Source organism: Hemitrygon akajei, chromosome 14 (assembly GCF_048418815.1).
Source record: "Hemitrygon akajei chromosome 14, sHemAka1.3, whole genome shotgun sequence".
NCBI lineage: Eukaryota > Metazoa > Chordata > Chondrichthyes > Myliobatiformes > Dasyatidae > Hemitrygon > Hemitrygon akajei.
In genome coordinates this window covers 82,122,781-83,276,213 of record NC_133137.1, presented here as the reverse complement: position 1 = coordinate 83,276,213, position 1,153,433 = coordinate 82,122,781, and the positions used below count along the sequence as shown (strand labels likewise).

Sequence of the window (1,153,433 nt, the reverse complement as noted above, 5' to 3'; positions counted from 1 at the left end):
TCATACTGAAACAGTTCCACTTGCAGAACAAGTGACATTGGTCTTAAAAGATTTAGTATACAGGATGGCACGTATACTTAATAGGCTCAAGGTAAAGGTCAACATTGTTCCCATGTCAAAAGCAATCAACTATGGGAATAATGTAATTAATGCCTCCCTTACAGTCGTGACACGGAAGTTTTGGGTTATGTTGTACACTCTTGCAATTCGAATGTCTTTACATATCTGAGTCTGTGACTTACGGAGGTATATCGAGTAATTTAAGGTGGGGGAATATATGGGAGGCGGGGTTTAACGGTCGGCACAACATTGTGGGCCGAAGGGCCTGTACTGTGCTGTACTATTCTATGTTCTATTAAACAGCCCACATTGACAGTATGGCATATAACCCACTAGATGCTGCACTGTACTGTGATTTAGAGGGCAAATTGAACCAAGGCCTACTCTATTGGTTCATCAAAGAGAAAAAGGAAGTTGAAGGTGTGGAGGTCAATGAGACTAGGCAGACTAATAGCTTAATTTTCTAAATGTCTCTATGGACTAGACGGGGCAAGTGGTCTATTTCCGTACTGTAGCATTCTATGGCTATCTAAAACCAGTCAGTGGAAATCAAAGACAAATTGTCCACAGGCTGGAAATGGGAAAGCAGAAACTTTCCAACAACTTCTAGATGTTGGAATCTGGAGCCACACACAAGATGCTAGAGGAACTCATGGAGTCAGGCAGCATCAGTGGAGGGAAATGGCCTGTCAATGTTTTGGACTAACCTAAAAATGGAAGGTTTGAGCTGCAAGGGGAGTTTGGATAAACTGGGGCTTTTTTAGACCACAAGACAAAGGAGTAGAATGAGGCCATTCGGCCCATCGAGCCTGCTCTGCCAGAATTAGATTCCAGGCGTGCAACACAACGTTCCCGGGATCGTGCAGTTGATATATCACCAACACTCTCTCCCTCTGGGATTATGTACTACTACACATTCCTTAAAATTTGGTGAAGTTCTGCATAAGACTGAAAAATTCATCAATCAGCTTATGAAGGCACACCAGCAACGAAAAACGGAAGCACGTGTACTCCTGTAGGAGGATAAGCGGTGAGTGCAGAGAGATAGATAAAATCATGAGGGGCATAGCTAAGGGGAATGGTCACTGTTACTTCCCCCTGTTGGCTCTAGTCTAGGTGTGTCGGAGTAAAAGCAAGTCCACCCTCTGTGTGATGCGTTGTTCGTGACGCGTGAAGGACAAGACAGACACCGGCGGTCTTATTTGCAATAAATTTACAGTATTTACAGAAGTGACATAGGACAACCAAATCCAAAATAATAAAACACGTAGGACAACTAGCGCAATTCTCTAACAGTCGACTCTCTCCCGCTTCCCTGGTGCCGGCTTTTTTTTAAAAAACTGCGCTCTCCAAATTCCGATTGGAGAAGCCCTGACGAGGAGGCGGGTCCAGCAGAGCTCCGAATGGAGATTGGAGAAGTCCCGACGAGGAGGCGGGTCCAGCAAGGCTCCAAATGGAGATTGACAGCGGCTCGGCACACCTGAAACAGCTGGATGCCAAGAGAGAGAACGGTAAGGGCACAGGTGGGGTGCGCACACAAATTTTCCCCAAGGTACCAGAGTTCAGAACCGGAGACCAGTCCTGATGAAGGGTCTTGGCCTGAAACGTTTGTGTGCGTTGCTTGGATTTCCAGCATCTGCAGATTTTCTCTTGTTTGGGTTAGGTTTCAGGTGAGATAGGAAAGATTTAAATGAGGCAAAATTCTCACACATGTGGAACGGGCTGCCAGAGGAATTGGTGGAGGTGGGTGCTATTATGACACCAATGTGGCATTTGGACAAGTATGTGGGCAGGAAAGTGTGGACAGATATGGGGCAAATGTAAACGAATAGCACTAGGCGACTTGGTTAGCATGGACAGGTTGGGCCAAAAGGGCCTGTTTCTGTCCTGTTTGTTTCTGTGTCTCTTTGATTCTCCATCACACTGCATCCTCATTTGGGACAAAGCCTTGCAATACCTTCCACAACAGCACAGTGGGTGTAGCCAACAGAAGCACTAGTTCAAGAAGCTAGTTCATGTGGAGTGACGCATAATGGCTGCGATCACAGATCAGGGTTTGATTCCTGCCCTAGCTGTGATAGAGGTTTGTAAGATTATGAGAGGCACAAGTGGAGTGGGCAGAGAGTATCTGCTTCCCAGGGTTGAAACATCTAATACCAGAGGGCTTACATTGGAGTTGAGAGGGGATCTGTTCAAGGGAGAAGTGAGGGGTAAGTTTTATTACTCAGAGAGTGGTGGATGGTTGGAATGTACTGCCCGGTATGGTGGTAGAGACAAATACATTAGAGACTTTTAAGAGATGTTTGGATAGGCACATGAATGCAGGGAAAATGGAGGGATATGGACATGGTGTAGATTGGAGGGATTAGCGTTTGGGTGTTTTTGATTTGCTTTTTGACTGGTTCGGTACAACATTGTGGGCTGAATGGCCTGTTCCTGAGCTGTACTCTTCTATGTTCTATGTCCACTATCATAAAGACAGGAGGCTCTGCAGGCGCTGGAAATTCAGCGAAACATAAACACAATGCCGGAGGAGCTCAGCAGGTCGGGCAGCATGTGTGGATGGGAATAAACAGTCGACGTTTCAAGGTGAGAAAATTTTATCAGGACTGGAAAGGAAGGGGGATGAAGCTAGAAAAATTCTAGCCTCTAGACTTCCAGCCGTCCCCCTTCCTTTCCAGGACTGATGAATGGTCTTGGCATGAAACTTCATCTGTTTATTCCTCCCCAGAGATGCTGCCCAACCTGCTGAGTTCCAAAAGCATTTTGTGTGTGCAGCTCACCATTACTGAAATAGGGAATAAATGCTGCACTGATTTGGCATTGTTAATAAATGGAGCTGTGGCCAACATTTAATCCTTCAGGAACCAGCTATTAAAAAAAATTCCAAACTGAATAACCAGAGTTTTATTTAGACCATGAGATCATAAGACAAAAGGGTAGAATTAGGCCATTCAGCCCACCAAATCTTCTCGCTATTCTATCATGGCTGATTTATTATCCCTCTCAACCCCATCCTCCTTCCTTCCCCACCCCCATAACCTTTGACATCTTAACTAATCAAGAACCCAGTAAGCCCAAGTCAACATTAATCAATATGTAAATGGGTCGGTGGTTGGTAAGGAATTGGTGGGCTGAAGGGTTAATTTTCATGCCTTATCACTCTCCATAACTATAGAATGCCAAACCCCCTTGACTTCTTGTACATAGAATGATCTGTATTTATCTATCGCCTATCACAGCAATCCAGACACTTCACGGACAATGAAAACAGTAAAGTATTTCGGTGTAGCTACTGACCTAACAGAGAAATCAGAGACATTGTGGACATAGCATCTCCCACAAATAGAAGTATGACAGTGATAACCTGATTCTTGTGCACAGCAAGAGCCCACAAAGTGTAACTATGGTCATAACCAAATAATAAGACCTTAAGACATAGAAGCAGAGTTCAGCTGTCCGGCCTATTGAGTCTGCTTCATCATTCGGTTATGGCTGATTTATTTCCCTTCTCAACTCCATTCTCCTGTCGTCTCCCCATAACCTCTGAAACCTTACTAATCAATAACCTATCAACCTCCACTTTAAATATGCTCAATAACTTGGCCCTAAAATTGTGTTTGTGGGAAGCTGAGGTTTGCAAAATGCTATAGACGCACAAGTATTTCTGTCTGATTATTAACGTGTGGAAGATGTTATCAGTTGTGGAGTACATTTTGTGATTGATTAAGGTCAATGAAAAGGAAAAGAAACCTGCAGATGCTGGAAAATTGACAAAAATAGAAATTGATGGAAAAACTCGACAGGAAAGGTGGCATCTGCAGAAAGAGGCTGAATAGATTACTACTTTATTCCCTGGAGTAGTAAAGAGTGAGATAAGATTTGATAGAGGTATACAAAATTATGAAGAGCAAGGATAGGGTAAATGCAAGCAGGCTTTTTCCACTGAGGTTGGGTGAGACCAGAACTAGAGGTCATGGGTTAAGGGTGAAAGGTGAAATGTTTAAGGAAAACATGAGGGAGAATTTCATCACTTCAAAGGTGGGTGAGAGTGTGGAACGAGCTACCAGCGGAAGTGGTGGATGCAGGTTCGATCTCAACATTTAAGAGACATTTGGACAGGTACATGGATGTGAGGGGTATGGAGAGCTATGGTCAGGGTCTAGGCAGCATAATAGTTTGGGACTGACTAGATGGGCCAAAGGTTGTAGTGCTCTAAGACCATTTTCCAGAAGTTGGGAAGAGCAAAAAATAAGAAAAACAAAACTGAAAGCCGTATATTGACGATAAACCTTCACTTTGGGAAATTGGATTTTCCTAAAATCTTTCTCAGTCCTCTATTTTATGATGATTGGAGCCTCAGACTGGCGTCTCTGCCTTTACATTCTCACAGCTGGACTGATGACAGTAGTGTGGAGTTTCCCCATCGGTATCTTCAAGGTCTCACTCCAGTGATTTTTGGAATTAAGATCATGTCCGTGCTCTTTCCTCAATATTTCACTGTAGGAAAGGAAGCCCATCCTCCTACCACAAAGGATTCCGTGGAAAGACTTTCCTGATCTCTCTGCCCCGACCTCGCCTTTAATCCCTGGGGCCATCTTTTCCTCACAGCTTCTTTTTCCCATGTTTGATGCAGAGGAAAAAACAAAATTGGTAAATTCCAATGGAAATGAAATGATCTTTTACAAGAACCTTTCAGAAATACTTACTTCTGCTCTTAGGGGTATGAGTGCATAGTTACCAAAGGCACCTGGAGAAACAGATCCATTATTTTGTTGAAGTGGTGTCAGAGGTGAATAGGGTTGTCAAGAGAGCACTTGGCCCATTGGCCTTCAAAAATAAGTCCAAATCCAGCTACTCTGTCACCAATTCCTCTGTCCACAAGCTTCAAAGTGGCCACCATCACCCCTGTACTAAGGAACTCCACGCTCTTCGGAACTAAGCAACTACCACCCAGTGGCATTGAGGCCAATTTTCATGAAGCACTTCAAATGATTGGTAATGGCACTTATCAAAAACTCCATTCCTGCCACACTGGACACTCACCATTATGCTTACTGACAGAACCTCTCTACAACAGATACCATAGCAGCTGTCATGCCCTTGGCCCCGACAAACCTAGAAAACAAGGACACTGATGTCAGAATGCTGTTTCTGGATTTCAGTTTGGCATTCAACACTATTGTCCCACAGACCTTGGTGAACAAACTCCTACTCCCTGGTCTAAATACACAACTGTGCAACTGGATGTAGGACTTCCTAACCAACTGACCTCAGATAGTCAGTCTGCGCAACCACTCCTTCCTCGCCATCATCCTCAACACGGATGTGTGCTGAGCCCATTGCTGTACACTCTGTTCACACATGACCACACGGCCAGACACCTAAATAATCCCCCTGTCAAGTTTGCCGATGACATGACAGTGGTGGGGCTCATCACCAACAACAACAAGCCGGCCCGGAAGTGGAAGAGCTCGAGGCCTGGTGCCAGGCAAATAACCTTTTTGCCAATGTCAGCAAGACAAAGGAGATGGTTATTGACTTCAGGAGAACTTGCACTACTCACACCTGTCTTTACATCGGCAGCACAGCAGTAGAATCTATGAGCAGCTTCAAACTCCTGGGAGTGCACATCTCGTACGACCTTTCATGTTACCAGGACACATTCTACACAATCAGTTAAGCTCACAAATGCCTGCTTTCTGAGGAGGCTGAAGAGACCTGGACTTTGCACATCTATACTCAAGTCTTTCTACAGATGTGCAATAGAGAGCATCCTGACAATCTGCGTCACTGTTTGGTACGGAAACTGCACCGTGGTGGACAAGAAGGCTTTACAACAGGTAGTCAAAACTGCCCAATGCATCATCAGCACCAGCCTACATGCCTCCAAAGACATACCGTATAAAGAAAGGTGCTGAAATAGGACCAGTAACATCATGAAGGATCCCACCCGCCCTGCTCATGGAATATTTGTCCCACTCCCATCAGGGAGGAGGCTACATAGCATCCACGGCAGGACCACCAGACTCAAAAATGGTTACTTATCCCAAGCAGTAAGGCTGATCAACACCTCCACCCACTAGCCCACCCCTCCACACCTCGAACCACCACTACTTTATCATTTCCTGTCAGTCACCTTAGGTACAGACGCTCCCAAACACGAGAAAATCAGCAGATGCTGATTGTCCGGAGCAACACACACAAAACGCTGGAGGAGCTCAGCAGGACAGGCAGCATCTATGGAAAAGAGAAATCAGTTGACATTTCAGGCCGAGACCCTTCATCAGGTGTTTCTCAGCCTGAAACGTAGACTGTTTACCGTTTTCCATGGATGCTCACTGGCCTGCTGAGTTCCTCCAGCATTTTGTGTATGTTTGTATATAAGCTATCTTACGTATTTATATTTATTGTGGTGCTTTTATTATTACTGTGCTCTTTATCTTATTGTGGGTATTTTTTGGGCTGCATTGGATCTGGAGTAACAATTATCTCATTCTCCTTTGCACTTGTGTACTGGAAATGACATTAAACAATCTTGGTTTCCCTGCTCCCAGACCTTGCACCTTATGGGCGCCGCAGTAGAGAGCTGGTTAGTGCAATGCTATTCCAGCTCGGGGTGTTGGAGTTCCAAGTTCAATTCCGGCGTCCTCTGTAAGGAGCCTCTGTACGGTACCCTCTCCCTGTAGAATGTGTGGGTTTCCCCCAAGTGCTCCAGTTCGCTCCCACAGTCCAAAGATGTACCGGGTAGGTTAATTAGTCATTAGAAACTGCCATATGATTAGGAGAGGGTTAAATCGGGGTTGTTGGGGCAGCACAGGTTGAAAGGCTGGAAGGGCCTACTCCATGCTGTATCTCTAAATAAGTAAGAATGACCTCATATAGCGCTCTTTGGAGCAGCGCAGTTGCCTTAGTCTATTACTGAAAGTGCTCCTCTGTTCAGCCAAGGTGGCATGCAGAGGGTGAGAAACTCTGTCCAGAATTGCCAGGATTTTCTGTAGGGTCCTTTGTTCTACCACAGCCTCCAGTGTGTCCAGTGTGACAATAATAGATCTATAGCACTTCCAGTTCCAGTTCCTCACTCTGCTACCATTCTAGGTTCCTTGGTCCCTCCACCTACCCATATTCTTCTCCTGGTCCCTTCTGCTCTTTCCCTCTTCCTACTGACTGTTCTACTGGCACAGACTGGAACAGACAGCAATGGTCAATCTAACCATTTCCTCCTTCATAACAATTCTCCATTTTTCTTTCACCCATGGCCCTATCTAAGAGTCTCTTAAGCAACACACACAAAACACTGAAGGAACTCTACAAGTCAGGCAGTATCAATGGAGAGGAATAAACAGTTTCATGCTGCAACGCTTCTTCAGGACTGGAAAGGAAGGGGGCAGAAGCCAGAAAAAGATGGTAGGGGGAAGGGAAGGAGTACAAGCCAGAAGATAATAGTGAGACCATGTGAAGGGAAAGGTGGGTGGGTGACTGAGGCCACACTCAGGTTGGAGGAATAACACCTTGTATTCTGATTGGGTAGCCTCCAACCTGATTTTTCTAACTTTTGGTAAATTCTCCCCCTCCTCCTTCCCATGTTTTCAATTCCCCACTCTGGCACCCCTCTTACCCCTTCTCTTCTCATTCTGCTGCTGCCCCTCCTTCTCCCCTTTCTTCCATGGTCCACTGTCCTTTCTTATCAGATTCTTCTTCTTTAGCCCTTTACTTTTTCCAGCCATCACCTCCCAGCTTCTTATTTCATCCCGTCCACCTTCCCTCTCACCTGGCCTACAGTGACAACTTGTAAACTTGTCCTGCTTACTGTCCATACAGATCAACTCATTACAATAGTGTATTGAGGTAGTAGAAGATAAAACAATTACAGATTACATAATAACGTGGTTCCAGTTGCAGATAAAATACAGTGCAAGGCCAGAAAAACATGGATTGTGAGGTCAAGAGTCCATCTTAGGGAACCGTTCAATTGTCTAATAACAGTGGTAGAGAAGCTATCTTTGAGCCTGTTGGTGTGTGCTTTCAAGGCTTGTATCTCCCGTCTAATGGGAAAGGGGAGAGGAGAGAATGTCTGGAGTGGATGGGGTTTTTGATTATGTTGGCTGCTTTACTGAAGCAGTGAGAAGTATAGACCGAGTCCATGGAAGGAAGGCTGATTTCCATGATGTGCTGTTTCTTGCAGTCATGGGCAGAGTAGTTGCCATAACAAGCCATGATACATGTCTATGGTGCATCATTAGAACATAGTGAGGGTTGAATTTCTTTAATCTCCTGAGGAAGTAGAGGTGCTAGTGAGATTTCTTGGCCATGCCGTTAACGTAGCTGGACCAGGACAGGCTTGTTCAAGAGGACCACAGCCTTGTCATTGGGGTTGGAGGCTTGTGTGCCTCAATGACCTGGAGAGCTGTGTTGGCTGGAGTCAGGGTTTTATGCTTTGGGTCTTGGTAGGGTCACCCATGCCAAACAGGTCAAAAGGTAGAGACCAGACTATGAGTGATCTACCAGTCCTCCAGGATCAGAGGGCTTCAGCTCAAGGTAAAACAAAACTTACAGAAACAACGATGAAGAAACCTTCTACATCTGAGTGTGTCGGTATTCCTGAGTCTTTACTCGGGACTTGTATGGTTGACAGTAGTGAAAACCAAGATTGAGCTACTGGCACAATGAAGGAAGCCCTGGACACCGCCAGAGATGGAGGACCTTTGTTGCTGCCCTAAACGCCAGTGGCATAATGGACAGTAAGTAAGTAAGTACCAGGGTCAGGCTGTTGGTGATGTTCACTCCTGAGAACTTGAAAGCCTCAACCATCTCAAGATCAACACCATTGACAGAGAATTCTGCACCATTCCATTTCCTGAAGTCAATGACCAATGAACATACTTATTTTTTTAAAAAAAAACATATTTGTATTGTGCAACATAGGTATCAAAATAACTACAGGTCTGTTTGTCCAACCCATGGACCAAAGTTGCGGGTGAGTGGAATTGATTTCCTCACTTGCAGACTCCAGTCAGTTCGGATTGGCAACAACATCTCCTCCACAATCACTATTAGCATAGGTGCACCACAAGGATGTGAGCTTAGCCCTCCGATCTGCTTGCTTCAATCTTATGACTGTGCAGCTCAAATGCCATATTTAATGATGACACCACTGTTGGCCAGATCAAAAGGGGTAACAATCTGGCATATAGGAGGGCGACTGAAAACTTGGCTGAATAGTGCCACAACAATAACCTCTCATTTAACATCAGTAAAACCAATGAGCTGAATATGGCCTACTGGAGGAAAAAACCAGAGGTCCATGAATCATTCTTCATTAGGGCATTGGAGATGGGGGGGGGGGGGGTCAGTAACTTTAAATTACTTGGCATTATCATATCAGAGGATCTGCCCTGGGCTAGCATGTAGTGGCATTCGTAAGAAGGCACAACAGTGCCTCTACTTTCTTAAAAGCTTGTGCAGATTTGGCATGTCAACAAAAACTTTGGCAAACTTCGATAGATGCACAGTGGAGAGTATCCAGACTGGTTATATCACAGTCTAAGCAGGAACAGAAAAGTCTATAGAAGGTAGGGAAAACAACCCAGTCCTCTGCTAGGAGTGCTGCCACAAGAAAGCAGCATCCATTATCAAGGACCCCACCAATCTAGGCCATGCTCTCTTCTCTCTATAGGAGCCTTGGGACCCACACCACCAGGTTCAGGAACAGTTATTATCCTACAACCAATAGACTTCTGAATCAGCGTTGATAACTTCACTCTCCCCAACTCTGAACTGATTCCACAAACTATACACGCACTTTCAAGGACTTTGCAACTCATGTTCTCAGCGTTATTTATTTATTTTTTAAACGTTGTCTTTTTTTGCACATTGGTCTAGATCTGACTCATTGTTGGTCTACCATATTCTTTTCTTCAAGGGCATCAGGTTATTTAAGTCCCAACTAGCTGTGTCCTATCTTGCATCAAGTCCTGTCGAACCATTACCCCGTCTACACTGGCACCTAGATGAAATGCTTCACTGTTAATGCCCCTCAGTCCTTGTTTACAAATCCCTGCCCAGACTGAGCCCTCTTTAAATCATTTTTCCCTGTTTTTTTTTGTTGCAACATCCTCCTATGCTACAAACCATCAAAATATTTGCAAACTCCAATTCTGACTTCGCCGATCTTACTTGTACTATTTGGCCTCCCTATCCTTCTGGCATTGTGCCTGCAGTATTCAAGGACCTAAGCTCTAAAATTCCCTCATTTCACATCTCAACACATCTTGTTCAGCCACTAAGATGCTTACCAAAGTCTCCTTCATGAAGGGTTGGGTCGTCACCTTAATATCTCCTCATGCCTCAGCATCAGGGTTTGTTTTGTAATGGTCCTGTGAAGTACCTTGGCCTCTTTTCTTCTTTAAGCCACTAAATAAGTGTGTATTTTGAGTCAGGGCCCTTCATTGAAGTTGAGATGAAGGGTCTCAAACTGAAATATTGACAGTCCATTTCTCTCAATTGCTGCTGCCTGATCTGCTGAGTTCCTCTGGTGGCCGTGCATCATTAGGAAGTTGAAGAGGTTTGGTATGTCACCAAAAACACTCACAAATCTCTACAGTTGTACCATGGAGAGCATTCCACCTGGCTGCATCACCATAAGGTACCGGGGGGTGGGGGGGGGGGGGTGGTGGTGGCGGCTACTGAACAGGATTGAAGTAAGCTGTAGAGAGTTGTAAACTTAGCCAGCTCCATCATGGGCCTATCCTCCGTAGCATCCAGGACTAATTGAAGGAGCGGCGCCTCAGAAAAAGGGTGTCCATCAGTGGAGGCCCCATCCACCCAGGCCATGACCTTTACTCGCAGCTTCTTCGTCTCTGCCATCCAGTTTCTGAACGGACGTTGAATCCATGAACACTACCTCACTACTTTTTAAATTGTTACTTTTGCTCTAATTATTTAACTAATATACAATATATATTTACTGTAATTCACATTTTCCCCCTGTTATTATGTATTGCATTGTACTGTGGCTGCAAAGACAACAAATTTCATGATGTGCTGGTGATACCTGATTTTGTTTCTGTTTGTTTTTGTTGCTCCAGACTGCAGCATCTGCTGTCTCTTGTGTCCACCTCTGTTCTCATTGTTACTTCTTATCTGCCCTTTTTTGCACACTGGTTGCTTGTCTGTCTTCATTTAATCAGAATCAGAATCAGGTTTAATATAACCTGTCAGTACTGATGCAAACAGGAATGGCTGGTTGTCTGAAATAGTTCAATTTAGCATTGTTTATATTGGGTTTCATCAGGAAAAATGTAAAGAGATTATACTGGGAGCGTTGTTTGTTAGAGTTGGTTTCACTCTAGCCAGACTGCTGATAAAATCTACATAGAGTCATAAAAAAGTACAGCACAGAAACATCTAGTCTATGTCGAACGATTTAAACTGCGTTCTCCCATCGGCCATAGCCTCCATACCCCTAACATTCATTTGCCAGTCTAAACAACTCTTGCATTTTGAAATTGAGCTTTGCTGCACCACTTGGGCTGGCAGCTCATTTCACAACTCTCATGACCCTCTGAGTGAAGAAATTTCCCTTCAAATTCCCCTTAAACTTTTCACCTTTTGCCCTTAACCCATGACATCTGGTTGTAGTCCCACCCAACCTCTGTGGAAAAAGCCTGCTTGTGTTTACCCCATCTATACCCCTCATAATTTTGTATACAGTACTCTATCAAATCTTCTCTCAGCCTTCCATGTTCCAATGAATGAAGTCCTAACCTATTCAATCTTTCTTTATAAGTCAGGTCCTCCAGACCCAGCAACATCCTTGTAAATTTTCTCTGTACTCTTTCAACGTTATTTATATTTTTCCTGTAGGCTGGTGACCAGAACTGCATACGATATTCCAAATTAGTCCTCACCAATGTCTTATACAACTTCAACCTAACATCCTATCTCCTGTACTTTGATTTATGAAGGCTAATGTACCAAAAGCATTTTTTACCATCATACCTATCTGTAATGACACTTTCAAGGAATAATGGATCTGTAATACCACACACTTTGTCCTACCACACTCCTCAGTTCCCTACTGGTCATTGTGTAAGACCTACCCTGGTGGGTTCTACTGAAGTGGAAAGCCTCACACTTGTCTGCATTAAATGCCATCTGCCATTTTTCAGCCCATTTTTCCAGCTGGTCCAGATCCCACCACAACACATGATAGCCTTCCTCACTGTCCACTACACCCCGAATCTTGGTGTTGCCTGCAAATTTGCTGGTCCAGTTAACCACATTATTATCCAGACCATTGACATTGATAACAAACTACTATGGACTCAGCACCGATCCCTGTGCCACTCCACAAGTCACAGGCCTGCAGTCCGAGAGGCAACCATCTACTCCACTCTCTGGCTTCTCCCACAAAGCCAAAGTCTAATTCAAATTACTACGACTTCTTGAATGCTGAGCGACTGAACCTTCTTGACCGACCATCCAGGTGGGACCTTGTCAAATGCCTTGTTAAAGTCCATGTAGACAACATCTACAGCTTTCCTGGTAACTTCTTCGATAAACTCTACAAGTTTGGTTAGACATGTCCTACTGCACACAAAGCCATCCTAACTATCCCTAATCAGTCCCTGTCTATTCAAATACTTATATATCCAGTCCCTTAGAATATCTTCCAACAACTTACCCACTAATGATGTCACGCTTAATGACATATAATTTCCCTGTTTATTTCTATACACCAGAACAACATTGGCTATCCTCCAGTCTTCTGGTGTCCCATCTGTCACTAAGGATGATTTAACTATCATTGCTAGGGCTCCACCAAGTTCTGTACTTACCCCCCTCCCACCCCCCCCCCCCCCACTGGGTCTGAGGGAACACCTAGTCAGGTCCTGGGGATTTATCAACACTAATTTGCCTCTGGACAGCAAACACCTCCTCCTCTGTAATCTGTACAGGGTCCATGAAGTCAATGTCAATTTGCCTCACTTCTATAGGCTCTGTCTGTTCTCTGAGTAAATACAGATGCAAAAAAAATCATTTAAGATCTCTCCAATCTCTTTGGCTCCACACATGGATTACCATTCTGATCTTCCAGAGGACCAATTTTGTCCCTTGCAATCATCTTTCTCTTAACAAATCTGTAGAATCCCTTAGGATTCTCCTTCGCCTTGTCTGCTAGGGCAACCTCATGCCTTCTTTTAGACCTCCTGATTTCTTTCTTAAGTGTTCTCTTGTATTTCTTATATTCCATAAGCACCTCATGTGCAGCGGCATATCTAAGGTATGGCAGGTGTGGCACGTGCCCTGGGCGCCACTGGAAGGGGGGCGCCACTGGGCAGTTTCTATTAAAGTCAGACAAGCCATCCTCGGATAGTAAAAAAAGAATTTTCTTCAGATGTATGATCTGTCTTTGATTATCATGGGTGAGAAACACTAGGATGGGCTTATTTCAGAGCATTGTGTATGAAGACCATGAAACGTTTCTTCATGAAGAAGAAGGAGAATGGAGCTGAAGGACGGAAGAGACGAAAGTTGGAGGCAGAGGAAGCCAAGAAGTCGAGCAAGTTCTTCATGCCCTTCTTTGAAAAGCCCAGAACAAGTAGTTTGACACGTTCCATGGAGTCGCCAGCACCTGCTACAAGTTTGTTAGAATCCGAAGGTGGATCAAGTACAAATGCGTCACAAGCTGAGGAGGAAGTCAAGTCAGATAAATTCGAGTATGATGAGATTAAGAGTGAGGCTGCCACAGAGAACGCGGACATGACAGGAGGCGAAGACGGTGGTGGTGGTGATGTTGAGTTTATTGACAAGATTTTACCTGACGACACTGAACCTAGTGAACTGGATGGTGTCAAAGAGCCTTGAACTGTCATACCAGAAGTAATTGAACAGCATGACATTGGACTTCTAAAGTTCGACAAGGATACTGGAAAAGCAATTCTGCCTGACGCGTTGAGAACAGAAATAATAAAGCTGGGTTCGAAGTATTTCCAGAACAGAGAGGGGCCTTTCCTACCAACAAATAACTGTTCAATGAATAAAACTTGGTTCAAGAGGAAATTGGGAAATGGTCGTGGTGAGGAAGTGACTCACTCATGGCTGGTCTATTCCCCTTCTAAAAAGTTTGCATTTTGTATCTGTTGTCTTCTCTATTCCCAGTCAGACCATCAATCTTCATTGGAGCAGGAAAGTGGATTCAACCGGTGGAAAGCACCTAAAAGGATTAGTGTTCATGAAAATGCCAAGAATCATTGGGAATGCTTCACACGGTGGAAATAAATAGAAAGAAATTTAGCTGGAAACAGAGGAGTTATTGATGCGGTATTTCAGTCACAGATTGAGAAGGGAAAGCAGAAGTGGCGTGATATCTTGACAAGAACCCTTCACTGCATAAAATTCCTTGCGACTCAGAACCTGGCTTTGTGAGGACACAGGGAGTCACTTCAGCTAGGCGATGACTCCAATGTGGGAAATTTCCTTGGCTTACTGAAAGTACTGGTCATCTTTGACCCTGTCATGAAAGAATACCTCACTCATTTGGAAAGTCATCGTGGATCCACGTCTTACCTTTCACTGGGTGTCCAGAACGAATTCATCCACATGTTGGCATCCACTGTTCGCCAGAGTTTAGTGAGAAGCATTCGTAAAGCCAAATACTATGGTCTCATGTTTGACTGGACTCCTGATCAGGCACACCGCGAGCAGATGTCAGAAGTAGTGAGGTACATGGAAGTTGATTTTGAGAGGAAAACAGTCCATGTTAGAGAGTCCTTCCTTGGTTTTATCCAGATAACCCAGAAGGATGCTGACAGCTTGGTTGAAGACATCGTGAAACAGCTAGAGAAGGACGAAATGGAGCTACAAAATTGTCGGTCACAGTGCTATGACAATGCTGCTCTAATGCTGGACACAGAAGTGGTGTTCATCAAAGAATAAGTGAGAAAAACAACCTGGCAGTATTTGTGAACTGCGACAATCACTTACTCAACTTGGTGGGTGTACATGCAGCCAAGCAGGATACAATGATGGTCACATTTTTTGGAACCATCGAAACTCTCTACGTGTTTTTCTCTCATTCAACACAGCGCTGGGAAAAACTCAGAAATGCCGTGCCTGTGGTTGTTAAGTTGGAGTCCGAAACCAGGTGGAGTGCAAGGACATAGCAGTGAAGCCCTTCAACAAGTACTTTGAGGAGATACTTCAAGTTCTCCAGGACATGATAGACAATGAAAATGAGACCAATGAGACAAGAAGTGATGCGAGGTAGCTGCACAACTGCATGTTGAGTTATGATTTTCTGATTTTGCTAGGATTTTGGAACTAAGTACTCATTCTCAAAAGAGGCTGCAGGGTCCTAGCATGAACTTCCACTATGTTGCCCTGGATTTGAAAGCCCTCTGAAATCATTTTTATGGTGAAAGGGAAGTGTTGGTCAGTGAGTCACTCAAAGAAGGAGTCGGTCTCGGTCAAGAATGGAATATTGAAGTTGAAAGATGTCAGAGACGAAAGAACCGAATGGCTGATAAGAACTTGAGAGATGCTGGGTTAACAGCTAAGGAGGAAATGGAAAGAGCCATGAAAGGAACACTCGACGTCTTCACAGAAAAATGGACGAAATTTGCTCATTTGCATGACACCGACGCCAAGTTTGGGTTCCTTCTCAATGTTGAGGGAATGTGTTACAGCACCAGCAGTAATGACCTGAAGAAGAAGTGTGAAAATTTGGGTGAATTGTACAGCTCTGATGTTGATGGACAGCAGCTATATGAAGAAATTTTGGATAGCAGAATGTTGCTATCAAGGTGGGTGAACACGAAAATATCAAGACCTGAAGAGCTTCTTGAACTTATTGTTCAGTATGGAGATGAGAGTGTCTTCCTAAATCTTTGCATTGCTATTCAGATAATGCTTACCATCACAGTTTCCATCACCAGCTGTGAGAGATCATTCAGCAAGTTGAAACTAATACTTTCATATTTGAGAGCCTCCATGGGTCAAGGCAGACTCTGTGATCTTGCTCTGCTGAGTGTAGAAAGAGAAGAAACTGAAAAAACTGACTTTGAACACACCATAAACCAATTTGCATCAGTGAAAGCAAGGAAGGTGCAGTTATAATTTTCATGTAGTGTCATAATTTGTTAATTAAAAGATTAATGAGCTTGACTTGTATTTTTGAGCTGATATTATGGTAAAATTATCTAAAAGATGGGTGTCAGATGTTTGGACAGGGGCGCAATTACAGTGCTTGCCATAGGCGCTATTTTCCGTAGATACACCCCTGCTCACATGTTCCTGCCTGCCTATACCTGCTATGCGCCTCCTTTTCTTTACTTAAATCAGGGCCTCAATATCTCTTGAAAACCAAGGTTCCCTCCACTTGTTACTTTTATCTTTTATTCTGCCTGGCACATACAAGCTTTGAACTCTCAAAATCTCACTTTTGAAGGCCTCCCACTTAACCAAGTATACCTTTGCCAGAAAACAGCCTGTCTCATTCCACACTTGCCAGATCCTTTCTGATACCATCAAAATTGACCTTTCTCCAATTTAGAATTTCAACCCACGGATCAGACCTACCTTTTTGCATATTTTTTTTAAACTAATGAGATTGTGATCACTGGATGCAAAGTGCTCCCCTATACAAACTTCTGTCACCTGCCCTGTCTTATTCCCTAGTAGCAGATCAGGTATCATACAATCTCTCATTGGGATTCTACATACCGGTGAAGGAAATTTTCCTGAAAAAAATGACAAACTCCCATCTAATCCTGTTACAGTTTGGGAGACCCAGTCAATATGTGGAAAGTTAAAGTCTCCAACTATAACAACAGTCTGTGCAACATCTAAATCTGTTCTTTGTATCATATTAGTTGAAGTTCCTGTAGCACTGTCATTGGTAATGGTAATGATAAAAATTTAGATTGTTACAGGGATAGGTATGTTCATAAAATCTTTATATCCTTTCTTTTAAGTTGCTTTCTTTCTGTCCTCCTCGTTGCAAATTGAGGAAGAGAGAAAGAGAGGATTACAGGTTGAGTCGATGCTGAGTAAGGCATTAAGAAAGAGGATGTGCTGGAACTTTTGGAAAGCATCAAGTTGGATAAGTCACTGGGACCGGACGAGATATACCCCAGGCTACTGTGGGAGGTGAGGGAGGAGGTTGCTGAGCACTGGCAATGACCATTGCATCATCAATGGGGATGGGAGAGGTTCCAGAGGATTGGAGGGTTGCAGATGTTGTTCCCTTATTCAAGGAAGGGAGTAGAGATAGCCCAGGAAATTATAGACCAGTGAGTCTTACTTCAGTGGTTGGTCATTTGATGGAGAAGATCCTGAGAAGCAGAATTTATGAACATTTGGAGGGGCAGAATATGATTAGGAATAGTCAGCATGGCTTTGTCAAAGGCAGGTCATGCCTTACGAGCCTGATTGAATTTTTTGAGGATGTGACTAAACATGTTGATGAAGGTAGAGCAGTAGATGTAGTGTACATGGATTTCAGCAAAGCATTTGATAAGGTACCCCATGCAAGGCTTATTGAGAAGGTAAGGAGGCATGGGATCCAAGGGGACATTGCTTTGTGGATCCAGAACTGGCTTGTCCACAGAAGGCAAACAGTAGTTGTAGACAGGTTATATTTTGCATGGGGGTTGGTGACCAGTGGTGTGCCTCAGGGATCTGTTCTGGGACCCAATCTCTTCATGATTTTTATAAATCAGCTGGATGAGGAAGTGGAGGGATGGGTTAGTAAATTTGCTGATGACACAAAGGTTGGAGGTGTTGTGGATAATGTGGAGGGCTGTCAGAGGTTACAGCGGGACATTGATAGGATGCAAAATGGGGCTGAGAAGTGGCAGATGGAGTTCAACTCAGGTAAGTATGAGGTGGTTCATTTTGGTAGGTCAAATATGAAGGTAGAATATAGTGTTAATGGTAAGACTCTTGGCAGCGTGGAGGATCAGAGGGATCTTGGGGTCTGAGTCCATAGGACACTCAAAGCTGCTGCGCAGGTTGACTATATGCTTAAGAAGACATATGGTGCATTGGCCTTCATCAACCGTGGGATTGAGTTCAAGAGCCGAGAGGTAATGTTACAGCTATATAGGACCCTGGTCAGACCCCCACTTGGAGTACTGTGCTCAGTTCTAGTCACCTCACTACAGGAAGGATGTGGAAACTATAGAAAGGGTGCAGAAGAGATTTACAAGGATATTGCTTGGATTGGCGAGCATGCCTTATGAGAATAGGTTGAGTGAATTTGGCCTTATCTCCTTGGAGTGACAGAGAATGAGAGGTGACTGATAGAGGTGTACAATATGATGAGAGGCATTGATCGTGTGGACAGTCAGAGGCTTTTTCCCAGGGCTGAAATGGCTAACATGAGAGGGCACAGTTTTAAGGTGCTTGGAAGTAGCTACAGAGGAGATGTCAGGGGTAAGTTTTTACGCAGACAGTGGTGAGTGCATGGAATGGGCTGGCGGCGTTGGTGGTGGAGGCGGATATGACAGCGTCTTTTAAGAGACTCCTGGATAGGTGCATGGAGCTTAGAAAAGTAGAGGGCTATGGGTAACCTGAGGAAATTTCTAATGTAAGTACATGTTCGGCACAGCATTGTGGGCCGAAGGGCCTGTATTGTGCTGTAGGTTTTCTGTATTTCTATGTTTCTCTGTAATGTTAGCACTCATTTCGAGAGGACTAAAGATGTAATGCTGAGTGTTTATAAGGCACTGGTAGGACCTCACTTGGAGTATTGTGAGCAGTTTTGGGCCCCTTATCTAAGAAAGGATGTGCTGACATTGGAAAGGGTTCAGAGGATGTTCACGAGAATGATTCCAGGAATGAAAGGGTTACCATAGGAGGTTGGGTGGCAGTGTTGTGAGGAGTGTTTGATGACTCTAGGCCTGTACTCACTGAAATTCAGAAGAATGAGGGAGGAACTCATTGAAATCTTTCGAATGTTTAAAGGCCTCAATAGAGTGGATGTGGGGAGGACGTTCCCTATGGTGGGAGAGTCTAGGACCAGAGGGCACAGCCTCAGAATAGAGGAAAGTCCATTTAGAATGGAGATGAGGAGGAATTTCTTTAGCCAGCGTGTGGTGAATCTGTGGAATTCATTGCCACATGCAACTGTGGAGGCCAAGTCATTGGGTATATTTATGACAGAGGTTGATAGATTCTCAAGTGTATGAATAGTTACGGGGAGAAGGCAGGGGATTGGGGCTGAGAGGGAAATTGATCAGCCGTGATGAAATGGCAGAGTAGACACGATGCACCAAATGGCCTAATTCTGCTCCTATATCTAGTAGCCTTAACTTCTTACTTAGTATTAGGTTTGAAAGACAGGATCAATGACTGTAAGCAACAACCAAAACATCTCATCAGAAAGTAATCAAAGTGAGGTTTTATTCAGTATGTTAATGAGTTTTGCATGAGTTGCTCCATCTGGTAACGGTTTTATGAATTGAATCAGTGGATACAGTGAGCTGATTCTGAGGGAAAGATGCAACAGTGCCATTGGTATTAAGTGATGTAGGAACTTCAGACTTAAAGATGCCAGAGAAACTGGAAACAGTTATCAGGTTAGGGCAGCCAATGCTAAATTTCAATATGCAAATCACTACTTTAAATCGTTGCCATCAAGTGATATTGCAAACCTCTGCAATGACGTCAATGTGAACAAAGACTTTAAATCAGTACCTCTGACTAACAGCAAAATATTTATTTGCAAAGACAAAATCTGCAGGTGCTGGAAATCCAATCAACTCACACAAAATGCTGGAGGAACTCAGCAGGCCAGGGACCATCTATGGAAAAGAGTAAACAGTTGATGTTTCAGGCCAAGACCCGTCATCAGGACACACGGAGCAGTGAGAGAGTATCTCTGAACTCCCGTTGAAGCGAAGATTTAAACTTCTTCGGGGAGGCGTCTCTGAAGCAGACTTCACAGTGTAGTAATCCAATCACAAAACAAGAGAAAATCTGCAGATGCTGGAAATCCAGAGGAACCCACACAAAATGCTGGAGGGACTCAGCAGGTCAGGCAGCATCTATGGACGCCTGATGGAAGATCTTGACCTAAAAGGTCTTGACCCAAAAGGTCGACTGTTTACCTTTTCCATAGATGCTGCCTGGACTGCTGAGTTCCACCAGCATTTTGTGAAATATTTATTTGCTTCACTTACACAATAGTTTGGGTGAAAGTGACCTGTATGTGCATAAACTGGTGTGTAAGCTCTCCATCTAAATGAGACATGCAGGTGCAGATTACATTTTACAATACTTCGTCAAAATCTTGACAATGACACAGAGTCTTATTTCTTATGTCAACAAAAGAGCACCTCCAGTGCATAGGATACAGTATGACAAAGGAAATCAGACTCAAACTGGTCTGACACAACCCTGCCTTTAACATTGCATCTAGTGATGGCCACCTGCAGTTCAAATATTCCATCTTCTCAGCTTGATCCACAAATTTCCGAGCTCTGAGTAGCGCTCATATTTGTATGTATATCTTTCGGGATTGTGATGAAGGTAATTTCAGCCATCAAGTCTACACCCGCTAGAACATATAACAGTACAGTAAGTTCAACCTTCCAAAATGAATGGCTGTGCACCTTGCCAGACTGAGCCCCACCTGCCACTTCTCAACCTGGCTCTGCATCCTGTTAAGGTCCTCTCGTAACACACAAAATGCTGGAGGAACTCAGCAAGCCGGGCAGCACCTATGGAGGGGAGTAAACAGTTGAGCCTTCATCAGGACTGGGAAGGAAGGGGGAAGAGGCCAGAATAGGAAGGTGGAGTGTCCTGTTGTAATCTACAACAATCTCCTAAACTGCCCACAACACCACAAGTGTGACGAGAGACCTGGCGAGGATGGTTCAGACCCCAGTGCTGGGGTATCAGAGATTAGAATCAAGATACATTATGAGGCAGGGTTCTAAACTAGACGTCTGGTGAGAATCCAAAGTTGAGTTGGCGATTGAGCACCGACCTCAGTTCAGGTGCTCTTTAAGTATTAAAATCCTGGAACCGTGACATGGCTGTCAATTAGTGGGGCGGCCTGAATCATTAAAGGGACCATGTCAGCTATCCATATTCCGGAGAGTTAGAGCATCTAAACCCTGGAAGATGGCACTGTTGGGTGCCTGTTGTAACAACCAATCTCCTACACACTTCCCTGTAATCTCTTCTTTCTAATAAGCCCACCAATGCAGTACGTGAGTGCCCCACCACTCACCTGCACCAGGGGCCACTTGTCATGTCCTATCACGTCTTCTGGAATGTGGGAGGGAACTGGAGCACCTGGAGAGTGTGCAAACTCCACATATCGGAAGTCAGGATTGAACCAGGGCCTCTGGAGATGTGAGACAGAAGCGCTACCTGTTGGGCCACTGTGCCAACTCCCCATCTCCCTCCCAGTAACTGAGAAATATAAATTAATTAACTCATCTGGAATTTTAAAACAAAAAGTATCCAACTAATAGACAGCTCGAATATTGTAGGCAACTTCCAGACAATAGCAGAGAAGGAGGGGCGGTAGAGCAGAATTGGATGAAATTCCTACAAGAAGTAAGGAAAGTGCAGGAAATATATATTCCAAGAAAAAAGAAAATCATGAATGGAAAAATGGCACAAATGTGGCTAACGAGAGAGGGTAAGGCTAAAATAAAAGCAAAAGAGACGGCAGACAAGGAAGCAAAAATTAGTGGGAAAACTGAGGACTGGACAACTTTTAAAAACTTACAAAAGGAAACTAAGGAAGTCATTAGAAAAGAAAAGATGAATTATGAAAGGAAGTTGGCAATTAACATAAAAAAGGATACTAAGAGTTTTTAAAAAAATATATGAAGAGTAAAAGAGTGACACGGGTAGATATAGGACCAATTGAAAATGATGCTGGAGAAATTATAATGGATGACAAAGAGATGGCAGAGGTACTAAATGAGTACTTTGCAAGAGTCTTCACAGTGGAAGACATTAGCAACATTCCTGATAGCCAGAGGTCTCAGGGAATAGAATTAGGTACAGTCAAGATTACTAGAGAGCAAGTGCTTGGGAAGCTAGATAAGTCTCCCGGACTGGATGAGGTGCACCCACGGGTTCTGAAGGAGGTGGCTTTGGAGATTGTGGAGGCATTGGAAATGATCTTCCAGGAATCAATAGACTCTGGCATGGTTCCGGAGGACTGGAATGTCGCAAATGTAGTTCCGCTGTTTAAGAAAGGAGGGAGGCAGCAAAAAGAAAATTACAGACCTATTAGTCTGACATCAGTAGTTGGAAAGTTATTGGAGTCAATCCTCAAGGACGAGGTTATGAAATACCTCGAGGTACATGACAAGATAGGCCCAAACCAGCATGGCTTCATGAAAGGAAGATCCTGCCTCACCAACCTATTGGAATTTTTTGAGGTGAAATTTTTTGTGTACAGTTCTGGTCACCGAATTATAGAAAAGATATCAATAAATTAGAGAGAGTGCAGAGACGATTTACTAGGATGTTACCTGGGTTTCAGCACTTAAGTTACAGAGAAAGGCTGAACAAGTTAGGTCTCTATTCATTGGAGCATAGAAGGTTGAGGGGGGATTTGATCGAGGTATTTAAAATTTTGAGAGGGATAGATAGAGTTGATGTGAATAGGCTGTTTCCATTGAGAGTAGGGGAGATTCAAACGAGAGGACATGATTTGAGAGTTAGGGGGCAAAAGTTTAAGGGAAACACGAGGGAATATTTCTTAACTCAGAGAGTGATAGCTGTGTGGAATGAGCTTCCTGTAGAAGTAGTAGAGGCCAGTTCAGTTGTGTCATTTAAGGTAAAATTGGATAGGTATATGGACAGGAAAGGAGTGGAGGGTTATGGGCTGAGTGTGGGTAGGTGGGACTAGGTGAGATTAAGAGTTCGGCACGGACTAGGAGGGCCGGAATGGCCTATTTCCGTGCTGTGATTGTTATATGGTTAAGCTCAAATAAGATTGACAAGGGAGAGGCTGTGGATGTTGTGTATTTGGATTTTCAAAAGGCCTTCGATAAGGTGCCGCATAAGAGGCTGCTTAATAAGATGAGAGCCCATGGAATTACAGGAAAGATGTTGAAATGCGTGGGAAAGTAAAGGGTGGGAATAAAGGGATCCTATTCTGGTTGGTTGCTGGTTACTAGTGGTGTTCCGCAGGGGTCGGTGTTGGGGCTGCTTCTTTTTACACTGTATATCGATGCTTTAGATTTTGGATTAAATGGTTTTGTGGCTAAGTTTGCGGATGACACCAAGGTAGGTGGAGGAGCAGGAAGTGTTGAAGAAATGGAAAGGTTGCAGAGAGACTTGGTCAGTTTAGGAGAGTGGGCAAAGAAATGGCAGATGAGATACAATGTTGAGAAATGTACAATTGTACATTTTGGAAAAAGAAATAATCGGGCAGATTATTATTTAGATGGGGAAAAATTTCAAAAATTGTAAGTGCAAAGGGACTTGGGGGTCCTCGTGCAGGACCACCAGGTTGGATTGGCAGTAAGGAAAGCGAATGCTATGTTGGCATTCATTTCAAGAGGAACAGTGTATAAGAGTAAGGAGGTGTTGATGAGGCTCTATGGGGCACTGGTGAGATCCCATTTGGAATACTGTGTGCAGCTTTGGGCCCCCTATCTTAGAAGGGATGTACTGATGTTGGAGAGAGTTCAGAGAAGATTTACGAGGATGATTCCTGGAATGCAGGGACTAACATATGAGGAGCATTTGTCAGCTCTTGGACTGTATTCATTAGAGTATAGCAGAATGAGAGGGGATCTCATAGAAACATTTTGAATGTTGAAAGGGTTGGACAGAGTAGATGTGGAAAGGCTGTTTCCCTTGGTGGGTGATTCCAGGACAAGGGGCCACAGTCTTAGAATTAGAGGGTACCCATTTAAAACAGAGATGAGGAGAAATTTTTTTAGCCAGATGGTCGTGGATTTATGGAATTCGTTGCCACATACAGCTGTGGAGGCCTGATCATTGAGGGTGTTTAAGGAGTAGATTGATAGGTATCTAACTAGTCAGGGTATCAAGGGATATGGGGAAAAAGCTGGAAAGCGGAACTAGATGGGAGAATAGTTTAGCTCATGGTGGAGTGGCGGAGCAGACTCGATGGGCCGAATGGCCTACTTCTGCTCCTTTGTCTTGTGATCTTGTGAAATCTGACATCCTTACCCAGCTGGCTATATGAGACTCCAGATCAACGACTTCCTAAAATACAGCTGTTTATGCAATCAAGAAAGGAATAGATAAGGTGAAAGAACAGACTCTTTTCCTGTGGTAATGAGGTCCAAAACGACCCATCATAGGTTTAAAATGAGAGGGAAAGATTTAAAAGGGACCAGAGAAATAACTTCTTCACACAGAGGGTGGTGCATATGTATATGAAACAAGCTGCCAGAGAAAGTGGCAGAGATGGGTACAATTATTATGTCTAAAGGACATTTAGATAAGTACATAGTTATGAAATATTTAGTGATATGGTTTCAGACATGGGGAAACAGGGCTAGCTCAGGGGGCCAGTTTAGTTGACATGGACAAGCTGGGCCCTACGCCTGCTTCCATGTTGCTTGGCTCTGTGAGAGCAGCAAGGTGACATAGCAGTTAGCACAATGCTTTGTAGTGTGAGCGATGGGGTGATAGGGGTTCAACTCCTGCCACTGTGTGTAAGGAATTTGTTCATTCTCGCCATGGCTGCGTAGGTATCCCCTGCATGCTCCACTCCCCTCCCACATTCCAAAGACACTGTTGACTGTATTGAAGCCGGAAGCATGGTGACACTGGCAAACTGCTCCCGGCCCAACCTCAGACTGTATTGGCCATTGATACAAAAAGCACAATTCACTTAATGTTCAAAATGTACATGTGAGAAGTAAAATAAAGTTAATAATAAACCTAAATACTTCTAACAGCTCTTTGTCAGGGCCCAGTGAGTCACTCAAGCTCCAAACTTCAAAGTACATTTATTATCAAAGTACATATAACATATACAACCCTGGGATTCATCACCTTGTAGGCACTCACGGGAAAACAAACACAATAAAAACCTTTATTTATTTATACGCATGCACGCGCGCGCACACACACACACACACACACACACACACACACACACACACACACACACACACACACACACACACACACACACACACACACACACACACACACACACACACACACACACACACACACACACACACACACATTGCACAAGAAAAAGAATAAATCGTGCAAACAGCATAACCCACAGAGTCCTCGAAGGTGAATCCACGAATGGACCCAGTTCAGCACTGCAGATGGTCCAGGAGCCTGATGGCTGTAGGCCACAGATGGAACCAGATCAGCACAGAGGAGAGTAAAGCTTCTCCGAGTAGTGAGCTGAATACCGGTTCATCCTTTGCCCTCAGCTTCGATCTTTTTGATCTGGCTCCGTTCTTAAACCGGCCAAACATCAGTTCATTTTCTGCTTTGGGGCTTAGGCCCACCAATCTGATCCGGCCCAAAGTTTCAGTCTGGCCCCAAGTCCTCTCCGGCAACGGCCACCTTGGCCGTACTTGCACTCTCCAGTTCGTTAAATCCTTCAGCAGACTGCGAAAATGGAAACTCGTAAAGATGGTTCAGAAGCACAGATTCCAAAGAAAAATTACAGGCTGCAGTCTGCGGTGATTGTAGTCCAGAAAAAGTATAATTAATAGAATAGCTAGTAGTTCTGTTTGCTGCCTGCAAATTGTCACCGTGTCCCGCCAGCTCCATCTTGACAGGAGTTGTAACTTAACTGATACATTGAAAAATAAGAGTGTGGATGTGGCTCCTCATCATCAGTAATAGATGAGTGATAGTTTTACCCTTCCCAGGGATGTCCGTTTCCTGAGCATTTGAGTAAGTTAGAACGAAACTATGGTGAGTCATCACTAGAATGTGGAAACCCTAAAACTGGCAAGAGGGGAAGAACTGGTTGTTTTACATTGGTGCAAATTAACAACAAATTACTCTGCTGTATGCTGGCATTGTGTTAAATCCAGTTTCAGATTCAGAATCACTGACACTGTGAAAGCCGTCGCTTTGCGGCAGCAGTACATTGTAATAAATAAAAAATACAAGTTACAATAAGAAATGCGAAAAAATAAACAAACAATTCAAAAAGAGACTGAATTCAGAGGTTTCACGGACTGCTCAGAAACCTAATGGTGGAAGGCAAGAAACTGTTCTAAAAGAAGTTGAGTGTGGGCCTCCTCCCTAATGGTAGAAATGAGAAACTGCATGTCCTAGATGGGGAGGGTCCTTAATGATGGATGCTACCTTCCTGAGGCATTACCTTGATGGTGGGGAGGGATTTGCCCGTGATGGAGACAGCTAAGCCTACAACCCTCTGTAGATTTTCCAATCCTGTGCTGGTGGCACAATGGGATCAGCGCCGGATTCCGGAGCGAAGGCTCCCGAGTTCGAATCCAAGTCGGGCCACCCCCGAGCATGCTTTCCATCCATGCCAGGTTGAGTGTCGAGCTAGCCACTCGGCCTCGTAAAAAAAAAAGGGTCAATAGACAATAGACAATAGGTGCAGAAGTAGACCATTTGGCCCTTTGAGCCTGCACCGCCATTTTGAGATCATGGCTGATCAACTACTATCAATATCCGGTTCCTGCCTTGTCCCCATATCCCTTGATTCCCCTATCCATAAGATACCTATCTAGCTCCTTCTTGAAAGCATCCAGAGAATTGGCCTCCACTACCTTCCGAGGCAGTGCATTCCAGACCCCCACAACTCTCTGGGAGAAGAAGTTTTTCCTTAACTCTGTCCTAAATGACCTACCCCTTATTCTCAAACCATGCCCTCTGGTACTGGACTTTCCCAGCATCTGGAACATATTTCCTGCCTCTACAGTTTTGGTCTCCAGGGTTAAGGAAGGACATCCTGGCTGTAGAGGAAGTGCAGCGTAGATTCACGAGGTTAATTCCTGGGATGTCTGGACTGTCTTACGCAGAGAGGTTAGAGAGACTGGGCTTGTACACGCTGGAATTAAGGAGATTGAGAGGGGATCTGAGTGAAACATATAAGATTATTAAGGGTCGAATCAGGAACGTTCATACTGTGACCCGGTTAATCCGAAAGGAGACCAATCCTGACACCACGTGCCAGACCAGAATGGCTGACTGTCTGGTGCGACACACTAAAAAAAACCTCCGTACCAGACGGTGATACAACGTGTCACTAAGATCTCCGCAGTACACTTGCAGAAATTTGTTGACGTCTTTGGTGACATAAGCATATCTCTTCAAATACTAATGAAATATCGCCGCTGGTGTGGCTTCTGAATGATCATATCAACATGTAGGGTCCAGGATCGATCACAGAATGGCATAAGAAAATATGGAAAAAAATTGAGACCCAGAAGTTCTGCATTAGTGTTCTATTCAATAATGGAAACTTACAGAAATGGTGACCACTATTGTAAACAAAATATTGCCAGCATAAAAATCGTTTTGGTTACACACAGTAAAGGTTTAGATGTTCAAATAAAATTGCTTTGGTAGTCATTTACTATGTTTTGAATATAAATAATAGATTAAGTTAATTTTCCGTATTTCAAAAAGCATGCTAATTGTTTTGTGTTTGTGTGTTGTGGCAATGGCAACACTCCATGTTCAAAATGCTGGAGGAATTCAGCAGGCCAGGCAGCATCTATAGAGAGACAGACAGACAGACATACTTTATTGATCCCGAGGGAAACTGGGTTTCGTTACAGTCACACCAACCAAGAATAGTGTAGAAATATAGCAATATAAAACCATACATAATTAAATAATAATAAGTTAATTATGCCAGGTGGAAAAATGTCCAGGACCAACCTATTGGCTCAGGGTGTCTGACACTCCGAGGGAGGAGTTGTAAAGAGAGGAATAAGCGGTCGGCGTTTCGGACTGAGACCCTTCATCAGGAAGGGGGAAGTAGCTACCAGCTTGTGATAGGTGAAGACAGGTGAGGGAGGAAGGTAGGTGGGTGGGGAAAGGGAGGATGAAGTGAGAAGTTGGGAAGTGAGAGATGGAAGAGGTAAAGAGCTGAAGAAGAAGAAGGAACCTAATAGGAGAGTGGGCCACGGGAAAAAGGGAAAGAGGAGGGGTACCAGGGGAAGAGAAGAGGTAAGAGGGGATCCAAGGTGGGAAATGGAAGAAGAACAAATGGGGAGGGGAAAAATGACCAGAAGTTAGAGAAAACATGAGGCAAATAAAGCTAAATCTAAATCCGTTTCACAGTGAGGTGAGCAATGACACAGCAGCAATGAGATAGGTTGGAATGGTCAGATTACACGCTAAATCCTGGAGGAACTCAGCAGGTCAAGCAGCATCTATGGAAAGGAATAAAGAGCCGATATTTCAAGCCGAGACCCTTCATCAGGACTTGGCGCACAACGTTCCACTCTTTTTTTTCCTTTCCATAGATGCTGCCTGACCTGCTGAGTTCCTCCATCATTTTCTGTGGGTTGCTCTGGATTTCCAGCATCTGCACAATCTCTTGTGCTGAGGGATTACTGATGGAGGGGGGGAGCCTGGAGCCTGCAAATGATGAAGGATTTGAATTTTGACTCTTTGAAGTTCTTGGGCTCTGCTCTCACCTTTTCTCCCCATTTACCTTTCTTCTCGTTTAACAAACCTTCATTGTTTCTCAAGCTTTGACATTTAATATCCATGGGACCGTGAAGAGTACAACTACCTCAGTAATCCAGCTATTCAGTACAAAAGTTAAAACAAAAGAAAAATCCAAAAGTTGGCCTTAGTTTTTTCTGAATTAGATTGTGTTACAGCCTTACAGTATTCAGCACTACTGCAGAGTGAAAGTTGCTTTCACCATCGTGAATCACTTCTGCATTATTGTAAATTGATTTTAAAAAAATGCACTAAGTTGGAATGTTTCAAATTTAAGTTTATTGTCGTTCAACTATGCAGCTAAACAAAACATCGTTCCTCTGAGGCCACAGTACATATAGTTAAGATCTAACACAAACAGTCATAAAATAATATTAGCACGTCCCTGAGATACATGGCCTGAAGGTTGATGTGCTTATGTAAGTCCGCATAATCTTCTTGGCACTATTCGAATAAAGCAAGCAGTCGTATGAGTTTATGAAACAGCAGTAATAAAGGGTGAAAAGTGACCAGAGCAGGATGAGAGTGGATGGGAAGAGGTTCAAAGTTTTGAGTACTTGCTTATTAAAAAAATGACTATATTGATGCTTCAACCAGTTTGCTTATTGTCGACGCTCGTAAGGAGCTTGTGCATCCTTCCTGTGACCGTGTGGGTTTCCTCCGCATGCTCTGGTTTCCTCCCACATTCCAAAGATGTACAGGTTAGGGTTAGTGAGTTGTGAGCACGCCATGTTGGCACTGGGAGCATGGCGAAATTTGTGGGCTGCCCAGCGCAATCCTCACTGATTTGATTTGATGCAAGTGGGGCGTTTCAGTCTATGTTCCGGTGTACACTTGACAAGTAAAGCCAATCACTCTTTAATCTCGTTCTCTCACCTTCTCAACCACACTTCCACGTGGCAATGTAGCAACAAGCAATGAGAAAATGGGGACATTAGTGATCACTTTAGTTCAATGGACAATCAAAATGTTGCTTGTGGCATAAATACACGCACATACATATACACAGTGTCGCTCTCGCTACAACACTAAGAATCTTCTAAATTTGATTTAGGATGAAGTCAGCAACAAACCTGAAATGATCCTAATCTTAAAGGAGCCAGAGACATGGACACCTCAAAGTCTGCTGCCCACTGTTCTATTTGGAAGGTCACTGAGGTGATTTATTCAGAGTTCTGTTTAGAGTAGCTTCTCTCTTTGCAGAGACAAGGTGGTAGAGGACACGTGTTAGGACTCTGCTTTACCCATGGAGATCCATGCCAGGATGCTTTCGGTCCGTGGCAAGCTATGGTTGGAAGACTTTGGACCACATCCTCTCTTGGTATTTCCAGCCTAAACTTCCGTTGCTGTTTCAACCACATGACCACCACTTACGGCAGTTCACTTTTGGTTTCCCCTCAATCACAAAACCCTCTTCTTCCTCAATTTATTTAGTTAAATATTTATTTATTGAGATACAGTACAGAACAGGTCCTTCCAGCCCTTTGAACTACACTGCACAGCAACCCTCAATTTAACCCTAGCCTAATCACCTGACAATTTACATTGAGTAATTAACCTACCAACCAGTATATCTTTAGACTGTGGGAGGAGACTGGAGCACCTGGAGGAAATCCATCTGGTCATGGGGAGAGTGTACAAATGCCTTACATACTGCGGCAGGAATTGAACCCGGGGTTGCTGGTCCTGTAAGGTGCTACCGTGCCATAAATCCTGTTTAATTCCTAACTTTTCCAGTCCTGACAAAATGGCACTAAACTAAAACATTAGCTGTGCTTGTCACTCGTCTGATGCTGATCCGATGGTTTCATCATTTTAAATAGAGGTAATTGTAGGCGATTGGAGGAAAGTATAGGAGGGATGTCAAAGGTAGGTTTTTTTTACACAGAGAGTGGTGAGTGTGTGGAACACCCTGCCAGGGGCAGTGGTAGAGGCAGATACAGTAAGAGCATTTAAGAGACTTTCAGATAGGCACGTGGATGATAGAAAAATGGAGGGCTATGTGGGAGTGAAGGGTTAGATTGATCTTAGAGTAGGTTAAACGGTCAGCACAACATCGTGGGCAGAAGGGCCTGTACTGTGCTGTATTGTTCTATGTATTCAGCCATTGTATCTCACACCTCTAACACGTGATTTGCTTTAATCTTTCTCCTGGTACATATTTCAATCATCTCTTCTTATTTACCACCTTCCACCAACGTGACATTTGTTGCTCCTTGGCTTTCACAGCACCAGAGCTAGTAGAGAAGCTGTCTCATTGCGCCAGTGATCCAGGTTCGATCCTGACCTCCAGCGCTGACTGCATGGAGTGTCCATGTTCTCCCTGTGGGTAGGTTAAATGCACTATAATCTGTAAGTAGTTATGCTTTGTAACTTCAAAATATTAAACTAATTCAAAGGAAGACATGGGAGTCCAGGAATGTGAGTCTAACTTTGTGTTTACTTTAAGTAGACCACAGACATATCACATGGTAGCGTGGTGACGTATACATTCCATATTTAAATATAACCTGTGGTTAATTATTTAAACAAATAAGTATACATAATCAACTGATGTATATACAAGAATACTCAAATATTATTGAAATATTAAATGCACAACACAGGTGAGTGGTAGAATCTGAGGGGAGTAGATATAAACATGGAGAGAGTAAAAGGGGATTAGAGTAAATAATGGTCAGCATAGACCAGATGGGCTGACGGGCCTCCTCCCAGGCTATTTGATCCTTATGGTTCTGTTTACCATTGTGTTCCACTTGCACCATTATATCTAGACTTTTTCGTTCTCCACTATATCACAGACTTGCTCTGCAGTTTAAAACTTGCCTCCTTTTTAATGATTCTGGCTTCTGCCCCCTTCCTTTCTAGTTCTGATAAAGGGCCTGGAATATCAACTGTTTATTTCCCTAGATGCTGCCCGACCTTATTTATTTATTTTTATTTAGGAATACAACATGGTAACAGGTCCTTCCAGCACAATGAGCCCGTGCTGCTCAAATACCCCCAAGTGACCAATTGACCCACTGACCCCTACATCTTTTGAATGTGGGAGGGAACCAGACCCCCTGGAGGAAACACATAGAGTCACGGGGAGAATGTACAAACTCCTTACAGAGAGAAGTGGGAATTGAACTCAGCTCACTAAAGTTTTATGCTAGCCACAACTCTACTGTGCCACCAGCATTTTGTGTATGTTGATGATTTCAAAGTGAGATGTTAACACTTTTTCTCCCTCACCAGCTGAGCTTTTCCAGAAATCTTTATTGTAATTTAATATTTCCAGGATCATTAGTTCTTCAATCACTGAAACAACCTGCAAGGATTCTTTCAAACTGAGGAATCCATGCAAATACAGTTGTGAATGGATCCCGGGATTGTACATGGTGACCTGTTCTCCAATAATACATTATTACATTTACTTTGAACTGTGAGATTTGAATGTACCGAAAGTGAAAACTGAGTTTGTTGTCGTTTGCACAAATACATGTGTTCACAGGTGCAATGAAAAGCTTGCAGCATCACAAGTTTATGGATTCACAAATGAGTAAGATCTTAGTTGGAGGGATTTGGTATGTCACCAAAGGCTGGCAGATTTCCACAAAATATTCTAACTGGGTGCATCACCATCTGCCATGTGGGCACCAATGCAGAAAATTGTAAAGTCAGCCAGCTCCGTCATGGGCACTAGCCTCCCCAGCATTGAAGACCCTCACTATTTAGGACATGCCCTCTTCTCATTACTACCATCAAGGACATGGTACTGGAGCCTGCAGACACACACTCCATGTTTTAGGAACAGCTTTGTCCTCTCTGTCACCAGATTTCCAAACAGCCCATGAAAACTATTTTACTATTTTGCTCTCTTTGTACATTACTTACTTTTTTACATTTCTCATTGTAATTGATAGTATTTTTATGTCTCGCACTGTACTACAGCTGCAAAGCAACAAACTTCATGACATACGTCAGTGGTAATAAGCCTGATTCTGATTCTGAGTTTAAAATCTTACTGTGCACTGGATGAATTTATCTTAGCTGGCCTGAATGTGTCAAAGCAGCCATGGAGAGTGGAAGTCAGTTTAGCTCCTTGCAGCCACCTGGTGGCTGCTGCTGGTATTGGCATTATGGCAGATCATGTCCTGCTGAACTATCCCCTCAACCACAAACATCAGTAGTTAAAAAGCTTCTCCTTGCATGTTTTATAATGCGCACTGAATGGGCATTGACTGCTGTGGAACTGCACTGCAAGGAAAAGGATCTAGTGCTTTCCCACCATATATGGCCAATAATCTTTTCTTGGGCTTCCAGCCAGGTACAGCTATCAATTTTCAATCTCCCTCGTGTATGCTGACATGTCACCATATTCAATTTAATTGGTAAAATGCTGGAGGAACTCAGCAGGTCAGGCAACATCTATGGAAATGAATGAACTGTCACTGTTTCAGGCTGGGATCCTCCATCAGGACTGGAAAGGAAGGGGGAAGATGCCAGAGTGTGAGGTCCTCCTCTACATTGGAGGGACCTGATGTAGCTTCTGGGACCAGTTTGTCGAGCACCTTCGTTCCATCCACAAAATTCAGGATTTCCTCTTGGCTAAACATTTTAATTTGAATCCCCAGTCCCATTCTGACATGTCGGGCCATGCCCTCCTCTTCTGCCACCATAAGGGCACTCTCAGGGAGGGTGGAGGAGCAACACCTCATATTCTGTCCAGTAACCCTCAACCTGATGGCGTGAACATCAATTTCTGCAGCTTCCGGTAATTCCGCCCCCCAACTTCACTCTTTTTCAATTTCCCACTCTGGCCCCCCTCTTACTTCATCTATGATGATAACTTTATCTGAATTTAAATCTTACATCCATCCCACAATGTGAGGGAGTAAAAAATCTTTGCGTTATGACTCCGTCGCAATGTAGACATGTGAATTTAGGAGTCTAATGGCTTGTAGAAAGAAACTGTCCACTGTTGGTCCTGGCTATAATGCTGCGGTACCGTTTGCCAGACAGAAGTAGCTGAAACAGTTTATGTTTGGGGTGATTGGTGTACCCAATAATCTTCCAGGCCTTCCTTCTGCAATGGAGGGAGGTTCACATCCACAGATGTGCTGGGCTGTCTGTACCACTCTCTGAAGTGCCCAGCGATCAAGGTTGGTGCAGTTCCCAAACCAGGCGGTGATACAGCCAGTCAGGGTGCTCTCAATGGTGCCCCCTGGAGGAGGTCTTGAGGACTTGGGTCATGCCAAACTTCTTCAGTCACCTGAGGTGGAAGAGGCACTGCTTATCACCCCCATCCCCCTGGTGCTCCACCTTCTTTACTTTCTCCCATGGTCCATTTTCCTCTCCTCTCAGATTCCTTCTTTTCTAGCCTTTATCATTTCCACCTATCACCTCCCAGCTTTTTACTTCACCTCCCCTACTCCTCCACCCATCTGGCTTCACCAGTCATCTTCTAGTTTGTCCTCCTTTGCCTCCCCCATCTTTCCAGTCCTGATGAAAGTTCTCGGCCCAAAACATCGACTGTTTATTCATTTCCATAGATGTTGCCCGGCCTGCTCAGTTCCTCCAGCATGTTGTGCGTGTTCCTCCGGCATTTCCAGCAGCTCCGGAATCTCTTGTGCCACTGTATTTTTCGATGTTTTGATGCGCTTGTGATAAATAAAGCCAATCTTTATTCTAGTTTATAATCTGATCTCTTTTTCTATTTGCTTCTTTCACATCCTCACCCAAGATCAACAGAAGGGGGAGGTAGATTCCTCATAATTGGTGCCGAGGCAGTTGATTTGAGAAAAGTTGTCGCATCTCTGATTTTTTATCCTTTTGTCGATATAACTAATATTTCATCTTTAAACCCTTTACTTTGCCCTTCATTTGTCTACCTGCTCATTATTTTCTGCATTCTCTTTTCTTTTTAACTACATTGACATAATGTATGTCATGATCTGTCTGTAAAACGAAAGCTTTTCACTTTATCCCAATGTCTAACCAATACCAATACCCTATGCATCAACAGTCAAGAATTCACTCCTCCCCAAACACAGTCTGTAAAGAGATACAGCATGAAGCAAGCCCTTCAGCCCACTGACCATTAACAACAATCCTAAATCAATTCCAATTTTTATCCCCATTCCAAAGGTTAGGGTTTGGGTTGGTAAGCTATGGGCATGGTATATTGGCACCAGAAGTGACGTGGCACTTGTGGGCTGCCCCCAGCACATCCTTAGACTGTGTTAGTTATTGACGCAAATGACACATTTTATTGTGTTTTGATGTTCATGTGACAAATGACGCTGATTTTAATCTTAAGTCTCCCCATATTCCCGCAGATTCAACAACTCAGCCACACACACTATTGGCAATTTAAAATGACCAATTGACCTTCCATCTGCACAACATGTGGATGAGTGAGGAAACTGGAGCACCTGGGGGAAATACATGCAGTCACAGGAAGAATATGCAAACTCCGCATAGACAGCACCCAAGGTATGAATTGAGCCTGGGTCATCGAAACTCTGAGGGATTGGCTCCAATAGCTGTACCATTCCTCCTGCAGGACAATGAATGGTGAAAATCCCCGGGGAAACTCAAACAGCATAAGTTTGTGGGTGTAGGATTAACTGTGGCAGCTTGCAAAGAACTGCTACAGGCAATGTGTGCTGAATGGAGTTCTTCAGTTCTGCCTAATTGAACTTTAATCCAATTGTTTACTTTTAATTTTAAACTTTAATTCACTGCCAATTGGCTAAATTTTACTTACAAACATAGGCTGAAATGAAATTCATTCTATTGCGAAAGTACAGCACTGCCTAGCAACAAGGCATTTAAATATTTCAAAGGATTTTTTTGCACATAGTATTAATTTACAGACATCATTCCAACACTTGAAACTTAACATTAGCAATTCTATTAATGCATATTAATTTCTTTTTATGAAAAGACTCTTATGTCAGTGACCATCCAACTGTGACTGCATGATATTCAGTGACAATACCTGGGTGAGTTATTATCTATTTCTCTGAAATATTCTGGAAACTGCAGGGTTGTAGATTTTCCTCTGTGGCATACCAGGAGACCATCAGTCCCACTCAGATCCCAATTAGTTGAGGAGTAGGTAAGAGTGAAGAGGCAGGTAAAGGCCAGGGGGTCCTCAAGGCTTTGTACATCATTTTTCCCCCAAGGATCGTAACCTTTTTGTGGTGGAGAGGATTATGAGTTCCTGAGATCCTGACACTGAATCTGTCTGGAGTTTAGCCATCTGATGCTTAGCTCCTGGTAGGGTTACCCATGGTGATAAAGTCAAGGGGGAGGTTCCAGATAAGGAGAGATCCAACCAAGGCATCAACGGTGGAGATGACACATCACAACGGCGGTGAAGTTGGAGGAGGGCTGCAGTACGGAAGGGTCCTCAGTCATCTTTCATTTCATGCCACTGGATCCTGTCTTCAATTTGTCAAGGGCTGTGTGCCAATGCATCAGCCTCTCCCATTAAACAAAGTCATGCACAGTGGTTCTCCATTAAGGGGATCCACCCCTAACATCTCAAAACATGTTCCCTTAGAAGAACGTCATACTCCACTTGAGTGATTGCAGTACTTTTACAAGGTCTACATTGGTCCTTTGGGAAGCTCCAGTAAGGTGTCCCTAAGAGCACCTAGCCATGGTCATTTTGAATTTGTTGTAAGATCAAGAGGAATATTGAGGTGAAGGCCTTCTCCCCCTGTTTTTGGATGGGAGGAGGCAATGACACAAAGATATGGTTCTACCTCCCACCAAGTGGCAGTGCTCCTCTTGCCTAAAATCATACCACAAATGCAGTCAAGTGGCCATTATCTACTTCTAGACCAAATATGCTTTAATCGATGCTCAGCAAGAATAGGGGTGGAGGATTGGCAGGAGGCTGATTAAGAAGCATCCTTTCTGACTCTGAAGTGGGGAAATTGAAATGTGAAGAAGTTATGCAACAAACTTCTACAGATGCACTTCTCAAAGTATCCCGACGAGTTTCCTCATGGCCTGGTACTGCAATTCCAATGTGCAGGAAAGTGAGAGGCTGCAGAGCGTTGGTCTAAGATGGCACTGGTGAAACATACCGATGCCTTACTGGCAGCAAACAAAACTACTAGTTACGCAATTAATCACACTTTGTTTGGACGATGATCATTGCAACTTCCTGTAACTTCCCTGTCAGAGTTGAGCTTTTGAATTGCCTGCACGACCTGGCATTTTTGTGGTGTGAACTGAAGTCTCAAAGGTACAGGATAGTTATAGCGTGGAGTGTATGGGCTAAATCAAGGTGGCACGGCCCAGGCCTGAAAGTGAGGAATAAGCCAACGTTTGACCATTGTTGGAGTGGACTTGGAGACGATTCGAAGTGAGGTGAAACGAGCCAAAGTGGGGCAGAGTCGAGGTGGTGGGGCCCGGGCCTGAGAGTGAGGAACAAGATGATGTTTGACCTGTTTAAGCACCGGGCCAGATTGGAAAGGTCAGTGTCAGGCCAAATGGAGGCTGCAGGGCCTGGGCCCAAGAACATATTGAAGTGGCAGGGCCCGGGTCCGAGAGCAAGGGAGAGCCAATGTTTGGCCGGTTTTAGCACCTGGTCAGATTGAAAAGGTCAGGGTGTTGGGGCCGGAGGTGAGGGACAGGCCAGTGTCCAGCTTGCTGCTTTGTGAGGTTTACTCATCTCTGCACTGAACTGAGGCTGTGGCGCAAAACTGAGAGGCTCCTGGACCAGCAGCAGTGATGACTGGCTTCGCGGCTGTGAACTCACTTTCCTGAACTTTAGTTCTGAATGATATTTGCTTACTTTTATTGTTCACACGATTTGTTCTCTTTTTTTTGTACATTGGTTGTTTTTTTTTAATTGATTTCTATTGGGTTTCTTTGTTTTGTGGCTGCCTGTCAGGAGACAAATCTCAAGGTCGTATATTGTGTACATACTTCGATGATAAATGCACTTTGAACTTGAAGTTTGAGTTGAGCACACGGCCTTGCCCATCTTGGGCACAAGCCTCCCCACCACTGACAGCATCTATAGGAGGTGCTACCTCAAAAGGCAGTATTTATCATTAAGGATCCATGCCATCCAGACCGTGCCCTCTCCTTGATGCTACTGTCAGGCAGCAGGTACAGAAGCCCGAAGTCCCACACCACCAGGTTCAGAAACAGCTACTTTCCTACAACCTGCGCAACCCTAACCCTATCTCAGCAATGGAACATCACAAACCACTTCTTGCACTACCATGGACTTGTTTCTAATAATGTTCTTTGCACTAATGTCCAGACCGTGAGGTAGTGAGAAGCATAGAGAGAGTCCATAGAGAGGTAGTTGGCGCTTGCGATGTACTGAGCTGTTTGTTATGGTCACAGGTCGAGCAGTTACCACACTCAGATGTTATACTCAGAAAGAATTATGTCTCTCTATGACAGAATAAAGTACATTGAAAACAATTGTTAAGGTCAACAGGGACATGCCAAAGAAGTAGAGGCATTGGTAAGCTTTCTTGGCTGTGACATTAACATGAAATTATTTGAAGGCTTCAATCCTTTTCCAATCCTAGTTCATTATGTCTGTCAGACAGCAGGAGCAATTGGAATTATACGGACACCAATATTGGAGAGTTAACACTACACTTGGCCATGTCAGTAAGTGACACCTTACTACACCTGAGTTACTCAATTCATACCTGCAGCAAATGCACCATTCACCACAATCTCCACCCAGGAGCTTCAAAATACCCAGCCCTAAAGTTGGCCAAGAGCGTTAGTCAGGCTTTGCTTGGCATGCAGGGATAGGTTGGTAGATGATTTGGTGGGATGGGTGCGTTGGGGGAGGTAATGATGGAGGCACTGAAGCCATAAACAGTTTGTTTGTTGAGGCCTCTGACTAGTATGCAGTCTCTTTATTGACTTCTTCTTCAGCTGTCCACCGATTTCGATGTTGACTGTGCTGAGAGTTTAGTCTCTGCAGGCACGTTTATGGGCCACAAGACCAGCACTGGATCGACACTGTCTCCCACATCGGTTGCATTTGTGATTTGACTGGTCTAGCACTGAATGTCTGCATTCATGACCAGCTTCATATTTCTTCTGCCTTTTCTCCTCCACAGCTGGGATTGACAATGCAGTGCCAACTTCTTCTGTCCAAAGCATCTTTCTCCCAGGTGCTGACATTCATGTCAGTGTTCTTCATATGGAGCTTGAGCACATCTTTGTAGCGCAGCTTCTGACCACCATGTTTCCTCTTTCCTTCATGTAGCTCACCATAGAAAACAGCTTTGGGTAAATGATCATCGCTCATTCTTGTGACATGACCAGTCCAACGCAGCTGAGAAGCTGTGATGAGCAATTCTGCGCTGACTGTCCCAGCGTGTTTGAGCACCTCCACATCTCGTACCCTCTCTTGCCACTTGATGTGTAATATTTGGCATAAATGCCTGAGTTGTGTCTTGGTCAATTTCTTCATGTGCTTCCGATACAATGTCATTGTTTCAGTTGAATAAAGCAGAGATGGTAAAACAGTGTGTTATACACTTTGACCTTGGTTGCCATTTTAATGTTGTGGCGAGACCAAAGTTGCTTCTGCAAAGCACAAAAGACTTTTGTAGCTGATTAAATTCTCTTCTCAACTTCCAGATCTGATGAGTTGGCATTGGTCACAGTGCTTCCTAAGTATGTGAAAGAGTCAGAACATTTCAGCGCTACCCCATTGACTGATATGACTGGTGGTTGGGTCTCACTGGGACTACACAGAGGAGGAGGCTGGTATAGAAGTTCAGTTTTGGAGACAGTATAGTATTGACTACCATATTGATGTCCGGATGGCTTGAAACGACAGTGAGGTATTGACGTTGGTGAAGACTCTTATGGACTCCCATCACAAAGTAAACATCAGGTAGAGCCGTGAGCTGGCAAGCACAGGTTTCACTCAGTCAAGTGATGTGCAAAAGGTTCTGCATGAGCCAGGGCTTTTCTCCGTGGAGCAAAGGAGGATGAGAGGCAACTTGGTAGATATAAGATGGTGAGGTGTGGATAGAGCCTTTTGTCCAGGGTGGTGATGCCCAATACCAGAAGACATCTATTTAACACGAGTGGAGGCAAGTTTAAGGAAGATGCCAGAGGCAGGTTTTTCTTACAAACAGAATGGTAAGTGCCGGGGTGGTAGAAGCCGATACATTAGGGACATTTCAGGGACTCTTGGATAAGCATTTTTTCAATCTACTCAGAGTCACACACTGTCCTCACATTCAAAGGGCAAATGTGTGATTTGGTAGATTGGATTAAAAATTCGATTGGCTATAGAAGACAGAAGGAAGTAATGGAGGGTTGTTATTCTGATTGAATTAGAATCAGTACCAGGTTTATTTTCATTGATATATGTTGCAAAATTTGTTCTGTGGTAGCAGTACAGTGCAATACATATAATATACTATAAGTTATAATAAATAAATATAATTTAAACATAAATTACTAAATAATACAAAGAGACCAAAAATAGCGAGGTAGCATTCATGGGTTCATTGTGCATTCAGAAACATCTTGATGAAGGGGGAGAAGCTGTTCTTAAAACATTGAGTGTGTGTCTTCAGGCTCCGGTAGTTCCTCTCTGATGGTAGCAGTGAGTAAAGGACGTGTCCTGGATGGTAAGGGTCCTTAATGAGGCATCGCTCTTTGATGATGTCCTTGATGGTGGGGAAGCTGGTGTCCATGATGGACCTGGTTGAGTTTAAAACCTCCTGCAGATTTTTCCAATCCTGTGCAGTGGCCCCTCCGTGCCAGATGGTGATGCAACCAGTTAGAATGCTCTCCATGGAACATCTGCAAGAACTTGCTAGGGTCTTTGGTAACATACCAAATCTCTTCAAACTCCTAATGAAATATAGCTCCTGGTGTGCCCTCTTCGTAATTGCATCAATATGCTGGGTTCAGAATAGATCTTCTGAGCTGTCAACACCCAGGAGCTCTGTGAGCAGTGGTGTTTCATAGAGATCTTTGATAGGCTGGTAGAGGACTCATACGCCAAGCTTGCTTTCATTGGTCAGGGAGCTGAGTATGCAAGCTAGGTCCCGTTGTTGTATAACCTTGGCTTGGCTGCATTTGGAGCAGTTCTGATGATTGCATTACAGGAAGAATGTGGAGACTTCGAAGAGGGTGCAGAAGAGATTTATCAGGGTATTGCCTTGATTAGAAAGGTTGGGAAAACATGAATTGTTTTCTCTGGAGCATTGGAAACTCAGGGGCAACCTGCTATTTGTTTATAAAATTGTGAGAGGGATAGACAGAGTAGATAGAATCTTTTTCCTGGGGTGGAAATGTCAAATTCTACAGGGCATACACAGCCTTAAAGGGAGAGGAGAGGTTAAAGGAGATATACAAGGCAAACCTTTTTACTGGCAAGGGAGGTGGTGGAAGCAGATACGATGGCAACGCTCAAGAGGCTTTTAGGCAGACACATGAACAGATAGGAGAACTGAGGGACAGAGATCATGTGCAGGCAGATGGGGTAGATGGTTAACATAGATATGGTGGGCAGCTACAACCCACTCCTCCCTGCCACTGTGTACATTTACAGAGAGCGCTGCCACAAGGAAAGCAGCATCCATCATCAAAGACCACTGCCATCCAGGCCATGCTCTCTTTTCACTACCATCAGGCAGGAGGTACAGGATCCTTAGGCCCCACACCACCTGATTCAGGAATGGATTTTACCCTACATCATCGGCATGGTCAACTTCACTCACAACTCCAAACGGATTCTACGACCTACAGATTCAATTTCAAAGACTCTTTTACAACTCATGTTCTCTATTATAATTTTTAAATTTGCACTGTTTGTCTTTTGCAGAGTGGTTGCTTGTTTTTGTTTATGTACATATTTTCATAGATTTTTATTGTATTTCTTTATATTTCCTGTAAATGCCAGCAAGAAAATGAATTTCAAGGTAGTACAAGATGATATATATATATGTACCTTGATAATTAATTTACTTTGACTTTGAAGGGCCTGTCACTCTGCTGTACATTCATTTCGGAGAGCTTAAGAGTACAACTCACTGTATTTTGCCAAAGAAGGATCACTATGTACTTAAACAGGGCAAGTGACTACCTCTTCAGTCACAGATTCAGAGTGCATCAGACTCTTTATAAATAGATTCCCTAAATAGACTTTGTTTGCTTTGCTATTACTTGAGAAAGAAAACTGTGTTTACATATTGTCTGCAGTGAGCATTCCCAGGCCCCAGTTTATTTGACAGATTCCATACTGTCAAGAGAGGAAAAAGTGCACACAGACTTCAATGGCGACAAGTTTTTAAAATTCTTAAATTATAGACGCCAGATTTAAATATATCAACCTGCCAGAGGTTAAGATACTTTCTTCTGCTGCCTGGAAAACTCTCAGCAATGTAAAACAGTAATAACATTTTAACTCTTGAGGTGCTGGTACGTGGAGATAAACGTGAAGTGCCTTTGGAAGGAGATAAGAGATCTCTGATTAGCTCAGTGCACCCTGTAAGCAGCTCAGTGGGAGATCCTTCATACAGCTGACATGAACAGGATGGGCCAAATGGTCTCGTTCTTTGCCCAGAACTTTGGATACTTCCACAAGCATTCAATGTCTTTCCAAACAAAGCAAGTATCGAAGTGACATTTAATTCTCAATAGTGTTTGTCCATTTTTTTGGGAGATGTCTTAGTATTTTGTACTCAGTTGTAGCAAAGGTAGTCGATGAGTCTTGGGGCAATGTTTAACTGGTGGATATCTTGCAACCTTCGAGGACCAAGACTCTTCCTCAGGGTCAGTCTGCAGTGATGTGCCAAGCTCATTGGTGTACCTGGAGTCAAAACATAACCTTTAATAACAATGATCCAACACTGTACAATCCAAAAATATTTTAATATTTTAGAATGCACTTTCACAATATCCCACCATGCTCAATCAATTTCTCTGATTCATTCACTATGGTTACATTCTCACTCCAGCATTATAAATGCCCCAAATTTCACTTCCAATGAACTATTAGGTCTGAACCAAGTCGATATGCAATGCCTCTAAAAGGTGACGTCCAGCATTGAGGAGCCCCTCTATCCAGGACATGCCCTCTTCCTATTACCACTATAAAGAAGGAGGTACAGGAGCCTGAAGACACACATTCAATGTTTTAGGAACAATTTCTTCCCCTCTGCCAATGGCTTCACTTATCACCTTCTAGTTTGTTCTTCTTCCCCTCCCCAACCTCCTTATTCTAGCTTCTTCCCCCTTCCTTTCCAGTCCTGATAAAGCATCCTGGCCCAAAATGTTGACTGTTTGTTCCTTTCCATAGATGCTGCTTGACTTGCTGAGTTCCTCCAGCATTTTGCATGTGTTGCTCTGGATTTCCACCATTTGCAGAATCACTTCCGTTTCTGATAATAAACCTGATTCTGCTATGTAGAAACAGAGCCCACCAGGGTTCACACAATTCCAGAACTCTGGAACTCTCTGAGAGTGATTCATTGCTGGATTCAATCGCAGAGTGCTATGTGGAGCATCCCAGACTTTGCATTCAACTCTCACTTAACACGAGCCAGACTACAGAACTGATAGCAGACTTCAGGAAGAGGAAGTTGGGAGAACACACACCAGATCTCATTGAGGTACCATCAGTGGAAAGAGTGAGCAGCTTCAAGTCCCTGGGCATCAACATCTCAGAGGATCTATCCTGGCCCAATATATTGATGGAATTATGAAGAGGGCATGCCAGCAGCTCTACTTCGTTAGGAGTTTGAGGAGATTTGGCAATGAATAGGGACAATTCTTTTTTAAATTAATGTGCTGTAGATTTGTGCTTTATTCTTGTAATGAGAATCAGGGCTGGGTGTGGCACTGTGCCCTCCATAATGGGCTCAGTGGGAGTTAGTAGTTGGGGGGGAGGGGGGCAAGGGTTGCCAGTAACAAATCCTGGAAGAATCACATTCGGAAAACACAGAGCCCAGTTAAGCTGCCTTTTCGTTCCTGCCAACACCCCACCCATTTCCAATGTTTTCACAACTGCTCAAAGTAAGAGGCTCAACACACTGTTTTTGTAAATCACTTATGGAGTGGCAGAGTCAAACACATCAATAAAAAATTGCATAAAGGGGGAAGAGTCAGTGGAAAAATTAAAAAATCATTTGTGTGTGTCTGTGTCTATATATATGTGCATGAGACCAAGGATGAATTCTAAACCATGACTGATAAACCATGATTCTAAATCCATTTGGAACTTGCTCCTCAAGTTAATCGTGATGAAGGATCTTGGCCTGAAATACTCATTTCTCTCCACAGATGCTGCCTGCCTGCTGAATTCCTCCAGCATCTTGTGTGTGCTGTTCTGGATTTCCAGAATCTTGTGCACTGGAACTTTCTTCTGATGAGTTATGAACTAATTAAAAAGTTGTGGTGGAGGGGGGGATGGGGAGGGAGAAATCAGACTTAAGATACTGAGTTCAGTTCCCCACAGCAGAATCTTTCACTCTTGGAGTCTTTGAAACATCCCAAGAGAGCAGACAAACTTGATCTGAATAGAACTTTTCTAATAACTATATTGACTTGCTTTGCATTATGGATCAGAACATAGAACACAGAACAGTACAGCAGGGTATATTCCCCCAACCTCCGCCCCTTCCTAAACCCATTGTGGTGGCATCTTTCCTTGGCCTCTTTCTTATACACATGATGACCCTTCGCAACTAAAGATAAAAATATTCAATCGAACGTGTATTGAAGACCTGCTTCAACTGAACTTCAGCGCTGTCCTCAGCTGCTCTTCCAACTTTAACCCTTCCAAACTCTCAGCACTTTTGATAAATGAATGAAAAATTATTTTGCTCCACTTACACAATGGGAAAACCGATTTTACTTCCTACAGTCCTGACCCTTTTCTCACCTGACTATAGTCTTATTATTAACCAGATCAGGAACAATCTTGGTGCTACATCTAATACGAGCTGAGCCTTTGCAGCACCTTGGAGGCTTCCTATTTCCACCTCCAAACTGAGACCAGCCATACATAGATGGAACAAGTAGCTTTCTAGATCTGCATGACCCATTTGTGCAGTGGTGTGCGGGATTAACAGCGCACCATTATTTTTAATCTGTGCCGTTTGAGTACTTGTTGATAAAGTTTCTTACTCTGGTAATACTTGAGGCACTCTGCTGAAGGGGATCCAGAATGAGTGTACTCCAAAGGTATCCGCCCCCGATTGTCTTGTGCATACACATTGGCTCCATAGTCAATGAGCATTTTAATCAACTCCGCATCCTTTGACTTGGCAGCAAGATGAAGAGCAGTTTCATGGAGTTTAGCACCATTCACATTTGCCCCTGGAGATCAAAAAAGACACACAAGAACAAAAACAGATGACCAAAATTGCACTTGCAACACACTTACTACCTACATTTTTCAAAACCAGATTACACTCACTGGCCACTTCATTAGGTATCTTTCGCACCTAATAAAGTGGCCGCCGAGTGTATATTCATGGTCTTCGGCTGCCGTAGTTCATCCACTTCAAGATTTGATGTGCTGTGCGTTCAGGATGGTCTTCTGCACACCACTGCTGTAACGTGTGGTTATTTGAGTCACTGTCGCCTTTCTGTCAGCTTGATAGCAATTGGTATACAACTAGATGTAGTGTTTAGTGAGGCTGTGAGAAAGGTCAGGCAGATCATAGGGCAAAATTGCAATCAGTGGGATCAAATGAAGTGTAACAGGGGGCCAAAATCAAAAAGAGTGATGAATACAGGAGTAAAGGTTTTATAATGGAATGCACTTAGTATACACAATTAGGTAGATGATTTCGTAGCCTCAGTTAGAGATTGGCAGGTCTGATGTTGCGGGCAGCTCTGAGTTGTGGCTAAAAGAAGATCATAGTTGGGAGCTTATCATCCAAGGATACATGTTGTATTGGAAGGATGGGCAGGTAGGCAGAGGGGGTGATGTGGCTCTGTTAGTGAAAAAAACGAAATCAAATCCTTGGAAAGAGGTGACATAGGATTGAAGATGTAGAATCTTTGTGGGTAGAATTAGGAATCTGCAAGGATAAACGGACCCTGACAGGAGTTACATACTGACTTCAAACAGTAGCCAGGATGTGGGCTACAGATTAGAACAGGAGACAGAAAAGGCATGAAATGGCTATGTTCAAGTAGATTGGTTTGGGCTGGATCCCGAAAGAATGAATTTGTTAAATGACTAGGAGATGGATTTTTACATCAACTTGTGGTTGAGCCCACTCGGGGAATGGAAATTCTGGATTGGATAGAAACATCGAAACATAGAAAACCTACAGCACAATACAGGTCCTTCAACCCACGATGCTGTGCCGAACACATACTTACTTTAAAAATTACCTAGGGTCACCCATAGCCATCTATTTTTCTAAGCTTCGTGTACCTATCCAGGAGTCTCTTAAAAGACCCTATCGTATCCGCCTCCACCACCGTTGCCAGCAGCCCATTCCACGCACTCACCACTCTCTGCGTAAAAAACTTACCCCTGACATCTCCTCTGTACCTACTTCCAAGCACCTTAAAACTGTGGCCTCTCGTGTTAGCCTTTTTAGCCCTGGGAAATGTTATGTAATGACCCAGATTTGATTAGAAAGCTAAAGGTAAAGGAACCCTTAGGCAGCAGTGATCATAATATGGCAGAATTCACTCTGCAGTTTGAGAAGGAGAAGATAAAATGAAATATTTCAGTATTACAGTGGAGTAAAGAGACAAGAACGAGGAGCTAGCCTAAGTTGACTGGAAGGGATCACTAGCAGGGATGACGGCACATCAGCAATGACTGGGGGAAATTCGGATGGTGCAGGAAAGGTACATCCCAAAGATGAAGAAGTGTTCTAAAGGGAGGACAAGACAACCCTGATTAACCAGGGAAGTCAAAGACACCATAAAAGCAAAAGCAAGGGCATATAATATAGCATAAATTAGTGGGAAGGTAGAGGACTGGGAAGCTTTAAAAACCACAAAAGGCAACAAGCCACAGAGAAAGATGAAATATGAAAGTAAGCTACAATGATATAAAAGAGGATACAAACATTATTTCAGATATATAAAGAGTAAAGGAGAGGTGAGAGTGGATATTGGACCGCTGGAAAATGACGCCTAAGAGGAAGTAATGGGGGACAAAGAGGAACATCGTAAGTATATTACATCAGTCTTCACTGTGGAAAACACTAGCAGAATGCAAGAGAGTCAGTGGGGCAGAAGTGAGTGTTGTTGCCATTACTAAGAAGGTGCTTGAGAAGCTGAAAAGCCTGAAGATACAGAAGTCACCTGGACTACACTCCAGGGTTCTGAAAGAGGTAGCTGAAGAGATTATGGAGGCATTAGTAATGGTCTTTCATGAATCATTAGATTCTGGAATGGTTCCTGAGGACTGGAAAATTTCAAATGTTACTCTTTAAGCAGGAAGGGAGGCAGAAGAAAGGAAATCATAGGCCAATTAGCCTGACTTCAGTGGTTGGAAATATGTTGGAGTCTATTATCAAGGATGAGGTTTCTGGGTACTTGGAGGGACATGATAGATTAGGTCAAAGTCAGCATGCTTTTCTAAAGGGGAAATCTTGCCTGACAAATCTGTTGGAATTCTTTGAGGAAATAATAGGCTGGGTAGACAGAGGAGAGTCAGTGGATGTTGTTTATTTGGATTTTCAGGAGGCCTTTGACAAGATATCACACATGAGGCTGATTAACAAGAGCCCATGGTATTATGGGAAAATTTACTGGCATGGGTAGAAGATTGGCTGACTGGCAGAGGACAAAAAGTGTGAATAAAACAGGCCTTTTCTGGTTGACTGCCAGTGACTAGTGGTGTGCCGTAGGGGTCGGTGTTGGGGCCGCATCTTTTCACGTTGTATGTCAATGATTTGGATGATGAAATTGGTGGCTTTTTGGTCAAGTTTGCGGATGATACAAAGAAAGGTGGAGAGACAAGTTGTGTTAAGGAGGCAGGGTGTCTGCAGGGCTTAGACAGATTGGGAGAATAAGCAAAGAAGTGGTAGACGGATACAGTGTAGGGAAGTGTTTCCTAAATGGAGAGAATGTTCAGAAATTTGAGGTGCAAAGGGACTTGGGAGTCCTCATATAGGATTCCCTAAAATTACTGGTTGAGTCTGTGGTGAGGAAGGCAAATGCGATGTTAGCATTTATTTCAAGAGGACTGAAATATAAAAGCAAGAATGTAATGTTGAAGCTTCCTAAAGCACTAGCAAGGCCTCACTTGGAGTATTGTGAGTGGTTTATGCCCCTTATCTAAGAAAGAATGTGCTGACATTGGAAAGGGTTCAAAGGTGGTTCAAGAAAATGATTCCAAAATTGAAAGGCTTGTCATATGTGGAACATTTGATGGCCCTAGGCCTGTATTCACTAGAATTCAGAAGAATGAGGGTTGACCTAATTAAAACCTATTGAATATTGAAAGGCCTCAACAGAGTGGATGTGGAGAGGAGGTGGTGGAGTCTAAGACAGAGGATATGGCCTCAGAATTGAGGGGTATCCTTTTAAAACGGAGATGAAGAAGAACTTCTTTAGCCAGAGAGTAGTTAATCTGTGGAATTTGTTGCCATAGGCAGCTGTGGAGGCCAAGTCTTTATGTATATTTAAGGCAGAGGCTGATAGATTCTTCTTTAGTCAGGGCATGAAGGGATATGGGGAGAATGCAGGATATTGGGGCTAAAAGGGAAAATGGATCAGCCATGATGAAATGGCAGAGCAGACTTGATGGGCCAAATGGCCTAATTCTTCTCCTATATCTTATGGTCATGCACTTTAGTAGAAGGAATAAAGGCATAGACTATTTGCTAAACAGGTAGAAAATTTAGAAATCTGAGGTGCAAATGGACTTGGAAGCTCTCGAACAGAATTCCCTGAAGGTTAACTTGCAAATTGAGTCACTGGCATTTTGAGAGAACTAGAATACAAAAGCAAGGATGTAATGCTGAGGGTTTATAAGGCATTGGTCAGATCACACTTGGAGCAGATTTGGGCCCCTTATCTTAGAAAAGACGTGCTGGCGTTGGAGAGGGTCCAGAGGAGGTTCACGAGAATGACTTCAGGAACGAAAGGGTTAACATATGAAGAGTGTCTGATGGTTCTGGGCCTGTACACATTGGAGTTTATAGGAATGAGGAGGGGGATCTCATTGAAACCTAAGGTCTGGATAAAGTGGATGTGGAGAGGGTATCTCATATAGTGAGGGTGTCTAGGACCAGAGCTGAGGAAAAACTTCTTTCACCAGAGGGTGGTAAATCTGTGGAATTCATTGCTACAGATTGCTGTGCAGGCTAAGTCATTGGGTATACTTAAGGCGCAGGTTTATAGGTTCTTGGTTAATCAAGGAGTCAAAGGTTACCAGCAGAATGGGTTTGAGAGGGATAATAAATCAGCTATGATGGAATGGTGGGGCAGACTGAAAGGGCAAAATGGTCTAATTCTGCTCCTATGTCTTATGACCTTGAACCAGTCTGGTCATTCTTCTCTGATTTCTCTTATTAACACAGATCTGCTACTCACTGGAATTTTTTTTTGCTTTTCATCCCATTCGCTGTAAAATTTAGAAAACGTTTGTGTGAAGATTCCAGCAGTTTCTGATATGACCCTGCCTGGACCCAACGATATTCCACAATCAAGATCATTGGGATCACATTTCTTCTCTGTTCTGATGTTTGGCCTGAACAACAACTGAACCTCTTGACCATGCCTACATGCATTGCATTGCTGCCACCTGATTGGCTGATTAAACATTTGCATTAACGAGCTGGTGTACAGGAGGACCAAACGAAGTGGCTACTGAATGTAGAATAGCAAGGAGGTTCAACACAAGGAGGGAAGAGAATAGGTTCATCGGGGAGCTTTGGAGGATGGAGTGGCAGATTGAAGGGAACTGCATAGTCATGGGAAGTTCTAAGTTTGTGGTTAATTCAGGTTACTGCTTCAGAATATGGCAAGTCCACTTTCTAAACACAGTCAGCTCTAGGATACACTAACAAAAGACAGCGCCATACCAGGTGTGAGAGGAAATGGATCTGAGATTCAGAAACAGGTATATTACCTCTGACACATGTCATGAAATTTGTTTTGTGGCACCAAAAGAGAAACACTGCTCTAAGTCACAAAATTAAATAAACAGTGCAAAAGACAAATTATGAGGTAGCATTCATGGTCCATCCAGAAACCTGATGGTTCCTGTGCCTGCTCCCGCGTGGCAGTAATGCAAAGACAGCATGTCTCTGATGGTGAGGGTCGCCACCTTCTTTAGGCTTTGCCTTTTGCAGATGTCCTCAATGGTGGGTGGTGGATGGGGTGCTTGTACCCATGATGGAACTGGCCGAGTCTGCGACCCTCTGCAGCCTCCTGCAATCCTGTGCATTGAAGCTGCGACACCAAGCTGCAATGCAACCCGTCAGAAGGTTCACCACCTTATATCTGTAGACATTTTTTTTTGAGCCTTTGGTGACGTAGCAAACCTCCTCAAATTCCTCCTTCACGAATGCATCAATGTGTCGGGCCCAAGGAGGAACTCGAAGCCGCTCACCTTTTCCAACACTGACCTCTCAGTGAGGACTGGTGTGCGCTCTCCCGACTTCCCCTCCCCGAAGTCCTTGGTTTTGCTGACATTGAGTGTGAGGCTGTTGTTCCCACTCGATTGGCTGATCAGCTCAATCCCGGCGTTCTCGTCGCCTTCTGAAATCCTGCCAACCACAGTGACCGTCAGCAGATTAATATATGGTGTTTGAGCTGTGTCTGGTCACACAGTCAGGAGCATAGAGAGAGCAGAACAGTGGGCTAAGCACACGTCTTTGAGGTACAACTGTACTGATTGTCAGTGAGACGGATATGTTATTACTGCTCTGCACTGTTGGCAGTCTCCTGATATGGAAGTCAGGGATCTAATTGAAGTTTGTTTATTAGCACTGAGGGATGATAGTGTTGAACACTGAGCTGTAATCGACAAACAGTATTGCTGATATCTGGGTGACCCAAAGCCAAATGGAGAGCCAGTGCGACTGAGTCCGCTGTAGACCTGTTGTGATGGTCGGCAGATTGCAGCAGGTCTGAGTCCAGGTCCAGGCAGGAGTTAACTCTAGCCATGACCAACCTCTCAAAGCACTTAATCACAGTAGATAAGAATGTGATAGTGGTTGAGGCATCTCACCCTGCTCTACTTGGGCACTGGCATGATGGATGTCCTTTCGAAGCAGGTGGAAACCTCTGACTGCAGAAGAGGGTGAAGATGCCCCTGAACACTCCAACCTTTTGGCTGGCACAGGCTTTCAGTACTCTGCCAGATAACACAGGATGTTCTAACCTTGGCTTCTGAAACAGAGATCACCAGGCAGCCGAATGCTGTGGGGATTTGCACAGGTGTAGTTTTATCGTCCCATTCAAAGCCTCCCTCAAAGGCATTGAGATCACCTAAGAGTGAAGCATAACGACCATTTATGCCATTAGTTTTCACCTTATAGGAACAAAAGGCCCGAAAGTCCTGCCACAGCTGCTGTCCTTCCAATTGTGTCTCTAACTTCACGAGGAATTGCCTTCACCACTCTCATGATGGGCTTCCATAAGATGCACCTAGACTTCTTGTAGGATGCTGGATTGCTAGTCTTGAGTGCCACATATTCAGCCCTCAGCAAACTGTAGATCTCCTGGTTCATCTAGGGTGTCTTGAAGGCACACACTCATCTATGCAGGTCCTGATGAAGTTGGTGACAGTTGTGGCATATTCATTCAGATCCGGAGATGAATTCCTGAATACGGTGCAGTCCACTGATTCAAAGCAGTCCTGTAAATGCTCCTCTGCCTCCCTTGATCAGACCTTCACCGTCCACACGCTGCTCCTTAGTCTCTGCCTAGTTTCCAGGAGTACATATACAGAAGCACTCTTGATGGTGCTGTAACGGAGATTGAGTGTTACACCGGTGACATGCTGGTGGTAGCTTGTGAAAGTCCCACACGACGATAGGCAAGGCGTCAAGATGTGCTGTCTCGTGACTGTTGATTATGGTGCACAGCTCCTCCAGTGCATCACTCAATGCACCAGATGTCAGGTTGGCACTGGAGGTTCACAAGAAAGCTAAAGTTCTGAGCAGGCCAGCAAGAGCACATTACATTGACAGAAACTCACCTGCATTAAGCAAAAGCTTTGCACAATCAATGTGCGGCACAGTGCAAGCCACATGTAAAGGGGTTCCAAAGTGGCAGTCATAAGCCTCTAGGTTTGCACCTACGTCAATGAGCAGCCTCATACACTCTGCACTACCTGAAACAGAGGAAAGCACAGTTAAAACAAAACCATCAACATCCTCTCGTCCTGCTTCACCCTTCCCCAGCCCTTTGGAATACAGCATTCCACTTCACTTTTTAAATTCAAAGATACAGCACAGTTACAGCGGCCCACGAGTTCAGGGCTGCCCAATTACACCCATGTGACCAACTAACGTACGAACTGGTTCATTCTGCTCCTCGGTCAGATGGTCTTTACATTTATGGCCTGTTTACGGTCAACAACTCACCCTGCCTTGGGAAAGTAGCCAACGCAATCAGGGACCTCACCCTCCCGGTCATTCCCTCTTCTCCACCCTCCCGTCAATAAAAAGATAGAAAACGAACCGGGCTCAAGGACAACTTTGTCCCAGTGATAGCAGGTTCTTGAACGGACCTCTTACATGCTAAAGATGAGCTCTTGATATTTCAATCTGCCTTGTTGTGGCCCTTGCATTTTGTCTATCTGCACTGCTCATTCTTTCTAACTGTAACACTATATTCTGCGTCTGTTTTCTCCTCTCGTATTGCCTTGATGTACTTATCTATGGAGTAATCTGTCAGGATGACCTGCAAAGAAAAGCTTTTCACTGTATTAAGATAAAGATTAGATTTATTTATCACAAGCACATCAAAACTTGAAACATACAGTGAAATGCTTTGCTCGTGTCAGCGGCCAACACAGTCCAAGGATTGTGGCAGCCCACAAGTGCTGCCATACATCTTAGCAGCAACATAGCACGACCACAACTTACTAACCCCAACTGTACTTCTTTGTAAGGTGGGAGGAAACTGGAGCACTTGGAGGAAACCCACATGGACAAGGGGAGAAAGTAATAACTCCTCACTTACAGCAGCAGGAATTGAACCCCGATCACCTGTGCTGTAAGGCGTTGTGCTAGCTGCCACACTACTGTGCTGCCCGCCCCCCCCCCCCCGTATCTTGGTATACATGACAATGATAAACTTTGGAAAAGGTTGTCAAATTGTTAGGGGCAGCATGGAAGCCGTAGCTATTAGCGTAACGTTATTACAGCGCCAGCGACCTGGGTTCAATTCCCGCCACTGCCTGTAAAGGAGCTTGTACGTTCTCCTCGTGACTGCGTGAATTCCCTCCCACATTCCGAACACGTACGGTTAGATTGTGAGTTGTCAGTGGCAGAATCACGGCGATGCTCGCGGACTGCCCAGCACAATCCTCGCTGATTTGATTTGATCTAAATGACACATCTCCCTTTATTTGTACATCTGACAAATAAAGCTAATATTTATAAAGAATAATAGAAGTTCCCGGTTTTCTTGTTTACTAGGAATAGGTTAAAGCAGAAGAATTACTGAGTTATACTCATGGTTCTGAAGCATAATTTCCTGTTGTTGTCTCCTCTTGAGAGATACCTCAGCGAAGAATCCTATTTATCCCAGATACAAGGTACAGTCTTTAATTACTGTAAGGACTTGCAGCTTACCAATCATACAGGCCTCATGCAATGGTGATGCGGTGAAAATAAGTGGATTTACATTTGCTCCGTAGGTCAACAGCAACTTGACACATTCAGTGTTACCACCAGCACACGCATCACAAAGTGGAGTACTCCCATCAATGTTTCTGGCTTCGACCTAAGAGACAGATTTTAAAGATATGAGTAAGTTTGTTGTTTTAAAATAGAATTATGCTTCAATCACAAACAGCATATCAAAACTCCTTCAGACAGTGTACTCATCTTTGACCCCACTGACAATCCAGAAAGAGAAAAAAAACACTTAAGTAGCTTAGCTAATATGGGATAAATCTTCAGAATGTTGAACGGATATTGATATGGTTAAGATCTGCTTTGGTTGCGTGTATTCAGCAACTTGATGGCTTAAGAAACTCAACAAAGTTAAATTCAGCAATAATTAGGCAATATGTTTCTTTTAATGCTAGGAAAGGTACAAGGTAAAACTTGTGCAATATGCACAAAATGCTGGAGAAACTCAGTAGGGCAGGCAGCAACAAAGGAGGGAGCTAAGTAGTTCACATTTTGGGCCAAGCCCTCTGAAGGCTCTCAGCCTGAAATGTCGACTATTTATTCCCATCTATAAATGCTGCCTGATTGGGTTTCTCCAGCATTTTGTGCACATTACACAAAGCATCTCACTTTTCCCACTGACCTCTAGATGTCACTGTCGACCCAGTTTCCCTACTAAGCAAACTCACTGCAGTGCCACCTTGGAAGCTTGAACACAGAATTGCAGCTTCATCATCATCGATGTACGTGAAATTTGTTGTTTTGCGGCAGCAGTACAGTGCAATAATAAAAATTATTGCAAGTTACAATAAGAAGATATTAAAAAAAAATAAGTCAGGCAAAAGAGAGCAAAATAGTTCATGGACCATTCGGAAGGTGATGGTGGAGATAAAGAAGCTGTTCCTAAAATATTAGGTGTGTGTCTTTAGGCTCCTGTACGTTCTCCCTAATGGTAGTAATGAGATATCCTGGATAGTGAGGGCCCTACGTGCCGCCTTCTTGAGAGATTGCCTTTTGAAGGTGTTCTCAATGGTGGGGAGGCTAGTGCCATGATGGAGTTGGCCAAGTTTACAACTCTCTGCAGTTTTTTTTAATCCTATGCAGTGACCCTTTCATGCCAGAAAGTGATGCAACCAGTCATAGTGCTCTCTATGGTAGGAGTTTGCTAGAATCTTTGGTGACATGCAGAGGTAGTGGAAAGTGTGGAAAACCTAAAGTTCCTTGGAGTTATGTTGTCAAAACAGCTGACATGGACCACCAACACCTCGCTGCTTGTAAAAAAGGCACAACAAAGACTCTTCTTCCTCAGAAAGCTGAAAGAGGCCAAACTCCCACAAAAGCTGTTGCTTAACTTCTACAGAAGCACAATTGAAACCACCCTGACCAACAGAGCCACAGTGTGGTATGTTAGCTGCACAGCCGCTGAGCGACAAGACCTGCATCGCGTGGTGAAGGCGGCCCAGCGAATTGTCAGGATGGAGCTCCCAGGACTGGACACCATCTATTCCAGCAGACTCTGGAGGAAAGCAATCAGCATAACCAGAGACACCACGCACCCCGGCCACTCCGTTTGACCCACTGCCATCCAGCAAAAGGTTCAGGACACTAAAAGCCAGAACAAATAGACTGAGGAACAGCTTCTACCCCAGAGCTGTGGCCTCCATCACACCACTCCCACAGAACAATGACTGAAACTGTGAGCACACACAAGGACTCAAATACTTGCACTAATGGCACTTTGTGCATTACTGTGATACTCTGGTGCTGCTGCAACTTATTTTCTGCTTCTTATCTATTTAATACTGTTTTTCTATTACTGTCTTGTTTTTATCGACTGCTTTATTTGATTGCCTGAGAGGAAGCCAAACAGAGTTTCATTGTACCTATGTATAATGATAATAAAGATCATTCAATTCAATTCAAATCTCCTTAAATTACAATGAAATATAGCTGCTGGCATGACTTCTTCATAACTGCATTAATATGCTGGACGCAGGATAGATCCTCTGAGGGGTTGACGTCCAGGAACTTGAAACTGCTCACCCTTTTCACTGCTGATCCCTTCAATGGGGACCAGTGTGTTCTCCTGAATTCTCCTTGAAGTCCACAATCAGTCCCTTGATCTCGCTGATGTTGAGTGCAAGGTTGCTGGTGTGACACCACTCAACCGGCTGATCTATCCCACTCCTGTATGCCTCCTCGTCACCATCTGCGATTCGGGCTCACAGCAGTTGTGTCATCAGTGCATGTATAGATGGTGTTTAAGCTGTGCCCAGCCACACAGCCTTGAGTGGAGAGACAGCAGAGCTGTGGGCTAAGCTCACGTCCTTGAGGTGCTCAGCCTGGGTTGATTGCCAGCAAGGAGGAGATGTTATCACTGATCTGCATTGACTGTGGTCTCCCGATGAGGAAGTCAAGGATCCAGTTGTAGAGGGAGGTACAGAGGCCCAGGTTTTAAAGCTTGTTGATTAGCACTGACAGGTTAACAGTGTTGAATGCTGGGCTGAGTTGAATACAGCCTGACTCTCTGTTGTACTATGCTGCACCATTGTGTGGTACCAAAACTACACTGCAGTGGACAGGAGTTAAAGCTGCCCAACAACACATCACCAAGGACATGTATACAGAAAGGCCAGCAATATCATGAAGGATCCCACCCATCAGGGACTGATCAGTTCAATCAGGGAAGTGGCTATGTAGCATCCACATCGGAATCATGAGATTCAAAAACAGTCATTTCCCCAGAGCTGTCAGGCTGATCAACACCTCCACCCATGAACCCACTACACCAACCCCACCACCACTACATGCACATCACCTAGTGTCATTTTATTCACATACTATCAGTCTACGTACATAATCGTTGCTTGTACCTTGTATTTTACAGGATTGCTTTTATATTTACTGAGTATTTTTTTATTGTTCTGTTGATGCTTATTGTGTTTTTTATGCTGCACCAGACCTAGAGGAACAATCATTTCATTCTCCTTTACACTCGTGCACTGAAGAATGACAAGAAACAGTCTTGAATCGTGACAGTCCCAACACTGTTGGCACTGGGATTATTTGAGCAAGACTTCACACAGAAGTTCTACAATAATTTCCTGGTGTGAGGAAGAGACTTTGGTACTTTCCAGATAAGAACAGCAGAGAACTTGACAGCAGAATTCTCTCAGGAGAGCTTGTTCCTGTGTCTTGGACATTTTTACCCCCTCTCCCCCACCGCGTCATCGCAAACTGATTATCAACACGAGTTGTTGCTGTCTGAAAAAACACACTGTATTGAGATTGGTAAATAAAAGTAAGGATCAAGGATCAACTTTATCTACTAGACACATTTACATGCATTAGGAATTTGCTGTGGTGAGTTGGTCAGGGAGCAACATACAACAGAAAATAACATTCAACAATTATAAAAAATAAAGGATTATATAAAAAATAAAGTTTGATGTTAAAGTACAGATATGGAACAAACTCTGCATAAATACCAGCACGTAGTAGTAGTCTCTCAAAGTCCGAGGAAGATGAATGTGTTGCGCAGACAACGTCTGTGGGCACGCATATGACTTCTGAGGCCGGTCCGAAGTGCAGACACGGTTTTTTCTTTTGATTTTGATTTCCACCACAATGATTGGGTGATCCGTCAGTCGCGGTTAACTGGCTGGATGATCTAGGGCAGGCGATGTTTAGGCCACCTTTTCTAGCCCCTCCCTGATTACAGGGTGGGCAGCGCTGTCCTAAAAAGGGCTGCCCAGTCACCCTGGATGCTGCTGGACTCCCCTACTGCCCTGGGTTCAGAGAAGAACGACTATCTGTCCAAGGGCTGCCTACGTGCAGGTTTGCAACTGCAACTCAGTGGTCACCTCCACCTGTTGGTTCGCTGCTCTCCCATCGCCGCAGGACTTTTGAAAGAGAAAGACGAAGATGCGCAACACAAGGACCTGTGCGTGAAAGATATTATAGTGAAAAAGCCTTAGCACGGAGACAGTCCCACTCTCTTGACCTCGGAGGTCAGGATCCACTGGCACGAAGATCGTTACACAGCATGTATTTACAATCTAAATAAGCATTATGAAATGCTGTTTTCCCTCTTCCTCTGTTCCCCACTCTGACTTTATATCTCTGCTCATCTGCCTATTACTTCACCCTGGGTTCCTCCTTCCCTTTCTCCTATGGTTCACTCTCCTCTCCTATCTCGTCTTCTTCTTCATTCTCTTCCCTTCCAGCTCTTGACCTTTCCCACCCACCTGGCTTCACCTATCACCTTCCAGCTAGCCTCCTTCCCCTCCCTCCACCTTTTTATTCTGACATCTCCCCCCCTTCCTTCTCAGTCCTGAAGAAGGACCTCGGCCCGAAACGTTGACTGTTAATTCATTTCCATGGCTGCTACCTGACCTGCTGAGTTCCTCCAGCAATTTTGTGTGTGTTGCTTTGGATTTCTAGCATCTGCAGAATCTCGTGTTCATGAAATGTGGTTTAAAGTGTCTACAGTACAGTCCAGTGACAATTGATAGATGGTTGTGGAGGAGGGCTAACTAGAATGGTTTGTCAGATTAACTGCCTCGGGGCAGAAGCTTTTAAAGTGGCTTGAAGTTTTTGTTTTAATAGCCTTATAATGTTAGCCCATAAGATATAGGAGCAGAAGTAGACCATTTGGCTCATCGAGTCTGCTCCACCATTCAATCATTGGCTGATCCAATTCTTCCAGTCATCCCCACTCCCCTGCCTTCTCCCCATACCCTTTGATGCCCTGGCTAATCAAGCCCCTATCTATCTCTGCCTTAAATGCACCCAATGACTTGGCCTCCACAGCTGCTCGTGGCAACAAATTCCACAGATTAACCACCCTCTGACTAAAGTAATTTCTCCGCACCTCTGTTCTACATGGATGTCCTTCAATCCTGAAGTCATGCCCTCTTGTCCTAGACTCACCTACCATGGGAAATAACTTTGCCATATCTAATCTGTTCAGGCTTTTTAACATTTGGGACGTTTCTATGAGATCCCTCCCCCCCCCCCCCCCCCATAGTGTTAAACTGAACCCATTAGCACTGCTCAAAGAATGGAACATCAACAAGATTTTGGGCAGGAAAAATAGCAGAGAGATGAGGGAAACTCATGGCAAATAGGCCTGTGCTGGAGATGTGGAGAAGCAAAGCTTTGAGCAGCACCCACTGGGAGGGATTGGAAGCCCGAGAAGACATAGTTCACTCAGGTTCACCAACCGAGTGGCAAAGGCAGTAACTCGGAGCAGTTTGGAGCTTTGAGCAGCGGCCAATCAGCATTCAGAATTGATTGGCAAGAACAAGTTAAAGTAGGCAGGGCAAGTGGAGCGGCTATTGCTGGAGTTTAGTGTTAAAATGGGGATTTTGAGGCTTTAACTCTTCAAGGCGTCAGCAGGAAAAGGCAAAAAGGCTGTAGGTAGAGCCCCCCCCCCACCTCACCCCACAGTTTATTGTTCTTCACTTTTTATATTTGCTCAGTTAGAACAGTAGAAATGCCAGCGAGGATACCAGAATGCTCCCTCTTGTGGGATGTAGGAAGGCAGGGAGACCTCCAGTGTCCTTGACGACACCACCTGCAAGAATCAAATCCAGCTGCAGTTTCTAACACGCCACATTAAACATCTGAAGCTGGAACTGGATGAACTCCAGATCATTCGGGAGGCTGAGGGGTGAAAGACAGGACATGTAGAGAGGTAGATACACCCAATGTGCAGGGCACAGGAAACTGGGTGCCACTCAGGAAGAGGAAAGGGGTTAAAAACTGCCAATGCAGAGTATCCTTGTGGCCTTCCACCTCAGCAAGTATACCACTTTGGATACTGTTGAGGGAGGATGACCGAGCAGAGAAAAGTCACAGCAGTCAGGTCTTTGGCACGGAGTCTGAGCCTGCAACTCAGAAGGGAAGAGTGGGAGGAGAAGAGGTGAGCTGTGGTGATAGGGGATTTGTTTGTTAGGGGAACAAAAAGGAGGTTCCAGAAACATAGAAAACCTACAGCACAGAGCTGTGCCGAACAAGTCCTTACCTTAGAAATCACCCAGGGTTACCCATAGTCCTCTATTTTTCTGAGTTTCATGTACGTGTCCAGGAGTTTCTTAAAAGACCCTATTGTATCTACCTCCGCCATTAAATTATATTCTGTCATCATATTTGACCTACCAAAATGAACCACCTTACACTTAACTGTATTGAACTCTATCTGCCATTTCTCAGCCCAGTTTTGCATCCTATCAATGTCCTGCTGTAACTTCTGACAGCCCTCCACACTATCCACAACACCTTCAACTTTTGTGGCATCAGCAAATTTACTAACCCACCCCTCCACTTCCTCATCCAAGTCATTTATAAAAATCACGAAGAGTAGATGTCCCAGAACAGATCCCTGGGGCACAACACTGCTGACCGACCTCCATGTAGAATATGATGAATCTACAACCACTCTTTACCTTCTGTGGGCAAGCCAGTTCTGTATCCACAAAGCAAGGTTCCCTTGAATCCCATGCCTCCTTACTTTCTCAATAAGCCTTACATGGGGTACCTTGTCAAATGCCTTGTTGAAATACATATACAGTACACTACATCTACTGCTCTACCTTCATCAATGTGTTTAGTCACATCCTCAAAAAATTCAATCAGGCTCGTAAGGAATGACCTGCCTTTCACAAAGCCATGTTGACTATTCCTAATCATATTATGCTTCTCCAAATGTTCATAAATCCTGCCTCTCAGGATCCTCTCCATCAACTTACCAACCACTGAAGTAAGACTCACTGGTCTATAATTTCCTGGGCTATCCCTACTCCCTTTTTTGAATAATGGAACAATATCCTCAACCCTCCAATCCTCTGGAACTTCTCCTGTTCCCATTGATGATGCAAAAATTATCGCCAGTGCTCAGCAATCTCCTTCCTTGCCTCCTGCAGTAGCCGGGGTCCATCACGTCCGGTCCCGGTGACTTATCGAAATTAATGCTTTCCAAAAGCTCCAGCTCATCCTCTTCCTAAATATCTACATGGTTCAAGCTTTTCAGTCTGCTGTAAGTCGCGAAGATCCTTTTCCGTAGTGAATATTGAAGCAAAATACTCATTGAGTACCTCCATTATCTCCTCCGGTTCCATACATACTTTTCCACTGTCACACTTGATTGGTCCTATTCTCTCATGTCTTATCCTCTTGCTCTTCACATAACTGTAGAATGCCTTGGGATTTTCCTTAATCCTGTCCGCCATGGTCTACTCATGGCCCCTTCTGGCTCTCCTAATTTCATTCTTAAACTCCTTCCTGCTAGCCTTATAATCTTCTAGATCTTTATCATTATCTAGTTTTTTTGAACCTTTCGTAAGCTTTTCTTTTCTTCTTGACTAGATTTACAATAGCCTTTGTACACCACGGTTCCTGTACTCATCCTTTCCGTCTCATTGGAATGTACCTATGCAGAACACCACGCAAATATCCCTTGACCATTTGCCACATTTCTTCCGTTCATTTCCGAGAACATCTGTTCCCATTTATGCTTCCTAATTTCTTGCCTGATAGCCTCCTATTTCCCTTTACTCTAATTAAATGTTTTCCTAACTTGTCTGTTCCTATCCCTCTCCAATGCTATGGTAAAGGAGATACAATTGTGATCTCTATCTCCAACATGCTCTCCCACTGAGAGATCTGACACCTGACCAGGTTCATTTCGCAATACCAGATCAAGTACAGCCTCTTCTCTAGTAGGCTTATCTACATATTGTGTTAAGAAACCTTCCTGAACACACCTAACAAACTCCACCCTATCTAAACCCCAATCGATATTTGGAAAATTAAAATCTCCCACCACAACAACCTTGTAATTATTACACCTTTACAGAATCTGTCTCCCTATCTGCTCCTCAATGTCCCTGTTACTATTGGGTGGTCTACAAAAAACACTCAGAAGAGTTATTGACCCCTACCTGTTTCTAACTTCACCCACAGAGACTCCATAGATAATCCCTCCATGTCTTCCTCCTTTTCTGCAGCCGTGACACTATCTCTGATCAACAGTGCCACGCCCCCACCTCTTTTGCCTCCCTCCCTGTCCTTTCTGAAACATCTAAAGCCTGGCACTCGAAGTAACCATTCCTGCCCCTGAGCCATCCAAGTCTCTGTAATGGCCACAACATCATAGCTCCAAGTACTGATCCAAGCTCTAAGCTCATCCACTTTGTTCATAATACTCCTTACATTAAAATAGACACATCGCAAACCATTGGCCTGAGTGTGTCCCTTCTCTATCACTTGCCTATCCTCCCTCTCGCACTGTCTCCAAGCTTTCTCTATTCATGAACCAATGGCTTCTTCATCTTTCTATTCAGTTTGGTTCCCACCCCCAGCAATCCTAATTTAAACTCACCCCAACAGCTTTAGCAAACCTCCCTGCCAGAATATCAGTCCCCCTGGGATTAAAGTGCAACCTGTCCTTTTTGTACAGGTCACTCCTGCCCCAAAAGAGGTCCCAATGATCCAGAAATCTGAATCCCTGCCCCTGCTCCAATCCCTCAGCCGTCTCCCCCAAAAGCACTCAAGCAGAAGTAATTATTGTCAAGGGATATAGCCACAGGGGTGCTCTCTAGCATCTGACTCCTACCCTTCCCTTTCCTGACTGTTACCCACTTATCTGTCTCCCCAGGCCCTGGTGTGACTACCTGCCTATAGCTTCTCTCTATCACGTCCTCACTCTCCCTGACCAGGTGAAGGTCATCGAGCTGCATCTCCAGTTCCCTAACACGGTCCCTAAGAAGCTGCAGTTTGACACACCTGGTGCAGATGTGACCATCCGGGAGGCTGGGAGGCTCCCGCACTTCCCACGTCTGACACTGAGCACAGAACACCGGCCTCACAGACATACTTCCTGTCTGTATTCTAAACAGGCAACCTACCTCGCCTCGACCCATTATCGCCAAAGCCCTGTTGAGCCAAAGCCTTCCTATTCTGTCTCCCTCTATTCCGACGCCCAATCTGTAAGGTGTCTCCTTTTAAACTCTTCTTGCTGTTCTCACTGGCTGATGTCCATGCCCTTGCGCAGTCGTGCCCCAATCGAACCGCTGAAGAAATAACCGCTGTGAACGAGAACGAGATTCTCAGATGGTATGTTGCCTCCCGGTGCCAAATTCTGGGACACCTCGGATTGAGTCCTCAGTATTCTTGAGTGGGAAGGTGATCAGACAGAGGTCGTGGTCCACGTAGGTACCAATGACATAGTGATGAGGTTCTGCAAGGTGAGTTCAGGGAGGTATATGCCAAGTTGAAGGGCAGGACCTCCAGGGTTGTAATCTCAGGATTGCTACTGGTGCCATATGTTAGTGAGGCCAGAAATAAGATTATAAGATGCTAAGGAGTTGGTGTAGGAGGGAGGGCATAAGATTTTTGGATCATTGGGCTCTCTTCCAGAGAAACTGGAATTGGTATAGAAGAGATGGTTTGCACCTAACTGGAAGGGGCCCAATACCCTAGCGGGAACGTTTGTTCATATTGTACGGTGGGGCTTAAACTAGAGTTGCAGGGGTATAGGAACCAGAGTAAAAGAACAGGTAATGGAGAGGCTGTGGAGGCAGATGTTAAGATCTCAAAGTTAGGAATCAGAAAGTTGAGCACGGTGCGACTAGTGTCCTGAGATGTGTATATTTCAATGCAAGAAGTATCGTAGGAAAGGCAGATGAGCTCAGGGCATGGATCAACACCTGGAATTACGACATTGAAAATATTGGTGAGACTTTGTTGCAGAAGGGGCAGGACGGACAGCTCAATATTCTGGGGTTTTGTTGTTTCAGACGTGACAGAGCCGGAGGAATTAAAGAAGGAGCAGTGGCTTTACTAGTCAGGGAAAATGTCACAGTAGTGCTTAGTCAGGATGGACTGGAGAACTCTTCTACTGAGGTGCTATGGGTGGAACTCAGAAATAAGAAAGGTCGGACCACGTTAATGGGGCTATATTACAGACCACCCAACAGTCCGAGGAATTTAGAGGAATAAACTTTCCAGCATACAAAACCTGAAATACAACATGCCACTAAAGATTCATTTCCTGCATTCCCGTTTAGACTTCTTCCATGAAAATCTTGGCACTGTCAGTGACAAGTATGGTGAAAGGTTTCACCAGCACAGTGCGGTCATGGAGAAACGTTATCAGGGCAAATGGAATCCATCAATGCTGGCTGATTATTGTTGGATACTTAAGCAAGAAGCCTCAGACAACTGAATACAAATGAAAAGCATCAACACAACATTTTAGCTTAGTTCTATTGCAAAACATCAGCACCGTTATGCAATTAAACACATTATATTTAATAACAGTTAATTTCTTGTTTCTCCGAATTCCTACATGATACATGTAGTCTGAAATTATATTTGTGTTCAGCTTCAGGTGGCCTATCATAAACAAGAAAAAAAAATTCTGAGAAAGTAACACTTCCAAAAAAATTTGTTGTCCAGTGATATCAGTGCTTCAATTTTACGCCCTGTCATCTTTCTGCGAGATAAACATGTTGTGAGCTTCTCTGAAAGGTCATGCCACCAGGATTGCTTCGCTCAATACACATTACTCGTGAATTCTCTGAAGTACAATGATACCCCCAGATGATCCTGCAAATATAAAAATCACATTGCAGCAGGGGCAGTCATTTGGCAGGGCACTTGCCATGTTATATGGTAAAATTCTGAAGCAAAATAAAGGTTCTACCCCCATTAAACTGTGATAGAGAAACAGCTTCAAATCCCAACGCAAATTCACTCCGGAAACAATGTGAACGCGGACTACGAGGAAATAGCGCTTTCAAACAGAGGGAAACCCCTCACTTCAAATTCAATCTGGTCCCTTTCTGGGGGTGGCATGGTACCATAGCGACTAGTTTGGGGTTTGATTCCAGCTGCTGACTGCAAAGAGTTTGTATGTTCTCTCTGCGATCCCATGGCTTTCCTCCGTGTGCTCTGGTTTTCTCCCACATTCCAAAGGGTGAGTGACTTGTGGGCATGCTAGACTGGTGCCGGAAACATGGCAACACTTGCGGGCTACACAGCACAATTCTTGCTGATTTGATTTGACGCAAAGGACACACAGGTTTTGAAGTACGTGTGACAAATAAAGCTAATATATACCCTTAAATTAGAGCAGATGAATCCAGATTTTTGAAAGGAATGGGACAGGAAGAGAAAGGAGTATGGATTAAACTAATTATCTCTTATCGATCAGGATAACCATCTTAAGAAGGCAGCAAAAACAACCAGAAGTCAGCAAGTATAATGCCAGTAACAGGGCAAGAAATTTAATTTTTCAAGAAATTAATGTAAAAGAACATAGGATCAGGCCCTTCAACATGAGGTCTGCACTGACCGTGATGCAATTTTAACTACACATCATTTATAAGACCTTAAGATATAGGAGCAAAATTGGGCCATTTGACCCATCGAGTCTGCTCCACCATTTCATCATGGCTGATCCAATTCTCTGCTCAGCCCCAATCTCCTACCTAATCATATGTTTAACATGTATGAAAGAAGGTCCTCATTTCCCGTCATTAGTGAGTCCCGGAGTCAATACCTAAGATTGAAGCTTGAAGGTGGCTGGGCACAGCCCTGTTCCGTGAGTCTACAGGTCCACTGGGGAAGTCGAAGGACTGATGCCTGTGAGTCCGCAAGTCCACCGAAGCTTGTGGCCTGGAAAGGGCCCGTCCTCGGGTTAGAGGGGAGTGTGTCTGTGTGTCGCTGTGTAAAGACTGACAAACAACCGATGAGCAAAAGAAGAGAATCTGTGCAAATAAAAGAAGTTACTGTATACTGAGAAGAAGAGTTGTAAAGAGTCCTTGAAAGTGAGACAGTAGGTCAGAGTAGTGGTGATTGAAGTGTTCCATGAGTGGAGGAGGATGAGAGGTGACTTGATAAAGGTGTGTAACATGATAAATAAGAGTGGACACCCAGCAGCTATTTGTCAGAGTGGAAAGGGCAAATACGAGAGGGCATAATTTAAGGTGATTGGAGGAAAGTGTCAGAGGCTTTTCTTTTAAACACAGAGTGGTAGGTGTGTGCAACTCAATATCAGAGGTGGTGGTAAAGGCAGATACATCAGGGGCACTTAAGAGACTCTTAGATTGGCACGTGCATTTCGGGCTACGTGAGAGGGAAGAGTTAGACGGAACTTAATTGCAAGATATTCCAGGTCTGGTGAGCAGAATTGGGATAACACTGATACATTTGTGCACCAAGAGGAGTTGATCATGAGGCATCAATGGAAAGGAGTAACAGTCGACCTTTCGGGCCAGGACCCTTCAGCAGAACTAAAACGTCCTCTGTAATCTCGAAATAATCAAGTTCAGTAGTGTGACACAGGCTGTCTGTGAGGCCGGTGTTCTGTGCTCAGTGTCAGACGTGGGAAGTGCGGGAGACTAATCTGCACCTACCTTGCCTCAACCATTATCGCCAAAGCCCCATTGAGCCAAAGCCTTCCTATTCTGTCTCCCACTATTCCGGCGCACAACATTGCGGGCTGAAGGTCCTGTACTGTGCCGTATCATTCTGTGTTCTAACCAGTTTTACTATTTCTCACATGTTACAAATCTCACAGCACATACTGCAGTAACACATACCACACATGGGATGTACATTTTGAACCTGGTACTGCTGGACCCTTGCTATTTTCTGAGCCCTTGGGGTTCTTCCTGGAGTCAAGAATAGCGATAATTTATTTTAAAGTACAAACAAACATACAAATGTGAAGCAAACTAAGTAAGGAGCTGAGAAACAAGGCGGAGACGAATGAACAGCAAAGGAGGTGAAGATAAAAAGATGGTGCCTCTGAAAAAATCCATCACCTTTGTAATCGAGATAAGAGAAATTCCTTAAATAAACTAAACCAATCACTGGTTGCACAGTTACATCAGGTAGGTAATGAACTAACACTTAGCCAATGAAAAAATGAGAATGGTGATAAACTGTTAGTTTAATTGCTAGACTGTTTTCTGCTAATAGGTGGGCACGGAGCGACCACCCTCCGCCGAACATCGACAACTCCTCAGTAGAGATCATTAAGAGCACAAATTTCTTAGTGTTCACCTGGCGGAGAATCTCACCTGGTCCCTCAACACCAGCTTTAAGAAAGCCCAGCAACGTTTCTACTTTCTGCGAAGGCTGAGTAAAGTCCATCTCCCACCCCGCATCCTCATCACATTCCACAAGGGTTGTACTGAGAGCATCCTGAGCAGCTGCATCACTGTCTGGTTCGGAAATTGCACCATCTTGGATCGCAAGACCCTGCAGTGGATAGTGAAGTCAGCTGAGAAGATCATCGAGGACTCTCTTCCCGCCATTACAGACATTTACACTACACACTGCATCCACAAAGCAAACAGCATTATGAAGGACCCCACACACCCCTCATACAAAATCTTCTCCCTTCTGCAATCTGGGAAAAGACACCGAAGCATTCGGGCTCTCACAACCAGACTTTGTAACAGTTTCTTCCCCCAAGCCACCAGACTTCTCAATACCCAGAGTCTGGACTGACACCAACTTACTGCCCTCTACTGTGCCTATTGTCTTGTTTATTATTTATTGTACTGCCTGCACTGTTTTGTGCACTTTATGCAGTCCTGGGTAGGTCTATAGTCTAGTGTAGTTTTTTTGTGTTGTTTTACGTAGTTCAGTGTAGTTTTGTATTGTTTCATGTAGTACCATGGTCCTGAAAAATGTTGTCTTGTTTTTACTGTGTACTGTACCAGCAGTTATGGTCGAAATGACAATAAAAAGTGACTTCACTTGACTTGAGGTGAAGCGAACCATACATACTGTGAAAGATACACGAGTTTGTTAAAAAGTACAAATGGTTAAACATCAGTATCTTGTAAAAGTATTAAAAAAATCAGTGGTTTCCAACTGTACATATAGCACTTGAACATGTGCCTGGTGTTAATTCAGAATAAAGTCTAGTATGTTTCATTGAGTTAACAGGTTCACAACAACAATATTGTTGACACTTGTGGCAGTGTTTATACTCAATAACATTTGATACAACCTCCACAGGAAGGCCTGATGTGGCAAGATTTAATCTTGAATATGTTTGCATTTCAATGCAGTCAACAGTGATTGCACAGCTCCGTCATTGGTAGGGTTTCTTCACCTTTTTGTGCGAGGGTGATGACTCAGAACAGGGTTTGAACAATGATGCAGAGCATCAAAGAAAGTCATGGAGAAGAGGGCACATCCTAGGTGATTGGGTTCTTAATAATAAGCATCGCCTTTCTGCTCCTTGAAGATGTCTTGGGTACTGCAGAGGTTAGTACCCAAGATGGAGCTGACTAATTCTACAACTTTTTGTAGCTTCTTTCAGTCTTGTTCAATAGCACTGCCCCCCCCCCCCATACCAGACAGTGATGCAGCCTGTTAGAAAGCTCTCCACAGTACATCTATAGAAGTTCTTGAGCGTTTCAGCTGACAAACCAAATCTCTTCAAACTCCTAATGAAATATAGCCACTGTCTTGCCTTCTTTATAGCTTCATCGGTATCTTGGGACCAGGTTAGATCCTCTGAGATGTTGACACTCAGGAACCTGAAATTGCTCACTCTCTCCACTTCTGGTCCCTCTATGAGGATTGGTTTCTGTTCCCTCTTCTTACCCTTCCTGAAGTCCACTATCAGCTTTTTCATTTTACCGACAATGAGTGCAAGGTTGTTGCTGTGACACCACTCGACTAGCTGGTAGATCTTGCTCCTGTATGCCCTCTCATCTCCATCTGAGATTCTACCAACAATGGTTGTATCATCAGCAAATTTATAGATGGTATTTGAGCTATGCCTAGTCACACAGTCATAGATATAGAGAAACTAGAGCAGTGGGCTAAGCACTCATGGCTGAGGTGCGCCAGTCATCAGCGAGGAGGAGATATTATCACCAATCTGCACAGATTATGGTCATCCAGTTTAGAAGTTGAGGATCCAATTGCAGAGGGAGGTACAGAGGCCCAGGTTCTGTAGCTTATCAATCAGGGCCATGGGAATGAGGGTGTTAAACACAGCTATAGCCAACGAACTGCTTCCTGACATAGGTGTTTGTGTTGTCCAGGTGTTCCAAGACCGTGTGAAGAGTCATTGAGATTGCGGCTGCTGTAGACCTATTGTGGTGATCGACAAATTGCAGTGAGTCCATGTCCTTGCTGAGGTAGGAGTTCATTTTAGCCAAGACCAACCTCTCAAAGCATTTCATCACCGTAGATGTGAGTGCTACTGGATGATAGTCATTAAGGCAGCTCACACTACTCTTCTTAGGCACTGGTATAATTGTTGCCTTTTTGAACCAGGTGGGAACTTCTAACCGTAGCAATGAGAGGCTGAAACTGTCCTTGAATACTCCCGCCAGCTGGTTGGCACAGGCTTTCAGAACCTTATCAGATACTGCATCGAGGCCTGCCACCTTGCGAAGGTTCATCCTCCCGAAAGACAGCCTAACATCAGTCTCCGAGACAGAGATCACAGGTTCACCGGATGTAGCAGGGATCTTCACAGCTGTAGTTATATTCTCCCTTTCAAAGCGGGTATAGAAGGTTTTGAATTTGAATGGTAGTGAAGCAATGCTGCCACTCATGCTATTGGGTTTCGCTTTGTAGAAAGTAATGTCTTGCAAACCCTGCCAGAGTTGTTGCACATCCGATGTCGCCCCCAACCTCACTTGGAATAGCCCTCTGCAAGTCATACCTGGTTTCCTCTTACAGACCTGGGTCACCAGACTTAAATGCCACAGATCTAGCTGTCAGCAGACAACGTACCTCCTGCTTCATCTATGGCTTTTGCTTTGGGAATGTACAGTAAGTCTTTAGGCGCACACACTCATCCACACAGGTTTTACACAACTGTAGTATACTCATCCAGATTCAAAGATGAGTCCCTGAATGCAGACCAGTCCACCAATTCAAAGCAGTCCTGTAGGCACTCCTGTGCTTCCCTTGTCCATACCTTCTTGGTCCTCACTACTGGTGCTGCAGTCTTAGTCTCTGCCTGTAGCCAGGGAGTAGAAATACAGCCAGGTGATCAGACATTCTGAAGTGAGGGCATGGAACAGCACGGTAGGCATTCTTTTTGGTGGTGTAGCAGTGGTCCAGTGTGTTGCTTCCTTTGGTACTACAAGTGATTTGTTGATGACAATTATTTAGTAACTTTTTCAAGCTGGCCTGGTTAAAATCCCCCAAAATGATGGTGAAGGAGTCAGGGTGTGCGGTTTTGTACATGTTGATCCCATTGCTCAGATCATCTGGAACCCGTTTGACATTGGCCTGAGGTGGAATGCAAACCACTTCCAAAATGATCGCAGTAATCTCCCACGGCAGGTAAAATGGACAGAACTTAGTTGCAAGATATTCCAGGTCTGGTGAGCAGAATTGGGATAACACTGATACATTTGTGCACCAAGAGGAGTTGATCATGAGACATCTGTGGAAAGGAGTAACAGTCGACCTTTCGGGCCAGGACTGAAATGTCGTCTGTAATCTTGAAATAATCAAGTTCAGTAGTGTGACACAGGCTTGAGATAAACTTCTAGAAACGACTGTATCAACTATACGATTACTGAATATTCATTGAACATTTACACACATACCCATGCTAAAATTATATGCAAGCACAGAAAAGTCAAACTACAACAAAAATACACTCTAAGGCTATAAGACACAGGAGCAAAATTAGGCCATTCAGTCCTTTGAGTCTGCTCCACCATTCCTTCATGGCTGATTTATTATCCCTCTCAGCCCCGTACTCCTGCCTTCTACCCGTAACCTTTGAAGCCCTGACTAATCAAGACCCTAATAAAAGCAAACCAACATCATACATTATTGGGTGGTTTGTGGTTTGTATGGATTCAGAGGGCTGTAGGATTCATTTCCATGTCTTGTGACTCTCTATAACTATAGAAATCATAAACCCCCTAACTTTCTGTACAAAGTATATTCTTAATTTATATAGCACCCATCATAGCAACCCAAACATTGAAAACAGTTAAGCACTTCAGTGTAGCAAATGTCCTAACAGAGAAATTCGGGTCAACTTGAGCACTGTATCTCCCACAAATTACAACACAACAGCAATAACCTGCTTTTTAACAATGTTAAATTCAAGTTCAAGTTTATTGTCATCTGACTGTGCATATACAGGCAGTCCTCGGATTACAAACAAGTTCTGTTCCTGAGTCTGTCTTTAAGTCAGATTTGTATGTAAGTTGGAACAGGTACATCTGGTATTATTTAGCGTCAGTTAGTCAAACATTTGTCTTAGTATATGGTATATATTTTACCTTTCTATGCATATAAAACACTTGAGACATATGTATTTCAATAATTAAACCACTGCGTTGCTTAGTAATAATTGTAGCTTTCGGGGCTGGGCCTTTCACATGCTCCATTATTCTCACCTTATCCTTTAAAATTGTTCCGATCGTTGACCGACTGTAGCCTAATGCTTTTCCAGCGACCGATGGCATCTCACCTCTTTCTGATCGCTTTATTATCAATCGTGATCGTTTTTCATCAACGGAACAGAAACACTGCGGATTCAGCAGCAGCCATGGGCGGCAAGTCCTGACCTGAGCTCCCCTGGGTCCTAAAGTCCACCGCACTGAGACAGGTTAAATGGGACAAGTGGGTCTGTGCTGACTGGAAAAGTGGAGGGGGGGGGGGCTCAGGGTGAATCTTGCTAAGAAAAATTTAAGCCAAATACAAAGTTACACACTCAACACAGTGTTAACGGCAATGACTTAAAATGGCGGACGGCGTCGTGGTCCGACTTAAAATGGTGGACAGTGTTTTCCTTCCTCGGTTCATAAGTACAAGTTGTTCGTAAGTCAGACGTTTGTAACTTGGGGACTGCCCGTATACAACCAAATGAAACAACATTCCTTGGGATCATGGTGCACCCACAAAACATATAGCACACACAACATATAAAACAATATGACAAATGAGTAAATAAAATATAATTCAAAATGCATGTAGTGTGCAGCACACTTAAAACTATAATCTATACATTATTGCCCTTGGCACTGGGATAATCTTAAATTTTGAAATATTAACACAATTAACAATTAAGTTCACTTGACATAGTTGATGGTTTAATTGTAAAAGGCTGCAAACCCTCCGAGATGTACACACAAAATGCTGGAGGAGTCAGCAGGCCAGGCAATAACTGTGGAAAAAAGTAAGCAACCAATATTTTGGGCCGAGGCCCTTCATCAGGACAGAAGATTTGAACTTCTTCAGGGTAGGCATCCCTGGAAGAGACCTTTCAGTGAATCACAAACGAGAAAATCTGCAGATTCTAGAAATCAAAGTAATACATACAAAATGCTGGAGGAACTCAGCAGACCAGGCCACAGCTTTGGAAAAGAGTAAACAGTTGACATTTTGGGCAGAGACCCTTTATCAGGCCTGCTGAGTTCCTCCAGTATTTTGTGTGTGTAACTTTGATTGTCAGCATCTGCAGATTTTCTCTTGTTTGTAAACTCTCTGACCTGCACCACTTGTTAAATTTGCATTTAATTTCATGTAGAGACTTGAACCAACATTTCTTGTTAGAGGGTGTGCCATATTTTCTGTAATCTTCAGGGGTTGAAAATCTAAGGATGTTATTATTAATGGTTTCTTCCCCCAAGCTATCAGACTCCTCAATACCCGAAGCCTGGACTGACACCTTGCCCTACTGTCCTGTTTATTATTTATTGTAATGCCTGCACTGTTTTTGTGCACTTTATGCAGTCCAGTGTAGGTCTGTAGTCTAGTATAGCTTTCTCTGTGTTTTTATTACGTAGTTCAATCTAGTTTTTTGTACTGTGTCATGTAGCACCATGGTCCAGAAAAACGTTGTCTTATTTTTACTATGTACTGTACCAGCAGTTATGGTCGAAATGACAATAAAAGTTGACTTCACTTGACTTGACTTGACTTGGTTGTGGCTTCTCTATACATCACAGTATCCCTTTACAAGCCATTACCTCTGGCAACCAACCATCCATTCCTGTTGAGGAATACACAATGGGCAGTACCCAATGAAGATTGTACCTCTGCTCCAGCGGCAAGCAGCAACTGTAGACACTGGAGTTGACCCCGGAGGCTTGCCTCATGCAGTGGGGTTATGGAGTCCACAGTAACCACATTCACACAGGCCCCACTTTCAATTAATTGCTTCAGCTTAAACACGTGGCCTTCTTTGACTGCTTCATGTATTGGTGTACGGTCAGCCCAGAAACCTAAAAAAAGACACATGCAAAATTACTACTTAAATAAAAATCGCAGGGATTTTCCCTTGTTCCATAAATTTTCATGTAATATCCCGAGTTTTGGTGTTCCCTTGATTGTCTTCTTTTTACAGACAACAAGATAAAGAAGGTATTTCTAGCAATGACAACTCATTAAAATGAATTACATTTCCGTTTATCTTTGGGTTATAGACAATAAACTCAAGGCTCGGATCGATTGTCCTAATTGTTCCCTGTGAGGGGGAAATCTGGCCACACATTCCAGAGCATTACAGGTCTGTAGTTACATGCAGGACAAAATCAAGTGGGAATGACAATTTCCATTGAAAGATCATAAGATATAGGAGCAGAAGCAGGCCATTCAGCCTATCAAATCTGCTCCACCATTCAATCATGGGCTGATCCAATTCTTCCAGTCATCTCCACTCCCCTGCTTTCACCCTATACCCTTTGATGCCCTGGATAATCAAGAACCTATCTATATCTGCCTTAAATACACCCAATGACTTGGCCTCCACAGCTGCCTGTGGCAATAAATTCCACAGACTTACCACTCTCTGATTGAAGTAATTTTTCCGCATCTCAGTTCTAAAAGGATGTCCTTCAATCCTGAAGTCGTACCCTCTTGTCCTAGAATTCCCTACCATGGGAAATAACTTTGCCATATCTAATCTGTTCCAGCCTTTTAACATTCGGAATGTTTCTATGCGATCCCCTCCTCATTCTCCTGAACTCCAGGGAATACAGCCCAAGAGCTGCCAGACGTTCCTCATACGGTAACCCTTTCATTCCTGGAATCATTCTTGTGAATCTTCTCTGAACCCTCTCTAATGTCAGTATATCCTTTCTAAAATAAGGAGCCCAAAACTGCACACAATACTCCAAGTGTGGTCTCATGAGTGCCTTATAGAGCCTCAACATCACATCCCTGCTGTTATATTCTATACCTCTAGAAATGAATGCCAACATTGCACTCGCCTTCTTCACCACCGACTCAACCTGGAGGTTAACCTTTAGGGCATCTTGCACAAGGATTCCCAAGTCCCTTTGCATCTTTGCATTTTGAATTCTCTCCCCATCTAAATAATAGTCTGCTCATTTATTTCTTTCACCAAAGTGCATGATCAAACACTTTCCAACATTGTATTTCATTTGCCACTTCTTTGCCCATTCCCCTAAACTATCTAAGTCTCTCTGCAGGCTCTCTGTTTCCTCAACACTACCCACTCCTACACCTATCTTTGTATCATCTGCAAATTTAACCACAAATCCATTAATACCATAGTCCAAATCATTGACATACATCGTAAAAAGCAACAGTCCCAACACTGACCCCTGTGGAACTCCACTGGTAACCAGCAGCCAGCCAGAATAGGATCCCTTTATTTCCACTCTCTGTTTTCTGCTGACCAGCCAATGCTCCACCCACACTAGTAACTTCCCTGTAATTCCATAGGCTCTTATCTTGCTAAGATAAGAGTGAGCCAGCCACAAAAAAACAGATGGAGGAACTTAACAGGTCAGGCAGCATCTATGGAGGGGAATAAATGGCCAACATTTCAGGTTGAGGGTCTCATCAGGAAAGGAAGGACATAGATGAAGTGCCTTAGCCTGAAACATTGACTGTTCATTCCCCTCCATAAATGCAGCCTGACCTGCTGAGTTCCTCCAGTATTTTGTGTGTGAGCGATTAGATTAAGACCGTAAGATGTAAGAATTTTTTATCTCTGTATACACATGACTGCGTCGCCACCCACAGCTCCAATCTGCTAATTAAATTTGCTGAAGACACTACATTGATTGGCCTTATCTCAAATAGTAACAAGGCAGCCTACAGAGAAGAAGTTATCACTCTGACACAGTGGTGTCAAGAAAACAACTTCTCCCTCAATGTCGCAAAAACAAAGGAGCTGGTTGTGGACTACAGGAGGAATGGAGACAGGCTAACCCCTATTGACATCAATGGATCTGGGGTTGAAAGGGTGAACAGCTTTAAGTTCCTCGGCATAAACATCACCAACGATCTCATGTGGTCTGTACATACCAGCTGTGTGGTGAAAAAGGCACAACAGCGCCTCTTTCACCTCAGGTGGTTGAAGAAGTTTGGTATGGGCCCCCAAATCCCAAGAACTTTCTGTAGGGGGTATAATTGAGAGCATCCTGACTGGCTATTTCTCTGCTGGTACGGGAACTGTACTTCCCTCAATCACAGGGCTCTGCAGAGAGTGGTGTGGATAGCCCAGTGGATCTGCCGATGCGAATTTCCCACTATTCAGGACATTTACAGAACTAGGTGCGTAAAAAGGGGCTGAAGGATCATTAGGTCACCCCAACCACAAACTGTTCCAGCTGCTACCATCTAGGAAACAGTACCACAGCATAAAAGCCAGGACCAACAGGCTCTGGGACAGCTTCTTCCAGCAAACCATCAGACCACCTAATTCACGCTGATACAATTGTATTTCTATGTTATATTGACTGTCCTGTTGTACATACTATTTATTACAAATTACTATAAATTGCACATTTAGACGGAGATGTAACGTAAAGATTTTAACTCTTCATGTATGTTAAGGATGTAAGAAATAAAGTCAATTCCAACTCAACAGAATTAGGCCATTTGGCCCATCGAGTCTGCTCTGCCATTTCACCATGGCGGATCCATTTTTCCTCTCAGCCCCAATCTCCGGTCTTCCCCACCCCCAGATCCCTTTATGCCCTGACCAGCCAAGATTTTATCAACTTCTGCCTCAAACATACATACAGACCTGGCCTCCACAGGTGCCTGTGGCAAAGAATTCCACAGATTCACCACACTCTGGCTAAAGAAATTCCTCCTCACTCTGTTCTAAATGGACGTCCCTCTACTCTAATGGCTGATTTATACTTGTGCGTCACATCTACGCCGTAGGTATCGCGTACCCTATGCCGTAGGGTGACGTGCACCTCTCCAGAAAAGTTACTCACACGTTGTGGTGACGCAGACCCCAACTGTGATTGGTCTGCTTGGTAGCATCGCATTTCCTCCTACGCATTTCCGGTTGCTTCTTCTCCGCCACGTCTGTAGGCTGTGCGTACACCGATATGAAATAGATCAACCAAATCGTCAAATCTTCCTGCCGACATGTGAAAATGTTTGAAGTGCATTTCCTCGTCCATGTCTCTCACGAAGAAACTCAACACAGTGGCATAGAAACCCCACCGCCAACTAGCGTTTTGGTGCACACCAACGCATGCTTGCTATGGCGTACAACGACGCAGAAGTGAAAATCGGGGCTACAGCATAGCCCGTATGCACAAGTATTAGTCAGCCGTAAGGCTATGTCCTCTGGTGTTAGACACTCCCACCATAGGAAACATCCTCTCCACATCCACTCTGTCAAGGACTTTCACCATTTGATAGATTTCAATTAGGTCACCCTTCATTCTTCTGAATTTCAGAGCCATCAAGTGCTTTTTATACGCTTGTCATATGAATCCTGGAAGAATTTTCGTGAACTTCCTTTGATCACTTTTCAGTTTCAGCTCACAATACTCCAAATGAGGCCTCACTAGTGCTTTATAAAGTCTCAACATTACATCCTTGCTTTTATATTCTACTCCTCTTGAAATGAATGCTAACATCACATTTGCCTTCCTCCCCACAGACTCAACCTGCAAATTAACCTTCAGGGAATCCTGCACAAGGACTCCTAAGTCCCTTTGCACCTCATATTTTTTTTTCAATTTAGAAAATAGTCAACCCTTTCATTTTTTCAACCAAAGTACATGACCATACACTTACCAACACTGTATTCCATTTGCCACTTATTTGCCCATTCTACTAATCTGCCCAAGTCCTTCTGTAGCCTCCCTACTTCCTCAAAACTACCTGCCCCTCCACCTACCTTCGTAACAAAGCTGTCAATTCCATCTTCCAAGTCATTGACATATAACACCAAAAGAATCAGTCCCAACACAGTCACTGGCAGCTAAGCAGAAAAGGCTTCCTTTACTCTCACTCTTTGCCTCCTGCTAATCAGCCGCTGCTTTATCCATGCTAGTATCTTTCCTTTGACTTTATTTGTTACACGCACATCGAAACATATCGTGAAATATGCCATTTGCTTCAAATCAAACAGTGAGGAGTGTGCTGGGGCAGCCCGCAGGTGTTGCTGTGCTTCCACTGTCAACATAGCACGCCCACAAATTCCTAACTCTGACCCATATGTTTTAGGAATGTGGGAGGAAACAGGGGCACCTGGAGGAAACCCACATGGAAAGAACGTACAAACTCCTTATAGGCAGCAGTGGGAATTGAATGTGCTGAGTTATCTGCTCATTCATCACAGCCCAAATGCTACGCATCTCTTCCAATTTCCTTGTCTTGGGGGCTGTAGCTAGCTCCCACCTGCTGAGTATTTCCAGCGTTCTCTGAGTTTATTTTAGATTTTCAGCATCTGCAGGTTTTTCTTTATTTCCAGCTATTCAAAATAAATTCATGCTCTGTGTTACTTCCAGCCTCAGCTTTCTTCCATCCAACGAGAAATTTGCCAGGACTAGGGGGCTGGAGTTATGGAGAGAGATTGGGGAGGCACGGTCTTTATTCCATTGCATACAGAAGAATGAGGAGTGACCTTATAAAAAAAGTTTAAAATTATGACAGACGTACTTCACAAAGAGGCTGGTGAGTATATGGAATGGGCAGTCAGAAAAGTGTTTAAGGCAGGTACAGTAGTATCATTTAAGAAGCACTTGGATAGATAGTTAGCACAACAGTAGTGTACCATTTAGCGTAATGCTATTACGGCTTGGGGCCTTCCAAAGTTCAGAGTTCAATTCTGGCACCATTCTGAAAGGAACCTCTGTATGTCCTCCCCATGGAATGTGTGGGATTTCCTCCAGTCCAAGGACGTGGCAGGTAGCTTAATTGTCCATTGCAAACTGTCACAAGATTAGGCGAGGGTTAATTGGGTTTGCCGGTGTTTGCTGGGGTGAGTGCGGTTCAAAGGGCTGGAAAGGCCAACAGCGTGCTAAAATAAAACAAAAATAACCGTCAACACAATGAAAGATGGGGGCACCATCATTTATGCTTCTGTTGCTGTCGCACACTAATCTTACTCAGAACAGTGTTAAGATCCCATGAACTATTTGCAGCAACAATGTAAGTTAATATGATCAATGTGCTAATAAGAAAAACAGTAATAGCACAAGTCAGTCCCTCATCAATGCCCTGACCACATCTTCAGGCTGAACTAGCCCTCACAACTATCAAAGAGCTTAAATGTTCGGGAATTTCTGACATTTAAAATTAAATATATCATTACAAAATGGAAAGATTTTCATTACTTATTATAATGATTAAAATTAAATACTGTTAAATTAGTCAAAGGTATTTTTAAAACAAAGCATTCTCCTTTACACTTGTCTACTGGAAATGACATTAAACATTCTTGCACTGAACTTCTTGATTTTCTTGAAGACAAACAGAACAGAAAGTTAAAAATCACTGAGAGGGTAAGAGAAAGTGGAGAATAAAAATCAATAGAAAGTGAAACTAAAAGACAGAAAGTGAAAAAAGGCAGGGGATTATGAGGAAACCAGATGCATAGTTTCAATGACTGGTAATAAAGAAACCAACCAGACTCCATTTCATGGAGTGCAGTGTTAGCATGCTTCATTTGAGCAAAATTATATTTATTTAAATTTTATGTCGCTATAGCACAAATTGATGTACAATTCTCCCTTAAATCCAGAAATTAATATAAAATGAGCCTTTTTAAAAACTTTTCACACATTCTCCCTCTGATTACCTGGATATCCTCTGGATGCTCCAGTTTCTGCTCTGATCAAAGACCTGCAAACTATTTTATTTCCACTACACTAGCTGCAGTCTGGTCACCAAATAACTCAGGTCGCTAAACAGACTTGGAGAAACCACTGTCATCTGATTGTAATCCGATTCAGAGTTTAAGTCCAGTATTATCTCCATCAAGACATCAGCTGCTTACTGTTGCCCATTCTGCACCTTATCAATGTCCTTCTCTATGCCCTTGTTTCCTCCGGTTTCCATTTGCCTCTAACCAACCCGGCATCAGATTCCAGAAACCAATTTCCCATGTGTCCAGGAACCTCCATTCACTAATGACCCATCCTCCTTGATCTACAACGGCCGTTGATTCACCGATACCTCAAACTTAATAGGAAAATCACCTCTCTGTGCCCTTTCATAACACCATCCATCTCTACATCCAGGAGTTCTGCAGGCCCCCAAATTCTGCATCCCCGCTTTCCTTCTCTCCATTCACCTCTCTGGTCTTCAGACCACTGTCAGAAACTCGCGCTGACCACCCATCCTTCTAATCGCGCTTTGGACCACCAGGCTAGGCTGCTGGACGTGAGTCTGCCGGTCTGATCACCCTCCTGAGCTCAGCGTTCGGGCGCGCTGTCCAAATGCAAGTCAATGCTACTCCAACGTGTGGGTGAAGCGGCTCAAAAGAGAACATATCGGCGGCCAGCTCCCCCCGCGGTACTCACTGATTTCTCCTATGCCCCTCTGCAGCAGGAAATCGCTGCTCCTGTCAATTGCGCTGTCCATGGCCGCTCACATCAGCTGACTCCCGTCACGTGAGCCGGGCCGGGCCGGGCCGGACCGGACGCCAGGAGCTGCCGCGAATCCGGATGCCGGAGCGAGCCCGGACAGGAACAAACAGCCGAGCCAGTGGTTCGGCGCCCGCGCATGCGCGGACCCGCGGAAGTGAAGTAAAACTGCATTCAATAAAGTTCACGCCGGCGCTACTAAAGGAGGTCGGGTTTACATTTACAGATAAAATGATCTACTGTCAAAGATCCTGCTCCCTGCGGCAGTACAAGCACAGGTTGCGAAACCACACAGCGCCTGTGGGAGCCGTCCGAGGTTTGGAAGAATGCCAAAGGGGGCCTCGGCATGTTCTTTCGCAATCGGCCCTTTCTTCATCCCAAACCGGAAGACATTGTACTAAAGCTAGTCATCACCGTCCATTTTAGTTACGGAAATATCACGCAGATCCTGCCGTGATAGGCCCCGTCCCACTGAGTCTGCGCCGTTTATCAAGCGACCCGAAGACAGATGAGCAGGAGTAGCCCTTTCGGCCCATCGAGTCTGCGCCGCCATTTCAGCGTAGCTGATCCATTTTCCCTCTCAACCCCATTCTTCTACCTTCTCCCTGTAACTTCTCACGTCCTGACTAATCACGAACTTATCAAAGTCTGCCTTAAATACAGCCAATGTGTTAGTCTCCTATGGCAACAAATTCCACAGATTCATCACCCTCGGCTAAAACAATACCTCCTTATCTCCTTTCTAAATGGCTATGCCCTCTATCCTAGACTCTCCTGCGACAGGAAACGTCCTTTCCACACACTCTTTCTAGGCCAGTTTTTAATGATAATTTTACCCTGACCCACTTCATTCTCACGTTCCCATCAACTACTCCCACTTTCTACTGGTCATTACACATCAGGGAAAGTTTTCAGTGACCAACTGTATTAGGATGCGGGTAGAAACCTACACAATTGCAGGGAGAACATGCAAACTCCACACAGCAAGCACTGCCAGGATTGAAACAGGATTGCCAGACCCTCATTATGATTTTGCACTTTATTGTTTAAATGCACTGCACGTTCTCTGTAGCCATTACACTTTATTCAAAGGTACATTAATGTCAGAGAAATGTATACAATATACACCCTGAAATGCTTTTTCTTCACGACCATCCACGTTGTTAGTCTGTATTATATATTGCCTTGTACTACATCACTGCACTGTGTAATAATTTGATCTGAATGAACAGTATGCAGGACAAGCTTTTCACTTATTGTATGTGTGACAATAATAAACCAATACCAAAATCACTGTGACACATGATTTTCTAAAATAGTAGCAATCAGGTGTTACACTTTTTGCCATATCTGTTGGTTCAACTACCTTCTTGATAATGATGCTTTTAGCTTAAGGTCTCAATATATCCACTGCTGCCTGCATCCTTTCTTCCGGGTGCTCTGGTTTCATCCCACAGACCAAAGACACACTGGTCAGTAGGTTAATTGGTCATTCCAATTTGTTGCATGATCAGACTAAGGTTAAATCAGGTTTTGCTGAGTGGTGTGGCTTAACGGTCAGAAGGGCCTAGTCCACGCTGTATCTCAATAAATAAAGTATCAGTCTGGGAGTATAAGAGGAGAACTCAGATTTGCATATTTAGTTTTGAAATTATAATAATGGGGTGGAATTTGCGGGCTGTCACTGCTGATGGATCAGTCACTCTGTGCCATTGCTGGGCTATAAATGGAATTACTGAGTTTCTCCAGTGGACTGCTGACGAATTGCCTTTGAGATTCAACACCAGTACAGGCTTGGCTTGAGATGCTTTCCTTTATAATGGAGATTTTTGTACGTGGAAGTTTTTATTTGTGGCTTATCGTTTTATCAAACGGATTGAGAGCCGGAAGATAATTTCTCCATATCTGGACAAAAAGAACTGCTGAGTCATAATTTTTGGCAGCAGTTCCGGGTGGCAGGCGAGACAGAGGAAGACCTGAACATCTTATACCCGTCCAAGACTAAAGCAAACACTTCATGAAACATAGAAACATAGAAAATAGGTGCAGGAGTAGGCCATTCGGCCCTTCGAGCCTGCACCGCCATTCAGTATGATCATGGCTGATCATCCAACTCAGAACCCTGTACCTGCTTTCATTCCATACCCCCGATCCCTTTAGCCACAAGGGCCATATCTAACTTCCTCTTAAATATAGCCAATGAACCAGCCTCAACTGTTTCCTGTGGCAGAGAATTCCACAGATTCACCACTCTCTGTGTGAAGAGTTTTTCCTCATCTCAGTCCTAAAAGGCTTCCCCTTTATCCTTAAACTGTGACCCCTCATTCTGGACCTCCCCAACATCGGAAACAATCTTCCTGCATCTAGCCTGTCCAATCCCTTTAGAATTTTATACGTTTCAATAAGATCCCCTCTCAATCTTCTAAATTCCAGTGAGTATAAGCCTAGTCGATCCAGTCTTTCTTCATATGAAAGTCCTGCCATCCCAGGAATCAATCTGGTGAACCTTCTCTGTACTCCCTCTATGGCAAGAATGTCTTTCCTCAGATTAGGGGACCAAAACTGCACACAATATTCTAGGTGCGGTCTCACCAAGGCCTTGTACAACTGCAGTAGAACCTCCCTGCTCCTGTACTCAAATCCTTTTGCCAATAATGCCAACATACCATTTGCCTTTTTCACCACCTGCATGCCCACCTTCAATGACTGGTGTACAATGACACCCAGGTCTCGTTGCATCTCCCCTTTTCCTAATCGGCCACCGTTCAGATAATAATCTGTTTTCCTGTTCTTGCAACCAAAGTGGATAACCTCACATTTATCCACATTCAATTGCATCTGCCATGAATTTGCCCACTCACCTAACCTATCCAAGTCACCCTGCATCCTCTTAGCATCCTCCTCACAGCTAACAACGCCACCCAGCTTCGTGTCATCTACAAACTTGGAGATGCTGCATTTAATTCCCTCGTCTAAATCATTAATATATATTGTAAACAACTGGGGTCCCAGCACTGAGCCTTGCAGTACCCCACTAGTCACTGCCTGCCATTCTGAAAAGGTCCCGTTTACTCCCACTCTTTGCTTCCTGTCTGCCAACCAATTCTCTATCCACATCAATACCATACCCCCAATACTGTGTGCTTTAAGTTTGCACACTAATCTCCTGTGTGGGACCTTGTCAAAAGCCTTTTGAAAATCTAAATATACCACATCCACTGGCTCTCCCCTATCCACTCTACTAGTTACATCTTCAAAAAATTCTATAAGATTCATCAGACATGATTTTCCTTTCACAAATCCATGCTGACTTTGTCCGATGATTTCACCTCTTTCCAAATGTGCTGCTATCACATCTTTGATAACCGACTCTAGCATTTTCCCCACCACCGATGTCAGACTAACCGGTCTATAATTCCCAGGTTTCTCTCTTCCTCCTTTTTTAAAAAGTGGGGTTATATTAGCCACCCTCCGAACTAATCCAGAATCTAAGGAGTTTTGAAAAATTATCACTAATGCATCCACTATTTCTTGGGCTACTTCCTTAAGCACCCTGGGATGCAGACCATCTGGCCCTGGGGATTTATCTGCCTTTAATCCCTTCAATTTACCTAACACCACTTCCTTACTAACATGTATTTCCCTCAGTTCCTCCATCTCACTAGACCCTCGGTCCCTTACTATTTCCGGAAGATTATTTATGTCCTCCTTAGTGAAGACAGAACCAAAGTAGTTATTCAATTGGTCTGCCATGTCTTTGTTCCCTATGATCAATTTACCATTTCATTTCATCATTTTATGAAGGTTATTAACATTTAGACATATTATTTTTATACCAAGAATATTGTAGAAAAACAAAACAAAGTTTCAAAAACAGGTCAAATTAACTTTTAATGCACACAGTTCCTTACTTCTCTGGAATTTTAAAGTATTTTACATATATTAAAAAACCTGCTAGATTGTAACAAAGGGAGAGAATAGGAAATTTACCAATGTTCCTGTCTTCTAATGTGGATGTTTTAAAAAGAACAAAAACAGATATACACAGGGGCTTTGGAGGAATGTTCTTATCTCTGAGATCTTACCATAGATTTATTTGTCAAAGGGATTAGTAGAGACAAAGATAACTGAATTGTGGAAGTATATATATATCTACAACAGAGAGAGAGGGCCTACTGCAAATTCTGTTCATATGGGCTAAACCCAGTTTCCAGTACCTACCATGTAAACTTAGTGACTCCTAAATGCATGGATAGTTATTGCCTCTAGTTTTGTTTCAGGAAACAAGTTTGAGAACCCTACCACTCTTTGGATCAAGGTAGTTGCCCTCAACCCCTCTCTTATCAATCTACCTGTAAATCATTAATAACAGGGGAAATAGCTTCTTCTTCTTCATACTTCCTAAGCATTTCATCATTTTATAGACCTCAATGAAATCTTCATTTCCTTTGTTCCAAAGAAAATAGTCCAGAATAATTAATATTTGCCCCCGCACCCTCATTTGCACTATCACTTCCTGCCGTGGTACCAAATCTGTATGCACTACTCTTGCCCAGCTAATGGCTTCTACAATTCTACCTTGTTTTTATATTCTATGCATTTTCAAGGGAGAAATAAATTAACAACTGAAGCAGAGGAAGCTCAAAGGACTGGGAGACCCATGAGACACTGGAGCTGTTTAAATTTCTCTACTAAGAATTTAGCCTTGAAACAATTTTGTGTTGTACTTGTCTGAGGCTAAACTTTAATACTTTCCGATTTATGCTGTAGAGCATGTCACAAATTTGAAAATTTTCTTTTGTAAGTAGTTTAGTTACTACCACTATAAGGTGGCATAGCACTCTTCAATAAGTGTTGAATTGCTTGGAGGAGAGCAATCATTTAAGTGCTTTGTTATATTGAATTAGACTGTACAGCAGACTCTCAGTTACTTCACAGATACATTGCTTAAAGAGGAATAATAAATAGTTTTGACTGAGACTCAAGAGACCGCAGACGCCAGAACCTGGAACAAGAAACAAACTGTTGGAGGAACTCAGCGAGTCAGACAGCATCTGTGGAGGAAGAGGGACACTTTGAATTAAAGCCTCTGCATCAATGGTTCTGAAAATGCATTAAAATGAAGGGAATGTAAGACAATGCATTGTATTGAATGTAAAATGAATGTAGAGAAACACATGACCTGATTGTATTTACTACTTATATTATGAATAAGATTTGGGAAAATATCTTATGAGAAGGTTCTCAGATGCACTTGGACTTGCACCCACTCACTCACTAGACTCTGGGGTGTCTGGAGATTCTCTTTATTTTGGCATATTAAACCATGCAGTTTTCATTACCAACAGGGCAGCTAGCCAATCTTCATTCCATGATTTCTTCACATTGCTCTGAATTGAATTGACTTTATTACTTACATCTTTCAAATACAGGAAGAGTAAAAACCTTTAAGTTATGTCTCCATCTAAATGTGCAATGTGCAATTTATGGTAATTTATAATAACTAGGAACTAGTATAGAAATACAATTGTATCAATGTGAATTAATCAGTCTGATGGCCTGGTGGAAGAAGCTGTCCCGGAGCCTGTTGGTCCTGGCTTTTATGCTGTGGTACCGTTTCCTGGATGGTAGCAGCTGGAACTATTTGTGGTTGGGGTGACTCACGTCCTCAATGATCCTTCAGGCCCTTTTTACACACCTGTCTTTGTAAATGTCCTGAATAGTGGGAAGTTCACACCTACAGATGTGCTGGGCTGTCCACAGCACTTTCTGCAGAGTTCTGTGATTGAGGGAAGTACAGTTCCCATAGCAGGCAGTGATTCAGCCAGTCAGGATGCTCTCAATTATGCCCCTATAGAAAGTTCTTAGGATTTGGGGGCCCATACCAAACTTCTTCAACCACCTGAGGTGAAAGAGGTGCTGTTGTGTCTTTTTCACCACACAGCTGGTATGTACAGACCACATGAGATTCTTGGTGATGTTTATGCCGAGGAACTTAAAGCTCTTCACCCTCTCAACTCCAGATCCACTGATGTCAATAGGGGTTAGTCTGTCTCCATTCCTCCTGTAGTCCACAACCAGCTCCTTTGTTTTTGTGACATTGAGGGAGAGGTTGTGAGGGAGAACTTACATTTTCTCCAATCACTGACAGAAAGCATGTCTTGAGAGTAGCACTGAATCTGAAGCAAAGTCATTCCATACAGCTTTCTGGTGGTTCTCGTACTGCAGTGTTCCCAACCTGGGGTCCATGGACCCCTCAGTTCATGGTAAAGCTCCATGGCATAAAAAAGGTTGGGAACCCCTGATTTACAGGGTGTGGACATCACCACCAAGGCCAGCATTCATTATTTATTCTTAATTATCTTGAACTGCAAAATGTAATGGGCTGGGTTGATCACAGCCAAACTACTCAAGTGTCTAGGAGATGTTTTAAATAAGCATACAAGCACAACAAAGTAACGGAAGCCTAATTTATTATCATAAAAGTAAAAAGCACAAATAAAGCACATAAAATACTATGTAGTAAGTCACAAAGATTTCCACAAAGGTTTCAGGGCTCACGATTCTTCGTCACCACTTGATTGTTGCTGTTGTCAGGGGAACTCCGAATTCTGACTCTCTCATGAAACCACCCTGGGTCCCTGGCACCGATTGCGATTCCCGGTCTAGGCAAAGTCGAAAGAACCCAGGGAAAAGTACCCCACTAAATTTCACAAGTGTAGAGAGACACACACAGATAGACAAACTCTTTGATGTTTGGTTTTCAAGCCATCTGGTTTCTTTCATTCAAACAATATGTGTTCATTAACAGAGTTCAGCATATCCTTATAAGGCAATTAGACATTTAATAGGCATTCCTTATCCATCAGTCCCACCAGTGTTTTGAACTTAACATTCCTTTAGTGACAAAAAACATTAATATTGCATAAAAACGATGAGCCTGAATGCAAAAGAAAGAATCCATCAAGCCAATCTGACAGACAATAAGAAAGAATCCCACCAAACTAGCCCTCAAAGTGACGAAGAGTCATTAACAGACATCCTCATGTTAATGGTAACTGAGACGGAGAAAGAATCCAGCTGCAGCATTAACAGACTTATAGTGTTTACCTTGTATAGACACTTCAAATGCTGCAAGCTCAGAAAGAGTTTAAGTCATAATTTTGAACTGTTAAGACTGTCATTCAATGTTTTACAAAATTTAACATAACACAATAATTAGATAAGAACTGACTGCATCACTTAAAGCAGAAATATGGAGATCATGGAGGAAACTGTCAAAAGATTAGCCGTGATCTAGAGCGGCTGGGGAGAGGGTGTGCAAATGGCCATCTCCTGCTCCTATTTCTTATCAGGCTATATTTTCCGTCTTGCAGGCTGCTGTAGGATAGGTTATTTCATTATCACTATTAATGATACCAGTGTTAGGGATACCAGATAGGGGAATCAAGGGATATGGGGACAAGGCAGGAACCGGGTATTGATAGGAATTGATCAGCCATGATCTCAAAATGGCAGAGCAGGCTCGAAGGGCCGAATGGTCTACTTCTGCACCTATTGTCTATTGTCTATTGTTCTGTTACACAAAGGGCGGTGTGGTAGGAGTGGTTAACAGAATGCTATTGCAGTGCCAACTGCTTAGGTTCATATCAGCCACAGTCTACAGGGAGTTTGTATGTTCTCCCCAAGAGAGAGGGTTTCCTCCAGGTGCTCAGGTTTTCTCCCACTTTCAAAAGACGTATTGGGGGGGGGTTAATTCAATAGGTACATTCAATGTCAGAGAAATGTATATAACATACATCCTGAAATTCGTTTTCTTCGCAAACATCCACAAAAACAGAGGAGTGCCCCAAAGATTTAATGACAGTTAAATGTTAGAACCACAAAGAGCCCCCCAGCTCCCCCCATCCATGCATAAGTAGCAGCAAAGCAATGACACCCCCTTCCCCACCAGCAAAAAAGCATCTGCATCCTCCACCGAGCACTCAAGCGTGCAGCAAAGCACCAATAAAGACACAAACTTGCAGTACCCCAAAGACTACTTGTTCACCTGGTATTTGACATACCACAAGCTCTCTCTCTCCCTAATAAGGGAAAAAGAGGCATCCCCGTTTCACAGCAAGAGGGGAGACATAACAAAACAACTCGCTGATTTATGGTGTTAAAAGTCCGTTGCGTCGCTTTTTCTGAGCTCTGTGCCCAAAGGACTCAGGTCACATGGGTGTAAAAGCACTGGCTTGTTGGGCCTGTTACTGTGCTGTATCTCTAAATAAAATAAGTGATCTAATTACTTAAATTTAATTTCATCAATCTTAAATGTGCAATTTTAATTTACGTCACTGGATTTTCCAGGCCGTGCGATGCTTATTTATCTTCTCTGCTATCAGACCTTCAGACTATACCAATGCTTTTCTAAAAATCTCTTTCCACATGTCTCAGTTTTCTTTTAATGACAAATGAGGCCAATCCACCCATCAAGTCTTTGCCGTACTCTAGAGCGATGCCACCTGTCCTACTCTTCCACTTATTTTCCTGTTATTTACTCTCACTCATCGACCTACTCTGAATTCTGCTGCCACCAGCTACGCTGGGGATAATTTCCAGAACCACCAGCCAGTGCCTCATCAGTATACTAGAACACCTGGAGAAAACCCATGCAGTCAAAGAGAGAATGTGCCATGCCTCTACTTCCTCAGGAAGCAATATACATTCAGCATGTGTCTGTTGAATCTTACCAGATTTTAATTGATGCACCACAGAAAGCATCCAATCTGGATGAAAGTGCTTTGCCCATGACTGCAGAGAGTTGTGGAAACAACTCAGCACGTCACAGCTATTAGCCTCCCCTCCAAGGACTCTGTCTATTCTTCTTGTTACCTCAGTAAGGCAGCCAGCAAAATCTCTCCTCTCATTCGGCAGAAGATGCAAAAAATTTGAAGTATGTATCAGCAGGGACATGGGCAGCTTTTAACCTGATGTTACCAGGATAACCTGCGGTCTATTTCTCCCTTGTGTGTCTCTCTCTGCTTTAAATGCATTGATGATATTCATCTCAATGCAGTAGAGGGTTTCACTTTCATGTCTAGCACTATTGAGATAGGGAAGCATGAAGCGTTGGAATTGCTGAAACACTCACATCAGAATAAACTTTACTGTTGTACGCTGGATCTCCAGAGTGCTTTGACAGTCTCTAAATTGCCTTCATTGTCACGAGCAATTATCCTCTATCCAAGAATTTTATAACAGTACACATTGTGGTTGTTCAGATGTTGTAATCAATTAATTTTGAGCTTCTGAATATTTGAAAAGAACAGCAATATTAACACAAAATATGGATAGGAAACAATATGCATCTATAATACTATAGAATTACTGGTAAATTCCAGCCTTTGAAAAATATGAAGCAATGCTTTTTAAAACCTATTTTTAAAAAACAGAAAAAATGATCTGGCAACAGTATCTTAAAATGCATCAATTTTGTGTAGGGATGCCACTCCTGTTTGCATTCAAAGTTAACAACGGAAACAAAATATATTAAACTTCAGTGAAAAATGACCCAATATGGTGCTGGTCGTAAATCAAATGTTCACAGAGCAGCGGAAGAATTTCCTCTCAGAGAATGCTGGAACAAAAAACTAGCAGGAAGTGATTTTGACACACGTGACATTTGCCAGAGACTAACATTAAGTCAAATAAGTTAAAATCTGTGTTACATATTGAAAATCTTGTAAATTTCCCTAACATTTCTTTCTATCATTCCCTTCTCTGTATTTTGTTCCAATTAAGCTCATGTAAAGCTCTGCTAATCCCTGCCGATCCCTACAAACAAGTTCAAACGAGACTCTGAAGCAAAATGTTCAGCAGTGCACGCTTTCCGAGTTCAGGAAGTGCATTCATTACTTAAGAGGAATGCACGGCACCTCCCTTGCAGTGAAGATTAATTAAGGCAGTAACTTGCATAGGCAGCAGTGCATACCAAACACAATTACTGAGATTTGCTTGGGTAAGCAAGCACTTTTTTACATACATAAAATGAACACTTAGAGCTCTATTGGCCTTATACATGGGTCTCTTTAACCCATGATTGTGATGTATGACAAAATGGATGGAGGAACCAAATTACCTAATCTGACTAATCTATTTCTATGTCCTTAAAATTGAACATAATATCTATGATACAGTATCAATGGGAATAATAGTTTCTTTTTATGCATCTCAGTTTATCTCTGCATTATTGCAGAAATGAACATTTGCTTGTTTCTTACAATAGAAAGACATAGAATAGTACAGCACAGCACAGCACAGTACAGGCCCTTTGGCCCTCAATGTGGTGCCGACCCTTTAACGTACTCTAAGTTCAATCTAACCCTTTTCTCTCACTTAGCCATCCATCTATGTGACTATCCAAGACTTTGTTAAATGTTCTTATGTTGTGGAATCAGTTCAGAGTTATGGTGAGTGAAATTATCCATGCCGGTTCATGAGCCTAATAGTTGTATGATCCTGGTGGTGTGGCTTTTGTACCTCCTGCCCAATGTGTGAAGAGCTCACGGACTGGATGGTGGGGGTCGTTAATCATGGATGCCGCTTTCTTGTGCAACGCTCCATTTAAATATGTTCAATAGTGAGGGGGGCTTTGCTTGTGATCGTCTGGGCTGTATCCACCACTTTCTGTAGCCTTTTCTGATCCTGGGCATTGGGCTTCCATAGTAGGATGTGATGCAACCGGTTAGGATACCCTCCACTGTACAGCTATGGAAGTTTGTCAAACTTCTTGTCCATATGCTGAATCTACACAAACATCAAAGTAGAGGTGCTGTTGTGCCTTCCTTGTGGTGTCACTTACATGCAGGTCCCAGGACAGATCCTTTGATATGTTAATGCCAAGGAATTTAAAGCTACTGACCTTCTCTACCTCTGATTCCCTAATGAGCACTGAGCACTGGCTCACTGACCTTCAGCTTTTTCCTCCTGTAGTCAATAATTAGCTATTTAGTTTTGCTGACATTGAGTGGGAGATTGTTGTGGCACCATTCCACCAGATTTCCCCTCCTACATGTTATTCTGCTTGTTGAAACTCGAAATGAAAATACATTGGAGTAGGGATCTCCTGGAGGACTGGCAGCCCAGGCAAAGAGATTTCTATCTGGCAGCTTTTTATTAATTCTTTAGCTCTCAAAGATAGAAAGCAAACAATAGAAGAATCCGTGGGCCATACTAAACAGCATAGAAACTCTACAGATGCTTATCAGTATTATTGCAGGGCCTAGCAAAATAATTCATTAATATGGAGTCAAGGCATTGTAATTGGCTGTTTCATAATCAGCTGTGCTAATGATAATAATCAAGTCTCACCTTAGAAAATCTGACTTCTAGATTCTAACATGATTCACATAAGTCTTATTTTTTAACATAAAACATTACACCACAGTACAGGCAGGCCTTTCAGCTCACAATGCCGTGTCGACGCTTTTAACCCGCTGAAATCAATCTGATCTTTCCCTCCCTCCCACAAAGCACCTCATTTTCCTGTCTTCCATGTGCCAAGCAATTAGACATGCAAGCTTAGAAGAAGCGATTAAAACTGTCCAGTAACTTCAACCAAAACAATTACTGAGGCTTGTCTGGAGAGATGGGTTTATGTTTCTTTGAAGCTGAGGAGGACTGGACAAAAAATTCCAGGGCTAAAACAGGGGATTAAGGACAGGGCAAAGGAATGATCTGGATGATCAGGAAAGTTTTTAATTGGGGAAGGGCAAATTATGAGGCTATAAGGTTAGAACTTGCGGGTGTGAATTGGGATGATGTTTTTGCAGGGGATAAATTTGTCTTGATGAGGAAGATAAAGAATGGTAGGGCGAAGGAACCATGGGTGACAAGTGAGGTGGAAAATCTAGTCAGGTGGAAGAAGGCAGCATACATGAGGTTTAGGAAGCAATGATCAGATGGGTCTATTGAGGAATATAAGGTAGCAAGAAAAGAGCTTAAGAAGGGGGTATGAGAAGGCCTTGGCGAGTAAGGTAAAGGAAAACCCCAAGGCATTCTTCAATTATGTGAAGAACAAAAGGACAACAGAAGTGAAGATAGGACCGATTAGAGATAAAGGTGGGAAGATGTGCCTGGAGACTGTGGAAGTGAGTGAGGTCCTCAATGAATACTTCTCTTCGGTATTCACTAATGAGAGGGAACTTGATGACAGTGAGGACCATATGAGTGAGGTTGATGTTCTGGAGCATGTTGATATTAAGGGAGAACAGGTGTTGGAGTTGTTAAAATACATTAGGACGGATAAGTTCCTGGGGCCTGATGGAATATTTCCCAGGCTGCTCCACGAGGCGAGGGAAGAGATTGCTGTGCCTCTGGCTAGGATCTTTATGTCCTCGTTGTCCATGGGAATGGTACCAGAGGATTGGAGAGAGGTAAATGTTGTCCCCTTGTTCAAAAAAGGTAGTAGGAATAGTCCCGGTAATTATAGACCAGTGAGCCTTACATCTGTGGTGGGAAAGCTGTTGGAAAAGATTCTTAGAGATAGGATCTATGGGCATTTAGAGAATCAGGAACAGTCAGCGTGGCTTTGTGAAGGGCAGATCGTGTCTAACAAGCCTGATGGAGTTCTTTGAGGTGACCAGGCATATAGATGAGGGTAGTGCAGTGGATGTGATCTACATGGATTTTAGTAATGCATTTGACAAGGCTCCACATGGTAGGCTTATTCAGAAAGTCAGAAGGCATGGGATCCAGGGAAGTTTGGCCAGGTGGATTCAGAATTATCTTGCCTGCAGAAAGCAGAGGTTCATGGTGGAGGGAGTACATTCGGATTGGAGGTTGTGACTAGTGGTGTCCCACAAGGATCGGTTCTGGGACCTCTACTTTTCCTGATTTTTATTAACGACCTGGATGTGGGGGTAGAAGGGTGAGTTAGCAAGTTTGCAGACGACACAAAGGTTGGTGGTGTTGTGGATAGTGTAGAGGATTGTCGAAGATTGCAGAGAGACATTGATAGGATGCAGAAGTGGGCTGAGAAGTGGCAGATGGGAGTTCAACCCAAAGAGTGTGAGGTGGTACACTTTGGAAGGACAAATTCTAAGGCAGAGTACAAAGTAAATGGCAGGATACTTGGGAGTGTGGAGGAGCAGAGGGATCTGGGGGTACATGTCCACAGATCCCTGAAAGTTGCCTCACAGGTAGATAGGGTAGTTAAGAAAGCTTATGGGGTGTTAGCTTTCAGCAAATTTGCGGATGACACCAAGGTTCGGGGTGTATTTGACAGCGAGGAAGACTATCGGAGCTTGCAGCGGGATCTGCATCAGGAGTAAAAATGTCTGATAATGGCAGATGGAGTTTAATGCAGGCTTGTGAGCTGTAGCACTTCAGTAGGATCAACCAGGATGGGTCTTACACAGTGAAGAGTTCGGCACTGAGGGGTGCGGTAGGACAAAGGCATCCGGGAATACGGGTCCACAATTCATTGAAAGTGGCAGCACACCTAGATAAGATAGTAAAGAAATCTTTGGCACATTGGCCTTCATAAATTAAATTATTCAGTACAGGAGATTGCATGATATAAGACAGTTATGAGGCCTAATTTGGAGTATGTTTGCAGTTTATGTCACCTACCCACAGGAAAGATGTAAATAAGGTTGACAGAGTACAACTAAAATTTACAAGGATGTTGCTGCGATTGGTGGACCTGAGTTACAAGGAAAGATTGAATATGTTACGACTTTGTTCCTTGGAATGCAGAGGATTTGAGGGAGATTTGATGGAGGTCTACAAAATCATGAGGGGTATAGACAGGGTAGATGGGGTAGGGGGATGAGGATAGTGAGGGTTAGGTCAGGGGATAGAAGGGAGTGAGGCTACCATTTTTAATCAGCAAACAACTCCCTCCTCCCCCATGCTCATTTCAATCAGTGCGTCATTCTCTCCCTGACAAGTTCATGTTAACGAGTCAATTACTATCCAAATGGATTAAGAGAAACGAGAGTGGTTTGTACTGAGTGCGAGCAGAAGAAATCTTTCACCCCAGTAGTAACATATGAAACATCCCACGGGGCAGTGACCCGTCACTGATCTCTCTGAAACAAGGGAAATCAGCAGATTCTGGAAATCCGAGCAACATACACAAAATGCTGCAAGAACTCTACAGGCCAGGCAGCGTCTATGGAGAAAAGAACAGTCGACCTTCCAGACCCCAGCTAATGTATTTTACATCGCGTCATTGGTTCTATCACTCTTCCCTGTACCACAAAGAGTTAAACTTCCTTCATGCTTGAATGACAGTGTTTTCACCGGAACACTGGAATTTGGAAGGATGAGAGGGCATTTGATTGAAACATATAAAATTATTAAGGGATTGGACACGCTAGAGACAGGAAAAATGTTCCCGATGTTGGGGGAGTCCAGAATCAGAGGCCACAGTTTAAGAATAAGGGTTAGGCCATTTAGAACAGAGTTGAGGAAAAACTTTTTCACCCAGAGAGTTGTGGATCTATGAGAAGGCAGTGGAGGCTAATTCTCGGGATGCTTTCAAGAAAGAGTTACATAGAGCTTTTAAAGACAGCGGAGTCAAGGGATATGGGGAGAAGGCAGGAACGGGGTACTGATTGCGGATGATCAACCATGGTCACATTGAATGGCGGTGCTGGATCGAAGGGCTGAATGACCTACTCCTGCACCTATTGTCTATTGTCTATAAGTCAAGGGATAGAGTTTAAGAGTTGCGAGGTAATGATACAGCTCTATAAAACTCTGGTTACGCCACACTTGGAGTACTGTGTCGCCAGAAGGATGTGGAAGCATTGGAAAGGGTACAGAGGAGATTTACCAGGATGCTGCCTGGTTTAGAGAGTGTGCATTATGATCAGAGATTACGGGAGCTAGGGCTTTACTCTTTGGAGAGAAGGAGGATGAGAGGAAACATGATAGAGGTATACAAGATATTAAGAGGAATAGATAGAGTGGACAGCCAGTGCCTCTTCCCCAGGGCACCGCTGCTCAATACAAGAGGACATGGCTTTAAGGGGTGGGAAGTTCAAGGGGGATATTAGAGGAAGGTTTTTTACTCAGAGAGTGGTTGGTGTGTGGAATGCACTGCCTGACTCAGTGGTGGAGGCAGATACACTAGTGAAGTTTAAGAGACTACTAGACAGGTATATGGAGGATTTTAAGGTGGGGGAATATATGGGAGTCAGAGTTTAAGGGTCGGCACAACATTGTGGACCAAAGGGCCTGTACTGTGCTGTACTATTCTATGTTCTATGATTAGGATGTAGAGGATTGGGCCATTTAGGAATGGATTCTGCAAACTTACAGAGGGAAGGAGGAATCAGGGAGAGGTTTGTAAACAGAGGTTCAAGGACATTGCAAAGTAGCAAAGGTCAGTGGCAGATTGGATGATGAATGAATGTTGAGTGAGAATGGCAGCATATAGAATTTGAGAAGAAGGTGGTGAGCCTCTTTTACTACAACAGTCATTCTGACCACAATAATTCATGGATGCTTCAGGAGGAGGAAACCAGAGGTCCGTGAGCCAGTCCTCATGGGTGGGGGGGGAGGGGTGATCAGAGGTGGAGAAGGTCAGCAGTGTTAAGTTCCTTGGTGTTGTCATTTCAGAGGATGTGTCCTGGGCCCATCACGTAAGTGCATTTACGAAGAAAGCAAGGTTGAGCCTCTACTTCTTTAGGAGTTTGCAAAGATTCAGTGTGACATCTAATGCGAGGATCTGGAGAACAGAGGGCTCCGACATTTTTAACAGCACCTGAATGGATAACCAACCTCATAGTTCCCTTACCCCATCCCTACCTCCTACCCAAGATCCGCAAACCTGCCTGTCCAGGTAATCCCATTGTTTCTGTTTGTTCCTGCCCCACCAAACTTATGTCTGCATACCCTGACTGTTTTATCCCTCCACCCCACCCTGGTTCAGACCCTTCCTACCTACATCCATGACACTTCACATGCTCTTGATCTTTTCAATGATTCACGTTTCCTGGCCTTGATCATCTCACTTTCATGATGGATGTCCAGTCCCTATACACCTCTATCCCCCATCAGGAGGGACTTAAAGCTCTCCGATTCCAACCTGTTCCCCTCCTTCACTACTCTCCTCCGTCTGGTGGAACTGGTCCTCACTCAATAATTTCTCCTTCATCTCTTCCCACTTACTTTAAACAAAAGGTGTACCACGGGCACTTGCATGGGTCCCTGCAATGTCTGTCTTTTTGTCAGCTACATGTTCCAAACCTACACTGGTACCACTCCCCACCTTTTCCTACACATCAATGACTGCATTGGTGCTGCTTCCTGCACCATGCTGAGCTTGTCAACTTTGTCTTCAACTTCCATTCTGCCCTCCAAGTATACCTGGGCCATTTCTGACACCTCCCTCTCCTTTCTTGATCTCTCTGTCTTCATCTCTGGAGACAGTTTATCTACTGTTATCTTTTATAAACCCAGCGATATCTCACAGCTACCTAGACTATACCTCTTCCCACCGTTAGTTGTAAAAACACCATCCCCTTCTCTCAATTCCTCCGTCTCTGTTCTCATGATGAGGTTTTTCATTCCAGAGATAGAATGATGTTCTCCTTTTTCAAAGAAAGGGGCTTTGCTTCCTCTACCATCAACCAGATCTCTTCCATTTCACACACGTCTGCCCTCACCCCATCCTCCTGCCACCCCACCAGGGATAGGGTTTCTCTTGTCTTCACTTACCAACCCACTAGCCTCTGTGTCCACACATAATCCTCTATAACTTCCATTAACTCCAATGGGATCCCATCACTGAATACATCTTCCCCTCCCTCCATTTTCCACAGGGACTCCCTTGTCCGTTCATCCCTCCCCACTGATCTCCCTCCTGGAACCTATCCTTGTAAGCAGAACAAGTGCTACACCCGTCCCTGGACCTCCTCCATTCAGGGCCCCAAACAGTCCTTCCAGGTGAGGTGACACTTCACCTGAGTCCGTTAGGGTAATCTACTGTACCTGATGCTCACTCTTTGTAATGTGGTCTCCAGGTGCTTTCTGTTTAAACTTTAAACTTGTTATTTGTTTTGATAGGCTCAGGCATTCTGTGTTGCTTGTATTATTTAAGGGGATGCCCTATTAGTGCCAATCACTGGGTACTAATTTTGAGAATGTCACATCTCATGGTATCACTAGGCTGTGTCATTGACATTCTGTTGGAATTTTTATGAATAAATACAGATCACTGTCTCTACATTGAAGTCTGTCTTTCCTCTGCACTTGAGTTCCCATAATGCCAGCACATACCATGACATCTAAAACTTTGACCTATAAATGCGTGGTGGAGAGTATATTGACTGGCTGTGTTACAGCCTAGTATGGAAACACCAAAACCCTTGAACAGAAAATCCTACAAATCTGACGGGTAAATCCCTCCCCACCACTGAGCACATCAACATGGAGCATTGTCACAGGAAAGCAGCATCCATCATCAGGGACCCCCACTTCCCAGGTCAGTCTCTCTTCTCACTGCTGCAATCAGGAAGGTGGTGCGGGAGCCTCAGGACTTACACCACAAGATTCAGGAACAGTTATTACTCCTCAACTATCAAGCTCTTGAACCAGAGGGGATAACTTCACTTGGCCCAACACTGAACTGTTTCACAGCCAGTTGACTCACTTTCAAAGACTCTTAATCTCATGTTTATTACTTGCTTATTTATGTATGTATGTATTTGCAGTTTGTTGTTTTTGGCATACTGGTTGTCCGCCATTTTGGGTACAGTCGTTCATTGATTCTGTTATGGTTATTGAATTTACTGAGTATGCCTGCGAGAAAACAAATCTCAGGGTTGTATACTGTTCGTACTTCAATAATAAATTTGACATTAAAGGTGAATCAAGGACTAGAAGCTATGCTAGCTAGCTGCTTTCAGTGAGCACACACTTCATCTTGTGCTTTGTTTTTTTGTTCATCCCCAAGCTAAACCATTAGACTTTGAACTTAGTTTGCAAGAAGCAATGATTCATTTTAGTAACAATGTCCTAACCATATTTGGAAGATGAAAGGCTTGCAATCTTAACAAATTCTGGAAATATGAGCAAGACACATTTCAGTAAGTCATTTATTAATAGGTTTTGAGGAACAAACATGACTGCCACATCATCTCCAAACGCAGAAGGTGGAAGTCTTGCATGGGTATATCTACAGATTATGACTTTTTAGTTTATAGGTTAATTTTTACAGAGGTTGTGCAGTTACGTAAGGTTGCAACTCTATACAGCCCTGGACAAACCACATTTGGAATATTGTATTCAGTTTCGGTTGCCTCATTTTGCGGAAGTTTTAGAGAGGACGCGGAGATTTACCAAGGTGCTGCCTGGATTAGAGAGCATGCCTTATGCAGTTAGGTTAAGTGAGCTGGGGCTTTTCTCTCTGGAGTGAAAGAGAATGAGAGGTGACTTGATGGAGGTTAATAAGATGATAAGAGACATTGAACAAGTGGATAGCCACTCAATCCATGCCTCGAGTGGAAATTGCTAACACAAGGCGGCATAATTTTAAGGTGTTGGAATAAAGTATGGGGGGGGGGGGGGGGTAGATGTCAGAGGCAGGTTCTTTTCCCGCACAGAAAGTGGTGGGTGCATGAACTCCCTAGCAGGGATGGTGGTAGAAGCATGTACATTAGGAGCATTTAAGAAATTCGTAGCCAAGTACATGGATGATAGAAAAATGTAGAAGGGATGGGTTAGATTGAATTTAGGTTGGTTAAAATTTTGGCATAACATCATGGGCCAAGGGCATGAAAGGTGCTGTAATGTTCAATTATTACATCTATTAAACAGTCAACTGTATTCAAATTTAATCATCCTCAATGCTTCAAGTGCTCCAGATTTATGAGTGACTCTTCTGATGGTTTGGGGGTTAAGTACCACTTCAGAGATCTTGGCTGGTGAACCAGTGCAGGATCAAGGGCATGTTGCATTGGAGGAGGAGCTACCCCTCAGACTGATTGTTAGATCTACTTCACTTTTTCAAGAGAGTCCATGCGCCATTCTGAAGAAGGAACGGGCTCTTCTAAATGAGACACAACAGATTGCTGGCATCTGGAGCAACAGGCAAGAGTTCAGATGGTTGAGCAACATCTATGGGAGGAAATCGGATGAGGTGGAATTTCTTTAGCCAGTGGGTGGTGAATCTGTGGAATTCATTTGCATAGACAGCTGTGGGGTCCATGTCAATAGGTATATTTAAAGTGCAGGTTGATAGGTTCAATAGGCACATTTAATGTTAGAGAAATGTATATAATATACATCCTGAAATTCTTTTTCTTCGCAAACATCCACAAAAACAGAGGACTTAATGACAATTAAGTGTTAGAACCCCAAAGTCCCCTCCCCAGCTCCTCCCTCCCACGCAGAAACAGCAGCAAAAAGCATCAACACCCTCCACTGAGCACTCAAGTGTGCAGCAAAGCATCAATAAAGACACAAACTTGCAGTACCCCAAAGACTACTTGTTCACTCGGTAATTCAACATACCACAGGCTCTCTCTCTCCCTAATAAGGGAAAAAGAGGCATCTCTGTTTCACAGCGAGAGGGGAGACATAACAAACAACTCACTGATTTATGATGTTAAAAGGCTGTTCCATCGTTTTTCCTGAGAGAATCAGCCCCGGAAAGGCGTAGTTCTCCGGATACACAGCTCCCGCTGTTCTCCTGTGATGCCTGTCAGGGGTACTGGCCTTGAATCAGCCTGTCTCCAGAGCTACAAAAATCTGGCACCCTGAAGGTTCACTAATCTTCCAGGATGCATCCTTGGCACATCAAAAAGCGACTGGTCCTGAGGCCGAGAGCAGGTTCCATTCCCGCAAAGAACCGATTAGTAAGGATATCAAAGGTTACAGGGAGAAGGCAGGAGAATGAGTTTGTGAGGGATGATACACCAGCCATGGTGGAATGGCAGAGAAGACCCGATGGGCCAAATGGCCTAATTCACCTCCATTTGTTATGGTCAACATTTCAGGTAGAAACTCTGCATCAGGACTCAAACACTGTCCTGGCAAATGCCAATTTCTCAGTCAACATCAGGGAAACAGGATTCCAGGTTATTATTAGGGTGCATTTCAGATAGCATTGGCCATAGTTCAGAATTAGCCTCCACTTGAGAAAAACACAATAAATAAATTATTTGTTTTACTCTTAAGAGTACACAATTGTGACTGAGAAATCATCTCAATCACTGACACTTGAATGAAAGTTTCTGCAAGAGATTTAAGATATACACATCTTCTGAACAGCTGATCAGTGAATAACAGAGAAATTACTTTTGGAAGGGTTGTTTTTAGCTTTCCCAACTGTAATCTGGTGAATAACCTTTACATTAAAAACAGAAATAAAGAAATATTAGCTATATTTCTCACCTGTACAACGAAACATCAAAACACGCAGTGAAAGGCTTGCTTTGTGTCAATGACCAATGGAGTCTGCAAATATGCTCAAGTGCTGTTGTGTTTCCAGAGTCAGCATACTTACCAACCCTAATCCATATGTCTTTGGATGTGGGAGGACACCAACGTGATCACGGGGAGAATGTACAAACATCTTATGGACAGTGGTGGGAATTGAACCCCTATCACTGATCGCTGGCATTGGAAGGTGTTGCACCACTCGCTACGCTACCATGCTGACAAGAAGGCATTCTAATGGTCTGCAGCTGGAAACTAGTTAATATCCAGCAGTATACAACACAGTTCATCTTGTTCATTCACTTTTCAAATTCTTGTAATTGTGTCCAACAACTCTCAGTCCTTTAGTACCAGATTACAAAATAAAAAGCAAAGTACAGTATTCAATTTTCCATTTTGTGATGGCTTGTTTCAATGCATTATAAAGATAGCAAAATTTATGAAATGCACCCATTTGAAACCCTTGCAGTTTCTTAGTGACAACTAGAACTAATGTTTTGTTTATACAAGAGATTATGCAGATACTGGAAATAAGAGGAATGCACACAAAATGCTGGAAGAACTTGGCATTTCAAGCAGCATCTACGGAGAGGAATAAACAGTCAATATTTCAGACTGAGAACTTCCTTGTTTACATTGTTATTGTAGCTGTTGGTACTGCAATCTGTACTAATTATATATCATCGCTCTTGGGGATCAAGAGCAAACACATCAGGGAAATCAGCTACTTGGATGCCCAAGGTAGGCTTGCATGTTCAGTTTACCAATAAAGTGCAAAAATATTTTGCAACAGCTGTTTTGTAGTTCTTCCTGACTGTAAACTGATGAGGGCTTTTATATTTAAAAAAAATGAAAATCCCCCAGGGAAAGATATCTAATGCTCTGATCTTAAGCACCTCTCCAGAGACCCAAGTCCAAACTCTAACTAGTGGTCAACATTTCAAAGACACAAATAAAAAGGCAAAAATGTTAAAGGCAAAAACTGTTAATGCCAATATATTTTTTGAGGGTTTAAAATACCCAATTTTGAACTAAAATATAAATGTGCTGTTCTTATTGCCACATTGTTTCTGTGGCACTGCACAGATACATGAAATAAGTTAATTCCCTCTAATCTTGGAACACATGAATACCATTAATAGAAAGCTATTGAGGTTTGTGCAAGAGCATCATACCCCTGAGCTGGGGGACAAGAATTATCATTCATAGAGCAATGGGATACTTCACATGTACCACCAACATGCCAGCTAATGTTCTGAAGGAATATTATCTCTTTTATTTATTCTTTAGTTACCTCCAGGATTTGATAACACATACAAGAATGAGATAAATTGCTATTGTATATACCTTATGAAGAAATAGACATTCTCTCACCCCTTTTCTTTTTTCATTCCTCATCTGCTTACCCTCTCACCACTTCTCTTCTCCTCGTCTACCCATCACCTCCCTCGGGTTCTCTGCCACCTTCCGTGATCCACTGTCCCCTCAATAGATTTTCTTCTTCAGCTCTTTCAACTCTTCAGTTTTCACCCCCCAGCTTCTGTGCCCTTTCTTTCCGATCCTGAAGGGTCTTGACCCAAAATGTCAACTCCGTATTCCCCTCCATAGATACTGCCCGACTGGCTGAGCTCCCCAGCATTTTATGTGTTAGACCATAAGATATAGGAACAGAATTAGGCCATTTGACCCATTGAGTCCACTCCATCGTGGCTGATTTATTTTCCCTCTCAATCCCATTCTTCTTTCTTCTCCTAGTAACCTTTGACACTCTTACTAATCAAGAACTTATCAAACTCTGTTTTAAATATGCCAGTGACTCGGCATTGAATTCTACCAGTTCACCACCCCTCAAGGTTTCCAGCATCTGCTAAATCTCTTGTGTTTAAGAGATAATATGTTTTTTTTTTAACAATAGCATCCAGAGTGAAGTTAAAGCATCTTGACCTGATGATGATGGAGGTTAAAAAAAGGAAGCAGCCTATTGCCTGTACAGGACAGCATTCAGTTGTGCAGATGTGCCTAGAAAAAAAGCATTCATTTTACTATGTTTACTTTTGATTAACATCGTCACCGACAAAACAATTTTCTCTGTATGGTCTCCTTTAGATTATCAATATGTGTTTTTTTTTAAAAATACTGTCAGCAAAGGTACTTCAATAGTAAATTATGCCTTCTCCTTTTGTATATTTAGTAGGCAAGTAACATATTTAAAGATGAGTGAATTTATGAATCTTGTACATGACATCAATTTCTTTTCATATCTTATTTCCTGTTGACCTAACAATCTTTCCAAACAATGTTATGATAAATCAAAGGTGATATGCAGTTTTGACAAGGATAAATCTTTATACAGCTGCCTGTCACAAAAACAATGAGGCACGATAATAGGTTAGAGATCTTTTGGACAGTTGTAGAAATCAATTTCATGTCCAAAGTCAAACAGTACGGAAAATGGCCTTTGGTCCAAGTCACCCATGGTGACCAAGGTTCCCTTCTCAGCTAGTCACGTTTTCCTGCATTTGGCCTGCAACCCTCTGAAGCTGAACACAAGATTCAAAAGCACACAAAATGCCGGAGGAATTCAAGTCAGACAGAATCTACTGTACAAACAGGAATAACCAGTTAACGTTTTGGGCCGAGACCCTTCATTAGCACCAAAAAGGAAGAGGGAAGAAGCCAGAATAAGCGGCTGGGGGGAGGGGAAGGAGTACAAGCCAGCAGATTGTTTATGAAAGATTTCCAGCATTCACAGAATCTCTCGTGTTTATGAAAACCTGCCAGCTTGCACTCCTTCCTCCTTCCCACTTCTTATTCTGGTTTCAGCCCCCTTCTTTTCCAGTACTAACGATGGGCCTCGGCCAGAAACGTTGCCTTTTATTCTTCTCTATAAATGCTGACTGACTTGCTGGGTTCCTCCTGAATTTTGTGTGTGTTGCCCTGGATTCCCAGCAGAATCTCTTGTGGTTACAACATTTCAAATGTGACCTCACACTTGTTTTATAAAACCTGTTATGTTTTGTAACTCCCAAACATGAAATTAATTGATGGGAAAACAAGGAAGCTGAGAATGTGAGTCTAACGTCATTTTTACCTTAACTGAGGAGCACACATATCATGTAGTAGTGCCATGACGTAATTCATGTATTTTTATAGAACCCGCAATGAATTAAACAATAAAGAACACTTAATCAAACAATATGTTTACAATATTACCCAATTATTACTGAAATGTTTGGTTCCTTAAGGTTGTTATAACCTTAAGATGGTAATGGGTACTTATCACATGTTCCCAATTGTGTGTGCCTCAAATAGACTCTGAGAACCAAGTCCAGCTCCTGGCCTTCAGGTGTGGCTTAGCTACCAAGTCCGGCAGAACTGCTTCTACTGACAAGGGGTGAAGGCGGGTTACTGGCACCTTAAAACCAATCAATTCAGGCAGGTTGGGCTCGTCAGCTGTGGTTGGCAACTCATCTATGAGAAGGAAAACTGATCTCAAACCTCTGCAGCCTTGCAGCTATACCCACTGAAGGAAAAATCTGGAGTTGGAGTCCCAAAAGCAGTCCTACATTGAGCTTAATGCCGAACGGCTACTCCTGTGATGCTGCTGGCGACACGTTGTGTTGGTCTCTGCCATTTCTTTGGGTTCATCTGATGCGTGGGGGGGGGGGGGGGGGAGAGAGAGCTTGCTACATGGTCAACAGCTTACTCTCTATATTGTACTGCCCAGGCTTGCAGACATCTTTCCTGTTAAGGGAGATCACTCTGCTTTGCAGGCAAATCTTGTGGCCATGAAACAATGTCAGTTCTGGGGCTTCCTCTGTGGTTGTCGTAGGAATTGACTCTGAGACTGCAGGAAGTGGTTCTGACAGCTCTGGCCACCTTTCTTCTCCAGCAATCGACTTCGCTTTCTCCACTGTTTGATGTGTCACCTCCAGATGATATCAGATGCAATCTCCACTGTGTAGAAGAGTGGTCCAGACCTTAATCAGAAAAGAGTACCCACTTTTGATCACCTCTGTAGTCCCTTGCCAGGTCTGTTCCACTCCTGGACATGCATCAAACTGCTTGGTTTCAGGAGCCTTCAATTGGCCTCAGCTGTCTGTCCTGCATCCTCCTTCTGAGACTGTGTTTGAGGAGATCCAAGCGTGAACACAAGGGACGACCCAGGAACAGCAGAGCAGATTGTTGGTTGTGGAGTGTGCTGCATTGCAATGCACTAGGAGAAAATTGGCAAGCTTCTGTTTCAGTGTTTGTGAAGTGTGTTCTCCTAATATTGGTCACAGTATGTTTTTTAAACTCTGGGTGAACCATTTGTAGCTAGGTGGTAAATGTAACATGCCTTATTCCATTCATTTTCAGGAATGACAAGCTGCTCCACCAACAACTGTAGTCCATGTCATTGACTAGGTGTTCTGGAACACCAATCCTTGCGAAAAAGGCTTCTTAACACATCAACAGTGTAGCCAGACCTCTGCCTCCAGCAACCCCCTCTTTGTTGCCCTAATCTCTGGAGCTTTGTTCTTTAGCCTCTGCCTAAATACAGGTAGGAGAAGAACAGCCAAGTGATCACATTTCTTGAAATGCGATCTGGCATGGAACAGTAGGCATTCCTTCTCATAGCATAACAGTTGCCTAGTGTGTTGGGACTTCTGGTATTACAGGTTATATGCTGATGGTAATTGGGCAGGGATATCTTCAAACAAGCCTGGTTGAAGTCTCTAATTATGATTTGAAATGAGCCAGGATGGACTTCTTCTTGTTTGGAGACGGCATCATGCAGTATCTCAAGTGCTTGATTACAGCTGCTGGTGGCATATAAGCTCCAGTGAGGATCATGGATGAGAACTCCCTGGGTAACTAGAACAGACGGCATTTGTGCTCTTTGTCGGGGGAGCACGAAGCTCAACAAAACTGCTATATCAGAGCACCGCTGAGTTTATCATGAAACACACACTTCTACCTTTTGTCTTTTCCGAATCAGCAGTTTGGTCCATCTTGTGAATCGAGAAGCTTTTGGGTCTGATTGCCATATCTGGCATGAAGGCTATCCAGTCCTGTGTCACTCTTATTTTTCTTTATCAGTCCTTTTTATTGAGTTCCGAGTAGATAAACATGATAATGATACAAAGAGATCGGGATTACATTAATAATGGTTAATGTATACAGAAACAGACTCCGAGTAACACGTGTAATCTAAACCTCCCAATCTCTTAGTAACTAAACATGAAAAAGATTCAAAGAATCTTTTTTTAACAAGAGAAAAAAAGTCCCCCTAAACTAAAAAAAACTCTTATCTTAATCAGATTTTTCATCAAGCTTGCAGATTAGTGCTGTTTTTGAAACTGCAACTTGACTTTTTAAATCTTTTACTCTTCCCTGTGTAGTCCATTTATTTTTGTCTGTCTGACATGCTCTTTGTGTGTGTCCTACTTTGCTGCATTTCTCACAAGTTTCAACTTTAAACCTGCATTGGTCTGGTGAATGGGAGCCCCTGCCACAACGGTAACACAATTTGTTTGGCCAGGCCATTTTCTGTTTAGACATTCAATTTTGTACACACTTTCATTTCTGATTGCACTCAATTGCATCTCTACCTGCTGTTTCCATTCATACAGCTATTTCAATTGCTCTTTTAAAGGTGAGTTTGACTCAACTAGTTAAGAGCAGTTTTTGAATGTTTTCTTGTAAGATTCTACAAACTAAATGATCTCTCAGTGGATCGTTAAACACACTACCAAACTGACAATGCTCTTCAATTCAGCCATGGATGCTGAAAGGGACTTCCCTTCCTTATGATTCTGCTTATGAAACCTAAAGAGTTCTTCAATGGTTTCAGTTTTAAATGATCCTGCATTGCTTTCACAACATTAACAAAGCTGCTTTGGTTGGTACAAATTTTTAAGCAAATCGTATGCCTTTAAATCCAATGCACTCAGCAAAGCCAGTATGCATTTCCTATTGGCTATTTAATTTGGTTCAAAATACTGCAGGTCATGGGGACAGAGGGGCACAGGGTAGGAACAGGTCACAGGGGTGGTGGAGTCCCGTGTGAAAGCAGGTCATAGGGACAGTAGGATGAAGGGTGAAAGCAGGTCATGGGTACAGTGTGCAATGCAAACTAGTTTAAAAGTTTCATTCCTTGTTCTTTTTCTGATTTAGCAGCAAGAGGCACTATACATGTATTAAGAGGTACTTTAATAGGTATATAAAGGGACAAAATAATACTTATCCACACTACAGAATCTTCAAGTGACCAACAGCTTTGCCAGCCTCTGTCTTCCAATGTCTTTTTCTGTCTTCAGTTCTTATCCCTAGTCAAAATCCATCTCAAGAGAAGATTCCCTATTTGCACAAACAGATTGCCCCTTTTGATAACCTTAAAGACCCCCCATTTAAAAAAAAAGTCTCTCCCAACCTTTGGCCCAGACACAACTTAAAAAATAGAGACAGCGAGTGTGAGAGGAAAACATTTTTCACCTGGTGCATTCAAAATGGAGACAAATCATTGGTCAGTAATGGGGAAAACAGGCTGTCACCAGCACATTTTGTCTTACACATTGTAGCATGCACCATGGGATCAAATTTAACTCTTTCCTTACAGGGTGGGGGTAGGTTATGTTGACAGTGGGGTGCAGGGTGGGAGCAGATCACAGGGATGGTAGGATGGAGAGTGGGAGCAAAACAACAGATTTCACGACACGTGTCAGTGATAATAAAACCGGACTCTAAGAGTTTGATGGGAGGGTGGATGTAACTGGAGAGTTAAGTTGGTGTTCAGAAAAGGTTTGCGGGGTGGATCATCAGAATATATGGAAGAAAGACTAAGACACAGGAGCGGAATTAGACCTTTTAGCCCACTGAATCTGCACTGCCACCCAATCAATTCTGATTTATCATCTCTCTTAACCCCATTCTCCTGTAATCTTTGACACTCTTACTAAAATCAAGAATCTATCCACCTCTGGTTTAACTATATCCATGATAGAACACAGAATAGTACAGCACAATACAGGCCCTTCGGCCCACAATGTTGTGCCAACCCTTAAACCCCTCCTCCCATATAACCCCCCCCCCACCTTAAATTCCTCCACCTATCTGTCTAGTAGTCTCTTAAATTTCACTAGTGTATCTGCATCCACCACTGACTCAGGGAGTGCATTCCATGCACCAACCACTCTCCCAGTAAAAATCCTTCCCCTAATATCCCCCTTGAACTTCCCACCCCTTACCTTAAAGCCATGTCCTCTTGTATTGAGCAGTGGTATCCTGGGGAAGAGACACTGGCTGTCCACTCTGTCTATTCCTCTTAATATCTTGTATACCTCTATCATGTCTCCTCTCATCCTCCTCCTCTCCAAAGAGTAAAGCCCTAGCTCCCTTAATCTCTGATCATAATGCATACTCTCTAAATCAGGCAGCATACTGGCGAATCTCCTCTGTACCCTTTCCAATGCTTCCACATCCTTCCTATAGTGTGGCGTCCCTAGATTCACCACCCTCCGGCTAAAGAAATTTAGTTCTGTACTAAAGGGACAGCCTTCTATCCCGAGGCCTAGACTTCCCCCGGCTACAGGGAACATCCGCTTCGCGTTCACTGTCTCGGCCTTTCAATGTCCCACACGTTTCGGAGGGAACGCGGTTGATGTGGCTGGTGGGGCGAGTCGGGGGGTGGGGGGGGACCCGCCGGCAGGTTGGGTCGCGGTGACCCAGGCTCGGTGTCGGTCAGCGAGCGGCGAGGTGAAGAACGCGGGGGTTGGTGATGAGGGAAACGGGGTGGTCCAAGGCCGGAGATACCCACGGTTCGGGCGCCAGACAGCAGACGTGACGTGACGGACCGGAAGCCCCCCCCCCCCACTCCCAACCACCACTGATTGTGACGCGACAGAATCGCAGTCAAACACAAACTCCGTCTCACAACGGGCGGCAGCGAAGGATCTATTGAGCACCGGAGACCTTCTCTTTGTTTTGAAAGTAGCCCAGTTTGAGTCCTCGAGCGAATGAGCCGGGATGGGGGGGTGGGGGGTCGGCCCGCTGTAGAACCTCCTTCCGCTATGACACGGACGGAGCTTTCTCTTTCTTTATTTTCCTCCCGATGTAGTGCTTCCGCCCCAGTGGAAGAAACGCCTCCGTCTCTCATTATTTTCTGAGCACGCTGTCGGCCCACCGAGAATCGTGTTGTGATTCCTACCGGCGCGGGTGGGGAGGGAAAATATCTATTCGGGAGCGCGTCTCTGCCCCCTCCCGCCGCCGCCGCCGAGCTTCTTCCTCTCAGCCCCCCGCCAGGAGGGGACCCGCTCATGTGGAGTTTGGCTGCATCTCCAACCGCCGCTTACACGTGCATAGATATATATGGGAAAGAAGAAGGGGGAGGGTGAAACTCACTGTCGGCCCAAGCGAGGACGCATGAAGGGGAGAGGCGAGCGGCTGCGCTGCGGAGGAGAAGGGGAAAAGATGTCGTCCGATTGTCGGCAGACGTCTCCCCCCGCTCGGGAGACAGGTGAGTCCCATGTTTGGACGGAATTCCCTCCAGCTGCGGCTTCCCCGCCCGCCAAATCACTTAAAAGGAGTTGCGCAGACCCGCATTTTGTCGTGTCCCCCCCCCCCCCTTTATCAGATTCACCCACCCCACTTTATCCAAGAGGTAGATGCTCCTCGGTGGGTTTTTAAAAAAAAACAGGGCGACTTGCAGTAGAAGTTTATAGTGCCGCAGGAGGAGAGGGGAGGTTTGAGAACGTCTTTGCACCTGGAAGTAAATGGGCGGCACATATGCAACCATCAACAAGGTCGTAGTTAGTCCGATTAGGCTGAACAATGTTATGGGTCAAATGACCTGATTTTGTTTTCCGTTTTGGGGCCAGTGGTGATTTGACCTTTGGGTATGGAAGTTACCAGGAACGTTCAGTTGGGGCCAGTCAACAGCATGTGCCCAGTTTGATAGGATCTCTGATCAAAAATTCCAGAAACTATCAGTGGAGAGAACAAATGACCATTATAAATAGAAATTATGTGCTTCTCTTTCATAGAACATAGGACACCACAGCACAGTTCAGGCCCTTTGGCCCATGATGTTGTGCCCGCCAATCTGCATCACGATCTATCCTCTCATGTAGCCCATATCCTTCCATTTTTTCTTACATCCATATGTACTCTTTTAAATGTCCCTATTTTATCAGTTTCTACCACCATTACTCTGCCCAACTGATCTAAAATTTTCCACAGATGCTGCATCACTTGGGGGAGTGGGCCAAATAGTGGCAGATGGAATCTTAACGTGGACAAATGCAAAGTGTGGCATTTGGGAAGTTAAACCAGAGCAGGATTTGCCCAGTTGAGATTATTGTAGAGCAAAGTGACCTAGAAGTACAACATATCATTCCCTGAAAACATTGTCAATGATCCCGCCCATCTCCAGCAATCTCTATGAACTCCCAGGCTGGAGGTACTGTCACATTAAAACATGGACTTGTTAGGATGGCAAATAGCTTCTACCCCTGGGCATGAGACTACTGAATTCCATACCACCTTCTCATCATGGCTAAGTCATTATACAGTCTACTTTTTGTAAATGCATCTTATTATTAGTTTATTTGTGGTAATACTACAATCTCTCAAGAGTATTGATAATGGTTGGGGTCAAGCACCACTGCCCAGAAGAAGGCAATGGCAAACTGCTTCTGTAGTATTTGCCAAGAACAATCATGCCCATATACCATGATCAATGTCATATGACATGGCACATGATGATAACTTTATGCCTTCTGATCTGAATGTTTCTGGCACTTTTTCTTTTAGCATCTTGATTTAAAAAAAATTGGCAGATCTATGTACTTATTCTGGTGCCAAAAGTAAGGCCTTATTGAAGATAAGCCATTGAGAATAGACATTTAAAGGCATGCAGCTAGTTTTAATTTGATAAAATGAATATCAGTGCTCCTTATTTTTATACTATGGCTGTAGTTATAGGATGAGAGGTTTACATAGATACCTTTTACTTTAAAATATAAATTAAAGGTAAGCATTTTAGCCTTGGAGATGTGCATGTGAGGATTAATCATTTCTGGCTTCAGAAATCTATAAGGATCTTGAATTGTCCGATATCCAGTTTAAGGTAAAATGTGCCAGTTTTGGACTTCAATCTGCAATCCTGTGTTCACAATTATTTCGCGTAGATCTACATTATTTAAACAATGGTGGGAATACTGAGGAATGGAGGAAGTTTGGTGTTCAAGCCCAAGGAGCTCTGAAGGTGGTAGCACACATTCATGCACTGATGAAGAAGGTATATGGGATACTTGCTTTCATTAGCTGGGGCTTTGGTTATCTGAGAGATTATTGCACATCTTAGGATTCTTGGCAGCATGGAGGAACAGGGATTTTGGGGACAACGTCAATAGATCCCTCAAAGTTGTTGTGTAAGTTGATAGGGTGGTTAAGAAGGTGCATGGTGTGTTGGCCTCCATTAGTCAGGGAATTGAGTTCAAGAGCCATGAGGTAATGTTGCAGCTTTATAAAACTCCGGTTAGACTGCACTTGGAGTATTGTGTCCAGTTTATGTTCCTCTCAATTTAGGAAGGATGTGGAAGCATTAGAGAGAGTGCAGAGGAGATTTACCAGGATGCTGCCTGGGTTAAAGAACATATCTTATGAAGATAGGTTGCACAAGCTTGGGCTTTTCTCTTCTGAGTGAAGGGTGATGAGAGGTGACTTGATAGAAGTGTAGCTGATAAGAAGCATAGATGAAGTGGACAACCAGAGACTTTCCCAGGGTGGAAATGACTAATATGAGGGGGCATAACTTTTAAGCTGATTTGAGCAAAGTGTAGGGGGAGTGTCAGAGGTAGCTTTTTCACACAGAGAGTGGTGAGTGCAAGGAATGTGCTGCTGGGGGGTGGTGTTAGAGACATATTACAGACATTTAGGAGGCTCTTAAGCACATGGATGAAACAGAAATGGAGGACTATGTATGTGGGAGGGAAGGAATAGATAATCTTGTAGGTAAAATGGTCTGCACAAAATTGTAGGCTGCTTTAATAGCTGGACTATTATGTACGTTTCTGTACACACAGAATTGGAAGGCGTGGTTGTGTTTTGAGAGTATGCATCGGAGATTTATCAGGATGTTTCTGGGATAGAATGTTCAATTTATAAGGAACAATTGGATAGGTTTGCTATTTTTCCTTGGAAGTTCATGAGGGGTTTGGATAGGAGGAATCATTTCTCAAAATAGCACAAGTGTCCAAGAACAGAGACTGTTGGTTTGAGATGAGTGGTGGGAGGTTCAGGGAAAACCTGAGGAATAAGCTTTTCCAACCAGAAAGCAAGTGGAATCTGGAATACGAGTGAATCTGCAGATGCTGGGAATAACTAAAAACACAAAATGCTGGCAGAACTCAGCAGACCAGACAGCATCTATGGGAGAAGGTAGTGATGACGTTTTGGGCCGAAACGTCGTCACTACCTCCTCTCATAGATGCTGTCTGGCTTGCTGAGTTCTGCCAGCATTTTGTGTTTTTTTTAATGGAATCTGGAATACACTACCTGAGAAGTAGAGGCAGGTAACTCATAGCATTTCAATTGAATTGGCAATGCACTAATTACTATGAGCCAAATTCATTTAAATGGGATAATATAGATGAGTACTTGATAGTAATGTGGTGTGCTGAATGAACCTTTTCTGTGCTGTAAGACTTAAATAAGAGTGTCAGGTTGTCTCATGATCTCAGGATTGTCTTTTCTAAGTCAGAAGTTCAAACATTACTTCAGAAAGGCTGGCACTGTAACACAGCCAGGTATTTGGGTGTAGTGCAGAGAATTATGACAATGTTTTTAGCTTCTGTTTCCAGGTGAGATATTAGAAAGAAGAGAGACCATTCACCTTTTCTGGAGAATGTGAAATGGTGCTTTGACTCGATCATTCAGGGCAGAGCAGCGATTCCTCCCAGTGTCCCAGCCAGCATTTATTTGTCAGGTATACTGCATGTCCAAAAAAAGATTAGTCAGCCATTGTTATCTATACATAGTTACATGCAGTTTGGCTTCTAGGTTTTCTTACAAAATGACTTTCGAGAGCAATTCAGTAAGAGGTGACCAGTGCAAGTTGCAAATGTCAACAGTCTCTTTCAAAAATAAGGAGACAAGAAGTGTGAAGCAGTTGGCATAACATCTGTTGGGAGAATGCAGGGCATAAAAAATGAGGAAGAAAAGACGATCAGTTATTGAGAAGCTTAATGCAAACAAATTGAGTCAACATGCCTTTGAAAGGTAAATCATGTTTGGCAAATTTGCTAGAGTAGTTCAGGAAAATGACCTTCAGGAAAACTTGAGGAGGTTGTGCACTTTGGAAGGAATCAATAAGGAGGCTATTATCTAAATGGAAGGAGACTGCAGATTGACTTTGGAGGATCCAGGTGTTCTTCTGCAAGAAACAAGAAGTTAGCATGTAGGTTGCAGCATGTAATTAAGTAGGCAATGACATATTAGCTTTTATTATTGGAGTTCATAAATAGAAAAAATATTATTATTTTGCAGGGGGGCATTGTTGAGGCTACACCTGGAATACTGTGTACAGTTTTGGTTCCCTTATTTAAGGGTATACTAGAACTGGGGAGGTCTAAAATAGATTCTCCAGACTTATTCCTGGGACCAGAAGGCTTTGTTATCACAAACAGCTAAAAAATTTAGGTTTGTAATTTTAAGCATTTAGAAGGCATGTCAGATCCTGACCGAGCGTGGGTACAAAGTGAAGGGGTGATCATTTAAAACTGATATGGATAAGATTTCTCTTCTGCAGAGGTGGTGGATCCTCTGCTCTCGAGAGTTGTGGAAGTTGCATCAAGGTGTATTTTAAAAAGTAAGATATACCTTTTGGAAGGTTGGGTTATTAAAAGCTGACTGAAATTGACACAGAAGAGGAATTGAGGCCTGGGGTACAATTATGTTGAAAGGTGGGGAAGTTTTGAAAGATCATTACTGATTTTTGCTCTTATTTTTCTCTCTTCCTGTGGTTCTTTAAGGTTGTCCAGACTGTGGGGGGGGGGGGGGGGGGAGGGGTGCATATAGTGAGGATGATCTCCTGCTATCTGTTAAATGTTGTCAGTGGTGCATGTCTCAAATTGCCTCTGACTACCAAGTTCAGCTCCTGGCCTTCACGTGTGGCTTAGCTATTAAGCCCACCGGAGCCATTTCTACTGACAAGAGAAGGGACAAACGTGAGTTACTGCTGCCTTAAAATCAGACATTCTGGGCAGATAGGGCTCGTCAACCATGGTTGGCAACTCACCTAGGAGAGGGGAAACCCTAATCTCAAACTTATGCTGCCTTACGGCTATACCCATTCACAAGGAAGGCTTTGGGAGTAAACGCTGAGGAAAAATCCGGAGCTGGAGTTCTGAAGGTAGTCCCATGTTAATTTCAACGCTGTCTGACAACAGCTACAATAATGCTGGTGCCAAACTGTATCGGTCTCTGCAGTTCCTTTGGATTCATCAGCTACATAGAGAGGGGGTGCCTGCTGCACGGACAACAGCTTGCTCTCTATATTGTACTACCCTGGCACGCGTACTGGTTTTTGTATGGGCTTAGCTAGGATGCAACATCCATGGTCGATCTCAACCAGTGGAGGACTGTAGTGTGAAGGAGTTTGAGATTGGACAGTGGTGCAGATGCAGTAGAAGCATTCCTGTGCAGGTCCAGAGTGGAGCTTGACAAACCCAGTCTCCATGAAAGAGTGGTAAGGCTTTGGCTCAACAGGCTTTGGCACGAACAGGCGGCAGCGAGGTAACTAGATAAGTTTATTATTTTTCTTATTTAACTCTTGAACGATTATGGGGTATGTCTGCAGGGCTAGTGTTCTGTTCTGGGTGTCAGATGTGGGATTTTGAGGAGACTTCCGATCTCCCTGACGGCCACATCTGCATTGAGATGCAGCTCCTTGGAGACCATGTTAGGGAACTGGAGCTGCAGCTTGATGAGCTTTGTCTTGTTAGGAAGTAGTGATAGACTGGAGCTACAAGGAGGTAGTCACTCAAAGGCTACAGGAGACAGATAAATGGGTGACTGTCAAGGGAGGGAAGGGAAAAGACCATAAGACAAAGGAGCAGAAGTCAGCCATTCGGCCCATTGAGTCTGCTCTGCCATTTCATCATGAGCTGATCCAATCTCCCCTTTAGTCCCATTCCCCTGCCTTCTCACCATAACCTTTGATGCCCTGATTACTCAGATACCTATCAATCTCTGCCTTAAATACACTCAATGATCCGTCCTCCACTGCCGCCCGTGGCAACAAATTCCACAGATTCACCACCCTCTGGCTAAAAATTTTTTTCCGCATCTCCGTTCTGAATGGGCGCCCTGCAGTCCTCAAGTCATGTCCTCTTGTACTAGACTCCCCTTCCATGGGAAACAACTTTGTCACATCCACTCTGTCCATGTCTTTCAACATTCGAAATGTTTCTATGAGGTCCGCCCTCATTCTTCTAAACTCCAAGGAGTACAGTCCAAGAGCGGTCAAACAGTCCTCATATGTTAACCCTCTCATTCCTGGAATCATTCTAGTGAATCTTCTCTGAACCCTCTCCAATGTCAGCACATCTTTTCTTAAATAAGGAGCCCAAAACTGCACACAGTATTCCAAGTGAGGTCTTACCAGTGCCTTATAAAGCCTCAACATGTGATCACATCCCTGCTCCTATACTCTATTCCTCTAGAAATGAATGCCAACATTACATTCGCCTTCTTCACCACCGACTCAACCTGGAGGTTAACCTTAAGGGTATCCTGCATGAGAACTCTCAAGTCCCGTTGCATCTCAGATCTTTGAATTCTTTCCCCATTTAAGTAATAGTCTGCCGTTTATTTTAAAGGTCTAATAGTGGAGAACACCCCTGTGACCGTCCCCCCTCAACAATGAGATGGAGTAGTGATCATAATACAATTTAATTCATGTTGCAATTTGGGAGGGAGAAGCAATGGTCAGTTGTATCAGTGTGGCAGTGGAATAAAGGGAATTACAGAGGCATGAGAGAGGAGCTTGCCTAGGTGGATTGGAGGGGATATTGCCAGGGATGTCGGCAGAACAGAGGTAGTTGAAGTTTCTGGGAATAGTTTACAAGGCGCAGTATAGATGAGTCTCACAGAAGAAGTTGTTCTCAAATAGCAGGGGTAGGTAAGCGAAGTTAAGGACTGCATAAAAACCAAGGAAAGGGCATATAATGTAGCAAAAATGAGTGGGAAGTTGGATGAATGTGAAATTTTTAAAGTCCAACAAAAGGCAACTAAAAAGCCATAAGAAGGGAAAAGAATAAATATGAAGGCAAACTAACCAGTAAAGCAGGATACCAAAAGTTTTTCAGCTTTACAAAGAGTGAAAAGGAGGTGAGAGCTAATACTGGGTCACTGGAAAATAATGCCGGTGAGGTAGTAATGGGGGACAAAGAAATGGCCGATGAACTTAATGGGTACTTTTGCATCTGTCTTCACTGTGGAAGATACTAGCAGTGTGCCAGATGTCTGTGAATGTCATGGAGCAGGAGTGAGTGTCATTGCTATTACAAAGGAAAAAGTGATAGGCAAACTCAAAGGTCTTAAGGTGGATGAGTCACCTGGACCAGAAAAACTACATCCCAGAGTCCTGAGAGAGGTTGCTAAAGAGATAACAGATACGTTGGTGTTGATCTTTCAAAAAAACTTGATTCTGGCTTGGTCCTGAGGGACAGGAAGATTACAAATGTCACTGCATGCTTTAAGAAGGGAGGAAGGCAAAAGTTAGCCTAACCTCAGTGGTTGGGGAAGTGTTGGAGTCTATTATTAAGGATGAGGTTTTGAGGTACTTGCAGACTAATGATAAAGTAGGTCAAAGTCAGCATGGTTTCTGTAAAGGGGAATCTTGCCTGACAAATTTGTTAGTGTTCTTTGAGAAAGTTAGAAGCAGAGTGGACAAAGGAGGGGTAGTGGATGCCATTTACTTGGATTTTCAGAAGGGATTTGATAAGGTGCCACCATGAGACTGCTTAACAAGTTAAAATCCCATGGCATTACAGGAAAGATACTGGCATGGATAGAGGAATGGCTGACAGGCAGGAGGCAGTAAACACAGTGTTGGGTAATGTATGATAATGCATTTTGGTAAAATGAACAATAATGCATTCAATTATCTAAATGTGGATAAAATTCAGACATCAGTGGTGCAAAGGGACTTGGGAGTCCTCATGCAAGACTCCCAGAAGGTTAATTTACAGGTTGAGTCTGTGGGAAAGAAGGCAAACACAAAATTGGCATTCAGTTCAAGGGGAATAGAATATGAAAACAAGGAGATAATGCTGAAGCTTTATAGATACTAGTCAGGGCACACTTGGAGTATTGTCAAAAGGTTTGGGCCCCATATCTCAGAAAGGATATGTTGACATTGGAGAGGAGGTTCACAAGGATGATTCTGGGAATGAAGGGGCTAACGTGAGGAGCATTTGGCAGCTTTAGGCCTCTGCTCACTAGAATTTAGAAGAATGCTGGGGGATCTCATTGAAACCTACCGAATGTTGAAAGGATGAGGTAGGGTGGATGTGGAGAGGATGTTTCCTATGGTGGGGTGTCCAGAACTAGAGGGCACAGCCTCAAAGTTGAGTGGCGACCTTTTAGAACAGAAGTAAGGAGGAGTTGTGCTCTAGCCAGAGAGTAGTGAATCTGTGGAATGTGGTGGATGCAAGTCTGGTTTCCTGATTGGTCAGGGCAACAAAGGTTATTGTGAGAAAGCAGGTGTATGGGGTTGGGTGGGATCTAGGATCAGTCATGATGGAATTGTGGAGCAGACTCGATGGGCTGAAAGGCCTAATTCTGTTCCTATGTCTTATGGTCTAATGCATTAATTGAAAAAAATGGGGTTGAGAGGGGAATGGAAAGTACTTTATATATCTTCCATTGAATCCTTTAAGAACTTTGTAGCCTGTGAGCATATAAGGTATCATTGCTTAGTTCTAATCCTTGAAAGCAGCTGTTAAAAGGCCAGATAAAATGATTCAGACAGCCCAATCCCATCACAATCCCTCTCCCCACTAATGAGTACATTTATATGAAGCATTGCCAGAGGAAAGCAAATGTTTGGAGGAAGTCAGCGAGTCAGGCAGCATCTAAGGAGTCAATGTATGGTTGAACTGAGACCCTTCATCAGGACTGCAAATGAAGGAACAGAAGCCAGAATAAGAAAGGTGAAAGGGGGAAAGAATACAAGCTGGCAGGTGATGGGTGAGACTAGTTGAGGGGGAGATGAAGTGAGAAGCTGGGAGGGGTAGGTGGAAGAAGTAAAGGGTTGAAGAAGAGGAATCTGATAGGAGAGGACAGTGAATCATGGAAGAAAGGGAAGGAAGAGGGGAACCAGAGGGAGGTGATAGGCAGGTGAGTAGAAGAGAATGGGTGAGAGGTAACCACTGTCCTTATTGTTTTCCATTGATGGAGAAACTGGGAGAATGGAATGGAATCATTACAGGAATCAGGATGGGCAGAGGAATGTTAGTCGTGGGAGCTGACAGTCTTCCCTTCGGTAATGGTGATCAGTTGGCATATCTTGAAATGCATGTGACAACAGATAGACACTTCACTGATATACAGTCTTGGGGGAGGTTTTCTTGTCATGGTAACTGACCTCTAGCTGAAAACATGAGGTCTTTTGATGTCGAAGTAGAATGACTTTGAACAAATTCCTTCTGATAAAGAGTCTTGAAAGATGAGGCACTGACACAAAAAGTCTGTTCAGTGTTGTAAATTCAGCATTTGGATGACGTATGAATTTTGGCCACTGGACAAGTTACGTAGTGGGATTTGGGGGTTGATGATAGTGCTGCCTTTCTTTCTTGGTTTCATGGCTGCCCTCAGAAGAAGAATTTCAGAGTTGTATACTCTGATAATAAATGAACCTTTGCTGCCCCATTGGATGTTCAAAAGCCACTCTGTCATTTAATATAAATTGAAAATGTTTGGATCTGAGAATCATATAAATTATTTGTGAAGTGGGGTGGAACCAATGGAGAATAATCCCAGTTGAGCACTAGCGCTAAGAGATCCATGATCCAGTCCATATTAGGGGGACAGAGATAGGTAGGGTCAGAAGCTTTAAACAACTTGGTATGAACATATTAGACCAAGTCTAATATGGTCCAGGGACCAGCAGCAAGTGTCATCACAAGGAAGGCATGATAGCGCCTCTATTTTCTTAAAGATTTGCATGAATCTGGTATGTTATCAACAACTTTAACAAACCTTTGCATTGGAGAGTATTTTAGTTGGTTGCATCATACCCTGGTATGGAAACACCAATGCCCAAGAACAGAAAAGGCTATAGAAAGCGGAGTACACAGCACAGTCCAGCACAGGTGAATTGCTGTCTACCACTGAGTACATTTTCATGGAGCGCTGCCACAACAAAGCAGCATTCATCATCAGAGACCCCCTACCACACCATACCCTCTTCTCACTACTACCATCTTGCAGGAGGTACAGAAGCCTTAGGCCTCATACCACTAGGTCAGGAGCAGTTATTACCGTACAACCATCAGGGTCCTGAACCGGCCTGGAGAACTTCAATCGCCACTATTCTGAAATGATTATCATTTTCAAGGACTATTTACAACTCATGTTCCAAGTTCTTATTTGTACATTTTGTCTTTTTTTTTGGATACAGATGTTTGTCGGTCTTTATGTATAATTTTGTTTTGTAGAATTTGATTGAACAGTGAAACCCCGATTTTACGTGCCCCAATTTAATGTGAATTCAGATATAACGCAATGAGTCATTGGACTCCATGTCCATCCATGTCCATGTCAATCCATACTCTCCCTTCTCTGGCCTTGTATCCCTTTTGCCAATCAACTTCCCAGCTCTTGGCTTCATCCCTCCCCCTCCTGTCTTCTCCTATCATTTCGGGTCTCTCCCTCTTTCAAATCTCTTACTATCTCTTTTTTCCATTAGTCCTGATGAAGGGTTGACCAGATGCTGCCTGGCCTGCTGCGTTCCACCAGCATTTTGTGTGAGTCATTGGACCTTTCTTTGCTCAAAATGAAAGAAACTGCTAGAAAAAGAAAATCTTTTTCTGTGGAAGATAAGCTTCACACACTTGAGAAATGCTGGGAGAAGAGTCTGGGACCAGCCTTTTCATCACGCCAGTCCACCACGGAAGATGATGATGACGAGCCAGATTTGCATGGCTTCACAGAGGAAGATGTGCATGAGGCAGAGAAGTTATCTGAATGGAACAAAGAAGAGCTACATCAGTGGCACTCTGCCGACGACGAATGTCCAACATATGAACACCTGATGGATACTGAGATCGTCCGTAACGTAACTATAGCACCGGCGGAGTCAAATGTACTGGTTCTTGAGCCACAAGAGGATGATAATGAAGAGCCTCCAACCCCACCCCCAAAAGTGTCTGAAGCCATTGAACACTTCGAGGCTAGCCTCCGTTGGCTGGAGACCCTGGAGCTGGACCACATAAAAAAAACTCAGAAGCATTCTAGATTTTGCTCGCAGCCAGCGACATGCTACACTCAAACAAAGAACTCTTGATCACTTTTTTAAGAAATAAACTGTAAATGATTGCTAATATTCTTAATGATTTTGTTTGTGTATTAAAAAGCTTTACTAAAAATTAATTTGTTTTAATTTCTACAGTAAAAACAACGGTTTATTTGCGGAATTCTTTCCGCAGGTCAAATAGGGCGAAAATAGGGGTGTTTTAGGATGTTTGGTCAACATTGGGTCAGTTTGAGCGCTGATTTTCTTGAACCCTGATTCAGTGCGAACCCACTTTTTTTTTGTGATGACATTTTATGGACCCAAACGATTGCGTTATAACGGGGTTTCGCTGTATTTTTTTCCCCCTGTGAATGCTTGTAAGAAAATGAATTTACAGGTACAGTAGATTCCGATTAATTAGGGCAGCTGCTTGTTTGGCGCAACTCATAAAGAACAAAAACAAATTGAGAAAATAGCTACACACACAAAATGCTGATGGAACGCAGCAGGCCAGGCAGCATCTATAGGGAGAAGCACTGTCGACGTTTCGGGCTGAGACCCTTCATCAGGATTCGTCCTGATGAAGTTTAGGATTAGGCTCCCAATGGTAAAGAATCCTCTGAAATGTAACCCCCGTGAAACCATTTAGCGCCCATTGTAATCTCGTTAAAACATAACATGGGGTGGCGGTATCAGTACGTGTATTCAGTACTGAGTTTGCGACCACCATGTACAAAAGATTAAAATTACTGCGATATGATTCTGGCTTCAAGCTGAAGGTTGTTGATTTTACTAAAGGAAAGAATAATTCTGCAGCTGCTTAGAAGTTTAGTATGATAGAACAGGCCCCCAGTCCTCAGGGTCGCGTTGCCAATGACCGTTGGCGCTCAGCGCTTAATACGCTCAGCAGAGGATGGTGCTCAGAGAAGCTGTGCCGGAGGGGATGGTCGTCAGCTCGGAGGTTCGACGGACTCTGAGTCCGCTGTGGTCAGGTCGCTTTCGGTGTGTGCTGCGTCTGCGAGGCTGGGTTCGACGGAGCTTTCATTGTGTGCTGCATCTGTGAGGCTGAGTCAGGTGGTGCATAGCGGGGGTATTCCCTTCTGCTGCCAGCGTGGGATGGCGAGTCTGTCGGGACCCTGGGGACTTGTGGAAACTGTGTGGTGACTTCTTTTGAACTTATAGTCCTTTAACATCTTTGGACTATTTTTACTGTGCCCATGGTCTGTTTTTTAAAATCAATTATGCTATTGTTTGCACTGTTGTAACTATATGTTGTAACTATGTGGTTTTGTGCAGGTCTTGTAGCTTTAGTTTCTGGTCTTGTTTTGTCTGGTGGATTTGGAGCTCCTTTCCGGGGAACGTGCTAAGACGGTAGCGCGATATTAATACGCAGCAGCCTCTCCGGACTCTGGATTGGGGATTGCCAAACGTTATATGGATTTTCTGGTGTAGTCTGTTTTGTCATATGCTTTTGTGATATCATTCTGGAGGAATGTTATCTCATTTTTTAACTGCATTGCATTTGTGGTTTCTAAATGACAATAAACTGAATCTGAATCTGAATCAGAAATGAGAAACAAGTGTGAGAGTGGAGAAAGGCAGAGGACACGCTGAGGGAAATGCCAAAGATGAAATGTGCAAACTGCGGGAAAACATGTCAGTGGCCAGAACTCGAAGAAAAAGTTTTAGAGTGGGTGATCACTAGCGATTGTCTGGATAGATTGTTACCAGAGAAATGATTCGAGTTCAAGCGTTGAAATGGGCCGAAAAACACCATGAGGTCAGCAAAAATTTCAAAGCTACATGAAGTTGGTGCACCCGATTTATGAATAGACGTGTTGAGACAAAAAACAAAGATTGCTCAGAAAATTCCTGCGAAGTGTTGTTTACGTTCAAGAACGCTGCTGGATGGACTAAGCAAGTTGCTTGAAGTGGGTTAAAGAGGTGTGGTGTCGATGTCCCGAAGGCTTCAGGATGGAAAAGTCACTACTTGTCTGGGACATGTTCAAAGTGCACTTGTCGGCTGAAACGAAAGCAGCATTGAAAGTTGAAAGTACGGACATTGCAGTCATCCCCGGTGGTTTGATGTCTGTGCTGCAGCCGCTAGATGTGAGTTTAAACAAAACATTCAAAGAATTCATGAATGGACAGTGGAACGAATTTGACTCAAAAACAGCTAATAAATATGACCTGTCTTCCGTGTATTTGTTTTTCCAAAGTTGGCACCCTCTGTATAAGCTGACCCCCTAATTTTAGGACCAAAATTTAGGGCCAATTTCTCGGTTTATACATTGGAATTTACGGTATCTAACTTCAGACTTTTCAGTTTCCCAAGAACCTTTTTTCTAGTGATGGTAACTTCACACACTTCATGACCCCTGGCACCTGGAATTTCCACCAAACTGCTGTTGTCTTCCACAGTGAAGATTGATGCAAAATACTTATTCAATTTGTCTGGCATTTCCTTGTCTGCCATTACTACCTCTCCAGCATCATTTTCCAGTGGTCTAATATCACTTTCACCTCTCTTTTACACTCTATATATCTGAAGAAACGTTTGATATCCTCTTTAATATTATTGGCTAGCTTACTTTCGTATACCATCTTTACCTTCTTAATGACATTTCAGTTGCCTTTTTTTTAAAAAGCTTCCCATCCTCTAACTTCCCACTAATTTTTACTCTATTACATGCCCTCTTTTTGGCTTTAACTTGTCATTAGCCACGATTGTGTTATCTTGCCTTTAGATTCCTCTTTGGGATGTCTATAATGTTTCCAGAACTTCCAGCCATTGCTGCTCTACCATTATCCCCGCCAGTGTTCTTTTCCAATCACTTCTGGTCAATACCTCTCTCATGCCTCTGTAATGTCCTTTTCTCTATTGTAATACTGATACATCTGACTTTAGCTTCTCTTTCTCAAATTTCATGGTGAATTTGATCATATTATGATCACTTTCCCCTAAGTGTCCTTTTACCTTAAGCGCTCTAATCAATTCCGGTTCACTGCACAATACCCAATCCAGAATAGCTGATCCCCTAGTGGGCTCAACCAAGAGCTGCTCTTAAAAAGTAATCTCATATTCATTCTAGAAACTCTCCCTTTTGGAATCCAGCACTGTCATGATTTTCCCAGTCTTGAAATTCCCCATGACGTTTGTAACATTGCCCTTTTAGCATGCATTTTCTATCTCCTGTTGTAATTTGTAGACCACATCCTTACTAGTGTTTGAGGGTCTGTATAAAACTCCCATCAAGGTCTTTTTACCCTTGCAGTTCCTTAGCTGTATCCACAATTATTCAAGACCTTCTGCCCCCATGTCACCTCTTTCTATTGATTTGATTTCACTTTTTACCAACAGAGCTCTGTCTTCCTGCCTGTCCTTTCAATATAATGTGTATCCTTGGACATTAAGGTTCCAGCTATAACCTTCTTTCAGCCGTGATTCAGTGACGCCTATGATGTCATACCTGCCAGTGCTACAAATTCATCTACCTTATTCCATATACTTCGTGCCTTCAAATATAACACCTTCAGTTCTGTATTCACCCTTTTCAACTTTGTCTGCCTTTTACATTGCAACTCATCCTGTTGACATCAATTTTGCCCCATCAGCAGCCTCTCCATACTACACATTGCCTCTGTTTCTAAACCAGTTACCTCATCAGCACTATCACTCCGGTTCCCATTCCCCTGCCAAATCCCCCTTCCAGTAACTTTCCCACAACTGATGTCAGACTCACTGGCCTATAATTTCCTGGTTTATGTTTGGAGCATTTTTTTTGTACAGCGGAAGAATATCAGCTATCCTCCAGTCTGCTGGTACCTCTCCTGTCACTAAGGATTTAAATATCTCTGGCAGGGCCTCACCAATTTCTGTGCTTGCCTCCCGTAGGGTCTGAGGGAACACCTTGTTAGGCCCTGGGGATTTAATGGACCCTGAATTGCCCCAGGGTCGCAAGCACTTCCTCCTCTGTGATCTGTACAGGCTCCATGAAGTTGAAGCTGCTTTGCCTCACTTCTATAGACTCTGTCCATCTCTGCAGTAAATACAGATGCAAAATAATATCATTTATAGACAATAGGTGCAGAAGTAGACCATTCGGCCCTTCGAGCCTGCACCGCCATTCTGAGATCATGGCTGATCATCTACTATCAATACCCGGTTCCTGCCGTGTCCCCATATCCTTTGATTCCCCTATCCATAAGATACCTATCTAGCTCCTCCTTGAAAGCATCCAGAGAATTGGCCTCCACTGCCTTTCGAGGCAGTGCATTCCAGACCCCCACAACTCTCTGGGAGAAAAAGTTTTTCCTTAACTCTGTCCTAAATGATCTACCCCTTATTCTCAAACCATGCCCTCTGGTACTGGACTCTCCCAGCATCTGGAACATATTTCCTGTCTCTATCTTGTCCAATCCCTTAATAATCTTATATGTTGCAATCAGATCCCCGCTCAATCTCCTTAATTCCAGCGTGTACAAGCCCAGTCTCTCTAACCTCTCTGCATAAGACAGTCCGAACATCCCAGGAATTAACCTCGTGAATCTTCGCTGCACTTCCTCTACAGCCAGGATGTCCTTCCTTAACCCTGGAGACCAAAACTGTACACAGTACTCCAGGTGTGGTCTCACCAGGGCCCTGTACAAATGCAAAAGGATTTCCTTGCTCTTGTACTCAGTTCCCTTTGTAATAAAGGCCAATATTCCATTAGCCTTCTTCACTGCCTGCTGCACTTGCTCATTCACCTTCAGTGACTGATGAACAAGTACTCCTAGATCTCTTTGTATTTCTCCCTTACCTAACTCTACACCGTTCAGATAATAATCTGCCTTCCTGTTCTTACGCCCAAACTGGATAACCTCACACTTATTCACATTAAACATCATCTGCCAAGTATCTGCCCACTCACTCAGCCTATCCAAGTCACCCTGAATTCTCCTAACATCCTCATCACATGTCACACTGCCACCCAGCTTAGTATCATCTGCAAACTTGCTGATGTTATTCTCAATGCCTTCATCTAAATCGTTGATGTAAATCGTAAACAGCTGTGGTCCCAATACCGAGCCCTGTGGCACCCCACTAGTCATCACCTGCCATTCCGAGAAACACCCATTCACCGTTACCCTTTGCTTTCTATCTGCCAACCAGTTTTCTATCCATGTCAATGTCTTCCCCCCCCCCCCCCAATGCCATGAGCTCTGATTTTACCCACCAATCTCCTATGTAGGACCTTATCAAATGCCTTCTGAAAATCGAGGTACACTACATCCACTGGATCTCCATTGTCTAACTTCCTGGTTACATCCTCGAAAAACTCCAATAGATTAGTCAAGCATGATTTGCCCTTGGTAAATCCATGCTGGCTCGGCCCAATCCTATCACTGCTATCTAGATATGCCTCTATTTCATCTTTAATAATGGACTCTAGCATTTTCCCCACTACTGATGTTAGGCTGACAGGACGATAGTTCTCTGTTTTCTCCCTCCCTCCTTTCTTAAAATGTGGGATAACGTTAGCCATTCTCTAATCCTCAAGGAACTGATCCTGAATCTAAGGAACATTGGAAAATGAGTACCAATGCATCCGCAATTTCCAGGGCCACCTCCTTTAGTACCCTAGGATGCAGACCATCTGGACCTGGGGATTTGTCAGCCTTCAGTCCCATCAGTCTACTCATCACCGTTTCCTTCCTAATGTCAATCTGTTTCATTTCCTCTGTTACCCTATGTCCTTGGCCCATTCATACATCTGGGAGATTGCTTGTGTCTTCCCTAGTGAAGACAGATCTAAAGTACTTATTAAATTCTTCTGCCATTTCTCTGTTTCCCATAACAATTTCACCCAATTCATTCTTCAAGGGCCCAACATTGTTCTTAACTATCTTCTTTCTCTTCACATACCTAAAAAAGCTTTTGCTATACTCCTTTATATTCCTGGCTAGCTTGCGTTCGTACTTCATTTTTTCTTCCCGTATTGCCTTTTTAGTTAAGTTCTGTTGTTCCTTAAAAATTTCTCAATCATCTGTCCTCCCACTCACCTTAGCTCTGTCATACTTCCTTTTTTTTAATACTGTGCAATCTTTGACTTCCTTTGTCAACCACTGTGGCCCCTTTCCCCCCTTTGAATCCTTCCTGCTCCGGGGGATGAACTGATTTTGCACCTTGTGCATTATTCCCAAGAATACCTGCCATTGCTGTTCCACTGTCTTTTCTGCTAGGATATCCGTCCAGTTAACTTTGGCCAGCTTCTCCCTCATGGCTCCATAGTCTCCCCTGTTCAACTGCAACACTGACACCTCCGATCTGCCCTTATCCTTCTCAAATTGCAGATAAAAACTATCATATTATGGTCACTACCTCCTAATGGCTCCTTTACTTCAAGATCGCTTATCAAATCCTGTTCATTACACAAGACTAAATCCAGAATAGCCTTGTCCCTGGTCGGCTCTCGTACAAGCTGTTCCAAGAATGCATCCCGTAGGCACTCTACAAACTCCCTAACCTGGGGTCCAGCACCTACCTGATTCTCCCAGTTCACCTACATGTTGAGATCCCCCATAACTACTGTGACATTACCTTTGCCACATGCCAATGTTAACTCCCTATTCAACTTGCACCCAATATCCATGCTACTGTTTGGGGGCTAGACAACACCCATTAGGGTCTTTTTGCCCTTACTGTTCCTCAGTTCTATCCACACAGACTCTACTTCTCCTGATCCTAGGTCCCCCCTTGCGAAGGACTGAATCTCATTCCTCACCAACAGGGCCACCCCACCCCCTCTGCCCACATTTCTGTCCCTACGATAGCACGTATACCCTTGTACATTCATTTCCCAGGTCTGATCTCCCTGATTTAAGATCGCCCCCATCTGTTTTGGCTCTGCACATGGATCATCATTCTGGTTTTCCAGAGGACCAATTTTGTCCTTTGCAATCCTTTTGCTCTTAACATATGTGTAGAATCCCTTAGGATTTTCCATCACCTTTTCTGCTAGAGCAACTTCATTCCTTCTTTTACCCTTCCTGATTTTTTAAGTGTTCTCTTGCATTTCTTATCCTGCAGAAGTACCCCATTTGGTCCTATCTGGCTGTACCTGCTATGCACCTTTTTTTTTCTTAATCAGGGCCTCAATATCTCTTGAAAACCAAGGTTCTCTACACTTGTTATCTTTACCTTTAATTCTGACAGGTGCATACTGTATAAGCCTTGTACTCTCAGAATCTAACTTTTGAAGACCTTCCACTTACTAAGTACCCCTTTGCCAAAAAACGGCCTGTCCCAATCCACATTTGCCTGATCATTTATGATACCATCAAACTTGCCCTTTCTCCAATTTAGAATCTCAATCCATGGACCGGACATATCCTTGAAACTAATGGCATTGTGGTCACTGGATACAAAGTGTTCCCCTACACAAACTTCTGTAGCTTGCCTGTATCATTCCCTAATGGCAGATCCAGTATTGTACACTCTTTCATTGGGACTTCTATGTACTGATGAAGGAAACTTTCCTGAATACAACTTTGTCCCATCTAGTCCTTTTACAGCGTGGGATTCTGAGTCAATATTTGAAAAGTTAAACTCACCTACTATAACAACATGTGTTTCTTGCAACAGTCTGCAATCGCTTTGCAAATTTGTTCCTCTAAATCCATGGGACTGTTGGGTGGTCAGTAATATAGTTCCATTAAGTGGTTGTTCCTTTCTTATTTCTCAATTCCATCAATATTGCCGTAGTAGTGGAGTTCCAGCCGGCTGGTGGCGTAGTGGCTTCAGTGCCGGACTTCCGAGTTCGAATCCAGCCGGCTCCAAAAACCTGGAGAGGGATGGGCTCCGCCAGTTTTCAGATGCCCAAGACACGCCATATGATGCAAAAAGATTGGTGCAATAAGCTTGTCATGACGGCGCCCCAACGACTCCACCAGGAGTTAAGGATGGACGGATGGACACATACATACACACACACTCTCTCTCACTCTCCAGCCTATCTTGATGGAGCACTGCTGTGACAATTTCCCTGACGCCAGCCACCAGTCCTCCTTTAATCCCTCTTGCTCTGTCACGTCTAAAACAACGGAATCCGGGAATATTGAACTGCCACTCCTGTCCCTCCTGCAACCATGTCTCACTAATGGCTACAGATTCCTAATGGCATGAGCTCATCCACCTTTCCTATGATACTTCTTGCATTGAGATATAGGCAGCTCTGGCCACCAGTCATACCATGCTCATCCTTTTGGTTCCTGTATTTATCTGAGGTGTTGCTAACATTTGCCTCCACACCCTCTGCACTAACTGTTCTGGCACTCTGGTTCTTATACCCCTGCAACTCCAGTGTAAACCCTACTGGACAGCATTAGCAAACCTTCCCACTAGGATATTAGTCCCCCTTCAGTTCAAGTGCAAACTGTCCCTTCTGTACAGGTCCCACCTTCCCTGGAAGGGAACCCAATGATCCAAAACTCTTATGCCATTCCTCCTTAGCCATGTGTTAAGCTGTATAGTCTTCCTAATTCTGGCTTCACTAGCACGTGACATGGGTAGTAATCCTGAGATCACAGTCCTAGAGGTCCTGCCCTTTAACTTAGCACCGAACCCTGAGCTCCCTATGCAGAACCTTGTCACTCATTCTACCCTTGTCATTGGTTCCTACATGGGCCATGAGTTCTGGCTGTACACCTTCCTGCTTAAGAATGCAGAGGTCTCCATCCGAGATGTCCCGGACCCTGGCACCTGGGAGGCAACTTGCCATCCAGGAATCTTGTTCTCACCCACAGAACCTCCTTTTTGTTCCTCTAACTAACCAATCCCCTATCACCCTAGCACACCTCTTTCCCTTCTGAGTCACAGCGCCAAATATCCGACTGCTGTAACTGTCCTCTGTTAGGTCATCCCACAACAGTATCCAAAGTGGTTTACCTGTTGTTGAGTGGGAATCCACAGGGGTACTCCGCACTGGCTGTTTAACCTCTTTCCCCTCTCTGACTCACCGAGTCTCCTGTGTCCTGCACCTTGTGTGTGACTACCTCTCTATCTCCTATCAGTCCCTCAGCCTCCCGAATGTCTCTTCACTGAAGCCTCGAAAAGCTAAAGCCTCAAGATCACCACTCTAACTCTGTTCACTCCAATGACGGCCACTGCACTTGCTTTTGCCTTCCTTTAATTTGTTCTTGCTAATCAATCTCAAACACCAGTTGGTCACTGGTCAGAGCTTAATTTATGATGCTGCCATCCGATGCTGCCTTTTTCTACTTAGTCAATCGACCTGATTGAAATCTTGTCCTGTCAAGCTTCTGATGTCCAACTGGTCGCTGGTCAGAGTAGTGAATAAAGTTGATCCTTGATCCTTGTTCCTTGGACTTAACTCTTGAGAGGGTGAGAAGGGTCTTTATTTCTGCTGTAGAGTTAGCCATAACTTTATTGCAGTTACTGAAGAGTAGTCTGGTGTGAGAAGTTTACAGTCCGTGGTTATGGATGAAGTGTGGTTTGTAGCATGAGGTACTGCAAGATTGTCAATGCCTCTGGATTTATCTCACAGGGTTAGTAATTCTTGGCTAATCAGCCAAGATGCTAGAAGTTTAAATTGTAGTACCATATGGATCTTGAAAACTGCATGCAGCACCCTTTCTGTTATCAATAAAATGCTTATCTGCATTCAAGTGTCACGTTAATTTAAAAAGCAAAACTACCTTGCAATCATTTTTTCCATTGCGTGGATACTAATATTTTATTATTGAAACATGTACTGTAATTTGGAAACCATGTGCATCTTTGTGCGTATTTCTGCAAGAATAGTTGTTTTCGAAGTATAATGCAATATAACATTGTATTTTATTCTGTTTGCAGGTATTTTTTGCTCCATATCTCTCACCTCCAGCCAATTCACACAGGAAGTACTACCAATCTTGCAGCAGGGATACTTAGATGAAACATCAAGGGATTATTTTCATTACAGCCAAGCGACCTTAGTGAATAATACAAGGCTACTAAATCAGGTATTGTAGTCTATTTTTATAGGAGTCTACTCTACTGATGCATTTTCTATCTTGGTCTACTTTCCTGCATGTTCTCAAATTCGTTGATACCTTAATTTTCAACAGTCTACCATCTTTCCTCGAAGCTGCTGAAGATCCACGTTTATCCAATGATTCACAGCCAGCAGACTGAGGTAGCTTCACTTTAATCCTACCTCTCATCGGGCTGTGACCCTCAGCTGTTTGCTATCCATACATATCTGTCATGGAAACAGACTCGATGCCCAGTGAGTCCACATTGACCACTTAGTTGGACTAATCCCACATTAAGATCTGAATCAGGTTTATTATCACTGACATATGTCATGAAATTTATTGCTTTGCAACAACAGCCCTGTGGAAGACAAAAACTACGTGTTACATTGAGCAAGTAGTGCAAAAAAGGAATATAGACGTAATTAAGCACACATTTTATTCCCTCAGCATTCTTATCAATTCCCTCCAGATTCTAAAACGTTTATTCACCGGGGCAATTAATGTGGAATTGTGTCACGTGGAATATACTTTCCATTAATCTGAGAGGAGGTGCCTGGGTAATCCAGGTTAATTAAACCCAAAGATGTAATGTTAGAAAGCTCCACCTGTCAAGGGATGAAAACCAGGTTTACTGAATTAAAAAAAAAGAACATTGAGAAAAAAATAACTATGCGAGAATGCAGGCGGGGACAAGTGACAGAAACACAGTAAATTATAGAAACTAGTGTAAAGGGGATTTCTTTTTCTTTGATATAAAGATATAAACTGTTAAAAGTGAAGTTGGTAGTTGTATCTCTACTCTAGTTTTTGGAAATCCTTGGGTTGAAACCCCTGGAAGCGAGACAGTGTCGATAAAAGATTTATTGAAGCTACAGCTATAACAAATACCAGCTATAGGAGGATGATATTGGCAGAGAGTAGTGGCCAAGATCTTTACCGTGTTACCAGGAATTAGTTCTGTTAAATTATACCAAGGCCAAGGCATTTGGTCAAAGTTCCCTTTGTTTAATGTGTTGTGGATTGACTTCTTGTGGATGACCTACCATTTCAGCCAACAAATCAAGAAACAAGACAGTGAGCCACCCAAGATCGCAGACCCAGCAAGGGAACAGAATGCTTCAAGATGCCAAAGATTTAATGTGTTTGGATGTATAATTTTATTTCTCATTCAAAGGATCTGAATTTGATTTTCTGGTAGAACTGATTAGAACTTCGATACTGACTGAATAAGACTTAACTTTGTTTAGAAGTTGTGATGTTGGAGAATTTGTTGTGAAAGGAGTTAAGCTGTATATAAATATTTTTTGAGGGGAGGGATTGAATTTGTATTTGTAGATATACAGACCTGAAAGTGAAACTGAGGTTAACTATAATACTTAAAAATTGGAATTCAGTTAGTTTCCCAACTAACAAGGGATTTAAAAAAAGGCAAATGTTAGTCTGTAAACCTTTAAATAGGCAATAACACTAGATCTAATTAGTGAAATTGGAGTTATAAAGGTTATTCCAATGAATCTCACTGAATCTAACTAAAAACAAATTTGGTTTTTGTTGATAACTGAGATTTGGAACCTAAAACAATGTTTGCATTTTGAATTGGTCTTACACCTGCAAATATTTTGTATATATTGCTATTTTTATAAGCAAAACTTGCCTCCAGAAGTGTGTGTTTTGTATTCACTGCCTCCTTTTGATTCCTGGAGCTTCTGATGGCCCACATGCACTTAGTGTAGATTTTAAATTCATTAGATTTTTCTCATAAAGTAGTGCAGCAACCAGTCACATAAGGTAAGACCAGCACTACACAGGTGTTACACCCGAGAAGCTGAAGAGCTAGCAATACAATGCCCAGATCCCAAAATGGGATAAATAAAATTTATTTAATCGGTTGTAGAGTTTGCAATTATTTTACTTGACATGGAGGCTGAATGAAAGAAAAAAAGTTGCTTCATATGGCTGCAGAATTTATTTCAAATGGTCAAAAGGTGATGTATGGATAACAAGGGTCATATAAACAAAAGACATTAAAATGAGATGGAAGCCTCTTGAATAGCAACATGGTAGAATCAGGTTAATGATTCTGCTGTCTCAAGTGGCTTTACTTTCGTTTCATTTTGTGTGTGGGTTTCTTCCCATAGTTCAAGGATGTGCCGGTTAGTAGATTAATTGGTCATTGTAAATTGTCCCATGATTAGACTAGGGTTGCTGGGCAGCGTGGATTGAAGGGGTGGAAGGGCTTGTTCTGCGTGGTATCTGAAAATAAATAAGTAGAACTTTTAATTTCCATGTAGGGAATTGGTTATGTGCTGTACGTGCATAAACCTGTATAGATACTTGAGGGTAAAATTACATGGTGAGATCGCTCTGATATCACAGTTCTATTTACTTTGAGCCATAACTATGCACAAATAGGCAGTCAGTGCTAAGGAAATGTTTGACATGCCAGTGTAACATGCGGCCTCTTGAATCCAACTTAAAAACTGAACACATTAGAAGTTCACTAAAGCCAGGCTTTCCGTAATTGAAACATTAATTGAAAATTCACCCTTCCTTTCCAAAGAACTTCAAGTTCCGAGGTGCATACATCATCTGTAGTCCATCTTGGTCCAACCATGTTCGTCATGGCCAATAACACGTACCAGTGCCTCTATTTCAGGAAGCTAAAGAAATTCTGCAATTCCCTGTTGAATTTTAACCTATTTTTATCATTGTACCATAGAAAGCAGTCAGTTTGGATGTAAAATGGCCTGGTATGGCAGGAAACTGCAGAGAATTGTGGACACAGCTCAGCATGTCACAGCAACCAGCCTCCCCTCTGTGGACCTGGTTTACACTTCTTGCTGCCTCACTAAAGTGACCAGCATAATTAAATACCCCACCACCCCAGATGTTCTTTCTTCTCCCCTTTAGTGTCAGACAGAAATACAAAAGCCTGAAGCACCGACCAACAGGCCCAAGATAGCTTTTATCAGAATCTTAAATGGATTCTTGAATGATAAGATGGACTTTTGGCCTCATAATTTACCTCATCATGATCTTAAATTTTATCATTTACCCGAACTGCACGTTGGGTAGTTTTTACACTTCATTTTGCATTATTATTGTTTTACCTTATTCTAGCGCAATGCACAGTGTAATGATTTGATCTGAGTATGTAAGACAAGCACGTTCACTGTATCTTGGTACGTGTGACAACAATAGCAAATACCAGTAATAGTGAACTAAGCTCGAATATAGCCAGCCGATGGTGTAGTGGCATCAGCACTGGACTTCAAGAAGAATGGTCCCGAATTTGAATCCGGCCAGCTCCTTGCACACTTTCCATCTGTGCTGTGGTGAGCACTGAACTAGCAATTCAGCCTTGTAAAAAAAACAGTCATAATACTATGGAAATGGCAAAAATGTTGCCTAATGCACCACAAGGCACCTAAAGGAATAACAAGCTTGAATATAGCTGACCACTTTTCCTGAACTTTTAGTTTCCTGACCTGTAAACAGCTTTGCAGAAATGCATGGGGACTGCTGGTGAAAGTTCATCTACAATGGTGTTCCACTTAGACCCAGCAGAAATGAAGAAACACCACCATATTTCCATGTTGGCAAAGATTCAGATTGGGGTTTAGATGTATTTATCTGTACACTGAAACATACAGTGAAATGCAACATTTGCATTAACTGCCAGCATAGCCAAGGATGTGCTGGGGCATCCCACAAGTGTTGCCACATGTTTCGGCACCTACAGAACATGCCCACGATTCTCGGCAGGGCAACACAAGCAGCAACATCAGCAAAACAAAGCAAGGCAGACAACAACAGCAAAAAAAAACCCCTTTTCCCATCTCTGTCACACTCTCACCCACCAATGACTGGTAGGCAATGTTCACACGTCTAAATGATAGAAGTTGTGAGTTTGGGAGGTGCTGTTGGAGTATCCTAGACAAGTAATTTCTGTGTATTTTATAAATGGGTGGGAGGAGTAAATGGTAGGGTTTGTTTGAGCCTGACTGCAACTCTAGATGCTTTAGGAGGTCGGAAAATCACCAATTATGGTTCCCCTCCAAGTTGCATGAATATGTATATACATGCACGTATTCATACAATAAAACATACAAGTTTGGAGCAGGAATAGGTCACTTGGTTCCTGAAGTCTGTTGTGTCACTTGGGTGATTTGATTATTATCTCATGCTCAGTTAACATCGCTTTGATTAGTAATTGTTAATCAAATATCTACCCACTTCCGCCTTAAAAAATACTCCAGAGCTCTCCTTGCTCTGCTTTTTAGGGAAGAGAACCCCAAAGACACTGAGCCCTCTTGAGAGAAAGAATTTTGGTTCATATCCTTTTTAATGGGTGATCACTTACTTCTAAATTGAAGCATCCTGGCTTTAGATTGCCCTGTATGCGAGCTCTTTACCCACTCCCTTTCTCAGCTTTATGCCCTCTAAATCCTCTTCACAGCTCACTTTCCTCCCACTCTTCATTTCATCAGCCAATGCAGCAACCATTATTTCCATTCTTTCATCCATGTCAGTTAAGTAAATTGTAAATTTCCTGTCCTGGAAATATTACCATTCTTCATCACTGGGTCTAAATCCTGGACATGATTCCCAACAGCACTGTGTGAGAACCTTCACCAGAACGGCTATGGTTCCATCTTTTCAACAGCATTTGAGGATGGACATTAAGTACTGGTCTTACCCTGATTGCAAAATTGAATAAATAATGAGTTGTTTAATGTTATTTTGGGCTAAATTGTTTTCTGGTAACCGAGAACTGATGATGATGCTTTATTTATTAATTATATAGCGCAATGATTGGCTGCTGGAAATGAAGCATAAGGGATATACCGAGGAGGAGCTTGCTGAATCCTTTGCTTTTTTACTGTTTGACACGGAAGATCAGGTAAATCCAAAATCATAAGTTTGGCAGGATTGAAGGGAACGGACTAGGGATGGGAAACAGCTTCTTCCCCTAGGTTGTGAGAATACCAAACTCTCTGCCACCAGCCATATGAAGTGCCAGTAATTTATGCCATTTGCTTTTTGACTTGTGAATACTCCTTATTATATGTTAATGTATTTGTGTTATTATTACCTTATGTGTTGTGTGTGAGTTATACCTGCTGTTGTGCACCTTGGTCCAGAGGAACGATGTTTCGTTTGGTGGCATACATGTATCCGGTTGAATGACAATAACCTTGAGCTTGAAACTGAGAATTTATGATTATACTGAAGACTGCTTAATAATGCAAGCCCATTGGCATGTGAAAATATAAGAGCAGAATGGCTAGTTGTGACAGAACTGTGCACCGTATGTTCAGTTAGCTTCATAAGCAGTGAAAGCAGAAGTTAAGCAGTTTATTTATTCTTTCCTTTAAAAAAAATGTTTAACACATCCTTGTAGACGGTTGTTCAAGTGTAAAATTAAAAAATGATCTGTAAATGGCCAGGTCAACATACATTAGACGGGTTCAAAGGAGCTATTGATCTATTAGAGCTCAAAATAGAATGGAGGGCACACACGGTGAATATAAGCAAGTCATCTTGACCAGTAAACACTGGACACCTTGATCTTATTCGAATTGCCAACATTTTATCAGAATGCCTACCAAACCCAGTACACGTTGGAGCCCTTCTGATTTGAGCCAAGATCCATGTTTATACAGGCAGTAATTAAGAATAAGGCCTGAGGCCTTAGAAAAAGAAAGCTGTGTGATGCAAGAGAGAATAGTTGTGTACTAGTTTAATTGTCCCAGGATGTTGTTGATTTTAGTTTCCCTGTTTGATGTCACTTTCAAAATTCAAGATTGTTTAATGTAATTTCCAGTATGCAAGTGTAAAGGGGAATGAATTAATTGTTACTCCCAATCCAATGCAGCATTAAAAAACACTAATATAAAGAAAACAATAATAACAAAAACACAAATACTGTATAAACTTGTAACTAACTCTTACAGCTATTTGGACTATATCTCTTCCCACCCTATTACTTGTAATCTCTGGACACAGTTTATCTACTGATGTCTGTTATAAAGCCACTGACTCTATAATCCAGCTACCTGGATTATACTTCTTCCCACCTTGTTACTTGTAAAAACGCTATTCTCTTCTCACAATTCCTCCTCTGCTGCATCTGCTCTCAGCATGAGGCTTTTCATTCCAGAGCGAAGAAGGTGTCCTCCTCCTTCAAAGAAAGAGGCTTTCCTTCCTCCACCATCAACTGCACCTCTTACATTTTGTGCACATCTGCCCTCACCCCATCCTCCTGCCACCCCGCCAAGGATAGGGTACCTCTTGTCATCACCTACCACCCCACCAGTCTCCCTATCTAGCACATAATTCTCCATAAATTTAGCCATCTCCAACGGGATCCCACCACCAAGCACATCCTTCCATCCCCCTCACTTTTTGCTTTCTGCAGGGATTGCTTCCTACACGACTCTCTTGTCCAATTGCCTCTCCCCACTGATCTCCCTCCTGACACTTATCCTTGCAAGTGGAACAAGTGCTACACCTGCCCCTACACCTCCTCTCTCACTACCATTCAGGGCCCCAGACAGTCCTTCCAGGTGAGGTGACAGTTCACCTGTGAGTCTTTTGGGGTCATCTACTGTATCTGGTGCTCCCAATGTGGCCTCCTCTATCTCAGGGAGACCCAGTGCAGATTGGGAGGCTGCTTGGCTGAGCACCTACGCTTCATTGGCCAGAAACAGTGGGATCTCTCAGTTGCTATCCATTTTAATTCCACTTCCCATTCCCATTCCAACATATCAGTCCATGCCCTCCTCTACTGTTGTGATAAGGCCACGTTCAGGTTGAAGGAGCAACACCTTGTATTCCATATGATTTCTCGAACTAACGTCAATTCCCCACCACCCCCTTTCCTTCACCATTCCCCATTCCCATTTCCCTCTCTCACCTTATCTCCTTATCTGCCCATCACCTTGCTCTGGTGCAGCTCCCTGCTTTTCCTTCTTCCATGGTCTTCTGCCCTCTTGTATCAGACTTCCCCTTCTCCAGCCCTGTATCTCTGTCACCAATCAACATCCCAGTCCTTTACCTCGCCCCCCCGTTTCACCTATTACCTTGTGTATCTTCCCCCCTCCCCCATTTCTTACTCCTCATCTTTTTTCCAGTCCTGCTGAAGGGTCTCGTCCATAGTTGCTACCTGGCCTGCTGAGTTCCCCTAGCATTTTGTGTGTGTTACTTGGATTTCCAGCATCTGCAGATTTTCTCTACTTTATAAATACATAAGATAGCTTATACATATAGATTGATTATATAAAGTGATGCTAGGCACAGATGTGTCTGTATATAGGGTGACTCTGACAGGAAATGATATAGTGGTGGTGAGTGGTGTGCAAGAGTGGGTTAATGGGTGGAGATGTTGATCAGCCTTACTGCTTGGGGAAAGTAACTGTTTTTATTCCTGTTTTATTGTAGGCAAAAGCAGTTTGTCAAAACGGATTGGAGACTGGGCGTAGTGACATGACGACACTTGGAGATCCAATGAAGGGTATATTTATTTTTATGCAATTAGTAATGAATGAGTGTGAATGAATGAGACCATCTATTACAGGAAGTGAAGTCTCTGTTGGGAAAGAGAAGACTTTCTTTTGATTGAGAAATGTAAAGGTGTTGAACAAGTAAAGGCATATTATTCATAAGCATATGGTTTTGTGCTAAAGATTATTTTTTCAAAGACTCCTCTAAGTGTAGGATTTGAACAAAGAGTTGTAAATTTTATTATTACTTCTGCAAATTCACTATTGTTTCTATACATTGAACTGCATCAGTTTTCTTTCTGCATTGACTCTCTTTAAGTTAATTTTTGACAGTTTTATACTTTAGAAGAATCTAGTGCACCAGTTTGTAGTTGACTTCCAAGGTGGGATGTGCTTGCTGGGTGGGAGTGCTCTTTTGATTTGGAAGTGTGTGGGTACAGTCTGTAATGGGGTTCAAGAAGAGTGTCCCTAAAGTGGCATTAAGTACTGTTCACATAGCACATTCAAAGTAAACGTAAGCGACCCAAAGCAGCAGCACCAGGACATTTTCTACTGCTCCTCCTTGCTTTCTGTCTGTTGCACTGGAGGAAGTGGGCTGACACACTGACAGGGCCTAGACTTTTATAAACTCCAACTGGTTGGAGGGAAAGGCACTTGTTATCGAGGCCCATTTGTTGGAGCTGAGTTCGCGAGTCTCTGCAAGTTCTCTGGGGAGGTTGAAGCTTGGTGTCTGCAGGCCTGAAACTGCTGGAGGCCCTTTCTTGGGTTTCAAGGACTGTGTGTGTGCCTGAGTAGGAGGGAAGAATGGGGCTGGTTTTGCCATTCTAGCTTCTTACCCATTCCTTTCCAGACCTGATGAAGGGTCTCGGCCTGAAACGCTGAATGCTTATTCATTTCCTGATCTGCTGAGTTCCTCCAGTGATTTGCGTGTGTTGCTCTTGATTTCCAGCATCTGAAGAATCTCTTGTGTTTTTGTTTTGCTGCTGTTGTCTCGTTGCTTGTTATGTTCTGTGTTGTTCTACCAAGAATTGTGGGCATGCTACGTTGGCGCCAGAATGTGTGGCAACACTAGTAGGCTGCCCTCAGCATACCCTCAGGTGTGTTGGTTTTTCATGCGACTGGCGTATTTCACTGTATGCTTTGATGTACAAATAAATTTGAATATGTGGCAATATGCCAATCCATTTCAGATCCAAAACTTCAAAGAATATTTTAACCTTGTGTAAGAGGGTTCTTCTTTGTGAGGGGGTTTCTTCTTTCTTTATGTTACTGCATATGTTAATCAAAATGGCTTCTTTGTTTTGTTAAAAGTAGGAATGCTTCTTTGTTATGATAAGTGCTTTCTCTCGCAGCTTGTTTGGGTTAAAATTTACTGATAACGAGAATTGTATTCGTTTGTTAACCAATTGGGATGGAGGTTATTCCTTCTTGTGGGTCCGTAAGCTATTGTTGGCGGGTTTTCGGGGAGTCGGCGCGAGGGGGTGAGGGAGAGAGGATGAGATGCTGTAAGCTGAGTGACGGAGCGGACCCCGAGCGGGGATCTGAGGCCAAGGTTTTCAGCGAGGAGAGGAGACGAAGACAGACGTGCCAGGGGTGCTTGGTTGATCACTTCGGGTGGTCCTGAGCTACGAGTCGAGGAGGACGGAGGGGATCGAATGGTGGCCAGAAGACTTCATTAATTGAGCTCCAGCGGTTGTGCACGAAGTGGTTTGGACTTTGATAAGTTTGGCGCCTTTTCTTTATTTTTCTTCGTATATACTGTATCGTTATTAATTGTAGCCCCCAGCACGCCTTAGGCTCGCTCAGCTCGCTTCCCTCTAGGGGGAGCAGCCTTCGGCTGTCGCCAAACTGGATAATCAGCTTGTGTGAATGCTGTGTGTGATGTCCCCACCCTGCCAGATAACAGACAGTACACCGTATGCAATTAAATGATTACTCTTTATAGATATTACTAGAACTAAGTGATTAATAAACGATACAGTATATATGAAGGAAAAGAAAATTGGAAATTTGTTAGAAATTTTCAACAAATTTTGGAAATTTGATTTTGTTGGAAATTTTCCAGTATAATCAATTCAAGTAGCAGTTTTTTGCTTAGGTTGAAGTGTAGTGTGAAAGGTAAAAACACTACTGTAGAAAATATACACTTGCAACATGTTAGATATGGGCTTTTATTTTCAAAGTTGCTTTGTCACTGTATTCCTTAAACTGTGATATGTTTTAGACTTGGGTAATGGTTTGCTGGATATGTGCGCAAAATGTTTGAGTTTGTTATGTTTATAGCAATAACTGGGTGCTGTACATTCTATTTGGTTTTTGTCGTGCTGAGTTTGGATTGGATTTGGAACAAGTTTTAATTTTACTTCCTGCATCCCTAACTAATGATGTCACAACTGCTTTGCGTCGACTTCCGCTCAGAAGTAGACACTGATTGTGCTAATGATTGCATTCCGTGTGCCTGCTACCTTAAAGAAAAGGGAACAGTCTAATCTCCAATCTACTCGTACTCTTGATGCTTGGACTTGTGGTGTAAGTTCAAAGCCTTTGGAATAAGGCTTTGGCTTTAGAGGGTTTAAGTTGTGAATGATTGTTGCTGTGGAGACTAATTAACTTCAGTATTTCTTATTGCTTTACAGGAGTGTATCTTTGTAAATTTTCTGACTTCCTTCATCCTACACCATGGTGGCATGGGAAGCAAGGCTATATTCTTATATTTAAAGTAATTAAGGTAAAGTAACAGAAAGCATTGTGCTTGTATGTTAATCAGATGATCTCTTTAATTTTAAGTTATTTTTAGTGCAGCCACTTCTTTCTGTGAAACTGGTTCTTGGAGCTTTCTGTATTGTCTATCATAACAAAGACACTATTATTTCCTGTACACAACTCTATTCCTGCCACAGTATTTTAGACATTTGGTATCCTTTACCTGCTGGGAATTTCAGAAAACGCATCTCTTTGAACTTCTAAGTATTTCAGCAAACTAATCTTGGAACAGGGTGTGTTTCATTTATTGATTGTATTGTGCTGTCCCTTACATCTTCAATATGTTCTTTTTCATAAGGATATCTCTGGCAAAGCTAGTGTTAATACTGTGCATTGGTTAACACACTGCGCTAGCCACTGAACAGGAGTTCTAAATTTACCACAAATAGATTTGTCCCTCTAATCACACCCATTACATCAGAGTCATTTTCTTTTTGTTGCTTTGTAATTTTTTTGTAATTTCAAAGCTTCTAAATTGGAATTGGTTTATTATTGTTGCACAGACTGAAATGCAGTGGAAAGCTTGTCTTGCATTCTGTTCAAATCATTACACAATGATACCGATTACAAGGTAAAACAATAACAGAATACAGAATAAATTGTAACACTGCAGAGTGCAATGCAATTAGACCGTAAGGCGCAAGGTCCTAACAACTTAGGTTGTGAGGTTAAGAGTCCATTTTATCAAATCAGTGAACCATTGAATTGTCTTATAACAGCAGGTTAGAAGCCGACCTTGAACCTCGTGGTATGTACTTTCAGGCTTTTTTATCTTCTTCCTAATGGAAGAGGGGAGCAAAGGAAGTGTCCAAGTGGAAAGTGTCTTTGTTTATGCTGTCTGCTGTACTGAGGCAAGGAGAAGTATAGATAGAGGCCATAAAGAGGAAGTTGGCTTCTATGATGTGCTGAAAGATCCCTGCAGTTTCTTGCAATCAAATGCTGAGTAGTTGCCACGGTATGATGCATTTCAAATAGCATGCTTCCTATGGCGCATTAATAAAAATTGAGGGGAAATAATATAGCAAAAGTTAAAGGGAAGCTTTTAAGAACCAATAGAAGACAACTAGAAAAAACATATATAGAGAAAAATTGAAATACGAAGATAAGCTGGCCAGTAATACACAAGAGGATACAAACCATTATTTCAGATATATAAAGAGTGAAAGGGAGATGACAGCTGATAATGGACCGCTGGAAAATAACACTAGTGAAGTAGGAATGGGGGTCTAACAAACTTAATACGTATTTTGTGTCAGTCTCATTGTGGAAGACACCAGCAGTATGCTAGAAATGCTAGAGTGTCAGGTGGTAGAAGTGAGTGCCATTATGATTACTAAAGAGAAGGTGCTTGGGAAGCTGAAAGATCTGAAGTCACCTGGACCAGATGGACTACACCCCAGGGTTCTGAAAGAGGTGGCTGAAAAGATTGTGGAGGCATTAGTAATTATCTTTCAAGAATCACTAGATTCTGGAATGATTCCTGAGGAATGGAAAATTGCAAATGTCACTCCACTCTTTAAGAAGGCAGAAGTAAGAAATTATGGGCCAGTTAAACTGAGTCAAAGTCAGCATGGATTTCTAAAGGGGAAACCTTGCCTGACAAATTTGTTGGACTTCTTTAAGGAAATAACAGGCAGGACAGACAAAGGAGAGTCAGTGGATATTGTTTATTTGGATTTTCAGAAGGCCTTTGATAAGGTGCCACATGTGAGGCTGCTTAACAAGATAAGAGCCCATTGTATTACAGGAAAGATACTACCATGGATAGAAGATTGGCTGACTGGCAGCAGGCAAAGAGTGGGAATAAAGGAGACCTTTTTCTGATTGGCTGCTGGAGGCTAGTGGTTTTCCGTAGTGGTCAGCGTTGGGACTGCTTATTTTCACCATTTTACTGTATGGTGGAATTGATGGCTTTATGGCCAAGTTTGAGGATGATGATAACATAGGTGGAGAGAAAGGTGGTGTTGAAGAAAGAGGGAGTCTGCAGAAGGACTTAGGTCAATGAACAAAGAAGTGGCAGATAGAATATAGTGTTGGGAACTGTATTGTTGTGCACTTTATTAGAAAGAGTAATGGTGTGGACTATTTTCTAAATGGGGATAAAATTCAAAAATCATAGGTGCAAAGGGACTTGGGAGTTCTTGTGCAGGATTCCCTAAAGGTTAACTTGCAGGCTGAGTCAGTGGTGATTGGTGTTCAGATTGCTTCTTTTCACGTTGTATGTCAGTGATTTGGATGATGGTGTTGATGGCTTTGTGTCCAAGTTTGTGGACAATGTGAAGATAGGTGGACGGCAGGTAGTGTTGAAGAAGCAGGTTGTCTGCAGAAGGACTTAGACAGATTGATGTAATAGCATCACAGATTCATTGAGAAGTGCAGCACAGAAATAGGCCCATCTAGTCCGTGCCAAAATATGTGAACTGCCTAGTCCCATCGAACATGGTGCACCTGTGTTGGTTGCTCATTCCACACTCTCACGACCCTCTAAGTGAAGAAGTTTCCCCTCATGTTCCCCTGAAATTGTTCACCTTTTACCTTAACCTATGACCGCTAATTGTTGTCCCAACTAACCTCAGTGGGAAAAAAATTACATACGTTACTCCAAAATTAGGCCTCACCAATGTCTTATACATCTTTAAAATAGCATCTCGTCTCCTGTACTCAGTACTTTGATTTATGAAGGCCAATGTACCAAAAGCTTGCTTTATGACCCTATCTACCTGTGCTGCTACCTTCAATGAATTATGGACCTATATTCCCAGATCCCTTACTTCTACCGCACTCCTCAGTTTCCTACTGTTCACTGTGTAAGACCTACGCTGGTTGGTCCTGCTGACGTGCAGCTGTTAGCACTTGTCTGCATTAGATTTCATCTGTCATTTTTCGGCCCATTTTTCCAGATGGTTTAAATCCCACTGTAAGCTCTTTGCTGTCCACTACACCCCTAAACCTGGTGTCCTTTGTGTATCTGCTGATCCGGTTTACCACATTATCATCCAGATTGTTGAAATAGATGACAAACAAAATAGACCCAGCATCAGTCACAGGCCTCATGTCAGAGAGGCAGCCATCTACTACCACTCTCTAGCTTCTCCCATAAAATCAATGTCTAATCCAATTTACTACCTCATCCTGAATACTGAGCGACTGAACCTTCCTGACCAACCTCCCAAGTGGCACCTGAACAAATGTCCTGCTAATGTCCATGTAGACAACATCCACTGCCTTGCCTGCAACCACTTTCTTGGTAACTTCGTCGAAAAACTATAAGGTCGGTTAGACATGACCTACCACACACAAAGCCATGCTGACTATCCCTAATCAGTCACTGTCTATCCAAATACTCATTTATACGGTCCCTCAGAATACCGTCCAATAACGTTCCCAGTGCTGATATCAGCCTCACCAGCCTCCAATTTTCTGTTTTATTCTTAGAGACTTTCTTAAACAGCAGAACAACATTAGCTACCTTCCAATCCTCTAGTACTTTGCTGGTCACTAGGGATGATTTAAATATCTCTGCTGCTGCCCCTGCAATTTCTTCACTTGCCTCCCACAGGCCCTGGGGATTTATCCATCTTAATTTGTTTCAAGACAGCAAACACCTCTTCTTCTGTAAAAAATGCATTTAAGATCTCTCCCATTTATTTTGGCTCCATGCAAAGATTACCATTCGGATCTTCCAGAGGACTAGTTTTGTCTTTTGCAATCCTTTTGCTGTTAACATCTGCAGCATCTCTTAGGATTCTCCTTCACATTGTCTGCTAGGGCAAGCTCATGCCTTCTTTCAGTCCTCCTGATTTTTTTTTAAAGTGTTCCCTTGCATTTCATTTTTTTTCCTACCTGCATAACCGATGCTATGCACCTCCTTTTTTTTTAAAACCATGGTCTCAATATCTCTTGGAAACCAAGGTTCTCTAAACCGGTTATCTTTACCTTTTATTCTGACAGGCACATATAAACTTTGTACTCCAAAATTTTCACTTTTGAAAGCCTCCCACTTACCAAGCCTTTGCCAGAAAACAGCTTGTCTCAATCTACACTTGTCACATCCTTTCTGATAACATCAAAATTGGCCTTTCTCCAATTTAGAATCTCAACCTTTGGACCAGACCTATACTTTCCCAATATTTACTTTGAAACTAATGACATTATGATTACCACTACAAAATATTCCTCTACACAAACTTCTGTCACCTACCTTGTCTCATTCCCTAATAGGTGATCGAGTATTCCACACTCTGTTATTGGGACTTCTTTGTACTGATTAAGGAATCTTTCCTGAATACATTTGACAAAGTCTATTCCATCTAGCCCTCTTACAGTATGGGAGTCCCAGTCAATGTGTGGAAAGTTAAAATCATCTACTATCAGAACCTTATGTTTCTGCAACCTCTATACAAATTTGTTCCTCTAAGTCCTGTGGACTGTTGGGTGGTTTATAATATAGCCTCATTAATGCTGTCATAGATTTCTCATTCCTCATTTCCACCCGTAAAGCCTCACTGGCTGACTTCTACAGTCTGTCCTGATTAAGCACTGCCATGACATTTTACCTGACTAGTAATGCCACCTCTCCCCTTTTAATCCCTCCTGCTCTGTTGCATGTAAAACAACAGAAACCCAGAATATTGAGCTGCCAGTCCTGCCCCTCCTGCCACCACGTCTCACTAATGGCTACAATAGGGCAATGTTACAATAGTCATGGGGGATTTTAATATGCAGGTAGATTGAGAAAATCCAATTGGTGCTGGATCTCAAGAGGGCAGATTTGTAGAACGAAATGGCTTTTTCAAGCAGCTCGTGATTGAGTCCACTAGGGGATCAGTTATTCTGGATTGGGTGTAGTGTAATGAACCAGAATTGTTTAAAGAGCTTAAGGTAAAGGAACCCTTAGGGGTCAATAATCATAATCTGAAAGAATTCACCCTGCAATTTGAGGAGAAATTAAAGTCAGATGTATCAGCATTACAGTGGAGTAAAGGGAATTACTGAGACATGACAGAGGAACTGGCTAAAATTGATTGGAAAGAAACACTAGCAGGGATGATGGTAGAGTGCAATGGCTGGAATTGCTGGGAGCAATTCAGAAGGTGCAGGATATACAGGTGTTCCCCCCCCCCCCCCACCCTTTACAAAGATAGAGCGTTCCTATGAAACCTTTCTTAAGCTGAAATAGCGTAAAGTGAAGAACCATTAATTGATATGGGAAATTTTTTTGTAAAAGCGAAAATCCTCTTTGTAATGCGAAAACAGGTTACTAATGTAGGTCTTTTGTAAAAGCGAAGTGGTATAAAGCGAACACTCGTAAAGCGGGGGGACACCTGTATACATTCCAAAGAGGAAGAAGTATTCTAAACACAGTATGACACAACTGTGGCTGTCAAGAGAAATGAAAGCCAACATAAAAGCCAAGGAGAGGGCATATAGTAGAACAAAAATTAGTGGGAAGTTAGAGGATTAGTAGCTTTTAAAAACCAACAGAAGGCAACTAAAAAAGTCATGAAGAAGGGAAAGATGGAATGCGAAGGTAAGTGAGCTGATAATTTTAAAGAGGATACCAAAAATTCCTTCAGATATATAAAGTGTAAAAGAGAGATGAGAGGAGATATCAGACCACTGGAAAGTGATGCTGGAATAGTAATGGAGGACAAGGAAATGCCGGATGAACTGAATAAGTATTTCTCATCAGTCTTCACTTTGGAAGACACTAGCAGTATGCCGGAAGTTCAGGAGTATCAGGGTTCATGAAGTGAGTGAAGTTGCCATTACTAGAGAGAAGGTTCTTGGGAAACTGAAAGGTCTGAAGGTAGATAAGTTGCCTGGACCAGATGGTATACACCCCGGGGTTCTGAAAGAGGTGCCTGAAAAGATTGTGGAGATATTGGTAATGATCTTTCAAGAATCAGTTGATTCTGGCATGGTTCAGGAGGACTGGAAAATTGCAAATGTCATTCCACTCAAGAAGGGAGAGAGGCAGAAGAAAGCAAACTATAGGCTAGTTAGTATGACCTCAGTCGTTGGGACGATGTTGGGGTTGATTGTTAAGGATGTGGTTTTGGGGTACTTGGAGGCACAAGATATAATAGGCGATAGCATGGTTTCCTTAAGGGAAAATCTTGCCTAACAAATCTGCTGGGAATTCTTGGAAGACAATAATAAGGATGGTAGAAAACAGAGAATTGGTTGATGTTGTGTACTTGGATTTTCAGAAGGTCTTTGACAAGATGCTACACATGAGGCTGCTTAAGCTACAAACCCATGCTATTACAGGAAAGATTCTAGTATGGATAAGACAGTGGCTAATTGCTAGGAGCTAAGAGAGGGAATAAAGGGAGCCGGTGACTAGTGGTGCTCCACAAGGGTCTGTGTTGGGACTGATTTTTTTTTAATGTTATAGATGTTGGGAAGCGTATGCTTATTCACTTTGGTAGAAGAAATGAACGCTTAGACTATTTTCTAAATGGAGAGAAAATTCAAAAATCTGAGGTACACAGGGACTTGGGAGTGCTTGTGCAGGATTCCCTAAAGGTTAATTTGCAGGTTTAGTCTGTGGTGAGGAAGGCAAATGCAATGTTAGCCATCATTTCGAGAGGACTAGAATATAAAAGCAAGGATGTAATGTTGAGGCTTTATAAAGGACTGGTGAGGCCTCACTTGGATTATAATGAGCAGTTTTGGGCTACTTATCTAAGAAAGGATGTGCTGAGATTGGAGAGGGTTCAGAGAAGTTTCACGAAAATAATTTCGGGATTGGAAGGCTTGTCATATGAGGAGTGTTTGATGGCTGGCTTGTCATATGAGGAGTGTTTGATGGCTCTGGGCTTCTACTTACAGGAATTCAGGAGAATGAAGGGTGACCTCATTGAAACCTATCGAATGTTGAAAGACCTCGATAGAATGGATGTGAAGAGGATGTTTCCTCTGGTAGGGGAATCTAAGTCCAAAGGATACGGCCTCAGAATAGAGGAGTGTCCGTTTAGAACGGAGAGGAGGAGGAATTTCGTTAGCCAGGGAGTGGTGAATCTGTGGAATTTGTTGCCATAGTCGGCTGTGGAGGCCGTTAGGAGGTATATTTAAGGCAGAGATTGATAGATTCTTGATTAGTCAGAGCATGAAGGGATATGGGGAGAAGGCCGGAGATTGGGCTGAGAGAGAAAATGGATCAGCCATGATGAAATGGTGGAGCAGACTCGATGGTCCAAATAGCCTAATTCTACTCCTATATCTTATGGTCTTATAACCAAATATAAAGAAAGAAACATTAAATGAACTGAGAAAAATTAATCTACTTAGAGCTGTTTTGTCTTCTCTCACTGGAACCTCTCCTTGCTGAAGCCTCGAAGAGCCACTCTAATACACCACTAAATTCCGCTCCAAGATTAATAGACAAAGAAATGGCAGATGGAATATAACGTAGGATAGTGCAGGGTCTTGTACTTTGTTAGAAGGAATAAAGGCATGGACTGTTTTCTAAAGGGGGAGAAAATTGAAAAACTCAGAGGAACAAGGGGACTTGGGAGTCCTCGTACAGGTTTCTTTAAAGGTTAATTTGCAGGTTGAGTCAGTGGTACAAAAGACAAATGCAATGTTCGCATTCATTTCAAGAGGACTAGAACACAAAAGCAAGGATATGATGCTTAGGCTTTATAAGGCATTGGTCAGATCACACTTGGAGTATTTTGAGTAGTTTTAGGTCCCTTCTCTAAGAAATAATGTGCTGGCATTCGAGAGTGTTCGATGAGGTTTACGAAAATGATCCCAGGTATGGAAGGGTTAACATATGAGGAGAGTTTGATGACTCTGGGCCTGTATTTTCTGGAGTTTAGAAGAAAGCAGGGGGGCATTGAAACCTGTTGAATCTTGTAAGGTCAGGATAAAGTGGATTTGGAAAGGATATTTTCTACAGTGAGGGAGTCTAGGACTAGAATTGGGAGATGTCCATTTAGAACAGAGTTGAGACGGAAATTTCTTTAGCGAGAAGATGATGAATCTGGAATTCAGTGCCACAGATGGGTCTGCAGACCAAATCAGTGTGTATGGTTAATGCAGATGTTGATAGGTTCTTGATTAATTAGGGTGTCAATGGTGACGTGAATAAGGCAGAAGAGTGGGGTTGAGAGGGATAATAATTTAGCCTTGGTGGAGCAGATTTGATGGGCCAAATAGCCTAATTCTTCTCCTACATTTTGAGGTTTTAAGGTACTGAAATAGTCAATGCGGACATGTCAAATTTCTTTAGCCTCCTGAGGAAGTAGAGACACTGGGAAGTTTTCTTGGCTGTGACATCTATGTGGTTGGACCAGGTCAGGCTGTTTGGTGCTGTTCACTCTTATTGAAGCCTTCAACCCTCTTTGTGAGTTTGTGCATGGTAGTTCATGTCTAAACGTTTTCACATGAGTTTTTTGTGGAAGTTACCAATTAAGTTCGGGCTAGGGTCTTAGCCCAAAAAGTCGACTCTTTTCCATAGATGTCGCTTGGCCTGCTGAGTTCCTCCGGCATTTTGTGCATAATACATTGATATCCAGCATCTGCAGATTTTCTCTTGTTTGTGATTCAACTGCTACACTGCTAAGTCTCTTCCAGAGATGCCGATTCTGAAGAAGTTTAAATCTTTCCTTCTGTGGGAGTTCGGTGAAACCCTCTCTCACTGCTTCCCCTCTGTTATCTCTGCTGCCCTTCGACATGTCAATCTATGACTTCCTCTACTGTCGCGATGAGGCCATACTCAGATTATGTGCACTGGCCCTCCTCCCGTTCCTCAATTGTCAGCTCTTTTGTTTAGCTGATTCTGAGGGAAAGGTCACCATGTCACTAAGCTTTCTAACTCTGTCCTGTACTCATTATTTGAGATGCAGCCCACTCTGGTGACAACATCTGCAAACTTGTAGATGGAGTCTACCGTGAAGCTCTCAGTGTTTTCACCAACATGTATACAAGATGAAATGCTGCCATCTATTGATTGCTGATGATCAGAAGTCATGAATGATTGTCAGAGAGCAAGAAACTGTGTGGTATTTTGGGCAATCAGGTCCGGGCCAACCAGCAGCTATGTATTAGCACTAATCTTGTGTTAATCCCACTTTTTCATTCTCTTGAGCTCCACTGAGTTTCCACCACTGATGTACACACTAGGGGTAATTTACAGTGGCCAGTTAACCTACCAGCTGTTAGATCCTGATGCTTTTGCAATCCAGCGATTCTTTGGAAGTCAAGGTACAAGAGTGAGGTGTAAAACTTACTGTTTACAGCTGTTACCGTAGCAAAGAACGAATAAGAATAGAGGTGTCGAGTGAACAAAGAAAAGACGAGACAGAGGAAGAAGTGACACACACAAAATGCTGCGGGACCTCAGCAGGCCAGGCAGCATCTATGGAAAAGATTGAACAGTTGATGTTTCAGGCTGCGTCCTTTCATCATGGCACAGACATGGTTGTCTTCCCTTGTGCATGTGGGTTTCCTCCCACAGTCCAAAGACATACTTGATAGTAGGTGAATTAGTCATTGTAAATTGCCCTGCGATTAAGCTAGGGTTAAATCGCTGGGCTGCTGGGCAGTGTGGCTCAGTGGGTTAGTAGTGCCTGTTCCATTCTGTTTCTCTAAATAAATAAATATTCCCAGGCCCCTCTTGTCTACTGCACTCCTTAGTGCCCTGGTTTCTCTGTGGTGCTGTTTTTTTCATTGACTGGAGGCTTGTATGCATCTTAATATTTCTTTGGGAGTCTGATTTCTGGTTGCTCAATCCACTTATGAAATTAATAAGTGACCAATTGTGTAATTCTGTAAGGTAGGGAGCATTTTTCTTTAACTCGATTTAAAACTACTTTATTTCTCTCTCCACTTGTTTGAGAGTAAATCCATTCTGATGTTTGCTTAACAGGGTAGAGTGAACCCTGTGACTGAAAATTACACTTCTGACTTCACCAGTCCAACTCCTGGCTACGACTGCCATATCTCCACAAACAGTGAGAAGGTTTCTTCCAAAATCAGCCACTTTCAGGCCTTTGAACTGACACAGGTAAAGTTTTTTTTCCTTTATTTTGCATTTCAGAATCAGACTTATCACTGACTTACATGATGCAAAATTTATTTAACAGTACAGTATAAAGGCATTACTATAAATTACAAATTAAAGATGCAAAGAAAGAATTTCTGCAGTAGTGTTCATTGGTTCATGGAACTGTTCAGAGTGAAATGCTCATATCTTGTATCCTTCCAGTGACCAGTTTTATTTTCCTTTGTTGCAGTATTTCTTGTATGAGATTGAACAGTGTGATGTTCAATACTGTCCTAGACAAATTTATCCCTACGCTGTTGTAGCATTTCGGTACTGTGACTACATGTGCATCACGGCACAGTCAAGAGAGATTGGGATGTGAGTTATCTTCTCCTGTTTGGGATAATGCAATTGTTGTTTTACAAATGATCCCTGAAAGTCCAGTGATTGTATCTAATTACTTTTTTTATGTCACTTTTCTCTTTACCAGAAATGCTCCTAAAATTCAAGGTAAATTTCATTTCCTTTTAAATTCTTGCAGTTAGACTTTTACTGTTAAACACTCAGTGGCCATTTTTTTAGGTACCTCCTGTACCCAATAAAATGGCCACTGAGTATATGTTCGTAGTCTTCCACTGCTGTATGCCATCTGCTTCAAGGTTCAGTGTATCGTGAATTTAGAGATGCTCTCCTGCACACCACTGTTGTTGTGTGTGGTTATTTGAGTCACTGTCACTTTCCTGTCAGCTTGAACCAGTCTGGCCATTCTCCTCTGATCTCTCATTAACAAGGTGTTTTCGCCCACAGACTTGCTGCTCACTGGTTGTTTTTTTTTTGCACCATTTTGTGTAAACTCTAGAGACTGTTGTGCATGAAAATCCCAGGAGATCAGCAGTTTCTGAGAATCTCTAAACCACCTAGTCTAGCACCAGCAATCATTCCACGGTCAAAGCCACTCAGATCACATTTCATCCCCATCCTGATGTTTGGTCTCAAAATATCTGAACCTTTTGACCTTGTTGCTGCCACATGATTGGCTGATTAGATATTTGTATTAAAGAGCAGATTACAGGTATGCCTGGCTACTGAGAGTAGATTTGTAGAGATGTACAGCAGAGAAACAGACATTTCAGCTCACCACATCCATGCAGACCTTTTTGCCATCAGCACCAATTCCACTTGCTTGGATTAGATCCATATCTTTCGCATGTCGAATGTCTCTTAAACATTGTCGTATCTCATTCGCATGGAAACTGGATCGGTCAGAAGCTGAATATTTTAAAGTACTTTTATCTTGAATTTAAAATGTTGATATTAATTCTAATATGCCTCCAATCTGGTGCAATATTTGTAAGTCTATAGATGATTCAGATTCAGATTTATTTATCGCATGTAAAATGTGTCATGTGTCATTTGTGACAACAACCAGCACAACCCAAGGAGCATTCGAGTGTCGCCACGCATTCTGACGCCAACATTACATAGGCACAATTCTCAGCAGAACAACACAGAATACAACAAGTAACAAAACAACAACAGCAAAGCAAGCCCATTCCCCCCCCAGCACCTTCCATGTACTTACACCTACAGACAGTACTCCACGACAGGCCTCTGGGCCTCCTGTCTCTAGTTGCCAGGCTCCAGCCATCCTTCCGATCAACCTTCGGGCTCTCATCTTTGGTATCAATCCCTGGAGTACGTAGCTGATGACAGGACCCCGAACTCCAGGCACACCAGCTCACTGGCTCTCGTAGCCATCTGATCCTACGAGCCACTGTGGTAAGCCTTCAAGCATGGAGCGGAGACATCGACTGTCATAGTGGCTCATGGATGTCTTTTGGCTCTATAGTACGTGAAAAATGGAATCCATTAAGATTCTTAAGGCAGGTTAACAGGAAGAATGTTGTAAGGGGCAAAATCCCAAGGGCAATCTATTCACAGTGATAGAGCGCAAGGCAAAGCTTCTAATGTGTGCTTTTATATTGGTCTTTACCAAAGGGAAATGCAGTTTAAGATACTGTTTGGACTAAAAATTGATTCAGACAGTGCCAGAAAGGTTTGCTACACAGGAGCGAATAATACCAAGGCACAGCATGGTAGTGTAGTGTTTAGCGTAACACTCTTACAGTGCTAGCAACCTCGGTTTAAATTCGCTGCTGTCTGCGGGGAGTTTGTATGTTCTTGCCGTGACCCGGATGCTCTGGTTTCCTCCCACATTCCAAAGATACACGTGTTAGTTGGTCACATGGATGTATTTGGGCAGCGTGGGCTCGCTCGTTTGGAAGGTGCCTGTTACTGTGCTGTGTCTCTAAATAAATTAATATAACTATCGGTCCAAGTGGAAAACATCAAGTGGCTGAGGGAAATAAATGAGGAAATTGTGGAAGCTTTGGCCACGATCTCCCAGACCTCTTTTAGTTTAGCAATCGCACCTAATGACTGCAAAATAGTACAGAGAATGTGTGGGAACAAATACAATCATTAGAAAGCAGTCAGCTCAACCTTGGTGGCAGAGGGATCTCTGGGTACAATAGACAGAGACTGAATTAGCAGTCACTTGGAAAAGGCCAGCATGGATTTGATAAAGAGCAGACAAAAGAAACTACAGATGCTGGAATCTGAAGCAACAACCAATTTGCTGGTGAAACTCAGCTGGTCAAGCAGCATATGTGTCTGGGTGGGGAGGGGCAGTGGGGTGGGGAAGAAATTCTTGATGTTCTGGGTTGAGGCCCTGCATCAAGATTTGATAAAGGCAAATTAGGTCTAATTAACTAACTAACTAACTGGGGAGTTGAACAGAAACTAATCACATTGCCTCAGGAGTTAGTACTAGAGGACATAAAATGAAGAAGTATTTAAAACTAGTGTTTAAAAGTTTAAACTGCTAGTAATCTGGAATAAAAAACAGTAAACACTGGAAATTCTCAGTGGTTCAGGCAGCATCTATGGAGAAACAGAACTGATATTTCAGGTCAAAGATAATTCAACCTGAAATGTGAGCTCTAGTGACTCTTTTCACCGATGCTGCCTAATCTGTTGACTGTTTCAGGCAGTTTCTATTTTGATTGCTCCCTTTTTTGCTGAAGTGTTTTAAATGACAATGGGATAGAGCAAGATTGACAGGAAACTTTCCAGAAAGTTGGCGATCCAGAGCAAGGTAGCCTAATGACAAGATTTTTGCCTTCAATGTTTAATACAAATTCAGATACTTAAGAAGAGATAGGAAGAGAAACATTTTGTGCAGACCGTTGTTACATTGTGGGATGCACTTCAGGTATTGGGAATTGAAGCAGGGCGCATGTCTGTTTTTAAAAATAATTCAGGTAAATAGTTGAGGATAAAAGGGGAATTAGAACCTGAAGAACCAGATGCGAATGTGGAATTAGGTAGGTACATGTGAAAAATGCAAGTCTGAACTTAATCTCCCCATTCTGGATTTTATTTTAACTTTACTTACTAAATTTTCAAATCATTAGTTCTAAAAGGCAATTAAATTCTATTAATTTCAGTTAATTTTAATTATTTATTTTCAATTCAACAAACAAATTTAAGCTATTGAGAGCCAACTACATATTTCTCATTGTGGCTTGGCTCGATATCTGTAATGGCATTGTTGCTGGTTAATGTACCATGTGCAAATGCAGTCCTGTTTTCAGATCACTTCATTTATTGGAACTTCATCCTTTCTCTGCAGCTGTGCACTATTATCCTTGGAAAGGAAAACTCATCAACAAATCCAAAGCAGTCAGTGTGGCTCTGAAGTCGAGTGGCAGTGCATTAATGCCAGTTACTTTGTAAGTCTGCTCCTTTTTCTGCTCCACTGCTCTTTCACCCTGTAATTACTAGTGCTAATCTTTTCTTATGTGACTCTGTGTCAATTCTAATGCCTCTGTGAAGGACCTTAGGGGTGTCTTATGGTGTAAAGTTATGAATAAAAGTACCTGGAAAATGTATCCTCTGTTAGTTCAAATTTTGGAAGTGGAGTAGAGGATGTAAGCTGGTTAAGTACCATGTGCAGTGCACTGATTTCCAGACGAAGTTAACTGTAACTGATTTAATGTGTGAACGATTAAGGTTACAAAAGAAAAGTTCTGTCACGCTGATGGATTACAGAATTCAGTTGCCCTGTTCTAGGTACATCCAGCAATAAGGGGGAGTGGATTTGGAAAGCATCTGTTAATAATTCATGCTGTTAATAATTGTTGGCAGATGTTCTGTGATGTAGTGCTACAGGATACCTTCATCTGGGTACTTTAGAACTGTTCCATAAGCATGAAGTAAGAACGGAGTTGTATGATTAAACATTGTTACTGAGTCTTGTTTGTAGCTGTACATGTTGGGCAACTTACAGTGTGGGAGTGACAAACTGGTCTTGACGAGACAAAATGAACATGTGCACTCAAAAACTCGCGGCAAAAGGAGAGTGTCTCCCATACATAGGAGGCACAGTCAGTTCAATTCACTGTGCTATCAAACAGCTGCATGCACACCCACCACCTTCTGGCAATTGATCCGATATAGTTCAAGAAGAGTGTTTATACTAATGCTTTGGGATAACTTATTTCCCCCCACAATATTCCCCAGTCAGTTTTTTTCAATGAAACTGGGAAGTGGAAGGACCCTGAGACGGTGATGTCAAGGTGGCCCTTTTCAAGCGTGAGGGGCAGCTTGGTGAGTGTGACCAGAAATGTCATCCTCATGGTCAAGCAAATGACCTTTTGCATGATCACAGAGGGTCTTGTGGCTTTGTGACCTGTTCAAAATAGAGTTTTGCAGTCCAGAACTGTGGTCGTGTGACCTATTCTGGACTGCAAGGCTACATTTCTTCATCATGGATTATTTCTGCTAAATGTTCACCGTTTTTTATCCACATTGTTTTGTTTTCAGACCACCGAAGCTTGAAATTGACTATGTGATCAAGATCAGTGAACTGAAAGCTAAATTGCCACCAGCAGTTTTTGAAGGAAAAAATTACATGCTAAAAGAAGGTATTTGAAATTGATTTACTCCACTTGTTAAGCTACAATATGCAATATGTTCAGCTGAAAGACTAACCTGTTGTTTGTCTCAGTTTGTTTGGAAGGTTTATATTGTAGTTGGTATGAGCTGGTGGAATGCCTGGAAGAAGAAGACACCCCTCAATTGGGTCCTCTATTGAATGAGTTGAAGGAAAAGAACTTGGTAAGAAGTGTATTGGTTATGAATGAAAGGCTTGGTGGTCACCTCTAGTTCAAAGCCAGTAACTGTAAACCAGTTAGTTCGGTCTTGATGGGGAAAGTCGGAGCAATAATTAAAAGGTGGAATTAATAAGTGTAGATTGATTCATCAAATTAGTCAAAGTAACAATGCTTCTTAAAAGCAAAATAGCTGAGAGGGCTGATGAGGAAAATGTGGTTTGTGTGAAAAAAGGCATTTGTTGAGCTGCCATTTCGTGCTTTGTTTCATGATTGAAAGCTGGAGTAAAAGCGGAGATGGCATCACAGTTGTCAGTCAAGCGCAGTTGAAAGACAGATAGAGCAGATAGAAATAAAACATTCTCAGTGGTGCAAGGGTTAAGTACAGGGTGGGGGGGGGGAGACATGGGCGACTGGCAAAAGATCCAAAAGTGACCAGGGGACCTTTTTTTTAAAAAACATACTCTGAACGATTATGATTACTGTGGAGCTATGACGTTGTGGCCATTACAGAGACTTGGATGGCTCAGAGGCAGGAATGGTTACTTTGAGTGCCAGGCTTTACATATTTCAGAAAGGACAGGGAGGGAGGCAAAAGAGGTGGGGGCGTGGCACTGCTAATCAGAGATGGTGTCACGGCTGAAGAAAAGGAGGAAGACATGGAGGGGTTGTCTATGGAGTCTCTGTGGGTGTAAGTTAGGTACAGGAAGGGGTCAATGACTATTGGGTGTTTTTTATAGACCACCCAATAGTAACAGGGACATCGAGGAGCAGATAGGGAGACAGATTCTGGAAAGGTGTAATAATAACAGGGTTGTGATGGTGGGAGATTTTAATTTCCCAATTATCAATTGGGGTTTAGATGGGGTGGAGTTTGTTAGGTGTGTTCAGGAAGGTTTGTTGACACAATATGTATATAAGCCTACAAGAGGAGAGGCTGTACGTGATCTGGTATTGGGAAGTGAACCTGGTCAGGTGTCAGGTCTCTCAGTGGGAGAGCATTTTGGAGATGGTGATCATAATTCTATCTCCTTTACCATAGCATTGGAGAGGGATAGGAACAGACAAGTTAGGGAAGTGTTTAATTAGAGTATGGGGAAATATGAAGCTATCAGGCAGGAACTTGGAAGTATAAATTGGGAACAGATGTTCGCAGGGAAATGTACGGCAGAAATGTGGCAAATGTGCAAGGGATATTTGCGTGACGTTCTGCATAGGTACATTCCAATGAGACAGGGAAAGGATGTAGAGTACAGGAACCATGGTGTACAAAGGCTTTTGTAAATCTAGTCAAGAAGAAAAAAGCTTACAAAAGGTTCAAATAACTAGGTGATGATGGAGATCTAGAAAGTTATAAGGCTAGCAGGAAGGAACTTAAGAAAGAAATTAGGAGAGCCAGAAGGAGCTTTGAGAGGGTCTTGGTGGACAGGATTAAGAAAACCACAAGGCATTCTACAACTGTGTGAAGAGCAAGGGGATTAAGATGTGAGAGAATAGGACTGATCAAGTTTGACAGTGGGAAAAGTGTGTATGGAACCAGAGGAGATTGTGGAGGTATTTAATGAATATTTTGCTTCAATATTCACTACGGAAAAGGACCTTAGGCGATTGTAGGGATGACTTACAGTGGTCTGAAAAACTTGAGCATGTAGACATTAAGAAAGAGGATGTGCTGGAGCTTTTGGAAAGCATCAAGTTGGATAAGTCACCGGAACCAGACGAGATATACCCCAGGCTACTGTGGGAGGCGGGGGAGGAGATTCCTGAGCCTCTAGCAATGATCTTTGCATCATCAATGGAGACAGGAAAGGTTCTGGAGGATTGGAGGGTTGCAGATGTTGTTCGCTCATTCAAGAAAGGGAGTAGAGATAGCCCAGGAAATTATAGACCAGGGAGTCTTACTTCAGTGGTTGGTAAGCTGATGGAGAAGATCCTGAGCGGCAGGATTTATGAACATTTGGAGAGGCATAATAGGAATAGTCAGCATGGCTTTCTCAAAGGCAGACCATGCCTTGCAAGCCTGATTGAACTTTTTGTGGATGTGACTGAACACATTGATGAATGTAGAGCAGTAGATGTAGTGTATATGGATTTCAGCAAGGCATTTGATAAGGTACCTCATGCAAGGCTTATTGAGAAAATAAGGAGGCGTGGGATCCAAAGGGACCTTGCTTTGTGGTCCCAGAATTAGCTTGTCCACAGAAGGCAAAGAGTGGTTGTAGATGGGTCATATTCTGCATGGAGGTCGGTGACCAGTGGTGGCCTTAGGGATCTATTCTGGGACCCCTTCTCTTCATGATTTTTATAAATGACCTGGATGAGGAAGTGGAGGGATGGATTAGTAAATTTGCTGATGACACAAAGGTTGGGGGTGTTGTGGATAGTGTGAAGGGCTGTCGGCAGTTACAGCGGGACTTCGATAGGATGCAAAACTGGGCTGAGAAGAGTTCAACCCAGTTAAGTGTGAGATAGTTCATTTTAGTAGGTCAAACATGATGGCAGATTATAGTATTAATGGTAAGACTCTTGGCAGTGTGGAGGATCAGAAGGATCTTGGGGTCCGAGTTCATAGGACACTCAAAGCTGCTGCGCAGGTTGACTGTGTGGTTAAGAAGGCATACGGTGTATTGGCCTTCATCAACCGTGGGATTGAATTTAAGAGTTGAGAAGTAATGTTACAGCTTTATAGGGCCTGATCAGACCCCACTTGGAGTATGGTGCTCAGTCCTGGTTACCTCACTACAGGAAGGATGTGGAAACTATAGAAAGGGTGCAGAGGAGATTTACAAGGATGTTGCCTGGATTGGGGAGCATGCCTTATGAGAATAGGTTGAGTGAACTTGGCCTTTTCTCCTTAGAGCGACAGAGGAAAAGAGGTGACCTGATGGAGGTGTATAAGATAATGGGAGGCATTGATCATGTGGGTAGTCAGAGACTTTTTCCCAGGGCTGAAATGGCTAACGCATGAGGGAGTTTTAAGGTGCTTGGAAGTAGGTACAGCAGAGGTGTCAGGGACAAGTATTTTATGCAGAAGGTGGTGAGTGCGTGGAATGGGTTGCCGGCGACGGTGGTGGAGGTAGATACAATAGGGTCTTGTAAGAGATTCCTGGATAGGTACATGGTAAAAATAGAGGTCTATCAATAAATAAGTACATGTTCGGCACAACTTCGTGAACTGAAGGGCCTGTATCGTGCTGTAGGTTTTCTATGTTTGATTAGGTCTGAAATGATCTGCCAAGTGATAATATTGAAAGGAAAGAATTTACAAGCCAATGCCATAGCTTTGTAGGATCATCAAGTACTTACCTGGGTATCTCTAAAATGCAGTGAATGTCTGCATCTGCTGCTTGGGAAGTTCCAGTCCCCTGCTTCTTGGGTAGAGATAGCTAAACTAGTCCTATTTGCCTGCATTTGAACAAATCCCTCTAAACACTTCCTGTCCATGTACTTATTGACATGTCTGCTGACTGTACAGATTATTTTAACTGCAGTTGGGTTTGCCCGTGTCTTTCAATCTCCCACACCACTCCTTGCTCTTCCTTGTAAACTTCAAGCCGCCCTGCCAGCATAAATGAGACCTGCCTCAGGCTGTGAATTCCACATCTTCCAGTGTCTGTCAATAGCAGCAGCATGTTTGTGTCTTTGTGATGCAATATTTGAAAGATTCTTCCAAAGGCAGTTACATTAACTGATTTTTGGACAGGGCCAGGGCTTTTCCACATCCTCCCCCTTTTCGTTCAGGCTGAGTTTTGTTGGGCTATAAATTTCAGCAAAGCGTGGATGTTTGACCTGCAAGTAGATGCTCCACAGTAGATGTAGAAGGGACCAGATTCCATGAAATAACCAGCACCCAGAGGGCAAGCTATTCCAGGAGAGCGATTTTTGTTTGGTGGTGAGAGGAGCCATAGAGTAAAAACAGAAATAGACCCTTTGGTCCATCATGTCCACCTATACCAATCCCATTTGACGGCATTGGCATCATATCCCACTTTGCCTATTTTAAATGCCAGGAATTAACAAATTGTACCCCTGGTAGTTGTCCTTGGATTGGTGACGACTGACGTGGAGTGAGGTCACAGAGTTGAAACTGTCAATGTTAGAATCTCTAGCATTGTGCTCCGTGAGTGTGTTGAAAGCTGATTGCAAAAGTAATGTTAAATGGGAGTTGGATTGGTTCTTGAGGGGAATGTGTACAGGAATGTGGACAATGCTTTGTTTCATCCTTTCTGTCAAAAAGCTGGCTTAGATATGAGAAGCTGCATGATCTCCTCCTGTGCTAAAGAGTAGGAGATGAGTCATATTGTTTAGATTGATAGCTTTCCCCTGCTCCCCATTCCCACCCATCCTAATGTTCCCCTCTAATGAGATGTAAAGTTTTCTGGTTACCTTTTACCTGTATGACTCATGAAACAATACTCTACAATGTATGATTAGAAAAATTAACAGCATTATGCTTTATTACTGGAGGAACTGAATAGAAAAATAGGGAGGTTATAGTTCAGTTACAGAGAGCTTTGGTGGGACCACATCAGGAGGACAAGCTACAGTAATGGCCTGATTTAATGAAAGACATTAATGTGTTGGAAGCAATTTAGAGATTTAATTGATCAGTAACTGGGGTGAGTAGGTTATTTTATGAAGAAAAGTTGGACAAGCTGGGCTCATTTCCATTGTAATTTAGAAGAATAAGAAGTGACTTAATTAAAACTCATTAAAGTCCCATGCGTTCTTGACATGGACGATGTTTCCTAGTACTCAGGGGTCACTGCTTAAAATAAAGGATTGCCCACTTAAGATGCAGATGACCAGAATTTTTTCAGAATTTGAGATTTTTTATCTCTTCTTCAAGGGTAGTGAAGCAATCTGTGAAATTTCCGAGGAAAAGGTAGATAGATTTATGATGAGCAAGGCGATGAAAGCTTAGCCTGGATGGCCAGGAATGAAAAATTGAGATCAGCCACCAACTGTTTATTCCCCTGCAGAGATGCTGCCTAACCTACTGAGTTCCTCCATCATTTTGTGTGTGTTGCTAATGATCACATCTAATTCTAATTGTGCAGGATGGAGTCAACTTTCACACTTGTCTCGTTGTCTTATTGTGAGATGGGATTGCAATGGAACAGGACAAGCATAAAAGCATAAAACACTTTCTGTGTTTAAAATGATACTAAGAAATCCCTTTACTCAGATGAATAAGTAAAGTTGCCATGTCATGATACATGGCTACTCCTAAATAGTTCATTGTGAGACTAAGTAAAAATAAATTACCAGGGGGCTTTAGGGCTGAGATATCTAGAACTAGAGTTCATAGACACATATTTGGGGGGGGGGGGGGGGTTCCTCTTCATTAACTGAGATGATGTTTCTCAGAGGGTTGTAGATCTTTGAAATTCTCTATTCAAGAAAGTTTTGGATTTGCCAAGTACATTCAGGTAAATTTTTGGTCACGTAAAGGGGATCATGGGCTATCAGATTGTACAGGTAGTAGATGAGATATAGGAAATTGGCTGCATTTATTTATTTATTTAGAGATACAACGTGGAAACAGGCTGTTCCCGCACCACCCAGCAACGCACTTCACCCTAGCCTAATCACAGAGCAATTTACAATGGCCAATTAACCTACTAATCGATATGTTTTTGGACTGTGGGAGGAAACCGGAGCACCTGGACGAAACACACACGGTCACGGGGGTAACGTACAAACTCCTTGCAGATGGCACTGGAATTGAACACCAAACTCCGAAATGTGCAAACTGTGATTGCGCTGTGCTGACCACTACACCACCCTGGCACCTCATGGCTGTAATCTTCTTGAAGACAGAACAGACATAAGTAAATGGAAATTACAGTGTCCCTTTGTTCCTCCCTGAAGTCCAGTAGATGCTTTATATGATAAATATTCCATCCAAATGCACACTGTTACTCCTGTAAAATACTTGATGCTCTTTTAATTGTCAGCGTATTTGTACTTCTAATAGAATTCTATGCGTGTACCTTTTTTCTTCCCAGGCAATTGTGAAATGCCTACAGGATCAGGGGTTTCTCATATTGTTCAGCAGATCTGTTGCCAACTCTACTAGAGGTAAGCGTGAGTAGAAAGGTCACAGTAAATACAGGTTGACCGGAATCAAATCCGGAAAGATTGGGACCTGTGCAGTGCTGGAGTAATGTGTTTGTCGAATCACGATAAACAAACACCTCTAACCCACTTGATGATCACTCTACCCTACCTTTAAAGCACCCTGTAAAAATAGTACAAGCTGGATAATAAGGGAAAAAGGAAGTGTTGGGGCAACCCGACACAGTGACATAATCTTTTGATGCTTTAGAGCCTGTTGGTGATTCTGCATCCTCTGTAGTCAGTGTTCATCTTGGAGTACAACGCCAATATCAGGCGGTTTTGTCTGCATTTGTAGGCCTTCATGGGATTTAAATTTAACTTGATGAACTCATCAACAAACTCAGCAGTTGTTTCCTGGTCTGCTGACCATTTTTCACCCCACGCTGCACGAACTTGTATGGCTTGAAGTGCTGAAGCCCCCCCCCCCCCCCCACTGTAATCACACTCATAACCCAGTCTTAATTCTTCATGAAATAACTTCACTTGTTCCTTCACCTTCTCTCCTGACAGTTCTACACCTTCGCTGACATGGAGTTTAAACCACTTAATGAGAACTTTATATCTAGTTGTGTACATCTTCCATCTTTTATTGTTTTCTTGATGCACTTCTGTTTTTTGGATTCGCTGTCAGCAAAGAACTGGAGCAATTTTTCTTTTTGTTCCTTTATATCATAAACTGGAAGAGGCAATGTTATACAAGTCACATATGCTTTTCATGCACCACTGTTGTTTTCGTTTAGAACTTCCACCTTGTGTTGTATAGATAACAAATGGTGTTTGCGCTTTATACCACGAGAAGCATTTCCTTTCTTCAATGAAGATGTGGCTGGGGCTAGGTAGACACAGGTTATAAAAATAGATGCAGAATAACACAGGAATGACTTTGCTTCTTTTAAAGACTGTGCCAACAGGTGATTCTGCTAAAACAGTGGCGACAGGTTGGCGCGGTGACGCAGGAAATTTGAAATTAGGCTGGTGAAAATTATGTCTGAACCAGCGGTGGAACCGGATTACTGATTGCCATATCCGAGGTGGCCAACCTGTGTTGGAGCTATTGCACCAAGGATGGTGGGGAGGGCTTCACAGGTAAGGTTCTCCCCACCACGGAGCACATCTACAAAGAGTGCTATCGCAGGAAAGAATCATCCATCAAGAACCCCCAGCATCCAGGTCATTGGATGCCATCAGGAAGAGAGTATAGGAGCTTTGGGACCCACACCACTAGGCTCAGGAACAGTAATTACCCCTCAACCATCTCAGGGTAGTTAACTTCATTCACCTCAACAGTGAACTGATTCCACAACCTATGGACTCAGTTGCAGCACTCTGTAACCCATGTTCTCAATACTTATTATTTATATATTATTATTATTTTCTTTTTTTTGCATTTGCACAATTTGTTGCCTTTTGCACATTGTTTGTCCATCTTTGTTGTGCAGTCCTTCATTGATTCTGTTGTGGTTCTTTGTATTTAGTGTGAATGCCTCTGAGAAAGTGAATCTCAGGCTAGTATATGGTGACATATCTGAACTTTGATAATAAATTCACTTTGAACTTTGAAACCATTCATAATTATGGTTATTTCATTTTATACAGAGAGCAGCAAGACCACCCAGTGCACCGCACAGGCTGTGTTCATTTTCAAATCACCAAGAATCTCTCACCTTAAAGGTACTATCTTTTTAGTCTTGATTATATTGCAATATAAACATAGTTCCTTCTCTTAAAAGCCACATAAGAATATCAGATGTTAAAAGTGGTCTAAAAACCCTACCATTTAACGTATTTTCATGTATTAACTGATAATTTGCGACCAAATGACAATCCTTGCTTCTACATTTAACACATTCCTAATGAAGGAAAGCAAACATCCATTGAATTAGAGGGCAGCACGGCAGCGTAGAGGCTAGCAGAACGCTTTACAGCATGCTATGTTAGTCCTGGAAGCATAGCGTACTTGTGGTCTGCACTCAGAACATTCTTGATGCAAATGGCACATTTCACTGTATATTTCGATGTACATGTGATAAATAAATAGAATCTTTAATCTCTTTAAAGGATTCCATATAGTAAAATGGAACTCACACATGGGGCTTTTTTTCCCCCCTTACACGCCAGATGCATTGATTGCAGGTGTGATCCATTAACTACAGCTTGTTCCAGAGGAGGTTCATCAGAATGGTCCCAGGGACGAAAGGGTTAATGTATGAGAAGCGTTTGATGGCTCTGGCTGTACTTGCTGGAGTTTCAATGAGGGGAAATCTCACTGAAACCTATCAACACTGAAAGGCCGAGATAGAATGGACATGGAGAGGATGTTTACTATAGTGTGGGAGTCTTGGACCAAAGGGCACAGCCTCAGTATACATCCTTTTACTACAGTGTTGAGACATTTCTTTAGAAAGTGTGGTGAATCTGTGGAATTTACTGCCACAAAGGCCGTGGAGGCCAAGTCATAAGGTATATTTAAAGCCGAGGTTGATATGTTCTTGGTTAGTAAGGGCATCAAGCGTTAAAGGGAGAAGGCAGGAGAATGGGGTTGAGAAAAATAATAAATCAGCCACGATGGAACAGTGGAGCAGACTCGATGGACGGAGTTGGCCTAATTCTGCTTCTATGTCTTATGGTCTTGTAGACTTTTATTTTGGTTTGGGAAATGAGCACTCACAGCATGATCCCCACTGAGAAAGCTGGTGCTCTACCTTGCTATTATTCTTACCCCTAGATCCCAATGCAACATTATTAGATATTGTTCAGGACCAGAAGTTACTTACTGAAGGATCTTCTCCTTCTTTGGCAAGTCCAATGCTAGAGAATAACTTGAGAGGTGACTGTGATATCTGCAATGAGCTGTGTGGATAGTGTCGGCAGTGCCTTCAAATTCTGTCTTCATCGTATTTATTTATGGAGATACAGTGTGGCATAGGCCCTTCCAGCCCTTTGACCCTTGCTGCTTAGCAACCCCAATTTAGCCCCAACTCAATCATGGGCCAACTTACAATGACCAGCTAACCTACCGGCATGTCTCTGAGCTGTGAGAGGAAACCCGAGCACCAGAGAACACCCACACATTTCACAGGGAAGACGTGCCTACTGATTACACCTGTCCCTAAACCTAACCTGACCAGTAACTCCCCTCTCTGTTCCCAAAGCTGTCCCTACGAGCTGGAATGTGGAATGTTTTGCATCATTAACTGTAGGGTGCTCTGCTGTCATCCTCCTCCGTGCCTATTATCCCTAGGCTGCGTTTCTACAAGAGAAGAACTGGATCTAAGTATTCCTAGCCTCTGAGATCAGACTGGATCAAGCATCTCTTATAGGCAGCGTATTGTAAAGGAACGGATTGAATGAAATATTGGAAAACAAGCAATGTATTTTTTGTACTTACAATTATATTGTTTTTCTTCGCCAAACAGATGCAGGTCAGGTAAGCCAACCAAGACAGAGCTCACCTTTCTCAGCCAAGATATCTCCACTTCTTCCTGCTGTTAATTATGCAGTGGCAGAAGGTCTGAGATCTGCTGGCATTCAGAAGGTTCCATGTAACAAATTGGTTGAAGACCACCTCAACAAGTACTTTAAAATGACGCCAGACGTGCCTCCAAATTCCTGCCAGATGGGCAGGAAAGCAGAGTGTAGCCTTCCACCTGTTGCCAATGCCACAGCGTGTGATGGGGAGCCACTTATTCCCGGAAACTGCCGGGAATCAGCCATCTCCCAACTTTCTCCCTACCTTAGTGACCCTGCAAGCTACATACTGTCTGTGTCAGCAGTTTTGGAACTTCAGGCAAAATGCCTCAAGCTGTGTCAGAAGTCTGGCGCCAAGGCTATGAGCCCTACTCATGCATCAGTGTCTGCGTCCAACAAGGCTGCAATTGCCTTGGAGAACACGGAGGTGGAAGAACAAAGTCCCAGCAGCAAGAGCTCCCTCGTGGAGAATACATTACCTCGTTCTGGGAGGAAGAAGAGGGCACAGAAGCAGACAAAGCCACCCATTAGAGGGGTACGTGCAAACGTCAAAAAAACCAGTGTAACCAACAAACCAGGTGCTGGTAAGACTTTCAACAAAAGTGCCAGTACAATGAAAGCTGAAAGTAATTTGGTGTCCATTAGAGCGTCGAGCAGACTGGCCGCCAAAGTGGATAAGCCAGGTTCAGACGGTGGCAGCAACCAGACTGCATCTTTGAGTCTCTGCCAGTTGGCCAGGCCAAGGTCTGCCAGCGGTAACAAAAGAGCTCTTGCGGAGCCAGCCAAAGATAAGTCCCTGGAAAAGCCTGCTCCTCCCGAAGTGAACGCAAAGAGAATGAAAGCTACCAAGGTGCTTTGTAAGATGGGTTCTGACCAAATTGCAAAGGCAGAGAAAGCTGCCAATGACTGCTGGAAGGAAAAGCTTAGCCAGCAGCATAGTGAAACAGGTAAGGATGTTCTTGGATTGTTTCTGTGCTGCCCACCACTGCCAAAAGGGGTACTGATATATCTTGGCATGACGTTACTGCAGGTAGATCTAGGCATGACACTGATACTGGTAGATCCTGGCATGACATTAATGCTGGTTACAGTTTTAGAAAGATGACTCTTGTATTAACATTTAACTTGGAACAGTCTTTTAGGGTAGCCGCAGGAGTACAGATGTGTGTGTGTGTGTGTGTGTGTGTGTGTGTGTGTGTGTGTGTGTGTGTGTGTGTGTGTGTGTGTGTGTGTGTGTGTGTGTGTGTGTGTGTGTGTGTGTGTGTGTGTGTGTGTGTGTACGCACACAAACACACACCTCCCCCCGCCCAAACGTGGCTCAGCAGTTGCCCTTAAATCAAAACTGTGAGTGTAAATTCAACTCTTGTGTTTTAAGCACAAAATATCCAGTCTACCTTTTTAGTGTTCTCCTTCAACTGAGGTGTTAAAAAGTCAAGTTTATTGTCATCCACATGAATACATGTGTGCACAGGTGCAATGCAAAACGCAGCGGCATCACGGGTACAGAGCATCATATGAGTAGCATTCACAAGAAAAATATAATTAAAGATAAATTATACACAATTTTTACAAGAAAGAACACAAGTTGAACAAAAAAAAAATCACTTTAGTGCAAAGGATCATGGTGTTGAGTCCTGTCAGCTGGGTATTGTTGGATCCTAATGCTTTTGTGATCCAAAGTGTCTTCGGAAGTCAGGAATGAGGCATAGAACCTGTTGCTTGTGACTATTTTATTAAAAGTTTTACAAGTGCAAAGAAGAAGGAATGTCAAGAGAAACAAAGAAAAGGGCAGACAAAAAAGTAATTGTGGTCTTCTCATATCAGACTGGAGATAACAGTTAACTAATGAAGTAGCCAGATTCAAGTAACGCTACTGAAACCAAGGAGCTTCTGGAAAAATACATTGCAACTGTTCTGCAATTACTGGAAAATCTACTGAACAATTATATAGGTGATTTTAAAAAATAGAAGCAAGCATAGGATAGCATAGAAAGAAAAATACAAGGGAATATAACAATTCTACAGCCCAATCCAACAGTATTAAAACTCCACTGACATTGCAAAGGGCTACAGTGATTCCCCAAGTGTCCTGGCCAATATCTATCCCTCAATCAACGTAATAAGTACAGGTTGTCTCCTCATTGTCACTTATTGGTTTGAGGAAGCTTGCTGAATGTACATTGGCTGCTACTGTTCCTAAAGTTGCCAGGTAATAAAACGGCCAGGTTCTGCTGGTGTCTGTTAATGATATGAAAAATCTGATCTTATAGCTTCTTGGACTCTTTGAACCTTTAAAGGATGTAGGGTAGAGTAATTGTTTGAAGGTGATGGGGAAACTTTGGAGTGTGCTATTTGGAAATGGAAGGGGAACATGGTGAAACATATCCATGTCTTCATATCAAACAGCACAGAAATAGGCCCTTTGATCCACCACGTTCATTTCGACTATGTCGTCCATCTGCACACATTTCCCTGCATTAAATCCATATCCTTCTAAGCCTTGCCTGTTTGTGTTTGCTGTCTAACTGCCTCTTAAATGTAGTAAAATGTGTTATGAGAGCTTTAAGATCCACACTGCCAGGTTCAAGAATAGTTATTATCTTTCAACCACCAAGCTCCTGAACCAGCTTGGACAACTTCACTCACCACAACTGATTCCCCAACATGAGGACTCATGTTCTCAGTGTTTACCCATTCATTCACCCAATTTATTTATTTATTTATTATTTATTTGTATTTGTACAGATTGTCTTCTTTTCCACATTGGTTGTTCGTCAGATTTTGTAGTTTTTCATTGATTCTACTCTGTTTGTTTGTTCTGCTGTGAGTGCCTGCAAGAAAATGAATCTCAGGTATGTACGTACTTTGATAATAAATTTACTTTGAACTTTAATTGTATCCGATTCCACCACCACTTTTGATAGCATATTCCAGATATCAACCAGTCTCTGTTTAAAATTTAAAAAAATCTTGTCCCTTAGGTTTTTCAGCTTAAAACTATGCCATGTTGTTAAAGATAAAGATTAGCTTTCTTTGTCACAAGTACATTAAAACATACAGTGAAGTGTGTTATTTGCGTCAATGACCAAGACAGCGCGAAGATGTGCCAGAGGTAGTTGACAAGTGTCGCTATGCTTCTGGTGCTAATATAGCATGCCCACAACTCACTAACCTGAAACCATACACCTTTGAAATGTGGGAGGAAACTGGAGCACCCGGACTTCCCGGGGAAAATGTACAAACTCCTTACGTACAGTAGTAGAAATTGAGTGCCAGTCACTGATGCTGTAAAGCATTACTATGCTGCTATGCCACTCCTAGTGCAAAAAAGATTTTCAAAGTTCAAAGTTATTATCAAACTACATGCAGTTTATGTCTCCATAGATTCCCAGAGAAGCCCTGAGATTCCCTAGAAACCATGAGATTCATTTACTTGCAGGAATTCATAGTAGAACAAAAAAAAACAATAGAATCAATGAAAAACTACACACAGATTGACATACAACCAATGTGCAAAGGAAGACAATCAGTGCAAATAAAAATAATAATAAGTAAATAAATAATACTGAGAAAATGAGTTGTCGAGTCCTTGAAAGTGAGTACACAGGTTGTAGAACCTTGATTAGTGAGAGTATCGAAGGTTACGGGCAGAAGACACGAGAAGGGTTGAGGGGGGATGATAAGTTGGCAATGATAGAATGGTGGTGCAGACTTGATGGGCCAAGTGGCCTCGTTCTGTTCCTATATCTTGTGGTATTTCGGAATCAGTTCAGTTAAGACAAGTGAAGTTATCCATGCTGGTTTAGGGGCCTGATGGAAGGATATTTTAGTTGCTTGGACAGCCAAGCAATGGAACTGATCCCGCTTTCCTCTCTTCTGCTTTAAGAATTCTCTCTGTATAATTAGGTGGCATCCAATTGTGAATGACTTTTTAAACCATGTTATTTTGTGTTATAGGGGTGAACACAGAGCAGATTTCCTGGAACTCTGTAGAAGGTGAGTCTCCTGATAACGCATCAGCCTCCCTGCAGCCTCTGTGCCTGGTTGTAATCCCAAATGAAACACAGTCAAAGAAATGTTCAGATGAAGGAAATGGCAACTCACAGAAGGATGCTGAAACCAACTTTTTGGAAACAGACGCACTCAATATTCTTGCTGACCTTGCAATTAGCTCAGCCATCGCAGCGCTGCCAAAATATAAACAGAAACGATCTGTGTCATTGCATATGGCATCTGGCAAGGATACGTCCAAAAAGACCGGTTCTGTTAGGAATAACAAGCGATCAAATTGTTCTGTTGATCTGTGTGCAAAGAGCAGTGCTTGTTTGCCTGGCATAGAACCGAGTGGACCAGAAGGCCACCAGAAAGGAGCTGGAGAACACTCCAAAAGTCCACTTGTGACTGAGAGTTTAAGATACTCTTCAGACGCCACATTGGCTTTTTCCAGCCAAGAAGCATTGGAAGTTCCCAAATCTCCGGCCCAGGTACATGAGGAGGAGGCTCCCGGGTCTTTAACTGCTCCGTGCAGCTCACGTGTCTTGGATGACCACTCATACTCCCGGCCACCAAGGGACAGGGAGAACGTGTACCTGGCGGTCACTAACCCAGTGTTGTCGGAGAAGGAAGACGTAGTTTATCAGTCTATGTCAGTGACTGTGGAGGGCGAGAAGAGGCAGCCCACCACATTTGAGCATCAGGGCTGGACTCACCCTGAGGCTTCCTCCAGAGACGAGGAGAGAAGCTATGAGGAAGGGACATTAGTTGGAAGAGTTTTGCCTTTCAGGCGTGAGGACAGTTGGACCAATGTTCGGGATCCTGACCCAGATCCACAGAAGGAAAATGATGCAATAGCAAAGCATCCTCAGATACCTGACAATAAGCTGACAGATCCAATACAGGGCAGGTGTGATGAAGCTTTCCAGCAGTCTCGTTATGTACATGAGGAAAAGAACACTGTGAAGGTGACATTTCAATGGAATGGGCCATATCTGTACCAGTGGGACAGCAAGTACACCAATGACCCACTGGAGAAATCTGTGAATCGGGCCCTACATGGGTAAGTTGCTTAAAGCTTTGGAAACGAAGTCGCTGAAAAATAACGTTAGTTAATCATTTGGATTCTATGCACATCTCTTTTTAACGTTGGGGCGCCATGGTAAAGTAGCCATTAGCATAATGCTATTACAGCTTGGGGCATCAGATTTCAGAGTTCAATTCCGGCATCCTCTGTAAGACAGTCTGTACGTTCTTCCCGTGAGGGCATGAGTTTCCTCCGGGTGTTCCGGTTTCCTCCCACAGTTGCTCCGGTTAGTAAGTTATTTGGTCATTGTAAACATCTTGTGATTAGAGCAGGGTTAAATAGGTGGGCCGCTGGGCGGCACAGCTTGTTAGGCCAGAAGGGTCTGTTCTGTGCCTTCTCTCCAGATAAACAAATATTTATTTTATTTATTTCCTTTGCTAAGTGTTATTTCGTAGATTTGGAGATGCCTGATAAAGTGTTTTCATTTTATGTTACAGATTTGTGCATGAAACGGTGTGTAATTAGTATATTGGAAATATTTATAGGATGTGTATAGACATGAGCATGTTCCTGTCCACAGTTATATTTCTTTCCAGGAGACAATATATTTCAGCTCTTTCAAGTGGACATTGGAAAGATCATGTGTAGTGCAGTGGCAGTCCCCATTCAATGCAGAGCCTTCCTGTCTGATATAGTAATTCTCAATCTACTGACGGATGTGAAAGTTGGTCAGGGACCCTCCCCCCAGAGGTTCATTTGTCCTATATCCCTGCAGGAGACTGCTCAGTCATTCTGATGCCAATATCCAACTTGCCCCTCTATATCTCCTTGCAAGTGGATGCAGATATAATGGTAGCCAACTGCTCTGGTTGGACGTCCAGTGCTCAGCTGTGTTGATTAGATTAGTTTTATTTGTCAAATGTACATCAACACATACAGTGAAATGCTTCATCTGCATCAGCGACCGCAGCCTGAGTATGTGCTGGGGGCAGCCTGTGAATGTCACCCTGCTTCCAGCACCAACCTAGCATGCCCACAGCTTACTAACCCTAACCTGTTCCTCTTTGGATTGTGGGAGGAAACTGGAGCGCCCAGAGAAAACCCACACAATTATGCAGAGAATGTATAAACTGCTTATGGACAGCGATGAGAATTAAAGCCATGAAACGTTACACTAGTTGCTACCCTATAGTGCCTACCATAGGTGACTGTGCAGAGGATGTTTGGTGTCCTTTTACTCACCTGGCTGCAAAAGCAGAGCCGGTTGATGGAGGTACGACACAGACCAGCTAAGGATAGCAGAATAGATGTCCTGGCTAAAAACTATTTCTAAAAAGCACAGATGCTGAAAATCTGAATAAAAGCAGGAAGTGCTTAAAAACACTCAAGAGGTCAGGAAGTATCTTTGGCAGGGGAAACAGGGTTTCAGGTCCAAGATTCTTGGTCAGAACTTCAGTTAGGTTTCTGAAGCTAATAAAGCCTGATTGTGTAGAACGTAGAACTTGTGCTTAAAGTGACTTCTTTCTGATGACTTTTATTCTAGGCTTTGGGATCCCACCATCCAAGAGACCATGAAAGATGTGAAGCTTATCCTTCATATGTGGATTGGGCTTTTTTATACCAAGTCTAGTATGATGCTGCAGAATTCCATAAGGCATGTACAGGAATGCACTGAGTCTCCAGAAGCAGTGGGAGCAGGCGATTTGCACGGAGAGTCAGTTGGGGTTCAGGACCCCGCCCCGGATGAAAATGACTCTGAGTCTGTTGTTTCAGTACAACAGCAAGAGCCGGGAGCATCGGAGTCTGTAATTAAGAGGATCGAGAAGAATTCAAGCCTCGGCACTTCCTGTGACTGCAGCACACCAGTTTGTGGGGAGACACTGCCCTGCGCCAGTCCCTGCTCAGAGGAAGCGGGCAGGGAGAGTGACATCAATGAAACTGTGTCAGAGTCAGCAGCACAAACTTGCAAGGGAGATCTGGTAGAGACTGCGAAGAGCTTTGCCGAGGATGTGAGTATTACCACCGTTACTTCTTTGTTTTCAGCTTCAGCTTCCGATCCATTTATTTATCGCGTGTACATGGAAACGTTCAGTGAAATCTGTTATTCATGCAAACAGCCAACACAACCCAAGGATGAGCTGGGGTCAGCCTGCAAGTGTCGCCACACGTTCTGGTGCCAGCACAGCATGCCCACAGAGTTCATCAGAACAACACGAGCAGCAGTGACAACAACAAAACACCAATGACGAAACGAGCCCCTTTCCTCCTCCCTCTTACCCACCCATCCACTCACACAGACAGGGCTCCAATTGGAAATTCCAGTTTTGCAGTAATTAGTATTTTGTTTCATCTGGTTTTAATAGGGCACCAGTGATATCCAAAATGTCAAGCGTGGGGCTCTTCCATTGAACTTTTTGTCTTTTTGGCAGTAATTTTAATGGGAATTGGTGTCCACTATAATCTAGAGTAAACCCATGCTTAGTGCTAGTTTGGTAAGACCATAAGATAATAAAAACAGAATTAGGCCATTTGACCCATCGAGTCTGCTCCGCCATTTCATCATGGCTGATCCATTTTCCCTCTCAGCCCCAATCATGATGATGCAGTTTTCCAAGAATTTGAACTATTCCAAAATATATCACATGTTCTTGAGTGATCCTCATAATAAGCAATGTTTTATCTCAGAAGTCCAGTCCCAAATGCATTAGATTATTAAATTAAAGCTGGAAAATAGCTCAACTTAACTCTGCCTTTCTCATTATAATTTAACTGCGTCAGTTGCTAAATTTCAACCCAGACGTTTGAGCCATAGAGTCACAGAGTGCAGACCTTTGAAGTTATTAAAATCACAGTTTTCTGGCAGCAGGGTTATCACTGTAGATTGTTCCCCAGGCAAGCTGTTAATGTACTATGATTAAGAAGATTGGATTGACCAATTGCTGTCGCGTTCAATGTATATTGATATCCTACTCAAATGTAAAGAGCTGCATCATCACAGCGTTGCTATGCCAGGAGGGTGACGCATATCCAGCAATACATCATCTTACCGTTTGGTGTGCTTTGACTGTGGAGGACAGATGAAAGAAAGAGAAAGAAAGACAGATTATCTCTGGCTTCTGCCCCCTTTGTTTCTAGTCCTGATGAAGGGTCTCGGTCCAAAATATCAAAAGATTAGTTTTACTTGTCACGAGTAAATCAAAACATCAAAACTTACAGTGAAATGCGTTATTTGTGTAAATGCTGTACACAGATGTGCTGGGTTAGCCCGCAAGTGTTGCCACGCTTCCGACGCCAACATAGCATGCCCGCGACTCACAAACCCATCCTAAACCTGTATGTCTTTGGAGGTGAGAGGAAACTGGAACACCTGGAGGAAACAACCCACGTGGGCACAGGCTCCTCACTGACAGGGATGGGAGTTGTGACCCGGTCGCTGGTGCTGTAAGGCGTTACGCTAACCACTATGATACTACACCACCCATGTTGTACTTGTCAGGGTTGAGCAGTGCGCCCCCTTTGACGCCAAGATGTGGGGCTCCGGCATTGTTGGGTGCTGGCAGCATCAGTCCAGATCCTTTGGTCTCCCTCATTAGGCCAAGATGAGACTGCTCTCAGCTTGGAGGAGCAACACTTCATATTGAGTCTAGGAAGCCTCTATCCTGATGGCATGAACATCAAATTTATTAATATATTTATTTGTTTTTTGTTTAAGGGGTATATATTTACCTGAGCTTCATTTTCCCAGACGCTCTTGTGGGATTTGAACCTGTGCCTTTAGATTAAAGGTTTAGAATCAGGCTGCTTGTCCAGAAATATGGGTGTGGCACTGATGTGCAAAGCATTATTTTATGTGATATTTTAAACTCTGCTTTCTTTCCAGGAAGAATCTGGCAATCAGGAACCTTTGGATGATGTGAGTGATGCTAGAGTAGAAAATGGGAGCCAAGAGCACAATTTGGACCAGAGATCTACTCCATTATCAGGTTTGGGATTGCTGGCATTGTGAATGTTGCTGCTTGGATTCGTGACACTGACCATAAGCCTAAAAAGTCGCAGTAGTATACACGTTCTTTAAATAATTTATTGTGGGTATTAAAAATTCACGTTAAAGCAAATAATCAAAGTTTTTAGCAGTGGAATTAGTAGTTCTAATTAGTAACATCTCCTTCCTTTGCAAATACAACACTAATTTAGAAAAAATTCGTAGCATACTATTTTCTGATGGTGGGCTCCGGGAATGGAATGGCCTAAATGGACAGCCTGTTATGATCAGCCATTAGGATTCTTGTCTCCAGAATCAATTTTCCCAGTGGATACACATAAAGGAACCCCACCATCCAGGCCATGCTGTCTTCTTGCACTGCCAACTGAAAGGATGGTCAGGAGCCTTTGGTTCCACACCACCAGGAACAGTTATTACCCTTTGACCATCAGGTTCCTGAAGCAGCATGGATAATTTCACTCACCTGAACACTGAACTTACTCCATAACATATGGACTCACTTTCAAGGACATTACAACTTACGTTCTTTGTATTATCTGTCTACCGTCTTCTTTTGCTCATTGGTTGTTTGTCAGTCTGTTTGTGTGTTTTTTATTAAATATATTTTATTTCTTTGTTCTACTAATGCCTGAAAGAAAATGAATCTCAGCGTAGTATATAGTGACATCATGTAATTTGATAATAAATTTACTTTGAATTTAAACATTCTACACTAAAGGGGTGTGGTGGCATTGTAGTTATGTACAGCAACTTGATTAGTAATTCAGACAACTGAACTATCAAGACATGAGTTTAGCACTGCAGTTGTGGAATTAAGATCCTGATAATTAAATAATTCTGCAATAAGATGCCAGTAGTAATGACTGTGGAAATACCAATTTCCCTTTCGAAAGTTAAATCAGTACTTAATAAATGTGCTTCAGGGAAAGAAGTTAGCATTCCTTTTCCATTCTGTCTTGTATGTGACTTTGGACCCACAGTAAAAATGCCCAAGGAACCATTCTGTGCAAGGGCAATGAACTACCAGCAAGGACGCCATATATGCGTTAAAAGAAACTCCTTTTGTATCTGCTTTTAGTTAGCTGATTAATTATTTTCCACCATATTGAATTATTGAGTTACTTTTTTGAGTATTACTGCAAAGTTTTGTCAAACATCAAGTGGTATCTGTACAGTAACAGGGCAAGTTTGTCTCATGAGCAAGGACCCCCAAAGGCTTTCACAGCCCAAGTAAATGCTAGGAGCAGGCAGCAAGTGTTGCCGTGCTCCTGGCACCATCACAGCATTCCTACAACTTATTAACTCTAACTCATACGTCTTTGGAATGGGAGAGGAAACCAGAGTATCTGGAGTTTCTCACACAGTTTCTCAGGGAAAATGTCTAAACTCCTTACAGAGAGCGGCAGGAATCGAACTTGAGTCACTGGCACTTTAATAGTGTTACATTAACCACTACACTACTGTACCACTCAAATTTATTAAAACATTTTTTAGCCAAGTTTATTAAAAACAGTGTAACTGATCACTATCACCCTGCTACCTTTGGAGGTTGCAGTGTACAACTTGGCTGTTGTGTCTCCCATATAAACACTGTGACTATACTTCAAGCATGTTCAATTGGCTATAAAACATTTTGACATCTTTTGGAGGAGAAAAGGTAGAAACCTGTAACACAGAAGCAGAGTAAAGTGGGAAGGGGTGTAGATCACGTGACCCTTTTGAGCCAACTGCAGTACTCAGTGCAATCTTGTCTAATTCTCAATTCTCACTATCATACAACTGCTCTCTCGTACAGACACCGCAAAGATGTAACTACCTCACCTCACTTAGCAACCTGAGCCAGCATTTTGATTTTAAAGTGTTTTGAATAATCTTTTTGAAATAATATGTAACTGAACTCTGTGACATGTATCCAACAGAAGAAAGGCATGCAGCAGAAACGATACAATACCACGGCGTACCGGATAATGCTGCGGGATATCTGTTGGAAAGGGATGAGATGGCTCCAAGCCCAGCTATCAGTCAAGCTGAAGTTACTCAGCAAGACGCACTGGATGGATCTGAAGGTAACAAGATAACTGAAAACAACTTCAAGCTGTCTCAGTGTTGACTGTGATCGCCAGAGATGTGTGTGCCAGTAGGTTTTTGTAAGGATGAATCTGATGTGATTCTGATAGCAAGGTGCATTTGAAAGGAATGTGCTTCAAGAGATCTGGTGCCATGGAGTGAGTACAGGTCCTTATATGTACACTCCAGTTAATATGATCGAGAACTAACTCTTCCAGCTCTGAAACCTGTACGGGACTGCTCTCATTTGAGTTGCATGTTAACTAAACAATTTCTGTCAATTCACTTCTAGCAGCAGCCTCTCTTGCAGTCCATACCTTAAATTGTGGCTGCACCTGACTCCACCTTTGATTCCAGTTTCACGTTCCTATCCACTTGCTTACAAACACTAGATAGCCAAGGTTCCTTCCTGCAAGAAATCTGTAAGCATTTTTGTTTTCAGAATTCATTGGAAATTGTGGTTGAGTACTGCAGTTCATTAATTCATTCTGGAGTTAGAGAATTCTAAGCTCAGACATGAAATAGAGTTAAAGAGTGTCAACAAAAATCTTAAATTCCATTTAAAATTGCATATTTATTCACAAATAAGTGAGTCACTGTGTATGTGTCAAGCCATAAGAAATCACTTTATTAGGATTATGTAAAGCATACAATGCAAAAAGGGAAACAAATGGTTAATGAAGTAGCAGGACAGAAAGCAAACTAATACTTGTCATCCACAATGAACTGATCTGCAGATTGCTGAAGGGAACAACTGATCTGAAACCTTCCATGCAGCTCTCTCCCCACTCCCCTCTCTCTCTCTCTCCCTCCCCTCTCTCTCCCCTCCCCTCCCCTCCTCCCCTCTCTCTCCCCTCCCCTCCCCTCTCTCCCCTCCCCTCCCCTCCCCCTCTCCCCTCTCCCCTCTCTTCCCTCTCCCCTCTCCCCCCTCTCCCCTCTCCCCTCTCCCCTCTCCCCCCTCTCCCCCTCTCCCCTCTCTCCCCTCTCTCTCCCCCTCACCCCTACCCTTCCCCATCTCCCTCTCGCCCACTGATCCCTCTCCATTCTCCCCCCCACCTCCCCCACTCCTGCACCTCCTCTCTCACTCCCACTCTCCCTCACTCACTCCCCCTCCCCACCTTCTTCTCACCTCTCTCTCTCCTCTCACCCTCTTGACATATTTGCCCTGATCTTCCTCAACTCTTCTTCTTCCCCCTCCTCCCATACAGAATTTATGAACAATTCCAATCGAGCAAGGAATCGATAAAGGATAGGCCAATGCAATGTTAATAATAGACAAACTTGGTCTGTTTGCATTCATGAGCGCCAAGAAAACACCAATAATAAGATCAAAAAGCATATGATGAGCAGAGTTAGACCATTTGTAGTATAAGCTTCTCAGAGTAAGCAATTTAATATATATATATTTTTTCTGTTGTAACAGAGAGCTGGAGTTCCTCAGTGACAACATTGACTTGTCCAGTTTTGACTGTGGACATGACTGGAAGTGTGGATAACGAGGGGCATTCTGCTACTGATAGTGACCAGCTGGGAATTATTCGTCAGTCTTCAGTAATCAGAGAGCTACACTGTACTAAGCCCCAAGCTCAGCCTGCTTCTCAGAGTATTGAGCTGAACAGTGCACCTGCTTCAGGGGGTTGTCAAAAGCTCAAATCAAAGGAAAGTGCCCTTAACAACATAGGGTCTGATTATCTCAGTGATGGGGAAAAGAGAATTTGCGAGGACGACTTGCAAAACATTGAAGGCACACTTTCAGCTGAGGGAGACATGTCGCAGGATAAATTTGAACATTTGAACCCTACTGAAGCTGGTACAGAAAGCTTTGCTTCTACAAAAGATGTGCAGCTTCATTCTGAAACTTCAGAAGTCAACAGTCATGACTGTAACAGAAGCTTGGATGCCCGTAGTCCTGTAGATGTTACAGGTACGGCACCGGAGAAGGGAATTACTGGCTCCCATGTTGAAAATCGTGCTGGTGTTCAGAGCAGAAGTGAAACAGAAACACAACACGAAAGAACCATTGTGAAAGAGTTTGTGGGAGAGGCGACGATTTCAAGTGATTCCGATTCTGAATATCTGGACCAGATGGAATGTTTGCCCTCTAGTGATGTCCATAGAAACCTAATGAAACCTATCCCCAGTCAAAAGCATTTGGAAAAGCAGGATATTCACCAGGAGGAGGAAATTGGATCACTGAATCACCATGACAACTTTGACACTGAATCTGAAGGATTTGATTTCAGCTGTGATCCATCTCAAAAAGCATGGGGTTCCTGTGAAGAATATTCTTCCTGTGAAGTAGGTGCTAATAGTAAAATTGATATGAGCGCTAAAGGCTTCCTGGAGGATGATGTGCCCAGGATTAGCCACAGAGCAAGCTGTCAGCCACTGAGAAGGAAAGGAATACGCTGCAGAAAGAGAGCCTGCTACCCTTCTAATACGGATTCAGACTGCGGAAGTTTTAGAGGGAAAAGGGGGGCAATCAATGGTTCTCTGCAGCTGAGACATGCAGAAAGGAATTATTTAGCTCACAGTTTTGACAAAGATGATGAATGTTACGAGATGACTGACTCTGATGTGCATACACCTGTACTCATTAAAAATCCAAACCTTTTGGGCAGACACCAAGTCTTCCAAAATCTCAGCATCACGTTTCAGACAAAACCCACCAGGTCGTGCATGTGTGAAAGAATCACAAGGACGTTTTACAGTTCCGAAAGGAAAAACTTCCATGCCAGCCCACCTCGGCTTTTAACAGAGTCTGGCACAAGTGGCTGGAGTAGTCCAATTCAAGACATTATAGATCTGGAATTTATCCACTTCTCTCAGAAGGTTAAACAGTTACTAACCAGGTCTCACACTGCACCGTGTACAAGCATCTTCTCCATGAGGCATGGCCGTAGAACAGCTCTGGGGAGGAACAATGTCCAAAGAGGGTCCAGTGAGAAGAAAACCCCATTTACTGTGACAATACCTCATCAAGTAACTGGCCAACGTAGCACGAGATGCTCATGTAATAAAACTCAAATGCCAGAACTGGCTGATAGAGACCATTGTCTGAGGAATTGGAGGTATAAACTACAACAGCGTCACAAACCTGAAAGCTACAGAATGTATAGGAAAAGACCAGGAAGTGAATCTCATGGCGTCAGTTGCTATAGTAATAAGCAAATGAACAAAATGCCAAAGAAGCAGTGTCCAACTGCAGAGAAAGAATTTTTCTTTGTGGATGAGCAGGCCTGTGTAATGCGCAAGAAATGTAAAGAACTTCGAGGAGAGACGAGGAAACAATGTGATTCCTTTCTAACCAGTGTCAGCAATAGCTTTCACCAGAGCCTGAACGAAGTAGTAAAGGAATCGTGGAAAGCCAGCTGCAAATTTTATGTTTGCGAGACAAATTCTGATCCGTTCTTTAAGGAAGTTAAGGTAATTATACTTCTAATTTTATTTTATATAGTGTAGATAAACCAGTCTCAAATCTACACCAACTGCCTGGTAACTTGGTCCACGGTTCAATGCTTGGTTTAGATAGTACTTGGGTAATACAGTAGCGTAACGTTATGTACAATGTACTATGTATGTTAATAAAAATGGCTTCTTTGGTTTGCTAGAGTAGGAATGCTTTTATGTCTGATAAGTGTTTTCTCTCGCAGTTGTTTAGCTTTGGACTTGCTGATATGGAGATTGTATTCATTTTTTAACCAATGGGGAATGTTATTTTGTCTTGTGAGGCTGGGAGCTTGGGGGTTTCACGGTCTTTTCAGGGGAGGCGGGAAGGAGACGCCGAGGAAGGTGGACGTGCGCTGCACTGCTCGGTTGACCACCGGGGGTGGTCCCAGGTGCGAGGACGTGGAGGTCGGAGGAAAGTGACGAGGGGTCGATTGGTTCGATGGTTGAGCTCCAACGATGTGCACTAAACTGACTGAACTTTGATAAGTTGGCGCTTTTTAACTTTATTTCTTTTCCTTCATATATACTGTATTGCATAGTACTCTTTTAGTTTTAGTAAAATCTTTAAAGTGTATTCCATAACGGTATTTGGTGTGAGTTTGATATTTTGTGTGTACGCGCGGCATAAACTTGATTCTCACAGCACCTGTGTGTACGGGAGGTGGGGTTGGTATGTGGCTGGATCTCCTTTTCCCCTAGACATATACCAGCCTGTTGGGTAAGTGTTACAGTTATTACAGTACCAGCTTCAATTCCACTCCCGTCGAAAAGGAGTTTGTACAATCTCCCCATGACTGTGCAGGTTTCCTCCAGGTGCTCCAGTTTCCACTTGAATTCCAAAGACTGGGTTAGTAGCTTAATTGCTCACATGGGTATAATTGGTTGCTTGTTGGGCTGGAAGGGCCAGTTACCATAGCGAATCTCTCACATGGGTGTAATGGGGTCGTGTGAGCTCATTGGGCCAGAAGGACCTGTTATCATGACGAATCTCTCACATGGGTGTAATGGGGTCGTGTGAGCTCATTGGGCCAGAAGGACCTGTTATCATGATGAATCTCTCACATGGGTGTAATGGGGCCGTGTGAGCTCATTGGGCCAGAAGGACCTGTTATCATGACGAATCTCTCACATGGGTTTAATGGGGCCGTGTGAGCTCATTGGGCCAGAAGGACCTGTTATCATGACGAATCTCTCACATGGGTTTAATGGGGCCGTGTGAGCTCATTGGGCCAGAAGGACCTGTTATCATGACGAATCTCTCACATGGGTTTAATGGGGTGTGTGAGCTCATTGGGCCAGAAGGACCTGTTATCATGACGAATCTCTCACATGGGTTTAATGGGGCCGTGTGAGCTCATTGGGCCAGAAGGACCTGTTATCATGACGAATCTCTCACATGGGTTTAATGGGGTCGTGTGAGCTCATTGGGCCAGAAGGACCTGTTATCATGACGAATCTCTCACATGGGTTTAATGGGGTGTGTGAGCTCATTGGGCCAGAAGGACCTGTTATCATGACGAATCTCTCACATGGGTTTAATGGGGCCGTGTGAGCTCATTGGGCCAGAAGGACCTGTTATCATGACGAATCTCTCACATGGGTTTAATGGGGCCGTGTGAGCTCATTGGGCCAGAAGGACCTGTTATCATGACGAATCTCTCACATGGGTGTAATGGGGTCGTGTGAGCTCATTGGGCCAGAAGGACCTGTTATCATGACGAATCTCTCACATGGGTGTAATGGGGTCGTGTGAGCTCATTGGGCCAGAAGGACCTAGACGAATCTCTCACATGGGTGTAATGGGGTGTGTGAGCTCATTGGGCTAGTTACTGTGGTGAATCTCTCACATGGGTGTAATGGGGCCGTGTGAGCTCATTGGGCCAGAAGGACCTGTTACCGTGGTGGATCTCTAAATTATAGTAAGAAATTACCCACATTTACAATGAAAGCTGGACGTGTAAACTTGATACTAATTTGGAGTACTGTGTGCAATTTTGAACACCCACGTACAGGAAAGATGTAAATAGGATTGAAAGAGTACAGAGAAAATTTACTAAGAGGTTGCCAGAACTCCTTTTGCCACAAGAGATGCTGCTGTGTCATCACCAGTAGGAGTGTAATTACACTGACTGGCTTGGATTTTAAATGCAGGCATAACTGCACTAACTATAAAAACCTGAATTGTATGCAGTTATCCCTGTTCCTGTAACCTTGTTTCAAGCATTGGTGCTTTGGATTGCACTCACAGCACTAGAGGAGACGAGCTTCAATATAATAAGAAATCTTAACCTTAGGTGCACTTCCAGATCGTATCTTATTGCCTGTCACTTTAATTCTCCACTTCGTTCCCACGCTGACCTACCTCTTTGTAGCATCCTGCACAATTGTGTCAGATTTAACTCCATCCTGAGGAGCAACAGTTCATCTTCCATTTGGGCACGATACAGCTTTCCCAATCCAGTCTTTGTGTCCTCAGCTTTTAGGCAACCTGCTTTCTCTCTGTATATATCAGAGCTGGTCATCTCCTGCTGTATTCATTAATACAGCTGGACCTGATGAGCATGTCTCTTGGCCCTGCTGTCAGAAGCATCTGACACAGGAGTAAAGGGTAATCACCATCTTGCTCACTTACAGTCATAGAGCACTACAGCACAGAAATAGGCCATTTGGCCTATCTAGTATATGCCAGCCTGTTCTTCTGCCTAGTCTTATCTACTTGTGCCTGGGCATAGCACTCCATACCGCTCTCATCCACATATCTATCCAAACTTCTCTTAAATATCACAATTGATTAGAGAAGTACGGCACAGAAACAGGTCCTTTGGCCCATCTAGTCTGGGCCAAGTTATTTGAACTGCCTATTTCTATCAACCTGCACCAGGACCATAGCTCTTCATACCCCTACTATCCATGTACCTATCCAGACTTCTCTTAAACGTTGAAATTGAGTTCATATGCACCATTTGTGCCGGCAGCTTATTCCACACTCTCATGGCCCTCTGAGTGAAGAAATTTCCCCTCATGTTCCTCTTAAACTTTTTACCTTTCACCCTTGCCCTCAGTTTTCTGGTTTTATTACCACTGCTATCTGTAAGGAGTTTGTACATTCTTGCCGTGGCTACGTGGGTTTCCTCCCAACACAGATGTTCCGAAGGGTTGGTAAGTTGAGGACATGCTATGTTTGCACTGGAAGCATGGTGACACTTGCAGGTTGCCCCAGCACTGTGTTGGGTGTCAATGCAAATGGTGCATTTGCCTGTATGTTTCATTGTTTTGATGTATATGTGATTTAAAAAAAAAAAACTTTTTCTTGTACTAGGGAACCATTCTGTAGCCTTATAACAGCAGGAAAGAAGCTCTCCTCGAGCCTGGTGGTTCATGCTTTCAGGCTATTGTACTTCCTGACCGATGGGAGAGGGGAGATGAGAGAAGTACTCCCCTCCGTCTGAAAGCTGGACACATTTACTCTCTGTCCACCATTCACGTTGCTATTTTCATCTGAAAATTCATTCGGGTGAATAGACTCTAGGCAGGTCTGGGTGGATTGGAAGACAGTAGATGTCACATCACTTTTTAAAAAAGGACTTAGTCAAAAGACGGGCAACTAGAGGCCAGTTAGCTTAACATCTGTAGTTGGGAAAATGGTTGAAGCTGTCATTAAGGAAAAAATAGCAAACCATTTAGAAAGGAGTGGTTTCCATTAGACAGACCCAGCATGGAATCAGAAAGGGCAGGTCCTGTTTCACAAACTTACTGGAGTTCTTTGAGGTTATAATGAGTGCAGTGGATAGAGGGGAATAGGTAGATGTCATGTACTTGGATTTCCAGAAGGCGTTCGATAAAGTGCCGCACACAAGACTTATAAATAAGATATGGATACATGGAGTCAGAGGAAGTGTATTGGCATGGATAGTGGATTGGTTAACCAATAGAAGGCAGAGAGTTGGTATAAATGGGTGTTTCTCTGGTTGGCAGTCAGTGGTGAGTGGGGTGCCGCAGGGGTTGGTGCTGGGCCCGCAGCTGTTTACCATTTACATTGATGATTTGGAAGAGGGGACTGTGTAGCAAAATTTGCTGATGACACTAACTGAGTGGAAAAGCAAATTGTACAGAGGATGTGGAGAGTCTGCAGAGGGATATAGATAGGTTAAGTGTGTGGGCCAAGATCTAGCAGATGGAATACAACGTTGGTAAATGTGAGATCATCCACTTTGGAAGGAATGATAGAAGAGCAGATGATTATTTAAATGGTGAAAGATTGCAGCATGTTGTTGTGCAGAGGGACTTAGGAGTGCTTGTTCATGAAGGGCTTGCAGGTACAACAGGTTATTAAGAGGGCAAACGGAATGTTGGCCATTGCTAAAGGGATTGAATTCAAGAGCAGGGAGGTCATGCTGCAACTATACAGGGTACTGGTGAGGCCGCACCTGGAGTACTGTGTGCATTTCTGGTCTCCATACTTGAGGAAGGATATACTGGCTTTGGAGGCAGTGCGGAGGAGGTTCACCAGGTTGATTCCAGGGATGAAGGGGTTAACCTATGAGGAGAGATTGAGTCGCCTGGGACTATACTCTCTGGAGTTCAGAAGAATGAGAGAAGATCTTATAGAAACATAAAAAATTTGAAAGGGATAGATAAGATAGAAGTCGGAAAGTTGTTCCATAGGTGAGACTAGAACTAGGGGACATTGCCTCAAGATTCAGGGGAGGAGATTTAGGACGGAGGTGAGGAGAAACTCTTTTTCCCAGAGAGTGGTGAATCTGTGGAACTCTCTGCCCAGGGAAGCAGTTGAGGCTTCCTCATTAAATATATTTAAGATACAGTTAGATAGGTATTTACATAGTAAGGGAATTAAGGGTTATGGGGAAAAGGCAGGTAGAAGGTGCTGAGTTTACCGACAGATCAGCCATGATCTTATTGAATGGCGGGACAGGTTCGATGGGCTGGATGGCCTACTGCTGCTCCTATTTCTTAAGTTCTTATGGGTGCACCTATTTGCCTCAGGAATGGAATCTTGAGGGGAAGCTGGGGTGAGGAAGGCCATTCAAAAGGCCTTGCAAGACCATTGTGCTGGTAGCTGCACCTGGTGCCAGTGAAAGACATGTCTGCCCAGCTTGGATGCTGGCCCCTGTCTTCAACCAGACAGCAAAGGAGGTTAAATACCAGTCTCTAGTCTGTGACCACAGGGAACACGGTCATCCAGGAAAGCCATAAGACCGTAAAGCACGATTCGGTAATTCAGTCCATTGACTCTGCTTTACCATTCCATCATGGCTGATTTACTATCCCACACAACCTATTCTCTCCGTACTGTGCAGTGAGTATAGAGAGTTGGGGAAGAGACTGAAGAGCAGCACCTCCAAGGTAGTAACCCCTGGATTACTCCCAGTACCATGGCAGGAATAGGACAATAGATGAACGTGTGGCTGAGGAAATGGTGCAGAAGGCAGGGTTTCAGGTTTCTGGATCATTCAGATTCCTTCTGGGGGAGGTATAACCCGTATGAAAAGGACAGGTTACACCTGAACCCGAGGGTGACCAATATCCTTGCAGGCAGGTTTGCTGGAGCTGTGGCGGTGGGTTTAAACTAAGTTGTCGGGGGGATAGGAAATGGAGTATTAGAGCTGAGGATTGAGCAGATGGTGCAGTGTGTAGTGAGACTTTCTGAAAGAACAGTCAGGTTGAAGTGTAGCCTGGGAGTAAAATCAAAAAGGCGAATGAATACGAGACTGAAGGTGTTATATTTGCATGCGCACTGTATACAGAATAAAATAGATGATTACAGTTAAAGATTGGCAGGTATGACGTTGCGGCATCATTGAGTTATAGCTGAAAGAAGATCATTGTTGGGAGCTCAACACACCTTGTATTGAAAGGACAGTAATGCAGGCAAGGGGAATGGGGAGGGGGCTCTGTTGGTTTAAAAAAAATGAAATCAAATCCTTAGAAAGAGGTGACATAGAATCGGAAGATGCAGAATCCTTGTAGGGTAGAGTTAAACTGCAAGGTTAGAAAGACCCTGATGGGAATTATATACAGGCCTCCAAATTATAGCCAGGATGTGGGCTACAAATTTCAACAGGAAATAGAAAAGGCATGTAATAAGGGCAATCTTACAATAGTCATGGGGGATTTCAATATGCATGTAGATGGAGAAAATCACGTTGGTGCTGGATTTCAAGGCAGGGAATTTGTAGAATGCCTACGAGATGGCTTTTTAGATCAGCTTGTGGTTGAGTCCACTAGGGGAAAGGCAATTCTGGATTGATTGTTATGTAATGATCATATTTGATTAGGGAGCTTAAGGTAAAGGAATCCTTAGGAGCCAGTGATTATAATATGATAGAATTCACTCTGCTGTTAGAGAGGGAGAAGCTATAGTCTACTGTATCAGTATTTAAGTTTAAAGTTCCAAGTACACTTATTATCAAAGCATGTATACTATATACAGCCTTGAGATTTGTCTCCTTAAAGACAGCCACAATACAAAGAACCAATAAAACCCATTAAAAAAGACCATCAAATGCCCAATGGGCAGAAAATAAAACAAACAAATCCTGCAAACAATATATGTAGCAAATAGTATTCTGAACTGAAGTTCACGGAAGTGGGTCCACAGTTGTTTCAGGAGCCCGTTAGTTGTAGGCCATAGCCGCAGTTCAGCACAGAAACAAGGAAACCTCCTGGAGCTGGGAGCTGAACCACTGCATCTCTCGCCTCTGGCCCCGACACCCTGACCTTTTCAATCTTGCTTGGTGCTTAAATTGTCCAAGCCTCGGGTCACTCGTGTTGTTTTGTAACTTCAAAACATTAAACTAATTAAAAGGAAGATGCAGGGAGTCGGAAATGTGGGTGTAGAGCTCGTCTTATCGTTAAGCGAGGCACGCACGAATCATGTGGTAGCGTGATAACATGTGCAATTAACAATTTTACATTTAATCCACACTTGATTATTTAAACAAACAAAAATACTTAATTAACCTGTGTAGATAGAGTTCTTTGCCCTCGGGCCCGGGCCTTGCCTCCTCGATTCAGCCTGTACCAGACCTTGTTTCCTGACAAGGGAGATGACTCTGCTTGGCAAGTGAGACTTGTGACTGTGAAGCAGTTTCAGGTTCTGGGGTCTCCTTCGTGATGTTTGTAGGAGTTGACTCTGAGACTGCAGGAGATATCTCTGGTAATGGTAGCCAACTTCCTGCTCTTATCGATTAGCTCTGCTCTCCTCAACTGATCAATGTGTCAACCCCAGATGATGTCCAACTCAATCTCCACCGAGTAAGAGAATGGTCCAGTTCTGTTGTTAATCTTTCTGAGTACTCACTTTTGATCCCCTCCGTAGTCCCTCACCAGAACTGTTTGTCCTTCGTACTCAATCCGAGATTGGGTTTGAGGAGATCCAAGTGTGAATGCAAGGGATGACCCAGGAACAGCATAGCTGGTGAGTTGTTCGTCATGGAGTGCATTGCATTTCAATATGCGAGGAGTCTGGCAAGCTTCTGATTCAGTGTCAGTGTAGTGTGTTCCACTGACATTGCTCACAGTGCATTCTTCAAACCCTGGACAAATCTTTCTGCCAAGCCATCTGTAGCTGGGTGGTACAGTGCAGATGTAATACATCTTATTCCATTCATTTTCAGGAATGACTGACTGAAACTGATTAACTGTTCTGGAACACCAGTCCTAGCAAAAAGGCTTCTCAACAGTGTACAATTGTTGAGTGGAGGCAATTGAGAACACTTCTGGCTACTTTGTAGCTGCATCCACTACTACCAAGAAATTTGTGCCCATGAATGGTCCAGCAAAATCTACATGAATCGTCTGCCAAGAAAATGCAGGCCATCCCCAGGAATGGAGAGGCGCTGCTCTTGATATCTTCTAGACATGATGGCATCCCGAACAGTGCATGGCAAGTTGTGCAATTTGTTGATCTATCCCAGGTGACCAGACAAAGCTCGAGCCAACATTTTCATTTTACCCATGCCTAGATAACTGGCATATAATTCCTCCAACACTTTGGCCCTCAGTTTGGCTAGTACAACAACTCTCAACCCCCACACAAGGTAATCACTTCAAGGGCAAGTTCATCCTGGTGCTGGTGAAAATGGGGGAAGTGGGATTCCTGTTGCATGTTCCAGTCATTTTGGGTGGCCATGTAGACCTGAGACAGAGTGAGGTCTTATAGTTTTTCCTTTGGATCATCTCTGATGTAATAGGGCAACTTTCAATTTGCATTAGGGAGAATACGTCAAGAGGAGTGTCGTCTTTAGTCAGATTTTCTGGTACTTCCCTTTTCAAGGGTAGACTGGGCAATCCATCAGCATTTCCATGATTAGTTGCCCTCTTGCAATCAATCTTATAATTGTGTCCTCCACGAAACAGAGACCTTCTCTGCATGTGCTGTTGCTGTTAGTGGAACACCCTTCTTTGTTGATCAGCAACAGGTGTAAACTCTCCCATTCTGGTGAAAACATTTTACACCCCAAACCAGAGATCAAGGTCTCTGTCAGTTTTTCTCTGCAGTGAGTAAGGGAATGTGATGCAAAGGCTATGGGCGTTCACTTCCATCACTCACAACGTGATACAGTATAATTGCACCTACGTCATAAGTGCTGCATTATAGGCAAGTTCCACTGGACAATGTGGATCATAAATCTGGTGTCAGTACTGTGTCTGAAGTCACCATTTACTTCAGTTTAGTATTTTTGAAATGCCATTCAAAAATGGCTGAAACAGCCGAACCAGTCTCCAGTTCCATTTGAATTAATTTGTCGTTCACTTCTGGCGTAGGCATATTGCTTGTCTCCTGTTAGTTTTCAAATTGTAAAATTTCAAAGCTACATAATCCTGTATCATTCTCATCATTATCAGACTTTTCATCAACAGCAAGCAGATTAGTGCTCTTTTAGAAACTACAAATTGACATTTTAGCATTTGCTCTTCCCTGTGCGGATCATTTATTTTTGTCTGCCTGACATGTTCTTTGTATGTGTCCTACTTTGTTGCAATTTCTGCAAGTTTCACCTTTAAATCTATATTTTTTTGATGTATGTGAACCCCTGCCACAACGGTAACACAATTTGTTGGGTCAGACCGGTTTCTGTTTAGACAATGCAATTTTGTTCACGTTCATTTTCATTCATGATGCAATTCAGATGTGTCTCTGTCTGTGGTTTCTATTGAAATAGTGATTTTCACTGCTCATTTGAATGTAAGCTGTGCTTCAATTGTTTTTCAAGAGTTGTTTTTGAATGCTTTCCTGTAAGATTCCACAAACTAAACGATCTCTCATTAAGGCCATTAGCTACCTGACAATGCTCAGACATTCTCTTCAATTCAGTCATGTACACTGAAATGGACACCCCTTCTATTTGATTCCGCTGATGAAACCTAAAGCATTCTGCAATCAACAATGATTTTGGTTTTAAGTGTTGCTGCATCACTTTGACAGCTATAGCAAAGCTCATTTCTGATTGGTTTGGTTGGAGCAATCAAACTTTGAAGCGATCTCTATGCCTTTAAATCTAATGAACTCAACAAAATTGGTATTTGTTTTTTGGCCGCTATTTCATTTGCTTCAAAATACTGTTTCAGTAGTTCTGTATACACGAGCCAATTACCGTAGATTCCGGACTACAGAGCGCACCTGATTAAAAGCCGCAGGCTCTAATTTTAGAAATAAAATCAATTTTTTAATTGTAAAGGCCGCACCGGATTTTAGGCCGCACCGCTACTTTTAAATATACATACGTATCGGTAACACAAATTACGTTGCATATACTTTTTTACTGAACAGCACGAACAACATTCCAATATCTCCTAGCGACTGGTAAAAATATATATACTGCAGCCTACCAGGAAAAGTTATTGATCGACTTTAACTTAAAAGCAGCGTTTTCGCTCGGGTCTAATCGGGTCTGATGCGCTTGCGCAATGCGATCGGGTCTAATCGGGTCTGACGCGCTTGCGCATTGCGATCGGGTCTAATCGGGTCTGACGCGCTTGCACAATGCGATCGGGTCTAATCGGGTCTGACGTGCTTGCGCATTGCGATCGGGTCTAATCGGGTCTGACGCGCTTGCGCAATGCGATCGGGTCTAATCGGGTCTGACGCGCTTGCGCAATGCGATCGGGTCTAATCGGGTCTGACGCGCTTGCGCATTGCGATCGGGTCTAATCGGGTCTGACGCGCTTGCGCAATGCGATCGGGTCTAATCGGGTCTGACGCGCTCGGGTCTTGCTTTTCTTCGAGTATTTTCCATGTTGATGAGGGTGAGTACAAATGACTGATTTACAATAATTTAATTGTGAAAGTGCGCTTGATTTATCGTACAATTTCATTGGACCTCTGTGAACTACTCATCAATTTTATTGGTCTACTGTTACGAGGCAAAATGTTTACGAGGCAGCATGAAAAAAAACCATGTATTAGCCGCTCTGGATTATAGGCCGCAGAGTTCAAAGCTGTTCAAAATGTGGGAAAAAAGTAGCGGCTTATAATCCGGAATCTACGGTACTCATTGTGTAATCAAACTCGCCAATCTACTCATTCATTATGAGCCCTGAATCCTTCTGTTTTCTGACTTTAAAAAAAAACTTTATCATGTCTTCCCTTCTGAAGACTGTCTCTCCATGTGTCTGGCTGCACTAAGCTGCTTACTTTTAGTTCAACCGTCTCATTCTGCTTTAACAGCTCGGTAGCCATCTTGGGTCCTTTTTATAATGCCTCATCGCTGAGGTTATGTTTTGTAACTTCAGAACATTACATTAATTTAAAGGAAGACATGGGGATTCTGAAATGTGGGTGTATACTTCCCCTTTACTTTAAGAGAGGCATGCACATATTACATGGTAACATGATGACATATGCAATTAATATATTTTTACATATAACCTGTAATTATTTAAATGAACAAGAATTTTTAACATGTGCGTGCGTGTGCGCACACGCACCCCCCCCCCCCCCCCCCCCGATTTTTCCAATTCGGCCGGGCACTTAAACTTATCAAACCTTGGGTCTTTTCTTGCTCTCGGGCCCGGGCTCCATCTTGACTGTGCCTTGCCTGCACACCCCTCACCTTGGTTCTGCCCCATTGATTCGCCACCAAGTCCCTTTCGGCAATGGCCTAACACTGACTCATTCCTTGCTTTTGTGTCTGGGCCTAGTCACCTCAATTCAGCCTCTACACACTATACCAAAACGTCCTTCTCCTTCAAGATTTCAGTTCACACCGCAGTACTGCCTGGTTGTACAGACATTTCAAAAGCTCAACTCTGAAAGGTAAGTTGCAGGCTATTGATTGCAGTGATCATTGACCAGAAAAAGTGTGATTAGTAATTACTAGTTTTCTTTGATTTGTTGCTGCTGGCAAAGCCAGAAGTTATTTCAGATATATAAAGAGTAAAAGAGAGATGAGAATGGATATTGGACCACTGGAAAATTATGCTGGAGAGGTAGCAATGGAGGACTCCACTATTAAAAATACATGGCAAACAACATCTGGAAAGGCAATCGGCAATTATATTGTCCTTGCCTTTTATATGTGTTATCATAGGATCATATTCTTTCAAAATCAGATTTTGTTGTTGAATTGGAGTCTGATTAACCATTTTCTTTAACCATGTCTATACAATCATCCACCCTAGGGATGGGACAAGCATCTGTTTTTGTTACAGCATTCACCTTTCTATAGTCATTGCAAAACCTAATACTACCAGGTGAGGCGACACTTCACCTGTGAGTCGGCTGGTGTGGTATACTGTGTCCGGTGCTCCCAGTGTGGCCTTTTATATATTGGCGAGACCCGACGCAGACTGGGAGACCGTTTTGTGGAACACCTACGCTCGGTCCGCCAGAAAAAGCAGGATCTCCCAGTGGCCACACATTTTAATTCCATGTCCCATTCCCATTCTGATATGTCTATCCATGGCCTTCTCTATTGTCAAAATGAATCCAAACTCAGGTTGGAGGAACAACACCTTATATACCAGCTGGGTAGCCTCCAACCTGATGGCATGAACATTGACTTCTCTAACTTCCGTTAATGCCCCTCCTCCCCTTCTTACCCCATCCCTGACATATTTAGTTTTTTGCCTGTTCTCCATCTCCCTCTGGTGCTCCCCCCCCTCTTTCTCCTGAGGCCTCCCGTCCCATGATCCTTTCCCTTCTCCAGCTCTGTGTCACTTTCGCCAATCACCTTTCCAGCTCTTAGCTTCATCCCACCCCTTCTGGTCTACTCCTATCATTTCTCATTTCCCCTCCCCCCTCTACTTTCAAATCTCTTACTATCTTTCGGTTAGTCCTGACAAAGGGTCTCGGCCCGAAACGTCGACATCGCTTCTCCTTATAAATGCTGCCTAGCCTGCTGTGTTCTACCAGCATTTTGTGTGTGTTGTTGTTTGAATTGCCAGCATCTGCAGATTTTCTCGTGTTTGCCCTAATACTACCATCTGATTTAGGTACCATAACACAAGGTGAGCTCCAATCTGAAGTTGAAGGCCTAATAATACCATTTTCTAACATATACTCATCTTCTTGTTCAGCCAGTTTACATTTTTCTATGTTCATGCGATATGGGTGTTGTTTTATGGGCTTAGCATGACCAACATCTACATCATGTGATGTGACTGTGGTTCTCCTTGGAACATCGGGAAATCTTTAAACTTCAAAATTAATTCCTTCAGTTGTTGTTGTTGTGGTTGCAAATGAGCCAACTTGTTATCAATGTTTTCTAGAATAGTGGAGTTCGTTAGTCTAACTGGGACAATGTTTGAGTTAGAATAAACCTCGGATGAGTCAATTCATTCCCAGGGTTGCCAGACTCATTTGTTTTGACAACAACACTCACAGGTGGTGCCTGCTCTTCAAAATATGGTTTCAACATATTTACATGTACCACCTGTGTTGACTTTCGTCGATCAGGTGTTTTGACTACAAAACTTACATCATTAACTTGAGACACTATTTCATACGGTCCATGGAATTTCGCTTGAAGTGACTTTGTCAATATTGGAAATAACACCAGCACCATATCTCCCACCTGGCGTTTCCTCACATGAGCCTGTTTGTGATACCAACACTTCATTTTGTCCTGAGAAACGTTTAAGTTTTTTCTTGCTAGGCTACAGGCTTTGTGTAATCTCTCCTTGAATTTCAAAACATAATCTAACAATTGATATGCATGTCCTCATTAATCCACTGTTCTTTTAAAAGGGTCAGAGGTCCTCGAACCCTATGACCAAATACAAGTTCAAATGGACTAAAGCCCAGTGATTCTTGTACTGATTCTCTTACTGCAAATAAAAGCAAATGAACTCCTTCATCCCAATCCTTCTCATTTTCAACACAGAATGTCTTAATGGTTGTTTAAAGGGTAGAATGGAATCTTTCTAGAGCCCCTTGTGATTCTGGATGGTACGCAGATGACGTTAATTTGCTTGGTTCCCAGTTCATAAACTACCTGCTGAAATACTCCAGATGTAAAATTACTTCCTTGATCAAACTGGATTTCTTTAGGCAAGCCAAATAAAATAAAAAACTTCAATACAGCCTTTGACACAGTTTTAGCTTTGATGTTTCTGAGAGGTATTGCTTCAGGAAATCTGGATGCTATGTACATGATAGTTAGCAAATACTGATGGCCAGCTTTAGTCTTTGGCAATGGGCCAACACAATCCACAATAACTTTGGGAAAGGGTTCACCAAATGCAGGAATAGGCTACAGTAGGGCCACTGGTGTGACTTGATTAGGTTTACCCACAACTTCATAAGTGTGACAGGTTCGACAAAACTCACAACATCTTTCCTCAGATTAAGCCAGAAAAATTATTTCAAAATCTTGTTCACAGTTTTATTTACACCTAGATGGCCACCTAGGGGCATATGATGGACCAAAGTTAAAATCTCCGTCCTATAGACTTCAGGAACTACAACCTGGTGAACAACTTGCAGGTATCTCAGGTGGTCTCCACTTCCTCATTAACACTCCATCTTTGATATAATACCCAACTGGCACTTTCTCAATTTCATCACCTGAGAGAGCTTTCCCTTTTAAAGCTTCAATCTCAGGGTGTTGGTTCTGTTCTACTATAATATATATATCTCCCCCTCCCTCCCTCCCTCCCTCCCTCCCTCCCTCTCTCTCTCTCTCTCTCTCTCTCTCTCTCTCTCTCTCTCTTCCCCCCTCCCTCTCCCCCTCTCTCTCTCTCTCTCTCCCCCCCTCCCTCTCCCTCTCCCTCTCCCAACCCTTAGTGCCTAGGTGGCATATGGGGCTTCAACCTTTGTCAATAGTCCCAGATTTAATTTCTGGTTTACCCTGATTTGCCATGCTACTCTTTTGGAAGCTTTTACTCAGGGTAAACTTAACCTTGTAGGTTAAAGCAAACTCTGCTAAGAGTCTGCTAACTCTGCTAAGGAGTCTGCTAAAGGAGTTTGCAGACTCCTGCAAAGTGGCAGCATCCTTTTCATCTAAATATGCCTTTATGTTATTAGGGATGCACTTCTGAAATTCTTCAATTAAAACCAACTCTTTCAAGCTGTTAAAATCATCATTCACATTTTTAGATGTGCACCAGCGGTCAAAACATACAAACTTCTCATAAGCAAATTCCACATAAGTCTGGTTCACAGATTCCTCAAATTTCTAAACCTTTACCTCTGGAACCAATTCATAGGCTTTAAATACAGTCCGTTTCACTGTCTCAACTGCATCTCCAATTGATAAGGTGGGGTAAGCTTGTTGAGCCTTACCCTTAATTACACTCTGTATCAAGAGAGACCAACTTTCTTTTGGCCACTTTAGACTCTGAGTAACCTTCTCAAAATGCTGGAAGTATTTATCAACCTCGGTCTCATCAAATGGAGGGACCAGTTTAACTTCCTGGCTGGCAATAAACGGTATGACCAGTTCCTTAGAGCCAGCAACTTCTCTCTTGAGCCTTAACTTATCCATTTCCAACCGCCTCTGTCTTTCTGCTTCTTCACTCTGCTTCTCTGGCATCAACCTGCCTCTGTCTTTCTTTTACTTCAGCCTCTAATTTAAATATATCAAGCTTCATCTGTTCCAGTCGTAACTGGATCTTCTCTTTACTCACAGGAAATATCTTTAACACCTCCTCATCAAACGTGTAGATATATAGTGCTCAACTATTTTCCTCTGAATCTCTGGCTTTCTCATAGCCCGCTTTACCTCCATGAGGTTCGGTTCATTAGCAATGCCCAACAATTCATCCTTTTTGGCCTTCTCTAATGCCTCAGGGGTTAGCACTTCCAGAAATGCCCCAATATTCATTGCTGCTGTTTTCCACAACCAAGTAAATCAAAAGAGAATTAGCCAATAAGATCGATGATCAATCAATAAGCTCTAAATATGTTCATATCCCGGATGAGCCCCCAATTTGTTACAAATTGTAACATTTTAGAAATGAACCAGCAGCAATAAATTACACATGGAGTCTGGTTTTGATGTTAAAACCACTATGTTTATTAGTGATTACTTATAATATAGTAACGCAACCAAGATGAACAAAAGTTAACAGTGTTATGTGTATATATGTGTAAATATAGCTCCCAAACTATATTGAGCTTGGGGGGAACAAGGCTTAAGAGTCTTGAGATGGTAAAGTAGGGAAGTTCAGTTATCCACGGAATAAATGATGGGAAAGGGATGTTTGTAATCCACATTGTATTGGAGTGAGAAGGTAAGAATGAAGTATTATATATAATATATTATATTATATTATATGAAGTATTATACAGGCTCCACGCTGGTAAATCGAGATAACAGTCGCTGTAGACCTTGTCTGTTGTATTGTTCCAAATCCCCATACAAATTATCACCGAAAAGTGACCTGTTTTAGGAATATCATCTTTCAGTGGTTACCACACAACATACCCAGGCAAGGGCTACACAAGTGGTCCCCACAAGATATCCCAGAAATCCACTCCTTTTGATTATATGAAGTGACAGTCGCATCTTGTGGAGCAAACTAGCACTGGCAGCTCGTAGTTCCAAGTCTTGCCAAGACTGCAAGAGTAGCGAGATTTCTCCCTCTCTCCCTCTCTCCCTTCTCACAGACTGCGACAGCCAGTCAGTCTGTGTTGTTTACTTGGATTGTCAGAAGGCCTTTGACAAGGTGCTGAATATGAGACTGCTTAACAAGATAAGAACCTATGGTGTTACAGGAAAAGAAAGGCAGAAGGCGAAGGGTCTGAATATAGGGGGCCTATTCTGCTTGGTTCCCAGTAACCAGTGGTGTTCCGCAGTGGGTGCTTCTTTTCGTGTTGTATGTCAGTGATTTGGATGATGGAATTGATGGCTTTGTGGCTAAGTTTCAAGATGATACAAAAGTAGGTAATGGGGCAGGTAGTGTTGAAGAAGCAGGGAGTCTGCAGAAGGACAGATTGGGAGAATGGGCAAAAAAGTGGCAGATGGAATATAGTGTTGGGAAGTGTATGGTCATGCACTTTGGTAGAAGGAATAAAGGCATGAATTATTTTATAAACAGAGATAATTAAAAACTTCAAGTTGCAAAGGGACTTGTGAGTCCTTGTGTAGAATTTCCTTAAAGGTTAACTTGTAGGCTAAGTCAGTGATAAGGAAGGCAAATGTAATGTTAGTATTCATTTCTCGAACTTTGGGACCTGAGTCACCCCAACCACAAACTATTCCAGCTGCTACCATCTGAGAAACGGTACCGCAGCATAAAAGCCAGGACTAACAGGCTCCGAGACAGCTTCTTCCACCAGGCCATCAGACTGATTCATTCATGCTAACACAACCATATTTCTATGTTATATTGTTGTACATACTATTTATTATAAATTGCATATTTAGATGGTGACATAATGTAAAGATTTTCAGTCCTTGTGTATGTGATGCAAGTAATAAAGTCAATTCAATAAAATGGACTGGGAATCTTCATGAACTAGGACTTACAAAAAGACATTTGATGAAATAGCTCAGTTATTTCAGGCTAAGGTTGATGTGCAGAAAGCAGAGGAAATCCCTAGATTTAGACCCGTGCAAATAAAAGGGCAGCAGTATGCTTCCAAGTCAGGATGTTGTGCAACTTGAAGGAGAACCTGTGAGTGCTGGTGTTCTGTATCCCTGAAGACACCTTCTTGATGGTAGAGGTCACAGGTTTGGAGTGTTAGTATCCTAGGTGAGTAAGTACAGTGGATGGTACACAGTGCAGACACACTGTGTGCTGGTGGAGGAAAGAATGAATGTTCATTGAGGTGGGTGAGATGTCAAATAAATGGACTGCTTAGTCTTGAATATTGGTAAGGTTATTGTGTGCTCTTAGTGATGCAAGCATCCAGCCAAGTGGAGAGTATTTTGTCATATTCCAGATTTGTACCTTGGCCGTGATGGAATGACTGGGGTGTTGAGATGAGTCACTCACCAGAGAATGCCAAGTCACTGGACCAGCCACATTAAGTCTAACAATTAGAGCCAGTCCTTTCAGGATTGTAGATGGGAAGGGCTACTGCACTGTAATAAGGGATTATCTTGGTTGGCACAGCATTGTGGGCCAAAGGGACTGTACTGCACTATGTTGTTATATATTCTAGGAATAAAAGCAGATACGTGGAGTTAGTTCATGGATTGGAATTCATTGAGTGATAGAATAGGCTTGAAGCAATAAGTGGCCTACTCTGGCTCCTAATGAGAGTTGCCAGTTATTGGAACTTTACCTTAAGCATGGAGCATTTTACTTGGTTCAGTGGGTTTACAGGAATGCTCTACTCGTTGTTCTTTCCTGAAGCATAATTTTGTTTGAAATTGTATAAAAAGACTAATCATTCATAAGACATGGGAGCAGAATAGGCCATTCAGCCCATTGAGTCTTCAACATTTTCCATCTCAGCCCCACTCTTCTGCCTTCTCCCTGTAACCTGAGACACCTTTAATAATTAAGTACTTAGTCAAATGCTTCTTTAAATATACCCAGCCTCCATAGCTGTCTGTGGCAATGAATTCCACAGATTCATCAGCCCGGCTAAAGAAATTCCTCCCCATCTCTGTTCTAATGGGATACCCTTGTATTCTGAGGCTGCGCCCTTTGGTTTTAGTCTCTTGCAGGACTGGAAGTCCCCTCTCCAAGTCCACTCTCTATCTCAATATTCATTAGGTTTCAATGAGATCTACCCTCATTCATCTAAATTCCAACAACTACAAGCCAAGGGCTCTCAAACAACCCCCACACATTAACCCTTTCATTCCTGAAATCGGTCTCGTAAAATCGAAATGATTGTGAAGCAGGCCAAAGTTGCTTAAATTTCTCAGATGATAAACAGTGGAGTACAGAGTGATGGTACTGTTCACTTAGTCTTCATCTGCTTTGCGGCACAAGATGTTATCCATGTGCTGAAAGTAAGCCATTCTAACACAGAATGACTTGTGTTTTGAAGGAACACATTTCAAACTAAGCAGCTCTGAATGAAGTATTCTTGAGTTTATTGATTACATTAAAACAGTGTGCTGACAAAAATTTTGGAATTCACAAATGAATATCATTGATAATTTGCTTTGAAGTCTATGACCATATAAATGTTGTGTATTTTGAAAGGAATAGGCTTATGTACTAAATAGTTTCTACCAAAGCAATTGATGTGATTGACCACTGATCTAGTTCTGACAATTGGTGCTGAGAAACAGCTTTGATTGATAAACCACAGAACGGTAATGCAGTGAGATAACTTCATTCCACCTTTCATGTTACTCGAGCCCCTTCTGTTCCCATTACCCCTCAATTCTATTTCTGCTCCGGTTTCAGAAGCTAAGATTAGAACAGTCTCTATCACTCTATCAGGCAATGAATTCCAGATGCAAACCAGCTGTGGTATTTACATTTTTAAAAATGGCATCTGGTTCTTTTGCCAATGATCCAATATCTGTGGTATCTGGCCTTCCATGTTAGACACCAATGTAACATCTTCTCTCAAACTTTAATTTGAAACATTTATTAACTTCACGGTTTCATTACCATACAGAGGATGGATATCAAGATAACACAGGTCATGAGCTTTGCTTTTACTTGATGTGGAAACTACCATTAGTCCCCGTAAAGGCCATATCATGTTTTATTGATTTAATAACTCCTCCTATGTTTCAGGATTTCCTAAAGAAAGAAGGTCATGTGGAAATTAGCTTATCGGATCTCTCCATGATACAGCCACACCATTCGGGTAAAGTGCTTGTGATTATCCGGAATGAAGACATTGCAATGCATTTGCATCAGGTGAGGAACCTGCTTATCCTTGCACTACTGAGATGGTGTTTCTTAACTCGTCATGTCTGTGCTAGCTCTCTTAACAATTCTCCCATTCTTTTCCCAACTGCTTTTCCTTTTCAATACATCTTAGAATCTTTAATCTTCAAATGTATTCCCAACAGCAGTGCACTGTGGAACAAGCCACCGTTCTCTCTCGTCTGATCCTTTTTTTTTGATACTTTTTGTAAACCTGTGACGAATAACTAACTACCAATAGACCTTTACCCTGTGATAAGAATACCCTTGTAGATGAGGCATACTATATTGAGAGATGGGTCCACTATCCTTGAGCCTGGAGCATTATGAACAGCCAAGTGTGCAAACATAGAGCACGGAACATAGAACAGTGCAAGCCCTTCATCACACAATGCTAGGCCAACTTTTAATCTGCTCTGTAAAATCAATCTAACCCTTCCCGCCCCTATAGCCCTCTATTTTCCTTTCATTCATGTGTCTATCTAAGAGTCACTTAAACGTCCCTACTATGTCCCTACTAATGGTGGTGGAGGCGGATACGATAGGGTCTTTTAAGAGACTTTTGGATAGGTACATGGAGCTTAGAAAAATAGAGGGCTATGGGTAAGCCTAGTAATTTCTAAGGTAGGGACATGTTCGGCACAACTTTGTGGGCCGAAGAGCCTGTATTGTGCTGTAGGGTTTCTATGTTTCTGTGTTTTTATGTTTGCTGTGGTCATTCTGTACCAATAAGTTACAAACATTTGTATTACCTTGCATATATTGGTTAATCTATTGTTTCACTTAAGACTGTGATGGGTCTGTGGCAAAAATGCAGTGTTAGCATTTCCATAACATGAGCAATGTTATTGGGAATGGATTAAACAAGCTCATGCTTAAACATAAGGGAATACAAGCGATAATTCTGAGGAAACTGGAGGTTCTTGAGGTATCTGGTATCTTTTCACCTGAGGGGAAACATTGAAATGACAGAAATGCAATGTTAGTATTTTTATTTCAAGGACGAAAATATAAGAGCAAGGATATAACACTTGAGGCTTTATCAGGCACTGGTTAGCTACATTTGCAGTACTGTGAGCAGTTTTGTGTGCCTTGTCGAAGAAAAGATGTGCTGGCACTGGAGAGGGTCCAGAGGAGCCCAGGGTTAATGTATGAGGAGCATTTAATGGCTCAGGGCCTGCACTCATTGGAGTTTAGGAGAATGGGGGAGGGGGATCTCATTGACATCTACCAAGTACTGAAACACCTTGATAGAGTGGACGTGGAGAGGATATTTCCTGTAGTGAAAGAGCCTCGGACCTGAGGGCAAAGGCTCAGAATAGAAAAATGTTTCTTTAGCCAGATGGTGATGAATCATTGCCACAGATGGCTGTGGAGGCCAAATTATTGGGTATATTTAAAGCGGAGGTGATAAGTTTCTTGATTAGTAATGGTGTCAAAGGTTATAGGGAGAAAGCAGGAGATTGGGGTTGAGAGGAATAATAAGTCAGTCATGGTAACGGCAGGCAGATTCAATGGGCTAAGCAGCCTAGTTCTGCTCATATGGCTTATTGTCCATGGAATCTTCCTCTCAAAGGTTTGCCTTTTGTAGGATATGGTCTTGGTATGTGGAGCCATTTTAACTAAAATCATTGGGCAGGAAGCCCAAGGGAGTGGGTGGCATGATGCTGTTGCACCACACCCAACAATTTTCTGTGCTGTCTGTAATGTCTAATCCTAAGATATAAGACAGGACAGACAGGAATAACAGCAAATTTGACTACCTTTTCTTACTTTTTAATTATAACATGTTACTTACCACAGGCATTGAAATCATATGTTTGTCACTCTCTCCCAGATTCCTTATTTGGTGAAGCTGAAGCGGATGCAATGCGTTCAGTTTGCTGGAGTGGACAGTCCAAGAGACATAAAAGACCAGACCTTTCAAGAGCTATTTAGTTCAGGAGGCTTTATTGTCTCTGATGGGACTGTGTTGGACAAAGTGACTCCTGGTACGTGTAACTGCTTTCAACCTGAGTTGGTTTCAGCTTTGGTTTAAGATATTTTTAAGTGTTTATGTTGTGCTGAAATAAAACAAAGTGTCAGTAATATTCACATTATTATTGCTGATTTACAGTACTGAAAATCTGTCAAATTAAAGTTTTATTTTTTAGCATTCACAATACAATGTCACTTGACATTGATAGAAAAATTACATTTCAGTATCCTGAAAGGAGATTGAGAATTTAAATCCTGTCTATAGACTAATTTGGACATGTGGGTATATTTTGAAATTTGGGAAAAGAAATTCAATGATTTATGACTGGAAAAAATCCATACAACAAAAAGGCTTTGGTAGAAAGCCAGCTGAAAGGAACCAAGCCCTCTATTGAAAATTTCTATGAGAATAGGTGCTTGCTGTGGTAAAACTACATATACTCCTTGGCCCATCTGTCTACTACAAAGTAACACTGATGCTCAACTGTAACTGAATGGACGAAGAGGGTGTACTGGTTAACTTACTGCATCAGCAACTGGAGCTCTGGGCCATGACCCATAGCTCTAAGTTTGAATCTCAATAAAGAAGGTAGGGAAGTTAAGTTCAAGAAGTTAGATAAAATTTGGTGGGGGGGATAAAAGAACTCTGGTCTCAGTAACAGCACAAAAATACTGCATTACCACGAAAAACACAGATTAGTCCATTAATGTGCTAAGGGAATCTGCCATCATTACTCAGCGGTCACTCCCATATGTGACTCCAGGTCCACTAATGCTAACCGTTAACTGCCCCCTCAGTTTTGGGGCAATTAGGGATGTAAATGTTGACAGTGTTAGTGACATCCACATCCTGTAAATTTTTAAATATAAAGAAGTTGAATACTGGTGATAATAGTTGAATACTGGTGCCAGTGTCCCAAGGACATCTCTGATTGGGACCACGACATTCTAAAGCAGCCAGAAGTATTGGTACATATTGGCATCAATGACAAAGATAGGAAAGGTGAGAGAGTATGGAAGAGAGATTTTGGAGAGTGTGGTAGAAAACTGAAAAGCAGGACTGTTATGGGAGTAATCTCTGGATTGTTGGCGGTGTCATATGCCAGTGAGGGTAAGAATAGGAGCATTTGTCAGATAAATGCGTGTCTGAGGAAGTGGTGCAGGGGGCAGAGGTTCAAATTTCTGGGGTCATTGGGAGTTCTTCTGAGGAAGGTACAGCCTGTAACAAAAGGGGTGGGTTACGCCTGAACCCGAGGGGGAGGTTTGTGGGCAGGTTTGTCGAGCTGTTGAGGAGGGTTTAAACTAATTTAACAGGGAACCGGACTGAGGATGGGGCAGTTGATTTACCAACAGGTTGAGTGTAGTGACGACAGGCTGATGATAGGGCAACATTGCAGACAGAAAGATGAGTTGCAATGTAAAATGTGATGAATACAGAACTGAAGTTATTATATTTGAATGCATGCAGTATATGGAATAAGGTAGATGAACTGGAAGTGCAGTTAGAGATTGGCAGGTATGACGTTGTGGGCATCACCGAGTCGTGGCTGAGGGAAGATTATAGCTTGGAGCTTAACACCCAAGGATACAGATGGTATTGAAAGGACAGACAGGTAGGCAAAGGGGGTGGCTTTGTTGGTAATAAAATTAAATCAAATCCTTGGAAAGACGTGATATAGGATTGGAAGTTGTAGAAATCTTGTAGGTAGAGCTGAGAAACTGCAAGGGTAAAAAGACCCTGATGGGAGTTGCTATATACAGACCTCCGAACAGTAGCCAGGATGTGGGCTACAAATTATAAGACGAAACCGAAAATGCATGTCAAAAGTGCAATGTCACAATAGTCATGGGTGATTTCAGTATACAGGTAGATTGGGGAAAATCAGGTTGGTGCTAGATCTCAAGAGGGGACATTCTAGAATGCTAATGAGATTTTTTTTTTAGAGCAGCTCATGGGTTCAGATATTCTGGACTGTGTCTTGTGCAATGAATCAAAATTGATTAGAGAGCATGAGGTAAAGGAACCCTTAGGGACAAGAGATCATAATATGATGGAATTCACCCTGAAAGTTGAGAAGGAGAAGCTAGAGTCAGATGTATCAGTATGACAGTGGAGTAAAAGAAATTACAGAGGCACGAGAGAGGAGCTGGCCAGATTTGACTGGAAAGGAACATTGGCAGGGATGAGGGCAGAGCAGCAGCGGCTGGAATTTCTGGGAGCAGTTTGGAAGATGTAGGACATGTACATCCCAAAGAGGAAGATGTATTCTAAAGGCAGAATGACAAAACTGGCTAACAAGAAAAGTCAAAGCCTGCAAAAAAAATCCAGAGATACAATAGAGCAAAAATTAATGGGAAGTTAGAGGGTTGGGAAGCTTTCAAAAACCAGCAGAAGGCAACTAAAAGAGCCACAATGTAGGAAAAGATGGAATATGAATGTAATCTAGCCAATAATATTAAAGAGGATGCCAAAAGTTTCTTCAGTGTAAAAGTGTAAAAGAGAGGCAGGAGTAGATATTGGACTACTGGAAAATGATGGTGGAGAGGTAGTAATCAGAGCAACAAAATGGCAAACAAACTGAAAAAGTGTTTTGCACTAGTCTTCACTGTGGAAGACACTACCAGAATGCTGGAGGTTCAAAAGTGTCATGGGGGCAGATGTGTGTAAAGTTGCTATTACTAGGGAGAAGCTGCTTGAGAAACTGAAAGGTCTGAAGGTAGATAAGTTACCTGAACCAGATGCTCTATACCCGTAGAGCTAATGGGTAGTTGAGCTAGTTGACAAGATTGTAGAGGCATTAGTAATGATCTTTCAGGAATCAATTGACTCTGGCATGGTTCTAGAGGACTGGAAAATTGCAAATGTCACTCCACTCTTCAAGAAGAGAGAGAGGCAGAATAAACGACATTATAGGCCTCTTAGTCTGACCACAGTGGATAGGAAGATGTTGGAGTCTATTTTTAAGGTTGTGGTTTTGGGGTACTTGGAGGCACATGATGAAATAGGCCATCTCAGTTCTTTTGGAACTGAGATGAGGAGAAACTTCTGTAGCAAAAGAGTTGTGAGTATGTGGAATTCGTTGCCACAGGCAGCTGTGGAGACCAAGTGATTGGATATATTTAAGGCAGAGGCTGATAGATGCTTCATTAGTCAGGGCACGAAGGGATACGGGGAAAAGGTAGGAGATTGGGTTAAGCAGGAAAATGGATCAGCCATGATGAAATGGTGGAGCAGACTCGATGGTCCACGTGGCCTAGTGCTGCTCCTGTATCTTATGGACTGGGAGATCAAGAGTTTAGCGTTTGAAAGATCTATTCAAGAGTCAGATAACACCAGGATAGAAACTGTCTTTGAATCTGGTGGTTCATACTCTCAGGCTTTTGTATCTTAAGAAGGGACATGATTGAGGTATATAAGTTCATGAGGGATAGTTATAGAAGATCAGCAGGAATGTTTTCCCTTTATTATTTTGAAATCAGGATGGATGCAGTGGGCTGAAATGCCTGTTTCCGTGAATCAGAATCTGGTTTGTTATCACTCATGTGTCATGGAATTTCTGTTTTGTGACAGCAGTACAGTGCAATTCATAAAAACTATAAATTGCAATCAGAAATTTTCTTAAAAAACATTAAATAAGTGCTAAAAGAGAAAAAAATAGTGAGGTAGTGTTGATGCGTTCATTTGTTGTCCGTTCCATGCTAACCTCTAACTTCACCCTTGGACAGCTTGTTTCATAGTGTAGTAATAGATTTATAGAGAAATGCAGCACAGAAACAGGCCTTTTGGCCTGTCTAGTCCATGCCAAAACCATTTAAACTGCCTACTCCCATCGACCTGCACCTGGACCATAGCCCTCCATTCCATGTACCTATCCAAACATGTCTTAAACTTTGAAATTGAGCTCATGTGCACCACTGAGCTGGCAGCTCATTCCACATTCTCATGACCTTCTGAGTGAAGGGGTTTACCCCCCTTTTCCCCTTAAGCTTCTCACCTTTCACCCTTAACCGATATTTTCAGGTTGTTGTCTCACACAACCTCAGTGGAAAAAGCCTACATGCATCAACCCAACCTAAGCCCCTTGTAATTTTGTATCCCTCTATCAAATCTCCTCTCAAACTTCTACATACTAAGTAGTATAGTCCCAGCTTATTCAATCTTATAACTCAGATCCTCCAGTCCCAGCAACATCCTTGTAAATATTCTCTGCACTCTTTGTCTTATTTACATCTTTCCTGTAGATAGGTGACCAAACCTGCACACAATACTCCAAATGTCTTAAACAACTTCAACATAACACCCCATCTCCTGTACTCAATACATTGATTTGTGAAGGCCAATGTGCCAAAAGCTTTCTTTACAACCCTATCTACCTGTTATGCCACTTTCAGTGAATCATGGACCCGTATGTAATCCCAGACCCTTTTGTTCTACCACACTCCTCAGTGTCCTACCATTCATTGTGTAAGACCTATCTTGGTTGGTCCTACCGAAGCGCAAAACCTCACACTTGTCTGCATTAAGTTCCATCTGCTATTTTTCAGCCCATTTTTCCACCTGCTCCAGATCCCACTGCAAGCTTTGATGGTCTTCCTTGCTGTCCAGTACACCCCCAATCCTGGTGTCATCCACAAATTTGCTGATCTAGTTGACCATATACCATTCAGGTAATTGATGAAGATGACAAACAACAAAGGAGCCAGCAACAGTCACTGCACACTTCTACTCACAGGCCTCCAGTCGAAGCGGCAACCATTACTACCACTCTCTGGCTTCTCCCACAAAGCCAATGTCTAATCCAATTTACTACGTTATCCTGATGAATACCAAGTGACTGAACCTTTTTGACCAACCTTCCATGTGAGACCTTGTCAAGTAGTTTATTAAAGTCCATGTAGACAACGTCCACTGCCTTGCCTTCATTCACTTTCCTGGTAACTTCCTTAAAAAACTCTATAAGCTTGGATAGACCTGACCTACCATGCACAAAGCCATGCTGACTATCTTTAATCAGTCCATGTCTAACAAAGTACTTAAAATATCTGGTCCCTTAGAATACCTTCCCACAACTGATGTCAGACTCGCTACCATATAATTTCCTGGTTTATGTTTGGAGCTTTTTCTTTAAACAGAGGAAGAACATTGACTGATTTACCTCAAGACAGCAATTACTGCGTCCTCTGTAATCTGTATAGTGTCCATGACCTCATTGATGCTTTGCCTCACTTTTATAGGTTCTTTGTCTCCTGAGCAAATACAGATGGAAAAAACTTATTCAAGATTTCCCTCATCTGTTTTGGCTCCATGCATAGATTACAATTCTGATCTTCCAGAGGAACAATTTTGTCTCTTGCCAACCTTTTGCTCTTAACGTATCTGTAGAGTTGCTCAGGATTATCCTTCACATTGTCTGCTAGAGCAGCTTCATGTCTTTTTTTTAGCCCTCCTGATTTCTTTCTGAAGTGATCTCATGCATTTCTTATACTCCATATATATGCACCTCATTTGATCCTTCCTGCCTATACCTGCTATGCAGGTAAAACACTTTTGAAAACACTTCAATACACTTGTTATCTTAACCTTTTATTCTGACAAGCACATACGAACTTTGTACTCTCAAAATTTCACTTTTGAAGCCTTCCCACTTGCCAAGTATACCTTTGCCAGAAGACAGCCTGTCCCAATCCACACTTGTCAGATAATTTTTGATATCCTCAAAATTGGCCTTACTCCAATTTAGAATCTCAACCTGCAGACCAGACCTATCTTTTTGCATATTTTAAAACAAATGGAATTGTGGTCACTGGATGCAAAGTGTTTCCCAACACAAACTTCGGCACCTGCCCTGTCTCATTCCCTAATAGCAGATCTAGTGCCACACACTCTCTTGTTGGGACTTCTACGTACTGATGAAGGGAACTTTCGTGAACACATTTGACAAACTCTATCCCATCTAATCCTTTTACAGTATGGGAGTACCAGTCAGTATGTGGAAAGTTAAAATCACCTACTATAACAACATTATGTTTCTTGCAACAGTCTGTGATCCGTTTACAAATTTGTTCCTCTAAATCCATCGGACTGTTAGTGAATGTGTAATCTAGCCCTGTTAAAGTGGTCATACCTTTCTTATTTCTCTGTTTCACCCAAAATGCCTTACTAGATGAGTTCTTCAGTCTATCCTGACAGAGTACTGCTATTATATTTTCCCTAACTAGTCATGCCACCCCTCTTCCTTTAATCAATCCCTCTTGCTTTGTTATGTCTAAAACAATGGAACCCTGGAATATTGAGCTGCCTGCCTGTTCCCCCTGTAACCAAGTCTCACTGATGGCTACAACATCATAATTCCAGGTGTTGGTCTATGCCTGAGCTCATCTGCCTTTCCAACAATACTTCTTTAATAAAAGTATATTGCAACTCAGGATACTAGTCGCACTATGATTCCTAACTTTGTCTGAGGTCATACCAACATCTGCCTCCACAACCTCTCTGTTCTGGCACTCTGGTTCACATCCCACTCTAGTTGCAACGCACCGTACAGCATTAACAAACCTTTCTGCCAAGATATTAGTCCCCATCCAGTTCAGGTGTAAACCCTCCCTTCCATACAGGTCTCACCTTCCCTGGAAGCGAGCCCAATGATCCAAAAATCTTATGCCCTCCCTCCTACATCAACTCCTTAGCCACGTATTACACTGTATAATTTTCCTAGTTCTGGCCTCACTAGTGCATGGCATGGGCAGCAATCCTGAGATCACAACCCTGGAAGTCCTGCCCTTTAACTGAGCTCCTAACTCCCTGAACTCTTTATGTAGAACCTCATCATTCATCTTACCCATGTCATTGGTACCTACATGGATCATGACTTTTGGCTGTTTATCCTCCCACTTGGGAATGCTGAGGACTCGGTTTGAGATGTCCCAGACCCTAGCACCTGGGAGGCAACTTGCCCAGTGAACCTCCTTTCTTTTCCCCTAAAAAGCGAATCACCTGTTACAACAGCCTGCCTTTTCTCCCCCTTTCCCTTCTGAGTCATAGAGCCAGAGACCCAACTGCTGTGACTTGCCTCTGCCAGGTCATCCCCAACAACAGTATCCAATGTGATATACCTGTTGTTGAGAGGGACGGCCATAGGGGTACTCTGCCCTGGCTTAATCCTGTCTGGCATCTCTACTGTTCTAACTAAGCAGATATAAAGAAGGGAAGGAAAGAAAAAAAAACCTTGAACTTCCTTTACTTTCTCTCACTGAAGCCTCTCCTCACTTAAGCCTTAAAATTACCACTAAATCTAACTCTATTGCTAACGAATCCCAAATGCTGATTGGTCAGTGGTCAGAGCTCCAAAAAAAAACTGCCCTGAATTGCTACCTTTTTCAGCTCCATCAGTGAGCCTGAGTGAAATTCCATCCTCTCAAGCTTCTGATCTCCTGATCAGTCGCTGGTCAACGATCCTTCATCCTTTCTGTGAAGTGCAGTTCCATTCACTTTGAGTTTATCAGTGAGTGTTATCAACATGTGATGCATGGAAATGCTGGCTGGCTCCTCCTGCATGGCTTAGAAATGACAGCCTCTCCACTCCTTCACTTCCTCCAACCTGGAGCCTGGGTCGATGGCAGTAGCAGACTCAAGGACAGCTTCTACCTTGCTGTTATAAGATTATAGAGTGATTCTCTACTATGACAGGAAGGACTCTTTGACCTTGCAATCTGCCTAGTTACAAAAATGCACTTTATTGTCTACTTACACTGCACTTTCTCTGTAGCAGTGACACTTTATTCTGCATTGTTATTGTTTTACCTTATTCTCCCTCAGTGTACTGTATTGATCTGAATGAACAGTATGCAAGACAAGCCTTTCACTGTACCTCAGTACGTGTGACAACAGCAATCCAATTCCAGTTCCTATATAAATGGCAAGGCAGCTCGGCAGCACATTTATTTGAAAGTTTTACAGTGAAGGCTCTTCTTTTTTTCACAATCAGAATACTTGCAACAGATCTCTGCAGTGCTGGAGAAACTTGACTTCAAGTCTAAGTGGAAGTGGATGGTTCATTTCAGAGAACTCAAACGGCTGAAAGAGATGACAAGGTTAGTCTGTGCATTATCAACTGTGAAGCTCATTTTCCAGGGCAGACATTTGTCTTGCTAGGATTTAGTTACAGCAGAGGGTAGTTCCCATTGCTGTGCAGAACAGTGCAAAATGTTGATGTTACCAGCTGCAAAGTGGGTAGAGCTATTGATGATTACAAATCCTTTAAGTGTTTTCTATCATCAGTTTTTCTAATTAAATTGGTGGAATGGAGTCAAAGCAATCCATGTTGTTTTGAACTGGAATTATAAATGGATATTTTTGTGCCTGACAGAATTACTGTAAATCTCACAGTGCATTGTATCTCAGAGGCATAGTGTTAAACAGCATGGAAATAAGCCCTCTGGCCAACCTTGTCCGTGCTAGCCAAGATGCCTCCAGAGCTAGCCCATTTGCCAGTATTTGTCACATATCCTTCAAAACCTTTCCTATCCATGAACCCATCCAATGTCTGGCCATTTGGCAGCTCATTACATATAACCACCACCCTCTGTGTGGGGGAGAACTTGCCTCTCCAGTCCCCTTTAAATCTTCCCCCATCACCTTAAATCTGTTTGAGTCTGAGGCCTCTGTCGGTCAGAGTTGACCATGGACGTTGCATCCCAGCTGTCTAGATACACAAGCCTGGGTAGCACGATATGGAGAGCACACTGTTGCCCATGCAGTAAGTTCCCCCTCTCCAAGCATCTGATGAACCCAAAGGAACAGCAAAGACCGATACAGTTTGGTACCAGCAGCATCGCAGGAGTTGCCAGTCAGTATTGAACTCAACGTAGGGCTGCCTTAGGGATTCCAGCTCTGGATTTTTCCCTCAGGGTTTACTCCTGAAACCTTTCCCATCAGTGGGTATAGCCACAAGGCAGCGGAGCTTTGAGATCAGAGTTTTCCTTCTCCTAGATGAACTGCCAACCACGGCTAACAAGTCCCATCTTCCCCATCTTAAACCGATGTCCTTTGTAAACCAGAAGACATAGGAGCAGATTTAGGCCATTTGGTCCATTGAGTCTGCTCCACCATTTGATCATGGCTGATACATTCTCCCATTATTCTGCCTTCTCCCCATAACCTTTAATGCCCAAGAATCTATCAACCTCTGTTTTAAATACACCTAATGGCTTAGCAGTTCTGTAGATTCACCACTCTTTGGCTAAAGAAATTGCTCCTCATCTTGGTTCTAAAGGGATGTCCTTCTGAGGCTGTGACCTCTGGTCATAAACTCTCCCACTATTGGAAACATCCACTCCATGTCCCTTCTTTCCCTGCCTTTCCCTATTATCCTCACATTCCCATTAATTCTCCCTGCCTGAGGTTCCAGCATTCACCTACATACTTGGGACAATTTACAGCAGTCAGTTCACACACTAACAGCCAGATCTTTGGAATTTGGAAGGAAACTGAAGCATCAAAGTGAAGCCTACGCTGTTACAGAGAGAACATGCAAACTCCACACAGACAGCACCATAGGTCAGGAAGAAATCTATGTCACCATAGCCATAAAGTAGATCTACTACCTCATGATGTCGATGTTAAAAGGGTGTGAACTGTGTTCTATCAATATTATATAGAATTCAAGTTTCCACAATCTTCACGGTTGTATTTTTTTTACTTTGGAATCATCTTCCCTTGGGACTGTGACATACCATCCATCGACCCAGGGAGGAGAGTGCGGCCAGGAGGAAGATTTCCCTTCTGAATCAAAAGGTGGAAGAGAATATCGTGGAATTTCTCCCTTTCCATGGGTGTGATTCAAAGTCCCAGACAAAGCCTGACTATCTCAGTTGTCTTAAGAAGCTCCAGGTTCAGAGAATAAGCTCCCGGTTTGCCGTGTTTCTCTCAGGTAAGGCTAAGTAAGGAACTGGAAATTTGGTGGCCATAAACCTAAAGTTGGATAGTGCTGTGTTTGAGAAAACATTGTCGTAGAATCAAAGAGCATAAAACTCATTCTTACTGAATGTAGGATGAGAGGTAACTTGATAAAAGTGTAATCAAATTACAAACAAATGTACAAACAACTTGGTACAAGTGTACAAGATTAGAGGCATATAGCCAGTGACTTTTTCCCAGGGCAGAAAAGGCCTGTACGAGGGGGCTTAATTTTAAGATAGTTGGTGAAAAGAATAGGGAGGATGTCAGAGGTTAGTTTTTTTTAAAAAACAGAGTGGTGAATGCATGGAATGCCCTACCAAGGATGGTGGTCGAGGCAGATACATTAGGGAATTTAAGAAACTCTTAGATAGCACATGGATGAAAGAAAAATGGAACACTATATAGGAGGAAAGGGTTAGATTGATCATAGAGTAGGTTAAAAAGTTGGCTCAACATCTGTACTATGCTGCATTGTTCTATGTATGTATGACTCCGAGTCTGCAGGAATTGGTTCTGACGGCTCAGGGCATCTTTCTTTTGGATGTGTTGGCATCCTGTACAGTTCATGGCAAGCTGCTCAGTCTGCTGATCTATCCCAGGCCACCAGACAAAGCTTTGAGCCAACACTTTCATTTTGACCACGCCTAGATGACTGGCATGTAGCTCCTCCAACACGTTAGCTGTCAGTTTATAGGTACAACAACTCTCAATCGCCACATAAGGCAACCCCTGTCAAGGGCAAGTTCATCCTGACGCTGGTCAAAATGGATGAACTGGAATTTCTGCTGCACATTCCAGCCATTTTGGGTTGCCATGTAGACCTGAAACAGTGTGGGGTCTTTTCTGGTTTCCCTTCGGATCATCTCTGATGTATTAGAGAGACTTTTGACTTGCATTAGGGCGAATACATCAAGAGAAGTGTCCTCTTGTAAATTTTCCAGGTATTTCCTTTTCCAAGGGTGAACGGGACAATCCATCAACTTTTCCATAATTACTTGTCCTCTTGAATTCAACCTTGTAATTGTGTCCTCCAAGAAACAAAATCCATCTCTGCATTTGTGCTGTTGTTGTTAGTGGTACACTCGTCTATGGATTGAAAATGGACATCAGTGGTTGATGATCAGTCCCCGTTCAAGTAGTAGTTGAAATGTTTTACATCCCAAACCAGACTCAAGGCCTCTCTTTCAATCTGTGCATAATTTTTCTCTGCAGCAGTAATGATGCAAAGGCTATGGGGCATTCTCTTCCATCACTCGTAACATGTGACAAGACTGTCCCTGTACCATAGGGTGAGGCATCTCAGACAAGCTTCATTGGATGATGTGGATCATAATGTGTGAGAACAGTGTCCGACATCACCAATTCCTTTACCTTTTGGAAAGCCATCTCACAGAGCTTTGTCCATTGCCATTTCTTCCCAATCCGTAGTAATGAGTTCAAGGGGTGGAGCACAGTGACCAGGTTTGTCAGGAACCATTTATAGTAATTGACGAATCTTGAGAATAACCGCACCTTTGACATGTTCTTTGGCCTTGGGTCATCCACCACTGCTTGAAGTTGCTCTGCGCACTTGAGTATCAATGGTGTGACCATAGTAAGTGATACTTGGTTTAAAGAATTCACACTTGTCGTATCATGCTCCAAGCTCATAATCTTCTAATTTTTTTAAGATTTGTCTGAAGATTTTGGCGATGTTCCTTGTCATCCTCAATAGTAACAACAATGTCATTGAGGTAACACTGAGTGTCTGGGCAGCCTTGCAGCACCTGGTCCATAGCTTTTTGCCTGAATGCAGATGCTACTCCAAAAATAAACCTGTTATAGCGATAAAGCCCTTTGTGAGTGTTTATGGTGAGAAACACTGAACTTTTCTTTCATCTCCATCTGTAGGCAGGCCTCAGCTAAGTCCAGGAAGGTTTGCAAAGATATCTTCCAATCTGGGCAGAGGGTATTGACTTTACTGGGTTGATGGTGACCTTAAAATAACCCCCAGATCCTGACCGACACATTCTTCTTAGCTATTTTGGCATTGCCCATGGGCTGCACTCAACCTTGGAAATAATTCCTCCAGCTCCATGCAGTCTAGCTCACTGGGAACTTTATCACAGATAGTGTAGAGAAGTAGATGGGCTTTGAAAACCTTTGGTGTGGGATTTTCATTTAACACAATTTCACACTTGATATGTTTGAGTTTTCCAATGCTATCCTTGATCACTGCTGTGGCATCAACCAGTATCTTTCTTAATTCACTTCCAGTTGACTCAATTACAGGTGAATGTTGCATGTGAAAGGTGGCTGAACCCCCAAACTAGCTGTCGTTGTCTCAGCCAATTACGGTCCCACCTGTTTTTACCACTTACGAGCCTAATGTGGCTTGTTGATTGTTGTATTTTACTGTTTTGAATGCCATTCGCACAGGAGTTATCTTTTTCTCCAGTATGAGTTTTTAGTTGGATATCTGCAGGCTTCAGCTCAGAATCTTTGAAATGCCGTTCAAACTCATTTTGTGACCAATTCTACTTTAATTACAGTACTGTGCAAAAAGTCTTAGGTACGTAGCTTAAAAAGTCTTAGCTGAACTTTTGCACATTACTGTATTTGTCAACGTGGAGCAGAGAATGAGTTTGTAAATCTGGCGGGAACAAAAGACATTGGGAGTGGTGAGGGTGGAGTGCCACGGGAGGGGTGTGGGACAGATGGCAGAGAAGGAGCACTGGGGCGGGGATGGCTTGGGTGCAGATACACCTAGCCCTCAGACACTTGACAAGGCCATTTAACTCCAAGCAATTTGTTTATTGATTATTACAGTATGTCTCTCTGGTGCTTTCCGCTCTCTCTTCCCCCTTTCCCAACCATGATTCCTCTCTCCCTGCCCCCTTCCCACTTTCAGTTCACAATAGAGACCCATATCAGAATCAGGTTTATCATCACTCACATACGTCATGAAAATTTGTGTTTTTTTACAGCAGCAATACAGTGCAATACATAAAATTACTACAGTACTGTGCAAATGTCTTAGGCACCCTAGCTATGGTATATATGTGCCTAAGACTTCTGCACATTACAGCACAGTGATTTGCCATTCACATCTGGTGTAAGCCATATTGCTTGTCTCCTGATGATAGTTTTCACATTGTAAAATCAAAGCTACACAGTCCTGTGTCTCTCTCATCATTATCAGATTTTTCATCAACAGCATGAGGTCAGTGCTCTTTTTGAAATTGCACTGGACTTTTTATATTTTTCTCTTCCCTGTGCAGTCTGTTTATTTTTGTCTGCTGACATGCTCTTTGTACTTGTCTTACTTTGTTGCATTTTCTGCAAGTTTTGTCCTTAAGCCTGCACTGGTCTGATTAAATGAGCCCATGCCACTACAGCAGCACAGTTAGCTCAGCCAGGCAGGTTTCTGTTTAGACATTGAAATTTTGTTCACTCTTGCTTTCATTCCGGACTGCAACTCATTTGCATCTCTGGCTGCTGTTTCCATTGACGCAGCAGTTTCAGCTACTCTTTTAAATGTGAGTTGTGTTTCAGTTTGGAGCTGTTTTTGATTGCTTCCTTGTAAGATTCCATAAACGATATGATATCTGAGTGCATCATTAAGCTCATTACTGAACTGACAATGCTCAGAAATTTCTTCAATTCAGCCACGTAAGCTGAAGTGGACCTTCTTCCTTTTGACTCCTTTTAAGAAATCTAAAGTGTTTTGCAGTTGTCCATGCTACTATTTCCTTTGAATCAATTTTGGTGAGTTCCTTTCTTATGCTAGCTTCTCCTTCTCAAATTGCAGGGTTAATTCTATCATATTGTGATCACTGATCACTTAAAGGTTTCTTTACCTTAAGCTTCCTGATCAATTCCGGTTCATTGCACGACACCCAATCCAGAATAGCTTATCACCAGTGGGCTCAACATCGAGCTGCTCTAAAAAGCCATCTCATAAATGTAGAACATTCAAACATAGAATAATACACAGGAACAGGCCCTTTAACCCACAGTGTTCTGCCAAGCCAGCTTAAAAGTAAATCAAAACACTCCAAAAATTAAACCCTTCTCCCTACACAATGTCCATATCCATTTATCTCCCTCACATTCATATAACTATATAACACTTACAGCACAGAAACAGGCCATCTCGGCCCTTCTAGTCCGTGCCAAACGCCTACTCTCACCTAGTTCCACCGACCTGCACTCAGCCCATAACCCTTCATTCCTTTCCTGTCCATATACCTATCCAATTTTACTTTAAATGATAATATTGAACCTGTCTCTACCACTTCTACTGGAAGCTCGTTCCACACAACTACCACTCTCTGAGTAAGGAAGTTCCCCCTCATGTTACCCCTAAACTTTTGCCCCCTAACTCTCAACTCATGTCCTCTTGTTTGAATCTCCCCTATTCTCAATGGAAAAAGCCTATCCACATCAATTCTATCTATCCCCCTTATAATTTTAAATACCTCTATCAAGTTCCGTCCCCCCTCAACCTTCTACACTCCAAAGAACAAAGACCTAACTTGTTCAACCTTTCTCTGTAACTTAGGTGCTGAAACCCAGGTAACATTCTAGTAAATCTTCTCTGTACTCTCTCTATTTTGTTGACATCTTTCCTATAATTTGGTAACCAGAACTGTACACAATACTCCAAATTTGGCCGTTCCAATGCCTTGTACAATTTTAACATTACATCCCAACTCCTATAATCAATGCTCTGATTTATAAAGGCCAGCATACCAAAAGCTTTCTTCACCACCCTATCCACATGAGATTCCACCTTTAGGGAAATATGCACCATTATTCCTAGATCACTCTGTTCTACTGCATTCTTCAATGCCCTACCATTTACCATGTATGTCCATGTACCATGTACCACCAATTTTGATTAGTTGTACCAAAATGTAGCACCTCACACTTATCAGCATTAAACTCCATCTGCCATCTTTCAGCCCACTCTTCTAACTGGCCTAAATCTCTCTGCAAGCTTTGAAAATCTACTTCATTATCCACAATACCACCTATCTTAGTATCATCTGCATACTTACTAATCCAATTTACCACCTAATCATCCAGATCATTAATGTATATGACAAACAACATTGGACCCAGTACAGATCCCGGAGGCACCCCACTAGTCACCGCCTATCTAAATGTCTTTTAAAACCCTCTAATGTATTTGTCTCTACCATCATACCAGGCAGAGCATTCCAGGCATCCACCACTCTCTGAGTAAAAAAACTTAGCCACATCCCCTTTGAACTTACCTCCTCGCAGCTTCAATGCTTGCCCTCTGGTATTAGACATTTCTACCCTGGGAAAGCTGTCACTATCTGCTCTATCTATACCTGTCATAATCTAATAAATTTCCACTAGATCTCCCTTCAGCCTCTACTGTTCCAAAGAAAACAACCCAGGTTTGTCCAGCCTTTCATGTTAGCACATGCCCTCTAACCTAGGCAGTATCCCGGTAAACCTCTTCTACACCCTCCCCAAGGCCTCAACATCCTTCCTATTGTGGGGCGACCACAACTGTATGCAATACTCTAAATGTGGCCTAACCAGAGTTTTATAAAGTTATAACATAACCTCCTGACTTTTGAAAGCTGCCTTAACCACCCTATCGGCCTGTGTAGCCACTTACATGGAACAATGAACTTGGACCCCAAGATCTCTCTGCTCATCAGGATTTTGCCATTAACAGTGTACTGCCTCCTTGCATTTTCCCTATTGAGGTGCAACATCTCACATTTATCTGGGTTAAACTCCACCTGCCATTTCCCTGTCCATATCTTCAATTGAACTGTATAATGTTGTATTCTTTGCCAGTCTTCTATACTATCAACAGCTCCAGCAATCTAGGTATCATCTGTAAACTTACTAACCCACCCATCTACATTTTCATCCAGGTCATTTATAGACATCACAAACAGCAGAGGTCCCATCACAGATCCCTGCAGAACACCACTAATTACAGACCTCCAGCTTAGATAAGTCCCCTGGAGCACTACTCTCTGTCTTCTATGTGCTGAATCCAAACAGCCAATTTGCTGTGGACCCTATGCATCTTAATCTTCTGGATTAGTCTCTCATGAGAGACTTACAAAAAAATCCACATAGACAACATCCACTGCCCTAACTTCATCATCTCTCTCGTCACCTTGTCAAAAACCTTGAGTTGTTAAGACATGACCTGCCCCACAGAGGGTGATGCTGGCTCTACCTAATTAGGCCATGGGTTTCTAAATGCTCATGTATCCTATCCCTAAGAATTTTTTTCCAGCAATTTCCCTGCAACTGATGTAAGACTCAAGATTTCCCAGGATTTTTCCTTGTTCCCTTAAATAGAGATGCAACATTAGCTACTCGCCAGTCCTCTGGGACGTCATCTGTGCCTCAACAAGACTCAAAGTTACAAGTCAAATTGTAAGCAGTCTTACCTCTTGCCCCCTTCAGTAACCTGGGGTAACTCCCATGAGGCATGAGGATTTAACCACCTTAACACTCATTAGGACACCCACCACTTCCTCCTCCTTGACCTCGTAGGCATTCTAGAAATTCCCCCTCTTGGTATCCAGCATCAACCTGGTTTTCCTAATCTATTTGCACATTGAAATCACCCATGACTATCCTAACATTGCCCTTTTGACATGCATTTTCTATCTCCTTTGTAAATTGTAGACCACATCCTTACTACTGTTTGGGGGTCTGTATATAACTCCCATCAGGGTCTTTTTACCCTTACAGTTTCTTAGCTCTATCCACAATGATTCTACACCTTCAGATCCTATGTCATCTCTAATGATTTGATTTCATTTTTGTACTAACAGAGCCACCCCTCCCCTCTACTTCCGGCCTGTCCTTTTGATACAATTTGTATCCTTGGACATTAAGCTCCCAGTTATAATCTTCTTTCAACCACATTTCAGTAATTCCCACAGTGTCATAAATGCCAACTTGTAACTGCTACAAGTTCATCTACCTTATTCTATATACTGAGTGTCTATACTTGCCCCATTTGTCTGTATTAAGCCCATATCCCTCTAATCCTTTCCTGTCCAAATGCTTTTTAAATGTCTTGTATATATTTTGTTCCACCACTTCCTCTGGCAGCTCATTCTATGTGGAAGAATACCCCTTCAGAACACTGCCTCATCATTCCTTATTTGCACTTCTATTTATTTTGTAATTTATAATATGACTAGTGCAAAAGAAAACATTTTGGGTCATGTAAGATGGTGCAAATAATAAATTGGATTCTGAAATAGTGGCTGTGCATCAGGTGATGAAGTGTCAAGACATATAGCAGAAACAGGCCCTTCAGCCCAACTTACCCATGCTAAGATGCCCCGTCTGTCTGTTAAAAGTTGAACCATTTCTTCCGGCAGCAAATTCCACATACACTTTGTACACTTTTGTGTACATAATAAAAGTTGCCCCTGAAATTCCTTTTAATTCCTTTTAAAGTTCTCCCCTTTCACTTTAAACTTAAGCCCTCTAGTTCTTGATTCCTGAATACTGCTCAAAAAGAAAAACTGAGTGCATTTAGTCTATGTCCTTCATGATTTTCTATCTCTCATTCAGTCTCCTGCACTCTAAGGAATAAAGTCTGATTTCTTCTTATAACTCAGTCCCTTAAGTCCTGGCAGCATCCTTGTTAATCATTTCAACAATCTTTTCAGTTTAATAACTTTTAAAAGAGTTTGGCAAATAAATTAAAATTTTGTTTAACCAACTAACATGATTAAATTGCAGGATGAAGCTATCAAGGGTCAGGTAATAAGGTTAAAGTAAATATGGGTTCTCACAAGAGGTTTGATAGAGTGTCACAATAACAATGCAATTATTAAGAACTAAAGGGACAAAAAAATCTTTGGAAATTTCCTGAAGGTGCAGTAATCTCAATAACCTGTAATTTCAATATAATGCTTTAATCTCAAAAGAGAGATTAATTTGTTTTATTGTTGAGAGGGAATATTAAGGGTGTGCTTGTTCTTGCAGAAACCTGGCTCCAGAACAAGCTACGTTCCATCAGTCTTCAGGCCTTGCAACTCAGAGATTTGTGCTAATATTACTTTTGTGACTGTACAGTATGTGCTCTCATAATATGTACGCTGTGTGTGACTGTGTATACTGTGTTTTGCACCTTGGCCCTGGAGGAATAATGTTTTGTTTGGCTGTATACATTGAATAACAATTAAATGTGATCCTGAACAAACTATAAGAAACAGGCAAAGGAGGACTTTATAAAGTTGCAACCTAAACCTGTAGGAATTGAACTAGCTGCTCCTGTTCCTACATCAATGTGTTTCTTGCACATCTCCAGAATTTGCAAACTTTTCAAGTTTATAATAACCTGTTTTACTCATTACATTTCTCATTCTTGGCAATTTTTCCAGGTAAACCTGAAAACAAAGAAATCTTCACCCAAAATGGAATTATAGTTTTGGATATAAATAATTTCACCAAGGAGTTAAGAAACCTGACCACTCCTTTACAGAGTACCTATGTTACAGAAAATGGTAAGATGCTTATTTGCTTTTTGTTATAAGTATATGGCAGTAGTCAAAAGGTGACCAATGAGTAAATTGAATACATTTTACTATTTGAAAAGTATTTGAATATTTAAATAATAAACCAATGAGCCCAGCGAAAACTAGTTCACTTGTAAATATTAACTCTAATTCTCTTTCAATATTTTTCTCTTTCAGTATTTTTATTCTCTCTCCACAGATGCTGCCTGACCTGCTGAGTATTTCTAGCATCTTCTGTTTTCAGATTGCTAGCATTTACAATCTTCTGCTTTTCATACTAGGGGATGCCATAAATCTGAGGGTCCAGCAATTTTTTTTTGTAATACAAAAATATTTTATGCTGGACATCTGAAATGTAGAAAGTAATGGTCAGCATCACTTATGTCTTTTGATCACGCTTTCTAAGTGTGGTGCCACTTCAAGGGAGTTATATGCTTGCATTCTAGGTCTCATTGTTCTACAACACTCTGCAGGGTTGGCCATTTACTTTGTATGTCCTGACCTGCTTTAACTCCTCAAAAATGAATACTTCTGAGTTAACTGCTGTCTGCCATTCCATGGCCCACTTTTCCAATTTACCTAGATCATGTTGTAGCCTTAGAAGCCTTCTTCACTGCCCACCACACCACCAATTTTAGTGACATCCAAAAATTTACTAACTTTCTCATCCAAATTGATGATATATATGACTGACAACAGGGTATTCAGCACAGGCTCCAATCTGACGAACAACACTCCCCTACTACCCTGCGCTCCTCTCACCAAGCCAGTTTTGTATCTAGTCGGCTAACTGGCTCTAGATCCCATTGTGTTCTAACCTTCCACGCTAGCACACTTTTGCAGGAGCTTGTCAAAGGCCTTGCTAAAGAATTGTGGAATCTCATATTTGTCATGGTAGCATTGTGGTTAGCGTGACACTATTACAGCTCGGGGTGTTAAGAGTTCAGAGTGCAACTCCAACATTGAGTGTGAGGAACTTGTATAACCTTCCCTTCCATGCATGGGTTTCCTTCAGGTGCTCCGGTTTCCTCCCACATTCCAAAGTAGGTTAAATGGCCATTGTAAATTGTTCTGTGATTAGTCTAGGATTAAATAGATGGGTTGTTGGGTGGTGCGGCTTGGTTGGCTGGAAGGACCTGTCTCTCTTGAATAAATAAATAAATAAATAAATAAAGTTTTCACACCAATCCATTAAACCAACATCAGGATTTTTTTCTTTTGTACAGTGAGTTGTATTTTCTTTGGGATATTCTGCTTGAGATCACTAGACTGTGTGACGTATTTATTCAAGTTAGAATCATCACTGCACTAACAATAGCTTGTTTTATATGCCAATGTTTCTATGTGTATATCCTTACCCACAAAGAAATGCTATGTGTCTCAGAATGCTTTATATGTTTCTATCTACTAGAACATAAATCTAAACACAGGCAATATTATTTTTTGTTTTTTTTTTAAGCTATTCGGGCTAAAGAGCATCACACTACTGAGACCCAGTTGGGATTGTTCTTTGGGAAAAGCACAAGAAGTCAAAATTCAGAAATGGATCAAGATGTGTTCTGAGTTGTAATTTCAAATCGGGATGCCAAAGCTTTAGTTGGGTGTGTGGAGGTGAGGTTGGGGGTTGGGTAAGTCTTTTTGGTTTTTTGGAAAACCAGAGAAAACAATTTCCCTGTAACTTGTCCATGCTTGTTTATTTTCATGTCCTATCTTTTCAATGTCCATTGCCTTTCAGGATTTTTGCCTGATCTTAGCAAACATTTAGCTAAACAATCTTTAACAAAACTTTGCAAGTACTTGTTCTGTTATTTTGGGTACTTTACAGAAAAAATGTGCCTGTTTCAAGGGTAAGAGGATAGTCTATCTCGCTATCAAGCTTCAGATTGCTCGATTTATCGGTTCCCCACTTGGGCAAGTATAGTTGAGGGGTTCAGAGTTCAAAGTAAACCCACTACGACTTCGGATGCAAATGACAGGAGGTTTTTGGATGTACAGAAATATTTTTCCATCTTCTCAGCAGGGATTTAGATGGGATTACAATATTTTGATTTATTGACATTCGGTATAATAAAATCCTCTGCTGTTGAATAATCTACTCATTATCAAACTGCAAAACATTAGAAAAGTATGCAATTGTTGAAATATTTGAAAAATATTTTGGTAAATGCTATTTGTTTTGTTTATGTTTAATACTGGTTTTTTAAAAAAATATTTATAATGGTTTTTTTCCCCCTTTTGTTATCCCTGCATCAGGCAGTTTTTTTTCTTCCTAATGGTGAACTCCATGAGTTCAGTGTCCTTTCATTTATTCTCTCCCCTTCTGTTAAAAATGATAAAAAAGTTGGATATGTTAATTAGAAATCACTAAACCAAAACCTACTTCAGATTTCTTAACTGATTGCCTTGTCAAGAATAGAAGTAGAAAAGTAAACAATATTCTTTGGTGTTTGGTGGAACAGTGCCACATTCAATCAACTTTATTTATCAGCTGGATGTGCTTTTTTTTAAAACCCTTATTGGTTCACACTAATTTTAACCATCACCTAAATGGCTGAATGTATTTTTATATTTATTTGTAAACATGTACATATTTAATGGGCATCAGAATAAAAAACTGTATTTCAAAAATGGGAATATTGCATTTTTAGTAAATTTTGTTAAAATAAAATTCTGAACAACTAACTCTTGGAGTATTCTGCTTTGTGGAAGAGATTTCTCTGTATACAAAAGAATTCTCTGATTGTAGGTTGGACCAGAGGCCAGTCAGAATTATATTCTTCACTAATAGATCAGATGAACAATCTTCTATGCAATTAATCTACTAGAATCTGCTTCCTCTCTACAGATGCATATTATATTTTTGCCTTCCCTCCATTCTCTGTCAATAAAATTGTGTGCCATAGTGGTTAGCATGATTCCATTGTAGGTTCTTGCAAAGAAAATGATATGAAGCATTTTACGTTTAAGAAAAATTCTAACAACTCATTTATTGCAATCCAAACACTGAACACAAAGTGTGGTAAAAGTCCTTCACATAACTAAGTCATCACATCAGACCAGCCTCTTAAAGTGTACCTCAAAACAATGTTGGTGGTTGAGAATTATATACATTTCCACCAGTTACATTACACTATTACAGCTCAGGGCGTTGGAGTTCAGTGTTCAATCCTGTTGTCCTCTGTAAGGCATTTGTATGCCCTCCACATGGAATGTGTGTATTTCCTCTAGATGCTCCAGTTTCCTCCCACAGTCCAAAGACACACCAGTTAGTAGGTTAATTGGTCATTGTAAATAGTCCTGTGATTACGCTAGGATTAAAACGGGTTGTTGGCAGTGTGGCTCAAAGGGCCAATTCTGCACTATATCTTTAAATAAAATAAAAATAAATAGCATTTTTAAAGTTGACAGTATAAAAGAAAATCACAGTGTCCTTAATAAAGGTCCATGTAACATGATCATTGCTCTGAATGAGTCCGAAATATTTCCAAGCTGACACACACAAAATGCTGAAGGAACGCAACAGGTCGCAGCGACATCAATGGAGAGGAATAAGGAGTCGACGTTTCAGGCCAAGTCCTTTTGTCAGGAAGGGTCTTGGCTTGTAACATCAAATATTTATTCCTCTTCATAGATGCTGCCTGATCTGCTGAGTTTCTCCAGTATTTTCAGAGAGTATTTAAGTTTTGTTTTGGCTGAGCAGATCTGTACAGCTTTAGTTATGGGTTTGTAATAATCCTAGAAGTAATCAAGCAGTATGTTTGTCACCAAAATACCAATGACAGTAAATGGTACAAACAGCCATCCAAGTCCAAACAGTTTTGCAGTAACTTTTGGAAGTCATACTCTAAGATACTTAGCTCAGATATAATAACTATGTGAAAAAGGCTGGTAAGAACTCAAGTTTTTTTTATGGGACGGAAGGATCCTGCCCACCAAATAGGTATATGTAGGATCTATCCCCACACAGGCAAAGCTTGTATGGTACCTTCTGTATGAGGATGATTAAGAAATAATCAGAAGCAAAGCCTCCCAAACACATTATCTGAATTAGTACACTGCTTGGATACAGGTTTAATTCAGAATAATATTCACACCAGTTTGTTTTTAGTAAATTGTATGGTTCATTTAACTGTTCCTGAATAAGGTGAAATCCTTTATATGCTTTTCATATCGCAACTAAAGTATTAGTTTTTACCATTTTGTAGTAATTGTAAGAATGTCTGAGTTAGTGAACATGTATAGCCAAAAATGTCTGTGGTGATTCATCCTTTTTGACAAACATTTCATGTTGAATTAATGGAATAAATATGAGTAGAGTTAATGCCAAGAGCAGGTCTGAATTAGTGTTCAGTGTGGAAAATGTGTAATATGTGTAAAGTCATGGATAGTACTGAGCAAACATAATAACTTGGATACATGGCTAGGATAATCCAAATTAAACATTGTACCTTTATATAAAGGCTTAAGTACAGTTTACATTAAAGGCCCTCCCAGGTTCAGTTCCTGGGAAGTGTTTTAAAATAAATAGTTTGGGAGTCACAGATGTGACTGTGAACCAAGTTGCAACACTGTGGAAGACACCTGGAGACCCATAGCAGCCAACAAACACCCATCCCACTGATCTGCCGGACAGTTGAATGTGTGGGTTTTACTTAAGTCATAAGTTGGGGATGACTTAAAATACAGTTGTCATTCTCATAAGTAGAGGTACCAAATTGCTCAGGAGGTTTCTGGATTATCATTTTACTCAAATCTCTCCAATGCCAAGGGTATGAAATAAATTGATTAGAAATTCAATTATTATTTAAATTGTTTAATTAGGGGCATGTTCACATTTAAGTGTAGAGCCGAGTCAGATGGCCAGATGCTTTACCCAGTGCCACAATGAGCATTTGACAGTTTCAGAGCACGCATTCAAAGGATTTAAAAAGTACTTATTAACCAGGGTTAAATGTCAAATATTAAACATTGCTATTGGAAGGGATAACAAGTTACTCTGATCAACCACCTACAACATCAGAAAAAAAGTGGTTTAACCTGGCCTGGTTAAGGGCAAATTAGGAAAGACTGCAACATCCAGCTGCCTTTGAATTAATTAGAATAATGAAAGTTGTTAGCATATAGAAGTTAAGAAAGGCTTCATAGTTCTGTGTGTAATGCTGTTGTGGTTCAGAATCAGCCAAGCTGTCTCAATATAGCTATAGCACTGGTATTTAAAACCTGCAGAAAACAACCATGTATTTAGAACATAGAACATAAATGAAAGGAAACGGCCATAATGTTGAACTGAATTAATTAAATTAACAATGCCTAATTACATTAATCTCTCCATTGTCTACATATTTGTGTGCCTAAGAAAATCTTCAATGTCTCTAGTATATCAGTCTCCACCACCATCCACTGTGTTAAAATAAACTTGCTTTACATTTATTTTCTGAACATTGCTCTTCTCATCTCAAATGCATGCTAACATTAAATATTTTGACAATGAAAAAGATGCAGTCCACCTGCCTCGGGTCTCCCATTGCAGCTTAACTTATGCCCTAGTTTACTGAAGCTGAAGCAGATGTACTATCAAATACTGGTAACACAAATACAGCTTTAGTAAAGTTGAGGTTAATGCAAATTAAACAAACTATTTCATAAACTGAATTTATATCTTATACTGAAAATCAATTGTTTGATCATTTCAACCCCATAAAATTGAGGCAGGCATTTTCCTGTCCTCTAATAGGAGCAGAAACAATATTTGCTGATGATTGTATTAATTTGCAGGAGAAGGTGAGAGATTGAACATCAAGCACAATTACACTGATGAAGCAGGCTCAAAAAGCACACAGTTCCCCTTCTGATAGCACACCATGGTGATAACGTACCATTTTCAAATACCCTGCACCAAAGCTGCTTGATAATCTCTACCAAACTTACCACTCCGAGGATTCTGCTTCAAGCCTCACTTGTCCAGCTTAGGAATGTATCACTGAATCCTAGAATCAAATAGTGAAAGTACAAGGCCAGAATAGAGTGGATATGGAGAGGGTGTTTCCTATAGTGGAAGAGTCTAAGACCAGAGTGCACAGTCTCAGAATGTCAACACAAGGATCTTTACAACAGATGAGGAAGAATTTCATTAGCCAAGAGTGGTGAATCTGGAATTCATTCCCACAGGGGTGTGGAGGCCAATCATTGGGTATATTTAAAGCAGAGATTGATAGGTTCTTGATTAGTAAATGTGTCAAAGACTATGGGGAGAAGGCAGGAGAATGGAGTTGAGAAGGATAATAAATCAGCCATAATGGAATGGCCTAAATCTGCTCCTGTGTCTTAGCATCTCATGGAATTCACAATCCATTAGGTAACTTGGAAGACTTGCAATTTAGTTTCAAACTAAAATGACAAACATTCTGGAACTAGCTCTTCATTTGACTAAATTGCTTTTATCATCTACAGCTTGAGATTTGTTTTTAAAACATGATTTATCCCAAATACAAGGCTTTAAGCCCTAGGAGCAGAATTGGCCCATTCAGCCTGCTCTGCCATTCCATTATGGCTAATTTACTATCCCTCTTAACCTCATTCTCCTGCCTTCTTCCTGAAACCTTTGATGTCCTGATTACACAAGAACCTGTCAACATCTGCCTTAAATTAACCCAATGACTTGGTCCACAGATTCACCACCTTCTGGCTAATGAAATTTTTCATTATCTCTGTTTTAAATGGACATTTCTCTATTCTGAGGCTATGGCCTCTGATGCTAGACTCCCCAATATCCTCTCCACATCCACTCAATCCAGACCTCTCAATATTTGGTAAGTGATATTCTCCTCCCCCCCCCCCCCCCCCCACTTCATTCCTGGCATCATTTTTGTGAGCCTCCTCTCGACCCTCTCCAACACCAGCACATCTCTCCTTTGATATGGGATATCCACAACTCCTCACAAAACTTCCTACTGTGGTCTGATCAATGCCTTATAAAGTCTCAGCATTACATCCTCGGTTTTGTATTCAAGTCCTCTCAATATGAATGCTAGCACTGCATTTGACTTCCTTGCCGACTCAACCTGCAAGCTAACCTTTAGGGAATCTGGCCTAAGGACTCCCAAGTCCCTCTACACCCGATTTTTGAATTTCTCCCATTTACAAAATAGTCCACTCCTTTATTCCTTCTGACCAAGTGCATGACCATGCACTTCCCTAGATTATATTCCATCTGTGACTTCTTTGTCCATTCCCCCAATTGTTTTAAGTCCTTCAGCAGACACCGGATGCCTCAACATTACCTGCCCTTCCATCTATCTTCATATTATCCACAAATTCAGCTACAAAGCCATCAATTCCTTCATCCAAATCATTGACGTACAATGTGAAAAGAAGCGGTCCCAACTGACCCACCACTAGTCATCGGCAGCCAACCAAAAAAGGCCCCCTTTATTCCCATTCTTTGCTGCCTGCTCTTCAGTCCACTCCAGTATCTTTTCCATAAAATCATGGGCTCTCATATTGCTAAGCAGCCTTGTGCGGCATATTGTCAAAAGCCTTCTGAAAATCCAAATAAACACCACAGACTCTCCTTTATCTATCCTGCCTGTTATTTTCTCCAAGAATTCCAAGAGATTTGTCAGGCAAGGTTTCCCCTTTAGAAACGACTTTATCATGTGCCTCCAAGTACCCCGAAACCTCCTCCTTAATGGACTCCCAACACCTTTCCAACACTGAAGTCAGGCTAACTGGCCTCTAATTTCCTTTCTGCTGCTCCGTCCCTTTAAAAATTGTAGAGCCATTTGCAATTTTCCAATCCTCAGGAAATTCTTAAATCTAGTGATTCTTGAAAGATCATTAATAATGGCTCAACAATCTCCTCAGCTAACTCTTTCAGAACCTTGGGGTGTAGTCCATCTGGTCCAAATGACTTATCTACCTTCTGACTTTTCAACTTCCTAAGGGCCTTCTTATTAATATCAACTTCTGCCCCCTGCCATGCTTGCATTTCTGGCAGTCTGCTAGTGTCTTCCACAATGAAGACTGATGCAAAGTACTTAAGTTTTGCTGCCATTACTCCAGTGTCATTTTTCCAGCAGTCTGATTATCTACTCTCATCTCTTAAAAAAAACTTGTATCCTTTTATGTTATTGGCAAGCTTAACTTCATATTTCATCTTTTCTCTCTTTATGGCTTTTCTAGCTGCCTTGTTTGTTCTTAAAAACTTCCTGCTCCTCTTCCCACTAGGTTTTGCTATATTATATAACCTCTTTTACTTTTATTGACTTTGACTTCCCTTGTCAGCCAAAGTTGCCACAAACTCTCTAGAATACTTCATTTTTGGAATGCATCTTTCCTGCACCTTCTGAGTTTTCCTGAGGAATACCCACCATTGCTGATCTGCCATCGTCCCTGCTAGTGGCCCCTTCCAATCAACTTTTGCCAGCTCCTCTGTCTCTAATTCCCTTTACTCCATGTAATACTGATACATCCAATTTTAGCTCATCCTTCTGAAACTGCAGGGTGAATTCTATCAGATTAAGACTACTCCCTCCCAAGGGTTCCTTGAGTTCCCTAATCAAATCTGGGTCATTACATAACATGCAATTCAGAATTGCTATGCCCTAGGTGGCTCAACAAGATGCTCTAAAATAAAATCATCACATCTTATGGGCATTCTACAAATTCCTTCTTGGGATCCAGTATCAATGTGAATTTCCCAATCTACCTTCATGTTGAAGCCCCCCATGATTATTGCAATATTGCCTTTTACACCATCCTATTGTAATCTGTAGCTCACGTCTTGGCTACTGTTCAGACACTTGTATACAAATCCATCAGGTTCCTTTTACTCTTGCAGTTCCAACTTTACCCACAAGGTTGATCCGATCTTATGTCACTTCTAAGGATTTGATTTTTTTTAAATCAACAATCATCCCACTGCCTGTCCTTTCAGTAAATTGTGTACCCATGAATGTTAAGCTCCCAACTATAATCTTCTTACAGCCATGATTTAGAGATGTACACATCATACCTGCCAATCTCTTAACTACACTACAAGCACATTTACCTTATTGCATATACTGTGCACATTCAAATAAAACACCTTCAGTCCTGTATTCCCTACCCTTTCTGATTTTGGCCCGGGTGTACTGAGTCAACTCACTCACATTTTGCCCTATCATCTGTCTGCTCCTCCTGAGAGTCTCACTATAGATGACCGCTGCTGGTAAACCAACAGCCCTATCACTCCTGTTCCCATCCCTGTGTCAATTTAGTTTAAATGCCCCCAAACAGCTCTAGCAAATCTGCCTGCAAGGACATAGGTCCCCAAGGTTCATGTGTAATCCGACCTTTTTGTATAGTTCATACCTTCCCCAGAAGAGAACCTAATGATCTACAAATCTGAAACCACGGCCCCTGCACCAACTCTTCAGCCATGCATCTATTGCCAAATCAGCCTATTCTTCTTACTCATTGGCAAAGGCAGCAATCCAGAGATTAATACCCTGAAGGTCCTCTTCAGCATTCTACCCTATATTCTCCCTTCAGGACCTCCTCTCTTTTTCTAACCATGTCACTGATGCCAATAAGTACTGTGACATCAGGCTGTTCACCATCCAACTTTTGTGGACTCAATCCAAGACATCCTGAACCTGGCACCTGGGAGGCAACATACCATCCAGGTGTCTCTTTCACATCTACAGAATCTGATTTCTGCTCTGCTAGTTATGGAATTCCCTACCACTACTGCTCTCCTTGTCTCCCCCCTTCCCTTCTGAGCCACAGAGGCAGTGCCAAAGACCTAGTTGCTGTGGCTTCCCCTGGTAGGGTGCACCTCCCGTCCACCAACAGTATCAAGAGCAGTATACTTGTTGAGGGGGAACAGTCACAGAAATACTCTGCACTGGCTGCCTAGTGTCTTTTCCTCTCCTGCCAGTCACCTACCCCTTGCAACTTAGGGGTGACTACCTTCCTCCAGCTCCTCCTTTCCCCGTCTGAGCTGAAGATCATCGAGCTGCAGCTCCAGTTTCTTACCTAGTCCCAGGGGAGCTGCATGTACCCCAAATTATTTGAACCCAAGAAGTGAAAATGATGAACAATCATACAAGGTTCTATAATATTTAGAAATGGCAGGTGGTACATACAACTTTATTGTGAAGTCGCAGTTCTAAACAGAATCAATCCATCATGAACAGTTAGTCAATTATGTAAGTGAAATTTTAAACCATTACATGTTCCAGCTGATGTTAAAGCAAATGGCAGTAAATACTTCCACATACAGTTATGGAATATCAATTTAGCATTTTTACACCTTTCCATTTTACAGTAAAGAATGCATCCAAATGTAGTCACTACTTTGCCCTCAGCAACCCTTCTCCAAAACCTTTGATCAGAATAAGAGACACAAGCTAATTGCCATCTTTTTGAATAGCACCCCTTAGATATCAGCAAAATTTACACATGATGCCAAAGACAAATGATGGGGTTACCATCTACAATCAGTGCAATACTTGTCAGGATCTTGAAGATGCAATTTAAAATTAAGCAGCCCCCACATTACAAACTTTGCCTGCAGACCTCCTCGACACCAGTTGTTCATCAGGTTTAGTTTGATTCTTTCTGCTCATCTTCTCCAAAGATGTCATTCTGCTTGCGCTTCATTTCTTCAAAATCAAAATCAACCCCCGTCATCCTCCTGTAAATATCTTTGATATCATCACAGGTGGTCTCAAAGTGGGTGGTTGCATCATATGTTCTCGAAATGAAGATCTATTAAAAACCAAAAGTAACCATTAGAAGAATCAATAATGCCTCGGCACTTTAATGACAGATTAGCAGAAAAGAATCTACTTCCCCCAAACTAGTGAGCTCCTGTGGTTCAGTGTACTTCCAGTTATAGTGATCAGCACCAGAGCAACAGTTCATTCTGTACCATTATCTGAAATCCACCTCCCAAGAGCCCCCATCCTGATCATTAGCCCAACAGCTTGTAGAATGACTGACTACTAGTCTACCTGTTCAAACCATTCCTACATATCAGCTACTCATGATATTTGACCATCATTGGCAAATCTAACATTTGTCATTCATCAAACCAAACAAAATGCTGGAGGAACTGAGTACGTCAGGCAGCACCCATGGAAATGAAGAGTCGATATTTCAGGCCAAGATCCTCCTTCAGGACTGGAAAGGAAGGGGGGAAGATGCCAGAATTTTAAAAAAAGGGAGGAGGACAGATAGAAGATGATAGATGAAGCCAACCTCCTCCTCCTCCTCCCCTTTTTATTCTGGTGTTTGGACTGTGGGAGGAAACCGGACCAGCCAGAGAAAACCCCACATCCCATGGGGAAAAAATACATACTCCTTACAGAAGACTTTGGGATTGAACTAGAAACTCTTAACACCCCAAGCTACAAGTGTCACAATAACCACTATGCTATCATGGCACCCAATTGTTACAGTTCAAGTGACAGCTTCATTGATAGAATTTTCATGAATGATCAGTAATTTACAGCAACACCCTCTTACCTGTGTTTCAGCACCCAAATCAACTGGAGCGTACATATCACTGATGCAAACAAATCTGAAAGAGATTAAAAATTTTGTTTTATATGAATGATCCCAGAAAGAATACGTAGACCAGAGCAATTCAGTTTAAAGGCTCAAGGATATTATTTTAAAAAGAGACAAGGCCATATTATGGGGCATCTAATAATAAAAACCATCTAAAATGCCTAAATTATTTTGCAATTTTAACATTTTCCCTTCGGACACAAAGCGTACAAACAACTTGCATGTTATCAGACATTGCCCCTAATTCTCCTCCTCACCCTCTTCACAAAATAAAGGAAATGGCTTGGAGCAAAGAGGCAACACAACTACAAGACCTGCCTCATCTGTCTTTTCAAAGGTTCGATAAAAACATTTAGGTTCAACAACTGAACATCAGGCCAAGGTACTGTAGATGCACCATTCAACTCCAGTGCCTGATAAAAGTAATTATGTACCATGAAATCAGTGATACTGATCTGATGGGTGGAAGAAACCACCTCATGGGCACGTGCTCTTTGCAATTTAAAGTGTAGATTCCACAATTTGACAGAATTTCAATTCAAATGTTTGAATGACTGTGCTGATTTAGTGATTTTAATACTAATTATCTCTGAATTTTATCATAGTGAAGTCTTTATTTTTTGTGCCCTAATCATGACAACTCAAGCAAGTTTTTGATATTATGTAACAGCCTAATAGTTAAGACATGCATATGTAAATAAATTAACTCTACACATCCCACAGTAGATGTTCTACATTGCTTTCTGCATAATTTGAGTCTGATCATTATATTAAGAACAACGTGGCAAAATAAACTCGAGGTTATGAAAAGAATTTTTGTGCCATATTTAGAGTTGGCCTTTTATCTTAATTAGATCATTAAAAGTGAACGGAAGATCCTTCCTTCAAACAACTTGCCATATATTTTTAATCAATAAACATTTTTCCCAGGTTTAAGAGCAAAATATTAAAAACTTACTTCTGATCCACAGGCTCCAAAAGATCCAATGCTGGTTGAATTTCATTTTCAGGATCACTGGTCTCCACTGTTGTGCTAATAATGGCAATGAACTTTCCTTGAGCAGCCACATTGTGTGCATGGGATATCATGCAGATGTAGATGTCTAGGGAATGTTTGAAAGATTCAGAACAAACAAATTAATGTAACTTGTTACATCTCAAACTGTTCAATTGATTACAAAGTATTACTGCTCTAGAAATCTCAGTCTTTACATTTCCTAGTCCTGATATTTAATGGCCATTAACACTGCAAAAATCTTCTGCAGGTAATGAGAACCCCAATGATACTGTAAACCAGGTAAAAGGGCATAAATGTATTAGAATTCCAAGACCAAGAAAAAAAAACCTTTTTAATCAGCTTGTTTGGTAAACTACAGCAGCTGTGAAGTGTTGGCACAGACTTTCCTTGGGAGGACAAATACACAAACAAAATTGTCCACTGCAGGCCTTTGCACTCGCTTCCAGAACTTCAGATTGAAATGCAGATTTGTGCAAGCTACTCACCAGATTTTCTGTTGACCTGATTTTGTGGAATGATGATCTGACAGGAATTCATATCTGTTATGGTCTTAATGGGGTGGCTCAAGATACAGATGATTCGAATCACCTGGCCAATTTTCTTCACACGGTCAGGCACATAACTTGGGTCACAGATCAGTTGCTTACAGCGTGCAATCTGCAAACAGAATCTATTTTAATTAAGTCTGTTTTACAGAAAATAGTCTCAGCCTGCAAGCAGTGGTTTATGGACAATTTTTAAAACAAGGATCTCTTGTAGAAAAGCACCAATTTCTCAAAATGCGCTAAAGTCCCTTAATGTTCAAGCGATTTCATGCAGTCTAGATGGAGGACTGATCTCTAACTTATTGGTAACCAATCACAGCATCTCAAGTAAAATTAAGTTACTGTTGGTTAAGGTGTGCACTTTATCAAATTGGCTTTGTTGGAATTCAAAGTTTTAAACAGCTTTGAGAGGCACTATCAAATGCCAACGAAGGTGAAGCTTCAAGATTAAAACATTAGATTTTTTTAAAAAACTCATCTGAACAGCTCAGCTATGATTGGAATGACGAAAGTCATTTCTTCTGAAGTCAACACTAACTTCTGAAACATGCACATGCTTGGTTAAAAGTAGAAATTCAGATGTTGCTCTGAAGAACGGGTGATTCTTTGGTAAAAAAGGTTGCAGTGAAGATTATGATGTGTGGCACGCTTGCTTTTATAGGTGAAGACTTAGACTATAAAAATTAGGGCATTATGCTAAAACCACAAGTTGGAACAAGTTTATAGAATTTGGCTTTGGAGGAGGGAGTTCATGGGAATGCGGAGAGAATGGAATTGTTCTGTGAGGTAGTAGAAGTGACCATTTCAGCCTATTAAACATACAGCAAATCAAAAATTTAGCCGGCCAGCACTGGACTTTGAGGTAAATGGTCCTGAGTTGGAATCCGGTCAGCTCCTTACATACTTTCCATCCGTGCTGGGTTGAGCGTCCAGCTAGCAACTCTGCCTCATTTTAAAAAAAAACAAACACTACAAAAAAAAGGCAAAAATGCTGCTTGATGCATGCAAGGAACAAACATCTCAAAATTGTGCTAAAACAAATATTCAAACTAGTTGAACTCAAGTTTTAGTACTTGGGAGTCTTGATTAAACTGAATTTAAATTGGCAAAGCACTAAGTTCTCACCTCTCCTTCAGACTTCACTCCAACCACACGCCCATTTTCCATTACTATCTCTTCAATAGGCTTGTTTAACATATAGGTCCCACCGTAAATGGCACTCAACCTAGGAAAGGAAAACCTTGCTTTCAACAAGTTTTCTCAATACGCATGTATCCAGAGGCAGTATCAAGCTCTTAATAGCAATCCTTAAGTGATTACTGTTCCACCTCAGCAAACAACATTGAGAAATAATGTCGACTTGAACATTTTAATCCAAGTATTAAAATTAAATTAATTTCATTATGATTAATTAACTTCATATGTCATCATTTTCTGGCACCCAGCTTGGGCCTACATAGACAAAACCATGAGTGTTTCTCTCTTACGCTCATTGTGTATTTAGATACTTAAGAGAAATGTTTCCTCCATTCTCAAAAAATAACTAAGCATGGAATTCAAAACTTGCAGAGGAATCTATAAGCAGAATAAATTCTGAATAAAGGCGATTCTGCAGATGCTGGAAATCCAGAGCAACATTAACTTTAATTCCAATTCCCATTCATAGTCTGACATGTCAGTCCAGGGCCTTCTCCACTGCCATGATGAGGCCACTCTCAGGTTGGAGGGAAAGCACCTTATAATCCGTCTAGGTAGCCTCCAACCTGATGGCATGAACATCAATTTCTCTTTCTGGTAATTTTTCTTCTTTGCCCCTCCCCCTTCTATTTCCCACGTTGGCCTCATATCTCTTCTCCTCACCTATCACCTCCCCCAGTGCCCCTCCTCCTTCCCTTTCTTCCATGGTCCACTCTCCCCTCCTATCAGATTCCTCCTTTGCTAGCCCTTTACCATCCATCACTTCTCACCTTCTTAGTGCATCCCCTGCCCCCACACACCTGGCTTCATCCATCACCTTCTAGATGGTACTTCCCCCACCTTCTTATTCTGGCTTCTTCCTCCTTCCTTTCTCGTCCTGAACGAAAGGTCTTGGCCCAAAACATTGACTATTTATTCATTTTCATAGATGCTGCCTGACCTGCTGAGTTCCCCTAGCATTTTGTGTGTTACTCTGGTAAATATTGAAATTTCATTACAGTCGGCCCTCCTTATCCGTGAGTTCTGCATGTGCGAATTCAACCATCTGCGAATTGAGAAAACCCGGAAGCGTTCTTCCAGCACTTGTTGTTCGAGCATGTACAGACTTCTTTGTCATTATTCCCTAAATAATGCAGTATAACAACTATTTACATAGCATTCACATTGTATTAGGTACTATAAGTAATCTAGATATGATTTAAAGTATACAGGAGGATGTGCGTAGGGAAGTTCTCTTACAAAATAAGTCGGAACAGGTACATCCAGAATTATTTAGCGTCAGTTAAACGTTTGTCTTAGTATATAGTATATATTTTACCTTTCTGTGCATATAAAACACTGAAGAAACATATGTATTTCAATAATTAAACCACTGTGCTGCTTTGTGATAATTGTAGCTTTCATCGGGGCAGGGCCTTTCTCACTTTATCCTTTAAAATTGTTCCGATCGTTGAGCGACTGCAGCCTAACGTTTTTCCAATGACCGATGGCGTTTCACCACTTTCTGATCGCTTTATTATTTCCACTTTATTTTCAATCGTGATTATTTTTGTGAACATAAACACTATGGATTCAGATCTCCACTGGGTCCTAAAATCTACCACACTGAGACAGGTTAAATAAGGGACTTCAGCATCCACTTTTTTTGGTATCTGCGAGGGGTCCCGGAACCAATCTCTCGCGGATAAGGAGGGCGAACTGTATATGTAATTTCACTACTGAAAGCTTCATAGAAACATAGAAAATAGGTGCAGGAGTAGGCCATTCGGCCCTTTGAGCCTGCACTGCCATTCAGTATGATCATGGCTGATCAACTAACTCAGAACCCTGTACCTGTTTTCTCTCCATACCCCCTGATCCCTTTAGCCACAAGGGCCATATCTAACTTCCTCTTAAATATAGCCAATGAACTGGCCTCAACTGTTTCCTGTGGCAGAGAATTCCACAGATTCACCACCCTCTGTGTGAAGAAGTTTTTCCTCATCTCGGTCCTAAAAGGCTTCCCCTTTATCCTTAAACTGTGACCCCTCGTTCTGGACTTCCCCAACATCAGGAACAATCTTCCTGTATCTAGCCTGTCCAATCCCTTTAGAATTTTATACGTTTCAATAAGATCCCCCCTCAATCTTCTAAATTCTAGTGAGTATAAGCGGAGTCGATCCAGTCTTTCTTCATATGTAAGTCCTGCCATCCCAGGAATCAATCTGGTGAACCTTCTTTGTACTCCCTCTATGGCAAGAATGTCTTTCCTCAGATTAGGGGACCAAAACTGCACACAATACTCTAGGTGCAGTCTCACCAAGGCCTTGTACAACTGCAGTAGAACCTCCCCGCTCCTGTACTCAAATCCTTTTGCTATGAATGCCAACATACCATTTGCCTTTTTCACCGCCTGCTGTACCTGCATGCCCACCTTCAATGACAGGTGTACAATGACACCCAGGTCTCATTGCACCTCCCCTTTTCCTAATCGGCCACCATTCAGATAATAATCTGTTTTCCTGTTTTGCAACCAAAGTGGATAACCTCACATTTATCCACATTAAATTGCATCTGCTATGAATTTGCCCACTCACCTAAACTATCCAAGTCACCCTGCATCCTCTTAGCATCCTCCTCACAGCTAACACCGCCACCCAGCTTTGTGTCTTCCGCAAACTTGGAGATGCTGCATTTAATTTCGTCGTCTAAATCATTAATATATATTGTAAACAACTGGGGTCCCAGCACTGAGCCTTGCGGTACCCCACTAGTCACTGCCTGCCATTCTGAAAAGGTCCCGTTTACTCCCACTCTTTGCTTCCTGCCAACCAATTCTCTATCCACATCAATACCATACCCCCAATACCGTGTGCTTTAAGTTTGCACACTAATCTCCTGAGTGGGACCTTGTCAAAAGCCTTTTGAAAATCTAAATATACCACATCCACTGGCTCTCCCCTATCCACTCTACTAGTTACATCTTCAAAAAATTCTATAAGATTCGTCAGACATAATTTTCCTTTCGCAAATCCATGCTGACTTTGTCCAATGATTTCACCTCTTTCCAAATGTGCTGTTATCACATCTTTGATAACCGACTCTAGCATTTTCCCCACCACCGATGTCAGACTAACCGGTCTATAATTCCCATGTTTCTCAATCCCTCCTTTTTTAAAAAGTGGGGTTATATTAGCCACCTTCCAATCCTCAGGAACTAATCCAGAATCTAAGGAGTTTTGAAAAATTATCACTAATGCATCCTCTATTTCTTGGGCTACTTCCTTAAGCACTCTGGGATGCAGACCATCTGGCCCTGGGGATTTATCTGCCTTTAATCCCTTCAATTTACCTAACACCACTTCCCTACTAACATGTATTTCCCTCAGTTCCTCCATCTCACTAGACCCTCGGTCCCTTACTATTTCCGGAAGATTATTTATGTCCTCCTTAGTGAAGACAGAACCAAAGTAGTTATTCAATTGGTCTGAGATGTCTTTGTTCCCTATGATCAATTCACCCGTTTCTGACTGTAACGGACCCACATTTGTCTTGACCAATCTTTTTCTTTTTACATATCTATTTAGTCAGTTTTTATGTTCCCTGCCAGCTTTCTCTCAATCTTTTTTCCCTTTCCTAATTAAGCCCTTTGTCCTCTGCTGGTCTCTGAATTTCTCCCAGTCCTCAGGTGTGCCGCTTTTTTTTGCTAATTTATATGTTTCTTCTTCGGACTTGATACTATCCTAATTTCCCTTGTCAGCCACGGGTGCACTACCTTCCCTGGTTTATTCTTTTACCAAACTGGGATGAACAATTGTTGTAGTTCATCCATGTAATCTTTAAATGCTTGCCATTGTATATCCACCGTCAACCCTTTAACTATCATTTGCCAGTCTATCTTAGCTAATTCACGTCTCATACCTTCAAAGTTACCCTTCTTTAAGTTCAGAACCTTTGTTTCTGAATTTACTATGTCACTCTCCATCTTAATGATGAATTCCACCATATTATGGTCACTCTTACCCAAGGGACCTCGCACGACAAGATTGCTAACTAACCCTTCCTCATTGCTCAATACCCAATCTAGAATGGCCTGCTCTCTAGTTGGTTCCTCGACACGTTGATTCAGAAAACCATCCTGCATACATTCCAAGAAATCCTCTTCCTCAGCACCCTTACCAGTTTGGTTCACCTAATCTATATGTAGATTGAAGTCACCTATTATAACTACTGTTCCTTTATTGCACGCATTTCTAATTTATTTTACACTATTGGGATGTAATCAAAATGTGACATAGCTTTCATATGTAAAGTAAAATTTAAAATACTACTGTAAGTATAATATGAACCAAAGGTACAATTATTGTGCAATTAGTACAATACCACCAGACTCATGTCACATATTTCATTTAACCAAAGTCCTGGAGAAATTTTCCTCAATTCCACGAAGAAACTTTTAATATTAATATTGCTATGATGATAGACCATTCATGCTTTGCTATCAATATTGTGGTAGCTTAGCAAAGCATGGTGGGTCCTAAAAATCATCTAATCATATAGCATTTGAAAACAACTAATCTTTCCGTTTATTGGTTTCTGGGACGTAGGTATTGTTGGTAAAGCCAGCCTTTATTGTTCATTCCTGGTTCTCCGCTCCAGAGTTGCATGCAAAACTATTTCAGAAGGCAGTGTTACATTTAAAAGGATGGCAGATGGTCTCTCTAAAGAGGACACATGGCCCGTTTTTCGAGCATTCGCTTTACGACAGCTCACTGTTACGAAAGACCTACATTAGTACCTGTTTTCACAAACCAAAGAGGATTTTTGCTTTTATGAAAAAAAGACACCCACTTTATATATGTGTTACCCCGAGAAAGACTTGAAGAAAGACTTGAGAAAGACTGAAGCCTTGTGCAGGCAGTTGTGTGCGCATGCGTGTACTCGCTGATTTTTTCTTCTCCAAATCAATTTTGGCTCGCTGTCTTCACGATTGTGATAAGTGAAACTACACCGTACATACAATATTTCTACTTTATATAGGCCGTATATTTATCATATCATTCTTACTTTTACTGTATGTTTGTGTTATTTTAGGTTTTATGTGCTATTTGGTAGGTTATTTTTTGGGTCTGAGAATGCTCAAAATTTTTTTAAAATTACCATACAAATTAATGGTAATTGTTTCTTCGCTTTACAACATTTTGGCTTACAAACGGTTTCATAAGAATGCTCTACCTTCAGCTAGTGGGGGAACATACACACACACACATATATACACATATACACACATATACATATAGCATCTTCATTTGTTAGGCAATTTTGCAAATGTTGTGCAAAGATCAAGGGATACAACCAACAAGCAAAACTAGCTGGAAGACATGGATAAAACATTTGAAAGGAACAAAGATCCATACACTGGGCACCAGGATGCAGTGGCAAAACTATTAACCAAAATATTGGAAGTAGCCAGAGACGCAGACACCAAAAGACACTTGAGCATTTGCCTAACAATGTTAGAATTCTTCAAGGAAGTAACAAGCAGGGTGGACAAAGGAGAGACAGTTGATGTCATTTACTTGGATTTTTAGAAGGCATTTGATAAGGTGCCACACATGAGGCTGCTTAACAAGGTAAAGCCCTATGGTGTTTCAGGAAAGATATCGGCGTAAATAGAGGAATGGCTGACAACCAGAAAACAACGAGTGGGAATAAAGGGAGCCCTTTCTGGATGGCTGCCAGTGACTAGTGCTGTTCCTCAGGAGTCAGTATTGGGACCACTACTTTACACATTGATTGTCTATGATTTGGATAATTGAATTGATGGCTTTGTGGCAAAGTTTACAGATGATACGAAGATAGGTGGAAGGTAAGTAGTGCTGAGGAAGTAATGTGATTGCAACAGGACTTAGACAAATTGGAAGAATGGGCAAAAAGATGGCAGATGGAATACAGCGCTGGGAAATGCACAATAATGCACTTTGGTAAAATTACTAAAATTACAGACTATTATCTAAACTTGAAGGTGGTTCAAACATCAGGTGCAGAGGGACTTAAGAGTCCTCATGCAAGATTCCCAGAAGGTTAATTTACAGGTTAAGTCTGTGGTAAAGAAGGCAATTGCAATGTTGGCATTTATTTTAAGGGGAATAGAACATAAAAGGAATTAGTGCTGAGCCTTTATAAGACAATAGTCCAGCCGAATTTGCAGTATTGTCAAAAGTTTTGGAACCCATATCTCAGAAATGATGCTTTGTCATCGGAGAGAGTCCAGAGGAGGCTCATGAGGATGATTCTGGGAATGAAGGGGTTGACATACTAGGAGCATTTGGTAACTTTGGGCCTGTACTCATTGGAATTTAGAAGAATGAGGGGGGGGATCTCATTGAAACCTATGGAATGTTGAAAGGACTAGATAGGGTGGATATGAAGAGGATGTTTCCTATGGTGAGGGTATCCAGAACTAGAGGGCACAGCCTCAAAATTGAGAAGGCAGGTGTATGGGGTGGAGTGGGATCCGGGATCAGCCATGATGGAATAGCCCAATACTGCTCCTATGTTTTATGGTCTCCAATCCAGTAAAAAAATGTGTAAGTATTCTCTGAAGTGGATTTTTTTTTGTTTTGGGATACAGGAACAAGAGAAAAATATTAAGATGGTATAAGCTACTTAGATAACTCTTCAAAGAGGTGGTGTTTATATTTCTCAAACAGGAATGGGCTAGCAGGCCATACAAAAAAATAGGTACCAAAATTTGCAACCCTCAAGTATATCTATTGAAGCAAAACCTTTAGAAGTCGCTTCAGCCTAGTATGGACTTAGCATTGTACATAAGCCTCTAGAAGATGCTTAGTATCTTCCAAGTGACAAAGAAAAATGCCTCACAGCAGCTTCTACATACGATGTTTGAAATTGGGCTACAATTCAATGCTCATTATTACAGTACAAAGACAATACTCAAATTACCTATAAATGCATTTACTGTGGCCTTTCTAGAGTACTTCACAGAATGTTCCACTTTGCTAAACATTTAATAGTTCATTTATTAATTTCATAGACAAACAGCTCAGTTAGAATTCTCACCTGGCAAAACCTTGAGGCAACTCTCCAAGGCCATAAAGTGGATAAAGGTATGGACTTTTCCCATAGCGAGCTAGCGATTCACTATAAAGTTTAATCCTGTTTATTGTCTCAAGGCAAGGCTGGTCAAGGTAACTGAAAAAGGGATGAAAATTATTTTCAGAAAACATTAAGAAATAATCACAGGGTCAGACTGTAACAAGTGTCAGTCAACACCAGCAGGTTTACAACCTCACTCACAGAAAGTGGCAGCAGCATTGAAACCTGCTTCTCCCAAAGGGTAGAGATTAAAATAAATATTCCTAATATGACAGATGTCTCAAAGTAGTTAAGTAAATGATGCACAGAGTCAAAACCACAGAACTGTAGCTTTGGTAGGCATTGGTAAATGAAAAAAATCTCAAACCACCAGATCAAGTCACAGAGATGGACATTGTTCAATAAAGAGAAATTGCATAGATGTAGAAAAAGAGCAAAGACATCAAATACAAATCAGAAACTAGCAATGAATACAATCAAATGGGGGAGGAAAGGAAAAGCACAAAGCTTCAAAACCTACTGCACTCAGGGTTTGCCCTGGCCAGGACTTTGGTAATGTTCAGGGCTGAGACATCTTACCCCAGCATGAAATTTAACCAATCTGGGAATATAATCCTGCAAATTCAAAACGGACCAAATTTAATGAAAACACTTTGGTAGTCAAGTAGAAGACATAATCCCAAGCCTGGAAAGCAATGTCACCCCTTCTTGGCATTTTGTGCTACCTTTAACAAGTCCAATTACTGGGATGGTGGGTCTATTATACGCAAACTGGTCATCTAGGTTTGTTTTCATAATACAAAAAGAGACAATATTTAAATAAAATTCTGACAGCTTTAAAAGCCAGATGCCATGATGAAGTTTCTTTTGGCAAAAGGGTAGTTAAAACTAGAGTCAGAGTCTCAAGATACAGGGCAAAATATTTAGGGCAGAAGGTGGTGAACTTGTGGAATTCGCTTGTCAAGCCAGAATATTCAATATAACTAGAGGCACAGATTTCAAAATACAAAATACATCAGTATTTATGGGAAGGGAGCAGGTACTTGGTATACAAGCAGATGTTCAACCACAATCATAAGGAAATGTGTACCAGCTTTTTTTGCTACTACTAGCTGCTAAAATAATAAAGCACAGACCAAATTAGATCAATTAGGAATGACATACAGTGCCTATAAAAAGTTCACCCCCCCCCCCATAAGTTCACCTATTCATACAGACTCAAGGCTATAATTGTTGCCAAAGGCGCATCTACTAAATACTGACTTGAAGGGAATGAGTAATTATGCAATTATTTTGTATTTAACAATTGTAGTAAATTTAGACCAATATGCCATCTGTTTTCACTTTGACACAAGACTATTTTCTGTTGATCAGTGTTAAAAAGCCAAATTAAATCCACTGTGATCCAATGTTGTAAAACAATAAAACAAGAAAACTTCTGAGGGTGAATACTTTTTATAGGCATTGCAGTAATTAAATCATTCAGAAGTAACTAGATAGACAGAATCATTCCTGTTTAACACTTACTCATCAGTCCTATATAAAGCCAGGGCATGGCCTGTGAAATCCATGACATCCGTCCCCAAGTTACATTTCTCAAATACGCTCCTCATGGTTGTCTCTTTGGGGTGATAACCATCCCAAGTTGCGGGGTCATTTTCATCGTAAAGAAAAACACGCTGTAAAAACTTCCTATATCTATTCTTGTCCAGAAGGCCAAGCATACCTACAGAACAAAAAGTTCACATTTCAGCCAAATATATTGTGCAGACAATTCTACAGCTCAGAAACGCTGAACAATGGTAATACCCATCACAACCATTCAAAAGGATTAAAAACCAAATACCAACTCAATTGTTATTGTTGCTGCACCATAAATTTTGCTGAGCCAATAGGAAAATTATCAGTGGAATAGAGAGGGAGCAGCAGTATATTAATACATATTAAGCATTAATACCTAGGTTACTGAGACTCAGAATTATTGCTTTAGTGGAGTTTCATTACACAAGCAAAGTTGCTAATTCACTGGTTAAAAAGTAAAAGTCATTCACTGAATTTAAAAACTGATTAAAATTCTAACAATTGAAAAAAAAAATTCAGCTTGTCATATATTAGAATCAGTATATCTGCAATCAAGTGTGGCTCATTTTAAAAGATGCAGACCTACAAACAACTCTATCCAAAAACAGAAAATGAGCTATCTTTTAAGATTAATACACACAAAAGGCTGAAGGAACTCAGCATCATTCCATAGATGCTGCCTGACCTGCTATCTTTACTAATATTAAGGTTAACTGATATCTAACTTTAAGGTTAACTGATATCTAACTTTAAGGTTAACTGATATCTAACTTTAAGGTTAACTGATATCTAACTTTAAGGTTAACTGATATCTAACTTTAAGGTTAACTTTTTGCAGGACACATTTTAGTCTATGTTGGCTCTCAAAGCACCCCAATCAGCTCATTCCCACATCCTGTTCGCTTACCATCAACAACCACATACAGATTCTCCTGCATCAACATTAGGGATATTTTACAGTAACCAATTAACCCAAGGCACATTCAGTCAGCACAAGGCCTGGATGGAACTTGCATCACTAGAGCTGCATAGCAGCAGCTCCAACTCCTCTGCTGATTTACTGACTTAAGACACAACTGGTATTTCCCGTGCCACAGATACCAATTGACATGCTCTGAGCTTTTCATTTTAGGTTTCAAGTTTTCATTTGTCATTTACAAAATGATGCAATTTATTCACAATTATGGACAACAGTCCCAAAGCTAATTTGCAAAACAAAAGCATTAATTCATTCTCTGGTAACACCAAGATTCCACACTCCATCCCACAGAGAAGTTTCTGAACAAACCATGGTTTTCAATTGGGTCAAATGTTCTACAGAAACTAACTTTCTGAATTATATTGACAACATACACCAATTATCCCCCATGTTCTAACAAATTTTTTTTTTTACTCACTGGAAGCCACAGCTTCTTTCTCAGTGGATGGGACTTTGTAGATTTTGCCTTTTTTGTAAACATAGCTGCCTTCAACAACCTTAAAATCAAGGTAACGGGTGACCTCTGTATACAGCAGCATCTTCACAAGTTGACCTGCAAGGAGATTATACATTTTGAAACCATGTCAGATTTCAGTTAAAAAAAGAGGAAAAAAAAAGAAATGGAGAAAATTGAGCACTCTGCTTTTCCTTTAGAGAGGGTTGAACCCAGGATTATAGAACACCTAGTCATGGCTAATATGCCGGTTATTCAGCTTCTTGTGTATTATTAGTGGTGTAACAATCTGCACCCAAGTTGCAATCTGCCCTACAAAGATTTAAAGATTAGCTTTGTCACATGTACATCAAAACATACAGCGAGTTGTTTCCGTCAAATCAAATCAGCCAAGATTGTGCAGAGTAGCATGCATGTGTCCACAAATATCAACACCAACACAATTTATCCGCTACTCATTAACCTAAATGTACGTCCTTAGAATGTGGGAGAAGCTGAAGCACCCAGAGGAAATGTACACGGTCATGGAGAGAATGTACAAACTCCTTACAAATAGCAGTGGCAATCAGTGATTACTGTGACAAGATTGCGCTAAGTGCTAGGTTACCATGTTGCCCTATGCAACTTGGCAATTTACAGGGGTCAAGAATAATTTGCACCCACACTAGTTCTATGGTTTCAGAAGAGGCCGTACAAGACCTGCCCCCAAGAGACACTTTTCAGGGCAAAGTGTTAATTAGGAATATTGCATGCTAAACTTGCACGTGGTCTTCATGTGCTTTAGTCATGTAGACAGACTCATGATCTTAAGTGCTTTATTGAAGTCAAGGACCTGGGATGTCAATGAATCCGTGAGGAAGTTATATTTCTCTGCCCCACCCCCACCATCCAACACTCCTCATTCCTAAACAGACTGAATATCTTATGAAATTTTTTTTGTTAAATCAGTACTAATTTCACAATTAATATCAAGTATTTAGCATGCCAATAAAACAGACCATTCACTGCTTCGAGTTGTGTTATCAGAACCCTCAAGATGCAGATGCTGTACAGAGAGGAAGGACAATGATATTAGTCAATGTTCTGCCATTCCGTTGAAGATTCTGGCAGATCATGGATGCCTCTGTTTGTCCACGTCGCCAATGTACATGAAAGCTAATCAATACACAGGCTGGTGGGAGTTTGAGGGCCTGGTCTTGGAATACTTTTTAGTAAGAAAAAATGGTTATAAATTTTATCAATGATGTCTGTATTCACAACAAGTAGCTGCTGAGATTACAGGAGTGATCCTTGTTTCTACCATTTTGCTACAGATTTTCATTGTTTTATCCTGTGAGGGGAGGGATAGTTGATGGCTGTATAATGAGACTGACTGGTATACAATCTGTGTTTTGGGGCTGTTTATTTGCGAGATACATCCTTCTAGCCATTTCACTGAACTTAAGTGGTTACGTGGAGTTGGATGCCAAACACACACATCTGCAAGTGGTGTATCCATATTGCTGGTCAAAGGCAGAGACTGGGACCATGTTGACCCTCAAGTAAAGAACTTTAGTAACAGTTTGGCTTTTAACCTGTTGATCAACTCCAGTCCAGTGTAAGCCATGAAGGAGTTACAATATTACAATCAGCAAGATGAGACAATGTTAATGAAACTTGTTCAGCTTGAGTCTGCAATGGGATTGGGGGCTGTTACAAGCCCACTGGCCTAGATCACAATGTGCACACTTTGCAGCAAGATTTAAAAGTAAAAAAAGCTCTGTTGTTGTTGGGTGTCATCAAGTCATTGTCGACTCATAGTGACTCTACAGATAACGTAGTTGTTTGTAGGGTTTTCGTAGCAAGATATGGAAGCAGACTGCCAGGCCTTTCTTTTGTGCAGAGACAGCTGGGATCAGGCTAAATTCAAACTTAGGACCATCCGCCTCAAAGTCCAGTGCTGATGACACTACACCACTGGCCAGCCCAATCAAATTCTAAAGCGATCTAAATAGGAGACGCCCTTCTAAGCTGTGTTTTGAGTCAAAAATCTTAACCACATTGGAGAAGGCTAGGTACAGACATTGATGTTCTTGGATCAGCCAATGCACCTTGATGTACCAGAAAACTTGATAATAGCAATAGGAGTCAAAATATAAATGCACTAGTGCACTCCTCAGGAAACTCCTGCAAATTACTGAGCTTGGGACTAATGCAATTCTTAACAACTTAGTGGCACCACCTTCCATTGTAATTAGAACACAGACTTCCAACCAAACTCAATGTCAATATGACCTGGAGAACAACGCCAGATATCAAATGTATATGGCCATGAGCTAGCACAAAATTACAGCTCTGCCTAACTGGTTTCTCCACCAGTTAGATGGAGCTATAATTTTGTTTAAAACTGTTTTCAGTTAAAACAATTTCAAATCATTCGTCCTACCATTTGCCATAAGAAACTTTGGGATCAGGTCCACATTCCAGTCTCTTCCCCTACCCATGGATTCTGGTGGCGAACCAGGGATGTTAAATCTTTTATATAGCTGAGGAAGAGAGTACAAATTTAGAATAGTCAAACAGAAAGCGTGGGTGATAAAGCAATTTCTTTCAATTGCATATGCAGACAAATAAACATTCAAACCTTTGCAATCATGAGTAGCTCATTTTTTTCACCCAAGGACCAAAATTTTAAATCTTAATTTTTCCTTCATGAATGATTAAGGCAATTCTGACTAATGTTACAAAACAAAGCAATTTTCTTTTTGTGGATACAACCCCACAGAAAAACCACGTTAAGATGTTATTGATTCAAAACTACTCTGGCTCAGGTAGAGAGAAAATCCTCATTAACACCACTAGGAGCAAATCTTTAAAACCTGATGCAATATCTTATTATGAATGAAGTTCAAAATTTCCATATGGATGCTTCAATGAGCCATCTGAAACAATTAGAATAGTGGCCTGATGCAGAGACCTAACCAAAAGAAAATCTTCTACTACTTATTAATAGCAAAATTCAAGAACTTGTTCCAAATTCAACCCAGTGCCGAGAACTGGTATTTCCTATACACCAAATTTGCTTTTTAACCATGAACCATAGGAAGGCAAATCCCAGATACACCCAACTGTGGAAAATTTCTGACCCAAAATTTTCTTCATTCCAAGCCAGAAACTGAAATTACAGATCAAAGCATTTGTTCTGAATACTTGCTTGCAAAGATTCACAAGAGTAAAGTATGCATTATAAAACATTTCAATTCATTCCATTCAAAAATCAAACATTCCAGCTTAGTTTAGTGTGGGCAACGGAATAAACCAATTAAGCCAGAAATCAGGCCTAGGATCAAAAAGCTCATGATAATAAAGCAGAATCTTAAGAATTAGGAAAACTTCCATTACTTTTATTTTGAATACAGAAAGTTAAAATTGTATCAAGACCTGGAAAACATTCAAGTATGGGCTGATGTGGCAAGCATAACAATTCCTAGCTTTACAAATCAGCCAGTGATTCAACAGGGCTTGTGTCTGACCGAGAGCTATTCATATAATGAATAGTGCACTACATTCTGTACATAGATCAAATGCCTTACAAAATTTCATTTAAACCTCTTCCAAAAATGTATTTTTTTTTCAATCTAGGAATGGCTGTAACACTCACACCATATGGTACTATACGAAATCCAGATACTTAAGAGCAAGTCAAACCACATCTCAATATTTAATGACGTTAATATTACGAAGTCCCATCATCAATCAGAAACAGAAACAACCACAAAATACTGCAAAGACATAGCAGGAACTGGACACCCTGCAATGAGCAACTCAGGCAGATATTAGCAATATGTCATTATATCCTTTATTTCAGTTGTGAGGAGAGCCTCCAACAACACTAACAGCTTGGTTTATTCAGCAGAAAGCAGCCATCTTAATTTGCACACCATCCATCACCAGCAATGTATTGTGTATAAATTCCACTTCAGTTGCTTGTAAAGACTACATCAGCAGTACTTCCTAAACACATAGCCTTTATTAATTGGAATACAGGCAGCATACATTTGCCTTCCCTTCAAAGTTGCTTGTCATTTCACTGTAATAACCACCCGTTCATCTTTTGACAAACTTTACACTACAGTAGGAATTCCATCATCTTAAAGACTCCAGCAGTTCACTGCTGCCTTCTGAAGGGCAATTAGGAATTCACATCATCCTTGCCAGTAACAGCCATAATCCTGAAAAAAAACAGGTTTTGAATGCAAGGGAAGCAAGCAAACAATTTATACTTACATCTTCCAAAGGAGTTATAGATGCACTTTCACCCCCATAATAGGAGTTGCGATCCATGTGAAGGACTTTCTTGCCTTTTACTGACATTATTCCAGAAAGGATACATTCCTATGAAAAAGTAAATTAAAGTAAGGGACTGGACTGCTGGACCAAATTTTTAAAAAAATCATTTACTGAATCAATAGACACATATAACTGAATTGTGTAATGCCCCCTCGCCCATCTTTTCCCAACATTTTCTGATCAAAAATCTGTGTTACATTGCATGATCCTGTGAATGGAACACTGCACTTTCTTCCAGTTTGAGAACATTGATCAGACCTAAACAAGTATGAACGGTAATCCAGATTTAATGTTTAAACAGCATTCAGGATAAGTTTTAGTGCAATAAATACACAGAATGCATTAAGCCAAACCACATTCTCAAAACTCTACGATGAAAAAGTTACAATCCAAAGTTTTAAATATTTAAACAACAGTTCTTTACATGGCTACTATGCAAGGGAGAAATTGGTGGCACAGAAGCTAAATTTCCACTTGCAATCCATTGAACTGGATTAGCAATCCTAATATTTAAATTTAGATCCCATCATGCAGTTGTGGGATTTATAGTCAAAGTAACAAACAAAAACTACTGGACTATTGAAAAAGTCTCTTCTGGTTCACCAGTATCATTTAGGGGAGAATGTCTGGTCTGACCCACGCAAGATCTAAAAGTCTCAAGCTCACACACAACAGATCAACAAATATACTGTAGTTATGATAGCAGAAAAAATATAGCCCAGGCCCTTGAGTGTCATGGCCTGTATATTGATGGAGCATGGGATATTGTCCTGGAGCCATGTTTTTGCAAGAACAAGTACACAGTTCTCATGTGCTACTATAGCTACAGATAAGCACAATCCAGCTTGTCTTCCATCGAGTGAACTCTGGAGACCAGCACCAATTGGTGACACAACGGTGTCTGGTTCACGCAACAACCGAGGCCAAACAGCTCCCGTTAATTGGTCTTGGCAATGAACCAGGTTAACTGGACTCGCAGAATTCTACATTACCATGTCCAACAGGGACTTGCAATTACAAGACAATCACTTGCACTATTTGTTAGACTGCACACTGCCTCTGACACCTTCCTCCTTGGGTGGCTGTAGTTGCCAGCAACATGGTGCACAACTAGTCTAGCTCTACTCCAATCAACCAATTTGCCAGTGGCACAGACCTGCAGCACTTAAATGTTCTGAATATTCAGCAATGTCTTACAATCACACAAAAGATATAAAAGACAAATAATTACACCTTTGTTTGGTCTTAAAGAAACCACTGCAACCGAGCGTGTCACCATCTGACCAAAAGAAGATAAATCTTACACCCATCCCACAATGTGGGAGAGCAAAAACCTTTGGGTGATGACTCTGTCACAATGTATCAAGACCTGTGAATTAAATGTGAATTTAAAAATCTAATGGCTTGTGGAAAGAAGCTATCCCGTAGCCTGTTGGTCCTGGCCTTAATGGTGAGGTACCGTTTGCCAGACGGAAACAGTTGTTAATAGTTTATGGTTGGAGTGAATGGCGTCCCCAATGATCTTCCAGGCCTTCTTTCTACACCTTCTAGTATAAATGTCCTCAACGGAGGGAGGTTCACATCCACAGATGCACTGGGCTTCACCACCCTCTGCAGTGCCCAATGATCAAGGTTGGTGCAGTTCCCGTACAAGGTGGCGATACAGCCAGTCAGTATGCTCTCAATGGTGCCCCTGTAGAAAGTCTTGAGGATTTTTGGGGGGGGTCCCTACTGAAGTTCTTCAGTCATCTGAGGTGGAAGAGAGGCTGTTGTGCTTGTTTTTGCCACAAAGCCGGTGTGTACAGTCCAGGTGAGATCTCAAATAGCCTCAAATTAGTCATCAAATGCAGACACCCAGATCACCAAAATAAACAAGTTTCATTGCTCAACAGTGAAATGTTACACTTCACCATAATATCATACCTTGTGAACTATCTGCATTGCATTTGATGGAAAGTTTGACATTTGATTGGGTCAGGATGTTTCATCAGGCTATGCTATTATCATTTTTTGTTAAATCACTTTTTTTTTTTAAAAAGCGCAACGTCAACAAATTACATTCAATTCAACCAGTTGTCAATTACATTTTGACTGTTTAACCCAGCCACCCCCCAATCCTCAACCCCATCCCCCTCTCCCCTCTACCAACCAACTGTATGGTAGTGCATACACAAAGCATTCCTATTTTAACAGAAGATCTTTTAAATTAGATATCAAATTTGTCCACATTAAGATTGTGTTTGGTCATACTCTTGCTGATGATAATTCCAGATAAGAAATGTCCAAAAAGCTCCAAAGCCAGTGAGTACTTGAAATATCACGAGGACGCTTCCAACGCTGGCCTGCCAGCCAGATTTTGCGTGTTTGTTCCTTAAGGGAAAGGTGGGAGTCATCATTTAAAAGATGTACCACGGGGTCCATTGGTAATTGTACCCCCGTTAGTTCTGTTAAGAGTACTGATAACCTCCCCCCACAAGCCAAAACCCCTGGACATTCCCATACAACATGTATAAAAGAGCCAACGGTTCTGCGAGGGCAAAATGGGTCAGGAACCAGTCCCATTTGATGTCTAATTCTCGATGTTAGATATACTCCATGACAAAATTTCAAGTGTTTATATCAATGATTTGGGTTTTTCAAAGCACCAGCAGCATTATCCCAAGTCACATCCCAGTCTAAGTCTTGTCTCAATTCAGATATGTCCCTGTCTCAGGTTTTCATTCCTGATGTGGGCATATATTTCTGTGAGTTTAATTTGTCATAGATATATGACATTATCTGCCTTAGAGGGCTCTGTATCCAACTTAAAATGGGATGGTCCTTTAAATCTGACCCCTAGGGAACCCCGTAGGCTTTACAAGCTGATCTTATTCTAAAGTAGAAGAGTGTGTTTATCAATATTATATCGAGATACCAGTTCTTGGAAGCTAAAGATAGTACTTGCCCCATTAATATCTTGAAGAGTAGTAATACCTTTATCCTCCCAAGTTCTGTTAGTGAATGGCTTCCCCCCAGATAGAAAATGATTATTGTTGCATGATGGAGATGCACTTTTAAGTTTTAGGAATTTTTCTGCTGCTCTAAACACTTGTAGCATATGGGTTAAAATTGGACCGTAATACAAATCACATTTTTTGGTAGACATACCTATAAGGAGAAAGTCCTTCAACTTTACTGGTACTATTAGCTCTTGTTCTATATTTTTCCATGACGAAACTTTATCCTCCTCCATCCAATAGCTAAGACTTTTTAATACAAATGCCCAGTGATACAGTTTAAAATTTGGACATGCCAATTCCCTAATCCGACTTTTTGAATTGTACAGCTGACCACTTTATATTGGGTTGTTTACCGTTCCAAACATAGCATCGTAGTAAGGAGTCTAGTTTTTGCCAATATCCTGCCAGAGACGCAAGTGAGATCATTGAGCTGATAAAATTAATGCGGGGTAAGATGTTCATTTTAATGACCAATATACGGGCTGGGACTGATGATGGCAGGTGTCTCTATTAATATCTTCTATTTTTTTCAAAATTAAAGAGTAATTTGTTTTAGCCACAGACTATAGATAAGTATTAACTTTAATACCCAAGTAGAGGACCTCATTTGTAACCTTAATCTGGGGAGGGACAGACACCTTACTTTTATCTGTATTAATCAGCATCACTGCTATTAACTTTGTATCCTGAAAGAAATCCAAATTGCTCCAGTGTTTTTCTTTTTCTTTTCCAATATTTTAGTTTCTACATAGAATACAGAGTACAAGTGCATATAAAAGGTCAGAAAAGATGAAAAAAACAGCAGTTACATTATATCTGTTCATAATAACAATATTACCCTGCATTCAGATAGATAGATAGATACTTTATTCATCCCCATGGGGAAATTCAACTTTTTTTCCAATGTCCCATACACTGTATGTATTGTATTGTATTGTATTGTATTGTAGCAAAACTAATTACATACAATACTTAACTCAGTAAAAAATATGATATGCATCTAAATCACTATCTCAAAAAGCATTAATAATAGCTTTTAAAAAGTTCATACAAGTTAATCAACAGTAATATTAAACTATACTAATTTATTCCAAAAGAAAAATAAATCTAATCCCTACCAAGACCGAAGCTGTTCATTAAGGAAGAAAGATAAAACATAGGGGAGAGGTTGTTGAATATTTGCCATATTAACTAGTGTATCATCCACGTAAAGTGACATCAAGGGCGGTGATGTACCTATTGTAACAAGGGAGATCTGAGGAGAGTTTCTAATTAAATGTGCAAGTGGTTCAATAGATATAGTAAATATTAAAGGAGAGAGGCGCCCATCCTTGTTGTGTGCCTCATTCTATGTAGGCCATGCCATTATTGATAAATCAGCATGACCTACATACAGTTACATACTACAGATCCTAGAACAGGTTTTCCCAGGTTACATTGGGGTTTGATCCTGAGAACTGATCATAAGCTTAACTGATCAAAGTTGGAAATGAAGCCATCCAGCAATATTTCAATAAAAACATAACCCTACCAAGGGCAATAAGTGGTTTAACCAGGGTATTTTAACTCAACCACTCAGATATTGCCACGTACCGAGTTCCCACACAGCAGAAGATGCTTTCAGCAGATGGCAAATTTATCCCACCAGTCATCCAAACACTTCTTGTCTGCACCAACTTGCATCACAAATCAGCTGCTTATAATCTGGGAAAGATCTGCATGGGTTTTCACCAGGAGGGTAAAATATGGTTATTCTGATGATACTTAAAGCTAACTTTAGGAATTATTTTTAAATTTCTCTAGAAAATCCTCAAAATGAAACAGCAAATTTAGATACCAAATAGAAATTTCAAATTAAACTGTGAAACAAGTTGGTTAATAAAGCTGTATAATGTTTCAAGCAATCCAGACCAATTTAGGGCAAAACAATTTTGCAAAACACTTAATTCTGAAAATTCTGATCTACAAATGTAAATGTTGTAATGCTACTGGGAGATCCTGCTTTGTGGCAGACGGTGCCAAGATGCTCGGAGAAGCTGTTTCCCAATCTATGTCAGGTCTCACAGATTTACAGGAGACAACACCAGGATCATCAGATACAGTAGATGACCTAGCAGTCACAGGTGAAGTGTCACCACACTTGTAACGACTGTTTGGGGCCCAGAATGGTAGAGAGGGAGGTAGTCTAGGGGCAGGTGTGGTACTTGTTCTGCTTGCAAGGATAAGTATGAGGAGGGAGGGCTGAGAGGACAAGGGGATAGCATAGAGAGCGATCCCTGCAGAAAGTGGGTGGTGGGGGAAAGATGGTGGATGGCTTGATGGAATTAATCCAAAACTTTTCTGCACAGATGCTGCTTCACATCTTTTCCCACCATTTTCCAATCCCTAAGCTACCCACATTACATTGCATGCATTGTGCGAATAAAACACTGCACTTTTTTCCAGTGAGAAAGACTAATTAGAGCTGAGCATGAACAAGAATACTGTTATGCACCAAGGATAGGACCATAGTGTCCATTAACTATGCAAGGCATGCAAAATGCAAGTCATAGTGGCCACAGTCTGCAAAATGCAAAAATTAAAAATTAGGATCAAGCAGAAACCAAATCCCATTTATAAGATAACTCCACAAACAGCAAAATGCATGTCCTCTTCTCAGTGGTACAGGAATCTGAAGGTGCACACTCAATGATTCAGGGACAGCTTCTTCCTCTCTACCATCAGATTTCAGAATGGACTTTGGACCCATGAGCACTAACTCACTACTTTTTTTTGCACTACTTAGTTAATATACACACACACACAAACACAGAGTAATCAATTTTTTATTATGTATCGCAATGTACTGCTGGAGCCTAACAACAAATTTCATGACCTATGCTGGTTATATTAAACCTGATTCTGAAATGAGCCCAAGAGTTTAAAGAGCTCATTTCTTGCAGTATTCACCATTTAGTGTACAAGTGGTTACCCACTCAAGCCTGACCTACTTTTTAACTATAATCAGTGACACCAAAGGAAATAGATTGACTCAGAAGTGGACTCTATTTTCTTAACAGAGACGAGCTGAAGTCAATTTTTAATTTTACTTCAATTCTGCATCCACTTAAGAGTTTGAAAACATTTTTCCCTTATTAATGCTTGGTACATTGGTTTTTATTACAATACTTTGCAGCTTAAATCAATTTCCACATCCTCCTTTTAGAGTAAAATAAAAATCAAAATTTCAGAGTCAACAGTACAGCACGGGTAAAGGTCCTTTTGGCCCATAATGTGCTGAATCAATTGGCCAAATAAATTTCTCTTGTGCCTACACAATGTCCATATAGTTCCATTTTCCTCATTCTTATGCCTATCTAAATGACTATGTATTTGCCTCTAATACCACCTCAGCAGTGCATTCCAGGCACCCACCACTGTAAAAAAAAACTGCCCCTCATCTCTTTTGAAATTACCCCCTCTAACCTTAAAAGCATGCCCTCTGGTACAAGATAGCTATCTTTTCTCTCCATCCAGACAATTCAGCAATAGGACCTTATAGTAGTGTCATCTTGAAGGCAAGATTCTCAAGGTGACAAACCTTCTATATAATGATTATTAGTAACATTAGCCAACTTTCAGTGATTTGAGAAATTCTTCCCATTAGCTGCAAAACAAGCAATTAAACCTGAGCGTCAGTCAGTCTGTGTAGACCTTGTTCTATACTGCAGTAGATACCTATAAAATACTAATTGCCCTGTGTCTCTAAACACTTATTAGTAACAGATTAGCATTAAAAAAAAATTAGTATGTATCCAATGACAAATGCAGATTTGAAACAATTTCATTAGGAATACATAAATCACAGCCTCAACTCACTAATTATCAAGAAAAATTTCTAAAGATGCCTGAGGAATTAACTACCAATTAAAAGTGCACATTTCAATCTCAAACATGATATGCAGACAAAACTGGAGAAAATGAGACCAATTAATTTGGTTATTTGACGGGTATCAGTGATCAAAATTTCAATGACATTCCCTCCCATCTCATGCTTGCACATTGATCTACCTTAATCTCCCTAGTCCAAGATATCTCACTATATTCCTTACATAATCCAGATACACTGGTTTTTTAAGTCCAAATCTGAATGCAATTGCCAATATTTGATCTAGTAACAAAGGGGCGTTACAGGTTTAGTCCCAGTCCTTTGACTAAAATTCTGTCTGCAGTGTAAACAACCTATAGAACAGAAAAATGCCCTCCAGCCCATCTAGTCCACATTAAACTATTATTCTGCCTAGTTCCTCCATACCCCTTTCATCCATGTACCTGTTCAAACTTCCTTTGAATGCTGAAATCAAACTCATTCACTTATACTGGCAGCTCATTTCACACTCAACGGTTTATTTTATTGACTCTCATCAATTGAGTAAAGCTCCCCTTAAATAATTCACCACTCACCCTTACTCATAACCTCAAGTTGTAGTCCCACCCATCTTAGTGGAAAAAGACTGCTTGCATTTACCCTATCTATACCCCTCAATTTTGCATACCTCTATCATATTACCCCTCATTTTAACACTACAGGGAATAAAGTCCTAACCTATTCAACCTTTCCCTTTAACTCAGGTCCTCGAAACCCAAGCAATGTCCTTGTCAATTTTCTCTACTCTTTCAACCTTATTGATATTTTTTGGTAGGTATGTGACCAGAACTGCACATAATACACCAAATTAGGGCTCACCGATGTTTTATACAACTTCATCATTACATCCCAACTCCTGTATTCAATTTCATCCTCTCAAACTCCTAAATAACTTTAAATTCCCTGAACCTGACTACCTAATTTTCAACACGGATGTTCAGTCCCTATATACTCCTGTCCCCCATCAAAACGAACTCAAAGCTCCCCACTTCTTCCTTAATAAAAGAACCTACCAATTCTCCTCCACCCCCTCCTCCAACAGGCAGAACTGGCCCTCACCCACAACAACTTTTCCTTCAGCTCCTCTCACTTCCTCCAGACTTGAGGAGTAGCCATGGGCACCTGCAAGGGGCCCAGCTATGCCTGCCTCTTTGTTGGCTATGTAGTATATCGTCCATGTGCAAAGCCTTCCCCGATAATACTCTCCAAATCTTCCTCCACTATGTTGACGACTGCATTGGTGCCATGCTGAGCTTGTCAATCTCATTAACAATCCCTCCAACTTTCACCCTGCCCTTAAATTCACTTGGTCCATTTCGGACACCTCCTTCCCCTTTCTTGGTCCCTCTCACCTTCTCTGGAGACAAACTGTCAACTGACATCTATTACAAACCTACCAATTCCTACAGTTATGTTGACTATACCTCTTCCCACCCTTCTCCCGTAAAATTGCTATTCGATTTTCACAGTTCCTTTGCCTCTGCTTCATCTGTTCCCAGGATAGGGCTTTCCTTTCCACAACATCAGAGATGTTTTCCTCTTTCAAAGAACAGAGTTTTCCCTTTCTACACTACTGATTTTGTCCTCACCCACATCTTTTCCATATCCCGAATACCTGTGCTCACCCCATCTTCTCACCTTAAAAGTGATAGATTTCCTCTTGACTTTACCACCCATGAGCCCTGGCATCCAACACATCATCTTACACAACTTCCCCCAACTCTAAAGAGACCCTACCACTAAATCACAGCTTAACCTTGAAAGAGGTAGCAGTAGAGATTGTGGAGAAATTAGTAATGATCCTTCAAAAATCATTGGTCTCTGGCATGGTGCCAGAGAACTAGAAAATTGCAAATGTCACTCTACTCTAAGAAAGGAGGAAGGCAACAGAGAGAAAATTATAGGCAGTTAACATGACCTCAGTGGTCGGGAAGATGTTGGAGTCAATTGTAAAGGATGAGATTATGGAGTACTTGGTGACACAGGACATGATAGGACAAAGACAGCATAGTTTCCTTGAGGGAAAATCTTGCCTGACAAACCTGTTGGAACTCTGAGGAGATTACATGTTAGATAAGGGGGATCCAGTGAATGCTGTATATTTGGACTTTCAGAAGGCCTTTGATACGGTATCACTTAAGGCTGCTTACCAAGTTAAGAGCCCATGGTATTACAAGAAAGTTACTGGCATAATTAGAGCATTGGCTGATTGGTAGGAGGCAGCAAGTGGGAATAAAAGGATCCTTTTCTGGTTGGCTGCCAGTGACTAGTGGTGTTCTGCAGGGTTCAGTGTTGGGACCGCATCTTTTTATATCAATTATTTAGATGATGGAATAGATGGCTTTGTTGCCAAATTTAAAGATGATACAAAGATTGGTGGAGGGACAGGTAGTATTGAAGAAACAGATAGGCTGCAGAAGGACAGACAAGATTAGGAGAATGGGCAAGAAAGTGGCAAATAAAGTACAATGCTGGAAAATGCATGGTCATGCACTTTGGTAAAGAAATAAATGTGCAGACTATTTTCTAAATGGGGAGAAAATCCAACAAGCTGAGAGGACTTGGGAGCCCTTGCGCAGAAAACCCTAAAGGTTAACTTGCTGGTAGAGTCGGTGGTGAGTAAGGTAAATGCAATGTCTAGAATGTGAGGCCTCACCTTGAGTATTGTGAAAAGATGTGCTGGCATTGGAGAAGGTTCAGAGGAGGCTCAAGGGGATGGTTCCGGGAAAGAAAAGGTTATCAAATGTTCCTCGTATGATAGCTCTGGATCTGTGCTCACAGAAATTTAGAAGGATGAAAAGGGATCTTATTGAAACCTTTCAAATGTTAAAAGGCCTAGACAGTAGATGTGGAAAGGGTATTTCCCATGGTGGGGGAGTCTAGGACAAGACTCAGGATAGAGGGGCTTCCATTTAAAATAGATGTGAAAAATTTCTTTAGCCAGAGGGTGGAGAATTTGTGGTCATCTGTTGTTGCCTCCTCTGCACTGGCAAGACCCAGCATAAGTTGGGGGACCACTTCATCGAGCACCTCCTCCGCTCCATCCACCAAAAGTGGAACTTCCCAGTGGCCAAACTTTTCAATTCCCCTTCCCACTCCAACATGTTAGTCCATGGGCTCCTCCTGTGCCAAGATGAGGCCACACTCAAGTTGGAGGAGCAACACCTATATGCCACCTGGGTAGCCTCTAACCTGGTAGCATGAATCTCAATTTCTTCTGGTAAAAAAAATAAATTTCCCTGCCCATCCCCTCTTCAAATCCTAATAAACGACCACCGGGTGTACAGACAAATGCTATGCCATACTTTCAGCTTATATTCTAAGTCATATGCTCAAGAATAATCACTAAAGAACTAAAACAAAATACTGAATTTAAAATTAAGGCCCACTGTTTGCGGGGCAAACCACAGATGTCACATGCCAACTGTCTACATGATATGCAAGCCAGGGCAGTACAATATGGAGAGCAAGCTGTTGCCCATATAGCAAGCTCCCCCTCTCCACGCAGCTGATGAATCCAAAGGAAAGGGAGAGACTGATACAGTTTGGCATGAGCAGCATCGCAGGGGTTGAACTCAATGTAAGACACCCTTTGGTACTCCAGCTCCATATTTTTCTCAGGGTTTACTTCCAAAGCGTTCTCTATGAATGGGTATAGCCGCAAGGCAACAGAGATTTGAGATCAATTTTCCTTCTCCTAGCTGAACTGACAACAATGGCTGACAAGCCCCATCTACCTAAAGGACCGATTTTAAGGTGCCAGTAACCCACCTTTGTCTCATCTCTTGTCAGTAGAAACTGTTCCGCTGGGCTTAGGAACCAAGCCACATGTGAAGGTCAGGAGCTGGACTTAACTGTCAGAGTTGCATGACACTGGGAGTATTTAATAGATAACAGGCCCTGCACTAACCCTACTGGCTGTAACAACTTTAAGGAACTGAATTTAAAATCAAAACATGTGATTTTACTACCATAATTTGGTTTCTTTTCTATAAATGTACATACTGTCAACTAGCAACATAAATCTATGTCCCACTAACATGCATTTCTTCCCCTCACTTTTCAAACCATTCATCTCCCTCAGGTCTTCCTCTTTACAAATGCCATGTCTTTAATCCTATTCACCTAGCTGTAACTTGATTTCTGTAAAGGAGACTAATTCGATATACCTAGATGATAGCTTGCCCCTTAAAGTAAGCAGCACAAGTCCCCTGATAAGGAAAGAATTTAAATAAATAACTGTCACAACCTTCTAATCATGTTCCTGCTGAATCACTTCATCCCTCATTAATTTCAGAAAAACAACTTCCACCTGAGATAGATGGTTACTAAAATTTTCATTTCAAAGCAGAACTGAGAAACTGGGGTCACACACTTCCACATTAAACAGTGTACCATCTGTGACTATTTTTGCTCCTATCCAACGCTATGAATTGCCTCTCACTTCTGCTTACTGCAGATCCTCTGGTTCCCATCAGCAACACTGACACCAAATTACTAACATACTGAAAGACTACAATGAAAATTTAAAACAAACATAATATTTAGCTGTACAAGCTGCTCATTTAAATTCAGTGGTCATGGATCAGACCTTCATCTTGAAGTCAATACAGCTGAAAGTTGAGAATAGGCAACATATGGAGACAAAATTTTTCCTGATGACAAACTTCTATCAAAAAATCTAGCCTCACGACTGTATATGGACAGATTTCTATGCTGACATTCCACTTAAACATCCACATAAGAGACCACAAAATAAATGAGCAGAATTAGGCCACTGGCCCATTGAGTCTGTTCCATCTCTCTTCATGCCCTAACTAATCAAGAATCTATCAACCTTTGCCTTAAGTAATCCCAATGACTTGGCCTCCATAGCTGCCTGTGGCAACAAATACCACAGATTCACCAGTCTAGAGTGTCTTCCTCATCTCCATTCTAAATGAACATCCCTCTATTCTGAGGCTATATCCGCTGGTCTTAGACTCCCCCACCATAGGAAATATCCTCTCCACATCCACTCTATTGAAGCCTTTCAACATGCTTCACTGAGATCCCTCTCATTATTTTGAATTCCAGTGAGTAAAGGCCCAGAGCCATCAAAACCTTCTCATACGATAAGCCTTTCAATCCGTAATATTTGTGAACCTCCTTTGAACCCTCTCCAATGTTAGCACATCCTTTTTTAGACAGGTGGACCAAAACTGCTCACACTTCTTCAACTGCTTTATAAAGGCTCAATAATACATCTTGCTTTTATATTCTAGTCCTCTCAAAATGAATGCTAACGTTGCATTTGCCTTCCTGACCATCGATTCAACCTGCAAACTAACCTTTAGGGTATCCTGCACGAGAACTCCCAAGTCCCTTTGCACCTCAGATTTTTAAATTTTCTTTCCATTTAGAAAATAGTCTACTTCTAAGTGCACGACCTTACACTTCCCAATGCTGCATTCCACCTGCCACATTTTTGCCCATTCTCCTATCTGTCCAATTCCTTCTGTTGCATCTCTGCTTCGTCAAAACTACCTTCCCCTCAACCTATTCTTCGTTTCAACGGCAAACTTGGCAATATAACCATCAGCTCCATAATCCAAATCATTGACATGTAACGTAAAAAGCAGTCCCAACACAGACCCCTATGGAACACCACTAGTCACCAGCAGCCAACCAGAAAAGGCTCCCTTTATTCCCACTCTTTGCCTTTTGCCAATGCTCTATCCATGCTTGTAATTTTTCCTATAACATCATAGGCACTTAACTTATTAAACAGCCATGTGTGGCACCTTGTCAAAGGCTCTCTGAAAATCCAAGTATGCAACATCTACCAATTCTCCTTTGTTTATCCTGCTTGTTATTTCTTCAAAGAATTCCAACAGAATTGTCAGGCAAATTTTTCCTTTAAAAAAAAATAAACATGCCAACTACAGCCTAATTTATCGTGTGCCTCCAAATACCCCAAAACCACATCCTTAACTATCAACTCCAACATCTTCCCAACCACTGAGGTCAGACTAACTGGCGTATAATTTCCTTTCTTCTGCTTTTCTCCCTTCTTGAAGATTGGAGTGACAGTTGCAATTTTCCAGCCCTCCAGAACCATGCCAAAATACATAGATTGCTTGAAAAATTATTACTAATGCCTCCAATCTTTTCAGTCATCAATTTCAGAACCCTGGGGTGCAGACCATCTGGTCCAGGTGGCTCATCTACCTCCAAACCATTTACCGTAGTTTACTAAGCACCTTTTCTCCAATGATGGCAACTTCACTCACTTCTGTCCCCAAACTGCTAGTGTCTTCTACAGTAAAGACTGATACTAAATACCTATTCAGTTCATCCGCCATTTCCTTGTCTCCCATCACTACCTCTCCAGCATCATTTTCCAGCTACTCTTGCCTCTCTTTTACACTTTACATATCTGAAGAAACTTTTTGTATCCTCTATTATTGACTAGCTTACCTTCATATTCCACCTTTGACTTATGACTTTTTTTAGTTCCCTTCAGTTGGTTGTTAAAAGCTTCCCGAACCTCTAACTTCCCTCTAATTTCTGCTATATTATCTGCCCTCTCCTTGGCTTTGACCTCACCAGCCACAAATGCATCATCCTGCCTTCAGAACACTACTTCTTTAGGGAGAGTCTGTCTTGCATCTTCCAAATTGTTTCCAGAAACCAGCCATTTTTGCCCTGTTGTCCTCCCTGCTAATATTCCCTTCCAATCAATTTTGGCCAGCTCCTCTCTCATGCCTCTGGAATTCCTTTTACTGCACTCTAATACTGATACATCTGACGTTAGCTTCTTCTCAAAATGCAGGGTGAATTCTATACTATTGTGATCACTGACCCTAAGAGTTCCTTTACCTTAAGCTCACTATTCAATTCATCATATGGGCAAAGGCTCCATATCAACATTTCCAAAGGAATACAGGTATTTTCTTGGATGCCTTGGTCAATATTTAGCCATCAACTAACAAATGAACAAATTGCTATTTAGAAAGTCTGTTATGCAAACTGTAACATTAAAGTAGTAATGGCATTGAAATTAATTGTCTTTAATGTGTTTTCAGAAACAGGATTCATGAAAGCCACTTTACAAAACTGCTATTCTCCATTATAAATTTTCTCCATCAAATTTTACTTGCTAACAAGAGATGAAAGCAAAGCAGAACTTCTACATCTAAAGAAAGGGGAAAGCGTGTGGTACAAGTATTTACTGAGAGAACATGGTAAATGAAGTGAAATAACATTCCTGTATAGAAAATGTTGCATCCATCTGAGATACAGAAGGGCACGAGAACCAAGGCATGAGTAAATTTGTAATTATATTTTAATCTTTTTACTAACTTGAATAAACTCCTCAAACAGATACATTTCTACTGCAAGATGGTAATGACCCAACAGCTGCTCCTGACGTATGAACAACCTGCCTCAAATAAACTACTGTACCTAATGCAACAATTTACATTTCTTTGTGAAACCAAAAAAGTACAATAAAACCAAGACTCAGTTCAGAACAGTGCCATATATTCAACTCAAGATCCGGACCTAAAAAGGATCTGTCTTGAGAATTTAATCATCTTAAACTCGACCATTCCATCAGTTGTATCCACCTACAGGAATATACGTGGGGCGGGAGGCGGAATTGGAAGGATGATGCGAATTACCGTGATTGTAACTCTTCTACATATATCTAAAATTCACAATGCTGTGCAGAGTGCCGCTTCGCCTCATGACGTGACGGGATGGCATTAAAATGCAGGGAGTGAAAGGAATCGCCATTGTATTGCTTGCATAATGCACTCATTTGAAGTCGACACGGTTGAATAAACAACCATTCTCCTTCACCAGCCAGACCAGCAGGAAAACACTGCACCGAGGGAAGTTCTACTTCTAGCACTTCACCATAGTCCAGGTCGCTGGTGATAAAGGTAAAACACATAAGAATATGAAATAGAAACCTACGGATGGGGGAAGCAAAACGGGGCTGCGCCGAACACGACGAAGAAATGCAAAAGGAGCGGGATGGAAATCACACCGGCCGTTTTCGTGTGACTTTGAACGGTTACAGCCGCCGAGCCGCAGGCTGACTCAGCTCGCAGGCCAGATGCTCGGACAGAGGCCTCAACCAAGCGGGTGGGCGGTGGCTGCGGCGGCAACACCCATCCCCATCCCCATCCCCATCCCGACCGTCAGCCCTGACCCACCGTGAGTCCGGTGCCCAGCACGATCACGTCATACTCCTCATCCATGATGATTATTGTTCTCGGTGCTCAGCGGCGAACTCAACCCGTTACTTCTAACCCCCCTGCCGGGACTGCGCACGCGCACCACACCCCTCCACTCTTTTTGCTCGTTTGTTCAAAAAAATTTCCTCCGCGGCCAGTACGCATGCGCCGGAAACATCCCCTCCCTCCGCCATCGCCGCGCCTCCTCTCGCACATGCGCACTGGCTCGCACGCCAAGAAGCGCGCATGCGCGGATGGGCACCGGCAAGGGGGGCTTCCAACGCATGCGTAGGTTTTTTTTCCCTGATTGCTGCGTAGCAGCATTCCTCAGGAGGGACGTCCTGCGCATGAGCATTAAAGGCAAGCATTCCGCCGGCAGTTTAGCAAATTAAAGCTATTGAGGTTGGATTTCAGCTCTCAATATTAATAGGATCATATTCATTATTATCTGTTATGAATGGGGGAAATGTTCGTAATTTATTAAACACTTTCGTCTATGATTTTTTTGGATTATCACATTCTCAAAACATGACGGCTCAATCCAGACTTTTTTCAAATGGCCTGCAAACTCTACACCTAATTATGCAGGGTATTGGTATGCAAAATGGGCACCCGCAGTTGACGCCAACATCAGTGTCAGTGTGGTGTCATCTCAGGGAGATACGAAAGAGGCTCAGGAACTGGGAAGCTCAAAATCAGATTTATTGTCCCTGACATTAGTGGTAAAATTTGTTGTTTGTGGCAAGGCGGAAGTTACGGTAAGGCAAAGGTACCAGACAACGCCCAGCCAAAAATAACCTGCGCTGGAATCGACCTTGCCTACTGCAGACAGATTCAGAGTCAGGTTTAATATCACTGGCACCATGTCGTGAAATTTGTCAACTTTATGGCAGCTGCACAATGAAATACATGATAAATATAGAGGAAAAAACTGTTACATTGTATATATTACACACAAAATGCTGGTGGAACACAGCAGGCCAGGCAGCATCTATAAGGAGAAGTACCGTCGACGTTTTGGGCGGAGACCCAATTATTGCAAGTTTGAGAAATTCATGTTTGTGCCATCGGGTTGGAGGCTACCCAGATGGAATGTAAGGTGTTGCTCCTCCAACCTGAGTGTGGCCTCATCACGGAAGTAGAGGAGGCCATGGACTGATGCGTCGGAATGGGAATGGGAAGTAGAATTAAAATGCGTGGCCACTGGGAGATCCCTCTTTTTGGGGCGGATGGAGTGAGGGTGCTCAGCAAAGTAGTCTCCTAATCTTTGTCAGGTCTTAACTATATACAGGAGGCCTTACAGGGATGCACCAGATACAGTAGATGACCCCAACAGTCTCACAGGTGAAGGTTGCCTCTCCTGGGAATACTGTTTGGGGCCCTGAATGGTAGTGAGGGAGGAGGTGTAAGCGCAGGTGTAGCACTTGCTCCACTTGCAAGGGTAAGTACCAGGAGGGAGATCAGTCGGGAGGGCTGAGAAGACAGGGGAATTGTGTAGGAAGCGATCCCTGCAGAAAGTGGAGGGGGGGGGGGGTAGGGAAAGATGTGCTTGGTGGTTGGATTCCGTTGGAGATGATGGAAGTTATGGAGAATTATTTGCTGGACGCGGAGGCTGATGGGGTGGTAGGTGAGGACAAGAGGTACCCTATCCCTGGTGTGGCGGCAGGAGGGTGGGGTGAGGGCAGACGTGCAAAACGGCAGAGATGTGGGTGAGGGCAGCGTGGGTGTTGGAGGAAGGGAAGCCCCTTTCTTTGAAGATGGAGGACATCTCCTTAGTTCTGCAATGAAAAGCCTCATCCTGGGAGCAAATGCAGTGGAGACGGAGAACTGAGAGAAGGGGATGACATTTTTACAGGGGTGGGGAGATTTATAACCCAGACAGCTGTGAGAGTCAGTGTGGTTTATAAAAGATATCAGTAGATAAACTGTCTCCAGAGATGGAGGCAAGAGAGATCGAGAAAGGGGAGGGAGGTGTCAGAAATGGACCAGGTAAATTTGGAGGCAGGGTGGAAGTTGGAGTCAAAGTTGATGAAATTGATGAGCTCAGCATGGGTGCAGGAAGCAGCACCAGTGCAATCATTGATATAGCATAGTAGTATCTATGAAGAGGCAGTCAGGATTAATGGAAGAACGTGAAACACACCCAACAACTAAGGGACAATTGCTTGACGAACTTCCAAGTGTTATTGGTTGTCAGCTTGTAGATTCTATTGACTTTTAATATTTCTGTTGTGAATGCCGATTGATCTTGTGAGTATGTAATTGAAATGTATACAATTTACTAAATGGTCATTATCCATAACTGATCAGCCCTTTCTGTATAAAAGCAGCAGTTTTCTGTATTGGCTTCAGAGCAGTGTGGTGACAGGGGCCATGCTGTTCTTGTACACAAGTCAGGTGGTGTGGTAACATAGTAGTCAGCACAGTACCAGCGACACAGGTTCTAAGACAACTGCTCTGCTCCAAAGAGCGCTATATGAGGTCATTTTTACTCTTGGCCATTAGGATCTGTAATGAGTCAATCTATAGCCAGGGAAGTGATGGCATCCTCCTGTTAGACTGTTTGAAGTAACTTATTTTTTATTTTTTTCTATTTCTCTTCTAATATTTTTATCTGTGCACTTGTAATGCTACTGTGACACTGTGATTTCCTTTGGATCAATAAAAGTATCTTCTTCCTCAATTACCACCACTGCCTGTAAGGAGTTGTACATTCTCCCCATGACTGTGTGGGTTTCTTCCGGGCGCTCTGGTTTCCTCCCACAGTCCAAAGTCATACTGGTTGCTAGGTTAATCGGTTATTGTATATTGTCCCGCGATTAGGCTAGGATTAAATCATGGATTGCTGGGTGGCATGGCTCAAAGTTCCAGACTGAATGAATGAATAAAATAAAGGGTGATTGAGTCATGAGCATGCACGTGTTCTGATCTTGAGTTGATTGTCGGTGAGGAGGAGATGTCATCACCAATCTGTACTGACTGTGGCCTCCTGATGAGGAATTGATGAATCCGAATGGAAAAGCCCGAGGTTTTAAAACTCTTAGATTAAACTGAGGGGATGATGGTGTTGAGTGCTAACCTGTAATAGAACAAAACATAGGAAATCTTGGGATAATGATTGGATAATCAGGATTAATATGAAAAGATAATACTTTTCTCAGGGGTTTGTAGGAGTTCAGGATGAGAAATAAAAGCAGTAGGACATTCAAACCCTCATGCCTAATGTGCCCTTCAATATGATTCAACAACTTTGCTGCATTAACCTCATAATGCTAATCTAAAAATCTATCCAATTCTCTGCCACAGAGGGTTGTGGATATTTGGTTGTTCAGTTTATGACAGTGACGTCACAAGATGACATCGAGCACATCAAAGCGGCCACTCTGGCTCCAATCAACTGAATTTTTTTGTCCTGTTTGTCTTTTCTATGACTGCTGATCGTAAAGAACACTAAAGTCTGCAAGTGTACCTTGCCAGCAGAGTTATGGACTAGCATGGGTAACGGGCTCTCACTCTGTGCTGTGGTCTACCACAACTACTCAGGGACACGGCCGTTGGAAGTGGCACGTGAAAATGCAGAAGCGCGGTAAGCATGCTGGTATTTGAGCGGTATCCTTGCAGGCCCACGCTCCCAGCGATTCCACTCATTAACGTTCGATTGCTAGAAAATAGGATGGATTAGCCTGACCCAGTGGCAGATGAGGGACTGCTGTACACTTGTCCTGACAGAAACGTGGCTCCAGGACACTGCTCCAGTCTCAGCCATCCAGCTAAAAGGTCTAATTTCCTTTGTAAGATATACATTTTATGGGTGCCTCATGGTCTGGGTGAACATTTTTCGTTTGATTGTATATACATACAGTCAGGTGACAATAATCTTGAACTTGAACTCTATTTAGGCAGAGATTGAGACATTTATGGTGTTGAGCACCTTTTTGGCACATCCCATTACAAACAGCAAATAACTCAGTTGATCAACCATATGTGCATTTATTTTACTTGCAGCACGGGTAGACCATCATCACATACATGCTGGTTAAAGACAGCACAGTCACTCTGTTATACACAAATACAGCTACCCATACCTCCATTCCATTGGCATAATGTTGCACGCACACTATTAGCAAAACACTCTGGTACAATACAGAGTCCATTTTGTTACAGACAAAATGCCAAATTGTACTAAAAGTAAAGTACAAAATTCCTCCTTTTTATCATTTCATGACACTGCATTTCACCAGTGATGCAGTTTCAAAGCTCTACCCAAAATTATATTTTCATTTGTCAACTTTAATGAGTACACATTCCTTAATATCCTCTCCTTCATCCTGTGATTTCACACAAAAATTGTGAAAGAATAACAGCCATTATTATAAAACGGTTATACTATAATGCACAATATTTGCCCACCATCCTCCCAGTCCCCAAATGGGCACCATCCACCTCCTGGAGTGTAATAGTTGTGACACCAATCCCCAATATTCTTAATCTCTTTGGTAACTTCTCAGCTGTGGTTTACCAAGTTAGTTATATTTTCTGATTCGTCAGGTATGTAAGTACAGCATTCTTGCCCTTTCAGGGCACAAGTGCCCCCTTTTTCTGACAGAATAAAATCCAAAGCCATTCTGTTCTGTAATGGTACTGTACGAACAGCCACCAGTTCTGCTGACAACTTGGTTGGGTTTGATCAAAGGCATATGCGGATTCATTCACTATTTTCTCTAAAGCTGATGCCATACTAATTAGTTGCTGTGACAGTTTAGCAGTCCCGTATCCTGAATCATCCAGCCTCTGTTACGGACTTCTGGTGCAGCCGGATCAGAGAGTGGTGAGGTAGTAACGCCAAGTGTCACATCTGGGGCACTATGTAGGCAAGTTAACGGTAGCCCTTCCAGGGCCATGGCTTTCTCCACTTCCCCTCAGACTCGGCAGCCAGGGTTAGACCCAGTAACAACGTACCCAATGTGCTGTTCAGCAGTCAGGAAGGACTGAAATGTGTCAGTTCCATCAAAAGAGGTAAGCATACTGCAGGTTGCTCGGGATTGGAAAATGGATGTGGACTTGGAAAAAAAAGCTTGTATTTCCCCCAGACATTGTGGCTACAACATTCCGGCCAGACATAGTCCTGTGGTCCACAACAGCAAAGCTGGCATATGTTGTGGAATTGACAGTACCATGGGAAGATGGTGTTGACGAAGCTTACGAGAGGGAAAAGACCAAGTACTCTGAACTGACAACTGAAGCTGCCCAGAACGGCTGGAAGACCAAGATTTTCCCTGTACAAGTGGGATGCAGGGGAATCGTGGCTACATCTACGACCAGACTATTGAAGAAGATGGGAGTGAGGAGTTATTCACTCCAACAAGCAATCAAGTCCTTGTCAAATGCAGCAGAAGAAAGCAGTTTCCAGTTTCCTCACACATTTTACTAAGCTTGTTTTTAATCGTTCCATTCATTCTTTCTGCTAAGCTTGCCGACTGAGGATGGTAGGTACAATGGAAACGCTGGTCAGTCTGTAAGGCCTTATGTACTTCCTTTACTACCTTTCCAGTAAAGTGGGTATCATTGTCGCTAGACAGTTTCCAAGGAATCCCAAACCTTGGGTTAATTTCCTTCAATAAACATTTAGCTTCCATAACTGAATCATTCTTTCTGCAAGGAAATTTTGCAAACCATCGTGAAAAACATTAATAATGACCAATACGTATGTATATCCTTCTCACAAAGGTAACTCTATTAAATCCATCTGTGAATGTACGAACGGTCCGTCAGATTGCAGTTTGTGTGATCTTTCCACCTTCACTAGTTTCCCAGATTATGTAAAATACATATCATGCATTGTTCAGAAACTTGACTTAAGCTTGCAATAAACCGGGGGCATACTACAATTGATTTATGCAGTCTATTAATCCCCTCTTCAGCCTCTGGGGAAAGAGGGTAATGTGCCCGGCGGGGCAGTGGAGAATTTGGATTGAGGGTCACTTTATGTAGCTTAGCTGTGAGCATCTTACCCATTTCCTTTGTCTGGAGGGCCCAAAGTTGCAATGGGACCTTGAAGATTAAAGGTTCCACGTCAGCACTGAACAACAACTCTCCTACAACTTCCTGTTCAAAGGTTGTCTCAGCTCCTAATGTACTAGGGAGCAATAAAAGAAAGCTCTTAACGTCCTTCCAATAGCTACAGACTCCATACAAACGTTTCCAGGACCTTCTGTTATAGCAGTTCTCGCAGACCCTTGACCATTGGTCCAAGGTCCTTTGCCGCCTTACCTCTGGAAACTGCTAGAGTTCTCCTGTTCTCCTGATCTTGTGTCATCCACTGGACCTCCACGGGAAGTTGCACTGCCGCCACAATATTGGAGCCATCCACAGATATTTCAAAAGTGTATAGACAAATATCTTTACCAAAATTGGGTTTCAATTTCTGATGCATTGAATGGTCATTTCCAGCCAAGTTATAATAAGTTGTACAGTGAAGGTAACAGTGCCTCTTACTGAGTTATAGGTCTAAACAAAATTGAGAGAAATCTCCAGAGGCTCTCAAGGCATTCTCATAAAAATGTTCCAAACTCTTTGATAAGTGGGTAGTGAGTAACTGCCACTTATACAAATGAGGTAGACTGCTATTGAAATAGTATAGTCTACAATGGCTCTCTGGTCTACACACGTTAAGTCCCTCAGAAGTGCAGGTAAAAGCAGGCATTTTACACAATAAATCTCTTCCACATAAGTTTACAGGCACATCCGAAGAAAGTAGAAAGCTATGATATAAATCCAGGTCCCCTATGCTAACTGGGTATGATGTTGGGACATCAGTAGCCTGTTCCCCGTTCCCCCTGTTCCAGTTACACAAATATTTTATCCTTACCAGACCTTGTGTACACTCATCCTCTTTCATCATAGAATAGGTGGCTCCTGTATCCACCAGAAACATATTGTGTTGTTCATTTAACCCATTTGGTCAGTTCTTCCCATAATTATTAAACATATTGCATGCTGGTGTCCCCTTATTTGGGACAGGGAAGGACTCCCCTTGTCCCATCTTTGCCAATATCTAGTGTCTCTTCCTCACCCTACTTACTGTATTTTCTTTTTCTTTTGTTCACTACAGCATCCTGTAGGGATTAAATTTATGATATCAATTTCCACAATCCCACTCTTACTTTTTTTACCAGTGTGTCCCTGATGCCAGATTTTAGATGTCCCTGACACTCTTACCGTTCAAGTCTAATCTTTGATACCTATATGTTTCTGCTTGCCATGCTCACAGAGAGAGAAACTGATCTATTCAATAAACAGTAGCACAGATCGCAGTGTATAGAACGGTAGCAGGGCAGAACCCTGTATTTGCTACTTGCCTGGAAAGCCGAACAGAGCCAAAAGCAAGCTTACTTTTTGATGATCACTCCTCCGCTGGAGCTTTCCTGGGAGGAGGCAGTCACCAGAATCCTCCTAGGTCTGCTCTCGCGCCTACACGTGCAGTCTTGGTGGAACCACCGAGTTCAGTTGAGCGCCCCATAACAAGTAACTCAGAGGGATCGATCATAAGAGCATTTATTTTACTTGCAGTAAGGGGAGGCCATCACTGAACAAACCCTGGTGATAGCCTCCAAAAATAAAGGCGGCATAGCTATTCCTTTATATGTAAGTACCGCTATCCATGCCTCAGTCAAGGAAAGGGTGCATTTTGTCCAGTGTTCTTGGCATTTTTCCAGTAATGCATCTGCTGGTCTGCATTTTGTCAAGGACTCAGGTTCTATGGCATAATGTGTACAAACACTATTAGCAAAGCACTCTGGTGCAATACAATTTTGTTACAGAGAAAAATGCCATTTTGTTACTACAAGTACATTTTCACAATGGATTATAGAGGATTCATTTAAAAATGGGGATCTAACAGGGAAGATCTGTTGTGTTCAAGCCTTGAATGGTGCAAGAACTTCAAAGGATTATCCTTTGCTTATGTTTCTGTAATGTCCTTAGTCTTGCAATGGGCACTTACCCTTCAATTTTACAAAAATAAACTGACCATGACGTCCTTGAATAAACAGAGACTCACACTTAGAATAGTCATTGCATAGTTTCTATCGTATGGGCTTGACATGTGTTAATTAATCCTCAACAAAATGGAATCACTAACCTAAAACAAGATACTGGAATTAGGAGATATTGCTTGATTTTCCATTCTACGAGTGTCAGAGAATATAAACACCAGCACATCTTGTGTTTATTAACACAAGGAAATCCAAGCAACACACTCAAAATGCTGGAGGAACTCAGCAGGCCTTCCGAATCCCTCCAGCATTTTGTCTGAGAAAATGTAAGATTGTGAGAAGAGCCTAATCACCATTTCTCCTCACAATAAAGAAACTGGTACCTACCACCACTATACTGGCTGTGACAATATAGCGGTCTTGTTCACCACAATCAATACTATCAACTACATGGAGCTTTTAACTTTTGACTGGCTAAGGTTTACATAAACAACAAAGGGAAAAGTGAAACTTTATTTACCATACTACAGTGTTGTGGGGATTGGTTATCAATATGTGTGAGATAAGAGCCAAGCTCACACTCATGAAAGCCTTTGCTAATTTGGCCTTTATTTCTCCTCTGAATGAAAATCTGGATTTAGCTAGATTTCCCTTGTAAAGTCCTATTTTACATTTGTGATTGTTACTTTATTGTGCACAGTTATCCCATTTTAGAATGATCCTGTTTCACTTGGGCATACATTGCATCACTGTAAAATGTGCTGTTTCTCCAGTGTCAATGATCACTTTTAACCTCTGGACTACTGCTCTGCCCTTGTTTATTATTGTCAGGTGCACCAAAACATACAGCGAAAAGCTTTGCCTGCATGCCATCCAGGCAGATCACGCCACTCAAAAGTGCATAAAAGTAATAGAATGAAAACAGTGCAGAGCAGAGTGTTGTAGCTACAAAGCAAGTGTGGTCCAGGTAAACAAATATACTGCAAAGACTGCAACAAGGTAGAGAGGAAGATCAAGAATTCATCTTTAGTGTGTGGGAGTTCAAGAACATGGAACAGTAACCACAATACAGGTCCTTTGGTCCACAATGTTCTGTCTACCCTTGAACTAAGTTCAATCTAACTTTTTCCTCCCCTATAGCCCACCATTTTTCTTTCATCCATGTGCCTAAGAGTCTCTTAAGTGTCCCTGATGTACCACCATCCTTGAGTTGATAACAGTGGGATAGAAACTATCCTCAAGTCTGGTGGAACACACAGTACAGGGTGGAGGCACTCAGCAAGTGAGGCAGCATCTCTTGAAAGGACTCTTCAGGCGGTGATCGTTCGTCAGAACGCTGACAGTTTATTCTTTCCCAATAGGTGCTGCCCGACCTGCTGAGCTCCTCTAGCATTTTGTGTGTGTCACTTTGGATTTCCAGCATCTGCTGTCACAAGCACGGACTCTGCCTCGGGGTCTGCATGCCCTCGCTGGCAGGCTGCAGAATCGGTTGGGCAATCATGCTCGTGAGTATGCACGTTCTCCAGCCAATTAATGCTTCATTGCGGATAACCCTCTTCCACTTGTTTTAGTCTTGTTGAACCTTGACCAAAAGCAGAGCAACATCAATGCTTCCTGCTTACCATTGTACTGTTCCAGGAAAGAAGACCACCGTTTAGACTGACACTGTTAAAGAGTGGTACTTATTTACTATCAGCTACTGCCGAGCCACCGTATCAATGTTAGCTTTAGTTTGAAAGTTCTAGTTAACAGCCTCATTGGCCTCATGTTTATTGTTTTTCCTTTATTTCTGCACTGTCCCTAACAAAAGTCAGTGAACTGTTGATTGGTTTCAGTGTCTCTCTTTCAGCATTTGGGCCAAAACCGCACACCCCTGTCAGAAACTCGCGATCGAAAAAGAAATGGACCTAACAGACGAGAACAGCTGACCTCAGCCCTGACTTTCATTGAGCAAATAGGAGTGAAATTACAGTCAGTTGAAGCTGCGTTCGGAGAAGTGACTCAAGTAGTGAAAGAGACACTCTCAGAATGACAAGCCCAATCCAGATTGAAGTTCGTCAAGGAGAAACAAAAATCGGTAGAACCTGTGTTAGTTGATGTATCTCACACAGTGTGTCAGCACCTTTTAGGGTGGCAAGCTCAGTCTCAGCTGGAAGGACAGGTGCCAGCCCTCATAGCAAGAGTTCTGCAAATCGCCGCAGGCAGGTCAGAATCAGGTTGCAGCGATTACCGCTCTTATGTCTGTGGTTCAGCAGCTTACTGCCAACGGACAGAATCACGTGACAGCCACTACTGCTTTCTCTGCTGCAATTCAGCAGCCTTTAGTCATTTCAGTCCATTTCCTAGACTCTTCTCTTCAACACGCTCAGCATCCCTGGCCATTAACTCCTGTAACCATGTCTGGACCAGAACCAAGTATACCTCCACCAGGCAGATACTCCAGTAACCCTGATGGGTGCAGGAATTTTATTACCCAGTGTGAGTTGAGTCTGGTCAGTTTAGTAATCATGCGCATTAACTAGCTTACAGGGTGAATCCCTGAAATGGACCGCCACTCAGACTGTTCAATGCTCTGTGGGAGCAAGGTTCCCCTACAGCCCAGTCTTTTCAGCAATTTGTTGTCGATTTCAAGAGGGTTTTTGATCTTCCAGTATAGAGAGATAGATAGATAGATAGATACTTTATTCATCCCCATGGGGAAATTCAACTTTTTTTTCCAATGTCCCATACACTTGTTGTAGCAAAACTAATTACATACAATACTTAACTCAGTAAAAAATATGATATGCATCTAAATCACTATCTCAAAAAGCATTAATAATAGCCTTTAAAAAGTTCTTAAGTCCTGGCGGTAGAATTGTAAAGCCTAATGGCATTGGGGAGTATTGACCTCTTCATCCTGTCTGAGGAGCATTGCATCGATAGTAACCTGTCGCTGAAACTGCTTCTCTGTCTCTGGATGGTGCTATGTAGAGGATGTTCAGAGTTTTCCATAATTGACCGTAGCCTACTCAGCGCCCTTCGCTCAGCTACCGATGTTAAACTCTCCAGTACTTTGCCCACGACAGAGCCCGCCTTCCTTACCAGCTTATTAAGACGTGAGGCGTCCCTCTTCTTAATGCTTCCTCCCCAACACGCCACCACAAAGAAGAGGGTGCTCTCCACAACTGACCTATAGAACATCTTCAGCATCTCACTACAGACATTGAATGACGCCAACCTTCTAAGGAAGTACAGTCGACTCTGTGCCTTCCTGCACAAGGCATCTGTGTTGGCAGTCCAGTCTAGCCTCTCGTCTAACTGTACTCCCAGATACTTGTAGGTCTTAACCTGCTCCACACATTCTCCATTAATGATCACTGGCTCCATATGGTCAGGAGCTGCCCACCGACTGCTGGACCTCCGCCAAGGTAGAGGGAGAGTGAGCGACTATGCGTAAAGATCCGCACGCTTGTAGTGGAGACGGGGTGGAATGAGAAATCCCTCATCACTGATTTCCAGCCGGAACTGAGCGCAGAGTGGGTCTGTTACAAGATCGCAGTGTGTGACAAGCAGCATAGCCCGGATGACTTGATTAATCTGACAATTCGCACTGAAAATCAGGTAGCTTTGTGGCACAGAGAAAGAATGTCCTGAGCTTCCTATTCCTTTGATCACCATTTGTCTGAACCCTCTCCTGCAGCACCCAATATGCAGTCGACGGAAGAGCTATGCAGATGGGGTGCATGCACCTAACTCAAGAAGAACGAGATTGGCACAGGAGAACAGGTTCCTGCCTCTAATGTGGCAATCCAGGATTGTTATGGGATTCATGTCCCAATGCTCTGTAAAAGTGGATATCTGTCAGTAGGATGGGGAGTTCTGACGGGTTGGTTCTCCCTGTAACTGTCTTCCCTTAACTGTGTGATGCTCCCAGCTTCCTTGACATGGGGTCTCAGACCCACAAGCTTCATGCATTTATTGACTCTGGGGCAGCCGGGAACCTCATGGATATCTCTCAGGCTCAAACAAGGAAAGTTCTGACTCAGCAATTGAGAGAAAATATGAATATCAATGCCTGGATGGTTAGCCTGTGGGCACTGGCAAGATTCCCCTTTCCACTGAACCCCTCCAATGTGAGCTAGAATGCAAACACAGGGAACAGCTCTCCTCCTATCTTGTTGATTCACCTGGACTGCCACTGGTGTTTGGCCTTTCCTGGTTATCTCGACACAACCCACGGATTGATTGGTCCCAGACTGGTGACCGCCACAATTGCCTCACTGGCTGGGTCCAGTTCACGCCCTTGTTTGTGAATCCACTCTGGTGTTAAGTGCAAGTGTGGACCTGTCTGGCACTTACAGCTGAATATGCTGACCTTCTTGATAACCTCGGTCAAAAGAAGACAATCTCTCTGTCTTCACACCATCCGTATGACTGTGCCATTGACCACTTGCCCAGTACTAGTTCTCCCCAAGGCCAACTGTTTTCCCTTTCTCGTCTTGAAGCGGTGGCCATGGATGGGTACATCAAGGAGGCATTGGCCTTAGTATTCATCCATCTATCGACCTCATCAGCAGGGACGGCTTCTTTTTAGTGAGCAGGAAGGATGGCAAGCTCCATCCCTGCATTGATTATCTGCCTCTCAATAACATCATGGTGAAGAACCATACCCTCTTCCCCTGCTTGCCTCCATGTTTGAACATCTCCAAGGAGCAACTATATTTTCCAAGATTGATCTGCGCAGTGCTTACAACCTGGTCCATATCTGAGAAGGGGATGAGTGGAAGACAGACTTCAATGCCTTCCCTGGGCACTAGGACCCTCACAACATCCTTTAGTCTGGCCAAAGTCCCTGCTGCTTTGCAGGCCCTAGTCAACAATGTGCTCAGGGATATGTTGAGTCTTTTTTTCTCGTGTATTTGGATGACTTTCTGATCTATTCCCACTTTTGCCAGGAACACATCCGGCATGCCCAGAGCGTTCCTAGACAACTCCTCAAGCCAGAGAAGTGCGAGTTCCGTAACGAACAGGTGTCACTTTTGAGCTATAGCCTCACCCCTTCCATTGTTAAAATGGGCCTATGTAAAGTTCAGGCAATAACACAGTGGACCAAACCATCTAGGGTCAAACTGGTGCAGCGCTTCATGGGGTTTGCAATTTTTATCACCGCTTCTTCAGAACCCTCTGTTCCATCGTGGCCCATTTAGATGCACTCACCAAGAAGACCTCTTTGGGACTGGTCAAGTGATGGAAACCAAATATTCTCTGAACTAAAGAGATACTTCACTGCTGCCCCAGTGCTGCAACATCCAAACACATCCCATCCACTTGTTGTTGAGGCATCAGACGTCAGCATTGGAGCCGTACTCTCCCAAGGCTCTACTGGGCTGCACCCCAGTGTCTTTCTTTCCTGTTGCTTGGCTCCCCCCGAGTGTAACTATGATGTTGAGAGCCGAGAACTTCTGGCTGTACAGGAAGCCCTGGAGGCATGGCAACACTGGTTGGAGGGAGCAGGGCACCCTTTTTGATAATAAACCTTTCCTACATTCAGGACGCCAAGAGACTCAACTTCCATCAAGTCTATTGGGCTCCCTTATTCACCTGATTTAGTTTCACCCTTGCTTACCATTCTGGCAGCAAGAATACCAAGGCCAATACTCTCTCCCGGCAGTTCAAAGTGTCTGAGGACAACACCAATTCCTTACTTGAGCATTGCTGCTGCGGTGATTTGGGGAATAGTGGCGTAGATGAGGGCTGGCCAGAGGTCAGATCCAGGCCCAGGTGGGGTCCTCTCAACCGGCTGTTTTGCCCCTGCCATGCTGCACCCTAGGGTGTTGGAATGGAGTCACTCCTCCCATCCTGGAATTTATCGAGAGACGATTTTGGGGGTCAACTATGTCCCAAGACCACCACGACTTTGTTTCTGCTTGTCTAATTTGTAGAGTCATAGAGTCATAGAAAACTATAGCCAAGAAAAAAGTCCCTTTAGCCCATCCAGTCCATGCCAAACCATTTAAACAGTCTAGTCCCATCAACCTACATCCGGACAATTGCCCTCCATACCCTGCCCATCCACGTGCCTATCAAAACTTGTCATGAATGTTGAAATCAAAATCGCATCTACCACTTGCGCTGGCAGAATGTTCCCCACACTCTCACCACTCTCTGTCTCTCTTTCAATCTTTTTATTAATATTTAGAATATTATGAATGAGATACAATTCAAATAATGGTAAGGGATTACAAATATATAGACTCCCATTATACATAAAGTAATACATAAACAATGAATAGAGCATAAGTAAGTTTCCCAAAACATAAACCATATAGTATATATATGAACAAGGTAAGTTTAGATATTTCATAATATATAGTGTAAAAAAGAGAAAAAAAAATCTATCTAAGAAAGTTAGCTAATCTACTAATCTAGTATCAAGAAAAAGAAAAAAAAACAAAGAAGAAAAAAAAACTTTTAAAAAGAGAGAAAAAAAAGGGCTGTTCATAGTATCTCACGAGTATACATAAACATCAATGACGTCAACTCCGATCCTCTCAACATACATACGATTAAAGCTGACAAAAAAAACCAATAAGCCCGGCACAGGGCCATTACATCATATGAAAATATTGAATAAATGGTCTCCATATCTTTTCAAATTTAATAGAAGTATCAAATACAGCACTTCTAATTTTTTCTAAATTTAGACATAACATAGTTTGAGAAAGCCAATGAAATACCGTGGGAGGATTAATTTCCTTCCAATTCAACAAAATAGATCTTCTAGCCATCAAAGTGAGAAAAGCAATCATTCGACAGGCGGAAGGAGATAAGTGAAGTAAGTCCATCATCGGTAAACCAAAAATTGCGGTAATAGGATGGGGTTGTAAATCAATGTTCAATACCGCCGAAATAATATCAAAAATATCTTTCCAATATTTTCTCAAAAGTGGACATGACCAAAACATATGAGTTAAAGAAGCGATTTCTAAATGACATCTGTCACAAATAGGGTTTATATGAGAATAAAAATTAGCTAATTTATCCTTGGACATATGGGCCCTATGTACAACCTTAAATTGTAATAATGAATGTTTGGCACATATAGATGATGTATTAACTAATTTAAGAATTCTATCCCAATTCTCAATAGGAATAATAAGATTAAGTTCTCTTTCCCAATCATTTTTGGTCTTATCAAAGGGCACTGAACGTATCTTCATAATTATATTATAAAGTTTTGATATAAGCCCTTTTTGAAAAGGGTTTAATTCAAACAAACTTTCCAAAGTATCTGAAGACAGAGAATTTGGGAACGAAGGAAGTACCGTACTTAAAAAATGCCTAACCTGTAAGTATCTAAAAAAATGAGATCTAGGCAAATTATATTTATTTGCTAGTTGCTCAAAGGACATAAAACAGTTGTCCAAAAATAAGTCGGAAAATCTTAATAATCCCTTAGTTTTCCAAGCCAAAAAAGCATGATCTATAATTGAGGGATGGAAAAAGCAATTAGATACAATAGGACTATTTAACATGAATTGAGTCAACCCGAAAAATTTCCGAAATTGAAACCATATACGTAAGGTATATTTAACTATCGGGTTGTCAATTCGCTTCGGCAATTTAGAAAGAGCAAAAGGGAGAGATGTCCCTAAGATAGAACCCAGAGCATAAGCAGAAACCGATTTGGTTTCCAAACTCACCCAATGAGGGCCAAAAGGACCATCCCATTCTTTCAACCAACATATCAAATATCTAATATTAACTGCCCAATAATAAAATCTGAAATTCGGTAATGCCAACCCACCATCCTTCTTTGTCTTCTGTAAGTATATTTTACCTAACCTGGGATTTTTATTCTGCCATATATATGAAGAAATTTTTGAATCAACATTAGTAAAAAAGGATTTCGGAATAAAAATTGGTACCGCTTGAAAAACATATAAAAATTTAGGTAAAATAACCATCTTAATAGCATTAATCCTACCTATCAGAGATAAAGATAATGGTGACCACTTAGTAAACAAACCTTTATACACCACTCTCTGAGTGAAGAAGTTTCCCCTCATGTTCCCCTTAAACATTTTAACCCATGACCCATGACATTTTAACCCTTAACCCATGACCTCTAGTTGTGGTCTCTCCCAACCCCAGTGGAAAAAGACTCCTTGCATTTACCCTATCTAACTTTGAATATGTCAAATCTTCCCCTCAATCTTCTATGTACTGGGGAATGAAGTTCTAACCTATTCAATTTTTCCTTAAAACTCAGGTACTCCAGTCCTGACAACATCCTTGTAAATTTTCTCTGTACTCTTTCAATCTTATTTACATCTTTCCTGTAGGTAAGTGACCAAAACTGCATATAATACTCCAAATTAGGCCTCACCAACATCTTTTACAACTTCAACATAACATCCCATCTCCTGTACTCAGTACTTTGATTTATGAAGGCTAATATGCCAAAAGTTTTCTTTACAACCCTTTCTACCAGTGACACCAATTTCAAAGAATTATGGATCTGTCTTCCAGATCCCTTTATTGTACTGCATTCCTCAGTGCTCACTGTAAGACCTACCCTGGTTGGTCCTCCCAAAGTGCAATACCTCACACTTGTCTGCATTAAATTTCATCTGCCATTTTTCCAGCTGGTCCAGATCCCACTGCAAGCTTTGAATGTCTTCCTCATTGTCCACTACACCGCCCAATCTTGGTGTCATCTGCAGATCTGCTGATTCATTTAATCCAGATCATTGATACAGATGAGAAACAATAATGGACTGAACACCAATCCCTGCAGCACTCCACTAGTCACAGGCCTCCAGTCAGAGAGGCAACCATCTACTGCCACTTTCTGGCTTGTCTTGCAAAGCCAATGTCTATTGTGACTTATTACCTCATCTTGAATGCCAAGCGACTGAACCATCTTGCCAATGTCCCATGTGGAACCTCGTTAAGTACCTTGCTGAAGTCCATGTAGATAACAAAAGGCTCTATAAGATTGGTTAGATACGTCCTACAATGCCCAAAAGCCATGCTTACTATCCCTAATCAATCTCTATCTATTCAAATACTCATATATCCACTCTCTTAGAATACCTTCCAATAGCTTTCCCACAACTGATGTCAGGCTCACAGACCCATAATTTCCTGGTTTATTCCCTGAGCCTTGCTTAAATAGCGGAACAACATCAGCTATTTTCAAATCCGACGCTATCTCATCTGTTGCTGAGGATGATTTAAATATATCTGCTACGGCCCCTGCAAGTATAGCACTTTCCTCTCACACCTTGTCAGGCCTTGGGGATTTGTTCACCCTGATTTGCCTCAAGACAACAATTGCCTCCTCCTCTGTAATCTCTATAGGGTCAATGACTTCACTGCTGCTTTGCCTCACTTCTAAAGACTCTGTGTCCATCTCCCAAGTAAATACAAATGCAAGAGATCCATTTATGATCTCCCCATCTCTTTTGGCTTCACACATGGATTACCATTCTGATCTTCCAGAGGACCAATTTTGTTCCATGCAATCCTTTTGCTCTTAACATGTCTTTAGAAGCCCTGAGGATTCTCCTTCACCTTGTCTGCTAGAACAAACTCATGCCTTCTTTTAGTCCTCCTAATTTCTTTCTTAAGTGTTCCCTTGGATTTCATATACTCCTCAAACACCTCATTTATTCCTTCCTGCCTTTACCTACTGTGCCCCTCCTTTTTTTCTTAACCAGGGTCTCAATAGCTCTCTCTAACACCAAGGTTCCATAAACCTGTTATCATTTCCTTTTATTCTGACAGGCACTTACAAACTTTGTATTCTCAACATTTCACTTTTGAAGGCCTCCCACTTATCAAGTACATCTTTGTCATAAAACAGACTGTCCCAATCCACCCTTGCCAGGTCCATTCTGATACCATCAAAATTGGCTTTTCTCCAATTTAGAATCTCAACCCAAGGCCAGACCTATCATTTTCAATAATTACCTTGAAGCTAATGGCATTATGATCACTGGATGTGAAGTGTTCCCCCACACAAACTTCCATCACCTGCCCTGTCTCATTCCCCAAAAGGAGATCAAATATTGCACATACTCCTATTGAGACTTCTATGTGCTGATTAAGGACACTTTCTTGAAGACATTTGACAAATTCTATCCCATCTAATCCTTTACAGTATGGGGATCCCAGTCAATATGTAGAAAGTTAAAATCGCCTACTGTCACTACCTTATGTTTCTTGGAGCAGTCTGCAATCTCTCCACAAATCTACAAATCCCATGGCTGTTGGGTGGTTTATAATATAGCTCCGTTAACGTGGTCATACCTTTCTTATTCCTAAGTTCCACTCATAAAGCCTCACTAGACAAACTCTCCAGTTTGGCCTGACTGTGAACGGCCATTTCATTTTCCCTGACTAGTAATGCCACCCCTCCCTCTTTAATCCTTGCCACTCTATCATGTCTAATACAACAGAACCCCGGATATTGAGATCCAGTGCTGTCCCTCCTGCAACCGTCTCACTAATGTAATACAATATCATAATTCCACGTGTTAATCCATGCCCTGAGCTCATCTGCCTTTCCTACAATACTTCTTGCATTGAAATATATTTAACTCAAAATATCAGCCACAGCATGCTTAACCTTTGCTTCCTGACTTTGTCTGAGATCTTAACAACGTCTGTATACACAACCAGTCTACCATCTGTTCTGGCATTCTGGTTCCCATCTCCCTGCAACCCTAGTTTAACACCCCTCCCCCATCACCATGCAGTACTAGTTAACCTTCCCACTAGGATATTCGCCCCCCCCCCCCCTCTAGTTTAGGTGCAAGTTGTCTCTTCTGTACAGGTCCCACCTTCCCTGGAAGAGAGCCCAATGATCCAAAAATCTTATGCCCCCTCTAGTACACCAACTCCTTAGCCATGTGTTAAACTGTATGATCTTCCTATTTCTGACCTCAGTAGCATGTGGTACAGGTAGTCATCCTGAGATCACAACCCTGGAGATCCTGCCCTTTAGCACCTAACTCCCTGAACTCACTTTGCAGAAACTCGCCCCTCTTCCTACCTATGTAATGGACCATGACCTCCGGTTGCTCACCCTTACAGTTAAGAATTCTGAAGATTTGATCCAAGACATCCTGGACTTTTGCACCCTGGAGGCAATGTACCATCCAGGAGTGTCATTCTCGTTCACAGAACCTCCCTGACTAAAAAACCCCTATCACTTCAACTCCCCTCTTCTCCTCCCTTCCCTTCTGAGCCACAGAGCCACACTCAACCCCAGAAACCTGACCACTGTGACTTTACTATGCTAGATTTCAGCGCACGACATCCTAGACAAGCCTCTCATCCAAGACTTCCAGCAGGCACAGGAGCCCTGTCACAACCATGGACTCTGCCACAGGGTCTGTGTGCCTTCACATGCGAGCTGCAGAACAAGTTCAGCAATCACACTCATGAATACGCACGTTCCAGCTAATCAGTGTTTCATTGTGGTGCTACTTAACTCCCTTCAGTCTTCTCCTCTTGTTTCAGTCTTGACAAGGCTTGCCCAAAGGCAGAGTAACATAAGTATTGTTCTCTTCCAGGAAAGAAGATTACCATTAAGACTGATGCTGTTAAAGGAGTGGCATTTATGTTTTGGGCCAAGTCCCATCGACAGGACCTAAGCGTTCCTGTAACATTTTGTGCGTGTTGCAGATGTTTTGGGTTGAGACCCTGCATCGGGATCTTGTGTAAGGACATCTGAAATGAGAGCAGTAGTAGATAATTTGGTCCCTCAGGTATATTCCATCATCCAACAAGATCAATGCTCATCTTGTACCTCAAGTCCATTTCCCTGCCCTACTCCCACACCCATTAATTATTTTAATATCTAGACTTAACAACAACTTTGGACTTTAAGCGATAAGTGATCATAAGATCGGGGTTCGTTTCCTGCCACTGTAATGAGTTATTATGTTCTCCCCAAGACGGCGTAGGTTTCCTTTAGGTGCTCCAGTTTCCTTCCACGTTCATAAAGAATATACGGGTTAGAGTTGTGGGCATGCTAAATTGGCACCAGAAGCATTCTAGACATGAGCGGGCTGCCCCAGTACAACCTCGGATTGCTTTGGTCGTTGATGCAAACCATGCACTTCACTATATGTGTCAATGTTTCAGTGAATGTGTGATAAATAAAGCAAACTTCTAGAACTTTTCCTAAAATTTCTAATTTCCTTCCTCCCTTCCCACTCTCATTGGTGGCATTGGCTTCATCTGCCAAAGTCTTTAGCTCTGAAATGCCTTCCCGAAACCTCTCCACTTTTCTTTCTTTGACACTGCTCTACACCCGTTTCATTGACCAAGCTTATGCTTTTCTATTTAACATTCTTTATAAAGACTAGCACCAATATTTTGTTTGATAATTTTCTCTGAAATACTTTTTTGCCATCGATTATCTATCTCATCATTGTCTTATGCTGAGATGGTTCTTCCCCTCAATCAGTAAGAGCGATCCAGAAAAGAAAAGTTTCAGTTATTAAGACTAGCGTCAATATTTTGTTTGATAATTCTTCTATGGTCAGGGCATGAAGGGATACAGGGGAAAGGTAGGAAATTGGGGCTGAGAGAAAAAGTGGATCAGCCATAATGAAATTTGATGGGCCAAATGGCCTAATTCTGCTCCTTTATCTTATGATCTAAATACTGTTCTGCTATCTTCACCTATGGCGATAGGTTGAGAAAGTTAGGGCTTTTCTCTCTGGAGTGAAGATGGATGAGAGGTGATTTGATAGAGGTGCACAAGATGATAACAGGCATAGATCGAGTGGACAGCCAGAAACATTTCTCCTAGGGCAGAAATGGCTAATATGAGGGGGCATAATTTTAAGCTGATCGGAGGAAAATGTAGGAGGGATGTCAGAGGTAGTTTTTTTTTACACAGAGGTTAGTGGATGCCTGGAACGTACTTCTGGACATGGTGGTAGAAGCAGATACATGAGAGGCATTTAAGTGACTCTTAGGTAGGTACACGGATGACAGAAAAACGGAGGGCTATGTAGGAGAGAAGGGTTAGATTGATCATAGAGTAGGTTAAAAGATCAACACAACATTATGGGTTGATGAGCCTGTACTATGCTGTAGTTTTCTATGTTCTGTGTTTTTATTAACAGTTCTATGTCAACAGAAATGATTTTATTAATAGCCTGCCCTCTCTGCTTTTTTCTGAAGGTTGGCCTTTAGGTGGGTCCCCTATGCAGTGGCTGATCCTGACCTCTAGGCAAGAGCTCAAAACAAATGTCTGAAGGTTGATCTATAAACACCATCATTATTTTATCTGTCTGATCTCCTTTGGGGGAAGGTGTGGAGGGGAATACCTGAGATGGTTCTTCCCCTCAATCAGTAAGTCAAATGTTGCGGTCCAGTCGCTTTGTTTGTCTCATAACCACATAGGGCAACGCACTTACCAACAGGAAATCAGATAGAACTTCCTTCAGTCTATTTCCACTGACGACATGGTGCGCCTTGCTGTAGATAGAAACTTACAGGCTCTGCACACACTTGCTCATGCAGTAGGTTGCCTGTTTCCTCTTCTAAGAACAGGACCCCTCCCATCCATCTCACAATCTCTTTGACCTACCCTCAGGTAGAATGTACCACTGTGTAAGGACAAGCACCGTTAGGTTGCGTAACAACTTCTTCCCCCAGGCTGTGACACTGCTGAACATCCAGCACACTTTATTTCTGACAGTGTGAGTAGCAGTATATACTGTTGTATACTTCACTATATGTCATCTATGCACTTCATGTCAACTTGTCAATACATCAATGGAATTTTTAAGGTATCTGTAGATATTATTGTGTTAACATTATTTTATGTGCTGGATGTGATATAAGTACTGTGCTTTGCACCTTGGTCCAAGATTGTTTGATGCCATTTCTGTCATGGTCTGGTCCGTGAAATCTGCATTCCGGTTCACAGTCTGGTCCGTGAAATCTGCATTCCGGTTCACAGTCTGGTCCGTGCTCCTTATTCCAGGTTTTCTGGGTTTCCCCAGTTTCTGTTGAGGCAGCTGATTCTTGTTTGGGCTGGCCTCATAAATAGCTCCAGGATTCAGCCTTGGGCTGCTGGATTGTTCCTGTCCAAATCTCCTGTTTATATCCCTTCCCTTCACCTTCCTGCCTGAAGCCTTGCCTTGCCTCGCCTCGCCTCGCCCTGTTTGGAACTGTCTGTCTGTGTCCACGCCTTTGCTAGGTAGGTCTGGCCGTTTGCTGCTACCTAGCATTGGGAACTGCCTCTCCATGTCCACGCCTTTGCTAGGTAGGTCTGGCCGTTTGCTGCTACCTAGCATTGGGAGCTGTCTCTGTGTCCATGCCTTCGCTAGGTAGATCTGGCCGTTTGCTGCTACCTAGCATTGGGAGCTGTCTCTGTGTCCATGCCTTCGCTAGGTAGGTCTGGCCGTTTGCTGCTACCTAGCATTGGGAGCTGTCTCTGTGTCCATGCCTTCGCTAGGTAGGTCCGGCCATTTGCTGCTACCTAGCATTGGGAACTGTCTCGTTGTGTTCAGTGTTCTGTGTAATGAGTCCCGGCCCTACGTCCTGTATCCAAGGAGGGGTCCCGGCTCTATATTCTGTGTTAATGAGTCCTGGCCCTACGTCCTGTATCCAAGGAGGGGTCCCGGCTCTGTGTTCCATGTCCCTGTCTCTCTGTTGGCTCTGTGTTCTGCGTTCCTGTCCTTCCTCGACCAAGGCTCTGTATCTGTCATGTTCATGTGCCTCACCCAGCACAAGAGTACCTTGCCTAGCTCGGTGCGGGGATTCCCTCGTCCAGTGCTGGGGTTCCCTTGTTCCGTCCAGGAGTCTCTGGTCCTCATCCTGTAACCTCGTCATGTCCTTGCCTGGTTCTGGACTTCGAGCCTGAGTCAAGACCCAGATTCTGTGTCCTTGTCCAGTCTCTGACTTGGAGTCCAAGCCCAGGCTCCTAGTTCCCAGTTCGATGTCCTGGTTCCGCTGTTCTTGTCAAGTCCTAGCGCACGCCCGGAATCCTTGTCTCATCTGGGGGCCTGTGTCATGTCCAGTGTCCTTTCTTCCCCATTTTCCTTGCTTCTTCTCATGCCTAGTCCTGTTCCTGGTACTTCAGTGTCTGTGTCTTGCATTTGGGTCCGCTCCCATTATGACAATTTCCAGTACTCAGGTGTAAAGGAGAATGAAATAATTGTTACTCCAGATCCAATACAGCCCAAAAAATACAAGATAAAAACACAATAAATATAAGTACATGAGATAGCTTATATACGTAGTGATTGTATGTCCGTGAAGTGTTGCTATGCACAGGAGTGTCTGTACAGGTGACTGACAGGAAGTGATAAAGTAGTGGTAGTTGGGGGAGTAGGTGTGGAGGGGTGGGTTATTGGGCTGAGTTGTTGATCAGCCTTATGGTTTGGGGACAGTTTTTGAGTCTGACCGTCCTGGTGTGGATGCTATGTATCTTCCTCACTGATGAGAGTTGGACAAACAGTCCATGAGCAAGTTGGATGGGATCCTTTTTGGCCCTTTTCTGGCATCTTTCTGTATACAAACAATGGCAGAGGAACATTGCTTCATTGAGCTCTATACATATACGGTTGAATGACAATAAACTGGAACTTGAATTTAAATCACAGCAGCCTCATCTACATGCCATCATTTATGGGGATAAGAAGGTTTTGCCTCTTTCTCTTCACAATATTTCTCACTGAGCAGTGCACCTCCCATAGCCATATCTTTCCAATTGATTCATATATGCATTGTAATCAGGCAAGCTTGATCTGCCCAGGTTATGAACAGAAAATGTTCTATTTGTGCCTTTTGTAGGGTCTGAGAGCAGGAACTCGGCAGGTCGAGCAGCATCTGTGAGGGGCAGGGGAGAGGAGTTACACAGTACAGGTCTTTTAACCCCCTGATACTGTGCAAGCATTTAACCTACTCCAAGATCCATCCAGTTCGTCGTCCATTTTTCTTTCGTACGCATGCCAATTATCGACGCTTCAGTTGAAAGTCTGCATTAGGACAACAGTGGAGTGGGGGCATAGCTAGTATAAAGAAGTGAGGGGGAGTGGGTAAGACTGAGGGGAATGGGTGAAGGATGAGAGGCAGATCGAGCCAGATAATGGGTAGGAGAGGACTGGAGCTAAGAGAAAGAGGCAAGAAGATGACTGAAGGAGGGAATCAACAATTCCTTCCCCCTGCTCCCCCATAGATTCTGCCCGAGACAACAAGTTCCTCCAGTAGATTGTTTGTCACTGTAGATTCCAGTGTCTGCAGTCTCTTTGCCTCCACTGCATTTTGCATTCCTGAAACCAAACCTGTGAAGCAGACACTCTACTGTGAGCTCTGTTTCAGCAAGAGTTTACCAACTAGATAGATAAACAATTAGAGAATGCCAAATTAAGATTGAGATAGAATATGGAACATAAAGCCCAGGAACAGGCCCTTTGACCCACAATGTCTATACTAACTTTGAATTTAAGTTGCACATTGGCCTGACTACTTCCAGGAGGCATCTCAAAGCCCAGGAAAAATAGCACCATTGAAGCCAGCATCCCCCCTATCGACTCTGTCTACTTAACGCTACCTCAGTAAAACAGCCAGCATCATTTAAGACCCCAAGAACATTTTCTCTTCTCCCCTCTCCCATTAGGCAGAAGATCCAAAAGCCTGAAAGCACGTGCCATCAGGCTCAAGGACAGCTCCTACTCTGCGGTAATATGACTATTAAGTGGTTCCCTACTTGGATAAGATGGACTTTTGATTGTGCAATCTAATCTTGCACTTTACATTTGCCCTCACTGCACTTCCTCTGTGCATTTTACGCTTTAATCTGCATTGTTATTGTTTTATCTTGTTCTGCCTTAACGCACTGTGTAACGACTTGATCTTTGCGAACAGTATGTGAGACGGTACTAAAATCCTCCAAAGGACAAGCAAGTAAATATTAGTGTCCTCTCTGAGTCCAGCGTCAGTAGCCCTGAGGCCCAGGTTACTCCCAGTCATCCACATTGAGATAGCAATGCCACGCACATGCCCAACCCGAGACTCCCAAAACTAAACTGACAATGTATATTGTCAACAGTTTTGGGCCCCTTAGCTCAGAAAGGATGTATTGTCATTGGAGAGAGTCCAGAGGATGATTCCAGGAATGAAGGGGTTAACATATGAGGAGCGTTTGGCAGCTTTGGGTCTGTACTCACTGGAATTTTGAAGAATGCGGGGGGATCTCACTGAAATCAGCCAAATTTTGAAAGGACTAGATAGGGTGGATGCGGAGAGGATGTTTCCTCTGGTGGGGGTATCCAGAACTGGAGGGCACAGGCTCAAAATTGAGGGGTGACCTTTTAAAACAGAAGTAAGGAGGAATTTTTTTTTGCCTAAGAGTGGTGAATCTGCATAATGCTCTGCCAGAGACTGCGACTGAAGCCAAGTCTGTGGGTATATTTAGAGCAGCAGTTCCTGATTGGTCGGGACATCAAGGGTTATGGTGAGAGGGCAGGTGTATGGGGGTTGAGTGGGATCCAGCATCAGCCATGATGGAATGGCAGAGTGGACTCGATGGGCTGAATGGCCCAATTCTGCTTCTATGTCTTATGGTCTTAGATCTGAGTTCTGCTGGGAGAGCATGTTTTTGGGTGTGGAGAGAAAATGAAGTGCTCACAGCTTCCTTAAAGAAACGCAGCATCCCTACTGACTACCGAAAACCTCAAGGTCATGCACTGGGGCCACAAAGAAGACTTCTGTAACCAGCAGAATAGGCAAACTGCCCTCCTGGCCACCTGTGGAAGAGACTGCCTTCTCATTAGCCATTTCAGAATGGAGTGGCAGCGAGCCACTATCAATCATTAGACTATAAGACAAGGGAGCAGAATTAGGCCATCAAGTCCATTCATCCCCCTTGGCACTTATCTCTGCAAGCAGCCAAACCTGCTCATTCACCTCCTCCCTCACCTCCATTCAGGGCCCCAAACAGTCCTTCCAGGAGAGGCAACACCTCACTGGCAAAATCTGCTGGGGTCATCAGTTGTGTCCAGTGCACATGATGCGGCCACCTCTACATCTGTGAGACTTGTTGTAAATTGTGGGACCCGCTTCCTTGAGTACCTCTGCGCCATCTGCCAAAAGCAAAGCTTTCCAGAGGCCAAACATTTTAATTCCGATTCCCATTCCCGTTGCTCTTGGGCCAAGATGAGGCTAGCTTCAGAATGGAGGAGCAACACCTTATATTGTGTCTGAGATCCTCCAACGTGATGGTATAGCACAGTGCACATTGGTTGTTTGTTAGTCTTTATTTGAACACAGATTTTCATTGATTCTATTGTATTTCTTCTACTGCCAGAAAATTAATCTCAGGGTAGTAAATGGTGACATATATGTACTTTGATAAAATATTTACTTTGAACTTTGAACAAACAATCAACTTGCAACAAAGACAATCTGTGCAAATACAAAGTAAATGCAACCCTCTCACTGAGGCTCGTATACAAACTTGCTTGTTAGCTAACTCTGCTAACAGCCACATGACTCTGCGGCGAGAAGGTCACCTTTCATAAGCAATATATGTTTAGGGTCAGCGTGATCTAGGGTTCAACCAAACAAGAAAGTTGGGATATTACGGGGAGGAACTGATTGTAGCGAATGCTGTGTAAATATTGCCCCATATACTGTACAGTTATCATTCACCAGAAAATGACAGATCGTACACCAACATAAAATGATAAATAAAGTATATTTACCAATATTTCAACTTCATCAAACGATTAACAGGAAAAAGAAAAAAAAAGTGCCAATTACAGTTAAAGCAGCCCAATGCGCGCATGAACGTTGGAGCTCATTTCTGGAGTAGTCGGGTGTATCGCTTTACTCACATACTGAACCCATGTTCTGCATGAAGGACACCAGCCACAGTTCTACCTTCCCTCGAAGACCATCTCGAGTGACCTGGTTAACTCAGGAGTATTGAAACTTCCTCCTTTGAACCCTTCATCTGCAAAAAGCACTTCTTACAATGGGGTCTCTCCTTTGAGTGGCATTCTGCACCATCTTCCCTTGTGCCCTGCTCTGCAGCTCCTACTGAAAGACCCCAGACTACTATCCTTCAGAACTCTGATCCCAGCCAGCTCCCTAATCTTCCATAGCATCCCACTGGCCAGAAAGTTACAACACACACCAAAACAATCCTTATTGGCTGACACAACATTCCTAAATTGGACAACATGGCTCCTTATCTTTGGCTGAAGCCAAAACACTCTAACTAGCAGGACACACTGAATTTGGAGAAAATGGCTAAAATAAGAATACCTCACAGCACAGTAGAAATTTTAACCAGTGCTTTACATCAATAAATAATACTTAATTGTGCAATCCTTGAATGTGAGTCCATAAGTTGTGGAATGAGTTCAGAATTGAAGTAAATGAAGTTATCCACATTGCTTCAGGAGCCTGATAGTTGTACGGTAATAACTGTTCCTGAACCTGGTGGTATGGGACCTAAAGCTCCTGTACCTCCTTCCTGATGGTGGCAGTGAGAGGAGCGCATTGCAAACATGGTGGGAGCCCTTGATAATGAGTTCTGCTTTCTAGTGGCAGTGCTCCTTGTAGATGTGCACAGTGGTGGAGAGGCTTTGCCTGTGTTGGAAATATTTTTCTCTTCCTTAGAGGAAGACTGCAGGTGGAACAGGAGCAGATAGTGAATAGCAGGGACAGTTCATTTCTCTTTGTTGAAAGTGACTGTGAACTCACTTTTACTGTTCAATAAGTTCTCATCTAGGGGAGGCCACACGCACCATTATGCAGGAGTGTTGGTGTGTCAACTGTTGATACTGCTACAGACCTTGCTATTTCCTCACCCAGGAAGGTTGCAAAATAAATGTTGCTGACACTGAATCTATTAGTAGTAATGTGATCACTCGAGTCGAGTATAATGTTCTTCTAAGGAGTTGGTGGGGCTTCAAGTAGAAGACAATCTGGGACCACATCCAGACCTCACAATCCTGCCTCCTTAGCCACTTGCTGATCGCCATGGGATTTAATCTGGGATGCTAGGGTGGATTCCTGTAATGGCAAATGCCTGTGCATGACTCTGTTTAACGTGTGGAGGCTGATGCACGGGCAGCCACCCCATGGTTTTTGAGTGATTGGGGTCAGGGTCCAGTGGCATGGAATGTAAGATGGTTGGACACCTTGCACTGCGCACCCTTCCTCCACCTTCACTGCCATTGTGATGTGTCATCATCTTCCGCCAGCTTCATCATAGACGTATTGGTTGGATCAGTCTTTGTCTGGAACTTTTCCCGCTTGACCTTACTGCCAAGAGTGACTCTACTAGAAGTTCGGGGTCTCAGGAACTCACAAACCTCTCCATCACACAGGGTGACAATCCTGAATGGGAGCATCTGCAACTAAATACAGGATAAAACATTCCCCGTCACAACTGGCAAAAACTGTGGGTGTTGGAAAATGTCTGAGCTGCCTGCAGTGAGAATAATGCTTCCCTCTCTCCTCTCACAATGTCTGCAGAGACTCCCTTTAAGTTATTATCAATGCAACAAACTACCCCTAACAAGGGAAAATCTGCAGATGCTGGAAATCTGAGCAACACACACAAAATGCTGGAGGAACTCAGCATCGACGGAAAGAAGTACAGTTGATGTTTTGGGCCGAAACCCTTCGGTCTACCCTTGTTTGTAGTGAGACTATTCCATGACAATTCTGAGTTGCACCATTGAACTTAAGTTTATATTGTTCAGAGTGAAAAAAAGGTACTGCATGAAAAGCAACATCATTAGATGTTTGTCAGATGGCAGAGATGTGTCAGGTGGGTACATATACTACCCTAAGATTCATTTTCTTGCAGGCAATCAATGTGCAAAATGAGACAACATCCACATAAATCAATCAATAATACTGAGAACATGAGTTGTCATTTGGGATGGAAATACTGGTCCAATTTCATGATGGGTGCAAATTATTAGGAAATATTGCTGGCTGAAACTGCTTTAGATTAAAGCAATGTTTACCCAATCTGACTTTAATGAGATGGGTGTTAAACAATCCTGGCAAGATTGTGCCTATGAGGTTTGATGCAAGATGCAAATGATAGGCGGCCAGCTTTCTTCCAGCCAGGCTTTGTTCCGTGCAGCAATTTATCTCTGAAGGAATGCCATTCTTGTAGTGTGTGACCTTGTGCGGGGGGAAGATTCATGACACAGTCAAGCCCCTGTCAGTAGCAGGAAGCATTTTGAGCTGTAGTCTGCATGTGCTGGTGAGGGGAGACACAAGCAACTGCAGAGGCTGGAATCATGGGTAACTCAGTGGGTCAAGTGGCATTTGTGAAGGCAAAGGGATGGCTGATGTTTTGGATGGAAACCAGGAAAGTGAAGAGGGGAAACTCTCAGTATTTAGAAATGAGAGGGGTGAGTGATATTGAGGTTATTTAGAAACATAAGAAATAATTAGGCAGATGGAGCTGGGTGGGGAAGGTGAAGGATACAAGTAGAGACAGAGGTTTGTGGGCGATAGGTGGAACTAGATTAGGGAGGGATGATACACAGATGCAACCAATGGGGGAGCCAGATTGGTATATGTAATAATTCCCTGAGTAGACAGGTGGGAGTGAGAATAGAATACATGAGTTATGGGTTACTTGAAATAGGAAAATTCAATGTTCATTTCATAGGGCTGTAGATTGGTGACAGTTTTACATCCAGAATTAAGGAATGCATTTTGCACTGGTGTGCAACACCTGCCTCCAAGTTTTAGTGAGTATGTTTTACTCCATCCAATGAAAGCTGGAGATTTGAATTCAAGTAATTAAATATATCTAGGGTTATGGCACTACTATTACTTGTGCTAACCACGGAACAATTGGTTTCTCATTTTAATATGAAACAGCTGGCTCATGGAAGGAATCTTCTTGGCCCAGTCATTATAGGATTCTAGATCTACTACTGTGCTCGACTTGGCTGACTCCCTAACTATGAGGAAAGATTGTATAGGCTGAGGTTGTTTTCTTTGGAACAGAGGAGGCTAACATGAGATTTAATTAAAATTATCAGGTGCTCAACTACAGTAAACAGGAAGGATCCATTTACTCAGATGAGAAGTCAGAGAAATGGAAGCATACTTTGAACATAATTGGTGGGTTAGGATGGAGGTGAGGATTTGTTTTCCACAGAAATAGTCTGGAACTCATATCTAAAAGGGCAGTAGAGGCAGAAACCTCATCATATTTAAAATCCACACAAATGTATAGAGTTGTGCTCTGCAAGGTCAGTTGGCCATTCAATGGAAGGTAGCATCTATCTAGTTATCTCTTTTTCTACCTACAAAGACTTGATAGGCTGTAAAGTCTTCTCCTGGGTCATGGATTTTCTTTGATTTAATGAATCACACTTGGCAATAACTTGTAGCAATAACTGAAGCAATTTGTACACCTGGAACACCAGCATCTTGTGAAGAAGAGTTAAATCCTATTGACTTTTTCCATGCTAGTGAATGCTCTGTTGATTTTTTTCATCTTACTTCTCAGTATTAGAAAACCCCATAATATTTTGTATGGGGTACTCTTTGTTAATATCTATAAAAACTTTCACCAGGTTACCACCATAACAGTTACATTTCACATTTATTTTCTCAGAAAGAAATTTTTAGCAGTTGTTCAAGAGATAAATGTTCAGCTTGCTTGGAATTTATTTCACTGATTATTGGGGAAAATATGGTATTCTTTTCCAATAAAATTCTTCAAAACTGACCTCTACTGAAACCTTGTTTTGTGGTTCATTGTTATGTGCTGTTTGATAAATGCCTCTTGTTGGTTAGTTTGTGCCAAGATGTTTAATGCATCAATGGAATCAATGTATTTAACAGGTTAAAGCTTGTTAAGATTAAGATTAGCTTTACTTGTCACTTGTACTATGAAACATACTATAAAATGAAATGTTTGTGTCAAATCATATCAGAGAGGGTTGAGCTGGGGCCAGCCCACAAGTATTGACATGTTTATGGTGCTAACATGGCATGTGCACAACTCACTAATCCTAACCATACATTTTTGAAATGTGGGAGGAAACCAAAGCATCTGGAGGAAACCCTGGCAGACATGGGGAGAACATACAAACTCTGTATAGGTTGCAGAGGGAATTGAGCTGCAGCTGACAAACACTGGCACTGTAACTGCAATGCTATTGTGATATCCTGAAAAGCTCTGAATTTTTTTAATGAAATCTCTCAATACTTTTAAAGGTTTTTTTCCTATCTTTGGAGCCAAGAATTGGGTCACCCATCCTGATAAGGGGAAAGAATGTTTTTCACTTCCCTTGCCATTCCAATTGATGTATTTTTAACATTGCAGTCATCTTTATAATGTAGGAAACATAGCAGCAAACCTGCACACGCCATTGAGGTAATGACTAAGTAATCTATTTTTATAATGCTCTTTAACATTAGCCAGGGTAACTAAGGATAAATTTCCTTCATGATAGCAACACGGGATTTGGTAATAACAATTTAATGTTACCTGCAAACATATTAACCAAAAAGAAAATGATGATGCTAAAATGGGTGGTATAGTGGACAATGAAAAAGGTTATCAAAATTACAGGGTTATCTTAATCAGCTGAGTAAGTGGGTTGAGGAATGACCATGGAGTTTAATTCAGATAAGCGTGAGGTGTTGCATTTTAGAAAGTCAAATCCACGTAGGAGTTTGACAGTGAATGCAGGGCCCTGCTGAGTTGTTGTAAATTAGAGGGTCCTTGGCGTATAGGTATATGGTAGACAAGGTTGGGAAGGTGTCTTTGGGCACAATGGCCTCCATAAGTCATTGCTTTGAGTTTAAAAGTTGGGAGGTCATGGTGCAATTGTACAGGATGCCGGTGAGGCCGCTCTTGGAGGATTGTGTTCAGTTATGGTTGCCATGATGTATGAAAGTCGTTATTAAACTGAAAGAGTAGAGAAGAGTTTTACAAGGATGCTGACAGGACTTGAGAGACTGAATTACAGTGAGAGGTTGGGACATTGTAGGACTTTATTCCTTAGATTGCAGGAGACTGAAAGGTGTTATAGGACATAGTCAGGGTGAATGCACTCTTTTTTCCCTAGAGTTAAGAAATCAAGAACTAGAGGGCACAGGTTTATAGTGAGAGGGGAAAAAGTTAAGAGGAACTTGAGGGGCACTTCTTTTCCACACAAATGATGGTACCTATGTGGAACTAGCTGCCAGTGGAAGTGGTTGCAGTAGGTACAATAAAAATTTTGAAAAGTCATTTGGGCAGGTACATGATTGGGAAGGCATATAAGATTATGGGCCAAATGCTGGCAAAGCAGTAGCTTGGATGAGGCACCTTGGTCAGCAGATCTTGCTTCTGTGCTCTATAACACTATGACTCTAAAGGATCTTTAGCTTAAGCCCCTCATCCAAATGGCCACAGCTTAGATTTTGCACTTAAGTCTGTTCTTTGAAATGGGGTTTGAACCCACCAACTTCTGATTCAAAACCTATATAACCAAGGTGTAGTTGGTATCTTTTTTGTCTTAGCATCGCTTTTAGTTAGCTTATAGTTCTACAGAATATGAAGTGAGTAAATAACTATAGCATGTTGTTATGTTCCTGGGATATCTCAATGGATTTCCCAGTTCATGGATACGCTGTGCATTGTAGGTACTAATATTTAGTCAAACATTTAGCTATGTTGTATAAACTGCATGTGATGATCAACTGGCTGGTGTTGGCTAAACCAATAAAGTGACTTAGCAAGTGGAAAGATGAATTGTTTCCTTTCACTATAGTAACATTAGACCATTTTTGTCATCTAAATGACCTTCAGTTTAATCAACCCATCTAAAGATCCCAAGACAGATTTCCTCAGCTTGTTATCAATGCCAACAGAAAACACAAAATGTGCATGACTGATGTTTTGATTTGGATGTTAACTTAGGCTCTTCAGAGACTTAAGGTGACTAGAGAGTGTAAACCATGCAGAGGGAATAGGATCTGTTCCCATTTTTGAACCTGTGTCAGCCAGAAGTGTCCATTCATAGGGATTCAAAAGATAAAAAGTGGAGTTGAAAAGGCACTTAGATATTTGCCTGATAATGATTAATCACCAAATAGCATTTGTCTCTTCAGCAAAAGATCTAAACATTCATTTGCTGTTTAAGGACTATTATCAGGTATTATATATTTAAGACAATATATGCCTACATATTTTGGGATTGCAAAAAACTTTCAGAATTTAAACAGGTCCAAGATGAGCAAAAGTGTGGTTCCAATCCTACGACGGCAAATGCACCAGTAATTTTCTAATTTTCTTTTGAAGTATACACTTGTGATTGGGAAGGTCAGTCAAAGGGGTTTCCATTATTTATTTATTCAATGAGGTGAATAGCTCAATATTATTTATCTGAATTGAGCTAAATTAAGTGGCTTGCCAAGGGTTGTTGCATCAAGAAATTTACAACACAGGGGGAGTTCACTCAGCCTTTAGTGTCCATACTGGCTAATTTCAATATTATTGAATAGTATTGAAATGTTACGTTTATCCAGTTATGCTATATGGCTCAGAATGTTGGACAATATCTAGTAACATAAGGAAACGAATTGAAGCAGCAGAGATGTGGTTTTTGAGGAGGATGCAAAGAATATTATGGATGAAATGAATATCTAACGAGGATGTCATGAACAGAGCAAGCACAAAAAGAGAAATAATGTATGAGATCATGAAAAGGCAACGTAACTTCATTGGACATGTGATTAGGAAAGAGGAGTTAGAATGCACAGTAATTATAGGAAAGTTTGAAGGGAAGAAAGCAAGAGGAAAGCAAAGACAAATGATGATGGAGACAGCAGCCAGAGATCCGGAAATGAATACCAATGAATTGATCCACTTGATCCGAAACGGGAGTGTGTGGGCCATGGCAGTCAAAACTCAAACTGGACATGGCACCTGATGATGATGATGATGACTGGCTAATTAACCTGGTTTTCCCAAATTTCAGTCCACAGACCTCCCTGTTATTTTTTAAGAAGCCATCCTGGTGGTGACACTTGCGAGCTGCCCCAGCAAGTTGTGATGGTTGTTAACGTGAATGACATATTTCACTGTATGCTCAATCTAAATGTGATGAATAAGTGAATCTGAAACTGAATAAATCTGAATTGGAATATTTATTTATTGAGATACAGCACAGAATATGGCCTTCTGGCCCACTGAACAATTTACAACAACCAAATAACCTACTAAACTGTACGTGTTTTTGGACTGTGGGTGGAAACTGTAGCACCTGGAGAAAACCCACATATTCCACAAAGAGGATGTACAGATGCCTTACAGATGACGTCGGAATTGAACTCCAGACTCGAATGCCGAGCTTTAATAGTGTTGCGCCAACCCGGCCGACTCGGGGTGGGACAATGAGTCACTCTAGGGGGTTTTTTGGAATGAACTCAGTGACCTGGTGAAGGACGGGTTGGTGGCAAGAGACAACACTGACAGCCTGGATTCCCTGATCTCCCTAGCCACCAGGTTTGACAATCACCTCCGAGAACGCCATCGAGAGAGAACTGGTTGTCCACCACCTTTGGCCACTTCTCGGCACTCATTTATGCCTCCTACCAGAACAAGCCTCTCTCCTCCTCCTGCACCCCGAGTAGCTCCCAGCCCTGCTGTTTCCACTGCCCCAGAAGAGGAACCCATGCAGCTGGGATGGAACCGTCTTTCTCCTGCTGAACGACTCCGGAGAATGAGAGTGGGTGAGTGTTTATATTGCGGTCAGTCTGGCCACTCCCTTGCCACCTAATCTCCTTCGGCCAGAAAGGCAAAACTCACCAGAAGCAGGGGGTACCCTGGTGAGCTAGACAACATTCCCTACTGTACCCCGATTCCGGATGCAACTTCATGCCACTCTGTGTTACAAGCAACAGTCTTTGCCTCTGTCAGCACTAGTGGACTCCGGCGCAGAGGGGAACTTCTTGGATGAAAACTTAGCCTTCCAAGCTGGAATTCCTTGTGAGCCATTGTGTACCCCCCTGGACGCCCGGGCACTGGACGGTAGACTCCTGGCCTGAGTCACGCACTGCATGGAACCCCTGCTTCTCCTTCTCTCCGGAAACCATCAGGAACAGGTACGATTCAATTTAATTTCCTCTCCTCAAGCTCCTATCATTCTCGGCCACCCATGATTAAGCCGTCATAACCCCCACATCGACTGGCCCATCGGGACGATAGTCAGCTGGAGTTCGTTCTGCCGTTCCACTTGCCTGCAATCAGCCCTTTCCCCAGTGGAGGTCACTGCAACCTCGTCCGCCTCTGAGCCCCCTGACTTGTCCAAGGTTCCCGTAGAATATCATGATCTGGGAGAAGTGTTTAGCAAGCAATGGGCCCTTTCTCTGCCTCCAAATCACCCTTACAATTGCACAATCGACCTTCTTCCCGGAGCCTCACTACCCACCAGTCAGCTGTACAACCTGTTCCGACCAGAAAGAGAAGCTATGGAGACGTACGTAAATGACTCCCTTGCGGCTGGCATTATCCGACACTCATCTTCCCCTGTAGGTGCTGGTTTCTTCTTTGTGGGGAAGAAAGACGGCTCATTGCCCCCATGCATTGACTACTGTGGCCTGAACATCATCACCATAAAGAATAAGTATTCCCTGCCCCTTATCAACTCTGCATTCGAGTCCCTTCACAGAGCCACAGTTTTCTCTAAATTGGACTTGTGGAATGCCTATCATCTGGTCAGGTTAAGGGAGGGAGATGAATGGAAAATAGCTTTTAACACCCCCCTTGGTCATTTCGAATACCTGGTGATACCTTTCCGCTTGACCAGTGCTCCCGCGGAGTTCCAGGCTCTGGTCAACGACGTCCTTAGGGACTTTATTAACCGTTTTGATTTCGTTTATTTGTACAACATCCTAATCTTCTCCCATAATCTCCAAGAGCACACCCATCATGTCCGCCAAGTTCTTCAGAGGCTTTTGGAGAACAAGCTATTTGTTAAGGCAGAGAAGTGTGAGTTCCATGCCCGTTCCATCAGTTTCCTGGGGTACGTCATTGAGAGCGAGTAGGCGAGGGTGGATCCTGAAAAGATCCGGGCGGTGGCAGAGTGGCCAAAACCCATGACGCTCAAACAACTCTAGTGATTTCCGGGGTTCGCCAACTTACTCAGCTCACCTCTCCTGTGACCCCCCCCCTTCCACTGGACCCCCGAAGTGGACTCAGCCTTCTTGGAGCTGAAGAGACGTTTCACCTTGCTCCCATCCTGGTCCAACCTGACCCCTTTCGCCAATTCATTGTGGAAGTTGATGCCTCCAACTCTGGGGTGGGAGCGGTCCTCTCCCAATGCTCCGTCCCAGCCCAAAAGCTCCATCCCTGTGCCTTCTTCTCTCATCGTCTATCCCCCGCCAAATGGAACTACGACATTGGGAATCGGGAGTTGCTGGCCGTCAAACTCGTCTTGGAGGAGTGGAGGCACTGGCTGGAGGGAACAGAACACCCATTCATTGTCTGGACAGACCATAAGAACCTGGCATACATCCAAACAGCTAAATGCCTTAACTCCCGCCAAGCCTGTTGGGCACTTTCAATTTCACCCTCTCCTATTGTCCTGGATCCAAGAACGGGAAGCCAGATGCTCTCTCTCTCATCAATACGTCTCTGAGGAGGACCCTTCCAACCCTGATACCATCCTGTGTTGTGGCTGTCCTCACCTGGGAGATCGAATCCATAGTTACAGGCCCAACGGACTCAACCTGACCCAGGCGATTTACCCCCCCCCCGCCCCCCCCAATCGCCTCTTCGTGCCTGACTCTGTCCATTCTCAGGTTCTCCAGTGGGGGCATACTTCCCGGTTCGCCTACCATCCTGGAATCGGTCAAACTCTGTCCCCTTTGAAGCGACACTTCTGGTGGTCCACCAAGGATGCTGACACTTGCTCCTTTGTCTCTGCCTGTACTGTGTGTGCCCATGGAAAAGCCTCCCATTGGCTACCTGCTGGGCTGCTTCATCCCCTACCTGTCTCAGGCCACCCTTGGTCCCACATTGTTCTGGATTTCATCACTGGACTACCCCCTTCACACGGGAACACTGCTGTACTCACCGTGGTGGACCGTTTCTCCAAAGCCGTGCATGTCATAGCCCTTCCCAAACTCCCTACAGCCCATGAAACAGCCGACCTCCTTGTCCATCACGTCTTCTGTCTTCATGGAATTCCCTCTGACATTGTTTCTGACCGGGGCCCCCAGTTCATCTCCCAAGTCTGGAAATCCTTCTGTCGAGCCCTCGGAGCTTCAGTAAGTCTGTCTTCTGGTTTCCATCCACAGTCTAATGGTCAAACGGAGCGAGCAAATCAGGATTTGGAAGCAGCACTGCTCTGTATTTCCACCAGCAACCCGTCATCCTGGAGCACCCATCTCACTTGGGTTGAGTATGCCCACAACTCCCTGGTCAGCGCTGCCACAGTTATGTTTCCATTCGAATGCTCCCTAGGCTATCAACCCCCTCTGTTTCTTGCCCACGAAGACGACATCGCCGTGCCTTCAGTTCAGGCCCATCTCCGCCGGTGCCGCAAGGTCTGGAAGGATGCACACGCGGCCCTGCTCCGCTCAGCCAACCGCAATCGCCACCGAATTCCAGCACCTAACTATCAGCCTGGTTAGAAGGTTTGGCTCTCTTCAAGAGACATCCCCCTCAAAACTGAATCCAAGAAACTCGCTCCTCGTTACATTGGACCATTCAAAATCGAGAGCATCATCAACCCCTCGGTGGTCAAACTACCCAGATCCATGCGCATTCATCCCATGTTCCACGTCTCCCAACTGAGACCTGTGTCTATCAGCCCTTTGTGCCCTCCTCCACTCACCTGGGTCATCGACGATTACCCAGTTTACACTATCCAGCAAATACTGGATATGTGCTGCTGAGGCAGGGGTCTCCAGTACCTGGTCGATTGGGAGGGATACGGTCCTGATGAGCACATCTGAATCCCCCACTCCTTCATCTTGGACCCTTTCCTCATCTGAGATTTCCATCGCGACAATCTGGGCAAGCCTGGTGGTTCACCTGGAGGCTCCTGTTTTGGGGGGGGGGGGGGGGGGGGGGGGGAGATGTACTGTCATGGTCCTGACTGTTAATTCCTCATATTTCCTAATTCCCTTTCCCCTGTGTTCTCCTGGGTAATTTGTGTTCCCAGCCACTTAGGATTGTGTATTCTAAGTTTTACTTCGGTACAGAGGTTTACCTATGTAACTCTGTCTCTCTGTGTCAAGGTAAGTATTGCTGGCCATTTGCCTTTCCGTTTGCTGTTCAGCTCAACAACGTTCTGTGTCAAGATAAGGGTTGCCTGCCGCCTGCCCTTCTGTTTGCCGTTCAGCTCCAGCAACGCTTCGTGACAAGTTCCAGCCACGCTCACGCCCTCGTCTGCATCCTAACTCTATCTCCGTGCCAGTGTCCTGCGTTTGGGTTTGCCCCGTTCCTTGCAACACCAGCAGTATGGTGGAAGTTCCAGATGTCAAGGGTCATGAAGTGTGTGAAGTTACCATTACCAGTTGGCAAACTGAAAGATCTGAAGGTAGATAAGTCATCCGGACCAGATAGTGTACACACCAGGGTTCGGAAAGGGGCGGCTTAAGAGATTGTGCAGGCATCCGTAGTAATCTTTCAAGAATCACTAGATCCTTGATAAAGCACTAGTGAGGCCTCATTTGGAGTATTGTGAGCTGTTTTTGGGTCCCTTATCTGAGAAAGGATGTGCTGAAACTGGAGAGGATTCGAAGGAGGTTTACAAACATGATTCCAGGATTAAATGGCTTACCACATGAAGATCATTTGATGGCTCTGGGCCTGTATTCACTGGAATTCAGGAGAATGACGGGTGACATAATTTAAGCCTATCAAATGGTGAAATGCCTTGATAGAGTGAATGTGGAGAGGATGTTTCCTATGGTGGGGGAGTCTTAAGACCTGAGGATACAGCTTCAGAATTGATGATGTCCTTTTGGAGTGGAGATGAGAAGGAATTTCTTTAGCCAGAGAGTAGTGAATCTGTGGAATCCATTGCTATAGGCAGCTGTGGAGGCCAAGTCTTTATGTATATTTAAGGCAAAGGTTGATAGATTCTTGATTGGTCAGGGCAGGAAGGGTAGGCAGATTGGGGCTGAGAGGAAAAATGTATCAGCTATAATGAAATGGTGGAGCAGATTCGATGGGCCAAATGGCCTAATTCTTCTGGTCCTATATCTTATGGCCTAATGACAGAACTGTTGAGTTTACAACTTCCTGCATTTTTTTCCAATCAATTCCAATGGCCCCTCCGTACCAGTCGGTGATGCAATCAGTCAGAATTCCACTGTTCTACATCTATAGAAATTGGCAAGGTCACAGGTGGCATACCAAGTCTCTTCAAACAGCTAGTGAAATATAGTTACTGTTGTGCTTCCTTTGCAATTGCATCAATATGATGGGGCCAGGATAGATCTTCAGAGATATTGACACTAAGAAATTTGAAACTGCTTATCCTTTCCACTTCTGATCCCTTGATTAGGACTGGTATGTATCCCGTTGACTTCCTCTTCCTGAAATCCACAATCAATCCCTTGGTCTTACTGACATCGTGTTGTTGTTGTGACACCACTCAACCAGCTGGTCTATCTCAGTCCTGTCTGCCTCATCGCCATCTGAAATTCTGCCAACAATAGTTATGTCATTGCCAAACGTAGCTGAGTTTGAGCTGTGCCAGTGTTGAATGTCAGTGAGGAGATGTTATTTCCAATCTGCACCATCTGTGGTCTCCTAGTGAGGAAGCCAAGGATCCAGTTACAGTGGAAGGAACAGAGCTCCAGGTTTTGGAGCTTGTTGGTTAGAACTGAGGGCATGATTGTGTTGAACGCTGAACTGTAGTCAATAAACAGCAGCCTGACATAGGTATTCCTATTGTCTAGGCGATGCAAGGGCGAGTGGAGCCATTGAGATTGTATCTGCTGTAGGCCTATTGTGGTGATAGGCAAAATGTAGAGAGTCCAGAATCCTGTTTAGAAAGGAGTGGATTCTAGCCATGACCAAACTCTCGAAGCACCTCCACAGTAGATGTGAGTGCCACTGGGTGATAGTCATTGAGGCAGCTCATCCTGTTTTGCTTAGGCAATGGTATGCTTGTCACCCATTTGAAGCAAGTGGTTAACTCCAGCTGCAGCAGTGAAAGATTGAAGTTGTCCATGAACACTTGCCAGCTGGTTGGCATAGGTTTTCACTACCCCACCAGGTACACCATCAAGGCCTGATGCGTTGCAAGGGTTCACTCTCTTGAAAGATGTTTTGACATCAGTTTCTAAAACCCAGAGATCACAGGGTCACCAGATGCTGCAGGGATTTGCACAGGTGTAGTTTTATTCTTTCTTTCAAAGTGTGCATAAAAGGCATTGAGCTCATCTGGGAGTGAAGCATCACTGCTATTCGTGTCAGGTTTTCCTTTCTAGGAAGTAATGGCCTGCAAACTCTGCCAGAGCTGATGTGTGTCCGATTCCACCTCTAACCTCTTAATATAGTCTTCCATAGGTTATACCTGGATTCCTTGTATAGTTCTGGATCACTGGTCGTGAATGCCACACACCTAGCCCATCAGCAGATTACGAAACATCTGATTTATCCATGGCTTTTGGTTTAGGTATGAATGGTACTTTCTCGAAGGCACATGCTTATCCACGTAGGTTTTAATAATGTCAATGACAACGGTGGTGTATTCATTCAGATTCAAAGGTGATTCCTAAATATTGTCCAATCCACTGACTCTAAGCAGTCCTGTAAGCGCTTCTCCGCCTCTCTTGACCAAACCTTCTTGGTCCTCACCACTGGTGCTGTGGTCTTTAGTCTCTGCCTATATGCTGGGAGTAGAAGCACAACCAGGTGATTGGGCTTTCTAAAGTGTACGAATGGGATTGATAGGGAAGGCATCAGAGTCTGTACTGTTTCATGCCTGCTGATCATGGAGCTTAGCTCCTCCTGTGCCTGCCTGACGTTGGCCTGAGGTGGAACGTACATCGCTACCAGGCTGATGGCGGAAAACTCCCTCGGCAGATAAAATGCATATTTGACCGCTAGATGTTCCAGGTCAGGTGAGCAGAACTGAGATGGAACTACCATGTCTGTGCACCATGATGAGTTAATCGTAAAGTATACTCAACCTCCTCTACCTTTAAAAGACTAGGCCATTCAATATTTGATAGGTTCCAATGAGATTTCCCCTACCCTCCCGCCCCATTCTTCTAAACCCCACCGAGTACAGGTCCAGAGCCATCAAATGCTCACATTAACCTGCAAGTTAACCTTTAGGGTATCCTGCATGAGGACTCCAAAGTTCCTATGCACCTCTAATGTCTGAATTTTGCCCCATTTAGAAAATAGTCTATGCCTTTATTTCTTCTACCAAAGTACATGACCATAAACTTACCAACACTGTCTTCCATTTGCCACTTCTTTACCCATTCTCCTAATCTGTCAAATTCCTTCTACAGATTCCCCACTTCTTCAACACTACCTGCTCCTGCACCTATCCTTGTATTGTCCACAAAGCCATCTGTTCTATCATCCAAATCGTTGACGTTATGAGAAAAGAAATGGTCCCAACCCCAACCTCCTCCTCACTAACCACCAATGGTCAACCAGAAAAGGCCCCCTTTATTCCCACTCTTTACACCCTGCCAGTCAGTCAATCTTCCATTCATGCTAGTATCTTTCCTGTAATAACATGGGTTCTTATCTTGTTCCGCAGCCTCATGAGAGGCACCCTGTTGAAGGCCTTTGAAAATCCAAGTAAACAACATTCATTGACTCTTTTCATCTCCAAAGGGCTTACCCTTTATTTTATTCACTTCTGAATCTAGAGTCCAGTGAATGCATCCTCTGTTTATCCATCCTGTTGCTTTGTACATTTCAATGAAGGAAACTACCAAAATGAAAGCAGCAGAGAAGCAGGTGAGGAGGGGGAGTTGGAGAGTTAGAATAGTTGGAGGTACCTGTGTCCTCAGGTAAGAGGCTGAACGTGGTTGAGGAGCATGTTTGTAGATACCTGAACCATGGTTGCAGCACTGGTAGAAAGAAATAACTGCAAATGAGGTTGGTTAAATATCTTTCATTTAATGTCAGTCACATCTTCCAGAAGCTTGAGCGCTTCAGGATTCTTAAGCAGTTGGCTTGCTAGCCTTCCTGTGTTATCTGGAGAATCAGTCAGACCGGCATCCACTAGTTGCCTTATACACTTGGTATGCTGGCCTGCACATGCCATGTGTAAAGCTGCAAGAGAAAAAAAACTTACAAAAATGTCATTTCTTATCTCAGGATATGCAGTCACTATATACCAATGATTGTGTCTCAAATGATTAGCGTCATATCACTGTCGGACTTGAATGTGTTCAGGACAAAGAAGTGGGGTGAAAAAATGATTGCCGTCATTACACACCCAGCAAAATGCCTTTTTCCAAAAGCTCACTATAGAGCTATTAAAACAAAAACTTCACACTATCTATGTTTCAGGCCAAGACTGTTCATCAGGACTGGAAAAGAAGGGGAAGAAGTCAGAATAAGAAGGTGGGGGGGAGGGGAAGGAATCCTGATGAAGTACCTGTCTGTTTTATTCCTCTCTGTTGATTCTGCCTGACTTAATTAGTTTTTTCAGCATTTTGTGAGTGTAAGCATTGCTTTATTTTCTCTTTCCTATTTTTTAAATTCACATTTTATTTTTTCTTTTATATTTCAATTTTTATGTTTTTAACTTGTTATTTTTCCTTGCGCTGACTTTTTAAAAGGAGGCATGGGATCCAAGGGGACCTTGTTTTGTGGATCCATAACTGGCTTGCCCACAGAAGGCAAAGAGTGGTTGTAGACGGGTCATATTCTGTATGGAGGTCAGTCACCAGTGGAGTGCCTCAGGGATCTGTTCTGGGACCCTTACTCTTTGTGATTTTTATAAATGACTTGGATAAGGAAGTGGAGGGATGGGTTAGTAAGTTTGCTGATGACACAAAGGTTGGAGGTGTTGTGGATAGTGTGGAGGGCTGTCAGAGATTACAGCGGGACATTGATAGGATGCAAAACTGGACTGAGAAGTGGCAGATGGAGTTCAACTCAGATAAGTGTGAAGAGCTTCATTTTGGTAGGTCAAATATAATGGCAGAATATAGTATTAATGGTAAGACTCTTGGCAGTGTGGAGGATCAGAGGGATCTTGGGGTCCGAGTCTATAGAATGCTCAAAGCAGCTGCGCAGGTTGACTCTGTGGTTAAGAAGGCGAATGGTGTATTGGCATTCATCAATCGTGAGATTGAGTTTAGGAGCCGGAGAGGTAATGTTGCAGCTATATAGGACACTGGTCAGACCCCACTTAAGAGTACTGTGCTCAGTTCTGGTCACCTCACTACAGGAAGGATGTGGAAGCCATAGAGAGGGTGCAGAGGAGATTTACAAGGATGTTGCCTGGATTGGGGAGCATGCCTTATGAGAATAGGTTGAGTGAACTCGGCTTTTTCTCCTTGGAGCGACAGAGGATGAGCGGTGACCTGATAGAGGTGTATAAGATGATGAGAGGCATTGATCATGTGGATAGTCAGAGGCTTTTTCCCACGGCTGAAATGGTTGCCACAAGAGGACACAGGTTTAAGGTGCTGCGGAGTAGGTACAGAGGAGGTGTAAGGGGTAAGTTTTTTTTTACTTGGAGAGTGTGGTGAGTGCGTGGAATGGGCTGCTGGCAACAGTGGTGGAGGCAGATATGATAGAGTCTTTTAAGAGACTTTTGGATAGGTACATGGAGCTTAGAAAAATAGAGGGCTATGGGTAACCCTAGTAATTTCTAAGGTAGGGACATGTTTGGCACAACTTTGTGGGCCCAAGGGGCTGTATTGTGCTGTAGGTTCTCTATGTTTCTATGTTATTTAATGTGCAGTCACTTCTAGGAGAAACAGAGACAGCATAGCTCTTCCCATTCCTCACATGCATCACCCCTTGACCTGCTATTGGCTTCCCCACCACCGACAATGTCTTCAATAAGCGATGTCTCAAGAAGGTGGCATTCATCAAGTGGCGGGAGCTGCAACTCGGCCTGAAAGGATAACTTAGATTTATTAATCTGATGAGCAAACCTTTGGCTGTGGAATGAGAGGTGGAAAGTTGGAGAAACTTAAAGGGCCCTATTTCTGACAGGCATGGACACGATGGACCACAGGCCTCTCATTTTATGAAAAGAAACTTGGTGAAATCTCTGCTCCCTGCAAAAGAGGGCAGTGCAGTGATACCGATAAAGAGCAGCCTGGGCTCATTTGTGACCTCTGACGCTTCCTGTGTGGAGTTTGCATGTTTCACTATGACTATGTGGGATTTCCCTGGGTGCTCTGACATCTCCTGATTTGGCTGCCCACCAAATGAGATTGTAGATAACAATAAACATACAATGGTCTCTAAAAAAACAATCATAGTCTCAAATTAAACATTAAGCCCTGATTATGAGGGGTATAGACAGGGTAAATTCAAGCAGGCTTTTCCCCCTGAGTTTGGGTGGGACTACAACCAGAGGTCATGGCTTAAGGGTGAAAGGTGAGAAGTTTAAGGGGAACATGAGGGGAAACTTCCTCACTCAGAGGGTCTTGAGAGTGTGGAACAAGCTGCCAGCTCAAGTGGTCCATGCGAGTTCGATTTCAACATTTAAGAGAAGTTTGGATAGGTACTTGGATAATGGAGGACTGTGGTCCTGGTGCACGTTGATAGGAGTAGGCAGTTTAAATGGTTTCAGCACAGACTAGATGGGCTGAAGGGTCTGTTTCTATGCTGTACTTTATGACTCTGTTTATCAAAATAAACCATAATCTTATTTTCAGCATCAACTGTTAACTCTAGAGATCTGGTACTTTGAGGTAACAAATGTGAATATTGCAGACATTAGTGTTAAAGAGGCAGCTAAATGGAGGATATTAGTGTGTGAACCTACTGGCAGGCCCTTTTGTAAAAAGAAAATCTCACCAGAACGACCTTTGGAATCCTTTGCATGCACATCAGCTCCTAATGTGAGCAGCGTTTCTATGGTGCCTCTGTGCCCCTCCTTAAAAGACAGAGAAAAAACAAGTTTGGTTTGCCAGCAAGTAAAGTTGCTCAATCTTCTGCTTGAGAGCTGTTCATGATAGATATTTACTTTACAAACCATACAAATGAAGTTTCTAATTTTCAGTAAACAGCATATGTACACTGCTGTGAAACCTTGAGAAAAATTACACAGCTGCATTCTCAATACATTAAATAAGCACTTCAAACAGCTGAACACTAATATCAGTTTCTAGTCCTCTTCACACTTACAGAGAAGCAGTAACCAGAGCTCTTGTTCCTACCCTTCGCCTCATTTCTGCTTTTTCAAAGGATGTGACAGAGACCTAAACTGCTACATACTGACTAGCATGTTGCCGTTTCTCTTAATTTCGTTGGCCGACTTCCTCTTCACTGAAGGATCTTGTTGAAAGTCTGTGCATCTAATTAACCTTCATGATGACCTCAGGAATCAATTGTGAGTGTGAGGCCTAGAAGTCCTGCCCCAGCACAGGGTATTCCATTAAGGGATTACTCCAACTTTCAAATAATGTGAGAACAGCAACTCGAAATTCAATGTGGACAGGACAAAAGAGATGATTGTGGAATTCATGAAGGAGCTTGTCAATCACTCTCCATTGCACATTAGTGACTCTGCCATGGAGAGCGTGAAGAGCACGAAGTTACCTGCTGTGCACGTAACGGACAATCTAACCTGGACCCTCAACACTACATTAGTCAAGAAGGCACGGCAGCATCTACACATTCTGAGAAGACTGAGGCATGCAAGGCTCCCTTGTCCCCATTCTAATAACTTTCTACAGGAGCACAATTGAGAGTGTCCTGTCTGGCTTCATTGCGTGTTACGGAAGCTGCAAGGAAGATCTGTAAGATCCTACAGAGCATAGCAAAAATCTGCCGAGGGGATCACCAGGGTCTCTCCCTTCCCCCCCCCCCCCCACCTATTTGTAACATTTACTGGAAGCGTTGCAGACGAAGGGCCTGAAGCATTGTTGAGGATCCCTACCACCCATCCCATTAACTCTTTGACCTTCTACTGTCAAGAAGGAAGTACAGAAGCATCAGGACTAAGACTCCAGAAAGGGTAACAACTTCTTCCCTCAGACTGTGCAACTAATGAATACCCCAACACCACCGAGGACTTGTCACCAAGACAGCCAGCTGTTTGCTGCTTACCTGCGCTGTGAACTACATGCATTTTGAATTACATTTTATTAACGTTTTGTGGTAATATTTTGTTTTATGTGCTGTGTGTGCTATATGTTTTGAGGGTGTACCGTGCTCCGGAGGAACGCTGTTTTGTTTTTTTGTACAGTATATGTACAGATGACAATAAACTTGAATTTTCAATCTAATTAAAATCTTTAAGCGCAGAACCTTACTAAAACTTCCTGAAAATGCAGGTTAGCCACACAAAGGGGAATTGAACTGCTGGTTTGTCAGGCACACATAATTATCCAGAGAGCCACCATCCAACCATATAAAAGATGTTAGATGAATGATTAAATTCAGAACTTCACTGGTAGTTGGTTTATCTGTGCATCAACAATGACTGTGGCCCAGATTTTCTAATTGTTGTTCAGTGCTGAAGTAAATGCAGAGTCTGCGAGTGTGAGGCTTTTTTTTAATCATCTGCCCGATGGGAAATCCCCCTTCCACCAAGCAAAAGGTACAAAAGCCTGAAAGCATGTACCAGCAGGCTTAAGGACGGTTTCCATCAGCAGTTATTTGATTGTTGAATCAGAGTCAGGTTTATTATCACTGACATATGCCATGAGGAATTTATTGTTTCATTGCAGCATTACAGTGCAAGGCATAAAAAAAATTCCACTGAGTTACAATAAAATAAACAAGAGTACAATAGAGATCTCTTTGTATGATAAGATGGACGCCTGACCTCATGATCTAACTCATCAATATCTGCACCTTATTCTCGGCCTGCACTGCACTTTCTTTGTACCCTTGCAAAACAGTTTTTCGCTGTACCTTACTACTTAAGGGTTTTCTCTTTGGAGAGAAAGAGGACGAGGGATGACTTGATAGAGATGTACAAGGTGATGAGAGGCATGGATAGAGTGGACAGCCACAACTTTTTTCCCTGAGTAGAAATGGCTTACATAAGGAGGCATAATTTTAAGGTGCTGGGAGTAAAGTATAGGGGGGCATGTCAGAGGCATTTTTTTTTACACAAGTTGTCGGTGTGTGGAACACACTGCTGGGGTGGCGGTAGTGGCAGATAAGGGATTAGGGACATTTAAGGGACTCTTAGATAGGCATATGGATGATAGAAAAATGGTGGGCTATGTGGGAGGGAAGGGCTAGATTGAACTTAGAGTAGGTTAAAAGGCCGGCACAACATCATGGGACAAAAGACCTACAGAATACTGTGCTGTAATGTTCTTCATTCTGTGACAATAATAAATTAATTTTCTATCAATTTACATGCAGCCTAATGATCCAGCAAAAGGCCTTAACTCCTAACAAAACCAGATTTTTGGACTTCAAAAATGGGAGAACTTCCATTACAAAGTGTTGCGAAGGATCCCCCGGCAACAAGCCTTGGGCTGCATCGTAGCAAGCCAGGTATCAGTAACGAAAACAGATTCAGGCCTGACAATCATAATGAATAAACTGATCAACCAGATAGCCACAGTGTTGTACAAAGCTAAAGCATCTTGCAGTCAGTTATATGAACTGGCTAACTACAGAATGGCTGCCATAGGAGGAAATTTCACTAATACGGCTGTATGAAAAAGCTGAACAATGTCATTCCATTTTAAACTGGCGTTACTTACTGGTTTAAACAACAACTTGCTGGTAGTCAATGAAACGAAGGAAGCAACTAAATAGTTATTCACACTTTTTCTGTTAAACGATTGCTGCAACCGGTGGCTAGCGGCTTCCCTGTTGGAGTTGAACAGTATCACTTGTGTGATCTGGCATTTTTGTGGCGTGGCTGGAGCCTCGCTGGGGCAGGACAGCTGCGGCATGTCCAAGCTGGACAAATTTGATGCGGGGGAGTTGAGGCGAGGCAAGGAAAGATACGAAGTTTGACTGATTTAAGAGTTGAGCCGAATTGGAATGGCTGGGTACTGGCCGCATCGAAGTGGCAGAGCTCAAGTCTGAGAGCGAGGAATGACCCGAGGTTTGGATGATTTAAGCGCTGAGCCAGATTGAAATGGTCGGGGAGTCATGGTCGCAAGCAAGGATCTGGCTGGTTCTGCCCACAGCTCTGTTGAGTTTGCTCAACTCTGTGTTGGACTGAGGTTGTGCCTGCAACCAGTGGACATCGAGATTGCCTGCAGTGATGCCTGGATTTGTCAATTTCAGTTCTGAATGCTGTTTGCTTGCTTTTATTCCTTGTACGATTTGTTTTCCTCTCCCTCTCTCTCTGCACACCGGGTGTTTAGAAACATAGAAACATAGAAAATAGGTGCAGGAATAGGCCCTTCGGCCCTTCGAGCCTGCACTGCCATTCAGTATGATCATGGCTGATCATCCAACTCAGAACCCTGTATCTGCTTTCTCTCCATACCCCCTGATCCCTTTAGCTACAAGGGCCATATCTAACTCCCTCTTAAATATAGCCAATGACCTGTTTCCTGTGGCAGAGAATTCCACAGATTCACCACTCTCTGTGTGAAGAAGTTTTTCCTCATCTTGGTCCTAAAAGGCTTCCCCTTTATCCTTAAACTGTGACCCCTTGTTCTGGACTTCCCCAACATCAGGAACAATCTTGCTGCATCTAGCTTGTTCCAATCCCTTTAGAATATTATACATTTCAATAAGATCCCCCCTCAATCTTCTAAATTCCAGTGAGTATAAGCCTAGTCGATCCAGTCTTGCTTCATATGAAAGTCCTGCCATCCCAGAAATCAATCTGGTGAACCTTCTTTGTACTCCCTCTATGGCAAGAATGTCTTTCCTCAGATTAGGGGACCAAAACTGCACACAATATTCTAGATGTGGTCTCACCAAGGCTGTGTACAACTGCAGTAGAACTTCCCTGCTCCTGTACTTGCATCCTCTTGCTATGTATGCCAACATACCATTTGCCTTTTTCACTGCCTGCTGTACCTGCATGCCCACTTTCAATGACTGGTGTACAATGACACCCAGGTCTCGTTGTACCTCCCCGTTTCCTAATCGGCCACCATTCAGATAATAATCTGTTTTCCTGTTCTTGTCACCAAAGTGGATAACCTCACATTTATCCACATTAAATTGCATCTGCCATGAATTTGCCCACTCACCTAACCTATCCAAGTCACCCTGAATCCTTTTAGCATCCTCCTCACAGCTAACACTGCCGCCCAGCTTCGTGTCATCTGCAAACTTGGAGATGCTGCATTTAATTCCCTCGTCTAAATCATTAATATATATTGGAAAAAACTGGGGTCCCAGCACTGAGCCTTGCAGTACCCCACTAGTCACTGCCTGCCATTCTGAAAAGGTCCCGTTTATTCCCACTCTTTGCTTCCTGTCTGCCAACCAATTCTCTATCCACATCAATACCATACCCCCAATACCGTGTGCTTTAAGTTTGCACACTAATCTCTTGTGTGGGACCTTGTCAAAAGCCTTTTGAAAATCTAAATATACCACATCCACTGGTTCTCCCCTATCCACTCTACTAGTTACATCCTCAAAAAATTCTATAAGATTCGTCAAACATGATTTTCCTTTCACAAATCCATGCTGACTTTGTCCGATGATTTCACTGCTTTCCAAATGTGCTGTTATCACATCTTTGATAACTGACTCTAGCATTTTCCCCACCACCGATGTCAGACTAACCAGTCTATAATTCCCTGGTTTCTCTCTCCCTCCTTTTTTAAAAAGTGGGGTTACATTAGCCACCCTCCAATCCTCAGGAACTAATCCAGAATCTAAAGAGTTTTGAAAAATTATCACTAATGCATCCACTATTTCTTGGGCTACTTCCTTAAGCACTCTGGGATGCAGACCATCTGGCCCTGGGGATTTATCTGCCTTTAATCCCTTCAATTTACCTAACACCACTTCCCTACTAACATGTATTTCCCTCAGTTCCTCCATCTCACTAGACCCTCGGTCCCCTACTATTTCCGGAAGATTATTTGTCTTCCTTAGTGAAGACAGAACCAAAGTAGTTATTCAATTGGTCTGCCATGTCCTTGTTCCCCATCATCAATTCACCTGTTTCTGACTGAAAGGGACCTACATTTGTCTTAACCAATCTTTTTCTTTTCACATATCTATAAAAGCTTTTACAGTCAGTTTTTATGTTCCCTGCCAGCTTTCTCTCATAATCTTTTCCCCTTTCCTAATTAAGCCCTTTGTCCTCCTCTGCTGGACTCTGAATTTCTCCCAGTCCTCAGGTGTGCCGCTTTTTCTGGCTAATTTGTATGTTTCTTCTTTGGACTTGATACTATCCCTAATTTCCCTTGTCAGCCACGGGTGCACTACTTTCCTTGGTTTATTCTTTTGCCAAACTGGGATGAACAATTGTTGTAGTTCATCCATGCGATCTTTAAATGCTTGCCATTGCATATCCACCGTCAACCCTTTAAGTATCATTTGCCAGTCTATCTTAGCTAATTCACGTCTCATACCTTCAAAGTTACCCTTCTTTAAGTTCAGAACCTTTGTTTCTGAATTAACTATGTCACTCTCCATCTTAATGATGAATTCCACCATATTATGGTCACTCTTACCCAAGGGGCCTCGCACGACAAGATTGCTAACTAACCCTTCCTCATTGCTCAATACCCAATCTAGAATGGCCTGCTCTCTAGTTGGTTCCTCGACATGTTGATTCAGAAAACCATTATTCAAAGAAAACTTAAACCCCTTATTGAATTATGTGAAAAAGACGCTTTCTAAATGGTCCCCTCTTTCTTTATCCCTAATTGGCCGAATTAATTCGATTAAAATGAAGATTCTTCCTAAATTTTTATATCTTTTTCAGGCCTTACCTATTTTTATTCCTAAGACATACTTTGATTCTTTAGATTCAATTTTAACCTCTAATATTTGGAATAATAAACAAGCTCGTTTAAGTAAAGTTTACTTACAAAGAAATAAAGAGATGGGTGGACTAGCCCTACCCAATTTTAGGTTTTACTATTGGGCTGCCAATATAAGGAATATTACTTTCTGGTCCTATTATATTTATCGTAAAGATTGCCCATCATGGGTCTCCTTAGAAGTTAATTCTGTAAAAAATTCCTCTATTGTCTCTCTTCTTGGATCATACTCTTCTTTTTCAGCAAATAAAACAACAGATAACATAATTGTTAAGCAAACTTTAAGGATCTGGTCTCAATTTAGAAAATTTTTTGGTTTAGCGAATTTTTCATTATCATCTCCCATTCTCCTTAATTTTTTTTTATCCCTTCCATGACTAATAAAGTCTTTAAAGATTGGGATGAATTAGGTATTAAGTGTTTTTGGGACCTGTTTATCTCAGGATCTCTTGCTTCATTTGACCAATTGTCAAATAAATTTGTACTCCCAAAATCACATTTTTACAGATACCTTCAAATTAGAGATTTTCTATGTTTCCAATTAGCTACGTTTCCTATAGGTCCTGATAAAAATTTACTGGATGATCTTTTAAATTTAAAACCTTTTGTTAATGGTTCTATTACCGGTATCTATAACTTGTTGATTGATTCTAGACAAGACTTTTTAGATAAAATACAAAAAGCTTGGGAGGATGACCTAAATTGTCAGATTTCTGATGATAGATGGAATAAAATTCTCAAACGGGTTAATAAATCATCTTTCTGTGCTCGTTATTCTCTTTTACAATTTAAAGTGGTTCATAGAGCTTACATTTCTAAACAGAAGCTCTCCAGTTTTTACTCAAATGTTTCTCCACTTTGTAATAAATGCAACCCTGCTGATGCCTCTTTAATTCATATGTTTTGGTTTTGCCCTACAATTGAAAAGTTTTGGCGGGAAGTATTTCATACCTTCTCTCAACTTTTTAGGGTCCAATTTGACCCAAATCCCCTTACTGCCTTGTTTGGTATTATTGCAAATGAAGATATAACTTTAAATACTCCTAACCTATAGGTTTTAGTTTTTACCTCTCTTTTAGCAAGAAGAGCAATCTTGCTTAAATGGAAGGAGTCTACTCCTCCTACACATCTTCAATGGCTACGTGATATTATGTGGTATTTAAATTTAGAAAAGATCCGCTGCTCAGTCTTAAATTCGAAACAATCTTTTTATGATATTTGGGGACCTTTCCTAAATTACTTTTCCAATTTATAAAGTTTAACAGTGCACAGACTTTTATGTATATTTTTATCTTCTCTTCTTAAGTGAATGTTTTTTTTTCTAATTATCCATTGTCATCCATCAGCTTTTTTCTTTGGTAGTTGGTAGGGGGTTGACTTTTTTTATATATAAAAAAATTTATTTTATGATGTATGACCTATCTTTAAATTTTTGATTACAGAGTGGTATACCTTTATGTGTTATGCTATAACATTTTGATCAATTTTATTACAATATATGAATGTACGCAAGTTATGTTGAGTTGTATCTATGTGTTGCACTCTGTAAATTTTTTTTCTTCCGAATAAAAATATTGTAAAAAGAAAGAACCTTTGTTTCTGAATTAACTATGTCACTCTCTATCTTAATGAAGAATTCCACCATATTATGGTCACTCTTACCCAAGGGGCCTCGCACAACAAGATTGCGAACTAACCCTTCCTCATTGCTCAATACCCAGTCTAGAATGGCCTGCTCTCTAGCTGGTTCCTCGACATGTTGGTTCAGAAAACCATCCCGCATACATTCCAAGAAATCTTCTTTGCAGCATCCTTACCAATTTGGTTCACCCAATCTATATGTAGATTGAAGTCACCCATTACAACTGCTGATCCTTTATTGCACACATTTCTAATTTCCTGTTTAATGCCATCCCCAACCTCACTACTACTGTTAGGTGGCCTGTACACAACTCCCACCAGTGTTTTCTGCCCCTTAGTGTTATGCAGCTCTACCCATATCGATTCCACATCCTCCAGGCTAATGTCCTTCCTTTCTATTGCGTTAATCTCCTCTCTAACCAGCAACGCTACCCCACCTTTTCTTTCCTGTCTATCCCTCCTGAATATTGAATATCCCTGGATGTTGAGGTCCCATCCTTGGTCACCCGGAGCCATGTCTCTGTGATCCCAACTATATCATATTCATTAATAACTATCTGCACATTCAATTCATCCACCTTGTTACGAATGCTCCTCGCATTGACACACAAAGCCTTCAGGCTTGTTTTTACAACACTCTTCGCCCTTATACAATTATGTTGAAAAGTGGCCCTTTTTGATTTTTGCCCTGGATTTGCCTGCCTGCCACTTTTACTTTTCACCTTACTATTTTTTGCTTCTACCCTCATTTTACACCCCTGTCTCTCTGCACTTGTCCCCATCCCCCTGCCACATTAGTTTAAAGCCTCCTGAACAGCAGTAGCAAACGCTCCCCCTAGGACATTGGTTCCAGTCCAGCCCAGGTGCAGACCGTCTTGTTTGTACCGGTCCCACCTACCCCAGAACTGGTTCCAATGCCCCAGAAATTTGAATCCCTCCTCCTTGCACCATTTTTCAAGCCCCGTATTCATCTGAAATATCCTCCTATTTCTACTCTGACTAGCATGTGGCACTGGTAGTAATGCAGAGATTATTACCTTTGTGGTCCTACTTTTTAGTTTATTTCCCAACTCCCTAAATTCACCTTGTAGGACCTCATCCCATTTTTTACCTATATCGTTGGTACCTATGTGCACCACGACCACTGGCTGTTCACCCTCCCATTCCAGAATGTCCTGCAGCCGCTCAGAGACATCCTTGACCCTTGCACCAGGGAGGCAACATACCCACCTGGAGTCTCGTTAGCGGCCGCAGAAACACCTATCTATTCCCCTTACAATCAAATCCCCTATCACTATAGCTCTCCCACTCCCTTTCCTTCCCTCCTGTGCCACAGAGCCACCCATGGTGCCATGAACTTGGCTGCTGCTGCCTTCTCCTGATGAGACATCTCCCCCAACAGTATCCAAAACAGTATATCTGTTTAGGAGGGAGATGACCTCAGGGGACTCCTGCACTACCTGCCTACTGCTACACTGTCTAGTGGCCACCCATTCCCTTTCTGCCTGTGTAGCCTTTACCTGTGGTGTGGCCAACTCACTGAACGTGCTATTCATGACTTTCTCAGCATCGTGGATGCTCCAGTATGAATCCAATCGCAGCTCCAGCTGCTCAATGCGGTCTGCCAGAAGCTGCAGCTGGACACATTTCCTGCACACATAGTCATCAGGGACACTGAGAGTATCCCTGATTTCCCACATGCTGCAGGATGAACAAACCACGGGGCCGATTTCAGCTGTCATGACCTACCAATACGTTGCCTCAACTTTTGAAACGTTCTCCTTTTAAAGGAACTTACCTGGCCTTACCTCACTTGGAGTGAAGCTCGTCCTCAGCCTCCGGAGACAAAGCCTTCCTACTCTGTCTCCCTCTACTCCGTCAAACTGCTCTCTTTTAAATACTCCCACTGCCTCGTGGTTCGACTTGCATGCGCTTGCGCAGTCGTGCCCCGTTAAACTGCCGAAGAAAATGATGGTCTTCTTTTGTTTTTAATGTGTTCTATTGGGGTTTTTAGTTTTGTAGCTGCCTGTAAGAAGGCGAATCTCAAACTTGTATAAAGGATACAGTACTTACTTTGAACAAAATAAAATGTATTTTGAACTTTAAGGCCTTAAAGTTCTTAGACATAGACAACTTAGAACTTAGACAAGTTCTAAGACATAGCAACAAAATTAGGCCATTCACACCATTGACTCTGCTCCACTATACCATCATGGCCAGTGTATTACCCCTCTCAACCCCATTCTCCTGCCTTCTCTCTGTAACCTTCCACACCCTTACTAATTAAGAACCTCTCAACCTCCAGTTTAAATACACCCATTGACTTGGCCTCCACAGCCGTCTGCAGCAATAAATTCCACAGAGTCACTACCCTTCGGCCAAAGAAATTCCCTTCTGTTATAAAGGGAATCCTTCTATTTTGAGGCTGTGACCTCTGGTCTCCCACTATCGGAATCATCCTCTCCACATCCGCTCTGTCTAGGCCTTTCAAAATTGCCGGCTGTTCTTTTGGGAAAAAAAATACCCTGTTCTTACTGGGGAAAAGATGCTGATATATCTATTTCTTTTCTGAGTTAAGTGACTTTGTTTATTCCCACAACTGAAACTTTTTCTCTCCATGTCCACTATCCAATCCTTTCAATATTCAGTAAGTAAACAGATTCACCCTAAGTTATAAACACAAGAGATTCTGCAGATATTGGAAACCCAGAGCAGTGTACACAAAATGCAGAACTCAGCAGACCAGGAGGCATTCATGGAGAGGAATAAAGAGCCAATGTTTCCAGCCGAGACCCTTCATCATAAAGAGAACTTGCACCATATTAGTTGTAATTGCACAACAGCAAAGCAGGAAATCCCATTTGAGTCAAATTGAATGCTGTAGTCCTTGTTTATTACATAATAGTTTTGCAAAAATTTAACCAAAATGACAATTCGGGGAGTATTGTCATTTCTGAGTATTATAGAGGATCGTCCAGTTAGAATTAAATTTTCTGTGTGTTGCTGCTCTGTAAACCAGTAAATCAATACAGCAGTTCTCCTGCAACTGACCTTGGCTGCGTAATGCAGGGCTGTTAGGTTAAGATCTGTGGCTCTCTCGTTTACGTTCACACCAAGCTCCATGACCAAGAACTGAATGGCTTTGTCCTGTGCTGTTACTGCAGCTTGATGCAGCGACTGGGCTCCTAGTGCATCCTTGGCTGAGATATTGGCCTGGAATATGTAGACAATGGGTTTGTGGATCACCACAATAATAACAGTATAGAAACTTTAATGGTACAGTCTTTCTTGTCCACCAGATTAGATGACACCAGAGTGTGCTCAGAAAGTTGGCCGATGTGACAGAACAGGTTGGCAATGCTAATTCTCCCGCTAATCTTGCCCTTTTGCCAGGTTAGTCACTCCTCCTCATTCTGTCCCTGGTCTATTTTCCCCAGTAGTTCACACACTTCATCCTCCTGTTCTGTAGTCCTTGGAAGTTCCAGAATGTCAAGGGTCAGAGCTGTGTGAAGTTGCCATCACTAGGGAGAAGATTCTTGGGAAACTGAAAGATTTGAAGGCAGATAAGTCACCCAGACCAGATGGTGTACACCACAGGGATCCGAAAGAAGTGTGGAGGTTGGAGTTGACAGTTGGTGAATAGTTATATTTTAAAGTTAAAGACAGACTGTGTCATGGAGAAAGCCTCTGTATATTTGTAAGTACTTTTTTACTATATAACTTTTGGGCAGCTTTTGCATCTTTTTCACCTGGCACTAAATAAATCCCCTTGCACTAACATCCTGTTGGGGCTTACCTTCTATTTTTTTTTTCAACTGGTGACCCTTGTCGGGCACGCTTACCCACACCTGACATGAGGTGTGACAGGAGCAGCTAAGGAGAACAGGCAAAGATACACTTAGTGGCCACTTTACTAGGTACGTCTGCTCATTAATGCAAACAGCTGATCAGCCAACCATGTAACAGCAACTCAGTGCATAAAAGCATGCAGACATGATCAAGTTGGTCAGTTGTTGTCAAGACCAAACATCGGAATGGGAAATACATTACTTTGACTCTGGAATGATCGTTGGTGCCAGATGGGGTGGTTTGAGTATCTCAGGAACAGGTGATCTCCTGGTGTTTTCACGCACAACAGTCTCTAGAGTTTACAGAGAGTGGTGCAATAAACAAAAACATCCTGTGAGCAATGAAGGAAGTCAGGGGAGACTGGTTCAAGCTGACAGGAAGGCAACAGTAACTCAAATAACCACACGTTGTAACAGTGGAGCGCAGAAGAGCATCTCTGCGCAAACAACAGCCCATTTTATTAAGTCAATTCTTGAAGTGGATGGGCTACAGCAGCAGACCACTTCAAGTTTCACTCCTGTATAATAAAGTGGCCCGAGTGTATATTTCAGGGGAAGCTGGATTACCTCCTCACTTATTAACACAGACAAGGAGGATGTTCAGCCCATTGCATAATCTATTCAACCAAAATGCACCTTGTAGCATTCAGTCTGGAGTCAAATACCAAGCCATCAGGAAAGTCAGTGCCTAATGCTTCTGAGCCCAAGACCATGGAGGCTGGAGGCCAGAGGCTGCAGAAGGCAGCCTGTCCTGGGGTTAGACAGCTGTGTAGGCGCCTGGGTGGAAGTGGTGTTGCTTGTGTTCTCCGTTCTTCTGCTGAGGATTGTGGGCATGCATACTACGTTAGTGCAGGAATGTGTGCTGACACTTGCCGGCTGCCCCCAGCACACCCTCGGGTGTGTTGGTTGTTCACGTAAAAGACACATGAATCTTGAGTCTTGGATTTCCAAATAGTTAACCAGCAAATTAAAAGAATTCTGCTGTATACGTTTACAATCAATCTACAGGCAATCTTCATGCCATGACACTCAGGGACTGAATTATTAGTTATTGTGACTATATGTTTTACGCTTTGTATAATGTGTTGGTGATCTTGTACAAGGTGTTGGTGAGGCCTGATTTGGAGTATTGTGTGCAGTTTTGGTCACCTATCTACAGGAAAGATGTAAGTAAGTTTGAAAGAGTACAGAGAAAAGGATGTTTGTCAAGGATGTTGTCAGGTCTGGAGGACCTGAGGCGTAAGGAAAGATCGAATAGGTTAGGATTGTATTCTTTAGAACGCAGAAGATTGAGAGGAGATTTGATAGAGTTAAACAAGATTATTAGAGGTACAGACAGGTTAAATGCAAGCAGGCTTTTTCCACTGAGTTTGGGTGGGACTATAACCAGAGATCACAGCTTAAGGGCGAAAGGTGAGGTTTAAGTGGAACATGAGGGAAAACTTCTTCACAGAGGGTCGTGAGAGTGTGGAATAAGCTTCCAGCACGTGGTCCATGTGAGCTCAATTTCAATGTTTAAGAGAAGTTTGGATAGGTATATAGTAGTAGGAATATGGAGGGCTATGGTCCCAGTGCAGGTTGATAGGAGCAGGCAGTATAAATGGTTTTGGCAAGGACTCGATAGGCTGAAGAGCCTGTTTCTGTACTGTACTTCTTTATGCCTTTTCTATTCATAATCATACGTGCTATATGTGCCTTGTGCTATGTGTGACTGTCGATACTGTTTTGCACCTTGACCCCAAAGGACTACTGCTTCATTTTGCTGTATTCATGGGTAGGGTTGAATAACAATGAAACTTGTACTTAAATTTGTACTTGAACTTCCTTGCTTCTATACTTAATGCTTAAGAGAGCATCTGCATATCTTTTTAATCAGTCAGTCAACCAGTCCTGCCACATTTACCACAAACGGGAGTACAAGTTTGTACATGGCAGAGTCCTCCACACCTCTCAGTATCCTCCCTATGCCTGAGGGAAAATTGAGGGGTCAACAGAAGTTCAAAGTAAATGTATTATCAATATATATGTCACCATTGACTACCCCGAGGTTTACCTTCTTGCAGGTATTCACAGCAGAACAAAGAAATACAAAGGAATCAATGAAAAATTACACACAAAGACTGAAAGTCCTAGAAGTTGTTATGATTGAACAGCAACTTGATGGAGTAAAGAGAGCTTCTACCATCAGGAAGGAGGTACAAGAGCGAGTAGGTCCCATACTGCCAGGTTCAGGAACAGTTATTACTCTTCAACCATCAGGATCCTGAACCAGCATGGACACCTTCATTTACTACAACTCTGAACTGATATCTGAACAAAACCTTTGGACTCTGTTTCAAGGACTCAACAACTACGTTCTGTTTTCTTTCACTTGAAGATCAATCTAACCCTTCCCTCTGACAAAGCCCGCCATCTTTTTTTTTATCATCCATGTGCCTATCCAAAGTTTCCTAAATGCCCTTAATGTATCTGCCTCTACCACCACCGCTGGCAGGGTGTTCCACACACTCACCACTCAGAGTAAGTAAAATACTTAATACTTTCCTCCAATTACCTTACAATTATTTCCCCTCATATTAGCCATTTCTGCCTGGGAAAACAGTCCAAAAGAGGACTTTAGGCAAATAAGTCCATCTAGACCATCATGAACATATTTATGCAGATCCCAGTTCACTCCCGACATTCCTATCATTGGCAGTTAGCGTACCGGTGACCTGGGTTAAGATTCTGCCTCTGTCTGTGAGGGTTAGGATCAGGGTTTGTGCTCATGTGGGTTTCCACTGGGTGCTTTGGTTCCTTCCCATGTTCCAGGGACATACAGATTAGTAGTTAATTAGGCAGCGCAGGCTCATTGGGCCAGAAGATCCTGTTATGGTGCTGTATCTCTAAATAAAATAAAAAGACCCTAGCTATCTGATTGATCTATACCCTGACGCCTTCATCAAGATACCTCTTATCCTATGACTATCTTCAGCTCTATTCCACAGGCTAGAGTGATGTCCTGTACTGATTTTCGAGATGCAGGCTTTACAACACATCCCAGCCCTGTAACCCAATAGGCTCTACATAGCAGTTAGTTGTGGTCAGGTCACAACTCACCTTGTGTTTCTTTAGCAACAGTTTTGCAATCCCAATGTGGCCATTCTGCACAGCGTCCATGAATGGTGTAACACCACAGCTGTCTTTGGCGTCTGATCTGTAACCACATCTACAAACAATTGAGAACAGCATTTCAAAGCAGCAGTAAGAAGCCATTCATAAGGTACAAAGCAGGGTCAAAGTCAATGCAGTAACCTGTTCAGACTGGGCGAATCGAAAATAACAGCTGAGCTCAAACCAGATTTCAGGATATTAATGGAAATGGGAAAATGGAAAGAAACCATTTATCCTGTTGTTGAGTATAGGGTTAGAGGCAGAACCTAAAAATTAGAGCCATTCAGAAGTGAACTTTTACATGCGAAAATTTGACATTGATCCTAGGTTAATTGTTATTTTAAAATTTGTGCAAAAGATTTTTGATCATTCAGCATTAGAAGAGATGAGTGAAAGGCAGGCGGCTGGAATTAAATCACAGATCAGCCACAAATGGGGAAATGGCCTCAAATGATGTGGTGGATACAGACCATTACATCACAGGCAAAGCCCCCCCCCCCCCCCCACCCCACCTCTGAGCACATTTATAAGGATCACTGTCACAAGAAAGCAGCATCCATCATCAAGGACATCCACCATCCAGGCCATGCTCTCCTCTCACTGCAACGCATCACTGGCATCAACCTACTCCCCATCCTGGGCAGATAGACAGAAAGGTGCTGGAAAAAGGCCAGCAACATCATGAAGGATCTCACCCACCCTACCCAATCCTGTCGGGCAGGAGGCTGTGTAGCATCCACACCAGGACCACCGAACTCAGAAAGACTTACTTTCCCCAAGCCATCAAGTTGATTCACACCTCCACCCACAAACTCTACCACTATTATTTGCAATCAGTCACCTTACGTACAGCCTAGCGTCATTCCATAGCGTCAATCAATCCATATATATAAGCTAACTTATGTATTTATATTTATTGTGTTTTTAAGTATTATTATTTGTGTCCTTTATCTTTGTGATTTTTTTTTGGTGCTGCAATAGATCCAGAATAACAATTGTAACACGCTGTAAGGTTTCACTGTTAAGGTAATGGTTTTTCTGTAGCAGCAATGTTTGGGTTATGACTAGAGATAACGGGGCTTTGGAATGTATGTTATCTAATGGGAGAAATGTTGTTCTTCCTTGTGAGTCTGGAAGAGAGATTTTCGCAGTCTTTCGTCGAGGAGTGATGGAGAGAGAGGACGCGAATGGAGAGAGTCAGAAGACCACCGGATGGAGTGGACTGAGGAGCGAGGGTCCGAGGGCCGGCTACACTTGGAGGTCGACGGGAACAAATGAACGAACAGTGAGTTCCGAAGATGCGCAACAGACTGTTCCCTTAAAATGGGCCCTTTTACTTTTTATATTCTTTACTAACCTTCTATCCAGATTAAGATTCGTAAAGTTTAATCATTTAATTGCATATGGTGTACTGTCTGATATTTCGCGGGGCGGATTTGTAACTGGGCAACATATCACGTAGCATCCACACAAACGAGATTTCTCAGTTTGGCGGGGCCAGAAGCTATTTTCCCCTAGACAAACATGTGCTGGCCAAGCTTGAGGGTTACACAATTATTTCATTCTCCTTTACACTTGTGGACGGGAAATTACATTAAGCAATCTTGAATCAGGCAGGAGGTACAGGAAGCCTTAGGTCCCATGCCACCAAGTTCAGGAAGTTACTGCCATACAACCATCCGGCTTCTGAACTAGAGTGGATAACTTCACTCACCTCAACCCTGAACTGATTGCACAACCTACAGACTCACTTTTAAAGATTCTACAATTGAAGTTCTCAGTTCGATTTAAAAAAAAATTTGCATGGTTTTTCTTTTTTCTTTTCTAGGGGATGACTTAACGGGGAAAGTGGCAGTGACTGTGTATCTGACACTGAGGTTCAGAAGGGAAGGGGGGAGAGCAGGGCTGCAGTGATAGGGGAATCCATAGTTAGAGAAGTGGACATGAAATTCTGTGGACGTGAAGGAGACACCTGGATGGTATGTTGCCTCCCATGTGCCAGGGTCAGGACTTCTCCGATTGGGACCACTGCATTCTAAAGGGGATGGTGAACAGCCAGAATTCTTGGTACATATTGGCACCAATGACATAGGCAGGAAAAGGGAGGAGGTCCTGAATAGAAAATTTAGAAAGATAGGTAGAAAGCTGAAAAGTGGGACCTCCAGGGTAGTAATCTCTGGATTGCTGCCTGTGCCATGCGCCAGTGAGGGTAAGAGTAAGATGATTTGGCAGATGAATGCGTGGCCGAGGAATTGGAGCAGGGAGCAGGGTTACATATTTCTGTATCATCAGGATTTCTTATAGGGAAGGTCTGACCTGTACAAAAGAGACGGGTTCCACCTGAACCCAAGGGGGATTAATATCCTTGAGGGCATGTTTGCTAGAGCTGTTGGGGTAGATTTAAACTAATTCAGCAGGGGGATGGGAACCAGAGTGATAGAGCTGAGGATGGGGCAGTTGGTATATAAGCAGAGGCAGTGTGTAGTGAGACTGTTCAGGAAGGACAGGCAGACGATAGGGTAAAATTGCAGACAATGGGATATGAGTTGAAGTGAAACCTGGGGACAAAATGGAAAGTGACTGATCCAGGACTGTAGGTGTTATATTTGAATGCATGCTATATGGAATAAGGTAGATTTTTTGTAAGTAATAGAGCTTCACTGTCATTGCCCAGGACATGGAAAATGCAGTGCTACTCCATTCAGTGTGAAACAGCATGCTGGCAGTTCAAGTACTAAAACACGATGATTAAATTTAAAATGATCCTGTAGTGCAGTAAGAGATTGCCAGGTATGGTGTTGTGGGCATCACTGAGTCATGGCTGAAAGAAGATTATAGTTGGGAAGTTAACGTTGTATCGAAAGGAGAGGTAGGTAGGCAGAGGGGGTGCTAAGTGCTGTTGGTAAAAAAATGATACCAAGTTCTTAGAAGGAAGTGACATAGGATGGGAAGATGTAGAACCCTTGTGGGTAGAGCTAAGAAACAGCAAGGGTAAGAAGACCCTGATGGGAGTTATATACAGGCCTCCAAACAGTTGTTAGGATGTGGGGTACAAGTTACAACGGGAGATAGAAAAGGCATGTTGAAAGGGCAATGATAAGAAAATTATATACCCAGGTAGATTGGGAAAATTTGGTTGGTGCTGGATCCCATGGGAGAGAATTTGTAGAATGTCTACAAGATGGCTTTTTAGAGCATCTCATGGTTGAGCCCACTGGGGGGAAAGGCTATTCTGGATTGGATGTTGAATAATGAAACGGATTTGATTAGGGAGCTTAAGACAAAGGACCCCTTTGGAGGCAAAGATCATAATTTGATAATCTTCACCCTGCAACTTGAGAGGGAGAAGCTAAGTCAAATATATCATTATTACAGTGGAGTAAAGGAAATTATTGAGGCATGAGAGAGGAGCTGACCGAAGTTGATTGGAAGGGGATACTAGGAGGGATAACAGCAGTACAGCAATGGCTGGGGTTTGTGGGAGTAAATCGGAAGGCAAAGAATAGATACATCCCAAAGAAGAAGTATTCTAAAAGCAAGGTGATCAACCGTGTCTGACAAGTCAAAGACAACATAAAAGCAAAAGGGAGAACAAAAACAGAGCAAAGATTAGTGGGAAGTTAGAGGATTTTGAAACTTTATAAAACCAGCAGAAGGCAACTAAAACAACCATAAGGAGGGAAAAGACGAAATATGAAGGCAAGCTTGTCAATAATACCAAAGAGGATACCAAAAGTTTTTTTCAGATATATAAAAAGGGAGGTGAGAGTGGCACGAGTGTCATGGGCGAGAAGTGAGTGCAGTTGCTATTACTAGGGAGAAGATGCTTGGGAAGCTGAAAGATTTTAAGGTAAATAAGTCACTGGACCAAATGGACTACACCACAGTACTCTGAAAGAGGTAGCTGAAGAGCTTATGGAGGCATTAGTAATGATCTTTCAAGAATCACTAGATTCTGGTAGGATTCCAGAGGACTGAAAAATTGCAAATTTCACTCCACTCCTCAAGAAGGGTGGGATGCAGAAGAAAGGAAATTATAGGCCAGTTAGCCTGACGTCAGTGTTGGGAAGATGTTGGAGTTGATTGTTAAGGATGAGGTCTCAGGATACTTGGCTGCACACGATAAAATAGGTCAGAGTCAGCATTGTTTCCTTAAGGGAAAATCTTGCCTGACAGATCTGTTGGAATTCTTTTGAGAAAACAACAAGCAGGACAGACAAAGGAGAATTGATGGATGTTGTGTACTTAGATTTTCAGAAGGCCTTTGACAACGTGCTACACATGAGGCTGCTTAACAAGTTAGATACCAGCATGGATAGAAGATTGGCTAACTAAAAGGGGGCAAAGAGTGGGAATAAAGGGAGCCTTTCTGGTTGGCTGCCGGTGACTAGTGGTGTTCCACAGGGGTCAGAGTTGGGACTACTTCTTTTTACATTATATGTCAATGATTTGGATGATGGAATTGATGGCTCTGTGGCCAAGTTTGTGGATATTGTGAAGATAGATGGTGGGGCAGGCAGTGCTGAGGAAAGAAAGCAGGGAGGTAGCTACAGGACTTAGATTAGGAAAGTGGGCAAAGAAATGGCAAATGGAATACAGTGTTGGGAAGTGCATGGTATGCCCTTTGGTAGAAGGAACGGAAAAGTAGACTATTTTCTAAATGGGGAGAAATTTCAAAAATAAGAGGTGCAAAAGAATTTGCGAGTTCTCATACAGGATTCCTTAAAGGTTAATTTGCAGTTTGAATCTGTGGTAAATAATAAATTGAATTTGACTTTGATTTTGATAGATATCTCCCCTTTCTTTGCCTTAAATGAAAATACTACAAGATGCTGAAAACATGAAATATGACTGAAAGCACTGGATATGTCAGGCAGGCCAGGCAGCATCTACAGAGAGGGAAATGGAACAAGCGCTTCAGGTCAATGACCTTTTATTGTAACTACATTCAAGTTCTTTGATGAATTAACCCAGTTTCTTCATCTATTGCTGCTGTCTGACTTGCTGAGTACTTTCTGCCTGATTCACGTTCCTACATCCCATCTTCTCAAATGCTAAGAACACCGACCCATTTGTTGATGCCCTCAGCCTTCCCAGGGCACTGTAGAGCTCTCTATCATCCATGCTCAGTTTTTATTAAATATATCAAAAGAAACTTTATTTGTAATTAGAAATATCTAGAAGAATAAATCGTGCAATGCCTTTTCATTCATACAATGAATTAAGCAGTGTTCTATTACATTCCTTGAAACAAATAGACTGTTGCCACTCATGTGCCCCCTCCCCTTCTGGGGTGGGACACTACTACAATAATTCAGGGGCTTTTACACTCAACCCAGTCCCTCCCTGTCCAGTCGCAGAAGAACCCTACACTGTGGTCCCTCACCACCGAGTCCTTGCGGTGGCTGCACCAAGCTTCACCGTGTCCCTCAGCACGTACTCCTGCAGTGTGGAACGTGCCAGTCGGCAGCATTCCTCCACGGACGTCTCGCTGTGCTGGCAGACCAACTGGTTTTGGGAAGAACAAAGGGCGACTTTCACCAAGTTGATGATCTGCCAGCTGTGCTTGATGTCCATCTCCGTGTGTTCCCTGGGAACGGCATGTCGATCAGAGAGTCTTCTGTCACGCAGCTGCTTAGGATGAATCATGACACGGGCCCTTGCATTTTTATCCACAGCCTGTTCGCATTGTGGAAAACTGTCGTGTTTATAACTCTGATAGTGAAGCAGGTTGCACCATGAAGAGTAGTACACTTTGGACTGGTGGACTAAACACCTATAAGAAAAGGAGTCCCTATTAACCATATGAGTCCCATGTCTCTCGAAGAGGGTTGAGGAGTGAGTGCACTGTAACAAGTAGCTCATGTCCAAATCCAAAGTCTTTTTATTATCTTCAAAGCTCCAAGAGTAGAACAGTAGATGGCAGCATGGTAGAGTAACGGCTTGTGTAATATTATTATAGGGCCAGCAACCCAGGGTCATTTCCACTGCTGTGTGTAAGAAGCTTCTATGTTCTCCCCATGACTGTATTGGTTTCCTCCAGATGCTCCTGTATGCTAATGTAATGGGAGGAATCACATGCATAATTCACAATCACTGACATTGAGTGAGGCTGGTCTGCCGTAATGACGTGAACATTTTTACTGCGCTTTACGTTCTGCATTGGGTTGACAATAAAGGAGCTGTTACGGTTTCCCTTTGATGTAAAACACCTTTGCCGTTTTATTTATGAAACCTACAGTGGTGACCCTGATGCTCTACGATGATTCCAGTTATTCAACATGTCATCCGACGCAGTTGATTTGAAATTGCCAGAGTTTTGGGAGTAAGAGACCGTCATATGCCTTTTTACAAGCTGAGGTGTAATTTGTGCTGCAGGAAAACTCCACAGATGACACGAGACAATGCTATGTGGTAGCGCTGCTCAGTAATCCAATGGCAGAGAGAGTGGTGAGTCTGCTTGAACACCCGCCTAACCGTGAAAAATATTACACACTGAAAACTCACACATTACAGACTTTTGAACTATCGGAGTCTGAACACGCTAAACAGTTTCTCACCTTGCCTGGCCTGGGGATTGCTAGGCCTTTGGAGCTAGTGGACCACATGTCGTCTCTCCTAGGAAATCATCCTTGTTTTATTTTTAAAGAACTCTTCATGCAGCAAATGCCTGAGCAAGTTCACATAGCCCTCGTTAATACACCCGTGAGTAACTATAGGGAGCTTGCTAAAATGGCTGATAGTCTGTAATCAGCCAGGGAGAGCTGCATAATTCTTCTCCCTTTCCCTGCCTCAATAAGCTCGGTCAGCAGGGTCTCCAACACATGCACACCTGCAGCTGCGAAGCAGGCAACGCTGGGCCTGTGCTTTTAACATGCTCGCTTTGGTTCGAGTGCTCGGACGTGCCGACCGCCCTGCAGCTTCAACAGTGCTGGCACATCAGGACATCAGAGGTCTGTGAACACCATGGGTTCCAGCTTCCAGGGCCGACTACTGTTCATTACAGACACCCTTCCAGGGCGATGCCTCTTATGTGACATGTGCTCATGTGAATGAGCTGCTGGCATCGCAGGGAGTGACGAAACCTCGCTGGGGGCCGCCAACAGCAGCAGGATCAAGACTTACGGGACACAACAGGAGATGCTCTGCATCACCGAGCTCATCCTGGCTAAAGTGGCTAGACCTCTGCTCGATGCAGGCTTCCTGTATGCCCAAGGACTCACAGAAACTGGCTGTACTAAAGTTTGTGTGGCTTAGCCTTTGAAAGGACGTGGATGATTGGACTGCAGTCTGTGTTAAGTATCAGCAGGCAAAACTTAACCGTCACGTTTGGGTGCCATCGGTGCCTTTAGAGATCCTTGAGTGTTGATCTGATCATGTCAATGTGGACCTGATTGGTCCTCTTCCTTACTCCGGCACTTCCATGCACCTCCTCACCATGGTGGAATATAACCAGGTGGCCAGAGGTTGGCCCTACAGCATCGATGACAGCAACAGACATGCCTTGGGCGATCATCAGCACCTAGGTTGCTCGGTTTGGCAGCTCATCTGATGTTTCCTCTGAATGCCGTCCCTAATTCCTTTCAGACGCATGGGCTGCAATGGCCCAGAACATTGTCGTTAGACTACGTAACACCACAGCATATCACCTGCATATCAATAGCCTACGTGAGCAGTTTCACTGTTCCTTAAAGGTTGTTCTGAGGGCTTCCCTGACCAATGAGTGTTGGCATGACTGTCTGCTGTGGGTCCTGCTGGAGCTCAGAACAGTTCCTAAAGTTGACCTGCAGAAGTCTGCGGCTCAGTTGGTACAAGGGCAGCCATTACAAGTGCCAGGTGATTTTATTCCTGATGTCATGACTGCCTGTTCGCATCTCAAAAGCGTTCTGCCCTCCTCAGTAAAATCAATTCCTCTGCACCTATTCCTACTTCCCATCATGGCGTATAGCACTCTTGGGTTCCTGTGGACCTACGTTCTGTCTCTTCCATTTTCATCCATCATGATGCACACCAGCATCCCTTAGGCCCCCATTTCACACTTTGGAACAGTAACAAAAGACTTTTATCATAGAGAGGAGGGATAAACCTGAATGTATTTCGGTAGGCTGCCTTAAACTGGCCCACCAAGACTTGAAGGATTCTGCTACCATGCCCCTGCCACTACAACATGACCATGAGTGTGTCAACACATCCCTGGATAAGCCAGATGCACCTACTGTTCCTCCACCCATGGAACAAAGGACCCAAGCCTAGTGGCTTGTCCAAGCTCCAGGCAGGCTCACAATGATGGTTTTGGTGAATTCTGAACAGAGGGTGGTGCCTGTGTAGGGTAACATAATGGGTGAAATCATATGCATAATTCATAATCACCAACATTGAGTGTGGGTTCACTTTAGAGGCTGGTCTGACCTGATGACATGAAGATTTTTTATCACGCTTTATGTTCTGTGTTTGGTTGACAGTAGAGTTGTTACAGTTTCCCATAAATGTAATAAAACACCTTTGCCATTTTATTTACGAAAGCCTACACTCCGGTTTCCTCCCACAACCCAAAGACTTTCGGGTTCGTAGATTAATTGGTCACATGTGTGTAATAGGGCGACACAGGCTCGTTAGGGTGGAAGGGCCCTTCGTACTATAGCTTTAGTGTAGAGATACCGTTCTGTAGCTCTAAACTAAAACTACAGTACATAAAGTCATCACCCTCTTGGATGGCTGTAGATTGAAAAACCCTCAACTCCATCCAGAGCTGAGCAGCCTTGATAGTTGCCAGATAACATCCAATCCCTCTTTTATCAGTACGGTGGTTTAAGTACACAGGATACCGTGTACTACAAGGCAGTATCAGACGAAGACTATCTCTCTATATTACAATGTTGTGGGACATCACCAGCTCCAGGTTTCTCACTAAGAAAACATCACCATATATTGTTGCCTTTTCATCACGTTCAGATCAATATTGGAAACCCCTACCCAACTTTAAGTGGACATCACTACTACAGGAATTGTAGTCGTTCAGACACGCTGTGCATAACAGTCCAAATGAAATATTACTGTCCATATCCTTCCACAGATGTGGAATTCCTCACCCATTTTGTTTTTGTTTTTTCTCGAGATTCCAGTATCTACAGTCTCTCATGTCTTGTGCATAAATTTTCTTTGATTCTATTGTTATCTAGACTCGCTGCAGTTCTGACAACCAAGGAGAGGTGATAAATGGGTTGAGCCTTTGACATTCCTTAAGACGTAATGAGCAGAATTAGATAATTTGGCCCATCCAATCTGCTCCTCCATTCAATCATGGCTATTTTACTTTCCCTCTCAATCCCATTCTCCTGTCTTCTCCCCGTAACTATTGATGTCTTTACAATTTAACAAGCTATCAATCTCCACTTTAAATACACCCAGTGACTTGGCCTCTACAATCATCTGTGGTAATGAATTCCATAGATTCACCACTCTCAGGCTGAAGAAATTCCTCCTTATCTTTGTCCTAAGGGACATCCTTGTATTTTGAGATTGTGCCCTCTGGCCCTAGACTCTCCCAGCAATGGGAACATCCTCACATTCACTCTATGCAGAACTTACAATGTTCAGTAGGCTTCAATAAGATACCCCCCCCCCCCCCCCACAAGTCTTCGAAGCTCTGGTGAGTACAGGCCCAGAGCTATCAAATGTTCCTCATATGTTAACCCTTTCATTCCTAGGATCATTCTCCTGAACCTCCCCTGAACTCTCTCCAATGCCAATACATCCACTCTTAGTTATGGGGCCTAAATCGTAAGTATGAGGATTAAGAGCCCCTGGAAATCATCAGATTACATTCAGGTTTAAACCTGACAAACAAAACAAACCTTTTCAAAAGTGTTAACAAGCGTTCGGTATTTAAGGCATTTTCCATTGTTTTCAACACACAATGGTCTTGTCAGCTCAGGAGACAATGACAATTGTGCCAGAGAATCATACCTAGCCATGGTGACAAAGGGAACCTGCTCCTATACACCTTCTGAAGAACAGTGTTGAGAAAGGGTACGGAATCTAATGAACTCTAGGCAGAAATAGCACTCAAGTCACTTCACGCGTGCAGTGACACAAATCTCAACACGCGTAAAAACCAGGCCCTCATACTGCGGCTTTGCCTGTTACAGACACCCGGGGGAGGAGGTGTCGGAAGTGCAGTGACAGACAGTGCTGGAATCCGTGCTAGGTTAAAAGGGTGACCCCTGCAGGCCAGCTTGGGCGCCAGTACTGCTCTCCAATCTTCACTCCCTGGAAAACAAACTAGATTACCTTCCTCTGCAATTGTCTCAGTGCAAAATGTGGAGTGCTTTTTCTAACAGAAATGTGGCTCCAGTACAACATCTCATGCACCATTAATCTTCAGGCCATGCCAGTCAGGGACTTGCACTAATGTTTTTTATTTATTGAGCTACAGCGCGGATTAGGTCCTTTTGTCCGTGCTACCCAGCAGTCCCTGATTTTAATCCAAGCCTAATCATGGGACAATTTACCCTGACCAATTAACCTACCAACTGCTATGTCTTTGGACTGTGGGAGGAAACCCGAGCACCTGGAAGAAACTCATGCGGTTACAGAGAGAATATACAAACTCCTTTCTGGCAGCCATAGGAAAGGAGTGTGCTAACTATTATGCCACAGTGCTGCCCCATTTTGTGACTGTATTAAGCTTCTTGATAACTATATGTGCCGTATTATAACTTGTGTACAGTGATTTGCACATTGGCCACAGAGGAACGATGTTTTGTTTAGCTGTATTCATGTGTATGGTTGAATGACAATACACTTGAACTAGAAATGATGCTTTGCCATTAAGTTGGACTAAGATGTAACATGGGGCCACAGATCAGGAACCAAAGTGCAACAAGCAGATCTTGCAGGACCACCCCCATCCCAACTCCGAGATCTACAACTTCACCACCATGGCAGGCAACACTGCAGCAAAAATAGTCTGCATGGCTTATGGTAGCAGGCTGCATTGTGCACAGACCGAGACTCAAAATCTTGGTATTGCAGAGCCTGGCACACTTTTTTAATGCCAGGCTTAAGATAGAATGCTGTGATTAGCACCCCTGTTTTTGAACATTATTCTCCAATGAAAGGTTTCACTGGGGGGGGGGGGAGAGGCGCGGGATCTCACTGAAACCTACCAAATATTGAAAAACCTAGATACAGTGAACATGGCAAGGATGTTTCCATAGTGGGGGAGTCTAAGACCAGACTCAGAATTGAAGGATGTCTTTTAGAACAGAGATGATGAAGAATTTCTTTAGACAGAGGGTGGTAAATGTGTGGAATTCATTGCCACAGATGGCTGTGGAGGTTAAGTCATTGGGTAAAGCGGAGGTTGATAGGATCTTGATTAGTCAGGGTGTCAGGGAGTGAAGGCAGGAAAATGGGGTTGAGAGGGATAATGATGGAATATCGGATCAGACTCAATGGGCCAAATCGTCTAATTCTGCTCCTATGTCTTGTGGTTATGTTTCTTCCAGTTTAAAGTCGAGCTTACCTTTCCAGAAGTATGTCCACAACCTCAGAGCACCCATGCATGGCTGAATAACAGAAACAAAAAAGCAGACTGGATCAATTCACATTGTTCTTGCAATACTGTCCACAAACAAACATATCTCAAAGGGACAATGTGCCTGCGGGAAGATTACTTAACAGGTTTTTTAAACTGAACCAGTGTTTAAATGATTTGCTGCTTGTGGCTGGAATTAGCCCCTGCCTGGACAAGGACCTGCAGTTCGCCTACTGCAGCAACAGGGCAACAGCACATGCAATCTAAATGGCTCTCCATTTGTTTTGGAGTGCCTGGACAATCGCAAGGCACAGTCAGGCTACTCTTTATCGATAACAGATTGGCATTCAATGCGTTCGCTCTCTCGGTACACATAACCAAGCTTCAGAACTTGTGCCTCTGCAATTGGGTCCTTGACTTCCTAACTGGAAAACCAGTCGGTGTGGACTGGTAATAACACCTCCTCCTTGCTGACTGTCAACACAGGCGCACTCAAGGATGCACTGCATAGCCACTGCTCTGCTCTCTCTACGCTCAGCAAAGTGTGGCTAAGGACAGATCAAATGCATTTTACAAATTCACTGATGACACCACCTTTGTTTGTAGAATATTACATGGACTACAGGAATGAGATAGATTGGCTGGCTGTCAAAGATTCTTACAGATTTTTTACAGTTGTACAGTGGAAACCATCCTGCCAGGATGCATCATTGCCTGGTCTGGAGGCTCCACTGCACAGGTTAACAGTAGAATGTTGTAGACTCAGCCATCTCCATCACAGGCACAATCCTCCCCATAATCGAGGACATCTTCAGGAGGTGGTGCCTCAATGAGGCAGCATCCATCACTAACGACCCCACAATCTACAAACGTACAATGTGCCCATTAATACCACATGGAAAAAGGTACAGGACGCTGAAGACCCCCTATCAATAATTTAGGAACAGCTTTTTCCCCTCTGTCATAAGATTTCTGAATTGTCCACCAACACTACCAATTCCTTTTGCTGCACTGGTTACTAATTTTGAAAATTTAATGTAATTTTACGTCTTTGCACTGCACTGCTGCGGCAAAACAACAAATTTCACATCACGTACAAAACGCTGGGGAAACTCAGCAGGTCAGGTAGCACCTTTGGAAAGGAATAAACCATCGACATTTTGCCCCCTAGGCCCTTGATGAGATCCTGAAACACTGACAGTTTATTCCTTTCATTGGATGCTGCCTGACCTGCTGAGTTCCTCCAGCATTTTGTACACATTACTCTGGATTTCTAGCAGCTTCAGAACCTCTTGTGTTTAAAAATTTCACATATTTCAGTTACGATAAATCTGACTCTGACATCATTGCACAAGGACAACGCAGTATATTGTGGCCCACATGGTAGTCTCTGGATCCCAATCTCATTCAACATTTGTGTCCTGATCATGAACAGTACATTGAATGCTGTACTGAAGGGGCTCAGTTCTGTCAGAGGTATTGTCATCAGGGTGAATTATTAAACTGAAGCCTTGTCTGCTCTCTCAGGCGTTCCTAAAATATTAACAGGCAGCAATAATTTTCCCTGAATTAGTACCACCTGTAACAGAGTATGTGGTTATTTTTTACACTGATTTTTACAACATCCGACATAAAGCCTTTACTACATTTCAGCAAATCATAAACACAAGAGATTCTGCAGATGCTGGGAATTCAGAGAAACGCACACAACATGCTGGAGGAACTCAGCAGGTCAGGCAGCATTCATGGAGAGGAATAAAGAGCTGACCTTTTGGGCCAAAACCCTCACAGTCCTAATGAAGTGTTTTCTTGCCTTCTGAGTTGGGAACCAAACAGCAGGAGTTTGGGAAAAGCAACGTGTAGTCAGGGGTTCGTCACTGATCTTCCTTCTTTGTAAAATAATTTGTGATCTTTTACCCTTAGAATATGCTTTCTAGAGTTCCTCTTGGGTGCAAAGATTGAGAATGGATTTTTTTCAATTCTAATGGAATCCGTCACACTCAAAATTACTTCTTGCAATAACGTAATGTTGCTATTGGTAAGGAGCAGTGCTTGTGGTATGAGAGTAAAACTTTGGCAGAGATTATTGAATCACTGCTTCCTTCAGCTTGGCCTTCTCGCTATTCACTTTTAAAAAGAAAGACAGGAGTCCATTAACCAGCATTTGTTTTACCTCATCTCATCCTCGATGTCTCGGCTTCTATCATGACAATCTATCAATAAAATTAAACTGTGATAATGGTAGTGTCTCTCACTTCTCTCATCTCCCCTCTCCCATTGGGCAGAAGATACAGAAGCCTGAAAGTTCATAGCGCCAGGCTCAAGGACACGTTCTATCAACAGGGTAGCAGTAGCATAGCAGTTAGTGCAATAAATTACAGTGCCAGCGAAAAGTGATCAGGGTTCAATTCCCACCAGTCTGTAAGGGATGTATCCGTGTGGGTTTCCTTCCACGCTCCAAAGACTTATGGGCTTGTAAGGGTTTGTAAGTTGTGGGCTTGTTATGTTGGTGCCAGAAGCATGGTGATGCCCTTAAACTCATGCTTAACCATGTTCGTTCTTAACGTAAATTACACACTTCATAGTACGTCTCGATTTTACGCTGTACATATAACAAATAAAACCAATCCTTCTATCCTACAAAGTAATGGAGGAACTCAGCAGATCAAGCAGCATCTATGGAGAGGAATAAAGAGTCGACATTTCAGACTGAGACCCTTACACCGACTCCTTATTCCTCTCCATGTGTTACTCTGGATTTACAGCATCTGCAGAATCCCTTGTGTTTAATCTTTCCATCCCACTATTTCCAGACTACTCTTCACCACGATTTGGATTGCCTCATCTCATCCTTGTAGTCTCAGCCTTTATCTTGGAAATGCAACCATTTAAAAGAAATGATAGTAATTATAATATGCAATATTGTTGAGAGAAAAAAAGCAAAGAACGACCATTTCATCTGGTGGGGGAGTTCAGAAAAAGACAAAACTTTAAGATTAGGAGGCTCAGTGGTAACATCAGGAACTGCTTTCTCCATACAAAGTGCAGTGGATACCTGCAACACTATTTAAAACATTGGCGAGATGAGAAGTTCAAATCTTATTGACAGGGTCAGCTAGAATACCAATCTATGGAACCAGACAGGTACATTAAATTAGGTAAGGGATTGGAAGAATAGCCTGAGATGAGCTGAATGTCCTACTTCTGTATTAAATTAGGGACAGGGTAATTAGGCCATTCAGCCCCTCAAGTCTATTCTGCCAGTTTCTGACCTTATATTGAGTGGGAAGACTGATTAAGTGGACTAAGATGGTTGGGCAAAAAGGTCAGCATGGTATGGTGGTGGAGGCAAATACATTAGAGGCTTTTAAGAGATGTTTGAATAGGCACATGGATGTAAGGAAGATGGAGGGATATGGACATGATGCAGGTAGGAGAGATTAGTGTTTTGGTATTTTTGATTTGCTCTTTAGTTGGGTCGGCACAACATGTGGGCTGAATGGCCTGTTCCTGTGCTGTACTGTTCTATGAATTCTATGCCAAATGCCTTCTTCACCACCCTCTCTACTTGATCGAGATGGACCTGGCCAGCCAAAGGACTTGCTTCTGTGCTGTACTACTCCATGAATACTTGTGAGAATCTACCTTAATATGACACAATCTCATAAAACCCCCACAAAGACCCCAGCTCACATCACCTGCAGTGTGTAGGGGAGTCCTCTTCACCTTGCTCTCCACATCCCAGATGCCTGGGCTGACTTGGAGAAGATACTGGATAATTTCTGGATTGCCCTCACGGCAGGCGATCTGGAAACAATTCCAACCATCCTTGTTTTTCAAGGTCACGTTTGCTCCAGAATCAATCAGATCCTTAATCACCTCCAGGTTCCTTCTTGTGCAAGCCATCATCAGTGGTGTCCTACAGAGCGGAAAGATAAATGGCCTCCTTGGGCATTTGAGAGACTTCTCTCTTTCAACTAACACTGATCAGTGGGTAAATGTAGCACTTGATACAAGTTCAAGTTTGTGTTTATTGTTATTCAACCGTATACATGCATAATGCCAAACAAAATTGCATTCCTCCAGAACAAGGTGCAAAACACAGCACATATATGTAACACGCTAACTCTGGCTAACGGCCACATGACTCAGCATCGCATGGGTAACGGTGAGGAGGGAACCTTCAATAAGTAGCACACATCTAGTGTCGGTATGATTCGGGTTCAATCAAACAGGAAAGCTGGAATGTTCCAGTGAGGGAACGCGAATTGTGGTGAATGCTGTGCAAATACTGCCCATTCACCAGGAAATAACAGCTCGTACACCAGAATTAAAACCACAGGCCCATTATAGTTACACCAGTCTAAATATGCACATAAACATTGCAGCTTGTCCTGTATTGGTTAGGTGTACAGTATTGCATTACTCACAGTGCTGAATTCACATCACCAGCCACAGGTCAAACTTCCCGAACATACTGGCTAACTCAGAACTATTGGAACTTTCCTCCTTGAAACCATTTGTCTGCACAAATCACTCATTGCAGTAGGGTCTTCCATTCAGCTGGGATCCTCCAAGTGTCTTCCCTTGTGCTCCTTTCCTCACCGCCCATCAAAGGACCCCAAACCAGACTACTGTCCTGCAGAATCTGACCTTGACCAGCTCTCTCAAATCTTCCACAGCATCCCACTGGGCAGAATGTTACAGCACGGTACTAAAACAAACCCGATTGGCTGACACAACATTCCTAATTTGGACAAATGGCTCCTCATCTTTAGTCAAAGCCAAAACACTGGTCTATAAAGCTTAACCTACAGGACACACTGTGGTTGCAGAAAAACCGCTAAAATAACAATACTTCACAACATAGCTGTAGAAATACAATAAAACATGTTCTTAACTCGCACATTACCAATATCTGATGCACAACACATAAATATTTCCAGAAATTAATTAACAAATAAAATATATTCCTAAAGAATAACATTTAGCATTAGATGCATTTACAACACAAGTGAAAAAGTAAACAATATAATGCTACTGGGCTTCATACACTAAGTGATGAGATCTGGAAGATGGCATGGAGTTCAGTAGTCTCACGGCTTGGGAGACGAAGATGTTTCCCCTCCTAAAAGTCCTTGTGCTAATGCTGAGGCCCTCCTACCTGATCAATTCATGGCAGTTTGGTGTTGGAACAGCGGCCAGTCGGCGATTGAGATTGATTGGTAAGAACAAACAAAAAGGTTGGAGCAAGTGCAGTGGCCATTGTTAGAGTGCATTTTTGAGGCTTTAGCTTTTCGAGCTAAATATTGAAGCCATTAATGAGACTTGGTTGCAGGAGGGGTAGGATTGGCAGCTCAGGATTCTAGAGCTCTGTTGTTTTAGAGGCAACATAGCAGGAAAGATTAAAGGGGAAGGGGTAGAGTTACTTGTCAGGGAAAACATCTCGGCAGTGCTCAGTCAGGACAGACCGGAGAACTCATCTAGTGTGGCATTACGGGTAGAACTGAGGAATGAGAAAGATCTGACCATGTTAATTGGGCTATATTACAGACTACCCAACAATCCACGGGATTTAGAGGAACAAGTTTGTAGAGAGATCGCAGACTGTTGCAAGGAACACAAGATTGTTTTAGTAGGTGATTTTAACCATCCACATATTGACTGGAACTCCCATACTGTAGATGGGATAGAGTTTGTCAAATGTGTTCAGGAAAGTTTCCTTAATCAGCACAGAGAAGTCCCAAAGAGAGAATGTGCAATACTTGATCTGCTATTAGGGAATGAGACAGGGAAGGTGATAGGGGAACGCTTTCCATCTAGTGATCATAATGCCATTAGTTTCAAAGTAAACACGGAAAAAGATAGGTATGGTCCATGGATTGACATTCTAAATTGGAGAAAGACCAATTCTGATGTTTTCAGCAAGGATCTGGTAGGTGTGGACTGGGACAGGCTGTTTCCTGGTAAGTTGGAGGCCTTTAAAAGTAGTGTTTAGAGTACAAAGCTTGTACGTGGCTGTCAGAATAAAAGGTAACAACAACAGGTTGAGGAAACCTTGAATTTCAATAGATATTGAGGCCTTGGTTAAGAAAAGAGGTGCATAGCAAATAGGAACAAAATGGTGCTTAGGGAGTATAATTAATGAAAGAAAATAGCTAAGAGTGAAATCAGAACGGCTATAAAAATGTACAAGGTTGCCCTAACAAACAAGGTGAAGGAAAATCTCAAGGGATTCTAGAAATATGTTTAAAGTAAAAGGATTGCAAGGGACAAAACTATTCCTCTGGAAGATCAGAATGGTAATCTATATGTGGAACTAAAAGAGATTGAGGAGATATTAACTGTTTTTTTTCTATCTGTATTTGCTCAGGAGTTGGACACAGGATCTACAGCAGTAAGGCAAAGCAGCAGCAAGGTGATGGATCCTTTACAGTTTACAGAGGTGTTCGCTGTCCTGAGGCAAATTAGGGTGGATAAATCCCCAGGGCCTGACAAGGTGTTCCCTTGGACCCTGTGTGAGGCAAGATCAAAAATTGCCAGGGCCCGAGCAGAGATATTTAAATCATCCTTAGCGATGGGGGATCGCTAATTAGCGATGGTAATCATCCTGGAGTGTTGGAGGATAGTTAATGCTGTTCTGCTGTTTAAGAAAGGCTCTAAAAATAAACCAGGAAATTTTAGGCCGGTGAGCCTGACATCAGTAACAGAGAAGTTATTGGAAGGCAATCTAAGGGCCCATATATATACTGTAAGTATTAGAATAGACATGGACTGATTATCAGGAGCTTTGTGCGTTGTAGGTCGTGTCTAACCAATCTTAAGAGTTTTTCAGGGAAGTTACCAGGAAAGCTGATGAAGGCAAGGCAGTATATGTTGTCTACATGGACTTCAGCAAGGTATTTGACAAAGTCCTGCATCGAAGGTTGGTTGCTAGGCATTCAAGATGAGGTAGTAAACTGGATTAGACACTGGCTTTGTGGGATAAGCCAGAGAGTGGTAGTAGAGGGCTGCCTCTCTGACTGGAGGCCTGTGACTAGTGGAGTGCCACGGGGACTGGTGCTGGGTCCACTGTTGTTTGTCATCTATATCAATGACTTGGATAATAATGTGGTTAACTTGATAAGCAAATTTGCAGATGACACCAATACTGTGGATATAGTGGACAACAAGAAAGCCTGTCAGAGCTTGCAGTAGGATCTGGAAAAATGGACTGAAAAATAGCAGATGGAATTTAATGCAGACAAATGTGAGTTGTTGCACTTTGGTAGGTCCGACCAGGGTAGGTCTTATACAGTTTACGGTAGGGCACTGAGGAGTGTGGTAGGACAAGGATCTGGGAGTGCGGGTCCACAAGTCATTGAAATTGGCCGCACAGGTAGATAGAGTTGTAAAGAAAGTTTTTGGCACATCAGCCTTCATAAATCAAAGTAGTAAGTACAGGAAATGGGATGTTATGTTAACGTTGTAAAAAACATTGGTGAGGCCTAATTTCAAGTGTTGTGTACAGTTTTGGTTACCCACCTACAGGAAAAATATAAGGTTGAAAGAATACAGAGAAAATCTACAAAGATATTGCCAGGACTGGAGGACCTGAGTCATGAGGAACGATTGAATAGGTTAGGACTATATCCTTTGGAACATAGAAGAGTGAGGGGAGATTTGATAGAGGTAAGCAAAATTATGAGGAGGCTTTTTCCACTGAGGTTAGGTGGGACTACAACTAGAGGTCATGGGTTAAGGGTGAATGGTGAAAAGTTTAAGGGGAACATGAGGGAAACTTTTTTACTCAGAGGGTTGTGAGAGCGTGGAACAAGCTGACAGCACAAGTTGTGTTCTCAAACTCAATTTGAATGCTCAAGAGGGTAGAGTGTCAAAGGGATTGTGGGATTGAAGGAAGGGCTCCTTGACAATGCTAAGGGCCCTGCGCATGCAGTGCTCCTGATAAAATAGCTTAGATAGATGGAAGAAAGGCCTGGATGATCCCCTACGCAGTCCTCGCAACCTCTTGTAGGGAATTGCAATCAAACGCCTTGCAACTCCTATACTAGCTGGCCAAGATTCTCTCAATGGTGCTCCTGTAAAAAATGGTTAGAATAGACTTGGGGGGGGGGGGGGGGGTGTCTTTGCTTGCCTCAATCTCCTCAGGAAGTGGTGAAGCTGCTGTGCTTCCTTGACTAAAGAGGTGGTGTTGGTGTGAATACAACGACAACTTTGATCGTGTAGCCTTGTGTCCTGTAGCTCCATTCCAATGCGCTCTGCAAACTTTACTCTCCAACTTTTTGTAAATACTGATGACAAAGGAACATATAAGTTGCAGGAATCTAGAAAAAAAACAGAATTTCGTGGAACTCAGTGAGTCAAGCATCATCTTTGGAGGCAAATGGGTAAGTTGACATTTTGGAGTAGAGACCCTGCATCAGGACCTACTGAAATTTTGATCCAAAATATTACCGTGCATCTTTTGTCTCCATAGATGCTGCTTGACCATTCTTACAGCATCATGGTTTTCTTTTGCAGGAACTTTTGCATGTGGCAGATGGAGTTTAACCCAGATAAGGTGGCAGATGGAGTTTAACCCAGATAAGGTGGCAGATGGGGTTCAACCCAGATAAGTGTGAGGTGGTTCATTTTGGTAAGTCAAATATGATGGCAGAATATGGCATTAATGGTAAGACTCTTGACAGTGTGGAGGATCAGAGAGATCTTGGAGTCCGAGTCCTTAGGGCACTCAAAGCTGCTACGCAGGTTGACTCTGTGGTTAAGAAAGCATACAGTGCATTGGCCTTCATCAACCATGGGATTGAGTTTAAGAGCCAAGAGGTGATGCTGAAGCTATATAAGACCCTGGTCAGACCCCACTTGGAGTACTGTGCTCAATTCTGGTCACCTCACTACAGGAAAGAAGTGGAAACCATAGAAAGGGTGCAGAGGAGATTGGGATGTTGCCTAGATTGGGGGGCATGCCTTATGAGAACTGGTTGAGTGAACTCAGCTTTTTCTCCTTGGAGCGGCGGAGGATGAGGGGTGACCTGGTAGAGGTGTACAAGATAATGAGAGGCATTAACTGTGTGGATAGTCAGAAGCTTTTTCCCAGGGCTGACATGGCTAGCACGAGAGGGCATAGTTTTAAGGTGCTTGGAAGTAGGTACAGAGGAGATGTCAGGGGTAAGTTTTTTTTACGCAGAGAGTGGTGAGTGCGTGGAATGGGCTGCCAGTGGCGGTGGTGGAGGCGGAAACAATAGGGTCTTTTAAGAGACTTCTGGACAAGTAAATGGAGCTTAGAAAAATAGAGGGCTATGGGTAAGTCTAGGTAGTTCTAAGGTAGGGACCTGTTCGGCACAGCTTTGTGGGCCGAAGGGCCTGTATTGTGTTGTAAATTTGCTATGTTTCTAACTATTGATGCTTGATTGTTCTCAGGGTAGGTCTACACCACTGAGGCATAGACACAGCATGGAAACAAGCCTTATTTGGATCCTAGTGCTTTTGAAACCCAAAGGTTCTTCAGAAGAATGAGGCATGTTTCTTTCAGCCGTTTTATTAAATGTTACAAGAACAAAAAATTAGCAAAGAGAGAGTGGAGAGAACAAACAAAAAAGACAAAGAGAGACTGCAGCTGTGGTCATCTTGTACTGAAACTAGAGATACCAAAAATTCCAGTGATAACAATTAACCTATAAAATATCCAGTATGACACCTGCTCCTGAAAACAAGATTGATAAATACAGAAGCAACTGTACCGTAATTACTGGAAAATTCACTGAACAATTGCATGTATATAGGTGGCTATATAAAAATACAAGCAAGCCTTGTAAGGTTTAACAACATGTAAATAACAATTCCACAGCTCATTCTGACCAGCCAACTGAACCCACACTGACTATCGAACATCCATTTGCACTAATCTTACATGGATCTCATCTTTTATTCTCCCCACATTCCCCTCAACTCCCCCCAAATTCTACCACCCAGCTAAGGACTGTTGGTAGAATATGCAGTGGCCAATTAACCCACCAACCTGCTTGTCTTTGAGATGTCTGAAGAACCCAGTGCATCTGGGTAGAATCCTGGAGGTCACACAAATTCTACATAAATGTCAAATTGAACCAAAGTCAGAATTGAACCTAGCAGTGGCTCTACTTGTAAAACCAACATCCCTGACCATATGTTCCGAAGAAGTATTCCAAAAAAAGCCTTCTGTCAGCTGAATGTCTCCAGCTCTCTGTTGCCAGTTTCTAGTAGCTGCAGTGTGTTGAACTTCGTCAGAACTACCCTTGAGCACAGCACCACCTAGTGGCCTCTGATTCTACTCACACGGAACAAAACCCATGGCTGATGTACCTGGATCCAAAATGAATTACTCAGAAAAAGACTGACAGATGTACATTTATAATCGAACCTTTCCCACAACCCCAAAGCAACCTTAAAATACAAGTGACATTTTTGGAATGGAATGGCTGATGATCAAAATCTTGGTGACTGATACATACATACATAGAAAATGCCCAAAAACAACAAAAAAATATTTTTATTTGTTCCTTTTTCAGGATGTGTTGGCAAGATTAGCATTTATTGTCCTCAAACTGAAGTGGCGGGTGAGAATCAATCCTATTGGTGGATCTGGATATGCAGTAATATGTATATACACATAGCTAGAGTGCCTAAGACTTTTGCACAGCACTGTAGTTATTCTATACATTGCTCTGTACTGCCACCACACAAAAAAAACAAATTTCATGTCATATGTGAGTGATGATAAACCCGATTCTGTTGTGGGTGTCTATTGTGGACTGAGAGTGGGAAGGTGGCAGGGAGAGGGAAATCATGGTTGGGAAAAGGGGATGGGAGAGCGGATGGGAAGCACCAGAGAGACATTCTGTAATGATCAATAAACCGATTGCTTGGAATCAAATGGCCTTGCCTGGTGTCTCAGGGCTGGGTGTGCCTGTACCTGCACCACCTCCCTGCCACTGGGACTCCTTCTCTGCCACCTGTCCACACCCCTCCCGTGGTGCTCTCACATCTTTCGCTCCCACCGATTTACAAATTTGCTCTCCGCTTCACGTTGATAAATCCAGTACTGTACAAAAGTCTTAGGCACCCTAGACACATACGTGCCCAAGAGCTTTGCATATGTACAGTCCAATTAAAGAAGGCAGATTCTTTTTGCTAATCAAATGGTTTTTTAAACCAACATGGTTAATTATAATTGATATTGCATATTTTTAATTGCAGCTATATTTATTTATGTAAACTTAATATGCCCAGCTACTTTCGAGAGGTGTAGAACGGAGTGTGTTACATCCACATTGGGAGGGAAAACAGCTGACGATACAGGAAAAGCATGAGACAGAGATAAGGCACAACAAACTAGGAGCAGTAGGCCACTTGGCCCTTCGAGCCTGCCCCACCATTCAATCAGTTATCATCACTCAACTGTTAAGCCAGAGGGATAACTTCACTCATTTTCACTTGCCCCCATCACCGGACTGTTCCACAACCTATGGACTCACTTTCAAGGACTCTTCATCTCACGTTCTTGTTATTTATTGCTTATTTATTTATTTATTATTATTATTATTATTGTTGTTTTTTTGTCTTTGCTCAGTTTATTGACTTTTGTCCAATATTCTCTGGCATACATCCAGATGGTGCAGACTTTCATTGATTCTATCATGGTAATTAGATTTATTGAGTATGTTCGAAAGAACATGAATCTCAGGGTTGTATATGGTGACATATATGTACCTAGATAATAAATTTACTTTGAAGTTTGATCACAGCTGATCTGCTCCAGACTTCATCTTCACTTCTTCGTCACTTCCCCAAAGTCCTCAATTTCCTGATCTTTCAAATATTTACCTATATCCATCTTAGACATAACTCCCTGTTACTATTGACAGTGAGGATATGGATGTGGTGAGAACCTGCAAGTACCTGGGGGTGAACCTGGATGACAGACTTGAGTGGAGAACCAACACAGAGGCTATGTACAGGAAGGGCTGGAGTCACCTCTACTTCCTGAGGAAACTGAAGTCCTTTGGAGTATGCAGGCCTCTCCATCACATGTTTTACCAGTCTGTTGTCACCAGTACAATCTTCTATGCAGTGGTGTGCTGGGTCAATGGTATCAACATGAGTGATGCCAAAAGGCTCAATAAACAGATTAGAAAGGCTGGCTCTGTTACAGGAGTCAAATTGGACACTGGAGGCTGTGGTAGAACAAAGGGCTCTACAGAAAATTCTGGACAATGTTTCTCACCCTCTGCATGCCACCCTGGCTGAAGAGGAGCACTTTTAGTAATAGACTAAGGCAACTGCACTGCTCCAAAGAGCGCTGTGTGAGGTCATTCTTACCCTCGGCCATTAGGCTCAATAATGAGTCAACCTATAGCCGGGGAAGTAATGACCCCCTCCTGTTAGACTGTTTGAGGTAACTTATTTTTCATTCTTCTACTTCTCTTCTAATATTTATATCTGCACACTTGTAATACCACTATGACACTGTAACTTACTTTGGGATCAATAAAGGATCCCATCTAATAATTGAGCCTCTTCCGCCCTCAAAAGCATGAAACCGAAAGATTCACTGCCCCCAAGATGAAACTTCTACGTACTTCAGTTTTGAATGACCAAATCTTTTATTGTGCTTGTCTCCCATTAGGGAAACATTTCAACATCGGTCTAGATATAGTGTCTCATTCGGAAGCACCGCCTGTCCACTTCCGTGCACAGACGCTGCCTGACCCACCGAGTTCCTCCAGCATTTTGTTTGTTGCTCCAGATTCCAACATTGCTGCTGCCTTTTGTGTCTCAGCATATGTTCTGCTCTCCTAGGATCTTAGGTTTGTAGAAGGTCGCCCCTCGTTCTTCTCGATTCCAAGGAATACTGACCCAACCACTTGGTAGGCCAGAATGAACACCTACTAATGGAGTGGTTGAGTTCAGAGCTCTGATGTAATGTTGCAGCTCTATAAACCCTGATTAGACAACATTTGAAGTACCAGTATCCTGTTCAGTTCTGGCCACCTCTTTACAGGGAGGATATGGAAAGCTTTAGAGAGATTTACCTGGACGCTGCCTGGACTAAATAGGTTGAGCAAGCCAAGCTTTTCTCTTTGGAGTGAAGGAGGAGACTGGATAGAGGTGTACAAGATGATAAGAGGCATTGATTGAAGAGATGGCCAGAGACTTTTCCCAGGGTGGAAACGGCTAATCTGAAGGGGCATAATTTTAAGGTGATTGGAGGAAAGTACAGTGGTGTACCCGGAGTAAATTCTTTACACAGAGAGTGGTAAGTGTGCAGTACATTCTGTCAGGGGTGTTGGTAGAGGCAGATAAACAAGGGGCATTTAAGAAACTCTTAGATAAGCCTATGGACATTAGAAAAAAATGGAGGGCTATGTGGGAGGGAAGAGTTAGATTGATAGGTTAAAAGGCTGGCACAACTTATGGGTCGAAAGCCTGCATTGTGCTGCAGTGTTCTATACTCTATATAAGCAAAGGGGGGGGGGGGGGAGATTATTAATTGAACAGTGCTGCGCTTACCAATCAGCCTTCTTCAAACAGTCAATCTTGGCACCTCTTAGAATCAGGTACCTCAGACACTCTCTGTGACCCATGGACGCTGCTTCATGCAAGGCTCGCTTATAATCGCCGTTGACGAGTTCCACGTCAGCTCCAAGATCCTCTATCAGGTATTTCAGAACCTGCAGGTGCCCATGCCTGGCTGCGTAATGTACCGCCGTGTCACCGGAGCGCCCAAAGTGTCCCTGAACTAAAGCAGCCCTGGCACTCTCACACTTGCACACCTCTTCCTCAAGGAGCCCGCGGTTCCCTTCTTGGGTCAGTCTGAGGAGGCGCTTAACCTTGTCCTGGTCGGCCATCCCGCCGAACGGTTTTAATACAAGTCCAGATCAGCAAGGCTGATCAACGTCTCTTTTTCTCTTGCAACAGCAGTAAACCGAATCACTCGCTGCTGCAGCACACACACACAAACTGTCGCAGGCTCAGCAAGCCAGGCAGCGTCTATGAAGGAAAGGGTCGACGTTTTGGGCCGAGACCCTTCATCAGATTTCCAGCGTCTGCAGAACCCCCTCCTCGGGTTAATCATCTACGGAGCAGGGACCCCCCCCCCCCCCCAATCAACCCGCAGGGCACTACTCGTCCCTCAGCACTCGACACAGCACAGGCAGACCCACCACATGCAACCTCCTCCTGACAGCTCCGGTCCGACACCGCGCGGTTTGTAGGCACGGCCCGGCAGGCTCCCGCTGACCGACCACAAGCTTGTCCTGGGTCGCCCCGCACCGAGCAAAGCCAAAGACAGCTTTAAGTTTCAGTGACCAGGACGCACTTTGCTCTCCCGGTATTTCAAACATTGGGGGGAGAAACACATACCAAGTTCTCCTATTCAGAAGCCAGCTGAATAGAGGAAAAAGTCGAACAACCATTTTAAGACATAAACCCAAGAGATTCTGTCGATGCTGGAAATCCAGACTTAACACACACTTAATACTGGAGTAACCTAGCCAATCAGGCAGCATCAGTGAAAAGGAATAAAGCCGAGGCCCTTCGACTCCGAAACATCAATTCTTTGTTCCTTTCCACGGGGTAGATGCTGGGCTCCTCCAGCATTTTGTCTCTGCTCTTTTGAGTCACAAGGATCAACATCTGCAGATGATCCCCCTCGGAATGAGTTAATGTTTGCAAGGGATTCCCTCGGTGTGTGGGCCAATGTTATATGTGATTCTCCGGTAGTGTGTCTTGGAATGCCATTAGGACTACTGTACATCAGTATTTGCAAGGACAGACGAATTGCAATTTACGGAGAAGTGTTGCCGTTACGAAACCCGTGAGAAGCCTGCAGTCGTCCCAGATTGAGACTGAGCAAGATCCCGCCTCTTCCCTCTGCCTGATTGGCAAAGCAGGTCAATGGGCCTTCTGAATAGCCACCAGTGCCGTCAATCAGAGTCTTGTGCCCGTGAATAGATTGGTGAGCTGCACGAGGCGGAGTTCAGTGAGTCTGTTAAATATAACCGGCCGTGGAAATTGATAATGCTATTGGACATATAGGTTGAGTAATTCCTTGTTCAGAATTAATATGCATGATATGGGCACTTGTCAATAAAGGGGCAGCATATATTTTTGAATGCAGTTCCTATGAAGTGCGAAGGAAGCATAATTGCTATATTGAGATCTTTGGGACAGTTTAATTAGGACATCACTGCCATCGTAATGTATAGTGTATACGTGGGGTTGTCTCCACACTCCGCCACAGTAGATGGCGGGAAGAAAATCTGCAGATGCTGGAAATCCAAGTAACATGTAACACACACGCACGCTCACACACACACACACCACATACATACACACGCGTGCTCACACACACACACACACACACACACGCGCGCGCGCGCTCACACACACACACCACATACACACACGCGCTCACACACACATACATACACGCGCGCTCACACACACACCACATACATACACACACCACATACACACGCGCGCTCACACACACACACCACATACATACACACGCGCGCTCACACACATACACACGCGCACTCCCACACACACATACACACACACCACATACACACGCGTGCTCACACACATACACACGCGCACTCCCACACACACCACATACACACACACACACACACACACACACACACACACACACACACACACACACACACACACACACACACACACACACACACACACACACACACACACACACACACCTGGAGAAACTCAGCAGGCAGGCAGCAACTGTAGAAAAGAGTAAACAGTCGATGTTTCAGGGCCAGAGGTGCTGTAGCCTTCAGTCTCTGCCTATACTCAGGGAGTAGAAGTACAGCTAGGTGATCAGACAGTGGGCGTGGGATAGCGCAGTTACCACTCTTGATGGTGGATATTGGTGTAACAGTGGTCCAGTGTGTTGGTTCATCAGGAACTACAAATAATGATTATTTAGAGATTTTTTTCAAGCTGGTCTGGTTACTACCCCTCCCCCCCCACAATGATGGGGAAGGCATCAGGTTGTGCTGTTTCGTACCTGTTGATCACATCGCTCAGTTCATCTAGAAACCGGTTGGCATGTTGACATTGGCCTGTGGTGGGTTGTCGAATGATCACTGATAGCTCCGGCGGCAGGTAAAATGGATAGCGCTTGATCGCGCGGTGTTCCAGGTCTGGTGAACAGGACTGGGACAGCACCACCATATATGTACAAGATGAGCAGTTGGTCATGAAGCATACTCCACCTCCCCTACCCTTGAAAGACTCAGCAGTCCTATCCTGGCGGTGTATCGTCAATCCATCAATTGGAATTGCTGCGTCTGGAATGGATGGGGTTAACCAAGATTCTGTAAAACAAAAGACGCAAGTGGTCCTAATGTTTCTCTGATACTACACCCTAGCTCTGAGATCATCAAGTTTATTTACTGAAATTGTGTCAGTAGCAGTGAGGCGTGGAGTTTGAGGGAAGGAATAGGAGGTGTGGTGCTTGAGGGCTGGGGTCGCAGGTGTGGGTTGGTGTAGGTGTTGAGGTAATTGATGAAGGCAGAGCTGTGGATGTTGGCTACAGGGATTTTAGTAAAGCATTTAAAAAGTACCCTCATGGGATGTCACTCAGAAGATTAAGGTGGATGGGATCCGCGGTGAATTGGCCATTTGGATTCAGAACTGGCTTGCCCGTGGAAGATGGATGGTAGCGGATGAAGGGACTTATTCTTGCTGGTGTTCTGCAGGGATCTGTACTTGGATCTCTGCTGTTTGTGATGCATAGTATATAAACAGCCTGATTGCAATTGTAGATGGGTCTGTTTGTAGATGATATGAAGATTGCCGGTGATAGTGTAGAAGGCTGGCAAAGAACATCGTAGGATATAGATCAGTTTCAGATATGGACAGAGAAATGGCAGATGGAGTTTAACCCAGCCAAATTTGAAGTGTTCCTCCTTAATTGGTCAAAAGTAAAGAGGCAGCACAATGTTAAGGGCAAGAACCTAACAATGTTGATGAGCAGAAGGGTTGTGGGGTCAAAGTTCATAGTTCCCTGATAGGGTTGATAGGGTGATTAAGAAGGCATGTGGCATACTTGCCTCTATTAGTCAAGGTATTGAGTTCAAAATTCAGGAAGTTACGTTGCAGCTTTATAAAATGCAAGTTAGTCTGCATCTGGAGTATTGCATCCAGCTTTGGTTACCCCATTATAGGAAGGCTGCCAAGGCTTTGCAGGACAGGTCTACCAGGAGCAATGAATAGGCGTGAGTATGCATGTACTATAATGAGAGTTTGCAGAAACTTGGAAAACAGGGTTGTTTCCTCTGGAGCAGCGAAGGCAGAGGGCAGATCTGATAGAAGTTTATAAGATTATGAGGCATAGATAGAGAGACAGTAACTTTTTCCCAGCGTTGAAATGTCATATACTAGAGGGCATGCCTTTTGGAGGGGGGGAGGGGGGTTATGTCAAAGGAGATGAGAGGGGCAAGTTTTTTACACAGACAGTGGTGGATGCTTGGCATGTACTACCTAGGGTGGTGGTAGAGGCAGATACATTAGAGACTTCTAAGAGATGTTTAGAGATCTGTGTATGCATGTGTGCATGGGGGGTGGGGGTGGTGAGGCTGGGTGTATGGGTGGAAATGGATAACCAGGATAAGGGGGAGGGTAAGTGATCAATCCCATCTGTACCATTCATTCCAGAACTCACAGACCCAACATCAGACCGGTTACTCCTTTCACCCTCATCATGTCATTGTTACCCAGCCAAAGATCAAGGCTTTTACTAGTAAATTCACCTTAAGTTGACTCGGTCCATTTCTGACATCTGCCTCCCCTTTCTCAATCTCTCTGTCTTCACCTCTGGATTCAAACTCTCTACCAACATATTTTCTAAACCTGCTGATTCCCACGGTTATCTTGACTATACCTCTTCCCACCCTGTCTCCTGAAAAAATGCTATTCCTTTTCTCAGTTTCCTCACCTCTACCGCATCTGTTTCCAGGTTGTGGCTCTCCTTTCCAGAACATCAGAGATGTTCTCCTTCTTCAAAGAACAGGGTTTCCCTGTCTCCTCTATTGAGGCTGCTCTAACTCGCATCTCCACCATTTACCAAACATCTGCACTCACTCATCTTCTCATCGCCTTAAGTGACAGAGTTCTTCATGTTCTTGCCTACCACCCCATGAGCCTCCTCATCCAACACATCATCCTCAGTAATTTCTGCCATCTCCAAAGGGGTTTTACCACTAAATATATCTTTACCTTCCTCCCCCATGATGCTTTCTGCAGGGATTTCTCCTTCAGTGATTCCTTTGTCCTTTCATGCCTCCTCACTATTCTCCCTCCTGGCACTTACCCCTGCAAGTGGTCTTTTCACCTCCGCCCTCATCTCTATTCAGGGTCCCAAACCGCTCGTCCAGGTGAGGCAACATGTTACTTGCAAATCTGCTGGAGTCATCTATCATGCCTAGTGCTCCTGACGTGGCCTCCTCCACGTTGGTGAGACCTGTCGTAAATAGTGGGACCGCTTTGTCGAGCACTTCCACTCTGTTGTGTTTGTTAACGAGGGAGGGTGCAGTGACCATGTCAGCACGGCAGTATGCAGGCTGTTCAACAATAGATCGACCCCAGCAGTCTGAGATCGTGCATGCTCTTCTTTTTTCATGCGGTGTTGTCTCAAAATTTCTCAATTTGTCTGAAGTCTGGTAAGTGAGGTTAGAGAAGAGAAGGAAGAATGGTCAGGCTTGTTCTCAGTCTTTGGCCCATTGACAGCTCTGTTTGACTGTAGCCATTCGCAAGAGGTGTGGAGTGATCGAAGGAGGGACCACTGCAAGAGGTCACAGTGCCTTGTAGGGGTCTTTTGTCTTCAGTAGGAGACTCTTAAGAGCTTGCACTTCTCTTTCCACATCTCTATTTGCCCGTGGGTACTGTGGAGTGTTTGTCTGGCTTTTGAACTCATAGTACCTAGCAAAGGCTTTGGATTCTGAGCAGCTGAATTGTGGACCGTTGTCTTTCACAAGTGTCTCTGGTATTCCATGCTGAGTAAACAGCTTTCAGGTGCTGTATGACTGCTGAGAATATAGAGGACAGCTTGGACACCTCACCATTCCATGAGTAGTAATCCACAGTGAGAAGGTATTTGTCTGTTTTCAGTTCAAATGTCTGTGCCTGCAATTTGCCGTGGAAAATCTGGGAATTGGAGAGTTCAGCATGATTTTTGTGTGGTTTTCTACATGCTTGGCATTGCTTTATGTAATCTCCCGGCTGTGAGCACAGGCCAGGCCACCACACAGATTGCCTTGCTCTTAGGTGACATTTTTCGATACCTTGGTGACCGTGGTGGATTTAACTGATCATTTTGGTGTGGATAGAAGCAGGGATGCTGAGTCTGAAGTCCTTTAGCAGCAAACCGTCACTAATGGTGAGTGTGCCTTTCAAGCTAGTAAGGTCTGATTTTGTGAACTCCTTTAGAAACAGCTGGCCATCCATGCTCACTGTATTGCATGACCTTGCAGCAGATTTGTTACAACTCAGCATAAATTTTGTTCAGTTTTCTCTGTGATTCAGGAAGGCTTTCATGTACCTGAGCTAAGTAGATGTTGGTATCTTTCATGAAGGCAGATTCCACTAGTTTTGTATGTCATCCTCGACAGAGTGTCTGGTGTTGTGAAAGATTTGCTGGAGATGTATTCAATGTCAAAACAGTATTGCATAAGCCTCATTCTGAATCTTTGCAGACATGGAGGTAATTCATCTGAGTGTTTTGAGCTGAGGAGGCTGACAAGTGGTCAGTTTCAAACAGGAATTTAGTACCTATAAGTAGCAGCTGAAATGTTCACAAACCCCTGCGAGAGCCAGTATCTCCTTTTTGATTTGGACGTAATGCTGTTCAGTAGGAATCAGTGCACTTGATGGCTAACAAGAGAGGTCAAAGGCAAAGAGAGGGCAGATAATAGAGCAAAAATTAGTGGGAAGTTAGAGGATCAGGAATCTTTTTAAAAACCAACAGAGGGCAACAAAAAAGTCATTTAAGAAGGTAAAGATGGAATACAAAGGTAAGCTAGCCAATAATATTAAAGAGGAAACCAAAAGTTTCTTCAGATATATAGCATAAAAGAGAGGTGAAAGTGGATATCGAGCCACTGGAAAACGATGCTGAAGAGGTAGTAATGGGGGACAATGAAATGGCCGATGAACTGTGTTGTTGTGTGAATGAAATCACCGGAGAGAGTTACTGGTAGATACAAAGCAGCTTCTTCTTTCGACAAAACAAGGTTCAACAGGCATCATACAGAGACGCTTTTGGTGGAAAAGGTCTGCTGGTCCAACGTGGGGCTCAATATTTACTGCTAAACACAAAGGACAATTCCATATTTACAAAGTATAGACAATGCTTTCTTTTGAAACTACCTGCAAACTTCACACCTTCTGAGTCACATCCATCCAAAATGATTTGTGGACTGCTTTTAGGAATGCATTGTTACAAATTAAATCCACAATATATTGTCAAGAAACAGAAGACTGGTAGCCAAAGCCATTTACTAAATGTAAATGACCTAAACCCAAAAATCATTCTAACAAACTGATTAAGTGCGTAACTCTTCACTGTGGAAGACAGTAACAGTATGGTGGAAGTTTCAGGTGTCAGGGGACATGAAGTGTGTGAAGTTACCATAACTAGAGTGAAGGTTCTTGGGAAACTGAAAGGTCTGAAGGTATACACCCCACAGTGCTAAAAAGATTGTGGAAACATTAGTAATGATCTTTCAAGAATCACTAGATACTGGAATGGTTCCAGAAGACTGGAAAATTGCAAATGTCACTTCACTCTTCAAGAAAGGAGAGAGGCAGAAGAAAGGAAACTATAGGCCAGTTAGTCTGACCTCAGTGGTTGGGAAGATGTTGGAGTTGATCGTTAAGAATGAGGTCTCAGGGTACTTGGAGGCTCATGATAAAATAGGCCACAGTCAGCATGGTTTTCTCAAGGGGAAACCTTGCCTGACAAATCTGTTGGAATTCTTTGAAGAAATAACAAGCAGGACAGACAAAGGAGAATTGGTTGATGTTGTGTACTTGGATTTTCAGAAGGCCTTTGACAAGGTGCCACGCATGAGGCTGTTTAACAAGCTACGAGCCTGTGATAGCACAGGGATGATTCTAGCATGGATAAAGCAGTGGCTGATTGGCAGGAGGCAAAGAGTGGGAATGAAGGGAACCTTTACTGGTTGGCTGCTGGTGGTGTTCCACAGGGGTCTGTAATGGGACTGATTCTTTTTATGTTATATGTTAATGATTTGGATGATGGAATTGATGGCTTTGTTGCAAGGTTTGTAGACGATATGAAGATAGGTGGAGGGGCAGGTAGTTTTGAGCAAGTAGAGAGGCTACAGAAGGATTTAGATTTGGAGAATGGGGAAAGAAGTGGCAGATGGAATACAGTGTCAGAAAGTGCATGTTCATGCATTTTGGTAGAAGAAATGAAAGAATTGACTATTTTCTAGATGGAATGAAAATACAAAAAAAACTGAGGCGCAAAGGGGCTTGGGAGTCTTGTGTAGGATTCCCTAAAGGTTAATTTGCATGTTGGGTCTGTGATGAGGAGGATTAGAATATAAAAGGAAGGATGTAATGTTGAAACTTATTAAGCACTGGTGATGCCTCACGGAGAATTGTGAGCAGGTTTGATCCCCTTATCTTAGAAAGGATGTGCTGAAACTGGAGGAGTTTCAAAGGAGGTTCACAAAAATGATTCAGGATTGAATGGCTTGCCATATGAAAAGCTTTTAATGGCTCTGGGTCTGTATTCACTAGAATTCAGAAGAATGAGGGGTGACCTCATTGACACCCATCGAATGATGAAAGGCCTTAATAGTATGGGTGTGGAGAGGATCTTTTCTATAATGGGAGAGTCTAAGACCAGAGGGCACAGTTTCAGAATGGAGAGGTGTCCTTTTAGAATGGAGATGAGGAGGAATTTCAGGAGGAATGAGCCAGAGAGAGGGAATCTGTGGAATTCTTTGCCACAGGCAGCTATGGAGGCCAAGCAGAGGTTGATAGATTCCTGACTGGTCAGGACATGAAGGGATATGGGAGCAGGCAGGAGACCGATGCTGAGAGAAAAATTAGATCAGCCATGTTGAAATGACAGTGTAGACTTGATGGGCCGAATGGCCTAATTCTGCTTGTATATCTAATAGTCTTATAGTCTTATAACTGGGATCTTAACATCCAAGGATTCATCAGGGAATAGGATGTGGAAGGAGATTGCCATGGCTCTAACTGACGTTCCTGTATTTTCATTAACAATGGGTGATACATCAGAAGACTGGGGGGAGTTCATGTGCGTCCTTGTTCAAAAAGGGCCGTATGGATGAGTCTGGGAACTGCAGATCAGTGGTAAAGAATTTTGTCAGAGAAGATTCTGAATGACAGGATTTATGTATGTTCTTTGGAACAGTGGTATTCCTCAGGGGTCAGTGTTGGGACCGCTTCTTTTCATGTTATATGTCAATGATTTGAATGATGGAATAGATGGCTTTGTGGCCAAGTTTGTGGATGAATCAAAGATAAATGGAAGGGCAGGGAAGCAGCAGAAGGACTTAGATAGATTAGGAAAATGGGTGAAGTAGCACAAGATGGAATACAGAGTAGAGAAACATTTTGGTAGAAAGAATAGAAGTGTAGACTATTTTCAAAATAGGGAGAAAATTAAAAAAACCAGAGGAACAAAGGGACATGGGAGTCCTTCTGGGGAAATGCAATGTTAACATCCATTTTGAGAGGACTAGAATACAAAACCAAGGATGTAATGTTGAAGCTTTATAGGGCATTGGTTAGATTGCACTTGGAGTATTGTGAGCAGTTTTAGGACCCTAAAGAAAATCTAAGAAAAAGATTTGAAGATTTGTTGACATTGGAGAGGGTCTAGAGAAGGTTGACGAGAATGATTCGAAGAATAAAAGGGTTAACATATAAGGTGTGTTTGATGGCTCTGGGCCTGTACTCACTGGAGTTCAGAAGAATGGGGGATGGTGGGGGAAAGGAATATTGTTGAAACCTATCAATTTTGAAAAGCCTAGATATAGAGTGGAGGGGGAGAGAATGTTTTCTACAGCGAGGAAGTCCAGGACCAGAGGACCCAGCCTCAGAATAGAGGGACATCCATTTGGTACAGAAATAAGGAGGATGAACCAGAGGGTGGTGAATTTGTGGAATCCATTGCCACAAACAGCCGTGGCGGCCAAGTCATCGAGTATATTTAAAGCAGAAGTTAATAGGTTTGATTAATCAAGAGGTCAAAGGTTACAGGGAGAAAGCAAGAGAATGGAATTGAGAAAGATAATAGATCAACCATGATGGAATGATGGAGCAGACTTGATGGACCAAATGGCCTAATGCCTCTCTTATGTCATGGTCTTTTGAAAAGACAGGGACTGATCAGGAGGAGCCACCATTGTTTTGTGTAGGGGAGATCACAAATCTGATAAACTCAAGAGATTCTGCAGAAGCTGGAAATCCAGAGTAACACACACAAAATGCTGGAGGAACTCAGAAGGTTCGGCAGCATCTGTGGAAAGGAATAAAGAGTCAATGTTTCAGGCTATTAGATATTTGAGTCAGTAATAATGAGGTAAGTAAATAAGAAATGCTAGAATGGTAGATGAGGTTTATCTGGCTGTTAGTAAGGTTGGTAACAAGGTCCCACAAGGTAGGCCAACCCAAAAGGTTAAGGCACACAAGGGATCCAAGGCATGTTGGCAAAATGGATCCACGTCTGACTGAGTGAGTGGGGCAGAGGGTAGTGGTGAATGGGTAGTAATCTGACTAGAGGTGTAACAAGTAGTGAGCCACAAGAATCAGTACTGGGACCATTGTTGCTTTCCAGTAAGCATGTAGGTGGTCTGACTACCATGTTCGATGTGATGGAAATTGGAAGATTGCCTAAGGAATAACAGCTGGGAAGTTGGGTTGAATGTTCGCAGATGGAATTTAATTCAGACAAGTGTGAAGTAATACAATTCAGAAGTAATACAATTCAGGAAGTCCAATTCTGGTAGTATATAGCGAGTAAATGGCAATTGCCTTAAGAACGATGATATACTGTACAGAGAAATCTTGGGGTGCAAGTCCTTAGCTCCCCAAGAGTGGCAACATAGGTGGATAGAGTAGTGAAGAAGAATTAGGGTGTGTAAAACATTAGTTAAATTGCATTTGGAGTACTGGTGTACAGCACTGGTCGCTACACTCCTGGAAAGATGTTGAAGCATTAAAGAGAGTGCACAGGATGTTGTGTAGCGATAGTTATAACGAGAGTTTGGATAGTGTGGATTTATTCTCACTGCAATGTAGGATAAGGATTAACGTTGAAGAAATTTATAAAATTATGGAGGTTATAGATGGGGAACATTGAATCTTTTTCTTTTACCTAAGGCAGGTGATTCATGAACCAGAGGATACAGTTTTAAGATGAGAAATTTACATTAGAATGCTTTTCCTGGATTTAATTTCGGCACTATTGTTCCACAGACACTGGAGAACAATCTCTTACTTCTTAGTCTAAGTATATCATTGAGTGCTGGACTTCCTAATCAATAGATCTCAGACAGTCAGGATGCACAACTGCTTCCCTTCTCCCCGTCATCCTCAACACAGGTGTCCCCCCCAGGGCTGTGTGCTGAGCCCACTGCTGTACACTCTGCTCACGCATGACTGCACGGCCAAACACCCGAGTAATCACATTGTCAAGCTCAGCAATGACATGACAGTGGTGGGGCTCATCACCAACAACGATGAGACAGCTGTAATACAGAAAGAAGGTGGAAGAGCTCGAGTCCTGATGCCAGGCAAACAACCTCTTCCATAATGTCAACGAGACAGAGGAGATGGTTATCGACTTCAGGAGAACGTGCACCACTCACACCCCCCACCACTTTACATTGGCGGCACAGCAGTGAAATTGTGAGCAGTTTCAAACTCTTGGGAGTGCACATCACACGTAACCTCTCATGATCCCAGAACACATCCTGAACAGTCAAGGAAGCTCACCAATGCTGAGGAGGGTGAAGGCAGCTGGACTTGGCACATTCTACACTCACGTCATTTCACTGATGTGTAGTAGAGAGCTTCCTAACGAGCTGCCTCACTGCTCGGGACGGAAACTGCACTGCACTGCATCATACTGGAAGGCTCTACAGCAGGTAGCCGAAACTGCCCGACGCAGCACTGGCACCAGCTTACCAGTCATCAAGTAAATATATGTAGAAAGGTGCTGAGAAAGGGCCAAAAAACCACACACCCTGCTCATGGACCGTTCGTCCTGCTCCCGTCACACCCTGCTCATGGACCGTTTGTCCTGCTCCCATCACACCCTGCTCATGGACCGTTTGTCCTGCTCCCATCACACCCTGTTCATGGACTGTTCGTCCTGCTCCCGTCACACCCTGCTCATGGACCGTTTGTCCTGCTCCCGTCACACCCTGCTCATGGACTGTTCGTCCTGCTCCCGTCACACCCTGCTCATGGACTGTTCGTCCTGCTCCCATCACACCCTGCTCATGGACCGTTCGTCCTGCTCCCATCACACCCTGCTCATGGACCGTTTGTCCTGCTCCCGTCACACCCTGCTCATGGACTGTTCGTCCTGCTCCCGTCACACCCTGCTCATGGACTGTTCGTCCTGCTCCCATCACACCCTGCTCATGGACCGTTCGTCCTGCTCCCATCACACCCTGCTCATGGACCGTTTGTCCTGCTCCCATCACACCCTGCTCATGGACTGTTCGTCCTGCTCCCATCACACCCTGCTCATGGACTGTTCGTCCTGCTCCCATCACACCCTGCTCATGGACCGTTTGTCCTGCTCTCATCACACCCTGCTCATGGACCGTTTGTCCTGCTCCCATCACACCCTGCTCATGGACTGTTCGTCCTGCTCCCATCACACCCTGCTCATGGACCGTTTGTCCTGCTCCCATCACACCCTGCTCATGGACCGTTTGTCCTGCTCCCATCACACCCTGCTCATGGACTGTTCGTCCTGCTCCCATCACACCCTGCTCATGGACCGTTTGTCCTGCTCCCATCACACCCTGCTCATGGACCGTTTGTCCTGCTCCCATCACACCCTGCTCATGGACTGTTCGTCCTGCTCCCATCACACCCTGCTCATGGACCGTTTGTCCTGCTCCCATCACACCCTGCTCATGGACCGTTTGTCCTGCTCCCATCACACCCTGCTCATGGACCGTTTGTCCTGCTCCCATCACACCCTGCTCATGGACTGTTCATCCTGCTCCCATCACACCCTGCTCATGGACCGTTTGTCCTGCTCTCATCACACCCTGCTCATGGACCGTTCGTCCTGCTCCCATCACACCCTGCTCATGGACCGTTCGTCCTGCTCCCATCACACCCTGCTCATGGACCGTTCGTCCTGCTCCCATCACACCCTGCTCATGGACCGTTCGTCCTGCTCCCATCACACCCTGCTCATGGACCATTTGTCCTGCTCCCATCACACCCTGCTCATGGACTGTTCGTCCTGCTCCCATCACACCCTGCTCATGGACTGTTTGTCCTGCTCCCATCAGGGAGGAGGCTATGTAGCATCCACACCAGGACCACTAGACTCTTGCTTTCCCCAAGCAGTAAGGCTGATCAACACCTCCACCCATTAACTCCACCAGTGCTCCCTATTTCCACATATGGTTAGTCACCTTATGTAGAGCCTAGTGAACCTTTATGGACATGCTGTCAATCTATGTATATAAGCTATCTTATTATTTATATGTGTCTGTTTATTATTATTATTATTATTATTATTATTATTATTATTATTATTATTATTATTATTATTATTGTCTTATTTATCTTATTTTTCTTTGTGCTGAATCAGATCCGGAGTAACAATTATTTCATTTTCCCTACACTTGCGTAGTGGAAATGACATTAAACGATCTTGAATCCTTGAAATTTAATATAATCTAGAGGTTAAGATTTTACACACAGAGGGTGGTGGTTATCTGGCACAAACTATCAGAGCGGCTGGTGTTGGCAGATATAATTCTATTTAAATTGCATTTGGACAGGTAACTGGATAAGTCAGAGACGGATATGTACCTCATGCAAACCAAAACCATTCATGGAGATTGATCAGAGTTGGCATTCTATTTTTATTTTTTAAATTTAGAGATACAGTGCGGAACAGGCCTTTCCCGCTGCGCCACCCAGCAACCCACCGACTTAACCCTAGCCTAATCACAGGACAATTCATAGTTACCAATTAGCCTACTAACCGAGACGTCTTTGGACTGTGGGAGGAAACCGGAGCACCCGGAGGAAACTCACACGCACACCTGAACAATGTACAAACTTTCTTACGGGCAACGGCGGAATGAACTCTGAATCCGACGCGCTGAGCTGTGATAGCATTGTGCTAACCGCTTCACTACTGCGGCACGGATGAGGGGAGTTGAAAAGACACATTACTGTGCTATATGATTCTATCATTCTGGCATTGTGCCTGCAGATTACATGTGAATCTGGAGTCACCCAGAATTGAAGATGCTGGAATATGGAGCAAAGAGAAACAAACTGCTGGAGGAGCTCGGAAAGCCAAGCAGCATCTGTCGTAGGGAAAAGAATAGTCAATATTTTGGCTTGAGATCCTGAATTAGGACTGAATCTGTCTTTGTGTGTCCTATAGTCCTACTTGGTCCTCTCCCACCCAATCCCATTGCACTTTTGTAATTGCTGAACATAAAAAGTATTTTAAAAATGAACACTGTTCATGAAAAACTCTCAGGTAACAGAGCAGGGGCTGACACTTATTTATTTCCAATGTTTATTAGCAAGGATAGGGTAACAGCCTTTATATACCACAGTTTGCATCCAGTGTCCCTAGAAACACTCTGTGTACAACCACACAATCAGCACACTGTGATCTTTACATAGAATGTGATTTACAAGCATTATTTATACCGGGATTACGTGGTATAATTTTCTCTGTTTATACATCCTCCATATTGATTTTACTTTGTAGAGAATCTAGAAGCAACAAAAAGTAACAAGAACAAACCATAAAACATGCGACATCTACCAACGTAACAGAAATTTTGCAACACTTGTCGGAAATCAAGGACAAATGTGATTTATTTTCAGAAAGGAAGCAATGGGCTTGGTGTACAAGTACTGAAAGGTTGACAGCACATCTGCAATTCAGCCATCACCAAGTACTTCAGCACTTCACCCCACACCTGGAACAGTTACACAGAACAGCTTTTTTGTGGATTGTTCAATTTTTTTGGTCTTTTTTTAAAAAAGGTTTTTCTAAACAACGAACATTTCACATTCACATGCTGAATGTCAGACAAATAAAACTGTTCAAAATCTGCTGTAGAAAAGAAGTTATATTTACATGGTACAAAGGGAACACTTTATCTGCACCAGACAAACATTTTATTCATACTTAGACAACTAAGACACTCACCCATCAGGGAAAGTTCAAAGATATAGTGTTCACTGAAACAGACATCAAATAGCATTAATACAACTATATGGAATGAAAGAAACAGTGCCTTTTCTGCTGGTCTACATAGGCTCTATTTCAAGGTATTTAATTACAGTCCCTACAGTTTTCTTACTGACATCACTAATAATTCTTTCAAGATAGATTCTTGTCTTTAATGTAATAAAATTGAAAACTATTTTCAAAAATCAAAAAAAAAACAAGAGGATAGTAAACACACATTCCAGTTTCTTGTATCAGACCAGCATCTTTAAGTAAAGGTGAACAAAGTTATATTTAAATCAATCTCCATCTTCCTCCAACTTGCATTAAAACTTGGAATGTAACCATGCTTATATTTTATATTTTCATCGTTTGGTTTCTCATTTTGAAATAAAGGAATCCTTTGAAAGGTACTTTAGGAAGTATAATCTCATGTGTTTTACACCTAGAAATAAAGACAGCTGCCATTCACAATGGGTGTCATTACTGTGATTAGCCATTTATGACATAACACATGCTATGAAATTGCTGTCAATTTTCTCAATATTTTATAAAGGATTGAAAACTTTTAGCAAGCAAAATAAATCCCAGGGAATATATTATGGAGTCAGGTGTAAAAAGTACCAGTAATAAAATGTTACCCATGACACAATGTCATTTTCATTATCTCTTACAGATATAACAAAGGCTGCTGAGGAATGTTAAAGCCAGGCGGTGACAAGTTGGAGAATATTATCTGCTTTTTACTGCTGCAGTATTTAGTTTTACTTTGACATAAAGCCCGTGTAAGCAAGCAAAAGGAATGACCACTTTTGAGGAAAATTTGGTGCTGTACAATATTTGCCAGTAACTGGTTAATTGATGATCCACTTTTTTTTTTACAGTGAGCGTTATGTGTAATATCAGCACAACCTTAATGTAAATGCTGCATGTAACTGTATTAGAGTGCAATGTAAGAAAACATTTACAATGTGCTTTTACTCATGTTTAGTTGCAAACTCCCTTCATTTTTTTGTTTAATTGTTGCATCCAAAATTTGTAGAGTCCATGTTGCATAGAGGGCCTCCAATCACACTTAGTAAATCTCATTTTAATATATAGATAGATATATATTTATATCTATATGCATTTATATGTAGAACAGACTATACAGACTTTGGAAGCATATTTTAAACTTCTTAATGCACAATTAGCCTTCAAGATTGACTCTTTACTCTCCACCCCTACACACTCAATATATTTACATAATTGAAAATATGTATATGAAATGCAGCAATAATGGAATTCAATTAAACGTTAAACATTTTAAAATCTGTACAACTAGTTGAATTGTGCCAAGTCTACAACCAGTAAGGAACCAACAGCAAATCAGGGTTAAAAATAATCGAGTAAAAGAATATTGTGAAAACGGTGTTGCTAACTGTTTAGGATTAAAGATCTTTCTGCATCTTCCAGGCCAGATCTGGCCTTGTCGTGGCAGGCTTACACTCTATATGAATGTCTCAGAAATATAAGGCCAGGCACTTAATCACTCTTCTCAAAACACCCCATGCTTTTATAAGTTTAGCAAAGTTAGCAGATTTACCATTAAAATGTTGAAATAAAGGCTTAAAATCTTGATGAAAAAAAGTTAGGAGGATTTCACAAACTACGTAGAAAATATCAAAATTAAGAATGTTGTGTGATTACCTCAAAGTTCCCATTAAGCAATTATACTGAAAACTTAAGTTAAAACCATCCAGTCTTCTTTTTAATCATATACCAGTTCCTATTTAATTTTTTTTGCTTGTGATTCATATCTACAGTCCTTCACCTGAGTATGTCAGAGAATTACAGTAATCCACTAAAAGACCAGTGTTCAGCACTTCAAGACCACATTCAACCCCAACAGAACGAGGCTTTGAAATTTCAGGATATGTCCTATGTATAAACTCTGAATCATACAGCCATTACCTTGCTCCGTCAACAACCATATTATCGAAAGGTAACAAAAACCTGAATACTTCAATTTCAGAGATAATTTTTGGAACAATAGAAATTTTATTACACTATCAAAAATACTGCAAGTTTGAGACTGGATATCAGGACAACAGTGATATTGTCAGTGTAAAAGGGAGTTTTTGCACAGTAGGTGGCATGGTTATATTAATTTTCTGTGCCTGTTGAGGCTGATCTTCACAATCCTCCCCTTTATACATAGATCTGTTCCAGTACTTCCTTTGCCTGGAATGGATTCTATACATCAATACCTGCTCACTCTATGCGTTGGTTCTTTCAGCATTTTCTTGTCTGTATATTTTTGCATTTTAAAGGTGTTATGTATTTTGTAACCTGGTCTCTTACTTGTAAGTGCTGTCACTTTGAACCATCTAAGACAGGACTAAACTTGACTTTGGGGAGTCATGATGGTCACAGCATAAATAAACTGGGACACAATCTCTTTGCCCTTTTAGGACTTCCAAAGTGCACAACAATTCAGGTCAAAGGGCTGTACTTCAGCAATCCATTTGGTGAGCAGGTCAGTTTTGCACGTTAAACCCAGATGTCGTTCCTCGTTGACTCTCGGTTGAGCTGACGAGCAGCTTGTGCCAGTTAACAACTCTCTTCCTCAGATCCACTTTGTCAAGCCAGATATATGCCTCACCAATCAGTGTCTTCCTCATGAACTTCCCACCATTAGAGACAAGTAAAATCTAAAATAGAGAAAGCAAATGTAAAACCCTATCATAACAGAGGAGACCAAGCACAGTTTAAAAGCAGAATAAGGTAAGAAAAATCAGCAGAGAGCCATGTAACCCCTCAAATATGCTTCAGTATTTGATAAGACTATTGCTGATCCGATCATTGGTCCTGACCTCACCTTGTTTCTCGTTGGCTGCCAGTGACCAGTGGTGTTCCTCAAGGGTCTGTGTTGGGACTGATTCTTTTAACATTATATGTCAATGATTTGGATGATGGAATTGATGGCTTTGTTGAAAAGTTTGCAGATGATACCAGGATAGGTGGTGGAGTGGGTAGTTTTGAGGAAGTAGTGAGGCTACGGAAGGACTAAGACAGATTAGGAGAATGGGCAAAGAAGTAGCAGATGGAAAACAGTGTTGGGAAGCGTATGGTCATGCTCTTTGGTAGAAGGAATGACTATTTTGCATAAATGGAGAGAAAATACAAAAATCTGTGGCGCAAAAGGATTTAGGAGTCCTTGTGCTAGGTTCCCTAAAATTCAGTTTGCAGGTTGAGTCTGCTGCGAGGAAGGCAAATGCAATGCTAGCATTCATTTCAAGAATATAAAAGCAAGGATGTAATGTCGAGACTTTATAAAGCACTGTGAGGCCTCACTTGGAGTATTGTGAGCAGGTTTGGACCCCTTTATCATAGAAAGGATGTGCTCAAACTGGAGAGGCTTCAAAGGAGGTTCATGAAAATGATTCCAGAATTGAATGGGTTGTCAAATGAAGAGTGTTTGATGTCTCTGGGCCTGTATTCACTGGGATTCAGAAGAATGGCGGGGGGAGGGGGTGACCTAATTGAAACCTATCAAATAGTGAAAGGCCTAGGTAGAGTGGATGTGGAGAGGATGTTTCCTATGGTGAAAGAGTCTAAAACCAGAGGACACAGCCTCAAAATAGAGGGGCATCATTTTAGAATGGAGATGAGGAGGAATTTCTTTGGCCTGAGAGTGGTAAATCTGTGGAACTTCAGGCAAGTGTGAAACGTTTCACTTTCATTATCATTAATATATGCTGCGTTATATGACATGGGCAATCATGACCCCAGCCATTATCAGTACTCTTCAGGGATTGTCAATGGTCACACAAACAGGACTTGTGATATGACCATCCACCACCTGCTCCCATGTCACCCTGATATTGAGAGGGAGGGGTTGCTAAGCAGGTGCTACATCTTGCTCAAGGGTGACTTGCAGGCTATCAGAGGGAAGGAGCACCTCATAGCTCCTTTGGTAGAGACATACAGTATCTCCACCCCACGGTCAAATTAGGAGGGCTGTATACAGTAAATGGCAGTATTTACATACAGAGGGTTCTACCAGAAGCTCATCACTCCCTGAAATTGGTAACACTTAGGGAGGTAAAGAAAGCGTTTGGCAAGATTGCCTTCTTGGTTAGAACATAGAATATCAAGTCAAGTCGCTTTTATTGTCATTTCAACCATAACTGCTGGTACAGTACACAGTAAAAAACGAGACAACGTTCCTCCAGGACCATGGTGCTACATGAAACAACACAAAACTACATTAGACTTCAGACCTACACAGGACTACATAAAGTGCACAAAACAGTGCAAGAGAGTACAGTAATTAATAAACAAGACAATAGGCACAGTAAAGGGCAAATTATAATAAAAATGATGTAAATGTAAACAATGTTTTAGCAGGAGTTAAAGAAATGAACAAAAATTGCAAAGGGAGTGGAGTGGTGTGTGTGTGCGTGCATGTGCGCGCATGTGTAGGTTGGTTAGGAAAAGTCAGGGAGCTGTTTATCAAATGTATAAATTTTTGATTAGGGTGCATTTGGATTACTGTGCACAGTTCTGGGATATTTTTGGCTAATAATTTTTTCAAACCCATTCTTTTACCTTCTCCCCATAATTTGAACACTTTGCCTTTAAATCGACAAATAGCTACCGGTAGTTCTACTTGCTTGCACTTGATCCATATCCCTCTGAACCTTTTCTTTACATGAACTTGTCCAAGTATCTTTTATCGTTGTAATTATACCTTCTCCTCATTTGTCAGCTTGTTCGATATACCACCCAAACTTGCTTTTCGGGTCTCCTCTAATCTTTCCCCTCTCCCCTTAACCCCTTGTCGGTAGCTTTAGACTCTCCTGGCCTGGGAGAAAGAGGGTGACCAATCATCTTATTTAAGCCATCTGAGAATTTATCTATAATTCACATCCTCCTGTCAATAACTCTTAAACAGTTAGGATCTCACCCCTGATGCCCATGCTGATTCACAGGTGGCAAACCTGAAAATGCTAGCCTTACCTCTACTCATTGCTTCCTGTTTGTTAGCCAACCTGCCCTGTCCATGGCTGTATGTTACCCCCATTGCCATGAGTTCATATCTTATGTGAGGGACTTTGCTGAGTGCTTTCTGGAAATGCAACTACAAACGTTTGTACAATAAATCTATCAGTTCCGGTCTATCCACTCTGGTCTGGAATGAGTGTGAAGATTGGGTGAAAGAATCAGAATCCCATTTAATATCACTGGCACATGTCATGAAAAGACTGACATCATTTACCAGTCCATGGACTGCTATGGTTGCCTGGATGTTACATCCTCTTACCCTGCCTCCTGTAAAACCGTTTTTCCTTTTTCTTAGATCTTTCATCTCCATCACATTTGCTCTGATGTTGAAGCCTTTCACTCCGGAGAACCCGAAATGTACCTCTTTATACTGAACATGGCCTTCCTTCAACCACATTTCCTCTATTTCCTGCATCTTTTAATTAACTGTGATTATACTGGCCACTGGATTAAACCTCATCCAGTGATTTGTTTCATATACCCATAAAACTCTGTATGAACAAGCTGTCCCACACATCTCCTTTAAGTATTTCCCCTCTCAGTTTAAGTCTATGCCCTCTAATTCTAGACTGCTATACCCTAGGAAGAGAAAAAAAAGTGATCCTCCACCTTACCCATGTCCTCATGAATATTAGATACTTCTGTGAGGTCACCTCTTAGCCTTCTGATCTCAGGGAGAAGTACCTCAGCATATCTAGCCTTCCAGTCCTGCTACTATCCTTCTGAGTCCTTTCAGCAACTTTTTCATCTTAATAACATCATTCCCAACCAATTCTGAATCCTTTAATGACATCATCCCTATAGCCCAGCGAACTGAACTGCATATCATACTCCAAGTATGGCCTCACTTTACTCTATACTGTTGTAACATTACATCCCATCTCTTGGCACATACAAGGGAAAATCTGCAGATGCTGGAAATCCCAACAACACACACAAAATGCTGGAGGAACTCAGCAGGCCAGGCAGCATCAATGGAAAAAAGTACAGTCGATGTTTCGGACTGAGACCCTTTGTTAGGAAGGGTCTTACTATCTTGTACAACTCTATGAAATCACCTCTGATCTTCATTCCATCCAAAGAGAAAAGTCCAAGGTCGCTCAATATATCTTAATTAGACATGGTCTCTAATCTAGTCAGTAAGTCTAGTACACAGTGCCCTGACTAGTGAAGGCAAGTATAGCAAATGCTATCTTCACCACCTTGTCTGCTTGTGCGCCCTCTTTCATGGAACTATGCACTTGAACACCAGGTATCTCCACTCTGTAGCACTCTCCAGAGCCCTGCCATTTGTTGTGCATGTTCTTCCCTGGTTTAACTTCACAAAATGCAACCCTTTGCACTTAAATTCCATCTGCCAAATTTTACTCCATGATGTTGCACCAACCCTTTAACCTACTCCAAGATCAATCTAACTCAGAGGTCCCTAACCCTTTTTTAAATGCCATGGACCCCTGCCATTAACTTGGGGGTCCAGTTCCCCTGGTTGGGAACCCCTGATCTAACCCTTCCCTTCCACATAGTCCTTCATTTTCCTTTCATGCATGTGCATATATAAGAGTCTCTTAAATGTCCATAATATATGAGCACCTAGCACTCTCTGTGTAAAAGAACTACCTCTGACATTCCCCCTGTACTTTCTTCCTTTTCAAATCTTTTTATTATTATTATTATTATTCAAAAATAGCACAAGTACATCGAAGTAACAACACTTACAATCCCTCAAAAAAGAAGAAATTATCTTAAGGATTGAAAATTTCTGTGAATAAAAAAACCCCTACTAAGCAAGAAAAGTGAGGGAAAAAAAAGAAACCCATTGGAGGTACAGCCCCGGAGCCATGCGTCATACAAAAAGCTTCTAAAAATAAACATCAAACTGCCAACAAGAAAAAAAGATATATTTTAAAAAATTTACATTTAGATCGTGGAGGAAATCTATCAGTTAACTGAAATGATAATAATGAGCAAATATAGCCCCATCTCTTCTCAAAATCAAATAAACGTTCGAAGGTTCGACTTCTAATTTTCTCCAAGCTAAGACACAGCATCACTTGAGAGAACCATTGTGACAAAGTAGGAGCTGATATATCTTTCCATTTCAACAAGATGGCCCTCCTAGCTATCAATGTAACAAACGCAATAACATGTTGGTCAGACACAGAAATACCATGGATATTTTGAGGAATTATTCCAAAAAGCACAGTCAATTTATGAGGTTGTAAATTGATTCTGAGTGCTTTAGAAATTGTTGAAAAGACTGATTTCCAAAACTGTTTTAATATAGAACATGACCAGAACATATGTGTCAGTGTAGCTATCTCAGTTTTACATCTATCACAATACTTGTCAACATTTGGAAATAATTTAGAAAGTCTCTCCTTCGTCAAATGGTAATGACTGTACTTTCTTCCAAACAACTTGAAGTTATGCCCCTTCACATTAGGCATTTAAGCCCTGAGAAAAGGTCCCTAGCTCTCCACTCTATCTGTGTCTCTTATTATCTTGTACACCTCTATGAAGTCACCTCTCTTCATTCTCTCCAAAGGGGAAAGTCCAAGGTAACTCAATGTATCCTAATTAGACATGTTCTCTAATCCAGTCAGCATCTTGGTAAAACTCCTCTGCACCCACTCTAAAGCTCCCATATCCCTCCTATAGTGAGGTGACCAGATCTGAACACAATGCTCCAGGTGTGGTCTAACCAGAGATTGAAAGAGCTGCAAAATTACCTCATTGTTCTTGAACCCAATCCCATGACCAATGAAGGCTGGCACACATACACCTTCATAACCATCCTATCAACTTGCACTGCAACTTTGAGAGATCTATGGCTGTGAACCCCAAGATCTCTCTGTTCCTTCACACTGTTAAGAATCTTACCATTTCCCCCTGTACTCTGCCTTCAAAGTGAACTACTTCACACTTTTCTGGATTGAACTCCACCTGCCATTTCTCAGCCCAGTGCTGCATCGTTCCAATTATTCTCTGTAACCCACAGCAAACTTCTGCTTTATCCACAGCTCCACCAACCTTCGTGTCATCTGCAAACTTACTAAACCACCATTCCACTTCCTCATAGGTGGATAAATTAACTTGTCCAAATCAGAAGCATTCTCAGTCATTGAGGGGAGTAAAGGAGGAGATTGCAGAGCCACCCCAAATATCTGGTGTTGCTCAAGGACTGGATATCTGAAAATGTTCATGTTCAAAAAATGATGAAAGGCTAATCAGTGGTAGGGAAAGTTCTATGGATATTAAAAGGAGACAAAATTAGAAGTAATTTCAATGTATGAACTGAGTAGAGGAAGTTAGTATGAATATATTGATTGAAGAAAAATTATGCCCTATTAGTTCAGCAGTGTTTTTTCAATAAAGAAATAGAGAGAGTTGATTAGAGAAATACTATCAATATATGTATGGATTTCCAAAATACATTTGATGGAGTGCTAATGAGAGAAGTGTTGAAGTTTTACAAGATTTCAGAGAGGCTGAATTTAGAATATTGTGAACAATTCTGAACACCTATCAATAAAGTATATCAATAAGCTTGAAAGAATGCAGAAAAAAGTTGTATGGATGTTGTTGGGGTTTGAGGACCTGAGTTACAGGGAAAGGTTAAATAGATTAGAACTTCATAAACACAAGAGATTGTACTAATGCTAGAAATTCAGCACAGGAAAATGAGGGGAGATGTTTTGGAGGTATACAAAATTATGAGGAGTATATTTAGGAGGAATGCATATAGGTGTTTTCCCCCCATGGGTGAGACCAGAACTAGAATTTGTAAGTATAGGGTGAACGATGAAATATTCAAGGGAAATCTGAATCATTATTCACATTTTTCATTCTCTCCTGATTCTTTGTGTTATATTTATTTCCCTTTTGATTTAGATCATTAGGAACCCAGTGTTTCTCATGTAAAAATGTACTATGAACTTTAAAAATAATTGTCAAGCAGAAGAGAATTACCCGGCGAAATCCATTAATGTACAAAACACTCAAATTCTGTGTTGGTGCATAATATTACCTGAAGTGAGTGTCCAGCCGGACTAAGACTAAAACGAAACGTTTCATTGAATGAAGGCTCCCGGTCATGCCTGCAGACACGAGTTTTCTTCTTAAATACTCGCTTTTGCGTTGAAATGTTTATGACATATAATTTCACGTACAGGTCTGTGAAAAGATACAGAACAAAGGTTGAGGATTCCTTTCCAATACTAATGATATCGAGCTGACATCAGACCTGCACTAAATGAACACTTGCACTTTTCATCAGGTAAAATTAACTCAAGTCTTTAGATAGAGGAGACACAGGATCAGAAGATGTAGAATCTTGTGGGTAGAATTAAGAAACTATGAGGGGACAAAGACTCTGATGGCAGTTATATACAAGATTCTGAACAGTGGCCAGGATGTGGGGTACAAATTACAACGTGAGATAGAAAAGGCATGTAAAAAAAGGCAAAGTTATGATAGCCATGGGGTATTTTAATGTACAGGTAGGTTGGGAACATTAGGTTGGTGCTGGATCCTCAGAAAAAGAATTTATAGGATGCCCTTTTAGAGCAGCTTGTAGTTGAGTCCATTAGCAAAAAAGCAATTCTGGATTGGTTGTTGTGGAACAGACCAGATTTGATAAAGGAGCTTAAGGCAAAGGAACCCTGAGACAGTGATCATAATATGATAGAATTCATCCTGCAGTTTGAGAAGGAGAAGTCTATATTAGATGGAGTGAAGGCGATTACAGAAGCATGAGAGAGGAGCTGGCCAAAGCTGATTGGTAGAGGATACTAGCAGGAATGATACTAGAACAGCAATGGCTGGAGTTTCTGGGACCAATTCTGAAGGCGTGGAATAGATACATTCTGAAGAAGAATACATATTCTAAAGGGATTGTGAGATAACAGTGGCTGACAAAGGAATTCAAAGACATAAAAGCAAAAGTGAAAGCATGCAATACAACAAAATTAGTGGGAAGTTAGAGTATTGGGAAGCTGTTAAAAGCCAATAGAAGGCAACTAAACAAGGAATAAGAAGAGAAAAGATGAAATACGAAAACAAGTTAGCCAATAATATACAAGAGTTTAGCAAAATTATTTTAGATATATAAAGATTAAGGGAGGCAAGAGAGGATATTGGACCACTTGAGAGGTAATAATGGGGGACAAAGAGATAGCAGGTGAACTCTTTAAATATTTTGCATCAGTCTTCACTGTAGAAAACACCAGCAGTATGCCAGAAATTCAAGAGCGTCAGTGGGCAAGAACTGAGTACAGTTCCTTTTATTAAGGGGAAGGTGCTTAGGATGCTGAAAGGTCTGAAGATAGATAAGTCACGTGGATCAGATGGACTACAGCCCAGTATCTGGAAGAGGTAGCTGAAGAAATTGTGGAGGCATTAGTAATGATCTTTCAAGAAAATCTAGATTCTGTAATGGTTCCAAAGGATTGGTAAATTGCAAAAGTCCCTCCACTAATTAAGAATGTAGAGATACAGAAGAGAGAAAATCATAGAAGACAGATGGAGGGGTAGGTGGTGTTGAAAGAGCAGGTAGTCTGTAGAAGGACTTGGATTAGGTGAATGGGCAAAGAAGTGGCAGATAGAATACAGCTTCAGGAAGTATATGGTCATGCATTTTGGTAGAAGAAATGAAAGGGTTGACAATTTTCTAAGTGGAGAGAAAATACAAAATTCAGAGGTAATGGGACTTGAGTCGTTGTGCTGGATTCCCTAAAGGTTAATTTGCAGTTTGAGTCTGTGGGGAGGAAGGCAAATGTGATGTTAGCATTCATTTCAAGAGGAGTAGAATATAAAAGCAAGGATGTAATGTTGAGACTTTATAAAACACTGGTGAAGCATCACTTGGAGTATTATGAACAGTTTTGGGCCCCTTATCTTAGGAAGGATGTAGTGAAACTGGAGAGGATTCAAAGGAAGTTCACAAAAATGATTTCAGGATTAAATAACTTATCATATGAAGAACGTTTGATGGCTCTGGGCCTGTATTTACTGGAATTTAGAAGTACGAGGTGAATGTGCTGGCATTGGAGAGTAGAAGAGGTTTTTGAAAATGATTCTGTGAATGAAAGGGCTAACATATGAAGAATATTTCATGACTCTAGGCCTGTAGTTATTGGAGTTCTGTACTCACTGGAGTTTAGAAGAATCAGGGGAGATCTCATTGAAACTTATCGAATATTGAAAGGCCAAATTAGAGTGGACGTGGAAAGGATGTTTCCTAGAGTGGGGGGAGTTTGGGACCAGAGGATACAGCCTCATAATAGAAGGATGTCCTGTTAGAACAGAGATAAGATGGAACATCTTTAGCCAGAGGGAAGTGAATCTGTGGAATTCATTTCTACAGATGGCTGTGAAGGCCAGATAATTGGGTATATGTACAACAGAGGTTAATATGTTCAAGTCTAATAAGCGTGTCAAAGGTTACAAGGAGAAGCTAGGAGAAAGTGGTTGAGGGGGAATATAAATCAGCCATGATGGAGTGGCAGAGTAAACTTGATGGGCTGAGTGGCCTAATTCCAATCCAATGTCTTGTGGTTTTATAGTGTCATCAACCCATTTTTTAGCTGGTCCAGATCCCACTGCAAGCTTTGATAGTTTTCCTTGCTGTCCATACACCCCAATCTTGATGTCCACTGCAAATTTGCTGATCCAGTTTACCACATTATTATCCAGACCATTGATGTGGATGATCAAATAAAAATGGACCCAGCACCGATTCCTGCAGTACACCACTAGTTACAGGCCACCATTCAGAGAGGCAACCATCTACTACCACTCTCCAGCTTCTCCCAAGAAGCCAATGTCTAATCTAACTTACTATCTCATCTTGACCTGTATGACTTGACTTGATTTGAGTGCAAGTGTTTGAACCTTCTTGATCAACCTTTGTTAAAGGCCTTGCTAAAGTCTGTGTAGACACCATCTATTCTGTTCCTTCAAGAATTTTCCTGGTTATCTACTCAAAAAACTCTACAAGATTGGTTTGACATGACCTACCACGCAAAAAGCCATGTTGACTACCCATAAGCAAGGGAAGCATAGTGGGGTTAGCAGTATTAGGGGCAGCGTGGTAGCGTGGTGGATAGCACAGCGCTTTGCAGTGTCAGACATCTGGGTTCAATTCCCGCCGCTGCTTGTAAAGAGTTTGTAGGTTCTCCCCGAGACTGTGTGGGTTTCCTCCCACAGTCCAAAAATGTGCTGGTTGGTAGATTAATTGGTCATTGTAAATTATCCTGTGATTAGGTTAGGATTAAATTGTAAGCTAATTACAATTAGGGCAGCATGGCTCATAGGGCCTGAAGGGCCTACTCGGCACTGAATTTCAAATAAAAATAATTAGTGACTCTCTATCCAAATATTTATATATCTGCTTCCTCAGAATACCTTTCAATAATTTACCCACCACTACCAATATCAGACTAACTGCTCTATAATTTTCTGGCTTAGAGTCTTTCTAGAACAAGACGGCATTATCAATCTATTGTCCAGTCCTCTGGCACCTGTGGCTAAGTATATTTTAAGCACCTCTGCCGGGGCCACAACAATTTCTAAGGAAACTCTGATAAGGTTCCAGGGACATCCTGTCAGGCCTTGGGGATTTATCCACCCTAATTTACCTCAAGACAAAAAGCACCTCTTCTTCTCTAACCTGTATATGGTGCATGACCTCACTGATGTTTTGTCTCAGTTCTGTAGATTCTCTGGCCATTTCCCAATTAAATACAGACGCAAAAAATCAATTTGAGATCTTCTCCCATCTATTTCAGCTCTATACATAGAAGAAACCCCCAATCCCCGAACTTCAAGAGAACCAATTTTGTCCTTTGCTATCCTTTTGCTCTTAATATGTCTGTAGAAGCCCTTGGGATTCTCCTTCTTGTCTGGTAGAGAAACCTTGTTTCTTCTTTTAGCCCTTCTGATTTCCTTCTTAAATCTTCTCTTACATTTCTTAGACCACATTAGTTGCTGCCTGTACCTGCTGTGCACGTCCTTTTATTTAAGCAGCACCTCAATATCGCTTGGTAACCAAGGTTCCCTAAACCTTTTGGCCTTGCCTGTTAGTCTAACAGAGAAATTCTGTACTCTGAAAATTTTACTTGAAACATCGAATCTCCTATCATTAACATTTTGTAGATGGAGCAATCTGAGAGAGCCAAGTTCACCAACATCTCCCACATATTGTAAGCGGAGCACATCACTACCTTGGGATCCATTCTCACTGCTGTAACTAGGCACTTATAAAGAAAAAAAAAACCAAAGTTGACAGAAACCTGAACCTAACTTCTGCCTCTTGTCACCAAAGCCTCAGTTCTGCACTGTAACTCTGTCGCTCTCTCACAAGGCTTGCTCCGCTTAAGCATTTACCTGGTAAATGATCAGGTGACTTAAACTTATAGGTAATGTTTCTGCATTGAAGAATCTCCACTAACAGCTGCTCTCCGTCTGTTTTCATCTCCTTCTTCAGAGCAATTTTAATCTCTCCCATTACTTGAGTTTTACCTGTGATCAAGAAGAACACATATTTCAATAAAAGTTATTTTAATAAAATTTTTTCAGCATTCATTTTAATTCACAAATAAGATGAGGATATTCTGTGAGATATTTATTCTGTTTCCAAGATATTGGATAAGCTTAAAAACAAAATATGTTGGAATCACTTAGCAAGTTAAGGTGACATCTGTGGAAAGAGGAACAGTTAAGACTCTTGGTCTTCCACCACCTAAAATTTTATCTCTCTTTACCTTTGCACAGAGATTGTCAGACTTATTGTGTTCTAGTATTTTCAGTTTCTATTTCCGACTTACAGCATGTGTGTGTGTTTTCATTTACTGCTGGATGGGACACTGCATTACTGGAGTACCATTTTCATGCATGTGCAAAAAGAGATAAAATTACACAGTTATATTTCAGTATTTTCATTAGCCATGTTAGGGTGGGATACTAAAAGATCTAGGGGCACCATTTTATCCGTTAACTTCAGCAAGCTAATATATAATGGCAAACCCACCTCACCCACTTAACTGAGAGCGTTCTGAAAGAGGGGTAAGAGAAGGGCAAAAATCATCTGTAACTTAGAGAAAAAGAAAACATGGGCTATGTCAATACAGTTTACTTCTTCTTTAAATATTTGCCCCATAGATATTCATGTGACAGGCAAGGTCCCAGAGGCCTGGAAAATAGCCAACATTTTTCCTTTGTTAAAGAAAGCCAGTTGAGACAAACAAGTGAACTACAGGCTGGTAGCAACATCAGTGATAGAAGAATTCTTGGAGATGATCCACAGGGACATGAACTATTCATATCTGGAAAAGTATAGACCTTTTTTTTAAAAACTTTTTTTATTGTTTTCAAATAGTTACAGAATAAAAGTGTATAAGAAAAAAAATGTTACCCAGCCCCCCTCCCCTTAACCCCTCCCCCCGACCTTTTAATGGATAGCTAGCAAACTTCTGTGCAAGGGAGGTCTTGTCTGATTTGCATAAGAATGATTTGGAAGAATATGTAGATGAGTTGATTAGCATATCAGCAGACAACATGAAAATTTGCAGAGCTGTGGAGGACGGTTGTCAAAGGATATAATTAGTTGCAAATGGCAGATAGAGTTTAATCCAGACTAATGTGAGGTATTGCAAATTGGGAGATCACATTTAAGAGGAAAATATACAGTAAATGGCAGGGTCCTTAGAAACAAGTCTTGAATGCAAGTCTATAGTTCCCTGACATGTTTTTCAATGCACCATAGAAAGCATCTTATCTGGATGCATCATGGCTTAGTATGGCCAGTGGTCTGTCCATGACTGCAAGAAGCTACAGAGAGTCGTGGACACAGTTGGGCATATCACAAAAACCAGACTCCCTTCATGGACTCTACCTACAGCTTTTGCCGCTTCAATAAAACAGCCAACAAAATCAAAGACCTCACCCAGCTTGACATTTTATCTCTCCTTTCCAATCAGGCAGAAGATTCAAAAGCCTGAAAAAACGTACCACCAGACTTAAGAGCAGCTTCTACCTGCTGTTATAAGACTATTGAATGATTCCACAGTATATCAAGATACACTCCTTACGTCACAATCTACCTCATTAGGATATTGCACCATATTGTCTATCTGCATTGAACTTCCTCTGGGGACGCTGCATTCTATTATTGCTTTACCTTGTACTATCTTACACAAGGAATAGAGTGGTGAAGAAATCATCTTGCCTTCATTGCACAGGGTATGGAATATAAAAGTCAGGAAGTAATTTTGCAACTGGGTAAGACTTTTGTTTAACTGCATTGGAAATATTGTCCGCAGTTCCTGTCACTCCGTTGTAGAAAGGTGTAAAGGTTTTGTGCAGGGTGCAGAAGAGGTTTACCAGGATGTTCCCTGGATTGGAGAGTATTGCCTAAAAAGGAGAGGTTGGACAAACTCAGATCATTTTCTCTGAACCATCAGCGGCTGTAGGAGGCCTAACATGACATTATGAACATTATGAGATGCAGAGGCGTATAGTCAAGCCATTTTTTCTCAGCATGGAAATGTCGACTACTAAAGGGTGGATGAAGCTGTTTCCCATCCTAACAGAAATGCGAGAAAATCTGTATATGCTGGAAATCCAGAGCAACACAGAACAAAATGCTGGAGGAACTCGGCAGGTCAGGCATCATCTATCGAAATGAGTAAAAGATCCTGATGAAGGGTCTCGTCCCAAAACGCTGCCTGTTCATTCTTTTCCATTGATGATCCCTGACCTGCTGAGTTCCTTCAGCATTTTGTGTGTGCTCCCACCCTAACAGTCCTTTTCCTAATGCTACAGTACCTCCTGTCTGATGGTGGTGGTGGGGGGGGGGGGGGGGTCAAAGAGATCAAACCTGATTAGAATGTCAAACATGATCAAAGTGAGATTTGTTCTGAAAATTATTACCTTGGGTGTTTGTCTGTCCAAAAAGTCACACCTAAAAAGGCTGTGGTAGAAGAACGATAAGGTAAAAGATGGTTTTGGTGTCTTCAGAAATGTTTAGAACATTGACATGTACTATCTTAGAGTTGTAGAGTAATACAGTATGAACACAGGTCCATGTTGACTACAGCATATTTTCTGCTAGTCCTGCATTTGGTCCATAACCCTCCCATGATCTGGAGCTCCCTGGCCCGTTCTTGTTACCCATTCCAAACAATGGAACACAATTAGACTCCCTCGAGTCTTGGTTAATGACCACTCTAGAGCAAATATCTCTACTAGGGACTCTGCAATTTCTTCTCTGGCCTCCCACAAGGGTTGCACTTGATCAGGCTCTGGGAAGTTGCCTACCCAAAGGGATTCAAGGCTGTAAGTACCTTCTATGATAGTCATACGATCCAAGACTTCACGCCTTATTACCCTCATTTCTGTGGCATCCGGAATATTCCCCTTCGTAAACACAGAAGAGAAATAGACGCTAAACATCTCAGCCATTTCTTGTGGTTGCAAACACAGGCATCCCTGGTGGTCTTTAAGAGGACCTAGTCTTACCATAGTAATAGTCATGCTTATACTGTTAATATATCTGAAGAACCTCTTGGGATTATCTTTACCTTTGCCTGCCATAAGCTTTTTGTTTAATGAATGTCTTATGCCTGTTTCTTAATTGTACATGTGATTTTTTAATGTTCTAGCACTGAGCAGCAGTGAACCATCTGATTGGCCTATCAGAGTTCTCTTTGGGAACGAGTTGACTTGATCAGCATTTCTGATCTGGCTATTGTTCACGATTGCACTTAATAAAAAAAAAAGCTGTTTTTGCACTCCTGATTTCCCTGTTAAGTCTGCTCTGAACTTCTTATATTCATTTTGGATACATTTGTCCCTCTGCTGAAAAGCATTGTATACACTCTGTCAATATGGCACTGAGCTGCAGTCTCCATTGAGGTCACAGCTCAGACTTATTGGTCTTTAGTTGCTTTAAGTTTCCTCTGTGTTTCGGTGGCTATTGGGGAGCTCTGGAGTCCAATCCCATCAGAGTGTTTGCATCCTTCCTATTTTTGAGATCTACCAATACAGACTCAATGGATGAGCCCTCCGTTATGGCCCCTCTGAAAGCAGATCAGAATCAGAATCAAGTTTATTATCATTGGCATGTGTTGTGAAATTTGTTAACTTAGAAGCAGCAGTTCAATGCTGTGATATTGTTCCTGATTAGTAGTGCAATACCCATCTCTATAAGACCATAGGGTCCAGGAACAGAATTAGCCCATTTGGCCCACTGAGTCTGCTGTGCTTTTTTATCATGGCTGATCAATTTTTCCTCTCAGCCCCAATCTCCTGTCTTCTACCTGTATCCCTTCATATCTCGACCAAACAAGAATCTATCTACCTCTGCCTAAAATATACATGAAGACTAACTGCCTGTGGCAACGAATTTCATAAATTCACCACTCTCTGACTAAAGAAATTCCTTTTCACCTACATCCTAAAAGGACACCTCTCTATTCTGAGGCTGTGTCCTCTGGTCTTAGACACTCCACCAGAGGAAAACATCTTCTCCACATCCACTCTATCGAGGCCTTTAAATATTTAATGGGTTTCAATGAGGTCAACCCTCATTCTTCTGAATTCTAGTGAATATAGCCCCAAAACCATCAAACACGCTTCATATGACAAGCTGTTTAATCCTGGAATCACTTTGAACCCTCTCCATTTTCAGCACATCCTTTCTAAGGGGCTCACAATATTCCAAGTGAGGCCTCACCAGTGCTTTATAAAGCCACAACATTACATCCTTGCTTTTATATTCTAATCCTCTTGTAGAGAATGCTAACATCACATTTGCTTTCCTCACCACAGACTCAACTTGCAAATTAATCTTTAGGGAATCCTGCACAAGGACTCCCAAATCCCTTTGCACCTCAGATTGTTGTATTTTCTCTCCATTTAGAAAATAGTCTAGCCTTTTACTTCTTCTACCCAAGTGCATGACCATACACTTCCCGACACTGTATTCCATCTGCAACTTTGTCCATTCTTCTGATCTGTCCAAGTCCTTCTGTAGCCTCACTATCTCAAAACTACACCTATCTGCAAACTTTGCGACAAAACCATCAATTCCATCATCCAAATCATTGACATATAATGTAAAAAGGAGCGGTACCAACACAGACCCCTGTGGAACACCACTACTTAATGCAGGAGCCCTAGCAGAGATACTTAAATCACTCTTAGTGACAGGTGAGGTACCGGAGGATTGGATGTTGCTCCACTGTTTAAGAAAGGCTTTAAAAGTAACAAGGAGTTATAGGCTGGTGAGCTTGACATCAGTACTGGGAAAGGTATCGGAAGGTATTCCAAGGGACTGGATATATGAGTATTTGAGTAAACAAGGACTGTTTAGGGATAGTTAGCATGTCTTTGGGTGTTGTAGGTCATGTCCAACTAATCTTCTAGATTTTTTCAAGGAATTTACCAGGAAGGTTGATGCAGGCAAGGCAATGGATGTTGTCGACATGGACTTTAGCAAGGCATTTGACAAGGTACCGCATGGGACGTAGGTCAGTAAGGTTCAGTCGCCTGGCATTCAGGATGAGGTAGTAAATTGGATTAGACATTGCCCTCGTGGGAGAAGCCAGAGAGTGGTAGTAGATGGTTGCCTCTCTGACTAGAGGCCTGTGACAAATGGTGTGTCACAGGGATTGGTTCTGGGTCCATTGTTGTTTGTCATCTATATCAATGATCTGGATGATAATGTAGTTAACTGGATTGGCAAATTTGCGGATGGCACCAAGTTTGGGGGTGTAGCAGACAGCAAGTAAGACTGTCAGAGCTTGCTGTGGGATCTGGACTAGCTGGAACAATGGGCTGAAAAATGGCAGATGGAATTTAATGCAGATGAGTGTGAGGTGTTGCACCTTTATGTATCGCACTGTACTGATGCCACGAACAACAACTTTCAAGACCTATGTTAGGGATAATAAACCTGATACTGTCACATAAATCAGTGGTATGCTAGAACATTGAGTTGCCAGTTCTGCCTTTTGGTCAGCTATGTTCATGTTATGGCCACAAAATCCCAGTCGTTAGAGGCAATCCACACCCTTAGTTCATCTGCCTTACTTGTCAAGCAACATGCATTAACTAAAAGCAGTTTAAAGCAATGGTCCTGCCTGCCCTTTTTTCCTAAACATGGCTATCCAGATTGCCTGGCTTGCACACTTTGGGTTCAGCACATGCCTCTGTCTTCTCACTGCCTTCACTCACTCGATTCCCATCCTCTGTCAATCTAGTTTATACCCTCCTATTAAACTATAATGCAAATTTTCTCACTAGGGTATTGGTCCCCCACTGGTTCAAGTACAAACTGTCTCTCTTGAACAGGTTACCACTACCCTAGAACTTGAATCCTTACTCACTGCATCACCATTTCAGTCCCTTATTCACCTTTCTGTTCACAAAGTTATTTGCTGGTCTTGTCAGTTAAGATGTACTCCCATTAAAAATACAGCCATTTGTTCACGCCAAAACATTGAAGTAAACTATGTATTGTAACTGGTGATTGTATTTAATATGAATCTTTGTACTGAAAAATGTACCAAGAAAATCCACATATTTTGAGTTCAGGAAGATTCTTTTTCCCAGATCTCCCCTCTATGTTTGCATGTGCTATACAAATACTTGTTAAAATCTACAGCTCTCAACTCTGACTGACTCTGAACTACAACAGTTTCCTTATTAAGACTGTGGTATAAGCTATGCACAAGTCACAAAAGCAGTTATATCACATATGTGTTTTCCGTTTGTTAACAATGTAATGCTAGAGTCATAGAGTTGTGCAGAAGTACAGCATAGAAACAGATGCTTTGGCCCATCTAGTCTGTGCCAAACTATTTAAACTGCCTACTCCCATCGACCTGCACCTGGACCAAAGCCTTCCATACCCCTCCCATCCATGTACCCATCCAAACCTCTCTTAAACATTCAAATCTAGCTTGTATGTATTATCTGCGCTGGCAGCTCATTCCACACTGTCACAACACTCCGAGTAAAGACGTTTCCCCTCATGTTCCCGTTAAACATTTCACCTCTCACCCTTAACCCATGACCTCTAGTTGTAGTCCCACCCAACTTCAATGGAAAAAGCCTGCTTGCATTTACCCATCAATACCTCTTATAATTTTATATACCTCTATATGATCTCCCCTCAGTCTTCTATGTTCCTAGGATTAAATTCCTAACCTATTCATTCTTTCCTTATAACTCAGTTCCTGCAGTCCCAGCAACATCCTTGTAAATTCTCTCTGTGCTCTTTCAACCTTACTTACATCTTTCCTGTAGGTAGGTGACCAAAACTGCACACAATACTCCAAATTGGGCCTCACTAACTGAGGTTGATAGACTCTTGATTAGTCAGGGCATGAAGGGATATGCGGAGAAGGGAGGAGATTGGGTCTGAGAGGGAAAATAGATCAGCCAGGATGAAATGGCAGAGCAAACACGATGGGCCAAATGGCCTAATTCTGCTCCTATATCTTATGGTTTTTTGACTTATGCGAATTCAACATAACATCCCATCCCCTGTACTCAGTACTTTGATTTATGAGGGCCAATTTGCCAAGAGCTTCCTTTTTGACCCTATCTACAAGTGCCACCATGTTCAATGAATTGTAGATCTGTATTCCTAGATCTCTTTGTTCTACCGCACTCCTCAGGCCCTACTGTACACTATGTAAGACGCACCCTGATTGGCATGAGTTGTTCTGGCAGACAAGGTGAAGGAGAATCCCAAGGGCTTCTACAGATATATTAAGAGCAAAAGGATAGCTAAGGAAAAAATTGGTTCTCTTGAAGATCAAAGTGGTCATCGATGCATGAAGCCAAAATAAATAGGGAAGATGTTAAATGGATTTTTTTTGCATCTGTGTTTACTCAGCAGATGGACACAGAGGCTACACAACTAAGGCAAAACAGCTGAAATCATGCACCGTATACAGATTACAGATGAGGAAGTGTTTGCGCTAAGAATAAAACAGGAAATTATACGCTGGTGAGCCTCATGTCAGTAGTGGTTAAAAAAATATTGGCAGGTATTCTAAGAAACTTGATATCTAAGTATTTGGACAGACAGGGCCTGATTAGGGGTAGTCAACATGGGTTTGTGTATGGTAGGTCATGTCTAATCAAGCTTACATAGAGTTTTTCATAAAGGTTACAGGAAAGTAACACCATAAGATGTAAGTTCAGAATTAGGCCATTCAGTCCTTTGAGTCTGCTCCACCATTCCACTATGGCGGATTTATTATTTCCCTCAAACCCATTCTCCTGTCTCCTCCCAGTAACATTTGGTGACCTTAGGGACATCCCTCTATTGTGAGGCTATGTGCTCTGGTCCTAGACTCCCCCACTACAGGAAACATCCACTCTATCTAGGCCTTTCAATATTCAATAGGTTTCAATGAGATTTCCCCTCATTCTTCAAACTCCAGTGAGTACAGGCCCAGATACATCAAATGCTCCTCATATGTTAACTCTTTCATTCCAGGAATGATTCTCATGAACTTCCTCTGGACCCTCTCCAACCCCAGCACATAATTTCTTGATGAAGGCAAGGCAGTGGATGTTGTCTATATGGAATTTAGGAAGGTCTTTGATAAGGTCTCAAGAAGGCTGGTAAAAAGGGTTCAGATACTTGGCATTCAGGATGAGGTAGCAAATTGGATTTGACATTCACTTCACAGGTGAAGCCAAAGAGTGGTAGTATCTATCTTGCCTATCTGTCATGGAGGCTTGTGACTGTGCCACAGGGATTGCTGCTGGGTCCATTGTTGTTTCCCATCTATTTCAATGACCTAGATGATAATGTGGTAAACTAGATCAGTTACTTTGCGGATAACACCAAGATTGGGGGCTTAGTTGACTGCGAGGAAGGCTATCAGAGCAGATGGAATTAAATGCAGACAAGTGTGAGGTATTACACTTTGGGAGCACAAACCAATGTAGGACTTATACAAAGAATGGTTGAAGACTCTGGAGTGTAGTAGAGTACAGATCCATAACTCCTTGAAAGTGGCACCAGGTAAATAGGGTCGTAAAGAGTGCTTTTGGCACATTGGCCTTCATAAATCAAAGTATTGAATACAGAAATGGAATGTTATCTTGAAGTTGTATAAGATGTTGGTGAGGTCTAATTTTGAGTATTGTTTATAGTTCTGGTCACCTATCTAGAGGAAAGATAGCAATAAGATTGAAAGAGTACAGAGGCAATTTACAAGAATGTTGCTGGGTCTTGAGGAACTGAATTATAGGGAAAGGTTGAATAGGTTAGGACTTCATTCCCTGCAGCATAGGAGAACGTGGGGAGATTTGATAGAGACATACAAAATTATGAAGGCTATAGATAGCTTTTTTCCCCACTGAGGTTGTATGAAACTAGAACTAGAGGTCATAAGTTAAGAGTCGCTATCGTGTTTCCTTTGTGATGTCACTTATGTGCTGGTCCCAGATCCTCTGATGTGTTAACAGCAAGTAATTTAAAGCTATTGACTCCTCTGCAATCTATCCAATTTAATAACACCTTTCCTATACAATTCAATAACAATTTTCCTACAACAGGCTGAACAACACTAATGCCTCACCTACATCTTGTACAACTGCAACATAACAGCCCATCTTCTATGTTCAATATCCTGACAGATGTAAACCTGCATGCCAAAAGTATTCTTCACTACTCTGCCCGCCTGCATGACCACTTTCAGGGAATCAGGTACTCCTAGACCCCTCTGCCTACCATTCACTGTGAGTAGTCCTGCCATGATTTATCTTCCCAATATGCAACACATTTCATGTACCCAATTTAAACTCTATTGGCCATTCCTTGGCCCACTTACCCAGTTGATCAATATACCCCTGTAATTTTTGATAACTTTCTTTATTGTTCATAATACCTCCTATTTTAGTGTCTTCTTCAAACTTACTAACCATGCCTTGTACATACTTATCCAAATTGTCGATATACCTGTGGATGACAAATATTACTGAGCCTAGAACTGACCCTGGGGAACACCAGTAGTCACGTGCCTCTTCTGAGAAACAACTTTCCACTATCACTGTTTCCTTCCTACTGTCATACCAATTTTGTGTCCAATCAACTAGATCTTCCCGGATTCTATGTGATCTAACTTTCCATTCCAGCCTATCATGCAGAACTTTAATAAAGCCCTTAATGAAGTTCACTACGCCTATAACCCTGCCCTCATCCATATTCATCAAAAACATTCAATTTCATTAAACACAATCTCCCATGCATAAAACTGTGCTTACTATCTCTAATCAAACACAAAGTACACTGCAGATGCTGTGGTCAAATCAAGACATACTAAAAAGCTGGATGAACTCAGCAGGTCGGGCAGCATCCGTTGAAAGAAGCAGTTAATGTTTCGGGTCGAGACCCTTCATCAGGATGAAGGGTCCTGACGAAGGGTCTCAACCCGAAACATTAACTGCTTCTTTCAACGGATGCTGCCTGACCTGCTGAGTTCATCCAGCTTTTTTGTACATCTATCTCTAATCAACATCTGTCTTTCTAAATGCACATACCCCTTATCCCTCAGGATCCTCTCTGGTAGCATGCATGCCACAGATATCAAGCACTGGTCTATAGATCCCAGGTTTTTCTTTGTAGCCCTTCTTCATTGAAGCCACAATAGCCATCCTCCAGCATTTCACCCATCAAGGTAAGTGATTCTTGGATTACAAGACAGGTTGTGAATTTAGTCAAGAAGCTAAAGGAAACCTTTGTAAGGTACAGGAAGCTAAAAGCAAACAGGGCCTTTAAGGATTATAAAGAAACTAGAAAAGAACTCAAGAAGGAAATAAGTGAGCCAGAGAGGTATGGACCGTCCTTTGCAGAGAATCTCAAGGCATTATATGCATATATTAAGAGCAAGAGGATAACTAGGGAGTGGGTAAGACCACTCATGTTTGAAGGAGGGAACATGTGCTTAGAGGTGGAGGATGTGGAGAGGTTTTAAATGAGTACTTTGCATCAATATTTACCAAGGACGAGGATAGTGAGATCAGTGTAGAATGTGTGCTAATATGCGAGGGCATTTTGTGATTAAGAAAGAGGCAGTGTTGGGGCTCTTGAATAACATTAAGGTTAAGGTGCTAAGTTCCCAGTGTCTGATGGCATGAACTCCTAATTATTGAGAGAGCATGAGAGGAGATAGTGGAGCCTTGACCAGAATCTTCATATTCTCTCTAGTTACAAATGAGGTCCCAGAGGATTGGTGAGTAGCCAATGTTATTTCATTGTTTAAGAAGGGAAATAGGAATAATTTTGGAAATTATTGACCAGTGAGTCTCATATAAATGGTAGTGAAACTATTGAAGAGGTTTCTTAGGGATAGGACTTATCAGCATTTGGAGAATCATGGTTTCCAGTGAGCAGGATTAGAAGAATCTGCACACTGTTGTAGACTCAACCTTTTCCCTCACAGGCACAATTCTGCCCGTTACTGAGGACATCTCCAAGCGATGGTGCCTCAAGAAGACAGCATCTACCTTTAAAGACTCTCACCATTTGGGCCATGCCCCCTTCTTGTTACTGCCATCAGGGAGCAAGTTTTTTAGGAGTTTTACAAGAAGGTGATGAAGATAATTGATGAAGGTAGAACTGCAGAATCTCCTATCTGCCCCCTTAACTATCACTAATTCTGTCTGATTTTCCATTGCAAGCTGAGCCTCAGAGTCAGTCCTATGCTACAGAAGGGGCTGCTAATTTCTCCTGAAATATCAGCACGCCACCCGAGACTTCTTACAGTTCCCAGTATTCCCATTTTTATTTCAGGATGCTCTTGTTATCAGAGTCACATGAACCCCACAACAGTAAGATCTATCTAAACCACAGCTGTAGAATTTCCTTGGCTTTTATGCAGAACTAACTGAGGTATGGAAAATCCCACTGGAATCTCAGTCCCATCCCATTCACGATGTCCGTGCTGGGCACATGATAGTGCATTTAATCATTGAGATGGAAATGCAACATGCTTTAACAGGTTCTGTTGTGATAGAAAACCCAGAACCATTTCCACTTACATCTGTTCTAATGAAGATGTAATTGTCACCTTTACATTTAATTTCTTATCAATGGTCTGCCAGATCATTAGTCTTCATTTTGCAATTTACTGCCTAATGAATTGGTTGCTGTCAAATATCTATGAAATGGTCTTTATGCCAAATATTCCATAGAACCATAGAACATTACAGCACAGAAACAGGCCTTTTGGCCCTTCTTGGCTGTGCCAATCCATTTTTCTGCCCAGTCCCACTGACCTGTACCTGGGCCATATCCCTCCATACCCTTCTCATCCATATACCTGTCCAAGTTTTTCTTAAATGTCAAAAGTGAGCCTGCATTCACCACTTCATCTGGGAGCTCATTCCACACTCCCACCACTTTCTGCGTGAAGAAGCCCCCTCAATGTTCCCTTTAAACTTTTCCCTCTTCACCCTTAACCCATGACCTCTGGTTTTTTTCTCCCCTAGCCTCAGTGGAAAAAGCCTGCTTGCATTCACTCTATCTATACCCATCATAATTTTATACACCTCTATCAAATCACCCCTCATTCTCCTACGCTCCAGGGAATAAAGTCCTAACCTATTCAACCTTTCTCTGTAAGTCAGTTTCTCAAGTCCCGGCAACATCCTTGTAAACCTTCTCTGCACTCTTTCAACCTTATTAATATCCTTCCTGTAATTAGGTGACCAAAACTGCACACAATACTCCAAATTCGGTTTCACCAATGTCTTATACAACCTCACCATTACATTCCAACTCTTATACTCAATACTTTGATTTATAAAGGCCAATGTAACAAAAGCTCTCTTTACGTCCCTATCTACTTGTGATGCCACTTTTAAGGAATTATGTATCTGTACTCCCAGATCCCTCTGTTCTGCTGCATTCCTCAGTGTCCTACCATTTACCTTGTATGTTCTACCTTGGTTTGACCTTCCGAAGTGCAATACCTCACACTTGTCCGCATTAAACTCCATCTGCCATTTTTCAGCCCATTCCTCCAACTGGTCCAAATCCCTCTGCAAGCTTTGAAAACTTTCCTCACTGTCCACTACACCTCCAATCTTTGTATCATCAGCAAATTTGCTGATCCAGTTTGCCACATTATCATCCAGATCATTGATATAGAGGAAAATAACAATGGACCCAGCACTGATCCCTGTGGCACACCACTAGTCACAGGCCTCCACTCAGAGTAGCAATCCTCCACTACAACTCTCTGGCTTCTTCCATTGAGCCAATGTTTAATCCAATATACTACCTCTCCATGTATACCTAGTGACTGAATCTTCCTAACTAACCTCCCATGCGGGACCTTGTCAATGGCCTGACTGAAGTCCATGTAAACAACATCCACTGTCTTCCCTTCATCCACTTTCCTAGTAACCTCCTCGAAAAACCCTAATAGATTGGTTAAACATGACCTACCACGCACAAAGCCATGCTGACTTTTTCTAATAAGTCCCTGTCTATCCAAATACTTGTAGTTCCTATCTCTTAGTATTTCTTCCAATAATTTACTTACTACCGATGTCAAACTTACTGGCCTATAATTTCCTGGCTTACTTTTTGAGCCTTTTTTAAACAGCGGAACTACATGAGCTATCCTCCAATCCTCCGGCACCTGACCTGTGGATATCAACATTTTAAATATTTCTGCCAGGGCCCCTGCAATCTCAACACTAGTCTTCTTCAAGGTCCGAGGGAATTCAAAGTAAAGTTATTATCAAAATACATATATATCACCAGATACAACCCTGAGAATCACTTTCTTGTGGGCAATCACAGTAAATACAAGAAACACAATAGAATCAATGGAAGACCACATCTAAGAAGACAGACAATGACCAATGTGCAAAAAAACCCAAACTGTACAAATATAGAAAGAGAGAAAAAATATTAATAATAATAAGTAAATAAGCAATAAATATCGAGCACATGAGATGAAGTCCTTGAAAGTGAGTGCAGTCCATTGTTTATGCCAACTGACCACAAATTCTGCCAATCATCAAAGAGAGAACACCAATGGAAATTACAGCCCAAAATGTTTAATGATACCCACACAACCCATGTTATCCCTCAATATTCTTGTCCATAAAATATTGAATTCTACTGTAATAGGTTGAAATCATATGGAACTATTTTTATTTATCAGAAATATATTGGAAATACACACTTAACAATCTTACGGCTCCTTTGTATCAAGTGTTTGGAAGAGTGCCCAACATCCATGCATTGGACTTGCATCTTACCATTGGTTTCTGCTGGGCCACGGCCTTGTTGTGAAAACTGGTCAGATGCTTTGTGCTTTTCATCTTTCACAATGATTTCAGTGTCCTGGCTCACTTTACTCCTAGTGAAAACAAGGACAAGCTGGTTGCAATTTATCAAGTTTCAAGTGGAGCAAGGTGAGAACACAGGGTCAGAATATTTGAAGGTTATTAATCACCAGGACAAAGTGCTAAATGTCCGTACTTTGGATCATTGTATTCATGCATCTGGCTGGCAAAATGTTATAGAAGTTCTACTGCAACTTATGGAAAGGATTATGGAATTAGATAGCTGCTGGGTGATTGGTTATTATGTATTCCTGTGAGCATATTATCATGAATCATGGAGCAATATAGCAGGGGTACAGGCCATTTGGCCTATCCAGTCCATGCTACCCAGTGAATCTATCAGTTAACACTTTATAACTCATAGGTTTTTCGACATATATTAGCAATATTGATAGATTGCTTTTTGTGCTTATTATTTTAGATTGGGTATAATGTTTTATATAATCTCTGTACCTCTATCTTTCTCACTATTTAAAACTCTACAGAATTTCATGTTATCTGAACACTTATTAATCATTCCTCCTGTATTCACATCCAAATTGTTAATGTATTGAATGAACACTATGGGTTCCAGTACTGATCATCACAGATTTCCAATCACAAATAAAAACATCAATGTAGTGTATTTAATATTTCAGTAATATTTGAGTAATATTGTAAATATATGGTTTAATTAAACATTCTTTATTTCTTTACATAATTAATTACCGGTTATATGTAGAACTACGTGAATGACATACGTTTCATGTGAGCGCCTCATGAAAGAAAAGGAAAGTAAAACAAAATATATTTTTTCTTTTGATAGTATCTGGAGTTTCAAAAAATAACAGTGCTGATGAAGAAGTTTTAAAAGTAACCTGAGATGATTATCTACCTGTTGAAGCAGAGTGAGATGTTCTAGTAAAAAAAATGCATAGCACATTTTTTTTCTCTTCGGAAGGGGGAGAGAGAGATATTTGAGTTAAAAAATGCAGAAAATGGGTGAAATTCATGGGTTCATAAACATTGAGTACCGGGTGATAATAATAATAAGTTAAAAAATGCAGACATGGCTGTCTACATCAGAAAGATACACACCTTTGATTGCACCACAGATAACTGGATGATGTATACTGAGTGCAGTTTTTAACATTTATTTATTGAGATACAGTGCAGAATAGGCCCTCCTGGCCCTTCGAGCCACACCACCCAGCAAACCCCTGTTTTAAACCTAGCCTAATCACAGGACAATTTACAATGACCCATTAATCTACCAACCAGTACATCTTTGGATTGTGGGAGGAAACCGGAGCACCCAGTGTACACCCAGGCGGTCATGGGGAGAAAATACAAACTCTTTACAGGCAGTGGCAGGAACTGAACCCGGGTTGCCTGTACTGTAAAGAATTGTGCTAGCCACTATGCTACTGCACCACTATTCAGTTTGCTTAGAAGTTTAACTGCTCCAGTGAAAGAAGCCAAAATGAGTTTGCTGATATTGTGAATGGTAATGCAGTAACATTTAGAACGGAAACCATTGTTGATTGCAGAACACTTTAGGTTTCATAAGTGGAATCAAAAGGAAGGGAAGTCCATTTCTGCTTAAGTGGCTGAATCAAAGAAATTGCAAGAGCATTGTCAGTTCAGTGATGAGCTAATGGTGCAGTGAGAGATCATTTAGTTTGTGGGTTCTTACAAGAAAACATTCTAAAATGGCTTCTAACTGAAGCATAACTCACATTTACAAGAGCAGTCGAAATCACTGTATCAATAGAAACAGCATCCGGAGACACAAGCAAGTTGCAGTCAGGAATGAAAGTGAGAGTGAGCAAAATTGCAACATCTAAGCAGAAAGCTGCACAAATTGTGTTACTATTTTGGCAGGAGCTCACATACACCAGACCAATGCAGGGTTAAAGGCAAAACTCACAGAAAATGCACCAAAGTAGGACACATACGGAGAACATGTTGGGCAGACAAAAATAAATGGACTGCAGAGGGAAGAGAAAAGATAAAACGTCAAGTTGCAGCTTGGAAAAGAGCACTAATCTGCGCAGTTGATGAAAGATCTGATGATGAGGAGAGTGGTAACCTTGAGATTTACAATGTGAAAACTATCAAGAGGCAAGCAATATGGTTTATGACAAAAATGAATGAAAAATTAATGAAGATGGAATTGGACACCGGCTCAGCTGTTTCAATCATTCCACAAAATGAGTATGAATGGCATTTCAAAGATACTGAACAAAAGCTTGCAGGTATCCAACAAAGAACTTATACTGGAGAAAAGATAACTCCTGTGGGAATGACATTTGTAATAGTGAAATACAACAACCAACAAGGCACATTGGGCTTGTAAGAACAAGAGAGCCAGCACTGTGGGGCCATGATTGGCTGAGACAACTACAATCGATTGGAGAGCAATGCAACGTCCCCTGCAATTCAGTCAACTGAACGTGAATTAAGAAAGATACTGGATGATGTCACAGCAGTGATGGCATTGGAGAACTCAAACATATCCAGGGTAAAAGAGTGTTAAATGAAAACGCCACATCCAAGTTTTACAAAACCCATCTGGTTCCTTATACCATCTGTGACAAAGCAGCCAGTGAGCTGGATTGCGTGGAGGCTGAAGGAATTCTTTCTAAGGTTAAGTGGAGCCCTTGTGCAATGCCAATGGTCCCAGTAGCCAAGAAGAGTGGGTCTGTCAGGATTTGGGGTGAATTTAATGTCAACATCAACCCAGTAAAGTCAATACCCTCTCCCAGGATAGAGGGTATCTTTGCAAACCTTCCTGGAGGGAGACACTTCAGCAAAGTGGACTTAGTTGAGGTCTACCTACAGATGGAGATGGAAGAGGAATCTGGTGTTTCTCAACATAAACACTCACAAAGGGCGTTATTACCATAATAGACTAATTTCTGGAGAAGCATCGGCATGTGCTTTCTGGCAGAAAGCTACAGACCAGGTGCTGTAAGGCTGCCCAGGCACTCAGTGTTACCTGGATGACATAGTAATTTCATAGAAACATAGAAAATCTACAGCATAATACAGGCCATTCACAGAACAGGCCACAAAGCTGTTCTGAACATATCCTTATTAGAACTACCTAGGCTTTACCCATAGCCCTCTATTTTTCTAAGCTCCATGTATCCATCCAGGAGTCTCTTAAAAGATCCTATCGTTTCTGCCTCCACCACCACTGCCGACAGCCCATTCCACGCACTCACCACTCTCTGCGTAAAAAACTTACCCCTGACATCTCCTCTGTACCTACTCCCAAGCACCTTAAAACTGTGCCCTCTTGTGCTAGCCATTTCCAGTGAGGATGACAAGGAACATCCCCAAAACCTCAAGACAATGTTAAAAAGATGAGAAGATTCTGGGCTTAGAGCAAGACACAAGAAGTGTGAATTCTTTAAACCAAGCATCACTTACTGTGGTCGCACTACTGACACACAAGTGTGCTGAGAAAATTCAGGCAGTGGTGAATGCTCCAAGGCCAAAGGATGTGTCACCATTGCAGTCCTTTTTCGGATTTATTAATTACTATAACAGGTTCCTGCCAAACCCGGCTACTGTGCTCCACCCTATGAATCCATTACTGCAGATCGGGAAGAAATGGCAATGGATAAAGCTCTGTGAGGTGGCTTTCCAAAAGGTAAAGGAATTGCTGACGTCGGACACTGTTCTCACACATTATGATCCACATCATCCAGTGAAGCTTGCCTGAGATGGCTCACCTTATGGTACAGGTAGAGTCATGTCACATGTTATGATTCCCTTACCACCACAGAGAAAAATTATGCACAGGTTGACAGAGAGGCCTTGAGTTTGGTTTGGGCTATAAACTGTTTCAACCAGTACTTGTATGGGAGGGCGTTTACCCTCATTACTGATCATCAACCACTGGTGTCCATTTTCAATCCACAGAAGGGTGTTCCACTAACAGCAGCAGCATGAATGCAGAGATGGGCTCGGTTTCTTGGAGGACACAATTACAAGTTTGAGTTCAAGAGGACAACTAATCATGGAAATACCGATGGTTTGTCCAGTTTACCCTTGGAAAAGGAAATGCCTGATAAAGGACATTCCCTTTGATATATTCTCCCTAATGAAAATTGAAAGTCTCCTCTATTACTTCAGAGATGATCCAAAGGGAAACCAGAAAAGACCCCACACAGTTTCAGGTGTATGTGGCAACCCAAAGTAGTAGGTATGTAGAGCAGAAATTCAAGTTCCCCAATTTTTACCGGTGCCGGGCTGAACTTGCTTTTGACAGAGAATGCCTTAAGCGAGAACTGAGAGTTGTCACACCCTCAAGGTGAGAGCTGAAATGCTGGAGGAGCAACACACTGGTCATCTGTACGTGGTCAACATGAAACCATTGGCTCAAAGCTTAGGATAGATCAGCACATCAAGCAACTTGCCATGCACTGTTCAGGATGCCAACACACCCAGAAGGTGCCAAGAGCTACACCTCTCCATCCCTGGGAGTGGCCTGCATTGCCCTGGCAGAGGATTCATGTGGATTTTGTGGACCATTCATGGGCACGAATTTCTTGGTGGTGGTGGATGCAGCTACAAAGTGGCCAGAAGTGTTCCCAGTGGCCTCCACTGCAGCCTTGTGCACAATGTGTTGAGAAGCCTCTTCACAAGTCTGGTGTTCTTGAACACTTAGTCAGTGACAATTGATCAGTTCGTTGTGGAACAGTTTCAGTCATTCCTGAAAATGAATGAAACTATTTATATTATTTCTGCACTGCACCACTGCTACTAATGGCTTGGCGGGTAAGTTTGTCCAGAGTCTAAAGAACTCTATCACTTCCCAGCTCAGCTCTGCATCCCGTCAGTGTCTCATTGCAAACTACAACAAACCCACACACTATCCACAGCTCCACCAACCTCTGTGTCATTTGCAAACTTACTAACCCACCCTTCCTCATCCAAGTCATTTACTAAAATCACAAAGAGCGGGGGTCCCAGGCCAGATCCCCATAGAACACCACTGGTCACTGATCTCCAGGCCAAATACACTCCATTTTCTACCACCCTTTTCCTTCTATGGGTAATTCTGAATTCACACAGCCAGGTTTACTGACTTTCTGAATCAGCCAACCCTGGAGAGCCTTATCAAGCGCATTACTAAAATCCATATACACACCATCATGCACTACTCTACCTTCATCATTGTGCTTTGTCACATCCTGAGGCTTGTGAGATGTGATCTGCTCCTCATCCCTAATCAGACTATGCTTCTTCAAATGCTCATGTCCTATCTCTAAGAACTTTGCCAATAATTTGAAGTACGACTCACTGTTCTATAATTCCCAAGGTTATCCCTACTTCTTTTATTTCCTTTTTGTCTAACTGCCCTTCACAAAGCCATTAAAATCTTGGCTGGTCTGATTGGAAATTTAACTCCACATTCTGCCTCCCCCAATGACCTTTTACTCTTTGCTGATAGACCATTTATCCACATCTTCCTCAGATTATTCTTAGATCCTGCTTCAACTGTCCTTTGAGGAAGGGTGTTGCAAAGATGTGGAGTTACCGGGGATTGAACCTGGGACCTCATCCATGCGAAGCATGCACTTTGCCACTGAGCTATATACTGACTCTAAGATTGAGAGGGAGATGCTAAATTTAGGTGTATTGATATTACAGTTGAATAAAGTAACTAAAGATGTATGAAAGAGGAGCTGGCCAAGTTGACAGGAAAGGACAATGGCAGGACAGCAATGGAAGGAGATCCTGGAAGAAATTGGGAAGATGCAGGATTATTTCATCCTAAAGAAGAATCAGCATTTTAAAGGGAGGATAAGGTGACCGAAAATGGAAGTCAAAGATAACATTAAAAACAAAAGAGAGGGCACACAATATTTCAAAAATTAGTGGGAGGCTAGAGGATTGGGAAACCTTTGAAAACCAATAGAAGGCAACTAAAAAACATGAAATATGAAGGTAAGCTAGCCACTAGTATAAAAGAGGAGACCAACAGTTTTTTTTCCAGATATATAAAGAGTAAATGAAAAAGTGGTGGACATCGGATGGCTGGAAAATATCGTTAGAGATGTAGAAATGTTGGATGAACAGATAATTATTTTGCACCATTATTCACTGTAGAAGACAAGCAACATGCAGGAAATTTGAGAGTTTCAGGGAGCAGTACTGAATGTAGTTTCTATTACTATGGTGCTTGAGAAACAGAAAGGTAAGCAAGTGGTTAAGTCATCTGAATTGAATGGATTGCACTTTGGGTTCCTGAAAGAGGTAGCTGAAGACATTGTAGTGATTAGTTGTGATCTTTGAAGACATTCAGGAACAATGTTTGCACAACTTCTTTTCACATCATATATCAATGCTTTAAATGACGGATGTGATGGCGTTGTGGGCAAGTTTACCATTGAAATAAAGATGAGTGGAGGGGCAGGTGGTATTGAGGAGGCAAGCAGTCTGTAGAAGGATAAAGGCACAGATTAGGAAAATGGGCAAAAACTGGCAGACGGAATACAGTGTTGGGAAGTGTATGGTGATACACTTTGGTAGATGTAATAAAGGCATAGAGTAGTTTCAAAATAGGGAGCAAATTCCAAAATCAGAGGTGCAAGGGGATTCAGGAATCCTCATTCAGGAAAGGTTAACTTAGAGGATGAGTCAGTGGTAAGGAAGGTAAATGCAATGCTTTCATTCATGTTGAGAGAGGGTTAGAATATAAAGGAAAGGATGTAATACTGAGGCTTTACAAGCCATTTGTCAGGCAGTACTTGTGGTATTGTGACCAGACTTGTACCCCTCACCTAAGACAGGATGTACTGGCACTGGAGATGGGTCTATAGGAGGTTCATGAGAATGATCCCAGGAATGAAAGGGTTAACATATGAGGATATAACATGTTATCTGGTAATGTATAATATATTTGATTGCTCTGGGACTGTACTTGTTGGAGTTTAGAAGAATGAGGGGGCAATCTCACTGAAACTGATCAAATATTGAAAGGCCTAGATAGAAGATTTTTCCTATAGTGGGGAACCTAGGACCTATGGGTACAGCCTCAGAATACAAGGATGCCCCTTTAGAACAAAGATGGGGAGAAATTTCTCTAGCCAGAGGCTGGTGAATCTATGGCAATAAATTCCACATAAGGATGTGGAGGCCAAGTCATTGAGTATATTTAAAGTGGAGGTTGGTATTTTCTTGGTTAGTAAGAGCATGAAAGGTTACAGGGAGAAAGCAGAAGCTTGGGATTGAGAAGGATAATAAATTAGACATGATGGAGTGGCAGAACAGACTCGATGGGCTGCTCCTATGTCTTATGGTTCCAGAGGACTTGAACATCGCAAATGCCACTCCACTCTTTAAGAAGAAGGGAGCAAAGTAAAAGATAGGAAATTATAGACTGTTTAACCTGACTTCAGTAGCTGGTAGGATTAAAGAATCCATTAAGAATGTGATTTTTTTAGGTACATGGCAGCAGATGATAAAATAGACCAAAGTCAGGATGGTTTTCTCAGGGGGAAATCATGCCTGACAAATTTGTTAGAATTCTTTGAGGATGTAACAAGCAGGATAAACAAAGAAGAATCAGCAGATGTTTATTTAAATTTTCAGAAGGCTTTTGACAAGGTGCTGCACTTAGACCATAAGACGTGGCAGCAGTATTAGTCCATTTGGCTCATCGAGTCTGCTGCACCATTTTCCCATGGCTGATGCATTTTTCCTCTCAGCCCCAATTTCCTGCCTTCTCCCCGTATCCCTTCGTGTCCTGACCAATGAAGAATCTAAATATTCATATAGACTTGTCCTCCACAGCTGCTTGTGGCAAAGAGATTCACCATTTTTTGGCTAAAGAAATTCCTGCTCATCTCGGTTATTCTGAGGCTGTGTCCTCTGGTCTTAGACTCTCCCACCATAGTAAACATCCTATCCACATCCACTCTATCTAGGCCTTTTACTATTCAATAGGTTTAAATGAGGTCACCCCTCATTCTTTTCAATTCTCGTGAATACAGGCCCAGAGTCATCAAACACTCTTCATATGACAAGCCATTCAATCCTGGAATCATTTTTGTGAACCTCCTTTGAACCCTCTCCAGTTTCAGCACATCCTTTCTAAGATAAGGGGCCCAAGACTGCTGACAATACTCTAAATGAAGCCTCACCACTACCTTACAAGGTCTCAACATCACATCCTTGCTTTTATATTTTAGTCCTTTTGAAATAAATGCTAACATTGCATTTGCTTTCCTCACCATAGTCTCAACCTACAAATTAACCTTTAGAGAATCCTGTACAAGCACTCCCAAGTCCTTTGCGCCTCAGTTTTTTTGTACTTTCTCTCCATTTAGACAATAGTCAACTCTTTAATTTCTTACACAAAGTGCATGACCATACATTTCTCAATGCTATATTCCATCTGCCTCTTTTTTGCCCATTCTTCTAATCTGTTTAAGTCCTTCTGCAGCCTCTCTATTTCCTTAAAATTACCTGCCCCTCTGGAGATCTTTGTATTGTCTGCAAACTTTGTAACAAAGTCATTAATTCCATCATCCAAATCATTAACATATAATGTAAAAAAGAAACTTTTACTCTGAGGTTGCATGCTCTGGCCCTCTGAGGTTGTGTCCTCTGGTTCTCTGACCTCTAAAAAAATATTCCTCCTCATCTCTGTTCTAAAAGGTTGTCTTTTTACTCTGAGACTGTGTAAACTTGAGGCTGCTTAACAAGAGAGAAGACCATGGTAGTACAGGAAAGGTACCAGTATGGATAGAAATTAGGAGGAGTTGTGATCTCTTTGAAAGCTACTAAATATTGTAAGCCCTGAATAGAGTGGTAATGTAGAAGATGCTTCCAGCAGTAGGAGAGTCCAGGACCAGAGGACACAACCTCGGAGTAAAAAGACATCCTTTTAGAACAGAGATGAAAAGGAACATTTTTTTCAGAGGATAGAGACCCAGAGATAATAAAATTTACTTTGAACTTTAAAGTAAAATACTTCTGAACCATCTTAACAATCTTCTGAAGGACTCAGTGGGCTTAACTCAGTACGGCACCTTTAAGTGGATGATGGTATATTGCCATGGCCAGAAGAGAGGGAGGAGGGGATGACTCCAAGCCAGACTAAAATGGTGGGGTATTAAATTTCCTCTACCCAATATCTTGTTAGAAAATGTAGTTGTTGGAGAACACGATTGAGCACCTAAGAGCAAGATTGCTCTATTAGATTGAAATGAGGGATTGTTTTGTTTTCTGTTTCATGGAGACATGGCTAACTCAAGAAATGGCAGATTTGTCAATTAGACCCAGAGGATATGCTGGATGGACCATAATGCTGATTCAGGGAAGGCAAAAAGTGGGGGTTTGTGTTTTGTGGTAATCTCTTTGTGGTGATTGTACACAATTGTCTTGTTGCACTCTTATTCTCCCAACTTGGAACATCTAATGATTAAATGCCAACCGTTCTACCTGCCAAGAGAGTTCTTTCAGACTCTTCCGAAACCAGAAACCCTGGATAAACCGTGAGATCCACATTCTGCAGAGGGCCAGATCAGTGGCATTCAGGTCTGGCGACCAAGTAAAATACAAGAGGTTCACATATGATCTCCAGAAAGCCATCTCGCATGCAAAATAGCATTTGAAATCAAACTTAAATCACTGAAAGATGCTCGACAGCTACGGCAGGGCTTGAATGCTATCATCTCCTACAAAGTAAGACCAAGCAAAATAGGTGGCAGCAAGGTTTTGCTCCCAAATGAGCTGAATGCCGATTTTGCTTGCATTATCCGTCAGCTGGATCTACTTCAATTTCATTACCGTCACAACAGGTCAACAGCAGATGCCATTTCATTAGAGCATTTGGACAGTGAAGATGCACATAGCAGGATGCTCTTCATTAACTACAGCTCAGCATTCAATACTATTATCCCTTCTAAACTAATCAAGAAGCTTCAAGACCAAGGCTTTAATACCTCCTTGTACAACTGGATCCTTGATTTCCTCACTTGCAAACTCCCAGTCAGTTTGAATTGGCAACAACGTCTCCTCCATGATCTTCAACACCGCAGGTGTACCACAAGCCTGTATGCTTAGCCCCTGCTCTACTTGCTTTATACTTATGAGTGAGAGGCTAAATACAGCTCCAATACCACATTTAAGTTTGCTGTTGACATCACTGTCAGTGGCGGAATCAAAGGTGATGATGAATCAGCATATAGGAGGGAGATTGAAAATCTGGCTGAGTGGTGCCAAAGGAACCTCTCACTCAAAGTCAGCAAGACAAAAGAGCTGATGGTTGACTTCAGGAGTGGGAAAACAGAGATCCATGAGCCAGTCCTCATCAGAGGTGGAGAGAGTCAGCAACTTTAAATTCCTCAGTATTGTCATTTCAGAGGATCAGTCCTGGGCCTAGCACATTACTAAGGAAGCAAGGCAGTATCTCTACTTGCATAGAAGTTTGCAAAGATTCAGCATATTTTCTATTTCCTTTGCTTCTTGATATCCCAGGTACTTATATATTTCATATTTATCCATCAGTTGTATTGTAGCCTACTGCTCTGTTTTGTGTTCTATTAACTCTATTGCACCTTTCTTTATGTTTAATGTTCTTCACTTATCTAGTCTGAAGTTTATGCTTATATCTTTCGAAAATAGTTCTACTATATGAATTAAGTACTTAATTAAGTAATGTATAGAAGGTGTGTCAAGGTGTAATTCATTCGCTTTTTTTTGATTTGTTACCCTATCTTCATCTGATTCAGTAAATTAGAGAGCGGGTTTGAAGCTACACAAAACATTGTGGGCTTAGAGACTCACCCTGGACAATGCCTCGGTTTATTTGATAACGGTGGTTGTTCTTTTTTGTTTGTTAATAGATAGGGTGATTATACAATGCCAATGGTTCATCAGATGTTGTAGGAATATCACAAGTACTGGGTGTAATTTATATACATTAAGAACTTCTATTAACCATGAGTGTGGAGCAGAATCAAATGCTTTATGGTAGTCAATATATCAATATGAAAGATGTCTGCTTTTCCACCGGGCTTGATTTAGAATTACGGAATCTATTATCAGTTGTTCTTTACATCCCTTCATACCCTTACGGCATCCCCTCTGCTCTTCTGTAAGTAAATTAACTTTACTATTATTATTATTTTATTTTCTTTCTTTTTGTGTTTGTACAGTTTTTTGTCTTTTGCACTCTGGCTGTTTGTCCTTCCTGTTGGGTGTAGTCTTTCACTGATTCTATTGTGTTTCTTGTATTTACTGTGAATGCCCACAAGAAAACTAATTTCAGAGTTGTATCTGGTGTATCTGATTGTACTTTTATAATAAGTTTACTTTGAACTTTGACTCTCTCCACTGGCAATCCACTAGTGTAGACTTGGTCAACTTAAGAGCAAAAGGATTGCAAGGGATAAATCGGTTCTATGAAAGATCAGAATAGTAATCCATGTGAGTATTTGGAAGGTCAGAATGGAGCCAAAAGAGATGGGAGAGATCTTAAATGATTTTTTTGCATCTCTATTTACTCAGGCGACTCTCACAGATCCTATAGAGTGAGGCAAAGCAGCACTGACTTCATGGACCCGATACAGATTACCGAGAAGGAGGTTGGTCAAGAAGGTTCAGTTGCTCAGCATTCAGGATGAGGTAGTAAACTGGATTAGACATTGGCTTTGTGGGAGAAGCCAGAGAGTGGTAGTACATGGTTGCCTCTCAGACTGGAGGCTCGTGACTAAATGGAACTATTGGCCTTCATAAAGGAAAGTATTGAGCACAGGGGATAGAATGTTATTTTGAAATTGTATAAGACATTGGTGAGGCCTAATTTGGAGTATTGTGTGATATTTTGGTCACCTACCTACAGGAAAGATGTAAATATGGTTGAAAGGGTCCAGAGAAAATTTACACGAAGGTTGCTAGGACTGGAGGAACTGAGTTATAAGGAAAGATTAAATAGGTTAAGACTTTATTCCTTGGAATGTAGAAGACTGAGAGGAGATTTGATAGAGGTATACAAAATTATGAGGGGTATAGATAAGGTAAATGCAAGCAGGCTTTTTCCACTGAGGTTGGGTGGGACTACAACTCAAGGTCATGGGTTAAGGGTGAAAAGTAAAACGTTTAAGGGGAACATGAGGGGAAACGCCTTCACTTAGAGGGTTGTGAGAGTGTGGAATGAGCTGCCAGCGCAGGTAGTACATGTGAGCTTGATTTCCATATTAAGAGATCTTTGGAAAGGTATATGGATGGTAGGGGTGTGGAGGTCTATGGTCCCATACAAGTTGATGGGTGTCAGCAGTCTAAATTGTTTGGCATGGAGTAACTGTGCTGTATTTTTCTATGACTTTAAGACTCTAAGTTCACCCTCCTTTCCCTTGTTGAAGTCAATAATCAGTTTTTTAATTTAACTGACATTGAGTGAAAGGTTATTATTATGGTAGATTAGGGATAGCCTGCCTGACTTTGCCTGTTAGAGTTCAGGTCTCACAAATTGGATTGAATTTTGTTTTAAAGATGTACCTAACCAGGACATTTAATGAGAGCAGTAGATGTTGCTTATATGGACTTTAGTAAGGCTTTTGCCAGATGATTGGACATTAACAAATGTGGCAGATGTATTAAAGAAAAGTAGGTAATTACTGTAGTTAATTACAAATTATAAACTACCATAGGTAGTTACAAACTTGCATGTCAACTGTCAGTGGCAGAGAAGTTACTGGCAAAAATTATGAAGGAAAAAATTAATACAACTAAGAAGAGCGGGGATTGAACAAAGATCATCACCATGGCTTCATAGGGGCATGGGTCACAAAATGCTTTGAGAGAGAGCAGTGCAAATAATATATCTACATGAACTTCAGTAAGGACTTTGATAACCCCGTGTAATTTTGGAAAGTGTGCAAACAAGAGAAAATCTGCAGATACTGGAAATCAAAGCAACACGCACGAAATGCTGGAGGAACTCAGCAAACCAGGCTGCATCCACAGAAAAGAGTACTGTCACCATTTCGGACTGAGACCCCATCCGGCAGGACTGGAGTTAAAAAGATCAAAAAGGAAAGCGGGCAAATTGTTTCCAAAATTGGTATGCTAATAGAAGGCACAGAATGATGTCTTTCATGATTGGAAACTTATGATCAGTGGTGTACCACGTGGATTGATGCTGAGACTCTTGGTGATTTTATATACATTGACAATATCAATATTAATGTAGGAGGTACGATAAGCAGTTTTGCAGATGACATGAAAATCACTTGTATTGTTGGTGGTGAGGAGCATAGTCTAAATGACAGGATGATATTGATCATTTGGTAAAATGGCCAAAGCAATAGCAGATGGAATTTAATCCTGATAAGTGTGAGCTGACACACATTTTTCTTGAGACTTTCCAAAAGTATAATTTGCAATAATTAGTGACATCTCAAGATAACAGAATTACACAAGAAAGTAAGGACATTTTCTATCTTGCTATATTATGATATTAAACAATATCATATATTATGATGATTAAACAATTTACTGATGCAGAAGAGGATTTCACAATTACTTGATTTATACTTCTCTTCCAGACTATGTTTTTCCTTTGACATTTAAGACAATCAGTTAAGCAAGCATTTCAAAACAAGTACTTTAAGCATGTTTCCCTGGGAAGGGTTTGATTATCATGTTGCTATATTTTATGATTTAAGATGGTCATGGACATTCCTTATTAAGTACTGATGAACTCATCTGAAAAGTAAATACATCATTATAAAAGAATGGAAATACAGTAAAAACAGAAAATGCTAGAAATGCTCAGCAGGTCAGGTAGCATCTGTGGAGGTGGAGAGAGAAACATTTAATGTTTCATGCCTGAAACCCTTAATTAGAATTGAGCAAAAGGCCCAAAGGTATCAGACGTGGAATGATAACAGTGTCTCCTCCTGTAGATGCTGCCTGACCTGCAGTGTTTCTTCAGCATCTTCTGCTTTTACTTTAGATTCTCAGCATCTGAAGTTTTACTGATTTTCAGAAAAGAGTAAAAATAAATCATCTGAAAAAAATTGTAGAGTTTTAAAGCAACTTACACTTGAGTGTCAGTGAAGACGCTGCCTTCCCCTCCTGTTGTGCTGCCTTCACTGTCTACATTGTAGCCACTTCCAGTACTGCTAACAGATGAGGCAGTGGAAATGGAAGACTCGGTGGGTCTGTGATTAGTAGACTTTGCTACACAGAGATCAAAATAATGTTTTAATTGACTGATCAGAAGCAAATGTTTTTACTGCTTTTGGCTAGACACAAAGTTTATCACTTTCTATTTCTAACAAGTCTGAAAATTCTCTAAATTATTGGCAGCAACATTTTCATGAGCAGAACAAAGACGACTGATTTATAATGCAAATGCTTATGTTGAATCTGATGATGCTCCATTATATTTGCTAACAAAGTTTCATATCTACTTCCAATAGAAAGGCCTTCCCTGTGAATCCCTAAATACAATCTTAAAACAATATTATACCATTCTTAAGTTCAGTTTCAATATATCAGTCACAGTGACATATCATATGAGAAAATTCCCATTGCTATTAACAGTTAAACATTATTGTATAAAAGTAGAAATAATGTTATCAAAAGCTCATTTCACTAATCCAGGAGCGTGTTCCTTTTCACTTTGGATAATTATGTACAGAGGCAATTAAGTTAGTTAGTACAATTGATATTAGTTAGAGCAGTAGCCATTGCTTGTCATGTAGCACAGAAACAGTCCCTACTGTTTCGTGTCCTTCAAAGTTAGTGCCATTCGTTCATGTTTGGCCTCTTCCCTTTAAACACTTCCTAACTACAGACCCATCCAATTGTCTTTTGAATATTGTTATTGACCCGTCTCAAATACGTCCTCTGGCAGCTCATTCTATACACGAGTTATCCTCTCTGTAAAAATGTTGCTCCTCAAGGTTATATTAAATCTTTACAATCTCACTTTAAACCAGTGCCCTCAGGTTCTTGATTTCCCAACAGTGGAAAGATTCTAAAAAGGTCTTTCTTCTTTCAAAATAGACATTTTTAAATTTTTTAGCTGATTTTTTTTCTATTTTATTATTCAGTACTGTGGTAAATATAAAGCTACTTTCTGTAATTTCATCCAAATGTGTATAGCTTCATCCATACGTATGTAGATGTTTGTTTTTGACACCTTGATAAAAATATAGCAGTTTCTGTTACTGATGGACGATGGAAGTTATTAAAATATATATTATATTAATGACGCCTGTCGTAGACGTAAGATATCGAGACCAATACATAGCTAAGGTCTATGGCACTTCCTAAATTAACTCAAACTGCACCTTCATTGGTTTCCAGCAAAGTTGTCAAAGGTGCAAAGAGCACATCAGAAAACAAAACATTTTGCAGTGCTTTTATTTAAGCAACTACAGTATTTAAAACAATAACTAGTGAGTTTCAAAGTGAAGTCACTGTCTTGAATTGCATTGAAAGAGAAAGAGAAAAATCACTGACCATATTTAAATCGGATCCTGACTCTTCTCTTGCTAATGAAATTAGGACTGACACATTCCAGACTTCCATTCACATCACCATGACTGGTGAAGACAAGCATTTTGTATGTTTTCTTTACTATCCCCTTCTACTTGTGTTGGCATTTTGAGAGATGTGGATTTGCAACCCAGGATCCCTCTGTACATCAATGTTACTAAGGGGTCCTGCCATATCCTGTACACTTTCCTTTTATATTTGACCTCATAAATTAAAACATTTAACACATGTCTGAATTAAACTCCATCTGCCTTACAACATAGAACACTGAATATACAGTAGAACACTACAGCATTGTACAAGCACTTCAGCCCATGATGTTGTGCCAACCTTTTAACCTACCCTAAGGTCAATCTAATCCTTCCTTTCTACATACCCCTCTATTTTTCTATCATCCATGTGCCTATCTAAGAGTTTCTTAAATGTCCCCAGTCTATCTGCCTTTACCAACACCTCTGGCAGGCTGTTCCATGCACCCACTACTTTTTGTGTAAAAATTTTGTGCTTCTGATATCACCCCGTATTTTCCTCCAATCACCTTAAAATGATGCCCCCTGGTAGCAGCCATTTCCACCCTTGGAAAAAATCTCTGGCTGTCCACTCTACCTATTCCTCTTACCATCTTGTATACTTCTATCAAGTCACAACTCATCTGTCTTCACTCCAAAGCGAATAGCCCTGACTCGCTCAGCATATCTTCATAACTCATGCCCTCCAATCCATGCAGTATCCTGGTACATCTCTTCTGCACCCTCTCTGAAGCTTCAACATCCTTCCCGTAATAGGGTAACCAGAAATGAACAAGTGTGGTCTAACCAGAGTTTACAGAGCAGCAACATTACCTCACAGCTCTTGAACTCAATCCCATTACTAATGAAGGATTAGCACACCCTACACCTTCTTAACAACCCTATCAACTTGTGCAGGAATTTGGTGGGATCTATTGATGTGGACCCCAACATCCCTCTGTTCCTCCAAACTGAGAAGAATCCTGCCATTAACTGTGTATTCTGTCTTTAAGATTCAACCTTCCAAAGTGAATCACATCACATTTTTCTGGGTTGAACTCCATCTGATACTTTTCACCTCAGCTCTGCATCTTGTGAATGTCCCACTGCAATCTACAACAACCCTTCACACTATCCACAGCTCCACAAACCTTTGTGTCATTTGCAAACTTACTAACCCACCCTTCCCCATCCACATCCTTTATATAAATCACAAAGAGTAGGGTCCCAGAAAAGATCCCTGCAGAACACCACTGGTCACTGACCTCTGGGCAGAATATCTCCATGGACTACCACCCTCTGCCTTCTATGGGCAGTTCTGTATCCACACAGCCAAGTCTCCCTGGATTCCATGCCTTATGAATGAGCTTACCATGGGGGAATCTTAGGAAACACCTTACAAAATCCATTTACACCACATCCACTGCTCGACTTTCATCAATGTGCTTTGTCACATTCTCAAAGAATATATGATGACAGAAATATAGTATTAATGGTAAGACTCTTGGCAGTGTGGAGGATCAGAGGGATCTTGGGGTCCAAGTCCATAAGACATTCAAAGCTGCTGCACCAGTTGACTGTGTGGTTAAGAAAACAAATGGTGCATTGGCCTTCATCAATCATGGGATTGAGTTTAGGAGCCAAGAGGTAATGTTGCAGCTATATAGGACCCTGGTCAGACCCCGCTTGGAGAACTGTGCTCATTTCTGGTCGCCTCACTACAGGAAGGATGTGGAAATCATAGAAAGGATGCAGAGGAGATTTACAAGGATGTTGCCTGGATTGAGGAGCATGCCTTATGAGAATAGGTTGAGTGAATTAGGCCTTTTTTCCTTGGAGCGACAGAGGATGAGAGGTGACCTGATAGAGGTATAAGATGATGAAAGGCATTGATTGTGTGGATAGTCAGAGGTTTTATCCCAGGGCTGAAGTGGCTAGTATGAGAGGGCACAGTTTTAGGGTGCTTGGAAGTAGGTACAGAGGAGATACCAGGGGTAAGTTTTTTATGCAGAGAGTGGTGAGTGCGTGGAATGGGCTGCTGATGATGGTGGTGGAGGCGAAATCATAGGGTCTTTTAAGAGACTCCTGGACAGGTACATGGAGCTCAGAAAATAGAGGGCTATGGGTAACCCTAGGTAATTTCTAAGATAAGGACATGTTTGGCATAGCTTTGTGGGCCAAAGGGCCTGTATTGTGCGGTAGGTTTTCTATGTTTCTATGTTCTAATTCAATCAGGCTCATGAGGAATTACCTGACCCTCATAAAACCCATGCTGACAATCTTTAACTAGATCATGCTTCTCCAAATAATCGTAAATCCTGTCTCTAAGAATCTTTGCTAATAATTTGCCCACCACTGAATTAAGACTCACTGGTCCGTAATTCCCAGGGTTATCCCTATTTCCTTTCTTTCCTTTTCTGTCTACACTTCCAGTTGGTATATCCTTCTGAATTCTTTGACTATCTTCCTCACTATCCACTGCTCTGCCATTTTTTGTGTCATCTGCAAATTTAGTTATCAACCTACCAAAGTTTTTATCTAATTGATTTATGTCTATCGCACACAAGAGAGACCCCAGCACTGATTCGCATGGAGGGCACTGAGGAGAGCGGTAGAACAAAGCGATCTGGGAATACAGGTTCATAATTTATTGAAAGTGGCATCACAGGTTGATAGGGTCGTAAAGAAAGCTTTTGGCAGATTGCCCTTCATAAATCAAAGTACCAAGTACAGGAGATGAGATGTTTTGTTGAATTTGTAAAAGACATTGGTGAGGCCTAATTTGGAGTATTGTATGCAGTTTCGGTCACCTATTTATAGGAAAGATATAAGGTTAAAAGAGTCCAGAGAAAATTTACAAATATGTTGCTAGGTCTGAAGGACCTGAGTTATATGAAAAGATTGAATAGTTTAGGAATTTATTCCTTGGAACATAGAAGATTGAGGTGAGATTTGATGGAGGTATACAAAATTATGAAGGATATAGATAGGATAAATGGAAGATGACTTTTTCCACTGAGGTTAGGTGGGACTACAACCAGAGGCTAAAGGTGAAAAGTGAGAAGTTGAAGGGGAACATGTGGGGAAACTTCTTCACTCGGGGGTTGGTAGAGTGTGGAATGACCTCCCAGTACAAGTGGTGCATGCCAGATCGATTTCAATGTTTAAGAGAAGTTTGGATAGGTATACGGATGGTAGGGGTATGGAGGGCTGTGGTCCCAGGGCAGGTCGATAGGAGTAGGCAGTTTAAATGGTTTTGGCATGGAGTAGATGGCCCAAAAGGCCTGTTTCTGTGCTGTACTTTTCTATGACTCTAACATCACTGGCCACAGACCTTCAAACCGAATATCACAACTCTACAACTATCTTGTGTCTTCTATGGTGAAACAATTTTTGAATCCAATCTAGCAAGTCTTCATAGATCCCTCTGGAGCATTAGAGGCTGACAGATGTAGATACAATTATAAGAGGTGGAGATAAGGTAGATAGTCTGACTCTTTTTCCCAGGGTGCAATTGTCAAACACAGGAGGGCACAGCTTTAACATGAGAGGGGGAGTGTTTTAAAGAGATTAATGAGACAATTTTTTTTCAGTATGCAGTCAAAGGAAATGGTGGAAGTGGTATGATTGCAACTTCAAGGAGATACTTAGACAAGCACATGAACAGACAAGGAAAGAATACAAATTTCTATAGATGCACAGTGGAAATTATCCTGGCTACATCATGACCGGGCATGGAAAAACCAGCGGCCAGGAATGAAAAGTGGTGGATGCAGCCCTGTTCTTCACAGGCAAAGCCCTCCCCACCTTTGAGTACATCTACCTGAAGTGCCGCCACAAGAAAACAGCATCCGTTATCAAAGGCTCCACATTTCAGGCCATGCCCTCTTCTCACAACTACCATCAGGCAGGAGGTAGAGGAACCTTATGAGCCACTCTACCAGGTTCAGGACCAGGACCAGGACTCTACAACCAACAGGCTCCTGAACTGGTATGGATAGCTTCACTCACCACCATTCTGAACAGATTCTATGATCTACTGATTCACTTCCAAGAACTCTTTATGACTCACTTATATTTGCACAGTGTGTCTTCTGTTGCAAAATGTTTGTTTGTCAATCTCTGCTGTTATGGATACTTCTTTATAAAATACTGTTCTATTTTCCTTTTCCTGTAAATGCCTGCAAGAAAATGAATCTCAAGGTGGTATATTTTAGCATATATGCACTTTGATAATAAGTTTACTTTGAACTTTGAAGAAATGGAGAGATGTAAGCAATGGAATTGGAATTGGTTTATTATAGTCACAAGTACTGATACAGTGAAAAGCTTGTCTTGCATACTCTTCATACAGATCAGATCTTTAAACAGAACACTGGGACAGAACGATGTAAAACAATAACAATACAGAATAAAGTGTAACAGTTACAGAGATCTGTAACAGCTCTCTGTTAATTGTCTCATAAATCTCCTTTAAACACCCACCCTCTCATGTTAAAACTGTGCTTTCCAGTATCTGTACAATGCAGATAAAGAATAAAGTGCAAGATTATAACAAGGTACATTGTACTAGAGAAGCATTCAATAGTCTGATGACATTGGGGCAGAAGCTGTTCTTGAGTCTGGTGGTACGTGCTTTCAGGCTTTTGTATTTCTACCCAAGGGAGGGGGAGAAGAGGGAATGTCCAGGATGGGTGGGGTCTTTGATTATGCTGGCTACTGAGGCAGTGAGAAGTATAGACAGAGTCAATGGAGGGGAGGCTGGTTTCCATGATGTGCTGAGCTGTGTCCACAACTCTGTATAGTTGCCATACCAAGCTGTGATGCACCCAGTTCTATGGTACATCAATAAAAATTGCTCACGGTCAAGTAGGATATGCCACATTTTTTTAACCTCCTATTGTATCTGCCTCTGCCAAGCAACCCCATATTTTCCATGTAAAAAACTCTTGCCCTGCACATCTCCTTTGAACTTAACTGCTCTCACTTTAAATCCATGCCCTCCAGTGTCAGACAACTTGACCTTGGGAAAAGGTACCAGCCAACTATTCTACTTACACCTCTTACAATTTTATAAACTTCTATCCAGTGTCTCCTCAGCCTCCACTGCTTCAAAGAAAGCGACCTTAGTTTGTCCAACCCCTCCTTATTACACCTACCCTCTAATCTGGGCAGCATACTCCACAATCTTCTATAACAGGGCATCCAGAATTGAATGCTATACTCCAGATAAATTCCAAAATCAAATAAACCCATTTCTAGACAAATGTATTTCTAAATTTTTTTTCAACCGTTTTGATTTTACAGAATCTTAAAAATGCCTTGAAATGTTTAGATAGATAGATAGATAGATAGATAGATACTTTATTCATCCCCATGGGGAAATTCAACTTTTTTCCAATGTCCCATACACTTGTTGTAGCAAAACTAATTACATACAATACTTAACTGAGTAAAAAATATGATATGCATCTAAATCACTATCTCAAAAAGCATTAATAATAGCTTTTAAAAAGTTCTTAAGTCCTGGCGGTTGAATTGTAAAGCCTAATGGCATTGGGGAGTATTGACCTCTTCATCCTGTCTGAGGAGCATTGCATCGATAGTAACCTGTCGCTGAAACTGCTTCTCTGTCTCTGGATGGTGCTATGTAGAGGATGTTCAGAGTTATCCATAATTGACCGTAGCCTACTCAGCGCCCTTCGCTCAGCTACCGATGTTAAACTCTCCAGTACTTTGCCCACGACAGAGCCCGCCTTCCTTACCAGCTTATTAAGACGTGAGGCGTCCCTCTTCTTAATGCTTCCTCCCCAACACGCCACCACAAAGAAGAGGGCGCTCTCCACAACTGACCTATAGAACATCTTCAGCATCTCACTACAGACATTGAATGACGCCAACCTTCTTAGGAAGTACAGTCGACTCTGTGCCTTCCTGCACAAGGCATCTGTGTTGGCAGTCCAGTCTAGCTTCTCGTCTAACTGTACTCCCAGATACTTGTAGGTCTTAACCTGCTCCACACATTCTCCATTAATGATCACTGGCTCCATATGAGGCCTAGATCTCCTAAAGTCCACCACCATCTCCTTGGTCTTGGTGATATTGAGACGTTTATTGCTGTAGTCTAATTTTCTTGACTATCAATGTTTTGTTACCAGGTTTGGATATGGCCCAAGTGCGGAGTGAGAGACAGTGAAGCAGGTCGATAGCTTACAAACTTTAATGCGAAGTACTACCCTGGTTTGTCCTCCTAAAGTGCAACACCTCACACTTAACTGCATTAAATACCATCTGCCATTTATCCAGCTGGTCCAGATTCCACTGCAAGCTTTGATAGTCCTTCTTGCTGTCCACTATGCTCTTTGTCATCTGAACACTTGCTGATTCAGTTTACCGCATTATCATCCAGAACGCTGATCACAAATTGTCACAGACCTCCAGTCACAGAGGCAACCGTCTGTCACACCCTGGAGATGGACCACTGTCCTTGATATCAAGGCAGAGGTTGATTAAGTGTGGTGGGTAGGATCCCTGGGAAGCATGCAATGAAAGGCACCAAAAGGACATCTCTAATAGTTGGAGTCATACTTGAGCAACTGAAAGGAAATAAAACTGCAGATGTTAGAATCCAAAACAAAAACAGATATGCCAACATAATATTTTCTTCCATCCCCATCCACCACTTCCCATCCTGCAGAACCTTCCCAAGAAACCAGACAAGATACAAAACTTGTCCTCTGACTCTTCCCTCTCCACCATCCAGGGATGTAAGCAATAATTTTAGACAAAGCAACAAATCACTTGTAATTCTTCGAAATTAATGTATTTGCTTACTACTGAAACAGGAACACAGGGGTACCATTTCCCTGTCCCTACACTTAGCTCTGGAGCATCTGGACAGTAAAGGCAGCTACTGTAGGCTGTTGTTCATTTATTGATTACTTCTCCACTTTCAATACTATAATTTCAAGCAATCTCATCTTCATACACCTAAGCCTGGGACTCATCACTACCCTTTGCACTTGATCCCTAACTTCCTGATGAACAGACCATAATCAATAAGGAAAGGTAGCAACACCTCTGTCACAATTATTCTAAACAGTGGTGCACCAAAATGTGGTGTCCTCACCACCCTACTCTACTCCCTATATTATGAGTGGCAAATCTTTTCAAGACTGTGTGCCCAAATTGGTGATGGCCTTCTAAAAATTCTCTCACATGCCATAGTAATTCTGAGCTGAGGTTACCATTGATTAATGAGTTAGTAAAAGTAATTATGGACTTCAGGATATAGCATGAGTTCTGTCGCTTATTTACCTGTATTCATCACTTTACTACTAATAGGAGACAGATTGAAATAAATGCATCTATTTTAGAACAACCAGTTCAAAAATTATTAATATTAATCTTTTAAAAATACAATAGAAAAATAATACCATTTCTAAATAATATTGTTATTGTATATAAGAAATGAGAATGTGAAATTATAAGCTTTGGTGTATCTTTTCTAAGCATTTTATATCTTGTTATTATTAGTGGGATTTGAAGAATCAGGGGTGGCATTGCATGATGAGTACCTACAATATTTTTGCATATGTCATCTTGGGCACACATGGCATCGATTCACCACCCCTGCTCTGTATTCTCATGACTGAATGGCCAGATTCTGCTCAAACTCCACATACAACTTTGAGATGACAGCATTGTAGTGGGCCAAATCTCAAACACCGATGTTTAGGAGTACCGAAAGGGGACAGGGAGCCAAGTAACGCGACATCATGACAACAAACTTTCAATCAAAGTCTACAAAGGAGCTAGTTATTGATTTCAAGAAGGGGGACAGTGTACTCACTCCTGTTTGTATCTCGGTGCTGTGGTTGAGAAGGTCAAAAGCTTCAAGTTTCTAGGAGTGAACATCTTAGTTCCAGAGCCAAGAACGTTCTTGCTAATGTTCTTCCGTTCTCTAATTTATCCCTCTTTAATTTACTTGTATCATTTTTTTGCTAATTTCTAAAAATGGTTTCCAATCTCCAGATCTACCATTGGTCTTTGTAGTTTTATATGCTCATCAAAAAAACCCAACTAGAAATGTTGGAAATCTGAAATAAAAACAGGAACTCTCAGTAGAACAAACAGCTTCACTGGAAAGAGAAACATTTTAGACCTGAGACCCCTCATCACTCTCCTTGGTTCCGAACAGGCTTCCAACTTCTTTGTGTAGAAAAGGCACAGGTTTAAGGTGAGAGGGGAAGGACTTAAAAGGGATCTGAGGGGCAATTATTTTTACACAGAGGGAGGGAGGTGGGTATATGGAACAAGCTGCCAAAAGAAGTGTTTCAGGCAGATACAATAACAACATTTAAAAGGCATTTGTATAGATTCATGGATAGGAAAGGTTTAGAGCAGGTGGGCCAAATGCAGGGAACCCTAGCTTAGATAGGCACCTTGGTTAGCGTGGATGAGCTGGACTGAGGGGACAGTTTTCAAGCTATGCTACTTTGTGACTAATTAGTATGTCACACTACAATTATACAAAATGTTGATTATGTTGCATTTGTGTGCAGTTCTGTTCTCGATGCTGTGGGAAAGATGAGTTCAAGCTTGAGAAGGTGAAGAAACGATTATTTATAATTTGCTATTTATTTAGTGATACTGCACCTCTTTTGCACCCCCTCCAAAGCCTTGACATCCAAATGTGGCCTAAGTAGAGTTATATAGAGCTGCAACATAACTTCCTGACTTCTGAACTCAGTGCTTAGACTAATAAAAGCAAGCATGCAAAATGCCTTCATAGCCACTTTATCAACCTGTGAAGCCACTTTCTATGAACTTGGAGCACAAGTATCTTACCCTGAAAGGTTTACTTTTTCTTTACTTTTGATCTACCAAGGCACAATACTTCATATTTGACCAGATTAATTTCCATCTGCCATTTCTCTACCCATGTCTGCAACTGATCTATATCCTGCTGTATTCTTTGGCAGTCTTCTACACTATCCACACCACTTATATACAAACATCACAAATAGCAGAGATCCTAGTACAGATCCCTGCAGAACACCACTGATCACAGAACTCCAGCTGGAAAAGTTCCTTCAACCACTCTTTCTAGTTTTCCATGGACAAACCAGATCTGAATCCAAACAACCACAATTCCCCATGTTCAAGACAGGAGATAGGTTTATAGAAACTATGTGATGTGTAAGTTTTTCTCACAGTGTATCTGATACCTGCAATCAGCTGCCAGAGGAGGTGGTAGAGACAGGAACAGTAACAACACATAAGAGACATCTGTACAGGTGTTTGACTGAGGAGGCACAGAGGGAATGCTATAAAAATGAAAAATGATCAAAACCATCAGCATCGGGTAGTTGACCTGCCTGCAAGCACGTGGGGGACCAAGATCCTTGCAGGCAGGTTTGCTTGAGGTGTTGGGGAGAGGTTAAGATAGCTTGTCAAGTGGATGGGAACTGGAGCGATAGGGGAGAGGATGGGCAGTTGGTGTACAAGTAGTGAGACTGTGTGGAAGAACAGGCCGTTGACAGGGTAAAATTGCAGTCAGTGGGATAGGTTGAAGTGCATGCTTAAAAAGAGAGGGCATACAATATAAGATAGAAAAACTTAGTACAAAGCTAGAGGATCGGGAATCTTTTAAAAACCAACAGAAGGCAAATAAAGAAGAAATAAGGAGAGAAAAGATAAAATATGAATATAAACAGGCCAACAATATAAAAGAGGTTATCAATGATTTTTTAAAATCAAATATATAAAGAGAAAAGGAGAGGCAAGAGTGGTTATTGGCCTGCTGGAAAATGACTGTGGAGAGGTAGTAATGGAAGAACCAAGAAATGCAGATAAATTTAATAAGTATTTTGCAATTATCTTCACCATAGAAGATACCAACAGTATGCTAAAAAGTTAACAGTGTCAGGAGGCAGAAGTGAGTGCATGTTGCAAGGACGAGGCTGAGGATGAGGATGAACCCAAGTGCAGGACACAGGCACAGAGGCAGAGTCATGAGGTGTTAGCACCGTCACAAATGGGGAACCGGTATCCAGGAGAGTCTTTACACAGAGACAAGGTTTACGTAGAGCATCCAGGAAATGATGTGGAGCATAGAACTTACTATCCTAAGGAAACACAGTTTGCTCATACTAGAGTCAACCAATGAACTGGCACAGCATGGCTGTGACACCTTAGTTTTATCCTATGTTTGCTAATAGGAACCAGGTGTGTGGTAATTAATGGGAATAGCAATCATAGGGAACAGGAATTAATTAATTAATTCAGCCAACAGGAATTAAAGCACAATCAATGAGATAATGGCAAGATGGGGAACTGCCAGTTGGGACAATGATAGTGCAGTTGCTATTACAAAGGAGATGATGCTTGGGAAGCTGAAAGATTTGAAGATAGGTAAGTCACATGGATCAGATGGACCACACCCCAGGATTCTGAAAGACGTGGCTGAAGAGATTGTGGAAGCTTTGCTAGTGATTGTTCAAGTATCACTAGATTTATGAAGTGGTTCCAGAGGACTGGAAAATTGCAAATGTCACTTCACTCTTTAAGAGGGAAGAAGACAAAAGACAGGAAATTATAGGCCAGTTAGCCTGACTTCAGTGGTTGGGAAGATGTTGCAGTCCATTAGTAAGGATGAGGTGTCGGGGTACTTGGAGGCATATAATAAAATAGGCCAAAGTTAGCATGGTTTCCTTAAGTGGTTTTCCACAGAGATTGTGATGCACCATCAATAACTCTCTCTGGGACGTGAAGGCGAGATATCGGCTTTTATTGTCTGGAAGAAAGAACAAGCAGTAGTTGACCACCATACTACATCCTGGAGACTGAGGGCCGGGCTCAGGCCTCAATCGCCTTTATACCGGGGTCTGTGGGAGGAGCCACAGGAGCAGTCAGCAGGGGGCGTGACAAGACAGGTATATGTAGTTCACCACATTCACCCCCCCTTTGTTTTAAAAGAGAGTCCCCATGGGGCGAAGTTTCTTACAAGTATATTTACAGGTTAAGTCTATCAGGTGGTCGAATCTGTCGCTGCGATCTATGTAGCACCGGCTGTGATTGCACAGGTGCCGGTGGTGATTGCACCGGAGACGGTGGTTGTGCTGGTTCCAGCCTAACTGGAGGTGTCAGCCCACTAGGCGTCAGTGATCCCTCATGCGTGTGCGAGGCGCCTGGTATATGCGCGTACGAGACGCCCGGTATAGGAGTGTCGTGAGGAGTCTGTGTAGGGCTTGGAGTGCGCGGTGTCACCTCGGGTACAGGGTTCATAGTTACCATGGAGTGTTCGGGGTAGTGGTCTGCTGCTCCTGCGGGCGCCAGGTCGCGGACGGAGACCGTGTCCTCCCGCCCATCAGGTAAGACCACGTAAGCATACTGGGGGTTCGCATGTAGAAGGTGAACCCTCTCGACCAGCGGGGAGTATTTATTGCTCCTCACATGTTTCTGGAGCAGCACTGGCCCTGGGGACGTCAGCCAAGCTGGTAGGGTGGTCCCAGTGGCAGACTTCCTGGGAAAAGAGAATAGGCGCTCATGAGGGGTGGCATTGGTGGACGTACATAACAGGGAGCGGATAGAGTGGAGTGCCTCAGGGAGGACCTCCTGCCATTGAGAGACCGGCAACCCTTTTGACTTAAGGGCTAAAAGTGTGGCCTTCCACACTGTGGCATTCTCCCTCTCCACCTGTCCATTTCCCCGGGGATTATAACTCGTGGTCCGACTAGTAGCAATGCCCCTAGCCAGCAGGTACTGGCGCAGCTCGTCACTCATCCCTCTATCACTGTGGATATAGCAGGGATATCCGAACAGAGTGAAGAGCTGGCGCAGGGCTTTTATGATGGACGTGGCAGTGGTGTCGGGGCAGGGGATGGCAAAGGGGAACCGCGAGTACTCGTTGATAATGTTGAGAAAGTAGACATTGCGGTCGGTGGAGGGAAGGGGGCCCTTAAAGTCAACACTCAGTTGCTCAAAGGGGCAGGTGGCCTTGATAAGTTGCACCTTTTCAGGACGGTAGAAGTGCGGTTTGCACTCAGCGCAGACTTGGCAGTCCCTGGTCATCGTCCTGATGTCCTTAAGGGAGTACGGCAGGTTCCGGGCTTTCACAAAATGGTAAAATCGGGTGACCCCCAGATGGCAAAGATGTGCATGGAGGGCGTATAGCTGGTCGAGCTGTGTGCTGGCACATGCTCCCTGGGATAGGGCATCAGGGGGCTCATTGAGCCTGTCAGGCAACCTTCCAGGATATCATAGTTGTAGGTGGAGAGTTCTATTCTCCACCGCAAAATTTTATCATTTTTGATTTTGCCCCGCTGTTGGTTGCTGAACATGAACGCAACTGAGCGCTGGTCGGTCAGCAAGGTGAACCTTTTGCCGGCAAGATAGTGCCTAATAGCTTCCACTATGGCCTGGGCTTCTTTCTCCACCGCGGAGTGCCAAATTTCAGAGCCTTGAAGGGTACGAGAAAAGAATGCTACTGGCCTGCCTGCCTGATTGAGGGTAGCAGCAAGCGCGAAATCGGAGGAGTCACTCTCTACTTGGAAGGGAATGGTCTCGTCCACCGCATGCATTGTTGCTTTGGCAATGTCCCCTTTAATGCAGCTGAAGGCCGCGCAGGCCTCGGCAGAGAGGGGAAAAGTGGTAGACTTGACCAGGGGGCGGGCCTTGTCTGCGTAATGGGGGACCCATTGGGCATAATAGGAAAAGAAGCCCAGGCACCGTCTGAGGGCTTTGAGAGTGGTGGGAAGAGGGAGTTCTAACAGGGGGTGCATACAGTCGGGATCAGGGCCAATGACCCCGTTTTCCACGACATACCCAAGGATAGCGAGTTGGGTGGTTCCGAACACACACTTGTCCCTATTATAAGTAAGGTTCAGGGCTTTGGCCACTTGGAAAAATCGTTGGAGGTTGGCGTTGTGATCCGGCCAGTCATGACCACAGATGGTGATGTTATCCAGATAGGGAAATGTGGCCTTCAGTTGGCACTGGTCCACCATCCGGTCCATTTCCCTCTGGAAGACCGAGACACCATTTGTGACACCGAATGGGACGCGCAGGAAGTGATAGAGCCTGCCGCCTGCCCCGAAGGCGGTGTAGGGGCGGTCCTCTGGGCGGATGGGGAGCTGGTGATAAGCGGATTTCAGATCTACTGTCGAGTACACCTTGTACTGAGCTATCTGGTTGAACATATCCACGATGCGGGGTAGGGGGTACGCGTCAAGCTGCGTGAACCTATTGATGGTTTGACTATAGTCCACGACCATCCTATTTTTCTGCCCGGTCCGAACAACAACCACCTGGGCCCTCCGAGGGCTTGTGCTTGGCTCAATGATCCCCTCCCTGAGCAGCTGCTGCACCTCTGACTGAATGAAGGCCCTGTCCCCCGCGCTGTACCTCCTGCTTTTAGTTACCACAGGTTTACAGTCGGGGGTTAGGTTGGCGAACAGCGGTGGGGGAGGGATCTTGAGGGTGGAGAGGCTGCAAGTGGTGTCAGTAGCGCAGCTGTCGGCATGGTACTGGGTGGGATGTGTGGGTCGGTGTGTGTGTGTGGTCAGTAGCGGGGTATATGACGAAGTCCCACAAAACTGAGGATTCCTGACAGTGAGTGGTGGGAGGGGCCCGTCATATGCCATAGTCACACTTTCGAGTTGGCTCTGGAAGTCCAGTCCCAATAGCACAGGCGCGCACAGTTGAGGCATGACCAGTAGCGCAAAGTTCCGATATTCTGTGCCCTGCACCACCAATGTCGCTACACAACCGTCCCGGATGTCTGTGGAATGCGACCCAGAAGCCAAGGTGATCCTGTGACTTACCGGCCGTGTCACGAGTCCGCAGCATTGCACTGTGTCCGGGTCAATAAAACTCTCAGTGCTGCCCATGTCAAACAGGCAGCTAGTCCTGTGCCCCTCCACCAGGATGTCCATCATTGACCTTGCAAGCTGGTGTGGGGCGCTTTGGTTGAGGGTTACGGAAGCCAGAGTTGAACTGCCGTCTTGGTTCCCGGTAAGCATCGGTGGGTAGGGGGCGGGGCATGTTGGCGCCGACAAAGATGGCCGCCCCCATCCGGGCATGCAAGATGGCGGCCCCCATGCCTCTCATGAGGCGGGCAGGCAAGATGGCATTCTTTCCGGATGTAAAATGCTTTCCATGTTTTAAAACTTCCAGTCAATAAAATTGATGCACCATCAATAACTCTCTCTGAGACGTGAAGGCGAGATATCGGCTTTTATTGACTGGAAGAAAGAACAAGCAGTAGTTGACCACCATACTACATCCTGGAGACTGAGGGCCAGGTTCAGGCCTCAATCGCCTTTATACCGGGGTCTGTGGGAGGAGCCACAGGAGCAGTCAGCAGGGGGCATGTCCAGACAGGTATATGTAGTTCACCACAGGTTGGTGTTGAGACTGCTTCTTTTCGTGGTATATGTCAACAATTTGGATGATAGAATTGATGGCTTGCGAGTGATAGGTGGAGATGCAGATGATGTTGAGTAAGCAGGGAGTTTGCAGAATGACTTTGAAAGATTAGAACAATAGGCAAGTGGCTGATGCATTTCAGTAGAAGGAATAAAAGTGTAGACTATTTTCTAAACGGGGAACAAATTCAGCAATCAATGGTGCAAAGGGACTTGGGGGTCCTTGTGCAGGATTCCTTAATGGTTAATTTGCAGGTTGAGTTGGTGGTAAAGAATAGTCATGCAATGACAGCATTCATTTTGAAAGGACTAGAATATAAAAGCAAGAACGTAATGCTAAGACTTCATAAGGTATTGGTCAGACCATACTTGGGAGTATTGTGAGCAGTTTTGGCTTCCTTATCTAAGAAAGCATTTGCTGGCATTGGAGAAAGTCCAGAGGAGGTGCACGAGAATGATTCCTGGAAATGAAAGGGTTAATGTAAAAGAAGCATTTGATGGCTCTGGGCCAGTACTCACTGGAGTTTAGAAGAACGAGGGGGTTCTTACTGAAACCTATTGAATATTTAAAGGCCTACATAGAGTGGATGTGGAGAGAATGCTTTCTATAGTGGGAGAGTCTAGGACCAGATGATACACCCTCAGAATACAAGGAACAGAGATGAGGAGGAATTTCTTTAGCCAGAAGGTGGTGAATCTGTGGCAATGAATTCCACATATAGCTGTGGAGGCAAAGTCATTGGGTATATTTAAAGCAGAGGTTAATAGGTTCTTAATTAGTCAGGGCATCAAAGGAAATGGGGAGAAGGCAGAAGAATGGTGTTGAAAGGAATAATAAAACAGCCATGATGCAGTAGCCAAGCAGACTTGATGGGCTGAATGGCCTATTTCTGCTCCTACGTCTTATGTTCTTAGGGAATGGAATTATTGCAATCAAGTGGGATTAGTATTCTGATCACAAATTTATGTCTTCTGATCGTAAATTATTTTAGCATTTGCAAATCAATTCATGGCAAATATCAAAGAGCATCTTCTATCAGCTAACTCATTGTTTAACTCATGAGAATAATTGCTTTTATGTTCATCAACAAGTGTTTCACAAGAATAACTACTGAAATTCCATCATTAATTTAGAGAAAATGTTCCAGATAGGAATTTGCTATGGCTTTTAAGACATCTAGAATTTCTAACTGTTTACTTATATCCAGGATTAAGAGACATTGTAGTAATAATGTTGATCTACTCACCTCCTTCGGCCTTGGGTGATCCTTCTGACATCACCTTCCTTATGGCGAGTTGACTTTGGTCTTTGTTCTCATTGGCTGGTGAAGGTAGATTGTCAGACTGAGTTCTTTGTATTGGGACGCCTGCAATGCTGTGTCTGTGCTTCCTGGTGTGATTTTGAGCCTGACCGCTTTTATGTGCTGTGGCAAGTGTGGGTGAAATGGAAACCCAGAGTATGTATCCTCAGATGGAACCAGCTTAAGTGTATTTCATGCAAACAGAAGTGTTTCATTTAAATAAGTCGTGTAAACACCAAGGAGACATAACATGCAGAGCATTAAGGAGTCGAAACTGGCCAGTTCCTTTGCCCAGACCTAATGGTTTTATTTGGTTTCATTGTTATGTTGTGGAATGCTCACCAGCAGGATTCTATAACAAGATTCTGAGTGGCAAAAAATAAGAGTCAAATTGCATTAGTAAGAACTCAAGTGGAATGAAATCTTTCTGTAGGCATCTATGCTTGAGTGTAATAAGATGCATAATTATAATTGGTTATGGGATAGTTAGCATTTTATCTAGTCCCATGAAGTTCTTACTAATGACTGTGTCCTTGTAATGAATTCATTTTCCATTGCATATCTGTACGCAATACTTCAAAGAAAAACAAATATTCTAATTTTTCAATTATTAGGATTGCATCTGAGTGCAGAGATTCATATTCTGGACAAATAAATTTTATACTGCAATTGGATTCAATAAAAGTCAGCAACACAATAGTTCTGCTCTATGTTTTAGAATCTTGAGACACACACACACACACACACACACACACACACACACACACACACACACACACACACACACACACACACACACACACACACACACACACACACACACACACACACTGCTGGAGGAACTCAGCAGGTTAGGTAGTATCTATGGAAATGAATAACTGGTCGACTTTTTGGGCTAAGACCCTTCTTCAGGACTGGAAAGGAAGGGGGAAGATGCCAAAATAAAGTGGTGGGAGGAGGTGAGGGAGCATAGTTAGAAGGTGGCAGGTGAAGCCAGGTGGGTAGGAAAGGCAAAGGGCTGGAGGGGAAGGAATCAGACAGGAGTGCAGAGTTGATCATTGAAGAAAAGGAAGAAGAATCTTTCTTGGTATATGCACAAACTCTCCCCTGTTAACAACAGGAAGAAACACCATTTTGAATTCCACATTTTGAACTAACTATTTTGAATTTTGAATGCAACTTAGCGTTCAATAGTCTTGTGGTCCACAGAAATCTTCAATGATTAAAGTTAAACCTTGCATTACCTTGTCTATATGTCACAGCTGAGCAGACTGGCTTGTTAGTCATTAGTTTACTGATAATGCATTTATTGTGAATACTACTTTTATAATCATCATTTCATACATGTACATTCGGCACAAGTCTAACGCGATCTTTTCAATCAAGACTATGTTTGGAGCTGGAAGTTAGTCTTCTAGAAACTCATATTTATTCTTGTTTATCATTATTGGCAATTGAAGAGTTTAAGTGCATATCATACACAAATAATTCAATAATCCACCTTTAAATTGGTAAAGGAAAAACATGTATTAAAACTAATGGTTTTGCCTAAAATGAAAAAAATATGCCCTACATTTTAAAATTAACGGTAGACTAAGATCTCATTGCAATTTATAAAGCAGGTCTCCTCCACAGACGATTCTACCCAATTGCAGTATTAGCCAATGATGTAACTGTAAGAACTACATTAATTGTTCTGCTGCTTTGACAAGATTTATTATTAAAGTACTGTCAGTCTGTTCACCTTCCACCACAAGTAGAATAAATTCTGCATACCATAAGTAAAATTCAGTTGTGACTTAAAAATGAAATAAATTTAAAATTATTTTAATCATTACCACTTGTGTAATGACATGGAATTGCAGGCTGTGTTTGGATAAGCTGGGTTTGAATCTCATTAGAGAATAGCAGGCTGAGAGATGACCTTACAAAGATTTATCAGTTTATGAGGGGCACAGATAGTCAGTCTTTTCTCAGGATAGCTGAGTCTAAAACTATATTTCACTGACCTGTGGTGAGAGGAGAGAAACTTAAAGGAGATCTGAGTGGCAAGATTTTTCACACAGAGGTGATGGTTATTTGGAGTGAGCTGCCAGAGACGGTGAGAGGGTCAGAAACATTCATAACATTTAAAAGGATTTAGATGAGTACATGAATATGAAAGATGTAGAAGGTACACAGGCAACATTGACAGCAATCATGGTGGGCATGGGCGAGGTGGGCCGAGGGCCCATTCCTATGCTGTACAGCTCAGTGACTCTATGCCAATACATTCCAGCACAAGATTTTCTCTCGGGAAGTGAAAAGATTTCCACACCAGTTCTGTGGCTTGACCAGAGTGTCATGTCCAACAGTTTGGGTGCAGGACATCTGATTATTGAAAGGATTCGAGAACAAGAAGAATTGAACCCATTAACTGTAACGAAGTAACAAATGGATTTCATGCTTTTGCTCAATAAAACTATTCACTTTGTCCAAGTTTGCTATTTTGGTCTAACCCATATGAAAATGATAGATTTGTGTGGTGAAGGGGCTAACAGTACAGAAACAGCCAGTTTCACTGCCTTATTCCAAATTAAATAAAAACAGTCAGGAAAGAAATCTGTGATTTAGAAACACAGCAACACAAACCGATACTACAACATACAGTGAGCAGACTTTGCAGACAATTGCAGATAACTGAAGAAACCAGAACTGAGGCTCAGAAAGCTAAGGGAGCGAAGTAAAAAGGCAACAGATGAATGTTAAGCTGCCATGCTGAGGAAGTTATTTGTGTCGTTTACTTGGCTGCACTCGGAGCTGCTGCACAGCTGCTTCTGCGGCAGCAATGGCGGCTCCAGCATCTTCTAGGTGGGTCTGAGTGACGCTACTTTTGCTCTGACTTCGCGATGGTCCGTGAGAACGCAAATGTCCTTCTGATGATGATTTTGAGCTGGCAGGACTACTCTGAGATTTCTCAATGGTGGGCACGTACATCTCTGGGGAAACAAAAACATGTTCAGTAGTTGCACTACGATATTCAATATTATCCTCTCCGAGTTATAGAATCGTACAGTATGGAAACAAGTCCTTTGTCCCAACTTGCCCTCAACCAAGATTACCATCTAAACAGGTCCTATTTACTGATGTTTGATCCCTACCTCTCTGAACCTTTCCTGCTCAAATGTTGTTATGATACTTACAGTGTGGGCAGGCTTGCTGGAGCTATTCAGGAGGGTTTAAACTAATTTGGCTGAGGGGCTGGGAACTGGAGTGGTAGGGTAAAGGATGGGCTAGTCGGTTTTCAAACAGAGGTACTGTACAACCAAGGCAGGCAGGTCGGCAGAGGGAGTGGGGTGGTTCTGTTGGTAAAAATTGAAATCAAATCTTGAGAAAGAGATGACATAGGATCAGAAGATGTACAATCGTTGTGGGTAGAATTAAGGATCTGCAAGGGTAAAATGACCCTGATGGGAGTTATATACAGTCCTCTGAACAGTAGCAAAGATGTGAGCTAAAAATTACAATGAGAGATAGAAAATGTATGTCAAAAGGGCAATGGTACGATAGTCATTGGGGATTTCAATATGCAAGTTGATCGGGAAAATCAATTGGTGTGGGATCCCAAGGGGGATATTGTAGAATGTCTACAAGATGGCTTTTTGGAGCAACTCATGGTTGAGCCCCCGAGGGGATCAGCTATTCTGGATTGGGTGTTGTGCAATGAAACAGAATTGATTAGAGTGCTAAAGGTAAAGGAACACTTTGGGGCCATGATCATAATATGATCGAATTCACCCTTCAATTTGAGAGGGAGAAGCTGAAGTCTGATGTACCAGTACTAAATAGAGTAAAGCAAATTACAGATGCATGAGAGCGGACCTGTTCAAAATTGATTGGAAGGGAACGCTAGCAGGGATAGTGGCAGAACAGCAAAGTCTGGAGTTTCTGTGAACAATTCAGTAGGTGCAGGATAGATACATTTCACAGAAAAAAAGTATTCTAAAGGCAGGATGACACAACCGGGGCTGACAAGGGAAGTCAAAGTCAACATAAAAGCCCAAAAGAAGGCATAAAATACAGCAATAGTTAGTGAGAAGTTAGAGGATTGGAAAGCTTTTAAAAACTAAAAGAGGGTAACTAAAAAGTTATAAAGGAAGAAAAGATGGAATATGAAGCTAAGCTAGCCAGTAATATTAAAGAGGATATCAGAAGTTTCTTTAGATATATAAAAAGTAAAAGCAAGGTGAAAGCAGATATTGGGCAGCTGGAAAATGATGCTGGAGACAGAGTAACGGGGGACAAGGAAATGGCAGATAAACTGAATAAGTATTTTGCATAAGTATTCACTGGAAGATACTAGCAGTATGCTGGAAGGTAGAGAGTGTTGGGGGTCAGAAGTGAATTAAGTTGCCAAGACTAGGGAAAAGGTTCTTGAATGGTCTGAAGGTAGACAAATCACCTGGACCAGATGGTCTACACCCAGGGTTCTGAAAGAGGTGGCTGAGGAGGTTTTGGAGCCATTAGTAATGATCTTTCAGTAATTTCTAGATTCTGGCATTGTTCTGGAGAACTGGGAAATTGTAAATGTAATCCTCAATAAGGGAGAGAGGCAGAAGAAAGGAAATTATAGACCAGTTAGTCTGTCCTCAGTGGTTGGGAAGATGTTGGAGTCAAGTGTTAAGGATGAGGTGTGAAGGTACTTGGAGACACATGATAAAATAGGCCATAATCAGTATGGTTTCCTGAAGGGAAAATCTTTCCTGAGAAACCTGTTGGAATTCTTTGAGGAAATAGCAAGCAGGATAGATAAAGGAGAATCAGTTGATGTTGTGTACTTGGATTTTCAGAAGGCCTTTGATGACGTGCCACACATGAGGCTGCTTAACAAGTTAAGAGCCCACAGTATTACAGGAAAGATACCAGCATGGATAAATCAATGGCTGCTAGACAGGAGGCAACAAGTGTGAATTTTCTAGTTGGCTGCCAGTGACTGGTGGTGTTCTGCAGAGGTCTGTGTTGTGACGTTAAATGTCAATGATTTGGATGAAGGAATTGATGGTTTTATGGACAAGTTTGCGAATGATATGAAGATAGGTGGAGGGCTGATAGTATTTAGGAAGCAGAGTGGCTACAGAAGGACTTGGACAGATTAGGAGAATGGGCTAAGAAATGGCAGATGGTATACAGTGTCGGGAAGTGTATGGTCATGCACTTTGGTAGAACAGATACAAGTGTAGACTATTTTCAAAATGGAGAGAAAAATCAAAAATCTGAGATGCAAAGGGACTTTGGAGTCATTATGCAGTATTCCCTAAAGGTTAATTTGCAGATCAATTAGCTGGTGAGGAAGGTAAATGCAATGTTAGCATTCAGTTCAAATGGAGTAGAATATAAAAGCAAGGATGTAATGTTGAGACTATAAGGCACTGGTGAAGCATCACTTGGAGTACAGGGAGCGGTTTTGGGCCAACTACCTGAAAAAGGGTGTGCTGTCATTGAAGAGGGTTGAAATGGGTTTCATGAAAATGATTCTTGGATTGAAAAGCTTATCATATGAGGAGTGTTCAATGGCTCTGGGCCTGTACTTGCTGGAATTTAGAAGAATGAGGGGGTTTTCACTGAAACCAGTCAAATGTTGAAAGGCCTCTATAGAGTGGATGTGGAAAGGATGTTTCCTATGATGTGGGAGTCTAAGACCAGAGGACAGAGGGATGTCCATTTAGAATGGAGATTAGGAGGTATTTCTTTAGCCAGAGACTGATGAATCTGTAGAATTCATTGCCACAAGCAGCTGTGGAGGCCGTCATTGAGTATACTTAAAGGCAGAGGTTGTTAAGTTTTTGATTATTCAGGGCGTGAGGGGTTACTGGGAGAAGGCAGGAGATTGGGGCTGAGAGAGAAATGGAGCAGGCATGATGAAATGGCAGATCAGACTCAATGGGCCAAATGGTTAACTCTGCTCCTATGTCTTGTGGTCTGCTGGAGTTTGAACAGCAGCTATGGAAGGAAAGAAAAATGTTGATGTTTCACGTGGAACCCTACATCAGAATTCATTTTGTTTCCTGCCACAGATGCTTCTGGGCCTACTGAGATCCTCCAGCAGATCAGTTATTGCTCTAGATTCAGATATGAGCAGGTCTGTAGAGTGTCCTTTGTAATTATATCCCCCTCAATCACTTCCTCTGGCAGCTCATTTCATATACCGTATTTATGACAAGTTGATCCTCGGATTCTTATTAAATCTTTCCCATCTCACCTTAAAACTATGTCCAGCATTTGAGTCCCTTTCCCTGGGAAAATCTTTGTTTGCATTCATCCTTTCTGTGTCCCTCATGAGTTTCTACACCTCTATAAGATCACCTCTCAGTCTCCGACACTCTAAGCCAGGGGTTCCCAACCTGGTGTCTGCGGAATCCTTGGTTAATGGCAAGGGTCAATGGCGAAAACAAGTTTGGGAACACCAACTTCCAAGCAATGAAATCACAGCCTGTCCTGCCTCTCTCTCTAACTCACTCTCTTGAGCCATGACAGCATCATTGTAAATCTTCTTTGCATACAGTATCTTTCAGCTTAAAGATAACTTTCATAACCAAAACTGCACACAACAATCCAGGTGTGTCCTCACCAATACCTTGTACTGTAGCAGAGCATCGCACTTTCATGCTCAGTGCCCTGACTGATGAAGGCCTGTATGCCAAAAGCCCTTTTCATCACCCTGTTTACCTCTGATGCCACTTTCAGGAAAGCATGAACTTGTATTCAAAGTTTCAAAGTGCAAAGTATATATACAGTATAAAACCCTGACTCTCATCCTCCCACAGGCAGCCATGAAACAAAGAAACGCTATGGAACCATTTAAAGAAGACATCAAAACTCCAATGTGCGAGAAAAGAACAGATCTTGCAAGCAGCAAAAGGTAAGCAAATAACAGACAGAATATTAAACATCAAACCACAGAGTCCCCAAAACGGTCCAGGAACCACAGGCACCGACTCAGCTCAGTTTAGCGCTGTGTCGATGACTGCAGGCCTCAGCCACAGAGCTAGTTAGCCGAAGTGCCTGGGTAAAATTGCAAAAATAACAAAAAAAAAAGGAGTAACCAGAAACACGTGGGAATGGAACCTCAGAGTCCTCCAAGAAATGAGTCCACAACTGCTGAGTGTGTTCAGAGCTGAGGACATGAAACGTAAAACCACAGAGTCCCGCTAAAAATGAGTCCACAACTGCTGAGTGTGTTCAGAGCTGAGGACATGAAACGTAAAACCACAGAGTCCCGCTAAAAATGAGTCCACAACTGCTGAGTGTGTTCAGAGCTGAGGACATGAAACGTAAAACCACAGAGTCCCCCTAAAAATGAGTCCCACAGCCACAGAGCTGCACTGAGGTAATCAACTCCGCACCTCCCTCTGGCAGTAAGGAGAGGCAAACTGGTCAAACACAGGCCGGCGGTGCTGAACACTCACTTGACTTCCACTCTCATCCTCCTCAATCTCAACCTTGCTCGCCGCTTTAATTGGCGAGGAGAGTAATGGAGCCGGCGACGGGTTCATATTCCACAATTAGGGAACGATGGCTGCACACTTCGCTCCCAACCTCACCGAATTTGCTAAGAGATAGCAAAGGTGCCAGATCTCTCAAATAGGTCATCGGAATGGAAATTGCAGCTCCCAATCAATTGCAGTTCAGGGGAAGAAGCAAGTTTAAAAGAGGAGGAAGAAGTAATTTTGTAAGCTATCTGCAGGATGTTGCCATTGGTCGTGTTGGTTACTGGCATCATCTTGTTCCTGGCGTTTCTCTCCCCTTCCTCGATCACTGTCTCGATTTGTGAAGACAGTCTGTCTACTGTCTTACAAACCTACTGACTCTCACAGCTATCCTGACTGTACCTCTTCATTACAACTCTCCCTACCTTGTCACTCATAAAAATGCTATTCCCTTTTCTCATTTCCTCTGTCTCCACCACATCTGTTTCCAGGATGAGGTTTTCATTTCCAAGACATTGGAGATGTCCTCCTTCTTCATGGAACAGGATTTCCCTTCCTTCATCATTGCCTTCACCTGCATCTCCTCCATTTCCCGGACAGCAGCCTTTGCCCCATCATCCTGCTGCCTTAACAGGGATAGAGTTCCTCTTGTTCTCACCTACCACCCCACTGGCTTTCATATCCAGCACATCATGCTCCACAACTTCTGCCATCTTCAATGAGATCCTACTATAAAAACTCCATTTGCAGCCCTTCCTCCTCCCGTTCTCCCATGGTACACTCTTCTTTCCTATCAGATTCATTCTAAAACAGCCCTTTAACTTTCCCATCACCTCCCAGCATCTCACTTCATCCCCACCCACCCACTTAACTCGTCTATCATCTTCCAGCTTGTGCTCATTCCTCTCTCCCTACCTTCTTATTCTGGCTTCATCCCCCTTCCTTTCCAGTCCCGATGAAGGGTCTTGGCCTGAAATGTTGACTCTTTATTCCTCTCCCTGCTGCCTCACCTGCTGAGATCATTCAGCATTTTGTGTGTGTAACGCTGGATTTCCAGCATCTCTTGTGTGTACTCCTGAACCCCTATTTGGGGAATACAAGTCCACAATCCCTTGAAAGCCGTGACACAGGTAGATAGGGGTCGTAAAGAAAGCTTCTGGCACATTGGCCTTTATGAACATACACGGTGAGTGGTAGGGTACTTAGTGTTATGTTTTGTAAGTTCAAAACATTAATTCCAAGGAATATATGGGAGTCTGGGGATGTGGGTCTAACTTTGTGTTTACTTTAAGTGAGGCATGCGTGTACTACGTGGTAGCGTGCTGACGTCTGCAATTCATGTACTTATACTTGTAAGGAATTACTTAAATGAACAAGAATGCTTAATCAAATAATATATTTACAAAATTGCTCTAATATTACTTAAATATTAAATACACAACACTCCTACCTGCTTAGCTATAAACTCCAACTCAATAGGGAATTCATCAACCACATGCACACTATAGTACATCTGCACTATGCAGACATCCACAGCATAGTAAATTTTAAATTGTCCCATTTAGGCCTAAAGATTTAATCACTGTGTAGGATTTCTTACTCTTGTAGATTAACATCTTCCCTGACAAGGGGATCACTCTATTTGGCAGGTGAGACTTGTGGCTGTGAAACAATCTCAGGTTCTGGGGCCTCACCTGTGGTATTTGTAGGAGTTGACTTGCAGACTGCAGGAAGTGGTTCTGACAGTGGGAGCCAGCTTTCTTCTTATTCCTTTTTCTTCTTCTAGTTTGTGCATCTTGATCTTGGGAGGGTGTGTTTTGTTCACTGTATTATTGTGTATTAATCCTTTTATTGCTTCCTTTATGATTTGATCTCAGTCACAACGTAAGTCCATAAGATATAGGAATAGAATTAGGCCATTGGCCCATTGACACTGCTCTGCCGTTTCATCATGGCTGATCCATTTTCCCTCTCAGCCCCAATTCCTGTCTTCCCCCTTTATCCATTCATGCCCTGACTAATCAAGAATTTTCACCCTCTGCCTTAAATATACCCAATGACTTGGCCTCCACAGCTACTTGTGGCAATGAATTCCATAGATCCATCACTGACAAAACCTCTGTTTTCATATCTCCATTGACTCCTTTCTTTTTGGCCTTCCATTCATCCATCTAGGCTTAGGTCTTTGCATCTACTTTTACGAGCAGGTCTTTGTCTCCCACTTGCAGTTCATGCAATAACCTTAATGCACGCAGAGTAGATTCTGGTTCTTTATACTCACAAAAACCAAAAGCTTGCAATTTCCTTGAAGCTCCTTGAACTCTCTTAAAACCAAGCCACATTTTGGAAGTAACTGCCTGATTAACATTTCAGAAACTTTCTTGGATATGTTGCCTACAAAAATTGTTGTAGTCAGATCACTGCTTTTGGCACTTTCACGATTCCTCAAAGCAAGGTCCTTCCTTGGTCCAATATGCTTTCCAACCAGAGGCAGAGAGGTTAGCACAAACACATGTTCATCCTCTGTTGGGCAACAGGTCATGATGGGCAGCATGGAGACAGTTGTGGCATCATCCAGTACCATTCTTAATCCACTTTCAGTTGACTCTTGTAGGGGAGGTGTCATGCAAATGGTGGATGGCTCTACAAACAAATTGTAGTTGTTTCAGCCAATCACACCTCCACAGTGCTGGTCCTCCTGTTTTTACTACAGGCAAGCTCAATGTGGCTTGTTGGTTGTTGTATTTCACTGTTACAAATGTCAGTCCCTCAGGAGTTATCTTTTCTCCAGTATAAGTTTTTTGTTGGAAATACACAGGCTTCAGTTTGGTATCTTTGAAAAGCCATTCAAACTCATTTTGTGGAACGACTGAGTCCAATTCCATTTTAATTAATTTGTTGTTCACTTCTGTCATAAGCCATATTGCTTGTCTATTGTTAATTTTCACACTGTGGATCTCAAGGCTACACAGTTCTGTATCACACTCATTGTTATCAGATTTTTCATCAACAGCATGCAGATTAGTACTGTTTTTGAGACTGCAACTTGACTTTTTAGATTCTTCTCTTCCCTGAGCAGTCCATTTATTTTTATCTATCTGTCATGCTCTTTTTATGTGTCCTACTTAAGACCATAAGATATGGGAGCAGACAGTCAATTGTTAAGGCTGTATTTTTGGGGTACTTGGAGGCATGTGACTGTTATGGGGAGCAGGTTCACAGGACTGTTAAGTGAGACAGAAGGCAATAATTACGAAGAAGCACATTAGTCATTTGGCCAACATACACACCACTCTCTTGCTAAAGAAATTCCTCTCATCTCTGTTCTAAACAGACATCCCTCTATTCTGAGGCTGTGTCCTCTCATCTTAGACTCCCTCACCATAGGAAACATCCTCCACCCATCCACTCAATTGAGGCCTTTTAACATTCAATAGGTTTTGATGAGGTTACTCTGATTCTTCTAAATTCCAGTGAGTACAGGCCCAGAACCATCAGGCAGTCCTCATATTACAAGCCTTTCAATTCCAGAATTATTTTTGTGAACTTCTGTTCAATCCTTTCCAATGTCAGCACATCCTTTCTTAGATAAGGGGCCAAAATTGCTCACAATACTCAAAGTGAGGTCTCGTAAGTGCCTTTAAAGTCTCATGATTACATCCTTGCTTTTGCATTCTAATCCTCTCAAAATGAATGCTAACATTGCATTTGCCTTCCTTACCACTGACTCAACCTGAAAATTGACCTTTAGGGAACCCTGCACAATGACTTCCAGTCCCTTTGAACCTCAGATTTTTAAAATTTTCTCTTCACTTTGAAAATAATCTGTGATTATATTTCTTCTACCAAAATGCATGACCATGCACTTCCTGACACTGTATTCCATCTGGCACTTCTTGGCCCATTCTCCTGATCTGTGTAAGTCCATCTGTAGCCCCTCTGCTTCCTAAGCACTATTGGCTCCTCCACCCACATATCACCAACAAATTTGGCCACAAAGCCATCAATTCCATCATCCAAATCATTGGTATGTAACGTAAACAGAAGTGATCCCAACACAGACAACCAAAAAGTCTCCCTTCACTCACATTCTTTGTCTCCTGCCAAACAGCCAATGCTTTATCCATGTTGGTATCTTTCCTGTAATACCATGGGATCTTAACTTCTTAAGCAGCCTCATGTGTGGCACATTGTCAAAGGCTTTCTGAAAATCTAAGTACACAACATCCACCAATTCTCCTTTGTCTATCCTGCTTGTTATTTCTTCAAAGAGTTCCAACTGTTTTATCAGATAAGATTTTCCCTTAAGGGAAACCATGCTGACTTTGTATCTTATTGTAGTGTGAAGGGTTAGTTTACTTGGTTGAAAGTTGCTTCAGCTGTGTTGGTCATTAATTGGCCCGTTCGAAAGATGCAGCAGACCTTTCCCATTGGTGTCTAGTTTCAAGACTTTTCTTTGTCTTCATACTGAGGTTGTGACTAGTGCTGAATAACCATCGGGAAAGTGTGCTGCAGATATAGGAGGGCCCACATGTACTCTTAGCTAAGTGTTGTGCAACCTGGGGAGAATTAATGAGTTTGAAGTGTAACCAAATGTTTACTATCCTAGTTTTTGTAACAGGGTGACTTTGAGGTTTGATTGAATGTTTTACTGTTTGTAAATAAATGGTTAACGTGCTTATTCACAATCAGTGTCTTCAGTCTCACTTATCAGACCCATGAACCTGCTTCCTTGTAACAATCACGTGCCTCCATGTACCCCAAAACCACATCATTAACAAGCAGCTCCAACATCTTTCCAACCACTGATGTCAGGCTAACAGGCTTATAATTTCCTTTCTTCTGCCTCCCTTGCTTCCTGAAGACTGGAGTGACATTTGCAATTTTTCAGTACTCCAGAACAATGCCAGAATTGATTGATTCTAGAAAGATCATTACTTACACCTCCACAATCTCTTCAGTCACCTCTTTCAGAACCCTGGGTGTAGACTATCTGGTCCAGGTGTCTTGTGTAACTTCAGACCTTTCAGTTTCTCAAGCATCTTCTCTCTAGTAATGGTAACTTCACACAGTCCTGCTCCCTGACACTTCTGAAATTCTGGCAGACTGCTAGTCTATTCCACAGTGAAGGCTGTTGCAAAATACTTACAGTATTCAGTTCATCTGCTAGTTCCTTGTGCTCGATTACAACCTCTACAGCATGATTTTCCAGTTGTTCGATATCAGCCTCAGTTGCATCATCCTGCCTTTAGAAGACTTCTTGTTCTTTGGGATGTATCTATCCTGTGTCTTTTGAATTGCTTGCAGAAACTCCAGCCTTAGCTGTTCTGCCATCATCCCTGCTAGTGTTCCCTTCCAATTAACTTCTGTCAGCTCCTCTCATGTCTGTAATTCCATTTATCCCACTGTAAAGCTGAATCATTTGAGTTTAGCCTACTCTTCTCAAATTGCAAGGTGAATTCTTTCATATTATGATCACTAAAGGTTCCTTTACCTTAAGCTCTCTACTTGGTTGCATTTTCTCCAAGTTTCACCTTTAACTCTATATTGGGCTGTTGTACTTGAGCCCCTGCCACAACAGTAACACAATTTGTTTGGCCAGGTCGGTTCTGTCTAGACCTTGCAATTTTGTTCTCACTCACTTTCATTCCTAACTGCAACTCAGTTGCATCTTTATTTGTAGTTTCCATTGAACCAACAATTTAACTGCTCTTTTAATGTAAGCTGTGCTTCAGTTTGGAGCCAATTTTGAATGCTTTCTTCTACAAGCTAAACAATCTCTCAGTGCATCTTTCAGACTATTACTGAACTGATAATGCTCAGTCAACTTCAATTCAGCCATGTACACTGAATTGGACTCCCTTTCTTTTTGATTTCACTTATAAGACCTAAAGCATTCTGTAGTTAACAATGGCTTTGGTTCTCAATGTTCCTGCATTACTTTGACATATCAGCAAAGTGTATTTATGCTGGTTTGGATAAAGCAGTCAAACTTCTAAGCGAACTTGTATCTTGAAACATAATATACTCAGCAAAATTGGTGCTTGTTTCTCATTGGCTATTTAATTTGCTTAAAATATTGTTCAATTAGCTCAGTATATAAAATCCAGTCATTTGTTGTGTAATCAAGTGTGCCAAACTTTCCAATGTAGCTAGCCATTTCTGCTTTTTTGAATGATTATTGCCACATGGTACTTACTGTTTTTGAACCCATGAATTCTTTCTTTTTGTGACTTTTTAAAAAAAAAGCTCAATCATGTCTTCCCTTCTGAACACATGGTGCGCTGTTTTTAATAACTCTCTCTCTGGTTTATTTTGAGTTTGAACATCTCTCTGGGCTTCAAAAGGATCATAGCAGTCTCAGGTTTGTTTTAAAAATACCTTGTTACCATGATGTTTTGTAAGTTCAAAAGGAACTTATTTCAAAGGAAGACACAGAATTTTGGGAATATGGGTCTAACTTCATGTATAATATTAAGTGAGGTGCATATGTATCATGTGGTAGTGAGATGAAGTATGCAGTTCAGGTGTTTATACGTATAACTCATAATGAATTATTTAAACAAATAAGAATACTTAATCAATATATACAAACATTTGTATACAAGATTACTTAAATATTAAATACACAATGCTAAGGAGTATGGTCGAACAGAGGAATAAGACCATAAGACATAGGAGTAGAAGTAGGCCATTTGGCCCATCAAGTCTATTCCAACATAACACCATGGCTGATTTATTATCCTCCTCAATCCCATTCTCTTGGCTTCTCCCTGCAATCTTTGACACCCCAACTGATCTAGAACCTATCAAACTCCGCTTCGAATACACTCAATGACTTGGCCCCCACAGCTGTTTGTGGCAATGAATTCCAGATTCACAACCCTCTGGCTAAAGAAATTCCTCCTCATCTCTGAATCTAATTGGATGCCTGTCTATTCTGGGGCTGTGCCCTATGGTCCTAGACTCAACCACAAAAGGAAACTTCCTCCCCAGGGCCACACTATCTATGCCTTTCAATATTTTATAGTTTTCAATGAGAATTTTTGAATTTTCTTCCTATTTAGAAAATAGTCTACTCCTTTATTCATTCTGCCAAAGTGCATGATCATACCCTTCCCTACACTATATTCCATCTGCCACTTTGCCTATTCTTCAAATCCGTCTAAGTCCTTATGCAGACTCCCTGCTTCCTCAACACTGCCTGCCCCTCCACCTACTTTCGTATTGTCTGCAAACTTGGCCAGACAGCCATCAATTTCATCATTCAAATTATTAATGTGAAAAGAATCGGTCCCAACACCAACCCCTGTGGAACACCTCTTGTCACTGGCTGCCAACCAGAAAAGGCTCCCTTTATTCCCACTCTTTGCTTCCTGCCAGCCAGCCAACCATCTATGCATGCTAATTTCTTTACTGTAATACCATGGGCTCTTACCTTATTAAGCAGGCTCATGTGCAGTAGCTTGTCGAAGGCTTTCTGAAAATCCAAGTAAACAACATCCACTGACTCTCCTTTGTTTATCCTAAAGTGTGGAGTGACATTTGCAATTTTCTGGTCCTCTGGAACAATTCCAGAATCTAGTGATTCTTGAAAGATCATTACTAATGCCTCCACAATCATTTCAGCTACCTCTTTCAGAACCCTGGGGTGTAGACCAAAATACTTATTAAGTTCATCCACCATTATGTTGTCCCCCATTACTACCTATTCAGCGTCATTTTCCAGCAGTCTGACATCCACTCTCACCTCTCTTTTACTCTTTATATATCTGAAGAAAACTTTTGATATCCTCTTTTATATTATTGGCTAGGTTACCATCATATTTCATTTATTTTACCTCCTTATGGCTTTTTAGCTGCCTTCTGTTGGTTTTTAAAAGCTTCCCAATTCTCTAACTTCTCACTAATTTTTGCTATAGTCTATAGTTTATGCCCCCTCTTTTCCTTTATGCTGTCTATGTCAGTCATGGTTGCGTTAGCCTCCCTTTGGAATATTCTTTCATCTTTGGGATCTGGGAATACAGAACCATAATTCCATGAAAGTAGTGTCACAGGTAGAATGGGTCATAAAGAGCTGTTTTGACACATTGGCCTTCTTGAATCAGTGTACTGTGTAGAGGAATTTGGATGTTACGCTGAAGCTGTTGGTGAGGCGAACTATGGAGTATTGTGTGCAGTTCTGGTCACCTAACTCCAAGAAAGATTTCAATTAGATTGAAAGAGTACAGAGAAAATTTACAAGGGTGTTGCCGGGACTTGAAGACCAGAGTTATAGGGAAAGTTTGAATAGGTTAGGACATTTTTCCCTGGAGCGCAGGAGAATGAGGGGAGATTTGACAGAGGTATAAAAAGTTACGAGGGATATAGATAGAGTAAATGCAAGCAGGCTTTTCCCATTGAGGGTGGGTGGGACTGGAACTAGAGGTCGTAGGTTAAGGGTGAAAGGTAAAATAGTTCACTCAGAGGGTGGTGCGAGTTTGGAACTGTGGATGGGAATTGGAGAATTTTGGATAAGTACATGGAATGGAGGGTTATGGAGGGATGTGGTCCAGGTGCAGGTCAATGGGACTAGGCAGAGTAACAGTTCGCCATAGACTAGATGGGGTGGAGGGTCTGATTCTATTCTGTAGTACTTTATGACTCAATTCAAATTAAACTCTATTTACCAGTTCCCAGCCCACTTACTCATCTGGTCACAATTTCTCTGTAAATCCTGATCACCATCTTTACTGTCTATGATTCCACTGATTTTAGTGTCATCTGCAAACCTACTAACCCTGTTTTGTACAGTCCCATCCAAATCGCTGATCGATAACTTGGATGAGATTACAAATATTAATGGACTTTCTACCAGGCTCTGGGGAACACCACTAGCCACAGGCTTCTAGTCCAAGAAACAGACTTTCACCATCTTTCCCTGCTTCCTGCCCCAACTCTCCCTAGATCCGATGTGATCTACTTTTTCACAGCAACTTACCATTTGTAACCTTATCTAAGGCCTTACTGAAATCCATAGAGACTATGTCTACTGCCCTGCCTTCATCAACCTTCTCGATCACTTAAAAAAAAATCTCCAGATTTCTAGCACCAATTGCCAATGATGATCCGAGGGCTCTTGCAGTGTCTTCTCCAGCAGCTCACAATGTTCACTCATTAAACTGAATCAGTCTACAGAGATTCATCAGACCTTTAGCACCTCCCCTGCTATATTGCAGACCATCCCTATTAACTATCTCAGGTTCCAAGGGCTTCATGTCTTTCTCCACGGTGAAAACAGAGACCATTGTGGGCTGATGGATCTGTTTCTTAAAAGTTATTTACTGTCAGTTTTTGCACCAGTTATGATGAAAATTTATCCAATCAATCATGAACAAGACAGACTCCTTCTTCTGAACAATGGGTAAATGAGAAGACAAAAGGGATCAGGGATTAAAAAATTTACACGAGTACTTGGGGGAAACATGGAAAGAGTGAGACTTACCCTTTGATGGATCTGGGAAGATGCCATGGCTGCGACTCTTAATTACTGAAGATTTTGGTTGTTGCTGGCTGCTCTGTCCAGAATGTGGCCTAACTTGGTCAATACTCTCAGTTTGTTCCTTCAGCGGATACCATCGCAAAGTATTATCAAAATGTGAGGCATTAGACAAATCAATCAGCACCTTTCAAAGAATAAGGTGACACCAGTTCAGGCAATGGACTTACTTGTTTTTTTTACAGAATCAGAATCTCAGAACATTCACTGAACAATAACGTGGTCACCTTTGCGGTATTTAGAAATTTACATCCCACAAAAATGATGTCCTCAGTTAGCTGGCCTTTGGAGAAGAGTGTCTGTCATATGATTGTGGATGTTAAAATGATGTTGTTTAATACATAGCCAAACAAGGGAAACAATGAAGTACAGTGATGTGAAATGGCTGATTGGGAGAAAGTTTTGAAAGGAATCTCAATGGACAGGCAGTGGATAGCATTTAAAAAGTACAGAATTTGTTTTAAATACAGAATTTGCAAAAACAATCTTTCAGGTACAAAGTACCATAGAGTTATAGAGTCATAGAAAAGTACAGCACAGAAACAGGCCCTTTGGTCCATCTAGTCTGTGTTGGAACTATTTAACTTACCTACTTCCATTGACCTGCTCCGGCACCATGACCCTCCATACCCGACACATCCACGTACCTATCCAAACTTCTCTTAAACATTGAAATCAAGCTTATATGTATCACTAGCACCAGCAGGTCATTCCACACTCTCATGACACTTTAAGTGAAGAAATTTCCCCTCATATTTCCATTAAACCTTTTGCCTTTCACCCTTAACCCATGACCTCTAGTTGTAGTTCCACCTGACCTCAGTAGAAAAAGCCTGCTTGCATTTACCTTGTCTATACCCCTCATAATACCTCTGTCAAATCTCCCCTCAATCTTCTATGTTATAAGGAATAAAGTCCTAACCTATTCAATCTTTCCATATAACTCAGGTCCTCCAGTCCTGGCAACATCCTTGTAAATTTTCTCTGTACTCCTTCAAACTTATTTACATCTTTCCTGTAGGTAAATGACCAAAACTGCACTCAATACTCCAAATTAGGCCTTACCAATGTCTTATACAACTTCAACATAACATCCCATCTTCTGCACCTTATACATTGATTAATGAAGGCCAATGTGCCAAGAGGTTTCTTTACAACTCTATCTACCTGTGACACCACTTTCAATGAATTATGGACATGTATTCCCAGATCCCTTTGTTCCAATGCACTCCACAGTGCCCTGTGTAAGACCTACCCTGTTTAGTCCCACTGGCGTGCACCTGTCTGCATTAAATTTCATCTGCCATTTTTTCAGCTGGTCCAGATCCTGCCGCAAGATATGATTGTCTTCACTGTCCACTACACCCCGAATCTTGGTGTCATCTACAAATTTGCTGATCCAGTTAACCACATTATCATCCAAGATCATTGATATAAATGACAAACAACAATGGACCCAGCACCAATCCCTGCAGCATGCCCTTAGTCAGAGGCCTCCAGTTAGTGAGACAACCTTCTAACACACTCTGGCTTCTCCCACAAAGCCAATGTCTAATCTAATTTACTACCTCATATTGAATGCTGAATGACGGAACCTTCTTGACCAACCTCCTGTGCACCCTTGTTAAATGCCCTGCTAAAGTCCATGTTGACAACATCCATTGTCTTGCCTTCATCCACTTTCCTGGTGACTTACTCAAAAAATTCTACAAGATTGGTTAGACATGACCTATCACACACAAAGTCATGCTGACTGTCTCTAATCGGTCCTTGTCTATCCAAATACCCATGTATCTGGCCCCTTAGAATACTTTCAATAACTTTCCATCTTCTGATGTTGGGCTTACTGGCCTTTAATTTCCTAGTTTATTCTTACAGCCCTTCTTAAACAACAAAACAACATTAGCCATTCTCCAACCCTCTGGTACCTCACCTGTCGCTAAGGATGATTTAAATACCTCTTCTAGGGCCCCTGCAAATTCTGTGCTTGCCTCCCACAGTGTCTGAGGGAACACCTTGTCAGGCCCTGTGGATTGATGCACCCTGATTTGCCTAAAGTCAGTAAAAACCTTCTCTGTAATCTGTATGTGGTTCATGACCTTGTTGCTGCTTTGCCTCACTTCTATAGACTCTGTGTCTGTTTCCCAAGTAAATAATGATGCAAAAAATCCATTTAAGATCTCCCTCATCGCTCTTGGCTTCATCTATGGATTACCATTCTGATCTTCCAGAGGACCAATTTTTGTCCCTTGCAAACCTTTTGCTCTTAACAAATCTATAGAATCCCTTGGGATTCTTCTTTACCTTGTCTGCTAGAACAACCTCATGTCGTCTTTTAGCCCTTCTGATTGCTTTCTGAAGTGTTCTTTTGTATTTATTATGCTCCATAAGTACCTCATTTGTTCCTAGCAGCCTATACCTGCTATGTACCTCCTTTTATTTTCTTCACCTTGGCCTTTCTCCAATTCAGAACCTCAACCTGTGGACCAGACCTATCCTTTTCCATATTTACTTTGAAACTAATGGCATTATGAGCACATGCTGTAAAATGTTCCCCTACACAAACTTCTGTCACCTGCCCTGTCTCATTCCCCACTAGCAGACCAAGTATCGCATGCTCTCTCACTGGGACTTCTACGTGCTGATTAAGGACAGTTTCCTAAACACATTTGACAAATTCTATCCTATCTAGTCCTTTTGCAGTATTGGTGTCCCAGTCAATAAGTGTAAAGTTAAAATCATCTAGTACAACAGCCTTGTGTTTCTTGCAACACCACTGTGATTTCTCTACAAACTTGTTCATCTAAATCCTGCAGACTGTTGGGTGTTCTGTAATATAGCCCCATTAACTTGGTCGTATCTTTCTTATGCCTCAGTTCCACCCATAATGCCTTGCTAGACAAGTTCTCCTGACTGAGCACCGTGACATTGTGACATTTTCCTTAACTAGGAAAGCCACCCCTCCTCCTTTAATCCCTCCCACTCTGTCACGTCTAAAACAATGGAACCCTGGAATATTGAGCTGCCAGTCCTGTCTCTCCTGCAACCAAGTCTCACTAATGACTATAATATCATAATTCCAGGTGTTGATCCATGCCCTAAGCTCACCTGCCTTTCCTATGATACTTCTTGCATTGAAATATATGCACCTCAGGACATTTGTCACACCATGCTCAAAGTCAGGAATCAGAAAGTTGTCTTCACAGCCTCTCCACTATCTGTTCTGGCACTCTGGTTCCCATCCCACTGCCACTTTAGTTTAACCCCCCCCCCCCCCCCCCCAACTGCCATGTAGCAAAAAAAAGAGGTTCATCTTTGGCTGACGAGAAGTTAAGGATACAAAATTGGCTTGTTGGTAGGAGTTATACTGGCAGTGGAGGGCTGTTTTTCAATTTGGAGGTCTATGGGCAGTACTGTGCTGTAGGGATGGGTGCAGACTCCACTGATGTCTATATGAGTTATTTTGTTGAGAATGTGTGTCTCTGCTGTACTGTGTTCTGTGTGATGCATTCTTGGAGTTTTACCCATATAGACTTAGAGATGAGAGGTAAATAATGCAGCTTCAATACCCACCCTTTTAACTCTAAAATAGTGAAACCCTGGAACATTAAGTATTCATTCCTGTCCTTTGTTCAACCAACTCTCTGTAATGGCAACAGGGTCATCTTCCATGTAGTGATCCATGCTCTAAGTTTATCAACTGTACCCATAATACTCTGTGCATTGAAGTAAACACACCATCCCATCTAACCAATATGTTTATTATCTCATGAGTGAAGGTCCTTCCAGACATAGTGGTTATGACATCTACTGTCATCTCAATCCATCCACCTTCTGACCTGGTGCTCTGATTTCTAGCTTCCTGCCAGACCTATGTTCCAGCAATGCTTGTTAACTCCACCAATGGTATGTTTTTTTTTCCTTTAATGACCATGGCTATCACCTTTATGATGTGGTCATTATTAACGAAACTGGCACAACTATTTCTGGGGTGAATGTTTTCGATATTTTAATTGGGATGTTGCTGAATCAGCAGCTGCACATTTGAAATCAGGTTCAGGCATGTGTTCACAGTGTCCAGCACTGTTTCTTGATAGTACTCATTCGGCCAAAATGATCAGTAGGATGATTTCACACTGGGCCAACTCGGCCTATATACATTTTGAGTTGTTTATACTTTGAATTATTTTGTTTAATATCTTTCTCACATTTGATGGCATCTGCTTTTGAACAATTTTCAATCCTACTGCATGGGTTCCATTCTTTTAACATTTCCCAAAGTCTCATCAAGCATATGGGCATCGCTCAGAAGATGCAACATCCTTCTAAATAAAAGCAATTTAATAATAATGGAAGGCATTTAATAACAATGGAAGACATTTGAAAGTAGAAAAATATATACATATTAAAGTCTGGAATTACTTTGAACAGTTGACAAGAGAGAATATCTTGCTGAAAATCAGAAAAACTCACTTCACCAAGAAAGTCATTGGAGGATATTCGATCATAATCCCAAACAGTAACTTCCAGTGTCTTCTTTTTAAGCTGCAGGGAAAATAGAAAATAATCAACTGGAATTCTATCAGAACATCAGATGTTGTTGCAGTTAATTTTTTTTCCATCATTATGAGGCATTTTCTTTGTCATTAACAAGAAATCTGAAATACAATGACAGGTTTGGAGAATGTAATTAATTCATGAAAACGTTTTCAGATAGACAAAATAGAATTCAAAACGGAGACAAGGTTGATCTGAGTAACTATTTTCCTCAACCAATTCAAAACACCAAAAAGGCTGAAGTCAACAGTTTCTTCCCTTAGATCTAATATTGTTCAAGGTAGATTCAATTTATAATAGATTCATTAATTTATTAATTCATTAATAGATTATAATAGATTCATTAATTTATTTAATTAAATTCAAAATTTCCTGTCAGACAGTATTGCCAATAGGTATATGCTTGGTATAAATGAGTTAAACCTCTTATTCCATGAGAACTATTCCATGAATTCTTGATTAAAAGTATAGTAAAAACATGTATCTGGAGAAACTGTTGATGAATGTCAGCTACTTTCCATAGAACTCCTGATATTCCTTCATACAAGTGTTTGCAGGTTCAGTGTTCCATTGCTGGAGTCCAATGGCAAAACCAGATCTTACTGATATTTCCTGTCATTACAGAGAGGAGCATGTTCCTGGATCTTGTACCAGCTTACATTTGGGGCATTTATTTGAATGGATATTGGTGTGGTGCAGAAAGAAATGGATGATCAGGTAAATTACTTCATTATTTGTGCTTTCCAGTTTGCTCTAATACTATAGACAGCTGCAATCCAGACTTCAACCATCCTCTACATGAAACAGTACATTTCTCAGATTCCTACTTCTTCTCTTCCTCAATTTAAGCCTTTGCCCTCTGGTCTTGGGCATCTCCTTGGATTAAAAAAGTTCTTCCTCAAACTCTTTCCCCTAATCTATACTTTCTGGCTCCAGCCATCTCCCCTTTGGGGAATAGTTTCCCATTATTTAATCCTTTTGTGTCCCTCCTACTTTGTATACAAAGTATGCATCTTATTATTCTGTAACAGTCTATGAATAATGCAATTGGAATTAGTATATTGTCACATGTACCGAGATACAGTGAAAACCTTCCCTTGCATATTGTTCATACTGATCAATTCATTATACAATTGAGATATTGCAAGATAAAACAATAACAGAATGCAGAATAAAATATAACAGCTGCAGAGAAAGTACAGTGCAAGTAGACAATGTTATGTAAGATCATAATGAGGTAAGTCGTGAAGTTAAGAATCTATCTTATTGTACTGGGGAACCATTCAATAGTCTTATAAAAGCAGGGTTGAAGCTGTCCTTAATCCTGATGGTACATCCTTTCAGGCTTTTGTATTGTTTCCCTGATGGAAGAGGTGAGAAGAAAGAATGTTCAAATTAAGTTCCTGAATTTGGACAAAACAGCCTGGTGACAGCTTCCTGCAGGTTGTCATATCAGACAAGTGTGAATCACTCAAAAGATTTTGTCCATTTTGAGCAGGTAAACAAGGCTCTACTTGGAGTGACCCCATCCCCCGTTGACTCAGTCCCTCACATCTCAGCAACAGATGTTACATCCATTTTCAGCTCTTGGAAAGTGGTTGGCCTAGATGGAATCACTGGTCACTTTCTGAAGTTGTGTGCGATCAACTGGCCACTGACTTCACCATCATCACCATCGGACTCCTGAACCAATCACCTCTTTCACACCCCCATCCTGGAGGAGATTCCATCGTCATTATAGTCTTAACTCATCCTTTCTTGGTTATTTTCACTTGGTCACTTTAGCATTTCTTTTTGCACTGCCTCAGAGTGCACTATAGTCTCCGGACTTCCTGCTGCTTTGCACTCATTGTATTCATTATAGAGTAAAAGTCATATTATTACCATGTATATGGTTTACTCTGTGCGCTTCATGAGAATAAGCAATTTCATTGCACCCTCTTGTACATGACCATAAACTATTCTTCTGTAACGGAGTTCAGGGCCAGAATGTTCCCATAAAGGTGAAAGGTAAGGACTGCAAGTCCAAGGAACTTGGACGTCAAAGGATACTGGGTGACATACAAAGAAAAAGGAACATGCACAGAAATTACACAAGGAGGTCTTTCAGGAGCTTAGAATATAGGATGTATTGAGAAAAGGAAGAGCAGGGTGGTGAAGATGTATGATTTACTTGCATTCATCAGTGATGGACAAGAGTTGGGATGTCAGGTTGCAATTGAACAAGTTATTGGTGAGCCTGCACTTGGAGTAGTTATATGAAGTTGTGCTCGCTCACTATATGAAGTATGTCATTGAGTGAGAAAGGGAACGTAAAAGACTCCTGAGGTTGTAACTGGGATTGCAAGGCTTGAGTTACAAGGAAAAGATAGGTAGAATGTAGAACAGTACAGGAACAGGCACTTCAGTCGATGACGTTCTGCTGAAGTAATTAAACTAGTAAATAAATGCCTAACTAAATTAATCTTTTCTACCTACACAATGTCTATATCCGTCCAAAGTCTGCCTTTCTAAGAACAGAATAAATGCTTCTATCGCATTTACCTCTAGATTCACTCCTGGCAGCACATTCAGGCCCTCACCATTCTCTGCGTTTTAAAAAACAAACAAACACCCACACATCTCATAGTCATAGAGCACTACCACACAGAAACACCTCTTCAGCCCACCTAGTCCAGGCCGAATTGGTACTCTGTCTAGTCCCATCAACCTGCACTTGGACCATAATCCTATATACCTCTCCCATCCATGTACATATCCAAATTTCTCTTAAATATTGAAATCTAACCCACATCCACCATTTCTGCTGATAGATCATGCCATGAGTGCACCACTCTCTGAGTGAAGAGGTTCCTCTTAAATATTTCACCTTTCATGCTTAACCTATGACCTCTAGTTCCAGTGTCACTCAACCTCAGTGGAAAAAAGCCTGTTTGCATTTACCCTACCTCATGTTTTTGCCCTATCCATACCCTCACCTTTTTACCACATCTATACCCCTCATGATTTTACCCTATCTATACCTCTTATAATTTTTGTATGTATCTGTCAAATCTCCCTTCATTCTTCAATGCTCCAGGAAATGAAGTCCTAAACTGTTCAACATTTCCCTGTAAACTAGATCCTCGAGCCCCAGCAACATTTTGTGAAGTTTCTCCGTGCTCTTTCAATCTTATTAAGACAATAAGACACAAGAGTGGAATTAGGCCATTTGGCCCATCTAGTCTGCTCTGCCATTCCATCATAACTGATTTATTATCCCTCTCGACCCCATTCTCCTACCTTCTCTTCATAACCTTTGACACCCTTACTAATCAGAAACCTATCAACACCCACTTTAAATATACCTAATGACGTTGCCTCCACAGCCATCTGTGGAATTCATGGTCATAGATTCACCAACCTCTGGCTAAAGAAATTCCAACTCATCTCTGTTCTAAAGGAACTTCCTTGTATTCTGAGGCTGTGCCATCTGGTCTTAAACTCTCCTACTGTAGGAAACATCCTTTACATGTCTACTCTACCAAGGCCTTTCAATATTCAATAGGTTTCAGTACAATCCCTTCCTATTCTTCTAAATTCGAGCGAGAACAGGCTCAGAGCCATCAAATACTCCTCATACATTAACTCTTTCATTCCTGGGATCATTCTCGTGAACCTTCTCTGGATTCTCTCCAATGCCGGCACATCTTTTCTCAGATAAAGGGTCCAAAACTGCTCACAAGACTCCAAGTGTGTTCTGACCAATGCCTTATAAATCACCAGCATTACATCCTTGCTTTTATATTCTAGTCCTCTCAAAAATGAAAGCTAACGTTGCATTTGCCTTCCTTACCACTGAGCCAACCTGCAAATTAACCTTTAGGGAATTCTGTACCTCTGATTTCTGAATTTTCTTCCCATTTAGAAAATGATCTATGCCTTTATTCCTTCTACCACAATGCATGACCATACATTTCCCTACACGTTATTCTATCTGCCACTTCTTCGTCCATTCTCCTTGTCTTTCTAAGTCCTTTTGCAGACTCCTTGTTTCCTCAACACTACCTGCACCTCAACCCATCTGCATATCATCTGCAAACTTTTCCACAAAGCCATCAATTCTGTAATCCAAGTCATTGACATATAACATGATAACAGTGGTCACAACATTGACCCCAGCAGACCACCGCTAGTTACTGGCAGCCAACCAGAAAAGTTCATCTTTATTCCCACTCTTTGCCTCCTGCCAGGTCAGTCAATCTTCTATCCATGCTATTATTGATATCATTCCCATAGGTAGATGACCAGAACTGTATGCAATACTCCAAAATTGACCTCACTAATGCCTTATACAAGTTCAATATAACTTCCTAATTTCTGTACTCAGTACCAAAACCTCTCTTTACAAACCAATCTATTGTGATGCCAGTTGTTACTTGTTAGCAGACCTGTCAGAGCTGCCTTTTATTCTAACAGGAACATACACATCTGATCCCTCAAATTTCACCTTTGAAGGCCTCTCACTTATCAAGCATCTTTTGTCAGAAACAACCTATTTCAATTCGCACTTGCCCGATCTTTTCTGATGCCATCAAAACTGGCCTTTCTCCGATTTAGAATCTCAAAATGAGGACCAGCCCTATCCTTCTCCATTAAGTATCTTGAAATTAATGGAATTATGATCACCTCCTTTGAATTTACTCCATCTTGCCTTAAATAGCAGTGACATAACTTTCTTAGACAAGGCACAAAGAGTCAGAAAGATAAGCCAGCAATACACTTACTTTTACCACTTTATCAACCTATGCAGACATTTTCAGGGAACTAGGCTTGGACTCCAAGATCCCTCTATTCATTAACACTGTTTAGAGTTTTGCCATTAACTGTATATGTCTCTTTATATCTGATCTCCCAAAGTGTAACCCCTCACACATGGTTCCACAGAACTCCACCTGCCATTCCTCCACCCATAATCTGTAACTGATCTACTCTATGTCCCGTTATATTCTTTGTCAAACTACTGCACTATCCACAACACCACCAATCTTTGTATCGTCTGCAAACTTTTCATCAATGCCTCGATAAGAAGGCATCTGCTATAATGCAAGGTTGAACAAACTTAGGTTGTTTTCTCTGGAGAGGCGGAAGCTGAGGGGAGATCTGATAGAAGTTTATAAGATTGAGAGGCAGAGAATAGGCAGACAATATCTTTTTCCTAGGGTTGAAATGTCTAATACCAGAGGGTGTGCATTTAAGGCGAGAGGGTATAATTTCAAAGGAGATGTGAGGGACAAGGTTTTTACACACACAGTGGTGGGTGTTTGGAATGGGTGGTGGTAGAGGCAGATACATTAGGGTCCTTTAAGAGATGTTTAGATAGGCACATGGATTTGAAGAAAATGGAAGGATATGCCCATTGTGTAGGCTGAAAAAATTAGTTTAGTGGGCCATTACTAATTTAGTTAGTTCAGCACAACATTGTGGGCCGAAGGGCCTTCTCCTGTGCTGTACTGGTTTATGTTCTATATATCACAACAACGAATCCTTGCAGAACACAATTAGTCATGGGCCTCCAGGCAGATCTCATCGACCACTACCCTCTACCTTCTATGGGCAAGTCATTTCTGAATCCAAAAGGCCAATTCACAATAGATCTCATGCACCTTAATCATTTGGGTGTGCCTACCACGAGGGACTTTGTCAAATGTCTCACTGACATTCTCGTGGACAACATCCACAGCTCCACCTTCAATGGTCACATGTCACTTCTTTGAAACATTCAACCAATTTGCTCTGCACAAAGCCATGCTGACTGTCCCTTGTAAGCATCAATTATTTCTTGATTTACACCCTGTCCTAAAATGTAGCTATTAACATGTTCCCTTTCTAGCTCTGCAACCAGATCTTTGTAATCATGACCAGATCATAGCCATTTTATTTTTGTCATGCCTACAATTAATTTATCTTGCAGTGAATGCTACATGTGTACTGACAAAGAACCTTTAATTTTGGCTTTAGTAAATATAAAGCACTACTGCACTGTACAGGCCCTTTGGCCCATGATATTGTGCTGACATTCTAACCTACTTCACAATCAATCTAAACCTTCCCTCTTACATAGTCTTTCAAGGATCCATACTAAGGCATCTACTGTTGTGATATACAGGCATATAAACAACTTTGATGAAAGTGTAGATAGGTGGGTTAATCTCTGGCTATCCAGCTGATGTATGCCTCTTATTATCTTATCCATCTCTGTCGAGTTACCTCTCATCCTCCTTCACTCCAAAGAGAAAAATCCTACCCCACTCAACGTATTTTCATAAGACAGGCCTTCCAGTCCAGGCAGCATCCTGGTAAATCTCCTATGCACCCTCTCCAAAGTTTCCAAATCCTTCCTATAATAAGGTGACCAGAATTGAACACAATATTCTAAGTGTGGTCTAACCAGGGTTTTACAGAGTTGCAACATTACCTCATGGCTCTTGAACTCAATCCTTCAACGAATAAAGGCAAACACACCATATACCTTCTTAACAACCCTATCAACATTCAGAAACTTTGAGGGATCTATGGATGTGGACCCCAAGATCTGTCTGTTCCTCAACACTGCCAAGAATTCTGCCATTAAACCTGTATTCTGCCATTAAATTTGATCTTCCAAGTGAGTCACTTCACACTTTTCTGGGTTGAATTCCAACTGCCACTTCTCAGCCCATTTGTGCATACTGTCAATGTCCCATGGTAACCTATGACAACCTTCTACATGTAACACCCTGGTTTTTACTGCTATGCTGTGGGTATTTCATTTTAGCAGTTCTGTAAGAACAGCCTATTCTACTTTCAACCTGTTAGGATATGAGCTGAGATAAGATAGATAGATAGATAGATAGATACTTTATTCATCCCCATGGGGAAATTCAACTTTTTTCCAATGTCCCATACACTTGTTGTAGCAAAACTAATTACATACAATACTTAACTCAGTAAAAAATATGATATGCATCTAAATCACTATCTCAAAAAGCATTAATAATAGCTTTTAAAAAGTTCTTAAGTCCTGGCGGTAGAATTGTAAAGCCTAATGGCATTGGAGAGTATTGACCTCTTCATCCTGTCTGAGGAGCATTGCATCGATAGTAACCTGTCGCTGAAACTGCTTCTCTGTCTCTGGATGGTGCTATGTAGAGGATGTTCAGAGTTATCCGGAAGAGGCTTTGTTGTTCAGCTTAGGAATGTGGTGTCCACCAGTCAGGACAGTGTAATTGGGAGAAGGTTCTGGAGAACACTAGTGAGGGGAGGTGATTTTTTTTTTTGTGGGAGTTTGGAGAAGACAGAAGGGAAGGTGGCTGAGGATGCTGTCCCTGTTGCACAAGGTGCTTTGTGCACATGAATGGCTTCAAGGAGGAAGAACCAATACCCCCGGGGGAGACTCGTTTGTTCGAGATGTACTTCAAGTGACATTCGGAAGGTGGTGTGTGTTTTCACGCAGACTGAGGGTGATAGACAAGTTCAAGATGAGCTCCAACTATAGATACTGCCTGACCTACTGTGTTCCACCAGCATTTTGTGTGTGTTGCTTAAGGGCACACTTGACTGTTTAAGAGTAATGGTGCCGTTTTGTTTGGTTCTTTCTTTCCTTTAATAACTGGTTGCTTAAGTTAACATTCTTAGTTATAATTGTATGCAGTATATGATCTGTTATTTCTTGCTCGGTGCAGTAAAATCACACAGCTTTCACACAAACCGGGGTTTGGGTGAGCAAGACGTTCCGACCTCAAGGATTTGGCGGGACCCAAGTCATATACTCCCTAGATGTACGAAGCCTGAGAAAGGCAGCTTTCTCGCCAAGGAGACCACTGGTTGTTAGTGAGGGGCTAATGAGCCACATTTCCAGAGATGCCCAGTAAACAGGGGTTTGATACACTATCTAAAGCACCATAACACCATAAGTCATAGGAACAGAAGTAGGCCATTTGGCCCATTGAGTCTGCTCCACCATTTTATCGTGGCTGATCCATTACCCTCTCAGCCCCAATCTCTTGCTTTCTCCCCATATCCCCCTTCATGCCGACTAATCAAGGATCTATCAACCTCTGCCTTAAACATACCCAATGACTTGGCCTCCACAGCCACCCGTGGCAATGAATTCCATAGATCTGCTACTCTCTGGTTAAAGAAATTCCTCATCTCCATTCTAAATGGATGTCTCTCTGTTCTGAAGCTGTATGCTCTGGTCCTAGACTCCCCCACCATAGGAAACATCTCTCCACATCCACTTGATTGAGGTCTTTCAGCATTTGATAGGCTTCAATGAAATCCAACCTCATTCTTCTGAATTCCAGTGATTACGGGTCCCGAGCCATCAAAACGCTTCTTATATGATAAGCTTTTCAATCCCAGAATCATTTTTGTGAACCTCCTAGGAACCCTGTCCAATGTCAGCATGTCCTTCCTTAGATAAGGGGCCCGCCCTTATGTGCTCACAATACTTCACATGAGGTCTCACCAGTGCCTTAGAAAGCCTCAACATTACACCCTTGCTTTTATATTTGAATTCTCTCTAAATGAATGCTAACATTGCATTTGCCTTCCTCACCACCAACTCAACTTGCAAAATAACCTTCATTGAATCATACACGAGGACTGCCAAGTCCCACTGCACCATTGATTTTTGAATTGTCTCTTCATTTTGCAAATAGTCCACACTTTTATTCCTTCTACCAAAGTCCATGACCATGCTCACTTAGGCTTATTCTGTCATGTACCTCCAAGTACCCTGAAACCACATCCTTAACAATCGACTCCAACATCTTCCCAACCACTGAGGCCAGACTAACTGGCCTCTAATTTCCTTTCTTCAGCCTCTCTCCCTTTTAGAAGAGTTGATTGACATTGGCAAACCATGCCAAAATCCAGTGGTTCTTGAAAGATCATTGCTAATGCCTTTACAATCTCTTCAACCATCTCTTTCAGAACCCTGGGGTGTAGACCATCTGGTCCATGTGATTTATCTACCTTCAGGCCTTTCATTTTCCCAAGCACCTTCTCACTAGTAATGGCAACTTAGCTCATTTCTGCCCCCTGACACTCTTGAACTTCCAGCATATTGCTAGTGTCTTGCACAGTAAGGACTGATGCCATTTCCTTGTCCCTCATTATTACCTCTCCAGCATTATTTTCCAGCGGACCCATATCTACTCTTGCCTCTTTTTTACACTTTACATATCCTGAAGAAACATGTGGAGTTTTAGTTTGTGTTTATTAACTGCATGGTGTGATTAGTCAATGACTTTGTGGTTGGTCAAGGCTCCTTCCCTCATCCTTCCCCATCTGTTCTTGCTTGTCAGATAACCATTGCAGAAGCTGTGCTTACATGGCTTTCAATGTATGCAACCAAAAACTTAGAGACATATAGTCATAGAGAACTACAGCATAGAAACAAATCCTTCAGCCCAACTAGTCCATGCTGAGCCATTTAAACTGTTTACTCTGATTGACCTGTACCAGGACCATAACCCTCTATACCCCTACCATCCAAGTACCTATCCAAATTTTCTTTAAATGTTAAAATTAAGGTTGCATGCACTACTTGTGCTGACAGCTCATTCCACACTCTTACGACCCTCAGAGTGAAGACATTTCCACCTCATGTTCCCCTTAAACTTTTCACCTTTCACCTTTAACCCATGACTTCTGGTTGTAGTATCAGCTAACCTCTGTGGAAAAGCTCTGCTTGCATTAACCCTATCTATATCCCTCATAATTTGTATACCTCTATCAAATCTCCTCTTAATCTTCTACTTTCCAAGGAATAAAGTCCTAACCTACTCAATCTTTCCTTATAACTCAGATCCTCCAGACCCAGCAACATCCTTGTTAATTTTCTCTGTACTCTTTCAACCTTGTTTACATCTTTCCTGTAGGTAGGCGAACAAAACTGCACACAATACTCCAAATCAGGCCTCATCGTCATCTTCAACATAACATCCCATCTCCTATACCCAATACTTTGATTTATGAAGATAAATGTGTCAAAAGCCTTCTTTATGACCCTATCTACCTATGATGCCACTTTCAACAAATTATGGCTCTGTATTCCCAGATCTGTTTGTTGTACCACACTCCTCAGTGTCCTGCTGTTCACTGTGTAAGACCTACCCTGGTTAGTGCAACACCTCATACTAGTCTGCATTAAATCCTATCTGCCATTTTTCAGCCCATTTTTCCAGCGGGTCCGGATAATGCCGCAAGCATTTAGCTTTCCTTGCTACACCCCCAATCTTCTGTCATCCACAAATTTGCTGAAGAGCAAGACTTCCATCACAGAACCCATGAACTCTTTTGCCTTTGGCTCTTTCTGGAATGGAATGGTGCACATCGACGATGCTTAGCAGTCTGCAGCATTTTGAGAGCCATTGTCACATCTTGCATGCATGTTTAGTGATGTATCCTGGAATACACATATGGCAACCTAACTGCAACATGGGAGCAAGAAATGGCATGCAGCACCATGTTCATATTGCCTGACGCAGAATACCAGAGAGAACGTGATGCATTCTTTCCTCTTGCCGCACGCCAGCTACAATTTCCTGACCTTGCCAAATTCTACCTATGTTCTACTTCCCGTGGAAAAGTGCTGATGGCTGTCCTGATTTTAACAAGTCTTAGGTAATGGCTCTAGCTATGAACAGGAAATGAAAGTGCTGGAAATCCTCAGCAGTTCAAAAAAAGAATCTGTAGAGAAAGAAAATGAATTAATGTTTCAAATCAATGACCTTGCGCTAGAACTGGATATGTTGGATTTATCTTAAATATTTTGCACCTGTAGGTAAAATTAAAAATATTATGGAAGCAAAAGCTCTCCGTCAAATAATGGAAATAAAATGTTGTAATTGGCACATTTATTACTCCAGCTGCCAAAAATCATCATGGTGTAGCTGCAAGTATTTACCTTTGTCTCTGTTTGGAGGTTGGCCAGGTTGGCAATCCCTGGGCTACCGCTGAACTACTGATCTTCTGACCTACAGCCCATCGCCGACTTGGAAACTTCACCACACTACTGGGAGCTTAATTGCAAGTATATCCTTTATTAGGTAGGGCAAACAGACCAGTACACAATATTCTAGAAGTAATCTTATCTTGCTTTTACATAAGTGGCCCAAAATGTCTCTCCTCTGTGACACCAAGTCCTTCCTGATTGCTCGCTGTGTCTACGTAGTGATCCACAGTGATCCAGGTACAAGTACACCCAAGCTCCACTGAATGCTAACACCTTTCCATCATTCACCCTACTCAAAACATGTTGACTTTCTATTTTTTTCTACCAATGTGTGTGATTTCAGTAGGGAGCACTGAGGGACCATAGTAGGGAGCATTGAGGGAACAAGAGACTACAGTGTGGTGTTTTGAGGAAAAGAAGGACCACAGTAGGGAGTATTGAGGAACAGAAGGACCTTATTAGGGAGTAATGAGGAAATGAGGGACCACAGTATGAAGTATTGAAGAACAGAGGTAGCACATACACCAGGAATGCTAGGGCCATTGAGAGTATTGATGAACAGATCCCTAAAGGAGGTAGCACCGGCAGACAAGATGGTGAAAATGCATTTGGAAGGTGATGCACATTGGGGGACAATGAGTGGCAGAGACCTGGGAAGTACTGAGAAACCTAAAGAACATTTGTGCACAACTCCAGGGATCCCTGAAAATGGTAGCACTCCTTAATCAGGTAATGAAGAAGGCTTTGGGATTTTTGCATTCATTAGCAGAGGCATATATTAGCAAAGAACCTGATTGGAGAGGCTGTTTCAGGTAAATGGACAGCTGGCAAGTGGGAGGCTTTTGAAATTGACAGGAAGGTGCTCAGGACCAGCATTTTCATGTTAAGAGTGAAAGGCACAGCTGAGAGGATTAGAGGACCCTGGTTAACAAGGGATATTGAGTGCCACTTTCTGTGCTGTATGACTATGCTGCTTTGTAAGTGCTGACACAGGTAGTAGGAGCTGGAATGTATTGTTACAGCTGTTCAAGGCATTGGTGAGACCTTACGTGCAGCATGGCATGCAGATCTTGTCACCATACAACAAGTAGGATGTGATTATGCTAGAGAAGGTGCAGAAATTATTCACAAGGGTGTTGCCAGGACTACCAGGATTTTGACTCTTTAAGGAGAGTCACAAGACATTCTATCAGCACATCAGGAGAAGAGGGTAGGCAGTGTGGGAGTGTGTTCATTGGATCCAAAAGGATTATCTATGAGCTGAACCAGGGAACATGGGTCCTAAATGAATACATCTGATTTACAGTACATTCAACAAGAATGACAGGGAAGAGAGTGAAGTATGGAAAGTTATGTGGATAATCTGAAGCAGATCAGTAATTAAGAAAGAGGATCTGTTAGATGTCTTGGGGCATATGAAGTTTGATAAATCCTCTGGGCTAGGTAAGATATATCACAGTTTGAAATGGGAAGCAAGGGAGAAATTTTTTGCATCTTTATAGCGATGGGTGAAGGAAAGCTAATGTTGTTAATTTGAGTCGGCAGGCAGTGTAGGGGGTGGCACGGTGGCATAGTGGTTAGCACAATGCTTTACAGAGCCAGCGACCTGGGTTCAATTCCTGCTGCTGCCTGTAAGGAGTTTGTATGTTCTCCTCATAACCATGTGGGTTTCCTCTGGGTGCTCAAGTTTCCTCTCACAGTCCAAAGACGTACCGGTTGGTAGGTTGAGTGGTCATTGTAAATTGCCCTATGATTAGGCTAGGATTAAATTGGGGGATTGCTGGACAGCATGGCTTCGAAGGGCCAGAAGGGTCTGTTCTGTGCTGTATCTCAATAAATAAATTTCAGAGGGGCAACATGAATAATCATAACAAATTTTACAATATATGGTGGTGATATTAAACTTGATTCTGATAAGTAATTATAGGCTGGTGAGCCCTCTGTGATTAAAGTGGGACTGATGGATGCAAGTATGTTTATTTCAATGCAATTAATGATATGGTAAGACTGATGAAGTTAGAACCTGGATTAGCACATAGATCTACGATGTTGTAGCCTACATGGAAATTGAGAGAGGGCCACACTGGCAGCTCACTATTTAAGGATTTCAGATGTTTCAGACACGAGACAGATGATAAAAGAAGTGGAGGCGTTGTTCTACTGGTCAGGGAGGATGTCACAGTATTCCTTAAACTCAAGTTTAAGGAGCATCATCTTAATCTAGGCATGCCTCCCACCCCCCCCCAACACTTCTTGTGACTTGTTTTTCCTTTCTGTCTGGATCAGAATTGGCCATTTTGGCTCACTTTTTGTTTTCTCCCAGTAAAATCTGGTCTATGGGGTATGTCCCACAACTGTAATTTAACACATTTCACAGATAAAGCTATAGTCTGATTCTGACTATTACTCTACAGCTATATCAACTCATTTGGTCTCAGTCTATCAGTGATAATCCCTCCCCACTTCTGCTACTGAAAACTAACTTGCTTTCCCTTAACCCGATGCATTAACTGTTTCCCTTTCAACAGATGTCAGACTTGCTCAGCGTTTCCAGTGTTTCAGTGTGTGCATCTGAAAAAGAATTCCCTGTATATTTTCCTTGGTTGTCGGACCCTAGATCTCTGGCTGTCTGCCAACCCCCCCCCCCCCCCCCCCCACTCCCCTCATCCTGGCCTTGGAGTCTACTGCGGGAAAGTCATTCCCTGAGCTTTTGAAGCTCAGAAATACATTGAATTGTGAAAACCTGATTAAGTTTTGGTTTCAATGAGATTCGGGTTATTCATGTAAATTATGTAAAATAATTAGTTCTGGACACGAGTTACATCTGTAACTATTTAATATCAAGGATTCAGTGACCTAAGATGACTTAAATGAACTTGGTGCTATTTGAATAAGTAAACTAGGGGAGAAGAAAAACATTTCAGTATGTACATTTCTCTGACATTGAAAACTATTGATAATTAGCAGCACAAGAATCTGAGAAGTATTTTAAGTTTAATTGTACTTAAATATTCTCAACATTTAAAATGAAGAATATGACTAATAATTTCCAATTTTCAACTTAAAAAATCTGTATTATTAAATAATGCCTTTCTCTCTCATTCTTTCTGGTTCAAACTTAAACTGAAAGAGATTGATAGGTTGAGTAGCCTCTGTGCAGGGTGTGTGTGGTGCGGGTGGGGTTGGTGGAGGGAGGGGGAAGGAATTGTTGATGTTTTGATTCAGGTCCTGCATAAGGCCAGGGCTGAGCAGGAAGCTGTTCTCCCTATACTAGCTCTCTTCCCTTTCCACTTTGTCCTGATTCAGAGCCTTGACCTTTACACCATCAGTTCTTTTCCTCCCCACAAATGCTCCTCAACCCAATGAGCTCCTCCAGCAGTTTGTTCTTTAACTCTAGATTCCAGCATCTGCGGTTTCTTGTCTCCTTTGAAAACTGGAAATTGGAAGGTAAGTAGAAATAATTCCCAAATTTAATTTTTTGTTTAAAGTCGTAAACTTTGTATGTTTTTCAAATGTTTTACTGGAATATCAAGTTAAGCAATGTAATAGTGCAACCTTATGAATTTTGGATTGCATTCTTTCTGTCCAGTTGTTTATTTTTCCTGGTTTCCAAAACTTTAATGACAAACGTATGGTGATGCTAGGAAGTTTGTGAACTCTGTAGAATTTTCTCCATTTCTGCATAAGTGTGACCTAAAATGTGACCAGATCTTCATGTAGGTCCTAAAACTAGATAAAGAGAACCCAATTAAATAAATAACAGAAAAAACCATTATACTTGCTTATTGAGAAAAACAATCCAATATTACATGTATTTGTTGGAAAAAGTATGTGAGCCTTTGCTTTCAGTAAGTGGTGTGACCCCTTTGTACAGCAATAACTTTAACCAAATGTTTCCAGCAACTGTTGATCAGTCCTGCACATCGGCTTGGAGAAATTTTAGCCCATTCCTCCTTACGAAACTACTTTAGCTCTGGGGTGTTGGTGGGCTTCCTTGCATGAACTGCTTGCTTCAGGACCTTCCATGATATATCTATAGGATTAAGGTCAGGACTCTGACTTAGCCATTCCAAAACATGAATTTTCATACTTTTAAACCATTCTATTGTTGACTTACTCTTGTCTTTTGGATCATTGCCTGGTTGCATCATCCAACTTCTATTAAGCTTCAGGTGACAGACTGCTATCCTGACATTCTCCGGAAAAATGTCTTGATACAATTTTGAATACATTGTTCCCTCAATGATTGCAAGCTGTCTAGGTCCTGAGGCAGCAAAGCAGCCCCAAACCATGATGCTCCTTCCACCATGCTTCGCAGTTGGGATGAGGTTTTGGGATTGGTGAGCAGTGCCCTTTTTCCTCTGAACATAGCAATGTGTATTTCTGCCAAAAAGTTCAAATTTGTCTCATCTGTCCTCAGAACAATGTCCTAGAAACACTGTAGAACATCCAGGTGGTCTTTTGCAAATTTGACTCGTGCAGTAATGCTTTTTGTTATTGGAGAGCAGTGGTTTCCTCTGTGGTGTCCTTCCATGAACACCATTCTTGTTCAGTTTTTCTTATAGTGGACACATGAAAAGAGACTTTAGCAAGTTCTAGAGATTTCTATAGGTACTTTGCTGTTACCCTTGGGCTCTTTCAGAATCAGGTTTATTATCACCGGCATGTGACCTGAAATTTTTTAACTTAGCAGCAGTTCAGTACAACACATAATCTAGCAGAGGAAATAATAATAGTAATAATAAAAATAAAATAAAACATAATAATAATAAATAAAACATAATAATAAATAAACAAGTAAATCAATAACGTATATTGAATAGATTTGATAAAATGTGCAAAAGCAGGAATACTGTATATTTAAAAAAAAAAAGTGAGGTAGTGTCCAAAGCTCCAATGTCCATTTAGGAATCGGATGGCAGAAGGGAAGAAGCTGTTCCTGAATCACTGAGTGTGTGCCTTCAGGCTTCTGTATCTCCTACCTGACGGTAACAGTGACAAAAGGGCATGCCCTGGGTGCTGGAGGTCCTTAATAATGGACGCTCCTCCTTTTCACCTCCTTCACCATTGCATATGTACTCTTGGTGTGATCTTTGCAGGATGCCCACTCCTAGGGAGAGTAGCAACAGAGAATTTCCTCCATTTATAGATAATTTCTCTTACTGTGGACTGGTGAACACTCAGGTTTTAGAAATGTTTCTGTAGTCTTTTCCAGCTTCATGCATCTCTGTAATTCTTCTAAGGCCTTCTGAAAGTTGTTTTGGTTGAGGCATGGTGCACATAAACTGATCTTTCTTGAGAAGAGTAGGCTTTGTCAGTAACCTGACTTTGTGTGTCTTTTTTATAGGGCAGGCAACTTCTACAACACACACCTCCAATCTCGTATCATTAACTGGAACACCTGACTCCAAACAGCTTTTGCAAGAGGCATTAGCCCAGAGGTTCACATGCTTCTTCTAACAGATACATGTAATATTGGATTATTTTTCCTAATAAACAAATGAACATGTATAAATGTTTTTTCCTGTTATTTATTTAATTGGGTTCTCTTTATCTAGTTTTAGGACTTGTGTGAAGATCTGATCACATTTTAGGTCATTTATACAGAAATAGAGAAAATCCTACAGGGTACAAACTTTCTAGCCCCACTGTAAATGTGTATAATACGCAGTGTTAAATTTAAGTTTATTGCTGTATTTTTCCTTTTAAACCAGGTGCATTTTCACAGGACTACATAGAGTTTGTCGGCAGCATTAATCTTAAAAAATTCATGATGAGAAATGCCATTAAAGACATTGTGTATCTCCTATTACAATTTCTTGAGCTTTATCATTTTCTTTTACCTTGTTAATTCATACACCAATAGCTTTAAGATGGCTGAGTGCACAATTCCATAGCTACTTGAATTCTCCCAACAGCATATCTTGCCAACTTTAAAAAATGCACTATTCCATTTGAAATTGTTTGTTCACCTGCATCTCACATTTTCAAAAGTGTATCTTCTCTTTCAACCACTTTGTCTCCTTGTCAAATGTACTGAGCTGTTAAAATTGTGCTATTACCTGCTCCATTGAGATGTTTTTGTAAATCACAGTTTGGTTCCATTCCGGGTTGAGGCTTTTCTGTACGTGCTTAGTTCTGCGCTTGTTCTCTACACTGTTATAAACATAATGTATAAGTTAATAAGCCAAGCATTAAAAAAATTAATATTGATAACTATTGAAACAAATTAACATCTGCATTTTCAGTTTTTTATTAAAGTGAGGATAGCTTCAGAATATTTACACACTACTTGCATGCAAATTTGGCACCTTAATTTACAAATACTTCACTAAATCAGTAAGAATTGTAACTTAAAATGTTCCAATTACTTTAGACAATAGATAATAGGTGCAGAAGTAGACCATTCGGCCCTTCGAGCCTGCACCGCCATTCTGAGATCATGGCTGATCATCTACTATCAATACCCGGTTCCTGCCTTGTCCCCATATCCCTTGATTCCCCTATCCATTAGATACTTATCTAGCTCCTTCTTGAAAGCATCCAGAGAATTGGCCTCCACTGCCTTCTGAGGCGGTGCATTCCACACCCCCACAACTCTCTGGGAGAAGAAGTTTTTCCTTAACTCTGTCCTAAATGACCTACCCCTTATTCTTAAACCATGCCCTCTGGTACTGGACTCTCCCAGCATCTGGAACATATTTCCTGCCTCTATCTTGTCCAATCCCTTAATAATCTTACATGTTGCAATCAGATCCCCTCTCAATCTCCTTAATTCCAGCGTGTACAAGCCCAGTCTCTCTAACCTCTCTGCGTAAGACAGTCCGAACATCCCAGGAATTAACCTTGTGAAGCTTTGATTTCATATATTGGGAAAATACAAGTTGCAGCTGTTGTGAGCTCTTTCATGCGCACAAACTCAGAGGACATCTCAGAACGTAACCGATTGGAATAGTTTTAAGCTGTTTGCTGTTCAAAAATGTCACAGCTCATCTACCTCAGCACCGTGAAACTGCTTTAATGCTATCTCATTTGAATCCCTCAGTATATCTTGAATATGTCAGCAAATGAGTGTCCACAGCCCTCTAGGGAAGAGATTTCCAAAGATTTGTTACACCCTGGCAAATTTATTTCTGTAGGTATTCAAAAGCTAACCTCTTTATTGTGGCGTATGGATCTGAATGCTTCAGTTGAATATCCTGATATTTACCCTGTCAACCCCCATGAGAAATTTGTGTGCTTCAGCAGATTCACCTGTTTCTTATACAAAACAGAAACCGGCCCTTCAGCCCAAATGGCCCAGACTGGCCACATGCTAGTTCAACTTCCCTGCATTTGGCCCATTCCCATTAAACCTTTTCTGCACATGAACCTGTCCAAGTGTTTTTATTAAGTATTGTAATTGTACCCAGCTCTACCACTTCCTCTCGCAGCTTGTTCCACAGACACACTATAAAAAACATTGCCTTCGTGGTTCCTCTGCACTCTTTCCCCTCTCACTTTCACCCTATGCCCTCTAGTTTTGGACTTCCCTGCACCAGGTGAAAGAATGTGTTTCTTCATCTTATCTGTGCCCATTGTGCTTTTATCGACTTATTTATTTATCTATCTATTTATTTATTTATTTATTTATTTATTTATTTATTTATTTTCCCTCTCCCCAGGACATGCCTCAGTCTTTTATGTTCCAGGGGGGAAAAAATCAAGCTTTTCAAACTTCTACTTGAAGTCCAACCCCCCAATCCTGCTAATTTAGATCATAAGGAAAAGGGGCAGCACTAGGGCATTTGGTCCATCAAGTCTGCTCTGCCATTTGATCATGGCTGAATTATTTTTCTCTTTTAGCTCTATTTTCCTGCTATCACCCCTAACCTTTAACCTCTAATTCTAACCTTTGGCACACTTGCAAATCAATGACCTATCCATCGCTACTTTAAAACGACTTGGCTTGTGGCAGTGAATTCCACAGATACATCATCCTCTGGCTGAAACAATTCCTCTGCAAATGGATGTCCTTGTATTCTTGAAGCTATACCCTTGGGTCCTGGACTTCTGGAAACATCCTCTCCACATCCACTCGAACAATATTCAGTAGATCGCAATGAGATTCCCCCTCACTTTTCTAAACCTCTGTGAGTACAGACCCAGAGCCATCAAATGCTCCTCATACATTAACCCTTTCATTTCCTGGATCACTCTTGTGAACCTCCTCTAGACCCTCTCTAATGCCAGCGCATCTTTTCTCAGTAAGAGGTCAAAAACTTCTTAAAATATAATAAAAGTGATCTGACCAATGCCGTATAAAACCTCAGCATTATGCCTATGCTTTTATATTCTAGTCTTCTTGAAATGAATGCTAAAATTGAATTTGCCTTCAATACTATTAACTCAACCTGCAAGTTAACCTTTTGGGAATTCTGCACTAGGACTCCCAAGTCCATTTGCATCTCTGATTTCTGAATTCACTCCCCATCTATAATATAGTCTATGCCTTTGTTCCTTCGACCAGTTGCATGACCATCCACTCCTTACATTCTATGTGATCTGCCACTTTGTCTATTCTACTAACCTTCAATTTATTCAATCTCCAATTAATTCTCCAAACACCCTCTGCTTCAACCTTGCCTCTCCCTCCCCCAATCTTTCTATCCTCCATAAACTTGGCCAAAAAGCCATCAGTTCCATCATTCAGATCATTAACATATAACATGAAAAGTAGTGGACCAAACACCAACCCTTGCAGAACACTACTAGTCGCTGGCAGCCAATCAGAAAAGGCCCCCTTTATTCCCTCTTTTTGCTGGTCCCAAGCCCTGCTGCAAAAGGAGCACAGTTGGGTATTTGGTGTGCAACCCCATCCCATAAAATCCCAGAGCTACAGATACACCAACTGAAGCTCCAAAGATCTCATCCCTGCGAGAGGAAGGATCTTGAGGTAGGCTACACCTGGCAACAACTTGAAAGGCTGGCCCAGGACAGAGGACTCTGGCGAGCTCGTTATCAGTGACCTACGTCCCAGTAGGGGTGCTGTGCTTAAGTAAGTAGTCAACCAATCTTCTACAGTCTGCCTAACCTCACCTCATAGGGAAAATCCCACATAAGACCATGAAATATTAGAGCAGAATTAGGCAATTTGGCCCATCAAGTATAAATCACCCTTCAATCATGGCTGATTTAAAAAAAAAAAAAAAAATTCTAACCCCATTCTCCTATTCTCTTCTTATAAGCTTGACTGGTCTGACGTGATGATGCAATGATGTGAAGATTTTTACTTCACTTTAGGTTCTGTGTTTTGGAGGGCAAAAAAGGAATTGTTATGGTTTCCATTAAACTTAAGATACCTCTGCCGTTTTATTTGCAAAAACCTACATTGATGACCCCAATGTTCTCGGATGATGCCAGAGTTATTCAATATGCTGGCCAGGGCGGTCGCTTTCAAACTGCCAGAGTCTTGGGAGCAAAATACCATCGCTTGGTTTATACAAGCCGAGGTCCATTTTGTACTGCAAGAAATCTCTGCAGATGACACCAGATCTTACTACGTGGTAGCGTCACGCAGTAGCTCCACAGCAGCGAGAGTGGTGAGTCTGCTTGAACACCCTCCTGAACACGATAAATATCGATTCACTGAAAACTCACCTATTACAAACTTTTGAATTATTGGAGTCTCAGTGCGCCAAACAGTCACTGCTTTGCCTGGCCTGAGGATTGCTAAGCATTCAGAGCTAATAGACCACATGCTGTCTCTCCTGAGAAATCACCATCCATGGTTCATTTCAAAGAACTCTTTATGCAGCAAACGTTTGATCAAGTTCACATAGCCCTTGCTAATGCACCTGTAAAGGACTACAGGGAGCTTGTTAAACTGGCTGATAGTCTACACTCAGATAGGCATCAGCACATCATTCCTCCACTTTTCCCTGCCCCAACAAGCCCAATCATCAGGGCTGCGGATGCCGGGTCTGTGCTTTTACCACGCCTGCTTTGGTATGAACTTTGGGAAGTTGACAACCACCTGGCAGCTTCGACAGTACCAGCTCATTGGGACATCAGAGGTCTGTGAACACCATGGGTTCCAGATGCCAGGGTCATCTACTGTTCATTATGGACAGCCTTTTGTGTGACACAGGTGCTCAAGTGAGTGTGCTGCCAGCATCACCTATTGAACAGAAGGCAAAGAACAACAAAACCTCACTAGAGGCCACCAATGGCAGCAGGATCTAGATTTATGGGACATGATGGGTGATGCTCTGCTTCTGTGGCTGAAATTACACCTGGGACTTGGTCCTGACTGAAGTGGCTGTACCTCTGCTCAGCGCAGATTTCCTGTGTGCCCAAGGACTGTTAATTGATCTTAAGGACTGCCGGCTTGTGGATGTCAAGGACTTTGGTTCTTTACCCAAGGAGGAGCTAAAGATGGCGCCAGAGGGTGATTTCTGCCGGTTCATCAGCGAAACAATTTAAATTATTCTCTTTAATAACTCTTCCTTAGTTTTCAAGGTGGCTGGGGTCCTGTCAGAGTCCCTGATCTACAGCTGCACTCAAACTGTGGTTCTTCATGGTGGTAGGTTCATGCTCTTGGAGCTCACTGAGTGGCCTAATGTTTTTGATATCTCCAGGAGCAGCCTGAGAGACGTCCACCTTCAGGGTGCAGTCCTGCAGCCCTGTGGACCACCTGGTTCCTTGCTGGTGTCGCCGACTGAAGCATTGAGGAAGATTGGAACATTGAGACAGCAGTTAATGTTTGTCGAAATAAGTGACACTATGGACTGTAACATCGAAACAGTGAGGTGTTGGCCACCCCTCTTGCTGTGGCAGGAGTGATACCTCGCACTCCCTTGGTAGAGAGAGAGAGAGAGCCTGTGAGATGTCAAAGTGTTGGGATGAACAGTTTTTTTGATGGACTCGTGACTGTGGTCTGTTTGGGGCCTTTCCTTTTGCTTGCATGGTGGGTGATGCTTTTGATGAGGGTGGAGGGTTGATGCTTTCCCGCTGCTTGTATGTGGGAGGGGTGGGGGGGGGGTTTGAGGTTTTAACATTTTTCTGTCATTATTTCTTTGGGGATTTTCTTCTGTTTTGTGGACGTTTGCAAAGAGTAAGAATTTCAGGTTGTATACTGTATACATTCTCTGATATTAAATGGAACAATTGAACCCTTCTCAGTAAGTTCCCCACAATAACTGTATCAAGCGCATGCTCCACTGCATGTGAGGAGTTTAAGGGGCTCTTAGATATGGACCTTGTCAAATGTCTTACTAAAATCCATTTAGACAACATCCTTAGGTCCACCTTCAACATTGTTTTGAGTGTTCTTGCCATTGTACATTCCTCTTACATTTGCCCTTCCAAAGTGCCACATCTTACACTTGCCTACATTAACTCCATTTGACATTTTATTCCCCAGCTGTTATATCCTTTGACACCCTTCCTCGCCATTCATACTCCAGCGTTTTTTTTGTTTTCTGCAGAATTACCAATAATCCCACCTAACTTTTCATCCACCACAACCAAAAGTGCCAGCACTGATCTCTGAGGAACACTGCAGGTCCCAGATCTCCAGTCAGAATAACATGTCTCCAACTTTGCTTTGCTTTCTATGGCCATGTCAGTTCTGAATCCAATCTACCAAGTCTCTGTGGTTTAATCTAGATCAGCCAGCCAAGAGGAGCCTTGTCAGAAGTGTGACGAATCCACTGTCCTCCTGAAAATGGTCCAAGTCACATCCTCAAAAAGGCTCAGTCATCTAACTCCAGAAACTCCATGGTTTTCCAGATGTAAACAAATTCTATGCCCAAGAATCTGCTCCAATAATTTCCCTGCCACAGATGCAAGGCTCACCAGCCTATAACTTCTTGGTTTGTATCTATTGTCCTTAAAGGAACAGCACTGGCTATTTTCTGGACGTCTGGGACCTCACACATGACTAATAGCTTTACAGCAAGGTCTCCCACCTTGCCTCTCTTTATAATCTGGGATATATCCCATCATGCCCTGGAGATTCATCCCCTTACAGTCTTCAAGAAATCCAATACCTTATTCATCTTGATATCAAGATGCCCTCAAATATCAGCATATATCTGATTTCAGTGTTATTCATGTCCTTCCCCTTGGTGAAAACTAATGAGAAATAATATTTTAGTTCATTGCTAACATCTACAGGCATAAATTCCATCCTTTATCCTTGACTGGTCTCGCCCTCCTTGTATTCTACTCTGTTAAATGCTTGTATAAAATACCTTGAGATTCTCCTTATCTCTACTCACCAAGAACATTTCATGGTCACCTTTAGCATCCTAATGCCCTGCTGAAATTCTCTCTTAATTCTTTTATGTTTCTCCATGGCCCTGACTGAACTTTACATATACTTCCTTTGAGATTTTGACTAAAATTTGCAAATTCTCTCACCATTCAAGATTTCTGCTCCTTGCCATCCTTGCCCGACTTCTTCTGACCTGTTGGTCTTTAAACAGCTCCCATTTGTCAGATAACAGCTGCTCCCAATCTATTCTTCCCAGATCATACTAATACCAGGTCTGATCAGCCTTTCCCCAATCTAAAACTTCCCCAAAGCTTCTGCTTTATCCATAGCTACCTGAAAACTTATGGAATTACGATCACTGCTCCCAAAATACTCTCTCACTGAAACTGTAATCAGTTGGCTGGGCTCATCTTCCATGCTCAAATATAACATTGAAATAAGTATACTTTAGCTATCTGTCCTGCATGTTGATTAAACGGTTTTGACTTTCACACATTGCAATCCATTTGCAGCAAATAAGAGTTTTTTCTCTGATTACAGTATAGCTCATTGAAATTAATGGTCAGCCCAGATCCAATATTTTATAGAGATGTTGACCATCTGATCTGTTCACCATTTGATTGTACAGTTCTCCATCAAATCTCCTTTTGAATATCTTTACTAAAAAAAGACAAAGAACTTGTATGCACATCAACATTTTCACAAAAATAAGGAGGAAAACATGCTGGAATAAAAAGGTTTTGCAGATTTTGCTAACCTAGAAGCATAACATCTATGGCTGTGTTAAAAATGCATGGTACCGATTATCACTGGCTGATATTGATATGAACGCAGAGTTGCAATTGGATTCACCTCTCCTCCTGATTGGGAATTTATTTGGAGCCAAGTTGTTCCATTGGAGAAGAGCAGGGAGAGAATCAATGTTCAACTGTGTTTTCAAAGAAGTGATGAACCACCACGGTTTGGGGCTTGACAAACTCGTGTTAGAATTATCTGAAAGTAACGTGGCTAGTTGAACATTACAAAATAGGCATTCAAGGAAATTGAATATTATCTCTTCTCTGGCTGGGTTGAGGGCAATTATTTAATTTGGCTGTGTCTACACACAATGCAAATACAGACACTGGCACATATATAGAGATGACATTTGCAAGAACATTTGTAACTATACAGTAGTGCCACACTAATTCTGAAGCTACAATAGCAAATACTGCATCTTGAGCATCAATGCGCTTGTTTTAATTTCAAACTTTAACTTACCCCCACCTTCATGCAAAGTAAACAACTGATTGGAATGTTCATTATTTATAGGCCTGGAAGGCAATGTAAACATCACAGCAGAGGCTAGCTTCAGTACATGCAGTCTGTGCTCAGGTTAGGACCACCTGAATTAAGGACACCCCAATGTCTGGCTTAGCTCCCATAGTATTATTGAATTTGATGCTCTGAGGTATTCACATAAACTTGTTCATACAAATGGCAAAACCAGTTTCAGTCTTTCCACTTTCAGTAATTGCTCCTATCAACCTCACATACTTTTTTATGCCATTCAGTACATCACTGTGATGTGGTGACCAGATTGAGCGATTTCTGTATTTTCTCCAACCTTGGCAAAATTGACCTGTAGACGTGTAAAAATGGAGCTTGTTTGTTACCCGGGAATGGCATATAAACATGTTTGGATGATTGTGCTAAGATTGGACACCCACAAACGTTTCGATCAACAAAAATATAACAGGACAAAATGAAAATAATCTCTATCATTATGAAAGAGCTCAAATATTAGCTTTTGCCAACAGCTTTGCAGTAGCTGTATGGTAAAGATGCGCCTTGGAGTTTATCTCCACAAGTTTTAACCTGTGCTGAGGTGATTCAAGGCTAAAAGGAGTAGTCACATTTCATCTGGTGTGTACTGCACATACTAGAGATAACTTAACGGTACATACATTCAATGAGTACAAGAATTGTTTCCTTTGTTAGTTACCCACATTCTGTGCTGGCCAGCTGACAGCATTTGGTCTCTGACAATATTCAGCTGCTTTTCCTGTGTTGCTGACTGCTGGGTTTTCCATTTATTTTTCTGTTTATTGTTGCACAATTCAATCCTCTGCTTAAACGCACATCTGACCATTGCTTTGTATAAACACCTGCTGCAAAGCTGTGTTGCAGTTGGACTGACATATACAAATTCATAACAAGTCTTGTTTGGATCCAGTACTGTACTCCCGCCTGCTGACCAATGCACTGTATTGCACAAACATAAAACATGGGTAAACATGCTCTTTTTCCACTATTGCATTACATTAATAACTTCTACTCTTCTTGGATTTTTATGTCCCCATCATATTTCTCTTACACTTAAGAAATGACTAACTTCAGAAGTTAATTCTTATTTTTTAGTGTTGAACAGTCATTAGAAAATTACAAATTAGTAGAACAAATACATAATGTCCGTCATGCCATGTTCCAATATAAATGTGCAAGAGAAACTCAGTTCTAAAGTCAGTACATCCAATCAAAAGTTGACATAACATAAATCACAAGCAGAAGGGAAGAGCAAACACTACCTTGCATTCTGGACAACCATAACTTGGCTGCAAACATCCAGAGATTGAGGAGAGAGAAGAGCAGACAGAAATAAAAAAGATGCACAAAAGCAAAGACAAATCAGAGTAAGTTCAAGAATAAAGTTAAGCATATGAACAGATTTATATCAAAATCTTTCAAGGTGAGCAAGAGAAAAGATTTAGGTTAGGGCACTAAAACAAATAGCTCAGATAACTTAAAACAGTTCTGAGATCTGCCCTGGATTAGACTAAGCTCTACACCCACTTAAGAATTACTAATGAATGGATAAACCAAGGCAAGAAAACAAATAATTAATTGTCATTACATTTTTTACCTGGGAACATAGGACCAGTTGAAGGCCATTCATCACTTGAGTCTGTTAAGTCACACTCCTATGTGACTAACTTCATAACCATGCCATTCCCCTTTGGCCCTTAACACATTTGGCTGGCAAAATCTTTCAGGGAGCAGATTAGACAACGAGTTTATTGAGGAAATGTCAGAACTCTGAATGGTAAATTAATGAAACCAATTACATGAATGTATGTGATGCCTAGATAGTCAATAGAAGCAAGTACTAGCAGAGGTGTGAAAATAAGCTGATATAGATTCATAGAGTCATAGAACACTACAGCATAGAAACAAGCCCTTCAGGCCATCTAGTCTGTGCTGTACGTATCCAAATTTCTCTTAATTGTTGAAAATGAACCCACATCCAATACTTGTGCTGTCAGCACATGCAACACTCTCACCACCCTTTGAGTGAAGAAGTTTCCCCTCATGTTTTCCTTAAAACATTTCACCTTTCACTATTAACCATGACTTCTAGTCCCAGTCTCACCCAACCTCAATGGAATACCTGCTTGCATTTACCCTATCTATACCCCTCATAATTTTGCATACCTCTGTCAAATCTATTCTCAAACTTCTGTGTTCTAGGGAATAAAGTCAGAACCTATTCAACCTTTCCCTATAACTCAGGTCCTCATGTCCCAGCAACATCCTTGTAAATTTCCTCTGTACTCTTTTAACCTTGTTTACATCTTTCCTGTAGGTAGGTGACCAAAATGGCACACAATACTCCAAATTAGTCCTCACCAACATTGTATACAATTTCAACATAACATCCCATCCCCTGTACTCAATACATTGATTTATCAAGGTCAATGTGCCAAAAATGTTCTTTATGAACCTCTTTACCCGTGGCACCACTTTCAATCAATTATGGATCAGTATTCCCAGATCCCTCTGTTATACCACACTCCTCAATGCCCTTCTGCTCACTGTGTAAGACCTACCCTGGCTGGTCCTCCAAAGTGCACCACCTCAGACTTGTCTGCATTAAGTTCCATCTGCTGCTTTTCTAGCTGGTGCAGATCCTGTTCCAAGCTTTGATAGTCTTCTTCGCTGTCCACTACACCCCATTCTTGGTGTCATCTACAAACTTGCTGATCTAGTTTATCACATTGTCATCCATATTGTTGATATAGATGACAACGATCCTTGCAGCACACCATTAGTCACAGGCCTCCAGTCAGAGAGGCAACGAACTACAACCACTCCATGGCTTCTTCCTCAAAGACAATGACTAATCCAGTTTATTACTTTATCTTGAATGCCAAGCAACTGACCTTTCTTGACCAACCTCCCATGCGGTGCCTTGTCAACAGCTTTGCTAAAGTACATGTAGATCATATCCACTGACTTGCCTTCATCAACTTTCCTGGTAACCTCCTCAAAAACTCTATAAGATTGGTTAGACAAAACTTACCACACCCAAAGCCATGTTGACTATCCCTAATCAGTCCCTGTTTATCCAAATACTTAGAACACTTCCCAATAACTTTCCCACTACTGATGTCAAACTCACTGGTCTATAATCTCTTGGCTCATTCTTAGAGTCTTTCTTAAACAACAGAACAATATTAGCTATTTTTCAATCCTCCAGCAGCTCACACTTGGTTAAGGTTATTTTAAATATCCCTGCTAGGGCTCCCACAGGGTCCAATGGAACACCTTGTCTGGCCCTGGGGATTTATGCACGCTAAATTGCCTCAAAGCAGGAAACATCTTCTCTTCTGTAATCTATATAGGAGCTGCTGCTTTGCCTCACACCTATAGACTCTGTGTCTGTCTTCCTAATAAATACAGATGCAACTAATCCATTTAAGACCTCCCCCATCTTTTTCAGCTCCATGCATAGATTACCACTCTGATCTTCCAGAGGACAAATTTTGCCCCTTGCTGTCCTTTCGCTCTTAGTTTATTATAAGCAGGTTTGGGTCCCTTATCTTAGAAAGAATGTGCTGAAACTGAAGAGGGTTCAAAGGAGGTTCACAAAATGATTCCAGGACTGAATGGCTTGTCACAGGAAATGCACTTGATGCCTCTGGGCCTGTATTCACTAGAATTCAGAAGAATGAGGGCTGACCTCATTGAAACCTATTGAATGGTGAAAGGCCCTGATAGAGTGGAAATGAAGAGGATGTTTCCCATGGTAGGAGAGTCTAAGACCAGAGGACACAGTCTCAGAATAGAGGGGATGAGGAGGAATTTCTTTAGCCAGAGAGTGGTGAATCTGTGGAATTCTTTGCCACGTGCAGCTGTGGAGGTTAAGACTTTATGTATATTTAAGGCAGAGGTTGATAGATTCTTGGTTGGTCAGGGCATTAAGGGATACAGGGAGAAGGCAAGCGACTGGGGCTGAGTGGAAAATTTAATCAGCCATGATGAAATGACAGAGGAGATGCGATGGGCCAAATGGCCTAATTCTGCTCCTGTATCTTATTGGCTTATATATCTGTAGAAGCCCTAACAATTTTCCTTCATGTTGTCTGCCAGAACAACCTCATGTCTTCTTTTATCCCTCCTGATTTCTTTCTTGTGTTCTCTTGCATTTCTTATACTAATTAAGTACCTCATTTGCTCTTACCTGCCTATACCTGCTATGCACCTCCTTCCTTTTCTTAACGAAGGTCTCAATATCTCTTGAAAATCAAGGTTCCCTAAACCTGTTACTCTTGGATATTAGTATGACAGGAAAATACAAACATTGCACTCTCAAAATTTCACTTTAGAAGGCCTCCTACTTAACAAGCATACGTTTGCCAGAAAGCATCCCGTCCCTATTCACACATTCCCAATCCTTTCTGATATCATCAAAATAATTGGCCTTTCTCCAATTTAGGATCTCAACCCATGGACTGGACCTGTCCTTTTCCATAATTACATTGTAACTAATGACAGTACAATTACTAGATGCGAAGTGTTCTCGTACACAAACTTCCGTCACTTGCCCTATCTCATTCCTTGATAGGATATCTAGTATTGCTCTTGCTAGTTGGGACCTCTATGTACTGATTAAGGAAACTTTCCTGAACACACATCATGCCCTTTTACAGTATGAAAGTCACTGTCAATATGTGGAAAGATAAAATTTCTTACTGTCACAACCTTATGTTTCTTACAACATTCTGTGATCTCTTTACAAATTTGCTCCTCTAAATCGTGTGGACTGATGGGTGGTCTATAATATTAACATGGTCATACCCTTCTTATTCCTCAGATCTACCCATAAAGCCTCACTAGATGAGCTACCTATTCGATCCTGACTTAGCACTTCCATGACATTTTCCCTAACTAGCAATGCCACTTCTCCGCCTTTAATCCCTTTCACTCTATTGCATCGAAAACAACGGAACACGGAATGTCAGGCTGCTTCTCTGGCTCCTCCACCAACCATGTCTCAATAGTGATTACAATTCCTTATATTGATCCATGCTTTAAGCTCATCTGCCTTTCCTACAGCACTCCTCCCATTGAAATACTGTATACCCAGCTCAGAAAATTATTCCCACCATGCTTGACGCTTCAATTCCCGACTCTGTATGTAGGCTTAACAACATCTCTCGTCACAACCACTCCACTATCTGTTCTGATACTCAGTTCCGATCCCCCTGGGGACCCCTCTGTACAGGTCCCACCTTCCCTGGAAGAGAACCCAGTGATTCAAAAATTTGTAGCTCTCCCTCCTGAACCAATTCCTTAGCTGGGTGTTCCTATTTCTGGCCTCACGTGTATGTGGCAATCCTGAGATCACAACTTTGGCAGTCCTGTCCTTAAACTTAGCACCTAACTCCCTGAACTCACCTCCTGCTCTTGCCAGTCCCCTTCTGAACCACAGAGCCAGACTCAGTGCTAGAGACCCATGGCTTCCCTCTGCTAGGTCATCCTCTGAACAGTATCCAAAGCTGTACACCTGTTGTTGAGGGGAACATCCACAGGGGTACTCTGCATTGGCTGCCTATTCCCTTTCATCCTTCTGACAGTCACACATTTAACTGTGCCTTGCACTTTGGGTGTAACTACCAGTCTATCAACCCCTCAACCTCCTGTATGATCTGGAGTTCATCCAATTACAGCTCCAATTCCTTAACACAATGTGTTAGAACCTGCAGCTGAATGCATTTCTTGCAGATGAAGTAATCAGTGACACTGGCAATCTCACATCCCACAAGAGGAGCATTCTGATATCTTATTTGGCATCCCCATTGCTCTAAATGTGCAGTAAAAAATAAAGAATAAATAATGAAAAAAAATCAACGTACTGCCTAGCGTCTCCTTGCTAAAGCTTCAAATAACCACTCGAACACTGGCCCACTCTGTTTAAACGTAACATCTATTTATTGGTCCTTGCCAAGTGCCTGATTATGCAAAATCCAATGTCTTCTCAGATCTGTGGTCTGCAAAATATGCCGAATGCCCCTGTGTGCTTCTTTCAAACTCTCTCTCCCTCCAAGCAATCTGGTATCCCCTTAGGCGCTATCAGTGTTGGAGGGATAGATTCAGTGTTGGAGGGAAGGATTCAGTGTTCGAAGGATGAGGGATGGATTCAGTGTTAGAGAGAAGCAGTCAGTGTGAGATGGATGGATTCACTGTGACGGATAGATTCAGTGCAGAAGTATGTTCAATGAATGGATTCAGTGTTAGAGGGATGGATTCAGTGTTGGAGGGATTTATTCAATGTTAGAGGGAAGGATTCAGTGTTAGAGGGATGGATTCAGTGTTAGGGGAAGGTGTTTGTTGGCTCTTGGATTGTATTCATTAGAGTATAGAAGAATGAGAGGGGATCTCATAGAAACATTTCAAATGTTGAAAGAGTTGGACAGAGTAGATGTGGAAAGGGTGTTTTTCTTGGTGGGTAAGTCCAGGACAAGAGGTCATAGTCTTAGAATTAGAGGGTACCCATTTAAAACAGAGAATAGGAGAAATTTTTTTAGCCAGAGGGTCTTGGATTTATGGAATTCGTTGGCACATACAGCTGTGGCGGCCCAATCATTGAGGGTGTTTAAGGAGGAGATTGAGGTATCTAGGAGGTATCTAGTTAGTCAGGGTATCAAGGGATATGGGGAAAAAGCCGGAAATTGGAACTAGATGGGACAATAGTTTAGCTCATGGTGGAGTGGCGGAGCAGACTTGATGGGCTGAATAGCCTACTTCTGCTCCTTTGTCTTGTGATCTTGTGATTCAGTGTTAGAGGGATGCATGCAGAATTAGATGGATGGATTCCCTTTAAGGATGGATTCAGTATTTGAGGTATGGATTCAGTGTTACTGGGATGAATTCAGTGTTAAAAGGAAGGATTCAATGTTAGAGGGATGGATTCAGTGTTAGATGGAAGGGTTCTGTGTTAGAGAGAAGCATTCAGTGTTGGATGGATTCACTGAGAGAGGGATAGATTCAGTGTAGAAGTATGTTCAATGAATGCATTGCGTTTGAGGGATGGATTCAGTGTTGGAGGGAAGGATTCAGTGTTAGAGGGATGGACTCAGTGTTAGAGGGAAGGGTTCCTTGTTAGAGAGATGCATTGTAGATGACACTAAGATAGGTGGAATTGTGGATAATGAAGTAGGTTCTCAAAGCTTGGAGAGAGATTTAGGCCAGTTGGAAGAGTGGGCTGAACGATGGCAGATGGTGTTTAATGCTGATAAGTGTGAGGTGCTACATTTTGGTAGGAATAATCCAAATAGGACATACATGGTAAATGGTAGGGCATTGAAGAATGCAGTAGAACAGAGTGATCCAGGAATAATGGTGCATAGTTCCCTGAAGGTGGAATCTCATGTGGATAGGGAGGGTGGTGAAGAAAGCTTTTGGTATGCTGGCCTTTATAAATCAGAGCATTGAGTATAGGAGTTGGGATGTAATGTTAAATTGTACAAGGCATTGGTAAGGCCGAATTTGGAGTATTGTGTACATTTCTGGTTACCGAATTATAGGAAAGATGTCAACAAAATAGAGAGAGTACAGAGAAGATTTACTAGAATGTTACCTGGGTTTCAGAGTTAAGAATGTTAAGTTACAGAGAAAGGTTGAACAAGTTAGGTCTTTATTCTTTGGAGCGTAGAAGGTTGAGGGGGGACTTGATAGAGGTATTTAAAATTATGAGGGGGATAGATAGAGTTGACGTGGATAGGCTTTTTCCATTGAGAATAGGGGAAATTCAAACAAGAGGACATGAGTTGAGAGTTAGGGGGCAAAAGTTTAGAAGTAACACGAAGGGGAATTTCTTTACTCAGAGAGTGGTAGCAGTGTGGAACGAGCTTCCAGTAGAAGTGGTAGAGGCAGGTTCGGTGTTGTCATTTAAAGTAAAATTGGATAGGTATATGGACAGGAAAGGAATGGAGGGTTATGGGCTGAGTGCGGGTTGGTGGGACAAGGTTAGAGTAAGCGTTCGGCACGGACTAGAAGGGCTGAGATGGCCTGTTTCCGTGCTGTAAGTGTTATATAGTTATGTAGAGGGTTTTATGTTACTGCTAAGGCTAACAAAATGGTTTCTTTGTTATGTTAGCAGTAAAAATGCTTCTTTGTTTTCTCTTGCAGCTTGTTTGGGTTATAATTACTGATAATGAGAATTGTATTTATTTGTTAACTAATTGGGAATGATGTTATTCTTTCTTGTGAGTCTGTGAGCTGTTTTCGGCAGGCTTTTGGGAGAGTCGGGGAGGAGATTGCGAAGAAGGCGGACGGTGCTGGAGGTGCTCTGGTCGATCACTGCGGGTGGTCCCAGGCGCGCGGGTTGTGGAGGTCGGAGAAGATCGAACAGTGGATCGAAGAATTCGATGGTTGAGCTCCAATGATCGTGCACTAATTGACTGAACCTTGATAAGTTCTGGCAGCTTTTTCTTTCCTTTCTTTTCTGTCATATTTATTGTATCACTATTAATCACTTAGTTCTAGTAAGATTTATAAAGTGTATTCTGTAAATTGTACATGGTGTGCAGTCTGATATTGTGTGTGCGAGTTGGTACTAGTGGGCATTTCACAGCATCCATGCATATGGGAGACATGGTGTGGTGGGTGGGCGGATCTTCCCCTAGACTGATATCAGCCGATAGCGTGAGCGTTACATTTGTGGGGGGCTCGTTTGGGATTGAGTTTATGGTAAGCTGTGTAAATCGCCACGTTCAGTAGTGCGGAGATGGATCAAGATAAGATTGTAAACTGGTGCGAGTTAGACGACATACCAGTGAATTATGCATGTGTGGTAAGCAGGGTGGATTTCCGCATTACGGAAGGTATGTTAGTGCGGGGGTTGAGTTTGGTCAAAGGTATGGGACAGATAGAACTGGTGGCTCGATGGTGCGGTAAAGAAATGGAGGCTAGCTGGGTGTTGGTTCGGATGAGTGCTGACGTCATGACGTTGGAACTGCCAGCGACGGTCAGCATCCCAGGGGAGGCGGGGACGTGGGGCCTCCACACCCTCCTGAAGGACGAAGGTGAGGAGACACTGGAGGAGGAGATAGATGTGATCCCAGGGGAGGTGCCAGTCACCAGTAAGGGGGAGTCGGAGTGGGAATGTTTGGCCAGTCCCCGCCCCTCAGCTAGAGGTGAGGCCTCCAAGCTGGCAGCCGCCCTTAACTCCCTGGTGGGAGTGGCCAAGAGGCCACGGCCGAAGTTGGGGGTTTTCTCAGGAGCCACGCCTACACCGGACGTGGAGGTTGGCTATGATGCCTGGATCGAAAACATGTCCATGTTGTTAGAGGTGTGGCCTGGCTCGGATGAGGAAAAGAGACAGTGATTGATGGGAAGTTTGAGGGGTGCGGCGGCTGGAGTAATCCGGGAGCTGAAAGATGAACAGCCCTCGGCTTCATTGGCGGAGTATTTAGAAGCTTTGGAGGGAGTGTTTGGAATGTCTGGTTGCTTTTAGCGGAGTTTCAACACATGGAGCAAGGGAGGGGGGAAAAGCTGTCAGAATACATATTTCGGCTGGAGAGAATGCTTACTGGGTTGTGGCGCCAGGGGGTAGTGAAGGCGGACGACATGGCGAGGGTGAGGATGAGTCAGCTATTTAGTGGTTCCCTGGAGGAGGACAAGGTGGCGTGGAGTCTCCAGCAGTCCTATAAAAAGAGCCCCCTCCATCACTCGGGCAGCTGATTAGAGGGGTGCGGGAGGAAGAGAGAGCGTTGGGCTGAAAAAGGGGCTCGGGCCACCGGGGGCAATCCTCAGCGGTACAGGAAGTGGTGGCCAGGTTGAGGACCGAGAAACCCAAGGGGTCCCAGGGGAGTAGGGACCCCCCCCCATTACTGGTGATGGACAGGGAGAGTACCCCCTTCGGGGAACGACCCGCGCAGTGGGGTGGGAGTGGTGGGCGTTCCAGGAGAGGAGGGGCGGCAGGTAGCGTGTGCTATAACTGTGGGAAAGAGGGGCATTTCCGATGGGAATGTGAGCGGTCAGGGGTGTGCTACAGCTGTGGGGAAGAGGGACACTTTCGGAGGGATTGTGAGAGACGAGGCGTCTTGCAGAGGGCAAGGCCCTGGGTGACTAAGAAGGGAGAGGTGTCGGGAAACTGAGGAGAGACTCAGTGAGGGAACGGACTGGGGTCTCTGGAGGAACGTGTTCCCAGAAATCAGCCAGGGGACCACTGAAAGCACAAGCCTGTATTCCACTGGGCTGGTGGGACCCCATTCCAGCGTGTGCCTACGGATAGAGGGAGTTTATGCAAAAGCCATCCTTGACACAGGATTGCAGGTTACCTTATTGTACCGGTCGTTCTACAACAAATATCTAAAGCACTTGCCCGTAACCCCATTTGACGCACTGGAGATTTGGGGTGTAAGTGAGGGTGACTATCCGTATGATGGGTACCTGTCAGTGAGATTGGAATTCTCGGTGGGCGATGTGGGAGTGTCTGAAGCTATTGAGACGTTGGTGTTGGTTTGTCCGGACCTGGTGGAAACAGGTGGCGCTGCCCTTCTGGTGGGGACTAACTCCCCTCTTGTGCGACAGCTCCTGGGAGCCTGTAAGGAGAAGGAGGGGGAGAACTTTCTGGAGACCCTCTCGGTACACCCAGTGTTTTGAGCAGTGTTCAAAGAAGTGGGTGACCCCCAAGGGCTGGATTGAGGACACCCCGTTCAGAGAGAGGTCACAACGACTGGCCCCTGCAGATGTGGAAGATGTGCGGCAGCACTTGTGCAAGTTGAAGGAAGCTGGAATCACCACCGAGTCCTTAAGCCCTTATGCATCCCCAATAGTAATGGCCCGGAAGAAGAATGGAAGGGTACATGTGTGTGGACAATAGGGCTTTGAACCGGCGCACTGTCCCTGACCAGTATACTGTCTTGAGGGTCGAAGATGCGCTGGCCTGTCTGAGTGAAGCAAAGTGGCTTAGTGTGCTGGACTTGAGGAGTGGGTATTACCAGATCCCGATGAGTGAGGCCGATAAAGAGAGGATGGCCTTATCTGCCCACTGGGGTTCTTTCAGTTCGAACGAATGCCCCAAGGTATATCGAGGGTCCCAGCCACCTTCCAGAGGCTCATGGAGAGAACTGTGGGGGGGATATGAACCCGTTCGAGGTGCTGGTGTATCTGGATGATCTGATAGTGTTTGGATCTACGTTGAAGGAACATGAGGAAGGTGTTAATCTGGCTTACAGAGGAAGTGTTGAAACCTTCCCTGGACAAATGCCAGTTCTGTAAGCTGTCGGTTGGCTATGTTGGCCACATAATTTCGCGAGAAGGAGTGGCTACTGATCCGGCTAAGATAGACGCAGTGACAGCCTGGCCGAGACCCCAGAAGGTGAATGCCCTACGCTCGTTTTTGGGGTTCTGTGGGTATTACCGGCGATTCGTGAAAGGATACGCTAAAATGAGTCACTCGTTGAACTAGCTATTGTGTGGCTATCCACCTGTGGGGAAGAAAAGGAAGGGGGACCGAGGGCAGGAAGCAGGAGGATACTGGAACCTGGCGGAGCCTTTTGGATCGAGATGGGATGCTCAATGTGAGGAGGCGTTCCAATCTCTGAAGAGGGCACTGACCCAGGCCCCGGTGCTGGCTTTTGCCGATCCCCAGAAGCTGTATGTGCTGCACACTGATGCCAGCCGAGAGGGGCTAGGGGCTGTTCTGTACCAGGAACAGGGCAGCGAATTGAGACCAGTGGCGTTTGTCAGCTGAAGTTTGTCGCCATCTGAGAGAAACTATCCCACTCACAAGTTGGAGTTCCTGGTGCTGAAATGGGCGGTGGTGGACAAGTTGAGTGACTATCTATACTGGGCCAAGTCTGAGGTGAGAATGGATAACAATCCTCTCACTTATATCCTGACTTCGGCGAAACTGGATGCCACAAGCCATCGGTGGTTGGCAGCTTTGTCGGTATATGATTTCATCCTGACGTACCAGCTGGGAAGCAGGAATGTCGATGCGGATGCTTTGTCGCGGGTGGGGGGGGGGGGGGGGGCATGAGTAACAGGAGACGGACGAGGAGTGGGAGAGCTTTCCTGCCCCTGGAGTGAAAACCATGTGTCAGTTTGCTATCACCGTGAAGGCCGAGGAAATGGGGAGGCCAGAGCGAGCAGTTGACCCATTGGGGGCTTCTGATGACGCCCTGCCCCCCGTTTACTGTGACCTGACTGCCCTGAAGACTAAACAGTTGCCGGAACTAAGTCCGGGGGAAGTGGCAGCTGCTCAGCGAAATGACCCGGGCATTGGCACTATTTGGAGCGCAGTGGAGAAGGGGAAGGTGGTGTGGGCAAAGAAGACGAAACATGTGTCAGTGCCTCTGTTATTGAAGGAGTGGCCTTGGTTAAATTTGAAGAACCAAGTCTTGTACTGGGTCATGTCGCCCCCGGACCAACCTCGGCGTTGGCAGCTGGTCATGCCTGAGAAATATCGGAAGACTGTGCTCCAGAAACTGCATTGATGATTCCGGGCACTAGGGGGTGGAAAAGGCCTATGGATTACTCAAGGACCGGTTTTACTGGCCCCAGATGAGGGGGGAGGTTGAAGAATACTGTAAGAAGTGTAGTTGTTGCATCAGGAGGAAGACCCTGCCTGCGCAGGCGGCTCCTTTGGCACACTTGCAGAGTGCGGGACCACTGGACCTGGTGTATAAGGATTTCCAGTCTATTGAGCCAGACACCAGCAACACTGCGAATGTCTTAATCATCACGGATCATTACACTCAATATGCTCAGGCGTTTCACACTAAGGATCAGAAAGTGACTATGGTGGCGAAGGTGTTATGGGAGAAGTACTTTGTTCAATATGGCCTTCCCAGGCGGATCCATAGTGATCAAGGATGGGGCTTCGAGAGCTGTCTTATCCATGAATTACTGGGTATGCGTGGGGTTGAGAAATCCAGGACCACACCCTATCACCCGTAGAGGTAAGGATTCAGTGTTCGGGGGATGGATTCAGTGTTAGATGGATGGATTCACTGTTAGAGGGATGGATTCAGTGAACAGACAGACAGACAGACATACTTTATTGATCCCGAGGGAAATTGGGTTTCGTTACAGTCGCACCAACCAAGAATAGTGTAGAAATATAGCAATATAAAACCATAAATAATTAATTAATAATAAGTTAATCATGCCAAGTGGAAATTAGTCCAGGACCAGTCTATTGGCTCAGGGTGTCTGACACTCCGAGGGAGGAGTTGTAAAGTTTGATTGCCACAGGCAGGAATGACTTCCTATGACGCTCAGTGTTGCATCTCGGTGGAATGAGTCTCTGGCTGAACGTACTCCTGTGCCTAACCAGTACATTATGGAGTGGATGGGAGTCATTGTCCAAGATGGCATGCAACTTGGACAGCATCCAGGTAGGAATTGGTTTAGTGTTAGCGGGAACGGTTCAGTGTTCAAAGGATGGATTCAGTGTTTGAGGGAAGGACTCTGTGTTAGAGGGAAGGATTCAGTGGTCGGGGGATGGATTTAGTATTCCAGGGATGGATTCAGTGTTTGAGGGATGGATTCAGTGTTAGAGGGAAGGACTCTGTGTTAGAGGGAAGGATTCAGTGGTCGGGGGATGGATTTAGTATTCCAGGGATGGATTCAGTGTAAGAGAGCAGGATTCAGTGTTTGAGGGATGGATTCACTGTTGGAGGGAAGCATTCATGTTCAATGATTCAGTGTTAGAGGGATGAATTCAGTGTTAGACAGAAGGATTCATTGTTAGAGAGATAGATTCAGTGTTAGAGAGCATGATTTTGTGTTAGTTGGATGGATTCACTGTTAGAGGGATGGATTCTAAGGACAGATTCTGTGTTTGAGGTTTGGACTCAGTGTTACAGGGTTGAATTCAGTGGTAGAGGGAAGGATTCAATGTTAGAGGGATGCATTCCATGTTAGAGGAAAGGATTCAGTGTTAGAGAGATTGATTCAGTGTTACAGGGAAGGGTTCTGTGTTAGAGGGATTGATTTAGTGTTAGAGGAATTGATTTTGTGTTATGGGAATGGTTCAGTGTTCAAAAGATGGAATCAGTGTTTGAAGGATGGATTCATTGTTAGAGGGAAGAATTCAGTGTAGTATTATGCTCAATGAATTGATTCAGTATTCGAGGGATAGATTCTGTGTTGGAGGGTTGGATTCAATGTTAGAGGGATGGATTCAGTGCTAGAGTGTAGGCTTCAGTGTTAGAGGTAAGGATTCAGTGTTTGGGGGATGGATTCAGTGTTAGATGGATGGATTCGGTGTTAGAGGAATGGATTCACTGTTAGAGCGATGCATTCAGTGTAGTAGTATGTTCAATGCATAGATGCAGTGTTCGAGGGTGGATTCAGTGTTAGATGGGTGGATTCCCTCTAAGGATGGATTCTAAGGACCGATTCTGTGTTTGAGGTATGGATTCAGTGTAACAGGGTTGAATTCAATGGTAGAGGGAAGGATTCAATGTTAGCAGGATGGATTCTGTGTTGGAGGATTGGATTCAGTGTTAGAGGGATGGATTCAGTCTTAGACAGAAAGATTCAGTGTTACAGGGAAGGATTCAGTGGTTGGGGGATGGATTTATTATTCCCGGGATAGATTCAGTGTTTCAGGGATGTATTCCGTGTAGAAGTATGTTCAATAAATAGATTCAGTGTTAGAGGGATGAATTCAGTGTCAGAGGGAAGGTTTCAGAGTTAGAATGTCATAATCAGTGTTTGAGGGATGGATTCAGTGTTAGAGGTAAGGATTCAGTGTTAGAAGGATGGATTGAGTGTTAGAAGGATGGATTCAGTGTCAGAGGGATGGATTCAGTGCTATATGGATGTATTCAGTGTTAGTGGAATGGACTCAGTTTCAGAAGGATGTATTCAGTGTTAGAGGGCTGGATTCAGTGTTCGATGGATGTATTCAGTGCTAGAGGGATGTATTCACTGTTAGAGGAATGCATTCAGTGTAGAAGTATGTTCAATGAATGGATTCTGTTTTTGAGGGATGGATTCAGTGTCAGAGGGAAGGTTTCAGAGTTAGAATGTCATAATCAGTGTTTGAGGAATGGATTCAGTGTCAGAGGGAAGGTTTCAGAGTTAGAATGTCATAATCAGTGTCAGAGGGATGGATTCAGTGTCAGAGGGATGGATTCAGTGTTATAGGTAAGGATTCAGTGTAAGAGGGATTGGTTCAGTTTTAGCAGGAACGGTTCAGTGTTAGAGGGATGGATTCATTTTTAGAGGTAAGGATTCAGTGTAAGAGGGTTGGATTCAGTGTTAGAGAGAAGGATTGAGTGTTAGAGGGAAATGTTCAGTGTTAGAGGGATGAATTCAGTGTTAGAAGGCAGGGTTCAGTGTTAGAGGGATGGATTCTGTGAGTGGCATGGATTCAGTGTTACAGGAATGGATTCACTGTTAGTGGGATGGGTTCAGTGTTAGAGGGATGGATGCAGTTTTAGAGGGAAGGATTCAGTGGTAGAGGGATGGATTCAATGTTAGTTGGACGGATCCAGTGTTAGAGGTAAGGATTCAGTGTAAGAGGGATTCGTTCAGTTTTAGCAGGAACGGTTCAGTGTTAGAGGGATGGATTCATTTTTAGAGGTAAGGATTCAGTGTAAGAGGGTTGGATTCAGTGTTAGAGAGAAGGATTGAGTGTTAGAGGGAAATGTTCAGTGTTAGAGGGATGAATTCAGTGTTAGAAGGCAGGGTTCAGTGTTAGAGGGATGGATTCTGTGAGTGGCATGGATTCAGTGTTACAGGAATGGATTCACTGTTAGTGGGATGGGTTCAGTGTTAGAGGGATGGATGCAGTTTTAGAGGGAAGGATTCAGTGGTAGAGGGATGGATTCAATGTTAGTTGGACGGATCCAGTGTTAGAGGTAAGGATTCAGTGTTAGAGGGATGGATTCAGTATTAGAGGGAATGAATCAGTGTAAGAGGGATGGATTCAGTGTTGGAGGAATGTATTCAGTCTTAGAAGGATGGATTTCATGTTTGAGGAAAGGATTCTGTGTTAGAGGGATTGATTTAGAGTTAGCAGGATGGATTTAGTGTTAGAGGGATGGGAACCAGAGTGCCAGAGTAGATAGTGGAACGGGGTAAAAATAAATGATGCTAGCAGTTCATGCAAAGTCACAAATAGTAAGGTTGTGTGTGGTGGTAATAATCTTCTGAGGTGTGTATATTTCAATGCGAGGAGCATTGTGGGAAAGGCAGAAGAGCTGAGGGCCTGGATTGACATGTTTTAATTATGACATCACAGCCATTACTGAAATTTGGCTACAGGAGGGGCAGGACTGGCAGCTCAATGTTCCAGGGTTCCGATGTTTCAGATGTGATAGAGGCAGAGGGATGAAGGGTGGGGGGGGGGGGGGGGTGTGGCTTTGCTAGTCAGGGCAAATATTACAGCAGTGCTTCAGCAGGACAGATTAGAGGGTTTGTCTACTGAGGCCATATGGGTGGAGCTGAGAAACAGGAAAGGTATGACCACATTAATAGGGTTGAATTATAGACCACCCAATAGTCAGCGAGAATTGGAGGAGCAAATCTGCAGAGAGATAACAGACAACTGGAGGAGACAGAAAGTTGTGATTGTAGGGGATTTTAATTTTCCACACATTGATTGGGATTCCCATTCTGTTAAAGGTCTAGATAGGTTAGAGTTTGTGAAATGTGTTCAGGAAAGTTTTCTAAATCAATATATAGATGTACCAACTAGGGAGGATGAAATATTAGATCTCCTATTAGGAAATGAGTTAGGGCAGGTGATGGAGGTGTGTGTAGGGGAACACTTTGGTTCCAGTGATCATAACGTCATTAGTTTCAACTTGATCATGGATAAAGATTGATCTGGTCCTCGGGTTGAAGTTATAAACTGGAAAAAGGCCAAATTTGAAGAAATAAGAAAGGATCTAAAAAGCGTAGATTGGGGCAGGTTGTTCTCTGGCAAGGATGTGATTGGTAAGTGGGAGGCCTTCAAAGGAGAAATTTTGAGAGTGCAGAGTTTGTATGTTCCTGTCAGGGTTAAAGGCAAAATTCATAAGAATAGGGAACCTTGGTTTTTGAGGGATCTTGGAACTTTGATAAAGAAGAAGAGAGAGATGTATAACATGTGTAGGCACCAGGGAGGAAATAAGATGCTTGAGGAGTATAAAAAGAGTAAGAAAATACTTAAGAAAGAAATCAGGAGGGCTAAAAGAAGACATGAGGTTGCTTTGGCAGTCAGGGTGAAGGATAATCCTAAGAGCTTCTACAGGTATGTTAAGAGCAAAAGGATAGTAAGGGATAAAATTGGTCCTCTTGAAGATCAGAGTGGTCGGCTATGTATGGAACCAAAAGAAATGGGAGAGATATTAAGTGTTTTTTTTGCATCTGTATTTACTAAGGAAACTGGAATGGAGTCTATGGAAACAAGGCTCATGTAGGTAGGTCATGGAATTTATACAGATTAAAGAGGAGGAGGTGCTTGCTGTCTTGAGGCAAATCAGAGTAGATAAATCCCCAGGACCTGACAGGGTGTTCCCTCGGACGTTGAAGGAGACTAATGTTGAAATTGCAAGGGCCCTGGCAGAAATATTTAAAATGTCGATATCCACGGGTCAGGTGCCGGAGGATTGGAGGATAGCTCATGTAGTTCCGTTGTTTAAAAAAGGCTCAAAAAGTAAGCCAGGAAATTATAGGCTGATAAGTTTGACATCGGTAGTAGGTAAATTATTGGAAGGAATACTAAGAGATAGGATCTACAAGTATTTGGATAGACAGGGACTTATTAGAAAAAGTCAGCATGGCTTTGTGCGTGGTAGGTCATGTTTAACCAATCTATTAGAGTTTTTCGAGGAAGTTACCAGGAAAGTGGATGAAGGGAAGGCAGTGGATGTTGTATACATGGACTTCAGTAAGGCCATTGACAAGGTCCCACATGGGAGGTTAGTCCGGAAGATTCAGTCGCTAGGTATACATGGAGAGGTAGTAAATTGGATTAGACATTGGCTCAATGGAAGAAGCCAGAGAGTGGTAGTGGAGGATTGCTACTCTGAGTGGAGGCCTGTGACTAGTGGTGTGCCACAGGGATCAGTGCTGGGTCCATTGTTATTTGTCATCTATATCAATGATCTGGATGATAATGTGGCAAATTGGATCAGCAAATTTGCTGATGATACAAAGATTGGAGGTGTAGTGGACAGTGAGGAAGGTTTTCAAAGCTTGCCGAGGGATTTGGACCAGTTGGAGGAATGGGCTGAAAAATGGCAGATGGAGTTTAATGTGGACAAGTGTGAGGTATTGCACTTCGGAAGGTCAAACTAAGGTAGAACATACAAGGTAAATGGTAGGACACTGAGGAGTGCAGCAGAACAGAGGGATCTGGGAGTAAAGATATATAATTCCCTAAAAGTGGCATCACAAGTAGATAGGGTTGTAAAGAGAGCTTTTGTTACATTGGCCTTTATAAATCAAAGTATTGAGTATAAGAGTTGGAATGTAATGGTGAGGTTGTATAAGACATTGGTGAGACCAAATTTGGAGTATTGTGTGCTAATTACAGTAATTAGCAGGAAGGATATTAATAAGGTTGAAAGAGTGCAGAGAAGGTTTACAAGGATGTTGCCGGGACTTGAGAAACTGAGTTACAGAGAAAGGTTGAATAGGTTAGGACTTTATTCCCTGGAGCGTAGGAGAATGAGGGGTGATTTGATAGAGGTGTATAAAATTATGATGGGTATAGACAGAGTGAATGCAAACAGGCTTTTTCCACAGAGGCCAGGGGAGAAAAAAAACCAGAGGTCATGGGTTAAGGGCGAAGGGGGAAAAGTTTAAAAGGAACATTGAGGGGGCTTCTTCACGCAGAGAGTGGTGTGAGTGTGGAATGAGCTACCAGATGAAGTGGTGAATACGGGCTCACTTTTGACATTTAAGAAAAACTTGAACAAGTACATGGATGAGAGGGGTTTGGAGGGATATGGTCCAGGTGCAGGTCAGTGGGAATAGGCAGAAAAATGGATTGGCACAGCCAAGAAGGGCCAAAAGGCCTGTTTCTGTGCTGTAATGTTCTATGGTTCTATGATTCAGTGTTAGAGGGATGGATTCAGTGTTACAGGGAATGGTTCAGTGTTAGAGGGATTGTTTTAGTGTTAGAGGGCTGGATTCAGTGTCAGATTCAGATTCAGTTTATTGTCATTTAGAAACCACAATGCAATGCAGTTAAAAAATGAGACAACGTTCCTCCAGAATGTTATCACAAAAACGCATGTCAAAACAGACTACACCAGAAAATCTACATAATGTTTGGAGGGAAGGATTCAGTTTTGGAGGGAAAGATTCAGTGTTAGAGGGATGGATTCAGTTTTAGAGGGAAGGATCGAATGTTAGAGGGATGGATTCATTGTTAGTCGGATGGATTCAGTGTTAGTCAGAGGATTCAGTGTCAGAGGTCAGGATTTAGTGTTAGACAGACTGATTCAGTGTTTGAGGGTAGTGCTGAGTGTTTGAAGGATGGGTTTGTTGTTAGAGGGATGGATTCAGTGTTATATGGATGGATTCTGTACCAAATGAATGGATGCAGTGTTAGTTGGATGGATTCAGTGTTAAAGGGAAGGATTCAGTTAGAGGGATGGATTCAGTGTTAGAGGGAAGGATTCAGTGTTGGATGGATTCATGGTTAGAGGGATGCATTCAATGTAGAATTAAGTTCAAAGAACAAATTTACTGTTTGATGGAATGATTCAGTTTTAGATGGAAGGATTCAGTTTTAAATGGCGTGCATTCAGCGTTAGAGGGATGGATTCAGTGTTAGAGGGAAGGTTTCAGTCTTAGAGGGAAGGTGTTACGGTTAGAGGGATTGTTCCAGAGTTACAGGGATGGAGTCGGTGTTAGAGGGATACTTTCAGTGTTAGGGGGAAGGATTCAGTATTAGAGGAATGGATTCGGTGTTAGAGGGATGCATTCAGTGTTGAAGTATGTTCAATAAATGGATTCTGCATTTGATGGCTGGATTCAGTGTTGGATGGAAGGTTTCAGTGTCAGGGGGATGGATTCAGTGTTAATGGAATGGATTCACTTTTAGAGGGAAACATTCAGTGTAGAAGTATGTTCAATGAATGTATTTATTTCTCTTGGGATGGATTCAGTGTTCGAGGGAAGGATTCAAGGTTAGGGGGTGGATTCAGTGTTAGAGGGATGGAGCTGCTATTAGAGGGTTGCATTCAGTGTTGCTGTATGTTCAATGAAAAGATTCAGTGTTTGAGGGATGGATTCAGTGTTTGATGGAAGGATTCAGTGTTGGAGAGATGGAATCGGTGTTAAAGGGATGGATTAAGTATTAGAGGAATGGATTCAATGGTAGAGGAATGGATTCAGTGTTAAAAGTAAGGATTCAGTGTTTGAGGGGTGGATTCAGTGTGAGAGGGATGTATTCAATGTTAGAGGGATACATTCAGTACTGGAGGGATGTATTGAGTGTTAGAGGGATGCATTCAGTGTAGAAGTATGTTCAGTGAATGGATTCAGTGTTCGAGGGCTAGACTAATTGTTCGATGGAAGGATTCAGTATGTGAGGGATGGATTCTGTGTGCAGGGGAAGGATTCAGTGCCAGAGGGATGGTTTGACTGTTAGAGGGTTGGATTCAGTTTAAGAGGGCGTGCATTCAGTGGTAGAGGGATGGATTCAGTGTCAGAAGGATGTATTCAGTGTTAGAGGAATCAGTTCAGTGTTAATGGAATGGACTCAGTTTCAGAAGGATGTATTCAGTGTTAGTGTTAAGCATTCAATGTAGAAGTATGTTCAATGAATAGATTCCATTTTTGAGGAATGGATTCAGCCTTAGAGGGAAGGAATCAGTGGTAGAGGGATGGATTCTGTGTTAAAGGGATGGGTTCAGTATTAAATGTACAGATTCAATGTTAGAGGGTTGGATTCAGTGTTAGAGGGGAGGGATTCAGGGTTAGTGGGATGGATTCAGTGTTAGTGGGATGGATTCAGTGTTAGAAGGGGGGATTCAGTGTTGGAGAGAATGATACAGTGTGAGAGGGATGGATTCATTGTTAGAGAGAAGGATTCAGTGTTTGAGGGGTGCATTCAGTGTTAGAGGGATGAATTCAGTGTTATATGGCTGGATTCAGTGTCAGAGGCATGGATTCAATGTTAGTTAGATGGAACCAGTGTTTGAGGGGTGGATTCAGTGTTAGTGGGATTGTGTCAGTGTTAGATAGATGGATTCAATTTTAGAGTAGTGGTATCCGTGTTAAAGGGATGGATTCAGTAATAAATGGATGGATTCAGTGTTAGAGGGATGTATTATGTATTAGAGGGGTGGATTCAGAGTTAGAAGGATGGTTTCAGTGTTAGAGGGATGGATTCAGTGTTAGAGTGAAGCATTGAGTGCTAGTGTGAAGCATTAAGTGTTAGAGGGATGGATTCAGTTTTAGAAGGATGGTTTCAGTGTTAGTGGGATGGTTTCAGGTTTAGAGGAATGTATTCAGTGTTAGTGTTAAGCATTCAGTGTAGAAGTATGTTCAATGAATAGATTCCATTTTCGAGGAATGGATTCAGCGTTAGAAGGAAGGAATCAGTGGTAGAGGGATGGATTCTGTGTTAAAGGGATGGGTTCAGTATTAAATGTACAGATTCAATGTTAGAGGGTTGGATTCAGTGTTAGAGGGGAGGGATTCAGGGTTAGAAGGAAGGATCAGTGTCAGAGGGATGGATTCAGTGTTAGTGGGATGGATTCAGTGTTAGTGGGATGGATTCAGTGTTAGAAGGGGGGATTCAGTGTTGGAGAGAATGATACAGTGTGAGAGGGATGGATTCATTGTTAGAGAGAAGGATTCAGTGTTTGAGGGGTGCATTCAGTGTTAGAGGGATGAATTCAGTGTTATATGGCTGGATTCAGTGTCAGAGGCATGGATTCAGTGTTAGTTAGATGGAACCAGTGTTTGAGGGGTGGATTCAGTGTTAGTGGGATTGTGTCAGTGTTAGATAGATGGATTCAATTTTAGAGTAGTGGTATCCATGTTAAAGGGATGGATTCAGTAATAAATGGATGGATTCAGTGTTAGAGGGATGTATTATGTATTAGAGGGGTGGATTCAGAGTTAGAAGGATGGTTTCAGTGTTAGAGGGATGGATTCAGTGTTAGAGTGAAGCATTGAGTGCTAGTGTGAAGCATTAAGTGTTAGAGGGATGGATTCAGTTTTAGAAGGATGGTTTCAGTGTTAGTGGGATGGTTTCAGGTTTAGAGGAATGTATTCAGTGTAAGTGTTAAGCATTCAGTGTAGAAGTATGTTCAATGGATAGATTCCATTTTCGAGGAATGGATTCAGCGTTAGAAGGAAGGAATCAGTGGTAGAGGGATGGATTCTGTGTTAAAGGGATGGGTTCAGTATTAAATGTACAGATTCAATGTTAGAGGGTTGGATTCAGTGTTAGAGGGGAGGGATTCAGGGTTAGAAGGAAGGATCAGTGTCAGAGGGATGGATTCAGTGTTAGAAGGGGGGATTCAGTGTTGGAGAGAATGATACAGTGTGAGAGGGATGGATTCATTGTTAGAGAGAAGGATTCAGTGTTTGAGGGGTGCATTCGGTGTTAGAGGGATGAATTCAGTGTTATATGGCTGGATTCAGTGTCAGAGGCATGGATTCAGTGTTAGTTAGATGGAACCAGTGTTTGAGGGGTGGATTCAGTGTTAGTGGGATTGTGTCAGTGTTAGATAGATGGATTCAATTTTAGAGTAGTGGTATCCATGTTAAAGGGATGGATTCAGTGTTAGAGGGATGTATTCATTATTAGAGAGAAGGATTCAGTGTTAGAGGGATGGATTCAGTGTTAGAGGGAAGTATTCATTGTTAGAGGGATTGGATTCAGTTTTAGAAGGATGGTTTCAGTGTTAGTGGGATGGTTTCAGTGTTAGTGGGATGGTTTCAGGTTTAGAGGAATGTATTCAGTGTTAGTGTCAAGCATTCAGTGTAAAAGTATGTTCAATGAATAGATTCCATTTTCGAGGAATGGATTCAGCGTTAGAGGGAAGGAATCAGTGGTAGAGGGTTTGGATTCTGTGTTAAAGGGATGGGTTCAGTATTAAATGTACAGATTCAATGTTAGAGGGTTGGATTCAGTGTTAGAGGGGATGGATTCAGGGTTAGAAGGAAGGATCAGTGTTAGAGAGAAGGATTCAGTGTTTGAGGGGTGAATTCAGTGTTATATGGCTGGATTCAGTGTTAGTTAGATGGAACTAGTGTTTGAGGGGTGGATTCAGTGTTAGTGGGACTGTGTCAGTGTTAGATAGAAGGATTCAATTTTAGAGTAGTGGTATCCGTGTTAAAGGGATGGATTCAGTAATAAATGGATGGATTCAGTGTTAGAGGGATGTATTATGTATTAGAGGGGTGGATTCTGAGTTAGAAGGATGGTTTCAGTGTTAGAGGGATGGATTCAGTGTTAGAGTGAAGCATTGAGTGCTAGTGTGAAGCATTAAGTGTTAGAGGGATGGATTCAGTTTTAGAAGGATGGATTCAGTGTTAGTGGGATGGATTCAGTGTTAGAAGGGGGGGATTCAGTGTCAGAGGCATGGACTCAGTGTTAGTTAGGTGGAACTAGTGTTTGAGGGGTGGATTCAGTGTTAGTGGGATTGTGTCAGTGTTAGATAGATGGATTCAATTTTAGAGTAGTGGTATCTGTGTTAAAGGGATGGATTCAGTGTTAGAGGGATGTATTATGTATTAGAGGGGTGGATTCAGAGTTAGAAGGATGGTTTCAGTGTTAGAGGGGTGGATTCAGAGTTAGAAGGATGGTTTCAGTGTTAGAGGGATGGATTCAGTGTTAGAGTGAAGCATTGAGTGCTAGTGTGAAGCATTCAGTGTTAGAGGGAAGCATTAAGTGTTAGAGGGATGGATTCAGTTTTAGAAGGATGGTTTCAGTGTTAGTGGGATGGTTTCAGGTTTAGAGGAATGTATTCAGTGTTAGTGTTAAGCATTCAGTGTAGAAGTATGTTCAATGAATAGATTCCATTTTCGAGGAATGGATTCAGCGTTAGAGGGGATGGATTCAGGGTTAGAAGGAAGGATCAGTGTTAGAGAGAAGGATTCAGTGTTTGAGGGGTGAATTCAGTGTTAGTGGGATGGATTCAGTGTTAGAAGGGGGGATTCAGTGTTAGAGAGAATGATACAGTGTGAGAGGGATGGATTCATTGTTAGAGAGAAGGATTCAGTGTTATATGGCTGGATTCAGTGTCAGAGGCATGGATTCAGTGTTAGTTAGATGGAACCAGTGTTTGAGGGGTGGATTCAGTGTTAGAGGGATGGATTCATTATTAGAGAGAAAGATTCAGTGTTTGAGGGATGGATTCAGTGTTAGAGTGAAGCATTCAGTGCTAGTGTGAAGCATTCAGTGTTAGAGGGATGGATTCAGCGTTAGAGTGAAGCATTCAGTGTTAGAGGGATGGATTCAGTTTTAGAAGGATGGTTTCAGGTTTAGAGGAATGTATTCAGTGTTAGTGTTAAGCATTCAGTGTAGAAGTATGTTCAATGAATAGATTCCATTTTCGAGGAATGGATTCAGCGTTAGAGGGAAGGAATCAGTGGTAGAGGGATGGATTCTGTGTTAAAGGGATGGGTTCAGTATTAAATGTACAGATTCAATGTTAGAGGGTTGGATTCAGTGTTAGAGGGGATGGATTCAGGGTTAGAAGGAAGGATCAGTGTTAGAGAGAAGGATTCAGTGTTTGAGGGGTGAATTCAGTGTTATATGGCTGGATTCAGTGTTAGTTAGATGGAACTAGTGTTTGAGGGGTGGATTCAGTGTTAGTGGGATTGTGTCAGTGTTAGATAGATGGATTCAATTTTAGAGTAGTGGTATCCGTGTTAAAGGGATGGATTCAGTAATAAATGGATGGATTCAGTGTTAGGGGGATGTATTATGTATTAGAGGGGTGGATTTAGAGTTAGAAGGACGGTTTCAGTGTTAGAGGGATGGATTCAGTGTTAGAGTGAAGCATTGAGTGCTAGTGTGAAGCATTCAGTGTTAGAGGGATGGATTCAGCGTTAGAGTGAAGCATTCAGTGTTAGAGTGAAGCATTAAGTGTTAGAGGGATGGATTCAGTGTTAGAGTGAAGCATTCAGTGCTAGTGTGAAGCATTCAGTGTTAGAGGGATGGATTCAGTGTTAGAGGGATTGGATTCAGTTTTAGAAGGATGGTTTTAGTGTTAGTGGGATGGTTTCAGGTTTAGAGGAATGTATTCAGTGTTAGTGTCAAGCATTCAGTGTAGAAGTATGTTCAATGAATAGATACCATTTTCGAGGAATGGATTCAGCGTTAGAGGGGATGGATTCAGGGTTAGAAGGAAGGATCAGTGTTAGAGGGATGGATTCAGTGTTAGTGGAATGGATTCATTGTTAGAGAGAAGGATTCAGTGTTTGCGGGGTGCATTCAGTGTTATTGGGATGGTTTCAGGTTTAGAGGAATGTATTCAGTGTTAGTGTTAAGCATTCAGTGTAGAAGTATGTTCAATGAATAGATTCCATTTTCGAGGAATGGATTCAGCGTTAGAGGGATGGATTCAGTGTTAGTGGGATGGATTCAGTGTTAGTGGGATGGTTTCAGTGTTAGAAGGGGGGATTCAGTGTTAGAGAGAATGATACAGTGTGAGAGGGATGGATTCATTGTTAGAGAGAAGGATTCAGTGTTTGAGGGGTGCATTCAGTGTTAGAGGGATGAATTCAGTGTTATATGGCTGGATTCAGTGTCAGAGGCATGGATTCAGTGTTAGTTAGATGGAACCAGTGTTTGTTAGATGGAACCAGTGTTTGAGGGGTGGATTCAGTGTTAGAGGGATGGATTCAGTGTTAGAGGGATTGGATTCAGTTTTAGAAGGATGGTTTTAGTGTTAGTGGGATGGTTTCAGGTTTAGAGGAATGTATTCAGTGTTAGTGTCAAGCATTCAGTGTAGAAGTATGTTCAATGAATAGATACCATTTTCGAGGAATGGATTCAGCGTTAGAGGGGATGGATTCAGGGTTAGAAGGAAGGATCAGTGTTAGAGGGATGGATTCAGTGTTAGTGGAATGGATTCATTGTTAGAGAGAAGGATTCAGTGTTTGCGGGGTGCATTCAGTGTTATTGGGATGGTTTCAGGTTTAGAGGAATGTATTCAGTGTTAGTGTTAAGCATTCAGTGTAGAAGTATGTTCAATGAATAGATTCCATTTTCGAGGAATGGATTCAGCGTTAGAGGGATGGATTCAGTGTTAGTGGGATGGATTCAGTGTTAGTGGGATGGTTTCAGTGTTAGAAGGGGGGATTCAGTGTTAGAGAGAATGATACAGTGTGAGAGGGATGGATTCATTGTTAGAGAGAAGGATTCAGTGTTTGAGGGGTGCATTCAGTGTTAGAGGGATGAATTCAGTGTTATATGGCTGGATTCAGTGTCAGAGGCATGGATTCAGTGTTAGTTAGATGGAACCAGTGTTTGTTAGATGGAACCAGTGTTTGAGGGGTGGATTCAGTGTTAGAGGGATGGATTCATTATTAGAGAGAAGGATTCAGTGTTTGAGGGATGGATTCAGTGTTAGAGTGAAGCATTCAGTGCTAGTGTGAAGCATTCAGTGTTAGAGGGATGGATTCAGTGTTAGAGGGAAGTATTCATTGTTAGAGGGATTGGATTCAGTTTTAGAAGGATGGTTTTAGTGTTAGTGGGATGGTTTCAGGTTTAGAGGAATGTATTCAGTGTTAGTGTCAAGCATTCAGTGTAGAAGTATGTTCAATGAATAGATACCATTTTCGAGGAATGGATTCAGCGTTAGAGGGGATGGATTCAGGGTTAGAAGGAAGGATCAGTGTTAGAGGGATGGATTCAGTGTTAGTGGAATGGATTCATTGTTAGAGAGAAGGATTCAGTGTTTGCGGGGTGCATTCAGTGTTAGAGGGATGGATTCAGTTTTAGAAGGATGGTTTCAGGTTTAGAGGAATGTATTCAGTGTTAGTGTTAAGCATTCAGTGTAGAAGTATGTTCAATGAATAGATTCCATTTTCGAGGAATGGATTCAGCGTTAGAGGGAAGGAATCAGTGGTAGAGGGATGGATTCTGTGTTAAAGGGATGGGTTCAGTATTAAATGTACAGATTCAATGTTAGAGGGTTGGATTCAGTGTTAGAGGGGATGGATTCAGGGTTAGAGGGAAGGATCAGTGTTAGAGAGAAGGATTCAGTGTTTGAGGGGTGAATTCAGTGTTATATGGCTGGATTCAGTGTTAGTTAGATGGAACTAGTGTTTGAGGGGTGGATTCAGTGTTAGTGGGATTGTGTCAGTGTTAGATAGATGGATTCAATTTTAGAGTAGTGGTATCCGTGTTAAAGGGATGGATTCAGTAATAAATGGATGGATTCAGTGTTAGGGGGATGTATTATGTATTAGAGGGGTGGATTTAGAGTTAGAAGGACGGTTTCAGTGTTAGAGGGATGGATTCAGTGTTAGAGTGAAGCATTGAGTGCTAGTGTGAAGCATACAGTGTTAGAGGGATGGATTCAGCGTTAGAGTGAAGCATTCAGTGTTAGAGTGAAGCATTAAGTGTTAGAGGGATGGATTCAGTGTTAGAGTGAAGCATTCAGTGCTAGTGTGAAGCATTCAGTGTTAGAGGGATGGATTCAGTGTTAGAGGGATTGGATTCAGTTTTAGAAGGATGGTTTTAGTGTTAGTGGGATGGTTTCAGGTTTAGAGGAATGTATTCAGTGTTAGTGTCAAGCATTCAGTGTAGAAGTATGTTCAATGAATAGATACCATTTTCGAGGAATGGATTCAGCGTTAGAGGGGATGGATTCAGGGTTAGAAGGAAGGATCAGTGTTAGAGGGATGGATACAGTGTTAGTGGAATGGATTCATTGTTAGAGAGAAGGATTCAGTGTTTGCGGGGTGCATTCAGTGTTATTGGGATGGTTTCAGGTTTAGAGGAATGTATTCAGTGTTAGTGTTAAGCATTCAGTGTAGAAGTATGTTCAATGAATAGATTCCATTTTCGAGGAATGGATTCAGCGTTAGAGGGAAGGAATCAGTGGTAGAGGGATGGATTCTGTGTTAAAGGGATGGGTTCAGTATTAAATGTACAGATTCAATGTTAGAGGGTTGGATTCAATGTTAGAGGGATGGATTCAGTGTTAGTGGGATGGATTCAGTTTTAGAAGGATGGTTTCAGGTTTAGAGGAATGTATTCAGTGTTAGTGTTAAGCATTCAGTGTAGAAGTATGTTCAATGAATAGATTCCATTTTCGAGGAATGGATTCAGCGTTAGAGGGAAGGAATCAGTGGTCGAGGGATGGATTCTGTGTTAAAGGGATGGGTTCAGTATTAAATGTACAGATTCAATGTTAGAGGGTTGGATTCAGTGTTAGAGGGGATGGATTCAGGGTTAGAAGGAAGGATCAGTGTTAGAGGGATGGATTCAGTTTTATAGGGATGGATTCAGTGTTAGTAGGATGGATTCAGTGTTAGTGGGATGGATTCAGTGTTAGAAGGGGGGATTCAGTGTTAGAGAGAATGATACAGTGTGAGAGGGATGGATTCATTGTTAGAGAGAAGGATTCAGTGTTTGAGGGGTGCATTCAGTGTTAGAGGGATGAATTCAGTGTTATATGGCTGGATTCAGTGTCAGAGGCATGGATTCAGTGTTAGTTAGGTGGAACCAGTGTTTGTTAGATGGAACCAGTGTTTGAGGGGTGGATTCAGTGTTAGAGGGATGGATTCATTATTAGAGAGAAGGATTCAGTGTTTGAGGGATGGATTCAGTGTTAGCGTGAAGCATTCAGTGCTAGTGTGAAGCATTCAGTGTTAGAGGGATGGATTCAGTGTTAGAGGGAAGTATTCATTGTTAGAGGGATTGGATTCAGTTTTAGAAGGATGGTTTTAGTGTTAGTGGGATGGTTTCAGGTTTAGAGGAATGTATTCAGTGTTAGTGTCAAGCATTCAGTGTAGAAGTATGTTCAATGAATAGATTCCATTTTCGAGGAATGGATTCAGCGTTAGAGGGGATGGATTCAGGGTTAGAAGGAAGGATCAGTGTTAGAGGGATGGATTCAGTGTTAGTGGAATGGATTCATTGTTAGAGAGAAGGATTCAGTGTTGGCAGGGTGCATTCAGTGTTTGAGGGATGGATTCAGTGTTATATGGCTGGATTCAGTGTCAGAGGTATGGATTCAGTGTTAGTTAGATGATTGAGTCAGTGTTAGAGGGATGGATTCATTATTAGAGAGAAGGATTCAGTGTTTGAGGGATGGATTCAGTGTTAGAGTGAAGCATTCAGTGTTAAAGGGATAGATTCAGTTTTAGAAGGATGGTTTCAGTGTTAGTGGGATGGATTCAGGTTTAGAGGAATGGATTCAGTGTTAGTGTTAAGCATTCAGTGTAGAAGTATGTTCAATGAATAGATTCCATTTTCGAGGAATGGATTCAGCGTTAGAGGGAAGGAATCAGTGGTAGAGGGATGGATTCTGTGTTAAAGGGATGGGTTCAGTATTAAATGTACAGATTGAATGTTAGAGGGTTGGATTCAGTGTTAGAGGGGAGGGATTCAGGGTTAGAAGGAAGGATCAGTGTTAGAGGGATGGATTCAGTGTTAGTGGGATCGATTCAGTGTTAGAAAGGGGGATTCAGTGTTGGAGAGAATGATACAGTGTGAGAGGGATGGATTCATTGTTAGAGAGAAGGATTCAGTGTTTGAGGGGAGCATTCAGTGTTAGAGGGATTAATTCAGTGTTATATGGCTGGATTCAGTGTCAGAGGCATGGATTCAGTGTTAGATGGAACCAGTGTTTGAGGGGTGGATTCAGTGTTAGTGGGATTGTGTCAGTGTTAGATAGATGGATTCAATTTTAGAGTAGTGGTATCCGTGTTAAAGGGATGGATTCAGTAATAAATGGATGGATTCAGTGTTAGAGGGATGTATTATGTATTACAGGGGTGGATTCAGAGTTAGAAGGATGGTTTCAGTGTTAGTGGGATGGATTCAGTGTTAGAAGGGGGGATTCAGTGTTAGCGAGAATGATACAGTGTGAGAGGGATGGATTCATTGTTAGAGAGAAGGATTCAGTGTTTGAGGGGTGCATTCAGTGTTAGAGGGATGAATTCAGTGTTATATGGCTGGAATCAGTGTCAGTGGCATGGATTCAGTGTTAGTTAGATGGAACCAGTGTTTGTTAGATGGAACCAGTGTTTGAGGGGTGGATTCAGTGTTAGAGGGATGGATTCATCATTAGAGAGAAGGATTCAGTGCTTGAGGGATGGATTCAGTGTTAGAGTGAAGCATTCAGTGCTAGTGTGAAGCATTCAGCGTTAGAGGGATGGATTCAGTGTTAGAGGGAAGTATTCATTGTTAGAGGGATTGGATTCGGTTTTAGAAGGATGGTTTTAGTGTTAGTGGGATGGTTTCAGGTTTAGAGGAATGTATTCAGTGTTAGTGTCAAGCATTCAGTGTAGAAGTATGTTCAATGAATAGATTCCATTTTCGAGGAATGGATTCAGCGTTAGAGGGGATGAATTCAGGGTTAGAAGGAAGGATCAGTGTTAGAGGGATGGATTCAGTGTTAGTGGAATGGATTCATTGTTAGAGAGAAGGATTCAGTGTTTGAGGGGTGCATTCAGTGTTAGAGGGTTGGATTCAGTGTTATATGGCTGGATTCAGTGTCAGAGGTATGGATTCAGTGTTAGTTAGATGATTGAGTCAGTGTTAGAGGGATGGATTCATTATTAGAGAGAAGGATTCAGTGTTTGAGGGATGGATTCAGTGTTAGAGTGAAGCATTCAGTGTTAAAGGGATAGATTCAGTTTTAGAAGGATGGTTTCAGTGTTAGTGGGATGGATTCAGGTTTAGAGGAATGGATTCAGTGTTAGTGTTAAGCATTCAGTGTAGAAGTATGTTCAATGAATAGATTCCATTTTCGAGGAATGGATTCAGCGTTAGAGGGAAGGAATCAGTGGTAGAGGGATGGATTCTGTGTTAAAGGGATGGGTTCAGTATTAAATGTACAGATTCAATGGTCGAGGGTTGGATTCAGTGTTAGAGGGGATGGATTCAGGGTTAGAAGGAAGGATCAGTGTTAGAGAGAAGGATTCAGTGTTTGAGGGGTGAATTCAGTGTTATATGGCTGGATTCAGTGTTAGTTAGATGGAACTAGTGTTTGAGGGGTGGATTCAGTGTTAGTGGGATTGTGTCAGTGTTAGATAGATGGATTCAATTTTAGAGTAGTGGTATCCGTGTTAAAGGGATGGATTCAGTAATAAATGAATGGATTCAGTGTTAGGGGGATGTTTTATGTATTAGAGGGGTGGATTCATAGTTAGAAGGATGGTTTCAGTGTTAGAGGGATGGATTCAGTGTTAGAGTGAAGCATTGAGTGCTAGTGTGATGCATTCAGTGTTAGAGGGATGTATTCAGCGTTAGAGTGAAGCATTCAGTGTTAGAGGGAAGGATTCAGTTTTAGAAGGATGGTTTCAGGTTTAGAGGAATGTATTCAGTGTTAGTGTTAAGCATTCAGTGTAGAAGTATGTTCAATGAATAGATTCCATTTTCGAGGAATGGATTCAGCGTTAGAGGGAAGGAATCAGTGGTAGAGGGATGGATTCTGTGTTAAAGGGATGGGTTCAGTATTAAATGTACAGATTCAATGTTAGAGGGTTGGATTCAGTGTTAGAGGGGATGGATTCAGGGTTAGAAGGAAGGATCAGTGTTAGAGGGATGGATTCAGTTTTATAGGGATGGATTCAGTGTTAGTGGGATGGATTCAGTGTTAGTGGGATGGATTCAGTGTTAGAAGGGGGGATTCAGTGTTAGAGAGAATGATACCGTGTGAGAGGGATGGATTCATTGTTAGAGAGAAGGATTCAGTGTTTGAGGGGTGCATTCAGTGTTAGAGGGATGAATTCAGTGTTATATGGCTGGATTCAGTGTCAGAGGCATGGATTCAGTGTTAGTTAGATGGAACCAGTGTTTGTTAGATGGAACCAGTGTTTGAGGGGTGGATACAGTGTTAGAGGGATGGATTCATTATTAGAGAGAAGGATTCAGTGTTTGAGGGATGGATTCAGTGTTAGAGTGAAGCATTCAGTGCTAGTGTGAAGCATTCAGTGTTAGAGGGATGGATTCAGTGTTAGAGGGAAGTATTCATTGTTAGAGGGATTGGATTCAGATTTAGAAGGATGGTTTTAGTGTTAGTGGGATGGTTTCAGGTTTAGAGGAATGTATTCAGTGTTAGTGTCAAGCATTCAGTGTAGAAGTATGTTCAATGAATAGATTCCATTTTCGAAGAATGGATTCAGCGTTAGAGGGGATGAATTCAGGGTTAGAAGGAAGGATCAGTGTTAGAGGGATGGATTCAGTGTTAGTGGAATGGATTCATTGTTAGAGAGAAGGATTCAGTGTTTGAGGGGTGCATTCAGTGTTAGAGGGTTGGATTCAGTGTTATATGGCTGGATTCAGTGTCAGAGGTATGGATTCAGTGTTAGTTAGATGATTGAGTCAGTGTTAGAGGGATGGATTCATTATTAGAGAGAAGGATTCAGTGTTTGAGGGATGGATTCAGTGTTAGAGTGAAGCATTCAGTGTTAAAGGGATAGATTCAGTTTTAGAAGGATGGTTTCAGTGTTAGTGGGATGGATTCAGGTTTAGAGGAATGGATTCAGTGTTAGTGTTAAGCATTCAGTGTAGAAGTATTTTCAATGAATAGATTCCGTTTTTGAGGAATGGATTCAGCGTTAGAGGGAAGGAATCAGTGGTAGAAGGATGGATTCTGTGTTAAAGGGATGGGTTCAGTATTAAATGTACAGATTCAATGTTAGAGTGTTGGATTCAGTGTTAGAGGGGAGGGATTCAGGGTTAGAAGGAAGGATCAGTGTTAGAGGGATGGATTCAGTGTTAGTGGGATCGATTCAGTGTTAGAAGGGGGGATTCAGTGTTGGAGAGAATGATACAGTGTGAGAGGGATGGATTCATTGTTAGAGAGAAGGATTCAGTGTTTGAGGGGTGCATTCAGTGTTAGAGGGATTAATTCAGTGTTATATGGCTGGATTCAGTGTCAGAGGCATGGATTCAGTGTTAGATGGAACCAGTGTTTGAGGGGTGGATTCAGTGTTAGTGGGATTGTGTCAGTGTTAGATAGATGGATTCAATTTTAGAGTAGTGGTATCCGTGTTAAAGGGATGGATTCAGTAATAAATGGATGGATTCAGTGTTAGAGGGATGTATTATGTATTAGAGGGGTGGATTCAGAGTTAGAAGGATGGTTTCAGTGTTAGAGGGATGGATTCAGTGTTAGAGTGAAGCATTGAGTGCTAGTGTGAAGCATTCAGTGTTAGAGGGATGGATTCAGCGTTAGAGTGAAGCAGTCAGTGTTAGAGTGAAGCATTAAGTGTTAGAGGGATGGATTCAGTTTTAGAAGGATGGTTTCAGTGTTAGTGGGATGGTTTCAGGTTTAGAGGAATGTATTCAGTGTTAGTGTTAAGCATTCAGTGTAGAAGTATGTTCAATGAATAGATTCCATATTCGAGGAATGGATTCAGCGTTAGAGGGGATGGATTCAGGGTTAGAAGGAAGGATCAGTGTTAGAGGGATGGATTCAGTGTTAGTGGGATGGATTCATTGTTAGACAGAAGGATTCAGTGTTTGAGGGGTGCATTCAGTGTTAGAGGGATGAATTCAGTGTTATATGGCTGGATACAGTGTTTGAGGGGTGCATGCAGTGTTAGAGGGATGAATTCAGTGTTATATGGCTGGATTCAGTGTCAGAGGTATGGATTCAGTGTTAGTTAGATGATTGAGTCAGTGTTAGAGGGATGGATTCATTATTAGAGAGAAGGATTCAGTGTTTGAGGGATGGATTCAGTGTTAGAGAGAAGCAATCAGTGTTAGAGGATATAGTCAGTGTTAGAGGGATGTATACAATGTTAGACAGAAGGATTCAGTGTTAGCGTTGTGGATTCAGCGTTAGAGGGATGGATTCAGTGTTAGAGGGATGGAGTCAGTGTTAGTGAGATGGAGTCAGTGTTAGAGTAGTGGATTGAGTGTAAAGAAATAGATTCAGTATTAAATGTATGGATTCAATGTTAGAGGGATGGATTAACTCTTATATGGATAGATTAAGTATTAGAGGGATGGATTCAATGTTAGCGTGATGGATTCGGTGTTGGAAGGAAGGATTCAGTGTTAGATGGAAGGTTACAGTGTTAGAGGGATTGAATCAGTATTAAATGTATGTATTCAGTGTTAGAGAAATGGATTAACTGTTATTTGGATGGATTAAGTATTAAAGGGATGGATTCAGTGTTAGATGGATGGAGTCAGTGTTAGAGGAATGGAGTCAGTTTTAGAGGGATGGATGCATTGTTAGAGAGAAGGATTCAGTGTTCGAGGGGTGAATTCAGTGTTAGATAGATCGATTTACTGTTATATGGATGGATTCTGTGTCAGAAGGATGTATTCAGTGTTGGAGGGATGGAATCAGTGTTAGAGGGATGGATTCACTGTTAAAGGGATGCTTTCGGTGGATAAGCATGTTTAACGAATGGAATCAGGGTTAGAGGGATGGGTTCAGTGTTGGAGGGATGGATTCAGTGTTAGAAGGATAGATTCCATGTTGGAGAGAAGGATACTGTGTTAGAGAGATGGATTCATTGTTGGAGAGAAGGATTCAGTTTTGGAGGTGTGGATTCAGTGTTAGAGTGTTGCATTCAGTGTCAGAGGGATGAATTCTCTGTTAGTTGGATGGAATCTGTGTCGGAGAGGTGGATTCAGTTTTAAAGCAATGGATTTAGTGTTAGTGGGGTGGATTCAGTGTGAGAGGGATGGATTCAGTGTTAGTTGGATGGATTCATTGTGAGACATTAACATTCAGTGTAGACATATGTTCAATGAATGGATTACGTTTTTGAGGGATGGATTCAGATTTAGAAGGAATGATTCAGTGTTAGGGGAATGGATTCAGTGTTAGACAAAAGGATTTGCTGTATGAGTGGTGGATTCAGTGTTCAAGGGATGGATTCAATGTTAGAGTGAAGCATTCAGAGTTAGAGGAAAGCATTCAGTGTTAGAGGGATGGATTCAATGTTAGAGGGACACATTCAGTGTTGAAGTATGTTCAATGAATTGATTCCATTTTCGAGGGATGGATTCAGTGTTTCAGCGAAGCAATCAGTGTTAGAGGGATGCATGCAGTGTTCGAGGGATGCATTTAGTGCTATATGGACGAATTCAGTGTTAGGTTCCATCTTAGTGAGATGGATTCAGTGTCAGCGGGATGGATGCAGTGTTAATGGGAAGTATTCAATAGTACAGGGATGGATTCTATGTTAGAGTGAAGTATTCAGTGTTAGAGGGATGCATTCAGTGTTAGAGGAATGGCTTCAGTGTTACAGGGTTGGAGTTAGTGTTAGAGAGAAGCATTCAGTGTAGAAGTATGTTCAAAGAATGGGTTCTATTTTCGAGGAATGGATTCAATGTTAGAGGGCAGGATTCAGTGGTAGATGGAAGGTAACAATGTTAGAGGGATGGAAGTAGTGTTAAATGGATGAATTCCATGTTAGAGCGATGGATTAACTGTTATACGGATGTTTTAAGTATTAATGGATTGGATTCAATGTTAGAGGAATGGATGCAGTGTTAAAGGGAAGTATTCAATATTAGAGGGAAGCATTCAGTGTTAGAGGGAAGGATTCAGTGTTAGAGGGAAGTATTCAGTGTTAGAGGGATGGATTCAGTGTTAGATGGAGACATTCAGTGTAGAAATATGTTCAATGAATTGATTCCCTTTTGAAGGGATGGATTCAGTGTTGGAGGGATGGATTAACATACGGATGGATGAAGTATTAGAGGATTGGATTCAATGTTAGAGGGAAGGATTCAGTGTTGGATGGAAGGCTTCAGTGTTAGAGGGATGGATTCAGTGTTAGAGGGAAGCAGTCAGTGTAGAAGTATGTTCAAAGTATGGATTCCATTTTTGAGGAATGGATTCAAAAGTACAGGGATGAATTCAGTGTTGAATGGAAGGATTCAGTGTTAGATGGAAGGTTACAGTGTTAGAGGGATGGAAGCAGTATTAAATGGATGAATTCAGTGTTAGAGGGATTGTTTAACTTATACGGATGGATGAAGTATTAGAGGATTGGATTCAATGTTAGAGGAATCGATTGATTGTCAGAGGAATGGATTCAATGTTAGAGGGAAGCATTCAGTGTTAGAGGGAAGGATTCAGTTTCAGAGCGATGGATTTTGTGTTAGAAGGATTGTTTCAGTGTTAGGGGGATGGATTGAGTATTAGAAGGGTGGATTCAGTATTAGAGGGAAGCATTCAGTGTAGAAGTATGTTCAAAGTATGGATTCCATTTCTGAGGAATGGATTCAAAGGTGGGATGGATTCAGTGTTGGATGGAAGGTTACAGAGTTAGAGGGATGGAAGCATTATTAAATGGATGAATTCAGTGTTAGAGGGATGAATTAACTTATACGGATGGATGAAGTATTAGAGGATTGGATTCAATGTTAGAGGAATCGATGCATTGTTAGAGGAATGGATTCAATGTTAGAGGGAAGGATTCACTGTTGGATGGAAGGATTCAGTGTTAGATGGAAGGTTACAGTGTTGGAGGGAAACATTCCGTGTTAGAGCGATGGATTCAATGTTAGAGGGAAGTATTCAGTGTTACAGGGATGGATTAATTGTTAGACATAAGGATTCACTTTAAGGGTGGTGGATTCAGTGTTAAAGGGATGGATTCAGTGTTAGAGGAAAACATTCAGTGTAGAAGTATATTCAATGATTGGATTCCTTTTTCACAGGATGGATTCAGTGTTAGAGGGATGGATTCAGTGTCAGAGCGATGGATTTTGTGTTAGAAGGATTGTTTCAGTGTTAGGGGATGGATTGAGTATTAGAGGGATGGATTCACTGTTAGAGGGAAGCATTCAGTGTAGAAGTATGTTCAAAGTATTGATTCCATTTTCGAGGAATGGATTCAAACGTGGAGGGATAGATTCAGTGTTGGATGGAAGGATTCAGTGTCAGAGGAATGAATTAACTTATACGGATGGATGAAGTATTAGAGGATTGGATTCAATGTTAGAGGAATCGATGCATTGTTAGAGGAATGGATTCAATGTTAGAGGGAAGGATTCACTGTTGGATGGAAGGATTCAGTGTTAGATGGAAGGTTACAGTGTTGGAGGGAAGCATTCCGTGTTAGAGCGATGGATTCAATGTTAGAGGGAAGTATTCAGTGTTACAGGGATGGATTAATTGTTAGACATAAGGATTCACTTTAAGGGTGGTGGATTCAGTGTTAAAGGGATGGATTCAGTGTTAGAGGAAAACATTCAGTGTAGAAGTATATTCAATGATTGGATTCCTTTTTCACATGATAGATTCAGTGTTAGAGGGATGGATTCAGTGTCAGAGCGATGGATTTTGTGTTAGAAGGATTGTTTCAGTGTTAGGGGGATGGATTGAGTATTAGAAGGATGGATTCAGTATTAGAGGGAAGCATTCAATGTAGAAGTATGTTCAAAGTATGGATTCCATTTCTGAGGAATGGATTCAAAGGTGGGATGGATTCAGTGTTGGATGGAAGGTTACAGAGTTAGAGGGATGGAAGCATTATTAAATGGATGAATTCAGTGTTAGAGGGATGAATTAACTTATACGGATGGATGAAGTATTAGAGGATTGGATTCAATATTAGAGGAATCGATGCATTGTTAGAGGAATGGATTCAATGTTAGAGGGACACATTCAGTGTAGAAGTATGTTTCATGAATGGATTCCATTTTTGAGGGATGGATTCAGTGTTTTAGGGAAGCAATTATTGTTAGAGGGATGCATTTAGTGATATATGGATGAATTCAGTGTTAGATTTCGTGTTAGTGAAATGGATTCAGTGTCAGAGGGATGGATGCAGTGTTAAAAGGAAGTATTGAATATTACAGGGATGGATTCAATGTTAGAGGGAAGTATTCAGTGTTACAGGGATGGATTAATTGTTAGACATAAGGATTCACTTTAAGGGTGGTGGATTCAGTGTTAAAGGGATGGATTCAGTGTTAGAGGAAAACATTCAGTGTAGAAGTATATTCAATGATTGGATTCCTTTTTCACATGATAGATTCAGTGTTAGAGGGATGGATTCAGTGTCAGAGCGATGGATTTTGTGTTAGAAGGATTGTTTCAGTGTTAGGGGGATGGATTGAGTATTAGAAGGATGGATTCAGTATTAGAGGGAAGCATTCAATGTAGAAGTATGTTCAAAGTATGGATTCCATTTCTGAGGAATGGATTCAAAGGTGGGATGGATTCAGTGTTGGATGGAAGGTTACAGAGTTAGAGGGATGGAAGCATTATTAAATGGATGAATTCAGTGTTAGAGGGATGAATTAACTTATACGGATGGATGAAGTATTAGAGGATTGGATTCAATATTAGAGGAATCGATGCATTGTTAGAGGAATGGATTCAATGTTAGAGGGACACATTCAGTGTAGAAGTATGTTTCATGAATGGATTCCATTTTTGAGGGATGGATTCAGTGTTTTAGGGAAGCAATTATTGTTAGAGGGATGCATTTAGTGATATATGGATGAATTCAGTGTTAGATTTCGTGTTAGTGAAATGGATTCAGTGTCAGAGGGATGGATGCAGTGTTAAAAGGAAGTATTGAATATTACAGGGATGGATTCAATGTTAGAGGGAAGTATTCAGTGTTACAGGGATGGATTAATTGTTAGACATAAGGATTCACTTTAAGGGTGGTGGATTCAGTGTTAAAGGGATGGATTCAGTGTTAGAGGAAAACATTCAGTGTAGAAGTATATTCAATGATTGGATTCCTTTTTCACAGGATGGATTCAGTGTTAGAGGGATGGATTCAGTGTCAGAGGGATGGATGCAGTGTTAAAGGGAAGTATTCAATATTACAGGGATGGATTCAATGTTAGAGTGAAACATTCAGTGTTAGATGGAAGGATTCAGTTTCAGAGGGATGGATTCAGTGTTAGAAGGATTGTTTCAGTTTTAGGGGGATGGATTGAGTATTAGAGGGATGGATTCACTGTTAGAGGGAAGCATTCAGTGTAGACATATGTTCAATGAATGGATTTCATTTTTGAGTGATGGATTCAGAGTTAGAGGGATTGATTCAGTGTTAGTGGAATGGATTCAGTGTTACAGGGATGGATACAGTGTTAGACATAAGGATTCACTGTAAGAGTGGTGGATTCAGTGTTAGAGGAAAGCATTGAGTGTAGAAGTATGTTCAATGAATGGATTTCTTTTTCACGGGATGGATTCAGTGTTAGAGGGATGGATTCAGTGTCAGAGGGATGGATGCAGTGTTAGAGGCAGTGATTCAGTGGAGAGAAACTGGAAAGTGCTTCTGTGCAAAGGGATCTGGGGGTCCTGGTGCAGGAAACACATAAAGTTAGTATGCAAGTGCAGCAGGTGGTCAAGAAGGCCAATGGAATGCTGGTTTTTATTGCTAGGGGGATGGAGTGTAAGAACAGGGAGGTCTTACTGCATTTGTACCGGGTATTGGTGAGACCACACCTGGAGTACTGCGTGCAGTTCTGGTGTCCATATTTAAGAAAGGACATACTGGCTCTCAAGGCAGTGCAGAGAAGGTTCACTAGGTTAATTCTGGGGATGGGTGGGTTGATGTATGATGAGAGGTTGAGTAGATTGGGACTCTACTCATTGGAGTTCCGAAGAATGAGAGGCGATCTTATTGAAACATATAAGATTGTGAAGGGGCTTGATTGGGTGGATGCGGGGAGAATGTTCCCAATGATGGGTGAAACTAGGACTAGGGGGCATAATCTTAAAATAAGGGGATGCCGTTCCAGGACTGAGATGCGGAGAAATTTCTTCACTCAGAGGGTGGTGGGGCTGTGGAATTTACTGCCCCAGAGAGCTGTGGAAGCTACTACACTCAATAAATTCAAAACGGAGATAGACATTTTCCTGGATAAAAATGGCATTAGGGGATACGGTGAGCGAGCAGGTAAGTGGACATGAGGCTAGGTTTAGATCAGCCATGTGATCTCCTGGACCAGTTTTCGATAGCCTGGATGGGTCGGAGAGGAATTTTCCAGATTTTTTCTCCTCAATTGGCAACTCGGTCTTTTTTTTCCCCGGGTGATCACATGGGTTTGGGCGGGATGAATAATAAAATAAAATGGGCGGCATGGTGCCCTGTTGGTTGGCACTGTTGCCTTGTGGGATTCGATGAAAACTAGAGTTAAGATTGGATCAGCCATGATCTTGTTGAATGGCGGAGCAGGCTTGAGGGGCTGATTGGCCTACTCCTGCTCCTATCTCTTATGTTCTTATGTTCTTATGATAGAGGGAAGGATTCAGTTTCAGAGCGATGGATTTTGTGTTAGAAGGATTGTTTCACTGTTAGGGGGATGGATTGAGTATTGGAGGGATGGATTCACTGTTAGAGGGAAGCATTCAGTGTCGAAGTATGTTCAAAGAATGTATTCCATTTTCGAGGAATGGATTCAAAGGTAGAGGGATGGATTCAGTGTTGGATGGAAGGAATCAGTGTTAGATGTAAGGTTACAGTGTTAGAGGGATGGAAGCAGTACTAAATGGATGAATTCAGTGTTAGAGGGATGGATTAACTTATACGGATGGATGAAGTATTAGACGATTGGAGTCAATGTTAGAGGAATGGATGCAGTGTTAGAGGGATCGATTCAATGTTAGAGTGAAGCATTCAGTGTAGAAGTATGTTCAATCAATGGATTCAATTTTTGAGGGATGGATTCAGTGTTTTAGGGAAGCATTCATTGTTTGAGGGATGTATTCAGTGTTAGAGGGGTGCATTTAGTGATATATGGATGAATTCAGGGTTAGATTTCATATTAGTGGGATGGATTCAGTGTCAGAGGGATGGATTCACTGTTAGATGTTAGCATTCATTGTAGACATATGTTCAATGAATGGATTCCTTTTTCATGGGATGGATTCAGCATTAGAGGGATGCATTCACTATTATATAGATGAATTCAGTGTTAGATTCCGTGTTAGTGGGATGGATTCAGTGTCAGAGGGATGGTTGCAGTGTTAAAGGGAAGTATTCAATATTACAGGGATGGATTCAATGTTAGAGTAAAACATTCAGTGTTAGAGGGAAGCATTCAGTGTTAGAGGCAGATATTCAGTGTTAGAGGGAAGGATTCAGTTTCAGAGGGATGGATTCTGTGCTAGAAGGGTTGTTTCAGTGTTAGGGGGATGGATTGAGTATTCGAAGAATGGATTCACAGTTAGAGGGATGCATTCAGTGTAGAAGTATGTTCAAAGTATGGATTCCATTTTCAAGGAATGGATTCAAAGGTAGAGGGATGGATTCAGTGTTGGATGGTAGGTTACAGTGTTAGGGGGATGGAAGCAGTATTAAATGGATGAATTCAGTGTTAGAGCGATGGATTAACTTATATGGATGGATGAAGTATTAGAGGGTTGGATTCAATGTTAGAGTGAAGCATTCGGTGTTAGAGGGACGGATTCAATGTTAGAGGGACACATTCAGTCTAGAAGTACGTTCAATAAATGGATTCAATTTTTGAAGGATGGATTCAGTGTTTTAGGGAAACAATCATTGTCCGAGGGATGTATTCATTGTTACAGGGGTGCAGGCAGTGTTAGAGGGATGCATTTAGTGATATATGGATGAATTCAGTGTTAGATTCCATATTAGTGGGAAGGATTCAGTGTCAGAGGGATGGATACAGTGTTAAAGGGAAGTATTCAATATTGCAGGGATGGATTCAATGTTGGAGGGAAGCATTCAGTTTTAGAGGGAAGCATTCAGTGTTAGAGGCAGGGATTCAGTGTTAGAAGGATTGTTTCAGTGTTAGGGGGATGGATTGAGTATTAGAGGGATGGATTCACTGTTAGACATTAGCATTCAGTGTAGACATATGTTGAATGAATGGATTTCGTTTCTGAGTGATAGATTCAGAGTTAGAGGGATTGATTCAGTGTTAAAGGGATGGATTCAGTGTCAGAGGAAAACATTCAGTGTGGAAGTATATTCAACAAATGGATTCCTTTTTCACGGGATGGATTCAGTGTTAGAGTGAAGCATTCAGTGTTAGAGGGATGGATTCAGTGTTAGAGGGATGGATTCAGTGTTAGAGGGATGGATACAATGTTAGAGTAAAGCATTCAGTGTTAGAAGGAAGCATTCTGTTTTAGAGTAAAACATTCAGTGTTAGAGGGATGGATTCAATGTTAGAGGGACACATTCAGTCTAGAAGCATGTTCAATGAATGGATTCCATTTTTGAGGGATGCATTCAGTGTTTCAGGGAAGCAATCAGTGTTAGAGGGATGTATTCAGTGTTATATGGACGAATCCAGTGTTAGGTTCCATATTAGTGGGTTCGATTCAGTGTCAGAGGGAAGGGAAGTATTCAATATTACAGGGATGGATTCAATGTTAGAGTGAAACATTCAGTGTTAGAGGCAGGGATTCAGTGTTAGAGGGAAGGATTCAGTGTTTGAGGGGTGGATTCAGTTTTAATGCAATGGAATCAGTGTTAATTGGATGGATTCAGTGTGAGAGGGATAGATTCAGTGTTAGTTGGATGGATTCACTGTTAGACGTAAGCATTCAGTGCAGACATATGTTGAATGAATGGATTTCATTTCTGAGTGATGGATTCAGAGTTAGAGGGATTGATTCAGTGTCAAAAGGATGGATGCAGTGTTAAAGGGAAGTATTCAATATTAGAGTGAAGCATTCAGTATTAGAGGAAAGCATTCAGTGTTAGAGGGATGGATTCAGTGTTAGAGGAATGGATTCAATGTTAGAGTAAAGCATTCAGTGTTAGAAGGAAGCATTCTGTGTTAGAGGGATGGATTCAGTGTTACAGGGTTGCATTTGGTGATATATGGACGAATTCAGTGTTAGGTTCCATATTAGTGGTTTCAATTCAGTGTCAGAGTTAAAGGGAAGTATTCAATATTACAGGGATGGATTCAATGTTAAAGTGAAACATTCAGTGTTAGAGGGAAGCATTCAGTGTTAGAGGCAGGGATTCAGTGTTAGAGGGAAGGATTCAGTTTCAGAGCGATAGATTCTGTGTTAGAGGGATTGTTTCAGTGTTAGGGGGATGGATTGAGTATTAGAGGGATGGATTCACTGTTAGAGGGAAGGATTCATTGTTAGAGGGATGGATTCAGTTTTAGAAGGACAGTTTCAGTGTTAGGGGCTTGGATTCAGGTTTAAAGGGATGGATTCACTGTTAGTATTAAGCATTCAGTGTATAAGTATGTCCAATGAATGGATTCCATTTCCATATTCAATATTGCAGGGATGGATTTAATGTTAGAGTGAAGCATTCAGTGTTAGAGGTAGGGATTCAGTGTTAGAAGGATTGTTTCAGTTTTCGGGGGATGGATTGAGTATTAGAGGGATGGTTTCACTGTTAGAGGGAAGTATTCAGTGTTTGAGGGGTGGATTCAGTTTTAATGTGATGGATTCAGTTTCAGAGGGACGGATTCACTGTTAGACGTAAGCATTCAGTGCAGACATATGTTCAATGAATGGATTTCGTTTTTGAGTGATGGATTCAGAGTTAGAGGGATTGATTCAGTGTTAGAGGAATGGATTCAGTGTTACAGGGATGGATACAGTGTTAGACATAAGGATTCACTGTAAGAGTGGTGGATTCAGTGTTAGAGGAAAGCATTGAGTGTTGAAGTATGTTCAATGAATGGATTTCTTTTTCACGGGATGGATTCAGTTTTAGAGGGATGGATTCAGTGTTAGATTCCATGTTAGTGGGATGGATTCAGCATCAAAGGGATGGATGCAGTGTTAAAGGGAATTATTCAATATTACAGGGATGGATTCAATGTTAGAGTGAAACATTCAGTGTTAGAGGCAGGGATTCAGTGTTAGAGGGAAGGATTCAGTGTTTGAGGGGTGGATTCAGTTTTAATGCAATGGATTCAGTGTTAATTGGAGGGATTCAGTGTCAGAGGTATCGAGTCAGTGTTAGTTGGATGGAATCAGTGTTTGAGGGGTGGTTTCAGTGTGAGAGGGATAAATTCAGTGTTAGTTGGATGGATTCAGTGCTAGAGGATTGATTCAGTATTAAAGGGATGGATTCAGTTGTCGAGGGATGGATTCACTTTGGACGTAAGCATTCAGTGCAGACGTATGTTGAATGAATGGATTTCATTTCTGAGTGATGGATTCAGAGTTAGAGGATTGATTCAGTGTCAAAGGGATGGATGCAGTGTTAAAGTGAAGTACTCAATATTAGAGTGAAGCATTCAGTGTTAGAGGGAAACATTCAGTGTTAGAGGGATGGATTCAGTGTTAGAGGGATGTATTTAGTGATATATGGATGAATTCAGTGTTAGATTCTGTGTTAGTGGGATGGATTCAGTGTCAGAGGGCTGGATACAGTGTTAAAGGGAAGTATTCAATATTACAGGGATGGATTCAATGTTAGAGGGAAGCATTCAGTGTTAGAGGCAGGGATTCAGTGATAGAGGGAAGGATTCAGTTTCAGAGGGATGGATTCAGTGTTAGAAGGATTATTTCAGTGTTAGTTGGATGGATTGAGTATTAGAGGGATGGATTCACTGTTAGAGGGAAGCATTCAGCGTAGAGGTATGTTCAAAGTATAGATTCCATTCTCGAGGAATGGATTCAAAGGTAGAGGGATGGATTCAGTGTTGGATGGGAGGAATCAGTGTTAGATGTAAGGTTACAGTGTTAGAGGGATGGAAGCAGTACTAAATGGATGAATTCAGTGTTAGAGGGATGGATTAACTTATACGGATGGATGAAGTATTAGACGATTGGAGTCAATGTTAGAGGAATGGATGCAGTGTTAGAGGGATCGATTCAATGTTAGAGTGAAGCATTCAGTGTTAGAGGCAGGGATTCAGTGATAGAGGGAAGGATTCAGTGTTAGAAGGATTATTTCAGTGTTAGGCGGATGGATTGAGTATTAGAGGGATGGATTCACTGTTAGAGGGAAGCATTCAGTGTAGAGGTATGTTCAAAGTATGGATTCCATTCTCGAGGAATGGATTCAAAGGTAGAGGGATGGATTCAGTGTTGGATGGGAGGAATCAGTGTTAGATGTAAGGTTACAGTGTTAGAGGGATAGAAGCAGTACTAAATGGATGAATTCAGTGTTAGAGGGATGGATTAACTTATACGGATGGATGAAGTATTAGACGATTGGAGTCAATGTTAGAGGAATGGATGCAGTGTTAGAGGGATCGATTCAATGTTAGAGTGGAGCATTCAGTGTAGAAGTAGGTTCAATCAATGGATTCAATTTTTGAGGGATGGATTCAGTGTTTTAGGGAAGCATTCATTGCTTGAGGGATGTATTCAGTGTTAGAGGGGTGCATTTAGTGATATATGGATGAATTCAGGGTTAGATTTCATATTAGTGAGATGGATTCAGTGTCAGTGGGATGGTTATGGTGTTAATGGGAAGTATTCACTATTACAGGGATGGATTCAATGTTAGAGGAAAGCATTCAGTGTTAGAGGCAGGGATTCAGTGATAGAGGGAAGGATTCAGTGTCAGAGGGATGGATACGGTGTTAATGGGAAGTATTCAATATTACAGGGATGGATTCAATGTTAGAGGAAAGCATTCAGTGCTAGAGGCAGGGATTCAGTGTTAGAAGGATTGTTTCAGTTTTAGTGGGATGGATTGAGTATTAGAGGGATGGATTCACTGTTAGATGTTAGCATTCATTGTAGACATGTTCAATGAATGGATTCCTTTTTCACGGGATGGATTCAGTGTTAGAGGGATGGATTCAGCATTAGAGGGATGCATTCACAATTATATAGATGAATTCAGTGTTACATTCCGTGTTAGTGGAATGGATTCAGTGTCAGAGGGATGGTTGCAGTGTTAAAGGTAAGTATTCAATATTACAGGGATGGATTCAATGTTAGAGTGAAACATTCAGTGTTAGAGGGAAGCATTCAGTGTTAGAGGGAAGCATTCAGTGTTAGAGGGAAGTATTCAGTGTTAGAGGGAAGCATTCAGTGTTAGAGGGAAGCATTCAGTGTTAGAGGCAGATATTCAGTGTTAGAGGGAAGGATTCAGTTTCAGAGGGATGGATTCTGTGCTAGAAGGGTTGTTTCAGTGTTAGGGGGATGGATTGAGTATTTGAAGAATGGATTCACAGTTAAAGGGATGCATTCAGTGTAGAAGTATGTTCAAAGTATGGATTCCATTTTCAAGGAATGGATTCAAAGGTAGAGGGATGGATTCAGTGTTGGATGGTAGGTTACAGTGTTAGGGGGATGGAAGCAGTATTAAATGGATGAATTCAGTGTTAGAGCGATGGATTAACTTATATGGATGGTTGAAGTATTAGAGGATAGGATTCAATGTTAGAGGAATGGATGCAGTGTTAGAGGGTTGGATTCAATGTTAGAGTGAAGCATTTGGTGTTAGAGGGACGGATTCAATGTTAGAGGGACACATTCAGTCTAGAAGTACGTTCAATAAATGGATTCAATTTTTGAAGGATGGATTCATTGTTTTAGGGAAACAATCATTGTCTGAGGGATGTATTCATTGTTACAGGGGTGCAGGCAGTGTTAGAGGGATGCATTTAGTGATATATGGATGAATTCAGTGTTAGATTCCATATTAGTGGGTAGGATTCAGTGTCAGAGGGATGGATACAGTGTTAAAGGGAAGTATTCAATATTGCAGGGATGGATTCAATGTTGGAGGGAAGCATTCAGTTTTAGAGGGAAGCATTCAGTGTTAGAGGCAGGGATTCAGTGTTAAAAGGATTGTTTCAGTGTTAGGGGGATGGATTGAGTATTAGAGGGATGGATTCACTGTTAGACATTAGCATTCAGTGTAGACATATGTTGAATGAATGGATTTCGTTTCTGAGTGAAAGATTCAGAGTTAGAGGGATTGATTCAGTGTTAGTGGAATGGCTTCAGTGTTAAAATGATGGATTCAGTGTCAGAGGAAAACATTCAGTGTAGAAGTATATTCAACAAATGGATTCCTTTTTCACGGGATGGATTCAGTGTTAGAGTGAAGCATTCAGTGTTAGAGGGATGGATTCAGTGTTAGAGGGATGGATACAATGTTAGAGTAAAGCATTCAGTGTTAGAAGGAAGCATTCTGTTTTAGAGTAAAGCATTCAGTGTTAGAGGGATGGATTCAATGTTAGAGGGACACATTCCGTCTAGAAGCATGTTCAATGAATGAATTCCATTTTTGAGTGATGGATTCAGTGTTTCAGGGAAGCAATCAGTGTTAAAGGGAAGTATTCAATATTACAGGGATGGATTCAATGTTAGAGTGAAACATTCAGTGTTAGAGGCAGGGATTCAGTGTTAGAGGGAAGGATTCAGTGTTTGAGGGGTGGATTCAGTTTTAATGCGATGGATTCAGTGTTAATTGGATGGATTCAGTGTCAGAGGTATCGAGTCAGTGTTAGTTGGATGGAATCAGTGCTAGAGGATTGATTCAGTGTTAAAGGGATGGATTCAGTTTTAGAGGGATGGATTCACTGTTAGATGTAAGCATTCAGTGCAGACATATGTTGAATGAATGGATTTCATTTCTGAGTGATGGATTCAGAGTTAGAGGGATTGATTAAGTGTCAAAGGGATGGATGCAGTGTTAAAGGGAAGTATTCAATATTAGAGTGAAGCATTCAGTATTAGAGGGAAGCATTCAGTGTTAGAAGCAGGGATTCAGTGATAGAGGGAAGGATTCAGTTTCAGAGCGATGGATTCTGTGTTAGAGGGATTGTTTCAGTGTTACGGGGATGGATTGAGTATTAGAGGGATGGATTCACTGTTAGAGGGAAGGATTCATTGTTAGAGGGATGGATTCAGTTTTAGAAGGACGGTTTCAGTGTTAGGGGGATGGTTTCAGGTTTAGAGGGATGGATTCACTGTTAGTGTTAAGCATTCATTGTAGAAGTATGTCCAATGAATGGATTGCATTTCCATATTCAATATTGCAGGGATGGATTTAATGTTAGAGTGAAGCATTCCGTATAGAAGTATGTTCAAAGTATGGATTTCATTTTCGACGAATGGATTCAAAGGTAGAGGGATGGATTCAGTGTTGGATGGAAGGATTCAGTGTTAGATGGAAGGTTACAGTGTTAGAGGGATGGAAGCAGTATTAAATGGATGAATTCAGTGTTAGAGGGATGGATTAACTTATATGGATGAATGAAGAATTACAGGATTGGATTCAATGTTAGAGAAATGGATGCAGTGTTAGAGGGTTGAATTCAATGTTAGAGTGAAGCATTCAGTGTTAGAGGGATGGATTCAATGTTAGAGGGACACATTCAGTCTAGAAGCATGTTCAATGAATGGATTCCATTTTTGAGGGACGGATTCAGTGTTTCAGGGAAGCAATCAGTGTTAGAGGGATGTAGTCAGTGTTAGAGGGGTGCATACAGTGTTAGAGGGATGCATTTAGTGTTATATGGACGAATTCAGTGTTAGGTTCCATATTAGTGGGTTCGATTCGGTGTCAGAGGGATGGATGCAGTGTTAAAGGGAAGTATTCAATATTACAGGGATGGATTCAATGTTAGAGTGAAACATTCAGTGTTAGAGGCAGGGATTCAGTGTTAGAGGGAAGGATTCAGTGTTTGAGGGGTGAATTCAGTTTTAATGCGATGGATTCAGTGTTAATTGGATGGATTCAGTGTCAGAGGTATCGAGTCAGTGTTAGTTGGCTGGAATCAGTGTTTGAGGGGTGTTTTCTGTGTGAGAGGGATAGATTCAGTATTAGTTGGATGGATTCAGTGCTAGAGGATTGATTCAGTGTTAAAGGAATGGATTCAGTTTTAGAGGGATGGATTCACTGTTAGACGTAAGCATTCAGTGCAGACATATGTTGAATGAATGGATTTCATTTCTGAGTGATGTATTCAGAGTTAGAGGGATTGATTCAGTGTCAAAGGGATGGATGCAGTGTTAAAGGGAAGTATTCAATATTAGTGTGAAGCATTCAGTGTTAGAGGAATGGATTCAGTGTTAGAGGGAAACATTCAGTGTTAGAGGGAAGCATTCAGTGTTAGAGGCAGGGATTCAGTCTAAGAGGGAAGGATTCAGTTTCAGAGCGATGGATTCTGTGTTAAAGGGATTGTTTCAGTGTTAGGGGATGGATTGAGTATTAGAGGGATGGATTCACTGTTAGAGGGAAGGATTCATTGTTAGAGGGATGGATTCAATTTTAGAAGGACGGTTTCAGTGTTAGGGGCTTGGATTCAGGTTTAAAGGGATGGATTCACTGTTAGTGTTGTGCATTCAGTGTAGAAGTATGTCCAATGAATAGATTCCGTTTCCATATTCAATATTGCAGGGATGGATTTAATGTTAGAGTGAAGCATTCAGTGTTAGAGGTAGGGATTCAGTGTTAGAAGGATTGTTTCAGTTTTCGGGGGATGGATTGAGTATTAGAGGGATGGATTCACTGTTAGAGGGAAGTATTCAGGGTTTGAGGGGTTGATTCAGTTTTAATGTGATGGATTCAGTTTCAGAGGGACAGATTCACTGTTAGACGTAAGCATTCAGTGCAGACATATGTTCAATGAATGGATTTCATTTCTGAGTGATGGATTCAGAGTTAGAGGGATTGATTCAGTGTTAGAGGAATGGATTCAGTGTTACAGGGATGGCTACTGTGTTAGACATAAGGATTCACTGTAAGAGTGGTGGATTCAGTGTTAGAGGAAAGCATTGAGTGTAGAAGTATGTTCAATGAATGGATTTCTTTTTCACGGGATGGATTCAGTTTTAGAGGGATGGATTCAGTGTTAGATTCCATGTTAGTGGGATGGATTCAGCATCAAAGGGATGGATGCAGTGTTAAAGGGAATTATTCAATATTACAGGGATGGATTCAATGTTAGAGTGAAACATTCAGTGTTAGAGGCAGGGATTCAGTGTTAGAGGGAAGGATTCAGTGTTTGAGGGGTGGATTCAGTTTTAATGCGATGGATTCAGTGTTAATTGGATGGATTCAGTGTCAGAGGTATCGAGTCAGTGTTAGTTGGATGGAATCAGTGTTTGAGGGGTGGTTTCAGTGTGAGAGGGATAGATTCAGTGTTAGCTGGATGGATTCATTGCTAGAGGAATGGATTCAGTTTTAGAGGGAATAATTCACTGTTAGACGTAAACATTCAGTGCAGACATATGTTGAATGAATGGATTTCATATTTGAGTCATGGATTTAGAGTTAGAGGGATTGATTCAGTGTCAAAGGGATGGATTCAATGTTAGAGGGATGGATTCAGTGCTGGAGGGATGGATTCAATGTTAGAGTAAAGTATTCAGTGTTAGAAGGAAGCATTCTGTGTTAGAGTAAAGTATTCAGTGTTAGAGGGATGGATTCAACGTTAGAGGGACACTTTCAGTCTAGAAGCATGTTCAATGAATGGATTCCATTTTCGAGGGATGGATTCAGTGTTTCAGGGAAGCAATCAGTGTTAGAGGGGTGCATGCAGTGTTACAGGGATGCATTTAGTGATATATGGACGAATTCAGTGTTAGGTTCCATATTAGTGGTTTCGATTCAGTGTCAGAGTTAAAGGATGCAGTGTTAAAGGGAAGTATTCAATATTACAGGGATGGATTCAATGTTAGAGTGAAACATTCAGTGTTAGAGGGAAGCATTCAGTGTAAGAAGCAGGGATTCAGTGTTAGAGGGAAGGATTCAGTTTCAGAGCGATGGATTCTGTGTTAGAGGGATTGTTTCAGTGTTAGGTGGATGGATTGAGTAGTAGAGGGGTGGTTTCACTGTTAGAGGGAAGGATTCATTGTTAGAGGGATTGGATTCAGTTTTAGAAGGACGGTTTCAGTGTTAGGGGGTTGGATTCAGGTTTAAAGGGATAGATTCACTGTTAGTGTTAAGCATTCAGTGTAGAAGTATTTCCAATGAATGGATTCCATTTCCATATTCAATATTGCAGGGATGGATTTAATGTTAGAGTGAAGCATTCAGTGTTAGAAGGATTAAGTATTAGAGGGATGGATTCACTGTTAGAGGGAAGCATTCAGTGTTAGAGGCAGGGATTCAGTGTTAGAAGGATTGTTTCAGTGTTGGGGGATGGACTGAGTATTAGAGGGATGGATTCACTGTTAGAGCGAAGTATTCAGTGTTTGAGGGGTGGATTCAGTTTTAATGTGTTGGATTCAGTTTCAGAGGGACGGATTCACTGTTAGACGTAAGCATTCAGTGCAGACATATGTTCAATGAGTGGATTTCGTTTTTGAGTGGTGGATTCCGTGTTAGAGGAAAGCATTGAGTGTAGAAGTATGTTCAATGAATGGATTTCTTTTTTACGGGATGGATTCAGTGTCAAAGGGATGGATGCAGTGTTAAAGGGAAGTATTCAATATTACAGGGATGGATTCAATGTTTGAGTGCAACATTCAGTGTTAGAGGGAAGGATTCAGTTTCTGAGTGATGGATTTTGTGTTAGAAGGATTGTTTCAGTGTTGGGGGATGGATTGAGTATTAGAGGGATGGATTCACTGTTAGAGGGAAGCATTCCGTATAGAAGTATGTTCAAAGTATGGATTCCATTTTCGAGGAATGGATTCAAAGGTAGAGGGATGGATTCAGTGTTGGATGGAAGGATTCAGTGTTAGATGGAAGGTTACAGTGTTAGAGGGATGGAAGCAGTATTAAATGGATGAATTCAGTGTTAGAGGGATGGATTAACTTATATGAATGGATGAAGTATTACAGGATTGGATTCAATGTTAGAGGAATGGATGCAGTGTTAGAGGGTTGGATTCAATGTTAGAGTGAAGCATTCAGTGTTAGAGGGATGGATTCAATGTTAGAGGGACACATTCAGTCTAGAAGTATGTTCAATGAATGGATTCCATTTTCGAGGGATGGATTCAGTGTTTCAGGGAAGCAATCATTGTTCGAGGGATGTATTCAGTGTTAGAGGGATGCATTTAGTGTTATATGGACAAATTCAGTGTTAGGTTCCATATTGGTGGGATGGATTCAGTGTCAGAGGGATGGATGCAGTGTTAAAGGGAAGTATTCAATATTACAGGGATGGATTCAATGTTAGAGTGAAACATTCAGTGTTAGAGGCAGGGATTCAGTGTTAGAGAGAAGGATTCAGTGTTAGAGGTATCGAGTCAGTGTTAGTTGGATGGAATCAGTGTTTGAGGGGTGGTTTCAGTGTGAGAGGGATAGATTCAGTGTTAGTTGGATGGATTCAGTGCTAGAGGGATGGATTCAATGTTAGACGTAAGCATTCAGTGCAGACATATGTTGAATGAATGGATTTCATTTTTGAGTGATGGATTCAGAGTTAGAGGGATTGATTTATCGTCAGAGGGATGGATGCAGTGTTAAAGGGAAGTATTCAATATTAGAGGGAAGCATTCAGTGTTAGAGGCAGGGATTCAGTGTTAGAGGGAAGGATTCAGTTTCAGAGCGATGAATTCTGTGTTAGAGGGATTGTTTCAGTGTTGGGGGATGGATTGAGTATTAGAGGGATGGATTCACTGTTAGAGGGAAGGATTCATTGTTAGAGGGATGGATTCAGTTTTAGAAGGACGGTTTCAGTGTTAGGGGGTTGGATTCAGGTTTAAAGGGATGGATTCACTGTTAGTGTTAAGCATTCAGTGTAGAAGTATGTCCAATGACTGGATTGCATTTCCATATTCAATATTGCAGGGATGGATTTAATGTTAGAGTGAAGCATTCAGTGTTAGAGGCAGGGATTCAGTGTTAGAGGGAAGGATTCAGTGTTTGAGGGGTGGATTCAGTTTTAATGTGATGGATTCAGTTTCAGAGGGACGGATTCACTGTTAGATGTAAGCATTCAGTGCAGACATATGTTCAATGAATGGATTTCGTTTTTGAGTGATGGATTCAGAGTTAGAGGGATTGATTCAGTGTTAGAGGAATGGATTCAGTGTTACAGGGATGGATACAGTGTTTGAGGGGTGGATTCAGTTTTAATGCGATGGATTCAGTGTTAATTCGATGGATTCAGTGTCAGAGGTATCGAGTCAGTGTTAGTTGGATGGAATCAGTGTGTGAGGGGTGGTTTCAGTGTGAGAGGGATAGATTCAGTTTTAGTTGGATGGTTTCAGTGCTAGAGGAATGGATTCAGTTTTAGAGGGATGGATTCACTGTTAGACAGAAGCATTCAGTGCATACCTATGTTGAATGAAAGGATTTCATTTTTGAGTCATGGATTCAGAGTTACAGGGATTGATTCAGTGTCAAAGAGATGGGTGCAGTGTTTAAGGGAAGTATTCAATATTAGAGTGAAGCATTCAGTGTTAGAAGGAAGCATTCTGTGTTAGAGTAAACCATTCAGTGTTAGAGGGACACATTCAGTCTAGAAGCATGTTCAATGAATGAATTCCATTTTTGAGGGATGGAATCAGTGTTTCAGGGAAGCAATCAGTGTTAGAGGGATATATTCAGTGTTACAGGGGTGCATGCAGTGTTACAGGGATGCATTTAGTGATATATGAATGAATTCAGTGTTAGGTTCCATATTAGTGGTTTCGATTCAGTGTCAGAGGGATGGATGCAGTGTTAAAGGGAAGTATTCAATATTACAGGGATGGATTCAATGTTAGAGTGAAACATTCAGTGTTAGAGGGAAGCATTCAGTGTTAGAGGGAAGGATTCAGTTTCAGAGCGATGGATTCTGTGTTAGAGGGATTGTTTCAGTGTTAGGGGGATGGATTGAGTATTAGAGGGATGGATTCACTGTTAGAGGGAAGGATTCATTGTTAGAGGGATGGATTCAGTTTTAGAAGGACAGTTTCAGTGTTAGGGGGTTGGATTCAGGTTTAAAGGGATGGATTCACTGTTAGTGTTAAGCATTCAGTGTAGAGGTATGCCCAATGAATGGATTCCATTTCCATATTCAATATTGCAGGGATGGATTTAATTGTAGTGTGAAGCATTCAGTGTTAGAGGCAGGGATTCAGTGTTAGAAGGATTGTTTCAGTTTTCGGGGGATGGATTGAGTAGTAGAGGGATGGATTCACTGTTAGAGGGAAGCATTCCGTATAGAAGTATGTTCAAAGTATGGATTCCATTTTCGAGGAATGGATTCAAAGGTAGAGGGATGGATTCAGTGTTGGATGGAAGGATTCAGTGTTAGATGGAAGGTTACAGTGTTAGAGGGATGGAAGCAGTATTAAATGGATGAATTCAGTGTTAGAGGGATGGATGAAGTATTACAGGATTGGATTCAATGTTAGAGGAATGGATGCAGTGTTAGAGGGTTGGATTCAATGTTAGAGGGACACATTCAGTCTAGAAGTATGTTCAATGAATGGATTCCATTTTCGAGGGATGGATTCAGTGTTTCAGGGAAGCAATCATTGTTCGAGGGATGTATTCAGTGTTAGAGGGGTGCATGCAGTGTTAGAGGGATGCATTTAGTGTTATATGGACGAATTCAGTGTTAGGTTCCATATTAGTGGGCTGGATTCAGTGTCAGAGGGATGGATGCAGTGTTAAAGGGAAGTATTCAATATTACAGGGATGGATTCAATGTTAGAGTGAAACATTCAGTGTTAGAGGCAGGGATTCAGTGTTAGAGGGAAGGATTCAGTGTTTGAGGGGTGGATTCAGTTTTAATGCAATGGATTCAGTGTTAATTGGAGGGATTCAGGGTCAGAGGTATCGAGTCAGTGTTAGTTGGATGGAATCAGTGTTTGAGGGGTGGTTTCAGTGTGAGAGGGATAGATTCAGTGTTAGTTGGATGGATTCAGTTCTAGAGGATTGATTCAGTGTTAAAGGGATGGATTCAGTTGTAGAGGGATGGATTCAATGTTAGACGTAAGCATTCAGTGCAGACATATGTTGAATGAATGGATTTCATTTTTGAGTGATGGATTCATAGTTAGAGGGATTGATTTAGTGTCAGAGGGATGGATGCAGTGTTAAAGGGAAGTATTCAATGTTAGAGTGAAACATTCAGTGTTAGAGGGAAGCATTCAGTGTTTGAGGCAGGGATTCAGTTTTAGAGGGAAGGATTCAGTTTCAGAGCGATGAATTCTGTGTTAGAGGGATTGTTTCAGTGTTGGGGGATGGATTGAGTAGTAGAGGGATGGATTCACTGTTAGAGGGAAGTATTCAGTGTTAGAGGGATGGATTCAGTTTTAGAAGGACAGTTTCAGTGTTAGGGGGTTGGATTCAGGTTTAAAGGGATGGATTCACTGTTAGTGTTAAGCATTCAGTGTAGAAGTATGTCCAATGACTGGATTGCATTTCCATATTCAATATTGCAGGGATGGATTTAATGTTAGAGTGAAGCATTCAGTGTTAGAGGCAGGGATTCAGTGTTAGAGGGAAGGATTCAGTGTTTGAGGGGTGGATTCAGTTTTAATGTGATGGATTCAGTTTCAGAGGGACGGATTCACTGTTAAACATAAGCATTCAGTGCAGACATATGTTCAATGAATGGATTTCGTTTTTGAGTGATGGATTCAGAGTTAGAGGGATTGATTCAGTGTTAGAGGAATGGATTCAGTGTTACAGGGATGGATACAGTGTTAGACATAAGGATTCACTGTAAGAGTGGTGGATTCAGTGTTAGAGGGATGGATTCAATGTTAGAGTAAAGCATTCAGTGTTAGAAGGAAGCACTGTGTTAGAGTATAGCATTCAGTGTTAGAGGGATGGATTCAATGTTAGATGGACACATTCAGTCTAGAAGCATGTTCAATGAATGGATTCCATTTTCGAGGGATGGATTCAGTGTTTCAGGGAAGCAATCAATGTTAGAGGGATGTATTCAGTGTTAGAGGGGTGCATGCAGTGTTACAGGGATGCATTTAATAATATATGGACGAATTCAGTGTTAGGTTCCATATTCGTGGTTTTGATTCAGTGTCAGAGGGATGGATGCAGTGTTAAAGGGAAGTATTCAATATTACAGGGATGGATTCAATGTTAGAGTGAAACTTTCAGTGTTAGAGGGAAGCATTCAGTGTTAGAGGCAGGGATTCAGTGTTAGAGGGAAGGATTCTGTTTCAGAGCGATGGATTCTGTGTTAGAGGGATTGTTTCAGTGTTAGGTGGATGGATTGAGTATTAGAGGGATGGATTCACTGTTAGAGGGAAGGATTCATTGTTAGAGGGATGGATTCAGTTTTAGAAGGACAGTTTCAGTGTTAGGGGGTTGGATTCAGGTTTAAAGGGATGGATTCACTGTTAGTGTTAAGCATTCAGTGTAGAAGTATGTCCAATGAATGGATTCCATTTCCATATTCAATATTGCAGGGATGGATTTAATGTTAATGTGAAGCATTCAGTGTTAGAGGCAGGGATTCAGTGTTAGAAGGATTGTTTCAGTTTTCGGGGGATGGATTGAGTAGTAGAGGGATGGATTCACTGTTAGAGGGAAGTATTCAGTGTTTGAGGGGTGGATTCAGTTTTAATGTGATGGATTCAGTTTCAGAGGTACGGATTCACTGTTAAACGTAAGCATTCAGTGCAGACGTATGTTCAATGAATGGATTTCGTTTTTGAGTGATGGATTCAGAGTTAGAGGGATTGATTCAGTGTTAGAGGAATGGATTCAGTGTTACAGGGATGGATACAGTGTTAGACATAAGGATTCACTGTAAGAGTGGTGGATTCAGTGTTAGAGGAAAGCATTGAGTGTAGAAGTATGTTCAATGAATGGATTTCTTTTTCACGGGATGGATTCAGTTTTAGAGGGATGGATTCAGTGCTAGATTCCATGTTAGTGGGATGGATTCAGCATCAAAGGGATGGATGCAGTGTTAAAGGGAAGTATTCAATATTACAGGGATGGATTCAATGTTAGAGTGAAACATTCAGTGTTAGAGGCAGGGATTCAGTGTTAGAGGGAAGGATTCAATGTTTGAGGGGTGGATTCAGTTTTAATGCAATGGATTCAGTGTTAATTGGATGGATTCAGTGTCAGAGGTATCGAGTCAGTGTTAGTTGGATGGAATCAGTGTTTGAGGGGTGGTTTCAGTGTGAGAGGGATATATTCAGTGTTAGTTGGATGGATTCAGTGCTAGAGGTATGGTTTCAGTTTTAGAGGGATGGATTCACTGTTAGACGTAAGCATTCAGTGCAGACAAATGTTGAATGAATGGATTTCATTTTTGAGTCATGGATTCAGAGTTAGAGGGATTGATTCAGTGTCAAAGAGATGGATGCAGTGTTAAAGGGAAGTATTCAATATTAGAGTGAAGCATTCAGTGTTAGAGGGACACATTCAGTGTTAGAGGCAGGGATTCAGTGTTAGAAGGATTGTTTCAGTGTTTGGGGCATGGATTGAGTATTAGAGGGATGGATGCACTGTTAGAGGGAAGCATTCAGTGTTAGAGGCAGCGGTTCAGTGTTAGAAGGATTGTTTCAGTGTTAGGGGGATGGATTGAGTATTAGAGGGATGGATTCATCTTAGAGGGAAGTATTCAGTGTTTGAGGGGTGGATTCAGTTTTAATGTGATGGAGTCAGTTTCAGAGGGACGGATTCACTGTTAGACGTAAGCATTCAGTGCAGACATATGTTCAATGAATGGATTTCGTTTTTGAGTGATGGATTCGGAGTTAGATTCAGTGTTAGAGGTATCGAGTCAGTGTTAGTTGGATGGAATCAGTGTTTGAGGGGTGGTTCCAGTGTGAGAGGGATAGATTCAGTGTTAGTTGGATGGATTCAGTGTTAGACGTAAGCATTCAGTGCAGACATATGTTGAATGAATGGATTTCATTTATGAGTCATGGATTCAGAGTTAGAGGGATTGATTCAGTGTCAAAGAGATGGGTGCAGTGTTAAAGGGAAGTATTCAATATTAGAGTGAAGCATTCAGTGTTAGAGGGATGGATTCAGTGTTAGAAGGATTGTTTCAGTGTTAGGGGGATGGATTGAGTATTAGAGGGATGGATTCACTGTTAGAGGGAAGCATTCAGTGTTAGAGGCAGCGATTCAGTGTTGGAAGGATTGTTTCAGTGTTAGGGGGATGGATTGAGTATTAGAGGGATGGATTCACTGTTAGAGGGAAGTATTCAGTGTTTGAGGGGTGGATTCAGTTTTAATGTGATGGATTCAGTTTCAGAGGGACGGATTCACTGTTAGACGTAAGCATTCAGTGCAGACAAATGTTCAATGAATGGATTTTGTTTTTGAGTGATGGATTCAGAGTTAGAGGGATGGATTCAGTGTCAAAGAGATGGATGCAGTGTTAAAGGGAAGTATTCAATATTAGAGTGAAGCATTCAGTGTTAGAGGGACACATTCAGTGTTAGAGGCAGGGATTCAGTGTTAGAAGGATTGTTTCAGTGTTCGGGGCATGGATTGAGTATTAGAGTGATGGATGCACTGTTAGAGGGAAGCATTCAGTGTTAGAGGCAGCGGTTCAGTGTTAGAAGGATTGTTTCAGTGTTAGGGGGATGGATTGAGTAGTAGAGGGATGGATTCACTGTTAGAGGGAAGTATTCAGTGTTTGAGGGGTGGATTCAGTTTTAATGTGATGGAGTCAGTTTCAGAGGGACGGATTCACTGTTAGACGTAAGCATTCAGTGCAGACATATGTTCAATGAATGGATTTCGTTTTTGAGTGATGGATTCGGAGTTAGATTCAGTGTTAGAGGTATCGAGTCAGTGTTAGTTGGATGGAATCAGTGTTTGAGGGGTGGTTCCAGTGTGAGAGGGATAGATTCAGTGTTAGTTGGATGGATTCAGTGTTAGACGTAAGCATTCAGTGCAGACATATGTTGAATGAATGGATTTCATTTCTGAGTCATGGATTCAGAGTTAGAGGGATTGATTCAGTGTCAAAGAGATGGGTGCAGTGTTAAAGGGAAGTATTCAATATTAGAGTGAAGCATTCAGTGTTAGAGGGATGGATTCAGTGTTAGAAGGATTGTTTCAGTGTTAGGGGGATGGATTGAGTATTAGAGGGATGGATTCACTGTTAGAGGGAAGCATTCAGCGTTAGAGGCAGCGATTCAGTGTTAGAAGGATTGTTTCAGTGTTAGGGGGATGGATTGAGTATTAGAGGGATGGATTCACTGTTAGAGGGAAGTATTCAGTGTTTGAGGGGTGGATTCAGTTTTAATGTGATGGATTCAGTTTCAGAGGGACGGATTCACTGTTAGACGTAAGCATTCAGTGCAGACAAATGTTCAATGAATGGATTTTGTTTTTGAGTGATGGATTCAGTGTTAGAGGGATAGATTCAGTCTTAGCGGGATGGATTCAATGTTAGAGTAAAGCATTCAGTGTTAGAAGGAAGCATTCTGTGTTAGAGTACAGCATTCAGTGTTAGAGGGATGGATTCAACGTTAGAGGGACACATTCAGTCTAGAAGCATGTTCAATGAATGGATTCCATTTTCGAGGGATGGATTCAGTGTTTTAGGGAAGCAATCAATGTTAGAGGGATGTATTCAGTGTTAGAGGGGTGCATGCAGTGTTACAGGGATGCATTTAGTAATATATGGACGAATTCAGTGTTAGGTTCCAGATTAGTGGTTTCGATTCAGTGTCAGAGGGATGGATGCAGTGTTAAAGGGGAGTATTCAATATTACAGGAATGGATTCAGTGTTAGAGGGAAGCATTCAGTGTTAGAGGCAGGGATTCAGTGTTAGCGGGAAGGATTCAGTTTCAGAGCGATGGATTCTGTGTTAGAGGGATTGTTTCAGTGTTAGGGGGATGGATTGAGTATTAGAGGGATGAATGCAGTGTTAGAGGGAAGCATTCAGTGTTAGAGGCGGCGGTTCAGTGTTAGAAGGATTGATTCAGTGTTAGGGGGATGGATTGAGTATTAGAGGGATGGATTCACTGTTAGAGGGAAGTATTCAGTGTTTGAGGGGTGGATTCAGTTTTAATGTGATGGAGTCAGTTTCAGAGGGACGGATTCACTGTTAGACGTAAGCATTCAGTGCAGACATATGTTCAATGAATGGATTTCGTTTTTGAGTGATGGATTCAGAGTTAGATTCAGTGTTAGAGGTATCGAGTCAGTGTTAGTTGGATGGAATCAGTGTTTGAGGGGTGGTTTCAGTGTGAGAGGGAGAGATTCAGTGTTAGTTGGATGGATTCACTGTTAGACGTAAGCATTCAGTGCAGACAAATGTTCAATGAATGGATTTTGTTTTTGAGTGATGGATTCAGAGTTAGAGGGATGGATTCAATGTTAGAGTAAAGCATTCAGTGTTAGAAGGAAGCATTCTGTGTTAGAGTAAAGCATTCAGTGTTAGAGGGACACATTCAGTCTAGAAGCTTGTTCAATGAATGGATTCCATTTTCGAGGGATGGAATCAGTGTTTCAGGGAAGCAATCAGTGTTAGAGGGATGTCTTCAGTGTTACAGGGGTGCATGCAGTGTTACAGGGATGCATTTAGTGATATATGGACGAATTCAGTGTTAGGTTCCATATTAGTGGTTTCGATTCAGTGTCAGAGGGATGGATGCAGTGTTAGAGGGATAGATTCAGTGTTAGAGGGATGGATTCAATGTTAGAGTGAAACATTCAGTGTTAGAGGGAAGCATTCAGTGTTAGAGGGAAGCATTCAGTGTTAGAGGGATAGATTCAGTGTTAAAGGGATGGATTCAATGTTAGAGTAAAGCATTCAGTGTTAGAAGGAAGCACTCTGTGTTAGAGTATAGCATTCAGTGTTAGAGGGATGGATTCAACGTTAAAGGGACACATTCAGTCTAGAAGCATGTTCAATGAATGGATTCCATTTTCGAGGGATGGATTCAGTGTTTCAGGGAAGCAATCAATGTTAGAGGGATGTATTCAATGTTAGAGGGGTGGATTCAGTGTTAGAGGGGTGGATGCAGTGTTAAAGGGGAGTATTCAATATTACAGGAATGGATTCAGTGTTAGAGGGAAGCATTCAGTGTTAGAGGCAGGGATTCAGTGTTAGCGGGAAGGATTCAGTTTCAGAGCGATGGATTCTGTGTTAGAGGGATTGTTTCAGTGTTAGGGGGATGGATTGAGTATTAGAGGGATGAATGCAGTGTTAGAGGGAAGCATTCAGTGTTAGAGGCGGCGGTTCAGTGTTAGAAGGATTGATTCAGTGTTAGGGGGATGGATTGAGTATTAGAGGGATGGATTCACTGTTAGAGGGAAGTATTCAGTGTTTGAGGGGTGGATTCAGTTTTAATGTGATGGATTCAGTTTCAGAGGGACGGATTCACTGTTAGACGTAAGCATTCAGTGCAGACAAATGTTCAATGAATGGATTTTGTTTTTGAGTGATGGATTCAGTGTTAGAGGGATAGATTCAGTCTTAGCGGGATGGATTCAATGTTAGAGTAAAGCATTCAGTGTTAGAAGGAAGCATTCTGTGTTAGAGTACAGCATTCAGTGTTAGAGGGATGGATTCAACGTTAGAGGGACACATTCAGTCTAGAAGCATGTTCAATGAATGGATTCCATTTTCGAGGGATGGATTCAGTGTTTTAGGGAAGCAATCAATGTTAGAGGGATGTATTCAGTGTTAGAGGGGTGCATGCAGTGTTACAGGGATGCATTTAGTAATATATGGACGAATTCAGTGTTAGGTTCCAGATTAGTGGTTTCGATTCAGTGTCAGAGGGATGGATGCAGTGTTAAAGGGGAGTATTCAATATTACAGGAATGGATTCAGTGTTAGAGGGAAGCATTCAGTGTTAGAGGCAGGGATTCAGTGTTAGCGGGAAGGATTCAGTTTCAGAGCGATGGATTCTGTGTTAGAGGGATTGTTTCAGTGTTAGGGGGATGGATTGAGTATTAGAGGGATGAATGCAGTGTTAGAGGGAAGCATTCAGTGTTAGAGGCGGCGGTTCAGTGTTAGAAGGATTGATTCAGTGTTAGGGGGATGGATTGAGTATTAGAGGGATGGATTCACTGTTAGAGGGAAGTATTCAGTGTTTGAGGGGTGGATTCAGTTTTAATGTGATGGAGTCAGTTTCAGAGGGACGGATTCACTGTTAGACGTAAGCATTCAGTGCAGACATATGTTCAATGAATGGATTTCGTTTTTGAGTGATGGATTCAGAGTTAGATTCAGTGTTAGAGGTATCGAGTCAGTGTTAGTTGGATGGAATCAGTGTTTGAGGGGTGGTTTCAGTGTGAGAGGGATAGATTCAGTGTTAGTTGGATGGATTCACTGTTAGACGTAAGCATTCAGTGCAGACAAATGTTCAATGAATGGATTTTGTTTTTGAGTGATGGATTCAGAGTTAGAGGGATGGATTCAGTGTTAGAGGGATAGATTCAGTCTTAGAGGGATGGATTCAATGTTAGAGTAAAGCATTCAGTGTTAGAAGGAAGCATTCTGTGTTAGAGTAAAGCATTCAGTGTTAGAGGGACACATTCAGTCTAGAAGCTTGTTCAATGAATGGATTCCATTTTCGAGGGATGGAATCAGTGTTTCAGGGAAGCAATCAGTGTTAGAGGGATGTCTTCAGTGTTACAGGGGTGCATGCAGTGTTACAGGGATGCATTTAGTGATATATGGACGAATTCAGTGTTAGGTTCCATATTAGTGGTTTCGATTCAGTGTCAGAGGGATGGATGCAGTGTTAGAGGGATAGATTCAGTGTTAGAGGGATGGATTCAATGTTAGAGTGAAACATTCAGTGTTAGAGGGAAGCATTCAGTGTTAGAGGGAAGCATTCAGTGTTAGAGGGATAGATTCAGTGTTAAAGGGATGGATTCAATGTTAGAGTAAAGCATTCAGTGTTAGAAGGAAGCACTCTGTGTTAGAGTATAGCATTCAGTGTTAGAGGGATGGATTCAACGTTAAAGGGACACATTCAGTCTAGAAGCATGTTCAATGAATGGATTCCATTTTCGAGGGATGGATTCAGTGTTTCAGGGAAGCAATCAATGTTAGAGGGATGTATTCAATGTTAGAGGGGTGGATTCAGTGTTAGAGGGGTGGATTCAGTTTTGGAGGGGTGGATTCAGTGTTGAGGGATGGATTATGTGTTAGAGGGGTGGATTAGGTGTTAGGCGGGTGGATCAGGTGTTCTAGGGGTGGATTCAGTGTTGGATGGAAGGACGTATTGTTAGATGGATGTTTTAAGTGTTATATGGATGGATTCAATATTAGTGGAATGGATTCACTGTTAAAGGGATGGATTCAGTGATATAGGGATGGATTTGCTGTTAGAGGAAAGCATTCAGTGTAGAAGTATGTTAAATGAATAGATTCCATTTTCAATGAATGGATTCAGTGTTCCATGGGTGGATTCAGTGTTGGATGGAAGGATTTAATGTTGGTGGGACGGATTCAGTGTTAGAGGACTGAATTCAGTTTTCGAGTGATGGATTCAGTGTTAGAGGGAACGATTCAGTATCAGAGGGATGTATTGAGTATTAGAGGGAAAGATACAGTGTTAGAAGAATGGATGCTGTTTTAGATGCATGTATTCAGTGTTAGAGGGATGGATTTGATATTTGAGGGATGCATTCAGTGCTGAAGTATGCTCAATGAATGGATTCAGTGTTCAAGGGATGGATTGACTGTTGGATGGAAGGATTCATTATTAGATGGAAGGTTACAGTGTTAGAGGGATGGGATCAGTGTTAGTTAGATGGAATCAGTGTCAGAGGGATGGATTCAGTGTTAGTTAGATGGAATCAGTGTTGGAGGGGTGGTTGCAGAGTTAAAATGATGGATTCTGTTTTAGAGGGATGGATTCACTGTTAGGTTCCATATTAGTGGGATGGATTCAGTGTCAAAGGGATGGATGCAGTGTTAAAGGGAAGTATTCAATAGTACAGGGATGGATTCAATGTTAGAGTGAAGCATTCAGTGTTAGACGGATGGATTCAATGTTAGACGGACACATTCAGTCTAGAAGTATGTTCAATGAATGGATTCGATTTTTGAGGGATGGATCCAGTCTTTTAGGGAAGCAATCATTGTTCGAGGGATGTATTCAGTGTTAGAGGGGTGCATGAAGTGTTAGAGGGATGCATTTAGTGATATATGGTTGAATACAGTGTTAGATTCCATATTAGTGGGATGGATTCAGTGTCAGAGGGATGGATGCAGTGTTAAAGGGAAGTATTCAATATTACAGGGATGGATTCAATGAGAGTGAAACATTCAGTTTTAGAGGGAAGCATTCAGTGTTAGAGGCAGGGATTCAGTGTTAGAAGGATTGTTTCAGTTTTAGTCGGATGGATTGAGCATTAGAGGGATGGATTCACTGTTAGACATTTGCATTCAGTGTAGACATATGTTGAATGAATGGATTTTTGTTTCTGAGTGATATATTCAGAGTTAGAGGGATTAATTCAGTGTTAGAGGAATGGATGCAGTGTTAAAGGGAAGTATTCAATATTGCAGGGATGGATTCAATGTTAGAGTGAAACATTCAGTGTTAGAGTGAAGCATTCAGTGTTAGAGGCAGGGATTCATTGTTAGTGGGATGGATTCAGTTTTAGAAGGACGGTTTCAGTGTTAGGGGGTTGGATTCAGGTTTAAAGGGATGGATTCACTGTTAGTGTTAAGCATTCAGTGTAGAGTATGTTCAATGAATGGATTCCATTTCCATATTCAATATTGCGGGGATGGATTTGATGTTAGAGTGAAGCATTCCGTGTTAGAGGCAGGGATTCAGTGTTAGAAGGATTGTTTCAGTTTTAGGGGGATGGATTGAATATTAGAGGGATGGATTCACTGTTGGAGGGTAGGATTCAGTGTTTGAGGGGTGGATTCAGTTTTAATGTGATGGTTTCAGTGTTAATTGGATGGATTCAGTGTCAGAGGTATGGATTCAGTGTTAGTTGGATGGAATCAGTGTTTGAGGGGTGGATTCAGTGTGAGAGGAATTGATTCAGTGTTAGTTGGATGGATTCAGTGCTAGAGGATCGATTCAGTGTTAAAGGGATGGATTCAGCTTTAGAGGGATGGATTCACTGTTAGACGTATGCATTCAGTGTAGACATATGTTCAATGAATGGATTTTGTTTTTGTGTGATAGAGTTAGACAGATTGATTCAGTGTTAGTGGAATGGATTCAGTGTTACAGGGATGGATACAGTTTTAGACATAAGGATTCACTGTAAGAGTGGTGGATTCAGTGTTAGAGGAAAGCATTGAGTGTAGAAGTATGTTCAATGAATGGATTTCTTTTTCACGGGATGGATTCAGTGTTAGAGGGATGGATTCAGTGTTAGATTCCATGTTAGTGGGATGGATTCAGTTTCAGAGGGATGGATTCTGTGTTAGAAGGATTGTTTCAGTGTTAGGCAGGTGAATTGAGTATTAGAGGGATGGATTCACTGTTAGAGGGAAGGATTCTTTGTTAGTGGGATAGATTCAGTTTTAGAAGGATGGTTTCAGTGTTAGGGGGTTGGATTCAGGTTTAAAGGGATGGATTTACTGTTATTGTTAAGCATTCAGTGTAGAGTATATTCAATGAATGGATTCCATTTCCATATTCAATATTGCGGGGATGGACTTAATGTTAGAGTGAAGCATTCCGTGTTAGAGGCAGGGATTCAGTGTTGGAAGGATTGTTTCAGTGTTAGGGGGATGGATTGAGTATTAGAGGGATGGATTCACTGTTAGAGGGTAGGATTCAGTGATTGAGAGGTGGATTCAGTTTTAATGTGATGGATTCCATGTTAGTGGGATGGATTTAGTGCCAGAGGGATGGATGCAGTGTTAATGGGAAGTATTCAATATTGCAGGGATGGATTCAATGTTAGAGGGAAGCATTCAGTGTTAGAGGGAAGGATTCAGTTTCAGAGTGATGGATTTTGTGTTAGAAGGATTGTTGCAGTGTTAGGGGGATGGATTGAGGATTAGAGGGATGGATTCACTGTTAGAGGGAAGCATTCAGTGTAGAAGTATGTTCAAAGTATGGATTCCATTTTTGAGGAATGGACTCAAAGGTAGAGGGATGGATTCAGTGTTAGATGGAAGTTTACAGTGTTGGATGGAAGGTTACAGTGTTAGAGGGATGGAAGCAGTATTAAATGGTTGGATTCAGTGTTAGAGGAATGGATTAACTTATACGGATGGATGAAGTATTAGAGGATTGGATTCAATGTTAGAGGAATGGATGCAATGTTAGAGGGATGGATTCAATATTAGAGGACATTCAGTGAAGAAGTATGTTCAATGAATTGATTCCATTTTCCAAGGATTGATTTAGTGTTTCAGGGAAGCAATCAGTGTTAGAGGGATATATTCAGTGTTAGAGGGATGCATTTAGTACTATATGGACAAATTCAGTGTAGGTTCCATATTAGTGGGATGGATTCAGTGTCAAAGGGATTGATGCAGTGTTAATGGTAAGTATTGAATAGTACAGGAATGGATTCAATGTTAGAGTGAAGTATTCAGTGTTAGAGGGAAACATTCAGTGTTAGAAGGATGGATTCAGTGTTGGATCATTGGAATCAGTATTAGAGGGATGGATTCAGTTTGAAAGGGTAGGATTCATTGTTAGAAGGATGGATTCAATGTTAGTGGGATGTATTCTGTGTTACAGAGGTGGGTTCAGTGTTAGAGGGGTGGATTCAGTTTTGGAGGGGTGGATTCAGTGTTGAGGGATGGATTATGTGTTCTAGGGGTGGATTCAGTGTTGGATGGAAGGACGTATTGTTAGATGGATGTTTTAAGTGTTATATGGATGGATTAAGTGTTATATGGATGGATTCAATGTTAGAGTGAAACATTCAGTGTTAGAGGGAAGCATTCAGTGTTAGAGGCAGTGATTCAGTGTTAGAGGGAAGGATTCAGTTTCAGAGTGATGGATGTTGTGTTAGAAGGATTGTTTCAGTGTTAGGGGAATGGATTGAGTATTAGAGGGATGGATTCACTGTTAGAGGGAAGCATTCAGTGTTAGGTGGAAGGTTACAGTGTTAGAGGGATGGAAGCAGTATTAAATGGATGAATTCAGTGTTAGAGGGATGGATTAACTTATACGGATGGATGCAGTGTTAGAGGGATGGATTCAATGTTAGAGGGACACATTCAGACTAGAAGTATGTTAAATGAATGGATTCCATTTTCAAGGGATGTATTCAGTTTTTCAGGGAAGCAATCAGCGTTATAGGGATGTATTCAGTGTTAGAGGGGTGCATGCAGTGTTAGAGGGAAGCATTCAGTATAGAGGTATGTTCAAAGAATGGGTTCCATTTTCGAGGAATGGATTCAATGTTGGAGGGAAGGATTCAGTGTTAGATGGAAGGTTACAGTGTTAGAGGGATGGAAGCAGTATTGAATGGATGAATTCCATGTTAGAGGGATGGATTAACTGTTATACGGATGGTTTAAGTATTAATGGATTGGATTCAATGTTAGAGGAATGGATGCAGTTTTAAAGGGAAGTATTCAATATTAGATAGATAGATAGATAGATACTTTATTCATCCCCATGGGGAAATTCAACTTTTTTCCAATGTCCCATACACTTGTTGTAGCAAAACTAATTACATACAATACTTAACTCAGTAAAAAAATATGATATGCATCTAAATCACTATCTCAAGAAGCATTAATAATAGCTTTTAAAAAGTTCTTAAGTCCTGGCGGTAGAATTGTAAAGCCTAATGGCATTGGGGAGTATTGACCTCTTCATCCTGTCTGAGGAGCATTGCATCGATAGTAACCTGTCGCTGAAACTGCTTCTCTGTCTCTGGATGGTGCTATGTAGAGGATGTTCAGAGTTATCCATAATTGACCGTAGCCTACTCAGCGCCCTTTGCTCAGCTACCGATGTTAAACTCTCCAGTACTTTGCCCACGATATAACCCGCCTTCCTTACCAGCTTATTAAGACGTGAGGCGTCCCTCTTCTTAATGCTTCCTCCCCAACACGCCACCACAAAGAAGAGGGCGCTCTCCACAACTGACCTATAGAACATCTTCAGCATCTCACTACAGACATTGAATGATGCCAACCTTCTAAGGAAGTACAGTCGACTCTGTGCCTTCCTGCACAAGGCATCTGTGTTGGCAGTCCGGTCTAGCTTCTCGTCTAACTGTACTCCCAGATACTTGTAGGTCTTAACCTGCTCCACACATTCTCCATTAATGATCACTGGCTCCATTCAGTGTTAGAGGGAAGCATTCAGTGTTAGAAGCAGGGATTCAGTGTTAGAAGGATTGGTTCTGTTTTAGTGGGATGGATTGAGTATTAGAGGGATGGATTCAGTGTTAGACGTTAGCATTCAGTGTAGACATATGTTCAATGAATGGATTTCGTTTTTGAGTGATAGATTCAGAGTTAGAGGGATTGATTCAGTGTTAGAGGAATGGATTCAGTGTTACAGGGATGGATTCAGTGTTAGACATAAGGATTCACCATAAGGGTGGTGGATTCAGTGTTAAAGGGATGGATTCAGTGTTAGTGGAAAACATTCAGTGTACAAGTATATTCAATGAATGGATTCCTTTTTCACGGGATGGATTCAGTGTTAGAGGGATGGATTCAGCGTTACAGGGATGCATTCACTGTTATATAGATGAATTGAGTGTTAGATTCCGTGTTAGTGGGATGGATTCAGTGTCAGAGTGATGATTGCAGTGTTAAAGGGAAGTATTCAATATTACAGGGATGGATTCAATGTTAGAGTGAAACATTCAGTGTTGGGAGGGAAGTATTCAGTTTCAGAGGGATGGAATCTGTGTTAGAAGGATTGTTTCAGTGTTAGGCAGGTGGATTGTGTATTAGAGGGATGGATTCACTGTTCGAGGGTAGGATTCAGTGTTTCAGGGGTGGATTCAGTTTTAATGCGATGGGTTCAGTGTTAATTGGATGGATTCAGAGTCAGAGGTATGGATTCAGTGTTAGTTGGATGGAATCAGTGTTTGAGGGGTGGATTCAGTGTGAGAGGGATTGATTTAGTGTTAGTTAGATGGATTCAGTGCTAGAGGATTGATTCAGTGTTAAAGGGATGGATTCAGTTTTAGAGGGATGGATTCACTGTTAGATGTATGCATTCAGTGTAGACATATGTTCAATGAATGGATTTTGTTTTTGTGTGATAGAGTTAGAGGGATTGATTCAGTGTTAGTGGAATGGATTCAGTGTTACAGGGATGGATACAGTTTTAGACATAAGGATTCACTGTAAGAGTGGTGGATTCAGTGTTCGAGGAAAGCATTGAGTGTAGAACTATGTTCAATGAATGGATTTCTTTTTCACGGGATGGATTCAGTTTTAGAGGGAATAATTCACTGTTAGACGTAAACATTCAGTGCAGACATATGTTGAATGAATGGATTTCATATTTGAGTCATGGATTTAGAGTTAGAGGGATTGATTCAGTGTCAAAGGGATGGATTCAATGTTAGAGGGATGGATTCAGTGCTGGAGGGATGGATTCAATGTTAGAGTAAAGCATTCAGTGTTAGAAGGAAGCATTCTGTGTTAGAGTAAAGTATTCAGTGTTAGAGGGATGGATTCAATGTTAGAGGGACACTTTCAGTCTAGAAGCATGTTCAATGAATGGATTCCATTTTTGAGGGATGGATTCAGTGTTTCAGGGAAGCAATCAGTGTTAGAGGGGTGCATGCAGTGTTACAGGGATGCATTTAGTGATATATGGACGAATTCAGTGTTAGGTTCCATATTAGTGGTTTCGATTCAGTGTCAGAGTTAAAGGATGCAGTGTTAAAGGGAAGTATTCAATATTACAGGGATGGATTCAATGTTAGAGTGAAACATTCAGTGTTAGAGGGAAGCATTCAGTGTAAGAAACAGGGATTCAGTGTTAGAGGGAAGGATTCAGTTTCAGAGCGATGGATTCTGTGTTAGAGGGATTGTTTCAGTGTTAGGTGGATGGATTGAGTATTAGAGGGATGGATTCACTGTTAGAGGGAAGGATTCATTGTTAGAGGGATTGGATTCAGTTTTAGGACGGTTTCAGTGTTAGGGGGTTGGATTCAGGTTTAAAGGGATAGATTCACTGTTAGTGTTAAGCATTCAGTGTAGAAGTATGTCCAATGAATGGATTCCTTTTTCACAGGATGGATTCAGTGTTAGAGGGATGGATTCAGTGTCAGAGCGATGGATTTTGTGTTAGAAGGATTGTTTCAGTGTTAGGGGGATGGATTGAGTATTAGAGGGATGGATTCACTGTTAGAGGGAAGCATTCAGTGTAGAAGTATGTTCAAAGTATTGATTCCATTTTCGAGGAATGGATTCAAACGTGGAGGGATAGATTCAGTGTTGGATGGAAGGATTCAGTGTCAGAGGAATGGATTAAGTTATACGGATGGATGAAGTATTAGAGAGATGGATTCAATGTTAGAGGGACACATTCAGTGTAGAAGTATGTTCAAGAATGGATTGCATTTTCCAGGGATGGATTCAGTGTCAGAGTGATGATTGCAGTGTTAAAGGGAAGTATTCAATATTACAGAGATGGATTCAATGTTAGAGTGAAACATTCAGTGTTAGAGGGAAGCATTCAGTGTTAGAGGCAGGGATTCAGTGTTAGAGGGAAGGATTCAGTTTCAGAGGGATGGATTCTGTGTTAGAAGGATTGTTTCTGTTTTAATGGGATGGATTGAGTATTAGAGGGATGGATTCAGTGTTAGACGTTAACATTCAGTGTAGACATATGTTCAATGAATGGATTTTGTTTTTGAGTGATAGATTCAGAGTTAGAGGGATCGATTCAGTGTTAGAGGAATGGCTTCAGTGTTACAGGGATGGATTCAGTGTTAGACATCAGGATTCACTGTAAGAGTGGTGGATTCAGTGTTAGAGGAAAGCATTGAGTATAGAAGTATGTTCAATGAATGGATTTCTTTTTCACGGGATGGATTCATTGTTAGAGGGATGGATTCAGCGTTAGAGGGATGCACTCACTGTTATATGGATGAATTGAGTGTTAGATTCCGTGTTAGTGGGATGGATTCAGTGTCAGAGTGATGATTGCAGTGTTAAAGGGAAGTATTCAATATTACAGGGATGGATTCAATGTTAGAGTGAAACATTCAGTGTTAGAGGAAAGCATTCAGTGTTAGAGGCAGGGATTCAGTGTTAGAGGGAAGTATTCAGTTTCAGAGGGATGGATTCTGTGTTAGAAGGATTGCTTCAGTGTTAGGCAGGTGGATTGTGTATCCGAGGTATGGATTCAATGTTAGTTGGATGGAATCAGTGTTTGAGGGGTGGATTCAGTGTGAGAGCGATTGATTCAGTGTTAGTTGGATGGATTCAGTGCTAGAGGATTGACTCAGTGTTAAAGAGATGGATTCAGTTTTAGAGGGATGGATTCAGTGTTAGACATAAGCATTCAGTGTAGACATATGTTCAATGAATGGATTTCATTTTTGTGTGATGGATTCAGAGTTAGAGGGATCGATTCAGTGTTAGTGGAATGGATTCAGTGTTACAGGGATGGATACAGTGTTAGACAAGGATTCACTGTAAGAGTGGTGGATTCAGTGTTAGAGGAAAGCATTGAATGTAGAAGTGTGTTCAATGAATGGATTTCTTTTTCACGGGATGGATTCAGTGTTAGATTCCGTGTTAGTGGGATGGATTCAGTGCCAGAGGGATGGATGTAGTGTTAAAGGGAAGTATTCAATATTACAGGGATGGATTCAATGTTAGAGGGAAGCATTCAGTGTTAGAGGGAATGATTCAGTTTCAGAGTGATGGATTTGTGTTAGAAGGATTGTTTCAGTGTTAGAGGGATGGATTGAGTATTAGAGGGATGGAATCACTGTTAGAGGGAAGCATTCATTGTAGAAGTATGTTCAAAATATGGATTCCATTTTTGAGGAATGGATTCAAAGGTAGAGGGATGGATTCAGTGTTGGATGGAAGGATTCAGTGTTAGATGGAAGGTTACAGTGTTAGAGGGATGGATTCAGTGTTAGAGTGAAGCATTCAGTGTTAGAGGAAAGCATTCAGTGTTAGAGGGACACATTCAGTGTAGAAGTATGTTCAAGAATGGATTCCATTTTCCAGGGATGGATTCAGTGTTTCAGGGAAGCAATCAGTGTTAGAGGGATTTATTCAGTGTTAGTGGGGTGCATGCAGTGTTAGAGGGATGCATTTAGTGTTATATGGACGAATTCAGTGTTAGGTTCCATATTATGCGATGGATTCAGTGACAGAGGGATGGATGCAGTGTTAATGGCAAGTATTCAATAGTACAGGGATGAATTCAATGTTAGAGGGAAGCATTCAGTGTTAGAGGGAAGCATTCAGTGTTAGAGGGAAGCATTCAGTGTTAGAGGGATGGATTCAGTGTTAGAGGGAAGCATGCAATGTGGAAGTATGTTCAAAGTATGGATTCCATTTTCGAGGAATGGATTCAAAGGTAGAGGGATGGATTCAGTGTTAGATAAAAGGATTCAGTGTTAGATGGAAGGTTACAGTGTTAGAGGGATGGAAGCAGTATTAAACGGATGAATTCAGTGTTAGAGGGATGGATTAACTTATACGGATGGATGAAGTATTAGAGGAGTGGATTCAATGTTAGAGGAATGGATGCAGTGTTAGAGGGAAGGATTCAATGTTAGAGTGAAGCATTCAGTGTTAGAGGGACACATGCAGTGTAGAAGTATGTTCAATGAATGGATTCCATTTTCCAGGGATGGATTCAGTGTTTCAGGACAGCAATCAGTGTTAGAGGGGTGCATGCAGTGTTAGAGGGATGCATTTAGTGTTATATGGATGAATTCAGTGTAGGTTCCATATTAGTGGGATGGATGCAGTGTTAAATGTAAGTATTGAATATTACAGGGATGGATTCAATTTTAGAGGGAAGCATTCAGTGTTAGAGGCAGGGATTCAGTGTTAGAGGGAAGGATTCAGTTTCAGTGTGATGGATTTTGTGTTGGAAGTATTGTTTCAGTGTTACGGGGATGGATTGAGTATTAGGGGGATGGATTCACTGTTAGAGGGAAGCATTCAGTGTACAATTATGGTCAAAGTATGGATTCCATTTTTGAGGAATGGATTCAATGTTAGAGGGATGGATTCAGTGTTGGATGGAAGGTTACAGTGTTAGAGGGATGGAAGCAGTATTAAATGGATGAATTCCATGTTAAAGGGATGGATTAACTGTTATACGGATGGTTTAAGTATTAATGGATTGGATTCAATGTTAGAGGAATGGATGCAGTGTTAAAGGGAAGTATTCATTGTTAGGGTGAAGCATTCAGTATTAGAGGGAAGCATTCAGTGTTAGAGGGAAGGATTCAGTGTTAGAGGGAAGGATTCAGTGTTAGATGGAAGGTTACAGTGTCAGAGGGATGGAAGCAGTATTAAATGGATGAATTCCATGTTAAAGGGATGGATTAACTGTTATACGGATGGTTTAAGTATTAATGGATTGGATTCAATGTTAGAGGAATGGATGCAGTGTTAAAGGGAAGTATTCAATGTTAGGGTGAAGCATTCAGTGTTAGAGGGAAGCATTCAGTGTTAAAGGGATGGATTCAGTGTTAGAAGGATGGATTAACTTATACGGATGGATGAAGTATTAGAGGAGTGGATTCAATGTTAGAGGAATGGATGCAGTGTTAGAGGGAAGGATTCAATGTTAGAGTTTGGCATTCAGTGTTAGAGGGATGGATTCAATGTTAGAGTGAAGCATTCAGTGTTAGAGGGACACATTCAGTGTAGAAGTATGTTCAATGAATGGATTCCATTTTCCAGGGATGGATTCAGTGTTTCAGGGCAGCAATCAGTGTTAGAGGGATTTATTCAGTGTTAGAGGGGTGCATGCAGTGTTAGAGGGATGCATTTAGTGTTATATGGATGAATTCAGTGTTAGGTTCCATATTAGTGGGATGGATGCAGTGTTAAATGTAAGTATTGAATATTACAGGGATGGATTCAATTTTAGAGGCAGGGATTCAGTGTTAGAGGGAAGGATTCAGTTTCAGAGTGATGGATTTTGTGTTGGAAGTGTTGTTTCAGTGTTACGGGGATGGATTGAGTATTAGAGGGATGAATTCACTGTTAGAGGGAAGCATTCAGTGTACAATTATGGTCAAAGTATGGATTCCATTTTTGAGGAATGGATTCAATGTTAGAGGGATGGATTCAGTGTTAGTTGGATGGAATAATTATTGGAGGCGTGGATTCAGTCTTAAAGTGATGGATTCACCGTTAGACGTAAACATTCAGTGTAGACATATTTTCAATGAATGGATTACGTTTTTGAGGGTTGGATTCAGAGTTAGAGGGATGGATTCAGTGTTAGAGGAATGGATTATGTATTAGTAGAATGGATTAAATGTCAGAGGGATGGATTCAATGTCAGAGTGATGGTTTCAGTGTTGGATGGAAGGGTTCAGTGTTAGATGGAAGGTTAAAGTGTTAGAGGGATGGAATCTGTATTAAATGGATGGATTAAGTGTTAGAGGGATGGATTAACTGTTATATGGATGGATTAAATATTAGAGGGATGGATTCAATGTTAGAGAAGTGGATGTAGTGTTAAAGGGATGTATTGAATGTTAGAGGGATGGATGCAATATTAGAGTGAAGCATTCAGTGCTAGAGGGAAGCATTCAGTGCTAGAGTGATGGATTAAGTGTTGGAGGGAAGGATTCAGTTTTAGTGGGATGGATTCAGTGTTAGAAGGATGGTTTCAGTGTTAAGGGGATGGATTCAGGTTTAGAGGGACAGATTCACTGTCAGAGGGAAGCATTCAGTGTAGAAGTATGCTCAATGAATGGATTCCATTTTTGAGGGTTGGATTCAGTGTTAGTGGGATGGATACAATGTTAGACAGAAGGATTCAGTGTTAGAGAGAAGGATACAGTGTTTGAGGGATGGATTCACTGTTGAAGGGATGCTTTCAGTGTATAAATATATTCAATGAATGGATTCAGGGTTAGAGGGATGGTTTCAGTGTTAGAGGGATGGATTAAGTATCAGAAGGATGGATTCAATGTCAGAGGAATGGATTCAATGTTAGAGGGATGGATTCAGTTTTGGATGGAAGGATTCAGACCAGACTATGTAACAGTTTCTTCCCCCAAGCTAGCAGACTCCTCAATACCCGAAGCCTGGACTGACACCTTGCCCTACTATCCTGTTTAATATTGACTGTAATGCCTGCACTGTTTTTGTGCTCTTTATGCAGTCCAGTGTAGGCCTGTAGTCCAGTGTAGCTTTCTCTGTGTTTTTTTTATTACGTAGTTCAGTCTAGTTTTTTGTACTGTGTCATGTAACACCATGGTCCTGAAAAATGTTGTCTTATTTTTACTATGCACTGTACCAGCAGTTATGGTCGAAATGACAATAAAAGTTGACTTGACTTGAATTGACTTGACTAGATGGAAGGTTACAGTGTTAGATGGATGGAATCAGTATTAAATGGATGGATTCAGTGTTCGAGGGATGGATTAACTGTGATATGGATGGATTAGATATTAGAGGGCTGGATTCAATGTTAGACAGAAGGAATCAGTGTAGCACTGGTGGATTCCGTGTTAAAGGGAAGTATTCAGTGTTAGAGGGATGGATTCAATGTTAGAGTGAAGCATGCAGTGTTAGTGGGATGGATTCAGTGTTAGAGTGATGGTTTCAGTGTTAGAGGGAAGGATTCAGTGTTAGAGGGAAGGTTACAGTGTCAGAGGGATGGAAGCAGTATTAAATGGATGAATTCCATGTTAAAGGGATGGATTAACTGTTATACAGATGGTTTAAGTATTAATGGATTAGATTCAATGTTAGAGGAACGGATGCAGTGTTAAAGGGAAGTATTCAATGTTAGGGTGAAGCATTCAGTGTTAGAGGGAAGCATTCAGTGTTAAAGGGATGGATTCAGTGTTAGATGGATGGACTCAGTGTTAGTGGGAAGGATTCAGTGTTAGAGGGATGCATTCAATGTTGAAGTATGTTCAATGAATGGATTCAGTGTTCGATGGGTGGATTCAGTGTTGCATTGAAGGATTCAGTGTTAGAGGGAAGTATTCGGTGTCGAAATATGTTCAAAAAGTGGATTTCTTTTTCTTGGGATGGCTTCAGTGTTAAATGGCTGCATTCAGTGTTGTAGGGATGAATTCAGTTTTAGAGTGTAGGATTCAGTGATAGAGAGTTGGATTCAGTGTTCAAGGGAAGGATTCAGTGTTAAGAGAGAATGATTGAGTGTTTGAGGTATGGATTCAGTGTTAGTTGGATGGAATAATTATTGGAGGCGTGGATTCAGTCTTAAAGTGATGGATTCACCGTTAGACGTAAACATTCAGTGTAGACATATGTTCAATGAATGGATTACGTTTTTGAGGGTTGGATTCAGAGTTAGAGGGATGGATTCAATGTTAGAGCGATGGTTTCAGTGTTGGATGGAAGGGTTCAGTGTTAGATGGAAGGTTAAAGTGTTAGAGGGATGGAATCGGTATTATATGGATGGATTAAGTATTAGAGGGATGGATTCAATGTTAGAGAAGTGGATGTAGTGTTAAAGGGATGTATTGAATGTTAGAGGGATGGATGCAATATTAGAGTGAAGCATTCAGTGCTAGAGGGAAGCATTCAGTGCTAGAGTGATGGATTAAGTGTTGGAGGGAAGGATTCAGTTTTAGTGGGATGGATTCAGTGTTAGAAGGATGGTTTCAGTGTTAAGGGGATGGATTCAGGTTTAGAGGGACGGATTCACTGTCAGAGGGAAGCATTCAGTGTAGAAGTATGCTCAACGAATGCATTCCATTTTTGAGGGTTGGATTCAGTGTTAGAGGGATGGATACAATGTTAGACAGAAGGATTCAGTGTTAGAGAAGTGGATTCAGTGTTAGTGGAATGGAGTCATTGTTAGAAGGATGGATTCAGTGTTAGAGAGAAGGATACAGTGTTAGAGAGAAGGATACAGTGTTAGAGGGATGGATTCAGTGTTAGAGGGATGGATTCAGGTTTAGAGGGACGGATTCACTGTCAGAGGGAAGCATTCAGTGTAGAAGTATGCTCAACGAATGCATTCCATTTTTGAGGGTTGGATTCAGTGTTAGAGGGATGGATACAATGTTAGACAGAAGGATTCAGTGTTAGAGAAGTGGATTCAGTGTTAGTGGAATGGAGTCATTGTTAGAAGGATGGATTCAGTGTTAGAGAGAAGGATACAGTGTTAGAGAGAAGGATACAGTGTTAGAGGGATGGATTCAGTGTTAGAGGGATGGATTCAGGTTTAGTGGGATGGATTCAGTGTTAGACGGATGGTTTCATTGTTGGAGAGATGTGTTCAGTGTTAGAGGGATGGATTAAGTGTTACAATGGATGGATTCACAGTTAGAGGGATGCATTCAGTGTTGAAGTATGTTCAGTTAATGGATTCAGTGTTCAATGGGCGATTCAGTGTTGGATGGACTGATTCAGTGTAAGAAAGAATGATTCAGTGTTAGAGTGATGGATTCGGTGCTAAAGGAATAAATTCACTGTTAGAGGGAAGCATTCAGTGTAGAAGTATGTTCAATGAATGGATTTCTTTCTCTTAGGATGGATTCAGCATTGGAGGACTGGATTCAGTATTTGAGGGCAGGATTCAGAGTCAGAGGGATGATTGCAGTGTTAAAGGGAAGTATTCAATATTACAGGGATGGATTCAATGTTAGAGTGAAACATTCAGTGTTAGAGGGAAGCATTCAGTGTTAGAGGCAGTGATTCAGTGTTAGAGGGAAGGAATCAGTTTCAGAGCGATGGATTTTGTGTTGGAAGGATTGTTTCAGTGTTAGGGGGATGGATTGAGTATTAGAAAGATGGATTCACTGTTAGAGGGAAGCATTCAGTGTAGAAGTATGTTCAATGTATGGATTCCATTTTCCAGGAATGGATTCAATATTAGAGGGATGGATTCAGTGTTAGTTGGAAGACTACAGTGTTAGAGGGATGGAAGCAGTATTAAATGGATGAATTATATGTTAAAGGGATAGGTTAACTGTTATACGGATGGTTTAAGTATTAATGGATTGGATTCAATGTTAGAGGAATGGATGCAGTGTTAAAGGGAAGTATTCAATGTTAGAATGAAGCATTCAGTGTTCAAGGGAAGCATTCAGTGTTAGAGGGAAGCATTCAGTGTTAGAGGGATGGATTCAGTTTTTGAGGGATGGATTCACTGTTAGATGGAGACATTTAGTGTAGAAATATGTTCAATGAATGGATTCCCTTTTCAAGGGATGGATTCAGTGTTAGAGAGAAGGATAAAGTGTCATATGGATGGATTATGTATTAAAGGGTAGGATTCAGTTGTAGGGGAAAACATTCAATGTTAGAGGGAAGGATTCTGTGTTAGAGGGAAGCATACAGTGTTGCACAGATGGATTCAGTGTTAGTGGGAAGGATTTAGTGTTAGAGGCAAGGATTCAGTGTTACAGGAATGGATTCAGTGTTTGGAGGACTGGGTTCAGTGTTACAGGAATAGAGTCAGCGTTAGACAGAAGTGTTCACTGTTAGAGTGGTGGATTCAGTGTTAAAGGGATGGATTCAGTGTTAGAAGAAAGCCTACAGTGGTGGACGGATGGATTCAGTGTTAGTGGGAAGGATTCGGTATGTCAATGAATGGATTCAGTGTTCGATGGGTGGATTCAGTGTTGCATGGAAGGATTCAGTGTTAGCGAGAAGGATTGAGTGTTTGAGGTATGGATTCAGTGTTAGAGGGATGGATTCAGTGTTAGAGGGATGGATTCAGTGTTAGTGGGAAGGATTCAGTGTTAGAGCGATGCATTCAGTGTTGAAGTATGTTCAATTAATGGCTTCAGTGTTCAATGGGTGGATTCAGTGTTGCATGGAAGGATTCAGTGTAAGCAAGAAGGATTCAGTGTTTGAAGGATGGATTCTGTGTTAAAGGAATTGATTCACTGTTAGAGTGAAGCATTCGGTGTAGAAATATGTTCAATGAATGGATTTCTTTTTCTTGGGATGGCTTCAGTGTTAAATGGCTGCATTCAGTGTTGTAGGGATGAATTCAGTTTTAGAGTGTAGGATTCAGTGATAGAGAGTTGGATTCAATGTTCAAGAGAAGGATTCAGTGTTAGAGAGAATGATTGAGTGTTTGAGGTATGGATTCAGTGTTAGAGGGATGTGTTCAGTGTTAGAGGGATGGATTCAGTGTTAGAGAGAAGGATTCACAGTTAGAGGGATGCATTCAGTGTTGAAGTATGTTCAGTTAATGGATTCAGTGTTCAATGGGCGGATTCAGTGTTGGATGGACTGATTCAGTGTAAGAGAGAATGATTCAGTGTTAGAGATATGGATTCGGTGCTAAAGGAATGGATTCACTGTTAGAGGGAAGCATTCGGTGTAGAAGTATGTTCAATGAATGGATTTCTTTCTCTTGGGATGGATTCAGCATTGGAGGGCTGGATTCAGTGTTCGAAGGCAGGATTCAGTGTCAGAGGGATGGATTCAGAGTTAGAGGGATGTGTTCAGTGTTAGAGGGATGTGTTCAGTGTTAGAGGGATTTGTTCAGTGTTAGAGGGATGTGTTCAGTGTTAGAGGGATGGATTCAGTGTTAGAGGGATGGATTCAGTGTTAGTGGGAAGGATTCAGTGTTAGAGCGATGCATTCAGTGTTGAAGTATGTTCAATTAATGGCTTCAGTGTTCAATGGATGGATTCAGTGTTGCATGGAAGGATTCAGTGTAAGCAAGAAGGATTCAGTGTTTGAGGGATGGATTCTGTGTTAAAGGAATTGATTCACTGTTAGAGTGAAGCATTCGGTGTAGAAATATGTTCAATGAATGGATTTCTTTTTCTTGGGATGGCTTCAGTGTTAAATGGCTGCATTCAGTGTTGTAGGGATGAATTCAGTTTTAGAGTGTAGGATTCAGTGATAGAGAGTTGGATTCAGTGTTCAAGGGAAGGATTCAGTGTTAGAGAGAATGATTGAGTGTTTGAGGTATGGATTCAGTGATAGAGGGGTGCATTCAGTGTTAGAGGGATGTGTTCAGTGTTAGAGGGATGGATTCAGTGTTAGAGAGAAGGATTCACAGTTAGAGGGATGCATTCAGTGTTGAAGTATGTTCAGTTAATGGATTCAGTGTTCAATGGGCAGATTCAGTGTTGGATGGACTGATTCAGTGTAAGAGAGAATGATTCAGTGTTAGAGATATGGATTCGGTGCTAAAGGAATGGATTCACTGTTAGAGGGAAGCATTCGGTGTAGAAGTATGTTCAATGAATGGATTTCTTTCTCTTGGGATGGATTCAGCATTGGAGGGCTGGATTCAGTGTTCGAAGGCAGGATTCAGTGTCAGAGGGATGGATTCAGAGTTAGAGGGATGTGTTCAGTGTTAGAGGGATGTGTTCAGTGTTAGAGGGATTTGTTCAGTGTTAGAGGGATGTGTTCAGTGTTAGAGGGATGTGTTCAGTGTTAGAGGGATTTGTTCAGTGTTAGAGGGATGTGTTCAGTGTTAGAGGGATGTGTTCAGTGTTAGACGGAAGGATTCAGTGTTAGAGCGATGCATTCAGTGTTGAAGTATGTTCAATTAATGGCTTCAGTGTTCAATGGGTGGATTCAGTGTTGCATGGAAGGATTCAGTGTAAGCAAGAAGGATTCAGTGTTTGAGGGATGGATTCTGTGTTAAAGGAATTGATTCACTGTTAGAGTGAAGCATTCGGTGTAGAAATATGTTCAATGAATGGATTTCTTTTTCTTGGGATGGCTTCAGTGTTAAATGGCTGCATTCAGTGTTGTAGGGATGAATTCAGTTTTAGAGTGTAGGATTCAGTGATAGAGAGTTGGATTCAGTGTTCAAGGGAAGGATTCAGTGTTAGAGAGAATGATTGAGTGTTTGAGGTATGGATTCAGTGTTAGAGGGGTGCATTCAGTGTTAGAGGGATGGATTCACTATTAGATGTAAACATTCAGTGTAGACATATGTTCAATTAATGGATTACGTTTTTGAGGGTTGGATTCAGTGTTAGAGGAATGGATTATGTATTAGTAGAATGGATTCAATGTCAGAGGGATGGATTCACTGTTAGAGGGAGGTATTCAGTGTAGAAGTATTTTCAATGAATGGATTCCCTTTTCAAGGGATGGATTCAGTGTTAGAGGGAAGGATAACGTGTTATATGGATGGATTAAGTATTGAAGGGTTGCATTCAATGTCAGGGGAATGGATTCAGTGTTAAAGGTTAGGATTCAGTGTTAGGGGAAAGCATTCAATGTTAGACGGAAGGATTCTGTGTTAGAGGGAAGCTTTCAGTGTTGAAATATGTTCAATGCATGGATTCAGTGTTCCATGGCTGGATTTAGTGTTGGTGGGATGGATTCAGTGTTAGAGGGCTGGATTCAGTTTTCAAGGGATGGATTCAGTTTTAGAGTGAAGGAATTAGTGATAGAGAGTTGGATTCAGTGTTAGACGGAATGATTCAGTGTCGGAGGGATGGATTGAGTGTTAGAGGGAAAGATTCAGTGTTAGAGGGATGGATTCAGTGTTAGATTGATGGATTCAGTGTTAGATTGATGGATTCAGTGTCAGAGGGATGGATTCAGTGTCAGAGGATGGATTCAGAGTTAGAGGGAAAGATTCATTGTTAAAGGAATGGATTATGTGTTAGAGGCATGTATTCAGTGTTAGAGTGATGGATTTGCTATTAGAGGGATGCATTCAGTGTTGAAGTATGTTCAATGAATGGATTTAGTGTTCAAGGGATGGATTTAGTTTTGGATGGAAGGATTCATTGTTAGATGGAAGGTTACAGTGTCAGAGGGATGGAATCAGTGTTAGCTGGATGGATTCAGTGTTAGAGTGATGGATTAAGTGTTATATGGATGGATTAAGTATTAGAGGTATGGATTCAATGTTAGTGGGAAGGACTCAGTGTTGGAGGGATGGTGTCAGTGTTAGAGGAATGGATTATGTATTAGTAGAATGGATTCAATGTCAGAGGGATGGATTCACTGTTAGAGGGAGGTATTCAGTGTAGAAGTATTTTCAATGAATGGATTCCCTTTTCAAGGGATGGATTCAGTGTTAGAGGGAAGGATAACGTGTTATATGGATGGGTTAAGTATTGAAGGGTTGCATTCAATGTCAGGGGAATGGATTCAGTGTTAAAGGTTAGGATTCAGTGTTAAAGGTTAGGATTCAGTGTTAGGGGAAAGCATTCAATGTTAGACGGAAGGATTCTGTGTTAGAGGGAAGCTTTCAGTGTTGAAATATGTTCAATGCATGGATTCAGTGTTCCATGGCTGGATTTAGTGTTGGTGGGATGGATTCAGTGTTAGAGGGAAGGATTCAGTGTTAGAGGGAAGGATTCAGTGTTAGAGGGAAGGATTCAGTGTTAGAGGGAAGGATTCAGTGTTAGAGGGAAGAATTCAGTGTTTGAGGGTTAGATTCAGTTTGAGAGTGAAGGATTTAGTGTTAGTGAGTTAGATTCAGTGTTTGAGAGCAGGATTCAGTGTTAGAGGGATGGATTCATTATTAGAGGATGAATTCAGTGTTGAAGTATGTTCAATGAATGGATTCATTGTTAGAGGGATGGATTCAGTGTTGGATGGAAGGATTCAGTGTTGGATGGAAGGTTACAGTGTTAGAGGGAAGGTTACAGTGTTAGAGGGAAGGTTACAGTGTTATGAATGGATTCAGTGTTAAAGGGATGGATTAAGTGTTACAATGGATGGATTCAATGTTAGAGGGATGGATTCAATGTTAGAGGGAAGGATTCAGTGTTAGAGGGATGGTGTCAGTGTTAGAGGGAAGGGTTCAATGTTTGTGGGATGTATTCAGAGTTAGACGGATGGATTCACTGTTAGAGGGAGGTATTCAGTGTAGAGGTATGTTCAATGAATGGATTCCCTTTTCAAGGGATGGATTCAGTGTTAGAGGGAAGGATAACGTGTTATATGGATGGATTAAGTATTGAAGGGTTGCATTCAATGTCAGATGAATGAATTCAGTGTTAAAGGGTAGGATTCAGTGTTAGGGGAAAGCATTCAATGTTAGACGGAAGGATTCTGTGTTAGAGGGAAGCTGTCAGTGTTGAAATATGTTCAATGCATGGATTCAGTGTTCCATGGCTGGATTTAGTGTTGGTGGGATGGATTCAGTGTTAGAGAGAAGGATTCAGTGTTAGAGGGCTGGATTCAGTTTTGAAGTATGTTCAGTTAATGGATTCAGTGTTCAATGTGTGGATTCAGTGTTGGATGGACTGATTCAGTGTAAGAGAGAATGATTCAGTGTTAGAGGGATGGATTTGGTGATATAGGGATGGATTCACTGTTAGAGGGAAGCATTCGATGTAAAAGTATGTTCAATGAATGGATTTCTTTCTCTTGGGATGGATTCAGCGTCGGAGGGCTGGATTCAGTGTTTGAGGGCAGGATTCAGTGTCAGAGGATGGATTCAGAGTTAGAGGGAAAGATTCATTGTTAAAGGAATGGATTATGTGTTAGACGCATGTATTCAGTGTTAAAGGGATGGATTCACTATTAGAGGGATGCATTCAGTGTTGAAGTATGTTCAATGAATGGATTTAGTGTTCAATGGATGGATTCAGTGTTAGATGGCTAGATTCAGTGTTGGAAAGATGGATTCAGTGTTAGAGGGCTAGATTCAGTGTTAGAGGGATGGAGTCTGAGTTAGATGGATGGATTCATTGTTAGAGGGATGCATTCAGTATAGAAGTATGTTAAATGAATAGATTCCATTTTCAAGTGATGGATTCAGTGTTAGAGGGATGGATTAAGTATTAGGAGGATGGATTCATTGTTAGAGGGTAGGATTCAGAGTTAGAGGGAAGCATTCAGTGGTAGAGGGAAACATTCTGTGTTAGAGGGATGTATTCTGTGTTACAGAGGTGGGTTCAGTGTTAGAGGGATGGATTCAGTGTGCCAGGGATGGATTCAGTGTTAGATGGATGGATTCAGTGTTAGATGGATGGATTCAGTGTTAAAGGGATGGATTCAGTGTTAACGGGATGGATTCAGTGTGCCAGGGATGGATTGAGTTTTAGAGGGTTGGTTTCAGTGTTAGAGGAATGCATTCAGAGTTAGTGGGATGGATTCAGAGTTAGTGGGATGGATTCAGAGTTAGATGGCTAGATTCAGTGTTGGAAAGATGGATTCAGTGTTAGAGGGCTAGATTCAGTGTTAGAAGGATGGAGTCTGAGTTAGATGGATGGATTCATTGTTAGAGGGATGCATTCAGTATAGAAGTATGTTAAATGAATAGATTCCATTTTCAAGGGATGGATTCAGTGTTAGAGGGATGGATTAAGTATTAGGAGGATGGATTCATTGTTAGAGGGTAGGATTCAGAGTTAGAGGGAAGCATTCAGTGGTAGAGGGAAACATTCTGTGTTAGAGGGATGTATTCAGTGTTACAGAGGAGGGTTCAGTGTTAGAGGGATGGATTCAGTGTGCCAGGGATGGATTCAGTGTTAGATGGATGGATTCAGTGTTAAAGGGATGGATTCAGTGTGCCAGGGATGGAGTGAGTTTTAGAGGGTTGGTTTCAGTGTTAGAGGAATGCATTCAGAGTTAGTGGGATGGATTCAGAGTTAGTGGGATGGATTCAGAGTTAGTGGGATGGATTCAGTGTTAGAGAGAAGGATCCAGTGTTGAAGTATGTTCAATTAATGGCTTCAGTGTTCAATGGGTGGATTCAGTGTTGCATGGAAGGATTCAGTGTAAGCAAGAAGGATTCAGTGTTTGAGGGATGGATTCTGTGTTAAAGGAATTGATTCACTGTTAGAGTGAAGCATTCGGTGTAGAAATATGTTCAATGAATGGATTTCTTTTTCTTGGGATGGCTTCAGTGTTAAATGGCTGCATTCAGTGTTGTAGGGATGAATTCAGTTTTAGAGTGTAGGATTCAGTGATAGAGAGTTGGATTCAGTGTTCAAGGGAAGGATTCAGTGTTAGAGAGAATGATTGAGTGTTTGAGGTATGGATTCAGTGTTAGAGGGGTGCATTCAGTGTTAGAGGGATGGATTCACTATTAGATGTAAACATTCAGTGTAGACATATGTTCAATTAATGGATTACGTTTTTGAGGGTTGGATTCAGTGTTAGAGGAATGGATTATGTATTAGTAGAATGGATTCAATGTCAGAGGGATGGATTCACTGTTAGAGGGAGGTATTCAGTGTAGAAGTATTTTCAATGAATGGATTCCCTTTTCAAGGGATGGATTCAGTGTTAGAGGGAAGGATAACGTGTTATATGGATGGATTAAGTATTGAAGGGTTGCATTCAATGTCAGGGGAATGGATTCAGTGTTAAAGGTTAGGATTCAGTGTTAGGGGAAAGCATTCAATGTTAGACGGAAGGATTCTGTGTTAGAGGGAAGCTTTCAGTGTTGAAATATGTTCAATGCATGGATTCAGTGTTCCATGGCTGGATTTAGTGTTGGTGGGATGGATTCAGTGTTAGAGGGCTGGATTCAGTTTTCAAGGGATGGATTCAGTTTTAGAGTGAAGGAATTAGTGATAGAGAGTTGGATTCAGTGTTAGACGGAATGATTCAGTGTCGGAGGGATGGATTGAGTGTTTCAGGGAAAGATTCAGTGTTAGAGGGATGGATTCAGTGTTAGATTGATGGATTCAGTGTTAGATTGATGGATTCAGTGTCAGAGGGATGGATTCAGTGTCAGAGGATGGATTCAGAGTTAGAGGGAAAGATTCATTGTTAAAGGAATGGATTATGTGTTAGAGGCATGTATTCAGTGTTAGAGTGATGGATTTGCTATTAGAGGGATGCATTCAGTGTTGAAGTATGTTCAATGAATGGATTTAGTGTTCAAGGGATGGATTTAGTTTTGGATGGAAGGATTCATTGTTAGATGGAAGGTTACAGTGTCAGAGGGATGGAATCAGTGTTAGCTGGATGGATTCAGTGTTAGAGTGATGGATTAAGTGTTATATGGATGGATTAAGTATTAGAGGTATGGATTCAATGTTAGTGGGAAGGACTCAGTGTTGGAGGGATGGTGTCAGTGTTAGAGGAATGGATTATGTATTAGTAGAATGGATTCAATGTCAGAGGGATGGATTCACTGTTAGAGGGAGGTATTCAGTGTAGAAGTATTTTCAATGAATGGATTCCCTTTTCAAGGGATGGATTCAGTGTTAGAGGGAAGGATAACGTGTTATATGGATGGGTTAAGTATTGAAGGGTTGCATTCAATGTCAGGGGAATGGATTCAGTGTTAAAGGTTAGGATTCAGTGTTAAAGGTTAGGATTCAGTGTTAGGGGAAAGCATTCAATGTTAGACGGAAGGATTCTGTGTTAGAGGGAAGCTTTCAGTGTTGAAATATGTTCAATGCATGGATTCAGTGTTCCATGGCTGGATTTAGTGTTGGTGGGATGGATTCAGTGTTAGAGGGAAGGATTCAGTGTTAGAGGGAAGGATTCAGTGTTAGAGGGAAGGATTCAGTGTTAGAGGGAAGAATTCAGTGTTTGAGGGTTAGATTCAGTTTGAGAGTGAAGGATTTAGTGTTAGTGAGTTAGATTCAGTGTTTGAGAGCAGGATTCAGTGTTAGAGGGATGGATTCATTATTAGAGGATGAATTCAGTGTTGAAGTATGTTCAATGAATGGATTCATTGTTAGAGGGATGGATTCAGTGTTGGATGGAAGGATTCAGTGTTGGATGGAAGGTTACAGTGTTAGAGGGAAGGTTACAGTGTTAGAGGGAAGGTTACAGTGTTATGAATGGATTCAGTGTTAAAGGGATGGATTAAGTGTTACAATGGATGGATTCAATGTTAGAGGGATGGATTCAATGTTAGAGGGAAGGATTCAGTGTTAGAGGGATGGTGTCAGTGTTAGAGGGAAGGGTTCAATGTTTGTGGGATGTATTCAGAGTTAGACGGATGGATTCACTGTTAGAGGGAGGTATTCAGTGTAGAGGTATGTTCAATGAATGGATTCCCTTTTCAAGGGATGGATTCAGTGTTAGAGGGAAGGATAACGTGTTATATGGATGGATTAAGTATTGAAGGGTTGCATTCAATGTCAGATGAATGAATTCAGTGTTAAAGGGTAGGATTCAGTGTTAGGGGAAAGCATTCAATGTTAGACGGAAGGATTCTGTGTTAGAGGGAAGCTGTCAGTGTTGAAATATGTTCAATGCATGGATTCAGTGTTCCATGGCTGGATTTAGTGTTGGTGGGATGGATTCAGTGTTAGAGAGAAGGATTCAGTGTTAGAGGGCTGGATTCAGTTTTGAAGTATGTTCAGTTAATGGATTCAGTGTTCAATGTGTGGATTCAGTGTTGGATGGACTGATTCAGTGTAAGAGAGAATGATTCAGTGTTAGAGGGATGGATTTGGTGATATAGGGATGGATTCACTGTTAGAGGGAAGCATTCGATGTAAAAGTATGTTCAATGAATGGATTTCTTTCTCTTGGGATGGATTCAGCGTCGGAGGGCTGGATTCAGTGTTTGAGGGCAGGATTCAGTGTCAGAGGATGGATTCAGAGTTAGAGGGAAAGATTCATTGTTAAAGGAATGGATTATGTGTTAGACGCATGTATTCAGTGTTAAAGGGATGGATTCACTATTAGAGGGATGCATTCAGTGTTGAAGTATGTTCAATGAATGGATTTAGTGTTCAATGGATGGATTCAGTGTTAGATGGCTAGATTCAGTGTTGGAAAGATGGATTCAGTGTTAGAGGGCTAGATTCAGTGTTAGAGGGATGGAGTCTGAGTTAGATGGATGGATTCATTGTTAGAGGGATGCATTCAGTATAGAAGTATGTTAAATGAATAGATTCCATTTTCAAGTGATGGATTCAGTGTTAGAGGGATGGATTAAGTATTAGGAGGATGGATTCATTGTTAGAGGGTAGGATTCAGAGTTAGAGGGAAGCATTCAGTGGTAGAGGGAAACATTCTGTGTTAGAGGGATGTATTCTGTGTTACAGAGGTGGGTTCAGTGTTAGAGGGATGGATTCAGTGTGCCAGGGATGGATTCAGTGTTAGATGGATGGATTCAGTGTTAGATGGATGGATTCAGTGTTAAAGGGATGGATTCAGTGTTAACGGGATGGATTCAGTGTGCCAGGGATGGATTGAGTTTTAGAGGGTTGGTTTCAGTGTTAGAGGAATGCATTCAGAGTTAGTGGGATGGATTCAGAGTTAGTGGGATGGATTCAGAGTTAGATGGCTAGATTCAGTGTTGGAAAGATGGATTCAGTGTTAGAGGGCTAGATTCAGTGTTAGAAGGATGGAGTCTGAGTTAGATGGATGGATTCATTGTTAGAGGGATGCATTCAGTATAGAAGTATGTTAAATGAATAGATTCCATTTTCAAGGGATGGATTCAGTGTTAGAGGGATGGATTAAGTATTAGGAGGATGGATTCATTGTTAGAGGGTAGGATTCAGAGTTAGAGGGAAGCATTCAGTGGTAGAGGGAAACATTCTGTGTTAGAGGGATGTATTCTGTGTTACAGAGGAGGGTTCAGTGTTAGAGGGATGGATTCAGTGTGCCAGGGATGGATTCAGTGTTAGATGGATGGATTCAGTGTTAAAGGGATGGATTCAGTGTGCCAGGGATGGAGTGAGTTTTAGAGGGTTGGTTTCAGTGTTAGAGGAATGCATTCAGAGTTAGTGGGATGGATTCAGAGTTAGTGGGATGGATTCAGAGTTAGTGGGATGGATTCAGTGTTAGAGAGAAGGATCCAGTGTTAGAGAGGTGCATTCAGTGTTATATGGATTGATTCAGTGTCAGAAGGATGTAATCAGTGTTAGACTGATGGATTCAGTGATAGAGGGATGGATATACCGTTAAAGGGATGCATTCAGTGTAGAAGTATGTTCAATGAATGGATTCAGTGTTCGAGGGATGGATTGAGTGTTAGAGGGTTGGATTGATTGTTAGAGGGATGGATTCATTGTTAGAGAGAAGGATACAGTGTTAGAGGGATGGATCCGTTGCAGGAAAGAGGGAATCAATGTTTGAGGTATGGATTCAGTTTTAAAGGGGTGCATTCAGTGTTAGAGGGATGCCTTCAGTGCTATATGGATGGATTCAGTGTTAGTTGAATGGATTCAGTGTCAGAGAGAAGGATACAGTGTTAGTTAGATGGATTCAGTGTCAGAGGGATGGATTCAGTGTTAGTTGAATGGATTCAGTGTTAGAGGGATGGGATCAGTGTTGGAGGGGTGGTTGCAGAGTTAAAGTGATGGATTGAGTATTAGAGGGATGGATTCACTGTTAGAGGGAAGCATTCAGTGTAGACGTATGTTCAATGAATGGATTCCGTTTTCAAGGGATAGATTCAGTGTTAGAGGGATGGATTAAGTATTAGAAGGATGGATTCAATGTCAGATGTATGGAATCAATGTTAGAGGGCAGTATTCAGTGTTAGAGGGAAGCATTCAGTGATGGTGGAAACATTCAGTGTTAGAGGGATGGATTCAGTGTTGGAGCATTGGAGTCAGTATTAAAGAGATGGATTTAGTTTGAAAGGGTAGGATTCATTGTTAGAGGGGTGGATTCATTGTTAGAGGGGTGGATTCAGTGTTAGAGGGGTGGATTCAGTGTTAGAGGGGTGGATTCAGTGTTGGATGGAAGGATCCAGTGTTAGAGGAATGCAATCAGTGTTAAAGTGATGGATTCAGTGTTAGAGGGATGGATTCAGTTTGAAAGGGTAGGATTCATTGTTAGAGGGGTGGATTCACTGTTAGATGGATACATTCAGTGTAGAAGCATCTTCAATGCATGGATTCAGTGTTCTAGGGGTGGATTCAGTGTTGGATGGAAGTATTCAGTGTTAGAGGGATGGAATCAGTGTTAGCTGGATGGATTCAGTGTTATATAGATGGATTAAGTATTATAGGGATGGATTCAATATTAGAGGTATGGATTCAGTTTGAAAGGGTTGTATTCATTGTTAGAGGGATGGATTCATTGTTAGTGGGAAGGATTCAGTGTTAGAGGGCAGGATTCAGTGTTGGAAAGATGGATGCAGTGTTAGAGGGCTGGCCTCAGTGTTAGAGGTATGTACTGTGTGTTACAGTGTTAGAGGAAAGTATTTAGTGTCAAAGGGATGGATTCAGTGTTAGAGGGGTGGATTCAGTGTAGAGACATGTTCAATGCATGGATTCAGTGTTCTAGGTGTGGATTCAGTATTGGATGGAAGTATTCAGTGTTAGAGGGACGAATTCAGTGTTAGAGGGTAAGATTCAGCGTTAGAGAGAGGATTAAGTGTTAGAGGCTTGCATTTGGTGTCAGAGAGATGGATTCACCACTAGAGGGATGCATTCAGTCTGGAAGTATGTTCAATGAATGGATTCAGTGTTCCAGGGATGGATTCAGTGTTGGATGGAAGGATTCAGTGTTAGAGGAATGCAATCAGTGTTAAAGTGATGGATACAGTGTTAGAGAGATGGATTAATTGCTAGAAAGAAGGAATTAATTTTTGAGGTGTGGATTCAGTGTTAAAGGGGTGCACACAGTATAAGTGGGATGCATTCAATGTTATAGGGATGGATTCAGTGTTAGAGGGATGTTAGTTGGATGGAATCAGTATTGGAGGGGTGGTTGCAGTGTAAGGATGTTTTCTGTGTTAAAGGGATGGTTTCAGTGTTAGGGGAAGGATTCAGTGTTAGAGGGATGCATTCAGTGTAGAAGTATGTTCAATGAATGGATTCAGTGTTGGATGGGTGGATTCAGTGTTAGCTGGAAGGTTATAGTATTAGAAGGTTGGAATCACTGTTAACTAGATGGATTCAGTGTTATATGAATGGATTAAGTATTAGAGGGATGAATTCAATATTAGAGTAATAGATTCAGTGTTTAAAGGGAAGGATTCAATGTTAGGGGGATGGATTCAATATTAGTTGGAAAGATTCAGTGTTAGAGGGCTGGATTCAGTGTTAGAGGGCTGAATTCAGTGTTACGGGGTGGATCAGTGTTAGAGGGGTGGATCAGTGTTAGAGGGATGGATTCAGTGTTAGAGGGGTGGATCAGTGTTAGAGGGATGCATTCAGTGTAGAAGCATTTTCAATGCATGGATTCAGTGTTCTAGGGGTGGATTCAGTGTTGGATGGACGTATTCGGTGTTAGAGGGAAAGATTCAGTGTTAGAGGCTTGCATTTGGTTTCAGAGGGATGGATTCGCCACTAGAGGGATGCATTCAGTCTGGAAGTATGTTCAATGAATGGATTCAGTGTTCGAGGGATGCATTCTGTGTTGGATGGAAGGATTCGGTGTTAAAGGGATGGATTCAGGGTTAGATGGATGGATTCAGTATTAGAGAGAAGGAATCAGTGTTAGAGAGAAGGAATCAGTATTAGAGAGAAGGAATCAGTGTTAGAGAGAAGGAATCAGTGTTAGAGAGAAGGAATCAGTGTTAGAGAGAAGGAATCAGTGTTAGAGGGATGGAGTCATTGTTAAAGCGATCGATTCATGTTAGAGGGTTGGTTTCAGTGTTAGAGGGAAGAATTCAGTGTTAGACAGATGCAATCTCTGATAGAGAGTTGCATTCAGTGTAGAAGCATGTTCAATGAATTGATTCCGTGTTCGAGGGGTTGATTCAGTGTTGGATGTAAGGATTCGGTGTTAGATGGAAGGTTACCATGTAAGAGGGTTGGAATCAGTGTTAACTGGATCGATTCAGTGTTAGAGGATGGATTAAGTGTTGGTGAACACTTAATGGTGAAGGAGTGGAAGGGGAGCAATTACTGGAAGTTTGAGAAATTGATGTTCATGCCAGCAGGTTGGAGGCTACCTAGACGGAATATAAGGTGTTACTCCTCCAACCAGAGTGTGGCCTCATCGTGGCAGTAGAGGAGGCCATGGGCTGACATGTTGGAATGGGAATGGGCTGTAGAATTGAAATGGGTGGCCACCAGGAGATCCCACTTTTTGTGGTGGACAGATTGAAGGTTCTCAACTAAGTGGTCTCCCATTCTACATCAGTCCTCAACAATATATAGGCGGCCACACAAGAGCACGGGATACAATAGATGACCCCAACAGACTCACAAGTGAAGTGTTGCCTCACCTGTAAGAACTGTTTATGGCCCTGAATGGCAGCGAGGGGGGAGGTGTAGGGATGGGTGTGGCACTTGTTCTGCTTGCAAAGGTAAGTACCAGGAGGGAGTTCAGTGTGGATGGAAGAGCGGACAAAGGAGTTGAGTAGGGAGTGATCCCTGTGGAAAACTGAAAGTGGCAGGGTGGAGGGGGAGATGGAAGAATGATGTACTTGGTGGTGGGATCCCATTGGAAATGGTGGAAGTTACGGAGAATTATATGCTGGATGCAGAGGCTAGTGTTTGGTAGGTAAGGACAAGAGGAACCCTATCCTTGGTGTGACGGCGGGAGGATGGGATGAGAGGAGGTGAGCGTGAAATGGAAGAGACATGGATGAAGGCAGTGTTGATGCTGGCGGAAGGTAAGCCTCTTTCTTTGAAGAAGGAGGACATTTCAGTTGTTTTGTAATAAAAAGCTTCATCCTGAGAGCAGATGCAGTGGAGATGGAGGAACTGAGAAAAGGATATGCAGAGTGGGAAGAGGTATAGTCCAGATAGCTGGGAAAATCAGTGGGTTTATAAAAGATTAAATAGACTGCCTCCAGGGACGTAGACAGAGACATTGAGAAAGGGGAGAGAGTTTTTGGAAATGGACCAAGTAAATTTGGGGGCAGGGTGGAAGTTGGAGGCAAAGTTGATGAATTGATGAGCTCAGTATAGGTGCTGGAAGCATAGAAGGAGTTGGGGACTGATGCTGGTGTAGGCTTGGAACATGGACTGCTCCACATAACCAACAAAAAGGCAGGCAGAGCTGGGACCCTTGTGAGTGCCTATGGCTATACCTTTGGTTTGAAGGAAGTGGGAGGAGCCAAAGGATAAATTACTGAAGTGAGGACCAGTTCTGCCAGATGGCAGAGAGTGGTGGTGGATGGGAACTGGTTGGGTACGTTGTCCAGAAAGAAGCAGAGAGCTTTAAGGCCCTCCTGATGGGGGAATGGAAGTATATAGGGATTGGACATCCACAGTGAAAATGAGATGATTGGGGCCAGGGAACAAAGACAATGAAAAGAACAAGAGCATGTGAAGTGTCATGGGGGTAGACTGAACTAGAGAAGCTAAAACAGGGTCAAGGTATGCAGATACAAGTTCAGTGGGGTGGAAGCAGGCAGAAACAATGGGTCTGCCTGGACAGTCAGGTTCATCACAAACACAAGAAAATCTGCAGCTGCTGGAAACCCAAAGCAACGCATACACAAAATGCTGGAGAAACTCAACAGCTCAGGCAGCACCTAAGGAAATGAGTGAACAGTTGACGTTTTGAGCCGAGACCCAAACTTAGTTTGCTTATGTCATCAAAATTGGTATAGTGCACTGAAAAAGGTTATCTAACCTTACAACTAGATCTAGAAACTAGGAACTGGTAGGGGAAGGTATTATTACAATGTCTAAAAGGCATTTCGACAATGCATTGATAAGTAAAGTTTGGAGAAATCTGGACCAAACACAAACAAATGTCACTAGATCAGGTAAGCATCATGGAAAGGTCAGTTTCTATGTTATATAACTCTATGAACTTGCTAGCTTCCATGGTGAATACAACCGAGAAAGATTCATTTAACACCTCACCCATCTTGTGTGGCTCCATACACATTGATCTTTAAGGGGCCCTGTTCTATCCATCATTACTATTTTGGTCTTAGTATTCCCTATATACATTCCAAGGATTTTCCTTGACCTTATCTGCCAAAGCTATTTTATGTTCCCTTTTTGCCTTTCTGTTAATTGTAATCCTACATCACTTCTATTTCTTAAAGGATTCATGTCATCCCAGCTACTTATACCTAACTGATTTGTTTGTAAACTGAACCTTACATTCCTTTCTATCTGCAGTAACTATCCACCCCCTTGTTTATCTGCAATCAATTTTACATTGCCTTAACAGTATTCAAATGTTTTCCACCACATTTTAAAGAAAAGAGTTCCAATGAAGATCTACGAGAGAAAACAATCTACTTCATCTCTTGTTTTAAAAATTAGTCCCCTTATTAGTAAATGCTAACAGTTTGCTCTGGATATTCCCACAGGAGAAACCAACTTCTCAATGTTCACCCTGTCAAAGCCTTCTATGATATTATGTCCAATCAAATCCCCTCACACTTTTCAAAACACCCAGTCTGTTCAACTTTACTCCAAGTATAACTCTGGTTACATTTTTAATAACTCTTTCCAATGCATTAATAGCACTTTAGCTGAGATCAGATAAATGTTCTGTTTAAATTGAACAATAGCAACTCACTTTTGTTTTCAATGTTGCTAACATTGCTGGCTTTCCTAATTACTGCTGCATCTGCATATACTTTTTTTGCAAAACAATATAGTCATCATACATTCTCCTCAAAACTTACTCTGCTTCTCTTTATTTAAAATTTTTCACGCTAAGAAATAAAGTCCTAGCCTTTCCAAACTTCCCCTGTAACTGTCCCCTATGTCTAGACAACGTACTTGTAAATTGTTTCAAAATTTTTTCACTTTAACAGCATTTTCCCTTTGCAGGCTGTCCAAAACTGAACAAAATTCTCCAAGTGTGGCAACTTGTACAACTATACCATGACTTAGTAATTTTTATACTCACAGCCATGATTGGTGAAGGCCAGCATGCTGCAAGCCTTCTTTTCCACCCCGTCTACCTTGAGTCCACTTTCAGGAAACCATATTCTACAACACTCCCCGGGGCCCTGCCATTTACTGTGATTTGCCATCGTTCAGCTCAGCTTTTGTACCACCAACACACTTAGTAACTTTACCTTCAGTTTCTACATCCAAGTCATTTACATAAATGGTAAAACATTGAGATCCCAAAAGTTCACTAATTCTAATATCTTACACCACTAGAAGATCTAATTATACCTAAACTGTTTCCTGTAAAACAGGCAGCTCTTACATCATGACATATAATACTCCACTGTAGCTACTGCAAAGAACTCTAATGAATTGGGCAAACATGATTTCTATTTCACACATCTGTGTTGACCTTGCTTGATTAATTTGATTTCTTTCTATGCTTTGCCAAACTATCTTTAATGATTTTCCCATGTTTTTACTTTTTTTTTAATTGGAAGCAAATAAGCCCAAATGATGCGAATATGATAAAGAAACCTGCAGAATATCCAAAAATTGGTGGGCTAGTCAGTTAGGAAAAACATGGCAAAAGGAATTTAACTTAGAAAAGTATGAGGTAAAATGTTAATAAACTAGGTAAGTGTGAAATAACATATGGAATTTAACCTAAGTAAGGCAGTGCTACAACAAGACAGAGATGTATTTCTCTTGAGAGATGTCAAAAACCAGGGGAACATCTTTTAAACATTTGGTGCAGAGATCAGAGGGAAGTTAACGAGAACTTCATTCACCCTGAGGGTAGTAGGTTTTATGGAACTTGTTGCCTTGAATAATTCCTCATCATACTTAACTAGTGCATTCTTGTGTACTTGATCTTTGACCTGCAGGCATGGTGCCAATGGCAGATGGTGGCACTATGTTGGTTAACTCTCAGATCATCCCAGACTCCGTGGACTGAATGGCCTCCATCCATGCCACAAATACTCAGCCAAGCACTCTTCAAGTATTCTTATTATTATTAAAGTTAATTTGTTGTAAACACACCAACATCCTGCCTGGGTCGTGATACTGGAGTACTAGCACAATACTGCTCATGATTTATGTAAGCTGAGAAAGAGAAATCATTTATTAACTTTATTTGTGATAAGTCAGACAAGAATTTAACAAGATTTTAACCACTGAACCATTAAGGCTACAAATAAAAGCCTGTGTCTGCTTTAACATGCAAATTGCTTCTCATTGGTGTCTGTGACATCATATTCATAAATAATCTAATGTATGAGTATAGAAAGTACAAAATGTTAACAAGAACACTAGAGATTCTTTGATTAAATAATGTACTTCATTTTTATAATATTGAACACGGTATTTGCTATTGGTGTACATCTAGAATTTTTAAAATCATTCGTCCTGTATAAAATCCTAAATTTATGAATTCACATCAAGGTGTTTTTAGTTAAATGTGGAGCTTAAAGATTGGTATCAAGCTGATAATATTGCTGAATGATTTAGCTCATGCTGATTGAGGTGGAAGATAACTTTGATAGTCAATTGACGTTACTGTCTTCATCCCCAATCAAAATGTTGTCTGCAGGTAAATTGAAAAACACGGCATTCATTGTGTCCAAACTCCTTAAAATATTTTAAGACTACAATCTCACAATAAGAGCCCTTAGGCTCAGCCTTAGTTTGGGATACATAAAGAGCTGGTGATTGTGGGGCCAGTGGTACAGGGATTTCAAAGCCATTTCTAACCAGAACTTTACCATTGAAATACACAAGTTCAATGGAACAGGCTGAATTTCCATTATTTACCATATTTTGTATATCGTACAAATTACTGAGTCTAGAAAATACCAAAACAACACCATTTATAAAATTATGAGAGGCATAGCTAGACAGCTGATATCTTTTTCCAAGGGTCAAAATACTAGAGGGCAAGTATTTAAGACAAGAGGGGTTAAGTTCAAAGGAAACGTACAGGTATAGATGGTTTTACCCAGAGTGTGTTGGGTCCCTGGAACGTGCTGGCTGGGGTGGTAGTAGATATGACAGAGGCACATAAGGTATTCTTTTATTGACACATGAATATGCACAGAATGGAAAGATATGAATATTATGCAGGCAGAAGGGATTAGTTTAGTTAGGCATTTAATTACTAGTTTAATTAATTTACTGCAATATGATGGGCTGAAGGATCTGTCCTGTGCTGTACTGTTCTGGTTTCTATTGGGCCAAAGCACATGCACATCAGGAAAATGAAGGCATTACAATTCAAGAGTTACTTTCCTTACCCTCTGCCTGGAAGAAGATAAACCTTAACAAATGGATCAGAATAACCATTGTTGTCTCTCGGAGCAAGATCCCTGGCTTGTAGAACATGAACAATGAGATTTCCAACTTGCTTGTCATAGTTCATTTGTAACTAAAGGAAAGTAGAGAATCCGAGTGACAGAAAGTTAGAGGTATTCACAGTATATACCTTCCAGTTCTTGTAGAACATAAACATGAACAATGAGATTTCCAACTTGCTTGTCATAGTTCATTTGCAACTAAAGGAAAGTAGAGAATCCGAGTGACAGAAAGTTAGAGGTAGCTACAGGATATATTTCCCATTTTTTGCTTATGTTTTCTGATTTCTTTTCCTGGTTGAGAAATGTGAGACATTTATTTAGAGTCTGACTATTACTCTGCAATTGCCAGACCAAATTGCTAATCTCAGCAATCCTTTAGCTGCATTGTAGAATAATTGATGAGGGAATTTTTAACGTCCTGCATTTTGTGACACTATGTTGACAATATGTATGTATCTACCATGTAACATTCGATTTAGTGACAGTTCCAAATGTGGTATTAATTGTAGGATAACAGGAACCAATCTCATACTGATTTAATCATTGTTGTTTGTGCTTTCAATCAAAATCCTTCTGCTATTGCCAAAAAGAAATAAAATCATTCACCATAGACAAAAGAATGTGCCACCAGAATGGAAGAGGAGGCGGATGAGAAGGAGTGCGGTAGCTCAGAGGGATCTGTGGATACAAATCACTGATTGTTTGAAAGTGGCACCACAGGCAGATGGGGTCACAGAGAGAGCTTTAGGCATGCTGGCCTTCATAAATCAAAGTACTGAGTACAGAGGTTGGGATGTTATGTTGAAGACACTGGAGAGTCTAAATCTGGAGCTTTGTGAACATTTCTGGTCACCTTCCTATGGGAAAAATATCAATCAGAGTGAAAAAGTACAGAGAACATTTACAAGTATTTTGCCAGGACTTAAGGACCTGAATTATAGAGAAAGGTTGAATAGGTCCAGACTTTATTCACTGGAGGATAGGACAATAGATAGATAGATAGATACTTTATTCATCCCCATGGGGAAATTCAACTTTTTTTCCAATGTCCCATACACTTGTTGTAGCAAAACTAATTACATACAATACTTAACTCAGTAAAAAATATGATATGCATCAAATTGATAATGGTATATAACATTATGACAGGTATAGGTAGTATTAATGCAGACAGACTTTTCTCACTGGGTTGGGTGACTAGAACTAGAGGTCATAGGTTAAGAGTGAAAGGTGAAATATTTCAGTTAGACCTGAGGGGGAACTTCATCATTTAGAGGGTGGTGAGGGTGTGGATTGAGCTGCCAAAAGAAGTGATGGATGTGGGTTCAGTTTCAACATTCAAGAGAAATTTGGATAGGGACATGGATGAGAGGGTATGAAGGACTATAGTCCAGGTGTGGGTCGATGGGAATAGGCAGAATAACAGTTTGCACAGTTTAGATGGGCCAAATGGCCTACTTTTGTTCCGCAGTGCTCAATGTCTCTATGACTCTTAAGGAATTGGATCTTGAAACAAACTTGTTATCATAAATTACTCTCCTAAGCAATTCCTATTTCTGGTGAGAACCAAGTTCTCCCCTATGCTTTGAGATTCTATTTAAGTTCAATGAAGACATGAAGTACATCGAGGATGGAAACTTTATTGGCAATGTAATTTACACTGAATATATTGCAACTTGCATAGAGAATAAAATACACAATAAAGCTCTATGATTAAAAATGAATATGAAAACTATAAGTCTCTTTGTAAATTTTCTTGACTATGTGACATCCCAGCTTGGCCACATAGATTTTGAGATCTATCATTTGAAGAATGCTTTTTGATCCATTTTCTGGAACATGAATGCTACTGATAAGGCCAAGATTTGTTGCCCATTCCTAAATAGCTTGAGAAGGTTGTGATGCAATGCCTTCCTGAACCTCTGCAGTACTCCCCCAATGTTGTTAGGAGTGCAGTTGTAGGATTTCAATTCAGCAGAAATGAGAAGATAGTAGATGAAGATGAGGTGAGTATTGGACGTGAACCTCAAGCTGATGGTATTTCTCTGTGTCGGCTACCCTTGTCCTTGGTGTGGCAGAGGTCACAGGTTTGAAAGGAGCTGTTAGACTTCTCCCAGATAAGTAACTACAGTGCACATTGTATTTGTGAAGTGGATGAAATATTCCAATGTGATTGGGATTCTAATTAAGTAGGGCTGAACTTCCTGTGTGCTGTTGAACCTCTTGAGTATTGTTTGAGTGCACTTTGCCAGGCCGGTGGAAATCATCATGATCCTGAAAATGGTGGAAAGGGTCTGATGTCTCAAGAGTTCACCTTCATCTCTCATCCAGCCTACCTCTCCCCTCTAACTGATGGTCATCCAGAAATATTTGTGGATTCCTTTTCCCAAAATCACGGAACCATTAAGGCACAAGGGATCCAAGGCATGGCGACAAACTGGATCCAAAACCGTCCTGATGATGGGGGGGGCAAAGAGAGATGGTGGATGGGTGTATTATAACTGGAAATCAGTATTTAGTGTATGGCAGGGATTGGTGCAGGGACCTTGTTAGGTACATGTAAGTGACTTGGATGAGAATATCGGTGGTAGTGTGAGATAGTTCATTTAAGTTCCTCGGCGTACACATCACCGAGGATCTCATATGGTCTGTACATACCGACTGTCTGGTTAAGAGATCACAACAGTGAGCTTTCACCTCAGATGGTTGATGAAGTTTGGTATGGAACACCAAATCCCAAGAACTTTCTACAGGAGTACAATTGAAAGCATCCTGACTGGCTGCATCATTGCCTGGTATGGGAACTATACTTCCCTCAATTGCAGGACTCTGCAGAGAGTATTGCGGACAGCCCAGCACATCTGTAGTTGCGACCTTCCCACAATTCAGGACATTTACAAAAACAAGTGTGTAAAAAGGGCCCAAAGGACCATTGGGGACCCTAGTCACCCCAACCACAAATTGTTCCAGCTGCTACCTGTTGGTCTGACTTTTATGCTGCGGTACTGTTTCCCATCTTCCACCAGGCCATCAGACTGATTAATTCATGCTGACACAACTGTATTTCTATGTTATATTGACTGTCCTGTTGTACATACTGTTTATTATAAAAATTACTATAAATTGCACATTGTACATTTAGACAGAGACATAATGTAAAGATTTTTACTCCTCATGTATATGAAGGATGTAAGTAATAAAGTCAATTCAATTTAATAGTGTGGTTAAATTCTGTCCGGGACATTAGTAGAGCTGGTGTATAGAGAGAGAGAGAGCCATCACAACCTAGTCAATGGCAGATCTATCTGACCGATCTGATTAATATTTTTGAGGAGGTGACGAAGTATATAGATGAGGGCAGTGAAAAATGTGTGATTTATATGGACTTCAGTAAGGCCTTTGGGAAGCTCCCACATGAAAGACTGGCCCAAAAGGTTAGAGATCATGGGATCCAGAACAATTTGCCAAGTCTGACGTAAAATTGACTTAGCATGAGGAAGCAAAATGTGCTAGAGTGCTATTTTGTGATTGACATAGTTGCTGACAGTGTGGAGGGTAGGCCTAGCCTTAGGTATGATATTGATGCATTGGTGAGATGGGCTGAGAGAGGGCAGATGCTGTTTGATCTTGATAAATGATAGGTAGGGTGTGGAATAGATTCACTAGAGTGTTGCCTGGAATGGAGGGCTGTAGCTATAAGGGGGGATTAGATAGTTAGATTATTCTTACTTGAGCATAGGTACGATAGACAAAGATGCATTCATTTTGATGGAAAAAGCTTAACAAGGTAAGTCAGAGGAACTGAAGGCATGGAATGGTCTTGAAATATTATCGCCATAACAGAAACCTGGGCAGGGTTGGGCAGACTGGCATCACAATAATCCAGGCTGCAGATGCTACAGGCATAACAGAGCTGAAGGTAAAAGAGGAGGGGTAGTCATGTTTTTGATTGGTGAGAACATCACAGCATTAGTTTGGGAGGATATTCTGGGGGAATCGTCCAGCCAGATATATGGGCAGAAATTAGAAATAAGAAGGGGATTTTAACTTTGATGGGATTGTATTATAGTCAGTGGGAATTTCCATCATCTTCTGTTTTTATTTCAGATTTTCAGCATGTGCAGTTTTTTGATTTTCTCAATTGACGTTATGGATAAAGGGTACCAGGGAGTTGTGAGAAGAAGTGATTATTTTTATGCAGGGAGGGGATGACCTGGAAGCCATTCTCAGGATACACAGTCAATCAAGGTTTTTTAAGGGGAATTGGAGAGGGACTGTAAGGGCATTCGCCTGCAGGAGTGTGCGGAAGGGTGTTGTGGAGACTGCTCTTTGAGAAGCCAGTGCATTAATGATGAGCTAAAGCATTTCCCTTCTGCCTTAATGATTCCGTGATTACATGAAATCCCAAATTTGCAATCACACTCAGTAATACAGAATGTTGGAAAAATAAACCATCAATATAACATAAAATGCTGGCAGTATTTTACCTGAATTTCTCCAGTAATTGGATGTGACTTGCTTGCTGTTTCTGGAGGCTGCAAAATAATGAAAAACATTTAACGAATAAACATTTTCTGTGGTTGTTACTTTTAACCTGTTATTTTATGCAACATTGAATTAAATTATCTATTTGTTTATAGGAATGAAAACATAAATGAAAAGCAATGATTATTATTGAATATATGCTTGTCTTTTCTAAGTTGCTTGGCCCTGCAACAATTCTGTTCATCTCATTTTGTTATGTTTACGCTTTGCTTCTATTTTCTTTGGAGTATTGTGTGGCAATGAAGCGAGAATGGAAGTGAAGTAAGAATACAGCAAACAAAGTAGAAAGCATCCATCCAGTCCATATCCAAATCTCTACAAGAGCAGAGTGATCACTGCTGAATTTCCCTTTATGACTTCTCTCACTCTTTTCACTTGAATTTCCGTCACTAAGTATTCTCAGTATCCTAAATGCTTTCTAGATTCTGCTAAGTAGTAACCCAGAACTACCAAAAAAATTACTTATTAGAGTCATAGAGAGGTGCAGTGCAGAAACAGGCCCTTCAGCCCATCTAGTCCATGCTGAAACCATTTAAACTGTCCACTCCCATCGATCTGCACCGGGACTGTAGCCCTCCATATCTCTGCTATCCATGTACCTATCCAAACTTCTTAAGTGTCCAAATCCAGCTCGCATGCCCCACTGGTGCTGGCAGTTCGTTTCACACTCTCACGATTCTCTTTCCCCTCATTTCCCTTTAAACTTCTCACCTATCACCCTTCACCCATGACCTCTGGTTGTATTCCCACCTAATCCTTTAGAATACCTTCCAATAACTTTCCCACAAGATTTATTAAGAGAAGTAGTGCAGAACAGGTCCTTCTGCCTAACAAGCTGCACCACCCAGTGACCCACCTAGCCTAATCACAGGAGAATTTACAATGACCTATTAACCTACTAACCGGCTTGTCATTGGACTGTGGGAGGAAACCGGATTACCCGGATGAAACACACGTGATCACGGGGAGAATGTCCAATTTCCTTACAGATGGTGCTGGAACTGAACTCTGAACTCTGGAACGCCCTGAGCTGTAATAGCATTGTGCTAACTGCTATGTTACCATAGCAACATATATTCTGGAATGATACGTCTGTATAAATACGTATTTGGCTAGATAACAGTGAAACATGAGCATGAAAAATTCCACAAAGTAAAGACCACTTCATCATTGTATGATTAGCAAACCCTTTAAGGCCTATACAGTGTGGCTAAATTTATTGTGATATCACAACACCCTAGCTCCAACTTTAGGAAAACATTTTCCGCACCGATATTTTGTCTGACCAAGCCAAGCATCTTTCAATAAGAATGCTAATGCAATGGAGTTCTCGATTCAGCTTTTGTGGATGGCTGTGGAGTAGTTTATGCTTACCCTTGAAGAAAGATTTCAATCTCATCAGTTCAGAATAAATGCAAGCCAATAAATTAAAAACTTATTATTGAACACCATTAGAAATTTCAGGCCTTAGGAAAGCACTGATTTTTCTGTCTGCTTGTTTCCTTAATTATCCAATAACAAGTCACAGAAATATTGATAATACTGAGGACCACATTTAATGAGAATATCTTGGGCTCTGGCAGAATAACTGGCCACAGTTGAGCACGAACTCAAGATTTCTGCTAAGGATAATGGATGTTAAGTGAAACAGCATCCACTGTGATGTCCCCATTTCTGACTGTCGAATGCACTGCCAAAACGCACCATCAAAGTTCACACAACTACAAAGGTGACCAGGGAGAGGAAATGGAGAATGGCTGGCATTGGTCAGCACCAGTGGTCAAGAATTTCAGAAGGGGAGAAAACTACCGCAGAATCTAATTACTGAAGCATATTACTTGCAATGTTATCTAAATAACTTTAACATCAGTTATTAAACGATAACCCCTAACTTCCTGACTCTGATGGGTTAGAATATGGTAGGTCTATATATAATAATATTTGAAAGGAAATTGTGCCTTCTTGCATGTTATTGAAATAGAATTATGGAATTCTTCCCAGGTTGTAAACCTTAGTGATATCTTCTAGGATAGGGCTTACCTCAAGAATATTTTTCTCACCAGGGCCAGGTGTATGGAAAGAAAAGGTTTTGGGAGGTATATAGGCCAAACATGTGTAAATGGGACTAGCTTTAATGGCATTTTGGTTGGCATAGATGAATAGGACCAAAGGGCCTTTTTCCATGCTGTATTGCTCAATGAATCTAAAGGCAGCTAATAATGCTGTGACTTGCTATTTGACCTGGGTTACTGCAGTAACAGCAAGAAAGTCCAGTCTCTCTTTATAGCTACTACTCTCTAATCCAGGCAACATCCTGGTAAACACATGGATGAAGGTACATAAGATATAGGGGCAGAATTAGACTACTTGGCCCATTGAGTATTCTCTGCCATTTCATCATGGCTAATCCAACTCTCCTCTCAGCCCCTGCCTTCTGCCTGTATCCCTTCATACCTTGACCAATCAAAAATCTATCAACCTCTGCCTTAAATATACATAAAGACTTGGCCACCACAGCTGCCTGTGGCAAAGAATTCCACAGATTCACTACTCTCTTGCTAAAGAAATTCCTCCTCATCTCCATTCTGAAAGGACACCCCTCTACTGTGAGGTTGTGACCTCTGGTCCATCAGTCTTGCACCATAGGAAACATCCACTCCACCAAGGCCTTTCACCATTAATAGGTTTCAATGAGGTCACCCCTCATTCTTCTGATTTCTAATGAGTACAGGCCCAGAGCCATCAAACACTCTTCATCTGACAAACCCCTCAATCATGGAATCATTTTTGTGAACCTCCTTTGAACCTCTTCCAGTTTCAGCACATCCTTTCTAGATGTGATATGATAGCTGATTTTTTTGCTCGCGAAGATCAGGATAAGAAGCCCAAAACTGCTCGCAATACTCCAAGTGAGGCTTCACCAATGCTTTGAAAAGTCTCAACATTACATCTTTGCTTTTATATTCCAGTCCTCTTGAAATAAATGCTAACATTGCCCTTCTCTTCCTCACCACAGACTCAACCTGCAAATTAACTTTAGGGAATCCTGCACAAGGACTCCCAAGCCCCTTTGCATATCAGTTCTTTTGTATTTTCTCTCCATTTAGAAAATAGTCAGCCTTTCATTTCTTCTACCAAAGTGCATGATCATACACTTCCCGACACTGTATTCCATCTGACACTTTGCAACAAAGCCATCAAATCCATCATCCAAATCATTGACATACAACATAAAAAGACTCGATCCCAACCCGGACCCCTGTGGAACACCACAAGTCATCGGCAGCCAACCAAAAAAAAAAACTCCCTTTACTCCCACACTTTGCCTCCTGCCAATCAATTACTTCTTTATCCAAGCTAGAAAATTTCCTGTAATACCAGCCTGTTAAGCAGCCTCATGTGTGGCAGCTTGTCAAAGGCCTTCTGAAAATCAAGAACACAACATTAACCGATTCTCCTTTGTCTATCCTGCTTGTTATTTCTTCAAAGAATTCCAACAGATTTTTAGGCAAGACTTTCCCTTGAGGAAACCATGCTGACTACTGATTATTTTGCTTTGTGCCTCCAAGTACCCTGAGACTTCAACCTTAATATTCGACTCCAACACTTTCCCAACCACTGAGGTCAGACTAACTGGTCTAGAGTTTCTTTTTTTCTGCCTCTTTCCCTTCTTGAAGAATGGAGTAATATTTGTAATTTTCCTTTCTTCCAGAACCCTTCCAGAATCTAGTGATTCTTGAAAGATCATTACTAATGCATCCACAATCTCTTCAGCTACCTCTTTCAGAACTCTGGGGTGTAGGCCATATGGTCCAGTTGATTTATCTACCTTTAGACCTTTCAGGTTCCCAAGAACCTTCTCTCTAGTTATGGTAACTTCACACACTTCATGACCTCTGATACCTGGAATTTCCACCAGCTTCTTCCACAGTGAAGACTGATGCAAAATACTTATTCAGTTCATCCAGCATTTCCTTGCCCCCATTACTACCTCTCCAGCAATGTTTTCTAATGGTCTGATATCCACTCTCCCCTCTCTTTTTACACTTTATGTATCTGAAGAAACTTTTGCTATCTTCTTTAATACTATTGTCTAGCTTACTTTTGTATTCCATCTTTAACTTCTTAATGACTTTTTTAGTTGCCTTCTCTTGGTTTTTAAAAGCTTCCCATTCCTCTAACTTCCCACTAAATTGTGCTCTAGTATATGCCCTCTCTTTGGATTTTATGTTGGCTTTGATTTCTCTTGTTAGCTATATGGTTGTGTCATCTTGCCTTTAGAAGATTTCTTCCTCTTTATTAAGTATATATCCTGTGCCTTTCAAGTTGTTTCCAGTAAGTCCAGCAATTGCTGCTCTGCCATCATCCCTGCCAGTGTTCTTTTCCAATCAATTCTGCCCATCTTCTCTCTCACGCCTCTGTAATTCCATTTACTCCACTGTAATACTGATACATCTGACATTAGCTTCTCCTTCTCAGACTTCAGGGTGAATTCAATCATATTATGATCTCTTTCTCCTAAGGGTCCTTTGACCTTAAGCTCTCTAATCAATTCTGATTCATTGCACCAGGATCCAGTTCACTATTGCACCAGTTGCACTTAATTAGTTAAATGCAACAATGTCTTAATAAAAGAAAATGAGATGATCAGCACTTGCAAATGTGGAACAATCTTTTCATATTGTTTGTTTCTGTGTGTTTCACAAGCCTCTTTATGTATATTACTGTTTTAGGTTTTCTTATCACTAGAATTCCAGGCTCACCTGTGTTTTTTTTCTTTAGTAGCTTACCTATAAACTTAAGCATGTTCCTTTCATGCATTTTTCAATTTTTCCATCATTTTTTCCAGGAGGTATTTAATTTATACATTAAACTTTACTGATTTCAGTAGCAGAATATTGCAAAACAGATCCTATTGGACAGGTGAATTTGGTCTGGTTGGACTGGAACCGCTCACCTTGCTGCTGTGTCGCTTTTTGCTTACTGAAGGGGAAGCGGGTTGCCCAGGGCTCGGAGCAGCACTCGAAGCAGCAGACGTGGTTCCTGAATGGCTGTGGGCTCCTTTCTCTGAGGCTGAACTGACTACACAAGGTGCCTGCTGAGACACCTTCTGTAGTTCTGCTGCCAGCTGCTTCGGGTCAACTCCTGGTGACCTTTGCTTTTCTCCTGAATAAAATGAACACATCGTCTTTACAAAAGAAATAAACATTGATCAAACTACAAGTTTTAAAAAAAAAGAGTATTTGTAATCGTAAGACATTTGTTCCTACAGCCCTCTAATTGAGACAGGACATTCCAAAATGCTTCCCTGACTCAAACAATCAAACATAAGCAGCGTGAATATTATTGCACACAGAAATGCAACTGACTTGAACAATGCAGGATCTGCCATGGCCGTGTCTAGCAATTTAAGTATGGCCATCTGATATGCTTAATGTAACAAATGATCATGCCCGTTGTCCCAACTCTCCACTACTCTCTGTATTCTCCTGGTCTCTGCACGTAGAGTAGCAATTCCTAGTCACAGTGTCATCAGAGCTCACAATTCAAAATCACTGGAGCATTTAATACAGCTACTTAACACTATGGAAGAACCTGAAAGCCAATCCCAATAATCAGTCTTTCCCTGGAGTCTTTCAAATTCTTATCACCAAAAATTTACACAATTCATTTTTGAAACACACAATGAGATTTATGCTGATTAGGTTTTTCCAGATTACAGTCACTCTCGGTCTAATGTCACCTATGGATCTCATTGGACTTCTGACCAGTGAAGCCTGCAGCATGGGTAGTGTTTTCTATTCCCACTATCGTGAGCAGGTCTGGTAATTACCCTTATGAGGAGATCAGTCCCAGCTTCTAATTTTATATATGAGTTTTCTTATCCCTGAATGTATTTAGCAAATCTTCTCTAAACCTCCTTTAGAATGTTCGTATTTTTCAGAAAATTCAGTAACTGTAATTGCAACAATCTACTTCTGGCCTAAACAATATTATGTAAACACTGACAATAATGTCTCTATTCTTATGAGTAAAACAGAAAATATTCAATGCACTCAGCAGGTCAGGCAGTATCTATGAAATGGCTCAATGATAGACCACACATACAAGAAAGGTTGTGGTATGGTGTGTGACGGAAAAGAGACTAATTGGCAAATGGAGCGATTGATCAGAGTGATAGAAAGTAGTACAGGACAAGTAAAGAGACAAAAGATCAGTCTGAAGGAGGTGTAAGTCAGAGCAGTACAACACTGTTTCTATTCTCCTTTCCTGGTGTAAAATGGAAAAATAATAAATCTGGAAATGTGGATTCTTTAAACTCGATCTCAATGCTGCATTTTGGTTGCTCTCTCTTAAACTTATTCCAGGCTGTGTTGCAACAGGGAAATCAAATCCTCAAGGCCAGGGGCACCAATGAGAGCATCCTGACTGGCTGTATCACTGCCTGGTACGGGAACTGCATCAACCTTGATCGCTGGGCACTGCAGGGAGTGGCACGGACAGCCCAGTGCATCTGTGGATGTGAACTTCCCTCCATTGAGGACACTAACTGCAGCAGGTGCAGAAGGAAGGCCTGGAAGATCATCGGGGACACCAGTCACCCCAACCATAAACTGCTTCAGCTGTTTCTGTCTGGCAAATGGTACTGCAGCATTAAAACCAGGACCAACCGGCTACGGAACAGCTCTTTCTAAAACCGTTAGACTTATAAATTTACATGTCTGAACATTGCGACGGAGTCACAACGCAAATATTTTTACTCCCTCACATTGTGGGATGGATGTAAGATTTAAATAAATTCACATTCAAATTCATAGCAGGAATAGGATGGAAACGTAAACTGACAGGTGATTGGAAGCTGAAGTCCTGTTTGGAGAATGTCCTCACACTGTTACCCACTTCCAAGCTTCATGTCAGCTGCAAATTTTAAAATTTTATTCCTATTCTCTTTTAGTCCTTAATATGTAGCAAAAAAATCCTGTGTTTTGGCACTGACTACTAAAGAACATCACTGATCACCATGTTACAGAAACAGATGTAAATTTGCTAACTTAGCCCACTCCTGGGAAGATGGCTGCACACTCAGATTCAGTGGCATCTTCGGTCCAAACAAAGGTATAATTGTTCGTCCTTTATATCTGTTTTATAATTGCAAGATACTGTGGATATTAAGAACATCTACCCCATCAGTGAGCTGCTCGATAGCAAGGGAGCAGGACTTATTATGTACAAATGTTGTGTCGTCACCTCGAGGTGCTGCATACAGTTCCTGTGTTGAGGTGGTGTGCAGCCCTACAAGCAGTGCAAGGCTTGGATACCTTTCTTGTGATTGCAATACTCTATTGTACATTAGTAACATAGAATACCGCAAGTCTGGTCCATTGGTGAGACCAACAGTGGGAGGGATCTGTATTGCCTCAGTTGTGGTACAGATTAGGCCCTTGTACTGCAGGGTCACCTGTTGCAGCAGCCCTGGAGAGGAAATGTTGAGGCGGTGTGGGATTGAGCAGAGGCCTCTCGTGGTGAAGTGCTAGAATCCATACTGCATTGGGGCTGGCCCCTCCCTTTGGTGCTGCCCTCCAGTGTTCACTTGGTGAAAGTACAAGCTGGACCAGGACAACATCCCATGCACTATCAATCTACGGGCTCTGCCACTCATGGACTTGGGCTATATAATTTTTTTTTGTGAATTAATGTTTTTCTGCTGTCATAACTACATGTGTATTGTGCTGTGTGCTACTGATAGTGTGTTTTGCACCTTGGCCCCAGAGGAATGCTGTTTTGTTTGGTGAGGTTCATGTAAGGTTGAATGATAACTGAACTTGAACTGCCTGTTCTCCATACTGTACCATCATAGCTGATCATGTGTAGATCAGAAATAATAACATTTCCTCCTCATTGACAATCAACACTCGTTCACCTCAAGGATGATTGCTTTGTCTAGCGCTCTACTCTCTCTACTCCCACAACTGTGTGGCCAGGCATAGGTCAATTGCTATTTATAAATTTGGCAATGTCACAACTATTGTTGGCAGAATTTCAGATTGTGATGAGGAGATGTACAGAGTGAATAGATCAGCTATTTGAGTGGTGTCGCAACAACAACCTTGCACTTCGCCTGAGTGAGACCAAGGCATTGATTATGGACTTCAAGAAGGAGAAGTCGAGGGAACACACACCAGTCCTCATTGAGAGATCAGCATTGGAAAAGATGAACAGTTTTAAGCTCCTGGGTGTTAACATCTCTGAAAGTCTATTCTGGGCCCAACATATTGATGAAATTACAAAGAAGGCGTGACTGTAGCCATATTTCATTAGGCGTTAGAGGACACTAGGTATGGCACCAAAGACTCTTGGGAATTTCTACAGATATACTGTGGAGAGCAGTCTAATTGGTTGCATCATCGTCTGGTTGGAGGGGCCATTGCACAGGGTTAGGAAAAGCTGCAGAAAGTTGTAAACTCAGCCAGTTCCATCATGGGCACTAGCCTCCCCAACATCGGAACATCTTTAAAAGGTGACACCTCTGAACAGTGGCACTCGCCATTAAGGACCTCCATCACCCAGGGCATGCACTCTTCTCATTACTATCATTAAGGAGGCGATCCAGGAGCCTGAAATCACACACTCAACATTTCAGGAACAGTTTCTTCCCCTCTGCCAGCAGATTTCTGAATGGACATTGAACCCATGAACACTACCTCATTATTTTCCCTCTCTTTTTGCACTACTTATTCAGTCTATTTTTTACATACACTTCTTTTTGTAATTTATAGTTGTTATTATTATGTATTGCAATATCCTGCTGACACAAAACAACAAATTTCTCAACATATGCCAGTGATATTAAACCTGATTCAGATTCTCTACAAATGAAAGGTCTCAACTTGAAACATCGACTGTCCATTTCCCTCAACAGATGGTGCTTGACCTACTGAGTTCCTCTAGCCTCTTGTTTGCTGCTCCAGATTCCAGCATTTTCTTCTGTCTCCTTGTTTACCTTCTATGCTAATATTCTTTTATGGAAGCATCCATATATTTCTTGATTCCATAAAAATATCCTGAAACGCCAATCACATTCTTGAACCAACCAGTCACTCAGCCTCCACAGCTCTCTGACTCACCAGCCTTGAGCGCAAAAATCCCAAGGGACTGTTCCATTGGCAGGTCTCTCACTCTTCATCCGTCCTCTACCAACCCCCATTCACATATCATGGGACTTTTAAATGAACTGCAGAAGATGCAACGCCATCCCTAACAGGGACCAAAACAGTCTTTGCATATGTGAACAACACATATAAAATGCTGAATTGCACATAGAACATTACGGTGCAGTACAGGCCCCCGGCCTATGATGTCCTGCTGACCTTTTAACCTGCTCTAAGATCTAACTCCTCCCTCCTATAAAGCACTCCAGTTTTCTATCATTCATGTGCCTAACTAAAAGTTTCTTACATGACCCTAGTGTACAGTATCTGTCCCCACCACCATCCCTTGGAGGGCGTTCCATGCACCCACCACTCTTTGCGTAAAGAACCTAGCTCTGACATCCCCCCCATAACTTCCTCCAATCACCTTAAAAGTATGTCTCCTTGTATTAGCTATTTCTGCCCAGGGAATAAGTCTCTGACTGCTCACTCAATCTATGTCTCTTATCATCTCATTGACCTTTACCTCTCTTCCTCCTTTACTCCAAGGGAAAAGCCTTAGCTTGCCCATCCTATCCACATGACTTGCCCTCTAATTCAAGGCGCATCCTGGAAAATCTTCATCCTCTCTAAAGTTTCTACATTCTTCCTATAATGTGGCAACCAGAACTGAAAACAGTGCTGTATTCGAAGTGTAGTCTACCCAGTGTTTTATCGAGCTACAACATTTTCTCACAACTCTTGAATGTGTGAGAGAGAAAGAGATGGGGGGGGGGGGGGAGAGAGAGAGAGAGAGAGGGGGGGGGCAGGGAGAGAGAGAGAGAACGCAGGCAAGTGGGGTTAGTAGAGATAGGCATAATGGTTGGCATAGATACGTTGGGCTGAAGGGCATATTTCTGTGTTTGTATTACACTGATGCTATGACTCTGTTTAACTCTGTCTATTACCAAGCAAATAATTCTGTAGTCAAGATTTCTTTTAACCTGATGATGTAGCAAAATAATTGATTTCTCAGCAAATTATTTTCTTGCTAAGAGGATCCTTCAAAAATCGTTCTGATCCTGAAAGATGTGTTAAACAGGAATTATTCAGAGGCCTGCACGCTGATGCATGAGACCCTTGGAATAATGAGATCCAAGGCTCTTTCTGCATGAAGGCAGAGCTTACACACACAAAATCCTTTTTCTTCAGCCATGGGGAAGATTAATTTGGCAGAGGAATACTTTTGAACTTATCTTACCTTAAATGCAAGCCCTCTGATTGTAGACATTTCAACCTTGGAAAAAGATGCCAACTGTCTACTCTATCTATGTCTCTCAAAATCTTATAAACCTCTATCAGATCTCCCCTCAGTTTCTGCCACTCCAGAGAAAACAATCCAAGTTTATCCAATCGCTCCTTATTGCATGTGCCCTCCAGTTCAGGGAGCAACCTGGTAAATGTCTTTTGCACCATCTCCAAAGCCTCGACATTCTTCCTGTAGCGTGGCAGCCAGGCCAAATGCAAAACTCCAGATGTGACCTAAACAGGCTCTTATAAAGCTGCAACATAGCTTTCTTGAACTCATTGTCTTGACAAATAAAGGCAGATATGCCAAAGGGTCTTGGCCCGAAACATCAGCTGAACTCTTTTCCATAGATGCTGCCTGGCCTGCTGAGTTCCTCCGGCATCTTGTGTGGGTTGCTAATATGCCGCACTCCTTCTTTACTGCTCGTAACATATGCAAACACTTTTAGGGAGCTATGGACTTTAACTTAAAAGATACCCCAGCACATCAACACTGTTAAGGATCTTGCCATTGACAGTGTATATTTGCTCTTCCAAAGTACAACACAACACATTTGGCTAGGTTTATAGATCTATTGTTGGAATTGTAATTGCAATTGGAAGTGGTTTATTATTGTTAACTATAGTGAGATACAGTGAATAGCTTGTCTTTCATACAGTTCATACATACTGTAATGATCAGATCATTACACAGTGCATTGAGGTCGAACAAGTTAAAATAAGCAATAGCAATGCAGGTGCCCGGCAAATAATCTCTTCCTCAATGTCAACAAGACAAAGGAGATGGATATGGACTTCAGGAGAACTTGCACCGCTCACACTTGTTATGTTTTATAAGTTCAAAACGTTACAATAACTCAAAGGGAGACATGGGTGTCTGAAATGTGAGTCTAACTTTGTGTTTACTTTAAATAAGGCCTGCACGTATCACGTGACAGAATGACGGCATATGCAATTCATGTAGTAATACATATAAATTGTAATGAATTATTTAAATGAACAAGAATTCTTAATCAAACTATAGTCAAATATGACTTAAGTATTAAATACACAACACTCCTCAATGCCTGCTATAAACTTCAACTCAGTAGAGAATATACAGATATCCATAGCATACTAAGTGTTAAATTACCCTGTTCAGGCCTAAAGATTTATTTGCTGTGGGGGATTTTTTACTCTGTGGGATAATGTCTTTCCTGACAAGAGGGATTGCTCTGCTTGGCAGGTGAGACTTGTGGTTGTGAAGCATTCTCGGGTTCTGGACCTCGTCCGTGGTGGATGTGTGAGTTAATTCTGAGACTGGGAGAAGTCGTTCTGACAGCTTTGGGCAGCTTTCCTCTCCTCCGTTTTTCTTCTTCTAGTTTGTGCATCTTAACCTTGGAAAGGTACATTTAGCTCAATGGAGTTTTCTCTTAGTTCTCCCTAATTCTCCCTTTACAATCTCATCTCTCCTCTTGGTTTCCTCAACCACAACATCATCTGACAAATCCTCTGTTGACTTTCTTTTTGACCTTCCATTCATCCAGCTGGGCTTTGGTCTTGGCATCACTTTTACAAGCAGCTTTTTGTCTCTCACTTGAAGTTCATACAATAACCTTAATGCAAGCAAAGTAGATCCTAGTTCTTTACACAGACAAAAGCCAAGTGCAACTTTGTTGAAGCTTCCTAAACTCTCTTCCTGCTTAAACCCAATAACTTCCATGATCCCTCTGAGCAGCACTGTATTTCCTTGGTCCGATATGCTTTCCAACCAGAGGCACAGAGTTTGGCACCAACACCTGTTTGTCCTCTGCTGGCCATGGTTTATGGTATACAGCAGTGAGACAGACAGTTGTGGCATCATTCACCACGTTTCTTAACTCACTTTCAGTTGGCTTTGTTACAGGGGATGCTGCATGCAAATTGTGGATAGGTCTCAATCAAATTGTAGTTGCCTCAGCCAATCATGGCCCCACAATGTTGGTCTTCCTGTTTTTACTACATAGAAGCCCAATGTGGCTTGTTGGTTGTTCACATGACCCATCAACACATGGGTTGTAAGGAGTGGCTGAGTAGGAGGATATCATTAAGCTGAAAAGGGGGCATAAAAATTCACAAGAATGTTAGCAAGACTAGGGGACTTGAGTTGTAAGGAGTGGCTGAATGGTCTAGGGCTTTCTTCTTTCATTAGAGCCGACGAGCTGAGGGATGATCTGACAGACTTTTATGAAATCATGAGGGGCGCAGATAAGGTGGGTGGCCATCATCTTTTCCAGGGATGGATGAGTCTAAAACTGGACAGCATAACTTTAATGTAAAAGGGTAAAGTTTTGAAAGGTATCCAAAGGGCAACGTTTTTCACGCAGAGGTTAGTGGGTATATGGAACTTACATGTTTGATGGGCTCATGCCATAGTTGTTCCATTCAGATTTAAGATCTTTGGTATTAGATTGACTTAATTACTTCTCATTTTTATGTAAAATTCTCCCACTTAGCACTCTTTTCTCTAGGCCTTTTTGCTACCAGATCATCAAGGAGTGCATAAAGTCATAGAGCACTACAGCACTGAAACAGGCCCTTTCACCCATCTAGTCTGTAGTAAACTATTATTCTGCCTGGTCCCATCAGCCTGCACCTGGACCATAGCCCTCACTACCCTCCCATCCATGTACTTATTCAAATTTCTCTTAAATGAACCTGCATTCATCACTTCTGCTGGCAGTCCGTTTCACCTTCTCTCCACCCTCTGAGTGAAGAAGATCTTCCTCATGTTCCCCTTAAACATTTCACCTTCCACCCTTAACCCATGACCTCTAGCTCCAGTCCATCCAAGGAACACAAATTCAAAATGCCTAGCGCCACAACACTCTCATCCAGCAATTAGCCTGCTACGTTCCTGGTTGGTGCTCTCTATTTCCATATCATTGTCAATCCTGGCGAGTCTTCATGTTACTTCCTCCTCCATGTCATTAATGTGACCAATAAACAAGTGAGGGTCAGGAATGGATCCCTAGGCTGCCCGCATATCGAACCCTTTGTTTTCTAGGTGACGGCCAGGCTCAAATCCATTCTAACACACTTCTTCAAACTGATGTACCATTTGGCACCTTGTCAAATGTGTTGTGGAAATCTAAATACTCCACCTACAGGCTCCCCTCTGTCAAATCTTCCCATTAAATCCTCAAAAGTTCAAGCAAATTTGTCAAACCAGTTTCAAAGTTCAGGGTAAGTTTATTAACAAAGAACATGTATGTCACCATATACAACCCTGAGATTCACTTTATTGCGGCATACTCAGTAAATCCAAGAAACAGAACAGTATCATAGAAAGACCGTGTCCAACAGGGCGGACAAACAACCAATGTGCACAGGACAACAAACTGTGTAAATACAAAAGAGAAAAAGTAATAATAGACAAGTAAGCAATAACTATCGAGAACATGTGATGTAGAGTCCTTGAAAGTGAGTCCATAGGTTGTAGGAACACTTCAGTGATGGGCTAAGTGAAGTTATCCACTCTGGTGCAAGAACCTGATGGTTGAGGGGTAATAACCGTCCCTGAACATAGTGGTGTGAGTCCTGAGGCTCCTGTACCTTCTTCCTGATGACAGCAGTGAGAAGCGAGCATAGCCTGGGAGGTGGGGTCCTTGATTGCATTCCTGTGACCGTGCTCCATGTAGATGTGCTCAATGCTGGGGAGGGATTTACCCGTGATGGACTGGGTCATATCCACCACTTTGTAGGATTTTATGTTCAAGGGCATTGTGTTTCTATAGCAGGCTATGATGCAACCAGTCAATATACTCTCCACCACACATCTATAGAAGTTTGTCAAAGTTTTAGATGTCATGCTGAATCTTTGTAAACTTCCGAGGAAGCAGAGACCATGCTTTCTTCATAGTTGTACATTACTGGGCCCAGGATAGATCGTCTGAAATGATAACACTGAGGAAGTCAAAGTTGCCAACCCTCTCCACCTCTAATCTCCTGCTTAGGACTGGCTCATGGACCTCTGGTTTCCTCCTTCTGAGATCAATAATCATCTCCCTGGTCTTGCTGACATTGAGTGAGAGGCTGTTGTGGCATCAGCCAGATTTTCAATCGCCCTGCTCTACACTGAGTCATCACCACCTTCGATCTGGCCAACAGCAGTGGTGCTGTCAGCAAACTTAAATATCACATTGGAGCTGTGCTTAGCCTCACAGTCATTAGTATAAAGCTAAGCACATTTGCCTTTCCTAAAACTATGTTGACTAGGTTTAATCAAAACAAATTCTAAATGCTTAGTTGTTTCATCTTTGTTTATTGACTCGCATGTTGCCAAACAGGAGCAGCTCACAAAATGCTGGAGGAATTTAGAGGGTCAGGTAGCATCCCTGGAGGGAAATGTGGAACTAGTGTTTTGGGTTGAGGACTGGAAAGAGAGGAAAGATAGCTGGTGTAAAGGGATGGAGCAAGAGCTGGCAGGTGATAGGAGACATGGGGAAGGGGAGTATGGAAATAACAACAGAGGCTGGGGTGTGGTGATAGCTGGAAGAGAATGGGAAAGGGCCAAAGATCCTGGAATCTGATCGGAAAGGATGGGGAAGCATGAAACCAAATAAAGGAGGTGGGGATGAACAGATGGGATCAGTGGGAGAGGGAAACCAGAGGGACAGATGCGTCCATTTTGTGTTTCTATAGATATTATACTAACCATCATATAGTTTGCTGCCTTCTGGACAAAGAGCCACTTTGGCTGTTTTTGTGCCCTCCCAGAACTTAGCAAGTTTTGAGAAAGTTCAACCAATGGCCCGCAATCTCCACACAACCACGCTCTTTAAATCCCTTGGGTTCAGGACATCAAATCCCGCAATTAGTTTGCCTCTTTCCCGTGTGTTTTTTTTAAAAACTTGATCCCTTCTGATTGGGATTATTACAGGTCTCCTCCCTGTTCTCTGGAATCTGCCCATGTGTAGTTGAAGACTGATGTTCACATTTGTCCTACCTGCCTTTGTTCGGTCCTTCAAGTCCAGCTGCTGGAACTTCTCTGAATCGGAGAGCATGTTGAGGTCCCTAGAGGAAAACATTATGTCTTATTATCATATAAACTGATTAGATCACTTTAAATAAACATTTTACTGATTAGTTATAAATAATTTCATGATCAGTGCTGAATGGAAGAACAAGATGTCACAGACAAGCAATAGAGTTAAAACAGAAATAGATGAGCAACACACACAAAATGCTGGAGGAACTCAGCAGGCCAGGCAGCATCAATGGAAAAGAGCAAACGGCTGACATTTTGGGCTGGGACCCCTCATCAAAAGTAGATTAAATGCTTAAAATGAAATCTTTCTTACTTGGATGTTTGAACCACAAATAAAATGCCCTAGAATATAATTCTAATTAATTGAAAAGCTATTCAGCAGCAGATCAAGATAAGAATGTATAATTCCCTCATCAGGTTTAACAACAGATCAGAATCAGATTTAATTTCACTGGCATTTGTCGCAAAGTTTGTTGATTTGCTGAGGCAGTACAATGCATAATATTAAAAACTATAAATTACAATAAGAAATATATATATATATATATATATATATATGCACAGTATAAATACATTAAATTCAGTAAGTAGTGCAAAAAGAGAGATAAAAAATAGTGAGTCTGTATTCATGGGTTCATTATCCATTCAGAAACCTGATGGTGGAGGGGAAGAAGCTGTTCCTAAAATGTTAAGTGTGTGTCTTCAAGCTCCTGTACTTCCTCCTTGATGGGAGCAATGAGAAGAGGGCATGTCCCGGGTGATGGGGATCCTTAATGATGGATGCTGCCTTTTCGAGGCATCGCCTTTTGAAGGTATCCTGGATGCTGGGGAGGCTAGTGCCCATGATAGAGCTGGCTGAGTTTTCAACTTGCTGAAGCTTTTTCCGGTCCCGTATGGTGGTCCCCCCTTATCAGACTGCTATCTGTGAGAATGCTAACCATGGTTTAGCTGTAGAAGTTTGCGAGAGTCTTTGGTGACGTACCAAGTCTCCTCAAACTCCTAATGAAATATAGCCACGATCCATTCTGTCTTTATAATTGCATCGATATGTTGGACTCAAGGTAGATCTTCAGCGATGTGGAACTTGAAACTGTTCACCTTTCCAGTGATGATCCCTCAATGAGGACTGGTGTGTGTCCCCTTAGCTTCCCATCCCAGAAGTCCACAATCGATTACTTTGTGTTAATGACGCTCAGTGCAAGGCTATTGTTGTTCATCCAGATGATCTATCTCCCTCCTGTACGTCTTCTCCTCACCACCTGAAATTCTGCCAACAGTAGTTTGTTATTGGCAAATTTATAGATGGCGTTTGAACTGTGCCATCGTGGGTGTAGAGAGAGTAGGGCAGTGGGCTAAGCACACATCCTTGAGGTGCGACAGTGTTGATTGTCAGCGAAGAGGAGATGTTATTTCTGATCTACAATGACTGTGATCTCCCAGTGAGGAAGTCAAGGATCCATTTGCACAGCCCCAGTGTTTGGAGCTTGTTGATCAGAACTGAGAGTATGACTATGTGAACGCTGAGTTGTAATCAATAATAGCAGCCTGACAAGTGGGGTATCAGTGAATTTTTATCCACTTTAAAACCTGTTGTGGTGATAGGCAAATTGCAGTCCATTCAGGTCTTTGTTTAGACAGGAGTTGATTCTGGCCATGACCAACATCTCAAAGCACTTCGTCACAGTAGATGTGAGTGCCACTGGGTGATAGTCATTGAGGTAGCTCACATTGTTCTTCTTGGGCACTGGCATGATTGTTGCCCTCTGTAAAGCAGGTGGGAACCTCTGACAGCAGCGGTGAGAGATTGAAGATGTTCTTGAACACTGTCATCAGTTGCTTGGCATGGGTTTTTAGAGCCCAGCCAGCTGCACCATCCAGGCCTGATTCAGGTTCACCCACTTGAAAGATGTCCTTACTTTTACCTTGAGACAGAGATCACAGGGTCACCAGATGCTATAAGGATTTGCCCAGGTGTAGATTTCTTCTCCTTTTCAAAGTGTGTATAAAAGGTGTTGAGCTCATCTGGGAATGAAGCATCACACCCACTCATGGTGTTAGGTTTTGCTTTGTAGGAAATAATGGCCTGTAAACCCTGCCAGAGCTGACATGTATCTAATTCCATCTCCAACTTCAATCAGAATTGCTTTTAGCTCTTAAACTAGCCTTCCACAGGTTATACCTGGACTTTTTTATAGTACTGGATCACCAGTCTTAAATGCTACAGATCTAGCCCTCAGCAGACTACGAACTTTCTGAGTCATCTCTGGCTTTTGGTTTGGGTATGTCTGGTATGTTCTCAAAGGCACACACTCACTCAAAGCAGTCCTGTAAGTGCTTCTCCACCTCCCTTGGCCATACCTTCTTGGTGCTCACCACTGGTATGCTGTCTTTAGTCTCTGCTTTTACTTCAGGAGTAGAAGTACAGCCAATTGATCGGACTGTCTAAGTTGTGGCTGTGGGATGGCATGGTGAGTGTTCTCGATGGTGGTATAACAGTGGTCAGCCTCTGGGTCCACAGGTGATGTTTTGGTGGTAGTTATTCAGAGACTCAAAGACTTCTTTATGCTGGCCTGGTTGAAATATCCTGTGATGATGGAGAAAGTGTCTGGGTGCACTGTTTCGTGACTACTCTTCATGGTGCTCAACTCCTCCAGTGCCTGCCTGACACCGGCCTGAGGGGGAGTTTACATGGATGACGGCAGAAAACTCCTTCCACAGATAAAATGAACAACATTTGTCTTCTTGATGTTCCAGGGTGGGTGAGCAGGACTGAGACAGAATCGCCAAGTTGGTGCCCCACAATGATTTCATCATAAAGCATACTCCCCCTCCTCTATGTTTAAAAAGTCTCAGCTGCCCTGTCTGTGTGGAGAATGGTGAAGCCATCGAGCTGCAGTGCTGCAATGAAAATGGTGGAAGTGAGCCACATTTCCGTGAAGCCAAGTACACAGCAGTTCCTCATGTCCCTCTGGGACAGCAATCTTGCTCTGAGGTGTTTAATTTTATTTTCCAGAAACTGTACATTCACCAGAGGACAGTTGGGAGTGAGGGTCTAGGGTCCCTGTGTTTCAATTGCGCCTGCAAACCAGCACACCATCCTTGCTTCTCTTTTCTTTAAAGGAGAACTACAGTCTGCAATCTGGGATCTGCTGACATCGCTAGATTTAAGCATCTATAGATTTTTTAAATGTCTTAAGATGAGATGTTTACTAAAGTACCCATGACTGTGACTGTGGATTTCAGCTTTGTAGCCCTAAATGGGAATATTTGATGTTTTCCATCGGAGCTGGACTCAAAGTGTCGTCACTTATTGGCACCACCTTTACAATCAGGAGAGGGCAACATGTATTTTCTCAAAGGGGTTGGGGGAATGGTATGTGGAGGGATGTTTAGCACTAAAATGGATGGAGAGAGCCAATTGTCAGGGTAAAAGAGAGAGGAAGGAGGAAAAATAATTCAAATGAGGAGGCTGCAGGAGAATGAAGGCTGGAGAACCTAATGTAGTGGTAGGGACATTACCGGAGAGGATTCTAAGACACAGGATCTGTCCGCATTTGGAAAGGCCAGGACTGTTTAGAAATAGTCTGCATGACTTTGTGAATGGGAAATTTTGTGTCATAAGGTTAATTGTGCTTTTTGAGATGTGACGAAAAGGATTAAGGAAGGCAGAGAGATATACATGATCTACATGGATTTTAATAAGTTTTTAGATATGGTCCTGCGTGGTTGGTTGATCAGGAAGGTTAATACATTTGTGCCCCGGATGAACTGATCATTTGGCTTGGTGGAAGGATACAGAGTGTGGTAGTGAGATTTTTTAAAATCCATATTCAAAGTCTGTGACCAGTAGTGAGTTGTGATGATTGATACAAGGTCCCCTGTTATTAATAATCTGAGGTCCTTTGGCAAAATCCTCAAAAGACAATCTTGTTATAAGTACACCTTGTTTGGTTAGATTGACAAATATAAGACCTTAGGACATCCCAATCCTTTTAGATTATCCAACTGTTTGAGCGAGAGTCCATAAGACTTTTTGATAACCTGTGTGATGAGAAGTATGGATGATTGACCATTCTGTAATCTGCTCCGTACATGACCTGAAAACAAAAACCAAAATGGAGCAGGAAGAAAATCAAAGCTGAAAATGTCAAAGACACCATAAAGATAACTCTCCTCAGATAAACTACAACCCCTAACCAACAAGCGCCCTTTGGATTGTGTGCCTAATTTGTTGGACCACAATTAGCACCAGAAAACACTTGGGAAAGTGAAGTCAAAGTGACTGGGAGACCCACAAGCTGATTAACTGGAAGTACAAAATGTTCTTCAATTGAAGGTAAAACGAAGAGTTCCACAGGAATCTGAATGTCAAGTGTTCCTCAACCAGGATTTTTTCTTGTCTTGAATTTCATGGGAAATTATCTGATCTAACCTCATTGTCACCCCTGCTAACAAGAAATCCAAAAGGCCAAATGACAACTGAAAATTACCATGGCCTTATAGCAGATGGGATCAGAGCTGAAATTCTAAAATGTAGTCAGGAGGGACTTCATTCACAAATTAAACTCCTCCTGTTCCACATCCAGGACTTCACAGACGATTGGGACTGTCTTAAAAAAAAGACAAATTTTATTGCAGTAATTCCCGAGGGATCTCTCTGCCGTGTGTTCAAAGATCCTCTTTACCTTCCACATCCTTGTGGATGAAGATCTGCTCCCTGGATCACTGAGTGAGCTTGATCCATGTGAAGACATATTGTACTTTCACTGTGCCAGCCCCAAAAGAAATAACAAACATGGGAGTTTTCTTCTCAAATATGCCTGCCTCAGAAACTCATCACCATCTCATGTTCACCGCATGATGGCAAGCTGCATGCTTAATGTGTGATCAGACAAACAGGTCAGAGAGAAGGGTTGTCCATTTTTGATAAGGGAGGATGTAACAACAGTGCTGAGAGAGGATGTGCTTGAGGGAACATTTAACCAGACAATTTCTGTAGAACCCAGATATAAGAAGGAATAGTCACCTTGGTAGGGCTATTTTATAGACTGCTCCGCCAACCCTGCTACAGTCAACAGGAACTGGAGGAGCAGCTTTGTTAAGAAGCTGCATGTCATTTTGAGAATAGTAGGTTGTGTTTGTTGGAGATTTAAAAGTTCCTGGTATCAGACCAGTCACCCTGAATGCAAAGGGCCAAGCCGATAGGTATATTTAAAGTGGAGCTTGATAGGTTTTTTGATTATAAGGTTGTCAACGGTTAGGGGAAGAAAGCAGTGTACATGGACATCAGCAAGGCCTCTGACAAGGTTCCCATGGTAAACTGGTCCAAAAGGATAGACTATAGCCCATGGGATCCCATGGGATCCCAGGTTCCAAGATTGACTCGGTAATAGTGTGATGGTGGGTTGCTTACATCTGAGTCATAGAGTCAATAGTTAGAAACAAGCAGTCTGCCTGCACTTACCCTACATTAATTCAATGTCTTGTTCTGTTCACACTCTCATCATCTGCACCCATGTTTTACCACCCACTCACACACCCAGGGTAAATTCACTGTGGCCCTTTCACCCCATCTGATGAGGACAGACAGCACCCAAAGTCGGGGTCAAACATGTACCTCTGGTGATGTGAGGCAATGGTTTTTTGTGCCTCAGTACTGTGCTACTGCAATAATGTGATTGGTGTGACACCAGCAGTATGGTGGAAGTTCCAGGTGTCAGGGGTCATGAAGTGTGTGAAGTTACTATTACTAGGGAGAAAGTTCTTGGGAAACTGAAAGATCTGAAGGTAGGAGTCACCTGGACTAGATGGTGTACACTCCAGGGTTCTGAAAGAGGTAGCTGAAGAAATTGTGGAGTAATGATCCTTCAAGAATCACTAGATTCTGGAATGGTTCCGGAGGACTGGAAAATTGCAAATGTCACTCCACTCTTCAAGAAGGGAGAGAGGCAGAAGAAATGAAACTATAAACCAGTTAGTTTGACCTCAGTGGTTTGGAAGTTGTTGGAGTCGATCGTTAAGGATGAGATCTCAGGAGGCACATGATGAAATAGGCCACTGTCAGCATGGTTTCTTCAAGGGAAAATCTTGTCTGACAATTCTGTTGGAATTCTTTGAAGAAATAACAAGCAGGATAGATAAAGGAGAATCGGTTGTTGTTGTGTACCTGGATTTTCAGAAGGCCTTTGACAAGGTCCCACATGTGAAGCTGCTTAACCAGCTATGAGCCCATGGTATTACAGGAAAGATTCTAGCATGGATAAAACAGTGGCTGGTTGGCAGCAGGCAAAGTGTGGGAATAAAGGGAGCCTTTTCTGACTGGCTGCCGGAGACTAGTGGTTTTCCTCAGGGATCTGTGTTGGGACTGATTATTTTACATTATATGTCAATGATTTGGATGATGGAAATGATTATTTTATTGCAGAGTTTGCAGACAATATGAAGATAGGTGCAGGGGCAGGTAGTTTTGAGGAAGCAGGAAGGCTACAGAAGGACATAGAGAGATTAGGGGAATGGGCAAAGAAATGGCAGATGGAATACAGCGTCGGGAAGTGTATGGTCATGCACTTTGGTTGAAGAAATGAAAGGGTAGATTGTTTTCTAAATGGAGAGAAAGTACAAAAAAACTGAGGCACAAAGGGACTTAGGAATCCTTGTGCAGGATTGCCTAAAGGTTAAGACCATAAGACATAGGAGCAGAATTAGGTTATTTGGCCCATTGATTCTGCTCTGCCACTTAATCAGGTTGGGTCTGTGGTGAGGAAGGCAGATGTGATGTTAGCATTCATTTCAACAGGACTAGAACATAAAATCAAGAATGTAATGTTGAGACTTTATAAAGCACTGGTAAAGCCTCACTTGGAGTATTGTGAGCAGTTTTGGGCCCCTTATCTTAGAAAAGATGTGTTGAAACTGGTGAGGGTTCAAAGGAGGTTACAAAAATGATACCAGGATTGAATGGCTTGTCATATAAAGAGCATTTGATGGCTCTGGATCTGTACTCACTAGAATTCATAAGAATGAGGTGTGACCTAATTGAAACCTATCAAATGGTGAAAGGCCTTGATAGAATGGATGTGGAGAGAATGTTTCCTATGATGGGAGAGACTAAGACCAGAGGACACAGCCTCAGGTCAGATGGGTGTCTTTTTAAAACAGAGATGAGGAGGAACTTTGTTAGCCAGAGGATGGTGAATCTGTGGAATTCTTTACCACAGGTTGTTGTGGAGGCCAAGTGTTTATGTATATTTAAGGCAGAGGTTGTTAGGTTCTAGATTGGTCAGGTTATGAAGGGATACAGGAAGAAGGCAGGAGATGTGGCTAAGAGGAAAATGGATCAGCCATGATGAAATGGTGGAGCAGACTCGATGGACCAAATGGCCTAATTCTGCTCCTACATTTTATGGTCTTATGAAAGCTGTGAGAAATGGCACGCCAGATGGATTGGCACCTTATATATCAATAATTTGGATAAGTTTGCAGATATTGCCAAAAATTGGTGGTGTTGAAGACAGGAGAATAGTGAAAGGCAACAGGACAATAATGACCAGTTGGCAACATGGCAGGTGGAATTTAATCCCGATTTGTGGAAGGTGATTCTCTTTGGGAGGACTAATAAAGGTAGGACATAATCCCAGAATGGTAGGTCCTAGAAGGTATTGAGGAACAGATTCCAAGGGCCCCAAAAGGTGGAAGCCCAGGTTAATAAGATGGAGAGGAAACCATATGGGATACCTGACATCATTAGTCAGGTCATGGCACACAAGCATTGAGAGTTCTTTGGGATAAATTCATAAAACATTGTTTAGGCAGAGCGGGAGTATTGTAAATAGTTCTGGTTGGCACACCAAGGAAAGGACAGATTGGCACTGGATAGGATGTGGAAGAGCTTCACCTGGATGCTACACTTCAGCTTTGCAAGGTAATCACAGGCCACACTTTTAAAATGAACAGTAAGAAGCACACATTGGTGATGTGAGGAAGAATAGTCTTCACCTGGAGGTGGTTTCAAGCTGATCACCTTTTGAAAAACTGGTGAACACAGCAACACTTTTAATAAGCATCTAAATGAGGATATGAAACACCAAAGCTTAGTAAACGATGGATCAGGTACTTGTATGTGGGATTAAGTACAGACTGGTACTTGATAGACAACCTGTATTTGGAGTCAGAGGGCACATGTCTGCTCTGTATGACCTTATGTCCGAGGACAACTGTATCTTTCAGATTCTGCAGGCATCCACCCTATCACCCTATTGTTTGTTCAATCCACCTTAACTTTCTCTACATCTTTTATCTTTAACTTTTCATCTGAAGAACAATCATCAACTTGAAATCACAAAGAAGAGAAAATCTGCAGATGCTGGAAATCCGAGCAACACACACAAAACGCTGGAGGAACTCAGCAGCTCAGGCAGCATCGATGGAAAATAGTACGGTCTACGTTTTGGGCTGAGACGCTTCAGCAGAACTGGAGAAAAAAAAAAGATGAGGAGTCAGAGTTAGAAGGTGGGCGGAGGGGAGGAAGAAACACAAGGTGAGAGGTGAAACTGGGAGGCGGAAGAGGGAAGTAACGGGAAGTGGATTGGTGAAAGCTGGAGAAGGGGGATCTAATAGGAGAAGACAAAAGCCCATGGAAGAAAGAAAAGGGGGGAGGGGCACCAGATGGAGACAATAGGCTGGCAAGGAGATAAGGTGAGAGAGGGAAAAGGGGATGGGGAATTGAGGGGGGGGGGGCATTCCCAGAAGTCAGAGAAATCAATGTTCATGCCGTCAGGTTGGAGGCTACCCAGATGAACTATAAGATGTTGCTCCTCCAACCTGAATGTGGTCTCATTGCACCAGTAGAGGATGCCATGGATGGACATGTTGGGATGGGAACAGGAATGGGAAGTGGAATTAAAATGGTTGGTCACTGGGAGATCAAGCTCATTCTTCACCTCCCTCAGGTGCTCCTTTCCCTTTTTCTTTCTTCGTTGGCCTTCTGTCCTCTCGCATTAGATCCCCCCTTCTCCAGTCCTGTATCTCTTTCACCAGTCCACTTCCCGTTACTTCCCTCTTCCCTCCTCCCAGTTTCACCTATCACCTTGAGTTTTTTCCTCCACTCGCCCCGCCTTCTAAGTCTGACTCCTCATCTTTTTTCCTCCAGTCTTGCCAAAGGGTCTCAGCCCAAAACATCAACTGTACTCTTTTCCACAGATGCCGCCCGTCCTGCTGAGTTCCTCCATCATTTTGTGTGTGCTGCTTCAACTTGAAATATCAACTCCATTTTGCTCTCTACAGACGATGCTTGCCCCGCTGAATATTTCCAGCATTTGCAACACTTGGCTTTATAACCATCCAGGAGGCCTTCTTTGGCATACATTTCTTTCAGTTTGAGTCAGAATAACAGGAAAAAAAACTCAATTACAGTCATTTACTTTGACATCTTGCTTGAATTGCTCAATTACTAACTTGTTTTATCAAGGATTTTGTTTAATTGGGAGGCTTTTAAAAACCAACAAAAGGCAACTAAAAAGCCATAAAGAGAGAAAACATGAAATATGAAGGTAAACTGGCCAATAATATAAAAGAGATACCAGAAGTTTTTTTTCAGATATATAAAGAGGAGAGTGGACATTGGACTGTTGGAAAATGACGCTGGGGTGGCAGACAAACTTAATAAGTATTCTGCATCTTTCCTCGCTTTGGAAGACCTTAGCAGTTTGCCAGATTTTCGTGAGTGTCAGGGGGCAGAAGTGAGTGTAGTTGCTAGTACCAAGGTGAAGGTGCTTGGGAAGCTGAAAGGTCTGAAGGTAGATAAGTCACCTGGGCCAGATGGTGTACCCCCCCCCCCCCCCCAGGGTTCAGAAAGAGGTAGCTGATGAGATTGTGGAGCCATTATTAAAGATATTTCAAGTATCAGTAGATTCTGGAATGGTCCTGGAGGACTGGACAATTGCAAATATCACTCCGCTCTTAAAGAAAGGAAGGAGGCAGAAGAGAGTAAATTATAGGCCAATTAGCCTGACTTCAGTGGTTGGGAAGATGTTGGAGTCCATTATTAAGGATGAGGTTTTGCTGTACTTGGAAGAATATAATGAAATGGGCCAAAGTCAGCATGGTCTCAGAAGGGGTTATCATGCCTGACAAATCTGTTGAAATTTTTTGAGGAAATAACAGGCAGGATAGAAAAAGGAGAGTCAGTGGATGATGTTCACGGAATTTCAGAAGGCTTTTGAAAATACATGAGGCTGCTTAACTAGGTAAGACCCAATGGTATTACAGGAAAATACTAGCATGGATAGAAGATTGGTTGACTTGGCAGGAGGCAAAGAGTGGGAAAAAAAGGAACCTTTTCTGGTTGGCTGCCGGTGACTAGCGGTGTGCCACAAGGAATTGAGGCATAGATTATTTTCTAAACCAGGAAGAACATTCAAAAATCAGAGGTGCAAGGGGACTTGGGGGCCCTTGTGCAGGTTTCCCTAAAGGTCAATGTGCAAGTTGTGTGATAAGGAAGCCATATGCAATGTTAACATTCATTTCGAAAGGACCATTATATGAGAGCAAGGACGTAACGCTGAGACTTCATAAGGCATTGGTCAGACTGCACTTTCAGTTTTTTGAGCAGATTGGGGGCCCTTATCTAAGAAAAGGCACTGGAGAGGATCCGGAGGAGGTTCACGAGAATGAATCTGGGAATGAAAGGGTTAATGCATCAGGAGCATTTGATGGCTCTGAGTCTGTGCTCGCTGGAGTTTAGAAGAATGAGAGGGAATCTCATTGAAACTTATTGAATATTGGAAGGCCTAGGTAGAGTGGATGTGGCAAGGATGTTTCCTATAGTTGGGGTGGCGGGGGGGTGGGGGGGGGGGTGGTTGAAGCTAGGACCAGAGGGCAGTGTCTCAGAATAGAAGGATGTCCATTTAGAACAGAGATGAGGAGGAATTTCTTTAGCCAGAGGATGGTGAATCTGTGGAATTCATTGCCACATACGGCTGTGGAGGCCAAGTCTTTGGTATATTTAAAGCAAAAGTTGATAGGTTCTTGATTAGTCAGGGTGTGAAACATTCTGAAGAGAAGGGAGGAGAATGGGGTTGAGAGGAATAACAAATCACAGCAGATGTGATGGGCTGACTGCTCAGATTCTGCTCCTCTGCATTATGGTCTAATATAAAATTCTTTATGAGGATTTTGGCCTGAGATAAAATAAATACTGGAGTTTGAGGACAACGTGCACTGTGATTGATAGCATTGTAGTTTGTTCCTGTTGAAGGAACAGCTGAACTGAAACGCAATTGGATGTGATATTCTTCGATATTCATCAAGCACACGCATTTGGGTGCTTCACCTTAACATGATGCAAAATAAAAGTCATGGAGTTTGAATGGTAACAGAAAGGTGGGGGAAAAACTCACAGTCTTACACATATTTCAGCTTCCCGAACTGGGACACCAATGACGCATTGCACTTCCTCATAGGTTTTACCAGTCAAAGGAATTCCATTCCACTCAAGAACTTGCATTCCTACCAAACAAAGCACACAGAATTAGACTGTCAAAGAGCCCTTAAGTAGCCCTAGCTAGCTGTCGATATCATTCAATTACTTTACTCTAAAGGAATTACTTTAGCTTCATTTAGCTGTTCATTCACTAAATGTGCAACCCAGTCTCTGATGTTAACCATTTTAACAAATGGTCCGGATAAATGTACTGCTGCTGCATTTCTGTTTATTCAGACCAATATGCTTAGTTGAAATGGAAATGAAGGCTGTTGAAATCTTTGAACTATTGCATTATATAAATAGCAAAAGCAACATTTTGAGAATTGTCAGTCTTTAATATTTTAAACACTTAAATGTTTTAAAAGCTATTTCACAGCAAACAGGGAAAGTCTTTTTGAAACACATCAAACATGCATTTTAATAGCAATTACTATTTTAATAGTAATTTTACTCATGAAATCAAGCATATCTCTAGATGGGTAAACACAAGAAAACAAGGAAACAGTAAAGTGAAAAAAAACGGATGTTCCAACTTACACTTAGGGTAATGTTAGCGAGTCAATATAAGGGGTCGGTAATTATGGCCAAAAACTTTGAGTGCTGCACAAAATAAATGGCAAAATAAAAAGGACAATAAGCATGCATTTCCAAAGTAAACTATCATTTCTGCATTGGTATCTTTCCTTTCTTTATTTTCCAGTTACAAGAGCCTACCAGCATTGCATGTGAGACAGTTTAATATCTCAAACCTTGAAAATAAGACCATTTATAAATACCCTGAAAGTTGAGGACAGTGGGATGTGTGCTGAAGTTTCCCTGTTATCAACTGCAAGCACATTTCTCTTTCCCTTTTGCAATCGTTGCATCCACACAACCTTCTCAACTAGTTTCACAACACTGGTATTTCTAGTTCTCCTTGTCGGAGGCATTTTCCTTCATTACAGAATGTAGGCTGAACTAGGAAGGCAGTGTTTTCTCTTCCATTCTAATTCCCCAGAATAAGATGATTAGGTGTCTTCTTGAAACATGTACTACAATATCTCAGAGGGCAGTTAAGAATAATCTGCCATGAGGTGGGTCTGGAATTACAGATCAATCACAGATCACAGAAAGCAGATTCTGTTTAGAAAAAAGGGCAACAGATTACCCCATGGATATGAACTAATGACTGCCGGTTGAGATTTTTGGATTATGAACACAAGTCAGGGGGGCAAATGGAATAATATCTGTCCACTTGTCTGGATCAGTCAAGTTCCAATGACAGTCAAGAATCTCAGCACCATCCAAGATAAAACAGCCTAATTGGCAAATAATTCACCAGCCTAAGCATTCACTTCTGCCAAAGCTAGCACATTATGGCACAAACAAGAGAAAATCTGCAGATGTTGGAAATCCAAAGCAGCATACCAAAATGCTAGAGGAACTCAGCAGGTCAGGCAGCATCTATGAAAAAGAGTAAACAGTCAATGTTTCAGACCAAGACCCTTCATCGGGAATAGTAGATTACATTCCATTTACAATATTCCTGAGGTGACTTGCTGAGTTTCTCCAATAGTGAAAAATCAAATTGGTGGAGGAGCTCGGCATGTGGGGGAGTGAAAGGGAGAAGGAAATGTTGCTGCTTCCAATCGACCAGTTTCTGCAACAGTACCTTCCAAACACATGATTTGGCCTGGAAAGTACAGCTGGCTCACAGGAACACACATCTCTGAATTCACCTCCACAAACAGGCAGTATTTCATTATTGTCACTGAATCTAAATATTGAACTCCATATCTATCAACACTTTGGAACTGTAGTAGTTTAAGATGGAGGGTGGGAGACTGGCAACGCATACATGCTGCCCATGTCTTGCCTGTACTCTATCAATGAAGACAGAAAAATATCTAAGTTACAGGTCAAACCATGAAAAGTTGCTTTGCTGTGATGATGTGCTTGCAAATTGGGATAATTCATCATGAGGAAAGTTTTTACACCTGCAGACAACCTGGTACTTTCTGTTCCTTGGGTGGAAGGATAAACATTGCTTTCAATAGCTGCTCGATCAGAATATCTGAAGCATGCAACTCATTTCCCTTTGGAATCCATGGCTGGAAAGATTGTCACTGAACACCATTTAACTTTAGTCTTTGGTTGTTGACACATTGGCTCAGTGAAACACTTGCTGCCTTTTTCTAGATAGACTCTAAAACTGTAGCCTGAGACATCCAAAGTTCTTTGAAGCTACAACATTGAAGATTTACCACCACAGCTGAAATAACAAAACATTACTTCAACCCAATAACTAAACATAAAGGCTGCAGACCATTAGAGCACAAGATTTAGGAGCAGAATTAGGCTATTTGGCCCATCGGGTCTGCTCTGCCATTCCATCATGGCTGATCCATTTTCCCTCTCAGCCCCAATCTCCTGCCTTCTCCCGGTCTCCCTTTGTACCCTGATCAATCAAGAATCTAACAACCTCTGCCTTAAATATACATAAAGACTTGGCCTCCACAGCTGCCTATGGCAATAAGTTCCACAGATTCACCACTCTCTGGTTAAAGAAATTCCTCTTCATGTCCATTCTAAAAGGATGCCCCTGTCTTCTGAGGCTGTGTCTTCTGGTCATAGGAAACATCCTCTCCACGTCCACTCCTCTTACCATGTGAAAGGTTTTATAGGATCCCTTTTCAATCTAAAAAATGATCTAGTGCTTTCCCAGTGTGTATGATGAATATCTCTTCTTGAGGGTACAGATATCAATTTTAACCAATGTTTCAATGATAAACTCTGCCATCTTCATCAGGGATGCATAAATGTGTCCACTCAACCTACAGCTGGTGCCTCCACTGTGCCTACAGTTGATGCTTCTGTTGCTCCTATAGCCCATGCCTCTTCTAAACTGCCAAGTCCATGTCTACAGTCAGTGCCTCCGCCACATCAGTCGGCACCTCCGCCGTACCTACAGTCGGTGCTTCTACCACATCAGGCGGTGCCTCTGCTGCACCTACTCTGAAATTCCTCCCCTGCATTTTCTGCCTGTGATCTCTCGTCCTTCACCATCTATCAGAGTGATCAACCTCCAACTTCTAATAACTTACCCACTACTAACATCAGGCCCACTGGCCGATAATTTCCCAGCTTGTTCTTACAGCCTTTCTTAAACAAAAGAATAACATCAGCAATCCACCAGTCCTCTGGCACCTCACCTGTAGCCAAGGACATTTTAAATATCTCTGCTAAGGCCCCTGCAATTTCTTCACTATCCTTCCACAGGGTACAAGGGAACACCATGTCATGGCCTGGTAATTTATCCACTTTAATTTTCCTCAAGACACCAAGCAACAATTCCTCTGTAACTTGTTATGGTCCATGACCTCACCACTGTTTTTCCTCTCCCAAGTAACTACAAATGCAAAAACAACCCATTAAGATCTCCTCCTCTCTTTTTGATCCATGCATAGATGACCACGACAATCTTCAAGAGGACCAATGCTGTCCCTTGCTATCATTTGCTATTACTACCCTCTTCAGAGCGGGTAACACTCCCAGTTATGTGTCAAACTTAGAAGTTGCTGCTTCACCTGCAAGTTCAAAGCACTAATATAGATCGTTGCCCCAATATTGAGCCTCAGAAACTTTTGGTTATCCTCTGGTCTGTAAAGAAACCATTCACCAAGACCCTCTATAACCTGTTAGTGAGTGAAATGGGTAACTATGGGTAAATGTGTCTTTTATGTCACATGCTTGAACTTTGCTGATGACACTTTTATATCACATTTTCCATACTTCTATAAGTTCTTGAACAGTTCCTTTTCATTAGAAGCTAGCAAGTGTGAAGTAACATTGAAGCAGGGAGCAAGAGAGAAATGGGAGATCAGTAGTTGGGAAAATGCAGAAATCTATCTTTAGAAAAGTGCACTTTGAAAATTGAATAGGATTTGGCAGTCAATGGGGATTAAAACAAGAAATCGTGTTTGACACATCTATTCCAAGATCTTTGGCAAGATAACTGGCAGAACAATCCATCAGAACCCCATAGATAGGGAGTGGAACAAATCCTCCGAGAAACTTGAGGAACTTTCTCTAAGGAGAAAAAAAATGAAGTTTTCCCTTTTCTACTTCCCACTGACCTTTGATTTATGGTATCATGAATATAGCTGGTTGATTCAAGATCCAGACAACAGAAGTCTCGTTGTTTTGATCGCTGTGATTATTTTCAATTATACCTTTACTTCTGACATCTTTGTAAATATGGGTTACTGTAGATCCACACATATGTTGACTTTAAATGAACATGCAATATAGATGTTGAGCATCTAACCTATTTTAAACCAGCGGGCACGTTCGTTCATGATGTGCTGTGTCATATGACAAGGGTGGTCATGGTGTTTCCATGATCATTATTGTTCTTGGCAAATATTTCCACAGAAGTGGTTTCCCATTGCCTTCTTCTGGGCAGTGTCTTTACAAGATGGGTGACCCCAGCCATTACCAATACTCTTCAGTGGTCGCATAACCAGGATTTGTGATGAGCACCAGCTGCTCATACGAGCAGCCACCACCTGCTCCCATGGCTTCATGTGACCCTGATCGGGGGGCTAAGCAGGTACTACACCTTGCCCAAGGGTGACCTACAGACTAGTGGAGGGAAGGAGCGCCTTACAGCTCCTTTGGTAGAGATGTATCTCCACCCTTCCAGAAGGTAAAGTAGAGAGAAAATGGAAACAAGCAACGATGCCCTGCTATTTGTTACAGATGACTTATCTGTGTGTGTATCAGTTGTTTAGACCAACTGACCTTGTGTCAACAAATTCTGTAACCATATTGACCTTCAAAACTGAACTAGTTGTATCCTAACAAACTGATCACACCTTCTGCTACTATAATCAGGAATTAAAAGCAGAAAATGCTGGATATTGCATTAAGGCAGCAACTGTGAAGGGAGAAACATATTTACATTTCAGTCACTGAAATGACGAACAGTCTTGGACATGAAACTATTTAGTTCTCCGTGGATATTATGCAACTTGCTGACAAAGTTTAGCATCCCCTCTTCTTGTTTCAGATTTCCCGTACTTGCAGTTGCTGTCATTCTGTTTCACTGCCTCTGCTTCCAGTAACATTGCCTCTTGGTGCAAACTTCTATGGTAGGACAAAGTTTTCTTGGATTTTCTGAAAGCTTTTGACAAGGTGCTGCACAAGAGGCTGCCAAACGAGATAAAAGCCCATGGTATTTCAGGAAGGGAACTAGCATAGATAGAAGATCTATAATGAGACAGCCTACAGAGAGAAGGTGGAAAAGCTCGAGGCCTGGTGTCAGGCAAATAACCTCTTCCTCAATACCAGCAAGCCAAATGAGATGGTTATCAACTTCAGCAGAACTTGTACCTCCGACACCCCTCTTTACACTGGCAGCACAGCCGTTTCAAACTCCTGGGAGTGCACATTCTTGCACAAATTCTCATAGTTCCAGAACACATCCTACACAGTCAGGAAAGCTTACCAATGAATCTGCATTCAAGGACATATATGCAGAAAGGTGCCAAAAAAAAGGCCAGTAACATCATGAAGGATCCCACCCACCCTACTCATGGACTGTTTGTCCCACTCCCATCATTCCCATACTTAACATCCATTTCAGGACCACCAGACTCAAAACCAGTTCTTTTCTCCAAGCAATAAGGCTGATAAACTCCTCCACCCACTAACCCACCCCTACACGTCCCCCACCATCACTACTTTACCGTTTTCTACCAGTCATGTTATGTACAGACACTCCTGTGCCTAGCATCATCTTATGGTCGTACAATCAATTGATGGACATGATATAAGCAATCTTAAGTATTTATATTTATTGTGTTTTTTATTGTAGTGTTCTTTATCTTATTGTGCATCTTTATGCTGCATCAGATCTGGAGTAACAATTATTTCATTCTGATTTCACATGTGAACTGGAAATTACATTAAATAATCGGATCTTGAATCTAAAGACGACCTTTTCTAGTTGACTGCCAGAGACCAATGGTGTTCGGCAAGGAGCGGTTGTTAGGCCCACTTCTCTTCATGTCACATGTCAATAATTTGAATGACAAAATTGATGGGCTTGTGGCCAAGTTTGTGGAAGATACGAAGATAGGGAGGGGCAGGCAGCGTTAAGGAAGCAGGGTGTCTACAGAAGGACTTTGATAGACTAGGAGGATGGAAGTTGGGAAGTGTATGGTCATACACTCGGTAGAAGGAACAAAGACTTGCCATGTTGACTATCCCTAACCAATCCCTGTTTATCCAAATACATATATCCAGTCCCTGGCACTTCACCTGTGGCTGAGGATATTTAACTATCTCTGCAAGGGTCCCTGCAATTTCTGCATTAGCCTCCACAGGGTCTCCCACCTTGTTCCAGAGGAAAATTTTGTTTCATGTTATCCATTTGTTCTTAACATATCTGTAGAAGCTCTTAGGATTCCCCTTCACCTTGTCTTCTAGAGTAACCTCGTGCCTTCTTTCAGCCCTTCTTTCTTAAGTGTTCTCTTGCATTTCTTATACTCCTCAAGTACCTCACATCTTCCTACCTGCCTACACCTGCTATGCACCTCCTTTTAAACAGGGCCACAGTATATCTTGAAAACCAAGGTTCCCCTAGACCTCCCCTTTTACTCTGAGGGCATATACAAGCTTTGTACTCTCAATATTTCACGTCTGAAGGCCACCCACTTTCCAAGTTCACCTTTGCCAGAAAACAGCCTGTCCCAATCCACACTTGCCAGATCCTTTCAGATACCATCAAAATTGGACTTCACTTAATTTAGAATCTCAGCTCGGGGACCAGACCTATCCTTTTCCATAATTACCTTGAAGTTAATGACCACAGATGCAAAATGCTCCCTTACACAAACTTGCCTGTCTCACCTGCTGTGTCACGTTCCCTAATAGGAGATCCAGTATCGTACCTCTCGTGAGATGTCCTTTTAGAACAGGGATGAGGAGGAATTTCTTCAGCCAGAGGATGTTGAATCAGTGGAATTCATTGCCACAGATGGCTGTGGTGACCAAGTTGTTGGTCATTTAAAGTGGAGGTTGATAGATTCTGGATTAGTAAGAGTGTCAAAGGTTATGGGTGGAAGGCAGGAGAATGGGGTTGAGAGGAATAGTAAATGAGGTGGAGCAGACTTGATGGGTCAAATGGCCTAATTGTGCTCCTATGTCTTATGGAGCACCATTAGGGTTGGGGTTATGGCCTTACATCTCCTATAGTCTCCTGTGTCTTATGGAGCACCATTAGGGTTGGGGTTATGGCCTTACATCTCCTGTGTCTTATGGAGCACCATTAGGGTTGGGGTTATGGCCTTACATCTCCTATAGTCTCCTATGTCTTATGGAGCACCATTAGGGTTGGGGTTATGGCCTTACATCTCCTATAGTCTCCTGTGTCTTATGGAGCACCATTAGGGTTGGGGTTATGGCCTTACATCTCCTATAGTCTCCTATGTCTTATGGTCTTATTTTACTTATTTTACAGGGGACTTTTTCAATGGCTTTTATATGTGGTTATTCTAAATTGTTGTTGTTCAGTAATTAAGTTGAGCCTGAATCTTTGTGAAAACCATAGGGTTTTCATGGCAAGATATGGAAGTAGATTGCCAGGCCTTTCTTCTGTGCAGACCCTGCTGCAGAACTCGGGACCACCTGCCTTGAGGTCCAGTGCTGATGCCACTACATCACCAGCTGGCCCTATTCTAAATTGCCTTTTTCTTAATTAACCTTGTTGTAGTCCATAACTGTAGATTCATAACTGTAGTGAAGAAGATATTTTTTCCAATGCTGGTTCCTTAAGAGCGATCCTGTTGCACCCTCTCTTCCTGACAACCCTGACAATTACTTTATTTATAGAGTTGATCTAATTCCCTTAATGATCTAATGGACCCTATTGCTACCACCATTGTGGTGCATGAAACAAAGAGCAGATATTTCCTGGATCAAGCATAACAGGGAAAAAACTGCCTACTCAAGTGATAATGACCCAGGAAGTGACGCCAGGTGTAGCTTCTGGTTTATCATCCTTTGGTGTTGATAAACCAGAAGCTACATTTATTATCTCAGGGACTTTGCCATAAAAAGGAAAATCAATGAATTGGTATGATATCTATCAAATCATGACTTATTAAATTAAAGATTCCCAGCCTGAAAAATCCACTTACCTTCTGTGAGTTTGCCTGTTTGCTCTGCAGCACCCCCAGGAGTAACCTTGGCAATGTAGGCACCGATTTCTCCATTCCTTCCTGGAATTTCTTTTCCACCAATAATCTTGATTCCTAATCCATTTCCTGGTAACAAGAAATAAATATTAACAACGGGAAGTGATAAATATCTGGAATATTTCCAAGATATTTCTATGCAAAATTCCTGTTAGCATGGCTGTTTGATCACTTTGCACATCTCAACCCTGCAGTTCCGAATTCCACGAGATCTCTGGAGCACTACATGTGGTAAAAGCTACGGAAACATCTCAATTCTGTATGTACACGATATTAACCAAACGGCAGAATATTTAGCTCACTGTAGGAAGGTCTTTCAGGTGTAAAATAAAAGCATACTCAAGTGGAGAAAACAAAGTGTTAAGCTTAATTTCACAACAGCTGCACAGGCAAAATTGTGCTCCTATTTCAAAAATCATACGCAAAGAATCCAAGCATTGTTTGAGGGTGATTCTTCAGCTTCTGTTGGGGATGAAGGAGACAACTGATGTCTCAAGAAGGAAGACTAATCAAGCTGTACTAATGTAGAGAGAAAATGGAGTCAGAGTCAGGGGCGGAGGAATTACAGTGGACAAAATTCTGAAGTAGGCAGAGTTAAGAGAGTTAAAATTGATAATGAGACAATCAGCACAGGCATTGTGGGGCAAAAGGTCACAATGTGCTATAATGTTCTATGTATGCGCTTTGAAAGGCTGCAATATTCCATAAGACCATCGGACATAGGAGAAGAATTAGGCCATTCGGCCTATCCATTCTCCTTTGCCATTCCATCATGGCTGATTTATTAACCCTCTCAACCCTATTTTCCTGCTTCTCCCCGTAACCTTTGACACCCTGTTTAATCAATCTTCGCCTTAAATATACCCAATGATTTGGCCTCCACAGCCGTCTGTGACAATGAATTCTGCAGAAGAAAGGAAATTACAGGTCAGTTAGCCTGACTTCAGCGGTTGGAAAGATGTTAGAGTCTATTATTAAGAATGAGGTTGAGGTACTTGGTGGCTTATGACAAAATAGGCTAGAGTTAGCATGGTTTCCTGAATGGGAAATCTTGCCTGACAAATCTGTTGGAATTATTTGAGGAAATACCAGGCAGGACAGACAAAGGAGAGTTGGACTTTCAGAGACTGCGTACTTGGATTTTCAGAGAGCCTTTGACAAGGTGCCAAACGTGAGACCGCTCAGCATGCTAAGAGCCCAGGGTATTACAGGAAAGATACTGAAATGGACAGAGCATTGGCTGACTGGCAGGAGGCAAAGAGTGGGAATAAAATGAGCCTTTTCTGGTTGGTTGCCAGTGACTAGTGGCGTTCCAACGAGGTTGGAGTTGGTACGGCTTCCTTTTACGTTATATGTCAATGACCTAGATAACAGAAGTGATGGCTTTGTGGCCAATTTTGCATCTGATACGAAGATAGTTGGAGGGGCAGGTAATGTTGAGGATGCAAGGGGATTCAGAAGGACTTAGACAAGTTAGGAGAATGGGCAAAGAAATGTCAGGTGGAATACAATGTCCGGAAGTGTATGATCAATCACTTTGATAGAATGAATAAAAGGGTAGACTATTCTCTAAATGGGGAAAATTCAAAAATCCAATGTGCAAGGGGACTTGGGAGTTCTCGTTCAGGACTTCCTGCAGGTTAATTTGCAGGTCTGTGGTGAGGAAGGCAAATGCAACATTAGCATTCATTTAGAAAGGTCTAGAATATAGAAGCAAGGATGTAATGCTGAGACTTTAGAAGGCACTTGTGAGACTGTACTTGAAATATTATGAGAAGTTTTGGGCCCCTTATCTGAAAAAGGATGAGCTGACATTGGAAAAGGTTCAGAGGAGGTTTGTGGGAATAATTCCAGGAGTGAAGGGGTTATCATATGAGGAGCGATTGATGGCTCTGGGCCTGTACTCATTGGAATTTAGAAGAATGAGAAGGAATCTCTGAAACCTTTTGAGTACTGAAAGGTCTAGGTGGAGTGGATGTGGAGGGGAGGCTTCCTACAGTGGGGGAGTCTCGGACCAAAGGGCACAGATTGAGAAGAGAGGAACGTCCATTTAGAATGGAGAAGATGAGGATTTTCTTTAGCTAGAGGGTGGTGAATCTGCGGAATTTGTTGCCACAGGCAGCAATGGAGGTCAGGTCACTGGGTGTGTTTAAGGCAGAGATCGATTTTTTCTTGGTTAATCAGGGCATGAAGGGTTACGAGGAGAAAGTAGCAGAATGGGGTTAAGAGGAAAATGGATCAGCTATGATATAATGGTGGAGCAGACTTGATGGGCGAAATGGCCTAAATCTTTTCTTATGTCTTATGGTCTTATATTTTTTCTCCGGGACCTCCTCCCTTGTCCAAAGTATGCCATTGCTACCAATATGTCCCACGACTTCCACCTATTCACTCTCCCCCTTTAGAATGCTGTGGACCTGATCCAAGGCATCTCAGACCCTGGCACTTGGCAAGCGACATACCACCCGGATGTCTCTTCGATGCCCACAGAATCTGCCGTCTTCTCCTCCAATTATGGAATCTCCGATCGCACCTGCACTCCTCTCCTCCCCCGCTCCCTTCTGAGCCTCAAAGACAGACTCAGTGCCAGAGATCAAGCTGCTGTGGCTTCCCCCCCCCCCCCCCCCCCCCCGGTAGGACAACAGGGTTCAAAGTGATATACTTACTGCTGAGGGGGGCAGCTGCAGGGTCACTCAGCACCGGCTGCCTATTGCCTTTCCTTCTGCGGACAGTCACCCAGGTACATGCCTCCCGCAACCTAGGGGTGGCTACCTTCTCTTAGCTCTTATCCATCACCTCCTCAGTTTTCCATATGTGCCATCCGGCTGCAGCTCCTGTTCCTTAACACGGTTTCTAGGAGCTGCAGCTCAATGCACTTCATGCAGATATCATTATCAGGGAGACTGGGGCTCCCCAAAAGTTTCCACAAGGAACTCTGGACTTAATCTCAGTGCACCAGCTACGTACTCACAGAAAACAACCCACTTACTAGAAACTTAGAACCCCTGCCTCTGCTTGTCCAAGCCTGTTTTCACCTAAGCGTGTTGAGCCAAAGCCTGATCACTCTAACACTGTCCGCTCACACAGTAGCCTCTCCACTTACATCTCACCTGTTTTTATTGGCTCTGACCTTATAGCTGTTTATTGTCTATTGGCCTGATAGCTGCCTGCCGAGAAGTTTCGAAAGCCCTTTTTGAACCTTGCGCTGTCACCACCGAACGACCTCTCAGACTGGTTGCCACCTCTGAAAAGTCCCGAAAGCACCTGACCTCTTTTTAAACCTCGCACTGCGTCACCAATGAATGACCTCTTGTGCTAATTGCTGCCCGCTGAGCCCATTCCCAGAAGGATGATGGGTTATTCCTCTAGTTTATACTGGGCCACGCAGGAAGGTTGGGACAGATTCGATGGAGTGGAAATGGGCTGGTGTGATGGTCGACAGGCAGTGGTAAACATTTAAAAACAAATAAAGAACCTGCCACTTAGATATTCATTTCTGGTGCAATAATGAAAAAAGGAAGCACAATCCAGCTATGGCTGAGAGAGGAAATTAAAGATAGTATTTTGTCCAAAGAGGGGTCATACAGAAACAGAAAACCTACAGCACAATACAGGCCCTTCGGCCCACAAAGTTGTGCTGAACATGTCCCTACCTTAGAAATTACTAGGGTTACCCATAGCCTTCTATTTTTCTAAGCTCCTTGTATCTATCCAAAAGTCTCTTGAAAGACCCTATCGTATCTGCCTCCACCACCGTTGCCGGCAGCCCATTCCACTCATTTACCACTCTCTGTGTAAAAACCTTACCCCTGACATCTCCTCTGTACCTTCTCCCAAGCACCTTAAACCTGTGCCCTCTTGTGGCAGCTATTTCAGCCCTGGGAAAAAGCCTCTGACTATCCACACAATCAATGCCTCTCATCATCTTATACACCTCTGTCAGGTCACCTCTCATCCTCTGTCGCTCCAAGGAGAAAAACATGCTCCCCAATCCAGGCAACATCCTTGTAAATCTCCTCTGCACCCTTTCTATAGTTTCCACATCCTTCCCATAGTGAGGCGACCTGAACTGAACACAGTACTCCAAGAGGGGTCTGACCAGTGTCCTATATAGCTGCAACATTACCTCTCAGCTCCTAAACTCAATGCCATGATTGATGAAGGCCAATACACCATATGCCTTCTTAACCACAGTGTCAACCTGCGCAGTTGCTTTGAGCGTCCTATGGACTCGGACCCCAAGATCCCTCTGATCCTTCACACTGCCAAGAATCCTACCATTAATACTATATTCTTCCATCATGTTTGTCCTACCAAAAATGAACCACCTCACACTTACCTGGGTTGAACTCCATCTGCCACTTCTCAGCCCAGTTTTGAATCCTATCAATGTCCCGCTGTAACCTCTGACAGCCCTCCACACTATCCACAACACCTCCAAACTTTGTGTCATCAGCAAACTTGCTAACCCATCCCTCCACTTTCTCATCCAGGTCATTTATAAAAATCACGAAGAGTAAGGGTCCCAGAACAGATCCCCAAGGCACTCCACTGGTGACCAACTTCCATGCAGAATATGACCCGTCTATAACCATACTAGAAAAAGAATCAAGCCTTACGATCGGGAGCAATTTTATATTCAGCAGTAATGGACCATGTGATTGAAAACTTAAACAGAGCACAACAGTCAACTCACAAGAAACATACAAGTAACTGGAAAAGCTTCTCACAGTGATATTCCTTTTCAGCAAAGCTCATTGTAATGCCAATCTATGCTAATCCTAATTACCAGCACTTGGTCCGTAGCTTTCTCTGCCGAGAGATGCTGTGAGAGTAACACACACAAAATGCTGGAGGAGCTCAGAAGGCCAGGCCCAAAACATCCACTGTACCCTTTCCCTAGATCCTGCCCGGCCTGCTGAGTTCCTCCAGCATGTTGTGTGTGTTGCTCGGACTTCCAGCATCTGCAGATTTTCTCTTGTTAATGTCGTGACAGTCTCTGCCTTCATCACCCTCTCAGGGATTATGGTTCCAAACTTCAATCACCTTCTGCTTAAAATAACTCTTCTTTTTAGACTACACATCGTTCTCCTCACATGGCCTCTGGTTACAGACACTTCTACTATGAAAAGTTTACTACTGCCAACCCTAACTAGCTTCCTCATGATCGTGTAGAAATCTTATATAATGTATAAAGATGGTTCTCCTTCAACCATCTGTGTTAAAAGAAAGCAAACGCAGTGTATCCAGCCTCCTCCTGACTGTGACACTCTACCCCAGCAACATCCTGGTGAAACTCCTTTCCCTGCATTTCCCAGAGCAGTCACACCCTACCTTACTGTTATGACCAAAACTGCACACAATATTCCAGACATGGCCTCGTCAATGTCTTACAAAGTTATATCATAACTTCTCTGCTCTTACATTGTATGCCCTGGCCAGTGAAGGCTACCTTCTTCACCTCTCTGTCTGCTTGTCCTGCCACCTCTAGGGATCTCTGGACTAACACTGCAGAAATAGAGCACTGAATTAGGTCATCCATGATTTTAATAAGACCATAAGGCATAAGCCATGGGACAGAAATTGGCCATTCAGCCCATCAAGTGTGCTCTCTCATTCCATCATGGCTTATTATCGCTCTCAATCCCATTCCCCTGCCTTCTCCCCATCATCTCTGATGCCCTTACTAATCTAGTACCAATGAACCTCAACTTTAGAATTGCCCAATGACTTGGTCTCCAGGCTGATTGGTCACAACATTGCATTGATGTAGTACAAGATAAAACTGCAAAAAAATGGACAATAAAGTGTAACAGGTACAGAGAAGGTGCTGTGCAGTTAGACAATAAGATTGTGAGGTCAAAAGACTATTTTGTAGTACTTGGGAACCATTCAATAGTCTTATGACAGCAGGATAGAAGCAGTTCTTGAGTCTGTTGGTACGTGCTTACAGGCTTTTCTATTCTCTGCCTAATGGGAGGGGTGAGAATATTCGGGGTGTGTGGGTTCTCTGGTTATGCTGGCTGCTTTCCTGAGGTCCAATGTAGAGAAATTGAAGGAGATAAGTTATAATCAAGGAAGGAAGCCACATCTGTGGAGAGAGAGTAAATAAATGAAGGGAAGTGATTGTTAGAGATGGAAGAGTGGCCATGAGACTCCCAAACACTTGGGCCCCTACGCCCATTCCTGTCTCCATCTGGAGTGGTTGTCATTGCAGTAGGATGCCACCAGGTGGGAGTGTTGTTCACAGGGGATCTGTCATTGTGATAGAACACCACCAGGTGGGAGTGTTGTCCATGGGGAAAGGGGGCACCTGTCTTAATGGTGGCAGCGTAGAAGTTTGTCGTAGGTTACGTAGGTTAGCCTGACATCAGTGGTGGGGAAAATGCTAGAGATAACAGCACATTTGGAAAGCGGTGAAATCATCGGACAAAGTCAGCTTGGATTTGTGAAAGGAAAATCATGTCTGACGAATCTTATAGAATCTTTTGAAGATGTAACTAGTAGAGTGGATAGGGGAGAACCAATGGATGTGGTATATTTGGATTTTCAAAAGGCTTTTGACAAGGTCCCACACAGGAGATTAGTGTGCAAACTTAAAGCACACGGTATTGGGGGTATGGTATTGATGTGGATAGAGAATTGGTTGGCAGACAGGAAGCAAAGAGTGGGAATAAACAGGACCTTTTCAGAATGGCAGGCAGTGACTAGTGGGCTCAGTGCTGGGACCCCAGTTGTTTACAATATATATTAATGATTTAGACGAGGGAATTAAATGCAGCATCTCCAAGTTTGCGGATAACACGAAGCTGGGTGGCGGTGTTAGCTGTGAGGAGGATGCTAAGAGGATGCAGGGTGACTTGGATAGGTTAGGTGAGTGGGCAAATTCATGGCAGATGCAATTTAATGATAAATGTGAGGTTATCCACTTTGGTGGCAAGAACAGGAAAACAGATTATTATCTGAATGGTGGCCGATTAGGAAAAGGGGAGGTGCAACGAGACCTGGGTGTCATTGTACACCAGTCATTGAAAGTGGGCATGCAGGTACAGCAGGTGGTGAAAAAGGCGAATGGTATGTTGGCATTCATAGCAAGAGGATTCGAGTACAGGAGCAGGGAAGTTCTACTGCAGTTGTACAAGGCCTTGGTGAGACCACACCTGGAGCATTGTGTGCAGTTTTGGTCCCCTAATCTGAAGAAAGACATTCTTGCCATAGAGGGAGTACAAAGAAGGTTCACCAGATTGATTCCTGGGATGGCAGGACTTTCATATGAAGAAAGACTGGATCGACTGGGCTTATACTTGCTGGAATTTAGAAGATTGAGGGGGGATCTTATTGAAACATATAAAATTCTAAAGGGCACACGAGTGAATCTGCAGATGCTGGAAATAAATAACAACACAAAATGCTGGCAGAACTCAGCAGGCCAGACAGCATCTATGGGAGGAGGTAGTGACGACGTTTCGGGCCGAAACCCTTCTGATGAGGTTAACCCTCCTGATGAAGGGTTTCAGCCTGAAACGTCGTCACTACCTCCTCCCATAGATGCTGTCTGGCCTGCTGAGTTCTGCCAGCATTTTGTGTTTTTAAAATTCTAAAGGGATTGGACAGGCTAGATGCAGGAAGATTGTTCCCAATGCTGCCTGGTTTGGAGGGCATGTGCTATCATGAGAGGCTGGTCAAACTTTGGTTGTTTTCTCTGGAGTGGGAGGCTGGGGTAGAGGTTTATAAAATTATGAGAGGCATAGATAGAGTGGACAGGAAGTATCTTTTTTCTAGGGTAGGAATGTCTAATAGCAGAGGGCATGCATTGGAGGTGAGAGGGGGTAGGTTCAGTGGGAATGTGAGGGGTAAGTTTTTTTACTTGGAGAGTGATGGATGCCTGGAATGCACTGCCTGGTATGATGGCAGAGGCAAATACATTGGAGGCTTTTAAGAGACTTTTCGATAGGCCCATGGGGCAGTTGGATGTCAGGAAGATGGAGGGATATGGACATGGTGTAGGTAGGAAGGATTAGTTTTTGGGTATTTTTTAAATTTACTTTGAGCTGGTTTGGCGTGACATTGTGGGCCAAAGAGCCTGTTGTGCGCTGTATTGTTCTATGAGAGTGCGGGGGAGGTTACACAAGTCTCAAGTATTGAAATCAACTCTACATCCACCACCTGCGCTGGAAGCTCACGCCACACTCTCACCACCCCCTGAGTGACGAAATTCCTCCTCATTTCACCTTTCACCCCTAACCCATGACCTCTAGTTCTAGTCTCACTCAACTTCAGTGGGAAAAGCCTGCTTGCGTTTACCTTATGTACACCCCTCATCGTTTTGCAAACCTCTATCAAATTCTCCTGCACCCTAGGGAATAAAATCCTCACCTATTCACTTCTCCCTGTAACTCAGGTTCTGAAGTCTTGGCAACATCCTTGTAAATTTTTTCTGCACTCTTTCAATCTTAGTTATATCTTGACTGTAGGTAGGTGACCAAAACTGCACACAATACTCCAAATTAGACCTCACCAATTTCTCACACAATTTCAACATACCTTCCCAACACCTGTACTCAATACATTGATTTATGAAGACCAACGTGTCAAAAGTTTTCTTTACGACTCTATCTCCCTTTGAAGGAACTGTGGACCTGTATTCCCAGATCCCTCGGTTCTACTGTACTCCTCAGTGCCCTACCACTCACTGTGTAAGACATACTCTGGTTGGTCCTCACAAATAGCTGTATAAAATTCCACCTGCTATCTTCAGCACAATTTTTCCAGCTGGTCCAGATCCCACTACGAGCTTTGCTAGACTTCACCGCTGTCCACTACACCCCCAGTCTTGGAGTCTTCCACCAGTTTGCTGATCCAGTTTACCACATTGTCATTCAGATCGTTGATGTAATGACTGGGTCGATAAAACCTTAATATACTGAAGCAGAATTAGCTGAATCCGCCCATCAAGTCACCACCACCATTCCATCTTGGCTGATTTATTTTCCCTCTCAGCCCCATTTTCCTGCCTTCTCTCAGTAACCTTTGACACCCTTACTAATCAAGATCCTATCAACCTACGCTTTAAATATACTGAATGACCCCACAGGCGCCTGTGGCAATGAATTCCACAGATAAACCACCCTCTGGCTAAAGAAATTCCTCATCTCCGTTCTAAATGGACGACCTTCTATTCTGAGGCTGTGCCATTTGTTCCCAGACTCAGAACTTCTCACAATACTCAATGTTTAACTTGTGCCTTCATTTCCTAGGTTCTAGTGACTTCAACTACCTCTGTTGAGCCAGGGAGAAGCCCAATATTTGAAATGATTTCTGTACAAATTTGGCATAGATACTTGACATTTAAACATAATTTTGGAGCATATAATTTTTGCTGATGATATTTCAAACCAAATATATAAAATATCACAAGAACGACACTGACTAATCTGCAAGAGAAAAAAATAATAATTTAAGTCAAAGTTCCAAGAGTTGAATTAGCACTCAGTACAATTGGTAAGGAACATGTGAATCACCAGTCACAGACTGAAAATAAGTATCAGGAGAGTGATATTGTCAGGAAGTTCCCATGTACCGGGCGCACGTGGTGCAATATTGTTAATTTATTGGGTGCAATTAATTGGGTCACTGGCTCACTGCCCTGAGACTCAGTTATCAGGGAATACCCAAGCAATTAACCTACTGAAAATGTATCACTATATTCTCCTCGCCAGAGCGTGGATCTAAAATGGCCACATCCAAGCTCTGTGGGTGCAAGCGCCCTGGAAATACAGAGTGAAGTCTTTGGGCACCTCAGATGTAGGGGGAGCTTGAACAATACTCCATGGAGCTGGGAGGGTCATTGTCAGCTCTACCCTGTGAGGGAGGGCAGGCCGTGGGGCGGAAGGTGAGTGGAGTGGGAATGAAAGACTTCCACTTCCGTGCTGCTCCCCTGCCTGATCACAGTGAGATTAAGGCCGCTGGGATGCGGGAAATCCGAGGCACAAGTTTCTCCTCACACAGACGGTGGTGGGTGCTTGGAACGAGTGGCAGAAATGGGTACGATTACTGTGGTTAAAAAGCATCTGGACGGGCACTTGGATAGGAAAGGTTCAGAGGGATATGAGGGTAGAGTGGGTAAATGGGACAAGCAAGGGCAGGTATGGTGGCTGGCATGGATGGGCTGGGTACAGGAGCCTGTTGCAAAGTACCCAGTAACGGACATGCCCGTGTGGTCATTGTCCTTGGCATGGTGACCAGCTCTGTGACTCAGCAGGAAATCGGACAGGGCAATGGTGATAGCAGACCCACGAGTGAGGGGGACAGATAGGAGATCCTGTGACTACAAAACAGATGCCAGGATAGTGTGTTCTCTTGGCAGCTATGGTCACGATATCTCTGAGTAGCCGTGAACAGCCAGAGATTGTTGAACACATTAATACAACGGACACAGGTAGAACCAAGGGATGAAGTCCTGTGAAATGATAAATAGGGAGTTCGGTAAGATATTAAAATGAAGGATGAGGGTAGTAATCTCGAATTACTCCTGGTACCATGTGCCATGATTATTCTAAATGGTGCTTCACAAGGTTGGGTCCTCAGCCCCCTTCTCCACTCCCTGCTCACTCATGAGGACAACTGTAGTCAGATTTTGCCCTATCTTATTTAACGATGAGACAGTGTAACTCTGAGCTGAGTAACGCAGTGTCATGACAACAACCTTTGGCTCAATGTCAGAAAAACAAAAGGGATAGTCAGGAAGTGTGACTGGGGCATTTGCTCCTGCTTGCATCAACAGGGTTGAGAGAGTTGAAAGCTTCAAGTTCTTTGGGATGAACATCACTAATAGTCTGTCCTGGTCCAGCCTCTACTCTGTACAGCCATGACTGTGTGGCCAGACACAGCACAGCCACATACACCCTATGACCAATATTTTTCACCAATGCCTTTACTTCCTCAGGAGGAAAAAGATATTTGGGAAGTCCCCCATCAACCCCTACTAATTTTATCAATGCACCATTAAAAACACCCTGTCTGGGTGCATAATGGCTTGGCAGGACATAGCAAGTTCAGGGAACCCTGGCTGATGAGCGACAATGAGGCTCTGGTGACAAAACTGAAGGAAGCATACATTACTTTTAGGTACCCGCTTACAACTGAATCTCTTGACGAACATAAAAAGATTAAGACTAGGCTTAGGAAAAAATCACAAGGGTACAAAAGGGTATGAGATGAATTTTGCAGGCAGGGTTAAAGATGAACATAAAGAATCTTCAGTAACATTAACAGTAAAAGATGACTAGGGAGAAAATATTTTCAAGGACGTTTCAAGGCCACCTGTGTGTGGAGCCACAGGAGATGGTTGAGATGATTAATGTCTTCTCAAATGCCAAAGAAATGGTTCAAAGTTCAAGTTTAATTGTCATTCTACCATACATGATTACAATCAAATGAAACAGTGTTAAGGCTGATGTATAATTCTGCGTCAAATGAACGCCATAGGTACAGCGTAGCTGTGTAACCTACGCTGTACCCTAGCTCTACCCTACGCCATAGCCTGACGCGCATCTCTCCAAAAATGTAACTGCGCGTCATGGCGACGCAGATTGCAACAACTGTGATTAGTCCGCTTGGTAGCATCGCATTTCCTCCTGTCTATAGGCATACTGTGCGTACACTGATGCGAAATAAATGGTTGGAGACGATGAACCAAATCGTCAAATCTACCCGCCGACATCCGAAAATATCTGAAATGCATTTCTTCGTCCATGTCTCTCAGTGGCCGGACAAGCACAGAAAATTCACCCTCCTTCTGCCTCAATCGTTCAATGGTCGTACACACCATCTCCTCCGACGTCTTCTCTCTTTTCTGCGTTACAGTAATTTCAATAAAACTAACCCTCGTTCAAAATTTATTAGCTCCAACTCCAACATGATGAGCTCAGTTTCAGCCATTGTTTGAAGTACACGAAGAAAGTCTACACAGTGGCGTGGAAACCCCACCGCCAACTAGCGCTTTGGTGGTGAATTGCAGAGCGACGCAGACACACCAGCACACAGGTATAAATGCTCACAATGACACAGGCCACTTACGAAGGCTACAGCATAGGCTACTACGCAGAAGTATAAATCAGCCCTTTCTCTGGGGCCAAGGTGCAAAACAAAGTACTAGCAGTCACACACAGCACATATGAGATATCAGTAAAATACAGTCACATGAAAGAATATAGTCCAAGACCCTGCGTCCATGAGCCAATGAATGTGGCAGAAATCTGCAGTGAAACACAATACGGCTTGTCTTCTGCCAAGCGAACACTGGGGGCAGCACCGACTCCAGGATGGACGCCAGGCCACACCGCCTGTGCTGAAGAGCACTGACTCTGATAGAAATATCACAACAATCTGGCCTCTCTCCTGGACGGCTGTAAATAGGCGACACTGCGACTTGAAGCCTATGACCGAGGCTAGGCAGCTCCACCGCCTTCCTGCCTCGCCGTCCACCAATAAAGATTCAAGATTCAAAAACTTTATTGTCATTCTAACCGTACATCAGCTCTGCAGGGCAGAATGAGACAGCGTTTCCCAGGAGCAGTGCAATCATAACATAACAAACGCAACACTAAATAATAAACATAACAATAAATAGTAAAACACAACAGCCACATGTCAGTTAAAAACAAGTTATAAGTGTACAGTGCAAGTTAAAAGTGTCCAAAGCAGAGTCAGGTAGAGCAGCTATTTAGCAGTCTGACTGCCTGTGGGAGGAAGCTGTTCAGTAACCTTGTGGTTTTAGTTTTGATGCTCCTGTAACGTTTACCTGATGGCAGAAGAACAAACAGTTCATGGAGAGGGTGTGAGGGGTCTTTAATGATGTACCGTGTCTTCTGGGGGCATCGACTCTGAAAGAGGTCCTGGACAGAAGGTAGGGAGACCCAAATAACCTTCTCTGCTCCCCTAACCACCCTCTGCAAGGCTTTTTTTTCCGGCCGCACTGCAGCTGGAGTACCAGGTTGTGATGCAAAAGGTCAGCACACTCTCAGTGAATCGGAATTGCAGCATTCCACATTAATAATGTCCAACAGGAAAAGTGACTAAGATGATCACTCACTGTTAGACTGAGCATTCCCTTCACACATCTCCTTCACACACCAACACCTCACTAATGTAGGCAGCAGCACGAACTGCACCAAGACCAGCTCCTTCCGTTACTCCATCAATGAGCAACTCGCTGATGAGGTAGACCTGCAGTACTTTAAGTCCTTAACGTCCTGCAAGGTCTTGCAATCATAAAAAATGCTTAAAAAGGACAGTAACACCATTGGTGGACCCTGTAGAAGCCGCTGCAATCAAATGCACCACCATCTTACTAGAAGTAGGGGTAAATAAATGTGGGTAATAAGCAGTGAATTCTCAGGTCTTGTGCATATTATGAGGCAGGATGTATTTGCAGTCATTAAGAAGGGGAGGAACTTGGAGGGTTATGGGCTGAACACTGGCGACTGAGACTAGCAAGAAGGATGCTGTGGTTGGTGAGGATCAGTGGGGCTGAACTCAGAGTACCTAAACTGGGCCCAACACTTTGTTACAGTCATGGAGAAGGAACGCCAGAGGCTATACTTCATTAGGAATTTGAGGACGTTCAGAAAGCCATTAATGACTCTAACAAATTTCTCTAGTTTTAAAGGTCGGCACAACATTTTGGGCCAAAAGGCTTGTACTGTGCTCTATTGTTTTATGCTCTATGTACAGATGGGAGCATTCTGACTGGTTACATCACAGCCTGGTATGGAGCCTCCAGTGCAAAGGATCTCAAAAGGCTGCAGAAGGTTATAGATTTGGTTAGTTCCATCATGGGCATGAAGGATGCATGCTTAACCTACTGCCCTACTCTCCCTTCACCCATAACTTTGTGGTTAGGCACAGCTGAAATGCCTTCTATAAATTTGCCAATGACACAACCATTGTTAGCAGACATTCAGGTAGTCACAAGGAGGCGTACAGGAGCAAGACAGATCAACTGGTTGAGTGGTGTCACGGCAATAGCATTGCACTCAGCTTCAGGAAGACCAAGGAACTGATTGTGCACTTCAGGAAGGGGAAGTCGAGGGAACACACATCAGTCCTCATCGAGGGATCAGCAGTGGAAAGGGTGAGCAGCTTTAAGTTCCTGGGTGTTAACATCTCTGAAGATCTATCCTGGGCTCAACATATGCAATTCCAAAGCACGAAAAGCACATATGGTTACGATTTCAGAAAATGTACGATCACAAAGAAGAAAAAAAAATTAATATAGCCCAAGTCCTTGAGTGGCATGACTGATATTTGATAGTAAGTTGTCCTGGTCTAGCTTGTTCTTCCACTGAGCAAACACTGGAGTACAGCTCCAACGGGAGGGGTCAGCCTCCAGCCCAATACAAATTCGAGCACACCTCACAGAGGTTCTCCCACACCGTGTCGGCATCTCTTCCCCTGGGGAGCTGCAACAGGCGACCCTGCAGCGGGGGCCTAGTCCTCACCAGAACTGAGGCAACGCAGCTCCCCCACCACCGGTGTTACAGTGAACCAGTGACTGGACTTGCAGTATTCTGCATTATCAATGTCTAACAGGGTCTTGTGATCACAATAAAAAAATCCAAGGCAGTCTCTCGCTCCATTTGTTGGATCGCCCACCTTCTTGGTGCAACGGTATGCCACAAATCCAGGCGACAACACAAAAACAATATCCAATAAGTCCAGCTCCATCACGATCGAACAATTCACTGATGGGATAGTCCTGCAGTACTTAAAGATGAGCAAGACGAACAAATACATCCTTGATTGTACCCAGAGTGGCCACTGCATCCAAATGTGCTGCCATCTTACCACCATTTTTGCTCTGTTTTTGTACAGCTTGCAGAATTATATATATATATATTGGGTACCCTGGTAGTATAGGGTACCATGGTAGAGTTGTGGTTAGTGTGACTCAATTACAGCTCGGGGCATTCTGGGGTTCAGACTGGAGGGGGACCAATATTCTCGCAGGCAGGTTTGTTAAAGGTGTTGGGGAGGTTTTAAACTAACTTGGCAGGGTGGTGGGAATCGGAGTGAAGGGACTCAGGATAGAACGGATGTTAAAAAAGGTGAAGATAGCGGGCAGGCAGTTGATGAGACTTAGTCGCAGCCCACAGGCTGAGTATCAAATCATTTGGGAAAGGATAGCAAATACGGTACTCAAAGCATTGTATCTAAATGTGCGTAGTGTAAGAAATAAGGTGGATGATCTTGTTGCAATATTACAGATTGTCAGGTATGATGTTGTGGCCATTATTGAATCATGGCTGAAGGATGGTTTCTAGTTGGGAGCTGAATGTCCAAGGTTACACGTTATATTGGAGGGATAGGAAGATAGGCAGAGGTGGTGGTGAGGCTCTACTGGTAAAGAATGGCAGCAAATCAGTAGAAAGATGTGACATAGGACTGGAAGATGTTGAATCCTTGTGTGTTGAGTTAAGAAACTTCAAGGGTAAAAGGATGTTGATGGCAGTTATATAGAGGCCTCCCAACAGTGGCTCGGAGGTGGACCACAGGTTGCAACAGGAAATGAAAAAGGCGAGTCAAAAGGACAACGTTATGGTAGTCTTGGGAGATTTTAACATGCAGGTCGATTGGGAAAATCAGTTTGGTAATGGATCTCAAGAGAGTGAGTTTGTTGAATGCCTATGAGATGGCTTTTTAGAGCAGTTTGTCATTGAGCCGACTAGAGGATCAGCTATACTGGATTAGGAGTTATTCAAATGAACTGGAGGCGATTAGGGAGCTTAGGGTAAAAGAACCCTTAGAAACCAGTGATCACAATATGATTGTGGTCAACTTGAAACTTGATAGGGAGAAAGTAAAGTCTGATGCAGCAGTATTTCAGTGGAGTAAGGGAAATTACAGTGGTATGAAAGAGGAGTTGGCCAAAGTAAATTGGAAGGAGCTGCTGGCAGGGATGTCAGCAGAGCAGCAATGGTGTGCATTTCTGGGAAAAAGGTGCAGGACATGTGTATTCCAAAAATGAACAAATACTCAAATGGTAGAATCGTACAATCGTGGCTGACAAGGGAAGTCAAAGCTATTGTAAAAGCAAAAGAAAGGGAATACAACAAAGCAAAAATTAGTGGGAAGATAAAGGTTGGGAAGTTTTAAAAAACCTACAGAGAGCAACTAAAAAAATCATTAGAAGGGAAACGATGAAATATGAAAGCAAGCTAGCAAATAATATCAAAGGGAATAGTAAAAGTTCTTTCAAGTATGTTAAAAATAAAAGAGAAATGAGAGTGGATATAGGACCACTAGAAATTGAGGCAGGAGAAATAATAACAGGGGATAAGGAGATGGCTGATGAACTAAATGAGTATTTTGCATCAGTCTTCACTGTGGAAGACACTAACAATATGCCTGATGCTGTAGTGTGTGAAGGAAGAGAAGTGGGTGCAGCCAATGTTACAAGAGAGAAGGTGCTCAAAAAGCTGAAAGACCCAAAGGTACATAAGTCATTCAGACCAGAGGAACTGCACCCTAGGGTTCTGAAAGAGGTAGCATTAGATAATGTGGTGGCATTAGAAATGATATTTCAAAAATCATTGGACTCTGGCATGGTGCCAGAGGACTGGAAAATTGCAAATGTCACTCCACTCTTTAAGAAAGGAGGAAGGCAGCAGAAAGGAAATTATAAGCCTGACTTCAGTGGTTGGGAAGATGTTGGAGTCAATTGGTAAGGATGAGGTGATGGAGTACTTGGTGACACAGGATGAGATAGTACAAAGTCAGCATGGTTTCGTTCAGGGAAAATCCTGCCTGATGAGCTTGTTGGAATTCTTTGAGGAGATTACAAGTAGGATAGATAAAGGGGGTGCAGTGGATATTGTATATTTGGACTTTCAGAAGGCCTTTGACAAGGTGCCACACATGAGGAGTGCTTACCAAGTTAAGAGCCCATGTATTATAGGAAAGTTACTAATATGGTTAGAGCATTGGCTGATTGGTAGGAAGCAGTGAGTGGGAATAAAAGGATCCTTTACTGGTTGGTTGCCGGTGACTAGTGGTGTTCCACAGGGGTTGGTGTTGGGACCACTTCTTTTTATGCTGTATATCAATGACTTAGATGATGGAATAGATGGCTTCGTTGCCAAGTTTGCAGATGATACAAAGATTGGTGGAGGGGCAGGTAGTGTTGAGGAAACATGTCAGATGCAGAAGGATGTAGACAGATTGTATGTGGTGACATGCATGTCCTCTGATAATATATTTTACTTTGAACTTTGAACTTCACTACCGACTCACCTGCTTTCAGGAATCTTGCATGAGGACTCCCAAATCCCTTTCCATCACCAATTTCTGAATTCACTCCCAATTTAGAAAATAGTCTATGCCTTTATTCCTTCCACCAAGGTGCATGACAGTTCACTTCCCTACACTATATTCCATTTGCTACCTTGCCCAGTCTCCTAATGTCCAAGTCCTCCTGCAGACTCTATGCTTCCTCAACAGTACTTGCCCCCCCCCCCCCCACCTGTCTTCATATCGTCAGCAAACTTGGCCACAAAGCCTTCAATTCCATCATCCAAATCATTGACATATAATGTGAAATGTACTGGTCCCAACATTGACTTCTGCAGAACACCATTAGTCACCGGCAGCCAACCACAAAAGGCCCTTAACTTTTCTTTATCATATATTTAAACAAAATTCCTTTAGAAAGCCAAAAAAAGATGCACCAACCTTACCTGCAGGCAGTGCACCAGATTACAATCCCATGTTACACATAAAGGCTTTCCTCACCTGCTATTAATTCTCTTACTCTTTAGTTTATAGTTGTGCATTCTTGGTCACTAATGGAAGCACGCTGCCACGATTTATTCTGTCAAGACCATTTCACCTCCTTTGAGAAATTGTTCCCCCCCCCCCCCCCCCATCCTTCCCTTCTCCGCAAAGGTTCCAGTGCCTCCCTGTAATATTAACCTTCCTCACCAGGACCAGGACCATTTCCTCTGGACCCTCTCCAATTCCTCCACTCCTTTTGTGTAATCAAAGTCACCGAACTGTAGATAGCACCCCAGCTGAGGCCGGGCCAGCCCTTTACAAAGATTTGTGAGGTCATTGTCCTACAGCTCCTTCTTTCTGAGATTCTTTAACAACATTTTCCCCTTCTTCTTTCTACCCGAGAAGCATCACCTCTTAAACTCCATTTGCCCATTCCACCAGCATGTTTATATCCTGCTGTAATTAATACAATTTTTTCCTCATCATCTATAAATTCCCAACTGCTGTTTCTAAATTCCAAAGTCCAAGTTGGTGATAAAGCCAAAAATAAGTCAATACTCCTAATAAGTTGCTGGGGAACACCACTATTCCCCTTTTCCAATCTGAAAGACAAGCATTAAACACAACACTAATTATTGTCTGTCAGTCCTGAAGAAGAGTCTCGGCCCAAAACGTCAGCTGCTTATTCATTTCCATAGAGGCTGCCTGGCCCACTGAGTTCCTCCAGCATTTTGTGTGTGTTGCTTTGGATTTCCAGCTTCCGCATAATTTCTCATGTTTGCTATTTATTATCTGTTTCTCAGTTAACTTACTTCCCATTCTTCCCCGTCCTTCAGAATCATCTGCATGGAATAGTAACTTTCTAGAAGTACATAGAGATTGTGTTATCTCATCAACTCTATCCAAACATGGCATCTACTGAGTTTTTGATTAGATTACAGATGGAAAACTGAGCTTAGAGCAGGGGCTCCCGAACTTATTTATGCCACGGACCAATACCATTAAGTAAGGTGTCCTTGGACCTCAGGTTTGGAACCCCTGCCTTAGAGGAAAGATTTTCAAACATTATGCATGTTTAAATTAATCCAGAATCTATCGACATATATGCAATTTATAGGATGAAGAATGTCAACCATTAGCAAAGCAGTCGTGTTGATAAATTCAGGTCAATGCAATCACCAGATTTATCATGCTCAGTATGCTTCACCTCAAATGCAGCCAATGTCGCAGCATTCAGTAGGAGTACACACAGGTGGGAAGGGTATCGACACAAAAGACACACTGAGAGTGGGCTGGGTGGAGGGGGTATAATTCTGTTACCTGAGATCGTCTGGTCTTTTACATCCCTTTGAACTTTGACCCGGGAGTGGGGAAAGTTGAACAGAATAGGCTTCCCACTAACCTGCAGAATAATATTTGGAAAGTTATGCTTTAATATGTTTCTCTTGAAACAGCAAAAGAATATTTTGGGAGAAAGCTAGGCATATCAGAAAGAAATATACAAACAGATATCCACAACAGAACTGCAAGTAAAGATGTAAAAATCAATGAAATATGGAGTTCAGTCAACTCTGGAAACAGGGACACTTCAATACATAAGCAGTATCAACTGCAAACAAATCAAATATTCTTCTGTACAAAATCACTTTCCCAACCTTGTATTGAACAGTAATCCTAAACCTGAAACAGTTGTGAAAATGTGGGAAATGAATGTTAAGAATGGAAATCCATTTGCTTGTGCTTTGGTGTAACTTGTATTTAACAGCCAGTTAGTACTCACCTTGGGCGATGTTCCTGCACTTACTAGGAAATTGGCTCAGGTGTATCCAGGCACAGTTCACTTTAATATATCTGTCATTTGCCCTGCATCAGATGTGCATCCAGTGAAATCGTTTTGTGCCTGGCAGGCGTTTTCTCCCATCATCAACAGAAAATGCCTTTAAAAAGGAATAACCTTTGAATTGTATTTATAACTTTCCGGAAGTAAGAACAACCTCCTCTGCAAGTTGGCACCGAGATTCCAATTAAAGGCTCCCCATGGGAACGTTGTTTTTATCCTCAGCCTCTGTCAAACTCATTTTTCTGTACCCTGTCTCTGTTCACATGAACCACTGATAAAAACAGAATCTTCTCTAAGTAATGCACCTTAGTGCTATTGTAGATTTCTGATAACCCTCTACCTTGCACTGGTTTGTAACTACTCGTCGTCCAGTCACCATAAGACTGCAAGACCGTAAGACAATGGAGCAGAATTAGGCTATTCAATCCATTGAGTCTGCACTGCCATCCCATCATGGCTCATCCCGGATCCCACTCAACCCCGTACACCTGCCTTCTCGCCACGTCCTTTGATGCCCTGACCGATCAGGAAACAATCAACTTCCTCCTTCAATACACGCACGGACTTGGCCTCCACCACCTTCTGTGGCAGAGTGATTCACCACTCTCTGGCTAAAAAAATTCCTTCTTACCTCTGCTCTAAAAGGCTGCCCCACAATTTTGAGGCTGTGCCCTCTAGTTCTGGATACCCCCGCCATAGGAAACATCCTCTCCACACCCACCCTATCTAGTCCTTTCAACATTCAGTAGGTCTCAATGAGATCCCCCACACATTCTTCTAAATTCCAGTGAGTACAGGCCCAAAGCTGCCAAACGCTCCTCATATGCTAACCCCTTCAATCCCAGAATCATCCTTGTGAATCTCCTCTGGACTCTGTCCATTGACAACACATCCTTTCTATGATAAGGGGCCTAAAACTGTTGACAATACGCCAAGTGCGGCCTAACTAGTGTTTTATAAAGCCTTAGTATCATCTCGTTTTTATATTCTATTCCCTTTGAAGTAAGTGACAGCATCGTATGGCAGGTGTCCAGCTCCACAAGAGGTCACTGTGGCCCCCAGCTGCTTCCCCCCTCCCATTTCCCCTCAACTTCATGGCCCGTTCCATGCTGTGGGCAGAGAGCGCTGTAAAACCAACCCGATATCTTTAACAGATTTTCAAGCCAGCTTTCTGACTTTTGCTGATCACTTGAATCTTCATAGTACAGAGGGCAATAGACCAAGTGTTGGTTAATATAAACATCATTCATTTAAATATCAATCAGTCTCTGGAAAATAGCTCACTGCAATTTAGAATGCAGTGATTATTCTGCTTTGAAATTCTATGTTGTTCCAGTCATTTATGGTCAAGATGGCGCCTGTGTACAACACTCTTTTGGTTGATGTCTTCTGGATAGATCATGAAACCATATATTTCATTTCTTTTATGTCTTTTATGTTGGTTTTTTGTCTTTAATGCGATTCTGGAACTGTTGGAGCCAGTGATTTGCAGTTTGGAGATCGTTTGGGTGTTCTAGCGCTCTGCAGCCTCGGAGAGGATTCTGGGAGAAAGAATCAACGTGAGCAAGCTTCGTGGCGACAAAGCTGCGGGATGGGGTATGCGCCGATGTCTGACTCCATTTCACCGATTAACGTTTCGGATGTTTGCCAATTAAGGTGACGAAAGAAGACTGAAACATCGAGGCAAGCGTGTAAGTTTGGAGTTTGTTTGAGTGTTCCAGCGCTCTGCAGACTCTGAGAGGATTCCGGGAGACCACAGCAGTGTGAGCGAATTTCATGGTGAGAAAGCTGTGGGATGGGGTGTGAGCTGATGTTTGACTCCATTTTGCCGACTAAAGCTTCTATCGTTCACTGATCGAAGCAATGAGGGAGATCGAAACAGCGAGGCGAGTGTGGAATGTGAGTGCCGGATGCCTGATCTCTGGGAATCGCTCTGTGACCTGAGAGGGGAGAGCCGGCTGCTGTACCTGGAGAACGTTACCCAGGTGTTGTGCATTTCAGATATAGACTTGAAATACAGACTTCTATCTTTCAGTCTTAATAGGTTTTTCTATTCTGTGATTTTCACCCAATCTTTCTCATTTTTTTTGTGTGTAGGGGAGGAGGATTTGCGGGCCAATGTGCCTGTTCTATTTTTGCTTGTTTTTTTGTGTGGGGTGGGGAGGATTTAAGGGGGTTGATGATCGTGCTGCTGTTCTTTTTCTTTCTCGGTTTTGTGGCTATCCAGAGAAGATGAATTCGAGAGTTGTACACTTTGATAATAAATGAACCTTTTTATACCTTTTAAAGTGGGCAATTGTTTTGTCTTTGAACAAACTAATGTGAAATATTGTCATCTGATTTTTATTTGCTTCTACATGGATATTCTCACCACACCTATAAATTTCAATGGATATTCACCAGACTCGATAGAAATCTCACCACACCTACCAGGCTTGATAGAAATCTCACCACACCTACCAGGCTCGATGGATATTCACCAGGTTCAATAGATACTACATCTGTAAGGCTCAATGTGGTTGGATTTTATGTGGGGGTTTGGAATTTAACTACAGAGTATATTGAAAATGAGGGCTATGTTTAGGGTTATCCCCTTATAGTAGGTTGTAATATCTTGTAATTACAACCTTATCGAATCCACTCTTGCATTGTGGATGTTACTGCGAGCTGTCTCTCAACGTTTCATTCTGGAAACGGAAGGAATAAGTGGTTTGGTGCATCTGATGAGACGGCAGGTAAGAGGCAAGAAGGGAGCTACTAGAAAGGATTGGAACCGCAAGTTAATGATCTGAAAGGCTCTCCTGTGCTTTTCAGAACTTTTGTTTCCCAAAAATAACCCTCATTTTACAAACTGGTGTAGAGATGTTTGTATATCTATTCCTCAGGGAGGGCAGAGGAGTTTGTCTGCGTGGACTTTAGTAAAGCATTCGAAAAGCTCCCTCATAGTAGACTGGTCCAGAAGATTGAGTAACAAGGGATGCACAACAAGTTAGAAGGTTGAACATAGAAGAGTGTAACACAGGAATGGGGCCTTCAGCCTAAGAGTCTATGATGAACATGATGCCAAATTAAACTAGTCCCTACTGCCTACACTTGACTCACGTCCCTCCATTCCCTGCGTTTTCATTTTATCCGTGTCAGTAAATTGCCTACAATATTGACTCTGACTCTGTTGTTAGTAACATGTATCAATGATTTGGCTGAACATGTAAGTAGTCTGATTTCAAAGTTTTCTAACAACATGAACAGTGGATAATGAAGAAGGTTGTTAACTGATGGAAACAGAAGAGTTATAAACTTGGGCAGAGAAGTGGCAGATGGTGTTTAATTCCACTAAGTGTCAGGTGACGCATTGTGAGAGGTCAGATTCGTGAGAAAGGCATAGAGTAAATAGCCAATTTGTAAAGAGCACTGATATACAGAGGGATGTTGGATGTAAGTTGATAATAACTCACTGAGGACAAACGCAAGAGGAAAGTACAATGTAACGGGCATAACACTTAGCAGCTGATGTACAGAGCAAAATTAGGGTGAAAGTCCTTGGCTCAATGAAAATGGCAGTATGTGCATAGAACAGGAAAGAAAGCATACGACATACTTGCCTTTATGAGTGGGGCACTGTGTATTAGAATTTGGAAAGTTCTGTTGTCAATTGATTTGGCAACATTTAGAGTATTCAATTCTGGTAGCTACACTATCAGAAGGATAGAACCATAGAACATTACAGCACAGAAACAGGCCTTTTGGCCATTTTTGGCTGTGCTGAACCATTTTTCTGCCTAGTCCCACTGACCTGCACCTGGACCATATCCCTCCATACACCTCTCATCCATGTACCTGTCCAAGTTCTTCTTAAATGTTAAAAGTGAGCCTGCATTTACCACTTCATCTGGCAGCTCATTCCACACTCCCACCACTCTCTGTGTGAAGAAGCCCCCCTAATGTTCCCTTTAAACTTCTCCCCCTTCACCCTTAACCCATGTCCTCTGGTTTTTTTCTCCCCTAGCCTCAGTGGAAAAGCCTGCTTGCATTCACTCTATCTATACCCATCATAATTTTATACACCTCTATCAAAGCCTCCCCTCATTCTTCTACGCTCCAGGGAGGATGTGGAGGCTTTGGAGAGGGTGGAGAATAGGTTCACCAGGATGCTGCCTGGAGTGGAGTGTATTAACTATAAAGAAAGATTGGACATACTTGGATGGTTCTCTCTAAAGCATCAGAAGCTGGTGGGGTGATCTCAGAGGATATATACAATCAGAGAGACATGGATGGAGTAAATAGTCAGAGTCTATATCAGGGTGAAAATGAAAAGTACTTCTTGGAACCTATCCATAATTACAAAAGAGGTGGGTGTCAGTGGTCAGAACAAATATTGAGGTAGATGATTCCCTGGTGACTGACAAAGTATGTCTCAGGCCATTATAGGAGATGAACTGCATAGCTTTGGCAGAGAAATTTGCATCTCCATTCATACCATCTGTGACGCTCTATAAGATCACCCTTCTGCATTCTATGTTCTATGGAAAGAAGCCCCAGTGTTTCCAACCCCTCCATATAACTCAAGCTCTCCAGCTTCGGAAAAATAATTGTGAATATTTTTCTGCATCTTTTCCAACGTAATCACACCCTTCCTTTAGATGGGCAACCAGAAATACACACAACTGTTGTCTCACTAACAGTTTCTACAATTGTACCATGGTGTCCCAGCTCTTGTACATAACTCTGACTGATGAAAATGAGCGTGCCAAAAATGTTTGTCACCACCCTTACCTGATATTAACCCTCTAGAAAACATTTAGAACACTCATATAAATTTAAGCAATAATGACTGTATCTTCATCACAGGCAATCCCCCCCAGGACCTGTTTCCACTTTGGCTTTACAGGTTCTGAGATGGCTTGTAAAGGCAGAGTACAAACTGTAGATATTTCAATAGAAGAAGCAGATGATGACCAATGGAAGTTAGGTTAGTAAGTAGGACAGTTGTAGTTGTATGTGGGAGAGTTGGAGAGAAGAATGTGGGACAGTTGGAGTTGTATGTGGTACAGTTGGGGAGATGTATGTGGGACAGATAGAGAGAGTATGTGGGTCAGTTTGAGTAGTATGTTGGACAGTTGGGGAGAAGTATGTAGGACAGGTGGGGAGAGTATGTGGGATGTGCACTCCTGTTGCTCATGCAGAACTTACGTGTAATCTCGAAGCATGGTGTCAAGCTTATAAATACCATCCCAAGTGCTTGTTTCGCATTTTGTGCCAGAGATGCCAGGAGAAGATGCTCGTACTGCCCTTCTTAAAGGAGAATCTGAGCTATTCTGGAACATTTTTCTCCAACTTTCTGGTAACCTGCACCCATGGCAGGGCTTGAAGCAGAGCACCTAATTCAGAGGTCTGGTGTCGGGCACATGAACATTCATGGCTTCCCTACTGTAGCTTACTGAGATTAACATGGGTCTCCGTTCTGATTGAGAGAGGACATCAACCTTGGTTCACATCTCCTCCCAGGGGATTTGTAGCAATTTGTGAAGTGCATGTGGATGGTATTGTTCCAGTGCCCTGGGATGCTGCAGGTCTCAGAAGCATACAGAAGAAACAGAACACAAATTGGTCTTGGTGATGTCATCTGTGGATTACTCCACACAATTGTGATCTCCTCAATGAAGAAAGGGTGCACTGTCTATAGAGGGAGTGCTATGAAGAAGCATCAGATTGTATTTCAAATGTCAGATGGGTCATACAGTGCATGGACAAATGGACAGATCATGGAACAATATTAAGTTAAGGCTAATGTCTCATCTGTAATATTTAGAATGCAAAAAGATCTTTTTTAAAAAAAAATTTTTACAGACCTCCTCGGGGTGGCTAAAGGGATCATGGAGTCTCAGTGGGTAGACTAGATAGGACTGACATGAGAGGTAAATTTCTCACACTGTTGGTGATGAATCTTTGGAATCCTTTACCTTCAGGAGCAGTGGAGAGGCAGCCTCTGAGTTTATTTCCATCAGAGACCAATAGGCTTCTGGACATTGGCAGAAATGAGGGATATATGGAATGACATAAATAGTCTGGGGTTTGAAGATAAGCCAAAGTCTTGTTGAATGTCACGGCAGACATTTGCTCCTGCTCATATTTTTGATGTTGCATATTTTTTAGTTTAAAAAAAAATATAATAAATTGTCTGACTTGTCTTTTTTTTTCTGGTTCCTGTTCCTTTCCACTGAAATGAGTGGTGTTGCTGTACCTGTGCTGGTTAGGGGGAATGGTCAAATTGTTCAGTTCAACTAGTGGAAAAGTACAGGGAAATAGCATCTGAGAACTGGATGCCAATGAGAGCAGTCAGGAAGTCACCAATGGTCACATGGTCAAAACTCACATATGGGTGGGATGTAACTTTGGGGTGAAATGCTAATGGGCTCCAGAGAATTCTCACTGTTTGGGTACAATATTCAAAATGGAAGAGAAGTCCATTTCTCCCACATTCTGTTGTTAATTTGAAATATGATAACTAAAACAACATTTTATAATAATTTATATTTATTGTTGGAAAACAGTTAAATATAAAATACAAGTGAATAAATCTTCCTTACTTCTGTTGTCTGTGGTTGAGATTGTCTGGAATGGGATACTTTCTCTGGAACTTTGCGATTTACGGCAGGTACATCTTCAAGGCGAGATTCACGTGGTTTGTCAAACCAATCTGTTTCTTCCCGACGAAGATGGTATGCTTTGAAAATCAAAATACTATCAGTTCTTCAAAAACATGCAATTGGAGATTAAGGGTGGCAGCAAACTCCGGGACAGGATGGCATTCTTCCCGTGGCTTTATGCAGCATGCAAGCTTTCCAACATGTTCATGCACAAATATCACCCACAACACAAGATTATGGCAAAGCGCAAAACACAATTGCAACATTTTGTAGATTTACTAACTGGGCACTAAAGGAGAGTAAACCATGGAATGTTGATACTTTTCTTAAATTTTAAACGAGATTAAAAGTTTTTGCATAGAAATTATTTGGGTGTCATATGGACAAATGTCAGTTCTCATGAAGATTTTTTCCAAGGATTGATAGTAGTTATCAGTAAAATATAAACTCAAATCAAAATTTAAAAAAAAAATCATTCTAATCTGGCGTTAGAGTCAGTTAAGTTGGTCAAAACAACTTTTTTGATTCAGTTACTGTCCAAAGTTTTTAATAATAATTGGAATCTAGTCAGGACAACATAAATTCTGCCACAGATTCTAGAAACATGAACTCCTTTGATTTGGAAACAAAATACAATATTCTGAATGGAAAAGGGCCAGTTAGCAACCAACTGCTAACAGTTGATATCAATTTCTATTGTCACTGACATTGCATAAATCATTAAATGTTAGATTTTCATCCACTGATGGTGGACATGTGAGAAATCTACCCTTTCTTGAGAAATATTTTTCTCAGTTCTGAAAAGCTATGCAACACAACAATGTAAATTGTTTTGGGATTTGTATTTATCCGCCTGAAGCAGTAGTGTCCTTAATTAGAACATCATGCTGCTCCAAGTTTTAATCTTTCTAGTGGAATTGTTGAAACTGAAGGCCTGACACCATATACTTTTGGTATTTTCAGTGAACAAATCTTCTCAAGAGCCAATGACCATGCTTTGAATATGTACCATATAAACCACTCAGTGGCCTTTCATTAGCTAGCAAACTCAATTTAACAAAGCTGAAAGTCTAGCCAAATTATTCAACTCACAATTGATTTCAATGAACTTAGTTTGGTTGGGTTCAGTTAATTGATTCAGTGCTGTGCATAGGCCTGTTCGATATAAAGCAAGAGAAGGAAAAAGGAAAAGAAAAGCAGCGTCAGAATAGTTAGGTTCCTCAGGTGGTACTTTATTTTTATATGATGTAGGGAACCGAGAATATTCACTGCAGTCATCTCTGATTAAGTTAACCAGCATTTTCAAACTAAAATCTGGTGATGTCATTGTTTGTATTCAGATGATAGGGAAATGGGACAGAAAGCAGACAACAGAAAGAAATTCAGAATGTCCCAAAGCAACAAATGAACTCTTTGTCAATAATATGAAAAATATATAAAACATTTGTTAACTCTGAAAGATAATTCCAAAAATGGAGAAACAAGCCTGTCTCTTTCAATCATTAAGCAAATTAGACACCTTGAGGATGGTGTTTTAAGTTGCACATTTCGTCCCTCTGTAGGGTGATGAACACTTTCACTAACCAAAGTTTACTGCAGATGCCTTGCTAGAAGCTCAGTGAGAAATATTTATCTGTGAACCCATGCAGATTTCTGCACGCTATTTGTTTAACTTATTAGGTCTAGAATGGAATTGACAGCTTTCTTGTATAGCCAATTTCCAAATACAAAGGTAAAGCAGTTGAACATAACTCAGTAGCATCTTGTCTTTATGGACCTCAATAAGTTACAGTTGGAAGTGATCAAACCCTACTCTTAGTATTTTCTGGATTTTCTTGAATCTGTCAACGTTGAAAGAAATATGGCAGAGATAAAGACACTTCCCCATTTTTATCAACTTGTATGTTAAGGAAATGATAAGCCCAATACCCTAAAATTAAAAGTACTAATTTCTCTGTGGATGGATAGCAAATGGTCATGAAAATGGTTTAGTCACAAAACCACCCCCCCCAACATAAATAAATAAATAATAAAAGAAAACAGCAAGACAGCTGCCCTTCATAAAATCATTGCAGTAATGTACACATACACAAGAAATAGATGACTTCAGAGCACAGAATATTGAGCAGTACAGAACAAGAACAGGACTTTCAGTCCACAATGCTTTAGTAAAGTACTTAAACTAGTAACTAAATGAACTAACCCTTCTACCTACACAATGTCTACATCCCTCTATTCTCTGCACACCCAGATTCAGATATGCTTTTCTAAGAACTTCCTAAATGCCTCTATCATATCTGCTTCCACCACCATCCTAGTCAGCACATTTCAGATACCCATCACTCTCTATGTAAAAAAAATCTTGTCCTGCATATGCAACTCCTTTGAACTCCCCCCCCCCACCTTAAATGCAAGCCCTCCGGTACTAGATATTTTGACCATGGGGTAAAAGATACAGCTTTCTTCTACCTATGACTCTCACAATGTTATCAATCTCTATTAGATCTTTCTTCAGTCTCTGCTCCCCTGAAATAAAAGCATTACAAGTTTGTCCAACCTCTCCTTATAGCTCGTGCTCTCTACTCAAGGCAGCATCTTGGTAAATCTTTTCTGCACCCTCTCCAAAGCCTTAACATCCTTCTCATAATGGGATGACCAGAACTTTATAGTTTAAGTGGTTGGTGTTGGGACCACTTCTGTTTATGCTGTATATTAATGATTTAGATGATGGAATAGATGGCTTTGTTGCCAAGTTTACAGATGATACGAAGATTGGCGGAGGGGCAGGTAGTGTTGAGGAAACAAATAGGATGCAGAAGGACTTGGACAGATTTGGCGAATGGGCAAGGAAGTGGCAAATGAAATACAATATTGGAAAATGCATGGTCATGCACTTTGGTGGTAGAAATAAATGTGTGAACTATTTTCCAGGAATCTGAGATGCAGAGGGACTTGGGAGTCCTTGTGCAGAACACCCTGAAGGTTAACTTGCAGGTTGAGTTGGTGGTGAGGAACACAAATGCCATGTTAGCATTCATTTCAAGAGGTCTAGAATACAAGAGCAAGGATGTGATGCTGAGGCTTTATAAGGCACTGGTGAGGCCTCACCTTGAGTATTGTGAACAGTTTTGGGCCCCTCATCTTAGAAAGGATGTGCTGGCATTGGAGAGGGTCCAGAGGAGGTTCACAAGGATGATTCTAGGAATGAAAGGGTTATACATCTGGGTTGTCATACAAGGTTAATACAAGGTTATCATCTGGGTCTATACTCACCGCAATTCAGAGGGATGAGGGGAGATCTCATTGAAACCTTTCGAATGGTGAAAGGCATAGACCGAGTAGATGTGGAAAGGATGTTTCCCATGGTGGAAGAGTCTAGGACGAGAGGGCACATCCTCAGGATAGAGGGACGCTCTTTCAAAACAGAGATGCGGAGAAATTTCTTTAGTCAAAGGGTGGTGAATTTGTTGCCAGATGCAGCTGTGGAGGCCAGGTTGTTGGGTGTATTTCAGGCAGAGATTGATAGGTTCTTGATTGGACGTGGCATCAAAGGTTACAGGGAGAAGGCTGGGAACTGGGGTTGAGGAGGAGATTAAAAAAAAGGATCAGCCATGATTGAATGGCAGAGCAGACTCGGTGGGCCAGATGGCCTAGTTCTGCTCCTATGTCTTGTGGTCTTATACAATACTCCAGATGCAGCCTAACTAGAGGTTTAGCAACACAACTTCCTGACTCCTGAACAATACCTCAGCAAATAAAGGCAACCATGACATATACTTTCTTTACCACCTTCTCAACCTGTGTAGCCAATCTCAGGAAGGCATGGACTTGGAACCCAAAGCCCCTCTGTACATCAACACTGTTGAGAATCCTACCATTAACTGTGTACTGTACCCTTATATTTGATCTCTCAAAGTGTAGCAGCTCACACTTAGCTGGATTAATCTCCATCTTCCATTTCTCCACCCATATCGGGAACTATCACTATCCTGCTACATCCTTTGGCAATCTCCATTTCCACAACATCAGAAATCTTTGTGTCATCTGCAAGCTTACTAACACACCCATCTATATTTTCATCTAAGTAATTTATACATATTACAAACAAAGTTCCCAATTTGGATCACTGAGGAACATCACTAGTCAGAGACTTCCATCCAGAACATGATTCATCAATCATTACCCTTTATTTTCTATGGTCAAACCAATTCTGAATCCACATGACCATTTCACTGTGGATCCCATGCATCTTAATCTTCTGATGAGCCTTGTCAACTGCCTTACTAAGGTCCACATAGATATATCCATTGTTCTACCATAAATTACTCAGCCCAGAAATAATTAAGTTAGTAAAACATGGCTTGCCCTGAATCAAGCCACGCTGACTATCTTTAAGAGGCCATGGGTTTCTAAATACCCGTAAATCCTATCTCCAAGAATCCTCTCCAGTAGTTTCCCTACCCTGCTACTGACGTGAGAGTCACTGGTCTGTACTTGTTAGGATTATCCCCATTTCCCTATTGAATAATGGAACAACTTTAGCTACTTAGTGTGGAGGAAATGTGGGATTTCGGGGTCAATGTCCATAGATCCCTCAAAGTTGCTGCAAGAATTGGTAGGGTGGTTAAAAATGCATATGGTGAGTTGGCATTCATTAGTCAGGGGATTGAGGTTAAGAGCCAGGAGGTAATGTTGCAGCTCTATAAAACCCTGGTTAGACCACATAGAGTATTGTGCTCACTTCTGGTCTTCTCATTATAAGAAGAATGTAGCAGTTTTAAAGAGGCTGCTCCCTTGATTAGAGAGTAGCTCTTATGATGATAGGTTGAGCGAGGTAGGAAGACAGGTGACTTTATAGAGCTATACAACGTGATAAGAGGCATGGATTGAGTGGATAGCCAGAGACATTTTCCCAGGGCAGAAATGGCTAATATGAGGGGGTATAACTTTAAGGTGATTGGAAGAAAGTATGGGGAGGGGATATCAGAGGTAAGTGGGCACGTGCAATGCCTTGCGAGGGGTGGTGGTAGAGGCAGATACATTAGGGAGATTTAAGAAACTCTTAGGCACATGGATGATAGAAAGATGTAGAGTAATGTAGGGAGGAAGGGTTAGATTGATCTTAGAGTAGGTACAAAGGTTGGCACAACATTGTGGGCTGAAGGGCCTGTATTTTACAGTGGTGTTCCATACTCTATGTTCTACTTGCCAGTCCTCTTGAACCTTGCCTGTGGTTAGACAGGACATAAAGATTTTGGTCAAGGTCACAGAAATCTCATCTTTTCCCTGTCCGGATAATCTGGGGTGAATCACATCCAGCTTAATGTTCTTTAAGAGGCCTCATATATGCTCTTCTCTTATGTACTTAACTAATATTGTAATTCCCCTACTTAGCCGACACAGAACCCTCAGTGTAAGAAAAATTCTGAAAGATTTGTAACAGTTTCAGGGAAACTTTTCTCTGCTGAAGTATACACAAATACATAACTAAAAATGGACATAGACAAGAGCAAGGGAGTATGAAAATGAATAGGAACTATGTGCATGCACCTCAAGTACCTTTTGTCAGTGATAAGATAACACCTGTGTTCCGTTTTACCTTCACTGTCTGACATGGCATGTTGGAAGTCATCCATGATGAAGGCGATATCGCGGTCGTATCCACGGGTCCGTGACTCCTCCCTCATATGCTGCTGCACTTCAGGCAGTGAGTGGCTTGAGCCAAACTGCTCCCTGGTATCGGCTGATATTGGCGGCAATGGTCCTGCTGCTGCCCGAGCCATCCCCATGGGCTGTCCAACTGGGCTGAGAGGGCTTTCCTCCTCTGAGTTCTGGGCCACAATGGGAATTCTACCCCTACTGTGGCTGATGGGCAAACTCGACGGCTTAGTTCGTCCAGTTGGAGTACTATGTACATAGGCCATATCTAATGGATCACTTTCCTGACTTTTTATCCGTAGCGATGTGCTGGAAGAATCTCTTTTAATTGACAGATCAAGTCCATAGACAGATGAGGGCCTGGACCTTGTGCCACTTGTGTAAGCTTTGTCAATGTCATCATCTAGGGTCGACCTAATGGCCGCTCCCAGAAACTTCTGCTGGTCGCGAATATTTTTTCTCAGTCCAAATGTAATGTCGTCCTGCAAAAGTCTTGCCCTGGAGCCAACCCCAGCTGCTGACGGCATACTGCCCATATAGCTGGCGTATTCTGCCTCCACGTCGCGAGCTTCCTGAATTGGCAAAAACTTGGAAATCTTGGGGTCCAGCAGCTGTTTTTTGTGCTTGCTCTGCTTTTGGTAAATGAAGGACGGGGGCAGTTGCTTCGCGGCCTGTTTTTCCAGAGTTAGCCTGCTAATGCTGTACTTCTCAGATTTCGCAAAGTGCCTGTAGCTGCTGTCTCCATGGTAATAGTGAGGGAGGCCGGAAAGATGTTCTAAACCTTCCGTACCTCTGCGAAACTCCTGTTTTATTTGTTGCTTCAGAAGCTTCAGCTCATAAGGATCCTCCATGGAGTCCTCTTCCGCCTTCCCGTAGGAGTGTAACCGGCTGGACGCCTGCAGTGTTCCAATGAAGTCCTTCACATCTCCAGCTCTGCGTGCTTCGCTGGCGTGGAGAAGTCGCTCACTCTTTTGTACTTCCTTCTGTAAATTGTGAAGATTAAAACCAGTGGTAAGGGAACTAGACCCTTTAGTGAGTTCGCCAATATCATCGAGCAGAACATAGTTCCTGGATGCATGGGGGTCCAGGTCTGTATAGTAGGAATCTGCAGAAATGCTTGACATTGGACTACTTGCCATTGCCCCTCTTTCATCCAAGCCTAGCCTATGGTCTAAACTGCTGTATTTATTGCTCAGGTGAGGAACTGCATATGTCGTGTCTGTAGAAGTGGAGGCCAACAGAATGGGCTGATTGTGGATCACCTCATAGTGTGTGGTGATTTTTGGTTCAAGATCAGCAAGTGTGCTCTGCCTGGGCTTCTGCTGAATCATCATTGCTTGTGATGAATGCGGGTAGGCTGTGGACTGGCTTTGGGGAGCAGGAGACTGCTGTTGTTGGTAAGTAATGGTGGGCACTGCTTGATATGTAGGCTGTGTTTGATAGGGAGAGACCGGTTGATGGTATAATGCCTGCTGTTGGTACTGTGTTTGGGTTTGTGTTGCTGCTGGAGTGGAGTACTGGTACTGCGTATAACGGCTGGGGGTGGTCGCATATTGAGCTTGAGACTGGGTTTGAGAGGAAAGAAACTGGTCATAATCAGACTGTGGTGCTGTTCGAGGCCTTTCTAATCCACGTTGTCCATCCAGTCTGGTATCCCTGATGTTGCTCACTTCACTGTCTGACATGTAGTCTCGTTCCTCAGCCACACCCTGCAAATATGCTCGCTCCCTCTTCTCACGCTCCTTCAGTAAAGCTTCTTTTCTTCGATTGATGCCCATTTCTAAATATCGCAACTTGGCATCAATTTCTTTCTCTTCTTCATCCAGCTCTGCCTGTTTCTTCCGGAGTTTCGAGGACTCTCTCTCCACGAGCTCCAATTCCCTGTCAATGTCCTGGAGGATTTTAGCTCTGGCCATGGTGTTTGTCCTGCAGACTCGCCTGCGGGAGACAGAGCCCGCACTGGAGAACGTCACCTGGCTCCCAGGGGCACCAACCTCCTCTGGAGGAGGGTTGGGAAGAGTTCGCTTCACTTTTTTCTGCGTACCCACTGTAGTGATATTCTGAGAACTTTTGGTCTGAAATCAGAGCAAACAACATAAGTGAATAGTGCTTGCAAGGTTAGATGCCCAGGTGCAATACCATAACGTCAATGAAATCCAGCAACACTCAAGTGTATTTTACTCCAGCTCAGGCCAACATTAAGACACATGAAATGCTGTTAGGATTTTGCCAGAGATTTCACTTACAATTAAACACCAAAAATGACTGTCACCCATGAGCCTCTGCTTCCCCTTAAACAATCTATCATAATGTGTTTGCTATTGTATTCTCTGGGCACTGAACTCAGCAGCTTGTTGCTAACGTTAGTCACTGAATTGGTATGGATCCTTGTATCTCCAGTTCTTTGGACAATGGGGGAGAACACGCTTGCCTGGCTTGTGAAGTTCATGCAACAGAACATGCATGGGGGTTTGAAAATGCAGATAATTCAGTTTCAGTCCATTTGATCATTTTAGACTCAACTGAATTTTTTTTTTACATTTGATCTGTCCAGCAAGGTCAGGTTATTAAAATAAAAACGTCAACTTCTGTTCTCTAGTCAGGACAAATAATTTGAAATTAGCAGTAATAAGGTTATCATAGGCCTATAAAATATAGAAGCAGAATTAGGCCATTTGGCTCATTGAGTCTGCTCCACCATTTCATCATGGCTGATCCATTTCCCTCTCAGCCTGCCTTCTCCCTGTATCCCTTCATGCTCAAGAATCTACCAAACTCTGCCTTACCTATACCCAATGACTTGGCCTCCACAGCCGCCTGTGACAACGAATTCCATGTATTCACCACTCTCTGGCTAAAGAAATTCCTCTTTATCTTCACTCTAAATGGATATCCATCTATTCTGAGGACATATCTTCTGGTCTCAAGCTCCCCTACTATAGAAAACATCCTCTCCACATCCACTCCATGGAAGTCTTTCAACATTTGTTAGATCTCAGTAAGGTCCCCCCGCATTTCAGTGAGTACAGGCCCAGAGCCATCAGACCATTCACATGATAAACCTTTCAATCCCAGAATCAGTTTCATGAACTTCCTTTGAATCCTCTCATAAATCCCATCCTTAGGATTTCTCTCTAACAGCTTCAGGACCACTGATGTCTTACTGGTCTATAGTTTATCGGAATATCTCTATTTCTTTTCTTGAACAAAGGAACAACATTCACTAATCACCAGTCCTCTAGAACCTCCTCTCTAGCTAGAGAGGAAACAAAGATCTTGGTCAAGGCCCAGCAATCTCATCTCTTGTCTCTCTCAATAACCTAGGGTATATCCTATCATGCCCTGGAGACTTATCTATTATTACAGAAACCCAGCACTGTCTCTTTCTTTATTTCAATATGCCCTTGCCAATTTGCAAGCTCCACGCTGATCTCATTATCTTCCACGGCCTTCTTGGTAAATGCTGACACAAGGTACTTGTTTAGAACCTCACCCATGTCCTAGATCTCCAGCAACTGTTCTGTCCTTTAGTGAAGCTACCTTCTCCTTAGTCATCTTCTTGCTCTTGATGTCTTGGGATTCTCTTTAGTGAAGTAAAACCATTTTGCTCTTTTTTTTCAATGCAAAGATTCACAATCGGTTGCACTACATTCCTGAAAGCACTGCAACATTGCAGGTACTTTGGTGTGAAATTGTTGACCATACCTCTAGTAAAACTCAATCAGGATTTCAGAATCAGAATCAGAATCACCAGCATGTGTTGTGAAATTTGTTAACTTAGCTTTTACAATGCAATTTCACTGATGTACTGTTTGGTGCTAATCATGATATTAAAACTCCACCATGTCTCATTGCTACAGTGGTTACCAAATACCTCACTGGACACATATAATCCAATCAGGAGCCATTGGCTTGTTTTTCTGTTTTCAAACAATACAATAATTTCCATTCACATATCTAGTTGATTTATTATTCTTAATTCAAATAAAAAAGTCTAATATAAAACTGCCATTTGCTTGCCAATGATCTGGTCTAAGAAGTTTCTTGCTGATGTCATAATGAAGTAATATTGCTCGATCGCCTTCTAATTCTTCATTGGGCTACAGGACTATTTATTAGTTAATAAAATATGAATGTTTCAGTGGCTGTAAATCTATTTGCCACTCCTCACATAGCTGTTGATTTACATGTCACCTATTGTGTGCTTATCAATCAGCCTTCTTCTTGGCCAGCAGTCTACAAGAGATTGCAGTACATATTGTTACATCTTAAGATTAAAATTCTGCTTGGGAACAAAATGATTGATGCTCTAAAGAGCAATTATCTTCTACACTGATGAACAAAGAATAACAATCTGTTGTGACTAAACATGTCATTTTTCTACGGAAGTACTACTGTCTATTGTAGCATTACATAACATTGAGAAAGCAGCAACCTGCTTCATGAGAAAACCTCAAGACATTGTACGAAGTAATTACACATGCTAGGAATGCATCGGCTGCGCTGTGAAACAGTGGCTTCATTTTAAATTTGAATCGTCAGTTTAGTGATTCAGTCTGTTCAATTGGATTAACCATAATCAATAATTAACTACACATATAGCATTAGCAATTCCAATTCAGAATCACCATTCAGAATAGCATCAGCAATTCGCACTCCAGAGCCTAGCAATTATACCAAAATGCAGGAAAATTTTTAAGTGATTACCAACAAAATTGTGATAAAACAAGTCATTTTAAAAATACTTACAATAGATATGCGCTGAAGAATTATGATTTTCTTTAACACATGCACGTTATTCAAAAACATGAATAATATTATAATGTGGATAATGTAACAGTTTAACAGCAGTAAACGTACCATATCTAGTCAGCAATGTAACAGGTGATCCAATGGTTTTCATTACTTAATGTTTACATCTACCCTCCCAACTTCCCCACTGCTCCCTGCTTTGGAGGTTCAGGCTCTGTGTTGCCATCCACCTGCGTGGAGAGGACAGGGCGTCTGACACTTAGCAGATGCTGAGAAATGGGCTCAGTCCCATCCAGTGACTCAGCACAAGGGCACACCAACCATTATCATGCAACGTCAGTATTTATCTTCTGACATGCCCATTCCAAAATGAATAATTGCTGAGCAGTAGCAAAAAAATAACCTTGTATATCTAAATAATTCATAGCCTAAGGGATATATTATGTATCTTATAAAATAGCTAGTGGATGAGAAAAAATGTTCGAATGCTTGATGATTATCAACAAGAGAAAATCAAACAAGAGAAAATCTGCAGATGCTGGAAACCCAAGCAACACATAGCTGGGGGAATCTCAGCAACAAACAACCCAAGCTGGGGGATCTCAGCAGGCTCTTCAGCAAGACTGTTGAAGGGTCTCAGCCTGAAACATTGACTGAACACCTTTTCCATAGATGGTGCCCGGTCTGCTGTGTTCCTCCAGCATATGGTGTGTGTTGCTAGTGCTTCAGTAAGATTGCTTTGAAATTCCTTTTCAAAATTCACCATTTTCATTAATCCCTCCTGGATTTCTATAATCTAAGATTTTTTTGTTTGAATTTATAAAAGGAATTCTGTTGGCTATGAATGTGTAAATCAATTGAATCGTTTATTTAATTCATCAAGTATTACTAATGAATTAATATAGATACAATACGCTACTGTTCATTCTGGATAAGGTTGTCTAACTGAAAATTGAATAGAATCAGAACCAATTTTGGAAACTGAAATGAGACCAAAAATGTTTGAAGGCTGACAGATTGCAAAGGAATGCTTCACTTGTGGTAAGTGAAGGAGCTTCTGTAAATAGATTAAGGCTCCTAACTGCATTGAGCAAACATCTGCAAGAGATCATCACACCATTAGATGAATCAGATAATGTACACAGCATCAAAGTTTGATTATATATCTGTTTGGAGCAATAATTCATAATGTAGAGGGGAAAGAATGCACTTGCTGAACTCTAGTCCTTACAGGATTTGTTTCAGGATGGTTACTAAAACATTAATCTCCAGATTGTTACCTGAGCCACATGCAAACTGGCACAGGGTTAATGGATCAGAGAGTTAAACACATGGCTCAAAGACTGGTGTGGGAGAAGTAGATTTGAATTTGTGGCAATTGGCACCAGTACTGATGAAGGAAGGAGCTGTTTCAATGAGATGGGCTCCACCAGAACCATACTGGCACCAGGGTCCTAGCAAATCACTTAACTAGAGCTATGGATAGGACTTTAAATTAAATAGTAGGGGAAGGGGTAGATTCCACAGCTTGGAAAAGTATGGATAAAGGAAAAGGAAAGGAGAGTTCAGGAGAGGTTACTGAAATTTCCAGAATAAAGAAGAAAACAAGAAGTTTAGAAGAGATAAAAATTTAACTTCTGGCAACATGGAGACAAAATTGAGAAGAAGGAGGTAGTAAATTTCTGGGAAGATGGCAGCACATTCAGACACAATGGCCTCTCTGGGTCCAAACAAAGGTGTAATTGTTTGTCTTTTATGTCTTTTTCATGATTGCAAGACACTGTTGGATATTGGGAACATGAAATACTGTAGGTCTATGCCTGTAGTGAGTCGCTAGATAGTGATGGAGCTGGACGTTGTGCACTGTGACGCAGTTTGCTTCAGCCACCCAGGGAAGAAGGTATCAGGAGTGATGCGTAGAGAGTGGTCCAATGGATTGTGCAGGTGATTGTCCTGGATGTTTCTGCTGTGATCACAAGACCCTGTTGGACGTAGGATATTGTAAAACTGGTTCACTGGTTCATTGGTGAGACCGACGACAGGGGGGGGGGGGGGGGGGGGGGAGCCTGTGTTGCCTCGGTTGTTGTGCGGACAAGGCCCTCTTGCCTCGGCCTCGCCTGTTGAAGCTGCTGGGGAAGGAGACGCTGAAGCTGGCTGTGTGCCACTAGATTGGGGGCTGGCCCCTCCCATCAGTGCTGCTCTCTAGCGTGCGCTCGGTGAAAGTCAAACTGGATTGTGCTCACTGGTGTGAGTTGAGAACTGCTGCAGGCTCATTCTTGCAGAAACATGGCTGCCGGACACCTCAATGCATCATCATTCTGCAGGCCATGACACTCAGGGACTTGGGTTATATTATTTTAATATGTTGCTTCTTTTGTAAATGCATGCTTTTCTGCTATCATAGTTAAGTGCGCTATAAATGCTGTGTGTTGTGTGTTACTGTAGTACTGTCTTTGGCACTTTGGCCCCATAAGAATGCAGTTTCGTTTGGCTGTATTCAGTATCGATTAGATCACAATTAAATTTGAACTTGTCTTCTACATTAGCTAAGGTAATAAACTGCGTTCGACATTGGCTTTGTGGTCGAAGCTGCAGAGTGGTAGTTTTTCTGACTGTGGGCATGCCTCTAGTGGTGAGTGCATGAATCGGTGCTGGGTCCATTGTTGTTTGTCATCTATATCAATGACCTGGATGATATTGTGGTAAACAGGATCAGCAAATTTGCAGATTGCACTGAGATTAGGGGTGCATTAGATAGTGAGGAAGTCCGTCAAAGCTTGCAGTGGGATCTGAACCAGCTGGAACAAAGGAGTGAAAAGAGGCAGATGGAATTTAATGCAGACAAGTGCATTTTGGGAGGTCAAACCAGGATAGGACTTACATGGTGAGCAACAGGGTCTGAGGAGTGCAATATAATTGAAGAGTCTGGGAATAGAGATCCATAATTCCTTGAAGGTAGATAGGGTCATAAAGAGAGCTTTTGGCACATTGACCTTGATAAATCAAAGTGCTGAGTGCAGGAGTTGGGAAGTTATGTTGAAGTTGTATAGGGCATCGGTGGGCTTAATTTGGAGTATTGTGTGCAGTTCTGGTCACCGACCTACATGAAATATATCAATAAGATTGAAAGAGTACAGAGAAAATTTACAAGGATGTTGCTGGTACTTGAGTACCTGAATTATAGGGAAAAGTTGAGTAGGTGAGGAGATTGGAGAATGAGGTGTACAAAATTATGAGGGCTATGGATGGGGTAAATGCAAGCAAACTTTTACCACTGTGGCTGGGTGAGACCAGAACTAGAGGTCATGGGTTAAGGGTGAAAGGTGAAATGTTTAAGGGGAACACAAGGGGGATCTTCTTTACTCAGAGAGTGTGGAATGAGCTGCCAGTGGAAGTGGTAGATGCAGGTTCAATTTTAACAATTAAGTGAAGTTTGGATAAGTACATGGATGGGAGGCATAAGGAGGTCTTTGGTCTGGCTGCAGATTGATAGTATTAGGCAGAATAATAGTTTGGTACCGACTAGATGAACCAAAGGGCCTGTTTCTGTGCTGTTGTGTTTATGCCTCTATAACTCTGGTAGAGGACTAAAGGTGTTACATTTGACTGCTTGCAGTATATAACTTTATGAGTTCCTTCATCACTTTGTATGTTGATCAAGATACCAGTATTTGCAGTTTCTTGTGCCTCTCTTTATAAAACTCTGGTAAGGCTGCACCTGGAGAATTGCATTCAGTTCTGATCATCCCGTAAGTAAGTGGGAAGAAAGTGGAGACAGAGGAAAGGATGCAGAAGAGAATTACCAGGATTAGAGGGCATTAGCTCTGAGGTTGAACAAGCTTGGGTTGCTTTCTCTTGAGCAGCAGAAGCTGAGGGGAGACTTGATCAAACATTATGAAACTGTATGTAATAGGGTAGACAGCTGGCATATTTGTCGCAGGGCCAAAATGTCGAATACTACAGGACATGCATTTAAGGTGAGAGGAGGACAATTCAAAGTGGATTTTCAGGGCAAGATTTTTACACACAGAATGGTGGGTGCCTGAAATGCATTGTCAGGGTGGGGGGAGGTAGAGAATTGAGGGATATGGACCATTTGCAGGCATGTCATTAGCTTAATTAGGTTGTTACATCTCAGTGGGCTGTGTTGTTCTATGGTCTATATATATATACATAGGTCTGTCAAGGTACTCAGAAGATAGAGTGACTTAGCAGAGAAACAGCGAGAAAATGATTAGCCACAATCTCTTTCAGAAGATGATTAAATATTGGTTGGGGTGCATGATGGGAAAAAGTACACTTAATTTGCAATAAATTAGGTTAAGGTGCTGAGGTGTCTTATATTCAAACATTGTTATAAATGATAAAAACACCTAGCAGATCTGACAGGATCAGTGGAAAAAGGAATATTACTGACATTTCAGGTGAAACACCACTGTGGGGGTGGGGGGGTAGGAAGAAATTGCACAGGCCTTTGCAGAGATACTTGCCCCATCTTTACCCAGGGGTGAGGTAACATAAGACTGAAGGGTGACTAATGTGCCTTTGCTTACAAAAGTCTGCAAGAACAAGCCGAGGAACTGCAGGCCAATGAGCTATCAGGGAAAGGGTCTACCAGCATTTGGAAAAGCAGGGATGGGTCAACGACAATCAGCATGGCTCTGTGTTTGTGTGTACGTGTGTGAAATTGTGTCTTACAAACTTGACTGAAGATGGTGAAGAGGTGACAAAGAAGATTGGTGAGGGGAGGGCCGTGGATATTGTCTGCACGGACTTTAGCAAGGCATTTTAAAAGTCCTGCATAGAAGGTCAGTCTGGAAGTTTAGATCACATGGGACACAGGGTGAGCTGGCCAACCAGTTGGATACAAAACGGGCTTGCTGGATGGAGTCAGAGGGTGCTGGTGGAGAGTTGTCCTTCAGACTGAAGGTCTGTGACCAGTGGTGTGCTACAGAGATCACTGCTGGGTCCGTTATCGTTTGTCATCCATATGAACTATTCGGATGACATAGTTACTAAGTTATTATCATAATCAGTTTGTGAAAGACACTAAAATCGGTGTTGTGACCCACAAGAGAAAATCTGCAGATGCTGGACCATCCAAGCAACTCACACAAAAACGCTGGAGGAACTCAGCAGGCCAGAACTCATTCATCTGCCCTGCCGAAGGGGCTCAGCCTGAAACGGCGACTATACATTTTTCCATGGATGCTACCTGGCCTGCTGAGTTCCTCCAGCATTTTGTGTGAAAATTGGTGTTGTAGTGGACAGTGAAGAAGGTTGGTCATCTAAGGTTACCACAGGATCTAGATTAATTGGGGAAGTGGGCCAATGAATGACAAATGGAATTTAACGTAGACAAGTGCAAGGTGTGCATTTTGGTAAATTAAAGCGGGGCAGGGATTACACAATAAATGGAAGGACCCTGGAGAATGCTGTAGATCAGAGAAATCTAGTTCCCTGAAAGCGGCGACACCCAGAGACAGGGCGATGAAGTATTTGTTTGTCATGCGCACAGGAGTGGGGATGTAATACCGCAACATTGCAAGTTGTGGTGTGTAGTTCTGGTTGCCCAGTCACGGCAGTAAGAATGCTGAAAATATTCACGAGGATGTTATCAGGACTGGAGGGCTGGGTCAAACCGTCCCTGGTGGGTATAAGGTTGGGTAGTGATCTTACAGAGGAATATAAAGCTATGAGGGGCATAGACAAGGAGTGTGGTCAGTACTTTTTCCCCCAGTGTAGGGGAGCCTAAAACTAGAGAACAGAATGTTAAGGTGAGAAATTAAAAAATAAAAGGTGGGGAGGAAAATCCACACAGAGGGTTGGAGCTGGCACAGTAACACTCCTCCTGCTGGTGACTATACATTGAGTGGTTGCAGACAGTACTCAATTTCTTAAATGTCCCTAATGTATCTGCCTCTACCACCACCCCCGGTAGTTCGTTCCCTGCGGCCACCACTCTCTGTGTAAAAGATAACTACCTCTGACATCTCCCCTATATTTTCTTCCATTCATCTTAATAACATGTCCCCTTGTATTAGGCAATGCCACCTAGGAAAACAGCTTTTGAACTCATTCCCCCAGCTAACAAAGGCCAACACACCACACACTTTCTTAATCGCCCTACTAACCTGCAGGGCAACTTTGAGGGATTTATGCCCTTAGACTCCAAGATTCATTTATCTGCTCCTCCATCCCACTAAGAACCCTGCCATTAACTTTGTACTGTGCCATGTATCACTTCACACTTTTCTGAGTGGAACTCCATCGGCTAAACCCAGCCCAGCTCTGCACCCTGTCAGTGTCCCACTGTAACCCACGACAACCTTCTACAGTATCCACAACACCACCAACCTTTGAGTTATCTGTAAACTTACTAACCTCCCCTTGCACATCCTCATCCAAGTCATTTATAAAAATCATAAAGAAGCAGGGGTTCCAGAACAGATCCTGTGGAACACCACTGGTCACCGACCTCCAGGTAGAAATCGTTCCATCCTCCGACCTCTGTGGCAAGCCAATTCTCAATCCACACAGCCAAGGTTTCCTGGATCCAATGCCTCCTGACTTTCTGAATAAACCTACCATGGGGAACCTTATCAAACACCTTACCAAAATCCATATACGCCTCATCCACTACCTGACCTTCATTAATGTGCTTTGTCACATCCTCAAAGAGTTCAAGCAGCCTCTTGAGATATGACCTGCCCCTTACAAAGCCATGCTGATGATCACTAATCAGACTAAACTTATCTAAATGCTTGTAAATCCTGTTTCTACGAATGCTCTCTGATAGTTTTCCCCCACTGATGTTAAGACTGACTGGTTTATAATTCCCATGATTATCCTTATTACCTTTCATGAACAATGGAATAACACTTGGCATCCTCCAGTTATTTGGTGCGACAGCTGCAGCCAGTGATAATCACCAACAGCACAGCAATCTCTCTTCTTGCTTCATCCTGTCCAACCCCAGGGATTTATTCAAATGTTTGTTCAAAAGTTCCAACACTGCCTCTTCCTTAACCCTGAGCCTTTAATCATGCCGTGCTTGAACGGATTCAAATCTCCTTTGACCTCTTCTAATCGTAAGGTGCCTCTCTTCCTTGAATCACTTGCACTAACTAGATATCTTCCCTGAAACTTCACCGTTGCAATGGCTGTTCTGGCTTCCTGAAACCACAGTGGCAGGAGGATTTCACATGGTCAGATCATTACATTGGATACGGTAGCTGTTAACCCCAATGAACTGAACTTTGCCTGTTAAGAGTTGCCACAGCATGTCAGCTTTATGATTGCCTGAAATGTCAAAAACATTTTCATCACCAGCGGTGTTTCACGTTGCAAACAAACAATGAGGAATTGGATTGTGGCAGAAGGCTTACCATATAGTTGTCGCTGTATTGGAACTGTAATCTGGAGGTTTCTTCGGCTGTAGGACTCAATGGTTTGGGGTCAGACATGGACCGCTGCATCACCTTGATGGTCCTAGGACTTAGTGGCTGACTCTTAGGCAGTTCTGGAGCTGCTAGTTTCTGTGAGATGATGTCCACAGAAGAGGATTTCTCGTAGGGCTCAAAAAGTGTGTCCATTTCTTTGTTTGGGGACATTGGTGAGACTGGTGAGTACAATACCTTGGGTGATTTAGGCGGGGTGGGAACAACTTGAAATGTTGAGTCTGCTCGAAGGTGAGTTGAATATCCAATCTCTAATGGTGTTGGACGTTTTTTGTCAGATTTCTGTGGGGATGCTGTAGTGACTGACTTGCTGCTTAAGTATGGGGGGCTTTGCTCATCAGAGTCTGCCTCAGTCTGGCAACCTAAACTTTCACCTTTGTAAGTCTTCTCTGGAGCTGAAATGTGCTTCACAATTTCTATCTTAGATTCAATTCGAGCCCTTACTGAAGGTGTCCTTATTATTCCCACAGGTTCTGTTTGCACAGATATCTCAGCTACAGTCTGCACTGCAATATTGGAAAGCTTTGCAAAATGCAGGTGCTTTGCCTTGTCCAGCTCTGTGCCACCATCAGCATACTTTGCCACACGGGACTTCCGCCTTCTAGTGGGAATATCCCAGTCCTCCTGATTATCTTCGTCATCTGTCTGGACACTGGAATCCACACTCTTTTTAGATCTTCTTCTTCTACTGGAGTAGGGTCTTTCTGTTCCTTCTTCATCATCGGTTTGGACTCCGCTGTCAACTATCTTCCTGTACAGACTGGATTCTTCCATTCCTTCGTCCGGAGGCTCCACACACTGAGCTCGCAGCCTTGGCATGGAGCTTCTCTTTTTCAGCGGCCTCCCTTCCCTAACATCCACATCTTTTAAAGACATTTCTGATACAGAGCCCGGCAGACAGGGCCGAGGCACGTGCTGGGGAAGCCCGTCGGATTGAACAGCATACCATGATTCTGTCTGTGGTACCTCATTTCCCATCATGGCTGAAACTGAGGTACTAGGATCTTGAGCGTGCCAGAACTGGCCATTGTCTGCTGTAGTGTATTGGGATTCTCTGACAGCCTGGTCTGCAGACGTCTGGGGTGGGACCACACTGGAGGGATCGTAGCTGTAATGGTATATCTGTCGGAACTTCTGCTCCTCGAGGTGTTGCTGCAGTTGCTGCTGCAGCTGTTGTATCTGCTCGAGCTGCATCTGCTGCTGGGCTATGGTTTCCTGTTGCATCATGAACTGGGCTTGGCGTTCCTCCTCCTGCTGGTACAGGAGCTGCTGCTTCATCGTCTGCAGCTCCTGCAGCTCCCGCTGAACGATCAGCTTCTCCTGCTCCCGGAAGATCTGGATCTCGTGGCGCTCTCGCTCAAGCTCTTCAGCTAATCGGAGCTGCTTCATCTTCTCAAACTCAAGCATCTCTCTCTCCATCAGCAGGTGCTTGTTCTCTTCGGATGCAGGGGAAACGACGGGCGACAGCCTGGGAACTGCTGCCGAGTCGGCTTCAGGCGGCATGAAGATACCTGCAGACGAGGAGCCTGGATACGTGGCTACAGTCGTTACATGGGATCCACTCTGCAGTGGTTCTGTGCCAACAGGTTGGAAGGTTGACGTATCTAAACCTAGGGGAAGGCCAACAGCTGACTGGCTCTGGGGTAGACCTGAAGCTGATGGGGCAGTTCCACTGGTGTGGAGACTAAGCGAGTGGCTGAATATTGAACCTGGCTGGGTGGTAATTGCAAACGTGGATGGAATTGGTGTTGCCACAGAAGAATAAACAACACCACCAGAAGATCGTAACACACTTGGCATGCCATAGTGGCTTCCTATAGTTGGTATTATTCTTGCTTGAGAATACTGTGGCAGCCCAGCTTGTCTCGTCTCTGGATAGCTCAGTGCTCCCTTGCTGAGGTGGTCTTGAGGCTGAGTACAAACTGCAGAATAGTCCATTAATTCACCTGCAATCATAGGGTCAGAAACACAGCTCATTCCTTAGTACACAAATTAAAACGTGGGGATTATTTTTGCCATTCTGTCCGGGTGCAGAAAGCAATGTGCATGCAGTTCTTTGTTATCGTGAACAGTTTGGAAAACAAGCTGGGTGAAAAAATAGCATGCAGGCACGTGCAGGCGGCTGTATGCATAATGCAAACAAAAAAAGATTGAAATAAATGTCCTCATGCTCAATATTCCGGAAGCAAATGTAACAACAAAAAAAAAAAGAATTAGAGATAATGCATAAAGAAAGCATTAGCCCAACACAAGTTGAGGGAAACCATGCAGCCTTAATTTTAAGGAGAGATCCGTAGCTATGTCATACTGACCTGCTGTCAGTTTTCCTGCTGTTAGGTCAACTGCCCTATCTGTTACACCCATGCTGTCAAAGCCGTGTTTGCTTTTATACAGAAACACACCAGCCTCTGCCAGGTTCGTATCAGACATAGAAGGCTTCATGCTCCCAAATCCTCGGTAACCATGTGGGCCATTACGATCATAAACATAGTGGTCATCCCTGTACCCATAACGATCTTCCGGTAGTGCAGAAGCAGGCTCCTGCGCTAACGAGGAACAACTGCGACCAAATGGAAACTTATAAACCACATCACAGCAAACGTTCTGTCTCCCTGCCGTCAGATCAACAGGCTTGTCTTCCTCCTCGACAACCGCAGTAACAACTCCAGATGTTAGATCATCAAGTGCCACCATCATTCGATGAGGCTTCGTGGTGCTTAAGTCAACCGCGGCAACCTCTGCAGGTTCTACACCTATCCATCCATTTGTTGTCCCAGTGGGAGCTATAGTCGAGGACTTTGAAACAGGCCACCCTTCCACCAATGTAGTGGTGCCACATGTTAGGTTGATTGGAATTTCTGCCGTGCTTGTTCCGGCTCCCTGAGCATGAGTGATTGCCGCACCATCGAACTTGGCCGTTAACTGAAGTGGCAATGACACGGCATGCCCCAGATCCACAGGTCCACTCAGAAGGTCTGCGGTATCCATTGTACCTGCGCTGCAAGAAACCACGGCCACACTCGCCGCAGGCACAGCCTGCATAGAGAGCGGCATTTGTTCCACGGGTCCGGTTGTACTGAGATTCACAATGGTAGGCTGAACCACACTGCCCTGCCGCACACTGCCAGCGTCAACCATCACATCCTGCCTTCTCCCATCCACGGGGACCATGGATAAATCCATCCCGTTACCTGTCATTGCAGAATCCAGAGATGACAAAGTGCGAAGGTCAATCACATCGGTGAGGAATGGGCCTGCGTGATCTAGGATCCTCTTGCTTTCTTGAAGGTGTGCTTGTTCTGAATATTTGCTGTCAGGAGGTATGGATATAGAGACACTCAATGCACCAGTGCTTGGTACAGTATTGTACACTACAGGGACCTGTGCCACCTCAGTGGACAGCTCACGGGCCACTGTTGATATAACACCTTGTGCCAAACTCTGATAGAAATAAACGGTCTCTGTTTTCCGCTTTTCGACTATTTTCTGGGTTTCTAGAGACTGAGTGAAGTGAGCCAAGGATATTGTGGATGGTAAACAGGTAAGAGCAGGAGATTTTGAAGAGGATGCTATTAGTTGAGTGGGAGGTGATTGACAAGTAATGGATTCTGTTGGGGTTCCAGGTTCCGATGGCAAGGTGATTACTACGTAAGTAGCTTGGGAATGCACAGTTAACTTTGGAGAAGATTTGTTTGAGAGAGGGGACATGGGAGATGTTGGAGAGGTCAGTTTAAAGTCCCCCGGAGAGGTCAAGTTCAAAGACAAGGTTGTAGTTGAGGTAGAAGGCTTTTGTTGTGATTCACTTGGTCTATGCACAGTTAAGGGAAGGTGAGCGAGTGAAGGTTTTGGAGGGATGGCAGGCCGAATTCCCTCTGTTGGTCTTGCGAGGAATCCCAACCCGGTAGGAACTGAGGCTGGTTTAGGAGGGACAGGGGGTGGCATTGGGTGGAACAGTTTGCCACCTGCTGCCAAACTGCTTTGATCTAAGGTACTAGGTACACCAGTTCTCACACTAGTGTGCACAGGAGGACCAATTCCACAGGTTGGAATCTGCGGCACGGACGACTTTTTTGAGATGATAAATGGTTTTGGAGAAGTAAGAGGAGGGAGAGGGGGAGGAGGAGGTGGTGGCGGTGGGGAGAATGGCAGACTTGTTACAGATTGCGATATTGGTCTTGTGACAAATGGCCCAACTTTATAAGGATGAGAAGCATCCCAAGATGTGATTTGTGGTGGCTGTGGGGCAGTACAGGTGACTGTGGTGAAGACTGTGGTGGAGGTGGTGGAAACTGATGGAGCCCTTACAGTGGTTGTAATCTTTCCGTATTCAGATGCTGGCAGAACTGGCTTAGGTATCGTCTGCGTTGTACCTGAGCCTCCAGATATAGTAACACTGACCGAAGGGACACCTTTACCATAAATATTACATACAGAGGATGGTGTACCTCCTGGCCGAGCAGCCACTGGAGCAGAGGTGGAAATGTGAGACCTTTCTGGAGTAGGGGGCACAGAAATGATTACATGATCTGGCATGGTTTCAGAAGGGGCAGTAACAGACGTAGGGTGTACATGAGAAGTCCTTCCCATTACACAAGTCACAGAACTCACTGTAACTTTGACAGTAGATGTAGGAGCTACACTTGTGGATTTACCAGCTGCAACAGAGTCTTTTGCCAGAGTGTAACAAACTGGAGGTGTTCCTGTTGTGGGAGCAGTTGAAGGAATTGTGCAAGAAGGTGTAGATGTTGGTGCCATGGGGCTGGTTGTAGCCTCTGATTTGCCATGTTTCACAGACTCTGGAGTACCATGCCCTTTGACACTATACTGTTCTGCGTACTCTGGCTCAATGTCCTCCTCTGTTGTAAAGTGCTGCGTAATTTTAACATCTGGGATAGAATGCATCACGCCAGCTGCCATCGCAGTTTGGCTGGCCTCTGAATCCAGACGTGGCATTGAGACTGTCCGTCCATCATGTAGCCTGGTGGAACCAGGCGGCAATGTTACCACAGAGCCATGAGTAACGACTGATTCAGGGGACTCAGGAGAACTTGGCTGGGTTGGGCTGGTTCCAGGGGTTAAGAGTGCCCTTTGTCGCTTCATGAGTTCCTCGTATGCAGTGTCAGCATCTAATAATTGCTTGTCAAAGTTTGTGGAAGGTTCAAAGGCCCCTGATGAAAGTGTAAAATTTGCTTGTCCACTGGCTTGTAGAGTAGAAGCCAGCTGCTGTTTCTGAAGGCTCATGTCTGAGGGTTGACTGTAACCGTACTGCTTGGTGTCACTGTAAGTGGGTGATTTTCTCATTATTTCTTCATAAATTTCATCTGGACTTCTTAATTTCTTTTCAGCTTCTTGGAACAATCCAGCACCCGTCTCCTGCCCTATATTTAAGAAACGGTTATCTGCAGTTCCATTATAAGTATCTTCTACTAAAGATTCATATATATAATCTTCAATTAACATCCCTCCATATAAAGGCTCCTTTTCAAATGCTTCATCAGGTCCTTTCTGATTCTGAAGTAATTTCGCTTTCTGCATCATTTCTTCATATGCCTCTTCTGCAGTCCTCAAAGACTTTGGACTCAAGGCATCTCCCATAACATTGCTGCTTTTGTCATCTGTTGGAGAATATAACAAAACAGATGTAGGTAGTTTGTAAACTTTTTGGACCTCTAAGATTTTTTCTGGACTTATTTCAAACCCTTCAGACTCAGACTCGTTGCTTGGTGAATACTCAGAACACGAAGACCGATGTAATTCCTCCATTTCTGCAGCTTGTCGTAGCTCTTCTGTAGGTGAGGCATCTTCAATCGGCGAGAGATTGCTGGGAGGTGTTTTTGGATGCTCGCGCCTTCTCTGAGCTCTCAGCTCATCTTTATCCTTCTTTGATTTCTTTGATGAACTCTTTCTTTGCTGCTGTTCCAATTCTCGTTGTCTCTCCTGCTCTCGCAGAAGTTCTTCCTCCTCCCGCAGTTCTTCTTCCTCAGAAGAATCTTCAATGGTTGGCAACAAAGGACCGTGTGTTCTGTGTCTAGCCTTCCGTTGCTGTTTACTCTCTCCAAGCACCTTCTTGTGACTTGGGCTACTGTCACTATCTTCATCTAATGATGACACAGATGTGGGCGAAGTTCCAGGGGTGAAGCTGGAAGTTGCATGCAAGCTGGATGAACCTTCTCCTCTAGATCTATCTTCTGGTGAATCAGTCAAGCTTTCCATCTCCAGCTCTGGTTCTTCATCGTAATACAATGCATCCCTTTTGTTCTCAGAATCTTCTGCATATCTGTTTGCCATTGAACTGTTCAAATCAATAGTTTTAAAACGTCTGAGCCCTCCACCAGCAGAGACAGACAACTCATCATTGTCTTGGCTTTTAGTTTCTCTGCATTTTGCATCGGGGCTCTCTGCAAATATTTCATCATCATCATCATCATCATGCCATGAGTGCCGTCTCCCTGGATCATCATCGTGACTTGTGCTGCTTTTCTTTGAAAGGCGTCTATGCTTAACAGCTGATCCTTTGCTCTCAGGGTGCTCCTTTGTACTAATCTCTTTCAGCTGACCCCTGATGAATTCATCCTCATCAGATCCTGATTCATCTTCTTCTGCACTCATCTCAATAATCTGTTTTCTAATAAATTCCTCTTCATCACCAGACCCATGGCTGTCACTGCTTGATGATCCAATGCTGATTGTTCTCTGTCGGTGAGGACGGGGTGAGTGTTCACTCTCACTACTGTCTTCCAGAGAATCATACCTCTGTCTTCTCACTGCTGCATCATCCTGAGATCCACCGAGTTCTTTTGTCTCTTTTGTACGCAATGTATCCCCATGATTCTCATCCTCCAGAGCGTCTTCATCTTCTTCCTGAATATCTTCTAGATCCTCTTCATCTGAGCTGTAAGATTCAGGGGTAATTGGCAAGGTCCTTGGCCTGTGTCGTTCCCTTTCTTGGTCAGTATAAAGTCCATAAGGATCTTTGTACTGACCTGGCTTCTCATTGTTTTGTGTGTTTGCCTGAGCTTCTAAGATTGAAAGTACAGTGCTTTCCAACTTGGCAAGGTCGGATGGGCTTGAAGGACAACTTTCCTGAGAAATGGAATCTTTCTTCACTGGCTCTTTCAGCAAGTCTTTATCTTCACTTGGAAGAGTGCTTGTGGTTTCACCCAGTGAGCTTGATATACCATCCGATGAATAGCCTGTATCACTCAAACCCTGCGGACTCCTCTGCTGAAGAATTGCGGATGAATCTGACTTATCTTCCTCTTTCTCCTGTTTAGGAAACATAGTAGATACTGAATGAAATACAAACAATAATCATATGAATTTATTCACATATAACATCAAAGCACTTAGTGGACATTAGCAATGTACAGCAAAAGAATTAAGTGTAAAAAGTACAACTTGTAACAGTAATGGTGGAACAAAATAGTGTGAATGGCATTTGATCTCCCATTTTTCCACTTTCTTTTCCTTTCAACCAACTACATGAATCAAAAATAAACTACATAAAACACCAGTACATTCCCAGTGTTCAATTTATGTTTATATATTGAAAATCAATTTTCCGATTGAATTCCATCAGAAATTGTACTTTATCGTAATTCACAGTTACATTAAACTGAGTATATATTATTAATTTATATTTCAAATGGGAAAGGTAATTTTATTGTTTTATGTTCATTTAAGATAAATATATACCTTCCTTAATTTCTGAAAACTGGTTTCTAGACATTATCCAGAGTGATATCATTCATTTCAGCACATAAACACTGTAAACCTTAGCGTTGATCTCAACAAATCTCAAACATCAAGTTCCTTAACATGTCTATCTAAAAATCTCTTAAACACCTCGATTGTACAGTGCTTATACACTGATCAATAAAATGTGAAAACTCCTGGTGGGAGGGGTAGGGGTGAATACTTTTTATAGGCACTGTATCTGCCTCCACCACCACCACATTCCAGGTATCCACATTCTATGTTAAAATAGACGCTGCACACATCTCCATTCAACTTACCACCTCACCCTAAATGTATGTCATCTGGTAGACAACATTTCAACCCTGGGTAAATGATACTGGTTCTCAGCTCTGTCTACATCTCTCATAATCTTATAAACTTTTATCAGGTCTCCCTGTAGCCTCTGCTGCTACATAGAAAACAACCTGAATTTAGACCATCAGACCATAAGACATAGGAGCAGAATTAGTCCATTTGGCCCATCGAGCTTGCTCTGCCATTTCATCATGGTCAATCCAACTTTCCTCTCAGCCCCAATATCCTGCTTTCTCCCCGTATCCCTTCATGTCCTGACCAATCAAGAATCTATCAAACTTGGCCTCCACAGTTGCCTGTGGCAAACAATTCCGCAGATTCACCACTAAACAAGTTCCTTTTCATCTCAATTCTAAAAGGACGCCGCTCTATTCTAAGGCTGTGTCCATGGGTCTTAGGTTCTGCTTCCACATCCACTCTATCAAGGTCTTTCACCATTCAATGAGGTCACCCATTATTCTTCTGAATTCCAATTAAAACAGGCCCAGACCATTAAATGCTCTTTATATGACAAGATGTTCAAACCTGGAATCATTTTAGTGAACCTCCCTTGAACTCTCTCCAGTTTCAGCACATCCTTTCTAAGATATGGGTCCCAAAACTGATCACAATACTCCAAGTAAGACCTCTCTAGTGCTTTATAAAATCTCAACATCACATCCCTGCTTTTATATTCTAGCACTAAATTTGTCCAAACTCTCCTTCCTGCATATGCCCTGTAATCCAGTCAGTGTTCTGGTAAACTGCTTCTCACCATTTCCACAGGCTTCCTATGACAGGGTGACCAGAAATGAATACAATACTCCAAACATAGCTTAAGTAGAGTTTTATATAGCTCACCTATATGATCTCAGCAGTGATCCCTGAGGTAACTGATTTCCAGTTAAAACAACACCCTTTCTCCATCACTGTCAGCCTCCTAACATTTAGATAATTTCACTAACATCCCTTGGATTTCTTGTGCTTTTACGCTTTGGGCCAGCCTAGCATGAGGAACCTTGTCAAAGACTTTACTGAAATCCATATAGAAAGTAGCTATCACCCTGCCTTCAGGAATCTCCTTGGTTACCCCCTAGAGTGCCAGATTTGTGAGACCTATCCCTTATTGTGTTTGATGAACCACATCCTCGAACTACCATGATCTTTACAATGAGCAAACAGCTGAGTGGTATTGGGCAAGTGAGATGGGATCTAGAACCTGAAGAAGACAATTGAACCTTGTTCATGGAAACCCAGCACCTAACTTCTACCTGACAGTGTTGTGTGTGGAACTCTTTAGAAAAAGGGAAGAGAACAAAACCAAGATTTTACTCACTGCTGTTACTTTTACTTTCTCCACTTGCTCAGGTTTTCTCATTTGTTCAGTCTGCTCCTTCGTGGTGTCAGAGCGTGGTTCTACGGGGCCTGTTACAGACAAGGCTTCCTCAGCTTTCACATCCTTTACTTCTGCTGCTTCCTTTCCGGCAACGGTCTTTGCGTGCTCTGGTTCGGGTGCTCCTGCCTGCTGTTTCTCAGCGGCTGCTTTTTGCTCAGGAATAGACTGAAGCCGCTTCTCCTCGGCGGATAGAGTCTGCTGTGCAGCGCCTGGTTTTGGGGCTTGTAACTCCTCCCTTAGAGCGGCGTCTTGTTTGACTGTAGGTGACGTTTCTGCTGGTTTGGCCGGAGCTGTTGATGCTGCTTCTTTCGTCTTTGCCACTTGGGCAGCTTTCGCCTTTTCTTGCTCCATCTCTTTTGACCGTGGGACCACGGCCTGCTCTGTGACGGATTTGGAAGGTGACGAACTGACTGGAGGTGGACTTTTCTGAGAAGGTGGCTGCTTGGATGGAGGAGGACCAGGCGATGACTGTTTGACTGGTGCTTTTGATGGCATTGGAAGAAGAGGTGGCATTTTTCCAGGATCCCCAAGCTGTCCACTGAGAGCGCGTTGAGTCTGACAGGTTAAGCACAGCCACTCCTCAACCTGAAACAAATAAATACCGATTCAGTAAAAGTCGTTTCTTGCACTTGAAGTCTGTTTTTTTGAATCATGGAATATGAACAACAGAGAGACGTCACACAGTCCTTTGAATCAATTCCATTGCTGGCTGAGTTCACATTCTCCAGAGATTTACATTTTTTTACACCCACTATTGATCTAACTTCCTCATGAAAACTGTGAGTAATCTGCCTGCACTCTATCAGAAAATGTTCTGCAGAGTCCAACCACGCACTGTAGAACAGTTCCTTCTCATGTCACCTGTGGCCCTGTTGCCAATCACCTTTCATCTCTGTCTTTTGCTTTTTGACCTTTTCAACACTCAGATGCGTTCATTACTTTAGAATTAGGTTTATTATCAGTGAATTAAATGATGTGAATTTGTTTGTTTTGCACCAGCAGCACAGTGCGAAGGCATAAGAATTACAACGATAAAAGGTTAGGGTTGTGGCGCAGTTAGCATGACGCTATCACGACTCAGGGCTTCAGAGCTCAGAGTTCAATTCTGGCACCATCAGTAAGGAGTTTGTACATTCTCCCCATGACCGTGTGGGTTTCTTCCAGTGCTCCAGTTTCCTCCTGCAATCCAAATACATACCAGTTAGTAGGTTCATTGGTCATTGTAAATTCTCCTGTGATTAGTCTACTATTAAATAGGTTGGTTGCTGGGCGGCAAAAATAAAATAATAATATAAAAATATTTCAGAAGTAAAAGGAATAATAAGGTAGTGTCATAGATACTTACTTTAAATATCTCGATCACATCTCTCATTCAGATTCAGTTTATTGTCATTTATAACCACAAATACAATGCAGTTAAAAATGAGACAACGTTCTCCGGAATGATATCACAAAAAAGCACAAAACAGACCACACAAGAAAAACCACATTACGTTTGGTAATCCCCACTCCAGAGTCTGGAGAGGCTGCGTATCGATATCATGCTACCGTCTTAGCACATTCCCTGGAAAGGAACTACAAACCCATCAGACAAAACTAAAGCTACAAGACGTACACAAAACCACATAGTTACATATAGTTATAGTTAACATATAGTTTCAACAGTGCAGACAATACCATAATTGATAAAAGACTAACTGACAAAGACCACATAATTATAACACATAGTTTCAACAATGCAAAGCAATACCATAATCTGATAAAGAGCAGTCCATGGCACGGTTTAAAAGAGAGTCTCAAAGTCCCGACAGCCCATCATCTCACACAGACAGTAGAAGGAAGAAAAACTCTTCCTGCCATGAACCTCCAGCGCTGCAGCTTGCCGATGCAGCACTTTGGGAGCTCCGACCACAGCCAACTCCGAGTCCGTCCGAAAACTTCGAGCCTCCGACCAGCCCTCCAGCACCGAGCACCATCTCTGCCGAGTGCTTCGACCCCGGCATCAGCCGCCAAGCAACAGGCAAAGCCGAGGATTCGGGGCCTTCCTCCCGGAGATTTCTCTGATCGCTTAGTAGCAGCGGCAGCGAAACAGGCATTTCAAAAGTTTAACCAGATATTCCTTCGTGCTTCACACGTCCGTCTCCATCAAATCAGGATTGTACACGGCTCCCTACTTGACAGGTTACAGATTCATTCCAAAGTGGCCGCTGCGTCGTGCCGCCATCTAATATACAATCAAATATGAGATGTATATCTTATATACATCTCATTCTTGTCTGGTTTAAGGAGAGCAAGCCCAGCTTGGCCTGCACTCTCAGAGTTTAGAAAAATGGAAGGTGATTTGTAGGATTTTTTCAAATACTGACAAGGTGGATACTAATGTTATGTTCTGTAACACCAGAAATTAATCAACAGATAAACACGGGAGCCGGGAAACTTGTCTATTTAGTTTTTCATTTTCCTTTTTTCAGTGAGGCCCTCACATATGACGAGGTGGCATATTGTCGTATGCCAGAATGAATTATATAAACAAATAATTATATAGACAAAGAATGTTTAATCAAATAACATTTATAATATTACTCAAATAATATTAAAATATTGAATACACACTGTTCCTCCCTGCTTAGCTATAAACTCCAACTCAATGTAGAATGCATCTCAACTCAAGTGTGTAACATATTGCTCTCTAGTCCACCTTATATATGCATACAATATAATATAACTACACCATAGATGTGCAGAGCAAAGTAAATTTTAAATTGTCCTATTCGGGCCTAAAGATTTAATCACTGTGGAGAATTTCTTACTCTTGCAGGGTAACATCTTTCCTGACAAGGGAGGTCACTCTGCTAGACAGGAGAAACTTGTGGCTGCTCAGGTTTTGGAGCCTCCTCTTTGGTGGTTGTAGAAGTTGACTCTGGGATTGCAGGAGGTGGTTCTGACAGCCCTGGACACCTTTTTACTCCAACAATTGACTCTGCTCTCCTCAACTGATCAACGTGTCACCTCCAGATGACATCAGACACAGTCTCCACTGTGTAGGAGAGTGGTTCTGTTCTGTCTTCAATCTTTCTAAGAACCCACTTCTCATCATTTCTGTAGTCCCTCGCCAGGACTGCTTGCCAAGGAGAGAAACATCAAACCTTTTTTGAGGAGCTTTCAATCTGTTTCAGCTGTTTGTCCTGCACCCTCCTTCTGAGATTAGGTTTGAGGGGATCCAAGTGTGAACACAAGGGATGACCCAGGAAAAACATAGCTGATGAGTTGTTGGTTGTGGAGTGTGCGGCATTGCGATATGTAAGGAGGAAATTGGTGAGATTCTGATTCAGTGTCAGTGTAGTGTGTTCTGCTGACATTGCTCACAGTGCATTCATTAGACGCAGGACAAAGCTTGTCACCAAGCCACTTGTAGCTGGGTAGTTCAGTGCAGATGTAATGTGTCTTATTCCATTTATTTTCAGTAATGACTGAAACTGTTCCACAACAAACTGAGGTCCATTGTCACTGACTAAGAGTTCTGGAACACTAGTCCTTGAGAAGAGGCTTCTGAACACATCAACAGTGTGCAAGGCTGTAGTAAAGGCTATTGATTACACTTCTGGCCACTTTGTAACTGCATCCACTACTACCTAGAAGTTTGTGCCCTTGAATGGTACGGCAAAATCCACACGAATCCTCTGCCAGGGCAATACAGGCCATTCCCAGTGTTAGGGTTAATTTGGGACTGCCAGTTCAGGTCAGGAGTGGCTCGCGTGATATTAGGAGACAGGAGTACAAGGGAGGGAGGAAGCGAAACAAAGGATTCCTTTGTGCCGAAACTGCTAGTGTCACGTGATTCAGTAAAACAGGGAACTCGTGAGAAAATGGCATCGGACCAAAGAGAAGGACACAAGTGTCCAATATTATCAAATATGTATAACAAAGTTCAGCATTACCAAATATGTGTAGCGAGGGGTAGGGCTAAGGGAAAAGGGGTATAAACAAGAGCAGAAGGAAGGGGAGGGCAGAACGCGCCTTCTCCAGCGATGCTTGTGCACTCGCTGTGCCAGATACGATTCTGCAATAAAGCCAAGTTTTGCTATAATCCGGTGTTGGTTGTCTCTCTTCCTAAACGAACACAGGGCAGAATTTGAAGCCCAACACCAGGGATGGAGAAGCGCAGCTCCTGGATGTATTGGCATCCCAGATGGTCATGGCAAGCTGCTCAACCTGCTGATCTATCCCAGGTCACCAGCGAAAGCTTTGAGCCAATGCCTTCAATTTGACCATGCCTGCTGTAGATAACTGGCATGTAGCTGCTCCAACACTTTAGCTCTCAGCTTGAATCGTACAACAACTCTCAGTCCTACATAAGGTGACCCCGTAAAGGGCAAGTTCATCCCAGTGCTGATAAAAATGGGGGAAATAGAATTCTTGCTGCACATTCCAGACGTTTTGGGCTACCAGGTAGTCCTGAGACAGTGTGGTTCTGGTTTCTGGTTTCCCTCTGGATCATCTCTGAACTTTAGGGACACCTTTGATTTGTATCAGGGAGAATAGATAAAGGGGAGTGTCCTCTATTGGAAGTTTTTCCGGTATTTCCTTTTCCAAGGGCAAACAGGACAATCCATCAGCATTTCCATGATTAATTGTCCTCTTGAATCCAACCTTGCCATTGTATCTTCCAAGAAACAGAGCCCAGCTCTGTATTTGTACTGCTGTTGTTGGAACAAACTTCTGTGGATTGAAAATGGACACCAGTGGTTGAGGATATAATATTGAGACTTTATAAAGCACTGGTGAGGCCTCACTTGGAGTATTGTGAGTAGTCTTAGGTCCCTTATCTGAGAAAGGATGTGCTGAAACTGGAGAGGGTTCATTGGAGGTTCATGAAAAGGATTCCAGGAATGAATGGGTTGTCATATGAAGAATGTTTGATGGCTCTGGGCCTGCATTCACTGGAATTCAGAAGAATGAGGGGTGACCTCATTGAAACCTATTGAATGGTGAAAGGATTTGATAGTGGATGTGGAGAGGATGTTTCCTTTGGTAGGAGAGTCTAAGACCAGACGATTCAGTCTCAGAATAGAGGGGAGATGAGGGGGATTTTTTTTCAGCCAGAGAGTAATGAATCTGTGGAATTCTTTGCCACAGGCAGCTGTGGAGGCCAAGTCTTTATGTATATTTAAGGCAGAGGTTGATAGATTCTTGATTAGTTAGGGCATGAAGGGATACAGGGAGAAGGCAGGAGATTGGGGCTGAGAGGAAAATTGGATCAGCCATGATGAAACGGCACAGCAGAGTCGATGGGCCAAATGGCCTAATTCTGCTGCTATACCTTATGGTCTTATGATCAGTAGTAAAGGTAAGCTCTCTCCCATATGAGTAGTGCTTGAAACATTTTACATCCCACCCCAATCTATGAGTAATTTTTTCTCTGCAGTGGTAATACAAAGGCTATAAGATGTTCACTTCTATTTCTCAGAAATTGTGGCACAACTGCACCAATACCATAAGACAAGGTGTCACAGGCAAGCTGCACTGGATGATGTGGATCATAATGTGTGATTACAGTGTCTGACATCATCATTTCTTTTGCCTTTTGGAAATCCGTCTCACACTGCTTTGTCCATTGCCATTTCTTCCTGATCTGTTGTAATGAATTCAAGGGGTGGAGCACAGAAGCCAGGTTTGGCAGGAACCTGTTGTAGTAATAAACCAATCCTAAAAAGGACTATAACTGCAACCTGTCCTTTGGCCTTGGGGTATTCACCACTGCTTGAATTTTCTCAGCACACTTGTGTAATCCTTGTGCATCTATGGTGTGGCTACATTAAGTGGTGCTTGGTTTAAAGAATTCACACTCATTGCATCATGCTCTGAACTCATAGTTTTTAAATATTTTAACAATGTCTTCAGATTTTGGAGAAGTTTCTTGACATCTTCACCGGTAACAATGATGTCATAAACGTAATACTGAGTGCCCGGGCAGCCTGCCAGCACCTGGTCCATAGCTTTCTGCCAGAGTGCAGGTGCAGATGCTGCTCCAAAAATAAGCCTATTACAGTGATTACAAGCCCTTTGTGAGAAACACTTCCGATGCTTCTTCCATCTTCATCTGTAGGTAGGCCTCTGCTAAGTCCACTTTGCTGTAGTGTTTCCCTCTGGAAAAGTCTACAAAGACATCTTCTATCCTGGTAAGAGAATATTGATCTACTTTCAGTACTAGGTTGATGGTGACCTTAAACTCACCATAGATCCTACTAGAACCATCCATCCATCATTTCTGGTAAGATGGTGGCAAATTTTCTTTGTAAGAGTTGATTTTTATGGTCTAAAGACAATTCTACTCCTAGAACTTTGGCTCCCGCAGGGCTACTCCATCAGTGAGCTGCTCGTTGATCAGAGTAGCTGGATTGGTGGCACTGGTGCAGCTGGCCAAGGTGTCAAAGAGGCCGGCCGAGGCTGGGTTGGTGCAAAAGGAGTCGGCCAATGTGTCGAAGGGGTTGGCCAACACTGGGATGGTGGAGAAGGAGCCAGCCAAACTGTCAAAGGTCCCTGTCAGGATATCGGGAAAGGAGACGGTCAGGTTATGAAAGGAGTTGGTCCAGATATTGGAGGAGCCAGTCAGGATACTGGAGGAGTCGGTTTGGGTTTGGAGGAGCTGACCTGGCTCCATACCTTGTTGCTGCCAGCTACTTGGAAGCATCGAAACTGGTGCAGTATAACTGTGGGGGATTGTCTTTGACATTTCACTTGTCAAACAATCTCTCAGTGCATCATTAAGCCCATCACTGAATGACAATACCTGGACAATTTCTTCAATTCAGTCAATGAAGCTGAAATGGATTCTTATTCCTTTTGTCTCTGCTTATGAAACCTAAAGCGTTCTGCAATTAACAGTGGTTTTGATTCTGAATGTCCCTGCATTGCATTCAGGATATCAACAAAGCTAATTTGTGCTAATTTGATGGAGCCATTAAGCTTTGAAGCAAACTGTATGTGTTTCCACCTAATGCACTCAGGAACACTGGCACTTGTTTTTCATTGTCTATTTCATTTGCTTCAAGGTACTGCTCGATTCATTCGATATACATCATCCAATTATCTGCTGTGCAATTGAGCGCATCTATCCTTCCGATGCAGCCAGCCATTTCTGCTTTTTTTAAAATTTATTACAATTATCACCCAGTACTCACTGTTTATGAACTCGTGGCTGAACTTGCTTTCATGTTAATTTCATTTATTTTTTGCTTTTTATTTATTTTTTATTTTGTTTTTTATTAAATGAAAAACACAGGAGCCGGGATGCTTGTCTACCTATTTTTTCTTTTTCCTTTCTTTCAGTAAGGTGCTCTCATATGGTGTAGTGGCGTAATGATGTATGCCACTCACATACTTCTCACATATAACCCATAATGAATTATGGAAACAACAAAGTATGCTTAATCAGATAATATATTTACAGTATTACTGAAGTATTACTGAAAAAATTGAATACACGACAACTACAGGCTGATTCATCTGAGAAGGGAATCCAAAACCAAGGGCTATAATAGTCATAGAGTTACATAACATAGAAACACAGATCCTTTGGTTTAGCTTTCCAATAGCAACCAAAATGTCTGCCTGAGGTAATCCCATTTCCCTGTTTGGCTCATATCCCTTGAAACATTTCCTATCTCAACTGTTCCGAACTCAACACCTTTTATGCTCGCTTTGAAAGGGGGAATAAAATTTCAGCTTTGAGGATTCATGCTGCACCTGGTGACCCTGTGATCTCTGCCTCAGAGGCTGACGTCAGTCTGTCTTTCAGGAGAGTGGGAGGTGGCAGGCCCTGATGGAGTACCTGGTAAGGCTCTGAATACCCCCACCAGCTGGTTGCCACAAGCCTTCAAAGACATTTTCAATCTCTTACTGCTCTGGTCAGAAATTCCCACCTGCTTAAAAAGGGCAACAATTATACCAGTGTCCAAGAAGACCAGTGTGAGTTGCCTTCATGACTTTCATCCAGTAGCACTCACATTTATGGTGATGAAATGCTTTGAGAGCTTGGTCATGGCCAAAATCAACTCCTGCCTTAGCAAGCACCTGGACCCAATGCAATATGCCTAGCGCCACAATAGGTCTATGATGGACATGATCTTAATGGCTCTCTGCATGGCCTTGGAACACTTGGATAATACAAATACCTATGTCAGAATGATGTTCATTGACTATAGCTCAGCTTTTAACACCATCATTCCAATAGACCTGAGCCTCTGGCCTCTGCAACTGGATTCTTGACTTCCTAACCAGAAGACCACAATCTGTGTTGACTAGTAATAACATCTCCACCTTGCTGACGATCAATGCTGCACACCTCACAAATGTATGCTTTGCCCACTGCTTTACTCTCTCTATACCCATGATTGTGTGGCTAGGCATAGCTCAAATACCATCTATAAAGTTGCCGATGATATAACCATTGTTGGTAGAATCTCAGATGGAGATGAGAGGGAGTATAGGAGTGAGATATACCAGCTAGTTAAGTGGTGTCATAGAAGCAACCTTGCATTCAACATCAGTAAGACCAAATAGCTGACTGCAGACATCAGAAAGGGTAAGATGAGGGAACACACACCAATCCTCATGGAAGGATCAGAAGTGGAGAGAGTGAGCAATTTCAAGTTCCTGGGTGTCAGTGTCTCTGAGGATCAAACCTGGTCCAAACATATCGATGTAACTATAAAGGAGGCAAAACAGTGGCTATATTTCATTGGGAGTTTGAAGAGATTTGGTTTATCATGTAAAATTCTTGAAAACATCTAAAGATGTACCATGGAGAGCATTTGAACAGGCTGCATCACTGTCTGGTATGGGGGGGGGGGGGTGGTACTGCACAGGAGTGAAATAAACTGCAGAAGGTGGTAAAATTAGTCAGCTCCATCACTAGCCTCCATAGTATCCAAGACATCTTCAAGAAGCTGTGCCTCAGAAAGGAGGCATCCATCATTAAGGGCCTCCATCACCCAGCGCCTGCCCTGTTCTCATTGTTACTATCAGGAAGGAGGTACAGAAACCTGAAGGCACACACTCAGCAATTCAGGAACAGCTTCTTCCCCTCTACCATCCAATTTCTGAATGGACATTGAAGCTTTGGACACAACCTCACTACTTTTTTTATTTGTTCTTGCACTACTTACTTTAACTATTTAGTATGCATATTTTACTTACTATAATTCAGTTTTTTATATTTATCATGTATGACATCACACTTCTGCCACAATGCTAACAAATTTCACATTATATGCCAGTGATATTTAATCTGATTCTATGTACCTATCTAAACATTAAACACTATCATTGTACTCACCTCTAACACTTTCTTTGACAGCTTGTTTCATATACTCACCACCCTCTGTGTGGAAAAAGTTGCCCTTCAGGTCCCATTTAAATCATTCCCCTCTCACCTTAAACCTGTATTTTAGATTCCCCTACCCTGAGGAAAAGACTGAAAACCCATCTTATCCATGCTCTACATTATTTTGTAAATCTCTTTAAGGTCAACCACCAGCCTCTTACACTCCAAGGGTAAGTGATTCAGCCAATCCATCTTCCCTTTATAACTCAAACCGGGAGGTTTCAGTCACATGCTAGTGAGTCTTTTCCAGCCTAATGACATTCTTCTGAGAGCTGGACGAACAGCTCCACAAGCTACTCCAAGTGAGTTCTCACTAATGACTTGTCCACCTGTCCCACTCAGTGCCCTGATCAATGAAGGCAAGGGTGCCAAATGTCTTCTTCAACACCCTTTTTATCTGTGTTGTCTCCTTCAGGGAACTCTTATACCTGAATCCCTTGGTCTCTCTGTTCTACAGGGCCATGGAAGTTACTACGTAAGTTCTTCCCTGGTTTAACTTCCCAAAATACAGATCCTTCTGCTTGGTGTTCCATTTTTCTTTACACGTGTGTACTGAAAATGATAAAGTATTCTTGAATCATGAATCTTGACTGAGTTAAACTCGATCAGTTATTGCTTGGCCCATTTCCCCTGTTCATCTACATCTTGCAATTATACACAGTCTTTTTTATTGTCCACAACACCAAAAATTTTCATATAAAACTTGCTATGTTAACATTGTCAGCCACATTGTTAATCTTGATGACAAGTCAGAATTCCTGCCTCCACCACCGCCTCTGTCAGCTCATTCCAACTGCTCTTTCTGTGAAAGATTTACCCCTCCAACCCCCTTTAAACCACCTCCCTCTCTCATCTTAAACCCATGTCCCTCATTTGAGATATCCTGTCTCCAATTCTGCTGCTAAATCAATTCTTCTACAACTTTCAACATCACACCCAGATCAATAAATTCTCCTGTAAGTACAACAGGCCATTCCAGTCTCTCCTCGTTATTAACTCTTAGCCTGTCCAGGCCCATTAAAAGTTGACAAGAGGCCAGAGATCAAAGTCAGGAACACCTGGAGAACTGTACTTGATGGGTTGAGTAGTAACGGGGCGGGTGTGGGGCAAGTAGTTGCCCACTTTTTGGGTCAAAACTCAGAATCAGTCCTGTGTAACTGAGTTGCTTCAGCAGCTTTTTGACAAGTTGATATGATAAACAGACAAATGGCAGAAGGAAGTTAATCCTGAAAAATATGATGTGTTATATTTGAGATGATGTTAAGGGCTTTGAAAGTACAAAACAGAGTGTCGTTGGTGCAGATGTCTTAGAAACCCTGAAGAGAGCAGTGCAGGTAGATAATGTGGATAAGAAGGCATAAGGGATACTTTTCATTGGCTGGGACAGAGATTATGAAGAATGTTATGGTAAAACTATATATAACATTAATTAGGCTTTAGATGGAGTACTGGTGCAGTTCTGGTGGCTGCACTGTAGGATGATGAAATTTCATTGAAAAGGGTGCAGAGGAAGTTCACCAGGACATTGCCTGGAATGGAGGGATAGAGTGTGACTACTATAAGGAAAGACTGGACATTGGGTTTGTTTATTTTTCTTAGAATGGAGGAGGCAGAGTGGAACTGACAGAAGCATTCATGATGCTGGGGGGTAGAGTTAAGGTAGATAGAGAGAAACATTTCTCCTTACTAGAGGTGTCAAAAAGTAGAGCCACAGAGTTATACAGTGCAGAAAAATGCCCCAATGGCCCATGCCATCCATTCTGGCCTTTTATGCCAACCTGCACTAATCCCTTGGTCTGCATTAGGAATGTATCTTTCTGTACCTTGCCTTCTTACAATACCGTGCAAAGGTGCTATGCTCATTTGCACTAATCCCTCGGTCTGCATTAAGACTGTATCCTTCTGCACTTTGCCTACTTTAGTATGTGTTTAAGCATAATAATGTTATCTGATTCCTGCACCTCCTCTGGCAGAGTGTCACTGATATCAGTCTTATCCCATGACATCCTCTTTCATTTAATCGGTTACTCTATGTTAAGGTAATTGCTTAAACCAAAGTTAAAACATAGAGAATATAGGTTTCTCACCTATCTCCAGAAAAATAAGAAATGGATCTTTTTGTAGAGAAAATTATAATGTTAACTATGCCAATAGTTTGCAAATCACCAAGTATTTTCAGCAGTTTCAGGATATGCCTATTGCAATAGCTGATCGATATATGAGCCTGATGCTCTCTTGTTGGCATTATTAAGAACTGTTGGATTAGATGTTAATCACTCAGTGAACCAGCTGTAGGAATTCAGTATTAGAACATTTACTTAAGATTAACAACATAAGCCTTCGAGTATAGTAAGTTTAAATGACAATTTAAGCTGGACTGCTCTGTAAAACCAAAATATTTTGAATTATTGGAAATTCTAAATATATTTTATTTTGATCTGTGAAGTCATTGCCAGTATTCAATGGAAATAAACTTGTGCTGTTGCTTTCTGAGAATATCCCCCTTGGTCAGATCCAGCCCGGGGTCTGAGATACCGACCACTCTAACGGGATTGCAAGAAAAAGAGAAGGTAAGTGACCTTCAATAAAGAATTGCTTTTGCTTCTTGTTTTAATGTTGCATTTATGTGGTTTTAATTAAATTTTAGAAAAACTGTTAATTTTTCATTACAAGTCCCCCCTCACCCAGGTTATGGCTGAGTTTGTTCTTGTGAACTGTTCATAGCTTGAAGAGTCCCCAAGTTGGAAACTTGGCCATGAAATCAAGTTGCCACAGGGTAGAAGAACCTGAAGTCCTGCAGTGGGCAAATCCATCCCACCGGTTTCCCAGATACTCCCTGACATGCATAGACAGTACTTAAGTCAAGTGTTCATAAGCTGGGGGGCAACTGGTACTTTAAATTGATAGCATTTGACATATTCCTGAATATCAGGGATGTTGAAAAGCTGATTGGGCAGGGCATACTGAGCTGATTGCCCTCATACTGAGCTGTAAAATTTAAAAATCTATAAATAGGGAGCCACTTGAACTGCCCCAGTTCATTCCAGCACCTCCTCTGGCAGAGTGCCCTTTGCCCCAGAAACCTTGAGATTGGTGAAAATGGTTTGATTTTTACATTAATTTTCTAATAAACCCAAACACAAGTTCAAAAGCAGTGGATTCACAAAAAGGCTGAAATGTGTTCTAGTTGCATGTTTCAAAGTCAATAATGGCACCCTGGGCAAAAACACGCATTTGGAAAGTCCATTCAGCAATTCCCTTTAATGTTTTCTGACAGATCTGATGGGAACAACTAAGTTCATGAAAACACATGTTATATAATTCTAGGGCTTCATTTTCCAATTCATTCAGACCTTTGAGAGCCAAGTTTTATATAGTTCATTTTTAAAAGAAAGAAGTGTCCAATACCAGGCCTTAATTCACTGAACAGATCAACAATATCTCAAACTGAGAAACAAAACTGGATACTTATGAGAATCTGAAAGCAAAACTGCAGATGCTTAAATTTGAAATTTTTAAAAAATCCTGCATGGTAGGCTGATCCAGAAGCTTGGATCACATAGAATTCAGGATAAGATAGCAAATGGATCCAAAATTGGCCTGGTGGTAGGAGGCAGAGAGTGGCCTGTGATCAGTGGTGTGCCATACAAATCGTTACTGGACCCTTTAAATATCAGACTTTCTATATTAATGATTTGGACGATAATGTAAGTCACATAATTAGTAAGTTAACCCAAACCCTAAGTATGAATCCCATTAGCCATTCCTTGCTGGATCCCATGTGATTGAATGTTTCAGACTAGCTACCAAGTGAGATTTTGTCTAAAGCCTTGTTAAAGTCCATATAGATAATACCCACTGCCCTACTCTCATCTAACCTCTTGAAAATATCGCCTGATTGGTAATTTGCATCTGATCAAGTGCAACATCGCTCATTTCTCTCATTTCTTTAGCATCTATCATTGTCTCCACATTGATAAAAAAATCAATTAAACATTTTGTCCATCTTCTGTTGTTCCACACACTGGCGGCCATGCTGATCTTAACGAGAACAGTTACATCCCCAACCACCTCTTATTCCCTATATACCTACAGAATTTGGCAAAATTGCTTACTTCATCTAATTGCATTTTTGTGCAGGTGACATCATCCCAGAGTTAAATGGAGTATAGAACGTAGAGCAGTACAGCTCAGGAACAGACCATTTGGCCCAAAATGTTGTGCCAAACCAGCTAAAACACAAAAACACTAATCCCTCCAACCTACACAATGTCTACACCCCTCCATTTTCCTCACATTCGTGTGCTTATCCAAATGGCTCTTAAAAGCCTCTAATGTATTTGCCTCTCCCACCATTCCAGGCAGCACATTCCAGGCATCCACCATTCTCAAATTAAAAAACTTACCTCTTACATTCCCTTCGAACCTACCCCCTCTCACCTTCGATACATGCCCTCTGGTATTAAACATTTCAACCCTAGGAAACAGATACTCCCTCTCTAGTCTATCTATGCCTCTCATTACCTAAAAAAAGCTCTATCAGATTTCCCCTCAGACTCAGCTGCTCCAAAGGAAACAACCCAAGTTCGTCCAGCCTCTTTTCCACTCAGACGGGAGAACGAGGAGGGGATGGGCAGGAGCTACAGGGAGGTAGTCACCCCTAGAGAGGTAACTAGATGATTGTCAGGAGAAGGAGGGGAAGTGCACAGCAAGTGCAGTGTACTTATTATTCCCTTCAATAATAAAACACAGCTTCAGAAACTATAGAGGGAGATGACCCACCAGAGGGGAGCACAGTAACTGGGTCTCTGGTACTGAGTCTGGTGCTGTGGAGCAGAAGAGCAGAGAGGGGAAGAGGACTGCAGTGTTAATGGGACATTTCTTAGTCAGAAGAACAGAAACAAGGTTCTGTGGGTGCAGTAGAGACATCTGGATGGTATTTTGCCTCCCTGGTGACAGGATCAGGGATATCTCGGATCAGATCCGTGGCATTCTCAAGGGCAAGGGTGAGCAGCCGGAAGTCTTGGTGTATATTGGCACCAATGACATAGGTAGATAAGGTGAGGAGGTCCTGAAGAGAGATTTCAGGGAGCTAGGTAGAAAGCAGAGAACAGGACCTCCAGAGTAGTATTCTCTAGATTGATACCCATGCCATGTGCCAGTAAGGGTAAGATTGGAATGATTTGGCAGGTCAATGTGAGGCTGAGGAACTGGTACAAGGGGCAGGGAGCACTTCTGGGGAAGGTATGACCTGCACAAAAGGGACAGGTTACACCTAATCACAAGGGGGGAGGGGTCCAGTATCCTTGCGGTCAAGTTACCTAGAGTTGTTCAGGTGGGTTTAAACTAATTTGGCAGAGGGATGAGAACAAGAATGATAGTGCTGAAGATGAGGAAGTTGGTTTACAAACAGAGCTCGTGTGTAGTGAGAGTCCTAGCAAGAAGAGGTTGATAATAGGGCAAAATGTAGCCAACAGGATGAGTTGCAAGGTAAAAGGTGGACAAAATCGAAAAGGGTGAATACAGGACTGAAGCTATTATAAGGTAGATGAACTTATAGCACAGTTACAGATTGGCATATGTGATGTGTGGACATCATTGAATCATGGCTGAAAGAAGATTATAGCTGGGAGCTCAATGTCCAAGGATACATTTTGTATCAAAAGGACAGGCAGGAAGGCAGAGGGGGTGGTGTTGCTCTGCTGGAAAAAAGTGAAATCAAATTATTGGAATTGTGGTGACATAGGGTTGGAAGGTGTTCAACCACAGTGGATAGAGCAAAGGAACTGCAAGGGTAAAAAGACCCTGATGGGATATATATATATATATATACAACCCCAAACAGTTGTAAGGATGTGGTCAACAAATTACAATGGGAGATAGAAAATATATTCCAAACAGGTAATGTTACAATAGTCATGGGGAACTTCAATATGCAGGTAGATTGGGAAAATCAGGTTGATGCTGGATTCCAAGAGGGTTTTTTTCTAGAATACCTATGAGATTGCTTTTTAGAGCAGCTCATGGCTCAGCCCACTAGGGAATCAGCTATTCTGGATCTGGTGTTGTGCAATGAAGTGGAATTGATTAGAGAGCTGAAGGTAAAAGAACCCTTAAGGGAAAGTGATTATAATACGATTGAATTCACCCTGAAATTTGAGATGGAGAGGCTAAAGTCAAATATATTACAGTGGAGTAAAGGGAATTACAGAGGCATGAGAGAGGAGTTGGCTAGAATTGATTGGAAAAGAACTCTGGCAGGAATGATGGCAGAGAAACAATGGCTGGAATTTCTGTAAGCATTTTGAAAGGCACAGGATAGATACTTCCCAAAGAGGAAAAAGTATTCTAAAAGCAAGATGGCACAACCACAGCTAACAAGAGAAGTCAAAGCCAAAATAAAAGCCAAGGAGAGGGCATATAGTAGAGCAAAAATTAGTGGAAAGTTAGAGGACTAGGAAGCTTTCAAATACCAACAGAAGGCAATTTTAAAAAAGTCATTTCAAAGATAAAGATGGAATATGAAAGAAAGCTAGCCAATAATAATACTAAAGAGCATACCAAAAAATTGTTCAGATACATAAAGTGTAAAAGAGAGGTAAGAGTGGATATCGGACCACTGGAAAATGATGCTGGGGAGGTAGTTATGGGGAACAAGGAAATGGTGGATGAACTAAATAAGTATTTTGCATCAGTCTTCACTGCAGAAGACAATGGCTGTATGGTGGAACTTCCAGGTGTTGGGGTCATGAAGTGTGTGAAGATACCATGACTAGAAAGAAAGTTCTTGGGGAACTGAAAGGTCTGAAGGTGGATAACTCACAGGACCAGATGGTTTACACCCCAGGGTTTTGAAAGACATGGTTGAAGAGATTGTGGAGGCATTACTAATGATCTTTCAAGAACCACTAGATTCTGGAATGGTTTTGGAAGACTAGAAAATTGCATAAGTCACTTCACTCTTCAATAAAGGAGAGACAGAAGAAAGGAAATTATAGGCCAGTTAGTCTGACCTCAGTGGTTGGGAAAATGTTGGAGTTGATTATTACGGATGAGATTTCGAGGTACATGATAAAACAGGCCGTAGTCAGCATGGTTTCCTCAAGGGAAAATCTTGCCTGACAAATCTATTGGAATTCTTTGAAGAAATAACAAGCAGGACAGACAAAGAAGAATTAGTTGATGTTGTGTACTTGGATTTTCAGAAGGCGTTTGACAAGGTGCCACGCATGAGGCTGTTTAATAAACTATGAGCCCAGGGAAGATTCTAGCTTGGATAAGTGGCAGGAGACAAAGAGTGGAAATAAAGGGAGTCTTTTCTGTTTGGCTGTCTGTGATTAGTGGTGTTCCACAGGGTCAGTTTTGGAACCAATTTTTTTTAACTTGTATGTTAATGTTCTGGATGATGGAATTGATGGCTTTGTTGCAAAGTTTACAAATGATACAATGATAGGTGCAGGGGCAGGTAGTTTTGAGGAAATAGAGAAGCTATAGAAGAACTTTGATAGATTAGGAGAATGGACAAAGAAGTGGAAGATGAAATACAACGTCAGAAAGTGTATGGTCATGAAGTTTGGTAGAAGAAATGAAAGAGTTGACTATTTTCTAAATGGAGAGAAAGTACAAAAATCTGAGCCCCAAAACGATTTGGGAGTCCTTGTGCAGGATCCCCTAAAGGTTAATTTGCAGGTTAAGTTTGTGGTGAGGAAGGCATATGTGACGTTTGCATTCATTTCAAGAGGACTGGAATATAAAAGCAAGGATGTAATGTTGAGACTCAATAAAGCACTAGTGAGGCCTTACTTGGAGTCTTGTAAGCAGTTTTAGACCCCTTATCTTGGAAAAGATATGTTGTATCTGGACTGGGTTCAAAAGAGGCTCACAAAAATGATTCCAGGATTGAATGGCTTGTCATATGAAGAGTGTTTGATGACTCTGGGCCTGTATTCATTAAAATTCAGAAGAATGACGGGTGACCTCATTGAAACCTATCTAATGGCGAAAGGTCTTGATAGAGTGGATGTGGAGAAGATATTTCCATTGGAGGGAGAGTCTAAGACAGAGGACACAGCCTCAGAATAGAGGGGCATCTTTTAAAATGGAGATGCAGAGGAAATTCTTTAGTCAGAGAGAGTGAATCTGTGTAATTCTTTGCCCCAGGCAGCTGTGCAGGCCAAATTTGCATGTATATTTAAGGAAGAGGTTGATAGATTTTTGTTTGGTCAGGGCATGATAGGATACAGGGAGAAGGCAAGAGTTTGGGGCTGAGAGGAATAATGGATCTTCCATGATGAAATGGCAGAACAGATTCGATGGATGGGCCAGATGGCCTAATTCTGCTCTTATGTCTTATGGTCTCTTATGACAGCACATGCATCCTGGTAGACCTCTTCTGCATGCTCTCCAAAGCCTGAACGTCTTTTCTACAGTGGGACAGCTAGAACCATATGCAATACTCCAGACGTGGCCTAACCAGAGTTTTTGAAGTTGTAATATAACCTTTTGACTTTTGAACTCAATGCCTTGACCTATAAAAACAAGCATTCCATGAGCCTTCTTAGCCACCCTGTCGACCAGTGTAGCCAGTTTCAAGAAGCTGTGAACTTGGATCCCAAGATCTCTCTGCTCAGCAACACTGTTAGGGACCTTGCCATTAACAGTGTATTGTCTCCTTGCATTTGCCCTCTCAAGGTGCAATACCTCACATTTATCTGGGTTAAACTTCACCTGTTATTTTTCTGCTCATACCTTCAACTGATCTATATCACACTGTATTCTTTGCCAGTCTTGGTATCATCCATAAACTTACTAACCCACCCATTTATGTTTTCATCTAGGTCACTTATATACATCACAAGCAGCAGAGGCCCCAGTGCAGATCCTTGTGGAACACCACCAATTTAAGTCCTCCAGCTCAAATAGGTCCCTTCAACCACTATCCTCTGTTATCAATGCGTAAGCCAGTTCTGAATCCAAACAGTCAATTCACTGTGGACCCCATGCATCTTATTTTTCTTGATTAGCCTCCCATGAGGGACTTTGTCAAACGCCTTACTAAAATCCATGTAGACGACATCTACTGCCCTACTTTCATCAACCTCTCTTGTTACCTTGTCAAAAAACTCAATCAAGTTCATAAGACATGTCCTAACCTGCTCAAAACCATGCTGACTCTCCCTAATCAGACCATGTGTTTCCAGATGTTGTCCATTCATGCACCTTCTTTCTTCTATGGCTAAGCAGCTACTATGAGCTGCATCCTGAGCCAAGTTGTAAACAGACTTCCTTCCCAGCATCACTTTAGCAGTGAATTCTGTTGTAGGATATCCACCAGACCACGTTGAAGCTGTTTAAGAGAGTAATCTAGCAAAAGTTCTTTCTGGTCAGAGCTTGTAGTAGATAAGGTGTGAGGGGGTGACTCATGGGTCACTACAAGAAACTCTAATATGACAAAGGGACATAAAATCAAAGGCAAGAGAAGCAGAGTTAATGCTTCTGGTCTGAGCTCTGAGAAGAGTCTGAAATGTGAGGTCCGAGAAGAGTTTGAGATCTGAGTTCTGAGATGTCTCAGGTGTGAGCTTTGAGAAGAGTCTGTCTGAGAAGAATCTTAGGTCTAAACAATGAGAAGAGTCTCAGATCTGAAACATAATTCTGTTTCTCTTTCCACAGCTGCCTGTGGTGCTGTGTCTAATGTTCTAATGTTCAAGCATGTTCTAATTCTATTTGAGGTTTTCAGCATCTGCAGATTTTGGATTAACCTAAAATCAAATTTGACTTACGGTTTTCTTCTAACTGTCTCTCTAACTGACAGCAACCCTGGTAGTGGTTTGTGACATTTTCCTGGGGAACAGCATTGTAAGACACACTGTATGGGCTAAATGTGGGAATTTGCCTTCTGGGGCCATGCTTACATCAGAGAAAACTCCAGCAAGTGACTGATAAACCAGATGGAGCTAGCCAAACCTGGAGAAATGATGCAGTGACAGCAGCTGTTAACTTCTCTCTATTCAACAGAATGATTCCTGTCTCCAGATGTCCACCTTTAAATGTTCAAATTTCAAAGTAAATTTATTATCAAAGAACATTAATCTCACTGTATACAACCCTGAGATTTGATTCCTTGTGGCTATACACCATAAATTCAAGAAACACAATAGAATCAATGAAAGATTGCATCCAGCAGGATAGACAATCAATGTTCAAAAAACAACAAAATATAAAAAAGAAAAAATACTAAAAATAACAAAGAATTATAGTCCTTCACTATGGCAATACAGGACCAGCTGGTTAACATAAAAATGATCAAAAATACATAATAAAAGACCAACAAATTCAAGAGGATAAATGCAGAAAATGTCAGGAAAGACCAGAAATAATTCAACACATTACAGGATCCTGTAGCAGTTTAACTCAATCTGATTACTCACACAGGCACAATCGAGTGGCAAACATCACCAAAATCTTGCTTTAAATTACAAACTCATAAAAGACACCACACCTTACTATAAATACAAGCATGATCCAGTTTTAGAATCCGAGTCTTATAAATTATATATTGATCAACCTATTATTATAGATAGAATTCATAAAAACTAGCTGGATATAATATTACAGACTGTAGCGTCAAAACTAAACCAAGACCAAAACAATTGCCCTAGCCTGTGACCACTGCAGTGTTGTTATGCTTGCATGATGCACCCCCAGCTCCAAGGATTGCTCCAAAAGTCGAATCCTTTATTTGATCCTTTTTTAGCAATGAGCAAACATTCAATCTTGAAGCAAAGAAATTTAAGCATATTCAAGTGTAAGCTAAGCATTATTCAGCGGTCAGCAAAATATATGACCTCCACTAGTACCAAGCTACAAACTACCACAAAACAAATAAGACTATGTAACTTATTGTCTTCGCCTTTACCACACCCCCAGTCATGTGACTAGTTACCATAATAAACATAATAAATATACAACACAGAATACAAAGCAGATAGAGAACAGATATGTGGCTCCTGCACAGACAATCAAACTAGAACAACTGACTTAGCTGTTCTAAACACACATAATATACAGAAATCAATGAGTGAAAACACCAGGAACATGCTGAATCAAAAGAGAAAATTAAAAGACTACAGAACATGAAAAGCGCATACGTCGTCCCAATAGTAATATCGACAACTGGTATCATCCCAAAGTCACTACATGATAGCATTAAATAATTAGGCATACACAGCAATATGTATGCAACTTTCCAGAAGGCCACAATACTAAACATCACTAGAATAATCTGTAAGCTCCTAGCGATGGAGAAATGAGTGTGCTTGGCTAAATCTATATCTCAGGTTTTACCAGTTTGAGCTGAGAAAAAAATAATAAGTGAATAACCAACAAATATCATGAACTTGCGATGAAAGGTCCTTGAAAATGAGTCCATAGGTTGTGGGAGTAGTTTAGTGAGGGTGGTGAATGAAGTAGAATGAAGTTATCCCCTCTGGTTCAAGAACCCGATGGTTGAGGGGTAATAACTGTTCCTGAACTTGGTAGCATGGTTCCGGAGGTCCTTGTACCTTCTTCTTGATGGCATCAGTGAGAGGAGAGCATGGCCTGGGTGGTGGGTGGTGCTTTTCTGCGACAGAGTTCCAGGTAGATGTGGGGAGGGCTTTAACCATGATGAACAGGGGTGTATCCACTACTTTTTTTAGGCTTTTTTCATTCAAAGGCATTGATGTTTTCATACCAGGCTGTGATACAACCAGTCAATGTACTCTCTACCATACATCCTAGAAGTTTGTCAAAATTTTAGATGTCATGCCAAATCTTCACAAACTTCTAAGAAAGTAGAAGCACTGTCGCGCTTTCTTCATAATGGACTTATGTCCTGGGCCCAGGACAGATCCTCTGAAATGATAACACGGAGAAGTTTGAAGTTGCTGACCTTCTTTGCCTTTGATTCTCCAACGAGGACTGGCTCACGGACCTCTGGTTTCTCCCTCCTGAATTAAATAATTAGCTCCTTGCTTTTGCTGACACTGAGTAAGAGATTGTCGTGGCACCACTCAGCCAATTTTTAAAAATTTCTCTTCTAATCATTACCACCGTTCATTCAGCCAATGATGATGGTGTCATCAGCAAACTTGGATATGGCATTGAAGACGTGCTTAGCCTCACAGTCATAAGTGTAAAGTGAGTAGAGCAGGGGGCTAAGCATACAGCCTTGTGGTACACCAAGGCTCCAATTGTACAAGGAGGTATTGAGGCCAAGGTCTTGAAGCTGGTTGATTAGTTTTGAGGGGATGGTGGTATTGAGTGCCAAGCTATAGTCAATAAAAAGCATCCTGATGTATGCACCTTTGCTGTCCAGATGTTCCATGGTTAAGTGAGATGCCAATGAAATCTGCTGTCGACCTGTTGTGGCAGTAAACAAATTGGAGTGGATCCAAGTTGCTTCTCAGGCAGGAGCTAACATGTTTCATCACCCACCTCTCAAAACATTTCATCACTGTGGGTGCACGTAAGTGCTACTGGATGACAGTCTTTGAGACAGGTTAGCATCTTCTTCTTCAGCACCAGTATTATTGAAGCCTGCTTGAAGCTGGTGGGTACCTCAGACTGCTGAAGCGGAGAGGTTAAATGTTATCAGTGACCGCTCCAGGTAGTTGATCAGCACAGGTCCTTAGTACTCGGCCAGGTATCCCGTCTGCGCTGGATGCTTTCTGTGGGTTCACCCCCCTGAAGGATGCTCTCACATTGGCCTCAGTGACTGAAATCACAGGGTCATTGGGAGCTGAGAGGGTTCATGGAGGTTCCTCCATGTTTTGACAGTCAAAGTGAGCATTGAGCTCATGAGAGAGCGAAGCCCTGTTGTCGCCTGTCACTTGGTTTCACTTTTAAGAGTTAATATCATTCAAGTCCTGCCACAGCTGCCAAGCATCCCTTAGTAGTTCAAGATTGGTCCAAAATTGCCGCTTTGCATGTGAGGTAGCTTTTCAGAGATCATAGCTGGACATCTTGTATCTTACTTGGTCACCAGACCTGACTGTCACTGATCTGGCCCTCAGCAGTATGCAGATCTCATGGTTCATCCAGGGCTTCTACTTGGGGAAGATTCTGAATGATTTTGTGGGGACGCACTCATCTACAACTGTTTTTATAAAGTCCGTGGCAACCGTGGTGTATTCATTCAGATCCTTTGATGAGTTCTCAAACGCAGCCCAGTCCACCAACTTGAAGCAATCCCGTAGCCACTTCTCTGCCTCTCACGATCTCCTCTTCGTTGTCCTTATCTCTGGAGCCTTGGTCTTTAGCCCCGGCCTGTATGCAGGTAGGAGGACAGCCAAGTGATCAGTTTTCCAGAAATTCAGTATGGAACAAAAGGCATTCCTTAACGTAGTATGGCAGTAGTCAAGTAGTTGGGACCCCTGGTGCTGCAGGTTATGTGCTTATGATAATTAGGCAGAGATCTCTTCAAACAAGTCTGATTGAAGTCTCTGACTATAATTTAAAATGTGTCGGGGTGGGCAGTTTCTTTCTGGGGGGTGGTAGCAGCATTCATATCTCAAGTTCCTTATTTTTGTCAGCTTTTGGCAGTATGTAAACTGTGGTCAGGATCATGGAGAACAGTTTCATACCAACATGTATCAGCTTTGACTCAGCCAGTCACTTACTGAAACACTCACTTCAACCCCATCCTCAACCTGGAAATCAGTATTTCTTTCCCTAACCTTCTCACATCAGTGTCACTTCATGAGAAATTGCCGGGCTAGTTCTGTGCTGAGATAAAGGATAGTTTAAGGCTAAACTTTCTTCAAAAGTTTTTTTTATCATGTACATTTTGTTCTCATTTTTGTTCCACCATTGTATGCAAGAGTAACACTGGGAAAGCACAAATGATCTCGCAATCATACTTTGTTTGAAGATATCAGATTTCCAATGACATCAGGAAAGTTACACAAAAAACAAGGAGGGAACTTAAATCAAATGTTAATGAAACAGACAATGGCATTTTTGAGAAACAAACTGTAAGGACCAGATGGCTTTCTCTGCAGGATAAAAGACATGATAAAGGAGTCAAATCTGGTCTTGTGCTTGACAGTGAGAAGAAAATCTTTAGACTGCGGGAAGATACAGATACAGATGGTCTGGTGACATGGGACAGGAAAGGAAAAGGTTTAACCTAGGGAGGCAAGAAATACAGCATGCGGAAGGTATGAAAAGCACCAGGGCTACATACAATCAAGGCAGAATATTTAGAGATGTGGAGGAGAGACAATGGAGTGGATTTCCGCAGATGTTTAAAGATAGCGAAATAGATCTATATTATAGTTAAACGGCACAGATGGTGTTTTCTTTTACCGGCCAAATTATGGAATATAAGAACAGAGATGCAATGTTAGCATTGTATGTGAGACTAATGGTGTAAGAATTTGGGAGCAGTGTGATTGTGTTGGAGAGGGCTCAGGGAGAGTTTCTGAAGATGCCTTGCCCAGAGAATTGTAACGATGAGGAAAAATTTGACACACTGTGTTGTTTCCTTGGAACAGAAAAGGCTGATGGGAGACTGAACAACATAGCAAAGGTGTCAAAATTAAGGGGTAGAAATTTTAGAGGTTTAGAGAAAGGATGAGGAATTTCTTTTTCACTCATAGGCTGGTGAAAGTCTACAACTCACCAAGTGAGGGGCAGAAACCCTCATCAAGTTTAAACAGTTCCTGGATCTACATCTCTGTAGCCATGACCTGAAGAGTTACGGACTCAGTTTTGGAATATCAGATTCTGTTCAAATTGAATCGGTTTGATATCATCACATGTATTGAGATACAGTGAAAAGCTTGTCTTGTATACTGTTCATACAGATCAGATCATTATCCAGTGCATTGAAGTAGAACAAGGTAAATAAATTAATGAAAATGTAGAATAAGTTAAGTAAGACAACAAGAATGCAGTTTAATTTTACAGTACATTTTGAAAAAAGTTCATCATCAACATTAGTAAAGGCAAGATTATCCCTAATGATAAAATTCTTTATACACGGGCTATTTATTCTGTCAATTCTATGCTGGCCCTCAGACAAATGCAATTCTGCACTTGCTTTCCTATAAAATATGCTATCTCATGCTCTCTTCTACACTACTGGGAATTTACTAGTGACTAACTAACCTGCCAACCACATCACCTTTGAGATGTTGTAAGGTTCCAGAGTATCTCATGAAATACATGTGGTCTCTAGGGGAACGTGTTGGCTGTAAAGAGATGACAGTTTTGCAGGAGGTTTTATTGTCAGTCAGGATTATTTTTTACCAATTTCTGTTTTTTCTTCTGCCAATTTAGAGTTTTCCACTGAGAGTACAGCAAGTTATTTGCGATTTATAGCATTATGACCTGAAAACTCCTTTAGTATTTTCACACTGCGCGCAAGCTCATCAGCTCCATGTACCAACCATTCAGGGTACAATGACATTTCTGTCAATGTGTGCTCAATAGGTTCATGAACAGTTAAAACCTTCAACCATCAGGCTCTAGAACAAAAGGGGATAACTACACTCACTTGTCCATCCATTGAGATGTTCCCCCAACCAATGGTCTCATCACCTTAAGGACTCTTTATCTTGTTATTTCATGTTCTCATTATTACTTGCAATTTATTTATATTTACATTTGCACAGTTTGTTGTCTTCTGCACTCTACTTGATCTTTTGTTGATCCTGCTATAGTTAAAATTCTATAGATATGCTGACTTCGCCACAGGAAAATGAATCTCAGGGTTGTATGTTGTGACATACATGTACTCTGATAATAAAATTTACTTTGAACTTTGAGTGTGGAAATCCTCATCAGGATATGACAGGGCAGTGGTAACAGAAACAATGAGTTCAAGAAAGTTAGGGAGGGTAAGATGGGAAGGTGGGAGGAGGTGTAATTAAAGAGAGTACCGGAGAGATAATGGTGCAAAGGGGCCAGTGGTGGAATCTACTCAGTTAGATCCAGGATCCAGAGGAGGGAGCACGACTCTGCTAGGTATCACCAACAACACAGAGAGGTTACAGGGAACTGTACAAACTACAGATTTATCATCATATAGAACTTTAATATCTTATTGTACATTTGGATTCTTATTAGTGTTGAAGGCAAAGAGGGTGAAGAATTTCTAAAATGTGCCAAGATAATGTTGCAATGAGATATGTTTCTTACCTAACTGAAGGAGACATAGCTCGATGTAGTTTTGGGAGATGAGGTGGTTCAAGTGAACCAAGTTCACAAGTGGAACATTATAGGACCTAACTTAGCTATAGAAAGGGAAGAAGAGATATCCAAAGTAGAAATACTAGAGTACACAGGTATAAGGTGGAAGGAGGAAAATTCAGAGATGTGTGGAGCAAATTTCTTACACAGAGGGTGGTGGGTGCTTGGAATGGACTGCCTGGGGAGGTGGTGGAAGCAAGTGTTGATGACAACATTTAATTGGCATATAGGACCAGCGCATTCACAGGCAGGGAATGGAGAGATATAGACCTTGTGAGGCAGATAAGGTTTGTTAGATTGGCATCGTGATCAACACAGGCATGATGGGCCAAATGGCCTGCCCCTGTGCTGTACTATTCTGTGTTCAATATGTGTTCAATAATTACAATAACAGGAAATACCACAGCAACCAGGATCTGTGGACTGGGAAACTCATCAGCTTCAATTCAGTGAAACCTATTTGTGACTTTGCCCCACTCACTGTGGTTGACTCTGAAATGGTCCAAGAAGCCCCTCAGTAATGAATAGGAATACAAGATGGCCCATTTTTGAATGAATAAATAAATAATGACACCTGCAATTAACCTTTCCATTTTGCACCCTATACACAAAGATTTCAGCAAAATGGCAGGGTGGAACATAGATTGCAGAAGATTATTGATGCTGATCTTTGGGAATGTTGGCATTATTTCACACAGTCTCTGCTTCACCATTCCAGGAAACCTCTGTGAATATGGCACCGCATCATGAATCATTTGCAAAGCCCTCACAACCTGACAGTCACACTTGTTACCTCGCTATCAAGACAGAGTCACCAGATATACCATCCTGCTGGTCATATAACACACCGGCAAGATTTAATTAAATCAGCTTCTACACAAGCTAAATGTTGCGTTAACCTGATTTTGCTGCATTTGCTGTTAAAGTGTGAAACTTGTGTTAAAATATTCTGGTTAAAGGAAACTTGAACTCCTGCCAGTTGACGCCTAGACACCAACAGTTGGGCTCAAGGATGACACCTTCTACTCTTGTATTTTTTTTAGATGAGAGATTTTCCACAAGGGTTAAGAGGTCCAGTCCATGATAGAAAACATTCTGCAATTAGAATCTGATATATTTTCAGCTTCCGCTGTAATCATGTGGCTGCTGCGAGCCGACGGTCAGAATAGAATCACAGCTGCAAATCACAGCGTTCTTTCTTATTCCTGCTGCGGTCGTCAGCAGCAGCTGCTCTGCACCTAACCACTAGCTCAAGCTAATTGAAAATACAAGCTTCGCTAACAGAAGAGATAAAAAAAAAGCCTCTTAACGTCAACCAAAATGAAAGGCAGGAGAAATCAAAATCTATTTCACTTTTCTATTCTGTTCTCCTCTGCTGCAGTCTTGAGTTATCTAATTGAACTTGCATCTGTCTTGTTAGATTAAAGGAAGACACATTTTAAATAGTACAACAGCACTCATGGCACTCATGACCTGGAGAGGGCGCAACTTTAAAACTGGATAGGGAACAAATTCTGCTAATTAAAGAAATAGAAGTGAATTAAAATTCATTAAAACATTAATAAGTGAAATTGGTTAATGACACAACTCCCCAGTAACACCGGTTAGCAGTTTCGCACTTGACTCTGCTAATTTTCCAATTTAGCAGAATCTTAACTTCCTACTGCTATTTAATCTGTTCCTTTTTACATTAAAAAAAAATTATTTGCTTTGAAACATATTTGTCCAAGCTGAAACTCAGTGGTGTCTTCCAGATGCTTCAACCAAGGGAAGGGTTCAGGTGAAAGACAGTTCAGGTGGGCAGTCAGGTTTGAAGCAGGGACAGAGTGTTGCCTTGAATTCTGCTCCAATCATATTTCACTTCAGCAGAGAGAGAGAGGATTATACCCTCTAATGGCAAGAAATAAATCCCTCACATCAGAGGATGGTTTGACTTGTTCACATACATAGTGCAATGATGTGAGATGCAGTGTCATGCAACAGTCAAGCCGATGCATTGGTTCCTTCCAACTTAAATTGTCGTCAAGGGCAGATCCAGCCAGCAGGAATTTTCCATGACATGGTCACATGCTTCACTTTCTCATTCAGACAGCAATGCAACTTGATGGGAATTGTTTCTGCACTGTTCTCTGAAAGTTGAGACTGATCTGTTCTCATTTACTCCAGAGCTTATTTTATGAGACACTGTGGAGATGTAACAGAATTATCTGCAGATTGCAACAAACCACAAATCCAGTACAACAGATGAGTTAACACAAACAGAATGTTGGAGCAACTTAGCAGGTCAGGTTAAACCAGAAAGGGAAAAAACAGGTTCAAAAGTTCATTTATTATCAACTCTGAAATTATTCTTCTGCAGATAGCCATGAAACCTAAAAAAAAAAGAACGTGAACACTACCATCAACCCCCAAAATCCTTTCATCAGGTCTGCAAAGGAAGGAGACAGAAGCCAGAATAAAAGACTCAGGAAAAGGGTCAGCGTCTCCTCCCCCCCCACCGTCCCCTATTTTTTTATTCTGGCTTCTGTGCCCTTCCTTTGCAGACCTGATGAAAGGTCTTGGACAGAAACTTTGATTACCTAACTCGCTGAGTTCCTTTAGCATTTTGTGCACGTTGGTCCAGATTTTCAACACCTGCAGAAACTTTCTTGACAACAAATGAGTTTCAAACTTGGCCAAGCATCTTCAGTGAACAAGATTAGTCATGTCTGTAGTGTGTGGTAGTGTGTCATGTCCGAACCATCTCTAAGGGTGGTGGGATAGAATCCTGGTGTGGGGCTGGTGGGGTTGGAAACTGGCAGAAGCAAGGAACAGACTGAGTGCTGGGTTTAGTCACAGGTGAATGCTGAGCAGGGGTCAAACAACATCCTTGTGGCGAAATGGCCAAGTATTCACCATTATCAAAAACAGCCAAAACCTGAAACTCTAACAGATCTTCTGAACAAGTGTCTGAACATAAGAGCACAAACTTTTTAAACAACGAACGGTCAAGAAGTCAGACTTTTCCAACAGGTTATGAAATTTTAACTTCAGACTATGACATTATAAATCTGCGGGCTGACTGACTGGAGGCCACACTGATTGACAGCGAAGAGATCCCGGAAGTGAGTCAGATTGAGCTAGTTAGGTTGGAAAGCATCCCTACTGGCCTTGTCCCACGTTTAGAGCTATATCTCCTCTTGTCTCTCTTCTGTTACCAGTCATTGAGATCTTGACTGGCTGGTTTTACAGCTCCAATGCTGAGGATCTGAGGCTTGTAGCTCTATTATTAGATTTAGCTGATGGGAACGCTGTCTGGAAGTCTTGGTTTTGAATGTGTTAAACCTAGAAGTGAGGGAGTTTGATTTAGTTCTGAGATTTAATCTGCATCTTATGCTCAACAATTTCAAAATAGAATATCACCAGATTCTAATCTTGCAAGCAAATATGATCATTTTGAATGGTGTGTTTCTCTGGATCAGATACAGTAGAATGGTGCTACTATCAGAAACTCTGGGTGGCAAATGGATCTGTTCGAATGTAGATACACAGTTATTGAGATGAGATCAGTCATCACTTCCGAGTGAATTAATTATCAAATTTTACCACTTGATAATGACATCAATCCCGGATCACACTGTGCTGTGGCTTCTTCAATTAATTAGCAATGGCGGAACCAGTGCAGACTGCAATACAGCAGTTAATTCACAGCTGACTACCTCAGCAGCACATTTGGTCAAATTATGTGCAGCAGACCAGTCTTTTAAACATTCTATTGCAATATTTGAAATACCTGTCAGTTATGGTCAGATTGGATCACAGCAACAATTTATTTATGAATTGTCTCATTAACTCTGTTTTGTGAGTGGTACATCATTAACACATCTAGGCTCTTCTAAACCCTGCAATATCTTTATTCCACTCACAGGTAATGAGGGTGCAATTAATTCATCCAATACAGATGTATTTATCTATATTAAGCCTCATTAATCAGTCTAGGAAAATGCTTGTCAATAACACAGGACCGATTTAGAGTCTTAACCTGAAACGCTGACTCTCCCTTTGCTTCCACTGAAGCTGCCTGATCCACTGAATTCTTTATCCATCTCATATTTGGAGTCATACACTGTAACTCCATTAAAGCAGGAAAGAAGATTTGAGGCCCAAACTGGATCAGCAACCCAGAGTAGCTGACTGGCCATCTTCTGCTCATAACTCCATGATATAAAGTTGCCAAGTCCTGGCATCATTATTGTAAATTTTCTCTGCATTCTATCAATCTTATTGACATCTCTCCTGTAGGCAGGTGACCAAAACTACACACAATACTCCAAATTAGACCTCACCAACACCTTGTACAACTTCACCATAACATCTCAACTCCTTTATTCAATTCTTTGATTTATGAAGGCCAATGTGCCAAAAGCTCTCTTTATAACCTATCTACCTATGATGCACTTTCAAGGAATTACAGTCCTGTATTCCCATATTCCTCTGTCCACTGCACTCCTCAGTGCCCTACTGCTCACTGTGTAAGTCCTACCCTCATTTGTCCTCCCCAAGTGCAATACTTCACATTTGTCTGCATTACATTTCATCAGCCATTTTTAGGCCATTTTTACAGCTGGTCCAGATCCTGCTGCAAGTTTTGATAGTCTTCCTCACTGTCAACTACACCCTTAGTATTCATGTCAACTGCAAATTTGATGATCCAGTTTACCACATTTTAATCTAGATTGTTGATATAGACAACAACTGACCTAAACGGACCCAGCACCGACCCCTGTGCCACATCATAAGTCACAACCTCCAGTAAGAGAAGTCATCATCCACTACCACCATTCTCTGGCTTCTTCCATGAAGCTAAAGTATAATCCAATTTACTACCTCATCTTGAATGCTAAGTAATCGAACCTTTTTGACCAACCTCCCATGCGGGGCCTTGTCAAAGGACTTGCTAAGTTCCATGTAGATAACATCCACTGTCTTGCCTTCATCTACTTACATAAGAAAAGAGATAAGAAATAGGAGCAGGAGTAGGCCATCTGGCCTGTCGAGCCTGCTCCGCTGTTCAATAAGATCTGGCCATGGACTCATCTCTACCTACCTGTCTTTTCGCCATAACCCTTAATTCCCCTACTATGCAAAAGTCTATCCAACCTTGTCTTAAATATATTTACTGAGGTAGCCTCCACTGCTTCATTAGGCAGAGAATTCCACAGATTCACCACTGTCTGGGAAAACCAGTTACTCGTCATCTCCATCCTAAATCTACTCCCCCGAATCTTGAGGCTATGTCCCCTAGTTCTACTCTCATCTACCAGTGGAAACAACTTTCCTGCCTCTATCTTATCTATCCCTTTCATAATTTTATATGTTCCTATAAGATCTCCTCTCATTATTCTGAATTCCAGTGAGTATAGTCCCAGGCGACTCAGTCTCTCCTCATAGTCTAACCCCCTCATCTCTAGAATCAACCTGGTGAACTTCCTCTGCATCACCTCCAAAGCCAGTATATCCTTCCTCAAGTAAGGAGACCAGAACTGCACATCACTCTTCTGGTAACATCTTTACAAAGCTCTATAAGACTGGTTAGTCACAGCCTAACATGCACAATTCTATATTGACTATCCCTAATCAGTCCCAGTCTATCCAAAGAAACATACACCTGGTCCCTTAGAGTACCTTGCAAAAACTTACCCACTACTGATATCAGGCTCACTGATCTATAATTTCATGGCTTAATCAAAGACCCTTCCTTAAACTAATGCATTGGACCCCAGAAACTGTGGGGAAACTGTCCTCACTGGGCCTCAATACCTTCCTCTGCAATCGGATACTGGACTTCTTGGCAGTAAGGCCACAGTCAGTCCATATGGGCAGCAATGTCTCTAGTCGCATTACGCTGAGCGCTGTCGCTCGCCAAGGCTGTGTGCCCAGGCCGCTGCTGTCCACATACTGACGCATGACTGTATCACAGAATTTAGCTCAATCTGTGTAATCAGGTTTGCAGATGACACAACAGTGGTTGGCCTTATCAAGAACGATGACGAGACGGAGTATAGAGAGGAAGTGGAGTGGCTGGACAATTGGTGTGAGAAGAACAACCTAAGCCTGAAAGAGAAGACAAAGCAAACCATTGTAGACTTCAGGTAGGTGCAGACGAGCCATCCCCCTCTGTGAATACGTGGCTCCTCCATAGACAGAGTTAACTGCACAAAGTTCATGGGAGTTCACATCATGGATGACCTCACCTGGTCACTTAATAGCACCTCCCTGAGCAAGAAGGCACAGGAGTGTCTCCACTTCCTAAGGAGATTGAGGCAAGCAAGGCTCCCCCCTCTCATCTCAACTGTGCTTTACAGGAGCACTCTGACAAGTTGTATCTCCATCTGGTAGATAGATAGATAGATAGATAGATAGATAGATAGATAGATAGATAGATAGATAGATAGATAGATAGATAGATAGATAGATAGATAGATAGATAGATAGATAGATAGATAGATAGATAGATAGATAGATAGATACTTTATTCATCCCCATGGGGAAATTCAACTTTTTTCCAATGTCCCATACACTTGTTGTAGCAAAACTAATTACATACAATACTTAACTCAGTAAAAATATGATATGCATCTAAATCACTATCTCAAAAAGCATTAATAATAGCTTTTAAAAAGTTCTTAAGTCCTGGCGGTAGAATTGTAAAGCCTAATGGCATTGGGGAGTATTGACCTCTTCATCCTGTCTGAGGAGCATTGCATCGATAGTAACCTGTCGCTGAAACTGTCTCTGGATGGTGCTATGTAGAGGATGTTCAGAGTTATCCATAATTGACCGTAGCCTACTCAGCGCCCTTCGCTCAGCTACCGATGTTAAACTCTCCAGTACTTTGCCCACGACAGAGCCCGCCTTCCTTGCCAGCTTATTAAGACGTGAGGCGTCCCTCTTCTTAATGCTTCCTCCCCAACACGCCACCACAAAGAAGAGGGCGCTCTCCACAACTGACCTATAGAACATCTTCAGCATCTCACTACAGACATTGAATGACGCCAACCTTCTTAGGAAGTACAGTCGACTCTGTGCCTTCCTGCACAAGGCATCTGTGTTGGCAGTCCAGTCTAGCTTCTCGTCTAACTGTACTCCCAGATACTTGTAGGTCTTAACCTGCTCCACACATTCTCCATTAATGATCACTGGCTCCATATGAGGCCTAGATCTCCTAAAGTCCACCACCATCTCCTTGGTCTTGGTGATATTGAGACGCAGGTAGTTTGAGTTGCACCATATCACAAAGTCCTGTATCAGTTTCCTATACTCCTCCTCCTGTCCATTCCTGACACACCCCACTATGGCCGTGTCATCAGCGAACTTCTGCACATGGCAGGACTCCGAGTTATATTGGAAGTCTGATGTGTACAGGGTGAACAGGACCGGAGAGAGTACGGTTCCCTGCGGCGCCCCTGTGCTGCTGACCACCGTGTCAGACCTACAGTCTGGGTATGGGAGCAGTCGAGCATCTAACCGGAAGTCCCTACGAAGGACTGTGAAAACAACTGAGAGGATCATTCGGGTCTTCCTACTATCTATCAAGACCGCTGCATATGGAAGTCCCTTAGTATTATTAAGGATCTCACCCATCCAGCTAGCATCCTCTTTGACTTTCTACCAGCAGGCAGGAGACTATGATGCATAAAAACAAAAATGGTCAAGATAAGAAACAGGTTCTTCCCCCAGGCCATCAGGCTTCTGAACTCCCTGCCACATCATATTCAAAGTGTCACTGGTTAATCTGTTCCATTGCTTACAGGATTTAATATCAATTCACTTTAGTTTGTTTTTTATGTGTGATTCATCTGTAGATTTTATCCTTACCTTCATAAGTTATCGTGTGTTATGTGTACTACTGTGCGTTACACCCTGGTTCAAAGAAACATCGTCTCATTTCTATATACGGTATGTACATGTATATAGTTAAATGACAATAAACTTGACTGACTTAATTTGACTCGACAACAGATCAACATTAGTTATCCTCCAATTCTCCAGCACCTCACCCATGACTAAGGACATTTTAAATAACTCTGCTAGGGCCCCCGCAAATTCTGCACTAGCTTCCCACAGAGTCGGAGGGAACACCTTGTCAGGCCCTGGGGATTTAGCCATCCTAATTTTCCTCAAGGCAGCAAATACCTCCTCCACTATAAGTGATCCATCACATTAGGCTGCTTTGCCTCACTTCTATAGACTCTATGTCCATCTTCTGATTAAATTCAGATGAAAAAAAACATTTAAGGTCTCCCCCATCTCTTTCTTCTCCATGCATAACTGGCTTCTCTGATCTTACAGATGACGAATTTTGTCCCTTGCTTTTCTTTTGCTTTTAGTATATCTGCAGAAGCTCTTAGGATTCTCCTTCACCCTGTCTGCTAGGGAAATCTCATGCTTTCTCTTAGCCCTCCTATATATACATATATACATATATACAACAGAGGTCCCAGCACCAACCCTTGTGGAACCCCATTAATTACAGACCTCCAGCTCGAAAAAGGGTCTTCAAAGGTCTTCCTCTGTCTTTGATGTGCAAGCCAGTTCTGAATCCAACTGTGGACCCCATGCACCTTAATCTTCAGGATTAGCCTCCCGTGAGGGACTTTGTCAGACTGACATAGACAAGATCCTCTGTCCTACCCTCATGAACCTCTCTCATCAATTTGTCAAGAAACTCATTCAGGTTGGTAAGACACGACCTGCCCGGCACAAAGCCATGCTGGCTCTCCCTAATTAGGCTATGGACTTCCAAGTGTTCTTATATCCTATCCCTAGTCATTTTCTCCAGCAATGTCCCTGTAACTGATGTGAGACTCACTGGTCTTGTTCCCTTCTTAAATATAGCTGAAACATGAGGAGTTGAATGTTCTTCCCGTGACAGCATGTGTTTTCTCCAGGGGCTCTGGTTTCTACCCACAGTCATTGTAATTAAGGTTAATTGGTCATTGTAAATTGTGTCGTTATTTGGCTAGGATTAAGTTGGGTGAATGCTGAGTGGCATGGCTCAGCATTGTATGTCAATAAATAAATAAAAATACTGTAAATAACTTCATTGCTTTGGTATTCAATTCTCTTAGCAATAAATAATTACATTCCATTGAAGACAGCAAAAGCAAGGAACACACACCAGTCCTCTTTGAGGGGTCTGCAGTGGAAAGAGTGAGCAACTTCAAGTTGATTGGTGTCAGCATCTTGGAGGATCTATCCTGGGCTCAGTACATAGATGCAACTTAGATATTTCAAGCTTCTGACTGTAACCACCTTGATGTCTATGGATACATCATTTGACGTCTCTCTCAAAATTTGTACTCAATGCAGTTTTTTTAATCCCTTCAGACACCCTGATGGTTTTAATGAGGCATCTTCCCTGTCAGAGCTGTGTTATTTTCTCAATATATGAGTCAATGATCTAGGAATTCCTTTAGACTCAAGAGGAAATTTATGTGCAGGATAACAATAATTGTTCCACTCTTGTGTTGAAGACTTGAAATCATTTTGCTCCAGGAGAGAGGCAATATGAGCTTCAGATAAGTGAACACTCGTGTTTCTGAGCAGGATTCCACTGTGCTTTGCTCAGGCATTGGCATAATTACATACTGATCTAACATAGAGCTTGCATTATCAATGTAGCACAATTCACCAGGGGAAACGCACATTGAATTTCCAGCATTATAAGTGGACTGATTTGTCTGCATCTTAAATGGAAGCTTTCTGATTGGTTGAGTGCTCCCATATGAAGACTGGTTCGGTCAAAATAAAGTACTAATTAAAATGCTAGAAAACACAATTGCTTTAACAATGATAATTTTAAAAATGAAATCAATGTCTAATTCTTCAGTTTTAGAAAGGTCCATACTGTTTTATGTCCATACTGGATGTCCCTTTACAGCAGAGATGAGGAGAAATTTCTTCAACCAGATGGTGGTGAATCTGTGGAATTCATTACCACAAAGGACATAGAGGCCAAGTCATTGGGTGTATTTAAAATGGAGATTGATAACTTCTTGATTAGTAAGAGCATCAAAGATCACAGGGAGAAGGCAGGAGAGTGGGGTTGAGAGGGATAGTAAATCAGCCATGATTTATTGATAGGCCAAATGGTCTAATTCTACTCCTATGTCTTATGGTTTTATGACCTGTTTGCTGCTTTCCTGATACCCAATTTCTTTTCAATCACTCCAGAGACCTGAATGATTAGAAGTAAACCAACGGCAGACTATCCCGGTATGATTACACACCCAGCATGTGATCGCTATCACCCTTAGCTTTCTCAGCCTAGACCTTCTCAACCCAGGGGAACAGTGACAATATTCAGAAGAACTTTAATTAGAAGCAGGAAGAGACCATTTTTATCCTATTTCCTCATCTACCATTCAATGAGACCATGGCTGATCTACGTCAGCCTCATTCTGATGTGATAATTTTACATCACTATCACTCTCTGTGTGTAAACATGGTGATTGGGCCTCTGTGGTGCTTTTAGACTGGGAATTCCAAAGATTCACTGCAATTGGGGTGAACAAATTTCTTGTGATCACTGCACTGAATTGTCAACTCTTGGGACTTTTCTTTGGGACTATGACTCCTGGTTCTTGGCAGTACAGCCAGGGGGAGCATTATTCACTACATTTGTGTACTTCAATGAGCTTGCCCATCTTTCTGCTGCCCAAGGAGTGGAAACCAATCTCTTCTCATCTGTTAAAACCCCATCCCAGGAAATCACCTGGTGAACATTTACTCAGCTGCCTCTATCACATGTATCTAACTACTTCGACAGAGGGGCCATAGGGTGATAATTGGTAGGAGAGCATTTGGGAATAGTAGTCATAAAGTTATGACTTCTTATGTCATGTGGGTCAACCAGTTACTGTAAGTTACAGTCTAGTGTGGGCTAACGGAGATCAAAGGGCAATTGATGAGGTTGTGTGGGAGAGAATAAGTTTCAAGCACACAGAAGAAAGAGAAGATGGATAGCTTTTATGGAGTGATAGAGAGATATGCATATTCATACTTATGAGAATGAGTCATACTCATGTTCTGCTCTTCAATTATTTATTTTCCAGTTCAGCCTCCAATCCAAGGACTCTGTCTACACTCCTCACTGCCTCAGTAGCATAATCAAAGACCCGACCCACCTCAGATGTTCTCTCTTTTCCACTCTGCCATCAGCCAGAAGATACCAAAAAACCTGTAAGCATGTAGCACCAGGTTTGAGAATAGCTTCTAGCTGGCTCTGGTCAACCAGAGGGTTTCGGGGATTGTTATGTGTAGGGGGTCAGTGATTGTTATTGTGGCTGTTTTTTGCTGTGGTGAAGGGGGGAACTTTGGGATTTGAGAGTTTTGTTTCTTTTCTTTTTCATGTGGGGGGGGTGGGAGGGTTGATGTCTTTTTTCCTTCAAAACCCATGGTCTTTCTGTATTTAATGGCTATCTGGAGTAGACAAATATTCAGAGTTGTATTGTACATGCATACTTTGACAATAAAATGAACCTTTGAATCTTTGAACCTTATTATCCCACTGCTACAAGACTCTTGACCTCACAATTTACCTCATGGTGACCTTACACATTATTGCTAACCTACATTGCACTTTCTCTATAGCTGTTACACTTTATTCTGCATTCTGGTATTGTTTTACCTTGTTATACCTCAATGCACTGTGTAATGAATTGATTCATATGACCAATACGCAGGACAAGCTTCTCACTGTAGCTTGGTATATGTGACTAAACCATTTCCAATTGCAATATATAGCCAGAAGATCATTTGGTGAGGAAGAAGGATTGCCTGATTGACAAGGGAGCTTGATAAATGGCTGGTTGGTGGCAGTCTAGATCAGCCTGCACTGCTTTCTGCTGGATTTGAATATGAACACAGTCATGATCCAATCATCACACAGCAGACGGCATGGAACCACACTTCTATCATCAAAATTCTCTGCAGCGATTCAAGATCAATCCTCTTGAAATCACGGGAACATGACATTTCAAAAGAAATAGTAAGTAAACAACAGCTGGAGGAGCAGGGAGATGAATGGGGAAGTTGATGTCCAACAGCCCTGATCAGAGACTGGGAAAACAATGTGAAGAAGGGAGAAGAGAGGGAGAGAGCTAGTTGGAGGATGTCACAAGGGAGAACTAGGGTGGTGATGGGGTGGAAGGGGAAACTGTGGGTGAGGGACGTCAGGTGCAAGAAAGCCGAGAGGCATGTGGAGAGAACAGAATGTGGGGAAGACTCTCATAATGTCGGAAGATCTTGTAACAGACTTCACTTAGAAACATCAGGGTAATCCGGTTAGTTGATGTGGTTTGGTGTTGAGCAGGGAGCGTGTTTGGAAAGGGAATGGGGTAAAGGAGATTTCTGGGCTGGAGAAGAGAGTTTGGGGCATGGGCCACTGCAGTGGCAACAGAGCAGGGGATAGAAGGGACAGGGGAATGAAGCAGAGTGTAGGAAGAGAGAGCAGGAGGAGGAAACCAGGACCAGAAGCATGGGCAGTGCTTGTCGAACAAGAAAGCACATCTCAGGGATGCTGGATGGGAGTCCGTGGGGTTCAGGGGAGAGATAGGCTCCAAATGACTCACTTGAAAGGGCACTGATGCTTTCTAAAATTCTCCAATAGCCCTGAAATGCCATCGTCCTGGATGTCTCTTAGTGACCCAAGCGTGACCTGTTTCCAGCTCAGTGTCCCTGTCTGGCTTTGTGGGTTAGTCTCACTTCCAATTCAATAGTTGTGTTTTGAAGTCCCACTACAATGTACCAGGACATTAGAGCACAACTCTGCTGCAGTACTGAGGGACTGTTGAAATGTCAGATGCCTCCTTATGATGAGACTTTAAACTAAGGCTCAATTTGCCCTCTCACTGGGAAATAAAAGTTCTCATGACACTGTTGGAACACTGGGCATTTGACACTGGTCAGTACCTCTCTAACATTACAACCTTGCAGTCAGTATGAATCTGTGGGGTGTCCACTGCGGTCACACTTCCTCGGTGATGATATTTCTTTAACTGTAAAATCTATGGGAGACAATGACAAAAGCTGTATGCTAGTCTGTTAGCCTGTCTTTCTTTCAGAAGAAGAAATTACTAAAAATAAATTGCAAGTTCTTTGTTCCTCAAGTCTGTAGTTACTACTGTATTTTAATTGTGGATCAATCAACAGATCTATTGTTAGACCATAAGACCACAAGACCAAAGATACAGGAGACAGAATTAGGCCATTCAGCCCATCGAGCCTGCTCTGCCATTTCATCATGATTGATTCAATTTTCTTCTCAGCCTCAATCACTTGCTTTCGCTTCGCATCCCTTAATGTCCCGACCAATCAAGAGCCTATCAACCTCTGCTTTAAATATACATAAAGAGTCAGCCTCCACAACTGCCTGTGGCAATGAATTCTGCAGATTTGCCGCTCTCTGGCTAAAGAAATTCCTCCTCATTTCCATTCTAAAAGAACGCCCCTCTATTCTGAGGCTGTGTTCTCTGGTCTTAGACTCTCCCACCATAGGAAACATCCTCTCCACATCCACTCTGTCAAGGCATTTAACCATTCAACATTTCAATGATGTCTCCCCTCATTCTTCTGAATCCCAGTAAATACAGGCCCAGAGCCATCAAATACTCTTTATATCGTGGAATCATTGTTGTGAACTTCCTTTGAACTCTCGCCAGTTTCAGCACATCCTTTCTAGGATAATCAGCCACTGTTCTATCCATGCCCGTGTATCTTTCCTGTAATACCATGGGCTCTTAACTTGTTAAGCAGCCTCATGTGTAGCACCTTGCCTGAAAACCCAAGTACACACAACATCTACTGATTCTCCTTTGTTTATCCTGCTTATTATTTCTTCAAAGAATTCCAACAGATTTGTCAGGCAACATTTTCCCTTGAGGAAACCATGCTGACTACATCTTATTTTATCGTGTGCCTCCAAGTACCTCAAAACCACATCCTTAATAATCAGCTCCAACACCCTCCCAACCACTGAGGTCAGACTAACTGGCCTACAGTTTCTTTTTTCTGCCACTCTTCCTTCTTGAAGTGTTGAATAAAATTTGCAATTTAGCAGATTCCCGAGGAACTCTACAACCTCTTCCCAGTAAAACTCATTGTCTTTGTAGAAACATAAAACTGACCTGGTGACCCTCTTGAATCAGCATGAACAAGTCTGTATTTTACATATATCTCAGAGTTTTATATTTTAGAGTGCGAGGGGAAAGACTTAAAAGGGATCTGAAGGGAAACTTTTTTCACACAGAGATTGGTGAGTGTATGGAACGAGCTGCCAGAGGAAGTAGTTGAGGCAGGTACAATAGTATCATTTAAGAAGAGCTTGGAAAGGCACATGGAGTGGTGGGGCTCAAAAGGATATGGGTTGGATACAAGAAATTGTGACTGGCTGGGTGAGCCCCATGGTCAGCACAGACTGGTTGGACCTGCATCCATGTTACATATTGCTCTGTGACTTTGACTCCAGGCTGTTTGACCCATCGTGTCCAGATGACCAGTGGGCACACTTCGGTATTCATCCCATCTTCCAATACATGGCCTGTTCCCTTCTGGGTGACTGAGGTGCTCATGAAGACATTCCTGAATGCTATCAGTGATCCTAATTCCACTCAGCCAGTACATACCAGGACCACATGCCGGGTGAAAAAGATCTAAATCACCTACCCTTTACCCCACATCATATCTTGTTAGGGTAAAGATTTGCTGCAATCTAGCCTTTACAACCTTTACCCCAAAATCCCTGGGTCCTCCTGTTTTTATCTACATCTGATACAGGGAACCTTTTCCTGCAGTCTACATTTCATGACATTATATACCTCAATCACATCCCCTGTTAACCGCCTTCATTCTAGCAAGAGCTGACCTAGTTTCTCCAGTCTCTCCCTCATAAAGGAACTGCTCCATCCCAGGCAACATCCTAATGAATCTCCTCTGATACAGGACAAGTTTCCTGCGGTCTACCCTGTTATACCCCTCATGACATTATATACCTCAATACCATTCCATCACTCCAGGGAGAGCCAACCCAGTTTCTCCAGTCTCTCCCTCATAAATTGATGGCTCCATCCCAGGCAACATCCTAGTAAATCTCCTCTGCACCCTCTCCAGTGCAATCACATCCTCCCGACAGTGTACTGACCAGAACTGTAGCCAGTGCTCCCACTGAGGTCTGAACAATGCTTTATAAAGTTGGAGCATCACCTTCCTGCTCTTGTTGTATTCAGTGCCCCAACTATTGAGGGCCAGTGCCACCCGCACTTTCTTATCCTATTATCTAGCAATAGAACTACCATGAAGAAACTTTGGACTTGGACAACTAGGTGCCCTGTTCTTCAGTACTCCCAGGGGTTCACCATATATGTATGCGCTAGTCTCGTTACTATTTCAAAAATGTATTGCCTCACATGTATCAGGAAGAAATACCATGAGCCATTTTGACATCACCCTGGTGCCTAGTGCCACCTTCCGCACTATCAGCAACCCCACCAATCATCATATCATCTGTGAACTTTCTGATCAGGCCTCCTAAATACACATCCCAATCATTCCTGTATATTGTAACCACCAAGGGTCATACTGGCATCAAAATACTTTATGTTTTTACATTTGAATTTATAAATTTACTGCCTTGCCCTAATGATTATTCCAAGCAGTTGTTAATCCTTGGGATAGCCATCATTATAAGGCAGGAATGTTATAGATTCATACCTAAAAATAGGAAGGATTTTGGTGCTATTGTAGCAGTTAAAAAAAACTGTTGACTCAAGCAGATGACTAAAATAACTCAGAGTGCTGCAGTTGAATGATTCAATGGGTACAGGAGGGTGACACATCCTAAGAATCTGGATCAAAGGTTTTGAGTTGAGAACGTACAGAAACTTTATGCAAACTTTGTCAGCTCTTATTTCTCTCATTGTAACTCTCATAGTCTTACAGTGACTGAACCAGGCCCTTCAGCCACCACATCTATGCTGATCTTTTAAATACATCCAATCCCATTTATCTTCAATAGATCACTATCCCATGTCTTACCTGAGTGCCTGTCTACATGCCTCTAAAACATATTGATTATATCAGAGTACACCAACTCTTCCAGCAAAACGCTCTGTATAAAACATAACTTGTTCTTCAATCTGTTCTATGACCTTTGTAAATCCCCTTCAAAACTCCTTCCTCTCACCTTAAACCTTTCCCTCCAGTGTTTAATAGCCCTGCCATGGGGGGGAGAGGGGAAACTCTGACTACCTACGCTATCCAGGTCCCTTATAATTTTGTATCCCTCTGTCAGGTCACCTTACAGCTTTAGGGCAAACAAACCCAATTATTTCCAATCTCTCCTTACAATTAACATCCTGCTGAATCTCCTGTGCACTCTCTCCAGAGCAACCACCACATTTCTACAGTGTAACACACACAAAATACTGGAGGAACTCAGCAAGCCAGGCAGCATCTATGGAAAAAAAGCATTGTCAATGTTTCAGGCCGAGACCCTTCAACAGGACTGGAGAAAGAAAGATGAGGAGTCAGAGTTAGAGGGTGGGGAGAGGGGAGGAAGAAACACAAGGTGGTAGGTGAAACTAGGAGGGGGCAGAGGTGAAGTAAAGAGCTGGGAGGTTGATTGGTGAAAGAGATACAGGGCTGGAGAAAGGGGAATCTAATAGGAGAGGACAAAAGGCTATGGAAGAAAAAAAGGGGGTAGGAGCATCAGAGGGAGGCAAAAGAGATAAGGTGAGAGAGGGAAAAGGGTTGGGGAATGGTGAAGGAGGGGCATTACTGGAAGCTCGAGAAATCAATGTCCATGCCACCAGGTTGGAGGCCACACAGACACAATATAAGTTGTTGCTCTTCGAACCTGTGTGTGGCCTCATCACAACAGTAGAGGAGGCCATGGATTGACACGTCAGAATGGGGATGGGAAGTGGAATTAAAATGAGTGGCCCCTGAGAGATCCCGTTTTCGTCTGGCGGATGGAGTGCAGGTGCTCAGTGAAGCAGTCTCCCAATCTATGTTAGGTCTCACTGATATACAAGAGGCCACACTTGGAGCACCAGAATCAACAGATGACCCCCAACACGTAACAGGTGAAGTGTTGCTTCACCTGGAAGGACCATTTGGGACCCTGAATGGTATTGAGGGAGGAGGTGTAGGGGCAGGTATGACACAGGTTCTGCTTGCAAGGATAAGTGCCGGGGGAGATCAGTGGGGAGGGGGGGGGGGGGAATGAATGGACAAGGGAGTCGTGTAGGGAGCAATCCCTGCAGAATACCGAATGTGGAGGGGAGGGGGAGATGAGTTTGGTGGTGGAATCCCGTTGAAAATGGTGGAAGTTACAGAGAATTATGTGCTGGACATAGAGGCTGGTAGGGTGGTAGGTAAGGACAAGAGGAACCCTATCCCTGTAGGGTGGCGGAAGGATGGAGTGAGGGCAAATGTGCACAAAATGGGAAAGATGCAGTGGAGGGCAGCATTGATGGTGGAGGAAGGGAAAGCCACATCTGCTCTTAAGATGAGGCTTTTCATTCCAGAACAAAGGAGATGTCCTCCTTCTTCAAAGAAAGGTATATCGGTGAGACCTGATGTAGATTGGGAGACCACTTCACCAAGCACCTATGCTCCATCCGCCAGAAAAAACGGGATCTCCCAGTAGTCACCCATGTTACTTCCACTTCCCATTCCCATTCCAACATGTCCATCCATGGCCTCTTCTACTGCCGTGATGAAGCCACACTCAAGTTGGAGGAGCAACAACTTATATTCCGTCTAAGTAGCTTCCAACCTGATGGCATGAACATTGATTTCTCCAACTTCCAATAATGGCCCCCCTTCTCTATTCCTCATCCTCTTTTCCCTCTCTCACCTTATCTCCTTGATTGCCCATTGCCTCCCTCTGGTGCTCCCTCTTTTTCTTTCTTTCATGGCCCTTTGTCCTCTCCTATTGAATTCCCCCTTCTCCTGTCCTGTATCTCTTTCACCAACCAACTTCCCAGCTCTTTACCTCAGCCCTCATCCCTTCTAGTTTCACCTTGTGTTTCTTCCTCCCCTCTCCTCCACCTTCTAATTCTGTCTCCTCACCTTTCTTTCTCCAGTCCTGCTGAAGGGTTTCAGTCTGAAATGTCGACTGTACTCTTTTCCACAGATGCTGCCTGGCCTGCTGAGTTCCTCCAGCATTTTGTGTGTGTTGCTTGGATTTCTAGCGTCTGCAGATTTCTCTCGTTTGTGATTGGATTTCTACAGTGTTGACCAGAACTGCACACAGCACTCCAAATGCAGTCTAACCAGAGTTTTGTAAAGTCACAACATAAGGTCCTAATTTCTACAATTCAAGAGCTCAGCACTGGGAAATTCTGCAGAAGTTTTAACTTTGTCATGAATCTTTGACATACCATACATTCTCTTTAATATGCAGATATGTTTTTATCGGAGTTATTCCTGCATAATTGAGTGCACTCTGATTATCCATTCCTTCCTGACTAGTAAAACCCTTCTTCTCTTCGGAATGATGAGCAGTTATAATAACCTATTAGTACCAGCATACTCCCATGAAGATAATGATCTTGATAGGTTCACTATGAACAGTTCCCCTCTGCCCCAAAAGATGGCCCCAGTGCACCAGAAGTCTAGTATTCACCTTCCTGCACCATGTCAACTGGCAGACATCTATTTGGTCTCACCTCTTATCCCTGTAGTCACTATCAGGTGGCAGCGGAAATAGTCCTGAGGCACTATGTTCAAAGTCCTGCTCCTTATTCTGTTCACAAAATATGATCTCTCTATTAAACTCTGTCACTGGAAATGAAATGGACCACAAGTTCTAGTTCTTCATCTTCCCCTTTCAGTGATGTCCTTGACCCTGGCACCAAGGTGGGAAGATCCCACCTGGAGTCACACTTACCGCCATAGATGTACTTGTTTGTCCCACTAACTACCGGATCCACAATTTATTTTCTCTCTCTCTCTCTCTCTCTCAACCCCCATCCTCTATATCCCCTCTCTCTCTTTCACTCTCTTCCAGTTTCCTTCCCTCCCATGCAGCTGAGCCACGTGTGGGCTACACTCCTCTCTCTGAATGCACTCCCCTAAGGAAGGATCTCCCCAGCAGCACGCAAAAGAGAGAATTTGTTAGTGATGCTCCTGGTCCACCTGCTTGTTCCTGCAGGTCTGGTTGCTGGTGGAGATGCTGTCTCCATTTATACATCCTTGCAGCCCAGGATGTTTATCTCACTAAATGCAGTCCCTATTAAGTTCTCAACATTGTCACTGCTCCTCGAAGGCTCCAAATGTACTGTAGGGACTGAAGCATCTTGTGACCCATTTACAATTCCAGCATTTCCTGCACTGACTTCACATTTAATCCATCTGAAGTGTTGTGTTTTTTTGTTCTCTTTAAATTTTTGGCTGATTATTCAGGAGTGACTCGTAGCAATCTCTGGTTAGTAACTACTTCAGGTGAATTGGTCTAACTGTGAGAGTGCACAGTGATGAGTTCTTTCTGTGTACAGGTGAATAAATCTACAGGTGATGTACTGTTTCTGTGTTCAGGGGAATGGATCCTCAGGTAGTGTTTTGTCTTGTTCAGGGAAATAGATTTACAGAGTGTGCTTTGTCTCTGTGTACAGGGAAGTAGATCTACAGGTAGTATTTTGTCCCTGTTCAGGGAAATGGATCTACAGGTAGTGTGTTGTCTGTATATACAGGGGAATGGATCTAAAGGTGGTGAATTCTCTCTATGTACAGGTGTATAGATCTAAAGGTGGTGTGTAGGTGAATGGATACACAGGGGGTGAGGGATTCACTCACCAACTTCCTACGAGGAAGGGAGACTATCTTTCCATCACTGGGGTATTGCCCTGCTACTGGAGATGGAGGCTGCCTCTTGATCGCTGGTGAGATCACTCACTGCTGGAGAGGGAAAGACCTGCTGTTGTGCCCAGAGAATGTTACCCAGGTTTTCTGTGTTTTGGATATGGTCTTGGACTTTTTTCCAGTCTTATAGGTTTTTTTTATATTCTGCGTTTTTGACCCAATCTTTCTCATTTTTTTTGTGTGTGGAGAGGGACATTTGGGGTTGATGTGCCTTTTCCATTTTTGTTGATTTTTTTGTGCGGGGAGGGGGAGTTGGGGGTTAATGATTGTACTGCCATTCTTTTCTTTCCTGGTTTTGTGACTATCTGGAGGATAAGAATTTCAGAGTTGCATACTTTGATAATAAGTGAACCTTTGAACCTTTTGTCTCTGTGTACGGGCAAATGGATCTGCAGCTGGTGAGTTGCCTCTGTGTACAGGGGAATTGATATGCAGGTGAATGGATCTATAGCTGGTGAGTTGTCTCTGCATACAGATGATTCTATTGACAGGTGGTGAGTTGTCTCTGTATGGGTGAATGGATTTACAGCTAATGAGTTGTTCTCAGAGAGGAGCAGAAAAGAGGAGCAGGGGAGCAGAAAAATTAACCGACAGATGGTGATTTGACAATTCTCTACAGCTTATGTGAGAATGCTGTTCTTGGACTACAGTTCAGCATTCAACACCATAATTCCCTCCAGGCTCGACAAGAAGCTCAGAGACCTCGGCTCCACCCTGCCTTGTTTAGCTGGATCCTGTCAGTTCGCCGGCTGGTGGTAAGACTGGGGCTCCCTCACCTCCACCCCTCTGACCCTCAACACAGATGCCCCTCAGGGCTGTGTCCTAAGCCCCCTCCTTTACTCTCTGTATACCCATGACTGTGTCATCAACCACAGCTACAATCTGATAATTAAATTTGCTGATGACACTACACTGATTGACCTAATCTCAGATAACAATGAGGCAGCCTACAGAGAAGTTAGCAACCTGAAACAGTGGTGTCAAGAAAACAACCTCTCCCTCAATGTCGCAAAAACAAAGGAGCTGGTTGTGGACTACAGGAGGAATGGAGACAAGCTAACCCCTATTGACATCAGTGGATCTGGGGTTGAGAGGGAGAACAACTTTAAGTTCCTCAGCATAAACATCATCGAGGATCTCACGTGATCTGGACATACCGGCTGTGTGGTGAAAAAGACACAACAGCACCTCTTTCACCTCAGACGGTTAAAGAAGTTTGGCATGGCCCCCCAAATTCTAAGAACTTTCTAGAGGGGCACAATTGAGAGCACCCTGATTGGCTGCATCACTGCCTGGTATGGGAACTGTACCTTCCTCAATCACAGGACTCTGCAGAGTGTGGTGCGGACAGCCCAGTGCATCTGTAGATGAGAACTTCACACTATTCAGGACATTTCCAAAGACAGGTGTGTAAAAAGAGTCTGAAGGATCATTGAGGACCCGAGTCACCCCAACCACAATCTATTCCAGCTGCTACCATCCGGGAAATGGTACCACAGAATAAAAGCCAGGACCAACAGGCTTTGGGACAGCTTCTTCCACCAGGCCATCAGACTGCTTAATTCATGCTGACACAACTGTACTTCTATGTTATATTGACTATTTATTATAAATTACTATAATTGCACATTGCACATTTGATCGGAGACGTAACGTAAAGATTGCTACTCCTCTTGTATATGAAGGATGTAAGTAATAAAGTCAACTCAATTCAGTGACGTGGATTGTGACGGAGATCCTCCCATTCTGTTATTCTCAGATCGTAATCTTATTTTCTAAATTTATTAAATTGTTAGTGGAATACACTAACTGTAACTGCTGAAAATTATAATCTCAATGTAGATTGTCAGCTTCTGAAGATATCTGTATAATTTTCTTTTGCTTATTAACATGTACCTTCAGATTTGTAAATACCATGTGAGACCGCAATTATCAGATCAGAAACAATATGTTACTGGGATACTGGCGTCAGCTCCAGGGCTGTATTTATTTAAGTTCAGGACAGCTGCACTTGATTCCCTTGACAGTCTGGTTTACAAACACTAAATACTATTTTGCTTATCTACACTGTGAAACATTGACTCACGGCTCAGGCCTTTAACACACAGCAAGAAGCTTCATCTCAGTGTGAACAGCAATAGACTCAGCTGGTCAAGCAACTGGTGAAACAGAGCCGTCTTCAGGTGCCTGGAGGAAACACAGCTCCACCCAGAGGTTTCACTAATGCCCTATTGATAAACAGTGAAGTGGGAAGGACAGCCTCAGTATCAGAACAATGCGTTTGGACACGCTCTGCAATGTCTAAACAGCAGATTGTCATGTATGTACTTTCAACTGAGTATGGGAAACACTGACATATTTACTCAGTATTAGCACTGAATTTAGGAGTCGGACAAATAGTGGCATTTGGCTGTCAGCCAAAGCAAGAACCTCCTGCAGCCACAATGCAGTGATGACGCAGAGATTGGAGGTTTAAGATAATTATGGGGTAACATACAAGCAACTTGAGTGATGTTGGAGTGGGCCTCATGTAGACAATAGGAAACTCTTCCATTGCGTTGTTGACTTGTGCCTTGTAGATGCTTGGAATGCTTTAGGATACCTGGATTTGAGAAACCCAGCACCTAACCTTTGTAGCACAGCATTTATTGTGGTGATCCAGCTGAGGTCCTGATCAACAGTGACCTATGCCCTCAGCCCCACCTACCCCAGGGCGCTCATGATAAGGAACTTGGTGATGGCAATACTAAAGTTTGATGGTTGGGCTCCCTCTTGTTGGTGATGGTCTTTGTCCACCAGTTTTGTTGTATAAACGCGACTTACCACCAGCCAAGAATTGCTTTGTTTACTGAGGAGCTCTGAATGGAAATGGACACCCTGAAACCATGAATAAACATCTCCATTTCTGACCTCATGATGGAGGTAAGGTCACCAGTGGAACAGTCTAAGATGACCAGGTGAAGAGCACTGCTCAGAGGAGACAGTAGTTGACAATATTCATGGTAATCTGTGACCCTTTGACACAGAGGGACATCCACCATTTGACAAATCAGTTCACTAACCAGACTGATGATTTTTGTTATAGATTTCAATGACTCATTGTTATGTTTTTATAATTGTTTTACTGAATCCTCTTTATTGATGGATCCTGGTATTTTCCTGACATTTGAAGTTTGTGAACGGTTCCAACTTTCTCCCTCCTGTCCTGAACAGCAGGTTTCAATCTACTGCATTGCAATCCTTTGGGAGAAGGCACTCACCGTCTCTCCAACCCCCTCCTCTAGAAGTTTAGGAAGCTCAGTTCTGTCCACACTCAGCCCCATTAGATTGTCTGTGACTTTAGTGAGACTGCTTTTCATTCTTGTCACATTATTTTAAAAATATCTTTCTGTCCTCTTTTGCAGAAGTAAATGTGTTTGTTTTGCTTCTGTGTCATTTCCTGTTCTCTACTGTTAACGCCTCACTATTCAAGAGATAGATTTTGCTGCATTCTTCCTTTTTACCTTCTTGCGGAAAATCTTACACCTTGGTTTAAATTTCCCTCCAGCCCTTCCTAATTGTTAGTCCTTTCCCCAGTTATCATTTTTTCACTCGTCCATTGCTGGTTTCCAAAAGCCTCAGGACTACCCTGAAAGATGAAGGTAAGCATGACGTGCCGACGTATCCTCTTGTGTTGCCACTTTCGGGTACAAATAGCAATCAGAATCAGAATGAGGTTTACTATCACTGACATGTGTTGTGAGATTTGTTGTTATGTGACAGCAGTCCAGTGCGAGACATAAAAAAATATTACGTTTGTACAAGTTACTAGATGCTGCAATAAATACTATCGTGCGAAAGATGAATACTGAGATAGTATCGGTGGGCTCGTGGGCCATTCTGAAATCTGATGGTGCAGGGGAAGAAACTGTTCCTGAGTCATTGATTGTGGGTCCTGTATCTCATCCCCAGTGTTAGTAGCATGAAGACACCATGAACCAGATGGTGAGGAGCGGATAATAACAATATGAATGAAGATAAAATGATGAAGGGTCTTGGCCTGAAGCATCCAGCATTCTGCGTGTGTTACTCTGAATTTCCAGAATCTGCAGAATCTTGTTTTGTTGTTCAGCTGCATGTTGAGACTGGGCCAACCTTGGGATTATGCATATGAAATTATTCTCTCCACAGGTGTTTTCTGGCCAGCTGAGCATTTCCAATATTTCAGGTTTTGTTTCAGATCTCCAGTACTTGGGTGTTTGTTTAAATGCTTACACAGCCAGATGAAACAAAATGAATAAAAAACAGCCCATAATCCCATCACAGAAAGCTCGTCAATATGCAAATCCATGCAATAATTTGAATTTAATATTTATAAATATATGTAAACAGAGTAACAGAGCATTCTGCCCTCTTGCTGTGTCGAGCCTGTGGTTTGTAGATGCTGTTGCTGACTGTAAACTGGAGTAGACTTTTGATCTCTCACCCTATACATTGAATATACATTTAGAACATAACTAACATAATAATAACACAGGCCCAACCAAACGAGTTACCAGCCATATTCTGTAACACAAAAGGCACCATTGACTTTAGGGTTCCAAAGATTCCAAAATTTCTTCTCATCTTTGTCAGAATGTTGACTGTCACCCGACATCTATAACATAATTCCAGTGAGTCCCTTTCATTCTTTTTCTCTTGCAGTCCCTCTTCTTTATCGATGTTTAGCCATATCCAGAAACTCAAGCACCTGCCTGATCAGTCTCTTTGAATACGTTTCCTGTTTGCATGTCGTCTGCAGGTATTTTGGAATTTCTTTTATGCATGTGACTAATCTTTTCTCAACCTTTCTCACTCTTGCCCACCTTTATTTTTTTCAATTCTCCCCTGACCAATCAGTAAACTGCTGCTTCTCACGTACTAACAACCTGACATTATTTTCTCTTTTATTCTGCTCTATTTTATATTGGAAAATGTTACACATAGAGAAAAACGTCTAATCTCAAAAAAATCAATGTTTACACTAAAGGTTTTTGCAAGCCATAACATTCAGCTATCCTTGCTGGACAAATGTCCCTGGTCCTTCTGATTCAAAACTATCCCCTCCAATGGAAGTTACCATCCTGGAGTTGCTTTTACAAAGCATTCCTCAAGCATTTAATCTCATCACCCACAGCACTTAGATCTACAATTCTTTGTCAAAATTTTCTGCCGACCAAATTTTGACAGATTTCTATCTACTATTGTGATGCCTCCAGTAAAATATTGAAGCTGGAGTAATCCCGGCAATTCTACCGTACTGAACTGGCCAGAAGCTGAAAAAGAAATTCGGTGGCAGAATGTGGGAAAGCATCTGCCTCAAGAATGACGGTCTCTTGTCAGAGCACAGCCAGCAAATGCTGCATAGGATTCTTCTCAAAACACCAAGTAAAGCAACTGCAGTTTCTCAGCAATTCAACTCTAGATTTCTAGCAAATGCAGTCCTTCCCTTTAATCTTCCCTACCCACTTACATCCGCAGAACGTACGTCACAGAGGATACAGGCCGTAGATTGAAGCGATACTATCTTTGTACAGGAAGGTAAACCCAGCCAATAAAAATAAACCCTTAGGAAGATAGCACTGCATTTCCTCAGAAACTCTGCAGCAGTATTACTAAAGCTTTCTCATCTGTCACACTGAGAATAGCTAATGTTTCAGGGCAAGGGATACAGAAGACTGCAGATGATGGAACAGAACAGAGAACACAGAACAGCCCATGATGTCTGTCCCAAACACAATGCCAAATTAAACTAAATCTCTTCTGCTTGGACACAATCCATATCCCAGTAATCTCTGTATGCTCATCTGCCCAAGAAAATGCCTCTTAAATGTCCCTGTAATGTTTGCTTTCACCATCTCCCCTGGCACCCACCTCTCTCTGATGAAGAGTCTCAGCCTGAAATGTCAATGGATTATTCCTCACCATAATGCTGCCTGACTTGCTGAGTCCCTCCAGCAACTTTCTACATAAAATCACATCTCTTTTAAACTTTACACTCTCACTTAAAGCTAGCCCCTCTAGTATTTGTTACTTCTACCCTGGGAAAGAGATTTTGACTCTCCACTGTATCTACGCCTCTCATAATTATACAGACCTCTACCAGGTCTCCCAACTATCTCCAGTGCTCTGGAGAAAACAACCTAAGTTTGTTCTGTGATTTGGATCAGAATGTAGTTGGCATGGTTTGTGGATGATATCAGTATTGCTGGTATGGTACACAGTAAAGAAGTTTGTCAAAGGTCCCAAAACCATCTAGATCTACTGGGAAAGTGGGCCAGAAATGGTAGATGGAAATTCAGTTAGTTAGACTTGAGGGAGTGGGAGGGAAATGGAAGGATGTGGACATTGTGCAGGCAGAAGAGATTAGTTTAGTTGGCCATATGATTACTAATTTATTTGGTTCAGCAAAACATTGTGGGCCGAAGGGCCTGTCCTGTGAAGTACTGTTCGATGTTCTGTGTGAGTGTGAACTATTGCATTTTGGGAAGATGAACCAAGGGAGGAATTATACAGTAAATGGCATGCCCCTGGAGAGGGTTGTAGAACAGAGAGAGAGAGTGGTAGAGGTACATGTTTCCCTGCAAGTGGCAACAGAAGTTGACAGAGTGGTGAAAGGGCATTTGTCATGCTTATCTCATCAGCCAAGCCACTGGGTACAGGACCTGGGATGTCATGTCACAGTTCAAAGTAAAATTTATTATCAGAGTACATACTTGTCACCACGTACTGTACAACCCTGAGATTCTTGTTCCTGCGGGCATACTTAGTGAATCTACAGAGCAGTAACTGTAAACAGGATCAATGAACAACAAACTGTGCAAATACAAATATAAATAAATAGCAATAAATAACGAGAACTTGAAATAACAAGATAAAGAGACCTTAAAGTGAGACTATCGGTTGTGGGAAGACAAGAAATAGTGTGATTGTAGTTATCTCCTTTGGTTCAAGAGCCTGATGGTTGAGGGGTAGTAACTGTTCTTTAACCTGGTGGTGTGATGAGACCATACTTGAAGTATTATGTGCAGTTCTAGTTGTCTAGCTATAGGAAGGGTTTGAAACAGACTAATCAGGTTGGGCTTTTCTCTCTAGCATGTAGGACGCTGAGGGATGGTCCAACGGCTGGATGGATGAGTCTGCTGGAGGAACTCAGTGAAGAGAATTGTCTTCATCAGGGCTTTGATGTGAACCATCAATAATTCTTGCTTTCATCAAACATCTTAGTTACCTACAATTGTATCTGTTTATGGAAAACCTGTAATTTATTTGCCCAAATCACTCTTTTCATCAGGTGGCCTGTGATCTGGTGCTGTTATTATTAAAAAATGGGGATGAAATCACTCGATTACAGTAAATTAAAAATCACTCTTCATTTGAAGAAGTCTGGTAAATATCAGGAAGTCTGGAATATCAGGAATTAATCATTCACTTTTAATGCAATCACTCAAAAGGAAGTTTATGACTAAACATTGTACCAAGGAATCATCATGACTTGGTATGACAATTGTTCTGCAACTAACCACAAGAAACTGCAGGGAATTGTGGACACAGTCCAGCACAGTCCATCTTAAAGCACAAACTAACGGAGATGGGAGTAGACTCTCACATGGTGGATTGGATAGTGGACTACTTGACAGATAGACCTCAGTATGTGCGGTTGGGAGACTGTAGGTCTGACACAGTGGTCAGCAGCACAGGAGCGCCACAGGGAACCGTACTCTCTCCGGTCCTGTTCACCCTGTACACATCTGACTTCCAATATAACTCGGAGTCCTGCCATGTGCAGAAGTTCGCTGATGACACGGCCATAGTGGGGTGTGTCAGGAATGGACAGGAGGAGGAGTATAGGAAACTGATACAGGACTTTGTGATATGGTGCAACTCAAACTACCTGCGTCTCAATGTCACCAAGACCAAGGAGATGGTGGTGGACTTTAGGAGATCTAGGCCTCATATGGAGCCAGTGATCATTAATGGAGAATGTGTGGAGCAGGTTAAGACCTACAAGTATCTGGGAGTACAGTTGGACGAGAAGCTAGACTGGACTGCCAACACAGATGCCTTGTGCAGGAAGGCACAGAGTCGACTGTACTTCCTTAGAAGGTTGGCGTCATTCAATGTCTGCAGTGAGATGCTGAAGATGTTCTATAGGTCAGTTGTTGAGAGCGCCCTCTTCTTTGTGGTGGCGTGTTGGGGAGGAAGCATTAAGAAGAAGGACGCCTCACGTCTTAATAAGCTGATAAGGAAGGCGGGCTCTGTCGTGGGCAAAGTACTGGAGAGTTTAGCATCGGTAGCTGAGCGAAGGGCGCTGAGTAGGCTACGGTCAATTATGGAAAACCCTGAACATCCTCTACATAGCACCATCCAGAGACAGAGAAGCAGTTTCAGCGACAGGTTACTGTCGATGCAATGCTCCTCAGACAGGATGAAGAGGTCAATACTCCCCAATGCCATTAGGCTTTACAATTCAACTGCCAGGACTTAAGAACTTTTTTTAAAGCTATTATTAATGCTTTTTGAGTTAGTGATTTAGATGCATATCATATTATTACTGAGTTAAGTATTGTATGTAATGAGTTTTTGCTACAACAAGTGTATGGGACATTGGAAAAAATGTTGAATTTCCCCATGGGGATGAATAAAGTATCTATCTATCTATCTATCTATCACAGAAATCAGGTTCCTTTCCATGGACTCTGTCTACACGTTTCGCTGCCACAGCAAAACAGCCAGCATAATCAAAGACCCCATCCAACCCAAGGTTTCTCTCTTAACTCCTTCCTCATCAGGCAGAAGATACAAAAGCCTAAAAGCACGTGTCACTAGGCTCAAAAACAGCTTCTACCCTGCTGTTATGACAATTAAACGGTCCTCTAGTACAATCAGATAGATTCTTGACCTCACAGTCTACCTCGTTATGCCTTGCACCTGATTGCCTACCTGCCCTGCACTTTCTCTGTAGTTGTAACATTGTATTTGCACTCAGTTATCATTTTCCTTTGTACTGTACAATGAAAGAATTTATATGAACAGGGTGCAAAACAAACCTTCTACTGTACACGGGATAATAATAAACCAATTCCATTTCCATCTATATGGGTAATGTCTGACAATTCCGAAATGGGCAATTCACAGCAATGACCTCACTCTCTTGCAGTGACTAACTGGATAAAATTCACCTCAGCCTTAGTTTAAATAACAGAAGCAATATATTTACTTAATAACTAGTTAGGAAAATTATTTCACTGACACAACAATGGTAATTCTTTAATTAGAATAATTGCTGGGTAACAGAGAGGGAAGAGAGTCTGCAGAGCATACAGCGTAATGTTCTTTCAAGGAATTACACCAAACTATAAATGACCACATCGGTGAGAGAAGGTATCATTTGCATTGATGAAATCCTACTGAAATGAAAGGTGAATAAATGGGTCTCAGATATGAATCTTTGTCAGGTCTCTTAGAATACCTCTCCTGGTGTTGTTCCCTCTCTCGTACAAAGAGAAAGGAGATGAAATAAAATGTGCATGGCCATAGCCTCAGTTTGATACAAGCATTGCTCTGGGAGTAACAAGTTATGTGCTCTCTTGGTCCTATTCACTAGCAAAAAAAGAATAAATTATGTTTCAGAAAATGCCCATTCTGCCCACCTTATCATAGGCATTCAGTTATACAGCATAGAAACAGACCTTTTGGTCTAAATGGTCCATGCTGAGCAAGAGTCCCATCTAAGCTGGTCTCATTTGCCCACATTTGGCCCATATCCCTCTAAGCCTTTCCTATTCATCTACCTGTACAAGTACCTCTTTAATATTGTTCCTCTGGCAGCTGTAATCTGTATGAAAAACTTGCCCCTCAGGTCTCCAATAAATCTTTCCACTCTAACTTTAAACCTATACCCTTAGTTGATTTGATGAGGTTACATCAGATTAGCTTTATGGGGTCTCACCAATGTCCTGTACATTTATATTCCCTCTTCAAAGCTGCAGAAACATTGCAAATTGCATCAGAGGAATATTATTAGACTATAAATGATGCCAGCCACATGAGTTATCAGAGGGAACAATGAAGATCATGGTCTTCCAAGAGAAGGGCAGAGAGGTAGAGAATTCGAGAGAGGTCAACGTGCATTCCAGAGTTTATGTCCATGACGGCTCTCAGCACAGCCTTTGGCAGCTGATTAGATACAGGGGTCATCAACTCTGAATAAAATGACCACAGGATATTAGAAGGCCCAGAGTGGAGACTGCAGAGGTAGGAAGGTGTGAGATCACAACAGGATCTGAGATTAGAATGCCTGGAATGAAAAACCAGGAAAATGTTTTGCATTCTTCAAGAATTGTTCATTTATTGTGACAGAGGTAATGGTAACATACAAGCTGAACACAAATTATATAACTGCTGTGCAATTACCTTTCAATTCTTAAAAAACAGAGATGCAAGCCCCGAGTCAAAATGAATTGTTGACAGGCATCTGAATGACTAAGTGAACAAATGTATTATTTTTCAGGCCTGCTCCCTGTGTAATCCTCATGCACAGTAAATCGAGTCAGCACTCAGCTCATTCAGAACAGAAATGGTTTATTAAATTCTCAGCAGAAACTGCACAGGCAGAGAGAAGCATTTGTTCCAAAAGCAGGCATCTCTAAACCGATTGCTGTAATTGAAGATTATGTGCTTAGCCTGACAAACCCTTCTCCCCTGATTCATCTGTCGATGTACTTGAGGCCATATGATTCAGTCAGAAAATCCTGTTTGCGTAAGCACTCCTCTCGGTAGGAGATCATGCATGGTCTCTGCCCTGCAGAAAGCTGGCAAGGAGCTGCTTTGTCCAATGCCTTTTGACAGACAGGGTCCTGGAATTGTGTGTAGTATGGCACAGAAGCAGGCCCTTTAGCACAATTCCTTCATACTGACCAGAATGCTAATCCGATTGTCCACATAAGGCCAATACCCCCTCCTCTTTTCTGAACAAATACCTTTTAAACTCAGTAGTTGTACCCACCTCCACTAACCTCTCTGGAAACTCCTTCCATACTACCACCAGTCTGTGTGAAAATTTACCCCACAGATCTCAAAGAACACAGAACACAGAACATAAAACGTAACACATGGAACATAGAATATGGGAAACAGAACATGAAACATGGAACACAAAACATAACACAGAATTGGCTTCAGTATTGGCTTGCCCACAGAAGGCAAAGAGTGGTTGTAGATGGGTGATATTCTGCATGGAGGTCAGTGACCAGTGGTGTGCCTTAGGGATCTGTTTTGGGACCTCTTCTCTTTGAGATTTTTATAAATGACCTGGATGAGGAAGTGGAGGGATGCATTAGTAAATTTTCTGATGACACAAAGGTTGGGGTGTTGTGGATAATGTGGAGGGCTGTCAGAGGTTACAACAGGACATCGATAGGATGCAAAACTGGGCTGAGAAGTGGCAGATGGAGTTCAACCCAGAGAAGTGTGAGGTGGTTCATTTTGGTAGGTCAAATATGATGGCAGAATATAGTATGAATGGTAAGACTCTTGGCAGTGTGGAGGATCAGAGGGATCTTGGGGTCTGAGTCAATAAAACACTCAAAGCTGCTGCGCAAGTTGACTCTGGTTAAGAAGTCATTTGGTGCATTGGCCTTCATCAACCATGGGATTGAGTTTAGGAGCCGGAGAGGTAATGTTGCAGCTATATAGGACCCTGATCAGGCCCCACTTGGAGTACTGTGCTCAGTTCTGGTCACCTCACTACAGGAAGGATGTGGAAACCATAGAAAGGGTGCAGAGGAGATTTGCCTGGATTGGGGGGCATGTCTTATGAGAATAGGTTGAGTGAACTTGGCCTTTTCTCCTTGGAGTGACGGAGGATGAGAGATGACTTGATAGAGGTGTATAAGATGATGAGAGGCATTGATCGTGTGGATAGTGAGAGGCTTTTTCCCAGGGCTGAAATGGCTAACACGAGAGGGCTCAATTTTAAGGTGCTTGGAAGTAGATACAGAGGAAATGTCAGGGGTAAGTTTTTTTGCAGAGAGTGGTAAATGCATGGAATGGGCTGCTGGTGATGGTGGTGGAGGCAGATACGATAGGGTCTTTTAAGAGGCTCCTGGATAGATACATGGAGGTTAGAAAAATAGATGGCTATGGGTAGCTCTAGGTAATTTCTAAGGTAAGTACATATTCAGCATAGCATTGTGGGCTGAAGGGCCTGTATTGTGCTGTAGGTTTTCTACCTTTCTATGTTTCTATAACACATGGAACATAGAATATAGAACACAGAACATAACACATGGAACACAGAACACAGAACAGTATAGCACATAAGCCCTTCATTGTGCTGACCTACTTCATGATTAATCTAACCCTTCCATCCTACACAGTCCATAACCCTCCATTTTTCTTACTTCCTTTAAAATTTCCACTTCTCACCTTTAACTTATGCCATCTAGTTTTTGAACCTAGAATACAGAACAGTGAAACACCAGAACAGGCCCTTCAGCCCAGAATGTCTGTGCTGGTCACAATGCCAAATTAAACTAACTCTCTTCTGTCAGCACAGGAGCCATATCACTGCACTTTCTGAGCATATCTAAAAGCTTCCGAGACACCACTATGGTATCTGGTTTTGATTTTCAGTGCCGTTGTGCTTCAGCACCATGAAGAGTCCTAAACTTTGTGACTAATTTGGTGCCAATCAATTAACACAACTAACTGAGTGCTCAGACACTGTTAGTCATCTTAGCCCAACAGCCAGACAACACAGACCATCAATCCACTGGTTCCATGGCAACATTCCCAGATGATCTGTGGAAAAGCAGTCAAAATTCCCTATCTTTGCTAAATGAGGCCACTCTGCAATGTCCTCTGCAGTTGGATGCTGCATCAGATGTTACCTGTGCTCACCATGGAGAACTGGTTTGTAATTGCTACCAGGTGTCTCTATGTCCAATATGACTACACATCAGTATAAGGACAAATGCAGAAAGCAAATTATGATGTTAGTGGACATTTTGTTATGTGAATTTGTGGCTGTTTGGCCCAAGATCCAAGTTACTGCCATCTTTCTCTGTACAATTTCTGACAGATTTTCCAGGGTTATGTTGCCCAGAGAAAATTGTCACACTTTGTACTGCAGTCTAGGGACAGTGCTTGGTTACTCATTGGTCAATAGTTCAGTTCAATCCACTGAGCATGCTTATTCTGGTCTTCAGCAAAGAACAGCAGATTACATGCCCTAATACCGTGTGCAGTCTTCATCACATTACAGAACGGCTGATTACACATCCCAATACCATGTGCAGTCTTCACATTACAGAACAGCTGATTACACATCCCAATACAGCGTGCAGTCTTCATCACATTACAGAACAGCTGATTACACACATAATTCATTGAAATATAATTAGATGCTAATTCAAATGCAGGAGCAACCCAGTATTGAGTGTCTCACAGCTAGCAGAGCTGAGATAGGCAGCACAGTTTGATTTTCAGAAATGATCAGATGACTATTATTTCCATAGGCTCTTGCCTTGATTTTTGGCTTGGTCGGTAATTTTCAGTCATGCTTGACATTCACCAGCAGAATCCAGTAATTGCTCTTTTCAGTGTTACATGCTGCCTTAATTACATCTGGAGTGATTGTTACATGCTGCATTTGTATTCAGGATTAGCAATTACTGCCCATCCAAATGCACGAAGCCCACACTGTAGCTTTCAATCTCGTTTCTGATGCAAACAGGCTTTCTCAACAAAATATCCAGCTTGTTTCGAAACGAGGAAGATGCAGTGAGAATGCTGGATTTCACACTGTCAGCTTACACACTCCCCGCCTGTCAGCACTGTAACTATCTTAGAGAATTAGCTCATGGGAGCATTCACACAGTCCTCCTGCCCTTCTCAGTGGAAGAAATTGTGGGTTTTGGAATGCAAGTAATTGCAAATCATTTATTAGGCAGTACACACCACTGCTGAGGGATGAACTTTGACTTATTTGCAGAGGAATGCACTTACAGGGGATCCCAAAGCAGGTTCATCCACTGACCCAAAAATAAGAAAGATGCAGCCCCTCAGGTAGGATTATACTACTGTTCCCCCCCCCCCTCCAATAGCCTCTGGGGCATCGATGAACACATATGCAGGCAGATTAGGGAAAGGTGTAAAAACAATGGGTTTGTTGTCATGTGTGACTTCATCTTGCTCAATATAGACTGGGATGTCCTTACAGCAAGAGGTCTAGGCAGAAGAGGGTTTCTTAAATCATTGTATAGATAGTCCAACAAGAGAAAGGGCCATACTTCATCTTTATAAATAAGTACTTTAAAATAAATACTCTATGTTGGTATTTAACAAGGAGAAGGATGTAAAGGATGGTGAATTAAGTGTGAAATGTAATAACACACTACTGCATTTTGAGATGAAGAAAGAGGTAGTGCTGAGTCTCAAGAAGAATGTTAATGCAGATAATTCCCCAGGACTTGATGGGGTTACTGAGAGAAGCAAGAGAGGCAATTGCTGGGGCCTTGAGCAAGATCTTACATTTCTCCCTATCGATAGATGAGGTCCCAGAGGATCTGTGACTATATTGCTCCTTTACTGAAGAAGGGAAATATGGATAATACTGGAATATACATACATACTCTGATGAGTCTAATAGGTTGGAAAGCTATTAGAGAGGATGCTTAGGGATGGGATTTATGAGCATTTGGAAAACCACAGTTTAATTAGGAACAGTCAGTATGGCCATGTGGGCAACTGGTGTCTAATTGACATGATTCAGGTTTTTTTTGAGGAGATGACAAAGGTAGTTGGTGAAGGTAGAGCTGTAAATGTTGTCTACATGTATTTTAGTAGGGCATTTGACAAAATTTATCATGGTAGGCACATCCAGAAGATTAAGATGCATGGGATCTGTGGTGTCTCGACCATTTAGATACAGAATTGGCTTGCCCATATTGGACAGAGGGTACTAGGTGGTGAGACTTATTCTGGATGGAGTTCTGTGATTAAAGGTATTGCACTGGAATCTATACTGGTACTTGTGCTGTCTATGACATACGTAAATGACTTGGATGAAAACATGGATGGGTGGGTTATTAAGTTTGTAGTCCACACAAAAATAGCATACTCTCATATCCCTCATGTCCTGCACAACCCCTCCATGCACCTATCCAAATGTTTCTTCAATGATACAATTTACCTGCCTGGGCAACTTCCTAAACCCACGGCCCCTATCCCTCACCCTATCTCTATGGTTAACATGGAGCTTGCTTATCTCTGAGCTCAGAAACCCAAGCTGTTTGTATTTTAATCCACCAGTTATTTCACGGCTGCACTTTTCTTGCCAATATAATATTAAATTTAAAGCTGGAAAGGCTACAGTACATTAGCCTGCAAGCTTTGGGTAATGGATTCGATTGTTGTTATGGAAATTCCATCAGCTTCACTGCCAATAAAGGGAAGCTCACTGAAGGTGGCCAGTTCCCTCTCTGAAGGCTTGATCCGCAGATGTCTATGGGGCTGGCTACTGAGATCCGTGTTGCCTTGCAGTAAGACAGTGTGAGGAGGAAGGTGGCAAATTTTCATCTCTATGTGCTAGCACAGAACCACAAAAGAGACATCTTTGTACTCACTATTATCATTTTGTTTCATCCAGATATACATATCCCAAGGCTGGGTTCATCAGGTAATTCACAGGTTACATAGAATTAAATAATTCACATCAGGTGTTACAAGTGGAGGGAAAGAAGGGTGTATATACTACATGTGCCTTGTGACCATTGGTAGTGTGTTTCACGCCTTAGCCCCAGAGTAACACTGATTCATTTGATTGTATTCAAGGGTATTCATGTATGGTTGAATGACAATTAAACTTGAACTTGAAAAGACTATCCAATAATCTTCATTCTGCTCATGTTTCCCTTTTCAATGTAGCTGTGGGGAAAACGCTAGATATTTTCATGAAGGCCGTGCCATGAAGATAATCAGAAAATATTAGCATTGCGTGTATATTGTTCGTTGAGGATATAGCTGGTAGAGGGGCAAACTACGAATCTGATCCATCTGCATTTTCAGAAGTCATTCAATAAGGTCACACGTAGGAGGTTGGTGACCAAGGCTACAGTGCATTTGGGGATGCGAACAAGAGTTTGGAAAAAAAAGGGAGGGTGACAGTTTGTGATTAGTAGTTCATGCATTGGAGCTTGACTCCAGCTCTTCACAGATCATGTTGGCATTAATGGCCGGAAGGGCCAACATTCCCAGATTTGGTGATGATGTGAATTTAAGTGAGAATGTGAGAAGTTACAAGGATCCAAAAAGGCTTCAAGCGGATATTAAGAATCGAGAGTGGGCATCAACACTTCGAAGTTCAAAGTAAATTTATTAACAAACTGTATGTGTCATCATGTACTATCGTGTTGTGAAAATGGAAGGATATGGGTGCTGTGTGGGCAGAAGAGATTCGTTTAGCTAGCCATTGGATTACTAATTTAATTTATTCAGCACAACATTGTGGAATGAAAGGACTGTTTCTGGGCTGTACTGTTTGATGTTCTATGTACTACCCTGAGATACATTTTCTTGTAGACACTCACAGTAAATACAAAGAAATGCAACGGAATCAAAGAAAAACTGCACACAACACAGATGGACAAGCAACTAACATGCAAGAGTCAACAAACTATCCAAATACAAAAAGAAACAAACACAAAATAATAACAATAGTAATAAATAAATAAGCAGTAAGTATTGAGATTGTGAGTTGTAGACTCTTTAAAATTGAGCCCACAGGTTATCCTTGCAAGCGGAACAAGTGCTACACCTGCTCCTACACCTCCACCCTCACTACAATTCAGGGCCCTAAACAATCCTTCCAGGTGAGGTGACACTTGACCTGTGAGTCTGTTGGGATCACATACTGTGTTTGGTGCTCCCAGTGTGGCCTCCTGTATATCGGCGAGACCCAACGTAGATTGGGAGACTGCTTCACCACGCATCTATGCTCCATCCACCAGAAGAAGCGGGATCTCCCAGTGGCCACCCATTTTAGTTCTACTTCCATTCTGGTATGTCAATCCATGGCCTCCTCTACTGTTGTGACCAGGCCATACTCAGGTTGGAGGAAAAACACCTTATATTCTGTCTGGGTAGCCTCCAACCTGATGGCATGAACATCAATTTCTCTAACTTCTGGTAATGCCCCCCTTCACCATTTCCCACCTCCCCCTTTCCTCTCTCACCTTATCTCCTTGCCCACCCATAGACTCCTCCTAGTGCTCCTTCTCCCCTTTTCTTTCTTCCCTGACCTTCTGTCCTCTCCTATCAGACTCCCCCTTCTGCAGCAATGTATCTCTTTCACTGATCAACATTCCAGCCCTCCCCCCTCCTAGTTTCTCCCACCAACTTGTGTTTCTTCCTCCCCTCCCCCCACCCTCTAACTCTGACTCCTCATCTTTTTTTCTCCTGTCCTGCCGAAGGGTTTCGGTCCAAAACGTTGACTGTGATTTCTTCCAAAGATGCTGCCTGGCTTGATGAGTTCCTCCAGCATTTTGTGTGTGTTGCATAGGTTGTGGAATCAATTCAGCATTGGGGTAAATGGAGTTATCCCCTCTGATTCAAGAGCCTGATGGTTGAGAGGTGCTAACTGTTCCTGAGCCTAGAGGTGTGAGGCTCAAAGCTCCTGTAGCTTGTTCGCAATGGCAGCAGAGAGAAGAGAGCATGGCAGCGAGAAGGATTGCCAATGTCAACGCCACACCAGATTTTCTGTGCTTAATTTGCTGATGCTTCTGAAGAAAACTAAGCAAAGCAGCAGTAGATCATGATAACAAACTTCCTCGACACCCAAGAGGATGCCAATCAGCCCCATTAACTCATCCAGTCTCTACAAGTGTATGCAAAAATACGTTCACAAATTAATATGGACATTAAAGACTGCATTATGACCTCAGACTATGAATTATTTATACCTAATCTCCTTGTCCTACAGCAAAAGGTTTGTTTCTTCCAAAATGTACTGCTTACTTCTCTCCTTTAAAAGATGTAGAAGATAAAGTTTCAGATATTTAATAGACTCATAGAAGTCTTGTGACACAAGAGGCCACTCAGACCATTAGAAACACAAGAGATACAACAGGTGCTTCATAGGTCAGTCAGCATCTTGGAGGGAAATGAACAGGCAATGCTTCAGGCTGAGGCCCTTCACCAGCTGGGTTTTTATTGTTTTCTTTTGATTTTCTGTTGAAGGGTCTCAGCTCAAAATGTCACTTGTTCATTCTCCTCCGCAGATGCTGCCTGACCTGATGAGTTTCTCCTGCGCTTTGTGTGCGTTGGTCACACTGCAGTTTGAAAATGCAGTTGAAAACTGGAACCTGCAAACAGGTTCTGCAGAGCTAGTGGAATAAGATGGGGGGTGGAAATGGTGGGGGCGAGGTGGGGGAAGATATGTTATTTATTGTTCAGAAGGCAAATAATAGATCCTACATTCTCGTTCACTGAACACCCTGTGTCACTCTCATGTCTCCCACAGCTACCAGAACGCATGCCTGGAAGTACTTCAGTACAATTCGCAATGCTGAACAATTTGTGTCAGCTTTAATTTAAGTCATTGAGGTTGATAAAAGCAACTTGCTTTTGGGCTTCACAATACCTTTATACAGCACTTTCACTTGGCATAAAATATGAAAGACAACAGAGAAGAAAAACACAGCCTAGCTCCAAGCTCCTAAGAAATGTAAATTTAACCACAGCATAAGAAAATTCCATTCATCAGTAACACATTACATTAAATTTAGAAAGCTAAAGAGAGGTGTCAAAGCTTTCAAGATATTATGGAGAACTGCTGGATTGGTAGTCTGGAAGCAGAAGACAGAGTCTAAAAATAAGAGACTGTATCTGAAGAGTGAGTTTAGGGTAGATTTTCACGCGGAGCTACAGCTGATTGGAAATTTCCTCCACAAGAGACATATAAAGGAACTAATTTTAAATCTGTAACTTATTTGTCAAGGAATATGGGGTAAATGTGAAGAAATGAAGTTAGATATCTTATGTTAGTGATGTTATGTTAGTGATCTTATTGCATGATAGAACTAATTTGATGGGTTGAATAGCCACCCTCTGTTCCACGGTACAGTCGAGATTATCTACAGACTGAGAGCTGATTACTAATGCTGGAAGAGGATTGCATTTAGTTTGTGGAAGTTCATGGAGTGACTGAGATCATCGATCTCATTATAGTGAGGTGTTAATTTTCATGACTTCCACTGAACAAATATTTTTCACGAAGTTCCTGTGCCTGCAGTTTCTGCCAAATGCAATGTAATGCAATTCCCTAATCTCAAAAATGTGAATTTCTTATCTTTGTTCAATGCAATTTTCAAATTTTACTGATGTCAACTTATTGAATTGAAAACTAAAATGAAGGAAAATAGATACTGTAGAATTATTATAATAACACGCAGTTCTCCCTGTTTCCTCAAAGCCACATGCCCTTCCACCTATCTTTGTACCATCCACAAAGTTAGCCACAAGAGAGGCTTTTGGTTGATCCCACTAGGAAAAAGACAATTCTGGATTGGGTGTTATGTAATGAACCAGTTTGATTAGGTAGCTCAAGGTAAAGGGACCTTAGGAGGTAGTGGTCAGAATATGATAGAATTCACCCTGCAATTTCAGAGAGATGTAAGGGTATTACAGTGGAATAAAAGGAATTACAAAGGCATGAGAGAGGAGCTGGCAAAAGTTGGTCGGAAGGGGACACTGGCAGGGATGACCACAGAAAAGCAATGGCTGAAGTTTCTGGGAGTAATTCAGAAGGTGCAGGATGGATATATCCTAAAGAGGAAGTATTCTAAAGGGAGGATGAGGCAACCATGGCAGAAAAAAGAGAAGCCAAAGGCAGCCTAAAAGGAAAAGAGTGAACACATACTATAGCAAAAGTTAATGGGTAGTTGGAGGATTGCGATGCTTAAAAAAAAACAACAGAAGGCAACAAAAAAACCATAGGGAGAGAAAAGATAAAATAAGGATATAAAAAAATTTACAGATATATAAAAAGTAAAGAAGAGGTAAGAGTGGATATTGGACCACTGGAAAATGACTCTGCAGTGATAGTAATGGGTGACAAAGAAATGGTAGTTGAACTTAACATGCATTTTGCATCAGTCTTCACTGTGGAAGACACTAACAGTATGCCAGAAATTCAAGTGTTGAGGTTGAAGTGAGTGTAGTTGCTATTACTAAGGAGAAGGTGTGTGGGAAGCTAAAAGGTCTGAGGGGTAGATAAGTCAGTTGACCAGATGACGTTTGAGAATCTAATTCATATGGCTATATGGAGGTCGATAGGTTTTTGATTAGTCATAGTGAGGACAAAGAAGAATGGGGATGAGAGGGAAATGGATCAGCCGTAATGAAATGGTGGAGCAGATTAGATGGGCCAAATGGCCTAATTCTGCCCTTACATCTTGTGGTCTAATTGAGGGGGAGCTGGACAGCTTTATCGCTTGTTCGATTCGGGGAACAGAGAAGGAAAGAGAGTTGAGGCCAACAATCAAAACAACCATAATCTTGCCAAATGCTACCACCAAATGGTTTCTCCTCTTCCACTCTGTATTTCATTACCCCAGTATTCAAACTGCTTCCTGTAGCGATCACCACCAGAACAATTTTAAATACAAATCAATCAGATTTCTAACCAGTGGCCATTTCAAGGGACAATTAATTTGCCAGTGTCACACATATCAAACCTGGATGGAAATTTGGGCAAGATTGCAGGTGCAGACATCGCAGAAGTGCATTTAATCATTTAATCAAACCTATTTCACTGCTGTGAACTCAGGTGCATGATAAAATTGTATGTTGCATTTAGCCCTGTTGTGCAATTATCTTCAGCTTTAGAAGGATAGTCCCACAGTAACAAGCAGTCACTGGAGATCAATGAAAATATCTTTATTCTGATGGCAAAAAGGGATTGCCATGAGTTTATCATTATTGGATAACAATGAACAGTGAAATATCTCTCAGCAACAAGTAGAGTGCATAGTTCACAGTCATACATACACTGTTGTTATGGTAACTAAAACAGGCTAAGATGCTAAGTATTGAGGAGTAGCTAATTTGCCCAACTGCAATTTACAGGATTGAAGTTCAGGGATAGTATTCCTCAGTAGATCATAAACACAGGAGGTTCTGCAGATGCTGGAAATCCAGAGCAACGCACACAAAATGCTGGAGGAACTTAGCGGGATTGCACTAATGAAGGGTCTTAGGCTAAAACGCTGGCTCTTTAATCCTCTCCGTAAGTGCTGCCTGACTGGCCGGGTTCCTCAGCAGGTACAGACTACACGGTAAGCTGGACTCACGCTGACACGGACAGAGCTACACTGAGCCACCGAAAGTAGTTCTGTTGGTCTCTGATTGACAGGCATTGCAGTGAGGTGCTGCAAAGGCCCCCACTCTGTGCCCACTCCTGAGGCCAGAGTAACTCTCGCACACAGCTGAGATCAACTGGCATCAGTGGGGGAGAACATCAATAAGACACAGGAGCAAAACTAGATTCCATCGAGGCTGCTCCGCCATTTCATCATGGTTGATCCATGTTCCCTTTAAGCCCCAATCTCCTGCCTTCCCCCACCCCCGTATTCCTTCATGCCCTGACTAATTAAGAATCTATCAACCTCTGCCTTCAGTATACATAAAGACTTGGCATCCACAGTTGCCCATGGCAAAGAATTCCACAGATTCACCAGTCTCTCGCTAAAGAAATTCCTCCTCATCCCCACTCTAAAAGGACACCTCTCTATTCTGAGGCTGTTTCCTCTGCTCTTAGACTCTCCCAGGAAACATCCTTTCCACATCCACTCTATTGAGGCCTTTCAACATTCAATATGTTTAAATTGGGTCACCCCTCATTCTTTTGAATTCCAGTCAGGAGAGGCCCACAGCCAGCAAACACTCTTCATATGTCAAGCTGTTCACTTCTGGAATCATTTTCGTGAATGTTCTTTGAACATTCTCCAAGTTCAGTGCATCATTTCTTAGATAAGAGGGCCAAAACTGCTCTGTATACTAAAAGTGAGGCCTCACCAGTGTCTCAACATTACATCCTTGCTTTTATATTCCAGTCCTCTTGAAATGAATGCTACCATCGCATTTGCCTTCCTCACCACTGACTCAACCTGCAAATTAACCTTCAGGGAATCCTGCACAAGGACTCCCAAATCCCTCTGATTTTTGTATTTTCTCTCTATTTAGAAAATAGTCTACCCTTTTATTTCTTCTACCAAAGTGCATGACCTTACACTTCCCGACACTGTATTCCATCTGCCATTTCTTTGCCCATTCTCCTAATCTGTCTAAATTCTTCTGCAGCCTCTTTGCTTCCTCAACAATACCTGTCCCTTCACCTTTCTTTGTATCATCTGCAAAGTTTCCAAAAAAAACCACATCAATTCTGTCATCCAAATCACTGACATATAACATGAAAAGAATTGGTCCCAACATAGACCTTTGTGGAATACCACTAGTCATTGGCAGCCAATTGTGAAAGGCTCTCTCTATTCTTACTCTTTGCCTCCTGCCAATCAGTCACTGTTCTATCCATGATAGAATCTTTCCTGTAATGTCATGGGATCTTAGCTTGTTAAGCAGCATCATGTGTGGCAACCTTCTAAAAATCCAAGTATATAACATCTACCAATTCTTCTTTGTCTATCCAGCTTGTTACTTCTTCAAAGAATTCCAAAGGATTTGACAGACAAGATCTTCTTGTGAGGAAATCATGCTGACTATTGCCCATTTTATCATGTGCCTCCAAGTACCCCGAAAGCACATCCTTAGCAATTAACTTCAACATCTTCCCAACCATTGAGGTCAGGCTAACTGGTCTATAATTTCCTTTTTTCTGTCTCTCTCCCTTTGAACATAGACCATGACAGCACAGTACAAGTCTTTTGGCCCATGATGTTGTACTGACCTTTTAACCGAAGATCAATCTAATCCTTCTCTGCCACCTAGTGCTCTGTTTTCCTATCATCTGTATGCCTTTCTAAGAGTTTCTTAAATGTTCCTAGTGTATCTGCCTCTACCACCACCCCTGCAGTGTGTTCCATACACCCACCACTCTCTGTGTAAAGAATTTACCTCTAACTACCTTTGAGTGTTCAGGGTTTAGCAAGGAGAGACAGGGACAGGGGTCACAGCACATAGATATTTACAGCAGCTAAATCTGAGTGTTACATTATTGTCAAAGCCTAACACAATAATTCCACATTTTCTTCAGTGCTTGGCTTTCCATCCTGATCCTCTCTGGAGACCCCAACTATTTCTACATACTATCCATTCCCAATCTACCCTCTCCATCCCTACCCACCTTCCCTAAACTCCATTTCCTCACCCCACATGGATTCATCACAAGCTGTCCTCTTGTGGGATGTGTCTGAGGGAACATTGAAAGATGAAGTTTCAGCCTGAAGCTCATCCATAATTGGAACCAGGATACTCATTCTTCTAAGCTGAGCCAAGGTGCAAGCAGACAATGAAATGGTACAAGGGCTTTTGGAGCAGATCTTGATTTGTCAGACATTCCCATAGAAGTAACAAATGAATTTTAAGCAAAAGGCATCAATACCAGTGTCACTGATTGCCTGACGGTCAACCTCACATTCATGGATAAACAAACTCCCGGTATATTGACTTCTTTGATAAACATTGGTAATTGGATATGTATTGTTGACATATCCAGTACTGATCCAGTCCAGTCTCTCCATAGATGCTTCCTAACCTCCTGAGGTCCTCCAGTATTTAGTGTGTGTTAGTCTGGATCTCCAGCCTCTTCAAAGTTCAAAATGTTCAAATTTCAATGTACATTTATTATCAAAGTATGTAAACATTATACAACCTTGATATTTGTCTCCTAACAGGCTGCACGAAGCAAAGAAACCCAAAAGAACCCATAAAGTAAGAAGACTGTTGTTCACCCAAAGTGCAGGAAAAAAACAAATCACGCAAACAATAAACACAAGCAAATAGTCCACAGAGAATCCGCCCCAGCCCATAGTTCGGTGCAGAGCCGAGTAAACGTCATGGAGCAGTGAGCTGAACCGGCCTGTTCCTGCCTTGGGCCACAACACCCTGACCTTTACAATCTGGCCAGGTACCTACATTATTGGCCAAACATCAGGTTCAGTCACCTCGTTCTGCTCTGGGGACTGGACACCGCCACATTGATTTGGCCTGTACCCAACCTTTCCAATTCAGCACGGCGCATAAATCGATTGAACCACGAATCTTCCTCACTCTCTGTGACAGGCCCGCTGCCTCATATCAGTTCTGTCATGTCAAATTGCCTCCAAAGTCCAAAGGGAAGTAACAGAATCTCCTGTGTTTGGGATTGGGATATGGATGTCTGGGAAAATATTTGACAAACTACAGGCACCACCAAGGTTGGAAAAATAGAAGCAGCGATGACGATGGTTATAGAAGAGATCGACAGGCTGGCACAGTGCGAGGAAGATCCTATGCCGGCTGTAAGATAGGGGTTCAATTCCCACCACTGTCCTTAAGGAATTTGTACCTTCTCCCTGTGACTGTATGGGTTTCCTCTGGGTGTTCTGGTTTCCTCCCAAATTCCAAAGACGTAAGGTTAGGATTGGTGAATTGTGGGCATGCTATGTTGCCGCTGGAATTGCGGCAACATTTATGGGCTCCCCAGCACAATCATCACTGATTCGATTTGATGCAAACAACGCATTTATGGTATGTTTCAATGTACCTGAGATACCAAAAGCTAATCTTTAAGAGAGAGAAGTCCAAGGTGATCAACTGTGGCAAAAATAATTCGACAAAATTTCAATGAAGAGACCCAGTTCTGAAGGGAAAAGAATGGGATACGTGTGTCAATCCTTAAAGACAGCAGAGCACACTGAGAAGCAGCAACACATTGGACCTAGGGCTAGGACCAGGAGTTAGCCATCCAGTTCTGTCCAGCTCACTCCACTACTCAATTAAGTCAATGCTGATCTCCACCACCCACACCTCCATCTTCTCTGTTACTGAAAGCTAACTTTCCTGTTTTTCAGAACTAAAGCATTAACTGCTCCGCTCTCCAGAGATGCAGCTTGACTTGCTGGTTGCTTCCAGCATTTTTACAAAAAAAAAATCAACAAAATGTATCTTCTCTGAATTGTTGCCAGTGTAAGAAAATCCTTCTTCAAATACAGAAACTAACACTGTGCAAATTACCCCAGACATAATCACCCTAATGCGCTACAGCTGTAACTATGTTTCCAGAGTATTTTACTGCTTCCTCTCACAATAAAGGCCAATATTCCATTTGTTGACTAATTACTTATTCCTTTCAAAGTTGTTACTTCAGAACTTATTTAGTTAATGCTGTACCGTTCATCTGTGTGGCTCTCTGAGCTACAGCCGGAAAACATCTGCTTGCTGAGCTAATATAAAGTCCTAAAATCACAGAAATGTACAGCACAGAAACAGGCTCTTCAGCCCATCTAGTCCATACCAAAACCATTTAAACTGCTTTTTCTTATCGACCTGCACTGCGGCCATAGACCTCCATCCCCCTACCATCCGTGTTCCTATCCACCTTTCTCTTAAATGTTGTAATTGAGCTTGTATGCACCACTTGTGATAGCAGCTCGTTCCACACTCTTATGACCCTCTGAGAGAATAAGTGTCCCCTCATGTTCCACTTAAACTTTTCACCTTTCACTCTTAACTCATGACCTCTGGACATAGCCCCTCAGTGGGAAAAGCCTGCTTGCATTTACCCTACCTATACCCCTCATAATTTTGTATACCTCTATCAAATCTCCCTTCAATCTTCTACGTTCAAAATCCTAATCTATTCAATCTTTTCTTATAACTCAGGTTCTCTTTATACTTTACAGTACTTTTCTTTATACTCTTCCAGTCTTATTTTCATCTTTCCTGTAGGTTGGTGACCAAAACTGCACACAATACTCCAAATTAGGCCTCACCAACATCTTTTACAACTTCAACATAACATCCCGTCTCCTGTACTCAATACATTAGTTTATGAAGGCCAATGTGCCAAAAGCTTTCTTTCCAACCCTATCTACATGTGACACCACTTTCAATGAATTATAGACCTGTGTTCTTAGATCCCTTTGTTCTACTACACTCCTCAGTGCCCCACCCATTCACTGTGTTAGACCCACCCTAGTTGGTTCTACCAAAATGCAACACCTTGCCTTGACTGCATTAAATTCCATCTAAAGTTTTTTAGCCAATATTTCCAGAGTGTCCAGATCCCTCTGCAAGCCATGATAGTCTTTCTCACTGTCCGTTACATCCCCAATCTTAGTGTCATCTGCAAATTTGCTGATCCTGTTAACCACATTATTATCCAGATCATTGATGTAGATGACACACACCGATGGACGCAGTGCCGATCCCTGTAGCACACCACTAGTCACAGGCCTCCATTTACTGCCACTCTCTGGCTTCTGCAACAAGGCCAATGTCTAATCCAATTTATTACCCTCATCTTAAATGCCGAGCAACTGAACCTTCTTGACCAACCTCCCAGGTGGAACTTTGTAAAATGCCTTGCAAGGCCTCTGCCTTGCCTTCATCAACTTTCCAAGTAATTTTCTCAAAAAACTCTCTAAGATTAGTTAGAGGTGACCTACCATGCATGCTGACTATGACTAATTAATCCATGTCTATCCAAATACTTATAAACCCAGTCCCTTAGAATACCTCCCAATAACTTGTATATCACCCAAATGTCTCAGATTCTTATTGAGATTGTGCAGTGCGTAGCAGCTTATCAAATACACAACTACATTTCCCCATTGATGCTCAAAACAAAACAGCAGGAACTGGAAATCTGAGAGCAAAAGCCATATAAACTCAAAACGTCAGGCAGCATCTGTGGGGATAGAAATTGTTGATGTTTCAGCTCTGACGAAGGATCCCCGGCCTGAAGCTTTTGCTCTGCTTCTCTTTCCACATATGCTGCCTGACTTGCTGGAATTTTACCGCTCTTATTGTTTTCATTCAGATTTCATTTTCCAGTTGAATTCGCTGCCACTTTTCCTTCAGGAATACTGGCATTGAAGATGCTTTCCTCTGCTCTCTGGAAAGATTTCAGCCTATTCCTTTGGTTTCTCATTTGTGATGAAATGCCCCAAACCTGGTTCCCCTTCACCCACCCGGCAGGATTTACCCTCAAGATGTCTGTGACATGATTTCTGCTTCACAAAACTTGTAGGAGCTGTTCAACGCGCTACAATTCTCTCAGTGTCCTTCAGCACAATATGTGGGATCCAGGGTCAGGCAGCAAACTAGATAAGCAATTAGCTTGGTGGTGGGAGGCAGAGGATGGTAGTGGAGGGTTGCTGTTCAGATTGGAGGCCTGTGAGCTCCAAGGATGCCCAGCGTCCTCACACTTCCCTGGCTGCGGTTTATGGGATTATTTTCTGTTTTCACTTCTTCCACGAGAGAGCTGGTTCGCAACTTCAAGAAAACGGGAACACTTCATACCTCATTAACTCCCCAGTCGGCTTCCTGTGATCTAATCATCACCACTTGCTGTGAGAGGTAGTGGACAACCACTCTGTGTCTCTGACTGGAGCCTGGTCCCCATCACAAACAGACAGAAATCAGAATGATAAGGTACATTTAGTGCTAGGGGGAGGTGAACAGAAACCTAAGCACAGGTTAATGATCAACTCCTTCAGTATGGAGCAATGATTTGCATTTGTCCGATTTGTTTTCACCCTGAGTTTGTGTGTATAAATGTACGTATCTATAGAAAGGCTCTGCATGAATAAGGGACTTCAATATGATTGCCCTGTTTCTAAAAAGCTCACAACATGACATCTCAGTTTCTAGATCCAGTTTTATGTGTGCGTTCCAATCTTTGCAATGAATATTTACAATGTTAGATAATTAAATTTTGCGATTTAGTTCCTGGCTTGTTGGTTGTGAAAATCCTCTTTTGTGATTGACTGCCCATCAGGCTGATCCTGCGACTGCTGCTGGATGAGGAATCTCATTAAACTGAAGCCCAAGGGTGGCAGACACTGGATAGGGTGAAAATTGGCCTCAGGAATCCTTGTGGGCAGCTTGCTGGGGTCAGTAGTGACCCCACCACTTCATCTTCGACCCCATATTGCAGGCTAGCTAAACTTATTTTGCTGTCAAAGCGGGCGAAGACGGTCAACAGAAGCAGTGACGGGGTGACAAGGTGTTAAGCACTGATAAAGAAAGGAATAAATTTACTGCAACATTCCCTTGTGGATATGGCTGACAGCTCACCTGAGTTCTAACAGTTTCTATGCAGAGCAAAGATAAGGGAGAAAATTAGCAGAGTTCTTTGAACATCTTCTGGGCTGGAATATTACACAGCAGTGGTATTAGATAACAGCACTGATGAAGGATAGTATATAAAGCAGATCTGGTTGTCACTGAATCATAGAACACTACAGTGCAGAAACAGGCCCTTTGGCCCATCTAGTTCATGCCAAACTATTAATCTCCTGTTCCCATTGATCTGCTCCCAGACCATAGCCCATTATACCCCCAAATTCTTGTACCTATCAAAATTTTTCTTAAATATTGGAATCGAACCTGCATTTACCACTTCTGCTGGCAGCTCGTGGCACACTCTTACCACCTTCTGAGTGAAGATGTTTCCTCTCATGTTCCCCTTAAGTATGAGATACAATGGGGTCTTTTAAGAGACTCTTAGATAGGTACATGGAGCATAGAAAAACAGAGGACTATGCGGTAGGGAAATTCTAGATACATGGACAGCACAAAATTGTGGGCCGAAGGACCTGTAATGTGCTGTAGATTTTCTATGTTCTATGTTAACATTTCACCTTTCACCCTTAACCCATGATCTATAATTCTTGTCTCACCCAACCTCAGTGGAAAAAGCCTGCTTGCATTTACCCTATCTATACCTCAGCAAGATGTGAACCATGGCCACATTCAGCAGGGTATGTACAAAACTTCTAAATATACCTCTTTTGAATTACTCTCACTGCAATCTTCAGCATGTAATTTCCCTTTAAGTAACATATTTGTAAATTGACTTAATGAGCTACAGATTTCACAATCTTCTGAAGGACACAGTGGACTTAACTCTCAAGCAAGCAGACCTTTCAAGCAGACAAAAGTTCATCGCCATGGTGGACGCGAGGCAGGAGGGGGAATCTCCAAACCAGGCTGAAATGCAGAGGAATGAGGCCCCCCACCTCTACCCAGCATCTTGTAGCAAATCTGCAGTCACTGGGGAACAAGACTGAGGACCTGAGGGCAAGATTGCTTTATCAGAGGGAAATGAGAGATTGTTGTGTTCCACGTCTGACTGAGACATGGCTTACCCCCAGCATGCCAGATATTGCAATCAGACCTGAAGGCTTCTTGATTCACAGAATTGACTGAACTGCAGATTTGGAAAAAGCAGAAGCTGGAGGTGTGTGTTTCATGATAAACTCTCTGTTGTGTTCCAAAGTGGCAGTTTAGTTATACTCATGTTCCCTCAATCTTGAATACCTAATGAGCAAATGCTGATTATTCTATTTACCAAGAGTCTACTCCTCCATAACCCTGACCACAGTTTACATGCTACCAGCAGCTGACTATAACCAAATTCTTGAGATACTGTAGGATGCAATTAGCAAACAAGAAACAGTCCACCCCGACACATTTCATATCATGGTCTGGGATTTCAACTAGGCTTGCTTGAAGAAATCCCTGCCCAATTACCATCAGCATATAACCCGTAGCACTAGAGGTCCCAACGCAAGAGACCACTGTTATACCAAGATAAGGAATGCCTATTGTTCCACGCTCAGGCTGCTTTTCTGGAAATCTGATCACTTGGCTGTCCTTCTCCTACCTGCATACACGCAGAGGCTAAAGAGCAAAGCTCCAGAGATCAGGGCAACAAAGAGGTGGTTGTGAGAGGCAAAGGAGCAGCTACGGGATTGCTTCAAGTCAGTGGACGAGAACTTACCCAGGGACTTGAATGAATACACCACAGCTGTCACAGATTTTATAAAAAACAGCTGTAAGTGAGTGTGTCCCCATGAAATCATTCAGAATCTTCAGAAGCCTTGGATGAACTGTGAGCACCATAATCTGCTGAGGCCTAGATCAGAGGCATTCAAGTCTAGTGACCAAGAAAGTTACAGGAGGTCCAGGTAGGATTTCCGGAAAGCCATCTCACGGGTGATGTGGCAATTCCGCACTGAACTTGAATCACTGAAGGATGCTTGACAGCTGTGCAGGGTTTGAATGCTATCACCTCTTACAAAGTGAAATCAAATGACACCATTCACCGTTCGATAGGTTTCAAATATACTCTATATTTATTGCTTACTTATTTATTATTATTTTTATTTTTATTTTCTTCTCAGCTCAAGCTGGTAAAACTTGAGGTATTGGCACAGCCAAGCACACTCATTTCAAAATTCAAAAATCAATTCGAGATTAATTATCATTCAGACCATATATGGATTCAGTCAAATGAAACAGCATTCCTCTGGGGCCAAGATGCATAACATACATTCAAAATAGCAAGAGAAAGCTCACAGCATTACTCAAGAAAACACGTATATTGTCCAAATCCCTGAGTGACAAGCAAATTGATTTTGCATGTACAGTTCCCAGCAATCCAGCCTGTCATTCCACCGGTCAAACACTGGAGGGCAGCACTGATAAGAGAGGCCAGCTCTCCACACTACACCGCCTCCAGCGCCGTCACATCCAAACTGGAGCAGCAGGCAAGCCCACTTGAGGCCTGGTCCATGCTGCTGCATGTCTCATTACCTGTCTCACTACCAAGGAAAACAAGTCTGTGGCACCTCACATTATCAATGTCTAACAGAGTCTTGCAGTCACAAGAGAAACCTATAAGACAGTCATTCATGGTTACAATGCAAACTGCTTTCATGCACCAACTCGAATGTCTTGAGTAGCAGGCAGCAGCATGTCTGCACCCATGTCAGCTCCACTGAACCTTCTCCTGCCTGACCACCAGCTTCTCCTTCTCCTGCCTGACCACCAGCTTCTCCTTCTCCTGCCTGACCACCAGCTTCTCCTTCTCCTGCCTGACCACCAGCTTCTCCTTCTCCTGCCTGACCACCAGCTTCTCCTTCTCCTGGATGATCACCAGCTTCTCCACCTGGCCGGCCACCAGCTTCTTCTCCTGGCCGGCCACCAGCTTCTACTTCTCCTGGCCACCAGCTTCTCTTCCTGGCCAGCCATAAGCTTCTCCTCCTGGCTGACCAGCAGCTTCTCCTTCTCCAAGAAGAACACCAGTTTCTCCTCTGATTCATCTGTCAGCTCCGAACACCGAACAGATCACTGATGAGGTAGACCTGTTGTACCCATTGTTCTTGTGGTCCCATATAGTCTTACGATCATAAGGAACACATTTTAAAAAGAAAAGTGCACCTTTGGTTGGCCCCTGAGAGGCCACTGCATTCAAACGCGCCGCCATCTTACCGGTTTCTCAATTACTGGGAACTTTCGGACGATTCTAGTGGTGTTTGGTATTGTGGCTTTCTGGAGATTTACACAGACATTGCTGTGTAGCCCGAATTTGTTTAATGCTATCGTGTAGTGCCTTTGGGATGATACAAGTAATAGATATTACTATCAGGACAATGTATACCCTGTTCCTGTTCCACAGTCTTTCAATTTCCTCTTTTAATTCAGCATATTTCTGGTGTTTTCACTTATTGATTTCTGTAAGTTATGTGTGTTTGGAATGGCTATACCTATTAAATAAGTTGCTCTTTCTTGTTGTTATTATTATTATTATTATTTCTTTTTTTCTTTACTTTAGTATTTAGAAAAAAAATAATAGGATAGACAAAGGAGAAGAATTGGTTGATATTGTACATAAGAACATAAGAAATAGGAGCAGGAGTAGGCCATCCGGCCCATCGAGCCTGCTCTGCCATTCAATAAGATCATGGCTGATCTGGCCACGGACTCATCTCCACTTACCTGCCTTTTCCCCATAACCCTCAATTCCCCTACTATGCAAAAATCCATCCAACCTTGTCTAAAATATATTTACTGAGGTAGCCTCCACTGCTTCATTGGGCAGAGAATTCCACAGATTCACCACTCTCTGGGAAAAGCAGTTCCTCCTCATCTCCATCCTACATCTACTCCCCCGAATCTTGAGGCTATATCCCCTAGTTCTAGTCTCACCTACCAGTGGAAACAACTTTCCTGCCCCTATCTTATCTAATCCTTTCAGAATTTTATATCTTTCTATAAGATCGCCTCTCAGCCTTCTGAATTCCAGCAAGTAAAGTCCCAGGCAACTCAATCTCTCCTCATAGGCTAACCCCCTCATATCTGGAAGCAACTTGGTGAACCTTCTCAGCACTGCCTCCAAAGCCAATATATCCTTCCTCAAGTAAGGAGACCAGAAATGTACGCAGTACTCCAGATACGGCCTTACCTGTGCCCTATACAGTTGTAGCATAACCTCCCTGCTCTTAAATTCAATCCCTCTAGCAATGAAGGCCAAAATTCTATTTGCCTTCTTGATAGTTTGTTGCACCTGCAAACCAATTTCGTGATTCATGCACAAGCACTCCCAAGTCCTTCTGCACAGCAGTATGCTGCAATCTTTTACAATTTAAATAATAATCTGATCTTCCATTTTCCCTCCCAAAGTGGATGACCTCGCATTTACCAACATTGTACTCCATCTACCAGACCATTGCCTACTCATTTAACCTATCTATATCTCTCTGCAGACTCTCCAAATCCTCTGCACAGTTTGCTTTTCCATTCAGTTTAGTGTCATCAAAAACTGAGATATATTATACTTGTTCCCCTCTTCCAGATTGTTACTGTATATCGTGAACAGTTGTGGGCCCAGTACTGACCCCTGCAGCACTCTGCTTACCACTGATTGCCAATCAGAGAAGCACCCATGTATCCCAACTCTCTGCTTTCTATTAGTTAACCAATCCTCTATCCATGCTAATACATCAACCCCAACTCTATGCATCCTTATCTTATGTATAAGTCTTTTATATGGCACCTTATCAAACATCTTCTGGAAGTCCAAGTAAATAAAATCGATCTGTTCCCCTCTATCCACTGCACTTGTTATATCCTCAAAAAACTCCAGTAACTCTAGTTGTGTACTTGAATTTTCAGAAGGACTTTGACAAGATGCCACACATGAGGCTGTTTAACAAGCTATGAACCCATGGTATTACAGAAAAGATTCTAGTATGGATAAAGCAGTGGCTGATTGGCAGGAGGCAAAGAATGGAATAAAGGGAGCCTTTTCTGGTTGGTTGCTGGTGACTAGTGGTGTTCCACAGGGGTCTGTGTAGGACTGATGCTCTTTACGTTATATGTCAATGATTTGGATGATGGAATTGATGGCTTTGTTACAAAGTTTGCAGATGATACAGAGACAGGTAGTTTTGAGGAAATGGAATGGCTACAGAAGGACCTAGACAGATTAGGGAATGGGCAAAGAAGTGGCAATAGTAGGAGAAATGAAAGGGTTGACTATTTTCTAAAAGGAGAGAAAATACAAAAATCTGAGGTGCAAAGGGACTTGGTAGTCCTTGTGCGGGATTCCCTAAAGATTAATTTGCAGGTTGAACTTGTGGTGAGGAAGGCAAATGCGATATATCATTCACTTCTAGAGGATGAGAATACAAAAGCAAGGATGAAATGTTGAGACTCTATAAAGCACTGGTGACACCTCACTTGGAGTATTCTGAACAGTTTTGGGTCCCTAATCTTAGAAAGGATGTGCTGAAATTGGTGAGGGTTCAAAGAAGGTTCACAAAAATGATTCCAGGTTTGAACAGCTTGTCAAATAAGAGCATTTGATGGCTCTGGGCCTGTATTCATTGGAATTTAGAAGAATGAGGGGTGACCTCATTGAAATCTACTGAATGGTGAAAGGCCTTGATAGTGTGGATGTGAAGGGGATGTTTTCTCTGGTCTAAGACCAGAGGGCACAGCCTCAGGATAGAGGAGCGTCATTTTAGAATGGAGATGAGGAGGAATTTCTTTAGCCAGAGAGTGGTGAATCTGTGGAATTCTTTGCCACAGGCAGCTGTGGAAACCAGGCCTGTATGTATATTTAAGGCAGAGATTGATAGATTCTTGATTGCTCGGGGTATGAAGGGATATGGGGAGAAGGCAAGAGTGTGGGGTTGAGAAGAAAAATGGATCAGTCATGATGAGATTGTGGAACAGACTTGATGGGCCAAATGGCCTAATTCTGCTCCTGTGTCTTACGGTCTAAAAGGATTTGGACTGGTATGTGGATAGGACAGGAGTAGAAGGAACTGGACTTAAAGCAGGCAAATGGGACCATTGTGAATAAACATCGTGGACAGTATGGACAGGTAGGGTCAAAGATCCTATTTCTGAGTTGGACAACACTATGTCTCTACAACAACACAAAGTGATGTTAAAGCAGATATCCAACTGATGTCAAGTTTGAGTAATCTGTAATATTGAGGATTAGAGAGATGTGGCTAGTATTAGGGAAAGAATCCTGGGGTTTGGGGACCAAGGTAAATGCATAGTTTCTGATGGTTAAGAGATTAATGAGGATAACCTGGAAGATAATTTCAGAGGTTGAGAGTTAGGAGGAGCTTCGAGATATGGAGAGGGACATGACCAAGAAAAGAAATGTTACACTGGAGATGCTGCTAAGCTGGGAAAGATCAGGAAGCATTTTGGATGAGGAGTGAAAGGATGATCTCAGGACTTCAGCAGAAGAGCTCTGCAAAATCTCAGGGTTGTAGAGAATGAAGTCCATAAGATACAAGAACAGAAGTAGGCCATTCGGCCCACTGAGTTTGTTCCACCATTCAATCATGGGCTGATTCAATTCTTCCAGTCATCCCCATTCCCCTACTTTCACCCCATACCTTTTGATGCCGTGGCTAATCAAGAACCTATCTATCTCTCCCTTAAATACACCCAATGACTTGGCCTCCACAGCCGCTCGTGGCAACAAATTCCACAGATTTACCACCCTCTGACTGAAGTAATTTCTCTGCATCTCAGTGCTAAAAGGACATCCTTCAATCCTGAAGTCATGCCCTCTTGTCCTAAAATCCCCTACCATGGGAAATAACTTTGCCATATCTAATCTATTCAGGCCTTTTAACATTCAGTATGTTTCTATGAGATCCCCCCTCATTCTCCTGAACTCCAGGGAATACAGCCCAAGAGCTACCGGACGTTCCTCATATGGTAACCCTTTCATTCCTGGAATCATTCTTGTGAATCTTCTCTGAACCCTCTCCAACGTCAGTATATCCTTTCTAAAATAAGGAGACCAAAACTGCACACAATACTCCAAGTGTGGTCTCACGAGTGCCTTATAGAGCCTCAACATCACATCCCTGCTCTTATATTCTATACTTCTAGAAATAAATGCCAACATTGCATTCGCCCTTTTCACAGCCTACTCAACCTGGAGGCTAACCTTTATTGTATCTTGCACAAGGACTCCCAAGTCCCTTCGCACCTCTGCATTTTTAATTCTCTCCCCATCTAAATAATAGTCTGCCCATTTATTTCTTCCACCAAAGTGCATGACTATACTCTTTCCAACATTGTATTTCATTTGCCACTTCTTTGCCTATTCCCCTAAACTATCTAAGTCTCTCTGCAGGCTCTCTGTTTCCTCAACACTACCCGCTCCTCCACCTATCTTTGTATCATCGGCAAATTTAGCCACAAGTCCATTAATACTGTCCTCATGTTGTTCGATTCCTTACGGAATATCTTATGGCAGTTTTCTCCACACTCACTGCTGTTCTCATGACTGGGCTGAAACAATAGCAAAACATTCAAACTGATCCTGGAAAACCCCACCACACTGTCCACTTGTCTGGCTGTAGCTGATTAATTCCTTCAGTGTAATCTGTCATCGTTGAGAAAGGTCACTCCACCTTCCTACTGAGAACCCAGCGGCAGAGATCTCTGGTTGTCACAACTGTATGGAACCAAACACTTTACTGTAATTACCTTCACATCATTAAACTACAGAGTGATGCTCAGCCCCTGGTTCATACTGCATTTGAGGGCAAATATCTCCACAAACTGCCTCTGAGTGACAGTAAACAGAGTTATTCTTCAGTCAGTCCAGTAAGACCTGGTGTGTCTCTTCTGTTACAAAGGGCTATTTGAAGCCTTGATCATCTGGGCTCCTTGCTGAGTGATCTCAGCCAGGGCTGTTGCTTCCCCTCCCAATCAAGCTCTTTTCCATTCTCAATTCCCTCATGGCATCTCATCTTTGTAACAGCAGGCATGCCTGGCCTAAGAAAGCATCGTGATACTGCATTCACCATCTGTTACACACAAACCGTTAAATGTTAAAACTTAAATTACTTCTCACTGCACTTTTTCTCTGTTTAGATTACAGATATTATTAATTCCCAGACTCAGTCTATGGAATAATGTACTCAGACTATGGAATAATGTACTCAGTCTGGGAATTAATAATGTGTAACTGGACGCACAGTTTGCTTTGAATTTCCCTGTTGAGAGATATTGCCATTCAACGTAGCTGGTGTCAGTAGCAAGTACCATGCATTATCCCTCTCAACCCCATTCTCCTGCCTTCTCCCCATAACCTTTGACACCCCGACTAATCAAGAACCTATCAACCTCCGCTTTAAATATACCCAATGACTTGGTCTCCACAGTTGTCTGTGGCAATGAATTACACTCATTCACCACCCTCTGGCTAAAGTAATTCTTCCTCATCTCTTTTCTAAGTACCAGAACCATACAGACATCAGATATCCCAGAGATGGCCTTTGGTCCAGTTAGAGTTGGTAGAGTCAACCAGGACAAAACAGCTGCTGGAATTATGTGCAAGGCGTTTGATGAAGTTTGGACGTGTCCCGCTCTGACACTTCTACTTTGCAACTTGCTGCCTCATCTCATGCGTCAGGTTAGAAGCTGGGATTCAATCTTATCGATGAGTCGGGGCTGCGTTGGGTGAACTAACAACATACTCTAATGATATTTGTTAGGTGGAATTGTCGTTTAGAAGTCAGCAAGGATCTGCCCCGTGCACCAACAGGAAACATCGATATTCGAAAACCGAGAGCAACCAGAATTAGGGAATCATTTGTGAATATTGTTTTTCAAGTTGTCATTCAATATCAGACAGATTACACCGAACAAGGTCACGTTGCCCTGGAAGTGCAGGGAAATATTATAGCAATGAGTTTTTTGTGTCCATATCAGTGCCTATTATGGGTTAGGGAACAAACAGCAACATGAAGAATTTAGTGTTTGTTCCGTGACATCGTTGGAAACTGTGTCACCACAGGACGGATCCTCGTGGGCAGGCTTCAGTGATGACAGTTACAGATCACGACGGAGTGCAGCCCTGATACAATGAGGACCCTGCTATTTGTCAGCAATGGCTAAGGGGAAGAAGGGTGTGAGCTTCAATGCTCCGCTGCCAGGGACAGGGAGCAATTTGCCTTTCACGTTTCCCCTCTCACCTTAAAGTTATTATTTGGCATTTCCACTCTGAGAACAAAGACTGACCGTGTACCCTATCTATGCCTTTCCTGTTTTTATAAATATCAACCAGTCTCAGTCTCCAATGCTCCAGAAGAAACAACCCAAGCTAATACTCCAGGTGACATCCTAGTGAACGACTTCGGCACCATCTCCAAAGCCTCAGTTCCTTCTTGCAATGGGGGCGACCAGGATAGTGCACAATACTCTAGATGGGGGAATTCAGCAGACCAGACAGCACCTTTGGAGGGGAATAAACAGCTGGCCACTGCCCGGCCAGAACCTTTCTCACAGACTGGCTGCTGTAAGTTGTGTGGATAGGGGTAGATTGTGGGAGTTGATAGGAATGCAAGGTGTAAACGGGTGTTTGATTATCGATGTTCTGTCAGGGTTTACTTCGTTCTACACAACTTAGTGCTGTAGATCCATTTGTTCCCTTTCCTCTACATGATATGGCTTCTTCAGAGAATTGCAATGAATTGGTCAAATGTAATTGCCCTCCCACACATTGAATCTTTCTTGTTACTCTGAAGTTTTTGAAGTTCTCTGCAATAAAGCCTCGGCAAGAGACTCAGAAATTTCCCACTGGCAGATGTTGAATTCACTGGAGGACAGTTTCCGGCTTTATTTGTTATTTTCCAGTCTGGAGGAACCATTCACGAATTTGGATATTTTAGAAGATTTATATCAGTGCATCAACTGTGTCATTGGCCCTCTCACAGAGTCATAGAAAAGTACAGCACATAAACAAGCCCTTTGGTCCATCTAGTCCATGCTGAACTATTTAAACTGCCTAGTCCCAGCAACCAGCATTTGGACCTTAGCCCTCCATACCCCTACCATCAATGTACTTATCCAGACTTCACTTAAACGTTGTACTCGAGATTGCACACACCACTTCCACCTCTCATGACCCTCTGAGTGAAGAAGATTCCCCTCATGTTGCCCTTAAACTTTTTACCTTTCACCCTTAACTGATCTCTATTTGTTGTCCTGTATCTCAGTGGAAAAAGCCTACTTTCATTTACCTTACCTATACCTCTCATAATTTTGTATAACTCTGTCAAATCTCCTCTCAATCTTCAATGTTCCAAGGAATAAAGTCCTAATTGATTCAATCTTTCCTTATAACTCAGGCCCTCCAGTCCCAGCAACATTCTTGTAAATTTTGTCTGTATTCTTTCAACCTTATTTGTATCTTTTCCATAGTAGTTGACAAAAACTACACACAATACCCCAAATTAGACCTCACCAACATCTTATACAACTTCAACAAAACATCCCATCCGGTGTACTCAGTACCTTGATTTAAGAAGGCCAATGCACCACAAACTTTCATTACAATCCTATCTGTGACACCCCATTCAATCAGTTATGGTCCTGTATACCCAGATCCTTCTGTTCTACAACACTCCTCAGTGCCCTACTGCTCACTCTGTAAGACCTACACTGGTTGGTCCTACAATATTTCACACTTAACTGCACTGAATTCCATCTGCCACTTGCCATTTTTCAGCCCGTTTTTCCACCTGGCCCAAATCCACTGCAAGCTCTGATAGCCTTCCTTGCTGTCCACTAAACCCCTAGTCTTAGTGTCATCAGCAAATTTGCCATATCATCATCCAGATCATTGGCATAGATGATAAACAACAATGGACCCAACACTGATCCCTGCAGCACTCCACTAGTTACAGGCCTACAATCAGAGAAGCAACCCTCTTCTACCACTCTCTGGCTTCTCCCACAAAGCCAATGTCTAATCCAATTTACTATCTCGTGTTGAATGGCAAGAGACCGAACCTCCATGACCAACCTCCCATGTGGGACCTTGTCAAATGCCTTACTAAAATCCACGTAGACAGCATCCACTGCCTTGACTTCATCCACTTTCCTGGTAACCTCCTCAAAAAACTCTATAAGATTGGTTGGATATGACCTACAATGCACAAAGCCATGCTGGCTATCCTTAATCAGTCCTTGTCTATCCAAATACTCATACATCTGGTCCCTTCAAATACCTTCCGATAAATGTCCCACTCCTGATGTCAGGCTCACCGGCATATAGTTTCTTGGTTTATTTTTATAGCTTTTTTTAAACAATGGAACACCTTTGGCTATCCTCCAATCCCCCAGCAACTTCACCTGTCGCTAAGGATGATTCATATATCTCTGTCTGGGCTCCTGCAATTACTGCACTTGCCTCCCACAGGGTCCGAGGTAACACCTTGTCAGGCCCTGGGGATTTATCCACCCTAATTTACTTCCAGAGAGCACACACCTCCTCCTCTGTAATCTCTATGGAGTCCATTAAGATCCCATGGTGAAGTCCATCCTGGATACCTGTCATCCCACAGCTCCAACACTTCGCTGGGGATTGTCATTTTTTCTGTCCTTACAACTCCTGATATATAACTACTTCTGGGGTGTTCCCTGAACAGTCAAAAATGAAAACTTCAGCAGGATTCCTGTCTGTCCATCATGGTTGATTACCCAGACTCATTCTCTGTAAGGTTAAGTCCGGATGTAAATTCCTGACCTGACACATAGACTGTCCATTTCCTTCCATAGCTGCAGCCTGGCTAATTGGGCTCTTCGAGCACTTTGTGTGCTGTTCTAAGCTCAATTGTAATCGCTGTAAAATATCTGTAGGAAGTCTTGCTTTTTCCACCTTTCTGCTGAGCTTTAATTTTCCTTTCTCGTACGTTTCACAGTCATTGTACGCTCTGTTCAGCCTTCCAAAGAGCCACTCAGCTTCGCGTGATGCTGTTTTGATTCCCTTTTGTGCGATCTTTAACATTTTCCGGTGAGCCATAGATGGCAGCTCTATTCTTTCTCTTCAGAGAGAATCTGTTTTACATGTTCTGAATGGTCCTCTTGAACATCTACCTCTGCACATTGACTGATAATCCCTTTCACTTTGCAGCCATCTCACCTCTGCCTGCTCTGAAATCACACTCACACAGCTGCCTTTATTTAAGTTGAAAAGCCTAAACTCGGCCTCTACTAGAGACCGGAGGCCTGTCCTGGAGACTGGAGGCCTATCTTGGAGCCTGGAGGCTTGTCTGGAGTCTTAAGGCCATGCTGGAGACTGGAAGCCTGTCCTGGAGAATGGAGGCCAATGCTGGAGAATGAAGGCCTGTCCTGGAGTTGGATGCCTATCCTGGAGACTTGAGGCCTATAATTACAGACTGGAGGCCTGTTCCAGAGACTAGAGATCTGCCCTAGAGACTGGAGGCCTGACCTGGAGTAGGAGGCCTATACTAGAGACTGGAGACCTGTCCTAGAGACTGGAGGTCTATACTAGAAATTGCAGGCCTATACTAGAAACTGCAAGCCTGTGCTGGAATTGGAGGCCTGTCTGGAGACTGGGGCCTATGCTGGAGACTAAATGCCTGTGCTGGAGACTGAACAAATGTGTTGGAGACTGGAGGCCTGTGGAGGAGTTGGAGACCTATATTAGAGACTGGAGACCTGTCCTGAAAAATGGCCTGTCTGGAGAATGGAGGCCTATACTGGAGACTGAGGTCAGTCCTGTCCTGGAGTTGGGGGTCTATGCTAGAGACAGGAGGCCTGTTCTGGAGACTGGAGGGCTTTACTAGATTGGGGAGGTCTATGATGGAGACTGGAGCCCTGCCCTGGAGTTGGAGGCCTATACTAGAGTCTGGAGGATATGCTGGAGACTGTAGGACTGTGCTGCAGTTGGAGGCCTGTCCTGAAATTAGAGGCCTGTCATTGAGTTGGAGGTCTGTCCTGGAGTCTGGAAGCCTATACTAGAGACTGGAGGCCTATGCTGGTGACCGGAGGCCGATTTGGAGACTGGAGACTATACTATAGGCTGGAGGTCTGTGCTCTCTGCTGGAGACTGGACACCTGTGCTGGAGTCTGGAGGCCTGTGCTGGAATTGAAGGCTTGCACTAGAGACTGAAGGCCTGATCTAGAGACTGGAGGCCTGTCTGGAGACTGGAGGGCTTTCCTAGAGTGTGGAGGCTGTGCTGGGGACTGGAGACCTGTGCTGGAGTTGGATGCCTGTCCTGGAGTTGAAGGCCTATCCAAGAGACTGGGGGCCAGTCCTGGAGTTGGGGGCCTATCCTGGAGTTGGAAGCCATCTTAGACACTGCAGGCCTGTGCTGGAGGCTGGAGGCCTGTCTATGTATGTGGGTGGATGCAAGGCAGGAAAGAAGTTTGTTTTGTTCTTGCTGATTTGTTGCATGATGTGTTACATTTTGTTATACCTTGTGCTGTTCTGTCAAGTGTTGTGGGCACACTATATTAACACAGGAATGTGTGGCAACACTTGCGGGCTGACCCCATCACATCCTTTGGTGTGTTGGTTGTCAATGCAAACAACACATTTCACTGTACATGCAACAAATAAATCTCAACCTGGACTCATTTAGTGAGTACACTCCCATTGTACAAGACAGAGATCCAACAACATGGGAGGGAGAGGGAGAGGGAGAAATTTATTTGAAAATAAAAGCATGACTCTCAGTCATATCAGGAGAAATATCTAAGAAATATCTTCACTCAAAGTGGTTAATGCTGTCTGGTGGGTAGCCAATGCGGCTCGTTGTTTAAGAAGAGTAAACGGGATAATCCAGGAAACTGTAACACAATGAGCAACCAATCAGTAGCAAGGGAGTTGTTTGAGGCAATGTTTAGGAGTTTTACACATTTGGAAAACCGTGGTCCAATTAGGCACAGTCAACATGGTTTTGTGCAGTGGAGGTCATGTCTTTCAAACTTGGAGTTTTTGAGATGACAAAAGTAATTGATGAGGGGGGCTGTGGATGTTGTCTACATGAATTTTAGTAGGCATTTGACAAGGTCCCTCATGGAAAGCTCATCCAGACGTTAGGACCCACAGTGACTTGGTAGTTTGGATTCCGAAACAGCTTGCCTATAGATACAAGGAGCAGTGGTGAAAGGGTGTTACCAGGCTGGGGGTCATTGCAGGAACCTCTGTTATTTCTGATATATACAAAAGACTTGGACAAAAAATATCGATGGGAGGGTGAGTTTTAGTAAGTTTGCTGATGACATAGAGCTTGGTGGAGTTTTGGACAGTCTAGAGTTTTATGCAAGGATACTGTATTACAAAAGATCATAGAACATCACAGTTCAGTAGAGGCCCTTCAGCCCACAATGTTGTGCCGACCTTTTAACCTACTCTAAGCTCACTCTAAACCTTCCCTCCTACATAGCCCTCCATGTGCCTATCTAAGAGTTTGTTAAATGCCCCGAATGTATCTATCTCTACCACCACCTCTGGCAGGGCATCCCACATGCTCCCACCACTCCTGAGTCAGTCAGATATTGGGTGGAGAAATGGCATGTGGGGTTTAATCTGACAAAGTATGAGGTATTAAACTTTGGGAAGGTAATTTATTTGATGATCAGGTAATGGAAGAACTCTTAACAGCATTTTTGTACAGAGGGATCCTGGGGTTCAAGTCCATATCAAGTTGATAGGGTGGTAAAGAAGGAACGTGGTATGCTTGCTTTCATTTGTAGGGGCATTGACAAGAGAGAAGAAGACATGTCGCAGCTAGATAAAAGTTTGCTTTAGGCCACACTTGAAATAATGTGTGCAATTCTTCTCCCCTTACAAGAAAGTTGTGCAGGCTTTGGAGAGAGCGTAGCATGCTGCCCGGATTAAAGGGTGCCAGCTTTCAGAAGAGGTTGGACAAATTTTCTCTGGAGCAGCGGAGGCTGAAGGGAAACAACAGAAGTTTGTAAAGATATGTGGGACATAAGTAGAATAGCCAGTATGAATCTTGTTCCCAGTCTAGAAATGTCAAGTGGGGGAAAGTTTGAAGGAGGTGGGCTGGCCAACACGGGGAGTGGTGGGTCCCTGGGACAGGCTGCTGGGGGAAGTGGTGGCAGCAGATACAATGGTGCTGTTTTAGAGACTGTTAGACAGTCACATCAATGTGCAGGGAATGGAGGAGTGATATGAATCATGTACAGGCGGGAGAGATTTAATTTGGTTTTGTGTTTGGCACAGACACTGTAGGCCAGAGGGCCTAATCCTGTGCTCTGTTCTTTGTTCTAAATGGTGGGGAACCTCTACAACATTCTATCCCATAGGAGTGTGGAAGCTCTGACACTGAGTTCCTTAAGGACAGAAAGTGACAGATTTGTGAATGTTAAGGAAATCACAGGATGGTGCAGGAAAAAAAGTAGCTGAGATACAAGAACTGCCTTGGTGTTAATGAGTGGGATATGAATAAAGGGCAGGCAGAGCGGATCATTTTAATTTGGCATCAAGGCCAGCACAAGCATGGTGGGCTGAAGGGCCTGTGCTAAATTCTATCTATTGGCAGACGAGAATGGAAGGGCCAGACAGCCTGCTCCTGCTTCTGTTTCTCCTCAACTATAAAATGATTAGAAATGTAAGACCAAAGCTGCACTTCTGTGCACAACCACAAATCTGAACGTAGTTCACTACGAAGACCAGATATTCCATTCAACACCCTGAGGACACCAGTAACTCACTGCACTCACCTCGAAATTTATACATTGCTGGATTTATTTTTTACTGTGACAGATTTCATGTTGATTTTATATAGAGCACAAGGCCATCACCTGACGGATTCCCACACAGAGACACAACCTGTTCTACCTCAAAATGGCCTTCCCTCCTACCATCCACAAATGGCAGCTCCTCATCACCACCAGCACTACTGGGATGTGAAGGCTCTAGTGCCAACGACGCCAGGAATAGAAACATCCTGATTCACAGTGGCTTTGTAATTCACTGTTTCAGAGTAACGAGGCTTTTCCCTCTCCTGGGTAGAATGTTCAAACCAGCCAGAAACTGCATCAAGGATCCTGTGCATTTACTGACTGTAAAATCATTTTTGTTCTGCCATAAAGATCAGCCCATTCTCAGAAAAGGTTAAAACCTGATTTTTACATTGAGAGGGGCTGTTCTGAGATTCAGGACTTGCTGATGAGAGAGAGAAGTGAGATTTTCACTCTGCGCTGTGGGTTTTTTTGGGTTTGGGTGTTGAAAGGAAGAAACATGATTTGTGTCAATTTATCAGATTACCCAAAGTAATTCCAGTTTGTATGGGTTTCAGACACTGAGCTACAGTGTCTTGTGTGGAAAAGGAGACCTTTGTTCAGTGGTGCCCTGTTGCCTCTGTGTGGGAACTGAACATTAACTCCACAGGTTAACCATCCTGAGCTGTAAGAAGTTCATACGTTCTCTCCGTGACCTCCTGGGTTTCCCCTGGGTTCTCTGGACTCCTCCCACATTCCAAAGACATTCCAATTGACACATTGGTGTAATTGGATGGTGCAGGCTTGGAGGCACGAATAGACCTGTGTCTAAATAATTAAAACATATCTGCATGACAATCAACACACACAAAATGCTGGTGGAATGCAGCAGACCATCGTCCTGATGAAGGGTCTCGAACCAAAACGTCAACTGCACTTCTTCCTACAGATGCTGCCTGGCCTGCTGCGTTCCACCAGCATTTTGTGTGTGTTGCTTGAATTTCCAGCATCTCCAGATTTTCTTGTGTCCGCATGACAATTATTGTGCAAGGAATTGCTTTAAGTTTCCAGTGCAGGGAGACATTGGAGTCACCTATCCCCATGGAACCCTGCATTGCTGACTATTTCAGACAGGGGAGAGGGGGAGGGGAGGGGGGGAGAGAGGGGAGAGGGGGAAGGGGAGAGGGGGAAGGGGAGAGGGGGAAGGGGAGAGGGGGAAGGGGAGAGGGGGAAGGGGAGAGGGGGAAGGGGGGAAGGAGAGAGGGGGAAGGAGAGAGGGGGGAGGGAGAGAGGGGGGAGGGAGAGAGGGGGGGAGGGAGAGAGGGGGGGAGGGAGAGAGGGCGAGGGGGAGGGGTAGAGGGAGAATCTTGTCCAGCCCAGTCATGCAGACTCTGTGGAATCTGGAGCAGGGAACCGGATTGAACCCTGTCCAGGCCATTGGTGCAGTTCCCCTGGAACCTGGAGCAGGGAACTGGCAAAATTCCAATGCTCCAGTTTCGAACTCCTGGAGAATACAACATGAAAAAAAGTTGCTGCAGAATAAAAGGCAAATAGGAAATTCAGCTATTAGGGTAGAACTGGCAACAGTTCCCCTCAAACCCCAATGGGCAAATTTACCATCCAAGTTGCCTATGTGAGGTTTCTCTCGGTGAGTCTCCAGACCACATCAGGAGAGGGGCAGCTGAGAATAAAATACCTGGCACAAGTCCCATTACAATATCTTGGTCCTCTGACATCCCTGATGAAGGCAGCTGGTTACATGACTACAAGTGATGTTGGTTAATTAAATAGTAATGACTCAGACACACTTCCAATTATGAAGATTATTTGCAACTGTTTCATTAACCCAATAACTTGAAATGCTTCTCTCTGTGAGCTGTGTATTGAATATCTTCTCAAAACACTCTTGTTACAAGTATCATAATTAGAAAGGATTCTCTTAGCCCTAGCACCATCCAAAGTAGTCCAAAGCAATCTGCAGCAACTTAATAAAAAACGATCACTGAATTTACTCAGGAATTCTTCCACACCATCCATAATCCTGGTGATAAACACAAGAGCAAAATCGTGGGAGAACTTGGCAGGTCAGGCAGCAATTATGGGAGGGAATAAACAGTCAATATTTTGTGCCTTCATCAGGACTTCAATGAAACACCACTAAACTGTTTAATATTTGGTAACAATTTTGAGGATGTTTCTCTCGAATCTGGGTCACTTTAAAAAAAAAATTAGAACAAGTAGTGGGTCCTCCAGTGACTCCTCCAGACTAAAGAGTTTGATATGACTGTTAAATTCATTTACTCCTTCAGTAATAATCTACTGCCTGCGCACTCAGTGCATCCTGTATCATAGTTTTATCCAGTACAGTGGCTGTAGGAATTCTGCACACTGACAGACTAGAACTGTATTCAATGACTGCTTAGAAAATAATTTCCTCGGAAAAGCCTCACAAGACATTTGAGAAAAGCCCTAGAATTCTTTCTGTTTAGTAACCCAGCCAGAGAAAATGGAGGTTTGAATCAGTATTTTGTGATTTGATCTTTTTTCCCTTTCCCAGCCATTGCTTTCAGTCAAAGTTTATAATTTTACAGCTTTGTATAAGGCAGATTGCTCGAACAAATGACCTTCAGTGTCCCTCCACACTTTCGTCTCTACCTTCTCACCTTATGCCACACACCAGGTCTAGCTGAGAGAAGGCAGACAATTAACGTCACTGCAGCAGTGCAGATTACACAACAGATTGGCAGCCTCCCTGTTCCTCCTTCCTCCCTGAGCCAAAGGCTCCGGCCTTTCCTCACAACCTCCGACAGCGCAGCTAAAATTAGAACCGTCACTGTATGGCTCAAAGCCAGACCTTGGACATAGGCCACGGATCCTCTGACATGACTGGCTTTTGGGAGATCTTGTCAGGTGTCACCTGAATCCGACTGCCACTTGCTTTCTGTGAAAAGATCTGGGTTCGGAATGATGCCATGATCATCCAGGGCAGGATTAAAAACAGGTTTCAATCTAACTGTTATTAACAAGATGGGCACAGTGATGTACTTGTTTTGCTTCATACTACCTTTTAGTGTAGCAATGACAAACACCGTGAAATTGTTCCTACGGTGGGTTCCACAGATAGGCAAAGGGTTAAGAATCGTCATCTTGACATTGCTGCAGAATAGCTGAGGAGCTCAGGCATTCTTTGGCTTGTGCCACAAACTTATTTTACATAATGTGAGGTTGATGTGACAGCCCCCCACTTACAAAATGTCCATGCACAATTTTCATTAAAAATGTCCACGCGAACTATCTGCCTGACACTGGGATCAATACTGGAATATGACAGCTGGGCTACTGCCTGAGCGTTCAGGGCCAATCTTCAAATCCCAGTGTTATACTCACCCAACCCAGCTTAAGTGCAATGTCTCATCCACTGGACAGGCACGCTACAATCGTCACTGGGTCCAAACCCTGCAACTCCCTGTACACAGGAGTGAGGGAGCGCCTTCACCCATGGGACGCCAGCCGTCCAAGACTGCTGCTCATCCCCATCTTCTCAAAGGCAAGAGATGTTGGACTTGGAATATTACCCAGATCCATGATGGAATAAAACTGCAGCTTAGACGGTAAAGAAGTACGTGTGCCTGCTACTATTTATATAATTCATACTTGGAATGCAGTGGGAAAACTGATGGTCCTTCCACCGGGATGCGGGAACTGCCAACAGCACAATACTCGTTGAGCTGATTCTTCTACATCCCCACACTTTACCTCTCAGGCTTCCAAAGCAGAGGGTGCCTTTTGTTGTTGACTTTGCCATCAATATTGACTGATCTTGAGAGAGTGGTACCAGGGGCAGAGCTTACGGCAAGGAGTAAGAGGTTTCGAGGGGATGTTGGGAAGAACATTTTAAACAGAGGGTGGTGGAATCTGGAGTGGATGATGGAGGCACATACTTGTACAATGGAGGAGTATCTGGACGAGCCCTGGAACAGCACTCTGAGATGGTCTATGATTGCAGAGGTCAGCATGGAGACAATAGGCTGAAGGGCCTGTTCCTGTATAGTGTGGCTCTGTGGCTCTAAAGCCGATACAAAGCCTAACAACTGTGCTGGAATGTGAAAGCTCCAAGCGTTCATTTGGAACTAGGTCCATCTGCTCTCTCAATGGGGAGATTATTATTTATGAAGTTGGCCATTCATCAGGGTTTAATTGGCAATGCGAGAAAAGGACTTTATGGATAGTTCTTCTTAAGTATTGAATGAAGACGTGGGTTTTGTCTTCAAACAGATTATAGACTGAATGGGCGTACTATCATAACTAGAGCATCATTGTAAAAGGGTGTAAATCAGCTCAGATTTAATAAGCTGCCAGGCACTCCATTCCTGCTTTGACTGCTCATTCAGTTCGAATACAGCAGAGACTGCTGACAGCCAAGAACTCGATCATCTTCAGAACCTGAACACGCATGGCTGTTTGATTCGGCACAAAGACTAGTTAAGGATCTGGTGCAGCATGGGTTTGGACAACATACCTACCGTACCAAGAAGGGCTTGCCTTACATCCCTGTCAGTGCTTTAAGGCTTTTGTAATTGTCACCATATGCTCTGTCTTGAATGTTTGGTCGCACTGATGTTTGTACTGTGGAGTCTACGGGAGGCCGGGTATGCTAATAAATGTGAGTGACAGGTCTACAGTGTGGTGGACTGTATCTTTGAATTAATTAGGAAGAAGCTGACCACATCAGTCCTCACACACATTGAAAATCTTACCCGAGAGTCATCCACAGCAGCAAGCAAAGTCCAATTTACAGGGAAAAAGCACTGAGGACACTGGCAAGGTTTAGGATTAGGTGGATTTTTAAGGGAAAGTATGCTGAGGATTCTTGGCAGGAATCGGGGTTAGGTGGATTTAAAGGAAAAGTACGCTGAGGATTCTTGGCAGGAATCGGGGTTAGATGGTAATTCCATGCAACCAGTTTCTGTGACAATAATACTTCATGTCAGTTATGTTATTTTTATCAATTATTTTATCATATCAGTTGCGTTATTGTGATTAGTTATTTTATCGTATCGGTGACATTATCAGTTATTTTATCGTATTGGTTATGTCATCAGTTATTTTATTGTATCAGTTACGCTATTGTTGACACAGAAACAAAAGGATGGACTCCCCCCACTCATCCTTCCAGGTGCAGATTATTCAATAGGGTCACTGTGTGATACTAGTCCCACGTCCAATCTCAGGCAAATGGATATGGCACATAAAGAGGTCAAAGATTCGTTTCCACGAGAATGAGCTGCCGTAATGTGATGTAAGAGAGTATTTTCAGTCAGGGATACTGAACTTGATATAGAAATGTAATTTATTATTTATCGTTAGCGATACAGCACACAACTGCCCTTTCAAGCCACACCGCCCACACCACCAAATTTAACCCTAGCCTGATCCTGGGACAATTAGCCTACTGACCGGCATGCCCAGACTAGGGGAGGAAACCGAAGCACCTGGAGCAAGTCCATTCATTCCATGAGGAGGATGTACAGACTCCTTACAGAGGACTGTGTGATCGAACCATGAACTCTAAGCTATTAGCACGTGCTGGCACAGCGTTCTGCTATCCACTACACTGCCATGGTGCCCTAATGAAGAACAAAGGCCTGGAGGAGGGAGACTGAAAATGTGAAACAAATAGTTTTCTCACTCACCCTCTATGGCTTCAGCGTTAATGTGTGTAATGACGAGCTGCCAAACACCATGGCAACGTAGCAGTCAGCCCAATCAGAAGATCAGAGTTCAATTCCCGCTGCTGCCTGTAAAGAGTTTGTTTGCTTTCCTCTGAGTGCTAGTAAAGGGCCCAAGTCACCCCAACCACAAACTGTTCCAGCTGCTACTGTCCGGGAAATGGTACCCGCAGCATAAAAGCCAGGACCAACAGGCTCCGGGACAGTTTCTTCCACTGGGCCATCAGACTGTTTAATTCATGCTGATGCAACTGTATTTCTGAGCTGTATTGGCTGTCCTGTTGTACATAATATTTATTACAAATTACTATAAATTGCACATTGCACATTCAGACAGAGATGTAACAAAGATTTTTACTCCTCATGTATGTGAAGGATGTAAGAAATAAAGTCAATTCAAATTCAATAAACGGATTAGTCAGACAAAACCTGCCCCACACAAACTCAGGATGACTCTTCCTAATTAGGCCACAGTTTTCCAAATGCTTATAAATCCTACCCCCAATAATCCTCTCACTAGATTCCCTACCACTGACGTGAGAGTCACCAGTCTGTAGCTTCCATGATTATCCCCATTTCCCCTAAAACAAAAACAAAAATTGTCCTCTGGCAACGTACCTGTGGCTAGCAATGATGCAAAGATCTTGGTTGAGGCCTAGCAATTTCATCTCTTGCCTCTCAATAACCTGGGGAATACCCAACAGGCCCTAGGGATTTATCCACCCTAAGAAACCATTGTGGAATCTTTATGTCATCGCGTCCTTTGGTTGGATAAGGATCAAAATTACCATCCTTCATTATCTTGATAAATTTCTTTATTTTCCATTCTAGTTGAATGAGTTTGGCAGATAAGCCTTTTCTACCCATGGAGTACACTTTGTAATTAGAGGGTTTGAAATGAAATCGCAGTGTGGTGGATACAAATGAGCAGTTCAACATAAGACATTAAAATCTCAGACTCCACAGTGGCAAATAATGAGAATGAACTGTGGTAATTTATTTTCCGGAAGCAGAATTGCACCCACAACAGTTTGTTGTCAGGGCTGAAAGCTTTCAGAGGCAAGTACACTGCCAAGAGATCTGTTCTCCGATACCTCTAACTTATCAAAGTTTACGGATTCAAACCTGAGGATTTATAGGCATTAGACATAGGAGCAGAATTAGGCTATTTGGCTCACTGAGGCTGTTTTGCCATTCGATATTGGCCGATTTATTATCCCGCTAAGTATGATGCTCTGGCCCTTGTTCTCACATGGCTGGCTCAGGACTCTCTATGGTCTGATGAAGGGTCTTCCACCAGAAACATCAATCGGTTTCTCTTCCCATGGAGGCTGCCTGACCTGCTGAGTATTGCCAACATTTTTTGTTTTTGCTGCAATCACTGACACAACACTATAGCACAGAAACAGGGCCTTCAGCCCACCTAGTCTGTGCTGAACTATTATTCTGCCTAGTCCTATTGAACTGCACGTGGACCATTGATGTCCATACCCCTCCCATCCACATAATTATCGAAGCTTTTCTTAAATGTTACAATTGAACCCGTACCCTCCACTTGCGCTGGCAGCTCATTTCACACTCTCATCACCCTCTGAGCGAAGAAGTCCCCCTTAAACATTTCACCCTTCACCTTTAACCTATGCCCTCTAGTTCTAGCCTCGCCCATCCTCATTGGCAAAAGCCTGTTTGCAATATTTTTCTGCTTTTTCTCCAGCCCAACCTCAGAGGAAGACTAAAGGTTCAAGCAAGTGCTCAGAGCTGCCTGGAGAAGCTGAAATGAGCCAGCAACGTAGGGAGGATTCACAGCTCATCGTCACTTGAAATGGAGGAAAAGAATTCCCAGTTTCCTAAGATCATTATCTGTTCTTCCAAATGCTGATATCTGATTAGAACATTTGCATGGCTATCAATGGCAATGGTTTTTGGCTGTGAGTCAGAAACAAAGAAGCCCATTCAATTATAGGAGTACAGCCTATCCCAAACTACCTGTCCCATGCCACCCCAGGCACCTCCTGTCCCATCAGTGCCAGCTTCTTCAGGTCTCCTTTTGGCCAAGAACCCACAGAGCTGGAGTGGAAATAGATCACCCTCTATCCAGAGGGAAGTTGGTGTTTGGAGAACATTTTGTGAATCTGAATGAACATTACTTGTAGGCTTTGATACACATTTATACAATGCATTATTCATCTTATTTTACTATCAATCATCAGCTATATCTTGCTCATACAAACTGTTTGGCAAAACTAGTTATAAAATAACTCAAGAAAATCACAGCAGTAAAGGCATCGCAAACCTTTTTGCTTTAAATCACAATGAAGACTAAACAATTGAACAGTGCTCTCTGCACAGTAAAGATTGGCAAACCCAGCCCTGTAGATATTATCCATGCAAACTTATCACTGGAAATGTAGCAAACTTTTTGTGCTTACAGTCAAGAGCACAGATATGGAGCAATGAAATAACATTCGCACAATAGTAATAACATCTGTATGTTATGGGCAGTGTGTAGACTTCCACAGATCTCCCAAAGAAAAGACTGCAAGCAGCAAGGCATATCCTAAGTGCAGTCTAATAGGAGCCAAAACTTTTTCTTAAATCTCTCATCACTGCTGGGGTAGTGGTAGAGGCTGATACGTTAGAGACATTTAAGAGACTTACATGGGTTGAAGAAAAACAAAAGGTTATGTAGAAGGGTAGGGTTACATTGATTTTAGACCGTGTTAAAAATTCAGCACACATTTTGGGAAGAACGGCATGTGTTATGCTGCAATGCTCCATGTCCTGGATATTGTCCATGTCTCATTGCATTTGGATGTGAACTGCTCGGTTGTCTGAGCTGCTACTTGTGGCATTATGACTGACAGAAGGTCACTGGTGAAGCAGCTGAGTGTAGTCGGGCTTGGGACACTATTTCTATTTATTTATTCATTGAGATACAGTGCAAAACAGGTTCTTCCAGACCTTTGAGCTGCACCACCCAGCAAACCCTGATTTCATCTGAGCTTAATCATGGGACAACTTACAATGACCAATTATCCTATCAACTGGTACGCCTTTGGTCTGTGTGAGGAAACTGGAGCACCTGAAGGAAAAACACGGGGTCACGGGGAAAACACACAAACTCCTTACAGAGAGCGGCAAGAGTTGAACCCCAGTCAGCTATATTGTAAGGCATCATGCTAACCACTATGCTACTGTACTGCCCTGAGGAACTCCTGCAGAGACGTACTGTGGCAGAGATGATTGACTTCCAACCACCAGAATCATTTCCCTTTGTACTGGCTCTGATTCCAACCGGCAGCAACTCACCCCCACCCCCTCTTATTCCCATTAGCCGGCACTCCTTGATGCTTGCTCAATGGTTGATGCTGAGGCCTCACTTCACTGTGTAAACAGAAGATGAATACTTGCAAAAAAAATTCAAAGTTCAAAAAAAGTTTATTATCAACATACATATATCCTTCAATACACTACCTTGAGATTCATTTTCTTGAATGTATTTAAAGAAAAAAAATAGAATGGAATCTAGGAAAATAATTTATAAACAAAGACTAACAACCAAAGTGCAAATAATAAGACAATGTACAAATAATAAGACAAAATAATAAGACAATGCACAAATAACAAATAATACCATAGACGCAAGTTGTAAAGACTTACTTTCAGGGACTTTTTACAACTCCTGGTCTCAGTATTATTCTTCTAATAATTCTAAAAGTTTAATCATAATCAGATACTAATTTGGAGAAAGTACTTCAGGGAAGAAGTCTGCGATGATGATTTACATTTTCACCTGCAAGCAGAAATGTCAGTGATCGGCCATCTGATGAGCAGGAAATGTTATGTGCTAAAACTCAGTCAGATTGCCTCAGCTTGGAAAAGTGTTGCCCATTGGAATGGATTTTCCAGCCATTCATCAACTAATTATGCTCGATCTGCACATCATACTTGGCTTCTTCCCCAGACCCAGTCTCACCTTCCTACACTACAAGGTCTGCCGTCGGCTTCCACAACTTCCGACCTCTCATTTCCACTCCTACATGAGTTCATATTACAGAGGGCACAACGACCTTTAAAAAAAGACCACCTCAAGATCTACTATTTCCAGCAAAACTTTTACTTTTGAAGCAGATTATTTTTCTAATATAACTGAATTATTTCAATCAAGAAAGTTCACATGCATGACAGATCTCAGTGTAAACTGTTCATCAGCCTTAGGCTGCTGACAGTAGCTTGCTAAAGTCCTTTGTTCTGGGTGAAGATCCTTCCTCTTGCAGAGATGAGGACTATGGAGCTTCTGTATCACTGGGTTTTTACAGGAATGGGGTTGCTGGTCCCATGCCCAGCCCTCCTCCTTCTATAGCCGGGTTTGGGACTGTCCATGGCAGAGTTCACAATTAAAATGATGACTGGAAACTGCTTCCTAATGTACATGACAAAGCTCCCTGCCAAAATTAGCCTTGATGACTCATCACATTATCAGAAGCCAGGGGCATATGTTCCAGCCAGATTTCTGCACAGTCAAATCGTGTAATAATTCTGAAGAAGCACATTTTTTAAATGATAGGCAAGAGTGAGGTACCTTTCACAGGCTTTTTCCCTCTGAATGTTAAACATGGTCACTGCATGGGCTCCAAGGTAAATGCTAAAACAATCATAGCCACATCTCAAAGTTCAAAGTAAAATTTATTATCAGAGTAACCATATAACCATATAACAATTACAGCACGGAAACAGGCCATCTTGGCCCTTCTAGTCCATGCCAAACGCCTACTCTCACCTAGTCCCACCTACCTGCCCTCAGCCCATAACCCTCCATTCCTTTCCTGTCCATATACCTATCCAATTTTTTTTAAATGACAAAATCAAACCTGTCTCTACCACTTCTACTGGAAGCTCGTTCCACACAGCTATCACTCTCTGAGTAAAGAGGTTGCCCCTCGTGTTACCCCAAAACTTTTGCCCCTTAACTCTCAACTCAAGTCCTCTTGTTTGAATCTCCCCTACTCTCAATGGAAAAAGCCTATCCACGTCAACTCTATCTATCTCCGTCATAATTTTAAATAACTCTATCAAGTCCCCCCTCAACTTTCTATGCTCCAAAGAATAAAGACCTAACTTGTTCAACCTTTTTCTGTGACCTAGGTGCTGAAACCCAGGTAACATTCTAGTAAATCTTCTCTGTACTCTCTCTAATTTGTTGATATCTTTCCTATAATTCAGTGACCAGGACTGTACAAAATACTCCAAATTTTGCCTCACCAATGCCTTGTACAATTTTAACATTACATCCCAACTCTTTTTCTCAATGCTCTGATTTATAAAGGCCAGCATACCAAAAGCTTTCTTCACCACCCTATCCACATGAGATTCCACCTTCAGGGAACTATGCACCATTATTCCTAGATCACTCTGTTCTACTGCATTCCTCAATGTATGCCCTATTTTGATTATTCCTACCAAAATATAGCACCTCACACTTATCAGCATTAAACTCCATCTGCCATCTTTCAGCCCACTCTTCTAACTGGCCTAAATCTCTCTGTAAGCTTTGAGAACCTACTTTATTATCCGCAATGCCACCTATCTTAGTGTCATCTGCATACTTACTAGTCCAATTTACCACCCCATCTTTTGCATCTCCTCAGTACATAGATGTGGGACCACAATTGGATAAAAATCCCTTTGAACCCACTGATACCTCCCCACTCCATTCTCACAGCTCTGTCCAGGGTCCTGTTCTTCACACCCACGTATGCAAAGTCCTTAAATACATTTTTGCACCATCTCTGTGTCTAAAACATCTATGATGTCTTCTCCAAGGAATGTTACCTTGTCAAGATGGAAGTGTGTAAGTTCCTGAGATCCTGAGAGTGATGCCATCTGAGGTTTAGATTCTGGATGGTCACCCCTGGTGTTAAGGTCCAGGGGGAGGTTCCAGACAAAGAGCGATCCAACCAAGACCTCAACAGAGGGGTTGGTAGAAGATGATGACACATCACAATGGCAGTGAAGGACGCTGAGACATTTTGCATTCCATGCCAAAGAACCTGACCCCAATCTGTAAAGGACCGTGTGGTGGCTACCCATGCATCAGCCTCTCCATGTTAAACAAAGTCACACACAAGTGTTCTCCATTCAGAGAATCCACACTAACAGCCTGGATTAACTCCCGTGGATCAGCCCCTTAGGGGATCATCCCTGGGAGGTATGTTGATGCAATACATGGTTTTCTGAGCTCTCCACTGACCCCCAGAGGAGAGGTCCACCTCCACAGCAATCACAGTACAAAATATTCCACATTCCAGCCCTGGACTGAGTCTCTCCACTTCTTTACCGAACCGTACCGGGAGGGTTGACCTTAATCTGAACATTTGCAGAACAGAAATGCTGGGGGTCCTTTCCAGCTGTAACATGCTGCCCATGATATTAAACATCTGCATCGAGATCCCAGAAAACATGGACCAATTTCCTCATCTCAGGAGCCACCTCTGTGAGATAAACACCTCAGTAAATAAAAGAGGAGACACAAAAGCCCGAAGAGCTGGAGTCTGGAGCGAAAAGGAGGAACTCAGCATGTCAGGCAGCATCTGTGGAAGGAAATGGGCAGTTGATGTTTTAGGCTGAGACCTTTCCTCTGGCATGTCATTAAGTTCAAAGTTAAAATTTATTATCGACGTATGTATATCATATAAACCTTGAGATTCATCTTCTTGCAAGTATTCATGAAACAAAGAGCATAATTGAATTCACTAAAAATAAACACAGAACATTAACCACAGATTCCCGAAATTGAGTCAATGGCCATCGGGCCAGTTCAATGCTGAAGGGAGTAAACCTCTCGGAGTATTGAGCTGAAAACGAGGAGGAGCAAAGTTAAGATGGCACTAAACGGCAACTCCTTTGCTTGTATCTTCGGAAACAGCTCTATTTCTATCTTTGATATCTCTTTTTTTTTCCTTTTCAAGGTTGTTTAGATAGATAGATAGATAGATAGATAGATACTTTATTCATCCCCAAGGGGAAATTCAATGTTCCTCCAGTATGATATCACATAAACACAAGACAGACCAAGACTAACTGACCAAAAAACCACATAATTATAACATACAGTTACAACAGTGCAAAGCAATACCATAATTTGATAAGAGCAGACCATGGGCACGGTAAAAAAAAGTCTCAAAGTCCCAGATAGCCCATCATCTCACGCAGATGGCAGAAGGAAGAAACCTCCAACGTGGCAAAACTTCCCGATGCAGCCTCTGGAAGCACCCGAGCACAGCCAACTGTGAGTCCGTCCGAAAACTTCCGACAACTTCGTGCCTCCGACCAGCCCTCCGACACCGAGCACCGAGCACCATCTCTGCCGAGTGCTTCAACCCCGGCTCCGGCCACCAAGCAACAGGCAAAGCCGAGGATTCGGGGCCTTCCTCTCTTGAGATCTCTCCGATCGCTCAGTAGCAGCGTCAGCAGCACAGGCATGTCAGAAGTTTCGCCAGATGTTCCTCCGTGCTTCACACATCCGTCTCAATCAAATCAGGATTGTGCACGGCCCCTACTTACAGATAACGGATATTCCTTACTGGAGTGGCCGCTGCGCCCTGCGTCGTCGCGCCGCCATCTTGATGTTGGAAGACTCTGACCTGGAGTTACACGTTGACTTCAGTCCTTTGCAGAAATGGGACCTGTTCTCAGGACCTCACGACTGGCCGCTTTTTGATATCCCAAGGACGCGGCCTGGAAGACCAGCGCGCCTTCAGGGTGCCCTATTTTCATGGCTCTGGAGACAGGCTGATTCAAGGCCGGTGCCCTCTACCGGGGCATCACAGGAGACCACGGAACACCGGGAGCCATGTGTCCAGAGCTGATTCTTTGGGCGCAGAGCTCGGAAAAAGCGACGCAACAGACTTCTAACATCATAAATCAGCGAGTTGTTTGTTGTGTCTCCCGTCTCACTGTGAAACGGGGACACCTCTTTTTCCCTTATTAAGGAGAGAGAGAGCCTGTGGTATGTTGAATTACCGGGTGAACGAGTAGTCTTTGGGGTACTGCGCGTCTGAGTCTTTATTGCTGCTTTGCTACACACTTGAGTGCTCAGTGGAGGGTGTTGATGCTTTCTGCTGGTGGGGGAGGGGGATCGTGGCCTTGCTGCTGCTTGTGTGTGGGAGGGCTTTGGGTTTCTAATGTCATTCTTTCTTTGGGGGCACTCCTCTGTTTTCATGGATGCTTGCAATTTCAGGATGCATATTGTGTACATTTCTCCGACATTAAATGTACGTATTGAACAGTGGTTCTTCCTTCTCCCTTGGCCTTGATGCCTTGATCAAATTGCTCAAATAGTAAAGAGAAGCAAACAAGAACGCATGGAGCATGAACTGCAGAGCCCCTGAAGTGAGTCCACAGCTGCAGAGCCCATTCAGCGCCGAGGTGTGTGAAGCCTGTCCAGGAGGCCGATGGCTGCAGGCCAACAACTGATCCCGAACCTGACGGCCTGGGACCCAAAATGCCTGCACCTCAAGCCTGACAGTGGTAGCCAGAAGGGGGAGCGACTGGTCACACGCAGGCAGACAGGGCTGTGCACCTCTGCGTTTCCTGCTTTGCCGTCGACGATGTTAATCTTGCTTGCTGCAGGGGAATGGAGCTGACCATGGGTGCGTCTTCTGCCATCGGGTCTCAATGCAGTGTCTACTCGCAGCGACGGCTGCCCGTACCAGAACTCTCGAACCCCCCAGGAGATCCCAAAAGCACCAGATTGTTCAGTCCGTTCAAAATAACATCCTTAAAAGGGAAATTATAGGCTGCAGACTGCAGCAATCGCAGTTTGGATGAAGTATATCTACTAGAGTATCTAGTAGATTTGTGAGCTGTCTGCAAGGCGTCACCACTGGTCACTGGTGCCATCTTGTAAAGGAGGAGAGAGCGTGCTTCTTGGGTATGAGATGCACTTTGGTGTCCACAGAACCCCCTCATTTCCAACCTGAACTGCTTTCTGTCAAAGATCAAGCAGAACACTTGTTAGGTATTGTACCTATATTAAAAATCAACTCATGTATGACTCCCACAGCAGATTTAGCATCACAAATGCTTCAGGTCCATCTTCAGCTGACAGTTGGGATTAAACCATTTTGCAGGAGAGACATGGATCAGTAATTAGGAAGTTAGAGCTCAGCTGTCAAACACTTACCTCATTTAACAGCCTATCGGTAAGTCATATTTCAACAAAAACACTCCAAATCTTTCCTTAATTCATGTAATGCAGCAATGTATCTAATCAATATTTTCACATCGGGCATTAAGTATTGCCAGGAAGGTGCCAAACAGAACACAACTGGCACCTTGCCACTGATGTACCTTCAATCTCCCAATGAAAAGTGACCTCTGAAAATTATCCAGGAACTCCCCAGGGTCACGTTGTCCAGCAATGGATTCCAAAGGCAATTCATCTGTTTTGAACACATTGACATAATTTCCCAAAGTTTCCTGAATCCTTTCGCCTCTAAAACAGGAAGCAATCAGCCTCCAAATTGAGGGTCAACCCTTTAGAACAGAGGTAGGGCGGAATTTTTTTTTAGCCAGAGAATGGTAAATCTGTGGAATTCTCTGCCACAGGCTATGGTGGAGGCCAATTCCATGCGTTTATCTAAGGCAGAAGTTCGTTGCTTCCTGATCGGTCAGCGCATCAAAGGATATGGCGAGAAGGCAGGTGTACGGGGCAAGGTGGGATCTGGGTCAGCCATGATTGAATGGCGGAGCACACTTGATGGGCTGAATGGCCTAATTCTGCTCCTGTGTCTTATGGCAATGTGACAATGCATTTCATGACTAATCTAATATTTTCTGTTCGTTCCATTGATGTGCCAAGTTTAGAAAAATGTACTGAAAACACTGAAGACATCTTTGCGTGATTAGAAGAGTAACACCCCGCACCCTCCCGCCCACCGCCCCCCCCCCCCCCCCCAGCAGCAGGGCATTATCAGATTGTTGGATCTCAGCTGCAGCAATGGAAAAACGTATTCCAAGGGAAACAATGTTATGATTCCTACTTGAAATAAAGATGCAGATATATTCAAATTTAATTACAAATGATCCGACGCAGAACAGAATATGACCACAGGAGCCATGGGTAAAAATAATCTAACTGCTAACATCCTTAGCCGCCACCCTTTTTCACAAAAACTTGATGGTATTTCGTCCTTAAACTGTTCATGATTGCAGCTTCTGAACAGAACAGCAACGTGAAAGCAATGTGCTGACACAGGCACAGACACAGGTTCTACAGTACGTTGCCAAAGCTCCTACCACCCATCAATTTTAAACAATCTGTTACACCTCCCCTCATTTTTACAGGTGCTTTGAGAAGGAATACACCTCTATGCAGTTAAAGAAAACTTTTTAAAAAAAAAAGTTAAAGTTAAAGTTATGCAGTTAAAGAAAACTTTTTTAAAAAAAAACCGTAGAATGCTGGAAATCTGAAATAAAAGCAGGCGGCATCACTGGAATAAAAGAAATAGGGGTTAACATTTCAGGTCAAAGAGCCTTTGTCAGAATGGGGAACAAGGCAAAATGCTTGGGAATGGAACGACATTTGGGGAAGGGGTGAATAGGTCTATGCAATAGGACCCACAGGCTTTACGCAGTCAGCCCCTACTTTACTTCCTATGTGCTTACAACTGTGTGGCCAGAATCTGCTCCAACTCTAACAGCCTGCAGTTGGCAGCACCATGGTGGGTCATACCTCAAATAGTGATGAGTCGGAATACAAGAACGATATGGGGAGACTAGTGACGTGGTGTCATTAGAACAACCTTTCCCTCAGCAGAACAAAAGAGCTGTTTATTGACTTCAGGAAGGGGGGGCTGATGCACATGCACCTGTCTACATCAATGGTGTTGGGGATGAGGGGGTTGAAAGTGTCAATTTCCTAGGAATGAACATCACCAATAGCCTGACCTGGTCCAACCATGTTGATGTCACAGCCAGGGAAGCTCACCAGTGCAACAACTTCCTCAGCAGTCTAAGGAAACTTGGCATGTCGTTGTCAACACTTACTAATTTTTATTGATGCACTCCACCTGGATACATCGCAGTTTGGTGTGGCAACTGCTCTGTCCGAGGACGCAAGAAATAGCAGGGGATTGTGGACACAGATCAGCACACCACAGAAACTAGCATCTCTTCCATGGGTTCTGCTGCACTTCCCACTGCCTCTTCATCAAATGATCCCACTCACTCTAGACATTCTCTCCTTTTCCCTCTCCCATCAGGCAGGAAGTACACAAGCCTGAAAGGTACCACAAGGCTCAAGCACAGCCTTTATCCAGCTGTTGTTAGACAACTGAATGGTTCCCAATATGATGGGATGGACTCTTAGCCACACAATCTACCTCATTTTGACCTTGCACCTACACCGCACTTTCTCTGTAACTGTAACACTCTGCAGTCTGATATTGTTTTTCCCCCTTTCCTGCCTCGGTGAGCAGTTGTAGTGAAATGATCAGTATGGATTGGCACAGAAAATGTTTATCGCTGCTCCTCAGTACATGGAACAATGAGAAACAGAGGCTCAGTTTTACTCTCTCCACACACCCAACCTGATCTGCTTTTCAGTCCCTCCAGCTCTGGCCTGCATTTCACCTACAGCCCCACTCTATCAAAGACACTCTCTTCACCCCAGCATCCTCGAACAACAGAGTTGTTAGCGTGAGTCTGCTTGTGAGCACAGCGTAGGACAATCAGACATGGAGCCGTTCCCAGAATTCAGACTGACATATCGGGTACAGAGTGCTGGCAAAGTCACAATGATCAGGCCAGACTTTCACTGCAGTGAGAGATACTGATCAGCCCAGTCCTCCCATAGAACAGGGAAACTTCTATCAACATTCTCCCCAACTAATCTCTAAATAATTGGAGAAAGGTGGGATCCCAAAACAATCATCCTGAAATATTCAAAAAGAAGTCATGAACACTGGGGCCTCTCTGAGGTTGTACGTTGATATGTAATACACCATCTGCAGAAAATTGTAGGGTTTAATAAATTAATATCCTGATGAAATATTGATTTGAGCTGGCTGCCACTACTTTTCAATTTTCACCCTGAGGCCACAGAAGGAATGTCAATAAGACAGAACATCACCAAAATTAGCAGATCTCAGCATTCATTCCCAAACTCACTCTTTGATGTTGAAAAAGTAGATGGAATTTCTCATACTTCCTGTTTGATGTAATGATTTCATCTATTCTATCAACACCTTCCTATAGATCTTGAGTTCACAGTTTATTTGCCAGCTCTGCAGAGATTCACACACCAAAGCTGATCTAGTGTCTGGGTGTGGAATTATAGATAAACAGAACGTCAACAAATCATTGAAATCATTTCTATAAAATACTTCACGGTGTACTAATGATAGCAAAATATTGACAGGAACAAACACAAACAAAATAGTCTGGAGATATTGTCAATCAAAGGGCTTGGCTCAAGAGATAGGTTTTTAGGGAATATTGGGATTGGGGTGGTGAGGAAGGGACAGAGGGAAAAGACATGATCACCAACAGGGCTAAAAGTCCCGAGTTAAGAGCAGCGAATACATCAGAGAAGATGATCACTGAGGAACATTACATAGATAAAGAGAGGCGATTTCAAATCAAAATCAAAAAAAAGTAAAATACTGTGAAGCATTTCCGGTAAGATGGTGATGAGTTCAGACACAACAGCCTCTCGTGGGGCCAACAAAAGGTGTTTTTACCTTTTTTAAATGCCTTTTTTATGATCACAGAACAATGTTGGACATTAACAACTTCAGGTTCTGCAGGTCTACCCCATCATTGAACTGCTCGGTGGCAGAGGAGCGAAGGAGCTGGACTTGCTAAGGACTGTGTTACTGTCTGCTACAGGAAGGTAGCGCAGTTGGTGCGCGAAGGCAGCGTGCAGTCTAACAGCGACGGATTTTCTTGATTATTTCTCCTGCGATCGCAAGACCCTGTTGGACATTAATAATGTATAATGCTGCAAGTCAGTTTCCCTTGTTTATTGGTGAGACAGATGGCAGGGGAAACGTGTGGCCTTGGCTGTAGCGAGTACTAGGTCTTAAGCCGTGGGTTACAGGAGAGGAGATGGCCGAGGCGGTGTAGCATGGCATCCAGTGCCAAATTGGCAGCTGGTACCGCCCACTGGTGCTGCCCTCCAGTGCTCGACCGGTGGTAGGACAAGCTGGCTTGCATGCATACATTCATCTGCTGACTGTTGAGAATGACTTGGTTCTTGCTGATAACGCCCATGCACCATTAAGTTACAGGTCAATAGTTTTTGTGTGTGACTGTATGTTTACCTGCTACCTTATATGTGCCTTGTGCTCTGAATGATTGATGGTAATCTGTTTTGCTGCTTGGCCCCAGAGTAATGCTGTTTCAGTTGGCTGTATTCATGGGTATTCATGTGTGGTTGAATGACGATTAAACTTGAACTTGAGAAGTACGGGTAGGTCAGTGAGCACGGAGGGGCAAGCTCTATACTGGCATATGATCCCATTTATGGGGAGCAGGAATATGTTGTCATAATCAGGAACAAAGTAGCAAAAGCATGGATGTGGATTTCAACAAATTAACTGAGGAGCGAGTGGCCGGGAGAAAGGAATGTGTTTGTGGTCACTGAGGGGCGAGTGGCCAGGAGAGAGGAATATGCTCATGGTCACTCCACACATATTATAACTTCAGAAATTTACTGCACAGAAAGAGGACATCAGTAATGTTCAGAGTAGCCAATAATAGAGACATTTCATATCAGAATCAGGTTTAATATCACCAGCATATGTCATGAAATTTGTCATTTTGAGGCAACAGCACATTGCTATAAATATGCAAACTATAAATTACAGTAAGAAATAAGAAAATTAATTAAGTACTGAAAAAAAGAGTTAAAAATACTGAGATAGTGTTCATGGGTTCATAGTCCATTCAGAAATCTGAAGGCAGAGAGGTAGAAGCTGTTCCTGAAAGATTTGAATGGGTGATGAGGGTCTTTAATGATGGATGGTGCCCTTTTGAGGCATTGTATTTAAAAGGTGTCCTTTATGCTAGTTAATCCACTTCTCAAAGCAGTCGATGGCTTTATCCATTAGTCACCACCAAATGGCAAAGCCTCAGCTTAGACTTCTACTAATTCACTCAGCTGTACGTCCCTAACTCGTTGACCTATTCTACAAATGGCAATAGGACACACTGACCTGTCTATCAATGGCAATAGGACTCGTTGACCTGTTCTACCAATGGCAATAGGGCACATTGACCTGTCTACCAATGGCAATAGGGCACATTGACCTGTTTACCAATGACAACAGGAGTCATTGACCTGTCTACCAATAGTAAAATGACAAACAAGCTGTTCCTGTGTTGCTTGTCTTGACCTGTGAATTTCCCAAGTTTCCAGTTAAAATTATCCCCAGTTTCTCTATTCTCAGGAAATTAACCCCAAACCAGATCCCATTCCTCCCATTCAGAAATTTATTCTCCAACATCAGTCATTCTCATAATTCTTTTTTCTGTTATGCTGACTCATCCTTCCAAAACACGGTGACCACTACTGTACACTGTGGTCTAATTAGTTGTAGAATAACTGTGTTTCTAATGTGTTCACTGCATCAATTAATAAGTGCTGATAGAACACATCACTTCAAAACTCCTCATCTACCTCTGAGCTCTGATCAGTGACCAATTGGATGTTGGAGATTTGAGATGAGGTGACATCACTCAGATCCACTGACAAGTAGAAAGAACAAACAGCAGCAGATTGTGGCAGCTTATTTGAGCTCTGACCAGTGACCAATCAAGATATTGGAAGTTTGAGAGGAGAGGATTTCACTCATGTCCACTGACCGAGTAGAAAAAAGCAGCAGCAGTTCATGGCAATTTATTTGGAGCTCTGACCAATGACCAATCAGCATTTGGAATTGATTGGCAAGAGCAAATTAAAAGAGCACAGAACAGAGTTAGATTAATGAGGTTTCATCTCTTCAAGGCTTCAGCGAAGAGAGTCCTCAGTCAGAGAAGGCAAAACAGAAAAGCTCTAGGTAAAGTTTTTTTTTCCTTTCCTTTACATCTGCACAGATAGGACAGCAGAGATGCCAGATGGGATAGTTGAATGCTCCTCTTGTGGGATGTGGGAAAGCAAAGAGACCTCCAGTATCCCTGATGACCACAACTGCAAGAAGTGCATCCAGCTGCAGCTTCTGACAAAATGCATTTGTTAGGAGTTGGAGCTGGAACTAGATGAAGTCCAGATCATTTGGGAGGCTAAAGGAATGATAGATAGGACATATATAGAGAGAGGTAGTTACGCACAAGCTGCAGGACTGGGTGACAGTCAGGAAGGGGAAAGGGGTAAGGAGCCAGTGCAGAGTACCCCTGTGGCCATCCCCCTCAGCAGCAGGCATATCACTCTGGATATTATTGGGGAGGATGTGATCTAATAGAGGAAAATCTGGACTCTGGCACAGAGTCTGCCTCTATGACTCAGTAGGGAATGGAAGAAGAAGGGGTGTGCTGTTGTGATAGGGGATTCATTAGTTAGGGGAATGGACTGGAAGTTCTGTGGGCAAGACCGACATTCCGGGATGGTATGATGGCTCCTGGGTGCCAGGGTCCAGAACATCTTGGATCAAGTCTTCAGCATTCTTAAGTGCAAGAAGTAACAGCCTGAGGTTGTGGTCTATGTAGGATGAGTGACAAGGTTCAGCAAAATGAGCTCAGGGAGCTAGGTGCCAAGTTAAACGGCAGGACCTCCAAAGTTGTGATCTCAGGATTGCTACCCATGCCACATGCTAGTGAGGCTAGAAATAGGATGATTATACAGTTCAATATGTGGTTGAGGAGTAGGTGAAGGAGGGAGAGGTAAGATTTTTGGAGCACTGGGCTCTCTTCCAGGGAAGGTGGGACCTATACAGAAGGGACAGTTTACACCTGAACTGCAGGGGGCTAATATCCTAGTGGAAAAGTTTGCTAATGCTGTACGGTAGGGTTTAAACTAGAGTTGCGGGGGGGAGAGGTAGGTGAGAACCAGAGTGCCAGAACAGTTGGTGGAGAGAGATGTTGATAAGACCTCAGGGAAAGTCAGGAATTAAAAGGTTGAGCATGGTGCAACTAGTATCCCGAGCTGCGTATATTTCTATGCAAGAGGTATCATAGGAAAGGCAGATGAGCTCAGGGCATGGATCAACACCTGGAATTATAATGTTGTAGCCCCTAGTGAGACTTGGTTTCAGGAGCAGCAGGACTGGTAGCTCAATATTGTGTGGTTCTCTTACTTAAGACATGACAGAGAGGGAGAGATTAAAGGAAGAAGGTTGGTGTTACTAGCCAGGGAAAATATCACAGCAGTTCTCTATCAATACAGTGTGGAGAACTCTACCAGTGAGGCATATGGGTAGAATTGAGAAATACGAAAGGTATGATGACATTAATGGGGCTATATTACAGACCATCCAACAGTCCGAGAGATTAGAGGAACAGATTTGTAAAGAGATTGCAGACTGTTGCAAGAAACATAAGATTGTTATAGTAGGTGATTTTAATGACTGGAAATCTCATATTGTAAAAGGCCTAGATGGAATAGTCTGTCAAATGTGTTCAGCAAAGTTTCCTTCATCAGTATGTAGAAGTCCCAATGAGAGAGCATGTAATACAGGATTTGCTACTAGGGAATGAGATAGGGCAGGTGACAAAAGTTTATGTAGAGGAACACTTTGCACCCAGTGACCACAATACCATTAGTTTCAAAGTAAATATGCAAAAAAAATAGGTCTGGTCTGAGGTTGAGGATCTAAGTTGAAGAAATGCCAATTTTGATGGTATCTGAAATGATCTGGTAAGTGTGAATCGGGACAGGCTCTTTGCTGGCAAGGGTGTACTTGGTAAACGAGAGACTTGAAAAATGAAATTTTGAGTACAAAGCTTGTTGGTGCCTGCCAGAATAAAAGGTAAAGATAACAAGTGTAGGGAACCTTGGTTTTCAAGAGATATTGAGGCTCTGGTTAAGAGGAAAAAAGGAGGTGCATTACAGGTGGGCCAGCCAGAGGCGTAGTGCCATCAGCACTTGACTTCAAGGCAGATGGTCCTGAGTTTGAATCCAGCCGGGTCCCAACCTGAACAGCAGCAGTATCTGCGCGGAAGGATCTACTTCCATATCTTGCCACAAAAACCCTGTGGACATCTACACTATCTACACAGGGTCGAGGACACTCAATAACAACATCGCAGTTATAGGCAAGCAGAAACAAATGAAGTGCTTATGGAGTATACGAAATGCAATCAGAAGAAAGAAATCAGGAAGGGTAATGGAAGTCACGAAGTTGCTCTATCAGACAAGGTGAAGAAGCATCCTAATGGATTCTACAGATATGTTAAGAGCAAAAGGATTGCAAAGGACACAAGTCGATGAATGTCGGTGATACTGGAGGATGGTATCGTATTTCTGAGTTTATGGATTGGACTGTTGTGCTTTTATGGTCTGTGGACTTTTTCAGACTTATGGTTTTTATATTCTGTGTTTTTTATTGCCTGTTCCTTGTCCACTCTGTTGTTTGAGGGGAGGGTATTTGAGTTGATGTTTTGTTAGTTTTTTTATGAGGGGCAGGGCTTGTTCGAGGGGGAGGGTCAATGTTCCTGTTCCGTTTCGTGCTGAGGTAGGGGGTGTTTTGGGGGTTGATGATCGGGCTGCTATTCTTTTTTGTGGGGGGTGGGGGGGGCGGGTTTGATGTTTCTTCTAAACAATTTGCATGTTCTTTCTTTGTTTCGTGGCTATCTAGAGAATCAAATTCCAGAGTTATGTGTGGATACATGCTTCGACAATAAATGAACCTTTGAACCTTTAAATCATGTGTGGAGCCAAATCAGATGAGGGAGATATTAAATTAATTCTTTCCATCTGTATTTACTCAGGGTTTGGACACAGAAGCTATTGAAGGATATATCAACTTCATGAACCCTGTATAGATTACAGAGGAAGAGCTGTTTGATACCCTGAGGCAGATCAGGGTGGATAAAACCCCAGGGCCTCACAAGGTGTTTTCTCAGACTCTACAGGAGGTAAGTGCAGAAATTGCCGAGGCCCTAGCAGAGATATTTAAATCATTTTTAGCGACAGTGGTGGTACCAGAGGATTGGAGGGTAGACAATGTTGATCTGCTGTTTAAGCAAGGCTCTAAACATAAACCATGAAGTTATAGGCCAGTGAGTCTGACATCAGTTATAGAAAAGTTATTGGAAGGTATTCCAAGGAACTGGATATATAAGTAACACTCTCAAACTGCTGGAAAAGATGTACAATCCATGTTTCAAGTGGAGACCCATCAGCAAGTCTGGGTTCCTCCAGCAGTTTTTGTGTATTGCTTGGATCTACTGCAGGTTTCCTCTTCTTTGTGATTGGTTATACAAGTACTTGGATGGACCTGGACTGATTAAGCATAGTCAGCATGACTTTGTGTGGGGTAGGTCACATCTAACCAATCTTATAGACTTTGTCAAAGTAGACAGGGTGATAAAGAAAGCTCTTGGCAGATTGATTTCCCCATGAAAGCCAATGCATTGAGTACAGGAGATGGGATATTATGTTTAAGTTGTATGAGATGTCGGTGAGGCCTACTTTGGAGTATTGTGTGCCATTTTGGTCACCCACCTCCAGGAAAGGTGTAAACAAGGTTGAAAGAGTACAGAAATACTTACATGAATGTTGCTGGGACTGAAGGACCTAAGTTACAAGAAAACATCGAATTGGTTAGGACTGTATTCTTTAGAATGCAGAAGATTAAGAGGAGATTTGATAGAGGTATACACAATTATGAGGGATATAGATAGGGAAAGTGCAATCAGGCTTTATGCACTGAGGTTGGGTGGGACTACAACCAGAGGGCATGAGTTAAGTGTGATAGGTGGGAAGTTTAAGGGGAACATTAGGGGAAACTTCTTCACCTAGAGGGTTGTGAGGGTGTGGAATGAGCTGCCAGCACAAATGATCCATGCGAGCTCGATTTCAATATTTAAGAGAAGTTTGGATAGGTACATGGTAGTGGGAATATTGAGGTCTAAGGTCCCAGTGCAGGTCATCGGAAGTAGGCAGTTTAAATGGCTTTGGCATGGATTAGATGGGCCAAAGGGCCTGTTTCTGTGCTGTACTTCTGTATAACTCTATGACACTACCTGTGCTGCTACATTTAGTGTTCTGTGGACACGCTCTCCAAATCCCCATTTATAATATTTCCAGGTGCCCCTTCTCTGTCTAGAATATTCCTACATTTGGAATTTATTTTCCAAACAGGACATACAGGACTCCCACAAGACTCAATAATTTATACCAACAACAACCTAGAATAAGGAAACACTTCTCAACTAGAAGCCCGCTAGCTACGCATTTCAATTTAACTTCCATTCCCATTCTGACATCAAAGGTTTCAAAGGTACATTTAATGTCAGAGAAATGTATACAATATACATCCTGAAATTCTTCTCCTTTGCAACCATCCACGAAAACAGAGGAGTACCCCAAAGAATGAATGACAGTTAAATGTTAGAACCCCAAAGACCCCCAGCTCCTCCATCCCCCACCAGCAAACAAAAAGCACTGGCGTCCCCCACCGAGCACTCAAGCATGCAGCAAAGCATCATGTCTGTCCACGGCCTCCTCTATTGCCATGATGAGCCTGAACTCAGGTTGGAGGGGCGACACCTCGTATTCCTTCTGGATAGCCTCCAGACTGATGGTATGAAGATCGATTTCTCTGACCTCCAGTAATTGCTCACTCTCTCCCCTTCCCGCTAGTTCCATTCACTGTTCTGGTCACCCTCTCACCAGCCCATCACCTGTTTCTGTCCTGTACTGTTCTAGGTAAGATGGGCTTTTAGCTACAATTTGATCAAGTCTTGTGTTCCCACATCGGTTGGTACACTGGTGTGTTTGAAGGATTCTCAGCAAGCAGAGAATCATTACATGGTTGCTTCCATGTGGAATTGAACAAGTTTACATTTCATTAAAACAACTCAGTTCCATTGATGGTTTTAAATGAACGAGGTGAATGTTCCTGTTAAGACCATAAGATATAGGAGCAGAATTAGGCCATTTGGCCCATTGAATCTGCTCTGCCATTTCATCATGGCTGATCCAATTTTCCTCTCAGCCTCAATATCCTGCCTTCTTCCCGTATCCCTTCATGCCCTGACCAATCTAGAATCTATCAATCTGTGCCTTAAGTATACATAAAGACTTGGCCTCCACAACTGCCTCTCTCTCTCTGGCTAAAGAAATTACTCCTCATTTCCATTTTAAAAGGCCACCCCTCTATTCTGAGGCTGTGTCCTCTGGTCTTAGACTCTCCTATATTTCTTGTAGGAGGGGAGCAGTACAGAGGGTTTAGACAGGTAGGCTATAATTATCAGCAAACAGTATTGTTCCCTGAAGAGAGAGTAGCAGTATTCCTTCCAAAACTGAAGACAGTATTCTCTGTGTTATAATTTCTTCCACCATATTGTGTAGAGTTTTGGTCACCCTGTTATAGGAAAGACCACTGTCAAGCTGGAAAGGGTATAGAAGATATTTAGGAAGATACTACCTAGACTAGTGGGCTTGAGTTACATGGAGAAGTTGGCCAAACTCTATCTTTATTCCCTGAAGTGCGGGAGAATAAGGGGTGATCTCATAGAAGTTTATAAAATCAGGAGGAGTATAGAAGATAAATGGTCACTGCCTTTTCCCCAGGGTTGGGGAGTCCAAAACAAGAGAGGAGAGATTTCAAAGAAACTCAACAAGTAACTTCAGCTGCCAGAGGAGGTGGTCAAGGCGGGTACAATTACAAGATTTAAGAGGCATTTGGATAGGTACATGGAGGAGAGGAGTTTGAAGAGCTAAACACATGCAACTAGGACCAACAGGGAGGATGCTGTGGTCAACATGGACCAGTTGGACTGATGGGCTTGTTGCCATCCTGCACTGCTCTATGATCCTATGGCATGTACTGAACTTGTTACCCAAGTGCATCCTGTGTAGAAAACTACTGCTTTGTCCGTGTCACAGAGTAAGTGGTTCAAGTGAAGTGATTCATCTCTTCTTCCTCCCAAGGGGTTAAACTCACTCTGACCAGTCCCAAAATACCAAATACTTGATTAAGATTAAGACTGTACTCGTTTGCCTTACAATTCCTTAATCAGATGAAGTTATAATCTGTTAAATAAGCATTTCTAAAAGCAAATTCTGATTTGCTTCCCTGCTCAGTAAATACAAACCTCTGGCTGTTACAACACAATCTGCTGCTGAATCACTAGGAACTGGTATTATTATTATTATTATTAATAATAACAACTGATAATTTTATCATCACTGTCTGATTTGTATTAATAACAAAAACAACAATCCATTAATGCAAGATGCAAACAGATGGTGGCATTGCAACCTATCAGCTGGTCAACGTCAGCACAGATCATCTTTGGACTGACTTCCTTACGGAAGGCATTTCATTAAATCACAGATCATCACATACAAAAGAAACATTCATGTGTAATACTCCATCAGTAACATTAATCCAGGATTCATTGCTTCAAATGTTGCAGAACACAAAAGTTACAAATACTTCTAGAGACGATAATGGATTTAGATCATGCAGTGAGGAGTTTAATACAAGGCATAATGAGAATAAACATACACTTCATTCAATACTTGCATACATTTTTGTCCAGAAGCCAGTTAACCACACCATTTCTCACACCAATAAAACCAAAAATGATGACTTCAGAATGCAACATATATGGAAAATGAGTGTAATATACTTACCACAGAATTTCAGTTTCTGTAACTGGCAATTTATAGATAGCCAGAGGTACAACATAAACTGCTGCCAACATCGGTAATTTCTTTCTGAAGCTTTTCTTAAATGAGCAATTTGTGTTATTGCACTAGTACAATTTCTTACTTTAATGGGGGTGAAATCCTACCCCAGATTCCATCTGCTTTGATGCAATCAACAGATGTATTGGACAGCAAAAATGACCACCTGGGAAAAGATATTCTCCAAACACTGGAAATCTTGCATACATACAAAATACCGGAGGAGCTCAGCAGATCAGGCAGTATCCATGGAAGGGAATAAACAGTCAATGTTTTGGGCTGAGACCCTTCCTGATTAAGGACCCTGGCACAAAAATTGGCAGTTTACACCCCTCCAAATATATTTTGCATGTTTGAAGGTTCCTTCCTCCTGTAAAACTGCACAAGATGAAATAGTACAGAGGAGGACTGCAACTTCAAAGCCACTTACTACAAGAAAGGTATTTACATCATTTGTAATGAATTGCTCAACAAGGAAAAGAACTGATACCTGAAGTTTCTTACTTGCAAACATAATAATAAATAATGGGATTCTTTCCTACCTCTGTTAGATGTGGCATTGGATTAAATCCACACAGGTTGCACACAATCGCCTTGCATTCTGTGCATGTATTGTAGTTGGGAGCAGTGCTGGAACCAATGTTCAAGACAGTTTTACAAAGAGGGCAAGTACTCTCAGATGGTGTGCCCATTTTAGGCTCCATTGCTTTGAGTCCCTTGGCAGACACTTCAGTAGTTTGCTTTACTGTTGCATCCTTCTTCGCAGGTCCAGTCTCCTTGGCACCTTGAGCTGTCACAGTTGCCTTCTGCTCTGACTTTTCTGCTGCCTGAGGTTTTATTTCTCTTTTACCGGTGTCTGGTTTAAGACTTTTTTGTGCTGTGCTGCTAGCAGCAGGGGCTGGTGGTGCAGGCTGCTGCTTGGGACCAGGCTTATGCTGGTCCGGTGGCGGTGGTGCTGCTGATATCAAAGTGGAGGCTTGGCTGAAGAGGGACGCCCCAAAACCGAAGAGTCTTCCAGTAACACTTTCTTGAGGAGTTGTTGGCTGGAACGGTGGTGGTTGGGCTGAGCTCCCCAAGTTCAGGCTGAAACGCCTCGACTGCTCTGGAGGTTTCTGAGTCCTTTGAGTCTCTGGTGGAGCTTGTGAAGAAACCGGCTTTGCAGCTGGTGGCCTCTGACTTGGTTTTCCTTGATCTTCTTTTGGTTGAGTGGGTTTTGATTCTGTTTTCAAAGGGGGCTGTTTGAGGGGTTCAGGAGCAGCCCCAACAGTCTGCTTTTCCTGTGGAGCTTTGGCTACTTGCGCTGGCTTCTGTGCCTGGCTTGCTTCAACAACGCGCTCTTTTTGGACAACCTCCGGTTCTGGAGCAGAACCTCCCTTCGTCTTCAACTGCTGTGGCTGTATTTTCGGATCTGAATCTTTCTGTTTCCCTGCAGGCTGGTGAGCCGTTGTTTGGTCCACAGTTCTGGTCTGCTTGGAGCCTCTCTGCTGGGCACCTGGTGAAGCTTGCTGGGTCTCTGGAGCCTGAGTGGTGGAAACATCCTGCGATGACTGTTTAACTGGTTTTGGTTTCTGGACCACTTGCTGTGGCGGTTGCTGCTCATGCGACTGTTGCTTGGGCTTCTGTGGTGGGGAGGCAGCTATGGATTTCTGCTTAGTGAGCAGTGGCTGTTTCCTGGCTCCGGGTTGTGATAATGGCTTCGCTTGTTCAGGTCTTTGTGCAGGATCTTTCTGTGCTGTCGGCTGAGCTGGCCCCTGTTTGGCCACTTGTGGAGCTGAGACAGGAGTCCCCTGTTTGGATGGCACAGGCTGTGGCTTGGAGGCAGGTGCTGAGGTTATGTCCATGCCAAGGGCTCTTTGCATCTGACAGTTCAGGCACAGCCATTCTTTGACCTGTAAATAAGGTACACACAAAAAAAAATTAAGACATCAAGTATTGCCTGATCTTCACCACCAGACCAAGATGCATCTATCCAAGTTGGATTCCACTTTCCATTCCACCATGCCTATTCATAGCCTCCTCTGCTGCCACAATGAGGTTGGAGAACCCTATATATCTCAATCAGGTCACTGCTTAATCCCTTATGTTCTAGGGAATAAAGTCCTAGTCTGTGTAATCTCTCCTTGTAACTCAGGCCTCCAAGTCCAGGCAACATCCTGGTAAATCTTTTCCACACTCTTTCTAGTTTAAGAACATCTCTCCTATAACAGGATGACCAAAACCGTACACACTACTCTGTTATTGATACAAGTACCATTTGCAATTCTGCCTCAAATCTTCATCATCACCACATATTTACAACAGAGGATAAGTTATAGAATTACATTGTGGACACAACATAGGTTTGACTTGCTTCAGCCTTGTACATTAGTGGCTCGTTAAAGGTTTGTTGCGTTCAGTAAAAACCCCCCAGATATTCTATTCATTTCTCAATGATATGGGGGGTGCAGTGTTTGATAAGCAAAAGGATGATTGATTACTAAAACAAGATTAAAGAGAAATAAGAAATTGCAGAGAGCGCAGCATCAATAATTACTTTTCAGCAAAGTGAGTTTACTGTGCTGTTGTCCAGGATTGCTAATACAAGACACTTTGTAGATGCTGGAAATCCATTGTGACATACACAAAATACTAGAGGTCAGGCAGCATCTATGGAAAGGAATAAACTGTCAATGCTTCAGGCTGTTGACCTGGATCACTTCAATTTGATACATATCAATGGTCAGCTACGGAGCAGTTTCAAAGTTGACACAGACCTGGGAAATGTGGAAGAGTCAGGAGGAACATAGCTTTGCACAGAAAGCATGGTGAATGTACTGACATGGCCCAGATGCAAATGGAAAGTCGGGGCAGAAAAAAATAGAAGTGAAATAAACAAGTTTAAATTAGGCATTGGTTTAAAGTTCTGCACAGATAGAGGGCAAGTGGAGAGGATAAGAAGCTGCTAAAAAGCATTTGTATCTTTTGCTTAAAGTAAAGGCATTAGATAATACATATGGCTTAGGCCCAGACATCAACAAGATTCTGAAGAGGATATGCAATGGGAGGGGGCAGTTATGGGGGCAATTCAGAAGGCACATCCCAAAGATGAAGTGGTATTCTAAAGGGATGATAAGGCAACCGTAGCTGATGAGGGAAGTCAAAGACAGCATAAAAGCAAAAAGGAGAGCATGTAATATAGCAAAAATTAGTGAGAGACAGAGGATCGGGAAGATTTTAAGAACCCACTGAAAGCAACTAAAAAAGCCATAATGAGAGAAATAAACAAAATAGTAAGGTAACCTAGCCAATAATATTCAAGAGGACACCAAAAGTTTTTTTTCCAGATATGTAAAAAAGTAAGGCAAGACAGGATATTGGACTGCTGAAAAACGATGCTGAAGATATAATGGGGACAATACAATAGGTATTTTGCATCACCCTTCACTGTGAAAGACACTAGCACTATGTCAGAAATTCAGGGGCAGAAGTGAGTGAAATTCCTATTACTAAAGAGAAGGTGCTTGGGAAGCTGAACGGTCTGAAGGTAGATAAGTCACCTGGACCAGATAGTCTACATCCCATTGTTCTGAAAGAGGTGGAGATTGTGGAGGCATTAGTAATGAACTTTCAAGAATCACTAGATTCTGGAATTGTTCTGAAAGACTCCAAAATTGCAAATTTCACTCCATTCTTCAAGAAGGAAGAGAGGCAGAAGAAAGGAAATTAAAGGCCAGTTGGCCTGACTTCAGTGGTTGGGAAGATGTTGGAGTCTATTATTAAGGATAAGATTTTGGGGTACTTGGAGGCACATGATAAAATGGGCCAAAGTCAGCATGGTTTCCTTAAGGGAAAATCTTACCTGACAAATCTGTTGAAATTGTCTGAGGAAATAACAGGCTGGATAGACAAAGGAGAGTCAGTGGATGTTGTTTGCTTGGATTTTCAGAAGCCCTTTGATAAACTGCTGCACATGAGGCTGCTTAGCAAGATGTATTAAAAATTATGGGAGGGGTATAGATAATGTAAATACAAGCAGGCTTTTTCTACTGAGGTTATGTGGGACTTGCAACCAGAGGACATGGGCTAAGGGTGAAAGGTGAGGTTTAAGGGAAACACGAAGGGAAGTTTCTTCACTCAGAGGGTCATGAGAGTGTGGATTGAACTGCTAGCACAAGTGGTCCACGTGAGCTCAATTTCAATGTTTAAGCTAAGTTTGGATAGATACATGGATGGTAGGGGTATGGAGGACTATGGTCTCTGTGCAGATCAATGGAACTAGGCAGGTTAAAAGGTTTCGGCATGGACTGGATGGGCTGAAGGGTCTGTTTCTGTGCTTTACTTCTCTATGACTCTAAGAGCCCATGCTATTGCAGGAAAGATACTAGCATGGATAGATGATTGGCTGAATGACAGGAAGCAAAGAGTAGGAACAAAGGAGCCTATTCTGGTCGGCTGCAGATGCCTAGTGGTGTCCCACATGGGGTGGTGTTGGGACAGCTTGTTTTTATGTTGTATGTTAATGATTTGGATGAAGGAATGATGGCTTTGTGGCCAAGTCTGCAGATGATACAAAGACAGGTAGAAGGGCAGGTACTGTTGAGGAACCAGGTAGTCTGCAGAGGACTTAGACAAATTGGGAGAATGGACAAAAAAGTGGCAGATCTAATACAGAGTAGGGAATTATAGTCATGCACTTTGGAAGAAGGAATAAAGGCACAGACTGTTTTCTAAACAGAGAGAAAATTCAAAATTCAGAGGTGCAAGGGGACTTGGAAGTCCCTGTGCAGGATTCCCTAAAGGTTAATTTGCGGGCTGAATTGGTGGTAAGGAAGGCAAATGCAATGTTAGCATTCATTTCAAGAGAACTAGAATATAAGAGCAGGAAGTGATGCTGAGGATTTATAAGGCATTTGACAGATTGCAATTGGAGTATTGTGAGCAGCTTTTGGCCCTTATCTAAGAAAAGATGTGCTGGTATTGGAAAGGGTCCTGAGGAAGTTCACACAAAAGGCCCGGGAATGAAAGGGTTGACATATGAGGAGTGGTTGATGGCTCTTGGCTTGTACTCAGTAGAGGTTAGAAGAATGAAGAGGAAATCTCATAGAAACCTGTTGAATATTGAAAGGCCTAGGAAGAGTGGATGTGGAGCGGAACTTCCCTGTGGTGGAAGACCAAAGGGCAGAGTTTCAGATTAGAGAGACATCCCTTTAGAACAGTGATGACCACATCTGACTACAAGTCTTTATAAAATAATTTTAAGGACTGTTGAGAAGATAATCGGGGTTTCTCTTCTACCCATTAAGGATATTTACTGGGAGCACTGTGTACACAGGGCTCTTGACATTGTCAATGATCCCTCCCATCCATTCAACAGTGCCTTTGGCCTACTACCATCAGGCAGGAGATACTGTAGTATTAGGACAAGAACTGTTAGGATGGGGACCAGCTCCTTTCCCCAGTCCATGAGACTGCTGAACTCCCTGTCACCACCCAGGTCTCATCACACATGAAGAGCCAGTAGTGTTATACGGTTTACTTTTTAATTTGTGTCATAAAAACACCTCATTATTTGTTAATTTACTAGTGGTAATATGACTTTATGTGTTATGTGTGTGAGTTATATGTACTGTGTTGTGCACCTTGGTTCAGAAGAACATTATTCTGTTTGACAGTATACGGGTGTACGGTTGAATGATAACAATCATGAACTTCAACTTGGTTAACCTGTGGAGTCACTGCCACAGACGACTGTGGAGACCAAGTCATTGGATATATTTAAAGGGGAGGTTGATGGGTTCGTGATTAGGAAGTGTATCAAAGATTATGGGAAGAAGGCAAGAGTTAAGGGGCTTAATAAATCAGCCATGATGGAATGGCGGAACAGACTCGATGGTCAGAATGACTTAACGCTGCTGCTATGTTTTATGCTCTTCTTGGTAGATATGAGCTTTAGAGACTCCTTCCCCACGTGAATGACGGGGACTCAATGAATGTTTCCCCATGTGAATGAATTGAATTGAATTGACTTTATTTTTTGCATCCTTCACGTACATGAGGAATAAAAATCTTTACACAACATCTCTGTCTAAATGTGCAATGTGCAATCATGATAATTTATAATAAATAGAACGGTCAAAATAACATAGAATACAGTCAAATCAGCGTGAGTTAATCAGTCTGATGGCCTGGTGGAAGAAGCTGTTCCAGAGCCTGTTGGTCCAGATGGTAGCAGCTGGAACAGTTTGTGGTTGGGGTGACTTGGGTCCCCAATGATCCTTCAGGCCCTTTTTACACACCTGTCCTTGTAAACGTCCTGAGTCATGGGAAGTTCACAACTACAGATGCACTAGGCTGTCCGCACCACTCTCTGCAGAATCCTACGATTAAGGTAGGTACAGTTCCTGTACCAGGTAACGATGCAGCCAGTCAGGATGCTCTCAATTGTGCCCCTGTAGAAAGTTCTTAGGATTTGGAGGCCGATACCAAACTTCCTCAACCGTCTGAGGTGAAAGAGGCGCTGTTGTGCCTTTATTCACCACTCAGCTGGTATGTACAGACCACGTGAGGTCCTTGGTGATATGGATGCCGAGGAACTAAAAGTTGTTCGCCCCCTCAACCCCAGATCCGTTGATGTCAGTAAGGGTTAACCTGTCTCCATTCCCCCATAATCTATAACTGTTTCAGAGAGATGACTTCTTCCCTGTAGGCCACCTCGTTATTGTTTGAGATAAGGACAATCAATGTAGTATTGTCGGCAAATTTAATTGCAGATTAGAACTAGGGCGGCAACACAGTCATGGGTATACAGGGAGTAAAGGAGGTGACTCAGTATGCAGCTCTGAGGGGCTCCTGTGTTGAGTGTCAGAGGGCTGGAAGTGAGGGAGCCCACTCTTACCACCTGTTGGCGATTTGACAGGAGGTCCAGGGTCCAGCTGCACAAGGCAGGGTGAAGGCTAGGGTCTCTGAACTTCCTGTCGAGCCTGGATGGAATTATGGTGTTGAATGCTGAACTGTAGTCCAAGAACAGCATTCTCACATAAGCATCCTCTTTCCAGATGTGTAAGGACATTATGTAGAGCAGTAGCTATTGCGTCGTCTGTCAATCGGTTGTGTCGCTAGGCAAATTGTTGGGGGTCCAGTGTGGGTGGTAGCAAGCTGTAGATGTAGTCCTCGACCAGCCTCTCAAAGCATTTGCTTATTATTGAGGTGAGTGCGACAGGATACCAATCATTCAGGCATGTTACCTTGGTCTTTTTTGATACAGGGACAATGGTGGGTAATTTGAAGCAGGAGGGCATTCTACACTGGGAGAGGGAGAGATTAAAAACTCAGTTGTTCCTTCCCCACGTGAATGATGGGAAACTCAGATTAAAGAAGTGAACGACAACATTCACGAACTACACATGTCCTTACTCTGTGTATGTGTAGATCGTTTCCCAGATTCAAGTATTTCCCAATTATCTGAGAGTTGCCTTTGAGTTATGGCTTAAGGTTCTAAATCAGAGCTTCGTAATATTTTCAGCATTCATTAAGTATTCATAAGAAACACCTTTCGAAACCTTCGTCGGTGGGAGTTGGGTTTCTGTTGTTGTAACCTCCGAAATATTCTCACATGAACTGGTTGCCATGCAATGTTCTCACTGTTACCTTAAACAAATCGATTCCTACAGCACAATACAGGCCATTCGGCCCACAAAGCTGTGCTGAACATGTCCTTACCTTAGAAATTACCTAGGGTTACCCATAGCCCTCTATTTTTCTGAGCTCCATGTACCTGTCCAGGAGTCTCTTAAAAGACCCTGTCGTATCCACCTCCATCACCGTCGCCGGCAGCCCATTCCACACACTCACCACTCTCTGCAAAAAAAACTTACCCCTGACATCTCTGTATCTACTTCCAAGCACCTTAAAACTGAGCCCTCTTACGCTAGCCATCCCAGCCCTGGGAAAAAGCCTCTCACTATCCATACGATCAGTGCCTCTCTCATCTAACACACCTCTATCAGGTCACCTCTCATCCTTCGTCACTCCAAGGAGAACAGGCCGAATTCACTCAACCTATTCTCATAAGGCATGCTCCCCAGTCCAGGCAACATCCTTGTAAATCTCCTCTGCACCCTTTCCATGGTTTCCACATCCTTCCTGTAGTGAGGCAACCAGAACAGAGCACAGTACTCCAAGTGGGGTCTGACCTGGGTCCGATATAGCTGCAACATTACCTCTCAGCTCCTAAACTTAATCCCATGATTAATGAAAACCAATGCACCATATGCTTTCTTAACCACAGAGTCAACCTGTACAGCAGCTTTGAGTGTCCTATGGACTCGGACCCCAAGATCCCTCTGATCCTCCACACTGCCAAGTGTCTTACCATTAATACCATATTCTGCCATCATATTTGACCTACCAAAATGAACCACTTCACACTTATCTGGGTTGAACTCCATCTGCCACTTCTCAGCCCAGTTTTGCATTCTATCAATGTCCCATGGTAACCTCTGACAGCCCTCTACACTATCCAGAACATCCTCAACCTTTGTGTTTATTTAAGACAAAAAGTTTTTGAAAACATAAACAGAAGAGACCAGGGGGAGGGATGGGCAGGGAGCAAGGAAATTGGGGGGTTGAGTGGGAGAAGAGAGAGGAGATGGGTGGGGGGCAGCAGTTGGGACTGAAGACTGGAAGAGGTGTGAGGGGGATGGAATGAGATTCACTAGTCCCCAGGTGCTTCTCAATAAGATATATCTGATAATACAGCTGGAATTTAAAATTGAAGAAATTGTTTCACCTTGGAATCAGCAGTAACTACAAAGCCCTTTGATTTTGACCATTGGGTTAATGAAATCCACAGATGCACAATAAAGCCAATTGGAGTCAAAGGCAATCATATAGCACAGAAACAGGCCCTTCAGCCCATCTAGTCCATGTTGACCATGAATCCCAACTAAGCAAGTCCCATTTGTGCACAGTTGGGATGTACCTTTCCTATCCCCATATCTGTTGAAGTAACTTTTAAATGTTGTTAATGTACCTGTCCTGACTGCTCCTTCTGCTAACTTATTCCATGCCTTTGGGTAAAAATATCCTTCAGGGTCATACTAAATTACCTTAAATCTATGTCCTCTATTTCTTGATTCCTCACTCATGGAGGAAAAGGCTGTGCTATATTCACCCTATGTATGCCTGATCAGTTTTATTCTCCAGTGCTCCAATGATAGATACTTCCTGTACGCTATCTTACATTGCTGTCATTGTTAAAGACACATTCTGGTAATCTTACATGTCCAGGTTTGTCTTGGCTTGGTGACTTCTACACTTTCTCTTTAAAGTCCTGCAATAATAGGCATGACTACCAACAGGATTCTGGCAGTAGATGGCTGAGATGAAAAACAGATCAGGTTACAGCTCTGCCGTTCTCCATTGCAAGGTATCATCGCCACATCCACTGAGCTATCTGCAGCTGTTCCAGGGATATTCCTTTGTCTTGCTGCCAGTCTGGAGTGGTCATCTTTGACAATACAACTTTTTAAAAAAGAAAATTCACAGTATAATTTTAATATATTCCATGGGAGCGGTTAGTGCGACTCTATTGCTCGGGGCATTTCGGACTTCAGAGTTCAATTCCAGCACCGTTCTGTAAGGAGACTCTGTACGTCTTCCCAGTGGAATTCTTGGGTTTTCCCTGGGTGCTCTGGTTTCCTCCTACAGTCCGAAGACCTCACTGGGTAGGTTAATTCAACATTGTACATTGCCCCGAGATTAGGTTAAAGCTAATCGGGGTTGTCGGGGTGTGGTCTGAAGAACCAGAAGGGCCAACACCGGCCTGTGTCGCTAAATAAAATAATTTTCACCAAATTGTTCACAGTTAGAATTTTGTAAATACATGAAACTTCTCTACCAAATAGAAGTCCCTGGATTATTACCAGGGCTGGAATAATGTATGAGGGGTAATTGATAATTTCTTGGCCCAAGGTAGAAGGAGATGAGTTATACAGCTCTCATTACATGCACATTCAGTTCAACTCTGAGTGATTATGCAGAAAGTTTGAATTTAATAACTCATCAGTTAATAACTCATCAGGGGTGATTGATAAGTTTGTGGCCTAAGGTAGAAGGAGATGAGTTATTAACTTCAAACTTTCTGCATAATCACTCAAAGAGCTGACCTGCATGTGCATGTAACAAGAGCTGTATAACTCATCTCCTTCTACCTTGGGCCACAAACTTATCAATCAACCCTGCTGTGGACACTTCCTGGAGGTCCAAGATCCGTATGTTCCATGACTGCTGGACTAAGTGTGTAAATGTAGAAGGGGACTATGTTGCAAAATATATGTGCGAGGTTTTCTAAAATTGACGCCTTCTACCTTAGGACACGAACTTATCAATCACCCCTGGTACATCTATTTTGATCTACCAGTCAAGAAAGAGTTTTACTTTACTTTTAAGAGATTAGCTTTTCTTTGTCACATGTACCTCAAAACACACAGTGAAATGCAGTGTGTGTGTCAATGACCAGAGTGTGCTGAGGATGGCATTGTCACACTTCTGCTGCCAACATGACATGCTCACAACTTACGAAGCCGAACCCGTACATTGTTCATATGCTACCATGCTGCACCAATCTTTAGTTGTGTAAAAACTGGCATATCAGAAATGCTAAACATGGTGAGAAACAGAATCCACTTCAAATAAAACAAAAATCAGACACACTGCAGAGATAGTTTGCACACTGAAATATGTTTTAAAATGGGACTGGTTTCTGATTGGACTAAGCGAGATTCTGCAATTTCTGTACCTCTGCTTGAGGGACATGAGCTTTCAAATGTAGGGACCCTATGGTGGCCACATGGGAGAATTAGGAAGCAGAAAGAAGAGACCTGGCATGTTCATCAGTGAAATCGATGCCAGGACATCTTCAGGGAGCAGTGTCTCAGAAAGGCAGCGTCCATTAATAAGGACCTCCAGCACCCAGGGCATGCTCTTTTCTCACTGTTACCATCAGGTAGGAGGTACAAAAGCCTGAAGGCACACATTTAGTGATTCAGAAACAACTTCTTCCCCTCTGCCACTCAGTTCTAAATGGACTTTGAATCTTTGGACACTACCTCACTTTTTAAAAATATACAGTATTTCTGTTTTTTTGCACATTTTTGAATCTATTCAATATACATATATTGTAATTTATTTACTTATTTATAATTCTTATTCTTATTTTATTTATTTTTTTCTCTTCTATGTTACGTATTGCATTGAACTGCTGCTGCTAAGTTTACAAATTTCATGTCACATGCCACTGATAATAAACCTGGTTCTGAGAAGGAAGGGTCAGTGTGCTGAGAGGGGAAGGAGGTAGAGAGCTCCTCTTGCTCCTACTGTTCTTCAGCATGTCTCTCAGGCTTCATGCCAGCTTGCTGCTCCTCCAATACCAGCTGTTCTCTGCCCACCTGGCTAAACAGTGTAGCACATGCCACATGGAAACTGCCTATACATTTGCTGAGTACCACTGCACTGCTCTAAACTAAGGAATCTCACGTTAGAAAAGCAATCTGGTGCTTGTGAGACAAAACTTGGTAATCTGGTGTCTAAGGTAGGATGGCCATTGGTATCAGGAGTCAGGGAAAGAGTAGACCTTGTCCCAGTGGATAGTTCCTCTGGTAAGTGCTGTCCGCCTGTTTGATCTCCTTGACGATGGGGTCACCTGTGCTTTCAAGAAGCATGGCATTCACCATCAGGAAAACTCTTTGGCGATCCACGTCTACCTGGAAGCGTAGAAACCATTCCTGTTGCACCAAAGACAGGGGTTGGTTATAGAAACCCTAAAAGCACAAGTGAAACCAATGGCTTCCTGCCCCAGCGGGTGGCAACAATAACAGAAAATTCCATTGCCAAGACCTCAGGACGCCACTGAGATCAAAGGACATGAACTTATCATTGGCCAAGTACAAAGACATCATCGCAACCGGTGGAAAAGTCCAAGTGATCAGGGAGCTAAGAGACAGGGTGACCTTGACATCTACAGAGAATAGTTCAGATATATGTGGGTGACCAAGGGATTTCCTGTATCAAGTCACATCTCATCTCCCGCTGGAAAAGCTGAGCCTGTGAGTTTTCTATTCATCAGCAAAGTCCAGGTAGAATGTAATCTATTGGGAGATTCTGTAGCAATTGTTACTTCTCAATTGGACAAATCTTGGCCTCCTCCCTGGGTTGCAACACATCTACTTTGTCAGAAATTGCCAGCCTGAAGCCTCCAGTTGTCAATAGATAGACAGATAGATAGATGTGTATTGATGCCAAAGGAAATTACAGTGTCATAGTAGCATTACAAGTGCACAGATATAAATATTAGAAGAGAAGTAGAAAGAATAAAAAATAAGTTACCACTAAGTCTGACAGGAGGGGGTCACTATTTCCCCAACTGTGGGTTGACTCATTATTGAGCCTAATGGCCGAGGGTAAGAATGACCTCATATAGCGCTCTTTGGAGCAGCGCAGTTTTCTTAGTCTATTACTAAAAGTGCTCCTCTGTTCAGCCAAGTTGGCATGCAGAGGGTGAGAAACACTGTCCAGAAATGCCAGGATGTTCTGTAGGGTCCTTTGTTCTACCACAGCCTCCAGTGTGCAATAACCAGGCAACAGTACCAACACTGAGGCTTCAGCACAGCCGCATTGGGCTGAAGGGCCTGTTCCAGGGCTGAACTGCTCTGTGTTGGAATGAGCATCTTGGCCTTGAAATTGAGAAAGCATTTGAGCCTATGGAGGATCAGGATGGCTGAATAGCCTACAGTCAATTCTCTCGGTGTCAGCTGGGTCTCCCATTCAATAGGGGCAAATACCACAAAGTGTACAAGGTGCTTCAGTTTATCACTGCAGTGTCTGACTAAGGTCACAGACATGACCCAGAGACTCCATCTGATGATACCAAGACAGAGACCTAGTAATCCCATTCCGTGTGTGATGGCTACCAGTGACGTGTTAGATAGACCAAGGTAAACTGCACACGGAAATATGTGGCCCCATTTCCCAGTGGAAAGATTTCACTCACGAACACCGGGAATAAAGTGCTGCTTTCATCCATAAACTGTGCCTAAATAATAGGCAGAATCGATCCAATTTCCAACTGAGACAAAGAGACTACAGACTGCACACAATATAACAAAAGACTATTTTAAAGTTATACTCAAACTACACAAGCAATGCAAGCCCTACAGGCTCAGATGTAAACAGGAAGATAGGGCCGGGAGGGGGTTGTTGAAGGCGATGTATGGTGTGCTTACCTTCATTGGCTCAGACATTGAGAACAAGAGTTGGGACACTGTGACACCGCTACACAAAACACTCGCTGAGCCACACTTGAAGTGTTGTGTGCTGTTCCAGTCACCACAGGATGTGAGTAAATTTGAGAGAGTGCAGAAAAGATTCATGGTGTCTGGAACAGAGGACTTGCACTATCATGAGAAATTGAATAAACTGCGTCTGTGTTTCTTCGAGTGAAGAGGCTGAGAGGTGATGTGATAGAGGTACAGAAGCACAGAACATGTAGATAGCTAGTTTCCCATAGATGGGGTGTCTAAAACTAGAGGGCTTAGGCTTAAGATGGGAGAGAAGGAAGTTTAAAAGAGATCTGAGGGCACACAAAGATAGTTGCTATCTTGAATGAGTTACCAGAGGAGGTGGTGGAGTCAGGAACTGTAACAAAATTTAAGAGGCATCTGGGTAGGTATTTAAATGAGCATGGCATCGAGGGATATGGAATTAATGCAGGCACGTGGGGTTGGTATAGTTAGATGTGATAGACAGGAGAGATGTGATGGGACAAAGGGCCTGTCTGTATGCTGTATAAATGCCATCACTGTAGCCACATCCGTGTTTTATTGAAACTGCTTCCTATAGAGTTTCTGTAACATACTGGTGAGGAACCAGGTTACTCTGGAATCTCTGCCCTTTCATTGTCAACTGGTGGACTATAATATCTAGCTGCCCATTGCAAACTCTCTGGATATGCTAACACATCTGGAGACACGAATCTAGTTGTGGCATTTCCTTCTCTAAACACCAGACTCACCACCAGCCATACAGATCCCATAGCTGCAACCACATTAACTCAGTTTAATCCAAGCATGAGAGGTACCAAATTGTACTGACTAATTTATCAACTGCAATAATTGGAAAAAGAATGCCACCATAAAGCACAGGTTAACAAAGAGGACAGTAGTTACAAACTCAGATGGTCATTCTTAGCCTTCCATCCTGACCATTCGTAAGACCATAACATCTGAGCAGAATTAGGCCATTTGGCCCATTGTGTCTGTTCTGCCATTTCATCATAGCTGATTCATTTCCCTCTCAGCCCCAATCTCCTGCCTTTTCCCCGTATCCCTTCATACCCTGACCAATAAAGAATCTATCAACCTCTGCCTTGAATATATGTAAAGACTTGGCCTTCATAGCCATCTGTGGCAACAAATTCCACAGATTCACCACTCTCTGTCTAAAGAAATTCCTCCTCACCTCCATTCTAAAAGGATGCCCTCTATTCTGAGGCTGTGTCCTCTGGTCCTAGACTCTCCCACCAAAAGAAATTAGGTTTCAATTAGGTCACCCTGTTACGAATGTGGAGCAACTCTGAGGGGCCGAAGGGTGCAAAGTCGCCCCCTCCTTTTTGAGAATCGCAAGATCGCTGGTATTTCGGATCTGATACCCAGGAAATGAGAGAGATACACAGCATGTCAGGAAATGAGAGAGAGAGAGAGACGCAGGATCACAGCAAAGGCAGTTGTTATAGACGACGCAGAATACACAACAAGGTGGAATGTCTCCTAACAAAAGCGGAACGGAACCACTGATTACTGCTATTGTCTCTTGGAGACGGAATTGTGTATTGAGTACTGTACTATTCATTGAAACCCCTCAGGGGACAACCAGAGTGGTTTGGTTGAGGGATTGCATCATCCCAACCTGATTGACATCTAAGACCCCGTGAGTAAGGATAAAAGACAGGACTGGGGAACACCCCTTAGACACACCAGGAGAAACACTAGAAATCCAGTGACAGCATTTTATAGCGAAAGCCGGTGAGAGCTCGTGTGTGTCCTCCCTTGCCTGGGTGGCGGGCTCATCATGGAAGAACGGTTTAGCTAAAGGAGAGGTCATACTTAAACGGCCACAACAACGAGACACCGACAGATCAAAATCATAAAGGAAGGTTGGCAAAAACAATAGCGGAAACTGTTCCCATTCTTCTATCTCTCTCTCTCTCTCCAACAATTGCAACACAGCGACAAACAAACGACGGCAGCCTGTATGAACTGAAATGAACTTTAGATTTCCATCGGACAATTCATTATCCCCTAGACAACAATAGAGCTTATTTCTTATTATTATTATACCTGCACTTTCAGGTTTAGTATTGACGACGTATATTATCTGTATATTTGCATTGATATTATTTTTGTGTATTTTTGCTAATAAATACTGTTAAAAATAGTATCACCAGACTCCAACGGATGCTTCTATCTTTGCTGGTAAGTAACCCAGTTACGGGGTTCGTAACAACCCCTCATTCTTCTGAATTCTAGTGAATACAGGCCCAGAGCCATCAAACGCTCTTCATGTGACAAGCTGTTCAATCCTAAAATAACTTTGATGAACATCCTTTGAACCCGCTCCAATGTTAGCACATCCTATCACAGATGAAATACTCAAAACTGCTCACAAGCCATTCCAAAGGCTCCTAATCAGACAACATCAACATGACGTGGGCAAGGCCCTAATTCATAAGATGAGGGAGATGAGAAAGAATATGGTGAATATCAAAGTGTGAAATTAGTTGTAAAGTCAAATTTTGTTTTGACTGCAACTACTTCATCTCTGGAGAGTACTGAAGCTGAAGTGAAAGTTCTTTGGACAAAGCCAGTAGTTACTTGGATAATTAACCGATGATAGGAGAGAGAAGAAGAGTTATCGATGGCAGCAGTTGTGTTTAAGGAGCTAAATTATTGTAACCAGTGATGCATTCATCAACCTTCAGATCACCACTCCTCTGCAGAAAATAGAAAGCAAGCATGCTGCTTCATGACGGTTTGTGTGAAAACCATGTCATTAGTTGGGAATGAGCACTTACAACGGCAGCGTGTCTGCAACAAAATGGTTCCTCAGGTAGAAAATGACAAAGCAGTTGCAGAAATCTGCAGCTCATCGTGGGATGTTCCACAGCTCTGAATCACAAGTTACCTCATCATTCACCAGAAACCAGCAACATTCAAACTAAGCAACCTGACAAGTGTATTCAAAATGCAATGTAATGCAGAGAAATCAAAAGCACGGCATGCACATGTCATTTCCCAGACACTGGGTAGTTTCATGTCATTCACTGACTCTCAATGGGAACAAATAACATGCCACACCTTCAGATTTTAATAGTCACTGCAGAGAGAGGAGCTACCAAATTGGATGTCTTGCTATTTTTGTCACAATCCCTGCAGGAACAAGGGAATCCAACTGGGAAACCAAGGCATTATTTTTAAACCGCACTTAGTTCATGCCAAATGAAAGACATGTTGGATCCAGCTGTTTAGTTCTTGGATTAGACTAAAACCTCAAAATCCAACAGGCACAAGTCAAGAAAGTATTAGTATAAAGTTGGATTGTTACCTTGTTAGAAATCGCTCATTTCAATGTAATGACAAAAATATTGCTGAAAGTTTGCCATCAGTATTGTCCAGAGCTGTAGCTTTAATATTCAATGACGGAATGTGGGCTTCACTAGCATAGCCTGTGTTCATCAGCCTTTCCTTTTCGCCCTGAACATTTTTTTGGGGTGGGTGGTCTGTGCTGAGGGTTACCTCTAGTATTGTTGTCAGACAGCTTCAGGAATTAGACCCAATGAAAATAAAGGAACATTAACATATTTCCTGATCAGTCTGGTGCACGGTTGTGTCCCTGATGTTTTATAAATCTTGAGAATGCATACGCAAATGTGGACCACATACCTGCAGAAAGGACAAGAGCCAATGGAAATAATTTAGTAACAAAACCCAGGGTGCTGAAATTATCACAAGCTTGAGCTCTGTTTTGAAAAAAGATGAAGGCAACATAATAATTGAGAATTACATAACTGCTCCAATATACATAATCACAAGAGGCTGCAGAGGGTAGAAGACTCAGCCTGCTCCACCATGAGCACAACCCCTACCCCTCAAGGGCAACTTCATGAGGTGGTATCTCAAGAAGGACTCTCACCATCTGGGACATGCCCACTGCACTTCCAAGATCAAAATTGGAGGTGGAGTACAGGTTAAGACAGGATTTGCAGTGTAGGGAATTAGAAAGATCTTGGAGTCCATGTCCATAGATCCCTCAAAGTTGCTGTGAAAGTTAATAGGCTCATCCACAAACAAACACTACCTTTATTTCTTTTTTATATTTAACTATTTTGTAATTTATCGCAATTTTATTTCTTTGCACTATTGGTCAGGGTTGATCGTGGATAATGTGTCCTACCTGTCTACGGTAATATGCAAGCCTGGACAGTACCATATGTAGAGCAAGCTGTTGCCCATCCAGCAGGGAACATCTCTATGTAGCTGATGAATCCAAAGGAATGGCAGAGACTGATACAGTTTGGCACCAACAGCATTGCAGGAGTTTCCAATCAGTGTTGAACTTAATGCCTTAGGGACTCCAGCTCTGAAGTTTTCCACAGGGTTCACTCCCAAAGCTTTCCCCATGAGTGGGTGGCTTAAGACCACTTCCTTCTGCTAGCTGAACTGCCACCTACCGCAATACTACTGCCACAAAACAACAAATGGCATTTAAGGCCATTGATAACAAACCTGATTTTGATGTGCACAACTTGGAAAAGAAGAACACAAACAAATAACAAACTAATGAAATTAGATTATCTTTTTGTCAAATTAAACTTGCTTTAAGGTGACACTAGAGGCTATCGTGCAAATTTTTTTAACAACCTCTGCTGAAACTAGTACAATGTTTTAGTTCAGTCTACTCTTTGCAATATGATGAATAGTGCACAAAAAAAATTAGGTACCTAGTTGCAAAGATCAAAGGGCAGGACAGAATGTGGATGGAGAGCGTGTCAACTGGATTGAAATCGGTCTGAATGATAACAGAATAATAACTGATTTTCATTACATTTTCCCACTCACTTTTCCATCAAATTAGAAAGCCCAGTCAGTGGGGCTATGTTGAGCTAACCAGATAGGGTAAGTAATAGTGCACCCCAACTGATCAAACTGAAACATCAAAATCAGTTTCTACCCCTCTGCCACCAGATTTCTCATCAGTCCATGGACCCATAAGCACTACCTCGCTATTTCTACAGCTGCTGCAAACAACAAATTTTGGATCGTACCAAGAACTATCGGAATGTTTGATTTCACTGAAAATTAAATAAAGAGAAAACAAAAGACAAGAATTAAAAAAAAGATGGAAGAGTAAAGCGGATGTGTTGTTTTAAAATTCTGAGGGGACGGCATCCACTCTGGAATTCCTAGATATATGCAGAACTACCAAACATTGTAGTGGATTTTGATGGAACATTTTCTCCAATGATCTATATTGTAACGGGCGATCAATATTTTTCTATGGTTCTTTCTGGAGACTAACACTATTCCCAAATAGTTCCAATTACAATGTAAAAATGACCGCGTTATATTACACTGAATGAAACTTTTCATCATTGCTTGTGTATCAGTTTTCCTTCTACATACGAGGTGTGGTTGGTTTTCTTACACATAGGAGATTCTCTAGTTAATCAATCCCCCTTCTCTCTTTTCCATTCCTCATTCTGGCTCTCTTCTCACCCTTTCTCTTCTCCTCTCCTGTCCATCACCTCCCTCTGGTTCCCTTCCTTCTTCCCTTTCTCCCATAGTCTATTATCCTCTCCTATCAGATTCCTTCTCCTTCACTCCTTTACCTTTTCCACCTATCATCTCCCAGCTTCTTACTTTATCCCCTCTCCCCCACCTATTCACCTTCTTTCACCTGGTTTCACCTATCACCTACCAGCTAAAACTCTTTTCCTTCCCTCCACCTCCTTATTCTGGCTTCTGATCCCTTCCTTTTCAGCCCCGTTGAAGTGTCTTGGCCTGAAATGTTGGCTACTTGTTCCTCTCCATGGATCCTGCCTGACCTGCTGAATTCATCCAGCATTTTATGTGTTTTACTCTAGATTTCCAGCATCTGCAGAATCTCTTACGTTCAGTCAATCAATTTTGCTCCTAGCAAACATCAACTTAAAATGATTTTATTTTTAATTATTTCTACCTACAGGGCCAGCTGTAAGCTTGTATTCTTGAGCGCTGGTTACCACTATATATCAATATGCCATTAAACTGTAACACCATGAGCCCAGGGACACCCACACTATCTCAACTACACCACATTCTGCTTTGCTTCCTCTAAGGGCTCCATTAGTTCATCATTTCTGGCTCAGACATATCTTCATGGCAATACCTTCCACATAATGATTCTGAAATGTCTTCCTTCTTCCTTACATCTGGCTTTCCTTCACCCATAATTGATAGGCCTCTCAGCTGATTCTGTTCAAAGTTCTAAATTCGAAGTAAATTTATTATCGAAGTACATATATGTCACCTTATACAATCCTGAGATTCATTTTCTTGTGGGCATATTCAACAAATCCAATTACTAAAGTAGAATCAATGAAAGACAACACCAACAAGGCAGACAACCAGTGTGCAAAAGACACCAAACTGTGTAAGCACAAAAATAAAGAAAAGTAATAATAATAATAAATAAATAAGTAAATAATCAGAATTGAGAAGGTGAGATAAAGAGTTTGTGAAAGTGAGTCCACGGGTGTGGGAACAAAATTCAGTTATGGGGCAAGTGAAGTTGAGTGAAGTTATCCTCTCTGGTTCAAGAGCCTGATGGTTGAGGGGTAATAACTTCCTGAACCTGTCGGTGTGAGTTCTGAGGTTCCTGTACCTTATTCCTGCTTGCAGCAGTGAGAAGAGAACATGACCTGGATGTTGGGAATCCCTAATGATGTATGCTGCTTTCCTGTGAAAACACTCTGTGTAAACCTGCTCAGTGGTGGGGAGGCTTTTGCCGTGATGGACTAGGCTGTAACTACTACTTTTGTAGTATTTTCTGTTCAAGGGCATATGATACCAGGATGTGATGCAACCAGTCAATATACTCTCTACCACGCATCTATAAAAGTTTGTCGAAGTTTTAGATGTCACGCCAAATCTTCGCTGCCGTGCCTTCTTTGTAATTGCATTTACGTGTTCTGTTTCCCTTACTTCTACTTCCCACTCTCATCTGCCATTCAGAACACAGACCTTGTCCTCACTTTCTGCTTGACCAATCCTCACCTTCATCAAAGGGTTCTTCATGGTTCCCACACCTTCGATGGCATGCTAACAATAGACACAGCTTCCTCTCCCACCTGATCTTCCCGAAGGGACCTTTTCTGCTTCAATTTTCCATCTCCACTGACCCCCTCCCCAACTGATCCTACACCATGCCATGATACTAACAAGAAAACTTTGTTCTTTTACCTTGTGTCTTCCCACCATCCAGGTACCCAAACACTCCCACTAGATGAAGTAGCAATTCATTTATATTTATTACAAGGCAGTGCTCCTACATTCATTGTTCACGATATGATCTCCTCCACAATGGGGGAAGCGAGAACACAAGGGCAGCTCGAGCTCCCAGTGATCTGTCACTTTAATTGCCCACCTCACTCCCTCTTTCCTTTGACAAGGCTTCCGATCTGACACAAACTTGAGCTCTCAGAGAGTTGTCTCTTTAATTTCCCATCTCACTCTTCCCTTCTTTGACAACGTCAACTGATCTGAGACATTACTAGCTTTAGGATGGATCAATTCAGATAATAACTCAGTTCTGATGAAAGAGGAACAACATGTGATGTTAACTCAGTTTTGTTTAACAGTATTTCCAGTATTCTGTTTAATTTCAGGTTTGTAGCAGCCGCAGTGCATAGTAGCTCACTGTTCCCAATTTGTGTTTCTTTCTCATAAAGAGATAGGCCACTACAGCACAGAAAAAAGCCCTTTGGCCCATCTAGACTATGCTGATCTATTATTCTGCCTAGACCCACTGATCTACACCCGGACTATGGCTCTTCTTACCCTTCCATCCATGTAACTATCTAAATTTCTCTTAAGTGTTGAAGTCAAACCCATATACACCACTTGCGCTGCCAGCTCATTCCACGCTCTCACCACACTCTGAATGAACAAGTTCCCCCTCATGTTCCCCTTAAGCCTTTCACCCTTAAACCATGACATCTGTTTCTAGTCTCACTCAACCTCAGTAGAAAAGCCTTCTTGCCTTTACCCTGTCTATACCCATCAGAATTTTGTATACCTCTATCAAATCTACCCACATTCTCCTACTCTCAAGGGAATAAAGTCCTAACCTATTCAACTTTTCATAACTCAGGGCCTCAAATGCTCACAATGTCCTAATAAATTTTATCTGCATTCTTTGAATTTTATCAACATCTTTCTTGTAGGTAAGTAACCAGAACTACACACAATACTCAAAATTTGGCCTTACCAATGTCTCATAGAACTTCAACATATCATCCCAACTCCTGTTCTATACTTTGATTTATGAAGGCCAGTGCCTAAAGATCTCTTTATGACACTGTCTACCTGTGACACCACTTTCAAGAAATTATGGATTTGTAGTCCCAGATCTCTTTGATCTACCTGCCCTATCACTTACCATCCAAGACCTGGTTTGTCCTCCCAAAACGCAACATCTCACCCATGTCTGCATTAAGGTCCATCTGGAATTTATCAGCCAGTTTTCTAGCTGGTCCAGTTCCTACTGCAAGCTTTGATAACCTTCTTCGTTCTCATCTGTCTCCCTCCAATTCTACCACCCTGGCCGATAGGCAAACCTTCACCAATCCCTCAAAACTACCAGGACCACTGGAATCAGCCAATCCCACTTCATCTCATCCTCCTCTTTACTACTTAAAACACATTTGATTATACTTTCTTTCAGCTGTGATTAAAGATAATCAACCTAAAAAAATCTTCCTCTCTTTGGATGCTGCATGGCCTGACGAGTAGTCTGTGTTTATATGAGTGACATTACTGAACCCTCACATCTGAACAAATTAGCAATGTGTCATCTAGTCAGGTGAAGGCCTCTTCATGACCCTAGCCAGATAATGATTAATGGTACAGACCATTAAAACAATAAGGATTTCATCTGATCAGCATACAAGTTTTACAGTTTTCTGTCAGACACATGTCAGGGGGCATTCTGATGGGTTGCTTCACAGCCCGATCACAAACAAGAGAAAATCTGCAGACGCTGGAAATCCGAGCAACACACACAAAATGCTAGAAAAAGAGTACAGTCGATGTACTGGGCCGAGACCCGAAACGTTGACCGTACTGTTTTCCAACATTGCTGCCTGGCCTGCTGAGTTCCTCCAGTATTTTGTGTGTGTTGCATCACAGTGTGGTGTGGAGACTCCAGTGCACAGGATCACCAGAGGCTGCAGAGGGTTGTAGAGTCAACCAACTCCACCATGGGCACAACCCTCCCCACCATGAGGGGCATCCACATCAAGAATATAACAACATCCATCATGAAAGACTCTCACCATCCAGGATATGCTCTCTTCTCATTACTAAAGATGCTGACAGCTGAAGATGCACACTCAACACTTCAGGAACAGCTTTTACCCCTCTGCCATCAGATTTCAAAATGGCTATTCCTCTCCATTGAACTATTTCTTTTAGTGATTTATAGTAATCTTTTGCCTTTACACTGCACAGCTGCCACAGAACTTTATATATCATGGCGCCTAAGTCAGTGGTAATAAATCTGATGCTGATAATCCCTGCTTCCAAATACAGTGTGGTGGAGATTACTGAGTTCGACCTGATCCAATAATTTACCGGCAACCATGGTCAAAGTTCATTTATAAAAATAGAAGGCAAAATGCGAGATAAACTCATCAAATCAGGTAGTATCCGTGGAGGTTAAATCTTTCAGTCAATCTTTGTCCAGAATAACTCAGGTCAGTGATGGGAAAGAATATTTCTCTCCACGCCGCCCCCCCCTCCCCCCCTGACGCTGTCCAACCTGCTGAGCATTTCCGGCATTTACTGATTTAGTTTCTATGGGTGTGGTCAGCGGAGGATGTGTTCAAAGGAGGGGTGTTTAATACCCCCACGCTCAGGGCCGGAGTTTGTCATCAGGATTCTATCCCCTCAGCACCCCGGCCTCAGTGTACACCGCCTCCAGCCCATTCAGCCCCGGTTTGAAAACGACGACCACTGCACATTAGCCAGAGAAGCATCAAGGAACTAAAACAATGCCAAATTTCATATCGATGTGTCGGGTCACTGTGTGAAACAGCGCTAAACCCCTACAGAGAGGGACTGAAGCAACTCCCGGCTCAACACCGCCCGTTGATGATCACACGGCGACAAGAAATCTAACCCAGTGACTTTGAAAATCAATGGAAGTTCCGGACACCGAAGATCCGAAGGCGATTGTCTATTTACAGCCCCGTTCCTCACCAAATAAACAGCTGTCACCGCCGGTTAGGGCGGGGGACTTCGCCTGAGTTCCCCGTCCCTTCCCCACGATGTCGGGGACCCGGGTCAACAAATGTCTACTATGGTCGGTCCCTCAGCCAGGCCCGGTAGCCAACAGCTTCGCCTGATCGCCGAAGGGATCTCCACTCCGAACATATCACCCCGTAAAGCCCCTAATACCACTCGTCCCGTCCCCAAACACAAATACAGTATTTCGAACCCCGCCCCTCCCAATACCATGGCTGCCCAATGTCCACGACCCAAGCTCCGCCCGCGACGCCACCCCATCCAACCCCTCTCACCGGGCTGCGGATCCCGACCGCTGTGCCTGCTTACCTGGCTGATGTGCGGGTTGGGGTTGAAGCCGCACTGACTGCACACCAGGAGCTGGCACTGGGTGCAGCGGCCGTAGTTGGCTGCGCCGGGGTCGTGCAGCCTCAGCTCGGTGCTCGCACACACGGGGCACAAGGTGCTGGGTGCTGTCCGCGGTGCTGAAACCGGCGGTTCGGCCGTGCCGGGGTCTCGGGGACCGGGCTGGGCTTTGGGCGCGGACACCGGACGCCGGGCCGCCTCCTCGGGTTCGGCTTTGGAGTCGAAGAGGCCGAACTTGTTGACGACCGAGGACACGGCGCTGAGCGGGCGGCCGTCCGACAGGAAGCTGGGCATCATGCTGGCGGGGGGAGGAGGCGAGCCCGGGGCTGCCGAACTCTCTGCCTGGGCTGGGGACTCTGGCAACTCCTGGGCGGGGGCTCCCGCTCCCGCTCCCGCTCCCGGCTCTGGCTCCGCTCGGCCCCCTCCACTCGTCTGAGGGATCCTGCAACGCAAAGACAGCGCTGTTTACAGGCAGCAGCCGAGCCCACGCACCGCGCTCGCTCCCGCGCCGCGCGTTTGCATCCCGCCTCTGCGCGCTGCGCGCTCACGACCCTTAAAGAGATAGCCCGGCCGACAAGGCTGTCGCAAGGCTTTGCGGTGCGGAACAGGGACGGTAGACTGCGCGCTCCTGGAAACCTGGTCTAGACTCGGAGACGGGCTGCGCGCTCCCGCGGTGACCCAGGAACGCCGCCGGCGTCCCTTACTGCTGCAGGACCCGCAGCTGGTCTGTGAGCAGGGGCGCGCCGCGGGGCTACGGGCCGAGCGGTCTGGGGAACAGTGCATTTACACCCGGAGCGCGCACGGCTCCCGGGGACGTGCCTGCCTGCCGACATGACAGCGCAGATATCCCTGCGGTCTTCGTCGCTCAGCCGCCGGAGATCGGGTTCCTGAACCGGGGGCAAAAGGTGCGGAGGTACCGGGGTGTCATCGGCGCTGATCTCGTTGCCCATGGCTGGTCCGCTCCCTCACCCCCGGACCCACACGCCGCAACGCGCATGCCCCCAGCTGCTGCCAAAAATCTGCAGCATCCTGCTAACCTTCGGCTAAACTCGCGGTGCGCACCCCCGCCCCTTTCCCGCCGCCGCCTTTCCCTGCATCCTTGCGGACTCCGCGCTCCCGCCTCCACCCTTTCCAGCTGATTCGACCTGACAGTCCACACCCAGGCTCGTGCCCGCCGCTGGGACCAGTATCCGGTCTCCACGTTAAAACCCGGAGCCTCTTCCTCGTCACCCATTTCACCCACCCCCTCCATTCCCCCTCTTCTTCCTCCTACCTCCAGATCCCGGCTCACCAACGGGCATCTGCTCTGCTCCCCGATCTAAGTCTCCACATTGTAGACTCTGACCTATCCGCTGAGACCACGTTCATAAACAGTTTCATCCTCTGTGATCCCCCTCCCCCTACACGGTGCTCCCCACCTCTGTCAGCGGAGGGAGGAGCCCCGTAGCCCGCCCCCTTCCTCCCCCACCCTGTGGTCAACCGGCGTCTCTGACACACGGAATAAAACTGACGGCGCTTCATTGAACAGCGCTGTACAGGCCGTTCGGCCCACGATGCTGTGCCAACCTTTTAACCTACTCGAAGATAAATCTAACCTTTCCCTCCTACATAACCCTCCATTTTCCCATCATCTATGTGCCTATCTAAGAGTATCTTAAATGCTCCTACTGAATCTGCCTCTAACGACAGCCATTGCAGCGCGTAACGTGCACCTTCCAATTTTTGTTAAAAAAAACTTACCGCTAACAACCGCCCTATACTTTTCCTCCAATCACTTTTAAGTTATGCCTCTTGTATTAGCCATTTTCTCTGTGCAAATATGTCTCTGGCTGCCCACTTGATCAATGTCTCTTTTCATCTTGTACACTCCGATCAAGTCACATCTCATCCTCCGCTCCAAAGAGAAAAACCCTAGCTCACCCAACCTATCCTCATTAGACTCGGACAATGGCTGAGAAACAGATGAGAACAAGCAACCCGCTGTCCGGGGAGGAGGCGAGAGCAGCATTGGGATTACCTTCTACTGCAAGGGTTTGAAGGAAGGTGTCACTGTGCAACTGACAGCCAAGGGCTGCCGTCTGTGCGATAAAATGCTTCGTGCATCACAACACCAACGCCCAGAGTCTATTTACACAGTCATAAGATAGTCACGACTCAGTGTCTAATGGCCTATGCCTTAAGTTACATTGAGCACGGATAGAAACCAGGCTTTTTGCTGTTAAAATAACGTGAACACAGATTGCCAATTGTTTGCCGGGACCTCAGCAACCCCAGCCCAAGGGATCAATAAGATTCTTGTAGTGTTCCCTGGCTCACTGGCAACACACCATGGAGGACACAGCTCTTCCACTCTCGCAGTGAAGCATTGCTCCTCCTTGCCAATTCTGTGGGTGCCCCGGATACCGCCTGTCAGTCAAAAAAAAAACCAGGTTCTGATGCGACAGTAAAAGTCCGAACTCCTTGTCCCGGTAATCGGCACTAATTCCCAACACACATCAGCCAGCAAGGGCGCTCTGTGCTGGAATAAGAGGGCAGATAATGGTGCAGGGAAGCCTGACTCTAGGAACGTATGCAACCCTATGGCTTAGCTAATACCTTACTCCACCGGTAACATCAGCCCATGGGGTCCACTTGTCTGTCTGCTGGTGCACGCTGGGAGAGGCATCAGAAAGTAGATGTTAACGGGGAAGTTACAGCACAAGGCCGCGTGTATGCCAACCAGCAAAACCAGCATGCAGTAGATAGAGCTACTTACAAGCCATAGATTAGATCAACTGTTCTCTCCAGGACACAGGTTAGTTTTCAGCTGATTCAACCCACACAGGTCAAAAATCAGTCGAGTGTGCTGGATGCAGCAGGCACAACCTCATGATAGCGGTGAAAACCTGCTCTCCTGAACAGAGTCAGTGCAGTAACAAAATGGACTGGCTATAGGTGTCACCCAACAATGCAGTTTCCCAATGTGCCCTATCTAATGCAGGTCTCATGGCCTCACGGTTCACTTTGTTCAGATTTCAGAATGAACTACTTTCAATCATTATATGAATTTTTGATGATATTATCACCTTAAGATTGTTACTTTCTATTCATAGAAAGTCTCCATGATTATTGTGTTAGTGTTGCCCATGACATTTCTAATGTTATTACTTTTCCTGTGCTCGATAGTAAATTGTTTGGGCATCAATGTACACATTTCATCAATACCTTGCACCTTTTGCATTTTCTCAGTTCCCAAACAAATTCTACTTGCTCTAGGAAATCTGGAGATGCTGGAAATCCAAAGTAACACACACAAATTGCTGGAGGAACTCAGCAGACCAAGCAGTATCAATGGAAAAGAGTAAACAATCAATGTTTCAGGCCAAGACCTGGCCAGTCCTGATGAATGGTTTCTTCTTTAAACATCGGCTGTTTACTGGTTTCCTGACCTGCTGAGTGCCTGCAGCATTTGCATGTGTTGCTAATTCTACATACTGATCTTCTGAGGCATCCTCTCCATTGTATTATCCTATTCTTGGCTAAACCTAATTCTTCTTAATTTCCCCTCTCTCTTCTGTTTGTATCCTGGGATATTTAATACCTTGTCTCTTTGTTCCATGTCTCTGTAATGCTGATGAGATTGTACCTATTTATTTCACCAGTAATTTATTTAACTTCTTACAAGTAAAACTGCAGAGAGCATTCACATAAGGAATCTCAGGTCTTATTGCTCTGTTTCTTACTGGAGCTGCAGGTGAATGTTCAATCTCTTAATCGTGGAATCATTGACTAATACAGCATGGCAATAGATCCTTCTGCCCAACTGTTCCATGCCAATCTAAGCTAGACCCATTTCCCCACATTTGGCTGATACCCTTCTAAACCCTTCCTATCCATGTACTTGTCCAAATGTCTTTTAAATGGTAAACTCTTCTGGAAAGACTATGGCTGCGATTATCCATTTTGCCACTTTGTACTATTGTCTTTGCTTCTTTCTAATCTCCTCCCCCCCCCCCCATCAGAACCATTCTCCAACTTTTTCTTTAGTTTGAGACCATCCCTGCAGACCTGCTTATGCAACTTTCTAGGATTCTGGTCACAGCCTGATTTAGGTGAAGCCCATGCCAGTGGAGGAGCTCTTTTTCTCAGTGTACTGGTGGCAGTGCCAGTTTCAACCAAAACCAAGCTTTCCCATACCAACCTCTGAGAGGTGCATTCAACATAGAACACAGAACCATACTTCACAGGAACAAAGTCTATGGATCAGGGTCCATGGTGAAAACTTTACCTGATCCAACCTCCCTGCCCATGGTCCACAGCACTGCATTCCCTACCTATTTGTGGGTCTATCTAAAAACCCCTATAAATCTAATTCCTCCGCCTTCTTTACAGTGTATTCCAAACCTACCATTCCCTGTATACAAAAAGTGCTTTCTATTTCTCCTTTAAACATTCTCTCTCTCACCTTAAGCCTATGCCCTCTGGTATTTCATCGACACAAGAGGTACTGCAGATGTTGGAAGTCGAGAGGGATGTCCACAATGTGCTGGAGGACGTGTGTATCCTTCACCCTGGGGAATAGTCTCTGGCTATCCATTCTATTTATGCCTCTCATAATGTTACAAACATCTAACAGTTCTTCCTTTAGCCTCTGATGAACCACACCAGAGGTGAACAGAGAGTTCAAGACCATTCAATCTCTCCTTTTAGCTACTGCTCTCTAATCCAGGCAATATCCTGGTGAACCTCTTCAGCACCCTCTCCAAAGCCTCCACACCCATCAAGTAACACAGTTACCAGAACTGCACACAGTACTCCAACAGTGGCCTGACCCAAGTCTGATATGGCTGCAGCTTCCCAGCTTTTGTAGTAATTTCCCCAGCTGGAGAAGACAGGCACCCTGTATACCTTCCTTAGCTCCCTATCTACTTCTATTGCCAATTTTAGGGAACTATGACTCACATCCCGAGATCCTTCTGTACACCAATGTTCCCAAGGATGCTATCATTTACTGTGCACTTTTATCTTGCATCTCAATTCCAAAAGTGCAACTATTTAACTACATTGACCCAATAACTAATTACACGTGACTCAGCTATTAATCCAAGATATCACAGTCTTTAAACACAAGGTTCTGCAGATGTTGGAAATCCAGAACAGGAAACACAAAAAGCTGGACCATAAGGTGTAGGAGAAGAAGTAGACATTCGGCTTGTTCAGTCTGCTCTGACATTCCATCATGGCTGATTTATTGTCCCTCTCTGACCCATTCTCCTGCCTTCTCCCCATTACCTTTGATATACTAAACAGTTAAGAACCTATTATCTCCGCTTTTAATATACTCGGCCTCTTCAGCTGTCTGTGGCAAAGTGTTCCACAGATTCACCATCCGCTAGCTAAATTAATTCCTTCTCATCTTTGGACATCCCTATTCTAAGGCTGTGGCCTCTGATCCTAGACTCATACACTATAGGAAACACCTCTCCACATTCACTCCATCTAGGATTTTCAATATTCAATAGGTTCCAATGACAACCCCATCATTCTTCTAAACTCCAACGAGTACAGGCCCAGAACCATCCAATGCTCCTCATATGATAAGTCTTTTAATCCTGGTATCATTTTTGTGAACCACCTTTGAATCTCCTCCAATGTCAGCGCATCCTTTCTTAGATAAGGGGTCCAAAACTGCTCGTAATACTGCAGGAGAGTGTGGTAACCTGCATCAATGACTATCTTTCAGTTGCACTTACTTCAACAGTGATGAACTGTTTTGAGAGGTTGGTGATGAACTGTTTTGAGAGGCTGGTGATGAAACATATCGGCTCCTGCCTGAGATGCGACGTGAATCCGCTCTAATTTGCTTACTGGAGCAACAGGTCCACAGCTGTTGCCATTTCATTGGCTCTTCACTCAACTCTGGAACATCTGGACAGCAAAGATGCATACATCAGGATGCTCTTTATCGACCACAGCTCAGCATTCAATACCCTCATCCCCTCAAAACTAATCAGTAGGCTCCAAAGCCTTTCTCTCCATACTTCCTTGTACAATTAGATCCTGGGTTTGCTCACTTGCAGACCCAGTCAGTTTGAATTGGCAGCAACATCTCCTCCACAATCTCCATCAGCACAGGTGCAGTACAAGGCTATGTGCTCAGCCCACTGCTCTATTCCCTTTACACTTATGACTGTGTGGCTAAACACAGCTCCAATGCCTTATTTAAGTCTGCTGATGACACCAGTGTGATGGGCCAAATCAAAGGTGGCTCCTGACTGAATGGGCCAAGAAGTTGGAGCTGGAGTTAGATGTAGTTAAGGTAATCCAGGAGGCTGAAGTCATTATAGATGAGGTTTTGGAAAAGCTGGTCACACCCAGAGAACATGCTTTGGGCAGTAGATTGGTGACCACCAGGAGAAGTAAGGGGGTTTAAGCAGTTGGTGCAGAATTCCCCTATAGCCATTGACCTCAGCAACCTGTTCGGATGTTGCTGGGGGTAATGACCTTTTGGATCATGCAGTAGCAGCCAGGCTAGTGACACTGTGGCTGGCTCTGAGGATCAGCAGGGAAGGGAGGGTGGTAGTGATGGGGGATTCAGTAGTTATGGGGGCAGACAGGAGATCCCATAGCCGCAAAAGAGACACCAGGATGGTGTGTTGCCTCTCGGGTGCTAGGGTCCATGATGTATCGGAGCTGCTGCAGGGTATTCTCAAGGTGGAGGGAGAACAGCCAGATGTACCCTGCTGCAGGGTATTCTCAAGGTGGAGGGAGAACAGCCAGAACATTGTGGATACTAGCACCAACGATATGGACAGAAAGGGGTCCTATGCAGTCGGTATATAGAGTTAGGAAAGAGGCTGAAGAGAAGGACCTACAAGGTAGTAATCTCCAGATTACTCCTGGTACCATGGGCCAATGCAGGTAGGAATGGGTAGATAGCACAAATGAATGAGTGGATGAGGAGACGGTGCAGTGGGCAAGGTTTCTTGGATCATTGGAATCTTTTCTGGGGAAGGAGTGACCTGTACAAGGGGAACCAATATCCTAGCTGGGAGGTTTGCTAATGCTACTTGGGAGGGTTTAATCTAATTTTCCAGGAGTTAGGAACCAGGTCACTGAGTGAAAGTTCAAACAGGAAGGTAGATGCCAAGGAAATTATTGAAAGGCAAAATTGAAATAACAAGTATGATGGGTCAGATAGATTGAAGTGTGTGTATGAACTTAGAGCATGGATCAATATATGGAACTATGATGCTGTGGTCATTACTGAAAGTTGGTTGAGAGAGGGGCAGGAATGGGAGATTACTGTACCAAGTTTTCAAAGTTTTTGAAAAGATAGAGAAGGAAGTAAAAGTGGAGGGGAGTTGCACTACTAATATCATAGCTACACTCAGGGATGACACAATGGAGGGTTCAGACACTGAGTCCATTTGGGTAGAACTCAAGAATAGGAAGGGTGCAATCACACTGATGAGATGGTACTATAGACCCCCCAAGAGCCACCAGGAGATTGAGGAACAGATATGTAAACAGACTAAGGAAATGTGTAAAAATAGTATGGTTGTTATGAGGGATTTCAACTGCCCAAATATAAACTGGGCCCTTCTTAGTGCAAGGGGTTTAAATGAGGCAGAATTTTTTAAGTGTATCCAGGAGGATTTATTAAATCAATATCTGGACAGTCCAACAAGAGTGTTGGATAATGAGTCTGGCTAGACGTTGGGTAATGAGCCTGCCTAGGTGACATTTCAGTGGGTGAGCCATTAGGGAACAGTGACAACTCCTTAACATTCAGGAGAGCTATAGATAAGGACAGGTATGGTCCTTGCGGGAGAGTTTTAAGTTGGAGTAGGGTAAATTATGAGGGCACTAGGCAGAAAATAAGAAGAGCTAATTGGGAACACTTTTTTTTCTGGCAAGTACACTTCAGACACATGGAGGGTGTTTAAAGAACAATTGCATGGAGTATAGGAAAGTTATGTTCCTGTTAGAAGGAAGGACAGGAATGGAAAGATAAGAGAACCTTGGGTGTCCAGAGTGGTGATGAATTTAATCAAGAAGCAAAAGGAAACGTATGTAAAGCTTCAGAAGTCAGGATCAAATGAAGCACATGGAATTATAAAAAAGCCAGAAAAGAAATAACGAAGAGAAATAGGAAAGCCAGGAGGGGCTATGAAAAGTCCTTGACAAGTAGGATTAAGGTGAATCCTAAGGCATTCTACACATACATCAAGAACAAGAGAATAACTAGCGAGCAGATAGGACCACTCAAGAATAAAATGAAGAACATTTGCTTTAATGCGGAAAATGTGGGTAAGATACTTAATGAGTACTTTGCTTCAATATTTCACCAAGCAAAAGCACATGGAGGACCAGATGATTAGCGTGAAGTGTATAAATATGTTAGGTCATTTAGAAGTCAAGGAAGAGGAAAAGTTGGGCCTCCTAATGAGTATTAAAGTGGATATGTCCCCAGGTCCTGATGGGGTTTTACCCCAGGTTATTGAAAGAGGCAAGAGACAAAATTGCTGGGCCCTTGACCAGTATCTTTATGTCCTCTCTAGCTATAGCCAAGGTCCCAGAGGATTGGTGAGTGGCTAATGTTGTACGTCTATTTAAAAAGAAACAAAGAAAAATTCTGGGAACTGAAGACCAGTGAATCTCTCATTAGTTGTAGGGAAATTGTTGGATAAAATTCTTAGGGATAGGATATATGAACAACTGGAAGCCCATGGCCTAACTAGAGAGAGCCAGCATGGCTTTGTGCCTACCAGGACATGTTTTAACAACTTGATTGAATTTTTTTGACATGGTGACAAGAGAGGCTGATGAAGGTAGGCCAGTGGATGTTGTCTACATGGATTTTAGTAAAGATTTGGACAAAGTCCCTCAGGGGAGGCTAATCCAGAAGATTAAGATGCATGGGGCCCACAGCGAGTTGGTTGCTTGGATTCTGAACTGGCTTGCACATCGAAGACAGAGTTTAATACTTGAAGGAACTTGCTCAAGCTGGAAGTCTGTGGTTCATGGTATTCTGCATTTGCTGTTTCTAATGTAAGCAAATGACCTGACTAAAAATGTAGATGGGGTGGGTTAGTAAGTTTGCAGATGATACCAAGATTGGTGGAGTTGTGGATAGTGTAGAAGACTGGCAAAGAATAAGGCATGATATAGATCAGTTACAGATATGGACAGGAAAATGGCAGATGGAGCTTAACCCAGATAAATGTGAGGGTTTGCGCCTTGGTAGGACAAATGCAGGGAGACAGTACTACTCTGTTAAAGGCTGTTAAGGCTGTTGCTGAGTAGAGAGATCTTGGGGTCCATAGCTCCATGAAAGAGGCTACTCAGGTCAATAAGGTGTTTAAGAAGGCTTATGGAAGGCTTGTTTTCATTAGTCAAGGCATTGAGTTCAAGTATCAAGAGGCTATATTGCAAGTTCATAAAACTCTGGTTAGGCCACATCTAGAGTATCATATACAGTTCTCATTGCCCCACTGCTGGAAGGATGTTGCGGCTTTGGAGAAGGTGCAGAAGAGGTTCAGCAGGATGCTGCCTGGTTTAGAGAGCATGTGCTATCATGAGAGGCTGGTCAAACTTGCCTTGTTTTCTTTGCAGTGGCAGAGGTTGAGGAGAGTTTTGATAGAGGTTTACAAGATTATGAGAGGCGTAGATGAAGTAGACATGGAGTATATTTACCTCAGGGTAGAAATGTCTAATACCAGAGGACCTGCTTTGAAGGTGAGAGGAGGTGGGTTCAAAGGCATGTGAGGGTTAAGTTTTTTACCCAGAGAGTGGTGGATGCCTGGAATGTGCTGCCTGGTGTGGTGATTTCAGCAAATACATTAGAGGATTTTGAGAGACATTTAGATAGGCACATGAATGTGAGGAAGATGGAGAGAAATGGATGTTGTAGAGGTAGGAGGGATTAGTTTTTTGATTTATTTTTAGCTGGTTCAGCACAACACTGTGGGCTGAACTGTCTGTTCCTGTGCTGTACTGTTCTATGTTCCATGTTAATCAGGATATAGGAGGGAGACTAAAAATCTCGTTGCATGATGCCATAACAACCTCTCGCTCAATGCCAGCCAAAAAAAAGGAACTGATTATAGACTTCAGGCAAGGAAAACCAAAGGTCCATGAGCCAGTCCTCATTGGAGGATCAGAGGTGAAGAGAGTTAGCAACTTTAAATTCCTAGGTGTTACTATTTCAGAGGATCAGTCCTGGGCCCAGTACATTAGTGCAGTTAGATTAGATTAGATTCAACCTTATTGTCATTGTGCCGAGTACAGATACAAAGCCAAATGAAATGCAGTTAGCATCTAACCAGAAATGCAAAGAATAGTGTTATTTATAAAGAAAGTACAACAGTTCTTCCCCTTCCTTAGGGGTTTGCAAAGATTTGGTATACCATCTAAAACTTTGACAAACTTCTATAGATGTGTAATGGAGAGTATATTGACAGGCTGCATCAGAGCCTGGTATTGAAATACCAATGTTCTTGGATGGAAAATCCTACAAAAAATTGTAAGCTCGGCCTAGTCCATCATGGGCAAAGCCATTGAGCAGATCTACATGAAACACTGTTGTAGGTAAGCAGAAACAATCATCAGGGGTTCCCACCATGCAAGTCATGCTCCCTTCTTGCTGTGCCACCTGGAAGAAGGTACAAGAGTCTCAGGATTCGCACCCCCAGGTTCAGCAGCCGTTACTCCCACTCAACCATAAGGCTCTTACACCAAAGGGGATAATTTCACTCAACTTCACTTGCCCCATCATTGAAATGTTCCCTCAACCTATGGACTCACCTTCAAGAGGTCTTCATCTCATGTTCTCGATATTTATTGCTATTTATTTAAAACTGCATTTGCACAGTTTATTGCCTTCTGCACTCTGGTTGAATGTCCTAGCTGAATGTCATTGATCCTGTTGTAGTTACTATTATATAGATTTGTTGAGTAAGCCCACAGGAAAATGAATCTCAGGGTTGTATATGGTGACATATGTGAACTTTGATAATAAATTTCCTTTGAATTTTGAACAAATTAGTCCTCGCCACATCTTATATAATTTCAACATAACATCCTATCTTTACGACTTAATACTTTTGATTTATGAAGGCCAATGCACCAAGAGTTTTCTTTATGATCCTATCTAGCTGTGTCACTACTTTCAATGAATTATGAACTTTTATTCCCAGATCCCTTTCTTCTACCACACTCCTCAGTGCCCTACTTTTCACAGTGTAGGACCTATCCTGTTGGTGCTACCAAAGTGCAACACCTTGCACTTGTCTACATTAAATTTCATCTGCCATTTTTCTGCCCATTTTTCCAGTTGGTCCAGATCCCACTGTAAGCTCTGATAGTCTTCCTGACTATGCCCTACACCCAAATCTTGGTGTCATCTGCAAACTTGCTGATCCAGTTAACCACATTATTACTCAGATTGTTGATGTAGATGACACATAAAAATGGACGCAGCACTGATCCCTGTGGCATTCCACTAGTCATAGGCCTCCAGTCAGAGAGGCAACTCTCTACTACCACTGGCTTCTCCCACAAAGTCAATGTCAAATCTAATTTACAACCTCATCTTGAATGCAAAGTGAATGAAACGTCTTGACCAACCTCCCATACAGGACCTTGTCTAGTGTTTACTAAAGTCCATGTAGACAACATTCATCACCTTGCCTTCATCAATGTTCCTGGTAACCTCTTCAAAACACACTATAAATTGGTTAGACACATCCTCCCAAGCATGAGGCCATGCTGACTATCCTTAATCAGTCCATGTCTATCCAAATACTCATATATCTAGACCCTTAGAATACCTTCTAATAATTTTCTCACAACTGATGATGTTAGACTCACTGGCCTATAATTTCCTGATTTAGCTTCAGAGCCTTTCTTAAACAACAGAACAACATTTGCTATGCTCCTATCCTCCGGTACCACACATACTTGTAAGAATTTTATAAATATCTCTGATTTGGCCCATTCAGTTTCTGCACTTTTCTCCCACAAGGTCTGAGGAAGCACCTTATCAGGCCCTGGAGATTTATCCACCCTAATTTGCCTCGACAGCAAACACCTCTTCCTCTGTCATCTGTACAGGGTCCATGATCTCAGAGCTGTTTTGCCTCACTTCTATAGACTCTGCGTCCATCTCCCAAGTAAATGCTGCTACAACAATCTATTTAAGATTTCCTCCATCTCTTTTGGTTCCACACATAGATTACCATTCTGATCTTTCAGAGGAACAATTTTGTCCCTTGCAGTCCTTTCGCTCTTAACATGTCTGTAGAAGCACTGAGGATTCTCCTTCACCTTGTCTGCTAGGGCAACCTCATCCCTTCTTTTAGCCCTCCTGAATTCTTTATCTTGCATTTCTTATACCACATAAGCACCTAATTTTCCCTGCCTGCCTATACCTGCTATGCACCTCCTGTTTTTTCTTAACCAGGCCCTCAATATCTATTGAACACCAAGGTTCCCTAAACTTGATATCTTTACCTTTTTATTCTGCCTGGCACATACAGGCTTTGTACTCTCAAAATTTCACTTTTGAAGGCCTCTTACACCTTTGTCAGAAAACAGCCTGTCCAAATCCACACTTGCCAAATCCTTTCTGATACCATCAAAATTGGCCTCCCTCCAATTTAGCATTTCAACCCACGGATCAGACCTATCTTTTGCTATATTTGCTTTGAAACTAATGGCATTCTGATCACTAGATGCAAAGTGTTCCCCTACACAAAGCTTTGCCACCTGCCCTGTCTCATTCCCTAATAGCAGATCAAGTATCACACACTCTCTCACTGGGACTTCTATGTAGTGATGAAGGAAACTTTCCTGAACACATTTCACAAACTCTATCCCATCTAGTCCTTTCACAGTATGAGATTCCTAGTTAATATGTAGAAAGTTAAAATCACCTCCTATAACAATATTATGTTTGTTGCAACAGTTTGCAATTTCTCTACAAACTTGTTCCTCAAAATCCCATGGACTGTTGAGTGGTCTGTAATATTGTTCCACTAACGTGGACATAAATTTCTAATCCCTCCGCTTCACTAGGCAAGTTCTCCAGTCTGTCCTGACTGAGCACTGCTGTGATATTTCCCCTGATGAGTAACACCACCCTTCTCCCTTTAATGCCTCCTGCTCTCTCACATGTAAAACATTGGAATGCCATAATATTGAGCTTCCAGTCCTGCCCCTCCAGCAATCAAGACTCACTAATGGCCACAATTTCATAATTCCATTTGTTGATCCATGCCCTGAGCTCATTTGTTTTTCCTACATTACTTTTTGCATTGATGTATACACAACTCAGGACACTAATCACACCATGCTCAATCTTTTTATTTCTGACTTTGTCTGAGGTCTTAACAACATCTGTCTTCACAACTTCTCCACTCTCTGTCCTGGCACTCTGGTTCCCATCCCCCTGTAACTCTAGTTTAAACCTCCCCAGTTTTAACTAGAGTTGCAGGAGATTGGGAACCAAACTATCCCAGGTTATTGAAAGAAATAAGAGAGGAAATTGGCATGGCATTGTCAGAACTGTGTGTCCTCTTTAGTGTCAAGCGAGGTCCCAGAGGACTGGAGAGTAGCCAAACTTGTTCCTCATTAAGAGTGCTAATGAGGCAAACCAGGAAATTAACCTCCTGTGAGCCTTACTTCAGTCATTGCAGATATCTGTTTACATCAGGAAAACCGTAGATTTATTGAAGATAGTCAACATGGCTTTGAGTGGGTAATGTCATGTCTTACAAGTTTGACTGAGTTTTTTTTTGAGGAGGTGCCAAATTTGAATGAAGAGAGTTGGGCAGGGGATGAAGTTTACATGAATTTTGGTTAAGCTTTCGACAAGGTCCATAATCGTTAATCCACAAGATTAAGGTGCATGGGGTTTATGAAGCTTCGTGGATTGGAATCAAACAAAATTGGCTTAGCCACAGAAGACTAAGAGTCATATAAATGGGAGTTATTCTGACTGGAGGTCTATGACCAGTGGTGTTATGCAGGGATCAGTGCTGGAACCTCTCTTGTTTGTTTTGGATGTAAGTGAAGTTGGGCTGATTCGTAATTTTGCAAACATAAAAAAGGTGGACATTTGGATAACGTGGAAGATTGTCAGCAGTCTGAGTAACCTCCAGACTGACGGCATGAATATCGATTTATCCTCCTGGTAAAAAAATATTTTCCCTCCATTTCTCCCTCTTCATCTAATCCCCTGTCTGGCCTCTTACTTCTTTTCACCTGCCTTTCACATCCCCTGGTGTCCCACTTCATCCCCTTTCTCCTCCGTTGCACTCTCCTCTCCTACCTTCCTCTATAGCCCTTTATCTTTCCCACCCACCTGGCTTCACCTATCACCTTCCAGCTAGCCTCCTTCTCCTCCCACCACCTTTTTATTCTGCTGTCTTTCACCTTCCTTTCCAATCCTAAAGAAGGTTCTCTGCACAAAACATGAACCATTTGCCCATTTCCATAGATGCTGTCTGACTTTTTGAGTTCCTCCAGCACTTTGTGTGTGTTACTTTGGAGTTTCAGCATCTGAAGAATTTATTGTGTTTTGGATATGGTTCCAATGGGATAGAGTTTAATTAGGACACATGTGAGGTATTGGGAAGTCAAACATATAAGGACATTATGCAGTAAATAGCAGGGCCTTTAGGAACATTGATATACATAGCTTCCCAAAATAAGCAACAGCAGTGAACAGGTTGGTATAGAAAGTGCAGAGCATGCTTGTCTTCATTAGTCAGGGTATTAAATATAAAAGTAGGGAAGTTATGTAGCAACTGTGTAAAACTTTGGTTAGGCCACATTGGGAGTAACACACACAAACTGCTGGAGGAACTCAGCAGGTCAGGCAGTACCTACAGACGGGAATAAATATCAATGTTTTGGGTCCTTCAACAGGTTGAGTATCTGGAACACCTGCCTGAGAGTGGTGGAAGCTGGGGTTGCTGACAGTATTTCAAATGTGGCCTATTAAGCACTCCATGCACTTACAGTAGAAAAGGAATGTGAAAATAAAAAAGTGAAGATTCTAAAATAGGGTTAGGCAAATTTTACCAAACTGGAAAGGAAACAGAAAAAGCTGGAAACATTCAGCAGGTCAGACAGACCAGTGATTGAATTGAATTGAATTGACTTTATTTCTTACATCCTTCACATATATGAGGAGTAGAAGTGTTTACACTACATCTCCGTCTATGTGTGCAATGTGCAATCATAGTAACTTGAAATAATTTATAATAAATAGAACAGTCAATGTAATTTAGAGTACACTCAAATCAGTGTGAGTTCATCAGTCTGATGGCCTGGTGGAAGAAGTTGTCCCAGAGCCTGTTGGTCCTGGCTTTTATTATTGCGGTATCACTTCTTGGATGGTAGCAACTGGAATAGATTGTGGTTGGGATGGCTTGGGTCCCCAATGATCCTACGAGCCCATTTTACACACCTGTGTTTGTAAATGTCCTGAATCATGGGAAGTTCACAACTACAGATGCGCTGGGCTGTCCGCACCACTCTCTGCAGAATCCTGCAATTAAGGGAGGTACAGTTCCCATACCAGGCAGTGATGCAGCCAGTCAGGATGCTCTCAATTGTGCCCTTCTAGAAAGTTCTTAGGATTTAGGGGCCCATACCAAACTTCCTCAACTGTCTGAGGCGAAAGAGGCGCTGTTGTGCCTTTTTCACCACACAGATGGTGTGTACAGACCACGTGAGGTCCTCAGTGATGTGGATGCCAAGGAACTTGAAGTTGTTCACCCTCTCAACTCCAGATCCATTGATGCCAATAGCGGTTAGCCTGTCTCTGTTCCTCCTGTAGTCCACAACCAGCTCCTTTGTTTTTGCGACACTGAGGGAGGGGCTGTTTTCTTGACACCACTGTGTCAGAGTTGAAAGAGAACCCGAGCTAACATGCAGGTTAAAGACTTTGTCAGAGCTCAGAAAGAGAGAGCACAAGTGGGTTTTTGTTACCAAACCAGAACTGATTTATTTAGTGACCTGCAGATGGTCCCAGAGCAGAATGGAAATCCAAGGGTTGGAAGTAAGGAGGTACACACAAAGAGAAAGGGCAGGAATATCAAATGCAGGTCCCCCTGGGTGAGAAATGTGCAGGGATAGGACGAGACAAAAACAGATATTTCACATCAGAAACACAGATTAATACTACAGTTCAATAAGAAGTGAAATTAGCTTGGCGACTGGCAGTGAGGAGGAATAGACTTGCCTGTGGGAGATACTGATGGCTTGCTCAACTAGGCAGAAAATGAGTGTCAATGGAATTCAGCCTGGGGAAGTGTGATGTAATGTATATGGGGAGGTGCAGCTAGGGAAAGGAATACACAATACATGGGGAGAAACTGACTGGCTTAGAGTGATAAGACATGGAAATGTAGAAGAACAGATTGATAAGATGGTCGAATGATTTCCAGCATTATCTGAGGCATAGCATATTTGCAGGGGACTTCTGCTCAAGATCTTCAAATGGGAAATGAGGTAAAAGGTGAACCATTATCTCAGTGGTGGGCAAGCAACTAGAGAGGATCCTTAGGGATAGGATTTATGAGGATTTCAAAACCATAATCTAATTAGGGACAGTCAGCATGTCTTTGAAGGCAAGACAGCAGCTTACTTTATTAGGAGTTTGAAGAGATTTGGTATGTCAAGAAATATACTCAAAAACTTCTATAGTTGTACTGTGGAGAGCATTCTGACAGGCTGCATCACTGTCTGGTATGGAGGGGCTACTGCACAGGACCAAAAGAAGCTGCAGAAGGTTGTAAATCTACTCAGCTCCATCTTGGATACTAGCCTACAACGTACCCAGGACATCATCAGAGTGTGGTGCCTCAGAAAGGCAGCGTCCATTATTAAGGACCTCCAGCACCCAGGGCGTGCCCTTTTCTCACTTATCATCAAGAAGGAGGTACAGAAGCCTGAAGGCATACACATAGCAATTCAGGAACAGGTTCTTCCCATCTGTCATCTGATTCCTAAATGGATATTGAATCTTTGGACACCACCTCACTACATTTTAATATACAGTATTTCTGTTTTTGCACGATTTCAAATCTATTCAAAATAATGTAATTGATTTACTTATTAATTATTAATTATTATTATTATTTTATTTATTATTTTTTCTCTGCTAGATTATGTATTGCATTGAACTGCTGCTGCTAAGATAACAAATTTCATGTCACATGCCAGTGATAATAAACCTGATTCTGATTCTGATTCTCATTCTGATTTGTCCTACTAACTTGATTGAGTTTTTTGATGAGGTGACAAGGTGGTTGATGAAGGTTGAGCTGTGGATGTTGTCTTAATGGGTTTTTAGTGAAGTGTTTGATAGGGTCCCTCATGGGAGGCTCATCCAGAAGTTTAAGATACATGCTGACTTGGCAGTTCAGATTTAGAATTGGCTTGCCTGTAGAAAACAGAGGTTAGTGGTTGATGGGATGTAGTTTGCCCAGAGGTCCAGTGGAGATCTCTGTACTAGTGGTGCAGAGATCCATCCTCTGCAAATTGTGACTTATGTAAATAAGCCGTATGTATGGATATGTGGGTGAGTAATTTCACAGACAATACAAAGATTGGTTGTGTTGTAGACAGTGCAGCAGATAATCACTGAGTACAATGGTTTATAGATCATTTGCGGATAGGGGCAAGGAAATGGCACATGGAGTTTAATACATTTACGAATGTTTACATGTTGGGAGATCATTCAGTCAATGGCAGGACATTTAGTTGTGTTGATGTCCAGAGGGATTTTGTGGTCCAAGTCTATAGTTCCTGAAGGTGACTGCTCAAGTTGAAAGGGTGATTTGGTGAGACCAAACTGCAGACGGGAGAAACTCTGCTCTATTCCGGCAAAGAAAAAGAGGAAGACCCGCATGAGGCTGGTGTGGCCCTGACGTTGTCCAAAGAAGCAGCCAGAAGTTTGATAGAATGGGAACCAGTGTCCAACCGTATCATCACAGCCAGGTTTGAGTCCAGATTCCAGAAGGTATCCATTATCCTGTGCTACGCCTCAACTAACAACGCAGAGGAAGAAGAAAAAGATCTCTTCTACACCCAGCTTCAAGCAGTAGTTGGAAAGGCACCTAAGCAAGATATGTTGATCGTCATAGGGGATCTGAATGCCTAAGTAGGCAGTGATAACACTGGCAGGGAGAGAGAGATGGGCCAGAATGCTTTGGAGAATATGAATGAAAATGGAGAACTCCTTACCGACTTCTGTGCCTTCAATGAACTGACCATTGGAGGTACCCTCTTTCCCCACTGACACTGCCACAAGATAACCTGGGTCTCACCTGATCATCAAACAGAGAACCAGATTGATCACGTCATAGTCCGCCAACGCTGGAGAAGTTCATTGCAAGATGTGAGAGCCAAAAGAGGAGCAGATATTGGATCTGACCACCATTTGGTTGTTGCAAAGCTGAAGATGAAGCTGTCAGCCAAGAAGAAGCAACAGAACATGCGAATAAAGTTTGATGTTAGAAAACTACAGACGGAAGAGAACAAGAAAGATTTCCACATCGCCTTGCAAAACCGCTTTGGGGCTCTTCAAATAGAGGAACAAGATGAGAGAACAGTGGAACACGCCCGGATTACCTTCAAGCAGGCCACTGTAGGAGCCTGCGAAGAAGTACTGGGAAGACCACCAGTCAACAGTAAACCTTGGATCAGAGACGAAACATGGCAGAAGGTGGAGGAGAGGAAAAAGCTCAAACAGGAGTTGAATCAGGCCAGAAACCGGCAAGAGAAACAAATCACCGCGAACAGGTACAGCGTGATGGCCAAGGAGTTGAAGAAACAGCTCAGAAAGGACAAGAGGTCAAACTTCAATGAAATAGCAGAGCAAGCAGACACAGCGGCCAGTAAAGGGGTCCTCAAGGCACTCTACACGACAACTAAACTTTTGAGAGGGAAGAAAAGCAATTTCAACAGACCTGTTAGAGACAAGACAGGCCATCTGCTCACTTCAGTTGAAGATCAGCTGGCGAGATGGAAGGAACACTTCCAGGAAGTATTAAATAGACCACCACCACAGAACCCAGCTGACCTGGAGCCTGGAGACCCACTCATCATCAATATAGGTGAAATCACCAAGCAAGAAATTTGAAAAGCCCTGAAAAGCCTGAAGAATGGCAAGGCTGCTGGAGGACACAACATTCCTGCAGAAGCATTGAAAGAGGGTGGAGAGGTTATGGTGGACCATTTGCATATACTGCTGAATTTGATATGGAGAACAGGAGAGATCCCATCAGATTGGAAGAAGGGACTCCTTGTCCCTTCCCTTGGAAGAAGCTGCCAAAATCTGGAGATCTTTCACTATGTGACAAGTGGAGGGGGATCACCTTGTTGTCCATTCCTAGCAAAGTTCTCACCAGGGTCATCTTGGAGCGGATGAAAGACGCCATTGACCAGAGACTTAGAGCAGGCAGGGTTCAGGAAAGAGAGATCATGCATTGACCAGATAGCTACACTTAGAGTCATTGTGGAGCAGACAATAGAATGGCAAACTCCACTATATGTGTGTTTTATTGATTTTGAGAAGGCATTTGACAGCCTGGACAGAAAGTCAATGTGGAGCATCTTACGACACTGTGGTGTACTGGACGAGATGGTGAATATCATCAAGCAGCTTTATGATGGCTTCTCATGCAGGGTCATCCACGATGGGAGACTGACTGAAGAGTTCCTGGTCACTACTGGAGTCAGACAGGGATGCCTGCTGTCGCCTCTACTTTTTCTTGTGGTACTCGACTGGGCTATGCTGGCTTAGAGAGAGGCATCCAGTGGACGTTAACAGGGAAATTGGAAGACCTGGCATTTGCAGATGATCTCGCTCTTCTCTCACACCGGCTTCAAGATATGCAAAAGAAAGTAGATTCCTTGGGAGAGACCTCACAGCGAGTAGGCCTTAAGATCAGTCAGGAGAAGACCAAAGTTCTACGCATTAATAACAAACAAGAGGAGCCATTACGGATTGAAGGACAAATAGTTGAAGATGTAGACAAATTCACCTACCTCGGAAGCAAAATCAGTAAATCAGGAGGTACAGATGAGGACATCAGAGCAAGAATCGGAAAAGCCCAACATGCCTTCACAACCCTGTGACCTGTTTGGAGATCTATGGCCATCTCTGTCAAAACTAAGCTCCGTATATTCAGCTCCAATGTGAAAGCCATCCTGCTATATGGATCCGAAACATGGAGAATCACTAACACCAGCTGCAACAAGATCCAGATCTTTCTCAACAAATGCCTCCGGCAGATCCTCCGCCTCAAGTGGTACGACAGAGTGTCAAACCTAGACCTATGGAAGAGGGCAAACCAAGAGCCCATTGTATTCCAGACAAGGAGGAGGAAGTGGAGATGGGTCGGCCACTACTTGGGGAAGAGCCAGTCGAATGTCACTCGACAATCACTCGAATGGAATCCACAAGGGAAGAGAAGAAGAGGTCGCCCAAAGCAAACCTGGAGGCGTAGGCTTTTGGATGAACTGAAAGCCGTCGGCCAAACTTGGGAGACTGCAAAAACATCTGCTAGAGATCGCAGGAAGTGGAGGATTTTTGTTGAGGCCCTATGCTCCATAAGGAGCAAAATGGATTAAAGAAGAAAGTGGTGGATGCTTGGAATGTGCTGCTTGGGATGGTGGTGGAGGTGGATATAATAGATGCGTTTAAGAGGCTGTTAGATAGGCAAATATATGCACAGAGAACGGAGTGATATGGGCTAAATGCAGGCAGAAGTAGCTAGTATAATATGTACAATAGCTTGTTAGTTTGGCATATTCCATTGAGCTTCTGTGTTCAATATAAAATCCTGACTATCTACTCTATCAAAATCTATAATAAATTTATAAGCATAGAACATGCAACATTACAGTACAGTAAAGGTCAAAGAACACTGAGGCTGTCTTCAAGAAGGGTCAGAGCCGTCTCTATTTCCTGAGGAGGCTGACGTCCTTTAACATCTGCCGGACGATGCTGAGGATGTTCTACGAGTCTGTGGTGGCCAGTGCTATCATGTTTGCTGTTGTGTGCTGGGGCAGCAGGCTGAGGGTATCAGACACCAACAGAATCAACAAACTCATTCTTAAGGCCAGTGATGTTGTGGGGGTGGAACTGGACTCTCTGACGGTGGTGTCTGAAAAGAGGATGCTGTCCAAGTTGCATGCCATCTTGGACAATGACTCCCATCCACTCCATAATGTACTGGTTAGGCACAGGAGTACATTCAGCCAGAGACTCATTCCACCAAGATGTAACACTGAGCGTCATAGGAAGTCATTCCTGCCTGTGGCCATCAAACTTTACAACTCCTCCCTCGGAGTGTCAGATACCCTGAGCCAATAGACTAGTCCTGGACTTATTTCCACTGGGCATGATTAACTTATTATTATTTAATTATTTATGGTTTTATATTGCTATATTTCTTCACTATTCTTGGTTGGTGCGGCTGTAACAAAACCCAATTTCCCTCGGGATCAATAAAGTATGTCTGTCTGTCTGTCAGTACAGGCTCTCTGGCCCACTTTGATTTGTTGAGCATTTAACCTACTTTAAGATCGATCTAACCTTTCCCTACCACATAGCCTTCTATTCAAGCTGTTATACTTATTATACTAGTCACTTCTGCCTGCACGTAGTCCATATCACTCCATTCTCTGTGCTTTCATGTGCCTACCTAACAGCCTCTTAAATGCCTCTGTCATATCTGATCAAAGAGTTTCTGCAACATCCCTCTGCCACCAACCCTGGCAGGGTGTTCCATGCACTCACCACTGTCTATGTAAAAAACCTTCCTCTGACCACCCCCAACCCCACATTTACCTACAATCATCTTAAAATTATGCTCCCTTGTATTAGCCATTTCCACCCTGGGAAATGTCTCTGGCTATCTATATGATCCATGCCTCTTATCATCTTGTACACCTCTATCAAGTCATCTCTCATCCCCCTCTGCAGGGAGAAAAGCCCTAGTTCTCTTAACCCTTCCTCATACACGAATGATTCTGGGAATGAAAGGCTTAATGTATGAGGAGCATTTGATGGCTCTGGTCTGGAGTTCAGAAGGGGCATCTCATACTGCAAGGCTCAGACACAGTAGAAATTGAGAGGATGTTTCCTATAGTGGGGGAGTCTAAGACCAGAGGGCACAGCTTCAGAATAGACGGATGTCCAGTTAGAACAGAGATCTGGAGGAATTTTTTTAGCTGGGGGCGGGGAGGTTGAATCTGTGGAATTCATTGCCACAGACAGCTGTGGAGAATGTCACTGGGTATATTTAAAACAGAGGTTGATTGGTTCTTGATTTGTTAGGGTGTCAAAGTTTATTGGGAGAATGTAGAAGAATGGGGTTGAACGGGATAATAAATCAGCCTTGATGGTATGTTGGAGCATACTCGATGGGCTGAAATGGCATATTTCTGCACCTATGTCTTATGGTCATATAATGGTCTTATTCTGTCTAATCCAAACAGTATCTTGTTAAATCGCCTCTGCATTCTTCCTAAAGCTTCCACATTCTTCATATAATGAGGCAATAAGAATTGAACACAATGTTTGAAGTGTAGTCAAACCAGAGTTTATAGAGCTGCAACACTACCTCGTGACTCTTGAACTCAATCCCTCCAACTAATGAAGGCAAACACCCCATAGCTTTCTTAACCACTCTATCAACTCGTGCGGCAACTTTGGGAGAACCTATTCACGTGGGCCTCACGATTCCTCTGTTCCTCCACTCTGCTGAGAATCAGGACATTAACCATGTACTCTGTCTTCAAGTTCAACTTTCCCATGTATATCACTTCACACTCTTCCAGATTGAACATCCACCATTTCTCAGCCCAGCTCTGCATCCTATCAATGACCCTTCTTAACCTATGAAAACCTTCTACACTATCCACAACACTGCCAACCTTATTGGAAACTATGAAGGTCCCCCACAGCCTCCTACACTCCAGGCAAAAAAAAATCCTCGCCTATCCAGTCTTTTCCCATAACTGAAGTTCTCCAATCTGGGAAACATCCTGGTGAATCTCTTCTGCACACCCACATCTTTCCTACAGTGTGGTGACCAGACTGCACACAATACCTCTAGTGGGTCTAACCAGCATTCACAAATGTTGCAATTTAACTCTCTAAATGGGATCAGGAAAGGCCATTCACACATCATATCTATGCAGCCTTCTTCAACCAGTTCCCAGTTCCTCCCATTGCTCCAGCCTTTGCCCATAGACCACTGGTTTTTTTCACTCTCTGCTGCTCATCTCCTTTTAACACTGATCCCTCCCCTCTCACAGACTGTGCTCTCTAAACTGCAGTAGCTGGCTGCACTCAATCATTTGTTTTCGCATCATCTCTGGTTGTTTGGCAATTACCTTCTGCTTTTAGTGTCTGACCTGTTTGCCAATGAGAAACACTCTGCTAAATCTTCCCTAAATCTTCTATATGTTCAGGATTTTCTCAAACAAACCAGATGACACTGAACAGGAATTATTCAGCTTTCTGTGTTTGCTCCATTCAATCAGATCATGGCTGGTCTGTCATCTCAGCATCACCCTATCCTTGGTCTGTCCATTATATCACACTAACCAATGTCCTTAATCTCGAAAGATTCTTCCATGTTCAGCTTGTCATAGATCAAGCCTCCACAGACTCAGGGGCAGGGAATTCTGAAAGTCATTGCCTGTAGCTCTTCCATTTCACACACAACTGCCCTTAAACCCCTCCTCTCGCTGCCACACTAGGGATAGGGCTCCTCTTGTCCTCACCTACTACCCCACCAGCCTCCGTGCCCAGCACATAATTCTCTGTAACTTCTGCCATCTCCAATGGGATCCCACCACCAAGCACATCATTTCCTCCCCCCTACTTACTGCTTTCCACAGGGATCGCTCCCTATGCGACTCCCTTGTCCATTCATCCTGTCCCACTGTACTCCTTCCTGGCACTAATCCTTGCAAGCAAACAGGTGCCACACCTGTCTCTACACCTCCTCCCTCACTACCATTCAGGGCCCCAGATGGTCCTTCCAGGTGAGGTGACACTTCAACTGTGAGTCTGTTCGGGCTCATTTACAGCATTCGATGTTCCCGGTGTGGCCGCCTGTATATCGGTGAGACCCGACGTAGATTGGGAGACCGCTTCGCCGAGCACCTGTGCTCTGTCCGCCCGAAAAAGCGGGATCTCCTGATAGCCACCCATTTCAATTTTACTTCCCATTCCCATTCTGACCTGCCAGTCCACGGCCTCCTCTACTGTCGTGATGAGGCCACACTCAGCTTGCAGGAGCAAAACTTCTTGTTTCATCTCGGTAGCCTTCTGTCCTCTCCTGTCAGATTCCCCTTTCTCCAGGTTTTTATCTCTTTCACCAATCACTTCCCTGCTCTTTACTTCACCCCTCCCCCTCTCCATGCACTTCTTCCTCCCCTGCCCCCACCTTCTTGCTGTGACCTTTCCTATTCCTTTCCAGTGCTGCTGAAGGGTCTTAGCCTGAAACTTTGACTGTTCACTCTTTTCCATAGATGCCGCCTGGCCTGCGAGTTCCTCCAGCATTTTGTGTGTGTTGCAGAGGAATGTGAACCCTGCCTTCACTCTGTCAGGTCATGAAGCTATGGGGGAATACAGCGATGAAAAGGCCCTTCGGCCCATTGATTCATTGCTGACCATTAGATGTCCATCCTTAACCTAACTCTATCTTGTTTTATTCTCCTGAAGTTCCCAAAAAAATTCCTGCCAATCACCTACACTCGAGAGGGAATTACAGTGGTCAGTTGTGCTCCTAATCCACATGTCTTTGAGGCCCTGCAACTGCCTGTACATTTTAATGAGATGTAGATGACAATGAGGGAGGTGTCCTTGGTGCATGTGTGTTTGCTGTGAGTGAGACAATGAGTTTGTTAATGGCAGCCCCTTCCCCATCAGGGCAGCTCATGTGATCACATGCGGAATCTCAAAAGGAAACCCTCCCGGTCATGTGAACACAGATGTGGACTCACATTCAGGTCAGGACCTGCACTGGATAGTGGTGGAGCTGTGTTGGATGGTGATGGAGATGCACTTGTTAGTGATGGAGCTACAGTAGATGGAGATGGAACTGCATTTGATAGTGACAGAGCTGTACTAGATAGTGATGGAGCTGCACTTATTAGTGATGGAGCTGCACTTGTTAGTGATGGAGCTGTACTGGATGGTGATGGAGCTATAGTTGTTAATGATAGAGTTGCACTGGATAGTGTTGGAGCCATACTGGATAATGATGGAGCTGTACTTGTTAGTGATGGAGTTGTACTTATTAGTGATGAAGCTGCACTTCTTAGATCTGGAGCTGCACTTGTTAGATCTGGAGCTGCACTTATTAGTGATGGAGCTGTACTGGATAGTGATGGAACCATTCTGGATAATGATGGAGTTGCACTTATTAGTGATGGAGCTGTAATTGAGAGTGATGGAACTGCAGTAGTTAGTGACAGAGCTGCACTGGATAGTGCTGGAGCTATACTGGATAATGATGGAGCTATACTTGTTAGTGATGGAGTTGTACTTGTTAGTGATGGAGCTGTACTTGTTAGTGATGGAGTTGTACTTGTTAGTGATGGAGCTGTAATGGAGAGTGATGGAGCTGCAGTAGTTAGTGACAGAGCTGTACTGGATAGTGATGGAGCTGTACTTGTTAGAAATGGAGCTGCACTTATTAGTGATGGAGTTCCACTTGTTAGTGATGGAGCTGTACTGGAAAGTGATGTAGCTATACTGGATAGTGATGGAGCTGTACTGGAAAGTGATGTAGCTGTACTGGATAGTGATGGAGCTGTACTGGATGGTGATGGAGCTGTAACTGTATGTTTTTCTGTTATCATGATTATATGTTCTATATGTGCTGTGTGTTATTTGTGACTATGGTTCTGTGTTTTGCACCTTGGCCCCAGAGGAAAACTGTTTCGTTTAGCTGTATTCATGTGCATGCTGAATGGCAATTAAATTGGAATTTGAACATGAACTTGTGCTGTAGTGTTCTATGTTTTAGGGGAATATTCAGGAAAATCATGCATGCAATTACTTCAGAACTTCCAGTTAGCTGCCCATTCGTGTGTACCCTTACCCTAACCCAAGTCTCGATGAGTCTGATGTGAAGTAGGTACTTTGTCTCATTGCTATTCCATGGCCAAATACAAGTGTATTCCAAAAACAATTATCACAAGTGCTTTAATTTGTTAGCTTTCACAAAGAAAGAGATGTATCCAATAAATAAATACTGAGCTTGGACTTCAGAAGTGGAGCCATAATTAATTAGAACACCCTGACGCTGGGCGAAATGACTAACCAATTTAAGTGGAACAGTTATAAACTGTTTCTCTTCACACCCCACCCCCTTCAGCAGACGTGGATGAAGTCAGAAAGACAGCATTGATCATTTGAACAACTTGCACGGTGACAAACTATAAACAGTCCACTTCCTTCCTGTTTTATGGAGGTGTCCAGAGACCCAACGCTTAAATATTTCTTGGTACAGACAGGAGTCATGGGCTTGGGTCCATAATGCACAGAATCAGATATTAGTTCCATTGCAAATTCCCCCGAGATACAGGGCTGTTCTCCACCTTACTCCAGGAAATGAATCGAGGCAGGGGTTCGAAGGGTTGGGGGTGGTGGGGGGAAGGGGGGAGGAACAGTGACCATCATTCTTTAAGTTAGTAATGGAAAGGGTAAATTTGAAAAGGTCAGCATAGCATTGTGGGATGAAGGGACTTACTGTGCTGGACATATAACATTTTATGTCTGTGTATCTCAGGTTAAGGTACTAAACAGGGGGGAAGGCGGTTATCAGTCGTGTGAGTGAGGGCTTGATGTAAGTAGACTGGGAACCAATGCTTGAGGATGAAATGATAGCTTAACCATCATTTAAAATGTTAGCAACACACACACAAAATGCTGGTAGAATGCACCTATAGGGAGAAGCGTTGTCGACGTTTTGGGCCGAGACCATTCATCAGGACTAAAATGTTAACTAACAGTCCTTAGCAAAGGGAGTCCATAAAGGTTCAGGGCCAGCAGGTTCCAGTGAGAGTGAAGGGCCAAGATGGCAAGGGGATGAAACCCCAGATAAAGGGTTCTGAAGGAGGTATTTCGTAGTAGCAGCTACTGGAATAGAGTCAATCTCTTCAGATGCCCAAGGAAGAGGCATCAGGTAGAGGAGAGAACTTAAAGGTACTAGGAGGGCAAAAAGGAGCATGAAACATGCTTGGCAGGCTGGATGAAGGGGAACCCAAGGACAATGTAAGTCTATCAGCAGCAAGAGGGGAAGCAGGGAGTGAATGTGTCCCCTTCGGGACCAGAAGGGTAATCAATGTGTAAAGCTAGGCAATATGGGTGGTGGAGTTCGAAATGAACTGTACTCGCCAAGGAGGAGAGAAGTTCAGGGAGGGGTACGTGGATAATGTGGTATTAAGGAGGATGTGTTTGCTGTCATGAAGGAGAATGGGGGTGTGGAGTTGGAGGGGTGGCGTTAGCTGATTTTCTTCCTCCGTATAGGTATACAAAATGATGGGGAGTATGCATAGGATATGCATAGGTATTCAACCTATTGAGTCCCAATGCCATGTGTCTCAAATACCCTCCGATAACCAAGTCCAGCTCCTACCCTCCATATGTGGCTTGGCTATTGAAAGGAGAAGGGGCAAAGGCGCATTACCGGTGCCTTAAAACCGGTCACTTCAGGCAGATGGGGCTTGTCAGCTATGGTTGACAGCTCATCTAGGAGAAGGAAAACCGATCTTGACCCTCCACTGCCTTGTGGCTGTATCTATGCATGGGGAAGGCTTTGTACCCTTCACCTGCTTTATCAATCAAGAACCTATCAATTTCTGCATTAAGTACACTCAGTGATCTGGCCTCCACAGCCCTCTGTGGCAATGAATTCCATAGATTCACCACCCTCTGGCTAAAGAGATTCTTCCTCATCTCTGTTCTAAACGATGTCCTTTTATTAAGAGGCAATGTCCTTGAATTCCGGTAAAGCTCCCCAACTCTTTCTGTGCCGCATTAATGACTGCATTGGTGTTGCTTCATGCACCCATGCTGAGCTCGTCAATTTCATCAACTTTGCCTCCAACTTCCACCCTGCCTCCAAATTTACTTGGTCCATTTCTGACATCTCTCTCGATCTCTCAACTCCATCTTCTGGAGACAAACTGTACACCAATATATTTTATAAGCCTACCGATTCCCATGGCTATCTTGACCATACCTCTCCCCTCTCTGTTTCCTGTAAAAATGCTATTCCTTTTTCTGAGTTACTTCATCTAAAATAGAGGGCTATGGGGAACCTTAGGTAATTTCTAAGTAAGTACATGTTCAGCACAGCACTATAGGCCGAAGGGCCTGTATTGTGCTCCAGGTTTTCTATGTTTCTATCTCTGCTGCATCTGTTTCTAGGATGTGGCTTTCCTTTCCGGGACATTCAGTGGTGCCCTTCTTCAAAGAACATGGTTTTCCTTCCTCCATGCTGCCCTAACCCGTGTCTCCTCCACTTCCTGGACACTGGCCCTCACCCCACCTTCCCACTGTTCCTTTTGTCCTCACCTACCATTGAATACATCATTCTCCACAACTACCGCCATCATACCCACCAACACATCTTTACCTCCCTCCCTCTCTCAACTTTCCATTGGGGTTGCTCCCTCGATGACCCCCCCCCTGTTTATTCGTCCCTTCCCACTAATCTCCCTCCTGGCACTTCTCCCTGCAAGTGGAAGAAGTGCTACACCTGCCCATTCACCTCCTCCCTCTCCTCTATTCAGCAACCCAAACAGTCCTTCCAGGTGAGGCAACACTTCGCCTGCAAATCTTTTGGGATTGTCTGCTGTATCCGGTGCTCCTACTGTGGCCTCCTCTACATTGGTGAGACCCAACGCAGATCAGGGGACCTCTTTATTGACCAGCTTCACTCCGAAAAAAATCAGAATCAAGTTTAATATCACTGGCACGTGTCATGAAATCTGATGTTTTGCGGCAGCAGTACATTGCAATGCATAAGTTTAAGAAACTATAAGTTACAATAAGAAGTATATACTGTATAAAAAATAAGTTAAATAATTAGTGCAAAAAGAAGGCAAAAATAATGGTGTTCATTGTCCTTTCAGAAATCTGATGGTGGAGGGGAAGAAACTGTCCCTGAAACTTTGAATCTGTATCTTCAGGCTCCTGCACATCTTCTTTGATGGTGGCAAGGACAAGAGGGCATGTCCTAGGTGACAGAGGTCCTTGATGATGGATGCCACCTTTTCAGGTATTGCCTTTAGAAGGTGTCCTCAATGCTGTTGAGGCCAGTACCCATGATGGAGATGGCTGAGTTTACATCTTTCTGTATCTGTCTGCAAAAAGGCGGGATTTCCCACTGGCCAGCCATTTTAATTCCAATCCCCATTCCGACGTCTCTTCTGCCATGATGAGGCCATGCTCAGGTTGGAGGAGCAACATCTCATATTCCACCTTGGTAGCCTTCAACCTGATGGTATGAACATCGATACCTCCTTCTGGTAATTTAATCCCCCTCTTCCTTCCCTCTTCTTCAATTCACCACTCTGGCCTTCCCCTCACCTGCCATTATCTTCCCCTGGTGCCTCTTCTCCTTCTCTTTTTCCCATGGTCCACCCTCCTCTCTTATCAGATTATGTCTTCTCCAGCACTTTACCGTTTCTGCCTATCTCCTCCCGGTTTTACTTCATACCCCGCTCCCACAATCTGGCTTCACTTATCAACTTCTCGATTGAACTACCTCCCGTCCCCGCACCATCTTATTCTGATTTTTCCCCTCCCCTTTCCTTTCCGGTCCTGATGAAGGGTCTTGGCCCAAAACATCAACTGTTTTGTTTACTCATTTCCATGGTTGTTGCCTGATCTGCTGAGTTCCTCTGTCATTTTGTGTGCGTTGCAAGGGAAACATCTTCTCCACTTCTGATCTACCCTGGTCTTTCAGTACGCGCTAGGTTCAATGAGATTCCAACCTCATACTTTGAACTCCATTGAGTACAGGGCCAGAACAATCAAAAGTGCTTCATACAATAAACAAGTTCATAGTTAATATTTTAGAATATTAAGATTCATGGGATCCAAGGTAAGATGGCCAATCAATGTCAGGACTGCGTAAAAAGATTTACCTTTTAATCAGGATGACGATTGAAATTTTAAAGGCAGAGTTTTGCTGAGTTGAAGAACAACCAATTAACAAGAGGCAGAATGTAAAAAGAGCTACCTTTCATTTAGGTCTGCATTCAAGATTTAACAAGCAGAGGTTTGCGGCAGTTTTCTCTGAGTTGGACAGCCAGCGACAGAGCTCTGTCAAGAGAGCAACCTTTACATCAGGAAGGCGATCGAGATTTAGAAAGTAGTTTCCCTGCAGCTTCTCTGAGTTGAGGAGTGACCAATTGGCAAGAGGGATTCAGTAGAAAGAGCCAATAAAAATAACTCAAGTGCAAGCAGAGTGGCCATCCTTTGAGTGTGCCAGTTTTTAGAATGGTTTTGGCTCATCAGGCTTGGGTGAGATTAAGTATCTTGTAAGCTACTCTCTCTCTCTGTTCTTATTTTCCATTCCTCATCTGTTAGGGTACAGTAGTTTAGTGAGAATGGCTCCAGGGGCAGTGTTTTGCACTCTGTGTAGGATGTGGGAAGTCTGGGAGACCTCCAGTCTCTCCTGAGAGAATGTATTGAGGAACTGGAGCTGCAGGTCGATGATCTCGGCTCATACAGGAGAATGAGGAGGTGATAGACAGGAGCTACAAGGAGGTAGTTACCCTTAGATTACAGGAGACAGGACACTGGGTGACTGTCAGGAGAAGGAGGGGAAACGTACAGCCAGTGCAGAGTACACCCGTGGCTGTTCCCCTCAATAAAAGTATATAACTTTAGATACCGTTGAGGGGGATGACTGACCAGTGGGAGCCACAGTGACCAGATCTCTGGTACTGAGTCTGGTGCTGTGGCTCAGAAGGGCAGAGAGGTGAAGAAGAGTGTAGTGTTGATAGGGGATTCCATAGTCAGAGGAACAGAGATGAGGTTCTGTGGGTGCAAGAGAGACACCCGGATGGCCATCACTTCCCTCTGATGCTTCTCCTCTTTCCCTTTCTTCCATGGTCTTCTGCCTCCTCCTATCAGATTCCCCCTTCTCCATTCCTTTATCTCTTTCACCAGTCAGTTTCCCAGCTCTTTACTTCACCCCCCCCCCCACAGTTTCACCTGTCAGCTACTATCTTGAACTTCTTCCTCCCCTCCCCCTGTTTTCTTGCTCTGACTTCTCATCTTTCTTTCCAGTCCTGATGAAGGGCCTCGGCCTGAAATGTTGACTGTTTACTCTTTTCCACTGATGTTTCCTGGCCTGCTCAGTTCCTCCAGCATTTTGTGTGTGTTACCTGGATGGTAAGTTGCCTCCCTGGTGTCAGGATCAGGGATGCCAGCGTGGTGATCGTGACATATTAACCCCTCGAGGCATCAGTCAGAGAAAGCAAAGGAAAGAAAGCTCAAGGTTAAGTTCTTTTATTTCTTCCCTTCTTTACCTCTGCTCAGTTGGGACAGTAGAGGTGCCAGACAGGATAGTGGAATGCTCCTCTTGCAGGATGAGGGAAGGCAGGGAGACCTCCAGTGTCCCTGATGACTACAACTGTGAGAAGTGCATCCAGCTGCAGCTTCTGACAAACCACGTTAAGGAGTTGGAGCTGGAGATGAACAAATTTCCGATCATTCGGGAGGCTGAGGGGGTGATAGATAGAATATATAGAGAGGTAGTTACACCCAAGGTGCAGGACACAGCAAACTGGGTGACAGTCAGGAAGGGGAAAGGGGTTAAGGAGCCAGTGCAGAGTACCCCTGTGCCCATCCCCCTCAACAACAGGTATATCACTTAGGATTCTGTTGGGAGTGGGTTGACCTAACAGAGGAAAGTCACAGTGTTCGGATCTCTGGCACTGAGTCTGGCTCTCTGACTCAGAAGGGAAGGGGGGTGGGGGGAAGAAGAGGCACGCTTCAGTGACAGGGAATTTGTTAGTTAGGGGAACAGACTGGAGGATCTGAGGGCAAGAATAAGATTCCCAGATGGTATGTTGCCTCCTGGGTACCAGGGTCTGGGATATCTCAGATCGAGTCCTCAGCATTCTTAAGTGGGAAGGTGAACAGCCTGAGGTGGTTGTGGTTCATATGGACACCAGTGACAAGGATAAGATGAGTGACAAGATTCTGCATAAGGTTTTCAGGGAGTTCAGTGCTAAGTTAAAGGGCAGGACCTTTAGGGTTGTGATCTCGGGATTGCTACCCATGCCACGTGCTAGTGAGGCCAGAACTAGGAAGATTATACAGTTTAATATGTGGTTAAGAAGTTGGTGTAGGAGGGAGTGCATAGGATTTTTGGATCATAGGACTCTCTTCCAGGGAAGGTGGGTCCTTTACAGAAGGGATTGTTTGCACCTGAACTGGTGGGGGACTAATATCTTATTGGGAAGGTTTGTTAATGCTGTACGGTGTGGTTTAAACTAGAGTTGCAGGGGGTGGGAACCAGAGTGCCAGAATAGTTAGTGGAGAGATTGTGGAGGCAGATTTTGGTATGATCTCAGACAAAGTCAGGAATCAAAAAAATGAGCATGGTGTGACCAGTGTCCTGAGCTGCGTATATTACAATGCAAGAAGTATCATAGGAAAGGCGGATGGTTGTGCTGAAGATGAGGAAGCTGTTTTACAAACAGAGGCAATATGTAGTGAGAAAAGGCTGTTGACAGGGCAAAATTGCATTCAGCGGGATGAATTGCAATGAAAAAGGTGGACAAAATTGAAAAAGGGTGAATTCAGTACTGAAGGGGTTGTATCTGAATGTGCGCACTATATGGAATAAGGTAGCACACTGGCAGGTACGATATTGTAGGCATCACTGAATCATGGCTGAAAGAAGGTTGTAGCTGGGAGCTTAATGTTCAAGGATATACATTGTATTGAAAGAACAGGCAGGAAGGCAGAGGGGGCAGCGTTGCTCTGATGGTAAAAAAATGAAATGAGATCATTAGAAAGGGGTGACATGTGGTCAGAAGGTGTTAAATCATTGTGAATAGAGCTAAGGAACTGAAAGGCTAATAAGACCCTGATAGGAATTGTACACAGATCCCCAAACACTAGTATGGATGTGGTCTACAAATTACAACAGGAGATAGAAAATGCATGCCAAAAGGGCAATGTTACACTAGTCATGGGGGATTTCAGTATGCAGATTGACTGGGAAAATCAGGTTGAGCTGGATTCCAGGAGGAGGAGCTTCCAGATTGGTTAAGAGATGGCTATTTACAGCAGATCTTGGTTGAGTCCACTAGATGATCAACTATTCTGGATTGGGTATTGTGCAATGAATCAGAATTGATTAGAGAGCTTAAGGTAAAATAACCCTAAAATTTGAGAAGGATAAGCTAAAGTCAGATGTATCAGTATTACAGTGGATTAAAAGAAATTACAGAGGCATTAGAGAAGAGTTGGCCAGAACTGATTGGAAAAGAACACCAGAGCAGCGATGGCTGGAATTTCTGGAAGCAATTCGGAAGGCACAGGATATGTACATCCCAAAGAGGAAGAGTAATTCTAAAGGCAACATGACACAACCTTGGCCGCCAAGGGAAGTCAAAGCAAAATAAAAGCAACAGCGAGGGTATATGATAGATGATTGGGATGATTTTGCAAATCCAATAGAAGGTAAGTAAAAGGTCCTTAAGAAGAATAAGATGGAATACGAAAGTAAGCTATCCAGTAATATTAAACAGGGTACCAAAAGTTTCTTCAGATGCATAAAGTGTGAAAGAGAGGTGAGAGTGGATATCAGGCCACTGGAAAATGATGCTGGAGAGGTGGTAATGGGGAACAAGGAAATGGTGGATGAACTGAATAAGTATTTTGTGTCAGTCTTCGCTGTGGAAGACACTAGCAGTATGATGGAAGTTCTAGATGTCAGGGGTCATGAAGTGTGTGAAGTTACCATAACTAGGGAGAAGGTTCTTAGGAACCTGAAAGAGCTGAAGGTAGATAAGTCTCTTGGGCCAGATGGTGTACACCCAGGGTTCTGAAAGAGATGGCTGAAATGATCATGGAGGCGTTATCTTTCAAGAATCACTAGATTCTGAAATGGTTCTGGAAGAAAGGAAAAACGCAAGTGTCATTCTACTTTTCTAGAATGGAGAATGGTTGAAGATAGGAAACTATCTGTTAGATAGTTAGACTGTTAGACTGTTGGAGTCGATTTTTAAAGATAAGGTTTCAGGGTATTTGGAGGCACATGATGATATAGACCATAGTCAGTGTGGTTTCCTCAAGGGAAAATCTTGCCTGACAAGTCTGTTTGAATTCTTTGAAGAAATAACAAGCATGGTAGACAAAGGAGAATCGGTTGATGTTGTTTACTTGGATTTTCAGAAGGCCTTTGACAAGGTGCCACATCTGAGGCTGCTTAACAAGCTACAAACCCATGGTATCACAGAAAAGATTCTAACATGGATGAAGGAGTGGCTGATTGGCAGGAGGCAATGAATGGGAGTAAAGGGAGCCTTTTCTGATTGACTACCGGTGACTAGTGGTGTTCCACAGGAGTCCGTGTTGACTGATTCTTTTTATGTCATATGTCAATGATTTAGATAAGGGAATTGATGTTTTTGTTGCAAAGTTTGCTGATGATACAAAGATAGGTAAAGGGACAGATAGTTTTGAGGAAGCAGAGAGGCTACAGAAGGACTTAGACAGATTAGGAGAATGGGCAGAGAAGTGGCAGATGGAATACAGTGTCGGGAAGTGTAAGGTCATGCACTTTGGTAAAAGATATGAAAGAGTTGACTATTTTCTAAATGGAGAAAAAAAAACAAAAATCTGAGGCAGGATTTCCTAAAGGTTCATTTGTAGGTTGAGTCAGTGGTGCATAATGCAAATGTGATGTTTTCATTCATTTCAAGAGGACTAGAATAGACTAGACAGTAAGGATGTAATATTGAGACTTTATAAAACACCAGTGAGGCCTCACTTGGAGTATTGAGAGCAGTTTTGGGCACCTTATCTTAGAAAGCATGTGGCGAAACTGGAGAAGGTTCAAAGGAGGATCACAGAAATAATTCCAGGATTGAACAGCTTGTCGTAAGAAGAGCGTTTGATGGCTCTGGGCTTTTATTCACTAGAATTCAGAAGAATGACGGGGCGACCTAATTGACACCTATCGAATGGTGAAAAGCCTTGATAGAGTGGATGTGGAGAGGATGTTTCCTAAGGTGGGGAGAGGTTAAGTCTAGAGGACACAGCCTCAGAATAGAGGGCATGCTTTTAGAAAGGAGGTAAGGAGGATTTTATTTAGCCAGAGAAAGTGGAGAACCAATGGAATTCATTGCCACAGGCAGCTGTTGAGGCCAGGTCATCTATGTATATTTTCAGCAGAGGTTGATAAATTCTTGGTCAGGGTGTGAGATTGCAGAACAGACTCAATGGGCCAAATGGGCTAATTCTGCTCCTGTGTCTTGTGGTTGTAATGCCCTGGTTCATATTTTTTACTGCTATGCTGTATGTATTTCATTTTGTGCAGCTCTGTAAGACTCCTTGTTCTGCTTTCAGCCTGTCTGGGTTATTGTTGAAGATAAGGGATGATGTGGAATGTGTGCCATTCAATTAGTGGGAGATGTTTCTTGGTGAGAGACAATGAGGTTGGTCTTGGGCTTTTGTTCGAGAGGAGATGAAGACAGAAGACGCTGGGGAGATGCTAGGTCACAGCATATGATCCGGTGGGAGACCCGTTTGTTCGAGATGGATTGCAAATGATGTTCGGAAGGTGGTATGTACTTTCACGTTGACTGAGGACCCAGAGCATGAGTGACAGAGAAGTTCAAGATGAGCTCCAATTTGTGCATATTTGACAGTTTAATTAGAATGGGCCCTTTTCTTTTTGTTATTCTTTACTAACCCTTCAGTTAAGATTCATAAATATAATTCCTTTAATCGTATGCAGAGTACTGTCTGTTATTTTGTGGCATTAATTTGTAACAGGGTAGCAAATGACACAGCAACCACACAGACTGAGGTTTGGGGTGGGATCCAGTGCTCCTCAATCTCTAAAGTGTGGCGGGGCCGGAGGTTGTCTTCCCTAGACCTATGCAGCCAAGGAAACCAGGGTGTTTCATGGTCTTATGGCTAATCGGTTTAGTGATAGGAAGCAGAGGGTAGAGGTGGAAGTCGGTGACCACCAGTCTACCATGGGAATCAGTGCTGTGACCTGACCGTTACAACAGACTGTGACAGAGTAGTGGAAAAGGTATGTGGTGTGTTTGCCCTGATGGGTTGTGGCTTGGAAATAAGAGTTGGGAGTTGGGACAAAACATCAGTTGGATCATATGGAGCCTGTGGATGATCTGGAGAGACTAGACTCACTTTCAAAGACTCTGCAACTCATGTTCTCAAAATTTATTGCTTATTTATTGATTATTATTATTATTACATTGGTTTTTTATTCATATATTTAGACAAATTGTTGTATTTTGCACATTGCTCATTTGTCCATTTTCATTGTCTGCAGTTTCTTATTAATTCTATTCTGTTTCTTTGTATTTACTGTGGATGCCTGCCGGAAAATGAATCTCTGGGTAGTTTACGGCAACATATGCATTCCTTGATAGTAAATTTACTTTGAGTGCAGAGGAGAATCACCAGGATGCCGACTACATTGGAGTGCATTAGTTATGGGGAGAGATTGGATGGGCTGGGATTAATTTCCCTGGAGTGAAGGGGGCTGAGGGCTGAATTCCCAGTGGGGCAGATAGTCAGGATCTCTTTCACGTGGTAGTGGTATCAAAATCGAGAAGACGTGGTTTAAGATGAGACGAAGGAGTTTTAAAGAGAATTTGAGGGAAAAGTTATTTTTACACAGCACATGGTGGTGCACCTGGATGACAGACTCGAGTGGAGCATCAACAGAGGCTGTGTACATAAGGACCAGAATCACCTCTACTTCCTGAGGAGACTGAGGTACTTTGGAGTACACAGGCCTCTCCATCACATGTTCTACCAGTCTGTTGTCAAAAGTACTATCTTCTATGTGGTGGTGTGCTGGGGCAAAGGCATCAACATGGGTGATGCCAACAGGCTCAATAGACTGATTAGAAAGGCTGTATCTGTTAGAACAAGGGTCCCTACAGAAAATACTGGCAATTTTAGACAATATTTCTCACTCTCCGCATGCCACCTTGGCTGAACAGAGGAGCACTTTCAGTAACAGACTAAGACAACCACACTGCTCCAAAGAGTGCTATATGAGATCATTCTTATCCTCGGCCATTAGCCTTTATAATGAGCCAACCTATAGCCGGGGAAGTGATGACCCTCTCCTATTCGACTGTTTGAAGTAACTTTCTTTTAATACTTCCATACTGCTTTTCTAATGTTTGTATATTTGTATATCTGTGTACTTGTAATGCTACTGTGACACTGTAATTTCCTTTGGGATCAATAAAGTATCTATCTATCTATATCTGGAATTTGGTGTCTGAGGAGATGCTAGAACCAGATACAATCACAATATTTGTCATTGAGCTTACTAGGGGATTAGCTATACTGGATTGGGTGTTATGTAATGAACCGGAGGTGGTTAGAGAGTTTAAGGTAAAAGAACCTTTAGGAGACAGTGATCACAATACGATTGAGCTCAACTTGAAATCTGATGGGGAGAAAGTGAAGTCTGATGTAACAGTATTTCAGTGGAGTAAAAGAAATTACAGTGGTATGAGAGAGGAGCTAGCCAAAGTAAATTGGAAGGAGCTACTGGCAGGGATGACAGTGGAGCAGCAATGGTGTGAGTTTCTCGGAAAAATGAGGAAGGTGCAGGGTAGATGTATTCCAAAAACAAAGAAATATTCAAATGGCAAAATAGTACAACTGTGGCTGACAAGGGAAATCAAAGCTAATGTAATCGTAGTTTCAGGGAGACAGTCATCCCTAAAAGTCAGGAGACAGGTAACTGGGTGACTGTCAGGAGAGGGAAGGGGAACAGACAGAAAGAACAGAGCACCCCTGTGCCGTTCCCATCAACAATAAGTGTACTGTTTTGGATACTGTTGGTGGGGACGACCTACCAGGGACAAGCTGTAGTGGTCGCATCTCGGGCACTGAGACTGGACCCTCAGCTCAGAAAGGAAGGGGGGAAAAGAGAAGAGCAGTAGTGATAGGCGATTCGATATTTAGGGGGACAGATAAGAGGTTATGTGAGAGAAATTGAGAATCCCAGATGGTCTGTTGCCTCCCTGGTGCCAGGGTCTGTGATATCTTGGATCGAGTACTCAGTGTTCTCAGGAGAGAGGGTGAGCAGCCAGATGTCGTGGTCCATGTGGGGACCAGTGACATAGACAGGAGTAGGGATAGGGTCCTGAAGAAGGAATATAGGGAATTAAGAAAGAAGTTAAAAAGCAGGACCTCAAGGGTGGTAATCTTGGGATTGCTGCCTGTGCCACGAGACAGAGAGGGTAGGAACAGGAAGTTATGGCAGATGAATGCGTGGCTGAAGAGTTGGTGCAGGGGGCAGGGGTTCAGATTTCTGGATCATTCGGATCTCTCCTGGGGAAGGTCTGGCCTGTACAAAAAGGACGGGCTGCACCTGAACTGGAAAGGAACAAATATCCTGGTGGGCAGGTTTGCTAGAGCTGTTAAGGAGGGTTTAAGCTAGTTTGGCAGGGGGGTGGGAATCAGACTTCGAGTGCAGAGATTAGCGTAGAAGGACAAGGTCATGATGCTATGTGTTCTGAGTTGGTGAGGAAGGACAAGCAGGGGACAAAACATAAATGTAGCCAGTTAGAGGGGTTGAAATGTGTCAATTTCAATGCTAGGTGTATTAGGAATAAAGGGGATGAACTTAGAACATGGATCAGTACGTGAAACTACGATGTTGTGGCCATTATTGAAACTTGGCTGGAACAAGGGCAGGATTGGCTGATGTAGGTACTGGGATTTAGGTGTTTTAAAAGGAATAGGATGGGAGGTAGAAAAGGGGGGGGAAGTAGCAATACTGGTCAAGGATAGTATCACAGCTACAGAAAGGGAGGACGCTGCAGAGGGAGTGTCCACGGAGTCAGTCTGGGTGGAAGTCAGAAATAGGAAGGGATCAAGCACTGTGCTGGGAGTAGTCTATAGGCCCCCAAAAAGCCCTCGGGACACCGAGGAGCAGATAAGCCGGCAGATTTTAGAATGGTGCAGGAAATACAGGGTTGTAGTTATGGGTGATTTCAACTTCCCTCATATTGACTGGCACCTCCTGACTGCAAGATGAGGCTGAATTTGTTAGGTGTGTTCAAGAAGGATTCCTGACATGGTATGTGGACCGGCTGATGAGAGGAGAGGCCATACTGGATCTAGTTCTGGCTAATGAACCTGGTCAGGTGGCAGACCTCTTAGTGGGGGAGCATTTTGGTGAGAGTGACCACAACTCCCTTAGCTTCAGCATAGCTATGGAAAAGGATAAAAACAGACAAAATGGGAACATGCTTAACTGGGGAAGGGCTAACTATGAAGGGATGAGGCAGGAACCAGTGAGAGTAAATTGGAAACAGATGTTCAAAGGGTGAAAGCACAGAAGTAATGTGGAGGAAGTTTAGGGACCACTTGTGCTGGGTTCAGGATAGGTTTGTCCCACTGAGACAAGGAAAAAATGGTAGGAAAAGGGAACCATGGCTGACGAAACACGTGAGGCAACTCTTCAAGAACAAGAAGGAAGCATATGTTAGATATAAGAAGCAGGTAGCAGGAGGGGCTCATGAGAAATATAGGGTAGCCAGGAAGGAGATTAAGAAAGGACTTATGAGAGCTTGAAGGGGACATGAGAAGGCCTTGGCATGAGGATTAAGGAGAATCCCAAAGCATTCTATTGGTATGTGAAGAACAGAAGGATGACAAGAATGAAGGTGGGGCCGCTAAAGGATAAAGAAGGCAGAGGAGGTTGGGGAGGTCCTAAATGAATACTTTGCTTCAGTATTCACAAGTGAAAAGGACCTTGATCAGGGTGAGGTCAAAATAGAACAGGCCTGTGTGCTGGACAATGTGGAGATTAAAGAAGAAGTGTTGGATCTTCTTAAAAACATCAAGATTGATAAGTCCCCAGGGCCGGATGTGATATACCCCAGGTTGCTGCAGGAAGTGAGAGAAGAGATCACTGGAAAAGTAGCTATGATCTTTGAATCCTCTTTGGCTGCAGGGGAGGTGCCAGAGAATTGGAGAATGGCAAATGTAATTCCCTTGTTTAAAAAAGGTAACAGGGAGAATCCCTGGAACTATAGACTGGTGAGTCTTACGTCGGTGGTCTGCAAACTATTGGAAAGGATTCTTAAGGATAGGATCTACGAGCATTTGGAGAAGTACAGTCTACTCAAGGATAGTCAACATGGTTTTGTGAAGGGAAGGTCATGCCTCACGAGCCTAATTGAGTTTTTTGAAGAGGTAACAAAAGAAATTGATGAGGGTAGGGCAGTAGATGTTGTCTACATGGATTTTAGCAAGGCATTTGACAAGATCCCCCACGAGAGACTCATCCAGAAAGTCATGAGGCATGGGATTAGTGGAACCTTGGCTGTTGGGATAAAAAATTGGCTTAAAGGAAGAAAGCAGAGGGTAGTAGTGGAAGGAAAGTATTCTGCCTGAAGGTCGGTGACTAGTGGAGTGCCACAAGGATCTGTCCTGGGACCCCTGCTCTTTGTGATTTTTACAAATGACCTGGATGAAGAAGCGGAAGGATGGGTGAGTAAGTTTGCAAATGACACAAAGATTGGAGGAGCTGTGGATGGAGCTGTAGGTTGTCGAAGGTTACAAGGGGATATAGTTAGGATGCAGAGTTGGGCAGAAAAGTGGCAGATGGAGTTCAATCTGGATAATTGTGAGGTGATGCATTTTGGAAGGACAAACCAGAAGGCTGAGTACAGGGTTAATGGTCGGTTACTTAAGAGTGTGGATGAACAGAGGGACCTTGGGGTTCAAATCCAAACATCCCTCAAGTTCACTGTGCAGGTTGATAGGATAGTTAAGAAGGTCTATGGGATGCTAGGCTTCATTAATAGGGGACTGAGTTCAAGAGTAGAGAGGTCATGTTGCAACTCTACAAATCTCTGGTGAGACCACACTTAGAGTATTGTGTTCAGTTCTGGTCATCACATTATAGGAAGGATGTGGAAGCTATGGAGAGGGTGCAGAGGAGATTTACCAGGATGTTAACTGAATTGGAAAACAAGTCTTATGAGGCAAGGTTAGCAGAGCTAGGACTTTTCTCTTTGGAGCGTAGAAGGATGAGAGGGGACTTGATAGAGGTCTTCGAGATTACGAGAGGCATAGATAGGGTGGATAGCCAGTACCTGTTTCCCAGGGCACGAATAGCAAACACCAGAGGGTATATGTACAAAGTTAAGAGAGGAAAGTTTAGGGAAGACATCAGGGGTAAGTTTTTTACACAGAGGGTTGTGAGTGCCTGGAATGACTTGCCAGGGATGGTGGTGGAGACTAAAACATTAGGGGTATTTAAGAATCTCTTGGACAGACACATGGATGAAAGAAAAATAGAGGGTTACGGGGTAGTGTGGGTTTAGTACTTTTATTTTAAGGAAGATATGGGTCGGCACAGCATCAAGGCCCAAAGGGCCTGTACAGTGCTGTAGTATTCTAGTGTCTAGTAAAAGCAAAAGAAAGGGCATACAACAACACAATAATTAGTGGGAAGACAGAGGATTGGGAAGCTTTTAAAAGCCTACAGAGAGCAACTAAATTAATCATTAGGAGAGAAAAGATGAAATATGAAAGCAAGCTAGCAAACAATATCAAAGTGGATAGTAAAAGTTTTTTCAAGTATTTAAAAAATAAAAGGGAGATGAGAGTGGGTATAGGACTGCTAGAAGATGAGGCCAGAGAAAAAATGACAGGACAAAGAGATGGTAGATGAACTAAATGAGTATTTTGCATCAATCTTCATTGTGGAGGACACTAGCAGTGTGCCAGATGTTGTATTGTGTGAGGGAGGACAAGTGAGTGCAGTTACTATTACAAGGAGAAGGGGCTCAAGACCAAAGACCAAAGGGTACATCAGTCACCCGGTGCCACACATAAGGCTGTTAAGAGCCCATGGTATTACAGGAAAATTACTGGCATGGTTAGATCATTGGCTGATTGGTAGGGGGCAGCAAGTGGGAATAAAAGGATCCTTTTCTGGTTGGCTGACAGTGACTAGTGGTGTCCCGTAGGTTTCGATTTTGAGACCACTTCTTTTTATGTTGTATATCAATGATTTAGATGATGGAATAGATGGCTTTGTTGCCAAGTTTGCAGATAATAGAAAGATTTGGTGGAGGGATAGGTAGTGTTGAGGAAACAGAGAGGCTGCAGAAGGACTTAGATTAGGAGAATGGGCAAGAAAGTGGCAGATGAAAACCAGTGTTGGAAAATTATTGGTCTTGCACTTTGGTAAAAAAATAAATGTACAGACTATTTTCTAAATGGGGAGAAAATCCAAAAATCTGAGGTATAAAGGGACTTGGGAGTCCTTATGCAGAACACTTTAAGGTTAACTTGCAGGTTGAGTCATTGGTGAGGAAGGCAAATGCAATGTTAGAGTTCATTTCAACAGGTTTAGAATACAAAAGCAGGCATGTGATACTGAGGCTTTATAAGGCACTGGTGAGGTCTCACCTTGAGTATTGTGAACAGTTTTGGGGTCCTCATCTAAGAAAAGATGTGCTGGCCTTGGAGAGAGTCCAGAGATGATTCACAAGGATGATTCCAGGAATGAAAGGATTGTCATATGAGGAATGTTTGATGGCTCTGGGTCTGTACTTGTTGAAATTTAGAAGGATGAGGGGGATCTCATTGAAACCTTTTGAAAGACCTACTCAGACTAGATATGGAAAGGATGTTTCCCTTGGGGGAGGAGTCTAGGACAAAAGGGTACCACCTCAGGATAAAGGGGCATCCATTTAAAACAGACATGCAGGGAAATTTCTTTAGCCAGAGGGTGGTAAATTTGTGGAATTTATTACCACAAGCAGCTGTGGAAGTCAGGTTGTTGGGTGTATTTAAGGCAGAGCTTGATAAGTTCTTGATTGGACATGGAATCAAAAGTTACAGGGAGAAGTCCAGGGAATGGGGCTGAGGAGGGAAAAAGGGGATCAGCCATGATTAAACGGGGAACAGACTCGATGGGTGAAATGGCTTAATTCGACTCATATGCCTTATGGTCTTTAGGCAGGCATGCGAATTGGCAGAGTATAGAAGGATATACATGTAAGGGATTGGTGTGGATGGGCAAAAAGGTTCATAGGGGCCTTCTTCTGTGCTGTACCACTCTGTGATTCTTAGATCAGTCACTGTCTGTTATCAAAATAGCCAATCCAACTCCATCCTTCATCAAAGATCCCCATCATCTATCTTCTCACAGCTACCACAGGGCCAGGGGTGCAGAAATTTGAAGTCTCACACCACCAGGTTCAAGAACATTTGCTTCTTGAACTAACCTACAGAGCCTTCCTCACGGTGCAGTAGTGCAAAGTTTAAAATATGGCCTGAGGTGGAGGGACGGGTTAGATTGACCATGGGCTAAGTTAAAAGGTTGGCTCTACATACTGTACTGTGCTATACTGTTCTGTGTTCTACTTCAATTACTTTCAACATGAGTACAATATTTTAAGTAGCTGCTGTCAGTACGGATTTGCAGTGATCCACAAGGAGCACCATTAGCACAGACCTGCTGAGGCTATCGGTAAACAGGATGTTTGCTCGGTTAATTGGGCTTTACATCCAAGGGCACTTCAGTCCAGACAAAGCGGCAGTGAACAATCCTCCTCCTGCAAATGGCTGTGCAGAACCTCCACTCACAATAAGGAGACAGTGTGCATCCAGGGTCAGCGGAAAAAGGTCAGCTCAGTCGTACAGTCCTGGAATAAAGCTACAGTCAGTGGGAGGCATCTATCAGACCAGGGGTCAGGTCGCATACACTTCTAGAGATTATGTTTCCAGATGCCAGTCCATTTTTAACAGGAAACATCCAATGACAGAAGGATACATCAAGGGAGTAAACTTTGGAGGGAGTTTTTCATTTAATATTGAGATACTTTTCAAACTGTAAGCCTCCTGGGAGGGAAATCAGAATAGTCACTTCAGCACCAGTCTGTCTGCCGAGGATCACCATGTACTAAATAGGAACATGTATTCTTAGACATGTTGGTTGTCCACCCTGGCTTCTGATGTAGCTTCCCTGAGTTCAGAGGGGACTCAAGGTGAACACAGACCTGCCGACTCTTCCACAGGTGAGACAAGAGATAGCTGACAGGACAGATGGGTGGGTAGTTATTTCCCATCAGTCTCTGCCACTCAGAGAAACCAATGCAAGTTTGTCCAACCTCTTGTTATAGCACATGCTCTCCAATCCAGGCAGCATCCTGGTAAACCTCTTCTGCGCCCTCTTGGAAGACTCTACATCCTTCCTACAAGGGGTGATCAGTACTGCATGCACTTCAGTCATGAGCTATTATGTTATTATTCTATGGATTTGTTGAGTATACCTGCAAGAAAATGAATCTCAGGGTTGTATAAAATGATATATATGTACTTTGATAAAAAAATTTACTTTGAACTTTGAATATTCCAGATGCGGCCCAACTAGAGTTTTATAAAACTACAACATAGTTTCCTGATTTTTAAACTCAATGCCTCGACTCATAAAGGCAAGCATGCCATCTGCCTTCTTAACCACCCTATCAACTTGTGTAACCACTTTCAGGTGTGAACTTGGACACTCAAGATCCCTCTGCTCATCAACAGCGTTAAGGTCCTGCCCTTACAAGTGGACTGTCTCTTTACAGGTGCAGCACTTCACATTTGGGCAGGTCAAACTCCAATTGCCTTTTCTCCGCCCATATCTGCTACTGATATCCCGCTGCATTCTTTGCCAGTCTTCTATGCTATCCACAACACCACTAATTCTTCGTGTCATCTGCAGACTTACTGATGCACACATCTACGTTTCCATTCAGTCATTTATGTACATCACAAAGAACAGAGATCCCAGTTCAGATCCTTGTGGGGCTCCACTAATCACAGAACTCCCTCTAGAATAAGTCTCTTCAACCACTACCATCTATCTTCTATGGGCAAGCCAGTTCTGAATCCAAGTGACCAATTTATCATCGATCCCGTGCATCTTAATCTTCTGAATGGGCCTCTCATGAAGCGTACAAAAATCCATATAGACAACATACACAGCTCAACCATCTTCAGTCATCCTTGTCACCTTATCATAAAGGTCAATGAAGTTAGTAAGAGATGACTTGCCCCGCACAAAGCCATGCTGTTTCTCCTTAATTAGGCCATGCTTGTTAATCCTATCCCTAAGAATTCTTTCCAGTAACTTCCTCACCACTAACATGAGACTTACTGGTCTATAGTTTCCAAGATTATCCCTCGTTCCCTTCCTGAATAATGGAACCAACTTTAGCATCTTGCTAGTCCTCCGGGACCTCAACTGTGGCTTGAGAGGACACAAAGATATTGATCTCCTTCAACCTCTCCCTTTCTCAACTTAAAACCATGTATTTGATATTTCTACCCAGGAGAAAAGATTCTGACTCTGTATGTAATCTACACCTCTTAAGTGTTATAAACTTCTATCGGGACTCCATTCAGCCTCCAACATTCCAGATAAAATGGGGTTGGCACTGTAGCTTAGTGGTTAGCACAGCACTTTACAGTACCAGTGAACTGGGTTCAATACCCACCACTGATTGTAATGAGTTTGTATATTCTCCCTGTGACCGCATGGATTTCCTCCAGGTGCTTCAATTGCCTCACACATTTCAAAGAGAACCAGCTGGTAGGTTATTTAGTCATTGAAAATTGTCCCGTGATTAGGTTAGGATAAAATTGGGGGATTGCTTGGCAGCCTGGTTCAAAGGGCCAGAAGGGCCTAATCCACACATAAGAAAACAACCCAAGTTTGTGCTACCTCTCCTTATGGCAAATACTCTTTAATCCAGGCAACATCATGATAATCTCCACGTTCTTTCTGTAATCGGTGACCAGAACTGCACACAATACTCCTAAGGTTGTCCAACCAAAGTTTTATACAGCTGCAACATGACTTCCACACTTTCATACTCTTGGGAGGTCGAACGTGAGGTGAGAAGAAACAGTTAATGTCAGGATCCTCAACGAACAGAGGGATCTTGGGGTCCAGGTGCAAAGCTCTCTAACTGTGGCCACACAGGTTGGTAAAGAAGGTGTATGGCACGCTTGTCTTTGTTAGTTGAGGCTCTGAGTTCAAAAGCCAGAAAGTTGTGTTACTATTTTATAAAAATCTGGTTGTTCCACATTTGGATGATCAGTTTTGGTTGCTTCTTTAAAGGAAGGAAGTGGACATTTTGGCGAGGGTGTAGAGGAGGTTGCCTGGTTTGAAAGACGTGCTCTGAGGGCAGGTAGGATAAATTGAGTCTGTTTTCTCTGGAATGCAGTCTAGCATAAGCCATCTTAACCCTGGGGAAAGTATGCAGGCTGTCTACTCTCTCTAAGCCTGACATCAATATTATGTGAGACATAGACAGTGTAGACAGCCAGGATCTTTTTCCCAGGGTTGAAATTCCTAATACCAGAGGGCATGAATTTAAGGTGAGAGGAGGAAAGTACAAAGGAGATGAGCGAGGCAAGTTTTTTTTAACATAGGGAATGGTAGGTGCCCAGAATGCACAGCCAGGGGTGTTGATGGAGGCAGATAACACAGGAGAATTTAAGAGACTCTTAGATAGGCACATGAATATGTGCAGAAGGGGGTTGAAATTGTGGGGTGAAGGGTCTGTCACATGATGCACTCTTCAATGTTGTATACTTAACACCCCGAAGAAGGCAAGCACGCTGCGTGCTGTCCACCGCTAAACTCTGCCTCTCTGGCCAAGCCAATTTTGTATCTGACTTACCGCTCACTGTTGATCCTACAGGAGTTAAAGTTCTGGACCAGCCTGCCACTTGACCAAATCCTTAATTACCAGTAAAGATCCCAGTCACGAAGAAGACAATGATAGATCCACAATGTGCTTTTGCTAAAAAAAGCAAAACATTTTGAACACATTTCACATCATATAGTAATTTAGTTTGAAGTCTTAGTGCCTTTGGGCATATTGGATGTCAATAAATGGAATTTGTTGCTATTTTAGTGAAGCTGAATTTTACTACACGCTTTCTGAAGCAGAAGAATGGGTCACTTACCTGCTCCGAACCTCCCTCAGGAGGTAAAATGATTTCTTTCAGCTCTGAGGGTTGATGAGTGTAATCTCAGCTCAAGGTCCTTGAAGCTAAGTGTGTAACCTATGGATAAACACACAAAATGGTGGAGAAAAATGCTGCCTTCTGCTTTAGGGGTAGAAGAAGTTCAATCAAGATTTTGGTTTCCATGTGGAGAGCACAGACAGCTTCAATGCTTTACTCCCCAGGTACAAGTGCTCTGCTCTATAATGTCTCTCCTGGTGCTGGAACTGAGTCATGGTAACACTTCAGAGTATAAATGAGTAATGAGCCATTTGATCAGTTGGAACTGCACAGGGCATCAAGTGAACTGTACGTGGAAGCTCTTCATTTCACAGCTGTACTTGAGATGAAACAAGAAGCAATCTTGAAGCATGACCTCCAGAAGTTCAAAGATTTCTTTGCTGTACTCCAGCAAAAGAATGATTTAGATCAACTGGAATTTAAATATGCAATGTTAATGAGTGAATATTAATGTGTCATGCTCTCAGTGCACAGCAGTTTATCTCATTCTAATCCTGCCACAGGAAGGAGGAAAATCCAATATGAAATGTCCATGCTCCTCTTTGGATCCAGTCCTCCTCCTGTCTACTTCTCTTGTTCTCCAGTTACTGTCCTCTCTTTGTCGTGCATCATCAGGGGGATGCAAACGGACCTGTCCCGTCTCTGAGCCTCTTCTCTACTAATTCCACAGGGGACATGTGGGGAAAATTTTGGGATCATTCCCAGGTGTTTATTTCTCCCTCTATAGAAAGCTAGGTTCCCTAAGATTGTTATAGCTGGGGGTGGTAATGGGGACAAGCTCCCATTTCCTATTAAATGCTCCCGATAGCGCGCGCCTCAAATAACCTCCGACAACAAAGTCCAGCTCCTGGCTTTCACGTCTGGCTTAGCTACTAACCAGGTGGAACCATTTCTACTGACAGGAGAAGGGGCAAAGGCAGGTTACTAGCACCTAGAAACCAGTCACCTCGGACAGGTGGGCTCGTCAGCTGTGGTTGGCAGCTCACCAAGAGAAGGAAAACTCTGATCTCAAACCTCCGCTGCCTTGCGGCTATACCCACTGATGGGGAAGGGTTTGGGAGTAAACCCCGAGGGAAATATCTGGAGCTGACTGGCAACTCCTGTGACGTTGCTGGTACCAAACTGCATTGGTCTTTGCCGTTCCTTTGGGTCCATTAGATGCATGGAGTGGGGAAGCCTACTACCTGGGCAACAGCTTGCTCTCCATATTGTACTGCCCAGGCTTGTGTATCTAGACAGCAGACGACCCTGACTGACTAGGGCCTCACTCACTCACTATAGAAAGCAATACTGGACTTTGCATATTCCAACAGTCAAGTGATGTATTCATCTGAGGGGAGAGATGGTAAAGAGATGACCATTGACACAAAGTGTATTGTGATCTATTTTCTTTTTGCTCCATCACTTTTCAGCACCGTCCAGATTCAAAGGGAAAGATGAATAATTTCTATAAAGTCCCTGCATTGGCAACTCTGAATGAGATGCAGGAGATTCATGGTGTTTGTGGATAAATCAGTCTAAATGCACTGAGACATTTATTAATGGCTTGAAGTGTTGTGGAAATGATTTTCCTGTGATCTTGATGAATGGAGCAGGAGATTACTTTAATTCTTCTGAAACTGGACAGCTAGAAAACTGGTTTATTTGTCATGTTTTATGTATCGTTTAGCTGCTTTGTGAGACTCACTGATTGACTGGTGCCAAAAGGCCAGGGCAAACAGAGCTCCATCCAGCACTTTGCTGGAGTTAATTCTCTGCAGAGACAATCTCATATCTGAGTACATATAGCTTGGCATGGCATCTGCCCTGCATATAACCAGAACAAATTGGAGGAAGTTGTGGGCACAGCTCAACACATCGTGGAAACCAGGAAGGGGGACGGGAAGCAGGATGATAGAGCTGAGGATGAGCCAGCAGGTTATAAGTAGATGATGGGTGTAACATGAACGTAGGGAAGGACAAGACAATGATTGGGTACAAATGCAGACAGAGCAAATAGTTCAATAGTACCACAGAGGAAAAATTCAAAAGCGGTGATGAATGCGGGACATTAGGTGCTAGATTTAAATGCATGTAACATTAGGAATAAGGTGGACAAACTCATGGTGCAATTAAAGATTGATTGGTATGACATTGTGGGCGTCACTGAGTCATGGCTGAAAGAAGGTCATAGTTGGGAGCTTAACATTAAAGGAAATAATTTGTATCAAAGGGATAGGCAGGAAAGCATAGGTGGTGGTATAGCTCAGTTAGTAAGGATGGAACTACAGCTTTAGAAAGGGTTGACATAAAAATCAGAGAATGTTGTGGGTGGATTTAAGAAATTGCAAGGGTGAAAAAACAACAATATGGGAATCATATATAGACCTCCAAATAGTAGCCAAGATGTGGGGTTAAGATTGCAAAGGGAGCTGGAAAAGGCATGTAATAAGGGTAATGACACAATTGTAATCAGGGTCTTCAATATGCAAAGGAATTGGGAAAATCAGGCTGGTGTCAGATGGCAGGAGAGGAAACTTGTTGAATGCCTATGAGATGGTTTTTTAGAGCAGCTTATTCTTGAGCGTACTAGGAGAAAGGCTATCTTAGATTAGATGTTGTGTAATAAACCAGATCTTAGGGAGCTTAATGTAAAGGAACCCTTAGGAGGCGGTGATCATAATATGACTGAATTCATACTGCAATTTGAGAGGGAGAAGCATAAGTCACATGTATCAGTATTGCAATGGAATAAAGGGAATTATAGAGGCATGAGGGAGGAGCTTGCCCAGTTGGATTGGAAGAGGATACTGGTGGGGATGATGGCAGAGCAGACATGGCCAAAGTCTCTGGGATAGTTCACAAGACACAGGATAGATATGTCCCACAGAGGAAGAAGTTCTCAAATAGCAGGGGTGGGCAATCGTGGCTGACAAAGGAAGTTAAAGACTGCATAAATGCCAAGGAAAGGGGATGTAAGGTAGCAAAAGTGAGTGGGAAGTTGGATGATTAGGAGGCTTTTAAAATCCAACAAAAGACAACTATAAAGACTATAAGAAGGGAAAAGATGAAACATGAGGGCAGACTAGCCAATAATATAAAGCAGGATACCAAAGGTTTATTTAGTTATATAATGAGTAAAAGGGAGGTGAGAGTTGAGTTTGAACCACTGGAAAATGATGCTGGCGCGGTAGTAATGGGCGACCAAGAAAATGTAGATGAATTTAATGGGTACTATGCATGAGTCCTCATTGTGGAAGACACTAGCAGTGTGCCAGACATCTGCGAGTGTCAGGCAGTAGGAGTGAGTGCCATTGCTATTACAAAGAAAAATGTGCAAGGCAAACTCAAAGGTCTTAAGGTGGATAAGTCACCTGGGCCGGATGGACTACATCCCAGAATCCTGAGAGAGGTTGCTGAAGATCTAGCAGATATATTGGTCATGATCTTTCAAGAATCACTTGTTTCTGGCATGGTTCCGGAGGACTGGAAGATTGCAAATGTCAATCCACTCTTTAAGAAGGGAAGAAGGCAAATGAAAGGTAATTGTAGACCAGTTAGCTAACCTCAGTGGTTGGGAAAGTGGTGGAGTCCATCATTAAGGATGATGTTTCAGGGTACTTGGAGACTAATGATAAAATAAGTCAAAGTCAGCATGGTTTTTGTAAAGGGAAATCTTTCCTGATAAATCTGTTAGAGTTCCTCGAGGAAGTGACAAGAAGGGTGGACAAAGGAGAGGCAGTGGACGTCACTTACATGGATTTTCAGAAGGCATTTAATAAGGTGCCACGCATGAGGCTGCTTATCAAGATAAAATCCTACGATGTTACAGGAAAGGTACTGGCATGGATAATGGAATGGTTGACAGGCAGGAGGCAGCAGATGGGAATAAAAGGGGCCTTTTCTGGTTGGCTGCTTGTGACCAATGGTGTTCCTCAGTGTCATTATTGGGACTGCTGCTTTTCACATTGTTTTTCAATGATTTAGATAGTGGCTTTAAGGCAAAATTTGCGGATGATACTAAGATAGGTGGAGGGGTAAGTAGTGCTGAGGAAGTAATGTGATTAGAGCAGGACTTAGACAAATTGGAAGAATGGGCAAAAAAGTGACAGATGGAATACGGTGTTGAGAAATGCATGATAATGCATTTTGCTAAAAGGAGCAATAGTGTGGACTATTAACTAAATACTTTATTTTTACTTTATTGTCACCAAACAATTGATACTAGAGCGTACAATCATCACAGCGATATTTGAAAAGGGAAAGTAAGGTAGTGCAAGTCAGGTCTGGATATTTGGAAGGTACGGCCCAGATCCGGGTCGGGATCCATTCAGCAGTCTTATCACAGTTGGAAAGAAGCTGTTCCCAAATCTGGCCGTACAAATCTTCAAGCTCCTGAACCTTCTCCCGGAGGGAAGAGGGACAAAAAGTGTGTTGGCTGGGTGGGTCATGTCCTTGATTATCCTGGCAGCACTGCTCCGACAGCATGCGGTGTAAAGTGAGTCCAAGGACGGAAGATTGGTTTGTGTGATGTGCTGGGCTACGTTCACGATCTTCTGCAGCTTCTTCCGGTCTTGGACAGGACAACTTCCACACCAGGTTTGTGATGCACCCTAGAAGAGTGCTTTCTACGGTGTACCTATAAAAATTAGTGAGGCTTTTAGGGGACAGGCCACATTTCTTCAGCTTTCTCAGGAAGTAAAGGCGCTGGTGGGCCTTCTTGGCAGAGGACTCTGCTTGGTTAGACTAAGTCAGGTCATTTGTGATATTCACCCCAAGGAACTTAAAGCTTTTGACCTGTTCCACCCGCTCACCACCGATGTAGATGGGGTCGTGTGGTCTGCTACTCCTTCTGAAGTCAACAACCAAATCCTTCGTCTTGCTGACGTTGAGGGATAGGTTATTGTCTTCGCACTATGCCACCAGGTTCTTAATTTCCTCTCTGTACTCAGACTCATCATTATCCAAGATACGGCCTACAATTGTGGTGTCATCAGCAAACTTATATATTGAGTTCGATGGAAACTTGGCTACACCATCATGGGTGTACAGAGAGTACAGCAGGGGGCTGAGTACACAGCTTTGTGGGGCACCGGTGCTCAGAGTGATTGTACAGGAGAGCTTGTCCCCTATTTTTACAGTCTGGGTCCTGTCTGTGAGGAAGTTGAAGATTCAGCTGCAGATCTGAGTGCTAAGACCCAGGTTCTGGAGCTTAGGAATCAGTTTATTTGGAATGATGGTATTAAAGGCAGAGCTGTGGCCAATGAAAAGGAGCCTTACATATGTGTCTTTATTCTCCAGGTGTTCTAAGGAGGAATGTAGTGCCAGAGAGATGGCATCTGCCGTTGATCTGTTGCTCCGGTAGGCGAATTGCAAAGCGTCGAGTTGACTGGTAGGTTATGGTTGATATGTGCCATAACCAATCTCTTGAAGTACTTCATAGCAATTGATGTTAGAGCCAAAGGTCGGTAGCCATTCAGGCATGCCACCTTGCTTTTCTTCGGCACCGGGATTATCGTTGCCTTCTTAAAACATGAGGGGATCTTAGACTGAAGCAGGGAGCAGTTGAAGATGTCAGCAAACTTGCTTGCACAGGGCCGGAGAACCTGTCCCAGGATGCCATCTGGGCCCGTCGCCTTCCATGGATTTATCTTCAGGAAGGCTCTTCTAACGTCTTCCTCGGTGATGATGAATCTCGATGACACCAGGTCCGGTTCATCCGGAGGGGGCGGGACGCTCCTCTTCTGTTCAAATCTTGCATAAAATACATGAAGTTCATCAGGAAGAGAAGCGCTACAGTTATTGATATTCCCTGCCTTTTCTTTGCGCCCAGTGATCTCATTTAGACCCTGCCATAGCCTACTGGCATCCCTCTGGTTAGCCTGGGCTTCCAACTTGGCTCGATATTGCCTCTTGGCGCCTTTAATGACTTTCTGGAGTTCATGCCTGAATTCCGTGTAGCGACTGGTATCCCCGGACCTAAATGCCGCAGCTCTAGCCTTCAAAAGGGACTGGACCTCATAATTCATCCAAGGTTTCTGGTTAGGGAATACCCAGATCGTCTTGTGAGACACACAATGGGGAGAAGGTACAAACATCAGAGGTGCAGAGGGACTTAGGAGTCCTCGTACAAGATTGCCAGAAGGTTAATTCACAGCCTGAGTCTGTGGTAAAGAAGGCAAATGCAATGTTGGCCTTTATTTCAAGGGAATAGAATATACAAGCAAGGAGATAATCCTGAAGCTTTATAAGTCTGCACTTGAATTATTGTCAACAGTTTTGGGCCCCATATCTCAGAAAGGATGTGTTGTCATTGGAAAGAGTTCAGAGGAAGTTCATGAGGATGATTCCAGGACTGAAGGGGTTAACATATGAGGACCGTTTGGCAGCTTTGGCCCTGTACTCACTAGAGTTTAGAAGAATGCATGGGGATCTCATTGAAACCTACCGAATGTTGAAAGGACTAGATAGGGTGGATGTGGAGAGGATGTTTCCTCTGGTGGGGGTATCCAGAACTAGAGGGCACAGCCTCAAAATTGAGGGGCGACCCTTTAGGACAGAGGTGAGGAGGATTTGTTTTAGCCACAGTCATATAAATTGAAATGCTCTGCCACAGGCTGCAGTGGAGGCCAAGTCTGTGCGTATATTTAAGGTGGAAGTTGATTGTCTCCTGATCAATCAGGACATTGAAGGATATGGCGAGACGGCAGATGTATGGGTTTGAGTAGGATCCGGGATCAGCCATGATGAAATGGCGGAGCAGACTCGATGGGCTGAATGGCTTAATTCTGCTCCTATGTCTTACCAACCTCCCCTCTGTGTACTCTGTCTATACTTCTCATTGCCTGAGTAGGTGGTAGTCAAAGACAGCACCTGTTCCTCTTCTCTCTTCTCTCCGATTCCAAGTAGAGAAGTAGAAGATCCAAAAACCTGAAAGCACATAACCACCAGGCTCAAGGACAGTTTTATCCCACACATATAACACGACTGTATTTTCCTCTGGTCTGATAAATTGGACTCTTGACCTCACAATCTATCTTGTTATGATCTTGCAAATTATTTTTTCCCTGCTCTGTAGTTTCTCTGTTGCTGTTACATTTTATTCTGCACTGTTATTAAGTTAGCTCGTTCTGGCTCAATGCACTGTGTAATGAATTGATCTGTATGAACAGGATGCAAGACAAGCTTTTCATTGTATCCCAGTACATATGATGATAATAAACCAATTCCAATTCCAACTTTTGATAACTGGTTGGTCTTTTTTTTTATTCCATTGACAAGTGTAAACATTCACTGGTTTCCTTAGAATTCTTCACAGTTTCTGATATTAATGACCATGATATTTCTATAGTCACAGCCACAGTAGAATTAAATACATTACTCACACATTTATAAAACACTGGTTATACTCAGACAGAGTTCCACGGAGAGAGAAACAGAAATGACGTTTCAGATTGATGATCCTACAGCAGAACCAGAGAAGGAAATAACACAGTAAAGAGCAAAGTGAGAAGGCTGGAGATAACAGGGACAATCTCAAGGATGACCCAGAGCTTCCACTCACTTGTCGCTTTCATTCTCCAAGCTCATCAAATGTGACGTCTGAGTCTTCAGCCTCCTGTCTGCTTCCAATAGGAACCTGAGGAACAGACCCTCCTCTTTCATCCAGAGATGTTGCTGCTCATGGAACCAGATACTGTCTTTAACAATCTCACCCAACTAGCTGTCCCAGTCCGTGTCAGAACTGGCCTCTTCTGTATTATTCCTCCCTCCAAAGATGTTGCCTGCTCTACTAGCTGTTGTAATTGTGCTTTGTACACTCCTTGAGGCTCCAGCATTCATGTTCTCTCTCTCTCTATTTGCTTTCTTTAAACTATTAACCGGATGGCTGCCAGAGCAGCAGATCATCCAGAAAATCATCATAGGGTCCCTCACCTCCCCTATGTATTTCACAAATGGCAATCGAGGCATCGCTCCTTCCTCACTCCTTGTGTTCCAGGGAATACTCGAATTTCTCTGCCCCAAGGCAAAGAGCCGAGGGAATTCAGGGAACCTCTGAAGAAGCGCAGTGACTGAGACAAAAAAGAGACAGCTGGCATGTAATTCAAACCCTCACGCTACATGAACAGCAAAAAAAAACAACAAAGGCATTCTGACATGTAGATAATCACCATTTCAAGGCAACACACACAAGAAGCATTGGACGTCCAGCATCTGCAGGCCTTCTCATGTTTGTGATCACTGTTTTAATTCTTATTCAGTCATTTTACAGTATATATATGTTAAATTTGGTTTGTTTATGCACCTGATGGGCTTGAGGCATTAGAGAAATGTGCTGAGTGGTTCATTCAGACAGTTCTCGTGCACGACAGCTGACTTACCATCTGTCTTTAAGCACTTTGTTCAGATGTTCCACATACAAAGGTATCAAGATTCTTGATGAAGGGTCTCAGGCCAAAATCTTGATTGTCCACCTCCATCCACTGATGCAGCCTGACTCATTGAGTTCCCCTAGCTGTTTGTTTTAAACTGGTATCTGCTGAGTAAGTTCCTTAACATGTGTTTAGGCAAGTATCATTAATATTAATATAATTTATGTGGTTGTTAATTATCTTGTCAATTAAAAGTTGTGACATCACATTGGAAAGGTGACAGAGGGAATGGATGTGATAATTACTTTAAGATTAGCTTTATTTGTCATATGTACATCAAAAAGTACAGTGAAATGCATCATTTGTGTCAAATCAAATCAGTGAGGATTGTGCTAGGCAGCCCACAAGTATCACCATGCCAACATAGCATGCCCACTCCTTATTAGCCCTAACCACAAGTCTTTAGAATGTGGGAGGAAACCCATGTGGTCATGTGGAGAGGGCACAGACATCTTACAGACAGTGGCAGGAATTGTTGATTGCTGGCACTGCTAACTGCTGCACTACCATGATGTTTTATAACTCCTCAGAGGAGGAGGGGATCTGCCCCGAGTTGCCTTGGAAACCAGGTGAACAGATAGCCGTGGAATTTTCCAACTTCATTAGCCAGAGCGAAACTGGAAGATAGTTAATATTTTCCCTTAGTTTAAAGATGACAGCAGAGATCTGGCAGGTAAATACATGCAGGTGAACTTTATATCAGTGGTAGGGAAATTATTGGGGAAAATTCTGATGGATAGGGTTTATGTGGATTTAGCTTAGAAAGGCATCTTGGTCAATATGGACTAGGCGGACTGAGGGGTCTGTTTCCTGGCTGTAGGTCTTGATGACTGCTGGTCCATTTACTATCCCCAGCTGGAGCTTGGATGAAGGTCATTGGACAGAGCCCTAGGGAGAACGTCACTCCCTCCTTCAATATTGTACTTTCAGAGATGCAAAAGGACTTAGAGTCCTCGTGCAGAATTCCCTAAAGGTTAACTTGCAGGTTGAGTCAGCGGTGAGGAAGGCAAATACAATGTTAGCATTCATTTTTAGAGGACTAGAATATAAAAGCATGGCCATAATGCTGACAATTTATAAGACATTGGTCAGATTACACAGGGTATTGCGAGCAGTGTTGGGCCCTTAACTACAAAAGCCTGTGTTGGCTTTGGAGAGGGTCCAGGGGAGGTTCACAAGAGTGATCCCCGGAATGAATGGGTTAATGTAGCTCTGCGTCTGTACTCGCCGGAGTTTAGAACAATGAGGAGGGATCTCATTGAAACCTAGTGAATGTTGGAAGTCCTAGATAGAGTGGATATGGAGAGGATGTTCCTTAAAGTCGGTGAATCTAGGACCAGAAGGCATAGCTTCAGAATAGAATAGAGATGAGGAGGAATTTCTTTAGCCAGAGAGTGGTGAATCTGTGGAATCCATTGCCACAGGAAGCTGTGGAGGTCAAGTCATTGGGTGTATATAAACCGGAGGTTCATATGTTCTTGATTATTGGGTGAATCAAAGATTATGTGGAGAAGGCAGCAGTTCAGGATTGAGAGGGACAATAAATCAGCCATGATGGAATGGCAGACTAAACTTGATTGGCCTAATGACCTAATTCTGCTCCTATGTCTTATTGTCTATTTTATATCTACACAAGTGAGCAGGTGGGGTCTTGAATTAACTAATGAGAGACAGCACCTCCATCAGCACAGAACTCCCTCAGTACTTTACTGGACTTCTAGCTTAGCATTTTGTCTTTAGGGCTTAGACTCGGATGTAAGAAACACTCTGCATCATACTAGACACTAATTAGATGGTAAAATAGGAAATGAATTTTAGACATAATTAAATAGGCATTATATGCCAAGTTAAAAAATCTGTTCATGAATCATGCATTAACAAAAAGATTAGAAATACATTTAGTTATGATTATCAGGCATTCTTGTCAATGGGTAAACTGGGTCCCATCACATTTGATTCTGTATTTCCTCTGAGAACACAGAGCTCCACAACTTCTACAAATTTACTGTCTGGCTGCAAGTTGGACCATGTGGCTGTCTAGACTGCATTTTGGCAAATCAGAAAATTTGGCTGTGTTTCTGCTACCTGCATACAGACAGAGGCTAAAGAGCAAGGCTCCAGAGATCAGGACAAATAAGGGTTGGTCACAGGAGGCAGAGGGAGGGTAACAGGATTACTTTGAGTCAGTGGACTGAGCCATGTTCAAGAACTCATCTGAATGACTACTCCAGGGTCGTAACAGACTTTATTATAACAGCTGTAGATGAGTGTGGCATTGAAGCATACTAGCTCTTGTCCGAATGACAACTTGGATCCGCTCCAATTTGCTTACCAAAGCAATACGTCCACAGCAGAAGTCATCTCAATGGTTCTTCACACAACCCTGGAACATCTGGACAGCAAAGTTGCAATCATCAGGATGTTCTTTATCAACTACAGATCAGCATTTAATACTCTCATTCCCTTCAAAGCTAATCAGTAAACTCCAAGACCTGGGTCTTAATACCCCCTTGTGCAATTGGATCCTGGATTTCCTCAGAACTCCTCCACAATCACCATCAGCACAGGTGCACCACAGTGATGTGTTCTATTTGCTTTACACCTGTAACTGTATGGCTAAGTACGTCTCCAACACCACATACAAGGTTGCTGATGCACCACTGTTGTGGGCTGTATCAAAGATGGTGATGAATCAGCATACAGGAGGGAGATTTGAAATCTGGCTGAGTGGTGTAATAACAACAACCTCACACTCAATGTCTACAAGACCAAGGAACCTATTGTAGATTTCAGAAGAGGGAAACCAGAGGCCCATGGGTACTCATCGGAAGATCAGAGGTGGAGAGGATCAGTAACTTTAAATTCCTGGGTGTCACTATCTCAGAGGACCTGTCCTGGACCCATCATATAAATATAATTGCAGAGAAAGCATGACAGCACCTCTGTTTCCTGAGGAGTCTGTGGATGTTTGGCATGTCATCAAAAACCTTGACAAACTTCTGTAGATGTGGGGTGGAAAGTGCTCTAATTGGCTGCATTATGGCCTGGTTTGGGAACACCAATGCCTTTGAGTGGAAAATCCTACAAAAGATGGTGAATTTGGCCCAGTACATCATGGGTAAAACCCTCCCAATCGTTGAGCACATCTACATAAAACGCTGCGGTAGAAAAGCAGCATCTATCATCAAAGATCCTCACCACCCAGGCCATGCTCTTGTCTTGCTGCTGCCTCAGGTAGAAGGTACAAATTCCTCAGGGCACACACCACCAGGCTCAATAACTGTTACTATCCCTCAACCATCAGGTTCTTGAACAAAAGGAGATATCTGCACTCATTTTATGTCTAGTATTCCTACAGACTGTGAACTCTTTATCTTGTTATTGCATGCTCTCATTATTTATTGCTAGTTATTTATATTTGCGTTTGCACAGTTTGTTGTTCATTGACCCTGTTTACAGCTTCTGTTCTATACTTTTGCTAAGTATGCCTGCAGGAAAAAGAATCTCAGGGTTGTTTGTGGTGACATGTAAGGACTCTGACAATAGACTTTACTTTGAACTTTGAACCTTCTGGTATGGGAGAACAGCTGCACAAGATTGAAGTAAGTTGCAGAAACTTGTAAAACTAGTCAGCTCCATCATGGGGACTAGCTTCTGTAGTATCCAAGACATCTTCAAGGAGTAGTGCTTCAGGAAGATGTCATCCATCATCAAAGACCCCCATCCCTAGGACATGCCGTCTTCTCATTGTTATCGTCAGGAAGGAGGTAGAGAAGTCTGAAGGCACACATTCAGTGATTCAGGAACAGCTTCTTTCCCTCTGCCATCTGAAATCTAAATGGACATTAAATCCATGAACACTACCTCACTTTTTAATATTATTTCTATTTTATTTTGCACTATTTATGTTAACTTAACTATTTAATAGACATATATACACTTAGTGTTACACACTTTTTTTCTCTATATTTGTCATGGTCCGGTCCGAAATCTGCATTCCGGTTCACGGTCCGGTCCACGGACTCCGGGTCCTCCGACTGTCCCTTGTTTCAGTTGGGCTCAAGCATTTGCACCTGATGCTCATCTTGTTGGCTGGGAATATAAGTGGCTCTGGGACTGAGTGTAGCTGGGGGGTTGTTCTGTCAGTTTCTACTTGGAGTAATTCACTGGTGGAAAGTGAGGTCTTTCAGTGAGTGATTTGGCTGTTCTGTAGCCTGCTGAGGTTACTGGCTGCCTTGAGTCTTGAAGCCACCCCAGACTGAGCTCCTTTCCTGTCCCTCACCTCTGTCTGGTAAGCCAGGCTGACTGCTGTTACCCTGTGGTTGGTTCTGTCCCTCACCTCTGTTGGGTAAACTGGGTTGTTTGCTGTTACCCTGTGGTTGGTTCTGTCCTTACTGTTCCTAGCCTCTGTTGGGTTGTGTCCTGTGCCCTGCCCAGGAGGCTAGCTCCAAGAACCCAAGACTCTAGCCTTGAGTTACCCATGCCTCCAAGCACTCCCAGTCCCCAGAGAACCCAAGACTCTAGCCTTGAGCTACCCAAGATCTCCAAGAACCCAAGTCTCCAAGATTCCCAAGAACCCAGGACTCTAGCCTCATTCTACCCAAGATCTCCAGAATGCTCTGAATGGTGTCCTGTCCTTTAGTTTTGTCCTGCCCTGTTCCTAGTACTTCAGTGTCTGTGTCCTGCATTTGGGTCCAGTCTCAATGCCCCCCTTATGACAATATTTATTTATCTATCATGTATTGCATTGTACTGCTGCCATAAAGTTAACAAATTTCATGGCATATGCTGATGATGATAAACTTCTGCTTCTGATTCAAATTTTGCACACTTGTGTTCAGATGTAGGTTTATCGCCAGAGAAAGTTTTCAGTGAAACTTGAGTGTGCTATCTGATCCATTTCACTCAGGGTTTTTGACAAATTTTGATCTGCAAGGATTGGGATGTCATTCAATGCAGTCACAGAGCTGATTGAGGATAAGAGATAAAGTCAACAAAAGCAGTTGGTCTTGGTTCAAATAGAAAGCCTTCTGTTCTTTCTATATGATGCCTGGTTTTACCTTTCTCCTCCAGATGTGTTGAATCTGTCTACACTTCTTGCTGTCTTGATAAAGCAGCAGCAAAATCAGAGATCCCCACACACCCCAGATGTTCTTTCCTCTTCCCGCTCCCTTTGAGCGGAGATACAAAAGCCTGTAAGCATGTACCACAAGGCTCAAGGACAACTTCCATCTCATTGTTCTAAGACTATGGAATGTTTCCCTGCTAAGATGCAGGATGGGCTCTTGACCTCACAATCTATCTTGTTATGATCTTGCACCTGTATTGTACTCTCTTTAGCGATTACACTTTATTCTGTATTGCTATTTATTTGCCTTGCTCTACCTTAATGCACCGTGTAAAGAATTAATCTGTATGAACTGTAGGCAAGACCAGTTTTTCACTGTATCTTGGTACAGTTAATGATAATGAACCAATTCTAATTTGCTGTAGTCTCAAGGTATATCTGGGCGATGCATTTCTTATTAGTCCCAATGTTTATTTCTTCCTATGCATTCCACAAAGCTCTAGGTCCAGGTCATCAATAGTGGATTGTAGACAATGGTCAGAGCTATAACATTATAATTAGAATTGATTTTCCTTATCTTGGTGTAAAAGACTATTCCATTTTCTATTCTCCTACATGTGGAAAGAGATGAATTATATTTCAGGAGGTTTGTTTTAGTTTGGATCGCAGAATTCTTTTATATCCTTCTATGTCCTTCCTATCTGTGCACCATTTCAAAGACCCTTCAGAATTTGTACTTGTATCTGCTTCCACCACCTCCTTTGACAGCAATGATCTCCAATTCCAAATAAAGTTTATAAAACTCTAGTTTTAGCCAGATTTGGAGAATTGTGTTCAACTCCATTACAGGAAGGATGTGCAGGCTTTTTAGAAGGAGCTCAAGAGATTTACTAGGATATTACCAGGAATAGAGGGGATGAACTGCAATCAGAGGTTGGACAAACTTGGATTGTTTTTTTTCTGTGGATCGGCAGAAGTTGAAATTCAAAGTTCAAAGGTTCATTCACCATCAAAGCATCTATCTGTATACAATTCTGAAACTTGTCTTCGCCAGGTAGCTATGAAACAAGAAAGAACATGCAAGTTGTTCAGAGAGAAACATCAAACCTACCCCACTGCACAAAAAAAAAAACAGCATCTCGATCATCAACCCTCAAAAACAACCCCTCCCTCACACAAAAAGCTAACAGAATACAACAGAAGATCAACCCCCAAATACCCTCCTCTCGTACAACAAAATGGAAAAGGAACAGGCAATTAAAAACACAGAATATTAAAAAAATGTCTGAAAAACTCCACAGTCCATAAACACAACAAGTCCCATCCATAAACACAGAACCACGATACCATCCCCCAATATCACTGACATTCACTGAAAGAGAGGGACACCACATGAGGCAAGAGCAACCTGCCTGCCACAATGAGCCATACTGCGATAGGTCCCTCACAGATTCCTTCTCGGCAATGATCAAAAGGAAGTGATACTGGCATGGATAGCAGAATGGCTGACAGGCAGGAGGCAGTGAGTGGGAATTAAAGGGGCCTTTTCTGGTTGGCTGCCGGTAACTGGTGTTGCTCAGGGGTCAGTATTAGGATTGCTACTTTTCACATTGTTTGCCAATGATTTAGATAATGGATATTGTGGCAAGGTTTGTGGATGATACGAAGATAGGTGGAGGGTAGGTAGCACTGAGGAAGCAGTAGGACTTAGATAAATTGGAAGAATGGACAAAAAAGTGGCAGATGGAATACAGTGTTGGGAAATGTATGATAATGCATTTTGGTAAAAGGAACAATAGTGTGGACTTTATCTAAATGGGGAGAAGGTTCAAACATCAGAGGGACTTAGGAGTCCTCATGCAAGGCTCCCAGAAGGTTAATTTACAGGTTGTGTCTGTGGTAAAAAAGGCAAATGCAATGTTGGCATTTATTTGAAGGGGAATAGGATATAAAACAAAGGAGGTAATGCTGAGCCTTTATAAGGCAGTAGTCAGGATGCAGTTGGAGTACTGTCAACAGTTTTGGGCCCCATATCTCAGAAAGGATATGTTGTCATTGGAGAGTATAGAAGAGTTTCACAAGGATGATTCTGGGGATGAAGGGGTTAAGCTATGAGGCATGTTTGGCAGCTTTGGGTTTGTAGTCACTGGAATTTAGAAGAATGCATGGCGATCTCATTGAAACCTACCAAATGTTGAAAGGACGAGATAGGGTGGATGCAGAGAGGATGTTTCCTATGGCGGGGTTATCCAGAACTAGAGGGCACAGCCTCTGAATTGAGAGGTGACCCTTTAGGACAGAGGTAAGGAGGAATTTTTTTAGTCAGCGAGTAGTGAATCTGTGAAATGCTCTGTCACAGACTATGGTAGAGGCCAAGTCCGTGTTTATATTAAAGGCAGTCAGGGTATCAGAGGATAATGCAAGAAGGTAGGTGTATGGGGTTGAGTCAGATTTGGGATCAGCCATGATGGAATAGCAGAGCAGACTCAATGGGCTGAATGGCCTAATTCTGCTCCTAAGTCTTATGGTCTAATGGAAGGCATTTGGTGCTGAACACTCGCTCACCTTCCATATTCACCTTGATATCTCAATTTTCCTTGCCGCTTTAATCTGCAAAATGGAGTCAAACATCGACTTGAGCCACATGTAGACATCTCTTCACTTCGAGGCCATCCGAGTACGCGCTTACTTCCTGGAATCTTCTTAGTGACAGCACAGTGCTGGATCACTCAAATAATTTCCAAACCTAAATCACAGGCTCTAACAGTCCCATAAACACATTTAAGGAAAAAAAAAACCAGATGTAAGTGAAGTAAAAAAGACATCTTGTGAGCTATCTGGAAGATGTTGACTGAGGGAGCATTGTCCGCTGGCACCATCTTGACATAGATTACCATTCTAACCTTCCAGAGAGCCAATTTTTCCTTTGCAATCCTTTTGCTGTTAATGTATATACATAGAATCCTTTAGGATTCTCCTTCACCATATCTGCTAGAGTAACTTCATGCCTTCTTTTATTCTTCCGGATTGCATTTCTTATACTCCATCAACACCTTGTTTGTTCTTGCTTGCCTATACCTGCTATCCAGCTCATTTTTCTCATAACCAGGTTCTCAATAGCTCTTAAAAACCAAGGTTCCCTACACTTGTTATCTTTACCTTTTATTCTGACAGGTACGTACAAGTTTTGTACACTCAAAATTTCATTTATGAAGGTCTCACATTTATCAAGTACACCTTTGCCAGAAAACAGCCTGTCTCAATCTGCACTTGACAATTAATTTCTGATATCATCAAAATTGGCCATTCTCCAATTTAGAATCTCATCCCACAAACCAGACCATAAATGCAATAGTCCAGCCCATAAATAGAGAACCACGATACCATCCTGTGATATCACTGACATTCACCAAAAGAGAGGGATGCTACATGAGGCAGAGAGACCTACCCACCTACCACGGTGGGTAGGCCTATGAAGAGAGATCTGATAGAGGTTTATAAGATCAGGAAATGCACTGATATAGTAGACAGATATTCACCACCCTCTGTGAAGAACATACCACTCGGATATCAAATTTGCCCCTCAAAGACGTGTTGCTGCACTTCAGGTGTGATAGATAATCACTGTTCTGAGCAGGAGATCTCATGTTTGCTAAGCTTACTTTCTAATCAACAGTGTCTGCCACTTGTATGATAAGTACATTTCCAACTTGCAGTTTGTTCAGTTTCTGGTCGTAAATGGAAGTGAGTCTTCAGTTCTTCAAATGTAAGTGGACAGCTTGAAGTTAAAACAAGTATTCACCATAGAAGAGTTTTGCAAACAACCTCTGTGTTTTTCAGATGCTCCGTTTATGAAACTGACTGCTAGCTCACTGCACTTTATTTATTACTACTCGAGTGTAGCATATAAAACAATGGGTTGTTTAACTTGGGTTGTTTGAAACAGACAAGCTGAATTTTAGGCTGCTTATTTCAAGGAAGCTTGCAAAAATGGATGGATAATATAATCTATTCTATCAATAACTGATGTATTTATAGTTAAGGGGTTCCTGTACTCAGAAATTAGCTTCATAGCAGTAACTGTGAACTGTGAACATTAAGCTGAAATCTATATCTATGAAAGATGCTTTTAGACGATTTGTGTTCAACGAATAACTGAGGAAATATCATATGTGTGTGAAGTCATTCAAGTGGGAGAAAAAGGGTATAAATATACAGAGAAGTTCAGTCTTATTAGGAATGGGGTAAGAAACATCATGAGAAAACCTGGAAGAAACACGGGGTGAACTAAAATCCATTCTTTTAGCTTCAGTTTCTGTTGTAGACAGTATGTTCATCTGCATCATGGTATGTCTTTTTAGTTTATAGGAATTGTACCTGTGTTTTGTAAATCCTTTATTTTATACATGATATGTGTTTCCCATTTTACATTTGTGTTTAAGAAATGCTTTGTTTCTGGAAATGGTTTGTGGTTTAGAAATGGCTTATAATCGGGAAATGGTTAAAATAGATATCCCCTGTGAGTTTTAAATGTGTTCTAAGAGTGTTGTTTGGATTTAAATGTGTATCTCTGAAAATGAATGAATTATGTTTTAAACTACTGTGTTAGCAGGAAGTATCCTCCCCTTCATAGGGATCAGGGACCCATCTCTCAAATAGTGGATATTGACAGCTAACCTCACTGTGGAGAATAAACAGGTAAGTAAATTGGTCTTTGAATATTAGGTAGTTACAGTGCAATCTCCCGTCAGTGAGTGTACTCCTGGCTATTTATATCCAACAGCACTTAAGGTCTTCATTTTGAGGTTCGAACTTCTTGGTCAGCAAGCACAATATCGAAGCAAATTCAACCTCTTCCATGTAGACTCAATGGTCATCGCTGACTGCATTCACTACAGTGAAAACATCATTTTATTCCAGTTCTGAATGGCAAAACCTAATTCATTCCTGGCTATGTGTTTAGGTTCCATGCATTTCACTTCAATCTAACATTTGTAATTTAAGGACAGTAGAGGGGTGGCTTTACAGGGGCCATCCTCATGATTTGGGAGACTTATTTTTACACAGGGAAGCCTAAATATGTTGTTCAGTTTGGTACTGCAGTTACATTTGCCACATGACATCTGGCTAATTTTGATTTTCTGCTTCTGTTACCTTTCTGAGTAATTCTACAGTGTGAGTTTGGATCTCTGGACAATGTCCACTGATATTTGATTAGCCCATGTAGTTTGCCATGGAAACAATATATTAGATTGTGCCTCATCAGCATCATTGGGATAAACACATACAACTACTTCTCTTCAAAGAGGCTGAGCTGCTGACAAAACTCAGAAGCTAGCTTTCAATTGAACCAACAGCTGTGGTCAGAGGGAGATTTATCAAATGGTCACAACAGGGAAAAAAATCAGATTCCAAGGACAGGAAATAGCAAAGATTTTGGGTAACAGAAACACAGCCTTCCACTCCATTCACAAAAATAGCTCATCAATTTTATATTTAAACCTGAAATGCTTTGATCCTTGACACATACAAATATTAATGTTGGCATGATCAATGTATTGCTATTTATTGTTGATCAATACATTGCTATTTATGCCAAAATTTAATAGCTTCTGAACAGAGATGAAACAATAGAGGAGGAAGCATTAACCTTTAAAACCTGATCTGCAGTATTAACTTCGGTGTTTTGCTATCAGAGAGACTAGAGGAGAGAAAAGGATTGTAGTTTTATTTTTCTTCAGTTTGAAGAATTTTAATTTAACCAGAAACTATTCATGTTGAGAGCATATAACGTGCAGGGAGGCTGAATCTTCCCCAGCCACACTGCATCAACATCACTCATTCCCAGTCTGGAGCACGGAGCAGAGTAAAATCAAGCAGTTTAGCTGCAAAAGATGATAGTCAAAGAAAAATTCACCGTGGGAATGTAAGTATGGGAAGTATATACTTTTCAAAAGGATATGAACACATTTGAGAAAAAAAGGTTCTTCATAAAATTGCCTTTGTAATCACAAATAGCGAACTGTGGTGCATTCATGGAATCATGACTTTTCATTCCACGTTGTCAATTCTAATCGTGGTGCCTATCTACCCTAATCCCAGTTGCCTGCATTAGACTTGTACATGTCTATGCCTCCCCTATCCAACAAAAAGCCTTAATGCCTTTTCAATATTGTGATGGCATCAGTTAGTCTCAGTCTGGAAAGTCTTGCTTCAATCTCTGATGGTAGAGCAGCGTCTGTTGTGGCTGTAGAGGCCCAGACGGGAGTGACAGTCTCGGCTGCAGCGACTGCACTTGAAGGCGCTGTCCTCCGGTGTTGTCTTGTTGCTGTTTTTTTGGTGAGTGCACTTTTCTTCAGCAACAGCTCTCAGTTTCTCTTCTCTTTGTAGTTATATCTGTTTTGAACACTCTCGAAGCTCGTTACAGATAACCACCATCCTCTGGTGGTAAAGATCTCCCTTAGATGCCCTCACTCTCAGAATTAAATCCGTGTCCTCTGGTCTTAGACTCCTCTGTCTTGGAAATAATTCTGACTTCCTTTATCCCACATAATTTTATAGACCCCAGAAAGGTTTATAAATGTTACTGAATGGGATTTTGAGGGACAGGATCTGGAAAGGTGTGGAATAGTTAGGATGACCTTGTGCATGGGAATTTAAGTCTCAGTTATTTGACTCAGTTTTTGAAAAAGTAGATAGATGAGGGCAGGACAGTAGACAAGGTCTACAGCAGAGTTTCCCAACCTAGGACCCACAGACCCCTTGCTTAATGGTAAAGTTTCATTAAATACAGAAGTTTGGTAACTCCTGGTTTACAGGGACTTCAGCAAGGTCTTTGAAAAATTCCATATCGTAGACTCTTCCAGAAATGGAAATTACATGGAACCTGGGGTGAGCTAGTCAATAGGATACTGAATTGGCTTGGTGGATAGAGTCAGAGGGTGGGTGTTGTGTATTTAATATGTCAGTAATATTGTATGTATGTAATTTGATTATGCATTCTTTGTTAGTTAAATAGTTAATAACATAAATATGTAAAAGTACGTGAATGGCATATGTCATTATGCCACCGTGTCATACTTGTATACACCTTGCTAAAAGTTTAAGTGAAACTAGACATGCGTCTTTTGGTCTCCTTTGTTTTTATTTTAATTAGTTTTATGTTTTGGAATAAGAAAACATAACAGGGGTGATGAGAAAGCTTTAAGTCAACCCAAAACAGCTACCTCCTGTTGAAGCACAGCAAGACACTCAAATTTTTTAAATTTTAGAAACTGTTGAGTTAAAAAAAATCACAGCGCTTTTTTTTCCCTTCTCAAGGGGAGGAAGGCATTTGTGTTTAAAAAAAAAGGCAGAATATGGAAGCATTCGTGGGTTCAAAACCAGTAAGTACAGAGTGATAATAATCATGAATTTAAAAAAAAGAGCAGAAATGGCTGGCTACATGGTAGAGATAGACATGTTTGATTGCACAAGAGATAACTGGAATACAGATGTATACTGAGCAAATTGAGCAGTATTTTGAAGCAAATGAAATAGCCAATTGCAGCCAGTGCCACTTTTCCTGAGTGCATTGGGTGGAACAGCGTACAGTTCACTTAGAAGCTTGACTGCTCCAACCAAGCCAACTTGAATGAGCTTTGCTGATATTGTGAAAGTAATGCAGAAACATTTGGAACCAAAACCATTGTTGATTGCAGAAGGCTGTATTTTCATAAGTGGAATCAAAAGGAAAGGGAGTCCATTTCAGCTTACGTGGCTGAATTGAAGATGTTGTCTGAGCATTGTCAGCTCAGTGATGGGCTTAATGATACATTGAGAGGTCGTATTGTTTATGAAATCTTACAAGAAAGCATTCAAAAATGGCTCCTAACTGAAGCATAGTTCACATTTAAAAGATCAGTTGCAATCATTGTATCTATGGGAACAGCAGACAGAGATGCAATGAGTTGCTGTCAGGAATGATAGTGAACATGAACAAAAAATTGCAGCATCTAAACAGAAACCTGCCTGGCCAAGCAAATTGTGTTACCAGCCCAATGCATTTTTAAAGATGAAACTTGCAGAAAATACAGCAAAAGTAGAACAAAGCATGTGAGGCAGACAAAAATAAGTGGACTGCACAGGGAAGAGGAAAAAATAAACAATCAAGTTGCAGTTTCAAAAAGAGCACTGATTTGCACACTGTAGAGGAAAAATCTGATAATAATGAAGTGACACAGGACTGAGTAGACTTGAGATTTAAATGTGAAGACTAACAATAGACACGCAACATGGGTTACACCGGAAGTGAATGACAAATTAATTAAAATGGAATGGACGCTGCTCGGCTGTTTCAGTTCGTCCACAAAATGAGTTTGAATGGCATTTCAAAGTCACTGAACTGAACCCTGCAGATAGCTAACTAAGAACTTATACTGCAGAAAATATAACTCCAATGGGATTGACATTCGTGACAGTGAAATACAATGAGCAGCAAGCCACATTGGGCTTGTATTTAGTAAAAACAGGAGGGCCAGCGTTGTGGAGCCATGATTGGCTAAGACAACTGCAACTTAATGGGAGATTCATCCACAGATTGCATGTCACATCCCCTTCAATAGAGTCAAAGAGTTATAGAGAAGTACGACACAGAAACAGGCCTTTCAGCCCATCTAGTCCATGCCAAACCATTTAAACAGTCTATTCCCATTGACCTGCACTGGGACCATAGTCCTCCATGCCCCTACCATCCATGTACCTATCTGGACTTTGTTTAAACATTGAAATCTAGCTTGCAAGCACCACTTGCATTGACAGCTTATTCCACACTCTCATGAGCCTCCAAGTGAAGAAGCTTCCCCTCATGTTCCCCTGAAAATTCTTAGTTTTCATCCTAAAGCCATAACCTCTGGTTGTAGTCCCACCCAACCTCAATGGAAAAAGCCTGCTTGCATTTACTCTACCTACACCGCTCATAATTTTGTATACCTCTATCAAATCTCCTCTCAATCATCTCCATTCCATTAACCTATTCAATATTTCTTTTTAACTCAGGTCCTCCAGATTAGATCTGGCAACATCCTTGTAAATTTTCTCTGTACCCTTTCAATCTTATTTACATCTTTCCTGTAGGTAGATGACCAAAACTGTATCAATACTCCAAATTTTATACAACTTCATCCCATCTCCAGTACTCAAAACATTGATTTATTAAGGCCAATGTGCCAAAAGCTTTCTTCACAATCCTATCTGCCTGTGACACTACATTCAACAAATTATGGACCTGTATTCCCAGATCCCTTTGTTCTACCACACTCCTCAGAGCTCTACTGTTCACAGTGCGAGACCTCCCCTGTTGGTGCTACTGATGTGCAACACCCTGTACTTGTCTGCATTAAATTCCATCTGCCATTTTTCAGTCCATTTTTCCAGCTGATGCAGATCTCTCTGCAAGCCATGATGGCCTTCCTCACTGTCCACTACACCCCCAATCTTTGTGTCATCTGCAAATCTGCTGATCTAGTTAATCTCATTATTCGGTCAAGTGAAAGCAAATTGAGAAAGGTACAGGATAATACCACAACAGTGTTCAGGGATGGCATTGGAAAACTCACACATATCAAAGATAAAATAGTGTTAAAAGGAAATCCCAGACCCAGGTTTTGCAAAGCGTACCCTGTTCCTTATACCATCTGTGATTAAGTAGACAGTGAGCTGGATCACATGAAGGCTGAAGGAATTCTTTCCAAGGTTGAGCGGAGTCCAAGGGCAATGCCAGTGGTCCCTGTAGCCAAATGAGGAAGTGGTTCCTACAAGCAGACCAGTTATCTGATCTACCTATTTCCAGATCTGTCTCCTATCCTCCAGTCAATTTTGGATCCAGTTTGCCAATACACCTCATATACCTTATACCGTTGTCAGATGGTAACCCAGGTAGATGGGATAATGAAGAAGACATTTGGTTTGCTTGTCTGAACCACTTCTTCAGTGAGTCTAAATTCCCTTGTAAGCTCAAGATGGACTTGCACCCCACATTCTCTGTTTACATTAATCTTCCAAAGATCCTTGGCATCTACTTTATATATCTACCAGAGTTGACTTCCCAAAGTGCGTTACTCCACACTTTGAAAAGATTAGCTTTATTTGTCACATGTACATTGAAACATACAGTGAAGTGTGTCATTTGGGTCAAATTAAATCAGTGAAGATTGTGCTGGGGGTCAGCTCGTAAGTGTTGCCATGCTTCTGGCACCAATATATCATGGCTCGCTAACCCTAATTGAAAGACGCTGGGATGTGGGAGAAAACCTGAGAACTTGCGCACACCTGTCTGGATTTAATTCTATCTACTGTGCTCTGGCAACTTTCCAGCTGATCTGTGTTCTGTTCTATCCTTAGGCAACCTTCTTCACTATCTACAACTCTACCAACTTCCACGTCTACAAACTTACTAATCGGATCTCCCGCATAACCATCCAACTCACTTAGTGGATACAAATAAGAAAGACCTCAGATCCAATCCCTGCATTAGAAAACCTTCTGCCTCCTATCTTCCAGCCAGTTTTGGATCCATTTTTCCAGTACACCTTAATATCTTATACCTTAATCTTCTGGTCCAGTCTGTCATGTAGGATCTTGTCAAAAGCCTCACTGAAGTCCCTCTAAACAGTGTCTATATGTCTGACTTTTATCAATTTTTTCATTACCTCTTCTAAAAACTCACCCTGAAATAATGAGCTGCCTTTCTTGCCCTCCACTCAACCATATTTCTGTACCTGTGATAATATTTGACTTCCAGCCTGACCTATCAGACTCATTGCAGTAAGGGAAATGCAGATAAGCCTCTTGGTGCTCTGCCCTGTCCTTGGCCTTGCCTGTTCTATTTCCTACATATGATCTGACTACCTACCTGCGGACTGCATTCTCTGTCCTATTCCCCTGCCTTACTGGTTTAAACCCTCCCTAGCAGTGCTAGCGAACTTCCCTGCAAGAATATTAGTCTCCCTCCAGTTCAGATACAAGCTGTCCTTTTTGTAAACTATAGTGGATACTATAGAAAGAGTGCAGAGGAGATTTACAGGAATGCTGCCTGGATGGGAGGGTGTACCTTATGAGAAAAGGTTGAGTCATCTTGGCCTTTTCTCCTTGGTGAAATGAAGGATGAGAGGCAACCTGATAGGGGTGTCTAAGATGATGAGGGGCGTTGATCATGTTGAAAGCCAGAGGCTTTTTCCCAGGGCTGAAATGGTTAACACAAGGGGGCATGGTTTTAATGTGCTTGGAAATAGGTAATGAGGGGGATGTCGGGGTAAATTTTTCACACAGACAGTGGTGGGTGCATGGAATCCACTGCCGGTGGAAGTGGATACAACAGGGTCTTTTAAGAGCCTCTTAGGTAGGTACATGGAGCTTAGAAAAATAGAGGGCTATGTACTAGGGAAATTCTTGGCAGTTTCTAGAGTAGGGTGCATGGTCGGAACAACATTGTGGGCTGAAGGGCCTGTAATGTGCTGTAGATTTACATTTTCTATGTATGGGTCACCCCTGCCCCAGAATTGCTCCCAATCATTTGACGTTATTCACTCTGCATTAACTCCTTAGTCCTGTGTTCATCTGTCCGGTTAGCCTTTCACTACCCTCAGTCACACATGGCACAGGGACTAATACTGAGATTACAACCCTAGGAGTCCTGCCTTTCAACTTTCTGCCCAACTTTCTAATGCAGGATGTCATCTCCCTTCCCGTGTACTATATCTCATTAATACCACTATGAATGGATGAGACAAAGATAGTTGGAAGGGCAGGTAGTGGTGAGGAAGCAGGGAGGCTTCAAAAGGAGTTGGACAGATTGGGAGAATGGGCAAAGAAATGGGTCATAGAATACAGTGCCAGAAAGTATATAGTCATGCATTTTGGTAGAAGGAGTAAAAGCCTGGACTATTTTCTAAACAGGGCGAAAATTCAGAAACCCAAGGTACAAATGGACTTTGGAGTCCTCGTGCAGGATTCCCTAAAGGGTAACTTGTAGTTTGAATTGGTGCTGAGGAAGGCAAATGCAATGTTAGCATTCGTTTCAAGAGGATGAAAATGTAAAAACAAGGATGTAATGTTGTGGGTTTATAAGGCATTGGTTAGAGCGCACTTGGAATATTGTGAGCAGTTTTGGGCCGCTTACTTAAGAAAGGGTGTGCTGGCAGTAGAGAGGATTCAGAGGAGATTCATGAGATTCATTCCAGGAATAAAAAGATTAATGTATGAGGAGTGATTGATAACCCTGGGCCTGTACTTGCTGGAGTTTAGTAGAATCAGGGGAATCTCATTGAAAAGTATTGAATGTTGAAAAGCCTAGATAGAGTTGATGTGGAAAGGATGTTTCCTATAGTGTGGTAGTTTAGGACCAGAGGACACGTCTCAGAATAGAGGGATGTTCATTTAGAATGGAGGTAAGGAGGAATTTCTTTAGCCAGAGGGTGGTGGATCTGTGGAATTCATTGACACAGCGGCCATGGAAGCCAGGCCATTGGGTGTATTTAAGGCAGAGGTTGATATGTTCTTGATTAGTTAGGGCATGAAAGGATATGGGGAGAAGGCTGAAGAATGGGGTCCAATGGCTCAGCCATGATGAAATGGCAGAGTGGACTCGATGGGCCAAATGGCTTAATTCCGCTCCTATGTCTTATGGTCATATGAACCATGACCTTGGGTATATCATTAGTACCACGATAAACCATGACCACTGTTCCCTCTAAACTGTGCAGATACATGACCGCACAGAGACTGAAATGCTCCTGCACAGTTGGAATAAAGACAGATGAGAAGTTTATGAAATGTGAAATATTTTCTTTGTTGTACTACATTTCATTATACCCTTCAATTAATAAATAAAATCAAACATATGTAATTTTCAATTTTCATTCTAAATAGTGCATTCACAGGATGCATATTTAAAAAAAAATCAATTAAAGGGCCACAGTTTTTAGGCCGTGTAAAAATTTCCTCCTCAGAGCAACAGTTGGTTTATGCGGCTCTAAAAATAATTGGAAGGAATGTTGACCATGACCTTGGGCAGTGCAGTGTCCCTTATAGAATGTCCTGTATCCACATGTCCCTAACCCTGGCATCAGGGAGGCAACACCCATCCTGAAGTCTCGCTCATGCTGACAGAAATGCCTATCTCTGCCCCTGACTATCGAGTCTCCTTCCTTTATTGTACGGCTCAATTTTGACTTGCCTGGCTAGTCTCTGTTGGCTTTAACTCACTCCCGCCCACCCCATGATCTCATGTTCCGCTTGAGCTAGTCACCCTTACCCCACTCATCCTCATGCTCTTGGGTATGGCCTGTTCTAGTAACTACTGTAAGCCTTACCCCAAACTGTCTTGTGATCTCAGACATTGCCTGCCCCACTAATGCCTCTGGGCCTCATGTTAGCAGTGGTGTTTTCACCAATGGAGGAGCTGCTTTATTGAGCCACAGGATACCCAGCAGACACGGAGTAAACAGGGACCACCTCTCTCAGCAGGGTCAGTGTCAATTCTCAGCACAATTCCTAATGACCAGCAAATAGATCCTTGCATCAACAAACAGCGCTACATGAGCCTTGAGTAATTCTCCCAGTGATGAGACAAAATGCTTAACATTTATTTCCATGTACGGAATATGGGCATCACTACCTAAGCCAGCATTTATTGCCCATACCTAGTTGCCCTTAAGAAGGTGGTGATGGGCTGCCTTCTTGAACCGTTGCAGTCCCTGGGGTGTAGGTACCCCCACAGGATGGAAATCCCCCTCCAAGTCAGGATGGTGAGTGACTTGGTGGGGGATTTCCAAGTGATGGTGTTCCCAGGTCCTTCTAGTTGGTAGAGGTCATGGGTCTGGAAGGTGCAGCCTTAGGAACTTTGGTATGTTTTTGCAGTGCATCTTGTAGGTAGTGCACACACTACTACAACTGTTCATCGGTGGTGGACGGATTGGGGATTGGATGCTTGTGGAAGGGGCATCAATTAAGTGGGCTGTCTTGTACTGGGAGAAACTTGTAAACTCATGAACAATAGCATTCTGTGTGCATTGCTCAAGATTTTGAGCATCTGCAGAATCCCCTGTGTGAACAATAGCTGTGACCATGAGTAAACTGATTATCTAGGTCTCTGAACTAGATTCTCTTAATGGCCCTTATTCTGTCAGCACAGTCAGTTCCAAGACCCAGAAAATATGTCTCTTCTTCTGTTCTGTAATTTCTGTTGTGATCTTCTGGAAAACATTTGAATCACACAGAAGTATTAGGTACACAAGATGAATATGCATTAATCTAGTGAAGTAATTTAGTCTGTGATTGATTATGGATTATACTCTGATGTAAACACTGACGTGGTCTTCAACAAGAATGAACAAAGTGATAGTTTCTAGGCTCACTGACATCTGCACCACTGTGCTTGTGATGACAGGGACGCAAATGGAGGTAGGCTGGGGATCAGGGTGGTGGTCACGATCAATAGAATGGGAGAGGGCACAGTTAACGTGGAGTGAGTGAACCCAAATCTGTTTTAGAACATAGAACAGTACAATATGGGAACAGGCTCTTCAGCCTTATCGAACTAACTGATCCCTTCTGCCTACAAAATGTTCATATCCATCCATTCTTTGCACATTTACGTGCCATTCAAAGAGACTTCTAATATCTCATACTTGCTTCCCACCTGCACCTCACGTACCAACCATTCTGTGTGACAAAAAACTTGCCCCAAACATTTCCTTTGAGCTCCCCCTCACCTTAAATGCATGTCCTCCAGTATTGGGCATCTTAACACTGGGAAAAAGATACTGTCTATTCTATCAGATCTCCTCCTGGCTTCTGCCTTTCCAGAGAAAACAACTCAAGTTTATCCAGCTTCTCACAGCTCATATCCTGTAATCCAGGCAGCATCCTGGTAATCCTCTTCTGTCCCCTCTCCAAAACCTCGACATCCTTCCCGTAATGAGAGTGATCTGAATTGAAAGCAATGCTCCTGATCCGGCCTAGCCAGAGTTCTATAAACAGTCTTGAAGAAGGGTCTCGGCCTGAAGCGTTTACTGTTTATTCACTTCCACAGATTCTGCCTGACCTGCAGAGTTCCTCCAGCGTTTTATGCATGTTGCTTTGGATTTCCAGCATCTGCAGACTTTCTCATTTGTATAATCTATATTCTGCATTGTTATTGTTCTACCCTCAGTGCACTGTGTAATGATCTGATTACAATGAACAGTATGCAAGAAAAGCTTTTCACTCTATCTCGGTACACGTGACAATAATAAACCAATACCAATACCCATAAAGCTGCAATGTAACTTCTCAAATCTTGAATTCACTGCCTTGACTAATAAAGGGAAACATGCCACACAGCTTCTATATTACCCTATTAATCTGTGCAGCTACTTTCAGGGAGCTATATATTAGCCCCTAGATCCTCTTGTGCATCAACACTGATCAGAGTCTTGCCATTAACAGTGTACCACCTCATTTCATTTAATCTCCCAAAGTGCAACACCTCAAACTTTTTTAAGCAAACACCGATCTGTAATCAGCTTTCTCTAATCAAATGCACTCTGCTTTAGAATGTTATTTTCTTCTTTTGCTCCCAGCCATGATTAATATGCTGCCTTTCAGTTGAAGCAATATCACATTTTCCCCACAGTTACTGCTTGTCCTTCTCAATTGCCATGCCTTGTGTTTCCAGCAATAGTATGATTGCATTTTTGACCTTTATGTAGTTTTGCCTCTGCCAGAATTTGTCAGAAGTTTTCCAGCTGGCCCAATTCCCAATTCCCTCTGCTCTACACCTGATATCAGAGTGATCCATAGTGACAACCCTCATCTTCTAGGACGATTGACTCTTTCCCCCGTTTCCCAGGACTGTCAGTTCACCCCTTCAGCCCACAACTGATATCAGAGTGTTCCGCAGTGACAATACTCATCTTCTAGGACAATTGACTCTTGCCCCATTTCCCAAGCCTGTCATTTCACCACTCAGCCCACAACTGATACCAGAGTGATCCGCTGTCATAACCCTCATCCTCTAGGACAGGCTGTATACTTCTCTCTGCTGCTCTTCTGATGAGCTCTTATTGATTCTGTATCATCTGTAAATTCTGCAGGATTTTGTTTCTTTTGAATGCTTTTTACTAAAACAGCACAAATCATTAATACTGTGTTACGCTCTGTTAAATACCTTCAGGAGTACAGAGAAACAGAGGGACTAGGAGTGGAAGCAGACTCCACTGGTCATCGATGCTCTCTTCTCATCTCTACCATCAGATGAGAGGTACAGGAGACACCACCAGGTTCAGGAACAGTTATTACCTTACACTCATGGCTGCAGAACTAGCCTGGATAACTTCACTCACCTCAAATCTGTACTGATTCCACAATCTACAGACTCAAGAATCCTATAATTTCATGTTGTCAGTATTATATAATTTTTGTACAATTTATATTCATTTGTCCATTGGTTGTTTGTCAGTCTTCGTTTATGTATAGTTTTTCAAAAATTTTATCATGTTGTACTGAGGACAACTTCAAGAGGTGATGCCTCAAGAAGGAGGCATCTATCATTAAGGACCCTCATCACCCAATGTATGCCCTCTTCTCATTACTACCATCAGTGAGGAGCTACAGGAGCCTGAAGACACACTTTTAACATCTCAGGAACAGCTCCTTCTCCCTCTGCCTTTAGATTTCTGAATGGGGACAATTTATCACTATTTTGCCCTCTTTTTGCTCTATATATGCAGTATATATTTCTTCTCACAAATTATAGTTTTTTAAAATTATTAGGTATTGCAAAGTACTGCGGAAAATCAACAAATTTCATGACATATGCCAGTGATATTTAACCTGATTCTAATTCCTTATTTTCCCGTAAATGCTGCAAGGAAACAAATCTCAAAGTTGTATATGGTGACCTATACATACTTTGATAATAAATTTACTTTGATTCTGGCTCAGCTTTTCTAGCCTGCCCATTCATTCCCTTTGATCATTGTCGACCCTCTATCTCAATAGCATTTCCCTGCACTCACCGCACACTGCGTTGTGTCTGTTAGTTTATTGTTTCCTTCTTTCAGCCAAGGAATTAGAAAAGGTGAATGATTACAGACATTCTCTCCGGGTTAGGAGAGTCTGATACTACAGGGTCCTCTGTTTGTAATTCTAAACTGCCTCCAAACTTCAGGCCGGCTATTCTTTCTGCATCATTATATACCCCTTCATTGAGCATTATCAGAATCAGGTTTAATATCACTGGTATATAGAACTATAGAACATTACAGCACAGAAACAGGCCTTTTGGCCCTTCTTGGCTGTGCTGAACCATTTTTCTGCCTAGTCCCACTGACCTGCACCTGGACCATATCCCTCCATACACCCCTCATCCATGTACCTATCCAAGTTTTTCTTAAATGTTAAAAGTGAGCCCGCATTGACTACTTCATCTGGCAGCTCATTCCACACTCCCACCACTCTCTGTGTGAAGATGCCCCCCCTAATGTTCCCTTAAACTTTTCCTCCTTCACTCTTAACCCACGTCCTCTGGTTTCTTTCTCCCCTAGCCTCAGTGGAGAAAGCCTGCTTGCATTCACTCTATCTATACCCATCATAATTTTATATTACTCTATCAAATCTCCCCTCATATATGTTGTGAAATTTGTTGCTTTGTGGCAGCAGTCATTGCAATACATAATACTTCTTTTTATGCTGTATACAAATGATTTAGATGATGGAATAGATGGCTTCATTGTCAAGTTTGCAGATGATACAAAGATTGGTGGAGGGGCAGGTAGTGTTTAGGAAACAGGTAGGGTGCCAAAGGACTTAGACAGATTTGGCAAATTAGGCAAGAAAGTGGCAAATGAAATACAATGTTGGAAAATGTATGGTCATGCATTTTGGTAGTAGAAATAAATGTGCAGAATATTTGCTAAATGGGGAGAAAATCCAGGAATCTGAGATGCAGAGGGACTTGGGAGTTCTTGTGCAGAACACCCTGAAAGTTAACTTACAGGTTGAGTCAATCGCAGACCCAGTACTGTGCACACGGTGATATTAATTGAGTAACAAATCCCAAGGTGCAAACAAAGTCAGAGTCAAAGTTCAGGCAGAGATCAAAACATCCAGAGAAATCCAAAAACCAGAATAGGGAAACAGGCAGAATCAATATTCAGACAGACAAAGTACAGATACAAATGTTGGAAAGGCTCAGGAAAACTCATTGGCACAATGTGGCAACAAACAGGTGAGAACACAGGACTGATATACACTGAGCAATAAACAGAGAGGCAGATGATAGGTGGAGCACAATGAGACACAAGTGGCAGCAATAAAGGTAATAATGAGAAGCAGATGAGAGACGGAGTACTCAGTAATATAGGGGTCGGGGTAGAGCAGGAGTGGGGACAGGAGCACATGGCAATACAAAACTACAGACTGACAGCTAGGGGGAAACACTCAAAAAGACAGAATTCAACTGGAGGTACTGACAGTTTCTCATGGTGGGAAAGTCTAGGACAAGAGGGCACAGCCTCGGGTTAGAGGGGTGCCTTTTGAAAACAGAGATGCAGAGGAATTTCTTTAACCAAAGGGTGGTGAATTTGTGGAATGTGTTGCCACATGCAGTGGTTGAGGCCAGGTTGTTGGGTGTATTTATGGCAGAGTTTGACAGGTTCTTGACTGGACATGGCATCAAAGGTTACGGGGAGAACTGGGATTGAGGAGGAGATAGAAAAAAGGATCAGCTATGATTGAATTGCGGAGCAGACACAATGGGCCAGGTAGCCTAATTCTGCTCCTATGTCTTATGGTTTTTATATATATAATTTTTTAAAAAGTTAAATTTAAAAAGTAATACAAAAAGAGAAAAGAATGTAGTGAGAATGGTTTAATGTCCATTCAGAAAACTGATGGCAGAGGAGAAGAAGCTGTTCCTGAATCATTGAATGTGTGTCTTTAGACTCCTGTACCTCCTCCCTGATGGTAACAATGAGAAGAGGGCATGTCCTGGGTGGTGGGGGTTCTCACTGATGGATGCTGCCTTTTTGAGTTATCGGCCCTTGAAGATGTTCTGGATGCTGGAGAGGCTAGTCCTCATGATGGAGCTGGCTGAATTTACAACCCCCCCACCACAATACCAGACAGTGATGCAACCAGTTAAAATTCTCTCCATGGTACAACTATAGAATTTTTTAAGTGTCTTTGGTGATATTCCAAGTCTCCTTAGACTCCAAATGAAATATAGCAACTGTTGTGCCTCCTTTGTAACTGCATCAATATGTTGGGCCCAGGATAGATCCTAAGGGATGTTGACATCCAGGAATTTGAAATCGCTCACCTTTTCCACTTCTAATCTATAGATAGGAACCTATGTGGGCTCCCTCATCTCTCCCTTTCTGGTCCACAATCAATTCTTGGTCCTACTGATGCTGAGTACAAGTTTATTGTTACAACACCTCTCAACTAGCTGATCTACCTTGCTCCTGTACGTCTTCTCATCAGCATCTGAAATTCTATCAACATAGTTGTGTTGTCAGCAAATTCATAGACAGCTGTGCCTAGCCACAAACACTCCTGAGGTGCGCCAGGGTTGATTGTCAGCGAGGAGGACTGTGGTCTTCCGCAGAGGATGTTAAGGTTCCAGATGCAAAGGGAGAGTTTACGAGGCCCAGGCTTTGGAGCTGTAGGAGTGATTGTGTTAAATGCTGAGCTGTACTCATGTTGCCTCTTGCACTCTGTCTAGAGAAGAGTCTGTAGCTATTATTAGTTTTAATCATCGAGCAGATTTTGTACTATGCTCATATTTATCTCGTCATTTTTCCTTTGCCAGACCCTGAAAGTTAGTGCATTCTATTGTACTTGTGTACTCTGCCATCCCTCAATGGGTTGACCTTCACTACAATCATCTTCCTTTGCTGTTGGCCATCCCTATTCTCTGGTATTCTGGATATCCCTCCATTATTCAATTTCTGCCTCGACTGAGAGCTCTGGCTGCAGTACACTCCTATTGGAACACCTCCTTCGCTCTTCAGTCTCTCACAAATTGAAACCTTCTCCTCCCACATCAGCACTTGGACCGAAGATTCGTCTCCCTGACCCTGTAAACGCCTTGACTATCTGTGGCTCAGCCAGTGGGATATGTCTTCGCTGCCAGCTCGTACCACCTGAAGAAGTTTAAACGATCTGCCAATTATTACCTCAGTGGTTCTGTTTTCTGATTCCATCTCCAATTGCTGAGCAGGGTTGCAGTCCTACCCCCATCACCAGTACTTCTCTGGATCAGGTGGATTGTCTCTGACCCACTCCAAGCTTCCCTCTGGCTGGGCAGTCTCCATCCACACCAACCTTTGCTGCTGTTCGGCCCTTATCGTCCCATACCTTCCCCATCCATGCACTTGTCCAAATGTCTATTAGATGCTCTAACTGTACCTGGCTGTATCATGACCCCTTGCAGCTCATTTACAAACTCACAGTGTGAATAAGTTACTCCTTGGGTCCCTTTTAAATAGTTCTCTGCTCAGCTGGAACCTCTGCCCTCTTCTTTCAGACTCCCTACCCTGGGGAAAAGACTCTGACCAACAATGTCAGAGATGGTTACCTTGGACAAGTTCCCACATGCACATCCCCTGTCCACCCATTTATTCCATTTCATTAATTGCTTCAGTAATTTCTCTCTCTCTCTCCCCATCTATCTCTCCCTCCCTCTCTTCCCCATCTCTCTTCCTCCCCTTCTCTCTCTCCCTCCCTCTCTTCCCCATCTCTCTTCCTCCCCTTCTCTCTCTCCCTCCCTCCTTCCTTCCCTCTCACCTTGCCTCCCCTTTCCCCCACCCTCTCTTTTACTGCCTCCCTCTCTTTCTTTCTCTCCCTCCCCCTCTCCCTTCCTCCCTCTCGTCTTGCCTCCCCTTTCGCCCACCCCCCTCTCCCCTCCCCCTCTTCCCTCCCCCTCTTGAAGCTATCTCACGTCCATTCGCCGAGTAATGTTTGCTGCGAACCATTCGAAAATGCACCCGGAACTTCGGGCGATGGAGGCGGTGAAGTCCCCTCACAATACGTGCTGTATCCGTCGCCACCCGGACGCGCCTGGGTTCAAGAGCGTTATGCTCTGTTAAAATCATCACTCCTCAAACTAATACAGGAGATGTTGGTCAACGGATCCGGCATTTTGCTTTTTCTCTGCCTTCTTTTCTATCTGCAGTGATTCGTACATTTCGCTTCTCTCAACGGCAGTTTTCACTGTTTGTGGATTTATCATTAACTCCCGTGTCCTTTCTGCTAAACATGTTCCCGATTATTTAGTATTTTGTTAGCAGTCTAGATATGCGTGTACCAACTAACTCATGTAGTCCTGTTTAGACAATGATCTCCGCCAAACAGGTTATTTCTGTGCACCCGTAATTCCTCAGCGGGCGGAACAAATTCTTGTTTGCACAAACTTCACAAGAACTATGTTCAACTTTTTTTTCTCAGTTACTTTGCGCGTTACAAACATACCGCACGTTTGGAATTGATTGCTATGCAGGAATTGACAACTCAAACATTGCAAACAGATGAATATGGACAGTATTCTTGAAATTCTTCAGCGGACCATGCCTGAATCAAAGATAAAACATCCCAGCTACTCTCGGTAATCCATCAAAATCTGATCCATTAATTCTTGACAGTATCTATTAGAGTGACCAGCAGAACCCAAAGGCATTGCTAACAGAACAGTACAGCATTAAAGCAACACTTGCTTTAGTTTTGGTGTTGCTTGGATTTCCAGCATCTGCAGATTTTCTCGTTTGTGATCGGAGTACAGCATTAAGTAGGTGCTTTAGCCCGCAATGTTCTGAGATACTACCGTCAAAGTAAGACGGATTCGGAACAGGGTCAATTGTAAAATGTGTTTTATATTGTCACGTTACACTGAAAACCTTTTTCAGGTGCAATCCATATACTAGGTTGAGGTAGAGGAAGTGCAGTGCAGGTGGACTCTAAGCTACAAGGCCACACCAAGATAGACTGTGAGGTCAAGAGCCTATCTGATTAAATCAGGGTACTGTATCATAGGATAGCAGGATAGAAGCTGTCCTTGAGCCTGGTGGAATGTGCTTTCTGGCCCAGTTTTCTGGTATCTTCTGCACAATTTTGGGAGTTTGGAGAAAGAAGAGAGACTGGGCAATATAGGATCTTTGATTGTGTTGGCTACTTTATCAAGCCAGGATCCAGAGAAGAGAGGCTGATTAATGTGATGTACTGAGCTGTGTCCATAACTCCCTGCAGTTTCTTGCAGTCACGGGCAGAGCAGTTGCCGTACCAAGCCATGATACATACGGATTGGATACTTTCTGTGGTGCATCGATTAAAAATTGGTGGCAGTTAAAGGAAACATGTTAAATTTCTTTACTTTCAGCAGTACTGATCTGTGAACCACATTTGAAGAATCTGGTCCTTTTGCAACTTTTGAAAATAGTATTGGTGTGGTATAGCATCTTATTTTAAGATCCAGTTGATGGCCGTTGCCTTGGAGGATGATGATTTATTTTCTGGGTTTCATTAAAGGGAAATGTAAAGAATATTTCATCAGCAGGATGACCGGTGAGACAGTTAACACTAAGTTGATTTTGTTTGTTTTCCAACTAAAGATGATGAATGAGCTACAAAGATTAAGTTTCACACTTGTTTTCTGTAACTGGCTGTGTAAATTAATACCCACATCCATTCCAGGCTGCTATTCACATAATAGAATTATTTCTGTTGCTTATGTTCAAGCCAGCAGGTGCTTGCAAATATAACCCTATGCGATAATGCGATTTGTTGGCAAGGTGATTGAAGCTGTAATTACTGCCAAATAATGAGACATATGAAATTTATCTGACACCTTATAAAGTTAATTTCTGGAACAATTGAATTGAGCATCATGCCTATGATATTGCTTGCATGGGTAATGTGTCCCACATATGGGGCAGAGAAGCAACTAGAGGGAAAACAATGGAACATGTTGCAGGAGGGTGTCAATGGAGACATCTTGGTTATCCAGAGATAAAATCATGTTTGTCACAATGAGCTGTACAGATCCTACAGACAAATGTTTTATCAGTGGAATATGTTTAGACCTATTTTACATCTAGTGGGCAAAAATATTCCTCTTTCTTCCCCTTTGATAAAAATAGCCTGCATGTCTTTAAAAACAAAATATTCTCCACAAATTTCAAAGTAGAAAATGCACAGGAAGTATGAAATATTGTGTAGTTAGTGAAGGGAGGAATGTAATTTCCCAATATCCTGGAGAAGAGAATGTCCCAGCCAGTGTGTTTATCACCAATGTGTTGGACCAAATGCTGGAAGTACTTCTGGGTGAAATAAGTTCATATTTCCAATTTCAACAACACTTTGGGCTAAGATACATCAGAAAGAATATTGTGAGTATGCATATTCCAAATCTAAATCTCATTTTTGTGAAATTCACAGTAGCTGTGTTTTTATTGTTGACTGTTTGTAAATGGAAGTGATTGACACAGGATGCATCTGAACTTGGACCTATGTGTCCCATTCAGTCTTAACCTCACACAGGATTTGTATTTCCAAGATAATATTGACCGTTTCTAGACCTATGTTTCTAAACCCCAGTGCATCCTGGTCACTCCTTAGCCCATGTTCTCAAAAGCTCTTGAGGGCCTGAATTATAGGGAGAGTTGGGGAGGCTTATTGAGGTGCTCAAAGGTATTCCAGCTTTAAATCCAATTGACCAAGTCTTCATGGGCTTAATCTTCTGGATCACCTTATCATGTGGGATCTTACAGAACATAGAACAGTAGAACACAGGAACAGACCCTTCACCCCACAATGTTGCACCAACTCAATTAGCAATCAAATGGCCAACTAAACTAATCCCTTCTGCCTACACAATATCCATATCCTTCCATTTACCTCACATTCACGTGCCAATCTAAACATCTTTTAAAAGTCCTTAATGTCATCTTTGTTAAAATTCTTTTCCTCTAGTTCTAGAAAAAACTAAACGTTCCTACAGAATGGCTACAAGGTGAAGGAAATCAACTGTGCCCTTAAAAGGGCTGACAGAAAAACCAGGAAACCTAACAACGAGGAGGAACCCGTCACTACCGCCTGTCTTCCCTATATTTCCACAGATTCACCGAAGAAATACCGAATTAATACCATCCACAAACCTGTAAGGAAGCTCAAATCACAGCTTATGTGGGTGAAAGATGACCTGGGACTCAGGTTGGCTGGCATTTTCACGATTCCCTGTGAATGCGGAGCGGCGTATATCGGCTGGACAGGACGCATGGTGGAAACCCGCATCAAAGAGCACAGGAGGTGTATCCATTAGGGTTACTGTCTGGTAGCAGAACATTGCATTCGCAATGGCCATAGGATTGACTTTGATGGCACAAAACCACTGTGCTTCTCCAAAGGCTTTTGGGACCACCTAGTAAAGAGAGCCATTGAAATAAAACTAGAGGAAAAGAATTTTAACGAAGATGAAGGTGTCGTTCTAAGTAAGAACTGGAATTCAATTGTAAACAAGGTGGGAGAGCAGAAACCTGATTGGATGAGGACTGACCAATCAGGAGGGATGGACTATGGCGGTATAAATACCTCCAGACTAGACATGCCCAGGTATCATCTCTGATGAAGATGGCAGAGTTTGTCATCGAAACGTTGGTTTTAATCGATACTTGTACCCAGCTGGATTTCCAAGCAGAGTTTATTTGTCATATATGCTGGGAAAGCACTAAGCAGAAAGTAAATAAAATTTTTGTCACATACTGTTCAGTGATGATGTAATATCAAAGAAATACCAAAAGTAAAGATTCTTATTTATCTTCATTTCTGCAGATTAATTTTACAATTTCATTTTATTTCCTTCATTGTATTCCTTGAATTCTCTGCACGCATATCAAATCATCCGCCACTGAACTGGCTACAGCCAAGATGAGGAGGATCCTAAGCAAGGGATACCTGGCCATACCTGGCCAGGTACTGAGGGACTGTGAGGCTCAGCTAACAGAGGTCTTAATGGATATCTTTTATATCTCTCTGAAACAGCTCACTGTCCCAGTAAGCTTCAAGGCTACCACCTTCATTCCAGTGCCCAAGAGAGCAATGGTAACTGGCCTCAATGATTACTGACCAGTAGCACTGACTTCAACTATTGTGAAGTGCGTGGAGCGGCTGGTAATGGATTGTATAACATCAGACCTTCCAGCTACATTGGATCCTTTCCAGTCTGTCTGCTGCTCAAACCGGTCTACTAATCTTGCCATAGCCTCAGCCCTCCACTCTGTCCTGTCCCATCAAGAAAATGATGCCTCATATGCCAGGATGTTGTTCATTAACTTCAGCTCGGCATTTAACATGACCATCGCTCAGAGGCAAATGGGTAATCTGTCCTCGTTGGTACTCAGCGTCCCTTTCTGTAACTGGAGCTTGGACTTCTTGACTGAAAGACCCCAGTGAGTTTGAGTTGGCAGCAACACCTCAAGCTTCATCATGCTGAGCACTGGTGCCCCCCACCAGGTCTGTGTTCTCAGCCTGCTGTTTTACATGCTACTGACTCACAACTGCACTGTCAGATCCAGCTCAAGACACAACATCAAGTTCGCTGATGATACTACAGTGGTCGGCCTCATCAGCAGCAAGGGTGAGTTGGCACACAGAGAGGAGGTAGAGAGGCTTGTCAATTGGTGCGAGAGCAACAACCTGAGTCTCAACATGGACAAGACAAAATTGACGATCGTGAACTAAGGAAGGCACAGCTCGACAACTTTCCCCATTGCACATCAATGGCTCCACCAGGGAGATTGAAGAACACAAAGTTCCTTGCTGTGCATATAACGGACAATCTAACTGGGACCCACAACACTTCCTCACGAGTCAAGCAGGCACAGCAGTGTCTGCACTTCCTGAGGAGACTGAGGCATTCAAGGCTCTCTACCCCGATTCCAATAACTTTCTACAGGAGCACCATCGAGAGTCTCTTGTCTGTGTTACACCTCACGTGATTGCGGGGTTTGGAAGCTGCATGACATCGGACTGCAGAGGACAGGAAAATCCACCAAGAGGATTATTGGGGTCTCCCTCTTACCTATTTGTGACATTGACTGGGAGCATTGCAGACGAAGTTCCAAAGCATTGTTGAGGACCCCTACCACCCAACACACAACCTCTTTGACCCATTACCATCAAGAAGGAGGTACAGAAGCATTAGGACTAGGACTGCCAGACTGGGTAACAACTTCTTCTCTCAAGCTGTGAGACTAATCAATACCCTGACGCCACTGAGGTCTAATTATTATGACAGCAAACTGTTTACTATTTACCTGTGCTGTGCAGTGTATGCATTTTAGTAACTTATGGTAATATTCTGATTTATGTGCTGTGTGTGATACATGTTTTGTTGGTGCACTGTGGTCCGGAAGAACGTTGTTTTATTTGGTTGTATCTTCAGTGCCTATTGAAAGTATTCACCCCCTTTGAAGTTTTCATGTTTTATTGTTTTTCAACTTTGAATCTCAGTGGATTTAGTGTGCTTTTTTGACACTAATCAAAAAAGGACTCTTCAGTGTCAAAGGGAAAACATCTCTGCAAAGTGATCTAAATTAATTACAAATATAAAACACAATTGGTTTTAGAAGTCACATAATTAGTTAAATGGAGATCTGTTTTTGGAGACCCATGTGCAGGCAAGGTGTTTCAACTGGCTGTAGTAAAAATACACCTGTATCTGGAAGGTCCAGCTACTGGTGAGTCAGTAACTACACCACAAGCAACTCTGCGGAAAGGTTACTGAAAAGCATAAATCAGGAGATGGATACAAGAAAATTTCCCAAGTCATTGAATATCCCTTGGAGTACAGTTAAGTCAATCAACAAGAAATGGAAAGAATATGGCACAGCTGTAAATCTACCTAGAGCAGGCCAACCTCAAAAACTGAGTGACCATGCAAGAAGGGAGATCACCAAGAGACCCATGACAATTCTGGAGGAGTTACAAGCTTCAGTGGCCAAGATGGGGAGACACTGTGCATTCAACAATTGTTGCCTGGGTGCTTCACCAATCACAGCTTTATGGGAGAGTGTTAAAAAGAAAGTCACTGTTGAAAAAAATCTCACCTGAAATCTCCGCTAGAGTTTCCCAAAAGACATGTGGGAGTCTCTGAAGTCCTGTGGAAGAAAATTCTATGGTCTGATGAAACCAAAATTGAGTTTTTTGGCCATCAGACAAAACACTATGTTTGGCATAAGCCAAACACTGCACATCATCAAAAGCACACCATCCCTACTGTGAAGCATGGTGGTGGCTGCATCATGCTGTGGGGATGCTTCACTGCAGCAGATCCTGGAAGGCTTGTGAAGGTAGAGGGTAAAATGAATGTCGCAAAATACAGGGGAAACCCTGGATTGAAAACCTGATGCACTCTGCAAGAGAACTGTGACTCGGGAGAAGATTTGTTTTCCAGCAAGACAATGACCTCAAGCATAAAGCCAAAGCTACGCAGGAATGACTTAAAAACAAAAAAGTTATTATCCTGGAGAGGTCAGGTCAGAGTCCAGACCTTGATCCAATCCAATTGAGAAATTGTGGCTGGACTTGAAAAAGGCTGTTCACTCACAATCCCCATGCAATCTGACAGAGCTTGAGCAGTTTTGTAAAGAAGAATGGGGAAAGAATTGTAGTGTCCAGATGTGCAAAGCTGATAGAGACCTATCCCACACAGACTCAAGGCTGTAATTGCTGCCAAAGGTGCATCTACTGAATACTGACTTGAAGGGGGTACGTAATTATGCAATCAATTATTGTGTTTAATAATTACAATAATTTTAGACCAGTTTGTAGAAATTTGTTTTCACTTTGACATGAAAGAGTGTTTTCTGTTGATCAGTGTTTAAAAAGCCAAATTAAATCCACTGTGATTGAATGTTGTAAAACAATAAATCATCAAAACTTCCAAGAGGGGACAATATTTTTTAGAGGACGATATGTACAGGACTCAAGGACCTGCGTTTTCGGGAGGGGTTGGGCAGGCTAGGACGTCATTCCTTGGCGTGTAGCAGGCTCGGGTAAATTTATAGTGTTGCATGGAATTATGTGGGACATAGAAAGGGTGAATGCACTCAATCTTTTTCCTGTGGTTAGAGAATCAAAAACTAGAGGCTTTGGGTGAGAGGGAAAAGATTTAAAAGAACAACAGTGGTGAGTATATGGAATGAACTATCAGGTGATGCAGGTACAACAGCAACATGTAAGGAATATTTGGATAAATAGGTCAGACACTTATAGTTGGGCCATGCAGGCTCATCGGGCTGGAAGAGCCTGCTGTATCTCTTAATAAAAATCAAGAAAAAATTACCAAATCCCTTTTGGAAATCCAGACATGAAACTGGCAAATGTAGTATTTATTTATTTAGAGATACTGCACAGTAGCAGGTCCTACTGGCCCAATGAGCTCTCGCCACCCAATTACACCCATGTGACCCTAACCCTACTAACCTGTACACCTTTGGACTGTGGGAGAAACCAGACCACCCACAGGAAACCCACGTGGTCATGGGGAGCACGTACAAACCCCTTAAGGACAGCGGCGGGAATTGAACCCTGGTTGCAGGTGCTGTAATGGAGTTACAGTATACTCTGTGCTTCTGTGCCAAATTAAAAGTTATTGTGAAAAATACCCATGCAGATAAACGACAAATCAAATAGACTTGAATATCTTCAGTTCCTCGGTTGAATGACAGTGAAGTTGTCATTCTCAGGAGAGTGATGAGGAACGTTGAGTGCAGATCCGGGTTGTTTACGATGCCGGTTAGCAGACTCCAGAACTCCTGCATGGGGCTCACCGGTAAGCTCTCTGGCTTTGTTTGGGAAGAGATGTAGGATCAGTGTCTGGAAACTGGATGCGCACTCTGCATTCCCTCATTGCTGTGTAATCCGACATCAGTGGGACCCAGAGAAAGGGGCGTTAACAACACACACAAAATACCAGAGGAACTCAGCAGGTCAGCCTGCATTTATGGAAACAAATAAACAGTCGATGTTTCGAGCTGTGACCCTTCATCAGGACATCCGGCATCTGCAGATTTTACTGTGTTTTGGAAAGAGTCATCTACAATCATTTTGAGGTGAAATGCTGCCAATTCTGAACTTGGACCGGGATCCTCAGTCACTTTCTGTTTCTACATCGAGTGTTTACACATTGTCAAACACAGATCTAATTTCACCAGCCATCACGTGGGTCACCAACCTGAAAACCTTTTTCATCAGTGATGTCATGTGCCTGCATTAGCTCACCTGAACCTTCTCAGGTAGTCCAGGTCAGGTGAATAAGCACAGTGGTTGGTTTACATTACAGTGGCATTTAAAGGCATAGTCCTCGGCAAGGAAGCTTCTGAACTCCGCTGACTGTTCACACAGCTGGCAGTACTCAACCACGGCAGAATGATCACGGGGTCTGATTAACTCACGAGTGTGTGTGTGTGTGTTTGTATCTCTGCATCCTTTCCTCTGCCCACATCCACAACCCGTCTTGTGTTGGCCACAGGCTTGGAAATATCTCATTTAATCTCTTCATCTAAATTAATAGGGGGTTAGGTCTGCAACATCTTAATCACGGCTTCTAACTTCAAGTCCAAATCAGTGTCACTGTTTCAAAGGTAGTGGTGTTGTGGAGAACCCTGATGGGGTAGCCCCACCCTGCCCACTGTGCAAACCCTCCATTCACTGTATCTTCCTTCAACTGTTAACTTGCCAGTTGTGTGTGAATTACTTGGGTTTGGATGTAGAGAGTATAATTTGTGGATGACCCCACCAAACTTGAAACAGTTAGTGATTAAATTGTAGGTTTAAATGTTGTTGACTCATTGCCATCGGACAAATTTGGAGTTGCAGTGCCTGTGATCTACAGCTGAGACTGGGACAATTTTCTCTCTTGGGAAATGAGTACACTTCAGCTGGACACAAAGAAATTAATTTAAAAAAATGAATGTTAAGATTTTAATCAAAACAAGAAAAACAAATCCAATAGTGTTGATGTTGCTAACATCTCTAAACAGCTTGCTGGGTGTTGTGTTGTGCGGAAAACTCTGTCACAGGTACGATAAACAAATACACCAAAAACTAACATAATGGTCTTTTATTTTTTACAATATGCAGGTAACAGTAGAATATCTATGCTGATCCAAGGGAAATCACTGAGAGGCTATCAGTCTGCACCGGCAGAGGGGAACTGGTAGATGTGAAATATTTGGATTTTCAAAATGTACTTGACAAAGTGCAACATAAACAGTTAAATGGCAAGATAAAAGCAGATGAGTTTGGAGCTAATGTATCAATAGGCAGAGCACTGATGAACTGTCAGGAAGCAGAGAACAGCAATAAAGAAAACATTTTCACTGATGAGCTGTGATGATCTGTGAGAAGCAGGCAAATATACTGCATCACAATATTCAGGCAACACAAAAGCAGGAGAGAGGGAAGTGACATGGACCATTTACAGGGAGTTATTGCTAGGTTAAATGAGAGGGAAGTATAATGTGTGGAAAGAAGAATGGTAAAGCAGACTAGAAAGAAAGATGCTGGTCATCACTGATTAAATTATTGACTCTGAGCTAAATTTCAAATCACATATCAATCATATCACTAAGGCGGCATTCTTTCATTTAAGGAACATTGCAAGAGTTCGATTTCTTATAACATCTCAAGATGCAGAAACATTGATACACGTTTTTGTTTTTGGCCGATTAGACTACTGAAATGCAATCTTTTCAGGACTGTCTAAGAAAGATATAAATCAGCTGCAGCTTGTTCAAAATTCAGCAGCAAGAATCTGAACCAAAAAGAAAAGAAAATCTGAGCACATTTCAACGGATTTGGTATTGTTACACTGGCTGTCTGTGTCCTTTAGAATCAATTTTTAAATACTCTTAATTGTATATAAGGCTCTGAATAATCTAGCTCTTCCATACATCTTGGAATAACTATCCCCTTACATCCCTAATTGTAATCTTAGATCCGCAAATACTGGTTTGCTTAGTGTTCCTAGAGCCAAGCATGTAAGGTAATGTGGCCTTTTGCTCTTATGCACCAATAATCTGGAATACTCTACCACATGCGATATGCCAAGCTAGTACTGCGGAACATCCCAAAACACTTCTTAAAAGCCTATTTTTAAAATGTGGCCTAATTATAGGATTACTTAATGCCTGTTGATGTTGGTTACATTTATATAATTTGATATATTTGAATATATTTTATTCTATATAATGTTTGTCTTTACATATGTTTAATTTTGTCTCATATTTTAAGATTATATTAATTTATCTTTATAACCCATGTGAAGAACTTTGAACCTGCGCCTTAATGTATGAAAGGTGCTGTAAAAATAAAGTTACTATTATTTATATTTTCTCAACTCAAGCTGGTTTTATCCTGCAGTACAGGCATAGCTAAGCACTCTCATTTCTCAATTGCTAGGAACTTTTGGGTTGTTCTAGTGATGTTTAGTATTGATGCTTTCTGAAGATTTACATAGATATTGCTATGGATGCCTTATTCTTTAATGCTATTGTGTAGAGACTTTGGGGTGATATCAGTTGTAGATATTACTACCAGGACAATGTATACCCTGTTGATGTTCCATTGTCTTTCAATTTCCTCTTTTAATTCAGCATATTTCTGGTGTTCTTCTCTTATTGATTTCTGTAAGTTGTGTGTGTTTGGAATGACTAAATCTATTCAGTATCTATGATACCAACACGCTGTAAACCTGGGACTGTCCAGGTGCAGACAATATGGCCTCAGAGTGAGGGAGCACCCATTTCAAACTGAGATGAGAAGAACAAAAAGAAGTGGGAAAGAGAATTTGATCTATCATGACATTATTGAACTACAGAGCAGGGTTGAGGGTCGAGTGGTGTTTGGTTTCTGATGGGCAGATGTGGCTCATCTGACAACTGTAGATATCTGATAAAGTGACCAGCAGGTCAGCCCTTGCACCTTAACCTTCTGATATGACTGTAACTGGATCTACTGACACATTTGAAGTAATGCCCTAGGTTTATTTACTAATGTTGTAGGGGCCGTCCTTCACGGGAATGGGTTGAGAAAGCCCTCCTTCGTGGGAATGGGTTGGAAAAATATTCCTCTATTGCTGAAGAAAATGAACGAGCTGAGCCTGTACCAGATGTGATGAGTTACCCCAGTTAAGGGATTACAGTGAATTTAAGTAAGTAGGGTGAACGTGCACAGTCTTTCCCCAGGGTTGGGGAATCAGGAACTAGAGGGCATGGGTTTAAGGGAAGAGGGAAGAGACTTCATAGGAACCTGAGGGGCAATTTTTTAACCCAGAAGGTCATCCATATGTGGAATGAACTGCCAGAGGAAGTGGGGTTGAGGCAGGTCCATTAACAATTTTTAAAAGGCACTTGGACAGACACATGGACCAGAAGGGTTTGGAGGGATATGGGCAAATGGGACTGGTGTAGATGGATGGGAATCATGTTTGGCTTGGACTAGTTGGGCCAAAGGGCTTGTTTCCTTTATGACACTAAGTAAAACATTTGCCAGCTTATTGCAGAGATTGTTGAATGGTTTTACAACATCAACACATATGATTGAGAAGAGAGTGAATCAACAGTGATGATGTTAAAGAGATAGTGATACAAGCTAATGGAATGGATGGAGACACTCTACAAAACTTTCTACCACATTGGTGATGTGTTTCACAAAGGCTGTCAGTCTGTAAAGAGCACATTTCAATGTCGAGCACAGTGATAGCCCCAGCAGTGACATACACCAACATATTGCTGCAGGTGCCTCTTTGAGTTGAGCAGTCTGCTTGTCTAAAACCAGAATCTGCAATGCTTTATGTAAACAAGAAACACATTCCATAAAACATTTCTTTGTTCCTCCTGCCAACATTTAATAAACTCTGCTTGTGCAGTAATCTGATTGTTATCTGCGATCCTCATGTGTCTGTAACGTGTCGTGGTGCGCGCCGATGCTCTGACGGGGTTCCGCGTTTAACCTTCCCCTCCAGCACATTGCTAAATTTCCACTTGTGCCCCGCAGGTCTATTCTTCTTTCTGCTCTTTCCACCGCACCACATTTTCTGACAGTATTCCTCCACCTGCTGGAAATGACTGTAGCCAATCAGCTGAAGGAACTCCTTGTACCACGGTCTCACCCCGTGGTGAGTGCCAGGCTGGAGCACACAGGGAAATCTGCGACGTGGCTCCTCTCCGTCACCTTTGTGAACTATTCCATCAATTTGTTCCCCTTGCAGGACGTCCAGTTTGATTTTGGTCACGGTCTGTATGAAGCCATGTTCCCTTGACTTACAGAGGTAAGTTCCAGCGTCCCTTTGGTGGAGATTGAGAAGCAACAGTCCCAAGTCGGTTTTAATCACCCGGTCGTCTGTTTTGACCTAAGAGAACATTAGAGTAAGTGCATCTCTTCATTGGGGTTCTGACTAACCCTGCTACATCCAGAAACAATGAAATGATATTTAAGCTGATGAAGGGAAGGAGAACAAACGACAGAATGACCAGTGAGAAACAGTAACAGTGCTGCACGAGACCTCAGGAGAGTGGAAAAGTCAAGTTAACGACATTAGTGTCAACCATGAGTTAATCTGCCGATAAGTCAAAACACAGAATGTAAAGTTTATTGAAACGAGTTGGGGTAATACATTAACAAGGACTGGGCTGGTGATGTGATCACTCAGTCACATTTACACAAAGCAAACCTTACAGATTAATTTAGGAAAGTTGACATGGAATATAGTACAGAGTACAGCACTGGATGGGCCATTCGACTCACAATGTTGTGCTGGTCTTGATGCCAGTTTATACTAAATGCCCTGCTCCTGTGTATCATCTATATCTCTCCATTCCCTTCATATTCAGGAGTCTGTCTAAAACTCCACCACACTGCCTGCTTTCACTCCTACCCTGGTAAGCTATTTCAGGCACTGACCATTCTTTGCATATAAAACAAATGTCCATCACGTCTTCTTTAGAGTTTCCCCTCATAACATCTATCTAGTCATCTCTTCTTCCTTTGCTCCAAAGAGAAAAGCCCTGGCTCACTCAACCTATCATTGTAAGATATGCTCTCTAACCCTGTTAGCATCCTGGTAAATGTCCTATGCTTCTTCTCTGAAGCTTCCACACTTTTCCTATAATGAGGCAATCAGAACTGAACAATATTCCAAGTGTAATCAAACCAGAGTTTACGGAACTGCAATATTTCCTTGTGGCTCTTGAACTTAATCTTATGACTAATGAAGGCCAGCACTCCTCATGCCTTCTTAACAACCCTATCAACTTGCACGGCAACTTTGAGAAATCTGTCGATGTGGAACCCAAGATCCCTCTGTTCCTCCACACTGCCATTTTGTTGCCCATTCTCCTAATCTGTCTAAGACTTTCTGTAGCCTTTCTACTTCCTCATCTTCATATAGTCTGCAACAAAGCCATCAATTCCATCATCCAAATCATTGATATATGACGTAAAAAGAATTGGTCCCAACACAGATCCCAGTGGAACACAACTAGTCACTGGCAGCCAACACAAAAAGGCTCCCTTTATTCCCAGTCTTTGCCTGCTGCTAATTAGCCACTGCTTTATCCATGCTTGAATCTTTCCCCTAATACAATGGACTGGGAAAGCCCTGAAAATCCAAGTACACAACATCAACTGATTCTCCTTTGCCTATCCTGCTTGGTACTTCTTCAAAGAATTTAAACAGGTTTGTCACTTAAGATTTTCCCTTGAGGAAACCATCTGACTACAGCCTATTTTATCAATTTGACTTATTTTATCATTAGGCTCCAAGTACCCCTAGACCTCAACCTTAATAATCAACACCACCATCTTCCCAACTACCAAGGTCAGACTAACTGGCTTACGGTTTCCTTTCTTTCACCTTTCTCCCTTCTTGAGGAGTGGAGTGACATTTGCAATTTTCCAGTCTTCCAGAACCATTCCAGAATCTTGCGATTCTTGAAAGATCATAACTAATGCCTTCATGATCTCTTCAGCCACCTCTTTCAGAAACCTGGAATGTACACCATCTGGTTCAGGTAACATATCTACCTTCAGACCTTTCAGTTTCCCAAGAACTTTCTCTCTAGTAATGGTAACTTCATACACTTCATAACCCCTGACACCAGGAACTTCCACCGTACTGCTAGTGTCTTCCTCAGTGAAGACTGATGCAAAATACTTATTCAGTTCATCTGCCAATTCATTGTCCCCTATTACTACCTCTCCGGCATCATTTCCCAGCAGTCCGATATCCACTCTCACCATTCTTTTACACTTTATGTATCTGAAGAAACTTCTGGTATCTTCTTTAATATTATTGGCTTGTTTATTTTCATATTCCATCTTTACCCTTTTAATGACTTCCTTAGTTGCCTTGTGTTGGTGCTTAAAATTCCCCAATCCTCTAACGCCCCACTAATTTTTGCTTTATTATATGCCTTCTCTTTGGCTTTTACGTCAGCATGCATATGTGTGTATGTATGTATATATATATGTGTGTGTGTGTGTGTGTGTGTGTGTGTGTGTGTGTGTGTGTGTGTGTGTGTGTGTGTGTGTGTGTGTGTGTGTGTGTGTGTGTGTGTGTGTGTATATATATATATATATATACACACACACACACACACACATATATATATAACAAAAAAAACTTGACTTGACTGACTGCTAAGAATTCTGCGATTAATCCTGTATTCCTCCTTCAAATTGACCCTTCAAGAGTGAATCAGTTCACACATTTCCAGGCTGAACGCCAATAATGATCAGGAGGATTTTGCTACAGAGAAAGCGGAGAGAAGTGTTAGAAGAACACAAAGAGGACAAAGCCCCTGGTCCAGAGGTCCACCTGAGATCAGGAGCAGAAGCTGGCCATCTCGTCCTCCGTACCTGGTTCAATTGTTGCTACGTTGTCCCCCGTTGCAGCCACCCGGAGTGAGAGGGCAAAGCCATGGCATTTCACTGGGGGCAGTGTGACACAGCATACAGGATGGAGCCAGCACTGCCCTCCCAGGGGTTTGCTCAGCGGAAGACAGGCTCTGTTGTGGACCGCTGCAGATTTATTTGGCTGCACTCAATGGGCTTGGGCCTCAAGCTGCGGGGTCGCTTGCTTTTCAGCCGCTGGGGAGAGGCGTCCGAGTTGTCACGCCCTACCGGGGACCGTGTAGCGCGGTTGTGGTGATTGAAGATTACAAGTGGACTGAGGGCTCTGGGCTATATACATAGATATTTGTGTGGTTGTGTTTTTACTAATAATCTGTATGTGCTTGAATATGTGACTGGGCCTCAAAACCATAGTATCGCCTAGTGGGTGTCGGGAGTTGGGGCAGGCATCGGGGTCAGTCGACAGATGATCTCGGTGGGCTGGGGGGGGCGGTTCTGGAACTATATACATGTGTATCCAGCATCATTGTATTTTTGCTGATATCCTTTATGGGTTTGTTGACTTGTACGTGTAAGGACTGGGCTCAAGTCGTGGGGGTAGTGGGGGAGGTGCGTTGGGACTCTTTTATTCCGTGATTGTGATCTTGTGTACGACTATTGGTAATATGTTTTAGCACCTTGACCCCATAGCAACGGTGTCTCGTTTGGCTGTGTTCTTGAGTATTCATGTATGGTTGAACGACAATTAAACTTGAATTGAATTGAAAATTCAAAATCTTTGATTTGTTGTAAAGTACGGATGGTAGCTAATAATATATTTTATTATACGATAAGGGTTTTTCCCCTTTTTCTTGCTTTTCCTAACAGCTCTGACTTTGGTAGTAGGTTTAGATTTTTTTTCTGTATAACAAAATTATTATATTTTAATATTATGATTTAATTAAATTTTTATAAATACAGGGGTTTGTGATTGTAACTGTGTTTTTAATACAATGTATTTGGTACTTTTTAAACTTATAATATATATCTTCTTGCACTCTGTATTCCTTTATGCAGAAACTAATAAAAATACTGAATGAGAATTGAATTGAAATGAATGGCTCTGGCCAGGTGGTCAGTGTTCACAAAGTTACTCACCTCCTCCTGGCCAGCGGTCGAGCGTCCTTCTATAAACCACAGCACCTTGGCTTGAGGAGATCGGGGAGTACACTCCAGCAATGTACTGTTCCCCTCAATCCCATACAACAACCGTTCTTTTGGCTTAGACCGTGCTTCATCTGATCATGGGAGGAAAGGCAAGAACATGGTAACTATAGAATAAATCACAATTTGTAGGATTTCATCCTAGGTGTCTTGTTCAGTCTGCTTCTGGTTCCCGCTTTAAACACACACTGCCGAACATCAGCTCCGTGACTCTTAATGGCGAAACCACTAAACCTAAAGAGTTGATTTTCCCCTGTGCCATTCACAAATTCAGGGTGACCCTCAGAGTTTACAAGGAGGTGACCGTGTGTGCATGTCAACACTATAGCTAACGTAGTAAGGCGTTTGGCTGAACCACAAGGCAGAGAGTAAGGGATAGGAGAGGATGAGCACGACTTTATTTACATAGAGGATGGTTGAAACTTGGAATGTTCTACATGACGGGACGATTGAGGCAGATTGTCTGAAACATTTGAGAGATATTGAGACAAGTCCTTAAAGAAAACTAGCAGATCTGTTAAACATGACCTTCTTTTCATAAACCCATTTGACTCTCCTCAGTGCTGTTCCTTTCAAGGTTCTTCTATTCTTCACGATAGACTCCCTGTCATTAACATCAGACTCAGTGAGAGGGTAACGGGTGTGTGGAACAGTGAACTATGCAAGGATTATGTTAATTTTTCTATAGTGTGTCTCATGTGTCCAACAGCTTTAATATCCCTTATATTGTCAGTACTGAGAACGGGCTGGTTTGAAAAATAAGAAAGAACATCACATGTCTGAATAAAACAGAAGATACTAGGAATGATCAGACAGTCGAACCGTCTGTGGGGAGAGAGAAACACAAAAAGTCTTTCAGGTTAATATCATGTTCCAGTGTCAGACATTTCACTCTGCTGGAAGATCTGAAAACTACAAATCTGGCTGAAACATAACTGAATGATATTTTAATAATTTTTATAAACCCTTCACAAGCTTATTTTCTGATGCTAGAACCAGCTTCCTTGTTGATTGTAGAACACAACTGTCACGTACCATTCTGCAGGTCAAAGCATTGCTGTGTTACATTGCCATGCCGAATATCTTGTCGACGAAATCGCCTGGGGGAAGGAAATAGGCAAATTATATTCCTCCAATAAAATCTACTCTACATCGTCTCCCAAGTGTCTTACAGGGATCTGTGCCAAGATGAGTAGACATAGTTCTTACCAAATACACATTGCATGACATCATATTCTCGTGAATGGGAGAGTCATCGTTGCAATATCCATTCATTAAGTATGCCTTACTCACAACGAGCAGGCAGCATAAAGTCCAACATCGGTATTGATCTGATATTGACTGGCAGCCTGCATAGTGTGAAATGTGTAAACTGCAAGTTGAACTGGGAAACTTCTTGTGATGGCATGCTAGCATATTGAAATAAAGAAGAAAGTTACCCATCCGCGATTCATCATGGAAACTCTGCCTGGTCAGAGATTGAAAGAAGAGAGAGTGCAGAAATTGGTAAATAACCAGCTGAAAACATGAGAATATAATCAGAATCAGGATCCAGTCTACAATCGCCGACTAACTGGATGCTGTGAAATTTGTTGTTTTGTGGCAGCAGTACTGTATAATACATAAAAAGTTACTATAAGTTACAGTAAGATATATATAACAGTAAGTAGTGCAAAAAGAGAGGTATGGGTTCATGGTCTGTTCAGAAATCTGATGGCAGAGGGGAAGAAGCTGTTTCTGAAACATTGAGTGTGATAAAAGAACAGAAATAATTAGCAAGTCAGGGTGGATTTGTTTCCCTTGGAGTTGAGGTGGCTGAGTGAGGTCCTAGTGGGGGTATGTAGATTCAGGAGGGGTGTGATAGGTTTGGAATGACCCAGTGGGACAGTGGGTAGAGCCATGGTCTCACAACCCCAGCGATCAGCGTTCGATCCTGACCTCTGGTGCTGTCTGTGTGGAGTTTGCATGTTGTCACTGCTGGGGCTTCCTCCCACATCCAACAACCATGGGCTAGTTAGTTAATTAGCTGCTGTAAATTATCCCCAGTGACAGGTGAGTCATAGGTGCTGATGGGAATGTGGGAAGAAAATATCAGATTTGTGTCGAGTTACTGTGGAGGGGTTACTTTGATAACCATCTTAATCATCTGCTGAAAATTACCCCTAGTGAGAGGTGAGTGGTGGGAGCTGATAGGAATGTGGGGAGAATATATCAGATTTGTGTAGGGTCACTGTGAACGGGTCATTGAAGGCTGATATGTTCTTAATCACCTGCTTCCTTGCTGTTTCACTCTATGCCTCCATAGGTGGGTAATAGAAAACATTGGCTGAAGTACTCAGCATAGAGTCATAGTACTCAGTAAGGGGTAAGAGCATTAGAGGGGATCTCAAGAAGAAAATAATTGTTAACTGGAGGTAGATGGAATTTGTAACACACAGCTTGATAGGGTGGAGGAGAAAGATACTCTCATCATTCTTTTACAGGTGAGCACCTGAATCATCTGCAGATGGTCATCCGTGGAACAACTGCTGGTGAATTGGATGTGTAGCAGATAGTGCCAATGGCACCGTTTCCTTGCTAAATCACTCTACAGCCAAACCTGCAATCTTTTAATAGATTCTTTACTAAGTAATTCTGATCATCTATATTTCCCGTTGTATCATATTGAAATAGAAATATTCAGCCTGAGAATTCACGGAATGGAATGATGTGTGAGCACATTGATGTAACAACACCACAGCAATCAGCTGATGAATAGAAACTGGGAAACTATTGAACAGGAAAACATGCAGAGCCCTGAGAAAGGGCAGGGTTACTGGAGAACTACCAGGGCTGGTAGAGGTAAGGATATTGGGGGGGTGGGGTGGTGACGGGTGTGAATAATCTCTTCTGGTGGTTCACGTTTTTGTAGAAACCAAGTTGGTGCTTATTATCAATTAAATTATGATGGCTATCTGGAAACTTATTCAAAAAGAGAGGTTGCAGAGAATTTTGAAGGCCTATGAGGGTGGTGACTGGGCAGACTACACTAGCAAATAGAAGGACCCAGTGTGAGGATAGAATAGCTGAAGGGGAAAGTGAGATACTTAATGTCATGGACTTCCAGGTTGACCTGTTGGTGGATGGAAACATATCAGATGGACAGCATTTAGATGGAATATGCCACAGGTTATCGGACTAACCGCGTAGACACCACGGCCAAGAAAATTCTCCAATGCCTCTACTTTCTCAGGAGGTGAGAGAAATTTGACATGTCCCCGTCAACCTTATCAACTTATATCAATGCACCATAGAACGCATCATATGTAATGATCTGATCTGTATGAACAATATACAAGACAAGCTTTCTATGATATCTTTGTCCATGGGACAATAATTAACCAATTCCAATTCCTAGATTACTGGGGCCTCCACCATGACCTTTGAATCTTTGCCATAGGTATGGTGCCAGAGGACTGGGGGGGGGGGGGGGGTAGATAATTTTGTTCCTTTGTTCAATAAGCGAAATAGAGATAATCCTGGTCATTATAGGCCGGTGAGTCTTGCGTCAGAGATAGAGAATCTTACGGATAGGGTTTATGAGCATTTGGAGAAGCATGTTTAGTAGGGCAATTCAGCATGGCTTTGTGCAGGGCAGGTCAGGTCTGGATGACCTGTTTTTCGAGGAGGTGAGAAAGTTGATTGACGAAGGTAGATGTTGTATATGCAGATCTTTCCATATCCTGCTCATTCAGATGTCTCTGTAATGTTGTTACTGTTCCTGCCTCCACTAACTCTTCTGGCAGCTCATTCCAGACACCAGCTACTCTGTGTGAAAGATTTACCCTTTGAATTCCTTTTAATTTTCCTTCCCCTCACCTTAAACCAGCACCTGGTAGTGTTAGACAATCCTACACTGACTATCTACCCTATTTGTCTCCTCCTCATAATCTTATACAGGTCTATTATCTCTCAGTCTCAACACTACAGGGAGAACAGAGCAAAACTGAAATGTTGACTGTACATTTTCCTCCTGCCTTTTCAATCTCTCCTGATAGCTCAAGCCTTCCAATCCAGGCAACATCCTTATGAAACACTTCCACAGCCTCTCTATCTTAAGCACGTCATTCCTCTAGTCTGGTGACCAGACCAGCTCACAACATTCCAATGTTTTGTACCACATAACATTGTTTAAAATAAAGGCACTCAGTGGCTTAGCTGCCGAAGGCAAGCAAGTCATGTGCCTTCCTCACCACACTGTCTACCTGTGTTCCATCTTTAGGCAACTGTGGGCTTGGAACTCCAGGTCTCTCTGTTGAACAAACTTCTCTGGGCCCTGCTATTCACTGTGTAATGCCGTGCCCTGGTTTAATTTTCTAAAATGCGTCACTAAACACAGGTCCTTTATGTTCCCTAATGCTCTCTATTTAATTCTAATTACGTCCGTAGAAAAAGTAGTGAGGCTTTAAAAAGCAACACTTCCAATTTGTGTCAAGGCAGGTGTAACAATATCCAGCAGAGCTGATACAGCACAAGCACTGTCCGAGCCTGACACCGTGTTACACTGATCTGGTCCCAGGTATCCCTGCACAGCAGATTCAGGGTTTATCAGAGTTCACTACGTAGTCAGTGCGTTAACAAACGAGGTGGATTACCTTTTTGTCGTTGCTGCAGACGGGTAGTACCTGGTGCAGGACACTCCATCCCAGGCACAGTAAGGGTCTCTGGCGAGGCAGCAGTCCATACACGCAGAACCATACATGTCACACTGGTGAATCCTCACCTGAGCAACAGCTGACTTTGATGCAACATATAAGCTTTCCTAAATTAAAATGATAAATGAACTGCGATCAGGCTTGGTGAAGATATCATCTCTTTAAATCTCTAAAGCTCAGAAGGTCAGTGCAGACTGTAGCTCCAGTTGTTTGCAATTATGCAGAATATTGATTAACACCAGGGTCCTGGAGGAACCTTGTTTCATTTTTACTGTATACTGTACCAGCAGTTTATGGTCGAAATGACAATAAACTTGACTTGAAAACAATTCTCTGGGCTTGGGAGAAATCCGGTAATCTCACAGCATTGTAAACCATCAGGAGGGTTCACCAGGAACAGCTTGCTCCAGACCTCTGAGCAAAGATCCAGCAGCAAAACATTAATTTGGCCTGGTTGGCTGTGGAATTCTTGGCTCAAACCTATACTCCGGTTGTTCGAGCCCAGCTCTGCACTCTGCGGAGTGGAAGCTGTGCTGACAAATCCCCCTCTGAACAGCAGGGTGACTTTAGGGGACAAGTTCCAGCTGAGTGACAATGTGGGGCCAACTGAGAGTGCTTTGTGAGAAGACACCTGGGGTGAGAACCGCCACAGAATGCATGGTTTATCTAACGAGCAATTTCTTGTTGCTTAGTCTGACTGCTTTACATTCTTTGCTTCTCCAACAGCCGCATAATCTTACCCGTTTAACAGAGATCTCCATGCTGATAATCAGAGTTGGCACCTGGAATTGAACAGATATCCTTGGTTACTAGATGCCCTACTTGCCTCCACTGCAGGATGTCCAACAGAGAAAGTACAATCAGCATATTCTCACCTTAAATACATGCAGCTCCTCCAACACCACTTCCTCCATCGTTTCAGCCTCCTTCTTGTAAATTACAATAACCTTTAACACCACCCCTGCATCTGTGGATGAGGAAGAAGCTTCAACTAAATTCAATTAAATATAAAAAAAGAAATCTCATAAGCAATATCCAGCAAGCCGAGGCTGACTCCCTGCATCTTCTACAAAGGTCAAGCACAGAGATGCAATCATGAGAAAGCAAAAAACACCAAAAATTCAATTAATGACTGGTTTCAATTGTCCAATTCTAACCACAGTGAAGTTAATTGACAATATCAACTGCAATTTGGAGATATTGCCTCCACTGGGTATGACAAAAAGACTTTTGATTAATAGGAGAGGAACTAGGAAACGTGATGCCAGAGGTTTTTGTAGATCCAGATGACTTCTTCCAGATTGTCTATGAAACAGCTTATTCTTCCTTTCTCCTGTCTTTCTTTTCTTTTCAAGGTGGCTGGGGTCCTGTCGGAGTCTGTGACCTACAACTACAGCTCAAAATACGGTTCTCTGCAAGCGGTGGGTTTTTACCAGCGGCTGTGCAGCCTGACATTTCGATATCTCCAGCAGTGTCCTGGAAGACATGTGCCTTTGGAGTGCTGCCCCATAGATGACCCAGTTCCTCGTCAAGTTCGCTGACTGACGCATCATGGGAGACTGAAACGCAGGCAGCATTCGAAGCGTTTAAAATTTCGATTCATGATTATTCTGACTGGTTTCCATTGTATAATTCCAAACACAGTGAAGTAGCGTGTAAACCAATTAACAAAATCAATCTGTGAATTGGAGATACTGCCTCCATTGGGAATGGTAGAAAGACCTCGGAATTATAATTATTTAGGCTGAGCGGGGAAAGGCTCAGAAATGGACCACATAACTTCAACAGCATTGTCACCCAAAGTCCAGCTTACCTGTGCCAAGGAACAGGACATCATATTGGCCATCTTCAGCATTGACACGATCCACAACTACTTGCTTTAGGTTGTGTCGTCCATCCGTTCTCAAGAGCACGGGTCTGTTGTGTACTGGGTGAACATGTTGGTACATCATGGGATGACTGCGTACAAAACGAAGGACGTTGTCTGGGTAATCCTTACTCGTATGGTATTTACTTCCAGGTGGTATGGTTACCTGGCTGGCACACTGTAGAGGGCAATGCCATATAAGTCATTGTGTGAGTTAACAGTTATTCATCAAATTTATACACCTACATAACATTCCATTTGTTTTCTTACAACCAATCCAAACCTGTTTGCCATCAACTGTGCTCAGATAGACGTACAATTAATAGTTTGTCTTCACTAACTCAAGCTTTCATTCATAAGTAAACTGTTTCAAAATGGAACTGTTCTCATACTGCATCATACTGCAGTGGGCTCACAGGCCAGGTCAGAGTGTATCACCACAGTAAATATATGGTCTCCTTCAAAGCTGGTTCATCAGTCTCCAATAAGTACCATGGCAGAAGAACGCTGTTTGGAATCTAGAGACAGAGAGATCGAGAAAGGGGAGGGAGGTGTCAGAAATGGACCAGGTAAATTTGAGGGCAGGGTGGAAGTTTGGGGCAAGGTCGATGATGTTGACGAGCTCTGCATGGGTGCAGGAAGCAGCACCAATGCAGTTGTTGTGTAGCCAAGCAAAAGTTGGGGAGTGATACCAGTGTAGGATTAGAACATAGACTGTTCCACGTAGCCGACAAAAAGGTAGGTATAGCTGGAACCCACAGCAGTGCCCTTGGCTACACCTTTTGTTTGAAGGAAGTGGGAGGAGCTGTAGGAGAAATTATTGATAATGAAGACAAGATCGCCCAGATGGAGGAGAGTGGTGGTTGGGTCTGGTGTCCAGAAAAAAACAGAGCTTTGAGGCCTTCCTGATGGGGGAATGGGGGTGCATTGGGATTGGACATTCATAGTGAAAATAAGATGATCGGGGCCAGGGAACTGAAAGTCGTTGAAAAGATCTAGAGCATGTGACGTGTCACGGATGTAGGTAGGAAGGGACTTAACCAGGGAGATAAAACTGAGTCAAGGTATGCAGATATGACTTCAGTGGGGCAGGAACAAGCAGAAACAATGGGTCTACCTGGACAAGCAGGTTTGTGGATCTTAGGTAGGAGGTAGAAACGGGAGGTGCGGGGTGCAGAAACTATGAGATTGGTAGCAGTGGATGGGAGATCCCAGAGTTAATAAGGTTGGTGACGGTGTGGGAGACAATGGTCTGGTGCTCCTTAGTGGGGTCCTGTTCAAGGGCTCAGTAAGAGGAGGTGTCTAACAGTTGTTGCCAGACCTCTGCAAGTTAGGGGTCAGTCCACCAGAATACTACAGCACCCCCCTTACCTGCGGGTTTGATGGTAAAGTTAGGATTACTACGAGAGAGTGGGGAGCAGTGCAGTTGGAAGGAGTGAGGCTGGAGTAGTAAAGTCGAGACGGTTGATGTCTTGTCACCAGTTAGCAATGAAAAGATCCAGAGCAGGCAGGAGACCAGAGAGGGGTGTCCAGGAAGAGGCCACACTCAGGTTGGAGGAACAACACCTTATATTCTGTCTGGGTAGCTGCCAATCTAATGGCATGAACATCGATTTCTCAGACTTCCATTAATGCCTCCCACCAGCTTCATCATTCCCTATTCCCATTTCCCTCTCTCACCTTATCTCCTTACCTGCCCATCACCTCCCTCTGGTGCTCCTCCTCTTACCCTTTTTCCATGGTCTTCTATCATCTCCTTCTCCAGCCCGTAATCTCCTTCACTAATTGACTTCCCAGCTCTTTACTTCACCCCTCTCCCCTCCTGGTTTCACCTATCAACTACTATCTCCTCTCCCTCCGCCTTCTTACTCTGATTTCTCATCTTTTTTTCTCCAGTCCTGCTGAAGGGTCTCGGCTCGAAATGCCAACTTTTTACTCTTTTTCATAGATGCTGCCTGGCCTGCTGAGTTCCTCCAGCATTTTGCGTGTGTTGCTCGGATTTCCAGCATCCGCAGATTCTCTCTTGTTTGTGGAAAGGGAGAAGGTGGGAAGGTGAGGAAATTAGTGGAAGTTAGAAAAATCCATGTTTATGCCACCAGGTTGGAGGCCAGCCAGATAGAATATCTGGTGTCAACTCCCCCAACCTGAGTTTGGCCTCTGTACAGGAGGCCATGGACAAATGTCAGAATGGGAATGGGAATGCATATTGAAATGGATGGCCACTGGGAGATCCTGCCTTTTGTGACGGATGGGGCAAAGGTGCCCAACTAAGTGGCTCTCCAATCTGCGGGTGGGTGAGACTAGACAGTAAAACAGGTCAGTAGGGACTAGATGGGCTGAAGGGACTGTTCCTGTGTTGTATCACGCCTCTATCACGCTGACTCCAACAACTGCAGTTGTTCAAGAATATGGCTCATCACCGCCCTCTAAAGGCCAGACTGGGACTGACAATAAATGTTGCTCTTGCCTGTATTGCCCCATCCCATGTATATGGTATATATTTGTAAGTATTGTCCAGTCAGCCTCTTGAAGTGAGTAATGCCAAACATAATTAGCTCAGTGAAACAGGGATCTGTTGAAAAAGTTATTTTCTGTATCATACAGTACCAGTGATTCCAGTCATTATTCCAGTGAGTTTCTGAGCTGTGTCTGTGATTATATATAAGACTTCTTCCCATCAGAAAAATAAAAATAACTAACCATTGTTGTACAGCACAGAAATGTGCCCTTCAGCCCAGCTCATCCACACTGACCATACTGTTTACCTACACTAATCCCATGTGCCTGCATCAGGCCTGTATCTCTCAGCTTCTTTCCTAACCACATGTCTGTCCAAATGCCTCTTAAACGTTGCAGTGGTACCCACCTCCACCACTGCTTCTGATGGCTTGTTCCATATACCCACCACCCCCTCTGTCTGAAAAGACTGCCCCTCGTTTTTCTCCCCATCACCTTAAACCTGGGCTCTCTAATTGTAGCTCCCCTGCACCTGGAAAAATGACTATCCTGTGACAACTTTTTTCCTATCAATTTCCCGCATGATCTTACGGACATTTGCAAGGTGTGCCCTGAGCTTCTTATACTCCAGTGAAAACAGCATCAGTCTATCCCACCCTTCCATTCCAGGCAACCTCCTGGAGAATCTTTCATTTTTATTTTATTTACAGGAAGTTAACAACATGTTAACGACCCTTCTGGTCCAACAAGCCTGCGTCATCCAACTACACCCATGTGACCCAGTAACCTACTAACTCGTATGTCTTTGAAATGGGGGAGGGAACTGAAGCACCGGGAGGAAACCCACGCAGACACAGGGAGAACGTATAAACGCCTTACCAAAAGTGACAGAAATGATCCCAGATCACCAGCGCTCTAATAGTTTTATGCTAACTGCTACGCTACCTCGCCATCCCACTTCTGCACTTTTCTGTACTCTCCCTGTGCACAACATCTTTCCTGTCGCCTGTGACCAGATCTATACTTAATGTTCCAAGCGTGGTCTAAACAAAGCTAAAATCTGACCTCCTATCTCATTGTAGGCAAGCATTCTGAACAGCTTCTTCATTGCCTGTCCTGTCTGTGCCATCACTTTCGGGGAACTATGAACTTGTACGCCAAGTTTCTCTGTACGTCAATGTCTTTGAGATCCCTACCATTTATTGTCTTGTTCTACCAGTATCTGATGTCCCAAAATACCTAACTCTCATTTATCTGGATTAAATTCCCTCTGCAAGAGAAAATCTACCGGTGCTGGAAATCCGAGCAACACACACAAAATGCTGGAGGAACTCAGCAGGCCAGGCAGCGTCTATGGAAAAGAGTACAGTCGACAGTTCGGGCCGAGACCCTTAATCAGGACTGGGGAGAAAAGATGAGAAGTTAGAGTTAGAAGGTGGGGGGGAGGGGAGGAAGAAGTACAAGGTAGTAGGAGAGAGGTGAAACCGGGAGAGGGGTATGGGTGCTGGGAAGTTGATTGATGAAGGGGAATAAAGGGCTGCAGAAGGGGAATCTGATAGGAGAGGACAGAAGGCCATGGAAGAATGGGAAGGGGAAGGAGGAGCACCAGAGGCAGGTGATGGGCAGGTGAGGAGATAAGGTGAGAGAGGGAAATGAGGATGGGGAATGGTGAGGGGGAGGGGGGTAGGGAAGCAATTACCAGAAGTTTAAGAAATCAATGTTCATGTCATCAGGTTGGAGGCTGCCCAGATTCCACCTGCACTGTTCTATCCAACTTCTAACTGATTTAAGTTCCACTCTATCTTTAAACAACCTTTGCTATCTACAATTCTGCCAACTTTTATGTTGTCTAAAAACTTGCAAATCAGATCACTTAATTCTCATGCAAACTAGTTATATATGCATTACAAGTGACAAAAGTCCCAACGCTAATCCCTGTAATATGCTGCATGTTGCAAACTACTAGTCAGAAGAAGAACCCTCCACCACATTGGGGTTTCATAATGAAACAATAATTGTTGTTAGAGGGACTATTTCCCCCTCGTAACACTTATTAAATAGAATTTGCCTAAAGTGTAAGGAATGATGGTGTTGCTGAATGAGATGGCTTCCAAATGTAATTCATCATGTATTGTAGGTGAAATACAGGAAATCATTTGCCCCCTTGTATCACAAAAGCAACACCTCTGCTCTGAAGGTTTGATGATGCAGTCCCTGCAGGAGTTGAACCCTGGTTTATCTCTTGCTCAACACCTTTGCTCTGAAGGTTTGACGATGCGGTCCCTGCAGGAGTTGAGCCCTGGTTTAGCTCTGAGAAGGTTTGACAGCATGGTCCCTACAGGAATGGAGACCTGGTTTATATTTAGCTCTGTGATAAATGATGAAGGTATTTTGTGTCTTAGGATTTTCTTCACACATATCCCTGGGCCATTGACAACCTGGATTTTGTACCCTGCTTTAGTGCATTATGAATCCTAACATGTCCGCTTGTTAGTAAGGTTCCACAATACAAATCCTTTCCTATAGGTGCTGCCAGAAACAGCTCCCCACCTCCCAGAGTCAGTTCCATAATCTCAATACCATATTCCATCTTTCTGATGTGTGGTCACAGCTCCAGCATTTGTGTGTGTGTTGTACAATTCAATACAGTTTTCTTCAAATAATAATACATTTGCAGAATGGTCTAGTATGAATGATACGTTTGTTCTTTGCTGAAAGGTTGTATTATTGGCTAATATTACTTTTTCAGTTCCCTTACACTGTTTCAGACCAGAGTTATAGGATGTCCCAATCCACTTAGTCAGGACACTTATTTATGCATTCACCTTGGAACATTGGTGAGACAGTCCCTAGGTAATGTAAGATTCTCACTTCCTCTCCTCTTCCCCCACCAACCCACCTTCTCCCTCACCTGGTCTCACCTATCACCTGCCAGCTTGTAGTCCTTCCCCTCCCCACGACTTCTTATTCTGGCATTTTCCCCCTTCCTTTTCAGTCCTCATGAAGGGTCTCGGCCTGAACCACAGACTGTTTAATCTTCTCCATAGATGCGGCCTGACCAGCTGAGCTCCTCCAGCGTCTTCCGTGAGAGGCTCGAGGTAAGGTTTGGGCCTAGTGATGGTAGTGAGAGGCAGCTTCTGTGCACCATGCTTTGTTCCTGAGACCTGCGGCCCTTTCACAGGAGAATGGACTTCAAGGCAAAGACTGACACCCAAATGTGATCACTTAGGGTATGCAATGCTATTGATGGAGATGGATTCCAGGACAGTAATATGCTAGATTATTAGTTCATTATGCTAGATGGATAAATGTTATACAAACTGAACAAATTACAAATGGAACAGCACCAGCAACCCGGGCTCAGTTTCCACTGCTGTCTGGAAGGAGTTCTCCCCACGACCACGTGGCTTTCTTCCGGGTGCTCCAGTTTCCCCCCACATTTCAAAGACGTACGGGTTAATTGGTGACGTGGGTGTAACTGGGCAGTGTGGAAGAAAGGCCCTGTTATTGTGCTGTATCTCTATATAAATAAAATAAATGAAAATCTGCAGGCGCTGGAAATTGGAAACCAAATCACAAAGTTCTAGAAGTGCTCAGGTAGCGTCTGTGCAGGGACAAGCAGGGGTTTTGCCTCAGGTCAAGAACCCTTCTTTAAAGCTGAGAAACTGAGAAAACTAGAGGGCCGATGTGAGCATAGGGAAAGCCTGTGATTTGCTGCGGACCAGGAGGTAACAGTTACTTTCAAAACTGGTAGGTCGGGACAGAAACAAATATGAGGCAGATAGAGAACAAAAAAAAATCTCTGTTGGTATTAAATTCCATATTAGGCATGGGTTAAACTGTGCCCAGAAAAATGTGGTGTTGCTAGAGTTCACACTAAGCATGGCTGGAACAAGGTAGAAAGTTGAAGCAGAGAGATTAGATGAGGGCAAGAATTCCTCCTGTTTATATATTGCATTCGATATAGTCTCCTGGAGACACCAATACAGAATGGAGACATCTCTGTTCAGTCTGCATGGGTGACCCTGAGCTTCCAGCTTCGTCTGTTGCTCCGATTCTGTCTGCATTAACTGTTGAAAAGTGGCCCCTCATCTTCTATCAGGAAACGATGCAGCCCCAAGGATTTAATATGGAATTTAACAATGTCAGATAGAAGCTCCCACAGCTCTGTCTCCATGGATATGTCTGCATTTCTCTGCTTTAATTTGATTCTTCTCTTTCCCCTTTTACCTCTGCCAGATTTTAAACTGTTACACTGATGTCTTTGGACTAGATTCTAACACAGGCATCCCTTCAGTTTGAACATCTCCTTCTACTTTGCCTCCCTTAGCACATCCCTCTGTCTGTGCCCTCTTCACATCCCCTCCGTCTGTGCCCTCCCCTACTACACCTGTCTTCCCACCAGCCCTCTGTCTCCTACTCCATTCCACCTCCCCTCCATCTGCACCCTCCCCTGTATTCCCACCTCCCCTCTGTTTATTCCCTCCCCGGTGCTGTCTCACAAAGGAAGGTATTTGACCCGGAATACTGATTGTTCCTCTTGCCGCTGAGGATCCTAGCAATTGAATTAGTAACCAGTTCCAATCTCTGCCTGTCAAGGTGGTACTCTCAAGTGTTGCTCCGATCATATTTCCACAGTTTGTTTTAAAGAGTGAAAACACAATTAAATGCTTGTCTTGAGTTTTTCTCCGATCTTGGCAATTTACTTGTAAACAGTTCGTCAGCACACGAGGAGTGCTGTCGGAGCACTGTTGATTGTGGTGTGTGCTCCAAATTCTTGGCCTTTATATACTTTTCAATCAGCTGGCTGGATGTCATTTCAGAAACTCAGTTGTGAGGTGGGGAGGAAGTTGTGTCTCTGATTGTCGGTGTGGTGAACTTCGTGCGATATGGTCTGGAATTTTGCCTGCACCGGCTCATAAATAGGATGCACACTCATAAACACGAGTGTGTTTACAGAATTGTTCACCAAAAACCATGCTTCTAGGAACTCTCTTGCATGCTGTGCATTCACTTGTATCATGACTTTCACTGATGCCCAGTCGAATTTGTGCCCCTCTCTACCTTCGTGGGTGAAGACTTGGGAGAGTTGGTCATTCCACTTTACAGCCAACTGAAGTTCATAGATCCTTGTGGATAATTTTCTCCCAGTTTGGCTGATATATTTGCTGCAGTACCCGCATTAGTCTTGTCTTATAGCTTGGTTTGTTGTTTTTGTCTGCGAAATACCCTCCTCAACATTGCTATTCCCTTCAGCATGACTGAAATTCTGTGTTCTTGGAGCAGCCGGGCTGTCAGGCAAATGCCACTCCATTCTTTCAGAAAGGAAGAAGGCACCAGTTAGCCTGACTTCAGTGGCTGGGAAGATGTTAGAGTAATTTGTTAACAACGTGATGATGCAGTACTTGGTGACATAGGACAAGATAGTACAAAGTCAGCATGGTTTCCTTCAGAGAACATCCTGCCTGACAAACCTGATGGAATTCTTTGAAGAGATACAAGTAGGATAGATAAAGGGGATGTAGTGGATGTTGTATATTTAGACTTTTAGAAGGCCTTTGACAAGGTGCCACATATGAGGCTGCTTACCAAGTTAGGAGCCCATGGTATTGCACAAAAGTTACTAACATGGTAGAGCATTGGCTGATTGGTAGGGGAAAGTGAATGGGAATAAAAGGATCCTTTCCTGGTTGGCTGTCAGTGAGTAGTGGTGCTCTGCAAGGATCGGTGTTGGGACTGCTTCTGTTTATGCTGTACATAAATGATTTAGATGATGGAATAGATGGTTTTGTTGCCAAGTTTGCAGGTGATATGAAGATTGATGCAGGGGCAGTTAGTGTTGAGGAAACAGCGAAGCTGCAGAAGGACTTAGACAGATTAGGAGAACAGGCAAGAGAGTGGCAAATAAAATACAATATTGGAAAATGCATGGTTGTGCACTTTGATAGTAGAAATAAATGTGCAGTTTATTATTCTAAATGGGGAGAAAATCCAAAAATCTGAAATGCAAAGGACTTGGGAGTCCTTGTGCAGAACAACCTAAAGGTTAACTTGCAGGTTGAGTCAGTGGTGAGGAAGGCAAATGCAAAGTTAGCATTCATTTCAAGAGGTTTAAAATACAAGAGCAGGGATGTAATATTAAGGCTTTATAAGGCACTGGTGAGGCCTCACCTTGAGTACTGTGAACAGTGAACAGTCTTGGGGCTCCTTATATGAGAAAGGATGTACTGGCATTGGAGAGGGTTCAGAGGAAGTTCACGAGGATGATTCTGGGAATGAAAGGAATTTCATACAAGGAACGTTTAATGGCTGTGGTTCTGGATGGCACTGGAATTTAGAAGGATGACGGGGTATCTCATTGAGTCCTTTCAAAAGGCCTAGACAGAGTAGATGTGGAAAGGATGTTTCCCATGTTGGGGGAAGTCTAGGTCAAGAGGGTACAGCCTCAGGATAGAGGGATGTCCATTTAAAACAGAGATGCAGAGAAATTTCTTTAGCCAGAGGGTGGTGAATTTGTGGAATTTGTTGCCACATACAGCTGCGGAGGCCAGGTCATTGGGTGTATTTATGGCAGAGCTTGATAGGTTCTTGGTTGGACATGGCATCAAAGGTTATGGGGAGAAGGCCAAGGAGTGGGGCTGAAGAGGGGTTAAAAGGATCAGCCATGATTGAATGACGGACCAGACTCGATGGCCCAAATACCCTATTTCTGCTCCCATGTCTTATGGTCATTTCTGAGACATTTCAAATGTATGGAAGAACAACCATTTGATCAAGATCGTGATCAATCATCAACAAGAATTCCTCTCCACGTCACAACTGAGTTTCCGAAAAGACATCCAATCAGCTGATTGAAAAGTATATAAAGGCCAAGCACTCAGAGGACAAACCACAATCAACAACATCCTGGTGATATCTCCTCAGAGGGCGATGAAACGTTTGCAAGTGAATTGCCAAGATTGGAGAACAACTGAACCCAAACATCAACCAGCTGAGCTACACATCTTCCAAATTATTTCAAGCAATTAAATGTGTTTTGAATGGACTTACACTGCCTGGCCTTGGGTAAGGCACCTTGCCCTCATAAGGTCCCCAGTGATACTCCGGCTCTGCTTTGTGTGCGTAGGGTCCATTAAACGCTTCACGGATTGCGGACATGCGGTACACACAAACTGCGTAACCCTGGAATACATTGCTGTAACAGATTGACCAACAGAGAATGAAATTTACAACAATTCATCATTCTGTTGCCACTTACACTCAAAGTCTTGAAATTGTAAAGCACAGGTATATGGACCCCAGATCGACCTCTAAAGCCACCTGAAGACCCACCGATAAACAACCCTTTAGGAAAACACCATACTCGACTCGAGTGATCGCACTGCTACTAAACACAGGACCTCTGAAAGCCCATTACAGCCATTTCAGTGCTCAATGGGCTAGGAAAGGCAATTTATAAACATGCTCCAACAATTGGAGGTCATTCAAAATTCAAATGTTCAAAGTAAATTATTATCAAAGTACATAAATGTCACCATATACAACCCTGAGATTCATTTACTTGTGGGCCTACTCAAATCCAATAAAAATAATGGCATCAATGAAGACTGTACCAACAAGGCAGAGAGCCACTGTGCAAAAGACAACAAACTGTGGAAATACAAAAAGAAAGAAAAGAAATAATACCAATAAATAAATAAGCAATAAATATTGAGAACATGAGATGAAGAGTCCTTGAAAGTGAGTCTATAGGTTGTGGGAAGAGTTCAGGAAATGGGACAAGTGAAGTTGAGTGCAGTTATCCCTTCGATTCAGGAGCCTGATGATTGAGGTGTAATAACTGTTCCTGAGCCTGGTAGTGTTAGTCCTGAAGCTCTTGTACCTTCTTTTTGATGGCAGCGGTGAGAAGAGAGCATGAGCTGAGTGGTGGGGTCCTTGATAATGGATTCTACTTTCCTGTGACAATATAGATGTGCTTAGTGGTGGGGAGGGCTTTACCCATGATGGACTGGGCAGTATTCACTACTTTTTTGTGGCATTGGTGTTTCCATGCCAGGCTGTGATGCAGCCTGTCACTATATTCTCCACCACACATCTATAGAAGTTTGTTAAAGTTTTAGATGTCATGTTGAATCTTCACAAACTCCTAAAGAAGTAGATGTACAGCATCACTCTATCTGTTCTGCCTGATGTTTAATTTGACTGTATCTTGAATACATATTTGCTTCGTAATGTACAGGGTCTGTGTGTGGTTGGTCTCAGAAGCAAGAGTGGAATTAAGGAACTTCTGCACCACCCAAAGTTTCATCCTATCCACTGTCAACTCCCACCCCACAGGGTTTCAACCTGAAACACCAGCAGTTCCTTTCCTCCCACATGTGCTGCTCGACGTACTGAGTTTCTCCACCAGCTTCTGGCATCTGCCTCTCCTGTGCCTCCACAGGTGGAGAAAGAAGAGACTCTACAGCTCATCTTCTCAGTATTATTTGTTTTATTTTGCAGTTTGCCTTCTTTTGCACATTGGATGCCATTTCAGGGGGCTGGGTTAGTGACTGGTCTCCATTCTAGGCCAGCTGATTGCTGCAGCCGCCTTGCTTCCCACAACCTCCCACTTTGCTTTTTGTAGGAACACCACTCCATTTTTAGCTTCTCAGGCTCCGCGCTATGTGTTGATCATTCACACCTCTCACTGCTGCTTCTCAAATTCTTTCCTAAGATGGTGCTGGTGAATCATGGCATAGTGTTGTGGGCTGCTTACAAAACTTAAGACCAAAAGATACAGGAGCAGAAGTAGGCCATTCGGCCCATCGAGTCTGCTCTGCCATTCAGCCATGGGCTGATCCAATTCTTCTAGTCATCCCCACTCCTCTGCCTTCTCCCCATGCACTCTGATGCCCTGGCCAATCAAGAACCTATCGATCTCTACCTTAAGTGCACACAATAACTTGGCCTCCACAGTCGCTCATTGCAACAAATTCCACAGATTTACCACCCTCTGACTAAAATAATTTCTCCGCATCTCTGCTCTAAATGGATGTCCTTCAGTCCTGAAGTCGTACCCTTCATTCCTGGACTCTCCTACCATGCAAAATAACTTTGCTATATCTAATCTGCTCAGGCTTTTTAACATTCGGAATGTTTCTATGAGATCCCCCCTCATTCTCCTGAACTCCAGGGAATATAGCCCAAGAGCTGCCAGACATTCCTCATACGGTAACCCTTTCATTCCTGAAATCATTGTCATGGATCTTCTCTGAACCGTTCTCCAATGTCAGTATATCCTTTCTAAAATGAGCCCAAAACAGCACACAATAGTCCGTGTGGTCTCAAGAGTGCTTTATAGAACCTCAACATTACATCCCCACTCTTAGATTCTATACTGCTAGAAATGAATGCTAACATTGAATTCACCTTCTTCACAGCCGACTCAACCTGGAGGTTAACCTTTAGGGTATCAGGCATAAGGACTCCCAAGTCTATTTGCATCCCTGCATTTTGAATTCTCTTCCCATCTAAATAATAGTCTGCCCATTTATTTCTTCCACCAAAGTGCATGACTTTCCAACATTGTATTTCATTTACCACTTCTTTGCCCATTCCCCTAAACTATCTAAGTCTCTCTGCTGGCTCTGTTTCCTCAACACTATCCGCTCCTCCACCTATCTTTGTATCATCGGCAAATTTAGCCACAAATCCATTAATCCCATAGTCCAAATCATTGACATACATTGTAAAAAGCAGTGGTCCCAACATTGACCCCTGTGGAACTCCACTGGTAACCATCAGTCAGCCAGAATAGGATCCCTTTATTCCCTATCCCTGTTTTCTGCCGATCAGCCAATGCTCAACCCATGTTAGTAACTCCCCTGTAATTCCATGTGCTCTTATCTTGCTAAGCAGCCTCATGTGCAGCACCTTGTCAAAGGCCTGCTGAAAATCCAGGTACACTACATCTACTATATCACCTTTGTCTACCCTGCTTGTAATTTCCTCAAAAAAATTGCACTAGGTTAGTCATGGTTCCAGGAAACCATGCTGTCTTTGGCCTATCTTGTCATGTGCCTCCAGGTACACCATAAGCTCATCCCTAACAATCGATTCCAACAACTTCCCAACCACTGATGTCAGACTAACAGCTCTATAGTTCCCTTTCTGCTGCCTCTCACCCTTCTCAAATAGAGGAGTAACATTTGCAATTTTCAGTCATCCGGTACAATGCCAGAATCTATCAATTCTTGAAAGATCATTGTTAACACTTCCGCAATCTCTCCAGCTACTTCCTTCAGAAACCGAGGGTGCATTCTATCTAAATCTAAATACACTACTTCAGAATTACTCTCACTATAATCTCAGCCTGTAATTTCCCTTTAAGCAATGTAATTTTGAACCATTTTAATGACTGGCAATTTCATGATCTGTTGAAAGACTCAGTGGACTTAACTGTCAAGTATGTACGGTAGGTATAGCACTATTAAGCGGATGAAGGTACATTGCTGTGGTAGAGAGGGAGGAGGGGAGAACTCCAAGCCAGATTAAACAAGGGGCATGAAACTTACTCTACCCAGTTTCTTGTTGGCAAATGTACAATCACTGAGGACCTAAGGACAAGATTGCTGTGTTTGAGGGAAATGAGAGATTGCTATATTCTGTGTTTCAAAGAGACATGGCTCACTCTGGTTACATTGGTAAGACCCAAGGGATTTTCGATACACCGGGATGGAACATAGTGCTGATTCAGAGAATGCAAAAAGAGGAGGTCTGTGTTTCATGATAAAATCTTTGTGGTGCTTGGACACAGCATTCTTGTTGTACTCTTGTTCCCCTGACCTGGAACTATTCTACTTAACAAGAGAGTTCTCCTCTGTGATCCTGACCACAGTTTACAAACAGTCAAAGGCAGATGTTAAACACCCATTTGATGTATTGAATGCCACAATTAGCATGCAAGAAACAGCCTACCCTCACACCTTTCAAATCAGTGACAGGAACTTCAATCAGGTTTGCTTCAAGAAAACTCAGTCTAATTATCATCAACATATCGCTTGCAGCACCTGGGAGCCTAACACACCAAAGCAGTGTTACTGCGATTAGGAATGTCTGCTGTTCCATGCCTAGACTGCAGTTCAGGAAATCCGATCACTTAGTGGCCCTCCTCCTACCTGCAAACAGGCAGAGGCTAAAGTACAAGGGTCCAGAGACAAGGACAACAACGGTGTGTAAGTGGCTATGGGTTTTCTTTGAGTCAGTAGGCTGGGTTGTGTTCAAGGACTTGTCAGGTTCTGGCATTTAAATCTGAGGCATAAAACTTATTACTTCATAATCATTTTATTAAGAGTTGATAGAACAAAGAGAAGTTAAAACAAACTAGGACAGAAGCCTACTACTTAGAGAAAGGATGCTAAAGAAAGAAAGATAGTGCCTAGCACAATGCTGCTATTTTTATACCACAGAGAAAAGAAAAATTCCATAGATAAGAATAATCCAACTTGAAAATAATTAATACTTTCGTAAAATCAGCCAAAGAGAAAATACTTATTCAGAGCAAAGATGCTAAGAAGCTTCCAGAATTATACTTTGTATAGCGACTTGAGGAATATTAAACTGTTATGTATATAAAGGCTACTTAAAACACAAGCAGATACTTGATAGTAAAACTACAAAGAAAACAACAATTAAAATTAAACAATCAGATCCAACAAACTCAATTGTGGACTTGAACAAATACACCATTGCTTTTATGGACGTTATAAAAGCAGTTGTGGACAAGTGTGTCCCCACAAAATCATTCAGTCTAAACCAGAAACCCTGGATGAACTGTGAGATCCCCAATCTGCTGAGGGCAAGATCAGTGACATTAAGGTCCAGATACCAACTTAAATACAAAAGATCTAGATACAATCTCCAGAAAGCCATTTTGCAGGCAAAGTGGCAATTCAGGACTAAACATGAATCAATGGAGGATATGAAGGATTGAATTGTTTGGCAACATCTCCTCCATAACCTCCCTCAGCACAAGTGCACCACAAAGCACTTTTGCTTAGTCTCTTGCTTTACTCACTTTATACTTATGACAGTGAGGCTAAACAGAGTCCCACCACCATATTTAAGTTTGCTGCTGTTGTTGGCCAAGTCGAAGGTGGTGATGAATCATCACATGGGTGGAAAATTTGCAAATGGGGGTGTAGTGGACAGTGAAGAAGACTATCAAAGCTTGCACAGGGATCTGGACCAGCTGGAAAACAGGCAGAAAAAATGGCAGGTGGTATTTAATGCAGACAAATGCAAGATGTTGCACTTTGGATGGACAAAGCAAGATAGAGTTTACACGGTGAGTGGTAGGGCACTGAGAAGTGTGGTAGAACAGGGGGATCCGGGGCGAGTCTTTGTCTGAAACATCAACTGTTTACTTCCCTCCATAGATGCTGCCTGACTTGCTTAGTTCCTCCAGCATTTTGTGTGTGTTGCTTTGTTAATATACGAGATGGCATAGGTTAATTAACAGAAGAAAGATTCAGCAAAGGCCCTTATTTTTGTTTGGCAATCTACTGTTGAGTACAATATTTGCAAAGATTTTTATATCTGTTGATTAGACAGAAAAAAAACGAGTCTTTAACCTGTACAGAACAGCATGAGATCCCATCAGAAACACAAGTGAGAATGAGTAGGCTCATTCTCTGAGCAGAATCAACATTGTACTGAGGAGATTTCATGGTCACACAGATTACAGAGGAGATGTGGGGAGAAGAGAGGGTTACCATCGAAGAGAATTACGGGGAGAGGAAAGGGTTACAGTGGGAGGGGAGAGTGTTACAGAGGGGTGGGGGGAAGTGTTACAGTGGGAGGGGAGAGTGTTACAGAGGGGAGAGGGGAGGATTACAGTGGGAGGGGAGAGGATTACAGTGGGAGGGATTGGGGGGAGGGCCTCTGTGTTTGGAGGTTAGCTCATCGAGACCAGTGAAGGTCACTCAGTGCAGACCCAAAAAGGAGCTGGCAGGGCAGATGCAGACCTGAATGGTCAAAATCAGGATGGCACCAAATGGACGTGATATGGGGGACACCCGGAGGAAGAGGGACAACAGCTTGGATGTGGAGCTGAAAGGATGTCAGGCTAGGAGACCATGTAGGATGAACAGTAGGGCAGAGCGAAGGGCCAACAAGATCAGAAGTGGCACAGAAGCAGCTGTAGGTAGATCAGGTAGTTGGGTGACCTCCAGGTCCACATAGGGGCAGCGGCAGAGAGAGCAGGGGCTCTGAGAGGATCTGGAAAACTGGGTGTAGACTTGGGAGGGTGGGGCTCTGGCAGGCCTGACAGGGAAAATGCAACGGCGGTGCCCAAGCAGACTTGGAAGGGATCAGATGCGGACTTGAAGAAGTGCAGACCAGAACGTGTGAAGGTGGAGCAGAAGCAGATGTGAAAGGACAATGGCTTAGCAGACTGTGCGGGGTGAATAGAGGGGCAGAGTTAAGGGAAACAGGCCAAGGAAAGTGCTACAAGACCTGGCCTCAGGGATAGCGAGTGATTGGGAATTGCCGGACAGTGTGAGGAGGGAGAGAGGACTGGTAGGTTGAAAAATGGGGGTTGAGTGGGGGAAAAGGTTCTACCTGATCAGGAGTTTGGGTTGGGGCTGTGCGCAGTCCTGAGAGAGTGTAACCTGTGGGTTGGCTTAGGGGGAGGTGAAATAGCCTCTGGCTGGGTTGGAAGATCTGGATTAGTGATCATTTACAGAGATCCTCACAGAGGTTGGCTCCAGTGCTGGTCCCCATTATGCATCCACAAGGCTGGTCCTGAATGTACTGTGAAGGCTCAGACTAAAACAGAAATTGCCATAAGCACTCAGCAGGTCAGGAAGATCTGAGAGAGGGAAATCAGGTCAACGTTTCTTGTCAACGGGTCTTCATTAGAACTGTGAGAATGCATGGACTTTTCAGCAGGTGGGAGGGACAGATATAAGGAAAAGGCACAAAGGAAGATGTTGGATGGAGACCTTACACAACAGGAATGCTGGAAAATCCCAATGGATCAGATAGCACTTATGGAAATGAAGAAGACAGGTCAGTGTTAGGGATGTGTATCTGTGCATTCTAACTGGCCGACTCTGACACTATGAATGCTACATTGCAGGGCACTTGTATATTAGACCAGGGGTTCAGGACATTTCTGGTAGATTGCTTGCTATGTCTGATCTTCTATCTCAATGTCATCTCCCCTACACTTTCTCCTCTAATTACCTAATGCTTCTCCTATCCAGAAATTGTCTGTCACCTTCTTAAATGCATTGTATTTTACTTTGTATTTTTCACTGAAATGATGCATAAAAACACAGAAATGCACAACTGCAATAAACTGTACAGAGTTCTGGACAAGGCCAGTCCATCACAGAAACCAGTGTCCCTCCTGTGGACTCTGTATACATTTCCTGGTGCCTCAGTAAAGCAGCCGGTAATATAGGACCCCACCCACCCTAGACATTCTCTTTTCTTCTCTTTCATTGAGCAGAAGGCGCAAAAGTTTAAGAACGTGCCACTAGGCTTAAGAACAGCTTCTATCCGTTGTTATCGGATACTTGAACAGACCTTCAGTACACTGAAGTTGAACTTTTGATCTCCTAACCTAACTCGTTGTGACCTTTTATTTGTCTACCTGCACTGCACTTACACTGTTAATGTTTTCCTTTTGTAGAAAAGAATCTGTCTGGATGGGTTGCAAACAAACTTTTTCATTGTATTTCAGTACAAGTGACAATAACCCAGTTACCCATTACCTATTGACTGATCTGGTATCCCAATGCCAAAGGCATCAAACTGAGGTGGTTCTTTACCTGGTAGTTCTGAACAAGATATAGACATCAGGGTTTCTGCGATCTCTAGTCTGCAACAGAAACACATCCTCTGTAACACAGAAACACGGGGAATTATTGATTATACAGAAAATAGTGTCTCACTGTGCAAATATCAGAACATTGAAGTGAAACTCTAGGGGTATTCCTGCTCAGGCAGGTCACTTTGTCCAAAGACTGTATGATATCTCCCCTGCATCTGAGAGAAACAACCCCACATTTAATGACACAGCTAACTATAATTAACATGCATATCTGTGAAGCATCCTCTAAGTTTTCAGGTGTCATGGTACTGAGTAGTTAGTGGAGCGATTCACAGCACCAGCTGTAAGATCAGAATTCAATTCCCGTCGCTATGTGCAAGGAATTTTTACATTCTCCTTGTGACCGCATGTGTTTCCTCTGGGTGCTCCAGTTTCCTCCTGCATTCCAAAGACGTACGGGTTAGGGTTAGTAAGTTGTGTGCATGTTATGTTGGCACCAGAAGCATGGCGACTCTTGTGGGATAATCCCAGCACAGATAGGATAGTGAATTTGTCAGCAATTGCTAAGGGAGATTGAAGTTTAATTACGCTAACATTGCCGTCCGAGTGCAAGGTACAAAGGCCATAGACCAGTTTGTAACCAGGATGTAGTAAGCCCAATGAGAGGAGTCAATCCTTAACTGGGTTTTGGGGAATGAGGCAGAGAGGTGGATAGAGCATTGTGGAAGTGACCATCATTCAGTTGGATTAAAAATAATTAGGGAAAATGTCAAAGATAAAATAAGAGGAAAAAGTACTGAACTAGAGTAAAATCTGTTTCACAAGATGGAGAAGTAATTTATCAAAGTGGAATGGAAGTTACTGCTGAGGTGGAATCTGACAATAATGAGAATGAATTTGAAAAGGTTTTGGGTAAAGCACTCCCACAGAGAGAGAAAACACAGCGTTGCTGACATTGGAGGCCTCTGGACAACAAGATACATAAAGATGAGGCAAAAGGGAGGTTATGTGATACGGTGAGAGGGAGCATAACAAAGAAAGTTGCAGTGGATCGCAGACTTCCTGGTAGAGCACTGGAGAAGATGAATTGAGAGGAAGAGGTTGAAGGCTTGGTCAGTTGGGTTAGAGGGATAGCAAACAGAAGTTAAGTAGAGAAAGAGTAAGGGGAATGTATCATTACAGGTGGGAACAGAAACCTGAAGTAAACAGGAAAAATGTCAGAGGAAGGATAAGAAAACTTACTTTCACCCAGATGCAGTGAAGCCCCAGAACTTTAGTGGCTGGTGGAGACAGAAATGCTTAAACACTATTTGGATGAAGACATGGCCGTGCAGATTTAGAGATTAGCTGCCCTTTGAGGAGTATACAGCAGCAGTGATCAGTATTGTGGCCAGTGGAAATGATCAGCTCTTCTCAGAGAGGCTTTGTGGAATTTGAGAAGAATGAAATGAACAAGACGGGTTGTTTGGCACTTGGGCTAATCATTGCAAACTGCCTATCTATGAGAGCAGATTGTAAGGCCGGGCATCCTGTCACTGTGGTACGTTGATGTACGGGAGGACATCTCTGTCAGAAAAATGCTTCAGTTTAATTACCCTAACATAGATCAGACCATAAAAAGTTCTACCGTCAACTTCATTTTACTACCATGAGCTGCTTCTTGATCATTCTGGCGGTGACAGATTAAAGTGGATGCAGACATTACCCCAGACTCAGGCTTTGTGGGTTACTCCCTCTCAGCAACTCAGTTAATACAAGCGGGACACTTCCTCACTCATGAACACTAAACCTCTCCCTATCCATGGGAAGGTGTATTGGCTGCTGTCTATTTGCTTCTCCTCCGAACAATGGAGTACAACAGCCTATGCTGGGAAGGCCATGGTCTTTACTCCCTTCAATGCTGCCCCAGCCATCTCAAAGGGCAAGAGGGTGTAAACATCTAAGTGCAATTTACTGCTGCTCAAGGAATCAATAACAGTGTGAGGGTACTTTAAATCATTCCTGTATCTTTCTGAATTCCTGTCGAGGCATTGAATATAAGAATGGGTTGATTATGGTGTAACTTTACAAAACATTGGTCAGACTGCACTTGGAGAATTCCATGTAGTTCTGGTTGACACACTATTGGAAGGATGTGGTTGTGCTGGTGAGAGTGCAGAGGAGTTTCACCTGAGTGCTGCCTGGATTGGAAGAGACTGGACAGGCTGGGATTGGTTTTCCTGGAGTGGAAGGGGCTGAGGGGTGACTTGATTTCGGGGTACTTGGAGGCACATGATAAAATAGGCCAAAGTCAGCATGTTTTCCTGAAGGGAAAAGCTTACCTAATAAATCTGTTGGAATTATTTGAGGAAATAACAGACAGGATAGACAGAGGAGAGTCACTGGATATTATTTACTTTAAATTTCGGAAGGCCTTTGACAAGATGCCGCACATGAGGCTGCTTAACAAGATAAGAGCCCATGGTATTATGGGAACAATACTAGTGTTGGTAGAAGACTGGCAGGAGGAAAAGAATGGGAATAAAGGGAGGATATTCTACTGGGCTGCTGGTTACTAGTGGTATTCCACATGGATAGGTGTTGGGACTGCTTCTTTACACGTTATAGGTCAATGATTTGGATGAAGGAATTGATGGCTTTGTGGCCAAGTTTGCAGATGATGAAATGTGGAGGGGTAGGTAGTGTTGAGGAAGCAGGGAATCTGCAGAAGGACTTGCACAGATTAGGAGAATGGGCAAAGAAGTGGCAGATGGAATAGCGTTGGGAAGTGTATGGTCATGTACTTTGGTAGACTATTTTCTAAATGGGAAGAAAATTGAAAATTCAATATTCAGAGGTGAAAAGCAACCTGAAGGTCCTCGTGTAGGATTCCCTAAAAGTTAAGTTGCGAGTTGAGTCTGTGGTAAGGAAGGCAAATGCAATGTTAGCATTCATTTTGAGAGGACTAGAATAGGAGTCTTGGAATACTGTGAGTAGTTTTGGGCCCCTTATCTAAGAAAAGACATTCTGGGATTGCAGAGGTCCAGAGGAGGTTCATACAAATGATTCTGGGAATGAAAGGGTTCAAATACAAATCTATTTATCATGTGTACATGGAAACTTACAGTAAAATGGGGGATCTGATTGAAGCCTATCGAACATTGAAAGGTCTAGATAGAGCGGATATGGAGAGGATGTTTCTTATAGTGGGGGAGGCTAGAACCAGAGGGTTCAGCCTCAGAATAGAGGGACGTCGATTTAGAACAGAGATGAAGAGGGATTTTTTCAGCCTGAGGGTGGTGAATCTGTGGAATCTTGGACAGCTGTGGAGGCCAAGTCATTGGGTATACTTAAGGCAGAGGTTGATAGGTTCTTGATCAGTCACTGCATCAAAGGTTAGAAGGAGAAGGCAGGAGAATGGGGTTAAGAGGGATGATAAGTCAGCCATGATGGAATGGCAGAGCAGACTTGATGGGCCAGATGCTTGAATTCTGTTCCTTTGCCCTATGGTCTTATGGTTTGATAGAAGTGTATAAGATTGGAGAGGTAGTAAAATACCCGGTCCTGTGTTATGGGGATAAAAACAACAAGAGTATATGCTGAAGTTGAGAGCTTGAAGTTTTAAAGGGGATCTGAGCGGTAAGATTTCTTAAAATCAGAGTAATTGATATCTGGAACTCACTGCCAGAGCAGGTATTGGAATCAAATTTAGTCATTCCATCAAAACCTTATCTCTGCGAGGGACAGGAGGGTACTCACCTGATGTGGGCGAATGGAGTCCGTGTAGATGATCTTACAGCCTCAGTGTGGATGCTTCTGTGCTGTCTGACTCTGACAGACCCTAGAGCAAGAAGCACTGGGTATCTTGGAGCTTCCCTCTGTCCAAACCTAACCTGTGTTTGAAATTTTTGCAGGATTCCTCAGGAACAGTTCAATGGTGCAGAAGGTACTCTGCATGATCTAATAGTTAGTCCTAGCAGAACAGAGCACCAAACACCTGCTATTATAATCACTGTATTAGGGCTATCAAGAACCCTTTAACAAAATTTTACCTCAACAGTTTAGAGAGTTTAGAGTGCTTACTTAAAACCCAATAACTCTCGTACTCATCGTAGTACACGATGCAGAATTGGGAATGCAGGTCTGGTTTCCAGCTGAATTGCCTGGTGAGGACTGGATATAGCAGGCTTCACTCCCAACCCTGAATCCTGAATTCTGAACCTAATGGAATTGTTTGTCTGGAGTGCGGTATAATTGCAGTTATAGTGACTTACCCATTTCATCAAAATGTGTCTCAATCCCATTGGGTCCCAGCACTGAGCAGATCAGTCTGGTCTTCAGGAATGTGCTCCATTTGTTGACCAGAACCCGTTGTCCTCCAATGTCATTCTGAAGAGTAACACAAAACACACCAGTAAATTAACATATCAATACATTCATCAGGAGATCATCAACATCGTTTATTTTTATCCTTCCACTTAAGCTCATTATTATTGTGAACAACAAGTGATCTGATTAAGTCTGCAGTTGCTCAGCAAAGATTGTGGGCTTTGTGAATTAAAATCAACTTGATTCAGCTAAACCACTCATCATAGCAATCGTTATTGATTCTGATCTACAGAAGGAATTGACTATTCAAACAGGGTCAAACATCAGAGCAGAATTAGGCCATTTGGCCCATTCAGTCTCACTACTGTATTAATGCTGATTTATTTTCCCTCTCAATCCATTCTCCTGTCATTTCCCATAACCTTTGATGCCCTAATTAATCAAGAACCTATCAACTTCTGCTTTAAATATACACAATGACTTGGTCTCCATAGTTGTCTGTGGCAATGAATTCCACAGATTCACCACCCTCTGACAATAAGATGCTCATCACCTCTGTTCTAAAGAGACCTCCTTGTATTCTGACACTGTGCCTCTGGTCCTAGACTCCCTCTCTAAAGGAAACATCCTCTCACATCCACTCTATCTAGGCCTTTTCAATGTTCAATAGGTTTCAGTGAGGTCCCCCTCATTCTTTTAAGGTACAAACCCAGAGAAACCAAATACTAAGTTTTCAATGCCAGGACCATTCTCATAAACCTTTTCTTGATCTTCTCTAATGCTAGCAGATCCTTTCTTAGATATCAGACCCAAAACTACTCACAACACTCCAAATACAGTCCAACCAATGCCTTATATGGAGAGGGTAATAATAGGATGATTTGTAGATGATTGTGTGAACTGGTGCAGAAAGAAGGGTTTCAGACTTCTGGATCATTGGGATCTCTTCTGGTGAAGCTATCAGAAAGGACGATCAACACCTAAACCCAAGGGGGTCCAAAATCCTTTTGGGTAGATTTGGTAGAACTGTTTGGGAGGGGTTAAAATAATTTGGCAGGGGGATAAGGCTGAGGATAGAGCGGTTGGTATATAAGTAGATGGCAGTGTATACTGAAACTGTCAGGAAGGACAGGGAGGTGATAGGGCAAAATTGCAGTCAGAGGCATGAGTTGGAGTGTAACATTGGGGAAAAATTGAAAATGGTGATGAAAGTTTTATAGTTGACTGCACGCAATATACAGAATAAGGCAAAAGTTCTTGTAGTACAGCCAGAAATTGGCAGGTATGGCATTGTGGTCATGGCTGGAAGAAGATCAGAGTTGGGAGCTTAAAATCCAAGGATACACATTTTATCAAAAGAGCAGACAGGTAGGCAGAGGAGGTGGAGTGGCTCTGTTCATAAAAAATGAAATCAAATCCTTAGAAGGAGGTAACATAGGTTCAGATCTCCAAACGGTAGCCAGTAGGTGGGATGCAAATTACAACAGGAGTTAGAAAAGGCTCGTAAAATGTCAATGTTATGATAGTCATAGGGGATTGCAAAATGCAGGCAGATAGGGAAAATCAGATTGGTGCTGGATCCCAAGAGAGGGAATTTGTAGAATGCCTACAAGATGCTTTTTTTCAGGATAGGTTGTGGTTGAGCTCCCTAGGGGAAAGGCAATTCTGGATTGGGTGTTGTGTAATGATCAACATTTGTTTAGGGAGCTTAAGGTAAAGGTACCCTTAAGAGAGAGTGATCATAATGTGATAACATTCACCCTGTAATTTGATTGGGAGAAGCTAAAATCAGATATATTAGTATTACAGTGGAGTAGCACATAAGAAATAAACCATGAGGGCTAAATGAAGAAATAAGGTTGTTCAAGGTGAAGGAGAATCCTAAGGGATTCGATGGATATGTTAAGAGCAAAGGATTTGCAAAGGACAAAATTGGCCTTCTGGAAAATCAGAATTGTAATCCATGCATGGAGCTAAAAGAGATGGGGACTATCTTAAATGGAGTTTTTTACATCTGTATGTACTCAGGAGATGGACATGATAGTCTACTGAAGTGAGGCAAAGCAGCATTGACTTCATGGGCCCTATACAGATTACAGAGGAGGAGGTGTTTCCTGTCTTGAGACCCTGTGGGAGGCAAGTGCAGAAATTACAGAAGCCCTACTGAAGGTATTTAAATCATCCTTCATGATAGGTGAAGTACTGGAGGATTGGAGGGTAACTAATGTTGTGCCATTGTTTAAGAAAGGCTCTGAGAATAAACCAGGAGATAATATGCCATTGAGCCTATAATAGGGAAAGTTACCAGAAGGTATTCTAAGGGACGGTGTATTTGAGTAAATGGATAGACATGGACTGATAAGGGATAGTCAGCATGGCTTTGTGTGTGGTAGGTAAAGACTAACTAAGCTTATAGAGTTTTCAAGGAAGTTACCAGGAAAGTTAATGAAGGCAAGGCAGTAGATGTTATCTACATGGACTTCAGCAAGGCATTTGACAAGATCCCACATGGGAGGTTGGTTAACGAGTTCAATCACTCACCATTCAAGATGAGGTGGTAAATTTGATTAGGTATTGGCTTTGTGGGAGGAGCCAGATTGTGGTCGTAGATGGTTGTCTCTCTGACTGGAAGCCTGTGATTACTGGAGTGCCGCAGGGATCGGTGCTGGGTCCATTGTTGTTTGTCATCAATATCAATGATGTGGATGATAATGTGGTTAACTGGATCAACAACTTTGCAGGTGACACCAAGATTGGGGGTGTCATGGACAGCAAGGAAGACTACAAAAGCTTGCAGTGGGATCTGGCCCAGCTGGAAAAACGGGCTGAAAAATGACAGGTGGAATTTAATGCAGATGAGTGCAAGGTATTGCAATTTGGTGGGACCAGCCAGGGTAGGTCTTACACAGGGAACGATAGAGCACTGAGGAGTGTGGTAGACGAAAGGGATATGTGAATACAGGTCCATAGTTCATTGAAAGTGATGTCACAAGTAGATAGGTTTGTAAAGAAAGCTTTTGTCACATTGTTACATAAATTAAAGTACTGTCTACAGGAGATTAGATGTTATGTTGAATTCATATAAGATGTTAGTGAGGCCTAACTTAGACCAAGCTTACGGGCTACCTGTCATATGCCGTCTTACCAAGGTCTATAGAACCTCCAACACTAACCTACCAGCGGGTGGCACCATCAGGTGCACCAACCTGCTTCATCCTATCAGAGTCATACTCTTCATTCTGTTCATCCCCCACTCTCCCCAACTCCTATTTATTTTCTCACTGTTTCTGACTAAAATCCTTTCACTGGAATCAGCATCTGTTTCTCTCTCATAGAGCCACAGAGTAAAGCAATAGGGAATCAGGCCCTTCAGCCCTATTGGTCCATACTGACCACAGCATCCACCCTTCTAGTCCCAGTTTCTGCATTCAGCTCAAAACCCTAAGCCCTCCCCTTCTTGTGCCTATCTAAATGTCTTTTAAATGTTGCAATTGTCTCCACCTCAACAACCTCCTCAGGCAGCTCACTCCAGGTATTTACTACCCTCAGTGTGAAGAAATTACCTCTCAGGTTCTTTTAAATCTTTCCCCTCTTATTATGTCTATGCCCTCTAACTTTGGACTCATCAAAAAACTATGGCTGCCCATCTAATCCATGCTCCTCATGATTTTATAAACTTCTAAGAGGTCACTTCTCATTCTCATGCACTCCAGGGAATAAAGATCTATTGTGACCACTAACTCCCTATAACACAGGCCTTCTGGTCCCAGCAGTCTCCTCCAAATTCCCTTCTGTACCCTGTCTGCAGATGCTGACTGACCTGCTGAGTGTTTTCAGCAGTTTCCTCTCTGCAGATGCTGACTGACCTGCTGGGTGTTTCCAGCAGTTTCCTTTCTGCAGAAGCTGACTGACCTGCTGAGTGTTTTCAGCAATTTCCTCTCTGCAGAAGCTGACTGACCTGCTGGGTGTTTCCAGCAGTTTCTGTTTTGATTCAGATTCCCAGCATCTGCAATTTTTTTTGATTTCCTATAATTTGTGAACACCATCTTCATTGTTTAATATTTTGCAGTAAAGGTTGATGTACAGTTTCTTTGATGAGATGGTAGCGTTTTGTGCTTGAGAGGGGGCTGGATGTAGGGAGGTTTCATTGTTCCATTGTTATTGGCAGAGGAGGTGCATGGGCTGGTCCTGTCTTTGTCTACTGGTTTATGGTACTTCTGTAAGTTTACTTACCCACTAACTACAGTTCTCTTTATGCACGTTGTTGAATTAAACTTGCTTTGCAGTGTCAGAATGGAGCTGGAAGACGTGAGTGTTCGGAGCTGAGGGTGAATGAGGTTGGTTTGCTGCACTCACCGCACACAGTCTGGCCACTCGTGAGTAGATAGCCACGTTCCCACCCTCGGATTCCAGAGCCTTCTCCGTGAGGAAGAAGTACACTTTGTCATCATCTCTGTCATCATTATCAGCAATCAGGTGAGCTGCAACAAACTTGGGTTCTGTTGATAAACAGCATCATTCACATCAGTGCCCTGGTGTGGAAGCAGGTAAAGGCAGCTGCTGCTGAACCGGACACCATTTGTTCGTTAGACAATTAGGCAGCTTGAACACTCTCCCATCTCCTTATCATCAAGATACTGCTGCGATTCCACTCTCATCTAAATTCCAGGCTTGTATTTATAGTGAAACAGTGCATTTGATTCATAAAGTCCACAATCCATGATAAACCCCGCCCTGTTCCTCCTTCATATCCCGGCAGCTTATTGCTCTCAGGTATTTCTCTGAATCATTGTTGAAATCTCCTAATGAACCAGTGCCCTGTACAGCATCAGTCATTCCCAGAGAATACTTCTTAAATTCTGGTGATCCTGGTGTTAGATAATGCATTTCCATCCTCCGCCTATGACACAATCGTTGATGTTACGTGAAGCACCAATTCCTGTCTAGGGAAGAACATCTCTCACACACACATGTAGTCCCATTTAATTCTATGCTTACTGTAGAATTTTGCAGGTCTGAATAAGGACCTTACCGAGATCTGGTTACCCACATCTCATCCCAAAGAACATTTGTCGCAATCCTATAACCTGTTTTTCCTCAAATATTAATTCTATTATTTCTATTCAAATGTATAATTAAATAGGCCAGAAATGATAATGCATCGAGATGTTAAATTGCTGTCAGCTCCTCAACAAGTTTTAGGGTGAAGTCCCACGCGTTGTATTGAAATACAAGATAGATACTTAAGAGACTCATAGATGGGCGGATGAATGTGCAGAGAATTGAGGGATATGGACATTGTGTAGTTTAGTTTAGTGTTTAATTAGTTCAGCACAACATTGTGGGCTGAAGGACCTGTGTTCTGTGTTTTATACTTCTGTGTTCTTTATTTACCTCCACCAGACACACTACCAGATTTCACCACATCCTCCCAGCCAGGACCAATCCCGCGTGACATTCAGGTTCTCTTGGTCTCCTGCCTAACATAGACATTTCCTTTATCTTCTTCACTTCTCCGTCTTATTTGTACTTTTCTGATAAATTAGTAGATTGGTTTATTATTGTCAATTATAATGAGGTAGAGCAAAAACTTGTCTTGCTTACTGTCCACAGATCATTTCATTATGGGCCACATTGAGGTAGAACTAGATAAAACAATATCAACACAGAGAAGGTGTTATAGAAAGTACAGAGCAGGCAAACGGGGTGCAGATGCCTTAATAAGGTGGACTGTCAGGTCAAGCGTCCATTTTATCATTCCAAGGGACAGTTTGATAGTCTTACAACAGTGAAATAGAAGCTACCCTTGAGCCTACAGTGCTTTTAATGTTTAACCTTTCTTCATTCTGATGAAGTTAACTCTGTTTCTCTAAGCATTGAGTTTAATCAGTATTTTCTGTCTTTGTGATAGATATCATGGCCATGAATTGATCAATTATAACTTCCTATATCTTTGTATAATGGAAATTATTCTTGTGAATTGGTAATGCTACATAATTCCTCTTCGACACGCAGAAAATTCTGCACAAACTCAGGTCAGCCAGCATCTATGAAAAGGAATAAGCAATTGAGAGTTCATGAGGATTTGGATTGAAAAATCAACTCATTATTCCTTTCAATGGATAATGGCTGACTTGCTGAGTTCCTCCAGCATTTTGAATGTGCTGCTCTGGATTTCCTGCATCTGCTGAATTGCCTTTGAATTCAAGGGCAGGGAGGTTATGCTCCAACTTTTAGAATCTTGGTCAGACCTCAGCAGGAGTACTGTGATGGAACTGTACTGTGCGGTGACAGTTCTGGTAGGAAAGATGTGATAGTGCTGGAGAGGGTTCAGAGGAGAGTTATGGCCGTTCTGGTAGGAGGGATATGATAGCACTGGAGTGAATGCAGAAGATGGGGAATTGTGGTTGTTCTGGTAGAAGGAATGTGATAACATTGGAGATGGTGCAGAGCATGGAGGAATGTGACCATTATGGTCACTACACTGTAGCAAGGATGTGATAGCTCTGGAGAGGGTGCAGAGGATGGAGGACTGTGACCATTATAGTCACTACATTGTAGGAGGATGTGATAGCTCTGGAGAGGGTGCAAAGCAGCAAGGACAGTGGCAGTTCTGGTCACTACACTGTATGAAGGATATGACAGCATTGGAGATAGTGCAGAGGATGGAGGACTGTGCCCGTTCTGGAAGGAAGGATGTGATAGCATTGGGGAGGGTGCGGTGGAGATTAACTAGGATGTTGTCTGGGATTGAGCAGTTCATTTATCAGAAGAGGCGGGGTCTGTTCTCCCAGGCATGAAGGAGGCTAAGAAAGGATGATGTTGAGATATATAAAGTTATGACTGTAGGAAACATTTCCCTGCATCAGAGGGAGATAAAAACTGGACACAGATTTAGGACAACGAGGAAGAGATTCAAAGCAGGTCTGAAGGGAACCTTCTTCACCCAGAGAGCAGTGAGAACCCGCTGGAAGGAGTGGTTGTGTCAGAGTCATTGGCAGCAGTTCAGAAGTGTCTGAACAAACACTTGAATAACCAAGTCATACAGGCCCCTGGGCAAGTGCTGGAGGATGGGATTAAAATAGATGGGCGCCAACAGACGATTATAGGCGAATTGGGTTGAATGGCCTGTTTCCATCTCTATCAATCTATGATTCTATGAATGATTTCTATGGTCCAAAGCTAAAAGCCCGTATCAGCTGTGAACTAAAGATCTGACCCTAGCCACGTTTATGTCCACTGCATTGCCTGGCAACAACTTACAGGGAACCAGTGTATTTACCATTCAGTAGACGATTGTCATGCTCGGTTCTGATTGTAGAATAGGGATCCGAGCTGCGAAATATTGCAGCGTCTTCTCCAAAAAAGTCAGCGTAGAGTCCGATGTACAACTGGCCACCTAACGGGGACAAAGATTAGATGCGGTGTAAGTCACTGACCGACAAAAATGAAACCTTTCGTGTTCTAATTCAGAAATAATTATCAAGTTGTGTGGCAGCTGTGGGGTGAGTGATACTGGGGTGAGGGTGGTGGGTATTTCTGCCCTGGATGAGAACCTACCATGAGGCAGGAGAGGAGAGGGCGATTGCGTAGCATCAGGTGAGGCACAATGTGGAGGTTTGATCTGTGAGGATAGTTTCCCAGCTCTGCCCCATATCTGGGCTTAGACAGTAATTGCCTAGGGTTGAAGCTGGATACACATTGCTATTGTCCCAGAACTGGGATCACTTGTGTCAGAGAGTTCAGACACCATAAGTGGCACCTTACCAGAACTTCAAGTAGGAAGCATCCATTACTAGGGCCTTCACCATCCAGGACATACCCTCTTCTTATTACTACCATCAGGGAGGTGATAGAAGAGCCTAAAGCTACACGTTTAATGTTTCAGCAACAGCTTTCTCCGCTCCACCCTCAGATTTCTGAATGGACCATGAACCCATGGAAATTACGTCATTATTCCTTTTAGCCGGCACTATTTATTTGGTAATTTATGGTAATTTAATGCCTTATCACTGTACTGTTGCCTCAGAACAACAAATTTCACATCATATAAGCCAGTGATAATAAATCTGATTCTGATCTTTAAATGTATCCCAACTAAATGCTTCACTGTCCCATGCTGGTAGATGTCTGGTAGACCAGAATTGAATTGAATTGAATTGACTTTATTACTTACATCCTTCATGTACACGAGGAGTAAAAATCTTTACATCTCTGTCTAACTGTGCAATGCACAATTTATAGTATGTACAACAGGACAGTCAATATAGCATAGAAATACAATTGCATCAGCGTGAATTATTCAGTCTGATGGCCTGGTGGAAGAAGCTGTCCCGGAGCCTGTTGGTCCTGGCTTTAATACTGCAGTACCGTTTCCTGGATCGTAGCAGCTGGAACAGTTTGTGGTCAGGGTGACTCAGGTCCTCAATGATCCTTCGGGCCCTTTTTACACACCTGTCTCTGTAAATATCCCGAATAGCAGGAAGTTCACTTCTACAGATGCGCTGGGCTGTCCGCACCACTCTCTGCAGAGTCCTGCGATTGAGGGAAGTACAGTTCCCACACCAGGCAGTGATGCAGCCAGTCAGGATGCTCTCAATTGTGCCCCTGTAGAAAGTTCTTAGGATTTGGCAACCCATACCAAACAACTTCAACCGTCTGAGGTGGAAGAGGTGCTGTTGTGCCTTTTTCACCACACAGCCGGTATGTACAGACCACGTACCATAGGCCATTCTGCCCATCGAGTGTGCTACCATCCATGGTAATGAGCTATCCTTGTCCTAACAGGTCACTGGAGTTCAGTAAACCTGTGGGACATTACGAGAGCTCACCACAAAATGGTTAAACCCACAGTTTCTGTTTCCTGAGCCTCACTTTCTACTTCCAAACCATGTTTTAAAAAATGCTTCCTGAAAGCAGTTTCTCTGAAATGTTAGGATAAATATTTTTCCAACATCCACAATGGCAGTTTGTTTAATGGCTTGTTACAACTTTCAGCTCCCAGCTTTTTCCATTTAGGCTTTCTCCATATGCAGTGTATTTTCTTTCTCTGGACATAAGTACTCTTTAAACATAGATAACCTGTACCATATGTCTGTGACTGAGTAACACCAACTATATTCAATGTTCCACAAACCGACTGAAAGCGAAGCAGTTTCATTGATCGAAACAACTAACTTAAAAATCTATCACCATTGAATCACACAGTAGGAACATCAGAGAAGGAGACCATTTGGCCCACTGAATCTCTATTAGTGTTTGGTTTCGTTCCACTTTCTACAAACCTTTCAGATATTTACCCAGGTCCCTGAAATGCCATACTGAATTTGCCACTTCTCTTCCCTGGCAGGGTATTCCATACACTTACAAAGTGCTGAATTAAAGATCTTCAGTTCTGTCACAGATCATAGAAGAAAGAACATAGAAAACTACAGTGAAGTATAGGCCCTTCAGCCCACATTGGTTTGCTATCTATTTAACCCTCTCTGAGATCAATCTAACCCTTCCCTCCCATATAGCCCTCCTTTTTTCTATCATATATGTGCCTGTCTAAGAGTCTCTTAAATGCCCCTAATATATTTGCCTCTACCACCACTCCTGGCAGTTCCATAAACCCACCATTTCTACTTCTAAAAACCCACACTATATTTTCCTCCAGTCATCTTAAAATCATGCCCTCTTCTCTTAGCCATTGCCATTCTGGGAATAAGTCTCTGGCTCTCTACTCTCTTTATGTCTCTTATCATCCTATACACCTCTATCAATTCTTCTCTCATCCTCCTTCACTCCAAAAAGAAAAGCTGTAGCTCCCAACCTATCCTCATAAGACATGCTCTCTCATCCAGGCAGGTAAATCTCCTTTGCACCCTCTCTAAAGGCTTCACATCTTTCCTCTAATGAGGCGACCAGAACAGAACACAATATTCCAAGTAATAGAGGTTTTGGTTCACACTTGGTTCTTTGGCCAGGCAGCTTCATTCATGCCCCTTGGTACTTGATCATTCCACCAATGAGAACAATTTCTCTCCATCATATTCTCTGTGTATACCCTTAGTGACATTAAGCACCTGAATCTCATTCCCTCATGACCTTGGCTGTGATGAGGGCTTCTCCAGTATGCTCAATATCGGGAATACCTGACCTCTGGAATCATTCTGCGCCCACTCTCTTTGAGGTGTTCATGTTTCTCTTGATCTTTTTGAGGAACTAAATGTGCTGATGGGTAGGAAGGTTGGTGAGCTGACATGGACTTCAGTAAGAACTTGGACGCGGTGCTACACAGCAGACTGGTTTGAAAGGTAAGGGCCCAGCCTGAGAAACTGCCCCCAAAATTGGCTTGGTAACAGAAGACGGAGGGTTATTGTGACTGGAATAGAACCATGGGAAATGTGAGGTGATATATTTTTGGCAGACCAATGAGGCTGAGTCTCCACTGAATGGTAGCTCCTTTAGAAGTGCTGATGAACAGAAGGCTGTTGGTGCCTGTGTCAAAAAGGTCTCTAAAGGCAGTAGCACAGGTAGATAGGGCGATGAAGAGGGCATACAGGATGCTGGCCTTCATTATGGAACATACACATATCTCCTCAGTTGGCATGCTGACTGCAGTTTTGGTCACCACACCACAGGAAAAACGTATTTGCACTGGAGCAGGTGCAGGGCAGATTCGCCAAGATGTTAGCTGGCACGGAAAGATGAGCAGGAACTGGTTAGACTGGAGTTGTTATCCTTGAAGTAGAGAGGCTGAGGAGGGACCAGAATGAGTTATAAGGAGCATTAATGTGGTAGATTGTGAAAAACTTTTCTCCTTAGCAAAAGCATCTATGGCCAGAAGGTGTAGCTTTAATGTAAGGAAGAGGATACTTAGAAGGGATTTTGAGATCTAATCTTTTTTTCCCCAAGGATGTGGTGGAAATCTACCTGAGAAGGTGGCAATAGTGTTACTCTTATGTCATCTAGGAAGCATCTAGACATGCACTTGAAATGTCATGAGACAATGATGGCAGAACACGTGTGGTAATGAGATTCATATCGATGGGCATTTGATGGCTGGCATGGGTGCATTGGGCTGAAAGGACTGTTCCTGTATTCTAGAACTCAGTGAGCAGAACTTGTTCATAAGCCTATTACTTGGTTTTGGAAAAACAGAATTTTATAAACCTTTATCAGGTCACCCCTCAGCTTCCTTCAGTCCAGGGAAAACAGCCCAGCCTGTCCAATCTCTTCCCCATAACCAAACTTCTCCAATCCAGAGAGGTTAATTCCCTCTACCCACAAACATTCCTTAGCACCATACCATTTGCCTCTTAGGCCCATTACCATTTACTTCTCCTTACTTGAGCAAAGACTGCCTGACTTTGGAATGGTGCAGAGCAGGTTCACTAGGTTGATTCTGAAGATGAGTGGATTAGCCTATGAAGAGAGATTGAGGACTATGTTTGCTAGAATTCAGAAGATTAGAGAGGATCTTATAGAAATATAAACCTATGAAAGGGATAGATAAGATAGAGATAAGAGTGTTGTTTCCACAGGTAAATGAGACTAGAGCTAGGGGACATAGCCTCAAGATTTGGGGGAGTAGATTTTGGATGGAGCTGAAGAGAAATAGCTTTTCCCTGAGAGTAATGAATTTATGGAATTCTCTGCCTAGGAAAAAGCAGGAGAGGCTACCTCATTAAGACAAGGTAGGTTATCGACCAGTGGGATGGATGCAGACGGTTACTGGATGATTGGGGGAAGTTGGTGGGCCAAATGGCCTGTTTTCCTGCTGTAACATTGTATCTCTAGGTCTATGACATTGGATCCCTTCACTGATTACCGAGTTAACATGTTCAATCTCTTGTCACGTTTTCTGGTCTGTCTGAAAATGGAAATTTCAACTTCAGTGCATAGCCACTCCGGTGAAAATGCACAGACCATCTGACCATGAAGCCTGAAGGGTTAACGGCAAAGACTGACCCTTAGTACTGAGCTGTAGAATGAAGGGGCCCTGCAACTCTGGTTCCAGTTGAAGCAGTTCTTTCTGCGGGTGCTCATTTGGTGACAACACTTGGGAGAGCGATGAAAATACTGACACCTTATGTTCTGTTAGTTACTGTGTCATGTCCCTAAACATAACAGTGTGCATTTGGAATCTGGATTGTTGCTGGTTTATTATTGAAAAGCTTGTCTTGCATACTGGTCGTGCAGATAATTTGACTACACGGCGCATTGAGGCAGTAGAAGGTAAATCAATAACAGTGGAGAGTGAAGTGTAACGGCCACAGGGGAAGTGCACTGCAGGTAGACAACAAGGTGCAAGGTTATAACGAGGTAGATTGTGAAGTCAGTGACCACGTTCGGCAGCTGGGGCTCATAGTTTATGTTTCAGCTTGAAGGTCCTTTCCTTTCGATGTAGAGCACAGAGGGGATGCAACATGTGGGACACACAACACAAGCCACAAAGGGAACTAATTCACTGCCCGTGTAGCGGATACACAAATTTAATTCAATTGTTACATTAAACAGGAACCTGCTTGCCAGTGGAGACTGCAGTTTATGGCTGTGCCAGTCAATGGATCCACACGCTTCACAGGGGAGAGACATTACATCTCCGGGTGAGTTGGAGAGTACTGGGGCGGTGGGGGGGGGGGGGGGGGAGGGGGGTGCGAAGTCGCAGGAAACATGCCAACCGTGTGTTTATCAGAGTTAACTGCCTAAACTCAGGAGAGTAGCAGGGCTAGATGATATAAAAGAGATAGTCAGGTATGTGAAGGAGACGCTGAATCTTTACCTGTTCAGGCTATGCTCTCCTTCCTCGTTCATGTGACTGTGCATGAGAAGCTGTTTGAATAGAAATACTTATCCCATCACCTATTGGGAAACAGTTCTTCACAACTGCCTAATGGGACCCAGCACTCCTCACCTTCTCTCATAGGGACCCAGAACTCCTCACCTTCTCTCATGGGGACCCAGCACTCCTCACCTTCTCTCATGGGGACCCAGCCCTCCTCACCTTCTCTCGTAGGGACCCAGAGCTCCTCACCTTCTCTCGTAGGGACCCAGCCCTCCTCATCTTCTCTCGTAGGGACCCAGAGCTCCTCACCTTCTCTCGTAGGGACCCAGCACTCCTCACCTTCTCTCGTGGGGACCCAGCGCTCCTCATCTTCTCTCATGGGGATGCAGAACTCCTCACCTTCTCTCATAGGGACCCAGAACTCCTCACCTTCTCTCATGGGGACCCAGCATTCCTCACCTTCTCTCATGGGGACCTAGCACTCCTCACCTTCTCTCATAGGGACCCAGAACTCCTCACCTTCTCTCATGGGGACCCAGAACTCCTCACCTTCTCTCCTGGGGACCCAGCCCTCCTCACCTTCTCTCATAGGGACCCAGCCCTCCTCACCTTCTCTCCTGGGGACCCAGAACTCCTCACCTTCTCTCATGGGGACCCAGAGCTCCTCACCTTCTCTCTGGGGACCCAGCATTCCTCACCTTCTCTCATGGGGACCCAGCACTCCTCACCTTCTCTCATAGGGACCCAGAGCTCCTCACCTTCTCTCGAGGGACCCAGCGCTCCTCACCTTCTCTCATAGGGACCCAGCCCTCCTCACCTTCTCTCCTGGGGACCCAGAGCTCCTCACCTTCTCTCATGGGGACCCAGCCCTCCTCACCTTCTCTCATGGGGACCCAGAACTCCTCACCTTCTCTCCTGGGGACCCAGAGCTCCTCACCTTCTCTCATGGGGACCCAGCCCTCCTCACCTTCTCTCATGGAGACCCAGAACTCCACTTCTTTTACCTTAAGACCCTTAATCAAATCAAGTTCATTATACGAGACCCAATCCAGAAGACCTGATACCCTGGTGGGCTCAACCACAAGCTGCACTAAAACAAATCTCATAGTTATTCTACAATTTCCCTCTTTTGGACCCTAATTTTCCCAATCTACCTGCATAATGATACCCCCATGACTATCGTAAAATTAACCTTTCCACATCCCTTTTCTATCTGACATTGTAATCTGTATCCCACATTGTTGGGTTCTATTTGGAAGCCTTTATGTAACTCCCATCAGGGTCCTTTTGCCTTTGCAGTTTCTTAACTCTCTCCACAAGGATTCTATATGTTCCCATCCTATGTCAGCTCTTTCTTGGGATTTGATTTCATACTTTTCCAACAGAGCCACGCCACCCCCTCTACATATCTGCCTGTCCTTTCAATACAATCAATATCCTTAGACGTTAAGCTCCCAACGATGGTCTTCTTTCAGCCATGACTCAGTGATACTCACAACATCAGATTTGCCAATCCCTGACTTCACTACAGATCATCCACTGCATTCCATATACTGTGTGCATTCAAATATGACACCTTCAGCCCTGTATTGATCAGCCTTTATGATTTTGCCCACATGTTATACTTCAATTCATCCCACTGGCTGCAATTTTGCCCCATCATCTCCCTGTCCCTACATACAGAATCTACTTGTTTACCAACTGCCCTATTACACTGGATCCCATTCCTTTGACATATTAGTTTAAACCTCCCCAAAAGTCCTATAAAATTTAGTCACAAGGATATTGATCCCCCTTGAGTTCAGTTGTATCCCATCCTTTTTGTACAGGTCCCCACACAGATTCTAGAAATCTAGAACCCAGCTCCCTGTTACAATCCCACAGCCACGCATGCACCTGCCAATACAACCTATTCTTACCCTCACTGGCGTGTGGCAGAGGAATCAATCTAGAGATTGCTGCTCTGGAAATCCTGCTTTCCACATTTCTGCCTAACTCCCCATTCCTTCTTTTCAGGATCTCCTCTCATTTCCTATGTATGTCATTGGTACCAACATATACCATGAAGTCTGTCCGCTCGTGCTCCCCCGTTATATTGCTGTGGACAAAACTCAAGACATCCCTGACCTGGGCACCCAGAGGCAAAATAACATCCAGGTTTCGTTTTCACGTCCAGAGAATCTCTTTGCACTGTTCACACTCTGTGACCCACTACTCCACACCTTCACTCTCTGTGACCCATTACTTCACACCTTCACTCACTGTGACCCATTACTCCCCACCTTCACTCACTGTGACCCATTTCTCCACACCTTCACTCACTGTGACCCACTACTCCACACCTTCACTCTCTGTGACCCATTACTTCACACCTTCACTCACTGTGACCCATTTCTCCACACCTTCACTCACTGTGACCCACTACTCCACACCTTCACTCACTGTGACCCATTACTTCACACCTTCACTCACTGTGACCCATTACTCCACACCTTCACTCACTGTGACCCATTACTCCACACCTTCACTCTCTGTGACCCATTACTCCACACCTTCACTCTCTGTGACCCATTACTCCACACCTTCACTCTCTGTGACCCATTACTCCACACTTTCACTCACTGTGATTCATTACTCCACACCTTCACTCTCTGTGACCCATTACTCCACACCTTCACTCTCTGTGACCCATTACTCCACACCTTCACTCTCTGTGACCCATTACTCCACACCTTCACTCTCTGTGACCCATTACTCCACACCTTCATTCTCTGTGACCCATTACTCCACACGTTCACTCTCTGTGACCCATTACTCCACACTTTCACTCACTGTGATTCATTACTCCACACCTTCACTTTCTGTGACCCATTACTCCACACCTTCACTCTCTGTGACCCATTACTCCACACCTTCACTCTCTGTGACCCATTACTCCACACCTTCACTCACTGTGACCCATTACTCCACACCTTCACTTTCTGTGACCCATTACTCCACACGTTCACTCTCTGTGACCCATTACTCCACACTTTCACTCACTGTGATTCATTACTCCACACCTTCACTTTCTGTGACCCATTACTCCACACCTTCACTTTCTGTGACCCATTACTCCACACGTTCACTCTCTGTGACCCATTACTCCACACCTTCACTCTCTGTGACCCATTACTCCACACCTTCACTCTCTGTGACCCATTATTCCACACCTTCACTCTCTGTGACCCATTACTCCACACCTTCACTCTCTGTGACCCATTACTCCACACCTTCACTCACTGTGACCCATTACTTCACACCTTCACTCTCTGTGACCCATTACTCCACACCTTCACTCTCTGTGACCCATTTCTCCACACCTTCACTCTCTGTGACCCATTACTCCACACCTTCACTCTCTGTGACCCATTACTCCACACCTTCACTCACTGTGACCCATTACTCCACACCTTCACTCACTGTGACCCATTACTTCACACCTTCACTCACTGTGACCCATTACTTCACACCTTCACTCTCTGTGACCCATTTCTCCACACCTTCACTCTCTGTGACCCATTACTCCCCACCTTAACTCACTGTGACCCATTACTCCACACCTTCACTCTCTGTGACCCATTACTCCACACCTTCACTCTCTGTGACCCATTACTCCCCACCTTAACTCACTGTGACCCATTACTCCACACCTTCACTCTCTGTGACCCATTACTCCACACCTTCACTCTCTGTGACCCATTACTCCACACCTTCACTCTCTGTGACCCATTACTCCCCACCTTAACTCACTGTGACCCATTACTCCACACCTTCACTCACTGTGACCCATTACTCCACACCTTCACTCTCTGTGACCCATTACTCCACACTTTCACTCACTGTGACCCATTACTCCACACCTTCACTCACTGTGACCCATTACTCCACACCTTCACTCTCTGTGACCCATTACTCCACACCTTCACTCTCTGTGACACATTACTCCACACGTTCACTCTCTGTGACCCATTACTCCACACCTTCACTCTCTGTGACCCATTACTCCACACCTTCACTCACTGTGACCCATTACTCCACACCTTCACTTTCTGTGACCCATTACTCCACACGTTCACTCTCTGTGACCCATTACTCCACACTTTCACTCACTGTGACCCATTACTCCACACCTTCGCTTTCTGTGACCCATTACTCCACACGTTCACTCTCTGTGACCCATTACTCCACACTTTCACTCACTGTGATTCATTACTCCACACCTTCACTTTCTGTGACCCATTACTCCACACGTTCACTCTCTGTGACCCATTACTCCACACCTTCACTCACTGTGACCCATTACTCCACACCTTCACTCTCTGTGACCCATTACTCCACACCTTCACTCTCTGTGACCCATTACTCCACACCTTCACTCTCTGTGACCCATTACTTCATACCTTCACTCTCTGTGACCCATTACTCCACACCTTCACTCTCTGTGACCCACTAATGTACATATTCACGTCACACATCCACATCTTCACTCTCTGTGACCCATTTCTCCACACCTTCACTCTCTGTGACCCATTACTCCACACCTTCACTCACTGTGACCCATTACTTCACACCTTCACTCACTGTGACCCATTACTCCACACCTTCACTCTCTGTGACCCATTACTCCCCACCTTAACTCACTGTGACCCATTACTCCACACCTTCACTCTCTGTGACCCATTACTCCACACCTTCACTCTCTGTGACCCATTACTCCACACCTTCACTCTCTGTGACCCATTACTTCACACCTTCACTCTCTGTGACCCATTACTCCACACCTTCACTCTCTGTGACCCATTACTTCACACCTTCACTCTCTGTGACCCATTACTCCACACCTTCACTCTCTGTGACCCATTTCTCCACACCTTCACTCTCTGTGACCCATTTCTCCACACCTTCACTCTCTGTGACCCATTACTCCACACCTTCACTCACTGTGACCCATTACTCCACACCTTAACTCACTGTGACCCATTACTTCACACCTTCACTCACTGTGACCCATTACTTCACACCTTCACTCTCTGTGACCCATTTCTCCACACCTTCACTCTCTGTGACCCATTACTTCACACCTTTACTCTCTGTGACCCTTACTCCCCACCATCACTCACCGTGACCCACTAATGTACATATTCATGTCACACATCCACATCTTCACTTTCTGTGACCCATTACTCCACACCTTCACTCACTGTGACCCATTACTCCCCACCTTAACTCACTGTGACCCATTTCTCCACACCTTCACTCACTGTGACCCATTACTCCCCACCTTCACTCTCTGTGACCCATTACTCCACACCTTCACTCACTGTGACCCATTACTCCACACCTTCACTCACTGTGACCCATTACTTCACACCTTCACTCTCTGGGACCCATTACTCCACACCTTCACTCTCTGTGACCCATTACTTCACACCTTCACTCTCTGGGACCCATTACCCTACATATTCATTCATAAGGACCCAGTCGACCATATGTTCACTCACTAGGATCCAGCAATCCACACTTTACCCACTGGGACTCAGTAGTTTACACCTTCACCCACTGGGACTCAGTAATTCACACCACCTCTCACTGGGACCCTATATTCCACACTTCTGCTCACCTTGACACAGTACTCCACAACCTCACTAACAGAGACCCAGTTTTCCACACCTCTGTCACTCTCTTTATGTGCAACAGCCTTCTTAAAACCCAAATATCCAACTAAAATCACATCCAATAGTTGCATGACTGTAGTACATTGTTTAATATGCTTCCAAGATGAGCCTGGTATGTTTACACTGATAAATTGCATTATAAAGCAAGTTGTAGGTGTAGGTTCTCCCTATAGTTCTCTGTATTCTCCATCCAGTACAGCAACAATAGTAATTTAGAATTTGGCTGGCACCAATGTTGCTATATAAATGGAATCAATTATTTTCAGGTACTTGGTCTGAACACTTCCTAAAATGCACTCAAGGAGAACAGCAGAGAGAGCAGATCATTTTTCATCTGCAGCATTTGACAGTAAATGAAAAACCTTTGAATAAGTCATTACCTGCCTCATGAATCACTATTCCTACAAACTCCCTCAGCACATGAAGCTGAATGCAGTCAGAGAAGTACCTGTTACAGAATTCATGCCAAAATGAATTTACAAATATAGTATATCAAGGGTTGTTAGAGGAGTGTTGGGTTAATTCCTCTCCGCAGTCAGTACTACATAAAAATACCAAGCTCTGGGTTTTCAGAAAGAATAATTTTGAGATTATTGACTAGCCCTTATTAAGGAAAGACTCAGTTGTTCATCTTCCAGTGTCGGTCTAAATGTAGAGGGAGGTATAAATGGACGATCTCTTCCCTGAGTCCCACCATATTCAATGTAAACAAAACCGGAGGACACAGAGTTGGCATGTAGAGGGTATCGGAGGAGGGGGGTCCTTCTTCAGACGGTGGATGGTGAGTACGTGGAACACACTGTGGAAAGAGCTGTGTCAGCAGAGTCACTGACAATAGTTCAGAGATGTCTAGACGATCACTTGGACTGGCCAAGGGTGCTGAAAGGCCTGAATGAGCTGCCACAGGCAGTATGGAATGTGGCTTTGATTTCAAACTTTAAGAGAAGTTTGGGGAAGTATATGGATGGGAGGGTTATGGAAGGATATGATATAGGTGGAGGTCGATGGAACAAAGCAGGATGATAGTTTGGCACAAGATAGATGGGCCAAAGGGCCTGTTTGTTGCTGCAGTTCTCAATGTTTCCATGCTGTCCAATGCTATGATTCTCTCTGTGTGCTCCTACCCCTTCACACACTTCACTGTCAGGAACCTCAGTGAGATGCTTAACGTTCAGCTACTGGCAGTACGTGATTCAGAAGAAAACTGACTTCTTAACCCTGAAACGTCGACTGTACTTTGTTCCATAGCTGCTGCCTGGCCTGCTGAATTCCTCCAGTATTTCATGTGAGCTACTTACAATCCTAACATCTCTATCCTGGTGTCTCCACAACAGTTCACACCTCCATGCAAGCAAAGTTAAGACTAATGACCCTCTCATTACCTCTACAGCTCTTAATGGCCCTCATGTGATTGCTATGCCTTTGAACAACTCACTGAGTTTATAAGCTGGAAAACTACCCACCATGGATCAGAACTGATGAAGCCTCTCGGATGAGTGGTGAAATGTCTCTTTGACAACACAACAAGCCCAGTTGCCCTGGTTTACAGCTGCTTCATATACAATGACCTGGATGACTAAAAACCTTCACAGACTTCATGTATTTGAAGAAACTTCTGGCATCCTCTTTAACCTTATTGGTTAGCTTACCTTTATAATTCATCTTTTCATTGTCTATGACTTTTTAATTACTTTTATATTGTTTTTCGATGCTTCCTAATTCTCTAAAGTCCCACTAGTTTTTGCCCTATTGTACCCTCTCTTTGTCTTTTATGTTGGCTTTGTCTTCTCCTGTCAGCCACGGTTGTGTCATCCTGCCTTCAGGATGCCCACAGAATCTTTGGTGACCATCAATCCCCCAGTTACATTGATCCCGATGGGTCCTGGATATAGTGGACATGAGAGAATGTTTCCTTTAGCAGGGGAAATCTAGGACCTGAGGACCCAATCTCAGAGTGGAGGGATATCCATTTAAAACAAAGAAAGGGAGGAATTTCTTCAGCCAGAGGGTGGTGGTGGAACTCATTGCCAGAGACATCTCTGGAGTCCAAGTCATTGGGTGTACTAAAAGCGCAGGTTGATAGGTTCTCGATTAGTCAGGGTGTCAAAGGTTATGTGGAGAACGGGGTTGCGAGGGGAAAATATCACAATTTCTTTAGCTTTTCTCCACATTCCAATCAATCCCCTGGATTCTACTACTCACCTACACACTGGGGGTATGTTAACCTACCAACCTCTGTATCTTTGGGATGTGGGAGAAGACCAGAGCTCCAGATGGTCACAGAGAGAAGGAGCCAGCTCCACACAGACAGCACCAGAGGCCACAATTAAACCTGGGTCACTGCGGCTATGAGGATCCAGTCCCACAGCAATGCCACTGTGCTGCTCGCAAGCGCTAAACTCCCTATGAAATGTAAGTCTCTCACAAACTGTGTATGTACATTCAATCTGGAGGTCAAGCCTAACTTTTCCCATTCCCTGCCAGAACAACACTTGGGGAAAAAAAGTAGAGAAAGGTAGCAAACAAACACAGAAGCAATCCCACAGGATTGGCACAGTGTGAGGGAGGGTCACTCTAAAATTAAAGCTTCACGCAGGAAACTTTGTGTGCCCGCAGATGAACAGTGGAAGAGACCCGTTCTTTGTGAATACAGTACATATTCTCAGCACTGAGCAAAGGAGGGGAGGAGAGACATTCCTGATAATACATGGAAGGCTACTGCGGAGACTTTCAACAATCCAGTCAAGGGCAATTGCACCTGAACTCCCCGATGCATTACTTCTTTCTCATTGTCTCTCAGAACTCTAATATTATTTAATGGCCAATGTAATGAACATTGCAAGAAGTCTGAGACATACTTTAAGTGCAGACAGAAGTGAAGAGTATTACTTCATTTTCCTGGACTGCTGTTTGCTAGCTTATTTGTGTGAAAGCCTGCGAGAACGCAGTAGTCTTTTCTGGAAATAGACAGTGGTACTGTAGTAGGTAATTTCAGGCTTTTGATGTGGAACTGAGCAAAGAGAATAGCTTTATTTACCCTAGGAAGATGTTTTCTTCAGTCATTTTACACTGGATGATGTTATGTGATTAGAGAGGGGTAGCAAAAAAGAAATGCAGGAATTATCAATGCAACAAGAATCCAGTACGGGCAGAACTGAATGTATTGCTCATGAACAGAATCACATCAGAATTGGAATACTACGTTAAAAATCTACAATGAAGGGATTCTGGTAGGAGTGTTATTTTGATGACAGAGTGTGTTATTCTCTCTGTCAGCCAGGTACATGAATAGAACAGTGTAACTAGCAGGAATTATTTCACGCCTAAGATTGGAGAGTGTTCAGTGAAAGTAGGAACCTGAAATAAATCACTGCTGGTGGTAATCCCTCCTTTCAGACATTCAGTTTTCCATTAGAAAGAAAGGTTCAAACAAATTTCTTTGGTATTTACAGCCCAATATATAGCATCAAGCTCTGTGGAGCAGTAATGTTTTGCAGCCCTCAAAGAAATAGATGTAGCTGAGAATGCCCTTTAGAAAGAGAATATGAAATGAAAAACGCAGTCAATCTTCAATAGCTTGTAGCATGAATAGTTCTGGATTCGTCCACTGTGACTGGGGTTTATTTAGCTTTCAGCTCATGTGTAATGGTGATGACTGTTGCTGTTTGATTTCTGACACGAATACTAATATTGTTTTCTAAACCCTTGCTATCTTTATGGGTATTACTCCATTGCAAGTCATACGGAATAAGTTACAGGCAAATCATTGACTTGAAAATATATTTCAGTGAAGATATTTTCAAATATGGTTCTCTGCTTTCCACTGTTAAACTGAAACAGTTCTCTTGGGTCCTTTGTGAAGGAGAAATGATTTCTGGGGCGAAGTTAAATGCAATGGGACTTGAAATCAACTGGACTGATTCAGGTTTAGCAATTGACAGATGTTACATACCAACCAAGATGGAGGCACAGGACTTGCTTGGATCATAAGGACACTTGTTTCGGCCGTTCTCGATCTGCTGAGATTCCAGCCTGAAGACACGATCCTGCGAATACAAGGAAAATGATCACAGCTAGCGGGAGCAGGATTGCCAAGGCCAAGCTGTGTTTCACTTTGGATGCTGAGTGGGATTGGGCAGCTCATACCCTGAATTTGCTGGGTCAGTGATGCAACACTACCAATCTCTGCATTGTTTGTAGACTTACTAACCCATCCATCGACGTTTTCATCCAGGTCCTTTACGTACATCACAAACAGCAGCTGTCCCAGTTCGGATCACTGCAGAACTCCACTAGTCACGGACCTCCAGCTAGAATCATCCCACTGAGCACTGCCCTCTGTCTCTATTGACAAACCAATCCTGAACACAAACGGCCAACTCACCATCGATCCCAACTATCTTAATCTTTCCCATTGGCTCCTTATGAATCATGGGAGGCTCAACCCTAAACGTCAATTAAATCCAGGTAGACAACTTCCACAGCTGATGAAGGCAAGGACATCAAAAACTTTCTTTACCATCACGAAACTCTGTGGCCAATTTCAGGAATCTATCTGAACTTACACATCTGGATCTCACTCTGCATCAATGCTACCGAGGGTCTTCTGGTTTACTGTATACTTGTGTCTTGCATTTTATCCCATAAAACAGTGTAGAAACCATCAACACTAGCTTGGTATGCCAAATGCTCTGCCCAAGACCACAGGAAATCGCGGAGAGTTGTGGACACAGCTCAGCACATTGTGGAAATCAGCTTTCTCTCTGTGGACTCCATTTACGCTTCTCCCTGTCTCATAAAAGCAGCCAGCAATGACCTACCAACCCTGGTGATTCTCCCTTCTCTTCTCCCCAAATGGTCAGAAGATATAAACACTTGAAAGCATGTGCCATTCTACCCAAGGACAGCTTCTATATGACCCTCATAATCTACCTAGTCATGGCCCTTACACCTCACTGTCTGTGTTCAGTGCACTCCCTATAACTGCAACACTAGACTCTGTTTATCCCTTGTACTAGCCCGATGTACTATGGATGACATGAAAAACAAAGCTTCTCGCTGTACCTCACAGTACATGTGACAATAATAAACCACTTGTTTTTGTTACTGGGGTTGTCACGGTGCTTTTAGTGATGCTGGTGAATGCGCTGGTTTGGGCAATGGAGTCATGTTGTTGTTGTTGGGGTGTAGTGGTGGAGCGTCGTGGTGTTGTGGCTTTGAAAATAAATTTCCAGATAATAGAAGTGTGCAGTCAGAAACCAATCGGAAAATCTATTTTATAATTCACACACCTGGAAGTCTAGCACACAAAATGCTAAAGGAACTCAGCAGGTCAGGAGGGAAACGGGCTGCTGATGTTTCATCGAGACCCTTGACCTGAAACACTGGTTGTCAATTTTCGTCCACAGACGCTGCCTGACACACTGAGTTCCTTCAGTGTTTTCTGTGTGGCTCCCGATTCTGATAACTACAGTCTCCTGAGTTCTCAATGAGTGAACTAATCTTGAAATATTCCTACAGATGCGGCATTCCGTAATTGAATATCCTGACTCTGGTAGCGTCACTTTGTAAAAAGATGAATCAATTCTTTGGTAGTTGTAGATGTTATGAAATAATCTTGTCAGACCAACTTCGCCATGCACTTCTGAAACTCTGAGGGATATGGGGTTAGAGCAGGGGAATAGAGATTAGGGATCAGCTGAACGAAAGGTAGAGCAAGCTCGATGGGCTGAATAGCCTCAAATTGCTCCTGATTCTGTGTGCATTCCATGATTTGTTACCTGCCTCGCCTGATGTTTGTACTGGGCACACTGCAATTTTGTCAATTCACCTCTGTAACTGAGACCGGGGCCCCTGTAGCTAAAACCGCAGAATATTGTTAGAATTTGAGGTTAACAGAATTCCTGACATCCACATAGCTCCAAACTTAAAAGCCGAATGTTTATTCAAAGCTTCACCCTGATAGAATATTCAATCATAAAATAACAAAGTATTCAGAAGCCGAACTTAATGATTCATTTTCTGTGTAACTGAGCCATTAAGCTTCCTGAAGGTTTTGAAATGGGTCAGGCTCTCGCATTCCATTTGACTCCCCACTGAAAAAGAGGCCCCCCCCCAGCCCAAAGTGCTGATCCATATATGAACTCCCCATTCAATGTGTTCTCAGGGCAGGAGAGAAACTGTCACTGTAAGTGCGCTCCAATATAATGGCCTCGGTCTGCAGCACTCTGCAGTTCATGAGGTGTATGAGATGAACCACTCAGCCTGCTTCAACATTTCACACCTTCATGATTATAACCTGAATTCCACAATCCCACAAATACTAGAATCCTTTCAAGTCCTCACTGATTAAGAGTCTTCTGATTTTTGCTTTAAAAATACACAAAGATTGTGTCCTGCCTTCTACCCATAGTCTTCAAGCCCATACTAATCAAGAATCTATCATCTTCTGCTTTAAATATACCCAATGACTTTGTGGCAATGAATTTCACAGATTCATCACCCTCTTCATCTCTGTTCTGAAAGGATGTCTTTATTATTCTGATGCTGTACCCTCTGGTCCTATACTCCTGCACTATTAAAAACGTCTTTTGCATGTCCACTCTATCCAGGCCTTTCAGCAGTAGGCTGGTGTAAATTCAAACACGACAAAAGATAATAAAGAAAAGATAAACAATGTGAGCAAATGGCTGAATATAAATCAGAACGCCTCAAAGTATAAAAAAACAGAGACCAGTCCAGGTGAATATTTGGCCCCAGGCATGAGTTTTGGAAATCAGTTATGGGGAAGAAGGAAATGTCAGAGGAGTTTTGTTTCTTTTTTAGAGAAGATGATACTATGAACTTCCAAACCACGTGGAATGATACAGGGTGAAACTAAATTCCGTCACCTCCATTGAACAAATGACAAACTACTCAATGAGTCCGAAATCCTATAAATCCCCCAGACTGGACAACAGGTATTTTTCTACCCTGCCGTTATCAGACTCTTGAACAGCGTCTCATTCACTAAAGATGAACACCTGCACCTTATCGTCTACCTGTAACACAACATCCTGCATTCTGTTTTCCTTTGTACTACGTCAATATACAATGGAACAGTCCGCCTGGATAGCACAGAAACAAAAGCTTTTCACTCTATCTTGGTACATGTGACAAAGGTAAACCAATACCAACAGCAAGAAGTGATGACCGAGGGGAAAATGTCTGCTTGCATCACACTCTCTGCAGCCCTCATAATTTGGTAGCCCTCTATCAAATCTCCCCTCATTCTTCTACGCTCTAGCGGATAAAGCCCTAACCTATTCAACCTTTCCCTATAACTCAGGTCCTCGAGGCCCAGCAACATCCTTGTAAATTTTCTTTACACCCTTTCAAGCAATTGACATCTTTCCTGTTGGAGGTGACCAGAACTGTGCACAATACTCCAAATAAAGCCTCGCCAATGTCTTTACAACATCAACATAACATTGCAACTTCTGTGCTCAATACTCTGATTTATGAAGACCAATGTACTAAAAGCTCTTTTTTTATGACCCTCTATACCTATGACACCACTTTCAAAGAATTATAGGTCTATATTCTTAGATTCTTTTATTCTTATGGTATGATTATTGTATGAGAAATGCAATGTTGGCATTTATTTCAAGAGAAATAGAATATAAAAGCAAGGAGATAATGCTGAGCCTTTGTAAGTCACTAGTCAGGCTGCACTTAGGGTATTGTCAATGGTTTTGGGACCTATACCTCAGAAAGGGCATATTGTCATTGGAGAGAGTCCAGAGAAGTTTCACGAGGATGATTCTAAGAATGAAGGGGTTAATGTATGGGAACATTTGGCAGCTTTGAGCCTATAATATAGAAGAATGTGGGGGATCTCATTGAAACATACCAAATGTTGAAAGGGCTAGATAGGGTGGATATGGAGAAGATGTTTCCTATGCTGGGGGTATCCAGAACTAGAGGGCACAGCCTCAAAACTGAGGGGCAACCCTTTGGAACAGAGATAAGAAGGAATTTTTTTAGCCAGAGTGTAGTAAATCTGTGGAATGCTCTATCACAGACTGCGGTGGAGTATATTTATGGCAAAAGTTGATTGTTTCGGTCAGGGCATCAAAGGATATGGCAAGATGGCAGCTGTATGGGGTTGAGTGGGATCTGGGATCAGCCATGATGGAATGGTTTGAGCAGACTTGATTGGCTGAATGGCCTAACTCTGCTCCTATGTCTTATGGTCTTATGATTCATGGATGGTGTTGATATTGTTGAGAGAGTCGTCTTTGGTTGTAGAGCAATATCAAAATGGAGAGGGGTACAGATAGGGTAGAATGCAGGAAACCCTTGGCAATATCAAAGGTGTGTTTAACAGGAGGAGATGGATTTAAGGGCATTGGAAAGAGATATGGAGAGGACCTAAGGGAGACCCAGAACTCACTGCTGGAGAGTGCGGTGGAATCTGAGACACTGGCGACCATTAAGAAGTATCTCGCTAAGTACTTAAGTAGCCTAGACATAGAGGACTATGGACCAAGTGGTGGGAGTTGGGATGATGCCCACTGGTCAGCATGGATGAATTAGGCTGAATGACCTTCTTCCCTTCTATGAAAACCTGGCTTATCAGTGAGCAATTGCTGAACTCACCTGCCTTCAGATCAGCGTAAGCACAGTGGTTCTTAGCATTGTTTCTCTCTCCAAACTATGGTCATTTAACAAAGTATTGGGCCCTCGTGTACAAGCAAACAGGTCTTGAAATAGTAACCTTAAATCATTCCACATCAGGGAACTACTTTGTCAAAACAAAAAATGTTTCTTTTCAATCACGCTCGAATACTGGGTGTAGTATCCAGCAGAGACCTCTCCTCACCGATAATCGCTGCTCACGGCAGTTGACAGCTGCTCAGATGAGTGATCAGAGACAGAGCGAATGCTTACTCCTGGGATCTGCCAGGAACTATCACCTGCTCAAACCTGCAATGATTGAGTGCAGAATCGATTTTTAAGCTAATTTTCCTTCAGATGTTTTTGTCTTTTAACTTCATTTAACATGTTCATTTCAACCCAACTAATTAGTCATTAACTGAAACAGGGAGTAACAGCTGCCCAAGTAATTGACAGCTGTGCATTTACAGGCTGTGTCCTTAGGAAATGCAATGTTACTTTACAAATGACATGCCTCAAACCTGGACAGGATGATAACATCAGAAACAGCCACAGAGACGGATATTCGGCCCATTGCGCTTTGTACTTGCTCCTCCGAGATTATGATAGATTTTTTTTCCCTTAAGGATCCCCACCACCCAGGACATGCTCTCTTCTCACTGTTACCATTGGGAAGGAGGTACAGAAGCCTGAAGGCACACACTCAGTGATTCAGGAACAGCTTCTTCCCCTCCGCATGTGATTTCTAAATGAACATTGAACCCATAAACACTACCTCACTACTTTTTTTCTGTTTTTATTTGCTCTACTTATTTTAACTTAGTTTTTTTTCTCTATATTTATTTACCATGTATTGCATTGTACTGCTGCTGTAAAGTTGACAAGTTTCATGACATATGCTGGTGATATTAAATCTAATTCTGATTCTGATTGACTCCAAGTTCAGCCAGAACCTGGCTAATAATCTAAACTATGATCATAGAAAACCACAAAGAATTTCAAATAATGCTGAAAACATTCACCAAATAACCTCCCTTACTCTCCACTATGCCACTATTTTCTGTCATCTGAAAACTTACTTATCAGGGCATCTACTTTTTTACCCAAATATATATATCACAAGCAATGAAGGTACATTGATCCCAGCAGAATATCAGCGGAGATGTATCTCCAGTCAGAGTAACACCCCTTCACTACTCACAAACAAGAGAAAATCTGCAGACACTGGAAATCCGAGCAACACACACAAAATGTTGGAGGAACTCAGCAGGCCAGGCAGCGTCTATGGAAAAATGTACAGTCGACATTTTGGGCCGAGACCCTTTCATCAGACCCGTCATCCAGCATTTTGTGTGTGTTACCCCTTCACTACTACCCTCTTTCTACTACAGGTAAGCTAACTTTGAATCCAATCTACCATATCATCACAGATCCTGACCATGGGGATCTTGTTGATATTTCATATCATCTTCATTACCTCCTCCAAAAAATTGTAAGACAAGACTTCCTCCACACAAACCCACACTGACCATTCCCAATGTCAATTCCTCCCTATATGTGAGTAGATCCTATTTGTAAAGATTATCTTCTCGGGTGTATAAAATTCCCTGACTTGTCTCTATGCTCGTCTTTAACAATAGATCAACATTGGCTGCTCTTCAGTCCTCAGGAAATTCATCAGTGTTTAATGAGACACAAAGATCTACGTCAAAGCCCCAGTAATCTTCTCTCTTTCCTCTCTCAATAGATCCCTTCAGGTCCTGGGAGCACCTCCACCTTAATGTTCTTTAAGATATCAACATGCCCTGGAATAGCAGCATATCTCAATATTCTCAATGACCTTTTCTGTGGTGAATACCTTTGTCCATTTTACATTTAATCCCTCTCCCCTTTTAATCCAGACACATTATAACTGCTGTCAATGACTCCCCCTCTGTCACTTTCTCTGGCAGCAGGGTCCAAGCACTGTCCACTGAAGATGACTCCTTCTCAGATCCCCTCTGAATCTCTTAATCTTTACCTGAAATCTATGTTTTCTGGTCTTATGCAACTCTGAAAAGGGGAAATGTTTGCGGCACTCTACCCTGTCCACATCCCTCATAACCTTGTAAACCTCAATCACATCCCCTCTTCACCTCCTCTGCCCCCAGTGAGAAGACACGACTTACCGCGTCTCCCTGAAAAACTGAACTACATTATTGCAGGCAACATCCTGGTGAATCTCCTCTGCACCCTCTCCTGTGCTACCAGATATTTCTGACCAGTGGTGACCAGAGCAGCACATGGGGCTCCAGATGAGGTTAGATAATGTTTTATACAACCAGAGTAAAACAGTTCTGTGTAAGCAGTGCTCAGTTTCACCCTGGTATACTTCTGCAGTCAGGATGGTGAACTGACACCAAGATTCAAACTGCATTTGACAAAAACACACCCAGTCAAGGTTGGGGGATCAGAGATCTCCATTCAACATCAACTCCCACCCCGAACCGCAGTCACCATAGGATATTCCCAATGGTGGCTGAACTCCGTGATAACCTCGAGTTCTGAGTGTGGGTGAACTCCCCTATAACCTCAGGTTCCGAGTGTGGGCGAACTCCCCTATAACCTTGCGTTCCGAGTGTGGGTGAATTCCCCTATAACCTCGGGTTCCGAGTGTGGGTGAACTCCCCTATAACCTCGGGTTCTGAGTGTGGGCGAACTCCCCTATAACCTCGGGTTCCGAGTGTGGGTGAATTCCCATAACCTCGGGTTCCGAGTGCGGGTGAATACCCGTATAACCTCGGGTTCCGAGTGTGGGTGAACTCCCCTATAACATCGGGTTCCGAGTGTGGGTGAACTCCCCTATAACATCGGGTTCCGAGTGCGGGTGAACTCCCCTATAACCTCGGGTTCTGAGTGTGGGTGAACTCCCCTATAACCTCGGGTTCCGAGTGTGGGTGAATTCCCCTATAACCTTGGGTTCCGAGTGTGGGTGAATTCCCCTATAACCTCGGGTTCCGAGTGTGGGTGAACTCCCCTATAACCTCGGGTTCCGAGTGCGGGTGAATTCCCCTATAACCTCGGGTTCCGAGTGTGGGTGAATTCCCCTATAACCTCGGGTTCCGAGTGTGGGTGAACTCCCCTATAACCTCGGGTTCCGAGTGCGGGTGAACTCCCCTATAACCTCGGGTTCCGAGTGTGGGTGAACTCCCCTATAACCTCGGGTTCCGAGTGTGGGTGAATTCCCCTATAACCTCGGGTTCCGAGTGTGGGCGAATTCCCCTATAACCTCGGGTTCCGAGTGTGGGCGAACTCCCCTATAACCTCGGGTTCCGAGTGTGGGTGAACGCCCCTATAACCTCGGGTTCCGAGTGTGGGTGAACTCCCCTATAACCTCGGGTTCCGAGTGTGGGTGAACTCCCCTATAACCTCGGGTTCCGAGTGTGGGTGAACTCCCCTATAACCTCGGGTTCCGAGTGTGGGTGAATTCCCCTATAACCTCGGGTTCCGAGTGTGGGTGAATTCCCCTATAACCTCGGGTTCCGAGTGTGGGTGAACTCCCCTATAACCTCGGGTTCCGAGTGTGGGCGAACTCCCCTATAACCTTGGGTTCCGAGTGCGGGTGAATACCCCTATAACCTCGGGTTCCGAGTGTGGGTGAACTCCCCTATAACCTCAGGTTCCGAGTGTGGGCGAACTCCCCTATAACCTTGCGTTCCGAGTGTGGGTGAATTCCCCTATAACCTCGGGTTCCGAGTGCGGGTGAATTCCCCTATAACCTTGGGTTCTGAGTGCGGGTGAACTCCCCTATAACCTCGGGTTCCGAGTGTGGGTGAACTCCCCTATAACCTCGGGTTCCGAGTGCGGGTGAATACCCCTATAACCTCGGGTTCCGAGTGTGGGTGAACTCCCCTATAACCTCGGATTCGGAGTGTGGGCGAACTCCCCTATAACCTCGGGTTCCGAGTGTGGGTGAATTCCCATAACCTCGGGTTCCGAGTGTGGGTGAACTCCCCTATAACATCGGGTTCCGAGTGCGGGTGAACTCCCCTATAACCTCGGGTTCTGAGTGTGGGTGAACTCCCCTATAACCTCGGGTTCCGAGTGTGGGTGAATTCCCCTATAACCTTGGGTTCCGAGTGTGGGTGAATTCCCCTATAACCTCGGGTTCCGAGTGTGGGTGAACTCCCCTATAACCTCGGGTTCCGAGTGTGGGTGAATTCCCCTATAACCTCGGGTTCCGAGTGTGGGTGAACTCCCCTATAACCTCGGGTTCCGAGTGCGGGTGAACTCCCCTATAACCTCGGGTTCCGAGTGTGGGTGAACTCCCCTATAACCTCGGGTTCCGAGTGTGGGTGAATTCCCCTATAACCTCGGGTTCCGAGTGTGGGCGAATTCCCCTATAACCTCGGGTTCCGAGTGTGGGCGAACTCCCCTATAACCTCGGGTTCCGAGTGTGGGTGAACGCCCCTATAACCTCGGGTTCCGAGTGTGGGTGAACTCCCCTATAACCTCGGGTTCCGAGTGTGGGTGAACTCCCCTATAACCTCGGGTTCCGAGTGTGGGTGAACTCCCCTATAACCTCGGGTTCCGAGTGTGGGTGAATTCCCCTATAACCTCGGGTTCCGAGTGTGGGTGAATTCCCCTATAACCTCGGGTTCCGAGTGTGGGTGAACTCCCCTATAACCTCGGGTTCCGAGTGTGGGTGAACGCCCCTATAACCTCGGGTTCCGAGTGTGGGTGAACTCCCCTATAACCTCGGGTTCCGAGTGTGGGTGAACTCCCCTATAACCTCGGCGTCCGAGTGTGGGTGAACTCCCCTATAACCTCGGGTTCCGATTGTGGGCGAACTCCCCTATAACCTCGGGTTCCGAGTGTGGGTGAATTCCCCTATAACCTCGGGTTCCGAGTGTGGGTGAACTCCCCTATAACCTCGGGTTCCGAGTGTGGGTGAACTCCCCTATAACCTCGGACTCCGAGTGTGGGTGAACTCCCCTATAACCTCGGGTTCCGAGTGTGGGCGAACTCCCCTATAACCTCGGGTTCCGAGTGTGGGTGAATTCCCCTATAACCTCGGGTTCCGAGTGTGGGTGAATTCCCCTATAACCTTGGGTTCCGAGTGATGATGAGCTCCCCTATAATATTGAATTCCAGAGTGTGGGTAAATGCTGCTTTAACCTTGGGTTCTGGTTAAGCATTCTTTCTGCCAAAGGGAATTTTCTTTTACTGATAAAGCTGTGAGTAATAAGGCATCGTTTCTACAAACATACTCCTGATCTACTTACACAACTTAGGGTTTCACATGCCAACTTTTAAAAACAGCAATATCTCATAACTTTCTTTTACCATTCCTGGGGCTCATTGTAACATTTTATGGAGACGGTAAAGTGAATAATTTAACCATCAGCTTCATAATATAAAGCTAAAATAACTTTGTGTAAGTCTTTACTGTTGTAATTTAAGGACTGGGTGAGAGTTATCAATTTTCATATAAATATCTTTCAGAAAGCTCTGTAAATTCTTATGATAAGGATATATGTAAAACAACTCAGTGAATCAGAAAAGTATATTTCCCCCCCTTGTTTTAACCAATGCACAGATCGAAACATTCAGGTCAACCTTGGATTTTCACTTGTAAGGCTGATCTGTAAGTTTGTTACAGTGCACATATATTGTAACAATGTAATTTGCCTCCTCATTAAGATTTAGAACCAACCAAGGGGGAAGAGTTTCTCTGAGTTGTAGATCATCTCTTGGAGTCCACAGTTGTGTAGTACATGAACAGTCCCTTTGGCCTGTCACGTTCATACTGATCCATTTGCCCATCCACATGAATCCCAAGTAGTGATTGTATTTGATTTCACCACCTCCTATGGCAACATCTTCCAGGTACCAACCACTGTGTAAAAAGCTTTTCCCCTTTAAAGCTCCAACTTCAAACTCCAACTGTCTACAAGACAGCCAAAGTAGAAAGGGTTAGAAGGCATTGGTAAATGGGACTCATATGGATGGGGCATTTTAGCCACCCTGAACCAGTTGTGCCAAAGGATCTGTTTCCGTGGTATATTACTCGATTATTCTCACCTCAGACTTGTGTTGAAACCCCTGCCATGGTAAAACCTCCAGGGGTTCCCAACCTGGAATCTACAGATATCTTGCTTTATGGTATTGGTTTATGACATGAAAAAAGATTGGAAACCCCTGCCTGATCTGCTGATGTCCTTCAGCATTTTATGTGTGTTGCTTGGATTTCCAGCTTTTGTAGATTTTCCCTTGTTTGTGCTACGGCTACACTGTGAAATCTTCCAGGGATGCCTACCCTGAAGAAGTTTAAATCTTCCCTTTGATGGGAGTTCAGTGAAACCCTCTCTCACTGTTCCCCAACTCTTTGACCACGTGCTTACCCAGACCTGTTACTACAGCCATGGAACCTTCTTAGGAACATATCTTCACTGCCAGCTTGTCTCTTTCACCAATCAATTTCTCAGCTCTTTACTTCATCCCTCCCCTCCCAGTTTCACCCATCACTTTGTGTTTCTCCCTCTCCCTTCCCCCACCTTTTAAAACCACTTCTCATCTTGTTTTTTCTTCAATCCTGCTGAAAGGTCTCAACCCAAAACGCTGTCTGTACTTTTTTCCATAGAAGCTGCCTGGCCTGCTGAGTTCCTCCAATATTTTGTGTGTGTTGCTGGGAACCCCTGATCTGCCCTATCCAAGTTTCTTATAAATTTATAAACTTCTGTCAGGCCAGGTCAACCTTCAGCTTTCTCCAGTTCAGGGACAAGAAGACAGGGCCTGTCCAATCTCTTCCCATAACTAAAGTTCTCTAATCCAGGTAACATCCTGGTGAACCTCCTCTGGAATCCCTCCAGCACAAAGCTACTTGGGCATTAATTTGTAATTTTACATTGCTGTGGGGATGTTTAGTAATCCTGAAAGCTGGACCCTGACTAGAACACAATTTTTCTTTCAGCTGATGTCTTACACTGTCAACAACGTCTTGCATCAGCCCCAGCAACCCTCTCATTGATTATTTGGAGATAAAAGACCCCACCCACACTGGACGTAAAGCTGCCTAACAAGAAAAGAGCCCATAGTATGACAGAAAATATGATAGAATGGATAGAACATTGGCTGACTGGCAGGTGGCAAAGAGTGGGAATAAAGGGTGCCTTTTCTGAATGGCAGCTGGTGACTAATGGTATTCTTCAGGGAACGGTGTGGGGGGGGGGCACTTTTTTAATATTACATGTCAATAATTTGGATGATGGAATTGGTGGCTTTGTGGCCAAGTTTGAAGATGATATGGAGATAGGTGGAGGGGCAGGTAGCCTTTGAGGAAGCAGGGAATTTGCCTAAGGACTTGGACAGGTTGGGAGAATGGGCAAAGAAGTGAGATATGGAATATAGCATAGATAATTTATGGTCATGAATTTTGGTAGAAGGAATAAAGGTGTAGACTATTTTTTTAAACAGGAGAAAATTCAAAACTCGGAGGTCAAAGGGACTTGGGAGTCCTCATACAGCGTTCCCTAAAGGTTAACTTGTAGGTTGAGTCAATGGTAAAGAAGGCAAATGCAATGTTAGCATTCATTTCAAGAGGATTAGTACATAAAAGCAACAATATAATGCTGAGGTTTTATAAGACGTTGGTCAGAATGCACGGAGTACTGTGAGCAGCTTTGGTCCCCTCATCTAAGAAAAGATGTGCTGTCATGTGAGAGGGTCCAGAGGAGGTTCACAAGAATTATTTTGAGAATGAAAGGGTTAATGCATGAGAAAGGGAAGGGGGATGAGCAGCAGAGGGAGGTGAGTGGGTGGTAAGCAGATGAGGTGAGAGAGGGGAATGGGAATGGTGAAGAGGTGGGGTGGGGGTGGAGCAAATACTGGAAGTTCAAAAAATCAGTGTTCATGCCATCAGGTTGGAGGCTATCCAGACAGAATATAAGGTGTTGCAGACTTCAGGAAGGGTAAGATGAGGGAACACAAACCAATCCTCATAGAGGGATCAAAAGTGGAGAGAATGAGCAATTTCAAGTTGGATGTCAATATCTCTGAGGACCTAACCTGGACAAAACATACTGATGCAGCTATAAAGAAGGCAAGACTGTGACTATACTTCATTAGGAGTTTGAGGAGATTTGATTTGTCAACTAAAACACTCGAAAACTTCTACAATTGTACCATGGAAAGTATTCTGACTGGCTACATCAATGTCGGGTATGGGCAGGGGGCTACTGCAGAAGATTGAAATAAATTGCAGAAACTTGTAAAATTAGTCAGGTCTGTCATGGGTACCAGCCTCCATAGTATCCAAGAAATCTTCAAGGAGCAGTGCCTTAGGAAGGTGGTGTCCATCATTAAGGATCCCCACTGCCCAGGACATGCCCTCTTCACACTGTTACCGTGAGGAAGGAGGTACAGAAGCCTGAAGACACACACTCACATGTTCAGGAACAGCTTCTTCCCCTCCGCCATCCAATTTCTAAATGGAGATTGAACCCATTACATTCATTACAACCTACCTCATTACTTTTTTATTTCTGTTTTTTTTGCACTACTTATTTTAATAGACATATATATACTTAAAGTAACTCAGTATTTTTTCTATATTAATTTATCATGTATTTCATTACACTACTGCTGCTAAGCTAACAAAATTCATGACATACGCTGATGATATGAAATCTGATTCTGATTCGGAATGGGATTGCGAGGTGTTACGTGTTACCGTTGCTTTGATTAAACCTAAGTGTCATTTAAGTGTGTGGGGGATGATGTCATATAACAAACTGGGCAAGGGTTCTTCGATTCAAATCGAAAGTTTTCTGGAAATTTCGGTAGCTACGCAAGAGCACGGACTGTGAGCTGTCAGCAGGAGAGTGAGCTGGATGGAATTAGTTAAAGAGTCCACTGCAGCAGTGGGCAATCTTAATATTTCTCCATGTCCAGAGGATTGTGAAAATTAACAACACACAGTGCATATTGGATATGTGACTGTCACTTTATTTGACCCATACATGGATTTTTGGAGTATTCTGTGGCGACCACTTTTTGTTAATCCAAGTATGGATTCGGGGGTGTTACGTGGCAACTACTCGTGTTAAAGAATATCCCGTGACTGTCACCTTGGGATATCCTTTCATGGATTTTGTAACTTAGACTTTACTTGCTTACTCCCGCATGGACTCCAGTTTTTAAGTGACATCTACTTGACGTCTGGAATCTTCTGTGACTGTGGCCTTGCTCTCCCTGTGCGGACCCAGTGTGAACGGGACGATCAATTGTCTCCTTGAATTTTCCGTGGTTGACCTCTTTGACAACTTTACGTGGATTTTAGAACCCTTCCTCACAGACACCTGTACCTGCTCCCAGAGTTTCAGGAACCTTCTGGGTTGCCATCCTGAGATGTAGGAAGAACTGTTTCTAAACCTCCACAAGTTGTGAGCTAAGGTTTAGTAAACTGTTTCCATTTACTTTGTTTAGGAAAGTAATCGGTTTAATCTGTTCAAATGTCTATATTTTTGGGGTGAATTTGAAAATATATTTGTTTCATATTAAAAGCTGAGTCCGTGGTCTGTTGCTGCTGGTTTGTAACAGAGGGCTTACTAAACCAGTCATAATGGAATGACAGGACAGACTCAATGGGCCGAATAACCTAATTCTGCTCCTGTGCCTTTTGGTCTTATGGACATTTTCTCTTCTCACTCCTCCCATCAGGCAGTAGATACAATAACCTGAAAAAATACACCACTGGGTTCAAGGACAGTTTCAACCCCACTGTTATAAGACTATTGAATGGTTCTCTATTAGAAGATGATGGATTCTTGACCCTCGTCTCTTAATCATCGTCATTGTGAGCTTGCACCTTATTACTACCTGCACTGCACTCTCTCTCTGGAGCTGTTACACTTTATTCAGCATCTGCTGTTGATTTACCTTGTTCTTCCTCAATGCACTGTGTAATGATTTGATCTGTATGAACAGTATGCAAGACAAGTTTTAAGTGTATCTCAGTACTTCTGACAATATTAAACCAATTCCAGTAAGCACTGTTTCTTCCTAATTAACCTCACAGTTTTGCTCCTGATATAGCTTTGCGCTATGTTTTCTTTCTGGGGCAACTCCTGAAATGAAACCAGTGCCTGGTGCTCAGTTTCCTCGGTGTTCTACCATGGGCTTGATCCTGCTCTACAGAGTTGAACGGTAGCTGAGGCTCCTTGATGAATCTGTCTCTGGGTCACTGCACGTGGAGGGCAGGGCTTGGATATGTGATACAAACTGGAATAACTCAAAATCTCCCGGCAGCTTGACAATGATTCACAACAGTTTGGAATCACGGCTGATTTAATCTATTGCCAGAGTGATGACTTTTTACAAAGAACAGCAGTTAATCTCCCCAAGCAGATGACTATTCTCCACAAATGGTGGAGTGAAATGTGATCAGATTGCAAGTAGTAATGTGACAATATTTCCCTTCTAAATCTCACGGACTGAATCCCTTTTGGAAGCTCAGGGTGGGTGCTGGAACCTAGAAAGATGGGCCTGTGACCGCTGTAGTCCTTGAGTTATGAGTATACCCACAGTGCTGTGAGGGAGAGAGTTCCAGAGCTTTGACTGAGAAAGAACAGCACCATACTTCCAAGATGAAGTGTGGCTGGGAGGGCAGCTTTGGGGTGTTCCCCGTGCCTTTGCTGCCCTCATTCTTCAAGCTGCTAGAGGTGGTGGGTTCGGAAGATGGTGTCTGAGTAGGCTCGGAGGGTTCCAATTGTGTCACCAGCACAGCGTTTTCCTCCATATCCAGCGGTTCCCTGAATGGACGAAACTGTACCGATCTCTATGTAGAATATACTTAGTGGCCAAACCTCTACAGCATCTGGTGTAGAGAACGCCAGCACTCACCAGCCTCTGAGTGAAGACCATTCTTTGCTTTACTGGACATTGTTCACATTCTCCCCGCCTCTACCATGTCGAGACCCATTTGTATTCAAGGAGGTCGCTTCTCATTCTTTGCTACAGGCCCAATCTGTTTGATCTTTGTTAAAGGACGAATTCCACATCCTCAACCTTATGAACTTTTGCTGAACTCCCACTAGAATTCTCTTCCTCAGGGAGGGAGAGGATCCTAAGTCTCACCATGGCTCGGTATAATTGTTGTAATGTGCTTTTACTCTTGCATTTAAAGGTTTCACACACTAACTCTGCCCAATCCTGGTAGTAGTTTTCAGTGTCTATTACCATCCCTTAATATAGGTTCTAGAATTTTCCCCACTGCAGATATTGGTTCTAGAATTCTCCCAACGGCAGATATTGGTTCTAGAATTCCCTCGATGGCAGGCACTAGTTCTAGAATCCCCTCAATGGCAGGCACCGGTTCTAGAATTTCCCGGCTGTGGATATTGGTTCTAGAATTCCCCTCTTGCAGATATTAGATCTAGTTCTCTTTTACTCAGTCCATTTTCTTTTACACTAGTGCTTGCCGATTGAACAATATAATTTTCAATTTTTACATAAAGGTTTATCTTATTGTGATCATTCTTCTCTAAAACTCTCTTAACTTCCAGATTAGTAGTTAATTCCTTTTCATTGCTCAATACCTGATCTATAATAGCATGCAGCCTGTCCTGTTGGTTTTTGCAAGATACTGATCTGGAAAGACATCTCATAACCACTCCATGAATTTGCCCTCTGCACAATGATTGTTAATGCAGTTTTCCCAGTTTACTGTAGATTAAAGCCCCATGATTATGTTATTAACCTTGATACATATAATTCTAATTTCATCTTTTACACAGTGTCTTGCATTGCATCTGCTGTTTGGATACACGTCCCTGAAAATAACTCACAGGATCAAAATTATATGTTACTATTTCATGTTATACTTGATATAACACTTTGGGTTACTGTGGTGAACTACATATACCTGTCTGGACACGCCCCCCCCCCCCCGCTGACTGCTCCTGTGGCTCCTCCCACGGACCCCGGTATAAAGGCGATTGGAGCCTGAGCCCCGGCCTCAGTCTCCAGGATGTAGTGTGGTGGTCATTTGCTGCTTGTTCTTTCTTCCAGCCAATAAAAGCCTATATCTCGCCTCACGTCTCGGAGAGTTATTGATAGTGCATCAATTACTTTAAAATTCACATGTATGTACCATTTTTGAAGAGATGTGCAATATTAACACATTAAGAAAGCAAATGGAGCAAGTTTATGAGATTTATCCTTTGTCTTATTTAACCTCCATCCCCACCACTAAAAGAATTTACACAAGATGCTGCCTTAAGGAGAGAACATCCTTCATCAAAGATCCCCACTATCTAGGCCATTCCATCTTCCCACAGCTACCTTCAAACAGGAGGTACAGATGCCTAAATTCCCACAGCACCAAGTTCGGGAACTGTTGCTTTCCTACAACCATTTAGTTGCTGAACTGGCCTGCACAACACTACCTTGGCAATGGAACACTATGGACCACAAGACCATAAGACATAGGAGCAGAATTAGGCCATTCAGCCCATTGAGTCCACTCCACCATTTCACCATGGCTGATCCCATATCCTGTTCAACCACGTACACCTGCCCTCTCACCATATCCCTTGATGCCCCGACCAATGAGGAATCTATCTTAAATATACCCACAGACTTGCTGTCCTCTGCAGTCTGTGGCAGAACTTTCCACAGATTCTCCACTCCTTGGCTAAAAAAATTTCTCCTTGCTTCTTTTCTAAAAGTCACCCCTCACTTTTGAGACTGTGCCCTCTAGTTCTTAATCCCCCCCCCCCCCAAGGAAACATCCTCTCCACATCCACCCTATCTAGTCCTTTCAACTTTTGGTAGGTTTCAATGAGATCCCCCTGCATTCTTCTAAATTCCAATGATTACAAGCCCAAGCTGCCAAATGTTAACTCCTTCATTTTCAGAATCATCCTTGTGAACCTCCTCTGGACTCTCTCCAATGACAACACATCCTTTCTGAGATATGGGGCCAAAAATTGTTGACAATAATTCAAGGGTGGACTGATTTTGCCTTCTTTACTAGTCTCAACTTGTGAATTAGCCTTCCAGGAGTATTGCACAAGGACTCCTCAGTCCCTTTGCCCCTCTGATGTTTGAACCTTCTCCCCATTTAGATAACAGTCTGCACTATTGTTCCTTTTACCAAATGCATTATCATACATTTCCCAACATCGTCTTCCATCTGCCACTTTTTTTGTTCATTCTTCCAAGTCTAAGGCCTGCTGCAATTGCATTGCTTCCCCAGCACTACCCACCCCTCCACCTACTTTCGTATCATCACAAACTTGGCCACAAGGCAACAATTTCACTATTCCTCCAACAATCCCTCATACCAGACTGTGTAACAGTTTCTTCCTCCGAGCTATTAGAATCCTCAATTCCCAGACTCTAGTCTGACGTCAACACACACACACACACACACACACACACACACACACACACACACACACACACACACACACACACACACACACACACACACACACACACACACACACACACACACACACACACACACACACACACACTCCCTTTGCAATTTTTGCTCATTTCTTTCTCAATTCCTGCTAAAACATTGTTTACATTATTTACATTTACATCATTTATTATTATATTGTAATTTGCCCTTTACTGTGCCTATTGTCTTGTTTATTAATTATTGTACTGTCTTGCACTGTTTTGTGCACTTTATGTAGTCCCGTGTAGGTCTGATGTCTAATGTAGTTTTGTGTTGTTTCATGTAGCACCATGGTCCTGGAGGAACGTTGTTTTGTTTTTACTGTGTACTATACCAGCAGTTATGGTTGAAATTACAATAAAAGTGACTTGACTTGACTTGATCTATATCATTGACAAACAATGTGAAAAGTAGCGGTCCCAATACTGACCCATGAGCATCAACACTAGTCACTGGCAGCCAACCAGAAAAGGCTCCTTTTATTCCCACACACTGCCTCTTGTCTGTCAGCCATTCCTCTATCCATGCCAGTGTATTTCCTGTAATACCATGGGATTTTATTTTGTTAAGCAGCCTCATATGAGGCACCCTATCAAGTGCCTTCTGAAATTCTAAGTAAATGACATCAATTGCCTCTCCATTGTCCATCTGGCTTGTTACTTCCTCAAAGAATTCTAACAGATTTGTCAGGTAAGATTTCCCTTGCCAGAAACCATGCTGACTTTGACTTATTTTATCTCCAAGTACTACGAAACCTTGTCCATAATAATTCACTCCAGCACTTTCCCAACCACTGAGGTTAGGCTAACTGACCTATAATTTCCTTTCTTTTGCCTTCTTTTCTTATAGAGTGGAGCGGCATTTTCAATTTTCCAGTCCTCTGGGACCATGCCAGAATTGAGTGATTCTTGAAAGATCATGACCAATGCATCCGTTATCTCTTCAGCAACCTCTTTCAGGACTCCGGGATTCCATCTGGTCCAGGTGACTTATCCACCTTAAGACCTTCCAGCTTGCCTAGCACGTTTTGTTTGTAATAGCAATGACATTCACTTCTGCTCCCTGACACTCATGGACTTCTGGCATACAGCTAGTGTCTTCCACAGTAAAGACTGAAACCAAGTACCTGTTAAGCTCATCTGCCAGTGCTTTGTCCCCCATTACTACCTCGCCAGCATCATTTCCAGTGGTCCAATATCAATCCTTTTACTCTTTATGTAACTGCCAGTGAGCCCTCATATTTGAAGTTTTCCCTTAATAGCTTTTCTAGTTGCCTTTTGTTGGATTTTGAAAGTTTCTCAATCATCCAACTTCCCACTCACTTTTGCTACCTTATATGCCCTTTCTTTAACTTTCATGCAGTCCCTAACATCCATCGTCAGCCACAGTTGCCTAAGCCTGCTACTTGAGAACTTCTTCTGTGGGACATATCTATCTTGCGCTTTGTGAACTATTCCCAGAAACTTCAGTCCTCTCTGCTCTGCTGCTATCCCCGCCAATATCCTCCTCCAATCCACCTGGGCAAGCTCCTCTCTCATGCCTCTGTAATTCCCTTTATTCCATTGTGATACTGATACATGTGAATTATGCTTCTCCCTCTCAAAATGCAGTATGAATTCAATCATATTATGATCACTGCCTCCTAAGGGTTCCTTTCCATTCAGCTTCCTAATAAGATCTGAGTTATCACACAACACCCAATCTAAGACAACCTTTCTTCCCATAGGCTCGAGCTCAAGCTGCTCTAAAGAGCCATCTTGTAGACATTCAGCAACTTCCCTCCGATACCAATCCGATACCAGCCTGATTTTCCTAACCCCCTTGTATATTGAGGTTCCCCATTACAATTGTGACTTTACCCTTATTAAATGCCCTTTCCAGCTCCCTATGCAATTCCAACCCCACGTCATGGGTACTATTTGGAGGCCTACATGTGATTCCCATAATGACTTTTTCACCCTTGCAGTTTCTTAATTCCACCCGCAAAGATATGACATTCTCTGACCCTATGTCACCTCTTTCTAAAGATGTAATTCCATCTCTTACCAACAGAGCCACACCACTGCCTAAGCCTTCCTGCCTGTCCTTTTGATACCAAGTATACACTTTGATGTTAAGCTCCCTACTATGACCTTCTTTCAGCAATGACTCCCCCCTTGAACTAACACTGACTTAACTCTAAAGACAATACTAACGTCTCGTCTCTCACAATCATTCTCTGTTGCACTGTCTTGTATAATTTAAGATTAGTTTATATTCTGAGATGCTACAACTAGCAAGATTTTCATAGTACTTCTACCTCAAACTCAATTCTAGAGAGAGCATAGAATTTTAATCCCTTAAATAGGATTGGGAGAAGTGCCAAATCTCTGATAGACATGGAGAATTCTTCTATGTTGAAGAACATGGAGGAGTGTTTTCTACCAAAGGCACTGGGAGGTGCTAATCTCCCAGGGGAACAGTCCAGCTATCACTGAACTGACAGACAATGAGTGTGCGTGTCCTATGGCTGCCTAAATGGAGGAAGGTTCTGTGCACCTGTACTGTGCTAGTACTGCTCTTGGTGGAAGCCTTTGAGCAGTAGTTGAGGAATATCTTACAAATCAACTCCACTAACATCACCAGAAAATGGCTTAGGCTTCATTCTCCAGAAGAGACAGAAAATTGTTATTTTGGCTGACTTGAACAGAGATTGCAAAAACATAGGCACTTAAAAAATAAAATTTCAAATGAACCTTAAACTTGCTCTTATATTTAATAGCCATTCCTTTTACTGTGTCCTCCCCATCTCCCACCAGGCCCACATATCCTCTAATTCCCTCAGTGTCCAAGAATCAATTGAGTTCAACCTCCGATATACTCAGAACATTCACCACTCACTCCAGTAGAAAATCCTAAAGATTCTCAATTCCAGAAGAAATTCCACTTATCTCAGGCCACCTTCACCTTGAGACAGCGCGCCTGGCTCTGGACTCTCCTATCTGCCTACTCAGGGAACTCATTCAAGAAGAACATTCAATGAGAAATACTTTTTAACAAGTTTTCCCCACGTCAGAGACAAGCTGGAGGTATGAACGTATGCTACACTCTGTTCTACAGTTATAGGAGAGCTAGTGTCAGGAAGATAAACTTTCAGAGCTTTGCCATTTTATGAAACAGAATGAATTTCTGTCAGGATCTTAACTTTAGAAAATAAATCATCTTCAAAATATCGTGGATGTTGAAATTCTGAAATGAATGAATGTGGTGGAAATACTCATAAGGACAGTTGTTCTTTGTGGATCGAGAAATAATTAATGTGACAGATCATAGTCACACAACACAGTAACAGTCCCTTCAGCCCTTAAAGCCCATGCCAATCACAAAACACCCATTTGCCCTAATCTACATGATTCCCACCTCATTTTCTTCACATTCCAATCAACCTTCCAAGAGTTCACACCTCACAGACATACAAAGTACAATTTATAGTCGTCTGTTAACCCACCAACCTTTGGAATGTGGCAGGAGACGGGAGCATCCGGGGAACCTGCAATCTCCACATGGACAGTGCCAGAGGCTGGGATCAAACCAGAGACTTTGCCTTTGTGAGGCAGTGGCTCTGCCCGCTGTGCTGCCGTGCAGCCCGTGTCCCAGCCTCTCTGTTCCAATCTGACCTCAGCTTCTCGTTGGTTCATTGACCACAGCCAGATGCACTCCAGTAACGTCTTAGACAGCTGGTGAGGCCATGGGGGGATGGCACGGTCGTCCGTGTGATTGGGACCACTCATTGTCATTCAGGGTCACACGGGACAATTAAACAAAAACTTAAAAAATAATTTATTTTACTCATTACACAGAAGTACATGCAACACCTGAAAAATAGACTAAAACAGTGAAACAGATGTGGGGCAGGGCCTGCGTCCAAATTCCTCCTCCATAACTACAGAATTTTAATTTGGCACTTGTCTGGAAGTTTAAGTAAATTGGTGAAGAACTTAAACAATTGGGTTTCTGTGAGAGACCATTTGATTCACTATCTTCCTCCTAAGGAACATGTAAAGAGTCAGTACACAGTCAATGGCAAGACCCTTAACAGTGTTGATGCACAGATGAATCTTGGTGTCCAAGTTCATAGCTCTCTGAAGGTGGCAGCACAGGTTGATAGGATGGTTAAGGTGGCATATGGAATACGTGCCTTTACTAATTGAGGCACTGAGTTCAAAAGTCAGGAAGCTATATTGCTGCTTTATGAAATGTTCGTTATGCCACATCTGGAGTATTGTATACAGTTCTGGTTCTGGAAGGATGTTGAGGCTCTGGAGTTGGTGCTGCCCTCCAGTGTTTGCTCAGCAGAAGACAAGCTGTAATGTCTTTGACTGCAGAGTGCTGCAACATTCATGGACTCAGAGTTTTGGACTATATTTTTTGTGACTGTATTTTATTAATAGCTTATATGTGCTTGGTATCTTATGTGCTACATGTGCCTTGTGCTGTGTGTGACTGTTGGTTCTGTGTTTTGCACCGTTGCCCCAGTGTAACACTGTTTTGTTTGTCTGTATTCGTAGGTATTCACGTATGGTTGAATGACAATTAAACTTGAACTTGAGACTTTGGAGAGGGTGCAGAAGAGATTTACCAGGATATTGCCCGGATTAGAGGGCACAGGTTGGACGAACTTGGGTTATTTTCTCTGGCATGGCAGAGGTTGAGGGAGGGCCTGAAAGAGGTTTATAAGATTATGAAAGGCACAGGTAGAGTAGACAGACTGAACCTTTTTTCCGTCAGGGTTGAAATGTCTAATACGAGAGAGCATGTATTTAAGGGGAGGAAAGTGCTGAGCAAGCTTTTTAAAAAATGAATAGGTGCCTGGAGTGTACTGCTTGGGGTCTTGGTGGAGGGAAAGATGAAGGATGCATTTCAACAGCTTAGAAAGTGCAGGAATTGAAAGGTCATGAACATTATGTAGTCAGAAGTGATTAGTTTAATTAGACATTTGATTACTGATTTAATTAGTTTACACAACATTACAGGGCTAAGGGACTGTTCCTATGCTGTAACTAACATCTGCGTCCATATCTTGTCAGGACTCCAGACCCACCAAGGGTTGACTTTGAAATGGCTATGCAAGCAAACCAGATGTAATTAATGGGACAAGAAGGCGGAGAAAGGATATAACGGGACTAAACATCCATGGCTACCTTGTACTGTCCTTCTCACAAACATCTGGTAACTGGAGTCCAGTCTTGGATAGCGGTCGCAGGCCGGGCAGTGACAGATGGAGGGGTGTCTCCCGGCAGGAGGGTGGACCGAGGGGTGGGCTAGGGTTGAGGGATGGTACAAAGGTTACAAGTCAGAGGGTCGACCACACTGACTAACTAGACTCATGGCATTGGGTCTAATGAAGGCACACAAATGTCCTCCTGATAAACACCCACCATCTCCTGTTTGTGTGACAGAATGGTAGTGTGGAACAAGGTCTGGTGCTGCTCCCCCTGTGAGAACTGTCCAGTGACTCTGTTCACTTGCATTGCCTCACCAGCTGGACTCATCTGACCAACGCCCCCGTAGCTCACAGTGTTAACGTAAATCTGTCTTCAACTTAATCAGATGCTTTCATCAGCAGCTGCCACCATCATGCCCTATCAGAGATATTCTCTTTGTTATATCCAACCTCCTACCCCACCCTCTGCAATTTAACACTGTTTCTTTTTAAACTTTCAGTTCTACCAGGGAATCTGTGACCTGAGATATTAACTCCGTTTCTCCATCCCCTGGTGCTGCCTGACCTGCTGTGTTCCTCCGGAATTCTTCTGTTTCCATGCCACATGGAGCATCTTGACCTTATGTTTATTCCCCTGCATCGATGCTGCCTGACCTGCTGAGTTCCTCCGGCATTTTGTGTGGGTTAAAACCACAGCCAGCAGGATCCCTTCCATGTCAGGCAGCGCTCTGCACAGTTGGGCAGTACCTTCCTGGTCTCCTCCATCGGGTCGAAATATAGAGGTTTCTTCCCAGCAACAGCATGGAGCACCTTTACGAGAGGACCGCGGCAGATGACAGCAGCACACTTCCACCTGCTCAAAGACTATCGGACAATAAATGTTGGTGTTATCAATCCCTTCCAGCTACCAGAAATAAACAAACAGAAATGTACGTAACCAAGATAACTTCTCCTCAGGAGCTGTTGCATTCCTGTAAGTGTAAGGGACTGCCCAAGTTGCGGGACCTGCAGCTGAAAACTATACTTCATTCTCAGAGTCAGACAGTTTATCTATTGCCAACCCAGCATGCCTCTCTACCCTAATCACACTTGCCTGCAATTGGCTCACGTCCGTCTAAAACAGGGGTTCCCAACCTTTCTCATGCCATGGACCAATGCCATTAAGTGTTAAGCATTGGGCCCGTGGACCTTAGGAGGGGGGGGGGGGGAGTCCCTGCTCTAAACTTTTCCTATCCAGGTAGCTGTCTAAATGTGTTTTTCTAAACATTATAATTTTACCCACATCTACCTCTTCCTCTGCCAGTTTGTTCCACTATTACAAGGATTAACCCTCCAGAGTTAACCCTCAATAATAATGATCATGTAGGCACAGCGAGGATGTATATTTGCCGACAAACAACTAACACATGAATTTACACAACCAATCACCTGTGTGCACACCCACTAGATTTCCCTGACTGTCCATGAACAGTTAAGGATGAGAAAAGGTAGAACCAATGAAAAAGAGCCTACATTGGCCAAATGTTCTTCTTGATCCCAATGTAATCTTCACTTCTGATATGGTTGGCTTCTAAAGAGTTATCACTGTCTGTGCTCCAAAATCTCCAATCTTATTTTTTTCCCTTATCAGATCAATCTATGTTTCAATTTCATTGGCTTAATTTCAATTTCATCTGACTGACCTGTGTCGTATTCTCATTGGTTGTAGCCCAAGATTACCAAAAATATTGCTTTATGGTTCTTCCTTCACCCTTGTACCTTAGGTAATTCTTTTTGTTCTGTCCAACTCAGACTGGTTCAAATAAGTTCAACCTGGTCAGCCAAACACTGGTCTCAGAAGACCAGATAACAGGCTGTTCCTTCTGCAAGCCTGCATTTTCCATGATAAAGAGCTTCTCTCATGAAAATGGTCTCAGTAGAAAACTCAATACGTCATGCTCAGTTGCACTGATTAAGTTATCCCTGAGCAAGAACCATTTCTCCAAGCAGTTCACAAAATGGCAGCTGCAAGAACACACTCACAAAATGGCTACCCCCATTCCTGCAACAACATATAAGAACAAAGACTCCTTTTTGTCTGTTTCTAACACCCTTGCCTCAATCCTGTTCACTGGTTTGTAGTTCTTTCTGGCCAACACTACTTACCTACCAACTTATCTGTTGAAAAAGTTGCATTTCAGATCCCCTTTAAATCTTTCCCCTCTCAACTTATTCTTCTGCTCTCTAGTATCAGATTCCCCTACCCTGGGGAAAATACTTACCGCCTGTTGTATCTATGCCTCTCATGATTTTATAAACCTTTACAAAGTCACCCCTCAGCCCCCTGTACTCCAGGGAAAAATGTCAGCCTACCCCATCTCTCCTTAAAACTCAACCCTTCCATTTCAGGCAACATTCTAGGGGAGTAAAAAGACAATCATGATGCAGGTTATCAACCCAGGATATCAATTTCTCTCCACAGATGTTGCCTGAGCCACCAATTCCTCCAGCAGTTTGGTTTTCTCAACATTCCTGTGAATCTTTCCTCCACCCTCTCTACCTTAATCACATCCTTGCTATAGTATGCCAGCCACAACAGCACACAATACTCTAAGTCTGGCCTGACCAATGATCTCTCAAGGAGTTGTCAGTGTTTGTAAAAATCTGGGTTTGCCAGTAATTCCTCTCCAATATCAACAACTAAGGACACAAACTCTGAAATTATGTTGCCAGGTTCTACTACATAAACATTATTTCACCACCCTAAAGTTATTAATGGTTTTGAGCAGCATTAAAATCCCATTGTCCCTCATCATAAATTCAGTTTCAGCACTAAAACTGTTTCTTTAACATATTTCTCTCTGACAGCTGGTATATCCCTGTTAGATAGTATTACTTTAAAAATGCACAACAGTAAATTTAATCAAAATCTAACCTGAAAATTCTGTGAGATTATAAACCTCTTTACTGTCTGGCTCCAGTGAGAAATATCAGTCAGCACTGCCTTTAATAACATGGTTCGGGCTAGGGAAGTGATGTTTGGATATGATGTACTGTAAATCAAAACTCACATTGTACAGCCAGCTAGGCTTCCAAGCCAATCCTCACTGCCCACTCACCTCTCTCCACCGCCCCACTCTGATGTAGGAACAGGCAGGATCAAAGGCTCCAGTACCACAGGCCAGCAGGTGAGAGCGATTGTAGGAATGGAGAACACGAACAAAGTTTGCACATTCAGACTGTGGGAAGGACAAAGAATGATGTTAACTTTCAGATACATAACAATAGCGATAACAGTATGGATAATAAGCTGAAGATTCACTTACGAGTTTTCTCTTTTGACCATAAGATACAGGAGCAGAATTAGGCCATTTGGCCCATCGTGTCTGCTCCGCCATTTCATCATGGCTGATCCAATTTTCCTCTCAGCCCCAACCTCCTGCCTTCTCCCCGTATCCATTCATGCCCTGATCAATGAAGAATCTATCAACCTCTGCCTTAAATATACCTAAAGACTTGGCCTCCACAGCAACCTGTGGCAAAGAATTCCACAGATTCACTGCTTTTTGGCTAGAGAAATTCCTCCTCATCTCCGTCCTGAAAGGATGCCCCTCTATTCAGAGGCTGTGTCCTCTGGTCTTAGACTCTCCCACCATAGGAAACATCCTCCCCACATCCACTCTACAAAGGCCTTTCACCATTCGATAGGTTTCAATGAGGTCACCCTTCATTCTTCTGAATTCCAGTGGATACAGGCCCAGAGCCATCAAACACTCTTCAAGCATTCTTCATATGACAAGGCATTCAATCCTGGAATCATTTTCATGAACCTCCTTTGAACCCTCTCTAGTTTCAGCACATCCTTTCTAAGATAAGGGGCTCAAAACTGCTCACAGTACTCCATGAGGCCCTACCAGTGCTTTATTATGTTTCAACGTTACATCTAATCCTCTTGAAATGAATGTTAACATCGCATTCGCCTTCATCACCACAGACTCAACCAGCAAATTAACTTTTAGGGAACCCCACACAAGGACTCCAAAGTTCCTTTGCACCTTGAATTTTTTGTATTTTTTCTCTATTTAGAAAATAGTCAAATCTTCCATTTCTTCTACCAATGTGCTTGACCATACACTTCCCAACACTGTATTCCATCTGCCACTTCTTTGCCTATTCTAATCTGTCTAAGTCCTTCTGTAGCCTCTCTACTTCCTCAAAATTACCTGCCCCTCTATCTATCTGCTTATTGACTGCAAACATTGCAACAAAGTCATCAATTCCATCACCTAAATTACGAGGGGAGATTGATATGTTTGTGGCCTAAGGTAGAAGGAGTCAATTTTAGAAAAGCTAGCACATTTATTTTTCAACATAGTCCCCTCCTACATTTGAACACTTAGTCCAGCGGTCGTGGAGCATATGGATCTTGGACCTCCAGAAAGTGTCCACAGCAGGGCTGATTGATAAGTTCGTGGCCTAAAGTAGAAGGAGATGAGTTATACAGCTCTCGTTACATGCCCATGCAGGTCAACTCTGAGTGAATAGGCAGGAAGTTTGAAGTTAGTAACTCATCTCCTTCTACCTTAGGCCATGAACCTATCAGTCACCCCTGATGAGTTATTAACTTCAAACTTTCTGCATAATTACTGAAAGAGCAAAATTTAAAATACTTCTTCCGTTCTGGGAAGTATATATCCTGTACCTTCTGAATTGCTTCTAGAAATTCCAGAAATTGCTTCTAGAATTGCTAGCCTGCCAGTGTTCTTTTCCAATCAATTCTGGCCAACTCCCCTCTCATGCCTCTGTAATTTCCTTTACTCCACTGTATCACTGATACATCTGATCCTAACTACTCTTTCTCAAATTTCAGGATGAATTTGATCATATTGTGATCACTTGCCCCAAAAGGTTCTTTTACCTTAAGCTCCCTAATCATTTTTGGGTCAGTGCACCACACCTAATCCAGAATAACTGATTCCGTAGTGGGCTCTACCATGAGCTGCTCTAAAAGTCCTCATAGGCACCCTGGAAATTCCTCCTCCTGTAAGCCAGCACCAAAATGATTTTTCCCAATCTACCTGCATATTGAAATCCCCCATGACTATTGTAACATTGCCCTTCCGGAATGTATTTTCTACCTCTCATTGTAATTTGCAGACCACATCCTTCTGTTTGGGGGTCTGTATACAACTCCCATCAAGGTCTTTTTACCCTTGCAGTTCCTTAGCTCTATCCACAATGATTCAACACCTTGCGACCCTATGTCACCTCTTTCCAATGATTTGATTTCATTCTTTACCAACAGAGCAATGCCGCCCTGTCTGCCTTACTGCCTGTCCTTTCAATACAGTGTGTATCCTTGGGCATTAAGCTCCCAGCGATAATCTTTCAGCCATGATTCAGTGAAGCCTTCAACATCGTACCTGCCAATCTGTAACTGTTCTACAAGCTCATCTATCTTATTTTGTATACTGTGTGCTTTCAGATACAACACCTTCAGTCCTGTATTCACCCTTCTTGATTTTGCAACACTGCAGCTCTAGATTAAACCCCATCATGCAGCATTAACAAATCTTCCCACTAGGATATTTGTACAAACCGTTCCTTCTGTGCAGGTCTCACCTTCAATGGAAGAGAGCCCCATCATCCAAAAATCTTATGCCCCCCCTCCCACACCAACTCTTTCACCAAGTATTAAACTGTACAATCTTCCTACTTCTGGCCTCACTAGCTTAAAGAAAAGAAGGAAAAAAATACTTGAGCTTTTCTTTCCCTAGATTTCCCTGTTTGAAGACTCTCTTTGTGGAAGAGTAGAAAAGCTAAAGCCTTAAGACCACCTCTCTGACTATAGCCTCTCAGATGAAGGCTGCTGTGATGATGGAAGCTGCGTTTGCCCCTGCCTTATTTTAATTTGTTCTTGCTAATCATTCCCAGGTTTCTGAGGTTGTTATAGCCAGGAGTGGTAGTGGAGATAAGCTCCCACTACCTATAAATTGTGTCTCTAACAGCCTTTAACAACCTAGTCCAACTCTTGGCCTTCACGTTTGGGTTAGCTACTAGCCTGGTGGAACAGTTTCTACTGACAAGAGAAAGGACTGCTAGCGCCTCAAAACCAGTTGCTTTGGGCAGGTGGGGCTCGTCAGCCTTGGACAGCAGCCCACCTAAGAGAAGGAAAACTCTAATTTTAAACCTCCGCTGCCTTGCGGCCATACCCACCCATGGAAAATGCTTTGGGAGTAAACCCTGAGGAAGAAATCCGGAGCTGGGGTCCCTAAGGCAGTTTGATGTTGTTTACAACTTCACTCTGGCAACCTCTGCGATGACACCGGTGCCAAGCTGTATCGGCACTTGCCCTTCCCTTGGACTACATCGGTGACGTGAAGAGGGGAACCTGTTGCATGGGCAATGGCCGGTTCTTCAAATCTTCCCATCCAGGCTTGCACCCTGAAGAGGACACAGTCCACCAGAGGCGCAAACCCATGATCCCCTGGGATTGATGGCTGCCTACTATAATCAATGCCAAACACCGGTCAAACTCTATTGCATGGCTGCGATCCATTCCTGCCTTTTATCCTTGGGCAGTGAACCAGTGGATCTGAAGTCCCCTCCTCTCCAAATGTCCTGTATCTGGATTGGCCGCCAGTCAAAGCTCTATTATGCTGCAGTGACGAGTGATTTCTGGGTGATGCTTGGCTTAATGTTGACCGATTCATGAGAATCTTTCTCAATGGCTTTCATGGGGCCATGGTCTTTCTGTATATCAACTCCCTGAAGGCCCTTAACATTTACTATGTAGCTCCTGCCAGAATTTGTCCTCCCAAAGTGCATCACCTCACACCTGTCTGGATTAAATTTCATCCATCACCACTTTGCCATCTTTCTGCTGATCTATGTCCCACTTAGACAGCCGTCTTCACTATCTACGACTCCACCAATTCCCATATTGTCATCAAATTTCCTTTTTCTTCTCAGTCATTTACATATACATTGCAATCAAAGGACCCATACTGATCTCCATGGTGTGCCACATTCCAGAGCTCCAGTCAGAAAGACACCCACCCACCACCACCATCTGCCACTTGTCATTCTGTCTATTTTGGATCCAGTTCACCTCGGATCCTTTGTGCCCTAACCTGGTTGACGAGGCTGCCATGTGTGACCTTGTCATATAGAGCCACAGAATCACACAACGTGGGAACAGCCTTTGACCCAGCTGGCTCATGCTAACCAAGGTTTCTATCCAAGCTAGTCCTATTTGCCTGCATTTGGTTTGTACAGTATGTATCTCTCTAAACCTTTCTTATCCATGTATCTATCCATGTACCTGCCTCAACCACTTCCTCTGACAGTTCAATTCCATTTACTGACTACCCACTGGGATTTAAAAAAATGCCCATCACCTATGCCCTCTAGTTTTTGATTCTCCAAACCTGGAAAAATACTTTGTGCATTCACCCCATTGATGCCCCTTTGTGATTTTATGTACCACTATACGGTTACACCTCAGTCTCCTACACTTATGAAATGTGTTCCAACCTTCTCATCCTTTATCTGTAACTCAGTCCCTCAATTCTTGGCAACATTCTCATAACCCTTCATCTATTTTCCAAGTTACCTTCTTAAAAATACTTGCGGCAATTGCAAACTCCTTGGGTTGGCTGCTGGAGAGTTTTAGCCTCCCTTCCCAAGAAGGGACATACAAGAAAAGGTATGCAGCAAAGGTTGACGAGACTGGGCTGGGGATAGCAAACTTACCTAGGGGAGGCTGTGTAGACCTGGGATTCCCAACCTTTTTTAATGTCATTGACCAATACCATTAAACAAGGAGTCCATAAACCCCAGGTTGGGAAACCCTGGTGTAGACTAACTCTGTGTCTTTTAGTGTTTAGAAGGATGAGAGGAAGTCTCAGCGAAACATACAAAATTCTTACAGGGCTTGACTGCCTGGAATCATGGGCAATGGATGATATTTCCCCTAAACGAGATGCTCAGAACCAAGGGCCAAGATGCGAGGCTGTCTGTTCCGCACTGAGATGAAGCAAGGTTTCTTTACTCAGAGAGCGGTGGGATTCTCTATCCTGGAGGCAGCAGAGACTCTGTGATTGAGTTTACTTCAGACAGAGTTCAAAAAGCTTCTGAATATTGAAGAATCGAGTGGTGTGGAGATCATAAAGGGAAATGGAACTTGGGTAGATCTTAAGGAAAAAAATAACAGGCTAGGGGCTGAATATTCTTCTCCTGCTTTTTGTGCTAATATCCATACGTAGTTCGGAAGGATTGTGCTGAGCTGAGCACAGAGTACCAAATGTCTGCATTGAGTTTCTAAAACAGAGACTGTATGTAGATAGGAACTTATCAGCTTAACCCTGATAGATGTTCATAAATACTGTGAGGCATAGATGGTGTAGAAAGGCAAGAGTCTTTTTCCCAGGAGAGAAATATCAAACACAAGAGTGTACAGCTTTCAGGCGTGAGAGGGTGAGAGAGGAGATGTGTGGGGCAAGTTTTTTTTTAATACACAGAGTACAGTGGGTGGGGTGCCTGGAATGTGCAGCCTGCAGTGGTGGAGGAGGCAGGTACAACAGAGGCTGTTAGACATGAGTGTGCAGGGAGACGAAGGATATGGACATCGTGTGGGCAGAAATGATTTAATCTGATTCAGTATCATGCATGGCACACAGGCATTGTGGGCAGTCGAACCTGCTTCTGTGCTGTTCTACGTTCAATGTTGAAAGCCGCAAGGCAGAGACCTCTCTACAACAGTGAGGCTGTTGTGTGTCGGTTGCATTGCTGACGTGTGGGTCTCCCTTCAGTGATTATCTGCCCTGTCACATCTGCACTGAAGCAGACCAGTTCTGCGACTTTTCAGCGGGCTTCCAATGTTTAAACTTGGTCTGAGAGAGAAAATGTGGGTACGGAGGTCGTTGTTTCACGCTCAGCTTCTCCAACCTGTCCCAAACAGACCGCACCCAGTAGACTCCTCACTAGTTCTGACTACTGCTGATTTTCAATGCGCTCACACTTCAATGCTAAACTCAGACAGCGGACACATACCAGTGGATCTCTGCCCTTCAGCCGACAGCTGTCCATCTGACTCTCTGTCCCAGGCCAGTGGATCTGAAACAGAAAAAGAAGAGGACTGTGACAAGAAGTGTCTCTACACGGCCCAGACACAGTGAGCTGAGGAAAGGGGATGCAGTGCAAAGCTACACCATGGGGATCTCCCAGGAGATAGGAAGTCCACTGCGAATTCTGTCCTTTTCCTGTGGCTGAAATATAGCTAGCTGGAGGTGATGAAGAGGGCATTAGTATCAGGGAATGGTAGCAGGGTTGAGAGTGGCATATAAGTATGGGGTATGCCGTGAAGGTTTTGTTTCCCTGCGGGGCACTGAATGACCTGTTGGGATGAGGCTGATTCCCCCCTCAATGGCAGACCCCTCAGTGTGAAAGGATGGGTCTGACACACTTAATTCTCCAGGAACATCAATCTCCCTCCCCCTAATAGGAGAACCCTCATTATGAAAGGATGGGGTCTGACACTCCTAATCCTGAATGGTAATGTCTAGAATGGAGGGAGTTCATTCTCCATGAACAGAAAAGGAAGAAAAATAATTCCTCAAAGCTCCCTGGAGACCCATTGTTTGATTTGCAGAGAGATTTAATTTTAATCTTTTGTCTCTTTTCACTGTTAAAACTTAGAGCACATTTGCTGAAAAATGTTTGGTGGAAACTGTTAAGAGCCAGGTTATTCCACCAAAATGAAACCAAAATTGAACTTTTTGGCCATCAGACTAAGCGCTATGTTTGGCGTAAGCCAAACACCACACATCATCAAAAGCACATGTGAAGCACGGTGGTGGCTGCATCATGCTGTGGGGATGCTTCACTGTGGTAGGCTCTGGAAGCTTGTGAAGATAGAGGGTAAAATGAATGCAGAAAAATTCAGGGAAATCCTGGAGGAAAACCCAATGCAGTCTGCAAGAGAACTGTGACTTGGGAGAAAATTTGTTTTCCAGAAAGACAATTCGGGCTTACGCCAAACATAGCGCTTAGTCTGATGGCCAATAAGTTCAATTTTGGTTTCATCAGACCACAGAGCCCTCTTCCAACTGATTTCAGAGTCTCTCACATGCTTTCTGGCAAACTCTAGCCAAGATTTCATGTGAGTTTTTTTCTCAACAGTGACTTCCTCTTTGTCACTCTCGCATAAAGATGCAACTGGTGAAACACCCGGGCAACAGTTGTTGTATGCACAGTCTCTCTCATTTCAGCCACTGAAGCTTGTAACTCCTCCAGAGCTGTCATTGGTTTATTGGTGGCCTCCCTGAGGATGGTCTCCTCCAGGCAGATTTACAGCTATGCCATATTCTTTCCATTTCTTGATGATTGAATTAACTGTACTCCAAGTGATATTCAGTGACTTGGAAATTTTATTGTACCTACTTTCTGACTTGTGCTTTTCAATAACCTTTTTGCAGAATTGCTTAGAGTGTTCTGTTGTCTTCATGGTGTAGTTTTTGCCAGGATACTGACTCACCAGCAGTTGGACCTTCCTGATACAGGTGTATTTTTACTACAGTCAATTGAAGCACCTTGTCTGCACACAGGTCTCCAAAAACAGATTTCCATTTAACTAATTATATGACTTCTAAAACCAATTGGCTGCACCCGTGATGACTTGGCGTGTCACATTAATAGAGGGTGAATACTTTTGCAATCAATTATTTTGTGTTTTATATCTGTAATTAATTTAGATCACTTTGTAGAGATCTGTTTTTGCTTTGACACGAAAGAGTCTTTTTCTGTTGATCAGTGTCAAAAAAGCCAAGTCAAATCCATTGTGATTCAATACTGTAAAACAATAAGACATGAAAACTTCCAAGAGGGTGAATAATTTGTACAGGGACTGTATATTTCCTCCCTTTCGGATACCTTCCAATAACTTTCCCATTACTGATGTCAGGCTCACCAGCCTATAATTTCTTGGTTTTCTATAAGAGCCTTTCTTAAAAGATGGAACATCATTGGCTATCCTCCAGGCTTCTGGTACTTCATCCGTCACTGAGGATGATTTATATATTTTTGCTAGGGTCCCTGTAATTTCTACATTTGCCTCCCACAGAGTCCCACCACCTTGTGAGGCCCTAGAGATTTATTTGCCTCAAGACAGCAAATTTCCTCTTCTGTAATCTGTATAGTCAATGCTGCCTTGCTTCATTTTTATAGACTCTGTGTCCAGCCCCTGAGTAAATACAGATGCAAAAATCCTTTTAAGATCTTCTCCATCATGTTAGACACTGAACATGGATTACCATTCTGATATTCCGGAGGACCAGTTTTGTCCCTTGCAATCCTTTTGCTCTTAACATATCTGTAGAATCCCTTAGGATTTTCCTTCACCTCGTCTGATAGGGCAACCTTGTGCCTTCTTGATTTTTTTCTTTGGTGTTCTCCTGCATTTTTATACTCCATAAGCACCTCATTTGTTCCTACCTGCCTGTACCTGCAATGTACTTATTTCTTTTCCTTACCAGGGCCTCAATATCTCTTGAAAACCAAGGTTCCCTAAAACTGTAATCTTTACCTTTTATTCTGACAGGTGCATACAAGATTTGACCTCTCAAAATTTCTCTTTTGATGACCTCCCACTTACTAAGTACAGCTTTGCCAAAAAAACAGCCTGTCCCAATCCTCACTTGCTAAATCCTTTTTGATACCACCAAAATTGGCCGCTCCCTAAATTAGAATCTCAACCTGCGGACCGTCCCTATCTTTCTCTATATTTACTTCAGAATTAATGGCAAAGTGTTCCCCTACACAAACTTTTGTCATCTGTCCTTTCTCATTCCCTAATAGCAGATCAAGTATCGCCTACTCTCTCATTGGAACCTCTACATTCTGATTAAGGAAACTTTCCTGAACAAATTTAACAAACTCTCTCCATCTAGTCCTTTCACAGTATGGAAGTCCCATTCAATATCTGAAAAGTTAACATAACAACGATAATAGCCTTATGTTTCTTGTAGCAGTATGTGATATCTCTACAAATCTGTCCCACTAATTTCCAGAGTGCTGAGAGACTCTGGAATTTGGAGCAGTAAAAATAAAGTTGGAGGAACTTCATGAGAAAGGCAGCATCTGTGAGGGAAACTGTTCCTCCCACAGCCACCCCAGCCCCTCAGTTTCACTCCTCTTCCACTCTCCCCATTTGTCCATCACCCATACACTCCTCCCACTGTCTCCATCTGTCCATCACCCACACACACTCCTCCCACTTTCCCCAACTGCCCATCACCCACAAAGTTCTCACACTGCATCTCCTTTCTCCCAGTCCCTAACTGCCCTTCTCACCTCCCTACCTTGGTTCCATGCTCCACCTTCCTCTCCTATCTGATTCCACTATCATCAGTTCTTTGTCTCCTTCAATCTCACCTCCCAGTCTCTGCCAGTTTCCCCACCCTCCCCTCCCCAGCCTGCCTGTCATCCCTCCTTTCCTGGATACCCTTTCACCTCCCAACCTCTGTCACGATTCCCTTCCCCCTTCCCTATCACCATTCCTCACCTGGATCCACCTATCACCTGTCAAATCTTGGCCCATTCCTGCTATTTATCTTTGTATGCTGACCACCTCCCCTCTACCTTTCATGCCAGGTGAAGGGTCTCAACCCAGAACGTTGACTGTCCAGTTCCCTTCACGTCTGCTGACTTCCTCCACCAGTGTGTTCGTTGGTTTCAGTAAAACTGGCCAGTACTTTTATGTAGAATTTTTCAGAATCAGAATCAGGTTTGATATCACTGGCATATGTTGTGAAATTTGTTGATTTGCAGGAGCAGTACATTGCAATACATAATAGCAAAAGCTATAAATCACAATGAGTATATACATTTAAAAAAAACAATTTCTCGTGACTGTGGATTCCTCCTGTAGTAGTTGTAAATGGGAATATATAATAACTTTCATTGGAGCTACACGTTAAGAGTCGCCGCTTACCATCTTACCGGAAGGGGCTAAAGTGGATTTTGACCCAGATTCCTCCTTCTATTGAGTGCTGGCTTCTGTCATGCCTTTTATATCTTTGTGAAATCTGATATAATTTACTTCTTTTGCTTCTGGAGTAGGCAGTTTAAATGGTTTGGCACGGCAGAAGGGCCAAAGGGCCTGTTTCTGTGCTATACATTTCTGACTCTCTGACTTGATTTCCTTATTCCTTGATAATGGTTCCCCTGAATCAGCTTCACAGCTACGAACCTTTGCTACTTTCTTCCTCGCTGTGCACTTGTACAAGCTCTGCCAACTTGTTTATTCTTTTGTTTCATTTTCTCCTCCTTCACGGTGAAAGAGGCATGGCTGCAATTCTGCTTCAGTAGCAGTTTGAGGAGATTTGGCACGTCTCCAAGGATTCTTACAGATTTCTATGGATGTTCGATGGAGAGCATTCTGACCGGATGCAGCACCGATTGGTCTGGAGGTTCCGGAGGCTGCAAAGGGTGTAGACTCAGTCAGCTTCATCATGGGTACAACCCTCCCCACCCCTGAGGACGTCTTCAGAACGCGATGCCTCAAGAAGGCAGTGTCCATAATTAAATACCCTCACCATCCAGATCAACCCTCTTCATGTTACTACCTCAGGGGGAAGCCGCTTCCTGCTCCTTCACCTCTGCCATTAGATTTCTGATTAGCCCATGACTCATAAACACTAGCACATTATTCCTTTATTGGAACTATATTTTGCAATTTACAGACATTTACGTCTTTAAACTGAATTGTTCCCACAACATCACAGATTTCACATCCCTAAGAGCAGACTAAGGAGCTGGTGGTGGACCTGAGGAGGGCTAAGGCACTGGCGACCCCTGTTTCCACCCAAGGGGTCAGTGTGGACATGGTGGAGGATTAAAAATACCTGGGGATACGAATTAACAATAAACTGAACTGATCAAAGAACACTGAGGCTGTCTACAAGAAGGGACAGAGCCGTCTCTATTTCCTGAGGAGACTGAGGTCATTTAACATCTGCCGGACAATGCTGAGGATGTTCTATGAGTCTGTGGTGGCCAGTGCTATCATGTTTGCTGTTGTGTGCTGGGGCAGCAGGCTGAGGGTAGCAGACACCAACAGAATCAACAAACCCATTCGTAAGGCCAGTGATGTTGTGGAGGTGGAACTGGACTCTCTGACGGTGGTGTCTGAAGAGAGGATGCTGTCCAAGTTGCATGCCATCTTGGACAATGTCTCCCATCCACTCCATAATGTACTGGTTAGGCACAGGAGTACATTCAGCCAGAGACTCATTCCACCGAGATGCAACACTGAGCGTCATAGGAAGTCATTCCTGCCTGTGGCCATCAAACTTTACAACTCCTCCCTCGGAGTGTCAGACACCCTGAGCCAATAGGCTAGTCCTGGACTAATTTCCACTTGGCATTATTTACTTATTATTATTTAATTATTTATGGTTTTATATTGCTATATTTCTACACTATTCTTGGTTGGTGCAACTGTAATGAAACCCAATTTCCCTCGGGATCAATAAAGTATGTCTGTCTGTCTGTAAGTCAGCGATCAAAAATATGATTCTGATTTTCCAGTGTCTTTGGCTGGTTTCTCAGGCTGATTGCTATTCACCACAATTTTTAACTTTTTCTCACTGCCTATATTTTTATCACTAAACCGCAGATATATCTCATCTTGTGTGGAGTCCATATTTCTTAATCAAATGGTTATTCATTTCAAATTATGAAAGATTTAAAGGCCTTGCGCTGCTCTTTAATCTAACCTGTTCTACTTCATATCCCTGTAATCGCCTTTATGTCGAAGACTCTAGTTTTACACTTGAATTCCTCATTCTAAAACTGATTCAGGCCACTCTCCCAGCAGACCCATTATCCTGCAGTTCCCACCTGCCAGTGATCCTGTCCACTGATGGAAACCTTTTCATGTCCTCAGTGAACCAAATCAGCTTATAGTCAACCACTGCTCCCGGTATTGAGTCATCACTGTAACAGGGTAAACCTGACAATTAAAGTTCCATGTTGCAGAAAATAAACTGAACCCCAGCTAAAGGAAAAGGCCATTCAGCCCCTCAAGACTATTCATTTTTCATCAGGTCTTCGGTGATTTGTATCTGCACAACATTCACTTACCCTGGTCCCAGAAAATGCCCAATCACTTTCCAGCATTGTGATATGACATTTTCAAAGGACTCTGTCATTAAATTAGACTGATACAGCACTACAGCTCAGAAACAGGCCATTCAGTCCATCTAGTCTGTACTTAATTATTATTCTGCCTAGTCCCATCGACCACACTTGGATCTCAGCCCTTCATACCTCTCCCATCCATGTAGGTGCTTATATAAGTACCTCTTAAGCATTGCAATCAAATTCATATCCACGATGTCTGCTGATAGCTCATTCCACACTCTCACCATCCTCTGAGTGAAGAAGATCCCTTCAGGCTCTCCTTAAATATATCACCTTTCTCCCTTAACCCATGACTTGTAGTTCTAGTCTCACCCAACCTCAGTGGAAAATGCCTGCTTGCATTTACCCTATCTATACACCTCATAGTTTTGTACACCTCTATCAAATCTCTGCTCTTTCTCCTCAACTCCAGAAAGCAAAGTCCTAAAGTATGCAACCTTTCCCTACAATTCACGTTCTCAAATCCTGGCACCATCTATGTAAACTTTCTCTGCACTCTTTCAATCTGATATTGAATTAGCTCGCAGAACTTTACTCTCGATGGTGTGAGTTGAGGAAAGAAAGTTGGCCAGGCTGTGAGATAGTCTGCTGCTTATTCAGTTCCTTCACTTTCACTGGGGAAATAGATTAAATAAACATTTTAAGTTTACAAACGCTTTTCCGGCAGAGTGTATTGATAAGAAATGTTTTGCAGCTTAATGTGCTAAAGCTGTGTTTGCAGGCACATAGTTCTGGGAAATCAGGAAACAGCAGAACAGTTCAACTAATAGGTTGTAGCTGACCTCAGAGGTAAAGTCTGTCACAAACTGTATGTAGTACAGAGTCAAAGGGAGAGAAGTAGCTGTTAGCTAAAGTACCACCTGTCTTCAGCTACAATGTGAGGTTTTGGAGAGGAAACAGAAGAGTTCTTGAAATGACTGCAGGGCTGAGGGACTTCAGTTCTGCGGATAAATGGGAAAAGTTGGGTTGTTTCTCTTGGAACAGAGGAGGCTGTTAGAGGCAGTTATGAAAGATGTCTATGGATTAGAGAGAGAAATTGTTCCTCTTGGGAGAAGATTCCAGAAGCAGGAAGAAGATGGTTGGCAAAGAAATCAAAAGAGACCATGAGGAAAAGGTTTGCTGTGTGGAGGAGTAGTTGAGCACTGTGGGGAGGAGAGTGGGCTTGGATACAATCACACAGTTCATAAGGGAGCTGGAATGTTTCTGAAACAAAATAAAATAGTATATAGAAGAGTTCAGCACAGAAACTGGCCCCTCCACCCCTCCAGCTCATCTGGTCCACACTACCAACGCTAATCCCATCTCCTGCAAGTAGGTCTGCATCGTTCTGTGCATTTCCAATCTGAGTACCTGCCCAAAGGCCTTTTGTACCCCCTCTATCAGGATAGACCAGAGTGGTGATGAGATAGTTTACAAGATCATAGAGGGGTATAAAGAGGGCAGAGGTTTAAGATGAGAGTCGAGAGATTTAAAAGGGACGGTGGAGCAGTTCCTTTATGCAAAGGGTAGTGTGAATTTGGAATGAACTGCCAGAAATAGTGGTTGAAGCAGGCACATTAGGGACATTTAAGAGCCATCTGGATAAGTACATGGATGGAGAAGTGTAGAGGGCCGTGGGCCAATCATGATACTAGATCACTAGGCAACACAGTCGGCATTGGTGGGTTGCTATATGAATCTACGACTTCACTACTTCATCCGGCAACTCATTCCAGTTGAGCACTTAAAAAACTTACACCCAGGTCCCCTTTAAATATCTCTCCCTCTCACCTCAAGACACAAAGCTGGGCTGAGAAGCAGAAAATTGAGTTTCATTTAAGACCTGGAGTCAAGGGTCAATCTCACCCTTTGCCATGACCACACTAAAGCTGACTGGAGGGTGGTCACTGTTCACAAAGGGTTCATCCTTAGAAACTTCCACTACTTGTCCGTCCTCATTCTCTGACCTGAGGTTGAGTACAGGACTCTGCTGTTCTGAAAGCACCTCCTGTAATTAACAAATGCCACCCTATGCAAGTTCTTTACACTAAGGAAATCCTAATCAACATTGGGAAAGTTAACTTCTCCCACAACTACAACCTAGTGAGTTTATATCCCGCTGCTCTTTATCTCAATATTTGCTCTTCCAAATCCCACTGACTATTTGGACACCAGTAGAATAACCCCATGAAAGTTATCCTTCGTTTCTATCTGTAAGGGAAAAACATGGAGGACAGTGAGATCAGTGTGGGACATGCTGACTTCAAAAGGCATGTTAGGATCAAGGTGATGGTGTTCGGTCTATTGAAGAATATTAAGGGGGAGATTTCTGCAGGATTTATCCCAGGTGTTTAAGGGAAGCCAGCAATGAAATTGACAAAGACCTCTTTAGCTACAGGTGAGTTCTCAGAGAGTTGGAGAGTAGACAATGTTGTCCTTTGTTTATAGAAGGCAATAGAGGTAAGCCAGGAAATGACAGACTGATGTGTCTTGCATCTGAGATAGGGCAACTTTTGGAACGGATACTTGGGTATAGTTTTTGATCGTCTTCAGCCCGAAAAGTTGACTCTTTATTCCTCTTGATAGATGCTGCCTGACTTGCTGAGTTCCTCTAGCATTTTGTGTAGGTTCCTTTGGATTTCCAGCACCTGCAGAATCTTGTGTTTATTTTCAGTGACAGGGTCTACTCACATCTCGAGCCTCCTATTGCCAAGACAGTTTTGGATTCAAATGGGTTTCTAGGCCAATGGCATTAAATAATCTTTGTTTGTATGCAGGTTGTACGTTTGTTGGTGGGATGTGTATGCATGAATTAGCGCAGAGTGTGTGGAGGAATGTACTCTTTATGAGGCATAACTGAAGTTGTGCAGCCCACTAAACAGATCATTTCGAACTCAAATACATAAACTATTGGACTACCTGACAGCTTGCAATGTTAACCACTGTTTTCCAAAATGTGAAGGTGTCTCAAAGGGGGAAATGAGGTCCATGTTTCAGCAAAGGAATCAATGAGGGAATCCGCAGAGAGAGAGAGAGAGAGCGCACCCCATCCTCCCCGTCGGAGCTGCCTCACCTCTCGATAATCCTCATCAATGCGTTCCAGACTGAGTGAGCAGAGAAGATCTCTGGCACCGAGGAAGAGCTGCTCCTGGTATTCATCCAGCAGCATAGTCTGTAGGTTTGCCATTCTCCGGGAGCCCTGGAACACCCTGGTCCTGTTCAGCTCCCACAACTCTGGAAAAGAAGCAAAGACTGATGGTGGTGGAGGCTAAAACATTAGGGGTATTTAACAGCCTCTTGGACAGGCACGTGGATGAAAGAAAAATAGAGGGTTATGGGGTAGTGTGGGTTTAGTACTTTTTTTAAAGGAATATATGGGTCAGCACAACATCGAGGGCCGAAGGGCCTGTACCGTGCTGTAGTATTCTAGTGTCTAGTGACTGAGGGTGAACACCAGGTAGCCACCCCTGACCTTGAGAGAACAGTCTCCATAGCACAGACACCAGCTCCAAGATCCCATGGGTTAGGGGAAACCTCAGATTTCCAATGCAACTGTCACTCAGTGGGTGTCCTACATCCGTTCGTTGCAAGGTGCCCTTGTGAATTTTATGGGACTGGTTACCTGGGATAAAGGGCTCATTAGCGGTGCATAAATATTTTCTGGAAAAAAATTGCATAAGTCATTTCAGAATTACTTGTAAAAGAAATTTAAATACTGCTGACCTGATATTAAAATGCTGGAAACACTGAGCAAATCAGGCAACATTGGTGGGAGGAGAAACAGACGGAACCTTTCAGCTCAAAGAGCCTTTGTTAGGATTTATATACTTCAAGCTGCAATGCTCAGTCTATCTCTCCTTTCAAGTTCTGCTTAACCTGCAGAGTGTATCCAATATTTTCTGGATCTGTTTGCTTGTTTACACCACATATGCTTTATTTTTGTGATGTTCTTTGATTCTGTACAGCCGGCTGATATATAGCTCGCCACTGGAACGAAAGAGGCCGGTCATTCTTTATAAGGAGGAGACCTGAGTGCGTGAGCAGGTTGGCTGATGGTTTTTTAATAACGATTTCTCCAACACAAAGGTTCTGTCTCAAATAAAATGTCCCTATCTTGTTCAGCACATCATTAATTCCAGAGGGAGCTGCTTCAAGGTTTAAGGAAACAACCATTCTTCAAAGTACCCAAAGGTCCAAACTTCTCACAAGGGGAGACAAATGCGTCCCCAGGGGAGATCCCGCAATTTATATTTCTCATTTTGTTCTGTGATGCATGAGCATGAATGCTCGCACACAGGTGGGCAGACGGGTGTACACAGATACATGTGTACAGGCACACGTGTGTCTCAAACACAGAATCTTTACCCCCTGCCTTATTCTCACTTCTATGTCTCCTACATCTATACTCCATTGACCTGTTACCCTTGTACACTCGCTGCCCCGAACGTTTTGAGGCCAACCCTTCTGCAGCCTCACTCCTGTCTTCAGTCCTCTCCTGCACCCTGCCACCTCCTTTCTTCCTAACTGTGAGCACGCCCCTCACTGACCCTACCCTCCAGAGCTTTGCTCTGCCCCCTCCACGTGCCCCCTGTTCTGACCTGAATCTTTGATTGTCTCTCTTTCCACAGAAGCAAGCTGACGAGCTTCGATTTGCTGCATCTGTGCAGACGTTCCTCTGGAAGTGCTGCCATCTTAATCCTAGCAAATGCGCACCCATCAGAGGGTGCACAGAGAAGGACATGCGTCTGTCAGTGGGAGTGCAGAAAAGATTCAGCACATTAGCTCCAGGGACAATAGGCTCTGTTACATGGACAGAGTTTGTATCAATGAGGTCTGTACCCTCTAGAGTTCATAAATCGTGAGAGATTATCTCGAGCACAGAATAGCACAGAACAGTACAGGCCCATCGAGCCATAATGTTTTAAACTTTCCCTCCCACATAGCCCACCGTCTTCCTATCACCAACAGGCCTGAATCTCTGAAATGTCCTTAATGCTTCCAATTCCCTCCCCCTCCCCCCGCAGTGCGCTCCATGTGGCCACCACTTTGTGTGAAAACGCGACCACTGACATCTACCCCATACTGAAAAAGGAGTCAGCTGTCCACTTTATCTACCCCTCTTGTACACTACGATCCAGTCACTTCTCATCCTCCGGCGCTCCAAAGAGAAAAACCCTAGTTCGTTCAACTTCTCACGAGACATGCTCTCCAATCCAGGCAGGTGAATCTCCTCTGCACCCTCTCTAAAGCTTCCACATCTTTCCGATAATGAGGTGATCAGAACTGAACATGATGCTCTCATCAAAGGGCTTGACAGGGAGGAGGTAGTGAGGGTGTTTCCCCTGGGTGGAGGAATCTAGAACAGGGCGGCAGTGTCTGTGAACTAGGGCAGGGCTGTTTGGGATTGGGATGAGGAGGAGGGGGTTTTTCAGGTAGGGAGTTGAGAATCATTGGAATTTTCTGTCCTGGTTAATCAGTAGGGACTCAGTCATTGAAGTTGATCTACACAGGGATCAATAGATTTCTGGATATTGAATGGATTAAGGGATTTGGGAATATTGCGGGATAAAGGTGCTGAGGTGGGTCAGCTTTGACCATGATGAATGGTGGTGTAGGCTCACTGGGCCAGATACTCTATTTCTGCCTCCATTCAGTTCACCCTCAGGTTCTCTGTACTTGTTTATTTCCATCAGTGATTTAAAGCATCAGTCAACAGGTCGATAAGAGTCCATTTTCAAGTGCATTACTGATCAGATTTATGTTGGCTTGAAGCTGCAGATGGTGAGGCCCCAGGAGTGTCTGTTAGTCTCTATGGACTGCAACAGGAGCTCTGATTTATGAAAGACAAGAGCAGAGGGAGATTGGATTGTTGGAATGAATGCTCTAACTGTGAAGCTGCAACTCAGTGTTATCTTCCAAAAGTCAGCGTGTGGAGAAACAATTTCTGGGTGAGGGCAGCAGGTTGTTGCTTGTTGGGGGTTGGGACGAGCAGATTAGATTAGTCACGACCTTATTGAATGAAGGGGCAGGTTTGAGAGGACGATGGTCTGCTTTGTCCTGTTAATCACATCAGTGAATGTCACCTGCAATGAGGATGGTTTGATGTGGAACTTCAGTGTCCCTGGTGAAGCCCAGTACCAGCAGTTCAGTGTATACCTAGTTACCTGGCACTCTACTCTCTGGTGACCAGTACCCAAACTGGACTGGCCATTTGCCTCCTTTCTTTCACCAAAACAGGACAGTTTAAGTCGAACAATTTGTCAGCATGAAATAGGTCTGCAGCAAAGTCTTCAACCCACCCTGTACCACAGAAATACCGAAGCATCATCAGCCTAAAATAATGTTTGTCTCTCTGTCTGTAAGTGCTGCCTAACTTGCTCTATTTCTGTTCTAATTCAGAGTTCCAGTGTTTTTAGGGTTCAGCTTTTGCAAGGCGTCCTTGTTATGGACCACAACAGAGACACAATAGTCACAGTGGCAAGCCTGCTGCGTAGTATGAGGATCTGATGTTGGTCTGCTCAAAGCAGAAGCATGGCCTGGATTGGGGAACAGACTTTCACAGAAGGCGAGCTGCAGTATGTCTTCATTGTGTCTAACTGCAGGAACAGCTCCTTGTCTGTAAAGAGGAGCGAGCTGGTGATACTGAAAGAGACTGGAGTCTGAATATTGACATCCTTCGGGCTGGTGAGTTCTAAGACTGTAAAATTCTACATTTTACATCCTTTACTAAACTACAACACGGGCATTTGAAACCTTTCATTGCCACAGCATTACCCTCAATCACTTGTCACCCTGCCACTTGTAAATAGTTTTAGTTTTTTTTTGATTAAGAGATACAGCACGGTAACAGGCTTTTTTAGCCCAATGACCACGTGCTGCCTCGTTACGCCCATGTGACCGATTACCTGCTAACCTTGCATCTTTGGAATGTGGGAGGAAACTGGAACACCCGGAAGAAACCAAAGCGGTGCTGGGGAGAACGTTCAAACTCCTTACAGACGGTGACTGAATTGAACCCGAGTTGCAGGTGCTGTAATAGTGTTACAATAGCTGCTACATGACCATGCTACACTGATATATCCAGATATTACTTTCATATAAAACAGAAACCTTTTAACAAGGGATTGGGGGACGTCATGTGATGACGTAGGATCGAGACGTGGAAATCCATCTCTCCCGTAAAAAACCAGTAAAATAATGTTTAAGTGAAGAAAAGTTAGTAAATACTTTTTAAAAATTACTTATAAACTACTCAGGATTGTCTTAAGATATGTCTCCTAAACAGAAGCAGAAGAAAACTACTACTTTGAAGACAACACAAGTTGGAAAAGAATCAAGGCCGGCCGCTATGAAAGAGCCTCAGGCTCAAGTGTATTTTACCTCTGGCGATACAGAACAGGAAACTACAGCAACATCAGCCATTTCCAAAAAAAAGAGCAAAAGGAATTGTGCATGCGTGAAGGAAGGGGCATGCACAAACACGAGCAACCCAAACTACAAATCCCAGCTACGATCGGAACTGAAAGTGAAAGTGAATATGACGTGGAATCAGATTCTCTGGATAAATCAGACGAAGATGAAGAGACAAACAAAGAAGAACAACAGGAAGAGGTTGGAGGTGGTATTGGAAACATAAAATAATCTTTGGTGCAAATAATGCATGAATTAAAAGCATTAAAAGTAATAAAAAAGATATTAAAATATGAAGATTATGTTTGATAAAATGATGAAAAGACAGGACAAAATGGATAAGAAAATTAAAAACTTGGAAGAAACAATGGGAGACACCATTGATAGAGTGAATAAAATGGAAGATAATATTTCTGCCTGGACATTAGAAAGAAAACGGTTGTTGGAAAAAGTGGATGTACTTGAAAATTTTAACAGACAAAATAATATTAAGATTATTGGACTTAAAGAAGATATGGAGGGAGAGGATCCAATAATTTTTTTCAAAAATGGATTCCGGAAATTTTGGAAATGGAAGAAGGAACCCAGTTAATTGAAATTGAAAGGGCTCAGAGAGCCTTAAGATCAAGACCTCAAGTTGATCAAAACCCACGATCAATCTTGATAAAATGCTTAAGATATCAAGATAAAGAAAAGAACCTGAAGGTGGCTGCCCAACATGCCAGAAAGAGAAATGAGTCATTGATGATAGAAGGGAAAACAGTTCTTTTCTATCCTGATATAAGTTATGACCTTTTGAAGAGAAAGAAGGAATTTAACCCAGCGAAAAAAGTTTTATTGGAAAAGGGTTATAAATTTATATTGCGCCATCTGGCAACCCTGATAATTTTTTTGGATGATGGAAAATGAAGATTTTTTACTGATTATCGGGATGCGGAAGAATTTGCACAAGAACTCCCAAATATTCGCTAACCACAGCCAAAGATTTAAAAGTGAAACAGATTAAAGATGAAGATAGGGACAGTGAATGGAGTTGATGGATGTCAAGGACAGAAGGATATTTAAATATATTCTTAATTATATGATACAGGGGGAGAAAGGTAAGAATTTGAGAAATATTAATTGAGAGTAGTGATATTATTTTTTCTTCTCTTATATATACTTTTTTATGTTATGGGGAGCTGGGGGAACTTCGGATCGATTGCTACGGGATTCACGTGTGTATCATGGCGATTGCCATGACCCGTACAACGGAGGGGGGTAATGTTGTGTTTTTTTTTATTCACAACATTAGTAGAGGGTATTTTGTTTTTTTTCTTTATAATCTATTTTTCTTTAATCTTTCTTTCTTTGCCTGGACAATCAGAGGGGAGACACATAGCAACACGGAGAATTTTAAAAAGATTCCCCAAGGTACTACGAAAGTTGAAAAGTTAGGTATTACTATAGACTGGAGTAACCCTGTTAAAAATAATGACTAACTTACTGAATTTTTAAAGTTTTAATGTTAATGGGCTTAATGGACTGGTGAAAAGAAAAAGAATTTTAACATATATAAAGACAATGAAAATAGATATAGCTTTTTTTTTACAAGAAACACACTTAAAAGAGATAAATATGAAATATTTCTGAAAATTTGGTGCCCTTATTTACAAAAGATAGGATTAAATATATAGGTGCTCCGAAGATAAAATTATTGGTTATTTGGGGAAAGAAAGAAATATATATGCTAAAGTTATTATGAACTCCATGGAGCATGTGGGGATCTTCCAATATCCAGGCGCTCTTTCTTTCTTTCTTTTTTCTTCTCTCTTTTTTTTTCTCTTTCTACAGGGACATGTTAGGGGGGAGGGATTAAGGGGAGGGGGAAAGGGTTGATAATTTTTTTTCCTTCTGTAACCATTTGAAAATTCAATAAAAAAATTTATTAAAAAAAACAAGGGATCCAGTTGGCTAGAAAAAATGCACCGAAAAAGGAGGCATTGTAGTTGATATTTTTACGGTTTAGTTGTGAGAGCAGGATAAATCAGTGAACTGTAGTTTGGAGTGAAATGGTGTGGACTAAAGAGAGATATAACATTTTTGATTTTGAATAACTTTTCAACAACTCAGTTCTGATTCACTTACACAGTGGGGAGATCCTGATCGAAGTACAACATTTAAGGAAACCGCCTGAGCATAGAAGCTGATCGACGATAGACCGTCTGATCATGTCGATGGTCTGGCCTGAACCAGTTTCCTCTGCACTTCCTGTGCCCTAAGCAGTGAGTGGAGGCCGTAGTTCTGTGGCCCACGAGCCGCGAGTCATAGAGTCCCAGCTGAAGCACCATGGCAGAATCCTGATACAGTTCGCTCCCGATGATCCAGGACGGCCGGCAGGGCTGTGATTAGATGGCAGCTGGTAAAAGGTCCTGACTAACAGAGTACTGGCTCTGGTTTGGGGGAACAGGTCCAACCGTTGTCAAACAGCCTGTCCCAGCCCCACCTGGTTGGCACAGTACACGCGGCAGCGAGTGGTGATCAGCACTGAGGGGGGGAGGACACCCTCCAACACGTTTATAGCCAGCACTCTTTCACTTCACGTTTGTTTAACACAAGGCAAAGATGCTGCAGTTTAAAAACTGACATGTAATGTGAGAATAAGATTAAAAATATCAAGATGTATGTAAACTAAGCCTTGAACAAAACAGATTGAAGTAAAATGATTTCACACGTTATCAAGGAGGGGACTGGGGAGGCTCTTGGAAAGGGAGGTGGAATTGGCTTCCTCAGGAAGCTAGTTAACCTTTATTCAGAAATCCTGAAGTACGTGGTAGGCTGGTCTGGAAGAACGTAGAACAGTACATCACATCAACAGGGCTTTCAGCCCACAATGTTGTGCCAAACCAAATAAATTAGTGATCAAATGGCCAACTAAACTAATCCCTTATGCCTACACGATGTCCGTATCCTTCCATTTTCCTAAACATCTCTTAAAAGCTCCTGATGTATCTGCCCCAGGCAATGCATTCCAGGCACCACCCCCTCCAACTCTGTGTAGAATACTTACCCCTCACCTCTCCTTTGAAATGGCCTCCTCTCACTTTAAATGCATGCCTTGGGAAAATGATACTCCCTGTCTACTTTGTCTATGCCTCTCATAAAATTATAAACCTCTATCGAATCTCCTCTTTGCCTCCGATACTCTGAGAAAACCTAAATTTGTCCAATCTCTTGTTATAGCACATACCCTCTAAACCAGGCAGCATCCTAGTAAACTTCTCCTGCACCCTCTTCAAAGCCTCAACGTCCTTCTCATAATGGGGCGACAAGATCTGTACGCAATACTTCAGATGCAGCCTAACTAGAGTTTTATAAAGCTGCAACATAACCCCTCAAATTTTGAACTTAATGCTTTGACTAATAAAGGCAAGCATGCCATTTGCATTCTCAGCCACCCTATCAACCCGTGTAGCCACTTTCAGAGAGCAATGGACTTGGATGCCAAGATCCCTCTGCTCATCAACACTGTTAAGCATTTTGCCATTAGCAGCGCACAGACTCTTTGGATCCAGGGTGAACCTAATGGATACAAAATTGACTTGCTGGAAGGAAGCAGAGGGTGATAGCCCAGGGATGTTTTACAGATTAGTGGTCTATGTGCATTGGTAACCACCGGGATCAGTGGGAGGTCCACTTGGTTTGGATGAGAATATAGGTGGTATAAATAGTTTGTCAATTACATCAAAAATTGTGGTCCAGTGATATTAAAGAGGGTTGTTCAAGGTTACCAGAGGATATAGACTAACTAGGAAAGTGGACCAAGAAATGGCAGGTTCAACTTAATCCAGACATATTCCATTTTAGGAAGTTAAAGCAGGCCAGGACAGTGAAAGGCAGGATTCTGAGGAGTATTGAACAGAGAGATCTAGGGGTGCAGGTACATACAACACAGGTAGACATGCTGGTGAAGAAGGTGCTTGGTATGTTTGCTTTCATTGGTTCTGGTATTGGATAAAGGATCTGGGAAGCCATGTTACAATTGGACAAAACTTTGGTTAGGTCACACTTGAGTATGTGTGCATTTCTGGTTACCATACTATGGGAAAGGTGTCATTAAGCTGGAAAGGATACAGACAAAAAAAAAGGATATAACCAGCACTGGAGGACTTGAATTATTAGGAGAGAGATTTATATCAGGATTGGCTGGGTCACTTTCCTTAGGGCAAAAAATGCCAAGAGGTGAGCTTAGAGGTTTAAAAAAATTATGAGGGACATAGTCATTGTCTTTTCCCACAATAGGGGACAAAAGGCAGGTTTAAGGCAAGAGAGTAGAACTTACAGGGGTCCTGAAGGGCTTTTACCTCTTTTCCCTCCCTTCCCCCAGAGCGTGGTGGGGATATGTAACAAACTGCCAGTGGTGTTAAAGACGGGTGAATTTACAATGCTTAAAAGACATTTGTACAGCTGCACAAGCACTGAAGGTTTCGAGGGATATGGGCCAAAGGTAGGCAAAAGATGAGCGTGGTTACACATCCTGCTCGGTATGGACATGTTGTATAACTTTATACATCTACACCTGTTGACTTCCTCTCCTGAAACCTTGTTGAACTGAGCACATTCCTTGTATCAGCAGTCTGAGGTGATGTAACTGCATGAGGCAGCAAAACCCAGACATGGGCCATGAGTTACTGTTTACAGTAATGATTACGACTTGGGTGTGAGCCCATCCCTCTCTGGTGCACACAGTTCTCTTTGCATCACGTTGTGCACACTCGGGCATGTTCATCTGTTCCACCAAGACATCCTCAGCTGCAGAACAAGTGATGGGGCAAAGAATTGGGTCAGTATTTGGTGGTTGGGCCGAAGGGACCGTTCTGTTCTGGGTAACTCTGATTGGATGACGAGCTTCCTATTTTAAGGAATGCAGCCTGCTGGCAGTGCGCCGTTGCCTAGCCGTCACTCCCACTATACCTACACCATCAGCACCACCTACTGTTTACAAAGATGAAAATTCGAAACACCAGTGGAAGCAGGAAGGAAAACATCAGGTTCTCTGACTTCCCACCTCTTGCAGGAAGAGCAGTCCGCTGTCTTGACTACCATCCTGTCTACACTGAATCAAGGAGCAAAGATCAGCTGAATCAAGGAGCAAAGATCAGCCACAAAATAAATCCTTATCTCTACTTTTACCTTCTCACTGGAGCCTTTTGCTTTAAAGGGCTGCTCTCACTCCCCACACCTGGGCCAGTTACTCCACCTCTTCACACTGAAGCATCTTGGGCAAAGCTTTCCACAAGCCCACCCCCAAAACATATAATCTTGATTTTTTTTAAAAACACCTCCAAAATAGCCACTCCACCGACCACTAACATTTTAATTTACCGCTGTCGATCAAGTAATGAGCCAATCAACTACTGATGCTTGGGAGAAGGAGATCAGTTTGCCTCTCATTCTTGATGCCGATGGCTGGGAGGATGTGAGAAAAGAGCAAGAGAAGTCTGCAGTGGCCATGGCGGTGAAAGCAGTAGGTAGTGTCCAAAGGAAAAGAGGGGCAAAGGTGAACTGTTTGTCTCAGCAACTGAGACACGAACCTTATTGATGCACCATCAATAACTCTCCGAGACATGAGGCGAAATATAGGCTTTTATTGGCTGGAAGAAAGAACAAGCAGCAATTGACCACCACACAACATCCTGGAGACTGAGACCAGGGCTCAGGCTCCAATCGCCTTTATACCGGGGTCCATCGGAGGAGCCACAGTCAGTGGTAGGAACCACAGGAGCAGTCAGCAGTCCAGACAGGTATATGTAGTTCACCACATTCACCCCTCCTTTGTTTTAAAAGAGAGTCCCCATGGGGCGAAGTTTCTTACAAGTATATTTACAGGTTAAGTCTATCGGGTGGTCGAATCTGTTGCTGTGATCTACGTAGCACCGGCTGTGATTGCACAGGTGCTGGTGGTGATTGCACAGGTGCTGGTGGTGATTGCACAGGTGCCGGTGGTGATTGCACAGGTGCTGGTGGTGATTGCACAGGAGACGGTGGTTGTGCTGGTTCCAGCCTAACTGGAGGTGTCAGCACAGGTGCCGATGGTGATTGCACAGGTGCCGGTGGTGATTGCACCGGAGACGGTGGTTGTGCTGGTTCCGGCCTGACTGGAGGTGTCAGCCCACTAGGCGTCAGTAATCCCTCATGCGTGTGCGAGGCGCCTGGTATATGCGCGTGCGAGACACCCGGTATAGGAGTGTCGTGAGGAGTCTGTGTAGGGCTTGGTGTGCGCGGTGTCACCTCGGGTACAGGGTTCATAGTTACCGTGGAATGTTCGGGATAGTGGTCTGCTGCTCCTGTGGGCGCCAGGTTGCGGACGGAGACCGCGTTCTCCCGCCCATCAGGTAAGGCCACGTAAGCATACTGGGGGTTAGCATGTAGAAGGTGAACCCTCTCGACCAGCGGGGAGTATTTATTGCTCCTCACATGTTTCCGGAGCAGCACTGGCCCTGGGGATGAATGTGGTGAACTACACTTATCAAAGTGGAATAAGGAGATATGTCAAACATGTTATTGTCATTTTTTCCATGGAAAATGCTAAATTCAACTAAAAACTGGGAAGCAACAGTGAAGTAAGTGAAACACCCTGGTTTCCTCAGCTGCGCAAGTCTCGGGAAGACAACCTCTGGCCCCGCTAAATGTGTGAGTTTGAGGCGCGAGCCCTGCCCAAACCCCCAGCTGTGTAGTTCGTTACCCTGTTACGAATGAGTTCCACAAAATAACAGACAATGCACCGTGTGCCATTAAAAGATTTAGCTTTATAATTCTTAATTTGACTAAAGGGTTAGTAAAGAAAAGGGCCCATTTAATGAAAAAGTCTAATGTGCACAAGTTGGAGCTCACAGTTTCCCCAGGTCACCGATCCTCAATCAATCTCACCCCAGGCTTCGTTGAATCATGGTCCCGTTCCGGTTTGAATCCTATGACCTCTTCTTTCTTCATCTTTCTCAAACCAAAATAAAAGCCCTAAGCCCAACCTTAGTGTCCCACACCAGAGAACACCCCCCTTCAATTCAACCATGGCAGACATTTCTCCTCATCTCTTATCTTTAACAATAACCCGGTGATATAAATTCTTGGCTTCAGAGAGAGGTGATTGCAGAGATAGTTAGTTTAATACCCTGGAATTTGAAGGGTGGGGTTCAGTGGATGACAGGGAGGGAGAGAATGGGAATTATAGATCAGACAAAATGATTAGTGGGAAAATGATGGGATCAATTTGTTAGGAAGTGATAACTGAGCACTGCAGAGAAACATAAATTGGGAGCAGGATGAGGCCATTTTGCCCATTGACCTTACTCTGCTGTTCAAAACCAAGGCGGATCATCTAATTTAGTTACAGATTTCACTCTCCTTCATCTAGCTGAAAAGTTTAAAATGATGAGGCTGAAATAGCACAGGTTTGTGAGAAGGAAATTCAACAAATTTATTACAGTCTATCTAAACAGTGTATTTAGCTTTCCAAATCACATTTATTATATTAAAATGCATTGAGTGACTTTGGCATAAATGGGAGGAAATGGTTAATCAACAGAGTACACAGTTTGATAAAAGAGATTCAAGGTTTAGGCTTTTTCTTGAAGATTCCCACAAAGATTAGAGCTGGGAGCGCCACTGTTCACAGTTTCTATTGATAACTCTGAGACTCTGGAAAAGAGGGAAGCAAGCTCTGTGCAAGGTTGTTGATGATGTGAAGGCTGATAGATTGATAGGAAATGTAGTCCTGAGGAGGACACACAGTGTCTGCAGTAGGACATAGATCCCACTGTTCCTCAATACTCCCTTGGACCTAGCTTTCATTATCAGGGTCTGAAGAAGTTCTGATAAACAGTGGGGTCTTCATCTACAAGGACTCATAGATTATAGAGCAAGGGTTCCCAACCTTTTTGATGGCCGTGGACCCCTACCATTCACCTAGGAGTCCATATGACTATAACATAGTCATACAGTATGGAAATGGGACCTACAGCTCAGCCTGTCCATCCAGACCGAGATGACTACCTAAGCCTGCTCCCATCACCTGTGTTTAGTGCACATGGATCTTACAACGAACAATATCATTAAAATTTTTGTAGCATCTTCAGATTTATAATTGAACCTTCTCCATGCACACCCAGACTGTTAATATGGGCAACCAAAAGCAATGGTGCCAGAACTAATCTCTATCATACATTCTTTCAATTACAAGAAAAACTCTCCACCAGCCGCCTTATCAAAAGCCTCTGAGAAGATCAACAGAAGTAACAATTCCATCACTGCTTGGTTGGGATTTTAACTTGTACCTTCCTTCTGGAACTCCCCACTTGACCTGTCTGTAGCACAGCTCTTTCATATCACAGGGACGCCTGCTTATTTTCCTTTAATAATTTTTACCATCCAGCTTCTAAGCCGACCAACAGAATTTGATCCTAAATGTATTATGATTAACCTTTCTTTTCCTTCAAAGAATAAGACCGCCCTCACCAGCTGTGGAAAAAACATCCCTCTCATTCCTCTGTTATCCCAGTTTTGAATCCATTTTTAGCGTTTAATCCAACTCCAAACAGGCCTCGTTTTCAAAAAGCTGGAGACTTAATAATGATGCAGCTGTGTGCACTGGGCAATATTAATTTTCAATTTCTGTTTTACAACATCATTTATATCTGTTACACTTAGGTTCAAAGCCTTTTATTACTTTTGCAAATATTTTCTCTGCTTCACGTTAATCCATTTATGAGGAGCACCACATAATGTCAAGCCGTTTGAAAGATCCGCATCTTCCATTTGAAGTGAGGGTGAGAGAGTCACTGATTGCTGAAGGTGTCAAATTCTTTTGTCTTCTGACTGTCTCTTCACTCACTCTGTTCCCACATCAGTCCAGCAACATGTAATAGGCTCACAGAGCACCACGACTCAGAGACAGGCCCTTCAGTCCATCTAGTCCATGCCAAACCTCCATCTGTCACTTCCTCTGACAGCTTGTTCCACATTTGCAACATCCTCCAAGTGAAGATGCCCCTTAAACATTTCACCTTCCACCTTTTAGCTATGACATCTATTTCAAGTCTCACCCAACCTCTGTGGAAAAAGCCTGCTTACGTTTACCCTATCGATACCCCTCATATTTTCGTATACCTCCATCAAATCTCATCTTACTTCAGTTGATCTCCCCTCATTCTCTTTATTTAGGAATACATTCCAAACCTTTTCCAATAACCCTTTACGTGAAGGACAATGAGGAAGTAAGACAAAAGTCCAGCGTCGAGGAAATGAAGCAAATTACACAGACAAGCAGATGTAACCACGTGCACACTCGGCACATTTTAATGAAATTTCAGCTATTCTCACAACAATGCACATAAAGTTAGAATTAATTTTTTTAAGAAATTCCTTCCATTTTATCAATGCATGGCTGCTAAATGGTGAAGCTACTTTTAGACCCCTGTGGTTACGCCGACAACACCCTGAATGGTTCAATGTGCAAACATGGGCCAATCTAATGTCCAGTTCAGGCCGTGAAAAACAGGTTTCAGAAAAGACCACTGCAGCACCTAATTGTTTACAACAGTCTGTAAGCACACACTGAGGCATTTTGTGTGTGTTACTGAGGCAACTGAGGCTCCCGATGTGGTCTCCTCTACATTAGTGAGACCTGTTGTAAATTGGGGGACCACTTCATCGAGCACCTCCGCACCATCCACTACAAGTGGGACTTCCCGGTAGCTAAACATCTTAATTCCAATCCCTATTCCCGTTCCGATGTGTCTTGTGCTAAGATGAGGCCACCCTCAGGGTGGAGAAGCAGTACTTTATATTCTGTCTGGTCACCCTCCAACCTGATGGCATGAACATCAATTTCTCCTTCCGGTGAACAAATTCACCTCCCTTTCTCTGATCTTTCATTTCTTCTCACCTGTCTATTACTTCCTCCTCAGTTCTCTCCTCTTTCCTTTTCTCCTATTGCCCACTCTCTTCTCCTTTCAGATTTCTTGTCCTTTCCCACCCATCTGGCTTCACCTATCACCTTCCAGCTAGCCTTTTTCCCTTCCCCCTACATTTTTATTCAGGCATCTTCCCCATTTTGTCTTCGTCCTGAAATAGGGTCCCTGCCTGACTGTTTATTCTTTTCCACAGATTTTGCCTAACCTGCCGAGTTCCACCAGAATCTTCAGTGTGTTGCTTTGGATTTCTAATACCTCAGACGTTCTCGTCCAGCCGTTCAAATTTGGTACTTTCAATCTCTTCTTTTTTCTTTCTGAACTGAAAAGATTGATTTCTTGATGATAAAACCCCGCTCCTGAACAAGGCGCAATGTACCAGCCCTGATGAGTGGTACAAAAATCTGTGTGATGCTCAGAGGGTGAGATACGTGTCCATTCTTACCTCATAACGTTAAAGTAAAGGAATTATTTATGAGAAATGCCTGCATTTCTACAACTTGATCAAGTGTGGAATTCCCCTAAACACGATAAGTTTTCCGGGTATTATCATCTGCACCCTGCCACGGGGTTCCTCAGAATGTTTGTGGAGCTACTATGCCTACATTCTGGGAATGACTACCACTCTATGGAGTGGAACAGCTGTACTTGAGAAAGCTGTACTTTTTGAACTGATGATTTCACTGGGTGAATACAGTGGGTAAGTTAACCTCAGTTATTGAAAGATCACTCTTCAAATCAACTCTACAAATCAAACCATTGCCCACCACATGAGATTGTCTGCTTCTCTGAACCAACTGTTGGTTGATGGGCTAGTACAATTGTCGTCATAGATGCCGTGGGCTGAGAGGCCTGTTTCTGTGCTCTACAATTCTGATTCTTATAATATTTGTGAGTGATCGTCACTTGTGAATGAAAGATACATCATATCGATGACTATGAAACATATATGTATACATCAGTAATAGGAAATTATCCAAAGGTAGTCAGGAACGCAGGAGATCTGGGTTATGGATTCACTTCCTTGATGATCAAGTCAAATTAAAAACCAGTCCTCGGACAATGAAATTCCAGGTTTAGCTCTCGATCTCCGCTGACTACATCGGAATGTCAACATCCTGAGTGAGTCAGTGTGGAAACTACAGAACCCACAACCATTGTGCCAAGTGTGGTCATTGAGTGAGGTTTTGTGTTTGACAGTGAAGTTCTCCACCTTAATCCCCAGCAATGCAGATGCTGCAATACAGAGCAGCATGTAAAATGCTGGAGGAACTCAGCGGTTCTGGCACCTTCTACGGAGAGAAATAAACAGTCATCATGTCAGGTCTCAGCTAAAGATGTCCAACTGCCTATTTCCTCCATTGATGCCACCTGACACACTGAGGTCCTCCAGGACTTGGCGTATTTCTCATTCATGCATTTCTGGTTACCTCTCGATTGTCTCTGTGCCTTCTGAGAGGTGAAAATGCCCAACTTTGTCCTCTTCCCTGAACACACAAGATGAGATCTATGTATTGTACCTGGTGGCCTCACAGGGCAACTTCTGTGAAGCAAATTTTTAATCTTGAATGATTGTAGCCTGCAGCATATTCTCAAATAATGTTCCTGGGGGGGTGGAAGGAGCCACTCTATTCTTGAGTGAGGTTCCTGGGGGGAGGGGCCACTCTAACTCGAGTAAGGTTCCTGGGGGGAGGGGCCACTCTATTTCGAGTAAGGTTGCTGGGGGGAGGGGCCACTCTATTCTCTAGTAAGATTGCTGGGGGGAGAGGCCACTCTAACTCGAGTAAGGTTCCTGGGGGGAGGGGCCACTCTATTTCGAGTGAGGTTGCTGGGGGGAGGGTCCACACTATTCTCGAGTAAGGTTGCTGGGGGGAGGGTCCACACTATTCTCGAGTAAGGTTGCTGGGGGGAGGGTCCACACTATTCTCGAGTAAGGTTGCTGGGGGGAGGGTCCACACTATTCTCGAGTAAGGTTGCTGGGGGGAGGGTCCACACTATTCTCGAGTAAGGTTGCTGGGGGGAGGGTCCACACTATTCTCGAGTAAGGTTGCTGGGGGGAGGGGCCACTCTATTCTCGAGTAAGATTGCTGGGGGGAGAGGCCACTCTAACTCGAGTAAGGTTCCTGGGGGGAGGGGCCACTCTATTTCGAGTGAGGTTCCTGGGGGGAGGGGCCACTCTATTTCGAGTGAGGTTCCTGGGGGGAGGGGCCACTACGCTCGAGTAAGTTTCCTGGGGGGGAGGGGCCACACTATTCTCGAGTAATGTTTCTGAGGGGAGGGGAGCCACTCTATTTTTAAGTGATGTTCCTGGGGAAAGGGGCTGTTGTATTATCGAATAACGTTCCTGGGGCGAAAACAAGCTGTTTTATGCCAGTAAATAAAAGTAAGCCAGCCAATAGTTAAGCCTGTAACAAAGGCAGTCAGGGATGAGGAGAAGGTACACTGTAACTATGCAAGTTGGTACTATTTAGCAAACCTTGAGCATTCTCTAATGACGTCGTTTCATTTGTTTAACTGTATGAAAGGCATTTATTATGACACCCTTCAGCATTATGTCCAAGTGAACTTCCATATAATTTGCACAAATCCTAAAACCTGTTTGATTTAGGAAGATCACAATGGCTTGGTTACATTGAAATGGGGATAACCACTCAACTTCACTCACTCCAATACTGAGCTGTTCGCACAACCAACTGACTCCCTTTCAAGGACTCTTCGTCTCATGTTCTTGATATTTATTATTTATTATTATTTGTTTTTTTTTGTATTTGCACAGTTTGTTGTCTTTTCCATACCAGTTGTTTGTCCAGCCTGTTGGGTGTGGCCTTTCATTGTTTCTATTGTGTTTCTTGGATTCACTGTGTATGCCCGCAAGAAAACAAATGTCCGGGTTGTATTTGGTGACATTTATGTACCTGGATAATAAATTTACTGTGAACTTTGAGTTTTTTTTCTATTTAATTTATGTTTTTGCTGTAACGCTAGTGTTATTCTGTGACCAGTGAAGGAACTCTGCTGTATCCCTCCTCTTCCCACTAATAAACATTTCATTCACAGTCTGCAAATAAAAACCAGATTTCATTTATTGAAGCTGATCTCCTTCTGCAGAACAAGCTTTCAGCCTCAGGAATACAGACGTCAAGCAGTTACATTCACTCTGTGGTTAAGGTTTTGATGTTTTGAAACCTATTTATTCCCCGGTACTCATACACTAACACACAGATTCTTACATTCGCTTGTGTAAACGGGTCCTTCAGAAATAACATTCCTTCTAGCCTAAGGTTAGCGTTGTACAGTAGAGAGCATCCTAACCTGCTGCATCATTGCACAGTACAGAAACTGCTATGCAGCGAGCAGGCGGGTTCGACAGTGGGCGGTCAAAACTGTCCAGCACACTATTGGCATCTGCCTATCCATCATCAAGGATTCACAGGTAGAAATGTTCCAGAAGAAGGCCAGCAATATCATGAATATCCCACCCTGCTCAAAGTCTGTTTGTCCCACTCCCATGGGGGAGGAGGATACGGAGTATCTGCGCCAGGACCAACAGACTCAGAAACAGTCACTTTCCCCAAGCAGTAAGGCTGATGAACACTTCATCACCCACTAACCTGTCCCACCACACCACCCACCAACTCTACATACACATCACCTAGCCTTGTTAATGAGCGAGGTCAGAGGAGAATGGCCAGACTGGTTCAAGCTGACAGGACGGCTATAGTAACTCAAATAACCACGGGTTACAACGGTGGTGTGCGGAAGAGTATCTGTGAATGCAAAATACTTCGAACCTTGAAGTGGGTGGGCTCGAGCAGCAGAAGACCGCGGACAATCACTCAGTTTCCACGTTATTACGTACAGGAGGTAACTAATAAAGTGGCCATTGAGTGAATGTAGCAGCCATCCAGTTATATTGGTGGAATTTAATACTTGACTTCTGATGAGAATTCTGCCTGTTTGACAGTTTGACCCAAGTTCAGCCATGTGGAGCTGAGGAGGTGGATTTGTACTTAAAGTGAGTAAAAACCCACATCTCCTCTCCAACCTTGCACTGCATAGTGTTGACAGCATTTACTATTGTTGTTCATCAATTCTTGGAAGTTGTTCTTTCCAAGTTAAATTTTGCTCTGGTAAATACAAACGCAGATCTGCAGGGTTAAAGTGCCAGACACTTGGTGTTGATGGTAGGTGGGTGTATGTCCCTGCATGCTGCTCTTTCATCCTGGTGGGCACCCAGCTATGATTGGTCAGCCAGACACAGGGCATGGTGACGTTCATGACCTATCACTGTAGAAAGACTCTCTATAAAGTGGGAGTGACACTCATTTCTTTCTAGCCTTGTTAAACCCATAGCTTGATGTCTCCTGGTCCAGATAGCCATAACCAGTTCACCTCAGTCACTTCCACAAACCCTTTCCTAGCAGGGTGTTTACTTAGTGGAGCCTTGGCTCAAGATGTCTATTATTTTATAAGGTTATAAAGTCTGTTCCAAATTATGTCCAAGTTAGATAATGCACCAGCCTTGGTCCAATAATCTGAGATCCCTTCTGCAAAAATTACCGACAGCATTAACTGTAAGGCTTGGAGGCTGGTTCACTTGGCTGTCCCTGAAATGACCAGTCTGCTTGCCAAGGCCCATTAATAATGGGTAGGGATCGGTGACCTTCCAGAGCTTGAAGACTGTCCTGCTTGGTTTAATCTCCCTAAGATCAGCAGTGTTAAAGCCAAATCCTGCACATCTCCTGGAATTTTGGCTGGAATCAGTAAACTCAACATGACCCATCATTTGCTCTACTCTCCTCCACAGATGCTGCCTGACCTGCTGAGTTCCTCCAGCACTTTGTGTGTGTTACTCTGGCTCTCCGGCATCTGCAGAACTTGTAGTGTTGATAGCTTGGAAATGGTTCTGACTGTTTCTGGGAATCCAGTCTTGGGAAAAAAAAATCTCCTGTATCTGACTCTGACAAATCAACCAGCAATGTTTATCCTTCATTATCTGAGATCAACCTGAGGCCAATTGTATCAATGTTGTGCAAAAATTAAACTAAAAACTCCTGCATTGGAATGATGACATTTTAATGTGAAATTAATGTTGGGAATTGAGAAGTATAGTTTGAGCTGGTGTTACTTCACTTTTTTCAGTGAAAAATTTTCTTTTCTTTCTGTGAATTATTTCAAGCAAGTTGCATTTTCATTAAGAACAAAGCCTCTTGACTCGAGTCTCTCTCTACACCGTCGAAAAAAGTTCTACGTAAGTAAGTCACGTCAGCATCAGATTTTATCTCATTCATTTATTCCAGAACACAGGCATCACGGACAAGGCTAAAACTTTTTGCCCATCCCTCACAGGCTTTGAGAAGGTGGTGCTGAGCTGCCTTCTGGAGCTGGTGCAAATCTCCCGGAGTGATGATGGGAGGAGGCAGGTATCCAGGATGCTGGCCCATTCACCATGAAGACTGATAATACACTTCCAGACCTGCAGGGCGCGAGATGGTGATCTCCTGAGCCTTCAGCCCTGTCCTTCGTGAAGACAAGGTTTCGTGGCCTGACAGAATGCTGTAGGCATTCCTTTTCAAGGATCTGTAAGAGGCGCAGGTGAGGGCAGTGATGCCCCATTGGTGAGAGAGATGAAGCAATGTTATGCTGAAGACTCACCCTGGTTACAGGACTGCACTGTGATTTAGCCAGGCTGCACTATGCTCTGACTAGCCAGCACTGACACAGAGCCCAGAATACTGAAGATAATACGGTCCCCAGTTGAGGGGCCTAGCCCACCTCCTACAGTGTGAATAATCTCACACACTCAGCTATTGCACATGCACTTTATGAGTGAGTACAATGCAAAAGTGCAGAATATTGAGAAATATGCCATAGTGCAGAAACAGGCCACTCTGCCCACAGTATCTGTGCTGACCACAATCCCAAATTAAACTAAATCTAAACACGAGGAGATCTGCAGATGCTGGCAGTTCAAGCAACGTACAAAAAATGCTTCTGAAACGCAGCAGGCCAGGCAGCATCTATAGGAAGAAGTACAGTCGCGACGGCAGCACACGGCTACTCCAGGAATGAATATCTGTTATCAGTAAGTAGGATGCCATGCACAATCCTGATTTGATGGGGACGGACGTGAGAAGCACGGAGGAACATCTGGTGAAACTTCTGACATGCCTGTTTCGCTGCCGCTGCTACTGTGCGATCGAAAAATCTCCGGAGAGGAAGGCCCCGAATCCTTGGCTTTGCCTGTTGCTTGGCGGCCAGGGCTGGGGTCAAAGCACTCGACAGAGATGGTACTCGGTGTCGGAGGGCTGGTCGGAGGCTCGAAGTTTCCAGACGGACTCGGAGTTGGCTGTGGTCGGATGCTTCCAGAGGCTGCATCGGGAAGCTTTGCGGCGCTGGAGGTTCATGGCAGGAAGAGTTTTTCTTCCTCCTACCGTCTACGTGAGATGATGGGCTGTCGGGACTTTGAGACTTTCTTTTACCGTGTCCATGGTCTGCCCTTATCAAATTATGGCATTGATTTGCACTGTTGTAACTATATGTTATAATTATGTGGGTTTTGTCAGTTAGTCTTGGTCTGTCTTGTGTTTTGTGATATCATACTGAGGAACATTGTATCATTTCTTAATGCATGCATTACTAAATGACAATAAACGAGGACTGAGTGTCCTCACAATCTAATCTAATCGACATTTCGGGCCGAGACCCTTCATCAGGACTAATTGAAAGAAGAGATAGTAAGAGATTTGAAAGTGGGAGGGGGAGGGGGATATCGAAATGATAGGAGAAGACTGGAGGGGGAGGGATGAAGCTAAGAGCTAGAAAGTTGATTGGCAAAAGGGATACACAGCTGGAGAAGGGAGCGGATCATGGGACGGGAGGCCTAGGGAGAAAGAAAGAGGGAGAGGAGCACCAGAGGGAGATGGAGAGCAGGCAAGGAGTGATTGTGAGAGGGACAGAGAGAAAGAAAAAAAGAGAGAATAAAGAAAACAAAAAGGAATAAATAAACAAACAAATAAATAAATAAGGGATGGGGTAAGAAGGGGAGGGGGGCAGTAACGGAAGTTAGAGAAATCAATGTTCGTGCCATCAGGTTGGAGGCTACCCAGCCGGTATATAAGGTGTTGTTCCTCCAACCTGAGTGTGGCTTCATCTTGACAGTAGAGGAAGGCATGGATAGACATATCAGAGTGGGAATGGGACGTGGAATTAAAATTTATGTCCTCCTCTACTGTCAAGATGAAGCCATTAACTTCTGTTAATGTCCCCCTCCCCTTCTTCCTATCCTTTATTTATTTATTCATTCATTCATTTATCTATGTATTTATTTATTTGTTTGTTTTTCCTTTTTTCCTTTTCTCTCTTTTTTCTTTCTCTGCCCCTCTCACAATAACTCCTTGCCTGTTCTCCATCTCCCTCTGGTGCTCCCTTCCCCCTTTCTTTCTCCCTAGGCCTCCCGTCACATGATCCTCTCCCTCCTCCAGCTCTTTATCCCTTTTTTCAATCAACTTTCCAGCTCTTAGATTCACCCCTCCCCCTCCTGTCTTCTCCTATCACTTCGGATCTCCCCCTGCCCTTTCCACTTTCAAATCTCTTACTATCTCTTCTTTCATTTAGTTCTGACGAAGGGTCTCTGCCCAAAACGTCGACTGTACTTCTTCCTATAGATGCTGCCTGGCCTGCTGCATTCCACCAGCATTTTGTGTGTGTTGCTTAAACTAAATCTACCTGCCTACACATGCTCTGTCTCCACCAACCCCCCCCCCCCCCAATCCCCTGCCTGTTCATGGGCCTGTCTAAATGCTTCCTAAATGTTGCTACTTCTATCCGTTTCCACCAGCTCCCTGTTCCAGACACCCAATATTCTCTGTGGAAATAATTTGCCCAGCACATCTTTAAATCTTTACTCCATCACCTCAAGCCTTGGCCCTCTTGTATTTATTGTTTATGCCGTGTGAAAAAGATACTCTTGACTGTCTACTTGTGCACTTCATACCTTTATAAACCTCTGTCAGGTCTCCCATCATTTCCTCCACTCCAGAGTAAACAAAGCATCTGTCCAAGCTTTCGTTATAGCATGCTCTCTCTCTCATCCAGGCAGCATCCTGGTGAACCTCTCTTACATCCTCTTCAAAGCCTCAACATTTTTTCTGTATTGAAGTGATCAGAACTGCAGACAAAACTCTAAGTGTGGTCTAACCTAAGTTTAAACTCAATGCTCTGACCAACAAAGGTAATGATGCAGATTACATTCAACACCATCCTATCCTCTTCTGTCATGGCTCTCAAGGAGCTATGGACTTGCACTATCATACGAGGAACGTTTGATGGCTCTGGGTCTGTACTCGCTGGAATTTAGAAGGATGAGGGGGGGATCTCATTGAAACCTTTCAAATGTTGAAAGGCCTAGACAGGCTATATGTGGAAAGGGTGTTTCCCATGGTGGGGGAGTCCAGGCAAGAGATTAGGATAGAATGGCGTCCATTTAAAACAGAGATGCAGAGAATTTTTTTTTAGCCAGAGGGTGTTGAATTTGTTACCATAGGCAGCTGTGGAGGCCAGATCATTGGGTGCATTTAAGACAGAGATTGATAGATTCTTGATTGGACACGGCATCAAAGGTTACGGGGAGAAGGCCGGGGAGTGGGGCTGAGAAGGGGAAAAAAGGATCAACCATGATTGAATGGCCGAGTAGACTTGATGGACCAAATGACCTAATTCTGCTCTTCTGTGTTACGGTCTTATTTCTTCCAGGTGTTCCAGTTTCCTCCCACATTCCAAAGATGTATGGGTTAGTGGGTCAAATAAACACAGGGTTAGTTAGGACAGTATGACCTTATTAGATGTGAGGGCTTGTTACCGTGTTTTATCTTAAAATAAAATTTAAAAAATAAAATTATGCACAACACCACCAACCTTCATGTCATCTATAGACCATGTTTTCCATAAGTCTCTCAAACAAGACTGACCACTGGCGACAGACGTTCTGAGTAATACCCTGTCACCACCACTCTCTCTCTTCTGTGGCCACTTCAATAAACAGATTCAAGATGCATATTAACGCAGGATGATACTCAGATTTACTTACTTGTGTCTCTTAAAGGAATAGAGTTGTATTTCTGGGGTTAATTTCTGTGGCTCATTTTCATTGTCAAAGACACACTGACCGACAAAGACTGATAGTGGTGTTCAGACATACTATGTGTCCCCGTAAGTGGACTGGTTAATAACACTTCGCTGTCATAGACACACCCACCTGACTGACCCCGTGTGTCCCCTTAAGTGGACTGGTTAATAGCTTTGTGCTATGCAGCTGAATTTACTTCAGACTGACTGTCAGTGATATGATGAATTCACCCGCAGAAATCTCTCTCTGCCTCGTGCCAACATTTCTGCTGTATTGGTAGGGGGAAGCGTAACCAACAGCTGTACACAAGGGATGCTGGGTTCTGGCACAGGTGAGCACCACTGCCGACAAATCACAAATCACAAGGCTGGAGAGCATTAGGCTAAAATAAACAGGAGCAGGAGAGGACATCTTCAAAAAGGTGACATCCATCATTGAGGACCCTCATCACCCAGGGCATGCCCTCTTCTCGTTGTTACCATCATGGAGGAGTACAGGAGCCTGAAGATACACACTCAGTGATTCAGGAACAGCTTCTTCCCCTTGACCCTTAGATTTCTGAATGGACATTGAACCCATGAACACTACTCCACTACTTTTGCTCTCCTTTTTGCAGCTTAATTATATATTAAATATATGACTGTAATTGATATCATTCTTTGTTTTGCACTGTATTGTTGACACAAAGCATTAAATTTTGTAACATATGTCAAGTAATAAACCTGATTCTGATTGGCTATTCAGCTCTTTGAGCTGCTCCGTCTCTCAGTCAATGCATAACAATTTGTATCAGGCAGTTATTCATTTTGACAGTCCAGACCAACCTAAAGTTGATCATTTGTCCATTAAAGGGTGTAAATAGGGTGATCTTCTCTGAAGATCCCACCAGAGTAAAAATCACAGTTGGTTCAAATTTCTATCATCCCATCTCCTTGTCAGCTCCCTGCGTCTCTGTCCGTGGATGAGGAAGGAGATGTTAGGTAATTCCGTGCTGATGGGGGAAGGGATCCAAGTCTCAGATGGAATTTTCTGCACAACGATAGTTTCAGATTCAGATTTATTTATTTATCACATCGAAGCATGCAGTGAAATGGTTCGTTTGCGTTAATAACCAGCACAACTTAAAGATGTGCTAGGGGCAGCCCCCAAGTGTCGTCACGCATTCTGGTGCTGACAGACCCAAACTCCACTGACAGAAGAATGCTTCCATCCATCCCTTCCCTTCCCTGCCTCCTGTGTTCCTACTATTCTCTAGCTCTGAGGACTTTAAATGTCAGCTGTTTCTCTCTGCGCAGATGCTGCCTGACCTGCTGAATGTTTCCAGCAGAGCCTTTTTGTTTTGATTTTCTAGTGAGAGGAAGTTCTAGGCAGAATATGATTCTGAAATGCACAAATCAATAACCCTTTATATCTAGCAGACTGGTCATTATGAAAGTAAGATGCTCAGGGAGTGGATTTTCACCGAAGCAAGGTCCCGTAGATTGGACATGTGAAACACTCTGCGGGCCAGCTAGCAGGGCACCAGTGTCCAAGATGGAAAGGGTGATGGCTCCGGAAATTCCGGCTGGGACTGGTGGAACAATCCCGAACCAGACAATGATAGCACTCTCATCACCAAGTTCATAATCCCATTGCAACTTCCTGTTGATTCCCTTGGCACACCTCCTCTTCCTCCTCTCTTGACCAAAAGCTTAACTCTCCGAATTACCTACAATAGGACACTCTGTTTGAATGAACCCTCAACGTCAGGCTCACTTAACTGTGGGGATGATGGGAGAGCAGTCAGGGGGTTAATACTGCAATGACTCAATGTATAGCAGGCTCCTGGAGTTCAGCACCAGATTTATTACACTGTGCAGAGTAGAAGTTAATTGCTAGTAAAATTAAGTTGCCATAATGATGCCACCTATTTATAACTGGGACACTCTGGATCTGTGGTAAGTGTACTGTCTGGAATTGGCAGACAATCCAACCAGAGCAGCAGCAGCTGATGTTATCCATCCTAATGCTGTACCTCCCACAGTCAGTGCGTTGTTGAACAAGACCACAAGCCACATGGAATCTCCGCGCAGCAGCGCAGAGAAATATTTTCCTATCTCTTCCTGCACCGAGTCAGTCGGGCTCCACATTCAGCCAAGTAATGGGTGGGCTCACGGCATCTGTGAGGTGTGTGTGGATAAACTTCTGCTGTAAAAAAAAACCCTCTCTGTGAACTCCTCACCCTGCACATTCTGGACCCGCACTACCTCTGTGTTTCTGCTGTCTCAGCTAGGACAGAGGCAATCTCCCGTGGCCAGGACATTAAAATCATCAGTGCTTGCCTCCACTAATATCTATCCAACCATATGAACTGCTTGTTAATATTAAGCTTTTAATGCTTATTTACCAGACCTCTAAGTCTTTGACTTTTCCTGTTAAATTACTCTGTCTCTTCTCAACCATTTACGATGTGGCTGTGGGAATGAGTTCTTGCTACTGGTTATACCTCGGTTCTCCAGTAACTGTAAAACCAATATTGGTTGTAAGAAGTTATGGATTCCAGTCACCATACATCGAGCGGTCTTCACAAACACCTCACATTTTGATTCAGTCATTTCCATTTTTACCATGGAAATACAATGCCACCTCACAGCAACTTGCATGTCAACAATTGTAAATGTCAAGCCCTACAGGATCAGAGATCAGGGTGTGTGTGGTAAACCATGTATATCTGTCTGGACATGCCTGGACACGCACCTCTGCTGACTGCTCCTGTGGCTCCTCCCACAGACCCCTGAATAAAGGTGATTGTGTCACTGCTCCTCCAACTGTCCAGGAGAGTCATGCAGCATGGACGTGGATCCATTTTGTTGTTAATAAAAGCCTTTATGAGTTTTTACTCTACTTCCAGTCTTTTGGAGTAATTGATAGTGCAACAGTGTGCTGGTACAGCAGAGGACGATAACAATGCAAATTCATAAAACACAAGTGATTCTGCAGGTGCTGGAAATTCTGAGCAACACACACAAAATGCTGAGGAACTCGGCAGGTCAGGCTATGTCTATGGAGGGGGATTTTTCTTGTAACAAGAAAGACCAAGTTATCAGTAATGGCACTGTCATGGTCCCTTCTGGCACCTTGCTATTTACCTCAGGAATTGGGCGTCAATCACCTCATTTAATTTCCAATCATTCCCAAGTTCCACTAAACTACACACATCTGCTTCCCCTTAGAAACTGCTGGATAAAGACCCTGTGATCACAACTAGGAGTTGCCAGTTCTTTGGTCGACTCATGTACGAGCAACCTTGTTCCATGGTTCTTAGGACTATCAGTTCTAAGTCTAGCATCGTTCCTGAATTCTCTACTAAGACCAAGACTCCGGGTAAAGACTCCCTTGGCACCAATTCTGTGCCCGTGTTCAGCACTTGGGTTAGTTCCACCGCCATGTCCCTGTAACAGCTACTAGGTTAAAATGTTACACCAATTATCAGTGTGGTCTTGCTCAGAGCCCCAATTTCTGGTTGAAAATCACGATGTTAAAAGCTGCATGAGGGTCAACACATAGGAAGACTTATTAGAGGCAGACTTTGATCATTTCTGACAGAAAAAGTTACAGGCGGCTGTGTGACCAGGTAGCAGATGAATTTAACTCCAGTGTGTGTACACTTCTTTCTGCCTCAGTAAAGCAGCCAACGTAACCAAAGTCCCCACCAACTCCCAACATTCTGCCTACTCCCGTCATCCAACAGGCAGAAGATAGAAATGGCTCAAAGCACATACCAGTCGGCTCAAGGACAGCTTCTACCCCACTGTTATAAGACTATTAAATGGCTCCCTAGTATGATAAAGTGGACTCTTGACCTCACAATCTACTTTGTTATCTCCGGGAAGCTCACCAAGATGACCCACTGAGGAGGATGACAAGTTATGGTTCACCAAGAACATCAGTCCTCATGATTACTGAAGGGCGGCGCCCAAACCGTTACAGTGACTGCAGAAACACAGCTGGCCAGAACTACTCCAGCATCAATTACTCTTGGTCAGGACAGCTTCCGTTTGAATTGAATAGAGAGTTTGAGGAAAGATTGGGGATTAATAGGTTCGAGTTGAAACATTCCATTTGGACCCTTCTGTTTAGAGTTACATGCCAAACCAGCAGAAATAAAAATTTTGAGCAACGTACACAAACCGTAGGAGGAACTCAGCAGACCAGACAGTGTCTATGGAAAGGATTTAAGTACTATCTTAATAATGCACAAAGCGGCTAACATTACTGCACTGTACATGAGAAATATCATTTTTACAGGTTTCATCTCAGTTAATTTGCAACAATGATACAATCCAAAACTCAATCACACCGATGAATCTTGCTTAGAGATCTGGTTGGAAAAATTTTGGAAAAGGAACTTACCAAATTTTTGAAGTTGGAACTACGTCAACAGTGAACACAAAAGAACACAAGGTCATATTGCAGCTCTATAAAGCCCTGGTCAGACCACATTTGGAATATTGTGTTCTGTTCTGGTCCCTTTATTATAGGGAGGATGTGGAAGCTTTAGAGGTGGTGCAGAGGAGATTAAAAGGTTGGCAGAACATTGTGGACCTAAGGACTGTAGTGTGCCGTAATGTTCTGTTTTAATCCAAGGAGAAGCCATTCAGTCCCTGAGCTTTGCCTTGGCACTCAATAAAATCGTGGCCAAACCTGCTTCATCCATTTCTTCACGTGTACAATAAAGTATTGCACATCGCTGAGGTAACCATTCATCTAACTTTCTTCTGACATCTAACAGACTAAGTATGTTGTGAAGTGTAAACCCAGTCACAGTCAGACATGGGTGAAATCATCTGAAAGCCAATATTGTTCTTAAACAAGACCATTGGCTGTATTTAGCCAGGGAAACACTTCAGAGTTTGCGAACTTGAAAAAAACAAATCTATCCTAAGCTAAATAAAAAACAACTTTTAGAGAAGATCAAAATGAATCTTAACCAAAATAAAAAGAAAATCTGGGCACACTTCATCACCTTTAGTATCGTTACACTGGCTGCTTGTTTACTTTAGAATGAACTTTAAAATACTCTTAATTGTATATAAGGCTCTGAATAATCAAGCTCTTCCATATATTTTGGTGTGTCTATCCCCGTACACTGGTTCGCTCTGTGTTCCTAGAGCCAAGCATATAAGAACTGCAGATGCGGCCTTTTGATCAAAAAGGACCAAAAATCTGAAATACTCTAATGACTGATGTATGCCAGGCTAGTATGGTGGAACATTTCAGAACACCCCTAAAAAAACCACCTTTTTAAATTGGCCTACTTATAGGATTACTTAATGCCCGGTGACGTCGATTACTTTTATATAATTTGGTATATTTGGTTACATTTTATTCTATGTAATGCTGGTCCTTATATATGATTTTTAACTTTGTCTCATATTTTATGACTATATTGATTTATCTTTACAATCTATGTAAAGCGCTTTGAGCCTGCTCCTCAACGTATGAAAGGTGATATATAAGTGAAGTTTGTTATTATTATCAAAAATGGATTTCAAGCATTTTCTGGGGCAGCTCCGGAGTTTGCGCTTGCAACTTGAAAATGCAAGAAAAGCAAAGTGTTGTCCACTTACCAAAACAACGATGATATCGTAGTAAAGCTGGCTTAACCTCAGATTACACTGAATTGTGAGCAGTGTGCTTTTACCACTCAGTACCATCCGCCCAATGATGGGGGTCAAAGGAAAACACTGATAAACACAAGAGGTACTGCAGCTGAGGGAAATCCAGAGCAACACACATAAAATACTGGAGGAACTCAGCAGGCCAGGCAGCGAGATGAGAGTGTGGTGAACTAGATATACCTGTCTGACTGCTCCTGTGGCTCCTCCCAAGACCCTGCTGACTACCCCTGTGGCTCCTCCCACAGACCCCTGTATAAAGGCGACTGTGGCCTGCTGCTCTCCCTCATTTTCCCCAGGATGTAGTGTTGTTCTTCAGTCAATAAAAGCCGATATCTCACTTCCTAAGTCTCGGCGTGAGTTATTGATGGTGCATCAGAGAGGTCCCCTTTATCTCTTTCTGCAGGTGCTGCCACCCTTCTAAGTTCTTCCAGCACTTTGTGTGAAAGGTGTTGATATGTGTAATGTTCCCACTCAGTGGGTTTATATTTAGACTCCACCAGGCGATCAGGAGAGGGGCACAACAGGAGAGGGTGAGGCAGATTCCGTGAACTGAGCACTGAGAGGTCACAGTCTGAGGGGGTCCATCGTCAGGGGAGGATGGTGTGGTTCCAGGCACAGTCAGGGCAGGAAGACCCCCCCCCACCACCACCGTTCTGACTGTCTGACCATCACTGTCAAAAATTAGCACAATTATAGACAATACCTTAGTGTAGCTCCACACTGCACTAGTAAAATGATGGTGAGTAATTCAAATCAAACCCGAAAGCTGGGACACCTTTGAAAGGGAATGGGCTTACACTTGTCTCACAAAGTCCCCACGGATGACAATCACCACCAATTTCTATCAACATCTCTAGAAAGCAAGACGAGGATTTGTTCAATGGAACTTGCCCAAAACATGATAGTAAATATGTGTTGTGTTTACAGTAACTGTCGCTATTCATCATGTCTCACGTATAATGGTAGCTGGATTTAACTCACAGCGAGTGCAATTTATTTTTGTTCCATGATTTATGATATTTGTGAGTTTAATTTCCTCCTTTCATCTGCTCTGTGCTCTGCTTAGTAGATTTATAATCATTCCTGTCTCTGCCACTTTAATTGAACCATAAAATCTCTCAAAGTAAACAAGTTCCTCACAGTGAGGAAAAAGGGAGACTGTTTATTGGACCTGGTGTTTAAATTCAACTTTAACTTTGACAGACATTGGTGGAGTTGTGGGTAGTGAAGAATTTTGTATGATACAGTACAGTAAAGATCAATCGGAAATTTGGTGAAGAAATGGCAGAATTTAATGCAGACAAGTGTGAGGTGTTGCTCTTTGGGTTGTCAAATGCAAGAGGGAAAATGGTGGGACCCTTAACAGATCTTGGGGTCCAAGTCCACAGCTCACTGAAAGTGACCACACAAGTAGTTAGAGTGGTAAAGAAGATGTTTAAACATGAGAAGATCTGTAGATGCTGGAAATCCAGAGAAACGCACACAAAAATGCTGGAGGAACTCAGCAGGTCAAGATGTATGGCATATTTACCTTCACCGTTAGGGACATTGAGAATGAGAGTCAGGAAGTCATACTGCAGCTAAATAAAACTTTGGTTAGGCTGCACTTGGAACATTGTGTGCATTGTTGGTGTGCCACCCATTTCAGGAAGGATATTGAGGCTTTGGACAGAGTCACCAGGGTGTTGCCTGGATTAGAGAACATGTGCTAAGAGGAGAGGTTGGGCAAATTTAGATTGTTTTTTCTGGAGCAGTGGAGGCTGAAGGGAGGCCTGGCAGAAGTATGTACGACTATGAGAGTCACAGATTGGGTAGGCAGTGAAGGTCTTTTGCCAGCCTGGAAATAACAAATACTGGAGGGCAAAGAGTACAGAAAATGAATGTGCAGGGAATGGAGAGGTATGAATCATGAGCATGCAGATGGGATTATTTTAATTTGCACTATAATCAGCACAGAAATCATGAGCCTCAGGGCCTGCTCCTGTGCTGTAATGTTCAATGTTCTGGGCAAGAGTTGGCTGAGAGGAAGCAGAGTCCCAGAGAAGAAAACAGGGATGGAGAACGGCGTGGGCACCAAAGTGGTTGAGAAAAGACTAAAGATTAGCTTCATTTGTCGTATGTACAGTGAAGCATTAAAATATACAGTAAAATGTGCCATTAGCCTAAGGGTGAGCTGACAGCAGAGTGCAAGTCGCACCATGCTTCGTGGCTGACACAGCGTGCCCACGACTTACCAGTTCTAACCTGTACGTCCTTGGATGTGGAAGGAAGCTGGAGCATCTAGAGGAAACCCACATAACCACAAGGACAATGTACAACTCCTTACAGACAGCAGAGGGAATTGAACCCGATTGCTGATTACTGCCGCTGTACTAGTGTTCCTCTAATCACTACCCGAGAAAGGATGTAGGAGGTTTGCGCCGAGAAAGAACGCTTATCAGATGGAACGGGGGGTGGGGGGGGGGAGGAGTACTGAGAGGAGATGGCAGCGAGCAAAGAGTCTGAGAGAACAAGGGAGGTAAAGTTTAACAAGACAGGTTTATAGCACGAGGTTTGACATAAATGTGGATGTGGGAACATAAAATCATGTCCAACTGCTTTTAATTTATGATGTTAATGCAGGCACTGAAATGTACCATTGCAGAGGTAAGTCCTTTACACAGAGAGTCGGGGGTGCCTGAAATGTCCTGCTATTTTGTATTTAATATTTCAGTAATATTTAAATAACAGTGTAAATTTGTTGTCTATTAGACATTCTTTATTTGTTTAAGTAATTCATCATGGATTATAAAAATATTTGATTTGCATATGTCAAGATGCTACCGTGTGACACGTGTACACCTCGCTTATTGTAAACACAAGCTAAAACTTGCATCCCTCTGCTCTCTTGTTTTCCTGTGAAGTAGTTGGAAGTTTTGAGGTTACCTGCCAGGGTTGATGGTAGAGGCAGATGGATTAGGGACATTGAGAAACTCTTAGATAGGCACATGGATCACAGAAAACTGGAGGACTGTGTGGAAGAGAAAGGTTAGATAAGTAGGTTAGAAGGTCAGCACAATATTGTGGGCCGAAGGGTCTATACTGTTGTGGTGAGCTACATATACCTGTCTGGACTGCTCCTGTGGCTCCTCCCACAGACCCCTGTATAAAGGCGATTGAGGCCTGAGCCCGGCCTCATTCTCCAGGATGTAGTGTTGTTCATTCTTCCAGTCAATAAAAGCCGATATCTCACTTCTTACGTCTCAGAGTGAGTTATTGATGGTGCATCAACTGTGCTGTAATAGTCTGTGTTCTGTGTTTTAAACTGAAGACAGGGATTGTTGTCCTGCGGTAAAGAAGTGTCCCAGGGTGGGGATGTGCTGTTTCTGCCTGCACCAGGCAACGTTGGGATGTTGGCACTGTCTGTATCAACAACCCTTAAGTAGTCAGGTCTCATCGCCTCCCTCACGTTACTTTATGACAGTGACACCCGGTTTCTCAGGATGAGCTGCACAGTGCCAGGGGAAGCAAAGGGAGCCCTCTCACCGGGGAGGAGAGGCAGGTCGCTGAGGGGAATTTCCCTACCGACTGACAGACTGGCTACATTCTGGGATTTTGTTCCTTTCGATCCAGCACACCCAAACGACTGGAGGAACTCAGCAGGTCGGGCAGCATCTATGGAGAGGAACAGATAGTTGATATTTTGGGCTGAGACCCTTCCTCAGGACAGAAAGGAAGGAAGGAGAAGCCAGAATAAAAGGTAGAGGGTGTGCTATTATGTGTGCATAAACAAGAACTTCAGTTCCCAATGGGCAATGTGGGCGATCCACCTGGAGTCAGACGCTTGGGTGGTGAGCTGGTCACACGCGCTTAGTGTTGACCAGTAACTTGGTAATAAAATGTTCTGAGCATAAACCCACACCAAGTTTGCCTTTACTAAGAACAAACGTAACGCGGTGTCAGAAGTCAGTGTGAGGTCTAAACACGGAGAGTAAATGAGTACCGTGTGCATCTGAGAAAGAGATGCCCGGTTCCAACCGAAAGAAGCTGCCGGCTGGAGAACACATTGTGTCCCAAAGTTAAGTCACTGAATTCACCAAGAAATTCAGGTGAGAGGCCAAGAGTTCCCGTCATGGATAACCTAAGTCCTCCCTCACCTACGCTGTTTACCGTAAATAGTTTGTGGAGCTTCATATGATGGGCTCAGAGGAAGATTGCCGTGTGAAAAAGATTTGATGCTGGAAAAGACTGTGGATATGTGTAGGGCAGCAGGAACCCAACAAACACAAGCTAAGGAGCTGTACAGGGCAAACACAACAGTGCACGCTGTAAAAACAGGAGCAGCGCATAAGGCGTTTCCAAACGCAGCAGCAAAGAAAGGCTCAAACAGCTGATGCAGCAAATGTAGGGATAGTCACACTCCAAAGACGTGTTCCGCTGATGGGAAGTCCTACAATAATTGTGGAAAGAAAAGCCATTTTGCAAAATGCTGCAGAACTGTGGCTACCAAGAGAAAGGTGCAAATAGTTGATGAGGAAATGGAGGAATCTTTGTGGCTCTCTACAGACTGCTGGTGCTGGTAAAACAGAATGGATTGTTCCAGTGACTGTGAATGCAACAGTAATTCCATTCAACTGACACTGAAGCCCATGTAAATCTGTTTCCATGAATGATTACAAGACTCTTATATTAAAGAGCAATACTTGTCCAGTGAAGTTGAAAGTATTAGGCAAGACTGCAGAGAACATTCCAGTAAAAGGACCTTCAAGCACAAGTGCAGCACCTAAAGGCACAGCTACTGATTGTAGCAAAATGAATACAGCCAATAATAGGTCTGAGTGTATGTGAAAAGCTCAGCCTGGTGAAAAGAGTTTCATAATGTCTTCACAGACCAAAGATGACCACACTTCACTCATGGAAGAGTATGCAGATAGCTTTGAGGGGCTCGGATGCTTACCTAGTGTACACAAAATTCATGTAGATAAGACAGTAGCCTCTCTATACAGTAAAGTGCTGTTTGCACTTATAGACAAACTTAAACGAAAGCTAGCACGCATGGAACGGATAAATGTCATTCAGAAAACTGTACAGACTGGGTGAGCTCACTGGTCTTTGTGCAAAAGAGAAGTGGAGCATTGCGGATATATCAAGACCCAAGAGATCTCAATAAAGCCATCAACAGAGAGCATTTTAAATTGCCAGCACGGGAGATCATGTCCCGGTTTGCAAGTGCAAGGTGGTTGACCAAGCTCGGTGCATCCTCTAGGTTTTGGCAGATGGAGTTTGACAAGGCAAGTTTGAGCCTGAGTACCTTTAACACACCACAGGGAAGATATTGCTTTCTTTGGCTATTGTATGGGATTCTGTCTACACCAGAAGTCTACCATAAAAACATCCATATGATCTTTGAGGGCATGCTGGGTATTGAGACTATGATGGATGATATCATCGTCTGGGGGTCCACTGTGGATGAACATGATACACGACTGAGACAAGTTCTTGATGTGACATGGATTGTTAATTTGAAATTAAATAAAGAGAAATGTCAGTTTGGTGTTAAGGCACTGACTTTCATAGGAGACATCGTATCTGAAGAGGGAGTGAAGCCTGATTCAAGAAAGAAAGAATTCCAACAGATTTGTCAGGCATGATTTATCCTTCCGAAAACCATGCTATGGCCTATTTTGTCATGCGACTCCAAATACCACGAAACTTCATCCTTAATAATAGACTCCAATATCTGTCCAAAGGAAATTATAAACCAATATCTGTCCAACAGGATAATTGGTTTATAATGTCCTTTCTACTGCTTCCCTCCCTTATAAAAGAGTGGAGTGATCTTTGAAATTTTCCAGATCTCAGGAACCATTCCAGATTTTAGTGATTCTTGAAAGATCACCACTAATGCATCCACAATCTCGTCAGCCACCTGTTTCAGAATCTGGGGTGTAGTCCATCTAGTCCAGTTGACTTATCTACCTTCAGACTTTTCCGTTTCCCAAGAATTTGCCACTTACTAGTAGCAATAATCCTCATTCCTAATTCCTGATGCTTACATTTCTAGAATTCTACTACTGTATTCTACAGTGAAGACTGACTCAAAATGTTTACGAAGCTCCTCCTCCAGTTCCTTGTCCCCATTACTACCTCTCCATTGTCATTTTCCAATGGTCCAATATCCACTCTCATTTATTTTACTCTTTATATATCAAAAAAAAACTTTTTGTATCTGCTTACTGTATGTATTACTGGCTAGCTTACCATCAAATTTCATTTTTTCTCTTTATGGCATTTTAGTTACATTCTATTTGTTTCTACAAGCTTCCCAATCCTCTACCTTCCTATTAACTTTTGTCTTGGACGTCCCTTGTCAGCCATGGTTTCCTCATTCTCATGTTAGAATACTTCTTAATCTTTGGAATGTACTTTCCTGCACCTTTCAAATTTCCTCCAGAAATGCCAATGATTACTGTTCTGCCATCATCCCTTCTTGTGCCCCCTTTCCAATCAACTTTGGCCAGCTCTTCTCTCATGCCTCTGTACTTCCCTTTATTCCACTGTAATACTGATATATCCACTCTTAGTTTCTCCTTCTCATACCGCAGGGTGGATTCTGTCATATTATGATCACGGCCTCTTAAGGGTTCCTTTACTTTGAGCTTCCTAATCAAATCTGGTTCATTACATTGCATCCAATCCAGAATTGCCATTACTCCAGTGGGCTTAACCACAAGCTGTTCTAAAAAGGCATCTTGTAGGCATTCTACAAATTCATTCTCTTGGGATCCAGCGCCAACTGGATTTTCCCAACCTTCCTGAATATTGAAATCACCTATTGTTTAATGCCTTTTTTATATGCCTTTTCTATCTCCTGTTGTAATTTGTAGCCCACATTCTGGTTACTGTTTGAGACCTGTCTATAATTCTCATCAGGGTCTGTTTACACTTTTAGTTTGTTAACTCTACCCACAAGTATTCTTTATCTTCCAATCCTATGTCATCTCTTTCTAAAGATTTGATTTCATCTTTATTTTAACAACAAAGACATCCTACCCCCATTGCCTACCTGCCTATCCTTACGATACGATGTGTATCCTTGGATGTTAAGCTCCCAACTATGACCTTTCCGCCACAACTCATGTCCACAATGTCATACCTGCTCATCTCTGACTGTGCTGAAACATCATCTACCTTATTCAGTATACTGCATGCATTCAAATAAAACACCTTTAGTCTTGTATTCATTACCCTTTCTGATTTTGTTCCCACATTACACCTCAACTCATCCTACCGACTGCAATTTTGTGCTATTATTTGCCTGTCTTCCCTAATAGTCTCCCTACACACTGCCTCTGCTTGCAAACCAACTGCCCCATCCTCGGTCAATATAGACAATAGGTGCAGAAGTAGACCATTCGTCCCTTCGAGCCTGCACCGCCATTCTGAGATCCTATCACTCCGGTTCCCAATCCACTGTCAAACTAGTTTAAACCTTCCCCCACAGCTCCAGCAAAACTGGCTGCAAGTACATTTGTCCCCCTTGGGTTCAAGTGTAACCCATGCTTTTTGTACAGGTTATATCTTCCCCGGAAGATATCCCAATGATCTGGAACTTTGAACCCCTGCCCCCTACACCAATTCCTCAGCCACACATTCATCTGTCAAATCATCCTATTCTTGCCCTCACTGGCAAAGGCAGCCATGCAGAAATTCCTACCCTGGAGGTTATTCTTTTCAGCTTTCTGTCTATCTCCCTATATTCTTCCTTCAGGATCTCCTTCCTTTTCCTACCTTTGTTGTTGGTTCTAATATGTGCATGACTTCCGCCTGTTCATCCTCTCCCTTTAGAATGCTGTGTACCCAAAACCCTGACCCTGGCACCTTGGAGGCAACATACGATCCAGGCGTCCCTTTCACATCCACAGAATCTACTTTCTGCTCCTCTAATTATGGACTATCCCATCACTACTGCTCTCCTGTTCTCCCCCCTTTCCTTCTGAGCTACAGAACCTGACTCAGTGCCAGAGGCCTGGTCGCAGTGGCTTCCCTTGGTAGGCACCCCCTCGATGGTATCCAAAGCGGTATACTTGTTACTGAGGGGAACAGTCACAGAGGTACTCTGCATTGGCTGCCCATTCCTTTTCCCTCTCCTGGCAGTCACCAAATTACCTGCCTCCCAGAGGTTCCTATCTATCAGCTCCTCTTTTCCCTGTACGAGCTGCAGCTCCCGTTCCTTAACATGGACTCGGAGGAACTGCAACTTGATGCACTTTGTATAGATGTAGTTATCGTGGAGACTGGAGGTCTCCCAGATTTCCCACATCTCACACAAGGAACCTACCACAACCTCCACATCCATTCTCAGCAGACTAGCTATGTACTAACCAAAATGAAACTGACTAGAAACCTTCTTATTTACTTATTCAGAACCTCCACCTGTTCTTGCCCAACCCTGTTCAGCCGAAGCTGGACCAGTCTAACACTGCCCCATTCACACAATGGCTGCTCCTACAATGGCCACTCTGCTCACACCTCCTTTCTTTTTATTGGTCCTGTGCTGATCGCCGCTGAAAAGCACGACTTTTTAAACCTCATGCTGCATCACCAACGAACAAGCTCTCACGCTGATTTCAGCCCGTGGTTCTGGGGACTTCATCGACAACATTTGCTGTACTGAGTTACAGGAGAGAATCCGTGGTTTCATTCCCGTGCCAGTGAGCAGTGGAGCAAGTGCAGTGGATATTCAGTGTTGCAACCAGTCTCTTGCATACCTCCATGAATGAAGCTAGTCTCTCGCACGCCCTGGTGAACGAGGCCAGTCTCTCGCACGCCCTGGTGAACGAGACCAGTTTCTCGCATGCCCTGGTGAACGAGGCCAGTCTCTCGCACGCCCTGGTGAACGAGGCCAGTCTCTCGCATGCCCTGGTGAAGGAGACCAGTGTCTAGCATGCCCTGGTGAACAAGGCCAATCTCTCGCACGCCCTGGTGAATGAGGCCAGTCTCTTGCACGCCCTGGTGAACAAGGTCAGTCTCTCGCATGCCCTGGTGAACGAGGCCAGTCTCTCGCATGCCCTGGTGAATGAGGCCAGACTCTCACACACCCTGGTGAAGGAGACCAGTGTCTCGCATGCCCTGGTGAACGAGGCCAGTCTCTCGCACGCCCTGGTGAATGAGGCCAGTCTCTCGCACGCCCTGGTGAACGAGACCAGTTTCTCGCATGCCCTGGTGAACGAGGCCAGTCTCTCGCATGCCCTGGTAAATGAGACCAGTCTCTCGCACGCCCTGGTGAACGAGTCCAGTGTCTTGCACGCCCTGGTGAACGATGACTGTGTGAGCATCATTAACAGTGGGGAAACATCGATCTGGGGCTGTGACTCTGATCACCTCCACTTTCTGTGGGGTAGGGACACACACAGAGTTTGCGAGTTGTGCAGGGCAGTGCCATCAGTATGATGGTGTTGTTAGACTGTATAATTGTTATTTTCTTTGTAGTTTAACAACTAATTCCTTGCTTGTACTTTATATGACTGCTTCTATACGTGGAACTGTTTAGCATGCTTCCTAATGGACACACCATCTCTGTTGTTCAATGTGTCTGCTTAGCAGTTCCAGTTCTGTATGATTCTGGAATGTTCTTCGGTGTCGCATTATTCTTCTTCCTCACTCTTCTTCCTCAGAAAGCTGAAACAGGCCAAACTCCCACAAAAGCTGTTGCTTAGCTTCTACAGAAGCACAATTGAAACCACCCTGACCAACAGAGCCACAGTGTGGTATGTTAGCTGCACAGCTGCTGAGCGACAAGACCTGCATCGCGTGGTGAAGGCAGCCCAGTGAATTGTCAGGATGGAGCTCCCAGGACTGGACACCATCTATCCCAGCAGACTCAGGAGGAAAGCAATCAGCATAACTAGAGACACCACACACCCCGGCCACTCCCTGTTTGACCAGCTGCCGTCCAGCAAAAGTTTCAGGACACTAAAAGCCAGAACAAATAGACTGAGGAACAGCTTCTACCCCAGAGCTGTGGCCTCCATCACACCACTCCCATAGAACAATGACTGAAACTGTGAGCACACACAAGGACTCAAATACTTGCACTAACAGCACTTTGTGCATTACTGTGATATTCTGGTGCTGCTGCAACTTATTTTCTGCTACTTATCTATTTAATACTGTTTTTCTATTACTGTCTTATTTTTATCTACCGCTTTGTTTAATCACCTGAGAGGAAGCCAAACGGAGTTTCATTGTATCTATGTATAATGACAATAAAGATCATTCAATTCAATTCAATTATTTGAATAGGGGCTATCTGATTGGCTAAGACTTAATTACAAATTTAAATGGAATGTTTCTTATCTATGGTGTAAGAAGACTTGAACACGTTGCCCTGCCACCATTTCTGTTCTCTGTTTTCTTAGCTAACAGAGCGGACGTGGAGATGATCTTTCCTATGGTGGGGTAGTCTAGGACCAGAGGGCACAGCCTCACAATAGAAGGATGTCCACTTAGAAGAGAACTGAGGAGGAATGTCTTTATCTGGAAGGTGGTGAATCTGTGGAATGTGTTGCCACAAGCAGCTATGGAGGCCAGATCAGTGAGTGTATTTAAGGTGGAAGTTGATAGATTCTTGATAGGTCAGGGCATGGAAGGTTACAGGGAGAAGGTAGGAGAATGGGGATCACCCATGATGAAATGGCAGAGCAGACTCAATGGGCCGAATGGCCTAATTCTGCTCCAATGTCTTACAGTCGTATGGTCTTTTACTCTCTTGCTTCTAGTTCTCTTTGTTCTATTAGTGATTAATAAAATGACTGTGAAGCAACTGGTTCTATGCTTCTGTCTTGACTTCCAAAAGAACCTTGGATCAAAAGCATCAGATTGCAACGGCATTTATAACTGAATGATCTCAATAACTCAACCAGATGCTAATGCAGGTGGTCAGCTGGCTGCATTGTGCCATTACACCCCCAGGGGTGGAGGGAGCTCTGTTCCACCCCCCCCCCAAGGAGTGCCTCTGATCATTGAGGTGCCAGACACCAGATGGTCAGGACACCTGCTGGCAGTAGGGGCAGATGCCACTGTCCGCGTGGGCTATAAGCAGGTGGCCCTCAACCTACAGAAAATCCTCTCCAGGTCTGTGCTGAAAATGTTGAGCAAAGTTCACTCAGTGCAGGGGGAACTCGCCGGGTCAGGTAGCATCTGTGGAGGGGAGTAAGCGGCTGACATTCAGTCCTGGTGAAGGGTCTCAGCCCAATAGGCTGACTCTCCATTTCCCTCCATAGATGCTGCCTGTCCTGTTGAGATCCTCAAGCATTTTGTGTGTATTGCCACATTCCCTGGAGCACGGTTATTTCTGTCGGAATGGGCCCTGTGGCCACAGTCACTCTGAGAGTGTCCCTGAACCTGTGACCTCCACCTCCAGTGCACATGGGGACGTGGAAATACCACCCACAGGTTTCCCTCCAAGAAGCACGCAGTCCTGACTCTGAATACATCGCAGGTCTTTCCTTTCATGATCTAAACCCAAGAACCTCCTCCCCAGTAGCATCAGAAGGACTGCAGCAGCTCCAGCAAGTGTTCCTCTCTACATCCTTAAGGGCAAAGAGGGGTGAGTGGGCCATCATTGGTGGTCTTCGACAATGATGTCCAGGTACCAATAAATTGAAACAAATTATTCAGGGTGTCCTTCGAGCACACCAGTGAAATGTAGGTCTTCTCTCTACCCTGGCCTCAGGGTGAAGGAGCAAGTACCAGCCTGTGTTCTGGCCCCTGTCTGCTGGAAGTCGCATGACTGGAAATGTTCACGTTAAAATTAGCAACAAAAAGCAAGCATTAAATTAAAGACAGAAAAATCTGTGGCGTCTCCGTACTCATGACAATTTAGTCTCAAATGCTTCATTCGTTAGGATCTTCACTGATTTATGCTTAGAAATGTCTGACTAGGTTAGCAATCTTGTCCACCTGGGCACTGCAGCCATCAATTATTCTTGGTGGTTGATGAGAGATAATGGAAATGGGGATGTGGTGAATCCCACATCAAGATGTGGAGCTCTAGTGCCCAAGTCCTTACATCAAGAACCCGTTCCGCTGTTATTATAGGATGCAATGAAGACATTTGAAAATGTTCTATAAATATGCATTTCCCAAATGTCTACTCTGACATCTGCCTTGGTTAACCACGGAGAGTGCTCGGGCAGGGAAACTGATCATCAGTCATATTCCTGGAGGACTCATCACAACAGCTGGGCTGGAAGGGTGTGCTCCTTTAATAACAGTTCCTGAACACATGATACCTCCTTTAGAACATAGAATATAGAACATGGAACATAGAGCAATACAGCACAGTACAGTCCCCACTGGCCCATAATGTTGTGCTGACCTTCTAACCTACTCCATGATTAATCTAGTGCTTGCTTCTGACATAATCTTCCATTTTTCTCTGATCCTAGTGTCTAACTAAGAGATTCTTAATTGTACCTTAATGCATCTTTGTCCACCACCGCCTCGGGCAATGTCTCCACTCCATGTAAAAAACTTGACATCATTGCTATACTTCCCTTCTATATCCTTAAAGTTATACCCCCTCATATTAGTCGTTTCTGCCCCGGGAAAACGCCTCTAGCTGTCCACTTCAGCCATATCTCATATCATCTTGTACATCAGACACAACTGGTTGTAGATGCTGGAACTGGAGTATGCTGCAGGAACTTGGAGCATCCAGTAGCATCTGTGGAGGCAGAAAGATGGCCATTGTTTGGGGTCAAGACCCTGTGTCAGGACCTCAAGCGATGACCATCACACTTCCCGCACAGGTGCTGCCTAGCATGCCAACTTCCCTCGGCGTCTTTCAACTGGTTGGGACATGAGGTGTCTGGGACCTGTGTAACTTCATTTACAAAGGCACTGGTTTTATCCACACGGTTCCTTCACTGTCTCCAGCTATATCTGATCATGGTGTAGTGAGGCCTTTAGGAAAACTGAGCAAAAAATGATCAGAACTTTGTGTGGAAGTGACGTGGTTCAGTAAAAATCTAGGGCCTTCAAACGAAAATGATGAAGGTATAAGAGAAGACAGAAGAGAAGAAGATAAGACATGAGACAAGACATGGCAGTGGAGAGCATATAAAGAAATAATGCTCAAGTTGTAAGGAGAAGAAATCGTTGAAGGCACAGATTCCAAAGGAGCTGTAGGGCTCTATGACCCTGGTCTGCATTTGTGGTTCCTCCACAGCTGTTCGCAGAGGTGAGTTATTATGATGACAGAAGACTGAGAAGGTGTGGTGAACTACATATACCTGTCTGCACACGCCCCCTGCTGACTGCTCCTGTGGCCCCTCCCACTGACCGTGGCTCCTCCCACAGACCCCAGTATAAAGGCGATTGAGGCCTGAGCCCGGCCCTCAGTCTCCAGGATGTAGTATGGTGGTCAACTACTGCTTGTTCTTTCTTCCAGTCAATAAAAGCCGATATCTCGCCTTCACGTCTCAGAGAGAGTTATTGATGGTGCATCAGAAGGCCTGTGTATTGCAGGTTGTTTGAGGTTAGTCATAGAGTGGGACAGCACAGAAACAGGCCCTTTGGCCCTATTAGCTCGTGCCGAATACAGCATCCTCCCTGCTAGTCCCAGTTGCCTGTGTTTGGACCATAACCCTCCAAGACCCTCCCCGTCTTCCCTATCCAAAAACCTCTTAAACATTGGAATTGTAACCACCTTGACCACTTCCTCTGACAGCTCATTCTAGGTACTCACTACCCTCTCAGGTCTCTTTTACATCTCTTCCCTTGTAGCTGTCCCCTCTACTTTTGGGAAAAGCGTATGACCATCCACCTTATCTATAGCACTCATGATAGTATAAATTTTTATGAGGTCACTACTCATAGAGTGAAGATCCAGTATGGTCAACCTTCCCCCGATACCTCAGTTCCTTGGGACAAATCTCTTCTGCAACATCTCCTGTTTGACAATGTAGTTCCTAGTTTGAGTCTCTTAAGGACAAGACGGGAGACTGTACAATAGGAATATGTAGATGGTTGAGGAATTAAACAATTTCTTTGTCTCGCTTTCATAAAAGCAGACATCTAAGGGCCCAGCAGGTATACTAGAGAAGTGTGTGTGTGTGTGTGTGTGTGTGTGTGTGTGTGTGTGTGTGTGTGTGTGTGTGTGTGTGTGTGTGTGTGTGTGTGTGTGTGTGTGTGTGTGTGTGTGTGTGTGTGTGTGTGTCCACATGTCTCCGTGAGAGTGGAGGTTGGGTGATGAGTGATTTCTCAGAGTGTTTTATCCTGTAGTTGATACTCGGAATCGGAGTGGGGATCACCTTATCATTGCGCTGACAGAGGTTAGGGTTTGGTGAGACTTCTAGACAGGATACCACAGCCTCTTTGTTCTGTGTCTCTAGGTAACCTTTCTGACCCTCTGACAAGTATTTTGAAAGGAAATCCCAGGAGAGGCAGTAGCATCAAATGCTCTTCGTACATTTTCTGGTTAATTTCTGATTTTTTCATTACCATCCACCCAATACACAGCACGACAACTTCCTCGTTAGGATGTAACCTCAAGCTGTCAACCTGCTGGAGTTAATCAGGACCCATATGTTTTTTTTAAGAACATTACAGACAACCAATCTCCCCTCCTCTAATCTTCTCCCTGGCCCTTTTCCTGATTCTCCACATTTCCTCTTACTCCAACTTTAAAGATAAATTAATTCCTGATGGATGTGATGGTCGGACTGAAAAGTTGTGTCACACAGATCAGGGAGGTCCTTGTTGGTATGCACTCTATTATTAGATAATTAAGTTAAGGGATTAGTCCCAAAAATATGGACTTGAGCAGAAAGATTTTGTGGTCAAAATTCCTCTTTGTCACTATTGCACTGTGGGAGTATTGTCAGCCTTGGCACTAATCCTGTTGTCTGCTCACAAAACAAACATTGCTGTTCAGAGGAACTCCAAAGAGTCAGCAACAGCAAGGAGAGAGAGCCTCGCAAAGATGAAAGGGCAGGTGAGAGAAGAATAGTGAAAAGCATGAATTTAAATCTGGGTTTCACGAAGGGAAGTGCCATCTGTTGGGTTGCAGGATCCAAACGTCTTCCGACACGTCAATTATTTTCTGAATACAGAACACAGCCGCAGAGCGGTACAGCACCGGAACAGGCCCATCGGCCTGCAACGTCTGCTCCGAACACGATGCCAAATTAAATTAATTCTCTTCTGCCTGTTCCTCCATCCCCTGCGTATTCATTAGTCCGACTAACAGCCTTTGCAACGGTCTCTGCAACCACTCCTAGCAGTCTGCTGTAGGCACCCTCCTCTCTCAGTCTTTAAGAAAACACCTGTCACACACTTCTTTCAAACTTCCCCTTTCACTCTAAATGCACATTCTCTAGTGCTTGACATTTTGACCCAGGGAAAAAAATCATTAATATTTTATCACAAGATTCCTATTATTGAGATGGAATGCAGGCTTTAACTCACAGCGAAAGAGGAGGGATTGTGGAGGTTCCTGACCGAATCAGTATATGAAACACTGCCAATTGTTTTACACCGTGTGTGGGTTTTAAAGCAGCTCATTGGAGGCAAATTGGGAATTAGTATATTTAGTGCTTTCACCATCAACTTATGTCATACTTTTATGCACAGCTGATTATCTCTGGGGAGTGTCTCAGGAAAAGGTTGACAAGAAATGACTGGGTTGTGACTCTCTGCGTTATCAAATGTCCCACCATGTTCACTCTGGATATTAATTGTCAGCCCCATGCTCGGTCCCGCATTGGGAGCAATGTTTCTGCTAAATGAAAACTGGCAATTTGATTTATGTATCGAGATTCAGTGAAAAGTTTGCTTGCCTATTGTTCATAGAGATGAAGTCAGTACAACGGTGAATTGACATAGAGTAAATGAAAGTAATAACAGAATGTGGAATAAAATGTTACAGAGAAAGTGCAGTGCAAGTGGACAGTGAGGCACAACATCATAAGGAGGCGGATTGTGAAGTCACATGCTACCGCACTGACACCGTGGCACAGGTCAGGCTGGAGGAACTGAGCAGCTGAGTGGGATCTGTGGAAAGGAAGGGTGTTGACATTTCAGGCCAAAAGACCAGGAGTGATACAGGAACCCTGACGCGGGGTTTCAGCCTGAGACGTTGTCAGCTCCTGTCCTCCTACAGGTGCTGCTCGACCCGCTGAGTCCCTACACCAGACTGTTTGTTGCCGCAGTTTCCAGCATCTGGAAACTCGTGTGCTTCTATGCCTGGATCCTTGTCAGAGCAACAAATGCCCACGCTGCCCGAATCCGAAGACCACAGGAAGGAAAAAGGAACCTTCTGCTTTGTGTACCATAGTCCTTATGTTGATGGCCGCTGTTCCAGCCACATCTCCCGAAGGCTGCATTATTTCGTACTGAGGCCTGCAAGAGTGCAGGAACTTTCACTAAAGGAGAAGGAATCATCTGCTATGCACACCATGGTCCTTGTGTTGATGGTCACTGTTCTGGCCCTGTCTCTCGAAGGCTGCATTGTTTCACACTGAGACCTGCAAGAGTGCAAGAACTTACGCTGAAGTTTAGCAACCACGTTGATGCACCGTCAATAACTCTCGGAGACGTGAGGCGAGATATAGGCTTTTATTGGCTGGAAGAAAGAACAAGCAGCAATTGACCACCACACTACATCCTGGAGACTGAGGCCAGGGCTGTGCCTCCAATTGCCTTTATACCGGGGTCCGTGGGAGGAGTCACAGGAGCAGTCAGCGGGGGGGGGGGGGGGGGGGGTGTCCAGACAGGTATATGTAGTTCACCACACATGTGTTCACTGTAAAGGTAGATGGTTTATAGATCTGTGATGATGACAAATGTTACAAGCGTTTTTGGAAACGACTTTCACAAGTTAAGGAGAACTCTTTCAGTTCATGTTTTTAGGATTTAGTTGTTTTCCAGCTTACATTAAATCTTCTTGCTGGTGATTGTATTTAGCTGCAGCAATGTGCTGTTACAACTAAATGTAATGTCGCTTCCAGAGAAAACAGGATCTTTTACAATATAATAGAAAACACAGCACTGGAACAGGCCTTTCGGCCCACAATGTTGTGCTGTTTATCATGTTTCTCTGACAGTCTTCAATGGAGCTGAAACATAAGTTCCAAATTTAACTTAAAATCTAAAGATAGTTAACACTGAAAATCTGAAATAAAAAACAAAGATTTTGGAACCTATTGGCAGGTTAGTGGGATCTGTGCAAAGTGAAACAGCGTTAACATTTCCGGTTGAAGATGTTTCTTCACTTTTCAAACTCTGCTTCTCTCTCTGCAGATGCGGACATGAATCAGAAACAGAAACAGAAACAGGGTGTTGGGACAAGAGGCAAGGGTCGGTCCAATTCTACTCTCACTCTGCGACATTTACTCAGCTCTGCTCTGAACTCTGGCTGCTCCGAGCTCCGTGTCTATGAACTCACTTTTGTTCTGAATGCTATTTGCTTCCCTTGTGTTGCTGGCATGACATTTTTTTCCCCTCTCTGCGCATTGAGTGTTTGACATTCTTTTTCTTAATGGGTTCTTTTGGGTTTCTTTGTTCTCTGGCTGCCTGTAAGGAGACGAATCTCAAGGATGTATAATGTTTTCATACTTCGATAATAAATGTACTTCGATCTTTTGAACTTTGAGATAAAATATCTCCAAAACTTGGCCAAAGCCATCACAGGACCTTGATTCTCAGCCCTATTCTTCCTCCAAGCCGCTTTCTCCCATTACAAAATTTGGGGCTTTATAACCACGTTATATACTGTATGAAGTTAATTCAAAGTAAAGTTGTAGAGTTTTATGCAACTAAATGTAGAGATGCTGGAGTTTTTCCAGTTTCATTTGGATTCTTCTCATCACACTGGTATGAGTCGAACCTACTCACACTCAACCATTCAGGAACAGCTTCTTCGCCTCCATGAACACATTTCTACATGAACACCAGAACACCATCTCCATTTTCCTTTTTTGTGCTTCTTATCTTGTGATTTGTAGTAATTGTATGACTTTGCATTGTACTGCTGCTGCAAAATGGTAGATTTCACACCGTATAAAATGCAGGAGGAACTCAGCAGGTGTAGCAGCATCTATGGAAGTGAATAAACAGTTGAGTCGTGATGAAGGGTCTCAGCGCAAAAATTGACAGTTTATTCATTTACAGAGATGCTGTCTGACCTGCTGAGCTCCCCCCTGCATTTTGTGTGTGTTACTCTGAATATTCAGTATCTGCAGAATCTCTTGTGTTTAAAACTTTCAAAGCATAGTACTTGGTGATCTGATTCTGATTCTGGTCTGAAAACGTAAAGGACAGCAATATTATATACAACACACACAAAACGCTGGTGGAACTCAGTGGGTCCCCAGCATGTTGTGTGTGTGTGGCTTTGGATTTGCGGCATCTGCTGCCTTTCTTGCGTTAGCAATGTTACATGGATCAGTTTTGATAAACTGCCTGCCTCCGTCATTAAGGCTGTGCAATGCAGATCTTTGTGCTTGCTCTGCTGGTCAGGAGGTGGGAGCACAGAACTGAATGTTAACCAGAACCGTGCCTTGTGCCCACCGCACAAAAAATTTACATGTTGTTCTGCATTGGGCTCGTAGACCTCAGCTGTCAGGAGAGCAACATCTGGGGTTACCCTTGGTACCTTCTCCTGAGCACCAGACTTGGATGTTCCCACTCACTGTGTATCGAATTGGTGATTGATCACACTTTCTCTCTAGAGTTTGACCTACGGGGCAGTGGTTTGATGCAATAACATTAATATTTATTTCCTGACTAATATCATATTTATTTTTCATTTTTCTATTGCACTTTCATAAAGACCAGGCCGATCTGCAACACTTCTGGGAACTGTCAAACACTGTAGAACTATAAATATTAAATAACATCCTGTGGCAGAACAAATGTAGAGTTTGTTTTAAAAGGGTGAGGACCATAATCCACAGACCCAGTGGGACTGACTGATCCTGGTTACTGTGATGTGTTGAAGCACGTGTCAACGTCGTCAGGGCCAGTTATTCTGTCCGTGGTAATTACCATGGTCTGTAGCAGAGGACAATGGTTAATGCCACTGCAGTGTGATTTATGCTTTTGATTATCTGAGTTAATAAAGTGGGTTTGAACTTAATTCCCGCTGGGACAGAGTCAGAGGGAATGGTGCCCCTCTCTGGAATAACTACTAGGAAGGATGAGGATGGTTTACAGGTCTGACCATGTTAACGTGTCATTTCTCAGCCAGACCTGAATTCCACAGCAGTAATGAACATCACAAAAAGGCAGGCATAGTGGATAAGGGCTGGGAATTTGCAGGTTTTTGTCAGGAGTTCCACACAGAATACAGAAAGCTATGAGAAGGATAAATATGATAGAGACAGGATCATTGTCTGCACTGGTACGTGAGACTAGAACTACGGGACATAGCCTCAAGACTCGGGGGAATAGATTCAGGACTGGGATGAGGAGGAACTGCTTTACTCAGAGAACCGTGTATCTGTGGAATTAAATGCCCAGGGAAGCAGTAGATGCTTTCTCATTGAGTTAGATTTTCAACATAACGGGGGAATTAAGATATGGTGAAAAGGCAGCAGAGTCTGCGGACAGATCAGCCATGACTGTATTAAATGGCAAAGTAATCTCAACAAGCCAGATGGTTGACCCCGCTCCTATTTTTTATGTTCGTATATGTTCTTGTGTTTTTATACCAGCTTGTATCCAACCAAGTGTCACAATGAACAACAGGAAAACTAAGGCTCTGTCCACACTAGACCGAATAATTTTGAAAATGCCAGTTTCACATAATAACGATAGGCGTCCACATTAGGCATTTTTAAAACTATCTCTGTCCACATTAATATGGATACTTTGGCGAACCTCCTCCTACTGCGCATGCGCAGGACACATCTACCGAAAATGAGTGACATGTTTAGTGTCGAATCTCACCGTGAAAGACTTGGTGCGCGTTTGTTCAGTTACAGACTAGAAAAACTTAAACGACAGACAGCTGTTGGCTCTCGCGCAGGAGGACTTAAAAGTAAAAAAAAAAACAAATACTGGAGCGTATGGAGGCAACCGACAGGGAGTTCACGGACAATATGACCCGGCTGACGATGAACATTGAAAAACTGACTAACTCTGTTGCATTAATAAAGCCCCTTGTAAGGTGTATAAAACATGTCTGCATCAGTATTATCTTGTATTTCCATACAATGTTACATTAGGCTGTTACATACCTATTGTCTGAGAAGTACCTGCATAAATAGGTAAACCACCTTCATACCAGCAAGGACAGAAAACAGGGCAAAGTGAGTTATTTTATTTATTCAGTAAGTTATGGATCAAAGTATTTGGTGAGTACATTTTCTAACTCGTCTGGCTTCAGTCTTGTTGCTGTCTGTTCTGAAATTGTTAGGTTGCATTCATGAAAACAATGAAATGGTGCGCTGCTGTCACCGTCTGTTCCAGCACATCATGACAGCATTTTTAGATTTCTCCAGTTACCCCATCCACACTGCTCTGCCCAAACGGCATTTTCAAAATTACACACTCTGGAGAGCGTTTCTGAGAATCTCCATTTTCGGGGGGCAAAAACACTGTTTTAGTGTGGATGGAGGGTAAAAACAAAGAGAAAAAGCTTTGGTTATGGATTTATCCAATGTAGTGTGGACATAGCCTAAAATGAATTGCTTGTAGTGGGATGCACTGTTCCATGTTCTCTGTTCTGTGTTCCATGTACCTGTAATCTATTCTATGTAACAAAAGTGGATTTTAAATTGATTTCAGGCTGGGTTAACAAATCCACAGACATATTTTACAATCTTTTGGGGCTTTTCAGTATTGAAATTTGTTGATGGACGTTTAACATTCCAGCAGCCCTGAGAGCTCAGAGGTTAATCTGATCATTCCAAAGATGTATCGAGAGTTAATCCTGCAGGAAATTTCACATCCGCTGACTGAGACTTTCTTCAGAAGTGATGCAGCCATCTTTATTTAATTGTTGCTGACATCAATTTTAACCTGGTTCTGATTTGGAATCACCACAGCAGGATTAAAACAAAACAATTACAAAAGACTCTTACAATTACAATCTCTTCTAGCCTGCAGACGGGACACGAGAGTTTAGTGTTACAATTCCTCTAATCTGATTCATAACCAGAATTAATATCATCCAGCGCTGGTCTGAAAACGTGCAACTAAATGATAAAAAATAAACTGGTGGATTGTAAAATGAAATGGAAAGCACATTGAGGTAACTCCAAACACAAGGTTATTCTGCAGATGCTGGAAATCCCGAAATTGAATTGTGCGGTACGGTGAAGTAGCTCTGAGGAGACTAGGAGCAGCAGATGCTGGAAATGAGAACAAAGTAACGGAAGCTCTTAGAAATACCCAACAGGCCAGCCAGTTGAAAACACTGCAGATGCTGGAGATCCGAAGTGAATAACAATCTGAATGAAGTGACAAACTGTTGCTCTTTCTACATGATAACCAAATATGAACTAAGTTACCAAAGTGCAGATGCTGGAACTGCGAATAAAACAAAAACTGCAAATACTGGAAATCTGAACTAAGTAAGGGAAAAATGGTAGAAATAATCAACATTTCAGGCAGAACGTGTAGTGAGAACAAGAGTTACCAGAAGCCTGAGATCCCTCACCTGCAGGTTCAGGAGGAGTTATTACCCCTCAATCATCAGGCTCTTGAAGTAGTATGGATAACCTCACTCACAACTCTGGACTCACTCTTTACAACTCATGTTCCCAGTATTACATGTATTTGCATAGTTTGTCTTTGTTTGCATGTTGATTGTTCGACTTTGTATATAGTTTTTCATAAATTCCACTGCATGTTTCTTGCAAATGTCTGCAAGAAAATGAATCTGCTATATGGTAACCTACGTTTAGTGGCCACTTTATTAGGCACACCTCTGCTCCAGGTCATTAATGCAAATATCGAATCAGCCAATCATGTGGCAGCAACTCAATGCATAAAAGCATGCAGGCACGGTCAAGAGGTTCAGTTGTCGTTCAGCCAAAACATCAGAATGGGGAAGAAATGAGAACTAAGTGACTTTAACTGTGGAATGATTGTCGGTGCCAGATGCGGTGGTTTGAGTATCTCCTGGGATTTTCACACACAACAGGCTCTAGAGTTTACAAAGAATGGTGTGAAAAACAGAAGTATTTAGTGTGCGGCAGTTCTGTGGGTGAAAGCACCTTGTTAATGAGAGAGGTCAGAGGAGAATGGCCAGACTGCTTCAAGCTGACAGGAAGGCAACAAATATCCATGTGCTGTGCAGAAGCACACCTCCGAATGCACAACATGTCAAACCTCGAGGTGGACGGGCCACAGAAGCAGATATCCATGAACATTCAGTAGATCACTAAAACACAGTACAGGACCTTGGCCCACAATGTTGTGCCATCCTTTTGCCATAAGATATAGGAGCAGAATGAGACCATTCAGCCCATCAAGTCTGCTCTGCCATTCCATCATGGCTGATTTATTATAACATCTCAACCCCATCCTCCTGCCTTCTCCCTGTATCTTTGACACCATGATTAATCAGGAACTTATTAACCTTCACTTTAAATATAGTTAATTACCTGGCCTTCACAGTTGTCTGTGGCAATGAACTAATCACCCTCTGGCTAAAGAAATTCCTTCCCATCTCTGTTCTAAAGGGACATCCTTGTATCCTGAAGCTGTGCTCTCTGGTCCTGGACTCCCCCACTATGGGAAACATTCTCTCCAAGTTCTCTATATATTGGCCTTTCAATATTGAATTGACTTTATTTCCTGCATCCTTCACCCACATGAGACACTCAAAAAGCTGCTATGCAGGTTGACTCTGTGGTTAAGAAGGCATACGGTGCATTGGCCTTCATCAACCGGGGATAGAGTTTAAGAGCCGAGAGGTGATGTTGCAGCTATATAGGACCGTGGTCAGACCCCACTTGGAGTACTGTGCTCAATTCTGGTCGCCTCACTACAGGAAGGATGTGGAAACCATAGAAAGAGTGCAGAGGAAATTTACAAGATTGTTGCCTGGATTGGGAAACATGCTTTATGAGAATAGGTTGAGTGAACTCGGCCTTTACTCCTTGGAGCGATGGAGGATGAGAGGTGACCTGATAGAGGTGTATAAGATGATGAGAGGCATTGATCGTGTGAATAGTCAGAGGCTTTTTCCCAGGGCTGAAATGGTTGCCACAAGAGGACATAGGTTTAATGTGCTGGGGAGTAGGTACAGAGAAGATGTCAGGGGTAAGGTTTTTACACAGGGAGTGGTGAGTGCATGGAATGGGCTCCCAGCAGTAGTGGTGGAGGCGGAAAAGATAGGGTCTTTTAAGAGACTCCTGGAAGTACAGTTCCCATACCAGGCAGTGATGCAGCCAGTCAGGGTGCTCTCAGTTGTGCTCCTCTAGAAAGTTCTTAGGATTTGGGGACTCATGCCAAACTTCTTCAACTGTCTGAGGTGAAAGAGGCACTGTTGTGCTTTTTCCATCACACAGCTGGTGTGTACAGGTCACGTGAGATCCTCAGTGATGTGTATGCCGAGGAATTCAAAGCTGTTCACCCTCTCAACCCCAGATCCATTGATGTCAATAGGGGTTAGCCTGTCTCCATTCCTCCTGTAGTCCACAACCAGCTCCTTTGTTTTTGCGACATTGAGGGAGAGGTTGTTTTCTTGACACCACTGTGTCAGGGTGATGACTTCTTCTCTTAGGCTACCTCGTTATTATTTGAGATTAGGCCAATCAGTGCAGTGTCGTCAGCAAATTTAATTAGCAGATTGGAGCTGTGGTGGTGACACAGTCATGGGTGTACAGGGAGTAAAGGAGGGGGCTTAGGACGCAGCTCTGAGGAGCTCCTGTGTTGGGGGTTAGAGGGGCAGAGGTGAGGAAAGCCAGGATCTAGCTACACAAGGCAGGGTGAAGGCTGAGGTCTCTGAGCTTCTAGTCAAGCCTGGAGGGAATTATGCTGTTGAATGCTGTCCAAGAACAGCATTCTCATGTAAGCATCCTTCTTCTCCAGATGTGTAAGAACAGTGTGTAAAGCTGTGGCTATTGTGTCATCTGTCGAATGGTTGTGTCAGTAGGTGAACTGTAGAGGGTCCAGTGTGGGTGGTAGCATGTTGCAGATGTAGGTTTCATTGAGATCCCCCCCATTCTTCTAAACTCCAGAGAATACAGACCCGAAGCCATCTAACACTCCTCATACATTTACCCTTTCGTAACCTATTCTAAGATCAATCGAACCTTTCCCTCCCATATAGCCCTCCATTGTTATATCATCCATGTGCCTATCTAAGAGTTTCTTAAATGTCCCCAGTGTATCTGCCTCTTCCATCACCCATGGCAGTGCGTTCCAAACAACCACCATTCTCTGTGTAAAAAACCCATCTCTGACATCTGCCCATACTTTCCTCCAATCAAATTAAAATTATGCCCCTTGTATTAGCCATTTCTGCCCTGGGAAAATGTCTTTGGCTATTGCTTGATCTATGCTTCTTATCATCCTGTACACCCTAAGAACAAAAAAAAACTAATTCTGAGCCATGACCTCAATGGAAACCACAACTCGGTACTGTCCGTCGTGACTGGAAGCCCATCATGAGGGTGTACTGAGCAGAAACAAGAGTTAAATAAAGGATCATTTGATATGACAAATAGTGCAGTAGTTGGTCTGGTGACTGTGGAACAGAAAATGAGGCAGCAACACATGGCCAAGCCGTAGGCTCCCTCCCACTTCCCAGTTATTGAGAAGGAACATTTACCTTATTTTACTGCTATTATCCGGCACATACTAAGTTAAAATTGAATTATTGTTCTGCAATCACTTTACATTATCGTCAAATGTCAAAATGTTACACAAAATTCAACTGATCAAATGATAACTGCTTGGGAAAAATCTGAATTCCCAGCACAAACTGGGAGTGGCCAAGTACAATCCCCGATTCAGAAAGCACATCACTAGACTCGAAGGAGTGCAGAGGAAAATTACAAGAATGTTGCCGGATATCGAGGGCCCGAGTCAAAGGGAGGAGGTCAAGTAGGCTAGGACTACTTACATGGCCTCAGTTTCAGGCCATGTAACAATTTCCTTGGCGTGCAGAGATTGAGGGGTATAAAACCATGAGCGTTCATTCATGATCAGCATGAACTCGATGGGCCGAAGGACCTGTTATGGGATCTGCCATTAAGTCCTACAGTCCTCAGGCACCCCAGGAAGGGGAATCCTCAGTTCCACACCTGTCCTGTTGTTTCCCATTAGAATTTTAGCCTTGCTTAATGAGATTACCTGATCTCAACAATCCACAGACTCAGTCAGCTTAATCTATCCTTGTACGATAAGCGCACCATATACAGCACATACGCAGTCCTTTTATGCCCAGCTTATCCATGCTGACCGCAGCCCTAACCATTGTTCCTTCTAAGCTGTGCAGGTACACGGCCGCACAGTCACTGAAATGCTCCCGCGCACATAGCCTTTGTTGCTGCACAGCTGGAATAAAGACAGACAAGAAAAAGTTTATGAAACGTTGAGAGATTTTCCTTGTTGTGCTGCATTTCATTATACCTTTCAACTAATAAATAAAATCAAAAATATCTGAGTTTTCAATTTTCATTCTAAATATTCATAGTATGCATATTACAAAAAAATATTTAAAGTGCCTCAGTTTCAGGCCATGTAACAATTTCCTGCTCAGAGCAATGGTTGGTCCGTACAGTTGTAAAGTAAATTAGAAGGAATGTCGATCCTAACTACTCTAATATAGAGGCCTGCATCCCTCAATGATTGTCCAAATTCCTTTTATCTGCCTCCACAACTTCCTTTGCCAGCTCCATCCTTATCCCTCCACCCAGGGCATTCCTATCTGACGAACGTTTTGGAGCTGTTTTGAAGAGGTAAATAAGGGGAGAGATGAAGGTAGGGCAGTGGATGTTTTCGCTATGGACTTTACAAAGTCCCTGGCTGACTGGGAGGTTAGGTCACAATGGATTCAGGGGGAGCTGTCTGGTGAATTCAGGACTGACTGGCTCAATGATACGATGCAGAGAGTGATGGTTAAACGTCTACTCTTCAACTGGAGGCCTGTGACCCGTGTCAGGCCCTCTGTTATTCTTTATTGATGTAAATTCTTTAAATAGGACTGTACATGGCACAATTAGCAAGTTTGCTGATGCCACTAAATTAGGGGATCTAGTTGATAGTGAAGCAGTTTACAAGGAATTACAAAAGACATCTTGATCAGTTAGCAGACAGGCTGAGGAAAGGTGAATGGATTTCAGCTTGTATAAGTGTGAGGTGTTGCATCTTGGAAGTCAAACCAGGATGGGACCTATACAGTGAATGACAAGGCACTGGCAAGTGTTGTGGAATAGAGGCACCTGGGATTACAAGTGGATAGTTCACTGAAAGTAAACAGGGTGGTGAAGGTGGCATTTGGCATGCTACCCCTCATCAGTCAGGGTGTTGAGTTTAGCAGTAGGGACATTATGTTGCAGTTATATAAATCATTGGTGAGGCCACACTTGGGTATTGTGTAAACTTTGGGTCACCCTGTTATAGAAAAGACATTGTTGATAGGGAGGGTGCAGAAGAGATTTACGAGGATGCTGTTTGGTCTAGGGTCAAAGGAAGAGGCTGGCCACCCTGGAGTTCAAGAGAATGAGGGGTGACCTCATAGAAGTTTAAAAAGTCATGACGGGTATGGATAAGGTGGATGGTTTTTTTTTCCCCAGGGTTGGGGAGTCTAAACCTAGAGGGCACAGATACAAGATCAGAGGGGAGAAATTGAAGAGGCCTGAGAGGTAACTTCTTCACACAGAAGATAGTGAGTACCTGCAATGAGCTGCCGGAGGAAGTGGTTGAGGCAGGTGCAATTATGAGATTTAAGAGGAATGTGGATAGGTACATAGAGGGGAGGGATTTGGAGGGTTATGGGTGATTGAGACCAGCAGGAAGGTACTGTTGTCAGAATGAACCACTCGAGCTGAAGAGCTTGTTTCCATTCTGAATACCTCTATGACTCTGAGCCTATGACCATTTGTATGAAAACCTCCATCAAGTCAGCTTCATATCTCTCCCCTCGACATCTTAAACCTGAGACCTTTAGTTCAAGACTCACTCACCCTAAGAAAAGATTCTGACTACTCCACCTCTACTCCTCATTCTTTTAAAAACCTCTGTAAGGTGACCCCTCAACCTCCTTTGTTCCAGCCTGTCCAATCTCCCTTTGGAAGGAAGACAATCCAAAAGGCAGCATCTTCATTGCTCCTACTCCTGCTAATCTTACTACTGGGGTGGCATCCAGAATTGTACTTAACACTCCGGCGTGGCCTGAGCAATGATTTATATAGCTACAGAGTTGAGATACCAACTATCATACACCTTGCCCTGGCGTCTGAAGCAAAACATCATGAATGTCTTCTCCTCTGCCCTCTCCACCTCTGTAGACACGTTCAGGGACTTGTATTCTGAGTCCCCTCTGTAAATCAGCACTCCTGACATCTTTGCCACTTATTGTGTATGTCCTGTTAGAAAGTAATGTTCCAAAATACATTACCTCACACTTCCGTCTGGATTAAATTCCATCTGCCACCTTTTTGCCTTCTTTACCAATGTTTGTGTTGTCAGCAAACTTATTGCTGAGTTCATTGACCTTCTCATCCTAGATATTTGCATATATCTATAAACGATCAGTGTCCCAGCGCACATCACTGGTTACAGACCCAGTCAACATCTGCCTCTTGCTTCCTGTCATCAAGCCAATGCTGCATTCAATTTGCCTTGGATACAACATGTCCTTACTTTCTGGTCAGGATCCACGTAAACCATATCTGCTACCCTGCCTTTAATAATTTCCAAATTACTCCCTCTAAAAGCAGATTTGAGAGAGAAGTTTTCCCTGCGCAGAACCACACTGACTCCTAGGAACCAGCCTGCTGAACTGTTCTGTACTCCTTATTCATTAGAATATCTTTCTGAAGATAGGGAGACCAGATCTCTACACTGCAGAAAGCAGAAGGTTGCCCTCAGCATTCCGGAAGTTTCCTTCCCAGTATACCAACGTTAAACCGTACTCTGCTGCTTGAGATCAATCGTTCAATCATGCGTTCCCTGTTACAGGACAGAACACATTTCTGGAAAAGATCACATTTTGCATGTCAAACTAAACCCAATGTTTAACAATAGCATAAAGAGCTGTCTAACTGGGGAAAGGATTGTTCAGGGGGAATCTTTGAGGTTGTCTCCTCTGGTGATAGCGCATCAGTAAAATGCTCAAAAGTTTTCTGGGGATACTATCGAGAACCCAAGAGTTAAGACAGATGGGACACATTCAGTCGATTGACCTGTGCATTTTTGTTGTCAAACATGATCTGCACAGATTTACAGAAAAGCGATAGCGTTTGATTCATATATCAGCCGTGCTCAAAAAATCCACATGCAGAAATTAAACTTCCCCTTTACCCAAAAGGTTAAAGAGTCGACTTTAAATTCAAAGCAATGCGATGTTTGTCAAATCCACACCAACTCCTTTACAAGCGTGTCCTGTGGTGAAAAGAGGAGAGAAATGCAGGAACTGTTGAACTAGCTGGCAAACAGACTGTCACAGCTTTAGGGCAGTTTGCTCTCCAATTAGCTCAGCTGAAGACAACAGAAAACGTGCACTCACCTTTAAATGACAGGCGTAGTCTCGGATGGCTGGTGTCACCTGCGTTGCAATATTGCAGGCTCAGTGTAAGCAAAAGCCACAGTGTCTCCATCAGTGACATACTGCTGAAGATTTCTCTTTCACCTCCACCTTCACTTCACATCGGAACTATGTTCATCCCCTCTAATTCTCTCTTTCTCTCTGTCTCTCTGTCTCTCTGTCTGTCTCTGTCTCTGTCTCTGTCTCTGTCTCTCTGTCTCTGTCTCTCTCTCTCTCTCTCTCTCTCTCTCTCTCTCTCTCTCTCACTCTCTCTCTCTCTCTCTCTCTCTCTCTCTCTCTCTCTCTCTCTCTCTCTCTCTCTCTCTCCACCCAGTGTCAGAATTACATTTTATCTTCTGGTCTACACCATCTGCCTTATATTTCAATCTTCTGGAAGCCTGATCCCACCTCCCTGGTGTTTTCCGAATCCTTCACTCTCTGCCAAGTAGTGAGCTTTGGTTCACCTTTCACCTCTCCTAATTGGAAGCAAGAGGTTCCTCCTGGCCTGTGCTTGCCCGCAGCAGGGGTCAGTGCTTCCAGGGGCTGCGGTGGTGAGCTGTGTGAAGCATGAGACCTAGTGCAGAGACCCCGAGCAGTGCACGCGCCGATCTCTGATCATCCCTCTGCCTCTCTCCCAGATCCAAAGCCCCCTGGTGTTACGTGGAAGAATGCCAAGATATATTTATGGGTCACAGTAAAAGACAGAGCAGCCTGTGCTGAACATTTAAAGTGCAACTCCGTACTTTAATGATTCCTAATGAAAGTTTTATATGGGGTAGTGAGGCTTTAATTCTTTCGTAAGTTTTAAAGTTACATAACGCTTTGGCCAGCACTTAGTAACCACCGTGCAGCTTTACTGGAAGAAAGCTGAGTTAATTATGTTCGCAGTGTAAGCAATAAGCCTGCATAAACTGAGCACTCGTATACACATTAGCTTTATTTGTCGTCTGCAGATCGAAACATTGAAACACACAGCCAAATGCATCGCTTGCACCAAATCAAATCAGTGAGGGCTCTGCGGGGCAGCCCGCAAGTGTTGCTTTCAGTGCCAACGCAGCATGCCCTCAATTTACTACAACTACCCACAACTGACCCTGGTCAGACCCCACTTGGAGTACTGTGTTCAGTTCTGGTCACCTCACTACAGGAAGGATGTGGATAGTATAGAGAGAGTGCAGAGGAGAGTTACTAGGATTGGTGGGTGTACCTTATTAGAATAAGTTGAGTGAACTCGGCCTTTTCTCCTTGGAGCGTCGGAGGATGAGAGGTGACCTGATAGAAGTGTATAAGATGATGAGGGGCATTGGTCGTGTGAAGAGCCAGAGGCTTTTTCCCAGGGCTGAAATGGCTAACACGAGGGGGCATGGTTTTAAAGTGCTTGGAAATAAGTAACGAGGGTGAGTCAAGGGTGAGTTTTTCACAATGAGAGTGGTGGGTGCGTGGAATGCACTCCTGGCAGCGGTGGTGGAAGTGGATACAATAGGGTCTTTTAAGAACCTCTTAGATAGGTACATGGAGCTTAGAAAAATAGTGGGCTATGCTCTAGGGAAATTCGAGGCAATCTCTAGAGTAGGTTACATGGTCGGCACAACATTGTGGGCCGAAGGGCCTGTAATGTGCTGTAGATATCTATGTTCTATGTTCTGCTAGTCCTAACTGGTATGTCTTAGGAAACCAGAATGTCCTTATGAAATTCATGTGTTCACAGAGAGAATGTACAAACTCCTTACAGGCAGTGGAGGGAATTGAACCCGGATCAGTGATCGCTGGTGCTGCTATAGCGTTACACTAACTGCTGTGTTACCAGGCCGCCCCATTGATGACCGACAGCACTCAGCTCCAGTTCCCTGAAGACTTTGTTCAAAAACATGCCAGGCAGCTTCAGTTATCCCACAGAGCTTCAAGAGCTCCCTTGATGGGCATTTAACCCTGCCTTGTGTTTCAGATTCAGTGGTTGTGCTGGCTGGTTTATCCCTGTTGTGTTCCTTGGCCCGACACTGATGGAAATGCACAGACTGACTGCACACGTTGAGGTTGTCTGAAGCTCCAGGCCAGCACAAGGCAAAACTGTGTATCTGCCCAGTAATTGCTACTGAAGAGACACCCCAGACCTGTCCCTATCCGCTCAGCAGCAGGCAGGGGGATGTGGGCATCAGTGTCCCCGATCACTGACGCTTCAAACTAACTGCAGCTAGCCCTTCACCTGTGGGCAGGGCTTAAATTAGGTGGGATGGGACTCGAAGTTTGACAGGCAGAGAAATTAGGCCTCACCCTCCTGACATCAGAGTGCCTGGTCCTCCCCAGCACAGTCGCGCGGTGTGGCTGTCTGCTTGGAGAGTCAAGGTTTGTAAACGAGGGTAGACAAAGGGTCAGGAAGTACACTCAGTGGCCACTTTATTAGGTACCCCTGTACACCTGCTCTCTAATGCAAATATCTAATCAGCCAGTCACGTGGCAGCGACCCAATGCAAAAAGCATGCAGACATGGTCAAGACGTTCAGTTGTTGTTCAGACCAAACATCAGAATGGGGTAGAAATGTGATCTAGGTGACTTTAATCATGGAATGACTGTTGGTGCCAGTCTGGGTGGTATGAGTATTTCAGAAATTGCTGATTTCCTGGGATTTTCATGCACAACAGTCTCAAGAATTTACAGAGAATGATGAGCAAAACATAAAAAAACAACAAAAAATATTTTGGTGGGTGAAAATGCCTTGTTAATGAGAGAGGTCAGAGAAAATGACCAGACTTGTTCGAAGTTCAAAGTACATTTATTATTAAAATATGTTTTCATCTTGCAATCTTGAGATTCATCCGCTTACAGGCAGCCACAAAGCAAAGGGACTCAGAAGAATGCATCACAGAAAAGGCCATCAACCTCCCAATGTGCAGAGAGAAAGAAACAAATGGTGTCACAGGCACAGCGCAGAGTTGAGTTAACAACCAAACAACTGGCCTGTCCCTTGCATCTGCCCCCCGACACCCCAACCTTTTCAATCTGGTCCTGTGCTTAAATCATCCAAACAGCGGATTGTTCCTCGCTCTCAGACCTGGGCCCTGTCGCTTCGATATACCCCGTGGCCTGGACCCATCCCCCCACCTTGATATGGCCCGCACCAACCTTTCTAATTCAGCCTAAACTGATTAAAACTCAAACCCTTCCTCACCTCGACTCTGCCTCACCACCGCCTCGACACTGTCTTGCCTCCACTCGCCTCGACTCTGCATTGCCTTGCTTCCCTCTACTCTGCCTTGCCTCCGATTGCCTCTACGCTGCCTCGCCTTGACTCTGCCTCGACTCTGCCTCAACTCCACTCACCTCGACTCTGCCTCGCCTCCTTTCACCTCAACTCTGCCTCGACTCCGCTCACCTCGACTCTGCTTCGACTCTACCTTGCCTCTGCCTCACCTTGAGTCAGGTTTGCCTCCATCCCGCCTCCGCTCACCTTGCTATTGCTTGTGGTGATTGTTTACCAGAAGAAGCTTTTACTTATAAAGTAGTTTCTCATTTTCTTTGTTTCATTTGCCACCAATAAATAGTCGCTGACAGGAAGGCGACAGTAACTCAAATAACCGTGCGTTACAACAGTGGGGCGCAAAAGAGCATCTCTCAATACACAACGTGTTGAACCTTAAAGTGGATGGCCTACAGTAGCAGAAGTTCATGAAGATACACTTGTGGCACTTTATAAAGCACAGGAAGTATCCAATGAAGTGGTCACTGAGTGTGCATAAACAAGCAATCTATCACCAGCGAACTGGGACTAATGGCTCTCACTCTGACAGCATCATTAAAACATGATTCTATCACACTGATGATTGGGCACATATGCTCTGCATAAATTTGTTGCATAATTTCATGCAATAAACACACTTTAAAAATCTTCAGTGGCTTAAAGATTTGATGATGCCTTGACAAGAAAAAAATACCGGGACGTTGTCTGGATTAGAGGGCGTGTGCTAAAAGGAGAGGTTGGACAAACTTGGGCTGCTTTCTCCGGTGCTTTGGGGGCTGAGGGGCTGAGGGGAGACCTGACAGGTGTTTATAAACTTATGAAAGGCAGAGATTGAGGAGACGGAATCTTTTCCTGAGATGGAAATGTCAAATCATTGTATTAAGGTGAGAAGGGGAATGTTTTTCTCAGTGTTGAGGGGACCTGGAATGCATTGCCTGGGCAAGTAGAAGGACAGAGAGCATAGTAACATTTTAGAAGCATAGACAGACACAGGAATGAGGAAGGAATAGAGGGAGGTGGATCACATGTAGACAGATGGGACTCATTTAGAGTGGAACATTATTAGTACAGACATGATGGGCCAAACAGCCTGATCCTACTCTGTGTTCTGTGTTCCAATTTACTTAAGATTACAAAAATATGAAAAGTAGGAGTGGGGCAGGCCATTTGGCCCTTTGTTGCTGTTCTGTCACTTAGTGAGATCTTTTGCCTCAATGCCACTTTCCACTACTAACCCTTTCTTCCTTGTTTCCATTGATAACTGTCATTGCCCCGAACATCCTCCATGATGAACTGAGGCTGGGATCATCTCAATACCCACCCCACACCAACAGGGTTGGTTCTTTTGGGGGGGGGGGGTGGAGTATTGCGAGGTCTGGTCATGTCATTATTCAGCCGAGCTGGTGGGAACTCGATGGCTCGTTGGATGAAAGCAGTGTTGTGGCCGCCCTGTGTGAGAGTTCCACACAGAGTGGCTGTTCACAGGTGTGGATTCCTCGAACAACACTGCTGGGTTCCTTGTGTTTCAATGCAGCCCAGCAAGAAGGGACACACAGCAATAGAAGCAGCACTCTACTGGCTACAGGGAAGAGTTGCTACTGAGTGCCAGGATGTGGTACAGGAGATAGTTTGCTGGGACTGTGAGGGATAATCTGGTGGAACAGTGTTGTCAGAAGGTATGTTCTTTGTACAGGGCAGTAGAGAAGCAGCTGTTGGATTAGGCTCCAGATTGTTATTCTTATTGTGTTTTGCCCTGTTGGTTTCGCTTCCATTAAGCTTACTCGTGTTCCATCTGTTTGTCTGTAAATATTTAGCAACTTGCAGTACATTTGTTTCTCCAATTCTGTCATTTCTTTTTCTGTGAACCTGTACAAAAGGGCCAGGCTGCACTTGAATCGGAAGGGGACCAATATTCTTGCGGGCAGATTTACCTGAGCTGTTGGGAGTGGTTTAAACTGATATGTGAACCATGATGACAGAGCTGAGGATGAGCCAGTAGGTTTACAAGCAGATGATGGGTGTAACATGAATGTAAGGACGGACAAGCCAATGACGGGGTACGAACGCAAATAGAACAAAGAGTTAAATTGTGCCACTGAGGCAAAATTCAAAAAGGTGAAGAATGCAGGGTTGAAGGTGCTGTATTTAAATGCGTGTAGCATTCACAATAAGGTGGGCGAACTTGTGGCACAATTAGAGATTGGTTGGTATGACATTGTAGGCATCATTGAGTCGCATCTGAAAGAAGGTCATAATTGGGAGCTTAAGATCAAAGGATATACTTTGTACCAAAAGGAAGCCATAGGTGGTGGTGTGGCTCTGTTGGTAAGAGATGGAATTGCATCTTTAGAAAGAGGATCAGAGAATGGTGAATCTTTGTGGGTGGAGTTAAATAATTGCAAGGGTAAAAAAAGCAAAATGGGAATCATATATAGGCTTCCGAATAGTAGCCAAGATGTGAGGTTAAGATTGCAAAGGGAGCTGGAAAAGACATGTAATAAGGGTAATAACACAATTGTAATGGGGACTTCAATATGCAAGGGGATTGGGAAAATCAGGTTGGTGCTGAATTGCAAGCAAGGGAATTTGTTGAAAGCCTATAAGATGGCTTTTTAGAGCAGCTTGTGCTTGAGCCTACTCAGGGAAAGGCTATCTTAGATTGGGTGTTGTGTAATAGCCCAAATATTATTAGGGAGTTTAATGTAAAGGAACCCTTAGGAGGCAGTGATCATAATATGATTGAACTCATACTGCAATTTGAGATGCAGAAGCATAGCTCACATGTATCAGTATCGCAATGGAATAAAGGGAATTACAAAGGCAAGAGAGAGGAGCTTGCCAAGGTGGATTGGATAAGGATACTGGCAGGGACGATGGCAGACCAGGGATGGCTGAAGTTTCTGGGAACAGCTCACAAGGCGCAGGTTAGGTAAGTCCCACAAAGGAAGAAGTTCACAAATGGCAGGGGTAGGCAACCGTGGCTGACAAGAGAAGTTAAGGACTGCATAAAAGCCAAAGAAAAGACATATTAAGGTAGGAAAATAGAATGGGAAGTTGGATGATTGGGCAGCTTTTAAAATCCAACAAAAGGCAACTAAAAAAAGCTATCAGAAGGGAAAAGATGAAATATGAGGCCAGACCAGCCAATAATATAAAGCAAGATAACAGAAGTTGTTTTAGTTATATAAAGCGTAAAAGTGATATAAAGAGTTGAGAGTTAATATTGGACCACTGCAAAATAATGCTAGCGAGGTAGTAATGGGGAACAAAGAAATGGCAGATAAACTTAATGGGTACTTTGCATGTGTCTTCATTGTGGAAGGCACTAATAGTGTGCCAGAGGTCTGTGAGTGTCAGGGAGCAGGAGTGGGTGCCATTGCTATTACAAAAGAAAAAATGCTAGACAAACTCAAAGGTCTTAAGGTGGATAAGTCACCTGGACCAGATAGACTACGACCCAGAGTCCTGAGAGAGGTTATTGAGAAAATAATGGATATTTTGGTTATGATCTTTCAAGAATCACTTGATTCTGGCATGGTGCCAGAGGACTGGAAGATTGCAAATGTCACTCCACTCTTTAAGAAGAAGGAAGGCAAAAGAATGGAAATTATAGACCAGTTGGCCTAACCTCAGTGACTGGGAAAGTTTTGGAGTCAATTATCAAGGATGAGATTTCGAGGTACTTGGAGACTAATGATAAAATAAGTCAAAGTCAGCATGGTTTCTGTGAAGGGAAATCTTGCTTGACAAATCTGTTAGAGTTCTTCGAATAAGTGACGAGCAGGGTGAATCTAGGAGATGCAAAGTTTGTCATTTACTTGGATTTTCATAAGGCATTTGATAAAGTGCCACACATGAGGCTGCTTATCAAGGTAAAATCCTATGGCATTACAGGAGAGGTACTGGCATGGATAGAAGAATGGCTGACAGGCAGGAGGCAGCGAATGGGAATAAAGGGAGCCTTTTCTGGTTGGCTGCTGGTGACTAGTGGTGTCCCTCAGGGTTAGTATTGGGCCCGCTACTTTTCACATTGTTTTTCAATGATTTAGATAGTGGAACTCACAGCTTTGTGGAAATGTTTGCGGATGATACAAAGATAGGTGGGAGGTAAGTAGTACTGAGGAAGCCATGTGATTGCAGCAGGACAAATTGGAAGAACGGGCAAAGTAGTGACAGATGGAATGTGTATTGGGAAATGTGTGACAAAGCATTTTGGTAAAAGGAACAGTAGTGTGGACTATTATCTAAATGGGGAGAAGGGTCAAACATTAGAGGTGCAGAGGGACTTAGGAGTCCTCGTGCAAGACTCCCAGAAGGTTAACTTACAGGTTGAGTCTGTGGTAAAAAAAGGTGAATGCAATGTTGGCATTTATTTTGAGGGAAATAGAATATAAAAGCAAGGAGATAATTCTGAGCCTTTATAAGACACTAGTCAGGCTGCATGTAAAGTATTGTCAACAGTTTTGGGCCCAATATCACAGAAAGGATACGTCGTCATTAAAACGAGTCCAGAGGATGTTCACGAGGATGATTCTGGGAATGAAGGGGTTAACGTATGTGGAGCATTTGGCAGCTTTGGGCCTGTACTCACTGGAATTTAGAAAAATGCAGAGGAATCTCATTGAAACCTACCGAATGTTGAAAGGACTAGATAAGGTGGATGTGGAGAGGATGTTTCCTATGGTGGGGGTATCCAGAACTAGAGGGTACAGCCTCAAACTTGAGAGGCAACCCTTTAGAACAGAGGTAAGGAGGAATTTTTTTTAGCCAGAGAGTGGTGAATCTGTGGAATGCTGGGTTACAGACTGCAGTGGAGGCCAAGTCCGAGCGTATATTTAAGGCAGAAGTTGATCATTTCGTGACCGGTCAGGGCATCAAAGGATATGGCGAGAAGGAATGGGACTGAGTGAGATCCGAGATCAGCCATGATGGAAAGGCGGGGCAGACACGATGGGCTGAATGGCCTAATTCTGCTTCTCTGTCGCATGCTCTTCTAATCTTATGGAAGGTGAAGCGTGAGTCAGTCGTACCTTGTCCACAGGTTTATTGTCCAAACTGATTGCAGTACAAAAGGAAAACTTGTACTCAGCTCTCTGGTACTCCAACAGTGAGTTACCTTTAGCCTTGCTTGTAGGTGCAGGCTGACCCTGTACTGTGGTAAACATTGTAACCAGCACTTTTGTACTTCATTATTGACTTCCAAAGAACCTTCTGGTCAACATTGTCTCTAGATCCAACACAACTGAGATGCCCCAGGGAAGAGGTAAGTACCTGTTGGGGAGTGGCCAGCAGTAACCAGGAAATATCTGTGGTGACATGGGAATGGAGAAGATACCCCATCCCCTTTAAACTGGACCTATTACCCTTCTACCCTCACACTACCTGACAATACTTCCTTCCCTCCTCTCTGAACCACTCCCATTCATCTCAGGTCCCCAGTGGTTTAGACTCTGAGCTTTGAACTGATGGATGGTTCAGATCCAACTCCCACCACCTATCAGATACTCCAGGTGTCTGACTAAGACCCATCTCCCAGCGCCTAATCAGTAAGGTCCCTACAGGACACACAGAAGCACTCACACCCGGTGGATTCTCCCCGCAGACTGAACAAGTGGGCAGCGGACAGAGGGGTTAGCCTGCTACACATGTTGGTAGCCACTGGTTAATGTGTGGAGGATATTGAATGATAGAGCTGGAATAATGGCTGGGTTTGATTTCAGAGTAAAGTTTGTTGGTTGCTGAGCGATGGACCTGTCTGGGTTATGACGCAGTCTCCATCTTGTGGCCTAGGAAGAGGTCCGCAGCTTTGTCCAGATCAGGGATTGTGTGGTGACATTTATTCCCGCACGACACCTCTGACAGTGAACATTTACCAACACCAGTACAGTCGTGGTGATCAGGCACTTGTTCGGCAGCACTCTGGGAATGTGACAGTTGTAATTACAGTCGGATTCCTGACTCACACTTATATCAAATGAAATGTTGTTTTTGGAGATCAGTGCACATTGTCCAACTCCCTGTCATCAGTGTCAATCCCCAGATGTGTAGATTTAATCCTGGGATCTATACAAAGAAATTGCCCCTCTATCTTTCTCACACCCTCTCTTTCCCTTCCCATCCTCTCTCTCTCTCCTTCTCTCTCTCCCTCTTCCTCCCTCTCTCTTTTTCCCCATGTAGATTTTATAACTCTCTCTCCAACTTTCCCTCTCTCCCTCACTCTACCCTTTCCTTTCTTCTGCTTCTCTATCCCTCTCCCTCTCTCTCATGGACCCTCAGTGCAAAATCTGCATCGTCTTTCATGTACCCACAGTGTGAAATCTGCACGGTCTCTTGGCTGTTGACCCTCTTTCACTGGCTATTGGTGTACTGGCATCCCCCTACAAAAGTCACATTGATGATCTTGATCTCCTTTCATGAGTGTTGGGAGCTGACCGCTGGAGGGGGTAAATTTGCTGAAATGTGACAATGGCGATAAGACTGCAGCTTTCTCCTGCTAAAACCTGCTCCATCCTGGCCGGCAGCTGTGGAGAAGGTGGATCTCTGCGTGTGCCTGAGATGTGTTGGAGCAGCTGAGGAAGATCAGTCTGGTTGAGCTCCGGTCTTAGCCCCATTCAGCGGGCTCGCCACTCTGTCTCTGACTCTCTGACTGCAACATAACCAGTACAGATTCAGATTCGGGTTTACATTCAGCTTCAGTCTCAGATTCAGATTCAGATTCAGTCTCAGATTCAGAATCAAATTCACATTCAGACTCAGATTCAGATTGAAATTCAGATTCAGGTTTAGATTCGGTCTCAGATTCAGAATCAAATTCAGTTTTATTTATCACATGTACATCTACACATACAGTGAAATGTGTTCCTTACATTAATGACCAATACAGCCTAAGGATGTGCTGAGGGCAGACTGTAAGTGTCAGCACGCATTCCGGCTCCAACATGACATGTCCACAATGGTTAGCTGAACAATACAGAGCAAAACAAAACAGCAACAGCAAAACAAACCACCTTCCTCTCCAGCACACGCAGCACCTCACCTCCCACACACACACACACACACACACACACACACACACACACACACACACACACACACACACACACACACACACACACACACACACACACACACACACACACACACACACACACACCACCCCACCCCCCCCACTCCCACCAGGCCATCTCCAGGCCTTAGCCCTCATTTTACTTGAAGACTCGCAGAGATTGTGCCTCTGATTTCCTCACTTCCACCGAATCGCTGAGCCAGAGCTCAGACCATCGGGCTTCTAATTTCCTCAGGTCTGCTGACCCAGGGTTTAGACCATTGGGCCTCTAATTTCTGCAGTTCCCAGGCCCAGGGTTTAGACCAACGGGCCTCTAATTTCTGCAGTTCCCAGGCCCAGGGTTTAGACCAACGGGCCTCTAATTTCTGCAGTTCCCAGGCCCAGGGTTTAGACCAACGGGCCTCTAATTTCTGCAGTTCCCAGGCCCAACGGGGCTCTCATTTCCTCATTTCTGCCATCTACACAAACCCACAGCTTTGGCCACTGAGCCTCGAGCTCAGGACTTCCAATCGACCTTCAGGCTTCAATTTTTGGTCTCAAACCCAGGACTTACCAATGATGGGACCCTGAACTCTAGGCCATGAACTTTAGACTTGCTTATGACTGAACAGTCGCTACTTGGAACCCCCATGGAACCGGATGTTATCACTTCATTAGTACTTCGAAAACTGCAGCCACTTCTCTGTAGGGCAGTGAACAGTTCAACTCAAATAATCTGCCTACTGAAGAACCTAATCTACAGTAAAGCAGTTTGACTTTCACTGCCCTTAGGCCTTTTGTTATGAAAATCTCCAGTGCACTGGAGGCAGCACTGACTCCAGTTTAGATGCTGCGTCACACGGCCTCCGGTGGAGTGCACTCACTCTGATGCCTCTCTCCTGCAGCTTGAGGCCTAGTTCTCGCTATGACCGAGGCACATAGCTCCCCCACTGTTCATCCCTGCCATCTGCCAAGAAATCAGTGAATCAGAATTGCAGCATTTCACAAAAGCGACTAAGATGAAGACTCGCTGTTAGACTACACCCCTTTCGCACACTGCCGCCTCCAACGCCTCACTAACGCAGGCAGCAGTACGATCCGTAATAAGTCATTTTGGTAGGTCAAATTTGAAGACAGAATATAATATTAATGGTAAAACTCTTGGCAGTGTGGAGGATTGGATAGATCTTGGGGTCCATGTCCATAGGACACTCAAAGCCGTTGCACAGATTGACAGTGTTGTTAAGAAGGCGTATGGTGTGTTGGCATTCATCAACCATGGGATTGAGTTCAAGATCTGTGAGGTAATGTTACAGCTATATACAACCTTGGTCAGACCCCACTTGGAGTACTGTGTTCGGTTCTGGTCACCTCATTACAGGAAGGATGTGGATAGTATAGAGAGAGCGCAAAGGAAATTTACAAGGATGTTGCCTGGATTAGAGGGCGTAGCTTATGAGAATAGGTTGAGTGTACTTGGCCTTTTCTCCTTGGAGCGACAGAGGATGAGAGGTGACCTGCTGGAGGTGTATAAGATGATGAGGGACATTGATCATGTGGATAGCCAGAGGTATTTTCCCCAGGGCTGAAATGGCTAACACGAGGGGGTATAGTTTTAAGGTATTTGGAAATAGGTACTGAGGGGATGTCAGAGGTAAGTTCTTCACAAGGAGAGTGGAATGCACTGCTAGCGGTGGTGGTGGAAGCGGATACGATAGGGTCTTTTAAGAGCCTCTTAGATAGGTACATGGAGCTTAGAAAAATAGAGGGCTATGTCCTAGGGAAATTCTTGGCATTTTCTAGGGTAGGTCATGGGCGGCACAACATTGTGAGCTGAAGGGCCTGTAATGTGCTGTAAATTTTTATGTTCTATGTTAAGTCTGACTCCATCAGTTTCTCTGCCAACTAGCAACTCGCTGATGCCGTAGACCTGCAGTACTTTAAGTTCTTAATGTCCAGCTGAATCTTGCAATCATAAAAACTATACATTGAAAAAAGACAATAACACTTCTGGTAGAAGCCACTATGATAGAATGCACTGCCATCTTACCAACAAAGAATCTCCACCATCACCTTCTGCTTCCTACCTCTGAGTCAATTTTGATTTCAAAATTTGAATCAGTTGGTTTGAACTTTGAATGAGTATTTTTTTTCCACTAATCAGGAGCACACCATTGCTGGTGGCGGATGAAGAGAGAAGGTATATTCCCGTGTCACAGTTCTCTGTGCTAGTGCAATTATCAGCAGACCGGAGGCAGCTCAGAGGCTCTGTCAGGGAAAGATGTTGGGAGTCCCTGTCTAATCACCGGTAACGAGGAGACATTTCCTTGTGATGAGTGATGGCAAGAAGAGATGAAATCATTTTAATAAAGTTGAAATTAATTGCGTCTGGGAGAAGGAAGTCCTAATGAGAAATTGTCAAGAAGGGAGGCAGACTTTAAACAGACGAAGAGCTGAATCAGCAGAAAGTGATCAGAGGCCTTGATGAGGAAACTTGCTCAGCTTCAAAACAGGGACTCGAATTGACAGACCAATGAATCCTTCAACTTTCACAGTTCCCTTTTATGTTTGATAAAAGAGCATCTTAAATATCTTTTAATTTGAATGATGTGAATTGGTTCAAATACCACTTCCAAACGGGTCAAAGGCAGTGCGGAAGGAATCAAGAGGAACAATTTCCCAGAAGTGAAGGAGGATGAGAAGTGACATGACGGAGGTGTATTAGAATATGAGAGGGTAGTCAGCCAAGTGTCTGCTTCCCATGGTGGTGGGGGGGGGGGGGGGGCTGCAACTAGAGGGATAGGCTAAAAGTGAGAGGCAGAAAGTTTAAAGGGGATCTGAAGGGTAAATTTTACACTCAAAGTGAAGTCAGTATCTGGAATGGCCTACCAGAGGAGGTGGTGAAGACAGAAGCAGTAACAATGTTTAAGAGACATCTGGACAAGTACCTGAATGAGCAGGGGACAGAGGGACAGAGGGATATGGAGAAGTATGTGGAATTAGTACCGATAGACATGGTGGTCTATATATAGAAATGGTGAACCTAAGGACATGTTTCTATGCTGTATCACTCCATAAATATGACATTAAACAATGGAGACAGAACGATTTGTATTAATCACAATAAAAACTTGCTTTCTCTGTTACTATTGAGGAAGTTGATATATGTGAATGCTATTTCACTCTGGGTTGTTAGGCAGGGAGCTCTCCCCTCCCCTCAGTCACCAGGTGCTTCATCCCGAAGATCTCCACCTCTGGTTGACCCCCTCCCCCCCTCCACATCATACTTAATGCATTTTCTATCTTTCTCCCAAGGTGAATGCAGTAACCTTTATCTGTTTGACACATCATGTTTATTCCGTGATTAACTCCCAACATTAACTGCTTACTCCCACTTAAAGTTTATTAACATTGCAGTTCACCAGACAGAAACTGTGGATATGAGAATGTTGTTGCCTTATTACTGGAACTGGAGAAGCCTTAGAACAAGAAACTATAGAGAGGGTAGAGGCTATTCAGCCTACCACTGCCAAGTTGAGGCTAGACATAGATTAGAGGAATGCCACCTCAATTTCTATCGCTGTGGTCTTATGTACTGCTTCGATCAATTACCTTAGGCTCTGGGCCTCAGGTTGTCCCTGTGTCCACTGAAAGGATAAGTGTCCTTGTCAACCCTTGTGCCGGCATAAAGTAAGGAGCCCACTGACCCGGCGAGTCAGTTCAAATCTCATAGTGGGAAAATGAGAGGTTTTTAAATAAATGTGGAATACTTAACAAACCCAGTCCAGGTTTATACAGACTGGATTGTTGTACAAATTCTGAGCCTTCAGAGAAGGGACTCAACGGTGCTGCTCTGTGGGGCTGGTATAGCGGTTTGGTGGGTAGTGCTGCTGGCTGCAGCTCCAGTGACCGCGTTCGATGCCAACATCGGGCACTGTCTGTGTGGAGTTTGCATGTTCTCCCTGTGACCGTGTGGGTTTCCCCTGGGTGCCTCAGTTTCCTCCCACGTCCCAAAGAGTTGTGGGCGTGTTAAATGACTATGGTAGGTTGCCCCCTCATGTAGAAGGATGACAGAAGAAATGGGGGCGGAGTTGGTGTGCTTGTGAGAGAGGAGAGGTTCCAGGAGAATAGGACTCTGGGAACACAGTGAGGGGTAGGATCAACTCGATGGGCTGAATGTCCTCTTCTGTGAGATAAATTAGGATGAGGTGTCCTTGCACACCCACTGACATGGCTGCTTTTTCATTGTCTCCAGGGCCAACGAGACAAACAGATTATTGGCAACAAAAGGAGAGCCACTGGGCATTTTCAGCATACTGACATCGGCTTCGATCAGTTTATTTAGTCAGGAGAGCAAAGTGGGGACAAAGATCTGAGTCCACTCTGTCACTGATGCTGGAACGCCTGGACAGCGAAGATGCACACGTCAGGATGCTGTTTATCGAATGCAGCTCAGCATTCAACCCATTCAATGCGCGAAACAACAAGACAAGAAGCTGCAGAGAGCTGTGAACACAGCCCAGTCTTCCCTTCCGTGGACTTCCATGCTTCTTGCTGCCTTGATGAAGCAGGCTGTATCATCACGGACCCCTCATATCCCAGACATTCTCTCTTCTGCTCCACTCCCATCAAACAGAAGATACAAAAGCCTGAAAGCACAGATCACCTGGCTCAAAGACAGTTTCAATCCCACTTAAACAGATCTCTTCCTTGCTAAAAGATGAATTCTTGAACTCCTGGCCTTACACTCTACCTCATCGTGGTCTTGCTCTTACTGTCTGGCTGTACTGCACTTTCTCGGGAACTGCAATACTATTCTCTTTTCCTTTTTATTACTGTGACATACTTCTGTAAGGCATGATCTATCCTGATGGCACACAAACAATAGCTTTCGCTGCACCTCATACGTTGATAAACTCTACACATGAGCAGAGAGCTACTGGCTGCAGATGTTGGGATGGTTGACAGCGCTTCTCCCTATAGATGCTGCCTGGCCTGCTGTGTTCCACCAGCATTTTGTGTGTGTTGTTGTTTGAATTTCCAGCATCTGCAGATTTCCTCGTGTCTGCACACTCGAGAGTGTGGCTGCAGATGGTCTTGTTTTCTCCTCCCAGACCTGGAGGCAGCTTTGTGCTCAGTTCCACACTCAGCTGTCCCAGGCCCTTTTGGCTGGTCCCATCCCTGGGTTCCAGCCCGACCTGTTGTATTATATTCTGTCAGCTTCCTTCCTTAGTCACCAGGGGAAGGAGACAGGGTGACTGCCCTTCCAAAGGCAGGGGATCACAACAGGAGAGGGATAGGATGGAAGGTTTCTTTTCTTTAGACATGAAGAATACATGAACTGAGGAACAGAGGAGGCCATTCCTCCCCTCAAGCTTTTCCAGCATTCAGTGGTGATGTCAAGTTAAGTCGAGTCCATAGACATATGCACATGCAATGAAGTACTGCCACAATGAGAAACAGCATCTCAGGTACGCAGATTCAGAAAGTACTAGAATATAAATTATGCATAGAATTCTACTATACAGTGAAAAAAGACTGTGTAAAAGTGGGGCTTTAGTGCCTAGGAAAAACAATGTAACAAAGACAAGTCCACGATAGTACAGGAGGTGTCTGTAGTGAAATGACATATTTCACTATATGTTTTTATAATTTGTTGTCTTTGTGATAATTAAAGCCAATCTTTATACATTTATCTCTGTAGTGTTTCACAGCTGATTAACCATAGAGTCTTAGAAAAGTATAGTACAGAAACAGGCCCTTCTGCCCATTGAGTCCATGCTGAACCATTTAAGCTGCCTACTCCCATCGACCTGCACTAGGACCATTGTTCTCCATACCCCTACCGTCCATGTACCTTTCCAAACTTACCTTAAACATTGAAATAGAGCTCGCATGCACCACTTGTGCTGGCAGCTCGATCCCTCTGAATGAAGAAGTTTCCCCTCATGTTCCCCTTAAGCTTTTCACCTTTCACCCTTAACCCATGACCTCTGGTCCCACCCAACCTCAGTGGAAAAGGCCTACTTGCATTTACTCTATCCATGAGTTCAATTTGAACTTAATTCCCAAGCAGCCACAGGGAGATGGAGAACCAGGATATTGTCCAGTTTGATGCTCAGTCCGCCGTCCTTCATGCCACAGAGAGGGTTGATGTGATGAAAGAGTTTGTCCTATGTCTCTCTGTTTGACCTTTCTCATTCTGTCTGGTAAGTCAGGGCTGGAGCTGTGACCCTGTCAAGATTTGCTCTCCCTCTGTGCTTTCAGGCATCTTTCATTTCCTGGTCTACGTTCTCCTTTACTTTGCCGACGTGCATACATGGCCCACAGCCTGGAGGGTGGTGGAACAATTACTTTCTTCACCAGTGATATTGTCCCTAAATTAAATGCAGGAAGATAGCTTGCTCGCGTGGCTACCCTCCAAGACATCTCTGACATCGCACATGTCCATGCAATGGGGTAAACATCTGTAATGCCTGGTTTTGTGGAGGTGGATGCAGAGGTCCCTGATATTGCCCGGAGTATTACTGATCAACGGCTCATAAGGGAAAACATCTTTGCCACATTTTCTGTGTGGACTCCAAGCCCCCTTCAGAAGATCGTTGCAGCCTGCAATAGTAAAATTGTTAATCATCAACTTCCTAATGAAATAAATGTGGTTGTGTGAGTTATTGTGCAGTGACGTAGTGATGATTGTACCTGTCACAGTAACATTCTGCAGCCAATTTCAGTGATATCCTGTCCATGTTATCAAAACAAGCTGGCTCATAATTCCTCGCAAAGAACTCAAAAGTTACATGAAAACCCAACAGCTTTTCATTTCAAGGAACCACGGAGGATTGTACATGAACCAGAAATGCCGAAGTGTGTTACTTCTACCCAGAATGTCAGTGTCTAAGCCAGAAACGCACAGCCAGTGTTTCTTACACTCTAAACACAAGAGAGTCTGCAGAGCAACACGCACAAAATGCTGGAGAAACTCAGCAGGTCAGGCAGCATCTATGGAGATGAACAGACAATCAACGTTCAGAGATCTCTCTGAACAGACGGTTAAAGTTAGGGGTAACACTCACAACCAGTCTTGCCTAACCCAGGTTAATTAAACCCAAAGATGAAATGTTAGAAGGCTACACCTGCGGAGACACAAAGACTAAGTTTAGCAAATTTTTTTTTAAAAAAAGGAGAACTTGGGGAAAAAAAGCTATGTGAGAACGAGGTGTGGCTGATGCAGGAACGGACAAGCAAGAATGCAGCAAACTATTAGAAACTAAAGATACAAACTGTTAAAAGTGGAATTAGTAGTCAGTATCTCTACCCTACTTATTTGAAAACCTCAGGGTGAAACCCCTGGAGGAGAGACGATATCAATAAAAATTTTATTGAAGCTACAGTTATAACAAGCAGCAGCTATAACAAGACATTAATCAGCAGAGACGAGTGTCCAAGGTCTCTGCTGTGGAACCGGGAATGAGTTCTGTTAAATCACACCAGGGGATTTCGTTAGGATTTTTTTTGCATAAGTTTGTGTATTGACTTTCCGTGGATGATCAACTTTTTCATCCAACGAATCAAGAAGCAAGATGGCGAGCCACCCAAGATTGAAGAACCAGTGCAGGAACAAAAAATTTAATGACATAATGGATTTAATATGGTTGGACGTATAAGTTTGCTTTCATTCAGAGGATCTGAATTTGATTTTTGCAAGGACTGGTTATTTTTGCAAAGAATTTGATAAGTTACTGAACAAGATTTACTTTGTTTAAAAGTTGTGATGTTGGAAAATTGTCATGAATGGAGTTAAGCTGTATATGCATATGCATAATTTTTGAATTTTGCATTTGTATTTATAGACATACTGATTTGCACTGAAACTGAAGTTAACCATAATACTTAAGAATAGAAATTCAATTAGTTTTCTAACTAACTAGGGACAAATAAAAAGGAAAGGTTAGTCTATAAACCTTTAAATAGGGAATAACATGAGATCTAATTAGTTGGAGAAATTGGAGCAATAAAGGTTATTCGAATGAATCTCACTGATTCTAACTAAAAAGGGATTTGGTTTTCATTTGATATCTGAGATTTGGAATCTAAACAGAACGTTCGAATTTTGAATTGTTCTTAGTCATGTAAATATTTTGTATATATTGTTTTTTTTATTATGAACAAAACTTAGCTCCAGAAGTGTGTGTTTTCTATTCACTGCCTTCTTCCAATACCTAAAGCTTCTGATGGTCCACCAGCACTTAATGTAGTACTATGTAATTTGTTTTTTCAGAAAGAGTGTGGTGACCAGTCACGGGATAAGACCAATGTTACACAAATGTTACAGATGGGACCTTGATTTAGGGATTTACTTGGGGTGTTTGGAAAAAAAAAGTTCCAAATTCCTAAATATCTAAATGTAAGTCCTGTTGAAGTGTCTCAGCCCGAAACGCTGACTGTCTATTCCTTTCCATAGATGCTGCCTGACTTGTTGAGTTCCTCCAGCATTTTGTGTGTGTTGCTCTGGGTTTCCAGCATCTGCAGAATCTCTTGTGCATCTAAAATCAGTAATGATTTGGAGAGAAGGGAATCAACGTCAATGAGACAGGTGAAAATCTACTTCATCTGAAGTAGTGACAAACTGTTACTTGTACGAGGATGTGTTAACATTTCTTAATGGTTCCTATATAAACCAGAAGAAATTTCATTTTGCCTGACATTCCTTTATAATCAACTGAAGAGGGTCATGTTTATATCTGAATGTATGTGAGCTTGGAAAATGTTTATATGTGTCTCTGTGATCAACATAAATTAAACTGCAGATGAACTCTTGGGTAAAAAGTGCTAAAAGATTGCATAGAGCTGACTAGCTATAATTACGGACCTACGTATGTTAATGTTACACTGAGCCTGATCAAAGGGCCAAAGGTTCTGTGCTATCGTGGTCTATGACTCCATGACTCTAACATTCATAAACATGGCAGAACAAAATGAGATTGGTGTAGGTGATACTTGGTGTGGATTAGATGTGCTGAAGGCCTGTTTCTATGTTATACGAGTCTGTGATTCTATGTGCTCACAGCTTCACCAGTATTCCAGCTGGAAATTCCAGGCCACTGCAGATCAAGTGAATTATTCCCCAGTTCCCTGTCAGCTCAATCACCCGACTGAAACAAATTATCATATATTAAATACAAGAGTTTCTGCTAATGCTAGAAATGAAGAGCAACATTGGATGTTGGAGAAACTCGGCAAGTCAGGTAGCATCTACGGAGGGGAATAAAGAGTCAAGGTTTCTTGGCTCAGAACTTTGTTTGTTCCTTTCCATGTTATATGTTAGATGCTTACAAATTGTCAAGATCGTAATGACCATCCTTCAAAGTAACTCATAGAGCCATAGAGAAATATAGCACAGAGGCAAACCCTTCAGCCCATCTAGTCCATGCTGAATCTTTAAACTGCCTTCTCCCATTGACCTAAACTGGGACCATAGTCCTCCATACCCCAAATATCCATGTACCTATCCAAACTTCTCTTAATGTTGAAATCCAGCTCGCATGCACCACTTGTGCTGGCAGCTTACTCCACACTCTCACAACCTTCTGAGTGAAGAAGATTCCCCTCATATTGCCCTTAAACTTGTCACCTTTCACCTTTAACTCATGACCTCTGGTTGAGGTGAAACCTAACCTTAGTGGAAAAAGCATGCTTGCATTTACCCTAACTGTACCCCACATAATTTTGTATACCTCTATCAAATCTTCTCGCATTGCTAAATATTTTGAGGGTATATTGGGCTTCTAAAGTTCTTCACATTAATGTAAATTCTTCATTTCATGTAAAGGGGATTAATCCCAATATAATCTTCAAAGCCCATGTTGTAACTTAACTGTTTTTTTCTTGAACAATTCTTTTCTCTTAATGACTGGACTTCTATACAAACTCTGAGATTTATTGCATTCAAAGAGGGAATGGAGGACGACTGGTGGTTTAATGGTGCCAGACTGTCTGGAACTGCCCTGTAAACAAGAGTGTATAAAAATAGGATGGTTCTGAATGGTATAGAAAATACTTCATCTATTCCTTAAACTGGACAATCCTCTAAGCTGCAACTTATCTCTGCAACGGGACTTACTTAGAAATGCAAGTGTGTGGATGGTCCAAGGATTAGAAGCCTTGGTGGTGAATCTGAATAGAACTTGGAATTTCTGTTGTTCTAATTTACAAAATACTTTCATGAAGTTTCTGAAAGTCTGTGAACTTTCCAATGACCCAATATTATATTGCACGGGTCTATTACTCATTAATTGCCTCTTCCTGGCAGGTTGAATGCTCCTGTTGACATCACCAGCCTCTGTGCACAAAGTTACTGAAAGAGCATTTTTAAAGCAGTTTGGGCACACAGGAGAGAGCCCAGAAGCAGAGACCCATGTCAGTCCGAATCTTTGATTTAACTGTTGAAAATGGACTGTCTAGTACAGAGCAGAGTGAAATATAAATTATTACAATCATACAACAGAGAGATCACAGGGCTGTTGTCAGATTTCCAACATACCTCAATCACTAATGCCTTCTCAAAGATGCGTCATATTCCTGATCATTTATTTGAATGATATTGAGTAGAACTTTCTCTCTATAGAGATATGCTGAGAGTTTCACTTGCTTTCTGTGATGTCCTTGGACTTTTAGCACTACAGGCCCTTGTCTGTGCTGTGTTGGATCCCATCACTGAACATGTAAGAACACAGGTGAACAGGAGCAAAAGTAGACCACTCGACCCCTCAAAACTGCCCCACCAATATTGTGATCATCGCTGATCTATAGTAGACGGCAACTCTTCTTCTACCCAATTTACCATCTCCCAATCTTCTGCCTCAGTTCTCCATCTTTTGATCTCCTGCACCAGTTCTCCTTCCTTTGATCTTCTACCTCAGTTCCCCATCTCTGAACTTCTTCCCCAGTTCTCAATCCCTGATCTTCTTCCCCAGTTCACCAGCCCTGATATTCTTCCCCAGTTCTCCATCCCCTGATCTTCTATCCCAGTTCCCCATCCCTGATCTTCTTCCCCAGTTCTCCATTTCTAACCTTCTAACCCAGCTCCCTATCCTCTGCTATTCTGCAATCATTTCCCATCCCATACAACAACAAGCCTGTGAGACATAGGAGCAGAGTGACTCCATTTGGCCCATTGAGTCTGCTCTGCCATTTCATCTGGCTATTCCATTTTCCCTCTCCGCCCCAATCTTCTGCCTTCTCCCTGTGTTCTTTCATGCCCTGATCAAACAAGAATCAATCAACCTCTGCCTTAAATATACATACAGACTTGTCCTCCACAGCTGCCTGTGAAAACAAATTTTATAGACTCACCAGTCTCTGGCTAAAGAAATTCCTTGATTCCTGTAAGACGATGACCCTCTATTCTGAGGCTGTGTCCTCTGGTCTTAGACTCTCCCACCATTGGAAGCATCCTCTCTACATCCACTCTCTCAAGGCCTTTACCATTCGGTAGGTTTCAAAGAAGTCACCACTCATTCTTCTGAACTCCAGTGAATACAGGCCAGAGTCATCAAATGTTCTTCATATGACACACTGTTCATTTTCATGAACCTCCTTTGAACCCTCTCCAGTTTCTGTACATCCTTTCTAAGACAAGGAGTCCAAAACTGCTCATGATACTCCAAGCGAGGCCTCACTAGTTCTTTATAAAGCCTCAATATTACATCCTTACTTTTACATTCTAGTCCTCTTGAAATGTATGCTAACATCACATTTGTCTTCCTCAACATAGATTCAACCTGTAAATTAACTTTTAGAGAATCCTACACAAGGACTCTCAAGTCCCTTTGCATCTCAGTTTTTTTTGTACTTTTTCTCCATTTAGAAAATAGTCAACCCTTTCATTTCTTCTACCAAAATGTATGACCATACACTTCCCGGCACTGCCTTCTGTCTGCCACTTATTTGCCCATTCTCCTAATCCATTTAAATCCTTCTGTAGCCCTCTCTTCTTCCTCAAAACTACCTGCCCCTCCACCATCTTCAACTTTACAAAAAAGCCATCGATTCCATCATCCAAATCATTAATATATAATGTAAAAAGAATCAGTCCCAGCACAAACCCCTGAGGAACACTACTAGCCTCCGGCAGCCAACCAGAAAAGGCTCCCTTTGCCTCCTTTGCCTCCTGCCAATCAGCCACTGCTTTATCCATATTACAGTCTTTCCTGGAATACCATGGGCTCATAGCTTGCTTTGCAGCCTCATGTGTGGCACATTGTCAAAGGTTTTTTGAAATTGCAAATGCACAGTATCAGCCAATTCTCCTTTGTCTATCCTGCTTGTAATTCGACAGACTTGTCAGGCACAATGTTCCCTTGAGGAAATCATGCTGACTTTGGCCTATTTTATCATGTGCCTCCAAGTACCCTGAAACCACATCCTTAACAATAAACTCCAACATCTTCCCTACCACTGACGTCAGAGTAACTGGCCTATAATTTCTTTTCTGCCTTTCTCACCTCTTGAAGAGTGTAGTGACATTCGCATTTTTCCAATCTACCAGAACCATTCCAGAATCTAATGATTCTTGACAAATCATTATAATGCCTCCAAAACGTCTTCTGCCACCTCTTTCAGAACCCTGGGATGTACACCATCTAATCCAGGTGACTTAACTACCTTCAGCCCTTTCAGTTTCCCAAGAACCTTCTCTCTAGTTAGGGTAACTTCAAACAATTCATGACCCTTGACAACTGCAACTTTCACCATACGGATAGTGTCTTCCACAGTGAAGACTGATGCAAAATACTTATTCATTTTGTCTACCATTTCCTTGTTCCCCCCATTATTACTTCTCCAGCATTATTTTCCTGTGGTCTGATATCCACTCTTATCTCTCTTTTGCACTTTATGTATCTAATGAAACTATTGATATCCTCTTTAATATTATTGGCTAGCTTACATTCATATTTCCATCCTTACATCTTTAACAACTTTTTTAGTTTCCTTCTATTGGTATTTAAAAGCTTCCCAACCCTCTAACTTCCTATTAATGTTTGTTCTAATATATGCCCTCACTTTGGCTTTTATGTTGGCTTTGACTTCTCTTCTTAGCCATGGTTGTGTTATCTTGCCTTCAGAATAGCTCTTCCTCTTCAGGATGTATGTATCCTGTGCCTTTGAAATTGCTTCCTGAAATTCCAGCCATTGCTGCTCTGCCATCATCCCTGCCAGTGTTCTTTTCCAGTCAATTCTGACCATCTCCTCTCTCATGCCTCTGTAATTCCCTTTACTCCACTGTAATATTGATATATCTGACTTTAGCTTCCTCTTCTCAAATTTCAAGGAAAAATCAATCATATTATGATCACTTGCCCTAAGGGTTCCTTTACCTTAAGCTCTCTAATCAATTCCACTTCATTGCACAACACTCAGTCCAGAATAATTGATCCCCCTAGTGGGGATCAACCAGAAGCTGCTTTAAAAAGCCACCTCATAGGCATTCTACAAATTCCCCCTCCTGTAATCCAGCACCAACCTGATTTTCCAATCTTCCTGCATATTAAAATCCCCCATGATGATTGTAACATTTCCCTTTGGAATGCATTTTCTATCTCCCATTATAATTTGTAGACCACATCCTTACTACTGTTTTGGGGCCTGAATATAACTTCCATCAGGATCATTTTACCCTCACAGTTCCTTAGTCCTATCCAAACTTACCAACCCTCTGTCACCTCTTTCTAATGATTTGATTTCATTTTTTACTAACAAATCAACACCAACCCCTCTGCCTTCCCACCTGTCCTTTTGATACAATGCGTATTATGATCTATAATCTTTTTTCAGTCAGGACTCCATGATGCCCACAACATCGTACATGCCAAAATGTAACTGTGTTATCCCCGATCCTCTGAACTTGTTCTTCACCCCCGATCTTCTACCGCAATTCTCTATCCTTCATCTTCTACCCTACTTCCCTTTCCCTTATATTCAGTCCCACTTCCCCATTCACTTATTCGGTCCCAGTTCTCCATCCTCTGATTCTCTGCCCATGTTCTCCATCCCTTTATCTTCTGTCCCAGTTCCCCAAGCCCTAGTCTTCTGCCCCAGTTCTTCATCCCCAGATCTTCTGTAAGATCACTCCTCATTCTTCTTCTCTCCAAAGAACACAGATCCAACTTTTCAATTGCTCAGGATAGGATCCCCTCACATCTCAGAAAAAAACCTGGCTTTTGTCCCTTTTGCACCTCTTCCTGTGTGTCTATATTCTCTGCAAAGCAAGAAGACCAGAACTGCACAGTTTGTTGGATGCGACCTCATCATGACAGCGTATAAACAATACTTCCCTGTATCAAGACTCAAATCTCCCTGTAATAAAGACACAGTACCATTCACCTTCCTGGACTTCCTAGTGCTGACAACTACCATTGTACAGTGTCCATGTACAAGAACTAGTTCCTCTCTTCTTCACTCATCTATAAGCTTTCTCCATTCAGGTAATAGTTTGCCTTTAGTTCCTACTTACTAAAGGGCTTGGTCACACATTGTCCTTTACTTACTGCATTATCATTAACTCAATCGAATTACTTGTGCCCTGTTGCAGAATTCAGATCTCCTCAAAGGTAACGTGTCCTCACATTTATCTTCATTTTATTGGCAAACAGATGCCTTACACATTGCTTTCTACTTCAGATTGTTCATAAAATAGGAAATGATTGAGAGGCAAGAGTTGATCCTACAAGAACAAGAAAATAGGAACACGTGTACATCAATCGGCCCTCAAGCCTGCTCTATCATTCGAAGTGATCACTGCTGATTTATGCTGGCCTCATATCCTCTCTGTGCTAGATCTCCACATCCCTCTATTCTTCAATCTCTCAAATAAATATCCACCTCCACATGAGTATTCTAAATAATGCAAACTTCAGCTGGTGCCATGGTCCTCCAGTCACATCATGCTAACCCAAAATAAAGCACTTAACTCTGTCATTGTGACTGAGGAGTTGTGCGTGTCATTCTGTGACTGAGCTGTATGCATATCCGTCTGCGACTGAAGAGTTGTGTGTGTCACTCTGTGACTGAGGGGTGTGTGTGTGTGTGTGTGTGTGTGAGAGAGAGAGAGAGAGAGAGAGAGAGAGAGAGAGAGAGAGAGAGAGAGAGAGAGACTGTGGTTGAGGTGTGTGTATGTGTCACTCTATGATTGAGCAGTTGTGTGTGTCACACTGTGACTGAGCTGTGTGTGTCTGTCACTGTGACATTGAGGAGCTGTGTTTGTCACTCTTTTATATGAGGCTGATGATGAAACACCTTGTAAATGTCTGCTTCTCCATTAAAATCTCACTTACTAATCCAGCAATCTGATCTGCACTAGTGAGTAGTGCCAGAGGGGAAGAAGCTGTTTAAAACATTCAGTGTGTGTTTTCAAGCTCCTTCACCTCCTTAATGGAAGAGGCCATATCCCGGGTGATGGGGGTCCTTAATGATAGATGCTGCCTTTTTGAAGAATTGTCTTTTGAAGATGTCTTCGATGCTCGGGAGTCTAGTGCCCATAATGTTCATGAGCACCTTTGAGAGAAAGTGTTTAAGAGATATGTCAGTGACTAGGTCAGGTGGAATGCTGTGAGAACTGACATGGACTGAATGGGCCAAATGGCCTCTTTCAGTGCCATAGTAACAAAAGGTGAACAATGTGATATAAAACATGAGGTATGCCTGTGTGATAAAATGCAAGAAGCACAGAGAAATGTTCCTTCATGCCAGCTGTTGAACACAGGCAAAAAATATAATGTAAGTTTGAAGCCTGGACTGGTGTTCGATGACAACTATTCCTCAGAGCTCTTGCTTCAACTTTCTAATCTATATTTCTGTGACATTGGTTTCCTGGACTGCTTTTCATACAGATCCCTTTAGCGTACTTTACAGCATTGAACTAATACTCCTCACTGGCAGACTGTCTGAAGCTGTGAAAGGGCCTTTACAATGGGTGCAAAGGCTGATCAACTCAGGTACAATCTGCTCGTACATTTTATCACAGAATACTCCCAAACTTACTGATAAATTCAACATGTTATCAACCCTAGATAGACATGCAGCTTAAGCAATATTTATGTTTTACATATTTTATGTGTTTTAACGTCATCAGTTTTATTATAATTTCATGAACTCCCTTCCTTGGTAATGAAATGCACATGCGAGGGGTGCTTTAACTCTTGGCCTTCCACTCCAGATCCATGCTGAGAGAGGGTCGTGAGTGGTTAAACCATCAGGTGTGGGGCTTTCTTTAAACATGCCAAAGATGCATTATCTTTCTGCAGAGATGCAGTGACGGCCCTCACTTCTTAGGATATGCTGCATGTATCCACCCTAATCTGCTTCAAGACAGCAAACACAAGCTCTTCTTGTTACGACCATCAAAAAGGAGGTACCGGAGCCTGAATATGCACACCCAATGTTTTAGAAATAGCACTTTTTCCCTCTGCCATCCGATTTCCGAATAGTGCATGCGCTCGTGGACACGACCTCATTATTCCATACAACGCACGCAAAACGCTGGAGGAACTCAGCAGGCCAGGCAGCATCGATGGAAAAGAGTACAGTTGACATCTCAGGTCAGAACCCTTCATCATTAGGGCTCATTTCAACGGATGCTGCCCGACCTGCTGAGTTCCTCCAGCTTTTGTACGTTTTGTGTGTGTTGCTTGGATTTCCAGTGGCTGCAGATTTTCTCATTTTCTCATTATTTCATATTCCATATTCCAAATGTCTAACCAGAGTTTTACAGAGCCTTGCAGCTCTTGAACTCAATCCCCTGATTAATAAGGCCAACATTCCAAACACCTGAACCCCTGTCAACTTGTGAGGGATCTATGGATGTGAACCCAAGTTTGTATACTATTTAGTAGATAACCAAGGATTCCACGTCTCGTAACTTTTCTGAGAGGCTTACCAGGTGGGACCTTGTCAAAGACCTTACTAAAGTCTACTTGGATGTGTTAGACATGTCAAATTCAGACTCAATTACTTATCGCAAACACACCCGTCGAAATGTATAGTGAAATCTGTCATTTGCATTCACAGCCGACACACCGAAGGATGTGCTGGATGCAGCCCACAAGTGCTGCCACGTACTCCAGCACCAATACAGCATGCCCACAATGTTCAGCAGAACAACACAAGCAACAACAAACAACAACAAAATAAAACAACAGCAAGACAAACCCAGAGCAGTCAGAACTTTATCCTTGTCTGCCAACTTAAATTCAGGATGTTCAGATGGTAAAACGTATTGTGTGAGAACTCCGTTTCATTTGTAATGTTATTAGATTACGACATAATGGTTAAAAAATGTATTAACTCAATAAGTCTCAGCAGACTACTTCACAGTTCAAGTTTAATCGACATTCAACCGTACATGAATGCTCATGAATGCAGCCAAACGAAACAGAGTTTGGAAGAGTTAGGTATTGACCTCATGGGTTGACACAGCGTGTCTGTGAAAAGCTGAAGGGATTTAGGAGGTGTAAGGATATGTAACTGGAATTTAGGAAAAGCAAAGATAATTATTGGGAAATGAACGTCCAGTGAAGTGGACGGAGAGCAGGAAGATACATGAGGAACACTAAATGAAGTCTGTGAATGCAATGGGGGTTGTTGTTCTTGCTCTCAGTTATTCGATATATCATTTACAACCTCTGCAAAAGATGTTGCAATTAAGGAAGATGCGTGTGAAATATCTAATGGCATATATGTAGTCAGACAGGAAATACCAAGGGATTTGTAGTTTCTACAGTGGATAATTCACCTAGCTCAGCTGACATGTGCCCAAGATTGTTACTAGCCAAGGGGTGATTTGCACAGGCTTTGACTACGGTTTCTTATTCCACTCAGCTGCAGGAGTTGTGCTGAAGGATTGGAGGACCAGTCACATTTTAATGCAGGAAGAATAAACAAAATACCAATAGGTCTGTTTAACTCTGTCAGTGAACAATTTATTGGAATTAATAATGTGGACAAATAAATCTTTGTTTGAAAAACTGCATATTACTCACAGACAGCATGGATTTATTGAGAGAATTTTGTATTTGACCAAGTTTTAAGGCAGTAGCCAAACACGTTATACCAAGCTCTGCCATCCAAGAGATTAGCAAGTGCTTAAAGGGTGAGGATTGGAAAACACTGAAGTTATTGCAGGAAAGAAATGCAAAGGTAAAACAACAGCCATGATTTATTAAATAATGGAGCTGCCACCAGGGGTTGAAAGGTGAATTCCTGCTTCCATTTCCTATATCATTATGTCAGTGGAGGATATAACTCAATAGCTTTCTTAAAGAGTCTCTCAAATCATGTAGCATTCCTACCAAATGCTGGGAATTCTTGGGCCATGGCATGTCAACATGACCCCACTTAAGGGGAGCTCAGTGACTATGAGCAGAAAGGCAGCGGGATCGTGTCACCACTCCAACTGACCCATTCTCTGTCTCCAGCACCTCTCACTCCACTGAGGGGTATGTCTGCAGCTTCCATAGTGAGCGCATCCAAACCCTCAGAACGGGACGGAAACCGATCATCCTCAGTGCCTTGGAAGAGGAAGAGGGCAGTGCAGGTCCCTTCCATGCATTCTCGTGATGACAATCCGATATATTTTAATTGATAATTGGCTTATTTTTGTCACATGAACCAACATACGATGAAAACCTTTTGCTCGTATGTCACCAGACAAATCATTCCATCCATCGAAGGATCAGAATCACAATCTGGTTTAATATCACTGGCATATGCCATGAAACTTCTTGTCTTACAGCAGAAGTAGAGTGCAATACATAATAATTTTTTTAAAAAACTATAAATTAAATAAGAAATGTATTACAATTAAATTAAGTAATGCTAAAAGGGAGCAAAAAATACTGAGGAAGTGTGCATGAGTTCATTGTCCACTCAGAAATCTGACGGCAAAGGGGAAGAAGCTGTTCCTGAAACATTTGAGTGTATGTCTTCAGGATCCTGTACCTCCTCCTTGAATGTAGCAATGAGAAGAGGGTCCGTACTGAATGATGGGGGTCCTTAATGATGGATGATGCCTTCTCGAGGCATTGCCTTTTGAAGGTATCTTTGATGCTAGGGTGTTTAATGTCCCTGATGGAGCGGGCTTTGTTTTCAGCTTTCTGCAGCTTGTTCTGATGCTCTGCAGTGGCCCCTCCACAGCAGATAGGGAAGCAACCAGTTAGAAAGCTCTCCGTGCAGAAAACTTTCAAGAGTCTTTGGTTACATACCAATTCTGCTCAAACTCCCAATGAACTATAGCTGCTGTTGTGCCTGCTTTACATGTTGGGCCCAGGATAGAACTTCAGAGATGTTGACACCCAGGAATTTGAAACTGCTCACCCTTTCCACTACCAACCCTTCGATGAGGACTGGTGTATGTTAGCCCGACTTACTCTTCCTGAAGTTCAGAATCAATTCCTTGGCCTTACTGATGTCGAGTACTGTTCAACAAGCTGATTTATCTCACTCCTGAATGCTGAGCTGTAGTAGAAAAGGAAACAAAACAGTAGAATATAGTGTTATAGCTACAGAGAAAGTCCAATAAAGTGTGAAGTCCATTACAAAATAGATTGTGAGGTCAAGAGTTCATCTTTATCAAAGATTCAATGGTCTTATCACAGTGGAGCAGAAGTTGTCCTTGAGCCTCATGGTCCAGGCTTTCAGGTTTTTGTATCTTCTGTCCAATGGGAGGGGTGAGAAGAAAGAATATCTGCGGTGGGTGGGGTCTTTGATTATGTTGGCTGCTTTACTGAGATCGTGGGAAGTGTAGACAGAGTTCATGGAGTGGAAACTTTTTTTATAATGAATTGGGCTGTGTTTACAACTCTCTGCAATTTGTTATGGCCTTGGGCTGAGAATTGTTGAGGTTTTGTTGATTCGAAGTTCAAAGTCAGAAGTAAATTTTACTATCAAAGTGCATATATGTCACCTGAAATTCATTTTCTTGTGGGCATAATCAATAAATTTATAGAATAATAACCATAATGAAAGAACATCATAGTAGGGCGTTCAGCCAGAGGGCAAAAGACAATAAACTGTGCAAATACAAAATAAAGAAATAATAATAAAAAATAAATAAACAATAAGTATTGAGAACTTTCAAGAGTCTTTGGTTACATACAAATTCTGCTCAAACTCCCAATGAAATATAGCTGCTGTTGTGCCTGCTTTATATGTTGGGCTGAGAAAATGAATCTCAGGTGACATATGTGCACTTTGATAGTAAAATTTACTTTTGACTTTGAAAGTATTGAGAATAAGTATTAGGGTGCAGAGGAGATTTACAAGGATGTTGCCTGGATTGGGGAGCATGCCTTATGAGAATAGGTTGAGTGAACTCGGCCTTTTCTCCTTGGAGCAACGGAGGATGAGAGGTGACCTGATAGAGGTGTAGAAGATGATGAGAGGCATTGATCGTGTGGATAGTCAGAGGCTTTTTCCCAGGGCTGAAATGGTTGCCACAAGAGGACATAGGTTTAAGGTGCTGGGGAATAGGTGCAGAGGAGATTTCAGGGGTAAGTTTTTAACACAGAGAGTGGTGAGTGGGTGGAATAGGCTGCTGGCAATGGTGGTGGAGGCAGATACGATAGGGTCTTTTAAGAGGCTTTTAGATAGGTACATGGAACTTAGTAAAATGGAGGGCTATAGGTAAGCCTAGTAATTTCTAAGGTAGGGATGTGCTTGGCACAACTTTGTGGGTTGAAGGGCCTGTACTGTGCTGTAGGTTTTCTATGTTTCTATATTTTTAACATGGGATGAAGAGTCCCTGAAAGTGAGTCCATTGGTTGTGGGAACATTTCAATGATGGGGCAAGTGAATTTGAGTGAAGTTATTGCCTCTGGTTCAAGAGCCTGATATCTGAGAAGTAGTAACAGTTCCTGAACCTAGTGGTGTGAGTCCTAAGGCTCTTATACCTTCTTTCTGATGGCAGCAGTGGGAAGAAACCACGTCCTGATTGATGGAGATCCCTGATGATGAATGCTGCTTTCCTGCGACAGTGTTTCATGTAGATGGGCTCAATGATTGGAAGGGTTTACTCCATGTTGAACTGGGCCAAACTCACAACTTTTTGTAGAATTTTCCATTCAAGGGCATTGCTGTTTCCATGCCAGGCTGTGATGCAGCCAGTCAATACACTCCCCACTACACATCTTTAGAAGTTTGTCAAAGTTTTAGATATCATGCCAACTCTCAGCAACCTCCTAAGGAAGTTAAGGCGCTGCCTTGCTTTCTTCGTAATTGTATTTCTATGCTGGGCCCAGGACAGGTCCTCTGAAATAATATCACCTAGAAATTTAAAGTTGCTGACCCTCTCCACTTCTAATCCTCTGATGAGGACTGGCTCATGGACCTTTGGCTTCCTTCTCTTGAAGTCTATAATCAACTCCTTGGTCTTGCTGACATTGAGGAAGAGGTTGTTGTTATTTCACCTCTCATCTAGATTTCCAATCTCTCTCCGATATGCTGATTCATCACCACCCTTGATTTGGCCTATGACGGTGGTGTCATCAGCAAACTTGAAAATGGCAATGGCGCTGTGCTTAGCCATACAGTCATAAGTGTAAAGCAAGTAGAAAAGGGAACTAAGCACATGGCCTTGTGGTACACCTGTGCTGATGGAGATCGTGGTAGAGATGATGTTGCCAATCTGAACTGACTGGGGTTTGTAAGTGAGATTCCTCTATTGCTTGATGGTCAAAGGGAGCATAGAAGGCATTGAGCTCTCTTGGTAGTGAATCCCTACTGTCTTCAATGTCACTTGACTTAACTTTATAAGAGGTGATAGTATTCCAGCCCTGCCACAACTTTCGAGCACACTTCATTGATTCAAGTTTGGTCTGGAGTTGCCACCATCCTGGAGTTGGCTTTCTGGAGATCGTACCTGGATCCCTTGTAACTTTCTTCATCACCAGAATTGAGTGCGTTTGATCTGATTTTATCAGATTTCAGATCTCACAGTTCATCTAGAGCTTCTGATTGGAGAAGAGTTTGACTGATTTAGTGGGCAGACTCTCATCTACAATTGTGTTTATAAAGTCTGTTACAAACATGGTGCATTCATTCAGATCCCCAGATAAGTACTTGAATATGGTCCAGTCCACTGACTCAGACTGATCCCATAACCACTCCTCTCTTTCCTGCAATCAGCTCTTTGTTGTCTTATTCTCTGGAGCTTTTCTCTTTAGCCTCTGCTGCTATGCAGGTAGGAGAAGGACAACCAAGGACACCCATGGTGAACCGCTGAACAGTAAGGGTGAGTAGTCTGAATTTGCTCCTTAAGGTTGAAAACAATGTAGTCAAAAGATGTGGTCAAAACCTATTAAATGATTCCACCCGTACCATCAGGATTCTGCAGGAATATCTCAAGAACTATAGACTGGTGAGTCTCATGTCAGTTGTAGGGAAATTGCTGGTGATAATTCTTAGGGATAGAATATATGAACATTTGGAAACACATGGTCTAATTAGAGAGAGCCAGCATGGCTTTATGCTGAGTAGGTCATGTCTTGGCAACTTGGTAGAGTTTTTTGACAAGTTGATGAGTGAGATTGATGAGGGCAGGGCATGGATTTTAGTAAGGTGTTTGACAAAGTCCCTCATGGGAGGCTAATCCAGAAGATTAAGATGCTTGGGGTCCACAGAGAGTTGGCCGTTTGGATTCAGAATTGACTTGCACATAGACGACAGAGTGTAGTGGTTGAAGGGACTTATTATAGTTGGAGGTCTGTAATTAGTGGAGTTCTGCAGGGATCTGTGCTGGGACCTCTGTTGTTTGTAATGTATATAAATGGCCCAGATAAAAAAGTAGATGAATGGGTTAGTAAATTTGTGCATGATATCAAAATTGGTGGAGATGTGGATAGAATAGAAGACTGGCAAAGAATACAGCACAATATAGATCAGATGCAGATATGGGTAGAGAAGTGGGAGATGGAGTTTAACCCAGATAAATGTGAGGTGTTGCACCTTGCCAGAGCAAGTGCAAGGAGACAGGATACTGTTAAGGGCAAGACCTTAAGAGCAGTGAGATCTTAATGCCCAAGTTCATAAATCCTTGAAAGCGGCTACTCAGGTCGATAGGGTAGTTAAGAAGATTTAAGGCTTTTATTAGTTGAGGTATTGAGTTCAAAAGTCAAGAGGCTATGTTGCAAATTTATAGTACTGTGGTTAGGCCACATCTGGAGTATTACATACAGTTCTGATCACTCCGCTATAGGAACAATGTTGAGGCTTTGAAGAGGGTGCAGAAGAGGCTCATTAGGATGCTACCCAGTTTAGAGGGTTATCACAAGAAGTTGGATATGCTTGTGTTGTTTACTCCGGAGTGGCGGAGGCTGAGGGGAGATCTGATAAATGTTTCTAAGATTTATGAGATGCATAGATGCAGCAGGCAGAGAGTATCTGTTTCCCAGTGTTTAAATCTTTAATACCAGAGAGTATGCATTGAAGGTGAGAGGGGGTAGGTTCAAAGGGAATGTGAAGGGTAAGTATTTTGCTCAGAGAGTCATGGATGGTTGGAGTATGATGCCTGGTATGGTGGTAGAGGCAAATACATTAGAGGCTTTTAAGAGAAGTTTAGATAGGCACATGGGATATGGACATGGTGTAGGCAGGAGGGATTTGTGTTTGTGGGTTTTTGATTTACTCTTTAGCTGGTTTGGCAAAACATTGTGGGCTAAAGAGTCTGTCCCTGTACTGTACTCTTCTATCTTTTATGTAAGTTCAAGTTTATTGGCATTCAGCTGTATTCATGTATATCACCAAATGAAACAATGTTCCTCCAGATGCACAACACAGTACTATAACTCACACACATAACACGTAGAGTAATATTGCCACTAGTAAATTAACAAATAACAAGAGGCATTTATAACACAAGTTAAGGAGTAAACATTATAACACTACTGGCACTTCGTAAGTGATGAGACCTGGGTGGTGATAGTGAGTTCAGAAGTCATAATACCTAGAGGAAGAGGTTGTTTCCTATTCTAACTGTCCTTATCATCATGCTATAGTACATCCTGCCTGATGATAGGAGATCAAAGAGATTGTTGGACAGATGGGAGGGATCATTGACAATGTCAAGGTCACCATACACTCAGTGCTCCTGATAAATATCTCTGATGGGTGGAAGAGAGACCATGATGATCCTCTCAGTAGCCCTCACAATCCTTTGTAGAGACTGCGGTCAGATGCTTTGCAATTCTCATGCAAGACGCTGATGCAGCTGGTCAGGATACTCTCGATGGTGCTCTGGGAAAATCTTTGAGTGGGGGAGCCTCGTTCGCTTCAGGAAGTGGAGACATTGCTGTGCTTTCTTGACCAAAGAGGAGGTATTGAACCAGGTAAGATCTTCTGTTAAGAAGCTTCTCCCAGAAGCTTGCAACTCCTAAGTCTCTCCACAGAGAAGCCATTTATGTGAAGTGAGGAGTGGTCAGTCCGCACCTTCCTAAAGTCCACAATCAACTCTTTGGTCTTGTCCATGTCGAATGGTTGTTGTGCTCACACCATTCTACCAGCTGTTCTACGTCGTCTCTGGTCACAGGCTCTTCGTCGTTGTTGAGGCCAACCACTGCTGTGTCATCAGCGAACTTGCTTCCGTTTGATTTGCTTCTACGATTCCCTTGTCCATTCATCCCTCCCCACTTATCTCCTTCCTGGCACTTACACCTTCAAGCAGAAGAAGTGCTACACTTGTCCATCTGCCTCCATACGGGCCTCAAACAGTCCTTCCAGATCAGGCAGCTCTTCAGCTATGAATCGTTTGGGGTCATCTACTGTATCTGGTGTTCCTGATGTGGCTTCACCTACATTGCTGAAACCCAGTGCAGGTTTGGGGACCGCTTTGTTGAGTACCTTCATTCCAACTGCAACAAGCAGGATTTCCTGGTGGCCAACCATTTAATTCCAATTCCATTCCCATGCTGATATATTGGTCCATGGTCTCTGCTACTGCCACGATGGGGTGATCAGGTTATGCTCAGGTTAGCACCACATATTCTTTCTGGGTATCCTCCAACTTGATAGCATGACCATCGATTTCTCTAATTTATGGTAACTTATCCCCCCTCCCCCTTCTCTCTTCCTCCATTCCCCACTTTGGCTCCCCTCTTACCTCCTCTCTTCTCTTCATCTGCCTATCACCTCCCCCCCCCGCTGCCCCTCCCGCTTCCCTTTCACCCGTGGTCCACTCTCCTCTCCTGTCCGAGTTCTCCTCCACCCCTTTACTTTTTCCACCTATCACCTCTGAGCTTGTTACTTCATCACCCACCCCCACACTCACCTGGCCTCACCTATCGCCTTCAAGCTTTTACTCTTTCCCCTCCTGCCACCTTCTTATTCTGGCTTCATCCCCTACGTTTTCAGTCCTGAAGAAGGGTCTTGGCCCAAAACGTTGACAGTTTATTCATTTCCATAGATGTTACCTGATCTGATGAGTTCCTCCAGTATTTTGTATGTGTTACTCTACCTCGCCTGTGAACAGAGCACCACACCTGAGAAGCACCTACCTGAGGCACAACACAAATCCCATGAAATTACGCCAATGCCTTTGTTTAACTGAACCTTGGTCAACATGTTTTTCTGCAATATTGGGCTTGTCAGGCAACAAACCTGCAACGATTTAAACTATTTGGAGGCTTTTAATGTTTCCCAGGCTGAGAACACCACAGGTGCCTGGTCCTCAGTCCACTGATCTCACCGGTTAATTGATTCCAGAGTTCAGTAGCCCAGACTGAATTGTAAATTATTGTCAGTCTGTGCTACATGATCCTGAAACCAATTTTGGCTGCTTATTAATTAAGGCAAATGCAGACTTTGATGCAGAACTGCAGAACGTAATTTCCATACTGATTGTCTCATCTTATTAAGCAAATCTCAATGATCAAAATGAAAAACAGCGTCAGGTCTGGAAAATAGCTCAAACACCAGAACCAGGGCAGGATTAACCACCGAGATCTTGGAAATAAAGGCAAGAAGACACAGGTTTCACATTAACAAACTCCAAATGCGATGTGGGATCAGAAGAAACCTTACTTTAGCACGGCGTGGGCAGCATGTGGGGAAAGCTGAGTTGCTGAACTCAAGCTGTGAAGATGCATATCAACTTCAGAGGAGATGTGTCTCATCTCTGTCTCTCATCATCAACAGCTCTACAGTTAGCACCGTTCCAACACTTAGACTCCTGGGCATCATTATTTCACAGGATCTCATATGGGACAACCATATCTCTTTTATTAACAAAAACTTAAATTCCATCTTCCCCAGAATGTACTGGTGAATTCTACACTGTCGTTATTGAGAGCATCCTCGCATCAGCCATTACTGTCTGGATTGGTGCGGCGTCCTCTCACGATATACGGAAAACTACAGTGAATTGTCCGGTCAGTAAAAAAAAAGGTCACTGGCTGCAATCTACCATCACCGCAGGACTTGTCAGTGGCCAGGTCAAAGAAGCAGGCAGGAAAAATCATTGCAGTACCTACCAACCCTGCAAGCTGCCTTTTCCAAAAGCTCCCTTCTGCAAAGCGCTGTAGGGTCATTAAATCAAAAGCTTCATGCCATCTTAAAAACTTCTTCTCCCCAGGCAGTGAACTTCTATCCATTACCTGAATCACTGCACTGCACTTTAACCACTTTAAACCGCGTTTTATAATGCTATTTACATTGTAAATACATGCCGTATTTATGCATTTATACACGTTTTATTCCAGATCTGTGCTTCTAACTTTGTTTTACAACCCTTTATTCTTTATAATTGTTGAATGTTCTTGTTTCTTGTTGCCTGTCACATCCTGACCAACACATCACAGTAAATTCCTAATACATGTTAATGTTTCTGGTGAATAAAGGTGATCCTTGGCCTTCACTGATTTTCAAACAATTAGAAATACTGTTGCTTCCTTCTTTCGAGTCATAGTCATAGGATTATACAGCAGAGAAATGGGCCAACTGGTCCATGCTGATCAAAATGCCCATCTGAGCTTTTCCCATTTGCCTGGATTCCATCCATATCTCATTAAACCTTTCTTATCCACGTACCTGTCCACTTACCTTTCAAATTTTGATGTACCTGTCTCAACCACTTCCTCTGACAGTTTGTTTATGCATTGACCACCGACTGGGTGGAAAATTTGCCCCTTAGGTCCCTTTTAAATCTTTCCCCTCTCACCTTAAACCTATGCCCTCTAGTTCTTGAATCCCCACCCTTCGAAAGAGTCCTGAACATTCACCTTATCTATGCCACTCATGATCTTACACACCTCCCAGTCTCCTATGCACCAGGGAATACAGTCCTGGCTTGTGCAACCTCTCGCTATGACTCAGCCCCTCATGTTCTGGCAGGAATCTCATTATATCTGGAGAAAAATGAAGTGTCTGAGTGGAGACAGACTAGCTGAAGGTTTGAGTTGTGATAGTAGGTGAATCCTTGAGTGTGACTGACAATTCTTGGATAGGATTAATGTAGACCTTTCTCAGGAGGTGAGACAGCTGACATCCACAAGCTGTGATGGACTATATACTCTGTGTGATAACTCGACATTGTAAACGGCTTCATGAGTTTGGAATGGAGATGAATGAGACAGTGCAAAGGATTCTAAACTTCCAGTGCCAGATTTCTTCAATTGCTGTTGTCACACAATATTTCAGCATGGGGTCAAGGTGATGTAATAAAGCTGATGATTTGTATGTAGATGTAACATATCTTGGCTCCACTTAGCCAACCTGCCTGACTCCCACTTAATCCAAAAGGATGTACTGGATGCAGGAAAGGTGAGTACTGGATGCTGGGAGTAGCACTGGGAATGCCAGACATCACAGATTGTGTCCATCTTAACCTCATAGGCTATGTCCCTCCTGACCCCATAGTGTCCCTCCTGACTCCAGTGTCCCTCCTGACACACAGACTGTGTTCCTCCTGACTCCAGTGTCCCTCCTGACCCACAGACTGTGTCCTTCCTGATCCACAGTGTCCCTACTGACCCACAGACTGTGTCCCTCCTGATCCCACAGAGTCCCTACTGACCCCCCAGTGTCCCTCCTGACCCCACAGTGTCCCTACTGACCCACAGACAGTGTCCCTCCTGACCACACAGTGTCCCTACTGACCCACAGACAGTGTCCCTCCTGACCCCATAGTGTCCCTCCTGACTCCAGTGTCCCTCCTGACACACAGACTGTGTTCCTCCTGACTCTAGTGTCCCTCCTGATCCCCCAATGTCCTTGCTGACCCCACAGTGTTCCTCCTAACCCCACAGACAGTATCCCTTCTGACCCCCCAGTGTCCCTACTGACCCACAGACAGTGTCCCTCCTGACCCCAGTGTCCCTACTGACCTCCCAGTGTCCCTACTGACCCACAGACAGTGTCCCCCCTGACCCCAGTGTCCCTACTGACCCCACAGTGTCCCTCCTGACCTCCCAGTGTCCCTACTGACCCACAGACTGTGTCCCTCCTGACCCCACAGTGTCCCTCCTGACCCCACAGTGTCCCTACTGACCCACAGACAGTGTCCCTCCTGACCACACAGTGTCCCTACTGACCCCACAGTGTCCCTCCTGACCACACAGTGTCCCTACTGACCCACAGACTGTGTCCCTCCTGACCCCACAGTGTCCCTACTGACCCACAGACTGTGTCCCTCCTGATCCACAGTGTCCCTACTGACCCCACAGACTGTGTCCCTCCTGATCCCACAGTGTCCCTACTGACCCCACAGTGTCCCTCCTGACCACACAGTGTCCCTACTGACCCACAGACTGTGTCCCTCCTGACCCCCCTGTGTCCCTCCTGATCCCACAGTGTCCCTACTGACCCCACAGTGTCCCTCCTGACCCCACAGTGTCCCTACTGACCCACAGACTGTGTCCCTCCTGATCCACAGTGTCCCTACTGACCCCACAGACTGTGTCCCTCCTGATCCCACAGTGTCCCTACTGACCCCACAGTGTCCCTCCTGACCACACAGTGTCCCTACTGACCCACAGACTGTGTCCCTCCTGACCCCCCAGTGTCCCTCCTGACCCACAGACAGTGTCCCTCCTGACCCCACAGTGTCCCTACTGACCCCACAGTGTCCCTCCTGACCACACAGTGTCCCTACTGACCCACAGACTGTCCCTCCTGACCCCACAGTGTCCCTCCTGACCCCCCAGTGTCCCTCCTGACCCCACAGTGTCCCTACTGACCCCCCAGTGTCCCTCCTGACCCCACAGTGTCCCTCCTGACCACACAGTGTCCCTACTGACCCACAGACTGTCCCTCCTGACCCCACAGTGTCCCTACTGACCCCCCAGTGTCCCTCCTGACCCCACAGTGTCCCTACTGACCCACAGACTGTGTCCCTCCTGACCCCCCAGTGTCCCTCCTGACCACACCGTCCTCTGCAGTAAGTGCACCAAGAATGTCTATGCTTAAGGACAGGGGTGAAGGAGGGTATAGGAACAGTTTGCAGAAACTGATACCCACTGCGTGGTGAGGGGGACGTCCTATTCCCTGAGGCTTGGGGTCCAATCTCAGTAAGCTCAGCAAGGACGGAAGGTGCAGGACAGAACGGCTTTAATGAAACCCGATATTCTCCTGACAGTCAGCATAGTCAGTGCCACTCAGATTGAGCTGGTGTTTGACTGAGCTTGAAGCCTCTGCCTCTGCTGATGGCGGAAACGCAAAGACATTACGCTGCTGAGGCAGAGGCGGTCAGTCCAGCCTTGAGCTTAGTGAACAGTTTCCACAAAGCGAACAGAAATGAATGTCGTACATCAGGCATGCGGAGCGAGAGATTAGATTACTGAGGTGCCCATTTCCACACTACTTAATTCTCCCTGCAGTTTCTGGTGACACAGGGTCATATGTAAGCAGACAACTAGTTTGCAGTGTAAGCACTTTTGAATTAAGATTATCAAACCCATATGCCTTACAATGCTGAGAGTGGATATTTGGGCTGCAGTAATTCATTGCATTACATTACATACCTCAGCCTATTAGGGGATTAGTTGAGTCCAGTTGGTGACTGGGAGGAGACAAATCCTGGGTGGAACAGAGCCAGATCCACTGGACTACAGAGCGGACAATGAGAACGCTGTCCAACAACATCACACAGGTAAAGCTAGTGTTCAAACCCACCCAGAGAGCCTGGCAGTGTGGTTGGTTTCCAAACTGTTCCTGGGGCTCTGATCCTATAGGTGATTTCAATGTTCAAAGTTCAAAGTAAATTCTTTATCAGAGTACATATTAGTCACCATATACTATCCTGAGATACATTTTCTCGCAGGCATTTGCAGTAGAACAGAGAAATACAATGGAATCAATGAAAAACTACACAAAGACTGACCAACAGCCAATGTGCAAAAGAAGAAAAAGTGTTCAAACAGAAAAAATAATAACTGTAACAAATAAATAATACTGAGAACAAATGTTATAGAGCCTTGTGAGTGAGTCCATAGGTTGTGGAATAAGTTCAGCATTGAGGCGAATGAAGTTACCCAAATTGGTTCAGGAGACTGTCAGTTGAAGGGTAATAATTGTTCCTGAACCTGGTGGTGTGGGACCAGAGGCTCCTGTACCTCTTTCCTGGTGGCAGCAGTGAGAAGAGAGCATGGCCTGGGTGGTGGGCCCAGACCTTTGTGAGAAGACCCTTGCTCCGCAGACCAAGTCTCTGATCCTTTCTCCTGTACGAGTTTGACTTGTCAGGCACTGACAACGTTGTGGGCAGCACTGACACTGGCAGCTGGAGATGGGGACTGCTGCAGGCGCTTGACTTAAACTTCTTCTTGCTTTCAGAGAGAGAGAGACTCTGCAGATAACTCTGTAGTGTGTGTGTGTGTGTGTGTGTGTGTGTGTGTGTGTGTGTGTGTGTGTGTGTGTGTGTGTGTGTGTGTGTGTGTGTGTGTGTGTGTGTGTGTGTGTGTGTGTGTGTGAAGTCAAGTTTATTGTCATTTAATGACATAAATAACAAACTAAAATGCATTAATATTAAATATTGTATGGTACAGAACAGATTAACCAGTGACACTTTGAATACAATGCGACCGGGACTTCAGAAGCCTAATGGCCTGTGGGAAGAAACTGTTTCTCATCCTGACCATTCTTGTTTAAATGCATCATCGTCCCCTGCCAGATGATAGGAAGTCAAAGAGGATGCTGGATGGATGGGTGGGATCTTTAATAATACTAAAGGCCCTGTGTATGCAGCGCTCCTGATAAATGTCCCTGATGGATGGTAGGGAGACCCCTATGATCCTCTCAGCTGTTCTCACAGTCTTTTGTAGGGACCGATTCAACTTTTGTCTATCCTGTTTTTTTTCTTCAAATAATTCAAACAGATTTGTCTGGCAAGATTTTCCCTTGAGGAAACCGTACTGTCTATGGCCTACTTTATCATATGTGTCCAAGTACCCTGAGACCTCATCCTTAATAATCGACTCCAACATCTTCCCAGCCACTGAGGCCAGCCTAACTGAGGTCTGCCTCTCTCTCTTCTGAAAGAGTGGAATGAAATTTGCAATTTTCCAGTCATCTGGAACCATTCCAGAATCTAGTGATACTTGAAAGATCATTACTAATGCCTCCACAGTGTCTTCAACCACTTCTTTCAGATCCCTGGGATGTGCACCATCAAGTTCAGGTGATTTATCTACCTTCAGACCTTTCAGTTTTGTAACAACCTTCTCTCTACTAATGGAACACCACACAATTCATGATCCCTGACATCTGGAACTTACACCATACTGCGAATGTCTTCCACAGGAGAGGCTGAAGCAAAATACTGATTCAGTTCACCTGCCATTACTTCCTCTCCAGCATCGTTTTCTGGTGGTCCCATATCCACTCTCGCCACTTTATGTATCTGGTGAAGTTATTGGCATGGTCTTTAATATTATTGGTTAGCTTACTTACGTATTCCATTTTTACCTTCTTAGTGACTTTTTTAGTTGCTTTCTGTTGGTTTTTGAAAACTTCCCAATCCTCGAACTTCCCACTAATTTTTGTTGTATCACATGCCCTCGCTTTGCTTTTATGTCGGCTTTGACTTCTTTTGTTAGCCATATAGTTGTGTCATCTCTCCTTTGGAATACTTCTTCCTCTTTGGGATATATATATCTTGCACCTTCTGAATTGCTTCCAGAAATTCCAGCCATTGCTACTCTGCCATCATCCCTGCCAGTGTTCTTTTCCAATCCATTCTGACAAACTCCTCTCTCGTGCCTCTGTAATTCCCTTTACTGTAATACTGATACATCTGACTTTAGCTTCTCCTTCTCATATCATGATCACTTTCCCCTAGAAGTTCTTTTACCTTAAGCTCTCTGATCAATTCTGGTTCATTGCATAACACCCAATCCAGAATAGTTGATCCCGTAGTGGGATAGCTAAAAAGCTATCTCGCAGGCATTCTAGAAATTCCCCCCTTGGAATCTAGCACCAACCGGATTTTCCAAACCTTCCTGCATATTGAAATCCTCCATGATTATTGTAACATTGCTCTTTTAGCATGCATTTTCTATCTCCCCTTGTAATTTGTAGACCACATCCTTTTTACCGTTTGGGGTTCTGTATCCTACTCCCATTAGGATCTTTTTACTCTTACAGTTACATAGCTCTGTCCACAATGATTCAACACTTTTCAAGTGTTTGTGTGGTGTGTGGGTGCGCGCAAGTGCATGTGTCTATTGTGTACGTGAGTGTGAACGTAGTTAAGAATGAAGAGTTCTCAAACATTTACCTTCTAGACCAGGAATCTGGAGAATAGGGATGTTTTGATGAAACTTTACCTGATGCTAGTGAGATGGTGCACAGAGTTGGTCTCATTAGGCAAGCAAGGTGGACTGAAGGCAATGCAGAGAAGGTTCACTGGAGCAGTCACCTGGGATGAGGAATTGACATATGAAGAAAAGTCCAGCTGCTTTAGCTAGTACTCACTGGGGTTAGAAGAATGAGGTCTTATTGAGACATCACAGATGGTATAAGCTGGGATCTGGAGCAACTCGTAACCTACCAGAGGAACTCAGTAGGCTGAGCAGCATCTGTGGGAGGACAAAAATCAGTGACATTTCATGATGAAACCTGGATGAAGACTTCTGATCATCAACAGATCCTTCCCTCCAATGGATCATGAATCTTTTCCTCCAACTGATACTGCCTAACTCACTGAATTATTCCAGTCTACTGTTTGGTAATCTTATTGAGGTCTAAGATTCTGAAGGGGAAGTGTGTGTGCGAAGAGATTTTTTCTCCAGTGGAGGTATCAAGATCTAGAGGGTCATAGAAGTAGTCACCCATTTCAGATAGAGGTAAAGAGAAGCTTTTTCACTCTGAGGGTCATGTATCTTCAGAGTTCTCCTCCCCAGAGAGCTGTGAAGGTGTAGTCACAGAATACATTCAAGGCAGAGATGAACAGTTGAACTACAAGAGTCTAGGTCTTGGGAAGTGTTAGGATGTGGCGTTGAACCCAAGATTGGATGAACCGATGCTTTATGAATAGTGCAGCACGCACAAATGCTGTCTCTTTTACTGATGTCCCAACATCCAAGGGCTAGTGAGTGATAATTTCAGTTTGGCAGTTAAACAGGCACATTAGCCAGCTCTTTTGAGTTTGACAAATGCTAAAAATACAACTCAATGCAATCTGAGCAGACTTTGAGACGTCTCTTACTGTACCTCCAGAAATAAAACAGTAATTCAAAACAGAAATAGATTAGCTTTTGGTTCAAAGTTCAAAGTGCACTTGTTATTAAAGTATGTATAAATTAAACAACCTTGAGATTTGTCTCTTTACAGATAGCCGCAAAACAAGAAACCCAAGAGAATCCATTTTAAAAAATGACAAAAATCCAAACTGCATAGAGAGAGAAAAACCAGATCGTGCAAACAAGAAAGGTAAGCAAAGGGCATTTAGAATGAAGGAGAGTTCCCCGAGCCCGGAGCAGCCGGAGCAGGCCACCGCCTCAGCCTCAGTGCATCGTAGACTTTGCCTCGAATATGAAAGGAATCACAGGATTTGGGGTAGAGCAGGAACACAGCCCTGAGGCAAGATCAGCCAGGACCTGATGCAGAATTTCAAGTTAAAATGCTGACAATCACTTTTGCTCACACAAACGTGGCTTGATCCGCTGCGTTCCTCCAGCCCTAAAAATGCTGGAGGAAATCAACAGGCTGTTTGTTGCTCGAGATTCTAGAACGTGGTGTCTTTGGTATATCTTAGTCGTGACATTTGTGGACCTTCAGGCTGAGTGTCCTGTTCCTATTCGTCATTCTGATGTCCTTATCTACTGAGTTATCACTGGACGCTATACGTGAGCTCAGAACCAAACACGGTGCTCTCAGGCCCAAAGAAAAATGTTGTCAAATTTGATTTATTTTCTTCAATCAAAGCCAAAACCAAATCGTGGTGGCAGAATTTAAGACAAATATCTCTTGGCATAAAACCTAGAACAAAATAATTTAATGAAAATATTGAAACCACAATCATGGCTGAGGAAACGAATGGTGATGATTCAGAATTTTTATCAGATATTTAAATAGAATGATTCTGAAAGTATTGTGATTTAAAATTCCAGTGTTACACTTTTCTCCTTCTCCAGATATTTCACTCAGCTGAATTTTGAGCTTGAAGATCTCGATCACTCACGTTATAATTTAAGTATTCACTAATTTGATATTTTCAGTTTCTTCAGCCTATCCCTTCAAAAAAAAACTTGCAAGGAATGTTCTGAGATAAGGAATCTTTACATAAACATTCACCAGCAAGTTCAAAACTCATATTTCTCTGAGATATGGTGTAATGAAGTTATACCACAGGGTGTGACTGGCGCGATGATCACCAGCTCAGCTCCACAGGGGTCAGCATTGAGATCAGACTGAAACACAATGTGAATGCTGCACATTAATTGTGATATCTTTGGAGCCCCACAATACTAAGCATGAATAATTGTAAATTAATCAGATATAGTGTCAGATGAAAAGGAGATTTAAATATATCGTTGTAGTTGTTTTCATGATTAACTCTTGGAATATGATAATTATTGATGCCCATCCCTTATCAGCCCTGGGGTATAAAACACTTTTTCCTGAATAGGATGAAACTGTGAAATCTCTGCAGCTGGTTTAGTACAGTACCGCTGGTAGAGGGTGAAGAAGGGGCAGTCTCGGCAGGAGAGATTGAGAATGAGCCCACTCCTCCAACCTTCTCAGCCCCCTGTCTGGCTGAACTGCTGACTGGAGATGGTTACCATTGGCAGTGTCTGCATTTATTGTCTGTCCCGCTTTGTCCCAACACTGAGGGGGGCAAAATTCAGTGTCAACCCCAATGGCGAGCCTGATTACACAATGGCCAGATCACAGCAGGGCAGAGATCTTCTTCCCCTGAAGGACATCTTTCAACTAAGTGGCTTTACGCAGTTATCTGGTAGCTTCATGACCAGCTTTTACTTTAAGGAGAATCAGTCGTCCTTTAATCATTTGAATATAATTTCACATCTGTCCTGGTGGGATTGGCTCAGTGATTCAGAACTCTGCCTGCTGGTCCATTGCCTTAACCATGATACAACTGTACCCTACGTGTACGCTGTCACACTGCAAATGTGCACGAGCATCCTGCTCCCTGAATGTCCTCCATCTGTGGACACCATTCCCGGAGCACATCTTCATCAATGAAGCCAGAATCAGATTGACCTGTGTATTATCGTTATTAATTAATCTTCATAACTCCTGTCAAGTTTCTCCAAACTGGAGCCACACTACGATGGTAAAATTGATCTAGAGATCGTGGAGGCCCCATCAGAGGATAGTTTGTCTCCTGAGTCAGAGAGAGAGTGAGATCCAGAAAAGAGAGAGAATTGTCGGAAATGGTCCCTGTGAAGTTGAGGGCAGGGTGGAAGTTAATGGTGAAAGGGACAATATTGATGAATTCTGCACGTGCAGGAAGCACAACCAATGTGGTCTTTCCTCGGGTCTTCTCCATTGGCTCTGTATTAGAGTTAGGGATAGGTAATCATGACTCCGTATTAGAGTTAGGGATAAGTAATCATTGACTCTCTATTAGAGTTAGCGATAGATAATCATTGGCTCTGTATTAGAGTTAGGGATAGGTAATCATTGGCTCTCTATTAGAGTTAGGGATAGGTAATCATTGGCTCCGTATTAGAGTTAGGGATAGGTAATCATTGACTCTCTATTAGAGTTAGCGATAGGTAATCATTGGCTCTCTATTAGAGTTAGGGATAGGTAATCATTGGCTCTCTATTAGAGTTAGGGATAGGTAATCATTGGCTCTATATTAGAGTTAGGGATAGGCAATCATTGTCTCTGTATTAGAGTTAGCGATAGATAATCATTGGCTCTGTATTAGAGTTAGCGATAGATAATCATTGGCTCTGTATTAGAGTTAGCGATAGGTAATCATTGGCTCTCTATTAGAGTTAGGGATAGGTAATCATTGGCTCTCTATTAGAGTTAGGGATAGGTAATCATTGGCTCTATATTAGAGTTAGGGATAGGCAATCATTGTCTCTGTATTAGAGTTAGGGATAGGCAATCATTGTCTCTATATTAGAGTTAGGGATAGGCAATCATTGTCTCTGTATTAGAGTTAGGGATAGGCAATCATTGTCTCTGTATTAGAGTTAGGGATAGGTAATCATTGGCTCTATATTAGAGTTAGGGATAGGCAATCATTGTCTCTGTATTAGAGTTAGGGATAGGCAATCATTGTCTCTGTATTAGAGTTAGGGATAGGTAATCATTGGCTCTGTATTAGAGTTAGGGATAGGTAATCATTGGCTCTGTATTAGAGTTAGCGATAGGTAATCATTGGCTCCGTATTAGAGTTAGGGATAGGTAATCATTGGCTCTCTATTAGAGTTAGGGATAGGTAATCATTGGCTCTGTATTAGAGTTAGGGATAGGTAATCATTGGCTCCGTATTAGAGTTAGGGATAGGTAATCATTGGCTCCGTATTAGAGTTAGCGATAGGCAATCATTGGCTCTCTATTAGAGTTAGGGATAGGTAATCATTGGCTCCGTATTAGAGTTAGGGATAGGTAATCATTGGCTCTGTATTAGAGTTAGGGATAGGTAATCATTGGCTCCGTATTAGAGTTAGCGATAGGCAATCATTGTCTCTGTATTAGAGTTAGGGATAGGTAATCATTGGCTCCGTATTAGAGTTAGGGATAGGTAATCATTGGCTCCGTATTAGAGTTAGGGATAGGTAATCATTGGCTCCGTATTAGAGTTAGCGATAGGCAATCATTGTCTCTGTATTAGAGTTAGGGATAGGTAATCATTGGCTCTGTATTAGAGTTAGGGATAGGTAATCATTGGCTCCGTATTAGAGTTAGGGATAGGTAATCATTGGCTCTGTATTAGAGTTAGGGATAGGTAATCATTGGCTCCGTATTAGAGTTAGGGATAGGTAATCATTGGCTCCGTATTAGAGTTAGCGATAGGCAATCATTGTCTCTGTATTAGAGTTAGGGATAGGTAATCATTGGCTCTGTATTAGAGTTAGGGATAGGTAATCATTGGCTCCGTATTAGAGTTAGGGATAGGTAATCATTGGCTCTGTATTAGAGTTAGGGATAGGTAATCATTGGCTCTGTATTAGAGTTAGCGATAGGTAATCATTGGCTCTGTATTAGAGTTAGGGATAGGTAATCATTGGCTCCGTATTAGAGTTAGGGATAGGTAATCATTGGCTCCGTATTAGAGTTAGGGATAGGTAATCATTGGCTCTGTATTAGAGTTAGGGATAGGTAATCATTGGCTCTGTATTAGAGTTAGCGATAGGTAATCATTGGCTCTGTATTAGAGTTAGGGATAGGTAATCATTGGCTCTGTATTAGAGTTAGGGATAGGCAATCATTGGCTCTGTATTAGAGTTAGGGATAGGTAATCATTGGCTCTGTATTAGAGTTAGGGATAGGTAATCATTGGCTCTGTATTAGAGTTAGGGATAGGTAATCATTGGCTCTGTATTAGAGTTAGGGATAGGTAATCATTGGCTCTGTATTAGAGTTAGGGATAGGTAATCATTGGCTCTGTATTAGAGTTAGCGATAGATAATCATTGGCTCTGTATTAGAGTTAGCGATAGGTAATCATTGGCTCTGTATTAGAGTTAGGGATAGGTAATCATTGGCTCTCTATTAGAGTTAGGGATAGGTAATCATTGGCTCTCTATTAGAGTTAGGGATAGGTAATCATTGGCTCTATATTAGAGTTAGGGATAGGTAATCATTGGCTCTGTATTAGAGTTAGGGATAGGTAATCATTGGCTCTGTATTAGAGTTAGGGATAGGTAATCATTGGCTCCGTATTAGAGTTAGGGATAGGTAATCATTGGCTCTGTATTAGAGTTAGGGATAGGTAATCACTGGCTCTCTATTAGAGTTAGGGATAGGTAATCATTGGCTCTCTATTAGAGTTAGGGATAGGTAATCATTGTCTCCGTATTAGAGTTAGCGATAGGTAATCATTGTCTCCGTATTAGAGTTAGCGATAGGTAATCATTGGCTCCGTATTAGAGTTAGGGATAGGTAATCATTGGCTCTCTATTAGAGTTAGGGATAAGTAATCATTGGCTCTGTATTAGAGTTAGGGATAAGTAATCATTGGCTCTCTATTAGAGTTAGGGATAGGCAATCATTGGCTCTGTATTAGAGTTAGGGATAGGTAATCACTGGCTCTCTATTAGAGTTAGGGATAGGTAATCATTGGCTCTCTATTAGAGTTAGGGATAGGTAATCATTGGCTCCGTATTAGAGTTAGCGATAGGTAATCATTGTCTCCGTATTAGAGTTAGCGATAGGTAATCATTGGCTCCGTATTAGAGTTAGGGATAGGTAATCATTGGCTCTCTATTAGAGTTAGGGATAAGTAATCATTGGCTCTGTATTAGAGTTAGGGATAAGTAATCATTGGCTCTCTATTAGAGTTAGGGATAGGCAATCATTGGCTCTGTATTAGAGTTAGGGATAGGTAATCATTGGCTCTGTATTAGAGTTAGGGATAGGTAATCATTGGCTCTGTATTAGAGTTAGGGATAGGCAATCATTGGCTCTGTATTAGAGTTAGCGATAGGTAATCATTGGCTCTGTATTAGAGTTAGCGATAGGTAATCATTGTCTCCGTATTAGAGTTAGCGATAGGTAATCATTGGCTCCGTATTAGAGTTAGGGATAGGTAATCATTGGCTCCGTATTAGAGTTAGCGATAGGTAATCACTGGCTCTGTATTAGAGTTAGGGATAGGTAATCATTGGCTCTCTATTAGAGTTAGGGATAGGTAATCATTGGCTCTGTATTAGAGTTAGCGATAGATAATCATTGGCTCTCTATTAGAGTTAGCGATAGGCAATCATTGGCTCTGTATTAGAGTTAGGGATAAGTAATCATTGGCTCTGTATTAGAGTTAGGGATAGGCAATCATTGGCTCTGTATTAGAGTTAGCGATAGGTAATCACTGGCTCTGTATTAGAGTTAGGGATAGGTAATCATTGGCTCTCTATTAGAGTTAGGGATAGGTAATCATTGGCTCTCTATTAGAGTTAGGGATAGGCAATCATTGGCTCTGTATTAGAGTTAGCGATAGGTAATCATTGGCTCTGTATTAGAGTTAGGGATAGGTAATCATTGACTCCGTATTAGAGTTAGCGATAGGTAATCATTGGCTCTCTATTAGAGTTAGGGATAGGTAATCATTGGCTCTCTATTAGAGTTAGGGATAGGTAATCCACTCCCCATCTGTGTGCTAGCATAGTGGTAAGCTCAACACTTCTCAGCGCCAGTGATTAGTTTTCCATTCCCGCCACTGCATGTCCATCCTCTCCATGTCCACGTGGGTTTCCTCTCAGTGTTTCAGTTTCCTCTGACCTTACAAAGATGTATGGGTTAGCGTTAGTAAGTTGTGGGCATGCTATGTTGGCGCAGGAAGCATAGCGACACTTGGCAGTCACATTCTCAGACTGTGTGGATCTTTGACATAATCAGCGTGTTTCACTCTATGTTTCATTGCACGTGTGGAAAAAGCTCATCTTTAAATAACTTTCTCTCATGCCTCGCAGTGCTTCCTTCATAGGCGAAGTTTCAGGTGATTGCTGTTGTCTGAGTATGTGTAAGCTGTGTAAAACTTCCTGCTCTCTTCGGTATCTTTTGGCACATTGCTTTGGATCTGTGACCCCTGGTTCTTTCACCATTAACGAATGGGAACACTTCAACCCTCCCTAACCCTGTCAGCACCTTGTCCACCTCCACCAGCTCCTCTCATCCTGCTCTGTTTCAAGGACAGCCTAGCTCTCTCTGCTTAGGATGAACTGCACCATTAGCCTGCTCCCCATCACTATTCCCTGACCAGTTTTGGGGTGGGCAGTAAACGCTGGACTGTCCCACTGAGAGATCAGACACTTCCACAAATTTCAACTGTGCCTTCAGCTAGTTTGGTGTCCTCTCCCTAACCTCTCCATCTTCTATTCCTTCAAAATCCTCTTTACAAATGATTTCTGACTGAAATTGTGCTCACCTGCCCTAATCTTGTATCTTTGCTTCAACATATTGTTTGGCGAACAGTCCTCTGAAGCTTTGGGATGTTTCATATGTTAATAAATGTCTCAGTTCGTGGCCCCTTAGCAGGTTATTGGAAGCCCCCAAGCAAATATGAACTTAACTCCACATGTAATGAAGATTCAATAGTCAGAATCCATTCCAGCACAATATTCAGTGAGGATTGTGTTTTGAGAGCTGAGCCAGAGAAAACGCAGGGATGTGGTATTAGTGACATATCATTTAGAAGCTGAGGATATTTCTGCATCTGTTTTCATTTCCATTCGTGGATTACAGAATTTTCGTTAATCTTGTTAGGGCTTTTATAAAGATATTACAATCAGAGACATTAAAGATGGAATCAGTTCAGGACCACCCTGTTCACTGCGTGGTCTGTGAGTGTTGGGAACATCACTGAACTAGAGTTTCCTGCCTTGTGGACATCAAACAATGCCTGCATTGGTCAGAGGATCCTTCACACCAGCCAGGGAGACCGGAAGCTCAGAAGTGTCTTCACCAATGACACTGGGAAGGTGAGTTAAAGGCAATGATTTGACCATCATCTGTTTACAAAGAAATAAAATGCTGCATTCAGAAGGGAAAAAGATGAAGAGCAGAATGGTCGATAGGTTGAGTGAGCTAGGGTTTTTTCCTTTAGAGCAGGGGTTCCCAACCTGGAGTCCATGGAACCCTTGGTTAATGGGAAGGGTTTTAGGCATTGTTAGAGAACAGATCTTATGAGGAAAGGCTGAGTTGCTAGGGATTTCCCCTTTAAAGCAAAGGAGGATGAGAGGTGCCTTGACAGAGGTGTGCAAGATGATGCAAGGCAAAGATCAAGTGGAGACCCGGAGACCTTTTCCCCAGGGCGGAAATGGGTGATATGAGAAGGCATAATTTTAAGATGATTGGAAGAAAGTATAGGGGGATGTCAGAGATCATTTCTGTACACATAGAGTTGCCAGGGCTGGTGGTAGAGGTTGATACCTCAGAGGTATTTAAGAAACTCTTAAATGAATGATGAAAAATAGAGGGCTGTGTGTGAGGGGGGATGATTAGATTGAAAGGAAGTGACTGCACTGTGTTGGAATGTTTATTTGGTGATACAGGGCCTTCCGACCCTTCAAGCCACACTGTCCCAGTAACCCCTGAGATACCTGACTAACCCTAACCTAACCATGGGATAATTTACAATGACCAATTAATCTATCTGGTTATGTTTTTGGTCTGTGGGAGGAAACCAGAGCACACAGGGAAGACCCATGAATTCCTCAGGGAGAATCTACAGAGACCCCTTATAGGACAGCACCGGAATTGAACTCCGAACTCCAGAATGCTCCCAGCTGTAATAGCATTGTGCTAATCACTATGCTACCATGTTGCCCTTATGTTCTATGTTCTAAAAGATGAAGAATTAAGAACTTGAGATATGTTAACCTGTTAAAGTAAATTACAGACTGAAGGAGTAAGGTTCCTTGACCTTGTGTACAGCACTAGTCACTGGTTTCTAATTACAAAGCTAACCTTTCACCCTTACCCTCAACCAGGCTAACTCACACCGTTCAACTTCCAATTGATCCCTGGGTTTCAAGCCCTTTGGATCAGTTTTCCATGTGGGGATTTGTTGAAGGCCTCACTAACATCTGTCAGCCACACCATCCTCACCTACACACTCAGTCACTTCCTTGTAAAGTTCAGTCAAGTAGTCAGAGAGAACCTCGCCTTACAGATGTTTATTTAATTGAGAGGTCACAGCCTTCGCCTGCCCTTTGGGCAGTGTTTTGTAGACATCAGCATCCTTCTGGCTGAAAACAATTATTTAGCGGGCAAGAGAGGTAACCAGCAGGGAAGGTGATGATTGAAACTCTACAACACCTTAGAACCTCGGATTACGTTAAATGTTGCTTCAGTTTGGATTATAATTACTGACGTATACTACTCATCAGTATCTGAGTATGATTTAATGTGTGATCAGACTCCTTCTTCTTCAGCCCTTTAGGTCTGCCACCTCATCATCTCCACCCTCCCACACCCACATTCCCTCTCATCTGCTCTTGTCTATCACTTGCCAGCTTGTACTCCTTCTCCACCTCCCCACCTGCATATTTTGAATTCTTCCCCTTTCCTTCTCAGTCCTGATGAAGAGTTTTAACTCGAAATGTTGTCTGTTTATTCGTCTTCATGGATGCTGCCTTACCTGCAGTGTTTCTCCAGAATTTTGTGTCTATTGCTCTGGCTTTCCAGCAGAATCTTGTCTTTATGTATGAAAATTAGCATCTCATTCTCTGTTGACAGAACGTAGTGTATATTTTAATGAAAGCAATCTCTTGTAGGAACTAGGGATGGAGGAGGAGCAGAGGAGGTTCACCAGGTTGATTCCAGAGATGATGGGGTTAGATTATGAGGACATATTGGGATGCCTGGGACTGTACTCATTGGAATTCAGAAGAATGAGAGGAGATCTTGTAGAAACATTAAATTATGAAAGGGATAGATAAGATAGAGGCAGGAAAGTTGTTTCCACTGGTAGATGAGACTGGAACTAAGGGACATAGCCTCAAGATTCAGGGGTATAGATTTAGGATGGCGATGAGGAGGAGCTGCTTTTCCCAGAGAGTGGTGAATCTGTGGAATTCTCTGCCTAGTGAAGCAATGGAGGCTACATCAGTAAATATATTTAAGACAAGGTTGGATAGGTTTTAGCATAGTAGGGGAATTAAGGGTTATGGAGAAAAGGTTTTTAGGTGGAGATAAGCCAGGTCAGTCATGATCTTATTAAATGACGGAGCAGGCTCGATGGGCCAGGTGGCCTACTCCTGCTCCTATTTCTTATGTTCTTATGGTCAGTGTTTTGGGTTGGTGCCCAGCATCAGGACTCTAGTCCTAAATGTCAGAATCCCTTTGCCCCTCATAGATGCTGCTCGACCTGTTGGGTTCTTCCAGCAGTTCCTGTGCATTGCTGTATGTTCCAATATTCGCAGTCTCCTGTGTCTCTGTTTACTTTATGAAATGCACTCTCCTCTCTCCCACTCTTCAGTTGATTCAGTCTCTGCTGAGATACATCAACAGTTTCGGACATCCACTGTGTAAGGGGCTCTTTCAGGCCAGGGGGATGAACTGGGATGGTAAGGCTGTTGGATTAGCTTGAACTGCACAAGCACGTGACAATAGTCACAGAGCAAGATTAATAGCAACACACACAAAATGCTGGAGGAACTCAGCAGGTCAGGCCACATCAATTGAAAAGAATAAACCGTCAACTGGAAATGTCAACTGCTTACTCTTTTCCATAGATGCTGTCTGACCTGCTGAGTTCCTCCAGCACTGTGTATGCATTGCTTTGGATTTCCAGCATCTGCAGATTTTCTCCTGTTTGTGACAGAGCAAGATTAATCGATTTACCACAGTCACAGTCTTTATCATTTCAAGATGTCATCTATTGGAGGCTTACCAGTGTTGATCTTCATTTAAAAACTAAGTTCCTCTGTTTCTCGATGGTTGACTGGAATGACAGACACGCGATGTGAATGCTTACATATTAACCCACTCAGTGACCTGTCTATTTAATTGTCCTAACATCTGTGACCTAGAGTCTCTCACATATCTCAGTCAGTCGGCTGGAATTTTCTCAAGTTCCAAGCATAAAAATGCTGGAGAAACTCTGCAAGTCAGGCAGTATCTATGGAGATGAGTAATTTGTTGCTTTCTATGGATGTTGCCTGTCCTTATTTATTTTTATTTGGAGATGCAGCACGGAATAGGCCCTTCCAATCCACTGAGACACACTGCCCAGCAACCCACCAATTTAACCCCAGCCTAATCACAGGATAACTTACAAAAACCAATTATCCTACTAACTGGTAGGTCTTTGGACTGTGGGAGGAAACCAGAGCACCCAGAGGAAACCCATGTGTACACAAGAAGAAAGTATAAAAACTGGGTGTTAGAACTGATCTCCAAGCTCCGATGCCCTAAGCTATAACAGCATCACATTAATTTGTGATTGTTCATCAACACCTTTATTTAAACCTCATCCTGCTGCGCTCACTAACTCTAACCCTAATGCTCTGGCACCGTATAAAACATATTGATTTTCTGAATGAACTTCTGTCCTTGATGTTGCTCCCAATGAAATTGCTTTTTGGCTTGTGTTTACCTCTTATCAGCCGGACATTGAAACATTATCTTTCATTGAACAAGGGAACTCTTGCCTGCTCTCAACCAATGAGGCAATAGTGACTGAGTGATGGCAAGTCAGCAGATAGACTGGTCTCACCAGGATCTGAATCAGATTTATTATCACTGACATATGTTAACAAATTTATAGTTTTATGGCAGTGCAAGACATGAAAAATAATGTAAGTTACAAAAGTATCAAATAATTAATGCAAAGGAGGAAAAGAGAAGTAATGTTCATGGGCCCATGGATCGATCAGAAATCTGATGGTGGATGGGAAGAAGCTGTTCCTGAATCACTGAATGTAGGTCTGCAGGCTCCTGTACCTCCTCCCTGATGGTAGTAATGAGAAGAAGGCATGTCCAAACTGTTTCATGGTGTTGGACTTTGTCCACCTCCTTAACTCTGGATCTCCACTCTCAAAGTCACCAGCATTCGAAGTGACTCACCATCTGCCTTGCCCTGCATCTGGCACCTTCTGAATTTACAGCTGTCACCTTTCCTTATGGTTTCAAAGGTGTGTTTAATGTCAGAGAAATGTATACAATATACATCTTGAAATGCTCTTTCTTCACAACAATCCATGAAAGCAGAGGAGTGCCCCCAAAGAATGAATAACAGTTAGATGTTAGAATCCCAAATACCCCCCAGCAGCAAAATCCCCCCTCCCCACCAGCAAAAAAAGCAACAGTACCCACCACCAAGCACTCAAGTGTAATCAAAGTAACAGCAAAGACGCAGATTTGCAGTACACCAAAGGCTATTCATTCACCCAGTATTCGACATACCACAGGCTCTCTCTCTCCCTAATAAGGGAGAAAGAGATGTCTCTGTTTTACAGTGAGGGGGAGACATAACAAACAACTCACTGATTTACGATGTTAAGGGTCCATTGCGTCGCTTTTTCCGAGCTCTGTGCCTGAAGATCTCGAGTCTCTGGGCACATAGCCAGAGATCTTCCATCGCCCAGGACACACCGATTTCCTGCTGGGACATCGACCTTGGGTCTGCCCATCTCCAGAACCACGAGATCCCGCAATTCCAAAGGCCAGCTGAGCTCTTAGGCTGCATCCTTGATATATGGAATAACGGCCAGTTGTGAAACCCTGGGAGCAGGTCCCCTTCCCATAAAGAACCGAAATCAGCACGTAACTCCAGATCAGGGTGTTGAATTAAAATAATCTTGTGCTTTCTACACATCTTTGAACAAGTCACCTACAACCTGTGTGGCACAAGAAGATTTAATAGTGTCCATTAGATTTAATTAATAAAGCTTTCCTCTGTTCAAACATACCCTTTTTGGTTTCGCGTGGTATCACTACTTCCTTCCACCTGCAGATATTGTTCACATTAACTCACATGTCCATTCATTCAATGTAGGGCTAATTGGCTTTGGGACTCAGTCACATGTGTCAAGGCCAGTCAGGACAAAGATATACCCTTCCTGTCCACACCACGATGAAACTTGATACACTCAATCACTTGGAGATCTTTGATAAAGGAAAGCAACAGCATTGGTGAGCTTGGCGGCTACAAACTTGCCAAAGTCTGAGTTGAAAACATTCTTGAACAATTCTAAAGAGAATCTTCCTGGACAATGTTCCCTTCACCTGGTTTTAACAATTCTACAAGTAGAACGAGACACAGAGTAAGCCCTCTCAGGGAGGCACGGTTCCTTCACGTATGCAGAGCTGAGCTCCCACAATGTGTATGTGCTCCTGCTTGTGTCAGTGTGACAAAGTTATGAAGACACTCTATAACTCTTCTGTGCCACAGGACTAAAGCCCACAGGTACTGGAGAACATTATGAACAAATGTAGCTACGTTACAAACAGCATGTACTTAAGGAATTATTGAACGGAAGGCAAATGTGTTATTATTTTGGAGGACTTGTCCTATCTGTCTCTTCACCTTCATCTCATGTTTTCAGTATTTATTGTTTTTTTTTTCCTTTTTGTATTTACACAGTTTATTGTCTTCTGCTTCTGGTTGAACACCCAAGTTGTGTGGTCTTTCATTGATTCTGTTATGGTTATTATTCTATAGATTTATTGAGCATGACCACAAGAAAATGAATCTCAGGTTTGTAGATGGTGACGTATATGTACTTAGATAATAAATTTACTTTGAACTAATTCTGTATTTTGTACAAAGTAGCAAAATGAATTTTGATATTTGTAGATTTTTCACAGTGTTGCAGTTCCCTCAATGACAAAGCTTCTTAAACCTAGAATCATATTTTATTTAATTGAGAATATTTATACAAATCCAAACATTATCCGTGAACACCTTAATGACGCATTCTACTTAGCAGATTACACGGATGCAGCAGAAGTGTTGGTTCACATTATTCAGTGAACTGTGTCCAGCCCACTCTCTGGATATGGAGTATCTGTTTACAAGGCGTCCCACAACGTTGAAAGAAGAGTGGAAAGCTGCTCCGTATTAACTCTTCCAGCAGCCTCTCAGTTTGAGCTGAGCGATCACGCTTGAGCTCTGCACTGAAAATAGGAGGCAAAGAGTGGACCCCACAAAGTGGTCCTAGCCTTGCCTTGCCAGTGAGGAGCAGAGAAAAACTGTCAGCGCTACCACTTCAGATGGTAGCAGCTGTCAACGCTCATGACCAACTGGACTGTCTCATCGGTAATATAATAGCTTTAATTATCGTGACTTATTACAGACATGATATCATCTAGAAATGAAGGTGTTGCTTCAGGCTATTGTAAAGTATCAAAACTATTTGTATTTCTGTAGATAAATTAGCTCAAGTATTTACTTTTCTGTTGAGTATCAATCCAATATCAAATATCAATATCCAATATCAAATATACTAAATGGAAATGAACTGAAACTGGCAAATGAAATCTGGAATGAATAACTGGCTGAAAACTGAGAAATCTGATCTCTCAATTACTGTATTTTTCAGAGCTTTGGCTGCTGAACCAACAAGCTTCTTATAACAGGATGACGAAATGGCTGGCTTTCTATCTCCTGCATTCTTATACACTTGACATTCCCTAATCTCATCAACTATCTGAAAAGTTCACATTAAAAACACACAATCAATTAAATAATTAACAAAACACTTCCAAATTGATGATAATATTATAGTTTTTCAATTATAATCATGGAAAAGTTCCAGCTTTAAGACATCTCCTACACGGTCCTCCCGTTCATCCTGCTGAATTTTACGTAAGCCTTTCACCTCAACAATTCCCACTGCCCAGATTCTGTGGCCCCAACAGTATTTACTGACCATACTAACAACGTCATCTCTGAGCTGCAGGCTACAGCCCACTCAATGTGACCCCCACAAAACACACTAATGCCACTAACACCATGAATCCTTGAGCTGGTTAACCTTAGATCCCTGAGCTGCAGGCTACTGCCCACACATTGTGACCCCAGCAATACCGACTAATATGACTAACACCATCATTCCCTGAGCTGGGCAACCTTAGATCCCTGAGCTGCAGGCTTCTGCCAACACACTGTGGCCCCAACAATTCCCACTAAAACCGTCAATCCCTGAGTTTGCCGATCTCAGATCCCTGAGCTGCAGGCTTTTGCTTGTACACTGTGTCCCCAATCCTGATGAAGGGTCTCGGCCCAAAACGTTGTCTGTTTACTCTTTTCTTTAGATGTTGCCTGACCTGCTGAGTTCCTCCATCATTTTGTGTGTGTTTCTTTGGATCTCCAGCATCTGCAGATTTTCTCATGTTTGCAATACCCACTAGTACCATCAATCCCTGGGCTGGTCATTCTCAGGTCCCTGAGCTGTAGGCTCCTGCCCACACACTGTGCCCCAACAATACCCAGTAATACCATCAATCCCTGAGCTGGACAACTTCAGGTCCACTTGGAATCTCCTTCACACATCCTGCCTCACTCCACCTCCTACCCTTCGCACATCCTGTCTCTCACTCCACTTCCTACCCTTCACACACAATCTCTTCCTCTCTTCACTCCACACCCTCTTCTCCCTCCACTAGGAATCTCCATTGACTCTCACTTCCTCTTTCCCTACTCCCTCCCTCCCTCCATCTACTCATCCTCTAGGAGTCACTTTTACCTCTTCATTGATACTCTATTTGGATGACTCTAAATCTTCGAGGACACCTGTGGTTGTCTGAAGTCCATTTGTACTTCAACAACTTCTTGAGAAATGTATTCCCATATTTCCCTGTGGGTGATGGCTTTTAGATTTCTAACTTTTAATTTTATATTTGAAAGTTTAAATTGTTTAATTACATTAGCCTCAGGATACTCTTGAAGTCAGTCCCAGTTACTGGCAATTACACCCTTGCACCTTCCTCCCTCCTACCCCAGGGACATTCAACTCATTGTTAAATTTATCTTTAATGGAAGCAACAGTTAAGAACAAAGGATAAATAATTTTGTGGAAGAGTTTCAGCACTTTATCTATTTCCATGAAAATGCTGACTTTACTTTGGAATGAGATTTTATCATTTTGAACTGACAGCGTACAAAATGCTTGCACTTTTTTGATGAGTTCATTATTGGCAGATTGGTCCCCAAGACCACGTTAACCCAGATGCAGTCAGCAGTGAAATACTTACATCTGGCAGTGCTCTGCTTGTCTACAGCTGGTTGACCACTTCAGAGGATTAGTGACAACCATCCACTCATCTGTCATCAATGAATCAATGGTCCATTGAGATTCAGTTTCTTGCAGATGTTCACAGTGGAATAAAGAAATAAAATATTTTTTTTACTGATTCTATTGTATTTCTTTGTTCTACTGTGAATTCCTGGAAGAAAATGAATCCTAGTGTAGTATATGATGACATATACGTACTTCGATAATGTATTTCCTTTTAACTTTGAACTTCAGATTAATTTAAGATTGAATGGTCCTTGGATTTCATTTCCATTCATCAACGCTTCATCCTAATCTCTCCAATAAGTTGGACATTCCTTTACCAAGAGAGTTGAATTCTCTTTGAATGGATAAAAGATTCATTTTGCTAATAGTGATTGGATACGCTGTGGCTGGTCTCACTGGAGTGCGGGAGATTATGGTGACCTTATAGAAGATGGGCATAGATGGAGTAGTAATCAGTGTCTTTTCCCATGGGGAAAAGGGGAGTCTAAAATTAGTGGATGTAGTTTATGGTTGAGAAGGGAAATATTTGAAAGCGATCTGAGGGTTACATTTTCACTCAGGGCGGTCAGTGTATGGAACAAGTTGTTGGAGGAAATGATAGAGGTAGATACAATAACAACACTTAACAAGTATTTGGACAGGTTCATGGATAGAAAAAGGAAAAGAGGGATATGGACCAAATGAAAGCAAATGGGACTAGCAAAGTCAACCCAGGTGAGATGAGTTAAAAGGCTTGTTTCTGTGCTGTATGGCTCACTGACTTGATATCTCTCAACATTTCATTTAAAAAATCATTTTGCAGATTATCTCAAGATAGTGATTGAAGAGGGAATGGTACTCTTTCTCGCTCTCTCTGAGGTGAAGGTTATGGATTCATGTTTCCCCTCTCACTTGGGCATGGAATTCCTAGCTGACACTCTCTACTGCAGTGCTGGGGGAGCGCCACAGTTCTTGTTGTGGACTCCTTTGATATCTGTGCCTATGACCTTGTACTGCACATGAACCAGGCTCTGCTTGGGTTAATTGCAATGAATAGTGAAGGGAATTTGCATGGGATTCCCGGCTGATACTCCACCGCAGTGCCAAGGGAACACCACAGTCCTTGTGGTGGAATCTGTTAGGTTTTGTAATTCCAAAACATAAAACTAATCGTAGGAAAAAAACAAGGGAGCCTGAGAGATGCATGTAAACAAGAGGAGGAGTATAGGAAACTGATACAGGACTTTGTGATATGGTGCAACTCAAACTACCTGCGTCTCAATGTCACCAAGACCAAGGAGATGGTGGTGGACTTTAGGAGATCTAGGCCTCATATGGAGCCAGTGATCATTAATGGAGAATGTGTGGAGCAGGTTAAGACCTACAAGTATCTGGGAGTACAGTTGGACGAGAAGCTAGACTGGACTGCCAACACAGATGCCTTGTGCAGGAAGGCACAGAGTCGACTGTACTTCCTTAGAAGGTTGGCGTCATTCAATGTCTGCAGTGAGATGCTGAAGATGTTCTATAGGTCAGTTGTTGAGAGCGCCCTCTTCTTTGTGGTGGCGTGTTGGGGAGGAAGCATTAAGAAGAAGGACGCCTCACGTCTTAATAAGCTGATAAGGAAGGCGGGCTCTGTCGTGGGTAAAGTACTGGAGAGTTTAACATCGGTAGCTGAGCGAAGGACGCTGAGTAGGCTACGGTCAATTATGGAAAACCCTGAACATCCTCTACATAGCACCATCCAGAGACAGAGAAGCAGTTTCAGCGACAGGTTACTGTCGATGCAATGCCCCTCAGACAGGATGAAGAGGTCAATACTCCCCAATGCCATTAGGCTTTACAATTCAACTGCCAGGACTTAAGAACTTTTTTAAAGCTATTATTAATGCTTTTTGAGTTAGTGATTTAGATGCATATCATATTATTACTGAGTTAAGTATTGTATGTAATGAGTTTTTGCTACAACAAGTGTATGGGACATTGGAAAAAATGTTGAATTTCCCCATGGGGATGAATAAAGTATCTATCTATCTATCTATCTATCTATCTAACCTCTGTCTTCCTTTTAGCGAGGCATGCACTTACAATGTGTTGGTGTGATCATGTACTTTTACATATAACCGGCATTATGTAAACAACAAAGAATGCTTAATCAAACAATGTTTTTGCAATATTACTCTAATATTACTGAAATATTAAACACAGAACAATCCTCCCTGCTTAGCTATGAACTCCAACTCACTGGAGAATGCATACACAGTATACTATATAATACAACTACCATATACAAACATCCACAGCTCTGGACATCTTTCTTCTCCAGCAATCAAGTGATCGATGTGTCATTTCCAGATAACATCAGATGCACTCTCTATTGTGTCAGAGATTAGTCCAAATCTGTCCTTAATTTTTCCAAGTACCCTCGTCCAGGAGTGAAAAATTGAACCTCCTTGTTTGAGGAGCCCTCAATTTGTCTCATCTGTTTGTCTTGCGTGCTCCTTCTGAGATTGGGCTGGAGGAGATCCAAGCACAGGTGTAAGGGACAACCCAGGGACAGCATAGCAGGTGAGTTGTTGCTTACGGAATGTGCTGCATTGCAATATGCCGGGAGGAAATTAGTGAGCTTCTGATTCAGAGTCAATGTAACACACACAAAATGCTGGTGGAACACAGCAGGCCAGGCAGCATCTATAGGAAGAAATACAGTCAACGTTTCGGGCCGAGACCCTTTGTCAGGACTAACTGAAAGAAAAGTGAGTAAGAGATTTGAAAGTGGGAGGGGGAGGGGGAAATCCAAAACGATAGGAGAAGGCAGGAGGCGAGGGGTGAAGTTAAGAGCTGGAAAGTTGATTGGCAAAAGGGATACACAGCTGGAGAAGGGAAAGGATCATGGGACAGGAGGCCTAGGGAGAAAAAAAGTGGGAGGGGAGCACCAGAGGGAGATGGAGAACAGGCAGGGAGGTGGCAGTGGATGGGAGATCCCCAGAGCTGATAAGGCTGGTGATGGAGTGGGAGACAGTGGCCTGGTGCTCCTTAGTGGGGTCATGATCAAGGGGTAAAAAAGAAGCGGTATCAGCGAGTTGTTGTTGTGCCTTGGCAAGGTAGAGGTCAGTACGCCAGACTCCAACAGCGCCCCTCTTATCAGTGGGTTTTATAGTGAGGTTGGGATTGGTGTGGAGGGAGTGGAGAGCAGAGCGTTCGGAAGGAGTTAGGTTGGAATTGGAACAAGGTGTGGTGAAGTCGATTTGATTGATGTCCTATCGGCAGCTTGTCCTGACGAAGGGTCTCGGCCCGAAACATCGACAGTGCTTCTCCCTATAGATGCTGCCTGGCCTGTTGCGTTCCACCAGCATTTTGTGTGTGTTGCTTGAATTTCCGGCATCTGCAGATTTCCTCGTGTTTGCAGAGTCAGTGTAGTGCGTTCTGCTGAAACAGAACATTCTTTAGAGTCTGGACAAACCTTTCTGCCAAGCCATTTGTAGCTGGATGGGTGATACGGTGCAGATGTAATATGTCTTATTCCATTCATTTTCAGGATCAACTGAAACTGTTCCACAACAAGCTGTGGTCCATCACTGACTAAGTGTTCAGGAACTCCAGTCCTTATGAAGAAGCTTCTCAACACATCAACAGTGTGGAAGTCTACTAATAACTCTTCTGGCCATTTACTATAGTAGCTGCATCCAATACTACCAAGAAATTTGTGTTTATTAATGGTCCGGCAAAATCCACATGGATCCTCTGCCAGGGCAATGAAGGCCATTCCCAGGGATGGAAAGGTGGTGCTCTTGGCATCTTCTGGATGTGTTGGCACCCAAACAGTGCATGGCAAGCTGCTCAATCTGCTGGTCTATCCTAGCCCAACAGAAATAGGTTTGAGCCAACATTTTGAGCCTAGATGACCAGCATGTAGCTTCTGCAAAATTGAGCTCTCAGCTTGGATGACACAGCAACTCTCAATCCCCACATAAGGCAACCTCTGTCAAGGGCAAGTTCATCCCAGTATTGGTAAAAACGGGGGAGCTCTTACTCCGCTGCACGTTCTGGGTGGGGCCTTTTCTGGTTTCCCTTTGGATCACCTCTGCTGTAATTGTGTGAATTTCATTTTGCATTGGGGAGGAGTGTCCTTTTTTGTAAATTTTTTTAGGTATTTCCTTTGCCGAGGACAAACAGAACAATCCATCCACTTTTCCATGATTAGTCATCCTCTTTTATTCAATCTTGTAATTGTGTTCTCCAAGAAACAGAGCCCGTCTCTGCATTCATGCTGCCACTGTTAGTGGAAAACCTTGCTGTGGATGGAAAATGCACATTAGTGGTTGATGATCAGTAATGAGGGTCACTCTCTCCCATACAAGTAGTGGCTGGAATATTATACACCCCAAACCAGACTCAAGGCCTCTGTCAGTCTGTGCATATTTCTTTTTCTGCAGCGGTAAGGGAACATGATGCAACGACTATGGGGCGTTCACTACCATCACTCATAACATGTGACAGGACAGTACCTCTACCATACGGTGAGGCATCACAGACAAGCTTCACTGGATAATGTGGATCATAATGTGCTCTAGGACACAACACGCTGCCTCAGCTGAGGCTCGAACCAGTGACCTTCAGATCACTAGGCTGATGCCTTATCCACTAGGCCACGCGCAAACACATAGAGTGAGTGTAGCTATCCCATTATCCCCTTTTGTTCAAGAGACTGATGGTTGGGGGGGGGGGGGGGGGGTTGGTAACTGTTCTTGAACCTGGTGGTGCGAGTCTTGAGGCCCTTGTACCTTCTACCTGATAGCAGCAGCGAGAAAAGAGATTGGGCTGGGAGTGGGCAGGGGTGAGGATCTTTGATGATGGAATTTTCTCAGTACATTTGTGCAATCCTTGTGAGTCAATAGTGTGACTACAGTAAGTGATGCTTGGCTTAAAGAATTCACACTTTTGTGTCATTCTCTGAGCCCGTAACTTCCAATCGTTTTAACCGTACCTTGAGAATTTGGAGAAGAACCTGTCATTCCTGCTGGTAACAATGATGTCATCCAGATAACACTGAGTGCCTGGTCAGTCTTGCAGCACCAGGTCCATAGCTTTCTGCCAAAGTGCAGGTGGAGATCCTACTCAAAAAATAAGAGTATTATAGCAATAAAGCCCTTTGTGAGTGTTTATGGTGAGAAACACTTTGGACTCTTCTTCTATTTGCAGGTAGGCCTCTCCTAAGATCATTTTGCTGAATTGTTTTCCTCCAGAAGAGTTTGCAAAGATATCCTCTCAGCCTACTACCTAACCAGCCTCCGTGTCCATCAAGCTCTTCTTGCCCTCCCCCACTTCCTGCTTTCCGCAGGGATCGCTCCCTACGCGATTCCCTAGTCCATTCGTCCCTCCCCACTGATCTCCCTCCTGGTACTTATCCTTGCAATCGGAACAACTGCCACACCTGCCCCTACACCTCCTCCCTCACTACCATTCAGGGCCCCCGACAGTCCTTCCAGGTGAGGTAACATTTCACCTGTGAGTCTGTTGGGATCATCTACTGTATCTGGTGCTCCCGGTGTATATCAGTGAGATGTGACGTAGATTGGGAGACCTCTTCACCAAGCACCTACACTCTTTCCATCAGAAAAAGCGGGATCTGCCACTGGACACCCATTTTAATTCCACTTCCCATTCTCATTCTGGCATGTCTACCCACGGCCTCCTCTGCTGTCACAATAAAGCCACACTCAGGTTGGAGGAGCAACACCTCATATTCCATTTGGGTAGCCTCCAACCTGATGGCATGAACATCAATTTCTCAGACTTCTGGCAATCTCCCCAACCCCACTCCTTCACCATTCCCCATCCCCCTTTCCCTCTCTCACCTTATCTCACTGCCTGCCTATCACCTCCTTCTGGTGCTTCTCCCCCTTTTCTTTCTACCATGGCCTTCTGTCCTCTCCTATCAGATTCCCCCTTCTCAAGTCCTGCATCTCTCTCACCAAATAACTTCCTAGCTCTATATTTCACCCCTCCTGTCCCGCCCCCCCCAGTTTCACCTAACGCCTTGTGTTTCTCCCTCCCTTCTAACTCTCACATTTTTTCTCCAGTTCTGCTGAAGGCTCTTGGCTCGAAATGTCAACTGTCCTCTTTTCCTTAGTTGATGCCTGGCCTGCTGAGTTGCTCCAGCATTTTGTGTATGTTCCTTGGATCCCCAGCATCAGCAGATTTTCTCTTGTTAAGGATATCCTCTATCCTCGTCATCACTGTCTGAACCCTTAGTGCCTGGTTGGTACATGGGGCCACCCTTTATCCTGGGCAGAGGGTATTGGTCTACTTTCAGTACTGAGTTGATGGTGACCTGAAAATCACCACAAATCCTGACAGACCCATTCTTCATGGCTACTGAGATTAATAGTATAGTCCATGGGCTTTACTCAACCTTGGCATGAATTCCTTCAAACTCTATGTCATCAAACAGATGGACGTTTCTTTGTAAAGCTTGGATCTAGCATTTTATTTTAACACTATTTAACCCTTGATGTGTTTGAGTTTTCCAGTGCCATACTTAATCACTGTAATGGCATCATCAAGTACTTTTCTTAATTCGCTTTCAATTGACTTTCAACTAAGAAGGTAAAGATGGAATACGAAAGTAAGCTTGCTAATAATACTAAAGGCGATACCAAAAGTTTCTTCCGGTACATAAACAGTGAGGTGAGAGTGGTTATCAGACTGTTGGAAAATAATGTTAGAGAGGTAGGAATGGGGGACAGGATATGACGGATGAATTGGATTAGTATTTTGCATCTATCTTCACTGTTGAAGACACAAGCAGTATGGTGGAAGTTCCAGGTGTCAGGGGTCATGAAGTGTGTGAAGTTACCATCACTAGGGAGAAGGTTCTTGGGAAACTCGAAGGTCTGGAGGTAGATAAGTCACCTGGATCAGATGGTGTACTTATGCAGTTTGTCTGCCATTTCCTTGTTTCCAATTACTACCTCTCCAGAATTGTTTTCCAGCAATCCCACATCCACTCTCACTTCTCTTTTACACTTTATGTATCTGAAGAAACTTTTGGTATCCTCTTTAATATTATTGGCTAACTTACTTTTGTATTCCATCTTTACCTTCTTAATGATATTTTTAGTTGCTTTCTGGTGGTATTTGAAAGCTTCCCAATCCTTGAACTTCACACTAATTTTTGCTTTATTGTATTCCCTCTCTTTGGCTTTTATGTTGGGTTTAACTTCTCTTGTTAGCCACAGTTGTGTTATCTTGCCTTTAGAAAACTTCTTCCTCTTTGAGATATATATTCCAATTAATTCTAGCTAACCCCTCTCTCATGCCTCTGTAATTCCCTTTACTCCACTGTAATACTGATACAACTGACACATCATTGGTTATTCAATTGCTTCAAAATACTGCTCAACTCACTCAGTACACAATATCCATTTATCTCTTGTGCAATCAAATGCATCTATCTTTCCTCTTACTTTTTTTAAAAATATGTTGACACAAAAAAAGAGAAGAAAAGAAAAAAACCCTATAAAAGCAAGAAAAAAATGAGAAAAAAAGAACCCATTAGGTGTTCAACCCTGGAGCCATGCGTCATACAAAAGTTTCTAAAGATAAACATCAAACCGCCAGCAAAAAGATTATACCACAATTTACAATTAGATCGTGGAGGAAATCTATCAATGAACTCAAATGGTAGTAACGAGCAAATGAACCCATCTTTTCTCAAAATCAAACATAGTTTCAAAGGTTCTAATTTTCTCCAAACTAAGACATAGCATCACTTGAGAGAACCATTGTGACAGAGTGGGAGCCGACGTATCCTTCCACTTCAACAGAATGGCCCTCCTGGCTATCAATGTAATAAACGCAATTACGTGTTGGTCAGACAAAGAAATACCATGGATATTTTGAGGTATTATTCCAAAGAGCACAGTTAATTTGTTAGGTTGTAAATTCATTTTAAATGCTTTAGAAATTTTAGAAAAAACTGATTTCCAAAACTGTTCCAGTATAGACCAAGACCAAAACATGTGTGTCAGTGTAGCCGTCTCACTTTTACATCTATCACAATAACTATCAACATTAGAAAGATTTTAGACAATCTCTCCTTCGTCAAATAACGATGTCCAATTTTAAATTGAATCAATGAATGGCTAGCACAAATCGAGGAAGAATTAACAAACTTCAAGATCTGCATCCAGTTCTCCGTTATAAAAGTCAAATTAAGTTCCTTTTCCCAATCTTGTTTAATCTTAAAAAAAAAGGCGCTTATCCCATTGTAATAATAAATTATAAATTCTTCCAATGGAACCCTTCATCAAAGGGTTCATACTCATAAAAGTATCTAACAGGTCAGCCTCTAATATGCAAGGAAAATTACTTAAATATTTTTGTAAGAAATGTCTGTCTTGAAGGTATTGTAAGAAGTGTGAATATGAAAGAGGGTATTTATCAACTAATTGTTCAAAAGACATCAGTCTATCTTCTTTAAATAGATCCAAAAAAGAATTAATACCTTTATTTTTCCAAAATAAAAAAATTGGATCACTCAAAGAAGGCTTAAAAATAGTTTTGATAAATTAAACTACAAAGTTTAAATATTTTAAGATTAAAAAAATTATGGAACTGGAGCCAAATTTGTAAAGAATACTTAATCACAGGGTATAAATTTAAATTACCAACTTTAGCTAATTGAATAGGTAGAGCAGCTCCCAATAACGAAGTTAAATAAAACTGCTTTACAGCTTTCAATTCCAAATCTACCCAAGTTGGCCACTCATTCTTATCAACCCTGTATAACCAAAAGGACATATATCGCACATTAACAGCCCTATATTTCTGTTGCATCTATCTTTCCGTTGTGTCTATTTTTACGATGTAGCCTGCCATTTCTGGTCTCTTTTGATTATGATTATTGTCACCTGTACTCACTGGTTAAGAATCCACAAATTTCTCCTTTTTAAGCATATTTTAAAACTTGAACATCTTGCTACACATTTTTTAAAACTCGAACATCTTGCATTTTTTTAAAACCTCAAGCATCTTGCTGCGCTTCAACAAGTAGGCAGTCATCTTGGGTTCTTTTAAAACATCCTTGTCACCATTGTTATGTATTGTACTCCAAAACATAAAACTAATCAAAACCACAACAAAGCCCAAGTGATGTGTGTAAAGTTCTTGTTTTTCTCTTTGTGAGGTGTGCACTTATGACATGATGGTGTGATAACATATGCCATTTACATACTTTTACATATAACCTCAAATCCATTATGTGAACAACAAAGAATGTGTAATCAAACAGTATGTTTGCAATATTACTGCAATAAATTGAAATATTAAATACGCAACAGACTCCTCTTTATATCTGTGTTTGTTACCTTGTACTGTACATGGACCAGGTTGTGCGTGGGGGTTTATCATGATGATTTTATTGACTGGGGGCCACTATCCAATTATGAAAGATCAATATAGTCCCAATATTCAGTCCATGAATTCAGCAAAATTTTTGTAATTGTTCAATACAAAAGATGCTGCATGATCTAAAAAACACCCTTGCACAAATAGTATGAGAAAGATTGAGTACACAAGGTCTCTGGTTTGCTAGAAATAGCCACAAACAGGAGGGAAGATTTGATTTAAATGTGTAAAACACTTAGTAGGCCTGTCAGGGTAGATGAGGGAACAATGCTTCCCATGAGAATATAGAACATAGAACACCACATCACAATACAGGCCCTTCAGCACACAATGATCTTCTAACCTTCCCCGTGACCGAGTGGATTTCCTCTGGGCACTCTGGTTTCCTCCCAAGGTGCAAAGAAGTACAGTTAGTAGGTTAATTGGTTATTGGAAATTGCCCTGCAACTAGTCTAGCGTTAAATCAGGGGTTGCTGGGCACCATGAATTAAAGGGCCAGAATGGCCTACTCCATGATTTATTTTACTAAATTAATGGACACACAGATAAACAAACAATCAAATAAATAAATAATCCAAGATCAATCTAATCATTCCAATCATCGCTATAATCACAAACAGTACATATATGGAGAGTGGTTGATACGTGGAGCTCACTGCCAGAGGAGGTAGCGGAAGTACATACAATCTCTACTTTAAAGAAGTGTTCAGACAGAAACGTTGTCAACACTTTTTTCTGCCTCAGTATAAAGCAGGCAGCATAATCGATTACCCCACCCACCCAGGCATTATCTCTTTGCCCCTTTCCCATCGGGCAGAAGGTGCAAAAGATTGAAAGTACCTCCCACCAGGCTTAAGGACAACTTTTATCCCGCTGTTACACTCTTAAATAGACCTTTTGCCTGACAAGATAGACTCTTGACCTCACAATCTACCTCAATATAATCTTGCTTTTTATTGTTTACCTGTCCTGCAACTTCTCTGCACCTGTTACACTTTATTTTGCATTTTGTAAATTGCTTCACCACAATGCACTGTGTAATGATCTGATCTGTATGAACAGTATGCAAGACAAGCTTTTCACTGTATCTCAGCACGTGAGTCAACAATAAAAGAACACCAATACTGAGAATGGGCGAGTGATAGAAGGATGTGAGTGATAGGATATACTATCCTAATGTGGACAAATGGGCAGAAAGTTCAGCATAAATATGATGGATTGAAGAGTCTGTTTCTGTACTGTACTTCTCTATGACTCTATGATTCTATATTTTCTGTTCCCAAACCAAATATTTGGGTCAAGTTTCAGTCTGTGCACTAATACCCTGACTGGCGATATCACTACTAATACCTGCCTGTCATTTCTTGGAAAAGTCTATCAGGAGCTGACCTCTGGGATATTAGTGATTTGGTTGAACAGGTCAGAAGTGGATGTGGTCCATGATTGACGAATTATAATGACTGGCTCACTGGTGTTCTCTACCATTCACTGGGTGCAGGAGACAGGGTTACTGAGACTCCCTCTACTCTGACTTTGAAGAGTCGTTCTAATGTTGGGAAAAGACCCAAAGTATGGCACCATGTCTTATTGGCCAATTTCATCTGAGCCTAATAATCAGTTCCACTTAAATGTACATTTAGCATTTCCCTTAAGGCCATTGATATGGTTACATTTTCTGACAGTGTTGGCCTCCTGCTACAGTGGATACTGCAGATTCAGCAGATGAAATTTAGGCTCAGCTACATGCTAATTAAGGGAAAATGACAACGTAGTGTAAACAGAAATGTACACTGCTTCAGCAGGAGGCTTGATTGATAGTTAAAGTAATCAGGAAGCATGGTGAAGCAAAGTTCCCTTATCTGATGGGCAGTTTGTGAAACCAGCTCTGTAAGGCATTGTAGCCTCAAAAAATAGATTGCTTCACTTTGGCTTGACGTGCACGTATAAAGTTGTGGGCAGCACTGAATTGTGGGTGAAAGAAGATTATCCGAGTATATGCATTGTATCGAAAGGACAGGCAGCCGGACAGAGGGGCTGGGGTGACTCCGTTGGTAGACAATAAAATCAAATCATTAGAAAGAGGTGACATAGGATGGGAAGGTATAGTTCCATGGGTAGAGCTAAGAAACTGCTTGGAAGGGAAGGGGACACAAGCCGGGATGACAGCAGAGCAACAATGGCTGGAGTTTCTAGGAACAATTTGGAAGGTGCGGAATATATACATCCCAACGAAGAAGAAATACTCTAAAGGTAGAATGAGGCAACCATGGCCGACAAGAGAAGTCAAAGCCAACATAAAAGCCAAAGAAAGGGCATATAATAGAGCAAACAGAAGTGGGAAATTAGAGGATTGGGAAGCTTTTAACCTAGGCAACCTGTTGATATTCTATACCTTCACAGTATGGTCCAGGTTAATTTTGACCCGGCCCAAGAATCCCCTCATAACAAGTGTCTATACCAAACTTTGAACCACAGATCTATTTAGAATGTGTAAGTAGCCTATCTGACATTAATAAATGGGTGACTAATCCTTAATTAATGTTTCAGAGATCTAAAGTCCATTTCAATAGATATGGGTCAAATTTGACCTGGAACAGCCTCAATGTACAAAAATCTGCAGCACCTGTACAAAAGTATAAAATTTTTTAATATTTTCATTTTTGCACATTTTGGGTCACTTTAAGGAAAAATCATCAAATTTTGGCTAAAACATTGCTATTTAGGGTGTTTTTACTGCTGTCAAATGTCAAAACGGGTCAAATTTGACCCGAATAGTACGTAAGGGTTAAAAACCAGCAGAAGGCAACTAAAAATGTCATGAAGGTGGAATCCGAAGCCATCGAATGAGACCTGTTCTCAGCAGGAAAGTCAACAAACAAGTGATCCTGCATTGTGGAATTGTGCTGTGCATTAGAATTAGAACAGTGCAGCACAGTGAAGCCCTTCGGCCTACGATATAGTGCTGACATTTTAACCTACTCAACAATCAGTCTAACCCCACATTGCCTTCCATGTTAATTTCATCGGTGTGCCAATCCAAGAGTCACATAAATGTTGCTAACGTACCTGCCTCTACTTCCACCCCCTGGCAGTGCGTTCCGTGCACCAGCACTCTCTGTATAAAGATAACCGAACTTTGGTATATCCCTCTATTTTCCCCCCAACACCTTAACACCATGCTCCCTGGTAATAACTGTTTCTGCCCTGGGAAAAAGTCTCTGGTTGAACACTCTATCAATGCATTTTATTAATTGTATATATCTCTGTCAAGTCACCTCTCATCCTCCTTCACTCCAAAGAGAAAAGCCCTAGCTCGCTCAAACTTTCCTCATAAGACATGCTCCCGAATCCAGGCTGCATCCTGGTAAATCTCCTCTGCGTCCTCTGTAAAGCTTCTACATTCTTCCAGTAAGGAGATGATTTGCTCTGGAATTGCAGCATGTGCAGGAGGTGGGAAGGGAAAGCTCTTCTGACACACTTCTTTCCTCAGCTTGCTTCCGCTTGCTGGGTTGCCTCTAAGCCCAGGTTTAGTTTCAGTGGGACTGGACAAGTGAGTACAGGGATTTCTCACCACTCTCCTCCCAGTAAGGTATTCCTCCTGGATTTTTGTGGTAATGATATTTGAAAAGGCAGCAGAAGTGTCATTGGTGTAGCTGCTGAAGATGCAGATGTGCTAAGCTCGTTAATAACTGTTATTTTTAAGATTGGTAAAATCTTAAAGAGGTAGGCTCTTTACACAGAGGGTGGTTGGTGCGTGGAATGCATTGCCAGGGTGGTGGTCGAGCCAGATACATGAGGGACATTTAAAAGACTCTTAGATAGGCACATGGATGATAGAAAATTTGAGGGTGATGGGCTGTGTAGGAGGAAAGGGTTAGATTTATTATGTGGTGGTTTAAAAGGCTGATGCAACATTATGGGCTGTAGGGCCTGTACTGTGCTGTAATGTTCTATGTTTTATGAAGCATGGGAGAACTTCTTGGACAATCCATTCTTCAAGTAGGGCAAAGTCCTAGAGTCCTGTTTAGAATTTCCAGTAGGCCTTAGATCTGACTGCTCTATAGACCAGGGAGGGATACCCCTGGTTTTCTCCATCTGATGCTTCTGGTGAGTTTCGTGCAGTCATCATCACTCAGGGCTAAAACCAGATCTTCTGGTCATCTATAGTCTGGGGGTGGTCACATCAACAAGGCTGACTTCAGTGGAGTGCAAACTTTGCCACCTCTGCACATCTGGATTAGGTTGATGTCGGCACACCACAGTGAGCCAAAGAAGGCAATCCAGTCCAGACAACGATCTGAAAGTCAACACAGAGGTCGAGGACTGATGAAAACATGATTCAAATCCCCGTATCTTCAACAGAGAACCAGATTTCAATAAATGCGGTAAATTGTGGGGTTCTTCAGAATGGCAAGCAGTGGAAGTTGTCCAGAAGAAGGGAGGGACTTCCGAAGGATGAGCTCTTGAGGGGTGAAGGAATATTTGTCAATAGCAAAGTAAAGTCAGCAGGCTTCACGAAGCTGAGGGCCTCAGGGGATTTTAGCTTTGAAGGTTCAGGGATGGAGGGAGTGGGAGATAGAGGGAGTTAAATCACAGAATCCAATGTGATATTCATGGCATCACACCGGTGAGATTTATAAGAAACCCACAAGTAGCAATGAGCTTAAACCTATTGTTTCACACGGATAACAGTCTGCATTGAAATAGTGGACAGAGAAATGGACTTGTCCACTAATGTGGCTGCATGAACTCGGGGCCTGTGATCTCTGCAGGGGCAGGTGGTTGGATGCTGCAAGGCATCAGGCTAAATCTGAAGGACGTGGGACTCCATGTTCCCACCTGGGGCAGGGAAAGAGCCCAGAGACGCTGGTGTGTGTTGTTCGGAGAGCAAGTTGCTTCACGTTCATGCTGTGGGGCTCACACTCTAATTATATATCTGTACACAACCTCATCCCACAAGCCCACAGAGCCAACACAAGACAGCTCATCAGCTGAAGCAAGTGAATGTGAGTATCTGAGTGTGAGTGATGAGAGCGGAGGGGCCGTGGGGGGGAGCAGCAGCAGTGACTGGGTTCCTTCCCAGCCATATCCCAGGCCATGGTTGTTATCATATTTGATCTTTTCCTGAGCCTTCACCTCTGAGTTATTGTTCATATTAAACAGCTCTCATTTCTGCCTGGTATATACATTAATATCACTTGATAAAGCACTTCAGTCCCTGGGCAGCTGTCGAGCCAAAGGGGACAGCTTTCAGGAAGGTTTTGTCCAATATATATGCAGCTCTCGAAGCATGTGGCCTGAATGCGCAGTGGGGAGTCTGTAGATCAGCTCCCTGGTTGCATTATGTGAACCGATCTGTGCCAATCCCGAGGAGTGGGAAGGTCTTCTTTGGCACTTCCCTCACTGGGGTGGTCTGATGATCTTGTCACCTGCACATCCAATTCCCCAACACTTCCAATTGTGTTAGCGCGATCTGCTCCCGAATCCTGTGGGTAAAAGTTGTACAGGCTGTTCTGTGTACTCAGTGGGCAGAGCCACTCCCTCCCAATCTCTGTCTGCAAGTGCTTCACTCAGGAGTGAAAATGGGATAAAAATAACAAATCCATGTAGCTCTGAGACCGGATGAAATCTTGGACCACGTCACGAGCAACACCCACAAACTGCTGGAGGAACTCAGCAGGACAGGCAGCTTCTAGGGAAAGAGTACAGTCAATGTTTCAGGTTGAAACCCTTTGGCAGAAGAATGCCACATCTACTTCCTCAGGTAAACTCAACACGTGCAAACGAGCTGGAGGAACTCAGCAGGTCGGGCAACATCCGTGGAAACGAGCAGTCAACGATTCGGGCCGAGACGTTGACTACTCGTTTCCACGGATGCTGCCCGACCTGCTGAGTTCCTCCAGCTTGTTTGGATGTGTTGATTTGACCACAGCATCTGCAGTGTACTTTGTGTTCATTTCCTCAGGTAAACTTCCATGAAACCCCAGCATTATCTAAAATGGGACTTTTTTGTTGTTGATCCAGACCGTTACTGAGTAGTGAGTCATTCACTTTGCTTTCTTCTGTGGAGCTTGGTTGTATTAAAGCAATCTCTTCCATCCTTCTGCTGAGGAGGAGTTGGGTCTCTTGAAGAATGTTGATGGAATCTATCCACGTTATTGAGAAAAAGCAAGAGGGAGGATTGGTGGTGTTTGACACAGATCTTTGCATCTTCTTCAGCCACAGATAAGATCCTAGAATACTAGAGAATAGCCAGTGTTGGTTCTCTGTTTAAGAAAATAATCAAAACCGAAAATTATAGGCTGGTGAGCCTCGCCTCTTTTGTAGGAATATCACTGGAGAAGATTTTTAGGGATAAAACCTATTCGCATCTGGAAAAGCATGGACTTCTTTGGGATTCGTGCAGGGGAGGTCATGCCTTACAAACTTGATTGAGTATTTTGAGGAGGTAACGAAGCTGATAGATGAGGGTAGGGAAATGGATGTTGCCTGCATGGAGTTTACTAAGACTTTGACAAGATCCACTCATGGTAATCTGATCCAGATTACTAAGGCACATGGAGTCAATGGAGACTTGGTAAATTGGATTCAAAAGTCATCTTAGCTGTAGAAGGCAGAGCAAAGAGGTGTTATTGTGCCTCGAGGATGGTTGTTATGTTCTGGCATGGTGGGGCATGGTCGACAGCCCACCCCTGCATTTCTAATGACCAGTACTGTTTGTTGTTCTTGTGTTGAAATGCTTTTGTGGGATTATGGTGGGAAGTTCCAGTTCATTTATTGTTAAATGTTAGCTTGGATTATACAGTTATTCACTTGTGTATTTGTAGGTCACCTTGACTGTAACTGGGGTGTGTGATGGTCACCTCCTCCATTTGTGTGAGATGGGTTGGGTTCCCTCTCCATGGTGCCTGGCTTGTTTTGTGGTTATCACAATAAAATAGTTGTTGAGTTAACAAGCTTCCTTGTCTGTCATTATGGACCAAATGCTCACCACAATATATATATAATATGTATATATGATTTGAACAAAGATGTGGATGGGATGATTAGCAAGTTTGCAGACAACACAAGATTTGGGGAATTGTGGATAGTGAGGGAGGTTGTCAAAGGGGCCAGCAGGATACAGACCAGTTGGAGATACGGGCAGAGATGGAGGCTAATCCAGCCAAGTGTGAGGTGTTGAAGCAAAGAGTAGGCAGCAAGACCCTGAGGAGGATTGATGTCAGGAGGGATCTTGGAGGCCTAGTCCTGTTGCCATACAGGTTGATAGGATGGTAAAGAAGGCATATTGCATACTTGCCTTCATTAGCCAAGGAACTGAATTCAAGAGTCAGGAAGTTCTGCTGCAGCTTTATAAAGCTCTAATACGGCTGCATCTGGAGTTATGTGTGCAGTTCTGATCTCCTCATTATAGGAAGGATGTGGAGATTTTAGAGAGGGTGCAGAAGCAGTTCGCCAGGATATTGCCTGGATTAGAGAGTATTAGCTACAAGGAGAGGTTGGACAAATAGGATTGTTTACTCTGGAGCATTGGGAGTTGGTGGGAGACTTGACGAAAGTTTATAAAATTATGAAAGGCATAGATAAGAAATATTAAGTCCTTTTATCAAGGTGAAAATGTCAAATACTGGAGGTTTAAGGAAAGAAGGAAAGTTTAAAGGAGGCTTACAAGCAGTTCCATTATGTAGGGAGTGAATGCATTTAAGAGGCATTTAGACAGGTATATAAACAGACAGGGAACAGAGAGAGAGAGAGTAACTACTCCCCTTCTCATTTCATCTTCCTATACAATCTCCAGAGATGCAACCTGCCTCTTCCCCTTCCCACCATCTTGGAACCTGCACCTGCTTTACAAGGGGACCTCACCTCCTAGTCTGGGGTACTGCACTCGGTGCCTCTCCTCCGGTGCCCTCCTCAGTGCAGACTGGGTCAACGCAGAACCTACCTGTTCACCCTCTGAGGGAGACACACGTGCACCCCTGTTGTTTGCCCCCTACACTGGCACCCTGTGTTCAGGAGTAACAACTCACCTTCTATCAGGGCACATTGCAGGCTTCCAATCTCGATGTCAACTAAACAAACACCCATCGTCAACTTGTGGTAATACTGGCCATTTCTGGAGTGAGGTCAGATTTGAGTGTATTGCCATATACACATCCACGTGTGCACAGGGGCGATGCTTGTAGCAACATCACATGCACAGAGCTTTGGTGACACAAAATTTATAAGAAAATCATAAATTAAACATAAATTATACGTGCATTATTATACAACAATGAACACAACGCAAGAAAACAGATCGTTATAGTGCAAAGTGGTCAAAGCATTGCTATACTAGGCAGTGATTAGGGTTGTGCTGGTTGGTTCAATAACCGAATGGTTGACTGCAAATTGAATGCTCACCAGACTGTGACAGATGCAGTTCAATAACCCTTACAGGGATGCAATCGGAAAATGACCAAGGTAGGAAAATTTGTTGCTGGGTGGCAGCAGTACAATGCAAAACATCAAAATTACTGTAAGTTACGACAAATAAATAAAGAGTGTAAAAGGGGAATAGAAAGGAGTGTTCATGGCTTCAGGGGCTGTTCAGAATTCTGATGGCAGAGGAGAAGAAACTGCTCCTGAATTGTTGAGTGTGTGTCTTCAGGCTCCTGAACCTCCTCCCTGATGCAATAATGAGAGGGTATGTGCCCGAGTGCCGAGATATCTTCCTATACACCTCTTTGTTGCCATCTGAGGTTCTGCCAATGAAAGTGGTGTCATTGTCAAATTTACAGGTGTTGTCTGAGCTGTATCTAGCCTCACAGTCATGGGCATAGAGAGAGTAGAGCAATGGGCTAAGCATGCATCTTTGAGATGGGCCAGTATTGATCGTCAGCGAGGGGGAGATGTTATTTCCCATCCACACTGGCTGTGGTCCTCCGATGAGGAAGTGAAGGATCCAGTTGAGGCTCAGGTTTTGGAGTTTCTTGATTAGGACTGAGGAGATGATGGTGATGAACACTGAGCTGTAATCAATAAACAGCAGCCTGATTTAGGTATTGTTGGTGGCTGGATGCTCTGGTGAGAGAATAGAGAGCTGGTGAGATCACAAGGCATTCTATACACACATCAAGAGCCGGAGGATGATTAGGGAGAGGGAGGGCCCACTCAAGGATAAAGGGGGGAACAGGTATTTGGATGAATGAGGTGCTAATTGAGTACTTTTTCTTCTGTATTTAACAAGGAAAAGGCTGCGGAGGACCAGGTTAGCAGTGCTAAATGTATAAATGTGCTAGGGCATTTAGAGGTCAAGGAGGAGGAAGTGTTGGACTTCCTAATGTGTATTAAGGTAGGTAAACGCCCAGGGCCTGATGGATTTACCCCAGGTAATTGAGGGCGGCAAGAGACTAGATTGCTGGGCCCTTGACCAGTATCTTCATGTCATTTCTATCCACAGGCAAGGTCCTGGAGGACTGGTGAGTGGCTAATATTGCACTTCTGTTTAAGAAGGGAACTAGGGGGAAATCCTGAAGACTATAGTCTGGTGAGGTTCATGTCAGTTGTAGGGAAATTGCTGGAGGAATTTCTTAGGGATGGGATCCATGAGTATTTGGAAACCCATGACTAAATTAGGGAGAGCCAGCATGGCTTTGTGGATGGCAGGTTATGTCTTACCAACTTGACTGAGTTTTTTGAAAGGTGGCAAACAGGATTGATGAAGGTAGGGCAGTGGATGGTGTCTACATGGATTTTAGTAAGGCATTTGACAAAGTCCCTCGTGGGAGGCTAATCTAGAGATTAAGATGCATGGGGTCTGCGGTGAATTGGGAGTTTAGATTCAGAACTGGTTTGTGTATAGAAGACAGAGGGTAGAGTTTGAAGGGACTTCTTCAAGCTGGAGTTCTGTAATTTGTCGTGTTCCACAGGGATCTATGCTGGGACCTCTGCTGTTTATAATGTATATAAATGATAAAAATGAAGATGGATGTGGTGGCAAGTTTGTGGATGATACCAAGTTTGGTGGAGTTGTGGATAGTGTAAAAGACTGGCAAAGAATACAGCACAATATAGATCAGATGCAGATATGGGCAGAGAAATGGCAGATGAAGTTTAACCCAGATAAATGTGAGGGGTTGCACCTTGGTAGGGAAAATGCAAGGAGACAGTAAGGGCAAGATCTTTAGCAATGTTGCTGAGCAGAGAGATGCTGGGATTCAAGTTTATAGCTCGTTGATAAAGTGGTTAAGAAGGCTTATGGAATGTTTGCTTTTTTCAGTGATTGAGTTCAAAAGTCAGGAGGTTATGTTGCAAATTTACAAAACTATGTTTAGGCCACATCTGGAGTATTACATAGGAAGGATGTTGAGGCTTTGGAGAGGGTGCAGAAGAGGTTTACCAGGATGCTGCCTAGTTTAGAGAGCATATACTATCACAAGATACTGAATAAACATGGGTTCTTTTCTCTGAAGTGCTAAAGGCTTGGGGAAGATTTGATAGAGATTTTCAAGATTAAGAGAGGCATAGATAGAGTGGACAGAGAGTATCTGTTCTCCTGGGTTGGGCAAGCATTGAAGATGAGAGGGGTTAGGTTCAACGGGGAAGTGAGGGGTATGGCTTTAATCATAGAGTGGTGGATGCCTGGAATGTGCTGCATGGTATGATGTTAGGGGCAAATACATTAGAGGCTTTTAAGAGATGTTTGGATAGACACATTGATGTAAGGAAAATGGAGGGATATGGACATGGTGTAGGTAGGAGCGATTAGTGTTTGGGTGTTTTTGATTTGCTTCTCAGCTGGTTCAGCACAACAGTGGAGGCTGAATGGCCTGTTTCTGCACTGTACTCTTCTATGTTCTATGCACATCCACTATAGACCTGCTGTGGTGGTAGGCAAATTGCAGCGAGTCCGTGTCCTTGCTCAGGTAGATGTTAATTCTAGACGAGATTAATCTCACAAAGCACTTCAAGACAGTGATGTGAGTGCTAGTGGACAACAATCACACAGGCAGCTCACGCTGCTCTTTATGGGCATCGCATGATCGATGCCCTTTTAAAGCAGACGGGAATTTCCAACTGCAGCAGTGAGAGACTGAAGACGCTCTTGAACACTCCTGCCAGTTGGTCAGCATAGGTTTTCAGTGCCCTACCCGGTTACCATCAGGACCTAATGCCTTGCTCTTGAGGGATGTTCTTACATTGGCCTCCGAGGCAGAGATGACAAGGTTGCCAAATGTTGTGGGGATTTGCACATTTGTAGTTCAATTCTCTCTTTCAAAATACGCATGAAATGTGTAGAGCTCATCTGGGAGTGAAGCATTCCAGCCATTCATTGTTGTTAGGTTTGGCCTTGTAGGAAATAATGGCCTGCAAACCCTGCCATAGATGCTGTGCATCTGATTGTGTCTCTGACTTCACATGGAATTTCCCTTCTGCTCCCACAATGGCCTTCCATGGGTCATACCGGGACTCGTGCGAGGTTCCAACTTCCAAGCTCAGAGCTTTAGGTTGTGTTTCAGCATATGGTCAGACTGATTTACCATTGAAATGGTCCTCATTCACTTCGACCAAGAGTTCTCAACCTAGGCTCCACAGGCCCACGGCATAAAAAAGGTTGGGAATGCCTGACTTAGACTGTGGCTGATGCCAGCTTTGGGGGAGCCTGCAGACTGGTAGGAAATCATCAGGAAAGGGGAGACCAAATGATGTCCGTTTTACGGAGCCCCACAGAGACGGCAAGATGAAAATACGAAATCTGTGCAGAGAGAGTGGAGGTTGCTGCAACCAACTTTGTAAGGTCAGAGAATGTGAAGTTAATAAAGTTCAGAGGGTTATAAGTCATTTGCTTATTCTGAATAAATTCTATTACTTGGATAACAAAATATCAAATGTACCAGATGTTTATAATTGGTTTAATATATGGAATGGCAGCAACTTGTGAGAAATTTTATGTTTGCTAAATGGACGATGAGAAGGGGCGAAGATATTCTTTTCATTTATCTAAAGAAAACAGCAGACTTACCACTTAATTTGAGAAAAGTGCTGTATGAAAGTTTAGAGTCTGTAATGTGCACAGCAGTGCATTCCTATATTACTTCGGGCATTATTTATCTTGGCAAATGCTTTCTTTATCAAACATTGAAAGATTGGTTTTATGAGATTTCTTTGCTGTTATTGCATTTTCTTGAAAATTGTTCTGTGAATGTTAACCTGGGCTTGGACTCCTCTCACAACGAGCAGGGGAAAAGGATACGTGCTTCTGTGCAACCGGCTCCTCACCCAGTGCTGTTTGAACATGCCTGGTGCTTCAGTCGATGGTGGCCATCGCCGGGCTTTGTGCAGTCTGGAATCCAGAGCTAGAGACAACATTTCAGAAGAATGTCCAGCTGTTCCCAGTGCTGTCAAAATAACGCCAGGGCTCTGCAGTCAAAGCTGTTAACATTCAGCTCACGAATGTACAGGCTGAATCCATGTCAGGGATCTCTGAGATTTACACTGTGCGCTTTGCAGTGGCTCTCCCGTTCCCAGCAGGCAATGGTGCGTAAGAACGCATTAGCAACCCGTATGTCTTTTCATCATCTAATCTCTCATCTTTTAACACAGCCCTTGTTCAACCAAAGCTTAAACAGAATCCCCCTTAACCACTTAAGCACTTTGGGTGTCTGGTGGGAGATTAGACAGAGCGATGTTAACTAGAGCAAGTGGCAGCATGTTTGGAAAGAAAGATATACTCACCCCTGAAGGTAAATAACAGGATGTTAGCACCTGCCAAGGCTTAATCATCCACAATTTGAGGTGACTCAGGGATGACATATTTCAATGTTCCTTCAGCCCAGCTACCCAAGTTCCCCATGGTAGTTGCAACTAAAGATGTCCTTGGGCAAGTCTATTCATTGAGGTACTGTATGTTGGAGCTCTAATGCAACGTTTCATGACACTGTTGGAAAAATGCTTCCTCGCACGTTCCTAATGACCATCTAACTAAAATGCTGGTGGATTCTGGGAGGCTTTGGAGAGGTTGGAAGCCATAAACTCAAGAGTTTCTGCAGATGCTGGAAATCCAGAGCAACACACATAAAATGCTGGACGAGATCAGCAGGTCAAGCGGCATCTGGGGAGAGGAATAAAAAGACGATGTTTAGGGCTGAGACCCTTCACAAGGACCAGAAAGGAAGGTGGGACGATGCCAGAATGAGAAAGGGGAGGGAGGGGAAGGAGTTCAAGCTGGCATTTGAGACAAGGTGAGGGGGATGTTGGTGCATAGGAGAGGGGGAGGGTGACATAAGAAGCTGACAGATGAAAGGTGGAAGAGATAAAGGGATGAAAAAGGCAACTGATAGGACAGGCAAATAGACCATAGGAGAAAGGGAAGGAGGAGGAAAACCAATAAGAGGTGATGGGCAGTTGAGGAGAAGAGAAGGAGTAAGAGGGGATTCAGAATGAGGAAAGGAAAAAGAGAAAAGGGGGTGGGCTAGGAGAGAAATTGGAAGTGGAAAGGTTCATATATTGGTAGCCATGTTATTGTGCCCCCCCCCCCCCATCACTGCTGATGTTGGCAGACCAGAGTCATAGAGACTGTTTATGATGGTGAGGCATCATTGCTCTCCCTCAGCCATTGCCCATGCTCAGGACCGAAACCTTGGTCCCTGCACTGTGTCCATTCTCTGCAAACTCCATTCTAATTAATTAAATATAACCATTTCATTCTGCCTTTTGCCTTTTACCAGTCCCCATTCTGGTTCCCATCTCATACTATCTCTAAGTCATGGAGTCTGCAGTGTAGAAACAACCATCCTGAACTATAAATCTGCCTAGTTCCATCAATCTGCAACTGGACAATAGACCTCCATATCCCTCCCATCTGTGTACCTATCCAAATTTCTCTTAAATGTTGAAATGGAACCCACATCCACCAATTCCACTGGCAGCTCATTCCACACTCTCACCACCCTCTGAGTGAAGTTGTTCCCCTTCATGTTCCCCTTAAACATGTCACCTTCCACCCGTAACCCATGAACTCTAGTTCTACTCTCACCTAACCTCAGTGGAAAAAGTCTGTTTTCATTTACCCTATCTATACCTCTTATAATTTTGTATACATTCAAACCTTCCCTCATTTTCCTATGCTCTAGGAATAAAGTTCAATCTTTTCTTATAATTCAAGTGTCAGCAACATCCTTGTAAATTTTCTCTGCATTCTTTCATTAACATCTTCCCTGTAGGTTCGTGACCAGAACTGCACACAATACTCCAACTTAGGCCTCACAAACGTCTCATACAACTTCAACATCTCAACTCCTGCATTCAATACTTTGGTCTATGAAAGTCAATGTGAAGCTTTCTTTATGACCTTGTCAACCTATGATGCCACTTTCAAGGAATTACGGATCTATATTCCCAGATCCCTCTGATCTACCACTCCCCGTGCAAGTCCTGCCCCGACTTGTCCTCCCAAAGTGCAACACCTCACACTTGTCAGCATTAAATCCAGATCCCACTGCGAGCTTTGATAGTCTTCCTTGCAGTCCAGTACACCCCCAATCCTGGTGTCATCTGCAAATTTGCTAATCCAGTTTAACACATTATCATCCAGATTATTGACATACATGACAAACAACAATGAGCCCAGCATTGAGGCACAACACTAGTCACAGGTATCCAGTCAAAGAGGCAACTATCTACTACTACTCTCTGCCTTCTCCAACTATGCCAATGACTATTCAGTTTACTACCGCATCTTGAGTGCCAAGTGACTGAACCTTCTGGGCCAATCACCCCTGCAGGACCTTGTCTTCTCTTCATTTGCCCATCACCTCCCTTTGGTTCCTCTCCATCCCTTTCTCCCAGGGTTCACTGTCATGTCACATCAGATTCTGTTTCCCTCAGCATTTTACCTCTTCCAACTATCACTCCCAGCTTTTCATTTCATCCCACCTTTCCCATCCACCTACCTTCCCCCTCACCTGGTCTTACCCATCACCTGCCAGATGTACTCCTTCCCCTCCCACCGCCTTCTTATTCTGCGTACTGCCCCCTTCATTTCCAGTCCCGACAAAGGGTCTCAGCCCAAAATGTTGAACGTTTACTCTTTTCCAGAGATGCTACCTAAATTCCTTTAGCATTTAGTGTGTGTTACTCAGGAATTCCAGCATCTGCAGAACCTAGTGTGCTTATGACTTGCTATTCCATTTCAATAAGAGTTCCCTCTCCAATCTCAGCCCATGTGCAGCACTAGAGATCACCTTAATCCTTGCCTCTCCCTCTTCATTAACCCAGGGGAAAGTGCCCCTGACTACAGTAAGGCTTTCCTGCTCATATTAACACCCCTGCACTGCCGCTGAGACTATGCTGCTCTAGCGGACTCTTCCAGCCCGTCGGTAGTCCGTGGTAAGCCAGGTTCCACTTGCAATAGAAAATATCGGCCCCACCCCCACAGTGAGCCCAACCACTGCACACAGTTTACTTACATTTTCTCACATTTAGTTCCTTCAGATTAATTCTGTCTTCACAATCACCACCACCGTGAAAGGACTTTTCCTCTCTGAAGTGTGAACATAAATGGTTGTTATCAGAGAGCAGAGCAGAGCTGTACAAGACTTGGAACTGCTTGCTTGCTGAACTCTCTCTCTCTCTCACACACACACACACACACACACACACACACACACACACACACACACACACACACACACACACACACACACACACACACACACACTCCCCCCCCCCCCCCCCACCCCACCTTAGTACAGATGTTTCTGAATGCCACCACTATAAACCATGAGACCATAAGACATAGGAGCAAAATTAGTCCATCTGGCCCTTCTGGTCTGCTCCGTCATTATTCCATCATGGCTGATTTAACCTTTGACACCCCGTTTAGTCAAGAACCTATCAAACTCCCCTTTAAATATACCCAATGACTTGGCCTTCACAGACATCCTCGACAATAAATTCTACAGATTCATCTCCTCATTTCTGTCCTAAAAAGATATCCCTTTGTTCTGAGGCTGTGCCCTCTAGTCCTAGATTCATCCTCTGCAGGAATCATCCTCTCCACATCCACTCTGTCTAGGCCTTTCAATATACGATAGGTTTCAATGAGATTTCTCCTCATTCTTCTCAACTCCAGTGAGTACAGGCCCAGAGCCATCAATCACTCCTCGTACGTTAACTCATTCATTCCTGGGATCATTCTTGTGACCCTCCTCTGGACCTTCTCCAAAGTCAGCGCGTCTTTTCTTAGAAGAGTGAGCAAAGCTGCTCACAATACTCCAAGTGCAGTCTGACCAATGCCTTTTAAAGCCTCAGCATTACATCCTTGTTCTTGTATTCTAGTCCTCTCAAATGAATACTAACAATGCATTTGCCTTCCTCACCACCGACTCACCTTGTAAGTTAACCTTGAGGGGATCCTGCACAAGGACTTCCAAGTCCTTTTGCAGTTCTGATTTTTGAATTTTCTCCCTGTTTAGTAAATAGTCTATGCTTTTATGGGGGGTGATTAATAAGTTCGTGGCCTACGGTAGAAAGAGATGAGTTATACAGCTCTCGTTACATGCACACACAGGTCATCTCTTTGAATGATTATGCAGAAAGTTTGAAGTTAATAACTCATCTTCTACCTTAGGCCATGAACTTATCAATCACCCCTGTTGTTATTAATATTAACTGATGTTATTAATTTCAAACTTTCTGCATAATCGCTCAAAGAGTTGAACTGCATGTGCATGTAACGAGAGCTGTATAACTCATCTCCTTCTACCTTAGGCCACAAACTTATCAAACACCCCTGCTGTGGACACTTTCTAGAGGTCCAAGATCCGTATGCTCCACGACCTCTGAACTAAGTGTGTGAATGTAGGAGGGGACTATGTTGAAAAATAAATGTGCTAGGTTTTCTAAAATTGACTCCTTCTACCTTAGGCCATGAACTTATCAATCACCCCTCGTATTCCTTCTACCAAAGTATGTTACCAAGCACTTCTTTCCCTACACTATATTCCATCTGACACTTTCCCCCCATTCATCTAATCTGTCTAAGTCCTTTTACAAACCTCCTGTTTCCTGAGCATTACCTGCCCCTCCACCTGTCTTTGTATCATCCACAAACTTGGCTACAAAGCCATCAATTTTATCATCCAAATCATTGACATATAACGTGAAAAGGAGCAATCACAACACCGACCCCTACAGAACACTACAAGTCACTGGCAGCCAACCAGAACAGGCCCACTTTATTCCCACTTTATGCCTCCTGCCAGTCAGCCAATCTTTTATCTATCCTAGCAGTACCATGGGCTGTTATTTCGTTAAGCAGCCTCAAGTATGGCATCTTGTCAAAAGCCTTCCGAAAAATAATAGTGAACATTGATTCTCCTTTGTCTATCCTGCCCTTTAGTTCCTCAAAGAATTCCAACGGATTTGTCAGGCAACCATGTTGACTGGCCTATTTTATCAAGTGTCTCCAAGTATCCTCAAACATCCTCAATAATGGACTCCAACATCTTCCTATCCACTGAAGTCAGGCTAACTGGCCTACAATTTGCTTTCTTCTGCCTCTCTCCCTTCTTAAAGAGTGACGTGACAATTTTCCAGTCTTCTGGAACCATTCCAGAATCTAGTGATTATTACCATTTATTACTTAAGATTATTTATTACTAATGCCTCCACAGTGTCTTTACCTACCTCTTTCAGAACCCTGAAGTTAAACATTATCTTACCCTTCTTCTTCACAAAGCCCTAGCAAGGTGGGTGAGCTCACAATTTTCCAGAGTGAATTCTATCTGTCCATTCACTTTCCTTGTCTAAATTCCCTGAGAACTCTCCACGTCCTCCTCACAGCCCAGATATCCAACATATCAGTGCACAAGGACATGTTCAAGTATGGAGGGTCAGTTGTGGAGTGTGTCATCAGAGCAAGGGATAACATGCTAATGTGCAGGATTCCGGGCTGCCGGCAATACTGAAGGGAATATTGGGATTTGGAGGGTCTGATGAGCTAAGGGGTGTGATGTTTTGTTAGGTTAAGTCAAAGAAAGATCTTCTGTGCCATACGTGTGGTGCAGCAGAGTCTAAACGTTGTCACTGATGTGGTTGTTGTGATAGTCCATCGTAGGTTTACAACATGCCTCAGGCTGTGGATTTCTACCCAGGTACACGTGGAAATTGTCAGAATCCGCCGTCCCAATATTGATGCCATATCGCAGGTGGACACCATTCTAGTGAATGAATATTGCTTGCCTCACAAACAGATGCAGGTGAATTGAAATAGGAACTTGTGTTTTTTAGGTTCGATATTGAAAATGGAACTGGAGACTTTCTGATCTTTGTGAAGAAGGAGCATAAGATAAAGTTGAATTGAAGAAGGAAACATCATCCATTTCTTAATTTTATTAATTGCAAACTGCTTGATGAAAAAAAAGTTTACCAGATCTTCTGGGAACCTCTTGGTCCTTTGGAATAAATGTGGACATAATTTAAAAGTACAATTAAAATAGTAAATGGCCATATTCTTTTACAAGGGAGCTTTGTCAGAGACTAATCCATTCATATGTCATTGAAATCAGTGCGCACTGACAAACCAACACTTTTATTGCCAGAAATTATTTGAATTGCTTACGGAAACTATAACCGAGAAAGATTAATTTCATATTTTTCCATTTGCAGGAATTCCAGTCACTGCTTCCTGCCGTTCGCTCTCTCGGCAACCTCTGCTTCCTTCGTTTCTGCTGATTTCACACATTTCTGCACATGGATGGGCCTCTTGTCTTAGATCTTTGTACTTGCCATTGTCTCAACAAGATGTATTTTATATCATCTGGCAATCCTTTGCTTTCTCTTTGTAAGGTTATTTATTCTGTCCTGTCACTGCAGTATCTGTTTTAGAACATAGAATGTAGACCTCTATGGTACATATAGGACTTTCGGCCCACGATGTTGTGCCGGACTTTTAACCTATTCTAAGATCAATGCACATTTTCAAAACCTGCCTCCTGATCTGTTCCTCAGTGTCTCTTTTGCAAGTGGGTGTACATAAAATACATCCAATAGAGTGATTGCTCCTTTCCTGTTTCTGATTTCCACCCACACTGACTCAGTGGACAATTCCTCCATGATGTCCCCCCTTTCTGCAGCTGTGATACTATCTCTGATAATCCCTCCTCCACCTCGTTTACCTCCCTCCCTGTCCGCTTAGAAACATCTAAACCCTGCTTGTTTCTTGCCCTGCTCCTGACCCTATCGATCATTTCCTTCAATGGACTGTGTACATCATGGAGGATTGCCATGGACCACTCTGCTTGGTGTTGGTGTTTCTGCTGTGCTTCAACCTCCCCTTTTTTCCTGTCACTATTGCTCTTTGCACCATAAAGAGTACCTATTTTGTCCCTTGCAATCCTTTTGCTGTTAACGTATCTGTAGAATCCCTTAGGATTCTCCTTCACCTTGTCTGCTGGGGCAACTTCATCCTTCCTTTAGCCCTCCTGATTTCTTTAAGTGCTCTCTTGCATTTTTTGCACTCCATAAGCACTTCATTTTCCTACCTGCCTATACCTGCTATGCACCTCTTTTTTTAACTCTTAACCAGGGCTTCAACATCTCTTGAAAACCAAGGTCCCCTAAACTTGTTATCTTTACCTTTTGTTCTGACAGGCACATACAAGTTCTGTACTTCCAAAATTTCATTTTTAAAGGCCTCCCATTTTACAAGTCTACATTTGCCAGAAAACAGTCTGTCCCAATCCGCACTTGTCAGATAATTTCTGATACCATCAAAATTGGCCTTACTCCAATTTAGAATTTCAACCTGCAGACCAGACCTATCTCATTGCATATTTACTTTGAAACTACTGTACTGGCGTTGTGGCCACTGATTGAAAAGTGTTCCCCTACACAAACTTCTGTCACCTGCCCTGTGCCATTTCCCATTAACAGATCCAATATCACACACTCTCTCTCTGGGACTTCTACGTACTGATGAAGGAAACATTCCTGAACAAATTTGACACACTCTATCCCATCTAGTCCATTTACAGTAGGGGTGTCCCAGTCAGTATGTGGAAAGTTAAAATCACTCACTATAACAACCTTATGTTTCTAGCAACTGTCTGCGATCTCTTTACAAATTTGTTCCTCTAAATGCCTAGAACTGTGGGGTGGTCTGTAATATAGCCTCATTAACATGGTTATATCTTCCTTATTTCTCAGTTCCACCCGTAACACCTCACTAGTCGAGTTTTTCAGCTGTCTGACTGAGCACTGCCATGACATTTTCCCTGACTAGTAACACCACCCCTCCTCCTTCAATCCCTCCCGCTCTGTCACGTCTAAAACAACAGAGCCCTGGAATACTGAGCTGCCAGTCCTGCCCCTCCTGCAACGAAGTCTCACTGATGTCTTCATCATCATAATTCCAGGTGTTGATCCATGCCTTGAGCTCACCCGCCTTTCCTAGAATACTCCTTGCAAATGAAATTTACGCAGCTCACTGCACTAGTCACACCATGCTCAACGTTTTGAGTCCCGACTGTGTCTGAGGTCTCACCAACATCTGCCTCCAGATTTTTAGAAGCTGCAGCTGGATGCACTTCTCGCAGTTGTAGCTATCAGGGTCTCCCTGCCTTCCCACATCCCACAAGAGGAACATTCAACTATCCTGCCTCGCGTCTGCCTGGCTGAGCAGATGTGAGGATGGGAAGGAAAAGAAAACTTAACGTGGAGATTTCTTTTCTTTGCTTTCGCTGCCTGACGTCTCGATGAGCTAAGCCTCAAGGTCAACACTCTATCTCTGTCCACTGTGGCTGCTGCACTTGCCCCTGCCATCCTTAACATTTTACTTCTTGCTGATCAATCCAAACGCTGACTGGTCACTGGTCAGAACCTTGTTGCGTTGCTGCAGCCCACTGCTGCCTTTTTCCACTCAGGCTGTGGATCTGGGAGAAATCCCCTCCTCCCAAACTTCTGACGTCCGGATTGGTCAGTGGTCAAAGGTCTATGCCAGGCCCAGAGTCTCTTCTCCCTTCTCCCACCGGGCAGAAAGTACAAAAACCTGGAAGTATGCACCACCAGACTCAAGGACACTTTCCAACCTGCCGTTACAGGACTATTGAATGGTCCACTAGTATGATAAGATGCACTCTTGACTTCACAATTTAACTTGTTATGACCTTGAACCTTACCGCCTTCTGGCACTGCACCTTCTCTGTAACTATAACACTTTATTCTGCATTCTACTATTGATTTACCTTGTACTATCTCAATGTCATATGTACCAAGGTATAGGTTTTCATAGTAACTTGATGCATGTGACAAGAATAAACTAATTTACTAATTTACCATTCACTATCACCTTCTATCGGACATAAAATGCTGATCTTGCAGCGATATCCAGTAAACCATAGTATAAATTATTTAAATCAATCTTTGTGTAACTTTGTGGATCTTGGGAACAATCATTTTTTAAGATATCCGGTGTGGATGGTAATAGCATCTCCACCTTGCTGACAATCAGCACTGGTGCACCTCAAGGATGTGTGCTTAGCCCACTGCTCTACCCTCTCTCCACTCCTGACTGTGTAGATGGGTGCAGCTCAAATGCCATCTACAAATTCCCTGATGATACTACCGTCATTGGCAGAATCTCACACGGCGACAAGAAGGCATACAGGAGTGATATAGATTGAATGTTTGAGTGGTGTCGCGCCCTCACCATCCGGGACATGCACTCCTCTCATTGCCTCCATAGAGAGGAGTTATAGGAAACCCAACAATTCAGGAACAGGTTTTCCCTCTCCACTGTCAGATTTCTGAATGGTCCATGAACCCATGAACACTACCTTGCTATTTTATGCCCTGACCAATCAAGACAAGCGTGCCACAAGCCTCTCTCCCCATGTTGCCACTTTCAGGGGACACACTGCCTGCAGGTTCTAACACTGGGCATTTGCTAAATGGAAATGAACTAAAATACATCCATTGTAAACCTTTGCCAAAGACTCTGTCTGCTGTGCTACCTATTGCAGATTATATTGCACAACTCGCTCAACGTCAGGAAAAATTATCAGGAATATTACTTTCTCAACAATGGGATTCCTTGTTCACCTTTTGGTTCTGTTTTTGATTTTCCTCTGAAGGTATGCAGAAAATCTTTTGAGTGAGCGTCATATTTTCCTGGTTAATTTCTAGTCTACAGTGAGATCTTCAAATACTCAGTGTTGACCTTGCAGATTTGGAGGTTGTATTGATTACTCATAGCCAAGGATTCATGACTTGAGACATGTTTTTTTTGTAAAAAAAATGAAAGATTAAATAATTCTCTGTCTGTATGTATGAGACCAAAATCCATGCTTGTATGAGATCCTTTGTGAAAGTCGCCATCTTACCTTTCCCTCTACTATTATAAACTTGCCTTGAATATATAAAATATAATCCAATTGATTAGCAATTCAGATTAATGTGACTGAAATCTGAAAAGTTAAATTTAATTTTGAAAACAGAGTGCAAGCTCAGGCAAGTAAGTAGAACTTTTATCTCCAATCACTGACCATTTTGAATTTAAAAAAAACAACTCCTCAAAAGTTGGAGGAACTCAGCAAGTCAGACCACATCTGTGGAGAGGAATAAACAGTTGACGCTTTGAGCCGAGACTTCCAACATCCGCAATATCTTCTGTTTATTATCCTTAAACCTGAACCAATAATGAATTCTTTTGGAACAATATTAATAAGTAGTTATTTCAGAAGGTGAATTGTTTCATAAATTATGAAGTGGGTTGATTATGAAGTGAATAATGGGTAAAAATAGGATTAATCTCTACACTAACACATGGAGGCATAAGAGGCATAGATGGAGGGGACAGCCAGAGACTTGTTCCCGGGGCAGAAGTGGCTAATACAAGGGGAGATCATTTTAAGGTGACTGGAGGAAAGTATAGAGGGATGTCAGAGGTAAGGTGTATTTACACAGAGTAGTGAGTTTGTGGAATGCACTGCAGGGTAGAGGCAGGTACATCAGGGAAATTTAATAGACCCTTAGATAGGCACATAGATGAGAAAAAATAGAGGGTTATGTAGGTGGAAAAGCATTGTCACAACATTGTGGGCTGAAGGGCCAATACTGTGCTGCAGTGTTGTATGTTTTGTGTTCTAATGCTGCTTTATACGCCAATATTCCTTCTTTCCATTCACTCATTTCAGATTTGGGACATCTTAGGCAAGGCCAGCTTCCACTGCTCATCCCTCACTGTCCTTGAGAAGTTGGTGCTGAACCTGGGTTCTTGAATTGCTGCAGCCCTTCTGGTGAAGGAAAGCCCATAGTGCTCTTGGTGAGAGGCTTTTAAGACGTGAACCCCTCACCCCCACCTTCCGTGAAATATTTGTAGGCCAGGATGGTACACAACCTGCTGCTGGTGGTAGTCTCACATGCCTGCAGCCTTCATCTTTCTTAGAGTTTGAGATCATAGGTTCTGGGTGGTATGGTTGGAATAGACTGGGGTCATAACTACAGTGCATTATGTATATGGTATGCAGCTACTGTGGGACTAAAGGATGACCAAGCGCATGGAAAACACAACAGGTTGTACAGATGCTAGAGATTGGCTGAACAAGCACAAAATATTCAAAGTTTTAAGTATATTTGTTATTAAAGCACATACTCTATACGTATGTCACCATTAACTACCTTGAGATTCATTTATCTCCCCCTCCCCTCTTCTTCTATTTCCCACTCTGGCCTCTCACCTCTTCTCACCTGCCTATCACCTCCCCTGGTGGCTTTTCTTCCCTTTCTCCTATGGGCTGTCCTCCTCCCCTGTCACATTTCTTCCTCCTCAGCCCGTTATCAGTCCCACCCACCTGGCTTCACCTATCATCTTCTAGCTATCTATCTGTCCACGCACAGCCCCCCCCCCCCCCCCCCCACCTTTTTGTTCTGGTGACTTCCCCCTTCCTTTCTGGCCCTGGGGAAGGGTGTCAGCCCAAAACATTGACTGTCTATTCATTTCCATAGGTGCAGCCTGACCAGTTGAGTTCCTCCGGCATTTTGTGTGCACGTTGGTTTGGATCTACAGAATCTCTTGTGTTCCTGAACATGGTGGTATGAGACCTAATGCTCCCGACCCCCCTGCCTGACGATGGTAGTGAGAAGAGAGCATGGCCTGGATGATGGATGTGGCAGTGCTCCCTGTAGATCTGCTCCGTGATGGGCAGTCCTTTGCCTCTGTCCACCATTTTTTTGTAGACTTTTCCATTCTTGGGCATTTGTGTTTCCGTAACAGGCCGTGATGCAAAATTTAAAACGCTGGAGGAACTGTTACCTTTTCCAGGTAGTAGGAGCTGGGACAGGGAATGAGAGCTGGAGAAACTGGAGAGAGAAGCCGGGAACAACTAAAGAGGTGAGTTTCAGAACCCTGCTTCTTTCTAAGTAGCAGGACAATTAAAAAAGCACAGCAGTGAGTTGTTAGGTAATAACTGACTGGATAATTTGCGAGGAGAGGTGGAGGCTGAGGAAGGGTTTCTCTAAGAGTCTTCCTTCCTACATGGGTAGAGCACTGGGGATGGAACCCAGGACAGTGCTGTCCACTGCTTGCATGATGTGGGAAATCAGGGAGACCTCTAATGTCCCTGATGACTACACCCACGAGTAACATTCCCAGTTGCAGCTCCTCATAGACTGTGTCCAGTAACTGGAGCAGGAAGCAGGATGTTCCCTGACACCGGTGAGGTGTCTGTGAATGCAGATGTTCCCTGCTCCAGGGAATTGAGTTCCTGCCTAAGAAGCAACTTTGATCCACCCTTGCTTAGTGTGATCATTTCAGAGGACCTATCCTGGGCTCAGCATGGCAGCACCTCTACTTCCTTTGTAGTTTGTGAAGAGTCAGAATGACATCTAAAACTTTGACAAACTTCTATAGTTGTGTAGTGGAGAGTATATTGATCTGGCTGCATCACAGCCTGGTATGGAAACACCAACGCCCCTGAACGGAAAATCCTACAAAGGGTATTGCTTCTAACTCCTCCAGAGTTGTCACAGGTCTCTTGCTGGTTTCCCTCACTAGTTCCCTTCCTGCACGGTCACTCAGCTTTTGAGGACAGCCTGCTCGAGGCAGATTTACAGCCCTGCCATATTCTTTCCATTTCTTGATGATTGACTTAACTGTACTCCAAGGGATATTCAGTGACTTGGAGATTTTCTTGTAGCTGTCTCCTGATTTGTGGTTTTCAATAACATTTTTGCAGATTTGCTTGGACAGTTCTTTTGTCTCCGTTGTGTAGTTTTGCCAGGTTACTGACTCACCAGCAGTGGGATATTCTTCTTCCTTCTTCTTCCGACTTTTAATGGTGGTTGGCAGTCCAACGTAAAGGTGCATTCCCACCACCAGCTGGACTGGAGTGTGGCGTAGAAAGTCGGGAAGTAAAACACCTTCTTTAATAAATGGAAACTAAATTAGCCAAAAAAGGTCCCATAGATTGTAAATAATGAAAGACAATATTGTGAATTCAATTAAAGTCACTTCCATAACTTATTACAGTTTTTAAATGAAAAGTATCAACCCCCAAAGATAGTAGCGCAGCCTGCGTTTGCTTTCTTTCAAACTTGTATGGTTCACATTGTAAAGTGATGTGTTCAACTGTTTCATAATGATGACAAAACCTACACACCACAGTGACGTTTTCCAACAAGATAAAAGGAATCTTTAAGTATAGTACAGTATGCCCAGTTCTAAGTCCAGTCATATAATTCCTTCCCTTCTTGTCTTAACCCCTACTCCCATCAATCCAACAGGTTTATGTGTTCTGTAAAGGTGTCTCCCACTATGCCCATTATCCCACAAGTCTTGCCATAATCCCTTAATTCTTAGCCCCAACAACCCCTTTACTTCTGATTTGCTAAGTGGAAGGTCTATATCCATAGCTGAGATTTTAACAGCTTTTTTGGCCAAGCAATCAATCCACTCATTCCCCTCAATGCCACCATGCGCAGGGACCAGCAGTTGGACCTTCCAGATACAGGTGTATTTTCACTACAATCAATTTGAAATACGTTAGCTGCACACAGGTGATATTCATTTAACTAACTAAGGAACTTCTAAAACCAATTGGCTGCACCAGTGATGATTTGGTGTGTCATAATAAAGGGGGTGAATACTTATGTAATCAATTATTTTATGTTTTATATTTGTAATTAATTTAGATCATTTTGTTAAGATCTGTTTTCACTTTGACACAAAAGAGCCTTTTTCTGTTAATCAGTGTCTAAAATAGCCAAATTAAATCCATTGTGATTCAATGTTATAAAACAAGAAAACATGAAAACATCCAAGGGGAGGTGAATACTTTTTATAGGCACTGTAAATATTGCTATGTAGCCCTAATTGTTTAATGCTATTGTGTAGTGACTTTGGAATGATAGCTGTTGTAGATATTACTATTGGGACAATGTAAAACCTGTTCATGTTCCAAAGAGTTTTTAAATTCAGCATATTTCCTGTATTTTTCACTTACTGGTTGCTGTAAGTTATGAGTATTTGGAATGGCAATATATCTTATGTAAGTTGTCCTTGCTTGTTTATCCTGTGTTATTATATCTGGACAGTTATTATGAATTGTCCTATCTGTAATAATGGATCAGTCATAATACAGTATTATTATTATTATTATTTCTTTTTTTCTCTCTTTTTTTGTTTGCACAGTGTTGTTTACTTTTGTATGTTGGCTGTCTGCCCTGTTTGTGCAGTCTTTCAGTGATTCTATTATGGTTATTAGATTTATTGAGTATGCCCGTAAGAAAATATATCTCAGGGTTGTATATAATGACTTATATGTATTTTGATAATACATCTACTTTGAACTTTGAGTTTTGCTTATTATCTCTACTCCCACCCTGTTTCACATCACAGCTCCCCAGAGTCCCAGTCAGTTATTACCTCTTTACCAGGGGAGGATTGATTGTTCGGCCGGCATCAAATTCTTGCTTATGGGGGTATGTTGTCCCTGTTCCACCTTCAGTCGCCTTGATGCTTTAATCACTTGGTTTCTCTTATTTTTACAGAGGGAAATACATTGACCATGTCAGGAGCAGCTCTACAGTAAAACACAACACTAATGTTGAGGATTATTTGTCATAATGTAATGACAGAGTAATGTCCAATTATAAAGTGATTCCTGCTCTCTCTTTTGCTGATTTAAGATGTGATACTGAACTAACTAGCTCTGTTGGTGCTTTGTTATCTGTTCACATCCAGAGGAACGTCTGGTGTTAATCACAAGCAAGAGAAAATCTGCAGATGCTGGAAATCCAAGCAACGCACACAAGATGCTGGAGGAATTCAGCAGGCCAGGCAACATCTGTAGAAAGGAGTGCAGCTTCAGCTCGAGACCCTTCATCGGGACTGTTGAAGATCTCGACCTGAAACATCGACTGTACTCTTTTCCATAGATGCTGCCTGACCTGCTGAGTTCCTCCAGCATTTTGTTTGGTGTTAATCCCTGAATGTTCCACTAGATGGTGCACCTGTTCTTTACAAGAACATTGTGTGGCATATCTGCTTCACAAGATTTGGTTCCAATTACGTAAAAGCACCAACGTTCACAATTACCTGCTAACTCCTAAAGTACATCAGTAAATGTAAACACCAGATTCAGTACAGTAATAATTTTAGAGTGGTTGCCTGTAATGCCGTGTCTGCTGAGATTATGCTATTTATTTGGGTGCTAAGATTCTGATTTGTCATGTAATTTTTGTGGGATTCATGACTATTTGATAATAACCAGGTTACCTGCTGTGTGGCTAAGTGTAGGCAAACACGGTGGTGTGGCTCTGTTGGTAAAAAAATGAAATCAAGTCATTAAAAAGAGGTGACATAGGGTTGGAAGGTGCTGAATCATTGGATTCAGCTAAGGAACTGCTAGGGTAAAAAGACCTTGATGGGAGTTATATACAGATCCCCAAACAGTAGTAAGGGTATGGTCTACAAATTACAATGGGAGATGGAAAATGCATGGCAAAAAATCAATGTTCCAATAGTTATGGGAGATTTCAATATGCAGGTAGATTGGGAAAATCAGGTTGGTGCTGAATTACAGGTGAGGGGAATTTCTAGAGTGCCTGCAAGATGGCTTTTTAGAGTAGCTCATGGTGAGCCCACTAGGGGATCAGCTATTTTGGATTGGGTGTTGTTCAATGAACCAGAATTGATTAGAGTACTTAGGGCTAGTGATCATAATATGATCAAATTCACCCAGAAATTTGAGAAGGAGAAGCTAACGTCAGATGTATCAGTGTTACAGTGGAGTAAAGGGAATTACAGAGGCATGAGAGAGGGGTTGGCCAGAATTAATTGGAAAAGAACACTGGCAAGAGTGATGACAGAGCAGCAATGGCTGCAATTTCTGGAAGCAATTCAGAAGGCGCAGGATATATACATTCCAAAGAAGGAGGATTCAAAAGGCAAGATGCCACAACCGCGGCTGACAAGAGAAGTCAAAGCCAACATAAAGGCCAAAGAGAGGGCATATAATAGAGCAAAAATTAGTGGGAAGTTAGTAGATTGGGAAGTTTGGAAAAGCCAACAGAAGACAACAAAAAAAAATCACAAAGAAGGAAAAGGCGTGTAACACCCTGGGAAAGGTTTCACTGCTAATGTAATGGCTTTTCTGTAGAAGCAGGGTTTGGGTTATGGCCAGAGATAACGGGGGCTTTGGAATGTGCGCAGTCCAATGAAGTGAGTGTTTTTTCTTGTGTGTGCCTGTGGCCGAGGTGATCTGTGTCTTTTGTCTGGCGGAAGAAGGAGAGAGAAGATGCCAGAAAGGAGAAGTCGTAGACAGCAGGACGGAGTGGACTCAGAGTGGGGCCGGGAGTCGACGAAGCCCGGGAAATCGATGGAGGACACATGGAAGGGAAACCGTGAGCTCCAACTTGTGCACGTTAGACTGTTTCATTAAAATGGGCCCTTTTCTTTTTATTTTTCTTTACTAACCCTTTAGTCAAATTAAGAATTATAAAGTTAAATCGTTTAAACCAGCCTCACCTCCATGAACTTCCCACTGCTTCATTATAGCAATCAGCATATTCAAAGACCCCACCCACAGACATTCTCTTCAAGTTCAAAGTACATTTATCTTCAAGGTATGTATGCTGTATATACTGTAGATTCATCTTGCTGCAGGCAGCCACAAATCAAAGAAACACAGAACATTAACCACAGTCCTGAAAGTGAGTCCACAGCCATGGTACCAGTTTAGCACTGAGGCAAGTGAAGTCAGTCCAGGAGCCCCATTAATTGCAAGGTAACAACTGCTCTCAAACCTGGTGGAATGGGACCCGAGACCCCTGCACCTCTCGCCCGATGGTAGTGGGGAGAAAAAAGGGAGACTGGTCAAACGCAGACGGTGCTGAACACTCGTTCGTTTTCTGTTCTCATCCTCAACGATTTTAATCTTGTTCTGTGCTTTAATGGGCACAGAGTATAATGGAGCCAACTAGGGATTTGCCTTCAGCCACCAGATCTCAATGCAGCGTCCAACCACAGCGATGGCCACCCCAACTGTACCTGCACTCTCAAGAGTCTAGTTCGCTGAATCCCCCAGGAGTTCGCAAAAGTGCTCTATTGTTCAGTTGGTTTAAAAGAACATGATTAAAAGGGAAATTGGCGGCTGCAGACCACAGCAATTGCAGTTCAGAAATATATTTACTAGAGTATCTGGTAGTTCTGTGATCTATCTGCAACACATCACTGACGCAAACTTGCATGTTCCCATTGGGCAGAAGATACAAAATCCCAAATACACACACCACCAGACTCAAAGACAGCTTCAAACTCACTGCAATAAGACTATGGAATTGTTCTCTTTACAATAAAATGGACTCAATCTCTCAGTCTATCTTATTATGACCTTGCATCTTATTGTCTACCTGCACTGCTCTTTCTTGTAACTGTTACACCTCATTCAGTACAGTGTTATTGTTTTCCCTTCTACCTCAATGCACTGTGCAATGATCTGATCTATATGTACAGTATGCAAGACAAGCTTTTTAGTATATCTGAGTAGATGTCACAATATTAAACCAATTCCAATTTCTGTTGACGATAGGCTGGTTTGAGATGATGCTGTTGCTCTCAGTACTGACTTCTGCGGAGTACACCAGAACTGGGCACAAAACTTATGGCAATGAGTTCCTAAGTCCATAATGAGGTCCAATGAGGTCCATTATGGCAAGATTCCCAGTGACTGGTCAGGTGAGAACAGGTTAATCGGCCGTCGTTATCCCAGCACTGGTATCCTGTGGTTACTAGTTTGTCAGTCTTTGCAGCATTTTCTCTTTCTCATTTCTTGGGTGTTTCAGTCTATTTGTTTGTTTCCACCCTAATTCATATTTCTGTTTCATTATTTGCCAGCTGTGATTGAAACCGCTTCTACCCAGCTCAGCATTTAACAAATTCACATCCCATCAGTCTCCCAGAACCACCTCAATGCTTCTCCCACTTACAATCAAAATCTGGAAACAGAAGCCCTCACCATCACACACACCACTGTCCCTGGACCCTGTATCCATACCAAGGAGCATCCAATGGAACCATGGATTATAACCTGAGCAGAGAACTATTCCAGGGCACCAGTCTCAACTTAGCTCTTGATTCACTTCCACTGCAGGGAGACGGGAGATGGGCTTCTAATAGGGGAATAGAGAGAGGGAGAGAGAGCGAGAGACAAAGGAGAGGAGAGAGGGGTGAGGGAGGAAAGAGAGAGGAGAGAGAGAGAGGAGAGAGAGTGGGAGGGAGGGAGGGAGGGAGGGAGAGAGAGAGGCAGATGGGGAGAGAGAGACATAGAGAGAGACAGAGAGAGAGATGTCCTCTATCAAGGACATCTTCAGGAGGTGGTGTCTCAAGAAGGCAGCATCCATCACTAATGACCCTCTTCATCCGGCACATGCCCACCTACATCAGGGAGGAGGTGCAGGAACTAGGAGGTACAGAAACCTGACAGCCCACACTCAATGATTCAGAAACAACTAACTTCCTCTCCACCATCAGATTTCTGAACTCTCCACGAACCCATGGACACGACCTCACTATTCTGTTTTCCTGCGCTATTCATTTGCTTTGTAATTTTTTCTCTTTGAACTGTATTACTGTTGCAACAACACCCAATTTCATGTCATATAATTTAGTGATAATTCGGAAACATGGAAGGCAAGGGAAGTGGGATCAGCGTGGAATCCTCACCCGGACACCCAGAATGTGAGAGATCAGCAACAGATTAACCTGACAGGTGCCCAGTGAGGTCATGAACACATGGGTTAATCCAGGTCATATAACAAAGTCAGTGAGAAGCCATCAGACAGAACTTTAAATAATGTCAAGGTTAGAGACAGAATATTTACTCAAGTTTACAGCTAAGACTCTGTATCAGCAGTGGTTAGTTGCTGGATAATTGTTAATTATGGTGAGATTGTTTGGCTGATGCTTATGATTATGATGTTGTTGAGTCCTGGTGAAAAGCTGAGAGATGATGTAACAATGAAGCCTATCCCCACCTTTGCTCATCTCTTTCCCACGTCTCACTAAACTCCATGCTACTGTCCTGCTGCAACTTGGGCAGTAATTCTTTGGCCAATTTTTCAGTAGGTAGGCTTAGTGTACATGGGCAAAAGGTCTGCATGCCCATGATGGGCCAAAGGGGCTGATTCTGTGAATATGAAGTACGTTTGCTGCAGCTTAATTTCCTGTCCCCAGTTATTGTTGGCCCTGCTTCGGAGAAAGAACGCATGATGTTTTTACAAAGGATTAAATAGAACAAAATTTTGAACTTGAATAACAAAACACCAAATGCTGGAAGAACTCATCAAGTCAGGAGAAGAATAAAATGTCAATATTTCAGGTTGAGATCCTTCAAAAATGTTGATTGTTAATTCCTCTCCATAGACACTGCTGAGTTCCTCCAGCATTTTGTGTGTGCTGTTCAAGATTTCCAGCAACTTCAGAATCTCTTATGTTTAAAATATTGAACATAATTTTTACTTATGTTTACCTTTTGGGTATTTGAGGAAGAGCCAGGTTCCAGGAGAAAGCAGGTGAAGGCTTGTGGTGGCCGTCATTGACGGAAGCTGTGTTAACTCTAAGGAGCAGAATTCGAGCAATAACAAACAATATTCACAATGTTCCAGGACTTCTTCACATTAGGGTACAATAATTAGTCTTCATACAATAAGGTACTGTGGAACATGTAGCTGAACCCGCTGTCAGACCTTCAGGGCAAGAATATTACTGCAATGACAGGAAATTTAGATTGGTGAAACATTGCATGGATCAAAGATTGGGTAATATTTGATTTTCATTGGGTATTAAATTCCAACAAAGCTGCAATTCTATACTTCAAATGAACCTGTGGGTACAGTCACCCACTTTGAATCTGTCCATCAATCAACATTAGATGATGTCAGGCCAGACAGAAACAATGGAAGTCTGTTTATTCTGCAGCTAGACCAATTCTGACCTTGAGCTTGTAAAGATCTGAAAAGCACAGAAAAATGGTTTAAATTGTAGTTGACACACTGTGTGTATAAATTTTGTGTGACACCCTGGGGGAGATGCTTCCAGGGTAGACAGAGTTTGTGTCAGTCAGTGGGGTAAACTTGACTGAAACCTAAGTTGTCAGGAAGTTGTCTCCAAACCAAAGACCTTGTGTTGCATGTGTCACATTGTTGTTGGTGACATGGTTATCACTGAGAGGTAAGTCTAGTGGATGTAATTTGTCCATCTTGTTGGATGCAGTTGTCTCAAGTCTGTCCTCCGGTAGAGCATCCAGCATCTGGTCTACATGATGTCTCCATGTATGATCTCCAACATCCACTGTGTACATCAGTGGTTCAGTTCTTGTAGCTATCCTACTGGGTGTCCACTTCTCTTCTTGGTAATCATACACTGGGGCCTCCTGCCAAACTTGAAGCTCCTTGCTGATCCATTTGGCAACTGGCTGAATGTTCATTCTGCACTTCCCTCCATAGATCTGGTTTTTGGAGGTCTATGCAAGATCTCAGACTCCTGCTCATAAACAGCATTGCAGGTGTTTGATTTGTCGTTGCATGAACAGAGTTCCGATACACAACAGGAAGTTGTCCACCTTGTGCTGTAAAGAAATGTCCCCCTTGTCCATCGCTTTAATGGACTTCTTGAAGGTTTAGATAACCCATTCGTTGTGGGGTGGTGAGAGGCTCACGTGAGATGTTTGATGCCATGTTTCTTCATGAATAGTCTGAACTCTTCTAACGTGTATTGTGGTCCGTTGTAACTCACAATTTGTTCAGGGAGGTAAGCCATTTCTGGTGAAGGTAGTACTCAGAGTGGAAACAGTATTTTCTGAGGTGGTTGACTTCTTTGGTATGACTTCAGGCCACTTCAAATGAGCATCCACAGCAATCAGAAACATGGAGGCCATGAATGGCCCAGTGAAGTCAATATACACTCTTTGCCATGGTGAAGATGGTCACTCCTATGTGTGTGACAGTGCCTGTGGGGGTGCATTTTGAACTTGGCGGCATCTGGCCAGCTTTTGGTCAAGTCTTCAATCTGTTTATCTATTCCCAGCCACCACACATAGCTCCGGGCGAGATTCTTATTCTTGACTGTGTACCCGGTGCCCTTCATGTAGAATCTCTAACTCTCTGGTGTGCACTTTAGAGGGAACCACAACACAAGATCTGCACACCAGTGTTCTTTGACAAACAAACGGTTGGTCTTGTCTTACTGAGAATGCTGGAAACATAGGATTACCATGAGCTGCCTATGGTGATTTCACAGACTTTTGACAAAGTCAGGTCATTCCTTGTTTCCCTTTGTATTTCGGAATTTGTTACCAGCAACTGGTCCTCCAAGGTGGTGTGGAACACTTCTGCAGGGTCACAGTATGAAGACTTTTCTTCTTCAGTTGCCAATTCTGAAAGATGTGACAAGCCATTGCTGTGTTGTTTGGAACTCTTAAGCTCTATGTCATCAGAGTGGACTCCTAGGACAAGTGTCCAATGTGGAATCCAAGTAGCAAATATCACTGGGATTCCCTTTGTGGAGTTGAAAATGGGCACAAGGGGCTGATGATCTGTCACTAGAGTAAACTTTTGTCCATTGCGATAGTGGTAGAACTTCTTTATTCCCCATACTACACTCTAGGCCTCACGGTCGATCTGTGTGTAGTTACATTCAGCACTCATCAGTCTTCTTGAAGCAAATGCAATCGGGCATTAAGATCCATCTTTCATAATGTGTGATAAAACAGCTCCAGTGCCATAAGGGATAATATCACACGCCAGTCTGATGGGCAGTGATGGGTCATAATGGATGAGCAGTTCATTGGATGATATTTGTCTCTTTATGTTTTTTTGAATGCTCTTTCACATCTTTCTGACCATTCCCACTTTGCTCCTGTCTGCAACAGTGCATTCAATGGATGCAGCACTGTAGCATTGTTTGGGAGAAACCAGTGCTAATCGTTTACAAGGCCCAAGTATGACCTGAGTAGTGACACAACTTCCAGTTTGGGTACATGCAGCACTGTTTCACTCTTCCCTTGTGACTTATGTAAGCCACACTTGTCAATGACATGTCCACAGTATGAGATTTCATCTTTGAAAAACTCACATTGTTCTCTCTTTCTCCACAAACCATACTCACTCAGCCTAGTAAGCACTTTACCAAGGTTCTGGAGGTGCTCTTCATCATTCTTGCCAGTCACAATGATGTGTTCTTGGGATACATTGGAGCACTTGGTCCTTTTCTCTTTGCCAAATTGCTTGAGCAATTGTGACGCCAAAGATGAGATAATTATACTGGAACAGTCCCTTGTGAGTGATGATTGTAAGCAATTTGCTGGTACCTCAATCTTCCTTTGCAAATAGGCTTGTGAGAAGTGAACCTTTGAAAACTTCTCCCACCTGCCAAAGATGCAAATGTCTTCTATTCATGGCAGGGGTTTCTGCATGGTACGCAGCACCAGGATGATGCTCACTTTGAAGTCTCCACATGTGCGAAAAACTCTGACCTTCCCTCTTTTGATCACTGGGACATTGAGCGTGGCCCAATCGCTCCACCCCACCTTGAAGACAATGCTAGATGCCTCCAAGCTCTGCAGTTCAGCATCCACTTTAGGACATAGTGTGTAAGGCACCGGGTACACTTTATGGAATCTTGGTGTCACTGCTTCATCCAGTTCCATTCTGGCCTTGATGCCTTTGAGTTTACCAATAGCCTTTGCAAACACCTTCTCATTAGCGTTGAGCAGCTGTGACAGTTTCTGGTTAGTGCTACCCATATGAGCTGCAGCTGTCTGTTGATGACATATTGAGAGCTTTGATTGTGTGGCAATCCAGTTGGATTTTTCTCAACCATTCATGTCTGAAAAGCTCTGTGCCTCCGCTTTTCAGCACATAAAGCTCTAACTGCTAACTGTGGGCCTCCACACGTCACATTTACTTTCAGTTTGCCTTTGGGAGACACTTTTTCACCTGTGTAAGTCTTTAGCATCACTGAGGTGTTTTCTAGTAGTATCTTAGAAAACAGTCTGTTGTAGTCAGCCTCTGAAATTACAGACAAAGCTGAACCAGTATCCAGCTCAATTTTCAGTTTTACACTGACCCATCTTCTGTGACCCGCATGATTTTATGATCTGCTTCAGTAATGCTTTGCAGTTCTGGGCATGACAGCTCGCCTTTGTCAGACTCAGTGTTGTCCGATTCTGTTTCACATTTAGTCACTTCATGCATTTGTTTAGTTTGTGTTTGAAACTTTTCACGCTGTGTGTGTTTTTCTCTTTGCTTATGCATTTTGTCTGACTTGCACACTCTGTCTATGTGACCTTGTCTGTGACACTTTCCGCAAACTTTTTCTTTGATCCGACAGTCATTTGCATCATGGGAGGATTTGCCACATTGATAACATTTTTGGCTTTTTTCACCATTTGGGGACATTTTGTGCATTTCACGTTCTTTTTTCTGTAGTTGTGCTGCAGTCTCCATATGTGAGACTGTGCTGTGCATTCTTTGCTGCAGTCTCTAATGCTATTGTAATGATCAATGCCCATAGGTCGCTTTCTGACAGTAGACCCTTTTCAAGGCTTTGACTATGCATGCTGCATGCAAGCCTATCCTATAATGCATCAGAAAGTCCATCTCTAAAGTCACAGTATTGGGAAAGTTTGCACAGTTCTGCAGAATACTAAGAAATGCTTTCAGCCTTTGACTGATTCCTTTTGTAATATCTAAATCTTTCAGCTATTACTAGCAGTTTTGTAAAATTGTAACAATTCTGCCAAACATTTTGCTGGATGGCTTTTCAGGAGTTACGAAATTGCCTAAAAGCTTGTATATTTTAGCACCCATTAAGCTAAGAAATATGGTGGCTTTCTTTTTCTCATCCGCATCGTTCACGTTACAATACAGTTCAATCTTCAGTCCTCATTAGCACTACCAAATTCATCAACTTTCCTGACCAAGACCTTTGTCGTGTTTTATTTTACTTTAGCTTTGCTAGTTTTATGTCTTTCACTGTATTGTGCACTTTCACTCGCGTGTCTCTTTGATCTTATCTCTGACTGCCTTTTCTGTGCTGTTTAACTCTTTCGTCTCACTCTCTGTCCTCCCATAAGTGTCAGTGCAGTTGGTGATACTCGCTGACATTCAGGTTCATATTCATCACCAATTTATTGTGCCTGTACAACTACATACCAAATAAATAAAGGCACATACCTGGAGAAGTAGTTAACGTGTAGTCACATGAAAGCAACAAGTCAATGCGCATGCATACATTATCAGTCAATAATTAGTGCTAAGGAGTCATTGACTAAAAGAAATAGATCCATACATCACACTGGATTCCAGAGTAACACACAAAATGCTGGAGGAACTCAGCAGGTCAGGCAGTCTCAATGGAGGGGTATAAACAGTTGACGTTTTAGGCCAAGGCTCTATCTTTATCCTATTTTACCTGTGGTGTGATAAACAGAACTACACGCAATACTCCAAGTGTGGCCTAACCAACATTCTGTATGGCTGTAACATGATGTCACAACTCTTATACTCACTGGCTTGGCTGAGGAAGGCAAGCAAGCCAGATACGTTTTTCACCAGCCTGTCTGCTTCTGGTATCACTTTCAGGGAATTGTGTACCTATACCCCAAATCTCTCTGTTCAACAGCATTTCACAGAGCACTTCTGTCCTGCCCTGATTTCACTTCCCAAAATACAAAACTTTGCATTTGTCTGAAGTAAATTCCACCTGCCATTCCTTTGCTCACATTCCCAGTTGACCTGGATCCTGTTGGAACCTTAGACAACTTTCCTCACTGTCCATCCCTCACTGAATTTGGTGTCACCTGCAATCTTAATGGCCATGGCAGCTACATTCTCTCCCAAATCGTTGATATAGAAGGCAAGCAATAGAGGGCCCAGCACTGATGCCTGCTGTACCATGTGGGATATGATCCTGAGGCCCAGGCCCTAGCAACAATCCCCTTCATGGTGAGGTTCACATACAGTGGTGGCAAATTTCACTTGTTTCAGCATCATTCCTCTGGCCAACAGGACTTCACCCATTCAACAACAAAGAAACAGTTAGAACCTTTCTTTAAAAACATTTATATTAAATCTTGGCTCTATTATCTACAGGCAAACTGCAACTTGCCTGAAGAGGAAGCTCAAAAGAGCAGCCTCAGGGTGCCAAGAGGAATAAACACATCATTGGGAACGGTAGCTGATGGATCTCATTAAATTCTTGCCTTCAGAACTCACTCGATACCTTTTAGATTGTATAAATAAATTCGCAAAATGAAAAGACTAACAATGAATGTATTACCAAAATATAGTAGAAATTGTTCCCTGTCACATCCGGATCTAAGAATAAAGCCAACATTGCCTCTGGGAGCCACTGGCTAATGGAACACCACAGCAAAGAAAGAGGTTCTTTGGTTTAACTAGTCTGAGCCGAACCACTACTCTGCCTAGTCCCACCAACCTGCACCTGGACTTTCGCCCTCTGTACCCTTTCATTCATGTACCTTCCCAAACTTCTATTAAGTGTCTCAGTTCTCATTTCTTGATGTCATAATTTATTCTTTTTTAATTTTCCACAGAATATGTAATTGAAGCTGTAAGCATTCATCTCAAGATGCTTTCATTCCAGGTCTCCCGAGTCACTAGTTGGCATCACATGTAACACTTCCAGACAATGTTATTGCGAACACGAGAAAATCTGCAGACACTGGAAATCCAAGGAAAGCACAGAAAAATGTCGGAGGAACTCAGCAG

General features: G+C 42.8%; 6 protein-coding genes and 2 long non-coding RNA genes across 14 annotated transcripts; 3 read left to right on the top strand and 5 right to left on the bottom strand.

The window, feature by feature from the left end:
* Positions 1-41,915: 41,915 nt before the first annotated feature.
* On the bottom strand, positions 41,916-79,879 carry LOC140738743 (ankyrin repeat and SOCS box protein 13-like). 3 transcript variants are annotated; one of them, XM_073066486.1, is made up of 7 exons: positions 79,271-79,879; positions 77,521-77,766; positions 72,558-72,745; positions 53,460-53,610; positions 51,857-51,991; positions 44,854-45,045; positions 41,916-42,535 (listed from the first exon to the last, which is right to left on the bottom strand). In XM_073066486.1, exons 2-7 carry the CDS (start codon positions 77,582-77,584, stop codon positions 42,408-42,410), a joined length of 858 nt encoding a protein of 285 aa, XP_072922587.1. In that variant the 5' UTR covers positions 77,585-77,766; positions 79,271-79,879; the 3' UTR covers positions 41,916-42,407. The 3 variants fall into 3 exon arrangements, with proteins under 3 accessions (XP_072922587.1, XP_072922589.1, XP_072922588.1); XM_073066488.1 differs by lacking the exon at positions 77,521-77,766 and adding an exon at positions 75,722-75,822 and having other exon boundaries at positions 79,271-79,289; XM_073066487.1 differs by lacking the exon at positions 77,521-77,766 and having other exon boundaries at positions 79,271-79,867.
* A 27,938-nt stretch (positions 79,880-107,817) lies between these two features.
* Positions 107,818-221,205, top strand: LOC140738741 (uncharacterized). 2 transcript variants are annotated; one of them, XM_073066482.1, is made up of 25 exons: positions 107,818-108,269; positions 129,130-129,278; positions 134,101-134,196; positions 136,737-136,809; positions 139,435-139,526; positions 149,442-149,579; positions 149,809-149,936; positions 150,049-150,068; positions 153,253-153,352; positions 154,446-154,546; positions 154,630-154,739; positions 160,744-160,816; positions 162,452-162,526; positions 164,272-165,270; positions 168,281-169,379; positions 170,887-171,352; positions 173,224-173,326; positions 175,266-175,412; positions 176,837-178,839; positions 197,980-198,105; positions 199,952-200,105; positions 208,077-208,182; positions 209,839-210,020; positions 218,443-218,565; positions 220,037-221,205. In XM_073066482.1, exons 1-25 carry the CDS (start codon positions 108,122-108,124, stop codon positions 220,138-220,140), a joined length of 6,915 nt encoding a protein of 2,304 aa, XP_072922583.1. In that variant the 5' UTR covers positions 107,818-108,121; the 3' UTR covers positions 220,141-221,205. The 2 variants fall into 2 exon arrangements, with proteins under 2 accessions (XP_072922583.1, XP_072922584.1); XM_073066483.1 differs by lacking the exon at positions 220,037-221,205 and adding an exon at positions 218,777-220,030.
* A 7,464-nt stretch (positions 221,206-228,669) lies between these two features.
* gdi2 (GDP dissociation inhibitor 2) lies at positions 228,670-262,602 on the bottom strand. Of its 2 annotated transcripts, XM_073066484.1 has the most exons (11): positions 262,445-262,602; positions 247,272-247,379; positions 245,431-245,530; positions 242,970-243,104; positions 241,519-241,717; positions 239,956-240,087; positions 232,822-232,921; positions 231,637-231,808; positions 231,092-231,236; positions 230,089-230,143; positions 228,670-229,329 (listed from the first exon to the last, which is right to left on the bottom strand). In XM_073066484.1, exons 1-11 carry the CDS (start codon positions 262,487-262,489, stop codon positions 229,165-229,167), a joined length of 1,356 nt encoding a protein of 451 aa, XP_072922585.1. In that variant the 5' UTR covers positions 262,490-262,602; the 3' UTR covers positions 228,670-229,164. The 2 variants fall into 2 exon arrangements, with proteins under 2 accessions (XP_072922585.1, XP_072922586.1); XM_073066485.1 differs by lacking the exons at positions 245,431-245,530; positions 262,445-262,602 and having other exon boundaries at positions 247,272-247,370.
* A 41,950-nt stretch (positions 262,603-304,552) lies between these two features.
* Positions 304,553-347,861, bottom strand: ankrd16 (ankyrin repeat domain 16). 2 transcript variants are annotated; one of them, XM_073066479.1, is made up of 7 exons: positions 347,260-347,859; positions 337,410-337,630; positions 333,700-333,742; positions 322,119-322,227; positions 318,223-318,384; positions 307,445-307,523; positions 304,553-304,729 (listed from the first exon to the last, which is right to left on the bottom strand). In XM_073066479.1, exons 1-7 carry the CDS (start codon positions 347,595-347,597, stop codon positions 304,569-304,571), a joined length of 1,113 nt encoding a protein of 370 aa, XP_072922580.1. In that variant the 5' UTR covers positions 347,598-347,859; the 3' UTR covers positions 304,553-304,568. The 2 variants fall into 2 exon arrangements, with proteins under 2 accessions (XP_072922580.1, XP_072922582.1); XM_073066481.1 differs by lacking the exon at positions 318,223-318,384 and having other exon boundaries at positions 347,260-347,861.
* Positions 347,862-361,869: 14,008 nt separating this feature from the next.
* Positions 361,870-799,567, bottom strand: pcloa (piccolo presynaptic cytomatrix protein a). 2 transcript variants are annotated; one of them, XM_073066476.1, is made up of 27 exons: positions 799,508-799,567; positions 798,199-798,676; positions 774,838-776,184; positions 657,049-657,693; positions 649,994-654,947; positions 647,610-649,627; positions 635,411-637,544; positions 630,904-630,966; positions 629,752-629,888; positions 622,645-622,726; positions 603,496-603,621; positions 595,227-595,335; positions 583,789-583,856; positions 573,344-573,552; positions 568,329-568,376; positions 563,782-563,912; positions 468,309-468,335; positions 459,545-459,638; positions 442,415-442,486; positions 437,888-438,068; positions 423,721-423,915; positions 420,884-421,060; positions 403,735-403,873; positions 389,597-389,697; positions 375,680-375,814; positions 371,322-371,467; positions 361,870-364,938 (listed from the first exon to the last, which is right to left on the bottom strand). In XM_073066476.1, the coding sequence occupies exons 2-27, from the start codon at positions 798,529-798,531 to the stop codon at positions 364,765-364,767; spliced, it is 13,845 nt and encodes a 4,614-aa protein (XP_072922577.1). In that variant the 5' UTR covers positions 798,532-798,676; positions 799,508-799,567; the 3' UTR covers positions 361,870-364,764. The 2 variants fall into 2 exon arrangements, with proteins under 2 accessions (XP_072922577.1, XP_072922578.1); XM_073066477.1 differs by lacking the exon at positions 630,904-630,966.
* On the top strand, positions 798,818-863,750 carry LOC140738738 (uncharacterized). The gene is made up of 3 exons (XR_012101431.1): positions 798,818-799,139; positions 827,401-827,546; positions 863,661-863,750. It is a non-coding gene; the product is annotated as an uncharacterized lncRNA (long non-coding RNA).
* Positions 863,751-889,172: 25,422 nt separating this feature from the next.
* LOC140738737 (semaphorin-3E-like) lies at positions 889,173-1,046,736 on the bottom strand. The gene is made up of 17 exons (XM_073066478.1): positions 1,046,111-1,046,736; positions 988,365-988,525; positions 979,163-979,225; positions 973,228-973,347; positions 946,771-946,864; positions 931,612-931,728; positions 928,686-928,828; positions 924,275-924,389; positions 920,020-920,089; positions 912,251-912,395; positions 902,690-902,921; positions 901,752-901,843; positions 901,617-901,658; positions 900,817-900,983; positions 897,218-897,282; positions 896,117-896,256; positions 889,173-892,478 (listed from the first exon to the last, which is right to left on the bottom strand). The coding sequence occupies exons 1-17, from the start codon at positions 1,046,208-1,046,210 to the stop codon at positions 892,020-892,022; spliced, it is 2,325 nt and encodes a 774-aa protein (XP_072922579.1). The 5' UTR covers positions 1,046,211-1,046,736; the 3' UTR covers positions 889,173-892,019.
* LOC140738739 (uncharacterized) lies at positions 969,417-971,064 on the top strand. Its single transcript, XR_012101432.1, has 2 exons — positions 969,417-969,573; positions 969,993-971,064. It is a non-coding gene; the product is annotated as an uncharacterized lncRNA (long non-coding RNA).
* Positions 1,046,737-1,153,433: the final 106,697 nt, after the last annotated feature.

Bases quoted from the DNA above. Each gene is read 5' to 3' on its own strand.
- LOC140738737 (XM_073066478.1), bottom strand. From the start codon at position 1,046,210: ATGTCACTGATGGAGACACTGTGGCTTTTGCTTACACTGAGCCTGCAA. The intron at 920,090-924,274 runs GTAAGTCACTAT...TCTGTGTTACAG, and splicing joins GACACATTTTGATGAAATGG to AGGATGTGTTTCTGTTGCAG. The intron at 896,257-897,217 runs GTACGTGACAGT...TCCCATGATCAG, and splicing joins ATGCTTTGACCTGCAGAATG to ATGAAGCACGGTCTAAGCCA.
- ankrd16 (XM_073066479.1), bottom strand. From the start codon at position 347,597: ATGGCCGACCAGGACAAGGTTAAGCGCCTCCTCAGACTGACCCAAGAA. The intron at 337,631-347,259 runs GTAAGCGCAGCA...TCCGCTCTGTAG, and splicing joins TGTTTGAAGAAGGCTGATTG to GACACCACTGATGATGGCTT. The intron at 307,524-318,222 runs GTCAGTTGCAGG...CTGTCTTTTAAG, and splicing joins CCCTGCATTACGCAGCCAAG to GAGGGGCACAGAGGCACCAT.
- gdi2 (XM_073066484.1), bottom strand. From the start codon at position 262,489: ATGGATGAGGAGTATGACGTGATCGTGCTGGGCACCGGACTCACG. The intron at 247,380-262,444 runs GTGGGTCAGGGC...ACTTTTTCATAG, and splicing joins TGCTGGGCACCGGACTCACG to GAATGTATCCTTTCTGGAAT. The intron at 232,922-239,955 runs GTGAGAATTCTA...TTCCTTTCCTAG, and splicing joins TTGCCTCAAGGTTTTGCCAG to GTTGAGTGCCATTTACGGTG.
- LOC140738743 (XM_073066486.1), bottom strand. From the start codon at position 77,584: ATGGTGCCAGAATTGAACTCTGAACTTTGGAAGGCCCCAAGCCGTAAT. The intron at 72,746-77,520 runs GTACACTACTGT...GTCTTTTTTTAG, and splicing joins TAATAGCATTACGCTAAATG to GTTTCTGGGCTGACCGTACA. The intron at 51,992-53,459 runs GTAAGCTGCAAG...CCTCTGTTTCAG, and splicing joins GCATGAGGCCTGTATGATTG to GTAGTGCAGAGTGTATGAGG.
- pcloa (XM_073066476.1), bottom strand. From the start codon at position 798,531: ATGATGCCCAGCTTCCTGTCGGACGGCCGCCCGCTCAGCGCCGTGTCC. The intron at 563,913-568,328 runs GTAAAATACTGC...ACTTTCCTTTAG, and splicing joins CAATTACTGGAGAAATTCAG to TTACAAATGAACTATGACAA. The intron at 442,487-459,544 runs GTAATAGCACAA...TTTTCCCTGCAG, and splicing joins AAAACATCTCAATGGAGCAG to CTTAAAAAGAAGACACTGGA.
- LOC140738741 (XM_073066482.1), top strand. From the start codon at position 108,122: ATGGGAAAGAAGAAGGGGGAGGGTGAAACTCACTGTCGGCCCAAGCGA. The intron at 154,547-154,629 runs GTATTTGAAATT...TGTTTGTCTCAG, and splicing joins AAATTACATGCTAAAAGAAG to TTTGTTTGGAAGGTTTATAT. The intron at 178,840-197,979 runs GTAATTATACTT...CCTATGTTTCAG, and splicing joins CGTTCTTTAAGGAAGTTAAG to GATTTCCTAAAGAAAGAAGG.